We start from the raw sequence: 1,024,129 nt of genomic DNA on the forward strand, positions 1-1,024,129 counted from the left end.
AATGTATTATAAATCCTCTCGTGAATAATCTCATCCACTCCTGCCCCTTTGTCATCTAAACAAATGGCCATTGAGGGGAAAAGACCAAACCTTCCTGTCCGTCCTCCTCCAACCAGACTCGTCCACCAGGAACTACAGGAGAGCTCTTACATTGTAAAAGTTTTATCAATGAATACAAACACACCAGACAAGACCAGGGGTGTTAATATTGCCTTAAATGAGTTGGGGTCCCACTTCAGCAAATCAAAAACACCCTGTCCTAGAAATTTATCGCCAGCTAGCCGGGCTGGCGACCTATGCTGGGTTCACAAAATCTGGCTACATCAATAACTGAGCAAACAGTGAAGAAAGCATGCAAGCACACAGAAATACCTTTTCAAAATCCCTGATGGCTCTTCACCTTAGGGGTCCATTGGAAAAAGAGAGCTTGCACCTGGACTCTTTATTTTTATAGGGAGGCACACAAGGGGAGGTTCAATGGAATGTTCTTTCCAAATAAGGCAAAGAGTCAGGTTTCAGGGGGATGAGTCTGGTCAGCAGATTGACTGACATCTTGAAAGTCCACACCCATCTCAGGTGCTGTGTGGGATCAAAAGCAGAGCAAGCGCAAAGGACACAAACATGTCGCATGGCCCAGTCAGGGAAGCAATGTCAGTCCAGTGCCTGCATGCGCTCAAATGCTTACAGCTCACACACACAGCCCATGGCTGGCTCACGACAAGAACTCTGTTTCCAAGTCTCAATGAAAAGCAAAATTGTTGAGCATTTGAAAATCGTGCTAATGGGGCCTGGGTATGTAGCTCAGTGGTAAAGTGCTTGTTTAGCATGTGTGAAGTCCTGGGTGCCATCCTCAGCACTGAATTTTTTTTAAAAAAAATGTTCTAATGGCCAAGAGAACAGAACCAATAGGTGGCAGGCAGAATTTCTAGTCAGGAATGAAACTTTTAATAGAAATGAACAAACTAACTAGACTAACCTGTGTATGGCCTAACAGAGGTGGGGTTCCCACAGGGTTTTGCTCACCCCTCCTATGATCCTACTCTCCACACCAAAGTCAAAGTCAATAGTATATGCATTTGTCTTCCTAGAGAGCTCCCAGAGAACAAGAATTGGATTTGCTTCATTTTGGTGTCACCAGCAACTGACACAGCATAGGACATTCATAATACAGAGTAGAAGCACCCTAAGATTGGCTGAGAATGAATGAGTGGGATCTGTTCCCAAAAGCCGACTTATGCTTTCTGCAAGATATGGTATTGAAACTCTGGGATGTTTTCTACTGAGCATTCGTGTAGTTGAAAACAGAGAATACTTAAACTGCTGGGACACAGGACCTAATAACTGAGTTTGAGAGAGAACCTAGGGTTAATTTAAATCTCTAGCTCACAGGGCAGCTGCTTTTAGGTATCTCTTCCAAAATGCGGGGCTGCTTGGGCTCCCTGTGCTGACACCACATGGCGACTCATTCTGAAGATCTCAGGAAAAGAACAGCTCCCTGGGCACCTCAGGATACAGTGGAGGTAAAATAGATGCTGACCTGGAGACCAGACTGCCTTTCATCTTCCTGTTGGATGAATCAATGAACTTTCTCACCATTTAAGTCTCTTTGGAACAGGTTTTTCATTATTTGCAGCAGAACGCTTCCTGGTTTATAAGAAAGGTTGCTATGCAGATGAAACGAGAACACATATATAAAGCAGCAACACAGTGCTGGGACATGGTAACAACATGACAGTGGCTTGTTTTGTCCTACAGAAGCCAAAAGGCATCTCTTAACAAAATGTCCACAGGCTCCAGAGGTCTAAAGATAATAACTCCAGAGATGTGACCACACAGGCAGAGAAGGGATTCTCCAGACATTGTGTGTGTTTGTCTTTGAGTTTCCGTGTGTTTCTGCAAACCTTTCCAGAAATATGCTGAATATCCATTTGGTACAAAGTCCAGAACTTACGATGTCGTGTGTCATGTATATAAAGTAGTATGTACAGTGCAGAAAGAAACTACATGAAAATGTAATTGGACAGACATGCATTCAGATTCCCAATCTGTCACTTATCTGTCATAGCACACAGCATCTCTGAGCTAGGCTTCCTCACCCGTAAAGGGAACATAATCTTTGTTCATGGGGTGGCAATAAGAATTACAAATAGCATGTCAAATACCCAGAACTGCAGTGAGCACCCTATGATCCAAGACCACCGCTTTACACAATTCTAGGGGATACTATTCACACTTGGAGTTACTATTCACATTAGGTGTCCCCTGGAATTGGGCAACAAGTACCAGCAGTAAGTTCCTCCAAATAGCACCATGCTTCGGATGTCTCTTCTGTCTCCATAGGACGGACAGCCAGATACAGAACTCTCCATTCTGGACCCTTCACCACTGTTGAGCTGCTTCAACTACAAAATGTTCTTCTAAGAGATGTCTTGGCTTCCAGTCTTGTCCCCTCTCTACAAGGACATTATTGGCAACTGCTGGGGATTGAACCAGGACACTGAGTATGCTAAACACATATTGTACCACTGAGCAACAGCTCTAGTGCCTAAAATTATATTTCTAAAATATAAATTTAGAGGGCCAGAAAGATAGTGGAATGAGAGGGACATCCTTACCCTTAGGTATATGTATGGCTGCACATACAGAGCAATGCTACATTGAATACAACCAAATGAATGAAAAGTTGAGCTGCAATTGTGTACAATGAATCAAAATGCATTCGTCTATCATATGGATAATTAAAATAAATAAATAAAAATCACTGTTCCTAGAGGAAAAAAAAGAATGTTAAGTGCAAATTATATGTTTTTAAATAAAGAATATATATAAATTTAGAAATGTCACTTTTTTGCTTAAAAAAAAACTGGTGGTTCTCCATAACAAAAGAATGAACTATTTTCCATGGTATATAAATCCCTACATGATTGGGCCCTAGGTCTTCCCCCTGTCTATCTAGACAATCCTCATTCATCTTTCTAGCTCCAGCTCACAGTCACCTCCTTGGAGAAACGTCCCAGATCCAGGGAAAATTAGCAGCTACCTCACTGTGCCCATGTAGCGCCTGATTTACCTTCACTCAAGTATGGACTATGTTGTATTCTAATCATTTCCACAAACATCTGAATTCCTCATTTGAGGGAAACTGATGAGTGAGATTCTCTGTATTTCTTTCAGTACTGTGAACATCTTATTTTTAATAATTGAAAAAAATGAATACAGCATATATTATTGTAAAGGCTATTAGAATATAAGCTTGTAAGGCAGACAGAGCTGAGTCATAATCCTTGCTGTCTCTTCCTTGCTGTCTCTTCCTTGCTGTGTACCCTTGTATAAGTTAACTTACTGAGTATGTCTCCACATTTGAACAGAGGTGATAAATCTATGTGGCCAGGATGTTGTGAGCATTAGAACTAGTGTACATAAGTAATTAGCATAGTATATAGCCAGAGTAGGCATTATTTCCCTTCCCATGGGCCTCTGTATATAGAGCACTTAGCTGCTAAGAACTGAACCTGATTAAAATGATTACCTTACAATAGAAATTCAAACAGTGAGTTGGGTGTGGTGGCTCATGCCTATAATCCCAGCTACTCAGGAGATTGAGGCAGGAGGATCTTATGTTCAAGGCCAGTCTCCTCAATTTAGCAAGACCCTGTTTCAAAAATAAATAAATAGGGGGTTAGGCTGGAGTTGTGGCTCAGTGGCAGAATGCTTGCCTCGAACATGTGAGGCACTGGATTCGATCCTCAGCACCACATAAAAAGAAATAAACAAAATAAAGATATTTTTAAAAAATAAATTAATTAATTAAAAGGGCTGGGGTTGTAGCTCACTCTCCTGGGTTCATTCCTCACTACCACCAAAAGAAAAAAAAAAAAAAGGTGGGGAGGAAGGAGATTAGACGATAGAAGAGAAGGCTGTTCAACCATGGAGACAGAGATTAGAGTGATGAAACCGCAGGCTGAGGAATGCCAGCAGCCAGCAGAAAGAAGTTAGAAGAGGAAAGAAATGTTTCTAAAGTAATCAGCCCTTGCCAACACTTCAGTTTTAGCTCCATAAGATTCAGTTCAGGCTTCTGGCCTCCAAACTATAAGAGAACGCATTTGTGTTGTTTTTAAGTGACTAAATTTGTAATACTTTGTTGCAGGAGCCATAGAGAACAAATGCAAGCCTTGCTGAATGACAGTGGTTCCAGAACATTTCCTACCGGTCTTTCTTCTAAGGTTGCACTCTTTTTTTCCAGGAGATGCCTCCCAATACCCTTTGTTTGCTTACGTTTACCACTTTGTCTTAGTCAGTTCAGGCTGCTATCACAAATTACTGCAGACTATCAGCTTGAATAGCAGAAATGTATTACTCATAGTTGTGGAGGCTGGGTATTTGGAGATCAAGGTGACAGCAGGGTTCAGTTCTGGTGAGGACCCTCTTCCTGGTTCAAAGATGGATGACTTCCTGCTGTATCCTCACATGGTGGAGAGCAGATAGAGGAAGCAAACTCTCTTTTGTCTCTTCTGTTGACACTTTTCCCATCATGACTCCTCCTTTGTGATCTGATCGTTCCCTGTAGGCCCCATATCCAAATGTCACCACACTGGGAATTAGGGTTTCAGTATATGAATACTGAGAGGAAACAAGCATTCATCCCATAGCATTCCTCTTTAAGACTCAACTTCAGTATTATTGCCTGCTTTCCTGATGGCCCTAGGAGTGGGGGAAGGACCCCTGCTCCAGGTTTGGATTCCATACAGGCTTTTCCATACCACTGCATTCACCACGAGGTACTGTCATGGTGTTACGTGGCTGACTTCCCAACTAGGCTCTGAACTCCTTAGAGTTAGAAATCAAGAACTGTTCTTCTTGGAGTCTTCTAGGTGTGGCTATCTAGTAGAGGGATGGGCATATGAGAGTCTTCAGTAAACAATTATTAAATGAATGAGTGGTTGGAGCTTCTGGATGCAGGTAACTTTCCCAGTTACTCAAATCTATTCCAGTTCTCTTTCAGTTTATCTGCTGGCCCTTATACCTGGATGGAGCCTCCAAAATTTCCAAGTCCAACAGAAGCTAGGGTTGGGTCTGGCAACTAAGCTACCCACTGAAGATATTGCAAAATAAATATCAGAGGAAACAACTATAATACCAAACAAGGACAAAATGTTTGGGGTTTTGTGATGAGGATTAGGGGCTGTAATGCAGAATGTGGTGGTGCCTAATTCTTTTATAACACATGATCTTCTCAACCTAGTCCCAAAAGAACTGGTAGCTCAGCTTCTGCATTTTATACTTTCTAAACCTCCCAGATGACTCACTAGGCTCTTCAAATGAAGTCTATTTATTCTTAAGATATAATATGATTTAGTTGGCAATAAGGCTCCTAATTGAAATTCTTAGAGATAGCTATGTGCAATTAACCAACGGATATGCTCGAAATGGGATTACAGACCTCCACTTAAAACTTGATAAGGTATTAAAATGAAGCTATGAACATGAATTTACTTTGCACATGGCTCCTCTATAGGGATTTTTACCTGACTACAACAATGTGATCTTCCTCTTGGTCAGACAAGACAGGCTGCTATCTTCTCCACAGTCTGCAGATTCAGAGAGCCTTGAGGGAGACTTAGCAGTGAAAGGATTTAAAACAAAGAAACGGAAAAACAAAAAATGCAGAGCAAAGCAATACAGAATTATAAACTAATTTTAATTACATCAACAGGAAGAAGTTCAAACTATGTTGAGAATTTATATTTTAAATCTCGTTAATATATTCTGACAGTAACATAATCCTCTAAAGATAAAAGTATGATAGCAAAGGGACAGAATAATCATTAGGCAGCATTTAGGAGTATTGTTACCATTACTTTACATAAATAGAAATCCATGTCTTTTTAGTAATTAATGTACCACATTGTCTGAGTAAAAATTCACATAGAACAGGCTTATAAATATACATTTATATGTAATCTCAAAATCAATCACAATTGAACATTTGGTACACAATTATTATAAAACAAATATAACCCATCAATGTCTATTTAAAGGCATAGTTTTTACAAAATAGTATTTTCTAGACAGTCTCAAAAAAGTATATTAATACTCCCAGATCCCAGATTGTTCCAGCACATCAACACATCAGGGGGAATAAGGCATGTGGCGAAGCTGTGTCACTCATCCAGGTGACCAGGACATTCTAGGTGATGAAACAGTAAGGACTCTAGTGACCTGGGCAAATGCCACACCACTGCAGTACCCCATAACCTCAATGAATTGATTATTCTCCAGAAGAATCAAACTGAATAGTTTTTCACCTAATAGCAAATATCCAGGAGAAAAGTAACAACATTTAACCAAGCAACAGTGTATTTTTAAGGGAAAAAATCCCCCCAAATCTTAATGAGTCACAAAGTTTTAGTCACCTGACATATTTAAAATCACATTGGCTTAGCTACTATTTTCATGAAAAAGAACTTATATGCAAGTCATCATTAAATATAAAAACAAAGAAATCCAACTTGAAACTAAATAATTTTCTAATTAAATAAGTGAATCAGGAGGCTAATTAAATATGAAGCATGTATAGGTTGCATCGACATGCCAATTACCTAACACTAGTCTTGGTTTCTTCACTAACGGTACAGAAAAGTCAGTCAAGTTCAACAATGATACTTTATACGCTCTTAACAATTCATATAATATTGAATGGAAGAGGCAAGCCTTGTTACAGGAATCCTTTCTATACACTAAATTGCTATAAACTCAAGGGTAGGTTACCCTGTAATACACATAATGCTTTATCTCATGGGTTTTAAAGTATTCATGAGATCAGAAACAAAAACAGCCCTGATAAAGACCTTTAAACGCTCATATATATGCATTTATGTATAAACACACCCACACCCCTTCAGGTATGTACAAATATATATATAAACACACTGAGAACATCAAACTATTCACTAAACATAACCAATTCTGTTTAGAGAGAAAAGATATACAATATATACAATAACAAAGTATACACATCTCAGCATATGGCCTCATGCCCTGGTTCTCAAATATTTTCCATTACATAAGGTAGATGCCATGTCACATGTGTAAAACACTCCTATGGGTGTAGCACATGTTGATAAAACTTAAATTACTTCAGGGAAATAAATCACTCTGACACATTGAAATCATCACTGTGAAGGGCAGTTCAGTAGTAAAAGTTGCTCATGATTGCCACAGCTTGGGTAAAATACGTAACTTACCCAGCTCTCTGCTTTACTGCCACCTACCTGTTTTACATCAAATCCAGAAAAAAATATTAGAATAAAGTGCATGGGAATATCATTATGCCATTTATTTATTTATTTCGGTACAGGAGATTGAACCCAGGGACACTTTACCACTGAGCTATATCCCAGTCCTAATTATCTTTTGTGTGAGGACAGGGTCTTAACTAAGTTACCCAGGCTGGCCTCGAACTTTTGATCCTCCTCTCTCAGCCTCCCAAGTAGCTAGGATTACAGCTGTGGGTATCATTCTTGGCTATGCCATTTATTTATAGCAATAAATCAACTATAATTTATTTTTAAAATGAGCTATTCAATATTTTTATAGTAAGCCTGTAATAAATTGTTGGCCATATAATTTACCACAGATCATGATACACTGCTGTGTTCCTGACCAACAGCAAGTGTGGGAAAACCATAGTACACAAGCCAAACCCAGCCTGCTTCCTGTTTTTATTCAGCCTGCAAAGTTAAGAATGGGTTTCACAATTTTAAAGGGCTTTTAAACATCAAAAGAACATTTGTGACACGTGAAAATGATATGAAATTCAAATTTCTGTGTCAATTAAGTTTTGTTGGAACACGGCCATGCTCATTTATTTACATGCTGTCTATGGCAGAATGGAACAGCTGAGTGAGACACAGAGTGCAAGGTTGAAAATACTTACAGCCCAGCTACCCAGAAATTTATCAAACCCTGGCTAGAGCTAAGTGGTAACCTCAGTGGTAATATCTATTAAGACAAAATCCTAATATAGATATTAACCTTTAATACAGAAATAGCAGTAAATCCCATCTAGGATAGATGGAAATTCATCCCTAACTTGTCCAAACTTTCTAAATTCTTTAATGACAAAAGGCAACCCAACACAATTAAATATAGCTCCTACATTTTATCTGAAATCGTGTTTATAAATTCACCTTTGAGACTAGAGTAGAGCAATAAAAGGGCATCGGAGACAGGCCTGGTGACACCGTCTATAATCCCAACTTTTGGGGAAGCTGAGGCAGGAGGATCACAAGTTCAAGGTCAGCCTCTGCAATTTAGCAAGGCCTCATCTCAAAATAAAAAAACAAAAAGTGAGGGGGATATAACTCAGTGGTAGAGCACCCCTGTGTACAATCCCCAGTAGCACAAAAAATAAAAAGGTCATTCCAAGCGAGGATATAGATTTAGGTTTTAGGCAGGTGACTTTTTAAAATAAACTAAGATAAATACATTCGTCCCATTTTGCCTAATGTGTATAGTATTTTTTAATTTAATTTTTAATTTAATTTTTTTAAAAAATTCATTCTGGGACTGGGGTTGTAGCTCAGTGGTAGAGCAATTGCCTGGCACATGTGAGTCACTGAGTTTTATCCTCAGCACCACATGAAAAAATAAATAAATAAACTTTTTTTAAAAATGCATTCTACTGTCATATTTAACTAATTAGAACAATTTTTTTTAATTGTGAGAAAAAAAAGCACTAAAACGACTGGTAAAGTAATCAAAATGTTTTTAAGCAGGAAAGAAAGTTGATACAAAATAAAATGTACTTCTTTCCCCAATATAACTATAAATAGTCCTCCTATTCAATGTAAATTACTAAAATGGAAAAAAAAAGGCACCTAGTTCAGTTGAATATGGGTAGCAGGTTTCACTGAATAAAACTTTTAGTGAATCCACATGAAGGTGCAGGAAATCCTCACTCCCCCAGTGCCTTTGCTGTTCCCTTGTAATATAAATGTATGGATTAAATGCTCTCTAAAGTCCTTACCAGCTGTGGTGATTTATGCCAAATGACTAGCCTCATTTTTTTTTCATCTGTAAAATTGGATTAATAATTGAATCTTCCTATGGTCGTGAGGATTAAATGGGTTAATCCACATAAAGTGCTTAGAACAGCACTAACCACATTCAGCTATTTACAATTATTCCATTCAGGCATTTGGGGAAAAAAAAAAAGAATAGAAGGAATCAGTCTATAGAGTTTTAATTTTAGCATGTCTATCAACTGATGATTCTCTGAGATGATGGATAAATACTATTCTGCCTCCCTAGTCTGTGTGAATTTTTACTTCTGCACAATGATTATTGTGTTAAAATGTCAACTAGGCTGGATGTAGTGGTATGCCTCTAACCCCAGTAACTCAGGAGGCTGAGGCAGTAGAATCACAAGTTCAAGGTCAGCCCAGGCAAATTAGCAAGAACCTGTATCACAATAATTTTTTTAAAGGGCTGGGAATGTAGCTCAATGGTAGAGTATTTCATTTGTAGGATCCTCTAGGTTCAAAACCCAATTCTGTGGGGAGCCGAGGAGTCAACTAATGTTCACTGTAGGCAAATTATTAGCTCTGTTATTAAGGATCTTCCCATTTCTGTTTCAAAAGACAAAGTTCAGCTGGGCATGGTGGTGCACACCTGTAATTCCAGCAGCTTGGGAGGCTGAGGCAGGAGGATCACAAGTTCAAAGTCAGCCTCATCAAAAGCGAGGCACTAAGCAACTCAGTGAGACCCTGTCTCAAAATACAAAATAGGGCTGGGGATGTGGCTCAGTGGTCGAGTGTCCCTGAGTTCAATCCCCAGTACCAAAAAAAAAAAAAAAAAAGTTCAGCATTTGATAAAAGAATAATTTGTGGTTTGATTGAAGACAGAAGAATAAAAAAATGTTGGTAAAGTATATGAAATACGTGTCTTTTGAACCAAAGATGATATGCTGTCACACCATAGTTTCACCTATTTATTTTTTTCCACGTATGTTTGCTGAGTAGTTACTGTGCAGCAGTGTCTGCTCAGTGATGAGTAATGAGAAACAGACCCTGCATTAGGGAATCAGCAGGGAGGGCAAAGTCAGTGATTAAAATGAAATATGGTGAGTGTTATGAGGAGGAAGCCCCTGGAGGCTATGGGAGCACTGGGTAGGGACCTAACCTACGTCCAGGGGACTGGAGGAAGAAGTAACTAAGGTGAGACCTGAAAGATGAGTGGCTGTTCTTCATACACAGGAGGCAAAGAGTGAGTGAACATGGGACGTGTGACAGAGTAGGCAGATCTGAAGAACCCAGAGTCCTTCAGTCTTGCTGGGACTTAGTGATGGAGAGCAGCAGGGGATGATAGCAGAGCTCACCAACTTTGTGTTTTACCTTTGGGCAAGGAGAAGTCACTGGAAGTGTTAAGCATAGACATGCAAAACCAAAAGCAAAGGAGTGAATTAGTGAAATAAGTAGTTTGGTTTGAAATGTAAGTGGAAGGAATCTCCACTCATTTTTTCCCTGCCTGCTACTCACTGAAGTCTCTTTTTTGTTTTAATCTATTTATAGATCAATTATTATACACATAAGAGAGTGAAATACAAAAATATTTGCCTTCTTATTTACAATGTGGGTTCCCGCATACTCAATATCCTTACTCCTAAACAACCATTAGAGCTGAGAAGGTGACACACAGGCCAGGCTCAGCCACCACCACCGAGGAAGGGCTTATTGTGGTCTTGGTAGTCAGGTGTAGTCATGGGCTTAAATCTGGAGCTCCATCGTTCACCTGATGTCATTTTATTTCTCCCTGTCTGCAATGAGGGGTGTTTCTCCTCTATCTCTTGGAAGCCCTTGCTAACTGTGAGATGTCCCAAAGCATCAAGGTCTTCCTTCTTTTGGTTCAGGCCCAGAAGAATGTGAAAGCTTTCCCCACAGGCAGCCTTTCACCTCTGACATAAATCTCAAAGGTGGCTTTAGAGATCACAATCTCCAGTGCGATTTAAACACAAAGTCGCAGCCAGCAACTGGGGCAAGTCAGAGGACTCTAGAACACCATGAGGAAGAGCCTCTCAGTAGTGTGACTGTGCCCACGGACCCCTCTTGTCTAGTGGGCGGTTAGCACAGACATTAGGAACAAAGGTATACTTGGGCTTCTTTTTAAAAAAGAAACACGTTACATCAAGGCATTGTTATGAATGATGCTGACTGCCAGACCAATTCACAAGCCTGAACATTTTGAAGGAATACTTTGGGTGAATTCATTTTATGGGTCATTTTCCCATTTTCTAATTTTAAAAAAAATCTTTTTTTTTATTGGCTCCAAATCTCTAAAATCCCCCCCCAAATATTCATATAGTATTAAAATGACTTAAATTTTTAGTAAGATAATTTGTCTATTATAACACATACCTAATCATGCTGACATACTTAATCATGTCTGTTAACAACGCATACTTTAATGCATGCTGACTTCGACAACAGAATTGGCAATAAGAACAGATGAATACCTTCATTTACAAAATATAATAGTAGAATAGTCCAAATTCTAACTAAGAATACACATTTTTTTAACCATTAAAATGATTTGGCATCAGGAACATTCACAGTTCTGTTTGTAACCTTTTTCAAACAGCTATTAAAAATGTTTGCTTATAGCTACACTGTGAGAAGAAATCAAATAGGTATGAACAATTTTCATATTATTGTAACCTTCCCCATCCTTCCCATCAACTGTGTACACATCTAAAAGCACTTATGTTCTACAGAAATTTGCTCAAAAGACTGACCGTGAACTCCCGATACCCAGGGAGGTTCTCTTTAGTAATACTCAAGGTAACTCTCTTGGGCTGTAATACTCAGTAAAGATTGTCCAGAGACATGATTTCTGTGCCTAGCTCTTCTCTACCTTGCTAAGTGTTATTTAACCAAATAACCAAGGTACATGGCATGTGAGTCATAAATGAGCAGCTTTTCTGGATCTCAAATCTTGCTAAGATGGTCATTTTAATTTTTCATCAAGCCAACACAGAGATCTTGTGAGACTCAAATAAGAAAACATATTTGAAATTGTTTACAAAAGTTTTAAGTACTTCCCAAAAGTAGGATCATTATTAAACAACCCTCTTTGACTACAAAAGAAGTTTATTCTTTCTTCCAAAAAGCTGAAATCATGAGTTTTTAAATAACAGAAGCTAAAATTATACTGGATATTTTTTTTAAAAATATGTTTATACCAAAGACTTTCCAATCCATTGACTCTGCTGGCCTTGCAGCTATGGCTAAGGGGTTCCCATCAATAAGTAGAAGGTCAGGGCAACAATGAGAAGCAAGCAGAACGGAGATGAGAAGGTCTGATAGGCAGCTGACGGCATAAAAATGTCTTCATACTTGTAAATACTGACAACGCGCTCTGAAGCCGGTGGAGAGTCTATGTCATGGCGGGTGATAGAGCCTTTAAGAAAGAAATAGAAGGGGAGGAGCAACTGAAAAAAAGTACAGATTTAAAACAGTATAGGAAAGCAACAGAAAAAGTAAAGACAAGCCTTCAGTGTGCAACGTGCACACAGTGATTGTAACCATCTGGAATCAGGATCACCATCAGAATTCTCTATAATTTATTATGAGGAACACAGAAATCAGCTAAATTTATCCAAAAATGACTGGCTCCTATTAATCTTCTCCCCTCCTTTAACAGATCAATGGTATTGGTCTGTCTGTGGCTTCTCTGTTTTAGGGCTGCTATTTAGACACCGTAGTATGAAAACATGCTTAACCCCAATTGCAAAAGGTGAATGTGAGTTTCATCTTTAATGCCTTTCATCTTCTTAGCAACAGGATTCCAAACAGCAAAGGCTACTAATTTTTTCCTCTCAAATCTCTCTTATGTGTGAGTCATCCATAACTCCTGGTGACACAGCAGTCTCCCTTAAGGTGGTAGCCCTGCAGGACCTATAGAGGCAGCGTGCCTCAGCGGAGCCAGAGTGGGTACATGTCCATGTGAGTCTGTGTGTCTGTCTGGCAGAGTAGGGAAGAATGGTGCAGAAAGTAAGAAGACTAAGATACCAAACAAGTCTGGGGGTGGAAAACTTTATGACCTAATTACAAGAGGGCAGAAGGAAAGGCTGTGTTATAAAAGATTGTTAACGGCTGAGGGTGTAGCTCAATGGTTCAGCACTTCCCCCACATCCCCTGGACCCCATCCCTGGTACCACAATAAATGAACACATACATATACACATGCATACATAAAAGATGATTAATAAGCAGGGTGTGCATCCATAGCCCCAGCCACTGGGGAGGCCAAGGTAGGAGGACCGCTTGAGCCCAGGAGTTTGAAGCCAGCCTAGGTAACACCTGAGACCCTATCTCTTAAAAAAAAGAGATGTAACAAGCTGAAGTTGATTAGAAATGAATGACCTTCTGAAAAATCCAAATGAAACTTGGGTTAGAGAAACTAAGCCATATGAACTCAGTGCAGAAATCTCTTTTTAACTAAGGCTCAAGTGAGGGTTTTTAACATAATCACTACTAGGGAAGCCCAGCCAAACTTGACATGTGAAGTCTACTCCAGCCCTGGCTCCTGTCAGCACAAACACCTAGAGTCGGCACAGAGATTCTCCCTTCCACAGGGCCCCCTCAGCTCTCCTACTTAACCTCACCTCATTGGTCACCTGCATGGGCTCCTAAACTTAGCAGAGCACCTCTGGCCTCCCTTGGGATAAATCTAATCCACACCCTTTCCATCCTTAGCTCAGTTTATCCCTGCTCAGAGAATGGAAAGAATTTGGCCACTATAAGGGCATTACAAGGGCATTCAGGAAACAAGAGGAGCCCAAATGTGTACACAGAGCAGGAATGTGCCTGTTGTGCTAGAGAAGAACAGAAGACTTTTTTAAAAAAATATTTTCAGCTGTAGATGGACACAATACATTTGTTTTATTTACTTATTTTTATATAGTGCTGAGGATCGAACCCAGTGCCTCACACAAGCTAGGCAAGTGTTTTATCACTAAGCTACCAGCAAAGCCGGAGCCCAAGTCTTGGAAGAGCTTATCAGGAAAAGCCAGATGGACTCAGAGAGGACTTTGAACATCAGGCTAGGATGCCAGACACCTAGGAAGATGACCCTCTGCAAATGCAGTAGTGCCCCGATCTGTGTTTTGTATTCTGTGGCTTCAGTTGCCCATAATTACTCAGGGTCCAAAAATACAGGAAAAGATTTAAGATATTTTGAGAGAGAGTGAAAGATCACATTTATATAACTCTTATTACAGTATATCATTACAATTATTCTATTTTCTATTATTATTGTTGTTAATCTCTTATGGTGCCTAACTTATGAATTATGTATAGGGAAAAGCCTGTATATACGGAGTTTCTGGTATCCAGCAGGGATCTTGGAACACAGTCCCTGCAGATAAGTGAGGAATACTGTACAGCACTTTTCAATTTATAAAGCCATTTCAAATGCTTGTTTTTATTTAATCCTTTCAATAATCCTAGGAAGCAGGTATTATTATTATCCCCACTTTAGATATAAGGAAATGAAGTTCAGATTTTAGATAATAGGCTAAATATTATATAGCTATACCAAGGGCAAAATCAATACTCAAACTCAAATATTTTAGGCTTCAAATCCCACCACTTTAAATGAGTTCATTTCTCCAGACTGAGATATAATTTATTTCCCAGGGTACTGGAAGTACTTGAAGGCATCATTGCAGATCCACTGTTGGTAATATGGGGAAATCAGCAAATGAAGAAGGTGTCACATATGGTGAGAGGCTTCTAAGTGTTTTCCCACCTGGCAACAGGCAAAGAAATGTGGGTCATGCCATCTCCAAAATGATCAATGCACACAAACTGATGGAAACAAAACAAGATCAGATGAAGCAAGGAAGAGTCGCCAGGCGCACAGTGAAGAAAGGTGCTGTCACCGGGAGCCAGAGTGAGTTCTCTGCACCAGGACTGCAAACCAAAGCCACCCTCTCCCAGTCAGGCCACTAGCCTGGTCAACCAGGAAGAAAGCTCAAGACACCGTGTCACTGGACTTCAGTGGTCTCTAAAGGGTCTTGTGGTGTTCTTGGATCTCTCCTGGAGAAACGCTGAAGAGCCTTCCCTACTAAAGTGAGGTCATCCATGGATCAGCATCTCCAGGAAGTTTGTTAGAAATGCAGAAGCTCAGGCCACACGCCAGACCTGCAGGAGACTGCATCTTAACACTACAACCAGGGAATTCCTATGCATACGAATATTTGAGGAGTAACAGGCTACATTATAGGGTAATTTGGTGGATTCGTGACCACCAGAAGAGTCACAAAGGGACCAGTAATGAAATACTTGCTGTCAAGCTCCAGACAACTCTCCCAAAGCCCTTTCCTTCAATACTTTTCTCTTCCAAGGATGAGTTAAGGGCAAGCACTAACTGGAGTCAGACAGCCAGGACTGGATTTCAGTTCTTCCACCAGTTAGGGGCATTGCCTTGAGTAAATTTCTAAATCTCTCAAAAATGAGAATAACAATATCTAAACCTCTGTAGGATGTGGTGAGGAAAAAATGGATTTGTTGTGAGGATTAATTAATAGCCCACACCCGCCACAGGGAAGACACAGGACCTATTTGTTAAGCACACAGCCCACCCTGCGCCAGCTAGCTTGTCCTTGCGGCTTGTCATTTGTCTGTGCGTGTCATAAGACTGTGCTAACCTACTAAAGTAGGGGTTGCCTCTCCTGTTTCTTTTGTATTATTCAAAGTGCTTACATCTCTTGCTTACACAGTGTGACTTCAATTCATAATGAACACAAGCACAGTTGTGTCTGGTGCTTAATGTGGAGGCTGAAATATAAGCTTACCCTGAATGGCTGGGCCCCAGGCAAATAGGTAATACCAACTCAAATGCAGATCCACTATCGTCTCATCTCTGGGAACATTCACAGGACGTTTGAACCGGCAGGTGACACGATTGTTCTCGAAAACTCCTTCTTCATCTCTGGCAGGATTTCTCTGAATCTCTTTTGCCCACTGGCCCACGTTATAGAAGTGCTGTATGCGGACCCTGCCATTGTCGTCGTGGACACAGGCCATGACATCGTCACCACCCTGACACGGAAAATGAGTAAGATGATAAAGTCGACGGTTTGTCTTTTGGGTACATTTCACTCAGAAATATACAGTCCATCCCTTCTGTAACTTTAAATTCCATCAAAAAAATTATTTGAGGCTGGGGGGCGTTGTTTGTGATAGACAAATGCTTAGCTAATGTCCAGGGTGGGGGGGGTCAATTACCAGCAGAAAAAAAAAATCATTTCAAATGCCATTAAAAAATTTGAACCAAGTGACTGAAGTCAGCATCACCATAACTGACATCAAGTGCCTCCTGATGCACATAGGTACATTATCACCTATGTACAAGAAATTTTCTTGCCTAAAACATATCATCTAATCTAATAATGAGAAAACAATCAGACACACCCAAATCGAAGATCACTCTGTAAAAAGAAAAAAGAAAAACTAGTCTATAATCTTCAGAAGGGTTGTTATGAAAGACTCCACAAACAAATTAATTATTAGTTAATTAATAAGTTGCTGAGGCTGGCTTTGGACTTGTGATCCTCCTGCCTCAGCCTTCCAAGCCACTGGGATTACAGACCTGTGTCACCGTCCCTGGCCTGAGCCTCCTAATCTTAATAGCCCTGCCATTCCAGGGACCTCTTCCTGTCCCTCCTCATGGGAGCCAGCTTCTGGGCAGGACCACACCTGCCGTTTCTCCAGACACCACAGTGGGAGAGAGGTACCCCCTGCATTTGTACCCATGGAGTCTTACCAGATGCATCCACTGTCCTACTGCCTGGACTGGAACCGGTGGAGGCTCATTCTGCTGGTGACTGCGAGAAGAACAAAACTACCAGGGTGGCCACCCGCTGACACTGCCCCCTCAGTCTCTTTGTATCCTGTAGCACCAGCCTTAGCAAATCCCATCCCTACTGGTTTCAACATCCAAAACCGGAGCCCTCCTCACCATCACCACGGCTGGAACCCTGGTATGAGACACCCTCACAGTAGGCAAGGTGAAGAAAAGCAGGCAGGTCCTCTAGCCGATGGCAGCCATGGTGCAAAGGCCCAGGAGCCTGAGAAAGTCCGATGGTGTTGCACTTTAGATATGTGGTGTCCCCCAAAAGCTCATGTGTGACACAGGGCAAGAAGGTTCAGAGGTGAAATGATTGGGTTATGAGAACCTTAACCTGATCAGTGAATTAATGCCCTACTGGGGATTCATTGGGTGGTAACTGGAGGTGGGTAGGATGGGGCTGGATGAGATGGGTCATTGGGGACATGCCTTAGCGGTATATATTTTGTATCTGGGGAGTGGAGTCTCTCTACTTCCTGATCATCATGTAAGCCACTTCCCTACACCATGCTCCTTCACCGTGAATTTCGGCCTCACCTTGAGCCCCAAGGAATGGAGCCAGCTGTCTATGGATGGAGACCTCTGAAACCATGAGCTTTCCAAATAAACTTTTCCTCCTCTAAAATTATTCTTGTCAGGTCTTTTGGTCCCAGGAGTGAAAAAGCTGACTAAAGCAGATGGTTTGGGAAGGAGCCTGGCACGGTGGCGGGGCTCAAGAAGAAAGAGGAAGGAAATCAGCTGAGCCATGGAGGCGAAAGAGACCACGGCCTGGCCTTCCAATGCCTGCCTGTACCTGTCAGTCCTTCCTAAGGTCCGGGTGTTTTCTGGCCAGTGGATATTTTGAAAGACTGAATTGTTGGACCCAATTCTCCACTGCCCTGTGGCAGATTCATGTAGACGTCTTTTTGCAAAGTCTCTCGGTAGGGACAGTGCACTTTCATTCCAAGGTTGGCTGTGTGACTTGCTTTGTGCAATGAAAAGTGTAGCCGCTGTGATATAAGCAGAGATCTGTGGCTGGGACACTGTCATAGAATAGGCACATTTGGTCTCTGCGCCTAGTTCCCAGCACACAACTTATTAAAAAAAAAAAAATACTTGAAATCTCTGGAGTGCTAAGAGTGTTTTTTTGTATGCTAATGAGATGACTAATAGCTGGGACCCCTACACAGCTTCAGGAGTAGGGCTGGTCATCAGAAAAATCAAGGCATGATGACTAGAGGATTGGGACTTTCAGTCCCCCCCCCCCAGCTTCTGGTTAGAACTGATCACTACAGGCCAATGATATCATCATTGATATTTATATAATGAAGCCTTCATAAAAACCCAAAAGAAGGGGCTAGGAATGTAGCACAGGGGTAGAGCACTTGCCTAGATGGAATAAGTGCTGGATTTGATTCCCATCACTGTAGAAAATAAAACAAAACAAACAAGCCCCCAAATAACAGGGTCTAGATGAACTTCTAGATGCTGAGTACACGGAGGGAGATGCATGCCCAGGAGGCAAGGAGCTGTTCACCCCTTCCCCATACCTTGCCCTAGATGTCTCTATACATGGCCGTTCATCTGTATCCTTTGCAATATCCTTTATAATAAATGGAGGTTATAGGTTTTGATCTAAAATGTCACCCAAAGGCCTTTATGTGAGAGGCCTGGTTCCCACCCTGTGGTGTTATTAGAAGATGGCAAAAACTTTAAGAGGTGGGGGTCTAGGGGCAGGAAGTTAGTTCACTGAGCACATGCCCTTGAATGAGACATTGGGACCCTGGCCTCTTTTGGTCTCCCCCTTGCTTCCCTGCTGCCATGAAGCAAACAGGATTCCTCTAGCTCATGCTCCTCACCATGATGTACTGCCTGGCTGCAGGTTCAAAAGCAAGCGTGAAATGATAACCTCTGAAACCATGAACCAAAATAACCCTTTTCCCTTTACACACTGATGACCTCAGGTAGTTTGTCACATGAATGGAAAGCTAACACAATAGGTAAATGTAAATAAAGTACTCAGGGTTCTATGAGGTTACTCTAGCAAATTAATGAAACTTAAGGAGAAGGTTGTGGAAACTATGATTTACAGTTCCCACAGTTGTATAGTTCCCAGGTATCAGAAGCACAGGTTATAACCCAGGATTTGAAACTGGCATCCAAAGTGGGGGCTGTCTTTTGGGACTGAGCCTTCAATCTGTGGGATCTGATGCTACCTCCAAGCAGATGTGTCAGAAATTGAATTGTTAGAGGTCATCTATCTGGTATCCACTGGAGGATTGCTTGGTGTGGGGGAACAAAGCCCCCCATACATTTGGTAACACTGTTGAGTGGATGAGGAGAGAGAAAAAGCAGTTAGAATTTTCCTCTTGCGATGGCTCGTCACTTCTGCTTCTGCCATGAAAAATCATGCCCCTATGGCGGTTCCTTCTAGGTTGACTAGAGAAAACCTGAATCCATCCCACCAACTGCAGCCAAGTGTAGCTGAACCCTACTTAAAATGGGCTGAACCCCAGACACACCACACATCTATGAGCAAGAAATAAATGCTCACTAGTGTAAGATATTCAGTTCCAGAGGCTCTTCCTGTAGCATCACTGTGGCTATAGCTGAGATGACTGGAGCCACAAGACACTTTCATATGCTAACAATCAACCTTTGCCCTTAAGTGAGCTTGAAAGTTTTTTTTTTAACTTGCAACTAATATAATCGTTCTACTGCTTGGATCAATTTATATGCTTCCTAAATCTAAAGAAACTCAGCAAACTAAAGAGAAAAAAAAAAGCAGATTCTATCATAATTTGCATCTTACCATTTTCTTGTCTGAAGAGAATCCAACTGCTACCCAGCCATCTGTGTCTGCGCTCAGCTCAAATTCCACATCAGCCCCAATCATCCGGTAGCTAAGGAAGTAGTCACAGGTCTCTGCGTTACAGCCTGGTTTCCCATATCTAGAGGATGTGTCAAAAGAGACATTATTGGGCTGGGGTTGTAGCTCAGCAGTATAGCACTTGTCTAGCACGTGTGAGGCCCTGGGTTCGATCCTCAGCACCATATAAAAATAAATAAAATAAAGGTATTGTGCCCATCTACAACTAAAAAAACATAATGAAAATTTAAAAAGAGACATTATTGCTTCTGCTTATTCACATACAGTAAAAGATAGAATGTTAAGCAATATTACTAAAAAAAAAGGTCTTTGTTTACTGGGGTTTCAAAAACAGTTTTACTCAGGAAGATCCGTGGAGATGATCTGCTCCACTTTACAGACATATAAAATGAGGTCCAGAGACGGAAAGGGGCTTAGCTCAGGCTGCTCAAGGGCAGCAACTGGATGGGAATGTAGGTCTCCAAATTTCTAGCCAGTGTTCTCTGCATTATATTGTAATTTCTCAAACTTTAGGAATTACTGAATTATTTCTGAATTCCTTTAGAGGAAAAAGATTCTTTAAGTTAATAATTTAAACTATTTTTTGTTAATTAAAATGTACACCACTTCTTTTTACTTACAAATTTTTGTAGTTAAAAACAACCCAAATTTAGAAATTAAATATAGATTAAACAAACAGAAAAATCCAGGAACACTAAAATTCCCAGCATTCATATAATGGATGATGTGATTTTACTAAGAGTATACTACTGATGTGTATGTGGTGTGTCTAACTGTACCCTGCAGGGATTTTTGAATGCAGCATGTTATTATGGCAGCCCATTACATGGTGGCTCAACTCCCCAATTTATCTGTTTGACTTGCTGCAAAACCCTCACTTCTACAGTGCACCAAATGAACAAATAACTCATCTGGCATCCATTGAGCCTAAATGCATCATTGATTTATAAAATTTGCCTTTCTTCTGTTGGGCTACTTGGTGGTAATATAATTCCAAAGCCAGACACTAAAACATACAGCTATAAGGTGGTTATCTCAATAGTCAGATTATGCACACCTTCTTTTTAAAGAGCATCATTGAGTTGAAAACACAAATTTAAATAGTCTTACAAAGGATATGTGGATCCTTTAAGAACCAGCAAGCCTCAGTTTGAAGCACACTATTATACCACATTCAGAATGATAGAAAATTATAGCAACAGAGCTGGTTCAGTAATAGATCATGTGTTTAGCTTGCACAAGGCCCTAGGTTTGATCCCCAGCACTGAAAGAAAGAAAGAAAGGAAGAAGGGGAGAGAGAGGGAGGGAGAGGGGATGGCTTGTAGCAAACTAAGCTCAGATGGCAGGTGTGAAGGAACAGGACACAAGGGTGCTGAATTTTGATTGAGGAAGGAAGCAAGAACAACCTAGTACACTGGTAGAAATATCCTGAGCAGTGGAGGAGAAATGTAAGATCAAGGCAACCTGGAACTGGGTTGAAAAATATGAAAAGGGCCAAGTAAAGTTAAAGGAACAAAAAATAAAAACAAGGGCTGGGGCTGGGGCTTAGCGGCAGAGCGCTCACCTAACATGTATGAGGCTCTGGATCCGATCCTCAGCACCACATGAAATAAATAAAATAAAGGTATTGTGTCCAACTACAATTAAAAAATAAATATTAAAAAAATGAAAACAAGTCACTCTTAAACCATCAGGGTGCTAAAGTTCCATTCCTTCTCAAAAGCACCCCCTAATCACCAGAAATTGTACATTACTAACCATCTTCCTCAATACTAGCAGTTTAGATTTTTAAAAGGTAGATTTGAAATGAGTTTGTAATCCAAAGAAAGCTCAAAGCTCCGTATTCATTGTTTTCCCCTTAGACCTTGAACTCTAAAACCTTGAACCACCAAATCAGAACCTCAGTGCAGTGTCCATTAAAACCCTACTAAAGGTTTTAATAGTTTGTTTCAGGAAGCAAAGGGTTCAAAGAGAAAGCTTTTCCAACAAGGCAGCACTGACTAGATGAGAGGTCTGCTGTGCACACCACAGTTTTTTAGCCTAACACAATGTGTCTTGGTGGAACACCCCTAAATAATCATGTGGGCACTCACCGATGCTTGAGTGACAAGCTTACTACAATAATCAATGCTCAGTGACTAGTTTAGCCCTATGTAGAAACCCACAAGTCACGACTATTTATTTGAAAAGGAATTGGGTATTAGACACTTCTATCATTGCTTGATCTTCCCACAGCTCCTACTGAATAAGCACAGACATATTTTGTGTCATGTGAATCTCCCCATTACAGCCTATTGATGAGAAATAGACACTGGGGTCACAGCAGAAATGGAGAACCAGAAATGGAGGTCCAGTGACTAGTGCATGCTACAGCTAAAAAGCTTTTAAACACCGAGTGGCCACTAGAAACACCGTAACTCTAGAAAACACCATAACGGCGGAGGGCAGTGGTGAAAGCCTATAATCCCAGTGGCCTGGGAGGCTGAGGCAGGAGAATCATGAGTTCAAAGCCAGCCTCAGCCACAAAGAGGTGCTAACCAGCTCAGTGAAACCCTAACTCTAAATAAAATATTTAAAGTAGTGCTGGGGGTGCTGGGATTGTGGCTCAGTGGTAGAGCGCTTGCCTAGCATGTGTGAGGCACTGGGTTCGATTTTCATCACCACCTAAAAAATAAGTATATTATGTCCATGTATAACTAAACACATTTTTTTAAAAAATAGTGTTGGAGGTATGATTGCTCCATGGTTGAGTGCCTCTGAGTTCAATCCCCACCCCCGAAAAAAGGAAACACCATAACATTGTAGAAATTATGAAAGGATATGGGCTCCTGATTGGAATAAATTGCATGCAATTTAAATACTACCTTGAGAAGTAAATATAGTTCTTAGATTTAAGGCCATATTTTTCTACCAACCTAAAGCATCCCTTAGTTTTCCCACAGTCTTCCACTTTGATTTTGGCAAATGGATCCACAGGAGGAGCGGTCGGAAAAGCGTAACCTGGAAAGTGAGAAAAAACAGAGATTAGAAAATCCAATATCAACTTTTTCAATGAGAATTAAAGAAATAAATAAAATAAAACTTTTTCTCGCCCACGTCTGATGTGGGCGGTAGAATTTGGGTTTCCTCTGCGTGGAGTGAACTGGCTACAATAGAAAGCTAAGAAAAGAAGGCAGCCAAAAAAAAAAAAAAACCCAGACTACACAGAAAGTAATTTTGGAAAGCGGGGGGGTGGGACAGCTCTTTGACCTTAGAGGTCAAGCTTCCACACTGGGAAGAGAGAGCCCACGAGAGCCGCGTCTGCTTTATTCTATATGGGGGAAACTTCAAAGGTTTTCCATAGAATGTTCTTCTGCCAAATAAGACAGGAGGTGAGCTGTCCAGGTCTAATGGGTTACACCCAATTCCAGAGCTACAAGAGCTGCCCCACTAGTAGAGACAGGGCTAAGAACTCACACCTTGGGCAGTCTACACACGGGAATGCTGGGATCCTTCCCAAGGGGAGACCAAAGTCCCCCATGGCTTAGCACCCAGTAAAAGACCACTCAGGAAGCTTCATAGGTGGCTCCCCACAAGTTTTGACTATTTTCCATTGCGTATGCCTAGCAATGGCTGGGGACTCACAAAGGGCTTTGACTAAGCCTAATCTTGCTCCCTGGGTGTCAGCACAGGGTATGCGCCTCTGGATTCAACCTTACATAGCATCTGGGAATGGGTCTTCTCTTTTCTCATTTAAGGAACTGGAGACACTGAGCAGGGGCACAATTCCATAGAACCACTGGCTTACCACTGTCCCTTGGGAGTTTGAAACCACAGTTCTAATACAGTACACATTCTCTAAAAGAAACAAAAATATCAATACTACCCTTCTATTTTCGATAGTAGGACTTTTCCACTTAAATACATGAAAATAGGATTTTTCCATTCCATTTCTCTGAATTGCTATTTTGCCTTAAGCTGTATATAACACTTCCAGAGATCCTCTAAATCCCTTAAAGACGGTTCCTAGCAATTGTGTATCTTTGTTACAAAATTACTTATTATTATAATACATCAATTACATATGAAAGAATGAGGCCAAGGCAAGGCCTGCCTCCAGTTTATAACCAGCCTCCTAGGCTGAGTACTTCACACGGGAGCTCTGTGTGATTCACCCTGTGTTTTCTGTCCAGCCTAGTGTTTGACCCTGGACACTGAATAAAGATTGTCAAATGATGTAATAAAATCACCCACTAACATTAGGTAATGTAAATAAACATAAAAATTATTAGTTTTTCCTCTATTGTACTGCTTTTTAAAATGAAGTTTAGTTTTATTTTATTCCATTTTTATTACTTTATTGATTGGGAGTATAGCCCACATCTAAGCAATTTTTGCGACCTCTAAGCAATTAGGTCACAGGCATTACTTGTTGCTAGTTGAATGTCTATTTTGTGCTAAAACCTATATCCATATGAACACAACAGAGGAGCTCTGCCTTGACTGAGTTTTTTTTTTGTTTTACCCTAATATTTATGGAGCAGTTGTTCCATGCACCTTCATCTGTGTTCTTCCTCTTACTTCTCACCACAGTCTTGAGGTCATTTTTTTTTTCCTCAGAATATTTACCTAGGAATGCAGGTGACTCACAAAAACAACCTTTTAAACTTTGCTTCTGACTCAGATTCCCTATCTTCTTTCATTTTTTTCAACATAGCACCCTTACTACTTCCCACTGAATAATACATTGGTATATGGAAGATTCCTAGCTCAATAAATGCTAGTTTTTGGATTATTATTACCATTATATTTTGTAAACTGAACTGAGAACTAATAACCATTGGGTAATGCTGTCTTTTTTAAAAATTGGGCTTCTGAACTCCAAATAAAAGCAAGGTTATTTTGTGTGTGTTTGTTTGTTTGTTTTGTTTTTGACATCAGGGATTAAACACAGGGGCGCTTAACTACTGAGCCACATCCCCAGCCCTTTCTAAATTTTATTTTGAGACAGGGTCTCCCTGAGTTGCTGAGGCTGGCTTTGAACTTGCAATCCTCCTGCCTCAGCCTCCAAAGCCCCTGGGATTAAAGGTGTGCACTACTGTGCCTGGCAAAAGCAAGTTTTGCAACAAAACTCACACATATGATCTAAACTGATTTACTAGTATTGGCAAATAGTTTCTCTAGCAGTAAGTTTCTATCACCTTGTATGCCTCTAAAACTTGGAATGAGAACTGGTATTCTGTCAAATGCACTTGTACATCCATTCAATATCACTTTTTTCCCAGTACTGGGGATTGAACTCAGGATCTTATGTATGCTAAGCACACACTCTACCACCGAGCTACACTCCTAACCCCTAGGAACTTATTTTTATCTTGTTTTGTAGGTTGCTGAAAGATAATTTGGCTTTTGTCTCTGGTTCATGGGAGACAAACTCTTAATCCTTAGACTTTTCCGACTTTGGTATTCATGAACCCGTTGGATCACACCTGAATTTGTGCTAAGAGATGATATGACTCGGGATGGAAGTTGACCACCAGAAAGACTAATATCCGATAAAAAAAAAAAATTGGAATTTGGACTCCTCCCCACCTCTGAGGAGGTTAGGGGGACTGGAAAGTGAGTTTTATCTCATTCCCACAAAGTGAAACCCCAATAAAATTTCTGGACACTGAAGCTCAGTGGAGCTCCCTGACTGAACACATCGATTGTTGGCAGGGGGTGTTAGCTTTCTATGGTCAAGGCCAAATTACCTCAACAAAAATAATTTAGAGAAGAAAAGGTTTCACACTTTCATAGTTACAGTCTGTAGTCAGCCAAACTCCATTGCTCTGGGCCCAAGGTGAAGCAGAACACCTTGGTGGAAGGGCAAGGCAAAGCAGCTCGGGGCATGTCAACCAGGAAGCAGAGGGAGCTTGCATGCAAAAATCCAGGGACAATATCATCCTCAAGGCACGCTCCCAGGGAACTACTTCCTCCAGACATGCCCTACCTGCCTACAATTACCCACCATGAATCCGTTCAAATATTAATCCATCAAATAGATCCATTCACTGATTAGGTCACAAGTCTCATCAGCTGATCATCCCCTCTCTGAATATTCCCACATTGCTCCACACATGAGTTTGGGGGGGACACTTCATATCCAAACCGTAACTGAGGGTAAACATGCTGATTCCACCAAAAACATGGAAACTGGATTTGGGAGCCAGCCAAACTTCACCCTCGGTGTCTCTCCGTTGGTGGTTCCTGAGTGGTATCCTGGATGACAACACTGTAAGTATGGTGCTTTCCTCAATTCTACGAGACAGAGTTATAGAGCCTGAGTCATGGCAGTGTGGAAAGCCCCTGCATTTATGGCTGGTCAGTTTGGCGTGTGGACAGTCTTGTAGCCCATGACCTTTTTAACCTGTGGGGTCTGTACTCTCTATGTAATACCAGAAAGAAGTTTGCTGATGAATTTTGGTATTAGAAAAGTGGAGCAGTATTCCAAATTTTTTTTCCTGAACTTAAATGATCGCTCGCTATTTGGACTAAATTTGGACTAAGTGCCTGGGTCTAAACTCTTGCCTGTGGGCTATAAACCACCTTCCACAAGCTGAGCACCATACAAACCTCCCTTGCCAGCTGATAAGGCACGCTGACAGGTCGACTGTGAGAGAGGAAGGAAAGAGGACTCTTCCTTCCAGTTAGGCTGCTGTTCCAGAAAGCAAGTCCTCAGTAACCTTGCTCCATCCTTACAGTGGCAGGTGGTTTGAGTTCCCAGCTTTGTGCTAGATTTCCAAAAAAAGCCTCAGAACCCTGCTCAAAACTGTCAGCAGCTGGGCAGAGCCCCATTCTAGAAAGTTGGTAGCATCTCTGGGAGGTCCCTTGTCTGAGCATCCAGATTCTGAGAACCCCAAGCCTTTCTCTTGGTACCCCAGACCCAGGGGTGGTGGCTGCTTCTTCTGGTTACTTTCTCTGCTCTCCTGCTGCTCCCTTGATGCTTCTTCAGTCCTTCCAGCTCCTACTTAGCTCCTAGCACTAGTGACTCTGTTAAAATAGCTAGTGTGATTTCTGTCTTTCCGACCGGACTTTAATACCAAAAAATGGATTCATTCTTGAATTCTGATACAATGCATCTGCCCAGACTGTAGCTTATTAGCAGCTATTATTTCAAAGGCTTCTGAATAATGATACTCAATAGAATCTACGTTTTACATGCACTATACAATTCTAGTAGTAAATTATTTTGATTGTGGGTTTTTAAGTGCCCAGGAGCACAGAATTAAATTGCCATTTCTTGGCTTGTGAAACACTCATGATCACTTTATGCAAAGGCCATCTTATATTTTTCCTTGATCCATTCCTAACCTCATTTTCCTCCCTTAGACTAAGTATGGTATAATTCCAGCATATCCTTCTGACCAGGAGGAAGATCTTAACAAAAAATGAACACTCTGACCCACATATCTGAAAAAGATATTTTATCACAGTAAAAATCTCTTACCAGGAAAACCTGAAAGGACACATCAGTAATAATGGATTCCAGACAATTCAGAGCTGGAGGGTATGCTCTTTGTCTCCACGAAGTCCAGAACTCTGCCTGTGCAAGGTTGGAATCTTCCAGGTTGCAAAACACCTTTCATATCCCCAGCACCACCACCTTTGAACTCTTGCATGATCACCCTATAAGATATTACCCAAGCTGCCAGCCCAGAAGAAGCTTCTAAAGTGCAGATTCTGGGCATAGACAATTTCTCACTCTGCCTACAGCACCACTGGGCCACTCTGTCCACAGGTGTGCTGCATTGGCCATCCCATGGCCACACACAAGTCTGGAAATACCCCAGCAGGGCAGACTAGTGAGGGCCCACCCCAATTACCATTCACTGTCCATGTATTTCTCGTTATGTATATGTGCTTTTAAAAATGTAATATTTCTATTTCTATTTGTGATCTGCATAAATGACACAGAACAGTACGGCTCATCATTCTGTTTAATATTTCCCCTTGAAAATCTACCTACATGTTTTAAACATAAGCCTGGTTATTACTGCTGGCTGAATAATATTCCCTGAGGTGTGTACATTTTCTTAAACATCCTTCCAGGTTCAGCACATGGGCTGCCCCTGACACGGTGCTTTCTCACATGTTGAAGAGGTGAACATCCTTGCCCTCGTTTCCTGTACGTATGTGCAAGTGGTTTTCATTTTGTTTCAAAAAACCCCAGGAGACGAAATGATGGGTCACATTTTCAATTCCACAAAGCTTGATGAGATCAGAATTCATGATGACACCTGGAGTCGTGCATGACTGCCCTGGTCCCCCATGTCCTCTGCTGTACTGATGCCACCACTCTCTCACATTAGCTTGGGTTTCCCTGAGTATGGTGCACTGAACATTTCTCCCTGTCTTCAGCAACCAGTTGTGTTTCTCTTTCTGTGATGTGTATTTCCGCATTCTCCCTTTATTACTTGGGTTTGTGATCTTTATCATAGGAGTTTGTATGTATTCCAGATACCTGGTTCCAGATGATTCCATTATTTTTCCTTTAAGTCTGTCACTAGTTTGGGTTTTCTTTTTATTTATTTTTGTTCGGTATTTTTTTTTTTTTTTGGACTCAAAGCTTTAAATTTGATGGAGTGAAGCTAAGAATTTTTCTTCTTTGGGGGTGGCCTTTTTAGGGTCTTGTCTAAGAGTTCACCCTCCACCCAAGGACGTGAAGATGTTCCTTTACATTTTCATTTATGGCCTTTGTAGTAATTTCTTGCATATTTAGAGCTTTGACCCATTGGGAATTTATTTTTTATATGGTGTGAGATAAGAAATCAATTTTATTTTTTCCCTATATTGAATAAAATTTTCTCAACACAATTTGTGAAATAACTCATCTTTTCCCTAGGGAGTTATGATGATACCTCAATAATGATAACCAAGTCTTGTTAACATAGGTCAATTTCTGACCTGTATTCTGAACCAGGACTATATACTATTAAATATCAGACTTTATCTTATATCTTAACATCTAGCAAGACAAAGCCTGCTTAGCAATTCATGAAACTTAATTCTTCCATATAAACTATAGAAATTAATTTGCAAAGTTCTCTCCCCAAATGCTGCTAGACCTTTTTGTTTGGAATTGCATTAAACATACAGATAAATTGTGGGAGGAGGGAGAATTAATTTATAATTACATTTATAATACTAATTTTCATTTCCAAGATCATGGTATGCCTGTCTATTCACATCTTTTATATCTCTTAGTAGTTTTAGGACTGATACATTCTTTATCATGTAACATCTGGATAATATAATATTTCAAGCAATATCTTCATTTCTTTTACATTCTTTGCCTATTACTGCTGGTGAAGAAAGGAGTTTGGGGTTTCTGTGCCCTGATCTTGGTTATGACAACCTTACTGCATTGTCTTGATTATGTCTGTTTATTCATTCTTTTTGGTTTTCTTTGTAAATACTCACATCATGTCTTCCCTTCCAATTCTTATGACTCTGAATTTTTTTTTCCTTTGGCCAGGATTTCCTGTACTATATTGAACAGTAATAGTCATAATAAAGGGGTATCCTTGTCTTATTTTAACCCTAAAGAAATAAAACCTAAAAGATTTTCCATTAAATATACTGTTAGTTTCAATTTTTTTTCAAAAGAGACTCTATCGAGTAAAAGATTTTTCTAATATATTTGTAATCTTCTAAAAACTATACTTATGTATTAATTTTTTAGACAAGTTCTTGCTATATTGTCCAGGCTTATCTTGAACTCCTAGGCTCAAGGGTTCCTTATGCCTCAGTCTCCTAAGTAACTGAGACTACAGGCATGGTGCACTTGACGTTTTTAAGATATATTTTTAATATATCTAAATACTGTAAAATTATATAGGTAAGATTTTTTTCTGTTACCAATTCACCATTGATACAATACGTTATATCTGTAAATATTGTGTGCTTTCAGATACAGGGCTGGATTTAGTTAGCTAATATTTAAATTTCTTGAATTTTTTAACTTGTTTAAACGTTTCATTATGCCATATTATTTAGTTGCAGAATTTTTTTACCTGGCTGAACTTTATTGAGCATTGTACTTAATCATATATATACTTAATTTTTAATCATATACATACACACACACACACACACACACATTTTTTTTCTTCATCTTTTTTTTGTTTTTGTTTTGTTTTGTTTTGTGGTACTAGAGATCACCTGCATGTGCTAGGCAAGCGCTCTACTACTTAGCTACCTCATAAGCTCGTATTACAAAATTTTAAAAAGCAGGGTTTTTTTCTTTAACCTATTAGATGTCATATTTTGCAGAAAACACAAACCACTCAAGCTATTTTACGTAGAAAAAGATAAGTTTTGGGGAGGGCTGAAGGAGTAAGCTGTAGGCTAAGCCTGGGAGATTGTTACCCAGACGCCCCTCACTGAGCTGGCTTGCTAACACAACTGTGCTTTTATTGCAGGTGGATATGTAAAAGGGCTCAACTGCCTTGTACAACAGGTTGGCAGTCCTCAAAAGGTTAGACATAAGCCAGATGTGGTGACACACACCTTAATCCCTGCTACTCAGGAGGCAGAGGCAGAAGGATCACACGTTTGAAGTCAGTTATGACAATTTAGCAAGACCCTGTCTCCAGTCAAAAAATTAAAAGGGTTGGCAATGAGTTCAGTGTTAGAGTGCCCCTGGGTTCAATCCTCAGTACTAGAAAAAAAAAAAAAAAACAGGTTAAACATAAACTTACCATATGACCCAGCAATTCCATTTTAGGTGTGTACTCAAGAGAGATTAAAAATATAAATTTAGGGCTGGGTTTGTGGCTCAGTGGTACAGCACTTGCCTAGCATATGTGAGGCACTGGGTTCGATTCTCAGCACTGCATATAAATTAAATAAAGGTCCACTGACAACTAAAAAAATAAAAATAAAAAAATAGGTTTACACAAAAATTTGTATGTACATGACAGCATTATGCATAATAGCCAGAAAGTGGAAACCACCAGATGTCCACCTATTGATCAACAAAATATGGGAGCTGGGTATGATGATGGCGCATGCCTGTAGTCCTACTGGATTGGGAGACTGAGGCAGGAGGATCCTAAGACCAAAGCCAGCCTCGGCAATTTAGCAAGGCCTAAGCAACTTAGTGAGACCCTGTCTCTAAATAAAATATAAAATAGGCTGGGAATGTGGCCCCATGGTTAAGTGCCCCTGGGTTCAATCCCCAGTACAAAAAAAGAGAAAGTAAATGCATAAAATGAAATATTACTTAGCCACAAAAAAATAAAGTACTGATATATGCTACTACATGGATGAAACTTAAACTCATTTTGCTTAGAAGAGAGTAACAAAGGCCACATATTTTATAATCTCATTTACATTAAATGTCCAGAATACATAAATATTGAGACAGAAAGATTAGTGATTGCCTTCAGCTGGGGCAAGAAGGGTGTGGGGAGAGGGAAGATGAGGAGACTGCAGGGCAATGGATAAGGGGTGTAGTATCTCTTTTCAGTGTCATGAATATGCTCTAAAATTGACTATGGTGATGGCTGCATAACCCTGTGAATATACTAAAAACTACTGCACTGTACACTTTAAATGGGGTGAATTGTATGAAAATGACATTCAATAAGAAAAAGGGAGAGAAAGAAAAACCAGTATGGTATGGTCTGGATATGAGCTGTCCCCCATAAAAACTCAGATATTAATGCAAGAGATGAAATAATTAGACTACAAGAGCTGTAACCTCATCAGTGATGGATTAATAATTTGAATGGATTTCTGGGTGGTAACAGTAGGAAGGTAGGGTGTAGCTGAGGAAGTAGATCAGTGGGGATGTACCTTGGGGATAATGTACTTTGGCTCCTTGCTCAAACACTCTCTCTCTCTCTCTCTTCTCTCTCTCTCTCTCTCTCTCTCTCTCTCTCTCTCTCTCTCTCTCTCTCTCTCTCTCTCTTTCTCTCCTGCCGACTATCATGAGCTGACAGCTTTCCTCCACCATAGCCTTCTGCCATGATGTTCTGCCTCATCTTGGACTCAGTGGGATGGAGTGGGCTGACCACAGACTGAACCTCTGACACTGTGAGCAAAACCAAAATATTCCTCCTCTAAGTAGTTCTTGTCAGCTATTTTGGTCACAGTGACACAAAGCTGACTAACACACAATGGATGTCTTGCATGTGATGCCTTAGCTCCACATTACCCCACTTCTGAATTCAAATGTCATGCATCTAATTGATGGAATCAAAATCACACGCAGAACTTGGGCTTCAAGGTTGCACTGTAACCTCTGCAATAGAGGTAGGCACACCAGGGAGCGGGCAGGATAGACGCAGAGGAAGCCAATCCACCGTATCTCCATATTTCTTCTTCTTTATTCTGCATCCTCACCCTTTCCTTTGATTAGATTTGTCCCCCCAAATTGTGTTCTCTTATGAGACTTTTCAGAGAGTCAGATTTGCTTTGGGTAATTGTCCTCATTTGGGTGTGTTTTCCATTTCACTTATTCCTATTCAGATCTGTATTACCTCCTCCTTTCTGTTTCCATTTTGAGTTGGATTCCATGTTCACATGTTTTCAATCTTATTTCCTGATAGATGTATTCAAAACTATAAATTTCTAAGCTCTACTTTAGATTCATGTGAAACATTTTGATATGCAATGTTCTGATGGTCATTAGATGTGTTTCTTAATTTTCTTTATGATTTCCTCTTTTTAAAATTTTAATTTGTTATATACAACAGCAGAATGCATTACAGTTCATATTACCCATGTAGAGCACAATTTTTTCATATCTCTGATTGTACACAAAGTGGAGTCCCACCATTCGTGGTTATGATTTCCTCTTTAACACAGAGGAAATGAACATGGGTTCATGTTGTTTTCTTTTCCAGACAGGGTGACTCCCCCAGTTTTTTGTTTTTGCTGTTTTGCAGTCTGGGGATGCAATCCAGGATGCTAGGCAAGCACTCTACCACTGAGCTACACACCCACCCATCATTATGATTCTGATTTGCATTTCCTTAATTGAGAATCCTTTCATGTGCCCCTTGGCTACGTGTACATCTTCTTTAGAAAAATATCTCTTTAGAGATTTTCCCCATTTTAAAATTAGGTTATCTATATTTTTGTTGTTATAATTATAACTCAATTAGCCTTTTAATCTCTGCTATGTCTAAAATTTTCCCTTTTTAATTTCTAATATTATTTGACTTCTCTCTTTTTTTTCATGATCCATCTCAACAGAAACTTATTCTGATGGTTAATTGTATTGTCATCTTGGATGGGCCCTGGTGCCTAGGTATGTGGTCAAACATTGTTGTGGATGTTCCTGTGAGGGTGTTTTTGGAGGGATTACACTGGTGGACTTGGAATTACACAGACTTCCCTCTGTAATAGAGTGGGGGGCCTCACTCACTTCCCCAAGCAATGCAACAACAGATGCCATTGGACTTGACCCATAACATGGGCTCATTACTTGGTCTCCAACCTGCTGGCCCAACTGCAAGACTCGGACTTTGAACTCACAGCCTCCACAATCATGTGAGCCAATCCCTAGAAGAAAGCTATTGGTCTTTATTTTTCTGCGGCACCCTAATTAATACACTTATATCACTTATTATTTATCTACCTATCTTAATATCTGTCTCAATATTTGTCTTGATATTTATCTCTCGATATCTGTCTATTTCAATATCTATCTATTCATTCATTCTGTGTTGGGGATTGAACCCAGGGCCTTGTGCATGCTAGACAAGCACTCTACCACTGAGCTACCACTCCATCCTTTTCCTTATTTTGAGACAGGGCTTTTTTCTAAGTTGCCCAGGCTGGCCTCAAACTTGCAATCTTCCTGCCTCAGCCTCCCGAGTAGCTGGGATTACAGGTATGAGTAAGAGCTGAGTGCCACCACACTCAGCTCTTACTCATATTTTTAAAGACTCACTTTTGATTTTGTTGATCCTCTTTACTGAGTATTTGGTGTCTCTTTCAATGATTCTGCTATGCCCTTATTATTTTTTTTCTTTACTCTCCTTAGATTTATTCTCTTCTTTCTTGAATGTCCCAATTTCCAGCTTTTCCCTTCTTATGTCAGTGTTTAAGCCCCAAAGCCAACTGTATCCAGAGGGTTCTATCTGGAGATTCTACATGCAAATCAACTCCTAATGTCCCACACCAAGTTCCTCTGCTTCCCCAGCGCTCTTCCTCCTGTGTTTACTTTCTCAGTGAACAATCCGACCACTGACCAGTCTCCCAATCACGAAACCTCAGTCCTAGAGGTCGCCCCTTCTCCCACCTGGTGCATCCACTTAACCATCACTTCCTGTGACTCCTACCGCAGACACCTGAACCTGCCTCTGGGATACTGTTCACCCTCCCTCTTCTTCTACCAAGAGCCATGTTTTTCTTTTTTCATGCTGGGCATGGACCCCAGGGCCCTGCACATGCTAGGCCAGCTCTCTAACCCAGCTACACCCCATGGGCCATCTTTCTGAAGCAACCACCTGACCCTGTTGCTTCATTCCTGAAAGACTTTCCCTGCCCCTCTCTCCTCCAGCCCGTTCTATCTCCTTTGCACTGACTTGTCTTCCTTAGTTGTGCAATGCATACACTGCGGCCTGGGGATGTGGCTCAGTGAGGTACTTATTTTCTCAGTTGACTTTGGAGCTTCCCAGTATGGTTCTGAGGTTTCCGTGCCTGTGTAATTCATGGGCACTCTCTGTTCCTTTTCTGCAATCCCCTGAGCCTGCTTCCCATGCTCTACTGGGTGGTTAATGGCTTCTGGTTTCCTATTTATTGCTTCTAATTAACTGCTTGGCTCACTGCCTTCAGGTATTAATTTAGTACTAGACTCCTTGAAGTTTTAACCAGAAATTGGCCATACCATTCAGCTTCATCTCTGAGAACTACTGCATCAGCCTCTTTCTGGGCCTCCTGAACCATTTTTCCTACTCATTAGAATCGTATAACAACATGGCCCCATCAAGGGACGTTGTGAAGTGTGAAGTGCCACATGTGTGTGAACGCAGCCTTGCTGGTGGGATTCTGCTGCTCAGGAACCTGCAGTCTCCAGCTGCCTGCCAGATCAACGCCTAACTCCTCTTCTCAACTTCACTCACGGAAATACCCAGTTCCACCTGTCCAACTGCATTTCCTAGCTCAGGTCCCCAGGGACCCTCCACTCCAGGCAGGCTGGATGTCAACCAGCAAACCCACACAGTTCTCTGCTCTCCTAGCTGTGTGACCTTGGCTAAGATATTTACATTTTTCTGTGGCTCAGTTCCCTGAACTCTGAGGCAGGGATCAGGGTAGTGTCTAACTCACAGGGTTGCTGAAAGGAGTGAAGTCAATACGGGTAAAGTGCCTAGAACAGTCCCTGACACACAACAAGCACTTGTTACCAGTTAGCTCCACTGCGTGTAATCATCGGCGCAGATTCATGGAGGGAAAAGAGAGAAATCAGATGCAGATCGTTCGTTACCTTTAAACAATTTCTGGATTAGCAGGGTGACGAGTTACTTAGCCACCTGCATGGTGGATGCAGGAGGGACATGGGAAGGTGAGGGAGCTCCTTCCCTTTCCCCATGTTTCTGTCCTGTTTGCCTCTTTACCAGCTCGCTCTCTCAAGACTGCAAAAACCGGTCAGAACTCAATGGTCAGAAACTCACTGACTGGGCCACTTTACAATCATTCAGATCATTATGCCTTAAGATAAGCAAGCATGCATGGCTCTTTTCAGTCCCAGGCAGGGTCTGGCCCCAAGGGCAAGTCAGGTACCATCACTTTTGTGGCTGGCTGGGTTAAGGCTCAGGATCTGTTCCTCAAACCTGGCCAGAGTAATGAATTACAGTAGATGGGGTAGAGAGAGAAGAAGGGAGGGGAGGGGAGGGGAGGGGGGATAGTAGGGGATAGGAAAGTTAGCAGAATACAACAATTACTAATTGGGCATTATGTAAAATTGTGGATGTATAACCAACGTGATTCTGCAATCTGCATTTGGGGTAAAATTGGGAGTTCATAACCCACTTCAGTCTAATGTATGAAATATGATATGTCAAGAGCTTTGTAATGTTGTGAACAACCAATAAAAAAAATAAAAAATTAAAAAAAAAAAAAAAAAAACCTGGCCATCTGAGCTGCAGGGAGATGGGAGCAGGAGGCTTCCCTTGGGACCTAACCCCAAGCCAACATCTCACACAGTTCTTTGCTCTTGTTTTTCCCCAGAGAATCCACAGAATGGGTATTTGCCCATAATCAAATCCACTGCGTATTCTATCGTTGTTCAGAATATATAGATTCTGGTTTGAGAAGCTCAAGGGAAAGAGGTGTGGGTACAAGTACCAAGACCCTATCCAGACTCCTGAGTGCTGACAGCCCACAGGTCATGGCAGGGTTAGGAGTGTGCCCTGGGAGAATAGCCTTGCTTATTGGCCCAGGATGGGAGGGGGAGAAAATCAGGGAAGGCTCCCTGAAAGAGGTGGCATTTGAGCCAGGACGGCAAAGATAAACAGTGTAGGCTAAGATAATGAATTCTGAAAACCAGCATAGTTAAAACAACACATAATTTAAATTTAAAAAGTGAGTACATGAAGGGGTGATCAGAGAAACCAAATCAGGCAATGCACAGCTTCTGGATTGGGGGTCCTAGGCAACCAGACAGAAGAGAGATGGTCTGTGGACAGGGTCAACAATGGTCAGTGGGTCTCCCCCAGCTTCACTGAAATCCTTATTCCACCCTCTTGCTCTAATTCCCCTTTTCTAGTTGCACATGGCCAAGCCAGCTCTTCATTGCAAACTCAATTTTTTTGGCTATTTGGAATCTATGAAGTGGGGACTCTGCATGGAAGAAGCCAGTGGCCTGATTGCCTCAAAAGGACAAGTCCGTTTATTCTGTTGGGAAAAAAGAACAGTTTAGGGCTGGGTCATAGTTCAGTGGTGGAGCGTTTGCCTGGCAGGTATGAGGCACTGGGTTCGATTCTCAACACCACATATAAATAAAATAAAGGTCCACTGACAACGAAATAGACACACACACACACACACACACACACACACACACACACACACACTCCTAAAGAATAGTTTAAAGGCACGATTCCACTTGCCACTTCCTCCAAAGCAATCAGCCTGTGTCCTTCCTTCCCCACTGAATCTAAATCCACCCTAAGGAGGGTCACCCCCTGCCTCCCATCTCAAGTCCATCGGCTACCTGGAGTGCCCATGCCTTCTTGCTCATGGTGATTTGGGACACTGTTTCCCAACACCTTCTCTCTCATGGTCTTGCTTCTCTGACAGTCCCTTTTATGACAGTGTCAACAATGGTTTTTAAGACTCCCTCCTCAGGACTTATAGGGTGAAAGCCCAGGTCCAGGGTAAACTAGCAGAGGTGCTACCCCTGAGAGGTCCCCCCACAAACATCCCCACCAGCTCATGGTAGGATCTGTATCTGAAGAGGAAGTGAGAAACTGTCAGAGGGCAGGGCAGAAGAACAGGAAGTGGGCACTTGGGGCAGGTGTTATAGTCAGCTTTTTCACTGCTGTGACTAAAGGACCTGACCAGAACAATGATAGAGGAGGAAACGTTTATTTAAGGACTCATAGTTTCATAAGTCAATCCATATTCAGCAGACTCCATTCCTGGGGCTCAAGGTGAGGCTGAACATCATGGCGGAAGAGTGTGGCAGAGGGATGGGGTTCACAGGATGATCAGGAAGCAGAGGGAGTCTTTACTCTCCAGATATCCCAAAGCCAGGCCCCCAGTGAACCACTTCCTCCAGCCACAGCCCACCTGCCTCATTACCACTCAGCTAATCCCATCAGGGATCAATTCACTAATTAGGTTAAGGTTGTACCCCAATCATTTCTTCAGCAAACTTTCTTGCACTGTTTCACATATGAGCTTTTGGGGGGGGACACCACATCTAAACCATAACAGCAGGGAATGGGAAGAGTAGCAGAGATTGTGAAGGGGAACTGGGCCAGGGTAGAAACTCCAGAGAAGGGAGTCCGAGCTTCCTCCAGGGAGCAGGTTGAAATTGTCACAGGTTTTTAAATGCAACACCAACAGGGTTAGAGGTGGGCTTTAGGAAGGGTAAGCCGGTTGTATGTACAGAATGGATGGGAGGGGCAACCAGAGATTTGAACACACATGACAGCATGCCCTGCCACCACTGGATGGTCACCTCATCTAAATGCCCTCCCTCTTCCATCTCACCAGTCTTTCATGCCTCCAGCTGGACCCCACACAGCTGTCCTTGATTATAGGGCCCACCTGATGTCCAAGTTCATAAAACTTGACCATGCAATTAACAGATCCTTCTCTCTGTATGCCTAAACTCTGAGCTTGTCCTTCGTATGTTAGGCATATGTACCCAATGAGAATATAAGCTCATGTTAATGTCACCGGGCAGTACTAGGTTAGATGTATGCAGAATAAATATGCATCAGATGCTTCCAGAAACAGATGGATTTCAGAATATTTATCCTTTTGCTTGTTGTTCTGCTTCTGCTTGTTGTCCTCCAACTCTGCCTGCCATTTACACCTTCTTCCTGGCCACATGGCTGCCCAGCTAGAGGACTGCACCTCCTAGCCTCCCCAACAGCTCTGTCATGTAATGACATTTTTGCCAAAGGAAGATGAGCAGCAGTGATTTGTGCAGACAGCCTAACAGGTAATTGCTTACCCTGAACTTCTCTATTTCTTTCCCTTAATCTTGAACAAGGACATGCAAGCAACCTGGCTTCTACCACACAGATGAGGTCAGAGGGGTAAAGGACTGTGGAGCAACAATTGGAAAGAATCTATGTCCCCAAATGACCTTATAGAATAGAGCCCACCACCAGTCCCAGAGCAGCCAGGTTCTTATCTGCAAGAAAAATTCTCTCTCTTATTTAAGCCACTATATGTTGGGAGTCTCTGTTTCAGCAGTTAAAAAATATATTTTAAAAAATATATACTACTTAAAAAATATATTTTCCCCAAATCTATTCTCTCAATTTCCCTTAATACAGTAATTCCACTTTTTGAACTGGGTCTATTATGTCTCAGTGGTGAGGTTACCGTTTCCAGCTGCCTTTACACCTATGTGTGACCACATAACTAAGTAAGTAGAATTGTTAAATGGGACCTCCAAGTAATCTCCTTATAAAGTAGTCAATGACCTCTTCTTCCTACTTCCTTTATCCCACTATCTGGACGGTGAGGGTAATTAATGGCTGGAGCTGAAGCAGATATTTAGGACCATGAAGTTACATGCTAAGAAATATAAAGAAACAGAAGAGCAGGATCCAGGGTCTTGGAAGATCAGGGAGCCGCCACACAAATTCTGGATTACTTCCAGCTTTCTTTACAAGACAGAAAATCCCATCTTGTGGAAGGCATTTATGCTGGTTGCATATAGATGAACCTAATCATAACTAATAGAAAACACCCATGAACAGATCCCAACATTTCAAACCCCAGCTTGATTGCCAGATATCCCTCTTAGCCAAAGAAAAGGAAAATGACTACTTTCCAAAGTTGCAGAAGTAAGACAGTTTCCACTCCTGAATAGAGTCAGTTTGCCTTTTGTGCTCATTGAAGCAGCTCTGCAGGGAGGCTGGTGGCTGACAAACCCCCGGTCTTCCAGCCCAGATGGCCCCAACAATGGTGGCTCACACTAGGGTACCAGAACTGCTGTGGCAGAGAAGTGGGTTGGGAGTGGGGAGGGAGATGTGACCCAGCTCTGGTGCTAGGGCAGTGAGCACCAACAGAACGCTAAGAAGATGGGGTGCTAGTCACGGCAAACTTAGGTCAAAACAGATGGGGAGGAACAAAGCAGCATTTCTCACTAAAGTGGGGTTTCTACTTTCCACCAACTGACCAGGTCACACACCCGAGACCAGATGGTGGCCTCCTCCGTGGCTGGGAGGGTGGAGGCCAGGGAGCCTCAGTTCAGCACTCCTGTCCACAGCCTCACAGGACTTGGGTGACCACCTCCCTCTCCAGGCTCAGTTTCCCCACGTGTAAAGCAGACAGCAGAAGCTGACAGCTCTTGGGCCCAGCCTCCAAGCCCGTGGGGGTCTGAGTGGAGCGCTTCCCAGCCTGGCCTTGGCGGTGCTCCGCTGTCCCCCATTGGCATTCTGACCAAGCCCCTCCAGCCCGCCCCATTCCTGCCGCCCTGGGTCCCCACCCCCGACTCCCCTCTCGCTGCCCCTCACCCTCCTGCAGCCTCACCGTCATCTGACAGATAGCGCAGGTCGTAGAACTCCCCGGCAAAGGTGCCGTAGGAGGAGTCGTGTCGCGGCACCGCCTCGTCTGCGCCCGCGTCCCCCCGCGCGCGGCCCCGGGGTCCCCGGCCCCCCGGGCCCGCGCCATCGTCCGCGGGGCTGGCAGCGCAGGCGGCGGGCCCCGCCAGCAGCAGCAAGAGCAGCGGCGCCCAGGCCCGCGGGCACTGCCAGGGCGGCCGCGCCATCGCTGCGCACCGATCCCGCAGCCAGGCCGCTCCGGCCGCAGCGGGGGCGCCGCGGGCGCGGGCCGGGACCGAGCCGCCGCCGCCGCCAGCACGCGCCCGCGCAGCCGCGGAGCCGCCGCACCTCCGCCTCCCCGCCTCTGCTCTGCGCATCCTCGCTCCAGCCCCGCAGCCTCCCCCTCCACTCACCACCGCGTCCTCTCCTTCCCGGTAGATTCCCTTCTGCGTCCTTCCTCCCATTCTCCCCATCTCCCTCCTCCAGCCTTCCACCCTTGCGGATGTGACCTCTTCTAGGCCTAGCCACTCAAAGTGTGGTCCCTGGACCAGCAGGGTCAGCATCACCTGAGAGCATCACTCATCTCAGGCCCCACACCAGACTCCTAAATCAGCATTTGCTTTTTACTCAGATCCTCAGGATCCCACAGTTCCAATTCAGAAACGTTCTTCTAGGGGGTTTACCCTGGTCATGACTTGCTAAAACTGCTGCTTTCCCCCAACTCGTTTCTGCACCTTCTCATTTCTACAGAACACCTATTAGACCCGTTATTTCTTGGGATCAACTCGGAAGGAGCTTGAAATGGAAAGATCTCACTGTAGAGATGAGTATACTGAGGTGGTCAGAGGGTAACTTTGCACCATTGAAACTAGGCAGCGGGTCCTCTGCAGCAGGCAGCATGGGCCTTGACCTGGCCCATACTGTGTCTGGTGCCCACGCTGAACTCTCCACGTTTCCAAAACCATTCCTACCACTTAAATTCTCTGTTATTTACTCAGTCATCCATCTATTCACAACGAGCACTTATTATGTGGCAGGTCCCAGGATCCTCTACTGAAGACAGTTGTTGGAGTGATAACAGGTTGAATCTGCTAAGCTGTTTTGGCTAGAGACAGGAACGAAATTCTTTTCATGTAATGTCAGCATTTTGACTTGATTTCCTGTTTCTTTTTTTCTTTCTTTTTTCTTTTTTACTTTATTGCATAAATCAATTAATTAGGGAGGCAGAAAAGCTCAGATTCTAAATGCAGGCCTAGAAGTCAGACTGCTTAGGGTAGTGATCAGTAGTTGCCCATGATCAATAATCTTCACGGTGCAATGGAGATTTAAGAAAATAGAGGTACAGATCAGTTGGGTTCAATGCTCTCAATGGCATGAATGAATATGCATAGAATTATGAAACATTAATATTCAAAAGGAAACTAGTGAGTGACCTCAACCTTTTATGGCCTAGTTGGCTGGGAGACAGGGGACAGCTGTTGACATAGGGAGTCATTCTGAGAAACCCAAAGTTCAGGTTTGTCACTGGGTGTCAGCTGACGGTGGGTTGTCCAATTGAGGTTTAAACATGTTAATCCTGACAGCTGAATCAAGATGTAATTCATGAAAACCTTCAGTTTTAATAGATCCTCCAACATACTAGTTGTTTTAAGAAATCAGTCATATTTATTGTTTGGAAATGGTTGAAGTAAACTATAATTATTTAAAACAAGATTCCTTTCCTGAAAGCATAGCTTGGCAATGCATACAATTATAAAATATAATTCCAATAAATTGAAATCTGTTAAATCCTAAAAAAAAAAAAAAAAAAAAAGATCTGATCCCTTCTCAAAAACTGCAATCTATTCCTTTTCTTTTCTTCCCATTCACCAGAGCAGCAAATATGGTCAGTTTTAACTGGACCTATATTTGGCTAAAAACAGAAAACATCAGACTTCTGATTTCAGTGTTGATTCTCCGGTTTGAGAATTCAAGCTGCTACCTATTACTTTCTTTAATTTCACTTATTACAATGAACAGTAATGGCACTTCAATAGAAGAGAAATGAAAACCAGGTCACATCCGTCTCCTAGTGAATGGTCTGGTGAAAGCACATGGGCTTTCTGTTGGGAAAGGGGGAGTTGCAAACACAGCCTAAAACACAGCCTTGCTGTAATCTGTGGATTTTAATTATCCACTTCTCTTCACGTACCTGGTGTCCCTAGACTCAAAGAGGCCACAGATAGGCTCAGAGGTCGTGTGAGCTTATGAAAATGCTGAAATAATGTGTGATGCATTAATTTTTCTAGAGGGGCAACTTCTAGCTTCCATGGGTCAAAGTCTGCATGTCTCTTCAGGGACTTAGAAACCTACTTGGATTTCCAAATCCTATAGAACCTACTTCTACCCTTTCACAAGATTCTTTCCAATCTACTTAAATTGCATTTTGGGGTTTTCTTATTTTCTTACAAGATTTAAATTCTGGAAAGACCCTTAGCAGGAATGGAAGTGTAGTTCAGTGGTAAGTGCTTGCCTGGCATGTGTGAGGCCCTGGGTTAATTTCTAGTACTGCAGAAACAAACAAACAAATAAATAAATTCCTCTGCACATTTCTCTCTTAATTACATCTCTGTTGGACACTCTGTGTTCCCCACCAGTGCGAATCCACTGGATGGCCAAGAAATATGGTGGATTCCTCTTTTGCACATGCTTTCTGGGAAAGAATTTTGTCTGACCATTCTGAGACCATTGGCTGGACAAGGGCCAGTTATTAAAACAAGAACTTAGAGATAAACCAGTTTATTTCATTTTCATTTTTAAAAGAAACACAACACCTTTATTTTTTCTTCTCATCAAAGTCATTCTGATAAAACATTTTTTTCCTGTTATAAAAACTTCCCATAAAAGTGCTACATCTCACTATCTGACCAGTAACAGATGTGCCCATGCCTTGGATTGCCTGGTATATGTAATTTTTCACTTTGGATTTCATAAGAAATTAAAATGTGATCTTGGCAGTTCTTCAGAAAGTTAAACATAGAGTTGCCATATGATCTGCAATTCTAAGAGATCTGAAAACATATGTTCACATGAAAACTTGTACATGAATGCTCACGACAGTATCACTCGTACTAGCTGAAAAGTAGGAGCAACCTCAATATCTATCAACTGATGAATGGATAAACAAATATGGCATCCACAAATGGTATATTATTCAGCCACAAAGAGGAATGAAGTTCTGATACACGCTGCCACAGGAATGAACTTTGAAAACATTATGTTAGACAAAGAAGCCAATCACAAAAGACTGCCTCGTGTAAGATCCCATTTATGCAACATGTCCAGGAGAAGCAGATCCTTAGGTAGAGATCCACAGACAGAAAGTAGACTACTGGTTGTCAAGGGGTGAAGAGTGGTGGTGGAATGAGATAGTGGTGATGTTTGCATAAAAAAACACTGACTTGTACACTTTAAAATGGTTAAAATGGTGAATTTTATTTGAACATTTTAAAAAGCTGTGATCTTTGAGATGGTGAAAAAAAGATAACAGTGATGTCAGAATAGTCCTGTGCTATTTGGGGAATATAAAATTCTGGATGCTTCCTGGTGGGAACTTCTGAATGTTCAGACTTTGTTTTCAAACTCTTCATGAAGATCTATGCAGTCCACAATCCATAAACTGTGGATTGAGGAGCCTCAGACTCTTGCAGTAACCCACCATGCCCACTAGGAGCCCCGGCCACAGATGGAACCCCAGCTGATCTCAGCAAAAGGATTTCCCACCCTGGACCTAAGGAGTGTGCTGTCTGGCCTCATTCACCCAATACAGTTTCATCTCAGTCCCAATGCCCAGCGCCCATCCTTATATTTGAATAGGCAAATAACCAAGACCACTGATGAATTCATGGAATCCTCTTGATTTTACTGGTTAGAGGTGAGCTGCCCAAGGTATTGGGTTTTCATACACAGTAACAGCCAGACTTTCAGTGTCATCAACATTTCAAAATACCTGTGAACCCAGGGGGAAGAGGGGAAGAAACAGGAGACTCAGAGCCTCCTGGAAACAGCAACCCTAAAGCCCACGCATCCCTCGTGGGAAGCAAAGCAAACCGGTCGCATAGGAAATCCTCGGTTTCCTGGCTTTCCCAAGAGGTCTTCTGCTGTGTCCGTGGGATTTCCATTAGAGAGCCGGAGGCAAGGAGTGGACACTTCAGAAAGCAGCGGAGAGCAGGAAGAGGCTGCTACATTGGCAAGAGGTGACAACCCCGTGCTGTACAGGAACACATTTTGTGTCACGGGCACGAGATAAAGGACAATTAAAGCTGTTTGAAAAGTACAGCTGGGGTCTTGGGGGTATAAAAGCCCCCCAAACTACAATTGCCCCAATAACTCCACCGATGGGGCAGACAGCAGTAAAAACCAACAATGAGAAGAACGTGAGAGGCTGTAAGAGGCAGAGCCGAGCCCTGTGCATTTTGATAGCTCTTGGTGACATCACGGCAGCATACCAAGGTACAAAAGGGGCTGATGTTTGTAGAGATGACCATGACTCTGTAAGGACAGGGTGGATACTCTCCAGTGGACTCTGTTTGCTAAGGCAGGGAAGTGTGTGATACATTTAAGAAAGATTTCCCTCAAAAAAATATTAAAATTTTAAAGTCAGCACTTAAAGGGTTACTTCTCAGTTATCTGAATATTTGTTCAGATACCTCATTCACGACAATGCTAGAAAATGAGGCATTGCTTTTTTTTTTATAATCATTAGTATCAAATTATTGGCACCATTCAGTTGTAAGGGTAGGGACAGGAGAGCAATCTCTACAACAACATAAAAATACAGTTCTGGTACAAAGGTACGAGATCGATTCCATTTAACAAGCAGTCATAAGAAATGGATGGACAGTTTACACACAAGGAAATACAGCTAGGAAATCATCACGTGGAAAAGTGCTCAGCTTTTGTAGCAATTAATGAAATAAAACAACCTTTTCAAGAACAACTGTACACATCCATTAAACTAGTGAAAATAAATAAAAACAGCAAAACCCAATACTGGCAGAGCTAATTGGTAAATAGAAACGCTTATACATTGCTGGTGGCATCATAAATTTTAAAGGGGATTCAAGCATTCAGAGGGGGAAGGGGGTGTTAAACTAGATGACCTTTAAGGTCTTTCCAACCCAGAGATTGGATCTTTCTAGAAAGCAATTTGGCAATATAAAACAAGAGCTATAAAAGTATTTCATGCTCTTTGACCTTGTAATCCCTCTTTGAAGATACTCCCAAAGGGAATACTCCAAAGGAAGGAACTTTTTTTTTTTTACAAAGACATTCATAGCAGCACTATTTATAAGAGTGAAAAAAATGGATATAACTCAGATATCTAATGGGAGAAGTGAGGTTAACCGTGTTACATGGATATAAAGATATTTAAATTTGCAAGAGTAGGATCTGTTTGATAAGGAGATAAGTGTTAGGCAGAGAATGGAACAAAAGAGGATGTACACACTGATCTGAGCTACATAAAAACGTGTGCATGTTCATGGAGAAAGCTTGGGGACTAATTTAGAGGGATGTTTATGGTTGGGTTTTTTTTTTTTAATTCCTGCAAAGTTATTCAAGTGCATAATAAAAATTTAAAAACACATTTCTTGAAACTATATAAAAAGAGAGCAAAGTTTCTTCTGGTCAGGGTTCTATCAGCAGGACATTCATCAATCAACTTTAGAAATGGTCTCCCTTTATAGAAAACCCAAATGATTTTCCTTATTTAATCATCTTAAAACCCCGTACAGATTTTTAGACAATGCAAGCTAGAATTTCCTACTTTGGTTCAATGATAAATTTTGTTTATCACAGATAATAACATATCCAATGAGTTCCCAAAGAAAATCATGTTATGGGTTAAGCTAAAGAACTTTTAGTCATGGTAATTTTATATATATATATATATGTATGTATGTATATATATTTCTTTAGTTCATTTACTCATGTCTGAATAAAAATAAAGGACTTTATAAGATCTGTGTATTTATCAGTGTAAATGAAAAACCATCAGTAAAGAATTATTCTCTCATTAAAAATTACTCTTTAGCAAAGAGTCGAATCTTGCTGCAAGTTCCAATCATACAAAATCACATGGTTGAGACTGTTGGTGAAGGACTCCCCGCTGCGTTAGTCCCTGTGGTCATCAACCCACACACAGGGTACTTCTGAACAGGAATCCCTGTCTTCCCATCTTTCTTCTCCTAAACGTACCAAATCCTGTCTCAGCTGCACTGAGCCACAGAAAACCTCTACTGCTCAGGAGACATAAAATAACTTTTCCCATGAAAGTCAAGCCAGCAGCCGGCTTCTGCTAGCCCTGGAGACCTGGGAACAGAGCACACATCTGTATGTTGTGCTGGAATGAGCACACTAAGCCCGAAGAAAGAAAACGGACAGAAGGCACCATGCCATCCTCCAGGCGACAAGGGGACAGTTTCACAGTTCGGTCATCAACAGTCTTTTCATCATTTTCTCTCTCTCCAGTTCCTGCCGGAGTGTCTCTGCACTAAAATAAATAAATAAATAAAAAGGAAAAAAAAAAAAAGAAAGCAAATGTCAAAATAGTGAGACAGACCCTCAAAAATCGCAGGAGCAACAGCTTCAATGTCATCTCCCAAATTCCTTCTTGACTTTGCTTTGTAGGACCCCCTACATGGGCGAGCATTACCACAACTTGAAATTGTCAGGTCACTTATATGTTCCCCCACTGCAGTGTGAGTATGTTTTGCATCTCTGAAACCTCAGAGCTCTGTACAGTACCTGGTCCATAGCAGCCACTTAGTACAAGCGTCCAATGAATGGGAAGATGCCCAGGAATTAGATTTCTTTAAATCAAGTGGGTTTCATAGACTCTTTGTCCCAGAGGTTAATCTGATTCATGACTGAGGCAATATCTGTGATGGTTTAGATATGTGCTGTCCCCCAAAAGCTCATATGTGAGACAATACTGGAACATTCAGAGGTGGAAGGATTGGGTTACGAGAGCCTTAACCTAATCAGTGCATTGTTTCTCTAAGAGGGATTAACCTGGTGGTCACTGAAGGCAGGGAGGGTGTGGCTGGAGGAAGTGGGTCGCTGGGAGCATGCCTTTGGGGTTTAGATTTTGCCAGAGGTGAAGGAGATGCTCTCTCTGTCTGTCTCTCTCTGCTGCTTGGTGCCAAGTTTTGAGCTACCTTGCTCCACCACACTCTTCCATCATGATGTCCTGCCCCATCTCGGGCACTTGAGGAATGGAGTCGGGCATCTACAGACTGAGACCTCTGCAACCATGAGCCCCCAAATTTCTTTTCCTCCTACCATTGTTCTTGTTAGGACTTTTGGTCACAGTGGAGGAAACGTTGATTGAAGTAGGACTTAATACAATGTTGTCTTCTGAATAAAACTGAATGAAGTAAAACTGGCTGCCGTGAGGGGTTGCCTCTGACTTCTTGGCCCCTTAGGTCCAGTTGTCAGTCACGTATCTCACACACACACACACACACACACACACACACACACACACACACACACACACCAGTTGTCTGTCTCCCTTCACCTCCAGGCACTAAAGTGTAAACCTCGTAAGGGTCGCACTTAACCACACTTAACCCATCCCTGGCACCCAGAATACAGCTGTCCCCATGGATGTGTCAATCATTCCTTACAGAGTCAAAGAATGCAAGGGGCAGGAGGGTGGTAGTGGCACAAGCACGGTGAACCTCGAGTCTGTGCCTGGTTTCCAAGTCACCAGAGTTACCTGTGGGTGCCTGCTGCTCTGATTTACCTGGCTGCCATAGAAACAGGCTTCCGGGTGGTGTAGACGGTCTGTACCGTGGAGACAGTCTCTGTCAAAGGCCTCAGGGCCGCCGCTGGGATCAGTGGGGAAGGCGGGCCAGGACAGCGCTGTAATTTACTGTCTCTGAAGTCGGCCTGGAGGAGACACGGAGGAGAGGAGATCAATCTCCATCTGAGCTCCGTTTCCCACGGGCAGCCACTCTGTCTCTAAGCCTCACTGTACTGCTCCTGTTATTTTTTAATAATGGCTAAAATCAATCGCCATTTTAAGCGATTTTGCTTTATGCCAGATACTGTGCTAAACACTTAACATACATCACCTCTTGACAACCTTTTAAGGCAAAACCGTATTTCATCACATCTTAGATCCCATCCGTTATAAGAGACATCATTTTTTGTGTACCGCACAGAAAGAAAAATGTGGCATTCCAACTTTGTCATGTTGTTCATTGCAGTAAACATTCTGATGTTCAGAGGTATAAACAGGTTAAAAAAAAAGTATATATCTTAGAGGCTGGGGTTGTGGCTCAGCAGTAGAGTGCTCGCCTAGCATGTGTGAGGCCCTGGGTTTGATCCTCAGCACTACATAAAAATAAATAAATAAAATAAAGGTATTGTGTCCAATTACAACTAAGAAATAAATATATTTTTTAAAAAAGTGTATCTTAGAACTGATTTTATGAAAAAGGAATGAGAAGCTCAGATAGGTTAAGCCTTCTGTCAAGGTCACACAGGAAGCAAACATTAATAGTAGTATTCAGAATGAGGGTTTGTTAACTCCATAACTGGTGTTTTTCACCAATATAGCCCACATTTGGGGGACCCAAGACTAACAGCATCAACATTATTTTGAAAATTGGTGGGAAAAACAAAGTGCTCAGGGCCTACTCAAGCCATTGGAACCCAAGTGTCTGGGGATGAAGCCCAACAATAAAAATGTTATGTCATTTATTGTGAAGTACAATATGCTTATTACTTCTACAGAGAAAGCTTAGAGGATCTATGTAAAAGCTGATAAATGAAGAAATTCCCTAATCCATTATTTTCTCAGTAGTTTCTCCTATGCAGAGTTTTTGGCTTGTTTTTACACCCTTTGGATAATACCAGCTATGTATTTCATTAAACTTAATTATTTATCATTCTGGGGTCCTGAGGGTTGAACCTGGGGGTATTTAACCACTGAGCCACATTCCCAGCCCTCTTTATGTTTTATTTTGAGACGGGGTCTTGTTAAGTGACTTTGGACTTGCTATCTTCCTGCCTCAGCCTCCTGAGCCGGCCAACTATGTATTTTATAATTTGCCGTTTTATGCTAGATCTTGACCCTGAACTTGGAGAAAGTTACTGCCTGGCTTTCTAAAGAAGAGGCTCTGATCTTCGCAGGGGCAACTACCTTCCTAGTGATTCTACAGAAGACGAGCTATTCCTCCTCCCAGGCAGCCATGGAAATGACGGAAAATATCACGCAGAGCTCAAGCTCTGAAAGGACCTCGGAGTGGAGGAAGGGGGAAAAGGCTTATCTTTGAAGGGGGGAGGGCTTGCTGAGCCTTACAAATGCTCTTTGGTGCCTCACACGTGCCCCTAAAAGAAGTGACTGTCCTGAAATGGAATGATGCCAAGGAATTGTCTTCAGGTCTCTGCTCAAAGGTCCCGTCAGTGAAGCCATCCCCTGGGTCATACAGGAGCAGCGTGCCTTGGGCTAGCAGGTGACGTCAGCCATGGAGAGCTTGCACAGACGGGGGCTGTGGCAGTCATTTGAGCTGCTCATCAACTCATTCTGGCTTGTCCCTTTCCAGGCACATGGTAGGACTGCACTGCCCCCTTGAAGTTAGCTGTGACCATATGCCCTGCTTTGGGCTGGTGCTGCTTCCCATATCTGTTGAAAGAGCCAGTGGGTATTTGATCTCTCCTCCCTCCCCCCCCCTTTAGGTATTGCTATCCTGAAAATCTCTTTCCTCCACCACTGTGACTATAAACATTCCACATGTCAGGTAACTGCTCCATTAGCCTGGGTCCCCAGAAAGAGGGCACCACAGAGCACAGTCCTCAGTCTACCCAGGGCTGACCTGAGTAGGAAAGTCCCTGCGTTGATTGGAAGCACACACAGGCTTAGCCAATCTCTCCTGATCCAGCAGCCGGGGTGAGAAGTTGCTTGGATGAATGGCTGGGGGTTGGGCTTCTGAGACCATGGTTGAGGGACATTTGCACTGGTGGTGCAAAGGCAGCAGTGTGTAAAAGTGCTAGGGATTTAGCATGACTACAATCTGCATTGCTTCTTCACAGTGGGAGGGGGTGAGGGGCAATCTCAAGAATATCCTTGAAGAGCGGGCCAGGTGGCACCTACCTGTAATCCTAGCAACTCAGGAGGCTGAGGCAAGAGGATCACAAGTTCGAGTCCAGCCTCAGCAACTAAGCAAGGCTTTAAGCAACTTAGTGAGACCCTGATTCAAAATAGGAAATATAAAGGGCTGAAGATGTAGCTCAGTGGGAAAATACCCACGGGTTCAAACCCCAGTACAAAAACAACAACAACAGAAAGAATGTCATTGAAGAAGCAGTAAAAGTTAAATTAAATCTCAACCTAAGTACCTATCTTTTAAAAACTTTTTAAATGGGCTAGCAGGTGATGTTAGCCACGGAGAGCTTGCACAGATGGAGGCTGTGCAAGTGAGGAAACAAATTAAAACATGTTCTTCTTATTCTGGGGAAGAAGTATTGGGGGACTTCTTCCAGGGTGCTCCCCGACTGAACCACTGAGCTACATCGTCACCCCTTTTTTATTTTTTATTTTGAGATGGGGTCTCGCTAAGTTGTCCAGGTTGGCCTTGAGTTGTTATCCTCTTGCCTTGGCCTCCTGAGTTGCTGGGACACAGGTGTGCATGACCATTTCCTCCTCCTCCTCCTCCTTCTTAGGATCAAACCCATAAACTTGCATTTTAGGCAAGCATTCTACCATTGAGCTTCAACCCCAGCCAGCAAATGAACTCTCAGTGGAACAAGGGCAAGAACAGAAGGACAGACCCAGCTTAGGAAGAGGAGGAAATCAAAGCCAGACCGGGGCCCTCATTGTTGATGGACCAAAATACTCAGCCCAGTCCCAGCAGAGAGCCCATTCGGTTCATGGGCCTGAATATGAAATAGGAACTTATTGGGGGCCCACTCTGAACAGGAGCTGAGCACGCCCCCTTAGCTCCTGTAATGGGGGTGTGGAAGTGGCATCAAACACAGTGCAAAGCACGTGGGCCTTACCTTTGCTCAGCAAGGTGCAGCTCTGGGAGTGGGTGTCACCCAGTGGGACTGTTTGTTTTTACACAATCCCTTGCCTTATTGGGGGAAATATTCTATCGAATGTTTCCTCTCCAATAAATAGGGAGGTGCTGGGTGCACTAGCTCTCTTGCCTCCCTTGCTCCTCCTGCCCTCCAGTGCAGGAGCGGACACCTCAGGTCTCAGAGCTGTCCCTGACCCCTCAAAAGGTATTTTGTGTTTGTGTGGTCTGCCAGCACAATTCACGCAGAGTGACCCTGAATCCATCCCCACGCGGGCTGTGAGTGACAGCAACTGGTCTCAGATCAAGCAGGGAGCCTGATGATTGAAACCAGGTTCAAGGTAAATGCTGGAAAAACTACCAGGTCAGCTTTGTGCAGAGTTCCCCAGAGTTGCTAAGCTCCTATGTGACTGAGGCCAGGAGAGGACTGGAGACCTGTGGAGAGGCCAAACCTGCAGCAAATCCAAGTGTCTTGACTTGAAGAGACCATGACCCACAGGGGTGGGAAAACTGGAAAGGGTAACGCAGTAACCCTTGTCCTCATTTCCCACCTCGTCCCCTCCTGGGTACTCACTGTACTCACTGGGATATCCAACTGCCCAACTTCCTGTTTCCAGCACCTCTTTCAAAGGCAAATACATCATGGCCAAAGCAAATAACTCATTATTCTCTGTCCCCACTGCATTCTGCCAGTCAGAAATCTGACAGCCATTTGTGACTCCCTCTCCACCCTCCAATCCAGTCTCTTACCAGCCGCCTACAGGTTTCCTCCATCTGTGCACTTGTCTCCTCCTCTACAATCAAAACCGTGCTGGGATAAGCTCTCTGTCCTCTCTCCCTTAAACCACTGTCCTACATTTCTCGACTATTGTTCTAGATACACTGTCTGGACCCAAATGTTCTCCTACTGTGATCACAGGGATCCCTTCCAAAAGCAGCTAGCTGCCTGCCATGGCCCTGCTTAGGTCCTTGGAAACCTTCCATCGCTTTTAGGATGAGGATCAGAATCCCTCCTGCGGTCTACACAGTCAAGCATAACTTTGTCCCTACTGTGTTTCTCCCTGCCTCCATCCCCTTCCTCTTCTCACACCTCAGACCCCTGGGGCTCTGCATCCCAGTCCCTGGGGTCTTGAAGGCACGATGACCCCTCCCACCCCAGGCTCTGGTGCTGCCTTCCCTCGGCCGGCTCCCCCTGCCTTCCAGCCACTCCTGCCCAGTTCTTGAAAGTCCCAGCGTGATTTCTGACACTGGCCTCCTGCTTCACCCTGGCTCCTAGCTTTTAGGAAGGGCTTCTCTGAGTGTCTCACAGCAATGCCAAGCCCGGGCAGGAGGCCAGAGTGCCCCACCAGGGCCAACCGAGGGAAAAGGAGTGGAGCTTCCAGCCGGGGGCTGTGTCCAGCAGAACTGTAGGGGGGCTGGAAGGGTGTCAGGGAAGTGGCATTCAACATCCTGGCACCACCCCTGAGACTCTGTTTGCTTTTAAAAGGCAGGAGTTGGAAGCGGTTCATGACCCTAGAAATGGACTGTTCTAGGAAGCTGTTCTTTTCTCTGCCTGGTCTGCTGGACACCTTCCTGCTCTGCTCATCTTCTGAAACCTGAATCAGCTTCTCCCTCCATGCCCATGTGACTGCAGCCACCCTTGGGTAGTGACCATTGCCCGGCTCATGAGATTGCCACCCCTGGCCACCTCACAGATCCTCCAGTTAGGACAGAAGCCTGTAGGATTGCAAACTGAATCCTCGGAGGAGGAGAGAGTGAGAGGAAGGGACATGGAACCCGGGCCTTCGCTTCCACTCCATCTAGCAGCTGGTTATATATATATAGTGAGCTTCTGCAGGAACTTCCAGGTAAGAATGAGTTGAGCAGCCGAACCCATCGTGAAAATCATTGAGTGCTCTCATTCTGCAGATGAGGAAACCGTGACAGCTTATTTGCAGAGTTCAAATAAGTTGCCCAGAGATGGCTCGGTCAGGCCTCCCTGTTGTCGCTCATCACACTACCTGCCTCTGCAGCTTTGAGAAGCAGCTGTCATCACTGACATCGGGGGATGCTTTGTGGTTGGGAAAGAGTTTCAAATTCTTGGTCCTTTTCCATCCTGGCCTCAACCAGACACAAGAAGGATATTCTCATTACCATCTCCACTTTACATAAGTAGAGGCTGGTGCTCAGAGTGGTAAAATCATCAGCCTAAGATCACAGCATGCTCAAATTTGGATCCAATCACCCGAAATTGAAAACAGGAGTTCAAACAAATATATGTACCTATGTGTTCACAGCAGCACCATTCACAACAACTCAGATTCCCACCAACAGGTGGACAGATAACCAAACGGCAGTGTTTCCACACAGTGGAATATTACTCCACCATAAAAAAGAAACAAAGTGCTAATACAGGCTCCAACGTGGATGAACCTCACAAAGATGATGCTAAGTGAAAGAAGCCAACACTAAGGGCCCAGGTTGTATGACTCCATTGGTAGAAAATCTCCAGTCGCGGCAAATCCACAGAGACAGAGCAGAGTGGAGGTGCCAGGGGCTAGAGGTCAATGGGAAACTACGGAGTCACCGCTCATCAGGTATGATATTTTCTTTGGGGTAATAAAAATGTTTTAGAACTAGACAGAGGTAGTTCTAGTTTGCACAACATTGGGAATGTACTAAGTACTACCAAATTGTTCGTTTAAGAAGGTTCATTTTATGTGAACCCTGCCTCAAATAAAACAGGCAGACCCCAAATCCCAACCTCACAGAGTTGAACAGTCGATGGTGCCATCCAGCATGCCACAGAAAAGCTCACCACCCGGGAACAGCGCTTCAAAATGCAGATCTGCCCCCTGGATCTACTTACGGTAAACTGAGGCCCGGTGCTAAAAGGATCAGGAAACGGGCTCACCGGATCAGCCGGGAATGTTTTTATCTTCAAAAAAGAGAGAGACAAGGGGGGTTACCTTCATGTGAGAAAACAAAGTTTTGAAATCTTTGGCAGTGCACCTGTGAAACTGGACAGCAAGGTGCAGGGACCTCGGAGCCCTAGTCCCTCAGCGGGCGCTGGTGGCCGCGTCTACCTGTGGGACTGCACTTGGCAGGGACAGGATGGGGTGTCCTTGGTGGACATGCCATGGTCCCCTCACCTGGAGCTCCCTTCCCCAGGCTGCCTGGGCCTTCCAGGCATGCCGAATTCCAGGCCTGATCCACAAAAGGACACATTCCGGGTGGATAACGAGGCAGCCACAGCTGTCCAGAGTGGCTTCTGAGGGCTTCTCCATAGCTGTGGGGGATGGCAAGAGGCTGCTGGGTGGTCACATCAGGGACAGTCTGTTATCATGGGCAGGTATAAGAGGCTGGGCTAGTTAAGCCAGAATGTGCCCCATGCTTGGGGTCACTACAGCACTGAGCTGCTCTGAAAGAGGCTGGACACCCCCAGCATGCTGAGTGGTAGCCAAAACCATCTTTGGCTTCCGATTCTTTTGTCTTTGGCTTCCTGGAAGTCTTGGGGAAAGGGAGGACTTATTATTCAAACCAGTACACCAGCAGGTCCAGGGCCCTGGTGACACTGGCCCTAGCTTGGTCTGCAGTCCCAGGGCCCAGAAACCACCTGCACAGTGTGTGCCCCTGTGCCACCTGCGGGCAGAGGACTGCCTCCAAGACACCAGGACTCCCGCCCAGTGGCAGCAGCCTCGTGTCTTACAGGGTCTTGCCCATGAACCCTGGGCTGGCACCTGGTAGGGATGAACAAGAGCCTATCAGATCAGACCCAAATTGGCTGAGGTGTTTTAGAATGGACAGGGTAGGTCTCAACCAAGATGGGGACCACGGTGTCTTTACAATGAGTACTGAGATGTGCAGCCTAATCCTGCTTCCTTCGCCCCCACATCTCTCCATTCTCTTCAAATATCTCCAAATTCCTAGGATGGGCCGCACGCTGGAAAGACTGTCAGGGTGAAGCCATGGTACATTCTCCTCGCCTCCCTGACAAGTCAACAAAGTGTTCTGAGACCAAGGTCACAGGAGAAGCATTGGGGGATGGGAGGACTTATTATTCAAACCAGTACACCAGCAGGTCCAGGCCCTGGTGACACTGGCCCTAGATAAGTGTTCAGACCATCATTAAGCAGAGGGGAAAGTACTTTCTTATTGCTATTAAAGAAATGTAAAAGTCAGCAGCCTCAAAGAGGCTCTCCACCTGCTGTGAATGACAACAACTAGACCCCAACAGTGTTGCTCACGCTGTGGCAGAAGAAATTCACTGTCTTCTGATGGCACGGCCAATTGGGATAGCCACTTCAGAAGGAGGTGAAAGCCATGGTCCCACAGTGTCACCCAGCAGGGTCTAGCCTGATTCTAAAAGCTATGTGTGGGTTCCCTTGAACAGTGACAAACTGGAACCAAAGCCCGTGTCCCACAGTGGAGGACTGGTTAGGCAAATGGAGGCCATTCACTCAATGAAATATAGTCACGTGCAATGTGGCAACAAGAACCAGAGAGAAACAGCACAGTATTAAGAGAGAGAAACAGGCGATGATGAGGCTACTAAGATTTAATATGTGGAATTATGAATGAATATGGACAAATAGAAGGAAATGCAAAAAGATGAAAAAAAATCATGCTAGGGTGGAATTAAGGTGATTCCTTTTAAACTGTTAGGTGACACTGCTCTTATGTCACTATCTTGATAAACAGCAGGAGAAGACAAGTTTACATTATTTTTTATTTTCAGTTGAAATGACACTTCATCTGTCTGGTGAGTACTGGAACTTAGGTGTCCCCTGGGAAAAGCCATCGATGTTCATCAAAACCTTAGGAAAACCAAGTCTTCCTGGTTCTTGGGAGCTATGGCTGAAGGGATGGGACCACAGCTGAGTGTCCCAGTTCCACCAAGGCTGGCTGGATTCCAAGCTCCCCCTGGGTCCTGGGCCAGCGCCCCTGCCAGCCGGGCTCTCTGAGGTCTGGTGCTCCTGCACACCCGTCCTGCCGCCGCCTCGCCTGCTCTGGCAGGCCCCTCTCCCTGCCGGTGTACCTACCAGCCTCGTTTTGATTGGAGGGTACATGCAAACTCCAGTGGTCTCTTCCTTCATGGGGAGAGAGAGTGGAGGAGAGCAGCCAGAGTGAGCACAGTGGGGGTTGCTGGCGGGCTCTGCCTGCTCACGTGAGAGGAGAGAACGGGAGGAGGAGGTGGTGAGATAGGGAGGAGAGAAAGGAGATAAGGGAGGGGAAAGGAGAGAGAGAGAGCATAGTGCAAGACGGATCTGGCAAATCCAGACTATTCTCAAGCCAGCTTTGCCTGCGGCCTACTTCCAGCCTCTGGCCAGCTCCCGCTGGTCCCACCCGCCACCCTCCTCTCTCAGCCTCTCTCCTCCTCTCTGATCCCCATCTCCCTTCTCCACTATGTGAGCTCTGACACTCCAGAACCCCCTTTCCCGGGGCTGGCAGGGAGGGGCCGTCACCTGTGCCAACGCGCAGGATTGGCAGCTGCACCCTGGCACACCGTTAGGGTTTTGAAGCACTGCCCAGACCAGGCCAGAAAGAGCCACCATGAATTAGCAATGCCAGCCACAGGAGCCATATGCAGACTGGCCACACGCTCGAGAGCATTTGCCTTCCATGCCTGCCCCCCAACACCCCATCGCCAGGTTTCTGCTAAAGAAGGGCATGTGCTGTGGTGTGTATGTAGACGTCCAGCAGAGAGCACTGGGAAAGAGACACATGGGGGGAGGAACACCGAGTTTAGGACTTCATCTGTCACGGCTCTGGGTTTGCAAAAACAGAATGACCTTGACCCACCTCCCGCGCCCAGGAGCCCAGACCTCGGCGTCTCACACTGGCATTGGTACTTGCTGCTAAGCTGAAAGACACCAAGCGTTGTGAGAAAAGTGCCACACCCTGTGGGATGCCCACTTTCCCACCCTGTCCCTGATGAGTGCCATGCGCCCAGCAGAGGTCCAAGAGCTCATACGGGTGAAGGATGAGAACAGTGAACAGATGATGCTCCATGTAGGAGCAGAGGCTACTGACAGGGTGACTTTGGGTTTCGGGGACTGTTTGCTCCAGAGAATAAATACACACATGTTGAGTTCAAGAGAGGTTCCCAAAATAGTTGGTATCATCCTGCCACGAGGAATAAAATACAGCTTCTGGACAAGTTTCATTGAAAAATGATCAAGAAAATTGCAGGCCTCTTTTCCTTTTCCAAATTGATCTAACTCTGTCCTCTTGACAATGGTGCAATTTGCTGGATAATTTCCAAAGGGCTTTTACAACCACAGTCACTCAGTGCTCTTTGCAACAGACTTGTTCTACTCTCCACATTTGGGAGATGCATATATTACATTTGCAATGTCTGAACCTGGGTTCTGGATTCTATGTTGATTGTTTTGAAATCCTTTTTTTTTTTCCAGTAGTAAGTGAATTCATATAAGGCACCTGTAGTCAAGTTTTATCAGAAGGATTTACTGAAATCCTCCCACTCTCTGTTCCTCTGGATAAATCCCACCTGCCATAAGATGTTGTTTGAGGCCTGCGTGAAGCTGCCTCCTGCCAGCCCTCCAGGATCAGTTCCTAGTGCTGCCCCAGTACACTGATGCTTCAGCCAGAACCAGCTGCACCTGGGGACTTTGGCCACTGGGCTTTTGCTTCTGCCAACATCAGCAAGAATTCAGTGTGTATTTTCTAAAGAAAATAAAAGTTGGCATAAGAGACCAAGAAATATGGCCGAGTTTCCTAGAGGCCAAAATGTCTTTAATCTGAAGATTAAAATGAATGACTTAAGGCTTTACTTTCATCGTAAAGGTTGATCATTAGACAAGCGTTTCTGACCTTTCTAAATATGCACCTGAATGGATTTCAGCAAAAGAGCATCCCTGGACTCTTACTAAATCCACCCCTTGGCTCTTAGTAAACTGAAAGGAAATAAGATAAGGCGTGTAATGGGATACTTTTTGAAATGCTATTTTATCTGCCTCCCCCCACCAAAGCCTTGGGGCTTTCCTACATGCGGGCAGCTGCATTCTTCTCTAACTACTTGACTTTTGAGTTTCAAAGTCTGACTCTGGGGGAACAGAAAGATTCTTGGCAGAGATTGATGAAAATGTGCTTCTTCATCATCTAGATAAGAAAAGAGACTGCTGGTTTGAGGACAGGGGAGAAGAGTCAAGCAAATGGAGGAGGGGGGACACTGGTGAGTCTTGAGCCCATGGCCCTGGGCCTTTCTCATGGCTGTGGCTGCAAACAGGGATTAAAGAGCAATCCAGGACCAGCAGCCCTGCTCAGGGAGAGCCACTCAGACCCCAGGACAGCTAGGTGCCCAGTATGTAGGGACTGACACCTCCCAGAAGGCAAGCGATCTCTACTTACCCAAAAGGACCACAAAAGAAGCAGAGTGTCCCAGATGTATCAGTGAACACTGGCACGATGGAATAATTGGTTTCTTTCCACCTATGTACTGGGGAGCACAGATGAACCCACAGAGCTACAGAGGGGCACCCTGATTTGCTTCGAGATCAAGCTATGGCCCTTGTGGAAGAATGAGATTCAAAATAAACACTGAGCTGTGGAGCCAGATGGGAATCCACTTCTGACCCACAGCCCTGGGCTGTCCATGGGCCCTGCACAGCTTCCCTCCCTTGGCCAGGCCAATGTACTGTCTGACATCTGTCCTCTTCACTAACATGCCATGTGCCAGAAGGGACTGGGGTCTCACCAGTTCTGCTCTAGAGTCAGGTGAATGGTTTACCAAGTGCAGAGACCCGAGAAAGAGTCCAGAACGCAGAAGTAGAGCTGTGCATGGTTTGTGGTACCTGAGGGTGGAAGGGGGCCGGCTCTGCATCCCCAGAGTCAACATAGTGACTCAATTGACACCAACACCCCCCTGCAGTGCTCTCTCACAACCTGAGAGAATTCCAGTGATAGGTGCTGTGCTGTCCCTGGCTCTCTTCCTTTCCACCCTCGCGCCCTACCCCTCTGTCCCAGACAGGAACTCTTTGTGATCATGAACTCTGAGGCGGAGCTGGAGACGGCAGGCATCAAGCTGCAAAGGCTGTCTGGCTTTGGATGGCTAAACTGAGCTATATCACACAAGATTCGGGGATTAGAAAAGTTTTGGGAAAAGGAGGGGGAGATAGCTTTAAGAGTGAAGTTGGAAGGAGCACTTCTGTGGAGAGTTCCAGAACCCAAGTCCTTGGAGCAGGGCAGGAGGCAAGAGAATGAAAGAGGAGGCAAACAGCTTCACTGCATGGTGCAGGGGAGCTCATCTAATCCTCTGGAATGTGTTTTGAGAGATGACAGTTCAAAATTGGGCCTTCTTATTACTCTTGCCTCTTTGGACGGGGCTTCCGTAAAAACCACTCCAAAGAGATCAGACCTGATTTCAGGTGCCTCAGTGGAACATACCTGAATAAAGGCAGGAACATTTGGTACGGTTCCAATCTCTCCAGGACCCTGTCCTTCCAGTGCTGGCTCGAGGATTATGAGGACTTCAGAGATCTCAGCTAGAGGAGGGAAAGGGCTAGAGCTCGGGAAGTGACTGCCCAGGAAAATATTCACGAGGGATGGGCATCACCTGGGGAGTTTTGACACTCTTGCCCCATAAAGTGCTGCTTCCTCTTCCCAAGGAAATGCTTAAGGAAAGTCCAGAGACAAGGCCAGAGGCCAAGGGCCAGAGCTGGCAGCCCAGGAACCACCCCTCCTCCAGGCTGAGTCAGACCAAGGTACCGGGTACCTCCCATCCCCATGCCCTACTTAGCAACTCTGGGGACCAAACCTGGGCTGACAACTTGGAGATGGTCCCAGAATTTCCCCAAACACTGAGCTGTGGAGGGTAGGGATGGGGCCAGGGAATCTGACTGGATAATGGGGAAAGAGAGACACATCCTGGCTCAGACCATCTGCCACTGGGAAATGTGCTGAAACAGCAGCCCAGGGCCTGGGTTCCAGTCCTGACTCTGACACAGACAAGCTGTGTGATCTGCTATAAGTGTCTGGTCTTCTCTGGACCTTGGCTTCCCCACCTTTTTCTGTGTGTGGGTGTTGGGAGGGGGGGTGGGGGATTGAACCCAGGGTCTTGTGCATGTGAACCAAATTCTCTACCAACTGAGCTGTATCCCCAGCCCTGCCTGGCTTCCCATTTTGTAGGGGAGGAAAGGAATGAGATGGTCCCAAGGCATCACTCCCACTGACAGGTCTGATGCAAGAGCTCAAGGAAGTTATGCTATTAGTCAGACATCCGCTACTTCCCTCTGGTCCCAGCTCCTTCCTGTGGTGGATTAAGAAGCCCCTCTGCAGCCTCCCCCATCAGGTGCAGGATGCTGACCTGGAGATGGCGAACATGGCTACAGGTGCACTGGTGCTTGTGATGCCCCTAGCCCTGAGTCTGCTCTCCCCTTGGCGAGGTGAGAGGGCTGTCCTTGTATTTCTGAGATGCTGAGAGGAGGGGATGGAGGGGAGGGGATCAGCCAAAGGGAGTAGCACATTGCCCACACTCCCCTCCTCCTCCCTAGGATCCACTGACCCACATGGGAACAGGATTCATTCTGAGCAAGGTGCAGTCAGAGCCGGGCACCAAGGAAAGCCCATAGCAGAGCGGGCTCTTGCCAAAATGCCAGGCATTTTGGGCTGCTCGTGCCCCAAGACAAAAGGCACCCGTCCTGAGCACACATATTCACTGCAGACCTCAGTGGGCAGCTGTGTCTCGGTGTGGTACAAGGATGTCCCCTGTCCAGGCCTGGGCAGTGCAGCACACTGAACCCTAATTGAGAGCTTAGTCAGAGTTGCCCAATATGTAGGTGGGGCTTCCCAGGGAGAGGAGTGAGCTTCCTGGTGCTGAAGGGGGCCCAGCAGAGGCAGGACTGTCACTGACTTTGGGTCAGCAGATCCCTGAGTTCCTGCCACATGCTGCTTTCTTCCTCATCTCAGTGTGTCACATCCAAATGAAAACAGATAACTTAATTCCACAGGTTAATGAAATCTACCAGCTGCATTCCCAGTACAAGTCTCCAAAGGAAATCCTACCACTCCTGGAAAGCCCGCTGTGTATTATTTTTATAAACTGACCCTGGTTCTAAGATCCACCAGACCCTTTATTAAATTCTCAGTACTTTGATCATGCTGTATTTTCTACCTAGAATGGCTGGGTTCATTTTCTTCACCAGGCAAACTCCGATTCATACTCTAAAACCCAGGCTCCATGAGCCTCCCTTCCCCATTGCCTCCAGGTACAGTTAAATATTAGGTCCCACAGAAGTAGCAGTTCCTAAGGGTGATGAAGTGGTGCCGAAAGGGCCTCTGCTTCTGGGTCACCACCTCTGAAAGGCAGAGGGAAGAGGAAGGGGTCCTCCCACCTGTGAAGGGTCTTGGCAATCTGTCTAACAAGGAGGCTGTGAATCATTCTGCGACTTTGACTTCGACACAGGAAGGGTCTGACTCTGAAGGCTACCAGAGCAGGGGTCACCCACTGTCATTTGTCAGCTGTTATCCAAAGGTGCTGACTCGAAGCTCTCAGACTGTATCAACTCTCCCGATGAGACAGGCAACTGTGTCAAGGATCTCCTTATGCCTGCTGGTCAGCAGTGGTGGATCCCATGTGTCCTCTCCAGAAAACCTTCCAGAAATCTCTCCTAAATACCTCACTCCTCCTCTAGCAAGTGGGTCCTTCTTCTCACGTTGCTTCTCACGTTGCTCATGGCCTTTATCAACCTGACATCCCCTCCAGCCTCTAGCTGCCCTCTCCATTCCCACAGCCCAGCACATGGACAGGCAAGCAGCAAACTCTCAGGAGATAGGTCTTGACTTGCTCACATTTTGGCTCACAGCTCAAAGTGGTGACTTAAGCTTAGTACAAGGTGGACTGTGATTTATGCTCCACTTGGGTACCGCACTGAGCCCAGCCAAAGATACAAGCAAGTTTCCCTGTAACAATACCTTGCACATCCTTATGACACTTTCTGTTCTCATAGGACACACACGCACGTGCGTGTGCTCTCATAAAATTCTTATGATTCTCCTGTGACAAACAAGGGCATCCTTTATCTCATAGAAGATGCAGCAGTGATTGTCCAGTGACAAGGCTCTTCAAAGGGGGAGCACAGACTGCACACAGGACCTGGCTGTGTGATTTCTGCTTCAGTGCTCTGTCCTTTAAAAAGGGTTTCTCACCCGCAAGACTCTCCTAAGGGCCACTGCCCACAAGGGGAGACCTGAATGCAGAAGCTGGATGATAGTCAGAGGCACAAGGGGCCTGGAAAGCCAGGGTTCAGGCTCGAGCCACTGTTGTAGACCAGGCAGACTGGTGGAAGCAAGAGCAAGAGATGGGTGGGCATGCAGGGCACAGCCCAGGAAGCCACAAAGCCAAGACCCAAGCACGGAGAAGCCCTGTGAGCAGCAGACAGGCGAGGGTGGGGTGGGCCCCCCTACTCTTGTGGGCCCCCCCCACTCCAAGAGGGGCAGCCCTTCCTCCAGGACTGAGAGGTGTGGGACCCAAGGTGCCTGAACCCCCACCTAGGAGGTACTCCCTGTGCCTCCTAGATAAGAGGAAGGGCCCTCCTAGAAGCACTCTCCACCCAGATCTCTGCCAAGATGTTGCTAGGGGCTGTGGCTTTTCTGGTTTTAGAAAAATAGGAAGTTTACCAGAGGAGTAGCTTCTGTGAAATCCATCAGGAGATCTCCAGGCTCCAAGGTAAAGGTCCCTCCCCGGTCAGAGGGGCTCTGCAAAGGTAAAGATATCCCCTGTTAGCGACGCCTCTGGATTGGCAGCAAATGCACCAGAAAGATGGGGGTTCCCACTTCCCCTCTATCCACTTGCTAACACTGAGCTCATCAGGATGCCCACCCCCCACATCTCCCTCGCTCATCAGTGAACAAAATGTTGAGACTGAACCCCGATTTTTTTTTTTCTGGAATCTTCATGGATAGAAGTAGGGCATGGGGTGGGGACGTGTCCTTTTTAGAGCTGAAAACAACTTTTCTTAAGTTTTCCGAGTGTTCTTTGATTGGTCTTTCGGGAAAAGGCTTTAAAGAGTCCTTTGAATGTATATGGAGAGAGCAGGCTGTCCTGCAGGGGAGGATCAATTGGCCTTTAGGAGCTAAAGTGATCTGCAGGAAAAAAAAGGGGAAGATGCTCACGGTGTGGGGGTGGCACCTCTGAACATTCTGCTCCTTGGTTTTGGAAAACGTTTTGTCCCTCCTGCTCTGGGGTCTTAGCTGCATGGGTGATCTCGAGGCCCTTTCGAGGGGAGGAAAAACAAGGAGCCATTGACTTGACAGGAGCAGGGCCCTAAGAGGAGAGATGGCCAGGAGAGGGAGCCCTGAGGCCTTGGGAAGGATGTCTGTCGCCTGCTTTCCCTGCCTCCCCAGCACCACTCCCTTCTGTTTGTAAATATTTCTGCCTGGGTTTAACCAGCTGGAGGATCTGTGATGGGAGCCTGTGTCCACACTTGAGACCAAGTTATAAGAGGACTCCCTGCTGCGGAGAGACACCCAACTTAGGATGCCAGGGGGTGATCTGCAGAAATGCAGAGAACCTCAGTCTCAGCCAGTCACTGGCAGCGGGGGGTCAGCCACATTCCTGTGTCTGGTCCAGACTCCTGGGGAAAGGACCAGGGAAAGACCAGCCTTGGTCATGCGGGATATGGGCTTGGACTATTGCTATGTAGATACTGCCAAGAATTGTCACCCTGGAAACTGCAGAAGCCTCAGGCATCCAGTTCAGAGACCGGATGCTATCCCCTGGGCTGGGCGAAGGAGCAGACCTTCTCATCTTAGGAGGAGGCAACTGAGTCTTGGAGGAAAAACAGCTTTGGAAGTGAGCAGTCACAAGGCTTGTGAATAGAGCACCTGGGAACTGATCAGAGCTCTGGTCTTGCCTTCAGGACAACTGCCCTGCGTGCACACCTTTCCTCGTGCAGGTGCACAGACCAAGACAACCTTTGACTCAGCAGCCACTTGGACAGCAATAGGTTTGTCTGTATTTGGACCCATTGCCAAAGAGTGACCAATTGCTAAAGGTCACTCAGAGAAAACCAAGGGAAATGTCTCAGGTAAGGCCTTTGTTACTATCCATTCCCATCTCTGGCAATTTTTCTGAAATTTCAAACTGATAAAGAGTAATATTTCCCATCTTCAAATTATTAACACGGTTTATCTTGTAAAAGGAATGGGATGGAGATAAGTCTGTTTTTATTCCTTCAACTTGTCCATCATGGAGTGGCGGGGGGGGGGATGTTTCTCTCTTGCTGTCATTACAGTAGAGTGATAGTTTATGTAAAATGATATTCTAAACCAAAACTGCCCCCAAGAATTCATTTAAATTGCTCTCAAAGTACAGTGTATGTGGCTTTAGATCATAGCATGTCTCCTACAAATGGCTGTTCCATATTTCGGGGACAGGGTACATGAAAACATGTTTTGCCATTTTCAACTCTGAATACACAAAAGGATCATGCAAAATTTAAGCGCACACACCGAATGCCACTCACTAAAAGGACCCTGCCTGCCCAGCACATAGCGGTTAACCCTTAGTACTTCTGCCATACCTTGGCCGCTGGAGACAGCGGGCTCTTGCCTTCTGACTTGTGAGGTGAGCTGACTTTCTGGAGCTTGGGGGACACCAGTGGCACTGAGGCTTGTGTGGCAGCTGTGGTGGAGTCTGTGGCTGGGGCTGTGGTGACGCCCACCGCCTCGGCCAGGTCTGGAGGGAGGTCGTCTTCATCACTGCGGTTACTAAAAGCACATGAAGCTCTGCTCATTACAATAACACACGGGCTGCAGGGAGGCCGCGGCGGGGGCTCCCTCAACACGCGTCCACCTGACATCCAGCGGACAGAGTCAGAGACACTGACTTTTTTTATATACCAAAGCAAATTTGAGCTGGATTTTCTGTCACTCACCAGGCATTTAAAAAAAAAATTGTGTGAAATACATATAAAGTGCTATTATCATTTTAAGTCCTTGTGACATTACAGTTCAGTAGCACTAAATACATTTACAGTTTTGAGTAACCTCACCACTACCTATCTCCCAAATCTTTGCATCCACCCCAAAGAAACTCTGTATTGTTACTGAACAAAGCTTTCTGTGGCTGCCTCCCCACAGCTTCTGGAAGCATCTATGCCTCCGTGTGTCTCAATGAATTTGCCTTCTCTAGGCACCTGTGGAAGCAAAATCGAGCCACCTCTGTCCTTCTGGGTCTGGTTTGTCATATTCACTATGGTGCTTTCAAGGCACAATCATGTTATGTTGTAGCATGTATCAAGATGTCATTCTTCTATGGTGAAGAATCCACTGTGTGGGTGTACCACATATTCTTGTCCATGCATCTGTTGATGGACACTTGCGTTCCTTTGTCTTCTAGCTCTGCAACTAACACTGCTATGAACACGAGTGTGCAAATACCTGCTTGGCTCCTTGCTTGCAATTCTTTTGGATTGGAATTTCACCTAGGGAGAGAGTTGCCGGGTCCTATGCTACTTCTTTGCTTAGCTTCTCAAGGAACCACCACAGCAAAGGCTATTATTTGGAGAGGTGGCCTTTAGGCAGGTGTATACAAGGCTCATTGAAACCTACTGCTTTGAGCCAAAGGCATAATAGCCTCTTTTGTGGCCTTGTTAGGAACAAACTGTCTGTTGGGTGCGACAAGCTGGTTACAGGGGAGGAGTGTTTGTTTGGGGGCCAAGTAGTTTTGGTCTTAGAACCTCTCTGTGGGGAGGAGGTGACCTGGGAAGGAAAGGACTTGACAGGAAGCCACCACAATGGAGGGGAAGTCTGGCCTGGCACTGCAGCTTATCTCCAGGCTTGGATTTGGAAGGAAGCTTTGATGTCCCACAGCATACGCCAAGCCTGGTAGCCCCTTCTGACCTGGTCACCCTGGCACAGCACTGGAGCAGTGCCATTGATTCCCCATTCTTAGCGTGGACAATATCTTCTCCAACTTTTAGAAATTAAGACAAGTCTCCTAGCTGCTAACCTGCCAGCTTCCTGCCTGTGCAGTAGAGTTAACTCAGAAGGCCTGAGAGGCTCAAACTCCCTACATTCCAGAGGAACCATGGGCACTGACCAGCTCCTGGGAGACATCCTCTGGGCCCTGGGGTATCCTGCCTGGGGAGAGTCTGTGTACCCAACAGCTTGGGCCATGTCAGAGTTTATTTCTCAATGTGCTATATGGTGAAACACCTGGATTTGTATACCTGGGGTTTTAGGACTATGCTGTATCAGTCTGATCTGAGGCAGGCGTGGGGGTGGTCTGATCTTAATAAGCTAAGGTCAGTCATATGGACGCTCCATGCCTACGTGACTGACCCCTAATAAAAACCACTTTTCATTGCATCAGTGAGCTTCCCTGGTTGGTAGTACTTCCCATATATTGTTGCACGTTATTTCTGGGAGAATGAATCCCTGCCCATGTGACTCCACAGAGACAGGGCAATGGGAGTGTTTTCCTGGACTCCACCTCTGGGCTTTTTCTCTTGTTGATATTAACTGGTTTCCTTCACTGTTACACATGGTAACCATGAGTGTGACTGCTTTTCTGAGTTCTGTGAGTCCTTCTAGTGAGTCATCATCCTTGAGGATGATCTTGGGGACCCCCGACACACTGTCTCTACTGGAGCACCCCCTGAAGCCATCCTGGCACAGGGGTTGAGTTTTCAAAATGATAGCTGAGCTCAAGAGTAAAGATAAAAGATGGCTGATGGGCACAAATGAGGCCTGTGCCTGGTCCCTCCTGATGGTCCCTGGGTAGTGGGCCTCATGGGGAACATGGCCCCAGATCACAGCTGCAGTGTAGATCGGCCCTGGAGGATTTCAGATCAGTCTGTGTTTGGAAAAGACTCTCACGGAGAATTTAAGATTCATTACTAAAAAGGGGAGGTGAAAGGTTTGAACAAGTTTGTGGAAAAATTAATAAGAGATCACATATTTGCAACCACACAGATAAAGCAGGTCATGTAAGTTATTTGGGCATGTGCCCATTTAATTTTCTCAAAAACCTTGTGATTTGATCTCCAATATTTTAGAGAATCAGATGTGATTTCATGTGATCAAAGTCACAAACCTGGGTACGTGGAGGAGTTAAATTTTTTTACCTCATTTAAAAAAAAATTTGGTAATCTGGCTAGTTAAGTGGAGGAGTGGGGTAATTTTTTTTTCTTTTACTTCATTTAAAAGAACTGTATTCTTAAGAGCATATTTATTATTTATTTTTACACAAAAAGCCATTTCAGAAAACATAGCTCATCTTTCACAGCAGGAAGTCGAATAATACTGTCTAAACTTGAAAAGCTCCAAATTTTTCATGGGATTTTATAATCTTTTGTCGTAACTTAGATCTTATGACAAAGAAATATATCTAAAATTCAGTAATGTTAAATTCAGAAAATGACATTTTTTAATATTTTTTTTTTTTTTGCTGTAGACGGACACAATACCTTTATTTTTTATTTTTTTATGTGGTGCTGAGGATTGAACCCAGTGCTTCACATATGCTAGATGAGTGCTCTACCACTGAGCCACAACCCCAGTGCCACAAAATAACATTTTAATAAATAAAATTTTATGTGTAGAGCTTTGTTTTGAAATTATTTTTATATTTTAACAAAATATGCACAGAAGCATGTCTAAAGTAATAATCATCTGCTGTGAACACTTGTATATTGAGTTTTTTTTTTTTTTTGTGTGTGTGTGTGTGTAGTGCTGGGAATGAACCCATGCTAAGAGGGATTTCTGCCACTGAGCTATATCCTCACTCCCTACTTGGTATTTTTGATGTTATGGTTCTGGGGGATTGGTTACTTTTCTCTTTGAACTTCCATGTGTCATTTACTGAATCTTTAAAGATTTTTTTTCACTGTGTTCAAATAAGTAGCAAAGTTATATTCCTGGAAAAAGATAAAACAGCTCATCATTTTCTTTCCAGCCCATGGCTAGTCAGGAACTTCTGGGTTCAAGAGATCCTCCTGCCTCAGCCTCCTGAGTAGCTGGGGCCACAGGTATGTACCACCTTGCCTGCTTTGCTAGCCATTTTCTGAAACCTACTAGCTATAAATATAAAGATGACACTTCTACCTGCCTTGACCTCTGCTGAGCTCCTCTGCTCCCCCTTTTCTCTGCACACAGCAGCCAACACTTTTCTTTCTTGTCATATTTCCAGGAAAGAACATGGCTGAGGTTTTTGTTTATATCCTTAAAAGCAGTGGCTAAAAAAAAACCTCCTTCAGAGCACCTGAATGTTACGATGGCCTTGGTAAAGCAGCTAACTTCTGAACACACATAACTCAGGTCTAAGAGCCAGAAAAACTGTGATAGCACATACATCTGCACACAAAAAGGATAACACAGAAAATGGTTCCAGAAAATCCCAAATCTGAGTTTTTCCATCTGTGTTCCTTGACCACTTGCCTGTCAACTTTATCAACCTCTAGGAGTTAAACAGATGAGCAAATGAGCAGTAACCATTGTGGGAGATTGAAGAACTATTTTTTGGGGGAAAGAAAGGTAACATTGGAAAAAAATCCCATCCATTACACATTTGCTATTTTCTACTAATGGGGAAATGCTGCCATTCTTTGATTTTTTTCAAAACAGAATATTTGGGGGCAGTTTAATAAACATGCTTTTAAGTTACAGATTTGAAAAGGGTTGTCTTCAAAGAGCCAAAGTGAGTGAAATTTTCTTTCCTTCCGGGCCATCTAGCAGTCAGTCATTATTTCAAACATGATTACATATCCCAAATGGGTGATAATGACATTTCGAGTTTCAAAATGTAAAAGGAAAGGCAAATCCCGCCAGCCTTATCCTTGGGGAAGCAGATTTTAACGGTTTAATTTGTTCCCCGGAGATCATTAGGACTGTTAATTATTTGAACCCTATTCATTTTGGTTTTCCTAGGAAATGTAGTTGCTATATTATCCGGAAGTTTCTATTAAAGCTAATGAGGTAGGATGTGTCTGTACTAATCCCCCTCCCCCAGCATGCCTTTTCCTCTTTTCACAAGATGCAAATGATAGCACTGAGACAGCTGTTTGAGGATTGCATCTGGGGCCACCTCCATGCCCTACACTTTCACACTCTGGAGACCCACAAACTTGGACTTTTTCTCAGAAGTTTCCAGGGGAAAAAAGGAAAGAGAGCCCTTCGGTGGCCTGGCCTTTACCTATGCTAACCCCCACAAACTCCCTGAGGTAGACATTAGCACACCCATTCTGCAGATGCAGAAATAATAGCTCAAAAATAAATTTTCCAGAGCTTATAGCTGTAAACCAGCCAGGGCTCCAACAGAAAGAAGACCTTCCAGCCCCAGAGCCCCCATGCTTTCCATTGCATCTGGAGATATACCTGCAGCTCTCTGACCAAATCATGCCCAGGCACACTGCCCAGCCCAAAGCCAAGGTCAAGAAAAGGGAACTACCATTGGGACGACCACTAGGACTTATCAACCACCACCTTTACTACAACACCTTTCTGTCTTTTTTGGATTGTAACTCCATTTTGGATTTGACACTCGGCCTTTGCCACCAATACACGGTGACTCTTTGGATGGGAATTGTCAAAGACACTTTGCTCTTCCCTTGACAATGCCTAGAACAATCCAGTGCACACTGTAGCCAAGAGACCCTTGTTAAGCTGAGCTGAAAAGAAGCGGGTGGGCCCTGGTGGAATGTGGCTCCTTCCACAGGTCTCACAGAGAGCTCAGTGACAGACCTTGCTACCATTTACTATTATGTCAGGGGAGGCAGCTTTTGCAATGGCCTCCAGGGATCCCTGTCCTGGTATTCAGGCCCTCATGGATGCCTCCTCTTGAGTATGAGCTGCACCTAGTGACTTGCTTCTCATGACTAGACTGTGGCAAAGTGACAAGTTGTCATTTCTGTCATCAGGTTACAAGACTGTGACCTTCGCCTTGCTAGCACCCTCTCTGGGTGACTACAACTGAGATAACCTTGGCCCAATGCCCTTAGGTACCAGGAACTATGGGAAGGGGCCTTCGGATGAGACCACAGCCCTCACTAACACCTTGAACACAGTCTTGTGAGAGATCCTGACACAGGGGAGGAGACAAGGAAGCCAAGCCTGGACTCTAGCTCCCCACAAATGGGAGGCAATAACTGAGGACTGTTTGGGAGTAGTTTGGTTGTACAGCAGTCAATAATGATTATATATGTATGTCTTCAGGGGGAAAGTTCTGGTCCCATTTATATGACCCAAGTTGGAAATAAACAGAATTTGGAGAATGGCTCTCTCTCTGGAAATGGTATGAAGGGTTAAGAAACATTTATAACCAATACATTTAGCATCAGTGAGGTTATAACTGAAAAACTTGCAATACAGAACTCACAAACTATATTGTCTTGTTAACTTCCTCACTCGGGGAGGCTTGATTTCCGGTTTTTCCACAGCTGGTTGGGCAGTTTCCACACGTATAGGGATAGGACTTCTAGAGACATACCAAAAAAGAGAATACCACCAATAAAAAAGGTTTATGGTCTCGTTTTAGCCAAACAGACTGCTTTCTCAGTGAATTCATACCTTAATAACACTGGTAGTCCAGAAAATTTATTTTTGCCTTTCTGTTCTACTGATTTAATAATTGCAACTAAAAACAGAAAACCCCAAACAACCAACCAACAAGCAAAAATAATGGGGAAGAAAATATAGCAAGCAAGGAACTAAATATAATTGGGGAACCAAATAAAATTTCCATGTCCCACATAGCCACCCCACAATATGAGTGTTTGATTCATCAACAGGTTTTGCCAGTAAAATGGATAAACTAAACTCAGTTTGACTTCCTTAAAAGTTTTACTTTTAATCTGATAGCTATGTATTTTAAATATAGCACAGTACACATTTCAAGAAAATAAAGCAGCAGAGTATATTTTATGTGAAAGACATAACCAGAAGCCCATTAGAGTTTACTCTAAAACATTTTAATTCTATGTACATATGAAAATGTTAAAATTTAATTTTATCTTTCCTCAGTCATTTATGCCTGACAGCTGGTAGGCCCCACTCAAAACAGTGATTTTTAAGGAAAAGTTTTAAATATTTTGAAGTGATCATGACTAAATTCATTTTTTAAATACATTTATTTTGTTTATTTATTTTTATGTGGTGCTGAGAATCACACCCGGTGACTTACATGTGGGAGGCAAGTGCTCTGCCTCTGAGCCACACATCCATCCTCAGCTCCACTAAATTCATTTATTAAAAGTCAGTAATGACTTTCTTTTGGGGACGGGGAAGGCATCAAGAATTGAACTCAGGGGCACTTGACTACTGAGACACATCCCCAGCCTTATTTTGTATTTTATTTAGAGACAGGGTTTTACTGGGTTGCTTAACACCTCGTCTTTGCTGAGGCTGGCTTTGAACTCATGATCCTCCTGCCTCAGCCTCCAGAGCCCCTGGAATGACAGGCGTGTGCCATCACACCCGAATGAAGTCACTAATGACTTTCTAGCACCAAAGGAGCCTCTAAACAAATTGAGACCTTCAGCAAGGGACCCCAACAAGTCAATGAACATTTCTGAGCCTCTGTGTTTTCTTCTATCCAATGCCTATTTTTTTGTGATCAGTATGTGGCTGGTGCCTAATAAATGTTGGCTGAGTAACCACAGGAATGAGCAAATGAGGACCTGAAGTCAGTGGCTTCTCAGGCTGGGAGCTCCAAGGAAGCTGAACGTGGTCCTTGGAAGATTTTAGCCTTGTAGGGGCTCAGACCTCTGCTTGGGGAGAATGGCTGATATCTGTGAAAGCTTCGCGGAGAAGTTTCCTCCTAACCACAGGGAGGCAAGACAGCAAGGTGGGAGACAGTGTGGAGACCTGGCTGAATGTAGGGCACTGGAACTGCTGACAAGGGAGGTACCGGTGACAAAGTAAGGGATGACAGGGGCCATGTCATCAGGGGCCCAAGGCTGAGGCATGCCTTTACTCTGAAGGCAATGGCAGTCTCTAAAGGCTTTAAGCAGGGGGGCATAGTCAGGTGCAATTTGGAAAGGTGCTCAGAAGGGGACATTGGAGAAGGGAGGCCAGGGCATCTTAGAGTACTGTCGGGATAGTATCCAGAATGGTCAGTCACGAGGGCCGGGAGTCAGCAGGGATTGTGATTCTGGAGAGGAAAGGATGGATGTGAGCAGTAGTAGGAAAGCCACATTGATAGGATATGGTGGCCAACTAGGTGAGGGGATGAGGCAGGAGGTTTTCAGGTCAGGGTAAGGAGAAGGGAAAGTCATCAAGATGGGAAAACAGGTGGAGGATGATGGAGGAGGGCGGAAAGAGATGAACTGAATTTTTGGAATGTCCAGAGGGTAAGGTGTCTCTGGTGGAAGACAGATTTATACCAAGAACATAGGTTGGAAATCATAAGGTGATAAAAAGGAATGTTAAACTTTTTTTAAAAAATATATATTTTTAGTTTAAGATGGACACAATACCTTTGTTTATTTAGTCTTTTTATGTGGTGCTGGGGATCGAAACCAGTGTCCCATGCATGCCAGGCTACCGCTCTACCACTGAGCCACAACCCCAGCCCAGAATGTTAGATTTTTTTAAAACATATATATTTTTTTTGTTCTCAATGGACCTTTATTTTATTTATTTATATGTGGTGCTGAGAACTGAATCCAGTGCCTCACACCTGCTAGGCAAGCGCTCTACCTCTGAGCAACGACCCCAGCCCCGGAATATTAACTTTTACTTTGGGCATCAAGGGAGTGATTCTATACACCTGAGCTGTTTGTAAAATTGCTGACTCTGTCCCCATCAGCATTGCCCCCCCACCACCACCACCCAATAGGATCTGAAAGCCCTCGAGTTGGACTCAAAAGTCTGTGCCTTTAACAAGAGATGATGGAGTTGTCCTTGGACATTTTGGGGGGAAACTCTACCCTAGGAAGCCCCTACAGATGTCAGTAGACAACAGGCTGGTATTGAAGCTGCCACGATCTATAGGTTGCTACTGATCTGGGCACATGACAAGGTCATAACTCTATGTTATGAGACAACCCAAGTGTCTAAAATTCTTTGTTGGTACAGCAGGTAGTGGTATTAAATCTGAGACCCAGCAGCAGTTGTTCCAGGTGGGTCTTTGAGGTTCACCTTCCCTTAGTTTCATTTTCCCTCTCTGAAGGAAATTATCAGCTAATTCCCATGTCAGCAATGTTTTTAATGTTGGCTACACCGAGTATCATCTCCCCATTCGAACAAGAAGCAACAGACCTTACATTAGTGTCCTGAAGACTGGATTTCTTATTGATATTTACAAATGTCGATTCCTCTTTTCCAATCTGTTAAGACAAAAACGGGTTAGTCCACACTGAATCTCTTGGCATGCAAAAATGTTTTCAAGTCTCCCACATTTTAAGGATTATAGAAATGTGAAGGTGGACCAAAGAGGGAATTCAATCAATAGCAAACCTTGTTCTAGTATTTATGTAAGTTAACAGAAATGTGTTTTCTTGAGTCATTCTCCTCCATGGGGATTAAGACATAATTATTCAAATGCAATCAATTATTGTATTCCCACTTTTATTGAACACCTGCTACGTGCCAGCTCATGCTTGAATGAGAAAGGGATGGTGTGGGAAAAGCCAAACCCACAACTGGCTCACCTCACAGTTTAGATGGGGAATAATTATCAGCTGTATGCTCACACAGCCTTACAGTTTACAAAGGGATCTGGAATCTGTTCTTTCACATCAGTGGAACAAGCCTGGGAGGAATTACATCATTTGATTTTGACAGAAGCCTTGTCTTCTTCCCTCTGGTGAGTTCCAAAGAATGACAGGGGAGGAAGGGACACCCACTCAGCCTGCCAGGCCAGCAGAACGCATAGTGCTCGATGACAGACACAGCCCTCATGCTTGTCACAGCACACAGAGCTGGGCCTCTGTTCTAAGCCTACAGTGAGTGGTACTGCTCGGACCCTGGCTCAGAGGGCACTGCCCGGTTGGCCTGCATGGATGCCAAACACATCCAGCCCTAGCTCCCTGTTGGAACTTGATTCTTTTCCTTACACCCTTGCTCTACATGGAGGCCAAGAGGGAATTCAGACCTAACTCTCTGGGGGAATGCACAACCCTTCCCCCACAGCCCCTCGGGATACTCTAAGCCAGGGGTTCTTAAGGCAGGTCCCTGTTTTCCCGTGAACACTCAGCAGCATCTCCAGTTCTATGATAATAGTGGGAACTGTTTCACAAAGTGTTCTGTGACCAATCAGGTGTGAAGGAAACTAAAACAGGTTTCTTTGCCGCAGGACTTCTCAAAACCTATTAGAAGATGTGTGCATTGGGACTGTTTCAGGGGATTTAGTGAGCAGAATTTCCAGAACAATCAGGAAGCCTCCTAGAGGGCTGGTGCACCTAATGACATCTTGGGAAACGCTGCTCTGAAATTATTGAGTTTATCTCACTCTTTCCTCCTTTCCTGCCCTTCCACCCTGTCTGTTGGGCTAGGGCGTTCTCTTTTCTTCATATCTATTTCTCATCTTTTTCTACATTTTGCAGAATGGAAAGTTTCCAACACACTGTACTTCCTCACTGGTGCAGAAACACAGTCCTCCTCGGATGGTGTGTGCAGCAGGGGGCCACTGGGCACATGATAGAGCTTTCTAGAGTGGATCAAAGCAGCTTTGTAAACTTGGAATATGTTAGTTTTCTTTGTTCCACGACAGTATAAAAACGGCATACTCTAAAATGATGAAGATAGCTGGATTAAGACAAAGGTAATGTGTGACAATAACTTTAATATCTAACATGCAATGAGAAGAAGGTCAACATGGTCATCCTATAAAAAGTGCTACCACTGTTACCTACAATCAGAGCCCCTGACAACTTCATCTGTAGTGATTATTGTCAATATCCACACAATGGTAGGGCAAGGCATTGTGTTGGGTACTGGGTACTTTACACAGATGGTCTCATTCAGTCTTCACAATAACCTAAGGTGGTTAGATACCATTTTCCTCATTTTACACCTGAGAAAACCGAGGCTCAGATTAATGAACAAGTTTAAGGTGATGCTGCTGAAACATGGTAGACTGATTCCAATCCAGGCCACCTGACTTTGAAACTTATATTCTATACCTTACTGCTTCCTGTTTGGATCACAGTTCCCAAATAAGAAGAAATTCTGTAAGCCCTTTCTGGGTTTTCATGGTATGTTCTGGAAGGATCTAAATTACTCAGATTACTAAATAAATGAAAATAATAATATAAGAGATTACTGAATATTACTTTGTCCTCAGCAACATAGGCATAAATACTAAGTTCGTAAGTGAGCTCACGAACAACTGTAGCTTTTCATACACTGGTTCCAGGGCAGGGATGGCAAATGGATTTCTACTTGAGTGACAACCTTGTTGACTGGTATCTCCTTGGAAGACCTTTTGTTTAGAAGACAATCCTGAGGCTGCATTTAGGGTCACAGGGAGTGTGGTGGTCACTGCATATAACCAGTGAGGTCTGTTAGGGGTGCTAGTGGTGGGTAATGAGAGTTATGGAACTGTCGTCTCTCATCTCCAGCTTGTTCTCTGCACCTCTACTTGGTGGACCTGAGGCAGAACCAGCAAATTCAGTTAACTGCTTTCCCAGCTGGCTGCAGGATAGGACATGTCAATAGGGGGCGCTAGTGGGGAAGAACTTGCTCTTTTCTGTCTGTTTCCAGCTTCTGTGAGTCACCCCAGCCTGGCTGCTTCACCTGGGCAGTGGCAGTTCCTCCAGACCACATGGGTTTCTTGCTCCAGCTCAGAGACACCACCAGCACTGGCTGCAGGGACTCTTACTAAGAAATCCAAATTTCATCTGAGTGTCTAAATTTTAATATTTACAGCACATCATTCCCTGGGCCATGGAACTGGAAAGTGCTTCCTTGCAATTTTTCTTTCTAGTTCCTTAGAGTAGTGTGACTCTGAGTGTGGCCCCAGGAACTTGTTGGAAATGCCAATTCCTCAGCCCGACCCTGACCTGCTAAATCCATGGGGCTGGGCCAGCTCTCCTGAGGACTCACACATACCTAATTAATAACTGGATATCAGTTAATAATTCTTGCTACGAAAGTTTCAGTTCACCTACCAAGGCATGATTCCTATCTCCAGTCTGGACCCCGACTGACGTGGTGTCTGGGTCCCTCCTGATGGCGTGGAGGAAGTCTGTAACCTGAACGCAAGGGAGCCAGGCTCCGCATACCTGGGCACTCACCCGGGAAGCGTTCTCCAACTGCGCTTTCAGAATGTTGCACTTCACGTGATCTGCCACGGGCGAGGGCAACAGGGGTGTCTGAAGAGTCTTCTCAGAGACCTTCTTTTCCTCGGCCTGAGACAAATCAAAATCCAGATGATGGATCATAAGCAGAAAACAAAACAAAACGTGCACGTTAACTTTCCCAATGGCTGCAACTGCACAGAATACAGATCCAAGTATCCAGGCAAATATGCCACTAGCTCCACGCATCTGTGCCCCAGGGTTCACTCATCCTCTTATGAGGGAGGGAGAAGACACATCAGGAGCTGGGTGTGAGGCCTGAGAAGGTAAGGAAGGGGATCATCAGGGGTCAGGCGGCAGGAGCCCGTGGCAGAACGGGGCTAGGGCTTCCACTTCTCTATTCATTCTCCCCACAACCGCAAGTCTGACACAGAAAGCCAACACTGTGATTTGTAGGGTCAAGGGAAAGAGTGCAAAATATCTGTGGAAGTTTTTACAACAAATTTTTTTTTCTTGCTAAAAACTGGTGTGTGTGTGTGTGTGTGTGTGTGTGTGTGTGTGTGTGTGTGTGTGTTTTGCTGGGGACTGAACCCAAGGCCTTGTGCATACTAAGCAAGTGCCCTACCACTGAGCTAAATCTCCAGTCCTAAAACTGTGATTCTTAACAAGGAATTTGTATCTATATTCCTCTTTTGGAGGGGGCTGGGAATTGAACCCAGGGATAATCACATGCTCTACCATTCAACTACACCCCCAGCCCCTGTTACAGTATTGCAGAGCATCTTGGAAATTAGTACCACCTTCACTGTTTTTACCATCTCCCGAGTGTTAACTGAACATGTACCTAAAATTCCTGTGATCCCAGGGCACCCTGGGACAAATATTCATATTTGAACTATGCTCAAAGCAATGATATCTTTGAAATCTTAGGCTTTGTAACTATTCTGTGTATTATTATAGACATGGTGACATTTCCATAATAATTAAAATAAAAAGCACTTATCCACATGGGTAACCCCAACTCATCTTTAATGGTACACACACCACTTTTGGGAAATAATGTCTTATTGCTAACTGTACCTATCATGGCCATTGCATACCCCAGCACTAATATGGTGCTTGATGCAGAGTAGGTGTCCATTAAATACCTACTGAGGACAATTATGATGATATACAGCTATCATCAGAAGAGATATGCATTTAATAAGAAAGCACAAAACCACGTGATTGCCGCAATCCAGCAACACCAATATCATGTCAGCCATCCTGTACGAGGGCAAGAAGGAGATGTTCTAAAGCCCTCGAGTTCTTCATGTCCCCAAATTATTTGGTCACTAATTTGAAAGTCCTCTAGAGCACCTTGGTACTCTTAGTAGCAATATTATAAAAGCCATAGAGGCAGCACAAGGCAATTGGCTGACAGACACCACTTGACAAAGAAAAGAGAACATAGTATACAGGTTCCCAGGGGGACCGCCAGACACACAGAGGAGCGTTTGTGAGAGCAAGCAGCAATTTCACATAATGCCAGAACAGGCAGAGGCAAAAAACCCAGATCTGCTCCTCAGCTTTGCCTTCTTAGTACCATTTAAAAATAGAGTGAGGGGCTGGGGATGTGGCTCAAGCGGTAGCACGCTCACCTGGCATGCGTGCGGCCCGGGTTCGATCCTCAGCACCACATACAAACAAAGATGTTGTGTCTGCCAAGAACTAAAAAATAAATATTAAAAATCTCTCTCTCTCCCTCTCTCTCACTCTCTCTTTAAAAAATATTTAAAAATAAAAAGAGAGTGAGGTTTCTAGGGGTGTAGCTCAGTAGTGAAGAGTGTTCTCTAGGGCTGGGGATGTGGCTCAAGCGGTAGCGCGCTCGCCTAGCATGCGTGCGGCCCGGGTTCGATCCTCAGCAGCACCACATACCAACAAAGATGTTGTGTCCGCCGAGAACTAAGAAAAAATAAATAAATGTTAAAATTCTCTCTCTCTCTCTCTCTCTCTGTGCCCCTCTCTCTCTCTGTGCCCCTCTCTCTCTCTGTGCCCCTCTCTCTCTCTGTGCCCCTCTCTCTCACTCTCTCTTTAAAAAAAAAAAAAAAGAGTGTTCTCTAGTGTGTGCAAAGCCCTGGGTTCCTTTCCCACCAGCACATGCATGTACACACAGACACAAACACACACACACACATGATGATAATGATGATAAAAAGAAAAATAACTCCAGTGGGTAACATTTACTGAGAGCTTACTATGGGTCAGCCCTTGACTATAAATTTCATATGCATGTCTCACTTAATCCTCTCATTTGTTCCACCCATTTGGAAGTAGGTACAAGTATTATCCTCCCCACTTTTATAAAAGGTGAAGGATTTATATGATATAAACAGAAACCAGAGAATTAATATCCTCATTTTATAGATTAGAAAAACAAAGCAGAGAGATGGGAAGTGACTTGTCCAAGATCACACAGGAGATAAGCAGAAGGGCCAACATTCACATTCAGGAACAGTGGCTTTGGCAGACGCAGCCCAGAGCTCTAACCACACCACCATACTGCTCCCCTTGCCTTCTCTGATTCAGTCTCTCTCTTTTTTAAGAAATGTCTTTCAGTTGTCAGTGGACCTTTATTTTTCATCTATCTATCTATCTATCTATCTATCTATCTATCTATCTATCTATCTATCTCTCTATCTATCTATCTATCTGTATGCAGTGCTGAGAATCCTCACACATGCTAGGCAAGTGCTCTACCACTGACCTACAACCGCAGCCCATGTCTCATTCTCTTTGTTCACAAGATTTTCAGGATGTTCAAGTAAGGAAAAAATTTTTTAAAGACACAAATGACACTTTCATATCAGATTCTTTGGTTAGAAAAGAAACTATAACAAAAAGTTACTTTGGATGGGAGGACAGTAATGACCCTAAGCCATCTAGTTGTGCTTGAAGAACTGGCTCTTTTGACTAGATTCATTATCCTGAGGGACTTAAGTGTTCTCCTTTAGGCAAATCACTAACTTATTTATAACTTGTATTTTAAAAGGTAAGATTTGTAGCATAGACTTTGGATAATTTATCTTGTGTTTATAAATCCTGATCCATAAAGATATCTGTTCCATATTAAATGGATGTTTTCATTGATATGTGAAGAGTTAATTTTTTAATTAGGTTTAATTTTTCTGGAATAATATAGGAATGAAATTAGTTATTAAGCCCATCTGAGGTTTTTTTGACAATTGCTTGAGGGAATGTGGTTATACTGACAGTAATGACCGAAGACCTACTTAAAGAAACGAAATGCTGCTAAAATAAGAAGAGAACAGCAATTCAGCAACGATTTCCCCCCAGAACTTTGGAATTCTAAATTACTTTTTTGGACATAAAATTCGTGCCATCTCATTCCTGTCCCATCTGGATGAAGCAAGAGCGATAATGTTCAGCTTTATGAATTGACTCAGGTAAAGACCGACATAAATTTTGGAAAATTTGTGCAACATTATATAATTTTTTTCTTGTTTCAAAGGCATTTCTCTCCAGGCATGGTGGTACATGACTGTAATCCCAGCTACTGAGGAGGCCAAAGCAGGAAGATCACAAGTTCAAAGCCACCCTAGGCAACTTAGTGAGACCCTGGGGGGAAAACAAAATAAAAAGGTCTGGGAGTATAACACAGTGGTAGAGCACCCATGGGACAATCCCCAGTACCCCCCAATACACACACACACACACACACACACACACACACACACACAGAAAAAGGCATTTCTATGGGAGATCACAAAACAACAAGTCCAGTCTGGAGGAAGGTCCCAGAATGTTGTGCTTTCTGTGTTCTGAATTATCATACTTGATATTTTATGTTCAGCTTGAATCGTGGAAAGACACTTTATCGTTCAATATTTCAAAACATACAAATGGATGCCAATTGGGCCTTTGGATTATTATACTTGGAAATAGGCCATCTGTTGGAAGATGTCATCTGGGAATAAAGAAATGATCAGATGCATATTTAAATTGTTGATACAAATTGTTTACACATTGGAAATCTGATGACATTCACATTCCTGTGATAATTCTGGGTGTGACTTTGGAACCGAGTAGTGAAAATGACTTCTCATCATTAAATAATCCCAGGGGGGTCATCTAAGAACAAACAGAAGATGCTCCATCTTTAAGGTTGGGGAAAAAAAAAATTTAAAAGCCATCCAAGCCAGAGTTCCCAATTTTGATATCATGCTATCAAGTGAGGTCTGTTGCAAGAAATGCTCTATTGATGACAAAGAATCATAGTGTGAAAATAATATGCTCTGTTCATGGATTGGGACAGCATCAGAGTTACCCGGATAATCGCATTGACCTAGGTTTCTTGCTTACTAATCTTTCTTTCTTTCCTGTTCTTTTCTGTTTTTGATACTGGGGATTGAACCCAGGGCCTTGTGTGTGCTAAGCATGAGCTCTCCTCTGAGCTACACTCCCAGCCCTCTAATGTATTTCTCTGAATGGAGGATAAAAAAGGGAAGTTATTATAAGTGATAGCTGAGCTCCAGGGCAATTCTCCGTAGTGCACAGGTGTTCCAGGTATGCCTTGACCCTGAGCAAGCCACTGACCCCAATATCCTACCAATGGTCATGGCAACTACAAATGACTGTAGCGCTTGTGAGTTCTCTGCTGTTCAATATGCTGTATTTCACAGCAAAATAGTTATAGATTTTGTCCAACTCTGGGTAAGCCCGTATTCAACCCATTTATCATGTGTATTGTTGAAGAAAAGTTGAAAACCAAGAGAATAAGAAGAGGGAGCAGATTGATCCAGGGGAACATGATCTATTGGGCAATGCCCAGCCCTGTAATTCACCCAGCAAGAAGGTAAGTGAAGTTTTGCTCCTAAAAGACAGCCTGAGCCGAAAAGTCAAGAAAGATTGTGGAAGTCCCTCAAGGCACAGGCAGATTTAACAGGCAGGTCTGGTATGAGCACCAAGTCCATGTTCATGCAGAGCCCCGGGCGCTGGCACCTTGTTAATGTTGATGTGCAGAGCAGGCCAGGGTCCAGCAGCCTTCACCGTCTCCAGCTCCAGCTTCTTCAGATGGGCAGCAGCTTCACTGAACAGGGCAGGTGGTCCAGGACTCAGTTCTACACAGCAGCCAGAGAAGATGAATAAGGAAGGGTCAAAGGAGAGACAGCTATAGAGGCTAAGGGACACTCGCCAGATCCTGGCCCGCAGCACCCTGTTTGCCTGCCCCCTTGTCTTCTTGCTTGATGGGTTGTGAGAATATCTGAGGTCACGGTTTCAAGGTCTAACCCCCGCGCCCCTCAGCTCCAGGAGCTGGGTGAGCCTGGCTAAAGTGCTTTACCTTTCTGAGCCTCAGAGTCATTTTTAAATGAAAATAAAATTATTTACCTTGTAGGGTTGCTGTGAACATTAAGTGAGGTTATTCATATACAAGTGTTTTAAAAGTGAAAAAGCTCTATGCAAACTAGAAAGATTAGTATTCAGTCTAAGAGACACCAAAATGTGCCCTTAAAAGCCATGTTATGTTTCTAAAATCAAATCCACTGACTTTGATTTTTTTGTACCACTGGGGATTAGTTGGCCACCTTTTCTCCCTTTAGCTTGAATTTACTCACTGACATATTAAATTAAATATTAAATATTCATTACAAAGGAAAACTTGTGCTAATAGGCAGTCGGGATCTAGGAAGCTGAAAGAAAGAGATGCATGAGACACAATTCTGGTCTAAAGGGAGAGACAGAGACATGCACAGATACTTCAAATAAAGAGCAGCAAAAGTCGTAATTAGTGATAGGAAAGAGAGAGAAGGCACTCCAAAGCCTAGATTGGTGGGAGGGTGATAAAGAACGATTCACTGATAACATCTGAGCTGGTTCCTGAGGGATGCATAGGAGTTCACCAGGACAGAGAAAAGCCTTCTAGGAAGAGGCAACAAGTGCAAGGGACAGAACGGGCACAGCATTCGGTGAGAGGAGAGGCGCTCTGTGTAGCCAGAGTGTGCTAAGGAGTGGGGGAAGCTGGAGACCTTGGCAGGAGCCAGGTTATGAAGGTCTGTGTGTGGCCAGGCTCAGCAGGGTGGCCTTCATCCCAGGACAGTGAACCCTTGCAAGGCCTTAAGGCATCTGGATAGAGCCATCTAGTGAAAGTAGATTTGGCAGCTTTTTCAGGGAGGCTGGAGGAGGTGCCCACCGGGAGGTTGCCACGATTACCCAGATAGAAGATGAGGCAGGGACTCGGCATGGGCAGCCGGGGCAGCGATGAGGGCACAGAGCTCAGTCTTCACACAAGTGGGTTACGAGTCCCCGTATCCAGCTCAGCCAACCCAGAACTGCTTTCCATGGTCCATGAAGGAGGGGATCGTGGTGTTTTACCGGCTCCCAGGCTCATGCCATGCCCTTGGCTCTCACCTCCTCACCTCCACCCCATCCCCAGAAGAGGCACCGCAAGGGACCCCGCTCCTGTTGGCAGGAACCAGCGCCAACACCGCTTGACTCTGCCTTAGCACCAGATCGAGAACCAGTCCTTTCCCCCAGTTCACCAGAGGCAAATTCCTTGCTAAAATAAAAGACAATTTCTAAAAAAAATAAAAATAAAAATAAAATAGCAGACAAAATCCAAGCCTGCGGGTTAAAATTAGACGGAAGAGAGAGAACCTCACTCCGTCGTTGTATGACTAGCGGAGTTCTGATGGGGACCGGCATCAATGGTCCACCTGACACCACCTTGTTCTCAGAAGTCCCATGTCAGAAAGAGGGCAGGACAGGTTTCCCTAGAATTAGGACAGTGGCAATTCCAGCCACCACCTCCCTGCCCTCTTTATCCTTCCTACTGCTTGAGCTGGGGCTGGATACTGTACCCGCAGAGGACTGGGGGACAATGGTTACCCTGTAATGACATTGGAGACGATGACTCCCAAGTCCCCTGCCTAAAGGCCTCAGGCTCTTCTCTGTCCCTATCCAAACCCAGTAACCAGCACAGCATCACCTTCCGTGCTGCCTGGGAAGGGCTGCTAGAGAAGCCACTCCTGCCCATAGCAGGAGTCCCCCACCTCCCCCAACTCACTTGTGAGGGACTTGCTGCTGGAGTTCGGGGACCTCAAGGGCCCCTCCTTGTTCTCCAGGGTCAGTGACAGGCCGTAGTTGGAGTGGTGCTGGTGCTGGCGGTGATGCCGTCCCGAAGCCTTGGGGGGGAACGGGGTGCCCCCGTTCTCCTCGATGCCAAAGGGCAGCCGGTCCGAGGGGCTGAGCACCGGGGAGGGGAGCGGGTAGCTGTGGTGGCGACAGAGTCAGGATTTAGAAAAGCAAAGCATCTTGATCATCCGGTGGGTTTCGCAAGATGATCTTTCAGCGTCAAATACCAAAGAGAAACGGGTTCAACACATAAGATTCCTGCTTAAAAGGGGAGGTCGTGGGCACTGTATGGAGGGCGAGGTGGAAATCTGCATACATCAGAGACCTTCTTCCTTGGACCTTAAAAAATCTAATTTGGGGCCTGGGGTGGTGACTCAGTGGTAGTGTGCTTGCCTGGCACGTGTGAGGCACTGGGTTCGACTCTCAGCACCCCATAAAAATAAAGAAAGAAAGCTATTGTGTCCATCTACCACTAAAAATTTTTTTTTAAAAAAAAATTCTTAATTTTGAGATGGAATGAAAACATTGCTCTATTTTAGAGGCATTCTCTAAATGGAAGACATGACAACTGTAATAAAATGTTAAATGATCCTAGAAGATCATGTTACAAACTAGAAGTTCCTCTCCACCCTGCTCAGCACACTGAAAGCCCAATTTGTCACGCTTTTTGATTCCAATGGCTCCTCTCTGTGTTTACCAATATCTTCCTGTTCCAAGCCCCTTCATCCCCGACCTAGACTCCTGGACAAGATTCTCTCCCACCCCGACTCCCTCCTTCAGTCCCTCTCCCACAGAGAAGTTTCCAGAATGGTATTCTAATTATCTTCCAGAGGAGGACACTCTTCCTGGGGGAGCTGGAATACATCTCATCTTCACCCTTTCAGGACAGAAATCCCCCTTGGAAATCCAAGGAACCCCACAGACCTTCCCTGCAGATGCAAAGTTCCACAGGACTCCAGGGCTGCTGGAACTGTCTGGGGACTCGTTAAGAGCTAGGCTGGCAGGAGAGGATCCACACTGCTTCACACAGCTCTCGTGGCCTCCAGGGACCTTGCCCCCTCCTCTTCCAGCCCCATCTCCAGCAACGACCCTTCTGCACACTCACCCCTTCCATCCTGAGCATCCCTTATCTCTCAACAGGCTGAGATGCTCCTCCCTTTGGAAAGATTTCCATTCAGAGCTGGCTGAGCTGTGATCCCGCCTCACGCTGCCAGGCGGGCTCACCCCTGCTTCTGCTGTCCAGATTCCAGCGCCCACTACCTTCTCTCTGCCTTCAAGGGGCTCACGGCCCAGGTACCCTACAACTCTGTGTTTCAGGAACTTGCGATCATACTACACCAACAGCAGAAGTTGGGAGCGCAAAAGTAGAGACAGTTAACTCCTTGGCGGAGGGGAAGGTGTCACAGGGAGGGAACATCCAGGGGCAGACGGTAAAGCTTTAGTGCCCATTTCTAAAATGGAATCCTCTTTCTTACAGGAGACCCCATTCTTCATGGGGTCTTACCCCCTCAGGGTTGGGCCTGAGACTTGATTCCAGCCTGTCCAGCTGGAACCTTCCATCCTAGTTCTGGGGTGTGACCCAATCAGAGACCATTAGAGTTGATCCTAAAATTTAACAAACAAAATCCAAAAAATAGGGTCTCTCTCTCTCTCTCTTTGTAAGAGTCAAGCAGGGCTTTTGGTGACTTCTCTGGGCCCTAGGCACTTCTGCTTTTTGTCCCTTCTTTATAAAAAAATAAAATAAAAAATTGTATTTCATGGCAATGTTCACATAAAAGTATGTTAAACACTTTCTCCAACTAAAAGTTCATTTCTATGTTAAACAAAATTAAAACCTATTTGTGAGCTTATAAAGTACTGTGGACCTAAGGCTCTGTGCCCACAGTGTATAGAGAACACACTAGCCATGACCACAAGGATGATGTACACTGAGGCTTCTATCATCCCTGGACATAAAGCAGAAGCAGTATCTGTGGGAATGAGGTCAATGAAGGGAGAAACGATGAGCAGAGGTTAAAGGTAGATGGAGCAAGAAAAAGTAATGGTATTATTATTGAGTGCCTAGATCCTGCCACACCTGAAACCACTACTACCTTTTCAATGACAAGGTTCAGAAAATGCACTGATTGAGGTGGCTGTGTTTCTCCCATTTATAAACTAATTGGATGGACCAAAGAAGTGGGAGAGCTGGGACTGGATGGCAGCTCCGTGGAGTCCAGAACCCGCTATCATTATTTTCCTGTCTCCCAATTATGTTGAAAAATAATATTTGCCCTCGAGAGAGAGGTGCAGAGACTGGGAGTCAGAAGACAGAAAATGCCCTTTGCCCTGGAGGACTTCAGGCTCATCTCGCCTCTGCCCTTCTTTCTGGCCACTGGCAGCCCATTAAAGGTCTGAGTGGGCAGTGCCATGGTCTAGGCAGGGGGACAGATCAGAGACACACTGAGAGGAAGAGAGGGACAGGATATGGGTACCGGCTGGATTTGAGAAAGAGAACATGGAGACAGGGAGGGGTGTGGACACCCTAAATATTTTTTAGCCTGGAAGACCAGGCACATGGCATGTCGTTAATAGGAAAAAAATAAAAAAGGTGGCGGATGAGGGCTACTTTGACATGATTGAACTTCAAATGAGTTACAGTGAGTGTGAAAATGAACGCCCAAAGGAAAAGATGTCTTGTCGCAGAGATCTGGCACACGTTCAGGGCTGGAAGTGGAGTTGGAAAGCTTTGACTAAGCGTTTCAGAAAGATGGCAAATAGACACCACTTCTGATGCCAGCTCCGATTGATCCTCACCCTCTGCCTGGAGTACAAGATGCAGGGGGATTCTGGGATTATGCCCAGCTCAGGAGGAGAGTGCTGTGATTGATTAGTGATGCCTGTCAAGGACTTGGAAGAGCACCTTGGTGTCACATACTTGTCTTTCCAAGTTAAAAGTGCATGCCTTTTCATTTCAAGGAAACTCAGACCAAAGGGTCAAATAATAAAGTGCAGGGGGTAAGAAACTGCATTTAATAACATTTCAAGTCCAAGGTGCATGGGTGACTTTCCTCTTACTGCAACTCTAGGGGGTAGACTCAGAAAGAGAGAAATGGAAAGAGGAACAGATGAGCGTCTGAAGCTGCCTGAGGCTGGACCCAGAAATGTGGTCAGGCTAAGTGTGTCTGGAAGAGCAAAGGTTCCTAAACAGTTAGTGACCTACGAGTGTCCTCAGCTCATACATATGGAGGAACATCCTAAGATACCTAACATGGAGCCTCATGGGGCTATGGGTCCATTAAGGAAATTGCTCATGGACTCATCGAAGCTCCTAGAGTCGCCATTCACATAGACCATGGTGTAATTGAGTGGCCATGACGTTGTGCGTCTGCCTGTTCATACAGTCTGAAGAGAAGGTCAAGCCCACCCTAGAAGGTCCAAGAGCATGCAGCAGCCCATGAGCCTCAAGGATGTTGGCTAAGGCTCAGGAGATTGCCAGCTCCATGTCCACCGTCACCAGAGACAGGCTCATGAGGCTCTGACATTCTGGAAAGGAGGTCACAGATCGTGGCTTCAGAGTGGGTGGCAAAGGTGGGATATGTAGGCTTTGGCCTCTGCTTCCCTGAGCTGACAGGGGAAGGGCCCGTGGTTGAAGATGGGGCTGTTATGTGCTACGTGCCTGTCCTGTGCTAAGCACCTCAACTTCCACACCATCCTGCGGGGACGCTGATGTTGCCTCATTTGACACTGGAGCTTAGCAAAGATGAATAATGTGGCCTGTTAGAGCTGCAAGTGAGTACTGAACCTTATCTAATGTACTCTCTTGCCTTTTCTCAGGGGAAGACCCAGCTTTCATTCTGTCTCTGGAGAAGCTGGTGTTCCCAGTGGGCCAGTGTCCTAGGGGACTTCATTGACTGTATTGGGAAAGGTACAGCTCTACAGAACCGGCTGGTTGAGAGGTTCTTGCAGACCTACTTAATCCCATACATGCTTTCAACTAGAGCCTCTCCCATCCTGGTCTCTGGGATCCCAGCCTGCCCCAAAACATGGTGCTCTATCAAAATGCACTGCCTACCGGAATTAGGGAAGCCAGGATGGGGGAGGGTCTCAGGCTGGGATATAAAAACAAGGCTTTCTCTTGAAAACAAGATAAGTGTTCCAGGTGCTCTGAGAAGTCAATCATATACTTTATAGTCAGCCAAGCCTCTGGGTGACCATGGGCTCTGGAGAGCAGCCCTGGGGAATCTAACCCTGAATAAGAAATCCCAGAATTTCAGAAATGGACCCCCTTGAATATCCACCAGTTTGGTGGTTTGAAACTCTGGATGAATGTTAAAATCACGAGTAGGAAAACCCCTATTCACTTACTGGAGGGAATCCAAAATGGTGTAGCCAGTTTGGAAAATAATCTGGCAGTTCCTCAAAGAGATATCAGGTGACCCATCAATCCCATTCCTAGACATATGCCCAAGAGTAATATGTCCATGCAAAAACTTGTACATGAGCTGAAACTGGGGCACATGTCTGTAATCCCAGCAACTTGGGAAGCTGAGGCAAGAGGATCACAATTTCAGGCCAGCCTGGGAAACTTAGTAAGACTCTGTGTTAAAATAAAAAATAAGGACTGGGGACGTAGATCAGTGGTAGAGTACCTCTGGCTTCAACTCCCAGTGCTAAAGAAAAAAAAAAAAAAGAACAAAACCAGACACTTGGACCCAAATATTCACGGCATTATTCATAATTGCTCAAAGGGAGAAACAACCCACATACCTACGTGTTCATCGACTGAAGAATGGATAAGCAAAATGTGCTACCTCCATACGATGGAAAATTATCTAGTTGATTAAAAGGCATGAAATAGGCATCCATGCTACACATGAATGAACTTTGAAAACATTAAGCTACATGAAAGAGACTCGACACAAAAGGCCACATGCCGTATGATTCCATTTACATGAAACATTTAGAAGAGGCAAGTCTGGGGCGGTAGACAGATGAGTGGTTATGGAGGTCTGGGGAGGGTGGAGGAAATGAGTGAGTCACTGCTAATGGGCCTGAGTTTCTTTTAGAAGTAGTGAATATGTTCCAAAATTAGATTTCAACCGTGGTTGCACAACTTTGTAAAAATATGAAAAACCATGGAACTGTACAATTTAAATTGGTAAACTGTATGCATGTAATATTATACCTCGATACAGCGGAATTAGAAAATCACCAGGGAAGGTTTTGAAAAGAGAAAAAAAAAAATCAATGCTCAGGCCTTACCCAGACCAATTACACAGCCACCCATCTGTGAGTCCAACCTGTGGCCAGGGCCGAGAACTGCTGTCCTGTCCACCCTCCTCATTTTTGCATATGGGCCCACCATGGGGAGTGAGGTGAGCAGGTCATACAGCCGGTAACTGGCTGAGCCTGGGACACGGTCCAGGACTCCCACCTCTCTGCTCACTGCCCCAAGTGCTGCCCATCTGCTGCACCTTCCCATCTGTCCCAGCTTCTATTTCAGGCAGCAAATGCACTCATCAGGAAAATCCAAGTCCTTCTCAGAACCCACCGGCTGAGACATCCTGGCGAATGCACCTTGTCTTCCCATCCCTACAGTGAGGTCTGTAGGAAGAGATACTGTCACGTATCGTGTGATACGCCTCTGTGTCCTCCACTGGTAGAAAAATGCAGAGCACATAGCAGGTGCTCAACTAACAGTGGTCGGGCTGCGAACAGAATTAAATCTCAGTGCACTGGATAAACACTGAAGTGCCTGGCGTTGTGTCATGAGACTTTGTCTTGGTCCTTAAGGAGCTCACAGCTGCTTTGATAAGAGTAAACAGGAGAGGAGCCAAAGAGGAAGACCTCCAGGGTCGTGGTGTGTGAAGGAGGTGATGTCCCGAAGGATAAGAGTGGGCTGGTTGTCCCAGGCAGAGAGTACCCCAAGTGCTGAAGCTTGGAACTGACTGCGCATTCATTGGTGAGGGGACTTTCCAGGGCTTAACTTGGGCAGAATGAGCTTCCTACTGTTGTCACTTCATTTTTGACACTGGGATTGGGTTTCTTGAGAATTCACGTGAAGTTCCGACTCTCCTCCTGATACGAAGAACCAATTGTTTCAACATCCCCAAAGGATTAGCTCATCCTTGCCCCATGAACTTGACCTGCCATCTTCACTGTGCTGGTCACTTTTCTAAAGGCTCCTTTCCCTGTTCTCCCCCTGACTTTCCCAGGACCTGCACTTCCCCGGCTCCCTCCCTCTGGCTTCTGCAGGACTGGCTAAGGGAGCACCGCAGGGTATGGAGTGTGGAAAAGGACCTAAGTCCGGGTCATCCTCTGTGATGTCTGTAGCATCGGCTGTAGGGCCTCTAGTGGCTCCAAGCCCACTAGACAGGATTCCTGTGGCTCTGACCTCTGGGTGCTGGAACACTGGCACCTTCCTTTGTCCCTCTAGCCTAGGAAGGATAAGCAAGCTCTGGTTTTTGCTCATTTCTGGGTTGCTTTACTGTCCAAATCCAGCTTCTTATTTCGTTCAACCCTTATATAACCATTCCCTGTGTTCAATTCCCTCTGTAAGAAAATGCCTAGCATAGTTTCAGTTTCCTGATGGCCCATGACAGATATGCAATATAAATCAGTTTCTGTTTCTGGAATTCTTCACTCTCTCAATGATCTATTTATCGGCTGCTAAACCAGTATCAGTTTATCTTAATTACCTTTAATGCACATTTTATACGCAACAGCACAAATCCTTTTTCCTTCTGCTTTTTCTCCTCTTGGTTACCATTATGTATTCAATCCTTCTGATTACTTTAGAATATAATTTACTACCAAAAAAAAAAAAGTCCTACTGGAGTTCTGACTTGAAGAATGAAATACTATGGATTAATTTGAAAGAACGTGCTTATAAGGAACATGATGTTTTTTTTTCTCCATCTCATATCTTTTTAAATGTCCTTCAGTTAGCTGAGCTCAGTGGTGCACACCTATAATCCCAGCAGCTTGGGAGGCTGAGGCAGGAGGACGATCAGTTCAAAGCCAGCCTCAGCAATTTAGTGAGGCCCCGAGCAAGAGCAACTTAGTGTGAGACCTTGTCTCAAAGTAAAAAATAGAAAAGGGCTGGGGATGTGGCTCAGTGGTTAAGCACCCCTGGGTTTGATCTCTGGTTAAAAAAAAACAAAAACTCCTTCAGTAAGAATGTTTAACCTTTTCATTAAGGTATGGTACAAATCTAATTCACTTCTTTGCCTGGTGTTTTTCAGTTTTGACAATTGAAAATGAAATATCATTAACTGATACATTTCCCTTAATTTTGTGATTAGATTTACAAAGCTACTGACTTTAGGATATTCGTGTTTCTGGCTACTTTGTTGGATTCTCTTATTAGAAGGATTCATTTGGATTTCAGGAAGATAGTCACACATAAATTTTATTCTTTCTTCCCATTAATTATTCCTTGTTTTCTTAGCTTATTGCATGGGTAAAGCCTCCAGAATAATATGAAAAATCATCTGTCCTCTAGGTCTTCATTAGAAGTTTGCAGACTCTTTGAAGTGGAATGTGGTTCCTGACAAACTCCATTACTCAGGGTAGATGGTCCTTTTCTGCACTATCTTGCTAGGCACTACTTCCTTTTCTAGGTGCTTAAAAAAGACTCTACCTTCCCTCACAATCACCATTAAGCTTATCAGTCCAGTTTTTGGAATTCATCGCATAGCCTGTCTGCTCTGCTGGCATTTCCCTGGGACCATGTGTCTTTCCAAAGAACACAGAATGCTGACTCAGCAACAAGTGGGCTATTTCTCAGTATTGAACAGGCACTTTTCTGAGCCTACAGACTTGAACTAACTATAAAGCAGTAAAATATCTCCTGACTTCCTTATCTGAGACCTCAGTTCCCTTCTTTTCATTCCCTTTGCCTTCTGCAGTTAGTATAGTCCTTGTTGAAAAGAAGAAGAAAAAAAAAAAAAACAGAAGTTGAGTAGTTCTATCCATGTCTTATTAATTTTCTATGCCATCTTCCAAAAAATGGCTCTGTTATTACATTTTCACTTTTTTGCTCCAAAGTGTGCATCTATACAACTCTAAAGTTTTTTTTTTTTTTTCTCTTAAGTCCTGTGCATTCTGCCCCTACCTTTTTGCGGTACTGGGAATTGAACCCAGGGGTGCTCTATCACTGAGCTACATCCCTAGCCCTTTATAAGTGTGTGTGTGTGTGTGTGTGTGTGTGTGTGTGTGTGTGTGTATGTGTGTTAATTTTGAGACAGGGTCTTGCTAAATTTCTGAGGCTGGCCTCAAATTTGTGGTCTTCCTACCTTGGCTTCCCCAGTGGCTGGGATAACAGGCATGTATCACTGTGCCTGGCTTATGCCCTTTTTTAAAAAAATATCTTTATTTTATTTTTATGTGGTGCTGAGAATTGAACCTAGGGCCTCACGCGTGCTAGGCAAGCACGCTACCACTTGAGCCACATCCCCAGCCCCTGCCCTTGTTTTTTATATGTTCTTTCAAATACTGTTTCAAATTGTGGGTTTGTCTAAAAGGCCCTCAAAGCCTTTCAGTTTGAGATCATCGGTGCTCTATTCTCAGCCCATGTGAAAAATCCTACCTTTTTAGGTCTTTTTCCTGACATTTTGAAATCTGCTTTTTCTCAAGGTTAGAAAACAGGCAGGATTAAACCCTGACTTCTACTCGTGTCATATGAATGATTCCAAGACAGCAGGGTCATCTCCTTCCAGGGATCTTGCCACGCAGGCTTTTCTCACCTCGTCTTCCTTGCTGACCAGAATGAACAGCAATCCCTGCTGTGCTTCTTCCACCTCCCAGCAACTGACCTGTCAGCCACGCAGACCAAGAAACCCGCAGATGCCCTGCCTCTAACAGAATGCCGATGTCGGGTAGCTGAGACGTCTCCCACAGGTTCTGTGCAGCCTGACGTCTCTCTCAGGTGAGCACCATGAACATCCTCCATCCAAGGTGCCCCGCCTCCGGTCCAGATGGCCCACTGTGCATGGATCATGTGCTGCCTGTATTCAGAGTTACTCTGTCACCAAGTCCTTCCCGTGTCTCCACTCCACGGCAGGGTCCTGGAGATAGAATCAGCATCCACGCCCAGTCCACACAGCAGCACCCAGATGGCACACTCCAAGCAGATTCCAAAGAAGCCTGACTAGGACAAAATGGTTCCCTGGTTCCCGTGAAGCCAAATGGGGGCCATTTCACAGGCTTCATTGGAACTAAAGCATGAGGGAGTGGCTGATCGAGATCTCCACAGAGCTTCCCGCAGGACGGGCCCTAGAAGGGCCGTAAGCATGCCAAACCTTGCATTCTCCCCATCCTTGGAATCAGAGGCAAAGATCTGGGGAGCTGGGGCCTCCGTCTTCTTGCCTACTCCCCCCAAAGTGCTATCCAAATAGATCACCTTCTATTTGTGCCAAGGACCAGAAAAATTTGGGAAGCACCACTGGTCCCTATTCAGCTCGTTCACCTGGACTGTTGTTCTCCAACTGAGCGTCTCTTAGCAGAATCTACTGAAGCACCATTTTAACAGATGGTGTCAGCCAGAATAATACCTCCTGACCAAACACCAGCGCATTAATCATCCTCTTTAAATACTCACAGAGGGAAAAAAACGAAAAGCTAACATTTTCAAGTGCTCAGCACTGTGCCATTAATCTCCAACAACCATCTGAAGAAAGGACAATCATCCTTATTTTATAGATAAGGAAACAGGCACAGAAAGACTAAATAACTTTCCCAACGTTACAAGGCTAGTAAATGGCAGAGCTGGGATTCGAACCTAGGAAACTGGATCTTAGAGCCCTGAGCTCTCTTAGGTGCCAAGTGATACAGCTTTGCCATGGGGGATGGAAGAAGTCTAATGATGACACGGGACTGATAGCTGGCACTTAGCTTTGGCCTTAGGGCTGTTTGGCTGTGACCTTGGATAACTCACTTCACTTATCTGGGTTCCAGACCCTGCACTTTGGGACATTTATATGCTAGGCAAGACAGCATGAAATAATGAAATCATTTGGTCCCTGCCATGTGTGACTGAAAGAAGACTGATGGTGCATCTATCCGTCCAGGTTTCCAGGATACCTGTCACTTACTTCAATTTTAATTTAGTAGAAATTAAACAGACCCACCTATTGTTGTGAGTTCTCACTGAATTCAATGCAAGCCTACTCTTAGGGAGTAAGTAGAAAGTATATTTGAGAAGCCGTACTTTTTCCATAATCAGTTTGAGAAGAAAATTGTATCAACATTTTAGAAATGTGACATATCACAAATGTTAGGCTAGTTAATTAGGGATGATTTCTTACAGTAACTAAGTAGTTTTGTTTTTAAAAAGCCTAGAAGGAAAGATGACTGTTCATTAGTGCTTGTCTAAAAAAGGTCAAAATTGCATGACAAAATTATATTTGTACTTAGCGTTCATAAGGACCTGGGTTTGATTCTCAGCACCAAGAAAAAAAAGAAAAGAAATAAATATATTTTAGACTTCTTTATTCAGTTGGCAGAAGAAAACTTTCTTAAATTGTTGTTTTTTTTTTTTTTTGTACTGGGGATTTAACCCAAGGACATTTTACTACTGAGCCAGTCTTTTTTTTTTTTTTTTTTGAGACAGGGTCTCACTAAGTTGTTTAGGGCCTTGCTAAGTTACTGAGGCTGGTCTTAAACTTGTGATCCTCCTGTTTCAGCTTCCCAAGTTGCTGGGATTACAGGCATGCACCACTTGACCCAGCTCCAAATTGTAATTTTTTTCAATAAATTTTCCAAGTGCCCAACTTTCAGAGTTAATGCTATTGTCAGCATAGGTGACATGTGACTCCACCCTAGATAGGGAATCATTTTGATTTATTTAATAGTTCCTTGAAACCTGAAGCCAAAGGTGGCATTTTTTTTTAACATACCAGTACTTGGCACCGTGTGGAAGCATAGCAAATATCTGTCCCAATGAGTTAGTTTTAGTGCATTAAATTTTAATTTTCCTTACATAATTACCAAGTAGCTATTCATAAAAATTTCACTTTGATCATGAATTCCCTAGTTGTTCCTAACTACATTAATTAGTCTCTGCAAACTGTAGAGTACAATGTTCCACATCTTAGGGAAGAGAGCTTTTATGATTCCGTGGTACTTGGATCCCTGTCCTGTGAGCCAGAGCAGGACATGCATCTTCACCTTTGGGTCTGGAATTTTCCTTGGGCGTAACTGCCATCAAATGATTCCAGTGAACGGCTACGAGCAGGTCAGCAGGTCTTGAACATTTTCTGCCAGAAATCCATTTTGCTTTGATGTTTTATCCTTGATGAGTTTTACAATGGCTTTCTCATGTCCGTGTCTTCAAGAGTATGTGCACACGTGTGTGCCCCTGGGTGCCAAGAAGCTAGGAGAGGGCTCTGTAGGATTTCATGGTGAGACCTTAGATGTTAGGAATTTCAGCTCAATTGCAGGATCTGAGTCCAGAGAATTCCTATTTCATAAGTTCATTTTTGCTTTAGGGGCTCATGACTAAGAATTTTATTCAATCTTTTTCTTGCCTTACAAAAGGAAAAAATGGACACAAATAGAGTTGTTTTCCTTTACAGTATTCACTTCTAATAAGTCTAATGGTGCTAGTCCCTTCTTGGTTTCTCATGGATTTTTTGGTTTGCTTCTCAATTCTGTGGCTCACTGCCCTGTTCCCCTGCCCCTGCTTTAAATGAAAATTCATTTCTCTTTTCTTCGGGAGGAAAACAACAAGAACAGACTTGCCCTTAACTGCTTCTTGAAGTGCATCCCCAAATGGCGTTATATGGGAGCCCTCAAGGAATAGTAAGACAAAATACTCACTGTCATGAAAACCACCTGTTTACAGCATAAAGCCACTCTGAGCGGCCATTTCTCACCCCAATGTGCCCTGGGCTATGGGAGACTCAGACATGAGATGGGAAGGGGACTTTCCATTCCCTACATACCACCCAAGTCTCCCAATGAATGAAATTACAACATTATTTATTCTAGAATAAGTGCAGGTTAGATGAATAAAAGGCATAATCTGGTAACGGTAGGTTTTAGACATTCTAATTACACAGAGACCAGTGGGAGGTGGAGCCGGAGCTAAAAACTGGGTACACACGTTTCTGAGGTGACACAGATGAGGATTAATCTATTTTGGTGTTTATTAGTGCTCAAAAATCTCAGATGATTCTCTCTCTGTTCTTAATTTCTTTTGGCTTTCCAGAAGCATCTATCATAAACATCCTTGGTTTGCCTCTGAGGCGAGACACTGGGCCCAATTTGAAGGACTTGTTGGCTTAGTGGCCTTTAACATGGGCACAATGTCCATTATTCAGCCAGGGAAGGAGGCCGAGGCTGGGTGGGTGGTTAGCATAGCAACACCTTCTGCTTCTGAGGTCTCAGCTGCAGACCGTGGATGTTTAAACCTCCACCATTCAGCAGGGGATGATTAGGTAGGTTTCTTATAATATATGCCTGTGGGGATGTTCCTCTAATTATTCCAACCCTTTTTCGTGGATTGCCTAGATGATAAGGGTCTTTGGAATTTAAATTCTGTAGGTTTTCTTTCACTAATATCATGGGCGAGTCTTGGGTTGCAGCTGTGGTTTTAGATGGAATATATTAGAAATTTAATTGTAGCTAAAAGTAAATCTGACCCTTCTTGGTCAAATATAGGGAGGAAATTCACAATGCCTGAGTGGGTATTTAAGTAGCTCAGGTGGAACGTTCTTAACAAACTCCCAAACTAGAAAGGAAACATAGATATTAGAAATCAATTCCTTTGCCTCTGCTGTTTCTATTTGCCTATATCCCTAGTAAGCTCTCCAGGGTGGAACCACACTGATTGTTATCTGAACTTCTGCAGATCTGCTTTTCAAACTGTGTGGTACAGATCAACTCCTCCTGGCCTCCCCTTTCTTTACTATCATAAGTGCTGAAATAACACAGTTAATTGACTTCAGCCTTCAATGGCCTGATCTCCTCTCCCACATCCTCCTACCCCCAATTTCCATACCAGGGATTGAACCCAGGGGCGCTTAACTACTGAGCCACATCCCTAGGATCTCACTAATTTGCTTAGGGCCTCACTAAGTAGTCCAGGCTGGCATTGAACTCACGATCTTCCTGCCTCAGCCTCCCAAGTGGCTGGGATTACAGGTGTGAGCCACCTCTGGACAGCAACCTGATCTTGCAAAAACATGGGTTCCAGACAGTTCAACAGAAAACAACAAACGGCATTCACAACCATGAAAAGGTGTGCCGTCTTGCTCATTGAGAAATGTAATAAAAAATGGGAATTCTGGCTTTTACCCATCAGACTATCAAAAAATTTTAAAGTTAGAAAAGGCTATCAGCTCGCCCCCTGTGTGGTCACAGAGGTATTGTCAGGATAGTGGGTGTATATCAGGTATGGACAGGTGGTATCTTTGGGAGGAGATTTCATTAGGCAATGTCCAAATCAGATTTGCATATACCTTTTGGCCCAGAGTTTCTATTTCTAGGAAATTCATTCTGTAGATTCAGGTGCAAAAATACAATGCATGAGAAGGGTAGATGACTGTCATTTTGGAGAGTTGACATAGGGTACATGTCCATCAATCTCAACTGGTTAAATAAATATATGTGCTTGTTTATTTTCAGACTAGCATGAGACTGACAAGAAGATATGCTACCAGTCTTTGCCTCTGGGGAGAACTGGGGAACTGAGGAATAAAATGGAAAGGAGAAGTAACTTAAGTATTTTTGCTTGAATTTTTACCACTGTACTACCTATTTTTAAAAAAGCAAAAAAAGCACAATGGTTCTCTTTATTGCTTTCTATTCAGTCTCCTAAGAGGTCAAAGTTTCCTCTGCTTTGTCTGAGATGAAATCCTAAATTAGATAAATTGGGAGCCGAGCAGACACTCTATTTCAATTCTCCAAACTTTTGAGTCCCAGTTGTTAAAGCAGAACAGATTCTCAGCAGTCTCACCAATTCCTCACCCTATGTCAGTTCTGCCATTTACAGATGGGAAAGCATTGTCCACATTGTGCCCAGACACTTATTTCCTAGGACTCTCAGACAGAAATATCATTTCTATTTCCCTTTTCATTCCATCTCAAAAGATCCCCACGGTGTTTCTGCTCTTAGCTTGTCAGTTTCAAAGAGATGTGTCTCTCTGCCCAGTGCTAACCATCTTCCATGTGACCTTTCCTTCGGAACCACACACCATCATTGCTAAACTTAGACTACACATCCCCGCCCAGCAGCCCATGAGATAGACCGTTTCTTGAGCTAGACTTTGACTCTCTTTGGCCTGTTTCTGTCCACAGGGGCTGCTCAATTTTTTCATCTCAAAACCCACTAAAAATTGCTACCAGCTAGCTTCAAACCCAACATGCCAAGCACCTTACAGACATCATGTTATTTAATTATCTCAAGAGCAAGGCATTGTTATGTTCTCTTTGGGGGGGGTGAGAAAAATGAGACAAATAGGAAAAACTGGTCAAAGGTCACATGGATGTAAGTGGCAAAGCTGGGATTCAAACTGTGTGACATTTCAAAGTGCCTTCATTTTATCTAGGCAGAGCACTGTGGGGCTCTTCCCCCCCCAAAAACCAGAACGCCCCACTGTGGACTCTAGTTCTTCTGTCATCTGGTTTGCAACATCCCACCACCCAGATTCTGCAAATTCCTGTATCCCCACCAGGAGGCTAGTCTTGGCACAGGTTCCTAGGCAGATGGGTATGCTCCATCCTTATCCAGTGGCTGGAATTCACTAGTGTCCTGCCTCTGGAGCGAGACAGACGATGACACAGGTATGATTTGATGAACTTGGGGGGAAGGCTGATGGTGAACATGAGTGAACTTATGTTGAGAAGATTTAGCTACTTATGAAGTACCCATCCACTTACATTTTAACATTATGCCTACTAAAAAAGAAAAAAAAAACATCAAAATTTTGCCTCTAATGGAAATTAGAACTGAGCCATTAAACTGAGGACCAACATAACTAGGTAAGAAACTGCATTTTTCCAGAGTAAGATTCTGTCTCTGCCCACCTGGGTTCCCTCGGGATGACTGTTAGAATGCAGGTTCTCAGATCTTGCCCCCAAACTCTTGGCCTAGCACTGGACATTTTAAATACACTGTCCATGTCATTGTTGGTCTCCCTAGTTTGGGGGGAGAAGTGGGCCAATCTGCAGTATTGATTTCTTTATCAGAGACCCTGCTGCATGTCAACTTCCTGTTTGCCTTTTAAGTACCCCTGGGGCTTCTTAAAATGTGCCATTTTTCCTGTGTGAAGGGACTTCTAACAATAGTTTGCTTTTTCGGTCTCTCTGCCCTCTCCTGCCTTGCCTTCACATTTGCCCATGGCCTCCTGTTGTGAGATGGTGGAAGCAAATTATTCTAGGCCAATTTAGGGTATTTACCTGGAACATTTGGAAGACCTGGTCAGTCGGGGAATTGACTTTGAGCTTAGTTTGAGAAATATTGACCCAAAGGGATCAATATGGCTGCCCAGGGAGTTCTTTGATGAGCTCAGATTTTAAAGGGCTGGTTAAGAGCTGCAAAGTCAAGGGCAACAAAAAGGCTCTGTCATTAGCTGTATTCAGAGCCAGACCCAGAAGGCTGGAGTCACTGCCCTGGAAGGACAGTGCCAGAAAGACAAAAGGAACTGTCCTACTATGCTCCTTCCATCTGCAGTGTTGAGGGGGGACCATTTTTAGTGGAAACGGAAGACCAAGCAATGAAACAAGTAAGAGGGCTTTAAAGGTCAAGGTAATTATCACGGCATGCTTTCAAGACTTTAGACCCTTGTGAATTACACGAATCCAACAGCACTGTCAACCCACTGCCACGTGTTCTAAGGGATCACAGAAATGAGAAGGGATGATGGACCAGTTATGAATGCAAATTGCACAAAAGTAAAGTGTTCATTCCATCAGTTGTAGGATACTGAGCTTGATTTTTGCTGGCAGGTTAATCGTTCCTGAAGAAATTATTATATCACGAATTCTCAGGAACAAGTGGATCATCTCAAATAAGGAGGGGTTCACCAAGAACAAATAATACCCAATCTGCTCCTTTGAAAAACAGGACTATTAGTGAAGGAATGCCTGCACAGATGGTTATCAGACTAGAGGGTGGTGAGGTGGGGAGGGCTGCTACACCAGTAGGGGGCGAGTGGCGGGGGGGGGGGGGGGGGGTGTAGACAGGTTAGGCGATCACTGCTGATGGATAAGGTCCCTAGCCACTGGGGCGTGCATGGTGCAGGAAGGTGTGGACAGTTGCTAGACCACTGATGATGGTGATGTGGTAGAAGTGGACAGGGTTACCAGGTTGCTGGTGTAGAGGGGGTGGCTCTCTAGTTAGTGACCAGACTTCAACATAGTGAACTGCTCGCTATGATCCAGTAACCTTGCTGAGGTGTCGATCCACAGGGTCACAACCATGGAATGACTGGTGGCGAGGACTTAAAGCCTAGATAAGAACAGACTTCGGAGTTGGAATTCTGACTCCCCACTTACTGGATGTGTGTCATATCATATGCATGTTGCTTAGCTCAACCACAGGTCTGAGTTTTCCTACCAGGGACAACAGGACACCACCCACCTCCGCAGAGTGGTCAGAAAAATCAAGTGAAGTGATACAGAGTACAAAGCACTGCCTCTGGCTTTAAATGCCGTGTATCACTGTGGATTGGTGTCAACCTGATGGGTTTCCAATGTCAGGTGGCTAGTCTGCCCTCTGCCACGCTCAACACTGTACAAGGCTTTGCATGAGAACACAGTTGACACATTGACTGATATTCAGAGGATGAACTGGAATCCAGAAATAACATGGTGGTCCACGTCCTACTCAAAACATGATGCCACCAGGATGGACAAGGTTGTTCAGAGTGTTTCCGACTGGCTCAGAGGTGACGTGTCACTGCCTGTTATCTGGTTAGACATTTCCTTCAGAATGAATGTACAAGAATCCATTCGCTGAGCAGACACTCATTGAACACCTACTATCTGTCAGGCGCTGGGAACAAAAGCAGCTAAGATTCAAAGCTTGTACTTCAGGCGTGGACATGGGTGGCAGATGAACAACAGGCTGCTCTAACACAAAGCTGCGAGTACGAAGTTGCTGTAGCTGGGGGTGGCAGGGGGAGGTGGAGTGGAACACAGAACACAGAAATTAACCTCATTTTCAGAGGTGGGGGCTGTCAAGAGAGTCTCTGGAGTAGATGACACCTGAGCAGAGATTTAAAAGATGAGCAGCAGTTGGGGGAAAAGAGGGGAGTGACAGATCTCAAGGCAGAAGGAACAACATTTGCAAAGGCAAAGATGTAACAGCAGGGGGTGGTGTAAGCCAGGAACCGGAAACAGCTTGGTATTGTAGGATTTTAAGAAGGATGAGCGGAGGAGGGAGGCCCGCTAGAGCAACAGGACAGACACAGAGAGCGGAGGAACTTAGAGAGCTTTGGTCTTCATCATATGGATGATGAAGAACTCGGGCAGATGTCCAGCCTCAGAATGGCACAATCAGGTAGTGTTTTAGAAAGATCCCTCTAGAGACTGTTATCAGGAGAATGAGCTGGACAGGAAGATCAGCAACGGCACCTGTCAGCAAGGGGAATGATGCTTCTGTAAGATCAGTGCTGGGAAAGGAGAGAGGAAGGGCTCAAACAAAATACTCAGGAGGCACAGCTGAGCAGCCCTGTGGGCCTCCAGGACATGGATGGCAATAGGAAGAAGAGTTGTAGAAGATGTACAGATTCTAACAATGAGAGAACTCACATAAAAGAAGAGTTGTGAGGTTTGGGAAGATGGTGAAAGATGACATGTTTGATTTTTGACATGTGGAGTTCAAAGTATTCATGGGATTTCCAAGTTGAAATCAGTCTTAGGCACACACACAGGCGTCGTCTGAGTTAGGATAGTTTCAGAATCAACAGCACTATAAATTTAATACAGAGCAAGAAGATTCCAGTAGACCACGGTGAGAAAAGCAGTAGGCAGAGGAAAGACCCTGGGAAAATCCCAATATTTGAAAGGATAACAGAAGGAGAGGCTGCTAAGAAGAACAAAAAGGCCAAATGCAATAGAGAAAGGTCACCTAATCTATAAAAAGTGTATACTTCATTGAACAATTAGGAACTCATAGGTGTGCATATTGATTAGACTTCTTGGTTGCAGACAACTGAGTCCATTCAAGTTACTTTAAGCAGAAAGATATTTATTAGAGGGTATTAGACAGCATACACAGTCTCCAGGAGGCCACAGACCCAGGTCTGTATGTCTTCCAGTCAGGAAGAACAAAGTTGCCAAGACAAACCCCCACCCTCACCATAGGATTGTCAGTAGGAAGACCCCACTGTCACCACTTCATTCTGCTCAGCACCAGTGATCAGGTTCTATGACCTTCACCAGAGTTGCCCTGAAATGCCTCGGCCACTGTGTCTGCAAGAAGAAACGAGCCACTCTTGCCAAGATCAGTCTTGTCCTAGGATGATCTTGCTCCGTGCCACCTAACTGAATGCTCACCTTCAGAATGCCAAAAGCCAACTGTCCCATCACTGAGATCATCCACCAATGAGAATTTGGGGCAGAAGCAAGAATCGATAAAATGAAGATGGACTCAAAAAAAAAAAAAAAAAAGAAAAAGGAAGAAAAATCTTTATTCTTTGGAAACACATTTGTAAAAATGTTATCAGTAAGATGAAAAGATTCAGAACACATTTATTTGGGCGCAGCACATACACTGAGGATCAAAACATCTGCTAAAATGGAATACACCTGTAAACAAATACCCCAGGGAGAGGTTATAGGTGATCCACCCACTGGGCATGGTATGCAGCCGAGTCCCTCCTCCTGAATTGACTGTGTCACCCAAAGAGATCAGATGGTAGCATTAAAAATCTCTCAAAGGATGTCAATATATGTTGAAGGGCTTAAAAATGGGGGCCAAATTACAATTGCATATTTAAAAGTGGCTCAATAATCACCTGATTACACTAATGAAAAAATATCTCAGGCCTATCTATTAAAACATGCTTGACTCGTGAATTGAAATGGGGAAAATAAATATTTTGGTTCAAGTGTCACCCTAAAAGACAACATAAGGTTTTCTGGTTGGTTCTACAGAAAGACCGGGGCCAGGCCTGCCTTCCCTGTGCTACAAAATGCCTTGGCACAACCTCCGTAAAATCTCCCATGTTTTCACGGGAGCCTCCGGTGCATCTCAATCTGCAGGTTCCATTTCAAAGGAGTGAAGTCTAGAGTAAAATCCAACCCCCGAATCCTGACAGTGTGCATTCACAACAATGTCTTCTGAAGATCGTGCAAGAGAGCAGCACCGTTGATTAAGACATTAAAAATTATTTTACACTTGAGCAGCAAATGCTATCAAAATGGATGCTATGCCATTTGTGATTAGTGCTAAGGCTGAAATTCAAAGTGGCTGAACTGCTTTAAGATCTGAAATTCAAAAAGTCTCCTTGTGTTTACAGAACATCTAAATAAGTTAGATAACTTTTGTTTCATTTCTGAGGCAACAGAAGCAGGTCGTTTAGTTTGAAGGTATGTCCTCAACCTCCAAGAAATTAGATTTTCATAAATCAAAGAATTTGAGAGTCAGAAAAGATCTTGGAGATCACTTAGTCCAACTCATTTTTAGATGGGGAATGGGGCCAAACAAGGGGAACCAGCTCAGACAAGGTCACTCGGTGGTGCAGCCTGGACGCTAGCAGTCTCTGTTCCCACCCCAGTGTAGGCTGAGCTATGTTCCCCCTCTTTTTTGATTTAATTGGTCCCATTAATTAAATAACAAAGGATATCAGGTAAGCAGTGAGAGGATAAACGTAGACTTTAGCTCCGATTTTAAAATCAGAATATAGAATGATTCCTGAGCCTTCAGCTCCCTTCATTTTGTCGAGAACGCCGCCAACAGTGAATCACGGCCAGCTATGGTGGCTCTCTTCGAATATTTACAGACACTGAAAACGGCTCTCAGAACCGTTCCACAGAGACACTTGTAGGAACGCCTGCACGCCACACCAAGACCCTTCTCATGGGATGCAGTGCCGCACGGTAGGGCCCGGAGTGAGACGCTTCAGTCTCAGAGAGCAGTCATGAGTTTGTCCCGACACATCACACTGTGCGTCCCTCCTACGTTCCTCGGGTTCTGGGCGTGGACAGAATGGCTGTCCTCTCCGCTGGCCGGTGCTTTCCAGAGCCACCTGTCATCCTGAAAGGGTGGCCTGTTTTGTTTGCAGAGTGAACGGTTAGTGGGAGAATGGGAGAAAATTCAGAGACGAGAGTGAGACAACACAGGTACAAAGGAAATGGGCAGGGGACCAGCGGACGTGATGGCGGGCACACGGAAATGAATGGACTGGCTACTCAGTATTTTTAAAAACTCCAGATGCGGATCATCTATCAACTTCCAAGTTAAGAGTTCTGTTTATGGCCCGGTCACCTCTTCTCAAAGGGTGTCACATGGTCAGGTCAGCCTGGGAAGCCAGGTGAAGTGGGAAGGTTCCTTTACCACAAGGAAGGGCTTCTATCATGCTAATGTGCAGGGTGATCTGTGATCACCCACGGTGGCATTTGCCAAAAGTGCTGGACTAAAAAACTCTCTTTTCATGGGAAGGCTGATAATACACAAAATGCTGGAACCCATCCCAGAGATTCCCATGCAGGAGGTCTGGGGAGGGCCTGAGAGCTGGCATTCCCAACAGGACCCCAGGGGATGCCAAGGCTGACCTTCAGCAGGGCCACCTGCAAGGGACTCTGTTGAATCCCTTGTAAATAGTGGGACTAAGGAAACTACTACAATAAAACAGACAATACTACGTATAAAGTTCATAAAAGTAGTGTTAATAAAATAACTTTTTTAAAAAAATCAATCTTCTGTTTCTCCTGTCTGGAAAATAAACTGCCATTGAAATACTGAAAGAGTAAGAATGATCACTTCACTAATCTAACTTGCTACAAAAGCTATATGAATATCAATCAAGGTGATTATAATTTAAAAAAAAATTGCACTGTTGTCATTACAAGATCCACCACAGACTTTTATTTGCCTTGGTCTAAGCAAATTGATTTCCACCACTTGATTTTCTCAAGGAGCAAGGCTTACAACTCTCTTTAAGCAAACTCAATTCACAAACTTTGTTCCTGATGGGCTTGACACATAAACACTAATTAAGACTGATCTAAAATGCAAATCTTAGAGGCATATCTATTTTCACAAAACTGGCCTTAAAAAACACTCTGGGGCCTAACTATAAACACAGTAGAGCAGTGCCAATTCTTCAGGGGGAAGCCCAGGCAGGGCCCGCGCAGGGTAGGGCAGGGGTCGGTAAGTAACAGCCATCAGGTCAAATCCCACTGTTTCTGCAAACAAGTTTTACTGGGGACACAGCCATGTCCTCTTACTTATGTTTTGTCTATGGCTGTTTTCAGGCAACAATGTCAGAGCTGAGTCAATGGGAGTGACACTGACCACAGTCAAAAATATTGACTATCCTTTACAGAAAATGTTTACTGACCCTTGGGTTTGGTGGGATGGGGGTGGGGGAATCCATTGCCAGAAAAGCAAACCCTGTCCCCATCCAATTAAAAAAAAAAAAAAAAAACCCACAATGACAATCCCCACGTTTTAATCACATTATAAGTAAACAAATCGTTAGAACAGGAAAATGTTCCTTAGAAAATCTAAGTAACATCTGGATATAAAATCAAATCCAAAATATCTGAGGTTAGAGTGATTTGAAAAAAAAAAAAATCCCTTTTATTTCACAAAAACTTGTGGCTGGCTTCTACTGCTTTGCAAATGATTCATCCCTGCCTTGGCAACGTAACCCTCGGGAACCGCTTCTGCAGCAGACTTCCAGTTCATAACTAAGTAGAGTGGGAGCTTTTCGAGAGAAAGGAGAACTTTCCAAAGCGCAGCTCGGGGAGTGTCAACACTTACCTGACATTTGGAGAGTGAGGGTGCCACCGGGGCTGGCTGGGGTGGACGTTCGGATGGTACTGAGGCTGGAAACAAAACACCACACTTGATTACCCGCTGGCCTTTGGATTTCAACGGTCTCCATTCACTTTCTCTTTCGTGGCAACCAGCTCAGGGGCGGAGGGGGCTGTGACAGAAAGGCTGTGACTGAACCCTGGCGGAGCTGCGGACCTCTCACAGGGAGATGGAGTTTCTCCCACTGACAAAGGCTGGGGGGCTGGAACCAAGCCTGAGCCTGGTTCTCAAAGTGCCATCTACAGAGGTGGACTCCTGGGAAGGGGCTGGGATGCCACTCCAGAAGCACAGTACCTCTGCCTGGAGCTGGTGGACCTCTGGTACCCAGGACGGGCACCATTCCTCCCTGCCAAGGGGACGGGAAACAGAAAGAAGGTGAGATCAGGGGGCACTCTCCCTCTTCAGAGAAAGTTTTTGTTGCTGCTGCAAATGATGATGATGTGTGTGACGGTGACATCTGCGCACACTCAAGGGCTGGACAGGGTTGTGAAGGGAGACAGCAGAGCTGTGGGTGAATTTCTTTCTTCCTGGTATAAATGCTAAAAATAATTTTCTAAAATGTACTCTAAAACAAACAAAAAAAATCCACAGCACTTATTATCTTGATAAAACCAGATGAAGGTAGACCGGGAGGGAGGCTGGGCGGGACGGCTAAAGGGAAAGAAAGAGGGCGGGAAGTCATCCATTGCAAGAGGAAGAAGACAGACTCAAAAAAAGTGATCAGGGCGAACCCAGACGGGCCGCCTATCCACATCTGGCCTGTGGAGGGCAGCAGTCCGAGACACAGCCTGACACCCGGGGTTTCTCAAGGCTAAACTTGCTATGGGGCAAATTAAGCCCTCCTGACATTAAAGTCACCACAATCTTGGCACCATTAATCTTTTAATTATTTCTTCCCTTCCTCTTCCTTCTCCTGCTGCTTTGGTTAATAAGCAGCAGCCTGCTCTGTTACAGAAAATTCTCAGCAATTCCGTTCATCCAATTTTCATGGACCTGAGATGCCCTCCCAGCCTATTCTGTATTCCAGTAGCCTTTCTTTCTGCCTTCAAACATGCCTGTCAGCAAGCGGAGTCTGCAGCCCCTAAAGGACAAGCTGCAGGGAAAAAGAATCTGGAGAAAATAGCTCAGCAGCAGAGCTGGAGAGATGACCAGGGCTCTAGGATCTCCCTGCTGCCATCCCTTCATGTCTCTTCCTTTTAGGAGATTCAGACACCCATAGGGTTTGGACGATTTGCCCAAAGCCAAACTGTTCTAGGTTCTGTGGTCTCAGCCATGCCCCAAATGAGGTTCCACACCCTGGATCTTCAACAAAAAAAAACAACTAACCCACCACTGGATCCCCTACTCTCTTCTCTGCCTTCAAACACACCAAATCAGATTCATCAGAAAGAGGTGGGAACCTGATCCACAGACCTGGAAAAAGGAGATTCCAGAACCTTCCTCAGTCTCCTCTAGTAATCTGTTTTATGTTAAACCAGATGGTCCTCTCAACTGAGACAGTCGTGTCCCCCTGGGGACCACAGAAATGCAAGGATGTGTTTCTGCTTGTCATGACGACACAGGAAAGGGCAGCTAAACATCCTGCAACTTCAGGGACAGTCCCAAACAAGGAAGAGCCGTCCCTCCTCAAATGCCAATAGTGTCCTCCCGGAGAACACAGCCATCCCTCCTTTGCAGTTGGCTGACCTTGCTGTACTGGGAATCAGATAAATGCTGTCACGCCATCCTCCCGAGAACTCCGTGCAGCATTCTGAGGCCGCCAAGCCAGTCCTCCTCAGGATGTTCTCTTCCTGGGCAATTTACTCCCAAACCTTGATAGAGCAACACGGGCTCTCTAAGGCTGGCACAGGACCAGTGGTTGCCAATGATGCGGAGAGAACAATGTCTAGATAAGTTTCTGCAGATCTGATGCCAACCAAAAACTTCCTGGATGTTACTCCAAGCAGAGAAGGCACAGGGAGGACCCACGCCCGCAGAGGAGTGCCAAGCTGGGCTGCTTTACTTTGTTAATTTTTATTCTTTTCCTCTCCTTCAAACACTGATCACCATCGGTAACCTCTCCCTGCCCCTACAACAGTTGCTCATACCCGACAATCCCACAAGAAAAACAGCCTGAGAATGAGACTCAAGAACCCCAGGAAGGCAGGGAGAGAAGGAAACCAGAATATTTCTACTACCAAACCCCATTTCCATGTTGCTCCCTGAAACTCAGAAGTCACGTCCAGGTTCTGCACACTGGGAATGTGGTGTCGAGGATGCAAGTCAATCATCAAGTTCTTGGGAGACATAACTTGGAAACCTAGTGAAGATGATGTCCATTGAGGTCTCACACTCTTGCCATTGTGGTGCCATCTACCCTAAGGTCCTCACTGGAACCCAGGAGAAGCCAGTGCCATGCTCTTGAACCTCCAGAACTATGAGCTAAATGTACTTTTTTTTCTTAATTTATGAAGTACCCACCATCAGGTATTTTGTTACAGCAACAGAAAAAAAAAATGACTTATATAAGGCCTCCAACTAAAAGTCACCAGAGCAGGACGCTGCTTTTGAGCAGAAACCAATGACCACCTGAGAAGCAAGGTACATATCACATCGTCCACCCAGGGTCCCCTGCCTGGATGCTCATTAGAACCACCTCAGGAAACTCTGCCCATGCCTGGGTTCCTACCCCTAGAGTTTCAGCTCAATCTTTCCGGGGTGAAGCCCGAGCACTGGTTATTTTTTAAACGCTGGCCAGATTGCTTTAAGGTGCAGGAGAATGAGAATCACTAGAGCTGGTGGCTTCCAGCTGAGGAGATCAGGAAGAAGGGGCTCCTGAGCTGTTCTTCAAAACATATGTTTAGTGAACAGGTAGGAGGTAAAGGAGTCCAGGCAGACGAGCATGGGCAGAGGAAGAGTGGAAAGGAATTGGGGGTGACAGTTAAGCAACTCCCTGTGAGCAGAACTTTTGGGGTACGATGAGAAGGGGTGAGAAATAAAATGCAGAGAAGTCAGCATCAGGTCACAGAAGGCTACGAATGGCCAGAGAGGGCTTAGGAGGAGGCAGGGCTGTGGACCACATCTTTCAGGCTACCAAGGCTTTCCTGGCGTAGGTGGTCAGGGAGGCAGGCAGGCAGCATGGGCCCTGGCTGTCCTGCAGAAGAGCAGAACATCAACTGTGGAAACCACCTGTGCTCCTGTGGGTGAGAGACCAGCACCATGCTTTACAAAGCAGGTTCTAGAAACCATTGCTCCACAGATGTTAATGGGTTTACCGTAAAAAAAAAAAAAAGTCAGTGGAGGCTATTTTTTTAAAAATGGTGGGGGGACCCATACACAGATGATTTGGTGAAATACCGAGTTATAAAAAAATATAAGGGGCTGGGGTCGTGACTTAGCAGTAGAATGCTCGCCAAGCACGTGCGGGTCCCTGGGTTTGATCCTCATCACCACATAAAAATAAATAAATAAAATAAAGGCATTGTGTCCAACTGCAACTTTAAAAAGACCTTAAAAATAAAATAAAATGTGCCTTTCTTGTAGGATTTTTCATACTTTTACATCCCAATGGGCTCTTAAGATCCCAGAAGGCAAATGAAGGAAGCAACATTTACCAAACATTTGACCACAGCATCCTCTTCTGGAGGCACGTCTCAGGGGACTCGTGTTCCCCAGGCCTAGGACATGCTTCAACCAAAGGCTGTCTTGTCTGAATGTCACTACGAGGTTGCGTTTGACCACCCAGAAACTTAAGTACACGTCCCTGAGGCTTGCCAGCTGCCAAGGTTAAGAAAAAACAGGCAGTTCAGATGGCCAGGAGGAAGCTGGGCCAGGAAAGAAGGTTTATCTTACTGTTTTCTCAAAAAAAAAAAAAAAAAAAAGGCAGAAAAAAACTCAACCTATTATTTCTTCAAAATCTAATGATATACATAATGATGATAATTATGGCAAATTTAGAAAGATCTTTAAATGTAGGATCTCACCTGGTAATTATGGACTTCAGGATTTGTTTTAGAGCTAAAAAGAAAAAGGAAAAGAAACATTGTAACTTTACAGGTTGTAAAGTGGCATTACTGGGGACCTATTTAATCATAAGCCCCTCCTATGTACTCCCTGTTAGGAATGTTCACACACTATTTCTTCTTGGTTATTGGATGCTAAAATGAACACATAATCAGGCAAACCACAGACAGCAACCTTTATCCATCACTTTAGGTAACATTCCAAAATTACCTAAATATTACAGACAGGTAATACTCCAAACGCAGCTGTGAGAGTGCATTTTGGTAGCAGAAAGGAGGTCCTTTCAGTTTTGCAAACCAAGTAACTTCAGTTCCCCCTGCAGGCTGCCCTGACCTTCCTGGGTGGTCCCAGGAAGTTACAATGATGTACAGAGTTGCTTCCACCTGGAGGCACAGTGGCCAGCCACTTCTGGACATCTACCACCACTGGTAGATGGAATTCTGGTGGCAGCCACATGTGGGTCCCTCGCTCTCAGCTAAGCTGCTGCTGATCTGGGCACCACTGTGGAATGCTCATTCCATACAGGCTCTTCTGGGAACTTTGCATCTGTTATTATTTAACCCACCCAGTAGGGCTGTGAGGCCAACTATGTTTCCTTCCACCTCATTCCACAGATAAAGGAACAGTTGCCTAACAGAGAATTAGAAAACCTGCTCAGGGTCACCTGGCTAGTCAGTGGCAGAACCAGGGCTGGACTGAACATCTGCTCAGTCCCAGAGTCTTTCTTCTCTCCACTAAACCAAGCTGGCTCTCAGAGGCCAAAGGAAAAATTTAGAGCTCATGCATCTTATTTTGATGTCATTTTGAATAGAATTACCATGAGAGCCTCCCCCTAAACACACACACACACACACACACACACACACACAGAGAGAGAGAGAGAGAGAGAGAGAGAGAAAAGGTTGGTGTCAAATGCAATGTATTTAAAATGCAAGCTCGTAGTCTGCCAGAAACGCAGAAACATGGCACAATCCTTGGATAATCACTGTTGCTAGGGCAGTGTGCTTGAAATCAAGTTTATTGCTTCTCCAATAATGACAGGGAAGGTGTCCTGGCTATGAGTCTTGCCTGGGGTCTAACTGGCTCCGTGTTCCAGTTTTCAGAGAAGTCTAGTACACTGAGCTGGGCTCTGGGCCAGATCGCTGCGGGCTGGGCTTCATCAGGCAGGTTAAGTGGTCTGCGAGGGGCTATTTTTCTGGTAGCACCTCTGCAGCCCAGAACATAATTTCATACGTAGCTCCCATAGCAATCCCACTCACCCCGGGATCTCACAGGCTGCGAAGAGCAATTGAACAGCTGTGAACAGCGGTTATTAGCTCATTTGTTCCTAAAGGGTATATTTACTGTTTTTTTTGTTTGTTTGTTTGGAGGTTTTTTTTTTTTTTTTTGGTAGTTTGTTTTCATTCCCAATATATAATCTCCACTAGACGCTAAGAGGAAAATGTCATTTTATTAGGGAAATACAAACAAACAATCACCTCCTAAGAGAGCCAAGGAAAGAACGGCTGCAATTCACAGGCCCTGAGAATCAAGAGTGAGACACCAGGCTGGCTAAGAAGGGTGCAAGTGCTTTCCAGCTTACTTCCTGCCAGAACGACCGTAGGCACAGGCACACCTGCAGACCCTCGCTAAACCGTGCAAGATGCTCCCTCTACCACAGGGAGCCAGGGGCAATGCACAGGGGTTCAATAGGACCCTCGAGCCCTTCATTAGATACTGAGAACAAAATCCAGAGGCAAGAGGCTGCATGCAGGAGCCCCGGCAGAACACACTGCAAGCATGGCTTGGAGCAGAGCACAGCTCCCAACTGTGTGACCCGAGGGGTTGGTTCTGTCCTCCAGAACCCAGGGATCCTTGATGGTGCCTTGAAGCTACGTAAGGGGAGGAGGCAGATGAGCAGCAGGGCCTGCCCCGTTTCTCCCACTCAGCTTGCTCCAGAGCAGCTGTTTTTGTCTGTTCTGTTCACTGGGCTTCCACTTTGGGCTTTTTCTGGAGTGTATGTGTATGAGGGTGGGGTCCAGAGTCTAAAAGAGTTGGGAAAATGCTGATCTAGCCCAACCTCCTCGATTGCAAATGAGAAAAAGGAGGACCAGAAAGGGGACACCAAGGCCCCAGAGCATGAAGTGTGCTGGGAGAGAGGGCTCCTGAGACCTTGGCAGGGCTCTGGCCACTAACCAGGGCAGCAGCAACCCGCCCCATCACTGTGCCACATCTGCTCACTGTCCTAGCTGAGAGTTCACTGCAAGTCAAGTCAGGCCCATCTCAAAGGCCTTGAGACCCAAGGCTGGCAGGCTAACTAAAACGGGATACCCACCTGTGGGTGGCTGGAGCCAGAGCAAGAGTTCAGCAACCTGAAACTGTGGTTCTCTCCCATGACACCTGTCCCACCAGCAAATCCAAACTCACACAGGAAATAGAATTGTTTCATAGGAGAAGAAAGACATATGTGCCCGGTAGGTCAGCAGCTCTCACCTGAACTGCACACTAGACTCACCTGGGGAGCACTGAAAAACAGGTAGGTTACCTGGCCCAGGGCCTGGCCCAGCCAACGGGTGCCCTTCCAAGCTCACCAGGTAATTCCAATACACAGAAAGATCCGAAACACCTGTGTTGGGAAGGGGCTTCAAGCTGGCTGAATTCAGCCTATAGGCTGAATCTGGAGCAGTGTTTGTGAATAACGTTTTATTAGAATGCAGCCATGTCTGGTCACATGGTCATAGCTGCCCCCATGCAGAGCCAGATGGTTGTAACGAGACAGCACACAGTTGGCAGAGTAGAAATCACTTTCTATCTGCCCTTTACAGAAAGTTGTGCTGGAAATTTTCAGTCTTATGCTAATTTTTTTTTTCCCTGCAGGAATTGCACAGAAGGGGTTAATGTCTCCTACCACGTCTGACTCTCACACCTGCAGGTCACTGAGCAGACCCGACACCTGCTTGGGAGCACGGCCTTCCCTTCCCCATCACTGGCTGCCACACCACAGCACAGTGTGCCCCATACATGCCTGTCCCCTTTTTTGTCCACTGTTATAAAAAAACAAAGCACAACGCCTCTCAAACCGAGCACCTGTGTTTTCCAGAAAAACAAACTGTCTTGGAACATTCCAACGTGTACTTATTGAAAACTAGGAGAATGGGACAGCCAGGCAGCAGAAAAAGGAAAAAAAAAATTAACAGGTGACTCACTGTGATTTAATTGTTGTTTTAAGGGGAAAGTCAGTATCACAAATAAACACAATACACAGGGGGCAGAGGTGTGCTCGAGGAGGGGAGCTCACTTACCAGAGCTGAGCAGCGATCACCGGGTTGCTTGCTGGAAAGGAAAAACTAAGTTATAATATCTTAGAGAGCTTTACAACTTCACCAGGCACAGCAGGCACTGCCCAGAAGACAGACTTCTCTGGTCACAGGCTGGTCCCCAGTCCAGTCCAAGTCACAGGCACTGTGGCTATTTCTCCTTCCCAGAGGGTTTGAGCCACCCCTCTCTTCCATGCACTCTGCCCCTCCCTTCCGTGCCTGCAGCAGCCCTTCCCTGAGCAGGTTCCCAGGGCTGGGCAAGCTGCAATGTGGACACCAAACAGCCCAGGAGCTCAGGGTTTTGAGACAGAGACAAGAAGCACAGAGAAGTAAAATTCTGTTGCTTTTGACAACTGTGACCCAATGAATCAAACATGCAGACATGATCCTGCTCGTGCAGGTAGCAGCAGCCCTTGGAGCTGCGAATTCTCCCTCCCGACCTCGGACACTCCGCAGCTGCTACAATCACTCTGTGTTAACTCATAACCCTTCTCTGGACATGCTCCTATCCTCTGGCCTTTCTAGAAAGTGATGCCATGTTCTCTGGGCAATGGGCATTTTTGTTCCACTAAAACAGCTGAGAATGACTGAGAGTTTGTGGCTGCTATGATTACTGTGATGTTGGTTCATACAGGAAGGAGATGGAAGGAAAGTGGAGTAATAATGAAAGTTAAAGATTCCAGAAGGGGCAAGTAGAGAAGCTGGGCTCCCTGGAGGCCCACTAAATCCTGAGCTGTGGAAGAGGAACACACAGAATGGCCAAACGAGTAAAGGGTAGAGAGAAGGGGTGGGGCTAAGAGTGTGGAGGCCCTGCTGCTTTAAAAGAGCGGCCGCTGAGCTCTAACTTGGGTGTCCCCATGGAGGAGCAATCAGTGGGGAGGAAGGAGCTATTAGATAGATGGTGAAGCCTGGCTCAAACAGAATAAGCTGGCTTGCTCGTTCATTCACTGAGCACCTCCTGGTTCCTGGCCTCATGCAGGTGTGAGCCACAGCAGTAAGGGACAGACAAGGTTCTGGTGGGGGGTCTAGGGAGGGGAAGAGGCAGCATCCCAGGACCTGGCTACATTCAAGGATAGGGTGGGCCTGGACTGACTGCAGGCACCTGAGCCAAGTCTCTCCAAGTTCTGCATTTACTCCATGCAGTTGAATTTTGGTTAATAAGAACCTGGTATCCCCCACCAGACATGACAAGATGGTGGCGAGAAGGGACACAGCACCTTCTATAAACAAGACAGGTGTTCACCTGTCATGCTGCTGAGGTCCCAGGTCTAAAAGAAGCAGAGAGGCACACAAAAAGAATGATGGACCTGGGGGAGAGCAAGTGGGCATGTGCAAGGGGCCGGCTAAAGACTGCAGGACAGCAGAAGCCCTGACCCCGCCCAGAGAAAGGCCCAGGACCTCTTTGAAAGGTTTCAGGATGATAGAGCAGAACTGCAGCGAGTTCCTCTCAGGCTGCTGGAGCCAGCTCCTCAGGGCTTGACCCACTGAGCTGTGCTGAAAAATGCCGAGACAGAATAAAACTGCAGAACCTTTGAAGGTGGAATGTCTCCGGGATGGGTAGCGTTTACTGGGCTTCCTCTCGAAGGTGCTGGTTCTTCGTAAACGGGCGCCGTGCGTAGCTTGATACTCCGTCCGCCCACTGGGAATGAACATTTGTTTACATGTTACCATTATCAGAATCTCAGCACACCATACACATTTGGAAGCGAGTTTGTATATTCAGGGGCACCGCTATACTTTCCTGGGAAAGACACACTAAGTTTAAGCTTTCTATTTGGAAACAAAATCACATTTGCCAAATCCAGGCTATGTGACAGGGGAAAGTATCTCTCTCCAAAGATAAAACCTGCAATTTAAGTACCAGCCACTTGGCTGCAAAAACCAAGCAGGTCTGAGTACCTGGAACATTGGCTAAGAGAATGTTGATTAGCACACAAAATACCCTTTCAATGGAACATGCTGTGTAGACATTTAACTCATCTTTTCGAAGGCTGTTACCAATGACCCCTTCACTGCACCTCGGCTTCTCTTGCCATGCCACGGGAAACAGTATTTATCTCACCAGGGCTTTCTGGGATTCGATGACTTTGGCTGCAGCTTCCAGGAGGGATAGCTGTACTCTGCTGATCTACCATCACGGCTTCATTCCAGCTGCTACTGGTTTATGACTTATCAGATGGAAGGAGACACACAACCACCTGCTCTGCGTGTCTCCAAGGGGCAACCTCATCTCAAAGCTTCCCTTCCTTCTACAGTTCTCCTTGAAAACCAGAGGACACTAGGTACAGGCCAAATTCTGGGGGAGTTTCCTCCCAGGAGGGAGCAAGCCTGCTTGGCAACCACCCCCGCTCCTCATTGCCCTCCCCACCCCCCACCCCAGCAGACCACGGAGCGGCTCTGCGGAGCCTCTGCCATCTGACATTTCCATCCTCCAAGAGCCCTGTGATTCGATTCTTTCTCAAAAGGACTTGGTCTTTTTATTTTTTTCCCCCTCTTGGAGCATTTAAAAATACATTCAAACAAAATAATTCTTTAAACAGAAGTGCACAGCCGTTTCCTTGCACAGTAGATAAATCTGAAATGAGCAAATCTTTTGGCATTTTAAACAGAGTTCAGGGACATGCCATGTGTGGGTAGAGGTTATGAAACCATGTGAAGTTTTACATCTCATCACTGAGGTTCTCAGACCTACACATGTGTCTCAAAAGTCAACTCTGGGAGCACACTGAAAATGCACACTCCAAGGCCTCACACAGAGGTGTGCACGCTCACAGGCTGACAACAAAGGTCTCGGTAAGGCCATACTTTCTCCTTTTTGACAAACCCCAGGGAGTTTTCATGCACTTAGAGAAAGACATGGTCTTAGAATCGTAAGTAAAAATATATCAGAATAGGCTCTCTATGTCTTCAGGCTCTTGTCAGATTCTAATATTTACTGAGACGACCCTAGGGGAGATGGAGACACACATATACAGACATCTGCTTTCATTCTTAATCATAACCAAATTTCTTGACATTGGCAGGGGAAAGAAGATTGCTACTAGGGGTTGGAGATATAAGAACTGCATTGTCAGGTCGAGAATCTGCACTACCATGTTTGTGTGAGAGTTTGAGCCCTGGTTTCCTTGTCTAAAAACTGGGGATAGCCAATCTGCCTCATTATTAAGGCTGCTGTAATGAGTAAGTGTGGATACATGAAGAGTTCTAGCATAGTGCTGTCCAAAAGAACTGTGAACAATGACGCTATGCCCAGTCAGCCCTGCCCAATAAGTAGCCACTGTTGCCATGAGGCTACCAAGCACCTCACGTGTGGCTGGTGAGGCCAAGGAACTACATTTTAAAGTTTATTAACTATCCATTAATTGAAATAGCTCCACGTAGCTAGTGGCTACTATACTGGACAGCATAGCTCTAATTGCAGTCCAGCTACAAATAATTTTGTTACTGTAGGTCGAGCATCCCTAATTCGAAAATCCAAAGTGCTCCCAAATTCCTAACTTTTTGGGTGTTGAGACTCAAATATTTGCAAAATCAAATAGGCAAATATTCCAAAATCTGAAAAGCTCCAAAATCTACCTTTCTGTACTCAAGCATTTTTTTTTTCTTTCTTTCTTTTTTTCCCCCAAGCATTTTGGATAAGGGACCTTCAACCTGCTTTAGTTCCATTTTATCAATGAGGCCAAAAGAGCTTCAATGGCTCACCTGATGGTCAGAGCATAGGAAGGAAGTGGAGACGGGACCTATGAAGACCCAAATTGCTGGGTTCACAAAGGAAAGCAGCTGCCTTCCTCTGAAACACCTCACCCACATCACAAGGCGGCCCCACCTGAACCTGAAGCGGGAGCCCAGCCTGATGAAGTCCGATCTGGCGGACTTGCTGTTTCCCGGCGTGCGCAGGCGGAAGAAGGCGTGGTGCTCCACAGCACACTTCCACAGATGCTTGCAGGTCCGGGCACTGTCCAACCGGAACACAAAGGTGTGCTCTTGCTCACGGCCCTGAGAGAGCAAGCACAGGGTCCCGGTGGGGTATCTGTCACATCAAAGCAGGGCTGTTCACAGCAAGGAAGACCGACGGGGAGCAAGGCCTACCTGGTCATCATCCTCCACCACCACGAGTGTCAGTTTGCTCTTTTTAAAATCCATTTTGGTAATTTTAGGCCTGATCAGAGAGAAAGCATTTTAAAAAAGCACAGTCTGCGGTAAAATGATCTACACATCAAACAGCAGTTTCCTGTCTACTTTTAAAGCTTAGATTGGCTAAGAAAAAAAAAAATCATTCATTCATTTACATGTGATTATCCAGAGGTTTCAGGGTCATTGCCACACCCCCACAATGAGAAAAGGATGGTGTGATTTTAAAAACAAATCTGGGTGTTGTATATCCCTCCATAATCATCCATCACATAGACTCCACCACAAAAATAGGAAAAGACATTTTAATATTAGACAAAACTAAATTACCAAAAGAATAAGCCTATTTTGTTAGCTCCTTCAAAGATTAATATGCCTGTCGGGGTCAGTCCAAGAGAATATTCACAGCCATCTCTTCCCTACAAACAAACGAAGTGACAATCGGTAGAGGGTTCTAACAGGTCGTCACAGAGCAGAATGCAAAAACAGTTCCCTCACCACAAGTTACTTTGTTGACACACCGTTTACATACTTTTCAGTAAGAGCAAAAGCAAACGACTCAAACGCGGCAGTCCTTACCCTGACAATGTGCATGTCTACCCCATACATTTCCAGCCACTTCGCTTTATTCAGATAGGAGAGTTCCGCCTGGGCAGGGCTCTTTCCCCTTAGAAAAACCAACAGAAACACACGTAAACGGGGACTCGCACACCCACGGGGTTCTGGAGGGCACTCCACACTGTGCAAGGTCACACAGCAATGACAGCAACAGGGGTGGGGGGGGGCAGTTCTACTGACCGAAAAGATCTCCAAGAACATACTGTTACTGAATAGGAAGATCAGAGGACTGTGCTTATAAGGGGGTCACTTTAGAAAACAGGTTTTTGGTTTTTTGTTTTGTGTGTGTATAGAAATATATATTTAAACACAAAGGAAAAGGGTGGGAAGGACACACAACAGGCTGCTGCCAAGGGCTTCCTGCAGGGCGGGAGGCTGTACGGGTGTGTGAGGGGGTGGGTGGTGGGAGCACTCCAGAGCCACACAGTTCTAACCTGCGTCAATGACAGAATGAGATTGCACTCATGTCACCTTCCATTACCAACAACAATGAAGTCACTGGGATTTTCAGAAGGACTGAGGGGCTACATATAGGAGGCCATACCAAGTTTCAGGTCTGAGAGCAACAGGGTGGTATGGGGGGAAGCAGTGAGTGGGGTTCAACCGGGTTAGATCAGGGCAGGGGCTGCCGGGGAGGAACCAGAGACATAAATGACATGGCCGGCTTTAGGTGTGAGGCCATGCTTCCTGAAATACTACACAGCACAGCACACAGTCTCAACTGCGGGGACTCCTACATGACAGGACTACAAGACTGGACACTGCTCATCTGAAACACGCAAGGTCAGAAGGGTTTCCGATTTCAGACATGTGCAGATTCTGGAAAGCTTGCCTATAGGTGAGGAGATATCTTGGGGAGGGGACCCAAGTCTAGACGTGAAGTTCATTTATGTTTCATACACATACTATGCACCTAGCCTGAAGGTAATTTTAAACACTGTTTTTACGGTTCCTGCGTTTTGACTGTGCCCTGTCCCATGAAGTCAGGTGTGGAATTTTTCCAAGGTGTCATGTTGGTGATCATAAAGTTTCCTAGTTGGGTCTTTCAGAGTTAGGGATGCTCCACTTGTGTTTTTAAAAGGTTTGCTCTAGAAGGTTCAGGTCAGGGTCACCAGTAACCAAGGTGTGTGAGAGTGTGGGGGGCACTGCCATCTTGCTGGGAAACTTGGGGTACTGCCAGGACGGTGGCGGCACTCTTGGCAACAACAAGCGAATCTCTACTTCAGAGGGAGAGAGAGAGACTATGGTTTGGTTCTTGCTGCATCTCTCTCAGAAAAGAGATGGCAGGAGGGCCCCTGGGAACACAGGTGTGGAGGAAGCACAGCAGAGCAGGAGCTGCTTGCTGTCTCTTGGTCATCAACTAAGCAATTCTACAGTGGACAAGAGAGTCCGACACACACACAGGACAAGATGAATAAACAGATCAGAATGCGAGAGGGGCGCATCCAGGTACCTGCACTCTTTCCATCTCTGGAAGATATCAAATTCCATCGCTTCTGTCTGATTTGGAATGAACCGAAACTCAGACACAAGCTCTGGTGTGTGTTCCGGAAGTTCGCACTCCCCAAGCTCTGCTGCAAGGTTCATAAAAGGGAGGAAAAGAGGAGACAGTGAATACTTCCCGTTATTGCTGCAGCCAAGTCCAAAGGCATTTTGCATGATTACGAAGCACAAGTACCCCCTGAAGTATAGCTCTCTCTTTTCAGGAGGACTGAGGCCTCACTTAGTAGTCATATGTACACTCAAAATCCCCAAGAATCATTCCGATGCCCTCCCCATTGGGTGATACACCATCATCTTGGTTATTACTCTTTTCCCTGACTATTTCTCCCATCCAGGGAGGCCCTGATTGCATTTTCCCAGAGAAGTGGCAGAGCCCCGCATTTGCAATAAAAGCCAATTGTAGGGAATGAGGATCTGCCCAGCAATATCCACGGCACAAGGTGCTTGTTAAGGGCAGGTGAGAGCAGCGCTTCAGGGCCTGCAGTGCTGGAGAGAACGGATCAAGAATTTGGTACATACAGAATCCAAGGGAGAAAACAAGGAGGGAAGGGGGGAGGGAGAGGCGGTGCGATGGCTGCAGGAGCAACTGCAGCAAAGTGGGCAGAACCTGGGGGGAGGCGGCTGTGCAGAAAGGGAAGCAGCAGAGGCAGCGATGCCAGCAGAAAGCCCAAAGCGTGCTGCATGGTCCTTGCTTTTGCCACAGAATGGAGGCCCCAAGGACATAGGTGGCTTGTCCCTCCAGACATAAATGAGAAAGTCACCTCTCCCCACCCAGCCTCTGCAGACCCCAGAATAAAAAGGACTCCTTCAGTTTCCTCCAATTCCTGGCAACACAGAGTATGGTCCACAGACTAGCAGCACAGCCCATTTGTGTGAAATGCACACTTCCAGGCCCCACCCCAAAACGACCCAGGCAAAGCCCGCCTTGTCCCAAGAGGCCTAGAGGACCCATGTACACTTCCCTTGGGAAAGTACTGATCTCCAACAGTTTTGGAACTTGAAGGTGCATCAGAATCGCCTGGTGAGCTCCTAAAACCTACACTGCTGGGCCCCACACTCAGAGTTTCTGTAGGTCTGGAAGGAGGCCCAGAATTTGCATTTCCCAGATGATGCTGATGTGGCTGACCTGGAACATGTTCTTGAGAACCTCTGCTTCACACACCAACTTCACCAACAAACCAAAGCAGGCCTAGGTGCCTGAACAGTCCAGGGACAGCAACTCACTTCGTACCCAGCAATCCTGTCCATCACCTATTAGGCCATGCCCAGACAGCATGGGCTTCTGAGAGCCCAATCCCACATTCTCTCTTCCAAGGAGGGACTCCAGCTGCCTTTCAGAGTAGAAAAAATACTCTTGACTACACCAAGGAAGCAGTGATACCAAACGCAGATGGACAGTGAGGAGCTTGTACAAGAAGCTTGTACATGGGCCAGGGCCTGCGGAAAGTCCCCCTCCTGCTGCCCCTCATCTGCACACTAGGTCCATGGCCCGGGAGAGTCTTGGTCAGGGAGTGCAGCCCTTGGTACCTTGGGCAAAGGCACAGATGAAGACTGCTCTGGAAACACTATTTGTCCCAAAAGGGTAGAGCTTGGTTCCCCACTGCTGGAGGCCACCACTGACCTCTGTCCAAGAGGCTGCTATGAAACCAGGTCCCTGGACATCCAGAGGGGCTGTGTGGTCTAGAAAGACTCCCTTGTCATCAACCGCCCTTTCCTGCACCTACTAGCCAACATGAGGCAACAGAGCCCTACATCTAGTGGTACTGCAGATGGGATGGGACTAACTGTGCTACTGACATCACTGAGCACCAGAGAGAAGCCAATGACAAGGTCTCCCGGCTGTGCTCAGACTAGGCATGGGGCCAGCATCCGACCTCGCCCTTATTGCACTATAGAAGGCCTGAGCGCTTGGTGCTATTTGGAGGTAGCATGTCTGCCTTTCAAGAATCTGGTAGAACTTGACACCTCACTGGGCTCCAGCCTCTGCTGCAAGCCTCCAACTCCAAGAAGGGTGGAGGGTCATGGGCACAGTCCAGACATGGGAGAGCTTGAATCCCAAATCCACCATGTACTAGCTATGTGACTTCGGGCAAGCCACTTAACCTCTCTGGGTCTCTAAGCCTTAACTGAAAAATGGGAATTGTTCCAATAAGGACCAGAAAAGACCACAGGCAAATAAAAAATGACTGTCTTATTCATCTTCCTCCACTCCTTTTTTTTTTTTTTTTTTTGTTGTTGTTCCTTTTACTTGGATCAATTTTCAAGTCTACCACAAAATTATTCCCCAAGCAGCACAAGCCTCCGTGCAGGGCCACTGTATCACAACTCAGGAGGTACCACCGATACAAGGACAACAGTGGCAAGACATGTCTTCAAAGCTCACACGGGGGAGGAAACACAACCCTTCATTTGACTCAGACCCACAGAGTTGCTTGAGTGATCAGAGACCAGGGCAAAATGCTAGGCTGAAGCAGCCAGCAGGCTTCAGCATTTACCAGGAGATGGGGTGGGGGAGAGGCTCGGGGACAGATGTGACAAGGGCTTTCCCGTGTGTGTCGACATCTTCCAAGTCTTTTTACTTGAAACTGACAGAATGATTGCATCTTAAATTATACTAATGTTATGGCTCCAGCTCAAATGGGTGATCTTTCCAAGAAAGGCTCACGGGCAGCTGATCTTCCGTCTGCCTCTGCTGGGGGCAAGACAGAGGGTTCAGCTGGAGCCAGACTCCGAGTGTTGGGCTGCTCCATCAGAGGTGGGGGCATGGTGCTGCTGTGAGTGTGCCCAGGCCTCTAATCATTCAGGACAGTATGCAAGCTGCAACATCGTGCCAATGGCCTGAGGAGAAAACCTGCAGGGCTGACATGATGCTTTCATTTCACCAAAACACCCTGACACCTCGTGCTGGGCTGCCGAGCCTCATGGGACAGCTCAGCTCTCAGGGGAAAGAAGGCCACAGGCTACGCTGGTGAAGTCTCTCCCTGGCCAGAGCTGACAGGCTGTTGACACTCCCCAAGCCACACATATCCTGTGGCAGTCTCCCTGGACCTGATCCATCATGGCTATGAATGACACTATCACACCTCTACTACCAGTGCCGGCAGACCACACAGGAGGTACCCCTTCAAAATGGGGTCTCTCCAGCTGTATCCTTTCAAATCATTCCACACTTAGTGAGTATCTGTCCACCATATGTCAAGCCCCATTAGAAGTAGGACTTGAGGTGACCCAGGAACAGAGCTTCCTACCTTTGAGTGTAAACACGGCAAAATGCACTAAAAATACAGAGTAAAGGGCTGGGGTTGTGGCTCGGTGGTAGAGCGATCACCTAACATGCTTGATGCACTGGGTTTGATCCTCAGCACCACATAAAAATAAAATAAAGGTATTGTGTCCACCTACAACTAAAAATATATATATTTAAAAAAAATTTTAAAATACAGAGTAAAAAACATACAGAAAATGTGTATAGGACTGATCAGACTTACATTTCTTAAAAATCCACTCAAAACTCATAGAAACTCTGGTGACCGGTGGGTGGCTGGACAGGGGGTTACTTTCTTTTTTTTACCTGCCTTTTAATAAGCATGTACTAATTTTATAATTTGAAAAAAAAAAAAAACTTCTTGGATTAACTTTTAAAAATTGGTAGAACACAAAAGTGGGAAGCCAAATCTTGTTATGGTATTCACAAATACTAATTATGAATGAACACATCATAATTCATCCTCCAATAGAAGCCCACAAACACACTGATCAACGAGTCCACGGCATATGTCTATCTGATGTGCTAATGAAATCCCCCACATATGCAGCTACACATTAGTCTTCTCTTAATTAGCTAGGGACTTTAGCAAGTGCTTCTTGGGTATTTTAAACCATGATCTGCCAATGCACCCCAGGGATGAACAGCCCGTGCTGACAATCTAGCAGGCAGATGTCTTGCTGTTCAGTTCTGCCCGTGTGCCAATGACCTGCAGCAACGCTTCCAGCCTGACCTGTGCAAGAGCCACACACAGACTCGGAGACACTGCTGCTGCTTCCGGCACCTCTAGGCCCAGGGGTCCTAGGCAGGCTGTCTCCTCCACGGGGGGCCTAGCTCTTCCTCAACTGCTCACCACTGCCGCCGCCCACCCTAGGAAGCAGCCTGTGACTCAGCTCTCTGACTTCTCTCTCAACACCCAAGTCTAATCACCAGGTCTGCCTTCCTGTACTATCAAGGCTGGCTTTTGGGGTACACGCATAACCACCGGCCCTATTCATCTCCCTATTACAGCAGCTCCTCTCACTGCATCTCAGCCATGGTCTTGGTCCCACTCCAACCCCTCTCTCCTACAGCCAGCAGGGCATGCAGTTCATGCTTTTTAAGTGGGGTCTGAGGCCATCCTGACCCCTCTCTGCCATATCATTCAACTCTTGCTACTTCCTCACTGGGGTGCTGCTGCTTCTTTTTTTTTTTTTTTTTTGTTGGGGGGGTGCTGGGGATGGATCCCAGGGTCGTGTGCATGCTAGGGACACGCTCTACCACTGAGCTACACCCCAGCCCCTCTCTGCACTTTGTTTCGTGCCTTGGTTCCTTGAGTCATCTCCCTCTCCACGTGACCCTGCCTCTTCTGAGTGTCCCACGTGTCTTTGCTCCTGGTGGAACCTTTCTGTCTCCTGCATCTGCCTCCCTCACTGGACTGCAAGCTACCTGGGGACAGAGACCATGTCATATTCATTTATATCCTGGGACAAAGTAGAGCACTGGACCTAGCACACAACAGACACTCATTTGTTGAAATGAAAAGTAATAACATTAAAATGCTAATTACTACTAAAGATTAATGTACCTTGCAGACAGAGAGCAGCTAATTCCACAGCCGTTTCATAGGGGCATTTCAATCTTGAAAGAAAAAAAAAAAAGAAAAGAAAAGAAATCAATTCTAAATATGAAGCTACATACCCGTAACTATATAAAATTCTGGTAAAGCCATTCTTCAAAAAGCAGTGATATCTAGGCAATGATTTTTGTTCTCAGTTTATATTTTTGCTCTCTGTATTAAAGAATGCAAACTGACTTAAACTACAAAGTTCCCAAAGTCAGTTCTCATCATATGGTAAAATAACCCATTCTAGGTCTACTTTTCATCAATCACATGGGCAACTTGACTGAATTTGGCCAGAATGGGGAAGTTTGGAAAACTGAATGAAAAGCCTCTCCTTTGCCTTATTATTTTAAAATTTATTTTGTCATATCAATAAAGTACATGCATCTTTTCAAGCTGTCTTAAATCTTTCTTGAAACAAGGCTGCAGTGTTAACAGTAAACACACAGACACCATATCTAATTAATACTGGGTGCACTCAGCTAGATTCTAGCCAGGATAACTGAGGCACAGCCACAGAAATGTGTTAATGCCAATCTGGTAATCTCATTCATACTTATAATTTCAAAGTTAGTTAGAAAAATAATAATGACATACATTGGTATAGCACTTCATAGTTTTTGAAGCCTTTTCATGTACATTATTTGAGCTGTTCGATGCATCAAGTTTGTAAACCCTGGGTATGACCAGTGTCCCCCATCTCCCATTTCACAGATCAGGAAGTAAGCATTCAGGGGTCTTGCCCAAGGTCATCCAACCAGGACTAGAACCTCGTCCTGCTTTGAAGTATAGAAAATCAGGCAGAAGTGCATGCAAACTGCAAAGTACTGTACAAATGCAGGGTGCTGCCATTAATATTTTTCTAAACTAAAGACAATTTCTACAGTCACAAGGCCTTAAGTATAAGGAGCACAGTATGGAGAAAGAGATAAAATACACACACACTCATAACACTTATGCCAACCAAAGGTCTGTATTGCATGGCTGAATAAGGCAAATGTATACACTGTACAATCAACTCATTCTACAGAGGATATTTCATTGAAATTTTTATAATGCATATTCTATTGAGTTTGCAAATTCCAAAATTACATTTTAAATTTCCTTTGGTTTACATTCAGAATCAGAATGGACTCTTGTCAGTAACATCAGGTATTACTTCTCAGACTCAATACAGCCTTAGTTTTTCATGTAATAGAAAATATTTAATACCTATGCTGAAAAATGACATTGTAAAAGCTACGACTGTTGAAATATCTTATCTTTAAAATACACCAATATTGCATGCGAAATCAACCACTTCAAACTAATGCTTCTTGTGCTCAGTAATCATTGTGCATAGCCAGAAGCCTAGTATTTAAAAACCATTTTTAAGATGGGAAAGGAAATGAGATGAGATGGCTAAGCCTCTTTCTATCCAAATCAGAACTCAACCTCTTTCCATGACTTCAACGTGGATGGTGACGAATGAAACTTTTTGACTACCCAAATACTTGTACGTGTATACATACTAATAACGAATCTTGCTTGCAAATACGACAAAAAGCCATTATGAATGGGCAGTGATGTGATCAGGGAGTGAATTATTCCCAAATACACATCACTTAAGATATTAAATGCTCTTGGAAATGCTTCAAGCCATATAGTAATCATTTAAAATAGGATGATAATGACAGTGATACAAGTATTAGACTCACTTTACAATGCCTGGTGCACTTTTTTTTTTGAATTTTGAAAAGGGAACAAGGGCAAAAGAGTTAAAACAGTGAAATATTTTGAAATACATCATGATCTATCCTGGGTGAAGAGTTAGAACAAAAGCATACTTACTTTCCAGAGAGAATGTCATGCCTGAGTTGTAAAACAAACAGGTACCTGACAAACATATACAAAAGTCAACAGAGGGTAACTCTTTCCCAGCCACCTCCAATCTCCAGCTTCCCATCATAGATCCCACCCTGCACACAGCCTGGGGTTGTGCATTGTCCAAAAGGAGTCCAGATGAAATGAGAACTTGGGTGGAAGCATCTCCTCCTGGCTCCAGGAAGACATCCCAGAACCTAACTAGGTAGTGCATGCAGGGAGTCCATAAGATACTTGTGGGGTGGAACATGGAACAGTGGGCCGTCCCATGAGGCCTCCACAACCCCTCTGATGCTCCAAACAGGCCCATGGAACTCGGTACACAGGCAAGCGATGTGTCCACTAACACAGGCAGGGGGAGCCACTGGATTAGGGCTGCGCCAGCTCCACCTGGCAGATTCCAGAATCACATCAACAAGTTTGCAGCTGACTGGATTCTGTGATCAACAGCCTGAGCTTTGCTTCCTGATGCAGTCTAACTGCAGACCGTCAAAAAAAAAAAAAAAAAAAAAAAAACAGGCACACAAACATACACTCACCCACATATATGTGAGCACACTCACACAAGAAAGATCCTGGAATTGGACTGCAATGGGTTACAGGGAGAACAAAAAATTAGGAGGAAGGCAGCAATAACACAGGTGAGGCTTACTTAGGATAAAAAAAAAAAAAAAACAGATGCAACGGCTTAAGTAGGTTTTGTTTTGTTTTTTTACCAGGAGGATGTGGGCATCAGTACCACTTGCAGCGCTTTGTAAAAACCAAAGCTGCCCACGCTCTACTCCATACCTATGGAGTCAGGAATCCTACATGCAAGAGTGGTCCCCAGGAATCTGATTTGTTCAAAAGCCTCCCAGGTGTTTCTGATTCACACAGCCTGGCTTAAAAACCACTGGCTTTGGTGACAGCTAGAAGCAGCATGTTTCACAAAGAACTCTGAGGAGGAACAAAACTCCAGTAATTTAATTTGTATGAACCTTGGAAACAATGCGGGCTGTCACTTTCTGTGGAATGAATATAGGACAATGTGGGTGACCCAGAAATCAAGTGGTGGGGGAGGAACGACTGCAGGTTCTAGTACGTTCCAGAATGTTCCTGCTTCCCAACAGGTGCTTGACCATCACTGACTTCACCTGTGAAATTCTGGACACTAACTGGGTATTCCTATCAAGGGAAGACACCACGCACGCCGACATGGCCAGAACTTCCAGTTCTCCTAGGAAAACCTAACTTCACAAGTTCAGTTGGCCCATCCAGTGGGGCAATGGTGACCACTGGTCAGTTTTTAAAGCACTACTTAGGAAGTCATCTCCATGCTCCTGGCCATCACCGTGGACCACCCAGTTGCATATGTGTCACCACTACAATCCATCACCCAAGAAACAGGGACAAGGAGACTCTGGGATATCAAAAGCAGAAGGCTGGTGGAGAATTTCACCAAGGGAAGGGTAGCTGGCGGGGAACACCTCACTATGTATGTTCTCTTGGCTTCTATGCTGCTCCTGAAGTCCAAGAGATAGACACGCACAGGCAGACACAACACATAAGAACTCAAGGAGGCTGAAGGGTGACATGAAGGGATTCTAAGAACTCTGCCATAATTAGGGCAGGAGCCTTTAAAGGGAAGTAGCCTTCACTGTGACATCCAGGGACTATTTTGCAGCCCCTTAAAAACAAAAAGGCAATTCTGGACTGAGAAGCATTCTCCCAGTATCTGCTCTCCCTTTTTGTCACTGAGACAGAAATAAAATTCCACAGAACAACAATTCGCTTTACCCATGGCCTGAGGAAACGAATAAGTCTGATTTCTATTAAAGAAAAAAATATCATATGAAGCAAAGTTGTGGATTTTCAACAGAATACAGAAACCCAGGGGAAAATGCTAATAACCCATGCTCAGAAGTACAGAAAGTGAATGGAAAGAGAGGCACACCCATGAGTTAGAAGACCTACAAATTCTACGTGAGGCCAGCGTTACGGGGCAGAACCTTCTGCATTATGTCTTACCTTGTAAACTCTTCTCGAAGATTGTTCGGTTCTGAGGAATAGTATTTAACTCGAAAGTGCAATGCATAAGCAGGTCCAACTAAACATTTGGAGACGGAGGGTTGAAGATGTTTTCCCCACAGAATGGAAAAAAGGAAAAACACGTTAAATCTACAGCACATTCGCCACTCCACGTGGAGGGCACAACTGGGCACACAACACCAGTACATTCTTTTCAATCCTAGTCTGGAAAACCAAAATGGCCTTCCGTGTTGCTTAGGATAGTTTAGCTGGTAACCTCATTCTGGCAGAAAACCAGAAGGCTCCAGATGAATTACGAAGAGTTGGCATTTTACTTTTACCTCTGATACCGAGAGGCTCCAAGCTGATAGCCTATGTTTCTACAAAGTACAAAGTGGGCTAAAGGAAACTGTTCTGCTGTCTGAAAATAAAGAAATACCTTACAGCATTTTTCAGAGAATAAATATTTCTTTAAATGCCCCAAGCATAAACAGCATAGAGAAATGGGTTCCACACCTGTAAAGGAGTGAGCGCCCACTCGCCCAGCCTGCTTTGTAACTCATTAGGAAGTGAATCTAGCAGGTGCAATGTCACATTTCTGAACAGCACATTAGTCAGTTCTCACTGGCAGAGGTGTCTGATTTCAAATGAGAACATAGCTGGGTTTTAAACATTCACTAAAAATTCAAATTCAAATGTTAAGCTCTCATCTTTGGCCAGCTTTAAGAAACTAAGAATCATCCATTTAAAATCCATTCTTTAAAAAAAAAAAAAAAAGGCTTCCCAGTTACAATGAATACTTAAGACCCTCAAAACTTTGGCAAAGGAATTTATCCACAAATTAAAGGAATACACAAGAAGGCTAAATTCTGTTTACTTACTTTTCATCTGCTTTTTTATGGGTTTGGAATGATCCAGCCAGTGCTGAAAGAAAAGAAAAGGTTTTCATTTAGGAGCAGTTCACCGGCAGGGTTATAAGCTCTCCTGGTTACCCCCCCTTTACAAACCTGGCAGTCCTACCCTCCCAAACCAGGGGCTCGGTCAGGCCATGAGTTCTTTGGTGGGGATCTACAATCTGTTTGATGTGGAATTGAAAACTTTGCACTTGTGCACCCAAGGGCATTATTCAGTAAGGAAGCTCACCGTTTTCATAAGCCTTTCAAAGAGGTGCCTGGAAGCACTTAGAACCCCTTACTTAACTCATCTGTAAAGTCCCTTCGAATGCAAGGAACCACCAACTGACTGCCTTTTCCTTGAGTTTTTCACATTATCATCTTCTCCAATAATTCCATGTCTCCATAATCTAGAGAGAAGTACAAGCTACAATGCAGATAATCCCCCGTCATACCTCAGCCTTGGAGTTCTGTCACCCTAAACTTTGAAATGAGAGAACCAAAGAGTTCACAGTCTCTTTATTTTTTTGGCCAGGAAATCGACCCACACCACAGATGGAAAAACAGGCAGGAATCTGCCTAAGATGATTTTGCTGGGGCCAATGACAGAATTTCCACTTCTCGTTTTTACCAGGAGAACTACTTCAATCTCATCTAAAGATTGCAAAACCATTTTCTTCAAATAAAGGTGTCTCTATAATGGCAAAGTTGAGGATACAACAGTTCTGAGGAAGCTCAGCGGCTTCCCAAGGAAAGCTATATTTAGGAACATTATACAGATGTTCCTCATTTTATGATGGGGCAATGCCTGGGTAAATTCATTGTAAATTGAAAACACTGTAGGTTGAAATTGCATTTAATAATCCAACCTCCTGCACATCAGAGCTTAGCAACGCTGCACGCTCTCGACTGACTATCGGTTGTTTACTCTTGTGATCGTGTGGTTGCCTGGGAGCCGAGGCTTGCTGCCACTGCCCAGGACCTGGAGAGATTACTGTTATCGAGTATCGTTAGCCCCGTGAAAGCTCAACATCCGAAAGCGGAGGTACAGTTTCTACTGAAGGCCTATCGCTTTCACACCCTCCTGACAGCGACCCGTCGTAAGTCAGGGACCATCTGTACTGTGAGCCCCTTGGAACCCAGCCCCTGGAGGCCAAGGACCCTGCACCCCATCATTTGTGTACTTCCTGAGACAGGCACAGGTGTGGTCCTAGGCACGCCATTATTAGATTGAGAAATAAATACAGGTTAAGTATGATTTATTTTTTAAGTGAGGCAAGCTAGGGATGTAACCCATCACTTTTAAGCAAATTCCATACACGTTGGAACCTCACTGTTAGAAAATCAGTCGGAGTGACACAGCTGGAGTGGGTTTCTCGCCAGCTCTTCAGAACCAGAGGCCCTTCTGCTGACAGCCAGGGACTTTCAGAAGCAATCTAAGCTCTGTATATTCTAATAATGAGAAAAGGCGGGGCTAAATGAGTCCAGGGTACTCTACCCCTAACCACAGAGCCCCTTATGAGTGCATGGGAGGAGGGGCAAGGAAACACAAAAGCAAATAACACATGAATTATAATACAATAAGCCCGAGAGCAGCCCTCGGGCAGAACGTGGGCTTTTGTCATCTCCACTCCCGGCTAGGCAAGCGTGTAATAAAAGAAGCAGATCACCGCAGCAGGATGCATATCTCAAAGGCTCACGTAAAGGACGCTTTATCTCATTGTTAAAAGCTCTGAATTGGAAATGACCTAAATGTCCATCAACAAAGGCGGATTAAAAAATGGCTCATCCATGTAATGAAATACTATTTAAAACTGACGTAGGCCTATATTTATTGATAGGTGGCAAGAGAGCCATAGCACAATGTTAGATGAGGGAGAAAATCGGGTTGGTTCAATTTATGTGAAATTATTATTTTCTGTCAAGATATATCCAGAAGGATAGGGGTTGTTTTTGGATAGTGGGGCTGTGAATGTCATTTACTTCTCTCTCTCTAATTTAATGAGATGATTATTCGCAGGGGATGGGCTGGTTTGTCACTTCTATATGCACTTATCATTTGCCCACCTGGCAGTTTTTGACAATGTGTTTGCCTCATGAGCATTAGATATCACTGCGATACTCAAGCAGGCTGATAACCCCACCCTTTGCTCTGGGGAGACAGATTGGATATAAGCATATTTACTTGCCAGGCACGGTGGTGCAGGCACGTAATCCCAGTGACTCAGGAGGCTGAGGCAGAAAGATGGCAAGTTCATAGCCAGCCTCAGCAACTTAGCAAGGCTCTAAGCACCTTAGTGAGACCCTGTCTCAAAATTTTAAAAACAAAAAATAAAAAGGGCTGTGGATGTGGCTCAGTGATTAGGTACCCCAGAGTTCGATCCCCTATACTAAAAAAAGAAAAACATATTTACTCTCCAGCTATGTATCATGCTAATGGCTATGACTAAATCTGTACTTAAATGAATTCACCATTACCATGTAAAGAAAGTTCTCCCTGCAACCAGACTGTCTCAGCAGCCCCGTGGCTCACAGCTCAAAGGAGTTTGTCCCCTTTCCTTCCTTCCTTTCTCAAATCTCCTTACCGTTAATGCTGAATAGACCACACTGACACCCACCTTTCCTCTCCCCTGTCAAACTCTAATCTCCACCCAAGTCCAATCCATGTGGCTTTTTCCTTTGGCAGAGGTTCTCAACGCCGGCTGTGTATGCCAGTCATCAGAGAAACTTTCAAGAAGTCAACACCCGGCTCTCACCCAAGACTCATTAACAGGAGTCTCAGAGCATCCATGTTTTATAAAAACTCCTAGTGTGTCCATTAAATATTCAGAACTGAAGTCTTCTGCATCAGCTCCTATCCGGGAAGAGGCCCTGATGATCTCAAATCATCTACAAACCCTCTGAAAAATAGCTATTTTGAGTTCTGCAAAATCTCAAGCAATTTCAGGTTTTATGGGCTAGTCCAAGAGGCAAAGTGGCCAAATGTCTGTGGCTAGGGTTATCACACAGGCAGATCATGGCTAGATCCTCAGGCCAGCTGTCCCTCTGGGCAGCAGACAGCTCTAGGGTAGGGCTACACTACTCGTGAATGTCCCTTGTCCACTGTGGGGCTGGGTTCCACCCTTTCTGCCCAAAGCAGGACCTATCAGCATGTAGGTCTGTGAAAAGCCTGGGGCTCACCAAGCTAAGAAAGAAATTAGAAAATGGCTTCATTTTGAAGCTCCTTGACCCCTCAGGGGTCTCCAGAGTGGATTTTGATGGCTCACATCAGAGGTATAAGAAACCCAGTCACAATCATAAAAACGAGAGATGATAAAACCTGTCTTGTATCCAACCAGCTCAAAATGACCTGACTTTCTTCACAGCTACAGGAGCTCACCAAGGGCTGATCACACGTATTTTATCCCACAAGACCCCCTGTCACTCGAATACCGGGACAATGAAAGCCCGATGTGGCATTCAGTAAATTGCAACCTATGTGCGGCTTTGAGGACTGTATTCAGTAGCAGCAGGACCCGTCTGGGATGTTCACCTGTTCCTGGCTAAATATAACCAGGCCACCTGTCAGTCAAGGCCAAGGTAAATGGCTCCAGCCCTCTCAACAGACCATTAAACCAGTCACTGCAGACAGACAGATGCACCTCTGAGTTCAAATGGCAAGACGTTTAACTCAAAACACAGTTAGCAAGGTGGCTTCTGATCTGAATTTGTCATCCAAGTCCTTCTGGCAAAGCCCTTCCCATAAATCAAGATGTGTGAGATGATCCTGGCAAAGCCCATCTGTTCTAACAGTACATCAGCCCAGGAAATACGACACACACAGGCTGGATGGAGAATTTAACGGTCTACACAGAAGCCCTGGAACCACGCTGCCTGAGAAAAGCCCAGGAGTTCAAGAGGGTTGGAAATCCCCGTTTCCATATCCCCAGGGCCCTCGCCATTAAGCCCCGAGTGATAGAGATCAGAAGTACCTGTAGATTTTCTTGACTTCTAAAGAGCATCTAGATGGTGGTTCAGTAGATTTGCAAGGAACCTGAAGAGGTAATCGTATCTAAAGGGTGAACAGAGAAGGAAGGGGAGGAGCACTTCTGGAGTCCACTGTGTCACATTGGTCACCTCACTGGGTCTCAGGGCAGATGGAGGTGGCTCTGAAGAGGTTGTAGGAGGTAAGTCCGTAAGAAGAGGGGAGGCAGGATTCCAACCCACACTGGATTCCACTCAAGGGTTCCCCAGTACAAACCACCTTCTCTACCCATCCAGGACGAAGCCACAGACTCACAGCTCCTTGGGGTTTTCCCTTGGGAGTTTGTCTAAGTCCACTGCAGAGACCCCTTCAGTAGCCATCCATTCCATACTGATATTTGCATGTGGGCAGGGAAACACTCGCTGGCCTCTCACTGCCAGCATTCAGATGGGCTGCTGGAGGCCTATGGCACTGAGCCATCTGACACCTCTTAGTACTACAAGGGAAGGAGGAACAGACCAGAGTTGAAGTCCCAGCTTTGCTACTCCCTGGTGGATGGCCACGAGCAAGGGCCTGAGCTTCCTCAGCCATTAGCTGAGCTGCCCCAACACTCTGGAAGGATCAACTGAGTATCTGCAGGAATTGTACTAAATTGTCCAAGCAGATAGAATGAGAGGTCTGATTTTCTTCAGGTAACACAGATCCCACCAACAGCACTTACACTCTCCTACTTCCCCTCTTCCAACCCTGAGGACTTACTCATTTCTTCCTTTTTTTCTTTTTGGGATGCTAGGGATTGAACCCAGGGGCCTGGTGCATGCTAGGCAAGCGCTCTACCCACAAGCTATATTGGCAGCCCTGCTCCTTTTCTTCCTACAGTCACATCTGAAATGGCAGGAACACTCAGCAGAGCCCTCTGTACAAGCAGCAAATGTGGTGACCTTCCAAGAAATAAGCAGAGCGAAGCCAAGGGAGCTGGAGTCCCTGTGGCACCCATCAAGCCTTTCCAGGAGCTACCATCTATGTGCAGCCCAGGGTCTGTGCTGCAAAGCCCAGAGGAAAAAAACGTGTGACAGTCTTCAAAGTCTCAATTATTTTTTCTGATTTCCTTGCTGCAAATGTACTGCTATAAAATGCTCCCTATTCCTATTGGGAAGGGGCTTAGGAGAAAGATTTATGGTGGCCGCATCAACCCTGAAGAACACCTGCCCCCAAGAAGAGGAGGGAGACTCCAGCTTGGTGGGATTGTTATTATTACCCCCACCCAAGAGTACCACGTGGCAAACCCCTCTCCCACTCTGGGGACCACATCAGGGTTCACTTTCTTCTCTGCTACCACATCGGCTTGTTGATTACATAACAGTCTCTCCTCCAGGCTTACACAGAGGCTTAGATACCCTCCACTAGGCAACTGATCATGACATACTCCAAGGGACTACTTGTCTCTGTGTCCCCCACCAGAAATGTGGCAGGCAGGGGCAATGTCTGCAACTACAAAGCATGGCCTTAGGTAAGTTCGAAGTCAAAGTGGGAAAGTGCTTTTTCCTACTGTGTGTGTGTGTGTGTGTGTGTGTGTGTGTGTGTGTATGCGTGCACGTGCACACGCGCACGCCATGAACAGCATGAAACCAGAACAGTTCAGTGGAATGTGCTGGGTTTTGGAATGAGACCAAATGGAATGAGTTCTGGCATTGTCCTTATTTTAACCTTTACTAGGTTCCTAATGTCTCTGAGTTGCAAATTCGTCACCTGTACAATGGGTCAGCTTTACAGATCAGTCATGAATGTTAAATAAGAGTTATACAGAGCCCTTAATTCAATGCCTGGTTCAGGGTGGAGCTCAGTAAACAGCAGCTACCAGGACCAGGCAGTGTGAAAGCTGGAGGGGCATGGAGGCCAGAGCCCTTGGCATTGGAGAAGCAAGCTCTGACATGCAAATTAGACTCCCAGCCCCTGCTCTGAGGTGCACCAAAGTGAGAGCCACAGAGTGGGGACCCTGGATGGCCTTCCCTTCTAACAAGGAAAAGGAAACATGAGGTCCCAGCTCCGATTGCTAAAAATAGATGATGCCAACAGGCTTTGACGGTTGCTTCAAGGCTGGGCAGGGCACTATGGAAACCAGGCCTGGCTCTTTCAGGGAGCTGGAGGTATAAGCTGGGTATACAGACAGCTGTGCCAAAAGCCCTGCCACTACCTGCTGGTCCTCATGTCAGGGGCTACACGAGGGTGTATATATAGGAAAGAGCCTCAATTGTGGGGCAGTAAGCCAAGGGCCAAGTGAACCGTTTCCTTTTGTGTTCCCATCTGTTAGTCTGCTTTCCCCAGATACATCTCTATGACATCCAGTCACCTCCCAGGCCCTGTGAAATGGATGTCACCCCATCGGCCATCTCAGCAGATTCTCCCAAAGGGGTCTTGTTTAAATGTGCTGCCATTTCTCCCCTACACAGCACAGGCTCACACGTCCCAGCTACCATACCCTTCTCAGTGTGCCCACCCGTGAGGACCCTGGCCCCTAGCAGCCTGCCCAGCTAGGGAGAGGAGATTTCTATGGTCTGGGTGTGGTTTGTCTCTCCAAGGTTCAGGTGATGGAAGCCTGGTCCCTAGTGTGGTGGGGTTGAGGTGGTGGGACCCTTAAGAGGTGGGGCCTAGGGCTGGGGGTGTGGCTCAGTGGTAGAGTGCTCACTTAGCACCTGTGAGGCCCTGGGTTCGATTCTCAGCACCACATAAAAAACAAATAAATAAAATAAGAGGTGGGGCCTATGGCTAGTGCCTGCCTGGTAAGAATGGGTTAGGTCTCTCCAGACTGGATTAATTCTTAAAGACTGGGTTATTGTAAAGCAAAGTTACCCCATGCACATGGCTCCTTCTGCATATAGTCATTTCCCTTCCTGCTTCTCCGTCATGTTGTGATATAGTCAGAAGGCCCTCACCAGAGGCCAACCAGATGGGGCCACCAAATCCTGGTCTTTCAGCTACTAAAACTGTGAGTTAAATAGACTTTTTTTCTCCCTTGCAGTATTTGGGATTGAGCTCAGGACACTCTACCACTGAGCCATATCCCTAGCCCAGCCCTTTTTATTTTGAGACACGGTCTTGTTAAATTACCCAAGCTGGCTTCAAACTTGCAATCCTTCTGCCTCAGTCCCAAGTCAATGGATTACAGGTGTGCACCACCACATCCAGCTAAGTAGACTTCTTTAGAAAGTACTCAGCCTCAGGTATTTTATTATAGCAACACAAAATATACTAAGAAACCCATACTATAAATCTATTCTCATCCATTAACCCACTGTGGGCTCCTCAATTTCTCTGTGAAATAGGTGTGACTCCACTTTACAGATAGGCACAGACTCAAGCGCACAGTGCACCAGAATGAACACATACAAGTGAAATCACAAAACCTGGGTCTGAGTCCAAGCTGTACCAGTTACTAAGTGACTTGCCAGGGTCTAATGGCTTTGGTTTCACTATCCAGAAGATGTAAAGGTTTGACAAATGCCTCTCCCAAGGTCCCTTCCGGGGCTAAAGTAGAAGGTACCAGTTTGCTTGCCTTGTTCCTAGGAGTCACCAAGTTAAGAAAAGGAAGTCCTAAGCTTTAGGACCTGGTCATGAAGTTTTGTTTATATACTCAAATAAGAAACCTGAGGCCAGGGAGCAAACCACCACAGAAGGCAAATAAACTCCAGGTTTACATAGAGGAAAACACTCTAGGAGCTGGGGACATGCTTCATGAATGGGGGACAGCTGAGATGGCTTGAAGATGGCGAGAGGGCATTCCAGGGAGGGGGGACAGCTCATGCCACACACAGAGAGAAGGGTGGACCGCCAGGATGTGGCTGAGAAGCTGAAGGACGACAGGAAGGGTCCTGGCAGCTGCTCCTGCACCCTCTTGCCTGCCGCTGCAAGAGAGCAAGACGCTGGAGAGGCTTCAAAACCTGGGAAGGATGCTTGAGTCCCGCGGGGAACATCCCTCCTGACGCACAGTGACAGCACACTAGCAGAGGTTCACAGCAAAGTCTTTGGCCATGGAGTCACATCCGCAGCTTTGGGAAGCTGAGCGGATGAAGAGGGGTTATCTGGTGATGGGACATGCATCCAAGATAACAGGCACTGGCTCAAATAACAGTGGTACCTTCTCCTCCCCAACTAGAGGGGCAAGTGCACCTGCTCCACCCCCCTCAGACTCCAGAGTCACTGACCCCGAGAACCAGGAAAGCTCTTAGAAAACAGGTCTAAGAACCCCCACTTCACAGATGAGGTAACTGAGGCTAAGGGAGAAAAGGTGGCCTATCTAAGCCCACCAGATGGGTCAGCAGCAGAGCCAGGAACAGGGTCCAGACCTAACTCCTGAGCCAGGGCTAGAGATTCTCTGAAGCCACAGACAGCACATGCTTTATGACACACAGAAGGCAGAATGGAGAGGCGGCTCAGGGAGGAGGCTGAAGGGGCCCAATGCTGGGACAGCTGGAGGACACTGAGCAGAGAGAGAACTCTGATTGTGGCGCTCAGGAAGCAGCTGGAAATGGGACCGTGGCAGCAGGTACAGAGAGAAAGCGCAGGAATAGACAGACTCTTTTCTCTTGAGATAGGATGGAGAGAAAGAGAAACTTGGAGGTACAGGGCAAGAAAAGAGGAGGTGAGGACAGCGGCTGGACAGACTTGGTGGGGACTAGAGGAGCTGTGAAGGGCTGGGGTGTGGCTCAGTGGAAGAACTTCCCTAGAAAGGGAACTGCGGGCACCTGGCATCCCGTGGGGAGCTGGCAAGGCTCGAAGCACCGGTCCAGGGCTTGGACTTTGCTGAACTTGTCATCTCTGCTGATGCCAAAAGGCACAGCAGTGACTCTCCGGCACCACTTGGCAGCCCAGGAGAAGCCACGGAGAAAACAGATGGGCCTGCGTGCGAAGGGGCGGCCAGGGAGCAGACACGGGGGCAGGGGAACCGAGGGCTAAGGGAGGACACGGTGAGACAGCTGAGGATCGGCTCAGCAGGGAGGAAGGTTAAGGCAGGAGGGGGCTGGGAAATGGGAATAAGACAGGAAGGGCCCCTTAAAGCCAAGACCAGAAGGAGAGGGGCCAGAAAGACGGAATCGAGAGACAAAACTATGAAATGGGGAATGGCAGAATTCTGGATCTGGGAGTGATAACAGTCCCCAAAAGAAATCTGAGTCAGATTTGCTTAAATGAAAGGAAACAGTCCCCAGAATAGTCAGAAGGGTCAGCAGCTAGAATCCTGAGGTTGCCCAGGGGAAGAAAATAACTGAGACAAAGAGGCCCCAAGGGATGTGGAGGACAGTCCTGAGGCCAGAGGGCAGGGTCCGGGGCTGCTCAACTCCCAGGAAGCAGAACTGAAGGGGAGGCAGAGACAAAAAACAGGGAGGCATCCCCCCAGGGCCACAGTGAGAGTCTCCAACTGAGGGACAGGGAAGGAATCAGGACCATGTGGCCAAGGTGGCAGCAACTGTGGGGTAAGAGCAGACAGGAAGTCCTAAGGTGCAGAGGTGGATGCCCAGGGCACCACCTGGGAGGACCACCAGGGGGCACTACAGCCAGGGGCTTTTCCCTCCAGATTCCACTCTATAGCCCACCCCAGGGCGGGGCATCTCCAGCAGCCCCAATGGCCAGACACCAGTCTGAGCAGCTAACAGCTATCACATGTGGTCCCCCAGAGGTAATGATAAGTGTCTTTTAGGTATGAGAAGCTTCAGGTGTCCAGCTGGAAGGCCTTCCCAGGGACCCCTGCCTCAAGACACTCTGCCTCAGCACCCACTCCTCCTCTTACCCTTCCTCGCTTAACTCTGCCTCCTTTTGTCCCCTCCTATCCTTACACCATCTGTGATCAACACTTTTATCCACAATGCTCAGAATGGGGCCCAGTGCATCACAGGCCCTCAACCAACATTTTTGGATAACTGAGTGAATTATCATTGAAACCCAAATATCTTGTTGGGAAGGGGGACTATGAAGTCATTGCTGCTTTCCAAAGAGTGGTTCTGAGCTCTGTGGAGATCACTCACTGTGAGCAGTTGTGCCTCTGGGAGAGCAAGGGAAGTCTGGGCTGACCCAGTACCCCTCCTGGAGCCTGCAAGATGGTCCTGGTGCAGGGCCACAGCCTGCTCTGACTGGCCCCCAGCCTGGCTGGGCCTCAGCCACCTTCACAAGACCCTCTCCCTACCTAGCCAGGCTGTATAAGATGGTGGGGAGGCCTATCTTGCTGCTTAAAAAATAAAAGCAATACCAATGCAGTATTTTCCATAATATTTCTTCTTCCTCCAACATTCTCTAGAAATGTGTCCACCGTGCATCCCTATGCTCGGAAATGCTTCCTTAATGCATCCTGGGCACCAGTTCTCCTGGTTGTTGGCTGTCTCGGAGTGGGGAGCATCCCACAGCACCGTGCCTGTACTCCACTCAGGCACTATCATAGCTGCCAATGATCCTTACTGGAACAGTGTCACAGCTTTACTCCTATTTTTCTCTACCAATTTCTAGCAACTGTGGATCTGCAATTAGCATCAAAAGCCAATCTGTCCTGAAATGAAATTAAAGCAATACATACTGTGACCTGGGCAGAGTCGAGGAACTGGAGGCCAAAGTAATCTGTTTCCACAAGGTCCAAGTGGTACACGATCTGATCAAACAAATCCTGGCCTTTGGCATGTTTCTGGAAGACAAACAGGTAGATGAAAATTTAAAGTGTGAGAGCCGGATAAGAAACAAAAGGATTTAAAAAAAAACAAAACCCACTTCTCTCTTTTACATTGTATACATGCACACAAGTTTTTACAAATTTAATTATTTTATTCAAGTATAATACAAACTCATACTTAAAGAAATTCAAACATCACATGCTAGAATAAAGGTCAACTATATAAGGGGATAACCATCACTCACCCTCACTAGTCTCTCCTTACAAAAAGGGAGCCATATGGACAAACACCTGTGTGTGATGGTGAGCTCTGTCCATCAGATGCTCCTGATGGGGCTCCAACCCAGAGCAGCAAGACCTGGGCTGTCTCCCATTGCAGGTGACATGAGGAAATCTGCTTAGAATTCTAGATTGGGACTGGCTCTTCCAATATCTCACAGAGCAAGTAACCAAATCCCAGAAAGAACAAAAGATCTCCTGCATATCAAGACCATACAACTAGGACTGAAGCTCAAATTTCAGGTCTATCTCAGGGTTTTGACAGTGTGGCATATAGCTGGGACACAAGCACAAAAAGAGTCGGACCCAGGGTTCAAGTCCCGCATTTATTAGTGGTTGTGCCCTGGGACAAGTCATTTCTCCTTATGCTTCTCTTCCTGCTCTGTAAAGTAGGTCTAGTGGTAGCTGCTCTCCCAGCTTCTCCTTAGGAAGACTAAGGAGATCACAAATGAGAAATCATTCCAAGAAGATTGAAGTCTTGAACAAACAGAAAGTACACATCAGTAATGGCTCCAGCAGAACACAGGCACCCAGCTCAGTAAAAAACTACACCATTGCAAATATGTTTAAATCTAAGCATCAAAGAAAACAACAAAGGAAACACACAGTTTCATACTAGAGAAGCAACTCCTTAATACAAAAACTGGTAAACGAAGAGGAAGAATCCGGCACTGACTCTGCCTAAAATTGCAGCCACGGGCGGCCAGTGGGCACAGAAGTGTATGTACTCCAGGTGGACCACAGCCCTAAACGTGAGAGTTAAACAGTTAAAGCTCTCAGAATAAACACAGGCACCAAGCTTCATGACCTTGGGTTAAGCAATGGTGTTGAGATAAGACACCCAAAGTACAAGCCACAAGAGAAAAAAGAACTGGACATCAAATTGCAAAACTTTTACACTCTGAAAAGATATCAAGATCCCAAGAGCCAAGCACAGTGGTGCACGCCTGTAATCCCAGCCACTAGGGAGGCTGAGGTAGGAAGAGCACAAGTTCAAAGCCAGCCTCAGCAAAGGTGAGGCACTAAGCAACTCAGTGAGACCCTATCTCTCAATAAAATACAAAATAGGGCTGGGGATGTGGCTCATTGTCAAGTGCCTACCCCTGAGTTCAATCCCTGGCACTGAAAAAAAAATTTTTTTTTCTAAGAAACTACAAAGACAACCCAAAATACAATAAAATTTTTGCAAATCATATGCAGTCATTGCTCTATATCTGAGGAAGGACTAGTTCCAGGACCCACTGAGAATATCAAAATCAACAGATGCTTAAGCCCCTTATAGAAATGGTGAAGTACATGCATATAACTTATGCTCATCCTCTTGTATACTTTAAATCATCTCTAGATGACTTATAATACAATGCAAATGCTATGTAAATAGTTGTTATACTGTATTATTTAGGGACTAATAACAAGTAAAGCAGTTTGTACATGTTCAACACAGATGCAATTTTTTAAAAATACTTTTGATCCACAAGTCAGTAAAGTAAATGGATATAGAGAGCGGACCACATCTGCTAGGGACTTTTATCTAGAATACATAAGGAACTATTACAATTCAATAATAAAAGACAAATGCCCAATTGAAAAATGGCCAAAGGGCATGTATAGATAGTTCTCCAAAGATGTACAAATGGCCAAAACACACATGAAAGATGCTCACCATCATCACTCACTAGGGAAATGCAAATCAAACCATAATCAGATGCTGCTTCATACCCACTAGGATTAAAAAGATATTGCAAAACACACTGGAGAAATTGGAATTCTCATAATATTGCTGATGGGAATAAAAACTCATGCAACCACATTGGAAAACAGTCTCATAGTTCCTCAAATGGTTAAACAAGGATTTACCATGTCCCAGTGAGTCTATTCCTAAGCATGCACCCAAGAAATAAAAACATATGTTTGTGAAAAACTTATACGTGAATCTACCTAGCAATATTATTCATCATATCCAAAGGGTTAAGTAGCACCAAATAGTCATCAACTAATGAATAAACAAATGCTACTGCATGTATCTGATAGAATATTTTTTTTGGCCATAAAAAGGAATGACATATGCAACCAATGTGGAGGCACCTAGAAGACACTAGCTTACATGAAAGAAACTAATCACACAGCATCACATATTGTGCGTGTGCCTGTTAAAATGTCCAGAGTAGGCAGATCCATAGAGACAGAAGTTAGGTTAGTGGCTGCTAAAGGCTGGGGGGTTTAGGATGTGCAGCAAAAGGAGTGGCGTTTTGTCAATGAAATGTTCTAAAATTAATTGTGGTGACAGATGCAGAGCTCTGTTAAATGTACCAAAAGCCACTGAATTACATACTTTCGGTGGGTGAACTGTAGGACATGTGAACCTCCATGAAGCTATTTTTAAAAAGCAGATGGGTGGAGTTTTTCTTTACTGAAAAAAGTCCAACAAACGAATAATGAAGGAACAAGAGAAACCGCCCTTTCAACACTCTGCAGCCCCTAATGAAAGGAAGGTTCTGCGCTTGGGCTCCAGTGGCTACTCACTTCCCCGCAGGAGGGTCCCAGCTCCTGTGTACTGCCCGGAGCAGAACACCCACCTGAGTGACCTCTGGCTCCAACTCCTCTCTCCAGGAGACCCAGCCTGGGGAAAGTCCTAGAAACTTCTCAGGGCAAATGATCCAGGTTCTTTCTTCAACAAACAATAGAGGGAAGAGAAGAGATGGAGGGGGAATCCTATAGGTTAAGAAACTTAAAAGGCTTAAAATATATGTGTGTGTGTGTGTGTATTTTTTTTTTTAGTTGTCAATGAACTTTTATTTTATTTATTTATATGCGGTGCTGAGAATCGAACGCAGTGCCTCACACATGCTAGGGGAGCACTCTGCCTCTGAGCCAAACCCCAGCCCCTAGAAGACCTTTTTTAAAGGCGAAATCCAGCTGTCATGTCTTGGATGCACTCTTGAGTGACAAAACTTAATGAACACGGAAGCAATTACAATAAAGTCAGAGTACCGCAGCTCCTGGCAGGAAGGGAGCGCAGAGGGCTCTGGCTAGCAGGAAGCTGTCTCCTGAGCTGAGTAGTGGCATCTGCTTCCTCATAACTCGCTCAGCTACACCTCTGCTTTATTTGCACATCTGTATTTGCATGATACATATAAAAATGCAAGGTTGGGAGTGTAGCTCAGTGGTAGTGTGCTTAGCATGCACGAGGCCCTGGGTTTAACCCCCAGCCCCAGGTAAATAAGTGAATACATAAATAAAAGTAAAATCAGGGGCTGGGGTTGTGGCTCAGCGGTAGAGCTCTCGCCTCACACATGCAAGACCCTGGGTTTGCCCTCAGCACCACATAATGATAAATAAGTGAAATGAAGGTATTGCGTCCAACTACAATGAAAAAAATAAATATTATCAATAAATAAATAGAAGTAAAAACAAATATCAAAACCGTCTGCATGCCTGGATTACTGACTTCAAAGTCCCCTTCCTGGAACTGCTCCTGGAAGGCAGCAATGACACAGAAACACAAGGCTGAAGGTGTGAGAAAATCCTCTAGAGCACAAGCTTAAGGAGAGGGAGAGAGGAGCCAGCCCATTCCCCAGGGACACAGCACGATGGCCTTCAGACACTCCGGAATACTGCTCAGCCATTATGGAAAATAATTACAAAGATGAGACACAAATAAGGAAAATGTACAAGGTTAGGTAAACAGACTCTATAGGCTAGCTGTGATCCCAAGTACGCACAAAGACATGTGTTATGTATTGTGGACTGCCTGAGACAAACAGAAAATCTGTTAAAATATAATTAGCTGTATTAGGGTGGAGAAATTGTGGGTGGTTTTCTTCCCAAGTTTTCCTAAACACAGATCTCCTTGCAGTTGTCAAACAACAATAACAAAAAAAAAATATTTTAAGTCCCCCCTCCCTTTCTTCTTGCCCCTAACAATGGATCCTCTGGGTAGTTTTGCCCTGTGACTCTCCACTGCTGTCAGCCCTAGGAAACACCTGTTACTGTGGCACCAACCTTCATTAGTGGGTCTCCCGGTGGGACTGAACTAGTTAAGAAGAGCTTTATCAGCAGGACATGGCAGGAGGAATTGGGTTTGGAGAAAGCAGGCGCCCTGTGCTCCCAGGTGGACCACCAACTGTGGACTTAAGCAATTCATAATTTCCCCAAATCCTTATCACCAGCCCAGGCTTGTCCTGCAGCTCCTGACACAGTGCCCTGAATATACAGGGCCACAAAACCAAACTGGCCCCGAATCCAACCTGCCCCGCAGCTGGGTCTCTCTATTTGGATTCAGGACCTACCAGGCAGGCACAGGATGACTCCACTCACAGAACACTGGTTGAAAAATCACAGTTCTACTCGTGTACAATGAAAAGAGTCAGCATGAGCTTCTGCCCAGGTCATTCCAAATCTCACTTTTCCAATGTCTTTCTGACATGGCTTGTCATGTCTGAGGAGCTCAGGGTGGAGGTGAGGAAGCAGGTCCCTTCTGCCAGGCCAGACCCTCATTTCCACTGGTCTTGGAAGTGGCAAGGCCCCCCAGTCCGTTAGAAAATACCACCTCTACTCCACACCTGCAGACACTCCCCCACACACACACCCTCAAGTATGCTCCTGGTTCATCCAAATTCTGCTGGAAGAAAGAATTCCCAAGGTCTCCTTCCAGCTCCAAAAAGAATCTGATAGAATCATGAGGGCTGGAATGGAGGGAATCCTCAACACAGGCCCCAGCGGGTTATTGGCTAGGATGAAATTAAGAGAATCAAGGTCATTCTGCACTTGAACCCACTTTTGCCCCTTCTTCCAGTCTATAGGGTGTTCACACTCAACCCTAAGAAGGCTCCAGAGAACTCAGTTCTCCTGCACTGCCGGCCCTGACATCCAGCACCTGGGGCTGAAGCCCAGAAAGCGTTATCTCAAGCTTCACCCAAACAGAATCTCTTCAGGAGCCAGACAAGTGCTCCCTCCTCTGTGCTCCTTGGAGCAGGCTCATGGCCGTATTTTACACAGGATCACCTTCTATGGCTGCTCCCTGGGCTTCTGTATCCTCACTCCTGCTTCAGACTAAGCACCCCGAGGGCAGGGCCCAGCTCCATTCCCGCATCCCCCTCGCACAGTGCCTGGCTGGAACACGGCAGGTGCTCCCTAATGCCTGCTGGCTGCATGGACAGCTGTGTGGATGGACAGCAGGGGTGTGGGTGGTGGGGTCTGGGGCCAAGAAAGACACATTCTGAATGGGTCTTGCTAACGCACTGACAACAGACCCACCATACTCCACGAGCCACAGGCCTCAAAAGAAGAATATACTCATTAAAATATTTTCAGATTAAGTATTCCATGAACGAGAGCCTGGGGAACCACCCTGCGCTTCCAAGGCTGTTTACCTAAACACAATTTTGTTGCTATTATGTCAAGTGCTGTCTAGTAGTTCCGAAAGGCGCTAAGTCAACATGACAAGACTGGAAAGCCGTTGCTTGCTGCCTTACTGTTAACTAGGTCTTTCCCTCTGTGAGGAGCCCGCCCTCCCTTCCTCCCTTCCTCCCTTCCTCCCTTTCCCCCTTCCTCCCTTCCTTCCCAAATGCTTGCCAGGTGCTTATCAAATGCCAACTGCCACTGCAGGGCATGGAGTAGGGGTTACCCAGTCAGAAGCGGGGTGGCTGCCTCCCCCACTGCAGAAGTCCTTGGTGAGCCGCTCGTCCAGATCCACTGCAGACCCAAGCCCACAGGCCACAGCGCCACTCAGCTCCTCACCTTCTGCAGCGCCCTGTACGGAACAGGGGCCTTACCAAGTCAGGGCTGCCACTCTGGAACCCAGCGACACTGCATCTAGTTCCAAATTAACACAGTGAGCTGTCTGTCCCCAAACACAGCAGGCTCCGGCCAGCTCCTCCCTGGAGCTCTTGGCACAGATGTCCCCTCGATTTCCTGCCTCCCATCTCAACACATCAGTTTCCACCAGGACCAGCCACCAGGGGTTTGGGTCGACGTGTCTCTCGGCAGCAGTGCCTTTGGATCTGACATCAGCTGACAAGAACCGAGCTCCTGAACATCGTGTGTAAAATAAAAGTATGTACTTGCCAAAGAAAGCTGGGGTGGGCGGGGGCGGGCAGGCGGCTAGCAGGGAAAGGCACGGATGTTGTGCCATCTTTGCTGGCCAGTCAGCGTCAGAAGTCCCTGTCTTGCTGACTCACTGGTTCTCAGCCGTGTCCATGCCTTAACTGTCCCCCACCCCCCAAATAAATGAACTATGCTGACCTCAGTCAGATAAGATGCTGCGGGCAATCCCCTACTGCAGCCTGACCCACGGGCAGCACTCACAGGTCAAATCAGGTCCTGGAAGAACACAGAAGATAGAAGCTAACCTGTCCAGATCTCATTTAGTCTCAAGAGAATAAGATGTGGGGCATCCAGGGAGATTTGGAAGGTGTGTACTCAACAAGTGTATATATCCCAGTTACAAAGGAAACTGTAAAACTATGACACCCAAGCAGTGAACGTGATTTTCAGAGCTGCTCCTTTCAGGTACATGTGGCCGTCCTCCCTCTGCACGGTCACATCCATTGGATGGCATGTCCCCGTGTGTCCATCTTCAGAAAGGCCTCTCCCTTCATGGTTCAGGCTGTGGCTCATCATCTGACCACAGCAACAGCCCCAAGCGATCCCGCTCCCCTAGTGTCTCCTCCCCGATACCCATCTCCCCTGCATTGCCTAAAGTGGTCTTCACTGCTCTGCTCAAAGGCTTCTATCAAGGAAGGAGGTGCAGGCGCCCTAGCCTGTGTCAGGGACTTTGCATTATCAATACTGCCTAACCTAAAACAGGATGTTACCTCTCCCCCCAGGCTCCATGAAACTGGGAAGCACGCTGTTCTCCAAACACAATGTCCGCTCCACCACACTCAGCAGTCCCACCTCCATGGGTTGATTGGGGCCTTCCTCATTCCGACATTCCCATCCCTGTCCCCGTCCTCAAGCTAAATGCCAGGGTCAACTGCAAGTAACAAACTTCACTTCTCAACATTTTTCTTTCTTTTTTCTTTTCTTTTCTTTCTTTTTTTTTTTTTTTTTGTAGTTGTAGGTGGACAGCATGCCTTTATTTTATTTACTCATTTTTATGCAGTGCTGAGGATCGAACCCAGGGCCTCACACATGCTAGGCAAGCGCTCTACCGCTGAGCCCCACCCAGCCCACTACTCGGCTTCTTGTTGGCAGCACGCTGCGCTAGTCATTTTTGCTCTTCTGCCACCTTTTTTTTTTGAAAAAAAACTGAAACACCGAAGTGAATTAAGGAGTAGCCTCAGTTCGCACCACGACCACCCGTGGTTCAGAAGTTCTGAATCCCAGTTCTGATTCCCCAGTCCAACTCTGTTGGGATTTTCTGTAGCTGGCCAGGCCCTGGGTGTAGGTTCCCAGTACTGCTATCACCTCTTCCAGACTAGAGTCTGCTCCAATGCACCCTAGACCTCTGGTGCTTGGGAAGCCGCACCCCTCTGAGGCCTATCCTTATGGCGAATGAGAATGCTCTGCCTCTTCTGCACAAAATGTTAACCAGTTCTGGTTCTTCAATGCATGAAGCGATCTACCCTGTTAAGAATGTCCTGAGTCCCAGCCTGTTACTCCATCTGTCAGTTCCTGATGCCAGTGTCACAGCACGGGGCCCTGTCAGAGGCAGGTCCGCAGGGGGAACGGTGATGCTGGGGGTATCCTTCTCACTTCACAGGACCTCAGGGCACCTATGTGTTGGTGGCTTCCAGCCCAGTATGACTGCACACAACTCTCCCACATGGGGCTGTGCCCTGGGATTCTCAGGGGGAAGAAATGCTGGGTTGAAATCCCAGTTCTACCACTTTCCTAGCAATGGGACCGTGACCTGAGGCAACCCTGAGTCTCAGCTTCTTTGTCTGAAAAATGGGAATACTTTCACCTGCTCTGACGACCTTACTAAAGTATTATATTAATAAAAAAGCAAGACAGCAAACAAGCATACATTGTAGCCTGGTGTGCTATACCAACGAAGGGATTATTATTACTTCAACCCAAACCTTTTGACTCCCACTGGTCCACAGGAATAACATCACGTAAATTTTTGTCAAATGCTTAGTAAAAATCAAGGTATCTCATTTTATTATAGTAACATGAGGATAATACCATCGTCATCGCCAATATCAAATGATCCCATTTGAACCCAAGGTGATGGGGAGAGAGGGGGGGAAATGGTTGGTAATCATATTGGCCAAATTATGTCGTTATATTGTGTATCATGTGCATTATGGATATGTAACAATAAATCTCGTTAGTATATGCAGATAGAAGGCACCAATTTAAAAAAAAAAAAGTGGGGGAAAAATAAAAGAGAAAAACTGTTAGTCCCGCTTGAGAATTTCTGTAAACCTGTAAATTTCTTCCTCTCCAAGTCCTTGGTGTCCCTGAGTGCAAGTCTGTCTTGGTGGTCCGCAGGGGATCCACCTCAAGGCTTGCTCCAGCCCCTCTAGGGAGTGCGAATTCACAGTTACTCACCATCACTACCCCCACCCCCACCCCCACCGGCTGATCTGCCAGTTTTCCATGAGCCGCCCTAGGAATCTAGTCCTCCATTACAAACACCCACCCCCTAAGTGGCCTCAGGGTCTCTGTCATTGCTATAGTTTGGTTGAAAGTCCCCCAAAGATCCATATACTAAAGGTTTGGACCCCAGGGAGATACTGTTGGGGGTTGCTGCAGACCTGTAGGAGTTGGGACCCACTGAGAGGTCCTTAGGTCTTTGGGGGTGTGCTCTTGAAGGGGATTTTGAGACCCCAGCCTCTCGTCTTTTTTTACTGGCTCACGATGGAAGTGGTTTGCTCTGCCACAGGCCTCTCACCATGATGTTCTACCCTTACACAGGCCCAAAGCAATGGGGGCACCTGATCTTAGACTAGAACCTCCAAAACCATGAGTCAAAATAACCTTTTTTCCTCTTTATAAGGTAACTGCTTCCGGGAATTTTATTATAGTAACATGAGGATAATACCATTGTCGTCGCCAATATGGCTAAGTCATCATAAACACACACACACTATTGACTACAGGACATCATAGACATGGATATCTGAAATCACCACCTAAGTCACCTTGGCATTTTATCATGAACTAGAAATACCCTCTCAGCTATCAGAAAGATTTGATGAGTATAGTGATGCAAGACCACGCAGACACGTCCAGAATCTGCTGGATTTATAAAACCAGCCTGTCCAGCTTATAAATCCCACCTGCCAGTTAACAAGTACTCCCATGTTTATAAGGGTTCTGTGACCCCACTTTACAGAAGAGACTGAGCCCCAGAGAAATCATGTGATAAAATTCATAGTTTCTAAGTGGCAGAAGTAGAATTCAGACCCAAGCTTTAGGGCAGAGGTCTTTCTACCTCATCCTGCTACTCCCCTGGCCCTCCTTCTCACCTCTGGGGCTCTGAGCCCATGTAATGTACCCTGCAAACAAAGAACGTTTCTTATACCCAATTGAAAAAACACACACAAAGAGCCGACTGCGTGCATGATTTTGGCTGTGGCTGGCATACGGGGCTACAGGGTCCAGGGCAGACAGATCTCAGGTGGGGAAGCAATTCCCGCTCCTTCTGGGGAGCAGGGAAGCCACAGCCATGTGGAAAGTAGAGTATTTGCTCACAGACTAACAGAGGAGCCGCACCTCTGTAGTGAGGAGCGTAGCACTGTCTAGGTGGCTCCTGGAAATCCAATTCTGGTAAAACAGCATGTCACTAATTTCCTGACTTGCCCAGCTAACAAGCTCTTAGAAGTCAGATGAAACAAAAAAACGACGACACTTAATTTTGACCAACAAGGAACTAAGAGCCATTTTAAAAGAGAGGGGCTGTCATTTCAGTATGTGAGTCAATGGAAGGAGGCGCTACTGGTCAGTTCCCCAGCCAGCCAGTGTCCTCCTCAGACCCTGAGTGGGGGCCCTCCATGTGCTGCAAAGACCAGAGAGGGAGAGTCCAGAGTTAGCTCTTCCACCATGACTTTACTGACGGGAATCCTGTGGACCTTCTCTTTTCTTTCCTTCCTTCTTCCCTCCCTCCCTCCCTCCTTCCTTCCCTTATTTTGGCAGTCCTGGGGGTGAAACTGTGGCCTCATGCATGCTGGGCAAGTGTCTGCCACTGAGCTACACCCAATCCTTGGCCCTTCTTGACATCGACAGGGCACACCTGGCATCTCCTTAATTTCTGTCTGCTGACACTTCTATCCAAACACAGCTGACTCCTTAGTTGAAGGGACGAGTGTCCTGGTCATTCCTCACAATGCTGAATGAAGTCAAGGATACCTAAAGCTACTCGACTCTGGCTGCCCTGAAAACTGGTCTCACCCAACACTTCAAATAGCATGCTTCCTCCTCTCAGTGAGGAACACCAAAACAGCACATGCTGACAACTCGCACTCTTGGTGACACTTACTATCAGGCACGCTGCCTAATATTCCACCCCCACTGACGGGGCACTGACGAAATACACGGCAAACTCCCTAGCATAAAGGTCCCTTGGACCATTCAGTCCTCCCTCTCACCCACCCCCCATCTTCGAGGAGGGAAAGTTTATTTAGGGCTCACAGTTTCAGAGGTCTCAGTCTATAAATGGCTGGCACCATTGCTCTGGGCTGCAGGTGAGGCAGAACACTGTGGCATAAGGGTGTGGTGGAGGAAAGCAGCTCAGGACATGGTAATCAAGAAGAGACACCAAGTCAGTCCTCTAATTTCCCTGGTGAAAGGGAATGGGGGACAGGAGCTGCACTGAATGACCTTTGGGGTAGTACCTTCCACTCCAGGGGCCTCCGCTTCCATCAAAAGACAAGCAAGGACATGGGGGCTTAACAAGTACTTAAGGTACTAGTGTATTGTCCTTTCTAAAGGGGGTGCTTACAAACATGACCACATATTCTCTGACACCCCTACTGAGAGAGGGTCTCTGTTCTTTACCCTTGGAAGAACTTGGCACAGTTTCAATGAAAATGAACGTGGTGTTGGTGATGTTTTGTGATTTCTGAGATGAGGTGACAGTTCTCTTGGGATGCTTGCTCTGGGGGAAGAGCCAGAGAGCAGCAAAATGTCCACGGACCCTGAGACTGTCATGTTTACGAGGCTGCAAGCAGATGTTCTAGTCTACTGTCACCACTGAGCCAGCCACCCAACCATCCTTGCCAAGATACCAGACAAGTGAGTGTAACATTTGCACCCTATAAACCAGCCTATCATCCAACCGCTGTGTGACCATGAGGAGCAGAAGAATCTTCCAGCTGAGCCCTGCCCCCAAATTCTGGACCAATACAATCCATCCATGTATGATGATAAATGGTGGTTGTCTTAAGCCACTAAGCACCGGGGGAATTTACTATGCAACAAAAGATAACTGGGATGAAAACCACCCATATACACAAACACTTCATGTGTGCATGGCATGTGTGTATGTACATAAAGGATTTCATGTACATAAAGTTTTTTACAACTGGAAAAAAAATGCTTCTTAGGAAACCCCCATTCTGTGATACCAACTTAGATTGGATCAACCTAAGTTGGAAACAAAAGTAGGACAAATAATATGCATTCTTTTTTTAACATTTATGTTTTAGTTGTAGTTGGACACAATATCTTTATTTTATTTTTATGTGGTGCTGAGGATCAACCCAGGGCCTTACACATGCTAGGCAAGCGCTCTACTACTGAGCCACAACCCCAACCCAAACCCAATATATGCATTCTTTAAAAAAAAAAAAAACACCTAGAAATGGGTTGTTTATTTTCTATATGTGATGCTGAGGACTGAACTCTGGGCCTGCACAGCCCTGGCTGATGCTCTACCACTGAGCTACACCCCAGTCCTTAAAACTCCGTTTTTTAAGGCCACTCACTCTGTTTAGGGGAAGTACACTAAATTAAAAATTAATTTATTGAGCCAAAAGGAGCTCAATAAATTGCACTGAAAAGGGGGAGGGACTGTACAGATTAAAACAGACACATATACCAAATGCAACGTGTAGTTTATAAATAGTTTTTTTAAAAATATTTATTTTTTTTTTTAGTTGTAGTTGGACACAATACCTTTATTTTATTTATTTATTTTTATGTGGTGCTGAGGATCGAACCCAGAGCCTCGGATGTGCTAGGTGAGTGCTCTACTTAAAAAAAAATATTTATAAACTACACGTTGCATTTGGTATATGTGTCTGTTTTAATTGTACAGATCCATACCCCCCTTTTCAGTGCTATTTTATTGAGCTCCTCCCCATTTGACGCAGGATTTAAAAATTAAGGTGTACATCAGCCAGGGCTGTAGTCTCAGCATCACATATAGAGAAAACCATTTAAGTTTCTTCTTTAAAATACTCCAGAAATTGAGCTGAGGATGTAGCTCAATGGTACAGTGCTTACCTAGCATGCACAAGACCCTGGTTTCCCCAGTACTGTGAAAAGAAAGAACATAAAATACTCCATTAAATAATAATAAATGGATGTTGTGTATGTGAGGATTTCAGCATATTAGCCTACTTTGTGAATTTGAAATTTTCCATAATAAAAACTTAAAACCTTGTAATGTGCAAAGGAGATGAGAGATAAGATGGTGTCGGCATGTTGCAGTCCAAGCCCTGCCTTGGAGCATCAAGGCTGTGGTTGGGAATCCTCTGTCCCTGGTGACGGTGACAGTGCTGTGGGATGCAGAGGAAATCACTCCAAGCCATTAACAATTTATTTTTCCTCCATATTATTAAAACAGAATATAGTATCCTGACCTCTGCTGGCACCCAGCTCCCCACCCCTCATTCCCCCGCCCAGCCTGTAAGGGGGCTACCCTACCACTTACTCACTCTGGGCTTATTTCATGGACACAGAAAACAGCATCTTTGAATCAAGAAACAAAGCATACACCACAAAGAAAGCTACATTTTTAGCTTTGAACTCACCAAAGTTAACTTCTTACCCAATCTAATCCATGGAAACAATGTCTTTATCCTTGAGAATGTTTCTGAGGGATACAGTGTTAACTTCTGACCTTGAATTAAAGAGCCACAATTTGTGAGCCAACAGAGTAAGACATCATGATAGGGAATAGAACAAACTCCTCAATGGACATTGTCAGGTGGCCACAGTGACCAGACCTGGGTATGGGATCCAAGATCACTAGGTGAGAACACGGGAATGTTCTAGAAATCAAGCCCTTCGTTTCACAGATGGGAAAAACAAGGCAAGAAGGCAGATCATGTTGCCAGGCAGCCACTGCAAAGCCAGGAATAGAACAGGAGCCTTCTGACCCCAAGACCAACACACTTTTCTTAGAACTATCTTGAGACAATTGCATGATGGTTGCTACCTGAACAAGAAAGGGGAAAAGGCAGCCTCGATTTTCTGCTTCAGAGAGGTTAAGAAGCAAACCTGCAGCATCGGAAAACCATACATCTTAGGGCTAAAAACTCATTGACTATAAAAAGTGCTTGCTTTGGAGAAATATTTTTGGCCTTTTTTTTTTTTCTTTTTTATGGTGGACCAGGAAAAAACAACCACCACCACCTACAACCGCAGGAGAAAGGCAAAAGAAAATGAAACAAATTTGTGCCTGACTAAACAGTAACATGCAATTAAAATGATGGATGTCTTTGTGCCAGAGGTTGAGTTTGAAACAAGCTGTTGGAAGAAGGGCAGCCCTGAAAATAAATTGCCAAATTACTTTTTTGCAGCCAGACTGCAGATTTCTCCCACCCTTGCAATTCTGAAAGCAAATAATTCTACATCAATAAATATGCAACAAATTCCCAGGAAACCCAGCCAAGAAACGTGAACAGAAAGAACTAAGTTTGGGTGGATGGCTGCCCCCACCCATCCTGCACTGTAGGAATGTGAACTAAATTTGAAAAGTGAGGCATGTCAATGCCACCTCATACCCAAAGCTTCCCTAAGTGCCCCCGTCCTGTAGGGACTGCTCCTATTTAATCTGTGCAGCCCTTTGTAGCTCTCAAAGTGGTGTCTGGGATCTGACTACACAGCCTGGACCACAGGGCACAGAAAGCACAGCCTGGGTCTCATGGGGATGGGGTTGGAGTTCAAACTCTATTACTCATCTTGGAGTCTATTGTCCTGGAAGGTTCTTACTCGGGGAAGATGTTCTAAAGATTGTATGAAGCGAGATGATGAATTTAACAGGGCTTGGCCCAGGGTTCACCCAAAGGACACACCTGGTGATGGAGGTGAACTCATTCTGGGTAGCACACCATTAGCAGAAGAGGAAGATGAGCTTTGTGGAGGGTGAGTGATAGAGCAATGTTAGGGACTCACCTGGGTGCTGCACCCTACACCCTCAAATTCATGTTGAAACCCTAAACCCACCCCCCACCCAGGACTTCAGAATGTGACTGTATTTGGAGACAGGGTTTTTAAAAAGTTAACTAGATTAAAATAAGGCTGCAGGATGAGCCCTAATCCAATATGGCGTATTTATAAAAAGAGGAGATAGGAGACACACACACACACACTGAAACCAGGAATGCTCACCCCTTGGAAAAAGACCAGGTGAAGACAGAGGAGAGCAGACAGAAAGAGGGTAGTCACCTGCACACCAAGGAGAAAGGCCTCAGAGGACACCAACCCTACCTGTACCTTGATCTTGGCCCTCTAGTCTCCAGAATTGGAACAGAACAGACTTCTCTTGCTTAAGGCACCTGTCTGTGGTGCTTTGTTATGATCAACCTAGCCAAGAACAGAGGGAAGATCCGGGGCTTCAAGTTAGGTTTGAACCTGGGCTCCAACACCTACAGCCAGCATGACCCTGACTTGGCCCCTTCACCTTTCCAAAGTTGGTTCCTGTCTGTAAAGCGAACATAAAAACACAGTACCACCCCCCCACCCCGAAGCCACATAAGGACAAGACAAAAACACGTGTGAGAGTTCCCCACTGTGCGGTCACAGCTGGCCACGAGCAGAGCCAGCCTGTGTGCCGAGGACCTCTGACTCAGCCCTGGGAACTTTCTGGCCCATGTCTCTGGTGAGGAGGGCTCTGGCTGTGTGGCAGCTCTTGGACACTTGCATGTGCTTCCCAGATTAAGACTGAAGGGAGGGCTGGTGCCATAGCTCAGTGGTAGAGCGCTGGCCTCACACATGGGAGGCACTGAGTTTGATCCTTAGCACAGCATAAAAATAAAGAAAGAAAGATACTGTGTTCATCTTCAACTAAAAAAAATATTTTTTAAAAAAAGAGGCAGAAGGGGAGCCCCCACCTCAGTAACCTAGAAGCTTCCTAGGTCACAGAATAGTCTTGGACCCCAAGTTCCTTGGGCTCCATTCATGGATGGCATTCTGTAAATGCAGACAATGAACCCAGAGAGAAAATTAGTCTGTATTCTAGTACTTTTAGTGTCATGCCAACTGCTAAGGCATGGAATTTTAACATGATTTTACTTAGCTCTGCATGTGTATAAGATTTTCAAAAAGGTTAATGAGTGGAAAAGTCCATAAACTTCTTTCCTTTAACCCTGTCTATGGTGAGGCTGGCTGCTAGGGTCATAAAACTGTAACTGAGGCACCACTACCCATTCATTTGGGGGGGAAGTATATAAACAAAGTTGTCTGTTTATAAGTAGCCTTTGATTTTCCTTCTCTCCCCCCGCCACTTTTTTTTTGTGGGTGAGGAGATGAGTCAGTAGTCTTAAAGAAAAAAAAAAGTCACAGCCTCCCTGCAAGGAGGAGGCAGAAATGGAAGAGCATAGTTGGCCTAGCATGTGCAAGGCCCTGGGTTTGTCTCCCGTGCAGGAGGAAGAAAGGGGGGAGAGGGGAGGGGGAGGAGGAGGAGGAAAGAAGAAAGAGAAGGACATATTCAGATGGGGAAAAAGAGCATGCACGGCTCCCAGCCTGCCCTCGGGTTTGGATTTGTAAGGATGGCATCATCAAGATCATTTGCCTGAGGTGTGGGTTTGCAGCTAGAGTAAGCTCTAAGTTCATCACACTGAGTAAGCCCTTCCTCACCCATTAAGTGAGGAAAACACTTCTCAATCATATATGCATTCTACCAAACCATCACTGAATGCCAAGCAAGGTACAAGCATTAACCAGGACTATTAAGAAATCTTACTTTAAAACAGAATGCACATTAGGAAATCATTTACAGAATGAAACACCTAGGAACAAATATAGTAACTGCTCCGGCTGGTCATAATCTAACTGCAGTTGTTCCCAGTGCAGGGAATTTACCTGGAATGGTTAGCACTGAGGGTCCTGGTGCCCCCCAGGAGTTCCAAAAGACTGTCTTGACCAAACCAGGCATGAACCCCCAAACTCCCATGCCTTCTAAGAAAATTAGAAAATACAGCAGGAGGAGGAAGAGGAGGAGGAAAATATGTAACACCAGTGCCACCCACTTGCTGGACAACTTCTGCTGGATGGCACAGAGACAGGAAGTGGGTCATGAGGAATGGGGTGGGGGTGCAGGCACCTCAGAGCTCTAGCCAAATGCTACTCCCCAGGGATTCAGACTGTGCTGCCACATCTAATTTTTCTTTTTTCTCTTTTTATTTCATTTTATATTATTCAGGGATTAAACCTTAACCACTGAACCACATCCCCAGCCCTTTTTATTTTTTGAGACAGGGTCTTGCTAAGTTGCTAAGGCTGGTCTTGAACATGTGTTCCTCCTGCCTCAGCCTCCCAAGTCACTAGGATTACTGGCATCTGCCACCATGCCTGGTTCAATTTTTCAAGAAAAATCTAGAAATATGAGGTTTTTTAAAATGTGAAATAGGGCAGTTTTTTTTTTTTTAAATGTGTGGGCTTCTAGTTTATTTTTGTCCAAATTATATTGTTACATTGCATGCATGTGTGAACATGCAACAATGATTCCCACAATTATGTACAATTATAATACACCAATAAAAATATGGAAGCAATTTTTAAAAAGAAATTAAAGGGTAACTTGCATAGACAAAAGTGCATGTACAATTCCAGGAGTTACCAAAAGCAAGCACCGCTGGCAACTACCACCCAAGTGAAAACCAGAACCCTCCCAGCTCCACCCCCACCCCACTGAGGCCCCCCTGTGCCTTCCTGGGCTCCCATCCCTTCCTCCTTTCCCCTGGGCACCATGGATTCATTCTGTCTTGAAGTTTGTATCCATGGAATGAGACAGCATGTATCATTCACAGGTGCCTGGGGATGGCGCCCCTTCAGTTCCCAGTAGAACTGTGTCCATGAACAAAGGCTCACAGGTGGCACTTCACAATTCTAAGAGGAAGGGAAATGAGATCCGGGAAATTCACCTTTTGTGGGTTCACCCACAGTAGAGAAAGACTTGGAACCACAGAGGGAGGGAGGAGTCAGAGATAAGAGACTAGGCAGTGGGTGGAGCAGGGCAGTCAAAGTCAATGGAAGGGGAGGGTCTGTCCCAGATCAAAGGGATGGCAAAGGACAGGGGCAGTGGCAGGTGCCAGTGCTGGGAAGCCAAAGTTCATGGTCACCAAAATGCAGAGAATAAGCAAACCCAGAGAGACTGTAGCCAGGGAGGCTGGGACCAGCCCCACTCTCCCAAGCCTCTGGGCTCTCTCTCAGGGAGACAGAAGCAAGGCTTCCTGCAAGGAAAAATCAACAAAGATGACCCTCTGTGCTGCTTATTTCTTAAAAATAAACAAAAACAAAAACAAAACAAAACCCACAAAACTTGTCATTACAGACAATTCAAATAAATACAAAGTAAAGCCAGGTGCGTGCACTCCTGTAATCCCAGTGGCTCAGGAGGCTGAGGGAGGAGGATTGCAAGTTCAAAGCCAACTTCAGCAAAAGTGAGGTGCTAAGCAACTCAGTGAGACCCTTCTCTAAATAAAATACAAAATAGGGCTGGGGATGTGGCTCAGTGGTTGAGTGCCCCTGAGTTCAGTCCCCAGTACCCCCCCCCCAAAAAAAAGAATACAAAGTAAATAGAATAGTAAACACCTGTCAGTTTTTGCAATGATTAACATTCTGTATCATCTTTCCCTGTACTCATTTGTCCTCTGGCCTTCATTATCAGTTTTACACTTCCTTTTCCCAGAGGGTGGTAAGTTATACTTACATTGAAATGCATGAGTCTGAGCTGTTCTGGTTTGGCAGATGGAAACATCTGTGTAACCCGCACCCCTCTACCCGTCCCCAAGCAATAGCTATTCTGATTTGTTTCCTGCACAAATTAATTCTGCCAGTTCTAGATGCATATAAATGGAATCAAACGGAGGCTACTCTTTTATGTAAGGTTAATTTCACTCAGCATAATGCATAGGAATGCAAAACTGAGATTTCAGAATTCAGTTTGAGTCAGGCACAGTGGCACTCGCTGTAATCCAGCTGCTCAGAAGACTGAGGCAGGAAGATGGCTTGAGTCTTGGAATTCTAGGCCAGTCTGGACAACACAACAAGACTCCATCTCTTAAAAAAAAAAAAAAAAAAAAAATCAGTTTGAGCCAAGCTAGTGATGACATGTCTGCATCGCCCTTCCCATGCCATCTTCTATGGATGACCTACAATAGAGCTTTGAGATAAACATTTCAGGTAAGAGTGACCCCAACTGAGGTTCAGAGCTATGATTTTTCAATGAACTGCTCAAGTCCTACTTTCTTCCCTTGGTCTCATGTACAAACACCAATTTCTGCACCTAAAATATACAATAACAAATACCCCAGAGCTCTGACGAGAGCTGACTTTGATATCCTCAGAGAAGCAAGGTAGCTGCTTCCCCCGGGCCTGTGTCCTGCCCTGGCTCTTCTCCCCTGAGCAAGAAAATTGAGGAAAGGCATGTAGTGTTCTCCACAAATGCAAAAGACATGACTTGGGGGGGGGGGGGGAGGCGCTGGGGTTGTGACTCAATGGTAAAGCATTCGCCTAGCACATGCAAGGCCCTGGGTTCCATCCTCAGCACCACATAAAATTTAAAAAATAAATTAAACAAAGGCATTGTGTCCAACTACAACTAAAAAATAAATATTTTTTTAAAAAGAATTTTAGTTGCAGGTTGACACAGTAACTTTATTTTTATTTATTCATTTTTATGTGGTGCTGAGGATGAATCCCAGGGCGTCACCAGCAAGCAAGTGCTCTACCACTGAGCCACAACCCCAGCCCCCAAAAATAAATATTAAAAAAAAAATTTTAAAAAGACACATATTCTCATCAAACTGGCAGTGACTTGCGGAAAGAGATGCATCTTTGACTCAGTCCTGTATCTACCTGGCGCCTAGCTTGTTCTGTGTACACAGCAGGGCCGCCATAAGTGCCCATCTCTTTGTTATTCTCTTCCCCTTGAAAATGTCAGCTCCTCCCAGGTCTGAGGCAACAGGGCGGAGAGTAGGAGCTGCCTCCCTCTTCTCACTCATACACCTGGAGACTGTAACTCCACAGCTCTGCTTGGGGCTCTGCAAGACCAGAGTTCATATGAGGCAGCTCCCCCAGGGCCTGCAGAGACGGTCCTATGGTGTCAGCCATGTCTCCCTTCTGCTTCTGACGCAGGCCCTGCAGGGCGAGAATTCCATTCAAACCCGTGCTGAACTCTCTCCAGATGCTACCTGCTGGCCTCTTGCACTGGCCTGATCTAAAATGACCAGGAATAAACCCAGGATTTGTGGCACCTGAAAGCATATACCACTGAGAGGTCCTCTTAAAGAAAAAAAACACGGAAATATCTTAGATTGCAATCTTCACAAAAACAAAGGCCCAGGGAACCCAATAGGGCGCCTCAGCCCTGTGCCACCTTCTGGGTTCTCAATCTCACCGACTTGACATTCGCAAAACATCGGGGCCACCTCTCCATTTCACCATCTAAACCCAACCACCAAATCCAGGGGGTTCCAAGTCCTCCAGTTCCTTGGCAACTGTCCTTCCTGTTCATGTCCAGCACCACCCTAGATGAGGCCTGCACTACGCTGACCACCTCTTGGTGTGATTGCCCACCCGCCAGCACCCTATGAGCCAGAACTCCGCTGCTCCAGAACATTCAGGGGACCAGGCCTCCTTCCCACCTCCCCTGCTCCAGCGTCCCCAGAGCCACTTTCCATTCTCCATACCGTCTTCCTCACACCCTCTGCAGGGAGGTTCTTCTCCAGGCTCTCCCAGCCATTCTGCCAGGCCTCTACCACACAGGGTCCAGATCAGCCCAACCTCTCCCCTGAAGCCATCCCCAGCTACCTCTACTTCCAAGGAACTCCACGAGGCTCCATTTATCTGGTGACGACAGTGCCTGAGTCTTTCTGGTTTGTCTTGGGGAAATCTGAGAGGCATGATGAAGTGGCAAAGAGCTCAAAAGAATAAGTGAAAAATTTGGGGGGTCTTCGCTACTGCATCAGTTTGCTAGTGTGACTGTAACAAAACACCACAGACAGGATAGCTTAACAACACAAATCTACTTCCTCCCAATTCTGGAGGCTCTATGTCCAGGGAAGGTGTGGCCAGGGTTGGTTTCCTCTCCTGGGCTTATGAATGGCTGCTTCCCCCTTTGTGTTCCACGTCCTCATCTCCTCTTCTTTAAAGGATATCAGTCACGTTAGACTAAGGAGCGCGTCCAAGACCTCAAAGGATAACAGCCGCTCTGCTGACTTCCAAGGGTTATCAGGAGGACTGGGAACACACACAAAGATCCCGCAGGACCTTAGAACCTGTTGGCCAATCTCCATCCCATTAGGAGCCATAAATGCCTTTGCCACCAGGGCCATTTCAGATATCTTCTGTACCAGGGTACAGCTACGTCCCTGACTGTGAGATAAGGACCAGACACCCCTAAGCTTTTCTCCAAATATAAGAGACAGCCTAGTAGGAAGATTAAGATCATGTTTTACCACAAACTTTTTAAAAAGGTGTATATAATAGGATCATATTTTTGTTGAAAGACCTTGTTTGCTCCAAACTTAAAAACACAGAACGGACACATCAGGATAGAATTTATTTTTTATTTATTTATTTATTTTTGGTTGCCGATGGGCCTATATTTTTTTTAAATGCTGGGCTGAGAAATGAACCCAGTGCCTCACACATGCTGGACAAGCAAGCGCTCCAACACTGAGCCCCAGCCCCAGCCCCAGCCCAACATCTGTTTTTAATCCAAGCAGCTTTTCCAGCCCCCTTCCTATTTTCTCTTCCTTTTCAAGCAATCTGTTCTTATCACCTCAAAACAGGTATGTTATATTCCCAAATGGAATATGAAGACTTTTTTAAGGAAAAAAAGAGATGAAGCCCGTAAACGTGGGGGCCAGGTTTCCTGGGTCCGCCCCTTTTAGTGCACGCCCTGGGTGAGACATGTTTAGTGCTTCTGTCTCCTCCTCCATCAAACATGGCAGTAGTTGTCTTGTAAAGTTTTTGTAAGAATGAATGGAGCAAATATACAAACTGCTCAGAACTGCGTCTGACACCTAGCAAGAACTACTTTCATAAGATGCACTTTGTCTGGGATAACCTCTATCTTTCAGGAGTTCTGAAGACTCATTCTCAACATCCTATGACCTTGGAAGACCAGCTGGCTTCTGATACTAATTATACAGTCCTATGCTTCATATCTAACATTTGTGGGAAATCTGAAATGAAACTGAGTTAAGCCAAGAACTTTAACCAGTGGTTTCTGTCCTGCCATCTGTAATGAGTCTCTGCTCAGAGAGCTATATCATATGCATACTGTACTTATGCTATAAACTAGTTCTCTCTTGAAGTTTCATCTTTGCTCTTCAAATTCAATTTCACAGGTTGAGCTTATACCACCAGTTTCTAAAGGTCAAGATCAAGGTCAATAGCATACACCAGCAATACAGGACAGGGGCCAAGGCACTTATCTACTGTGTGTACTCTCGTAGTTGCTTAACTTCTCTGGGCCTGGACTCATCTGATAACAAGGATGCCGATAGGAACTACCTACTTCATAGGACTGTGAGGAGTAAGTTAAACTGTGAAAATCTGTTGAACAACATAAATAATCAATGCTCCTCAACAACATCGCACTAAAGTAAAAGAAGCCAGATAAGATTGTACGACTCTATTTATATTAAATATCCAGTGTCAGCAAATCCATAAAGACAGAAAAAGATTAGTAGTTGCCAGGAGCAGGGAAGAGGTGGGAACCACTTCTTCACAGGATACAGGGTTTCCTTTTAGGTGGTGAAAATGTTCTGGAGCTAGACAGAGGTGGTTGCATAACACCGTGAATACAATAAATGTCACTAATGGTAAATTTTATGTCATGACTATTTTACCACAATAAAAAAAAATCACTTGGGGGAAAAAAAAGTCAATAATGTTATATAGTATGAATTACCATACAAAGAACTACTATGACGTGACTTGTGCTAGGTCCCACCCAAGGCAAAAGTGCCCTGCCTGTCCCCAGGCAGCATTCCCAGGCAGCAGAGGGAATGTCACAGGCAGGACCACAGGGAATGGTTCCAGATGAGCTTCATACACATGGTGGCATCTGAGACAAGCCCTGCAGGATGACAAGGACCGCGAGTGATAAGAGTCAGCCAAAGGGAAGGGAGCCGGCACCAGGCAAGGCACCTGGGTGAGAAGTGGGGGCCCTGCCGGAGAACCACTGGGTGACAGCCTAGGAGAAGAACTGGATTGAGGGCCTGCAAATGATTTCAAGTCTAGTTCTGTCATTTACCAGCTGTGGGACACTAGGGGCAAAATCTTACTGCTGAGCCAGAGCCACCACTGCTCTCTGTGAGAGACGTGCGAGGACTGCAGGAAACTCTGAAAGGTGAAAGCCTGGCCTGACCCTAAGACACCACACGACTGTACCAGAGGTGGCCCTGTCCAACACTGGCTCTCAGAGCACCAAGAATCCCCTCGGGAGCTTTAAAATGTTCTGATGACCAGGTTCTGCCTCCATGCCCCAAGATCCTGGTGGTAGTAGTCCAGGGTGTGTCGCAGGTTGGACTTTGAAAAGCTCCCCAGAAGATTCTGGCCCACAGTAAACTTTGAAAATCGCTGTTGAAGCTCATTAGTCAACACCAGAAAGGCTACAGCATGAGTAATGACGCTCCAACGGCTGGAACTGCACACGAAGCTGTAGGTCAGACTGTCAGCAGCCTGGGGGCGGGGGTGGGGGGAGTGTCCACCTTTGTGTCCTCCAAGTGAAGGGCTGCAGTCCTGCAGACCAGGAGAGCAACAGCACCCAGCATGCTGACCCCGGGCCACCAAGGCAACATTCAATTGCTCCTTCTCTTCTCATAGGACAGGAGATGTGTCATGCCCTTCAAGGACAGTTCCATGTCCACCCTGAATGAGCTCCCTTTGAGCAGGGCCCATACATTTTCACCATTCCCCATTGCTCACACAGAATCTTACATAAACTAGATGCTCTGGTTGTTTTCTTCCTTTTTTTTTTTTTTTTTTTACATAACTTTGTTTACAAAGTTTTCTTTTTAATGTGGTACTGAGGATCAAACCCAGTGCCTCACACAGGCTAGGCAAGCTCTCTACCACTGAGCCACAACCCCAGCCGCTTGGTTTTCTTTCTGTCATACATAAATGAAATTGCCAAACCAGGATGGGTCTTGTCTGTAAATGACTAAGCTGTCGCTCTCTGGGAAACTCACATACAGGGTTCATTCCCTGGAGTGAGCTAATAAGAGAAAGGACATGTTTCCATCATCCTCACACATGCAATCCTCTTTTTCCCTTTTAAGAGACACTACATAATTTTTGCATTTTTCTTCAGGAGTCTCTTTAGTGAAGAGGGACTTCTCCATTAAGCTAGATACTTCTGGACTAAAAAAGCAAACTAAATCCGTAGCTTTAGAATACAGAGGTGCCTGAACAAACACCGTCAACCACGGGCCCTCACTTCCCCGTTAAAATACCCCACATCCACGTCTCCTTTCTCAGCGTCCATCCCTGAGCACCCCACTGTGTCTGCCGCTGCTGGCTGGTGTGCACGACGTGGACCTGGGTCCTTCTGGGCCTCTCCCTGGACTCTGACCTGTCACTCTTACTGCCATCAAAGTGGTGCCGATGCCACCTAATGCAGATCATCAGGGACTGAGCAGGTGGCACAGGCTTGGTCTCAGGCCCCAGCACACAGCAGCAATAAAAGGACTGCAGTCAGGGAGATGCCCGGATGGGCAGTTGGGCGCACAGCAGGTTAATAACTAACCCGCCCAAGCCTTCGCGGCTTACCAGGCACTTTCATATGATAACCACGTGCACTTCATGGGAAGACCACGAGAGCCCCCTGCCATGTGCCGGGGAAGAAGCCAGGCTTGCTTTAGAAGAAGCAGTGGAGCCTCGGAGAGCCAAGGGGAGGGCTGGGTATCATGAGTAGGAGCCAGGAGGGCTGCATGCAGGAAGCTGCCCCTATTACACCCTCATTACTGCTCATTTGCCACAGGTGAGCAGCCAGGAAAGCAGTTTCACCCCAGAGCAAGGCTCTGGCCCATGTGGTCTCTGTGGGCTCCAGTGGGGCAAGGCCAGTCATCCAGCTGGGCCACGGTCAGCCCATCCCCTTCTCTGGAGCATTCATTGATTCTGTGTTTTCTAAAACACCTTTGGCATCCCCAGCCAGGAGGACGGGAAGAGCTCACTCATAGCCCTCTCTGGGGGTAAATATCCAAACAGGAGTAATCTAGACAAAGAAAGCATCCAAGGTCAAAACCAAGGTCAAGGAGCCAATGGCAAAAGAGAAAGTGGACACAGAAGAAAAAAGAACAGACACTCTTCCCTCAAATCTGTTGAGAACTTCCCAAGACAAGGAATTTGGACTCTTCAAAGAAGGAAAGCCCTGTGGAAAATGGGGAGGGTGGCTGGGCTCCCCTGCAGGGCTGAGCAAGGAAGGTCCTACTTTGAACCTCAGTGCCTTTCACATATGCCGTTGCAGCCACCAATAAGGCTGTTCTCCAACCTGCCTGCAGAGCCCAGAACTTTCTATCTGATGCTCACCCTAGAGTCGCCTCCCCCGCAGCTGCCCCCACCTCGGGCCTTCCTGTGAGCTGGTTACTTATCTCCACTCAGACTTCCTGACCAGGACCTTCCCATTGATCTGCTTGTCCTGAGTTACAGGCTTTAAATAAGGCCAGTTTCCTGTGCCGGCAGTACCTCAGGGTGGCCAAACATTGAGAAGCCAACCCACAAAATCCAGAGACCCCCAAATTATATAGGGCTTCTTCAATAAGTAAATGGCCAGGAAAAGGAAAAATAAAAAAAGATAAAAGAAAAAGTGGGCGGGGGACTCTGGATTAAGTGCTTTGGATAAAGTGTCACACAAATGCACTGGAAGGACCTCTGTTATGGTTTGGATATGAGGTGTCTCCTAAAAGCTTCTGAGCTAATGCAGGAATGTTTAGAGGCAAATGACTGGATTGTGAGAGCTGTAACCCAATCAGTCCATCCTGGTTTGAGTGGACTAACTGGGGGGTGTAGACAGGTGGGGTGTAGGTGGAGGAGGTGATTCACTGGGGGCGTGCCTGGAAGAGTCCATTTTTTGTAACCCCTTCTCTCTCTGCTTCCTGGCTGCCATAAATGAAGTGGCCCCATGATGTTCTGCCTCACCTCCGGCCCAGAGCTATGGACCTGCCCACCATGAACTAACCTCTGAACCCGTGAGTCAAAAGAAACTTTCCCTCCTCTAAGTTGTTCTTGTCATGCATTTTGATCACAGTGACGAAAAACTGTCTAAATCAACCTTGCTGAAAACCAATGAGGGAAATTTGCACATTAAATATCTAATGCCAAAAAATAATCATCACATCATTTTTAGGTGTTTTCATAGTATTATGGATAATTTTTAAAATATAGCTCTTGAAGATATATAACCAACAACGTTTATAACACAGAACATATGTTTGGATTTGTTTTAAAAATCACTGGGGAGGGGAAGAGGTCAGGGTAGAAATGAGTGACAGGTGCTGATAGGTAACGAAGCCTGGTGATTCCTTAGGATCCGCCATACAATTCTCTCTACTTTTGAATAGGTTTAGAAACTTTCCCAACAAAGACATTTTTAAAAAGTGGGCAGAATGTAGAGTATACAGCCTGCCATTGCTCACCAAAAGCCGCTAGCAGTCGCTGACTTCAGTTCATTCACAGTAAAAGTGGAGTCAAAACTTTTAATTCCTATTCAATAAGAAAGGCTGGCGGAGGAAGCCCATGGATTTGGGGACTTAAAGTATTCTCTCCCGCTCCTGAGATTACCTCTGAAGAGTGGATATGGGAACAAAGACCAGGGGAAATAAGCTAAATGCAGGGAGTGGGGAGGGGGAATGCAGCTTCCTGGCTGCTCAAAGTTGGCAAAGTTCTTAACACAAAGCATTCCAAGAGGAAATACAGTAGGGCTAACAGACACAAAATACTCAACCCCACCAACAACTGGAGGAGTCCCCATAGCTCCCACCAGACAGGAGAAATAAACCACAAATGCTGCACAACGTCAAGGGTTGGAGAAGAATGGCCTAAGGAGGCTTTTATATGCTGCTGGGATTCCTGTAAAAAATTCTGCATGATATTAAAAGGCCCTGTCCGTCCGTCCTCCCAGGGAACGCCCAGGAGAGCTGCTTATACCTATGCACGGGAGATCAACTCCAGAAAGGTCAAAGCAGTATTTTTTTTTTTTCCTAATAGCCCCAAACTGAAAACACCCCAAATTCCTACAGAGAAAGGATAAATTCCTAGATACTTATGCAACAGAGTAACTAGAGAACAGTAAGGACTACAGCTCATTGACACGGATGAATCTCATATTCACATAGTGAACGGGAAATCCATTCAAGTTCATAAACACATAAAACTAACAATACCCTGTTTTACTTTATGGGAAAAACCTATAAAGTTTAGGAGCAGGGAGGAACATTCAGGGGCCTTCACAGCACTGGTGATGTTCCTGGTTTAAGCTGGGTGGTGGGTACAAGAATGTTCATTGTATTATTTTCCCTTCAACCATCCATGCCATAGAAAGTCTTTTGTGATTATATTTCATCATTAAAGTTTTTTAAAAACATGCTGCACAAAGGACTTGCCAACACAGAACAACTCAGACAAAATGGAAGGGGGAGAAGAAATTTACCTGACACCCCACCACACCCCCCAAACTAAGACCAGATGACCTTGGAGGATGATCAGCACAGAGCAAGTTCCAGGGGAGAGATGCCAGAATCCCAAGTAGAAAAGCTGGGGGAGAGGGGGCTGGGGACATCCATGTCTTCAATGGCAGGGCCACTAATGGACGGGTGGCACTGAGTGAACAAGTCCAGACCTAACTCCCACAAATGGATAAACACGATGTGGCCTATGTATGCAACGGAACCCCAGACTTAAAAAGGAATGAGGTTCTCACACCCGTGACCACACAGAGGAACCCTGAAGAGACTGCTAGGTTACATGGGCCAGACACAAAAGGACAAACATTTCCTGCTCCTAAGGTCCAAGAGGTGTCCATCTATCAGGGTGTCCTTCAAACGGAGCCACAGTATTTTCCCCCCATCTCTGGCAGGTGGCCTGGTGGTGACGGCATAAATTTGAACAGTCTCATATACCTGACAGAGCCTGGAAGCACTGACTCCATAGTGGTTATGCTGGAGGCTACTTATATAAGGTACCTAGAGTAGTAGGATTCATAAGGACCCAAAAATGTGAAATGGTGGTGGCCAGGATCTTAGGGGAGAAAAGGGGGGAATTAAGTGTTCAATGGAAAAGAGTTTCCGTTTGGGAAGATGAAAAGCTTTGGAGATAATTTACTGCATGCCACTGAACTACACACGTTAAAAATGGTAAATTTTCTGTTCTTTATATTACCTCATGATTTTTTGAAAATTTGTACTTGGGGACAGGTGCAGCTGAGTACATGAGCAGGTAGGACAAAGGAGCAGCACCCTTAGCCCACCTGAGTGGGTATCATGAAGCAGACAACAACACTCAGATCAGGAAATGGGCATGGAGGGGACACCGCAGAGCAGAGGTATGACAATGTTGCAGGCACCTGCCAAACCAGGCAGATGGTGCCCTCACAGCTGGAGGGCAATGTGGACAATTCCACTGGAGATGGAGCTCAGCTGGGTACCAAGGAGGCACCAGGTGATCCCAGGGTAGGACAGACCCCTTGGGAAAGCTTCCAGAAAGAAAATCTGGGCACTCAGCCAATGATGACCCTGGAGGAAAGAACTTGCAAAAACTGCTGAGAAATGGCACACAGAACCCAAAGGCCAGAGGCATGGAAAGGTGAAGCAGGGTGTGGGAAGGAGAGAGGGGTTACTGCATGAAATTCTGACCTTCCCAGCGAGTTCCATGGACCACACAGGCAACGCAGGACAAGTGGGCGTGCAGGGCAAGGGCTGGGGAACACTAGAAAGCCACGCAGGAAGCCTATCCTCAGTCTGGTGCTACCAAACAGGTGAGGGACTGGAGGCCATCTGCTCTTGGAGATCTCCTGCAAGGGAATAATACCTTCCCAGGAAGTGACTATTAAGGGAACCAGGAGCTCAGTTCTGAGAGCCTGGGAGGTAGGGTTGCCCATCAGGCAGGAAAACCAGGCGCTTTGCATATCAACCTCCAAACCCAAGAGACTGGCAGAGGCAGGTGTTACACACACACACACACACACACACACACACACACACACACGCATGCATGCACACACCCCACAGAATAGGGCTGAAATTAAGTCATTCAGCATAAGCATAAAGAGGGCACCAAACTTGTGAGAAGTGTATCAGGAGCTTGGATGGGAGAAAACAAAACAAAACGAATAAACATTAAAAAGGCAGGGATAGCGCCTACCTGTAATCCCAGCTACTTGGGAGGCTCAGGCAAGAGGATCACAAATCCAAAGCCAGCCTCAGCAACTTAGCAAGGCCCTGTCTCAAAATAAAATAGAAAAGGAGGTGGTGCTGGGAGGTAGCTCAGTGGTAGAGCAATTGCCTAGCATGTGCAAGGTTCTGGGTTTGATCCCCAATACCAAAAAAGAGGAGCTGGGTTAGGGCTTAGGGTGGAGCTCAGTTGCAAAACACTTGCCCAGCAAGTGTGAAGTCCAGGGTTCCACCCCAGCACTAAAAAAAGAAAAGGATATATGCCCTGCTTATACACATGTATACAAAAGCACAAAGAAACAAAGCAAACCCAACCAGTTGCTATGCAGCAGGATGGGACATGGAAAATGCTTTTTTTGGTGATAATTTTAAATGTTGCTCTATGAAGCACTTTAAAATATGTCGCCTACTTCTGATCTGGGTGTTAAAGAATCACACCAGAATGCACCCTAGAGAAACTGCACACGAGTCCAAAGATACAAACCCAGTTTCTGGAAATCTCCAGGGGACTACAGAGGCAGAAACCTTCTGAGGCTTAGGGGTCCCCATCCACCTGGGGACCCTCTCAGGCAGGCTCAGCCTCCATCATGCCCAGTGCAGCTGTCAAGGGACTTCTCAGAACACAAATGTCCCCCAGACTGAGCCTGAAGCTTGCGTCTACTCACTACAGTGTGGCTGTGGCACACTGAAGCCAGCTGCTAAGCCCTGGCTCTCCCCTACAGATCAGGGGTAACAGCCAGCACAGCACAGTTTTGAGATCATTCAACAAGATAATCCTGGAAGCACCTCAGTGTGGTACCAGGCTGACAGCAAAAGTTCAGTAAGGGTGACTTGTATATATAGCTAACTCACAATGCTCAGCACTTCAAAGGTTTCTCACTCATTCTTTTAAGACCTAGGGCCACAGCCAGCGGGGCTCTCTCCCCACTCCAAGAGCCCAGGACCCAGGGAAAGACTGGCATTTTCTGACTCCCATCCCCCACACATTTGCACCTGCTGCCTACAAACCTGCCAGTGAACTCTTACCGTGGGCATTTTACATACCCTTTGGGACAACCCCAATGCTACTTTGGGCATCAAACCTCCAACTCCACCCCAGGCCAGCTTCCCTGCCACCCTGCCTCACACTGCGTTACACGTCTGCCAGAGACTGGGAATTCAAGAAAACATCCTTCCTCTCCTGTACCCTGCCAATGCCTCATCAGAGGAAGAGCCCCACAGGCCTTTGCTGACTAAAAAAAGTTTTACCTTGGGCAAACAAAAACATTCTGAAAGCAATTAAAAATAAACCAGACGTTTAAAATTAAATGAGCTCAAGAGATAAGTCACTGAGGCTGCCGAAGGCATGCCATTAAGGAGATTGGAGACCAAGGGACACCAGTCAGGCTGCAAAGTTCTAGCCTGCCTTGACCAGGTCAGCTCTGGCTGCTACCAGAGCCCCAGGCATCCCTAGACAGGTAAGAGAGTTGTGACTGCACCAAAGCAGATGCTCCCAGATGCAAAGGGACTCGGGCTATATCAGCAAGACCTCAAACTTGGGGTCTTACAGTCCCTCCTTAATTGTGCCAAAAGGGTGGGAAGAGATTTCCATCAACCCCCTGCAGTTCATCATTTGAAATACATGATTATGCTGGCACAGTGGCATACACTTGTAATCCCAGCTACTAGGAAGGCAGAGGCAGGAGAATTGCAAGGTTGAGGCCAACCTAGGCAACTTAGCAAGATCCTAACTCATATATTGAAAAATGGGAATGGGGCAGGGTAGGGGGGTTAGGGATGTAGCTCAGTGATAGTTTTGATCTCCAGTACCAAAAAAAAAATCATATTTATCTCTAAATATACACACAAAAAAGCACAGATGGATATACACCATATATACCCCAGCCTCTGTAGAAATTTTAGGTGTCTTTCTATCTCTTGCCTCTGTATTTTCTAACGCGTCTGCTGTGGATGTGTTCTCAACGTGCAGTGGAAGTCAGGGAGGGATGCACACCAACCTGAAAAAAACCACAGATGAATGAGCGGCTGCTGCTTGCAGTGGCCTGGGCAAGCGCGAGGAAGTGAGTGCAGATTCCTGGCAAAGAAGGCTCCAGGCAGAGCAGAGAGAAGCACAGGGGAACATCCCACAGCCAGCCAAGGGGACACCAGTGGCGAAGGATTCAACACACAGGTTAAAGACAAATTGTAGGCGGAGGATTTCTGTGGTTACCCGGATGGATATCTGCTAAGTCCCCATGCAAGAATTTAAGGGAAGGCCCCACCCCCACCAACCTTCTGCTATTTCAAAACTAAGAGCAGAATTCAGTGAGATTATGCACGTGGAAGTGCTTAACAAGTTAATATTTGTTCAAAGCCCTGTACCACTGTAGGGTCATGTTACTGGCACCTGAGACGCTGGGCAGACCCCATCACTCCTGCAGACCAAAACCCCCCCTCCCATATTAACACTGGCCATCGAGCAAGTGTGGCACCAGTCAGAGATCTCCTGCTACCATATCATATCCCAGGGGGATGGCATTCACCTCTCTCAGCCCCCAGCTCAGCCCTCCTTTGAAAACAAAAGCATTTATAAAAATAACACGAAGTCACGGCCTATATAGAAATCCAAGGCTCCCCATGGTCTCATTCATGGACTGAGAGGAGGTGGGGTAAGCACTGCAGGGCCACCTTTAGCCAGTACCTATCCTGCAGGAGCAGAGAAGCAAGTCACCAGAGGCCTGCCACAAGGCAAGGGCCTGCAGCAGCCAGAGCCTAGGGAGGGGTAGAGAGGAGGACCTGTCTTCCCTTACCTCCTAGGGTGTCACTTCTTCCCACAACAGAGGGGGAGAACAGTCCTGCAGAGCAAGCTCCACTCCACTTTCCCTTCCCCAACAAACTCACCTGACTACACCTGTGAAGTGCCCTGGCCAGTGCCCCCTTCTCCTAGACCGGCCCTCCTCACCCCTCATCTGGACCACTGACATAGCACAACTGGTATCCAGCCCCTCCTCTGACTCAGCCTCCACTCCACTGTGACAAACAGAAACTGATTCCTAAAGCACAGGTCACTCCCCAGCTCAAAGCTGCACGGCTCGCAGCAATGTTTAATGCAGAGTGCAGCTGCTCTTGGTTCTCTTGAGCCCTGGAGTCAGGGGTTTCATGAGGCTGTAAAGAGACCCCCTCATCAGAATCACCTGGAGGGGTGATTCTGTGGTGGACTTGCTAAGAGCCCAGCTTCCTGAACTCCTGGCTCAGAAATTCCGGGAGTGGGCTCTAGGAATTTTAATTGGAGGAAAATAAAAAAATTCCAGATGAGCTCGGAGTGGTGGCACGCACCTCTAGTCACAGCTCTTGGGAGGCTGAGGAGGGAGGATCACTGAGCCTGGGAGTTCAAGATCAGCTTGGGAAACATAGTGAGACCCTGTCCCCCCCCCAAAAAAAGAAAGAAAAAAAAAATCCCAGAAAAACTTGGTATACCCTGAAGTTAGAGAACTGTTTTGCTAGAGTTTCCAGCTGTTTGGGAAAATCTGTCCTACTTCCAACACCTAGGGACATACCCTGCCCACCTTAGGACTAGGAACGCTAACAGTCCTAACTGCTGAGGCTGATCCTAAGTGCCACAGCTTCAAAAGCTGAACAATCAGGGTTCCTGGAGCAGCCCATTCTGACCCTTCCACTGATGACTCAAGGGAAGTCACTTTATATCCACAGGCTTCAGTTTCCCATATATACAGTGTATAGATATGTGCTTTCTAGGGTCCCACTCAATTCCAAACTAAGGCACATGACCTTTATGTTGCATCACGTATGTTCTGTTCGACCAGAGGTTCCAGTCCTAGCATTCTAAGAATCTGTGTGTGGTGGGGGGTTGGGGGTGGGGGTGGGGGTTCTTTTCTCATCCAAAATGAAATTTTTAGTAAGCATCTCTCATACTATATCCAACTGCCAATTTCCAATAAGAAGAGCCAAGCCATGGCTAGTCTGCCTGGCACAGCTTTATTTATTTATTTTTTCCCTAATGTTCATTACTAGAATTTTTTTTTCATATCCTTTCCATAGTCCAAAGAGGAGGAATGAGAGTTATATAAAATTACAATTTCCTAGCAACCTTCAGCATCTTGCTGTTTATTGAGGCTTATTATGTCTTTTCCATATTTGATGCTCCCATTTTAAAGACTGGGAAATCGATGCTCAGAGAATTGAAGTTACCCAAGGCAGCAGAGCCAGGCTGTAAGATAGCACTGGAATTCTCCGTGTTAGCACTGGATCCCGGGGGAGTCAATGCCAAGTTTCAGATACAATGAGCACAACTGGGCGAAAAGCTGCACTGGTCAACCAGCTGTCCCCTCCAAGGCACGGCAGGAGTGCTAACCAGCCAGCCACACATCCTAACAGCTCTCGCCACAGAGCTGCTGGAAGAACGCACACACGCACTGAACGGAGGCGGGGCTGAGCAGCAGCCACCCAAGCAAAAGTGATGCCAAGGATTTAGTCAACAGAGAGCTAATACGAGTCAACAGTGGGTGCTGCTGCCAAGCACACCAATGGGATCTTCAGCTGCATTCACAGGGGAAGAGTATCTACTCCCTCCACCTGCCCTGCTCAGACACGACCACACCTGTGGGCTGGGCAGGCTGGGCTATCGAAAGGGAGGTGCCTTCCAAGGCAGGGCCAGGTTTTCTGAAGGGAGTGGCTCAGGGTGGCACTCTGATTGGTAGGGTGAGCCAAGGACTCACCTGGGAGCTAGGTTTGCACAGGAAGCCCACCGCTTGTTATAAATGGGATTCTTCAAAACACCTGTTTACATTTTATCACTGACCATCCTCAGCAAAGGTTACAAACACCCAGGAGTGCTAGAGGACTCTTGGCCTACCACCAGAAGAAGGGGCTCCAAGCCCTGTCCAAGAAGACTGACTCATCCAAGAAGACGATTATGGTGGCTTCTTCCTTTATCACATATGACAAGACAGAACTAAAACGAGTCAACAGTGGGTGCCGTGGCCAAGCACACTAGTAGATCTTTAGCTGCTTTCACAGAGGAAGAGTAGCTTTGCCAAGGAACACTGAATTTGAACTCTGATCCTTTCAAGTGTCAAAAGTCCAAAATCCTAATTCCCCCATCCCATTCACCCCAGCAACCAACCCATCTGGGTGTGCCTGTCACATCACTTAGCATGGCTCAGAATAAAAACACCGTGTGTCCACCTGTCCCCCAAGAGTCTCCAGGCCATGACTCTCATGTGTCCTCAGCACAGAGCTTGGCACTTTAAAGACATTCAGTAAATGACTGAACTGAGCTGAGGTGCCGCAGCATGGTCACACTGAGGGTGTTATTGTGTTCAAGGCAATTTCAGAACACAAGTGTCCTGACTAGAGCTAATAAAAAGGTTTATGGCAATGCATGACCACTTTGAGTATGTTGAGCAGAGAAATTCTTGAGGCCAACGCTACCAGACGGTTTTAATTACAAAGGAGTCACAGTTAGCCAGGCCAGGTCCCTGGGTATCTGTGGAAATGATAGGGGCAGAGAATGAAGCTTAGGGATAGAGAAGTCAAAGGTACATCCTATCTGCGTGACAGCAGCCAGCCAATGCCAGAGCTCAGGAAGCAGCCGAAATCCAGAAACCGAAGACAGAAATAATGACGAAGGGGACCACATGCCTTAAAAAAAAAAAAAAGTCATAAAAAGGGAGCCCACTGAAGTGGGTCTGATGTCCAACACAAATGCTACCAATTCATCGGGGAGTGGGCCACCTGGCACAAAACCTCGTAACTTCGAGAATTAATTACAGGAACTAACACTGTGAATTGGGAAGATGAGTAGGGGAGTCTGTGTGATGCAGTTCTAATATCTAATAAATCCTTAAATCGATGAGCCATGCTCACGGATGAATTTTTCTTCATCTTTCCTCCCTGGGAGCTCACGTGACAAAAGCCAGCATTTGCTTTTTATTTGGCTTTGGACAAAGTGCCCAGATATATATGTGTATAAAAAAAAATTGGGGGTTCATGAAATCATCTGAAAGGCACCAAGAAATATGGAAAGCTGAGACGGGTGAATTCTTCTTGTATAAAGGCAAGAAACCTTTTAGGATGCAAATGTCCCCTTCCCCCACACTCTGCAAGAGCTCCACCGGCTGTCACAAATAACTATTCCCATCCTACCTGTTCCTCTGTGTACCTGTTTGGCTCTATCTACCACACATGTACTTTGCTCCGTTTGCATTTTTCATCTCAGAATCACCACTTAAGCTTGTCGCACAAACCTGACAGCAGCACTACATTGTATAAATGAATTATCCCTGGGGAATAGACAAGCAAACCACCAGTAAGGAGCACTGTCAAAGTTCCCAAGGAGAGCATTCTGTTCCCAAATGCAAACTACGCCACATCCTCTCCAATCCCAAACTGCCCACTCCAGAGGCAGCCTGCTCACCTCTCTTTTCTCCTCCCCAGCTCCCAGGCCCTCTCTCCCAGCTGAATAAAAGCAGAACTTCCTTCTTTGGGAACTATAACATTTTAATGTCCTTATAACAACTCTAAGGATGGGATGTTGGTTCCTTTTCCATGAATAAAAAGGCCCCAAAGGGGTATTTTCATAACAAAATGATATCCTATGGAGAGCACAAGACGCCACAAAAATAAAACTGCCATAAACCGGAACTGTCTCAAAATCAAACCTACACGGGGAAGGATTAAACCCCAAGCCAGGCAGCTCGGCTTTTCCTATCTGATACCCTTAACACGCTCCTAGTTCTCTCGTGAAATCCAAAGAATTCCTGCCACCCAGAAAGGCCTAAAAGCTTTCGTGCAAGTCCTGGTATGTTATTCCTTCCCTTGAAACCCTCGGGACGATCTGTAACATTCATCTAAAGCTCAATTACTGCTGTGTCCTCAGTCACACCCAAAGATTCCCCAAGGCACCGTCTGCCGCAGCGCCGGGTGCACAGTAGGCGCCCCGTTAATGTGTGGGTTTGATTGGATCTGAGCTGGCCCCTTCGTCAGAAACACGCTGGTGGCTGGACGCCCTGCTGGGGACAGCAGCGCCGGCCTAGCTCGCCGCCGCCGCCGCCGCCGCAACGGGGCGGGGGTGCAACCACCTGTGGGCGGCTGGCCGGGACGCAGGCCCAGCACCGCAGCCCCGGGGTGCCCGGCGGGCCCCACGCACACTGCTGAGAACGGGGTTAGTCGGGAACGCCAGGCCCGTGGGGTCCGGGATCGACACCCTGGGCCCCATCAAGGTCTCTGCCAGAGCAAAGTTGACCATGTCCCAGAGTTAGTTCCCAAGTCGCTCCACCCGCCGCGAAGCTGAGAGCAAGAGGAGCTCTTTGGGCTGGAGTCAGGGGCCACCCTGAGAAATCAACAGAGAAGAGAAACTATTCTCTAACCCCCTCCCAAACTTGGGGTACCTGCTGGGCAACAGGAGAGGACTTTCCTCTCCACGGTCTCGCCAAGGCCTAATAGAAGGCTTGGGAGGGGGGATATAGCGCGACACCCGGGAACAACCCTGCACTACTTTGAAATTTTCTATCCATTAATCCAGCATCAGGAAGGCCCCCACTGGAACCGGGGGTGGGGGGCGCTGGAAAGGCAACACTTGCAGGGAACACAGGCCATCCTCGCCAAGGGCAGGGACTTGGAAAGGGGGTGAGGCCCATAGGACCAGGTGGGCACCAGAGAAGGTGCAACCCCATAGCACAACGTGCCAAAAAGGGGGCACGGGCCAAAGAAGGGGCCGGAAGGAGACCGGGACCTAGCAGTGGCCCAGGAGGGAAAGGGGCTACCGAGGGCTGTCAGAGGAGATGGGGGAGGGGATCCCAGAGAGGTGCAAGAGGATCGACCCAGAGATAAGCACTGGGACAGGGGGAGCTGCCTTAAGGGCGCATGATCCAGTGCCCCGACCGGCTCCGTCACTCACCGGCAGATCCACGCTCACTTCGGTCCCGTCGAGCAGGAAGACACGGCAGTACAGGGTGGCCTTAGCCGTTCCGGCGGCGGAGATGTGCACCGCGGCGCCGCCCGTGAGCAGGGGCCCGCCACCGGCCGGGAACACGCTGCCCCCGGGCGCGGCGGGCAGCGCCGAGGAGGCGGCGGCGGAGGCCGGACCCCCCCGTGGCCCCCCGTCGCGCTCGTCCCCCAGCCCGGCGGCCCCGCGCCCTGCCGCGCCCCGCGCGTAGCGCTGCATGGAGCGGCGGCCAAAGGTCCGGCGCAGGAACCGCAGCATCCTGGCTGGGGGCGCCCCCTGCCTCCGCCCCCTGCGCCGCTGCCGCTGCGCCGCCGCCTGGGAGCGCCCGGCGACGCCGTCAGTGCCCGCCGCCGCCCGCGCCGCCGCCGGCGGGCTGCGGCCCGGGGCTCGCTCCCGCCGAGGCCGAAGCAGAGGCCGCGCTCCGGCCGCCTGCGGGGTGCGCCGGCCGGGCCAGCGCCGCCTGCAACTGGCCGCAGGCGGGAGGGCGCGTTCCGGGCAGCCCGGGGCCGTCCCGCCGCCGCCGCCGCCGCCGCCGCGCGCTCTCCGGGTGCGCTGGCTACGGAGGGAGCCGCTGACCACGGGCAGTCGGGGGGCCGCGGGGCGCAGGGGGCTGCGGGGCGCAGGGGGCGGGGGGCGGGCTGCTCCCGCGCCGCGCGCCGGCCGAGGGCCAGCCGGAGCAGAGCGCCTGCGTGCTCCCAGCGCGCTCGCTCCCACTCGCTGCGCGGTGCCCAGCCCGAGGAGGCCCCGCTGAGCGCCCGCTCACAAGGCGCCTTTTCCTGCGCCCGCAGCCCCCGCCTCCCACCTGGGAGGCTGCACCTCCAGCCGCCGCCACCGCCGCCGGGACTGCAGCACGCCCTCCTCCCTGGGGGCTGCGCCGGGTAATTGTAAGCCGGGTCTGTGCTGCCCCCTGCCGGCCCGAGCGCCCCCTGCTGCTGTAGGTGCACTCACGTGTGTACACGTAGGTGAGCACACACGTGTTTCCGGCGCCCCGAGCCTTGGAGACGCCGAGTCCCCCCTTTCCCAGTTAGGAAAGCAGGACCTCCTGCCCTCCGGGAAGGTTTATCTCAGGGGCCAAATAGAAAATCACGAACTTTCTCCTAATGGAAAAATGGCGCTCGATTTCCCCTTCTGGAATGGGAAAGAGGTGGACTAGGTAACCCACAGGGTCGTTGCTACTTAATTGCATTCTATCGTTTAAGAGCTCAGAGCTGGAAACGCTAATTTAACCTTTTAGTTCTGTGGACTCGGTCCAGATAAGAAAATGGAGGCCCGACAAGGAGGGGAAGTACTTTTCCAACACACTTCACAGGAGACACCCCTCATCAAGGACCTTGTGTCCACTATGGAAGGAAGAACTTGCACACTGCAGGTGACTGGGGAAAACGTTGAACAGGTCACTGAGAAGCAAAGTAGAACTGGGGCTGCGAAAATGAATAGAAGAGGACGCTCGATATCAGACACAAAAGGAATTGTTTATAAGCACTACGCGGGGGCGGGGTCCAAGTCGGCTTCAGAGACTTGTCAGGTGCTCCCCGAGTGAGGAATGTGGAGAAGACCAGGCAGAAAGGAGGTCAGGCCTCTTGGGAAGCATAACAGTACTACTGTTTATCGCCCCTTAATCTTGTGCCAGACACTGCTAAACCCTCTCCATTCATCGTTTTCCTTAATCCTCATGACAGCCTGGTTCCATAGACATTCTTATCCCCATTGTACAGAGGAGGAAACTGAAGCTTAGAGAGCTTAAGAGACTAGCTGCAGATTCCATGGTTAATGCGGGTGCTTTTCCCAAGCTCCGGAGCTGTTGCCGGAGCACAGTTGGCATGATTGGCAAGCAAGTGAAGGTTATGAGAGGACTGGACTCGGCAGTGTTTCCAGCAAAAGGGACTGAGAAAGAGGGAGGGAGGGACTTAGAGAGGGACAGACGTTTATTGAAGATGATGCGCTGTCTTAAGTGATTTCATGGGTGATATTTTCATTAATCCTGACTCCAGTTCTTCCAGGTACTTCTATTTATCCCCTTTAATTTAGGTGGATTTTGAAGCTTAAAGAAGTAATATCTTTTCCTAAGGTCTCAGCTGCTGAGTGTCAGGTACTCTCGCTTGTTGCCTGGCATCCCCTTTAAGACACGGTGGGGACTCCCATGTGGCAGTGTATTCTTAGAGGACATATGTCATTGGTCCTCAGATACCCACTCTGTTCCCCTCCAATGCAACTAAATTTAATAGAATAACACCACCAAGTTCAAAAGTAGACTGGTTCTTCTCAGTGGTTTCTCAGGATAGCTCATTTCCTACTATGTAGCCCAGGAGTGGTAAGGTAGACTAAATAATGGATGCCCAAAGATGTGCACATCCCAAGCCCTGGAACCTGTGAATGTGTCACTCTAGGTGGCAAAAGGGAATTTGCTGATGTGATTTAGTTAAGGAGGTTGAGGTGGGGAGATTAATCTGGTATTGACCCAGTGTAATCACAAGCAACCTTAGGAGAGGAAGGAAGAGGGGTCAGAATCAGAGAAAGTGCCATGACCATGGCAGCAGAAGTCAGAGAAACGGTTTCAGGAGCCAAGGGAATAGCCTCTCAAAAAGCTGTAAAAGGATGAAGAATAAATCATCCCCTAGAGATTCTAGAAGGAATGCAGCCTTGATGTTAGCCCCTAAGTCAGGCACTATGGTGCATGCCTTTAACCCCAGATACTACAAAAGCTGAGGCAGGAGGATCAAAAGTTGGAGGCCAGCCTCCGCAATTTAACAAGATCCTGTCTCAAAATAATTTCTAAAAAAAAAGTAAAAGGGCTGGGTGTATAGTGTACTGGTAGAGTGCCACTGGGTTCAAGCCCCAGTACCAACAAAAACAAACAAATCTATCCTTCAGAATTGTAAGATAATATAGTCATGTTGTTTTTAAGCCACTGGGTTTGTGGTAATGTATTCGAGCAACAGCAGGAATCGAATCCAAGTGATATTAAATAGTATTAGTTTGGAGCATTACAAACTAATTCAAAGCCCTCCACCCTCCACGGAGGTGAGAGCTCTCATGGTGGCCCCCCCAGCAAGCATCATTCAGCTGGCTTTATGATTATACATGGCCTTTCTCTCCTGCTGCATGGACTCTAAACTGCATAGGGACTTTTTCTTCTTCCCCATTGTGTCCTCACCCAATACCTAGCCTGCTATTTGGCAAATAGTAGGTGGTCCATCCAATATTTGTTGAATGAATGCAGAATCTCACTTCATGCCAGGTGCAGTAGTGCCTGCCTGTAATCCCAGTGGTTTGGAAGGCTGAGGCGGGAGGATTGTGAGTTCAAAGCCAGCCTCAGCAACTTAGCGAGGCCCTAAATAATTTAACAGGATCCTATCTGTAAATAAATTTTTTTAAAAAGGTCTGAGAATGTGGCTCAGTGATTAAGTGCCCCTGGGTTCCATCTCTGGTACCAAAACAATAAAAAAGAAAGAATCTCAGCTGGGACTGTAGCTCAGTAGCAGAGCGCTTGCCTAGCATGTGTGAGGCATTGGGTTCAATCCTTAGCACCACATAAAAATAAACAAATTAAACAAAGGCATTCTGTCCATCTACAACTACAAAAACAATTTTTTTAAATCTCATTTCATCTTCATAATGGCTCTGTGAAGTATGCCTTCTAGAGAGGCAATAGCAATACACTGAAAATCGGAAGGGAGCCCGGATTCCCGGACTCTTGGCTCCTGACTCCAGATTCTGTGTGCTCCAGACAAGACCGTGTCTCGGTGAATCTCATCCCATCCCCATCATCATAGTGATTTAACACTATTATCGCCATTATTCAGAGGAGAAACAAGGCTTAGGTATTCCTTTAATGAAAATTCACATCACTGAAATTCTTTTTTTAAACATTTGCCGTCCTAGGGATGGAGCCCAGGGGCCCTCTGTCACTGAGTACATCCCCAAGGTCTCACATATGCCAAGCAAGTATTCTACCACTGAGCCACATCCCCAGCCCTTTTAATTTTTTATTTTGACATAAGATGTTCCTAAATTGCCTGGGCTGGCCCCAAACTGTGGTCCTTTCTCTTAGCCTCCCAGGTAGCCGGGATTATGGGTGTGCACTACCACAACCGGCTTCACATCACTAGAGTTTCAACCTCAACGTTTCAACATTTGATGAGCATGTTCACATCTGTTCACAAAATTATGGTCAATTAGGGCTTTTTCTTCATCTTGGTCTTTCTTCAAAAGTCCCTAACCCTGTCTAAAACCAGCCCTTCGAAGACTTGTTTTAATATTTATTTTTAAGACCTTTATTTATTTTCATGTGGTACTGAGGATCAACCCAGGGCCTCGAATGTACTAGGGGAGCGCTCTATTGCTGAGACACAACCCCCAGCCCCACCTTCGAAGATTTTAATTGTTTTTTCTTGCACCTCCTTTATGGCTAATGTGAATTGGCCAGAGCTGCATGTATATCCTAATTATTTATGTGGTGCTCCTTGCTGGGCCTTTTGTCCTTAAGCTATGACTCAGAGCCTGCAGCACCAAAATTCATAGGTTGAAATTCTAACCCCCAGGGATTAGGAGGTAGGGCTTTTGGAAAGAGGGTCTTTTGGAGGTGATTAGATTATATGGATGCTGCCCTCATGAATGAGATTAATGCCCATAAAGAGACCCCAGAGACTCCCTCACCCCTTCAGCTAGGCAAGGACATAGTGAGAAGCTGCCATCTATGAGCCAGTCAGCAGGACCTTACCGCACACCTAATCTGTTGGTACCTTGGTCTTCCCAGACTCCCGGACTAGACAGCTTATAAGCTTCCCACTTCATAGTATTTTTTTATAGCAGTCTGAATGTACTAGGACACCAGGATTTCTCCTGCCTGTCTCTCTAGAACCATCTTTATATGTGTGTATGTGTCAATGGACCTTTATTTTATTTATTTATATGCGGTGCTGAGAATCAAACCCAATGCCTCCCACATGCTAGGCCAGCGCCCTACCACTGAGCCCCAGCCCCAGCCCCAGCCCCTAGAACCATCTTCACCCACAGCTTAGGAAACAGTCTCCACTAACTTCCGTCCTTTCCTGGATCATAAACAGAAGCTTGGCCTCCTTCGTTTCATAGGCATCATGTCAAATTTGATCTTGTGAATCACCTTCTTGCCTTGCCCTCACTGAAGCTCAGCTGCCACTTCTGTGCCCACTTCTTCTGTTCCTGAGACCTTTCCAGCGACAGCCCATCAGGCATCGTGTACCATCAAGAGAACTTAGAGAGCTTCCTGTGCACTCCCTCCCTCCAGAGTAGTTTCGCAAGTTAATTAACAGGCTTAGTCCTGTCTCTAAGGAACTCCTTTCCGGAAATGTGCCGTTTATCTCCATCCTTTGTTTTTCCTGATTCATTTTTGAGACTCCGCAAAGTTGTGCCCTCATTTCACGGACTCCTTTATTCCCCACAGAACACAATTACGCTGTAATGTATGTTCCAATTTACTCCCTCGTAATTTTATACTTTCCATAACATTTTTGTGAGATCTTACTATGTGCCACAAAGCCTTGTCCCTTTAATAAATGTCTACTTAACCTTTCCACCACCAATTTGCCATAATAGCTATGGTTAACTTAAGACCACATTGTGGGCAGCGATGGTTTCTGCCAGGCTGGCCTCTCCTCTTCTTGTTGGGGTTACTTTGCGGAACAATTTTACCCCCAACTCAAAGACCCAGTGGTCTTAATGAAGCTGGTGGCAGGGAGACAGCAGAGTGGGCAGTCACTGCCTTCTGCCTCAAGTGTGGACACATGATCATTCCTGGCCAATCAGAGGGCTGTGTTTCCCAGAGACCTGTTACTGGCTCAGAAATGGGCAATAACCCATGCCAGACCAGTGAGGGTTAGCCTTGAAACTCAGACTACAATTATTTGGAAGAGGCTATTTCTTTCCATCAGAATTGATGAACCATTACTGTGTAGCCCCCACTTTAACATCATATGAAGAAAGCCCGAGGCTGACACCCACACAAAGAGAAGCAGAGTCTAGGTAATGGACACAGATTTTTTTTTTATGACAATTTGATTTTAGCTACCTGGATCCAGCCATGCCTGAAGCAAGACTTGTCTCCTGAAATACACAATTTGAAGAAAGAGAAGGTGACGGGTAGAATTAGATGTTTGCCAGTACAATTTAAAAGGAGACAAATTAAGGAGTATAATTTAAGGAGAGAATTAGGATTAGAATGAAAGTTTTCCAAGTTCTAAATATTTGGGGAAACACATGTGTCAATGATAAGGTAACCCCAATACCAAGATGCACAGAGAAAGTGGGAGAGGCACATTTATTAAAGTGCCTGACTACTCTGTTGTCTCCCTGCCTCCATCTCCATGTTGGCCATGCTAAGCTCCCTTTTACTGGACATCCCTAATGAGCTGAACATCCCTAATGAGCTGATTTGTCCCTTACTCTCTGAACCAACTGCTTACCTTTTGTTCTTCTTAACAGTGGACTACAATCAGTGCTGTCCAATAGAACCTTCTGCAACAAAGGAAGCATTTTATATCTGCTTTATTCAGTATGGTGGCCACTACCCACCTGTGATTACTGACCACTTAAAAGGTGGCTAGTAGGACCAAGGAACTAAATATTTAACTTGATTTCATTTAAATGTAAATGTAATGGTCCCATGTAAACAGTGGCCACCATATTGGACAATGCAGGACTCCACCTCACTCCAGTCCATCAGCGACAGCTGGGCTCATCTCCCTTGAACCTGCTCCATTCCCATTGGGAGAGTCTGGCTCTAGCTGGTGAACCCTTTTGCTGTGTCCCAGATTGCTGACATTAACCTTCCCACGCTTGGCCAAGTCACAAGATATGACAGATCCTCTTTTTTGCCATCAAAAAAAAAAAAATCCAACTGCTGACAATCCCTGGTATGTTTCCTTTCCCACTTGGGCCCAGTAGAACAGCTCCTTCAAACAAGGGTGGCAAAAAGAAGATGGCCATCCTGCCATCAGCAAGGTGGTGACCCCAGCCTACACCACTGACATTCACAACCCCAACCAGAGAGTGGGTTTCAGGAAGAGTTCCCCCTCTGGTGCTCAAAGAGATCCATAAATTCGCCATGAGGGGGATTGGGACTCCAGATGTATTCAATAATACCAGGCTCAACAAAGCTGCCTGGACCAAAGGAATAAGGAATGTCCCCTCTCGTAGCCATGTACAATTGTCCAGAAAAAAATCAATGAAGATGAAGAGTGTCCAAACAAGCTCTAAGGTTTGGTAGCTTACCACCCTGTGACCCTTTCAAAACTCCATAGTCGGGCTGGGGATGTGGCTCAAGCGGTAGCGCGCTCGCCTGGCATGCGTGCGGCCCGGGTTCGATCCACCAGCACCACATACCAACAAAGATGTTGTGTCCGCCGAGAACTAAGAAATAAAAAATGTTGGAAATTCTCTCTCTCTCTCCCTCCTCTCACTCTCTCTTAAAAAAAAAAAAAGAATGAACTTTAAAAAAAAAAAATTAAAAAAAAAAAAAAACTCCATAGTCGATGTCGATGAGAAATTACTGCTGGTTGTCAAAGTTATAAAACCACAAAACTAAATAAATAAAGCACCCAGCAGCCACCAAGTTGGTCAAAACCAAGGTAAATCACTCTCTCAGGGAAAGCCCTGGGCAAGTGGGCTGCTGGTGTGTTTGGGGAATCCTGTCACGACTCGGAGCTTACCAAGGCAGCAGCACTCCTAAGTGGGATCCCATGACTCATCTGCACTAACATCACACAACCAAGGAGCAGGGACCACAGACACAAAACACCCTCCCTTCTCCTCCTCCAATGTCGGCTTCAAGTCCTGGCTCAAGCCAAGGAAGGAGAGAATTAAAGAAAGAGAAGGTGTTGGGTAGAATCCGACGCATGTCGGCAAAGCATTAAAAGGTCTAGGAGGGGACCAGGGGGGGCTGGAGCTAGTGACTCAGTGTTGCATTTGGCACTGTGGCAGAAGACTTGAAAGTACCACATGGCTCAAGAGAAAATAGAGGCATCCAGGGAGACTGTAGATCCCGACCGCTCATTTTAAAATTTCAGCATCCCCAGGGATGAGAAACATGAGACCGCTGCTGATCTCTAGTCCCGGGGTTCACTTCTCTTGTCTGTGAAATGGGCGGGTACCCCTCACTTCAAGGTTTTGTCAGGTCTTTCTGTATATGACAAAACAGATAACTGGTGCAAAAAAAAAAATTAAGTCTTTATAAGCTGCAAAATCCTATACAAATGTAAATACAGCTCAGAGGGACTCCAGGGCCAGGCAGAGTTTAGGGCATAATTTTATTTTCATGCTGAGCAGCCTCATCCGTATTAGGAGAGGGACAGCTGAAAGGGACCAGCGAGTTTCCCAGGGTGCTGGGGGAAGGGGGTGGATGGTTTTCTGAGGCTGTAGCAAAGACAGGGCCAGGCACGTGGGTCTGGGGACTGACAGATCAGACACTGCTTCTCATTCCCAAAGGAAGAAATAAAAAGGACACCTTTTTCTGTCACGCAGAGATTTCACATTTATTAAGTGCTGTCACAGGCAGGACCACATGGAACTGCTCTTCCTGAGGGGCTGCTGTGCCCGTGTTTACTGAGGAAATCGGGGCTCAGAGCAGCAGTGGGCGTGGCCCAGGTCTCAAAGCTGGGAGCTGCGGCAGGGCTGGGATTGAAACCCGGGTCCCACAGCTATTTGGCTGGTCTCCTTCCCTCCCTCGTTCCCTCTCCAAACTGAAACCCGGCTCTCCCCGCGGCCACACCTGGCTCCCACCCGCACTGACTCACTGGGGGTGGGGGCTGCTCTGTGCTCCCCAGAGCCAGCCTCTGCCCTGGTAAGGTGCCACCCTCTCCTCCCACCACCCCCCCTTGCTGTGAAACTCCCTCCCTTCATCTCCCTGTCCCCCAACCTTTTCCTCCCTTTCAATTAAGCTGTGAGAAATAAAGGCAGGCGATACTCAGACACTGCAGCACAGCCCTGCCCTGCCCTGCCACTCCCCAGGCTGCTCTTGGGATTCCCAAGGGACACAGCCACAACAGGCACTAGCAACCAGACACAGGCTGGGTTGTTTTGCAGGGCCTGCTCAGTGCACAGGACTCTGATAAGGACACACTTTGCAGCCTGGGCCCTTGTCCCCCCCACCGGAGGCCCTTAAGGCCAGTGCTCCTGGGTGTGGGTGTGGGGAACACAGGGCCACATTCTTGTGTGTCTTTTGTTGTTGTTGTTGTTAACACTCAGTGACCCCACTCACAAGTCAGCTTGGCCTCGCCCTCGTGCTGGAATCTGACCAATCAGATCAGTGTATTTGCTCCTCTTAAGACCGAGGTGGGCAGGAGGAGAATTTCCTGGAGTGGGAGGAGGGCAGAGCCTTTTTCTACCAACAGCTGAAGCTAGAAACAGTCGTCTTCCCCCACCCCCACTCCCTCCCTCATCCTGCAACATCTATTGCCTGTCCCCTGCTTTTCACAGTCATTTCTTAAGTCCCTGGACTGCTGCATCCGCCCCCCCCCCCCCCGCCCCGGGCAGCCTCTCCCTTCTAATCCATCCCTTACCCAGCACCCAGAGCAACCCTTCTGAAGGAAAATGGTCAACTCATTCTGTTTACAGTTGTGCAGCAGGGCTGGTGACAGAGTTGTAAGCACCTGGAAGGGGACCCTGGGCTGTTTCTGTTGCCTGTCTGCACAAATGCCACATAAAGCTATTTGGCCAGCCTCTGTTTGCTGGAGAGTGAACCTATGTTAAACCAGAGCTCACACTCACTCTTGCAGGAGGACCTGTCTCAGAGGCCTTCTCAGCCTGGCCTTGCTGCTGTAGACGGGCTCTGTCCCTTCACCTCCATCCTCAACTCTAAATGACTGTGATTCTTCAGTCACCCCCAGATGCCTTCTTTACATGTGAGTCTGTCTCCCCTCAAATACATTTTCCCATCTTCCCACCTGCAAACTCTTATTCAACTTTTGGAGCCCTCTGACGGGCCTCCTCTGGGAAGCGCCTTCTGGGCCTCTCGAGACAGACCTGTGCCCTTATAGCATCTTATGCACCTGCATGTCCTCCGCCATGTAGACAGGCCAGTCCGTCCATCTGTGCCAAGAGGTATCAGAGCTTAGCCTACATGGAGGATGGCACCACGGCTTGTAATGGAGAAGAAATGGAGCAGAATTGTGGGGGGATGAGGAACTGCATCCCATGTGGTATGGGATGCATAGGTTATGGGGAGCAAGGGGGCAGGTGTCAGGTGACGCCCCTCTCCCTCCCTCCCGGATCACCCCCTCCTTGAAGGTGGAAGGAAGCACATGGTGTTTACATCTTTATCTTCTGCCTCATGCAGGCCTGGTGCAGGGAATTCCTTCAGAACTGGGCAGGCCTGAACCTGCTAGAAGAGCAGTATCAGTGAGTCCAGCCAGGAGGGACTGGGAGGGCAGAGGCAGAGTCAGGCTGGGCCTGGTAAGGGAGGGTGTTGTGTTCAAGAACTTTCACTGCAAGGAGCCTCAGTTGTTGGGCACCTGTCCCTAGCCTGCTCCCTACCTCCTACCACCCTCCTCTAGAGGGGGTCAATGCCCAGGGGGTACTAGAAAGGCTGGGGCTGGAGCTGCTTTGGAGACTTAATTCTGCCATGACCACCATCCCCTGACCTTAGTTAAGTGACTTCTCCTTGGGCCCTCGTGTCCTGGTAGAGCTCGATTCCCCCGACCCCCTTACACACACAGGCATGCACATGTACACACTCACACACACACACATGCAGGGGGGCTGGCCCACGGATCCGTCCATTCAGTGGCCCTGGTCACTTGGTGAGGGTATCAGACAGTCTGATCCAGGAGCATCGTTAGGAGATGGTGTTTGAATCCCGACAGTGCCACTCACCGGCTGTGTGACCTTGGGCACCGAGTTTGAGTCCTCACGCCTTGGTTTCTCATGTGTTATCGGGGCATAATAATAGTATTGACCTCACAGGTCTGATGTGGGGAGGCAACGACGCGAGGCATGTCAGCTATGTCTAGTAAGCGTCCAATAAATGTGGATTGTGATGGCAGGCATTACTGGTCAGGTTATTATCGATAATTTTATATCCATTTAAAAAAAATAGAGACCTTCTGGGTCAGAGCCTGACTGACCTGGCAGGGGGCCCAGGGGAGGACAGGGGCCCCTGCTGAGGCAGGACAAATGAGGTCAGCAGTTCAGAGTCTTATGTCTGGGGATTGGCCAGGACCTTGCAGGGCCTGGGAGAGGAGAGAAGAGGGTGGGGGAGGGAATTGGAGAAGAAATACAGCTGAGGGCGGTGGGGGGGGGGGGTAGTGGGGAGCCCGCACAAGCAGAAGCTGTGGCCAGGGAGCCAGCTCCCAGGGAACAGAAAGCCTACAAACCGGTTGGGGCAGTCCTTGAGCCAAGCTGTGCTGGCTGGTTTGGGCCAGGTCCAGAGGGAGCAGCCTGGCTTTGAATGGATGCCTCTGGATGCTGCCCCTGGGTACTGCCCAAGGCCTTTCCCTACCTGAGAGGTGCTGTCTGGGTCTCCTTGGGCCTGTCCTATGGCAGCCCCTCTGAGTCTGGAGAGAGAGAAAGACTGCTTTATGGAAAACTGGGGCACACACGCTACCACAAAAATGCCCTACCACTTTGAGTCCATCAGAGCCATTGGAAACCCTGCTCCAACAAGAGTGCCAAGATCATTCAATGTGTAAAGGACAGTCTTGTCTTTCCTTCTGCCCCCCCCCGTCCCCCGTTATTTCCTCTCACCTTTTAAAAAAATACTATATTGCTATTTTTAATTTTTTATTGGTGCATTATAATTAACACATAATAGTGAGATCGATTCATTGTGACATGGGTACATGCACATGACATAATTTGGTCAATTTCACTCAAGACAGTCTTTGCAATAAGTGATACAGGGAAAACTGAATATCCACATATAAAAGAATGAAGTTGAACCCTTACCTCAAACCATATCCAAAAATTAAATTCAATATGAACTGGGCAAGGTGGGGCATGCCTATAATTTCAGCGACTCAGGAGGCTGAGGCAGGATAACTCACTAGAGTTGGAGGTCAAATTGGGCAACACAATTGAGTGAGATCGGTCTCAAAATAAGAAATAAAAAGGGCTGGAGATTTAGTTCAGTGCCACAGTGGGTTCAATTCCTTGTGCAAAAACAGAAAGGAAAAAAAAAAAGAAGTCTAACTTTGTTTAATCCTCTTGCTTCATGTTTATGTGACCACCGAACACTTTGGCCATGTAACCAAAGTGTTAACTGAGGTTAACTGAAGAGCACCTGTGCCAGTAATCACTGTGAGCAAAACACCCCAGCAAGCAATACACCAGAGGTTTAACTAAATGGAAAAGGGTTGCTTTTCTGACTGGTGGGGTTTTAGGATGTTGCCCCTAGAGGTGTTGAGAGCTCTGCTGTGGTTTTGAAAATAAGGGGGATAATAGATTTAATAGTAGCAGAAAGGGGTGTCTGGAAGATATTACTTTTGGGAAATTCATGAAGAAGTCATGCAGAGTAAACACATCAATGTGAAATGGTTCACTAGTAATCTTAACTAATAATCAAAGTGAATGCAAATTAAAGCAGACTTGAGGTGCTGACATGTACTTAAAAGGAAAAAAGGAAAAAGAAAAATACACATAGAGATGGGATGGTATTCCCTAAAAAAAAAAAAAAAAAGAAAAAAAAAAGTCACCCAGGGCCTCATGCATGCTAGACAAGTGCTCTACCACTGAGTCATATCCCTTTCCCAAATGGTATTGCCAAGACTGGGAAGCTGACATTTTCAATTTGTCAATTACACTAAGTTTATAAAACCGATTGGAAGGTAATATATAGCAAGAAGCACAAAGATTATGATCTCCTTGACCTAGGAACCCCACTACTAGCAATCTATCCTAAAGAAATATTATGTAGAAAGCATACAGTGAAGTACCACCCCAAATAGAAAAATGCTGGCTGTATCCTGTGTTAAAGCAGCACACGAAGTGAAGGAGAATGTCCTGTCCTGTTGGAGGTGACTAAGTGCAGGTGGAGTTAAAATAAGGTAAGTATCAGGTATTTGGCTTTATCACATTTGTGCAGAACCAGTATCTTGCTCACAGATCCTATCTAAGCGTTTTCTTTTTTTCTGCACTGGAGATGGAACCCAGGAATGCTCTACCACTGAGCCACATCCCCAGGCCTTTTTTATTTTTTGAGACAGGTCTCACTAAGTTGCTGAGGCTTGCCTTGAATTGGAATCCTCCTGCCTCAGCATCCCAAGTTGCTGGAATTACAGATGTGTGCCACTGCACTTGGCTCTAAATTGTTATCCTTGATTTTTCCCTCTTTATCGCTCACCTACTATTTCCAATGTCAGATTCTCTCTGCTTCCAGTTTAGAATCCATAGGGGAGGAATACAGCTGGGGAAGAAGGTTCTTTTGTGCCAGGTCATAGGTCACTGTCCACCCCATGAAATTGGCCGCTTTGGTCCAACCAACTCCAGGTGGCTGAGCAAAGCAGTACAGAAGCAGTCCCCTATGCCTTCTCGACTCTCAAACTCGGAGGGTCCTATGCATAGGACAGGTTGCCCATTGCAAAGGCAACTACGAAAACATCCTGTAGATCTCTTTGGGGAAAGGCAGATGACGTGATTCCAAATTTCCAATTGATAAGAAACCAGGCTGGATCTTTCGCTCATTTGTAATAGCAAACTCAGTGAACACAGCTGCCTTTACTGCGCCAAGTATTCTGACCGAAATAAATATCCCCTGGCCACTTAATAAACAACCACGGAGACAATCAGCAAACATAACCTCCAGTGGCCTGGGCTTTGGCCTCCACAGTCGTCAGAACGTTGCCTTCACCCCTGTCAGGGCTTTAAGTAGCCCTTTCCCAAATTATTTCAGCAAATTAGCAGTTTGGAATATCACACTCAGCTTTTGGCGATCCTTGCCAACCTCATCGTGCTCAGAGAGAGTCATATGTAGTCTTTCCAAAGCAGAGTGTGATGTTTCTCCTCGCTGAGGTTAGCCAGTGCCGTGGGGTTTAATCGGGGAGAGGCCCTGGCTGTGGACCTGCCAGACAGAAGGAGAAGCCCGAATGACCAGGGATGCGAGAAAAAGGTGCAACCAGCGACAGGTGAAGGTGTCTCCCCTTCCTCGGCATCCCAGACCCAGCAGACTTCTCCCTGTGCTAGTGCAACAGCCACTAGCCGCCTGCGGCTATTGTTCAATTTTTTAAAAATATTTTTTTTAGTTATACATGGACACAATGTCTTTATTTTGTTTATTTATTCTTATGTGGTGCTGAGGATAGAACCCAGGTCTCTCACGTGCAAGGCTAGCGCTCTACCACTGAGCCACAACCCCAGCCCCCTTTTGTTTAATTTAAATGAAACGAAATTTTAAAATTCAGCTCCTGGGTTCCACTATCAGCCTGCAAGTGGCCGGTCGCCATAGGTGATGAGTAGGGTAGCACACGCCTATCATCCCAGTGACTTGGAGGTGGGAGGGTTGAAAGTTCAAGGCCAGCCTGCGCAACTTAGTGAGACCCTGTCTCAAAATAAAATAAAGTAAGGCTGAAATGTAGCTCATTCAAGGCTGGGTTCAATCCCCGGTACTTAAAAAAAAAAAAAAAAAAAAAAGTCACCCGTGTCTGTCTGGAGCTATGGCATGAGACATGGTGCTACGGTGGAGACCAGTTCCAACACTGCAGTCAGTTTCACTGGCCAGAGCTCTATAGTTAAGCCATATTCTCTTCTTGCCCACCCACCTCTTACACACTGTGCCCCCTGTAGGCACAGATGTCATAAAGCCGGTTTGCAAGTCTCTGGATGGTTGAGCATCTGTGCTTGGAGATCTAAAGATACCCAAACTGTGTAGTGAAGGTCCTCTGAGGACCTCTAAAACCCCCACTCGGAGGTTTCTTAGAGAGAGAACTCTCATTCTGCAGAGAGGGGCTTCGTCGGTCCCCCCTCTTCTAGCAGTGTAGCTGATGGTGTTCATTTGGATGAGATGGCTGTCTGTGTCTGTGCCCCCCATGAGGGAGAGAAGGTTTGGAAGGGGAAATAATTTCAGAATTCATAGGCCCTTCAGGTTTGGGGAAAACATCAAAGGCTGCAGCTTAAAAATAAACCAAACCAACCCTGCCCATCCCTGCCCACTCCACCAGGCCAACTGGCAGTACCAGGAGAGGGGTCACTTCCTGGGAGACTTTCAGGAAGGATCATAATAAACACGGCCATCAGCAAAAGCTTCAGGAGTAGGGATTCACCCAGCAGAGCTGAGCACTCAACCTCCATTCTGTTGTGCAGAAGATGACAGGGACATGCCATGGGGTCCTGAGGTCCCACTTTCAGCTGTACTCCCTTTATTCTCGCCTCAGTGCTGCAGGCACAGCTGTTCATCGGCAGAGGAGAGTGGGCACTGGCCTGGTGGATGCTGGAAGCCCCCCCCCCACCACCACCACCAGCACAACATCTCCAAACGGAGCTGTCCCCGCCCCTTCTGCATTCCCAGCCTGCTTCCCGCAGCTTGCGTGAACCTCCGCATGTGCTAAGCAGTGCCCTAGGAATCGTCTGCAGCAATCTGGCCAGTCCCATTGCAAAACACCCTGATGATATCCACCCAGGTTTCCCATCTTTTGAAAGGTTTGATTTTTTTCCAAGAGAAGCCTTAATAGATTAATTAGATCTTTGCCTCTTGGGGATTTGGCAAATAAACAATGTTGCATTTATAGTCACCTTCTATATAAAGGACCAGTGTTTCACCACCAAAATGAGCCACCCTGGGTTTAACATAAGGGACACGGTGGAGGTAAAATAAAGTCGTGTGTTGTGTGTGTATTGGGGGGTGGGGAGGATGGGTGTGGAGGTGAATTTAGGGCATCACTAATCCCCAGGCCCTTTGGATAAAGTTTGGCAGAGAACAAACTGAAACATGTTTATACTTTGTCTCAATGGGATCAGCTCCTGAAGTTTAGGGAGAATGCTACCCTCCAGGATGAGATTCAGAACCCAGTGGATCTTGTTTCTGAGAGTTTATGGACCTCATTAGAATTTGAATAAGTTGAAAGTTTTGTAATATTTGTTTTTGAGATCTTGACGTTTCTAGAATATTTTATTTAATGGTAATTTTCTCAAGGATTTGGGTCTTAGGACAAAGTAGGATATCAAACTATCACAAGAACTTCTCTGTGATTTTTTAAAAATTTTTTTAACACAATACCTTTATTTTATTTATTTATGTGATGCTGAGGATCGAACCCAGTGCCCCATGCATGTAAGGCAAGCACTCTACCACTGAGCCACAGCCCTAGCCCCTTCTCTGTGATTTGAAAATACGTTTTCTTGGTTTTGAAATAAATTTATTTTTCTGGTGGTTTAAAAAAGGATGGATAAGGGCTGGGGATGTGGCTCAAGTGGTAGCGCGCTCGCCTGGCATGCGTGCGGCCCGGGTTCAATCCTCAGCACCACATACAAACAAAGATGTTGTGTCTGCCGATTACTAAAAAATAAATATTAAAAAGTTCTCTCTCTTGGGCTGGGGATGTGGCTCAAGCGGTAGCGCGCTCGCCTGGCATGCGTGCGGCCCGGGTTCGATCCTCAGCACCACATACCAACAAAGATGTTGTGTCCGCCGAGAACTAAAAAATAAAATATTAAAAATTCTCTCTCTCTCTCTCCTCTCTCACTCTCTCTCTTTAAAAAAAAAGTTCTCTCTCTCGCTCTCCTCTCTCACTCTCTTTTTTTTTTTAAAAAAGGATGGATAAGATAGATTTAAAAAAATTATCAGCAGCTTAAACAGTTCCAGCATACATATGAGTTAAATATTCCTTGACTCTGAGTGGTTACTATGTGATTACCAATTTAAAAATTTCCCAGAGATTGAAAAGGCTTTTCTAAAGAGGAGGAAGTCATAGCGTCCAAAGAGCATTTTTCTCTCTGATCCTGAAGCAACGTGAGACTGCCTGAAGCCCACTTCCATACGGCCCTCCACAGACCTTGGAGTTCATTCTTCACTGTCCTTTACTATGTTACTTCTTCCATGCCTGTGACTCTTTGTGGATTCTGTTCCCTCCACCTGCTCTGCTTGTGCTTTACCCAGCTCCATTTTCTAATGTACACATACTCCTACTGACTGTTTAAAAATGCAGAAAGTAAATTAAAAGCACAGAGTTGATACGTGGCAGCAAATTTGAGATATTGCTTAGCAGAGTGAACCAGTTCTGCTGGTTCCAACTTATCAGAAAAGTCTGGCTTCTCTGAGCACCAGAGTGCTGAGCTGGGATTCATGAGCTCCCCCTTCCCCTTCCCTGATTCTTAAAAGAGCATAGTCAGCTTTCCAGGTAGGATTCCTGAGCTCAGGCCATGGACCTCTGCAGACAGCTCTCAGGGTCTCCTGAGTGGCTCCTGTGCCTACCCTGTGGTCCTATCTAGAATTCTCCTTCCCTAGGCCTTGAGAGAAGGCCTGGGTTCCTGCTCACCCTAAGGCTGCCTCTTGCTGGGAGAGGCACTTCAGAAGGGGTGTTGGCCTTCCTGGTTGGCATAAGAGCCACTTCTTTAGCTGCAGTTAACTGTGTGAAGGCCTGTGGCCATGTTGGCTCAGCCCAGTGAATCTGTACAGCTTTGAAGCTGAATCCAGGGCCTTATGCATGCGAGGCAAGCACTCTACCAACTGAGCTATATCCCCAGCCCTCTGTAGCTGCATTTTTAAGGATACTTTGATTAGCCTGAAGGAGAGAAGAATCCTTACTGAGAACCTACACCATAGGCATCTGTGATTTTTTTTTTTTTTTTTTTTTTTGCAACTTAAATGATCTTACTCTTTCCTCCAGGCCTGCCTGTTACATCTGTAGGGTCAACATGAGGTTCACATACATACACCCCAATTTTTTAAAGGTAAAAAGCAAGCTAACAAGCTGTTAAATAAATACGTGCTAGTCTCCTAACTTAACAAGTATCTTCATAATGACCTGGAAGGCCAAGTTTGAATTTGTAGAATTCTAAGGCGCACCTGTGTTCCGTGCTAAATGGGGCGAGGCAGGAAGAGCTGGGCCTTCTCTTCTGAGTCTGTCTTGAACCAACACAAGGACTTGCCTGTGGGTAAGCAGGATGTCCTTGTTCTGTCACCTCCATCCCCATCATCCCCTCCCCAGCAGCCTCTCCTGACCTCCTTCAGGGCCTGGGGTGGGGCAGTGTAGTCCATCTTCAAGGGGACAGACCTGGAGGCCAGCCCTTGCAGACCCCAGAAGTGGTCTCAGGCCCAACTAGGGGATTTCAGGGTCTTGGTCATTGTATGTGGCCTAGAAAGGGAAGTGATTGTTCTAAGAGGCAGGTCGCTTTCACCACAGGCCCCTGACCCAGGAGGGATGAGTATAGGCAGAGGAACAGCAGGACAAGAGGCCACCAAAGCAGGGTCCCCGCTTGTCTCAGAAAATCGCTTCCTTGATTTTTATCTCCTGCACAAATGAGCTATTCAAATACAGTTGCCAGGAGAGGCCGATCTCCTGGGAAGACGAAACTAGGCGGAAAAGGCAAAGTCCTTGTCTGAGGGGACCAGCTGGTGCCATCTTAATCCACCAGCAATGCATGGTAGGCACAGCAGCGCTCCAGGGCCTCGGGCTACTCGCTGAGTTCACTGACTGAAAACAAAAGGCTGAGAGGCCAAAAGTGTGGTAAGCAGGCTGGAGTTGTGGCTCAGTGGTACAGTGCTTGCCTGGCAAGCATGAGACTCTGGGTTCGATCCTCAGCGCCACATATAAATAAATACATAAAATAAAAGATCCACCGACAACTAAAAAGAATTTTTTAAAAAGTATGGTAACTATGCACAGCCTGAAAGTGACGGAGCTGGGCTGTGAAGTCTGCAGAAAATCGAGGGCCGATAGTTGAAATTCTGAGATTTGATGAGTCTTAGCTTTCCTGCCTGCAATGCAAACCAAACCTGCCTCTAAATGTTAGCACCCAGGAAAGCCCCTGAGCCTCTGCTACCCTCTGGTCCCTGAAGGCTGTGCTCCTGTTCTTAAGATGCAGAATTCTCCACTTGCGTGCACAAGTGACCAGCCCCCCAGTCTTTTCACCTGTCTTTAAGTTTTTGCCTTGATCTTTCCTCTCATTTTTTCCAGGACATTCTACCTGTTCAGGGAAAAAGGGAGTCCTTAGGTTTGCCAGTCAATGAAATTTTCCTTGGGCCAGAATAACTCCCGGAGCACAAGTGGTACAAGGAAAAAAAAAAAAAAAAGATTCTCATTAAATTTAAGTATTGAAATTATAACTTATTTATAGATCTCTAACTGGTTTTGCAAATAAGGGTCAGAAGGCTTTTTTATATGCAAGATTTAAGGAAATAAAACATCAAAGTATAGACTGGAAATATGGCCATTAAACTTATATGGCTATCAATGCATCAAACCTTGGCCACCTTTCATTCTCCTTTAAGGCTAGTGGTTCTCAACCTTGGCTACTTGGTGGAGCCCTGGAGGCTTGTTAAGTGATTGATTTGGGCTTGGTTTTCTTTTCTTTCTTTCTTTTTTTTTTTTTTAACTCCCCAAATGATTTTATGCACAATTAAGACTGAGAGCCAGTTGGGCATGGTGGCGCATGTCTGTAATCCCAGCAACCTACAAACTAGGAGACTGAGGCAGGAGGATGGCAAATTTGAGGACAGCCAGGGTAATTTAGCAAGACCCTGGCTAAGAGAGAGAATATTAAAAAGGCTGGAAATATAGATCAGTGGTAAAGGGCTCCTGTGTTCAATCCCAGTACCAGAAAAAAAAAACAAAAACAAAAACAAACAACAACAACAAAATTTTTTTTTTTTTAAAGAAAAGTTTTACCTTAACCCTACTTGGGATTTTTTTTTTTTAAACGTATTTGAATGCACAGGCCTGCTGTAGTCTGGATCTTTATTTATTTATGTATTTTTGAGCTCACCTAGGCTAATCTCAAACTCCTGCACACAAGCTGTCCTCCTGCCTCAGCCTCCTGGCAGCTGGGATGATAGGCCTGTGCCACTGTGCCCAGCTCTGTCATTTGGATCATCAATGCCCCCCCAAGGTCTGGGTGTCAAAGGCTTAGTCCCCAGTGTGGCACTATTGGGAACGGATGGAAATTTTAAGACGTGGGGACAGGTGCGAGAGCTCCTGGTCACGGGGCAATGACCTTGAAGGGGACAGTGAGACCCCAGCTCCTTTGTCCCAGTGATGACGTGCTCTGGCCACAGTATGCCACCACAGGCCCAAAGCCATGGGGCCCAGCAATCCGAGTCTCAAACCATGAGCCAAAATGGTTTCTCCTCATAAGTGGGCTACCTCAGGCATTTGTCACCCTGATGGAGAGATGGACTAACACGGGGTCCTTAAGCCTATTGAGACCCAGTTTTTCCAGAGATTATCATTTTTGCAAACCACGAAAACCCCCTGCTTTCCTAGGCTTTCACATGCAGTCGACCCTCTTCCTACGATTCTGGTTTTGAGGGGGACAGAGGGTGCCATCTTCATCCTCGGGGTGTGGGGTGGCCACGCTGTGCTGCACGTTCCCAGGCACTTTCTGAGGGCTCCCCCTCTTCTCAGCTTCCCTCAGCACTGCTAGCTGCAGGGAACCCGGGCTCTGGGAGGCTCTCCCTGTCAGAATTGTCTGTAGGAACCATCTCAAAACAAGTGGGAGGGGAGACACAGAGGAGGACTCCAGGCTCAGGAGCACAGGCCCTGCCTCACCCCTGCTCCTCAGGACGGAGCTGCTGCTGCTGGTCATGTGCTTGCCACCCACTCCTTTGCTGGTGACCCTGGGCCTTGGTTGAGGACAATTCCCCACTTCAGTCTCTCAAGCAGCTTCAGAGAACTTGCACAACGAGTTCCACGAGGTCTGGCCTGGGGCTCTGGGAACACTCTGCACTGGGGACGGTGGTTCCCTGGGGCTGGGGTGGGACCTTTTTCCAGTGTCTTCTCACATGGACTTTCTTCATCAGCTGAGCGTGGCCTTGGCGGTCACCCCACTGGTCGTCCACACATCTAAAGATTCATGACCACACTTGTCATCAGCCGAAACAACAAACTGAGCTCTGCTCCCAAGATGGACCCAGGCCTGGGAAGAGAATGCCCACATTGTATTATGATGAGCTCAGGCAGAGCTCTCCCAGTGGCAAAAGGGAAACCCTCAAATGCCTTTAATATTTCTGCCGGTCCTGGCAGGTTCTCCTCATTCTTCACCAGGGCACAGAAAAGGATTGTTTCAGAGAACTCTCTAGCTCCCTCTAGTGTGTGCAGTATTCTGGGCATCACTGGAGTGTCGCAAACTCTGAAGGACTTCTGGAAATCATCAAAAATCTAGACTAAGACTTAGGAATTATGATCATGGTAGCAAAAATATTTATGACGGTCAAAAAGTCACCTAAATAGAGGAGTGGAAAGATAACCATGTATATGATGGTATACAATTCTGAACCTCAATGTTTAGGATTTTTAATGGCATGAGGAATTTGTTCATGGTACAATTGTGTTAACAAAATAATATGTGCATGGAGATGTGAGTGGTATAAACCAATGTATATCAGCTGTGCAGAATAAAAAAGAAACTTGTTAGCAGGAAATGCTCCCCAATGCTAGCTCTCTGTCAGCCCAGGTAGAGCTGATTTTAATTGTCTCCTTTAGTCTATAACTGAAAGATCCATACTAGGCACATAGAAAAATGTAATGAAGATGTAGAATTTATAATCTGGAAGAAGTTACTAGTCAAGTTCTCAACAGGAAACAGGTGGCACACTCAATTCAGAACATTTGAGGAAGGTCCGTGGGCAGATTGATTACAAAGTGTGGGTGTGGGAGGAACCCACGGGGTGCCTGTAGAGCCTTTGGTTTGGCACCGACAGAGCTGTCACCAAACTGAGATTATTAAAGAGGTAAGGAAGGAGTTAACTGAACTTAGAAGGAGCAAGAGTTGTGCCGAAGGGGTCACACTGAGAGGAGTGGTGGTGACCTTCAGCTGGGGAAAGAGCCAACCAAATACAACTGACCTCCCCCCTCTGATCTGCTGGGGGTCCCAACTAGGCCAAGCCAGCGGCAAGCCAGGGGCAGGGAGACCACGAAGCACTGCACACAGGTCTGCATGGAAAGGCTCAGAGCTGGGTGCAAAGGGGAGGCTAGATGGGTGGGGGACGGGTGGCAGAGGGAGAATATTCAGAGTGGCGTTTCTAAAGAATTTATTCAGCTTGCAGAATTTATGGAGTCAAAGTTGGCATGGGTCTTAGGGAATTTCTAGTGCAACTGTATCTCCCCTTTGAAATACATCTTTATCAAGCCCTGGAAGATGGCTGTTTTGAGTTTTGCAGGGGTACCTTTAGGCAAGGAGAGCCCCCCCCCCCCCGCTCCTGGAAAACCCCGACTCTTTGAACAGACATGATTACCAGGGAGTTGTGTGTAAAGATGCAGAGTGGTATAGTGGGACGGGCAGAGAGAGAACACCTGGGTTCACCCTCTGCCACGTGGACCATTTATTTACGTTGGTCTATTTTCTCACGTGGGGAACGAGAGTAATGAAATTCATCTGACAGATTTGTTGCGACAATTAGAAGACACGTTGTCGGGGAAGAAACTTGCACAGAGTTGGCACTGGGAAGCACTCTGCAAGTTGCTGCTAAACTCTGTTTCCTGGAAACTTCTATCGACCCGTCCTATGGGACCCAGAACACGTCCTCCATCCTCCTCAGGATGGTCCTTTGTCTTTTTGAAGATAACAGAGCTACGCCACCAGGTGATCTGTGCTTCAGACCTTTGGTGATGTTTTTCAGACACTTTATCAACTCCAAAGCACCTGGGTTCGAATCCTGAGTCAACAGTGAACCCATGATGTGACCTTTAGCAAGTTCCTAACTCCTCTGAGCCCCTTTTCTTTATCTGTGAAATGGGAATGGCATCGCCTTACCTTGCCACTTCTTTATCAGGAGTAAGAAAGGATACAGTAGACAAAAATTCAGCCCTGTCCCTCTGACAACAGCGAAGCACAACTGATACCAATGATTCCTGGCTTTGGAGTTAATTCAGACATTCACGCGCTTGTCACAAAATTCCGTTTCCCCTCCTGCACTGGTTCTGACTTCTCAAGCCTCATTGTGGGATTTTAAGAATTCCTCGGCTCAATTCCCCCTTTGTGAATTTCTGAGAAATTGTTTAATAAGATTGTTGAAATTTTTGAAAAGACAGATGTTCCTCTGTCCCCAGAGAGGCTTCTGATTGTGTTGTTTCCAGAGTTTCATGACCAGAGCAACAGCAGCAGTCAACGTTTAAAGCAGTGTTTCTCCTCTGCTGTGCATAAATTCTTGGGCCCTTTCCCAGAAGTGACTTTCCAGAATAATTGTCCTAGAAAGCTACACACAGACTGCCTGTCTGCCGAACTGCCACCCGTAGGGGTTAATTCACAGTTGCTATCAATTACTCACAATGGTGATGTGCAAGACTCCCTCTGCTTAGACTTAGAAGATGCTGGGTTCAAGTCCCAGCTCTAGAAATGTCTATACTCCTTGGATTCCTAGCAAGTGTTTACAGGAGGTGTTGAAATATCAGGCAAAATGATTCATGGTCAAGTCATTCCTTCAACACACATTTAATGAGCACACTTCATGTTCCAGGCCCTGTAGGGGCAGGGGCTGGAATTACAAGATGAATACTTGCTGCTAACCTCAAACACATCAGAACCTAATGAGAGAAAAAGTAACGTACCTATAATTTAATGGGTATAATAGTTAGTGTCATTAAGGGTGGATGCTGCAACAAGCAACCCTCCCGCCAAGTCTCGGCAGCTTATTATAAGAAAGGTTTATTTATTTTTCTCATGCAAAATCCAGTTGAAGTTAGGAAGCCCTCTTCCTTCTTAGAGCAACATGGCAGAGAACACACTGTTGTATCAGTCAGTAGAGCTGAAGGAGATACAGCAGCTTCTAACTGCCTGGGCCCAAAGTAGCACCCATCACTTCCGATCATAAACCTTTGCCTAGAACTTGATCACATAGTTGGCTGCAAGTTATCTAGCAGAGCTCATGGGTACTTGGCAAGCACTGTCTCTGTCTCTGTGGGTGAAGCTCTGATACCAGGGAGCAAAGACTGTATGAATTACGACTCTTGACTGGAGCAACACAAACCAGCTTGAGTTAGCATAAACAAAACCAGGAAATTTATTATGAAGAATTTAAAGGTTTTGGGGTCTTTAGAGCTGCAGTGTAGCTCAGTGATGGAGCACTTGCCTTGCATGCACGAGGTCCTGGGTTCCATCACCAACATTGGGGAAAAACTGTTCTCTCTGGCTAGAGCTTACGGTGATGCGGCAGGAACTGTAACCAGAAGTTGACTACCTAATAGTTTCCCTTGTTCTTGGCTAACAGATCCTTGACTTTGAGGCATCCGCAGTACCCTCTCTAAAGTGGTCATCACAAGGTGACCTAGGACCATTATGACCACCCTGTTCCTTGTTCTCTTAGGCTTTCTTGAAGCTAGTGATGGTCATATGACTTTTTCTGGCCAATGAAAACTAAAGCAGAAAGCAGCTGGAGGGTGCTTCTGGGAAATCTTTTGCTGTCCTGATAAAAAGGAAGAGATGGTTGGGGTCCTTGCTTCCACAATGACACCCACGAAAAGGAGCAGCAGCCTACTTGCTGCATGAACTGCACCCAGAATATGCCCAAGGACAAGGCCTGTCAGAAGTTAGACCTTGGATACATGGGAGAGGCCGTGGCCATCAGGGGCATTTCCTAACAGAGTGTCTTCCACACCTCTGTGCTTCCTGAGCTGCTGTGAAGCTACATTACCATGTGGGTTGTTTTATTCACAGCAAAGTGTTCAGAAACCCATCACCAGAACCCCAGAAGGATGAAACCCATCCCAATTTAGACCTGGTTGTCTGTCCCTATGACTTCTACCAAACGACTTTAAGGACTGACTCTTTAAGGACTGAAGAAAAGCTATACTCTAGGAAAAAAATAAAATGGAAAACATTCTTTTAAAAAAGGAGATCAATAAAATAAGTATGGTTCCTTGTCTTTTCTACTCTTCCTGCCTTATGTAATGATGTGATGACTGGAACGGCAGGAGCTGTTTTGAGCAATGAGGCAAGAAACTCAAGGGTGAAATAACATGCTAAGGATAGTACAAGGTAAAGATAGGAGCATTTCTGGATGAGCAATAATTGGCCAACTCATTACCACCCATTTTTTGCCTCTAGATTTATTGTCATGTGAGAAAAAATAAACTCCCATTTATTCCAGCTATATATATCAGATACTTGTGTACTATTACACATCTGTAAAACTCTGACTCTGGTCAGATGCATATTTTGCAAATGTCTTTTCCCTGCCTTGGGCTTATCTTTTGATTTTCTTAACCATGTCTTTCAAAGAGCAAAACTTTTTAATTCTAAAAAAGTCAATTTTATTGAATTTTCTCTTAAAATTAAAGATTATTTTTTGTTTTTTGACTATCTTAAGATCATGAAGATTTTTCTTCTGAATTCTTCTAAAAGATTTATAGTTATAGCTATTGTGTTTAGGCCTATGAATTTTTGAGAAAAAATTTTTTGTGTATGTTTGATATGTGGCCCAAGGTTCATCTTTTTCCAGATAGATATTCAGTTGTTCCAGTACCATTTTTGAAAAGTCTCTTCTTCCTGTGTTAGCCAGTTTTCTGTGATTGTAATAAAATACTTGAGATAATTAGCTTTAAAAGGGAAAAAGGTTAATTTTGGCTCAAAGTTTTGGTGGTTTCGGCTCATGGTTGGCTGGCTCCATTGCTTGAGTCTGTGGTGAGGCAGTGAATTATGGTAGGAGACTGTGGTGGAGGAAGCCATCACCTCAGGGCAGACAAGAGGCAGAGAGGGAGGGGAAAAGACTGAGTCCCACTATCCCCTTGGAGGGCATGCACACAATGACCTACAACCTCCCACTAGGCTCCACCTCTTGAAGGTTTCACCTCCACCTAATGGCACCAAGCTGGGGTCTAGCCTGTAATACAAGTGCCTTTGGGGATATCCTAGATTCAACCTCTAGCACTTTCCCACTTGAAATATCTGGGTATCATATCAAAATCAACTGACCATGTAAGAATGGTTTCCTCATGAAATCTCTCCTTTGTTGTATTGATTTTGTTTTCTTCTATGAATTTTTGAGTTCACTTTCATGTCAATCCCTCACCGATTCTATGACAGTAGCATTAAAGTGTATTATAAATGGAACTGATTCTTAAATTTTATATTCCTATGGTTCATGTTGGCATGTTGACATGTAATTGATTTTTGTACATTAACCTTAATTACCTTAACTTTCTGGATTCATTTACTTATAGATTCAAAAATATCTATTCCTTAGGACTTTCCATGTATGCTGTCCTGATATCATTAGATGTATAAAAATGAGCTCATTTTACTTCTTCCTTGCATTCTGATTGTTTTTTTGTTGCTGTTTCTTGTCTTCTTGCATTGGCTACAATCTCTAGTACGATGCTGAAGTTAATGCAAGGGCAGAGAAATGTGCTGCCTTCTTAATCACCGGGGGAGCACTGAACTTCTCCCCTTTGAGGATGATGGAAACTGCAGTTGCATTTTTTCAAATGATGAGGGGAAGCCAGGTGCGGTGGTGTTGCTGATGTCTATTTCTATTTCACTGATTCCTGCTCTTCAAATTTATGTCTTCTTTCTACTTACTCTGGGTTTTATTTGTTCTTTTTCTAGGGCTCAAGGTGGAAACTTGGGTAATTGATTATAGATTTTAAAACATAATCCAAGTATTTAAGACCTACCATTTTTCTTCTGAATACTGCTATACTTCTATACTACAAGGGTGCCATTTTCATTATCACTCTGCTCAAAATATTTTCCGACTTCCTGTGATTTCTTCGTGGACCTGTGAATTATTGAGAAGACTTCTGTTTACTTTCCAAGTACCTGTAGGTTTCCCTGCTATTGTTATGAATTTCTCGTTGAGTTCCACGGTAGTTAGAGAGCACACACATCTGAGGTCGATCATTTGATGCTTACTGAGGCACCTGGCCTACCTTGATCAACATCCCATTTGCATTTGAAAAGGATGGGTTTTCTGTTGTTGAGCGTCAAGTTCTACAAACATCAATATTCATTTAGGTCAAGTAGTTGCTAGTGTTCAGATCTGTCTACGCCAATTATTTATTTTGTGTTTATATCAGTTGCTGAGAGGAGCACATACATATTTATTATATCTTCCTCTTGAATCAATCTTTTTTATCATTATGAAGTATTCCTTTTTCCCCCCTCCCCAGGACTAGGGAGTCCACTCAAGGATGGTCTACCGCTGAGCTACATCCTTAGGCCTATTTATTTATTTAGAGACTGTAAGTTGCCTGGCTGGCCTTAAATTTCCAGGTTGCTGGGATGACAGGCACGTGCCCCTGTGCCCAGCTTCATTGTACTGAATTCCTACCTCTGGTAATGCTCTTAGTCTTGAAATCTATTTTAAATTTGGTGGTCGCAGGACTTTAATGCTTATAGTTGTGTGGTAGATCTCTTTTCCTCTTCTTCCTTCCCCTCTTTCTCTCTCTTTCTTTTTCTTGGATCTCACCCAGGCTGGACTTGACCTCCTGGGCTCCAGTGATCCTCCTGCCTCAGCCTCCTGAGTGACTGTGACTGTGGGTGTGTGTCACCACAATTGGCTTTTTACTTTGTGTTTACCTGTGTGTATCTTAGGACCTGACATTTAGACAGCACAGAGTCGGGTCTTGTGTTTTTTAAATCAATTATGACAACACCAGTTTTAAGTTGAAGTGTTCAGTTTATTATTCTTTAATATAAGTACCCATATAATTGGGTTTCAGACTACCAATTTATTATTTTTTAAAAAGTATATTCTGTGTTTCATTTTCCCCTTCCTATTTTTTTAAAAACATCATTTGAATATATTTAGAATTATACTTTAGTTTTCCTATTAATTTTGTGGCCATTTTTCTTCACCTTATTTTAAATTTTTTTTTAATATTTATTTTTTAGTTGAACACAATATATTTGATTAATTTATTTATTTATATGTGGTGCTGAGGATTAAACCCAGTGCCTCACAGATGCTAAACCAGCGCTTTACCACTGAGCCACACCCCAGGCTTGCCTTATTTTTTCTGATGGTTGCTCTAGAGAGAAAAATACGCATCTTTAACTTTTGACCATTCACTTCACCTATAGTTAATGAGTTACCGTAAAGATAGAAGACCCACATCCTTTACATTGTCATTATCTGTGTTATCTACATTATATGTGTCATATGTATGTGTCATGCAGAGAACACATAGATATATGTGCTATAAACCCCCAAATAATGTTATAATTTTAATGTAAATTATCACGGTATTTTAAAGAAATGAAGAGAACAAGATGAAAGATCTCTCATATTTTCCCAAATGTTTATCATTTCCTGTATTCTTCATTCTTCCTGAGGATCTGAGTTTCATCCTTCATTTCTGTCTGAACTTCCCTTAGCATTTCCTACGATGCAGGTCTGCTAGGGAGGATATCTGTAGTTGTCTTTTAAAATGTAGAAAAGTCTTATTTCATCCTTCTTTGTGACTGATTTTTTTGCTGACTCTAGAATTCAGGACTGATGGTTTGGGGTTTTGTTTTTCCTTCAGCACTTTAAAAGTGCCCTTCCACTTGATCTGGCCTCCATAGTTTCTGGTGAGAAGTCTGCCATTCGTCAATGGCAATGCCCCCTGTGCCATCTTGGTGATCCTTCTACTTGTGCTAAGATGTTCTCTTTTAGCCAGGCACACTGGCTCATGCCTGTCATCTCAGCAGCTCAGAGGCTGAGGCAGGAGGATGGTGAGTTCAAAGTCAGCCTCAGCAACTTAGTGAGGGCCTAAACAACTTAGTGAGACCCTGTCTCAAAAGAAAATGTAAAAAAGGCCTGGGGATGTGGCTCAGTGGTTGAGCACCCCAGGGTTCAATCCCTGATACCAAAAAAAAAAAAATGTACTCCTTTAAATTAAGCCTTTTGACTTTATAATGTGGTCTAGTATGGACTCTTTCTTGATGTTTTATTCCTTCCTTCCTTCCTTCCTTCCTTCCTTCCTTCCTCCTTTCCTCTCTCTCTCTCTCTCTCTCTCTCTCTCTCTCTCTCTCTAACCCAGGGCTCCTTGCATTCTGGACAAGTGTTCTACCTCTGAGCTACATTTTTAACAAACTTTAGCAAAATTCCTGTCAATCTTTCTCAAATTTCTTTTTTGGCTCCATTTTGTTTCCCTCCTCTCCTTCTGGGAATCCAATTTCAAATTTGTATTCAAATATGTTGATACTGTAATCACCTATATGTATGGACATCACTGGTTGACATCTGACTGGTTCTTTGGTTTCTGTTTTTTTTTTTTTTAACTTTTCTCTCTCCAGCCCTCCCTTCCTTCCTTCCCTCCTCCCTCCCTCCCTCCCTCTTGCCCTTCTGGGGACCAAACCCAGGGCCTCCTGCACACTAGGCAGATGCTTCATCACTGAGCTACACCCCCAGCCCCGAAGAGCCCAGCTTTCATGACCTCTGTTCACCCTGATACCATCTTACAACTTCTTCTTAACTTTTTGTGTGCATTCTGTATAAGAGAGCATCTGAGAGGCTCAGCAAGTCAAGCCACCTCCGAGGTCATCAGCAACCTTCAGACTGTCTTCCTTTAGGTCAGGAGTCGGGAGTGGGGAAGAGGTTCAAGGCCCTGGGGCTCCCCCATCAGCTGGGAGGGCAGTGGGCGGAGGTGTTGTGTTAAAGGACAGCCTCGGGGTGGATGAAGCCAGGCCAGGGGAAAGGGAGAACCGCAGACCTCAGACCCTGTCAGGCCAAACGCAGGGCGCGTGCGGCTGCCCCTGTGGTCTCAGTGAGGGAGAAACCCAGTTTGAGTTGGAATGATGGGGCTCAAGGAGGCAGAGGGGTGAGTGGGGCTGTGTGGAACAAAGGCACGTGGGGTGACTTTGCCTGGCTTCAAGGGGACTGGAACTCTAGATATCAGAGGAGGACCCGGGGAAGGAAGAGCAGAGGGCGAGGGCAGACTGCAGGAGAGAAGGTGCCACTGGCAGCCAGGCACCATCTGGAAGAAATGCCAGGTAACCACCCTCAGCCTGTGGTGGGGTGGGGCCTCCCAGGCCGCCAGCCAGGACTTTGTCACTGCAGCTCTTTAAATTTCATGACAAATAAAATATTCTGCCTCTCGGTCATGCCACATTCTAAGTGCCCAGTGGCCACAGGTGGGCTAGTGGCTGCCATCTTGGGATGGGGGGGACCACCAAAGCTGGGTGGTTGGGTCTGGGGATTTCTTACCCCAGGCTTGCAGGGAGATGAAAATGAGTTGTTCACCTTTAAAAAAAAAAAACAAAACAATGGATCAGAAAAATTCAAGTCTTGACTCTCGGCCACGTTCCGATGAGGTGTCTGAGTCCATAAAACCTGTGTGGTATGGGGATTCCAAGTGAGAAACAGAAGCTGATAAAACTCAGGAATCCCGCGAGTCCACGGAACCACATGGCTGGGACACTTGCTCATAAAAATCCCAGGCAGATGCTTTTGCAATAAATTTACAAACCCCCATGAGGAAGTAAACCCCACACAGCCAGCAGGGCAATGAATTGATTTTCTGTCCCAAGAACTAAGGATCAGAAAGCAATCTGACAGTCTGAAATAAGCAGGCTTAGCACTTTTGAAGAGATAAAGGAAGGCACAGATACTTCAAGCTTTTCAGAACCGTCTGAGAAAAGAATAGCAAGAAAAATCATCGAGATGGAAATTATAGGAAAGACATCTTACCGTCATGGAAATAAAGGGAGTCCAAGAATGAGAGATGGGAGGAGACGCGGGGCACGGCCTTTAAAGGCCACGGGGATGATTCACAAGGGCTGGCTTGTTCGGAGGACCAGGCACCATGTCAGGCGTTTCAGCTATATTAACTCACGGAATCTCACAGCAATTCTCTGAAGTGGGGGGGACCGTTCCATACTGAGGGTCACACTGATGGCCCTGTCCTCGGGACAGTCAAGGAATAACAACGTGGCCAGTATTGTTACTGTTCTTAGGCGTGACCACAGCACTTCCCGGGGGTCGTGGCCTGAGCTCCGGACACAAGCCCTCCCTGACAGGTGTCACCGCCTCCAGTTTGCAGAGGAGAAGACCAGACTCACACCCCTTATTTCTCCAGGGTTTACTTGGTCACCCAGCAGTTCAGACAGGTTCAAATTAAGAAAGTGAATTCACAGTTCAGGCTCTTAACCATGACGCTAAGAACCAGTGGCCATTCATTCTGGCTTTAATTTCAGGCATTCTGCACTGCTGAGGAGGTAACTCAGCTACTGGGGCCACGGTACCAAAGGGTGGACGGCAAAAGTTCTCCCTCCCTGCTCTGCCTCCCGAGGGGCAACCAGAGTTCCCAGGGTCACGTGGAACCTCCAGAGTCACGTGCGCCTATGGAAGCAGCATGCACAGGTGTAGTCATATCCCTCTGCTGACACAGATGGTCTTGTTTTACCCCTTTTTTACACACTTGGAGGCTTTCTCTACATTTTGTTCTGTATCTGCTTTCTTTTTGTACTGGGGACTGAACTCAGGGGCACTTAACCACTGAGCCACATCCCCAGCCCTTTTTTTTGTACTTTATTAGAGACAGGGTCTCACTGAGTTGCTGAGCATCTTGCTTTTGCTGAGGCTGGCCTCAAACTCAAGATCCTCCTGCCTCAGCCTCCTACGCTGCTGTGATTAGAGGCCTGAGCCACTCTGCCCCGCCTGGCTGTTCTCATTTAACATTCTTGTCCTGGGCAGCATCCTATGGTAATAAATTACAGTAACAACAATGACAATAGTACGGGATAGTTACCATTACTAATAAATTAGTACATAATAATAATAGTAAAAGGTTCCCACATTCCTTTGCCCTCTTCTGCCACTCCTTTACCAACGCTGAGTTTCACAGGAAATCCAGCAAAAAGTGATGTCTACTGTGTTCTTTTCTTTTTTTTTTTTTAATTGAGAGAGGACTTGTTATGTTGTCCAGGCCGGCCTCAAACTCTGGCTTAAGTAGTCCTCCTGCCTGAGCCTCCTGAGTAGCTCGGGTTACAAGTGGGACCCACCATTGCAGCAGGATCTACTGTTCTCTTCCTCTGATTATATATATATATATATAACACAGTTATTATAAGAAAATGGAAAACGGCAACATTTTTAAAAAAATAAAGCCTCCCCTGCCGTCACACAGTCGTGGTCTGACATTGAGTTCCATTTGAAGCTTTTCCCCACTCAAATGTTTTCCATAAAATCGCCATTAAACGTGCTTCAAAACATGACTTGAAACTTTTGCCAAGTGGAAGCTGAAAGTGGCATCTCAACCCGTCATGTTTGCTGCAGATATTTTTCTCAGTTTCTCGGTGACCTCTCTTACCCTGTCTGCGGTGTTGTGAGTTTTCACGTGATCAGATTTAGGAATCGTGTTCTCTCTCGCCAGTGGCCCCTGCCATAAAGATAGGAATGTTTAAAAAAATCTATCAAAAAGGAAGATCATCTGTGTGAGGGAGGAGCACTGGCCAATCTTCATCAGGCATTTCCTGACACCTTCTTGTGTGTGTGTGTGTGTGTGTGTGTGTGTGTGTGTGTGTGTGTGCACGCATGCGCACGTGTGCAGGTGTTAGGGGCACAGAGACGGAACATGCATGATCCTCTCCAGGAAGGAGCCAAGGTGAGCACAAGCCAGTGGAGGGGGCCCAGGAGGACACAGGACTCCAGCAGGGGAGGGGGCAGGCGAGGAAGGCTCCCTGGAGGAGAGGGCCTTTGGGCAGGATCTGGGCATCTGGGAAGCCGTGGGTCTGTGGATGGGAGGCAGGAAGGCCGAGCTGAAGCACCCTGAGGATGAAGCGGTCACGCTCCTCGCAGGTGGGGGACCGGAGGGTAATGTGGGTGTCCTGGCCAAAAGGCTCATCCTCGCAGTGACAGCAAGTGCAGGCTTCTCGGTGTCGCAGAAGTAGAGCGTGTGAAGAGATCCTCTTCCAGGGGAGAGGTGGGATCCCAAATGACGCTTCCATTTGATCCACCCCATATTCACGGCATTTGGAGAACACTCTTCCACCAAGTGGAAACAGAGCAGAGGGTCTTCTACCCCATAAGACCCCTCCTTGGGGACATACAGTGTTAATTCCAATAACAAACATGAAGCAGGGCCCAGGCTGCTCTGGCAAGACTGGAGGAGCCTCCGGACACTCCTCAGGGCCCAGGCCCTGGGGCCGGTGTGTCCCGTGTTTTGGCCAGTGGGGGCTCACTGTGGGGCCCTCGGGGGCTCAGTCCACCCGGAAGAGCCTTCCTTTCTCTGGGGAGTGATCCTCGCTGCCTCTGCAGTCCCGTCACCAGGTTCTGACCCACCTCTGGGCCACCGCCATGGGTCCAAGGTGGGAGCATGTAACCTGAGCTGGCGCATGTGGCCAATCGAATGTCCCACGGAGCAGCAGAGCAGCGCTGAGTTGGAAGACAGGGAACGCTCTCCCTGCTGTCTGGCTTGGGAGTCTGGAGGAAGAGCCATCTATGAGGCCATTTTGGAGACACCAGAGTCAGGGAGGTCTGGGAGAAGCTGTCCAGCTTCCTGAAGGCTGCTGTCCCTCAGGCCCGGCCCTGGGCTCACATGGCCTGTGCCCAGGAGTCCCTCTTTGGTGCAAGCTAGCCTGAGTTGGGTTGTCACTTGCAGCCCAAAGAATCCCATCTGTCGTCAGGAGTGAGAAGCAGCTTTGACCCTCGGGGTCACTTCACTGCCGAGGCTGAGCCTTCACTGTGGCATGTGCATGTCTTAGCAGCAACGTTGCAGCCCTCTACCATTATTTACTAGGGATACAGCTTCATTACGGAAACTTGGGCTACACTAGTGAACACAAAGGGCAGGAAATCCCCCCACAGCCCATCCCTGCAGACAGTCATTACCACATTGGCCTTCTCCCGCCCTCCTCGTCTATCATCTTCCCTTAATTCTATCATTAGTGTTGGATCCATCATCAATCTATCTCCTCTCCATCTAAGCAGTGATACATACTACCATACTCATTAAGCAAAATGAAAGGTGTGATTTTCCATATAACTCAATCTTCATGACAACCGTATGAGGTAGATATTATGAGAAAACAGAAGTTCAGGAAAGCTCAGAAATGTTGAAGAAAAAATAGGCTCAGAAAAGTTAAGTAACGTACCTGAGGAGGCACAGCTGTTTTAGTGGTGAGAAACTGAGATTTGTGTCTACACTATTTGGCTTCAGAATCTGTATTTTTAGCTACTATATTATACTAGTTGGAATCACATTGTAACCCCATCCTATAGGTTGAGTTTCTTATCAAAATACTATGGATACTTTATTTTGTTTGTTTGTTTTGGTACCAGGGATTGAACCCAGAGGTGCTTAACCACTGAGCCACACCCCCAGCCCTTTTTATATTTTATTTTTATTTTGAGACAGGGTCTCACTAAGTTGCTCAGGGCCTTGCTAAGGTGCTGAGACTGGGCTGGAACTGGTGATCCTCCTGCCTCAGCCTCCTGAGTTGCTGGATTTACAGGGGTGTACCACCGCGCCTGGCCGAGGACAGATGCTTTCTGTGTAAGGACATCGACAGTCCCCACATCGGCTTTCAGAGCCGCAAAGCGTCCTGTAACAGAGATGCGCTGAACTTCGTTGAACTTGACCTGGACCAATAAGCTTGGACCTGATCTCAAATTTTTCACTATTATAAAAATACCCTGCAACAAAAATCGTATGAAAAACCCTCTTACTACCGTAAAACAGAACCCTTAAGTTATTCCCCTAGGTCAGATTCCCCAGGTGAAGTACTAGGCTCCCATTTCAGCTTCGACACCTGCAAATCCCCTGCCACTCAGCAACGTGAACTCCGCCTGCTGAGGACCGAGGACGCTTTTATAAATTTTCCCCCAATTTAAAAAAAAATCAAGATTGAATCCACATAACATAAAGTTCCCTGTCTCTGGGTGTGCGGGCCAGTGTTTCTTCCTGGACCCGCAGCCTTGCTCCACGTTACCACCACTATCCTGAACATTTTCAAAAAGAGACTCCAGAGCCATTGGCAGTCATGCCCATTCCCCCTCCAAGCCCCTGGCAACCCTGACCACTTCCTGCCTCTGTGGATTTGGACAACCCATATATGGCGTCACGTGGCCTTTTGTGAGTGGCTTCTTTCATCCTGGTTTCAAGGTTCATCTGTGCCTTAGCACATGATCACACTTCTCTCTTTTTTCAGGGCCAAATAATGTTCCACTGTGCAGATAGACCACACTTGGCTCATCTGCTCAGCAGATAATGGACGTGTGGGTCGTTTCTACTTTTGATCTCTTGTGAAAAAGCTTGCTGTGGAGATCTTTTTGAGTTCTTGATGATGGGAAGGAAAGAAAAGGCAAGAGTTTTTCCAGAAGCAGATGAGGCAGGGTTGAAAAACAGAGACCAACATTACTGGGGAAGTCTTCCCTGAGACCAGTGTGCTGCAGGAGGGAAAGAGAATCGGAGGAGGCGGAGGCAGGTGTGTGTGGGGTTGGGGGATGACCAGGTCTTGGGCCCTGTGCACTCTGTGCTTCTGGACACACAACTCCACAAGGAGAAGCCGAATCCCGCAAGCTCTCTGAAACTGTCAACAGCTTGTCGATCGCGGCTGGAGGAGCGGCCTGCTGCAGGACTAGGACCTCAGCATTTATTTTTCTCTGGGCTTTTCTTGCTGTTTCCCTTTCAGGTCACCAGGTTCTCCTGGAGGTTTATAGATACCATGCACTTCCTCTAGCACCTGATTGGCCGGCCCTGGTCACTCCCCGGCTTCTTCTCCTTGACACCCCTCCCCGGTTCTCTGGTAGGTCTCTTGCTGCAATCCAGTCGCTGCACCTGGTCCCAGTGAAATCCAGAGCCGAGTCCCTCACTGGAGCCCTGGGGGCCCCAGTCAGTGTGATCTCATACCAGGGACAGTGGCCCTGCTGTGGGCAGAGCCTGTCACCTGGGGAGTTGGGCTGTATTTTCTCCCGCTGTGTTATGCGTGTTTAAGGTACTTTATCTCATGTTCCTTCTGTCCTTCAGTGTTTTGGGGTACGCGGGTAGTTGTCTCCTACAATTTAGTACATGGAATATAAGAAAAAGAGACAGGGTCCTGGTCCCAAAGGAAAGGAACAGAGTGGGACTTGCCCTGCTGTCAATGACAAGTTCTGGTTGGCTCCTTTTGGGGGAGATTTCCTGTCCCACCAGGCAGGAGCACCCGCAGGTATCAGAAGCGTGAGGATATTAGATAGCAAGGCCTGGGCTCTAGGGGACTTCTTTTTGGTCGCCCAGCTTCTCCATTTGGAGACCCCTCTGCCGTGGGAGGCAGACAAGACCTCCTTCTTGCATCTCCCACGTGGCTGAAATGCCACCTGCCAGGCTTCTGGGTCCCTTGCAGCCAGGTGTTTGTGCACGTGGTCAGGCCCCGCCCACGGCAAGCGTCTGCCCCCCATTCTGACCAGGACTCAGAGAGGCCAGGACGCAGGGGCTGCGTCAGTTCATTTTTGTGGGGTGGCAGCTGCAGGGTCAGCTCTGGTCCCTGGCAGTGGGCCCCGGTGGCATCAGCAGCTCACACAGTGCTTAGGGGCAGCGGCAGTGGGGTGTTGGGGACGTGCCTGACCCATCCTCGCAGAGGTGTTCCCGTCTTGTGTGGGGGGAGAGGGCAGAGTGCCTACCCCCTGGCTTCCATGGAGGGGGTGTGAGTTACAGCTTATGAGGTCCCCGATTTCTTTTCTGCAAAAAGATGGTGGCCTTGCTTCCGGGGCCACCTTGGGTGCTCACAACCCAGACGCGTCTGCACCAATAGTTCATGTCCCAACAGAGCTGCCCCAGACTCCCGAGACAGGGCACATGCTCCCTGACATTAGACCTCAGGCCCCAGGAACAATGTCGCCATCTTCCCCACACCCGGGCTCCTTCTTCATGGCACCCACAGCCAACCGGGTGCCCAACCTAGGAACTGGCCCTCGCCCCACTCCTCCCTGTGCCCACTGTCAGCGACATCGGCACTTGTTAAAGGTGCCCAGGCCGCGCCCACCGACCTGCAGGCTCAGCGCAGTCCTCTCCCTGGAGCTCTGACACCGGTCGGTCCTGACAGGTCCTACCTGGCTCGGCCTCTGGTCCGGACAGTCCTGTTGGAAGCCTTTGGGTCGCCTCGGGGGCACCCTGGAGCCTTCTTGACCCCAAGAGAAACCTGGAGGCTCCAGATCCAATCAGACAAGGAGGCAAGAATACTCAGGGATGCAGACAGACCTGCGTGGGACTGGGCAGGAGGGAGCAGGGCTCTGGGCTCCTAGAAAAGAGGTGACATGTGTGTCACCGTTCCACCATCATTTTTTTTTTTTTGAACGAGGGACTGAACCTGAGGCAGGGGCGGGTGCTTAACCACTGAGTCACATCCCCAGTCCTTTTTTAAAATTTTGAGACAGGGTCTTGCCAAGTTGCTCAGGGCCTTGCGAAGCTGCAAACTTGAGATCCTCCTGCCTCAGCCTCCCATTCTGGGGATTACAGGTGTGTGCCACTTGTGCCCAGCTGCCCTCCTTCCATTCCTGTCTAAATGATGCGGGTACTAACAGGTGGGTGCCGACCTGTCAGTGGCCGTCAGTGCACGCTCTTCAAGGCAGAACCGGAGCGTTCTTGCTCCAGTGTCAGAACGGCATGGTCCTGTGTGCTGGGTCTTGAGCATGGCAACCCTTCATGCCAGCCCTTAGGACATCCAAGTCAGGGGACATGCAGGGGAGGTGCTAATTGCACCTTCATAAATTCCCCTACTTCAATACAACTCCTGAATTTTGGCTGTCTAGAGTGCCATCCAGAGTAAAGCCTACCCTCCTAACCTCTTACAGTTAGCTGAGCCCATATAAGTTCTGCAGGTAAATCATGGTGGTATATGAAACCTTGAGGAAATATCCTTAAAGGGAAGGACATTTTTTCTCTTTTCCTTTTCCTGGCCAGAATGTGAATGTGATGACTAGAGCCAAAGCAGCCATTTTGGACTATGAGGTGGATGTTATATATTGAGGCCAGTGCACCACCAACCCAGTTGCTGGCTTGGGTGCCCAGAATTGTGAGCCACTGTACTACATCTGGACTGCTGGTATTCACATGGCAGATAAATAAACTACTTTGTTCCAGCCACTTTTACTTTTTGGATACAGAATCTGAAACTTGGAAACAGGATACTGTAAATAACATCTCAAATGTGGCAATGGCTTAGTGGAATTGGAAGGCCATCTTTTTTACATAATGGCTACAGGTTAGATGAAATTGTCACGTGTGTTATCTTAAAAGAGGGATCACACACTGAGACTGTAGCAATAGAAAAAGTAGGGGGAAAGTTCCAAAGTGTGACTGTTGCTCTTTGTTTTCACAAGGTCCTATAAAGTTGAGTTGGAAGCTGCGTGTAGGGGTGCACACCTGTAATCCCCAGCAACTTGGGATCCTGAGACAGGAGGATCGCAAGTTTGAGGCCAGCCTCTGAAACTTGGCAAGACCCTCAATAAATAAAAATAAGATAAAAATAAAAAGGACTGGGGATGCAGCTTGATGGTAAAGCACCCTTGGTGAGGTGGGCGGCTAAAAGCCAGCCAGATTACCAGCAGAGATGGGAGGGAATCCTGCTTTGCTCAGGAGACCGAGTTTGTAGCCAGCACTGCAAAGTTGATTAAAGTCTTCAAGTGTTGAAAACACCAACTGCTCTCGTCTTCCAAACTACAGCTATTAGGAACAGTGCCCTTAGCCAGGCTTGATGGCACAGTCTATAATCCCAGTGACTTGGGAGGTTGAGGCAGGAGGATCTCAAGTTCAAGGTCAGCCTCAGCTACAGCAACTGAGGGAGACTCTGTTTCAAACAGAAAGGGCTGGAGATGCAGCTCAGTGTTAGAGCACTTGTCTACCGTGTGCGAGGCCCTGGGTTTCACCCCCAGTACCAGGGGTGGTGGCGGGGTGGGGAGGGAAGGGGGCCTTGACTTGGGAACCAGCCAGGCTGGGCAGCAGCAGGCTTCTCGGCCAGGATGTGTGAAGCAGGCAGCTGTAACGGTCAGATGGCAGGTACCGCCCGCCCCCCTAAGCTGGCAGTACTTCGGGTGTCCTCAATTCCTGTGTGGGGAGAGGGGTCTGCTAACCACACTTCTGAGGTCAGCTCTACTCAGGGAAGGAGGACACACAGGGCCGAGCCACAGCTGTTCACTCTCCGTCCTTCAGTTCCTAAGAAACTCAAACCTTGAATTTTAGTTAGGCCCGTGGCTTCCTGGAGTGAGAACCATTCCCTCGCAGGCGGGGCCCGGTGAGTAAGTTCTGATCAATGGGATGTACAGGGATGTACGGCCGGGTGGCCACCTTGGGCCTCGAGCAGCACTCTGGAAGGAACCTGGGACCGTGCTGATCATGGAGCCACCCTGGCAGCCCTGTGCAATGTAAGGTACCCTGGGACTTGGTGTAAGCTACTGTTGTCACGAGAGAGGAACCTAATTGCGATCTAGAATTTGTCACCCAAGGTGAGGGCAGAGACAGGCACTGTGTGTGGGAGGTCATTTTCCTAACCAGGGAGGACAGGACAGGCTGAGAGCACCCTCTGCCCAAAGAGTGACAATAGGGGGCAACAAACAAACAAGTCCTGCAGGTCAATCATGGAAGCATTTGCAGAAATCAGACAAAGAATAAAGATGTCGACAGACAGTCACGTTGCTGCATAGCTCGAACGCTTTTATATTGATCAAACAGCTTTCAGTAGAGTCGTCGCTGACAGTACAGGTCAGTATGAAAAACATCCCCAACTTACAGAAAAAAAATATTGCTGATCAATTAAGATGCTTTTCAAAACAACATGGCTTAACATGATCCTTTGGTTGCTCTGAACAGAACGGGAGCCACCAAGATGGCAGGAGAGCCGGGCATCTGGCTCCCGGGTTTGGTTCCCCAGGCTGAGGCCACAGATGCTTTGCCAGTGAAGCTGAGGCTGCTCTCGGCCTAGGATGACAGGCGAGAACCAGAGGGCAGCGACCCCCGTCTCTACATCCGACAGTGCCAGGGTCTGAGGGACAACCTCGTGGGGACAAGTCACGGAATTGGGACACATGTGTCTCTGGGAGCTACACATTTTGGTTAAAGAACAATTTCACTCCTCTGGAAGATCAGACTCTCAGGACGGCAAATCTTGAGCCCACCTAGTCCAGCCCACTGTCCCCTTCTAACTCAAAGGAAACCGAGGGCCACTGTGCTCTGCCCGCGTCCAGGTCTGGACGGAGCCCGCGTCTCTGGATCCTCCCCGATGGCTGCTGCCTCTTCGCGATGAAGAGAACTGTGGCTTTCCCCAGATGATCATTTCTGAGGAAGACAAAAAAGCCCAACCAGCAACACAGGAGCAATAGCTTCGGCGCTGACCTAGAATCGCATTTCAGTACGAATCGCCACGGCAGGAAGCTAGGGGCTGGCGCAAGTTGGTATGGAGCCATCCTGACGTCCCACCTGCAACCAAAGTGATGCAGGTCTTTTCCTCTGGGGAGTCAAACCACCAAGTGCAGGTTCTAGAGTGACGCCCATGAAGTCAGTAAATCAGGCACATCAGTGGGTCTAATTAGGCCTTCCGGAAAGCCCCAGAACATAGGAAATAAATGTCTTCTCCATTCTCATCTAGCCAAATTTCCCAGACCAAATATTCACCGATTCCCATGCTGCTCTTAGGAGGAAAATAAGGCCTCGTAAGAATAACTGCCGACGGGCGGAAGGGGGGAGGCTGGGAGCTCGAGCTGTGGATCTTACTTTGCCGTCTCTGCAGGCTTCACTTGCATGTGCTGCTTCTTTAGATCATTTTCTTGTCTTCAGATCATCTTCTTCAAAGGAGTTCATGAATTTTGTTCCTGGCAACGGGCTGGTCTGAGCTGCGCGCCTGCACGGTGGCCGAGAAAGGCTGGCTGCAACCTCCGGCTAGATTTCTAGAAATGTAGGGACCCAGGGTGGCAGCGTTTCTGCACTCATATTCAATGCTTGGTTTAAAAAAACAATGGAACACAAATCTCGGAAGGTATTTAGGCTTCTCCAGGATGTTTGCGCACAGGGCGACGTTCCGTTTTATCCAGCGGCAACGGTGTGCTAAATATCCTGATGGCATTTAAATGGACCCTGTATGCCCTCCTCCTTTTTCCGTGTTTTGCTCAGAGAATTTTCCTGTGTCCAGATTAAATAGGTTGTTCCTTTGTAGTCTTGCTTTGTCCTTTTGGAAGAACTTTTTTTTTCCCCCTCCTTATAGAAAGCCACTGGGTTCCACTTGCTGGATGTGTTTTGGGCTCATCACAGAGAAGGACACTTTCCATCATGGTGTCCGTTGACATTCCAACCAATGAAAAGTCACACTGATGGCAGGAGCTCATTCAAGGCTCACATTCAATCTGGAGTCGTGGGTACTGTCTCTCTCACTTCACAGATGAGAAAAACAGGGGAGCTAGAAGCACAGCTCCTAAGTGCCTAGACTGAGAGCGGGTAAGAGGGCTGAGTGGCAAAAGGAGCCAGGCTCAGCTCCAGAGCACAGGGTTACGGTGCTGGCGCACCTCCTCCCACCCATGCCAGATAGCAGTAAAATATGCATGGGGAAGAGACAGGAAGGATGCAAGATGAAAGAATCTTTAGAAACCTGGTCCCCTATGGATAGGTCCCTATCCATCATGCAACCAGGTGAGCAATTCCATTGGTCCAGGGTTTCCTAATATCAAAACGGCCTCATCTCTGTGGGCTACAATAGGAAAGCATCCTTTTTCTATAAACACCGTTAAGAAACTGGCTTAGCTTCCTCTTTTGGATACACAACAACTGCTATTTAAAAATACCACATTAAAATGTTTATGTAATTTATTTTCCTTAAATAGTAACTTGCTACAGTCCTGTCCACAAATTAAAAAAAAAAAAAAAATTGAACACAGTATTCACAGAGGCAGAATTCTTTAGGACAATCAAAATCAGGGGGTACTTAGAATAAATTAACATCAAATTGGGTTTATATTCAGATAGTCTGATCCTCTCCTCTGAAATGAAACGGAGACCGCTGCAACTGAGGGTGAATGCACACGTTTGTTCTTCGGTACAGAGACTCATTCTTTATATAAACTCCACGGTAATTTGAATCGAGTCAGGAATCCTGAGCAACCTCCACGGGGCGCACGCGCAGGCACACATGCCAACAGGGGCTCCTGGCAAGCAGGGTTTCCCGCAGTCACCTATGAGCAGGTCTTTTCTGAGAAGGCCCAAAGAATATTTTGATGCTATGATCCTGTCCCCCTCGGGGGAACATGTCTCTTCAAGTGTAAGAGCTTGGAGTAGCAGCAGTCCATGTACGAGATTCAGTAGTCAGGGGTCCCGGTCCTGGCGTCCGTGAATCCAGGATGAGGCAAGCAGAGCTGACACACACCTGTCTCTAACGCTAAGAGGCGGGATCACACCGAGCGTGGAGTTCTCAGTCTCGGTTGGAAATTCGCCCGCCCGTACATTACTAATCTGGTTCAGGCACTGGGTATGAACCTGAAGGGGGACGATGGAGGGGCGGGGGGCGGGGGTGCTTTGCAGATCGCAGATCGCAAGGGGCATGGAGCTGAGACAAAGGCAGGGCGCTGCTTGTCCTTCAGCCTGAATGGCCACCGCCGGGTGTGTGGGACGTTCACCAGGGCTTCCTTGGCACCGGGGTGGGACTGTGCATTGCTCCAGCCCTGCCTGGACGCACAGGAAGCTCAGCCCTCGGAGTCCTACCCAGATCAACACACAGAACACCACGCAGCCTCGAAGAACCACGCTGTCCAGCTTCTGGGGAGGTCAGGAGCACGGCTGCCGGCCCCTCTTGTATGGACAAGGGTGGTCAACAGCGGGGTGGTGATGTCTGGGGAGGAAGGTCCAAACTGGGATCCCTTTTTATTTCTCTCTGGGCCTAAAGGAAGCCACAGTTGCATGCATATCTACACCAGTTCCTGTGTACAGGATCCCTTTCCTAGAAAATTTAAAGTGCCTGGGTTCAAATGTGCTCATCCCTTCCCCACAGCTGGCGGTTCCTCTCCCCGCCTCTGGGGGAAGGTGTGTCCTGCTCTCCTAGGGAAGATGCCCTCGGGAACGAGGGAGGAACGCTTCACAGTCGTCCTAACTGGGATCCAGCATCTGGACTAAGCCTTCTTCATACACGCGAAGAATCGCTTCACACACGAACTTGTACTGGCTCTGGAAAAGGAGAGAAGGGACGCTGTCAGGTCAGGAGCACCAGGAACCCCGTGTCACGCGGTGCAGGCTGACTCTCTGTGCTGTTCTTCACAGCTCCCTCGGCACCAACTCGGCAAAAGAGACCCACCAGGGAGGTGTGCCACCTGATGAGGACAGCTGCCCCCAGAGGGGGAGGGGCAGAAGGTCCTCTGTGTGACAGAGGAGGCAGTGGTAGTCTGGGAAAGAACTAAGGTCCCTGCAGGGTGGCCACTCTGCAGAAGTACAAACCCTCGATGAGGAGGGCCGTTCTGAGAAGTGGAGTCGGGGTCCCAGAGTCCTGTCCTAGAATCCCTGGATGTGTGGAGGAGGGAGGTGCTCAGGTGAGCCAGGATCTGGTTGTGGGGCTCCCCGTGTGGGGCAAAGAGTCTGGATTTGTCTTGAAAAGGAAAGCTACTGAGGATGTTCTGCAGGATATGGTTATTACACAGGTGCCCCTCGGTGTTCGTGGGAGATGGGCTTCAGGAACCCCTGGCGTGTTTGCATGAAATCTGCGCACATCTTCCCATGTACTTTGAATCATCTCTAGATTCTTATAATGCTTGATGTAAAGCTACGTGAATAGCTGCTATACTGGACTGTTGAGGAGATAAGGACAAGGAAAAAAGTCTGCGTGTGTCTGGCTGCAGGAGCAACTTTTCCTCCTATTTCTGATCTGCCATCAGCTGAGTCCTCGGATGCAGAGCCCATGGAAACCAAGGGCCAACTGCACTAGCAAAGACCTCGGGCGCATTTTAAAGAAGCAGAGAAGGAAAAAACACCAGAGCACTGAGATGGAGCATCTCCAAGAAGGAAAGTCCCAAGAGGAAGGACTCTTTCTTCTCGACAGGCAATGAGGTCTTTTCCACCCTTAAATACATGTCCACTTCTTTTCCCTTAGTCACATTTCCTGGGTACAAACTAATAAACCACAAGGGCTCACAATCTGGGAGGGGACTCTCCTAGCCGCGCAAGCTCCTGCCTTTGCCGACTCCTCCTTCTCACTGCCTGGGGCTGTGCCTGAGGAGCCCTCCTCTAGGACTTTCCAAAGTCTGCTTTAGACACTGTTGATGCCAGGGCACTGGAGAAACCAGCCAGAGGCTGTGGGTATGGAGGGCGGTACACCTGGGAGGACAGATGGCTGTGGGCTTTGGGACTGTGAACACCCCCGTCCCCAAGCTGTGGGTAAGGACTCAGTTCCTTGACCCTCCGTCTCATGACCCATAAGACCCTTCACCCAGGCCTGGCCCAGAACAGCTGCTCAGGAAGTGCCGGCCACCATTAGGCTTTTTATTGCTGGTCTGTACTCACGGATGTCTGCACCATCATGGCGCGCTGCTCTCGCATTTTCCGGACAATATCCAGGGGGTAAACAGGCAAGTTTCTCTCAATTAAGCACATGGCTGTTTCCATAGTGACCAACACGCCAGTCCGACCTATTCCAGCACTGGGGAGGGAGAGGAGCAGAGACTCAAGATTTGCCCGAGGGCCATTTCTGCACAGCCCAGCTACACCCTGATGCAGTGCCTGCGTTTACTCAGAAGGAGCCTGTTAGCTTGGCCACCAGGAACGCAAAGAAAGACACACTTAGGCGGGCTTCACGGCAGGGGCAAAGGCCATCTGAGGCTGGGCTCAGCGACTGGGGAGAAGCCCACTGCTGAGTGCAAAGTCCAATCCCTCTGCTCTTTCCATCTGCTATGAAGGGAGACACACTCAGGACAGACAGAGACGAGGGTAGGACTCTCCTCTTGGGCTCTGGGCTACACGTACATGCTTATGATCTTTTTTCCTGAAAATTCCAAATACTTTGAAATGGTGAAGTAAGAGAGCTTGGTGAGAACGCACAACGTGGTGGGCTTAGGGCGGTTTGGTGCCTGCCAATCTTCTCCAGGCCTTTCCCCAGGGGTATAATAAGGCAAAACAGTGGCAGTACCTGCAGTGAACCAAGATGGGCTCCCCGTCCACCCGCAGGGACCTCACGTAGGTCACAAACTCCAGAAAGTCCGAGGAGTCATCGGGCACACCGTGGTCTGGCCATGCGACATACTGGAGGTGTGTCACTGTGTGCTCTTCCCCAGTCTGTGGAACATGCGGTGGCCTCGGTGAATCAGTCCTATTGGTGGGCCCCGTCCCCAACACCGTCCAGGGGGCCTCGGGCCCCGTGTTCCTACTCCTACTGTGCACAGCTCTGCTGTGGCCCCTGCCACATCCCACATCCGCCCACTCTCCCAAGACACCCATCCTCTGCTCAGCTGAGCCCCCTCCTGGAGGGTGGCCTTCCAACTCTTTAGCCTACAGTGATTTCTTCCATTAGCTCCAACTGCACTTGCAATAGGCCCACTCAGCTGGACACGGCACACACACACACACACACACACACACACACACACACACACACACTTTATAGCGCTGGGGATCAAACCCAGGGCTCTGAGCATGCTAAACCCACTACTCGACCACTGAATTCCACCCTCAGTCCCTTTATATGTATTTCTTTCATGGTGGCACAATGCATACAAAGTTTAGCATTTAACCATTTTTAAATGTAAGGTCCAGTGGCAACAAGTATACTTATTCACAATGTTGTGATACCATCACCACTATTTCCAGAACTTTCTTCATCACTCAAACATAAACTCGGATACCCATTACACTATAACTCCCGATTGTTCTCTTTCCTCAGACTCCTGGCAACTATCATTTCCTTTCTATAAATCTGACTGTTCTAGGTAGGTCACATAAATGGAATTTTCAGTTTCTGTCCTTCTGTGACTGGTTTATTTCACTTAACATAACATCCTTAAGGTTCACCGACGTGTAGCATGTGTTGAAATCCCCCTCTTTTTAAAGGCTGATACTATTCCACTGTGCAGATAGACTCATTTTGTGTACTCATTCATTACTTGATGGACACAGGGCTGCTTCCCCTGCTCAGCTGTTGTGAAAGGTGCCACCATGCACCCTGGTACTGGCTCTATGACTGGGAGTCTTGCACTGATTGATAGCTTCATCAGGTGAAAACAGGGCAGACCTGAAGACGTGGCCCCAGCAGGGACCACAATGGCTGCTGGTTTGCCCCCTGCCCCCCCACCTGCCTGCAGACCGCTGCTTACCTCTGTGTTTGTGACCAGCATTTCTCGGGACACATAGGCAATGGTGCAGTCCTCTGTCTGACACTGGATATGAAAGATGCCGTGGTCCATGACATCAGGGGGGTCGGGCCAGTACTGGTGACATTTGGTCTATAAGAAACCGAGCGCAGGTTAGCTTCCTCTGTGGGATGTGTGCGGGAACAGCCCACGGGAGACAGGCTGGCTGGGCAGGCATCCCAGGGAGAGCTGGTGGGAGAAGAGGAGTCAGGCGAGGCCCATCTGCTGTGTGTGATCTGGGATGGGGACACAGAGGAAGCTCCTTCCTCCTTTAAAATGTGGGTGGGGGTCGGCAGGCCAGAGGCCAATCAGCCCTGGGACAGAGCCTATAGGAAGAGGACAAGAGACTTCTCCTCTCCAAGGTTCATTTGTTGAAGATGATCAGACGCGGACCTGGGCTTATGAGCAACCTCCACCCTACCGCCCACCCTCTCAGGCCTACCAGGTCTTGCAGGCCCCTTCCCAGCAACAAGAGCCCCTGTAACCTCAGCCCCCCACCCCTGACCTTCCTGTTAGAGGGGAGCCCCAGGCACAGTGGTCAGAGCACAGAGAGAGCTCCCATGGCTTCAGAAACCCCTCTCATTTTCCCATTTTCCACTTGAGGGCTGGAGGCAGCATCAGCCTGAGGACCTGGAGGACGGTGACAGCTGGAGAGGGCGTGCAGGGAGCTCAAGGTGGGGTGGTCCCACGGCAGCCCCTCTTACTGCTGCTATGGGTCTGTACCAACTGAGTAAGGGGGGCCCAGAGACGCCCTAGAAATCCAGATTAAGGAATCTCCAAGCTGAAATGAAGACCCCTTTTCACGTGGGGAGCATGTCCTGGTCCTTAAATGCTTCCGAGATAATTCTCTGTGGCGCCGAGACTCCAGAGCAGACTCGGATCCTGACTCAGGGCAGTGACTTGCCAAGGTCACAGAGTGCCGTGACCCTGTTCAGCACACATCCCCAGGACACCACCGTGTCTCTCAATACACCTGTGGCTTCCCCACAGACTGACCAATCCCATCACCCTCACGGTGGTCCTCTCCCCGCCACAAACCCCGCAGGGACTTCCATACGCATGGCTGCCGCCGCCTCTGGCTTCTAGGTCAGATGCTGGGCTAAGCTGCCCCTCCCATCCCGGTTCCTGCCAGTCAAATTCTCACTCATTAAAAAAAAAAAAAAATTTGCCCCCAAGCCTAGAGTTGCACCCACTTAAGTAAAAACTACATTTGTTTAGAGCAGAAAGGTAGTAAAATAATCCTGACACAAGCAATTTGTCAGGAAACAGCTTTCCTAACTTATTTTCAAATATCGCTGTGAATATCTGAAATTAAAATACGCTGCTGTAAAGTTGCAGTTGAGAATTTACTTGGAAACAGTACATGTGGGTGTCTTGGTTAGGAACCGCTTTCCAACTTTCCTTAGACACGAAGGGCTGCTTGTGGGTAGAGAAGGGAGCCAAGTCGCCCCCAAGGGCTCTGCATCTGCCTGTGTCCTCACCCTGTGTCACAGTTCCCAAGGGTCCTGCCCGCAGGAAAACTGGGGGGAGATGCTCTTTAAAATAATATAACTTGTTCAAGGCAGAGCCACAAACACCTGTATTCTCAGAGGGTCTTTACAGTGCACCTGGTCAGGACTGGGTCTCTCTTTACCTCTGATCAAATTTAGATTTTGAGGTCTGTTGGATGTATAAGCACTGGGGTGTAGTCAAGATGTTTGTGGAGATCCTGGGTTTCAATCCTGGTTTAATACGCTATACTAAGCAACGGTGTCGTCCTGAGAAGGTTGCTTACCCTCTTTGAGCCTCACTTTCTATATGACGACTGCTGGAGGGGACGCAGGGGACGAGGACGCCCCAGTTCCTATGAGGATGACCTGATATAGGCTCATTCATTCTCTGAGACTCAGTTTGCTCAGATGCAAAACAGAGTCATTCACAGTTCTTTCTTTGGGGTTGTTCTGAGGCCAAGATAAAATAATACTGTTAATAACATAATAACATAATCAATACTATCGTTTGAACGGTATGGGAGGGTGCTTTGCGTGGACGTTATTTTATCTTGGCCCAGTGACAGCCGGAGGAAGGTACTATGAGGTCCTCTGTTTGCATGAGTAAACCGAGGCTCAGAGAGTTAACCAGTCGGCGTCAGGTCATCCACACAGGCACTGGGGTGTGGGAGTTTCACTCCAGGGCTAAGTACTCGCTGTGGGGTGGATATCCCCATGAAATGATAAGGAAACACACCTCTGCAGAGCTGTGGGATTAAACAGATAACCCACACAAAGGGCTTGGAGGGACAATGGTCAGGGCAGCTGGTCAGCGGGCAATGGGGCTGCTGGAGACGAAGCCCCGGCTGGCTGCTGCCAGGATTCAGAGGCTCTTTCCTCTGGATTCACAGGCTGAGCAGGGATCGCTTCTCTCTTCTAGCCCCGAGTGTGGTTTGAGAAGAGGGTTCAGGAAGGGAAAACGGGCCACTGAAATGGTTTTGGGAAAAAAAGTGCCTTTCTGGACCAGAGGGGACATGCTGAAGACTGTGTTTCTGGAGGGGGTGGAGCGTTATCTTAGGAAGAGGGACATGGGTTTGAGGGGAGAGGCAACTTTTATGATGGACCCAACTTTTATGATGAACTTTGCTTTCTTGCTTAGTCAGTTAACACACATCCCTGCAGATGTCGTGACAAATTAGATGTGTTTGGCATTATCCTCAAGGTGCTATCAAATCTGGCCATCAGAAAGTGTGAAGGAGAAAAGGCAGAGAAAGAGGTGGGTCATGTGGGAGATGATGTGGATGTCCTGGATAGGGGACAGGAGCTCAGTGCTGAAGGCCGAGGGTGTCCCCAGTTGGGTGGGGCAGGCAGGGATCCTCAGGGCAGAGGGCATGGGCTGCACAAGGTAAAGAGGCCCCTGGTGTTGCAAGGGAACAGAAGACACCTAGATACGACCACCCAGGAGGGGCAAGCTGGTCTGGGGTGGGCATTGGGGAGGCGGTGCTCTGAGCATCTGAGGGGCACCACGGGAAAACATAGGATCAGTGTGAACCAAGGCAGGTCTGGCTGAAAGCTTGTTCCTGCCTGAGCTAGTCTGGGGAAGACTTGGGGCCAGCAGGAAGTCCCTGCTATTTCTGGGAGGGGGATGCAAAGGCTGTGACAGCAGGCAGGGGCCCTGGGGACACAGGACAGATAGACTCGAGTCATAAAGGTGGTCAGTGGTGGTGGCCCATGGTGAGTAGGTGTGGGAAGGGATGCACCAGACTCCTGCTTGGGTGACCAGTGCCAAGTGTCTGGGATGGGGGCTGGGGGGATGGGCCATGCATGTGCCTGCACGTGTGCATTTGTAGGGTGGTGAAAAACCATTTGTGAGGACACTCAGGTAGGCATGTCTTTGTCCCAGTGTTCAGGACAAAACCTGACCGAGAGGTTCCCAGGCAGAATCCTCCTGCCCCTGTGCATGTCACCAGGCACAGTGTGGTTAACGGGTAACGAGCGCGTGGGAGCCCACAGAACTCTATGCTGCTCTAAACCTCTTCCTGACACGTCACGGCATTCTCGACAATCCCGGTCTCTATTGTTACTTAGATCAGCAGAACAACTTGCCTCTGGTGCGGAAGATGAGGGCAATGGGATCAGAGTCACCAACCACACAGAACACCCACGACAGGCCCGGTGCAGCTCATTCTGAACCCTCCAAACAACCCAGGAGACAGGCATTGCCACTCCTTTCTAGTGACAAGGAAACCGAGGCTTTGAGTCCTGTCCACGTGTACCCCATTAAATGATGGTTCCAGAAGCCAAATGCCTCCACTGACCCCAAAGCCTGTGCCTTAAGTGATTGGCAAATGGGAAGAAAACTTATCCATATTATTCACACGTAGATGGAAAAATGGATCTCTCCCCCAAAGAGATGTCTTCTGGAAGGAAAACGAGGGAAAGTGACTTCCAGATGAAACCCTCTAGGAGGAAGCCCGAGCCTCAAGGGGGAGAACAACGAAAACCACTCTGCACAGAATGGAAGAAAGGAGAAATGAAAGCGAGCCAAGGCGAGAGTCGACCTGACCCCCAGGAGATGGAGGTCGTGGCTCTGCACCCCCAGATACAGAGGCAGCACGGGGGGTGGGTGGGGGGGGCTGCCAGCCAGTGCACACCTGCCTGAGTCCTACTCTACTGAATGCACAGCAGGGGAGAAAAGAAGTAGGAGCTGATGGAAATTTCACCTTCTGGAAAAAGAGGGGCAAAGCTGCTCTCCTGGAAGGACCAACTCCTGATGCAGAAGAACTGGGGGGTGTGACGAGGAGTCGGGGACAGTAGGACAAAGGGCTCGGGTCACCCAAAGGTTTGTAACAGGAGACGGGAAACACACCCTGGAGTTTGGAAGAACAGGTTTCAAACAATTGATCACCAAGAGAGTAATTTCCCAGGCTAGAGGTGCTGAGGGAACGCCAGGCCTCACGGGAGACCCTCACGGGAGACCCGGGAAAGAGCCGGGAGCAGAATAGGTTCAGATGGCAGAAAGGGCTCAGAAACAAAGAAACGTGCAGGTCAGAGACCTCAGATGAGCTCGGGTTCAGAGCAGCCACCCACAACAGAGGGGACAGGAGGGCAGGAACAAAGGAGCAGGAGGGGCAGGACCTGGCAGAGTAGACAGAGGAGGGTGAGGCTTCTGGGAGGGCACAAAGGGACTGGCAGAGAAGGGAAGGAAGGGGCTGCCATCCAGGGCAGATCACCTGTCACTGCCCGTTCCGCCTTTTCTCCAAGGAGAAGAATGACTGTCTAGCTGGGAAGGGCACAGTGGACTTTCAAGGGGAAAGAGAAGTCCGACAGACAAGAGGCCGGGGACAGCAAAAATATCAGAATGGCCCATATTAGAGTCTGCCAAGCGCAGGACGCCTCCCACCTTACGAGACTGGGCCTGCGTCAGTCACACACAGCTACATGCGGAGACGTGCTTTCTCACACGGTATTTCTGATTCTGCCATAAAGTCAGACTCAATCCTTGTTCAAAACCACTTTAACATCACCTAATACTTTAATTCTATTTTTATACTAACTGAGAGAGCGCCTCAGATTCAGAGCTGAGGAAGGCAAGATTATTTAGAATTGGGGGGGGTCTTCATATTTTTACACATACCTTTTATTTATGGCAAGTGATATGGACCAGCAGACTCCCCTTTAAGAAATATCTTAAGAAATATTAAAGTAGAAGAAAGTCAATTCGAAGAAAATGATAAATAATATCACAATATGGTCCTCATAATAGTCATTAATGTGGCACCGAAATTACTACTACTGCCAGCTAAGATTTATAGAATATTTTCTGCGTGCCAAGCACTCTTACAAGAAGCTACTCATATTAGCTTTCAGTTCCTCCATAATCCTACAAGATTGTGGTTACTCCTATTTTACACAGTTATAAGCCACACAGGAGCTTATAACTCAAACGCAGAGCGAGAATTTAAACTCAAAAAGTATGGTTTTAGGGCTTCCTTACCCACTACACGACAGAACCAGCAAGCTACAGGCACTTTAGAAAAACAGAGGGGACGGTACTGTGAGCTGGCTGGAGTTACCTATATTCAAAAGGGTCCAACTAATTTCTTATTAAGAACAAAAACAGGAGAAGTGTTGAGCTTTTCCTTGGTGAGCCCTTATTTTTTCAGAGCCCCGGCTTGGGGTGCCTTTCTAACCCATGGCTGGACATCTGGCTTTGGACTTTGCCTTCTCGCCCCCTCCGGGCGGTGGGGGTGATGGGCCAGGAGGGCCAGGGGTTGGGCCAGGTTCGGAGCGGTGGGGGATTCCCTCATGCCCTCCGCCCTATGAGTTCTGTGGAGGGATGGCGTACTGTGGACTGCAGGTTGGAATGGGCCTGATCCCCCACAGTGGCCTGGAGACGTCTCAGGGATCGATGTGGGAGCTGGGATGGAAGGCAACTCTGAGGAGGCCTCCCCCGAGCCTTGCATTGCTCACCCTGCTGTTGTGAAAGTGGAGAAGGAGAAGGTGGATCAAAACCATGAGGAGTCCCAAGATATCCAAGCTTTGCAGAAAGAACTCGAGGAATTTGCCAAACTGCTGAGTACAACCTGGGATGTACTCAGGCCGATGTGGGGCTCTCCCTGGGGGTTCTCTTTGGGAAGGTGTTCAGCCAAACAATCATCTGCTGCTTTGAGGCTCTGCAGCTCAGTTTCAAGAACATGTGCAAGCTGCAGCCCCTGCTGCAGAAGTGGGTGGAGGAAGCAGACAACAATGAGAACCTTCAGGAGATATGCAAAGCAGAGACCCTCCTGCAAGCCCGGAAGAGAAAGCGAACAAGTATGGAGAACCCAGTGAGAGGCAACCTGGAGAACATGTTCCTGCAGTGCCCAAAACCCACACTGCAGCAGATCAGCCACATTGCTGAACAGCTAGGGCTTGAGAAGGACGTGGTCCAAGTGTGGTTCTGTAACCGGCGCCAGAAGGGCAAACAATCAAGCATTGATTATTCCCAACAAGAAGATTTTGAGGCTGCAGCTTCTCCTTTCTCAGGGGGACCTGTATCCTTTCCTCTGGCCCCAGGGCCCCTCAGGTTACAGAAGCCCTCACTTCACCACACTCTACCACCTAGTTCCTTTTCCTGAGGGGGAAGCCTTTCCCTCTGTCTCTGTCACCACTCTGGGCTCTCCCATGCATTCAAACTGAGGTACCTGCCTTTCCCAGGTACTTTCCCTTTCCAGAGGAGTGATAGAGAGAACCTGGAGTCCGGACCAGGGCTTTGGGGATTAAGTTCTTCATTCACTAAGGAAGGAATCGGAAGCTCAAAGGGTGGGGTGAGGAGTTGGGGAACTGGTTGGAGGGAAGGTGAAGTTCAATCATGCTCTTGATTTTAATCCCCACATCACTCATACTTTGTTCCTAAATAAAGAAGCCTGGGACACAGTAGATAAAAACAACAACAACAAAAGAGAACAAAAACACAACCAGTGTGACTCGACGTCATGTACACCCAGAAGAATGAGAAGTTATACCCCATTTATGTATGATGTGTCAACGTGCATTCTACTGCCATGTATACTTAATTAGAATAAATCTTAAAAAATTACAACTGAAACAAAAATAGATAAAAATGAGATTTCCAGACAAAAAGACGAAGTGATGCCACAGAGCTGGCCTCAGACAGTCTCTCATGGTAACTGGGTACAGGAGAAGCAAAAATGGGAGGGGACAAGAGCAGGGCTGCCAGGATTAACAACTGCTCCCCAAAGTGCGTCCTCAGTGCCTCTGGAGAACAGTATTCCAGAGGACGTTTCCACTGTTTCTTGACTGTACGATTTTTCATCATTGACTTAGGGATGAGAGATTCTTACTAACTCTGTGATCAACAAGAGCTAAGAATAATAACTAAGGCAAAGAAATAAGGATGCCCCCCAAACCAGATCTGAAGACTAAATACCCAACATTTTCTGGACACTGAAACATGCAGTTCTCTAAGCTAATAATATTGCATTGTCACTAACCCTCCAAGGTGGGCACGATTACTATCTCCATCGTACATTCAGCAGAAGGCGAGGGTCTGAGAGGTTAAGTATTACTTCCTCAAAAGGAACCTTGTTTTCATCCTAGTCTGGCTCCAGTGTGCTGGATGAAGGTTCCCAGAGCTAAGGGCCTAAGTGCTGAAGAGGAAAAAGAGGCTCAATGGCAATCACAAGATAAAGTCCACACAATCTTTGCTGACTGTGGTTTAATGGAAGCCCAGGGTTATTTTCAGATATTGAAAAAGTTGATACAGAAAAGAAGGGGAACTTATTTTGTGTCTTCCATGTAGCAGAACCAAATGGGATGAAGGTTAAAAGAGATACCTTCATTGTGAGGGGGAATTTTTAAAAAGCAGAGCTGAACGTCAACAGGATGGATCCTGGAAGTGTGCTAGCCGAGGCAGGGAGCAGTTTATCTAGGACCACATACGTAAAAGCCCTCTGCAATCCATGGGGCTCCGTGGAATTAGTAGAAATTCTTTCGTTTCAGGCGAGAAAGTAGACTTATCTCTTGAAGAATAGTAGCTTTATCAATTGCTAGGTATTCTCAATTTCAACATGGATTATTTTGGCTTTCTGAACGACACTGGGGAGGGAATCAGTGGGAGGAAGTGGCACAGAGATCATTCAAAGCAGGGGGCTCAAAAGTAATTTCTAGGGCTGGGGTTGTGGCTCAGCAGTAGAGCGCTCACCTAGCATGTGCGAGGCCCTGGGTTTGATCCTCAGCATCACATAAAAATAAATAGATATTAGAAAAAAAGTAATTTCTATTTGATTTTGGAATGTGTTTCTGAATATTTCATAAAGAACACATCCAGATGTATCTACAAGTTAAGGAAGCATGATAGGAGTATCCTTTATATACTGACTTCTGTTACAGGATCATAGAACTGTTTCTATGGAAAAATGGTAGAATAATATAATTTCTCTTTCTATTTACAGCCACCGTTTACCTGGTACACATTGCCCTTTCAGAACCAGCACTTGTCCCAGCCAATACAGGGGTTCTGAGAAGGTAGGGTAAGGCAAGAGGAACTGTCTTCTGGTTTAATATACTGAATCCATGCTGGGAGTGGGCAGGAGTGGGGCTGAGCTTCCCATCCTTGGGGGTGTCCATTCGTTGGAACCACAGAGATCTATGGGGCATGAAGGGGCTAGACCAGGAGGCCACTTCCAACCCAAGATTTATGCTCCATACAACATGATGCGACACTGCACACTTCTGAATTGGAAACTGATCTACTTACCCGCCCTCGCTCTGTGAGAGTTGTCAACATGACTATTAGAGATAACTTCTGATCCCAGACGACTTGCCAAAATTGTGCACAGGTATGTGGCAGGGGTCCCTGAGTGGCAATGTACTTGTTCACAAGGTTAGCAGCAGGAATTTCCATCTAGCAAGAGATTGGTAAGGGATTATAATCTGTTACTTCCACAAGGTGGACAGGGTTCTGCATTTTAAACTCTTCTACTTGCTGATATCACATCAAACCATTATTATCAATCCACAGTGAATAAGAAAAATCAAAGAAAGTTATCACTAAAAATCCTTGAAAAAGATTTGATGATAACGCCATCATTAATATCTTTAAGATTAAAGTGGATGACACTCTGTTGGCAAAACCCAGAAATGTCCCTTCAACATGGAGTTTAAGTGACTTTCATTGCTTTCTATTAAATATAACTACTATCCATTATCTTCATTTTAAGCAGGACACATCGATCCTCACCAAGTTTTCCCATGAAGGAATTTCTATCAGAATTATTTCATTTAATTGTTTTTCAAATAGCTTTAATTAGGCTACCCTTTATGTGCCATGAAATTAAGAGCAGGAAATATTTATTTTTATTCAAAGCAGACAAGAGTTTGGTGGCATTAGTAATACAGGTTAATACTGCCAACTCTTGTCACACTTTGCTTTCTGCATGACTTCCAACGATAATGTCATTAAGTTGGTCCATCTTTTTTTTTTTTTTTAGTTGTAGATGGACACAATACCTTTATTTTATTTACTTATTTTTTATATGGTGCTGAGGATCGAACCCAGGGCCTCACACGTGCTAGGCGAGTGCTCTACCACTGAGCCACAGCCCCAGCCCAAGTTGGTCCATCTTGACCAACATTTTCCCATGCTGCTCCTTTTTCATTTTGCTCTCTGCGCTGAGTCTTCTCTATGCAATAACACTCAGAGCCCTCTGCGCTTTGGACTGGCAACTTCATTCATTCACACTTAGGTTGGGAAGGTAAATGAAGGATCCCAATTCATGACTGGGTTAGTGCTTGGGCTCACGGCTTCCTTGACCCTTGATAAAACAAAGAGACTGGATTCTGTGGGGTGGCCATACATTTCTGATTCTCTGTTCTTAAGACATCAAGAATGTTGAAGTGAGGGCTTATGAATTCCATAGATGCTTTGGAATAAATATTATCAATGATCAGACAAATTTTATTAGGACAGTTCTTTTTTTTAAAATATTTATGTTTTAGTTGTAGGTGGACACAATATCTTTATTTCACTTTTTTTTTTTTTTTTTTAATGTGGTGCTGAGAATCGAACCCAGTCCCTCAATGGCAAGCACTCTACCTCTGAGCCACAACCCCAGCTCCAGGACAGTTCTTGATCACTTCTATAACCTGAGACTTAGTCTGAAAAGTCATGTTTGTTTAGGTCAGGGTTTGGCAGATGATGGCTTGAGGGTCAAATCTGCTGGCCACAAGCTAAGAGTAGTTTTCAACATTTTTAAATGGTAGCATCTTAAAGGCAAAGACCCAATTCTGACTCTGTATAGAAAAAGTGTGCTGACAATGGATTTAGATGGAGAAACTGAAGTTCAGAGAGACCAGGTAAATTGCCCAAAATGCACTTTCAGAATAAAAATGAATGCTTTCCCCAAAACATGTGTACCTTTTCCTTTTCCTCTTTTGGGTCTTAGGTACAGAAGAAGTATTGTTTTTCTTATATTTAGGCAGGATGACACTAATAATGTGGGGAAAACCACATAAAGTAACAAACATACCGCCAGCAAAACCAAATACCCAAGTAAGCAGCAAATACAGAGGTGTGTGGACAATGGAATTAGAAACACTGAAGGCCTCCTGCCCTTATCTCAGTTTTGCGGCTTTTCAAATTATTCAGTCTCTCTGAACCTTAGTTTTCTCCTCTGTAAAACTGAGACCCCTCTGCCTTCCCTCACATGGCTGCTGAGCTGAAATGAGGCCATGAACAGGAGAGCACTGTCAACTGCCAAGCACCCCGCAGGCCACCCCCATCCTTGTTAGAGTGATGAACGCGCTGTATCTTACCACCCGGCTTCCTAACTTACATTCACATAACTTGCATTAATATAATCTTCATTTCCCTGCAATAATACCCGGGTGGTGTCATCTGTGGGAGAGAAAAATTTACCCATTATTCTGAGTGTTATTTTTATCATCCCAAGTAAACAAGAGTTCAGTTCCCAGCCCCATCTGCAGCTCTTGCCTCATTAGCATAAACACTATTCCCCAACTGTTCAGAGTCTGAAATGGCTGCAATAAAGACGGTGGTGTTTACAGACACACTGAAAATCGCTCCAGAATACCAGACAATCTGTTTCAAAAAGGGAAACATTATCTCAGTGTAGGGGGGGGAAGGAGGCATTCATGGCGGATACTCACAAGGCAGCACATCTTTATATCGGTTTTTGTCCAAATTTTGAGGCAGCTTTGCAAATGTGATGGCCAAACCTGGCTTCTTTCGGTAGAGTTGCTAAATGACAAAGAGAGGCCAAAAAGAAAAAAAAAAAAAATCACTGTGAAAAAAGAGCTAAGGAAAGTAGGATGTGAAAATATACTTTAACCATACATGGCTCCAAAATCTTAACATTTTAAAGTGATTATATGTTGTTAACATATTAAGGGAAAAAAATCTTCCCAATAAGAAATTCTACAGTTCTAGGAGAAACTGACTAAATCCTTTACTAATGTTTTACATTTGAGGATCTTTGGCAGGGGGAAGTCATAGGGGGGATCTGAGTCACAGATAATGGGTCCTGATAAGTAAAACTTTTTTTTTTTTCTTGGCAATTTGACACATGCTAAAAGCAAGTAGTGATGGTGGTGGGATGGGGGGGGGGAATTTTGACTCAAAATTAATAAAAATCACCTGAATTAGTTTTGAGCCCCATTTCCCTCCAACTCAATGTGTGAACCACATCTTTTGCTTAATGACGAAATTTTAGACATGTAATCACTACCAAAAATTTAAAATAAATTGTGTCTCTACAAGCACATATCAAATAGGTTGATATAGTGCATGACATGATTTCCCCACAGCCCTCTGGGAGTTACTACAATTATTCTTATTTTGCAAGTGACACAGAGGATAGATGCTTTGCCCAAGATAACAAATGAGAGGATGCACACATCTGTTGCCAATACTTATGTTTTCTTTTCTATACAGCAGTTTCCCCCACTTGAACAACCAAAGTTAAGCCCTTTGTACTACGGGGCTCCCCAAGAAAACAATTTTTTCAATGTTGGAAGTGTTAATTTTTCTGTTTTTTTTTTTTAATTAAATTTGGGATATTCAGGCTGGTCTAAAGAAAAAAATCTTAACAGTAATTTCACAACTCTGAGATGATCTTTTCATTTATCTTCTCCAGATTATTGTTTTCTGCTCATATATGTACATGAACATACCTAAGTATGCAATGTAAACACATACAATATATATACACTACATTTTTAAAGACAAAAAATACCGATATTTTTCATACTATATTCAATGGAAACCAAGCGTCTTAAAGGAAGGCAGTAGGTATTTCTCAAAAAAGTTGCAAAGTCAAAGATTTACCTGATGTTCTATGAATCTCCACAAGACAGGTCTTCCCACATGAGTTTAATTTTGATCAGCTAAGTATTTCTCAGGCTAATTTAGACATGAAGGACTTAGCATCCCACTGGATGGGAGGGGGGAGTTCTGGGAAACACTGCCTTAATTTTAAAGCCTGTCCCCTTATTTACTAGGTAGTATCCATTTCTTCATGTCATTAGATATTTTCTATAAAGGTGAAACTTAATAATCTATTTTACTATGTTTATTTTTGCAAGCTGTATTGTTTAGCAAACTGGCTTCTCTTGGTCTGCTTTGCTCTTATTAAACTACACAGAATTTATTAGAAAAGAATTAACATGGAGACCTGGGGTCATAAGAATAGCTATATTTTATATATTTACTGACTATTTTGAATTTCTGAATTCTACAAGAGCTTGGCTACTGATCTGATCACCTGTATGGTTTCAGTTCGTAACAATCAAGTAGCTGCTGAATTACTCCTTAAACATCTGCAGGCTTCAAAGGACTCTGTGAGTTCATTCTAGAAATAAAGTCATGATTTATTGGAGGTTTTAGTTTGACTCTGGCAGAAGGGGGACATCTGAGTGGGTCAAATTTATCTAAGTGGCGTTTTGGTTCTAACTGATTAAATGTATGAAGGGAAATCCAATTATGTGAATGCAACCAGTAAATCTAACCTGGAGGTAAAAAGATATATACCTTCTATGTAATAAAGATATACATGCAGTCACCTTGAGAAGGTCTGGCAGACAAACAGATCTAGTAAAATGCTTTAATTATATGATTTAAATGTATCTCAGTAGTAGGACTATAGAACACTAAAAATTTTAAAGACGTACTATGGCACAGAAACATTTTAAAATGTGTATGCTCTGGGATTTATCCAACAAGAATTCATAAAGATTCCTGTCAGAGAAGTTTACCTGCAGCAGAATATTTATTCATGGAAAACCAGAAAACGGTAACAACCGGAATATTCCCCAAGAAGGGGAAGTTCTGACTTAAGTTACAGTACAGCCAGACCATAAAATTCTGTACAAAAAATAAAAAGCTAAAAGTCCAGATTTGGAAGAACATCCCTTTATCTACTTTTAAATGAAAATTGCATATTAAAAAAAAAAAAAAACAGACACGATGGTGATTCTAAATAGAAGCACACACAGAGTGTATACGGGGTGTATAACACACAATCCTGTGTGTGTGCACTTGTATATGTGTGGGTACCATATATGAGCATGAACACAGGAACAGGTATGGATGGATGCACACCAAATTGTTATCTACAACTTATAACAAAGAAGACACTGAATGGGATGGGAGTTGGGAGACTTTTTTACGTGGGCTATTTCTGGATGATGATAATGAGAATGATTATTTTTTAAACTCATGACTGGAGTGAGGGCGAAAAAAAGACAACAAATCTATTTATAAAATACAAAATTTTCCTGGAAAGCTGGGTGAGCAAATCAAAAGTCAAGACTTCTTTGGGTTTAGGAAGTCCAAAAAAGCCCATTGTCTTTACATCTGCTCTGTAAAGTTTGGCGCTGAACAGGACTGACGCCATTCAGGGGAACAGGACTCAAGTGCATAGTCTCAGGCGTGTGAAAAGGTGGCTTTCAAGGTCCTTTAATGCACCCGACTCTTCTCTGCCCGTGGGCTGCTGGGTCAGCTGGGTGTAAGAACTTGCTCTGAGACCGGGCTGATAAGAGTGGAGTGGTGGGACGTGCTGGGAACACAGGATGTCAGGGACGGAGCAGTGACTAAGGCGTTAGGACACTGGCCAGAATTTGAGACAAGACTCTGGAAAAACAGCATTTGTTTCCATTATTCCCAGGCTGCAGGTGTGTAAGGCAGACAAGATCTCCCAGTTATAGATCCCCTAAATTCTGTCCTCTTAAAATGGGAGCAGCCAGGGGTTGGGAGGCGGGGTCATGGGGACAAGCACTTATGAAATCACTTGGTTTTATGAATAATTTTTTTTTTTTTTTGGTACCAGGGATTGAATCCAGGGGTGCTTCACACACTGAGTCACATCACCAGCCCTTTTTTATTTTTGAGACAGGATCTCACTAAATTTCTTAGGGCCTTGCTAAATTGCTAAGGTTGGCCTCAAACTAGCAATCCTTTTGCCTCAGACTCCCGAGTCGCTGGGATTACAGGTGTGCACCACCCATGCCCTGCTGAAAATATGAATTTTTATGACCTAAAATGCATATTCTCATCCTATCAGAGTGTAGTTCTAAGAAGCTCTGAAACTAAGGGTAAATTATGAAAATCTCGGGCCGAGAGGGGTTGCTAAGGAACAGCAGTATTTAAACTGCAATATCAACATCTCCAGCTCTGGCCTCTGAAGACAAACAGCTGAGCAGAGGACCTGGCGCTGTCTGGCGCGGCACCGGCGGGGTGGACCGGAAGGCCTGCTTTGGAGTTTAGACATCTCTGCTTTGCGCGCGGTTTCCAACATCAGAGAGAGGCCTCAGGGGCTCCCATCCCTTAGCTCCTCTCACTGGGCCAAAGCCGTGAGATCTAGTCGCACCCTGGACAAGGGCTGCAGACACGACCAGCTCCAACAGGGACTGCGGCAGGGTGGGACCCGGCAAGCAGAGGACACCTCCACCAACCCCAGGACACAGCGGGCTTCTCGCTGGATTCTGGAAGGCTGAGAACTGGAGAAGGGGGAGGCAGGAGAACAAAGGGAGGGGACCTCGGGGACCTCGGACAGGGGAAGCACAAGCAGCAAGAACAGTCCCTTTCATGCCCCACAAGAGCCAGAGCCAGCTTCAGCCATGACTGGGACTCCCCGTGACTGTGCTCTGAATCAACTACACCGTTTTCTCTGCAGGAAGCCTGCTGGTTCTGTTCACCGTCATGAGCCCCGAGGTCAGCACTGTGCCTGGCACACAGGAGGTGCTGGGCAGCGGGAAGGGAGCATGGGATCTGTGGCGTTAAAGGGCAAACCACGTGAACAAAGCTGACAAGAGATGGCAGTTGTGGCTTTCTTGGACGTGGTGCTGTGGAACAGAGCTCAGGGCACTCACCTTTCACAAAGGCCCCAGGAGGTGTTTTCCTGGTGCCACTGGATGGACGAGCTAACAACTCACTACTCCCAGGGAGCCTGTCCACACTGGGGACATCCCCTTTCTTCATATGGACCCAGCCAGAGGACCTGGCAAGAACCAACCTGTTCCATCCTACAGAGAAGAAAACCTGATCTTGGCTGAACAAAATACAGCATTCGAGGCCAGTCACAGATGCTGCCCAACTGCCCAGTGTCACAATGAGGGACGGACAGCTCTGGGGGTTGGGTGGAGCTGGGACACGCCTGTCAGTGGTGAACTGCTGCCACCAGGGGACTAGAGCTGTTTGTTTGTAGGTAGGTAAGTGTTTGAGCCAGCGTCTCACTCTGCTGCCCAGGCTCGTCTCGAACACTGGGGTCCTCCTGAGTGGCTGGGACAACAGGTGTGCACCCCCATACCCAGGTGGATTTTTTAACATCAATTATCATTCTGGCTCTATCTCTGACTAGGTATGTGACACCAGATGACCTCTTTGCCTCTCCCTCTCCTGATTCTGATCCTGGGCTTGTGGCTGAGTGGTAGAGTACGTCCGTCCCAGCTCTCGCACACACTAAAGAATAAAATAAATAAAAAGTCCTAATAACTCTGGCCGTCACCTGTTTCACAGAACTGCTGTGAGAACTGGAACAGCATATGTGAAATACACGTGGTAGATCCCAGATACTCCAGAATGTTGATTATTATTAAGTGTGATTTTGTTACAGCTGGGACCAAATGCTTTCTGGAACACATATGTAATTGTTTACTGAAAGCCACGGGAGGGACGAGGGAATTCCCTCAATTAAAAAAAAAAGAAGAAGAAGAAGAAAGCAAGCTTCAGAACAAGCTTCCAGAAAGCCAGTGCTCCTGGAGGGACTCTGCCTGCTGCCCCGGGCAGGTGCTTTGTGTCACGGAGTGGGTGAGGAGGACACCTGCCCATGGACCCTGCCAGTGATCAGCCCCACTTCCTGCTTCTGGGCACAGAGCACATGTCCCCATCAGTCAAGCTGCCTGTCTGCCCATGGCACTGGAGGAAGAGTAATGGGGACATGGCCATGTTGTCTGGGCACAACAGGCAGGACTTGCAGGGTTCCAAGCTCAGAGCCCTATGACCACTTCTTGTGCAGACTGGGCATGCTCTTGGAGCCTCTCTTTGATTACAAATAATAATAGCTGCTGTTACTTTTAAAAAAACTTTTTAATTAAAAAATATTTTTAATTATAGTTGGACATAATACTTTTATTTTACTTATTTATTTTTATGAGATGCTGAGGATCAAACCCAGCGCCTGGCACGAGCTAGGCGAGCACTCTACCGCTGAGCTACACCCCCAGCCCCTGTGGTTAGTTTTTATGGTGTCCTGATCACGCACCAAGCAATGAATTAAGTATTTATCTCATCTACTCCTTACAATTCAGCCCTCAAAGGGCCAAAGCATCTTTTAATTTCCAACAGCTACAGAACAAGCTCTAGAGCTGGCTGCCTGGGCTTAAGTCGGGCTCTGCCTCTTACAGGGGGCCCTTTATTGGAGACTCTGTCTCTTCTCTATATGATGGGGATAATGGCTGGATCCACACAGAGCTGACACCTTCACAGCCTGTGGCACTGGGTAAGTGCCCACTAAGTGCTCCCTTTCGTACTAGTTTCCTGTTTGATCTAGTGTCCTCTGAACCAAACTGCTCTAGCAGCTGCGGAGGACATCTGCATGTGATGCTTCAGTGACCCGAGGGCTCCTTGGGAGGCCAGGAGGGACGATGGTAGAGGCAGGGCTCTCACCACAGAGCGGATCTGCTTTTAACTGCTTGGTATTTTGGAATTCTGCAAAAGAGCTTATTTAAAAAGAAGGATTTCCTACTTAATATCTAGAAAATTTACAGACGAAATGAAAAAAACATATGTCCAGGCTAAAATTTAACCCTCTTATGGATGTATGTGTTTTCTGTTTCCTTCTTCTGCTACTTTCTTACTCTCCACGAGTAGACCAGGATGGGCGGCAGGGGGCAAGGTCCTGATAGGTTTCCACCCTCTTCTCTCCACATCAGCTCGTGCATCAGAACCTCAGCTGACCTTGTTAAAGCACCAGTATCTGGTAGCTGTGGACAGTGCCCTAGTTTAACAAGCTCCCCAGGTGACTCCCATACAGGTGGTCAGAGGTCACCCTTTGAGAAACACTAGGGGGTGGCAAGGCGTTTTAAAACTTCTTTAAAAAGTTGATGAACACTTTTCAGGGTCCATCGAATGGAGACGCCCATATGGGAAATACATCAAAGCAGAGGCTGGGCGTGGAGGAGGCCTTAGGAAGCTGGGGCAGGCCCAGCCATGGCACCGCATCAGCCAGAACAGCTCTCCCGGGTCCAGGGCTCTCCCTCGTCTGGGGCCAGCCAAGATTCCTGGTACTTCCTTATGCCACCTGACCTCTGTGGCCTTCAGCTGAGCAGAACCTCCTGAATTCCTTCCCCTTCTCACTTAGTCCCATCCATCCCTTATTAATCCCACATCTTACCCCAGGGACCACCTGGAACCTTCTCTTGCAGCTGCCCTGGTATGAATTATTTGTGTAATAAAATCTTACCCTACCTTGGCCTTCAGCTGTTTCTGACTCATGCTACATCTCAACCCCAAACACACCAAAATTAGATGGTGAATCCGTTGCAGCCAGAAACCCCCTTCTTCCCTCATTATGACCCAGATCTAGCGTTAGGCCCTTGGGAAGTACCTGCCACTGGCTGAATGGGTGATCGACTCCATGGTGCCTCTTCCCTCCCCTCCTTCCCCAGTATTAAAACAAGAAGGATAAAACTGAGATCACCAGCAACTGGGTTGCGAGTTCTTCCTTGTTTTATCTACTTTAGAGAGTATTTATGTTACTGTTCTCTTATCCAAATTTCATTTCCACAAGATAGGAACTTATTTTTTTGTTTTATGTTACCTGTCAAGGTAGCTAATTAAAAGTTTAAAATTCCCTATTGAATTTTTAGGGATCAGTTATCTTTGCCTTCTGGGCTATGGGTTTTGCTCTCTGCTGCTGCTCAACCTGTTTTGCTGTGGTGTATTTTTATGTTCTATGCCCTGCACCACCGGGAGACAGACCTTCCTCTCAGAGCTGTGGCTTTGCGTCTTTGTTTGATATTCATGTTCCTCCTGCTTTCTTGAACCCCTCTGCAGTCACACGCACTGGCCAAACTTCCTACTTTTGCTTCTGTGACTTTTTAATAAACACCATCTGTGTGCCTGAATCCATCTGAGATGCTCGTCCTTAATTTATGAACCCAGACTCCGCGTGCTGTTGACCAGGCTCTGGTTTCTCGCTGGCCTATTTTGCGTTCCTTTGTGTTCCTTCTACTCTCTCAGTGCGTGAGCTAATCTGCTTTCTTCTACCTTTAAGTAAATTTGGAAGATGGATGCACCCGAATTTCGATCCCTTAATGGACATCTTTGGTTTGGTAAAAGGCCTCGGTGGGTGCCTTTGTCGGCAGCCTCACTCCTGGTACCACGGACTGCGCCTCCTGGGGAAGATGGGGTCTGGCTTTGGTTTCTGTGGTTGAGATAGTGGGGAGCGGGAGAGGCTGTGTCCTCATGGGAAGACGCTAAGTGCTCGGATGCCCAGGGCGGCTGGGCTGGGGGTGAGAGAGCTGGCCCCACTGCCCCCTGCTTCCTTCCACTGTGGAGTCTGAGCTTTTGTGCTGGTAGTTAATCAGCTCAGAGTCCTTCCTCCCCAGTTGCTGACCCGTCCCTCCAGGTCTACCGAATGCTATCAGAAGAGGGCGAGACTGAATTCAGCCATGGCTGAGGTCCTCACGGGCCTGCTGGACCTCATTGCTGTGCTGCTCCACCCCTAGGAGATGGCCCATGGCTGTGGCCTGTGGCAATTCTGCCGTTTGAGGTTTGTGAACCACAGTCATCGACTGCAGAACCGAGGGCTTGTGTCTTGCCTCGCCGGGAGCCGCTCAGGGGCAGCAGGGTGGCCTCGCAGGTGCGTGGCGTGGCCTGGGCAGCCTCTTACCTCAAACTGGATCAGCACCGTCCCGCTTTCCAGGCCTTTTTTTAGCAGTTCCATGGATCCCTCCAAAGTGTCCCCACCCTCCGGACACATGGGGAAAATGGTTTCTGGGAAAAGCTGGTTCAGTTCATCTTCAGATTTGATCTCGGTGAATGAGTGGACAGCTGGAAGAACAAGACAGAGGCGTCCGGCACTTGGCTACTGGTTTCCCCTCCAAGGAGGACCCTGCAGCAGCTGGGCACAGGTGTTCAAATGTCTTACTGAGTGGATCAGCACGTGGTGACCACCTCCACCGAGACCTCTTTTCCAGGTGAATGACCCAGTATGTGTCACTCACGTCAACAACATCTGATCTCTGGTTAGTTTTAAACGACTGCGTTTAGTACTCGAGGGCTTTTTGCCAAAGGTAAGGAAAGGAGGAAGAATGTTCTTAGGGCAAATTTTCTCATTTGTTCTCTGACCTTGTTGTTTTCCCACCATCCCCGTACTTCTCCCTTCTTGGGTCCTTTTTCATTTATTTCCCTTAAATGCCATTTCCCCAGGCTCTGGGGTTGGGGGAGGGTCCCAAGTTCGCGCTCAACAGCCCAGTCTCTACGTGGGAAGCTCCCAAGGAACATCTTCTGTGCTTTTTAGTCCAGCTTCCTTAGGCCCACATTCTCCTTTCTTGACAAACTCAGCAGGGGAAGAAATACTTCTACTTTTTTACAGACCTGCCTGTATCTATGTCTATATCTACTTTCTCTCCTTCTCCCAGGCTGGAGACTTTGGGATCATTTCTGAATTTTCCCTTTTCACTCAGAAAGGTAAGTCACTCCCTCAAAAGCCTTCAGTGGCTCCCTACTGCCTTCACGATCACAGGAAAGGGGAGGAGAACTAAACACTCGAGTTTCCCCACAAAGTGGAACTGAATCCTCACAATTCTGAATGTGCTGTTGTTCGTCCCGTTTCACAGACAAGGAAATGGGGCTCCTGGGATGGGGCGAATCATTCGGGTAGGGCATGGGAAATCGGTCCGTGTCTGTCTGACTCTATCGTGGACCATAGCTTGGCTCTTCTTGCACGATGTGATTTTGACCCTATCTACAGCTTCCTGTGCCAAAGTTGACTGGTCACTTTTTCTTTAATATAAATACTGGGGATTGAACCCAGAGGCTCTTCACCACTGTGCTATATCCCTAGCTCCTTTTACTTATTTTTGAGTCGGGGTATTGCTACATGGCCCAGGCTGGCACGAAACTTGTGATCCTCTGGCCTCAGCCTCCTGAGGACCCGAGATTCTAGGGGAACATTATGTGCCTGGCTCAGTTCATATTTTTTTTACTTAAATGCTTATGTTAGAAATAAGCTTAACATTACCATTACTGGAAATCCGGCAGCCCTTGCTCCTTAGCTCTGACAGTCTCTATTCACTGGTTTTCCTCACCTCAAGAGGCACCAGCCAGGGGCCAGTGGAGGAGGCCTCCTGTGCCCACCGGGGACACCCAGGTCTATGTGTTGGAGGCTCCACCCACTGATTCCTCAGACTCCTGTCATCATGTGGCCTTATCAGTCACGTGGCAGAGGGGAAACTTCTTCACCTGTGATATGATTTCCCTGTTTTCTACTTGGGGTGACAATTCCCACGTCACACGGGAGTCGTGAGAGTGGAGGAGGATACAATGGGAAGCCACTGACCCAGGGCGAGGTCCTCGCCTGACATGACCCAGACACCAGCTACTGTCCTGTGGACCCCCACTGTGTGCCCGTCAGGCTGCAGAGGGGATCAGAGGTCTCCTACGGCCTCCCAGGGAGGTGGGTTCATGCTGGCTCTGGGCTGGGAGTTCTGCTGGGAGCAGAGAGTGGCAGGGTGGAGCTGCCCAGCAGGCGTGAGCCAGGGCAGAGCCGAGTGGCTGGGGTTCCGCAGTCACACCTTCATCTTCACCAGTGTTGAAGGCTGTCGGGGGACTCACGGGTCTTGGCTTGTAATTCAGAACAACAATGGTAACTCCTTGGAGGCCCTCAAGAGATGACACTTGCCAGGCAGTGGGCAAGACCCTGTCTCTAAATATAATACAAAATAGGGCTGGGGGTGTGGCAGAGGGCCCCGAGTTCATTCCCTGGTACCACCCCAAAAAAGAGATGACACTCAATAGAGGCCTTCCTTCAAACACCTTCCACAGCCCAGACAGCACCCAGGGTGAGCATCCTTAATCTTCACAAGCACCCTTGCGGAGGGCACTGTCAAGTCCTCAAGTCACTCTCGGGGAACACAAGTGCAGGCTGGGGCTGTAACTTGCTCAAGGTCCCTAAAGCTCAACCAGGAGGTGGAGTCAGGAATCTCCAGGGACATTTGGCTCCACCCCTCTAGCCTCAGGGCCGGCCCAGCAGACCTGAGCAAGTACCAGTGAAATCCAAGGGACCCTCCGCAGGACCAGGCAGATGAGAGCCTGATGGGGGCTGAGCTGTTCCTGAGCTGGAGGAATCCAGGACTGCAGCCTGGAGTAAAGTGGTGTTGGGGCTGCCTCTCTTCAGAGCACCAGCCTGGAGGGGTCAGGCTCTGGGGAGGAAGATCTTCACCTTTTCCCAGGGAGAAACGAGACACTCTCATTGCTCTGGGAAAATTCTCGATTTTCAGACGCTGGCTACACACCCCGTGTTTTCCAACCACAGAATGGGCTGGACAGTGTCCCCGCGGCTCCTCCCCCCGCAGGCACTGTTACCTTTCCTCCTGATCACCAGGGCCAGCTCCCTCGAGTGGGACTCCCGGCTGGCTTTGATGAACATCACCACCTGGTCATGGGTGTGCTCGGAGATGTCCCGGCCATTGATCAACACGATCTGATCCCCTTCGTTCAGCTTGGGAATGCAGGTGTCCGCCTGCATGGAGGAAAGCGAGCGTCCGTTACCATGACACCTCCCTCCAGGGGCCGCAGGCTCCCTGGTCCTGGACACCTGAGACTGCCACCACGTCACTGTCTCGTTTTACCCACTGGTACGGGCACAGGGAGGTGGCCGTGGGATTTTACAGAAGTGCTTCTCAGAGTGTGAGCTAGGAAGCAGTTCAGGATAAGGCCCGAGGTGCTGTTAGAAAAGGAGCCGGCAGCTGGAAGTGAGGGCGCAGCTGTGGCTTGCAGAGGGAAGGCCCTCGTCAGCACCACACCAGGGGCAGGAGCCGCTGCGGGGCGATGTGATGAGTGTAAGAGCCCAGGAATCCCCAGAAACCACGAAGAGCAACACCAGTACAGCGACAGGCTTGGGGACAGACTGCTCAAGAGTTAAAACCTGTGGTGGGCCCCTTCTTAGAAGAGATTCTGATGTTCTACCACTTTAAAAAAGCAAACCATCACCAGGCAGCTTCGGAGCGTGACGGACCCCTGAGTCTACTTGTGGGCATCCGTCCACTGTGCCTGTGTCTGAGCATCGTGTTGTGCTGCGTGCCCTCCGCATACACAAGCACAGCAACTAGAAAGAAAAAACGCCAGAGATGTGGAGGGCTGGGGTGGTGCTGGTGGGGAGACGGTGGGAAGGGGCTCAAGGTCTGTGATCCTGCTCAAAGCGAGCACAACGGCAGACTCTGCCTCAGCGTCCCCCCTCCACAGTACTTCTCAAAATTGAATATGCACACAGATCACCCAAACGCGGACTCTGGTTCTTCAGGCCTGGGCTGGGGCCAGAGGCTCTGCTGTCTGATGAGGCCCCAGGTGACACGGGTGCCGAGCCTCCAGGGCCCACCGAGCAGCAGGGTTTTAGCAAACCCGAGTCCCGCTCCCTCCGTCTGCCTGGGGGGACTTACACCCCACTGCCGCAAAAAGAAATGGGACAGGCAGAGACCCGACAGGTGTTGGGGAAGCAAATGTGGAGACTGCACGGGGACACGTCTACTTACAGGTGACTCGGGGTTGATCCTTGAGACCACAAGAGGCATCTTCTGATCCACTCCACCCTGTCAAGGTGTCAACATGAAATGACACTGAGTAGTTCACAGTGACAAACAGTAGACACCAATGAAGCCAGGCTTCTGGCCCGTGGGGGCCTCAGACCTGGACCTGTTCTGCTCGCAGCCTGCGGCACCCCTCTCAGACCTAGGGAACACCCTGCTGGCTTCTCTGCGGAGGGGACATCAGAACTGTTCAGAGGAGTCCCGACACCCCCCTGGTGATGAGGTGAAGAGGGTACCAGCTCCCTGTCAGCAGCGCTGCACCCCAGGAGGGCCCCACGAGCGGACAGAAATGGGAGCTCTCAGGGCGGGCAGGTGAGGCCTCAGGAAGGGGCATACGTCGTGTGGGCAGGGCCACTGGGTGCTGAGAAAGATGTGCACGAGGGCAGCCGCGGACGGCTGGCAAAGACCAGCTGCCCTCACGGGCTCCAGGGCAGGGGGTGGCAGCTGGTAGGTTGGTGGTTGGAGGGCCTGGGAGCCAACATTTCAGACTTCATGGGAAAGAGGCTCTGCAGCAACTGCTGAACTCTGTGCCACATCCCAATCTGCAAAGGGACGGGCCAGGCTGTTCCCACCACACTACAGAACAGATGGGATCCAGCCTACGGGCCACCATGTGCAGACTGCTCCGAGGCGCCCAGAGGATGGGACAGGCCCTGCACCCTGGAGAGCCGTTTTCTCTTATCAGCTTTAGCGATGCTGTGGGATTCTCTTCATAAGCCCTTTGAGGGGGTAGATCTGCTTGCCAACCAAGTGCCTCCATGTCTCTGAGCCTTAGTATCTGTCTGTGAGGTAGGTTTAAAAATATTGTCTTCACCGCTTATTTTAAGAGCTCAATAAGGTGATATAAATCTAGTGTGCAGCAAGTGTTGGGCACAGAGGAGGTAGCAGCAGCCTCGGTCACACTAAACACTCCCCATCTGGAGGGCTGAGCCAGTTTCCCTATGCAGCTTAGCTATGCAGCACATGTTTAATGGGAATTAAAATTCACCTCAAGTGGTTTCCTAGCATAAACCTACCAAATAAATACACATGACATACCTTAAGATTAAATCCAAATTTTCCATCTTCATCCGGTGTGATACGGACCAAGACTAAGTAGCTGTCACCATTATCATTCTAGAAAACATGGGAAAGTGATCGTTTACATTATTGCCCTTCCAGTGGCCTGTTCACAAGGGGTAGGTCACTTAGACGTGGCGGGACCTGGGCTGGCTCACCTTGTCACAGTAGTACTGGCTGGCGTCCTCGGTGGACCCTCCCTTGGTCACCCTGTTGTAGTCCTCCAAAAACTGCTGGTCGACCCCATCAGGTGAGCAGGAGCCTGGAGCATTTGAAGATGGAGACACAGAACTGGATGACTTCTGGGTCCGGCAGCTTTGTGCTGGATTGCTCTCAGATAGGCTCCTTCATCGTAGGGGAGGAGGAGATATTTTAATACCTGGATTAATGTTATTAATGCAAACATCACCAACTTGTTTGGGGACCAGTGTCATGGATCTCTGGAACCTTTGAGCTGCAAAGGTCCTCTGCGGGGGTCTGGCCCATGCAGAGTCCTCCGGCCACGCCTGCCCTGGTCTGGCCTATACACAGCACATTAAGTTTGGGGGCAGAGGGACAGGAGGGCAAGTTGGATGCATGAGCTGCTAAAGACTGGGTTTCTCTTCCATTTAGAAGGCTGCTGGGCAAAATGTGTCCAGCTACTCTGGTGATTTAACTTTTTTTTTTTTTTGAGATGGGGTCTTGCTATGGTGTCCAGGCTGGCCTTGAAGTCCTGGACTTGAGCAGTCCTCCTGCCTCGGCCTTCCAGGTGCTGGGAATACAAGTGTGCAGCACTGTGCCTGGCTCTAGGGTTCAGTACTGATCCAGATTCTGCCAGGCCAGGCCGTGCAAATGCACATGTCCCCGTATCCTCTGAAGGACACTCTCCTTCCACCTCATTCCTGCCGACAGCTCTGCTCCATGGGATCCCGGCCACCCAAAGGAAGCGGGGTGACGGCTGCACGTTGAGGACAACTAGCACTCCTAGTTTATGTCTGACATCCACGGGCTGCCCTCACTGAGCTCCTGTTTTGCCTTTCTGTATTTAACGTGGGTTCTCCTGTACCTGCCGCTCACTATCCAATATGGCAGCCTCTGTCACACATGGTCCTTCTATTTAAATAACTTAAGATGAAAAGTCAGTTCCTCAGTTGTGCTGGCAACGTTTCAAATACTCAATTGGCTAGACGTGGTCGGTGCCTTCCAAGCTGGAGGGCAGCCACAGAACTTTTCTCACATCACAGAGGTTCTGTGAGACAGTGCAGTCTTGGACAATTACAGATGCTTAGAACTGACCAGGCCTCTGTGGTCATCTGCTCCAACTCCACCTCACAGAGGAAGATGCCAAGGTCCGGAGAGGCTGAGTAACTTCCTTAGGGTCACACAGCTTTCCCCTCACACTCATTCTGATGGTCCTGAGTGTTCCCTTCGGCTTTGCATGATGCCAAGTCTGCTCTTAAGACTCCTGTTTCTAACCTCACAGGACCACAGATCAACCACCCCTGCCATCAGTGTATGGGACAGGACGCTCAGTGTCTGTACTGCCCACCCTGGTCTATGGACCTCACACAGGTGTCTCACAAGGCCCAGGAGTATGGCTTCTCCTCACATCCTACAGACTCTGCTGCACCCCAGTCTCACCCAGGGAGAGGTGAATGGAGAAGGCTGAACCACCAATGGCGAAGACGGCGGGCGGGCGGCCCCACCTTCACTAACCCTTTCCTTCGAGGCCTTGTCCGGGGGCTTTTCATTAATACCATCTTCTCTCTTTCCTCAAGTTCTGATTAGCATTTTCTTGTTTGTTTGCGGTGGTGGAGATGAAGCCCAGCGCCTCGGGCCTGCCAGGCAAGTGCGTGCTTGCTCTAGCACTGAGCCATACCCCTGGCCCAAATCAGCTTACGTTAAACGGAAAATCTGTACCTATTCACACAGAATAATTCGCAATCTCCATTTATTGAAGAAAATATTCAGCGACAGACCAATGCTGAAACAGGAGGGGAAAGATCTGGCTTGTGGTTTTCCTGCTGCTGGCAGGAAAAGGGTGTTGGGGCGGGAAGGCGTTTCAGGAGAGGGTGTTGGGAGCTTAAGTTGTATGCTGGGTGTGTTTTCACACTGACAGTGAGACTCTGATTCACTTAAAAATAAGATTCCAAAATTTGCCCCCAACTAGGGCAACATGGCTGTTTTACTGGTCTTTTTGTTGATTTATGTTTTTGCAGTGCTGGGGGCTGAACCCAGGGTATCACCCAGCCTGGCAAGGCTCCACCCCGGCCACACACCCCGCCTGTTTTACTGCTTACAAGAGCACCACCCGATGGCAGGAAGGGCAACTGCAGAAGCCAAAGGCGTAGGAGATGCTATTTCCAGTTCCAGCGATGCACTTGAACCTTTAATGGGAAGAAGCTGCTGATATCGTGCGCATACTTCAAATGTCTGCAGGAGTCCAGGGGGTGGGTGAGCCACGGGAAGAGTGAAAGGCAGGCACACGAACAGAAAAACAGGGCCGAGGGGCTGGGATTGTGGCTCAGAGGTAGAGCGCTCGCCTAGCATGCATGAGGCGCTGGGTTCAATCCTAAGCACCACATAAAAATAAAGATATTTTATCTATCTATAACTAAAAAAGTAAACATTAAAAAAAAAGAAAAGCAGGGCTGATGAACAAGCCAACAGACTAATTTCAATTAAGTGGTATTAGTGAATATTATGGTTAATTGAAATTTTTTCTAAATTTGTAGGTTTTATTATATGAGATTTCAAAATATTTTTCTCTTGCCAATATAAAACTCAGTAGTCTAAAAGAGTTCACGGTGCTAAATAACACTAGTGCCGCTACTAGGACTAGTACCAGTGACATTCCAAATCCATCCCGTGCCCCAGCGCATTTTCCAATACGGTTGGAAGTGACTTTAGATGGTAACTTATGTACACAAATGTACATATTCTTTTTGGCCTGACCAGCTGCATACAGAGGTTCCCTGCAGGGTCCGGTGACATTCTGCTTGGTATGCAAGACGGATGGACAGAGAGAAAGTAATCAGACAGTGGTAGCTAGATAGAGTGCTTGGGGCAAAGATGCTTCCTCCCTCTCTGGGCAGGACGTGGGTGCCACTGAAAGGGACAGGGAGGGGAGATGCCCTGTGAAGCCAGGTTCCAAGGAAGTTACTGTGACAGGAGCAGAGAAGGAGTAGGATGCGGGAGGCAAGAAGACGTGGGTGGGTGAAGCTCGTGACTGGGGAGGAGGAGCAGAAGCCAAAGCCCTGAGGCAGGGGGCAGGGGGCAGGGGGACACCAAGGAGAGTATCCCTCTCCTCCAGGAACCACAGTGGCCAGTATGGTCTGGTCTGTGCCCGTGACCCTGGGGAAAGATGCCAGACGTCTGAGAACCGTAAATACAACAGGCATCACAAACAAAGCCTCAGGAGAGGTCATTTCTCTGAAGATCAGAAATGAGAAATGGGAGGGCTTCCACGAAAGGAAGACAGGGCACGACGCCCTCCTGCACCTGGCTCGAGATTTGCGTTGGAGGTGGAAGAAACAAGACGAGAGACTAGATGAGGATGGTGAAAGAAAGACAGGAGCAGAGGAAGACCAACGTTTCCGGCAGGTGGGGGGGGGGGGCTTAGAGGCAGTGCCTCCCTCAGCCAGGTGCAGGGGAAGACGGAGAGCCCAGGTAGGGCACGCGGTTGACATGTAAATGGGCAAAACCCAGCAAAGGACAGGCAAGGCTCAGGGACGCAAAAGCACTTCCCTGGCTGGTGCCCCAAGAAGACAGACGGACACAGGTCCTGGATCTCAGGGGCTGACACTCGAGAGGGCAGGGGCCACAGGAACTGGGATTGCTTAACTTGGAGAACAGGAGCCGGAGCCCTCAGGTGGATCTGGAAAGATGCCACACCTGTGGCTCCAGGGGACTGAGGCAGGAAGGAACCTGTACACCAGGTCAACATCAAGGTGACATCCAGCAGTCCTGAAGGACAGTTGCCCTCGGTGTCCATGGGGGATTGCCTGTAACACCCACCACTGCAGACACCACGTCTACAGCACTCCCGTCCCTTACGTCAAATGGCACGGTATTTGCACGCAACCGATGCACATCTTCTCACAGACCCTAAATCATCTCTAGTTAACCTGTAATACCAAATGCAACGCAGAAGGCACAGAAACAGCTGTGACACTGTATTGTTGGTGGAATAACAAGAAGGAAAACAGTTGGGACGTGTTTGGGTAGAGATGCAGCAACCCTCACAGGCCTGACTGCACACTGGACATGCAGGTGGTCAGCTGGGTCCGTGGAGGCAGAACCTATGGACAGAACGGGCCCACTGCCCTGGCTGCCCTGACACCCAAGTGTCCAGAAGAGGGTGCGGCCATGCTGCAGGGGAGCTTCCCATCAATGGTGGGGTCCTCCGGCCCTGGGGGCCTGGATGTTAGTGCCACTGAAGGAGGAGATTCCCAAGGTCCCTCTCAATGCAGGGAGGTTCTGAAATAAAAAGTGACACCTGCCCCAGACCTGGCGGAAGAAGTCAGGCTGGGGGGGGGTGGGAATAAGCAGAGACTTCTTTGTCTTTAAGCAGCAGTGTTCTCAGGAGGGGTGTCCGTGTTGGTGACATGATAAAGTAAGAGCAAGGTCTTCTGAACACAGCCCCAACTTGCTCTGGGCCGAGTTTCCCGGGGCTTGGGCTCGGCAAGGCAGGTTTTCTGCTGGGTCTGGGTGGGGCGTGGGAGGTGGGGTCCCTTTCGCTATTATGGCCAGGAGGAAAGCTGACTTCTCTGTAGAATCTGTTCTTCCCCTGGAATCGAGGAAAGGATCGAGAATGGCTGGTAGAGCCGTGGGGACAGCAGCCATGAACAGCCTGCTTGGGCCCAAAGCAAACTGCCAAGGCCTCAGAGCCCCAGCGTAAACTGTGGCGCTGTGAATGCGGAACAGGCGGAGTGAGTCATGTGTGAGGTGCGAGGACCGGCTGTGCTGCTCTGGGTGGAGAGCCAGAGCCCAACCACTCTTTTCCTCTCTTGCTTCTTTGTCTTTAAGCAAGTACAGAACATTACACTTAATGCTTCCTCTTCAAAGAAACCCTCCTCGCCGCCTGTGGTATTATTCATCTGATTTCTCTGACAGAATGCTTCTTTTTGCCTCTTAACACAAATGTGCTGTGGAAAACATGTCAAACTCTTCTTAAACATTTTGCAAATACTCAGTGAAGGAACCAACACAGCTCTTCTCACCAAGTACAGACCAGCCTGCCCTCCTTGCCTGGGGCAGCGGAGGGTCCCCCGGCTCTCAGGAAAGCTGGTGGCCTCTGGAGCCCCAGCAGAGAGGCTTCCCACGGCAGGAAGAGGTCCCCTGGCTAGCTGAGGTGAGGGGTGCTGGTTTCCCCAGTTTCCGGGCCTCCTGTAACACATCTACTCGCACCCAGGGTCCTCGCCCCTGGCAAAACCCCAGCAGGAAGGCTGTCATTAAATCACCCTACTTTTAATATTTAGATGCAAAATAAAAAGTGTTCTTGGAAGAGAGCTCATACAGGGTCTCAGAGAGGCGTTTCAGAGAATCAGGGTGTTCTGCGCAGGGGTGGGCAGGGCCAGAACTCACTGAAGTCAACAGGCCTGAGGAAGTGAGTGTTCATTAATTTTCATAAACATAAATGTCAACAGCCCTTGTGGCTGGTGGCACCCCTGCTGGGCCATGATGGCCTAGGTGTACTACAATTCCACAGAATGCAGACCAGTGGGAAAATCTGATGTAGGACGTGCAGCTGCCTGGGCTTCCCTGAACCCTGCGACAGTTCTCCAAAGCAGCAGAGCCCCATAGTGTGACCATGGAGGCTGATAAGGTGCCAGAGCCCAGCTGGTGCCCGAAGGCAAAGCTCTGTCTGATGTGATTCCACATTTCCCCCTCCATGGTCAGCGGAGGATGCGAGGTGTGCTGCGGGACACAGGACCTTGGAGCAGCCACAAGCCACTCTTGTGAAGAAGAGTGGCATCTCTCCTGCACAGGCCCGCCCCACACAGTGAAGTGACAGAGGGAGCTGGGCCATAAGGCGCCCAGAGGCCACCTGGTTCCATAGCCAAGCAGCCAGGTGAGAGGTAGGAAGAGCTCCAGTGGCAAGCCAGCAGCTAGTCCCCAACTTAAAGGTCACTTGTGTTTGAGAAGTGCCTTTTCTACTTGGAGACATTCTGGGAGTTCACTCCACATTCAATGAATAATAGAAAAAAGTTTCAGTCTAGAGTACGATCAATGGCACTTCCGGTGACAAATGGAGTGGGCTACATATGTGCCGTCCCATGTGAGAGCCATTCCCTACACGAGGCTTGACAGAGCATTTAAAATGTGGCCTCTGTGACAGAGGCACTGAATGCTGACATTTTACCTTGAATGTCCATAGCTGGTGGCTACCCCAGTGGGCAGTGAAGGTCAGGGTGCTCTATGATCCCCCATGGGGGCTGCAAACCACAGCAGGAAGCTCTGGCGCGGGGAGGGCACGTGGGTTCCCGTGAGCCCTCAGGCAGTTCCCTACACCCGCTTCTCCTTCGGCCAAGCAGCGGAGCCCGGAGCCCACAGAGGAGTCACACTGGCTCTGGTCACGCACACCTGTCCTCCTGCCTGTACTTCTAGGTTTGCTTGTGGTTTGCAAAGCCACAAGGGTCACCAAAGGAACTCATGCCCATTCTCGGCGGCTTCCACAATCATTTCAAGAAAAGCACCATCAAGCTCAGGCCACAAGGAAATGATGACCGTAGGGATGATTTAACCAGAGGCGTTGAGAAGGAAGACAAGCGGGAGACCAGACCACGTTTGCTGTGGGTGGGGTAGAGGAGAGGCAGCCTTCCCGCACGGGAGTGGGAAGGAGATCTGCAGTTCACCTGCGAGTGTCTGGGCGCCATCAGGATGTGCCTAGTGCCCTAAGCCTCCAGCTTCAGTGACAAGCATGGACAGATTAACACGGAGCCCGCTTGCTAACCCTCTGCTGTGAGGGGGAGGCACCGCCTCTCTGTATTTTGGTCATAGGCTGGGGCTTAAGAGAATGGACACCTAAAGACTAAAGTTCATTTCCTACCAGTGCCTTCTTTCCCATCATACTTTAAACTAAAAAGTCATTTAATTTATGACCCCTGACTTGTCTACTTCAAAAATGACTTAAGAGGGCTGAGGTGGTTGCTCAGTGGTAGAGCACTTGCCTACTATGTGTGAGGCCCTGGGTTTGATCATCGACACCACATAAAAATAAAGTTATTGTGTCCACCTATAACCGAAAATATTAACAAACAAACAGAAAATGACTTAAGAGAGCTCTCCCTAAAAATGTACAGATAGATAGCACTGTATAAGAAAGGTAAGGAAGGAATAGAAGGGGCTCCATCAAAAACCTGGGCTAAGGGAAGTGAATGCAAGTGAGCATAACACATAGCTCTGAGCTTCCTGGTAAGCAAGGCAAAAAGGGAACTAAGGGTTAGCCACGTGTTACTGAATAACAAAGAATTCAAGCCAATCTTCTAGAAGAGACATACGTTTCCTGGCCTTATCAATGAAGGGACTTTGTCACATTAAAAAAGAGTGGGAAATAGAGGGATTTAGAACAAACTGTCCTTGACAAAATTTGACAATCAGGGATGTTCTATCTAGCATGTTTTTTTCCTTCTTACTATTAAACATGAAAAGAAAACAAAATCCCTCAGGGTGTACTCTTGTTCTAAGAAGGCTCTCAGCACTTTCCCAGTGATTCGTAATCACAGCGAAGCTCAAACAGTCTAAAGAAGCTGTAGTTGATACAGCCCTGGAGTCTTCCCCCGCAACATGGAACAATTTAAAATGAGCTTTGCTCATGAACTAGAGGGGACTGCGAGAGACCGACGGGTACATGGAGAGTCGGTCTCAGTCACAGATGAAAAGCAGTGTGAGCACCACACCCGGGCCCAGAGGTGGCCTCCCTGTGCAGACAGGCCGCTCTGACTTGTGTTCTCATCCTGGCAGAGAGCAGCCTCGGGAGCTGGCTGCGGGCACCAGCTCTCAAGGCCCCTTGGACCTGAGCAAATGCCTCAATGGACAGCCAAGAAGCAGATACGGGAAGAGGAAAGGCCACAGGTTCTTACTCTCGGTGTGGGCTGCGGTTCTGAGAAACTTCGGAATCGCTGTCTTTGGGGGACAGGGAGCCCTTGTAGGTGTAGAACACGTCTTCAGTTTCCGTGATGTACGTCATCTCATTCGCCAAGTTATCAGCAGAGGAGTGGCGGGGCTTCCTGATCTCGTGCCGGAGCCGAGGACTTCGCCTGGGTGGGGAGAGGTTAAGTTCAAAGCGCTGAAAACAAATTCGACACAGAGAATTTGGCCAGGCATAATGATGGGGATCATGTGCTGGCCTTGCTAAGGAGGCCTGGGCTGACGCTGCTACCAAGTCAGAGCCGGGTAGCTTATTCCTGTTGACCTAGCGTCAAGACGGCATACTAGGTGCCAATCAAAATTTTTCTCGCCAATTTGAACAACGTAAATAAAAAGTTTAGGAGCCAAAGTGAATTTCTTGGCAAAACGCAAACCTTGTTTCCTTTACATACATCCTTTTGTGTGAATTTCACTTGATCCCAGAAGGGAATGTTTGCTTTTCAAACTACATCCTTTATTAGCCACATGTGGGGAGATGGATGTCCAAGTGCTGCCTTACTCTCCAACAGCAGCAGTGACCAAGTGACCTTAGGCAAGTCCCCTGTACCTTGGGGCCTTCCCTGCACTTACGGCTCCTAAGAATGAGCCAATTGAAGACACTTTCTCAGAACACTGGGTCAGCACCTGGGCACCTGCGGCAGGTCGTCCTGGGCATGCTCTCTTCCCTCACGGGGTTTCCATGTTCCCTCTCTCTGCTAGCTATTTCTCCTAGGGACTGTCTGGACCCCCATGACTTGCCATCTCCCCGAGTCCAAACAATCAATAGTGCTGTGTCCTATGACTCTCTTAGGAGAGGGCCTATAATTAGCATCAAGAGCTCCAGGGCACGAGGGTGGCAATATCCAGCCCGGCTGTTCTGGATCCCACCCAGGGCTCTCTGGTTCCTGGTGCTGCTGCCAGAGAGAGTTCCAGATAAAGGAAGCTGCTACTTTATAGAGCATAAATGTATCTCTTTAGAATCCTGGAAGATAAAAACATTGTAAACCTTGGAAACCAAGAAGCAAATCTATTCATCAGATCCTGATTTCTGATTATCTTCACTCTGCTCAGGGCATCTGGCGCCCGGCAGAGGGTCCTTCCCAGCAGGCCCTGCAGACAGCCTCTCTCCCTGGCTCTGTCCCAGTTTCCCTTTGTCCTCGGAGATCCTGGCTCAGGGACTCACAGGCTCTCCTGTCTTAAAGCCACACTGTTAATTCCAAGTGGAGCTGGGGCAAGACTTCCCTGCCTGCTTCCCGTTTTGCTGACGCCTCCTCTCTGCAGACAGGCACAAAAATGGGATGGTATCTTTGGGGCCATTATAATAATATAACAGTCACAGAAAAATTCTACCTGGCTCTATTTAAATAAACTCATATACAGCAAACTTAAGAAAATTGCTTGTATGAATATAAAATGACTACTTGTGGTAATTTTCATGACCCTTACCTAGAAGGAAAACTGAGGTCAGAGAGGTAAAAAAATAAACTTAAATTAGCAGAAGAGCTAAGCTCTGCATTTGGGTCTTCCAGCTGCAAACCCAAATGGCCACATCCTTACTTTTTACTCCTTTGCTCCAGAGCTAGGGATGGAACCCAGAGCCCTGTGCACGTTGGCAAGGGCCCTTCCACCAGTCACACCCCCATCCGCTCACATCTCCCTCCTTTTTAGCTGTTGCACGCTTAAAAGTTAGCAGCCCCCCACCAAGGGGGTGTTTGCGGCTGTTGCTGAGGGTCACACAGCCTCACTTCACTTACATCACATATTTTCATCGACTATTTCCAAAGTTTACTTTGTGTGATATTAACAGGAAATGTAAGGCTAAATAAAGTTACTTGTGCTTCTTCACCACAGGACTTCTCAGAGCATTTAATACATTAACGCACACTACAACTGTTAAGAAGGCATTTCCGCAGGTGACAGCTTCCAAATTTATTAAGATTGAATGTGTTTTTTAAAAAAACACAGTTGAATAGGAGGAATAACTTCCAATGTTCTAGTATAGTGGGATCACTGTGGTTGACAGCAACTGTATACTGCAAGGTGAGTAGGAAAGAGGATTTTGAATGTTCCCAACTCAAAGAAGTGATAAGTATTTGAGGTGATGGATATATCCATTACCCTGATCTGGTCATTACACATTGTACACCTGGGCCAGAACATCACACTGTACCCCATAAGATGTGCGGTTAATGTTAATTTAAACATTTAAAAAATTTTTAAAGAACATTTCAACATTATATACTATGGAAATGTTCAGCTAGGCTTGTAGACTTCAGGAAAACAGTTATCTCTACAACAGCCCAAAATGCACACAGAGACTCTGACTGCAGGCCATCTGTGTTTAGGAATTTATAAGCAGAGAGAGAGCGTGTGTCTGTTGGTGGGTGGCACAAAGGAGGACATACCAGTTGGGGGTGATAGGAGGGGACCGGGAAGGCAGGCTCTTGGTTTCTAGATGCTCCACTGATAAGGACCTCCGCATGGCAGGGTTCCACACCATTCCTCCAATCACCTTTTTGCAATATTGGTTATTTACAGACCTGAAAAATCAGACACAGGTTCACTTTCCCCACTGACACTGTCAGCAAGAAAGCACAGCACATGTGACATGGATCAGAGTCTTCCCACACTCCTGCCCATTCGGACGGCTGCTCAACCCTAGATGACACCAACCAGGTTCTCAGGAGCAGAGCTGGAGAAACTGTCCTTAGGAAGGTCCTTTCCACCCTGGCTTTTCCTTATGGTATTTCTTTTGGTAAAAATGTGTTCATGGTTCTACTACTTTAAGCTACATGGTTGCTTCCAGGATATAACCAAACCTTACCAGATTAGAAGGAATGCCAGGATAGCACGCAGAAACACAGTTCAAGCAACTTCGAGGGATTCTCACTTTACGCACATTGGCAGGAGTGAAAATATTAACCATCCCTCCGGATGCTCTTTTGTCACCCTGGCTGGCCGAAGCTGTCCCTGTAAATCACTGGTAACTGACAGAGAACCTAAGGATATACTAAGAAAGTACAATTTCACCCATGTTTTTTGAAGGTTACATCTGAATCTTATTTATACCTAGAGAATTTAAATCTTGGAGCATGGATTATTTGAGAGAATAGCCTGAAGTTCATTTAGGGCTAACGCTTTTGGTTCTGGTATTGTGAACGTTCAACTAAGTTCTAATGTCTTAGGAAAACATTCTACATATTTCCTTGTGGCCTAAAACCAACCCATCAATAAAAACAAAGAGAGACAAAACCAAACTCCCCTTAGAATGTCAAATATTAATTCACAATAATAAAGGCCAATTGCCCCGATGGAAATGTTCACGGGGGCATCTCGAGGAGAACCTTCCCTCTGAGGTTGGTCTACATCAGAAACCACGTGACCATTAAAACAAGGGGAACCAGCTGCACGGGTCCCAGGATTAACGTATCAAATTCCCAAAGCCCGAGTCATGGGTTAACGGGCCGACGAGTGTTCCCTTGTCCTGTAAGCTTGGAAAATCCCAGGATGCAAATGTGCAGATTTATGTCTAGGCGTGGGCAACCACGTCACCTTTCTAAGCCTTGGTTTCCCCATCTGTGAAGTGGATGGAGGTGACAAGAGCGGAAAGGCACAGCACGCTGAAGCCGGTCCTGGGGTGAAGGAGTGCTGACTCGTGCCCCAGCTCACCAACCCCCAGGCCCCGAGGGACCCCTTGGTGACTAAAGATGGCTGGTAGTTCTTTGACTCTTTGCCCTTTGCTGCCCGGGACAGCTTTAATTGACAAAGGCACTTGCCAGTTCCAGGCCTCAGCCCTGGGAGGACTGGCTGGTTCTGCCTTTGGCTCTTGGAGCTTTGAGCCTCCAAAGAAGAAATTCAACTGCCCAGCTGTAGAGTCTACCTGAAGAGGCTAAGGAGACTGGGTGGGTCCAGCCTGTCAATCATTCCACCACACACCAGGCACGGGTTGAGCAAGTAGTTCAAAAGACACCAAGCCTTGGAGAGAAACTGTCTTGGACCCTCCAGACAAGCCCAGCCACCAGCTCTGACATTCTTGTCTATATCACGTGGAGCAGAAGAGTCTTCTAAGATCCTTGAATTCCTACCCCACAGCATCTTAAAATACAATAGAATGGTTGCTTAAAGCCACCAAAATAGACACAGTTTATTACATAACAGCAGATCACGAGAACCCAGCCCCCTGGCTGAGGAGTACGTTTTGTAGAGGAAGAAACTGAAGCACCAAACTAAAATCCCAGTGGCCCAGGGAGGATTTAAACCTGGCTGCTCAGCCCTGGGACACATGCTGTCTAGGCCCTCACGATGACACCTCGCATCTGGCCTGGACGGTCAGGCCCCACCTAAGTCAATACAATGTACCAGGACATTCTGACTGAATAGAATTGCTGTATTCTAATTAACTCATAAATAACGTCACAACAGTTTTCAGAGGTCACAAATTCACACAGTCCCAAACTAAAACCATCTCAGTGACCTTCCTACAGAGCAAGATCACCTGCTATTCCAAAGCAGGGTCACTGGTGGTCACACCACATGCTTTCACTCTCCAGTATCTTCTTATGCTAAGTAACTTGGTCACGAGAGCTGATTTTCCACTTCTTGGTCAGATGCCTTCATTTGCAGAACTGCACTGTCACAGCACCTCACTGAAACCTTCTCGGAGCTTAATGTCACTGGGCTTCTGGGCACACTCAAGAAACTATTTTGTCTTACAGAATCAAGGGCCACCAAGTGCTGCTGTTGTGCCAGCTGGGTTCCTGGGAGCTTCTCCTTAATGATATTGGGCCCTGGGGCTCAGAGTTACTTCCTCCGTGGAAGCCCTAGCGATGACGGCAGGACCCAGTGAGTGCCCAGCGTGGGGCCCACCGTCATGCAGCTGCAGGGGTTTCTAGACCTGGCTGCCAGACAGCAGCAGAAGATGAGCACCCTGCGGACAGTGGGGTTGCCTCTGGTGCCCAGCTTCTGTGCTGGCCTGGGTGCAACTCTCACCCTAGGGGCCCTGCTAGCTAGAGGGGCCATGCAGGAAATTAGGCTTGGGCTTCCATGTGGCATGCTAAGTGTGCACTGGCTTGACACCTAGAAGCACCACCAATAAATTATTCTCAAGACTTATTCAGGGTTAGCTACTGAGAGTAAAATACTAGACAGTAGTGTAGGAGCTAAAAACTTTATATGTGCTCTTGGATCATGGGAAGCCAAGAGAGCGCTTTTGGTAATGAGTGGCATCCCTGATACTAAATCTGCCACTTACTGAATCTGTTCCCAATGACTTCAGACAAGGGGAAAATCCTAAAACACCCGATGCAGTTCCACGCCACGTAACGAATCCGACGTGAGCCTCATTTAGAAACAGCCACATAACAAATCACAGAAACTCAGAGAACCAAAGAATGATTTAGAAATTCTAAGAATAACTTGGTAAACAATTTCTGCTGCCTCTTAATACTTAGAACAAAGAAATAAAACACAAAACTGCATGGTTATTTTTAGAGACTAAATACGTTTTAATCTAAATTTAAAATTTTAAATATACATATGAATCACACGTAAATCTCCCTTACTTTACTACTCATTAAATATTATGAATACGATTCCCATGGATGATAATACCTCTCTCATAGGACAGCTGTCAGAATATAATTAAATGTGTGCCTGGCACAAAGTCAACGCTAGGTAACTGTCAACTGTAATTACTAATATTTTGTAATTTATAAAATATATTCCAAGGCCACCTGACTCTGGAAACCTTTTCTTCTGTTCACTCATCTTCGTGAAGCACCTGAAGGGACTAATGTTCTGTGGAGAGGCTGCTAAGTGGCCTCAGTGGGAATGTCCAACATGCTGCACCAGGATGACCCTCGGAGCTATTTTACGAGACAGGGTGCAGGGGCAGCTGCACCCCTGGTTGCTTGGGAGCTCTGAGGACAGCAGAGCTGAGGGACCAGAAACAAACGCTGAGAATATGCCACACCTGGGCGTGTGCAGGGACACTGCCACCCCCAGGAACTCTTCAGCCAGGGTTCAGGATCAGTGCCTCGGCTCAAGGTCACAACATTCCCTCCTCGGCCCAAGGACATCGACTACCCAGTGGTGACTAGCCTTCTAGGGTGGACGCTGCCCCTAAAATAAAAACATACTCACTTTTTGGGGTTCCTGGAGCCCAGAGTCCAGTACTGAGGCAGAACATTCTTTTCCTGAGGTAGTAACTTCTTTGCCTGAAAGAACGTATGGTGCTCGACACAGGATTTCCACAAGTTTTTGCAAGACCGGTAATTTAGCATGTTGAAGGCCACGATATGTTCCCTGGATTCTGTCTGGGAGGAAGAACAAGAGATTTCATCTGCATCGATGAAGGCCTTGGGAGTGCTTTAGCCACTCTGGGGGCAACCGGGAAAGATGCAAGGGACAGTGTCACGGAACGTTCCAGAGCAGGACTGTTCACCCTCGTTGTGCATCAGTGGTAAAGGCCACAACCCACTCCTCATGGGCAGGCCCTCAGCAACACTCGTTTCAAGCCTGCTTACATTTCGAGGTTGGATCTATTTGGGGCCACCGTCCAACATGCTCCTTTGAAAATTCAGCTCTGTGAACATCTCTGTTCTGAAGAAACACCCTCTGCCCTACCAGACAGCAGCAGCTTCGTAACCTGGCGGTTTCTCCACCGCTTCCCACAGGGCTCAGAGAGAAGCCTAGTACGGCGACACGATGAGCATTTTCATGCCCTGCTCTGCCTTCATTCTGCGTGGGTCCAGGTTTTCTGGTTTCTCGTGCATTTTGGAGTCGTGCTGGGGGGTCAGCTGGCCCAGATTCTTGCCCTCATTTGCTCTGAGCCCCAGTGCTCCCTTTCTAAGGGTTCTCTGCTAGGTGGGGCCATTTTAAGGACATATTATCTTTGAAAAAATTGGGAAATGGGTATGATGACAGCAGATGGCATGTATGAGTCACAACAAGACTGTGTGGTGTGGAAAGTGCAGGCATCCCAGACTCCTAACGATCTGTTCCAATTCCAGCACCCCCAACCCCGGCAGTGGGAGCCTCAGCTTCCTCACCTCTAAACCTGCTTCTCCCTGTGGCAAAGCAAACAGTTATCTAGGGTTTTATCAGCCTCCTCCCGGAAGACATGGACACAAGCCACCAAGCTCTCAACACACCAAGGGAAGGAAGTGGCCCTGCAGACGTTTTCTGCAACTCTGCGTGGGCCCTGGAGGCTGCGCTGACCATGCCCTTTCATTTCATCCTCCCCGTCCCCGAGAAGAGGGCTTTATTTATTTATTTCAGGCTGGGGAGGTTACAGCCCTGCCCAGCTGGAGAGGGAAAGAGGTGCAACCTGAACCCACCACCTCTGACTTCAGAGCAAGTACATTCTCCAACCAGAGAAGCAGACGCCTAGGGAGAGCACTGCTGGACCCTCCGGACCCAGAGCCACGGTGCTCTTTTGTCCCTGTTACATAGGTGGCCATCAGCCCCCTACCCCTGAAGAACTAAGGGCTGAGGTCACTTCAAAACACAGGAAAACAGTGCAGACACAACTCACCTGTTTTTGTCGCTGATGTATGAAGAACTTTTTCCTTTTGAAAGAAATTTTGAGAATGTTCACCCTGCAGAAAGTCAGACAGAACACAAAAAACTAAACAAAATGCAAAATCACACACACACCGGGGATCAGCCAGTGGTAGCCGACCCCCTTCAGTATGTGTCCTTTAGTCCACGGTCCTGACGCGGGGGGCTCCCGGCTCCCTGGAGAGCACTTCACCATGAGCAGCGGCCGTCCATCACCTCCACCAGACACCAAGGAGCCGACTGAGCTGGGTCTCGCACGGAGCCGCTGGACTGTGATGTAGCTTTCAAGTAACAAGCACGGATGGGCCATGCGCTCTCACTGCTGTGAGCTTCTTTTGTGACACTACAGCCCTGCAGAGCTGGTGGACACGTGGGGAAGACAGCTGAGGGCAGTGCAGAGCAGCAGCAGACAGGCCTGGGTCAGCATCCCAGCTCCATTACTTAACGGCCACGTGTCAAGCAGCCTCTCTATCGCACGCACATACAGAATTAAAGATGTCATTAGCAGAATATATTTTTATATACTAGGCCAGTGTGAAGAACTTTACAAATATCCCCTCCATTTAGTCTTGCAACAAACCGGAAAAGTGCATACTGTTATACTATACCCAGTTTTCAGATGAGGAAACAGAGGCTTGGAGACACTGCAGAGGTGCTCAAGATCACTTGGTCAGGAATTCTTCCCATTCATAAGGGAAGAAAAAAAATGTACAAAGGGTCTAGATGTCTGAAGTTCTAGGGAGCCAGGATCTGTACCTAGGACCTTCCTGGGTCCAAAGCCCGTGCTCTTGGGCCCTACCATGTGAAGGCTCCTGCATGGTAGCAGTAACACTGTCTCCCAAAGTGGTCTTGTAAGGGTTCAGGTGATTAGGCATGTCAAGTCCCGAGTATGATGTTTGACATATAGTAGGCCTTCAGTGCTTGTTCCTTTCATTAAAACTGGTTAAAGAATTCATTTTTTAAATCAATTTCATTCACACTACTGTAATCCACACAAGGAACGCCCATTTCCCCAAAAAGACTACTTTAGTAATACTTCAGGGAATAAAGATTCTATCAATCTCTAGGATCACATGAAGACCTAGGTAGAGCATTCTAGAACAGAGAGACTGGGTGGGTAAACTGAAAGTCTATACATGTGACATTTACCCAGTTGCATCAGCAGTATGTGGTCTACCTACAGTACATAACAAGTATTAAATAATGCATGATCTGTGAATTTCTGGGGTGCTTGCAGGCTAACTAGCAAGGACCAGAGGTGTTAGGTTCAACACTTTTGAGGTACTCGTCCTTGCATGAGAATACCCTGCCTGCCGTCTCCCTGGTCTCCTTGCTGCTCTCCTGTGCTAAAGGGCAGGCGCAGGCACTCCTGTTTTAAAGGAGTCAGGATACCCAACTTGTGAGCCTCTGAGTTCTTACCTTGCTTTGCCCATGGGAATCTGTGGGCCTCTAGCTCCCCCTCTGTCTTCACATACAGGGACCCCTGCTCACCCCAATTTCTGTACTTGACAGCATCCTCTGCCAGAGCAAATCTGATGAAGTGCAGACACAATCCATATCATTCCAGGATGAAGTCCCTACAGTGGTTTCTTACTGTCCTCCATTCATTTATAAGGGAAGAAAAAAAAAATGTACAAAGGGTCTAGTTGTCTGAAGTCCTATGCCAAGCCCTGGGCACACAGGGAACATGACTGTGGGCAGCGGCATCTGGAGACGCAGAGTCTTCTGAAGGCGACCAGTAACAAATCAAACACTGAGGCAGATAACTAACTCTATGTGCACTCTAAGTGTGAACTGCAAATGTGTACTATCAGTCATGGTCAGGGCAACACTACGACTGAGAAAGTCCAGCACCTCATCACCAAGAATGGAGTATACACTCCTGTGGCCAGAGCCCCCCCCCCCCCCACCTCCAGGCCTCTCTCCCACCACTCCCCCCATCCACACTGTGCTCCAGACTGGACCACCCACCTCCCCTTGACTTACTGCATGTTCTTACATTTCTGAACCCAAATGCATACTGTACCTTTCCTGGGAAATTTATTCCACCAGGCCAAAGCCCATTCGGTTTAGTGTTTACCTATGTGGGCTCAGGGAGATTCGTGAAGTCTGCCCGCAGTACTTATTTACTGCCCTGGGGCCACCATTTGGGGTTAGCCTCCAGTCTTTGAGGTTTGCATCACGGGCAGGGACAGACCTCAGTATGACCCATCTGAAGGTTGAGAGGTTGGGCAGTCACAGGCAGGTCTGCAGGTGAGCCCAGGAGCGGGCGGGGTGTCAAGTCCTATATCTCATGAAGCCCCTGCCTGTAGGGCTTTAAGAGGTTCAGCTGCAGAAGAGCTGGACCCAGTGGCTTCTGTCCTGTGGCTTTTGGGGAAGCCTCCAGCATCTGGAGGGAACGTGAGCCCTGTGCCTACCACACACAGTCCTGGTCCTGGGCAGGCTGGAGAGCTGCCCAGGCCACGTCCCAGCTAGGAAGCCCAGACTCAGTCTCCTGCTTCCCAAGGGGAGTTTGTAACCAGGCAAGGGGAAAGGAAGACGGGGAGAAGATCTTGTTATCTGTTTTACTGATTTTGTTGTGAAAATTGGATAGGACTGACATGTTTCCCTTTTTGAAAAACAGATACCCCGTAACACTGGAAGCCGGTGTCTGTACACACATATCCTACTGAAGCACTTTCCCACAAATGCAATTTTTAGGGGTGGCACAAGCATACAGGCGTGGAGTGTGATCTGGGTGTAAATTTCAACTGTACCAGGCATCAGCAGTTGATCCCAAACAAGTTCTCCCTTCTTTGTGCCTCAGTTTCCTCTTCTGTGAAACTGGGGATAACAACAGCGCTTACTCCGGGTTTAAAAGAGATAAACAGATAAAGTACACAGCAGCACGACTTGAACACAGCTGATACCAATAATGATGACTGTCATTATTATTATCCCTCTAATTTTACAAACTTATAGGATAGCTCTTTTCTGTTGTAAATAATGCTACGATGAACATCTTTAGGTCCCAATTAGTGAGGCTCTGCTGTGGGGAGAGAGGCAGATTTAGACCCCAGGGTCAAGTTCAGCATGGTACAGACCTGGCACTCAATCTTGTCCCTGATTTCCTTCCTCACAGCCCCTCTTCTTTACCTGCTTGTACTTCTGCCTCTGCGCCTCCTGCGGACTGCAGACCTCACTCCCTCAACCCCCCTGGCAAACCTGCCCCCCTCACTGCACACCACCACTGCACTGTCATCTATAAAGATGATATTATTTTGCTGTGTTTTCCTGAGCATCCTGTCACCTGGTACCTCAGGCTCCAGCTTCTCTCCAAAATTCAGTTCAACCCTGATGCAGCCCCTCCTCTCTGTGCTGTTGCTTCCCATGATTTCAGTGACCCACGGACCACTGGGGTCTGAAAATACCAACATTTGTGTTGACTTTTTAAAGAAAAAGACACATTTCACACAAGTTTTATTAGAGTATTTTGGATCTTTGTTTACTTTACAGTACTAAGGACTGAACCTCTGATCTGTATCTCCAGCTCTTTTTATTTTTGAGACAGGATCTTGCTGAGTTGCCCAGGCTGTCCTTGAAGTCTTGATCCTCCTACCTCAACCTCCCGAGAAGCTGGAGTTAACCTGGGAGTGCACCACCACACCTGGCTTCTACAGCATATTAACGTAATTGTTCTATGTTATTACTATTAATTGCTGTTAATCTCTTATTGTGCCTGACTTACACATATGTATGCACAAGGAAAAACTCATAGTGTATACAGGGTTCGGCACTATCTGCAATTCCAGGCAACCCTGGGAGTCTTGGATTGTACTGCAGATGCAGGGGGATGGGAAGGCTTTCTTAACTCAGACCCACTTCATACCATTTATCCACCATGTTTCTGCAGAGTACCCCCAAACTACAGAACGACTGGGGGAGAGGATGCTAATGAAAACCAAACTCTACATTTCCCAGGTTTACTAAATTTGGATCAAATTCTGAGGTCTGAGGTTAAAGTTTGGGAGAAAATCTCTACTCCTCTTTTAGGGGAAAAAAAAAGTGTAAAATTACTTTTGTTCAGCGTATTTTTAAAGCGTGATTCAGACAATAATTAGAACTGTTTTCACTTACCAAGGATAGAAACTTGTGCAAATGTATTTTCGGTACACAGCAATGCCCGCTGAAGCAATTCCAATCATTAGATCTAAATTATGCAGATCCTGTGAAAAAGGAAGATCTCAGATTTGCAGTGTTACAGTCTTGCTTAATGCCCACCAGTAACTTGAAAGCAACCAGAGTTTTATAAATAGCAATATGTATAAGCTCCAAAGGGGAAAATGCTACTGAAAACAGGCAAAAATCCCCACTTAATAGCTACTTGAGATCCAAGTACTTGGCACCAAATTCTTCCAAAGTGCGTGCGCACACACACACACACACACACACACACACACACACAGAGCTCTTGGTCACCTAGTTTAGAAAGTCACCAGAATCACTTAAATAGACATTCAGTTCTAAATTTTCAAATCAGCATTTGACAGCCACATTAAAATCCGAGAGGCCTCTCTCTGCATGGTTTGTACAATCTCAGCTCCCATTAGGAAAAAGGCTTTCGCTGTTCTGATATGATGAGGGAAAAATTACAAGTGTAAAACTGATTCTAAATCCAATTAAGAAATAACTGCTGCTTACGAGTCCAATACAACTGACATTTACTAAGAACATTTACAGAGCGCCAGTCACGCTGCAGTCCTTGGAGACCCTGGAGAAGGGAAGCACAAACACTCCAAGCTGTTTTAAATCCATCTGAATATAAGCAAATAAAACCAAAAAAATACAGATGGCCCCTTCCCTTGGGTCATGTACTTCCTGTTCCCCATCAGATACCTGAGGCTGTAAAGGAGGAGTTTGAGTCGGTTTCAGCTGGGCATGTACCTTTGGTCTGCCACTTGCCAGACATGTTGTTTGGGACTCAGAAGAGCTTTGATTGTTTTTTTTCTTTTTGAACACTAGATTACTGAACCCACCCCAAAGGATTTTGATAGGCTAAAATCAGAGAATATGAGAAGGAATGTAGAACAGGGTTCAGTGTGTGGCGTCTAGAATGGGGTTTGGCATATAGTTGGCATGATAAATGCTGATCCCCTTTGGTTGAGGGACATATCGTCTATGAGCAGCAATATGAACAAAGGAAGTTAGAGAAACTGGACAGGGAGAAGGGTTCTACCGTGGCGAAAAGGCCAGAGAGTATTCCTCCTGATAGCAGCCCGACTGAAATCATGTGCTTAGAGCGAGCCAGATTGGCATGATGAAGAACAGGGCCGCATTTAAACAGGACAGCTGTGATTGCCATTTGGAGAAAACAACAAATTAGCAAATGAAATAAAAATTGAGTGAATAAGGAGATGAATGGTTTGAGTAGGCCAAGGACTGCTCTCAAATCTCCCAGTTTTATAGCCTCTCCGTGTGTCCCTCACCCCCGCATCATGGATGGCTGCTGTCCATTAGGTTCCCGCGGCCAACACCACATTCCCCAGCTCCCCTGGCAGAAGGCAGGGCCACGGGACCAGTGCTGGCAATGTGCTCTGAGCAGACATGCCCGGTGCCTCTGCTGCAGCCCTGAAGAGCTGCTGTGGGACCCTCAGGCTTATGATGACGAGGAAGCCACATGGGAGGAAGGCAGAGCCCCGAGCAGCCTAGCCTGCCCTGGAGAGGTGGCTGGACCCCACGCAGTACTGACTTCCTCCTGAAAAGCCAACTCTGTGGTCTCAAGCTACTGACATCTGGGGGGGTTTAGTTCACCCAGCACAGCCTGGCGGGACACAACCCCCTCTAATACCATGTGGGCCTTGGCTGGGCAGCTAAGCCTCTGCCTCAGAAACCTTGAGGGTCACTGCACTGACAGCTTGGAGGTGGGGAAGACACAGATCAACTCAGACAGACACAAGATTCTGTCTCGCTACCGAATAAATGTCTCCAAAACATTCTGTCAAGGATGAACTATCTGCAAATAAGAGTAATCATTAAGGTTTAAATCCCAGAGTTGGTATTTTGTAAGATCTGATATCTTTTTCCTGCTTTGTTGGCAAAGTTATGCCTTTTCTACGTCACAGGCTTCCACAGGACCCAAGGGAAACACAGAAATGGAAGTGTTTCTATAAACTGCAGACGCATTACATAGTTACTCAACATCCATGAACCTGTTTTCCCATCTGTAAAATGGGCAAGATTAGAATGCCAATTTGACAAGGTTACTACAATTCTTAAAATGAGACCGGATGGAACAAAGACTGGCACATAGTTGGAGTTCAACTAACATTTACTCCTTGTGGGTGTGATATGGGCCGGTGACAGGTAGAAAACACTAGTATGTCACCGTGAAGGTGGGAGGGAATTAGACAGTGCTGGGGCCATGTACTGAGCTACTTTTTATATCCTCTGTGTAGTCCCCAAGTAGCAGTTTCTCCATCTGTAAAACGGGGACAGTAATACCTAGCTTGTGACATTATTGGGAGAAAAAATTAAATAATCCACTGGCACCACAGGCATTGTCTCACAAATCACAATAATCTTAAATATTTACTGATCTTCACAATCATACCACCATAACTTTTTTTTGGCGGGGGGTGGAGGGGTGGGTGGGGGTGGGGGGTTTACTGATCAAACCCAGGATCTCATGCTACATCCCCAACCCTTTTTATTGTGAGAGAAGGTCTCATCAAGTTTCTGAGGCTGGCCTTGAAATTGAGATCTCCCTGCCTCAGCCCCCTGAGTGGCTGGGATTACAGGTTTGCACCACCATGCCCGGCTCCTCCACAATTTTTTAAAAAAACTGTTTGTAATTAGCTCTAATTTGAGCAGTGGCTGAGTGAAGTGGCAGAAACCTTGACTCATTAAACCTTGAAAAATGGATTCATACACATTTTTTTTGCCTGTTTAACCATAATACAGTCTTAGAAAATTATAAGTTTCTATCCCCTGACCTCTCTCAAAAGGGAAAAGTCTTCATGTATAATGGCAACCGTGAACAGAACAAGATAAATGACCAGCAAAGCTTGGCACGACTTAATAGCCCTCTGAGTATCTTTAAAAAGGAATTCTGTTTTAATGGGAAAGGAACAGCTTCATCAAGGAATTTTCCAAACTTTTACAATTTAAAAATTTAAAAAATATATATTTTAAACCAAAACACGCCGAGGCTACGTACTCTGCCGCCGTGCAGCTCCACCCCATAGAAGTCGAGGGTCCGGGCTATGTTGATGTAGCAGGACTCGGCTTCCGACTGCTTCAGCCCACTGCGGAAGAAAGGTGCAGGTTCACCAGACAAACAGGGAACATCAACTCCGACTTTTAAAGGTTCAGAAAATCTAGAGGATTTGGTAACATTGCTCTGGGGTCAGGAAACGCCTTACATGGCCACTCTCAGACCACCTCACCCTAAATTCTAAGGAACCAGGTTTCCTTCGGTCGGTTGAGTCTGACTTCATCTAGACGTTGTTCACGCAGTGGCGGTGCCCCACGCAGGGGGCTCTGGGTCTCCAGCCACAGGCTCCAGGTCTCCCCTCTCATGGTTCCTGCCCTGATCTTCCTGGGTTACTCAATTCCCAGGTAATCTTGACATCTTTCTGCCTTTGTCTATTCTTTCAGCAGTGGCCTCAAACTTCAAATGACGCTGGCCCTGTGCTATTTTCGGATGCTGACTTTTGCCAGGGGAGCAATTTTGGGAGAGCGACTGGCAGCGCCTTCTTAGAAGGGACACTGGTTGCTTGCCCTTTGTTTTTATGGCCTTCCTAAGAAGTGAGCGGGCGGTCCCCTGAGAGCTAGCCTCCTGGGCCAGCATGGCTCTTGCCTGACAGGAACTGTACTGCTGCCACGTAGCTCTGAGCCCAGTGGGGAAAGGGAGGAGGAGGCTGGAGCTGGGCATATCTCCTGGGGGAGGCTGGCCCTAGGCAGTCACAGGAGACTGGAAGCAGTTTTCACGAGCTGAACCCATGAATGTCCAGCCTGACGGCCCCTTCTGGCCACCTGTCTGTCTACTCAACAATCCCTGAAGGAAAGGCCTGATTTATTCAACATGGTACAGCCGAAAGGATTGCCTGGTGGGGGCAATCTGTGGGGCGTTCAGATTTCAAAACAGGTGTTTCCTTTAGGAATTAAGTCAATTTCAACAACATCCTGAAGAGGAACACAGCAGCCGTGTCCCACTCTGCCGGCTGGATTTTATACTGCAAAGAAATGCTGGTCATGCTCACTGTATCTGCTACCATCACAGCACAGAGGTTCAAAAACCCCTGACAACTTCAAAGAGAATCATGAGCAAAAGGAAGGAGAGTTGGAATTAACCAGAAGGTGATGCGATGTCTGAAAATACCCGACCCGAGCTCCCAAAGTAGGCCACCGAGCCCCTCACCTGTGCTGCTCGTGCAGAGACTCCACCTTGGTTAAAAAGTCATCGTTTTGATCTGGAATAAACTGGCTGTCAGCAAGGTAGCCTGGATGATGTACGGAAGAATCAAAGTCTCCGAAATGAGCTATTAAAAGACAGAATGAGGGGGAAACTGGAATTAGGTTTGCCTTTTCAATACGGTCTGCATTTATGAGCAGCTACAGAGTCGTGAGAAAACATTAATTGGAAACATCTTCTGATGAGTTCCCCCACCACCTGCAGCCTCCAGACTCCACGCTGCTTATCTGAACCCTTGCTGGGGGCCAAAACCGGCACACAAGACCGACCCAATTCTCATTCCCCCTGAGGACACACGGAGAAAGCTAGAAGAAGGTGCTGGAATCTAGATCCTATCCTGACCCCGCGCCTCCTGCACCCTGTTTCAGCACTAAGGTTGCCTCACACCCCTGAGGAAGGAAAGAGAGGGGATGCCACCAGGGAAGATGCCGTCCTCACGTCAGCCTCTGGGCACCGTCGCAGCCCAAGGCTATTGCAAGGTTGGATCAGCTGGCTCTAAGAAATGGGTTTGGGCAGAAGAGAGGTCATGCTGACCTGACTCACGCCCTGTGACCTGTGTAAACCCCCAGGATATGCTCAGAGGCCATGGGGGTAAGGGCTAGGTACAGGTGGGGCTAAAAGTCAGGGCCCAGGCAAGGCTGGTGGCAGGATTCCAGGGGAGGAGGACACATCCTAAGAGTGGAGGTGGGGGATACACAGGGAAGAGGAAGAGGGGCTTTATGGAAGGATTTCCAGACTAACCCCTGTCCCAGATGACGCTTCTCCCTGAAGCCCTGTCCTACTGTCTGCAGACATGAAGTGCTGTCTATAAGGCAAGGTACTCTTGAGGGTTGTTCTGGGCCCAGGGTCCACTATGTGGCCTCCTGCTAAAGAGATCAGGGAAAAGGACCAGGGGCAGGACCTGAGGACATCCAGTTCCCTTCTCCAAGACAGTTTTCTATTTCCATAAAAGCAGGAGAATGGTAGGGCACTAGCCTAGCACATGAGGAGGCCCAGCACCACAAGAACACCACCACCACCACCACCACCAACAACAACAACAACAACAAAAAAACCAGAAGCCAGCCTCGAGCTCTGAAGAATAACTGACCTCATGCTTTATTTTCTCGAGTGTGACTAGTATGTTTACAGGAACCACTGAGATGCCGGGACACAGAGTACCAGGGAGAAAAGCATTAGCATCTCCTCATCCAAACCTTTCATGGTAAGGGGAAGAAACTGAAGTTCAGAGAGGAGAATGGATCTACTCCTATCATAGGGCCACTTGTCCACAGGGTCAAGGCCAGTACTGGGGACTGGAGGCCCTCTGTTAGTGCCCTAACACTTTACCTGCCTTCCTGTCAGGTCAGCAGGCTGCTGCTGGCGATGTGATGATATCCCCCAAAGACCAACTAAATGCTACAAATGTCTTTCCTGGGCTTGAAAGCAGAATCCTATTTAGTTTTCCTCTGTTGGTTTCATGAGTTCATGGAGATCCTCCTGAATGACTTGGTTATCCATCACATTAGCTAACAGTCCCCACCAATCCCAGTGCCGCCGTGCAAACATGAACTGCAAGGTTCTCTCCTGGGTCAAGTCACTGAAAGACCTTCTGAACTTAAACGTGACCAACCAGAACCTCCCTGTCTTCCCTTCAACTCTTAAGCAGCTACTTTGTACAAAGCTCTGTGTTAACCACTAGGGGGAGACAAAGTTAAACAGCCACATAAACATTTGAGAACACTGGGTGATTTCCACCCGACTTCAATGACGTCATCCCACTTGATTCCTGAGAACCCACAACTGGGCAATGCTTTTATCCCCATTAAACAGGTAAAGAAACTGAGTCTGAAAAAAGGGACCTGCTACTGCCACTACTCCTTGACCATTATTAATTGGGAGCCTAGACCTGACCAGAGTTCCTCCTCTTATCTGCCTACTTCCACTACCTGCCCCAAACTCCTGAGTAAAGTTTTCCTATTTGTAAGGAAAGCAACACATGCAAAAGTTAATTGTAGCAGAACAAAAAGGAAATAAATGCTTCTGTGCAAAATACCTTGACTTTCAAGTTTCATGTTTTTTGTTTTGGCTGACCAAAAATATGCAGGCATACTATATGTAGCAAAGACAGGGTCCAGCCCAGGTTCCCAAGGTGCCGTGTTTCCAGCTATCAAGCGGTTCTGCTGGGCAAGTCCTTTACCTGCTATTATTTCAACTCCCACTTGCTCCCAGAGGCTCTTTATGGGCTCATTCCTGGGATGCTTTTCTGGACTCCCTCCCTCTCTCCTAAGCAGGACAGGGAGTATCACCTGAGCTCATTCTACAGCAAACATCACCAGGTCCTCACCTGCCTCACTAACAGGGTAGAAAGTCCTCGGGGAAAGCAGCGAGCTTTCTCCTTCCTGAGGCTGGCACAGAGTTTGCATGTGGCAGGAGGTCTGAGAATATTATGGAATAAATAAGAATTTCTAAAAGCTTCATTCTTTGTGCCTCATAAACCCTTGACAGGTTACTAGCTATTTTCTATCATCATGTCGTTTAGGGTACTTAACCTACAGATCATTTTACTTAAAAAAAAAAAAAGTGCTTTTGGTTATCTAATCACTGGTAGGACTTATAAGTTATCCATCTTGGGATAAGTCAGCAAAACCTATCAGATAAAATGAAGACATAACTTTTTGATCTGGTAACTTCATATCTAAGAATTAATCTTCTAGACAGGTATGCACAGAAGTATGCAAATATATGTATTTATTTACTGAAGGTAGAGGAATATAAAGAGCATATACTTAAAACTGCTTGCCTGACAACTCATGATTTTATTAGCATGGCAGTATTAATATTTCCACTGAAACCTATATGCATTTTTTTTTAGGTCTAATCATTTTCTTTAGCCCTCATTTTATCAATATTTTGTGGGGAGTGAGGGGCGCTGACTATGGAAGGTTGGAACAGGATGTTTTAAATGTAGTTCTTAAATTTTACTCTACATTTAAAGCTTGTAATAGGCAATTTTTCAGAATAGCTTTCTTCTGGGCAGACAGGAAAATACAGTAAGAGCTGACACTCAGCCAGATTGTGGGCACTGATCCAAGAGCTTTACGTACATACGTGCTCATTCATTTTATCTTCATGCCCTGTGAAGTAGATGTTCCCATGTCCCCATTTGACAGGTGAAGAAGCTGTGGCCTGGTAATCTCAAGGTCACACAGGGTAAGTGGAAGAGCCAAGACACAGGTAATCTGGCTTCAGTCCATGTTCTGACTCAGTCAGTGATGATCTAACCATAAAGAATGTTTAGCTAGACCACCTTTGCATGTGTTACTAAATTTGAACCAAATAATATTGCAGCCATACTGCAAATTACTGTCACCTCCATTTAACGGGCGAGAGACCCAAGGTTCAGAGAGGTAATATCATGTAAGCAGCAAATGGAGCATGCAGGATTTAAGTGGGGTGACTGTCTTCTTTCTAATATCCCCATCTCTCAAGCCTGGAGCTCCAGCTATGAACACCCAACTCACTCTGATGTGGACAAGGTTGGTTTCCTCAGCTGATCCACCCAGCAGAGGTGGGTCTGCAAAACCTAGAGACCCACAGGAGTGCACATTGACTGATGGCTGCGCCACCTGCTATATGGCTACCACACTCCAGGTCTGTTCCAGTTATACTGCAGGGAGAGGGAAACTTTCAAATCCACCCAGGACTCCCTGGGCAAGCTCTGAGAGTCCCACTTAGGCAGGAGGAGACACGGTGAGATGGAGACCAGTGCTGGGTCTTGTCTTACTAGCAAGTAGGCTTGCTGGTTGCTTAAAGGCATGAAGTTGCCCCTGATGTCGTGTTCCCCCACTTCCTGGTTCCATGTATGTGGGCAGGTGAGCTGCAGGCCCAGGTACCTTGCTCTTCACCTTCACCTCTCTTATTTCAGTACTTTGCTGCTAGGGGAGGAGGCAGAACTGGGGCTACCTCAACAGCTCCTGGTAACCTTCTTTTGCTATTTTGCTTCTTCTGAGCCTATACAGTGAATAATTTGGCCAGTGCTTACTCTTGAGACCTGACCATCTTGCTCCCTTAATTGCCCAACACGCAGTCAATTGAGAGGGTAAGAGGCCAAGATGGTCTGGGACTTATGGCAAAGGTAGAGGAGATTTCTTATGTCTTGAGCTATCTACCCTACAACTCTACACAGCAACATGCTTGTGGACTGTACTGGAATCACACAGCTAACTATAAAGTGGTATTTTGTCATCCATCTGACTATGTACTCTTTTTCACTGTGCAAACCCAGCCTCTATCACAGGACCTGACATGGAGTACCTGCTCAATAAAGTTGTGCTAATTGAACAAGTGGGTTTCCACTACAGCTTAAACCAGCCCTGATAGACAATTCCATTTGGACTTTCTATCCAATATGGCAGCCACTAGCCACGTGTGGGTAGTCCAATCAGAGATGGAAGCATAAGTTCCAGACTGGTTTTCAAAGACAGGAGGAAAAAAATGTAAAATATCTCATTAATAATTTTTATATTGATTACATATTAAAATAATAGCTTGAATATGCTGGGTTAATTTAAAACATTAAAAAGTAATCTGTCCTGTCTCATTTTACTGGAAAACTCAGAACTACATGTATGGCTTTTAAATTGTATTTCTAATGGACAGCACTTCTATGGACCAGTTCTTAACCTATTAGTTACGAACCTATTTCATTAGTTATAATGAAACTCTAAAAATAAATTCATAAGCTCTCAGCAGTGTTTCAGACAGGCACCAAGCATGCTGCAGGAGTGACTTCCAGCAAATTCCTTGACCTAGCTGGGTCTCAGTTTCCATGTTTATAAGAGATGACCGGTATAAATATTGCTCCACTGGGGTTTGTATGGATATCAAATCCAAATACCTGGGCAAAGCCTCTGGAAAATGCCATGTGTGGTAGCTGCCTGCTGCTTTATGGCTCCCTTTGGAGAAGACACCATGCCAGAGCTCATCCATGTCCTCCCCTGGTGCCACTTCCCTTCATCCAACATCCCCAAGCTGGGGGAGCATCAAAGTCAGGGTTCGAGTGGGACTATCTGGACAGCCAGAGCTATACTGTCCCTGGGGAAGAGGGACTTGGTCACAGAGGAGGAGCTGGTGGCTTTCTCCACATACTGCTCAGAGCAATCTGTCCCTCCATGCCACAGTCCCTTGGTGACTTACATTGTACTGCATAGGATGCAAGAACCACAGCGGAGTTCAGAGGGCAGGTCAACCTGTCAGAAGAAAAACGTCTTAGCAAGATCACATGGTCTGGGGCGGGGCCCAAAACGCTCAAGGGTCTTTCTTTTCTTGTATTAACCACAGAGGACAGCATGACTCATAACAGAGACAACTTTATGATACATTTAATCACTCTTTGAGATTGACTGTAACACACTAAGGATTTTAGGTTTTTTTTTTTTTTTTTAAATAAAAAGAACTTTTTGTGTTTAAAATAACAAAATACTACAGATACCAGGAAGCTAGACAGAGTTCTGACACTGGCCAGCAGGTTGGCTGGTCAGATTCACATCTGAGAGGAACGGTGAGGAACGTAAACTCTTACATCAGTGGGCAACCTTCAAATCTTTCTAGTAAAGATGCGACACTTTTGGTAGGGCTCTCCGACTGGATTCTTGGGTCCTAGAGACTATGATTCTTGAGTATCCCCTTTCTCACATCCTCTTAGAAGGGAAAAGTGAAAAAGCATTTTGCATTTTAACACTTGCAATTCCCTAATTAATTAATTGGCTGTAATGACTTAAGGTTCCTGTATATATTTGCCCTCCTGAAGATCTATAAGGTTCCACGATTCGTCTGCCTGTCTTCTACCATCTGCTAGAAATCCAGACTTGGGCTGGACTTGTTCTCATTTTCTTCAGAACTCACTTGTCCTCCCAAATGCCCTACTTTCACCAGTGACTCCACCCGTCAGTCACATTTGGAGTCCTGACTGCTCCTTTCCTCCATTCACCTTTGGCTCCATGATCTGTCTCCCTGGGAGCTCTGCCAGCAGACGTGGGGCACAGCTGGATGGGAGCACAGCTGGATGGGAGCATGGGCTGGGAAAGTGCGAGGTGGAAGGGATCTGATAAAGGGAGACATCCCCAACAGCAACACCGAGAGGCACTGAGATTTTAAAAGCATCTTCCCAGCAACGCAGTGGGAAGCGGAGAAAACATGCAGTTTCCATGGCAGCTTATTAAGTTCCCAAGATGTGAAACATCCCGCCCTCTGACTGATCTGCTGGGCCCTCCAGGGGTCCCCCTTCCATCCACTGCACCGTGTGCTGATCCCAAGGCTGCGGACAAAGGCAGCATTCCCTAGCAGAGAGGCCTCTACCTCCCCTCAAGTAACTCTGGCTTCCTGCTGGCACTTGTGAGCGTCTCTCCAAGTCCATGTCCACATGCACGTCCCAGGGACGCTCACTGTCCAGTCAGTCACCTGGAGATGCAAAAGGCGGAGGGCGAGCAGGCAGTACGTGACAAGCATCAGCCATTCGCTCTCCTCCCAAGAAGGGCCTCGCTGCCATCCAGCCAGCGTCCTCGCTAGAGGAAGAGCAGGTGAATGGGACCTGGGGGACACCTGAGGAGGAAGCTAAGGAGATTCAGTCTGGGTGGAAGCAACAATTTTACAACGTCACAAGGAAAAACGTTTCCAAAAAGTGGTGTCCAAGACATACACTAAAGGACACCAAGAGCACTGCTCTCAGCCTCTGCTTGTTCCTAGGTATATTTCTTTCTGTCAGGTCCAGGGGAGTGGGTGAAGAGCGTGGACTGATCACCCCTCTAGGCAGGAAGGAGCTGAAGCCTGCAGTACTGCCAGCTCACAGTTCAGACCCCATCAGGGGATCTGAGGTCCCAAGAAATGCCAACTGCCAAGCCTATCAAACATCCTGGCCAAAGAGCCTGATTCACACCTGAGAAGCAGGTGTGACAGCAGAGAAGCTGTCCTTGGAGAGGGGTGAGGGCCTCCTGGTGAGGAAAGCCAGGGATCCAAGCCAGATGTGCTCCTCAACAGACACCTACTGATCCACCCAGGAAGACAAAGGGATGTTTTGCTGGGAGAAGGCAAGAGGAGGACAAGCACTGCCCAGCACCTGTGAGTGAGTGACAGCCGCAGAGGAGGCAGCCCTGGCCTTATCTAACTGCCCAGTTCAGGACCTGTCTCCTAACAGGCAAAGTATCTGGGAAAACAAAATGTGCAGAAGAGAGGGCAGAAGAGGAGGCCTGGGCCCCAGGAGTTATCTTAAAATGTTCTGCCTCTCAGAAGGGTGAGATCCCCACCACTGGAGTGACCAAGCAGGTGCCCCAAGGCCACAGTTTGTGCTGGCAAGGGGATGTGCTCCTACCTCGAGGAAAAAACCGGCCATGTCACCAGGGTTCTGCATTCTGTGACCCATACACAGTCCACAGGTCTGGCTGTCCTCTCCCCAAGGAGGCTCTTGTTTCTACCTGTCCTCCTGGCCCTCCAATCTCCCTGCTAGCCCCCAGACCTCTGGCTGGCAGGTCTGTAATGCTTCCCCCGGGAATGTCCACTCTCCTCCATCTAGACTGAACCCTGGCTTCCTCCAGTCTTCTCTTGTGTGCACTGACATGATGGTTGTAGGTGTGGTTCTTGCCACATTCCTCCTGCTTTTAAAAACCTTCGACTGCTCTCCTCTGCCTGGTGGATGCGAGACGCATGCCCATGTTTGACATGAAGAGTCCTCTCTGTTCTCCTGCATGCTGCTAATGGGTGGTTTCTAGCTCGGACTATGTGTGTATGTGTGAGTGTGTGTGTGTGTGGGGGGGTGATGCTTCTTGCTGCCCAGGGAAATCTGACTCCTCACTACTCTCCCAACTCTGGCTCACCCCAGCAATCCACAAAGACTTTTCCAGCCGGCACCAGTAGAAGGAGCTCCTCAATGCCATGACAACTGCGGTCTCCACTGCCAACGCTGGTCCTAATTGCTTCATGGGCTCCTGTCTTGTTCCCCCAACCAGACTGCCAGCTGCCTTATGGTACAGCGTGCTGGTGGCCTCTGATGACCCTTCTCTGCAGGAATAAGCTAACAGGTGGAGAGAGGGGGTATTTCTACTAATTTACCTGCTGCAGTTTCTTTTATGAGTCAAGAAAATACTAAGGAATTGGAAGCAGCGGCTCCGGGACCACTTGCTTGGAATTCCATCCCCCTTTTCTGGGCTTGTCTCGGAGAGCTGCCAGTCACTTAGATGGTCTGGATACACAAGAAGTGCTGAATCACAGGCAGATGCTCATGTCTTTTAAGCAAAAGCCTTCCCAGTGAGAAAATGAATCATCCAAGATACCAGGGGCTGGAAGAGGACCTAAATTGGGCCTGATCTGTCTTCCTGAATGAAGCCCATTTTATATTCTGGGTCTCTCCCTCCCATTAAGATTTCTCAGGTCTTTACCAGAAAGATAACTGCACCTTTGAAATAAAGCGGAAATAGCATAAAATGAAGCTTATCAATCTTTAGCCTCTCTAAGCCAAGACTGAGTTGAAAACAGATGTCCAGAGCCTGATGTCACACAGGATGCTGTTTTCAAAGTCCAGTCACTGTCGAGATTTAATATTGTTGTCAGAAATACACACTCATTAGATTAAAACCATGAATTTGGCTAGTCCGACAGGAAAAGGAAAATGCAAAACGCTCGTTACCTTCCTTCACAAACATCCATCTTCAGTTGCAAGAAATACAGATGCCTACAAAACAAGGATTTCCATTAATTCATACTCAAACTAAAAGGAGCAAAAAACAAAATTTTTTTTGATGCATCAAGAACAAGACCTAGACATTTGAAAAACAAAATACATAAAAATACATTTTGGCGCATTTGAACTGGTAGCAGGTCTAGGACATCAGGAGCTGCTCTGCATATCGTAAAGCTGCCCCAGTGGTAAGGGCTGCTCACGTTGGTGCCTATGTATGGATGGTAGGGGCCACCCCAGGGAAGGTCGAGCAGGGATATGTAAACAACCCACCAGTGACTGGCTGTTACCACTGGTACTGCTGCAGGAAGTGCCCTCTCCCTCAGCCTGGTACTTCCCAACCAGGCCCTGGGACCCACAGCGTTCTCCACGAGCAGCCCCCGCATGCTGACGGGGCCACTGTTCCCAGCACCGAGCCAGCATTCGCACACCCACGTTCCCTCTGCATGAAGCTGCTAAGAGGAGGAGGGTCTATGAAGACACCGCCTTGGCTCGGGTGCAAATGCCCAGCTGGGCCTTTTCCTGTGTCCCGGGAACTGTGGGTGCCGGAGCAGAAGCATAAACATGGGTAAAGGAGAAGGTGCCAGCACCTCCACGCTGCGCCCTGCGCTCCTCTGTGAGCCACCAGTAGACTCAACCTCAAAAGCCTGAACCTGTTTTTGCTGACAAGTTGTCACAAGCCCCTCAGCCCATGAGTCTGTGCCACTGTCACAGATGGAAGCAGGGAGGTCCGGAGCAGCGCGGGGCAGGCCAGGCAGTACCCTGGAGACACTTATATTTAGGGATGCGCCACACATGTGACTCTTGGCTGCCAGCTCCCACTCTTTTTTAAAACCCAGATTCAAATGGGATAGACATTCCAGGGTCTGGCCAAGACCACAAAAGGGAAACCTTGAAATCTAATATAGACAGGGAAGAAGGGCTGAGAGGCAGGACAAAGGGCATTCTGGCAAAGTTAACCACTCACTCTCATATTCCTTGGGTTTGATAAAAGGTCAAGGGACTGGCTTTTTGAGATGTGAATGCTTCAACCGGTATCACAGCCTCGTAGCTGCACAATTCTGAGCTGTGTGCTGGGGACTCTAACCTTTCCCCAGTTTCAGCCTCCTCATGGTGCCGGTCCGTAGATACCATCACCTCTACTACAGACAGGGAAACTGAAGCTCAGATAGGGTACTCAGGTCGGCTATGACTTATTTTTATCTAGAAACTCATGAGAAAAATCTCGGTACGCAACAAATCTGTTATGTGTTTAAAGACAGACAGGCTTAGGGTCTAGTCCTAACTGATGTTACTACTTTGATTATAACCATCATCACTACCCATAATGGGTGGGGCACCTGGCATTCAGAGTCGGCACTGGGTACATGCCGATCATGCCTCTGCAATACTGGACTCCCTCTCTTTCCCACCTAGAAGAACAGGATCAGTCCTTTCTAGTCTGTTTCTATGTTTATCCAAGCTGACATTCAACCAGAATTAAGTGTTCTCTCCTCCTACAGGGCTCCTGAGAGAAAAAAAGGGAGCGGAGAGAGTTATAGACAGTCCACGGGTCAAGCTGGGCTTGTGCTGAAGAGCCCAGCAGGTCACTGTGCTTTCCTAGGGATATAAATAAGAACACGACCATGAGGTGGCCACACACCAGGTGCCACTTCATCATAGGCTGAGCGAAGTTTGTGAGTCGACCCTATAACATCACACGTGAAGAAACTAAAATCAGGAGCTGCACCCCAAACTTAGGTGATTCCATGGGGATCGTGAAAAGGAGCTTAAATTTTCGAGATTGATAGTAAGTGAAGTTGTTTAGAACGATCTAAATTTATCAGAAACAGCAGCTGTGGAGGCTCATAATAAAAAAGACATTGGTTTAGCAGTAAGAATAAAGGAAAGTTATTTACAAGATAAACTCAGCCTGCCTAAATCTGGAAATGTAATGACCCCTATTGAAGCAAGTCCCATCCATGACCTCAACTTCTGAAAAAAAGCACTGAATTTCTCCTTAAAAAGAAACAAAACCAACAAATACTATCTCTATACTCCTCTGACTCTTGGGAACCAAATTTTCTCAAAAGGGCCCTCAATTTTGGATAAGCTTCAAAGCTCAAGCCCGATAAGATACTATATACCCGGAAACAGGTCGAACCTTTCATGTCAATTTTTAAAAAGCATGTGAACTAATGGTGGACTCCTGACCCAGCATAAGACAACTCTTCAGTCTCAGCTGCCCACCAGCTCTAGAGGAACCACAGGGATGGCAGCCGCCATGTCTTCTGCCACACTGAGAAACCTGGTGCCCGTGCCCCGGCACACAGCAGGGAACACTCACCTCTCGGTGGTGAGTGGGCCGTCAGATGTGAACTGGAGAACTTTAAGAGACAGGGACAAACTAATTCTTTCCTGGGACTTGGGGAAGGACAAGTGTTAACCTATTGCTCATCTGGCGCTCAAGTCTGCCTCTCTGGAGCCCCCACTCACACCGCACCACACCAGGCCATAACTCCTGACCAGCACATCCAACTTCCCTCTTCCTACAACTCCTCTCAGGGGGAGCTGACAGCAGCTTCACTTCTCCCTGAGTCTTCTCTCCACCCAAACACCTGCCCCTCCAAAGATGGGAGCGCTCAGCAGGTAGCTTCTCAGACCCAGGAGAGCAGCAAGCTTCTTTCCCACAGGGTCACAGGTGAACAGCCAATGACCACGAGGGTCCTAGAGAGGTACTCCTGGGTCAGCCAGCCCTGGAGATCCTGCCCTCCGCTTGTATCACTAGAGAATTCTACCAGGCCAGCAGGTGCCACAAATCTGGGGCCCCAGCGCCACAGGGAGAAGACAAGGAGATAGTGAGGATCACCAGTTTGGGCAGAACTATCCACACCTAGGACCAGAGCCCATCAGCTCATGGTAAACCCAATTTAGTGGGTCAAATGTATTTTAAATTTGTGTGTGTATGTGTGTGTGTGTGTGTGGTGCTGGGGATTAAACCCAGGGCCTTGTGCATGGGACGCAAACACTCTACCAACTGAACTATATCCCCAGCCCTTTGAATTGGTTTTGTAGAACTTTTACTTCAGCAATCTGTATGTGTGTGTACTGCATTACAACACTCGACTCAGGAAATGTACACAATGGGATTATGCATACCTACGTGTAGACATAAACATAATCACACACCTATGACACACAGTGTAAATGACATATAGCCCCCCACACATAGGTACACACACATGATTATTCATGTCATTTTTTTTTTTTTTTTTAAGCTGGGACCTCACTATATTGCCCCAGCTGGTCTGTAATTCCTAAACCCAAGTGATCCTCCTGCTTCAGCCTCCCATTGGCTGGAACTATAGGTACATGTCCTTAGACCCAACTCTTCATCTCATTGTAAAGTATCCCTCACACAAAATCTGTTGTTTAGCATTGGTCTGGGGAGGCCTTGGTAGGGTCGTGTGGAACACTTCTCATAGACAGTGTCACCAGGGTTGTGTTCATCAGCTTATGAGCTGAGTGGCTCTGCCTCAGCAGGTTGGCCAGGGTGAGAGCTGTGGAAGGAGGACCCCAAGCAGGGTACACATCCTCGCCATGAGCCAGGGAGTCACGCTGAACCCCGCCTTGTACACAGGCTTAAAATTTAACAGAACAGCAAAGAACCGAATTCCCAGTGTCTGCTACTGTGGAGGGAAGGGGTACACAAAGAGGCAAGAGAGTAATAGACTGACACTTATCCAGTAAACCTATTAAAAGCTAAAATGTGATTGTGTGATCGCCATCAAAAAGAAAATGGGGCTGGGGTTGTGGCTCAGCGGTAGAGCGCTCGCCTAGCATAATTATATGAGGCACGGGGTTCGATCCTCAGCACCACATAAAAAATAATAAATAAATTAAATAAAGGTATTGTGTCCATCTACAACTAAAAAACAAAATGTTAAAAGGAAATGAAGAAAGGGAAAATGAGACTGCCCTCAGCCAGTGCCACCTCGGTGGGATGGTCTCGTGGCCACCGTGAGCCTTTTCCTCCTGAAGCAGTTTTTCTCCCTAAGAACAGTAAATGGATGGGTAATAAAGGGGCTGATGCTGCCACGGAGCAGGGTGGGGTGGAGTGTTGGCACAGCCCACGCTCTGACAGCAGCAGCTTTCCAGCGCTGCCCACTCCCATTCTAAATGCCCTGTTCCCCACCCAGAAATCCCACCTGCCAGCACCACCAGAGCCAGCACAGACTCCAGCCCTGGGGGGTAAACAGCTCCCACCATGGCCTCCTTCCTTATCTGGTTCCCAAGCTTCCTGCACCTGCTGGTTCAGTGACAGGCTGAATCCAGCCTATTCCCCTCCCAGCCCCTGAAAACTGGGACCTGATCAAAACATCTGATTACAGCAGTGTCTTGTCATCCTCCAGGGCCTGGATTCCTGTTCTTCAGAGATATTGTGCTAGGTGACCTGCAGACAATTGTTCTACACATTTGTCTCCGAAACCCAGCATGCATCAGTGGATAGGCTTTCCATTGTCCACTGATGAGAGGCCACAGAGGGGGAGGGGGAGGGAGGAGGGGGAGGGAGGAGGGGAAGCAGTGTGCTGGAAATGGCACCAAAGCAGGTGAGAGGAAGGGGCCCACAGTGGAAAACTAATTCACCAATCAAAATTTCAATATATGTACCCCAAACTCTAATTGCAATCATAATTGATGGTGCAATTATACCCAAATGAAGTCATCTGACCGTTACCATAAAATGAAGAATACATTTTATACATTAAGTAGAAGACTTTAAGAAAATGTTATTACCTGGTTTGTTCTTGCTGCAGTGTGTTGGGATCAGGTATAAAAAATCTTACTCGAAAATGCAGGGTACAGGGGAAACCTCCTACAACATTTTTCAAAAACACATTAGATTCCCCATTTAAAAAAAGTCAATGCATACAAGTTACTACTCTTCCCATAAACTCAATCACAGTTTTAAGCTCAACCATAGTTTTTCCATTATAAGAGGACTAATTTCCAATAAGGAGTGCATAAATTAACCGTTTCAGAAAACTCCCAAGTCTACAAAACATGAAGCCTTCATACAACACAAGGCTGAACACTGAGGCAGCAGAGGCTGTGGCAGTGCTAATGTCAATCCCGTTTAACTTAGGCTGTGTTCACACAATACACTCCCTTATCTCTACCAGGGATTCTTAAGATCTTTAAATCAATTCACAAAGTACTAGCTCACATTAATACAGCGATGAAACATTTTCATGTACATTCTAGAATGTAAACACCGTTATGACTGTGAGTAGGCTAAGCTGCTACTGATAGATGACCCCACTTTACAGATAAGCCAACCGACTTAGAAATGTGACTTGCCTTAGGTCACACAGCTAGTGAGAAACCCAGAATTGGGGCACTGAGTTTTGTGACTGCTATTCCACATTTCAAAGTCATTTTTATACTGGAAAACATTTCATGCTTTCCATGCAACGTGGATTAAAATGATTAATATGTAGTGAGTATGACACAAAGCACATACTCAAATCCGACTGTGCATCAACACCAGTCAGTTCACTTGTGTGGATAAAATTAGTCCATTGCTTCTGATCGACATGGCAACAGAAGATAAGACGGTGTTGCTAAGATCCCAACATCTTGTCAACTTCGCCTTCCCTCTGCACTTGGTGAACATGCTCTGCTCGGGTCCCGTCTCTGTGCTCAGTACTGTTTGCTCTGAAGTCAAGTCCTTCCCGAGCCTGCTCCCCTCGCTGGTCCGTGGCTCGCCTCCTTCTACCTTGGTTCATCTAGGCTCCACCTTCCCCTCTCTTTAGGACCATCTATCTTCACTGTTTGCTGGTGTTCAATTCCTGATGGTAGATGTGCCCCCGAGTGCACCTCTGTGCAATGTGCCTGAGAGCCAGCGGGTGGTGCTGCAGCTGTGCGCAGGCTGACCATGAGCACTCAGGGGACAGCAAAGTCCTCCCCTGCCCTGGGATGCTCTTCCACCCCTCCTGGTCCCCATTCTGCAGCTGGGCACTTTTGTTGTCTTGGGCCTGGTTGCTTTGACTTTCTCATCCTCCTCTGCACACCCAAGGCCTCCTAGCTTAGTACATCACAGAACTCTTTCTCCTCTTGTCTCTTTCCACACGTGGCTGTGAGATACTTGGGGGTGGAGTCTACATCTGCTTTGGGCTGGATTTCCACCACTTAGCCCAGTGCCTTACTGCAGTCTGCTTGCTCAAGAATGAGTTAGTGAGAAAACCCACGACAGCCTGTGTCCTGCCTCGTGTGTGCTCATTCCTTGGGTGCTCCTGAACACTAAGGTCACGATCACAGGAGGGAAGAACTCTGAGGTGGCTCCAGGAGAGGGCAGCCTTAGGGTCAGAGCCACGACTACTTCTGTCTGCTCTTCCCACCTGGGGCCTGGGGCAGGCGGAGAGGGCGTTATGTGTCTGTACACTTGTTAACCTGCCCGATACCCCGCAGCCACTCGCTGGCCACCTCCTGTCTGTCAGGCACCAGGAGCAATGCAGGGAGGAATGCAGCAAGGATCCAACCCTCAAGAAACCATGGTTCTGAGAGGAAGCCAAGGGCACAAGACCATGAGACGAGGGCCAGAGTGTGCAGCCGCAAAGCAGGCAGTGCAACAGGAAGGGAAGACAGAGAGGCCATGGCTTCTGGTAGGAGGAGAGGGGGTCTGGAAGCCTTGACACAGAGCAGGAGTTAGGCACAGGACAGGGGCATCCATTCTCGGGGGAGGGAACAGATGGAGGGAAGGCACTGCACACTGGCCAGGTCTGTCTGGGGTCTGAGGGGCCCTGATGGGAAAATGACAGTATGGTGGAAAACCAGGCTAAGAAGAGATCAAGGCAGTGTGGGTGAGGCGTGGCTGGGAGCTACCTGGGAGCTGACCTACAGCACGGGGAGCCATTCGTGGTGGGAACGCCATATTGTGAAAGGACTGATCTTTTACGTCTGAGACATTATCTACCCAGGGCTCAGCTTCCAGGAACTGTAACCGTGATGGTGGAACATTAAAGAGTTGGTATGTGTCTGTCTTTCCCACCCGGCTCTCACCCTGGGCTGAGAAAGGCCTTCCTTCTTCCCCTGAGATACCTACTCTGGTCTGTCCCCTCCTCGCCCACAGCCGGCCGAGCACCCTGAGGCTGATCTGCGAGCACGTCTGCTAACTCAGAAGTTGGATGGGGAGCAGGCAGCTCACCCCTGTCTCCCGAGTCCCCTGGCATCTGGGTAGCAGGTGTGACAGGCATCCTGCTGACTGGAAGAAACAAGTCCCCACACACCAAATGTTGGACTGAAAAGAAAAGATCACACCAACCTTTCAACTGCTTCCTGATGGGTTTGCTTGACTCAAGCCATCTCTGTTGGTAAGAAAACACAAGCTATAAAACCAACCTGGGCAGGAGCTCAGCACATGTTACAGGCTGGCACTTACGGGGGAGTCCACCGAGTCGCCGCCATGCTGCAAACCAAAATACTCCTTTTCAGTCACGCCCAGGTGGGTGTATGCCATGTCCAGCAGCGACTGGCCAGTGTCTTGTTTCTAGGGGGAAAATAAATAAATAAATACATAAATAAAAATAGAATGGGAAAAATCTGAAAGCAAGTTAAGAACTGGTAGTGACAGCCTCTCCACTGCCCACTGAAGGGAGCGGATACAGCCAGAGACTTGACACACGTGCACTTCCCACAGTAACCAAAGTGACCTCAAATTCCAAGTGACAAGGCTGCACAGCGCATTCGGGAGGAGGGCTGAGACCATACTAGGTAAATTCCACGTGAGACGGTATGAGCTGGCTTTCTGAGCTCTCCTTCCCCCAGCTGAGGCTTCAGGGGGGTGGGTCCGAACCAGAAAACCCACACACTATGACCACAGCAACCTCACCGTGACCTGACCAAGCATCACCCGCCAAGAACACCAATCCAGGGTCAGCTTCTGCTGGCTCCTTGGGACGCCAGTGGCTCCTGCCCCTGCAGGGACCCAGGAGTGTGCGCACCCGGGGGAGGAAAACTCTTGACCAGCTGCTAAAAATACTTGAATGCCATTGGAAATACCCTCAGAGTGAGCTGGCCTGTGTCGCCCTGTGGGATTATCTGCCTCGCTGAGGAGCCGGCAGGATGTTCAGCCACGCTTCACTCCACAGTGGGACAGCACCGCTTCACCACACGGTGTTTACAGAAAGGCGCGTGTGAGCATGGGACAGAGCCAGGGTCAGCGTCCCTCTCCTGCTGGCCGTGGAAGCAGTGGCTGTAACAAGGATTATTAAGTCCCGCTGAGTACGCTGAACCCAAGGGGACGGTACAAACGGTCAGCTCCCCTGGGGACAAGCAGAAGCAACCCCTGATATCTGGGTTTGCAAGGATGACAGGGCCGAGGACGACACACACTTCTAGGTGTGCAGGCACTTGAGGCTGACGGCTGGGTGGCCAGGCACAGCAAAGGCAAGCTAGAAGGGCAGGTGGGGTGGGGCGTGGCTGCAAAAATAGCCGGGCATGTTCAGGAAATCACAAATTCTATTTTAACAGGCAGGTTTCTCAGGAATCCTTTGAACCAAAACATTTAATATGGGGACAACGTGAGTCAGAAATGGACAGGGCACAGACGCGGCAGGAGCAGCTCTTCTTTTGAGTGCCTGACAACAGATAATGGACTTGGAAATAGGTCGTGGTGACCGGGACCAGGAGAATTCCATAACAGTCAGGCCCTTCCTGCAGCCTCACAGGATCTGTTCAGCAAGGGGAACTCAAGATACAACATCTCCCAACACACCTCTGGCCCGTCCTGCCCCCTCGTCCAACCAGGACTTCGCCCACCCCAAGAGAATCTGGGTGGGTGCGGGAAGAAGGATCAGGCCCCACATCCCAAGTCCTGAGACACTCGCCCTCCAAGCTGTAGGGGGCTCTCCTAACCCTAATCCCATCCCCGAGTTTACAACTGTGAGGATATTTCCACAAAACTGACACAGGCTCATTAACGTAGGTTGAAAATCATTATCGAGGGCTTCAATGCCCTTACGTATGTACATGAAATAGGTAGAGACATTTTTTCAAACACTGTTGTCATTCACCTGTTACTTTTCTCAGAGGAACAGAACTCTAAAAGCAGTATCAGCTGGGCACAATGGCACACACCAGTTTACAGTAATCCCAGTTACGTGGGAGGCTGAGGTAGGGGGATCACAAGTTCAAGGTCAGCCTGGGCAACTAAGTAAGACCCTGCCACAAAATAAAATATAAAACAGTGCTAGGGATGCCGCTCAGTGGTGGGTCACTTGCCTAGCACATGTAAAACCCTGGGTTTTATGCCTTGTAGAAAAGGAAGAAATTGAAAAAAATAAATAAAAACATGGTATTTATTTCAAAAGTCACCCTAAGTGGTATACCTGTTATTCAGTTTAAGTTTTAATAGGCGTCCCACATTTGGGACAAGGAGACTTAAAAAGTCAGTGCATCAAAGAGCTATCTGCTCCCCTTGCTATTCATTACTTAAATATGACTTCATATTACATTTACTACGCATTGCTAACAGCTGTGACTTACTGGAAGTCTGCAAGCAGCAGATATAATACCAGGGGCACTTTTCACATCTGACCTCCAATATTTGTGGTCATTTTGCAAAACAGCCATCAGCAGCCCCTTCACCAGGGAGCAGCAGAGGCACCGAGGGGCTCCGCGCCCTGCACCATCACCCCAACTCGGGTCTCACTGACACCAGGGCGCAAGTGCTCCCCGCACCACACCTCCAGTGCATGATTCCAGCACACGGGGATCAATTACGTATGATTCACCCAACTCTCGAAAGAAATTGAAATAGAATTAAAGACACATTTCTAATAAGGACTGGCCTGTCCCCCCACACACAAGAGGTCACCTCTTCTGCCCTGGCTCACTGCCAGCGGCCCCCCGGGCTCCTGGCTGGGGTGGGAATGGCTCACATCCAGCCAGCTTCCCCGGGGACGCTCCTAGCACAGCGGTCCAGGCTAGAGTCGGGGGAGACTGCGCGGCCATCCCGCGGACAGGAACACACCTGCCCACCCAGGGACGCCACCTGTCGCGTTCCACGCGACTAAACACTCAGGGTCACTCCAGGGGAACTGGGCTGCATGAAATAACCGCACGAGAGACAGAAATACCTTTTCCTTTGGGGGTTCTGTGATGGCTCCTCTGACCTTAAGGGTCCGCAGAAAGAGAGAGAGCCCATGTGCTGATTCCTTTTATTGAGGAGAAGCCATTCAAATGAGGCAGGGGGTCAGGTTTCAGGGGGCTGAGTCTAGCTTCATGATGTCTGCTGTCAGCAGGTTAATTGACATCTAGGAAGGCCACACCCAAGGGCAGAGCAAGAGAAGGGGACACACAAAGGGCGTTTCCATGGAACATTCTGTCCTAAACAGGGCAAGGGGTAGTATCACAAAGGAACAGGCGAGCGTAGCTCCACCCAGGCCCATGCGCGAAGCACATTTGCGTTTTCTCTATCCTCAAGATCAGGGCTACCGTTTTCGGTTACTTAAGCAACCAGATCATGGGGTGACCGACAGGGCCACACCGATCAGAAGAGGAAGCAAGCCTGGTCACATGCTATGTCCACCTCCCACACAATCCGAGGGACATTCTGATCCGCAGCCAGGCCCTCGGGCTCCGCCAGGTCAGCTCTGGACCAGGCCATGGCAAGCTCCAGGTGGTGGCAGCCAGAGAACAATGATGTGACCACCAAGAACTTCTGGGCCCCTTCTGAGACCCACGGCCAGCGCTCTGGGCAGGCCCTGGCCTTGTCACTGGGCTGGTCTCCTTCCGACAATGCATTTATACCCGAGTTCCTCAGACACTGCTGCGTGGTCTCTCCTGCCTCCCCAGATGGTCCCCCTCAGCCTCCTCTGCCACCTCTACCCCCTTTAAACCTCAGGCCTCAGCCCTGTCTTCTACCCACTCAATTCTCAGGTGGTCTCACCCAGCTTCATGGCTTGACCCACTGCCTCCACCTTGGTGAAATCTGCATTCATAACCCCAGCCTGATGGGTGCCTCTATCCTCATCTCCACGTTTCCATGGAGACAGATAATTGGCCCCTCAAACTTCACATGTCCACAACCGAACTGGTCATTTCCAACCCCAAACCTGCCCTTCCCGCAGCCTTCCTTCCCATCTCTGTAAACTCCAACTCTGTGCTGCCAGGCTGTTCAGGCCAAAACCCTTGGCGTCACCTTGAGGCCTCTCTCAGTCTTTCACACCCCAGATCCCGGCTCTCAGCAAATCCTATTGGCTCCATCTTCAAAGTGTTTCCAGACGTGGATTCCGCTCAGCCACCTCCACAAGCTCGCTCTGCCCCCTCATCAGCATCTCTCCCGAGACTGTCCACAGTCCCTCGGCCCTTTCCTTCCCTGGCTACTGCCCACATGGCCTCACAAGTGACACCTGAGCCAGATCGTGTCAAGTCTCTGTCCAAAGCTACACAGTGTGAAAGCTGGCGCTCCCAGAAGGATTGAGAGGCTCTCCACGAGCCCCCACTGCATTCTCACCCCCGTTCTCCCTCTGACCTTACCTCCTGCTACTTTCTGCTTATTCCACTCTAGACACACTGGCGTCTATACTGTTCCACAATCTCACTACATGGGCCTCAGGAGCCTCAGGGCCTTTGCACTGCTATTCCTTCTTCCTGGAATGTGCTTCCTCCAGACCATCACATTCATCTTACCAGTGAGGCCCCCCCCCAATCATGTCTAAAAACTGACAGTCCCACCCATCTCCTCCCACTGGGCTGTAAACTTCAAGAGGCAGTGATTGTGCTCTATTCTGCTCACTATGATTTTCTCGGTAACCAGAACAAAGGCTGGCCCAGAGTTAGTGCTCAGTAAACACTTGCTGAATGGATAAATGAGTAACCTACTAGAGAACATTCACCGTGGGGTCAGGAAGAAGCCATATGGAAGAGGAATACCCCCAACACAATCAGATTTTAACAAGGAAGTCAGACACATATTACACGGTTACCTTGCAGCATCCAGACACAGTACCCGGGACCTTCTCAGGGCTTCATGTTATTGAAAAGGAAACTCTACATAAGAACCAAAGTAGCTGCTTTCTGGAGGAAATGTGCCAGACCCTACCAAAAGGGCCTAAAGCATCAGCCTGTGAGGAGATTGCGGGAGGAGCTTCACAAACCCCTCCCAGGGGGGCGGCAGAGCTTGCCCAGCCCACATGAGGCCCTGGGTTGGATCCCCAGCACCAAAACAAAACAACCACCACCAGGTCGCAGGGGTCTATGTGAACCCCCTAATCAGACTTTGGAGACAACTAACTAGACAACTGAAGTCCCCTGCTGGATTTTTCCTTTCTTGCTACAAAAATATTTCCCACCCTCAAAAGAATGGTTCCTGGACCCTAGGGAAGAACTGGAGGTCTGGGAGCTGAGGAAGCGGATAGAGTCCGGAGGACATCAGTCTCCACTGACCACCTCCATTCTGTGGTCAAGAGACCAAATGCCCATGACCTGAGTCTCGTCCTCTCCTGGGCAGATGCCCAGGGCCCAGCTCCTGGTGGTGGTCCTTTCCCAGTGTGGGAGAAGACAGAGCACCCATGATGCTGTTGGGCTCCTCTCCCCTTCCCTGCACCAAGATCCCGGCCCCTGGGGTCACCAGGAGGCAAGCTTGTGGGTGGGTGGGAGCTGCAGGGGCTCTGGGTCCCCAGACTGTTCTCCTGTGTGTCTCTGTTTCACACCTTCCCTCACATACTAGGCCTTCTGAGGTTCAAGGTTGGGGTTGAGCCCTTTAGGACTGGCCAGAAGATGGGAGAGAGGCAAAGGTCACCGTAGACAGTGACCAGAGTGGATGGCCAGCAGGGGCTGCTACGGTCCCCACATTTGACAGCTGCTGGCCTGGAGGCCTGTTCCCAACCCTGGCTCTGCCAAGGGCTAAGTGGGAAAAGCCAGGATCTCCAGGACTCCTGCTGCCCATCTTAGGACCCACCCATTCACACATTTAACGATCACTTGCTGTGTACCCAGCCCGGTGCCAGCCAGGACACCCTCCCTGTCCTCCAGGAGCCCACAGTTTAGTAGGTGACACGTAATCTAATGATTATAATCATGTTTTAAAACTGCAGCGTGACGTGGGATCCAAGGAGGCACCCGCACGGCACCACTGTTCAGAACCAGCTCTGCTTCAGGAGGTCGGCGGGGACTTCACAGGAGCAGCAGCAGCCAAGACCCCTACGGGTCACGTCACAAAGGAGAGGGCAACAGCGAGGCATGGGATACGGCTCCAGGAGTATTTCCAGTCCAGTCTCAAGAGACCAGACCTGACATTTCAACTTTCATCTTAAAATCATCTTTTTCTTCATTTTGTAAGTTGAGAGATGAGAACCGTTTCCTTGGAGCACTAATGCATTGAAAGCAAAGGTGGAGAACTTACGTTAACCTTAAAGGTCTGGACCAAGCCATCTAAAAAGCGTATGCTGCAGACGACTTCCGATCGAGCTTTCTCTTTGGGTAACTCGGAGGTGCGTATGTTATTAATTCTTCCACCCAACGCACGTAACCGGGAGGTCATAACTATCGTTGAGTAACCTGTAAGGTGAAACACACCGTCAGTGAGTTCATGTGCAAATTACCAGCTACCTGTGAACACCTTAGCCTTCCCAGGCCCTTCACCACTGTTGGCTTTTTTTTTTCTTCCTCTTTTTTCTTTATGCCGACTTGGAGAATTTTATTGTTCAACTCTCTCGAGAGTCTTTCTGGGAGGAAGACAAATGTGATTTTCTGAAGCTCGCCTCAGAAGTGTACACTTTGGTCTACGCTGACGTGGGTGATTCTCTTACCGTTCACATTGTTGAGGTATTTCACAGGTGATCTTTCTATTCTCTTTGGTGGTTTTCAAACTTCTTTTTTTGATACAATCTTATCTGAGAAACAGGTAAAGAAAAGTGTACACAAACCAGGTTTCCACTTGCATCCATCAGAGCAACTGCTTCAAGAAACTGCTGGGCAATATCTACTACACTGAACATATGCACATTCTGTGACAAGACAATCCCAGACCTGGTCCGTTCCCAACAGAAAAATGTACATTTATTCACAAAAAGATACATGTGAGAATCTCCATAGCAGTCCCACACTGAAAAATGCCTCTCTCCCACTGAAAAACACCTAAATGACCATCCACCATAGAACCCACCAACTGCAGTCTGGTGGTCATACGGGTCAATGGCAGCGGTAGTTCATGTCTGTCGCTGGCTTTGTGTCACAAAGCCAGCGACAGACATGAACTACCGCTGCCATTGACGACGACAGGAAAAGAATTTCTCAAATGCTACCTTGGATAACAGAAGATGGCTGCAACAGGTCACGTGTCACTACACTTACATAAAGTTCAACAGGCAAAACCAACCAAGGCGGATCAAAGGCAGAGTGGCAGTCCCTCTGCTCAGAGTGCCAAAGTGCTCCCAAGGAGCCTTCTGGTGCTTTCCACAGCCTGTCTGGGTGCGAATGCTAACACGCTCCTGTTCCCACTCTGAAAATCCATCACATTCGTGATTCGGACATTTTTCTGCATGTAAGTTTGCTATGCTTTGAATACAGTGTGTGTCCCCGGGGCTCCACTGCGATTGAGGGGTTGGCCCCCAGGTGGCGCTGCTGGGAGTCGGTGGAACCTTGGAAGGTGGGGTCTGGCAGGAGGTCCCTAGATCACTGGGAGTGAGAGGTCTTTCTTATGAGACCCCTTTGGTAGCTTTCTCAAGAGGGCTGTTATTAAAGGAACAGGCCTGACGCTGTCGGTCCCCTCCCTCTGCTTCTGGTTTGAGATGCAACCCTGGCTCCCCCACACACTCCCGCCACTGCCATCCCCCAGGCTGTGATGCAGCAAAGAACTGAGTCAGTGCTACCGCCATGCCCCTGAACCTCCAAAACTGAGTTAAATAAACCTTTTGTTTTCATTTGTAGCCTGTGTTGGGTATTTTAACATAGTGAGGGGAAAACTAGCACAACATTGTATTTAATAATAAATTTTTTAAAACAACAGCAGCCCAGTGCAGAGGGGCACGCCCTCAATCCCAGGAACAGAGAAGATGTAGATCTGACAGGATGAGGAGGAAGAAGAAACACAGATGAAGGTCTTAAGGGCAAGTAAATCCTTTCTTAATCCCCTATAAACCTCCTCTACTGAGCTGGGCCTTTGCATGTGCTGCCCCTTGTTTGAGATGCAAGTCCTGTCTGCACGACTTGCTTTCTCTTCAGTTCTCATCCAAATTTCACAGAATTTCACACGTACAATTCAGCGAGTATTTAACAGTTGCTTCTCCCATTAGACACTGAGCTCCACAAAGGCAGGAATCAGGTCTGGGTTTGCTGACTGTTATCTTTAACACTTAGCTCTGGGAGGCAGTCAGTCAGTATCTGAATGAATAGAAAATGAAATGAAGAATCAAACAGAAAACAAAGCCACGATTTCCAGTCTGGAACAAGAGCTGAGAGACAAACGTGGATGGGAGGGAGCAGGAGACAGGATGGGATGAGAGAGAGGGTGGAGGGGAGACGCCCCACAGACCAGTGGGTCCCAGTGCAACGTGTACACAGAGGTCCTTGGGAACTGATGAAGATGCAGACTCGGGTGCCAGCAGTCCCTCAGTCTCCCAGGTGATGCCCAAGATATGCATCCAGCATTTGCCCTAAAAGGAGCAAGTCCAAGATAAATGGAAAATCAGCACTAAATGTCAGGGCAGAGACTGAGGTTTGGGAAACTAGCAAAGGTTGTAAAATAACTCGGCTCTGGAAGGGATGAGGACAAAGCAGAGTGCGGGCCTGAGAATGAGGCTTCAGAGACCTACAGATACATCCTGGTGCAGAAAGAGAAAATTCAAAGAATGTGACAACTGTGTAGAAGGTACATGCAGGAAGACAAGGTCTCTTATCAACGTATTTGAGAAGCTCCAGGTAAAACAACATTCTTCTGTAGACAGTGACAGGAAATCTCAAATATTAATAAAAAAATAATTCCTGGGACCGGCAGTGCCGAGAAACATATTCAATCACTTATAAAATTCCACCCACCCCAACACCTCCACCTTGCCCTTTTCATTGAAAATGTCATCAGAAGCAGGGATGCATGTTCTGAGTAATACAAAAAGTTACCAAAAGACAACAAATGTGTTCCATAATGCTTTAACCCACATTGAATTTAAAATGTCAGTTTTGTTGCTTGGCTCTTGTCTAAGAATCTCAGGTGGGTTACAATAATAAAAAAAATAAATAAATAAAGATACAATAGAATCATTCCAAGTGTGGTTTTGGTGGGAGGTGTACATCAGCATCGTGGGGGGAGGGGCTTTCACAAATTACTCCTGTCCTGGCCCCGCCCCAGGGTGATTCAGCACGCTGGGGTGTGGCACACAATGGCATTCCCTTTGGGAGGCCCTCCAACAAAGGGCCAGGCAGTGGAGGGACAGTGTCTCCACGGCTGGGGTGGGAACAGAGGCTGGGTGGAATCTAGGCCACTCACCGTGGGGCATGTGAAGAAGCTGGGGGGCAGTTCTGCAGAGCAGCACCTTAAGCAGAGCTGATCACACAGTGGCTCGGACAAGAAACCTACAGTGACTTCAAACAGGAGCTTGCAATGAAAGTCACGTGGGCATGGACTTGCAAACTGCTCCTCCCAGTGATGCCAGCATGGGGTCCCGAACCCGACCTGTGGCACCTGTGAATTTAACCATGACTAAGGATGGCTCCCAGCATGGCCACTCAGCCAGTGGACCAAATAAAGGGGACCAGAAGAGACAGGGTTTGCCCTCCCTGTATCCACTTCTGTCACATAAAGGGGCTTGGAATCTAAGGACCATGTCACAGAAAGGTATTTTATGAAAGTTGCAAAAATGTTCTTCCTACAATTGTTCCTAAAGGGAACCTTGACAAGAGTGTGCCTGATGTGGAACGACCACATAATCGGGCCACGTGATGTTTTCAGATTGTCTTGAAAGTGTATCTTAAACACTCTAATGGGGACAATGGATGCTGACTAATTGTCCTGTTTCCTGTACCACGGCAATTGGGGAACTCAGGGTTTCTATGGCTTCCTTTATGAGCCTCTTAATTCTCAACAAAGCCACAACTCAAACAGGAACACACTGGCCTCTGTGACCACAAATGATCACAGCCACAGCTGAAGCCACTTAGAACATGGACGCCAAGCCTATTCTTTGCATAATTAAAAAAAAAAAATCAAACAATTAAGTTTTAGTTAGAATGCTTTACACACTAGCCAGGAAAGGTTGTTCTGTGAACACAGTTTTCAGTGAAAACACTATCTTGATGTCGAATACCTTACAGAAGTATAAATGTTTCATTCCTTAAATTTTTATTCCTTTAAATAAAGTGCTTACTAGAGCTAAAGGCAGTATTTTTAGATGTGCGATACACCCTTGAGCTGCTCTACAAACTCAAAGGAACCAGATGCAAGGGCACCTTGGCACAAATCGCCACACCCCGAGCATGAGGGACATCAGGGCCCTGGTGGGAGGGCTGGATAGCCTGGCTCCCACTACTGTCCCTCTCCGGCTGCTCTCAGCCTTGGATGAGAGGTTATGGCGCTGCTTTGTTTCTTAAGGGTCTGTCTCCATGCTGATCTGAAGAACTCCATTCTTTCAAAAGTCAAAGAAACACAGACCGAAAGAAGGACAAGCAGCTCACACCAGTGAGACAGCCAATCCAACTCTACTTGAATCATTTTAAAAGGAAATGCAAACTATCCCCTACCCTTGTTTTTAAAAGTATGCTTAAGTCTCTAACTCAAGAATGTCGTTTAAAAAATAAAGAAGAAAGCAGTCTTGACTCATAAACACCTGATTTTTGAGAATCCTGGGTGGCTGGCTCCAGGAACCAACCTGAGCAAGTCTTCAAGCTGACCTAGGCCAATGCTACCACCTAGTGGCCACCAGAGGAAGACACTTCGCCTCCAGCCCAGGACTTCTTCAAGCCAAAGGCTCTGCTCTTTTATCGCTGGCATTTCAACTTACTCCAGGAATCCTCTCCTGGTAGCTATCCAAGGCCTTCTCTGAAGTCCAGTTCCCTCTCTAACTCAACCTCCCTAGTGAACTCAGGAAAGCTCTTTCTTACTCCTTCGTTTATGTTTTTGCTATTTATGAACCTCAACAGATGACTGATCTGCTGGAGAGGGACATTTCTAGCATGGAAAAGAACATGTGCCATCAGCCATGTGAGACAATGACTCATCAAGCCAAGTGCAAGTCTCATCAAATACCAGCATTTGATGACTGTAGGTAAGTTTTTTACTGAATGCGAAGATAGTGCCAGGACTGCTCTCCCTCCCTCATCACTGTAAACACAGAGGGCTGGGCTACATTTCGATTTAGCCAAGTCTCCAGGGGCCAACCAGGGCCCTGACCATCACTCGTCACTTTCATGACTTTCTGGTGCTTAAACAGGAAAACATAAAGCACACTCTCCAATCAGTCTCCACCTGCCGCAGGGCACCTTCAAGGTCCAGGCCAAGCCAGGCCTCAGTATCCCTTAAGCTCCTCCGAAAGAAGTGGGTATTCCCTGGTAAGGATGAAACTTACAAACTTTTGGGCAGAAATGTATCATTTATTGGCACAATTAAGATGAGATCAAGCCGGGCATGGTGGTGCACACCTGTAATCCCAGAGGCTCAGGAGGCTGAGGCAGAAGGGTCTGGAGTTCAAAGCCAGCCTCAGCAAAAGCCAGATGCTCAACAACTCAGTGAGACCCTGTCTCTAAATAAAATACAAAACAGGTTGGAGATATAGCTCAGTGGTTGAGTGCCCTTGAGTTCAATCCCTGGTACCAAAAAAAAAAAAAAGAGAGAGAGAGAGAGAGAGATCAAACTGTAAAAATATATACTTATTGTTTTTTTAAAAATGGAGCTGGTTAAAAGATTCTTGGGCACAGCTTACAGGGATTTTGGTTCAGTCAGGGCCCAGGAAAAGTTTCTTTCAAAATAGAAACTTTTGAACTTACAGAAGAATTGCAAGAAAACACCTCATGTGCCTCTCTTAACCTGAATCCACCTGTTACCGTTTTACCTTTGCATTACCAATATGAGCCCACACTTTTCTCAGAACCACTTGCTATGGATGTATATGCTAAAATATTTACCTCTAAATATTTTAGCATATATCTCCCAAGAACAAAGACATTTCATAACCATGGTACAATTATCACACTGAAGATATAAAATATTGATTCAATACTTTAATATGAAGTCCACATTAAAATGCTGCAAATTGTTTGGGGTGATACCCTTTTATTCTTCTGATCCAGGATGCAAACTGGAATCATGCTCTATTTTACCTGTCATATGGAAGATGCATTTTTAATAAGCAGAGCCCCCTCTCACCCCTCACCGCAAGACAACAGTGAAGGCTGCCTGAGCACCACAGGCTGTAAAACCCTCAACCAGACCATCTCCAGGCTTCCTTTGGTTTTGATCATCTGTGCACATAGCCAGGGTAGTGGATGGGCTGGTGCCCTAATGTCAGTTTTCCTGTTTATATTTTAGAAACTACAAAATTTCCATAGCTTAGCAGCTGTCTATCACTCAGTGTGGGAGAAGTGCTCCCTAAATCGTTATTGATGAAGTAACAGATTTCCCAGTTTATATGTCAGTGCTAGGATTAGCACTGATGTCAAAATAGAGAAGAAAGCTAGTTCAACAAGGGCTCTGTCACTTGCTCTTACATAACCAGATGTCTCGTCTTGTTCACTCAAGAATAGTTGGCATTACTCACAGACACCAATTCTGGACATTTCGTCATACCCCATATGACAAAATGACCACAGTACCGCATAAAGCACCTCCTTTTTTAGAAATAGGTGAAAGACCCAACTAGCATTGTCTTAAAAAATAGCTAAGAAAGAAAGAGATGAATGCATTTGGTGATTAATCAGGCTTTGCAAATGTTCTTAATAAAATTCAGCCCAACCAGTTAAAAATCAAGTGATTTTAGTTTGAATTTGTGAAATGTCCTTACAACTTAGAAAATACTTCCAAGTACATTCACTTTACTAATTTTAATTTATATGCAGCTGATAACAAAATCACCCTACAACTGCTACATGGTATTTAATATCTTTCCTTGTGACTCAAATTTTCTAAATTGATAACATTACTTTCTGTTTCTTTCTTCCATTTTCGTGGTTTTTAAAACTTCCTAAGTAGTACAACACTGTATAACCATACATTATATATTTTAAAAATTAGCTTTTAATGTAAACAATCTCTACTAAATACATAGTAAATCAAAAAAAAATCTTTTCATTAAGGCATTTTCAATATTTTTATTTTTTACTTATTTTTACAGTACTGGAAATTGTACCCAGGGCACTGAACCACTGGGCTACATCCCAGTCCTTTTTATTTATTTATTTTTTTGCGGGGCACAGGATAATACTATTACTAAGACTGGACTTGAACTTGTGGTCCTATTGCCACAGCATCCTAAGTTGCTGAGGATTACACGTGTACACCACTGTGCCCAGTTCATATTGCTATTTTAATGTTAAAGCCAGTATACTAATTTATCATGAACCTATGAACGCAAACACTTATTTTAAAATGACATTTTGAAGGGCTGGGTATGTAACTCATTGGAAGAGCACTTGCCTGGCACGGGCAAGGTCCTGAGTTCAATCGCCAATACTGCAAAAAGTAAAAGAAAATGAAGTAAAAAAAAAAAATCTAAAACTTAAAACCTGCTGATGAATATGATAGTAACTACTCCCAATTCAACTACTGGTGTGCAAAACTTCTTAAAAACTTGGGCATGCTTTTGTAAAAGTACTTAAAATCATGTTAAGTGAAAGTGCATTTATGAACGTATCGCTCAAGACTTCGTATCATTCTCTACCACAATGGTATAAAACACAAGTCACTTTAACAACACCGGTCAATACTCCAACTTTCCTGCAGTGATTAATCCTTGCACTCAGAAGCACCCTCCTGGGCGAACGTCACCTGTTCTGTGGGTCCTATACTTGGTTCAGGGAATGGATCTCTGAGGGATGCCTCTGGGAAGCAGTGGTAGAGTAATTTGTAGGATCAGTTGTATTCTAACCGAGACCCATAATTAGCACCCTTGTTCTCATACAACTTCAAAATGTCAAATAGTTTTCTTATTATGGAGTGCGGATTTATTTATAGGCTTTATTTATAGGTTGGACAGCACTGACACTTGCAAAACTAACAAAATAAAAAGTCATACCCGATACTGGGAGGATAACAAGAAGTAGCTTTAAGCTCTCTGAAGGGCAAGATAAGAATGCTGGGGGAGCTTCGGGCAGTTTTGGGAAGAGGCCCAGGTGCTATAAAGAGAAATCAAGCTCCTTGCTGCGGAGCCCAGGGCTCAGCTCTGGGATGGGCACTACCTCAGCAAGGTTTGTTCCCGGCCAGGAGCACTCTCTCAAGCTGAGAACTCTACATGCAGTCACTGGATTCTTTTTTAAAGTATATTTTTTTTCCTTGAAGTTTCTCGTAGAGGAAAAACACAAATCTTCAGTGTACTGCTCTCGAGACACATGGCAGAAGCCCCTATTCCAGATCTTCCTTCCCTCCAGAGGTGACCCCTCCTGACTTAGACAGCATTTTCACGAGGTTTCTTTAAGTGAGAGTTTCAGAAGTTACTTTTTCAGTGTTCATGGAAGAGTTAGGTGCCGCTGAGGTGACACCCCGTCATCCCACAGGACTCAACTCTCCCAGGGTCGCTTCTAGGATCACACAGGGTGCTTTGGTGGCCTGCGTGGTGTGGCTTTGGAGAAAGGAGAAGGGCAGAGAGGGGTCTCGTCCATGCAGTCACTGAACGGGGACTGCAAATTCAGTGACTGCAAATTTTCCCCACCAGTGCCCCTCCAGGACCCTCCAGGAACCCAGAAGCCTGAGGGCCAGCAAACCTGCCTCCTGGGGAAAATGGCTTGTGGAGTGTTTCAGTGGTGCCGGGCTGCAGAGAATGACTTCCAGGACTTTACCATTGCACAAGAGCCCCCACCCCCCAGCCTCTGTGCAACCAGCTAAACTGGGGACTCAGATGCAATCTCACAGACCAGCAGATCTTGTTTATAATTACTTTTAGCCTCCTTTGTTATTACTTTGGCAAAGGAGTTCCGGGCCATTTACTCACTCAATTCATTCCTGGCTGCCGGCCAGGCCAGGAAGTGAGGTGGGGGTAGGGAAGGCAGAGGTGCCCAAGTGTCAAGTTGGGGGGAGAAGGCAGCCTAGAGGACTGAGAACACCCAGGGCTATGGCCTTGCTTGGGGGGGAGGGTCAGGACCATTCACTCTGGTTCACAGGGATCTTGTCAGATAAAAGGAAACTGGCCTGGAAGACTCCAGGTACTGCAAACTGCATGTGCAAAGGCTGGAGGTGGAAACGCAGGCACGTTTAGGAAGTCTATGGAAAGAGACTCAGCACAAGTGTCAGAAGTAACTGAAATCCCAGTGAAATCTCAAGGAGGATAACATCAGTTTCTTCAGAAACCTAAGGGAGGAATCAGGGTTCAAGGTAGGCTCTGGAAGGCTACTAGATTCAGAATCAGAAGTTGTGGGTTGGGTGGGAACCCCAGGTTGACTACTTGTTAGCTTGAGAGATGAACCTGAGAGATGGCTTCCCATCTCTGAGACTCAGTTTCCTTCTCTATGAAAGAAGGGAGATTTTCCTGCTTTCCAAAGTTGCTTTAGGGCTGGGGATGTGGCTCAAGTGGTAGCGCGCTCGCCTGCGGCCTGGGTTCGATCCTCAGCACCACATACAAAGATGTTGTGTCCACCAAAAACTGAAAAATAAATATTAAAAATTCTCTCTCTCCTCTCTCTCTCTCTCTCTCTCTGTTTAAAAAAATTTTTTTTTTAAAAGTTGCTTTAAGCACTGGAGCAAAAATACATGCAGGCTAGCTACCATCATAAGACTGATTTTTTTTTTCAACCTCAAGGGTTCAAAAAACAGATTTCTCCACAGAAGAACAATGCTTTTGAACAAGGCACATATATATGAAAGGCAGGGAGCTTGAGGTCCCTAGCAGCCATCAAGCAGGGGAACTGGATGAGACCTGCACTGAAAAGGCTACGGAGGGATGATTGACACAGGAGAGGGCGAGATTGATGAACTTCAGGCTTCTAGGTCTGGGATTCTACAGCGACTTCTGTTTCCCAAGTGCCAAGGGGCTACTTCTGTACCTGTAAACCACATTCAAGCCACCACTGTTCAAACTCAGATTTCCTTCCACGGATGGACTTCTCATGGGAAATTATTCTAAATAAATACCTTGTTCTTGGAAAAAAAACAAAACAACAACAACAAAAAAAAACCTAAATGGTTTATCAAACCATGAAACATGGAGATAAAAAGAAGAGGAAGAGACATAAAGTCATCTGGAAAGCTCAAAAACTGACTATGGAATATGTTCAATATTTAGCAGCTTCTACCTAAAATTAAGCTACCAACCTCTCTTCATTTTCCCTCCGAATAGTTCCACCAGGCTCCAAACAGACTGGAAAACAGGATGGAATAAATTTACTCTACAGGGACATGATTCAAGTTGCATAAACTTTACAAAAATACTGTGCTAATATTTGCCCTCAGGCACAGACACACCCAATTGGGTGTCAGTCTAGGATATTTCTATCTTAGGCTCCAGCCCCCACCCCTTAACAGCCAAAAGCAGCAGAAGACTTCAGAAAAGAAAACAGCTAAAGTCACTTTGAAAGGTTTGAGATGTGCTAATCGCAGCGCATCCCAGCCAAGAGGCTGGAATCCTACAAAGGGACCATCCCGCCAGACTGTTCCTGCCAAGGAATCCAAAGCCAGTGGCAGCCTGGCCAGAGAAACCCGATCCTCACCACCAGTAGCCCTCGCCATAATTTTATCTCAAGGAAAAAAGAGAAAAATACTTCTGCCCTTACTGCTCCCCTGGCCCCCAAAGCACCCTCCTGTTTGTCACTTATCAGCCTGGGAAGTCACTGCTCTGCTTTTCCTGGGCTGGGCGTCACAGCTGAAGGCTCCTTCCAGCAACAGAACTCTGCCTGGAAGGCTTCGATCCCAGGGCCGTCTCGGGTAATACTGGGCACACTCACCCTGCCTAGTTGCCAATGCCTCTAGAAACCAAGATAAAATGTCTTTTTATGCAGCTTTTTCACATTTCCAAGGCTTGGTGCCTTGATAAAATGAATTCAGAAAACAAGTGAAAAGCAACTCCATAGAAGACATAAAATCATAGGACGGTGCTAATCAGAACAACGATACTTAGAAATAATTGAATGAAACAGATGTGTATTATCAAAACATCACTTTGACTATCTTAGAACATACAATATGAAATACAGGAATGTATAGATATCACTTAAAAAATAAAAAAAGAGGAGCTGTGGAGATAGCTCAGTGGTAAAGCACTTGCCTAGCAGGCATGAAGCCCTGGGTCCAATCCCATCACCACATAAAAAAATAAAACAGCCGGTCCTGATGGCACATGCCTGTAATCCCAGTGGCTTGGGAGGCTGAGGCAGGAGGACTGCGTTCAAAGTCAGCCTCAGCAAAAGTGAGGCACTAAGCAACTCAGTGAGAACCTGTTTCTAAATAAAATTCAAATTAGGGTTAGGGATGTGGCTCAGCGGTTCAGTGCCCCTCAACCACTGAGGGCACCATAAATAAATAACAACAAAATTATTTTTTAAAATAAAAATGATGTGTTTAAGCTCTTTAAAAATATGCATATCTCCTTGCTTCTGTGGTTACATCTATTTGGACTGAGGCCTTCCCAATGTGGGATGTGGAAGCCACAGAGACAAACACAACCCCTTCCTTGATTTCAAAGAGCACTGGGCAACTTGGATCAAGAGCATCTTTGCCTAGAGGCTCTGGCTGGCCAGGGCTCTCAGCAGACCAAGGCCAGCTCAAGGGTTGGAAGATAAAAAGCCAGAGCTGGGTTCCAGTCTCATAAGCTGACACAGCTCTGGACAAACTGACCTCTATACCTCGGTTTCCCCATTTACAAACAATCCACACCCCATGCAGTGCAGGGCCTGGTCCACCAGACACATTCCACCCATTCTGCTCCCAAGTCCCTGGCCCATTGACTCCCATCCTGTGGCCTCTGTCCTGAGCAACATTCTCTGGTCCTCCAGGACTTCAGTTTTCCAAATGTTTTCACACCCATCACCCCTGACACCACCGATTGGGACTGGCCTGGCGGGCAGCACTGCTGTTCCCATCTCACAGATCCAGATACAGATCAAAAGCCCCAACTTGGTTCCAGGCATTACACACCTCCCAAACTCTTGAGTTTACTGACCTACACAACCAGGAAGAAGGTGAATTACAGGTGATTCACTGGGAGTAAAAAGGGCCCCACACTTAATCACTACCGTCCCTGTAATCTACTGACTACAGGTATATTCTTACCCTTTTGAGATAATCTTTATAAACACTCCCCGAGGCTCCTATGTAGGTAAATTTCCTCTTATGAAGGAAATGGTCCAGAAAACCTTGTTTCCCCCTAATTAATTCTGCAACATTAGAAACCTGAGTAATGATTTGGGTGTTTATTACCATATTCCCTCTACTGCAAGGTGACACAACTGATTTAACAGGTGTTTCAGAAAAAATGCTTTAAAGAAACAGGACACCCCAAATTCCCTTTGATTGTGAAGGTCACAGCGATTTCAGAAATGTTAAAATGTGGACAAGGGCTTTTCAGAATGGAGAAAATGTCGTCAATGACTTCCTCTCACTTTCGGAAAGGTGTGGCTGGAGCACATCGCGTGACATCTAAAGGCCTCCGGCCTAACAGGCAGCCATCCCCGGGTTAATTATTAGTAGCCAGAGCAGAGTGGCCCATCCCATTTCCTGAGGCGAGTTCCAGGTCTGACCTTAGGCCCCTCCTCCCCTGTGACCAGTGGCTGTCTTCTGGGAGGTCCTGAGTGCAGGGCGGGCACCGCCAGCCAGCCCAGCCAGCCCAGCCAGCACCCGCCTCCGGGGGCACCTGCCTGCAGGGATCTCAGAACTGCCGGGCCCCTCTTCATCCCCACCCTCTGAACTTGAGCTCCATCACACCCTGCTTGTCACTTCAGGGGCACACCTGCAGGCTCTAAGTCAAGGATCTAGTAAAGGTTGTCCTGGGGCAAGGAGGACCCAAGACAGCCTCGCAGTGTCTAAACCAACCTTGGGAGATGCTCAGGCCGAGGGAAATCGACCTTGATGGCTGTGCAAACTCAAGGTGGTTCCGAGCACCTGAACAATACAAGCCTCCAGCACCACAAGCCAACCAAGAGCACGGTCTTGTTTGCTTGGGGTGTATTTTTTAGAAAGCTGTAATCTACGTCTGCACGGTTGTATATGCTCCTCTTTCACATGATCACAATCTAACATTTGTCCAGGTTTGTCAAACATATCACTGACCTTTTCTGTTACGGTTTTACAATACTCCACCAAGTGGGTGCACGTAACCATGGCCGGGTGTTCAGGTGACTCCTAATCAGTAGAGCTCGGATTTCAAAAGAATCCACCATGAACCCAGAGGAGGAAGAGGTAGCATGTGACCAAGGACAGGCACAAACAGGGCGGTGGGGCCCAGAGGAGCCCTGCTTTAGAGCAAAAACACCAAAGATGAGTGGGCAGGCACTGACAGGAAGGGGCTAGACCAACACCCAGGCAAAAATGGCACATCATACGAACAGGAAACTGAGGATGACTTGGGCAAAATCATCACAGTTACCGTTTTCTGACTACCAGACCAGCAGTCTTTTACACTGGGAAGGATGGACTTGGGGGGCCACGAGGGCATCCTCAGAGCATCTCGAGGAGCCACTGCAGGCACCCCACACCTGCCACCCCACTCGAGTCTGACATCAGAAGGAACCCCCAGGCTTGGCACCCGAGGTTCCCCAGCAACAGAGCAGAGTCCAGACCCAGGGGGTCTCGACCTGCGGGCCTCCTCCCAGACACACCTACTGTGATCTTTTAAAAACGGGGGTATTTTAAAATACACAGGACTTGAACACACAGGACTTAAAGTCGGCCGTCTTAACCCTTTTACAGAGTACAACTCAGCGGCATTAATTACATTCACACAATGTTACGCAACTGTCACTACTATTTCCCGAAAATTTTCATTACTCCAAACAGAAACTCTGTACCCATTAAGCAATACGTCCCCAATTCCGCCTCCCAGGAACCTCTACCTTCTGCTCAAAGGATTTACCTTTCAGCTATCCCCACAGAGGTGGAATCTACCTTTTGTGTTTTACTCAGCTTAATATGTTCAAGATGCTTCCCTATTTTAGCACATAGCAAGAATTCCTTCCTTTTCATGACTACATGACATTGTTTTTTAAACATTAATACATCTGGGGTTGGGGTTGTGGCTCAGTTGTAGAGCGCTTGCCTAGTGCTGTATGTGAGGCACCGAGTTCGAGTCTCAGCACCACATACAAATAAATAAAACAAAGGTCCATCAACAACTAAAAATATATACATATTAAAAAATCAATACATCTGTCAATAATCATTTGTTTTCACCTTTTGGCTGTTGTGGCTACAATTGCAATGAACAAAGGCATACAAGAATCTGTTTTGAGTCCCTGTGTTCAATTCTGTAGAGTATATACCTAGGAGTGGAACTGCTAGGCCATATGGTAATTCTATATTTAGCTAGGTTTTTTTGTATTTTTGGTACTGGGGATGGAACCCAGGGCACTATACCCTGAATTACATCCCCTATCCTTTTTTTTTTTTTTTTTTTTTGAGACAGGGTCTTGCTAAGTTGCCCAGGGCCTCAAGCTTGTGGTCCTTCTGCTTCAGCCTCCTGAGTTGCTGGGATTAGAGGTGTTTGCCACCATGCCCAGCTCTATGTTTAGCTTTTTGAGGACCCTAACTTTCCTACAGAGGCTGCACCACTTGATGTTTCCACCAGCAATGTAGGAGGTTTCCTATTTCCCCACATCCTTGCTAAGACTTGCTATTTTCCTTTATTTGATTATGGCAGGTGTGCAGTGGTGTCTCTTCATGGCTTGGATTTGCACTTCCGTAACAACCAGGGATGCTGAGCATCTTTACATGGGTTTAGTGGCCATCTGTGTATCTTTAGAGAAATGTCTATTCAAGCTCTCTGCCCATTTTTAAATTGGATTTGTCAAGCATTGGGAATTCTTTAAATTTAGAATATTATCAGATCTACAATTTGAAATATTTTCTCTTATGCTGTAGGTTGTCCTTTCACCCTTGGGTGCAAATGAGTTTTAATTTTGAAGAAGTCCAACTTACATATTTTTTGCTGTTGTTGCTTATGCTTTTGGCATCATATTCAAGAATTCACTGTTGAATCCAAGGTCGTGAAGATATATTTACTCCTGTTTTGTCTAAGAGTTTTATGACTTTAGCACTCATATTAGGTCCTTGATCCATTTTGAGTTACTTTTTGTATGTAGTAATGAAGGCTGGTCTCACCCCACCCCCAGCACACCCAGCAGGTGATCAGTCATTCACTGATAGATAAGCCCCCTCCCTCCACCTGCTTCTCCTGACTGCTGCAAGACCACCCCCGCTGGCTGAGAGATGCTCCACAACAAACAAGAAGCAAACCAGACAGGCCGGACATATGTACCAGCAATGTCCCTTACACACTCCTATCAGTTAACTTAAAATGACCCAAGACTGAACGAACATCCCTAACTAATAACAGGAGGAGGGGTCCCGGCCCGGGAAGGCTCACCGACCCTTACCAGTCCCCTCACCGGCTGCTCCTCACTGTGCAGATGAGGAAGCTGAAGGGCAAGTGAGGGAAGGGCTTCCACTGCCAGGGCCTTCCCCAGAAAACGTGCAGGGATCACCCGAGTAGAGACACCGCCAAAATACATGAGCTTAGTCTGAAGTGCTTTGAATAGCCGGGTGGCCCTTGGTTCCCAAACCTCCAAACTGGGAACTGGGGGTGGGAGGCGTGAACCCCAGGTCCTAGATCTCACTCCACTACACAAGGACCTTGCGTGGCCTGACTCTGGCCACCTCTCTGTCCTCAGCCCACACCCACACTCACCCTGCTCAGCCACACAGCTCCCCAGGCCGTTCCCAGGTTGGGCCAGACCCTCCCATCTCAGGTGTTTGCACATGCTGTTCCCCCTGCTTGGAACGATGTTCCCTCAGACCCACCCCTGGCCCTCTCCCTCGCTTCCTTCCTGTGTCTGCTTAAATTCTGCCTATCAGAATTTATTAACTATTTGTTGCCCTGATTCCCACAGCCTTATGCCCCCACCTCCACTAGAAAGTAAGCTCCACAGCGGCTGGACTTCACCAGTGACCTGCTGACTCCCGAGACCTAGAGCAGTCCCTAGCTTGATCAGTCTCTGCAGGACACGGGGATGATGGAAAAGACACACTCAGCCTGTACCTTAATGCCGAGCATCAGAGGGAAGGCAGGTGGCTCCGTAAGCACAGGTGACTGCTGCCAGGCCCCGTGGCATGGAGGCAACAAGTTACTTCTGAACCCACAGGCTGATGGGACTCCTGGGCTGTGACAAGGACAGGGAGAGCAGGGACATCATGCGCAGTCAAACACTCCCACATGTAGCTGTCAAGCCCAAGATGCAAGCAGCGGCCACTCTGTTGACCTGGCCAGAGAAAAGGAAGTCTCTACCCACAGGTGCTTAATAAATGCACACACGAATGAACGATCAACTAATGCGTGCAGCGCTTACACCTGCAATTTGAGAAGGCCTGTGTCAGCGCTTCCTTCCATCCCAAATGCGCTGGGAGGTGGTGTGACTAATTCCATTCCCAGGAAACTACCGTCAGGATTATCAGACACACACACAAAAAAGTGTTATTTGCAAAGATCTCCCCAGCTACACTTAACCCCTTAGAGATCACAAACAAAAAGGCTAACTGCCAACTTCAGGCAGCCACTAAAGTGAGCCGTAAAAATAACCATAGGAAAACCTCAAAATGATATGGAAAGTGATCAGAAGATTAAGAAAGGCTGGTTATAAAGTCACATCCTCAGCAGGCCAGAACTAATTAAAAGAACAAAGGAATTTGAGAGAATACAAAGGAGTGTGACATTTCTGCAAAGAGCAATAAATGAATTTAAAGGAAATCAAACTGATAGAACTTTAAAGAAAAAGTGGTCACCAGATGCTTTTACAGGTGCACAGGGCATTCAAGGACTTAGCCCTCCCTCCCAACTTCACTCTGCATACCACAGGCAGCACCCTGCCTGCACCTGACCCGCTCCCTCCTTCTGGGGCTGGCCCCCAAGCACCTGGCCCCATAGCCCTCCCAACTCTGCACCTGCTCCTCCAAGTCCCAGCTCCTGGGCGGCAGAGGCCAGGCCCCCACTGCCTGCCCATCCCCACTCAGAAATTCTGCGCAAGTGACTGAACCTCCCTGAGACTCTGCCTATTCCTCAGGGACAAGAGGCTGAAAGTGCCCCCTGAGCACTGAGGTCTGTGAACTCGCCCTAGACTCTACTAATGGCGGTGCCCTGAGGCACCAGGAGAGAATTTTTGTTCTTCAGTGACCTACATCTGAGCACCATCCTCTCCTTAAGACAGCAGAAGAGAAGCACCTTTGCCCTGGCTTCTCAGATCAACGTACAGGCTTTGGGTTGAAATCCCCATTCTGCCTCCCACCCTGGTCCCTGGCGGAACCCTCCATTCCTTTGGAGATGCACAGCCCAGCTCTGGCTCCACATCCCTGATATCCCACCTGAAGCCCTACTGGTGGGTCTCCCTGGCTCAGGGCTGGGGCTCCCCTGCTCCCTTTTGGTCAGAGCATGCACACATTCTTCCTTCTTAAAATTCTGTATTTGCTCTAGTCCCTTTCTATGACACTTTAGGGATTTATGAGCCCCTACTGTAGCCAGGCTCTGAGGCGGGCTCCCAGGGGGTATGTAAGAGGCTGGCTGAGGCCTCAGCCCTCTGGGAACTCAAGGGCTAGTGGGACAGAAAAATCACCTTTCAGTGTGGTGAGTGCTGCAAGGACAGAGGAGCCACTGGCTGCTGGGCTATGTTAGTCCAGGGTAGGTACATCCCAACTCAGCCTGGGGCGGAAAGCAACACCTTCTAAGGAGAATCTAACTGTGAAGCTAGACTCAGAAGGAGGGAGTACCAGTCAACAAAATCAGATGGCCCCATACTGGATCCAAAGCTCCTGGGAACGTCCACCATCACCCACAACTTAACTCCAACTGTACCTGCAGGCTCCAGACCTGGGTGCACCAAGCTCTCTCCAAGGAGCCAAGCAGAAGACTGGGTTTACTGTACCCCCTCCCCTGGGCCAGCTCCTTGGTTTTCTACAGCTTCAGTTACCTGTGGTTAATTGGGTCTGAAAATATTAAATGGAAAATTCCAGAAATAATTCAAAGTTTGGAGGGTGTGTGTGTATTTCTGGGGATCGAATGAACTCAGGATTTACAAATTAAACTTGATCATAGGTATGGATGTTCAGGAAAAGACAGTCTGCAGGATCTGTATTCCTCCTTCTCTCCATTAGCCTCCCCACCATAAATCATGTTCCAGTCAAAGGATGGTCTCCAGACCAGCAGCTCCAGCAGCACTGAGTGCATGTCAAGCCTGCAGACCCACCAGTCCCACTCTAAGCCCCCAGAACAGACTCATCGGGTATGCACGCTGGGAGGAGAGGCTCTGCTCCCAATTCCAACTTCCCAGGCTTTGGCTTCAGTTACCAATTGCCATTTTTTGGCGCCTTCAATACCCACACAGGGAACTAATGCCAACCTTCAGAGTGTCCACCCACAGCCCTGCCCTGCCCAGGCAGCATACACAAACCACAGCTCTCTCCATCCCCAAGACCGCTGGCTCAAATGGGGGGCAGATGTCACATGGCAGGCACTGGCTGTCAACCAGCACTGCCTGAGTGTGAGAGGCCAACCTTATGGGTGACTGAGTTACACTCCCCAGCTGGGTGCTGAGGCGCTCAGTCACAGAAATGGGTGTGTCTTGCTACAGCCCCATGGGTGAAGCTATGCTCACCTGTTCCTTTGTAATATAACCCCTTGCCCTGTTTAGGATAGAATCTTCCATGGAAGTGCCTTGTGTGTGTCCCCTCCTCTTACTGTGCCCTTGGGTGTGGCCTACCCAGGTGTCAGTCAACCTGCTGACAGTGGACATCATGAAGACAGAGCTCTCTCTCTCTCTCTCTCTCTCTCTCTCTCTCTCTCTCTCTCTCTCTCTCTCCCTCCGGATCCTTAAGGTCAGAGGAGCCATCACAGCAACCCCAAAGAAAAAGGTATTTGTGTCTCTTGTGTGGTTATTTCGTGCAGCCCAGTTAGCCCAGTTTAACTGGAGTGACCCCTGAGCCTTTTAGTCCCAAGAACAGAAACCCGGCACCTGAGTAATCAGCACGTGCCACTGTGTCATCCTGCAATCTTCATGCAACCTGGTGAGGTGGAGGTGCCATGATTGTTCCTGCGTGGGATGTGGAGACTGAGACCCAATGGGGCTCAACACAGGCCACTGAGTGGGACAGTGGGGCTGGCGATGGTCCAGGCTTCCAACCTGTACACAGATAACACTGAGCACCACACCTGGCAGAGCCGACTGCTGGGCAAAGCCTTCACCCTGAGGCAGGGAGTCTACAGTTTAAGTGGGGGACAGTCCTGAACTGGCTGGCACCTGGATAGAAGAGGAGTGGTGCACACCAGTGGGAGAGGCCAGGTGCAGAAGCCCCACAGGGACAGACCTACGAGGGTCAGGAAAGTGATGAAGTCTTTGAACAGTGGTCCAAATCTCTTTCTCTGACGTCCATCCCGTTCCCTCACCCTGCAGACCTGATTCATCACCACTTGGCACTTGCTCCTATCCCTCCAGATGTTGCAAACACAATCAGCTCCATCCATCAGCTGCCTGATGGACCTTGCCCAGTCTGCACCTCCATGACCCCTCCCTGTTGGACCAGGACAAAGCCCACCTCCTGGGAAACCTCCAGAATGTCTGGCTTTCCCTCAGCTGGTTCCTCAATTGCACAGTCTTATTAAGAGTCCCCAGCCAGACCTGTGTGCCCTCCATGAGGTGTACCCTGACCCTCTCAATCACTACCCCAGAAGGACTCCCCACCAAGCCCCGTCTTCCCGGGCTCAAATCCTGTTTCCAAACTCAGGTCCTCCAGCCCCGCTTCCCTGACGACGCACTGGGCCCTGCAGGACAGGGCTAAACATGAGAGCACTCTGCCCTGAAGTCCCTCACAAGACAGAGCCCCTGTCAAGGGAAAACCATCTCACAAGCCACCCTCCCACCCCAGTACAGTCGCAAAGGATTTCTTAGTCTTTGAAAATTCTTTCAACTCTTTAAAAACAACAACAAAAAAAATTTCTTTCAAGAGCAAATAATCATGCCAGGAGGAATCTGCCTTTATGACTGAAAACATTCAGAATCAAGTTTACATGAAACAAAAAATTTAGAACACAAAACTTAAAAATTCTTATACTATCAACAGGCGGAAAACAGGGCTGTGGCGCTTTGTGAACACAGCTGTGTCCTGGAGTCCAACTGCTCCTCTAGGGTGGTCTGCGGACCACATCTTGGCATTCGCACAGAGCACTGGGCGCTCCCCACCCCTGCTTAATGTGCACCTGCAGTTTAACACACAAGCTGGGGAAGCCCTGGCTTAAAGGGATGGCGTGCAGGGCTGGGGAAAGACGGGAAGAAAGGTCACACAGAGAGGCAGTTCAGGGCCTGCAGAACATCCGGTGATCCACATGCTTTTTTGGGGGAACAGTTTCTGGTGATAATGTGAAAGAGGGGCATGAGAGGCCTATTGTGACCATCAGCAAAGGCAGGGGCAATGGGAGAAGCATGTGGAAAAAAAAGCCAGTTTGGGGAGCGATGGAAAAAGGGGGTAGGCTGGAGGAGGGGTGCTGAGGCTGACTGGCAAGATCTTTCCAGAGCAGGTGTCGGGGACCAGAGTAGGGTGACCTTGGGCTTTCTAGGCTGGAAGACCATCGCTAACAGAGAGGTCACTTTTAAGAAAGAAGGTAACAAGTCTGTTGTAGATATGCAGAGACACTCCTGGGCACTCATGGGGAAATGTTCAGAAGTGATGTCCTGAGAACCAGAAATGCCTAGAGATACCAGGCTGAAGACACAGATGTGGGAGCCCCTGGCGACAGAAACGGGAGCACTGAGCTAGGATGGCCTGCAGGACAGTAAGAACGAGGACGGAGGAAGTAAAAGCACAGGAGGAGCCAGGGTAGGCTGCGGGGTAGGAGGAGAACAGCATCACAGGAGCCCTGGCATGAGGAGCCCAAATAGGCTGACACATGAGAACTCGGCTCTGGTCTTAACAAGTAAGCAGTCTCTGGCCATGTCCGCAAAGGGAGTGTCAGTCAAGTGGCAGGAAGGGGAAATCTGGTGCCTGTGGGCTGCGGAGGAGGCTAAGGCTGCTACACAAATACCTCAACATTCCACCTGAGGTTTTAAGTGTATCAAAATGATCTCTTTCTGCACACCCACGCTTATGGCAGCTTTATGCACAATAGGCAAAAGGCAGAAGCAACCAAGTGTCCATCAGTGGGTAAATGGACCAACAAAACATACAACTGCATAAAGGGAATATTATTCAGCCTTCAGAAGGAAGAAAATCCTGACTCAGCTATAACATGGATGAGCCTTTAAACCACGCTCAGGGAAAAATCAGCCAAACAAGAAAGGGCAGGGTACCATGGCACTCACAGGAGGCACTTATTGAGGCAGAAAGTAGAAAGGTGGTCGCCAGGTGCTGGGGGAGGGAGGGAGTGATGTGACCACTTAATGGGCATAGCGTGCATTCTGGGAGACGCAGGGAGTTCTGTGGACCAATGGTGACCATCACACAATAGTGTGACTGCACTGAATGCCACTGAACTGTACCCTTAAAACCAAAGTGAAATGATGAATCTGTGTGCATTTCACCCAAAATTTAAAATTACATCTTTCCTTCGATATAGGAATAGAATTTGACTCCTGGAATGGAATGGCAGGAGCGAGTCCTTCACAGTTGCTGTGGACCGTCCCTCCAGGAGTTGAGGCAGTGACCCCAGGGCGAGGCTGTCCCCCAGAGGGAAGGTTTTTCCCTCCAGCCGGCAGGAGATCAGTGGAGGAGGGTAAGCTGGAGCCAGAGACATTTATTTTTTTCAGACTAGAAGGAAGGAGAGGAGAAGAGGCAGAAGATGAAAAGGAACAAGTGGAGGGGGGGCCCTCAGAAGCTTCCAGCATCACAGGCAACTGGAGGGGGTGGTGAGGTCACCCAGAGGGAGGACAACAAGGAGACCTGGGGAGAGCAGGAAGGTCGGGTCAGCTGGTGTGAGAGCCAGGTGAGAGGACCGGATGGACAGGAGGGAGGGCCCAGGTGGCTGAGGCTGAGGCACTGAACACGTTATCTGCAACCAGCACTGGGGGGTTGGGGGGGGGGCGCTTCCTCAAAGGACGGTCCCTTCACCAGCCACTTCCTGAACGCTGAGAGAAATGCAAATTTTCCAGTCCCCCCTGAGGTTCCGATTCAGACCCACAGAATCAGCAGCTCTGGAGGTGGACACAGGGGCCCAGCACCTGTGTCTTAACAAGTCCTCCTGGGGACTCTGATATGCAAGTTTGAAAAGCACTCTTAAAGAATATAGGGCTTCAATGGCAACTCTATATAATCTTTTTAATAGGAAAAAAAATGTAAACAACCTAGGAACTTCTACATAAAACAAGAAATGCATAACTGCTTCAATACCAACACGCTGTATTTTTATAGCAAGAGAAATGGCAAAGGGTATGAACAAAATAAGAAAAATGTATATCCTGTCTCATACTGTAAGCCCTGGGCACCACCCCCGATCTGCCACAGGCCAACTGCCCATCCTTGGGTACGCCACATCTTTTTCGGGGGCCTTAGGTTCCCCAGCTATAAAAAGAAAAGGCTTTTCTAAGGTCCCTTTCAGTTCTGACACTGTGTGACTCTGTTCTATTAAAAAAAATGCCCCCGAACTAAATGCTTTTACCTGTGCCTGGGAGGGCAAGTACATTGTTAAGTAGTAAAATCTAACAGCACATTAACTGGAAAGCCTTTGCAACGTTTCCAAGGCACTGCACTCTAAGAACTGAACGTTCTGCATTAACTGGCTCCTCCAACAAAGCCGCTGGGGCCTAGAGTTATAAACACTCTAGTGCCCTGACAATGTCCTTGAGGTCCACATGACTGGGATGCTTCCCAGAAAGTAGCTCCGTATCGTCACATCTTCATCCACTTCTTAACCCAGGAAGTCAGGGTTAGCATTTTCTTCTAAGAACCTGACTGCATGGATCCTGGAGCCTGGCCCTGACCAGCGTCTGCACACTTGATAGTATGACCCTAGACTTCCCAAAAAATGGCCCCAAACTGACCCTGTCACCAGGATCTTTCAAGGTTGGTTTCCTGCCTGGTTTCTCTGCATCCAAGTCCCTTTCTGCACCTACTAGTCACCTAATGCCCATCCTCCTGAACACAGCCAGGCTCCCTGACCAAGTAGCAGGAAGGAGCACACTGAGGGGAGGGCTGCAAAGAGGCTGCAATGACAGGAGCAAGCTGGGGAGGGGACACCCAGGGTGTGGGTGCCACAGAAGTGTGGGACCAAAGCCATGAACACTGGGCCCCTGTGCAATGCCAGGGAGATGGGGAGACTGGTCACTGTTGTCCTCATCCAGGAGGAGGGTTTCTAGTGCCAGAGGGATTTCCACGGTCCTGCAGCACTGATCCTAAATCTCAAAGCCACACTTGAGTTGACTAGGGCAGTCCCAGCTGAGGCCTGTCCAGCATGTGCAGTTATTAACAGCACCTCCTTTCATTCTCCAAACGTCCTGTTTGGATGATGAAGTCGAGATGCCTTGTTCCTGGGCAGCTAAGCCTTTGAAGTTAGAGGTGCAGTGAGAAATGGCGGCTTAGGCCAGGAGGGGACTCCAGTCTGACTCTAGGCCCTCCTCAAATGTCCCCTTGTTCTCTCTCAAACCCTCTCCGCAAGCCATCCTCCAGCATCTGCTTCTACACCTGCAAGGACAGCAGGCTCTCTCTCTGCTGAGGAAACCTCTCTTTGTTATAAACAATTTACATTTGACTGCAACAAATAACAACATCCCTCAGCAAGGAAAAAGGCAGAGGTGGGGGAGGCCAGAAACCACACAGCTGCTCCTTCCCCTCACCTTCCCCTCACCCAACACTACTCACCCAAGTGCACTGGACAAAGGGTGAGTTAGAACATAGGCCCAAATTGAGGGGCATGAAACCAAATGACCAACCTATGCTCTCCCAAATTGTCCAGGTCATGAAGGACGAAGCAAGGTTGAAGAACTGTTTAAAGGAGACCACAGAGACGTGGCAACTGTATACAATGCATGCTCGGAGGGTCTCTGTTACCAAAAGGACATTAGTGAGATGACTGGCAGAACTTGAGGACGGTCTATAGGTTGGTCCCAGCACTTACTGTAATGATGTTAGTTTTGTGATTCTAAAATGCATTCTGTAGTTTTGTAAGCAGTGCCATTGCTTTTTAGGAAATAGATTAAAGGGGAAAGGAAGAGCCTCTCGGTGATCCTCCAATGGTTGGAACAAAAACATCTACATGGAAGGAAAGAATAAACGGGGTAAAATGGTCATGGGGGGGAATCGGGCTGAAGAGGACATGCGAGTTCTTTGTTCTGTTCTTTTAACTTTCCTGTAAGTCTGAACTAGGTCAAAATAGAAAGTTAAAAGGAAAAAATACAGCTTAGAGAAAGTTTAACAAGAGAGAGATCCTGCCTTTTCAGAGCTCACAGTGTAGCTGAGGAGACAGGTACTAATACAAATAATTACACTAAAAAATTAACTGCAAAATTGCCATCAAGAAAAGCGCCATCAAGGAGAGTACTCTGGTGGCATGACCATTTATAGCAGACAGTTTAACCCACCTCAGGAAGGTGAGGGAGGCATCTGCAGTCTTGGGGAGGAGGGGAAGCTGAGTGGCCTCGGGGTCTACAGTGCCCTGACAGGAGCACAGCAAGGCGGGGCTGGGAAGACTGGGCCAGAGGGAGAGGCCAGGGAGAGGCACTTTGTCTTTATTCTAAGAGCAACAGAAAGTGTTCTGAGAGACGCTGGGCTGCAGAGCAGAGAACAGACTGGAAGGGAGAGGGCACGTAGGACTCCACCACAGTCAAGAGTGACCGCTTCCCCCAGGGGCACTGTCTGTCTCTGCTTTCTATGATCACCACGTACACGTTTGCCAACCTAGCAGAGGAGGGGCCAGGGGAACACAGAGGGGACAGTGGGCTCAGGCTGCCCCTTCCTCTCTCCAGGTCATCAGCAGGCAGTGGTCAGGGATGCAGGAGGGAGCTGGTTCTGTCTCTCTCACCCAGAGCCTCTGGGACAGTCCCTGCGGCTGACTTGGCTGAGGGAGGCAGGGTACGGAAGGCGGGTCTCCATACCCCACTCCCTAGTCAAGGGCCTCTCACCAACACAGCTCCCAGCCAGCCACAATTCCTTTGTGGCCCTGCCTCTGGGATCCCCCGGAATAGGTCCTGCAGCGATGCTCAGCACTGAGCCAGACCCAAGCACTTGTCTGGGATCTTCTGTCAATTTTTCATGGGTTATTAGCTCATTTAAAACAGTTTAGGGCTGGGGTTGCAGCTTAGCGGGAGAGCACTTGCTTTGCATATGTGAGGCCCCGGGGTTGAGTCCCAGCACTGGGAAAAGAAATCCAGCAGCTCAAAGAAAATAGGTTCTATGGTGATACTCACTTTACAGATAAATGATCTGGGTGGGGACAGACATGGGTTCAAATCTAGGGTGCTCTGCTCATAAGCCCTGTGACCTTTGCGGGTCCTGGTTCCCAGGCCACCATGTGCACCTCTCATTGGCTGGTTTTCCTATTCCATCTGTCAAAGAGGTTGGTAGGAATGAGCAAAATTTGGAGGCTAGAAGGCACCATTTGTTCCCTTTGGGGGCACCAGAGGATAAGTGCAGAAAATTCACTCCAAACTACACACTGCATAAACATTTGCTAAAAGCTGTGTATCCTGACGAATCATAAGACCTGGATTTTCCAGCGCTATCCCAATTGCAAGTCCTCTGTCCTAACTTTCCACATAAACCATCAAAATGTCTCAAAAATTCCACTCTCTCAGTATCCAAACACCTCTCAGGCCTCCTCTTGTACAAAGCAGCAGCACATTCTTTTTTGGACTACCCATCCCAGGCTTTGGTTCAGAAATGCAGTCAGCAGAGCGCTGTTGGCCCCCTGAAGGAAACGGGGTCAGAGAGAAATATCTGTGGCCATCAGCAGGGCCTCACGTTCTCAGGTTCTCAGACTTGGCTGTTCCCCGGCACAACAAAGTCAGTTATAGCCAGAGGTGACTTCAGTGACCAGAACACCACTTGCACAGATACACATAGTACTTAGGTGAGCTCTCTGCCCCCACCTACCTACCGGCCTAAAGGAGTCAGTCAGTGTTTGGAAAGCTCTGGGAACAGTGGCTAGCCGCCTGGGAGTACCACATTAGGGTTAAATAGGTAAAACCAGAGCATCCCAGGCAGAGTGGATCCTGCTTCAAAGACAACCAGAGGTGTCACTCCCATGCTGGGGAGACAAAAAGAACTGGCACTAACCCCTGTGTTGGGTAGGTCCAGCCCTGCAGAGATGGGGGAGCACCCTATCCGTAAGAGTGGGGTCTTGCACCAGTGCAAGTCAAGAGGCTGGGCCTGAGCCAGCACACTGGCCCACATGTCTAGTCCCATCTACTCAGGAGGCTGAGGTGGGAGAATCGCTTGAGCCCAGAAATTCAAGGGCAGCCCGGGCAACACAGCAAGACCCTGCCTCAAAAATAAAAAAATAAAAAAGAATGGGTTTGGAAAGAGTCAGCAGGCCTAAAATATGAAAACTCTCACGTCCTAGGGACAGAGCTCAGTGGCAGAGCACCTGTCTTGCCTGTGCAAGGCCGTGGGTTCAACCCTAAACTAAAACATGGGAGGTCTCTTCATGCCTCTGCATCTCTGTTTCTGCTATTCTGTCCACCCTGAATGCCATTTTTTTTTTTAACTTTCAAGGCTTAATGCAAATGTCAGCAACTCCCTATGGTATTTCCTGGTGCCCCTCAAAATGAATGGCCGCCTCCCCCCACATTGCATCTGGTATAATCCCCCTTTAAAGTAGTTATCAGATAGATAGATGGATGGATGGATGGATGGATGGATGGATGGATGGATGGATAGAGACACACACATGCACAAGTGTTACAAATCATTCCAAGGCAAGGTTCAGCTTTCATCTCTGCAGCCCTCTGGCCTGACAAATAGTATAGATTCAAAAAATATCTGAATTTGTGGTTGACTTTGCTGACAGCTGGTCTTAGAATAACCAATTAATTTGGAGGCTTCAGGTAGGTACAAGCAGAAGCTCGGGTCTCAGAAGCCATGGCCGGATCAGATTTCAGCCAGGAGCCTACCAAGAGCTTCCCTTAGTCTCCTTTGCAGCCCAAGGAAAGAAGATACCTGGATGAAGGGCGGCTGAGGTCATGAGGTCGCCAGGGCCCAGACAAGAGCAGTACGCAAGGGACCTGGATCAGTGCCGCAAGGGACCTGGATCAGTGCCGTCTGAATCAGAGTTGGAAGGAAGAGCTGACCCTTGGGGAGCAGCCCTGCCCCTGCCAGCCCAGGTATGGCCTCTGGCCTGTGGCATTCCAGCCCCTGCTGCAGACCCTGGGAAGAGTGGAAAGATCAGCCCTGCTTTCTAGGAACTCACTGTCTGGTGGCAGGAGAGTGAACCCTAGGATTAGGTCCAGAGGAGTTCTCAGGGACCACAAATCGCTGATCCCTCTCAATCTGCGCCAGTCCCTGAGAATTCAGGAGGGAGGTGCTGTTTCCCTGCTCCCTCTACTACACAATGCTGATCCCCTCTGCTCAGTTATTTCCATTCTAGAAAACAGCAATTAGTCCTCTCACTCCTGGTCCCATTCCATCTTTTCCAACTCAGTTTCCTGGGGGTGGGGAAGTCAGGAGGCCTGGGCAGCAACCCTTCCAGTTCACAGTGAAAGGTCACTGTGGGTCTCAAACCTGAGACCGTCTGCCATCTTGGAACCCCAACTTCTTTCTGAGATAAGGTTTGTCTATGAACCTTGCCTCCCTTACCGGGTCCCTAAAACTTGAAGAATGTTAAAAGCTACCAAAATACCTCTGGTGTAACAGACAAAGCGAACGCTCAGAGATAGGAGGAGTGAGCAGTGTGGGATCCTGAATTTGCCTCCACGGTAACCGGGGCTCCTTCTCCTGCGCTAAGCTATCCAGAAGGGCATGCCAAGGGTCTGGCCTGGCCTGAACCTGCTGCAGGGAAGTTCACCCAGGCACCCTGTGTTTGTTGGGGGCTGGTCCAACTCAGCATCCCCACCCAGCTTTGCACCTGCCATACAGAAGCAGCTCAATCAGTGGAGCTATTCTGAAATGCCTTTAGTAACCTGACCTTTTACAAGCCCCAGCTAATGTCTAATTTGCATATATGAGTCCTTTTTAGGAGAAGGCAAATCACCAGAGACAACCAGGATCAATATAGAGTATTAGGCACGTTTTATTCTACTCTAATTCTCTGCAAATTGGTATTCCATTAACTGTATGTGGGATTTATGAGAGCTCGCTATAAACTAGAATATTTAACTAGAACAGCCTACTCTCTCCCAGATAATGGCCTACTCTTGTTAATTTTCAACTAGTCAGAAAGGTTTCCAGCTTCCAATATATTCTACATCCTGATTCAATCATGAGGAAAGTCACCCAAGTGAAGGCTTCCATGTGACAAAGGGCAGTTGGATGCACAACAGAAAGATTTGCCCTGGGACCCAGAAGACTTGGGTTACATCCCAGTTGTACCACATACTATGTAATTGGCTGCTCAGAGCCTCAGTTTCCTCATCTGTGAAATGGGAGTAACACCAGCCTCGTGGGGGAGTTGTAAAAATCAAATGAGATGATACTGGTAACTCCATACAGCTCCAGAAGGTGAAGATTATTATCATAAATGCACAGATGGGGGCTGGTAGAGTGCTTGCCTCGCATGCACAAGGCCCTGGGTTCAATCCCTAGCACCACTAAAAAAAAGGAAAAAAAGTGCACAAAATGAAATTCTCAAAAATTCTCAGAAAACAGGGATTATTTAAATTGGCAGTTTCAAAGGAGAAGGGGGGACACTAAGCCCCCAAGAGACATTTAACAATGTTTGGAGGCACAACTGAGAGATGGATTGCTACTGCAGTATACGGAGTAGAGACCAGGGATGCTGCTAAATGTCTACAATGCATATGACAGCGCCCTCAAAGAGGAACTATCAAACCCCAACTGTCAATTGTGTGAGGTTGAGAAATCCTGATCCAAATAATCGCTTAAAGTTGGGCCTGGGAGTTTTGTAGAACAAAAATCCTCCTAAACAGGCTTTACTTTCTCAAATCATCTGCTTAAACATTTGCAAGATGATCCATCTTGCAAAACAGCTCTTTTGTAAGTGAAGCCAAACTGCCAACTTCTGGAGTTTCTGAATGCATAAAACTGCTTTTAAGGAAGATGCTCTCTGATTACACTTCGGGAAATTGTTTTTCCAAAGCCTCTGCGTTCAGCAGAAGTTCTCCTGGGCACAGACAGGCCCAGAAGATGCTTTGCTAATTCTAATTTCCTGGTGAAATGGGAGCCACGAGGGTCTCTAAATGAATTAAATTCACATCACGCCAACTGCTCGCTTGCTTTGTGCCGGGCACAGAGCCAAACACCTCCACATAATTTATCCCACTTAATCCACCAACAACCCAATGAGGTGGGCATTATTACCGGCTGTTTGCAGAGGAGGAAATGGTGGATCAGAGAGGTTAAACGACTTGCCCAAGGACACCAGCTGTCCAAGGGGGAGCCCAACCTGAACACAGGTCTCCAGTTTCCGAGCCACAAGATCCTTCCATCACCTCGGGAAACCCAGGTGTCAAGTTGTCCCAACTTCCCATAAATTTTTAAGGCAACTGCAACTTCTCAGTAAGTTTAGGTGGCAGAACACGGGCATTTCCGGGGAGCTGAGCGCTCTCACCTACACTCCCCCACTGCAGCTGTCTCACCGCAGTTACCTGATAAATCATTCCCTATCGCCCGCGGAACGGGAGGGTTTATTGGCGCTGGAGTTCGTGCCAGGCCCAGGAAATGCCATCTTTGAAAGCCTAGAGGCGGCTTCGCCCCGGAGACCGAGCTCTGGCGGCCCCCGCCGGCTCGCTCCCCGCGCGCGATGGCGCCCGGAGCCGGGGTCGCTGCGGCGCGGGGCCCTCCCGCGCGCAGGCACCGGGCTCGGCGGGTTGCGCCCGCCCCGCTCGGCCGGAGCGCACGCCCACGCCCGCCGCGCCCGGCGTCCCGGACGCCCGCCCCAGCCCCGCCGCGCCCGCCTCGGCCCCCGCCCTCTGCCCCGGGCCCGCCAGGTGAGCGCGGCGCGGCGCCCCCTCCCCGCCCCGACGTGGCTCCGGGACCCCGCGTCCTCAGCGCCGCCAGCCCGCCCGCGCGTCCGCCGCGCGCTTGGGGACAGTGGGGGCGGGGCGGCGCCGAGTGCGCCCCTAGCCCCGGCCGTCCGCACCCTGCCCCCGGCCCTCTGGGGTCGCGCCGGCCCGTACCTGCAGCATCCGGGGGCGCGGGGCGCCCAGGTAGGTCGCGCGTGCGGGCGGCGCGGAAGCTCGCTCGCGGCGCGACCTGGCCGCCGTCTGAGCATGCCCAGTGCCGCCCGCGGGCGGCTCCCGCCGGCCGGGCTGGCCGCGACGGGCCCGCGCGCCGGGCGGGGGGCGGGTGCCCGGGCCGGCCTGTGGGGGCCCTCCCGCCCCCGCCCCGGGCGGCGCGCTCCTGCGCGGCTTCCAGGACCACCTGGCACCACCGCGGAGCTCAGGACCGGCCCCGGTTCCTTGGCTCCCGCACGCAGGCGTTCGTTTCTTACGCATTTATTGCACACCTACTATGTGCTGGCCCTCACCATGATTTCATGCCGAGAAATGGCAAACAGTTGGCGCCCAAGAACTCTTTAAAACGAGGGGGAGAGGGGTCTTACACTACGGGTCAGCGGCTGAAATGGGGTTCTGTTGGCTCTCAGTGCCGTGCTAGTCCGGCTGCTGTAGAAAGCTTCCCGGGTGAAACCTTTCCATCCATGGTTTGTGGGGCCCCCTACCTGATCCGTGTTGCTACTTGACTCTTAAGCCTCCTCTCGCACCTGCCTTCCTCCAGCTCCAGGAGCACCTTTCTGTTCATCAGACACTCAGGGCTTGAGCAGCCTCAGGACATTGCACGTCTGTCCCTCTGTAGGACGCCTTTGCCCAGCTTTTCACGTGTCTGGTGCCTCCTCCTTGTACATATATCCCCTCATTGGAGAGGCCTTCCCTGACCACCTTTCTAAATTGGCCCTCGACTTCTTAATTTTCTTCAAAGCATTTGTCACTATCCACTCAACCAATATTGCCGAGTTCCTGCTGCCGTTTTTACACGTGCAGTTAACAGACAAAATCCTACCCCATGGTTAGGGGTTGCAGGAAGAGAGACCCGACAACAGATCAACAGCAAATTAGCAAACGAAGTAGCACAGGAAAGGCGAGAAGTTCTTTAATGGGAAAAGTGCCAGGTGAGAAGGCTTGCGGGTGGAGTTGGTGCAATTTTCAATGAAGCGGTCAGTTCAGGCCCTTGAGCTGATGGAGTAGTCTAATCGGGTGGCCGGATCGGGTGACACTGAGAGGTGACATTTCAGCCCCGCAGACGAACGGGAAGAGCATTCCTGGGAGAGGAACCAACCAGTGCAAAAAAAGCGCAAGACTGCGGAAGGAACTTCGAGAGAGCAAACTTTGGCTTTTCCTGATTTGCTCACTTCTTCAGGTGTGGCCCCTCTGGAACGTCAGTTCCAGGGCTGTAGCTCTGCCTGTCTGCTGCAGTGACCCAGGCCCTTCAGCTGCGCTTGGCACAGAGTAGGAACACGTGTTGGATGAATGCGTGAACTGAAGGATGGAGAGAAGCCTGGGACCCTCCGGTCCCGATCCGATTACCCGAGATCCAGGGAGCCATCTGTCCCAGAGCCGTGCGGTGACCCCGGCAATCACTTTAGTCCTTGTCACCGTGGCACACGTCCCGCGGTAGCGCCACTGCTGCGGGCGCCGCCCGGGCGTCGCGTCGGGGGAATTCCGATGGAGCGGAGTCCCTGGGGCAGCGCTGCAGGCGCCCCGCCCCCGTCGGGCCGGGTCGCCGGCAAAACCTGGAGCCGCAGCGCCTGCCCAATACTGCTCGGACCGGCGGGGAGCGCACTGGGCATGCTCGGAGCCGGGCGGGGCCGAGCTCCGGGAAGGAGGAGCCCTCTGGAGGGCCAGCGACGCCCCACAGAGCTCCACCTGGCCTTTGGTGGCTCGCCCTTCCTCCTTCTCCCGGGAGCGGCTGGAGAAGTTCCCCCCACCCCCCAAAGCGCAGTGGGAAAACAATTCCGAGTTAGCAGAAGGCGTTGTACTCTCTCCATCTCTAGCTGCTGTGGATCTGAAGCGAGCACCTTTCCCTCTCTGTGTTCAAGTAATACGGATTCCCACGCTTTCATATGTGTGGAGTGTGAGGAATTGTATTAACACGAACTTGTTTCGTCCACTTGAAAGGTTTTTGTTTTCTTTTGGTGCTGGGGATTGAACCTAGGGCCTTGCACATGGTTTAGCACTCAGCTGTGAACTTTGCTACAGACCCCCGCTCCCCAAATCTCATTCTCAGTTATTCTTCATCCTCAGACCAATTTGGCAGCTGTCGAGATTCGAAAACCGAGGTGAACGGACATGCGAGTTCCTGGAGTTACCCCAATGTGCAATCCACTAGACTGAAACCATCTTTATTTTCTTTCAACATTGCTTACCGTAAGCAATGTTCTCAAATTCGAGCTAGAAATATCCGTATACCTAGAAGAAAAGACCTATTTTTTTTTCTTAATCATGCATTTCAAATCACCATAACAGGAACCAAATGAAAGGATATTTCCCAAACTGGAAACTAAGTGCTCAACAATAGAGGCATGACTATCAGGTTAGGGTATATTGGTTGAAATAATAACTTTTACACTGAGTTAGAACATGCGGTGCCAGGAAGACTTCGGGAATGTGATAAGGGAAGAAGCTGAAAGGCAAGTGGGTAAAGATGACGTAGCCCCATCACCAAGTCCAGAAGGAAATAGAGAAAAGTGTCAAGTCTGATTTTTTTTTTTTTTTTTGTAGTAGGGTTATTTTTTTTTCAAGTTTATCTAAGCAAAGAGCTTAGATAACAGAGTTGATTCATGCTGTAATGTTGTTTTTGCAATCATAAAAACATTTATAAGACCAAATTACAATTTTTTTTTGTTTTGTTAAGTCTAATGGTAACCATGACTCTCATCAAGTTCAAGTGTGGCCAGTATTTTCTACACATTCTCTCTTCAAGTTTTCCCATCCTCACAGTGGACATTTTTTTCAGCTCAGTTTTACTGAAGGGCAATCTCAGCCCTGTTTATAGCTGGGAACAGACAGGGTCAGGATTTGAATGCAAGTTAGTTTGATTTCAAAACCAGGGTTGTCAGGTTTCGGGGCCCACTGCCTCTATGTGTGGTAGCTTACTGTGTTTTGATAAGAGGAGCCACAGAGTATTTTATTTTGGATTTTTTTTTTTTTGCCTTAGTTTCTTTATCCTTTGATGTGTTCATAGATTACATATTACCTTTAAATGTTCTGGTCTCCTGTTTCTCTCTTACTCTTAGGGCCAAAATGTTAAAGTCCATCCTTTTCAATCTGCTGTACCTAGAGAGACATAATGTTATTATCAGCAGAGAGAGTTGATCTTGTATCAGAAGTTCTCAAACCTTATTCAAATGGGGTTTTTGGAGGAACCCCTAGTCTATAGTTGAACATTGCAAATCTAGAGCAAATTAGGCCCAGATGGGAACAAAGCTGCACAGAAAGAATCCAGATAACCAGGCTGGTTCAGACAGAACCCACATAGATGACTGTTCTTGGGCAATAATTTTGGGGGCAGGGTCACAACTCAGTGTAACCATGGTCCATGAACTTCTCAGGAACTCGCTGATAAAAAGTAGAGCTGATGGCCTTGATACTATTTGCTGAGGCAGTCAGAGGTCCCAGGGGGAGCACTGCTCCTGTTGTTAACCCCCCCCAAAACTAATTGGCTCTCCCTTTTAAACATACTGGTAGACTAGCCCAGAAATCTAGAAACCAAGACACAGCAACAACAAATCAAAGAGGGTCATTTCACTGGGGAGGAAGAGAAGCCACAAGCTGAGTACACGTCACTAGTAATGGACCAGATTCATCCAGGAGGGACGGGAGGTGAGAAAGGAAACAGTCATTAGCCACATTCCCAGAAACTGCCGTTTGGACAGAAGATCTGGTGGCAGGCACTGCACTCCAGCAGTTGGCTGGGGAAATTTATAGGAAGAGATTCCTAGAAGAATTGGTGAGGACTGTCATTTATATGAAGACTCAGCAAGTCTGGGCTCCACTTGAACTGCTTCAGTGATTGACAGGGCGGGGCTCCCAGCCGACATGCTAATGTTCATGAATTATTTGTGCAGCTAATGCAAGTCCAGGAAGGGCCCAGAATCCAGAAATACTTGGGCAGATGTTGCTGTTGTAATAGCATGGAAAAACACAGTGTAAAATTATGTGCACAGTATAGACTCAACTATGTGAATTACCAGGTTGAAACATAGAATATTGCCAATGTGTGGGTCAAAAATGGTTGAACATGGGCAGTTTCCTGTATTTCAACTCAATAGGTACACATAGGAAAAAAACAAGAAAGAACTGCACCAAGAATCTTGGGTTGTGGCTCAGTGGTAGAGTGCTAGCCTGTCATGCGTGGGTTTGATCCTTGACACTGCAATACCAAACAAACTAAACCAAAATATTAAAGTGGCTGTGTCCCGCTATTACATTTATAGTCAGAGAAACAAGCTACAGAAGGTCCTCGAGTTGTGGGGCTTCTATTTCTTCAAATATCTTTAGAGTTCACAAAATCTTATTTTACAAAAACATTTTTTGTTTGTTTGTTTTTGTTTTTTGTTTTTTTTGTTGCTGTTGGTTTGTTGTTGTTGTTGTTGTTGTTGTTGTTGTTGTTATTGTACTAGGGATTTTTGAACTCAGGAGCACTGAACCATTGAGCCACATCCCCAGCCCTGTTTTTGTTTTTTTAAGAGACAAGGTCTCAATGAGTTGCTTAGCACCTCAATTTTTGCTGAGGCTGGCTTTGAACTTGAGATCCTCCTGCCTTAGCCTCCCAAGCCACTGGGATTACAGGTATGCACCACTAAGCCAGGCCAGTGTGTTTCTTTTATTATGAAGGAAAATGGAATGAATTTAAATGTTGTCAAACAGAAAGAAATGAGGTCAAGAGGGGGAAAAATGGTTACTCCAGAATTATCCAAAGAATGTGAGAGAGGGGCATGCGTGTAATTCCAGTGGCTTGGGAGCCTGAGACAGGAGGACCAAGGGTTCAAAACCAGCCTCAGCAAAAGTGAGGCGCTAAGCAACTCAGTGAGACCCTGTCTCTAAATAAATTACAAAATAGGGCTGGGGATGTGTGGCTCAGTGGTCGAGTGTCCCTGAGTTCAATCCCCAGTACCAAAAAAAAAAAAAATGAGGAGACTCTTCTTGGAGGGAGAAGTGGGTATGTCTACCACACCAGAAATGACCAATAATGGCAGATGGTGACAGGATGCCTTTTGCTGGCTTGAAAATGAGAGAGAGGAACAAGTGGCCAGTGCTCAGTCAGGAACATGCTAGAGAGTGTCAAACCCAGGACCCTTATCCATTCAGCCTATGCTCCTGGACTCCACATTTGAGAAACACACATATTTATTTTTATTTTTATTTGTGTGTGTGTGTGATGGTGGAGATTAACCAGGGGCCCCTGCATGCTGGCCAACGCTCTCTATCACTGAGCTACACTCCCCCACCCATTCCAAAAATACAAACACTCAAGTCCCATGTTTAAACTTTGCAAAATGTCTTTCATGGCAAATTATCACTGAAAAGAGGAGTTTTGTTTTTATAAAACTAAGTAACAGATTTATCACTGAATACAAGAGCAGTCACGAGGTGGTGATTGTTAGTAATTAGGCATTAGAGAATTCATTCATTCATCAAGAGTTTCTTAGGCATCTACAGTGTGTCAAGCATTGCTTTGGGTGCTTGGGAGACATCGATGAACAGAACGAAGATCCCACTCTCATGGGGTACACATTCTAATGCAGGGATCTACAGGGAACAATAAGGAACAGACATGATAAAGAAATGAACTGTAAAGAGGGTAAGAATGCTAGAGAGCATGAAGGGGGCAGGAGTCCATTTTAAATAGGATTGAGAAACTTAATGGCTTAAGCAAAGCCCCAAAGGAGAACAGAGAGTTATTAATAGAGATATTTGGGAGAAGAATCTGGGCAGAGGGAACAGCCAGTCCCAAAGCCTTTAAGGGAGCAGATCTGGAGAAGAAGCCTGATAGGACAAGGAAAAGGTCAGAGAGGTATCGGGGTGGGAAGAACCTGAGGCCCTCTCTCCATTGGCTCCAGGAGGAACTCAGCCTTCCAGTCTGAGGTAGATGGGAGGTCAAGCCAATTTACTGTCAGATGCACTTGTCAACCCATCAAAAGGTAAATGTGGTCCCTTTAGATTGTCACTTGATGCCAACTTGACCGTAAATACAGATTGAAGCAATGGAACCAAAATCATGAGGCAGCCCTCCTTTACAAGAAGCTCAGCCAGACAGTCCAAATTGTGCATATATTTTTAATATTAAAATAGAAGTGGAGCCAGGCACAGTGGCGCACACCTGTCATCCCAGTGGTTCGGGAGGCTGAGGCAGAAGGATCTCTAGCCTCAGCAACTTAGCAAGGCCCTTAGAAACTCAGTGAGACTCTGTCTCTAAATAAAATACAAAATAGGACTGGGGATGTGGCTCAGTGGTTGAGTGCCCCTGGGTTCATTCCCCAGTACCAAAAAAAAAAAAAAAAAAAGAAAGAAAGAAAGAAATGGAAATGGAAAATATAACATCAAACAACTCTATCACAGGATTCCTGAACGGTGGCTGGCCATATCTAACCCAAGGCTTTCCCTGAAAAGGATGGTGTCATCTTACCAAACTCAGAGACAATGGATTTGTTGGGAGTCTCCAAACAACCCATTGAAGCTTCCTCTGCTGAAAACAGAAGGAGAGAGGGAAAATGCCCAGGTGATGAAGAATAGCCATCCAGTGGGCATGAGTTTGAAAAATCAGCAATAATGAAGAGGACCTGTGGTGACCCCCAATAGTAGAGCCAGGAAAGTCAGGAATAATGTTGGAGACAGTCTTTCTCAAAGTGAGATCCTGGAGCCACCCCCATACATCAAGATCATCTTGGGATAGGCTTGGGGATAGAGCAAGTGTAGCACTGTTTAGCTACTGCTTTCCTGACACATTGATGCTGGATTTAATCTCAGGTAGTCCAAAGCAGAAAAAGAGAAAAAAGAAATGGAAGAAAAAAATGAAAAAGGAAAAAAAAAAAAAGATCATCTTGGGAAGGGAGCGCTTGTAGAAAAGCAGACTCAAAGCCTCAGTACAGGGCTTCTCTGGGCATAGGACCAGGAATCTGCATTTTAAAATTTTCCATAAGAATCTTTGGCACACTGAAGTTCTTTATTTTTGTTTTGGGGTGTTTTTGTTTTGAATGCTGGGGATTGAACCCAGGGCCTCATGCACACGAAGCTCCTAAAGGAGGTGTTCATATAAAGGGGTAAAGGGCAGCAGGCAAATAGGAACTCCCCGGTGTCGGGCTTTCTGCCCTTGACCTTGTGTGCCTGATAGCATCCTGGGGCCAAGAGCAAGGTCATCATGTGACAGGCGAGGAGGCAGTAGTGAGGGTAATAGTCATGGGGGGATGTTTGCATGAGGAGTGGACCTTAAAATAAACACATGGAAGTATTTAGGATATACACAAAACTGAAACTGGCAAGGTCATTACCTCACAAAGAGAAACAGGGCGAGATCGGGGAGGGGAGGAATGAAAGTTTAGTTTTTACCCTAAACATTTTCAAATCTTCTGAATTTTTCTACCACATAATGTGCAACCTATTTAAAAATAAAGAAGTTCTCACTGGAGGAAAAAAAATAATGGAGGTACATGTGATTTTTTTTTCAAAATATTTTTGTACCCCACATCAGCTCCCTCTGAATCTTGCTGCCCAGGTGTAAATAAAGCCCAGGTCACTTGACAAGAGAAGTCCCTAACTGTGACCCAGGCCCAGCAATGTATACTTTGCTCAAAGGAAACAGCCGTAATTCAAGAATTCTTACTCCCCCGGGGAAATCACATGACTATGGGCTGGAACAGAAAAAAAAAAGGAAAGAAAAAAAAAAAAGCTTTTGGATGAAGATGAAAGGAAAAATGGTTTTGGTGACCCTGAGATCAGGAATGATGCTTCCCTGACACCATTGATGCCAAAATGTCCCGCAAAGCCAGATGGGGAACTCCAACTACCCAGGTCCCCACGGGAAGTCACGTCTCTGGGAAGATGATCATCCGAGGTCCCGTTCTTGCTCGGCTCACCGGTTCATCCTTGAGGAGCTGGAAACTTGATCTGGGCCCAGTAGAAAACTGTACTCCCGAGTCCTGGTGACATTTCAAGAACAGGGGCTCTTGTCTGGCCCGCCCAGTGCTCTGGTGACCTTCTAGCATTGCCCGCATGACACATCACAGGATTTCCTCAACTGCGGCCTGGCGTCCAGTTAGGATGTCTTTCTCATTTTTTCCATGGTACACATGGTCATTGCGTCACAGTCCAAACAGTCCGTACAGTGATGTCTCTATAAACATGAGTCACATGTGAAGCTAAAGGGATCCGTGTTCAGCCAGGGACAGCAGGGTTCCTGAGGCACATGGTCTTCACAGAGGAGTGCATGCTGATGAGGGTCCTAGGGTTTCCTGCCAAGATGTGTGAGCAGCACTCCATGCAGAGGTCACTGAGGCCTACATAGAGGTTGCTCTTCATCGCTAACTTCCCCTCCGGGATGTAGTTCTCCAGCCATCCTCTCAGAATACACTACTCTTTCTCCATTTCTTCATCTTTGTCTTAGTCTAGCTTCTACTGCTATAACACAACACCCAAGACTAGGTAATTTATAAAGAAAAGAGGCTTTATAAATATAAAGATAAGTTTTTATCTTTATAATTTATAAAGAAAAGGGCTCACAGCTCAGGAGGCTGGGAAATTCAAGATTGGCAGTCACATCTGGTCACCTGGCAAAGGTTTCCCTGCTGCTTTTTTTTTTTTTTTTTTTTTTTTTTAAAGAGAGAGTGAGAGAGAGGGGGGACAGAGAGAGAGAGAATTTTAACATTTATTTATTTTTTCTTAGTTCTCGGCGGACACAACATCTTTGTTGGTATGTGGTGCTGCTGAGGATCGAACCCGGGCCGCGCACGCATGCTAAGCGAGCGCGCTACCGCTTGAGCCACATCCCCAGCCCTCCCTGCTGCTTCTTGATGTGCAGAAGTGGGAAAGGGAGGTGGGCACATGCAGAAGAGGCAAGCACTCTACCAACACAAGGGGCTGCCTCACTATGTAACAATATGCTTTTGAAATAACTAATCTGGTCCTGTGGACATTAACCCAGTCCTGGGAGAAAGGCACTAATCCCTCTTAAACATCTAATCACCTCTTGAAGGGCCCATAACTTCTTAACACTATTTACAGGGGAATCAAATTTCAACATGCATTTGAGAGGGGATAAATCATATTCGTGCTGGGTACAGTGGAACACACCTGTAATCCCAGTGGGCCAGGAGGGAGACTGAGGCAGAAGGATTGCAAGTTCAAAGCCAGCCTTAGCAACTTAGCCAAAGTGTGTGTGTGTGGGGGTGTGGCTCAGTGGTTAAGCACACCTGGGTTCCATCCCTGGTACCAGAAAAGAAAGAAAGCAAAGAAAAACCATATTCAAACTGCGGCAACCTTCTTGGTCGTCTCTCAGTTTGGTCCTTGATGCCACCGCCTTGTCCAGTCTTGATCATCCGGCCTGAGCATAGGCACAACCCTCTTTCTAGTTTCCCCTTGAAGAATGAAGGCCACCTGTATCAACCTCTGGAAATAGCTCAGTACACCATTTCTGCTGCTGAAATCCCATGCCTCCATGCCTCCTTTTAGATCCATCCCACAAGTTACTTCCTAGATTTTCTCAACTGGTTATGAGCTCTCTGTCCCCTGTGCAGCAGGGTATTTGATTCATTCTTTTATGCTCCTTATCACCTTTTTTTTTGTGTGTGTGGAGCTAGGGATTGAACCCAGGGCCTTGTGCATTCAAGGTGAGCTTTCTACCAACTAAGCTATATCCCATGCCCTATCCTTATTACTTTTGCACTTAGTTATTAATGATCGTGTCCCTTTTGGAAAGCTCTTGGGAAATACCTTCCCATGCCACGTGGGCTGTGACTATGATTTATAAGCAAAGTACGTGGGCCTGGGGGTGTGGCTCAAGCGGTAGCGCACTCACCTGGCATGCGTGCGGCCCGGGTTCAATCCTCAGCACCACATACAAACAAAGCTGTTGTGTCCACCGAAAAACTAAAAATTAAATATTAAAAATTCTCTCTCTAAAAAAAAAAATACGTAAAGGACTCTGAGTCATTTCTGAAAAATCACTTGCCTTCCTACAGTGAACAGGAAAAGTTATGTTGTATTTAAAGGTCCTTTATCAAAAATCATTCCAGAATTTTGCTTGCTGGCTTGATAATCAATAGATAGGAAAGAGATATAGATAGGTACACATGTAGGTAGATGCAGGAATGCAAAGGTTTCGTGCTGCTTCTTGATGTGCAGAAGTGGGAAAGGGAATGTGTAGGAATGTGTCCAGCAGTGTCCCAAATAAGGTGCATTTAATCTATGACAGGCTATCACTATGCACTTTCAATTTCTTGCCTGTACGAACTAATTAATGGAGTTAGGACATCATCTCTGCCTCACCACACCCAAGCACCATTTGGTTGTGCTGTCAAAAGGTCTATAGGTGAAGTGCACACTTCTTTGTTGTCTACCTGCATTGAGAAAGGCCAAAACCTCTTTGATGTCTCATGGTTTCAGTTCACTGCAGTCTAGAATCATATACAGTCCCAACCCTGGGAAGCTGTCCCAACTTTGTCAGTTGCTGTGACAGTATTTTATTCTCACACTCTAGGGTAAATGCATTGAGGACTGTCTCCATATCTCTCCCAACCTTCCCTTGCACAATCTGCAGTCATCAATCAGCTTCCACTGCACAGGCAGGTGAAGGGGCCCTGCCTTCTGCACTGAGATTCCACTAGATTCACACTTTAGCAAATTATATACAGCTGAGAGAGTCTGTCACCCCAACTGTGAACTCTCACATCCTTTCTTCTTCTGCTGGGAGCCTAGATAGATTCTGTTACTTAATAAGAGTGTGATGAGTAAGTGAATTGATGGAAATAGGATCGATTTATTTTTATTTGTGTTTGTGAGGTATTGGGGATTGAACATATAGGACCTTGGGCACGCTAAGCACATGCTCTACCACTGAATTCCACCCTCCACCACGCCCCTGGATTCCTTTACGGATGTGCTCCAGTCAACAAAGCCCTGTGACTTACCAAAGCCACTATCATATTTTCCATTACATTTGGTTCAGTGATATTAAAAAAAATGTACATAATACTAGCACATATTTCAAATGCCAATTCATATGAGAGAACAACTTCCCAACAGTGTTATCTAGATTTTTCTCAAGTTCCCTCCGTTGAGGTCAGTCTTTGTAGTTGATGTTGGGTTCCTGACCCAAACACAGCCTGTGCCAGTTATGAAAAAATAAAAAGCCAGTTTTCCATGGTTTGGATCAAGAGGCAACTGTGGGAACATGTACAGCTCTTTCTCTGGTTTTGGTAAAGTCACTGAAAAGCCAACTTAGCCTGGCTCTTCAGTGTACCCGCACGGAAATGGGGACCAATCCGGACTGTCCAACAAGAGGAAATGGAGCAAGAGGAAATGGATTCATTGTACAGGGCCCAGGGCTGGAAGGCCAGCTTGGGCATATGGAGTCGAGGAAAGTATTGATCCCATCCATAAGGGAAAATATCTTTTTAGCTAATTATTAGGCAACACTGAAACAATCTCAACGAGTCCCCTATATAAGGGGAAACATGGATCTAATCTAGTCAAAGAAAAAAAAAATACAAATTGGACTTATGAACAGGTATGAGTCATTATAGCACAATTGATAATTGCTAAAAATATGAAACAAGTGACTGAATGAATATAAAATAGAAATGTCACATTCATTTTATTTTTGGCAGTTTTGGGGGTGGAACCCAGGGCCTCAGCTATGCCAGGCAAGCGCTCCACTACTGAGCTACACCCCCAGTCCTCTCATTGATTATGATGTAACTCAGAAATATTTTACAAAGCAGTTGTAACAACGTGGAAAAACGTCAGCGACAGAGTTTAGATGAAAATTGTGAGACATAAAGCTGTATCCACAATATGATTTTGCTTTTTGATACTGGGAATAAAACCCAGGGCCTCACGCATGCTAGACAAGTAGTCTACCATGAGCTATATCCAAGCACTTTTTATTTTTAATTTTGAGATGGAGTCTCACTAAATGGCCCAGGATGGTTTCAAACTCGTGAGCCTTCTGCCTTGGCCTCCTGAGTCTGTGGGATTACAGGCGCATGCTACCACATGCAACCCACAGCATAACCTTTGTTTTGTAAAGAACAAAACACACTTCTGCACACTGAGAGGTCTAAAAGAAAATGTGCTAATAGTTACTCAAGAGCACTTATTTGTAGATAATGATATAACCAGTGATTTTAATTGTTTATTTTGTATTTTTCAAAAATTTTCAAACATGCATTCAGCACTTCCAAAAATCAGAAGCATTAAAAAAAAATCTTTGTAATCAATAGCAAACACTAAACTTCAGGAGTAGATACATAAAATATATAGGAGTAGACCTTTGTCTCAAGGTGACTGCAGCACTAACCTTTGGAATTTCATGACTCTCCCTTAAGAGGTTTAACCATAGCAGCCTAAGATGTCCTTGATGGTCTCATCATGACCTCTATACCAGCTTCTCTCCCAATGAGGAGTCTTACAATAGGGATGCCCATAAGCCAGTGGAAGCGAATGGCAAGAGCAACTGGATTCCTTCATGCAAAAATTTAACCTGGATTACCAAGGGGATAAAAGAGAAGAAACACAAAAAGATCCCCAGATCAAGAAACAGCCAGAGTAACTGTGGTGGAATGCAGTGGCCTCCAAAGATGTGAGCCTCTGTAGTCCACACCCCTGTGAATTCCCTCCCACGCTGAGGCTGAGCACCGCCATGAGACTTGACTTTGCAGGTGGAATATCAGTGAACAAGACAAGTGGACATTTGCACTCTGCTGCTGGCCCTTCTGGAATCCTGAGACCACCATCCCATTAAGAATTCTGGGATGGTGCTGGGGGTGTAGCTTGGTAGTGGAGCACATGCTGAGCATGTGTGAGGTCCAATCCCCACTCCAAGAAAGCCCAGGATTAGCAACTACATGGAGAGAGGCCAAGTCATGTGAGGTCTGTTTGAGCTGAACTCAGAGCAGATTAATAGGGCTACCCAGACAACACAATGAATCATGAGAATTAAAAAATAAATAAATAAATAAAACAAAACAAAAAAAAAAACATTGTAATTTTCAGCCACTACATTTTAGGAGTGGCTTGTTACCAGCAACAGATAACGAAGGCAGTCATAAGAGAAACTCCTATTGCTGAGCCTATCCTTTGAATCCTTCTATTGCAGACTGATTTATTACTGGCTCACATAAGCCCAGCTGAATATCTGTTCTGGGATTCTTCGAGATTCCCATGTTCCATATTACCCCCTGTAGTCTTACAATACCCCCATACTGGTTCTCAAATCCATGTATTCAAACAGCTGAGCCAAAATTCAAATATCTTCAGGGGAGGGAAGCTGATGATATCTATGTGATAGATTGCATCCATGGGATGGGATCTATCACATAGACCTTAAGAAATATTTGTAAACAAATGAACCAACAAATTTTGGGTGTTCGTTTAAAATACAGAGGCTTACCTCTGGGGATTCTGATTTGGTAGGTCTAGGTGGGCCCAGAAAAACGACATCATCATGAAACCATCTGCGTGATGCTGAGTCAGGAGGCCAAGGACCAACCACGGCTAACTGATTTTCCAGCTGACTGTGCATCAGAATTAACTGGAAAACCTCTTAACAGTGTTAGTCCCTGATCCTCACCCCTGACCTACTGAATCTGAAAATCCCTGGAGGTGGAGACCTCCGGTTTATATTATAAAAAAAGATCCTGGATAAACATGGTGCAAGCGGCCCATCAGTGAGGGCATTTGGAAACCACTGGCCCAACTGACGCAGGTCTCTGGAAGTTACGTGGCAGCCAACGCGATGTTCTCCCTCCTGAGGATGGAGAGCCCGTACCTGCTTAAACATTAGCACACTCATCTTTCAGGCGTTTCGAAGACAAGGCTTTCACCGTGATAAGTGTTTGTTAGGGATTCCTTCTAGGCCTAAAGGCCTCATCTGCCAAACAGATGTTGGGAACACCTGCCTCCCGAAAGCTCTGAGGGCTGTCGGGAGTAAGGTGGATGACGGTACTTTGGAACTGAAAGCATTCTGCACGGAATTCTTAGGCCTTTCATCATAAGTATGTCATGCAGGAGATTAAAATAGTTGGTTTATTTTTAGGAATTTAATTAGGATTCATTATGAAGTGTCTGGCTCCTCCTAAGGAAGGGGAACTCTACATGAAATGTTTAGGGAGGGGAATCCCGGGACACATCTTTGATTCCCTCCTGTGCTGATCAAAGCCTGTATCACCTGCACCTTGCATCCCTCGTCTCTCCTCCCCAGCCCCTCTTCTTCCTCCTCCTCCTCCTACCTGTAAGGGACAGCCCTTGCAAAGAATAAATGTGGTATGCTTGTTCACCTCTTTCATTGGTCCCAGCTCAAGCTGGGCAGGAGGTCTGGAAAGGCCCCCTCCCCTGTGGTACTGGGGATTGAATCCAGGGGTGCCTTACCACTGAGCTACATCTCTGCTCCTTTTGAGTTTTTATTTTGAGACAGGATTTCATTAAATTGCTGAGACATCCTAGAACTTGCAATCCTCCTGCTTCAGCCTCTAGAGTAGCTGGGATTTTAGTTGAGCGCCATCACGCCCAGCTGGAATGTTAATTCTTGTTCATCTCCACCCACCTGGGCTTTTTCTCCACCTTTGGTGTCTGTTACTGTCTCCCACGCTCTGATCACATGGAATTGGCAAGCTCTTGTATCCAGCTCCCAGTGGACAATTATCCAGGATCCTGCAGCCCTTCATTCCACTGGCCTAAGTATTTAAAACTCCATCCTTTGCTCACTGAGTCTAAGCTCCTCGAGGGCAGGAACTTTTCCATGTTTGTTCCCACATCTGTACCCCTGAGTGCAGTGCCTGGCCCACAGAGAGATTCATACACATTTGCTGAATGGCTGTCTTTGATAGGCGTGGACTCCTAGAGACAGACAGACACGCTAAGAAGTGGTCTTGTATTTCTCTCTGATTCTGGTTTACTGCTTATTGGTCTGTATCCTTTTCTCCTCCTTGCAAAGATATTTGAAAACCAAACAACTCATAAGCTGCTTGCTGGATCTTTAGCTGGTGGGAATATCTAGCAGGTTTCGAAGAGTTTGCCTATGTTTGGTATTATACATAATTTTAATATTTGATGTAAATGGCTAGATTAAGATATTAGTGAGAAATCTCTTCTGAGGGCCAGTTCTACACCCCTCCAGGTGGATGTCCTGCAAGCCCTTCAAACTCAGCAAATCCCAAACTGACAAATCAACTCCATCCCACAAACCTGCTTCTTATCCACCACTCATCTGCCAAGTTGCCTGGACTCCAAGTCCCATGTCCTAGGACCTCTTTCTCTTTTGCCATCTAAGAAAACAGCCTGCTCTCTTCATTCGATATGCACAATATTTCTCACACCCTTCCTCAGCCCCACTTTCTATTTCTGGACCTCCTTATGCCTCAGCAGTCCTCTCACACACAGTCCCCCAGTTGGTGTGCCAGTCTCTCCTCTCCCTCATCCTCTCTCTGTCCAAATACTGGTAGCATGTCAATGTGGCTGAAGCACGGGTTTGGACAAGTTGTGCCTCTGCCTGAAACCTGCAGAGCCTCCCAGGGCCTCCATGCTGAATGGAGCCCAAACTCCTTAGTCTGCATCAGACCGACCTGATTAGATACCATCTTTGGAAAATAACAACACGAGGAAAAGTCAGCAGGAGGCATTCATTCAACAAATATTGATTGACACTAACCATATGGCATGCACTGTTCTGGCTTCAGGAGCATATAGCAATGACCTTGATTTTATGGAGTTTTACATGTGACGAGAAGAAAAAACTGGAGTCAGTGGTAGCCACTTTTAAGATCATCAGAGCTCTAAACGGAGAGACGAAGAGTGCAGTAGGTTGTACAGTCTATCTTGGCTACAGTTCTTCCCTCCTCTTATCCATGCTCTTTGCCCTGTGACTTTTCAGGTTCTTCCACAAGAAGTAGGTGAACTTCCCTTTGCTTGACTTTGAGCTTGGCCATCTGGACTGCTTTGGGATGTTAGCAGATGTGACACAATTAGGAACTTGAAATATGCTTATGTGCTTTGAGCTCATTCCTCTGGTACACCCATTTCTGCTAAAAAAAGACTGGCCCAGGTAGACCACTGACCCCAGGAAGAAAAGCATGAAATAGCACTGAGCTGAGAATGAGCAGTTGATCCACAACACTAAATTTTGGGGGTGGTTTGTTATACAGCATTGATGGGGTAACAGCTGACTGATTCAAGGGGCTTTAGTTCCATCCTCTGTGAGATCCACATGACATCCCTGCATTGGAGGTGCTATTCCAGATGGGTTCGACTGCTTCGACAGAGGATTGTAAGCAGGGGAGTGACATGTTTGAGTTTTGTCTATTTAAAGGAATCTTCTAGCAACAATAGCTTAGGGGAAGACAAGGAAGCTGTTTTTCATTGCAGTGATACAGGGGAACAATGAAGAAAGACTGATAAATGGAAGGGAAACTAGAAAAGTGAAGGGTTGGGAGGGTTAGGAGGCTGAATGAATAGACCTGGTCCCTGCACCGTGGGGGACAGGTGTCAAAAGCAGCCAGGTGCGGTGGCACATGCCTGTAACCCCAGCAGCTCGGGAGGCTGAAGCAGGAGTGTTGCAAGTTCCAGGCCAGCCTCAGCAACTTAGCAAGACCCTATCTTTAAATAAACAAATAGACAATAAAAAGGGCCAGGGATGCAGCTCAGTGGTTAAGTGGCCCTGGGTTCAATCCCTGGTACTAAAAAAAAAAAAAAAAAAAGGCAATGTAATGGGGACCACATTTTGGGGGAAACCCACCTATTTTCCCCAAATGGATTTTCCTCATTCGCTCAGGCAGATGTGCCCTCTGTTTTCATTCACTGTGCTCTGAGCCCAGGGAGGCTGCCTTCTGTGGCCAGCACCACTCCAGGGGCTTCCTGGTCCCTCTGCCTTACCACAGACTAGGCGTGGACTCCCCTGGTCCCTCCACACCAGTGACGCATCCAGGGCTCCTGTGGGCTCTCCCCTGGTGGCAGCTCTTCTTCCCCAGCTGCCTTCCTTTGCCCTGTTAGCATCCCACAGCTGCGGTCCTAGGGCTGCTCGCCTCTGGGTGCTTCGTGGTCTTTATTTCCTTTAACCCTGCTCGGGCCTCTACACGATCCCTTCATGACATACTCTCCAGTTACTTTTTGGAGTGTGCCCTCTGCTTCCTGCTACGAATGGAAAACAAAAACATTGACTGGAAAGGTCAACAGCTCTGGGCTCAGTGCGGTTCGGTTTGATTCCATTCAGCAAACATTGACTGAGCGAGGTCCTCTCCGCCAGACTCTGTGCCAGGAGCTGGGGACAGGAAAAACTTAGACCCAGGACCCCACCTGCCGGGAGTTCCCAGCTTCCTGGGAGGCTGGATGTGGGAGTGCAGTAAGAGGATGGGGATGCTCAGGGGACCACTGACTGGGCCAGGGGTGGCAGGCAACACAGGCTTCCCTAGGGAAGGTGACATAGGAGGCTGAGGTGCCACCACGTCTCAGCCATGGGACGCTCCCCAGGGGGCCCGCTTCTTAGGTGGTCAGTGTGGGCTGGGTGCCGCAGACTCTTTTGCAATTGCTACGATTTGGGCTTTTTCCTTCTAAAGAAGTCCTCCCCACACTGTCAAGGCTCCCCTGCCTCTCTGTAGGGGTGTCTGGTAGAAAAGAGGAGGGCTTGGAGTCATGGGTCTGGGGGTGCTGAGGTTAAGATGAAAGAGAGGCTCTGGCTGGGATGTGCCACAGAGCTCCCATTTGGGGTTCCTGATTGTGTAAACTGTCTCCTCCATTGACTTCAAAGGAAGATGAGTCTGGTCAACTCCTTGTCATGGTTTGGATGTGGGGTGTCCCTCAAAAGCTCAGGTGTGAGACAATGCAAGAAGGTTTAGAGGAGAAATGATGGGGTTGTGAGAGTCTGAACCCAATCAATGAATTAATTCCCTGATGGGGATTAACTGAGTGGTAACTGAAGGCAGGCAGGGTGTGGCTGGAGGAGGTGGGTCATTGGAGGTGTGCTTTTGGGGTCTATATTTCATATGTGGGGCATATGCTTCCTGATGATCATGTGAGCTGCTCCCCTCTGTCACAGTTTGAGCCCAGAAGAATGGAAGCTGGCTATGTATGTACAGAGACCTCTGAAACTGTGAGCCCCCAGATAAACTCTTCCTTCTCTACAATTGTCCTGGTTGGGTCTTTCAGTCACAGCAGCAAAAAACCTGACTCAAACACTTCCTTCCATGGAAGTCCATCAAAATTCATCCTTCAAAAGACCATCGATATTTTAATTCCTCCAGTCAGACATCCTGGAACCCCCTTCCTGGAATACAAGACTTCTCTTGGATTCATCACAGCCTCTGGTAATTTGTATGGTCACCAGTCTATGTAGCCCACCTGGCTACTAGATTTTCAGGTCTGTGACTCTGACATTTGTGTCTCTCCAGGACCTACCATAGCAGGATAACAAAAAAAATATTTGTTGAAAGGAATTAAAAGGAAGCATTGCAGCAAGAGAAGTAACAGGAATAATGGTAATATTATCGCCCCTGTTTGAGGAATGAGGAAACTGTGGCCCAGGGCAGAGAAGGGACTTGTGTCATGTCTTGCACAATCAATCCATAAATGACAAGGCAGAACTGGGACCTGAAAGGAAACACACCTCCTGATGGCAAGGGCTGGAGAAAGCTGGCTGGACTCCTCATTCACATGGGCACAGCAGGAGGCTGCTGGCTAACCACTACCTTAAAGCCAGAAGACCGAGAGCAAGAGCAATTGCTCCTCTGGAGAACCAATCAGAACACATTTTCATCAAGTCACTTAGCACTGCTGAAGTTTTGCGAGGTATGGGTGCCCACCACTCCATCCTACAGATTGGGATCCAGAGCCTTGAAGAATTGATCACACCAAGAAGAGGCAGAACTTGACATTCAAACCCAGATGTATTTCAGAGCCCTTGTTTGGAACCTCTGCACCTCCTCTGGGGAAATCAACACCAACTTCAGACTGAGGGATAGCTCGATGTCAAAATGTAAGACTTTTATATAGAAAAATGTCTCTGCCTCATGTCTTCTTTTTCCATGCCCACCCCACCCCCATAAAGAAAAAAGAAAGAAAAAGAAAAGGAATAATGTTTCTAGAAGCATTCTAAATTATATGAACGTTTTGGAAAATTGAAGGCATTTACTGAGTGGATTGCAAGGGTCTGGTGGAACAGGTTCACTTTGCTACTGAGGAGCTGTGTGATCTGGGCATACTCCTTACCCCACGAGGCTCTCTGTGTTTCCTCATCTTTCTTTTCAAAGTGTTTCCTTTTGGGACAGTTTGTATCCAGCACAAGCTGTTTAGCGCCCTCTATCGTTCGATTACAGCACTGTCCGTGGTCTGATCGGTTAGGTTGAAGGCAAAGGTATGGGGAGCCAGCTCCTGCCTGAAAGAAGGGGGTGAGGGAGGCACCAGGCGCTGCAGATGTACACCGTGTCACAAGGAAAAAGCCAGTCCTGTTCCGACCCGTCAGAGACTTGGAAGTCCCGTGGATCCTACCCACTCCATTTCAATAACTCTCCTAAGGGTTGTTCCCCAATGCACAGGTGTGCACACCTCCACACCCACGCACAGCACCGCCTCGGTGATTACGGCTATCACATTGTATGCTAATTGCTTGTTGATACACCTGCCTTTTTAAGCACGAGGGCTGGTGTTACTCACCTTTATAATTTTCTCCCTGCCTCCTGGTAGAGCATATGACACACGGGTCCTCCACTCAAATTTATGGGATGACGATGGAGAGAAGAAATGAAGGAAAGAAGGAAAGAAGACAGCAACCCGGAGAAGGGCTGGGAGTGAAAAGGAGCTGGGAGTGGGGAAGTTCTAAGTTTGGGTCTGGGGAACTTCAGATTCAGCAAGGATCCCTGCTGATCTCACAGTGTCTCCTGGAATCTTTTCAAATCAGGGGCAAAAGAGGGGGTCTGCACCTGGAAGGGGGCAAATGCAGGGCTTCAGGGTTCTGCTCAGGGTGCCCAATGCATTGAGCCACACACACACACACACACACACACACACACACACACACACACACGAGCCTCACCAAACACATGCAATTAGGGTTTGTGCAGCTTTATGTATGTCACACTTGGATAAGATGTTTCCTGGAATGGAGTTTGAGAGGGGCAGTAGATCCTTAAGACTTGTTCCAGGAGCGGAGGCAGGTGGTTGAGTTTCTTTGGAAGCATTATCTTCATTTGCTTTCTTTGAATCCACCTTTTCTTTTCTTTCAGTTCTTCCAGTATTGAACCCAGGGGCACTTAACCACTGAGCCACATCCCCAGCCCTTTTTATATTCTATTTAGAGACAGGGTCTCACCAAGTTGCTGAAGCTGGCCTGGAACTGGCAATCCTCTTGCCTCATCCTCCCGAGTTGCTGGGATTGCAGGCATGCTCCACCGAGCCTAGCCAAGCCCAGGTTTGACCATCCCCAAACTAACGAAACTGATCTCCTGTGGTCAGACCTACTGGATGTTGTTTCCATGTTTGAAACTCTCGATCGCTGTCTTGAAATACTCCTGTCCCATGGTTTCTAGGGACAATGTCCTCAAATCTTTTTTTGCAGGTCTTTCCCAAGAATCATTCCTGAGTGCTCTGTGCTGGGCCTGCCCTGTTAGAAACAGATTCTCCCTGAATGATCTCATCCCCTCTCCTGATTGACCCCGTGCTGATGATGCAACAGTAACCACATATAGACCATTCCTCTCTGCATGCTGTGGGCCATTATCCGTTGCCTCTTTGACACCTCTCCTGGGACATCTCAGTGGCAACTGCAACTCAATGTGCTCCAGGATGGACCTTTGCTTTCCTTACCCTTACCCCCAAATTTCTTCAACTTGTTTCTTTATTTCAGTGAGTGGCCCCACCATGTCCCAGGGAGGTGGGTTTAGTTCCCTCTGTTATTGTCACATAAATACTCTCTCTCCCTTGCCACTGTGTCTTGGAACAGCATATATCTCTGCACCCTGTAAACTCTGGGCTTTTCCGTAGGTCTTGCTTTGAATGAAGGAATGCTCATGTGGCAGTTGCTACTCGGGGCTCTGGTGGCCTTGTGCTGGGGGGCATCTGCATTGCCTCACCCGCTTGGGCTCCTGCCATCCATCATGAGAAGGTGCTTGCTGCAGATGCTGCAGCTGGTTATTGTACCTGAAGCCTGGATCCCTAAATGGGAGACACGTGGGGCAGACCTGAACTTGCCCATAATGCGGAGCCGAGTCCAGCTGAGCTAGGCTGAGCCCATCTGACTCGGGAACCGTGGACAGGAAATCAATGTTTGCTATTGTCAGCCACTAAGACTTAGGTGACTTTCCACTCCACTCCCATCATCCCCCTGAGACCTGTCCATTTTCCCTCCTGAGTCTGTCTTGGTTCATCCTTTTCTCTCATTCTCTGCTGCTGCCCTAGTCCAGATGTTTCTCATCTCTTGCTTGGACTCCGGAACATCGTTTTCCTAATTTCCTCACATTTGATCTTGTGCCTTCTAGTCTAATTGCCTCACAACAACTAAAGTGATCTTCCCCAAATCCAGGTCAGGTAAGCCTCACACTCTCTCCTGCTCAGGGCCTTTGGTGCCGCCTTTTCCTCTGCTGCAACGTGGTCACGCCTCTCATCCTTAGGTGTCGGTTTAGGTATAAACACCTGTGAGACATCTCCTGGGATTCCTACTGGTCTGGGTGAGATCCATTTTTTATTTGCTTCCCTGACATCCTGAGTGTTTTCCCATCAAAACACTTATCAAACTGTTTTGCTATTTTCCAACTCTAATTTGCTTGTCTTTCCCCCCAGACCAGAGTTTCCACAAAAGTAGGGTCTATATCTAGCTCATTTATCTTTGTAGGCCCAGGGCTTGCTTAAATAGGAGCTTTTGCCTGTGCTTTGAGCTTTAAAAGTATTTGCAGAAAAGAAAAACACAGAAAGGACTCAATGTCTAATCTTATTCCCCCATGGTACAGATGGAGAAACTGAGGCTCAGAAAGGGATTGCGGAGACCAAGGCCTTGAAGCCTGTCCATGGCTGAGTTTGAACTAGGGAGATCTTTTTTTTGGGGGGGGAGCGGTACCAGGGATTGAACTCAGGATCAGTGAACCACTAAGCCACATTCCCAGCCCTATTTTGTATTTTATTTAGAGAGAGGGTCTCACTGAGTTGCTTAGCACTCACTGTTATTGAGGCTGGCTTGAGATCCTCCTGCCTCAGTCTCCTGAGCTGCAGGGATTACAGGTGTGTGCTTTAGGTAACTTTCCTTGTTTTAGGAATAAAAGAGTCTTATATTCTTGATACTCCAAAGTGTGGTCTGCAGACCCACACCATCAGCAGCACCAGGAACTTTGTTAGAGTCTTAGGCCCGGCCCTGCCCTTGACCTGTTCAATCTGTGGAATCAGAATCTTCAGTTTAACAAGATCTACACATGTTTTGGAGACACAATAAAGACTGAGAAGCACTGATCTTGGTGATCAAGAAGACAGCTAGTTTGGTTTAAAAGTCCTTTCAATTTCATGGAATCACCAAAGAAAACCCAGCCAATATCTTGGGGGCATGCAGGGCGTGCTACAGAGGGAAGGTCACCAGTGTGGGCCCCTCACCTCCAGTTCTAGAAATCCAGAGCCTGGCCTGATGGAGGGTAGAGGCTCCACTCCAGGTGAGCTGACTTGGTAAAGGAAAGGGCCTTGAATAAAGGGAAACTTCCAGAAGCCTAGCCATCCAGCCCCGTCTGATGTTGTAAATTTCCAAACTTTTACCTGTTAAATTAAAGATCTATTTTTAGAAATTTCTATTTATACAAATAAATTCAACTCAGCTGCTGGAGGTGGTGGTGAGAGGGGTGTGCTCATACCCTGCAAGTGGAACTGGTATAGTCTGTTTGGCAAAAGCTACGATAGTATGTAGTGACAATCCCCTTGGACCAATTTATGCCACTCATGGGAAATAATCCTAAAGAGATAATTTAGTAGAAGGGAAAAGTTAGGCGCATGAAGATGTTTATTACAGCTCAGATTGGAAAAATACTAGAGGGAACAGTTAAGCCAATTATGGTAATGGTATTGCTATGGTTTGGATATGAGGTGTCCCCCAAAAGCTCATTTATGAGATAATGCATGAGAATTTAGAGGTGAATAAGGTTATGAGAGCCTTAAGCCAATCAGTGAATTAATCCGCTGATACAGATTAACTGGGCGGTGACTGGAGGCAGTTAGGGTGTGGCTGGAGAGGTGGGTCCCTGGGGGCGTGCCCTGGGGTATATATTTTTGTTTTTGTTGAGCAGCGTTCACTCTCTCTGCTTCCTGATCATCATGTGAGCTGCTTCCCTCCGCCACATTCTTCTGCCATGATATCCATCACAGGCCCCAGGGAATGGAGCTGGCTGTCTATGGTCTGAGACCTCTGAAAACGTGAGCGCACAAATAAATTTTTCTCCTCTAAAATTGTTCTTGCCCAGTCTTTTGAGTCGCAACAGTGAAAAAGAGAAGTGAAGCAGTCTTCAGGAAGACTGTTTAAAATGGATCCTGATACGCACCACTTCACCTGCCCAAGTAGTGGCTGGTGAAGAACATGGTCTCTGGGGTTTGGACCTGACTCCACCATTGATGGTGTGACCTTGTTTATGCCACTCTCTGTGCCTCAGTTTCCTCATCAACACAATGGGGACAATAACAATACCTACATCATAGGATTGTTAGGAGGATTCGATGACTTAAGTACATTGAAGTGCCTGCAATGGTGCCTCTTTATCGGTGGTATCATCATATTTGTGAACATTCAGATTAAATCGCAAGATACACTCATTCCATCTGACGCAACTACACTTTCCTTCTTCCCTCCTCAAGACCTGGGATCCTGTGATAAATCCCAAACCTTCTCCCAGTCCTCCTTGGAGTCATCCTGATTTTCCAGACTCAAGGAGAGAAAACAAGCAAACATGCCCCTTTGGCCTGGGCCTTCCATTATTTATGGCTCTTGTGATTGTTACTGTGTGTCATTAAAACAAGTGATCCAGGGACCCTCTTGAATTCGCCCTCCTCCAGAATGACGCTCAGCTGTGGTAGCTGCACCGCACATGGTTCTGAGCTTTCGAGTACATACTAGTTAGTGCACATGCGTGATTTTATGCACACATGTTACAGCTGCAGCCACTCCTTCTGGGCACCCTGAGTCCTTGATGCTGGGCACCGAATGATCTCTCTTTCTTCCTCCCCCGTCCTTGTTCTGTTCTTTCCTGCCCTACCCTGCCACTCCTTTCAATGGACAACCCTACTTGTTCCAGTGATAATAACAGCTACCATTAATGGGAAAGCCAGATGAATGCCGAGTTGGCCTTACAACTGTGATCCTCAGAGTGAACCTCTGACCCAGGTGCTTTTATTTCTGTTTTACAGCAAAGCCCTGAAGTTCAGACCCATTAAGTAGTTTGCTCGAGACCTTCTGCTCCTATGTGAAAAATCTGAGACTTTAACCCAGGTTTGTTCAACTCCAAGCCCACACTTGGAATCACAAACCCTAAACTGCCTCCCTGTGTAAGGATGTAAGGAAGAGGTTTATAACAAGTGATAGCTAAAAAAAAATAAAAGCAAAATTGCATCATGATGATGAGTGTACTTGTGCAACATTATGTCTGCATGTGGGCAAAACCTTGAGACTATTTGCCGTGCAGGAGTGATGGGATTATATGTTTTATCCTTTGAAATAACTTCCTTCATTGACAGCAGGTATATAATTTTTATAATTTTAAAAAGCTAATCTAATCCCTACCTGCAACAATAACTTCCTTTAATCCCAGTAATTCTCAGTCTGGGTTTCAGATGAGACTCCCACAGAGGGACTTTTAAAAGACACCCAGTGCCTGAGCTCCATCAGGGTTGAAGTAAATCAGAATCTCTGGGGATTGGGTCCAGCAGCAGCATTTTAGGGGGGTCCTCCCATTGATTTTAGTGTGCAGCTAGCATTGAGAATCGGCTCATGGAAAGCTTTACCTCCCACACTCCTTCTTCCAGGGGAGAACTGCTGACCTTACTCTGTATCCCCATGCTAATTACCTTGAGCTCTTCTCTTTGTATCCAGGGAGGGGCTACTGTACGACTTGTTCCCCAACCTTTTTGCAAAGGGTCACTGAGTGCAATTTTGGAAGGTGGCGACATTCTATGGCTTAATGTTGGTGGAGGTTATGTGACTGTATGCATTTGCCAGAACTCATCAAACTATACTTAAAGCAGATGAATTTTGTTATAAGCAAGTTATACTTCATGAAGCTAGTTTTTGGAAAGCTATGAATATTGAAAAAGAATAAAGAAAACAGTATTATTCACAAGCTATGTGTGTGTGTGTGTGTATATATATATATATATTTCTTTACATATATATTACATCAAGAAAACTAGTATAAAGAATTAAATAAGTACATTTAAATAAGTAAATTTAGAAAAGGAGCTGAATATCAGGTCAATGTACAAAATTCATTTGTACTTCCACATGCTAGCAGCAAACAACTAAAACCTAGAAAATTGAAAACACCATCTACAGCAATAACAAAAACCACAAGATATTTAGGAATAAATCTAACGAAGAATTTTCAAAATCAGTATACAATGACAACCATGAAGCATGACTGAGAGGAAGTAAAGAGTAAAGTAAACTAAGGAATAAATCAAGATCCAATATTGATGAGATATTAATGCATTTAAGTTGATATAGGGATTTAATGAAAACTTAATAAAAATCTTAGGAAGTCTTTTTTTTTTTAAGTGGACATTGGAAAGTTTATTCTAAAACTTATATTAAAGCAAAGGCCCTAGACAGTGAAGGCAATTTTGAAGGAGAGCTAAGGGACTTCTACTACTAAATATAAACTTAGAAAGCCACAGTAATTAAGGCAGATAAACCACTGAAATAGAATAGAGGGTCAAGAAATAGTCCCAACTAAGAACACTTGATTTTAGAAAATGTTCTACAGCAAGTCAGTGGAGAAATTTATCAGTAAAAGATGTTGGGCCAATTGGTTATCTATTAAAAAAAAGAAAGAAAGAAAAAGAAAATAGACCTTTCATATTTAAAAGTTCGTGATGGATCATAGATATAAAAGTGAAACAAAATTATAATAAAGATTCTAAAAGGAAGCAGCAGATACTTCATGTTCTTGGGTGAGCCAAAAACTTTAAAAATAGGATACAGAAAAGTACAAGCTAAGAGAAAAGCTTGATAAACCAGAGTTCATCAAAATGAATAATTTCTATTTATGAAAAGGCATCCTCCAGAGAGTGAAAAGACAAGCCACAGACTGCTAGAGAGTGTTAAAAATACACTAATTTCTGACACAATCTGAACTTACTCTATCTGAAGAACTCTTATAAAAATCAATAAGACAAACACCAATCCAAAGTTAAAAAAAAATAGGCTAAAAACTGTAAAAATTACTTCACAAATAAAGACATCCTAATAGCCAGAATATGGAAAGGTACTCAGTAGCATTATTAATTGGGTTAATGCAAATTACAATCACTTAATACCTTTCTTCCATCATTTGCTATAAGTATGAACTATGATATCAAGTGTTGGCATCCTTAACAGCACAAACCAATGTCCATTAATAGTGAGTGAGGGAGAGAAAATGAAAAAAAAAAAAAAAAAAAAAAAAGAAACACTGTGACATTCACCCCTGGAATACTGTCAGTGGAAAAGGACAGACTACTGCTTACACACAGTCAGGAGGGTGAATTGCACAGAATTGAGCAAAAGAAGCTGGACACAGAAGAGCAACATAATCTCCAATTTCATTTAAATGAGGTTCAAAACCAGGCAAATAGATTTCTGGTGATGAAGGGCAGAATGGCTCTTATTTATCTTTGGGGTTATTGACTAGAAAAGGAGCCTCTGGATCTCTCTCTCTCTCTCTCTCTCTCTCTCTGTCCCAGGGATTGAACCCAAGAGCACTTAACCACTGAGCCACATCCCCAGCCCTTTTATTCTTCATTTTGAGACAGGGTCTCAATCAGTTGCTTAGCGTTTCTCTAAGTTGCTGAGGCTGGCCTTGAATTTGCAATCCTTCTGCCTCAGGCTCCCAAGTCACTGGGATGACAGGCGTGCACCACCATGCCCACTGGATGCATTCATTATTTTGGTCTGGGGTTTCAAGGTATGTAGGATGCAAACCTTCACCGAGCCTTGCTCTCATGGCTGGCGCACTTCATACAAGTGATCTGTGTCTCTTTATGACAATCTCTTCCCTTTTCTCCTCCTCTTCTCCCTCCTTCCTCCTGCTTATTACTCCTCTCCTTGTTCTTCCTGTGTGTGTTTCTGAGAGTGTGAGTTACGCACGTTTTAACATCTTTGTTTGATTAATTCTACTTCCTTGTGGACTTAGTCTTTTGTGACATCGATGCTTGTCTGTGGTGTTGGCTTTCCTCAAGTACTTGGCAATCCTTGCTGCTACTGTCCTTTGACTTTAGGAATCTCTGTTGGGCTTGTGATGACCGCGGATCTGGTCCAAGTAGCTCCTTCCCACCACTGTCTGGGAGGACAGGCTGTGTGCTGGAGTTGTCCTCCAGTGTGGAGATTCCTGGTCCTCCACCCCTTGGGGCCTCAGTGTCTGTTCCTGGTGCTCCCACCTGGTACAGAGTACTCTCTCACTCTCATGACAGATGAATGAGGGGGAAGGGTCCAGCAGCACCAGCATCACTGGGGAGTTTATTAGAACTGCAGACTCTCAGACTCCACCCAGCTCAACTGAATCAGTGGCTCTAGGAGGGGCCCCGTGATCTGCCCTCGCCCTCCAGGTGCTACTGCTAAAGCCTTTTCCAGGGTGAGCACCATTTCCTATACAGCACCCCCGTTAATTCCCCCTCCCGCCAGTCACTCTCCCTCTTCCTTGATGGCTTTTCACAATAGGGCCTCTGGAGGGTATTTCCAGCTGGGGTTTCCTCATCTGCATTTCTCCTTCATTCCCATCCCGTCTGTTGTCAGAACTGCCTGGCAGTTTCTGATGGGTTGGTGGCACCCATTTTTGCTTTCTGATGTTGAGTGGATACATTATTATTATTATTTTAGAAAAAAAAATTTGAAAAATATACAACATAAAATTTGCTATCTTAACCGTTTTTTTAAAAAAATATTTTTAGCTGTAAATGGACACCATATCTTTCTTTCTTTTTTTTTTTTAATGTAGTGCTGAGGATGGAACCCAGTGCCTCACACATGCTAGGCAAGCACTCCACCACTGAGCCACAACCCCAGCCCCTGCTCTCTTAATCATTTTAAAGTATCTGTGTCAGTGGTGTTAAGTATATTTATATTGTTCTGCAATTAATCTCCACAACTCTTCATTTTGCAAAAGGGAAATTTATACCCACTCAACAATTTCCATCTAGTGCATTTTTTAAGAGCATACTTTTTTGGTCATTAGTGAAATTTGGAGGGGGAATCTGAGGTCCACAGATGCACGTGCTCTGTATGTTGTCTTTGTTATTATTTTTATTTTATGTTTACTGGGTGCTGGGAATCGAACCCAGGACTTCATGCATGCCAGGCAAGTACTCCCTCACTTAGACACATGCCCTTGCCCTCTTTTGCTGTTTTATTGTGATAAAACACAGATGACATAAAATGTACCCTTTAACCATCTGTAGGTTGTAGTGTTGTAGAAGCGTTTCTACCAGCCACCATCTCTCTCTGGAATGTTCTCATCATCCCAACTGAACTTCTGAAATTCTGTACCCATAAAACCACGCCCCAGCCCTGGAAGGCACCATTCTACTCTCTGTCCCTGTGAATCTCACGACTCTGAGCTCCTCATGGGAGGGAACCATATACTATTTGCCCTCTTGTGTCTGGCTGATTTCACTTGGGCACGTTTTCAAGGTTCATCTGTGTTGTAGCATGTGTCAGAATTTTCTTCCTCTTAAATTCTGGATGTTATCCCCTGGATACAGGCAGCATATTTTGCTCATCCATTTGTTGGTTGAAGGATTCTGGGGTTACTTTCACGTTGGGGCTGTGGTAAGCAATGCTGTTATGAACATGGGGATACGCATAGGTCTTCACGTCCCTACTTTTGATTCTTTGGGGTGGATAGACAGAAGTGTCACTGCTGGATCACATGCGGATTCCATTCTCACTTGTTTGGGGAAACGCCGCGCTGTGTTTTGTTGGCTGCACCAATTTATCTTCCCACTCGCAGTGCGCAAGGTGGCCAATTTTCCATATCCTCGCCCACAGTTATTTTCTGTTTTCTTTTTTTACAACAGCCAGACAGATAAGCAAGAAGTGGCATCTCATTTTGTGGTTTGGATTGGCTTTTCCCTAAAGATTAATGATGTTTCATGTGCTTATTGACCATTCATGTGTCGTCTTTGGAGAATGTCAGTTTTAGCACTTGGCTCATTTTTGAATCAGGTCATTTGTTTTTTGTTGCTGAGTTTTAGGAATTCTCTCCATGTTCTGGACATTACTGCCTTAGATATGTATTTGCAAATATTTCCTTTAATTCTGTGGGTACCCTCTCTACTCTGTCGTAGTATCCTTTGATAGTTATGTGAAAGTTTTTCATTTTGATAAAGTCTAACTTTTTTTTCTTTTGTTGCTTTTGCCTTTGGTGTTTTATGAAACCACTGCCTACTCCAATGTCGCGAAGCTTCTCCTGATGCTTTCCTTCTCTGTATGCCATCTTGATTTAACTTCTTTTTGTTTTCTTTCTTTTTGGGTACTGGGGATTGAACTCAGGGGCACTCAACCACTGAGCCACATCCCCAACCCTATTTTGTATTTTATTTAGAGACAGGGTCTCACTGAGTTGCTTAGCACCTTGCTATTGTGGAGGCTGGCTTTGAACCTGCGATCTTCTTGTCTCAGCCTCCTGAGCCTAAAAAACAAATGCCAAATGTCTTCTTTGATTTAAGGAGAGCAACTAAGAACTGAGCAGGGAGGAAGAGCATGAGGAAAAGATTAACGTAAAACAGAGGTGAGTGGTGGGAGGGGAAGGGAGAGAGAAGAGAAATTGCATGGAAACGGAAGGAAACCCTCAACGTTATATGAAATCACATATAAGAGGTTGTGAGGGGAAAGCAGAGGAAAAACAAGGGAGAGAACTGAACAATAACAGATTAGGTAGAGAGGGAAGATGGGAGGGGAGGGGAAGGGGGATAGTAGGGGTTAGAAAAGGCAGCGGAATACAACAGTCACTAATATGGCATTATGTAAAAATGTGAATGTGTAACTGATGTGATTCTGCAATTTGTATTTGGGGTAAAAATGGGAGTTCATAACTCACTTGAATCAAATGTATGAAAGATGATATGTCATGAGCTTTGTAATGTTTTGAACAATCAATAATAAAAAAAAAGAATGGCACATAATTTAAAATAAAAAGAAATAAATAAAACCTGGCAATTTTGCTATCAATTCAGAGCATAGATACAGCTGCTCTGATGAAACACTAAGACAAACTGGAGTAAGATCAGGAATACGAATGACAGAGATCTTAACCCTGGTCATACTGAATGGGATCTGGGGATAGCAAAACAGGCATAGGTTTCGGAATCAAAGGCCCTTGCTTAAAGTCTTGGTTTAGATTTTGCCTGTCACTACTAGCTGAGTGGCCTTGAGTGCATTCTACAACTTCTTTAAACTTCAGATTTTTTTTTCTTATCTTTAAAATGGGGATAATACTACCCACCTTGAGGTTTTGTTTTGAGAGTGAGAGATAATATATGTAAATGCTTGGTAAAAGCTGAAACCTCTAATTAAGAATTTCATTGTCTCAGCCTGGGTTGTCGCCCAGTACATCTCTGCTTGGCCAGGAGCCCGTGAGCATCTTCCAAGGTCAGCTTGGCCTGCCTTCATCTCTGGATCCCAACCTTGATCCTGAGCCTGGCACATGGCAGGACCTCAGTAGTCATTTGCTTAGTGAACAATTTGGAACTTTAAAAAACATCCCCCTGCAGTCTGCCTGAGAACCACATTCTGTTATGGCACATTTGGTGCTGAGATTCTGGAACTCATTTGTAATGAATTTGCTCTTTGAATGTAGAATCCTCCCTCAGTATTCATGGCTTGATTCCATGACCCTGCATGAATACCAAAATCTGTGAATGTTTTATTCTGTCATGTAAAATGGTGTAGAATATGCATAGAACCTCTGCAGTCCTGCTGCGTGCTTTAAATCATTTATAGATTACTTAAATGCCTAATACAATGTAAATGCTACCCAAATATTGATACTCTGTATCGATTATTATTTATTGATATTAAGTAATATCAATTATTATTGTTTAGGAATAATGACAAAAAAGTCTGCATGTGTTCAATTCAGGTACAATTTTTTTAAAATATTTTTTTAGTTGTTGGACCTTTATTTTATTCATTTATTTATATGCAGCGCTGAGAATTGAATCAATTCAAGCACTCTACCACTGAGCCACGACCCCAGCCCCAATTATTTTTAAAATTTTTAAAATTTTTTTAATTAGTTACACATGACAGTAGAATGCATTTGTGCACTTTGATATATCAAACATGGATAGGATATAACTTCTCACTTTTCTGAGAGCACATGTTGTAGAATCATATTGGTCATGCAGTCACATATATACATAAAGTAATAATGCATATTTCTTTCTATTATCTTTCCTATCCCCATATCCCCCCTCCCTTTACTTCCCTCTACCTAATCTAAAGTAATGCTATTCTTCTCTATTACCCCCCCAATCCTGGTTTATTGTGAATTAGCATCCACATATTAGAGAAAACATTTGGCCATCGGTTTTTTGGGATGGGCTTATGTTGCTTAGCATGATATTCTCTAACTTCACCCATTTACTGGCAAATGCCATAATTTCATTCTTCTTTAAAGCCGAGTAATAGTCCATTGAATATAAATACCACATTTCCTTTATCCATTCATCTATTAAAGGACACCTAGTTTGGTTCCATAGTTTAGGAGTTGTGAATTGAGCTGCTATAAACATTGATGTAGCTGCATTACTATAGTATGCTGATTTTGAGTCCTTTAGGTATAAACCATGGAGTAGGATAACTGGGTCAAATGGTGGTTCCATTCCAAGTTTTCTCCATACTGCTTTCCATTGTGGTTGTACCAATTTGCAGTCCCACCAGCAATGTATGAGTGTACCTTTTCCTCCACGTCCTTGCCAACATTTATTGTTGCCTGTGTTCTTGATGACTGCCATTCTGACATGAGTGAGATGAAATCTTAGCGTAGTTTTGATTTGCATTTCTCTAATTGCTAGAGATGTTGAACACTTTTTCATATATTTGTTGATCGACTGTATTTCTTCTTCTGTGAAATGTCTGTTCAATTTCTTATTCCATTTATTGTTTTTCTTGGTGTTAAGTTTTTTTTAGTTCTTTATATATCTTAGAGATGAATGCTTTATCAGAAGTGCATTTGGTAAAGATTTTCTCCCAATCTATAGGCTCTCTCCTCACATTATTGATTGTTTCCTTTGCTGATAAGAAGCTTTTTAATTTGAATCCATCCCATTTATGGATTCTTGATTTTACTTCTTGCGTTTTAGGAGTCTTGTTAAAGAAGTCAGATTCTAGGTCAACATGGTGAAGATTTGGGCCTACTTTTTCTTCTGTAGGCACAGGGTCTCTGTTCTAGTGCTTAACTCTTTGATCCATTTTGAGTTGATTTTTGTGCAGAGTGAGAGATAGAGGTTTATTTTCATTTTGCTACATATGGATTTCCAGTTTTGCCAGCATTATTTGTTGAATAGGCTATTTTTTCTCCAGTGAGTGTTTTTGGCACCTTTGTTTAGTATGACATAACCGTATTTATGTGGGTTTGTCTCTGTGTCCTCTATTCTGTACCATTGGTCTATAAGTCTATTTTTGGGCCAATACCATGTTTTTTTGTTACTATAGATCTGTAGTATAGTTTAAGGTCTGGTTCAATACAGATACAATTTAAAAAACATTTTCAAACTATAGTTGGTTGAATTTGCAGATGCACAACCCATGGATACAGAATTCAAGGAACCAGTAGGTGAGGGGTGTTGAGAGCCACAGCTGAGTCAAATTGGCCCCTGGCATTTTGCCAGAAGTAATGGTTGAGAGGCCAAAGGCCAAATTTGGGGGCCAATGGAGGTGAGGCAAAGAACCTCACTCCCCCACTGCTGCAAAGGCCTATCCACAAGTATGGCTGTATGCTGGACTGGTAGTCAATGACGGGTAAGATCCAATTGCAATGGTACCAACCTAAGACAGGAGGCTGACGCCTAGAGGTCAGCTCATCTGATGACGGGTAAGGACCAAATGTAGTATTGGACAACCTAAGACAGGCATGGTCCCTAAGCCACATGCTTGTTGTTTAATTAAACAGAAGGGGGGAGATGTTGAGAGCCAGAGCCGAGTCAAATTGGCCCCTGGCATTTTGCCAGAAGTAATGGTTGAGAGGTGAGCCATTAAGATGATGATAATTAAGTTAAGCTGTGTATAATTGCTGTGGCTGGATGATCCTGGATTGAAACAGGCTGTGTATTCAGTTGTATATAGACCCCTGCTGTCCACCTACTTTGGAGTTCTCACGGGGATTCCTGGGGAGTTCCGTTGGTTGGTGAAGTTCTGGTGGAGGGAGTTCCGGTTGGTGTGTGTGTGCCTGGAGGGGCCACGTGGGTGGAGGAGTTGGGAAATAAAGTTTGTTCCTGCTTGAGTGGCTTGCGATTTGTGCCCAGCCAGACTGTGGCAGAGGGGCTGCATGGATGTGAGGGGCTGACTATTTCTTTCCACCCAAACGTTTTGGTTTTCCCATTGAAAGTCCAGGAAACCCCTCAGTCCTGGCATTTCCTTTAGAAAGGCTGGGGAATCTGAAACAAGGGGAAGCTAATTGGCAGACCCACTACAGGAAAGAGGTCTTTTGAATTCCTCTGAAGTTTGGTTTGATAGGTTCAGTATGATCCTGATAGGTTACATTGCATTTAGTACTTAAATAAATATGGAATAGATCAGATTTTCATTCTGGTTTCATTCAAATTTTCCCTGTATAAAGTAAGCCATGTGGGTACTTTAACAAAGTCACAGTGTAAAATATTCTTGACATGCTAATGTGCCCAAAGTCGAGACTGAGATAATATAATGTATTAATTTTGGATCCTAGTTCCTTTTCTAAACCTATTTTTGGGTTGCAATTTGCTCTCATCAAAAGTGGGTTTGCTTCCTTGGTGAAGTATTTGTTCAAGGACAAGTCGGTATGAGTAATCCTCACAGGAAGAGGAAGTAGGTTAATTTTACCTTAAAAATTCAGCTAGATGCCAAAGTGGGTAGGATGTGCAAGAAGATGGACTTATGCTGTTTTAAGGTTGATTTTGAAATGAGTTGCATCTATTATTTTTCATCCCAGTTAATATTTGAGTTTGACTTCAGTGGAAGGTGACTTTATCTGGTACATTCTTTATGATCTCACACTGAGCCCGCAGTTTCTACATGTTCCTGTGAGTGCAGACCCTCCCTACTGTGGCTAGCCCTCCACTCAAAATGCCCAATCTACCAACAGACCTGACCAAGTCATCCTTCTGCTTGAAGATCCTTATTGGCTACCCCACATCTCCCCGAATAAAGTCCAGAGACATTCCAGGCTTCCAAGAGCTGATCCTCAGCTGAGCCTACCAGCTAGCTTTCTGGATTCCACATAACCTCTTTAGAGATTTCCACTTCCCCTCTCTCTTATTGATTTATTTATTTTGATACTGGAGATTAAACCCAGGACACTTACTCACTGAGCCACGTCCCCAGTCCTTTTTATTTTATTATTTTTATTTTGAGTCACAGTCTCACTAAGTTGCATAAGGTCTTGCTAATTTGCTAAGGCTGCCCTCAAACTTGTGGTCCTCCTGCCTCAGCCTCCCAAGCTGCTTGGATTACAGGTGTGCACCACCATGCCAGGCTCTCTCTTTTTAAAATCAAGGAACCTCACATAACATAAAATTAACCATTTTAATTGGAACAACCCAGTAGCATTTTGTACATTTATAATACTATATAACTTTTGCTGTTATCTAGTTTGTGAATATTTCCATCACCTCAAAAGGTAACCCTGTTCCATGAAACAATTACTTTCCATTTTCCTTGTCCCACTCCTGGCAGCCACCAGTCTGCATTCTGTCTCTGTGAATGTTTTCTGTTCTGGATACTGCCTGTAAATGGAGTCATACAATTTGTAACCTTTTGTGTGTGGCTTCTTTGACTTAGTATAATGTTTTTGAGGTCCATCCGTATGGTAGCATGTGGTATCAAAATTTCATTTCTTTTCATGACTGAATACTGTTCCACTGTATGGATATATCACAATTTGTTTATCCATTCATCCATTGGTGGATGCTTGGATTGTTTGTATCTTTTGGTCATTGGGAATATTGAGCATGCATATTCACATACTAGTTTGAGTACCTATTTTCTATTCTTTTGGGTAGAATGTATATCTAGGCTGGGATTGGGAGCTTATATGGTAATTCTATGTTCAGTGTTTTGAGGAACCACCAAATGGTTTTCCTCCCTTCCCTTTTGTGTCCAACAATATAGTACATTCAAGAAAATTTCTATCATAGAACAATTATGAGATGCCTTTAATGACAATAAGTTGTACACATTTTGTGTATTTGTTTTTATATTGGTCCTTCTTAGTTATACATGATGGTAGTGTTCATTTCGATACATGCATGGAACACCTCTTATTCTATTTAGGGCCCCAGTCTTGTGGATATACACGATGGTGGGATTCAGTGTTGTGTATTCATATATGTACATAGAAAATTTAGGTCAGATTCTTTCCACTGTCTTTCCTATTCCTATCCCCCTCTATTCCCTTCATTCCTCTTTATCAAATGCTCTGAACTTTCTGTTCTCTGCCCCCTTCCCCCACATTGTGGGTTAGCTATTACATATCAGAGAAAACATTTGCTCTTTGGGTTTTTGGGGACTGCTTATTTCACTTAGCATGATAATCTCGATCCATCCATTTATAGGCAAGTGAGAGTCCTCTGCAATGAAAACCACAGAATACTAAAGAAAAAAATTTGAAGAAGATGTTAGAAGATGGAAATATCTCCTATGATCTTGGAGAGGCAGAATTAAGATTGTCAAAATGGTCATACTTGGGGCTGGGGTTGTGGCTCAGTGGTAGAGCACTTGCCTAGAATACGTGAGGCACTGGGTTCGATTCTCAGCATCAAATATAAGTAAATAAATGAAATAAAGGCCTACAAAGCAACTTAAAAAAATGGCCATACTTCCAAAAGCACTCTACAGCCAGGCACAGTGGCAGGAGCCTGTGATCCCAATGGCTCAGGAGTCTGAGGCAGGAGGATTGCAAGTTCAAAGCCAGCCTATGCAAAAGTGAGGCACTAAGCAACTCAGTGGGACTCTATCTCCAAATTCAATATATACATACACCTACATGCACACACAACAGGGCTGGGATGCGGCTCAGTGGCTGAGTGCCTCTGAGTTCAATCCCCGAACCAAAAAAAAAAAAAAAAAAAGTGCTATACAGATTTAATGCAATCCCTATTAAATTCCAATGACATTATTCATAGAAAAAAAAGCAGTCATAACATTCATTTAGAAAAATAAGAGGCCCAGAATAGCAAACAATCCTTAGTGAGAAAAGCGAAGCAAGGGGCATCACAACAGAGCTATAGTGACAAACCTACTACTACTACTACAGAGCTATAGTAACAAAACCAGCATGGTATTGGAATCAAAACAGAAATGAAGACCAATGGAATAGACTAGAAGACCCAGAGACAAACCCACAGAATACAGTTATCTCATACTAGTCCAAGGTGCCAAAAACATCCATTGGAGAAGAGAGAGCGTCTTCAACTAACGGTGCTGGGAAGACTGGAAATGCATATGTAATAAAATGAAATTTAACCCCTGTCATCCTGCACAAAACTCAGAGTGGACCAAAGACCTAGGCATTAGACCAGAGACCCTGCACCTACTAGAAGAAAATGTAGGCCCAACGCTCCATCATGTTGGCTTAGGAACTGACTTCCTCAACAAGACTCCTAAATGCAAGAAGTAACATTAACAAAATCAATCATGGGATGGCAAAGGCAATAAAAAAAAGCTTCTTCACAGCAAAGGCAAAGGAAACCACCAAGAAAGTGAAGAGAGAGCCTACAAGATGGGAGATAATCTTTGCCACTCACACCTAGATAGGGCGTTCATTTCCAGGATATACAAAGAACTCAAAAAGTTGTCTGCATTTTGAGGGCAGGGATTGAGGCTTAAATTCATATGTGAATCTCTAGTACCTGGCCCAGGGCTGCACAAAGAAGGTGCTCAATTGTGGATTGGATTGACTCGAGGGTTTTACACATCCCTAGGGATGATGTAGGGTATATGGTGATGGAATTTGAGAGAGGACCTAAGTAGGGACAGGGAGTGGATGAGGCCTAGAAGACCTGGCCAGCTCCTTTAGGCAAAGGGAGAGGAAGACCAGTGTGGTGGAACTAGTTATCCATATACCTGTTTCTTTTTTTTGTGTGTGTGTGTGTGGTGCTGGGGATCGTGCATGTGAGGAACTTGTGAATTGAGGCAAGCACTCTACCAACTGAGCTGTACCCCTGGCTGTTACACCTGGCTTTTATTTTATTATTTTTTAAAAAATATTTCTTTATTTTAATTATTGGCGGACACAACATCTTTGTTTGTATGTGGTGCTGAGGATCGAACCTGGGCCGCACGCATGCCAGGCGAGCGTGCTACCGCTTGAGCCACATCCCCAGCCCCACACCTGGCTTTTAATTGTTGGTCTGCCTTTGGCTAACTCATTATAATTCTCTGGGAGGTTAAATTCTTTTTGTCAGATGAGAAGGTTGGATATTTTAGTAATATTTGCACGGAGGGGAGAGTGTTGGGAAGAGGACAGGACCCAGAACTGGCCTGCCACCCTCCCTTTCTAACTCCAAGGACCTTGGCAATACTCCAAGGCCCACACATCATCTTTTTTTTTTTTTTTTTTTGGTGGCTCTGGGGATTGAACCCAGGGCCTCACGCATGCCAGGCGAGTGTTCTACCACTGTGCTCTATCCCTAACCTGGCCCTCAGACATTCAGAAGCCCTCTCGATGGCTCTGAAAGGCCCCCTTCTCTATAGATGAAGACAGCAATTACAGACACAAAGTCCATTTCACAAAAAGTATTCTTCCCCCCCCCCCCCAAAAGCAGTGGAGAGAAAACCTCAGGATTGAAATAGCAACCGAAGGGCTGGGAATAACTCAGTGGTAGAGAGTTGGCCTCATGCACCCAAAGGCCCTGGGTTCAGTCTCCAGTACCATGAAATAAATAGACGGCGACTTAAGAATCAAGAAGTCTTTTTGAAAAATTGTAGTGAGTAGTACACGCGGTTTAAAAGGAGGGTGTCCAACCCCGCTTCCTTTCCTTGTATAATTAAAGTGAAAAGATATGGCGGGCAGATTTCAGGATCAGAATTGCCAAACATTTGTACTCTCCTAACTGATGGATTCCTGCCCCGTGAGAGCATTTCCTCTGCAAATGTCCTGCTCTGCACCGGAGCTGAACATGTGAGTAGCAGGCCTTGTCTTGCCCTTGCTCGGGGTTCCTGTTTCTCTCTCTCTCTCTCTCTCTCTCTCTCTCTCTCTCTCTCTCTCTCTCTCTCTCTCCTGGTGAAATCTCTTGAAAGCATGACATTTACCGTCTACCTTTGTGTGGCTTTTCCCCTCTTGTTCTTTGTTTCTGAATTAATCTGCCAAATCGGGGCTCAGCTGGTCCCCCACACCATTTCCTGGCCCCCTGATTGCCTCTGCTCCTCCCTCAACCAGGATCATTGCTGACGCTTGGCTGCCCCTGGTCGTTAGTTCCTGTTTGCTTCTTCATTTCTGTTGAGACTCGCTGGTAGGCGACACTTCTGGAAATATCCTGCCTGAACTTCAAACTCTCTTCTATTTATTCAGGTTGGGAGAAGTTATTTCAGGCAATGAGATGGGAAGATGGCTCACACAGATGTCTGAATTAGTCAAGAAACCACGTTCCCATCGTGAACCTCCCCACTGGCTGGCACACAAGTGGAGTTTAAGCCGTGGCAACTACCGACGCGATCCCTACCCCCTCTCTTACCCCCTTCCTTCACTTTTTTTTGGTGAATCTTTTCTTAAGATTCTAGAACTTCTTTTAAAAGAAAGTTCTTTGGCCACGGCTGCCCCTTTTCCTAGTACAGCCCAATTGTAAAAATAAAGAGGAATTTCAGTTTCAATCTTCCCCTGATTTTACTTCCTTGACACTCGCTTGGGCTTCAGAATGCATCACTAGCAACACTAGGAGATTTCCACCATTTCTTTAAATGCCTTTTTGGAGGGGACTTACAGTTTTCCAGGGGATGCCTGCATGACGGCAATCCCAGTTCCACCATGATGCTGTCAGAATCGCGATGAGCTGAATGCTGTAATCCTTTAAGTGGCCCTTCAGAAATGATTTAGAAAAGCCGAGGTCTGTCTTGTAAACCTGAGAACTTGTCTCTGAAATCTCGCCTCCGATGGCTTCCAAGGCCTAATGTAACGTGAGTATTTTCCCCTGGAGAAACCTGTGAAACAGGTCTTTGAGCCCCATTGAATGTGTCAGAGCTTTAATTGATTCTTGACCATGTCTATCCACCCCATAATAGCAGTGGTAAGCACGGGACGTGTTTTACAGGAATAGTCACCCGGAGCTTAATTTGTTGTCGCATTGCAGACAGACTCTTTCGCAATGAACATAATAAATTCATTCTGTGCCCTGAGAATCTCTTCAAGATGAAGCGAGCACTGCTGATATTGAGAGGACAGTCCTGGATGTCCTCCAGTTACCCCCAGTGTGGCTCCAGGGACAGTTTAGTCACCGATTCTAAGAACAGTTTGGTGGAGAAGGGAGGTATCTAGAACTCTGATCCAGATGAGGGCTATCCCCACGCCTTTCTAGTCCCACAAAAAGTACCTTCACATACTTTATCTCTTTGAATCCTCCAGATAACATTGTAAGGAGGGCAGGGCAGGGTGTCATTAAACCCATTTTACAGATAAGAAAACTGAGGTACAAAGAGGCTTGAACCCTACTCAGAGAACCACAGATAAGAGTGGCCAAGCCGGGACTAGAAAGCAGAAGCCCTTTTTAGTAATTACTGTCTTCCCTGGAGAGTAGCCAAGACTGTTCCACCAAGAGCTTGCTCAGCAGAAGCCTCCCCTGAAGTTCATTCATCAAAGCCGTGAACCTCTGCAGTGGATGTGAACTTGGGGGCTCAAAATTTAGATCTGCAAAACAAGGGCAGCTTCATGTTTCTATAATTTCAGTTAAATTCTCTCCTGGGCCCACATTCTGCCTGGGGTCAGAAACTTGGTCAATTCTAATCAGATCAGAGACTCACCTCTTCTCCATTTTTCTCAGGATTGAGGATAAGTTCAAGCTATGGGTGGGTAGGGAGTTGGAGAATGAATGAGAATCTGTTAATGCCTCATAATACATGGATCTTTCTTGAAGACCCAAGTAAAAACGGTACAGTTCTACAGTTTTCCCTGCTCCTGAGCTCTTTGGCATATTCACAACATTGGGGAACTGAACTGAACTCACACCCAGGTGGAAAGCTGAAGGACACAATAATAAAACTATTATGCTGGGTGTGGTGGCTCACACCTGTAACCCCAAATACTTGGGAGGCTGAGGCGGGAGGATCTCAAGTTCAAGGTCAGTCTGACCCTGTTTCAAAATAAAATTTAAAAAGCAGGTTGGAGAGTAGCGTTTGCCTTCCCTCCCCTGCCTGCAGCAGGACCCCAGGACAAAGAAAACCTACAAATTATAATTTTGCACCTAGGATCTGATTAGATCTTCTCCACCTCAGTGAGAGCTGGAAGGCTTGCCCCTGTGTGGCCTGTATAAAGCCAGCATTACTCCGTGGCCTCTTCTGGGCACCATTACATGCTGGAAAACATCAGTCTGTCACCACAGAATAACTTGAACTTTTCTTTCTTTTTTTTTTTTTTTGAGAGAGAATTTTTTAATATTTATTTATTTATTTTTTAGTTTTTGGTGGACACAGCATCTTTGTATGTGGTGTTGAGGATGGAACGCATGCCAGGTGAGCGTGCTACCGCTTGAGCCACATCCCCAGCCCTTTGAACTTTTATTTCTGGCTCTCAAAAATGTGCTGAAAGAGAATATGACCACGACAAAGTAAAACCCTTCCTTTTCTTTCGTCTTCTCTTTTCTCTCCTCTCCATCCCTTCTCATCTGTTCTGCCTATCATCCATTGTTACCCTTCCACTCATCTGCTTTATACCCAACTTCTCTTTCCTAAGTTCAGACTCATACTCCAAAGCTCTCAAATTGAGCAGGTATAGCTTTTTTTTTTTTAAATAAACATTTATTCTCAACCCCTCCCCATTTCAAGTTTCTTTATCCTTCTCCTCCTCTTCCTCCTCCTCCTCTTCCTCCTCCTCCTCCTCCTCCTCCTCTTCCTCCTCCTCCTCTTCTTCCTCCTCCTCCTCCTCCCCTTCCTCCTCCTCCTCCTCTTCCTCCTCCTCTTCCTCCTCCTCTTCCTCCTCCTCCTCCTCCAACCAGAACTAAGGTCATATTTCTATTTATTTTTCTCTTCATTTTCAATGTAAATAGAAAAATGACCTTGATATGCATAACAGATCTGGAGGAAAAAATCTAGTAAAGACAAAACCATCCTTAGCCTACTGGGTGACGAGGAGGGAAGAAGAGAATCCAAGTACACAGAGGGAATTTCCTTAGTGGCTGTGGAAGGTGAAGAAATATTGCTGTTTGCAAGTATATTTTTTTGAGTCCCTGTCAAACCATGATCCAGATGGGGAAGTAGAGTCTTGGAGAATAAAATAAGATGCCCAAGGTCATGCAGCCAATGACAGAGCCATGATTTGAATCTGGTTCATTGGACTGAAGCCCTGTGCTCATCCTACTAACAAGTGGAATAAATTTCTGATTTCTAAATAATTAAGATAAGAGGGAATAAAAAAAAACCCCACAAATCCTCCAAGCATCAAACAATAATGGAGAAGTCAGTGAAATGAAAAAAAGACACAGATCTAACAGTGGAACCCATGGTTTATTGGTTCTTGATATGGAAAATAGGTAATGGCCATTTATTGCCGAAAGTGAGTTATGACTCAAGAGGTGGGGGGGGCGGGTGGAGTGAGTGGAGGGCAGTGGGGGTTAATGTACTGGATTCTGTGGGTTCCAATGGTCTAGTGAATTAAGGGTCAGTCAAGGAAACCTGAGAGTTCTGGGTGAAAGCTGAGGCATGGAAACAAGCCTATACCTGTCAAACAGCAAGGATAGGAAATTTCCAGTACTATTTTCTCATGACAAAGTAGACCTTACAAAAAATGAAAATATAGTGAACAACCCCCGTGACACCCCCACCCCACACACTCATGCAAGCCTTAAGGAAACTCCCATGCTTTTTCTGTACAAATACAAGATACTATACAAGATAGTTAAATGTCATTCACAGTTTGTTTGATTTTAATTCTTTTCTATTTTTTGGTACTGGGGATTGAGCTCAGGGGCACTCGACCACTGAGCCACATCCCCAGCCCTATTTTGTATTTTATTGAGAGACAGGGTCTCACTGAGTTGCTTAGTACCCCGCCTTTGCGGAGGCTGGTTTTGAACTTGAGATCCTCCTGTGATCCTCCTGAGCTGCTAGGATTACAGGCATGTGCCATGGGGCCTGGCTGATTTTAATTCTTTTAAGTTTGTTAGCCGATATTCTGGGTTACAGAATATATTCTTGGTGCATGTTCCTGGTGAAAGGAAAAGGAATGTATATTCTGTTATTGTTAGTTATTGTGCTCAATGACTGTCAATCAGATTAATTTGAGAGTATGGTTCTGATTTACTGTGTCTTTACCAATTTTGTGTGTACTTGTTCTTTCAATTACCGAGAAAAATATTGAACTCTCCAATTATGATCGTGCATTCAGTTATGGTTTCATGTATTTTAAAGATCTGTTTTAAATGCAGATTGTGATGTCTTCTTGGTGAAACAGCCAAATGTCCCTTTTATTTTCATGTAAGATTCCTCTATATTCCTGGTAATAAATATTCCTTGTCAAGATGATAGGTATTATGATAACGTCACCATGATAACTTTCTTTGGCACAGGCTTTTTTGTCTCATATCTTTCCCCATTCTTTTACTTTTAACTTATTTCTATATATTCAAGGAGTATTTCTTTCTACAAGAGTATTTTTTGGTCTTTTTATAAAATTCAATATGACAACTTCTGTATTTTGAGCCATTTATATTTAATGTAGTTATTGATATGTTTAGATTAAGTCCACCATTTTATTATTCATTTTCTGTTTGTCCTACAATTATTTGTTCCCTCTTTCTTGTCTTCTTTCAGTTTATTTAAATAAACTTAGTATTCCATTTTAATCAATTTCCTCTTTGGCCATATTTCTATGTGATATTTACATATATGTATGTATTTTTTAGTGTTTGTGCTAAGGAATACAACATACATACCTAAACTTTTATAGTCTACTTAGCACTGATTTATTACTACTTCAGGGAAAATATGCAAAGTTATTTTTCTTTTCAGAACTTTAAAGATGTTGTTCATCCGAATTCCATGGTTTATGATGAGAAATCTAAATAGTAATTTGCCTCATTGATTCCCTAGAAGTAATGTGTTGTTTTCTTTCTAGATTCTTTCAAGATTTTCTAGTATTTTTTCTTTGATATTTACCAGTTTTAATTATTATATGTCTTGGCATGGTTTTGTTTGGGTTTATCTTGTTTGGAATTTACTGAGTTTCTTAAATTTTTAAATTGATCTTTCTACCAAATTTGGGGGAAATTTCAGCCACTATTTTTTTTTTCTTTTCTTTTCTTTTTTTCCCCTATTCTGTTTGTGGTACTAGGGACTGAACCCAGGATTTTGTGCATTGGTAGGCAAGTGCTCTACCACTGAGATATATCCCCAGCCCTTTAACTTTATTTCAGATATTGTAATTTTTACGTTCAAATTTTCCATTTGTCTCTTTGTGTAGGTCTATTTTTCTGCTGAAAACTTTCATCTTACCATTAATTTCAAAAGAGTTCTCTTGGATCATGTTTATGATAGTTGCTTTAACATCTTCGTTTGATAATTCCGACGGCTGGATGGAATAATGGAAGGATTGCTATCTTTTGATTGTCTTTTCTTTCAAAAAAATGCACATTTTTCTTCTTTATGTTCTGAGTAATTTTGGATTCTATTCTGGACATTAAGATATCATTTCAGGACACTCTGGTTCTTAATTCAAAAAATCTCCAGAAAATCTTGATTCTGTTTCAGCAGGCCCTGTTAGATTCAGATTGAGCTCTGAATCACTTCTCCTCCCATGATTAGGGTTCCAATGCAAGTTTAGTTTTCAAGCCTTTGCTTGGGTGTTCTGGGTTTGTCCCCCATTTGTGCTGCTTTGGGGTTAATCTGACTTGGGTAGTGGTTTAAGTCATAATTCTGTTCTCAATTTTATGATGAGAAAACAAAATTCTGTTTTTTCTTCTTTTTCTTTGCAGACCGGGGGATGGAACCCAGGGGACCTTGACCTGAGCTATATCCCCAGTCCTTTTTCATTTTTTATTTTGAAACAGGATCTCCCTGGGTTGCTGAGGCTAACCTTGAGCTTGTGATCCTCCTGCCTCAGCCTCCCAAGTTGCTGAGATAACGGGCATGAGCCACTGTGCCCAGCTGATGGAGCCTCCCTCCCTGTTTTGAAGTTGCTTTGGGCTTTTTCTTTTTGCATGCAAAGCTGAGGATTAAGCCTGGGAGTTGAGCAGATTCATACACTGAATTAGAGAACTCCTTTCACATATGAGCCAGCTTATAGTGTGTGCTTTTCCTTCCCTTCATGATCTGCTACTCCAATTTGACCCCCATTCCCCCACCTTCCTGCTTTTGTTTACTTTACAGATAATTGCTTTTTTATATTTTGTTCACTTTTAGTTGTAACTAGAGATTCGGGAGTGGGAGGTTGTAATGGATCTTCTCTGTCTTGTTTGGTGCCAGAGGTCCTAATACTTTTCAGGTTTCATCTTTTTATTTTAGATCTTTGAACTTTTCAGTTATTTATTTTGATGTGAGGAGGAATGTAATGCTGTTATTATTGTACCTATTATTGTTATAGGAAATCTCTGGCAGGAGACTAAACCAGGAGCCTCAGTGGGTTGGGTCAGTCTGGCTACAAGAGGCTTCACCATTTACCAATCCATGACCTTGAGCGCAACCTTCCCTAATCTCAGTTTCCTCACCGGGAGAGTGGGGATCATGATGGAATCTGCCTGATGGAGCTGCTGGGAGTGTTCAGAGAGACAATGCTAGTAAAATACTTTGCACAGTGTCTGACACTAAGTAGGGGCTTGATAAATGGCAGTTACTGTGGACATGATGATGGTGATAATTGTTGTTATGATATATAATGAGACTAAGTCATTGTCCTTGTGAGTCAGGTGCACTGAAGGCTATTGGCAAGGTTTTTCTGAGCCACGGTACATACTTGACATGGACAGCATCTCTCTATCCCAGAATGTCTGTGAAGTCTGAACCAGGGAGATAGATTTGGGTTTGTAGGACCAGGAGATATAAATGGGAAAAGCAGAATGTTGTAGGTAGCACCCTTCCCACTTCCCTCAACTACTGTTAATAAGGAAAATGAAGACTCCTACATTTCACAGTAGGTAAGCATCATCTGACATACTGGTGAAGATACATATTCTTGGGATCCTCTGCTGACCTAAAAAATCAGAACTGTAAAGCCAGTGTGGTGGCACACACCTGTAATCCCAGTGGTTCAGGAGGCTGAGGCAGGAGGATCACGAGTTCCAATCAGCCTCAGCAAAACAAGGCACTAAGCCCCTCAGTGAGACCTGTCTTGGAATAAAATACAAAATAGGCCTGGGGATATGGCTCTGTGGTTAAGTGCCCCGAGATCAATCCCTGGTACCAAAAAAAAAAAAAAAAAAAAAAAAAAATCAGAACTATGATCAGGGTCTGGGAATCCATATTTCCCAGGTTTCCCAGGTAATATGTATGCGTGTATGTGTGTGTGTGTGTTACTAGGTATTGAACACAGGGGCACTATAGCACAAAGCTACATCCCCAATGCCTTTCTTTTCTTTTCTTTTTTGAGACAGTATGTCCCAAAATTGCTGAGGCTGGCCTCAAAATTTTGTGATCCTCCTGCCTCAGCCTCCTGAGTCTCTGGGATTCCATGGGCACTACTGTGCCCATCCCAGGTAATTTTTTTTCTGATACTAGGGGATGAACCCAGGTGTGTTCAACCCTTGAGCCACATCTCCCCACCACTTTTTTTTTTTTTTTTTTTTTAAATTGAGACAAGGTCTTGCAAAGTTGCTTAGGGCCTCAATTAGTTATTGAGGCTGGCCTTGAACTTGCTATCCTCCTGACTCAGCCTCTGGAGCTGGGATTACAGGCGTGGACTACCACCCCCAGCCCAGGTAATTCTTTCACGCACCAAAATTTATGAAACACTTTTCTAAGGAGGGAAATAAAAAGGAAGATGATGGATGTAGGGGTGAGAGGAAGAAAAGGAGTAAAGAGGGCTATCAGTGTGAACTGGAGTACCACTGGCCCAGTGTAATCCACACAATAACTCATAACCTGGACATCAGCGCTCTTGATTCAGACATGGCTCAAAAATGCATTTAGTCAGCCAAAAGGTTTGGAGTCTGACTGTGAACCAGAAGACTGGAGAGAGAGGAAGCGACATACCATCCAGAGCTGGGGAAAGACCGTGCCCACCACAGCCCATACCCACTGGATTCAACATGGAGGCGCAGTTATACGGAGATGCTTGGCTGTCACCGGAAAGGACACTCTGTTTAGGTGGGGGAGATGGAGAACTGGCTTCAGGAGGAGAGGCGCCTGGGCTGAGTCTTGTGGAAAGTCGGTTAAGAATAATCAGCAAAAGGGGAGTGTGGGAGGTGCTCAGAGGGGACCCAGCAAGGTGTGGGGGGCGTGCTGGCCCCTGTTGCTGAAGGGGGCAGAGCAAGGCAGGGGAGGCTGTTGGGTGGGGAGAGCGTTCAGCCCCCCCATACTCTCCCAGCAGGAGCCGCTTGGTGGAAGACGTTGCGGGCTCTGTAGAGGAACTTGTTGGAAGAACAACTAGAGACTTGAAGCCAATGGTTAGTCACTTGGATTTTTTAGTGTTCTGTTTTTCAAAATGGAAATAGCCTTATTTGATTTTTTTCTGATTATAAAGATAGTACATATCAATTTTGAAAATAAAAAAAAAATAACGCAGAGCCAGGCACAGTGGCGCATGCCTATAGTCCCAGAGACTTGGGAGACTGAGGCAGGAGGATTGTAAGTTTGAGGCCAGCCTGGACAAGTTAGCGAGACCCTGCCTGTCTCAAAATTACAAAAAGTAAAAAAGGGCCGGGGAATGTGGCTCAGTGGTAGAGCACCCCTGAATTCAATCTAGCACTTAAAAGGGGCAGGGAGGTGGAATTTTCAAAAAGAAAATAAAAGAATTAAAGTCACCCAGAATTCCAATATCCAGAGAAAATTTGCATGGAGCCTATTTGTGTTCATCTGTGCAGACCTCTCTGTGTGTACGTCCACCTGTACACACACACACACACACACACACACACACACACACACACGGCATGTTTTAAAATGAAGGCATTTCACACCTGTTGTGAGACGTGCCTCTTAGTACTCTTCCAGCTGACAATAGTTGGGGGGCACCTTTTCTGCCATCACCTACAGATGAACACTCTCAGCACAGTGGCTAGGAGCTGTGTGGCCCACTCTGACTTCCTTCCCGCTGTGTCTCCAGGCTGAGGTCTTCTCATGGCTCTGTTCCCCTGGGTCTTCTTGACCCACCTCCTCCTCTGCCCAAATCCCTTGCTCTGCCCCCACAGTCACAGCACATCCTGCCCTGTGGCTCCTCGGCCGAGTTCTGCCTGGCCAGGGCCTTCAGCATGCAGTGATAGCTTTCCTAGGCTGGACCTGGGAGCTCTCTTGTCAACCACTCCGTTGACACCTGTCACCTACAGCCAGCCCTCCCTGGCCCCAGTGTCTAGCTTATAGCACACGACGCAGGGCCTTCCATTTCCTGTGTCATGCTTCCCTACCGTTGCTCTTGCTGTTCCTGTTGCCTGGCACGTGCCTACGCTTCTGGATGTTTCTGGTGTACCTGGCTGAGTCTTTAGGATTCCACTCACTCATCACGTCCCCTGGAAGTGCCTCTGACACAACTCAGCCTGGATTACCTGCCTCTCCTGTGCACCCCAAGAACACTCCGTGTCTCCCTCTGTTGTTCCTGTGGTCAATCATAATAGAATTATCTAACTTGTGCTTCTTCCTCACTGACTCCTGAACGTCTTCGACTTTGTATTCCTAGAGCCCCAAATGTAGTTGGTACTCAGTATATGTTTGTTGAGTGAGTCAACCTGAGTGTGGAGGGAGCTCCTCATTACAGATTCTTCTCAGGTCATCCACCCTGACAGCTCAGATCTCTGTCTTGTGGTTCCTAATTGGACCTAGTTGGACCTCTGCTGACTCCTACCTGGGCACCTGAGCCTTGTACTTAGTTTGACCTGTGGCTTGTGAAACTCAATTCCTGCCTCTTCCTTTTCTCTTGTACTGATCTTCTAGTTTGGACTCATAGGTCTGACTCCTCTCAAGTATGAGTTACATTTTTTTTCCCCAGCACCTCTGACGCTCTGTAGTATTGTTTTATCTGTGAGCCTCCTTTTGAAGACCCTTGAAGTTAAAAATTAGGTCCAAGTCATACTGTGCTTGTAGACATAGTGCTCAACACAACCCTAGCACAGAGTGAAAGATGGTAAATGTTTACTGAATGCATGGACAATTGTTGAGTAGTTGGATGGATAGATGAATGGGGGGGGGTATAGATGGATGGATGGGTGGGTGGATGGATGGATGGGTGGGTGGGTAGATGAATGAATGGGTAGATAGATGGATAGGTGGGTGAATGGATGAATGCAATAGTGAACTTCAAGTTATTTCTTTGACCAGTTAAAGTAAGTTATTTTTCCTTTTCTCTGATAACAAAATGAATTTCTTCAGTAGAATATAGGAAGTGAGGTGAATGTCTTTCCCCTTTAGAACAGCATGTTCACTGAACCATAGAGGAAACAGTCACCTGTTCCAGCCCTCTGGTTTCCAGCTGTCAGTGGGCCAATCATTTTATTCCTGGGTTATATTAATAACATCTCAATCGTTGGAAAGAGCTTATACTGAGCCCATGTCTGCAGCCCTGACACTTGGGTCCAGTTTAGGCTTTTTAAACCAATGCTAATGATTGATCTTCTTTTCACAAAGTGGATTTTAAAATATGGGGCCATGGCTTTCATTATTCATGACTGTTGCAAATGGCAGAAAACCAATTCAAACCAGGTAAATTAAAAGGACCTTTATTGCCTCCTGGGAGCCAGCCACAGAATACAATGAGGATGGAGCTCTCCCTACAGCAGACTGAACCCATGTACTCTCTCTCCATCCCTTGGGTCACCTTGTGTTTGTTTGTTCCATTATTTCAAGCTGTTCCAAATGGCTGGGGAGGTGAGTCTCATGGCTGTAAACATATCCTCTAACTCATAATCCAAGGGGGAAAAAGACAAAATCCTAGGGAAGGGCTTTGATTGGTCTGGTTCAGGTCACGTGTCGGTTCCTGTGCCTGGAGCTCAGAGTATTGCAATTGAGAGTCCCACTAGGAATGGGAAGGAGCAGATCTACTAAAAAGCAGGGGAGTCAATTATTGGAATAAGGAGGTGAAGGATTCTGATTAGCACAAAGTAGGACTTCTTCTATGGTCTGAATTCTGCTTCTCTTTATGCCTTAAGTTTTTAAAAATGTGGGATTAGGGAAGCACAGACATTTTTTTATCCTTAATTCCCACTGAATGGGCTCAAGTTTTCAATATCCCACTTCCAGTGGGGTCCTCTACCCCTCAATGGAATCTGCTGTGAGATCACAGCAGACCTTCTGTTTTTCTTGTTCTCAACATGTCTGTCACAGTGCCAGCCCATAGTAGGTGCTTAATACATTGTGAGTGAAGAAAAGGAAAAGAACGTAATTCTCAAGCTCTGCCTGCCTAACATTTCTCTCAGAGGCAAGTAAGGTGGCCCCTGCGACATCAGTAAGGTACAAGAGAGAAAACAAAGCAACTGGCCGCACTGAGAATGTGGGAGTGCTGTAGGAGGCTCTGGCTGGTACCTCTCTCCAGATGCTCCTGATATGACTGCTTCCAGAAAGGGCCCTGGAAGAATACAAGGAGGAAGGATAGAGCTCTCCCTACAGCAGAGAAGAAACTTCCTCCTCTGAAGTTTGGCTTTGTTGGAGTGTACTGCTTCCCTCCCCCAAGGGCAGCAGCACTGGAAAGTGAAGAGGTTTGCAAAACAAAACAAAAACAAAAGAGCACACATCCTTCCTTTGCCTAGGACTTTGGCTGCAAGTGACAGGACACTCAAAATGACAGTGACCTAAGTAGGATAGACTATTTACCATTTAAGCAAAGACCAGAGGTAAGAAGTCCAGGCTCCAATGGCAGCCCCACCGTCATTGGGGACCCAGGGTTGGTCCTTCTTGTTTCTCCCATCTTGTTGATCCCAGCTGACTATTCAAGTCCAACGGTGGTGCCAGTATCCTCTTTAACAGAGAACCCAGTTCAGACCAGGAAAATTTTTAAAAAAAAAGGATAAAAGAAGGTGAAGGCATGTTCAAGCAGTCTTTTAAGATTGGAAATCTTAAAAAAAGACCAGCACTCAGGAGGCTCAGGCAGAAGGTTTGCAAGTTCAAAGTCAGCCTCAGCAATTTAGCCATGCCCTAGGCAACTTAGTGAGCCCCTGTTTCAAAATAAGATATAAAAAGGGCTAGGGATGTGGCTCAGTAGTTAAGTGCCCTGGGCAATCACTGATACCGAGAAAAAAATTCCAGAGAGCTCCATTTACATCTCATGCCTGGAATTTAGCTCTAGGTATGAGGAAGATATGGAGGTACATGTGTATCACAAGATTGGTGCTCTGAGAAGGCTGGGAGCCCTGTGAACATGTAAGAGACAGGAAGTGGATACTGGACTAGGCAAGCAGGATCTTATCAACACTGCCAGGAAGAAAACGGAGATTAGTCTAAAGTACAATGGCAGAGGTAGGAAATAAAGACCAGTCCTGATGTGGTCTATGTTATAATCCTGAGAGGGTTTTGTGAACAAAGACTTCAGTTCAATGATGATGATGCTACCCAGGGCATCTTCTATAAATTAACCTCATCAGATCCAGGATCTGATTCTGGTTTCCAATAAGCTGAACTCCCCCCCGTAGGGTATGCGAGACATTCTGCACCTGTCCCAATTTTACCTCCCCACCTTTAGCAACCTCCCTTCTTTCCTACGCTGTGGCCACGCCCAGCTCCTCCTTCTCATTTCTAAACATCTTCAGCCTGTTTCAGTTTCCCTCCCTCTGTACGGGTAGGGCCCCGGTGCCTGGAATGCACTTTCCTTTCCTCTTTGCGCAAAACCTCCCCAACATTGCTCCTTCAAGTTGAAGTTCATCTCTGCCTCCTCCTCCTCCCTGGGTCCATAGTCCATTATTGTGTCTATTTTTTGTGACATCAGTCAACAACATGTCTCAACATGCTGTTCTCAACATGTCTATTACAGTGTCAGTCCCATAGTAGGTGCCCAATATATTGTGAGTGGGGCTGCCATTGGAGCCCCAGATTTCCTGTACTGTCTTCTTCATCTGCTCCCCTGTTTTCCCCATGATTGATACGCTATTTCAAATAACACCCCCATTTCTTTTTTTTTAAATATATATATTTTTAGCTTTAGGTGGACACAATATCTTTATTTTATTTTTATGTGGTGCTGAGGATCGAACCCAGTGCCTCAAGCATGCAAGGCGAGCGCGCTACTACTTGAGCCATATCCCCAGGCCCTAACACCCCCATTTCTTTCTGGCCCCTTATCCTTTTTCTTCCCAGCACTGAATAGCACCTGACATTTTCCTATGCATTCATTTTTTTTTCCTGTTTGTTATTGTCTGTCTCCTTCCACAAGGAAGTTGTTTTCCAAATTCCTGATATTTATCTTTGGAATTTAGGAACTAGAAACAGGAATTCTTTTGAATTTTGGGGAATTCTCCAAATCATAACTTATTCTTTATAAAATCTTAAAAACCATTTTTTACATAACTTAATTTGCTTGTTTTAAAATAATAACTCTCGCCAGTGACCTGCGCTGACTAGATGAGCTAGATTCCAAAGAGCTGGCTGCAACATTAAGCTAAGAACACGGCGAGAAAGCATGCAACACAGAAGTAGTTTTCCTGTCGCAGGTAGGACTGTTCTGCGACCTTCAGGGTCAACTTCCATGCTGCAAGGCACTGGAAAGAGAACCTGCACTCGGAACCTCTTTATTTTTATAGGGGGACACACAAAGGAGATTCGATGGAATGTTCTTCAGTAAATAAGGCAGGGGATGAGGTTTCAAAGGTGGAGTCTTGCTTTGTGATGTCTTGTGGTCAGCAGATTGATTGACATCATGGCAAGTCACACCCATCTCAGGTGCTGTGTGGACTCACAGGCAGAGGGAGAGGAGAGGCGCCCTTGCGTCATACAGCCTTGTCAGCGTGTAATGCCAGGCCTGTCCCCTCATATAGCTCCAGTGCGCATAGCTCCACACACAGCCCATGGATGGCTCACAATGAATAACCATAATAATGAGGGAATCATTTTTCTGGGATAGTGTTATGCCAAATGTTTCAGACATTTGTTATTAAAAAAAAAAAAAACTAACATGGTTATAAAAAATGCAAGTTTTGTTGTTAGGAACTAATGTGTTGTAATAACTTCACCAAACTCAGGTTTTGAGGTTCCTCCCATGGAAAAAAACTGACTCCAAGAAAGGAGTGTTGGGGAGAAAGAAAGGATGGAGAAGACAGCGCTTTGCTTACAAGTCAGCTTCTCAACTCCAGGTGGATGAAGGGTTACAAATGCAGGATAGGAATAAATGAGGGAGAGGGAGAGGTTAACAAAGGGAGGAATAGTCATGTCTTTCCTGGGAATAGGTGGAGATCTTTCAGGACCTTGGGTGTCACTCCTTTCATGGTCTAGTGTTTTGATCATGGTGGCCATTAGGGTAGCCTTCGAGTGTGTGAGTATGGCAGAAGGTGGGAGAGACCAGGCAAGTCTACAGCAAGTTAGCCCTGTATTATTATAGTTTTGGACGATACATCTCAAATGTTCAACAGGCCTACGTGCAGAGCTGAGTAGAATCTGACTCAAAAGTTAAGGCAACAAAGGAGACAGACCCACGATGAGGACAGAGATGCCATCCTTTTTGTCACACTTTAGTCACCCATGGTCATCATTTCCTTAGAAATGAACATACTTTGTTGGGCTACTTCATTTGGCTCAGGTAATGCCTCCTCAGAGAAACCTGCTTTGAACTGCACGATTTGAAATAGCAGAGCCCCATTCCTGTTTCCCCCTCTCCCTCTTCCCCCAGAAAATAGAACATAAGCTCTAAGAGAATAGGGGCAACAATTCATAAGCATTAACCAGGCCCTGAAAATTCTTTTAACCAAGAAGGTGAGAGATCTGCACACGGAAATCTATAAATTTGATAAAATGAGGAGGACATAAATAAATGGAAAGATACCCACGTCCATGGGTATGAGTAGAATGAATATGGTCAGAATGACCATGCTACAAATAGTCTGTGGAATCAATAAGATCCTTAAAAGAATTTCATGTTGTTTTTCACAGAAATAAAAAACCAACAATATTTGAATTATATGGAAACACACAATACCCTGAATAGCTGAAGCAATCTTACGTCAGAAGAATAAATATGGAAACATCACACTTCCTGATTTCAAATTATATTATAAAACTACTGTAATCAAAACAGTATGATGCTGGTTTAGAAACTTAAGAGACCAGTGGAACAGAACAGAAAGCCCAGAAATGAATCCATACATGTATGGACCAACAATTGTTCAACAAGGCCCCAAAGGATATTCAAAAAGGGTAGGTTTTTTTTTTGTTGTTGTTGTTGTTTTTTTTTTTTTTTTTTTGATAAATGTCACTGGGAAGACTGGATATTGACCTGCAAAAAGTTAGATCCTTATCTTAGGTCATATACAAAACATAACTCAGAATGGATTAAACTTAAATGTAAAACCTGAACCATAAAACTGCTTGAAGAAAACAGGGGAAAAGTTCCATGAATTGACCTTGGCAATGATATTTTGGGTATGAACCAAGATAATAGACAACAAAAGCCAAAATAAATGAAACGACATCAAACTAAAAAATGTCCACATGACAATGGACAATTAACAAAATGAAATGGCAACCTATGGAATGAGAGCCCATATTTGCAAACCATCTGTCAGCTTTTTTGTGAGTGTGACCAAAATACCCAACAAGAACAACTTGGAGGAGGAAAGCTTTATTTTGGCTTGTGGGTTGAGAGGTTTAGTCTGTGGTTAGCCAACTCCATTGCCCTTGGCTCCAAGTGAGGTAGGACATTATGGCCGAAGGGCATGATAAAGGATCAGGGCTCCAATCGTGGAAGCCAGAAAGTGGGGGTCAGGGGAAGGAGCTGCAGAAGATGTCCTCTCAGGGCAACCCCCCAGTGACCCACCTTCTCCAGCCATGTCCCACCTGCCGACAGTTACCACCCAGTTAGTCCGTTCAGATGGACTGATTAGACGTCATAATCTAATCACTTCCCCTCCAAACTTTCCAGCATACATACAGGAGCTTCTGGGGGACAGCTCATATCCAAGCCATAACATCAAATATACAGTAGGAGTTAATATCCAAAATAGAAGGAACTCATACAACAGCAAAATGACCTCCAAATAGCCCACTTAAACATGGGCAAAGGATCTGATGAGGATTTTTCAAAAGAAGTATATATAAATGGCCCATAGATATAGGAAAAGGTGTTTGATATGATCACTAATCTGAGAAATGCAAACCAAAACTATAATATCACCTTAGATTTGATAGGATGGTGCTATTGTTCAGATGTTGTATGTCTTCCAAGTCATCTTGGGTTGAAATTTAATCCCCATTGTGAGGTATTAATATGGTATTTAGAGATGGGAACTTCAGGGAAGTGATTATGATTAGATAAATTCATTAAGGTGGATCCCCCATAATTGACTGATGGCTTTATGAGAGAGAGTGAGAGAGAGTGAGTGAGAGAGAGAGAGAGAGAGAGAGAGAGAGAGAGAGAGAGAGAGACTAGACAAAAAAAAAAAAAAAACATACTTTCTATCTCTTGCCATGTGATTCCCAGGACACCTAGCGACTCTTAGCAAGAAGACCATCACTAGAAGCAGGCTATAGGCCTTGAATCTCCAGAATCATGAGCTGAAATAAAACCCTTTTCTTGATAAAGTAGCCTGCCTTGGATATTTTGTCATAGTGATAAAAATCTCAAAAACAGAGAGAGGGCTATTATAAAAAAAAAAAAAAAAGATAAGTGTAGTCAAGGATATGGAGAAAAGGGAACTCTTATACATTAAAAGTAGAACTCCTATATTATCTTTTGATTCCACTTCTGGGTATATATATCCAAAGGAAAATAAATCATTGTCTCAAAAGGTTATCTGCAGTGCCTTGTTCCATTCAGCATTGATGGATAAATACAATGTGACAAATTGTAACAGATGGGGCTGGGGCTGTAGCTCAGTGGCAGAGCGCTTGCCTTCCACATGTGAGGCACTTGGTTCGATTCTCAGCACCACATACAAATAAAAAAAAAAGATATAAAAAAATAAATTGTAACAGAATAATATTCAGCCTTAAAAATAGAGGAAAATCCTGCAATTTACATCCATACGGATAAACATGAAGGACATTATGTAAGTGAAATAAGCTAGGCACAGAAAGATAAGTACTGTATGATTTTACTTTTGTGTCCTAAAAAAAACCTTGAACTCACAGAAACAGTAGGAGGATGGTTATCATAGATCAAAGTGTGACAGAGATGGGAAGATGTTGGTTAAAGTTTTCAAACTTTTGAGTTATAAGTTCTGGAGACCTAATGTATAGTATCGTGACAGTGACTACAGCTAGTAATAATGCATGCTTGACATTTGCCAAGAGAGGAAATCTTAAGGATTCACACATACACACATGCAACTACATAAGGTGACAGATTTAATTAGCTTGATTGTCATCATCTCATAATGTATACATATCAAAACATCACATTGTATACCTTAAGTATGGACAATTTTTTTATTAAAGCATTACAGTTATTTTTAGCATTTGGGTTCATTTTGACAGAATTATACATGCAAGAAATTTGATTGCAATCTCCATTCCCCCCCATATGGAAAATTTTTGTCCATTATACCTCAGTAAAGTTGGAAGTTCATTGTGAGTCCATACAGGATAAGGCTGACCCTTTAGTTAGTAGCAATAGCAACAGCAATGATAGTGTTAACAAGTACTAAAACAACAATTAGAGCTATATATATTTTAGCTCTTATTATGTACCAGGTGCTGGTTAAGTCTTTAAAATTTATTATTTTCCTGCGGTAGACAGTATTATCCGGTTTTATTGATAATGTCAGGGAGAGGTTCAATAACTTGCTCAAGGTCATGCAGCTAGTAAATAGGAAAGCCTGTTTCTTGCTGCCTTCAGAAGAAGTTCCTTTTAAGTGTGAAGTGGTAAATGGTGAAGATTTCCAGGAGGGATGTGGGGATGCCATCTCTACTCTGCTAGTTAAACCCCAAAGAAAGTGCTGTGTGTGGCTTCAGGCTCTACAAATCCCAAATAAATGAAGTGAGGGGCCAAGAGCCCTATGATGCTCCCATGGGGAACAGAAAGCATGCAGTAGCCCTCCAATTTTATCCTTGTCTCTACCCACGTGTTGCCTCTCTAGAGAGACAGGCTTGCCCTTACCACCCAGTTTAAAACAGCAGGGCCATCTAGTCCCTCTCCTGTTTAATTTTTCATCATAGCACTTATTACTACCTGACAATTTCTGATTCACTTATGTTTGGTCCTAATTTATCATTTATCTCCCCCACTAGTGAGTAAACTCCCTGAGGTCAGGGATTTCGCCTTGTACAATATCCTCAGGGTTGGGTACAGTGCCTGGCACAGAGTAGACACCCAATATATTTGCTGAGTGAACGAATGAGTCCCCAACTGAAATATTTCTATTTGTTACTATCACATCCTAACCCTTGTCCACGAGCAGCCTCTATCTGTACATACCCATGTAATATCATGGAAGTTTGGTTTCTATATTTTCCATTGATATTGAGCTTTGCATATTTTTCTTTTTGCTGCATTTAAACCCTCCCTTCCCTATTCCTTCCTCATTTTCACTCTTCCAAGAACAACTAATATTGTCTGTCTCCCGTGTCTTTCTCCATGCTTTGTGATCGTGAAAACCATGTTTTACTTTTATACACTATGAGGGTTAGATCTATAACCATTTTTAAATTTCTCTGCTCCATGACATATGTACATGTGAGTTTTTTCATTATTTTACAAAATGGAATAGATATAATCCCCATCATGTACTGTACCATATGTATATTAAATATATGTATAAACATCTTGCATTCTATCTTTCCCACTTAAGCATATAGTGGAAATCTTCAAGGTCAAGCTATAGATTGATCATTTAAAAAATCTAGCATAATACTTCATGGTCTATCTATTTCAGCAATTTATACTATATTTCTTACTGATAGATAGAAATTAAAAAATTTCTATCAATCTTGCTCTCTGAATTCTTAAGAGTCTATTTTCTTGACCTCCCGTTTCATTTTTATTTATTACATTCCATAAGATGTACTCTCTGGAGGCAAAGCAGGTGTACTCAGAATTGGTCTGGCTAGATTTCTCTTGGCAATGAGCTATAGCAATGCACATTCCTAACCACAAAGCCCCAGGTGCCCTCTCCTCTCTGCAGCCCTGTGGGGCAGACCACCTCCGCAGGCTTTTCCCGGGGCTCTTCCAGAGCGCCCTAGCTTCCTGAAGCAGAAATGTATAAGGCAGAAAAGACCAAGAATGTTTGCTTTCGCTTCCCCTAAGCACATTGAGTTCTAGACTATAGCCATTTTTAATTCCTCTGGCCCACAGGGTAGTAAAACTTCTCACTTAGCCTGGACTAGGACTCCACATTCATCTCCCCAAATGCCAAGGACACTGCAGTGCTTCATCCCTAGGCATTTGCACTTGAAGGGATGCAGGCCAGTCCCTGGAGACTTCTCTTGTTGTAAAAGCCCGAGACAACTGGGGCTTTGCTGGCCTTAGGAGAGATGTTTTTACATTCCAAAAGGTTAGGGGGAGAATCCAGGGTCCTTCTCATCCCTTCTCCAAGGAGCAAAGGTTTGTCTCCTTCCTTTTCAGAGGCAGGGGACAGCTGCCTCTCTCTTGTATACAAATGGGAAAAATTTTTTCTGCATCCCAGCTGCGGAGTGAACCTGTCACATTCAAGAGAACTGGCCACGGGTCTAGATGTGAGCAGCCAGCTCTGAAGTGTTCCTGTGGCTATTGATCTGTTTGTATCTTTAATAAAAATCTCTTTCCCCCCCAAACAGGTGCCTCCTGTTCCTGCAATATCCACAGATATAAAGTACCAAATTGTGCAAGTGAGGTGACGTTTCCAGACCCTTCAATTCTTGACAAAACACTCTTGGGGCACTGGAAATGATCACCTGTTTTAATGGTTGCAATCTACCAGGGTGAATTGGCTCTTCACAGTCACTCAAATTGTGTTTTCTTGGTCATTTTAGAAATTGAACATGTCTATTTTAGACATTTCAATTTTCTTGTGTGTGCCTCTGTGTGAGAATTGCCTTTTTAAAATTTTATTAAATTCTGCCTGTTTTCCAAAGTTTTCTTGGAAATTTTCCTTATCTGTATGGACACTTTTTTTTTTTACACTAATAGTCTAGCTATGAATACAGAGTAACCATAAGTCTCCGGCAAACTTTTTGCAAATACCTTTTCTCCCCATTTTACCTCTCTTTCACCATATTTCTTCATTCTGCTCTTCTTCCCACAAACTGTTGGACTGTTTTCTGTGTGTTACAAACAGCAAGAGGGTCCTTAGTGCCTACTGTTTGCAGTGGCTGATGGTAAAGCAGGTACCAGTGTCCCAGCTGATGGGCAAAGGACTAGAGCCACATGGAATGGGACCCCCTTGAGGGGCTTTTTGGAGGGAGGATGTGTCCATGGGAAACGTCCTGTCTGACACCAAGTCTGGCATGGAGGAGGCCAACCTAGAGGAAAGGACCCCATTTCTCTTCTAGAGACTCTACTTAAAGGAAAGAGAAGACAATGGTTAGGTTCCCTAGGTGGCACAGTCAATAGGAAGAGTGGTGACATCTTGACTTTCACTTCGTCGTGGGTCAGCTGTCAACAAAAGTGTCCAGGAAGCGGAAAGACTATCCGCTCCTGTGCCCCTGGGTAGGGAGTCTCAGATGAAGCTGAGCAGGATCCACCGCCAGCAGGAAAAGACAGCAGTACCCGGAAGCTGTGTTTGGACCACAAATGAACCTGACCCTATGGGGCTGGGGCTGCTGTGGCAGAGACAGGCAGCAGCAGCAGGTAGCCCAGGAAGCTGAGGGCTGGAGATTCAGTCTTGGGAAGTGCGGCCCCGAGGCCGAGCCGGTCCAGCTTAAATGCCTACTACATGGAGGACCACAAGGCCCTGTGCTGGGCAAATTTCTTCAGCAAAGTTTATCTGCAAAAAGGAGCCTCACGGAAACTGATGAGAGAGGGGGTTCTTTTCCAGACGTAAGCTCTGAGTGTAGAGAAGACAAGAGGAATGCAGGGCCTTCGGGACGCTTGACCTTCCTGGGTCTCTGAAACCCCAGAAGCTACTAGAAGCCTTGTTTCCAGGGACCAGTGACCATAACACAGGTGGGGACCCAGGAGGGCACTCTGATTCCTGTGAACCATCAGTGATGTCCAGGCGGAGGTCGAGGAAGCCTGAAGGTCCACTTGGGGGAGGCCGTGGTCTGGGACCTCCCTCATGACAGTTCTGCTAGACAGCCAGCGTGTGCACAGGGAAGCCCTAGTCCATCACGATCGCGTTCTTAGCGCTCAGGTCTCATTCTTGCCCTGGGTCTCGGTGGCCAGGGTGCTGGGCACTTCCAGAGACTGAAAAGAGCTGGGGGTAAGAAATTAAAGACGAGTCAGGGTCACAACGCTCAACAGAAGTACACGGGGCTATTTTAGAGATCGGGTTGAGAAGCCAGGAGTTGGTGAGGGGAGGCAGTGGCTCAGCTCCTGGTCCAAGTGTCTGAATAAGAAGATTCAGACTTCAAGGCTGTCCAAGAGAACTTGCCTTGAGAGTGGAAATATTAAGTTACTTGAACTCTCTGTTATGATGGCCACTAGCTACTGTGGCTATTGAGTTCTTAGGAGGTGACTATTACAACTTAGGAAGTAGATTTTAAATTTTACTTAATTTTAATTCATCTAAACTTAAACGTAAAGGGCTACCATGGTGGCTATTGGCTGCCATATTGAACAGCACAGTGCCAGAGCCCTGGGTCCAAGAGTTTGGGCTCTAGAGTAAGACAGAAGGTATTGGCTCCTTGACTTTATAGCACCATGAGCTCAGATAAGCTCAGTGTCCTTTTATCTAGACTGGGTGAATGGCACCAACCCCTTGGCCTTTTCCCACAGGTAGAAGTGCTCAACAGAAGGTGAGCTTCTATTCTCAGAAGCCTACTCAGGTTCCTAAACGTGAAACATCGCTAGCACAATTCTGTCACGATCCTGAGAATCTACACATGTAGGTCAAGGTACAGCTGCCAGGAACTTTCCAGATTGCTAAGGAAGCCCTTGGAGCTGCAGGTGTGTGGGGCAGGTCGTTTCTAAAGAAACCAGGCTCCTGTTTGGAAAGAGTTGGGTTCATGGGCTCCTGTGTAACTGATGATGGGAAGGGTGTCTCCTGGGGTTTCCAGGGGTCGGAAATCTTAGGGTGCTCAGTTCTGGGCCATGAAAATCTGACTGTAGCACAGTATATGCCACTGTGCGGCACAGACGTGAAGGGAGCCAAGAAGACTGCTTCTAGCAGATTCTATCTGACCCAAGGGTGGTGACTGAAGACACACGGCCTGAGGGTCCTTTCTGATCCACCCAGTTTTGAGTTGCTTCTTTTTGCTGGTGACATCTTGGTGGGCAAAACCAAATCCAGATGAGGTGGATAGTGATCAGAGTTTGAGCCCCGTGTGGCTCAAGAGTCCCGCCCCTGGAGAGGGAGGGGTTGCACGGAGTTGGAGGTCGAAGGACTAGTGACTAAGATCACGTGGGGAAGAATGGGGGTCCTGGATGAAGGGAGGCCTTGGGCCTGGAATTCAAAGCGTTTTGCAGTGTTCCTGTCTGAACCTCCTCCTCCAGGCACGGATGAGGCCTGTGAAGATAAACCTCACCCGCTTGCCCCTCCTGCGTACCCAGGCCATAGGTCTGTTCAGGAAGAACACTCCAGGTTGGGACATGGTGGCCGTCACTGCTCTAGTAGCTTCTCTGAGGGGACTTAGAGGCCGTGGCAGTCTGCTGCCCTGTTACGTTCCCTGCCCTCTGCCACCTCTAAAGAGGGTGGGATGGGAAGTCAACAGTATTGAAGAAGTCAGCTTTTTGTCACTGTGACCAAAATACCCAAGGTGAGGCAGCACGTCGTGGAGGAAGGCTGCTCTGCTGATGGCCGCCGGGAGGCAGAGAAGCGGGGTGGAGATGAACTCTTCCAGGGCACAGCCCCAGGGACCCACTAACTCCAGCCAAGTCCCACTGCCTGCAGTTACCACCCAGCCAGTCCATTCAAACCAGATGGACTGATTAGACTGTGAGCGCTGTCACCTAATCATTTCGCCTCTGAACATTCCTGTATTAACACGGGAACTTTGGGGGGACACCTCATATGCAAATTAAAAGAAGCATTCTACTGTGGCCATTGTTATGAATCCCACCACCCCACCATCAGTTATAAAGCTAGGAAAGGGTATTGGTTGGGCCAGAAAACTACCATCAGCTGCTCAATTTCATGTAGTTAACTCAAAGAAGAGAAAAGCAGAAATGGCCCTCATGAGCAGCAGAGACCAGAATGAGCAGCGAAGTTCATTCACTCCAATGCAAAGACCAAAGAAGGCAATGAGATGTGTTCATGCCAGGACGGGACACAGCCCCCGACCCCTCAAGGCCATTCTCCACATGCCACTGTGCGGTAGAACCGTCTTAGGAAATCCTTGGCTCAGCCCCATGTCCTAGGGGTCACTGGACCTATTTTACAGATGAGGCAATGAAGGTTCAAAGAGCTTAAGGGATTTGTCCACTTTGGTCCAGTTAGTCAAGGGGAGAGTGGAATTTGAACTCCGGTCTGTTGGAATCTAAAGTTCTCTATTTCATAATTCACATTTCACCTCCTGGGCTCCACTTTCCTTCTTAGTAAAAGCTGGAGGAGGTGCTGAACTCGGTTCTAAGGCCCTCTTTCTGGACTGAAAAGGCCATAGGTGACCATTAAGTATTGGAAAATGGGCCCATATAGGAAAAAGCCAGGGTGCGGAATAGAGCAATCCGGGCAAGAGGTGTGGTGGGCCTGGGCCTGGGCAGCGATGAGAGGGCCGCTCTTAGAAGGTAGTGATGGGGTCACCTCGGGTGTGTCTGCCTCAGACCATTTGGGTCCCCTAGGAAGGACATCATAAACACAAGCCTCCCCTGACCCCTGGCCCTTTTCCCCACCGTGAGTCCTGGTTCTCTCCTAATTTTGCCCTAGGAGAGACTCGGGCCTGTCTGGCCAGCTTTGTGCCTCCAGACCAGACTCACTGCTCTTCTCCCTAATGTCCTCTTACCCGGGTTCTCTCCTGTCACTCCTCTTCAGCCCTGGGGGTTCCTTGAAAAGCGGCTGGACACCTGGTTCCCTTGACCATGTCACCAGGAGGTCCTGCTTTCTCTGGGGACTGGTGAGAAACACCCAAGTATAAAAAGGTAAATCAGCTCTCAAAAGCCCTAAAGCCAACTCGCTCACGTTCTCTGAACTGGCCACGTCAGAGGTGCTGCTCCGGGGCCCCGGGCACCGGTATGACTGTTGAAGATTCAAACTGTCACGAGAGCCCAGCAGACAGGCTTCTCTGACCTCATCAGTGACGTCAGAAGGTTCCGTGGTCCAGCACAAGCTCAGACCACAACTGTAAGACCCTCCAAGGGCAATTCCCTCTTTCCAGTGAGACCTCTATGAACACACTTTTGTTTAAAAAAAAAAGAAAAAGAAAAAGAAAATTTGTTTTGAGGTGTGATTTATATATTTAAATGTACCCGTTTACATAGACATTTGATGATTTTTGACTTATTTATACATCTTAAATCATCATGCAATGTAATTGTGATATAATCAGTATACAGAATATTTGCAGCATCCTAAAAGGTTCCCTGTGCCCTTAGTTATCTTCCTAGTCCTGGGTATTTGTTCGTGGGATTTCTGTCACAGTAGATTTTCTTCCTTCTGTGCTGGGGACTGAACCCATGATTTTATACTTTCCTGTTAATGAAGTCACATTCTATGTAGTCTTATATATGTGGTTCCTTTACACTCTGCATAAAAATATTGAGATTCATCTATGTTGTTGGCATGTACCATAGGCCACATAGTTGTAGTATATCCATAAAACTGGGTAGTTTTCAGTTTTATGGATTATACTACAACTGTTATCCATTCCCCTGCTAACAAACATTTGGATGGTCCCCAGTTCTTGTTTAGTCTGAATACAGCATAGTGAACTTTGCATACAAGACTTTGTGCAGACATGTTTTCATTTCTCTTGTGTAATACTTAGGAGTGGAATAGATAAGTCACGTGGTGCATATGCTTAATGTTGTGGCATGTATGTTTAATATCATAAGACACTGGTGTTAACTCAAATGGTTTTTCTGCCATCTATTGGGCAGAAAACCTGTATGGTTCCTTGGCTTCTCTATTAATAGGATGAAAAAGAGTAGCTAATGTCAAATATTAAATATTCAACCACTTGATCCATGACATATTACCCTTTTTATTTATGCTGGATTTGATTTGTTAAAATTTTGTTTTCAGATTTTTACATTTATATCATGAAGGACTCTGTAATAAAACTTTCTTGTAATGTGTTTGTCTGACATAGGTATTGGGGATGTTGGTCTCATAAAATGAGTTGCGAAGTGTTTTCTCCTTGATAAACATTTGTGTTGTGTTTATTTTTTCCTTGAATTTTTTTATACAATTTGTCAGCAAAGCTATCCAGGTGTGGAGATTTTCTTTGTCAGGTTTTAACTACAAATTTTTCTTCTTTCACAGACAATGGAATTTTCAGGTTTGCTATTTCTTCCTGATTTAGTTTTGGTAATTTGTTTCTTTCCAATCACTTGTCTATTTCATTCAAGTTATTGAATTTATTGGCAAAAAATAGATAATAAAAATAATAAAATATTTTCTTATTTTTTTTAATTGTAAATGGACAAAATATCTTTATTTATTTATTTTTATGTGGTACTGAGAATTGAATCCAGTGCCTCACACATGCTAGGCAAGTGCTCTACCATTGAGCTACAACCCCAGCCCCTTCTTATTATACTTAATGACTGTTAAGTTGGTAGTACAGCCCTCTTTCATTTCTGATATTAATAATTTATTTGCGCTCTTGTTCCTATTATTGACAGTTTTGTTTCTCTCATTCTAACCAATGTGGCTAGCAGAATACCACTTTTATTATTTTCCCCCCAAGGAATTAGCTTTCAGTTTAATCGATTTTTTTTTTAACCATATTCTCTTTCATTGGGTTGAGTGTTCAATAAATTTCAACCAAGTAAAATTGGTAGATAGCATTATCAGTCTTCTATGTTGTAACTGATTCTGTGTCTACAATTATTGCAAGAGACGTTTGGAAGCCTCCAGTTATGTTTGCCTATTCATCCTTTCTTTTTTGAAGTAGGCCGTTGAAAGCTGCATCATTAGGTGCACACGCCATTAGGATTGTTGTCTCTATTGGTATAAAATGTCTCTGATTCTCACCCTGAGGGCCAATCAGCTTTCTTGGGCTCAGTTTTAGCAAATTACTTCCCCTTACTTTAATTTTAACTTATCTGAATCTAAAAGGGACTTTCTTATAGACAGGATATTGTTAGACCCTTCATTTTGATCCTGCTTGACAGTCTCAGTTTTTTTAATTGGAGGGTTTAGTTTACAGTTAATATAATTATCTCTCTGGTTGGATTTAAATATGTCATCTCGCTGTTGTTTCCTTGGCTCTTTGTTCCTTTCTCCTCTCTCTCTGCTTCCTCTGGTATTCATTAAGGGTGGGGGGTGTAGCTCAGTGGTGGAGCACATGAGTGAGGCCTGGATTCAACCAACTCCTGACATTAAAAAAAAAGAAAAATCAATTTAATCTGCAGCATTAGTTTACTAGATATAACTGCTTTCATTTTCTGAGTTTTTTAACTCTGGGATTTACAATATGCATTTTAAAATTATCAAAGTCATCTTAAAAGAATACTTGTGTTTCATTTTCCATGAAAGAAGCTCTCAGTAATGATTTTTCTTTCCTTCTTCATTCTTTTTACTAGTGACGTGGTACATTTTGCCTTTACGTATGTTCTAAGTTGCACAATGTCTTTGTTTAAATAGTTTTTAAAATTACAAAATAAGAAACACATCCCACTGTTTTTGGTGCCCTTTATTTTAGTGTGGCGATTTAAATTTTCATCTGGTGTTATTTTCCTTTTCCTGGAAGATATTCTTTTACGTTTCTTGTGTAGAGCAATTTTGCTGGTGATGAGTTCTTTCAGGTTCGTTTTTTTTTTCCTAAGGAAGTTTTAACTTGGTCTCATTTTTGAAGGCTATTTTAAATTTAAATATAGAATTCTAGACTGACAGGTGTCTTTCAGCATTTCAAAGATGTCATTCCATTATTTTTTGGCTTCTATTATTTCTGGTCATACCTTCGGTCTCAAGGAGATGAGCTTTTTAAAATTTTGATCCTGAGGATTGAATCCAGGAGTGCTTTACCATTGAGCTATATCCTCAGCCCATTTTAAAATCTATTTCTTTATCTTTTTAAATTTTGGGACAGCTTCTTGCTTAAGTTGCTCAGGGCCTCGCTAAATTGATGAGGCTGGCTTCAAACTTGGGATCCTCTTGCCTTAGTCTCCTGAGTTGCTGGGATTAAAGGCATGTACCACCCACCTGCTTCTCTGGCTGTTTTGAAGTTCATTTAAAAATTTTTTTCTCTCATTATTCATAGTTTTCAACAATTAGTTATCTGTGTCTGGGTGGGATTTTCTTTACCTTTCTCCTGTTCAGTGTTTGTTGAGTTTCTCAGGTCTGTGTGTTTATAGTTTTTATCAAACTTGGAAGGTATATACCCATTGTTTTTTTTTCCTTTTTAAAATTTTTTTATACTTTTATCTTGTTTATTTATTTTATGTGGTGCTGAGGATTGAACCCAGGGCATCGCACGCAGGTGCGAAGCAAGCGCTCTACCGCTGAGCCACGACTCCAGCTCCAATGTACCCATTGTTTTTTAAAATATCTTTTCGTGTTGTCCTCACCTCCCACTTGGATAAGCCCTTTCCCCACCTTTGTCATTAAAACTGGCTAATGCTACTCTTATTTTTTTTCTTTTCATTGACAGGGGAGGTTGGCATCAAGAAACTCTAGGTTTAGGACCTACAGAGGGTGATGGAAAAACTATTTAACAACCTTAGAGAATGGGCAATGGACAGTAAGAATGGTCACTAGGCTAAAGCATCAGACAAGGTCACACAGATGGTCCCTGCTGAACAGCAGCCCTGGACCAGGTTCTGGGAGGAAATAGGGGTGTGACTACATCACCCGTGAGCTCCCCCATTCCAACCTCTGCCCATGAGTCTTCACTTCCGTCCACAGGAGTGGGGGTCTGTACAGTAGGGCCTCAGGATCCTCTGGTAAAGAGGACCTGGCTGTCATTGTGGACTGACTGGTGACCTGGAACTTTTTCTTTGACATGAGATTATTATTTTTTTTAATTCGTTGTTCAAAACATTACAAAGCTCTTGACATATCATATTTCATACATTAGATTCAAGTGGGTTATGAACTCCCATTTTTACCCCAAATACAAATTGCAGAATCACATCGGTTACACATCCACATTTTTACATAATGCCCTATTAGTAACTGTTGTATTCTGCTACCTTTCCTATTCTCTACTATCCCCCCTCCCCTTCCCTCCCATCTTCTCTCTCTACCCCATCTACTGCAATTCATTTCTCTATTGAAGAATGATTCATGTGATGGGACAGTTGTGTCTCAAAACTCGCCCACTAGGAAATTCCAACACACGTCTATGGTAGTGGTCGCCAGGATTGTGCATGGAGGCCCCATCTCAGTCACCTAGCAATGTCTACCTACAGACATTCTCTGCATTCCCCACTCAAACGCCCCTCTATCTTGTCCTCATTCTTCCAATTTTATCAATATTTATCCAATAATTTGGGGGATGTGATAGCACACTGACAAAAAGAAAAATCTTATTTCTATTTACACAGATTAACCCTTTAGTTTTTACTTGCTGTGCTAGGGATTGAGCCCCAGGGCCTGGAATATGCTAGCCAACTGCTCTACCACTCAGCTACATCCCCAGTCCTTTCGGTTTTATTTTGAGACAAGGTCTTGATAATCTGTCCAAGCTGATCTTGAACTTTCACTCCTCTTGCCTCAGTCTCCCCAGTAGCAAGTTCACAAGCATGTATGATCATGCCTCTCTTAAAATGATTAAAAACAACAACAAAAAAAACCAAAACAAACAACAACAACAACAACAAAAAAAACAACTGTGATGGCATATGCCTGTAATCCCAGAAATTTGGGAGGCTGAGACAAGAGGATAGCAAGTAGCAAGTTCAATCCTAGCCTCAGCATTTTAGCAAGCTCCACCTTAAAACAAACAAACAAATGTAAATGTAACTCCTGTTGTTTGCAGTTAGTGTAATTTGTGAATATTCTACCCTCTCAAAACAACTCTGTTGAAATTTTGTTATGTCTTTTCTTTCTTTTTCAAAACACAAATGACCTAAGTAACTCCTGAATGATGAAAGAGAAAACATTAAGCTTTATAAATTATCTAACTTAAAACTGCAATTTCTTAAAATAACCAGAGAGCTCTTTCTTACTGTTTAGTGTGTAATCTTCAATGTTAACCTTTTTCTTTCTATCTCTCTTTCTTTTATTCATTTTTTAACAAGAAATAATATATAGTCAGTGTAGTGACATTTATTTGTAGTTTGTAAAGTGAAGGTCTTCCAGACTTTCCAGAGCTTCTAATATATTCTTTAGAAAATATTTTTTAAATTAATATTACTTTTTAACAAACAAAACATCACTAATATCTTTCAGACTTATAGAAATGTATAACTTAGATGGCAAGAATTTCCCATAATCCCATTTCCTCAAAGCAGATGCCTTTTTAATAACACCCTGCCCACCAAAGATGCACCAAAGGACTTGACCTCTGAACACATCCCATGGGTCTGAACCTGTGTGCTCTCTGCTCATAGCATTCCTTCAGCCTGGAATACCCTGACCCATATTTCCCTAGGGGAAAATCATAAATCCCTACTTTCAAGTCCACCTCAAATGCCAGCTTCTCTTTAAGCCTCCTTGAATTCTTCTAGTCAGCGAGTTGTTCCCTTCTCTGTGTGTCTTGGGCTTTGTACGTGACCAGTCTATAATGTTCCCTGAGTTGAAATGGTAGAATTTGTATGTGATCCATATATTTCCAAAATCCACACGCTTTTGTGTGTTGTGCTGCTTCCTTGGAGTTTTTCTGTTGGAATTAAGAGCAGTGGGCATACTTTCTTTTTTTTTAAATTGAAATTTAATTCCTTTATCATAAAGATTGCCTTATAAATTACACAATTAATTATTATGGGGTTTTAATTCCAAATTTATGAAAAGAATGATAATCTGTTAATAATTACAGTTCATAATATAGTGCTTAGTAATGGTGAAGCATTCAAGATACGTTCCCTAAGTAGATGATGAAGCATTTAAAGTATTATCATATGCTCTAAGCCAGCACTTCTCAAACCAATATGCATACAAATCACTCAGAAGCTAAATTAAAAAGATGCATATTCTCATAAGGGGATGAAACTTGAAATCTAAATTTCTTACAAGCTTTTGTGTGATGCGCATGCCGGTGATCTCAGGATCACACCCAGAATTACAATGCTCAAAGCCACCCGCTCCTGAGAATAGAGGTAGTTCCCCTGAATTGCCACAAGGCGGTGCAATGGGCAAACATATCTACAGCAGCTGAGAACAATGTCTGGAATGAATTCACATGTGATGTTTTTCAGCAGCTGTTTTGCTAATTATTTTTTCCCTTGGAGGAGGCACAGTAGATACCTCTGCAGTCCAAAAATAGATTTCCCTTTAAGCCATATCTTCTGAAGAATTCTCCAAGTGTATGCTCACAGAAACTGGAAACATTCAGTATCTCTGTAATTAGAAGTGTCAAATAATATTACAAACAATTACTAGACATGGAACGTCTGAGAAAATAATCATAGTAATAATAAGAGTAATAATGATAATAGCAGGCATTTACTGATACCTAGTCAATGTGTGGCATAGTCCTAGCACAACGGTCTCCACGGGTGACATCATTCAGTCCTCAAAATAATCCCATGAATAGGTGATTCCCTCCTTTTACAGGTAAGAAAATTAATGCTTAGAGACGTTAAATAAGATGCTCAAGCTCTGGAAGTCGTAAGTGGAAAGGTCGAATTTGAATGGGCTTCATCTTTTTCCAAAGTGCGCTCTCTTTGTGGGTCGCTCTGCTTGCTTCCTAAGAATTTCTTTTGTGATTTAAAGGAGTGATCTATGCTTCTTGCTTTGCCATATTCTTTTTTTCTAATTGCTGATGGACCTTTATTTTATTTATTTTTATGTGGTGCTGAGGTTCAAACCCAGTGCCTCACACATGCTAGGTGAGTGCTCTACCACTGAGCCACAGCCTCAGCCCTGACATACTCTTTTTTAAAATTAAAATATGATCCACCTGGTGTGAAATTCACTGTTCAAAGGGCACTGTTTAGTGGTGTTTATCATGAGGTTGTGCAACCATTGCCACCGTCGAATTTCAGGATATCTTCTCCATCCCCCAAGGAGGCCCATATGCTTTAGCAGTCACGCCCCATTTTCCCCTCCCCCATCCTCTAAAAACCACTAATCTACTTTTTTTTTTTTTTTATAGATTTCCCCATTCCAGGCATTGCATATAAATGGAATCATACAATATGTGGCTTTATATTTGATTTCTTTCACTGAGTATACTATTTTCAAAGTTTATCCATGTTGCAGTACGAATTAGTATCCATCCCTTTTTGGGTCCAAACTCCCTTTCATAAACATTTTGCTTATGACAAAGAGTCTATTGGAGGGCCAGAAAACAGAATCTGAGGTTCAGAGAGAGGCCGGGTCTAGAGACGGAGACACGTGGGCCTCGTTGGTACACATGTGTGAAGAGACCACTTGGAGAGAAAGAAGAATGGAGAAGGAAGGAGGATTGAAGATCAAGCCCTGGGAATGTCCCCTGGGGACTCTGCTGTGAAGTCCATAAAGGACAGCAGTACCTCGGAGCTGGGAAAACCAGGAGAAATGAGGGGCAGAAGAGTCTCAAGAAACTATAAGTTGTCAACTGCATCAAAGCTGCAGAGATTGGAGATGAGGTGCCACAGGAGTAGGCTCTGTGCACATCCTGGCTTCTTTGGAAAGAGGGGCTGTGTAGCAGGTGGAGATGGGAGCAGATTGCAGACAGTTTGGTTTGAACAGCGGCTAGCGAGAAATGAAGAGTTGAGTTGTATTTATAAAATTTCTCAAAATAATGTTGCTGGGAGCTATAGTGACACCTGTAATCTCACTGGCTCAGGAGAGTGAGGCAGGAGGATTATGGGTTCAAATCTAGCCTCAGTAACTTAGCAAGACCCTGTTTCAAAATAAAATATGGCTAAGCCGCAGATATGGCTCAGTGGTTAAGCACCCCTGGTTCAACCCGTGGATACCCCCCTTCCCCCCAAAAAAACCCAGATTCAAGTCAAATCCATAATTCTGGTAATTAAAATCATCCATTAGAAAGTTGTGATATAATTCTTGTGACTGACTGCAAGTATCCATAGCTGTTATTTATTGTGCCAGGTGCTTTGCACATAGTGTTTTAATGGGACACTCACAGGGGCTGGATCAGGAACATGCCTCTTGACAAATGCAGAAGCACATATTTAAAGACACTAAGCTCAATATCACCCCACTACTGAGTACAGAATGGCAAGCCACCTTTATTTTAGACCTGCCCCAAGGTCTACGTTCATTTCTCTGAACCTCAACTCCAACCTAAAAATGTCCTCCTATTTTTAAGTGTCTGAAAAGGAAATTTAAAAACATCCACTGCATTGTGACCATTTTTTCAAATAAAGTTTTGCCACAGGCCCCACTTTATCTCAGAAATGTTCAAGGTATTGGAAAAAAAAATAGGTCATTGTGCTTTCTTGTGCTGAAACAGTGGGCAAAGCCTTTCTCGTTCACCTGAGCTCTGCTTCAGGGGAACAAGGGAACTCTGTGTATCTTTCAGTTCCAGAAAAGGGGGCCTCGTCCCTGAGTGAAAAGAGCGAGTTTCATCTCAATCCTCAAGAATGACATCTTTTCACGTTTTCACGGGGTACCTGAACCCTGCCAAAATATGTGAGTGGGAACCAGACCCAAACCACCCAGGGGCAGTCTGCACCAGCTCCTGCCAAAAGAGGAGGCTCCTGAAGGGGTGTTGGTACCCAGGGTCCCCAGGCTCCTTGCCCACGTTATTCTTCACCTCACTCACATGTTACAGACAGCCTCTTTCCTGCAGGTTTGGAATGTTTTCTGACACATTTCAAAATGCACTCCTTAAAATAAATGCAAAGAAAAAAGTGAAGCCAAGTAACTTCACAGAGGTGACACAGGCATTGATGGTGGTAAACCAGCACAGTGGGAGATAGTTGGAACTCACAGCCCAGGGGACGCAGTGGCCCGAGACTGCACGGCTCACCCGTGTATCCTGCACCGCCTCAGGTGGGAAGAGTGAAATAATAAACTTGCTAGCTTCACTCAAGAATGACCCGAGAAGTGGTTATAAAGAAGAAAACCTGTTCATTTATGAAACCTGGCTCATGTGGACCCATTTCAAAGATATTTTGGGTGATGAAATATGCACAAAGTACTTGCTGCACCCCAAGGAACAATAACTGTCCTAAGGAAAAACTGTTGGGGTTGAGAGGTTTCTTCATGGAACACATTTTTTTTTTTTTTTAAATACGGGGGAGTGAATCCAGGGGTACTTAAACATGGAGCCATATCCCCAGCCCTTTTTTGTATTTTATTTAGAATCTAAAAAAAATAGTCTCCCTGTGTTGCTTAGGGCCTCGCTAAGTTGCTGAGGCTGGCTTAGAATTTGAAATTCTCTGGCCTCAGCCTCCTGAGCCACTGGGATTACATTGTGTGCCATGGAACCCATTTTTATTTGAAAGAGTGGCTGACAGGCCCACTGTGGGTACTCAGACTCTGGGATTTGGCAGATATTTTTCTGAAAATGAATAAACCAAGCCTCTAACTCATTTTTAAGAAAAATGACTGACAATATTTGTTACCAATAATAAAATACATTTCTCAAGGAAAATAAAAAGAATCTTGGAAAATTTGCTTCTGTCACCAGGAGCTTGGCGACTTCTTGATAAAGATTTTTCTCATGAGACCAGTAGTAAGATTAACAAATGGGATTTTTTTATATGATGTAATTAAATAAACCGATAATTGGAAGATCTGCAGAGTCAGAGGACCAATATTTTTCAAATGATCTAGGTACTTTGTTACAAAATCATGTATTCTGTTTTTCTGCATTTTAGACTCTTAAAAAAAAGAATATTTGCTGCAAGGTTGTGGTTATGAACTGAATTGTATCTCTCTCCTCCCCCAGCAAATTTTCCTGCTGAAGCCCAAAATGTGGTTTGGAGGGCGTTTAAAGAAGCCACTAAGTTAAAATGAGGCCATTAGGATGGACTCTAATCAGACATGGCATCTTTATAACAACAGGAAGAGCCACCAGGGCCATGGGCATATAAGGAACACACAGGGCATAAAAGTTGGCTAGCTGCCAGCCACGAAAAGAGGCCTCAAAAGAAACCAGCCCTGCCCACACCTTGCTCTCAGACTTCCAGCCTTCAGAACAGAGGGAAAGAAAAAATTTCTGCTGCGTCAGCCACCTGGTCTATGGTGGTTTTTTACACCTGCAACTGCTTATCTTGCAAAGATACTAGATACCTGGGGTGAAAGTTATTTAGGGGTGGGGCAATAAGTCCCAGCATTTGTACTCTTAGAACTTTCTCCCTCTCCCCAATTGTCTTATAGTTTCTTCTTTTTTCCCCCCCTCTGTGCTTTTTCCATTTGCTTCTTGTTTTCTATGCCCAAAGCCAAATTTGCAAATTTAGTCAATGGTGGTTGCTATTGACGTGTGCAGGCACACGCACTCAGGTGGAAAGTTGGAGAGTATCAAACAATTGCCTTCCCCCATGGGTTGGCATCAATACAAACTCTTTGCTCTGACTTACTAATAAGACAGAAATTTGGAGGCCAGGAAGAAGGACTTTGGTTAGGTAGCCCTTGCCTCAAAAGTCTTAGGCACAGGCATTCCGGGTTAATATGGACAACCCTTAAAATAGGGAAGAAAAGTTGAATGTTTTCTGTCATATGCATAATTGGAGAGAAATAAGGAATTAAAAAGGAATTTCATAAATATAGAAGGGAGAACAACATGGAGTAGAGGAAGAGGGTCAAGGGGGAGGGAGGAGGTGTGGGAAAGGGGAGGAATGGCGAATGAAATTGACTAAGTTTATGGATAGTGCGTGTATGGATAGATCACAACGAACCCCATTTGACGTATAATTATAATGTACCAATTTAAAAACATAAAAAGATACAAGGGAAACAATAACATAGAAGAAGGTGATCACAGGGAGGAAGGAGGGCAGGAAAAGGGAATGAAATGAAGTGGGTGTCATTATATACATGTGTGAGTATGGGACAGTGAAGCCACTATCATATATAACTATAATGCACTAATAAAGACAAACAGTTTTAAAATAATATAAGGGAGAAGAGGCAAATGTGCATGTAGGAAAATAAGGTCAGCATTACTAATTCCCAAGGAAGGGCTCCAACATCAAATTAATAGGCAGAAGACATATCTTTCTTGTAGCTGGATTGTGTGCCTTTGGAAGGATAATTGATCTTTCTGGTTGCAAGGCCTCTAGCATTTTTTGGGGGAGGGGCGGGTACTGAGGATTGAACTTGGGGGCACTCGACCACTGAGCCACATCTCCAGCCCTTATTTTGTATTTTATTTAGAGACAGAATCTCACTGAGTTGCTTAGCACCTGGCTTTTGCACCTTGCTTTGAATTCAAGGTCCCCCTGCCTTGGCCTCCCGAGCTGCTAGAATTATAGACATGTGCTGCTGTGCCTGGTGCCTTCTAGAATTTTTGAAAATACACCTGTCATAGTGTAAGAAGGTGGAGAAAGTGTGAAAAATGGAAGAACCCAGATTTTCCCCTCTTCTCCTAACTCAAAACCAAGAGGACTCTGTCCCCTGCCCACGGGAAGTCAGCAGAACTGTGAGTTTGAGTTGCTCACCCTGACCTACTACAGGTGTTGTGTAGGTCCAAGCAAAACATTCCTCCTCCCAGGTACAGAACCATGTCTGTCCTGGCACCCAGTGTGAGCTACCCTTGTGGAATAAAAAATAGTAACCACATCTACTGAGCACTCACAGCCACCAGAAATGCTTATTATCTTATTTAATCCAACAAAAATCCTTGTTGTCCTGTGGAAGGGACTGTCTGGCTTCTCACAAACCTGGTTCCTATTCTGGGCACAGAGCAAAGTTCTATTTCCCAGACTCCTTTGCAGTTCAATATGGCAACAGGATTGTGTTTTAGGTACAACTGTGTAAATGAAACTGTTGAATTACCTCCGTGCAATGACCTTGCATGTTCATTTCTCCTGATGTCACTTAGGCATGGGGATATCTGAAGCTTCGAAATTGGAGATGGCCACCACTCAGAATTTTGGACTTCATGGGTGCAACTTGTTATGTTAAAGGGCTGAGATTTTTTTTTTTTTTTTTGTGGGGATGGGGTACTTGGGATTGAATTCAGGGGCACTCGACCACTGAGCCACATCCCCAGCCCTATGTTGTATTTTATTTAGAGACAGGGTCTCACAGAGTTGCTTAGGGCCTCACTAAATTGCTGAGGTTGGCTTTGAATTCACAATCCTCCTGCTTCAGTCTCCAGAGCTCCTGAGATTACAGGTATGTGCCACCGTGCCCATCAAGGGTTGCGATTTTTGAGTCTACCTTTTTGAGTAACTTGTGGTACCTGTACTATTATCTGTTCCCATTTTACAGGTGAAGAAGCTGAGGCTGGGATCATTTCATTTGCCTAAAGTCCCACAATCAATAAGCATCTCTAGGTAAGCTTGAGCTATTTATTTACCTAGGAATGAAGAGCAAGAATCTCAGCCACAAGTGGTGGGAAGTGGTGTGGAGTGTGTGTGTGTGTGTGTGTGTGTGTGTCTAGTACCATTCCACCAATGTCCCTGAGGTCCTCCTTACCTTAAGTGGGGGTTTGGCTTCCACACTGTACCCTAGTCAAGGAATGGAGGTAAAGCTTCTGCTTCTGAGTGTTCCTGAATAAGAAGCAGTGACCAGCAAAACGACAAAGCTGCCTCCCCAGTGTGGCCGCTGCCCTGTGGCTGACCAACAGGATCTCTTATCTGAGAGAGGAGGGCCATGGCCCCCAATGACGCCTATCTGCGAGAGAATGTCACCCAGTAAGATGTTGGCCTTTCCCAGGGATATCGGTGTCAGGAGCCTGGCCATCTCAGGTTGTCTCCCCTGGCTCAGGGCGGCTCCCCTCCCTCCTTGTCACGGGGAACTTCCCTGGTGGCAGGCAGGAGACAAACCCTACCGCAGCGCTCTTGGCTGAGTCCCAAGGCTGGCTCGCTTTCTCTCATAGCTGCATCAGAGAGGAGGTGCACTTTTGTGAAGCTCTGGCAGGGATACTGCTGCTTTCTGTCCCCCGAGCACATGGCCATTCCCTCTACTGTTCGTGGATTCAGAAACAAATGGTGGTTATAATATTGGGGTGCCCAAGGAACATGGTGACTGGTTTGGGCTAAAACTCTCATCTCAGGGAGCAGAAAACTGAAGTTAGGGAGAAGTGAGTCGATGACGTTTCTGCGACTCGTTAGTGGCATAGTGGAGCCCTTATTACATGCCCAGATTGTCTCATGTTGCAGGATTGTGTTCCCCATGGGAAGAGACCCGGAGACTAGACTACAAGGCTTGTGTTCAAGAATTTTAGTGCCCCAGGGAATGCGCCCGTGAAGGAGCAAAAGAGGCAGGACCAGTCAGAAGGAGATGAGATGCCACGTGGTCGCCATAGCCTCTGCTGACCTCACCAGGAACTCTGAAGCTGGGGTGGACCATCAGAGATGTCCCGAATGGAGGCAAGAGGGCTGAGCTGTATTCTCACCCAGACCAGTCACCGCCTGTGGGCTGCTCCCAGAGAGAAGTTGTGACCCGGGGTGAGAGGGCAATTTCCAGGGGGAGGGCTGTGCTGGAAGTGGGGGAGGGGTAGATGGAGCAGTGTGGGCGGGAGGTGGTGAGTGCCCCTGGTCTGCAGGGGTGTGCACACATGTACACTCACAGTCACTCTGAGATTTAGGATGATGGAAACTGGAGCTTAGATCACATAGTCACCAAATGGTGGAGCTAAGAGAAAAACTCAGGTCTCTGGTCGGTTTTCAGTTTGAAGGTGCAAAGTAGGTGGGGGATGGGGGGGTGTATAACAGGACAGAAAAGGGTTGAGGTCAATGGACTTCCAGGTAGAGAAGTGGCCTGAGGAGGATGGCTGGCCAGGACTGAGCTGATGGCTGTAGTGTGTCTGGGGAGGAGAGGAGACGGGTGGGGGGGGGCTGGGGAGAGGAAGAGTCTTGGCAGCTGGGCACAGAGTGGGAGGGGAAAGTTTGGTGCTGAATTCCAGTGGGTGGGGATTCCACTGAGGAATCCTATTTCCCTTGGAACAGCGTGGGCAAGGCAGGAAGTGGGACCATCTTTTATTAACATTTTTTTTTTTTTGGTTCTAGAGATTGAACCCACAGGCACTCAACTACTGAGCCACATCCCCAGCCCTATTTTGTATTTTATGTAGACACAGGGTCTCACTGGGTTGCTTAGCACCTTGCTTTTGCTGAGGCTGGCTTTGAACTTGAGATCCTCCTGTCTCAGTCTCCTGAGCTGCTGGGATTACAGGCATCTATCTGCCACTGTACCCAGCTTTTTTGTCTTTAATTTTTATTTGTTCTTTTTAGGTACACATGACAGTAGAGTGTACTTTGATATATCATGCACACATGGAGATAAATTATTCCAGTTAGGGTCCCATTCTTGTGATTGTACCTGATGCGGAGTTACACTGGTCATGTAAGTTCTGTCTGATTCATTCTACTGTCTTTCCTATTCCCATCCCCCACCCTTCCCTTCATTCCCATTGTCTAATCCAGTGAACTTCTATTCTTCCCTCCTCCACTTATTGTGGGGGGCCATCTTAACAGGACTGAAACTTGAGGGCAGCCCCTCTCTGTCCAGAGGATGTCCACCACCATGAACACGAACGCCTTAAGTCATCGATGGCATCTGAGCTGGTGGTCCCAGCAACTGGGTGGTATCTATTCTTTCAGGAAAAATTGTGAAGACTGATATAGCCGGAGCCTACTGGGGGCCTTGTCTAGAGCACCCTTCCTGGTTATCTGCACCTTTCAAGGCCTCTGAGCTTTTTTTTGTAACTCTGTGATTTGTAGAAAACTGATAGTAATGCAAATGACTCTGGCCCCAGACAGGCACATGAATTTTGTCCAGTGGAGATGTGGTGGGTTATTGCACTATTAGTACTGACCAGATTTGTCTCTATTTGTAAATCGTCTCAGCATCCACATTACCTTGACGTGGACGTTCATTGATTGTCCCTCTCTGATCTAGTTGAAGCATTACAATGGTTCTTGTGGGAAGCCGTTCTCACACGTGATTGGGCACCTCCCTGACTGGGTGTGAGGCATTCCTGCCAAGCTGGGTCAGAACTGATAGAACCTATCCCCACCCTTTTTAGGTGCGAGAGCCCGTCCGTGTGGGGGTGTGACCGACCATTGACCCTGAGACCAATCACTGACCCTGACTTTGGAATGCTGTCCCCCTCGACCTTCATTGGATGGAACTTTCCCCCGAATTTCTTGTTCCCCAATAAAAGGCCACTCTCTGGCGTGCCCTTCCTCTCTCCTGCTAGTCCCCTGTGTCAACCTCGCTACCCCACCGGGTGGCTCGAGGCAGGAGCCGGGGAGAGCCGTCTCAGACCTGGTCAAGAAAAAGGTAAATTGAGCTTATGTGTGTTTATTTTGATCTCACTAGTTAACTTCTATGCTTAGGACCTCTAGTATGAAGCTAGCGTGCTGGTCGCACAGCAGAGGTTCTCTCTCACTTAAAGAGTTAAATGAATCTTTGACATATGTTTATTTAAAAAAAAAGAAAATAAATTCAGATTCTCTTCTGGTTTGATTGTTCTAAAACTAGGGAAAATTGACCAGCGCTCCGCAGAGTCTTCTGGTAGGGGTATCAAGAGGACTGACTGGGAGGGGCTTAGTATCCACTCTGCAGCCCCATGTCCATCAGAAGCTCTATTCAGAAAAACTCTATTCTAGTTTACTTTTGTCTTTTTTTTTTTTCCAACAGGGAGCATCCACAAAAGATTTAATTAGAGCTGGGTGTGGTGGTGCATTCCTATACTCCCATTGGCTCAGGAGGCTGAGGCAGGAGGATCATGAGTTCAAAGCCAGCCTCAGCATCTTAGTGAGACCCTGTCTCTAAATAAGATACAAAATAGGGCTGGGGATGTGGCTCAGTGCTTAAATGCCCTTGGGTTCAACCCCTGGTATCCCTCCCCGCCAAGATTTAATTAGAACCAAGATATTATGGGTTGAATTTTGTAGCCGCAAGGTTGTTGAAGTCCTGGCCCCCAGTACCTTGTTTGGAAATATGTTCTTCTCAGATGGTCAAATTAAGATTAGGTCATTAGGGTGGGCCTTAATCTAATAGGGTTGTGTTGTTTTTTAAAAGTGGGTCTTTGGACACAGAGACAGACAGGCACACGGGAGAATATCACGTAAAGATGAAGGCAGACGTTGGGGTGATGCTTCTATAAACCAAGGCTCACCAGCCACCAAACCATCAGCAGCTGGGGGCGGGGCATGGAACAGATTCTCCCTCACAGATCTCAGAAGGAACTGACCTTGCTAAGACCTTGATCTTGGATTTCTAACTTCCAGAACTGCTCTCGAATAAATTTCTGCTTTTTAATTCACACAGTTTGTGGTATGACAGCCCTGGGCAGTGAATACACAGGCTTCCATAGCCACATGCGGTGGAAACCACCAGATTTTGGCTGGCTACCCTCTCTTTCCCACGAGAAGTGGAATTAGGACAACCGAGTGTTACAGTGCCTCAAGTACCTTAAATACTGCCACCCTTCATGTGGGGAGGCACTTCATCTTGTTGGTTGTAAAAAACTCTCCAGGAAAATATAAAATCCAAAATAGCACGCCCAGCTGCGGTTTGACATGGCATAATTACAGCTCTCCTGTTTGTTGGAGGCAAAAGACGAGACCCTCACTGCATCTTAACGAAAGGCACCGACCGTTGCCTGGATGGCACCCAGTTACTGTGTCCTCAATTTCCTAATCAAAGCTGTCAGAAACTACACTTAATTAAGCCCTCTTCCCAGCCTCGTGGCATCCGGCAGGTTCCCATAGTAATTACCAAGGTTTCCAAGCAGGGCTGGCTTTCCCATGCTTCTGCACACTCATGGAGGCCAAGGGTGGCCTGGGCTGAAGAGGTCTCACTGTCCCTACAGCGTACACAGCAATGAGCAGGGATTGATCTACACGTTGTTTTTGTAAAACTTTGGTTGGTCTAGTTTTTCAGCAGGAATATGAATACCAAAGAAGGCACAGCAGGGCTCGGGGGACCAGTGACCCACAGGCACTCTTTTTCTGCCTTGCAAAGGGGACTCTGGCTGTCCCCCAAGATGTTGGGGGCCCCAGAGGAAGGGTGCACATAGGGACCCTGGAGAACCAGCCTCATGGCTCACTCAGGCTGAAGAGCTGTCTGTCGGTCCGTTCTCTCTGCCGATCTGATGCCTATCTGGACTCTGAGGGAGAGATCTGATCAGTTGTTTTCCTTGAGGAATTCAAGTAAATCCCCAAAGATGAGTGATGGGGAGGGGACAGAAAGGCAGGAAGAGAGAATTAAGATTCTCTCTGGAATCTTCCTTGATGGCTGTAGAGCACTTGGTATAAAGGGCCTCTTCCCCTGACCTTCCTCTCTCTGAGCTTAGTCCCCGTGCGTGTTCAGGATGCCCCTCACCATAGAAGTGAGAGAAAACAAAGCTCAGTTCCATCTTGAGTCCTGCAAGATGACACCTTGGCCTTCAGCTCAGGTTCCTAGAGCCACCTCTGGATATATCAGGGCACGTCTCCTGTGTGTTCCTTCATTGAACTATCAGTGCTTTCTGCCACCCTCATCTGTCACCCTCCTCTCCTGGTTTCTTGACCTCTTTGCCCCTGGGACCTCCTAGGGTCATGCCCATACCCTTCTGCTGCTGTGAGGACTCACAGTGGGATGCCGAGGTCCCGTCAGCCTTTTGAGGTGCCCCTGTGTCACAGTGTCACTGCCCGGCAGGGTTCTGGAGGTTTTCTCTCTTCTCTGATTCTAGTCTAATTTTTAGTTCAGGTGTAACTATGTGCAGGGCTGGCTCAGCCAGCAGCCAACACCAAAGTCCCAAGCCAATGCCAGCACTGTCCAAAAGGCCAGTGGCAGTTTCACGTTGGGACCTGGCAGCTGCGTGGCGGAGTCCTGTGTCGGCAGGGGCAAGAGAGGTTAAGATGACAGAGAGTGATGTCTCCCTTGTGGATCCGTCTTTGCCAGGGTGTCTGCTCTTCTCATCACAAAAGAGAAGATATACAAGGTATTTGCTTTTCCTGGCGGGAAGCAGAAGCTATTACTCGTGCCCTCTGACACACAGACTGAATGGTGCCAGTCGCTTTGCAGCTGCTTGGTAAATATTTATCCCCAAAACTGCAAGAACAAATCTGTCTAGTCAGTGGTGTTCTCAGAACAGAAACCTCCGCTGTGTTTCTGTTAATGTGGGAGAAGATTCCAGAACAAGCAGGGCTAATTTCTAAGTGAATCCAACAGGAGAAGCGGCAGCTTTGACTGGGCAAGCCGACATCATAGCACAATGAAAGAGTCCACCAACAGCAACGTCTGTATTTTTGCAGGGAGCAAGAGAGCGACTCTGAATGAGATTTTCTCCTATGTTCAGAAACATGTCTGACTCGTGGCTTAATGACTTAACTGATTATTGTTTCAACCCCCCCAAAAAAAATAACAACAACAACAAAAGGTTATCCAAGAATGTGGAGATTGCCCCATTCTGCAGATTTCTCATCTCTGAGCAAGTTCAGCCTGTATGAAACATGGGGCTTTGTGTTGGTTTGCTTTGCCTGGCCCTCTGAACTATCAGTGGGACATTCCCCTAGGGGAGGTTTCAAGCTTCTCATTATAGTGACATTGCCAATACCTGTCAATCAAAGTTCAATTTGGGGACAGGGACCACACCTGTTATTTTAACAGAAGGAATCATTACACCACCAATTCAGTTTGCAGAGAACTCACGGTTTAGAAAGTACTTTCCATTTAAAATGAGCCCTTTGTCTCATTTAAAATCACCACGAAATTGGGATGAGGTAGAAAGAACATTTTTTCTAATTATCTAATTACATGGGGCTGGGGATGTGGCTCAAGCGGTAGCCTGCTTGCCTGGCATGCGTGCAGCCCGGGTTCGATCCTCAGCACTACATACAAACAAAGATGTTGTGTCTGCCGAAAACTAAAAAATAAATAAATAAATAAATAAAAGATTACAGATCAGGGCTGAGACTATACCTTAGTCAGTAGAGTGCTTATTAAAAAAATATTTTTATACATTGTGAAAAGCTATATACACACAGGAAAATATCAAATGGTACAAAAGTATAAATGATAAAAACAAAAAACAACTTCCTCTTAGCTCTGATCCCTAGTTCTTTTTTTCCCAAGATTTTATGTATTTATCCAGCAATTTTCTGTGTAAGTACAGAAATGTACACATGCATGCATCCACACACATATGTAATATATACATAATTGTACATATCCACTAAACTTACAAAGTCATATTTCTTTCTTTCTTTTTTTTTTTGTATCAGGGATTGAACCCAAGGGTACTTAACCACTGAGCCACATCTCCACTGAATTTATTTTTTATTTTGATACAAGGTCTCACAGGTTACCTAAGCCCTCTCTAAGTTGTTGAGACTGGCTTTGAACTCGAAATCCTCTTGCCTCAGCCTCCTGAGCCACTGGAACTACAGGTGTGCACATCACACCTGGCTCAAGTTTCTTACAATGCATACACAGACATACTTTTTGTATAAACGCATTAAAGATTGCATTTTGCTAGATTTTTTTTCCTTTTTCTTGTGTGGCCCCCTTCCCAATTCCTCATTTATTCATTTCCTTGGCATATATTGGTTGAGAAGCTACCCACATTGTAGGCATTGGGCCAGAATACAAGGACACACCAGAGAGCGAAAGTGCAGATGGCTTCTTTCCTTTCTTCAGGTCAGTGTGTGGCATTTTCTGACCTCCACCTGGTGCTCTCAGCAACCCCTCCCAGGTCACAGCCTGTGGTGTGGGATTCCATTCTATCTTCCCTAGTTTGCAAGAATGTGAGGCTTTGCCACTTGTCCCTGAGCCTCCTGACTCCTGGGATCGAGGTTCAGTACCATTCTTCTTGAGCCATTGGTTTTAGATTTTCTCTTCTTCCCTCACTCAGCCGTGTGACCTTTTTCATGGTTGCTACTTTGAATTTGCTTTCTTGTTTCCTAATTTGTCTATATTTTAAAAATTCCTTATTTTACAGGCTTGTAGGGGAGGTCCTTCCATGACAGGTCAGAATATCATGGTGACTCAAAGTGCCCAGGAGAGTTTTGACAGATACTGGGTGATATTGAGAGTGACAGAGGTACGCAAAAGCAACGCAAAAGTGTTTTGCTGGGCACAAAAATATGGTCTTCTACCCTCTGCAGAGTACAGTTTGAATTGTTTTTAATTACTTTTGCTTATCAAACTATACTTGATTTTAATATAACTCCAGGCACAAAATGGAAACACACAAAGCTCCAGTTGTATTTGAAATAAGGCTTTAGGTTTCTGGTGATGGAGATGATGAATTTTTCATGTACTGTCCATATGGTAGGTCCTCAAAACACTTGTGGAACAAATGTATGAATGGATGAATGAACGAATGATTTGTTAGGACAAAAATTTTGCATTCGTGGTCTTCCATCCTTCATATTTTGACAATTCTGATAAATTGGAGCAGGGTAATGTTGACCACCAGCCCTGGATGAAGTTGGAGGTAAACAATGGCGTTCCTGACAGGGAGGGCCACGTGAGAATGTGCAAGACCACAGAGACCGAGCTTGAGAAGAACCCGTTTCTCCAGGGAAGTGATGGATCAAAGGCGACTTTAGAAAGAAAGAAAAGACACGGAGGGCCTTATGGTTTCTGTGAAGAAAAATCAAAGAGGATTTTGAGAGTGAAGAGAGGAATCGTGGTTTTCTCAGCCCACACTGCTTTCCAGGGGGTCCTGACAGATCTGCCTCAGGGGATGTCTTCAGAGTGTCAGGCAAGGTGGCTTCACCCCCTGGAGGAAGTCAGACAAGTGGTGGGCCAGCTGGGGAGAGACCTGGTGAATGTCATGGCAGGTGTTTCAGGACAGGAAACTGACTCAGAAAAACAAACAAACAAAACCCCCTAAACTTTGGTGATGCGGGAAAAGAAAGAAAAAAAGAGGGTCTGGGTTCAATATCACATGATATTGATGGGGACAAATGGCAGTGAACTGCTGTGTGATGGGAAGCTAAGTCAATGGCAGTTGTCAGTAAAGTGGGATGGGGGGGCATCAGGGGTGAGGGACAAAGAATACTGGACTTCATTTGGGAGAGGCTGGGCACAGCTTGGAGGAAGGCACCCCAGAGGCATGAGAGAGAAGAGAGTGGAATGTCTCCATCTTGGCCAAAGCCAATCCGTTCTTCCCTCCCCTCTTGAGGATGTGGTCTCCAAGCTAAAAAGGGTGGGACAAAGACTACGCCAAAGAGGAGCTGCGACCAAGTGAGTTAAGGAAACAGCAAGAACCAGGCCCAGGGGCGTTGTTACCCAGAACTGTTGACAACATTCCATGAGACACTGCCGAAACCTGATGCTGTCCAGCAGATTGGAGGTGGCTCAGCACCCACCCCTGCCCACACGGCGCCTTTGTGTGAAGGACAACGAGGCAGCCCTTCCTCTGCATGTTCTCTTTTCTTCTCTTAGAAAATGATCATTCTCTATCGATTTTAAAGAATAGGACACTTAGCTGGGCACAGTGGCGCACGTCTGTAATCCCAGTGGCTCAGGAGGCTGAAGCAGGAGGATCGTGAGTTCAAAGCCAGCCTCAGCAAAAGCGAGGTGATAAGCAACTCAGTGAGACCCTGTCTCTACATAAAATACAAAGTAGGGCTGGGGATGTGGCTTAGTGGTTGAGTGCCCCTGAGTTCAATCCCCAGTACCCTACCACCCCCCACCCACAAAAGATCATGGTCATCTGCCAGAGCAGTTTTATATTTGACATTCAAATATACAGCATCTACTATTTACATGGTCCCTCCTGATATGGGGGACACTCTTAAGTAGCACCTGCGTGGTGGTGCCTCTGACTTTCACGGCAGGAAGTGGATGGACTGTAGCAGAATAGGAACATGATGTCAGTCCTTGGAAAAATTGAATACTTGATCACCTTATTTGGGGACATTTAGAAAATAATATGGTGATCTGAGAACTCATCAAGAATGTGGATGGATGGACAAAAGTTTGCTCTGGGAGAGATGTCTAGAGCACACTGGAGTGCTCTGTGCTAAGTTCTGCTCTCTTTAGCAATTTCTAGATGGCACGTGCCCCCAATTTTCAGATGTGATATTAGGAGAGGGTAGGAATCTAGTGACTCTGGGTAATAGAACTGGGGTGTTCATATTAAAAATTATATCATCAGAGAGCATTTGTTGGATCTCAACCCTTGAGTCTAAACCCAATGTCCCCAAAGTAGGACAGGGGAAAGGTATAATTTAGTAAAAGCATGTGTGAAAGAGAGAATTTCATTGCCAGGAGTCTCAAGATAAATAACTGGTGAAAAATGATCCTCATAAAAGTTTTTGTTTTCTTGGGCCATGTCAATGGAAATAAAATTATCAGATGGAAATAAAATTATAGGCTAGGCCCTATATTCTACTTATTTTCAGTTCAGATCATGTGTTTGCCTTTGGTTCTGGGTTCCTCACTTCCAGACAGATATGCCCAAAGTAGAATAGGTTCAAATGTTTGGGGAAGTGAGAGCCGTTGATATGATGTTTGTATGCCACAGTCTGAGGAAACTGGAGACATTGCTGCATGTGACAAAGAAAATGATAAAACATCGCTCATAACTCTCCATTGAATTTTCATAGTTGAATATTCTTGTCTGCTGAAAGCAAAGCCATCCACGGAATGCTGGTCTTTGGGGCATTCTGGAAAATTTGGGGAGGAGACTGGAGACCAAAGAGTGGGCAGCCCAAGAGAAAGATATGGAGGAGGAGGGATGTATTGGAGGGGGACTTGGGGAGTGAACTCTTCCCTCTACCATCTTTCATAAAGTGTATCTTGCTTACTCTTGCTTGGTGGCAGGAACCTGTTACTACAGGTGGTGGTAAAGATTTGAGGTATTCCTAAATGTTGATTCATCTCAGAAAGGAGAATTTTCATATAGAGAGCAATAGCTACACTAGTCTGAAAACTAGAAAGATTGCTAAACCATCTTTGCCAGTAAGTGGTATAGAACTTAGGACTAATGGAAAGAAGGTCACAGGGATCATGGCTGTTCTGTGGAGCAAATGATCCTTTTGAAAGGTAAAGAGCTCCCCCATGGCTAAGGGTGCAAACAGGCTAGATGATTTTTTTTTTTTTTTTTTTTTGGTATTGGGCATTGAATTCAGGGGCACTCAACCACTGAGCCACATCCCCAGCCCTATTTTGTATTTTATTTAGAGACAGGGTCTCACTGAGTTGCTTAATGCCTAGCTTTTGTTGAGGCTGGCTTTGAACTCACGATTCTCCTGTCTCAACATCCCAGGCTCTGGGATTACAGGTGTGCGCCTGCGCCTGGCTAGAAGAATTTTTTAGGACAAAGAGAAGTACGAAGCTCATGGAGGAATAAATACTAATTTAAACCCTCTTAATTTCCTTCCCAACTTAAAAATTTGGAGTTGGTGGTTTGAATTCATGGCCAATGTAAAGTGTGGTTCTAATCTGGTAGACCTCATAGTCTTTTTTTGTTTACCTTCTTCCATTGAGGCATGCTGAGCAAGCACTAAACATTGCATTTGATGGCTATATTTCTTTTTCTTCTTTTTGTACCAGGGATTGAACTCAGAGGTACTTACTTAGTCACTGAGCCATATTCCTAGTCCTTTTTAATATTTTATTTAGAGGCAGGATCTTGCTAAATTGTGCAGGGCCTTGCTAAGTTGCTGAGGCTGGCTTTGAACTTCTCATCCTCCTGCCTCAACCTCCTGAACTGCTGGGATTACAGGTGTGCCCCACTGCGCCCGGTTTGATGGCTGTATTTCTTAAGTCTCTTGTTTTTATTGAAGTGAAATTCACTAACATAAAGTCAATTTTAATGTGAACAATTCAGTGGTATTTAATACCTGGATGTTGTGCAACCTCCACTTTATCTAGTTCCAGAACATTCTTATCACCCCAAAATGAAACCCCACTTCATTAAGCAGTTGTTCTCTTAAGTCTCTAAGTCTGTAACAGTTTCCCCTCAACCCCCTTCATCATGCCATTCAGTTGTGAAATAAATAAAGTTATTGCTCCTGCAGAACTTCCCACATTCTGGATTGGGCTGGTGACTTCTGTTGGTGTTTTATTTATTTTTCTTGTTTCTTTATCTCCTTGTTTTTTGTGGACGGGTGGCTGTGCGTGAAGACTTGATTAGGTTCACCCTCAGTTACTTTGGTGAGAATAATTCATGGATCTTTGCTACCTGGCTCCTCTGCCTCGCGTGAATGCATAGGGTCCTGTTTTTCTGATTTTTATGTAGTGCTGAGGTGAGCAATGGGCTCAAGGGCTGGCAGCCTCATCCATTCATTGTAGGTTTCCCACCAACCTTTTATTCAATGATTTTAGCACACACAGTGATTGCCTAGATTCATACTTCATTAGAAATTTCAACGTGGCATTTCTATCATGGCTTCTACACGCATTCATTATCTGGAATTTTTCTGTTAGAAGAACTTATTCTTCACTGGGGTTGTGGCTCAGCAGTAGAGTGCTCGCTTAGCACGTGCGGGGCACTGGGTTTGATCCTCAGCACCACATAAAAATAAATAAGTAGAATAAAGATATTGTGACCAACCACAACTAAAACAAAATATTAAAAAAAGAAGAACTTATGCATCAACTGTTTGGTTATTGTGAAATACAGTCCACAAAGGAAAAGGAGGATAGATGCTTGATTCTTGCCTGTCATCAACTTTCAGAATAATGAGTTGATGTCCTAAAAAGACTTAGGAGAGCTGGAGCTATGGCTCAGTGGTAGAGCACTTGCCTAGCATGTGGGAGGCCCTAGATTCGAGCCTCAGCACCACATAAAAATAAATAAATAAATAAAGGTATTATGTCCATCTACAACTAAAAAAAAAGGACTTAGGAAATGATCTATGCATATCATCATTATTAATTTTCAAAAAACCACAGCCTAACCTGGGTAGCACTCTCAGATGGTTATATTATTTCTCTAGTTCTTGAAAGACATTCCCTGTGGTGGTTGAATCTTTATTCTCTATTTCTCTGCTGTTTGTTCCTTCATAAAGCAACTCTGAGCAGGACAGCGGATGGTGGAAGTCTGTTGCAGGTGGGTAAGTGGCCTGGCCTTGTGCTCTGGTATATTTATGCCCCGATCCTGGCCCTATCATTTAGCAGATGGGTGACCTTGACTACATCCGTCAAACTAGTCTGAACTTCACTTTCTCCCCTGTTAAAATAAATAAATAAATAAATAATAATAATAAAAGATAATTATATTTACTTTGATTATAAAATGAAATAATGTGTTTTAAGGTGCTTAACACAGAGCCCTGCATGTAGTAAGGGTTAGCAAAATGAGAACTGTGATTATGAAAACTGTCTTGAAACAGACTTTTACCCCATTGATCCATCCAAATGTCAATAAAACGTCCTCCTCTCCAGCCTCATGGGGACTTGGCTTGCTCAGTCCTGGATTTGAATTCAGCTGTCACATCATTCATCAGAAGATCAGGCAGCTGAGTTCTCTAAACCTGCATGAGGGAGCTCACTTTTACCCTTTACTGTGCTCACTGACAATTTCCTAATGCTGAGGTTATTTATGATATCCTTATCTTTCCTTTTTTTCCCCCGTATTTTTGTTTAACCACAAAAGTTTGGGTGGATTTTTGTGCATGAAGATAACTACTACTGACAGTTGTGGTGCACTTGCCTCTCCTGACCTACTCTCCACCCCTTGCCCTGCTCCATCCAGACCACATCAATGGGCCTCCTCACCCTGGGGCTTTGGGCTGGTTTTGGCCAATGAGAGGCACAGGCAGGGGACCTGGAGTAGGGAGATGGCTTTATTCCTCAGCTCCCTCCCTGCCAGGCCACTGTGGGTTGGCTGCACACCATACTACAGGCTGAGCTCCTGTCTGGCAGCCCTCTTCCTGGACTCTCTCTAGGTCCAGACACTCAGGTTTGGGGGAGGCAAATAGTTCCCCTGAATTTCAAGCATACTATCTGAGGTTGCTTTTCCTAATCCCCCCCAACCTTGACTTTGTAAATAGCACTTGGATTAAATTCTGCATAAAATTCCCAATTTAAGCATGTCATCTGCAGGTTCCTGAGTGTTGCCTACAAAGTTGTTTATGTTAGTAAAATATCAGAAACAAATTAAAAGGATCATACATTATGAGGGATGAGGTTGTCAAATTACAGAGAAGCTAGAAGATACAATAATACCTAGCTCTCTGAATTCGAGATTTTGAAAAAAATATTTAGTGACAAATGTTTAAGACAAATATTCATAATGTAATACTACGAGGACTTGCCAATTGTATTAGGATCATTCGATTTGGTAAAATAAAGTGCGTGTCTATGGATGTCAACATACAGAAACATGCTAGAAATTGATGTTACTTCTTTATAGAATTGTAGCCAAGTTTAACTTAATTCACATTTTATATTTCCCAAATTGAAAACCAAAGAGGCTGAGTTTCATAAAAATAAAATCATTACATTTCATTGTTTTTACATCATTTGAGTCAGTTTTCTACTTAATGCCAATGAATGTCAACTATAGCAAGATCAAAATAGTTACTTTAGGCAGATGTTCTTTTCTATTTGTATATTGTTGTTTGCATATTGTTATGATGTCTGTAACTTACGCACACACTTATGCTCAAGAATTTAGAGTGTGTGTGTGTGTGTGTGTGTGTGTATTAATCTGAGCTATTTTGTAGGAGCTGCCAGTTGCCCTAATCAACAATTTACATTCCAGGAGTGATCAGCTAGCATTCAATCAGAAAGGCCATACTCCAAAGACAATTGCAGCCTTCAAGTTGCCTATATCTCAGTCATCATCAGAAACTTTATTAATATAACCACTGTCAGAAATGGGTTTTCACGGATAAAATTTATGTCTTGTTCATCTGTGGAACAGAGTTAGGTCCAGGCCCATCTGATTGAAATGGCAGGTTTTCCAGATATGTGAATTGGCTGTAATATTTTAGGGACAGTCAACATCCCAGTAAGTCCTGTAGTTGAAACTTGGTCCTTGAGTGGTTCTGAGTTGAGCCACAGAGGGGATGATTCTAGTTGTTTCCTATGGACAGTTAAGGGTGACAGACTCCTCCTGCCTCTAGAAGTCTGTGGCATCTGCCTCTGCCTAATCTCCTGTGTAAGATGGGTTCAGAGCACCTAAGGAAAAAAAAAAGAGGTGGTGATGTGTTTTCTGTCTACTTACTAATAAAAGTTTAATTGATATCTGTTTGTGGCAGAATTTGGTATGAGACTTGCTATCACAAAAACCTGAGAGCAAGGTTGTGGGGAAATAGCTCACTGCCATCCCCTAGACTTTTTGGTTTGGCCACGGCAATGAACCTGGGAGTCCTAGATGATCAAAGTAGTTTAATTCTATTTGAAATGCAGAGTATTTGACACATGTTTTCTAGCCAGGTGTGGGAAGACTGAAGCTGAGGATAAAATCAGGATCGGAAGCACCTTTTAGCCAGTTAAAACCCAAATTGCTAAAGGGTATGCAGCAGAAAGGAGATCTTAAAAAAGTCAGAGCTGGGCTGGGGTTGTGGCTCAGTGGTAGCGTGCTCGCCTAGCACATGTGAGGCCCTGGGTTCAATCCTCAGCACCACATAAAAATAAATTAATAAAAAAAATAGGTATTGTGTCCAACAACAACAAAAAAGTCAGAGCTAACCTGGTGTCCACTGTGTCCTGCGACTTTTGTTGAGTTACTGATGCTCAGTTACTGCAACATCAGGTAGAGAACATGAAGATAAGAGAGAGAAGCTGGGCAGCAGCTTCCCAGAAGGTAGCATGAGGACAAGGATGGCAGACCACTCTGGGTCAGGGAGGAGAGTGCTTATGAAAATAATTTCAGGGGCTGGGGATATAGCTCAGTTGGTACAGTGCTTGCCTCACATGCACAAGGTTCTGGGTTCAATCCCCAGCACCACACACACAAAAGAATTTCAGGGCCCAGGAGAAAAAGTAGAGGATTCTCCTTTGGAGGATGCTTGAGTAGTTCCAGGAGATAGCACTTAGACATAAGTTCTCCAGGACATTATTACCCTATGTGCGGGTATGAATGCAAAAATGGTGTGACTCTGTATCATGTACAACTAGAGAAATGAAAAGTTGTGCTCCATTTATGTAAAAAATAAAATTAAATTAAAAGTGAGAGAGAAGTTCTCCAAGGTCTCTGGGCCTCCTGAGATTAAAGAATAAAGCCTGGGCATTGGTGGCCATGTTGAATACATTTGCAGACTGATCTTGCTTAGGTTTTCTGACTGTTGTCTCAATCCTTTTAGTAAACATGGAATCTAAAGTCGTATGTAACTAATACTTTTATTTACTCAAATCCTGCTCTTATTATGAAACTATTGAGGCCACTGAATACTATTGCCTGTATTTGATGATATATTTTATGGGCGAGCTTTTCCTGGCAAATCTTTTAGATGATCAGCTTATCCAACAATCGACTTTACCTTTTCTCACTATTGCCCCTTTAAACTTCTCTGTTGACTGGCGCTTTCCTTCCTCCCGGTGGAACTCTGGGCAGCTCCCACAGCTTTTCCATCACTCTCGGGTATTAACACGTGCTTTAGTTTTCCAGGCATGAAGTCCAGTTTGGTTGAGTAACAAACCCAAGTCTTTCATCCCACTTAAAACCTCTCCGTTCCTCAGCATGGACCTGTGCCAGGCAGGAAAGCAGCATGGGAAAGGAGGTGGGATTGAATTCTTCAGTGTTTTCCTGCTCTTGGACTCGTTCTCCTCCTCTCTGATGCTCTGGTTTCTCCAGGGTTAGGCTAGAGAGCAAGGAAGAGGCAGAAAACGCCACTCTGGTGCCCTGGTTGTAATTACACTGGTAACCTCTGGGTGGCGCCAGTACATGCATGCTAATGCCAGCTCTTAGGGACTTGCTCTTGGGCTCCTCACAGATCTCTTTTGCTGGGTCCTTCTACTGCAGTTCCCTGATGCAGCATGACTCTAGGGAGTCTCTAGCCTCGGTAACTCCTATGTGTCCCCTCTGGTGGGATCCCTTTGTCCCTCCAGGTGGCCCGAGTCCAGGGATCCGTATCTAACCTGGGAAGCACATGTGCCTCTTTCCCTTGCTACAGTGTCCCAGTCCAGGTCATTCTCCAGACGGATCCCTTCTCTCTGCTCCAGGACCCCTCTGCCCAGCCGCCCTCATCTCACATTCAGACAACTTCAGGTATGGGGCAGCTCTAGATCCAGCCTTTCCATCTCTAGAATTAGCTACCTATCAAGTACTCTGAGACCTGAAACCCAGCCTTGAGTGGCTTAAAAAGGAGAGCTACTTCCCATTCCCTGAGGGCAAGGGAAGGACAAATGTCACAGCACATCAAGAGTTTTCTAAAGCACCCCCACCTCCCAATCTCTGGGACAAATCCTCCTGCAAGCCCAGGTGACAAACAGGGCTGCGGAGTTGCTTTCCATTTGGTGCACACCCTACCTAGGTGGTCTCACCCGGCTGTTTACTCAGATGAAACTTTGATGAAAAGGAACGGCATATTTAACATCCTGTAACCCTAACCACACACACTCTTTTGGAAACAGTTCTGTTCAGCATGAAACATTCCAGAGCAGTCAGGATGATTAAGATTCTACTACAAAGGAAGTGGGTGGGAATGCCTGTCAAAATCTACCAGGCCAACATCATCACATTCACTGCGATTCTCTGGGAAGAATTTGGAAACTTAAACACGTTAAATACTCAGGGTTACTGAGCTTTGAGAACTCCTAAAGACCTCCCTTTTGCATTGATTGCCAGATAGCTTGTCGATATCCTAAACAAAATAGAGTTATACCAACCATCTCTCTGAGACCATTCACTGAATGGTCTTTGTAAGACTGTGATCCAACTCTGGGGCTTTCATGAAGAGTCAATATAATGAGGAACCATATACAATTTCCTTTTAGCTTTATTTGAAATATCAGAAAAAAGCAAATCTAATGGAGAAATAACCAATTACCTTTAATCTTCCTATAGATTCAAAATTGTGAGATAAAGCTGACAATTCCAGAGACCTAAAGTAGAATCCAGAAAACACCAACATTGCCTTATAACTCCCACAAAACAAGACACAAGACTGAAAATTGGCACACTGCAGGTGAGTGTTCTGCCTTATTGGGCCAAGTTCAATTACAAGTAGACAGCAAAGCAGTTTTTCTGGAACTTTGGGTAATTGTCTGGGTCACAATGGAGGAAGAAACAATTGGGAATATTTATTTTAAATATCAAGAACAAGAATAAGCAGTTTGGGTATAGCTCAGTTGGTAGAATGCTTGCTCAGCATGCACAAGGCCCTGGGTTAATCCTCAGCAAGACCCGCCCCCCCCCCAAAAAAAAAAAGAAGAAGAAGAAGAAGAAAACAGTTTTAATAGCAGTAGAAAAGTAGTCTTTGACTAAAACATCCTCCTTGCCCTCCAGCCTCCCTCAACATCTTTACAGCCAAGAGTACTATTTCTTTTTTTAAAAAAAAATATATATATTTTTTAGTTTTAGTTGGACACAATACCTTTTATTTTATTTATTTTTATGTGGTGCTAAGGATCGAACCCAGGGCTTCGCATGTGCTAGGCAAATGCTCTACTGCTGAGCCACAACCCCAGCCCCAAGAGTACTATTTCTTAACCTATTATTTATTACAGCTCAATAAAGAGCTTATTGAGACCTTTTCTTAATCTCCCCCCATGAAATTTTAATATAACCATATGTATTTATGTGTCTATATCTACATATATACATACATATAAATATTGGTTTATGTGCTAGATGTATTTCTGTGTTTAAAAGGGAAAGACTTTCACCCCCTAGTGAGACTTCCTAGTTAATTCCTAGGGCTGCCTTAACAGTATGGTGAGTGGGTGGCCGTTGTGTTTCTAATGTGTGCCCCAAAGTTCATGTGTTGGAAATGTAATCCCCAGACCCCCATGGTGATAGTGTTTTGGGGGAGGGGCATTTGGGAGGTAATTAAGATTAGATGATGTTATGAAGTTGACATCCCCACACTGGGATTAGTGGCTTGATAAGAAAAGAGGCCTGAGCTGGCATGGTTGCTCTGCCTTGCCATGCCCTGTGCCATGTTATGATCACCAGATGTAGCCTCTCTGTCTTGGAATTCCCAGCCTCCAGAACTGTAAGAAATAAATCACCGTTCTTTGTAAATTACTAGATTCAGGTATTTCACTAAGAGGATTAAGTGGCTTAAAAACACACACATTTACTCTCTTATGGATCTGGATGCTGGAAGTGTGCAGTCAAGGGAGAATCCTTGCCTCGTCCGGCTCTGGCGGCTCCAGGTATTCCTTGGCTTGTGGCTGTATCACTTCAGTCTCTGCCTCCATCTTCACCTGACTCTTCCCTGTGTGCCCTTTTCTGCCTCTTAGAAAGACACTCTCATTGGATTGACAGCCCACCCTTAATCAGTATCTCATCTTGATTCTTTTTTCATTGTATCTGCAAAGACCCTATTTCCAAATAAAGGTTACTTTCTGAAGTTCCAGATAGACATGATTTTTGGGGGACACTCTTTAACCCATTGCAGATACCAAAGATAAATTTTTGCCCCCAGGTTGTGGGCAATATCATCCCCATTGAGAATGCACACCCCATCATCTCAGTCCGGTTTACTTGGAGAGGTGAATGTCGTCCGCTCTCTGGAGAGTTCCCCTGTAAATCTCTGTAGCTCCCCACCAATAGACCTTGTTTTGCCTTGACAGCAGCATTTGGTGGAAAGTTTTATTATTTTCTTCATTGATCAAGAAGCTGAACTCTAAGAATCCTAGCCAAGATAACTCAGTTGCTAAATGGAGAGGTAGGTGATTCCTCCTATTTGCCTGGTTTCCAACCTTTGGATGTCACTTCCATTACCTGACATTCTCCACCACCTGCCCCCTCTCCCGCTCCCCCAGCGGTGCGTGAACCCTATCCATCTGAGTGCATTCCACTTTGCTCTGGGAACCTTTTTTACCCAGAATGTGAATAACATTCCACATAGTATCATTTCTATTTTTAGTCTCTGTGATTTAAAAGCCAACAGCCATAAGCCAAATATGTTTCTGCTTTCATGCTTCAACGTCTTGCTCTATGAGATAGAGTCTTTCATACAGGGACCCCATGAATCCTGGCTGGGAAGCAGGCGGTTCAGCGTGCCAGTCATTCAACACCCCATCAGATGCATGCAGTGAAGCATTTTGGAGACCTCTCAGTTCTCTTCATGTGGGTGCATGTCGTGCGCTAACTTAGGAAGGGCATACCGCATGTCCTGGAGCAGAGCTTGCGTTTGTTACAGCATGCCCCAGCAGCAACTTACTAAGGTGAGTCTTCATCCCAGACCAGTAAACTTGGAAAGCATTACTATTATCATCATTTGATGTTTGCGTAGTATGCGAACTTCTTCACCATGTCCTTATTTAACATTGGAGAAATAAACATTTCTAGGCTATTAATCACGTGAAGGTATATTGAGTAACCACTTTTTTCTGGGTCTCATTTCATCTTCCTCAAATTTCTCAAAATAGGGCTTATGGATAGCATGGTTCTCTAGCATCCAGAAAAATGCAACTTCCCCCTGTTTTAATGGTGTCTTGGTCATTTCAGTGGGATCTTTGAGTGGAAGCCCTTGAACACAGCGTGTCCCTCATGGTTAGCCAGAGTTGTGATATGGCAACCGTCCGCCTCAAGAAAGGTTTACTTTCTGCCTGTGTCCAAAGTGGGTCAGCTGGGGTACTTAGTCCTTATCACAATTACTCTGGGATCCAGGCCGATGGAACAGCCACCACCTTAGAGGTACCAGTTGGTATGGCAGAGGGAAAAAGAATGTCACAACTTAAACACCAGCCCTTAAAACGTCAGTTCGTCAAAGCAAGTTCCATGGCCACAACTAACTTCAAGAGGCAGTGCAACTATACTGTATGCCCACACAGATAACTCAGGACAATTTCATGCAGTGACTTAGGTCCTGTGCTACCCTTAAATCATATTTGGAAACGTTACCATTTGTATTTTTGGTTAAAACCATGTAAAATGCTACCAGGACGTTGGAATCTGGAGACTAAGTCTTCCATTTACTGTCCTGTACCTTTGGGTAGCTCACTTGACCTCTCTGAGTCTCATTTCCTTTCTCAGTGTTTCCATAATCGCCCCCCGGTCTGCCTACCTTGTTTGATATTGATGAGTATCAGTGAGATATTATACATGAAAATATTTTGAAATGTAAGAAGGGCTATATAAATAAAGATTTCCCATATTGCCATATGTCTCTCTTGGATAGAATAATCATCCTAATCCTATATTAGATCAAAGATGAAGTATACCCATTTGGAGATGGGCACCTTTCTCTGCAAATGATTATGTTCAAAATGAATGCACAATATCCCGGAAGAAAGGGCTGTGACCCACACAGCACCTGGCAAAACTTCCAAACCATCATGTTCAAGGGGGTCCTGGACCCATGGTTCATTTGTCTTTAGACACTTATAGGAATTCTGATCAGACCTGGAAGGATGGTCTTCAGTCTTGTGTGTTGACTCTTTGTGGGAGTTGACAGGTGAAAGATTGATCAATAGGAAAGAGGACACACTTCTTTAATACCATACTGTGACTGTATGATAAGGTTTCTGGGACGGTTTGTGGGATTCCTTTAACATGGACTTCCTAAGTGATCTTCCTCCCTTGGGGCTTCCTGAAGAGGAGCGCTGACCAGTGCTCTTCTCGGGCTCTGCCCAACAGGTTCCCTAACTCCTGATTTCTGGTTTCACAGAACACCAGGGAATGTGTGACTTTTAGGGCCCCCCAGCTCCAAATCCCATGCACTGAACACACATCTCCAGATTTGCCTCAAAGAAGTTGGCCCTTCGTTCCTCTTTTATTCATTAAACACTTATAAGGTGTGGAGTGCTGGGCTGGCGACTGAGCTAGTATGGATACAAAATTAATAAGCTCCTGTCTGCCCTTGAACAGCTCACAGTGAGTTGGAGGAGACGAGGCAGCTGTCATGCGCCGCATGTCAGGGTGGGTATCCGGGAAGTGTGTCAGGGGAGCCTAACAGCCTGTAGACGTCAGGGACAGCTTCAGTAGGCGGTGAAGTGCAAATTGAGTCTTGAGATTGACTGTCAATACAGAGGGGGAGAATCGGGGGCAGAGGAGCAGCCTATATAAAACACAGAGGCTGGAAACGTTTTATAATATGAAATTTGTAAAATGGTCATGGTGCTCTGCAGAGCATGCAAGATTTTCCCTATGCCAGGGAGGCCCAAGTTTCACCTCAAACCAGTTACCGCCATCCCGGAAGGTTAACAAAAGGTATAATAAACGTACTTTGTCGTGTGTCTCTTAGAGAGACTAACAATGCTGACCCTGTGTCCCTTACATCAAAGGTGACATATTTGTGTCTGAAGATGAAGCTCAGAGAGCCCTTTCCCAGTTTCGCTCCCTTTGTCTTTTTCTGTCTCCTCTCCGGCTTCCTGCCCACCCCCACCCTAACCCAGGTTCTGGCTCCATGGAACTGCTTCCCCTCAAGGACAAGCCATTCTGTCCCTTTGTTATGAGTGCTGAATCTTGGGAAGGTAAGAGCAGACCTTGCATTCATCAGGCTAGGGCTCCCACTGGATGAGTTCACCTGTCTCTCATTTTTAAATTGATTTTAAACTTTTTAGTTGTAGTTGGACACAATATCTTTATTTTATTTTTATATGGTGCTGAGGATCGAACCCAGGGCCTCACACACACTAGGCAAGCCTCTACCGCTGAGCCATGATCCCAGCTTGTCCTGTCTCTTGCTAATGCCTACCACCTCCTAAGCTTAATGCTGACACATTTCTTCTCATGAAGAAGAGGAGTAGATGGGACAAAGTTGTGTGTTCACTTCACTTTCTGGGAAGAGATGAAAAATCTCAGAGCGTAGCTGCATCTTGGAGTTGGCTCTGTTCACGGCCACCTCCGCCAGTCTCCCTGTGTCCAGGTCAGGCCAATGAGCCCCTCCTTTGGGACAGGTGGTGCAAAGTCAAGAGCTTCCCTAGCCAGCTAACTCTTAAGACAGTATAAGGAGTTTTGTTAGATTCTTCCAAGATACATAAGCTGATGGCCTTGAACTCTGACTTGGGGTCGGCAGAATAAACCAAAGACAAAGTCAGAACGTCTTGGCGAGGCATTTGGTCTTTGAAAGTTTGCTGTTGTTCTTTATCATGTTGGAAAAGGCCCCAGGACTAGTCTTCACTGGGCAAGGGTTTTGTTCTGGTTAGTGCAATCCTAACAGCCGTCACAGACTGGAATGATCCTGAATGATTCTCTATATTGGCAGCTAGGTCCCACTGTCTGTCCATTGTGGCCACTGTCTGTCCATTGTGGCTGCTGAAAATGAAGAGAAATTGCAAGTGACCCATAATACAGAGTCACTGTGTTCCGAGAGATGTGGTGAGCTGATTTTAACATCCCCAAAGCTGGCCTGCCTTTCAAAATGGCACATGGCTTGATGTGAAGTTTGAATTCGTCTTGGGCAGACTCTTCCCCTGCCACTGTGGGTTTCTTGGTGATATTTCCTTGAAGCAAACCTGTCCCCTCTCCCTCCACAGTCCACTGAGTTTTCTTTCAGTTTACCACTTTACACTGTAATCAAATGATGTGGCGCTCAACCAAATAATGTCTGTTTTCAAAATTCAGCATTTAGCTACTTACCAGTAGCTTCAGTAGATTCCTGCTGAGAGATGTTCAGTGGCTTCCCACAGACTTAGACTCCCTTCTGGCTTATGTACTTAGCTAAGAATCATCCTGTGTAGTTTGGGGCTCAGGGATTCAAAGGATAACTTTGAGTCTCTGCCCCGTGGCTTTCTTTATTATCCCTAAGTACTTACAGGATGTAATAAGATTAGGAAGTTTACCCCAGCTCATGTTCTCTCACTTGAATTATTATAAGTATACATATATATATACACATATATGAAGAGTATAATATATTCCCATTCACATATATAGCAATATGATTCAGCCTTAACAAGAAGGAAATCTAGCAGTTTGTAATGACACGGATAAACCAGGAGGACATTATGTTAAGTGAAATAAGCCAGGCGCAGGAAGAAGAAATACTGCATCATCTCATTTATATGTAGATTCTTAAAAAAAATTCGAATACATAGGAACAGAGGGTAGAAGAGTGGTTTCCAGAGGCAGGAGGAGTGAGGAAATGGGAAACGTGTTTAGAGGCTTCCACACTTGCAGGATTTGGTGAGCTAGAGGTGGAGTCCATAGCATGCAGACTGCAGTTAATAATGTCAAACTGTACACTGAGAACTTGCTAGAAGAGTACAACTCTGTCAACACACGTGCATACAGATAACTATGGAAGACAATAGGTGTGTTAAGTTGCTTGACGGAGAGGTAACATTTAAGCTGATATCTGAATACCAAGAAGGAGAAGATTTGGAAAGGTCAAGGGCAGGGGTTCAGTGAAGAGAAAACAGGTAGGCCCTAGGGTGGGATGAACTTGGAGTGTTAGAGGAAGAGAAGGAAGGTCAAAGTGGCTGTAGCGAAGTGGGCACAGGGAGGGCAATATGAGCTGAACTGAGGCCACTGGTCGTTTAGGGCTCTATAAGCCAATAAAAAGGAATTCGATTTTTCTCCAAAGTCTGTCTTGGTGGGCTGAGAAGGCTGGGCTCAGGCAGAGGAAGAGTGATCTGAATTCTGTGTTATGTTGAGACAGGCCTACAAGGTGACATGAGTGGAACAAGGTGTTGGGCTGAAGTGGTGTGGGTGAGAGTCCATGGTGGCTTGGACAAGGTTGGCAGTGGCTTGCTCACCCAGGTGTTCTATGGTGCTCCTTCTTGGGGACAACAGAGCACAGGAGAGATCTAAGATGAGGGGGTCTTATAGAAAGTTCTGTCCAGTGGAGCAGGGAGTCCGGGTGGGCTATCATACGGTGTGGTGTGCAGGAGAGGATTAACCTTGCCCTTGGCTCTTGGGTGGGAGGTCACCTTTAAAACCTTGGCACATCCTACCTGGCTGTTACCTGGGGGCATCGGGCCATTCTAGGTAGTGTGTGCTAAGGTGTGATTTATGGTGGGGGCGGGGGGCTATCAGCCCAAACTTTGGAAAGGCTAGAGACCAAGGTCAGTCGAGTGGACAGTCAGCCTTGTCTGTGTGACTGAGCCCCAATACGAGGTTTTGGGCACCAAGACGCAGATGGAACTGCCTGGCTGGCGCCACTCTGTGTGGGTTGCTGCACACTGTGACTGAGGGAAGTAAGCACTGCCTGCCGACCTCACTGGGTGGGGACACCTGCAGCTGCCTGCTTGGAACTCCCCTGGGCCTGGCCCTGTGGGCCTCTTCCCTGGGCTGCTTTTTATCTGTCTTTTGCTGTAATAAACAATGGGGGATTTCAGTGGGTTTGATAGGTCCTTGTAGTGAATTGTCAAACCTGTGGGGGATTTTGTTGCCTCCTGAACTTGAAGTAGGTGTCATAGGTAAGGGTAGTCTTGGGGATCCCCAAACTCTGTAATGGGGTGTATGAACTCAACCCAAAGAAGACCTGGGTGATCCAGTTCTCATGCTTCATTGGTCAGCTGAGTCTTGGGAGGCCCAAGGAGGAAAAAAGAGACTAAAAAAAAAAAATCCTGTTGTCTCTTGGCAAGTATCTCAGGGCATTTCTCTTCTTCTCCTTTACACCAATGTCACATTGAGAGTCATCTGAAGCCTTCAGACCAGAGAGCTGCCTCGGGGTGTGGCCTGCAGAGACCTAGGGAAAGGCAAAGGCTTCTGTCCTTGCACATTATGCGGCCTGGGGGAAGAAATGACATTTGTGATATGCCAGACCCAAATATTGTTTCCATCTCATGGAATCCATTCATCGCTACGTGAAAAAGGAAGCCGACAGGATTGAAAAGTGAGTTGGAGAGTTTGATTAATCCACCTCCCACAAAGAAGGGCTGGTGTGTGCGTGTGTGTGTGTGTGTGTGTGTGTGTGTGTGTGTGTGTGTTGTGTGTACATGGATCTCATCCTCCAGAAAAAAAATGAACCCTGGCTTCAGGCAAATTTCCTATAGCAGCTTCTCTGCATACAGCTGATGGTTGCAGCATGTGGAATTATTTAAAATCGAAGGCTTTGATTGAAAATGAGGACGTGGCACTCCATTTACCATCCTCTTCTCTGCAGTTGAAAGGCCTCTTCAGAACACAAGCCAAGAGCTGTTGCTATTTTTACAAAGTAGTAAGTACCCTTTTCTGGGCGTAAGGAGGGCTTCTCCCTTGGGTACTTCTCAGAGCCTCCCGTGGAGGTTGTCAGAGATCTGCTGGATACAGTCATCTTGGAAGAGTGTGTCTTGTTTCAGAGACTCCAAGGACAAGGGCCGCAGGAGCGATGGTTCAGAAATTTGGAAACTGAACGTTCCCTCCTGGATATCTCAGCATGGATCAGGAGGGCATCAGACATTGATTGCTGCATAAGTCACCACTGACTTAGTGGCCTAAGACCGCACATGTCATCTCACAGTTTCTGTGGGTAAGCATCTGGGCCCAGTTAGCTGAGTCCTTGGTTTTTAGAGGTCCCTTATGAGTCTGTGGTCAAGTTGCTCCTCTGAAAGTTCAACTGTGGAATGATATAATTCTGCATCCCTTTGAGTTGTTGGCAGAATTCGGTTCCTGGAGAATGGTCTGATGGAGGGTCTCGGATATCCTCTCTGGCTGCTGGCTGGAAGTCACCTTCCGTTCTCTGCCATGTGGGTCTTTCCAACATAGCCACTTACCATATCCAAATAGGCAAAGGGAGGAAACACTTGAGAGTCTGCTAGCAAGACAGAGGACAAAATCTAACCACATCAGGCCACCTCTGCTGCATTCTGTTGGTCAGTTCCTGCCCCAGGGGAGGGGATTGCATAAGAGTGTCAATGACAGAGGCTGAGATGGTTGGAGCCATCTTAGAGTCAGCCTGCCACAGGGTGTTCCCAGTCGAGCGAGGCATAGTAATGTCCTTTTTAAAGAAATATGCCATATATTCCTGCGTTTCAGAAATATCCATGGATACTTGCAGCAGGAGATTGCATTTTGGAAGCTGCTCTGATGTCCTGGTAGCAAATTTGTTTAAGTATTTCAGTGCGTTTCCTCATCTTTCCTACGAAATGTGATCTTCCAGAAAGTTTATTTTCCCTTTGTTCCTATTTTTAACACTAATCTAATGGGGGAAATATTTGGTCTAAATGGAGCCTGGGAAGAGCTCAGATTCCTTGAGGTTGGGCCAAGGAGATTAGAACTTAGCTAGAGGGTAGCCCTGCATCTGCTCAGGGAAACTTTCTGAACTTGGCTCTTCTCAGTTTTACCACTTCTCTTGAAAGCTGGTTACACTTAACAGAGAACCAGACACCCACACCGCCCCAGAGCTGTTCCCTGGAGCTGTCTCCTGACAAAATGTTTCTGGGGAAATCCATGCCCTAACCTCTGGAATTCTAAAACCTGTTGAACCTATTTGCACTCATTTCTTTGTGGGACATAACTAAAGGTTGCAGATGACATTATGACAAATACACCTCTATGTCTTTCATAAATGCGCAGACATCTCAGGGATTAGAAGGCTGCTTGCTGGTGTTGGCCACCTAAGGATGGAGAGTTAGGGAAGTTCATTCAATTGCCCACTCACACATTCACCTTTGTTGGCTCATTCAGGGGCACTGGTTGGCTGCTCCCTCTGACAAGCTGTCCTTCATTCCGTTCTTCACGACATTTCTTCTTAGTGTGCACAAATGTGTCGCCCTGTTCCAGCCTCTGCTAGAGACAGCAAGCTTCTTATCTCTAGCACCTGCTGTGAAATTAGCATTTGCCTATGCCTAAACATAGGGTGTCAGGGGTGATTCTTTGGCCCAATCAAATCAGCAGCCCTTTCTGCAAGGTCTCCTGGGGGCCCAGGTGCTATCACATGGGGTTGGACCCCAGAGTATACAAGATACTTTTTTTCCTGGCATGGTTGGGGTAGTGGATGGATAAGAGGAAGAGATGGGAATGATGTTGGCAACATGAGGGTTGGAGTAGGTGATTAGTCTTTAAAAGAAAATGCAACATGGTGGAGCCCTGTGTCTGCAGGAGGCCTAGAGGTGCTTCTAAAACAGATCACTGCTCATAGAATCCCCCAGGGGAAGGTTTTTAAAATGGAAATCACACAGGGCTGCAGTGCTGCAAGCCTGTAATTCCAGCAGTTCTGGAGGCTGAGGCAGTTCAAAGCCAGCCTCAGCACCTTAGCAAAGTTCTAAGCAACTCAGCCAGACCCTGGGGATGTGGCTCAATGGTGAAGCACCTCTGGGTTCAATCCCCACTACCTAAATAAATTAATTAAATAAATAAAATGGAAATCACACCTCCTTTCCAGATATCTTGCCTTGGTTTAGATTCCTAAACACAGCCTAGGAATCTGCATTTGGAGTTCTTCACAATTCAGATGAACCATTTAGAGAGAACCATTTAGGAACAAGGGGACCTTAGCAAAATACATAGATCACATGAGAACCAAAAGAAAAAATAATCTAGGGATGAATTTCCTATTTGTTTTCCCCTTCATTTATTTCAGATACATAATCACCAACACAATACAAGCGACTCATTATTTTTGACCAGAGGCAGAAATGACTGCAATGCTTATTGGGCGAGAGGAACTTGAAGGATTAAATTCCTCCAACTGGCTACAAGCTTCTGTCAGTCATTCCTCCCTCTCAGGGGGCATGTATTCACTTGCTCTGTTTTCTCTCATTGAAGATCGTAGTCACCTATACTTTGTGAATGAGAGTCGGCAGCCTTTCGCTGCTAGACCCATAATGCTGCCTTTGGCCAACCAGACAATGTCCCCTTTATATCTGTGCCTCCAAATCACACTCTAAACCCACTGCCATTGTTCTTTCTTGGGTAAAGCCAACTGCGATTCTGGAATTGCAAGGACCCAGAGCGGGAAAGCTATGATCTACTGAAGAAAAAAAATAGACCAAAGCCCAAGGAGAATATAATATAATGCAATGTGATATAATGCAAGAGTGTAATCAAATATCCACCCACACGTGTCTACATGTTTGTAATGTTTTTATGATGTAAAGTTTCTGTGATTTTTATGAAATGGTATATTTATGGGAAAAAAAGAGGCAAAAAGATGGACTTCATATTATTTTTCCTCCTTTTGGGGACTTGGGGTTGAAACTAACTGTGGGAAACGATTACTTTTTATATCTTTGTAATGCTTTGCTTGTTAACAGTGATCCTATGTATTTTTATATTAAACTTTAAAAAAATATATTTATTTTTAGTTGTAAAGTGTATGAGATATCTTTATTTTATTTTTAATGTAGCTGCTGAGGATCCAACCCAGTGCCTCACGCATGCTAGGTGAGCACTCTACCGCTGAGCCACAACCCCAGCGCCTGGTATTAAGTTTTTTAATGGAACATTTCAGTGTATAATTACTGCAAGGAAGTTCTGGCTCTCATAAAATAGGTCCCAAGTATGTTCAAGGTAAAGGAGGAGCCAGGGGAAGGTCCCTGGCCTCTGTCAAGTGCTTTTGCTCAGCTGCTCAATGTCTTTTGAGTTGATATGAGCTGACCTGCCACCTGCTGTCCTCTTTCCTAACGTGTGCGTGTGCTTGCTACGAGGGGAGTCATTGTCCCCAAGAGGCCCTGCAGGCATCAACCAGGAACACAAGACACCCCAAGATGGGCAACATGGCAGGATTTCTAATAAGACAACAATTGTACCCTGATTTCAGAATCAAAAATTTTCTTGTCCTGAAAGTGACCAACGGCTTATTCCATAAAAATGACCAGCAAAAGTCAGGGGCCTGAGCAAGTGTTGAGGCAGGGGCAGAAAACTGTACCCTTACTAAATAAATCTTTAAAGGTGGCTAGAAAGTAAAAACAGTTGCTTTTTTTTTTTTTTGGTACTGGGGATTGAACCCAAGTACACTCTACTGCTGAGTTACATCTTTAGCCTTTTTTTTTTTTTTGAGACCAGGTCTTTCTAAGCCATCCAGACTAGCCTCAAACTTGAGATCCTCCTGCCTCAGCCTCCCCTGTTGCTAGGATTACAGGTATTTGCCACTGTGCCAGCAAAACATTACAGTGTCAGGCTAAGTGAAATAAGCCAGATCCAGAAAGTCAAGAGTGGAATGTTCTCTCTCATATGTAGAAGCTAGGGAGGAGCAGGGAGAACATAAGAAATTAAAAAAAAAAAAGGAGTGGGTTTCAAAAACATAGAAGGAAGACCAATAGAATACAGGAAGGAGATTGAGAGGGAGGGAGAAATGGAGGGCCTGGGCAAGTCCTGGGGAATGAAATCTACCAAATTATGCTGAGTCTAAGTATGAATATACCACAATGAATCATATATGTATATATGTATACATGTGTAATATATATGTAATATTATGTAATATTAAAAGAACTAATAACAGAAGGGAAGATCAGTAGAATAAGAGGATGAGGAAAGGGGAGAGAAGAGGGGAAGGGAAGGGAGTGAGGAATGAGATTGATCAAATGATGTCATGTGCATATACGAATATGGCATAATGAATCCCACTATTATGTGTAGTTATAATGCACCAATTTAAAAAGTTGCATATTAATATTGATTTTATTCTGCTTGTGGTGCTTAGTTAACAGGCAATTTATCTTAGCTATTATGTCTGTAAACCAGACAAATTCAATTTTTAAGAAATTGAAAAAAAACAAAACAAAAAAAACAAATACCATATGGTTCCGTTTTTATGACAACCTAGAGCAGTCAGATCCATGGAGACAGAAAGCAGGACGGCGGATCCAGGGGGCTGGGAGTAGGGAATTGGGGAGCTGGCATTTAAGGGTGCAGAGTTTCAGTTTTTGGAAAATGAAGATGTTCTGGAGATGGTGGTGGTGATGGTTGCTCAAAAATGTGAATATTCTTAACGGTAAGATGGTTAAAACTGTACATTTCAAGTTACATATACTTTACCACAGTCATTTTTTTTTTTTTTTTTGGTGGAGGGTACGAGGGGTACTCAACCACTGAGCCACATCCCCAGCCCTATTTTGTATCTTATTAAGAGATAGGGTCTCACTGAGTTGCTTTGCCCCTCACTTTTGCTGAGGCTGGCTTTGAACTTGTGATCCTCCTGCCTCAGCTTCCCGAGCTGCTGGGATTACAGGCGTGTGCAATGTGCACTGCTACCACAGTCATTTTTAAGAAAGAAATTACTGAAAGAACTTAGTAGAAAATACAAAATGTTTCCAGAAACCTCTTCAAATGGGACATTCTTAGATGTCATCCCCCTCTCATTGTGGACTTCTTATAACCCCAGGGGAAATCTGCCAGGGTGACCCATCCTCCCACTGTGCCTAGGACCCCAGGTGTTTCCTAGCCGTGTGATTTTCAGAGCTAACACTGGAAACTCAAGGAAAACCAGGGAGACCTGGCTGCCTTAGCAGTCCCCAGCATGGTCCCCCAGTGAAGAAGAGACACTGGGCAGCAGGATTGTTGGTAGAGGAGAGCCAGGTGAGCCAGCGGGGGCAAGGCAGACCTGGGGTGGGAAAGCAGGACCGGCCAGGACCTCCCGCTACCCACCACAGTGGTGATGTGCCCCTTTACACTTTCACCTGAAATCCAGCTGCCCTGACTTCCCTTAAGTTTTTTTTTTTTTATTACTATCAATGAACAATTCAAATAAGCAAGTTGTGCAGACCAGATCTAAGCTGAGGTGGGAGCGTTGACAAGGACACACTGAGGGACATAATGCAGAGATGGGCTGTTTCGAATGCGTCAGAGTTAACCCCCAAGGCTTCTGGAGAATACATAAACAACCCAAATTGCTTCATCTGGTGACTCTCGTCTGGCTGCCAAGGGCAGAATCCCCAGACAAGCCCTTTCGCTGGCTGCCAGCTAATCAGCACTTTACCCAAACAATGAAAATCAAAGCTTGTGTTCCAAAGGGATTTGTGTTTTCAGTCTCCTCTCCTTTTCTTTTTGACATGTCAATCCTGTTTGTTCATTTAAAATTTTTGGCTTTTGTAAAATCAACCTATTATTGTTTACCATTGTATGTAAATAAAGGGCATGCTAATAATTTTACTGTATATCGTTGAGTTCTTCTTTGTTACTCTTGGAGGTGCCACTGGGATGTGGTCAGAGCAGAAATGTGTATATAACATGCACCTGGTCTGTAAATCGTCTGTACCGGAGCCCCTGGTCCTTGGCTCCCCTTCTCCTGGCTCGTGGGATAAGCCTTAGGTGGCAATAGAACTCTCTGGCCAAATCTGATTCTTAGTCCCATCTGCTCCTGCTCCTTGCTGCAGTTGAACAGGACGGATTGACTCTACCTCAGTGGGAACAATGGAGGAATCTGGGGTTTAATTTTCTGGCCAGGCCGTTGACTGATCCCTGTCTAGTGGTAGCTGATAGGGGATCTGGAACCTGGTTCCCATGAATAGATTTTGTTAGTGCTTGCCTGAAGATTCTGATCTTTCCTGGACCTTGAGAATGCAACGTTAAAAACATTTTTAGTGTTTCTCTTACCAATGGCAGAATCCTCTGCTTGTGTATTTTTATTTGAGTCATTTATGTTCCTCCATCTGACTCTACAGAGCAGAGCCTTTTTGCTTCTTTGAAAACTGGTCGTTTTTCATGTGCATTTATCCTGAACCCTATAGTGTCAATACCTGTAAAGTTAAAATTCTTGCACCCAAATTAAAATATCTGAATCTTTTGTGTTAAATGATCAACTTTCATTTCTCCAAACAATCACATAATTCCAAATTAATTTTTTCTGGATTTATAAGGCTACAGAAAGGAGCTTATTACCATTGTAAAAAAATATGGTCCTAGATAAAAGGAAAAAGATTGTTTTGGTAAATTTAAAAGAAAATCACAACAGCACATAGGTTCATAACATTGGTCATTCCCAAAAGCAGAAAGTAATGATTAATTACATATCATAAAGTATTTGGCATTGTTTAAAACATTAAATTGTTTGCTTTATTTATTTATGTTTATGTGGTACTGAGGATTGAACTCACTGTGAGCCTCACACATGCAGGCAAGTATTAGGTATTAAGGGGAGCCTTTAATTGATCAATATTCTTAATACTTGAATCTATATTTCTATCTTAAATCCTTCTTATCACACCTCTAGTTAGCACCTCTAGTTTGTATAAGACTTGATAAAATTATGTTTACAAATGTGAAAAAGATTTTGAGCAAATAAAAAGATATAATTTGTCCACCCCTGGAGTCAATAAATTAGATTATAAGGTCTAATAAAGTCTAATGGATCAAGCACATATTCCACTTAGATTTTATAAATAATACCAATTGTTTATGAAAATGTAAAATAAGAGAAATAAAAACTTCTATATGACTTAGGTTAGTTGACCATATAAAATTTTTTTCTTACTAAAGTGTACCTTGGGGTTAGAGTGGGGGAGATTTAACTGTAAATTTTGTTAATGGACTTAGTTACTAGGTTAAAAAAAAAATGCAAAAGTTTGCTTTTAAGTATGTTGAATATTTTAAGATATGATAATATAAAGGTATAGAAACAGTTCTCTTATTATTCATAACTAATATGACTCTGAAAGCTATACTAATTCAATGAATTAGTTTAAAAATGACTATCTCTTCCCTTTATGCCAATCTTGGATATATTCTTTCACAAAAAGTCTAATTTGTTTGAATTTCCTAAATTCTATATATTGGTTTATCTGGTTAGAAAAAGCTAATTTCTTTCTAAAAAGAAGTAAATAATGTTACTGTGGGAAAACAGCTATACAATTTCAGTTTTCTGCTTTCAGTTTTTTTTTTTGGAGGGTCTAGAGAAAAAAGTTGGTTGCTTTCGTTAAAGATAATAATTAATAAAAAATGCTGAGATTTTAATGGTATCATATTTTGCAAAATAACTGTGTTTATACAAGATTGTAGATATATATTTTGTCTGTTTACCAAGAGAATTGTTACACTTTATTAAGACAGCAACTAACATATCTATACACATATGTGTACATACAAGCATATATAACACATTCACATATTTATTATACCTATGCATATAACATGCATGCAATGGAATATATGTGCATATGTACATGGATGTATATGTATAATTTGTCAGTTAGATAAATTGTAATGCTCTCCTTTATAAACAAGCCAAATATATCTATGATCTTATATGCTTACGGATATTTTGTAGTGTTATAAAATAATTCACCATATATAATACACTCACACACACACACACACACACACACATACACACACATGTATACATACATTCTTATGCCTGACACAGATGAAGAAATCACAAACATATAACAATTTGGAGGTCCTTCAAAGACCTTTCATTTCCTCAGCCATTTAAGAGTAATTCACCAACTTGATGCCCTATCCTTCTGACTAGTGTGTATAATATCTCCTACAGTCATTCTTCCATAAAACCACGTTATGACCATCAGAATTGGGAAATTAACCTTGATGTATCATTACCATACGATCCTTGAACTGCATTCAAGTTTCTTGACATCCTTTGTAGGGGGAAAAGAGTCCAGTTCAGAATCATGAACTGTGCTCGGTTGTCCTGTCTTTCGTCTCCTTCAATCTGAGAGGGTTCTTCACTCTGCTTGACTTTCATGACCTTGATGATTATGGGGAATGGAGGGCAGAGATTTGATGACATTACGGGCGTAAAGAGGAATTTGGGAACTATTTGTGAATGTGGGCAATTGGCAAAGGTGATGAGAAGGAAAGGTTGATAGAGTTCATTTTGTTCAAAGAACAACACTTAATTCAGAGAAGAGAGTTATAATGGAAAAAAGTGGCGATTGGTAGTTGGGAGAATTCTCTGCCAAATTTACTGGTGATGGAAATGTTGCTGCCTGAAAACCAAATGATTTCCTATTGGGTCTGACATGCCTACTTCTCTAGATGAACATATAACCCAAAGTGCAGCTTTTGAACCATCCTACGCATGACTTAGTTTCCCATAAGCCTTCTGATACTCCCCCAGCGCTCTAGGTGAGTGCATTGTAGAAATCAAGTTCAGCTTCTCTCCCAGTATTAATTCTCATCTCCTGACCTCTCTGTGGCTCTTACAGTGAGAAGCTTAATACATTTCTGAGGTCACACACGGAGCACAAGTTGCTCCCAGTCCGAGGGAAATGATGATACGCCGTTCATTTGTTGAGCTCAGAATCTTCTAGTGGCACCTTTTGGCACCTCTTGAACACTCTGGCTGGGTGGGTGCTATCACCTTACACTGAGTTATTCAAGCCGTGAGAAACGGGCTCCATGCCTTTCTTTCACCCACACATTCTGAGTTCTGGATGTTTCTTGATTCTTCCATGCCAGCTGCCACTGCCCAAATGGAGGAACTCACCATTGTTTGTGGCAATCTTCGAACTGGCTTTTCTGCCTTTAGTCTCGTGGGCCCTGAAATCCATCATCTAAACTGGGCGCCAGTCCCTTGCTCACATGACACAAGAGCCATGGCAGAAACTGAGAGGGAGATACATTGTTCAACCTCCAGATGACACCTTCCCTCACACCACAAGATACTGTCCAGACTCCCCAGAGGAGAGAAAATCGACACTATTTGAAATATAATAGAACATAAATTATGATTACAGATAAAATCAGCTAGGTCCATCATGAAACATGATTCTATTTGTTCCATCTGCCTCAACATTTTCAAATAGAAATTACAAACTGAAGAGAGACTGTGAGCGTCTCCAATCATGGTGGCCTGCTATAATTTGAGGGCACAGGAGGATTTGCTTTACCCTGTGTGACAACTTCACCTGCCCCTCACTTAAGCTTCTGTCTCCTCTTGCCTCTTTTCTAGCCTCATTTCCAGGATTATCTTTAACTATTTCCTTCAGGAACAGTTACTGCCCGGCCCCAGGGGACACCATCAGACTATGTCATACATAAATGGTGCCACTGGAATTGAGCAATACCATAGTCCTTCTCCTTGTCCCACCCTCAAGCAAATGCCGGAAACGTGTGGCCATCGCTCCATTGCTTTTTGTTTCTGTGTCTTGGATTTTACTTGTTTCTCTTCCTGGAAAATATTCTCACTACTGTTGTTTTCCAAATTCTTGGACATAGAAGTGCACAGAGGCATACACAGACACACACACTGCTGGCTGTGGGGTCTCATCCTTGCACACGTAATCTAGGCATCAAACCTTCAGGGAGCTTTTCCAATTCCGCACTCACCCTTGCTTTTGCATCCCTTACAATATTGTATTTTAACATAGACTATTTGTATGTTCATACCATGGCACCCAGCTCTCCTGTCACGCAGAGCTCACGTTAACGCCTTTCTGCAGATCACATTTTCCACCCCCAAATTGACCTTTCTCAATGATGGCTCAGTGGGATTATCTGCTCCTTTCCCTAGAAGCCCTATCCTTTCTATAAGGATGTCATTTTATGCTATGGATTCTTGGAAAACATCAGGCAGTACTTCATCCTAAACACACGTCCACCTAATACCATAGGTAGAAAGAACATTGATCATCTCAACCAAGTTGTATTGCCTCAAGCATAGACTATTTCCTTTTTATCATTTCTCCAGAATCAAAAGGAGAGAAGATAAGATGTGTACACTTTGTTACCTATTGTGTGTGTGTGTGTGTGTGTGTGTGTTTTCCCTGATCCTTTAGAGGGCAACATCATATAAACAATACCATGTAGGCATAGGGCAGCTGATGCATAAAAATAAATGTGTCTGTGGCAACCAGCAACTATAAAGACTGATCTGATTGAAGATGGATCCAACAAAGTCCAACTTTTTAGAGTCTTGCTCAAGAGGATTTTTTTCCATTATTTTATTTAACATGTTTATTGAGAGCATACTGTGGGTTGGGTACTGTTGTGGAGGACGTATGTTATGAATAAAAAATAGAAAAATAAATCCCCTACTCCCCGGATCCCTGGGTGCCTGTTTGCATTTGATTAAAAAGTTCTATTCACATTTTTGCCAGGGTAAAGAAACATTCTGCCTTAGGAATAAAACCAAGTTTCCAACTCTCAGAAGGGAGAAATGGCTTTTAACTTTTTATATGATCCTTCTCAAAATAGGTTCCAAAAAATCTTGAGGTCCCTCCTACCTAGGATTGCTTTTAATATTGACTTTTGATATTGTATCAGGAGATGAAACTATTTAATGGTACACATAAGCCTCTTTTTAAAGATAACACCAAGTAACCCAATAACTTCTCCATTTTCCCTTAGCATAAGAGCTGATAGGACTATACTAAATTAAGTATTAATAGCCTTTTATCAATTATATATCACCAAATCTTCCGACTCTTGGCTTAGCTGATAGGCCACATATCTGGGTGACACTGGGAAGGCTTCTCTCTCATGTGTGGTAAAGGAGCAGCTATCATCCTTGGCAGTGTCCCCCGGAGGAGTCCATGGTGCCACCGGGTGATCTCTGAGAGGTCATTGTTCATCTTCCATCATAGGTCAGACTTGGCAGTGGTGAGATCAATGTTCTCGCTACATCTGTGCACACATAATCATGGGCTGTTCAGAACACATACGTCATTTTGTAGTGGGTGGGAGGATTCTAAAAACAGAAAACAAATAGGTCTTTTCAGCTAGAGGAAAACAACGGATGCGCTTCCACCAGGAAGATCCAGGTCACTTGTAGAAATCTGTGTTGGCTGTTGGCAGGTAACCCCCAGGGTCTCTGCCAGAGCCAGGGGACTGATCCCAGGCGTCATGCAGGACTCAGAACTCAATGCTATTAGTGTCTCATCCGAGCACACACACGAATATACAGAGAAAAATCAATAGGAAGACTGTGAAGCAGAGAGATAACCTTCATCCGTGTTTAACTAAAGAAAAGATCTATTTGTATCTTGCCAATGTCTTTCCTGTCAAAACCCTAGGAGCTACTTTTCCCCAGAGTCAGTAGAACTACAAGCAAGTATCTGGGCACTTAGGGCTAGTCAAAGAAGACCAGATATGAAAGCTAAAGTGACGCCATGATATGAATCCCAGCTCTGTCAACCAAGTGGAAATCTAAAGATCAACAAAACTCAGTAAATTATTCAGTTACACAGACAAACCCCAAGTTCTAGATGAACAAATATCTAGTTTCTGTTTGAAATATGTTTCTTTCCTACATGGCTCTAATAATATTACTTACCTGGAAGTATAAAAAGAGAGCGGAGTATGTTATAAAATCTTTAAAATATGGAAAGTACCTGGTGTGGTGGCCCACGATTGTAATCCCAGCAGCTCAGGAGGCTGAGACTGGAGGATTGCAAGTTCAAAGCCAGCCGTGGCAATGGTGAGGCACTAAGCAACTCAGTGAGACCCTGTCTCTAAATAAAATACAAAATAGGGCTGGGGATGTGGCTCAGCAGTTGAGGGCCCCTGAACTCAATCCTGGCACCAAAATAAAAAAAGGAAAGCTTTGCAAGACATAATATTTCTGGTTGAAGGCGTATAATTGAAATCCAGTCATGACCAGCAATGACAACACTGTACATGTTTTGATACTTTAATTATCAACCCAACGGTTTGCTTTTGGCTTGTTAGTGTTGGCTTGGGATGGTGCCTTAGTCATGATCCTGGGCTTGTTTTGCTCCCTTGTTTTTCAGTTAGACGTTTAAAATTATAGTAAAATCTCCATGTATCCAGCACTGACAAGGGACACAGTGCCACACGAACAACTGAAGACATTTTCCAGATAGCTAAACTTCAGCCTTGCCAAGCACAGACACCAAAGCCTACCATGAACAGGGATGTGGAAAACCTATTCACTCTCCACCACAGGTGCAGATCAGGCACCCTGGGGATGACGGGGTGGTGGGGGTGGTTGGGAGGCAGGCTGTGTGCTCTTCCAGACCCAGCCCAGACCCATGTGGGTGGCCATGTTATCTTTGTGTGCCGATTTTCACACTTTTCTGCCTTGCCTGTGGCTAGTACTGTCTGAAGTGACCCTTCTCCTGTCTCCCTCCAGCCCCTTCTAATTGTCTGTTTCTATTTATAGCAAACCAGAAAGCCACTGGACCAAACATGCTACCTAGTCAATTCAGAGTTGTGTTTGTTTTGACTTAGGGAACCCTGAGACCTGGAGAAAGCCAAGAACCCTAATTCTCTACCCACCTCTCCCCACATCATCCCAGCTGTAGTTCTGCCTAGAATCTCAGGCCAGTCCCTGAAGCCCAATGGTGGCCTCCAGTTTAAGAATTCCTGGTCTAGAGTTTATGCATGACACCTATAGAAACATCCTACCAGGGTTCTCTCATTCTGGCTCATTCTTTTTGAGGCCAGGGGATTGAAATTTTTGGTTCTGGTGATGAATTTGACTCTTGCTAACGTGTGACCTGGGCAAATTATCATTTGACTACTCTAAGTTCTACTTTCTTCATCTACAGAATGGTGAGAATATTGTAATGACACATATGTAAGAGAGTTGCAAACTCCTCACAGGTTCAACGGCCTGAGGTCCCCACACAATGGAGGGGTTTTGGGATCATCAAACCATCTGCTATTGGAAGCAAAATGTGGGTTGGTGCCACCTGTGTGTTTTTTTCTGGAAGATGGGTCATTAAATAATGAGCCAATTAATAGTTGATTAATTATTATTAATATTTAGTTAGTTATTAACTATTTTAATTATTAATTAGCTATTAACCAGCTAGTTAATAAATTAGCCATTAGACAATGGGCATCAATGTATCTGTATGGGCTTTCCTTGCTATGCTACTTTTATGAATATATCAGTATCTTTTAATAAACCTATAATCTAGGTTCATTCTCTCATTTCATCTGTTCTCAGTGTCTGTTATCTGTATTGGTTTCCCTTCTTCAAAGGGATACTATGAAGATAAATAAAAATAATAGCTAGCCAGGCGCGGTGGTGCAAGCCTGTAATCCCAGCAGCTCAGGAGGTAGAGGCAGGATTGTGGTTCAAAGCCAGCCTCAGCAACTTATCAAGACACTAAGCCCACTCAGTGAGACCCTGTCTCTAAACTAAATACATAAAAAGGGCTGGGGATATGATTCAGTGGTTGAGTGCCCCTGGGTTCAATCCCTTGTAACAGAAAAAAAAAAAAAAGCTAGTAAAATGTTTATAATTTCAGAAGAAAGTTCTACTTTGACAACAATGATCATAATAGAACTGCTATTTATTGCGAATCCACTAAGTACTGCACTTAATCGGCACTTACTACACGTCATATCTAAATTTTTCAAACAACATTAAAGATAGGCACAATTGTGTTCATTCTATAGGGAAAGGAACCTGAGACTTAGGTTAATGAATGGGTTCAAGCTCACAAAGCTAGCAAAGAATATGTTGGAATTTTAAACAGTCTGTTGAATCTAAAGCTTGTTTTTCCAACAGTTAAAATAGCAGAAGCTACGTTTATGACTGTTAATAAGGTATCGCCCAGCCCTATAAAATGAACACATTCTTGTTTTTCTGTTGCACTTGAACACTGTTACACTCAATCTATTAACTTAAAAGAACCTAGGATGTACCTAATTTAACCTTTAATTTTTTTTTTTTTTTGTGGTGCTGGGTATTGAACCCAGGGCCTCTACCAACTGAGCTATATCCCCAGCCCTTTTAACCTTTAATATTAATTCAATTTAACCTTTCTCTTAAGGTTAAGTAATGTCCAATTGATAACTTTTAGGCAAGAAAACAATATGATTAGATCTGTGTCTTTGGAAGCTTGCTGTGCTCTAGGCTTGAGTGAATTGGAAGAAGATATGTTTGGAGGCAAGGAGGCCAAGAGGGAGGCTGCTTAAACACTGGAAGTAGGACTGGAGAGAAGTAAAGGGCTCTGGCTATTCAGGAGGGAGCCTGGGAAAATGCTGGTTGACAGTAGGAGGTCAGGATGGTAAGGCGGAAGGCAGATGCCCAGGGGGACTCATGCCCTTTTAGTTGCTAAGATAGGCATGCAGGCAGTAGGAGAGGTTTGCAGGTGAAAACAATGCATTCTGGGCATACTGGGTTTCAGGTGTTTGTGAAGCGGCTACAGTGGCCTTGGAGGTGCACTTTACAAGTTGAGGTGAGTTGTCTGGGCTACAGGCTTAGTTTTGAAATGAGCACCATAGGTGTGGTTAAATCAAGCCATGGCAGTGGGTGGAATTGCTCAGGGAGGGTGCCTATGGCAAGAGACAAGGGAGCTTTGGCCAGAGCCCCCACGGAGCACTGGTACAAACGAGAGAGGCCGGGAAAAGGGGTAGCCAGAGCCCTGGCTTCACATCATGGAGGACAGTGTTTCAGAACTGAAAGCGCGACCCCAGGTGTTTTCCCAGAACAACCACAACGGAAAACGACATTTGTCAACCCAGAGACCTGGGCACGAATGTTTATGGTGATTTTATTTAAATTTGCCACAATCTGGAAACAATCTAGATATGGTAAGGGAAGAAGGTCTGGTACGTCTGTACAGTGGAACCCTCAGCAATAAAAAGGCACCATCTATACACGACACTGTCTCGTGGATGGATCTCAAAGGCATTCTGCAAAGTGAAAGAAGTCTGTCTGCTCCATTATGTCCCGCTGTGGGGAAAATAAAAAAAAAAAAAAACAGCAACAACGTGGAGCTGGGAGTAGGGGAGTGCGTGGACTGTCGAGGGACTGGAAGGGACTGTCGGGGGTGATGGGGATGGCCTATCTGGACGGTGGTTGGTCAGCACTGCGCAGGGTGTCGAGCTCACAGACCTGTGCCCGGGAAAAGGGCGGATTCCACGGTATGTAAATCACACCTCAGCCCACCTGAGTTTTAGTAAACTCGAGCCAATAAACTGGAACGAGGAGTGGTGAAAATATCAGAGATTGCTCATCAGCCACACAAACAGGGGACTGGGGTGTTCCCATTGTATGTGACACTGGGGACTTTACGATGAGCGGTAGTAGTGGCAGTGGAGAGGCACAAGCCAGAAAGCTAAGAAGTGAGGAGTATGGCAACGATTGATTGCTTTTTAATACCCATTTCCCCTTATTTCATGGGAATGGACCCCCCCCCCCTTTTTTGCTAGCCTCTTGACTGTGCAGTTAAGTCCATTTTGCCCAGTGTCTCTGGAAACTGAATACGACCATGTGACTGAATTCTGGACAAAGAGATGTATTGAAAATGCCCTGAGGCAGCCTCTGGTGAGCCTTCTTTAAGAGGAAGCTAATATACATCCTTTGTCCCTTCATCTTTACTCCTTCTACCTTTGTGCTGAATGGAATGCAGATATGATGGCTGGAGCTAGAGCAGTCTAGTTGAACTATGAAGTGAATTAGGAGGGAGACCACAAATGACAGAGCAATATTTTGAAAGAGCCTGGGTCTTTTAACTCTTCTGGGAACAAAACTACTCAACTAGCCCAGGACTGCTTATTACTGAACCTTTAAAAAGGTAGAAAATCAACCCTCTCCCCTGGGCAAGTCTCCTCATTATGCACAACTGAACTTAATCTACTACAGGGAGGAAACAGGAAGCTAGTGGGTGTGGACAATTCTGTCAAGAGGCCTGACAACTGAGGGGAAGAGGAGAGGGAGGATGGTGGACAGAGAGGGACAGGGGTGGAGGGAGGGTTTGAGGGTTTCCAAATCCACACTAGAGACTGTGAAGGGAAACCTGAAGTTGATGGAGAATCTCCAGCCACAGGCGGCTCAGTGAACCTTCACGGGGTCTGGCTGTGCTCGCCTTCCAGAGGGAAAAGGGGAACAGGAAATCCACTTAGAAGGTCTAGCATTGGCCTCCTTAGTCCTTGGCCTGGTAGCACTCTCTTTCCGTCTATGGCCATCCGCTGTTGCTGGCTGGCCTCTGCTCTTCAGGCCAGTGGAGCAGGGAAGTCCCCCCCCCTCCTGCCTCACCTAAGCGAGTCCACTCCCCATTTATTCTCCATCAGAGCATGTTTCAAAAACAGCTTTGTAAAGCTACAAGTCACTAACTGTGAAACTCACACAAAACGTACAATACCAGGTTTTTTAGGTTACTGTCATAATATTTTCATTAATTTTTTTTTTTGTACTGGGAATAGAACCCAGGGGCGTTTAACCACTGAGCCACATCCCCAGCCCCTTTTATATTTTATTTTAAGACAGGATCTTGCTAAGTTGCTTAGGGCCTGCTTAAGTTGCTGAGGCTGGCTTTGACCTTGCAATTCTCCTGCCCCGCCTCCCAGGCTCATTATTACTTAACTTTTACACCAATATTTTCAGCCTTTGTTTTTCTCCTGTCTGTGCGTTGTCTTTCCACTTTGGCTGGTGAGCTCCACTTTGGGCAGGGACTGTGATGGTTATTCATATGCTTCGTGCTGCCTCCTCAGCACCCAGTAGATGCCAAGTCAGGGACTGGGCAGTAAGATACCAGGGAAGCTTGAAGCTTGTCCCAGGTGCTTTTTATCGCAGCCGCTGGGCACCTGGAGGGGAACAGGTTCCCGCTCTGGAAACTGTTGACACAGGCTTCCCTGAAGGTGGGGGGGGGGCAGGGAATACACGTCCCAGAGGAGTTGATTACGACGGGCGGGGGCTGCGGTAATTTGGGAAATCGCATTCAATATAGCTTTTGTTTTTCAAGAATAGGGAATAGGGACAATCATCTTGCTGGCAGGCGCGAATACGGAGTGCCACGGGGAAGGACGTGGGGTCACCAAAGTGATGAAACACCACACTAACTTGCCGCAGCGCAGCTGGACTTTTCCTTGGGAAACTCAGACAGATGCCCGCGGGGCTGGCCCAGCGGGGCTCCTGAGCCCGTGCCCAGCCCACTGGGGGCTGTCCTTGCTGGTTGCAGAGGCCAGGAGCCTCTTGGCAACTTCCATGGGGCGAGAGCCGCAACCTTGCCAATGACTCAATTATGTCCCTGCGCCCTCTGGGCTGTGCCACACCCGTGGCAGCCGCCCCTCTCCCCCTCCCAGCCCGCTGCTGCCCCCAGGCTCGGCGCAGCGCCGCCTGTCCCAAGGGAACGGCGGGCGCACCTGGCGCCGCGGGCGGGCGCCTGGGCACTGCGCGCGGGTGGCCCCATCGCCTGGCGCGCAGCTGCCGGCGCGCTCCCTCCCGAAACCCCGAAGTGGAGTGGCTTGTCTAGCGCCCGGCGAACAACATTATCCAATTGCTTCCCGTTTTATTCGCAGGCTGGGAGCCGAGAAAGCCTGAGCGTTCACTTTCAACCCTCCAGGGGAGGAGGGTGCGGGCGGGGAGGGCAGACGACTCTGGCTCCACCTCGCGCTCGGCTCGGGCAGAGCGAGCAGCACCGAGAGCCCCGCAGCAGCGCGCCCGGCCTCCCGGAGCCCCGCGATGGAGTGAGTATCCCCGCGCCGCGCGCGCCGTGCGCCGCTCGCTGCCTCCTCGCTGCCTCCTCTCGGCTCGTTGCCATGGTGACCGAGGCAGCAGGCCGATCCGGCTCGGTCCCCGTCCAGCATGGGTGTTTCATTTCAGCCCAGAGTGTACGCCTCGCGTTTCTATAGCAGCCGCCTGGGCGGCTGGAGGCCAGGGGTAGGAGCCCGGGCGTGCGGGGGGTTTGGTGCGGCTCCCCTTGGCCTGCAGGGCCTCCCCGGGGAAGAGGCTGCTAAGGGGCGAAGCACGTTCTAGGCGTCCCCTAGACTGCTCAGGGAGTTGGCCGCAAGAGCCATTACTTCCGATTCCCACCCTTGTCAGCATTATTGGACTGCAGTTAAAAAGGTGGGGGGGGGGCGGTCACTGCGGATCGGAAGCAAATGTGGCTTGGTGCGAAGCGCGTAATGGAAGGATGATGAGTTAGTGGGTATAGGAGCCAAGGCTGCAATGTCCTGGCTACCAGAAACCAGGGGAGGACCCAGAAGAATTGATTTGCTTCTGGGGTAATGGAGAAAAGGGACAAGAAATGTACTACAGGCGGCCAGAGGTTCAATTACAAGGTTTGGCACCACGCACACTGCATGGGAGGGGCGGGGAGGAGGTGGCATGAAGACAAGAGAGGCGTCACCCAGAAAAAGACACAATAAAGGGCCCCTGACGGTGGGTCTGGGCTAGGGTTCCCCTCTCCTCTGTCTTTGCATCCCTGCGTTGCTTTTTGGTCAGTCTCCCAGCTGCTGCCGCAGCAGGGCCACTCTGACAGGCGACAATCGCTCCCTGAAAGGGTCAATTTTGGAGCCAGCTATTAGAGCCCCGCTCACTTGGTCAGCTTCTCCCCTTCCTGATCTCCTCCCACGGATACTCCCTGACATTGGAGCCGCATGAAATCACATTTCACATTGGAGATAATGTCATGTTTTCAGGTATCAGGACCTTCATGCTAAGCCCCATACACCCGAGATGCTGCTTTTATTCTCTGTGTATCTGATCGCGTGGATGCAATTTAATCCTCACCAACAAGCTCGCTAAGGCAAGGTGAGAGATGCTGTGTGGCCTTAGGAGTGGTGGATTTCAGGCCCTACCTGCTACTAGTGCTATTGATGTCCTATGCCAATATTTTAATACCTCTGAGCCTCAGTTTCCCCATTTGTATAATGGAGACAAAGATATTTCTTACTCCCTACTAAGCATGACTGAGAGGATCTGATAATTTTTGTATATCTCCTAAAGGGCTTTGAAAATTATAAGCTATGTGCAAATCTAGAGGGCAGTTAAGAGCTGGGCTCTGGAGTCAGAATATCTGGGTTTGAGTCCTTGAACACATTGCTGAGGGGGGTTAATCTTTCTGGACCTCATTTTCCCCATCTGGAAAATGGGAATAATAATAGTAACTATTTCATGTGTTTTTTGAGAACATTAATTAAGATAAATTAGTGTGTGTGAGATTCTTAGAGCCTAGCACAAAATATACTTAATATCATTTATTTTCTGTAACTACAATCTGTTATTTATTATTATGACCATTTTTTATGTTATGACTATTTTATGGGGAAACAGGTTGGCAGCTAGCTTTTTTTTTTTTTTTTTTTTGAGATTATACAGAAATAGAATGTCCCAAAGGGCAGTGAGAATAGCACAGTCCCAAGTCACCATGGTCATTGTGGGCAGCCAGTCAGAAGCGGCAGCCGGCATGGTGTACAGGACAGGGGACCAGGCAACGTGGCCTCTGCCTGCTCCATTCTGGCTCCTCATTTGTTTTCCTAGGCTGTCTGTAACAGGAGATTGACCCTGTCACCTCGCTGTGTAGGGTTAAAGGGCAATTCCTTTCATCCTCCTGCTCTGCTATTCATGTCATATATGGTGTATTTCCCCTGGGCAGAGCACATGGCCACTTCCTTCTGTGGAACAGCATAAGGCTTGCGTTGAGTTTGCTTCCCTGGAACTTTCCACCATTTCTCCTGGACCCCAGCTAAGGTTGCTGCAGGAGGCCTGTCCAGCCCTCCGACTCCTGTGCACACGATTCCTCTCCCTCTCAGGGTCCAACAGCCTCCTTCTCACCCCATCAACCTGGCCTTGACTTTCCCCATTCCACTTGACGTTCCAAAGTCCTCCTGACCTTTCACATACCTCCCCAATTTCCATCTGCTCTTGGCCCCACTTCCTTGATATAAATAGCTTTTTAATTCTCCCCACCCCCTTCCGAATAACACTTTTTTCTTTCCTTTCTTGAGTCTAACACTAGTCCCCATGTGCCAAGTCCTGTACTTGCCCTCAATCCAAATCCTCACCTCCAATCTCCCCTGTAGCACACAGGTTGCTTTGAATTATAAGTGAGAAAGGGACTTGGTTTCCTCCACTCACTGTGTCTACCTTCTAAATTAACTAGAAGAGGAAATGACATTCACTTTTTATTTTTTTCATTTAGCCAACAAATATTTGTCGAGAATAGCAATGGTCAATAAAATAGTCATGATTCTCATCATCTGGAGTTCGAAGTCTAATAAGGGGTAAATTTCAAACTAGTAAGCCAGGCACAATAACTTCTACAAAAGGAAAGGACACACACACACATACACACACACACACATACACACAAAAAAAATAACAGGAAGAGAAAGTAGGTTAGATTAGGGGCTCAGAGAAGCTTCTCTGACAATCTGATTGTTTTTATTTGGTACTGGACATTGAACCTAGGGGTTCTCTACCACTGAGCTTTAGCCCCAACTTTTTTTTATTATTTACTTTGAGAAAGAGTCTCACTAAGTTGCTGAGGCTGGACTCAAACATTCAATCCTCCTGCCTCAGCCTCCCAAGTCATTGGGATTACAGACATGCAGTGAGAAGCTAATATTTAATTGGAAAACTGAAGGATGAGTAGGAATTGTCCAGGTAAGAAGTGAAGGGAGAGACTGGGGTTGTGGCTCAGTAGTAGAGCACTTGCCTAGAGCACATGAGGCAATGGGTTGGATCCTCAGCACATAAAAATACACACATAAAATAAAGGTATTGTATATATACCTTTATATCTACTATAACTAAAAACATTTTTTAAAAAAGAAGTGAAGGGAAGAAGCATTCAGGGTTTGTACTAAGACCCTGAGGCAGGAGCCACCTTGGCAAGTTGCGGGAGCTTGGAGTGTGGGGGAAGATGGACTCGAGATGAGACTGAAGAAGGAGGCCAGGTAGATCACAGAGGGTAAGATAGTCCATGCAGGGACTTTGGATTTCACCCTGAGTGCTTCAGAGGGCCACCAAAGAGATTTGCGTTCCACGGTACCACAACTCAGAAATTTAAAAAAAAGAAAGAAAACATCTTTTCTTCTGAAGAGATTTAAAATACATGACATGGAAAACGTGTCAGAGCTCAAGGAGAGGGGACGATCGATTTTCAAAGCCAGACCTTGGTTGGGTGCCAACATCTGAGTTGGGTGTAATCCTAGGTTGTCAATGGAAAGGAAATGAAGTGAAAATAAGAACAGACAGTCATGCATTCCTGAGCATTATTGGTTTTGATAAAAACAAGAGCTTCTTCAGTAAGAAAAGCATCTGATAATAAATAAGCAACCAGGACACCAAATGACTGGATCTCAACCTTTTCTTACTGAAGTGTCCTTTACGGGATGTTTGGATCAGAGAAGACTCACGCCTGGAGAGCCAGAGGCAGGGATGTGTCGCGTTGCGTTCAGTGCCCGTGTTCTGGGGCAGTACCTAAGTATCCGGCAATGGCAGGTCCGAGGCTGGCTCCCCTGTGGGCGGGGTGTGGGGCTGATGTGCTTGGGAGAACACACTTCAGCACAGGCAGTTACTAATGAGACGCCACTTGGAAGCTTTGCCTCACACTTCTCTGGAGCAGTCATCCAAACAGCGTGGGCTGAGAAGCAGCCCAGAGAGTACAACACAGGGAGTCTTCCATCACTGCCATCCCTGCAGCCCCGGGGCTCTGAGGACACGGATGGCAGCCTCAGACTGGAAGTGATGTGCCCCACCGGCTGACAGGTACCTGTTTTTCACATGCACCTGTGACACAGAACGAGCTCAAGGCATCCAGAAGAGATGGTGAAGCCTCTAATGTGGGGTTTTGCAAATGAGCAAAACTGGGCTATGAAAGGGTGTGGTGGGGACTTGGGGTCACAGATCAGTCCAGGTCCTGACCAGAAGCCTTCCTTTGCTCACGCAGCTCTCCGCTTGCTCAGCAGGATTTACTGAATATCTTCTATGTACCGGATAAATGGTGGCCATCCCTCCCCTGTCCCTATCTTCAAGGACCTTCCCGTTGGGCCTATGTGACTATGGAGGCGAGGTGCTGTTGAACTGGTTTTCTTGCTAACCCTGTCCTGTGGCATTTTGTGTGTTCAGCACATGGTGAGCTTTAAAGAAATGTGTTCAAACACACATGTAGGGGCTGGGACTGTAGCTGGGGAGTGGAGCACACGCTCAGCATGCTAGAGGCCCTGGGTTCCAGGATCAGCATCCCCAAAAGAAGTGTGCAAAGGTTTTGAAAGTTAAATTTTATGATAATGTATGGCTTTAAAAAATAGCATGCTATGGAAGTTTGTAAAGTAAACTTCCCCCATTTTCCATTCTTTCCTTCAAATCTCAGTCTTAGGGGTGGTTACCAAGAACAGTTTGAAAATATCCTTCCAGAGAGTCTTCCTGCAAACACAGAGTTGGGAACAAATAATGACATAGGTTAATGTGGGTGACACTTTTACCTATGGGATGCCATAGACTGTTCTACAGTTTGCTTTTTCCACTTCTGTTATATTGTGTATACTTTTATGTATCAATATACACATGTCTACTTCATTTGCTTTTATTAATTGCTTAGTGTTTACTTTGGGAATATAGTTAATCAGCCCCTCCTTTTTTTTTTTTGTACTGGGGATTGAACTCAGGGGCATTCAACCACTGAGCCACATTCTCAGCCCTATTTTGTATTTTATTTAGAGTCAGGGTCTCACTGAGTTACTTAGCACCTTTGAACTTGTGGTCCTCCTGCCTCAGCCTCCCCAGCAGTGGAGATTATAGGTATGTGCCACCATGCCTGGCCCAAATCAGCTCCTCTTTGATGGAAACTTATATGCAAGGCTACAACGAACATCCTTGTAAACCTTGAAAATGAATCTGAATACTATTTTCCAGAAATGAAATTGCTGGGTGAGGGAATATACACATTATAAAATTTTCCAGGTCATTTTAAGTCTCTAAAAATCTCACATCACCACCTTTAACCTTCGAGAGCACCTACGACCCCCCCAATCCTCGACAGTCCTAGCCACATTATACATTTATGTCTGAAGTTTCTGTTGGCTAGTCTGGCATCCCGCATTGATGCCATCAGTGGTCACTGGTCCTCACTACTTGTTGGAGTCTCAGAGAACACTAGCCAGCCGTAAAATACAAGGATCCAACCGGAGCCAGAGATAATAAAATTCACAAAGGCAAAACTCAAAACATCTCTTCAGCTTTTAAAAGTGTTCAAGGAGGCTTTTCTAGAATCTGTCGGATTCAGACTTGGTAGATTGATTGCTTACTCTTAAGGTTGAGGAAATCTTTCATCCTGCATTTACCAACGGTGGCCGTTGTATTGTTGGTTTGACGTTTCCAAGGTTTTTAGCATTTGCAGTTTTGAAACATTTATTGTTCAATCAACATTTTTTTTTTTGAGTACCTTTTTCATCCTCAGCACAGTTCCAAGCACAGAGAACACAGCAGTGAACCGTTAAATGCTACTTAATTAGATGAGACAGACGGTACATGCAAAGTTCAATGTCAGACAGTGGTAAACGTTAAGAATAGAAATGAAGCAGGAGGATGGGGAGAGTCCTTTTTGGTAGAGTTGTCAGGGAACAGGATCCTGGGGTGGAGATTTTGAGCAGACTTGAACAAAGTGAGGGGTGAGCCTCGCCGTAGAAGGAAGAGCCGTTGCAAAGGTCCTGAGGCAGGCTCATGTTTCTGGCTTAGCAGCCCTCTTGGATCTAAATGGAATCAGATCACCAGCAGCCCTTTTGTTAACTGTACTCTTTCCTGAATTTCTTATATTGATTCAGTATTTAGTTGGAAGATTCATTTTTAAGCAGGGACCAAAGGTGTTCTTTTTCCTTCTATAAACAAACAAATTGTATATAAAATGATAGAATCCTGTCTTTTCCTCCTCATAATTCTGTAAGACACCGTTCCATTGTGTTCTGGTATTGACTGCTGCTCTGGAAAAATCTGAGGCTCGCCTGATATCTCCTCTTTGTAGGTGGCTTGCTTTCTACTTTCCCTCCCTGGCCCCTGTGATTTTTATTTTTATTCTTTTGACTCGTCATTGATAGAATTATTTTTAAGCACTGAAAGCTTTGTAACTTCTCTGTGATATTTCTCACTGCAGTCACTCTGTTGGGTTTTCCTAGACAATGGTCATTTTTTTTTTACCAGAAATTTGTGTTTTCCTTTATTTTTCATAAAGATATTTTCTTCCTGGTGTTCAGTTTTAAAAAGATCTATTTGTTCTGATATCTACGGGAGGGACATCTCACGGTTAGGGTTGCCATAACTATTCATTTTAAATTGCTTTCTTTCCTTCATTTACCCATGAGTTTATTTATCTTTAAAAATCTATAGGTAATTGACTGTCTTTTAAAGCGATTTTGATTTCATTCTAATGTAGCTTTCATGTCTGAAATAGTTTTTTAAAAATATATTTTAGTTGTATGTAGACAGACACAATTTCTTTCTTTCTTTCTTCCTTCCTTCCTTCCTTCCTTCCTTCCTTCTTTCTTTCTTTCTTTCTTTCTTTCTTTCTTTCTTTCTTTCTTTCTTTCTTTCTTTCTTTCTTTCTTTCTTTCTTTCTCCTTCCTCCCTCCCTCCCTCCCTTCCTCCCTCCCTCCCTCCCTCCCTCCCTCCTTTCCTTCCTTCCTTCCTTCCTTCCTTCCTTCCTTCCTTCCTTCCTTCCTTCCTTCCTTCCTTCCTTCCTTCCTTCCTTCCTTCTTTCTTTCTTTCTTTCTTTCTTTCTTTTGCTGAGGATTGAACCCAGTGCTTCACACCTGTAAGACAAGTGCTCTACTGCTAAGCTATAGCCACAGCCCTGTAAAAGTTTTATTCTTACCTTCAGTTTATTTCCTGACTCTGCTAATTCAGTTTGCACTTGTTTATTTTTTTTTTAAAGAGTTCATAATTTCAGGGCTGGGGTTGTGGCTCAGCAGTAGAGCGCTTGCCTAGAATGTGCGAGGCCCTGGGTTCAATCCTCAGCACCACAAATAAATAAGTAAAATAAAGATATTGTGTCCAACTACAACTAAAAAATAAATATTAAAGAAAAGAGTCCATAATTTTTTAACTGCTTTTTATGGAGGAGAATTTATCTGAAAATTTTATGTATTCTTGTGCTTGTTCCTGAAATATATTTATCTGCTTATAAGCCTTCCTTAAAAAAAAGCAGTAACTATGCAAAATAGAATCTGTACCTATTGAAGGATTTGCATTTGTCACCCATTTGCAAATGGACACAGCTCTATCCACGAAACCTGTTTGACTGGGAATAAGGTGGAGACTGCCATTATGGGAAGACATTGACGTTAGATCAGATATTTTGTCTCATGAATTTTTTTTTTTTAAACTCTGCAATGTCTTTTGTTTAAGAAATGCTTCATGAGTGATCGGATTACTCAAGTGACATATCGCTGCTGCTGCTGCTGCTGCTGTGTGTGTGTGTGTGTATGTGTGTGTGTGTGTGTGTGTGTGTGTGTGTGTGTTGGGATAGACAGATATTGGTGCTTATTTATTATAACTCAGTTGACCTTGGTTAGCATCTATGGAGCAGGGTGGGGCAAGTCATCCAACAAGGTAATTGTGATTCCCCATTTCTTTCCCTATCTCTTGCCTCCAGATTATTCTTCCATGTTACATTTTAAGTTTTAGGGTTTCATGGATAACAAAGATGCAGAGTGCACGCGGAGCCCAGTTGCTGTCACTTCCTGCATCACTGTGGGGTGGAACCAGTCCCTCCACATAGATTACCCCATGACTTACCTGTTCCCTACCTCCCAATCAATCCTGGCCTCCCCTGTATTCTCTCCTTATTTAGAGAGAGATTTTAAAATCAATGGAGATCTGTGGAAGTGCATAGCACTTTTAAAGGTTGTTCACTGATTTAATCAAAAAATTTTAGTTACTCTTTTTGGCAGATGATTGTCATAGTCTGTGATATGAGACTCTTAGTTCTCTGCTACTTTCAAAAGAAACACACTTTTTTTTCATTTTTTATTTATATATGACAGCGGAATGCATTACAATTCTTTATTACACATATAGAGCACAATTTTTCATATCTCTGGTTGTGTACATAGTGTATTCACATCAATTCGTGTCTTCATACCTGTACTTTGGATAATAATGTCCATCACATTCCACCATCGTTGCTAACCCCCTGCCCCCTCCTGTCCTCTCCCACCCTTCTGACCTATCTAGAGTTCATCTATTCCTCCCATGATCCCCCTCCCTACCCCACTATGAGTCAGCCTCCTGATATCAAAGAAAACATTTGGCATTTGATTTTTTTCTAAATTTTCATTCGTTAGTTCATCTCTTCACATTTCAAGCAGATGGAAGACTTTCCTTTACCATATCTTTGAGCGAACGAATCCGTGAATCTTGCCTTCCTATAATGATAGGAGCTATCAAATATTGTTTTTGACAGAGTCATCCTATCTTTTTTTTTCCCCCTCTCAATTCTTAGGATATGCATGGCATAAAAGCTCATGAATGAGACAGTAAATGCTTTGCAGAAGTTTTGGGGAGGGGTATGGAATTCTCTACCTCACACTGCCCCTCTCTGCCCACCTCAGCTCTGTGCCCCGCGAGGCTGACCTCTGCGCATTGTATCAGCTTGGCTTTCTTGCCCTTGGACTTCCTGATGGGCCTGTCAATGGAGGGCACCAGCAGGAGAGCCAGGTCTGGGGACAGTGGGGTCAAGGCACTTATTGTACAGTCTCCCTTCCTGTGGGGCGGTGGGTGGGCCAGAGCTCCTGCCTGAAGCCCTCCCTACAGCCTTTGCTGCAGTTCTTTCTCTGACCACTTCCTTCCTGGGCTCCTTTAGGATGATGTGTGGCAGGGGCGGCTCCTGACGCTGGGTTAGCCCCTGACCTCTCCCCCATCCCTGTTGATTTCCTTTAGCTGCCCAGGGCTTTGGGAAGCCATCCCCTTGTGAAGCTCATCTCAGTTACCAGTCTGACTCTACCACCTCTTTCCAGCTGGGCTCCTAACAGAACGTAAGAAGGCTGGGAGTATCTGAAGACTTATAGTAACATGTTTTGTATTACGGAGATGGAACTTGGGAACTTTTGCTTGTGCACATGTTATGATCACCAGTTTTCCAGGCTCCAATGGTGGAAAGAGATACTGGAGCATTGATGGTTAGGAGCACACTTACAGGCTACCAATGAGTTCATTTGCTTCTCATTGAAGATGTCATTTTTCTTATAATAAAAATTTCCCCTAATTGGATTCCTCAGCTGGAAGTCCTGTCGCAGTTATAAGGAGGCTTAATTAGAATTTTGTTTTATTTAAGGAAATTTTATTTTATTTCTTTTTGTTAAAGGAAGGAATTTTCTTAGTCAAAATTCTGCTTCTGTGAAGGGACCTTCATAGTGTTTGACCTACTGTTTGAACAGAGGTGACGATTTAACCTTTCCATAGTGTCCAAATGAATGCTTCCTAAATTGCTGCCATGTCAAATAAATCTACACCATCTTATTTAATCTTCTTTTTCACAGATAGTAAAAAAGCATAAAATGCAGTCTAATCAAAAGCTATTTTACAAGTTCTGAATTAATATGCTCTAAATTAAGGATATTACAGTCCATCTATTTTAATCTAGCATTTCACACTTGGATAGTTAAGTTGTTATTTAGGCTGCTTGTTCTGCTTTCAGAACCTCCATTTCTCTGTCAATTATGTTATTCCATTCATTCCTTCAACCTGCAATTATTAAGTACCTACTATGTGCTGGACACTGCACTGGGTAACTGTATTACAAACATAAATAAGTAAAAGTCCCTGACGTCACAGGGGTCACATTCTAGGGAGGACCAAACATGACTCTTTAAGTGATTGCAATGAGATATTCTGTGTTTGGTGTCAGGGAAAGGTCTGAGAGGCTACTGTCTGTGAGGAGCACAGAGCAGGGGGGAGAGGAGCCAAGCTGGATATTAGGAGTCCAGATATTCTAAAAGGGGATAAAATTCCAAGCTTGTCCTTAGATTACTTTAGCGTCAAAGCATTGTGCTTAATGTCTACACTAGTTATCTTACCACTGGCTAAGCCACTTTCTAGAAAGAAGAATCCAAGTCAGTTCCAACATTAAAACTGGCTTGAACAGTTGACCTAATCTTTTCATGTTTCTGTCTGCACTGCTGAGTCTGAGTGACAGTTCCCCGTGGTCCTGGTGCTGCAGCACTGTGGGGCTTGTCTGCCCCCTGGAGGAGTCAGAAGCTGTTTTTCAGATGACAGTGCAAAGTGGGATCATAGCGAGACAAAACAAAGAACAAAAAGCAAACAAAACAAAATAACAAAGCAGAAGAAAATGTTGCTTACACATGTGGCTTTATTCTCTATAATTCATATGTGCTAATAAATAAAAATAAAAACCAAACAACAACAGACATGAAGATTTGTTGGGCACTGCAGAACCTTGTTAGACACTTGGTTTGTTTTAGCATCTTTGATAAAATCACATCAAAAGTCTCTGGACTTTTAGGAGTCCAGATATTCTAAATGGGGATAAAATTCCAAGCTTGTCCTTAGACTGTCCAGGGTTGTGGCTCAGTGGTAGAGCGCTTGCCTAGCACATGTGAGGCCATGGGTTTGATCCTTGGCACCACATAAAAATAAATAAATAAATAAAAAGATATTGTGTCCATCTACAACTTAAAAAAAAAAGTCTCTGGGCTATTGAAAGACATCAAAATCTGCCAAACTGTAGCTATGACCCATTACAAGAAGCACTGAAGAAGTGAGTCTGGAAATGATTTTGAAGTCCCTTTAATGCCTGTCTCACCTCTTCTCTTCCAGAGGGAGGTACACAGCTTTGAACATTAAGGGCATCAATAATAAGGTCTCATTTCCTAAGATAGCCCCTCTCATGCTGCAGTGTGCACAGGGATCAGCTGGATGTTGAATGTGCAGGTCTGGGCAGTGGTTCCGTTTCCAGGCTCTCAGTGAAGGTCGCCCAAGGTGCTGCTGCTACTGCTGCGGCTGGTTGGCGACCACATTTTGACCATGCATGTTCACAGGGCAGATGGTGCAAGGCTGGATAGAAAGCTATAAGTGGGGTCTCCTCCTTTTACACTTCCCCCAAACAACCCTCCTGGTAGGGAATTTTGCTCATGAACTAGAATTTAGCAATCCCTGGTCAACCAGGTAAATAAATATACAAAGCAAAACCTACTTCATTTTATTTGGCGTAACTCAGCCGTTCCAAAAGAATGAGTTAAGAAAAACAGATTTAAAAATAATTAAAGCAGGATGGGGATGTATAAATGCTTATAAGGTAGAAACAGGTAATCTTATATTTTAAAATACAAATCTGAAAAATTTTGTGGTCATAAATTATTTAGAATCTAAGTATATTTTCCCTTGGGTAGATTTTTTGACATTAAAAAAACAACGGCTGAATCTAATTATCTGTGATTTTCATGTGCCTGAAAATCAGTAAGAAAACACTTGTTGTAACTGTGAAGTTGTAATTACATGACTGTGGTGGTTAGATGGATAGGATGTGCTAGACCAGGAAGCTTATGATATTCTGTTTTCTGAACAAGATGAACAAATGTGGAGATCCTTCCGATTCAGTGCAAGGGAAAGGATAATTCAAACATGTTATGGTTTTAAGTTGTGTTTTCACTTGTGTAAGTTGGGATTCGCTCTTCAAATTCTTTCATTTTCAATGTTTCAAGCTAAACATTCTAAAGGTATTTGAGAGGTAAGCGTCATGAAACAAAGTTCAAGGCATAGGTTCTCGACTGCCTGATGAAATGATGGTTCTTAGGATGTGGGCAAATTAAAGCACAGTTTCTCAGGACGCCGAGCGTGTCTTCCCTTCGTCTTGTCAGTTATCATTACAAGTGTGTCACTGTACCAGGTGGTGTGTGTCTGAATTCAGTACAGTAGAGCAGTAGCGACCCATGCTTGGGAGAACAAAAAACGTGTGTGTATGTGTGTGTGTGTGTGTGTGTGTGTGTGTGTGTATGAGACTCTCTACTTAAAAAAAATCATCTAAAGATTTTTATTTATTTTTTAACATTCTTTTTAACTGTAACACAACACCAACATCCACCTTGACATAATCACCAAAACCCAACCTGCTCCAATTCAGTCCCCAGTACTTGCTGCCTGCTGCCCCCCAACCCGCTTCCCTCCCTTCACTCCACCAATCCCTCTTGAATCCATGTACAGTTTACTTTAAAAAAAAAAGTGTCCTGTGGACACACCTGTTGCTGGACCCAGCCTGTCCCATCCAGGCACATACAGAAAGTTCTGTCAGATCATTCCACCCTCTTCCCTTTCCCCGTCCCTGCTCCTGCCTCAGTCTCCTTCTCTGCTCTATTGGCCTTTCCCTATGTTGATGAAGTCCCCTCCCCTCTTTTTCTTCCTTTCTCTCTTTTTATTAGCCCCCACCCCTCCGCCCCGGCCCCAGCAGGCCTCATTTTGGATTAGCTTCCACTTATCAGAGAAAACATTTGACCTTCGACTTTTGGGGTCTGGCTTGTTTCAAATGCCACCCTTCCAATATGCATCTCTCTGTCCTATTTCGGCACTTCCCTTCCAACTTTTTTCCACATTTATCCTTCTCTTGGGAATTAGAGAAGGATTCTGAAGACCCAAATCCCAGGTTGTTGGAAAAACTTTGACACTTGTCAGTCTCAGCCCCAATTTTCCCACTGAATGAGATTGGCCCAAGGTATTCACGGAACCTCTGGGTAACCAAGACCAGAGTTTTCTTTTCTTTTTTTTTGGTAGTGCTGGGGATCAAACCCAGGGCCTCATGCATGCTAGGCAAGTGCTCTACCATTGAAATACACCCCCAGTCCCCAAAGAGAGACTTTTAATAGTCTATTTCACAAAATAGGTTATTGTATATAGAGAGAATATATCTATACAATAAGTATATGTACAGAAATATAGGTGGCATAAAATTTAACATTGTAACCATTTACATAAGTGGCATAATTTACCATGTTGCACAGCTACTACTTTTCTAGTGTGCTTTTATTATCCCAAACTGAAACTCTATATTCATTAAATAATAACTCCTTATTCTCCCTTCCCCAGTCCTCTCTTCTACTTTGCTATGAATTTGCCTAATCTTGGTACCTCATGTAAAGAGCTTCATACAGTATTGTCTGTTTGTGTCTGGTTGATTTCATTTAGTATCCATGCACATGCAAAAAGTTCATCCATCTTTAGCATATGTCAGAATTCTACTCCTTTTAAAGTCTAAATAATATTCCATTGTAGACTATACTACATTCAACTATATGTTCATTGGTTAATGGACATTTGGGTTGCTTAGAACTTTGGGCTCTTGTGAATAATGCTTCCATGAATATGAATGTACAAACATCTGTTTGAATCCCTGCTTTCAATTCCTTTTTTGGAGGTGGATACCAAGGATTGAACCCAGGGGCACACCAGTGAGCCACATCCCCAGACCTTTTCTCATTTTTTATTTTGAGATAGGGTCTCACTACATTGCTTAAAGCCTTGCTAGATTGCTTTGAACTTGTGATCTTATTGGCTCAGCCTCCCCAGCCTCTGGGATTACAGGTGCACACCACTGTACCTGGTCCTGCTTTCAATACTTTGGGGTACAGAGGTCAATGAATCATTCTTGAAAGCCTATTATGAGTCAAATATAGTATTCTCTAGAAGCTCAACTGGACAGAGTGCCGCAGTCTGGCTGCAGCAAAATAACTGGGGGGGGGGGGTGACGAGCAACTTGTGTAGATTGATACAGCAGGAGTGGGAGCCCTTTATTGTAGGACAAGAGGGGTATGTATACATTCCACACAGCTTATCTTAATTAACATAAACTAGATACAGCAGTCAACCAATAAGGAATCTCCACACTCAATGGCTCACTGGCGTTACTTCACAAACCACTCCCTCTGGCATTGTGCCAGGCGCCTTCTTGACTTGTTTACAGACTCTAACATTTTCCCCTTTTTAAAAATTTAAATAACAACCATAGTGGTTTTTACACAAACACCATAAATAATCTGCTACAAGCAGAAGGGGAGGATACAAAATGCCACAATACCAAGCCAATTGATGGCTCCATGCAAGAAGCCCTTGGAAAAATTATACCAGCAATGACACCGTTAGCAAAGATACTGAGTTACAATTTGTTGTAGATTACAGTTTGTTGTCTCAATCCAGGTAAAGTAGTGTCTCAATAGATTAACTCACAGTCCAGGTAAGTTCTGCAGGCAGCTAGCTTAAATCACAGTCCAGGTAAGTTCTGCAGGCAGCTAGCTTGATCCGAAGTCTCGTCCAGTTCTCAGCAACACTGGAAATTCTTCCACCTTCGCCTTCACTGGCACTGGGAAGAAGGCAGGAACTCCGGCAATGATGCTAAAGAAAATCCTGTAGTATTCCAGCAGACACTAAGAAAACAACCTTCTGAACAATTCAGTACATTATCTCAAGGTTTTTTACATTTGAAATAAGCCTTAACAGTGCTCATTACTCATTAGCTTCCAGGTGTGGGAGAACCATTGTAGTTACTGTTCTTGGAAATGATCAAACTTCAGGGACTCGGGCAGGCCATCTTCCAGGGCAGCCCAGATGGCCCCGGGGAGAGTCCGGGGAGTATTCCGGACTCAAACTGCCACCGGGCACAAGGGAGCAAAAGCCTTCGAGACTGTGCCTCCTGGTCAGGTCTGGATTTAGGCTCTCGCAGTGGCGTCCCACACTTAATGGCTCGCTGGCGTTATTTCACAAACCACTCCCTCTGGCAAAATGCCAGGTGCCATCCTGACTTGTTTACAGACTCTAACAACAGAGTCCCAGGTATCATGCGCACACATGAATGATACAAGAACAATTTTGTATACCAATAAGTGGTACTGAAAAAAAAAATTGAGGACCTGATTAGGTTATCTTGGGATGCAGCAAGAGGTATATTTGGGCAGCCTCACCTAAGATAGAGCAGAAGCAGTTGGTGCTGTACGCACACCTGTAACCCAGTACTGAATCCCAGTGTGAAACTGGTGATGGAAATGAGCACATGGTGGTGGATGAAGATGAGGTCAGAGACCAGGTCAGGGGGACCTTCCAAGCCACTCATGGGTGTGTATGGGTGTCATGAGGCCTTAAGCTCATGCAATTTTGGAGACCCTTTCTAAGAGAAAGGATGCAAAAATCTCTCCCTTTTGCAAGTTTTACCAACACATCCTTGGACCATATAAATACCAAGTTCCTTCCAGAGCTTATAGGGGCTGCAGAAGAGAGGGGCTGTCACCTCAAGCATCAGCAATGCCACAGCGACCTGCTTCTGAGTCCAGAGAGAGAGGGGTTGGGTTTTGTTTTTGCCCTCAGCTATTTTCTGTTGCTATAACAGAATATCTGGCACTGGGTAATTTATAAAGGAAAGCAGTTTGTTTTGGCTCATGGTTCTGGAGGCTGAGAAATCCAAGAGCAGGTTCTGGCAGCTTCGGTGTTTCTGGTGAAGGGCTTCTCACTGCTTCACAGCACAGTGGAAGGAAAGAGCCACACCAGTGGAACTCACTTTCGTGACAAACCCCTCTCGTGAGAATGACCCCACTCCCATGAGAACTCCCTCCCTTGGGGAGAACGGTGTCATCCATTCATGTGGCCAGGGCGTGGTTAGAGGCTGTCCTGGTGCTGCAAGTGATATTGGATGGTGCCTGAGTTGAGGGCTACGGCAGCCCCGACAGGAGGAAGTGGTCAGATCTCCTAAGGTCTCAGAGGAGAATTCCAAGCTGGGATCCCTGTGGACAGCCGGCATCAGTAACTCACTGTTTCTTCTGGGCCTCCTGGAGCCCGGGTCTCAGCACAGCACTGCAGCCATATTCAGCCGAGTTAGGAGCTCACTGGGCCCTCCAACTTTCTCCACGCTGTGTGACATTAACCTAGACCAGAGCCGCCTGCTCTTTCTCTACTCAGGTTTCGCCTGGGACTTTGAAAGATGAATTCTCTGTAAGGGAGATGCCCATCTATCACACCAAAGGTCAGAGGCCCCGGGGCCAGGATCTCTGTGGTCCCCTCTCCACACATTTTTCAACGCTATGAGATGGCTTCAGATTCAGGAGGAGAGCTGCCATTTGTCATTTGCAATTTATGACTGCTCACTTCTCCAGCCACCAGCGGATGGCCTTTCGTCTGGGCGGTGAAACATCATGACTGATTGGTTTTCTAAGGCGGGAGAATGCTCCCACTTTCTAAACCAGCACATCCGGGAGCTCAGGAAAAGCTTTGCCTGTGAGGAGTCCGCCTGTTGCTTAGCGTAGTAGAATTATGTTTGGTGAAAGTAAGAGTGATATGGGGTGTGTGTGTGTGTGTGTGTGTGTGTGTGTGTGTGTGTGTGTGTGAGAGAGAGAGAGAGAGAGAGAGAGAGAACAGGAGAGAAGAAGAAAAGCAGAGACTTTCCCTGCTCAGAGCAGCTCTTCTGTGGGTCTCAGGAAGTCCAGTGAACTGTGGGGACAGGGGACTCAATCAATTAGGGTCACTCCAAGTGAATTTGGGCTGACTAAATAAAGACACAGACACAGAATGTACCTTTTTCTTTGCGTTCAGTGACTGCTCCTCAGCCACAGCTCCCACATGGGGGCAAAGCAGGCAAGGAAGAGGAGGAACACACCTCGAACCTGGGTTTTATTAATGGGAGGAGCTAACCCACGGAGCATTCTATCCAAAAACCGGCAGAAGGACAGGATTACAACAAACAGGTGGGTATAATTCAACCCTTCAGGTGACGCCCACTCCCAGAGCTGCACCTTTCTTTTCCCAGCGGAGGTAAGGTCCAGCTGCATTGCAGGTGCAGTACCTGCTCAGCACCTCTTGACTCAGGACTTAAAGGTGTGTGCAAAGCTTCTGAACAGGGCGACCCCCGGACAGTGAACAGTGACGTTGGTTGGCAGCAGGGCGCGGCAGTGGTGGTGATGAGAAAGGTATATGCTTTGAAGACTGACTCACAGAGAAACGTTTTTTTGGGCAGATTCTTTGTGTATGTGGCAGGAAAAGAGAACTCAGGACGAAGGCCAAGGTATTTGGCTTGAGTGGCAGATAAATGATGTGCCATTTGTTCAGAGAGGGAAACCCTGTTTGGGGGTGGGGAGGCAAGGTTGGGTCCGGGCCAGGTTTTGTTTGAGATGCTTGTTAACATCCAAATAGAAATGTCAGGCAGGCAATCAGCTGTAGGAGTCCTGTGTTCAGGGAGGATAAGGCATTCAGCTGGGGAGTCTTCAGGCCATAGATGGTGTTGGAGGTCATAGATGAGGTCGTGTTGGTAGAGTGTAGACAGAACTCCCATTGATAGTCAGAACTTTTCAATAGTTTTCATGTCCTTTATCAACCTGACCATTTTCATAAATATCTCTTCTAACTATTTAAAAAATCTTATTTAAAAGCATGCATATGGCACATGTATAAATAATGTCTGCATATCTCAACACAATATAGGGATAATGGGTTTAGCACCTCTATGCCCATTCATAATGAAACCCTATAGTAGACCAGAAGTAGGAGAATTTATGTACTAAAACTCTACAGCAAACACAATACTTAAAGGAAACAGTCCCTTCAAAGGTACTTTAATTCATTCATTCATGTTTAATAGATTTCTCTATTCTGGAAATGGGGGAAAAATACAATATGTGGTGCTGTGTGTCTAGCTTTTTGATGAGCATCAAATTTTCAAGGTTCATTCATGTATGTGGCATGTATCAGATTTCATTTCCTTTTCATTGCTGAATAATATTTCATAGTTAAGCTTTTAACACTTGAATAATTATAAATCATATTTTATTCCAACTCAAAGTATGTTGTCCCATTAAGACACTTTTTATAGAAAATTCAGAGAAAAATGTACCTCAAAGAATTGTACATTAACAAATAAAATGAATGCACAAGGGAAGAGAACTTTTAGAGGAATGAATTTATTTTAACAATGTTATCACTGACTTCTTGATATGTGAATCCCAGCAAAGTATCTTTCGAAAGTAATGAGAGATGCTGCTTCTGGGTGAATCTCAATTTAGAAAACAAACTCATGTGTTCTCTGTATTTTCCATGGGCTAGAAGGGTACGGGCCCAGGTGAATGAATAAGAGTGCTCTTACATTCTTGTTTTGAACAGAACTTGGACGTGACATCACAAACACACTCTTTCCACCTTGGTTGGTGGTAGTAGATCTCACTTTTCTCCCCTCTCGCTGGGCGGCTGACTCCACACTTCATTCCACTGCTTCTGGTTCCAAAAGTGCATGCTCCCATTGGACATTGGGATTTGTCCTTGCAGGTGTCTGTTCCCTTCATGTCTATCATCCTCACTAACAGAAGCCTCCAAATCAATAGCCAGCCTGGGTTTCCAGCGAGAAGTGACAGCTGAACAAGGGTGGTGTCCCCAAGGAGAACTGTGTGTAAAAGGCAGCCCAAGGAAGAACCCAACAGGGATATCTCAGTTGGGTGGATCCTCTGTGTGCAAGCAACAGAAGCCAGCTCTGACTGTGCAGGAAAGAAAAGTTTGGGAAGGATGTGCGGGTGTCTAGGAGACTGAAGGAAGAGCGGAAGCACAGTCTCTGGGAAGGACAGAAGCCAAGGCAGCTCCAGGTCTCCAAGCACAGGGTCCAGTGGCCAGGCCTGCAGCTGGGATGAACAACTTCCAACCCCATTCGGACTCTGAGCCACTCAATTCAAGAGTTATAGGTCCACCCTGGAATCAGAGGGAGAGCGGAAAAGACAAATAGGAGAATAAGGAAATGTAGGCTGTGATGCCAGAAGAGAGAAGGATGATGGATAGATCAAAGGAACAGCTGTCCCCAAAGGAGGACGCAGACTCTATTCTACCAATACCAGAGTGACCTGAGTGAGTTCCTGTGGGCGAATCCAAGGATTCAGAGTTACTCTGGATTTTCTCTAAAATATGAAGACATGGATGATCCAGGCCCACTGAGTGTGGTAGTTCACGCTGGACATGGTGGCACATGCTTGTAATCCCAATGGCTCAGGAGGCTGAGACAGGAGGATCGTGAGTTCAAAGCCAGCCTCAGCAACTTAGCAAGGTGCTAAGCAATCCAGTGAGACCCTGTCTCTAAATAAAATACAAAATAGGGCTGGGGATGTGGCTCAGTGGTCGAGTGCCCCTGAGTTCAATCCCCAGTAAACCCCCCCCCCCAAAAAAAAAACGTTTTACCCCAGAGAACCTGGATCAGTGATTTTACCCTAAGAACAGAGTCAACCTATCAACCAAGAAAAGCCTTTAAAACACATGAAACAAGAAAATTATAACTCAGGGTAAGTTATCTGAAAAATATAAATGAATGAGGTAATATACAGGGAATTATTGGGAACATCATTTTTTAAATGATGGCTTTGGTTTTGGAGTAATTGAGTGACACATCTTTTTGCAATTGTTGGGAGCTGCCACATAGGAGTTGAGCGCCCCCTAGCTTTGAGTGGTGGAAATGCAGAGACTGGTTTCCTGGGCACAGGGAAGCGGGTGGATCCCCATCTCCCTATCTCCACTCAGCATGGGAGTGGGAGTTACCCAATGGGAGTGGGCTGCCCTCTTGTTCCTTTGCGATACTACCCCTTACCTTTTTTGGAAGAGCTTCTTCTATGGAAGAGCTCCCCTCAATAAATAGCATGGTTTCAGGCATGTGCTCTCTTTTATCTGCCTCTCTTGCTTCCCTTGTGGGAGGTGGGGCTGAGGAGCCGTAGCTGAACCCCAAGAAAAATGTACTTTCTGTGTCTGTGTGATTATTCAGTGTCAGCCCAATTTATCTGGAGTGACCCCGACTGATTTAGTCACATGTAGTGATAGCCAATAACTAGAGAGAAAAACCTAGAAACTCTCTATTAATCTGTTTATAAAACTATCATTTGCATATATAGAGGAAATTTTGGTTTACTGTTCTTTCTAGCAGGAGGGTTTACAATCAGCTCTTGCAAAAGAGGAAGGGCCAAAACACATCCTTGTTTTATCCAGGAGGCAAATATCATGATATCTATTGAGTGTAACTCAGATTTTTAATCAGAGCACAGCTGGAGCTTAATCATATATGGGGGAGATTAATTAGGCATAGGTTGTGTTTGTGGGCAAAGGCAGAGATGGGATGTATGGAAGGGAAATCATGATCTGGGGGGGACTGACTAAGCAATCCCCACGGGGGTGTGTTGTGAGGGTTGGGATTTCAATTCTCTGAGGGCTTCTGGGAACGCTGTGATTTCAGGTGTGGAGGGTATGTGAGGTGCAGTGGCCCTTCCCTGTCATGGTGCCTCCACCTCCACTTCAGTTAGACCCGATGGAGTTTAGGACCATCTAAAGGCTTATATATCCCCAGACCCTTGACTTTGCAGGTGACATTAAGATGCAGGTTCCATGTGAGTATCGACAGCAGTGGCCTGTCTTGATACTCTCAGGACTTGGGGTCATCACTCATTTTTGTTCCTTGAATGAAAGGTCTCTGGGGTAGAAAATCATACACCAGAAATCAGAGATAATATTATTGACCGAAGTCTGCCTAGTAAAGCATAAGAAGCCAAAATCTCACCAACGCCATAAGCATTTTATAAATAGATCTACATGTGGAGTAAAAGATTGTCCCCTTTTCACCAGTAAGTGTGATTTTAGTTGCAGGCTTTTTTTCATAGATGCCCTTTTTTTACCAAATCCTGTATGTTCCTTTCTTTTCTTTGTTTGCTGGCAGTGTTTTTTTTTTCTCCATTTAAATTTTTAAAAGAATAACTGTTACATTTGCTAGATCCACTTTCCTAGATCCAATGAGTCTACGTGGATTCTCTATGCTAATATTTGTAGAGGCTTTTGTATCTATGTTTATGAAAGATATTGCCTGTGATTTTCTTTTCTCCTAATCCTTTTCTCAGGTTTTGGTGTCAGTGTGGTGTTGGCCTCATAAAACCAGCAGGGAGGGGAGTCTTCCTTCTCTCTTTTCTTGAAGACTACATTTAGGTGGGGGTGTTATTGTTTCTTCTTGAAATGTTTGTGGGAATTCAGTAGCAAAGTGGACTCCATTGAATTTTTCTTGATGAAAGATTATAAGTGCAATTTCAACTTCCTTAATAGATATAGGTGTACTCAGACTTTAAAATTTCTCTTCATGTTAGTTTTAGAAAGTTGCATTTTCCAAGAGATTGGTCCATATCATCCAAGTTGTTACATTTGACAAAATTTTTCATAATAATTTTTATCTTTTTAATGTGCCTATGAATCTATGCTGATGTCCCTTCTCTCATTAGTTTTTTGCAGATATAATTAATTTTATCAATTTTTCCAAGGTACCAACTTCTGTTTTTATTGATCACTTTATCGTTTGTTTTCCATTTCATTTATTTCCATTTTTTTTCTTTTTCATTTCCTTTCTTATATGTACTTTGGGTTGAATTCATTCTAAAGCATCTTAAAATGAAAACTTAGGTGATTGATTTGCACAACCGTTGATTGTTGTGATTTTGTTATCATTCAGTTTGAAACATGTAATTTGAAACGTGATTTCTTCTGTAACTTATGAGATACCATTCGGTATCTTTTTCCTCTTCTGCAGAATTCCTTTAGCATGTTTCTATGTCACATGTTAGTGCTGGTGACAACTTCGCTGGGATTTTGCTTATCCAAGAATGTCTTTCACCTTCATTTTTAAGGAATATTTTTGCTGTACATACAATTTTAGGTGGATAGTTCTTTTTCTTTAAGCATTTTCAGCAGTGTTTTATGCGATTCTGTTGGCCTTCATTTTCATTAATTCTGGTGAGAAGTCACTCTTCATTCATGTCATTGTTCCCTTGTATATAATATGTCTTTTTTCTTTGATTACTTTTAAGATTTTCTTGTGTTTCAGTAGTTTGACTCTGGTGTGTCTAATCATCATCTTGTAATATTTTTTTTTTTTTTTGCCTGGGGTTTAGAGATCTCTTAATGCATTTTTTTTTCTTTTTTCGTTCAAATACCTTTTCCACCTCTCCTCTATCCTTTTATCTGGAACTCCAATCATTCATATATTAGAATTCTTAACCGAAATTCAAATAAATATTTAAATTTTAGAATAGTTTTAGATTTATAGAAAAACTGGAAAGATAGTTCAGATAGTACCCCTGTTTATTATGTTGTTAACATTTATTATAAAAAAGGAACTAACAGTGGTATATTTTTATTATCTAAACTACACAGTAGATTCAGATTTTACCAATTGTTCGCTAATGTTCTCTTTTCTGTTCCAAGATCCCATCCAGGATACCACATTGCCTTTAGTCATCTAAGCTCCTTAGTCTCCTCTGGTCTGTGACAGTTTCTCAGACTTTTCCTGGATTTTATCATCTTGACAATTTTGAGGAATACAGTTCAGGTGTTTTTTAGAATTTCTTTGCATTTGAGTTTGTCTTGTGTTTTCTTCGTGGTGAGAGTGGAGTTATGGGTTTGGGGGAGGAAGACCACAGACATGGAGAACCAGTCCCATCGCACCACCTCAATGGTACAAGCTAAAAGCATGACTTACTTCATTACCTGCCCAGTTCACTGTTTGCTAGTTCTCCATTGTGAAGCTACAAGAAGGGGCAAGAAGTTGAATTCTATCTCTTAAGATGGGGACTATCTAGGTAATTTATTTGAATCTCTTCTGTATGGGAAATTTCTCTCTCCTCCCCATTTATTCAATCATTGATTTATATCAATGTGGACTCATGGGCATTTGTTTTATACTGTAGGGTATAATTAAGTGCTACCTTTTTAATTCTGTTGCTCAGAATCTTCTGTTTTGATCAGTGGGGGCTCTATCAGGTGGGCTGTTATCTGCCTAGGTTTTTCTATATTTTTACTTTTGGGAACTTTGGAAAACTCTTCACTTATGTTTTTTTTCAAATGTGTTTCCATTTCTTTATTATTTTCTTGTAGGGCTCCAATTTTTAGTACTTTAGAGTGCTCAATATTATCCCATAAGGCAGTATGAGGTGATGGTCATTTTTTCTATTTTTTTTTCCTGATTGTACTTCCACTTTGATAATTTCTCTGGACCTATCTTTAGGTTCAGTAGTTTTTTTTTCTTATGTATTTTCCAATCTGCCATTGAATTTTTGTTGCCGGATATTTATTTTTAGTTCCAGGGTTTTTTAAAAAAAATTCTATGTTTCTACATTTCTACTGAATTTTATTATCTTTTCTTCTTCAAATTATATCAATATGCCTGTAGATTCTTTGACATATTTTTCATAAGGTTCTGATGTATTATTTTCAATATTTATCATCTGTAGGTCTGTTTCAGTTGACTATATTTTCCTCATGACTCTGGGTCACATTTTCCCTATGTCCAGTAATTTTTGAATTATGTACTATATAGGAAAGATAATCCATATAAGAGATTCTGGGTTCAGTTATGTTTTTCTGAAGACTGCTATACTAACACGCAGTTAATTACTGTTGGCTTCCCTTAACTTTGTTGAAGGTTGATTTTGGGATTTTTGAGGAGGTGTTGCCCTTTGGCTTAGGGAGGACCCACTCTTAAGAAAGACCCTCCTGAGATTTTGGTGGCATGTCCAAGGTGTTTAACAAGCCCCTTTATGTAAGTAATTGGCAATAATATATTTAAACAAATTGGTGGGTGTCTTATAAGAAAATCTGGCCTGCTTCCTATTCTGTATAGACTCTGGGCCTGGTTTGTTTGTTTTAATCATACGTGTGTGTGTGTGTGTGTGTGTGTGTGTGTGTGTGTGTGTGAAGAAATATTTATGAAAATATGAATAAAGGAAAAATATCTGAATAGAGGAACTCCTATGCTCTGTGTTCTTTTTTTTACTGTTATGCAAATGACATCCATTATATTCTGATTATTTCCTAAAGCTTTTTCTGAACCTCTAGTCATAGTTAAAGTCATACCAAAAAAATAATATGACAATTTATTTAACTAATCCCTTATTAATGCACATTTAGGTTGTTCCTAGATTTTTTTCGTTACTACAAACAACATTACAATTCTTGACACACACCTTTGTATATGTATTCAAATTCCTAGAAGCAGCATCGCTTAGTCCAAGAATTTGTGCTTATACAATTTTATGATTTTTGCTAGTATGCTTTTTTTCTTTATTAAATTATTTATTTATTCTAATTTGTTATATATGATGGCAGAATGCAATTCATTTCATATTACACATATAGAGCACAATTTTTCAAGTCACCGGTTGTACCCAAAATAGTTTCACACCATTCGGGTCTTCATACATGTACTTAGGGTAATGATGTCTAACTCAGAGCCCTATGTTCTTTTAAGCACTTTGTTTTACTTGTAACATTTCCAAATGCCTCAAGCCTATCATGCATTGAAAAACACTAGGACACTTAAATTTTATTTTTTGAAAAATGTACCTATATCTTTCTAGCAGTGGCCATCAGTTAATTACCAATTTGGGTGACTATGTATTGATAGGCTACATGCTACTCTGGTAATCTAATAATGAGAAAAGCTCTAAATAACCAAAATGCTTCTCCGTACTTTGTTTGGCCATCATGGGTTACATGTCGTTTTTTTTTTTTTTAAGCATCTCTGATCTTTACTACATATTGACAAAATGTCTTATTATTATGTTGGCATAATTAGAAGCACAGAAAAGTTTGATTTCAGCTTCTCAGTCATCCTGGGCAAAGTTCACTCTTAGCAACTCGCCATCATTGTTTTAATTTAATATATGAGGACAGCTTGTGGCTTACAGGACCCAATTTAGTTCTCCTCGTCAGCAACATTTTGCCATCAGTCTTTGCTCAGTCGATACTTTCTCTTTCCAGTCTTACCTGGACACAAGTGGGCATTTGGTACCCCTCTTGTCCAGTTGACTGTTCAGCACTCACGTATCCTTGCCTCCCTGTCATGGTGGTCTTCACTTTTACTATATCTATAGAGACATTTGGAATGACAAAGGAAAACTCCCCATTCATTGGTATTCTAAAAGCATTTAAGTCCACCTGCCATGCTAAATTTCTTTAAAAAAAAGAAACTCAGAAGAGATAAAAAAGATGAAAATTTTTAGTCCATAAAATTGAGACGAATGACCTCTGGAAAGAATTCTCACTAATTATGGAGTCTGGCAGAAGAGCAGTCAGTGTCTTGTTCATGCTTTGCTTTGGGAAAGATCAACTTCACCTCCCTAAAAGAGGGAGCGAGATCTCCTCCCTCCCTCCCTCTCTGCCCCATCACCTGTACCATCCAAAAAACTGGGCAGCTTTATGTCCATTCATTTCAGGGCACAAATTCTATGACTGCTATGCCAAGGAAACAGGGAAGAAGACAGGGAGGAATTACTCTTTGTCCACTGTAGTCTTGGTGTTTAGCTACGAGAAAGTAGAAGAAGACAAGGGAGAGACAGTTGGGTCGACGGTGGTGTCTTTGTTGAGAGGGATGGCAAGTTTCCTTGAACAACGATGAATTCAGTTTTGTACCTGCTCCATTTGAGGCTCAGATTATTAAGAATTGAGGTGCTATCATTTTATTGTAATCATTGAGACATTTCAAATAGACTCAGGGGAAATGACTGGGAGGAACTTGGACATGGGATCAGAGTTTTAAGACAGAACTGATATGGATTTGTAATGCATATGGTAGCTGAAGCCATGGATGTAGAAAAGAGAAAAGGGCCCTGAATAAATCACCATGGAGAACCAACACGTTAAGCGCAGGCAAAGGGAAAGAAATAAGTGAAGTTGCGGTGACATAAAAAGAGAGATGGAAAGAATTCAAGGACAGAATGACGGCATTATGGAGAACCGCTTTTCTTAATTTCGACACTTGAGGGACATTTCTCTCTCGTGTTTTCTCTACATTTCCACAATAAATACACAAGCAGATTTTGTAGGAATTTCCTTACAATGACCCTCATTGAAAAAAAAAATGGTAAAATAACTGTAGGATCATCTTTTGTAGATGGAAGGCTTAGCAGGGATCATTTAATAGGTGCTAAGATTTTGGCCATTTTCATTGGTCTGAAGTATTTCTCAAACATCTGTCCAGTGTCCACTCTTAATTTTCATTCCTCAATAAGCCCCTAAATTAAGATGGTTTCCATTTCATTTCAGAATGGACTGAATGTATTATCTCCATTTCTAAAGTTGCCTTTTTCATTGTTCACCATAGTTTACACTCAAGGTAGGGTAAACAAAGCACTTGGTAGTAGGAGCAGAGGAGAAGGTTGGGTTTCATTTATAATCATTAAGATTTTCAAACAGATTGCCATTTCTCAGGACACATACTTATCTAGGAGAGGTGATCGATGGGCTCTTCCCAGTGTCCAACAGAGACAAGGTACAGACAGAGGAAATTAAAGCTCTGGAAAGAGGAAATCACTGTTAGCCGACTGTTATAGTGGCTTTTTTTCCCCCGACGAGAGGTAAGTCAAAATTTAATTATATCGCTGATGGCTTGGGTTTGATAAGTGTAATGGATGGTAAGTCATAGATGGCTTGAAATCGATTTTTTTTGTTTAGTGAGTAATAACATGTTTGCTTTGAAATATGTTATCTATATAAGATTCAATGGGTAAAGCTGTCCACCTGTCTCTGAGCAGAGAGAACTCTGAGAATTGCAATATGGCAGCAACAAAAATATATGAAATATATAAAATATGTTTTAAAAAAGGAGGCATCTATGCCAGGAACCCCTCCAGATGCCATGTCTCTGGTTCCTGGAGACAAACTCTCCGTGTGTCTGGACCTTTATTGGCTCTCCACTTGCTGCTGCTTCCCACGAATATTCCACACCACATATTGCCAAGCTGTGGCTGCAAAGGGCTTCGTATGGAGAGTGCTAATTTAAATGGAAATGCTCTCACTTGGAGCTGAGCCAGAGTAGAGGAAAGACAGTCTTAAAGACAATTGTTTCAGAAGTGTGAGAAGAGCAAAGCAAGAGATCAAGTGGGACGAGATGGGGAGGGAGAGTGTGGAGCCAGAAGCCTCGAGAAGAGCCCCGTGTGTCTCCTCCACCAGCCAGACGGCCACAGTCTCTTCTGTGAGCAGACACGGGCCTTGTCCTTCACCAGGAGTGACAGCCTCACAGGGGAAGAGAGATTCTTGTATTTATGTTATTTCATATTTCATTGATATTTATTCTGGGAATGATCCAGTTTTCATCGACGACTCACATTTGCTTTGTGATCTACCAAGATGCACAGGTGCTTCTCGCTGCACCTGGGTCTGTCACCTTCCTCTCACCTGGGATTTATGTGGTTTGGTTTGGAACAAATGGTGCAGATGCCATTTAAATGCTGTTCTCCGGTAATAAAACCCAGGTATACTCAGACAGCTGCAGACTCAGGTGCACAGGGGTCCATTTTTTCTCACTGGTGGTCATGGTGGGATAGGCATGGCTGCATAGACAGGCAGTGTCTCACCTGCTCCCAACATGTGGCTGTTCCACATCAGGTGAATGGTCCACATTTAGCTTAAGTCTCAAAGCTCAACCCTGTCTTTGAATGTTACCTCAGAGAAGATTTCAACTGTGCGCTAAGAATAACCACTATCAGGACAGAGATCAAAAGCCTTGCTTTCTTCATGCCACATATCACTTTGCCAGTTGGGTGAAGGCTTATGGACTCCTTAAAAAAGAAAAAAACCCCTATAAATATATAGGATTATAACTTTTAAAAATCATATTGACATGTAAGTTATTAACATTTTCTAAAAACTAATCTGTGATGTTGTAAGGCAGGTGGTTTTTATTCATGCACTAAATACAAAGCCTAACGGAGGATCAAATAACTAAAAGTTGTGATATGGGTAACATTAGTTCAACCTATCTGCAACAAGTGTAATAGAATACAAAAGAGGCTTTGACTTCATGGGTAAAAAAAAAAATCCACTGGTGCCGCTAATCCCACTGTGGTTTATTATCTACATTCATTATTGAAAAAAGCAAAATTTCAGTTAGAGATTAGAGAAAATACGTAGCTTTTTTTCTCTCCAAGTTCAAGGATCCCCTGAATTCTATCCTGGGTTAAGAATCCTAGATTTAGACAATAAAGAAAACGGGAGAGAAGATAAGAACAGAAGAAAACTGTGGGAGACCAACCTTAAATGTGACTGAGTCACACTCCCCGGCTGGGTGCTGAGGCGCTCAGTCGCAGAAATGTGGCAGAGCTTTCCCCACCCTTTTGGGTCCGAGGGTCGAGGTCTCGTGCATGGGTGTGTCTTGCTACAGCCCCACGGGTGAAGCTATGCTCACCTGTTCCTTTCTATTATAACCCCTTGCCCTGTTTAGGGTAGAATCTTCCGTGGAAGTGCCTTGTGTGTGTCCCCTTCTCTTACTGTGCCCTTGGGTGTGGCCTACCCAGGTGTCAGTCAACCTGCTGACAGTGGACATCATGAAGATAGACTCAGCCCCCTGAAACCTGACCCCTTGCCTTATTTGAATAGCTTCTCCTCAATAAAAGGGGTCAGCGCATGCTCTCGTTCTCTCTTCCTGCGGACCCTTAAGGTCAGAAGAGCCAACACAGCAACCCCAAAGAAAAAGGTATTTGTGTCTCTTGTGTGGTTATTTCATGCAGCCCAATTGGCCCAGTTTAACTGGAGTGACCCCTGAGCCTTTTAGTCGTGAGAACAGAAACCCGGCAATTACCTTATATTTCAATGTACAGTTATCAGAAATTTTAATTGTATTTCAAACCAATGCAATAATGTGTCCCAGCTTAGTGACTGGCACAGCTTTTTTTTTGCATACAGTCATCTCTCAATAAATATCTGTTGATGAGACTAAGAAAAATGTTGCTTTGCTACTGCAATTCACCCACGGACATGTCTTGGTCTTCCACTGAACTCTGAGCTCTTCAAGGGCACATTAATAGCATTGTGGCAAAGGAACTTAGTAAATGTTTGTTAAATAAAAAACTTCGTGTCATTCATATTAAGAATTATACATGTAATTTATATCTAAATGGTATGTTGTGATTGTTTGTATAATTATGATAGAATGCTTGGATTGTCAGAACATCTTCAAAATGTCACCTGCATAGCTTTGTAATATCTGTCAGCTAGGAAAGAGAGCTCTCACTAATTTCTGCCAGAGTTCTGTTTCATAGCCCCCATTTATTATATGTCAGAGATATACTGACATTTAACACAATAAGCTTGCAGGTATGCGTCATCCCTGTTCACAGTGCAATTCAATGCTGTTGAGGGTTCACACAGTGATCCATGGCAGGCTTTGCGCTAAGCGCAGTGGCACAATGTGGTAGAGATGAGAGAATTCTTGCCTGCAGATAGCATACAGTGCAGTAGGGTGGAATGACATGTCTAAGCCCAGATATGAGACAAGGCACACAGGGCAGGCTGAGGGATCTGAATGACAAAAGACACTGAGGCAATATAGGGTATTTTTTTCTGAAAATGGAAGACTTTTCAAATTGCTAAAGAAAGATAGGTTGAGTTTTGAATTGTAGACATAAGTGTTTTAGACTTGTATAAATGGTTCTTAAATAGAAGGTACCTCCGATACCTTCAAACTGTCTCCCAATTCCATGACTCACTCCGAGTCTTGTTATCTCAGAGGATAAAGGTTTTGTAGGAACTTCTCAGAATCTTGATGTTCTTAGGTTAAGTTTAATGAATACCTATTTCACCATCCCCGATGGGAGGATTGCTCAAAGAATTCAGGCAACTTCAGATTTCTGCATGTAAATACTTTCTTTCCATTACCAACCCAACAATGCTATCCTGAAGCTCTGCTTTGCTGTCAGACACTCAGTTGTGAAGCATTATGGTAGGTGTTCGTAGTAATTTTCACAAATCAAAAATTTAAGACAACAACACAATTTAATCTGGCTTTGTTCTCTTGGATGAAGCAATTAAGAAGCAGTCATCTGTGCCATGTACTCTCGAGAAGCTCCCTGATCCATACTGAACATTGGCAGCTTAATGTAGATCAAAACATCATTTGTAAACTCTAATGGCCAGAGTGTTAGCCATAAGAATGGTATAAAGGGAACCATTCCAGAGAATATTTTGTGTGTTAATGTTTCTGGATTACTTTGCTTTGCTCACACTAGGAAAAACGTCTTGTATACAGGTCACTAGATAATCAGTCATATCTTCTACTGAAAATACATTTCTCATAGAATCATTTGCCTGTACATCTTTGACCTTTGAGTGCATAGAGTCATGGAATATTTGATTAGGAAGGGGCTTAAAAGTTCTCCAATGCAATTGCTTTATTTTTACAAATGAAGATTCTGAGGCCCAGGGAAAGAAAAGACTTGCCTAACATCAAATGATCTGTTACTAGTAGATCTGGGATAGAACCCAGGCCAATGCATTTGCCCTCACATGTGGGCAGATTTTATAAGGGACTTGATTTTTTGGTTTATTTTTGGAGTACCTTTTGCTGTGTGTTAACATTAATTCTCTGTCATGTTTCTAGGCCGTTTGACCAAGTACCATTTTGTGCTTTGAACTAAGTGGGGAAGTGATCTCATTGATTAAAAAGCCTCCTTTCCTTTCCTCTGATTTCTTGCCTTTGTTTCTGAATTTATTTCCTGGGTGGATTGAATACATGGCTTTCCAAAAAGATATAGCCACGTCCTAGCCCCCAGAACCAGTGAATGTCACTGCATTTGGTAAAAGGGCCTTCACAGTACAATTAAGGATCTCAAGATGCAGTTATTCTTGATTTAGGGTGGATCTAAATCCAATGCCAGTGTCTTCATAAGAGAAAAGCAGAGAGAGTTTTGAAACACAGTGAGCCATAAGAGAAAGCAGAGATTGAAGTTCTGCAGCAACAAAGCGAGGAACACAAAGGAATGGCCACCGCCACCAGAAGTTAGGAGAGAAGCCTGGAACAGATTCTCCCTCAGAAACTCCAAAAGGAATCCACCTGGCAGATACCTTGATTTCAGACTTCTGGCCTTCAGAACTGTGCGAGTCAAGTTCTGTTGTTTTGAGCCGCCTAGTTTATAGTTATTTGTTATAGCAGCTTAAGGAAACCAATACACTTCCTAGGCTCTTTTCCTTGGGCTGCTCTGAGGACTATGTACTGTAGAGGTCAAGAGTGTGAGTCCTGAGGGGAACCGACTCGTGTTTACACTCTCACTCCCACAATGGCTGGGTGCATGACCCTGGGTTGGTTGGATTACTGCTCTGTGACTCAGGTTTTTCTACTGAAAAATGGGTAAATGTCAGTTATAATGGTTCAATGAAATGCAGTGATCTCACTTACCCACAGGGATACATTCCAAGACCCACAGCGGATCTCTGGAACTGCAGATAGTGCTGAACCCTGTTGTATACTATGTTTTCCTCTCTACAAACATAAGTACGATGAAGTTTCTGAAATAGCACAGTATGAGATTAACAGTAATACAATAGAAAACTTATAACAATACACTGTGAAAAAAATCACATGACTACATGCCTTTTTTCTCTCATAATATATTACTTCCTTATTGCACTATAGTAAATTTTCAGACCATGAAAAACTGAAACCGTGGAAAGCAAATCCACAATAAGGAAGGACTAGTGAATATACACAAAGTTCTTATCCTAGAGCCTGGAATGCACTCAGTGCTTCAGAATGTGAACTGATATTGTAACGGGCCCAACCTCCTCTGCTGGCTCCTTGGCTTGTGCAAAGGGGATGCCTAAGCATTTCCTAGGCAGATGAGCTGTGGATGTGTTGCTGCGAGTTTGTGTGTCAAGCTCTGCGTGGGGAGGAAGACTTCTCTGACATGTGGGCTCTTCTCTCTTATCTGCTGGGGACTTCTTATAGCCCCAACATATCTTCAGAACTGATGGGCCTCCTCAAGAGCATCTCTCCTTGCCATACCTAGGACAGTGGTTCTCAGCTCTGGGGACATGCTGGAACCACCTGCAGAGGTTTCAATGTGGCAATGCACAGGCCCCACTTCAGAACCCCCAAATTATATATATATATCTGTTGTTTATAGGACAGGTTTAGTGTCTACAGAGAGGAGGACTTGGTTACATTTTAGGCACCACCTCTTTGGAGTTTCTAATCTGAGACAGGAAGTAGGAAAGACAAGTGAGCTGTCACCCAGAGTGGAGGTTTGCCAACTGTGGTGAGTAATCAACATATAAAACATTTTTCATCTCTCAGAGCCAATGTTTTAGTAAAATACTATAAAAAGTGAACTGTACATCCTATAGGATACTTGGCCAGTTCTCATCATTGAATGACTCAAAATGAAATTTGTTTATTTCTCACACATGAAATTTTAAAGATATACTCAATAATAAAACCTGTAAATTTTTTATTATTAAAGAGATGTAAATCATTTTGTCAAATTGCTAAAATCAGATTTAAATGCATACTTACCATACGATCTAGCAATCCCATTTCTGGTATTTACCTAAAGGAATAGAAATAGAAGCATAGACAGAATTGCCCATGAATGCTCATGGCAGCTTCTTTTGTATCAGCCGTAAACTTGGAGGAATCCAAATGTCCGTCAGCAGATGAGTGGCTAAGCAAACTATGGCATATCTATACAACAAAATAGCCTTTATCAATAAAGACATAAATTGCTGACCCCCACAAAATGTGGATGAATCTTAATGCTATTGTACTAAGTAGATAAGCTAGACTCCAAAGACTATAGTTTGTATGATCCATTTATGTGGGTTTAGAAACAGCAAAAATTTAGTGATGAAAAGCAAATTGGTGATTACCTGAGTCCAAGAATTGGTCTGCAAAGATGCAGAAAAAACTTTTTGAATGGATAAAAATATTCCATATTTTAACAATGAGGAAAACCCTATGACTATATATATTTGTCAAACTCACTGAATGGTACACTTAAATGGATGAATTTTATTGTACCTAAATTGTATCTTAATGAAGCCGATTTTACATTTCCTATAAAGCTTTCTAAACATGTATTCTTGATTTTTGCACATATCTTGTTGCTGTTGAGCAATAAATAGTTTGGCACCACTTGTTGGACCAGACTTTGTGAAGCATTGTCCTGGGAGGTGGGGGCCCCCAGAGGCTGACATGCACAGTCTTGCTGTCTCGAGGCCCAGTGTCTTAGGAGGTTATTATCAGAAACTTGAGAATGAGGGGCAAGATAGTCGTCTGATCCTTTAAGATGGTCCTGAAAAGAGTTCAAAAGAGCTGCTTGGGTGCATCCTTGGAAACACCACATTGGGTATTGCTTGAGTTTGGGGAGGCCTTTGGACCCTCATTTTAAGAAGGTGATTAAATTTTGACCTCCCTGAAAAGGGGCAGCAAGATCAAGCCTGCAGCAGAGACTAGACGACCCTTTAGGGAAAGTAGATGCTAGTAAATATTTATGGGTTGAATGAAAGGCTAATAAATGCCTTCTTCTGAAGGGCACACAATGGCCCAATTCATCAGGTTGCCAAGAAATTGGGCACTGCAGAGAAGACAATAAAAGGTTGAAACTCAAAGGAGAGGCAAATTCCATTAGAGCCTTTGGGATTCCAAATAATTCGTAATGATCGGTGATGTGAGTTTGAGGCTGCAGTTGCTATTGTCATCTCTGCAACAGCCCATGTTTTTCCACACCGGTCCGCTGTCAGCCAGTATGGGGATTCATGAATGTCCCCCGCTCCAGGCAGAGTAGGTGTTGCAGAATCACATTCCCACGAGAAGGCTACTGGCGATACGGAAAAAGTTCTTTCTGCATCTTTGCAGTCCATCCCCTGTGACCAATTCTTGGACTCGGGTAATCAGCGATACTAAATGAACTCAGTGAGTGGTCGGTGCTGGGTCCCTCGGTCCTTCTAATCTTCAAATTTTCACCAATAAAATGGACAAAAATAATACCCTCCCATGTGCATGTATGAATATGGCAGAACCAATCCCACTATTATAATTATAATTCAATAATAAAACAAATTTAAATAAATGAAAATAAAACCCTCCTGAAAGTCTTGTGGAGGTTACAATGTGAAATCAATGTGCTGTGTGTCCTCTGGAGGGCAAGAAATAGCGTTCCTGTTACCTGAGTTATGAAAAATAAGACAGTGAATCAGTAAATGCAAGACAAAAGTATCTCCTCTGTGGTCAGTGAAGGCTAAGCTGGAGTCCACAGCTAGGGTGAGACTCACGTGAGTTGCTAAGGCCCAGCATGAAGAGACCCTACCCTTTCAGCCTTGGGAGCAGAACTGGTCCCTGGCACAGCTGTAGCTCTTTGTTCTGGATAGTCTGAGCAGAAAAGGGGTGTTACACAGGTTCAATTCACCACTTACCTGAGTGACTCCCAAAGGGAAGAGTGAGGGAGAGGTGGACCAAGGACAGCCAGGAGTGTCCTGGAAATATCACCTCTTCCACATGCAAAGGAGCACCAGGAGTGGGGAGAGCTTACCCACCAGGCCTGCCCTAAGCCCGTGCTCCCTTGTGGCCTGACCACCCCTGGTTGCAGGGGCATGCCTGGGTCAGCAGGACCCTCCTGTTCCCAGTCTCCCAAGGCTGTTCCCCTCACTGCTCACTAGCTCCTCGTCCTGGCCCATTTTATGGCCATAGTAATATTTTTAGTTTACTTCACAATCTAGAAACATGAACTTCGAAATTCTGGAGTCGTTGGTAAAAGATCTTGAAATCAGTTGCAGGTCAATATACCTTGATAATTACAAAGTTTAGAAGAGTACATCTTTTCTGGATGTTGGCTAAAAAATAGAGGCTGGGAATTTTCTCTCCCTTTCTCTTCTTTCTCCAAAGACTCATCTGATTGGCACTCCAACTTTTTATCTATCAATCTCAAAGAATCCAGTTGGTTTTAAAATGCTTCATAATTTTGAAATGGTTTATTTTCCTTTAGTTGTTATAGCTCAATACTCCATAATCAGGAAGACCACCTAAAATTCATGATTTGTAATAGATATGCAATTATAATTGAGCTCACATCTGCATGTAGAGTTCTCTCTTCTCTGAACAGAATTCAAAGATAAAACCAACATAAGATGTGTGGAGACCTGGGATGGAATGTTCCAGATAATTAAATATATATTTGTTCAATAAGTATAGCTTACAAGCGTTTAAATTGCAAAAATTCCTGTTGTGCATGTTGTACACACATGGGAACTGGTTATACAGTTGTGATCACACCCTATACCATCCTGAGATGCAGCAAGATCTTAGGGTTTTCTATTATTTATTCTACAACAGCAATTCTGCCCCATCTGACAATTCTCTCACTTCAGTGTGGGCACCCTGGCCACTTCTCAGCATGAAGAATGGATGTATATGTTTCAAAACAAAGACTGTAAAAATGGCTTTTAAGAGACTTCAGGAGGGGCCTGGAAAATCTTGATAGAAGCAGAGAGGGTAGAAACTGAAAAGGGAATGGGAGAATTGGCATAAAATTTCAGAGGAGGTATACAATATACAAATATTCTCCAGAGTACTTCCATCTCTAGACGTATGTGTGTTCATACTCTGAATATTACACACACGCACACACAAACACACATGGTGATTCATATGTTCTACAGCTAACTATAATTCGTTAGCACAAAGGCAGAGTTAGAGAGAGAATGAGATTGGATCAGTATCTGATTGAATGGTGGAGTATAAAAATTCCTCCCCATCTTCTTTTGAATTCCACTGTGAATATTTTAGCTATGAATATTAACAACATCGCTTCATGGATCTTGGAAGGTGGAAGGATCTTAGAAATAATCGAGTCTTATTTTCCATCGAATTTTGGAATTATCTCACTAGCGTTCCAAATTCTGGTCTTCCTACTTCTACTTAAGGAGATCCAGGAATGGGAGCTCCTAAGTCATAAGGACACAGGTGCTCTGTGTAGACAGGCTACCGTTGGAAAGCGCTTTCACGTCCAAGTTGACATTCCTCCCCCATAGTGTCCATTCTTCATTCAGACTTTTGTAAATAAGGAACTTGGAGGAATAAATTTAGTTCCTCCTCCCCTCTCCTTCTTACAACACTCGGAAGTTAGACGAAATCCTCATATTGCAATGACCACCCCCAACTTACATTCCAGTCTTGGCAGTTCAAGGGGAAAATTAACATCTTAACAATACTAAGTCTTCAAGTCCACAAAGGTTATCCATCTCTCCTTTACCCCTCAGTATTATTTAGTTTGTCTCAGCAATGATTTTTAAAGCTTTCCAGTGTTCAGGTTTTGCACAATTTTGTTAAATTTATCTCTATGCATTTCATAGGTTTTAAAAATTCAGATATAATTCACATTTCGTAATATTTACCCCCATTAAAAAGTGTCCGTATATTCACAAAGTTGTGCAAAACTACCATTCCACAGTTTTTTTAACATCTTTTTTTTTTGTAATTATAGATGGACAAGAATGCCTTTATTTTATTTCTTTATTTTTTTTATGCGGTACTGAGTATCAAACCCAGTGCCTCACGCATGCCAGGCAAGCACTCTACCACTGAGCTAAAGCCCCAGCCCATTCCATAGTTTTTAAGTGCTGTTTTAAATTTCATTCCCTACTATTTATATATAGCATATATAGTTGCTACTACATAGATATTCAATTGATTTTTGCATTTATACTTTGTATCTTTTTCTTGGTAAACATTATTAGTGCTAATAAGGAATTTAAACATTATTAGTGCTAATAAGGATTTTCTACATAAATTATCATGTCATCTTTGAAAACAGCAGTTTTAATTCTTCTTTTTCTATCCTTACCTTTTACTTCCTTTTCTTAAACTGCCAGTAAACTGCTGAATATTGGTGGTGAGAGTAGATGTCCTTACCTTGTTCCTGATACTAGGAGGAAACACTTAGTTTTTTCCAGTAGGTATCATGTGGTTTTCAGGTTTTCAAAAAAAACACTGTTGGTCTGGTTTATGGTTTTTCTTTCATTGATTTCTGATTTAATTTTTATTATTCCTTCCTTCTGCTTAGTTTTAATTTGATTTTTTCTGTTCCCAAAAGATGGAAGCTTAGATCTTTGATTTAAACTTATCTTCCCTAATATTGATATTTTGTGCTATAAATTTCCTCTAATCATTGATTTTGTTATATTGCACTTTCATTTGCATACACTTTTATGCATTTTGCAACTTACTTTGATTATTTTTTGACCCATGCATTATTCACAAGCGTGTTGTTTAATTTCCAAATACTGGGGGACTTTTCCAGATATTCTTCTAACGTCAATTTCTAGTTTAATTCTATTATGGTCAAATTTTTGTCCTTAGGTTGATTTGGACATGTTTTACGGACTAGAATGTAGCATCTTAGTTAATGCTTTTTATATGTGTGAAAAAAAACGTATTCTGCCAATACTGAGTAGTGTGTTCCATAAAATTTATTTAAGTCAAGGTGGTTGATAATGTTGTTGCGGTATTCTACATCCTTATTGATTTTATTTAGTTACTTCTATCAATTATTGAGAAGGGAGCATTTGACTAACCAGTTACAATTGTGGATTTGTCTTTTTCTCTTATTATTTCAGTTTTAGGTTTATGTACTTTGGAGCTCTGTATTTTGGTGCATATACATTTAGTATTGCTATGTTCTTTTGTTGAATTCATTCCTTAATCTTTGTGAAATATCCCCCTTTCCTCCATGGTAATAACATTCCTTGCTTTAAAGTCTCCTTCATTTGATTTTAATGTAACCACTTTAGCTTTCTTTAGGTTAGTGTTTTTAGGTTATAATATTTCCATTATTCAACTTTTAATTTACATCTGTCTTTATACTATAGTAGGGATTTGGGGCAAGCAAAATAAAAATTTTGTTTTAATCCAGTGAAACAGTCTCTGCCTTTTATTGGGATATTTAGATTGTTAGTTATTGATGTAATTATTGATTTGGTTTGGTGTAAATATATCATTTTTGTTTTCTATTTGAACCATAAGTTTTTCTTTATTTTTTCTCTTTTCCTGCTTTCTTTTGCCTTAACAGATATTTTTATTATTCTATTTTATCTTCTGTATTGATTTGTTAGCTATATGTTTTACTTTTTTTCATGTGGTTGTTCTAGTGGTTTCAATATACATTTTTAACTTATTACATTCTACTTCAAATATTATACCTCTTTAAAAATAATGCAACACCTCAGATAATTAATTATACTACCAGTTTCTCCTAATATTTAAGCTATTATTGTCATTCATCTTATTTTATATATGATACAAACCCCTTATTATATTATTATTATTATTCTCCAAGGGATTGATTAAAGAGATTATTAAAATGAGAAAAAAATCTTTTATATTTATTCACATCTTTACAATTTCTGTCATTCTTCACCCCTTGTGTAGATCCAAATTTCCACACAATGTGTTTTGTTTCTACCCAAAGAACTTCCTTTAGCAATTCTTTTTTTTTTTTTTTTTTTTCTGATGGGGAGCGGGATTGGAGATTGAACTCAGGGGCCACTGAACCACATTCCCAGTCCTATTTTGTATTTTATTTCAGTACAGGGTCTCACGAAGTTGCTTAGCACCTCACTTTTGCTGAGGCTGGCTTTGAACTCGTGATCTTCCTTGTCTCAGCCTCCTGAGCCGCTGGGCCTTCGGATATTTTAAAGATTTAATGTCACTATCTTCTTGCATAGTTTCTGATGACACGTCAGTCTTCTCTGTGATCCTCTATATATGTGTCTTTCTAAATGGTTTAATGGTTTCTCTTTAAGACCTGGTTTCAACAATTTGGTCCTGATGTGCCTTGGCCTGGTTTTATTTTTATGGTGCTTGGGGTTGATTGAGCCTTTTGAATCTATAAGCTTTCAGGGTTTTTGTTGTTGTTGTTATTTTGGTCTTTGTACCAGAGATTGAACCCAGGGGTGCTTAACCATCAAAAACATCCCCAGCCTTTTATAATTTTTTGTTTTGAGACAGGGTCTCATTTAGTACCTGGATAAATTGCTGAGGCTGGTTTTAAACTTGTGATCCTCTTGCCTCAGCTGCTGGGATTATGGGCTTATAGTTTTGATTGAACAAATAAATGGGGTCATGTAACTTTCCTTAAAACAGCAAGGTAATTTATATGTTAGAAATTATATACAGGCTACCCTAAGTACATGTATGAAGACACAAATGGTGTGACTCTACTTTGTGTATAACCAGAGACATGAAAAATTGTGCTGTGTATGTGTAATATGAATTGAATTGCATTCTGCTGTCATAAATAACAAATTAGACTATAAAGCTCAGATGAATATTTTAAAACTTTTTCTCTTGAATTAGAATTTAAAAATGTGAACACTTCTGTCATGCACACATTTACCTGAAAATAATTTACCAAGAAAATATATTTTATGTATCATATACAGTTGCCTCCTAAATTACTTCTAGATGATCTTTATGTCATACACAATTACTTTTTAATTTAAGAGTCAAGAAAATCATGATCCACTTTGTTTACAGAAACTTATTTATAGAATTAGAAGGAAAAATGTAGATATAAACCAGCTATACAAAATAATGTTAAAATTATTTATAACAGCAACATGTAAAATAAAATATTCAGTATAAAATATTCAGTAATAAACTTAACCAAATTGTTTGACATACACGTGAAAAAATTTCAAAATACTATTAAGAGATACAACACTTAAACTAAATAAATGCCTATTCTTAGGGAAAAAATCTCAATATCAGAAATATATTTACACTAAATTAATCAATAAATTTAAAATAATAACAAATGAAATACTAAATATTTTTTCAAGTGTCTAAAGAAAAATAAATCTGCCAGAGTAAGTAGGAAAATTCTGAAAAAGAATACCAATAATGACTAGCTCTTTTCAAATTAAAATTTATGACTGTTGCGATTAAAACTGTATTGTACCGAGGCAAACTTGGCCAATGAAGAAATCACTGGAAAACAAAGAGTCTAGGAATACATCCCAACACTTACAGAAAACTTGCTTTTTCCATTTTAGTGAACATATAAGAATTAATTAATGCATGGTATTGGAACAAGTGGCGTGTGCCATCTGGAAAAAAAGTATTCCAAAAAGTTGGATGTCTACTTTATCCTTATACCACATGAAGTTCCAGCTGGATCAAACATTTCAGTGTAAAAAATGTAACCCTAGGGCTGGGGATGTGGCTCAAGCCGTAGAGCGCTCGCCTGGCATGTGTGCGGCCCAGGTTCAATCCTCAGCACCACATACAAACAAAGATGTTGTGGCCGCCGAGAATTAAAAAAAATATAAATATTAAAAAAATTCTCTCTCTCTCCTCTCTCACTTTCTCTTTTAAAAAAATGAAACCCTAAACATCAAGAAAAAAATTACTAAAGATATTTTTATAATCCTGGAGGCTGGGAAGCATAACACAAAATGTAATGCCATCAAAAAAAGAATAACAGCAACAAAAATAACAACATACTTGGTTTATCAAAATGTTTTAAATTTTCTTATGAAATTCCACAAGGAAAATCAAAGGTCTCTTTGGAAAAACATATTTTTTCTTTTCGTCAAATGAAAAAATATTGGTCATGTAAAGAAGGTTTCTGAGCTGGGCTGGGTAGCATTTGCCTGGAATCCCACTCTGGAGGCTGAGGCAGGAGAATCCTAAGCAGTTCGAGGCCAGCCTGGGCAGTTTAATGAGACCCTCTCTCAAAACAAAACAAAACAACAAAACAAAACAAAAACCACATGAATCAAAGAAAAAGCCAAGAGCCAAATTTTCTAAATGGGAAAAGGGCATAAACAAGCAGTTCATATAAAAGGAAATAAAAATCTCTTTGGAACATATTAAAAGACTTTCAGAACATCTCATAGTAAGAGAAACATGAATTAAAGTGGCAGCAAGATGCCATTTTCTACTAGATTGGTAGAGATTAAAAAGTTTGGTAAATTATGTTTCAGCAGGGTGAGAGAAGGCAGAAATCCCCATATGTTTGCACAGAAGTATAAATTGGAGAGCAATTTGGCAATATCTACCTGATTTTTTTAGTGCCTATAGCTTTTGCCCCCTTACTCTACCTCTAGGCATTGATCCCTTTCAGTGGCACAGGCACATGTGTCCCTAGGCATATTTCTACAGGGACATCAGCATTGCTTATACTTGCACAATGGAATGGACTTAATGACCAATGGAGTGCTCCACCCACCCCTTCCCTGACCCACTGCATGCTCTCCAGCCCCCTTGAGTGCTGACTGCTAATGACTGACAATTCACTCTTCTCCAGAAAATCATCCTCAATTAAGTATCCTTTTTACCTGGAAAGGGCTGGGTGTTTACCCCACGGTGGCCCAAAGCCAGGGCTTGTAGTAATTGTGGTTCAAAAGCCTGGTCCTGTGCATGCTGCCAAGCTCCCCATGGGACCCAGAGAAGGTCAGACTTAACTAAAACCACGTATTGGCTTAGTTTCTCCCCAGCCCATCATTACTTTCTGGCTTCAGTATAGGATTCTCTTGAAAGCACTTCTCAGTAAATCACTTGGGTAAGAATCTCTCTGGCTCTGCTTCTAGAAGATTCAATGTAACACATACATCAGTAAGACAGGTTAAATAAATTATAGTATTATAGTATCCCATGTAGTGGAGTAATACCTAGAAGAGGGGCCATAGTTCTCTCTCATAGCATGCTTCTCCAAAGTAGAGTGGAAAAAAGCAATTGCAGTTTAATGTGTGAAAACAAAAGGCAATTTACAGTATGGTTGAATAAGCATAGAATGTCTCTAAAAGTGTAGCCAAGAAGTAGCAGCGTTTGCTCATGCAGCAAGGAGCCCAAAGCCGGTGTGTAGGATGAGCTGGAAGTAGACAGCATGCTTTGCACTATATTCTTATCTCTGCCTCTTAAATAGTCCATCATGTAAAGAAGTTACCCATTAAATAATATTTCAATAGTATCAAAGCAAAAACCATTAGTGCTAATCAAATAACTGAGGGTTCAGAGAAAGTTACTTATCAGAAGTCTTCTGACCCCAGGAATTGGTCAGTATTTTTACAAATTAACATATCAGTACTCTAAATGGAAACGTGTGTTTGGAGTCCCTGGAGTGTGCAAAAATTATCTAATTATCTGTATCTTAAGGATTCTCTTTGCAATTTTGTTAATTTGCTTGGTAAACACTCTCCTTACAGTTAATGCCATGGCAACTTCCAACTGGCCCTCTCCAAATTATCACAAATTGCCACTTGTCTTCATTCAAATGAATGTGCTTTTTTCTGAACCCAAATTTAATTACTGTTCATTTTATTGAATTAATTATAGTAGATTTCCTGCTGCCTTCATACCTGTGGTCACACAGATATTACTCTGTTATTAGTTACTGCTGACCTTTGGTTACAAATTATACACACATCTGCTGTGAAGTGTATGTTATATTAAGGATCAAGCATCCTGGACTTAGGTTATGTACACAAAGTGATGTCAATGCACAGCCCCGAATCCTGAGTCCACACACTGTCTCTGCCTCATAAAACAGAGGTCATGACTGACTATATAGAAAGCCTTTTAGCAGCTGAAATGTTGTCAAAAAGATTTCAGATTTCTCTCCCTGTCTATTCCTTGAAACCAGAGTTTATACACCCCCAATGACCTTCTCCTTCACCTGCATGCGTGCTACTTTTTGAGGCAGGCAGATGTTCTTGTAAAATGCCTCACCTTACCACCTCCCTTCCCCACTTCTCGCCTCATCTTGTTTTGTATCCATCTGGACATGGCACAGGAAATGCAAGACAGGAAGCTGGTGTGACTGTGTCACTTGTTGGTTCATTTGTTTTCTCATTCAGTAACATTTGATGGATCCTTATGCTGAGCCTTGCACTGTGCTAAAGTCTGGGAAAACTGGAGCAAATGTGGTCTTCAGCTTTGAGGACGTGGGAGTTACTTTGAAAGTCAGACAAAAGGCAAATGTCTTCCCCTCCCGACCTATTAAGCAGTGAAATTTATTTCTTTTCTGATTTTTATTTTTTATTTGTTCTAATTAGTTATAATGACAGTAGGATGCATTTGGACACCATTGTACACGAATGGTGCATAACTTTTCATTCCTCTGGCTGTACATAGTGCTGAGTCACCCCAGTAGTGTAATCCTACAAGTATATAGGGTAACAATGTCTGTCTCCTTCTACCGTCCTTCCCACCCTCCACCACCCCGCCCTTCCCCTTGCTCCCCTCCAACACAGTACAAAGTTCCTTCCTTCTTTCCCACCCCGCCACCCCCTTCACACACATACACTATGGATCAGCATCCGCTTATCAAAGAAAACATTTGGTCTTTGGTTTTGGGGGATTGGTTCATTTCACTTAGCATGATATTCTCTAGTTCCTTCCAGGCAAATGTCTTTTTAACATAAAAAGGAAAGAGAGAGGGCTGGGATTGTGGCTCCCTGGTAGAGTGCTTGCCTCACATGGGTGAGGCACTGGGTTCGATACTCAGCACCATATATAAATAAATGAATAAAATAAAAGTTCATCAACAGCCAAAAAAAGGAAAGGGAGAAACATTATAAAATTAAACACTATATATATTATATATATGAATTATTGGAGAAATATATAATTATGTATAATATATATAATTATATATAATTTGAGTACATAAAAATTTAAACTTTTGTGCATTGGAAATAACATAAACAAAATTGAAAGGCTAACGATGACACCTGATGTGTCACATAGGACACAAAGGGTGAGTGGTTCTTAAAAACAGAGGAAAGAGAGCCTAGTAGAAAAATGAACAAAATGCAGCAATGGGAAATTCACGGGAAGGACCACCTTAAGTCAGCACTGAAATACTGATTTCAACCACTAGACTGGCAGAATGTTATAACTGTGTTTCCTCACGAGGCAAGAATGTAGTTGACCAGATAGCACAGCTGTCAATAAGTAATTGGTACCTCTTTTCTGCGACCTGTCTGGTGGACAATTATATAGTATAAATCAAAAACTGAAACCAGTTCTTGCTACTTGACTCTAATTCCACTTTTCAGAATTTTATCTTGAGGGAATTATCAGAGGTGTAAGTTAAGACTTTTTGTACAAGGATGTTTATTGTAACATTTACTTATAATCATGAAAACTGGCCAACACTCTATTTCAAAATTGGATGGCTAAATTTACTCACAAAATCATAGAATGGAAAAGTATTTCACCATTAAAATCCGTATTTCAAAGAGTAAGGATATGGAAAAGCACATAAGACACATTATTAAGTGAAAATAATATGAAAACCCAGTAAGAATCCAAATGGTTAGCAATGTGCACGTGGACAGGAAGTCAGCAAAGTGCACATGGACAGGAAGGATGGAGCCAGAATATTGAGTGGTTCTTTATATCTGATGGAAAAGGGAGTGATTCTAATATCTATTTTGTGCTGTATTTTCCAGTCTCACCTGTGAATAGTCATTAGTACTTTGATGATATTTTAAAAGATCATACCAAATGGGAAGAAAGAGACATGAATACCACCAAATGCCTTCTTCTCTCAATCCAGTTATTTACCCACAAAAGTGTTCTAAATAACTTTTTGCTCAAACTCTTTGAAGATTCTTGATGTCCTTCAAAATAAAACTGTCCCACAACATCTCAAAATTCCCCTAGAATATGATTTCTTGTTCACAATGACACCTCCAGAGCGTCCCTGGAAATCTTGGGCTATTCCTAAAAACTTACTCTAAAGAGTTCTTAGCATCCTCCCTCAATACTGATTTGAAAATGTTTGCTGGCTGCTCTGTCTCCTTTGAGGTTCTTTGAAGTTCAGGGTGCTTTAATCCAGGAAGGCAGATGTATGATTTCTTTGTTTCCTTTTTCTCCACTCTCCCATCTTATGTTTTCAGACTTTGCATTTTAACACCAAATAAAATTATCTTTTCACCGGAAAATCAAAACATGAATACAGCTGGCAAAAATTTATTGAGTCAATAATATGGAGTTATAACAAGGATAAAGTATGGGACATTACAGATGGTAGACGTGGAAATTGAAATGAGCATTTTATAGCTGGAAAGAGGGAAGGTTTAAGAGAAGATTTTTGTACTAAGTATTAAATTTTAAGAGATAACGTAAGGTTGGGATATAAAAATGATAGCTGGAGACAACAAAACGTTCTACAGCATTTTATGGCTATAAAAAAATCCTTGGACATGATAATGGAATAATTTTTTACTCTCTCTTAAAACCATTTATCATGTGGTTGAATTTAGAAATTCAAATGTACACATAGAGAACTTTTAGTTCTTTTTTTATAGTGTTATAGGTATTCAGGTCAATATTCCCAGTAACATGGATTCAGCACAATATAACTTAACATAAAAATATTTTCCAGGCTTTGTCTGGAAAGAACAGTTTCAGTTTGGCATGTGTTTGTGTTGTGACTAAAAAGGACAACTTTTCTTATGATCTAAGTCTTGATATATAATATTTTAGAGTGGATTCTCATTTTTTAAAAATAAATATATTTCAGGCAATGTTTTTATGATAATTCTAATATGTCTTGAAAATGTCTTAAAATGGCCACGCATGGCGGCACATGCCTATAATCTCAGCTACTCAGGAGATTGAGGCAGGAGGATTACTGCAGGGTTAAAGCCAGCCTGAGAAAGACCTTGTCTCAAAATAAAAAGGGCTTTGGATGTAGCTCAGTGTGACAGTGCTGGCCTAGTATGTGCAATATCCTGGGTTCAATCCCCAGTACCTCAAAAAAGAAAAAGGTCTTAAAATGATATTGAATAATGGCAAAAATTTTGGCTAAATTCACATGTGTGTACTTTCTCAGAATAGCATTTTTATTCTATGCCAAAAAAGAAAGATTTGAACAAACCCTCTTGTCAATTTTAGTGACTAATTTAGAATCACTGAGCATCATCATGCTTATTTATTCAAATCAGAAATAAAAACATTATTGAAAAGAAAGGAAGATGGTGTCAGTGTGAAAGATTCTGCAGTTTGGTTCATGGAGTGGATATAAACTATGTGTACACACACACACACACACACACACACACACACACACATATATATATATTCGTTATGAATTAGGATGATAGATGGCAAAGATCTTTTATAGCACTCACAGAGGGGGAAAAATCTTTGCCTGACTGATAGATTAAAAATAATTAATCTATAGAAGACATTAACTTAATTACATAACCATTGAATATTAAAAATTCCATATTCTTTTATTTCCTAAAACTATATTAACCTGCTCTCAGCCTCTACACCTGTCTGGGGGAAATTTGATCTTAGTTTGTTTTGGAGCCAGTCTCCACTCCGCTTGACAAAGGGTCACGCTAAACGTCCTGTTCTCCTGTAGCCCAGACCACTGGGGAAGGAGCCACCTGGCTCCAGTTCACACTGGTCACTTTGGAAAAGCTCCTTGGCCCAGCCTGTGTATCTTGGACCTCACTCCAGAGCCTTCCAGCTTTGGGACAGTGGTGAGGGGACATCTCTCACAGAACAGAGTGAGGACTTCCTGTTTTGAGATGTAGCTGGAGCAGAAGGTACAAGTGCCCAGGGCCAGAAGGAAGAACAGAAGGTGTTGTTCCTGGGGAGAACAACTCAGCTGGATCGGAGAGCTGGTGCCCAGATGTAGCAGGTCCTCCATCATGACCATGAAGCCCTCAGATGTGGGTTTCTTCCAAATTTCCCCACTTTTTAGCCCCGAAAACCACAGTTAAATGAGCCCATGGCTCTGAATTAGCTCCCTAAGTGCAATCTGTAAATGACTGAAATCAGATGAGCCGTGACTGTGAATTCACTGGTACAAATGTGTAAATTATTGACATGGATCTGATTAAATGTGGAAAGGCAGCAAAAGGGAGTCCCTGGTGCTTCACTGCAGGGAGAGGAGGGTCCAGAGAGCACATTATGCACAATGGGATGCCGATAGAATGTTCCTGCCCTCATGGATCTTACGTTCAGGAATGCACCATACTCTTCTTTAGAGAGACCAGTGAGGCCCAGGGAGCTTGGCGAGGTCTAGCGGGTGGCCCTGGTGACCGTTTCAAGGTTGCTGTTTCCATCATCTTGGGCCATTTACCCATCAGTCCCCTTTTACACGTGTTATAATATCCAGACCCAGTTCTGTCACCATCTACCTACCCCATTCCTTTCCCTCTGTCCCCAAAGGATCTGGGACCATAAAGACCCAGCTTCCCATGAGCTGCCTGTAATCCCTTCTACTCAGGAGACTGAGCCTGCCTCTCACCAGTGTTGGACAAGTCTCTTCTCCATTTCTACTTAACAAGTCTCCAGATACTGGTTTTAAACCATTCCTTCTCCTCAGTCCCCCAGTCCCAGCTGCTGAGAGTCCAGAGAGGTAAATGTGTGAGAATGTGGTGTGGGCATCAGACAGAGCCTGCACTCCCCAGGGGCAGGGCTTTGGCCGGGTTTCCTAACTCCATCTGGAAAATAACAGTGATAACGCTTAGAGCTTAACTGTTGAGAGCTTCATGAGCCTAAAGAAATCACATGTCTGAGAATAACTCAGCCCATGAGGGCAGGGCCTGATGCCTGTCATTTATGATCATGATTACCTTCTCTTCAAATGAGGGACCAGCTTCCTTTCTCACTTGGAAAATGAAGTGTCCATAGCTTATTGTCCTTCCGCTACTTGATATTAATTCCACACACCATTGTCTATTTCCACTCAACAATGCTTTCCAAAATGCACCTCCAAACCTGTTTTCTTGATGCCATTGTTCATGCTTCAGCTTTCTGGTTATCCTTACCTGTACCTTCTCTGGGATCTTCCTTGGCCTCTTGGCAAACCGTCTTCTCTGAAGCAAACTTCTCAGAATGCTGTCCTCCCATGGATTATCTTGTACCGCACACTGCCATGTGCCACGGTGTCCCCCCACTTCTTCCTGTGTCACCTTTCATGATTCAGTGCTCAGCATTTTGGTCTTTGCTTTTTTAACAATTCATTCGGAGGGCTTCCAGAGAGTGTTGAGTCGGACCAGACATTACTACGTGTCCCACATTCTAAGAAGAGCCAAAGAGTTGAAACCAGATACCATCCATGCTGACCAGGGGGAAGGAGAACTGCCCAAGTAAGTAAGGCGAGAGTTGTCATTTTCTGAATATAGTCTAGTGGTTAAGAGCATAGGTTTTTGGAGCCAGATTACCTAGGTTTGAATCCCTGTCTCTGATACTTAAAATGGTATGCCTTCAGTTGAGTTACGTAACCCAGTTGAATTATTTAACCTCTGTGTTTTGGATTTCTTATCTGTAAAATAAAGATAATAATAGTGCCTACTCCATAGGGTAATTGAACTAAATGAATTCATTATTAAGAATAGTCATAGTGGGCAGAGGTTGTAGCTCAGTGGTAGAGCACTTGCCTAGCATGTGAGAGGCACTGGGTTAGAGTCCCAGCACCACATGTAAATAAACAAATAAAATAAAGGTCCATCGGCAACTAAAAATAAAATATGTTTTTTAGAAAAAATTGATAGTATCATTATAATTATCCTAACTATCCAATCCTTCTGACCTGCCCTACTCCCACTGGAGTAAGAAAGGAGGAAAGGGTGAAACCACGTCTGTCCTCAATTGGAGTCTTTTCAGCAAGGGGTCAAACCTGTTTTGGAGGGCAGGGGAGGGAAGAGATGAGATTTGAATTACACTGGAGATAGAAAGTTTAACTGGCTTGAAATTTTAATACCTTTTCAGAAAATGGAAAGCTGTGGGTTTGATCCAAGATGTTATTAAGATTTTTTTAATAAAAGACTTTATTGCAATTTTTTGAGAAAATGAACTATTTCATATATTTTTTTCTCTACAAGTTGACTCCTTGATGATGAGGGATAAATGCATTGGGTCAGGCTTTCTGGCATATTCACTACGATGGCAAATTGTCAAGCTTAAAATCCAGTTTAGCATTCAGACAAACTAAGATGGCTATATTAAAAAGCACAGATAAGAGCAAGTATTGGCAAAGGTGCAGAGAAGCTGGAACATTCATACATTACTGGTGGCAATGCAGCCACTTTGGAAAACAGTCTGACAGTTTCTCAAAATGTTAAACATGGAGTTACCAAATGACCTGGCAATTTTACTGCTAGGTATCTTTCCAAGAGAAATGAAAACTTATGTCCACATAAAAATTTGTCTACCAATGTGCATAACAGCATTGTCCATGATAGCCATAAAGCAGGAACTATAAAAAATGTCCATTAATGGATAAATGGCTAAAGCATGGTATAGTCACACAATGGAATACTATTCAGCCATAAAAAGAATGAGGTACTGATGTATGCTATAGCACACTCCTAATGCTCAAAAACATGATAAATGGAAAAAGCAAGTCTTAAAACCTTATGTATTGTATATTCCCATTTATTTGAAATGTCCTGAATAGGTAAATCTTGAGACACACAGGTAGATTAGTGGCTTCTAGAACTGGGTGTGATTAGGGTGGGAAGCATGAGCTTTCCTTTTGGGGTGATGAAAACAGAGCACATTTGGATTTGATGGTGGTTGTATGATTCTTAAATATGTTAAAACCATTGGATAGAACACTTCAAACAAGTGAGCTTTATCGTACATAATTTCTTTCTGAATAAAGCTGCTAAAATCAGTTTATTATTATCAACCTTTTGAAAATAGAGCCATAGTTTCCATAACCTTGGTTTTTTTTTTTTTTTACTTTAGGATAAATGATTTTTTCCTTCTCTTAGTAATCAGTGATACCAATGCACCGTGGTCATTTTTCTAGCTTCCCAGATTTTGAATCCATTTCCAAGTTTGGGGAGACTTTATTATGAGTCTTAGAAGGAAGGCAGCAGCTACTTCTGCCATAGTCTGAATGTGTTGCTCCCCCTCTTTCAAATTCCTGTGTTGAAATTTAATTACTAATTAGGAGGTGGGGCCATTTCAGAGAAGTTGTTAAGTCATGGATTAGTGCCCTTAAAAAGGGTTGAAGAGAGTATTCTATTGTCTTTGCCCTTCTGCCATGAGAGGAGGCAGAAAGAAGACTTTTACCACTCTCCAAAAGCTGGTGCTGTGATCTCGGACTTTCCATTCTCCAGAAATGTGAGAAATTCTTTTCTTTATAAATTAGCCAGACTCAGGTAATTTGTGATAGGCAGCATAAATGAACTAAGACGATCTCTCATTGGAGAAAATACCAGATACTTTCTTGTAGCAGGGTAAGAGACACCCATTCCAACCTAGGCTAGGCCAGTGTACCCCAGAGTTGGAATCAGGCAGGAGGAATAGATGAGAAGACTCAGGAATGGTGGGACATCTGTTCTGGCAATGGAAACGATGGAAGGCAAAGGATACATCCCTCAGCAGTGGTGGTGATCTCACTGGATTGACTCATGGCTTGGTTTGATCTGTGATCAAATGCTGCTATCTTCTGGTCCTGCCTGTTCTGCAAGCCTGGTTATCCAAACTTCAGCAGTTGTATGAGCCAACAAATTTTCCTTCCAGTCAATTCCTTTCCTTCCATGATCAGTTTCTCTGGTTGCAACTAAGAATCCTGTTTGATAGACTCAGCAGACGGGATGATATTCATCCCACAGTGTCTCCAGGACCCTTCAGACACTGTAAGGTCTATTCATCCAGTGACGACTTTGTGCCATTCATGATCTTATTTATTCCTCATACTGACTTAGTGACGTAGATACCAATAGTTCCTGTTTTACAGATGAGGATCCTTCCAGTTAGCTCCACTGCTGCTGTATTTTGCCCATTTGTGGAATAAAAGGTCTCATTCCCCTCCCTCCCACTGTTCTCCTCCTCCTTTAAATCATTGCATGCATTACTGTCATATTTCCTTATAAAATTATTATTGATCCCTCTGTACAAGAGCTCATAAGAGCTCCCCATTGTCTATGTTGAAATGCCACAAGAGGCATTCACTGCTGCTTTCTGATGCCTCCTACCCGGTCCACATCTCTTACTGATTCTAAAAGAGTCCATCGAGGTTGAGCTCTGTTTTTTCTTAGTCTGGCTTTATTTACTGGAGACAGTAAGCCCTCAGTAAATATCCTTAATCTCGAGACAGACTGAAGACAAAATATTGAATTCACTCCTCATGTTTCCATCGTAAACTCCAAATTCTATGGCCGTGATGATGGCGGGGGGGAGGGAACAATAAAATAAGCATCAAGCATCATATGGCAGAATGTATTGGAATGTGATATTCTTGGCAGGAAATCATTTCAGAGTGGAAAATGTTTGCTAAATATAAACACTGTAAAAAACATGTGCACCCTCCAGACTTTATTATTAGATTCCCAGGGATTCTTATTTAGAAGCCGAAGAACTTGTGAAGCTATACAATTCCTGGAATGGAATTTAGGTTTGCCTTCTGAAATCAATCCGGGCAAGCCTTTTTGCACACGAGCATTCTTAGAAAGCCTTTGAACATCTATTCTTACTCACTTAACTGGTGGCATAAAGTCCAAAAATAAAAATCACCACCAAGTTCTGCTTGCTTCCTGCTTTAGTTGTACTGGAAATTTTCCAAGGAAAGCTCACGAGCTTTAGAAGTTCTCCTTTGCCTCTCTGATTGCCAGCACCATGTCATTGAAACCTAGGCTCAGGGAAACATCTGGAATGGTATGAACCAAAGTGAGTCAAGGAGACCGAGAAGGAAAACGCAGAGGACTGGTCCATACCTGCCAGGGGTGGATCTAGAAGGCAAGGGCAACTGTGGAGGGTCACTCAAGAGGGACAGTGTACTGTGTCTTTCAAGGGTCTGAGAGAGAGGCCTCGCCTGGCTCTCGCCTTGTTCTACTTCTATTCCTCCAAATGGGACTATCAGGGGCCAAATGGATCCTGGCCACCAGCAGAAGATATTGAACAGACTGCAGCCCACACTCTGGGACACTACAACATGTCTCTTTTTTGGATACGTCTGGCCATACTTTTTATCATGGAATGTGATACTCTGTGAAAGTTTCTTATTAAATCAGTCTCCCTTGCAAGACCCAGCCTAGGGCCTCGAAGCCCAACTCCCTTCCCTCATTACACTTCCCACCGCCTCCCATGCGGTTTTGCGAGACGGCAATTACTCCATTTTTGCAGCTATGAGCTTTGAGCCCATTGGGAGACACTCCTAGGAGCCCCTTGCTCACCTGGGCCACTTCCTATTGTTAAGATCATGGCTTTCCATCAGTACACTGTCTGTTACAGCCTGGGTCCTCAGGCTTATCTTCCCTTCATAGGATCCTGCAGCAATTCCAGAGCCTGAGCACATTCTAACTGTCACTAGGCTCTACTCTTTACACAGGTATCAGTGGCCGTCAGTGGCCCAGCTATAGCTTAAATGTTTTGAACGGAAAGAATGGGTTAAAACCCTAGACTGATGGGCAGCAGAAATCAGGTAACACACCAAGGAGACCAGGGCTCCCTTAGCCTATATAGATGTCTTTGTGCTAAAGATAAAATTGTGTCCCCTTTGGGTAGAACAGTTTTTAAAAGCTGCTTCTCCTCTGAGCCCCAAGAAAATAGGTGCAATTTTTAACCCCCAGGATCTATGCATTTGTCTTACTTGGAAAAAAAGCTCTTTGAAGAAGTAATTAAGTTAAGGATCTTGAGATGCCATCATCGTGGGTGTCTCAGATGAGCCCTAAATCCAAACACAAGTGACCTTATAAAAAGAAGAGGAAGACAGAGATGGAAACAGAGACTGCAGTGGTGTAACTATAAGCCAAGCAACTCCAAGGATTGATGGCACCTCGTAGCCTCCAGCACTGTGAGGATAAATATCTGTTACTTTAAATCACTTTGCAGTAATGTGTTACAGCAGACCTAGGCAACTAATATACAGCCCTGAGAAAGAGACATAATTTTCTGGGCAGAATGCAGACTGGCTTCCAGCCTCTTCCTCCCCTTAGCCTGTTTTTCTGTGCAAAGCACAAGCTGCACAATGACTGCCCAAGGCTCTGATAGAGTTAAGGAAGTAAAGCCCAAATCCATATAAACATTAAAGAGAGACTTTGTATAGCAGGTGGAAAACTATGGATTCTGGAGGCAGATGGAAGCATGGGATTCTGGCACTCTCACAAATTAATAGGACTTTGAGCATCATTTTCTCATCCAAAGATGGGAGTAGGGAGAGAAGTGGTACTTATTGATCACCTGCTGAAAATTATTACTCCTCTGACTTCACTGAATGGCCGGCAGAACTGGATGACAGTGCACAGTGCTGTCCTCAAGAGCTATTTGCTTCCTTTCCTCTCCCCACCTTGGGTAACTGGTGTCAGCCCTGTGGGAGCAAGAAGGCTGCTTGGACCTGTGGTGTAAGTTTGGGGTCTCTTGAAGTGGTATCTTCCCATGGTTTCTCCGGCCTTACGGGAGAATGAAATGAACATACCTACTGGAGAGAAGAAGAAAGAGATAAAGTAGGAGCTAAAGTTTATCAATATTGTTTCCCTAACATAGCCAGAATTTGAGTCTATCCTGTATATTTTATATTTTATTTTATACTCAGCTCTAAGTACACGAGAAAGTGGCTTAAGACAATTTCCATGATGAACACAAGTATTATAATTGCCAGGTAGATCTCTCAATAAGAATTTGAGTGGAAAAAGAGCTTTTTATTCCAGAAGGCCCATGTTTGGATCTTGTTACTTTTGCAAGGCAAGAGAAAATGACTTTTATTTTCATTAAAAAACAAAAGTAAAGTTGGTGGTGGCAACCTGGGATTAAAAGAGAATGAGTTCATTTCTACCATGTGGAGTCAGTCTGGCCATTCTGAAGCTTAGGGACCGTCGTATCTTCTGAACCGTCATATCTTCTGAACCTGAACAGAAGAGTGTATTGAAATGCCAGTAGTAATATGCACTACGAAGAGGATTTTGGTGATTCATAAAACTCTTGTGAAGCTTGTATGAGAATGAGTTACTGATGAGTCTTCATAGGTCAAGTCATAAGATATACAAAACAGGTCCATTTTTTCATTTGGTTATATTTTGTTGTTACAGATATTTGATGGGTAATGCAAATATTTTGTAAAATGACTCTAGTATGACACTGGAGGATAGTTTGTGTGTCTAAGTTGGAGGATTTTGAGAGCCTCAAGACTAGTCCTGAGTGCTCTGGTCATAGAGATACTCGGGCAACCACTATGGCAGAGCTATGATCTGGAAATGATCAGGAGAGGAATGGCCACACCTTATGCCTCCATGAATCTATAGCAAAGCTAAAGCTCCACCTATGGTGGAGCCAAGGGTGGCTGAGGAGAAAGCTAAGCAGACATTGGTTTTTCCATCCTGGGAAATCCTTAGAGGGCTCTGAGAGAGCCCTCAGATTCATCAGGGCCCTGTCTGAGATGATGTTAGATTCTCCAGCAACTGGAGTTTTGCAAGTCCTTTCATAGCAGAAGATAGCAAAACCATGACCTTTTCTACCTTGATGTATGTAGCTATTGATGAAAACTGATTCCAAATGAGCGGTGGTTTACTGAGCTGTGACAAATGCCTGTCCTTTGTGCATGCTTGGGTGTGTATGCATGTGTATGAGCTACTCACATTAAAAAGTAAGCTCTACAGGACTCAGTTCTGCTGTTTGAATTGGCACAGACCTATTTTAGAACTGTGAACTTGATCACTCAATGAAGCAAGGTTAATAGAAGAGTCTTTTATGTTGGGGCTGGGGTTGTAGCTCAATGGTAGAGTGTTTGCCTTGCACGTGTGAGGCACTGGGTTCGATCCTCAACACCACATACAAATAAATAAATAAAAATATGGTGTCCATCTACAACCAAAAAAATATATATATTTTTTTTAAAAAAGAATCTTTTATGTCTTTATGTTCCATGTCAGCATTATCAGGAACTCTCAGGGAAAGTTCATTGCTAAAGGATAGTTAAATAAAGATGCAAAAGGATTTTAGGTAAAATATTAGTCATGTGGTATTCCCAATTCAGTGGTAATATCTACTGGCAAAAGAGAAGATTAATCTCAGGGTCTTTTGCTGAACAGCATGCTGATACCCAAATCACATTTTAACATGTTTCTTTGCAGGAAGGCTGTTTTATCTCCATCCAAGGTGGGATTGATAGACTCATGAAATGAATTTTCCTGGTCTGCAGAAGCATGTCAACATCCAGTGACATGTTTTTTCAAATAATTCAACTAATCAGGCCCATCTGGAAATAGTTGTTTTGATGCCTCCTATCTTTCATGTGACCCCCCGACTTAAAGGCTGCAGAAAGAATATGGTTTGCAGAAAGACTGAGATGTCCCTAAGTAGTATTTAGTGCCCCGCTGACAGTCAAACAAGCCAGCAGCTTCTTTGGAAGTTCAATATTGGCACAAGGAGCCACAGGATCCTGGGGGTATGGAATGTTTAGCCCAGAGGGGCTGATAGGCCCCAGGCATACCTTCACATTTGTGAGATGTGCCTTCTGTGGCTTCCTGTGTAGGTGGTCTCCAGCCAAGGTCTCTGCATACTCAGGGGAAAGCAAGCTCCTGCTTCCCAAAGCCACCGATTTTTAAGGAAAGTTCTTCTGTAAAGCTGAAATATGCTTATGTAATACTTGGTCCTAGTTCTGCTTTCTAAAGCATCAAAGAATAAATCCCTCTCTCTATGATGGGCCATACAGTGTAGATAAATGGATGGAGATGTTGGGTTTGACCCTTCACCATCACTGACATAGCTGGGCAATTTAGAATCCTGCAGCAGCTTGGCTTCCTAATATCTTAGATAAGGATCAGAATCCCCATCACCTGGGCTGTTGTGGGGTTTGAACCAGATAATGTAATTTAACCATCCATCATGGTGCTTGGCACTTGGTGGGCATGTATTGAATGCTCCCCTCCTCCCTCTACTTGGCAGCTCTTCAGACACTTGGAAGCACCAAGCCTGTTTCCTTTGGTGTTCTGTTTTCCCAGCCACTGTGCTGCAGATCAAAGGGATGGAGATGAAACTGGGGGCTGGGGAACAGCTAAATCAATGTCTTCTCAAGTATGGGCACCAACAGGTGGTAAGAAAGACTATTTTTAGTTGGTACATGGATCATCATTTCACAATTAAATTTAAATCTATCCATCTAAATGATATATTTGTAGATGTCCTCTATTATGATGTAGATGTCCTCTATTATGCCCTCGCCTTCCCACGTATGATACTGTCTGCTTTAAAAATAAGCTTACTTGAGAATAAAGGCGAATCAAGTACAAAAAAGGGCTCTTATTATTATCCTGTTTAAAATTAGCCAGGTGTGGTGGTGCATGCCTGTAATCCCAGCGACTCCAAAGGCTGAGGCAGGAGGATTAAAAGTCCGAGGCCAGCCTCAGCAATTTAAGGAGATTCTGTCTCAACATGAAAAGGGCTGTGAATGTAGCTCAGTGGTAAAGTGCCCCTGGGTTCAGTCCCTAGTACCAACAAACAAATAAAATGAATTCCCAAGCAAATCAAATTCTATTTCAAAATCTCATTAGCAAGGCAATCTGAAAGGCTACCGACAATATGACTCTAACTATATGACATTCTGAAAAAGGCAAAACAGAGACAGTAAAATAAATGATCAGTGGTTGCCGGGGATTGGGAAAAGGTGGGGGATGAATGGAGGATTTTAGGGCAGTGAAACTTGCCTGTATAATACTTTGTGTTGGATATTTTTACATATTACATTGTTGAAAATCCATGGAATATTCAACATAGTATGTACATTCATGCAAACTATAGATCTTAGTAATGGATTGATACTGGCTCATCAATTGTAACAAACGTACCATGCTAATGAGAGATGTTAATAATAGGAGCAACTGGAGTAAAGGGCTATGGAAACTCTGCACTTTCCGTTCAATTTTTCTGTAAGCCTAAAACTATATAAAAAAACTATTAATTAAAAATATCTCATTAGCTTTGCAAAGTACCAATTTGATCATTTGCTTCCATTTTACCATCTGTCTAGAGGACGTTTCATGTCAAAAACCAAATTAGTCATATTTCTCGTTTCACATTAAAAATGGTACCCAGTTACACCAGTGGCCAGCCACTGAGATGTCCGGACCCACGGTCTCAGAGGATACAGCGCTCTTCTTCCTCCTTAATTTGCCACCTTGCATTCAATGCCAACTCCTGCTGTCCCTCCCCTCCCTCCCTTTGCTCCCGTGGACTCCGAGCCTCTTTAATTTACATGACAGCTAACATGGACCTGGAGCTCCCCTTTCTCCATGCCGGGCTACTCTGACAGCCTCCTGGGTGGTCCTCTTATCTCTAATTTCTCCCCTACTCCAAGATCATCCACCCAGATCTGTTAAAAAAAAATCATGTTATAATTCCAATTTCATTCCTTTCCTCCTTTGAGGACATCCAAACCTAGGTTTCCAATCATCCAGGTGAGTGGAATGATCAAAGGCCTGGTATCACCTGCCTGAAGTCAGGACAAGCACTGGGATGAAGATCAGCCATCCGCTGATCCACAGAGACAATTAACAAAGATGATCACAATTATCTATTGAGCACCGTAGTGGATCTGTGGTGTGAACCCAGGCCAGGGTGCTCACTCCCCTGCCCCTGGTTTGTTTATCCCCCATGATTCACATATTGGAGACTTAATTCCCAGTTCATATGTTAGTGGTATTTGGACGTAGGGTCTTTGGGAGGTAATTAGGATTACATGAGGTCCTGAGGTGGGGGTCCCCTAATTAATGGCTTCATAAGAAGAGTAAGAGAGCCAAACTAGCACACTTGTTTTGTCTCACCATGTGATGTCTTCTGCCATGTTATCATGCTGCCAGAAGGCCCTCCCAAGATACTGGTAACACGTTCTTGGACTTCCAGCCTCCAGAACCATAAGCTAAATAAGCTTCTCTTCTTTATAAATGACCCAGGCTGTGGTATTCAGTTACAGTATCAGCAAGTGGACAAAGACACCCACCCACTACTGGGAGTTTTGATGGTCAGCAGCACTCAGGAGAATTCCTCTCTAGAAATTGCTCTGACCTGAAGACAGCCACCTCCCAGGGACAGCCTGCCCCTGAAGACTGAAGATAAGGAGTACAAAGGCTTATCTCCTTGCCTTTAACCTGACGTTTCAGAAAGATCACCTGAGTACTAAAACGCCTGTTGTTGTGCTGTATCAAAACTCAGCCTCCTCCTCCTCCCGCCACTTGCTCCCCATCGTACCCAACAATAATCTTCCTGCACACAAATCTCTGTCTTGGCCTCCGCTTCCTAGAGAAGGAGGCCTATGACATCACACCCTGAGCCATCTCTCCTTCATCATTCAGATCGGTGTCCAGTGGTCTACGCTATTTAAAATAATAATGACTATCTGTTGACTTGAATCAAATGTATGAAATATGATATGTCAAGAGCTTTGTAATGTTTTGAACAACCAATAATAAAAAAATAAAAATGAAAATAAATACTTTCTAGGTTCCAGGTGCTTTAGGATATTTTATTTATGTGAGTTTTCTAATCTTTACATCAACCCTGTGACATGGATAGGTCTGCTTTCCAGATGAAAATATTAGCAATTAAAGAATGTGGAAATAAGCAGAATTGATTCACGGAAGTGAAGCCCATACTGTGGCCCCAGGGAGGCCTGGACACAAGCGACTTGAGATTGAATTACTCATCTAAGGCTCCTGGACTTCTCCCTGCCCAGGGGCAGACATGGTGCATGGGCCAGGAGATGAGCTCCGTGGGGTGAGAGGGCTGGCAGGGGTCCCCTATACCCTCATTGCCGTCTCTCTTCCAGGGACACAGCCTGGCTCGCTTGTACTTCTTTCTGCACACAGGGCCTCTGTCCTGAGCCAGCTACTCTGCTTTCCCTCCCCTTCCTTAATGTGACCCAGCCTTTTGTCCATGCTGGGTCACTTTGGTCTTTGGAAATGCTCATTCTCTAGCCCATGACCATGAAATCCCTTTCAGTTGAATATAAACAAAACAAAACAAAACAAAAAACACCTATCTCCTTCAACACGGTTTTCCTAACACTACTCCTCAAGTCCTTCAGCGGGCAGAGTGCTCCTAGTTTTGTCCTCTTTCTCATCCCATAGGAGCTTGTCCTCAGAATTGGGAATGCTTCCTCTGGTGAGGTTGAGGATTTGCTTGAATGGAGGGGGCTCTCATCTCCCATGCCTTTTAAATCCATTGAGAAAAAAGAAAAATAAGATAATTATAGCACAAATTTGTTATGCTAAAATTCCAAGTTTTGGAATACTGGCTTAGAGAAGGAGGCCCTGGTCTCTTTCTCATTCCTCAAATCTGGCCCCGGGACCCAGTGCAGGTGCAGCTATCACAGCGAGCTGGAGCAGAGCAGGAGCCCAGCCCCTGTGAGATCCAGAGGGTCCAAAAGAGAACTAGAGGTTAGGGAAGGAAACACAGGCAGGAGGGGCGGGAGTCTGAAGTGTTCCTTCAACCTTGTGTCCTGGGGGGGGAGTGCCGCAGTCTGGCTGGGCACAATTCACGAGCCACTTGTCAAGCAGAAATGAACTTTATTTTTCGAAAACACACACACACACACACACACACACACACACAAAACACCACACAAGCTCTTCTTCAGGAATTCCCCCAGAGCCCAACTGCCACCACTGGCTTCCAGAGAGCCTCTCAACCCCCACTCCTCCTGCTCTTGAGGCCGATTGGCTGGGTCGTGTGGGCGGAGCCAAAAGAGTCCCCCCCAATGAGAAGCTCCGTGGTCTGAAAGGGCCGGGAAACAGCCCAATGAGCATCACCGCAGAGGAAGAGCCAATCAGCTGGCAGCTGGAAGTTTGCTGGGGCCTCTGTGAGCCAATCAGCTGGAAGTTCGCTTAGGCTGTGGCTTTCAACAGGGGAGGATGGGGGAGGCTTCTCTCTTATGTAGAAATAGGGGAAAGGGGTAAAACACGCTTTTAGCCTGCTTCAGAGCAGCTGTGGGCTCTGATGAATGGACCAGGGTGTGTGCTCCCGGTGGGCAGCTGGGGTCATCCTCCATTTGTGAGCTCTTGTTGCCCAGCCTAGAAGGTTGGGAGCATCTCAAGAATGGTGTCACCACGTGTCACTTTCATCCAGTGCCAGTGCTCTTTGAAAAATAGACCCCAGAATGCCAATCTTAACCCACTCTGCTAAGCACATGAGCTCGTCTGCAGTTATTCCCACTTCTAGGGTGCCTGGTGAGTTCTCTGTGTTTTTCAAATGCTGCCAGGCCAGGACTCTCCTGCCAGAGTGACTGGATTGGCTAGAGCATTCAACACCGGCAGGTGGGAAAGCAAGGAAGAACCGGCTGAATGTTTTCCCACGTGAGCGGCTCTTACATCAGCCAAGGCAGAAGGAAGATTTTAAATAAGCCGAAACTGTTCCATGATGTGATTCTAGGAGTGAGAATTGTGCAAACGTGGAGAAGAAAAGTTCTGTATTGTGATAAGGCAGCTTGGCAGAACGCTCTGCCCTTTATGTCAAGCCATTTGTGAGGAAGTCTTCAGGTGTCTTCTTATGTTTACAACATTATCAAGAATAAAAATGCGTAAAGCAAGGCATGAATCTTTTGAGCCATCCAATCCCCAATGCACAGATGAATCCTAACATCCAGAGCCCAAAAGAATGTTTTAGTTACCTGTTGTCTGGGTCCCACTCATTAGGCTGGACAAGGGTGGGTGAGATGCAGGATGCCCATTGACATCTAAATTACTAGTAACTAGATATTTGTTGTTGTCTGGAATCCATATCACTGGACATTCTGGGTCTCCCTCTGCCCCACCCCCAAATCTGACAAATGTAGGCTGCCAAGAGGGATCAGAAAGACTCCAAGGAGAAAATATGGTGGGTGAAGACTTTAGTCTGGGAAAGCAGGGAAGACTCTGCTTTCAGTAGTAGCCAGGATCAAAGTCATGTCTCCTTTCTCCCTTTCAGAAACAGAGGCGATTTGTAGGAAGTGAGCAGAACCAATGTTCTGGACGGCGGAGAGCAACACCTGCGGGCAATCTAGGAAGTCAGTTGGCTGATGAGGATGGGTTTGGCCTTGAGTTTTTCTGAGATTCCAACCATGTGCTGGGGAATCGAGGGAAGATGAGGTTATAGGGAGCTTGGACAGCAGAGCTGGCTGGATTGGGGGCTGGTTCCTGTGAGATGTCTGGTTATTTAATATCCATTGTTCAAAGTTATAGGGCAAGCTTGGCCTTGATTTGGTGGCACTAAAATCCAACGAGATCCAATGTGGCAGCCCAGTTTTGAGAGAAAGTCCCCCTTCCTAAAGGGAGAGGGTTGTCAAAGAGTTAGGATCAGAGTCAGGACTTCTGACCCAGTTGGGTCCTGGAGGACATGGCAGGTAACCTTGAAAGAGATGGAGGGTTAGATAATGAACTTACTAGTGTGGGCTCATGGGCTCTTGGATTTCTCCCCACACCAAGGACCCTGCCAGGGTAGACTTCCTGACTGTGGGTCCAGCCCAGTGGTTGACCTGGAGCAGCTCATAACCTGTCTTTTTTAGCCGAGTTGACTCAGGGTCCAGGAGAGGGCAGGCCTGTGGAACGGGTGGAGGAGCCAAGATCTGAATTGCTCTCAGGAGGCTGGGGTAACAGTCTCCAAATTGCCTTCCCTGGTGCCGGGAAGGTGTGCGGGGTAGAGAGCAGGCTGTGTACCAGGTGCCACATGAAGAGCTGCAGAACCAGAGGGAGAGGCAGGTCGGACTGAAGCAGGAAAGTGAGTCATGGTACAAAGATAGCATCAGGTGCCACGAAAGGTCTTCCTGTGGAAAACAGAAGCAGGAAGGCTACTGTAGTCTGAATGCAAGCGCTGGCTGGACTCAGGAGCCCAGCAGGAACCTGTCCTAAAGAGGTTGAGCAGCCGTGCCCTCAGCAGAAAAGCACATCTCCATTGGGTCTGAAGCCTCAGCTGGTTGCAGTTTGCCTTATGCAAAGTCACAGAAAGAAATCCAGGTGCACCGTGGGCACTGGACACTGAAGCTGAGAGAGAAGAGGGTTTGCGGAAGGGAAAGAGAGAAAGTGAGGAGATCAAAGGAGAGACGAGAAAAGACAGAAAGAGGCCACACAAACACGATGGTATTTCTTTTGTTTTGTTTTTTTGCCTTTGATCCACTCATGTAGGCATTTTGACTGATGATTCTGAGGATGAGTGTTTGCTAGATCTTCTGTTACCTAAATTTTCAGTTAAAATTTTTTTTTTTGTTTTTTAGTTGTAGATGGACACAATACCTTTATTTTACTTACTTTTATGTGGTGCTAAGGATCGAACGTGGTGCCTCACAGGTGCTAGGTGAGTGCTCTACCACTGAGCCACCACCCCAGCCCAATTTTTCGGTTTTTAATTTTCCATTTTTACATTAAAAAAAAAATGTGTGCAATGCAGTTAACTTCTGTAAGGTATTTCATACTCATGTGACTTTCCACTACGTTGATTTATATTAAAATGTTGAAAAGTTCACTGGTTGAGTGTTGGCCCTGAGTACTTCCTGGCCTAACTCCTCAATGAACTTCCAAATGCCCAAGTTTTCAGGAGTGGAGAAACCCTCAGCCCACGCCGATGTTTTCCCTCGCCCTGGGAGCCTGGATTTGCCCGCCCTTGGCTTTGGTATCAGTGTGTGGTCCCTGGGCAAGCGATGTTTTCTTTTCACTTATTTGATTTTTGTATTTACTACATCTCCACTTACATTCTCAAATGTAAAATAAACTACTTCAAAATGATTTTTTCACACTTCTGGAGTTGAAACCAAGGCAAAAAAAAAAAATGCATTGTTCTAGCAAGGAAAAATACTATCGACAGGGGTAAAATAAAAACACCCACTTTCCAAAGTCCAGGCCAAACTCTGGAATTTAATCATCTCTTATAAAAATAAGCCATTTTTGAAAATTACTTCATGTAACACTGATTTAGTCTGGAAATTGGATATCAAGAAGCAAAGACAATAAAAGCTCTGTTAGTGAGCATGGACAGACAGAGCATGTTAGTCTAAGTGTTGAGGCTAATAGACAGTCTCTGCGTGCACATTCTCCGCAAAAGTTCAGTTTTCAAGGCGGCTCTAGCGGGCGTGACAGCAAGGTGTGAGACTTGAGAATGCAGCCTGGGAATCCGCTTCTGCCTCTTGGCCTGTCCTGCCCTGAAGGCTTTGCCGTCATCTGAGGCAAGTGATTTAGCTGAGGCAAGTGACTTCACCTCTGGTCCTAATATCTTTGTCTGTAAGTGTGATAGTGAGAGAGGTGGTTTAGGTTTTCTCCAAATTCTAGACTCTGATCCTTTCGGTGAAGACAATTGAAATTCCATAAACCCCGTGGAGTCTGATGGAGTATTATGGGATGGTTCACAGTTAGGCTCTTGCTGTGGATGAGGTCACCCATATGAAGGTGCCCTGAGGGATTGATGAAATGTGTCGATGAGAATTCATGGGGATTTGAGGGACAGAAGACAAGGTCCGTGCTTTTGGGCCTCTTCACAAGGTGGCACCCAGGGAAACCAGGGAAACAGATGAGGATGCTGAAGTCCACGGCTACCTGGTCTAGTGCCTGGAATCCCGAGGCTCTTCCTGGATGCCCCAAGCTCTGAGAAGACTGATGCCATGGGCACCAATCCAGTCCTAGCGTACATGAGCTCAATAGTCAGGAAGCTCAGGCTAGAAAAGCAGAATTTATTCTAAAATGGAGAGCGACGTTTTCCACAATAAACATGACAACTGCTAGGGATAACACTCTCTTATTTCTTATTCTGTAGTTCTTGTTTTTAAAAATACAGCATGAATAAGAAGGAACAGATTTGAAAGGGGTGAGAGAATAAATCAGTTGATAATACCTTGATTCTGAGGCACCTCTCAAACATCTGAGGAGAGATATTGAGTTGATAGGTAGAGATCCAGATCTGGAAGCCGAGAGGGAATTCTGGGATAGAGAGGGTTTGGGAAGTCAGTAGCCTACTAGCTGAGAGTTGAATCCACCATGAGAGACAGACAAGAAGGCAAAGATAAAACTCAAGGGAGCACTAATATTTAAGGGAGTGGCAAAGGCAAGGAACTAGTGAAATCTATAGAGGTCATGTGGAGCTTATAATAAATTGAATTTTAAATTGTCTCATAAGCAAAAAGCACAAACAAATTGACATGATTTGTATTACATAATGATATGTGTAAATATAGGCAAGGTCCCACACCTTTGGAATTGTTCATTCATTCACTTGTCACAGTGAAAGCATTCATTCTTTCAACCAATGTTTATTGAGCACCTACTATGTTCCTGGCATTACTGTAACCATTGAGAATACAGCAATGAGAAAAATAAGTTCTTTCTCTCGGGGAGATTTATTGTAGTCACACACACACGTGCATAATACTTTAGAACCAACTCCCCAAGACATAGACCATAATGTCCTATACTCTTACAGGGCAAGGATACTCTCTCATCCTGAAGAATTGCCTATCATCACCACCAGCACATAACTTTGGCTCCATTCTTATTTTTGTCTTTTATCCACTTAAAAGGTTAACTGGGTGGTTAAGTTGCAGGATTCTAGCCAAAGCATGCTCCCATCTAGTCAGGAAGCTGAGCAGATCTGGCATCTGTCTCACATTATTACTCAGGAGCTGGGCATCTGTAGGCTGAGCTCATGCTGCGGAGGCCTCGGCAGGACCTTGATCTCCCTCCACATGGTCCTTGCTCGATGACAGAGAGCGGCAGAGGTCATGGTTCAAACCTGAGATGATGGGTTCTGAGGACAAAACTTTCAAGGATCACTTTTATTGAAAACGCGTTCATTTTAGTCTATTAGAATTCTGCAGTTTCAAGTCTTCCAACGGTAGAAAAAGTGAAGGCAGATCTTTCTGCCATTGTATTTCTTACAGATTAATATTTATTATTAATTTTTTATTTATACATGAGAGTGGAATGAATTACAATTCTTATTACACAGATAGAGCACAATTTTTCATATCTCTGGTTGTATACAAAGTATATTCACACCAATTTGTGTCTTTATATCTGTACTTTGGATAATAACGTCCATCTCATTCCACCATCATTAATTACCCTATGCTCCCTTCCTTCTCCTAAGATTAATATTTTTAATAGGTTTTTTAGTTGCAGATGGACACAATATCATTATTTTATTTATTTATTTTTTATGTGATGCTGAGGATTGAACCCAGTACCTTGCATGTGCTAGCTGAGTGCTCTACCGCTGAGCCAGAACCCTGGCCCACAGATTAATATTTTTATTAAAAATTTCTTAGATAAGTAGGAGAGCAGAGATTTTCTTCATTTTGGGGTCAGTATATATTAGCTGTTCAGTTAATCCCATGTTTAAAACGTTTTATCAATAGCTATCCCATAATAACCTCTAATCTCTGTGGTTCTTTAAAGTAATTCCCATACAGGACACTCCCTGCTTTTCATCTACCCACCCCTCTTGTCCTCTTTTCATCATCTGGTTGAGACCTGGTGGAGGCTTACATGGTGGTGGAGATGGGACCGTTTAATTTATAGGCAGGTTGGATGTCCTAGTTTTAATTGATGAACTTGGAGTAGCCACACACTCCTTCCTCTTCCATCATCTATCAAATGAATTTTATTTCTTTTCTCTTTTTACCCACCCTTCCTTCCTTCCTTCCTTCCTTCCTTCCTTCCTTCCTTCCCTCCTTCCTGTGCTGGGGATGGAACCCAGGGTCTCACACATGCTAGGCAAATGCCCTACCGCTGAACTACATCCCCAGTCCTGAAGTCTATTCTTAAAATACTGTATGAGCACACATTCTTTGGCCAGTAACTTTAAATGCATCCCTATCACAAATCAGAATAAAAATCGATTAGCCCACCCTTTGACCTAATGATGAAAGAACACTTTTAGGAGTTTTTTTTTTTTTTTTACAAATATGATCATACACATGCATAGTGACCTGTTTGCAGTTATTTACTAAAGCATTGCATATAATAGTAAAACATAAGAAAGCACTTAAGTTTTCTATATTTTTCTCTATCTAATATTAAATTTCCATTCATTAGGAACTGATAAAATTGAATCATGATTAATCCGTACAGTGGCTTTACCATGTTAAAAAAAAAAAAGTCTTTGTTTTGATGGTAATGATCTCTAACCTATATTGAAAAATTTAAAAGTCTACATTTGTGAGAAAAGTATAGACCCACACATCCACATGTGCACATATTCTCCTGTACACATTTACTGTCTCTGCATGTAGAGGAAACATCAGTTGTCCCTGGAGTGGGGAGTTAGGTGACTGAGGGACAGGAGTGGAAGGGAGACTTCAATATAGTACCCAATGGAGCCTCTTGATTTTGGAGTGATGTGGACTATTATAAATAAATATGTAAACAAATAAAAATTTCAAATGTAAACTTTAAACTCTTTCAACTGACCCTTCACAATCATGGCTCTGACAACATTTCAAGTGTATTTCCCAAACGCCCATCTTCCCTTGGCAAGCCGTCTGCTCTTGCCAAATTGGTCTTCCCGCCAAAAGACTTCCCAATTGGAGATCCATCTAGATCCCTTCAGGGTCAAGTGGCCAGGTTCCAAGTTGTCAGGCTCAGTTCCTTTTCCACCCAACCCGCATCTTCTAGGATCTCAGTGAGATGCGCCCTGCCTCAGCCACATTGTATTCTTTCAATGTCCCAGGCTGGGGACATTCATAGGACAGCATTCATCCCACCTTCCTTTCCTTAAGGCGGCACATCCTGACTTAGAGGAGACAAATGAGGTAGGAGAGCAGAACTCATGCTGTAAGAGGTGGCTTCTGAGTCCCGATGCCCACCCAACACAGCTCTGTGCCAATGCCATTTGCCTTCCCCCGAGGATGACATGCACGTGAGGGACTACTGCCCCTGTGGGTGAGGGGCCTTAGTTCTCAGGGAGGAAGTCCTGTCATTCCCCACGCTAGTTGGTGCAGCCACCAGGGACGATGTTGCTCAGCAGGTCTGAAGGTACACTTGTCCCTTTTGGAACTTGCCTTGACCCATAAGTGGCTCCCATGCTCCAGTTAATGGCATATCCAGAGTCTCTCTCTCTTGTTGGGTCTGTAGTGACACTCATTTTTAATATGTGGATCTCAGAGAAATTTTATGATCTTCACATGGGACTTAACCTAAAAAATGGCAGAACTCTGTGTATGTTCTTGGTCCACCAAAAACAACACCAGACGCAAGGTGATATTGGGATGAAGATGAGGACGAGGTTGAGGATGACGCAGTGATAGGTGACAAACATGTAAGTGCTCACTCTGTGCCAGGCACTGGACCAAGCACTTAATATGCATTAGCTCATCTGATCCTCCCCATAACCCTGTGGAGTAGGCAACAGATACAAAATCGAGACTCATAGAGGTTAAGTCCAAGGTCACACAGCTATTTTACAAATCAAATATTGAGACTCCTAGAGGTTAAGTCACTTGCCCAAGGTCACACAACCACTAGGTGGAGAAGCTAGGATTTGAACCCGTAAAGTGTCTCCCATGCCCTTTAAACACTATGCATGTTATACCCAATGCTTTGTAAGCTGTTAACCATTCAATGATCTTCTTGGGGTGATTTTTCCATCTTCATCAAAAATTCCCCTCTTTGAGGGCACTCCTTTGTCCAAGACCTCACACAGCTAATAAGTGGAAGACCCAGGATGTGGACCCAGCTAGTCTAGACCCCGAGACCAAGCACTTGCTCACTCTGCTCTTCTGCCTCTCTGGAGTGAGAATGGCATGGTGGTGTTGACCCAAACCCCGTGTAGAGCCGGAGTGATGTAGCGTCCAAGGAGCACAATGTGAGAACTTTGGCAAGCAGTATTCAGAGGTCTCGTGTCCCACTGGTCTCTGCAATATGACTTCTTAAAGTACGATTATTCCTTTAATATGATATGTTAGATATGCATTTTGCATAAGCACATAATCAACTGCAAAAACAAAAGTAATGAAAGGGCTCAATCTGAGCGCTGAAATAAAATGTGCAAACATCAAGTCTGGCTTTATCCACTTCCTCCTGAAAGAGCACTCATGAAGCCAGTATCTTGTTGAGAGTGGTGCTATGGTTTCTCCAGATAGGTATGTCTATGCCCCTTGCTGTGGCCCCAAATTCAGACCCCAAAGTGGTGGTAGGAGGACGTGGGCCTTGGGGAGGTTATTAGGTCAAAAGGGTGGTACCCTCAGGAAATGGATTGCAGAAGGACATGAGTTTCTTTCTTCTCTCTCTTTGCTTTTCACTATCTGAGGATACACAGAGAAGATGGCCTCCTGCCAACCAGAGAGAGGGCCCTCACCAGACACCAGGTCTGCTGGGATCTTGATCTTCCACTTCAGCCTCCCAGAAGTAAATGTGAGAAATAAATGCTTGTGATTTAAGCTCCCCCATCTCTGGGATATTTGTTACAGCATGCCCAGCAGACTAAGATACCCTTCTGGCTTCACCCCTGTTCCAGTCCTACAAATGTGTCCCTCTAGCGACCTCAGACATAGGCAGAGCCATCCCTTTCTTAGGTGGGAGTGGGAGGTCTTGTCTTTGATTCTAGCCACATTTCTGGAGGAAAGGAGAAAGAGTAGGGTGCAAAGAGCTGACAGAATCCTCCAGCTTCTTCAATGGCTGTTTAAAGGCTCATCTCCCACAGGCACCCAAGCCTGCCCACTCAGCCACAGTGATCTCTTCCCCTGAGCAGCTGTCAGTCTAGCTTTGACAGCCCATACCAGGCCCAGAGCCAACACAGATGATGATGCCAGGGTGCTCACCTGTCCATACGTGTAAGCCTTCAACAAACACTTATTGAACACCACCTGGAACCGTGTCACAAGGTAGCAAAACAGTGATCTCTACCCCATACCCGCCCTCTAGGAACTCAAAGACCAATAAAGGAATAATCGTACTTTAAGAAGTCATATTGCGGAGACCAGTGGGACACGAGACCTCTGAATACTGTCGTGAGTCACAGGATATTAACTATTCTGGAAGGCTCCAATAGAAACGTGTTTGGGGAGAATTACCACCAATTCAGTACAGCTGAAGAACAACAGTGTCTACAAAGAAGCAAAGGCAGAGAGAATGGACCCCTAGGCATAGAGGAAGCTCAGCAGTAATTCCTTCTAAATGTAGGTCATAATAGCCAGGATTTTTGTCTGTTTATACAGGATGGATCTCTGGTATTCCACAGTGTCTGGAAAGGAAGAGGCACTAAACATGAATTTGGAGATAGATTAATGAATGTATGTTGGGCAGAGTTGGGACTTTGTCCTGAAGGGTTATTGAAGGACCTTAGGCCAGTGAACAATAGATGGGTTAGATATGCATTTTGCATAAGCACATAATCAACTGCAAAAACAAAAGTAATGAAAGGGCTCAATCTGAGCACTGAAATAAAATGTGCAAACATCATCTGTTTATAATATGTAATTGTTAATAAAATAAATAGCAGTGAAAATTTAAGAGACCAAGAATATGTGAGATGCACATTTTTAAAAATTGTGAACTTGATAAAAGAATGAGAAGACTTAACAGACAGGAGTAACACCATGTTTCTGGGCAGGAAATTTCATATTGTTAAGATGTCATGCTTCCCCATTAAATTAATATATAAGTTTAATACAGTTTCAATGGAAATCCCAGTGAGATTTTGTGGTACTTGACAAATAGCCTTTAAAATTCATTTGTATGCATAAATGAATGAGGATAGCCAAGAAAAATGTTAAAAACCAAGAAAAATGAGAAGGGAGCGTGTTTAACGAGATCAAAAGACACTATATAAATTTACAGTAACTAAGACAGTATGGAATGGATTAAAGAATCTAAAACCAGACTCTTGTGTATATATAGTTAGCGTGTGATGCTAGCTAGCATCGAGTGTTTACTTTGTGCCTGGCCCTGTTCTAAGCATTTTGTATTACTCATTTAATTCTCACAAAACCCTCTGAAGTAGGTCCTAGTATTGCCGCCATTTTTTTAATGTGATAAAGCACATATGGGTTTTTTTTTTTGAGAGAGAGAGAGAGAGAGAGAGAGAGAATTTTTTTAATATTTATTTTTTCAGTTTTCGGTGGACATAACATCTTTATTTTTATGTGGTGCTGAGGATCGAACCCAGTCCTCGCGCATGCCAGGCGAGTGTGTTACTGCTTGAGCCACATCTCCAGCCCTACACATATGGGTTTTGATACATGTCTATGGTTACAGAGCTAGTAGATAGCATCCAGGCTATCTGACCCAAAAGTCTTCATTTAAATCACACACAAAAAAGGTCCTTTTGCAGAAAAAAAAATGGAGAATTCAAAAAAGTACTAGAGATTGGATGAATTTAACTATACAACATTTAGAGCATCTATTCTGAAAGAGCAATTTTAAAATGGAAAATAAAAATCTAGGAAAACGTTTGCAAAACATATGATAGCAAAGAGTTACTAGCCTTAATATACAAAGGGTTCTTACATATGAATAAAATATGAACACCCAAATAGAAAAGGCAAAGGATCAAAATGAACAAGCCAATTCATAAAAGAAGTGATAAAATGGCCCATAAGCATATAAGATGCTCAATCTGAATAATAATCACAGAATGAATTAAAATGAGATATTTTCCTCCTCTCAGAATGAGTAAAAACATTTAAAGAGTAAAAACACTTAAAAATGCCAAGTGTTGGCAAGATCACATTGTTGTGAATAGCAATATTAGAGCTTGAGTTGAAAGGAAAACTGCACTAATATTGATCCTGCCTGTATTTAAACTTTTGACATTTCGTTAATCACAGGCTTTTTGCATTATTGTTTTTTAAATGTTACATATAAATATTATTTGACTTGGTTACTGAAATTTTTGATGTGTTCTTAAGTTTGTATTCAAAGCAAGGTGCCTCACTCACCTCATCCTAATGCCAACCTTAGATGGAAAAATAAATTGTTCCTACCTTTGACGATGATCTTCAAGAACCAATTAAAATGTTAGATGGGCTTAGCCACTAGGACAGTAATTCTTTCACTAGGATTTTTGCCTAAAGGAATGACTGGGTAAATGCATATATATATATGCAAAGGGATTCTTTACTGTAATACAATTTGTAAGAAAAAAATTTATATACCCTAACTGACCATCAGTAGAGGACTTGCTAATAAAGTGTGATACGTTCATACAATGAAGTACTATACAGGCACTAAAAATGATGGCACAGGGGATGACATATTTAAAGGAAAAGATATTCATTGTGCACTAAGAGTAAGTTAAAACATCGAAGTGCATAAAACTCTGCGTGCATAATAATCCCAGTCGTGCAACACACATACATATGTACAATCCCAAAAAAGTCTCAAAAAGTCATGCAAAGTCTTCAACAGAGTGACAAGCAGAGGTAGCAAAGTGAATATTACATTTCACAAAGATCAACTCACCATGGAAACGACCGTATGTTCTCTCACAAAACTCTTTTTTGCTAACTTACCCCTGCCTAGTTCTTTGACATATCCTATTCTCTCCAAGTTGGGAGTGCCTCATATGGCAGCAGCTGATCTGCACCCCTACCCGACCCCAGACCCAGTTCCCTGCCCATGTCTTCAATTCTGTGGTTCTCCCCATCGCCCAGGAGACCTGGTGCCTCCAACACTTTAGCCTTCATCCCTGGGAGGCAGGTGGAGGAGGGATTTGTTTTATTTTGGGAATTTCTCAGTTTATGAGTCTGCTCTCCTCTCTAGAAACCAATCCTGTTATTTTAACATCCCTTTCAGCTAACCATAGATATGTGGCCTGGCCCAATCTGCTGTCCCTGCCCCAGATGTGGAATCAGAAGCTGGTGACTCAGAGCAGCTGGAACTACACAGGGTCCAGTCTGGCCATGGTGGTAACAAAACCATCAGTTTTCAGATACAGCAATAGAAGGAGACCCTTTGGAGATACCCAGTGCCCAGCATCTGTGGGTCTCCTCTTGGCCAGTTTTGCAGTGTTATGGTGACTGATGTCCGGCCACACAGCCTCTAAGCCCAGGTTGCTGACCCTCTCAGAGATTCTATGAGTGACCTGACATTCTTTAATAAATCCTTCTTTGGCTCACATTAGCTAAATTTGCTTTCCATTGGTTGCTATGAACAATCCTGATGGATACTTATTTATGTTGGGCACAGCCATATTTTGTGGAAAAACCTGATTTCGATACACATTATTACACACTCTCCCCCCCAAAACAAGTTTATAGGTCATGTTATGTTGACAAGATGTTTGGTCAGCTTCCTTCACCTAGACCTCGTAATCCGATACAGTAGCTCCTGGGCACACATAGCTATTTAAACTTAAATTAATTAAATGTAAATAAAATAAAAAGTTCAGGCACACTGCAAGCATTCAGCCACACCTGGCTAGTGGATGTCCTATTGGGCAGTGATATTTAGAATATTCCCATTATCACAGAAAGTTCTGTTAAACAGCAGAGTCTGGAAGGATCTTAAGGTCTCACCAGCCTACCACATTGAACCATCACAGAGAGTAGATCATTTTGGGATACATTCATTGAACTATCTGACTATATTACAAAGATTTTACGTTAACCTAACATGCATATGTTATGTTTTATTTCACCACTTAAATCGGTCTTTCTTGCGCTCTGCCTTCCAACCTCCCATCCTCCCTCTCTCTCTTTGCTAAGTCTTTTGGTGAATTCATCCAAGTTATTTGGGCCTATGCTCTTAGTCTCCTCTACAGTACCTGTCTTGCCAACTTCATGAGATTGCTATGAGTATGATAATGGGATCCAGGAGGGAACTTCATGTTCATGATTGGTCTGGAATGAGCCTCAATATTAGATGAATCTAAGATTGTAGCCATCTGACTTTGAGCAAGTCATTCAACCGCTCTGGATTCCAGTTTCCTCATCAGTCAATTGAAAAGATCAAATGGGATCATTTCTGTTATGTCACCAACATTGAAAAGTTCTATGATCCCATAGGAAACCCCAAAGACATTATTTAAAATGTCTTCAGGGGAACTGAGAATAGAAACTGGTGGGCAGTAGTCGGGAGGTAGAGACAATAACCAAGGCCTCTTTATGCGAGATTGGATGGGGAGTAGCTCATTTTACTGTTGGCAAAGCTTAAACCATGAGAAAGCAGAATGATAAAGCAAAGAGTTTATACCACAACCTCTCTCCCTCTGAAATCACTCCCCGGTCATATTTTAATGTACTGTTCATGTTGAAATGTTCAGAAGCAACTTGCAAATAAGTTTTAAATCTGCACTTTTCTTTTTGGGTGGCCCAGTCATGCTTGGCAATTCATCGCTTGCTTTGGGAACACAGTCTACCAGAAAAAGATGAAACTGGTCCAAATAACTGTGTGTTCTTCTAAAAAAAAAAAAATCTCAAACTCACATTTCAAAGTCACCACTTTAGATCAGCCACCTGGTGCATCCCAGAGAAAGACAGCCCGAGGCCCTTCCTATTCAGGAATTCAAATGCCCATAACACAGTCAGCCTATTGAGTCTCCCGCCCTGACAGTTTCTAATAACAGATTACAATGTTAGTCCAAAGCTTTTTGAGAAGCAAGTTTATTCTAGGTCAAAGAGTGTTAAGCCCTAGCAGATCTGATGGCTTACAGTGTCTTGTTAGAACTTTCTACCAGGAAAATGGACATTCTGTTGATCTCCAGTAGACAATCAATCGTGCTACGGATACAACAGTGACATTCATTAAGCATTTTCTACATGTTAAGCACTTTGTATGCCTTACAGTTTTTGCTCACAAGCTCTACCCCATTTTATAGATATGGAAACAGAGGCTCTGAGAGGTTTAGCAACTTGTCGTGTTTGATACCTCACCGTTAATCAATGGCATAAAGATGGGAAGATTCAAAGCTCAGAGCTGCTGTCAACAACTTGACCCCCACACAGATGGAAAATGATCATAGCACACAGAAGAAGAGACTGGGAAAAATCTTGTCCTGATGACAGCAGTTGACTCCTGAAGTCAGCTGTGCCTGAAGCCAGCTCCACCTGGCACCTTGAAACTCTGTGGAGTGGGTCAAGTCCCATCTAACCTCAGCTTTTCTGGGTCAATTTTTCTTTCACATGTACTATCAAGAATCACAAGTTTTGCTTGATTATTGTTGCCAATACAAATATATATATATATCACCTCATCAAAGGAATAACTTTTAATGCAGGAATGTATAGGAAAATAACTCAGGGTTTTCCCCTGGGTACGGCATGGGAAGCACATCACCCTCATGGTGGCTTCCAGGGCATGCTGGACGTGGAGGTGTGTCAGACCCGTCATTTCCTCATTCTGGAACTTAAGTCCTGAATTGCACCAGAGGGATAATTTAATGTGGCATTTCGCTGAAACATCCTGTAGATATTTTAGGTATTTGTGCAGGGAATTTTTTGACCTTTGAATAATATATGTGCTGAGAAAGGTCTTGGGATATTTTAACATGTTAAACTGAGATAGACCCAAAGGGGGGTTATGTTGGTCTCTGTGGCTCCTAGTTTTATTTTTTTTCCCCCAAATCCTATTGGATTTTTAGTTTCTATGAGGATGGTTACACAGTTTTGTGTTGTTTTTTTGTTTAACTGCAGTATGTTTCATGCTATTTGGAAGACACTTTTTCAAAGGGGACAGTCAGTTGCTAAGCCTCCTTATCTCCTGGGAACGCCTTTTCTCCATTAATAATCCAGGTGTATTACTACTGACCTGCTGTGGCCACCTGGGCCTCCAGGAATCACCTCCAACTTAACATGTTCCAAACTGGGGTGCTAGATACAAATTTTTCTAACATTTAAAGCTGCTGCTCAATTCTTTGAAAATATAAGTACAGGTGATCACAGGCATCAATGAGCCAGTGTAGCCAAAAGCACCGTGAAGACTGGATCTCTTACATAGAAAGTTTATGATTGAGGAATAAATATGATCAAACCTACCTTATTAGCCCTTTGGCAGAGGAGACGGGAAGTACTTCCGCTCAGTGTAATAGAACACAGCTGAAACTGGGGATTAATTAGAAGCCTGCCTTTTGATGATTCTGCCCAAACTACAAGGGGACTGAATCTCCTAGAGTATAACATGGTTCCTAGCGAGGGTTTGGCATCTTTGGAGAACCTGTTAATCTTTCTCTGTAATTAGGTTGCCAAAACACAAGACTTCCCAGAGGACATTTTATTTCCTCCAAAAGAATAATGTGCATTGTGGAAATTTGTGGGTGAGAGAGCAATGAGTTGATGAGTTATGTTGTTTGATTTTCTTCCGGATTACTAAAAGGATATAGACTGAACCTCCCTTGCTCATGACTGAATTTCTAGAATCTGTTATACTGATTGCATACATCGGATATCCAGCAATTATTTCTTGAATAAATAAATGCACTAAAGTAGTGAGCACATGCCTTGAGAAGATGGAAGCCACCTCGCCGAGGAGACTTTGGGACCAGAGTGTTAAAAAATGAGCAGCAGTTCTCTTGGAGAAAGGAGGGAGAAGAAAAAGGAGAAGAAGAACCATAGTCCAAGGATACACAACGCACAAAAGAATGGAGACCTGGATTTTAAGCATCTGATCATTCTTTTTTTTTTTTTTTAAGTAGAAAATACTATTTAATTTTTTTTTATTTTATTGGTTGTTCAAAACATTACAAAGATTGCAGAATCACATCGGTTATACATCCACATTTTTACATAATGCCATATTAGTAACTGTTGTATTCTGCTGCCTTTCCTATCCTCTACTATCCCCCCTCCCCTCCCCTCACATCTTCTCTCTCTACCCCATCTACTGTAATTCATTTCTATCCTTGTTTTTTCCCCCATTCCCCTCACAACCTCTTATATGTTATTTTATATAACATTGAGGGTCTCCTTCCATTTCCATGCAATTTCCCTTTTCTCTCCTTTCCCTCCCACCTCATGTCTCTGTTTAATGTTAATCTTTTCCTCCTGCTCTTCCTCCCTGCTCTGTTCTTAGTTGCTCTCATTATATCAAAGAAGACACTTGGCATTTGTTTTTTAGGGATTGGCTAGCTTCACTTAGCATAATCTGCTCTAGTGCCGTCCATTTCCCTGCAAATTCCATGATTTTGTCATTTTTTAAGCATCTGATCATTCTTAACAGGAACCCATGAATAAAATCTTGCACCATGTAATAAATGACAAACTTTCACAATAAAAACTCAAACAAAATCCTAATTCATAAATGTCCTGCTGTGAGTATTGGCCAGAAGTCGGACTGCAGCTAAAACATAAGTATTGTATTAGGACAATTGCTTTTGGGAGGTGAGGAACCATTTCTAGAAGGTGGTGGGTTCCTCCCTGCTGGTTTTATAAGGCTATTACATAGTACGTACGGACTTTCCAGAATTTTGCCTGGGGCTGCATCACAGAGAGTAATAACTTGAGGATACGTCAGGAAAATGCACTAACTGGCTGCATCGGGTACAGTGGGAAGTTCTTCCATACTTGGTCTTTGGCTGGCTGCTGTGCTGTTGTTAGTACTTCTGAGACTTTGGATTTGACTTAAGCCATCAAAGACCACTTTTAGATATCGCCTGGTCTTAGAAATCTTTTAACACCTTCATCTCCTTTTGTAGAGCTAGTATATACAGATTAGGAGTCCTTAAGGAAAGACATCATCCTTTTCTCTGCCCAGTGGGACGCTTTGCAGAAGGGAATGGGGATGGACTCATTTCCAAAGGTGTCAGGCTAATGGGCTTACCAGATGATGGGTCCTACTTGTACAAGTACAGAGGTCTCTGTAATCTTTCTAACCCACAACATATCTCAAATAGCACTCATTTGCCAATGGAAAAAAGAAGTGTAACGTAACATCCCTTACACTAATTAACAAACCATCTGGTGCAGATTTAGATAGCTAGTCTTAAAGTGCTTGACTCTGTTTTCCAATTAGGGACAATCAAATGCTAACCAAACATCCTGGAATTTGGATTTCATATTAGGTACTTCAGACGATAATCGATTATACCTACAGTATGTATTGAAGTTCACTTGGGAGTAGTTTAGTTTCCAGCAAATTTATCCATTATCCTATCTGTCCCATCTTCTTGCTCGCCCTAAAATAAAGATATATAAATTTAAGAAAAAAAATTACTCATGGTTCTAATATCCAAACACTATCACCTTTTGAAATTCAGTGAAGATCATGGTGAACTACAATGTTTAAATTAAAGTGAAACTAAATTTGAATGGAATTTTCTTTACATAATCGGACTGCCTAATTGTCTTTTCTCCCACTAGACCTCAGGTGTAGTTATATTACATCTAATTTATTACTAGTGGTAATTAAATACTGAAGATTGTGAAAAAAAATTATAATATAAAATATTGTAAATTACAGCCGCAGCAAAAGCAAGGCACAAAACAACTCAGTGAGATCCTGTCTCTAAATAAAATACAAAACAGGGCTGGGGAATGTGGTTCAGTGGGCAAATACCCCTGAGTTCAATCCCCTTTACCCCCAAAATATATATTGTGCAAAGACTAATGTACAGATCAGTGGAAGTGAGAGCTATTACACATAAGACTAGCTGTCCTTCACTTCCTCAAAAAACTAGGCATGGAATCACCATATGACTTAGCTATCCCATTCCTTGGTGTTAATCCTAAACTATCCCATTCCTTGGTGTTAATCCTAAAGAACTGAAATCATCATACTATAGCAATACATGCGTTCCCATGTTTATATTCACAATTCATAATATCCAAAATATGGAACCAGCCTAGGTGTCCATCAACAGAGGAATGGATAAAGAAAATGTTATACACAATGGAGTTTTATTCAGCCACAAATAAAAATGAAGCTATGTCAGAAGATAAAGGGTTGTATGTTTTCTGTCATATGTAGAAGTTAGAGAGGAAAAAAGAAAAGAAAGGTGTGTGAGATTGGGGGGAATCTCATGAAAATAGAAAAGAGATCAGCAGAATAGAGGAAAAGGACCATGGGGAGGAAGGAAAAGAGAGAGGGGGAATACTGGGAGTGACACTGGCCAAATTATATTGGTAGGTTTTGTGCATGTACAAACCTAACAACAAATCCCACCGTTATGTACAACTGTGATGTAACAATTTAAAAAATGGGAGAAAAAAATTAGTTGTCCTTCCATGTAAACCCTGCTCCAGGATCCCCTGAAGCTCTTGGGTACATTGCCTCAGAAGAATGGGAACAAGGCCAGCACTGGGGCCAAAAAGTTAGAAATCCCATAGCAGCTCCCTCCCACAGTGACCTCACCATGTCCCCATGGGTTCATCAAATGTGAGAATATCCCCATGACAAGGTTTCTGTGATGACTAATGAGATAATTTTTTGGGGGGGGAGAAGAGATTTTTATCCAGTGGGCAACCAATAAAATATATTTATTAATAAAACCTTGTACAGAATTTATTGCAAATTATCTATATTTATTCATTCAGCTATACTTGTCACTTTGGGGACAAGGCTTGACCTGAGGTTTTCAGACTGTGGTCTGATACTCATTTTGAACTATATTGTCCGTGCACTTTATTTACTTTATAGCACATTATAGTTATATATAATAGGTTCATTTTGACATATTCATAAATGCAAATCACATAGTTTCCTCCATTTAATCCCCAGTATTTCCTCTTCTCCTCCCAGCTTCTCTTCCCCCAATTCCTTCCTCTATCCTATTGGTCTTCCTTCTATTGATTGACTGGTTGATTTTTTAATTGGTGCATTATAGTTATATATATATAACTGGAATACATTGTGATATATTCATGCACATAGCATAATTTGGTCCAGCTTCATTCCCCAATGCTTCCCCTTTCCTCCCCCTTGATTCCCTGTTCCTACTCTACTGCTCTCCCTTCTGTTTTCATGAGATCTCCCTTTTCTCTCCCTTGCTTCTGTATCTGAGAGAAAACATTCAAGCCTTGACTTTCTTTTCGGGGGGAAGAGGGTTACCAGGGATTGAACTCAGGAGCACTCGGCCACTAAGCCCATATCCTCAGCTCTATTGTATATTTTATTTAGAGACAGGGTCTCACCGAGTTGCTTAGCACCTCATTTTTGCTGAGGCTGGCATTGAACTCAAGATCCTCCTGCCTCAGCCTCCCGAGCCACTGGGATTACAGGTGTGCGCCACCGTACCAGGGGAGCCTTGACTTTCTGAGCCTGGCTTATTTCTCTTAATATGGTGTTCTCCAGTTCCATCCATTTACCAGAAATTATATAATCTCATTCTTCTTTATGGCTAGATAGAACTCCATTGTGTGTGTGTATATATATATATATATACCACATTTTCTTTATCCATTTGTTTATTGATGGGCACCTGAGCTGATTCCATAACTTGGCTCTGGTAGATTGTGCTGCCATAAACATCGGTGTGCATGTGTTGGGGATAGCATTAAGTCAAAAGCTTCTGTGAAACAAAGAAACAATTAAGAGCATGAAGAGAGAGACTACAGAATGAGAAAGAAATCTATGCCAGCTATTCTTCCAACAGGGGATTAATAGCAATACTATATAAAGAACATAAAGTACAAAAAAAACCCAAATAAAGCCATCAATAAATGGATGAAACATATAAAAAGACGTTTCCCCAAATAAGATATAAATGACCAACAAATATATGAGAAAAATGTTCAACATCCTTAGCAATCAGGAAGTTGCAAATCAAAACTACACTGAGATTTCAATTTACCTCATTTGGAATGGCAGTCATCAAGAATACAAATAATGTAAATTGCTGGCACAGAGGTGGGGGAGAGGTACACTTACATTGTTGGTGGGACTGCTAATTAAATACAACCATTTTGGAAGGCTATATGGACATTAAAAAAAAAGTAGGAATGGAAAAAAAAAGTAGGAATGACTCAAATACCCTACTTCGTCATATTTATCCAAAAGAATAAAAATAAGCATACTCTACATATAAAAAGGAGCTTTTATTTATCACTGATTGCTATCATCTGAGGATAGTACATGATAATAGTCGGGGGACTTTGTTTGCTAATCAGATGGATAAATGGAAGAACTAGGAAAGGGCTAAGTTGCTTCCAGTCATTCATCCAGCACAGGGACATTTGGGATACAGGCCAGGAAGACAACCTGATCATACAGTTGACCTAATAGTGGGGGCAGGAAGATAATAAATAGGTAAATGGGAAAATAATATAATGTGGGTAATGATAGGTCTAGAGAGAAAAAGAAAGCTGGGGAAGGGGTTAGAGAATGAAAGAGGAGGAGTAAAGTGGGAAGGTGACTGTTTGAGGATACTTAGAGAGGGCCTCTCACTGAGTTGGGAGGGCAAGTCCTACACCCCTCGGGGCTGAAGAGTGTACCAGGCAGAGAGCGCTGAGGGCCAAAGACCCCACAGTGGTAAATTCTCAGGGACAAACTACAGACCAGGAACAGAGCGAGGGATCCATGCTAGGAGGTGAAGTCTGAGAGAGTGAGTCAGGGCCCAGATAAGGTAGAGCCTCTGGCAAGGAGTTCAGATTTTATCCTAAGTGGAATGGGAAGCCACTGAAGGGTGTTGAAAAGAATGCTCCCCTGTACGTGTGTAAGAAACCAGGAGGGATTTAGTGGCCTGGAAGGGAATTAGCGACAGGAAATAGGGTGATTTTGATGCAGCCTGGAGAAGGATTGAGGGAAATACATCCTGAACCTTATCATCCCACTGTCTGGACCAAAGAGGGATATTGAGGAGGAGAGAGATGGACAGTATAGTACATGGTGTGACCTCTCACTGCCACCCCACCTGTCCCACAGAACCTGGAGGACAGTGCTCTAGGGTGAATGGATCTTGGATGGCGGGCAGGAAGAAGTGCCAAGTCTGGCTTAATGCCTAAGCACGGCGAGTGAGGAGAGAGCCTGGGACCCACGTAGAAACCCTGGTGTGGCACATGGTGGAACTCATGGTGTGCCTTTCTTTCTCCTTCCCTCGACCTTGCTTTGTTTCCAATTAGTGTGTTGGGTCATTTCCTCATTGGTGGAAAGACATGAGCCAGCCTGAGTCCCTTTCAAGGCTGACAGTTTATAACCCTATGGCTTTTATCTCCCACAGAAGGGAACTCACTATGTGTAAGATTTCCCTTAATTTTCATCAGTGCATTTAACACAGTCCTTTGGGGAATCAATCTGGAAACCATCAGGGATTCTTTTTGCTTTTGACTGCTACCACAGATAGCGATTGTGTAATGGAAAGGGGGAAAGATTTTTTTGCTTTTGATGTAGCAATAGCAGGAAATGGAAAGTTGCTGCTGTCAGCTACTTGGTCAGAATCACAATTTCTTTTGCACCACAGAAGAGGGCTCGTAGGAGACTGGAACGTGGTTCCAAGTAGCACAACCATACATCCAATGATGGATGCGCCATTGCATGGGGGAGGTACAGCCATGTTTGCATAATTTGATTAAAGAGCAACTATAACAGATTCTAGATGATTTAACCTTGAGTTAAAATAAGCCCAAGGGGAAGACTGCAATTAGAACCAACTTCCCTTTTCTTGGCAGAGAAAAATCCATTTTGTTTTCATTTCACTTAAGGTACCCCTGGTTCTCAATTATCTCCTTTTTAGGTAAACAATCACCTCTGTCCCCTTGCAGTAGTTTTAAATGTTTTAAGAATCTTGTAGTCATTTTTCCTTTCAGCTATATCCTGAGGAATCAATCTAAACTAACGTTTAGATATAAGCAATCTATCATAACTGGCATCTTGGAGCTAGCAAAAAAAAAAGGAGTAGATTCCAAATGAATATTGAAAATAAAGTAGAACTGTATTAACAGGTCACCATTCAGCACATGTATCTATTTAAATTTAAATTAATTATAGTAAGCAATATTAAAATTTATTTCTTCAGACATACAAGCTACTTTTCAGGTACTCAGATAGCCCCCTATTGCTAGTGTCTACCATACTGATAGAATATTTCCCTTTTCAGAGATAAATCTACTGGACAGACTTATTTAGAAATTTTAACGGTTGGAGTCAAGAGAGGAATTCTTTAGAATGTATAAAGCGGCAGGAGGGGCTTGTGAAATGGTTTCCATGACATTTTAATTTCCTATACTTTAGCCACAGACCTCTTTAGCAATGCATTAGGTATTAGAATCAATTAGTTACCCAGAGGAAGAAAAGTGAAACTAACTTTTCTGAAGTCTCCAATGTCATGGGACTCCCCAGATCTTAGGGTAGTTTTCAAAGTGGCCAGCAACATTTGCAGCAGGTGGAAAGAAGACCCATCTGCCACACCTTCACAAGGCTCTGTCGCAATGAATTCAGTTATCCCCATCCCCAGAGAAGCCGATCAAAGCCCTCCATCTTGTCAAACTGATATGGGAAGCAAACAGCTTTCCCAGTATGAGACTCTGGTGTCCCCAGCTGTATATGGAACATAGAGAAATGATAACAAGGCCACTCAAATATGACTTCCGGTGACACAAGGCAAACGGTAACATGACCTTGTTTTCCATGGTTTAAAGAATGTGCTCTTTCATCTGCCTGGGTTTTTCTCTCGACTAGGACTGAAGGCCCACGCAGGGCTACCGCCTTGCACATGAGATCCATTGCCAATTTCCTAAAGCTCCTGGGTGACTCAGGCTGACCTTGATCTCCAGCAACTCGAGGTCATGGAGAACTTTGGCCTCTTCTCCTGCACAACCTCTTTGTGCCGTGGGAAGGGTGCAGCGGGGTGTAGGAAGCATGTTCTCTGACGGGTGTGGGAGGCATGTTCCGGAGGCTTCCTGCCTCTGGTGAGTCTGGATTAAAGACAGCTTCATGGGACAGTATCCCAGCTGAAACCATGTGGCACAGAGAGTTGCAAGGCTGAAGTACAGTGGTTTCCATTTTTAAGCTGTGGAATTGAGTCCAGAAAGGCTAAATGAAATTGCCTGTAGTCACATAGCAAGTTAATTATGGAACCAGGCAATGACTTTTTAAATCAAACTTCCTGTTGCACGATGAAGACGTTTCTTCTCTTCGCTCTGCCCTGCTCTTTATAAAGGTGCTTTGTGTGCTGAGGGGGAAAGAAAAGAAAGTGTTGATGTTGATTTTTGCTTTACAGAATTTCCTTGGGGCGTTTTTAGTTTTTTTCAAAGCATCAGTAAAAAGTTGGCCTTCATGGGACTTTTCCGCCCTGCTAAAGGCAGGAAAAAGAGATGCAGAAAAAAGAATGGTTCTTTCTCTGCTTTTCAGCAGGCACTTGGGTTTGCTTTCTGTTTGTAGGCCACAGGCTTGGGAAGATAGGCCTTCCCTCTGCTTCTCCAGTGTTAAGACTGGGGCCAAATGTGAAGAAAGCCAAGGAGACATTTCTCCCACGGTGGTTATCTTTAGTCTCTGCTGAGGTCATTGCCTGCTCATGGGCTGTGAGCCAAATTCACACTGATTCTGTGGATCTGGGAAATCAGCAACCATCCTAGCATCCAGGACCAGGCTTCTTCACAGGCAGAAAAGGGTTAAAATCCCTTTCATGTTGTTCTTGCCTTTGAATATCTACGTGGAAGTTGGACCCAGGGGGCAAGTGCTGTACAAAGCAAAATGAATGATCATAAATGCATACCTATTTGTGAATGTATGGATGGATAAACACACTCCAGAAGCAATCTTTTTTTTTCTATAGTGACTATGAATATGAATGCAATAAGTCACTGACATTTAAGTTGGATGGATTGATAATGTATTGAAAGGCGTATTCCAGAATGGTCTAGATGTTAGGACGGTGGTTAGTCTTCCCAACAAAACAAGGTCAGACCTCCACTAGTCACGCTGGCCAACAAGAATGCAAGCAAGATGAGTGACCCATTCTCTTAGTCGATGGCAGTGACCACACAGCCACTTTTGCTTCATAGTTTAAAAGCTTGGACCTCCACTTCCTGAAGGCTGGAGAAAGCATTTTTCCCCCTTGACCAAAGCTAAACCATTGGTGTGAGTGTGTAGCCCCTGAGCAGTCCACAGGAAAGGGTTAAATAGCCTCCAAGAGTCGAATTGCTACCCAGGGTGGTCGTATCTTTTACATATTGAGTTGCTCACTCATGTTTAACATCCTTGTGAACCGGAAAGCATTTGACAGTCCGTTAGGAGGAGAGCATAGCACAAGATTGCGTTTCTCTAGGGAAACATCAATTGGGAAAGTTTGCTGAGAAGTGCTCTTTCTCATTCTGAATCTTAGAAGATACAGGAGGAAGGTCGGGGACAACTGTTGTGGATCAGAAGAAACCAAAAGGATCCGGGGAACGCTAGGGTTCGAGTGGCTTACGGAGCTGGGTAGGAGGGATGGAAGGACCAGTGGGAAGTAGGACCACCCAGGGGCCAGCACACTGCGTAGCCTGAGTGATCATCACTACTGGAAAGAAGTGACCAGTGGATCCATCTGTCCTGTGACAGCACACAGCAAAGACCGTGTCCTTGAAAATCTTGAGGAAGTAACCGATGAATCACTGACTCCCGGCCATAAGGCCAAGAGTGACCTCTGGCTTGATTGTGCAGAGAAGTGTCACTCGCTGAGAGTATATTTGAAAAAAGACAGAAGCCAAAGAAACAGAGACAGCAGCAGCCACTATAAACTGGAAAGAAGCGCTCCGGAGGCCTGTCAGAGCAGAAGGAAGCCAGGTTCACGGAAGGAAAGTTTGAAGGAAGACAGGACCCAGACTGAAACCGGGACTGTGCTAATTTTAGCGGGATGCATTAACCGACCTCGTTATTGCAGCAACTGACAATCCAACAGGAATAATACCAGTTAGTTCATGATACAGTGAGTTCCTCTTGACATGGTTCTGCCAGGCTTCTAGAAGTCTACCCACTAGGTTCCAAAACTTATGCCTTCAAAGAATCCAATGGAAGAGCCCCATTCAAACGTGATTATTTATATTAAGATGGGTGGTCTCTGACAAGCTTGCAGGTTTTACTCTAATTGTGCATTCCTGAAACCTTTACGATATTTAGGTGAAGGAACCAGGAGAAGTCTGAGTCCTGGTACATCGACACCAACCTGTAGAGCATGGCTTTGATACCTTAGAGTGGAAATCTTGGTTGAGTCTTCCTTCAATGTAAGAGACACTGACAAATATTATGAAATTTTCTCGCGGTTGTCTCCAGAGCCCCCTGCTCAGCACTTGGAGTTTGCAAAACTCCCATTAGGGTCTTGCTACTTGATCCCCTCTTTTTGAAAAACGAACAGAAGTAAAACATAGTTAGAAACAGAGAACATTGTCTTCATTCACAGAATAATGGTTGTTAATTGAGAAAATTCAAGAAATCTACAAAAAAGTTATTAGAACGAAGAAGTGAATTTAGCAAGGTTAAGATCAATTGACAAACATCCACTGCGTTTCTAGATACTAGCAATGAATAATTGGGAAAATGACACTTTAAAATGTTCTATTTAGCAGGACTGGGGATGTAGCTCAGTGGTGGAACACTTCCCCACCATGTGCAAGGCCCTCCGTTCAATTTTCACCACTGCAAAAACAAACAAATAAATAAATAGACAAAATGTTCTTCTCATGAAAACAGAATTCCTGGAAAACATTATGATCTGATTGATTTATTATGAAGGGAGTCCATTCTCCAGAAGGAACAGAAGATCAACAGAATAGTTGTTAGGAAAACAAAAAGTTGTTCATATTTTACTTCTAAGGAGTTGGGCTCCCTTCACTAAGCCCTTTACACAGACCTAGAAATACTGGATCACTTGCCCAGTCACACAGTGATTGGGGTCCCAAACTAGTCTTTGAATTTTGGTCTCTTTAACTGAAAAATATCTTTCTCTTCTTCCACCTCTGCCAATTAACGAAATTCTTGCCCTATGTTTTATGAGTGGTGCAACACGGGCTGTCTTCTATTCCAGGTGCCCAAAGGTTTAAATCTTCTTCTTGAATCCCCAGCATTTCCATTTGGCTTTCAAAATCCAGTTGTATAAAAGTACCATTTCATATCTGAACAACTTGTTCTACTTAAGCTTTCCTATATATTCCCATTTGATTCTCACAAAAAAACTTGAAAATAAGGAGCCTAAAATTATTATCTCAGTTTTATAGCTACATATAGATAAGCTCAGAGAGGTATTTTTAAATTTTTATTTGTTCTTTTTAGTTATACATGACAGTAGAGTGTATTTTGACATACACATACACGGAGTATAAATCCCCATTTTTGTGGTTGTGCATGATGTGGAATTACACTGGTTGTGTATTCATATGTGAATATAGGCAAGTCTTTCCTATTCCCATCCTCCTTCCCTTCCCTTCATTCCCCTTTTTCTAATTCAGTGAACTTCTATTCTTTACTCTCCTGCCCTGCCCCCACTTATTTTGAGTCAGCATTCACATATCAGAGGGAACATTTGGCCTTTGGTTTTTTCAGGATTGGCTTATTTCACTAAGCATGATAGTCTCTAGTTCCATCCACTTACCAGCAAATACCGTAATTTCGTTTTTCTTTTTGGCTGAGTAATATTCCATTGCGTATATGTACCATATTTTCTTTGTCCATCCATCTGTTGAAGGGCACCTAGGTTGGTTCCATAGCTTAGCTATTATGAATTGAGCTGCCATAAACATTGATGTGACCGTGTCATTGTAGTATGTTGATTTTAAGTCCTTTGGGTGTATGCCAAGGAGTGGGATAACTGGGTCAAATGGGGTTCCATTCCAAGTTTTCAGGTAGGTTTTTGTCTCAACCAAGTTCACTACTTTTATGTGACAGAGCTAGGAATGGAACCAAAATCTACCTAAAACTATAAATTTACAAAAAGTACCAGACTTAATTGACACCGATAAAAATTTCATTAGTTGAAGTAGTCACATTTCCAACTTGGACAATGTCTGACACTGGAAGTATTTGAGGAAATGCATAAATTGTTACAGCCACTAACTTAGAGCAATAGCCTAACAAAGATGGGGAAAGAGTTGCAAGGCCTCCTGGGTGGAGAATGCCATCAATTTTTTTTTTAAAGAAACAGCAACAGAGATGTTGTAACTGTAGGCTTAGCTCATAAAAAGTTGAACTCTTCCTTGGTTTAAAGGTGCAGAGATTATAGATTCAAAAACCAGAGATGGAGGGGGTCTTTGAGGTCTTCCAGGTGAACTCCCTCTTTTCTAATTGAGGAAGCAAAAACTCCCAAGTTTTAACGGACAGCTTGTGTTGGCCCCACTACTTAGGGGCTGAGTTGGTCTTAGAATCCAGAGCCAGATTTCAGTACAGTGCTGCGACACCACATCCCAAGCCTGGGAATTCCCTCCCCGCAACCCCCATTTTTAGTTATATGGGACCATTTTAATAACCTTCAGTCTCCAGTTCTGATTGGCTGTGACTTTGAAATGCCAATGATGGCCACTCAGAAATCCTCTCACTGACCCTCTGCAGAGACCTGTGTGAAGGGCTACAGAGTGAAGGTCACTCCCAGGGGCTCATCGGCCCTGAACGCAGAAGACTGTCTTCTGGATCCTTTCGCCCCGGGACTTCTCATCTTAAAAGCTTTGTCAAAGCTGGCTGCGTAGGTCCTAGAAAATATCATGGAGTACTTTGAAGTAGGTTGTTTATTTTTTCGGAAACACATCTGCTCTTCATCTTATTTGTGTTTTAAAATGCAAATGTTGTTGGTCAGCAATTTGAAAGAGAAGTCTAATTTTTTTTAAAAAAGCACAAAGCCATGGTTTTCCTCTGATCTACCACCACCTTCTATTCATTTGTTCATTTATTCATTCAACAACTACCTAAGGGGCTTTACTACATGCTGGAAACTATTCCAGCTGTTTAGGAAACAGTGGCCGGCAGGACAAAGTCACCACTGTCCAAAAACTTTCTTAGCGGAAAAGAGACCAATAGTAGGCTCAATCTTGTACCCACCAGACGTTGGTGAGTGCTGTGGCTGGGTGAGTGGGGAGGGGGGCCGGAATTTCACACAGGATGGTTAAGGAAAGCTTCTGTGCTGGGGTGGCTGGCACTTGTGCAGAGACCTGATGGAGGTGAGAAGCAACCATGTAGCTAAATAGTGGAAGAACGTTCTAGAAAGAACCAACAGCAAGGACTCATTCCTGAGTTAGGAGACTGCCTGATATAGTAAGTAGCAAAAAGGTCTGCATGGCTGGATCGGAGTGGGGGAGATAGGTGTAGCAAGGTGAGGTGAGGTCTAGGAGACAGCAGGACCAGGTCACGTTGGACCTTATAAAAAAATGAGGACTTTGGTGGCTTTAAAAAAATTTATTTGAGATAAGATAAAACGTACAGATATTAAACATTCATTTTGCAGAACTTTGGCAATTATATACAGCCTGTACCCATCATGCAAAACCAGCTGTAGGTTTTGAGCTGTTTCCATCATCTCAGAAAGTTCCTTCCAGTCAATTCTCCTCTCAACCCAAAGATAACCATTTCTATTAGTATTCTAGAACCTTCTAAGAATGGAATCATGCAGTAGGTATGATTCTGAGTCTGGATTTTTTCACTCAATGCATTTCTTTTGGAGATTCATGCATACTGGATCACCAGTCCTTTACTGAGCACTGTTCCATGGTGTAACTGTGTTACTGTTATGTTACCCGTTTTCCTGTTGTAGGGCAGTTAGGCTGTGTCTTGTTTTGGCTATTTTGAATAACGTTGCCATGAATATTCTTCAACCAGTCTTTTTGTGCATTTATGTTCCCATTTTTCTTGGGTACATACCCAGGAGTGGAACTCCTGAGCCATGAGTGATATCTGTTTAGCTCCACAGGAAAATGCAAACATTTTCCCCAGGTGATGGGACCATTTTACACTCCCACCAGCGGATGAGAACGTTCCTGCTCCACATTCTCACAGGCATCTGGGATTGTCTGGTTGGTTTGAGTTGGTTTGGTTTTGTTCTAATCACTCTGGGCAGTTTGAAATACACCTCGTTGTGGTTTTAATTTGCATTTCCCGTCTGACTTCTGATGTTGAATGTTGTCGGCTCTTTTGGTATCTATATCCTTTTTTTGGTGTAGTGTCTTTCATGTGATTTGCTCAGACTTTTAAAATGGGGCTGTTTGTATTTTTATTGTTTGTGGGAGTTTTTAAAAAAATATGTTCTGTTTATGAGTCCTTTAACAGATCTACATCTATATGTAGATCTTTCTACATGTTTTATATATATATATATATATATATATATATATAGAGAGAGAGAGAGAGAGAGAGAGAGAGAGTAATGTAGTATGTATTATACATATTATATAGGTGACATATAATATATACTATCAGTTATGTTTATGTTATATAATATTATGTATAATATATAGTATTTTATCCAAGTGTGCCACTTAGATATTCATTGCCTTAATGTAACTTTTGATGGGCAGAAATTTTTAATTGGGATGAAATTTGTTTTGCCTACTTTTTTCTTTTATGATTAGTACATTTTGTGTCCAGACCAGAATTGCTTGTCTACTCCAAGGCCATGAAAATATTTTCTTCTAGAAGTGTGTGGTCTTACCATTTTAGGTTTAGTTCTAAGATCCATCTTGAATTAATTTTTGTGAAGGCAGGAAGGTGGGGGGAACATGTAGACACCCAATGCCACATCATTTGTTCAAAACATTTTCTTATTAAATCATCTCAGCAAAAGGAATCGACTTTTACTCCAAGTGAGAAGAAAGCCACTGGAGAGTCTGAAGCCTTTCTTAAGGCAATTAACACTTTCTACCCTGCGTCATAGTTGAGTGCGCTCTTAATACACATGTATACCCACATTTACACACAATGACAGGACAAGGACCATGTCTTGTAGCATTTTTATCACTAGCTTCAGCACCTGGCACAGCGTTTGGCACCCAAGAGATGCTCAATGAAACAAAGAATGAATGAATCCCAGCATCTGACAAAGTCAGCTTTCTTTTCCTTTTTCCCGTGCTTAGCACGTGCATGTATCCCTCTGTCTGTTCTATACGGCTCTCACACGGGCTGTGACCATTTCCCTTTAGGGCTGTGAGTCTCAGATTTACAGGGCATTATAATGTGTGTGCAGGATTATAGATTTCTTTGACCCACACCACATAAACATATGGTGGGCCCTGCTTGGTTAACCCAGCTTCTATTTTTGTTTTCATTTCTGCTTGTCATATTTGGGGTAGAGAAGATTAAAAAGCATATGTGAGCAGCAGGAAAACAGCATCTGGAGAGCAGCCCTGCTGCAGCTCTCCCAGCGTTTCTTAAAAATGCCCAGATAGACTCAGGAATGAGAGGAAAGGGTCACCCCTGCATTTACTAAAAAGCATGATTTTCAGACGGCCTATGGTCTTGATCCAGGAGTGGCCTCCCTGAGAGAATCACAGAAGTGGGAAGGGCTGGAGAGGGGCTTATATGTCAATTCCAGCCAGAAAGTGAAGTACCCTCCTCCTACTTCCAGGAAGCTGCTTCCTTTTAAGGCAGCCAAAAGCTTTCTCGTTCACCCTTCCTTCTCTCTCTAACCTCCAACCTCAGCAATTCTGCAAACCAACTGGATGAAAGAAGAGAGGGATGTTTCTGCCTCCCATGAAGCCTGTGTGGGGGTGCAATTGCATCCTGGGAAGTGTAGTTTCATAAATTCATCCCAGAGACGGATCCAAGAAGGAAGATTGATGGCAGAAATACTCTGTCAGCTGGAGTTGTGGTTTTTCATGTAGGGTGAGTCAGAATCTCAAAGAATCTGAGCTGCATTAGAATCGGGAGTCTGGATAGAAGCTGCGTATCCACCTATCCTCCAGCTGCTAGGGTGAGATCATTGTGCAAGCGCCGGGTGGGTAGTAACAAGCCAACCCATCCCGTGCATGGCTGCTGACACCAAGCCTAGAGAGCGCTCACCTTATTGAAATAATTATATTGGAAAAAGTTACGTAAAAAACTACTGTATTTGGAATCAGTGAAAAAAAAGTTGCTAGAGATGCTAGAAAAAGGCGCATTTATCTTAAAAGTTTAGAAGAAAATGAGACTTCTGAAAATTATCTATTGCAGGAATCAAAAGAAAATATTTTAAGGATGTATTGCATTCAAAATACTCTCTGAGGTTTAAGCCATATTCAAGGAAGGTAGCACTTTCTACCTTACATTGTGATTGTTTATTTTTATTTTTTATTTTTTTATTTTTTGACAGTATTGGGAATTGAACCCAGGGCCTTGGGCATGCTAGGCAAGAACTCTACCACTAAGCTACATCCCCAGCCCATGTGTTGTGGTTGTTAATGTGACCTTCTTAATATACATGCACTTGGATAACAGGAAACAAGTCCTTTTGCCTTTCTATCCCCAACATCAGAATCGAGCAGAGTGCTTGTCATGTCATAAATACTCAAGTTAATGAATTCCAGCAAATGACAAAGTTTGCTCTTTTGGTCTTACTGAGTGTGTGGATGTATCTTTTGTCTGTGTTTCTCTAAAAGCAGAAAACCACAAGGTCACAGGGATGACGGGAGGAAATGAGGTGGAAATAGAAATGCAAAATGGATAAGATGAGCCTGAAAGCAAAAACCTCAAGAGCAGAATTAAAATTCTTATTAGATGCAGTAAATAACTGAACCGAACCACTAGGAGATCAAATCATTATTGGAGAAGATAAATCTGAAATTTCCCTTCGAGTGGAAAGAAAAAGGAAAAAAGATATGCAAATCATAGGAGAGATGTTTAGATATACAGAATAGAGAATGGAGTTTCTACCTACAAATGAAAGGGTGCTTCGAGTTAGTAACAACAACAAGGATCATTATAGACTTTGAAGAAACAATTTTCTATACTGAAACACAGAACATGGGTGTCACACTCCAAGCAAAATGAATGACAATATTTCTCAATTACGAGGATGAAGAACAATATCTTGCAGATCTCAGCGGACGCTGTCTAGCTGCAGGGCCTGAGTCCCTTTGCTGAGCCTCAGTTTTCCTTCTTTAAAGCAGGCGGTTATCAGAGGGTGCTGGGCCTCTGCTACTGAATGTTTAATGATTTCATAAATGTTTTATGATTTCATAAATGTTTTGAGAACTATAGGGGCTGAGACAGTCACTGACTACTTTAACATCTCATTTGAGATAAATGGGGCAAACAGGGGTTGGAAGTCTTCCCCCAATAAATCTTTATTGTCCCTTAATATTATTTGCCCCAGTGTGTTAATTTGGATTCCAGGAGTGTTCTAAGCAGGCCAGATGTGCTTGTACTCGCATTAGGACCTCACAGCTCTGGCAACATTGCCTGCCTGCGTCCTCAGGTGAGCAAAACCTGCTGATCATGATGACTCCTGCCAAGTCCAGCATTAACACCTTAGACACATGGATCCCAACCTTCTCTCAGATTTTTGGTTCACTTCTTGTTCTTTTTCTCTTCCATAATACTCTAAGAGCAGGCATCTTCTCCATCAGCTCCCTCAGTCCTTGCAATGCCCTTAGCCACTATTGTTTTTGGCTCCCAAAGCCCCTCCCTCTCAGCCCAGGCACCAAACACCTTTTCCAATGATTTATTCAGCATTTAAATCAAGCCTGGACAATGAGCACAGGTTTAATTTTTGCTCATTTTTGGAGCCCAGCAGTTTCCTAGAATGGTGGATCCAAAAACCGTTTGGACCTGGCCATGACCAGAGACAGACGCGGGCTCAGGTTCCTTCCCAGTCCTGGCTTCCTCTGGGGCGGGACTCTGGAGTGGTAGGGTGCTCCTTTCTCTTCTTCCCTGATCCCTTGATTTGGCTCCACTGACTCTGAGTGTGTAAGTGTGTATGTGAGAGGGAGAATCAGACAGGGACAGACAGACAGTTGCAGTCACACATGCTTAGCTCCAAGATGGAACAGACAGGAATTGCAGAACAGACTCCCACACCCTCTCCTGTCTTACCACATCCTACTCTAGGTCATCCAAAATGTTATTCTGCTGCCAAACTTTTAGCAACAATAAAAACGTGCAGAAACCATCAACCCTGTGAGCCATAAACATGCTTAGGGGGAAAAAAAATGGCAGTCGATAAGGAGTGCTGGGAAGCGTCTCCAGATTCTTTTCCTCACAGGAGCAAGCTGCCAGACCCCCTTGGCTTCTGCATTTGATTTATGCAGAGGTCTGGGTGCCGCAGTTGTGACCATGCAGACTGGCTCTGGCTTCATGAATTCAGACCCCAGAATATAGTTTATTTGTGTTATGGCTCCATCCAAAACATGACACAGAAACCGACGCCCCTCGTTCCATTAAAAGGGTGGATTGCGTGTTTTTACTAGCCCACAGGGCTCAGCACGCAGGGGCAACAATACACACTTTGTTGCTGCCCAAGCTGGCCATGATGGGAGCTGTCATCCTTGCCAGGGGTGTGCTGCTCTTTCCCAAGAGGGGTCGCAGCCCCAGGAACACTTCAGACTGCTTAACAGCCTGCTCAGGACTGGCCTTATATGGAATTTTCACTTCTGCACAAGGGAATGACAGCCACTTAGAGTGTCAGCCAGCAGGGAACAGATGACAGCAAAAATTCCCCTCTGCTCTTAGTCCCAGGAAATCCTATCTGCCCTGAACTATTGCTCTTTGGACCCACTCTCTGATAATGAATTTGGGAATGCCAACTAGTTTGAAGGGAAATACTAACCACTTCCAGAAGGTAGCCCCATAATTCCATGTCAGAAAGCACAGAGAAATGTCCCTTCGGCACTGATAAGTTCTTTAATGAGCACGAGAGGCCTCCAAGAAATAGAAAGAATGCAGCAAAATACAAGCCACAGAGTAGGTGCATGGCCACATTTGTTAATATTTAATCATGTGATTAATCTTCAGGTCAAAGTTAACAGAAGTAACTATTAATTTTTAATTATTATTAATTAGTGCAACCATACAGAAGTGACCTCCCACTCATAAAGTCTAGTGTGCCATTCCCACAGAAAGAAGCACTAGCAATATCCCCAGGAGGTTGAAGGAAGGTGAGGCTCTGTCCCAGGCACTGTTTTAGTGTTTCACATCAGTATTTCATTTCAACATCACAGCAACCTATAAGGGAGTACTATTTTTATCTTCTATTTTGCAGAGGAGGAAACCAAAACACAGAGAGGTTAAGAAACTTCCCTCAAGTCACATGACTTGTTTGTGGCAGCTTAGAGTTCAAATCCAGGGAGTGTGTCTCTACCAGGATTTTAACAGGCACAGATAGGAGGGGGCCATGGGCATGGCAGAGATGGCAAAAAGAACATGAGCAAAAGCAAGGTGGAGGGAGGGGAGACAAGTCCATTTGTACCGGAGCATGTGTAAGAGCATTGTGGGAAATCACAGCAGAATGCAAGCTACTGCCGCCTTGTGGAGGGCTCTGAATGCGGATGTAATTGTAGCATAATCACTGTTACTACTACTAATGAAAGTCGGCATTGTAGTGGTTTTTATGGTTTATATCATCTATAATAGTCTAGCCTTGCTTTTGCAGGTGCCTAAGGAGGCCCTAGTGATAGATTCCACAGCCTCATTTCTCTGTGCCCTTGTTTAACAAGTGGCTGATGTCAAGCCAGCGCCCTGGCCACCACCCCAATTTACAGTTAAAAAGTCTCAGGTATTGGGCCTCTTGTCATAATTGCCTCATTAAATAGATGTTTTACCCTAGAGATGTTTTGAAAATGTGATTCTAGTTCATTTCTCATAATGGCTAACAAATTTGCCTGGGTAGTAATGTCTTGGGGGTCTCAGGATTTGGTATAAAAATCATACACCACAATGCAGAATCATAAGAACCAAACTATTCTTCTTGCCAGTCATTTGCATCTTACAAAGGAGCATTTCTGAGTAGAAAGTATCATGGGACACGATTTCACTAAGCATTGCTCATGTGAGTCGGGGTCACAAATATTAGATCAACTGTCATGTTTTTCTCATTTCTCAAATACTGTCACTGCATAATTCTAAACATCACTAGTTTCCAAATTATTCTTTTGACCAGTGTCATCAAAATATTCATCAGTTGAAAGTGATTTTTATGCTGTTAGAAGCTAGTGGCCCTGTTCTCAGTTACACGCTCAAATCATTTTAGGACACTTATTTGATTCATTGGAATGAAGTAGGATTATGTTTTTTCACCTTAATGTAGTGTCCAGAAGGAAAGGGGATCTAACTGTGACAAGCACCAGCCTTGTGCTCTTTCCACTTGGGCTTGGAGAACTGGGCTGCCCTCCTGCAGGGGATGCACATCACTAACCGGCCTCCCGTTCCCTATAGGGATGCTTGATTGGCTTCTTCCAAGTCCTCTTTCTGTAGCTTGTTGATGGCCACCTTCCCCTGGTGTCTTTACTGATCTTCCTTCTGCTCAGTCATATTGGAGTGGTGTGATAACTTCCATTTTATCTTAATTGTCTCTTTCAAGACCGTATCTCCAAACACAATCACATTCAGAGATGCTGGGAATTAGGGCTTCAATATACAGATTTTGGAAGGACACAAATCAGCCCCTACCAAGTGTATTCTTCCTTTGGGCCTCCAACACAACTGAAGCATTAAATATGAGGTGATAGGAGCTGCTCTTGTATTTATGCCTTTATTTTTCTGGCTTGCCAACTAGACTTTCTAGAGTGTATCCACCCGTCAAGCTACAACGCCTTTCAAAAGTACTGGCTCTTTCATAGTGTGTAGCAGGGCATCTGCAGGCCACTACAACAGGCTATTGGAGTTAGTCATGTACCTTCTATATTAGAACCACTTTCTAGACTGGAGCAAGTCCCTAGTGCTGGGAAATAATCACTAGACCAAGAACCAAGAAATTGGTTCTCATCTAGACTTGCCACTAGCCTCCTTTTCAGCAAATCTTTTACTCTTCTTGTACTGGTTGCCTTACCTACAAAATTATAAGCTTTGCAATTTCTAAGCCTGGCTATATATGTGATATAATGTAAGAAATACATTTTCATATATATATATATATATATATATATATGTATGTATTCTAAAAATTGAGTTTTGAGAATTTGCAATTTTATAAAATACTTTCATTATAAAAGTTCAAATATTAGGTAATCTTGTAGAATAGATGTAGGACCATTTTGCTCTTATCTAGAATGGAGCATATGATCTCCATCTTAGTTTGACAGATATCTGCTGGAAGCCAATTCCATGCAAGACTCAGTGCTGAGCATTGTAACCAGGATGTAGGAACTGAGAGGTGAGTAAGTCTTGATCCCCTGTTCCCAGGGAGCTCAGAACCAAAATGGACCTGTTTTCATCTTTCAATGTTTTGGAGTCTTGGATAGTGTCAAAGGTATCCATGTTAGAGAACAAGGGCTTTAATTCCTGGCGGGCCTTTGCCATTTTAAAGGCTAAACAGCTCCAGGCTGGTAAACATCACCAACACTACTTTATTACTCCCAAAAGTGAAAATTGTACCCTTCAAGTTGCATGAGTGCAGGAGTGGTGATTTCTGGGTGGCCAAAATTGAAAAGGTCAGAAATCAAGATTATAGGTAAACCCCTAGAGGGTTATACTTAAGGACAGAAAGAGAAAGAGCTGAAAAACCTGCATGAAATAGGAAATACCAAGAAAAGACCTGTAGCTTCTCATACTCAAGAGAAGGTTGTTCACAAAAATGTTCCCCGGTGGGCATGTTTGGGTTCTAGAAGAAGGAGGAGGAGGGAGAAGAGGAGGAGGAGGAAGAGAAGGAGGAGGAGAAGTATAGTGTGTGTGTGTGTGTGTGTGTGTGTGTGTGTGTGTGTGTGTGTGTGTGGCATTCATACAGCTCTGCAAAAGTAATGTAAAGAAAGTAGAAGTTCTACCATGTTGTAAAAGGAAAAATTACACAGTTCCAAGTAGGGTACCTGAATGAGAATGGCCAAGGTGACTGGCCAAGAAAGACAAACTCTTTTGCTTTCTACACTCCAGGCTGTGTCCTGGAATGTATATACGTGCACCCCAGAAAGCTAGCCTGAATGAATTAATTGCCTGGGCTAGATGAAAGGAAGTGTTTGAACCTGGAATAATCTAGAATGTGGGTCTTTTCTAAAGGTGTCGATGGCTACCAGGATCCAACCAACTGTTGACATGCAGGATGTCTTCAGTGTTGGCAACTGAATTGAGCCCTTCTCTTTTGAGACCTAGTGTGGCCCAGACAAAACAGCCACTGATTTGCAATCCGTGTTCTAGAGTATTAGTCCTATCTACATATTTTCCAAGCAACAAGTGCAATCTAAGACAAGTTTCCACCAAAGGAACTCTGGACAGAAGCCAGAGACTTCTACCTAGAAATCCTCCTGGCCCTTCCCCAACCTCACTTCTGGCTTCCTAGGCAAACTGTGTAATCCACTCAAGGTGCGGTGTTCCTGTGAGTCTTTCAAAATAAACCAGGATCTAGCCAGGCAACCCTGGGTTTTTGCTGGCAGTTCAAGTGCTTTCAAATGTTTCTCTCTCAGTACTGCACTCAGAAAATGTCTAAACAGAGGGGGGACCTGTGGAGAGCTGGGCATACGCAAGGATATCCTTGGTTCTGCGTCTTCACTAATATCCATTGGGGGGAAAACCACTTTAATAATAAATTATTCAAATGCGTATTCATTCTCAAAGCATTTTAAGGATGTTTACATTGAAACCAGATGCCGGCTGCACAGACCAGGGGGGCCCCCATTTCTGTTGATTTTACAGCTTGACTGCTCCTTGGGTTTTCTCAGTAGGGTCTTTGTTTCACTCACAAGTAGAAAGAATGTTCCTTTTGTTTGCTTTTCTTTGCCATCAGGGCTGGCCAGCCTCTGGAGGGAACCCCAGCCATGCTGCATTTTGGCGAGCACCCCTTAGGCTTCGCTCCTGAAAGTCACATGTGCCAGGATGGGTGACCATTTCTGAGGCACTGGGTGCCTGGGCTTTGTGAGCTCTTTTTACCTCCATGTGGTTAGGATTTTGCAGTAGCTTGAGCAACAGTTAGCTAATGCTCCTAAATAGAGGCGTTGAAGCGCTTCAGGAAACCCATCTCAGAGCAAGGTGAGGCAAGGATTTCTAGGGAATTTCTGGGCTTTCAAAAATGTCATCTGAACCCAAGGCTTTTATTTCTAAACTGAGCTGAATCCAGAGCTGGAAGACTCATTTGTTCAAACGCCTGCAGCTATTGGCCTGAGGGAGGATGCCCTTGATCTTGGCTGGCAGTTGAACCTGTTACAAGAATCAGAAAGGAGAACCATCTAAGTCTAGGAGAAAGTAAAAGGCAGAAAGACAACCTAGCAAAACTTTTCTGCTCACACTTTCCTTTGGCCTGGTTGGTCCTTTCATTTATTCAAGGGAGGTTTGTGGAGTGCCTGCCATGTTCTGTCAGGCTCTTTGGTGAGCTCTGTGAGTACAGGAGCACATGTCTCCGATGGTGTGACAGAACATTCTAGAATAGTATAATGTGGAAAGTGATATGAGGAGAACACATAAGAGAACTGGAAACTAGAGAAAGGCATTCACCGTAGACGAGACAGACAGAATTGAGAGAAGACTTTGGGACCGAGATGGAACCTCAAGTGACCATTAATTAGCCAGGCCACAGCTGGTCAAACTTGGATGCCTTTAGCAATCCTTTAGGAATCTTGATTCATTGACGATTCTGACCCAGGAGGCCTAAGGCAGTGCCTGAGAATTGGCATTTCTAAGGAGCTCCCTTGTGACACCATGGGTCTTAGTATTGAGGAGATAAATGATGAGATAAAGCCCCCCCCCCCCCCCCCCGAGGAAAACCTTTCGGGCAAAGGAATGGTGTGTCAGGAAACCTGGAGGTTCAGGAGCACTTAGAAACAGGCAGGAAACCTCAAAAAAGAGGGGGAATGTCACAAGATGAACTTGCCACTAGAAGCAGCAGTCAGATCACCGGGGGCCTTGATGGCAGTGCTAAGGGCTGGGGACTTTCCCCCCAAGGGCAAGAGGAAACCCCAGAAGAGTTCTAAGCAAAGGAATGAACAGAACCACATGACTGGAGAAAGTCACCCTGACTGCAGCGTGACAGATGGGCTGGGGGCAGGAGATCCATTGCAGGGCCATGGTATCTATCCGCTTGAGAAAAGATAAGGTCCAGAACCCTAGCAGCACTGTGGGGAGAGAGCAAAAGCGACCAAGCTTGGAGGGTGACAGTGATGGAATCACAACGTGGAGACGATCAAGGGAGGGAGAGGCGGGCTGAAGACCTGCCTGAAGTTCACCCATCCTCCATCTCATACTTCCACCAAGTAATGACGGGTGAACCAAGATGCCACTTGGAGTTTCCAAGATAAAACATGAGAGCCAAGATTTGCACCCAGGACTCCTTGACTCACAGCCCATGTTCTTTTGCTATACCTTCTGCTTCTCAGAGGACTTAACTCAAAGCCACAGAAGAGAAAGTAGGACGTCCTCATTTCAAATTCAGCCATGGAGACCCTGCTGGTTGCAACATGGCTTGGGTGAGAGCAGGCTCCAGAGTACAGGAGGACCTGAGCTATGCATGTTATAGGTGTTCCCAAAGCATTCAGCTTCTGCTCTCACAGATGGGAGAAGGGAAGAGAGGAGGCCCTTCTTCCCTCAGTTTGTCCAGAGTCTTCCTTTTCCCCCTTCCAAAACCAGATTAGACCAACAAGGCCCTATTATTTGGAGACCATTTGTGACAAAACATGAATTTCTGCTTCTTGATGCTTTCTGTGAGTTTCTGAAGGTGTCTGCATTGATGATCTGGCTGAAGCAAGCCAAGTCTGCAGTTTCTAACATGATCCAAACTGCTTTGCAGGGCTGGGGTGTGGCTCAGAGGTAGAGCATTTGCCTAGCATGCCCAAGGCCCTGGGTTCAATCCCCAGCACCACATGAATTTCTCAGATGCATTTTAGATGTTTTTCTCTAAATGATGGGAACTTTGATCTGCATACACCAAAGTCATTTAAAGTTAATTCACCAAGGCATGTGGAAGTCTTGCCCATGCCTTATTAAATGACGAAAAGTCATCCGGATGGCAGGGTCCTCAATTGATGCAACATCATTGAGTCAAACTTTTCAAAAGTCAAAGATAGTATTTTTTTCTTATTTCAAAAGTAATACCAAAAAATACATAAAAAACATGTATAACTAAAAAGAACAAAATTTTAAAAAATATTTATTATTTTTTAGTTATAGTTGGACACAATACCTTTATTTATTTATTTATTTTTATGTACTGCTAAGGATCAAACCCAGGGCTTTGCACGTGCTAGGCAAGCACTCTACTGCTGAGCCACAACCCCAGCCCTAAAAAAAAAAAAAAAAAAACAGTTTAAAAAAGATTACTGTGTATACTTATATCACTAAAAAAAAATACACTTTATTGGAATATCAAGTATAAAACACATGACATAAGAGATGATGCAGAAAGGGTATCTTCCAAGATATGCAAAACAGCTTGGACTCTAATTTACAAAATTAGGGCCAGTTAGGCTACTACTTCTCTAAATATGTTAACATGAATTAGGGACAGAGCAGGACAATGATCTAGGTATTTGTTGTATTAGTCCATTTTTCATTATTACAATGAAACATCTGAGTCAGGCTAACTTGACTTATTTACTTTTTAAATAGGGCTATTTGGCTCCTAGTTTTGGGTGCTGTAAGTCCAAACAGCTTGGTGCTGGCTCTGACCCCATCTTAGTGCTGCCACAGTGGGCACATATGTGGGGGAAGAGATCACAACAGGAAGCCAGAGACTGACCGAGGTTCCACAAGATGTTCCAAGGGCACATCCCACTTACCTGTGAACCTTTCAACACTCGACCTCCTAAAATTCTCACTTCCCACACCACAACCTGTGGAACTTTGGGCCTTAATAATATTCTTCAAATAAGTCTGGTCTACTAAAATTCCCATAGCAGAGTCCAGGAGCTGAGAATTGAAAGGACTTTGAGAAATCATCAAGTTTCAGCTCTCCTCATTCCCATTTTCCCTTCCTTCCATCTTTCCCTCCTCCTTTCCTTTTCCTATGGTAGTAAGAATACTGTGGATGGCCATCTTCTTGTGTGTTCTCACATGACTGAGGATAGACAGAGAGGAACTAAGCTCTCTGGCATGTCTTCCTTTCAGGACACTAACCCCACCAGGATAGCACTACCTTCATGATCTAAATACTGCCCCCAATGCCCCGTCTCATTCAGGATTGGGATTTAAACTTGTGAATTTGTGGGGGACACCAACATTCCATCCATAGCACCATTTTCATAAATGGCACCACCATGCCACCCCAAACCTAGACCTTACCCCTGACTCTTATTCCTCTTATTCCATGGAATCCCTTCTGTCTCTCCTGCCAAAACCAGCGCCCCTCAGCACCCACACCTCCACCACCTTCACCTGCAGCTGCACAAATCCACCAGCCTCCTCACTCTCCCTGCCCCTCCTTCCAATCCCCACTCCCAGGTGCACAGCAGCCAGGAGCATCTTTAAAATGTAAACCAGATAATGAGTCTTCCCTACTCACCCTTCCAAAGGCTTCTCATCCAGAAAAGTGCAAATTCCCAATCAAGACCAAGGCTCTTTATAATTGGCCCTGCCAACTTTTATCCCTCACCTCCCACACTTCCCCTCCATTCATGTTGCTCTGGCCACAGTGGTCTTCAGGCTCCTCCTCCAAGATGCCGAGCCCATTCTGCCCAGGCTCTTGGTCTCATTGTTCCTTCCGTCTTCCCCCAGATCTTTGCATGGCTGGCCTCCTCACACCATTCAGACCTTTGCTTGTCATTAGAAGACTTAACTTCTAACTGAGCTGAATCCAGAGCCACATAAAGAGCTGGAAGACTCATTTGTTCAAAACGCCTGCAGCTATTGGCCTGAGGGAGTGTGTGCAGGATGCCCCTGATCTTGGCTGGCAGTTGAACCTGTAACAAGAATCAGAAAGGAGAACCATCTAAGTCTAGGAGAAAGTAAAAGGCAGAAAGACAACCTAGCAAAAGTTTTCCGCTCACACTTTCATTTGGCCTGGTTGGTCCTTTCATTTATTCAAGGAAGGTTTATGGAGTGCCTGCCATGTTCTGTCAGGCTCTATGCTAACCCTGAAAATATCATCCAGCCCCCACATCCACTCCTCAATATCCCCTTACTATGCTTTACTTTTCTGTAAAGTCCTCATGCAAATATTCATTATTTATTTATTTTTCTATAAAGAGAGCCCCACTCAAATGAAAACTTCATGAGTACTTCAATCCACAATTTGCTGAACCCATGACAAATTGCAGCACCATCTTTGATCACATTAGCATTTCATCAGGAGCCTCAGGCTGATGTGAATTTCTCACTACTGCAGACAACGCCTGGATGACCTTCTCAGACACGAATCCTTGCATCCTGAAATCAGTTTCTTTAGCTATTCCTAAATACAGAATCACCTACATCAATGGGTATTTATAACATGTCAGGTTGCACCACCAAATAGACCTTCAAAAGCTTGTACTGATTTATATCCACACTCATACCAATAGGCTATGGGACAGTGTAGAATCACTTCTGAAATCTGGTCAAAAGAGATGATAGTCAACACAACAGCATCACATGATTGCATCTTTGAATACCTGTGCAAAGAACGTTTCCCTCATGTCTGCTTGCCATATGTATGTAGGATTTTTAATGCGAGGGATTGGACCCAGGGCATTGCACATGCTAAATATGCACCACATATATTTATTTTTATGAGTTGGTGATTGTACATTTCATCTACTAATAATCTTCATTTTTTCTTGTTAACTTGTAAGAATTTATGCTGTTGATCTGTTACACATAGATGTTGCAGATATGTTTTTCTAATTTGTTATTTGCTTTCTAATTTTGATTGTGGTACTATTTCTTTGACAGACATTTTAACGGGTTTTGGACCAATTTTATCTATTTTTTTTTTTTAGAATATATCTTGTTTTTTATTATACTTACAAAAAATCTCTTTCATCATGAAATTAAATAGTCACTATTTATGCTTAGCTCTCCAATGCACATGGAATTTAATCTGAGTGTTGATGGTGGGACATGGATCCCGAATGTAGTAAATTTGTCCCAAAGATGAGCCATATCTTTTACAAATTTTAGTGGATATTCCATCATTTTGCCACAAATTGAAATTTCAACTTTCATCACATACTAATTGCTTTGAACGATTTGAAATTGTTTCAGACCTGGTTAGCCTTGGGTAATTTTGAGCACCTTTAATTTTTTTAAACATTTCAGAGCAAAGGAAACTATATAAGAATGCCATACTGTAGGTCCTTTTTTTTCACAACCCATGAATACTTTAATATGTAATAAACTTGCTTAAAATAAAAAGACTTTGATCTGGTGCCTTTCCCACATCGTAAAGTAACCATTGGTTCTCAGTGCTAACAGTCTCTTATGGTAAGAAAGTTGTTTGTGAAAACCTAAAGGCAAAGAAAGAGGGAGGACAACGCCACATAGAAATTCAAATAATGCCCTGCACAACTCTAAGTAGTGTCTGTCATGTAGCAAGTTATATAATTGGGCCTCTGAGTTTTATATTCTACAGTCTATACAGTTGTAGGTAGTGATACTGAAAAGATGATCCCTGTTCTCATCCCCACTCAACTCTCGAAAAAAACAAAAAAAAAACACCGCAGAGCCTACAAGATCTTTGAGGTCAACTTCATCATTTTATAGAAAAGCATGCCAAGGCCCATAAAAAAAAAAAGAATGGACTTGTCTATGGTCACAAAACTTAGTGATATAACAGGAATTGATTCCAGACTTTTCTTCCTTTGCATGATTTAGTTCTTTTGTTTTTGGTTTATTTAAGATTTCTATTTATTTCTGAATAGGTAGCATATTCACATTGATTGAATTTCAAAAGACAAAAGATCACAGACTCACAAAAGTATCCCACTCATTACCCGCTCATCCCTCTAAAATCCCTATAAGTAAACCCCAATGCCAGTTACTGACACCTCTTTCCAGAGAGCATCCATACATAGTCAAGAAAACAGGAACCAGTCCCCCTATTTTGCCCTTAATGCTAACAGACTGTACACTCATCTGCATTTCAACTTTTGATTTCCAATATAACCTGATGATTATTCCTTATCAGCAGGTGAAGAGTTCTCTCAGCCTCTCTTACTGTAAGTGAAGCATATTCTACAGAATGGTATAAACCGCTCATTTAACTCTATTAAAGGACATTAATTTGCTATCACAAACAGTACTACATTAAACAGTGTACTCACGTCGTTTTGCATTACAGGTGACCTGTAAGAAAAGTCTCGTGCAAGTAGGATTGCTGGGTCAAAATCATTGTGCATTTGTAAACCTACTGGACACTGCCAATGGTCCCCACAAGGGGTGTCCCAAGGGTACCTGACTGTCATATACCCTCACTAACACCGTGTTCACAAATGTGGTCCACTTTGCCCATCTGATGCGTACAGTGTAGTTTCCATTTGTCTTCCTCTTAGTGTGAGTGAGTTTAAGCACCTTTTCCTGCGTTAAAGGTTATCTGTGGTTTCTCTTCTGGGTTTTTTCTAGCCCTTTCCTTTGCTTACTTTTTTTTATTGGAGTGCTTGCCTTTTGTCTTACCACTTCATAGAAAAAAGAAGAAATTCTCACTGGTTGTATTAACATGGAACGTCTTTTCATGTATTTGAGAGCCCCTGTGTTTTCTCCTCTGAACTCTGTGCTCTTTGGGGAGTTGTTAGTGATCTTTTTCTTCTCAGTTCGTCAAGTCACTTTTGAATGATAGAACCTGGATTCTTGGGCTTCTACTCCTAATCTCCCACACTGAAGTATGCTATCGTCTCTAATGACATTGCACTTTCTTTTATTTCATAGAATGGAAGTATATTTCATAAGTGTATATGTAAAAACTAATCAATTTTCTAAACACCATCAGCTCAGAAAACCTGGCCTTCACACTGCGATCACTCACTCATTCAAGGCGAAAGATCATGCGAATCATTTAATCCCTGGCAAATGCATCATTATATAAGAACTTTTAGAATTAAAAAAATGATCAAACCTATAACAAATTTTGCAAACAATTTATAAACAGGTACCAAAGTCTAATACATTTGGTAGAGAAGGAAAAATAGTGGTGATTAATTGAAATCTGTCTGGTCCAGTTTAAATGCAAGGTCCTCTGTGAAGTTGTTCTTGATTTCCCTGGATGGATGTTTCTCTTGCCTCTGAATTCCCACAGAAGCCTGTGCCTGTCTTAGGGGGCTTATCAATGTCTGTCTTTTGTTCTAGTTAGTTACACACATGAGTATTCCTAAGTGCGCTGTTGATTTGCTGTACTGATCATAGATTTTTTCCAAAAGGAAACTTCAAAGGTCCCAAACCACAGTCTTTTTTTAAAGAATTACTGAGGTATAATTTACATACAGTAAAATCCACCCTTGTCAAGTGTGTAGGTCAATGAGTTCTGACAAATGCATATATAGGTGTGTAATCACCTCCCAAATCAACACACAGGACAGTTCTGTCACCACACAGTGTTCTCTTGGTCCTTTGTTTGTCCATCTCCGCTCTCCACCATTAGCCCCTGCCAATCGCTGATGGGATTTCTGTCCCAGTGGTTTTGACTTTTGCAGAATGACTTATAAAAGGAGTCATGCATTCTGTAGCTTTTTGCATCTATTTTTACTCTCAAGCCACAGTACTTTGCAATTAAACCCAGGGGAAATAATTTACTCGTGGCTCTGTGGAATGTAGGCTGGGTAGACTTGCTCACCAAAATCATGCCAGTGGTTAGACAGCGCGAGCAGAGGAAGGGGAGGGAGGACAGAAACTGAGGCAGAAATAGAAGAAAACCCTAACATTTCTTATAACATTCTTTTCTCTTTACAAATTGTTATATTCTCTCTGCCGCTGAGGACCATGAGGTTCATATGTTGTTTTAATGGCTTATCCTCAGACAGACCCAACTCTGATTTGAAGGACTTTGTTCTGTGGACTTTTTCAGGCTCCCTCTTTCCCGAAGTCTAGTGAGGGGGCATTGAGGAGAACAGCTGTCCACTCATGAAAGAAGTGGTCTCTTTCTCACTCACCCTGTAAACCGGAAATTAACACAAAAGATTGTTAAAGGGATCAACGAGAGAGGCATCTTTTCTTTTGGTCCTTCCAAGGCAAATGCATTTCATTTTCCTTCCCAATACCTCACTGGGAACATCTCAACTCTCACATTTTTCTTATTTTCCTTTTTTTTTTATACTCAAATTATTTTTGAATTCCTGTGATTTTTGTAATAGAACATGTTATCCCAACACATGCCACAAAAAAAAAAAAAAAAAAACTGTGAGTGAGTTCCACCTACCTCCTTTTGGACTGTCATTTGAATGGATAGTATGGGTCAGTTTCATTCAGGACCGCTCCAGAAGCAGTATTCTGTTCGCCATTTCTTCCTGTGTTCCCTGTGTAAGTAAATGAACTAAATGAGAATGCCTAGGAACAACTTTAAGAAATATTTTATGTCTTGGGTCTATTTGGATATAAAATAAGCTAGATATACAACAGTACTAAAATGAATGGAAACTCTAGTCTTATGGCATTTTAAGGTGTTGATAAACCAACAAGATTACATGGCAAATTTCTTTCCCAATCATGTTATTGCTTTTCTGCAAACAATCGGAGTGTTTGAAGGAAGATGGTTAGGAATGATGATAGCAGGCATCACTTTATAGGATGTTGTGAAATGAGGCCCAAGAACCAAGATAAAATAGTGTGAAAGAAATCATATTCTATCATATGAACCCAGGTACTTCCCAAAAGAGGTTTCCAGAGTATTCCAGGTCTGTGGGAAGTTTATCCTTTGAATTTCTCATGATTCCTTTTTATAATTAATTATGTCTCTGACAATGGTTCTTTTTTTTGACAATGAACTTTGGGCCATAGAAGGAGAGTGGCATCTGGATTGTAAGTGTAAGTTTTCTTTTTTTTTTTTTAATTTAAAATATTTGCCTATTTAATATTCTGGAAATTTGTAATAAAATTTCTTCCTAAAGTATAAAAAAGTTCTGTTTAATACTGGATGTGTGGAACAGTGTTTATACTCACCTTTAATCAATTTATGGTGCTCACTGGCAAATATGCTACCCCAGACCCACAGAGGGATTGTAGGAACTGCCAAGTCTTAAAAGAGCTGTGTCTGCATCACAGAGCAGTAATAGACGCGGTGCTTTAGCAGGGCAAACCAGACCAGAAAAGGCCCTAAATCATCACAAAGGGGCAAAAATGACCTTTGTGTGGTTTTTGTTTAGTTTGTTGTGCTTTGAGAGAATCACACATTTTCAAAGAAGAAAGAGGAAAACAACACAGAGGAAGTGACCTGTTTTCCTACCAGCCAGGGGTAGGGACAGGGACAGGGGCAGGGAGGGGACAGGGATGCCAAGGGCAGGAACCAGAGTGAATGTTAGGACTTTAGGTCCAGAAACATTTGAGTATTGGAGAGAGATCAAAGATGGAACAGTGTGCCACCTGCACAGGACCATGGTCAGAACAAGTCCCCTTGGGCCCCGGGGGACACAGAAGCCAAGAGAGAACAGAGTGGAGTGCTGTTCAGACAAGGGAAGGCCACTTCAAGGACAGACTTGTGGAGAGGCTGGTGGGTCTCAGGAGGGCAAAGGCACCTTACAAGCTTGAAATCCAGAAGGCTAGACTTCTTCTGTCTACCCTGCAGGTGCCTGGTTAACAGCCATGTCCTAGTGATTCTTCCACCTGCTCAAACCTGCACCTTCTTCTCCATCACAGGTCTGAGGATAGAGTTGGGAGGAGGCACCATGGGTCTCCTTGCCTGTTGCCCCTACTTGTTTTGTAATCCTGGGGACAATACTCTTCCTCCCATGACTCAATTTTCTCATCTGAAATATGGAAGTAATAATTCTGCACCCTCCTGAGGACCTGTCAGGGATGGTGAACAAGCTGACAGGCATGCAACACTCACACGTGTACAGTGCTCCATGTTGTGGGTATGTCCATTTCCTAGGACTGTCATAACAAACCACCACAAACTGCGGGACTTCAAACAATGGAAATGTACTCTCTCATTGCTCTGGAAGCCAGAAGTCTAAAATCAAGGACTCAACAGGGTTGGTTCCTTCTGGAATCACTGAGTCTCTGTTCCGCGCTTTCCTCCTGCCTTTTGCTGTCATTCCTTGGCCTGTAGACATAGATCTCGAGTCCCTCCTCCTCTCTCCATGTGGCCTTCTCTCCAGGTCTGTGTGTCTCCAATCTCTCTCTCCTTTCTCTTATAAGGAGACCAGTCATTGGATTTAGGGTCCACCCTAAATTTTGGGGGAAAAAAATCTCATTTTAAGATCCTTAGTTTATATCTGCAGATCCTTATCTCCAAATTAGGTTGTATTCACAGGTTCTGGGGTTAGGAATTGGACTTATCTTTTGGGGAGCCACTATCTCACTCATAACAGCTGTCATGATTATTTCCCACCTCCACCCCCCAACTGTCATGATTTTTTAAATTCTATTTTATTTTATTTTTTTGTGGTGCTGGGGATTGAACCCAGGGCCTTGTGCACTCTACCAGCTGAGCTCTATCCCCAGCCCTGTCATGATTATTTTTGATTCAAGATCTTACTGTCTCTGACTATGCAATTAAAACAGGCTCCCTGCTCATAGTCAGCCCTTAGCCTCATTCTCGGTAAAGTAGTCCCAGGGATCTTTCCAAAATGACTCCCTGCTTCCCTCCTTCAGTGCTTCCCAGTACCCACAGAACAGGTAGCAGCTGAACGAGGCTGTGATCTGGGGCCGGCCTCCCCTTCACAGTGCCATTCCCCACACCCCTCCACCTCACCCAGCTTTCTCCCAAGCAGGATGGCTTCCAGTGCCCCCGACCCACAGCATGCTTCCCTGCCACCTGGCCTTTGCATAGCCCACCCCTTCTGCCTGATCACCATTCCCCCACCACCACTGAAGGTCTGCGCATTCTTGGAGATTCAATTCTTATTTCATTTCCTTCCTAGACACCCCCAGGAGCTCCTCCAGACCCAAGAATTGGCTTTCCCTTCTATACACCTCCGGCATTTTGGACTCATCCCTGTCTCCAAATTGTGCCCATTTCCTTAAAGGTCTGTTAATGTTTGGGTTGCTCCTTGAAGGCAGTGCCTTTTTCAACTCTGTATCTCCAGGGCTGGTGCAGTAATGGAAGGTCTTGAATGATGAGGGAATGGGTTGATGGGTGGGCAGGTGGATGGAAGAGGCGGGTGAATGGAGGGGACGATGGGACGGGTGGAGGGATGGAATGAGACGGGATGGATGGATGGAGGAGAAGTGAGTGGATGGGGGAGTGGATGGGTCTGTAGTTGAATAATAAGTGGAAAGAAGTTGATTCAGAGTCAGGGATCCTGTGGAACCACAAAGTGAAGGCTGGACAAAATCTGAAGTCGTCTGTGGTTAGATAAGCTAACCAGTTATTACTGAGGAGGGAATGTGGCTGCTCAGAATTCCTATCTGTGGAGCACGAAGTAGGACAGCCATGCATCCAAACGGTCCCAGATGCGATGCCCACAGTAACTTGGAAGAACTCACTATTGTTCTCCAGGCTACATTCTGCTTCAGTAGGTCCAGGGTGGGCCCCTAAAGACCCATTGGATTTAGAGTCCATCCTAAATTTGGAAAAAAAAAAAAATCTCACTTGAAGATCCTTAGTGTCTATTTGCAGATCCTCATCTCTGTCCACAGACTACACTGGGAGCAGCCAGGCTTTCGGAGGTTCTGGTGTGAGGAAGACCCGCAGGCCCAAGAGACACAAATCACAGCTGGGTCAGGAGCTTGGTGTCCACGCGGTGACTGATGGAGGCCTGTGGTTCCTGTGACGCACGGGCTTGTCTCACACCTAGTGCCACTCTCTGCCTGGAAGCTCCCCCAGGCCCTCGCGGAACCGTCACACCCTGGGAGAGGACGCAGGCAGGCGCTCTGACTTCCTGTTAAGATTTGTCAAGTGTCCATCCATCTCGTCCTGGGAGTCCTTTCAGAAAGCACACTTAGCACTTAGCTCTTCAGAGGTAGGCCTCAGGGTCACCATTTTTGCCCATAAAAGGGCCATTTGTGTTTCAAAATGTGGAGTCGATGACCCTGCCAAGTGAGAACAGCTTTGTCGGCCTGGTTTTTGGCACAAATGACTTGAGTGTTTTCCAAACACCATTAAATGCCAAAGCCTCTGGCTTCCATTTGGTCCAGGTGTCGCAGCTCAGAGTCCCACAGCCAAACAGGGTGAGGGAGGGGGTGGAATATGAGAGCAGCCTACAGACGTCGGGCTATTCCTTCCCAGAGGCGGATCTGCATCTTCTTGTGGTGATTTCCTCCAAGCAGCCTTCCCCGAAGGTCAAGCCATAAGCAAAGGCCCTCCCTCGCTGCCCGGGCTTACAGGGTGGACTTGACCGCATCACAAGGTCACCCTCAAGGTGAAGCTGTTGGGGGGTTTCATGCTTCATCCTTTATAAAGCTGCTCACAAAGGCTCTGGCTTTCCACATAGTGGACTCATCCTTTAGGTTTTCATTTCATATTTTTAATTCCTAAAATCTAGAACAACACTGCTTCATTTTAAAATCCACACGTGGATTAGTTATCATCCTCATCACCAGAATAATAAGAGCCGGCACAGATCTTCTTGTGGATCAAGTGGACATCGTTATTAGCCTCAGTTTACCCAGGATGACATTGAGGAACGAGAGGTTAATAAGAGGGAGGCCAGTTTTGGACCCAGAGCTTTCTGGCGCCAGCACCTTTGGCCACTGCTGATCGCTGTTAACTAGCTTTGTGAGAGTGCTGAGTACCTGCCAGTACCGATGTGCCATGGGCTTTACATGGCTTACCTCCTTCTACCCCCCAAATGCTCTTAAAGACAACACTGTTAACTCCATTTTCTGATGAAGGGAACCAATGTGAGAGAAATGACGTCATGAGTCTCTGCTCCGTCTCAGAGCTGCGGTGTGAATCCCTCTCTGATTCTGTGGCTTCCTCAGTGGACTTTGGTCCTGTGCCTGGCCGTTCCTCTCCTCCAACCACCATGGAGGGTCTGTCTGCCTGCTCATTCCATTGGCACACACCTGGCCTGTGCCCACTGTGACACTCCTCCCTGGAAGTCCCTTTTACCATGGAAAGTAACAATCAGGTTCCAGGGTGAGCATCTGCGGGGCCATTTTTCTGTCTACCACTACCATAGAAGTCCAGGGGTGGCACATGAATCCTGAAGGATCCTCCAGCAGGTGTCCCCGCTCACACCTTCTTCCCTTCCTCATCCCTGTCAGCCAGGTGGCCTTTCAGGTTGTAAATACATCCCTTCACAGCTCGCTTGGCCAAGGCTCACCCTCCCAAGGCCTCTGTGTGGTCCAGCTTCTCCCCGGCCTTCTCCTTGTTCCCTCTGCCCCCGCCACACTGGTCTGCTTGCTGCTCACACTAAGCTGAGCACAGTCACATCCCAAAGTCTGGCCTCTTTTTTTTTTTTTAATTGGTTGTTCAAAACATTACAAAGCTCTTGACATATCATATTTCATACATTAGATTCAAGTGGGTTATGAACTCCCATTTTTACCCCAAATACAGATTGCAGAATCATAGTAGAGGATAGGAAAGGTAGCAGAATACAACGGTTACTAATATGGCATTATGTAAAAATGTGGATGTGTAACCGAAGTCTGGCTTCTTAGCCTGGAAAACTTCCCTGGATATTTGCATAACTCTAGACACCATTCAAGTCTCTGGCGGAACATCATTTCCTCCTTCCATACCCAACCCAGCACCCCACGCCGCTTCTTAGTGGGCTTGGTTTTCTGGAGAACGTTTCTGCAGTTATTGTGGAGATCTCCCTATTTTTAGTTGTCTCTCTCTCTGTGTCTTAAGTGCAAAATGATGGCTCATCTCCAGCACAAGAGACAATGCTTCTTTCAAAGCATGAGCCCAAAGCGTGTGCCAGAATGGGAGAGGGAAGGAAAGGAGGAAGGAGGGGGCAAGATTGGGAGGAAAAAGGGCGAACAGAGGAGGGAAGGAGGAAGGAAGACGAGAAATGAAGGAAGGCATTAAGGAAGAAGTTGGCTCAGTTGACCGTCCTTTTTGTGGTTGTTATCTGAGCCCTCATCCCTTAGAAAAGATCATATTCTAAGTACTTCAAAGGGAAAGGAATCACTTTTACCTTTTCTAGGTGCATTTTTTTTATGATATTTCTTAATGCTCTCCGTATTTTAATAGTCTCACAAAGGCCCATCCTTCAAACAAGTTCTCATCAGTTGCCATTGTACCAAACACTTAGAAACTCTGTGACTAGAGGTTCTCTGTGCCTCAGTGTTCTTCTCTGTAACGTGAAGGTAATAATACTGTCACCCTCATAGGGCTGTTACGAAGTTTACCCAACGTGCTTATGAAGCACTCTGAATGGATTCAGGGACCCTAGAAAGCACCATCTGCTTATTAAATTACAAAACATTTATACTTAAATTCAAACTATTATCTCTGATCCTCACTTCAAAACTTCATTCGGGAAGACACTGGCAAACTTTCAGACTTTTACTTGAGCCGGTTTTTCTCTTTCATATCATAACTCATGGGAATACTAGTTTTGTACTCCTTATTAATATAAAATAGCAAATGTGTATTATTTTCTCCACTCATCAATGGTGATATTCCTACCAAATCAATGTTTTCTCTGTGGGCTAGGGCTTTTTTAAATAGAGATTATCAGATTTAGGGTTTTATTTGCTCAGAAGGCAAGTGTGAAATCTTGAGACCGCTCTGAAGTCCGTGGGTGCTGTGGGGGGCAGGGGGGCTGAAACCAGATTCTCATTTGTCACTTGCCTCATTGGGTCACCACGATGGAAGTGCTCAGGCCCCTAGCTCCCTTGCCCCCTCATTAATGACATGCCTGCTCCGTTTGTTTTGGCTTGAACCAACCTAACAGCATTTTTAATTCAGCGACAGACTGTTTTCCTTGGAAGCTACAGAATTCAATGGTTTTGGATCCAGCTCAGATTCTGGCTTGAAGTTCCCAACTGGAAGTAAAATGACTTCTGCCAACAGCAGTCGGGGATGAAGCTGGACAGGCCTTTGGAAAGAGGGTCTGGGGTGTTGGAGGATATTTGTAGTGGTGCCTAATGAGGCAAGACCTGATGCTGTTTGAGGGTGGTATGGACGAATCTAGCTGATGAGTCTGTTTCAACACTGTGCTGGGATTATTTGTTTTAAATGTTTCAAGTACAGGGTCCTAATAATTGGTTTTGCTTTTGTTGCTACCTGGAATAGAAACAATTTCAAGCTCACCCTGGGAGGCAAGGATGAATTGGAAGGACACCTACTGGATATAGATGCAAGGTGGGGGAGACAGAACAGTCACTCTCAAGGACTAAAGGGTGGGTAGACACTGAGACAAAGGAAGCCCTAGTTGGGGGGAAGACAGTGGAGGTAGCTCAAGCCAGGGAAGGATTCGTTGGTGCTGACATCTTTGCTCTGCCAGCAGCTGGGCGTGGGAACTAGGGAAGGGAAGCTCTTGGAGGGCAGAGGATGAATGGGAATCTCAAACAGTCATTGGCTGGCTAGATCCGGGGCTGCAGGAGTTTCTCACAATTCTGTCATTCTTGCATTAACAACCAAGGTGAGCTTCCTAGCTCATGGAGATCAATCCTGTCTCTTGTCACTCAGTTTTTCTGATGCTCTGAGTTCCAGAACACAGACTTTTATTTTATTTTTTTAACCAAAGATTCATGGGTCTTCTAACAGTACTCTTGGAAGACTTCAAGGAATTCCTGAACTCGCCCCCCCAAATTATATACAGAATGCTATACACATGTGTATTGACTGTGGAAAGGAGTCCATCATTTTATTAGATTTTCAAAAGGATTTTGTAACCTACCTTCTCCCCAGAGCTCAGAATCACTGTTCTTGGATGGTAGCAAAAATCCACACAGCAGAACCACTTTGAACTTTTGACTTTTTCAGTCTTTCCTGATGAATGCAGGATTTGGCATAGCCTACACATATACAAAAAGGTTTGCACAGCATCAAAAGACCTTGGATTGCAGCCTCTGAAGGCGAGAGGCGATGAGCAGGTTAGCAGGAGTCATGAGCAGTCATGAGCAATGCTGGTCTAGGCTGGAGGCCCACGTTGGGGACCTGGGGGCATCCCTAGTGCTGGACCAAACTTGCCACTCAGGAGCTTCCTCTGGAACACTGGCACACCTACATGGATACCTATCCAGAGTGACACAGATATTGATCAACAAATAATATTATGTGCATAATTATGAAATAGAATTTGTTGAGCACCTGCCATATGCCAGGAGCTTTGGGTACAGTGCCTCATTTGTCACAAAAATTTCATGAAATGGATACAATTGTCCTTTCCATTTACAGAGACAGTAACTTAAACTAAGAGAAGCCACCTGAATTGCTCAGGGTCATGGAGTGGGTGGAAATGGGACGTGTGGTCAGGTTTGTCCTGGCCGGCCGTGCTTCCTCCCAGCCTGCCGAGCTTCATCACATACAAGCAGCCATCATGGGGACAGGGAGCCCTCCCCTTCAAGGCCATGGCTTTCTGCTTTTTTGAGTTAACTGAGAGAATGACAAGCCAAGCAATCAATTTGCAAGTCACACAGGACGCTAGGAATTGAGAGGGACAACCACTTTTCCTTCCCTGGGGAGACAGGCCTACCCCTGAGGGGGTGGGATTTCTGGAACTCTGTGAAGTTAACAAGAGGAGACTTGGAAAGTTCCAGAGGGAGGGGGAGGCTGCATTCCAGGCATAGCTCATGGTATGAGAAATCACCAAATTTGGAGTGGGACAAACAGATGAGGAAGGTGTCAGGTTCTCTAGGGAGGAGTAGAGGGTGCTGGAGGCCAATTATAGAGTAAAGCTCTAGCAAGATGCTGAGGCAACTTAGCTGAGCCTGAAACAAAGGAGAGCCATCCCACAACCCTAGGACCCCTCCCCCATCCTAACAGAGGGACGGGAATTTCATACAGCTGATGGGGACTGAGTCCCAGACAGAAACCAACTGCCTGTTCCTTAAGGAGGTCTTCAACTCCTTCAGAGAACTCTCTGGTCACAGGAGAAGCTGCATCCGTCGCCATGACTTTCCATTTGCAAAGATAACATAACAAGGATTGGCTTTAGGGTGGGTGAGAGGGAGAAGCAGTAACTCTAGGGGAGGAAGGGAGAGCCTGAAAGACCAAGAGAAGGCGCATGAGTGCCAGCACCGGCACCACCAACCATCCTCCATCCAGCTGAGGGTACACAGCTCTTAATCCCACCCGAAGAGTGGAACGTGGCCACCGCCCTCTCCTCCGCCCCACCCCTAGGAGCTGCCCCAACAGAGACACAATGGCTGTGACACCCCAAAAGGAAGCCAGCTCAATTCTGTACCAGCAGTGGCCCTGCCAGCCGCTCTTCTCTCCATGGCGACAGACACTGCTGTCACCAGGGAGCTGACGAGCTGCTGAGTCTCCATTTCCCGAAGGCTTGGGCCAGACCTGGGAGCTCAGGGGAGTCAGGGAACTGCTTCCTCTCATCCACAGCTCTGAAAAGAGCGCCTGCTCGCACCCTTCCCAGAAAGAAGGGTACACATGCAGCGTGGTGAGAGCATCCTTCCACGTGGGGCCAGCGCAGGATCCCTGCTTGGAGCCTCCAGACTGGCTACCTTCCCTGTGGGCTCCCACACCTTCCGGGGAGCCCCACCGAGCTCCTGGCTTCCTGCCTAAGCGTCTACTGTTGTCCCACCTCCTCAACTATGCCTTCCCCTCTGCTGGGATAAATTTAGCTCCGAATGAATGCAGAAAGCACACATGGAAGCAAACACAGACCAAACAGTCTTCAAATATAGGTTTGGCACACACACAGCTGACCCAAAAAAGATCCAAGCCTTCCCACTTCCTTGTCTTTTGCTCTTCTCTCCTTCTCTCTTCTCATCCTTGGATGGCTTCTTCCCTTTTCAGCATCGACTAAATCTAATTAAACGTGTAGATCACAATGTGAGGAGGCTGTTTGTCTTTAGAACGGTTGAAGTGGAAATCCTTGGGGGACTAAGGAAAATCAAGGCGTCAAGGAAAGCCCTTGGGGGCTCTGGTCATTTTCATTTGCTGGTTTGATTCTCTTAGAAACCCGTCTGTAAGTCAGAAGCACCTTTTGTCTTATACACATGGCACAGGATTTTCTCCTGGTGGGCTGAGCCCGTGGAGTCCCATAAACATGCCCCCCTTGTCCACTCCCCATATCCCTAAGTCCCTAACTTTAAAGCCTTGTCTTTCATGATAGCCTTTCATAATCAGAACACTTATTTATTAAAACACTCTCATTCCTGAGCTCCTTTATTTCTAACAAGAATCCTGTTTGGGGTAGCTAGCAAACTCTATTCCACACAGAAAAACCTATCTCTGAGTCACAAATAAGAAAGTTCAGCTCAGAGCAGTAAAATGACTTCTCTGAGGTCACACAGCAACTGGCAGAGTTAGAATTAGGACCTAGAATTGAGCCTTTTGTCTTGTGTTCTTTTTATTGGATCTTGAGCTACTTTGGGGAAAGGCAACTGGTCTGAAAAGCCCCAGCTGAAGTAGGGGGTGGGGGTTACACTTGAGGAAGGAGCAAATTTTGAGACTGGCTGGCTGTCACCTCTTAGCCAAACAGACTTGGCTGTGCCAGGATATGGAGGGTCGGCAGGGGGTGAGCATATGAGGTCCAGAGCACTGGATTTCAAAGGGCATCAGGAGGGCACGGTATCCATTGGTGGGAGCAGAAGCTCGGCTTTCCCGATCTCTATATTCATTCCTCAGCCAGCAGGGTGGACGGGATTTAGTTGATAGGCCACCGTCGCACCACTGCCAGCCCCACAGGAAATCTCCCTCTTGTCAGCAGTGCTGACTGGCAGAATGTGCCTGGCATTATCGAGTCATGGCGAACAATGAAAGTGTCGACGGCCACACTACAGAAAGGGATTCCACGCTGACGGGGCACATCGTGGTCATTGTACTAAGGCAAACTAGAACGGCCCGTAAGCTCTCCGCGAAGCCAGTGACCCAACCGTGTCTACTGGCATCAGATCACCAGGCTGGGGTGGAACCTAGCCTTCCCAAAGACTTTTCTGGTTTGTAGCTGATTTGTGCACGAGCCTAGAATCAACTCTACCACAGAGCACTTTCAATAACTAGGCAAGTAATGCTTTTCCTGATGCTCAAAGGTAAGTTTTTCTTTCCATCTGCTAGGACTTATCTGTCTCCTTAAGAAATTATAATTATTAAATTGTTCTCCTCCATAAGATAAGATTGTAGGTGTCTGTGAATCATGAAAACGAGAGTCTGGTAAAGAGATTTTTAGATAATAAATGACACAGAGTAGAATCCTTCCCTTAAAAAGATGCAAAACCCCCCACAAGAAACAACACAATAGAAATACCTGCAATGCTGGGCATGGTGGTGCACACCTGCAATGCCAGCGGCTCCGGCTCAGGAGGCTGAGGTAGGAGGATCTGAGTTCAAAGCCAGCCTCAGCAAGGCGAGGGGCTAAGCAACTCAGTAAGACCCTGTCTCTAAATAAAATGCAAAATAGGGCTGGGGATGTGACTCAGTGGTCGAGTGCCCCTGAATTCAATCCCTTGTACCAAAAAAGAAAGAAAGAAAGAAAGAAATACCTACTAATAGGGGGCATTTTAAGAATATTAACAGCTCACTACTTAAAAAAAAAAAAAAAGACTACATCAAAGGGTGGATAGATAAATCAAGCCATTTACTTAATTTGGTCTATGGCACTTATAATGAAGCAACAATTGCCTCAAGTAATTCGCATCCGCTGTGGCCAATCACAAGCACTTTGCATCTGTTTTCCTTTTTCTCATAATATCCTCTCAGGGGGCCTAGATTTTAATCTGTCTTCAGAATTCATGTCATTTCTGTGTCACAACCACCTCTCTGTCCTGATTCCACTTTTCAAAACTTTTATCATGAACAAAATTATTCTGAACCAACATTCAACTAACATAGTATTGTCCCCAGGAGGCCCTGATGTAGCAACCCAGTGAGACTGGACATCACGTTTTTTTATTTCTGTTTATAACTGAGGGAACTGCAGTTCTGATCTATCGTGTGATTTGTCCAGGGCATCACCACAAAAGTAAATGTGGAACCATCTCGAAAAATCCAGCTGCGACGCCTGAACATTCTCTTCCACCACCGTGATCCCTCCTGCAACTCACATCAATCAAGTGAGATTGAGACAGCAACCAAGGGGAAAGTTAACCTACTGAAATGCTAATGTTCATTTCTAGCCAGATTTCCAATCGCTCATTTTGAATCACTATGTAGAGACCTTAGTCAACATGTACCTAAAGCAACATACAGACTAATTTATTTCCCATGCTGGTATTCTACTTTCTAACTCCTTTCTCTATCTCCTTGCTCCACGGGGACTCCCTATATGGATGTGTTATTGGAATCCCATAGAGAAAAACAGCACATTCTTGAAATCCCATCAACTTCTCCAAAGATCTAGTAACCACGTGAGCTAAGAAGACCCCAGGCACGGTTCTCCTTCTTTGGAGACTGTATATTATCAAACAATTCCATGCAAAAGATAGCTGATAAAAATATTTGGGGGGACTCTGGCATTCCTTTCAAAAATCACTTTTTTCAAAGAAAAGCTTCACACTCTTACCTACCATTCCATATTACATTAAATTTTACTCCTGTAAAAGGGCTTGGTGAGTCATTTTCCTCTTGGTTTGCTGAGCTCCTGTTTCTCCCACAAGGGAATAAATTCTGATCATTTTGTGGTTCCCAAAGGGCTCATGTCCTAAAATAGATTCTGAAATTTTTATTAATGAAACATTTATTTTGCATATCTACCATTCTGTATTCTCTCCATATAATGCTTTACAACATAGCATCCATCAGAAAAACCATTAAACTGCTTGAATGGTGCTTACATGCAACACAATTTAATATCTCTGCAAGAACTAGTGATTTGTGACACACATTATTCACCATGGTCGTGTATCATTCCAGATTTTAATGTTTGGAGGGCAGATGGTAACCAATATAGTGTGAGACTAGACTGACTCCTTCGGAATACCAGTCTATAGCCTAACGTCTAGTATGGACTAGCTACAAAATAAGTTTATTAAAGAAATGGCAAAATGTGAGGTATAAATGTCTGTGTTTGTAATGGATTCAATGATTTTACAATATTAAAATTTAGAGATTTGAAGGGAGAAAGGTTGGAAGAGGAAATATTTTCCCTCTACCCCTTGGCTAAGCCTTGGCCACTCTTGGTCTTCTGGTTTCACTGAGGGTTCTTAATCACAAGCAACAGAAATGGATTCTAGTTGGTAGTAGCAGAAAAGGAATGACTCATGCTGTGCTCTGCAGCTCACAGAATAGAGGAGAAGTCTGAAGGAGGAGGCTTGGGCAATGGGCAAGACCAAAGGTAAGCCACCAGCCTGAAATCAAGTGACATTGCAAAGTCAACCAAGGGAAAAGCCATCTTCCTGGGATACTAGTGTATTTACAGAAAGAATCCTCTAAAATACTGTCTTCCAGTTTCTTGCTAGCTCTTGTGCCTGACGGAGCCCAAGTTGCACACCATGCCATACCCTCCAGGGGCTCCAGGGAAATGAGTCCTTGGCATTTACCAGCTTTTATGATATTGGGTGTGGCTCTGTCTCTCACTATGGCTTGTAATGTGAGAACTCCCCAAAGATGGGGAGGGGTTCACAAGGTGGGAAGCCAAAAAAAGAACTGCGTTTGCTACACTTCCTAACTGGCCCAGAACATGGCACCCAGCATCCTGCATTTTCCTCTCTTCTTTGACTTCTTATCACACCTGCAGCCACCAGCTCAATGCTGAATAAACACAACTGTTGCTTATCATGGGTCTCAGACACTTTGAAATCACCAAGGAAGTACCCACCATCACAAATCTTTGGTCTATTGCTAGTAAATTCCATTAGTACAATGATTCCAAAGCCATCGTCTAACCCTCACTGTACCCCGTGGAATTTAATTCTGTGCATGTATTCAGGAAAGTCTAACACAGACTTCTGGTTAGGAACCATGTTTTAATTCTCCCCATTTCTCCCAGCTCCTTTATAAGCCATGTCTATTTTCTGAAGGCCCAGCCAGACCACGATCAGTGTCAACCAATGACCTTTCCTTCAAAGTCAACCAAGGGAAAAGCCATCCTACTGGAACACTGAGAAAACCAAGGCAACAGATATAAATCCACTCAATGGCTCTCTCCTGAGACTTCAACTGGAAATTCTTGTCTTTACCCATTCCATCCCTGTGCCCTGCTTCATTCTTCTTCCTTTCCAAGGCTAAACAGCCTGCCATGCTAACCCAGATGCCTTCTGGTCTAATCCAAGACTTTGCCTAACGCTTGTTTTCCCTTTTGACTAGTTTTGGCCTTACTTCTGTGTTATCTAATACCTTTTGACGGCACCCTATATCACTTTAGTCTCTAGCTTGACCTAAAATCCTTCAGCTAGGCTCTGCTTCCCAAAGACTACCTTCCTATCGCCATCTTCATCTTTCACAAAGATCTGAAAGGAGGAGTCTGTACTCTCTCTTCTTGCCCTTCTCTCCTAAGTGTTTCCAGGCCTACCCTCTGGACCCGCGGCTCTCCAATGTCACTCTGGCTTCCTGATTTCTGGAGCCAGTGGGTTCCTCTTAGTCTGCACCCTCCTTGGCCTCTTAGATGCATGTGACTCTGTTGAAATCCCCTGTCCTCCTGCTGTGGCTTTTGGTGCAAATCCCTCCTGATTTTTCCTCCCGCTTCTCAGGTGATCCTTTATCAATCTCCTTTGCTGGGACTTTGTGCTCTTCTTCTCTGTTTTCTCATCCTGCCCATTCTCATTTCTTCAGCTATAATTGTGAAGTGAGTGGCACTTAGATACATGGCCCAAGCCTGGTTCTTCTATTCTGAAGTCCAGATCTTTCCAACAGATCACAACTAAAGGGTGCCCAGACCCTTTTCCTTCCCATTTCCCTTTCCATCACATCTTTAAAAATTTATTGAGGCTAAATATACATGATATAAAATTTACTACTTTCTCCATTTTTAAGTGCTCAGTTTAGCAATATTAAGTACATTCACATCATGTGCCCCATCATTCCTTTTTGATGCCTATAGAGCTGAGGGGGAAAGGACCATTTCTTGTTTGTTTCTTCCTGGGGCCTGCCACACCTCCCTTCACTGGCGACCCTGGTGTTTAATGGCTGAGAACATAGGCTCTGGGAGTTCTGCTCAGAGTTTGAATCCCACATCTATGACCCTGGCTGAGGTTTCAGCCTCAGAGTGGCCTCACTTCTGCATCTTGGTATTCTCTGCTTTTGTTTGTTATACATTCTCCTGAAATAACAGCTTTGTTTATTTGTGAGGAACTCCCTGCCACAAATAACTTGTCCTGCAAGGGCTCAGGCTGGAAACAAAGAGAAAATGCAAAATTTGAAGAAAGTGATGGGTCTTAGCCAGAAAGTACAAGTTCCTGATACATTGGAGCAGGGATGTCACACTTTGGCATTAGCTTAGATTTATGACACAAACAGCTCCACCAACACACTTTATGCAGAAGAGAAAACAATCCCTCATTTAAAATGCTTAGGTGAGGGCTTTCATCCTCAGATCTCCCGGTGATTGCTCATCAAGTGACAGTTAAAAATCTCTAAAAGTTGAAAGGGCAATTCATTTGAAATGGAAAGAACTTGCCCAGAAAACAGATGATTTGGGGGGAAATTTCATGTGCATATCTCCTAAAATGCTTTCTTAAGTGCTGCACTTATAGAATCACATGGATCCAAAGAGGCCATGTTGGTTTTTTTTTTCTTCTTCCTTCTTCACAGTATTTATTTCATTCTATAGGGGAAAGTTTTCTAATGAATGTTGGGGATTCTAGCAAGTCCTTACTGATTGTTGAGAGGAATTTTGTTTGCTTTCAGCATTTCTTTCTTTCTTTTTTTTTTTTTTAGTTGTAAATAGACACAATATCTTTATTTATTTATTTTTAGGTGGTGCTGAGGATTGAACCCAATGCCTCACACGTGCAAGGCAAGTGCTTTACCACTGAGCTACAGCCCCAGGCCTGCATTTATTTCTTTTATGGATCAAGTCTTATCCATCCCCATAATCACCCCAGGAAATGTCACAAAAGACTCACTTTAGTATAGAAGACCCTCAAAGGTTACCAATACAGAATGTCACAGAATAATAATAAAAGCAGATTTCTGTAACGCCTTTTACAATATACTTTATAATATCCTTTGTAAAGATACTTCTTTGAGGTAACTCTGGGATCCTCCATGTTTTATCCAGATGAGAAAACTGAGGTTCAGAGTGGTTAAGTGAGTTGCCCAAACTTTCACAGTTTTCAAACTGCCCAACCCAGCCTAGCCAGCAATCCAGGACTGCAAACTCTCTGCTTACGCCACATTTGACCTCACCAGAAGGGTAACTGGCCCATTTGGAGATATACCCTGCCCTCAGCTGACTAGATGCTTAAGGACCCTGCCATCTACAGCATGTGGGCGAGGCAGCTCTTCCCTGTTGGATACTTCCCAGCAAGGAGCCCAAGCATCTGGCGTGAGCTAGAAGGCGCCCAGAATACTCGGCGGCCGCAGCCCGCACGTAAGGGCACGTGCTGGGGCCCCGCATTCTGCCAGAGTGCCTTCCACTGGCGTCTGCTCAGCGGAGGCGCCACCTTGGTGGGCTGCGGCCCCAGCGCACGCGTATCCACTGAGTCGCGAGCCGTGCGCCCTGGAGGTTGGTGGAGCGGCGCGTCCCAGGTGCCCAATCTCGCGGCGTCGCCTATTCGCGTCCTAGGGACCCTCTGCGGCGGCTGTCCCGGCTTCTGCTGCCTGCCTGGAGCCGCCCGGGCCGCGGCCACGGGTCCCCCACACTCCAGGGGCGGAGCGAGGCGCCGAGACGTCAGGGCGGAGGACGAGCGCGGGGCGAGCGCGCCCTCCCGGCGGCTGCCCGCAGCCCACGTCCCCGGCTGGCGCTGCCGGCGGCGACCGTGAGATGCAGTTAGCGGCGGCGCTGGGGCGCAGCCAGGCGGCCGCGCGGGCGGGGACCAGGGGCTGAACCCGAGAGCCAGCCGTGCGCACAGCTCTGCCCGCTGCCCCCAAGCGACCCCGCTGCCTGGGCTCTCCTAGGTTCTAGCTAAGCCCCCCGGGGTGCATGTCAGTTTCCTTGGGTGACTACAGCGTGTGTTTTGTTTTTCTTTCCTCTTTCTCCTGCCTGGGTGCCCTTCTCCAGGATGGCAGAGGCGGAATTGCACAAGGAGAGGCTGCAAGCCATAGCAGTAAGTCCACTTTCATTTTATTTTCTTGCTCTATTGTCTGGGGTGGACGGGGACCCCGAGGGTTTTGGGGTGAGCGGCATGCCAGCGTGGAAGCCTCGGGCCATATGTTCCCCAGTAAAGTCTGTCAACCCTCAGCGACGTTGTCTTTTCCTAACCCCCCAGGGCGCATTTAGGACTGGGGATTTGAACGTGAAAGATTGGCTTAGAAATAAGATTCTTGACACTGGGCTGTGGGGACAGACTACTCAGGCTTGGGGGGCGACTCCTGGAATATTAGCACCCAGTGCTCAGGAGTGCACTGGCTTCGTATGCTGGAAAAGGGAGAGAAGGACGACCTGAACGGTGGCTGCCTTCCTCTGCGGAAGCCGTTGGCCTGTTAAGTGGAAAACCAGGAGCCAGCTACTGGGTCAGCCAGCCACGCGGTGAACCTCCTCCCAGAAACCAGGAGTGTTACTCTCCCCTTCTCTATTTGATATTGACAAGGCCCTGGCCCAAGCTACCACCCTAGAGGGGTCTGAGGACTTCTAACAACTGCTGGATCCTGAGAATAATATTCCAAGGGAGCCTCTTCTCTGTGGGGTGTGGATTATCTGCAGACCTCCTTTCGGCATGCAAAAGAGCAACCGGGTTTGGCAAAGTTCATATGCACTTTCAGAAAAGTGCACTCATGTGCATCTTGGGTACAAAAAATAACTCACTGAGACTGCCTAGATTTGAGCAGTCTTGCCAGAGTGTTGCCAATGATCCACAGATGTGGTATTTTTACTGGAGCCACCACAGCTGGATTATATATTTCCTTTGTGGATGAGGGAATGATTATGGCTGTTATTTGAAATAAGAACAATTAAAAGAGAGGTCTGTTAACATAGAAGACTCTCCAGATATTCTTAGACCTAAGTCCTTTTCTTTCCTTTTTTTTTTTTTTTTTCCTAGTCTAGGAGTTCCCTGGAAACACTTATAAATTTGTTGGAGAAATACTGTGTAATGTTTTGGAAGTGAAGTACATGAAAGTATTTTCAAAAGCCTTTGGGCAGATTCTTCTAATGCACAAAGGCCCAACTTTTTATTTATTTATTTATTTTTTAAGAAGCATTTGATGTGGTCTTGGTGGCTCTGAGACCTCCTTTCTCAAACTCTTCAAATCTGAAGGGTTCTGGGGACTTTCTCCCTGGAGGGTGAGAGCTGTCTGTCAGCAATGCTGAAATGCTATGGTTTGCCTGTGAGGCTGTTGTGGTCCTCAGAGCTGGGGAAGACTGTCTTTTCTCTCCCTTTCCCCCTTGCATGTGGATTTGGATGGTTAATGAAATTGTTCATGGTTTCTACAGTTATGGGCAAAGCAGTGTGGCAGTTTGTCATGAACTTGATAAGAATGGAGATATTCAGCTATTGGTGCCATGGAGCTGGTGGGTGTTTTGTATAAACTGGATAATAGGCTGCTTTAACTGTTGACCAAGTGGCTGCTCCAGAGAATGCTCAGTCGCTCCCATGGGCTGCTGTTGACCATTTGCAACAGTTGTCACATTTTCTGCCTTTGCATGGGCAGCTTCCCTGGATGCCTGAGGGACAGCTGAACCCCATGAAAGGACTTACTTTCTAAACACAGAGCCAGCAGCAGCTAATTCTGGGGCCACCCCCTTTCAAGTGGAGTTGAAGAATCCCAGCAGTGGCCAAGCAGATTTTCAAGAAAGATCTAGGCCATCTTTTAGAAATCTCTTGAGTGTGTGAGAAGATAAATACCCACTCGTGCCTATTCAGTGGGGGGATTGAGTTGGTCCTGAGGACCTGTGGAGCTGTTGATGATTCTCGTGAGTGGGTCAACATCGGTGAACAGGAATGTGGTCCGTAAAGATTTTCTAACAGTGACATCATTGTGGGGGGGAAGGGGATTAAGAGACAGAAGGGTCTGGGGGGACCTGTGGTCATATGAGTAGATGGTTTTATGCCACACTTTGGCCTAGAGCACACTTTCCAGATTGGGCGAACCCTGCCTCTCTCTGCCATTTTCCTAGAGTTCTCAGGGGACCTCAAGGAGCTCATAAGTCTCTCCCAGAGCCTAGAGGGCCTGAAGTCTCTGAGGACATAAGAGGGAAGAGAAGAATGAGTTCCTCACATCTTCACCTGCTTCTGGGTCTTGGGCAGTCCTGAGTCTGGGCCTCAGTTCTATGACACGGGCCATGGGTTTTGCCTCCTGGGCTGGCTTAAGGGCCATGAAGAGGCAGGTGAAGCACCTGGCATGCAGCTGCCATTACTTGATGCTGACTGAGGCGCAGTGCTCCGTTCCTATCTCCTCTGCTGCCTGGTCCTGAAAGTTTAGGAGCAACAACCCTGAAGTGGGAAAACCAGGGACGTCCTTTTTTTTTTTTTTTTTTTCCTTCTTGTCTTTAATTCTAAGTGAAGGCCAGGGAATTCCCAGCATCACTTTCTCTAAGTGCTTCAGGCAAGGGATGGCGCTTAGGACGTGAGAGTTCATTCCCCTATTCATTCAGCAGGTATTTACTGAGGGCCTCCTCCTGGGTGATAGGCTGCTTTAACTGTTGACCCAGTGGCTGCTCCAGAGAATGCTCCATGGGCTGCTGATGACCATTTGCAACAGTTGTCCCCCTGGGAGGGGACTGGCAACACTGAGAAGGTGTGTCCCCAAATTTCAGCCATAAGAGGGAAGATTTCACCCTTTGAACACTTGGTTTTTGAAAAGCTGAGGTGTCCTGTGTCCTGAGGTGTATGTTACATGATCATGTGTGGGATTCCCCCCGCAAAGGGAATTAAACACTTAGAAACTACAGAACCTTAACGGAACCTTCCATCCGAGTCCAGAGACAATCAATGAGAGAAGACGGCTTTTGTCTTATTTCCTTACAAAAGACAAGCAAGCTCATCTGATGACTGTCTCCACTCCCACCCTGTATGCTCCTTTTATCTCTTGGCACACTCCAAGAGCTCTAAATTTATAATATACAGAACGTCTCTGCCACCGAACAAACATGAATGGTGATTCCAGGGAATAAGAATAATTGCCATTTGTTGAACCTCAAACATTCAGCAAGGCACTGAGTGAAGTTCTTTATTTTTTAACCTACACTTGTTTAGCATCTCATGGAGATAAAAGAAAAGTGCATAAACAATTGCTGTACCTTACACACCTGTGATCCCATGAGCACACTTGTGGGACATGCCAGCCAACTTCAAGGATACTTCCCAAAGAAGCAGCATTTGAGCACATCCTGAAAATTGGGCAAAATAACACAAAACTAGTGTTAGAACCTCCTCAATTACTAGAAGGCATTGGTTGATTTGTTGTTGTTTGATTATTTATTTGAAAGGGAAAGCCCAAAGCACTAAGTTGAGTCAGTAGCTAGTGGCACAAACTCAGTGACAGGGCTGACATGCTTTTCAACACATAGTGTCTTGCTTTAGCCTATGAGCAGGCTGCTGAAGGGGGCCTGATTCTGTTCTGCTGCTCTAAGAATGAGCAGGTTGTAGAACTGGCCCAGCATTAAGCAGGTACCATCCAGGGTTCAAACCCACACCGCAGGCCACTGGAGCCTATATTTTGACTACTCCCCTGAACAACCACCCACTTTTGATAGTAGCATCTCACTTTTCCTGTGAGCCCACCATCCAGGTGGTTCCCCAGCCCCAGTGAGAGCCCATGAGACAGCAGCAGACTGCTTCCATAGCATTGGCAGAACCCGAGGTCAACCAGGAGGCCTCCATCTTTTTTGAGAGTCTTCCGAGCCTGGGTTCACTGCACAGAAACACCCAATGTAAACCAACCGAATGAGTAACACTCTCTAGGGGAAGAAGCTGTGGAGTCTCTGTAGAAGCCAACTTCGGGGGAGGGTGTTGTTATGTCTACACATCCAAGGAAGAGATCATTTTTCTTGAGCATGAGTGAAAATAGTGAAATGATACAGAGGTCCTTTGGGGTAAAAGCCCTAAAAACCACAAGGACAAGGCCAGAGGCCAGCCCCAGGGACCCACATGGGTGTGTTTATGTGTGCTGAAATATGAAATGTAAATCTAACCTACACTTCTTCTTTAGGGAATTTGGTCATTTACTCAGAACCCACAAGTAGAATAGTAAAAACGAACATTTGCTTTTGGATGGTGCTTCTCCGTTTGCATAAGCCTCACACATGCACCCTTTGCTCCGAGGTGCGTAGGGCAAGCCTGGTTTTCTCCACTGTACAGTGGAGTGTCCAGAGATGTCCACACTCACACAGTGAGGGATGGAAGCATAGCAAGTCCCAGTCTCTCCTGACTCCCGATTCCCTCTGTTGGTGACACATTCAGCCTTGATAGGGTGCTTGGACCTGGGCTGGACCTGCCACAGATACTCCTGACCTGAAGTTCACTGGCTGGAGGAGAGAGGTGGGCCTGAATGTGCCTCTGTGGAATCAGTCTTTTTGTGGCTCTCTTCATTGAAACTCTCACCTAAAGGGGGCAGTGAGTGAACTCTTACCAGGTTCGGAGTTCTGTCCTGAGCGGGCCTGGGTGTAGGTAGTTGACTTAGGTTGGCTGTGCCCTGGACTCCCAGAGAAATATTTGTGGGCTTCTGCTTGGATTCATCTTTTCATGCCTCTTCTTACCTTGGGGGTGATTATATCTTGGGTTCCAGGTTTGAAGTGGGGACACAGGGACCCAGGAGGCTACCAGCTTGATCCATGCCATTGAGATTGGCCTGCATTGGCTGGGCACAGATCCTTGCTACCATTTACCTATAACTAAGTCCAACATCCCAAGTCAGGGATTTCTCAGAGAGGTTAGAGAGCTGCAACCAAGCCCTAGTAACAAGTGTGTATTGTGTGGGGACCATCTCCATACATGTCCCATGTGGCATTGGTGAACTGCTGACAAAGGACTAGAAAATTTACCATCCTAGTCATTACTCTGTTACCTACTTCCATTTCAAAAATATAGATGTCACTGTATTTCTAAGTTCCATGTGAAGGCCTAAGAAATGGTTTTCTGGGGATATTGGTACTTGTCATAAGATCAGGTTCCCCCTGGCTGAGTCAACAGGACTGCCAAGTGGATAGAGGACACTTTGGGCCCTGGCAGGGTCATTGCTAGGTCTGGGAGTGCCAAGGCAACCTTACACAAACATGGTCAAGGGCCATACACATCTCTGGCCACTTATTTATACCTCTGAGCATTTTAGTCTCTTGAGACAAAGATCAGCTTCTCTGGCAAACTGGAAAGTGCTCTGAGGAATAGAGCAGTTATTTAAAACAAAAAAAAAATTATTATTACAAAAGCCAAGCCACGGGAATTGTGGATTATGATTCGTCAGCATCTCAAGGAAAACCAGAGCTCACTAGAGAGTCTGGTACACTCTGATGGGGGTCTGTGCAACACTTTTGAGACCCCTGCTCACGTTTCATCACTGATCCCTTTTGGGGATGTTGATCAACTTGCTTGGCAGTAAGAGCTGGTTTTTATGTGGCATCACCTTGGCTAAGACAGCAAATGAGCATTGGTGCACAGAAACTGTGGTCCCAAAGGCTGTGAGTGTATTGCACAACCTGACAGGGTAGTTACGAACATGGATTCTGGAGTCAAAAAGACTGGGCTCAAGTTCTGGTGTTTTCATTAGCATCTGTATGATGGCATTATCCCTTGGCTTCCTCATTGGTAAAATGGGTATAATGGTAATGTCTACTTCAGGGACATTGTTGTGAGGTTTTTTTGAGGGATTTCATGGGAAATGCTCTGAGCCGGTCTACAGGAAGCACGCACAGAATTTTCTATTTATAATAGGGAAATAAACAGTTATTAATGCATGAATCTTTAAATAGAAAATGGACACAAAGGGAGAAAGGTGAATTCTGCAGTATTTTGCCAAACAAGGAAATTTCAGGTGAACAGAATAAGTACTAAGAGTTTTCAATGCATGGGGATAGTAATAACAACAACAATAAAAGTTGAGATAATGGAGGATTGTTTGCAATAGACAGAAGCTGGAAACTTAAAGGGCTGGTGGGGGCAGTATGCAACTTAAATGAGGGACACAGACAGTGGAAAGTGTGAGGTCTTGGAGAACAGATGCTACTTCATGGTTAAGAGGCAGTTAATTTATGCTGTGCGAGGACGTGGGTCCTATGTTACTACATCAACTCATTTTCAAGAGAAGCTAGAAATCTGATTTTTTAAAAATGTAGGATCTCCTGTTTTTTTTTTTTTTTTTTTTTTTTAGAAAAAGCACAATATCATTTAGTTTAAAAACTTTCAAAAGATTTGTGGTCACAGTGCAATTCCTGTTGGTCATCAGGTGGACGTTTTGTGACCTTTATGCATAGGTGGAGCTTTGAGCTTGACATTATCCTTTCCATATGCATTGGCTCATTTGGATTTCACAACAATGCTGGTGAAGTAGTCCTCCCAGCGTCCCCTAGGTCTTTCATAATGTTGCAAAATCAGGCTGCGTTTCCACCAGGGCTTTGAGAGTTTGGCCTCCAACTCAGAATACTCACATCTAGGTAGGTGACTGTTTTCTAAATTAACAGAAGAATCTGAAAAGCAATTAGTACCTTAATGTGTGAAATTTTCATTATTATAGAACAATCTTTAAGAATATTTACTTGAGGTATGCAAATCCTACACTCAAATTTGAGTCTATCTTGTGTCTGCCAAGATGTGTGAGGTGATCCTGATTTATAATCAGTTTCAAGTAACAATATAGGGTGGCCTTGTTGGCATCAGCACCTATAATGTCAGCAACAGCCAGTTGATATAGACTTTTCATTTTTCAGACAGATAAATCAGCATAGAACAGCCATGCACAGACTTTTTAGAATCACCTAGAACACTCTTTGCAACACACTCCCAGTGGGTCTGAATCAGGAGAACTGCATTTTTGCCAAGTTCCTGGGTAATGCTCTTCCCAGCTACAATTGCTGGGGCTGGGGAACACACTTTGAGAAACAATTGTAAACTAGTAGGAGATCAATAAGAAAAAAGAGACTGTGGCCCGTGTTTTGATAAGTATCACATGCCCATTGGGACATGCCCAGGAGTTTGTGTGGGGTGTATAGTTTGAAGGTATGACGCAGAATAAAAGATCAGCACAGCCCAGTTTGACAGTGATGCGGATGAATTCTTCACACCTCAGTTGGCTGATCAAGAAGAGGTCTTTCTTGGGTACTTGTTTTAATCTATTTAAACAAGTGTAATTTCTGTCCATTGGTCACTTAAAGACACCTGTTGGGAGAGTTGGCCTGGGATTGGCTAGGCTGGGTGGGAGGGGTTGCTTGTGATTGGCTGAGCCGGTTGGGAGGGTTTGCTTGTGATTGGCTGAGCCGGTTGGGAGGGTTGGCCTGAGATCCTCTGATCAAAACTATGGGCTCCAACGGGCCCTTGGGAAGGTCTCAGTGGGCAGCTCTGTGAGATAAGTTGTGTGGTGAAGAAGACTTCCATCAGTGCAATGGAGGGTGATATGACGGTGCTCTAGATGTAGAGGTCCTGTTGCAGATCAGCCAGACAAGTCTCATGGAACCTTCTTCAACCTGCAGGTACTGATTCACAGGATGGCGGCGTCTCGGTGGGTGGCAGCTCTGCCAGGACACCAGGATGAGCAGAAACTGAGATTCACTTACTTACTGATGGCTAATGATTCTCCTAAGTCGATCTGTGTGCACACCAGTAGGGCTTGTCATTGACGTACCCAAGAGGCGTTTCTTCTCCCAACGATGTCATGCTGGCCTCCGTCGTCCTTATGTGTAGCGTCCATTGTTTGAGCCAGGACTTCATTTTTTTGAAGGATTCAGCCTCACCCAGTCTCTTATTTGTCTTAAAACACAAAGCACAGAGGCCTGTGGCCCAAGAGAACCAGACTGTGGGTGATGAGCCAGACAGCACAGGGCACTTTGTAGAGGAAAGGTCGCTCATGAGCACTCTGGGTTTGGGAGAGTACCACCCAGCTGAGACCTATTTCTGACAGGAAGTGCCAATAGGAACAGAGGTTGGTGTGGGGTGACACATCTCAGAGCTACGTGTGTCCTTGCTTAATTATTGTCAGTATTTTTTCAGTGGTCGCATGTTGAGCTACAATGTTCGTAAGGAGATTATTAAATATACACAAACTAGGGGTGTGAGAGACAAACAGAGACAAGACTGAAGCTTATTGGCACAATGCTTGAACATGTATTAAAAATATTTTGGGCTAGTCTTTGACACCATTATCAGAGCTTCTGAAGCATCATATGAGCTTAGCCAAAAGAAAGGAACTGGGCGGCTGGTACTTCTCCCTTGCACATGTAGAAGAGGGAAGAAAAGCCACCTGAGTCCCAAGATTAAACAAACAAACAAACAAACAAGCCCCTTCTGGAGATGGAGAGGCCTTGAGTCAGACCTCAGAGCACATCTTTCTGTCCCTTCTTTCCCTGCAGCAGCCAATTTCATTACCATGTGGGCTTTGGGGTTCTTGACAGTCTGTGCTTGACCAAATATCTTCAAGGGCCTTGTAAAACCTGCCCTTACTTTTTTGCAAGCGGGGAGTGGAAAAGAAGCCCTTTTACTGGTTGATTTACTATTCTAGGTGGGTGGGATTTTTCCCCCCCTCTGCTAAACTATAACCAGTCATATAAGGATTCTCTTTATTTTTAAATTCAGGGCTGAAACGTAAAACTTTGAGGGTTACCAAAAAATGTAATTCTTAAAACATGCCTGGAAACTTAACCCCTTGGGTGCTAGGTAGGCAATTTTGTTTCTCTGAGTTCAGTGCTAATGTTGATAACGTTGAGGCTGGTGAATAGTGGCTGCGGCTTCAGGATTTGGATTGCTCTGATGTTCTGCTTGTCTCCTGTGGGATGTGACAGCAAGGCCGAGATTTAGGGAAGGTGCCTCTTGGTGGAGTGGCATGGACTTGGTGCAGCAGTCTCCCCCAAGCCCCTGCTTGGTCTGAAACACTGGATTTCTACTGCCTGACTTGTCATCTCAGGCTAGTGATGATTGCTGCCTTTAATGGAGTGGGAAGTACTTTGAAATTTTCTTGTCCCAGTGGAACTGTGAGACATATCTGAAAACTCGAGGTTGACCTGAGTGAGCCTTCAGTGGGTGGTTATCCAGGATAGCAAAACCTACTCTAGGATGGTTAGGCTCCCATCCTGTTTCCAGGTAGTTTGCAGATGGCCTTGGCCTTGAACATTGAAGTCTGAGCACACATGTTCAAAACCCAGTGCTGTTGCCTTTAGTCAAACAAAACAGCAAAACTCATTCCAGGTATTAACAGTAGACGGCATGAGTTGGTGGGCCTGGGTGAGAAGATCCTGGAGTCTGGAGGTAGAAGACACTCTCATCCTTCCCAGTACCTAGCAGTATGACCCTAGTCTCCTCATCACCCCCATCCTTATTCACAGTGAGAATGAAGGATATCAAGCCAGTGTTGGATCTGACACTGAGAATGAAGAGAGAGTGCCGGCTCTGGAAACACAGAGGAGAAGGGGCGAAGGTGAAAGCAGCTTCAGTTTCCCGGCATCACCTCTGTCTTGGCCTGTCTCAACTACTGCCTCTGGCTGGCTGCAGCTGTGCACCCCACTAAGTCTGGGTCTATAGTGAAAAAATTGGCAGCACAGCTGGGCGCGGTGGCGCACGCCTGTGATCCCAGCGGCTCAGGAGGTTGAGGCAGGAGGATCACGATTTCAAAGCCAGCCTTAGCATGGCGAAGCGCTAAGCAATTCAGACCCTGTCTCTAAATAAAATAAAAAATAGGGCTGGGGCTATGGCTTAGTGGTTGAGTGGTTGAGTTCAATCCCTGGTACCCTCTCTGCTCCCCCCACCAAAAAAAAAAACAAAAACTGGAAGCAGCCTGGCTTAGCGGTGTAGGGTCCCCCCAGGCCTCCCCTGGCAGAGTGGATCAACTCCTCTATAGGACTTGGGGAACCCTCATGGTTGTAAAAGCTGATCCAAAGATTCATCTTGTAGCTCCTTTTAAGGGCAGGGAGGGAAGCTCCCAGTTCCTGAGAGCATCCATGCGGCAGACACCCTGCAGAATACCTTACTTTAGGGAGTAAAACCAAGTGCCGGGTTGACCTGACTGAGCTTGGGGGGTGTTAATGATCCAAGAGATCAGGCTCCTGAGGGGCAGTTCCCGAACTGCCAACTCATGTTGATTGGTACTTAGTAGGAATACAAGCCTAGGATCTTCTACTTTTACAAGAGAACCTGGGAATCCAGCTTTTGAAAGAAATCTGTTGCTATTTAAATGTTCACCATGATTTAAACTCTATATGGGCCAAACCAAACACAATGAGATTTTAACACGGAGTGTGCTGGATTCATTCCCTGCCCGTGTCCCCCTCTGCCTCGGCCCTAGCCTGAGCTGTTAGTTTTCCACTTTTGACTTTTACAGAATATTTCATTTAATTGTAAGGCCAATACTATGTGGGGGTGGGGTGGAAGGATATTATAGCTTGGAGTTAAGTGAGATGTAGATACATGTTTGTTGGGCAGATTGTGGGATGGAAGCCCATTTTTTGTTTTGTTCTGTGTTGGCTTTGGTACTGGAGATTGAACCTGGGTTGCTTTATTACTGAACTACATCTCCAGCCCTTCTTATTTTTTATTTTAAGATAGGGTCTTGCTAAGTTGCTGAGGCTGACTTGAACTTACCATCCTCCTGCCTCAGCCTCCTGAGTTGCAGAACCCCATTTGTCATAGAATTGAGGGTCCTCTGGGAACTGGACCTTATAAGAAACTATAGGTTGGGATCAGAGTTTCAGCTACCACTGAAATCAGTTCTTTATCTGGCATGATGTAAGAACTCATGAGTTCTAAGAATTAAACCTGCAAGCACCTTTTCAAAATAAAAAAAAAATAATAAGTTAATGAACAGAGATCAAAATTGACTTCAACTTTTTTTTTTTTTTTGTATGGGCATTGAACTCATGGGCACTCAACCACTGAGCCACATCCCAGCCATATGTTGTGTTTGATTTAGAGACAGGGTCTCACTGAGTTACTTAGCACCTTTCTGTTGCGGAGGTTGGCTTTGAACTCTCTATCCTCCTGCCTCAGCCTTCCGAACCACTGGTATTACAGGCGTGCGTCACGGTGCCCGGCCTGACTTCAATTTTTGATGTCTGAATTTTAACACATGTATACCTTGTGCTACTACCAGGACACACAGCAAATCCACCACTTCCAAAATTCTCCAGGAAGCACTGCTTTTTAAACTACCACTGGAATGTAAGCAGTTCTGCTCAGCCCCCACCTTGCACCCTGCTTTGAGGGCATAAGAATCAGGAGTGGGAGGACTGACCACAACAGGAAACTATCCTTCCCAGCCACTGGGAACTGATTCATCATGGATACACCCCCATCCTCAGATGACAAGTTTTTGCGTCACCCTAATAAATATCTAAGTATTTTTCTCTCCATCCTGGCTCATCTATTTATTGTCCCCTACTAGAGTTGTCACATTTAGCAGCTTATGACACAGAGTGCATAGTTATGCCTGGGATAGACTTAAGCCATCATTTGTCATCTGAAATTCACATTTACCTGGACGTTCTTTATTTTATCAGGAAAGTCCACATCTCCATCCCATACCCCCTTCAACACCAGGTTCAGAACCTACTTCTGAGTCTGTGCTCGACTCCTCTGTTGTGGGAGTGAATGAACCTTTTAAATTTTAAATAGCATGCTCTGTGGAGCCAAAGGAGGCGCTGGAAGGGCCGGAGTGCCTCCTCCCTATATGGATGTGTTTTCAAGAAGCTTTTTGTGACCAACTCATCCTATGTTTTCTGAAGAACGAGAAACAGTCCCATGTGTGTTGGAGGAGGGAAGACAACTGGATTTGAGACCTTAGTCCATTTCCTAGCTCCCTTCTCTCCCTCTTCTCAGGTCCAACATTTGAATAACATAAAACTGCAAAGACTAAACTAGGAGATTGTTCACGCCGAGTGAGTTTAAAAATAACATTGGAACTCTAGCCTTCAGCAAGCCATAGATCTTCCACTGTGTCGGGCAAGACAGTTTCTTGGGGTGTGTCGGGATGAGACACGTGGCCCAACCAGATCCTTCCCAGCCTGGTTGCTGCGGTAGAGGTTGGTACAGTGGTTGATTTGGTTGTCTTGTTTGCTTTGTTTTTCACTCACTCATTTTACTACTCTGACTTCAGAATCACATTGAGACAAGGAGGAAAGTCCATTTCAGATAGCAGCTTCAGAATGACGGATGAATGAAAATGGCCAATTTTTAATCTGGCACACAATAGCCCATGGGCCCAATCTGGCTCACAGCCTCTTTTTATAAGGCCTGAGAGCTAGGCAATGCTTTTCATATTTTTTGAGTGATAGAAAAAAAAATTTTTTTTTAATTTTGTGACCCCTGAAAACTATGTGAAATTCATATTGCGGTGTCCATAAAGAAAGCTTTGCCGGAACACAGCTGTGCCATTCGCTTGTGTGTTGTCTGTGGCTTGAGTTTGTGCTGTCGTAGTCATTGCAGCAAAGACCATATGGCCTGCAAGGCCGAAAATGTTTACTCTCTGACCATTTACAGAAAAACTTTGCTGACCTCTGCTCCCTAGACAGCACATTTGCTGTGGTTGTGTTTGTGATTAAGGCTCTAAGAATCTTTTCGCTAAAGAAATAACTGTTGTCTCGTTGCTGGCAGTGTGGAACAATAAAACATCTCAGACATCCTTTCTGCTGTGTTCTGGGCACTATGAGGAGAGGCATTTATTGGAGAGCAAGTATGTGAGCTTTGCCACTATAGAATTTTCCCATTATGTCCTCACTGCCTAAGCCAATTGCTTGTTGTTTTCTTTTGAAAACCACAAAAAAATCTGATCTCTTAGAGGGAATGGTTTGGCCCATCTAACAATAAGGTAGGACACTTTCTATTGACAGGGACTGAGAGTAGAGATCTTCTGAGTGAATTTTCTTCATTCCCTGGAATTTGCCAGAATCCTTACTTTCCCCTTAAGGGAAAGCAGCCACATTCCCTGAGATTGAGCAAGGAGCCCTAGAGGAGTGGTTTGCAGCCAGCCACGCCTGTGGGTCATTGGCCCTTCACTGAGATCCGTCCCTTCCTGGAACCCACAGGGCCAGTGCCTTGAATTGCTAATAAAGTGACCACCAGGTAAAAGCTGCTGGTGTCCAGCAGTGACAGGGTCCATCCTGGCCTCCCTGAATCAACAGATACTTCCTTTGTGCCCCCTTCCATTTCTCACTTGAAAAGGCCAGCTGTGACTTTGAATCTGGTCTCCTGGAAATTTCCAAAGGGACTTTGATGGATTAGTGATATTTTTGAATTGCCCAAGGTTTTGAGAGACAGCAGAGCCATAGTTGTGAAATCAGGTTAAATAAAAGGTTAATACAGGACTTGGGCTGGCCGCCTGAGCATGGCGGAGTGAGCAGGGCAGACCGTTGCAGTTGCTTTTTCTAGATACGAATGGCTTTTGCCTCTCTGGTCATATATGCATTTGACCCTAAAGTTCTCTACATGGGCTGCTTCCTAATAGCTGCTTGGAGAATGGGAAGCCACCCACGGTGTGTGAGCACTGTTGACACTGGGACCAGACAATTCTCTGCTGTGAGGGACTGTCCCATGTATTGGGTGAGGTTTAGTAGCATCCCTGGTCTCTCTCCATTAGATGCCAGTAGCATCTCCCACTCCTCACCATGGCAATTACAGAGGTCTCTGGACATTGCCAAGTGACCTCTGGGTAACAAAATAACACGTTTGAGAACCACTGATGTGGTATAACACGATCTGTTCCCTGACCAAATGAATTCTCCATATTGTCACCATTAGGGATTCATTCCTTTGAGTTTTGACTTTCATCATGAAGGATTGATTCCTTTAAACTTTAGAGGTTTTTTTTACATTTTTACAAATGTTTTTACATTTTTCCAGAGTCCCTCAGGAGAATACAAATTTCTCAAAAAGAATAAGAAAGGCTTCAAGCTGGGGGCACAAATAGTTTTCATCTCTGATGTCAACTCTGATAGGCATGGCGGCCTGTCATGCTGTTTGGGGAAGGCCTTTGAAGCTGCATTTTGGTGTTGAGAAAAGGACACCAGATAGATTGGAGTTGTGTTCCAAGGGCAGGACAGGAGGAGGCCGCCAGGTGTGTGTGTAGAGCCTTCTAACCTGACTTCTCTGTAGAAGTTCCTTACATGAGGCCTCAGCCGGGCATTGTGACTTGGCCTCACTGCGGTAGGGGCCCCTGTTCACATGAGGTCCCTGTAGTCTGCTGTATTTATTAGGCCAATTTTCCAGCAGGTGCCAGAGGGTAGCTTGAGGAAGGGGCACTTCACACAGTGCCCTATGGGCTCGTGGAGGTGCTATAGTCTTTGATGGACAGGGAACATAAAGAGGTGCAAAGAATTTAACTTCCTGTCTGTTTCCTCCCCTGCCACTTAGCAGCTCAGAGTTCTGGAGTCCCCACAGAGGCAGTGGCAGGGATGGCTTCTCCTGAAGGCAATGAGGACGGGAATGTTCCAGGCCTCTCCCCTGGGCTCGTAGCATCTTCCCTCTATATGCTGTGTCCATCCCTGTGTCCAGATTTCCCTTTTCCGTCAGGTGCCAGTCATACTGGGACCTGCCCTAATGACATCACTTTGACTTGGTGACGTCTGTGAAGACCATCTCCAAGTCGGGTCACCTTCTGAGGAGCTGGGAGTTAGGACTTGAGCCTGTGTGTTCTGAGGAGACCCAGTTCAACCCATGACGGGGTCCCTGCCTTGTGGTCAAGTGGTCTCTGCATCTCACAGTAAAGGACGCCTATACCCTGCCCTGCCTCCAACTATGGCAGTGGACATTGGGCCCCAGGAAAATGGTGCAGTGGGGGGGTGCTGCCCAATGGGTGCTATTTGCTTCAGGCCTCAGCCCTGTTTTCGTGTTTGCTCCTTCCCTTTAGCCCAGAGCCCTCAGCACTCCATGGCCCTGTCTCCAGCCAAAGCCTTTTATCTGGAAAGGTGAAAGCAGGACAGTATTTCACACTAAGGTGTCATGGATATTACACATCCCAAGATTGTTTAGAAATAGTGAGAAAAGCTGTGAACGGCCTCAGCTGCCCAGGCCATCTGCTTTGTTCAGGACCCTGGGCGGTTCCCCTTCTCACCATTAATAATGAACCAAACACTCCCTGGGGTCACAGCTGTCTCCAGTTTGCCCAGTTCTCGCTTCCCTTGATGGGAGCATCAGTGAGCAGGACAGGTATTATTTTCCATAGAGAGAGCAGGAGCCCAGCTGAGGGGTTTGTCCGGGATCACTCAGGTTGTGGCTAGAGCCCACGCCCTCTTCTCTCTGTGCCAATTCTTTCCGCTACTCCAGTCTACCTGCCCTTCCTTGATCCTCCTGTCCCATCCTGCAGTGCAGAGGCTCAGTCTCCTCTTGCCCTGCTCCAGAGCCCAATCTGGGGTCCTCTGGCCTTACCCAAGGGGGCAAAAAAGCAGCGTAGCTGGGTGGTAGCAAGGGAAAGCATGAGCTGTCACAGGGTGGGTCAGGGAGCAGAAGTGGTCAGAACGTCCTGAAGTCTGGTGTGGCTGGAGCCTGGGAAGGGAGAGAAGGGCAGGGGTGCTGGGTCGTGGAAATCTTGTGTACCAGGAAGGGGCTGTGTACCCGGGTGCCACGGGGCCCCTGGAGAGGTGAAGCTTCTCAGGTGCTGCTCATGACAGAATGGAGGCAGGATGCAGTGGGGAGCTTCTCTGAGCCCTTTAGTGCCCATTGTGCCAATGCTGGAATATTCCTGGAGGCTTCTAGGTGGCTCTCCATACCATGGTCATCTTGAATTTTTTTCTTTTCTTTTCTTTTTTTTTTTTTGTACTAGTGGTTATTGTTGAACCCAGGCTAGTCTACTACTGAGCTACATTCAGACTTCCTTATTTTATTTTAAGACAGGGTCTTATTAAGTTGCCCAGGCTGGCCTCAAACTTGTGATCCTCCTACCTCAACCTCCTCACACTGCAGGGATGACAGTGTGCAGCACTGTGCCTGACCACCTCTAGCTCTTATGACCGTCCCAGTCATTCTCTGTGCACTGCAACCCAGAAACAGCATCTTCACCAACGTCGGCTGGAGGCCTTCAAGTCTTGGGAGAGCCAATTTAGAGTTGGAATGTGAGGCTATTTCTGGACAATATGACATCCTGTTCAACTTTCAGAGGAGCCTGGGAATAAAGGGGTGACTCAGCCTGTATGCTTATTTTTAGGGAAAGCTCAGAAATGGGTCTGGAGCCACTCAGATTCCCCATTGCCCGCCAGTGCAGCGTGCTATTGGAGGAGACTGCTGGGCAGAAGTGCTGTATTTATCATCAGCTGATGGTTACCCAGCACCTCCCACGCACCAGCATCAGGTTTATGGATGTGAAGAGAGGATGAAGAATCCATGTAAACAAACCTTTCAATCAGAGAATATGGCAGGGCAATTACATTTGAGAGAACTAACTTTAGAGCTAAAGAATTGATATCGCAATTACGTGCTTTTGTTATTGGGCACTTAATACATATTACGCATTATAAGTGTTTTTGCAAAGTTACTTCATTTAATGAGAACATCAGTGCTCTGTTAAAGCATTGTTACCAGTGTTTTAATAGGTAAGGAAGCGGGCTGGGGTTGTAGCTCAGTGGAAGAGTGCTTGCCTAACATGTACGAGGCATAGAGTTTGATCTTTAGCACCACATATAAATAAATAAATAAATAAATAAATAAATAAATAAATATCCGCCAACAAATAAAAATAAATAAATAAATAAATAAATATAAGTGGGAATGTTCATTTCAGAGGTTAAACATAGACCTAAGACCAGGAATGCAAATCCAGATTTGCACTTCCAAGGCCATGCACGTGACCCTGCCCAGTTTGTCAAACAGATATCTCGCTTGCCCTTGGGTCCTGTGTGTCACTAATTGATCATGGAAGTATTTCCTGCTCAGCTCAGATTTGGCCTCAGGATCCTTCTCAATACAGTGCTACAGGTTGCTACTACTCCCAACATAGCAATGGTCATACTTGAAGCCTATCTGCTATCTTTCTTTGAATTTGCTCAAAATAGCAACTTTAAATCTGCAGGTTTATTTATTTATTTATTTATTTGCTGATTTCTGTAGCTCTATTTATTTATCTGTTTCTTAAATACTTATAGGAAAAGGACCATTTGATACATTTTTTTTGTTTTATTTTGTTGTTCACTCCGTGGAGACTCTGTGTTGTTTAGTAGGCAGTCCTAACTGCCTTGGACTGAAGAATGTCATTTTAGGAACCAAGGCCTTGATGTGGACGATCCGCTTAGGGGTCAGTGTCTGTGGGCATGAGTGAGGCATGGGGCATTCCCCATGTAAGAACTCAGGCTGTTTAAGGCAGTAAAGCTTTCAAGTGGTCTGTCTGATTAATTACGGCAGGATAACAAGGTGGGACCAGGGAGGTGATGGGGAGGCTGAGAATGCAAGATGACGTTGGGGCCAACCCTGGGAACACACATAGCTTCTGCTGCTGTGGAAATGTCAGCTCAGCAGGCAATTGCTTCAACCCTGTTCAAGCAAGCCCAGACAAGACAACAGGGAGACAGTCCCCAGGACGGGGGCAAAATGGGGACTTAGGATCCAGCTTTGCTGCAGGATGAGCTAGTACTCTGTCCAGGAGGAAGCCTGTAGACATTACTAACACCCGAACATCAAGAGATGGCAATAGAAGTGTTTGCAAAGAAGCATGGGAGCTACAATGATTTCTTCAGATTCCAGAAAAATGACCAGAAACAGGTTTGAAATGGGTGCACAGTGTCCTTTTTGGATCACCCATGCAGTGTGCATTCAATAAAAATAAAAACATTTTGCTTTATTTGTAAAAAAAAAAAAAAAAAAAAAAGAAAGGCAAGCTCAGGTCAGGAGCCTCTGGAAGCTTGTTAGCAGGGAGCAGGACATCACCATGGACCTGGGCTGTGGGGCCAGAGCTCCAGCCCCAGGAATGGGATAAGAAGAGTAGGGCCAGGCTCACTCTGAAATCTAGTCAAGCCAGGGCTGGACTTGTTGCCCAGGTATTGACATGGAATGTTGGAACATGTGTGTGAATATGCGTATCTTCATGTGTTCATGCATGCACATAGAGGGCAGGCAGGAAACTGCATCTACTTACCTATTCCTTATGCGTTGTTAGGGTTAGCAGATTGACCTGGTGTGGTTCATGGCCTGTGCTGCATGCAGCCTTCTTCTGGACTAATAGGAGGGAAGAGATGATACCCATTTGGGAGAGATGATACCCCCAAATCATGATGGTACCTATTGAGAGAGATGATACCCCCAAATTAATTAGAATTCCTGATAACTTGGTTATTTGTGGCTGACCTGCTGAGCATCCCAATGCCAATGAATATCTCCCAAAGGATGAGAGGGGTTACAGTGCTACTTTGGAGGGTCCATATGTAGACATATCCCTTACATTCTTCTCACTATGGGAGGGGGCAAGAAGGTGCTGAATGTGTTTTCCAAAAATGACATAGTATTCCAGTCTTAATTTTAGTTTCTTCTGACCATTTAGGTTGGGTTGCTACTGGTAACATAATGCTGTGTGCTTAATGTGATGTTGGGAGCTCAGGGAAGAGCAGAGCAGGCTTTGTGGGTGTGTGACCTCAGCAAGTCTCATGGGTCCATAGTCCTGGACACCAGACCTTTGTTGAAATTATAAAGAGAATTTTAAATATAACACAGCATACAAATAAGCCCCAAATTTTAGTGGGTTTACTCTTTCGAAAGCATTTCCCACCACTTAAGAGTCTTCAATAACAGCTTTCTTCCACGTAGTGATTCAGGTTCCTACTATTGGTGATTTTGTTATTGCCCAGAACCTCAGGATCCTTTGCCTGTAGCCTGTCACAGGAGAAAGAGAGGATAGAGAGGGCGTCCTCACTTCTTAACTTAGTGAATCACATCACTTCCAGTCATGATTGGGAGAACCAGTCACATGGCCCCAGCGAGGCGCACTGGAGCTGGGAAACACGGGACCTAGCTGCTGAGTGGTGGCTTCCAGAAAGGCCGTGTCCTATGGAAGGAACACAAATTTAGGTGGATCAGTAGCTTTCCATGCCAAGTAGAGTCTTCCTGACAGGGTCCCTAGTGCAAAAGCAGCCACCTGAAAGCAGAGCATTGCGAACTGAAGAGGAAACATGGGAATCCAGGTCTTGTTTCAGCTCCATCAGATAAGAGTTATCACTGCAATTTCAATAAGAGAGAGAAACAGGAATTGGAGTGGTCCAGGCTTGCCTGCTTGCTTATTTATTTGTATATTTCCAATTATAGGTTTTCAAAACTGAAGATGAGACACTAACACTCTGCCATGTACACAGAAACTCTAAGATGCCTTGCTACTTCACCAATCTACTGTGCTGAAAAACATAAAAGCTTATCACAGAATTAAGGACATGTAGGAAATGTCACCATGGATTGTTGGGTTAGTTATTTTCCACAAACCCTTTTGCTAGCCTCGTGATGTCCCTTGGTAACCATGCTCATAGGCAGATGGCCAGGTACTGGTGCCTCAATCTAGTAGATTCTGCCTGACCATTTGAATTAAAATGCTGATAACCAGAGTAGGCACCCCCTGGAATGTTATCCCTGCTTGCTGAATTTGTGTCATTGAGTCTGGATGTGTGTTATGCAAACTTAGGAGTCCTCAAAACTGTTTGGATCCAAACCAGAGAGAGGGCTGTTTTGGAAATGGTTTTACCTGCTTTCCTGAAGTGCTGGTGATTTGGCAAACGGTGGTCAGAGACCAGGCTTCCCATGCTCTCTGATAAATGCAGCCCATTTGGTGCTTTTGTCATCTCAGCAACCTGATGTTAGGTGCTGAGGTGACAGTGGGTGTGTCTGTGAGCTGTACCAAAGGAGTGGGGAAGGGAACATGCAAATTTGCAGCAATGTGAGGAAACAGGTAATCCCTTCTTTTGCCCTGCTTCTCCCTCTCTCCCCAGTAGACAGTGTGAAAGGAGGGGATGGTGGCTTGGAATTCCTAGTGTCTGCTTGGGATGGGTATATGCACTTTGGGAGTTAAGATGTAAATTAGGTTAACTGTGTAAACAAAGGCAGAGGCTATAAATATGCTCCATGATGTGTCCCAAGCCAAGCCCACAGAGTCCAAAGAAAATCAAAGGCTGTGTCACATAATACTTTTTCTGGGTACCTTGGAAGCCCTGCCTTCTCTGAGACATTTCCAGAGAAAGATAATGCCCAGCTCAGCTCTGTTAGCTGAACTGAATGACCGAGTTGTGGCATTGCTGTGACCAAAGCCACTTAGATGATTTCCCCAAGGAGCTTCCAGATGCAGCCAAGTTTCCTGCTTTTCCCTGAGTTAAGGGAAATCTCCACTTGCCTGGATGTTATGTCTGTCGTCTCATCATTGGAGAAAACATATTACAGTCTCCTGGAGTTGCTTTCATGAAATGGAGCATGGCATCAAGGAAATAAGATAGCCAGCATGCCATCGCAGCGGGTCAGGAATAGTATCCTCTGTGTATTTTGATTACATTTTAAAATTCAGTTTGCACACAATCAGGGTGCATTTAATTAACTGCAAGGCATATTATCAGTCTTGGTTTGACTGCATCTGCATTTTAATAGCTTCTTCCTTCCAAATAATAGAATGATGGCCAATATTAACCCATCGTCCCGATGCTAAAATCATGGGAACTTGGTTGTTTTCTGCTCATTTTTAAAAATATCATTATTTATGCAGTAGAAATGAAATCAAGCAGTTATCATTTGGCTTTTGGTTAACCAGTTGAGGTTCATTTGTTAATTTTCCGCTAGACTTCTGTTGTGAGTTGAATGAATATTCCCCAGAGGCCCATGTGTTTGGGGCCTGGTCACCAACGTGTGGTGGGTGCTATAGGAGGTGGGACCTGGGGGAAGGAAGTGAGATCGTTGGGGGCATCCCCTTAAAAGGGCTTGTAGGACCATCACCCCTTCCTGTTTCTCTGCTTCTTGGCCATCGTGAGCTAAGCAGTTCCCTCCAGCATGTGCTCCCACCATGATGTTCTGCCTCACCACAGGCCCAAAAGCAATGAAGCTAACTGACCAAGGACTGAAACTAAGAGCCAAATAAACCGTGTCTCCTTATAAGTTATCTCAGATACTTTATGACATTCATGAAAAGCTAACACAGCTTCCTTTATGTGCATATTTTTTCTAATTAGCTGATGAATCAAAATGCTAATGATAGGAGAGCAAAGAACACTGGCAAAGTTTACTTTGTAGATTTTTACCCAAATCATAATTAGTTGATTTTTTTTCACCTTTAGATTTTCCAGGATAAAGTATTTTAAAATTTTACAATTTTTTTTAAAGTTCTAAACAAAATGTGAAATGTAACAAAAAAAAATGTGGAAGGAATAAAGTAATTTAAAAGTGCCCGGAATGAGGTATCATACTCAATAAATATTTTAACATTTTAAAAGGGAAAAAAAAGGCTATAATCTCATCACCAAACAAATAGCAGGAGATTTTCCCTTGTACAGATTTTATAAAGTTGTAATTCACTCTATTTAAATTTTATATCAAGCCTTTTTTGTTTCATTTAACATGTTCATAAACATTTTCTCATGCTGTTATAAACTCTTCATAAATATAATTTTAATTGACTGTGTAATTGCTTATTAGGGGTATGTTTGGCTGGGAATACCAGAAAACCTGAAGAACAAAAGCTTAAGGGGATTTTTAGTTTCATGGAAGAAGAAATTGGGACAAGAGTGGAGGCTTTTGGGACAGGGGACTGCTCATAGAGGGCATTAGGGAACCAGCTCTTGCAGCTGTGCCATCCCTAATGATGGCAGCTGCCCATAAATCCCAGGGCCCTCCCAGAGGAATCAGGAAGTCCTGCTTCATGATCACCCTAGCTCAAAAAAGAAATTCCAGGTAGGTAACTTTCCCATCTCTGTATTGGAGGACTACAGGTACCTTAGAATAGAGTGAATTAGTACTGTATCAAAGGGAGGTTGGTTTTTAATTTTTCTTTTCTTTCTTTTTTTTTTTTTTCAAAATTCCAGTATGTTTGCTTACCTGTAAGCTGCAGGGTTTAAAGGCCTGTCTTTTACATACTACCCTCTAACTTGGCACTGGAAGCACAAATGTACAACTAGCCATGAAAGTAAGATCAAAACCAGCAGATACCAATTTCAGGGAGGCAGCTGTCAAAAAAAGATAGAGGGAAAATTTCTCTAATCTGAAAGCTACCCTGATTTGGGATTAACTACTTCATGGGATTGTGGGTCCCTGGCCCAAGAGGCAGGGACTGAATGGTTACTTGGTAAATTGCAAAAGAGGTCTTTTATGATCTGGTCAAGTGAACCAGGTGACCTATAAGTTCTATGTAACTCTATGATTTTAGATTAGGGTATATTTGCTGCAGTATTTCCCCAGCACTCAGAATATGTGTTGTATGGCAGAACTTCTTGCTAAGATTGCTTTGGATTGAACATAGTTGGGTGAAATGCAGATGCTTAGAGTAATTGCCTAAAATAGACACAGTTTACCTCTTAGGCTCCTGGCTCCAATATGGTAGAAGAGCTCTGTCTCGGATTTGGGCACACCTGTGATCTGGGTCAAGCCCATACACTGTGACCAGCCCTATCTTAAATGACATACCTTGTTCCTTGATACCTGTTAGTAAGACTTCTTTCTTTCCTAATGCCATGAATTTTCCCTTTGTGTGCCAAAGAACATGTGCATGGAAATAGAGGCTCTGTCTTTGGCATCACTCAATTATAAGGCAAGGAGAAACATTAAAATATTGTCCCTTGATTCATTTGCAAAAGAGGTCCTATGGAAATGCTGTTTTACTAATGTAACTCCTTTTATCTGAACTCTTGACTTAATGCTATGAAATCACACAGTCAGTAAACCTGTGAGTTTGAGTCTGTGTAAGGCAGTCCATGATTTTTTTAAAAAATATCTATGCTATAGACACATTTGTGAGTGCTGAAGACATCAGAGTAAATATGACAATCTCTGCCTTCATGGAGCTTGCATTCCAGTTGCATTACAGAATCTGTATACTGTGTCGGTCTGGGGAGTGCTGAGGACAGGGATACCTTTGTGGGATGCTCAGGGAAGGCCTTATGGCAAGGTGATATTTGAGGTATGATGGAAAGCAGGGCACTAAGTATGCAGGTATCTGGAGGACACAGGGGCAGCAGGTGCTGGCCCTGAGATGAGCGTATGCTTGAGGTGTTCAGGAAGCAAGCAGAAGGCTGTTGGGGCAGGAGTGGAGTGGGTGAAGAATGTGACCACAGGAGGGGTGACTGGCCCTGGATTATGAAGTCACCTGTATACCCGCACAAGGACTTTGCTTTTAACTTTAAGTGAGCTCAAAAGCTAGTGGAGGGTGTGGAACACTGGAATTCTACAATCCAACCTGTTTTTTAAAAAAGATGCCTCTGGCTCATGTGGTGAGAATGTGGGGGGAGTAGTTAGTAAGGAGGGGGCAAGAGTGGAAGTGGGAGATCACTTGGGAGGATGCTGTGGTAGTGGAGTGGGGTGGGTGGGGGCCCTGAGCTGTGAGGGCCAAGCTGGTAGCATCGGACATAGTGAGGCCTGGGTGCGTCTTGGTGGTACAGCTAGGGGAACTCTTCATCAGGAAGAGGAGTGTGAAGGGGAAAAGTCAAGGATGCGCCAAAGATTTTGCTGAAACATCTAGGAGGATGGAGTTCCGTGGTAATGAGATAGGGTGAGCTCTGGGAAGGCCTCTTGAGGAAGGAAAATATTTTGGAAATGTTGAGCAAGAGATTCTGATTTGATGCTCAAGCAGAAGTGTTGACTGGCAGTGTCTTGGACTATTTATTTAATCCACTGTGACAGACTTCCATAAACTGGGAGACTCATAACCTACAAAAATTGATTTCAGACAGTTCTGCAGAGTGGGGAGCCCCGGATCAAGGGACCAGCAGATTTGGTGCCTGGTATGGTCTGTTTCCAGGTTCACAGTGGCACCTTCTCTCTGTGTTCTCACATAGTGGACGTGCAGGGAAGTTCTGTGAGGCTTCCCTTCTTTTTTTTTTTTTTAAATTTTTTTAATTTTTGGAGAGAATCCCAGTATGTGTATGAGAGTTTAATAAAGACAAAAGTAGTAGTTTAATTCATTGGGAAGGTGATGGATCGTTTAAACACCAGCAATGGACAAAGGAAGAAAATCAACATGGGCCTTGAGACCTCTATAAGGGCAGAGTACATTCATGAGGACTCTACCCTTGCAATCTAATCACCCCAAACACCCCACCTAATACTATCATATTAGCTTTTCCACATAGGAATTTTGGTGGTCATAAACCTTCAGACCACAGCAGGCAGGTAGATATGAATCTGAAGTTCTGAAGAGCCCTGAATTGATGGGACTCATCAACATTTCCAGCCAGAAGGTTGGGTAAGACCACCAAGGGGGTGAAGGTAGATGGAGAAGAGGTCTGAGCCTGATGTGCTAGACTGTTGGGGGAGATGACAAGGAACTAGCAAATGAAAATAAGGAGGAGTAACCAGTGAATTAGGAGAGAACTAACTGGAGACTTGGAATTTAAGAAATAATTTTTTACGTCTATATCAAAGGCTGCTGATATGCCAAGAAATTTTGGATTATCCACTGGATTTAGCCACGTGGAGGTTACTCTTGGTGGAAAGGTGGAGGTGGCTCTGAATGGACTGAATTTAGGTGGGAGAGAGGTGAGATTACCTGGGGACAGCAGGAGTGTTGACTTTTCAAGGAACTTGGCTATAAGGGGGAGAAGAAAAGGTATTGGAGATGAAGGGGAATGGACCCAGGAGAGGCTGCTTTTAGATAATAGTTTGTGTGAGAACTGTTGAGGGTGATCCGGGGCCTGGGAAACAGTGATGAGGCAGAGAGAGAGCAGCCTACAGCTGGAAGACAGTCCTTGCACCGGGGTGAGGACACACATGGAGGTGTGTTCTCCTGCAGGAGCCTGGGAACCGAGGCGGGATGCTGCGGGTGAGCCCTGCTAGCTGCTGGTTTTCTGAGTGAGACAGGGAGCAAGGTCATCTGCTGGCAGTGAGGCAGGGGAAAGAGGTGTTAGAAATTTGAGGAGAGAGGAGAAGGTGTGAAGTAATCCTCTTGGACAGTTCAAGAGTTATTGGTCTAGGGAAACGCAGTCAGACTTTGGGATACCTCCAGCGACTTCCATGCTGTTGGGGATCCTGAATTGAAAGTAAGAGCAGACAGTAAAACACAGGTTCTGTGTAGTCTTCCCAGCGTTTTCAACTGAATATGTGCAGGTGCAGTAGGCAGAGACCTGGATTTAATTTGAGCTGGGCTCTTGCCAGATGAGGATGGCAAAGGGAGAGGGGCCAAGGACATTGACAGTGTGTTTAGGGTGGGGTGAGAGTTATTGATCATGAACCTGAGAGGTGGCCAAAGAGGGAAGCAAGCGTATGAGGTGGGTTAGGGGCAGTAAAAGGATAATCAGATTTTAAAAATAACATCATGCTTTGTTTTCATTAACTGGATTCCCTTTTATAAATGAAATCATTTCTATGGCACGATGGAAAGTTACTTTGTTAAAAAAAAAAACTATAGTAATTTTTTGTAGATGAAACCCTGCTATATAATAGTGATATATATTGCATTTTCTCAACATGTTACTGTCTGCCTGGAAGAATTAAGTGTGAGGCATTAGTGCCTCAGCAGAATTAGTGCTTCAGCAGATGGGGTGCTGCCGCCACACGGGAGCACAAGGTCACTGGCCCAACCCCAAAGGCTGGATTTGAACATGCACCTGGTGCTTCCTGGCCAAGGGAGCGATCATCTTGGTCACAGTGATAGAGCTAATGATCAATGGGGTGTCTGGTCAAAGGGCAGAGGTTACTAACAGGGAGGCAAGACAGAGCAGCTGGCCATTGGGAGCCAGGATCTGTCTAGTCCAGAAGAGGAAAATTGGCAGCAATTGAGGGTGTCTCACCACAGGGAGATGCTCTTTGAGAAGGAACAGGGGAGTAGACATGTACCAGACACAACCACCCAAGAGGGACAGCAAGTGTGTTGGTGAGCTTTTTATCACTATAATGATATACCAGAGAAAAATAACTTATTAAGAGAAAAGGTTTATTTTGGTTTAGTTTTGGAGGTTTCTGCCCATGATTGATTGGCCCCGTTGCTTTACGTCTGTGGTGGAGCACCATGGTGACGTCATGGCAAAGAGCAACTGGCACAAGAGCAAATTTGCTCACCCAATGGCTAGGAAGCTAAGAGGAAGGGGCCTGGGTCCCCAAATCCCTCTAGGGGACATGCCTTTGATGACCTTAGGACCTCCCAACAGGTCCCAACTCCTAAATGTTCCAAAACCTCCCAATAGTGCCTCCCTGGGGACCAAGACTTCAGCACATGGGCCTTTAGGGGACATTCAGCATTAACTACTGCAACATGGAATCCTGATCTTTCCTCCTGAGTCCTCAGGTCTGAGTCTGGGTCTGTTGATGGCAGAAGTAGCTCAGGTAAAAAGGAAGAATTTGAGTTGATCATTTGGTTGGGGGCACTTCCTACCATAGTCTGGGCGGGCTCAGACACTGGGTAGGACTGAGCCCAGGGGTAGAATCACTGATGGACCCAGCTGCAGGATCTGGGAAAGGCAGGGGCAGAAGAAGCCAGGAGCGGCTGAGGAGGAACATCTGCTGTCTTCCTACAGTACAGACGGAAGTCCTAAATACTAGCACACCACTTATTTCACCCTAGGAAAAATCCATGTTTAGCCCCCTTGTCTGGGTTTATTATGAACCAGGACAGGCTGTGGGGAAAGCACAGGTCCTCTTGTCGGCCTCTTTATTCTTCCCTAGGTAGGTGTGTAAGCCACATTAGTGTTCCGAGAGGCGTGGGGCTCTCCTGGGCTGTGAGTCCTCATCCTAATCCAGTAACATCACTACTGTATTAGGTCAATTTCCTGTGCTTGCGTCCTCATCCTTGATATGAAAACCACAGCCCCCTTTCCCTCAGTAGCGTGAGATAAGAGGTTTGAGAAATGCAACAGGCTCAGCTGGAAGGCTGCTGTGGTCGGTTGGGATACAGAGGACTTGGTCTTGCAAGATAAAGTGAGGTCAGCAAGGATTAATCAGGCCAAATCAAGTCTGTGATGGTTGAGTGATTTTTTAAGAAATGATTACAGGTCTGCACCATTTAACAGGACTGCCTGTCGTTACTGAAAATATTTTCTAGAGCAGATCAGATAAAGCCAAGTTAAAAAATTGGTCATTGCTATAAATCTGATGGTAGACTATCAATGACCTAGATTTCCCCGGAAGTTTTCCCACAGGGAATGAAGGAAGAACCACTGTGTGGCTGCTGTGGCTTGATTGGTCAATACCTAAGAGATCTCCACCACACTAAAAGATCGCCCGTCACTCAGCTTGCTGTCACAGATCAGGACTCACCTAATTCAGAAGCCAGTGAGATGTGTGAACCACATCTATAGATTAAATGGTCAGATTTCAACTCCAGCTGACAGCAGTACAGAACAGACTCTGGTTGCATTGTTCTTTTCCTAGTTCATAATGCTTGGTTCATTGCTAAAGCTGCTTTTTAAATTTTTTTTCATTACTTATTGATGGACTTTTATTTTGTTTATTTGTATGTGGTGCTGAGAATCGAACCCAGGACCTCACACATGCTAGGCAATCGTGCTACCACTGAGCCACAACCCCAGCCCCCCCATTTTTTTAATATATATATTTTATAGTTGTAGTTGGACACAATACCTTTGTTTTATTTGTTTATTTTTATGTGGTGCTGAGGATCAAACCCAGTGCCTCACACATGTAGGTGAGCGCTCTACAGCTGAGCCACAACCCCAGTCCCTGAAGCTGCTCTTTTTAATGCCTAAAACCATTCAGTCAGGATTCCCCCATTTTCTGCCCTCCATTTAAGTAGGTAGAGTTGGTGAATGGTATAAAGAGAAGGCTCACCTGGAGGGCCCAGACCTGGGGGGCCAGAGCCCTGGACCTGAAGTAGAGGCCTAGAGCAGAGCTGAGAATAGGGGCCATTCAGAGTGGCCCAGGGCCATGGGAGCTGTTCCAAGTCATCCTGGACTTTTCAAGAGGCATGTAACTCCTAGGAAGAACCAGGAGCCTGACTCTTCTCATCTGTCCTAGTGAGATCTGCAGAGCAGTGTGACACACCTGATACTCTGTACCCCAACTGATGAAAATCATCCATGTCACGACAAGATGGTTCATAATGGTCCCTGGATCCTTCTTATTGGTTCCCAACCGACTTTTGTGCCAGCCTGTCACTCATTCCTGCATCCTGAACTCTTGTCCCTAAAGTTGACTTTAACCTTACCTTTGGCTCTTTGGATTTGTGTGAATGTTAGTACTGTGCTGACTCATTCTCCAACTCCCACCACCTTGTGAGGTGGGAGGTGGGAGTGTCCTTGGTGACAACATCACAAAGCTCCCAATATTGCATTAAGACATAGTGGGTAAGCATGTGCACACAAAAGGAGACACCTAAAAGTGCGTGGTTCTGCATCACTGTGCTGTCTCCTTCCTGTGCTCATAGAAGTGTAAATGCGTGTGTGTTGAAGCGTACACCTGTTGCACAAGCGTCAATGGTAAAATGTTCCAGTGAAGACAATCTAGAATCATCCAAGTGCAGGTCTAGACACATTATATGAGTCTGAACATGATTCTGGGGAGGGTTCTAAGGCTCTGGATGAAGAACCTCGTAGCAAACAGAGGCTAAGATGCAATATTTGGCCCTAGGATGAAATAAGCCTCTTATCATGGAAGAACTCATTTATTCTCCTTGTTGGCTCATGTGTTGAACAATGTTAGCCTACTGTGTTCTATGAATTCAAGGACAGCCCAGTGGGAAATGGACTAGTTAAAAGAATTTCCAGGATGATGAAGGGCACTGAGCACTCTGAGCTGAGGGAAGTACGCAGTGTTCCTGGAAGTTGGGTACTTATCCAAGGAAACAAACTAGTAAGTGGCAACTTGATTTTGAATACTTGTCTCTCTGACACCAAGCCTCATCTGTCAACCACTAGGCAATATTACTTCATATAGTAACTGGATTGAGGGTCCGAGATAAGAATGGTGATCAAGGATGATGGCTTATGTGTCTGCTAGGGGGTGGATTTTACTCTATGGGTGATGGGACTCTCTCAAGAAGGGTCTAGTTGGATATGCATTTTTGAAAGAGCAATTTCATTGTGGCATAGAAAGTAATTTGAATTGGGAGACATCAAGCGTGGAGGCAAGAGGATCGTTCACAGATGATTCTACTAATAGTGATCCAGAAGGGGAGAGGGATAGGCTCAGTAGGAAAGAGTCTGTGGAGATGTTGAAGAAGCCTAGTTGTGACAGGTAGGAGGTTGAATTGATGGGTCTTGGTACCCTTGAATAAAGGGTGAGAAACATGGAGGAATAAAGTTGGTAGCCAGGTTTCTGTCATAGGTGAGGAGATGGTTGATGTTAAACACGGGAAAAGGAACATATTTTAGGGAAAGATGATCAATTTTGTTTGGACATGTTGAGATCCTCATGCCTTTGGAAATATATTTGAGATGTCTGGTAGACCACCGGACATACGGGTATGGGACTCAGTCCAGAGGGTTCAGCAGGTTCAGAAGAGTGAAGGAAGTACCATTTTTCCTGCAGGTGATACCAGTGCCTCCCTCACAGCAACACAAACTGTAGGGTGTATCCAACCAGAATTGTTCACCTCTGTTGAGTTTTCCAAATCAGTAAGTCAGTAATCCAGCAAATAAATCTTAGGCACATAAAACGATAGGAATAAAATGACATGCACCACAAGCTCCTCTAATCAATATATACTAAGCTTATAAATCTTTGGTTAAAATTTAGATTGCAGTGGGCACTTAAAATGTGAAAACATTCCAGTTGGCACTCCTCTGGCTGTTTCACTGAGATGAGAGCACAGTTGCTGATCTTTTGGACTGATCGGAGGAGGCCAGTTTTGAACTAGAAGTACCCATACTTAGGCATGACATCCTTCTAGCTCTAACAATGCTTAGCTTTCAAGCCTGCCTGTTATGCTGAGAATTATCAGACCAGAGAAATGTAAGTAGCTATGAGTCAGAGAGGTAGCAAATTTAATCTGAAACATTCAAACCTCTGCAATTAAATAATTCCGATGTCTTCATAGCTCTATTCCCCAGATTTTTAAAATCTGAAAAACAAAACAAAAAAACAAAAAACAAAATAAAAATAAAATAAAACCAGCTTGTGGGGATTTGCCTCTCTGATGAGCTGTACAGTGTATATGGGTCAAAAAATGAAATCCAGAAAGCAAGTAGTTGGTGGCCTCCGAGCCCGCAGGGATGCTCAGAATTCCTTAGCGTCGCAGTGGTGACCACTGAAAGTTTCATTCTGTTTTGTGACTTGACATGCAGCAAAGAAGGTAGCGCAGCTGTAAACCAGCTGTATTTCATTTAGACTTGGAAACAGGGCCCCTTTGTCTGTTCCAAATGTTCTTGGCCCCATCCCTCAATTTCATGGACTTTGGTTGTTGGTGGAAAAGTAGTTGTTGAAATATAGGTTCACTCTTGGAACCTGCCACTCACCAGGACTTCTGGCAACCTTTGAGGATTGAATTTAAGCCTGTGAACCATTTTGTGATATGCAACAAGGTACAGAAGTTAATTAAATGGGTTTCCCACATGTTCTTCTGTGACTTCATTCATAGAAACGCGTTGACAACTGAACTACAAACGTGCCATCTTCCTAGTGTATGCGAACATAAAGGATGCAGCGCCCCCTAGTGTAAGAAATTATTTAATGTGTGTTCATTCCACACTTTAAAAAAAAAAAATAAGGTAAGGTATTAAGGAATGCACTAATGGATGTGTTTATTAAATATGGGTAGCAGTAAAATAGAAAAGGTATAAATAATCCTTTCAAAATTTTTATTTACTACACAGTCCTTTAATGGTGCAGATAATGGCTAAGCCATAGCATCTTACAACTACTGGGGCTATAGAGATTCATAATATGGAAACAGGTTGTGGTTACTTCTAAGTGGACGGAGAGGGCTTGGAGTTGGCATGAGCACATGGAGAGGCTTCTTGAAGTGGCTGGCAATTTCTGTTTATTTTTAATTGAGTGGTAGTTGTAAAGGTGTTTGTTTCTTGGGAACTCATTTTGCTAAACATTAATTTTATTGTTTTCTGCATTTGTATATAATAAAAATATTTAGAAAAGGAAAATTTTGATTAACCATATCACCTCTTAAGTTTGTAGTCCTTTTGAGAAAAATCTCAAAAATGCTAAGGCATGTATGGTTTTAACACTTTATTTTATCATACTTTCAAATAAGACTTAGGTACCAATGGACACGTATATTGACAGGCCAGATAGCATCATTAAAACTTGAGTTTTATGTTCTGTGTGATGTACACCTTATGTTCTCTGTGAGGCTCTGTGGAGAAGTCCAAATTCAGTATTGCACTAATATTTAGTTTCTCTGGAAGTGGCCATTTAGGTTATAAGTTCATTGTTATAAATAGCCAAAGGAAGAAACTAAGATTTACATAAGAAGGGCTCTTACCATTAGAAAAAAGAGTTCCAAATTAAAAAAAAAAAAAAGGACTTTGCTTTAGAATTCAGAGGCGAACAGATGCTTTACTCTTTATTGGAGCTGAAATATTTGACTGTTTCCTACAAAGTTGAAAATTTCTGGAGAGCATTCTACAGGACACATTATTTAAGAGCAAATCAACATAGTTTAATTCCAAGCTATTTAATTGTAACTAATTTTCTTCAAGATATATGAATGCATTCAACATTTTACTTTGAAGGAAATATCAAAAAGGCTTTCACATTTGTGCAATCCAGATGAAAAGTGAGAAAGAAAGAGAAAAAAGAAGCAATGAAGTTGAAAGACCTAAATTGATTTCAGGTGCACTTGCCAATTTTCTGTAACATCTCATTAGTTGTTTTGGAGACGTTGGAAGAGTGAGGAGTCTTTTCCATGTTCTTATGTTGAGAAATGAGATTATGATCTAGTCAGTCTGGTCTTATATCTCCATTCCTGTCTTTTACCTTGTCATGGACAGATTCCCCCTTCAGAAGCATGGAGTGCAAGGGAAACCTCCCTGAGTGGCCACTCCTTCTACACCTTCCTGAACTCTGCCAGCCCCCCAGTGGCTGGAGTGCTTGCTCACTCTCTCCTGAATCACAGCTAATCATACATACGTGTCATGTGTGTTCAATTTTTTTTAATCTTTTTCATTCTCCATCACATTGCATATTGAGAGATCAATCACTCTGAACTGAAATTAACTGTCATGATTGTTTGCTGTCATAACCAAACACCAGAAAAAACAAGCCTTTTAAAATGTGCAAATGAGCCAGTCATGGTAAGCACACCCTTGTGATCCCAGCTACTCTGGAAGCTGGGGCAGGAGGATCTCAGGTTCTCAAAATAAAAAAATAAAAAGGGCTAGGGATGTGGCTTAGTGGTAAAACATCCATGAGTCCAATTTCCCAGTGCCAATCAACAAACAAAAATTTAAAAAATTCTTAAAATTGAAGTGAGAACATATGCACAAAAAAACCTGGAGTAGAAAATTTAGCTTAGAATTGGTGGGATTGTAAATGAATGCAACCATTATGGAAATCAGTGGAGGTTCCTCAAAGGACTAGGCATGGAACCACTACATGACCCGGCTGTACATGCTCAGTATTTATCCAAAAGAATTAAAGTCATCATGCGATGGGGACACATACCCATATTTACAGCAGCACAATTCACAACTGCCAAACTGTGGAACCAGCCTAGGTGTCCATCAGTGGGTGGATGGATAACAAAAATTTGGTGTCTATATACACAGTGGAGTTTTACTCAGCCATAAAGAAAAATGAAATTATGTCATTTTCAGGAAAATGGATGGAACTTGAGAGTATTATATTAAGGAAATAAGCCAAACTCAGAAGATCAGTGGTCATGTTTTCCCTGTTTGGTGGAAGATAGTGAGGAAAAAGGAAAAGAAAGGTGGGAGGTGATCACATGGAAGGCAAAAGGAAGTCAGTAGAACGAGGAAGGGGTCCAGGGTGGGAGGAGGGGAGGGAGGGGTGAGTGCTAGGCAGTGATATTGGCCAAATTATATTGTTATATCGTGCATGTACGACTATGTAATCACAAATCCCACCATTACGTAAAACTATAGTGCACCAATAAAAAAACTCTTTAATTGAAAAAAAAAAGCTGGGACAATTCAATAGAAAAATGGTTAAAAATGACATATCCAGGGTGTATTTGTAGCAGTTACAAATGACAAAGTAAGCCAATATGACTGATAGGAAAAATACACATATACGCATACCTTACATAAATGAATCAAGAGGGTCTGGGTGGGACGCTTAGAGGAGGTGGAGAAAAAGAACTTTAGTCTTTTCAGTAACCTTAAGTTAGCCAAATTTACACCTTGTCAACATCTCCTTTTGAAAGGTTATTTTATACCACCTGGTAGTAGATATACAGACATGGTTGGAGTTTCCATGGTGACCTGAATCCTCTGTCTTGCTGGATGTTTAATCTGAAGATTTTCCAAAGGGTTAGGGAGGAAGTCCATTTGGGGAGTGTCCTCTTGTGTGTGTGTGTGTGTGTGTGTGTGTGTGTGTGTGTGATCTCAGCTGTGTTGTTTTAGGGCCTTCTGCCCACTGCAGCTCAAGGCCCCTAGACAATGGAGATGAAATCGTGAAGGACCAACAGATCTCCAAGTATCTTGGAGCCTTAGAGGAAGATGCTGTCCTGCTCCAGTATTTCTTAGTCAAGAGGTCACCAGCCCTGGACAGTCTATGGAGTGACTTGCCACACAGAGGCTGGGCTCGTTAGCTGCTCCTTTGGCATTTGAGTTGTGCCTCGTGAACAGATCTTCCGCCCAAGGCATAAGACAGCCCAGGCCTCCTTCAGTGGTCGGCCTTGGAGGAACCCCTGGAGGGACTGAAGAAGCAGGTCTGACCTTTTTCTTTGAACATCACTTTGCACAGCACCACCAGTGGCCTTGAAGTCTGGCTTCATGACCGAAATGTAGCGTCCTGGGCAGCCACGGAGGTGCTGGCTGAGAGCAGTGTGCTGGACCTTGTGGCCTTGAGAGCTCACTGCCTGAGGCTCGTCCTGCTGCTCCCCACTGCCCCGTCTCAGATAAAACACAGCGTCCTGGCTGAACTCTAAGGTATGCGTCTGTTTCAGTCTCCTCCATTTCAAATCATTTTTGAAGAGCTCCCCTATCCCTATGCCAGGCATGGATTCCACTTCCACTTTCTATCACCCTCAAGGGAGGTGACAGCCTTGGGAGCTGCAGGAGGGACCGGGTAAATCCCACAGCAGGGGCCACCTGTTATCTCAGCCTGTAGAATAGGTGCTTAATAATTTCCCTCAAAAAGGCTGAGTGAATGAGCACTCATATAATCTGATCGATCGATGAATGGACCACCCACTCCTCCATAGAGCAGCTCCTGGGGTCCACCTCATCCAGGAATCCCCCAGAGGTCACTCTGTACTTATTCTGTCATGCATTCATTCAACAAACATTAAGTTCTTACTCTGTGTTAGATAAAGTTCTAAGTGGTGGGCATAGGGGCAGTGCAAAAGACATGTTCCTGCCATCCTGGGCTTTACAATATGGAAGAAAAGATGTTCTGGGATAGATGTAGGATGTCGAATAACCCCAACAAAGGGACAGTGATGCTTCCTCTGTGTTCCCTGTTTGGGAAAGAACTGGTGGCTCCAAGCAGCATGGAGCTTTCTTGTGCCCACCGTGGGCCTCAGGCCAGCTCTGTCTTCCTCTCCCGCCTGGACATCACTCCACCAGGCTCCCAGGGACCTTTGTAAAATGAGCCTCTCATGTCAAAAACACAAAATGCCTCAGATTCCATTGCTTACAATAGGCACTTTGGGACCAAAGGCATTTTATTTATTTTTTAAGTGAAAAAAAAAAAAGTTTTTCATAAGTGAATGTTTTTCCTTCTAGACCTGGGTGCCTTTCTCTTATTCATCCCCTGCTCATGCAGCTAATCAGATTTGAAGGGTAAAATAATACCAGACTCACAGTTGTATGTGACATGAGAAATGTATTAGTGAAGAGCCTGGGGTTCTAAGAAATAAAGACCAGCTTGAGCTGGCTCGGGGCAGAGGGGAGGGGTTATTATCAGGGTGCAGGGGTGTCTCACTGAATCAGAAACAAATGTGACTGGGCCTAAGAAAAACACCAAAGAGTCACTAAAATGTTTAAAAGAGTCACTATCTCTGCTCAACTTCCTTACAGTTTCTTCCCTTCCCTTCCTTCTCTCTTTCCCTCCCTCTTCCATTCTCCATTCGGCGTCTCTGCTTTTCTGGCATTGGGCCAATCCAATATGGCTGCCCCATAGTTTCTTAAATTCCGTGTCCCAAGCCCAGTCATATCAGAGATTCCCTTCACATCAGCTGTGGCCAGAGGCCTGGGTCACATTGTCCCAGCATTGCTCCTGTAGGTCATTCTTCTGCATGCAGGTTAGCATCTAGACAAGGGGCTAGCAGGGCAGACAGGTGTGAAAGTACACCTAGATGTGCACTCAGGACATACCTACAGCCCATACACCCAAAGCCTTTGCATGGCTCCACATCTAACTGGAGATGGTCTGAATTCTTACGGGAACATGTGGTTCTAGTGAGCTGTAGGGTTCAGAAGATTCATGGGAACAGCCCTGGACCTAAACAGAACACATGGTTCCAGTCCTGGCTCCTCCAGTAGAGAACTCTGATATCTTAGGCAAGTCCCTATCCTGGCAGAGCCTTCATTTTCTGTTTAAACTGGAAAGCACAGGGGCAGCTTTTAATTACTTGAAGGGCCATGTGGAGAGAGGGGACAGGTGAGCTGCCTCCCTGGTTCTAGAGGGAACACAGTGGAAACTGTAGAGTCATAACTTGTGGCTGAAGATCCTGAAGCACCTTCTCCAAGTCAGGCTGCTTAACTGTGGAACTGACGTTCCACGGAGTGTTGACACCTCCTGGCTCTATGAGAAAGAAGTGCGAAAAATGTCTCCAAAATGGAGATGCTGCCCTGTTTCCTGATAGGATTATTTTTATGTGTTGGGGAGAGATAATGGGAATTTTGAGGACTGTATGCACACGAATACTTCTTGCATTATGATCTTCACAAAAAGAACTATTTTGCTCCAATTTGTACATTCTTCCAAAGCCTTTGAAGCACAGTTTTTTAATACTTATGTCATGGTGTACAAGGCCACTAGGCTGAGAAAGGATAAGGTGGGAATGTAAGTGGCATGCTCCTCTCCTAATGAAGACGATGATCTATGGCTGCAGATGAGATGTGGCTCAGAACCTCACCAGTGAAAGGCTTTCCCTTCCCAGGCCAGTGCACAGTGATCTGTTGAACACATGGTGGATTAGCAAACACTTCCAAAGAACTTAGGAAGACGATGCCTTGCAAAGCTAGCAAAGGAATTAAACAGAACTCTGAAATTGAATTGAAAATAGTTTTGCTTTGTTTGTCATTTTTTTAATTATGACTGTTAGTGCTCGGTGGAGCACATGTTTAATAGGGCACTAACGGGTCCTGAAGTGTCTCATTGAACTTCTCCACAGGATTCTTGGACCCCTCAAGAGTTGAGAAGATAATGGCCCTGGAATTTTATTATGCGTCATTATGCTAGAAAATACTTTTTGATATGGTTATAATTACTTCCGTGTACTTTATAATTTGGGGAGTTTTGCCTTGCAAAGTGGAGATAGGGAAGGCAATGTCTCTGAAATAACTGGAAGAAAAGGGAGAATTAGGAGAAAGCTGAAGATGTGTATTTTTGTGAGAACAATTGCCTCAGGTACAATAGGGTGAGAATGGAGAGGGGAGGAACCTGGCAGCACCACCTGGCCTTCCTGTTGGGGATGTTTGAAGTTGATCTCACGTAATTTTTCACATCTTTTGTAAGTGGGCACAATTGATTCAAAACAGCATGATTGGGTTCTAATACAGTGATTCTCAAAATGCAGCCTTGTCAAAGGAATGCTTTTCTTGACTGCTTATGAACTGAGATAAAAATACAAGTCCTTGCTTTGATGGACGATGAGCAATCCCATAAAATACTAGGTTTTACTTATGATTAAAGGTTGCTGGAGTAACCTACTGAGCAAGACACGAAGGTTCTTTCTGAACCCAAATTGGCCTGTTACTATAGATGCTCATTAGTCCAAGGACTCTAATTAGTTGTATTGAAAAGTCTGGCTGTGAGTCGGTAACAGAGTCCGCATTATGTGACATGCATGCAAACAGCTGGAATTTCCAAAAGGGAGAAGAGCAAGTGGGACATAGAATGTCCAAAGTGAGTAATGACCAGAAAAACTCCGGAGTTGAGGGTGGTTAGTCTAGAAAAGTTACCTTCACTCCTGGTTGGGCATCACAGTTGCAGTGCTTTGAAGAACTACGTGTTGCTGGACTCCATGATGGCCTGCTGAACGAGAACCATGCTGTCGCCTGCAGACTTGGCCTTTATCTCCTCCATCAACCCAGTCACATGTCCACCCCAGACTAGTTACACGCAAAGGGAAACAGGATTGTGAAGGTACATCCCCTGGAGCTCAATTCATTGCTGACAGAAACAACTGAAACAAACAAAGATCCACCATAGCTGTATTTTCAGTGTGGTGGCATGTTAAGGTTCAGTTTAAAAACAAAAACAGAAAAAGATTTCTACCCTCAAAGATTGTTATGGCTTAGATTTGAGATGTCCCCCCAAAGCGCATGTGTGAGACAATACTAGAACATTCAGAGGTGAAATGATTGGGTGATGAGAGCCTTAACCTAATCAGTGCATTCCTCCATTGATGGGGATTAACTGGGTGCTAACTGTGGGCAGGTAGGGTGTGGCTGGAAAATGCAGGTCACTGTGGATGTGTCTTTGGGGTTTATATTTTGTCCCTGGTGAGGGGATGTCTTTCTCTGCTTGCTTGCTGTCCTGTCCTGAGCGGCTTTCTTCTGCCACACCCTTTTTCCGTAATGTTCTGCCTTTCCTTGGGCCCAGAGCAAGCGAATTGGCCATTGCTATGGTTTAGATGTGAGCTCACTTGTGAAACAGTGCAAGAAGGTTCATAGGAGAAATTATTCGGTTGTGAGAGTCTTAACTCAGTTAGCGAACTAATCCCCTAGTAGGGATTAACTGATAGGATTAACTAAAGTGGTAGGTAGGGTGTGGCTGGAGGAGATGGGAATTTGGGGCATAGCTTTGGGGTGTATATTTGTATCTGGCAAGTGGAGACACGTGTGTGTGTGTGTGTGTGTGTGTGTGTGTGTGTGTGTGTGTGTGTGTGTGGTGTGTCTTGATCACCATGTGAGCTGCTTCCCTCTGCCACACTCTTCTACCATGATGTTCAGCCTTACCTTGATCCTTGAGGAATGGAGCCAGCCTTCTATGGACTAAGACTTCTGAAACCATGAGCCCTCTAATAAATCTTTCCTCCTAAAATTGTTCTGGCCACAGTGGTGAAAACGCTGACTAAAACAGGCATCTTTGGACTGAGTCCTCTGAAATTGTGAACCCCAAATGAATTTTTCCCTCTCTACATTATTCTTATCAGGTCTTTGGGTCATAGTAGTGAAGACGCTGACTAACAAAGATCATATGATTCATTTAGAAAGACTAAAGGTTGTAAGAAATAACTAGATAACTAATCCATACAGAGCAGGAGTAGAACCAACCTGAATTGAGAGGCTGCCCACCTGTGTGCTAAGTACATTTTGTGCCATCTCTAATCTTCAGTCTTCTGAGGTCTGTAAAGTGACCTGCATTTTTAAAAATGAAGAAGAAGAAGAAATAGAGGTCAAAGAATTTAGTGGATTTGAATTGGATTATCTCTCTGAAATTGAGTAAGCCAGAATTGGTGTCTTTTTTCTTGGTATCTACATTTGGTTTTTGTTTTTTGGTTGTTTGCCTTGTTGTGGCAGCGTAGTGTGCTGTCTCTTAATTAATAAGGAGATGCATCATGACCTCACTCCAGTTTTCTAAAATGTGAGTTGGCCCAGTGCATGCTTTCCTGTTCTTTGAGTTTGTGTGCTGGATGGGGAGTGGGCTTGTGTTTCTGTCAGAGTTGACCTTGCACCTCTTTGCTTCCACACAGTATTGTACAGCCTCATTCTCTTTCACTCATCAAATGCTGGTCAGCGACTGATTGACAGTGCCAATAAGTGATCCATTCACAATGCTATGCTCCCCAGACTAGCTTCTACATCATTCAAGGGTGCTCTGTGATAGAGAAATGATGGGTGTATTGCCAACTCTTATGTATTGGCCTGAAGCTGTACCACTAGCCAGAGATGTTTGTTTGACTTTCACTATTATTTCACAAAATGGGAATTCATTTTGTAAAGAAGACAAGTTTACACAGATACAGTACATGCTGGCTTTTCTCAAGAGATGGTGAGTACCACGACACTAGAATAAACAAGTAAGTTCATAGTGTCGGATCCTGTAGAGGAGAAAGAATAATACCAGCATATGAATCTAATAATGGGAGGGAATTAAGTGAGTCTTCAGAAAATACAGACCTTATGGGAGCTCAATTTACTGATTAGAAAATGGATCTTGAAAAGGCCTTGCCAGAAGGTCATGATGTGGGGATAGAGTGTCGAGATTTTCTGGGAATGGACTCCTTAATGACCAATAATCAAGTGAGGTGAAAGAAATAGGATTCATTTAATAATTCTATAGTTGTTGATATCATAGGAGTTTGCTTTGTGCTTCAGCTCTGGTTCACAGGTGTTAACTGGCATACAGAGGAAATATTGCTTTCTTAGGTAAAGATAGTGAATGTTCCCTATAGTTGGCATGGGGGCATTAAGGACAGAGAAAGCAACATGTGTATCTCAGTTTCTCCAGTACGGTGGAGCAAAGACCACAGCCCATGGGTGACTGTGGCAAATGTGACTCAGGGCTCTTGAGACTGGCCTGCTGGATGTGAGTACAGGATAACAATTGAGGTTTCTAGGCTCTCCAACTGCCCCAAAGTTCTGGGATGAAAAAGGTGTGAATATTCCTTTCAGCACACAAATCAGTCTTCCATTTTCCATCCACTCTACTGTCTTCTGTCTTCTTGTCAGAGCACACATCCTCTATTCTGGCCAGAGCATCCTTTGAGGCGAGCTGTCTCTAGTTAAGGTCTGGAACTGAGATAACTAGTTATGCTTGGTAATTCTGTTCATTTACTAAAAAAAAAAAAAAAAAAAAAAAATTGAGCAATCATTCATTTTTATGAAAAGCATCAATACAAGAATATTGGTTTAGAATTTGCTCATGTAGGCATTAAATAAATGAGATTAGATAAACAGAAAACAAAGACCAGCAGGACAGAGAAGGGCAAGAATGGCCTATTTATGTAAACGGTGGAGTTGACTCCTCCTGAGCATATGTCCCAAGTAAGACAAGACGGGAGACTCAGGAATTTGGCCTCTGTTGAGGATTGTAATGTTCAAAGATACAGACATGACTAGACCAGGTGGTGCACACCTGGAATCCAGCAGCTCAGGAGGCTGAGGCAGGAGGATGGCAAGTTCAAATCTAGCTTCAGCAACAGGGAGACGCTAGTAAGCAACTCAGTGAGACCCTGTCTCTAAGTAAAATACAAAATAGGGCTGGGGATGTGGCTCAGTGATTGAATGCCCCTGAATCCAATCCCTGGTACCCCTCCCCCCAAAAAGATGCAGATATGTCTTTCACACCTCATAGCCTCTAAACCCAGCCATCTTTCCTTACCTGATTATCAGGTAAGGACCTCATGGTAGTGGGAGAAAAAGATAGCTGCAGGGACTCCTGTGAGACAGAGCTGTCGGGCACCTGAGGGACATTTTGAGGAATCTTAAGGGTGCTGTTGACTAAAGCTGATTTTACCTTATACATCGACTAGAAAACATGCAAATGTATTGACTAGAAATTTGTGGTCCAGCCAGACTCTCGGGTTGCCCGGCTGTGTAAATGTAAATCTATGTGCGTGGAGGACTGTGAGGAGCCGGGGAGGATCTGCCCAGTTCCTGGGACCAGGGCCTGGCACTGTTTGATCAACAGAACACATTCATCTAGGCCTAAAACTCTGATCTTGGTCCCACTGCCAAGTGAGGCTGCTTTTCATGCCTGCTTTCCCTGCCTTGGTCAGAGGAAGAAAAGAGCTGTTGAGAAAAAGGCAAGAGTGACATTCGCCCAAGCAGTGGTTCCATTCACTGAGCAGAATGGAGTGTGTTTATTCAATATTCACTGAAAGGACTGGGCCAGCAGTTTTGAACCTGGTTTGAAAGAATGGCCTTGGGGGAGGAAGGAGAGGGAGAATGCCTGGATCTTTGAGTCTTCTGTACACTGTGTGCTGTGTTTAATGATCAGGATGGTCCTCCATGGATTGTCACCTTTTCACTAGTGATGCACCTGCAACTCTACCATAAGGCTACCTAGTGACAGGTGCACATGAGGAACAGAAGTCAGAATCATGAAGGCCCCACGTGGTTGGTTGTAACTGGCATGTCCGGCACTCCTTGATAATTTCTGGAAAATATTGAACTTGATAGTGCTTAAAGGAATCAGCCCTTTTTTTTTTTTTTGTGAACCAATTCTTTGTCAGTAAAGAACTCTGTTTTGATTGCTGAATTAATCCTTTGTTTTGTTTTTCTTCTGAATAGAATAAGATGATCTAAAAGTTTCTCTTTTGGGGTAACTAGAGCTGTCAGTTAAATTGAAAAAGCCAATTATTTTGAAGCAGTAGAGCCTTACGAATTCTAAAGTCACAACCTGCAGCCAACTATCCAGAGTATAAACATTTCGTTCTGGGGGAAATACTGACAGACTCTTGTATTTCATTCCAATTCCAGTGGCTCTTGTCCACTAGTGACAAGGGAAAGCATGGCTAATTGGCGAGCTGAGCAGGTGCAAAGGACCGAGAGCCCCAAGAAGCAAGATCCAGAGCCTCTCAGGGGTCAAACACTGAGTGACCTTGTACCATGGGAGTTTCCACCACACAGAAGGTGCTAGAAGTTCTCCAGGCTAAGGATTGGCAAGTCTCACTGCCTGGGTTCAAATTCCAGCTCAGTCGCTCACTAGAGTGTGAACATAGTCAAGTTATGTACTTTCTAAGCCTCGGGTTCACTATCTGTAAAGTGGGAGCAGTGATATTCATACCCGGGTCATAAGGATTCCATGTTGCCAGGAAGAAACGAGCCATCCATGTCAGGCCACAGCACCGTGTGGCCCACACCAGGCACTCAGTGGTGTGAGTGGTTCTTTGGAACTTTCTCACTTTGGTCTTCAGGGTTACATTAATCTCTCTTTCTTGCCAAACAGCAATCTGAGGTCGATTGCCATATTCCAAAGAAAAACATTCTTATACATTGTTGGTGGCCTGGAAATTAGTACAGCTGCTTTAGAAAGCAGCACAGACATTCCTCAAAAGATGAGAAATGGAACCACCACATAAGTCAGCTGTCCCACTTCTTGGTATTTATCCAAAAAATCTAAAGTCATATACAATAGAGGTACCCACATTTATAGCAGCAAAATTCACAATAGCCAAGTTATGGAACCAGCTTAGGTGCCTGTCAAAAGACAAATGGATTAAAAGTGATATATATTTAAAAACCCATATATATATATTTATATATATTTTATATATATATATAAAATGGGGTTTTACTCAGCCATAAAGAAGAATGAAGTTATGGCATTTGCTGGTGAATGGGTGGAAATGGAGAATATCATGCTAAGTGAAATAAGCCAGACTCAGGAAATCAAGAGTAAAATATTTTCTCATATGCAGAAGCTGGGTGGGGAGAGATTTTAAAAAGTAGGGGAGCTCATGAAAATAGATAAAAGATGAATAGGGTAGAGCAAGGGGATTGAAAGGTAGGGAGGAAGGGAGGGTGTAAGGAAGTAATGGGGAATGAAATTTTCAAATTATTCTACGTCCATGTATGAATATACCACACTGAAGCTCATATATATGTATATGAAATTATAACACACTAATAATAATAATAATAATAATAATAAAAGGGAGATCAGTAAAGTAGAGCAAGTGGATCAGGAGGAGGGAGAAGAAGTGAAATTGATCAAATTATGTACCTTGGGCTGGGGCTGTAGCTCAGTGGCGGAGCACTTGCCTAGCATGTGTAGGCACTGGTTCGATCCACAGCATCACATTAAAATAAATAAACAAATAAATAAATAAAATTTGCTGTCCATCTACAACTATATAAAAAATTTTAATTATGTGCATTTATGAATATGGCATAATGAATCCCACTATTGTATATAATTACGATGCACCAATGAAAATCAGTTTTTAAAATTACTTTAAAAATGAAGAAAAGCATACCTAGAAATTGCATTTTTATTAATTGCCATACCTTAACAGAATATACAGACATCTTAAAAGACTTTCATAAAGTACAGATTTCTGATCTAGAAAATTCGTCAGGAAGCATGCAGATGTTTTTGCAATGCCCCAGCTTTCCTTTTCCCAGTGGAACCACTCCATTATGCATTGAGCAATTTCAGAGTAACTCTGATGGCGGCAGTTGAACTTGACGATGCACTGCGATAGGCCTTCTGCTCCTTTCATCTCTGCAGCACCTGCTCTTCTTGGGACAGTTTCCTTCTTGTGTTCCTCATGCTAGAACCATTGCCCCTGAAGACATAGACAGTTGCAACCAGGTTCTAAGTCCCTGCTGTATCACAATGACTGTGATGGCCTTGGAGTTCAAAGATGTGTGTGACAAGGCCATCTGGCTGAGGGTGCCTTTCAGAAAGGGGCTTCCATGCGTAAGGAAGATGTCATAAAGCACTGTGATCAGCATTGGTGAGACCACCCTGCTGCCTAAAGCCCACCCAGTGATGCCAGCCTCTGGGACCCCTGTGCATCCAGGAATATTCCAAGCATGATCAGTGGGGAGTGTGGGTCTTCACCACGTAGGACTGGTCTCCATATTGCAGGATATTTAGCATCTCTGTCCTCCCAACATTAAATGCCAATGGTGTCCCCTAGAAAACAAGTAGATACTATCACACATTCCAGTCCCACCCCTGAAGACCTGAGAAGATACTGCCCCAGGTTTTAGACCTCAGTCTGTAACTCTGCTGGGCAGCTCCTCCCAGGGGCCGCTTTCTCATAACCGTAGTTGATGGAGTATGAGGTTTATATGTTTTAACACACAAATGAAGTTGACATAATATCAGCGAAGGGTAAAAAAGAGTCATTTTACTAGAGCAAGAAACTAGTAGAGAGGTACGAAGCCACTTCATTGTTCTTAACCCTTTTCTTCTATAATGGAAGGGGTCTTTCCAGTGATGTGCAGTGAGAGTCTTAGCACGGTTTCCTTAGTAAATAAATCTCATGATTTGTTACTGGCAGATATTGAGGTACAAAGTGGGGAGTCTGCGGGTGACCCTTTGTGGGGTGTGCTCCTGGGGGAAGCTGCCTGGGGAGCAAAGGGAGGAGCCTGAGGCCCTGATTTACAGGGAAGGGGGTTCAGATGACTGTCTTGGTTGGGCCTGGAAACACTGCCCTTGGAAGTCCCATAGAGGTAACAGGTCTGATTGCTGAATCATAACGTATGACAGATGCTAAACGGGGTCCTGTGAGGGGCCTCTTAAGTCCTCACAGCCACCAAAGTGTTAGTATTTTATAGTTGGTGACAATGAGGCCTAACAACCAACAATCAGGAAAGTTAGAGCTGGGATTTTCATTCAGTATCTCCAAACAGGAGGGATTCTTTTTGTTTGTGTTGTTTTTATTGCAATACAGAGGAGCAAACCCAGGGCCTCACACTGGCTAGGCACGTGCTGTACCCCTGGGCTACACCCCAGCCCTTGGAGCCACAATTCTTTTTTTTTTTTTTATTGTTGGTCGTTCAAAACAATACATAGTTCTTAATACATCATATTTCACAGTTTGATTCAAGTGGGTTATGAACTCCCAATTTTACCCCGTATACAGATTGCTGTATCACATCAGTTACCCTTCCATTGATTGACATATTGCCGTTCTAGTGACTGATGTATTCTGCTGTCTATCCTATTCTCTACTATCCCCCCTCCCCTCCCCTCCCCTCCCCTCCCCTTTTCTCTCTCTACCCCTTCTACTGTAAATCGTTTCTTCCACTTGCATTATCTTGTTTTACCCCTCCTTTCCTCTTATATGTAATTTTGTATAACCCTGAGGATCACCTTCCATTTCCATGCGATTTCCCTTCTCACTCCCTTTCCCTCCCACCTCTCATCCCTGTTTAATGTTAATCTTCTTCTCAAGCTCTTCATCCCTACCCTGTCCTTGGTTACTCCCCTTATACCAAAGGAGTCATTTGGTCTTTGTTTTTTAAAGATTGGCTAGCTTCACTTAGCATAATCTGCTCTAATGCCATCCATTTCCCTCCAAATTCTATGATTTTGTCATTTTTTAATGCAGAGTAATACTCCATTGTGTATAAATGCCACATTTTTTTATCCATTCATTATTCATCTATTGAAGGGCATCTAGGTTGGTTCCACAATCTTGCTATCGTGAATTGTGCTGCTATGAACATCGATGTAGCAGTGTCCCTGTAGCATGCTCTTATTAGGTCTTTAGGGAATAGACCGAGAAGGGGAATAGCTGGGTCAAATGGTGGTTCCATTCCCAGCTTTCCAAGAAATCTCCATACTGCTTTCCAAATTGGCTGCACCAATTTGCAGTCCCACCAACAATGAACAAGTGTACCCTTTTCCCCGCATCCTCTCCAGCACTTGTTGTTGTTGGACTTCATGATGGCTGCCAATCTTACTGGAGTGAGATGGTATCTTAGGGTGGTTTTGATTTGCATTTCTCTGACTGCTAGTGATGGTGAGCATTTTTTCATGTACTTATTGATTGATTGTATGTCCTCCTCTGAGAAGTGTCTGTTCAGGAGCCACAATTCTTGACCACTGCATGCCCAGAGTCTTACCCATCTTTTGCTAGATTTGTCCCTTTTAAAAGTTCAGGTTAGGGGCTGGGATTGTGGCTCAGTGGTGGAGCGCTCGCCTAGCAAAGGCAGGACCCGGGTTCGATCCTCAGCACCACATAAAAATAAAGGCATTGTGTTGTGTCCATCTACACCTAAAAAATAAATATGAAAAAAAAAATTCAGGTTAGGTTCAGTGTGATTTCCCCATTTCTCAAATTCCTCAGAGGTGAGCAAATATTGTCATAGTCACTTTCTACTTAGTGCTGGAAGGAGTCTCTGCTTAGGTTCCTCCATGTCACAGTGCCACGGTGTCTGGGGCTCCTTCACTGCTCAGCTTGTGGCCTCTGGTGCTTTTTTTCCAAGAGCCCTAATGGGTGGCAAGAAGAGGGAGCCACACTGGCAGAGATAAAGGACTAAGAGGAGTGGGTGGAATAAGAGAGGCTGGGTGGGAATTAGGATGCCTGGTTTAGACCCTACTGGAAACTTCCGTGCTGGGCAACATGCATAGAGCCTCCAGGCTGCAGTCTCCCATTCACATGTAAGATTATCCAGGGTAAATGGAGGTGCAGCCCCAATTCAGAGCCATGGCACAGCACAATCCAATGAGCACTGAGGGCCTCCAGGGGGAGCAAAGGACTGTCCTTTGGAGTATGGGTAGAAAATGTTAGCATTTCTATTTTTTTTTAATTTAATTAGAAGTTAAGTTTTACTGATATTCAATATATGGATGGACCCTGGCCCCTCTTTGGTGCAGTACATGTTCTGAGCATTTCCTCAAAGAAAAGAGGGTTTCCTGGAACTGAAAGGGCTTGATAGTTCTCTTCTCATTCAGGCATTTTCAGCATGTTGTGATGTTTTATTGCATATTCTCTCTTCAGGTTTACAGAAGGTATTATCTAGTGTAAACTGAACACACCCTGCCAAATTGAAGTGGTTTAAAAGGGTTTGCACAGAATCCAAGAATTGGAAACTAGTAACAAGGTAAAATGATACATATGAAATGGAATATTGTTCGGGCATAAAAAAAGAACGGGGTCCTCTCATTTGTGTCAACCTGATTGGAACTGGAGGATGTCATGTTAACTGAAATAGGCCAGGCACAGAAAGACAAATAGCACATGTTCTCACTCATCTGTGAAAACTTAACAAATCACTGTCATGGAAGAGAATGGAATAGTGGTCACTAGAGATTGGGAAGTAGGACAGAATGAGGAACAGAGGGGTCAGGAAAAAGGGCATCAAAACAGAAAGAGTACTGATCTGTGGGGTTCTGCACTACAGTGGGGTAACTCGAGTCTGCAGTAATCTGATATATTCCAAAATAGCCAGGGGAGTACAGAGGTCCAAGCACATAGAAATGATTAACAATTGAGGAGATGAAAACACATATTACCCTGATTTGATCACTGCACAGTACATCTGCGTATAGAATTGTCATGGTGTATTCTGGGGACTACGTAGAGCTCAGTGTTAGAGTGTGTGCCTAGCATGCACTAGACTTTGGGTTCCTGCCCCAGTGTCCCTCCCCCAAATTATCATATTGTTCCCCATAAATATGTACAAATATATCTCAATAAAGTAAAATTGCATTATCTATTTAAATAAATGACTCTGTTTTCCTTGTGACGCCCCTGCCATGTCATGACACAGGAGGAAGGCCCTCACCAGACACCAAGAAGATTGCCAGCTCTCTACTCTTGGACTGCCCAACCTCAAGAACCATGAGCTAAATAAACTTCTATTCTTTATAAGTTTAAGGAAATAAATGGTAATCACCACACCTGCAAAAACCCAGAACCACTGCCACCACCCCAAAACCCTAAGCTAAAATGAACACTGATCACACACACCAGACAGTGCAGGGCTGACCCTTCTCTCTGGGAAGAAAGTTCTGTGTCAGCCCCCAGCAAACTGTGAAAGCAAAGACATTATAGTGGACAGGAGGTTGGTCCAGGAGGCTCAAAATTGTCAAGAAGACTGTGTGAACTTGACACTCGTGTGCTCTCATTGATAGTTCTATTGGTTTTAAATAACATATTGTTCATTTCATCTGCAGATTATTCCATTTTGGTACAAATTCTTTAACATACAGGTTAGTTCCATAGTTCGTGTATGTTACTTGTCTGTTTCTGTGGAGTGGGGGGATATAGATGGGCAAAATATTTTATGCATGGGGATGTGTGAAAATAATTGAAGACCACTGTGCAGGGCCTGGCATGAGGGACTCTCAATAGATGTTCCTTTTTATCCTCTTTTTTTTTTTCCTTTGTATCCTCTTTTGTCCTAGAATAGAATTGGCAGGACTCATGTGGACCTCTCTGGTGAAAGGAGGGGGCCGATTTGATTTCTAGAACAAGGTGCATCCCCAGCTAACTGGCAGTACTCACTCGCCTAGGTCTGGCCCCATCCCAGCCATTCACTCTGAGCTCCAGACTAATGTGAGAGCAAGATGAGGCCAGCTGGCTGCCTATCAGTGCTCCTCTTCTGTCACCACTCCACAATTGTCATAGCCCTGGCATCTGACCACTAGACACAGCCAAGAAGGAGAAGCCAGGATTCCAATCTGTAGCTAGTGACCCAAGCAGCCACACCCAATTCTTTGGCTGTACACAGGAAATACTGTTTTGTAGATTTGGGGGCTACTTCTTAAACTAGCGCCAGCCTATTCATTTATTGGTGAATCTAAACACAGGACATGATAGCTCTTGTTAATAAAAGCTGATTGCAGTAGCTAACATTTATTGAGCTGGGAGTCTGCCCAGCCTTCCACTAAGCACTTTCCAGAATTGTTTTATTTAATTTTCACAACAACCTTGTAAAGCAATTTCTTTGACCGCCCCGTTTTACAGAGAAGCAAACTGAGACGCAGGTCAAATAACTTTATGCAAAGAAAGTCAACTCATCATGGAAGTAAGAAATCTTGGTATCTCATTGATCTGAAAACCCTTTTCTGTTTCCAAAATCTACTTTCTAAGGAACAGAGGGAACGTGCCATCCTAAATCTTTAAAACAGAAATGCAGTATAGGGCCCTGGATTGGATTCTGGATCAGAAAATGAACATTCATGGGAGGAAAAAAAAAAAGGCAAAACCCAGAATCTATAATCTGATTAACAGGCCCATGTCAATGTTAAACTCATTGTTTTGGCAAAGGCAACATAGTTGTAGGAAATGTTAGCATTGGGGAAAGCTGGGTAACTTTTGTATGATTTTTATAACATTTTTGTAAATCCTAAATTATCCCCCAAATAAAGCTATACTTCAGAAACGGAAATGCCAAACTTGTGTACGTGCTCCTGCACATGGACCTGTGTCCTTGGTACGTGTCCTGAGCCCACCCCTGCACAGCCCTGCTGCTCCCTGCATGTTGTGTGACTCCAGCAGCAGGACAGTCCCATACCCACCTGGGGCTACAAGATGCCAGTGAGAGAGAAGCCCAGACCATTCACATGTGACATGTCTGCCACTCTCCCAACATGCCTCACCTGTGCTGTAGAATTCCTGTGTCACAGATGGGAGTCTCATCCCCCCAAAATCAGATGTTAGGAAAGTGTGTGCATATGTGTGTGCATGTGCCCTAGTGAGAGGAATTGAGGAGGTCAGTCTTGAAGATGGGGGTAACTAGCATCCACTAGAATAAAATACCCATTTACATAGTGTACTCCTCTCCTGCGGGGCCTCTGAACAGCACCCTTTAGCAAGTGCATTGAGGGTTCCTCTGTTTTAACCCTTCTTTACCTCCCAAAAGGAGGCAAAGTGATCCCTTGGGTCACCCATCTAAAAGGCACGCCTGGCAGCTGCTGGCCACTGCCTTTGGCTATCTCCTTCTGTTGTGTCCATGATCTAATGGCTGTCTCCTGGGTAGTGGCAGAAGGCTGCTCTAAAGACACTCAGCGATGTAGGAGAGAGCAGTCACTTCCCAAAATTGCTCTCAGGCAACCACAGAAGTGCTTGGCTTGCTAAAAAATACTGGATTAACTAGACTCAGGGATTTTCAGGATTTATGGGCCAGACTCTGCTGATTTCATTATGCTTCTTGGTGTAATTGCAGAGGCAATGTGGATTCAGCCTGTCCCTCGAAGGCCCTTACTATGCAGGGAAAAAGAGAAAACCCATTCAGCTGAGTGCTTCCAGAGCAACACAGAAATAACGTGTTCTGAGATCTCAGTGGGGACCTGGTCTGTCACCTCAGGGACAACGCCAGCTGGGCTCAGTGCCTGTCTGGAAACAACTCGCTGGTGTGTGTTTATGTTCATTCATTCTCTCGTTTATTTATTGAGTGGTTGCCATTCACCAGACACCATTCCGGGAATTAAGGACACGGTGCAGGACAATCAGACCGACCCAGGCTCAGGAAGTCCCATCCTAAAGAGAGCAGTAAACATCAGCTAGATAACTTCAGACTGGGACTGGTACCTAGAAGGAAAATAAGTGTAAATATAACAGAGCAGGCTGGGGGTGGGGCAGGAAGAGTACGTTAGACTGACTGGGTGCAGCAGGTTGGTAGCTAAAGATGAGGAGATGGAAGAAGCAGCCACCCGAGGACGGCAGGTTCCTTCCCACCTCACTCTGAGGTGCTGCCCAGAAATGGGAAGAGGAGCAGTGGAGAATTCCAGGCTGGGTAGGGAAAGTTACCAGGTCAGGCCAGAAGAGAAGCTCATGGTACCAGGATTAGGGCCTGCAATAATAGGAACCTGCCCCTAGGCTAGGGAAATGGGCAGCAGATTGGTGTCATGGCTGCCCCCCAGATAATTCTAAAGGGCTTCCAAAGGTAGGCAGTTACCCTGCCCAGGGCTCAGCATGATGAGGGGAGTCTCTGGTGGCTGTGGTTCCTGCAGGCGTGCCCCACATCAGTGCTCACCATCTTTGTGATCTAGGATGCAGGTGTGAGAATAGAGAGCAGCAGGCCCTCTCATCCTATACCCCTGAAGCCTTGGCCTTGGGGAAAACATGGTGTAGGCCCAGAGCCAGGCACAGCTGGTGCAAATACCAGCCCCACTGGCTCTGCTCGGTGCACCAGGGAATCCCACCCATTGAGCCTCAGTTCTTCATCTGCAAAGTAGGGACAGTGCAGCTACCCTCTGAAGCTGTGAGACTCAACGTGACAACGGACAATTCCAGGTGCATGTAGCCCTCCGCATCCTCCCCACTCCCTCCTCCTCCAGGAAGAAGAAATGCACTGGGCCAAGACTGGTCCTTGTCGTTCTTCCATGGAGCTCTGTTCTGTAAGCACAGTGCACATCAGATGGGCTCCTTGTTTCAGGTTTACAGTCTCTGTTGAGGGCTGGCCAGCACAGCATTTCATCGTTTGGATGATTTCTATTTTCCACAGGCTCTGTGGTTGATGATCTAACTGGGCATATGGCATTCAGTTCCACCAGCCATGTGGCCAATGGGGAGGAGGCTGCGTTTTTGCCCCTTGTTTGTAGCAGGCAAAAAAAAAAAAAGCCTTCCCCTCCCATTAAGATGTATCTTTGTCAGATCCCAGGAACCTGTGAATGCGACCTTATTCATAAAGGTCTTTTGAAAATGTCATAAAGTTAGGGATCTTGAGATGCAGAGAACATCCTGGATTATCCAGGCGAGCCTTAAATCCAGGGACAAATGTCCTGGTAAGAGACACACAGAGAGATTCCGCAGATAGACATGGAGGAGGCAGTGTGACCGCAGAGGCAGAGATTGGAGTGACGCTGCCACAAGTCAAGGAGTGCCTGCAGCCACCAGAAGCTTGCAGAGGCAGAGAGTGAATTGTCCCCTGGAACTCTCAAAGGGAGTGTCCTGCCCACCCCTTGATGTCAGACATCTGGCCTCCAGAACTGTGAGGAATTGAGATTCTTTGGCTTCCAAGCCACCAATTTATGATCATTTGTGATGTAGCCATAAAAGGAATACAGCCTGCCAGTGCCCTGCCCCACCTGGCTCTCGGTGGCTTCCAGGGCCACCTTTTGGCATTTCTTTCTGAAAAATCGATTCAGGATCATGGTTCTAAAAATTGTAAACTCCACCCACCTCCTCCTGTGTCACATGCTCCACAAACCAGCACATGCCTGCCCGTGTGTCACCAACCTGCTCTGAAAAGCCCCTGTACTGATGACACTTTTCAATCCCTTGTCACTTTTTTTATTGTTGTTCACCTCCTTTTACAGATCTGCCACCTGAGGCCCTGATATGTCCAGGAACTTGCCAAAGTTGCCAGGGGCTATGTGTTGAAACTAGGGCTCAGACCCAGCACCCCCTGCTCTTGGCTGTGGGAAATGGGGAGCAGTGGTCCTAGGGAGACACTTTCTCTGCCACATGTGATGGAGCAGGAAGTGTGCAGTGTCACTTAGGACTTGTGAGTCTTCATGGTTTTTATAGTGTTTGCTTTCCTGGTGACTTAGCTGTGTGTGCCCGCTCAGGGCCTCCACCACCTCCAGACACATACGCACACCTCAGTGGCCAGACTGCAGCCTCCTGGAGCCCGTGTCGATAGCAGAGCTGAGGGTCAGCAGCAGTTTATGATGCTCTGTAGTAGTCTGCAGCTGCAGCCTGGGCTGCATCTGCTCGCTATGCATGGCCAGTAGCTGATCTCAAGCTATTAGAGGTTGACAGGACGAGAAGTTGAATCATGTACAGAGCTCAGCAGTGTGACAGAGACTGTAAAACAGAACATATGTGCTATGTGAACTTATGGAATAAGTGTGCCAACCCCTGTGATAGAGAATAGATGTGGCCTCCTTATAGAGGACATGAAGAGAGAGAGAGGGAGAGCATGGAGGGAGGGGAAGAGGAAGATGAGGTGATGAAGGGAAAAGGGGAGAAGATGATGGAGAGAGGGGGAGAAGATGATGGAGGGAGGGGGAGGAGATGGTGGTGGGAGGGGGAAATAGGTGGAGGGAGAGGGGAAAAGGAGAGAGGGAGAGGGACTGACTTAAGTTTCACAAAGTACTTTATTTCTTAAAAATGTAATTCCCTTGTGGCTTCATGGAGGCTAAGGAATTAGGCTGGTGCAAGAAGCGGCCATCCAACTGTGGTAAAGAACGGCCTCCATTGGAGGTGTCCATTGGACTCTATCAGTCTATATTGAGCTTAAAGGTTGTGTCCTTATGGGTATGATGTATGGCACATCCAGGTGGAATAAATGGATTCAGAAACACTGTAAAAGGTGTTTCGTACTTGACAGTGTGGGGGAAGCCTGCCACCTGCCATGTATTTGACTTCTCATTTTTGCCATCTTTCAAACTTCTCACCAGAGTGGACCTTTGTCAGATATCAGCAGTGGTTCTTCAGTCTTCACTCTGATGGGGAACTTGCCTGAAATAAGTACTGGTGAGATCACAGGAAGTGCCCAGGACAGGGATAGAACAGTTCCCCTTGCTCATTCTGCTCTCCTACCCAGGGGAGGCTGAGCGAGCACAGAGTCCCCTGGATCTCGCAGGTCTTTAGTAGAACCAGTTCCTTCTCCTTGTCTCAGATTGTCATCAGCCATGGACAGAGACTAATAGGGAGCTCCTTGAGGCTTTGGAGGTGTTTGCAGGATCTGTTGTCTGTGAACCCAAATTTGCCTGTACTTATTGGTCTTCTCAGATCCCACCAGGTTTTCTCCTTGGAGATTGCATAGAAGAAGCCCATTCTCAGAGATGAACTGTTTCTTAAATATTGTCTTTTCTGAGTTTTGAAATTTAGTAGAGCATTAAGGCATTTAAACAAAGAGTATTACTGTAATTCAAAACCAGATTCGATTTCCCCCGTTAATGGTGTTTTTAGCTCCACCCCTACTTTGTCTCTCCAACCTGGTTTATCACTCCCAACCTGAGTCGTAAGTCTAATGTAAACTAATCCTCAGAAAAGGAGGCTCAAGGGACTGGGATTGTGGCTCAGTGGTAGAGCACTCGCCTAGCACAGGCGGGACCCAGGTTCAATCCTCAGCACCACATCAAAATAAAGGGAATGTGTCATGTCCATCTACGCCTAAAAAAAATAAATATTAAAAAAAAAGAAAAGGAGGCTCAAGGAAGAGAAGAGAAATCAGACACCCATTGCAATGTCGAGGACTCCTGCAATGAGAAGCAGCATCCCCCCTGGGTGCTCCCAGATAGCTCAGGACAGATCATGGTGACAGTGCTTTGGTGTCTAAGTCCCATTGTCCTGCAGTTCAGACCCAGACTTTGAAGAGCAAAGAAGGCCAAGACTTAGGCTGGGGGTGTAGCTCCGTGGTAGAGTGCTTGCCTAGCATGCAGGAGGCCCTGAGTTCAGTCCTCAGTACTGCAAAAAATTAAAAAAATAAATAAAAAGCTGGAACTTAGATACAAAAATAGAAAATTGACTGCCCAGTACCGAGTCTTCTAAAAAAATTTACCAAATAGTGAATTTCAGACTGATGAAGGAAGAGTTCAGACACACGTAAGCAAGAGCAGATGCTTATCAGCCTGGACCACGAGACTGTCCCATGCCAGTGGTGATTTTCCACCTCAGCTGACATTGAGACTACCTGGTGGCATTTACAGCCTCCAGTGCCAAGCCAGTGAGAGCCAGATCCCTGGAGGTGGGGCCCACTGTGGTGCTTTTTAATGTTCCTCAGGTGATCTTAATGGTCTCCTGAAGTTATATGCCGTGGAGAGATTTAAGTCAAGGTGAGGAGGCATCAAACTGGCTCATGCGTGTTAAGAACTGGATGAGGCTGGAAGCCAGATGTTAGAAGTAGTGGGGTGAGGGTACCCCTCACACGGCATTCATAGCCAGTGGTCTTGAAGCTTGCCTCGGATTGCAGCCGTAACTCTCGAGAGCTCCCCAAGGGAGAGGGGCCCCTGGGGAATGACAGCAGAGAACAGCGAAGTCTCACTTTACTCCTTTTTTTAAATTGATTTTTAAAAAATAAATGACAGTAGAATGCATCACAATTCTTATTACACATAGCAGCATAATTTTTCATACCTCTGGTTGTATATAAAGTATGTTCACACCAATTCGTGTCTTCATACATGTACTTTGGATAATGATGTCCATCACATTCCACCATCTTTGCGAATCCTCTGCCCCCTTCCTTCCCCTCCCACCCCTCTGCCCAATCTAGAGTTTGTCTCACTTTATTGTAAGCCAGACCTGGCACGGATCTCCACCTGCCTGCCCACCCGCCATGCCTCTCCTGGGGCAGATCTCTGGTTAGTTGCTGTGTGGGAGGGCAGAAGATCAATGGGGGTCAGCCCCTGGCTGGGCTAGCTGCTCTAGTGGCACAGGTAGAAGAGGAAGACACAGAGAACTGCCCTTGTGGGCTTGTCCTTCTGAAGCAGGGTCTGGTCCCCTTCTGTGTGCTAGGGATTCTCCAGTCAGTGATTGATTGAATTAGCAGCTCCTGGGGGCAGGGAGCATTTGAGGATGATGAGAAAAAAATCACAGAGTTCCCCTCTGCTAGACCCCCGCAGTAAAGTTTCATAAGGCATTTCCACGTCGTGTCAACATGCCCAGAGTCTCTGCGGGAGATCCTCGCCTGACAATTCTTGGTCACCCAAACTTGGACCTGGAACATGGGAAAAGACTGGAAGGAAGATTGGAGAAGATCTGGCCCTTGGGCAGTAGGTGCTCACAAGTGGAAGGTGAGCAAGACTGAAGCTCCTTTCACAGCTTCCTTTTGGAGGGGAGCTCATTTCTGTCACCTCAGAAGTTTGTGGAATGGCGACCTATTGGCTCTTTGCTGCTTGCTCTGAACTGGACAGTACTGATGGACACACTTGTCTAGTCCATGAGTCTAGGCAGCAGAAGGGGGGAATACAAAGTCCAACTTTCTGGGAACACTAGAGATGGCTAGCATGGCTGAATGCTGCAGAGACACAGACCATGAAGTGACTGCTCCTTCCTTGAGTGGACAATAGAGATGAAGATGGTGCTTTTCCTAAGATTCACCGTGGCCAGAGTAAAAGCCAGGGTTACAATGGTGATAATGGCACTCACACCGTAAGTGGAGTCCCATGCCATCTTCTGAGTGTCCTGGGCCCTAGATCAAGAAAAGTAAATCCCCAAAGCAGCCAACCATTGCTAGTTTCTCCAACTTCAGCATCCTGAAATTAAAGGAACGAGTACTTTAACTGGGATACCTCTATTAATGGGTAAAAAACTGTGTGGAGATTCACTTCCCAAAAATGCCAGTGTAGCACATGGTGACAATCAACAGCTGTCTAAGAAGTACCCATGGGCAGCAAAATGGAAATTACTGAAGATGTCATTCTACCTGGCTCCCTGTGAATAAATAAACAAAGTGATTATGATCACAAACTCTGAAGCCACACTGCCGGGTTTGAATTATGTTTGTGCCACTCTAACTGGGGGACCTCGGAGCAAGTTACTTAGTCTCTCTATGCCTCAATGTCCTCATCTCTAAGGAGACAATAGAAGCTACCTCCTACACTGTGATGAGCGTGGATGAGTTAACTGTATCAAGCACTCAGATCTGGGTCTGTCACTTGTAAGCCCCCCCATACCTTTTTGTGGTCATGATGAGGGTCATGCTGTTTAAAGCACATTGAGACGCAAGTCACACAGCTAGTGACAAAAACCTTTGACATTTTCATGTACATCTTTCCACTCTTGTCCATGCCTGTTATTTTTCTTAAAAATAAAAGTGAGATCATAACCACACATGCTCTTTGCTTTTTAAACTGGCTATGTGAGACCATCTTTCTGTCTCATTTATCCTTCCACAGCATCATTTTAAATGACTGCATAATATTGTGGATATTTATAGTTTAACCAAACACCTATGGTTGAATGCTTAACTAACTTTCCCTTTTTAAAAACCAATGCTGCAGAAATATCATTGAGCAAAAACATTTCTCAAAGCTACAGTCCCACACCCTTAGAATAAATCCCTAGCAGTCAATTTCTTGTCATATGCTTGGCTACCTTTTCCTCCTGAAGGATTATACCCCCCTCCAATAAGGAATAAAAAGCTACTTTCCCCTCTGTCTACCCAACACCACACTGTAGTTTTTTTTTTTTTTTTTTTTTTTTTTTTTTTGGTGCTTGTACTTAACCTAAAGCTGAGCTCTGCTGTTTGGGACTTGGCTTCCCTGAACACGGTGTGATCCTGGATCCTGTGATCCGTGGAGCTTCCTTCTGGAGCATTCCAGGTGGACCCTCCAAGAACAACTCTGAGAGGCTCTTCCTTAGTCTTCCAGGACAAGAGAAGAGCTCAGACAAGCTGTCCCTACGCCAGCAGCCATCTCGGTCTTGCTTATTTCATCGCCTTATCCAAAAATATGTCTATGCTAGAAATTCTTTGCCCTCAGGGACTTTCCAGGAGCAGATCAGTGAGAACCTGCGCCTTGCCTTTGTTCCCTGATGGACCACCAGGGTTACAACTGGCAGGTATTTCGGCCACTTCCCCATCCCTGGGTGCATCTTCTTAGACTTGAGTGATGACCAGAGAGAAGATATGTAAGGAAGAAAGCAGGAAGAAGCAGCATTGAGAAAGGACTCAGGATAAGCAGTCATTAGCAGAGGATTCTGAATTAGAAAACATTTTTTATTTAGGTTTAAACTAAAAATAGGCAAAGGATCCTGTTACTAGCCTCCTGGGAACAGCTTTCTAGCCCACAACAGCTCTTACTGGTGATGTTTTCTCTTGGCTTCCACTTGCCCCCTCATTGGATGCTGAGGACCAGGGCATCTAAGGAGTGGTTTGGGTGGCTTCGGTTTAATCTGAGCTTGGCAAATTATATTGCCCGTGTTAACATACTGTCGCAAGACGGGTTCATGTAGGAGTACTAGAAAACACAGAAGAACACAAAGAGAAGAGTTAAAAACACTCCAAATCCTACCATCCAGACATAACCTGGTAACATTTAGCACCTCTCTAGACTGAGCTGTGGCACTGACATTCATTTATCTATACGTGTGAGCACACATATTCATATTTAATTCTCACAAAAATGCCATGATACTGAGCGTGCTGTTCTATGGCTGACTTTTAAAAGAGTTTATTTTTGATGATTGTTTTATTTGCTTTTTATTCATTCATTCATTAATAGATGCTTATTCAAAACCATTATGTGTTAGGCTTGGTTCTAAGCATGCAGGTTAAAGCCAGAAACAAGAGACATGGCCCCTGCTCATGTGCAGTAGGCATTTTGTCCATGAGGACAGACAATGAACAAATAAGACTGGAAGAAGAAAATTTCAGGGGCTTGAGATGTGGCTCAAGCGGTAGCGCACTCGCCTGGCAAGCGTGCGTCTCAGGTTCGATCCTCAGCACCACATACCAACAAAGATGTTGTGTCCACCGAGAACTAAAAAGTAAATATTAAAAAATTCTCTCTCTCTCTCTCTCTCTCTCTCTCTCTCTCTCTCTCTCTCTCTCTCTCTCTTTAAAAAGGGAAAAAAAGAAAATTTCAGAGGGTGATAAGTCCTATGAAGGAAATAAAATGGGTGTATGGAGATGTAAGGGGAAGAATGAATACCATTAAGCTTGGTGACAAGAAGTCAACCAATCAGGCAGAGCATTCCAAATGGAAGGACTAGCAATACCCAGACCCCAGAGTCTGGATGAGCTTGTTAGGCTTAAAAAAGTAGCCAAGAGTAGCATGGCTGCTGTGGGGAGTGGAGGGGGCCAGAGGACCAAGAGGAGGTGGCTGGGAAAGGCAGCCCTGGGATCACAGAGAGGCTTGCTTTTGATTTTATCCCAAGTGGAAAAGGGAGTTTGGGGATGGTTTATAAGATGCCACCTTATTTAAGTAATCATTTGCCATTAGATTATTTTTGTGTGTTGCATAGATCTCTGCCTTGAATATTCTTTTACATAATTCATTGAGTATATCAAAAATAATTTTCTCTGGATGAATTCTTTATGATAAAGTCAACAAAAACTTTTAAAATGGCCTCACAGAAAGGTGGATTTATAATTCTGTCAGAGATTAAAGAGAAAGTCTTTTTGTCCCACACCGTCCCCAGAAGAAGTGCACATTTCATGTGGGGGTGGCTTTGCAGCTTTTATTTGACATTTCTCTGGTTATTAAAAACACTGAGCATTTTCCTTATGTTTTGTTCTTTTTTATATATGGAAGTATTCATATTTTTCTTTATAGATCACATGATAAGAATCTTTACTTACTTAAGGTCTTAGCCCTTTCACATATATGTTGCAAATATTTTTTCCAAGTTGGTACGTGCCTTTGACATGCGGTGTTCAGTTGGCACCATAAAAACCATAGTTTTAAATTTTATGTAATGAAGTTTACTAGTTGGATTTTGTGGATTTCTTTCTATGCATTATGATTTTGGAGTCCTTTCTCATCCTAAAATCAGATAATCACTGTATTTTCTCATGTTTTCACTATATATGTGACCTGAGTCCATCTAGAAGTTATTTTGGTGCGTGGAAACATTTCTCCTTTTAAACCATGAAGGACAGTGACAACAGAAGGGACAAGCTTTTTTTACTATAGACAAGTGGGCACAATTTGGCTGTGAGATCATGCTAACATTAATAGCACAAAGAAAAGAGGCACAGATTCAGTTTCTCCTGGAAAACCAATAGAGTGCTGGTAGACTGCTGTTCATCAGGTAGCAGATCATCATTTTTTTTAAGCTAAAAAGTATTTTTTAACCTGAAAAGACAAAGTAATAGTCTATGATAAGAACAAATAACCCAAGTACATTTTAAGAAAATTGCTGTTATTAACAAAGGGGTAGGTATTTTATTTTATTTAAAAATCCCCTACATCCTCAAGCTATGGCTAACTAGGGTGAACACGGTTAAAACTCTTATTAGTTGGTTGAGTTTTATTTTCTCCTCAGAATGACATCATTAAAAACATAAAAATAATGTTTTGTGGAGGACAGTTTGACCGTATTAAGTTCTAAAGGTTCAAATCTGTTGATTTAGCAATTCTCCTGTTTGATTCACCCTCCGGATATAGTCACAAAAGTACATCTAAGGTGTACAGAGGGCAAGATTCAGTGCCTCCCTTTTTATGATAACAGAGAAAACAGGGGGAGCCACTTAAAATACTCAGTTAGCAGTGGACTGTGGGAGAATTACGGTGCATCTGTGCACTGCCACGCCCCAGTTACATGAGGTGGGGCCCCCTGTGCTAAAACAGAAAACCTCCGAGCCCGTCGCTAAGTGCAGAAGGCCAGCAGCAGAGCTGATCTGTGCTTTAAAAAGACCAGCCTACAGCATGTTGCTGGGTTCATTTTTTTTTTTTTCCTGGTGGGAAACAGAAAGAATGGGAATTGCTGTGCATAGGGACAATGTGAAGTGCGATTCAACCATGCATCTGATTTTATTTTTTGCATGTGTTGTGTGAATTTTTTCACCATGTATGTTTATTACTTCCATTTATATTTTTCAGGGCTAACTGTATTTATCTGGGCATATTATGGATTGTTGTATTTTTTTTAAAACTGGGAATTAAACCCAGGGGCACTTAACCTCTGAGCCATATCCCAGCCCTGTTTTTTTATATTTTATTTAGAGATAGGGTCTCAATAAGTTGCATAGTGCCTTGCTAAGTTGCTGAGGCTGGCTTTGAACTCATGATCCTCCTGCCTCAGCCTCCAGGGCTGCTGGGATTACAGGCATGTGCCACCCCACCCAGGTTGGTATGTCCTTCTTTACACTTTTCTGTATTAAAAAAGAAGGAGAAGGATATATATCAGTTATATTCATCAGGCATGCACAAGGCCCTGGATTCAATCCCCAGCACCCCACTCCCCTCAAAAAAGAAATAGTCATCAGATACTGGTATCTAAGAAACACAAATATGCCAGGCGTGGTGGTGGCGGATGCCTGTAAGCAGCTCGGGAGGCTGAGGTGGGAGGATCTAAGATGCAGAGTCAGCCTCAGTAACTTAACGAGGCCCTAAGCAAAGAAGTGAGACTCTGCCTGAAATAAAAAATAAAAATGGGTTGGGGGAAGCACCCTTGGGTTCAATCCCTGATACAAAAAAGAAGGAAGGAGGGAAGGACGAAGGAAAAAAGGACAGATGGACATGATGGATAAAAGAGAAGGCACGTACTCTCTGGAAATATGCTCATTTCTGGGAGTCTGCATTCCTTTGTCATTTTGTCATTAGTTTGAGTACCACGCATTGTGTCGTTCACTGTCGTGCACATGACTTTGTTCTGCCCCAGGACAGCTATGTCCAGGCGCCCAGCGCCTCTACTGCTCACTGTGAAATCCGTGTAGGGCCTGCTCCACTTCCTGCCCTGAGACTTCTCCAGGATTTACACATCTTCCTAAGACAGAACTGCCAGCCTAGTGGGTCTCTCTGCCCCTTGCTCTTCCTGTCATCTAGTTTTAGGGAGATATTTGCTGATATCCAGAAACCCCAGGTTTAGAGAGTCTCCTCCATTCTTGGCAAGTGACAACCCTCCCAGCTGCTGCCCCATCTGCAGCAAAAAATCCCTTTTGGAAGAAACTTTCAAATGGAAGAGAAATATTTTGCATTTGCTCTCTTTATTAGGACATTGAATCCCCTGGCAATATCTCCCACAGGGATTAAAGTAAATGAATATATTGGTTCACCAGGATATGCTGAAGGTTCCAACACAGCCTTGACTTATTTTTGTTCAAAATTGAGAGATGCTCACAGATGTGGTAGGAGGCCCCATTGTGGTAAGAGGCCTCGTTTTGGGGTGGGGTGGAAGGACTTGACATCAGAATGGAAGGCTTAAGGCATATGAATGTGAAGTTGCTGCAGTAATTTGTCTGTGTCCAGAGTGGAGTCCACTCTTGAGAGCTAAACAGAGGTCAGTAGCACTGCACCATGGGAAAGTGCTGGAGGGCCAGGCTGTTCACCTTTCAGATCCTATTTGTCCACTTCTTAGCTTATGACCTTGGGCACTTCACTCATTCTAGCTAAACTTTGGGGTTTTTTTTTAATCAATAAGATGGGGAACATTAAAGGTCCGTACCTCAAAGTTTTAAAAGGTTAAAGTGAAAAGCTGAAAGGAGCTCCTTACTCTAATGCCCAACACATCACAAGATCAATAAATTTAACTGCCATGATTATATAATTGTCCCTCAGCATCCAGGGGATATTGGTTTCTGGACCCCCGCAGATACCAAAATCTCTGAGTGCTCAACTTTCTTATATAAAATGGCTCAGGATTTGCATATAACCTATGCACATCCTCCAGTATACTTTAAATAGGCTCTAGATGACTTACAATGTCTAGTTCAATGTTAATGCTATGTAAACAGTTGTTATGCTGTATTGTTTAGGGAATAATGGCAAGAGAAAAAGGTCTGCACTTGTTCAGTTCAGACAAAATCTTTCTCCCAAACATTTTCGATCTGTGGTTGGTGGGATCCGAGGATGTGGACCCTGCCTATATGGACAACCAGATGTATTACTATGGTTTTTACCACCACCGTCATTGCTATTCTTAGGTTCGACCACTAGAAAAACGAATTTTGGTTCCAAGAATAAATTACAGAGTGTCATCAAAATCCTAAGACAAAACCAGAGTTCTAGGTACAAAGGAAACAGCTTTATTTACTGAGTTGCTGCCCTCCATCAGGTGATATGCTTGGTGCCATCTCTGTTGTCCCTTGTTTCATCCCTGCAATGGCACCCTAAGACATTTCTGTTTCCATATTCCATGTAGGGTTATAATTCTGCCTCACACTCATTAGTCATGTGACCCTATATTGTTATCTCCCTTGGTTTCTCCTCTTTGAAGAAGGGATAAAGATGGAAGTTAACTCATTGAGTTGTTGGGAAGATGAAAAGAATCAATTTATAAAGCATGCAGGACATTGCCTGGCATAAGTAAGTGAATGCTTGCTGGTATCACAGGTACTTGAATAGGTGAAGAAGGACATCTGTGACCATAAGGACACATTGTGTTCTCCATGGCCTGGTAGAATGTGAGATATGGAAGGAACCTTAGGGCTAAGCTGGTCCAACCTACTCATTGCTCAGGTGGAGAACTCAAGGCCCAAGTCTCCCAAGGAGCTAGTGGCAGAGCTTCTGTCTGAAGTCAGATCTCTTGACCCCAGGTCAGTGCTCAGGAGGCTTCATAGAAGAGGGTGATGTGCCAGTTACATGCTGTGGCTGAACTGAATTGTTACTTCTGGCATTAGGGACTTCCTTGGAGTTTTCTGTCATTCTTCCTCCCTGGATGGAAGATGCTTAGTTTTTTCATCACTAAGTACTTATCAGTATGATGTCATAGCAGATATTACCTCCTCATCAGACTGTATCAGACTGCTTTCCTTTTCAGTGGTTAGTGAGGAGACTAAAGGAAGCCTTTGTGGCAAAGAATGTGGTGTTAGGACCAGGAAAGCAAAAGTACAGCTGTATGGCTTAATACTTACTTAAAGAGTAACACTGTGAATAGACCTTATGAAGTGGACTTCAGAGATAATCCATATGGTCTATAAAGTGTCTCTAAAGACCTTAAATGAAAACTCTGACGTCTTGTGTATTTGGCTTGGCATTAATAAGCTACATATATTAACTGTTGTAATTACTAACAGTGTTGCCTGTAACCTCTACATGATATTTACTCAAATTTCAAGTGTTAAAGTACCCTTTCAAAAGTCAGTTTTAAAATTTGAACCAATTGATGTTGTCAACAGCCATACCACCCTGAATGCGCCTGATCTCCTCTGAACTAATTGATGTCTATTTAAAAGCCTTCTCTTGACCTTATAATTTCCATTAAAAGAGAAACAAAGCAGGCAGTTTCTTCATTTACCAATAGATGGCAAGCTCAAGGTCAGAATACATGGGATAAAAGAGAAATTGAGTAAATATAAATGCTAGTCAAAATTAAGCCAAGAGAAATGAATAGAGAAGTGGAATTCTCCACGTGGTAATGGTGCAGGTTGTGTGGTTGCATTGCTTGGGAGAAAGATGTGATAGTAGGAAATCCAGCTCACTTGTCCTGCTGGTCAGGTCTTTTAAGGTTTCCATTTGAACTAGCTCAGGGTTCTAGTCTTTAGTTGTGTGGGATCAGAAAATCACATACTAACTCAGCTTTCACTATACTCATCTGCAGACCCAAGTGCCATTTCACATTGGATGGACATTGCGGGGCGGGGGCAGGATGTGACAAGTGCCATCTCTCTGTTTAGCTAACTGTTTGGGAAGCCTGACTGTAATCAGGATCATGATTGGTGACCTTGACTTTAGAGCCTGGAGAATGCGTTTTAATGCCTAATAGCACTGAGATGAGATAAATGATAGGGACATGTCTGCCAAGCAAACTCAGTGTTCACTGATAACTGGACAAGGCAGCTGGACGAAGCTGTGTGGGTACTTGCTGGATTTTTCTATGCTTGATCACCATGCTTCTCAGTTTTCAGACAATACACCCTCCTTTTCTGTCCTCAGATATAAATAGCTCTGACTCTGCAGCAGCATTAAACAGGTAATTATAATTCAACCATGACTGAGATGATGTTCTGACTCCTTAATAGATAAAGCTCCTCGGGTCCATGTTTGCAAGTTGGTTTTCTATCATTTAATTCTCAAAAATGTCAATTCATGTGTTAGCATAACCTATATAAAACCTGGGTGCCCTAGTGATCCAGTTGTAGCAAGAAGTCACAGAGGAGCACGGTCTCATTGGCAAAAAAGTCATCCCAGTGTCCTTCCTGGATTCTTCTGGACAACATTAGAGGTTTTCATTAACCACAGAAAAATTACCTAAGATTCTCTCTCCCTGATCTTTTAATCTTAATCTCTCAGCCTTTCATTTTCACTCTTAACCTTCAAACTATCTGCATGCCATTTCAGTTCTTTGCTTTTTCATACCTTCCTTTCTTTTCTTTCCTCCCTGCCCTCCCCGATTCCCTTTCCAAGTGCAAACTATTTAAAATGGCCTGTTGATTGTCATTCTTCAGTACTTTTCCCTTTCTCTCTGATTCTGTTTTGCAAAAGCCTGGGAACTAGCTGGCAGAGAAAGTCACTTAAAATATCAGTGCACTGGGGAGGGACACACAGTCAGTCCCTTCTGGTTCACCCTGGGAAGAGTCAAAGTAGAGTTCTCTTCGTCTAGCAATAGGAAGAAGTAAGATGGCAGCATTTACCATTTCATGTATTTTTCTTCTTCCTCCTCTTACCTAAATTCCAAGCTCTTACTGGCAATTAGTGCCTGGAGTAGGTCCTCTGGTTCCTGCTGTCTGCTGTGCCCTGAGATCCTGGGTATCAACTCGGGTCGTCGGAATGGAGCTTCAGGAAGGAAACGAAAAGCCACTTCTCTGCCTCTTTTTGCCCTCCCTGCTTAGCCTCTTCTACGCTCTCCCTTTTTCTCACAAGCTCAGCTGGAGAAACCCCCACCCCATGCCCGGTCACCACCTTGCACTTCCCAATGCCCAGGTGACAGCAGGAGAGGGAGTCTCACCAGCCCAAAGGTGGAGACAGCTCCCTGAACTCCTGGGACACCTGTCTTCCATCAGAGTTTTAAACCATCTGAACAGTGTGTGCTCCTTACTATACTAATAGTTTGCAGTGTTTATAGTGTTGCAATGCTTCCAGAAAATGCTTGCCAGGAAAATACATGATTTACAGAAAGACAACGAGAGTGGCTTGCACGGCCTCCCGGATCGTGGAGGGATCTGGAAACCTTTCTAATGGATTGAGATCACTTCGTTCCAGATGTCTCTAGAGGGACGGGACGTATTCCCCCTCCCAGTGGTCTGCTACTGTCAGGGACTTACACTCTTCCCTGCAATGTTCACTCCCCCACCCCCTCTTTCATCCCACAATGAGCTTTCCATGATTTTTTTCCCCCAGAAGTAGCTTTTCCAACTCTGTTCTTGTATGCATAGCAACAGTGATGACCTATCTATTCCATGTTGATTAATGTCTTCATCATGAGGACTCTTCTGGTTTCAAGGATGGATGGCTGATGTGTTTTCAATAATATATTTTGCCACCATCGAAATCATGAGTGTGGATGAAGTTAGTTCCATCGCTCAGCTTCCTAAATTATCTATATTAATAAATCTCCTTTTTGCTTGAACTAATTTGACTAATGTCTGTATTACTTTACAACTGAAAGTGTACCGATAAATAGTGAAGCCCTTTCAGCTCCATCCAAAGAGACCTCCATGATTTCCCCTTTCTCCCTGCTCTGCATGGGCTGTAGATTTGCATTTGAAAGAGGGATACAGACACACACCACACACAATTTAGAAATACACATGTGTTCATTATGCAATACTCTCTCTAGGCTTTAGAGATGTATCAGCCCAGATTCTGGTCCTTCCGGAGCTTATGGTTTGACTGATGGAGAAGATGTGTAACTGTGAAGTACTCAAGATACTAACGTGGAAAATCTATAGCCCATGCAGAGCAGGGAGAAAGGGGGGAGTGTGGAGCTCTCTTTGAAGGTAGCAGGAAAGGCTTCACTATTTATCGGTACCATTTCAGTTGTAAGTGATAAAGACATTAGTCAAATTAGTTCAAGCAAAAAGAGGATTTATTAATATAGATAATTTAGGAAGCTGAGCGATGGAACTAACTTTATGCGTGACTAGATCTTGGGTCCAAATAATGTATCAGGATCCTGTTTTCTCTGTCTTGAAACTTTACTTCTCTCTTTGCGTTGACCATATTTTCTCCAACATAGGTTCTTTTTTTCTATGTGGCTTGGGAAAATTGCCATTCAGATGCATATCATCTCAGCTTAACCCTAGTAGGAAGGGAGAGTTTTTTAAATGCAAATATTTATGCGTCTGACCCTAGAATATCTCTTGTTGGTCTCACTTGGGTCACTGAGCCTCTCCTTGGAGCAGTCACTATTGCAAGGGGATAAGGTAGTATGATTGGCCTAAACTGGTTCAGGTGCAAGTCCCGGTGACAAGGATGAGCTGGGGTATTTGTGACTGACCACAACTAGCATTCCCACTAACTCCATTTACAGTGAGAGTAGAAGTGTTCCCAGGGGAAGGAAGACTAGACTGATCAAAACTGACAGGTGGTCACTATAACTTCATTGATATTTAAGCTGTGCTGTCAGAGATGAATAGTGTGTGTCAAATGAAGCAGTAAGAGGTATCCATTAGTATTAGAAGAAGCAGTAAGAGTAAAGGCAGGAAGACATGAGCCCAGCCTAGCAAGTCTCGACACTGCAAGCTCTTATTGAGCTTGGAGCATATGGCTCAGGGGTCACAGCTGGAGATGAGGCTGTGAGATAGGAGCCTCAATGGCCATTGCTTTGTCTTATAGTCAGTGGGGAGACACGTGGGCTTTAGGCAAAGGATGCAGATGGTCAGACTTCAGTATTAAAATGTCACTCTGGCAGTAGTGTGGGAAATGGCTTAGAGAAAGCAAGGCGTGGAGGCAAGATAAGTGAGGAAATGCCTTCAGTCATCCAGATGAAGATGAAATGCAAGCAGCTGAATTCACTGGGGAGTAAAAGGTCCTGATGAGGAACAGTTCCAATGGGCAGGGCAGGAGATAAAGGGGAATGTTAGGGCAGTGTGGAGGCAAAAGATGAGGAAAATGGCAAGCAGAATCAACGGACGCTGCCTTTCAATAAGATGAATGTCTAGGGTGACAGATATCTGAGTTGAGTAGGGTCATTTGCTGAGATGAAGAACGTAGAAAGAGGAATGGGCCTGAAGGTAGCCAGCGAGGGATGACTGAGAGAACGATTGCATGTGTTGAATTGGAGGGATGCCCTGAAAGGTTGCTAGTTCAATACGGGGACCTGGGCCTCAAAGCGGAGATGGAATCCAAGAGCTTTGGAGTGGATGAGAAAGAAGGGCCCAAGAGTCACTGAGTTTGTCTTAGTTAAGGAAGGGAGATGTCTGGGAAATAGCAGGCTAGCCAGATGAGGAGCACAGCTCAGAACTCAGCCATCCATCAGGCCAATGTCAAGGACCAAAGGTGTGTTCCTCAGTGGGGTCCTACTCAAGTTTACCATGATTTGACTTATACATAATTCTTTTTTTTTTTTTTTTTTTGGACTCGTACCTGATTCTGAACAGAGGTTGATTGCCTTCTTACCTCTTACCCAATTAGGAATGGATTCGGGACCTAACCCCATCACTGTGCAAGGGACTCATCTGAAAAAAGAATCCTCTTCTGCTGTTGATGCCAAACCCAAGGTCTCGCTGAGTCAAACACAGATGGGAACATGCCAATGGCACGGCCTGGTTGTGTATGTTGACAACTCTTTTGTTTAGAACTTGAATCCAGTTAGGTGCTTCCTTAGGGGAAATATTAATACAACCTACATGTTTACGTTTCTTTTACAGGAAAAGTATCCCAACCCCTATTCACCCTTCCTCTATACCAACACTAGATTAATGTTCCCAAAATACAATATCATATCATGCTCTTGCTGAGAACCTTACAAAGATAGGGCAGTGTCTGTACAATACAATTCAGACTTCATGATCTAATCATCAATGGGCCTAGTTTTAGCTAATCTTTTGATTCTCTCCCAGTTAGATTTTCCTCCTCATTCTTTCTGGAACATGCATAGCACTTCTACTCTTGCTCACATAGTTCTTTTTGCCTTGAATGAGCTGCCCATTGATCGACATGTACCTATATCCTACCCATTCTTCAAGGACTAACTTGCAACCTACATCCACCTTGACCATATCAGTTTACGGGGATCCCTGATGAGTCTACTGCTTGAGCATGTACAGGTCCACTACAGAGTCCAGCTGGTAATATTGTTCCCACTTGGATTCACTATTCCAATGGGCAACTCTGGAGTGAGAACTTTGCATATGAGTGAATGCACAGAGGTGGGAATTCCAGGGAAAGTCTTGGAAGTGACAAGATGTGTAGTTAGCACTCAGTCAACATTTGTGATCTGCATCTTGTATTGTAACATACTATATCTTGTTCTGGATTTAAATGTAGGAAAATTGTATATCTTGATAGTCAATAGCAATGAGAGATAAGGTCCGATAACCTCATCTAGAGAATTCCTGGGACTGGAGATGGCAGCTGGTCCTGGACATTCTTGCCTTGTCATGTGGTGCCTTTCAGATGCTGGTCAGGTGTGCTCTTCCCACTGGGCCTTACTTTCCCCATTTACCGTCATATTATTATCTGTTCTTGGACATGCTCTGCGATTAGGTAGCATCAATTATGCACCATTGGTTGGAGTTCCTTGGTGAATGATAAGTTCCTAAGATAGTCATGGGTCTCACTTTGGCAGGGAGATTCTATCCCTGACTTAGGTATTATATTCTAGTAACTCAGGATTATGAACTAATATTTCTTTTCTGTTGTTGTTTTGCACATATTTTTATTTGTTCTAATTAGTTATACATGACAGCAGAGTACATTTTGATTCATTGTACACAAATGGAGCACAACTTTTCATTTCTCTGGTTGTACACAATGTAGAGTCACACTATACATGCAGTCACACATGTACCTAGGGTAAAGATGTCTGTCTCATTCCACCATCTTTCCTGTCCCCATCCCCCCTCCTCTCCACTCCTTCCCCTTTGCCCAGTCAAAGTTCCTCCATTCTTCCCATGTACTGCCCGCCCCCCATTATGGATCAGCATCCACTTATCAGAGAAAACATTCAGCCTTTGTTTTTTTGGGATTGGCTTACTTCAGCATCCATTTTCCTGCAAATGCTGGGCTGGGGATATAGCTCAGTTGGTAGAGTGCCTGCCTTGCATGCACAAGGCCCTGGGTTCAGTTCCCAGCATCTCCTCCCCCCACCACCACCCAAAAAAAAAAAAAAAAAGAGCTAATATTTCTCAAAGTCTGTTCATTGCGTGGAAAACCTTGGCTTTAACACACATGATTAGGACATTGATTCCAACAGCTGTGGTGCAGTCACATCTCAGAAACATGGCATTCCAATGAGAGAAAAGCTTCCATCCACGGAGTGGGTGGCCAGACTTTGGCATCCTTGTCTTCCCCAGGAAGACAGTGCTGTAATGTCTTCCTGCATCTGTGAGCAAAGGAGAATGGTCCAGTGCTGTACATGGCTCTATAAATCCTCCTGTACACGTTAAGCCAAATATAAATAAGCAAGCTCTCATAGGGGAAGGCCTTTCTATTCTTATGAACCACATTCCTGTGATGTTTGTTGTCCGCACTGGAGAAGGGCGGAGGAAAAAAAAAATGCAGTATATGCTTAGTGGAAAGGATGTGGGAATGCCAGGGAAACACATCCCTTTAAAACCAGTTTCTAGGCAATAATTACCTCCCTGGAAGCAAACATGTGACTATAGGAATATTAGCAAATAACGATGATTGAGTGCTTACGGTGTGCCAGGCCTTGTTCTAGTCCTTTTGCATATATCCTCTCATTTAATCCACATCCCAACCATATGGCTTGGGTAGAGTTGTTATCTCTACTTGAGACCCAGGAAAGTGAAAGAACTTACCAGAAGCCACACAGGTAACAAATACAGAGCTGGGAATTGGAGCCATGCAGACAGATTTCAGATTCATACTTATCAAAACCTCAGGGAGCCCCGCCCCCAGGAAACGTTTCCCCCCTATGGCTCCTTTAGGCAAAGATCAAAGATAACTTCTCTCATTTACGTTGTTTGGGATGCCTCACTAGATAATCTGTCCTACCAAATTTGAAATTGCAGCATATTATTTATGTATATGATTTTGCTAAAAGAAATCTGACCCTGGGGTCCCTCTGCCCTTGTTTAATTCCCTCCTGTTCCCAGTTTGTAACAACCTGTGTCTTTTGGATTGAGATTTTTATTCTTTGTCTCCAAATTAACACTGCACAGCACAGGGCTGTGTGCGTGTGCGTGTGCGTGTGTGGAAACCGCCTTTTCTTCTGGATTAAATCGTTGCAGTCTGGCTGAGTGAGGAGAATTTCTCCCACTGGCCGAGCCCACCGCAGACATGTTAGGAGAAGGCTGCTGCCTGCAACACACCCAGCAACGGTCGGGCAGGTGACGCTGCGTGTGTGCCCAGCATCTCTTGGAAGTGTCTGCACAGATGTGTGCCGCTCCTGCTCCTGCTCCCTGCCTTCACATTCCTAGAGCCAACACCCACCCACTCTGACAGCCTCTCTCTCTCTCTCTTTCTCTCTCTTTCTCTCTCTCTTTTTATTTTCAGGAAAAAAGAAAGCGGCAGACGGAAATAGAAGGCAAACGACAGCAGCTCGACGAGCAGGTACTCCTGCTGCAGCATTCCAAGGTAAGCGGCTGATCCCAGGAACCTGTGCCATTATTAGCCATGCAGATCACACTCGGGAGAGCTGGGCAGAGCCTGCCCTGCCGCCAAGGCGCTGCAACGGCTGAACCAGCCTTTTTCATTCAATCGGGAAACCATCTCTTGGCTTTTCTTGTGGATTTCTGAGATTCAGGGCATCGTCACAGCATTCTGATTTCTGCAAGCCTCAGATCACAGTGTGCATGTGGATGGGGTGCAGGGTGGTGTGTGCCTGTGAAATGTGGTGGCTATATATAGACATTGGAAGAGCAGACTCCACATGGTCCGGGGCTGCTGCTCCTGTGCCTTTGCTCAGAGGCTCCAAATGCACTTTTTTTAAAAATTAAAAATGTTAATATCTTTCTTGACACGGAGCAAAGGGAGATAAAGCCCTGGGATCTGAGGAAAGAACAACACTGTGCATTGCAGATTACTCTTCTATTTCATTTCTACTTTAGCAATTTTACAAGTGTTCTGTTAAAATGAGCAGTTGGCCAAAAATGGCTTTTGGATTTATTTGTCTGGATTGGGTCTCCCTTGCACTGTATTAAAAAGAAAGAGGGAGAGAAAGAGCTGTTTTATTTATTTATTTCTCTCTAAAGCATAATGCTCTTAAGCATCATAATTGATTACAGCCCAGGAGAAAGCTCTGTCACTGTCACAGGGACTCCACTGGTGGCTGAATGTTGCTTTGCTCATGTTCAGAGGATAAAGTGACCACATTCCATGGCCATCTACAAGTGGATGCTTGCTTTGGACTGCTCCTGGGCTTTTTTTTTTTTTTTTTTAAGGAAGACCTTCTGCTCCAGAGAAGTTGCCATGACCTTGTGTACATAGAATTGCTTTGCTCGGGGGCTGATTGGGAAGGTGGTGCTGAGTCTCTGGGCGATGCAAAGTAGGGATTATTTGGACATTTTTAAAACAAAGTGAACCTTCATGGTTGCATTTCCTATTCCTCTCTAGAAAACAGGGTTGTGCTAAATGAATCCTCAAAATGAGAATCATGAGCAAGCTGGTGGGTGATTTCAAAAAGCAGCATGACCTATATCTGCTTTGCATGCTTATCAGTTTACCAGTAACCTGAACCAGAGAATTGTGCTTAAAAGGGAGAAACGCAGCATGATACCGAGAATGCGGTCCATTGTGAAAATCCATTTTCAAGTAAGGACCTGACAAGATCCATATGTTGTTACTCTTTCCTGACAACATTCCCAAGGGAAGATTGAGACTAAAATTAGTATCCTCTTCTTCCAGAGAGGGGGACTTAAAACACTGATAGAATAGAGTGAGTTGCTCAAGGTCAGTCTGGACAGGGCAGGATCTGTTGCTCAGAATACAGTCAGTTAGTCAATTCACTTCGGTAAGAGGCTGACATGTACTAAAACGTCTGTGAACTCTTGGTGAAAAGGTGAGCTGAGCCCAATGGGTGAGAGACGCTGATTTGACTAGACAGCCTCTCTCCTCTCCAGCTTCAGGCTCATCTCTGCTCTCGCATTCTTTGAATCCAAAATCAGGCAGTGAACATATGTCATAAGACCAGGTTCCTTTTGTCCCACTTCTCATCTTTCTGGGTGCCAAACGAGATACCAAAGACTCATTCATTGCCTATGTCCATCACAGTGTTAGAATGTTCTGTCCATTCTTCATCTGTGCCTCCATTGATCTGTTGATCCATCATCTACCCATCCATCCAGTCAACAGACAGAATAGTAAAAAGGCCTGAGTTTTGCAGGAGTAAGCAATGAGGTTCTTTCAGGGGCTTGGAAACAAGGGAATCAGATAGTTCTTCCTGAGTTTGGCTATCTAGGGGTGCACCCAGCACATTATCAAGAAATCTGGAGTGGGAGGACTAGAGGTGACTGAATCCAGTTAAGTGGAGACCAGTGCATTGGCTTGTCTTCTCTCTGGGGAAAGCTTGTGTGGACATAATGAGGATGGATTGTTAGCCTTGAACAATAAAAAGGAGAGCTTAGAGGTTCCAAAGGTGACAGTGTGTCTTGTACCAGCTGGAGAGAGACCCCCAGCTCTGAAAGGTCCTGGGCTTCCGTGCCTGGGGAGGAAGGGTTGCTGGCAAGGCCAGAGGAGTCATAGGCCTCACTGTGGCCCAGGGGACGCCTCCCTCCTGGTCCTGCCACTCTTTGATCTGAGTCCATCCTCCTTAAAATAGTTGCATTATTTTGATAGAAGGAAGAGAGGGCCTGATGGAGGGATGAGGTCACTTCAGACACCAGAAAGGAATGGGTTCCACTTCAAATCAATTGACTGTTGACTGAACTTGACTAGTGTGAGTCATCTTCCCTGTAATCGTTTGGTTTCCAGCTTGGTGGCCTCACCCCTGGATGGAAGGAGATTCTCTGGGGTTGTATTTCCTCCTCCGGGAGCCTCAGAGGAGAGCCAGCCAGCTCTGTCCTGGCAGTACAGCAGCCTGGGAACCTCTTATCTACCCTCTATGGTAGTATTTTTTGAATACCCAGCATGTGCCTGATACTTTAAATGCCTGTCCTCAATAGTGACCACCAGGTGGATGTTGGTCTCCCCATCCCACAAGTACAGAAATACATCCATGAGGTCAAGTAATTGGCTCAAGGACACAGAGACTGTAAGCAAGGGAGCCCAGGCTAAACCCCAGGACTGTCTGCTTCCAAAGATCAGGTTCTTCCCAGGACGCTCTTCTCTTTGAGCCAACTATTTCCTTTTGATGATTTGCTTAGAAAGATGCCAATTGCTGTCACCACTGTCTTTTCACTCTATATTTCTATGGGCTCCAGAAAGTTTAGACCATGTGGAGACTTGTCACAGTGATTATTGTAGGTTTCTTAAGTAGAAAATATTAGGAAATATGTCAGTAATTACTACCAATTTCACTAATTTTGTAAAATCCCAGATGCTCTTGAAGGGAAAAAAAATATTCTAGTACAAAGAAAAATGGAAAACCATTAGAGTTTGGTTTCCTTTTTATTTAGACGTAATTCTTATATTCTTCATATAATTATCATATTCCATATATGTAAATCACATATGAGAATCAAGTAGTCTATGGACACTTCTTGTCATGCAGTGAGATATGAATTATTTAGACAGATTCACTGGTCTCTTGTCAAAGCAAATAAATAGAATACAAGGCACATAGTTTTGACATTTTGATGTTTGTTTTATATATTTGCTCATTGCAATATTTAGGCATATACAGTAGCTTCAAGGAGTGGAATATCATTACTTTATACATGTGAGCAAACTCCTTAATGCAAAGAAGGACCAAAGTATGAAATGTTGAAACATGAGCTGCTACACCACAGTGATTAGGAAACCTTGAAGATATTTTAGTTTCTGGCCAAATTAAACTTAAGACTTTTTTTTTCCTTTCCTTCTCCTTCATTCCTTCTTTTCTTTTTCTTTTAGTGGTGCTAGAGATTGAACACAGGGCCTCGTACCTGCTAAGCAAATGATCTGCCACAGAGCTATATCCCCAGCCCTTTTTATTTTATTTTGCAACGGGGTCTTGCTAAGTTACCCAGACTGGCCTTGAACTCGTGATCCTCCTGCCTCATCCTCTTGAGTAACTGGGATGACAGGCATGCACCATTGTACCCAGCCTCAGATTTCTTTTTAGAAGATGCCTAGCTCTGTTTAGTAACTAATACTTATGATGTAGGAATTCCCAAGAAACACAAATAGAACCAGTAAGCAATTTTGGTTGCTGGATTATTCTTGCTTATTGTAAAAGGAAGAAATGTGTGGTCATTGCAAAAACTCAATTTAAACGTATAAGAATATACCTAGATGAAAATATCAACTGCATCTTCCCCACCTAGATATAACCCACATGGGATGTATGCTGCTATCCTTTCCCTGCAAGGTACCTTTATAGATTAAGATATGTAACCCTTGTCTACAGGCCTCACCAGCCTATTAGTAAAATGAGATCATATTAACATCAGAGTCCTCGTTACATTAACCTTTACCTCTATTTTGATTTTTACATGTGGGTTCCTTTAAGTTCCCGTACAAAAATTTATGGTTTTTGTAAAATTACAACAAACCTTGTTTTACTTCATGCTTTCTGACTTGGATGTCATCCTTGGAAGATTTTCAATCTCAAACATTTACCTATGAGATTTCTTATACTTCAGTAGTTTTAACCCACCTAGAACTTATTTTCCCATAAGGTATGAGGTAAGAATCTACGTTTCCCTCATCATGAGCCACTGTCTCAACTTGATTTACTGATTAATTCATCCTTTCCTTCCCTGATTTAAATGTCGTCTATATCACATACTCCCTTACTCTCAAGTCCACTGTTTGTGGATTCCTTTGTTCTCTCCCTGTGCCCATCCGGGGGCCGGTGCCATTCTTGCTTAATCCCAACGGCTCTTTAATGTTGAAATATTTCATAAGGCAAGAGCCATCAACATTCTTCTTTTGAAAAACTGTCTTGGTTTTTTATTCCATGGAAACAATTATTTATTGTTTATTGTTTTCATAATAAGATTTGTGATCATGTGAGTTTTTTTTTAATAAATCAACTACAGTGTTACATCAGAGAAGACTGAATTTAATATTCCCTTTTGCCTCTTGGTTGAAGGGCCAGAGATTTGTCTATTTTATTGGGCTGTTTAAAGTCCCAGCACAGAGTGTGAGCTCTGTAATGCGGCAACCTGTGCTCCGTGGGGACTTTCACGTTTGTAAAGGTTTGTCTGACACCGTCAGAACTGTCAGAATCAAATTGCTAATATTGCAGCTTCAATACATAAGCTGCCTTTGAATGATTTATTCATGAGCAGGGAACCCCAACTAGAGTTTTCTCCTAACCCAAGCTATGAAAATGGTGGTTATATTTTAAAGGCCACAGTCTTTTCTGTAGAGACAACTGAATGGGAAAAAATGAAAGGCTGAATCATGACCCTGTGAAATATTTATTGTCAGCCCACCAAGGTCATTTGCTGAGCTGGCCTAAGGCATCAGGAACATTGCTGCAAAGAGTCTTTTACTATTTTGAACTTTTGGCACTAATTTGAGACTTTTCTTGGTTATTAGTACATGTGAAAGAATGATTTTGAATTTAAATATTCAACAGATAACCATAGCTCACCATATAAAGGAACTTTACATCTTTTCCTTTTTCCCATCAGGTGTCCTCTGGCCCCACAAACAGTTTGAGTGGAGGTGAAACTCTCTTCTTTCAGGAGTCTTGGGTTGGCATCTCCCTATGTCAAGGGAATCATTTAACAAAATTGCAGAACTAAACCAAGATCATATAAGGTGGCACAAAGGAGGAAGAAAAGAATAAAAGGGTTAGGAGAGAGGGGAAGAGGTAGGGGCACAAGAAAATGATTGAAAATGCAAACACAACTTTTGCCTCACCCTGAGTTTAACCCGATTAACCCGATTCCAGCCATCACCCACTGTGGCAGCCGATGTTAGCTTTAGCCAGATTACAGGTGAATGGTGGGGTGAAAGGCAAAACATGAAAGTTCCAGAATGAATCACAGATGAATATTTTTATAGTGCAGCGGTGAGGAAGTCTTAACGTCTGACATCAATGCCAGAATTATGAAAGATGGATTGCTAAACTTGATCAAAAAATAGACACTTGTGAGTCCTGATTTGTCTCTGACCTTCACACCTGCCCCCACCCACCTGCTTCCAGACACTTCTCACTGTTTGCTTAGGTCACCTTCAAAAGTGGCTTCAGGCTGGGCAAGGTGGCACATGCCTGTAATCCCTGTGGCTCAGGAGGCTGAAGCCAGAGGATCACGAGTTCCAAATCGACCTCAGCAAAAGCTGTCTGTAAATAAAATATAAAATAAGGCTGGGGATGTGGCTCAGTGGTCAGATACCCCTGATTCATTCCCCCATACCCCCCCACCAAAAAAAGTGGCTTTACATCAGTTACCTTATCTGTACATGAGAAAGATTGGGTTAATTCATCTCAAAGGCCTTTTTTAGGTGTATTAGTTGAGGATTTTTATGTTTGTTAAAATGCAGCGTGTGGGCATGGCTGTTCAGAGTCATTCCTTCAGCAGGTGCTTACGACCAGCTGCAGCCTCACACTCAGTCTCACAGATGAATGAAAAATGCATCACTGACTGCAAGGAACTAAGGGATGGGGTTGGTTATCAAGAAGGAAATGCTACTGGAGAAGCTGGAAAGTAGTTATCCAGGTTAGGGAGAAAGGCAGTGGTGCCTGCCGATTTTGTCAATCTTATTTGGGTGCTTTTTGGTGCTGAGGATTGAACCCAGGGCCTCATACATACTAAGCATATGTTTTACCACTTAACTACACCCCACTCCTACACACACACACACAAACACACATGATTCCTGGGTGAGGCAGGATAGTAAAGTACACCCTGTGGCCAATCACTTCAGCAGTACAGTTAGCAATCACTTATATATGAACAAATTACATGTCTTTAAACCTGTATTGGAAAATTGCAAGTCAGTTGCTATAAATTTGTCTCTCTGTGCTGTGAGAATGACCAACAGATCTCTGCGATGATTTATAATGAAATGATTTATAATTAAATGGCAACACACACACACACCCAGTAAAAGCCATGGCTGGCTTTACACCCTCTGCTGATGCATTGCTAACAAAGGGTCCATTCTGGACATGCAGGGTTTCTAGACCAAACTGTGCATCTGGCAGGGTCACCACGGTGATGAATGAGTGGCATCTGGATTTCTCTGTAGAATGGTGAATCAGAACCATTAGGGAACTGTAAATTACTGTTACTAAATACTGGTAATTTAAAAAACTCCTCGTATAGGCTCATAATAAGCAGCCTGCAGTCCAACAGAAAGATGAGAGTCTATGGAATTGTGCAAGGTTTGCTCATTAGAGCTACAAAAAGTTTGCTCTGAGCCTGCCTGCCCTGACTGTTGGCCTTTACCCTGCTCATCCTACTTAATCAGACTAAAAAAAATTTTTTGAAAATGTTTTAGTTTTCAATGGACCTCTATTTTATTTGTCTGTTTTTATGTGGGGCTGAGAATCAAACCCAGTGCCTCACACATGCTAGGCAAGCGCTCTGCCACTGAGCTATAATCCTATCCCCTCCCCCACCGCCGAAAATTTCTTGACAGAGGTGATGCTAAGGAATTAGGGAAGCTAGTCCTCACTCTGCCTTGACTGATCTCTTAGCTTTTACTCCTTTTGTTCCTTCACTGGCCTCTGTTACTGGGAAAATCTGTCATGTGCCCTGAGTCCTCATAGGGACTGCATAATATATTATACAAGGTGGGGTATGCTTTTAATAATGTTGGGGACCACTGCTAGGGAGGTTTTGGAGTCATTAAAAAGTTTTTAAGAAGAGATACAACATAGGTTAGTTTTTTAAAAGAACACTTTAACTTGGACTAGACAGTGGATGATTTAGGAAATTTTACAATGAAGTTGTAATTGCATAGAAAAAAAGGTCCTTTTTTTAGAGACTCATACTGAAATATTGATGGGTGAAATGTCATGGTGTTTGATATTTACTTTAAAATGCTTTGGTGAAAAACGTGGGAAAATATGGCATAATGTTTATAATTGTTTAATCTAGATGAGATCACATGGGTATTTATTCTACAGTTCACTTGATTTTTTTTTTTTAGAAAATAGACACCAACAGCTGTCTCAGGGCCACACTTTCTCCAGATTAGAGTGTGGATGGTTCTGTACTGTGTCCCTGCTCAAATGTAACCTATCAATAAGCCTTTTGGACCCACCCTATAAATATAGCAACACCCTCCATATCCCTCCCCAACCCTTGCATTTCCCAGCAGCACCATCTGGGGGAAAGTAGATACACTGATGTGTGTGTGAGTGTGTGTAAGTGTCTATTATGTGTATATAAAATGTTTGTTGTCTCCTGACTAAAGTAGAAGCTGCAAAAGGACAGAAATTTGTTTTGTTTTAGCAGCCAGAATAATGCTGGGCATGTGGTGGGTTCTTAGCAAATATTTAACAGAATTTTTAAAATGTGGAAATAAGTCTCTCTGGCGACTCGCTGGAGGTTGGGCTGGAGGGAAATGGGGAGCCAAGTCAGTGAGGAGGTGAAGGCAGCGATCCAGGTGGAGCTGATGAGGGGCGGAGCTAAAACGACAGGCCCTGCGATGGAGAGCAGGATGTGGATGGAAAGGTGTCATCTTGTCTGTTATCCTCCCTCATTCCCACAGTCCAAAGTGCTTCGGGAAAAATGGCTGCTGCAGGGTATCCCCGCTGGAACTGCCGAAGAGGAGGAAGCCAGGCGGCGGCAGTCTGAGGAGGATGAATTCAGAGTCAAGCAGCTGGAGGATAACATCCAGAGGTAGGTGGTTTGCAGCCCTGGGGCCCCAGGCTGAGATTGGCAGTGCAGGGACCACTTCTTGCCTCTAGGGGGCCTTTCCCAATGAGGTCACTTTTCCCAGCGCTTCAGAATTACCTTGCTACAGAGAGTGTAGGGTGTCCCTCAACTTCCCCCATGACCCAGTGTTACTGCTCAGAGTACTGAGTATTGTATTGGGGTGCAATACGGTAAGTACAGTGATGTCTTCCTGGGCCAGTGAGGTGTTGCGAGTACCTTGTCCTTTTGCAGATTGCCCCATTTTTAGTTCTTTTATCAGCTTTTGTCTTTTTCCTCCTGGGAATGAGGCTGCCAGCAGTTATTTCCCCAGCAGGGGGTGTGTTTGCATATTTGCTACAGGGGATCAATTTGAAATGGGAAAATGGTAGCTAAGGGTCTTGAGGTTAAAATGAAGACTACCTAGGGCAGGGCAAGTGAGGGTGCCTCTGTAGATTGTGTGCCCGGGCTCCTTGAGTCAGCTTCGCATTATCCACTTGTGCTGCTCCGAGGGCTGGTTGCTTTCTTTATGGATCTCATTTCATTCTGGGAGACAGGTGACCTGCTTGTGACCTCTGGGTAGCCATGAGTAGAAATGTACGCTTGCACTTGGGAACTGTTGCAATCATGGGTCTCGATAGTGAACCCCAAAGACATACTTCAGCTTCTGTCCCCATTTTGCTTAGATCCTAATGTCCCCTAAACAGCTTTCAGAGTAGCTGGGCTAAACTTTATATGTGTGGGAAATAGGCCAAGAAAAAGTTGGTGTGTACATGTAAGCACATACACACACACACGCATATATACACACACGATACATATATACATGTTTTCTTAGAATACAAAAAAGGTTATGGCTGAACTGTTACCAGCCATTTAAGCTATATATACTTATGTATAAGAGAAAGAGTAGGTGTTGTTATTGGCAGAAGGCCGGGGAAAAAAATGAAGACAGATTTGTGAAATAGGAATAAAATTAGTTTTATGAACTTTTCAAACAAAATTAGCCACTTCATTGTGGCCTGAGCCTGAATATGTTGTCATCATGGTCCAGTAGGTATTAAATCTTATTTGTAAACTGAGCCATGCCATATGGAGGCCAGATTCTTAAATCGACTCAGTTTTGGCTAAATGACCATTGAAATGAGGTGTAATATTAGGGACAGGTTTACTATTCGGGTGGACATGATCATACTCAGAAAGATAAAGGAAATCTCTTTTTACCTTTGAGGATAAAGAACTCACTCAGTGCATGAAGACAAACTCTTTGAGCTCATTTAAGAGTTGGATGTCCAAGCCAGAAGGAATTAAATCACAATAGACTAAAGGGGTGGGTGCTTAGGCCCAGATTCAGGGAACACTTTAGCCCCTGTACTGGCCTTGCCAGCATTAGCCAAACAGGAATTGGGTGCTAGAGATTAGCTGTGTGCCCAGAGCAGGGCCGCTGTGGGCATCATCTCCTGAGGACTTTCTTCATACCTCAAAGTCAGTTTTTGCTTCCCCTCATCTTGCATCTTATAATAGGCCCAATAACCCTTATCCAAAATGCTTATCCAGAAGTGTTTCAGATTTGGGATTTTTTTAAGTTCTAAAATATTTGCATATACATAATGAGATATCTAGAGGATGGGACCCAAGTCTAAACTCAAATTTCATTTATGTTTTGTGTATATACCTTATACTCATAGACTATAGGTGATTCCATACAATATTTTTAATAATTTTGTGCATGAAACAGTTTAGTGTACATTGAATCACCAGAGGTCAGGTATGGAATTTTCCACTTGTGATGTCATCTTGGTGTTGAAAATGATTCAGATGCTGGAGCATTTTCAATTTTAGATTTCCAGATTAGAGATGCTAAAGCGTTCAGCATCTTTAGTCCCAAAGGAAGAAAGGATCTTCTCTCCCTCTTCCTGTAGAGGTCACTTGGTCCCCTATGACACCTGCCTAGAGTGGGGCAGAGTTGACTATAGGTCTCATGGTAAACGTAGACACCTGCAGTTACGGAGTCCGTGGGATTGGCTGCAGACCCTGCAGGCTTCCGATTTTAGCTAAGTGGCTCTAAGCTGCAGGTTGGATGTGTCTACTCTTATTTTCTCTTCATTGATAGGTTGCTGTTATTCTGTTTTTATGGCAACAGAAGCAAGGTCTATGGTCAGAACAATCTATACATCCTTAGCTAACGCAAGTCCATGGTCAAGCCCACAATCCAGGGAAGGAGACAGACAGCTTTTAGTGGAAGAAACACAGATCAGAAAAGGGTGAAGGATGGGAGTGTATAATTCCACCTTTGATACATGATGGTTGAAGTGAAAACTGTTAGGGAGAACCGAGCAGCTTGAGGGAACTGTAGAAAAGCCAGTTAATAAGAAAGAAGACACACTCAAACAACTCAATAGTACAGAGGGAAGGAAGAGGAAAGTAAACAGAAAATGAGTGGCTTTGGGATCAGTTTCAGAATTTGATCATTATATAATGGGGATTTCAGAAACTATCTAATTGGATGTGGCAGGACCACTAAATAAAGGAATTTCAAAGGAAATTTTCTTTGTTTGAAGCAAAATATTAATTGGTAGATGTTTTGATTGGGGCCTGCTGGTTTAAGTCACTTGCAAGCAATAAATTAAATACTCCTAAAGAGACATAAACTGCTTTCAAACTGTAAAGTATCTGAGTCCAGTTATTCCCTGAAGGTATTTCAGTTCTCATTGTGAACCAACAGTAGATTGAAGAAACTGAAGGAAGAAGAGAGAATAGTAATCAAAGAACAGGTAAAATTCCCACAAGGAAAAGATCAAAGGAAATTTGTGCATGAAACCGTTTAGAAAAAGAAAAGATGATAGTTACCTAATGCAGAACTTCTAATATATCTGGGGTTTATCTTTATCTCTGACCATTTCAAATATTGTAAAGATAAATTTGCGTGCTTTCAAATAAGGTATGCGAATTTTCACTAAGACATATGTCTGTTTCCCTAAATACCTTCAAGAAAAAAAGAACATAACCACCTTTCTAATTCTAAGATGCCTTACAACCAATAGCTGCGCCAGAAGAGCCAGGTTCACGGACCCGTTCTCTTCTGAAATGTCATTCCTACCTGGGTGTTTGCCTTGAGGTAGGGAATGTTGTCTCTCTTCCAGAACTATTGTTTGTGATTCTTGGATTTTCAGGGCAACCCAAGAAGAAAGATAGAAGGAAAAGAGGAAAGAAGGAGGGAAGGAAAATATAACTAGAATATTAAAGCCCGGGCATTGGAATTACCTGGGGAGCTTTTAAAACGTAAGAATTCCCAGGTCTCATTACAGAAATTTGAATTCAGTGACCCATGTAAGGAGCCCTAGTATCTGTGCTTTTTCAAAAGAGTACGATAATTCTGATGTGCATTCAGGTTCAAGAACAATTGCTGCCAAAAAAAAAAAAAAGAAGAAGAAGAAGAAGAAGAAGAAGAAGAAGAAGCTGTAAAGGAAATCCCATCTTAATACTTAAGTAAAACCCTGAAGGAGAGGAAGTAATTAGTATTTATAAGGAAATCAATAACACACACAGGATAAAGAAGGACAACCCTGACCCTTGATTTCAAACTGATTGTGGGCCTTCCTGCTTTGACTCAAGGAAATTTGAAACCCGCTCTGGGAATTCCTGGAGGTGAGAAGAGTTCTGGCAGAGAGCTAAGTCCCCTCCTCCCCACGATGGAGCCCAGCTTCCATTTGAACTTGATAAGAAGCAGCCTTGGTTTACAAGGCTCAAAATGATACAGGTCAGGAAAGCTGGTCACTCTCCAAAGACCAAAAACCTTTTACATTTTTTGGAGAGTTTTGGCTGAAATTCAAAGCAGTTTCCAAAGTGGCTGGAAAGGCAGAAGAGAAGCTGGTCACCTCAGTGGAGTAATAGATCATGATTCTTCTGCTCCGTTTTCTCCTGGGTAATGTCAGGAGTGTATTTTTGGCTTGCTGGAAAGCAGAGGTAAAAGAGGCTAAATTAGATCCAAATTGTTGAAAGCCTCTGGGCATGGTGGCATACACCTGTAAAATGCCAGAAATTTGGGAGGCTGAGGCAGGAGGATTGCAAGTTCAAAGCCAGCCTTGGCAACTTATCAAATCCCTAAGCAACTTAGTGAGATCCTGTCTCAAAAAATATAAAGGTTTAGGGATGTGACTCAGTGTTTAAGTGCCCCTGGGTTCAATCCCTGGCACAAAAAAGAAGGAGAAGGAGAAGGAGAAGGATTGAAAGCAAAATCTATTTACTTTTAAAAAAAATTTTTTTTTTGTATGTTGACATCTGTTGTGTTTCCCATTGGTGGACTGCTATATTGAGAAAGTCCAAGGGGTCATTTCTGGATTGGGCCCATTGCCAAACATTATCCATGTCCTCAGTTTATGTGATGGAGCCCTGGGGGCTGCACGCAAGCTCATAGTGATGCTCTTGGAGGCTTTAGCAATCAGATCCACACAGACCTTGTCTAATTCACATCTGCTCCAATCAGCACATCTTATTGCTCGTCTTGTGATATTCTTCACTTAAGATTCTATTTCTAATTTCTTCAGGTTTCTTTTTGGAGGGTGGGTCCTGGGAATTGAACTTAGGGGCACTGGGCCACTGAGCCACATCCCCAGCTCTATTTTATATTTTATTTAGAAACAGTGTCTTACTGTGTTGCTTAGTGTCTCGCTTTTGCTAAGGCTGAGTTTGAACTCTCAATCTTCCTGCCTCAGCCTCCCGAGCTGCTGGGATTAAGGCGTGTGCCACCACCCCCTGTTTTTCATTAGTTTTTATTCAAGCATTTAACATATAGTTTTCTTAACTTTCATTGTTTAGTAACAAATATGGGAAAAATTTGGTTTAGGATGCAGGTCAAAATTGGGGAAAAAGTTGGCTTCTTTGGAGAAACAAAAGCCCCATGTGTAAGGAACTGATTCCTCACAGAGATGGCTGATTCATCTGAACGGCTGTCAGTTCTAAAATATGTCACATCAAATATTCATTGAATAGAATACAGAAGTCCCCGTTGTTAACCCAGAGAAGAACATGCAGCATTTTTATTCAAATTTAAGATACAAGTGGACTGGTCCATTTCTGTTTCTGATTTCAGACTGTCTGAGTGCCTCTGTTGGCCTCTGGTAGATATCAGAATTCACTCAATTTTCTACATTATTAAGAGGCTCACAGTGGAAGACAGGTGACATCGGGCATACTCATGTGTATGTTATTTTAAGGGATTTGGTCACTCACAACTGTTCTAGAAAAATCAACCATGGAAATCACAGAAGACACTGCTTGGGAGTCATTGTGTTCCTTGCACCGGCTATTTTTAACTCCATAATACGCTGTTCTCTCACAGCAGGGCGTGGAGAAGTCCAGGCTGACATCCCACATCTGTGCACTCCCAGCTTGGGCCCCCATCCCACACTCAATTTGGCAATCCAGCCTAGTTATAGTTTCCACTTTCCCTCTATCAAAATAAAACTGTGTGTACTGTATACACTATAAACTGTGCAGTGATATCACTGTACTGTATGATATTTATTGGTCTCTTATTCTGTACTGGGTACTGGCCTAGATTCTTTGCCTCCATTTAATTCATAATGTTCTCAGTGAAGCCTCATAACCCTCCCCCAAGGTGGGGGTTGATGATGATGGTGTTGGGACAATGATGATGGCAGTTATGAAATATGAGACGGATCCCTAGTAACCCTACTAATAAGTAAAAGAAAAATACTTGAACTCAGTTCTGCCTAATTCCAAAGCACGTTCTCAAACTCCCAACAGACATTATTTTAAGCTAAGTGTTTGGGGACCTGTGATATTCAGTGAAATGACACCAGAGTTCACTCCTTGGTCCCTATGAATCCCCTTTTTTTTTTGGTACCAGGGATTGAATTCAGGAGCACTCAACCATTGAGCCCCATCCCCAGCCCTATTTTGTAATTAAATTATTTAGAGACAGGGTCTTACTGAGTTACTTAATGCCTCACTTTTGCTGATGCTTGCTTTAAACTCCAGATCCTCCTGCCTCAGCCTCCAGAGCCGCTGGGATTACAGGCATGTACCACTGCGCTTAGCTCGCAAATCCCTCTTTATGAAACAGTGCAACGTAGGCACCATGACCTGGGAGGTGGAGGCATCAGCCTATGGTAGTTGTTTTCATGACTGGTAAGACTGCCTCCTTCAGGTTCTTTCAGGAAATACAGGTTCCATTTTAGATTTGGTTCTCTTCTGTCTCTTTCCAAAGCCCTTTGCTCCCAAATGCACTTTCTTGGGTGGAGGCAGCCTGACTGTCTCCTGGAGATGGTATGTAGCCATGTGAAGAACTCCTCATCACACTGATGAGGAACCTGGTCCTCAGAGTTGGACTAAGCTTGGTTTGGGTCCTAGTTTGATTTTGAACAAGCCATAGAAGTTGACTTTCTCCACAGTGCCCACTTTGCAGTCTTTTCGTGATGTGTAAAGGTCATGTGCATTTGTGAAGGCTGTGTGGCTGTTGTTTTGTCCCTCCATCCCTCTAGTGTGAGTTTTCTCAGTAGCAGCACTGTTGTCATCTTGGGCTGGATAATTATCTGTTGCTGGAGCTGTCTTGTGCGTGGCAAGCTGTTCAGTAGTGTCCATCGGCTCTACCCACTGCTTTCCAGTACCAGCATCTCCCACCCTCACTCATGATAATAAAAAAATGTCTCCAGACAATGCTAAGTGTCCTCTGGGGAACAAAATCATTTCCGACTGGGAACCACTGCACTAAAGCCTGTTTCTAACAGGTGTTGATGCTAAGATAAAAATCTCACCATCAGGGGCTGGGGATGTGGCTCAAGCGGTAGCGCGCTCGCCTGGCATGCGTGCGGCCCGGGTTCGATCCTCAGCACCACATACAAACAAAGATGTTGTGTCTGCCGAGAGCTTAAATAAATAAATGTTAAAATTCTCTCTCTCTCTGTCCCCCTCTCTCTCTCACTCTCTCTTTAAAAAAAAAAAAAAAAAAAAAATCTCACCATCAAATAGTGATATACAGACACTAAAAAGACTTATGAAGATAACATTCTCAGCGTAGACTGACAGTGTTTCAGTTGCTTGAAAACATAAGGCTTCTCTACAGCACCAAAGCATGCAAGTCAGCTCTGATTGAAAAGAAATGGTGACTTTTTTTTTTTTTGCATCCAATGTTGTGCTCATTTTGCAAAGGCAGTAATTTTATGACAGCTCATAAAAGCCATAGAATATTAGCGTATGCATAACTGAGACAGTTATCAGATCAACTCCCCTCTGAAGCTTGAATCTGTAATGAACCCTGTGAGTGGGAGGCAGTAGGCTGTCTCTCCCTGAATGCTGAAAGTGACAGGAAACTCACTTTTATTTGCAAAGTAAAACTCAAGTCCATATCAGAACAACTCTCATTATTACAAAGGATCCTCCTTTGGGAGGAAAGTTTTGTTCCCTGTACTTTCCAGCCTCTCTCTGGTTCTGTACCCTCCTCTCCTGGGACCACACAGAAAAGCCCCTTTTATAGTTCATAGACTAAAAATCTGGATGCTTGTGGTTTGTGGTCAGCTTTGGAAGCTGTCACAGATCGGGAAGGAAGCACTCTTAAACTGTGCTTGGGCAGTTCAACGTTGCACGTCTGTTTCTTGGTGACAGTAGCAGATCTGTCAGATAGAGCCCAACCATTGTGCCTCACTTGGGGTTTGTAGAATCCATTATAATCACCTGGTTTGGTCTAGTGAATTGGCTTACTGTTCAGAACTATGAAAGTAGTAGAATTTTACCCATAAACCAAGCCCACGTAAGAGCCATAATTGGGAAATGCTTGCATTTTTCTGTCCTTGGAACAGTTGCTGCAATTGAAGCAGTTGTATAAAGTCCACAGCTAGCTCCAAGCTTTTGGGCCTATGTTTTCACTAACTGTGCCTTCTGAACATGATGTATGATATAGTGTGTTAGTCAGTTTTCTGTTGCTATAATAAAATACCTGAGGCTGGGAACTTCATAAAATTTATTTAATTTGCAGAAAATCCAAACAACATGGTGTCAGTTCTGGTTAGGGCCCCCCAACTACATCACATCATGGTGGATGGCATTATGGCAGAAGCAGAAGGGAGAGATCACGTGTTGAGACAGGAAGCCAGAGAGTGATCACGATGAGGCTCAGTCTCTTATAACAACTTGCCCTTGGAAGAACTCACATAGAGTTCCACATAAATGAGTTCAATCCTTTCCAAGGGCAATGCCCCCAATCACTTGAACCATCTTCTCTAGGTTGCCCCCTTTTTTTTCCTTTCAACCTTTATTATTGGTGCATTATAGTTGTACATAATATGGGACTTGTTGTTACATATTCGTACATGCACATAATAGAACAATATACTTTGTAGGCCCCACCTCTTAAAGGTCTCAGCACCCCTCAAGATTGTCACACTAAGGACCTAGTCTCCAACACATGGACCCAAACCATAGCAGATAGTTTTCCAGTGATCCTACAATATGGAGGTCTTATAGTTAGGTCTGGGGGCTGAAGTCTAGTGTCCATGGGAAGCTAGTGCAAGCTTTGAAGGGGAGCAGATCTCCTGGATCTGCTGGGCAGGCATCCTAGTATCTCCACCACAAAGGTCCAGAGCCAGGTTATCTCTTGAATGCAACTGCTTTCACTGTGGATGCCCCAGAGAAGTGTTCAGTGGGACCCACAACTGCTCAAGGTTCTCACTGCAAGGCAGACTCTTCTAGGCTTCCCACTTTCTCCTTCACTTGAGGAACTTGGAGTTTCCGGGACAGCAAGGAGATACAAGATGCACAACCCCCTTCCATTGTAGGATTCCAGTCCCTTAGCAAGCTCGTGCAAGGACACTAGAAGAAGCACTCTTTTTCTCCCACTCCAAGAGCAACTGCAGACATTGAGGATCCTCTGGATCTCCCACCCAAAGCTATAAACCTTACTGGGGGAAATCCAGGCAGGTGGGAGGAAAGGTGAGTTAGGCTTGGTGCAGGTTTATCAGGAGGGGGTTGACTATATCCTAGGACCCATCTCCTTTTGGAGAAACCATTTTTAGCACACCTGCAGTACATGTTTAATCATATTTGCAAAGTGAAATATTAAAGCATGGAGGCCTAAGCGTGACTCACCCAGAGCCACAGGTGGAGTGGTGAGACCACTTGCCTCCTGCTGACCAGAGGCATCTCCCTCCTTGCTGCCAAACCTCTTCATCTTCTTTGAAACAAAATCTCTATGGAATAAAACCCAGTCCAGAAATCCTAGAGACTCATGCTTGTTCGTCCCAGGTCAAAAGGCAAAGGGGAAGAAGAGAATAATGTTTGAACATTGCTGGTGCACAGAGGACTATGAGTTACAGGGACATTTCAGCAAGCAAAGAATGTCACTGTTGCCATGCTGGGTAGTATGAGAGCTGCCACCTTAGCTGGATTGAACCTGGATGGACCAGGCTTCTCTAAAGACCAGTGAGTGGTATTTAACCATCTGGATGGGCCATCTGGCTCCTTTGTGCAAGGGACAGTGTAGCTCCATGTGGGAGCCACTGCTTGGGGAGACCCCTGCTTACACTTCAGCCCCCCTTGCTCCCTCCGCCAGCATCCTTGGGTAAGCTGCTGTCTGTACAAGCATGCACAGAGGCCCTGCCCACCTCCTCGCCTCCTGGCCTCTTGGCCTCCTTATTGGTCTTTAAGGATCCACCCCACCCTGTTCTTAACTAGCCTTAGGTAAGGCCTGAGGAGAGGGAGATAGGGCTCTTGTACAGGACTCTAGGGAACACGGACAAGTAACCCATCAATTGGGAGATGGTGGACGAGTTCCTTGATGGCCGCAAGAAGGGCCCCAGGAGGGTACTTGACACTGAGGTTAGGGGTTGGGTGGGACTTCCTGGGGGCCTGAGGAGAGGGTGTGTCTGAGCTATTAGGCAGAAGCCTTTTCTTTTTCATGACATGACACGACATCACATTCTTTCGCATTCTGCTCATCCCTGGAGCCTAGGAGAGCAAGGACTCTTTGGGACACTGTGTAGGTTCCTGAGGCTGCCGTACCAAATTCCCCACAAGCGTGGTGCCTTCAAACAGCAGAAACGTATTCTCTCACAGTTCTGGAGACCTGAGTCCAAAGCCAAAGTGTCAGTAGGGCTGTGCTCCCTCTATGGGCTCCTGGCCTCTCCCAGCTCTGGTTGCTTCTGGCGTTCTGTGGCCTGGGGCTGTATCACCCCAGTCTCTGCATCATTTCTTCTGTCCCTTTAAGGACCCTTGTCATTGGATTTAGGGATCTCCAAATGATCCAGGACAATCTTGAGATTCTTAAATTAGTTATACCTGTAAAGACTTTTGTTTTTGTCCAAATAAAGTTGTTTGCATTAGTGCCAGGGGTTAGAATGTGGGCTTAGTTTTTATTTTTATTGGTTGGGAGGCAACATCATCACACTTAAGCTCCTAGACTGTTGGTACCAGTTGGTGCCCAATAAATGTTTTCAAATTTAGTTGGTCCACATTACCCTTAGGTAGTCTATAGAATTGTCGTTAAGTTAAAAAGAAATATCATTTACATTTAGAGACAGTACAGGGCTCTAGTTAAAGGTGTGAGCGTCAACCTAACACTTGGTGGGGTCAAATCCAAGGTCTCCATTTGCACTTGTGTAATCTTTAGTAAGTCTTCTAGTTCCTTTCTTGTTTCTTCCATGAAAAGAAGACAGTTGGTCTGAGGGTATAGGTCAATGGTAGAGCACATTCTTAGCATGCATGGGGACAAAACAAAGACACTAATATTGAGATCCACTTTATCAGGTAATGATAAGTCAATATATGCAGTGTGCTTAGAATAGGTCTTAGCTGTGGCCAGGTGCAGTGGTACACGTCTGTAATCCCAGCACCTTGGGAGGCTGAGTCAGGAGGATTTCGAGTTCAACGTCAGCCTCAGCAAAAGCATAGTGCTAAGCAACTCAGTGAGACCCTCTTTCTAAATAAACTACAAAATATGGCTGGGGATGTGGCTCAGTGGTCGAGCGACCCCAAGTTCAATCCCCCGTACTTAGCCCCACAGAAGAAAAGGTCTTAGCTTTTATTATAAAGGTTAAAATGACACAGCAATGTATAATAGGTACTTAACCCACAACTGTTGAATTTTGCCAGAATCCCTCTGCACTTCAGAACAGCTGAGAGCCATGCCACTGCCCTTCGCTTAGCACTCCACACCCAGAGTCACCTGGAGCTAGGTGCAGAGGTCAGGGGCCACCTGTGAAGCACCAGTCCTCACCTCTGTGGTAACGCAGGGCTGAAAGAGGGTGAGCAGCAGCCTCGTGGCCCCTGATGGCTTCTTGACTAGGGAAGAGGCAGGTGTGGGTGTTGTCACCCTCGAGTGGCGAGTTGCATGTGTCATGAGCCGACTGCTAGTATTGTTCTGCGGTGGACCAGAACAAAGCCTGATCCAGAATACTTAAGAACATTGCTATAGGGGCTGGGGATGTGGCTCAAGCGGTAGCGCGCTCGCCTGGCATGCGTGTGGCCCCGGGTTCGATCCTCAGCACCACATACCAACAAAGATGTTGTGTCCGCTGAGAACTAAAAAATAAATTAAAAAAAAAAAAAAAAAAAAAAAAAAGAACATTGCTATAAGCCAGATGCCCCTAAATCACATTTTTTCCTAAAAATATTGTCATTGCCATAGTTTTGTACCGCTTTATCTTTGGATCTAGGGGAAAAAAAAACAAACTAACTTGGAGACTCTTTCCGCTTAACCTCTCCCCATACTGCTCATCTTAAAGGTGGAAGAACCTGAGGCCAGAATAGCCCGCAGGACTCTCAGTACAGCCCCACCATGCTCCTTCTGGAATTCAGCTCAGGTTCTTAGTGTTCTTTCAGAGTCACGGTTCTTTTTCTGTAACAAATGCCAAAGAACATCTTAGCTCCTGAGAAGAAAATCACAAATTCCAAATTAGTGCCTCAGCATGATTGGTTCGAGCAGCTGTTTCAAAAGTACATCCTGGGGGCATCTCAACCTTCCGTACAGGCTACTTACTGTACCAGGGCTGGGGTCTGCTGTGGACGGCAAACGATGGGAACCTAAGACACCAGCATTTAATCTTAGCTGCACAGACGTCTTAGTTGGTGATCTTGAGAAAAAATCAGTTTAATGTCCCAGCTGAATCTGTAAATAGGAACAAAAACAAAATCTGCTCTCCCCGGGGACATCCTAAGAATGTTTGTCAGACCACAAGAGGGGGCTTGGAGAGATCATTTGGTTTGGGAAAGCAGAAGTGAAACTTGACTCTTCATTCTGTAAGACACCCATGCTTAAAAATGTATCAGGGGGCTTGTGAAGCCCTCTGCCTTCAGCTAGGACTGTGCTTTTACCTTTTCTGAGTGATGCACATTTCTCTGATTTTCAAGGAGAGAAGAGAGATTCTAGGACAGAGTGTCTATTCTTCTGTCCTGTGCTGTTACAATATTAATGGAGTCCCAGAGTTGGTCAGGGAGGAAGCCTTTCCTTCACTCAGTAATCAACCCCTCCTTGGATATGAATCCCATGCTAGATACAGAGTTCTAGTAACAGGAAAATGTGGATTTTCCACAAAGTTTTAGTATCCGCCACTCCACCTTTTAGCAGGGAGAACCGAGGCCAAGCTGGCCTGATGATTATAGGGATGATTGTTCTTCACTTCACCACTTCCATGCCCTGGAATTGGTTACCCAAGGTTTTGTACCTTGGTTTTCTCATCTGTGAAATGGAAATAACCATAGTATGCATTTAGAGGATCACTGTGAGGAGTAAATGAGTTAACACATGGAGGTTGGTTAATTCAAGAGTCTGAAGTGATGAGAGATGCTGAGGTCTGTCATGATCTAAACCTGTGTCCACATTTGTCACTATTTATTAGTGAAATTCTGAAATGTTTCAAATCATATTTACTTTGTTCAGTCTAAAAAACAAGTGTAGTTATATGGCTTTGGGAGGGTGAGGATGATTCAGTGCCATTTTTATAAAATGACCTTTGTTTCTCACCCTGTGCATCTTCTATCACCAAGATTCCACTGCCTGGGCAGGGGATGTGGTGCGGCGGTTGAGCACTCACCTAGCACGAGCAAGGTCCTGTGTTCAATGCCCAGCAGTGCAAAAAGAAAAAAGAAAAAAAAAAACCCCATCTAGTTTGTTCAGTAAGAAAAGGAGTGCAGAGAAGCCCGCCTACTGTTTACAGTCAGTGTTATTTAACCACTAGAGCATGAGGAATTGCAATAAAATAAATCATAGGTAATCACATTTACAAGCCAAGAAGACATGATTTAATAAAAAGAAATAATTTACATAAGTGCTCTATGAAATCCATTTGTGGGTTTCTTTATTCTCTTGAGAATTAATAAGCATATACTTTTCAACAAGAAGGAATTTTAACAAATGTCACCTAAAAGCAGTGCTACCCTGCTTCCTCACAACAATGGTGCCCCTCAGGTTGACCCTAGCCAGAGCAGTGTCAAGGTTAAGGTCCTGACCCTTCAAGTGCAGGTACAACTTCATCTTGCACACACCTGTTGTGCACCCACACTCTCGTTCTAGATGTTCTCTCCAGACCGTCTACAGATCAGGAAACATCTAACAAACAAACAAACAAAAAAAAACTCTTTCCCAACATTTTTCAGGGTGCTGTATTCATAGTCCTGCTTTTCTATATGTTAGAAACAAACTCGCCTGGGCTAGTCCATGTTCACACGCGTAGGAGTCAAATGTCCTTTACTTGGGTCTCCTCCGCCCTTGCTTGTTGAATTACTGCCCCTTTTTAAAAATCAATCTCAAGGTTAGGAATCTCAGTAAGAGCAAAACTATTTTGTGAAGATCAAATAGTGATGTCTGACTCTGGAATGGCCATTTGTTAAACGACAACAACTACAACAAAAACCTTTCCTGTCCTTGAGACACACTGCACCGACTCCATGCCCATCCCCTGGAGCCCTCCTCTCCCCTCCCTTCGCCCCACACAGCTTGGAGCAGTTGTCCCCGCTGAGCGGCTCCACCCCGCATTCACTGTCCTGGGAGTCACTAACCCTACACTTGCCACCAAGCAGTGGCCGGTTAGGGGCTCGGCTCAGGGGGAGACATTTGGATCCTTACCTGAATGGACTGTTGAATCCCAGTTGAAGCTGCGGACCGCTCCCTATTTCTTCATGAAACACTCTCCTGGGTTACCTGACGTCACACTGTCCTTGCCTTCGGTCTCCTCTTCCTTGTTCCATCCTTGAAAGCTGGCCCTGAGTCCCCTCCTTTCCTCCCCATGTCCGTCTCACACCCTGTCCGAGGGCAGTCACTGGCTGCTGTGCGGTGACCATTCGTCCCTCCCTATTTCTCTCTCTAGCTCCACATACAGCCACTGTCTCCTGACTGTTGCCATGTGAATGTCCCCCAGAAACCTAGAGCTCAACCCAGCAGAGCTGAGCTCCTTCCTTCTCCAGCTGCTCCCTTGTCTTGGGTTCTCAAGCTCCCTAAGAAGGCATTACCATGTCCCCCGTTGTTCAAGTCTAAAAGCCAGGCACTGTCCTTGATTCTCCTCACTCTCGCGAGCTGCTGTCCTTGTGTTCTATCGTTCATATTTCTTGAAATCTCCCACTTTTCCCCTCCCGCTGCCGTGGCGCTAACCCAGCCCATCATTACCGTCCATGTGGACTGTTGCAATGGCCGCTCACCTGCCTCAGCTCCATCAGCATTGTGTCTAACTCAAACCCTCTCCAGCCTCCAGGAGCATCTTTCAACCCTTTTTATCTGATGATGTCACTCTTCAGCTGAAAACCCCATCCCTATTCCCCTTGGACTCTAAGGTAAAGTCCTCTCCCTACTGTGACTTAGAAAGCCACTTATGATATGGCATCTGCTGACTAAATTGGCCTTGTTTTCCTTCTTTGCGTCCTGCTGTTACAGGCCCTCCTAGTAACTGCCTGCATTTCTTTGGATACCGCTGTGTGTCCTGTTCTTTGGACATATGTCCCTTCTTCTAGGAATGTTCATCGGCTCCTCTTTATTTGGTTGACCCCTCCAGGCCTCTGTTAACACACTCCTAAGATCCTGCTTCCCTGATCTCCAGTGTTTTGTTGTTGTTATTGTTGTTTTTGTGTTTTGTTTTGTTGGCTTTTGATGGTGGGTATTAAACATACTGAGCCATATCCCCAGCCTTTTTTCTTTTTTTATTTTGAGACAGTCTCACTAAGTTGCTGAAGCTGGTGTCCAACTTGTGATCCTCCTGCCTCAGCCTCCTGAGTTGCTGGGATTACAGGCATGTGCCACCACTCATGGCAGTGAGCCCCAATATTTTAATGTTCTGCATGGGCAATTTTAGCCTAGAAAACATAAGGAACTGTTTATCTTTCTTTTCTCCTCTAGTCTCAGCTCCCTGGAGCCAGGGAGGGTATAGAATTCATCTGTGTATTCTTAGATCCTGGTACACTGCCTGGCTCTGAGGGCTTTCCTATGTATTTACAAAAAGAAGGAAGAAAAGAATGAAGAACAAGTGATACACCCACAGTAACCCTAGGTATAAATGCTGGTGAGATTTCTCTATATAGATATCTTTAAGCCAAACGTTTGGGCCTTTGTCTTCATTACTCTGATTGAGATGTAATAATGATACAAACTGAAGGAAGGAGACTATTTCCTTGATGTGGCTTTCACTAGCCCAGATATATGGACAAGTACTGCCACAAACCATCCACACTTACAACTTATTGCTCTGAAGTGACTGATAGACATTCATTTGGATCAGGATTATTAAATGAGTGTCCACTGAGCATCACGCATGTGGCTAGATGTTGGAGTTATGGAAGTCAATATCTTTTCCTCTGCTCTTGAGGCATCCAGTGGATGGAGTGTGCATATAGCAGGTGATGACAGGTGTCCTATTATTCTCAAGGTAGAAATTCAAAGAAAGGGAGAATCATGGAGGACCTTGGGATTTAGGTTTTATCGCAGTGAGGTTCGACTGAGGTTAACCTTTGTAAGAGTTATTCACCCGTGTTGAAAGCCAGGTGAGGTTAGGGAGGCTGAGATGAGAATGACGTACATAGTCATTACCCTCAAGAGACCTATCATTCACCCAATGATTATGGGAGACAACTCTTCACAGTTTCTTAACTTTGAGTTTTCAGAGGTCTCCTGAAACTTCTGGACTTTAGGTTTCTATTGCATGTGCATCCCATCATTTAATGTTCGATGGTTCCTTTCTAAGAAAAAATTCTTGCCACCAAGAGAGTTAACTTTGATTCCAGACAGTACACTCTGGTCCCCACCCAGAACCTTCTATTGGGAGATTAATACCTGAATGCTTTAAAACTGTGATGGACCCATTCCAAAAAAAGATTCAAAAAAACATCCAGAGTCAGGTTCAATGTGTCTTAATTAATTGGAAGGAAATTTCAGGCTCATAGGAAATGAACCTTGAAGGCTGTGCTGGGACCTGAGCTGAATGGCTGTCATTGAGTTGGAGCAAATTGACCCGGATATCATGAGATGCAACCAGAATGGAAAATGAAAGCCCTTCCTGGACCAGAGTGTAGCCGTGACTCCTTTCCGCCTCCAGCAGGATCCTGTCTCTAGAGCTGGACTTGACTTACCAGATGACGCCATCGTGAGGAAACCCTGGCCACGTGGGTGTTGGAACGGAGTTTAACTGGCAGTGCCATGGAGACTTCTGCAGACCAACCTCATTTGGCTCTTCCCGGCTCAACCACCTGTTGTGAACAGCTGGCAGGACTCAGCTCCCCTCGGCTGTCACCGTCTCTGGAATATTAGCTCTTCTTGGAAAGGGAGGGGAGCGTGGACACAGAGAGGAGGATGAACAGCAGCAGATCGCTGCTCTCCGAGATCACTTCCTCCATCAGGAGCCTCGGCATGGCCAGCCATGGGGTGGGCCTTCTTCCCAGGGGCTGCTGCTCTGGGATAATCTCAGGCCTAACCACAGAAGCAGCTCTGGAGAGAAGACCAGCGTAGCTAATGGACCCAGGTTGTGGAGGGCTTTGAATGCTCATTGGAGGGACTTAGAACTTATTCTGGAGGCTGTGGAGCACTCTTAAAAGTTGCAGTAAACGCAGGGGTGAAGCTAGGATGCTGGTTCCATGCTACAGTTAGAGCAGAAGGGAGGAGAGAATTCAAAGGCAGACAGTGAACCAGGTGGGCACGTGGCCAGCTTAAGTTGAATCTGGCGCAGTGGTGGAAGACGCTCTACCTATCCAGGATACCAGAAGATGAATACAAAAACAGGCCATTCAAAAATCCCAAGGTCATTGGGCATGGTGGTGCCAAAGGCCTGTAATCGCAGCAATTTGGGAGACTGGGGCAGGAGGATTGCAAGTTCAAAGTCAGCCTGGGCAATTTAGGGAGACTAATTCTAGGCCTGCTTAATTGTGTTTTCTTTTTAATATCAGCAATATCTTGGGCCCTGAGTGACTTCTACCATGAATTAGAGGTTCTTCTTCCCCAGTAGTTCCCAAAGGCTAAACAAGATCTTATTGTAAATGCAACTTTGTTACCAGAGTTCTAGGCCAGAAGCCTGATTCTGGGGGTTCCAGCAAACCGCATTCAGCCACTCATCCCAAAAACCAAGTAGAGAAAGAAACAGTGAAGTCCAGGAAAGGAACTTTAATCCATAGGGCCATATTGGGAAGACAAAGTGAGATCCAGCATCTTGGCCCTGTCTGCAGGGTGCTGACATGAGCTTTGGAGGAAGAATCGTGGCCAGGGGCAGGAGGTAAACGTGATTAAGTGATCTTGGTCAGACTGTGGTCTGGTTGATCATTCTCTCAGTTCTGGCTCTCCAAGGTGGCTGTGAAGAAGTCCTTGTCACTTCATAGGACAATCTCCATTTGCTGCTCAGGATTTGTATCTGTCAGACCTGTGACCCTGAAAGGGGACAATGTGGTTTCTGTGAGAGGACAGCTGCTTAGGGGGCCAGTCTCATCATGGGGTGATCTGCCTGCAAGTCTCCACTGTTCCTGGAAGGTGTAGGGCAGTTACTGGAGACTTCTCGGATACACGCCAGGGGCCTGAAACAGGATGCTGTAAATATCCTTACAAACTTGCTTTAGTCTTGAAGGGGGACAAGATACTTAGGTAAATTTAGGTCAAAGAAACATTGTACTATCAGTTTTTAGGTGAATACTCCTTAAATTATTAACATGCTTACATACAGAGAAGTGACTGAGTTTAAGGTCACAAAGTTTAAGGTTATGAAGGACACAGAAACAAAATGAAGGTAGAGGTGCCAAGCTTTATCCTGGTTTTAGTTATCTCTTATCCTTAGGCCTAAGAGTCACTGCTCTTAGCAAAGGCAGCTTTTCTTTTCTTTTTTCTTTCTCTTTTTTTTTGCAGGGGTACTGGAGATTGAATTCAGGGGCACTCGACCACTGAGCCACATCCCCAGCCCTATTTTGTATTTTATTTTGAGACAGGGTTTCACTCAGTTGCTTAGCGCCTCGCCATCGCTGAGACTGGCTTTGAACTTGTGATCCTCCTGTCTCAGCCTCCCAAACTGCTGGGATTACAGGCGCACGTCACTGAACCTGGCCAAAAGCAGCTTTTCTAAGTTCCTATTATAGTATCAGAATGTAGTTTTCAACATCAGCCTGACTTTCCTCTGAATTTCAGTTCCACACCTTGTTAACTACAGGAGACCTTGGGTAAGCTACTTAACCCACTTTCAAATCAGGAATCAATGATGTGCATCTCATTTGGCTGTGGCAAAGCTTAATTTAGTTAATGTAAGTAGGGGTCTAATCAATGCTTAGCATAGAGTGTGCCCGCTCACCTTGTTTTCCTCTTATCTTTTTCTCCTTATGCATCAGACAGATCATCCTCTGTGGATTCTGTTTTCTCTGGCCGGAGGCAAAGCCTTCATGGGAGAGATATGGTCAGAACAGCAGCATTCTCTCATTGTGTAGTCAGTAGTTCAGTTGCCCTTCATTTGACATTGCTTTGGGCCCCTGAAAGGCAGTGCAAGGAAGCTGCTTGTCCATTGTCAGGGGCCAGGCCACCAATGACTTCTTCTATAGTGGTTGTTTCTTTTGAGTTCAGTTCTTTTACAGATGGAGTGCATTTAGGAACTTGTTTAGCTCCTCAGCCACTTCTCAGCACTCAGAGTGGAGGACACCACAGCCACATGGCAGAACCTCTGTTCCCAGAGATTTAGTATGCTGTCAGCCCTGGCCGGACTTTGGAAATCCAAAGATGCAGAGGACTTATTCATGCTCCAGGAGGAACTCCCTATTCAAGAGGGGACATAGCAATCCCTTACTGTGGTCGGATAGGAGGAGAGCATGGGGAGGCAGTGTGCACCCATGGGGGCAGGTCCCCCTCTATCTCCCAGGCACCCCGGTTAACTTTGTGCAAGTCTCTGCTCAGTGCTGGGATTGCAGAGATAAATGCCCCCGCTCTGCGTCAGAGCCCCCTAGCCTTCACGAACCTCCTCTCATGTTTGACCTCACAAGCCAGTTATCACTCCTGGCCCAGGTCAGTGGGTTCCCAGACATATGGGTGAAGGAGCTGCTCCTTAAGCAAAAGACCAGGCACACGTGTTCTGGCGAAGCATAGGGAGCCATGGGGTCCCTGTCAGCACTGTGTCTGGTCTTTGTGGCGGGGAGTGTCAGAGGTGTTGGGTCATTGGTTGTGTGGTTCATTATTGCCTTTGTGTAGCCCATTTGTCACATGGTCCCTGTAAAGGCAAAGTCTCATGAAGATAGTTTGCATATTCCCAGGCTCAACCCTCAGGGGGCCCTGTCAGCAGGTTTTAAAGAGCATGTGGCAAATTAGGTTTATTGGCTCTGTGGCTCAGCTGGAGGCTCCTGTATGCAACGCTAGGGGCCAGCGCACTAATCCTGTGAGAACAAGTTTACGAAGTGTTTAGGGTTGTGGACATGTTAACATCCATATGATGAACTTTCTCTTCCCAGGGAACCTCACAACACCATATTCACAGAAGGACAGCCATTGCAACCAGACACTACCCAAATCCCCAGTCCCTCTGTTTGTGGAGTGACTTTACCTGCCACTAGATGGCTCTCCAAGTGAATATAAGCCTCTCCAGCACAGAGGATTTCACTCTGATTTTCTGGATCAATTTTCTGACTTATTATTAGTATTATGTTTTTATTTTTTTCTTTTTGGAGTTGTAAATGGACAGCATGCAGTGATGCTGAGGATTATTTTATTTGCTTATTGTTTTAATGTGGTGCTGAGGATCGAACCCAGTGCCTCACACATGCTAGGCAAGCGCTCTGCCACTGAGCCACAGCCCCAGCCCTGAATTATTTTTAACACATAGAAGGACACACAATCTTAACTTTTACGATTCTTGAAGCCAATAATTAGTTCTTTAATTATTCTTTAAGCATTCAAATGATGGAATTTATTCACATTCTCTGGAAAATTGTTTTAACATAAAAATCTATAGGTGTTCTTGACTGTTCCCAGCCACTTCCCAATCCTCTTTCAGGATTAAGAAGATGAGTTTGAATTTATTTTATTAATAGCATGTTCTGGTTTGTCTTGTAAAGTAGTGCATGCAGTATTTAAGATACTAGTCTTTAACTTTTTAACTTTCTTTTTTTTTTTTTTTTTTTGGTACTAGGGATTGAACTGAGGGACACTTAACCATGGAGCCACATCTCCAGTCCTTTTTATATTTTATTCAGCGACAGCATCTCACTGAATTGATTACTACCTTGCTAAGTGGCTGAAGCTGGCTTTGAACTTGATATCCTCCTGCCTCAGCCACCAAAGCAGCTGAGATTATAGGCATGCGCCACTGTACCAGGCTTTTTTTTTTTTTTTTTAAAGAACTGAAAGAGGAGGAGCAAACATTAAATACTGCCTCCATGGCAAGCAGTATTCACTTAATCTTCATAATTTTGCAGTTGCTCTTTCACATGATTCATTGTAACCATCTTGTATTAGGAAAAGGAGCAAGAAACTTACCCCAATGCCCAGCCAGGAAGAGGCAAAGCTGTGTTCAAAAACTCAGATCAGTCAAACTCTTAAGTGCAACTGTTTTTCAGGTACCCTGTTGCTTCCACTGGGCTAAAACAATCAAGGAAACTTAACACAAATCAGATTATAACATAAAAGGTATTTGGACGCTAATTTCTCTGTTCCCCCCACAACCAATTTTCTTCTCTATAACACAGGAATAAAATAATTCCCAATTGTTGTGAAAGGCCATTGTGAACTCCAAAGCATTGTGCAAATGTTTGCCATTAATGTTGTTGTTGTTAGTAGTAGTAGTATAGTTTGGATTTTGTGGAAATATGAGGATTCTCATATGTGTCCTGGAAGTATGCAATCATTCATTTGTTCACACAAAATTATTTACTTCTGGTCCCAGGTCATAGCCTCAGTGAGCAACCTCCCATACTAAAGTTTCTGCCCTAGTTCCAAACTAAGTGTAGCCTGCCCTGGAGTTCTGATGGTCAAAGGTAATGGTGAGGTGTCCTTATGCTTTTCAGAAGGTAATTATCCTTTAGTCTCAGGATCCAGAAATGTCAAATATGGTAGGGCAACTTGAGGAGCAGAACCACTGCTGAATATGGAGATGCCTGGTGCTAATCTTGTGCAAGCCAAACTAGCAGGAAGAAGCAGTCATTTTTTAAAAGAATTATTTGGGCCATCCCTAATCTGAAAATCCAAAATCTGAAGTGCTACAAAATCTCTTTTTGAATGCTGACATGATGCCATGGAGATCTCATACCAATGGACTTTGTTTCGTGCACAAAAGTATTTAAAATATTTTCAAAAATTACCTGGGGTTGTGGCTCAGAGGTAGAGCACTCACCTTGCATGTGTGAGGCACTGGGTTCAATCCTCAGCACCGGTAAAAATAAAAATAAAAGATATTGTGTCCACCTATAACTAAAAAATAAATATTAAAAAAAGATTGGCTGTTTAAAAAAACTTACTTTCATGCTATGTGTATATAGTATATATGAAATATAAGTGAATTTAATGTTTAAACTTGAGGCTTATCTCCAAGATATCTCATTATGCATATACAAATATTTCAAAATTTTAAAATCCCAAAACTTCTGGGGGTCCCAAGCATTTCAGAAAAGGAGTATTCAATAACAGTGGGCCTCAATTAAAAGTGAAAATCTCTGGATAAATTTTGAGTGACATTTTTTTCCTTTGGACCTAACATGTTGCTAAAAGCTACTCTAATTTGGCTTTACCCTTTTGCTTTGATCCTTACTGATAAATTACTTTGTACGTGGAAGTTTCTATTGGCAGGCTGCTGATGTAAGGGAACTCTTACAGAGAGCATTTTGGGCTGGAAACCTCAGAATTCTATATCATTCTCAGTGCAACATTCTCAGCATAATAGCTGTGACTATGAATCCAGCTATCTTTTTTACTGAATTATGGTAAAGTTTATAGGGATGAAGTTTACCAAGGAATATTTTAAACATTCTTAGTTTCTAAAGTTTTTGCCTAAAAACTCCATAATAAATGTGGTGGGACATTGGCCCACTCAGCTTGCCATAGCCTCAGAACACTTGGCAGCCTTGACTCCTCCCCTGAGGCTATTCCATCTCTGGGCCTGTGCAGCCTCCAGGCCACAAGGGGGCGCCCATGAGCCAGAGCCAGGATGGTTCTACTTCTGCCTCAAAACCAGCAGAGCCCCTGGAAAAGGATGCTTTAGGACCTTCTCATCTTTTTTTTTTTTTTTTTTTTTTGATTGAACCCAGAAGCTCTTAACCATTGGCCACATTCCCAGTCCTTTTTATATTTTATTTTGAGACAGGGTCTCAAGAAGTTGCTTAGGGCCTTGCTAAATTGCTGAGGCTGGCTTTGAACTCAGGATCCTCCTGCCTTAGCCTCCTTATTTGCTGGGATTATATCCAGCTGTGACTGACATTTTAAAGACAGAATGTCTTATTGTGAAAGAATGGCAGGGGGGGCTGGGGATGTGGCTCAAGCGGTAGCGTGCTCGCCTGGCATGCGTGAGGCCTGGATTCGATCCTCAGCACCACACACAAAGATGCTGTGTCCGCCGAAAACTAAAAAAAAAAAAGATAACACTACTTGATCTTAAGAATTGGTGTAAATTAAAAATTTAAAAAAAAAATGGCAGGGGAATGAGAGAGCGGCTTTGTTGCTTGTGCTAAGGGGAAACCAACAGTTCAGGGTTGCAATGTGTAGCACCGGATGCTGATGTAGCCTCCTGACTCTAAGGAAGAGAAGTCTTAGCAATTGCCAGACCCCATAATAATCCTGGAGTCTGTTCCTCCAAACCATCTCCGCCTGTAGCCAGTGATATAGCCCTTGAAGCTGGGGCAGGTTGCCCTTGCAGTGGGACTCATGGGTTTGAGACACTTTCAGTCCTTTATTAGGGCTTGAGGTTCAAGTTCATGCCCTGGCCAAAACTTTACCATAGACTACCCATGGGAGCAGAAATACCTTTTCTTCAAGAATAGGAGCCTCGTGTGCCTTAGGCAGGTGGGCTGCCAGGGAAGGTGAGAGGTGGGTGAGATGGGGAGGAGAGAAATCCTGGGGTCTCTCTAACCTCATGCAAATTCTAACTACTGGGCAACCTCATCTTTTTTCTTTTGATTATAGTTTCGCAATTTATTATTGTTTAATTTTTTTCAGCCCAGCCTTTGGGACCACACCACTGACAAAAGATTGACTTAGAAAATCCACAAAGGTATTATAATGTCAACATCAATAAATGGAACCTTCTAGCTCCCCACTGTAGACCAGGCTATGTGTGGCTTTACCGTCTCTTGCCTGGACAACTTCTAATTGGTCTTTATGCTTTCTGTGCCTCTCTTACACATCCAAATCCATTCTCCTCCCAGACATAGTCTTTCTAGAAGGTAGCTGATTCCCTTACTCCTTTAAAATGAACTAACAGGAAACTCAGATGGCTTCCTGTTGCCTTTAGGATCAGACTCCTTAGGTCGGCATTCATGAGCCATCACATAGGGGACCTGACCCTCCCCATCATGAGTACATTCCTGTCCTCATTCCTTCCCAGATCCTCCTCACTCATTAGGACCCTTCTTGCACATTCTGACTCAGAGCCTGTCATCCATGCTGTCACCTGGCCAGACATGCCTTCCAAACGTGTCAATGGTTTGTCTTATCCTTCAAGATCTTACAGAAAAGTGTCAAGCTCCTGAAATCCTGCCGGGCCCATTCCCTAAGCCGAGTTAGTGAACACTGGATGCTTTTTCTTCCCATCCCACGGGACTTCCCATGAGAACTTCACTGAGTCCTTTCTCTTCCTTTTGGCACTGGAGATGGGTTCAATCCCAGGCTGGGGTGTTTACCACTGAGTTATCTTCCCCATCCTTATTATTTTTTATTTTGAGACAGGGTCTCTCTAAGTTGCTAAGGGTCTTGCCAAGTTGCTGAGACTAGCCTCGAACTTGCAGTCCTCCTGCCTCAGCCTCCTGAGTCTCCGAGATTATAGAAATGTGCCACCACGCCTGGCCTGAGTCCCATGTTATAATTGATTACATACTTTTCTTCCTTCATCTGGTGATGAGTTTCCCAAATGAGAGACCGGGCACCACTCTCTGTCTCTAGCTCAACACTTGCTTGATAAATATTACTAAATGGCCCAGAACACTTCAGACTTCTCCTTCAAGTTCACAGAGACCAGAGACCCGGGCTTCCCAAGCATTTTAAGTGCTGTGGCTTCTTCCCTGGTCACTCCAGGCCCTGGTCTCCCTGCTAGGTTCCCAATCTCTGAGCCTGGTAGACCTTGACCCACAGCTGGGTGGCAGCCCTCCACTCTGGGGAGAGGAAGGGACAGGCTGAGCAGCCAGGCCTCTGAGAACACCACCCAGAACAATAGCAGGAAGCACCCAAGAGGAAACAATCGGCTGGGCTGAGCCCCTGCTGAGGAGCTTCCTGATTGGCTTGATCTCTCCTGAGCAGGAACTCTGAGAATAACTTTGGAATTATCCCAGTGGGGCGACACATTTCTCCTCTGAAAAGGACTTGTCACCTGGTAATGTCAAACATGGAAAACACAGATAGGAAAAAGGAAAAAAAAAAAACAGAACCAAAACCCAGGATGGAGTTTCCTTCAGGGATAATCCTTTAGCTTCACCAAGCCTCCAGGCCCTGCCATAGGCCCTGCCTCCAACCTCCTTCTGAGTCTGGGTCCCAGGTACAGTTAAGCTGTCATTTGTACCTTCCAGATGGAAAAATCCTCCCCTCCAGGGCTCACAGGTCACAAGGGCTGTTGGTTCTTCAGTAGCCTATTGAGCAGCTCATGGAAACCCACAGAGCGGGTGGCGGCAGGAGAAAACGCTCCCTTTCAGAACCCGGGTCCTGCAGTAGACGTGAGCTCTGGCGTTGCAGGAGCCACAGCCATACCTGAGATGCTGGCTTCCTTTCCTGGAGCCCCGTGTTCTCTTGCCAGCTGAGGTGGGAGATGGTGTGGGTGGAGCTTCTAGTCAGTTCTCTGCTAAACCACAGCACCTCTGTTTGATCAAGATGTTGGAAAAGAAAATTCTGTCCCTGTCCAACCCCCACCCTCCCCAAAAAAGGAAATACTGAAAACTTCTGGTGTCAGAGCGGTTTCATGTGCAGGAAGGAGGCAGCACCATCTGGCAGTCGGTTTCCCAGTCTTTGCCACCAAGTACTAGTGGTGGGTCATATGTGGCACGACCTTCCTTGACCTCAAGTTCTTCATCTGTCAAGAGTAGATTATTGTAGTAGTTATTGTGAGGAGTGCAGAGGAGTGAATAATGCTTATAAACTAGCACATTGTCTGGCTCCTGGTAAATGCTCAGTAAATGTTAGCTATTTTTACCCTGAATTTTGTGGGACATGAAATAATCTTTTTCAATGAATGACTCATTGAGTTGCTAACTCAAGCATCTTGAAAGCAACGAGTAACCTCTAGTACAGACAGCAAGCAAAAATATGTTGGTAATTGCCACTTTGGGCAATTATAAGAGCTGTGACTGAGCCATCTGGGGGTACATGCACGCACAGAGAGCTAATGGGAATTAGCCTTACTCATCAGAAAGCTGTCACAGAATGCTGGGTTTAGGTAAAAACAATGAGGAAACAGAGAGGGATGCACCCCGTAAACAAATTTCAAAATCTGATATGGAAGCCCCATGCTTCCTGCATGAAGGGGTGAACTCAACGAGAATCACAGGGTGGAACAGAGTAAAGGCCAGGAGTCTCCACATTGTTCTGACCCAATTCCTGAGTATCTGGATGTCTTCCACCTCTTGTCTTATTTAGGTGAGCTCCCGAATGAATAGAATGAATAACAATAGCAATTACATATACACACAGCCATGCACGCCTGGAATCCAATGAAATTGTATATTGGGGGTATTTGTTGCCTTCTAAATTACCTTATCTCAGAGAAGGCAAATAAGAAAAGTTGATTTTTTTTTTTTTTTGATGGGGGGTGGTTACTGGGTATTGAACCCAGGGTTGCTTAACCACTGAGCCACATCCCCAGCCATTTTTGTTTATTTTGAGACAGGGTCTCACTAAGGAGCTTAGGGTCTCACTAAGTTGCTGAGTCTGGCTTTGAATTTGTGATCCTTCTGCCTTAGCCTCCTGGGTCACTGGGTCCGGAGGTGTGCACCACCATGCCCAGCAACAAGTTTCTTTCAAATCAGTTGTTATACTGAGTCCAGAGTCCAGAGTTGCTGTTACTTTGAATTTGTTCTTTTAAGAAATCATTTTCTACTGAAGAAATTGAGCCAATGAATCTGTCTTGAAGCTACCTCCAGTTGAGAAACTATTTATGCGTTCACTGAAACATTCATTTGCTTAGCTGACATTTATTGGAAACTTTTTTAAAAAATCTTTTTTAGTTGTAGGTGGACACAATACCTTCATTACCTTCATTTTATTTTATTTATGTATTTTTGTGGTGCAAGGCAAGCACTTTACCAACTGAGCTATATCCTTAGCCCATTTGAGAAATTTTAATGAGCCAGTTCCTCATTCCAGCCAAGGTAGCTAGATGCTAGAAGCCATAGTCAAAGAAAGAGAAGACATGGCACTTACTGTCAGTGTTGACGAGCTTGAGTGAGAGCTTCAATTCCATAAACCAGTGATTAAAATACAATGGGATATGGGACGGGGTGTGGCTCCGTGGTAGAGAATTTGCCTAGCACACTTGAGGCACTGGATTTGATCCCCAGTATCACATACATAATAAAGGGATGTGTCCATCTACAACTAAAAAAAAAAAAAAATTTTTTTTAAGATACACTGGGATAAATTTGCAGATAGAAATATGTCCCCAAGATAAGACAGCAAATAAGAAAGGCACCAAGAAGACTTCCAGAAAGAGATGAGCCTGGAACAGTGGTCCTTTCACCTTCTAAATATAACCTCATTGCTCTAAGGCCTTTTTTTTTTTTTGGTGTATGTGTGTGTGTGTGTGTGTGTGTGTGTGTGTGTGAGAGAGAGAGAGAGAGAGAGAGAGACAGAGAGAGAGAGAGAGAGAGAGAGAGAGAGTCAAGAGAGAGAGACAGAGAGAGAGAGAGAGAGAGAGAGAGAGAGAGAGAGAGAGACTGGGGATTGAACTCTGAGGCACTCGACTACTAAGCCACATCCCCAGCTATATTTTGTATTTTATTTAGAGATGAGGTCTCACTCAGTTGCTTAGTGCCTTATTTTTGCCGAGGCTGGGATCCTCCTGCCTTAGCCTCCCGAGCTGCTGAGATCACAGGCGTGTGCAGAGTTTAAGGCTTATTTAAAAAAAAAAAAAAAAGTTTTTTCCCTCTCTTCTCCCTTCCCTCCTCCCTAACAAGATTAGGGAGACAGTGCAATCTTTTCTTCCCCTAGTTATTTGCCCTTGAATGAACACACCCACTACTGGAAGGAGATGCCTGCAGAAGATCTGGGAAGTGAATCTCTCCCAAATTAACAAGTGAATCCTAACAGCCAGCCGCCAGGGTGCCCAGGGACCCCCTACCAGAGCACACCTGGAATATAACCCTTGAAGTTCCTTTAAAACCCCCTGTCCCTGATCTGGAGAGTTAAAATACCCTTTGGGACAGGAGTCCCCTGTGTTTCTCCTTTGCTAGCAAAGCAATAGACCTTAAATTGTCATTGATTGTCACTGGGGATGGGGATGGAGCTTTCGGTTACTAGACCACAGCAAATTCTTTTTTTTTAAATATTTTTATTTTAATTTTTTTAGGTGTAGATGTACACAACACAATGCCTTTATTTTTATGTGGTGCTGAGGATCGAACAGGGTCCCACCCATGCTAGGCGAGCACTCAACTGCTGAGCCACAATCCTAGCCCCCAGAGCAAATTCTTAAAGAATACATCCTGTTTACCCAGGGAAAGGCGATGGGAGAGATCAAGGTCAATTGAGGCAAAGGTGTGTTCAGAGCTAAGGCACTGAGTGGAAAAAAAAAAAAAGGACCTTCTGTGTGCAGGGATCCATCCTCCCAGGAGGCTGGGAGTGTGTGTCTTGTGAAGGGGCAGAAGGCCCTGTGGGGTTTCCACAGGCCATCATCACCATTGTGTCCAGGCACAGTCTGGATTTGAGGGAGATGAGCCTGGTGAGAGGCAGAGAGATTGTTGGGAGGGTCGTTGCATTTACGGGAAAGAAGGAGAGAGCCTGTACCAGGGCTGGAGAGGAGCAGGTGTGAGATTTGTAAGTCAAATCAGCAAGACTTGGTGGCTCATAAGATATGTAGAACGTGCCTAACTTTATGATGCCTACTTAGAATTTTTCAGCTTTCTGATGGTACAAAGCAATACATATTCAGTAGAAACCACACTTTAAACTTGAATTTGATCTTTTCCAGGCTAGTGATAGGTGGTAAGATCTCTCCATGCTGGGCTGTGGCAGCAAGACGTGTTCCTATCAACCATGATTGTGAGAGGAAACAGCCCATACTCTGCTGTGTACTGTGTTGCTAAAACGTGGCGGGAATGTGGCAGATTAGGTGCATTAAATATATATATATATATATATATATATATATATATATATATATATATATATATATATATATATATATATATTTGTGTGTGTGTGTGTGTGTGTGTGTGTGTGTGTGTGGTGCTGGGGATTGAACCCAGGTCCTTGTGAATGCTAGGCAAGCGCTCTGCATATCCCCAGCCCCTAAATGCATTTTTGTCTCATGATATTTTCAACTCATAATGAGTTTATTGGAATACACTTCCATTAGAATTAGAATTCAAGCTGCAAATGTGTAATGATTGCTGGAGGGGGGCAGGTCAGAGGTCAGCATAACATCCTGGTTATATGATTGATAGAATGACTGGCATTGGTAGCAGCCACTAAGCTCAAGAGTACCAGAGGAGGAACAGCTTTATGGAGAACAGTGAGCTTGGTCTTGCTTGCATATGGTGGGTTTGAGACACCTGAGATCCATAGGGACAGGGAGGGATTAAAAAATGGAAATGTACATCAAAGCTAGAATTCAGGAGAGATGCTGGAGGTGGAGGTGGTTGGGTAGATGTCGGACTTCATTAGGAATTACAGCATAAGGCTGGACCTGATTAACTAGGCTTCAGGTGTTGTACAGTAAACCAACTAGACCATTGAACCAACAAGAGCAATGAAAGAAATAAACACTTAAAAAAAATAAGAGGGACTCATATCAAGAATATAGCATCTTTGGGGATATAGCTCAGTTGGTAGAGTGCTTGCCTAACAAAAACAGACTATAGCATCCTGGCCTCCACAGGGGAAGAAGAATGTCAACAGTGTATTTTTTTTTGGAGGGGGGAGTACCGGAGATTGAACTGAGCCACATCCCCAGCATTTTGTATTTTATTTAGAGACAGGGTCTCACTAAGTTGCTTTGCACCTCACCGTTGCTGAGGCTAGCTTTGAACTCCTGTGTTAGCCTCCCGAGCTGCTGGGATTTCAGGTGTGTGCCAACGTACCCAGCTGTCAACAGAGTATTTAAAGGTGAAGAAGTTGGGGTTGTGGGGTGTAGTTCAGAGCTCCTGAGTTCCATCTCCAGCAAATACGTGAATGAAAAAATAAAATGGAAGAATTCAGATAGTCACACTGCAGAGGGTTAGAGATTACCTGGCATCAGTTAGGATGTCATGGGATTTATCAAGAGTAGATAAAACAACAGGGGATCCAGGGGACACAAGGCTGAGGACATGAGATGTTGAGGCAGCAGGCAGTGACTGCCCTTGGAGGAATCTGGGAAGTATGATCCGGTAGTCATTAGAACAGGATGCGGGGTCAAGAGAAGTTTGCCTATTTTTAGTGTGGAGAGAATTTTTTTTTTTTTTTTTTTGACTATTGAAAGGAGACATCTTGGAGAGAGGTTGAAGACACAGGGGAGAGGGGATGATTGATAGAATGTCATCCCAAAGGGACCTGGCCCAGGGCACAGGTGGCAGCATTGACCTCCAACGGGAAAGTCCAAGTGAGAGGCTGGAGGTAAGAAGGTGAGGCTGGACAGGACTTCCTCTCTTCCTGGAAAAAGAGACAGTTGGGAGGAAACCAAAGCTTAAATAAATCACTGAGAAAAGCAGGGCTTCAAAAGGAGATCATTCCACTTTCCTGTAATCAAAACTCTTTATTTCTGATGAAACAGACTCAAGTAAGGATTACACCCAAGAAATCAAAACTCAGCTCCCGCTTGGAAATGATTTCCTGAAGCAGAAATCAACATGCACATGCTCTGAGGGTGGGAGCCATGGGAGTCCAGATGGAAGAAACACTTAGAAGAGGGGAGAAAGGCTGGCCTCCGTGGGCTGAAGAAAACTTAAAGGGAAACAGGTTTTCACTTATACTTCTCTGGGGTTCAACTGGATAGCGTCACAATCAGTAACAAAAAGTGCTTCTAAGTTCCAGTTACATACTGAGATGGAGATATAAATCAATCTGATATTGACGTTCTTTTTCTTCCCTCAATAGCTGGATATAAATTTGTTATTCAGAGGGGAATGTAAGCCAGGCATGGTGGCACACGCCTATAATCCCGATGACTCAGGAGGCTGAGGCAGGAGGATCACGGGTTCAAAGCCAGCCTCAGTAACTTAGTGAGGCCCTAAGCAATTCAGTGAGACTCTATCTCTAAATTTAAAAATTTTAAAAAAGGGCTTGGGATGTGTGGCCTTGTGGTTAAGCACCCCTGGGTTCAATCCCTGGTACCAAAAAAAGAGAAAAATTAAAAAAAAAATAGAGGGGAAAGTAGTGAAACCATGCCAAGACTTAAATATATATATATATATATATATATATATATATATATATATATATATATGTTTAATATCACCATCTCCAAGTCAGTTTTACTATCAAACACTGTAAAAGTATATGTGTGTGTTCCCCTTGCCTTCCATTTACTCAGTAAACTGAGCATCTGTCTGCACAGGGCAGAACATGAGGTACAGTGATAGAATATGTAGTCCTAGCTCTCAGCAAGTGTCCACTTGGGACCGGTAGGACTGGGAAGACGCTTAGGGTTTTAGCTCAATTCAAGGCACCTGGTGCCTAAAAGGCTCAACATGCTATGAAGATTTAGAAAAGGGGAATCAATCCGGTTGGAGGAACTTGAGGAGCACATTACTAAAGTGTCACAAGTCAACCTGGGCTTCTATGATTGTTTCCAGCAAGTTCAGTTGGGAGCAGGGAGGTGCTCCTTGGCTTTTGTCCCCAGCAGTCAGTTTCAGCAGAGGACAGTGTCTGGCTGGAACAGGGTTGGAGCAGAATGTGGAGCCGTGAGCATCCAGCCTGGGAAGTCTGGTTGGATTTGGGAAGGAGGTGATAGGAAGTCACTAGGAGTTTCTGAACAGGGAAAGGACAGGAGCTATACCTATTAAAGGGACTTTATCTTCTCATCCATGTTTCTGTCTCAGGGATGATGTGGGGAAAAAAAAAAAATGATGAAAAGAGTTTGAATTTCCACAGTCACCTTGCAGTCAGGGAGGTCCTGTTCTTTCACAAGGAGAAGTGGAAATCCTCTGTTTATTTAAGGGCCACAGACAATTTTTCATTATAAAGTGTCAAACAATCTGCCGTGACTCCAGATACACTCCTCTAAATAAAAGGAAGCTGTTTCCTTATGAATTGAGTCACAATGAAAATATTTGGGGACTGCCATAGAAACAAATGTACCATCTTCCCGAAAGGTGGAAAAGGGATATCGTAGCGTCCACTAGTGCGAAAACAAAGAGTATTTTTCCAAGTGCTCTAACTGGAATATAGAAACTGATATTAAGATAGAGGCAGCGAAAGCCGTAAAAAAGGAGGCTTAACAATCTTAGAATGGAATGAAGAGACTCCCTGGCATCAGGTCTCAGGCTGGTCTGGAGATCCAAGCAGCAGGTACTAAAGGGACAATGTCTTCAGAGTCCTTTTGTAGGAGCAGTTTGCCCTTGACTCAAGCCCCAGATTTCTGGGCAAGTGACTAGTTGGCTTGGGTTAGATAGATTGCCACTCCTTGGCCAAGGATATGAACTCTCTGATCAGTCGTTTCACCAAATCTAGTAGGAATCCTAGAGAGATTCCCCGCCCCACCCCAGCAAAGAAGCTGGATGTTGTTCTCCCAAGGAAAGGGTGGGGGAAAACCTAGGCAGGTGAAACTCCTAACTGCTCACCACCTTCGCTTCTGTCTCTACCCTCACGTCCGAACTACATATTTTCTGGCTTCTGTTTCCACCATGTAACTGGAACTTCAGGGTCATGGGTGAGCTCCGTGTGGTTAGATCTTACATGCAGGGTGATTGGTTGGTTGCACTGCAAGGCTGCAGTGGTTTTTAAAATGCATAGATAACCACACCTTGGCTCTTCCTGATATAATTCAGCTGGCAAAGGCTCTTGGAGCCTGACTGACACACAGCGCACCAAAGAGATGCTAAGACATGGATGATTATAATTGTGCAGTGAGTCGAAACTTCCCTACTAAGGCTTTGGATGCAGCAAGGATTTGGGGGGCTGAGGGAAAGGACAAAGCACAGTTGGAGCCAAGCCCCATTTACAAAGATTGATTAGCAGTAATTAATTCCAAGCCTTGCAATGGCTGATTTTTTTCCCCTTCTGCTGAGTTACTGATAAGACTCTGGGCTGTGACTAGCTGTGGCCCCAGATTCTCAGCAGACTCCTTAGGAATACTCATTCAAAATTCAACAATATGTGCAGTATGTGGCAAGAGTCTTGTATTAATTAGGATTTGATGTAGAAGCAGGTGACAGAGACCCAGAATGCTTAAACCCATTGTTTATTTCTGCCTCCAGTAAAAATCCACGGGTACTGAGCCAAAGCTGTCTGGTAGCATTGCTCTCTGAATTCCTCAGGGACTCAACTTTCTTTCAACTTGTCCCTTTCTGTTTCTATAAGGATTGGTCCTTGTTATAGGGTTCAAGGTGGGAGTTGGAACTCCACAATGCACACATATGCATTTCAAGAAGAAGGGTAAAGGAAGGGCTGAAGAAAATAAGGCTAAGAAAGATTCTAGAAGCTGCCCTACAACACTTTCACCTACATCCTTTTGGCCAGAACAAGCTACCTGCAGCTGCAAAGGATCCTGGGAAATGTGAACTTTCTTCTGTGGGGCAGTGCACCTGGCTCAGCTGTACAGTTAGTTGCATGGCTGTGAAAGAAAGGGCAGATGGACATGGAATGACCAACAGTCTCCTCTGCATTCTTATGCTAAATACAAAGCCGGGACTTTCCTCTCCTCTGAGCATCTTCCTGAGATTCTTGTTTTGGCAAATGGGTCAGACAGGCACCCCACTTGATTGCTCAACCGGGAAATTGCAGTTCAAGAAAAGAGAAGAGGTTTGAATTAAGCACCTTCAGCTCCGTCAGCACCTCCTTGTATTCAGGAAGTATTTTCTGAGATTCAAATTCATGTCAACTACACAGCAGGCCGTTTGGCCAAGGGTGGGGTAGACCTGCCTTGTATTCCTTAACCATGGTGGGAAGGGTGCAAAGGCTCATCAGGAAAATGCTGGGCTTGGGGACTGGGATACAGCACCATGGTGAAGAGTTGCTTGCTTGGGAATATACCAAGGGTCCGGGGATTTTATGAACATTTCTCTGGTATTGCTTGTGCATAGTTGGTGCTGAGTTTCCTCCAAGAGGGAACTTGGAAATCCACGCACCCCCCCCCCCCCCCGTCTTTCCACCTTTTCTCTTTGACTTTGCCTACTGTTTCTATCCGACTCCTGAGCCTCAATTCCTATCTGTGCTCTGCCATGAAGGATGGGTTCCATTTGCCATAGATCTTCCCATTTTCCAGAGTGGAGCTCTGACAAATCATGGTGTGCACTTACCTCCATCTCAACACTTCCCAGGGAGACAACTCAGACAAATAGTGAAAGCAGGAGGGAGACAAACTTGGCCAAGTCTGTAAGTGAACATTCTGATGATCAGTGCAGTCCAGAGAGGGAATGGGTTTCCCTGGGAGGTGGCGTACACCATAGGCATGGAGGATTTGGGTTTTTGTTGTTGTTGTTGTTTGTTTTTGTTTGGCGGTACTGGAGCTTGGCACATTTTAGGCATGCACTCTGCTACTTAGCTACTGCATGGAGGATTTTAAGCATAGGTAAGATCCCTGTTTGGTAGGGTACAGTTCATGGACTTCATATTATGAGGAGCCTTTAGGTGAAGTGACTTCCATTCCCAGTGTGTGGGTCAGCTTTCTGTCATTGTGCATAGTACCTGAGTACTGACAAAGTACCTGAGATAATCAGCCCTCAAGGAGAGAAGGCTTATTTATTGGTTCAGAGTTTTAGGAGTTTCAATCCATGGTCAGCTGTGTTGATTTTGGACCTGGACGAGCCAGAACATCATGGCAGGGAGCATCTGGGGAAGAAACTGCTACCTGTAGCTGCCAGGAGGCAAAGAGAGAGAAAGAGGAGGTGCCAGGGTCCCAGTCTCCTCTCCAAGGGCACACCCACCAGGTCCTAACTTCCTTCCACTAGATCCTACCTCCTGAAAGTTCTGCAGCCTCCCAATGGCACCGTGGGCTGGGGACACATGGCATTTGGGGGACATTCAGGATCCAAACTGTAGCACCCAGTTTGACCCTCTGTGGTCTGGTGAGCCTGGAAAGCATGTTGTATTGCTCTGTGCCTTCTTGTGGGAATGAGAAGTCAAGAGGAAGTGACCTGGGAGGTGGTCAAGAGTTGTGACAAAAATTTTTGTTTCTCCAGCCAGAACCCCAGGGTCCAGATCCTGGCCTGTCATCATGTCTGTGACCCAGGGCAAGTCAGTGACCTGCCTGAGTCTGAGACCCTTCGTCTGTATAATGGGAGTTGAAGATTCTCTCTCTTCATAGGACACTGTGAAGATTAAGAATCATAATGTGTATGGCACTTAAAACAGGGCCAAGGATCTTCATTGTTGTAATTATTATCACACATTTCACTACCTATAAAACAAAAACAATATTAGAACTGTTGGCGTTATAAACATTGTCACTGAAGTGAAGCCCAGCTGAGATTACAGGCAAAAACCTGTCCAAGCCGAGTTTGTATGAGACTGTACTCTTTTGGATTCAACAGAAAGACCCCAGACCAAAAAAAAAAAAAAAATTATTGATTCTTGTAGGTGAGAGGACAATAGCAAAGGGTTAGGGAAGCAGGGAGAATCCTGGCCCAGCATCTCACCAGCCAGCCTTGCCTACCTCCTCTTGTCTTCATTTGGACCTTCAGGGAAGTTTGCTTCTCAGCCAAGTCTTGAAGACCCGTTTTATGGGGTCTAGGCAAGGCACAGCAAAAGGAAAGCACAAGATGAGCCATTGGGAAGGAGGACAGGGGTACTGGGGCCTCTCCGAGGCCTATGCTGAGCCACAAAACTAGAGCACGGTGTGGCTGACAAGGCCACTCAAGGCCACATGCTCCTGGGTGAAAGTAGGGACATAGGATATTTGGAGCCATGGACCATGCTACTCTCTCTCTTTTCATTTCCACCTGGCGAAGGCATCCTTCAAAACTAGCTAATGTATCACCTACTCAGTCAAGGTTTTTCTTACCACCTGGTGTCAGTTGGAAGTTGCATTCAGTTGTGATCACAACAGTGGCTTAAACTCATAATAAGAAATCTGGGGCCAGATACTCCAGAGGTGGTATAGTTGCTCCATTATACCATCTGGGACCCAGGTAGTTTCTCTCTTTTTGCACATCCAGCCATCCTTACCATCCTCTGAAGGCACAAGATGACTCTTCTGCTTCTAGCACCGTATTCCTTATGATAGAAAGAATGGTGGACCTCCAGAGATGTTTGTATTCTAGACCCCAAAACTGTTAAGTTACATGGCAGGGGGGAATTATGGTTTGTATTAGTATGCTTTCTGTTGCTATAAGAAAATCCATGAGACTGGACACTTTACGGAAAAAAATGAGGTTTATTTAGCTCACAGTTTTGGAGGCTGAAAGTCTATCATCAGGCAACTCCATCAGTTCAGCCTCTGGTGAGAGCCTCCTTAGCTATATCACATCATGGTAGATTGCATCATGTGACAGAAAGTGCAAGAAACAGAGATCCCATGATAAGAGAAGAAGCAAAAGGGATTCATGGGCCATTTTGCTCTTTTTATAACAACCTGCTCTTGCAGGAACTAACTGCAATCCCTTGAAAACTACATTAATCTCTTTTGAGGGCAGTTCCCCCAGTGACCTAACCACTTTCTACTAGGCTCCACCTCTTAAAGGTCTCACCGCTTCAACATTGCCACACTGAGAGCCAAGCTTCTAGCTCATGAAACTTTGGGGGATGTACTCAAACCACATTCAAACCATAGCAAAGTTTCGAAATAGCTGACTTTAAAATAGGGAGATGAAGGGCTGGGGACATAGCTCTGTAGTAGATTGCTTGCTTAACATGTGCAAGGTCCTGAGTTCAATCCTCAGTACTGTTAAGTAAATAAATGGAGATGATTATCCTGGGTTGTCTGGACGAGCCTGTTGTAATAACAGGAATCTTTAGAAGTAGAGAAGGGAGGCAGAACAGGAATGTCAGAGGGTGAGGTGACAATAGAAGAATGCTCAAAGAGATGCAGCATGCTGGCTTCAAAGATGGAAGAAGACTGAGGTAAGGAGTGTGAATGGCCTCAGGGATCTGGAAAAAAGGCAAGGAAGTGACTTTCTCTGAGAGCCTCCAGAAAGGGACAAAACTCTGCCAACCCCTTCACTGTAGCCTAGTGACCCCATGTCAGACTGACTTGCACAAGTGTAACATAATATATTCAATTTTGTGGTGAGTGTTATAGCAGCAACTAGAAACTAATACATCTCTTTAGCATGAGGTCCCTGCAGCAGGCAGGAAGAAAGGAAAGAGCAAAGGTTCTTGCCACTTACATAAACTCTTCCTTTCTTTATAGAGCTTTCTCAGTAATCCCTCCTAATAATTTTACTTTTAGCTCATTAGGCAGCTCTGTGCCATGGCTGTCTTTATCTTCAGAAGAAGCTGGGCTCATTGCCATCCCCAGCAAAATATGGATTCTGTTAGTGTAAAAAAAAAGGGGAGAAGAGATACAGGGCACACTACTTGGAGTTTCTCCCACATGGGTCTAGGCAGAACTGACGATTCCACAACTCATCATTCTTCCCTGGTACCATCTTTTTGGGTTGTAGTGTAATTTATGTGTTTATGTGACTGTGTTTGATTTTTCTCTCTGTCCCTGATGCTCTGCAGAGTCTGGTGCAAAGAAAGTGTTGGCATAAAGTGGATGAATATGAGAATAAGTTTTGAATAGAGAACAATGGAGCCAGAAGCCCTTTGAATTTTTCCTGTGACAATGTTCTGTGGCGGTTAGGGATGTTTTATAAGACCATTTGACCCCGACGGAAAACTCATCTCCAGTAAATTAAACCTCCGCAGCTGCAGTATGTCACCTTTCCTTACAGTTTATTACAATCTACTCTTTGCTCAGAAGAAACTGAGCACAGCCGGTCAGAGACTGTTGGTACACCTGTCACAGGCCACAGAGCCTGCATTAACCTTACGTATAAATTACACTTCCTGCCCGTTCTTTATTTTTAGCTCGGCCATATCTATTTGGCACCTCCAGAGAAGACTGCATTAGGTTTCAGACATGAAACTATCGGGCAGCAGCATGTCCAGCCCGGCTGGGATGACAGTTATTAACCCCCAAGACTCAATTTTCCTGAGAAACATCATGGTCTGGGCTATCCAGAGCTCCCAGACCCTGGCCCAAGGCCACCTGTGCATTTGTAGGAAAATCTGCTCCTTGGATCTGACCTCCTGAGACTTGCATAGGCGGCCTGTTTCCCTCAGTCATCCCCTTTAGGGCGAAACTCAGTTGTTATCACCAGGGTTTGGTTTCACCCCCTCCTTCCTTCTCAGTTACGCAGCACAGTATCACGACCCAAATCTTTAGTGCCTGAACTGTATAGCCCAGTGCCCTGAAACCCATAGGGCAGGGCAGGCTGTGGCGGCAGGGAGGCCAGCCAGTGGGCATCGGGTCCCAGGGAAGTCTTAACCACTTGGGGCTGTCGCACCGGAAGTGAGTTACTTGGAGACAGCCATTTTTTTTTTTTTTTTTGGTCAGCCATTTTTAACTGTCTCTTGTTTGTTTTAGAATCCTCTGCAGTTCTGTACAGCAGCCAAATAAGCTCAGTAAATGTTAGTTTTAAATTTAAATAGATGTTAGGGGGTGCCATTTAACCTCTTCACTTCCAACAGAGAAGCTCTCAGGATGAGGCCTCAGGAGGTATTTTTGTGTAAGTGAAACAACTGATTAGTTAAGTAGTATGTGAATTTTTCGCTGTGAAAATTATAAAAACAAAACTAAGATCATCTATAATCCTATTACCCGGAATCAACTACCACTGATATTTTCCTGTTTTCTCAGTCCTGATCCTCATGAAGGAGTGCCCTGTTTCCTTCCAGATTTCTCTGAGGATTAGGGAGTAGGGGAACAGGGTAGTTTATGTTCTTTCTAATCTTGTAGCTTCAGATGTTATTGGGCATATAAATATGCACATGCTATAAAAACACACACATATTATACATATGATTGATATATATCATTGGAATATACATACACACATTTGTCCTGTCTCAGTGAATGGTTACCATAATAATGCTATATAACAAACTCCCTTAAGTTCATTGGCTTAAACTGAAAGTCATTTGTTCTTGCTGACACTTCTTTGAGCAGGCTGGGTGTTTGCTGATCCATGCTGGGCTCTGCCAAGTGGCTGACTTATGGTCAGTCCTGCCTGCACTTGCCTGAGCTCAGGTCTGCTCCATGTGTGTTCTTTTTGAGGCCTGGGCTGAAGAGGTAGCAGTGGCCCAGAGAAGGTCTTTTCTTGGTGCTAGTAAAAGGTACAAGGGGTCAAACTTGGAAAGCCCAGCCAAGCCTCTGGGTCATGTCTGCTATCATCTCATTGGCTACAGCAAGTCACGTGGCTGAGCCCAAAGTCAAGAGGGAAATGTGTCCCCCACCATGAGGCTAGCATCAGTGAATCAGGGAAATATGTACTTTTCCCAAAGAGGCACAGGGGAAGAGAAGGAATATTTTTGAGAATAATCTAACCTGCACATCCCAAATGTTTGTTGAAGTGCTCTGCCCTTTGAGATTTCAATAAAACCTGCTCAGAATTCACCTGCAGTAGTGTCATCCAGGCTGTTCAGGGGACCTCTAGCTTAGGGCTGCTCCACCCATTGAATTAGGCCAATTTATGGGTCTTTGATTGTCTTGTATTCTCCCTGTTCAACACTCACATCCCTTTTCTAGGTTCTCTTCAAAATAGTTCACACAGACGTGTGTAGAAGATTTTGCTGAACATTCGGAATAGCAAAGGAGTGTTATACCTCTGTGTAGAGTGTTATACCTCTGTGTACAGGCTCCTCCCGCCTCTAGATTCAGTGTGCATCTCAGCCCACACCCTGGCCTCTCCAGCTTGCTGAAGATTCACCCTATCTCAGAAATTCCCACAGTCTTGTCCTGGCTAGGCCATACCTTTGTGTAATTTGGTTTGGCTTCTTTTTTATTCATTTGACACATGCATACAGAGTGTGATCTCCCCTTGGTGTATTGTAGTATAGATGGGGAAGTTAATAATGTAGTTACTGTTGGGGGGCTAGGTAATCCTTCCTTGTGGGGGGCTGTCCTGTGAATGGCAGGATATTTAGCAGCATCCCTGGCTTCTCATTAGATGCCAGTAACGACAGTCCTACTCCTCTTGAGTTATGGGCAACCAAAATATCTCTAGACATTGCCACATCTCCTCTAGGGGACAAAGCCACCTCAGTTGAAAACCATGCTCTAATATACAATAGATTTCATTAAAAAAAATTATGTACCTGATAAACCAAAATAATACTCTGAGAAACATTCAAAGGAGGGTGACATTACTTTCTTGGGGTGAATCTCTGAGAACCTCAGGAGGCACAGGGCCATCTGAACTTAGACTTCAAGAATGGCTAGGGTTTGAGACAAGTTTCCTGGAGGAGGGGAACAGAGGGTCCATATGAGTGAACAGATAGTAGCCATTTTTGAGTACAGGCTGAAGAGGAATAGGCATGTTGGTGAGAGTGGGGGCCCAGTGGATCCTGGGAGGCTGCGTAATATACGGCCTTATGAATTGTTGCAAGACTTCCACTTTTACTCTCAATGAAATGATGAATGTATTTGCATTATGTTCATTTGGAGGAGGAGCCTTCAGACTTAAGGTTTATGGTCATAACCTGAAGTAATTGCTACAAAGTCTCCTCCTTCCAGTGTTCCTTTTTTTGACACCCAAGAAGGACACAGAAAAGTTCTCCAAGGAGCCTGCGGGGATATAGCTCAAGTGGTAGAGTGCTTGCCTAGCATTCACAAGACCCTGGGTTCCATCCCCCCGCCCCCGCCCAGCACCACCAAAAAACAAAAACAATAAAGAAAATTTCTCCAAGGGGCACAGCATGTTCCTAAACAAAGCCATGCCTATCCATACCTCTCTAAAAGATCTCACTCTTTAGTTCTAAATCTAATTGGTAGTCAGTTCCCAAGGAAGATGGAAGAAGGGGAGAGCAAGGGAGAGGATTCATACAGGCAGGATGGCCTCTGTAGCAAAGCTTCCTGCACAGCAAGGGGAAGGGCCAGAAGCAGAAGTGGACAAGTGAGTGGTTGGATGGATGGATGGATGGATGGATGAATGAATGAATGAATGAATGAATGAATGAATGAATGAACAAATGAACCAAAGAATGAATTCAGACCAATGAATTCAAGAGGCGCAGCAGTCTGGAATCCTTTAGGCAGAGGAACATCTCCCTCACTACCCCCAAGGACATTGCTGCCTCACAGCACACCCTCACATGACAATATATGCAGTGTTTAACTAGGCAGGGACTTCGTGAGACACCAGAGAACCCATGTGGCAGGAGTTTGGCATAGTGGTTAGGAGCAGAGCTGGAATTGGATTTCCTGGCTCATGTCCTTGGGTCAAGGCTCTGTATCAACAAACTGGTTACTTAATCCTGCCAAGCCTTATTGATCTCATATGCAAAATGGGATTCTCTACTCATAGGGTCATTGGGAAGGTCAAATAAAGTAGCCCATGTGCTTCCTTAGCTCTTGGCACAGAATAAGTTCTCACTAAAAGCTAATGATTATTCTTATCGTTTCACTGGAAGAACACGGTTGCTGAGACTTCCCCCAAATCATGGCTGTAGCTGCTCTTCTGTAATATTCTCAGAGTCTCCTGGAAGTGCTGAAATTTCCCTTTTGGAAAATATATAGGAGGCTGCATGAAAAACAAGGAAAGTTCCAGAAGCGTAGGGGGCCAGTTACATCTGTCCCTTCCATCTTCCTTCTTTTTGGCAATAAAAGCCGTACCACTAAGGGAAAGGACAGCAGGCTTCCATGGGTTTTGGGCACCAGCCATTTCTTAACAGTGTTATTTCCTTTGAGCAAGACTGACCCTTCACCTTTTGGCCATCCTGAGAGCAGGGCAGTTATTTTGAAATCACTAGAATATGAAGCTACTTCCTTCAGATATTATGCTCTGTACTAGTAAACATTGTCCATCTACAAATAAGAAGCATGCCCAGGAGTTGGGCTGGAGGGGAGCTACCAAAGCACATTGCACAGTAATGACTTTGAACTTGTGGTGGTAGCCCTGGGTTGTGTTCCTTTAACCAATAGCTACCCAGTGGCAAAACTGGAAACAGAGGGCACTCTGTAATAGAAAACCTTGGCCTGGCTCCTCAGCATAATGTAAAGACTGCTAGGAAGGTCCACGTCCCCCCACAGGAAGGACGGAGCTGCTCTCTTGTCCGTGGACGGCAGGACAATAAAGCAACTTGTCCTCTGTTTGTTTGTCTTCCAGGCTGGAGCAGGAAATCCAAGCGCTCGAAAGTGAAGAATCCCAGATATCTGCCAAAGAGCAAATCATCCTGGAGAAGCTAAAAGAGACAGAAAAATCCTTCAAGGACTTTCAGAAGGTGAAGAAACCAAATATGATTTCTCTAAGTCCTGTCCATGGGGAAGCAAGCCCTAGGAAGGTGTCACCAAAGAGGCCAGTGGGTGTTGAAAAGTCAGAGCCACACACTCTGCGAAATGAGGGACAAGGGGGTGAGGATCACATGCCATCCCTAAAGCTGAGTGGCCTGCCTGTCTTTGGGCGTGGACCACGTGGTCTGCTGGGAGGCCTTGAAGAGAGTCATGAATTAACCCCGTCGACCTGCTGTCCATATCTTTTTCTGCCGAATGCCTTAAAATCTTCCCCTATTGGACTCCAGAACTCTAAAACCAATTCCTGCTCAGCAGATGAAACACTCTCCCTGGGGCTTTGCTTATGGAGTCTCTCCTTTATAAAAGGGCCAGAGGCAGTACTGTTATCAAATGGACATGAATTTCAAATACAGAGTGAAATCTAACTGTACATAAGAACAAATGACGTTGTGTAGAAAAGAGCAGCGAATCCAGAAGGCCGCTGGGCCCTGAGTATCTCAGGACCTTCCCTCCATGCTGTCCCTCCTGTTTCCGCAGTACCTCAGTGAGAGACAACCAAACTAATGACATGGATTTTAAGATGAGATTTTCTAGTATCACTTCTTCAGCACAACCCAGGATATTTTCTAGATCATTAATAAAATCCATATGATAATGAATTGATCGAAATTTGGTCTAAGGTGGGGATGGAGTGGGGCGTGGTGGCACATGCCTGTAAACCCAGAGATTCAGGAGGCTGTGGCAGGAGGACTTCGAGTTCAAGGCCAGCCTAGGCCACTTAGTGAGACCCTGTCTCGTGATAAAAAATAAAAAGGGCTGAGGATGTAATGTGCCCTTGGGTTCCATCCCAGTACCCCAAACATAAACAAAAGTTGGGGATGATAAACCTTAACAATTCCCTTAGTTTTGTGGATAATTGCCCAGAAGAAAAGAGAGCATGGGGTTCGCCTGCCACAGTCACATTCTGAGCCTGGGCCTGGGAAGGAGAGGCTGCGGGCTGAGGGACGACACCCCGCATGCGCAGTAACGCTCTGCCCTGCTTTTGTTTCCACAGAGCTTCTCCACGACGGATGGAGGTAAGTTCCGCTGCCCCACTGTAGATGGATGCTTTTCTCCTGCTTAGGGGTCTCTTAACCCAGGCCCACCAGGAGACGCAACATGTGGCTTTGCCAGGGTGTCAGATGGAAGGACAGCCCTGTGGGCAGGACCCCCGAGAAGGTCCACATTCCCCATCTTTACCGCCTCCCTTCTTTAAGACGTTTCTCTGCCTCCTGCTTCTGTTATAAAGTCGGCCATTAGTTCTCGAAGGCTCACTGCCTGGGCCTTTCGTAAAAGGAGCTCAGCAAAGAAGCGAGCTAATGTCAGGACCAGGTCCCTGCAGGAAGGGCCCATTTGTCCTGATTAAACCACACATCAGAAGGTCATTTGGCATTGAGGAAGCCTGTCTAAAGCCCCTGGTGTTTCTTTTCTTCCTTCCCTCCCTCCCTCCCTCCCTTCCTCCCTCCCTTCCTTCCTTCATCTCTCTCTCTGTTTCTTTCCCTTTCTTTCCTTCCCCTCCTTCCCTCGTTCCCTCTCTCCTTCCTTTGAATCAGAACACTGCAGTTCCTCCACTCTTCCAGGGAAACGGAGCTGGGCAGAACTTCCCTCCCTGTGGAGAGAGCTGGCCCAGAGCACAGCAAGGGTGCCCTGGCTTTCGGACCCCACTGTAGCAGGTCTTTCTCCTCCTGTCCTTTTTGATGCCCTGTTCTCTCCTCTGCCCTGTTCTGCCCTCTCCTGAGCCGTGAGGATGAATATGGGATTATGGGCTTCTGGTCCTTCACTGGGTTCCCCTGACCTCAGCTGCAAGCCTGTGATTCCCACTCTGACTTTAGTCTTCAACTAGATCTGCTTAAAAATATGGGGACTTGTTGAAGGCTCGCTCATAAGCCACCTGCTCACCTGGCTCTTGTGAGGTCAGCCTCTAGACCAGGAAGGTGATCAGGAGCCGGAAGAGTTGGACCGAAAGTGTTCCCAGTGCCATTTGGAAAAATTTGAGGAAGAATTTTAAAATGCAGTGATATATAGTGCATTTTCCTGAATCAGCCAAAGGCCAAGGACATTTGTGATAAGAATAGTTCTGACTTGGGGTCGGGGGGTAAAGATATGATTTTTTTTCCCCCTCAGCACAAAAAGGCAAGAGATCTGGATTTTTGGCTTCTGGGTAACCTTTGGGAAGATATTAAATTAAACTTCCTGCTCTCAGGTGTGTAGGCAGGACAAGCCAGCAGGGACTCTGGGAGAAGAGGACCTATGACAGTTCTAGGAAGAGAAGCTGAGCCCTTGCTCAGGTGTGACCCAGTGGGGGCCCTTGTTCTGTGCTTTGTGGGTGGGGCATGGACTGAGGAGGTGGCCTTGGTGAATTGGGGTTGCTGCATGAGAAGAGAGCCAATCCTACATGATCTGCAAGAATGCAGGACGTGTCAGGCTAGGCTGGGCTGGGGCACTGACCCACAGACACCCACTTACCTAAAGAACATAGGTTGTTCTACACTTTGACTTTGTTCCTTCCTTTCTCAAACCAGGACCTTCCCTGAATTTCTTTCTCTCTGATCATTGGGGAAGAGGAGGGCCTGCACATCTTGTCCCCAAGGCTGGAGCCTCTCTAGTCTGTGAATTAATAAGCAGAAATGAGGCCATGTTATAAGCTCTAGCTGTGTGTCTCTTTTGCACCCTGAACTTCTGCTCTCCTCCCGCGTTCCACCCCACTGTTCCCACCCATTCCCCTATGGGCTCATAGAGCTGGGAGGCATCCTGACCAGGACTGAGAAGAGGGCCTGCGAGAAAGTGGCCCTTGACTCTGTCCTCCATCACCTTTGCCAGGGTGAGTGAGCTCAGGCTTGGGAGGGTGTGAAAGTCTGAGGCATCCCAGGAAGGAATTTTCATGTTTTCAGTGTCACTCTGAATTGCGATTCCTGCCACCTATGGTTCTAACCAAGCCTGGTGCCTTCTCCATCACACCACACCTACTAGCCAAGGAGGAGGTTTGGAGGGGGGAACACAGGCTTGGAAACACGTGATCAAGGTACAGGTCATGTGTGGCCGGCGGGGAAGAACTGAATGAAGCACGTCGTCCCACTAGAGGGATTTGGGGATGTCTATTTTCTCATTCTGTGTTTCAAAGGCTCTGAGTTACCCAGACCCTCTTAGAAAGAGCCAATTGTTGTTACTAAGAACTAACAAGAAACTATTATAGAACAACAATACCTTAAGAATTAACCCTAAATTTCTGAGACACACTGTTTACAGAATCTTACATCCAGTATGGATTCTGTTAACTGTATAGATGCTGCACCTGATCAACAAAAGCACCCTCTATGTTTGAGGTGTCAAGGGGACAGCTGGCAATGTGTGTTCATGTGATGACCCTTCTTCTGGTACCCTGAATGTGTCACCCTCCATGTGTCAGAGGAAATGGCCTAATGCACTGCGGGGTCACCAATGGCTTTTGATGCCATGGTAGCGCTGGTCATCAAGAGCAGTTTATTCCAGACTTCAGTAGAGTTTCCTGTTCATGTATATTCTGATCCCCCCACCCCAACTTTTATCACATAGCAGACCCCTTAGCAAGTGGATGGGTTATTTTTACTGCCCTACACAGACACAGTGTCTTATGTAACTGTAAACTGCAAATAGTATGTGTCTCCTGTGTCTCAGCTCTTTACCCACTGAGAAGCTGGTATGATGCCCTTGGCCAGAACAGGTAAAGGAAAACGTCAGTCCTGGGATCATCTCAGTCCTTGCTGTGTGACACGGATCTAGGGTTCCCAGCCTATCCCAGTCTTTGGTGGCCTGGAGCCTTCCCTGCATCAGAACCTTTATACCAATGATTTAGAAATCTCAGCCTTTAGTTGCTTATAAGTCGTATTTTAAGGAAAATTTTTAATTTTGTTTCTCTAGTCTGTGTTCTTTATAGCTACTGTAAGTGGCAGTGCTGGAACCAAAGGCATCCTAAGTTTCTGTTCTTTTAAGTGATTGCTCTCTACCTTCTCTGAGAATGGGGAGATAATTGATGGACCTCCTTGACTTTGTAAGGAAGAGGGCAGTTATTGATGGAGGCCACCTAGAAGAGTGGAGGCCTTGTTCATTATCCCTTGGCTGCATAACTGCTTAATGATAGCCAGGCATGGGGCCTGGCACGGTGACACATGCCTGTAATCCTAGTGGCTTGGGAGGCTGAGGCAAGAGGATCACAAGTTCAAAGCCAGTCTCATCAAAAGCCAGGCACTAAGCAACTCAGTGAGACCCTGTCTCTAAAAAAAATACAAAATAAGGCTGGGGATGTGGCTCAGTGGCTGAGTGCCCCTGAGTTCAATCCCTGGTACCGCCCCCCCAAAAATAAATAAAATATTTAATGATGTCCCCTTCTGTGTCCCCTCCCATACCCCACTCTCCACTCTCTTGTCTTAGCAGAAGCCATGCCACCCCAGTCCTCAAGAAATATAACTCCTGAGCTTGTAGCCAGTGAACATTAGGTAAGGGTACCCCTGTCCAACTCATATCTGACTGGGTGCCTCCTAGAGGAAGCTGAGACATGAGCCCTGGGATCTACAAGCTCTTGAAGAGGCAGAATCCTCTATCTTCAAGTGGATTTTGTTTCTAGCTGCTAAAACTTGGAGCATGCAGAGTGCCCTAGATGTTGTATATTTAGCATAGAACTTCCTAGACACACATGTGACCCGTATGTGAGCTCTTACCTGATCAGAATGACTTGAACTTCCATCTCATTCAAATGCAAGAAGTCAGATTTACTGAGATCCCATTCCACATATTTCTGGAAATCCTCAGTGGAACTCAGAAGTTCTGCAGATCTGCTCTGGCCATTTCTTTGCTCCTGAACTGTCCCTTTGGTCCCAGATTTCCATGGACCATCATTACCAATTGGCCCTGATGCCTCAAGACAAGCTTACTTCAAGTACTGCTCTCTTTGGTCCTGCCGTGGGCTGGTTTGGAGCACCGGTCCTTCTCACAGCTCCCCACAGTGAGAGCTGAGAGATGTCTGTAGTCAAAGTTCAGGAAAAACAGAAGCGCAGCTCAGCATGGAAAAGGAGCAACTTTAGACACATGGCCACTCTCAGAGCCCCTGGCTCAAATCCTGCCTATCCTCAGAGGGCCCCACAGCCTGTTTCACAGCCATCTCCCAGCCCCCCCCCCCACCTCAAAGGCTCAGTTCCCTTCCTTGCAGTGAGAGGAACTTCAACCATGTCTCCCCTGCCTGGGATCCAGGCTCCAGCACACATAGATCCCAGAGAGAGAGAGAGAGAGAACGAACCATGAGGCTGACTCCAGCCTAACACTGCCCACCTGATCCTTATCTTATGTCCTGTTCCTTCTTCCCTTGTGCTTGATGGGGAGGAGGGTTCTATTCTCTTAGAGAAACAACCTCACCTTTGCCCTAAGAACATAAAACAGTGTAATATCAGTACATTCTGGATTGTCCATACTCGCACACAAATCAGCAAATGGTCTGGTTTTTGGTGGAGAATACAACTAATCCTCACTCAGTGTCTGTTTATAGCATGAAATTTAAGAAAGAAGAAACCTGCCAGAACTAAAGCAATATCAATGGGGAGAAAGAGGGGAAGCAGGTAGGAGATGTGGAAGAGGCAGAGGTGACAGGGCTGAGTGGATGCTGGGAGTGGCCGGCAAGCCCAGAGACTCTAGTGCAGGTGAAGCAGCAGCTACGATACAGGTTCCATTTTAATGGACATTTTGAGTTTGAGGTGATTGGGGGATATTTAGTGGAGATGCACAGTAAGCATTTAGAAATAATCATGAATGAGTGATTGATGTTCTGGGATTAGCATCACACGGAGCCCAGCTTTCTAGAATCTTCCTGCCTTTGCTTTTCCACTTCTCTCTGGGAATACCCAGATTCTTCTTGTCTCATGCCAGGGGTTGCGTTTTCTCTTCTGATAGCTTGGCAAACCTGTAATATTCATGACCTCCAAGTTATACCTTCTAAGTGGGCTTGTCAGTTTGCTTGTCCAAACACGGCTGAGGGTCTCGCTCCTTTCATAGCCACACTTAACTGTTACTGGGCTAACAGGGAGTTCACTGGGTGGTATGATTTGGAGTCTCAGAATTTTTTTGCCTGAAATTCCAGCCTGGAGTTTAGAAATCATGGAATAAAATTCTGGAGTTTGTTTTAATGCATATGAAATCAGTCTTTTGAATAAATAAGGCACATGAATTTAGCTGTATTTTCCTGTACCGTGTAGTGCCCCCATTTTCATTGTGACGATCCATGTTTGGTCAGTCCCGCCAAGTTGATAATGGCTTTCACTGGCCCATCTTTGATTCTTTTTTGGCCCCTGAATTCGTCCTAGACTCTAGAACTTTCTGATGACTCTTCCAATACACAGAGCAGTCCTGGGGCTTGAGCTCTCTGGCCAGGATCCCTCCTACCTCAGCTACTCTGCTGAATACCAGTCACTGGGCAAATGCTTGGCTTTGTTTACTCTGATCCTCTTGTCCAGTGGCCATCGCAGCGGTCCATTATGTAGGGCAGACAAGCTGCTGTCTCGGCAGTGAACCCATTGGGCCTCCCGACACCGTGCCTAATTGTATTCCCTGTTCTCTGCTACCAGATGCAGTAAATTACATTTCCTCCCAGCTCCCCAACCTGCCAATCCTCTGTTCACGAACAGCAGAACCGTAACCTGGGCAGGAGGGGACCAGCAGAACGTCTGGTAAGTCCTGGGGAGTGCTTTGGTTTGGCACCAGGACTGTCCAAGGGGCTTGCGTTTCTCTCAACTTAATAGCGAGATGGGTGCCCTGATGCCTTTACATAGGGGATCCCCTCCTTCAGCCCAACTTCAGACACAGCATGTACAGTGGCCACACAGGTAGGCACTGTCCCCTGATGGGTGATTGAAGAGCAAATGGGAGGGAATTTGAGGAAATCAGAATTTTGCCTCCGGCTCTATGGGAACGTTTCTCTGGTATTTATGGTCTTTATATCTGTCTTTACTCTTAATCTGTAGTGTACCTTCAGGGAATTTTATTTCCCTCATTCAAATTGCACAAATTGAAAGCACTCTGATAGAAGCTGGGTGGAAAGTATTTTCAAAGCATATGAGACCATTGCAGGAACCCCTGGGGAATTGAACTGTTTGTATAATTTGAATCTGTAGTTCCAAGTCTTCCCAGTTCTGGAGTTATTTAGATTTTGGGGGGTGGGGCGAAGTAGCAATTTAAAGATTAAATGTTTCTTACTAATATTTCTGACAATGGTAAAGATTCTAAAACAAGACATTGATGAGCGTAGAGTCTACAGAGAGCCATGCTTTGTTTCTTGTGAATGTGCCTCAGAAATCAGAACCGGAAGGATGCGAATAATAAACCCCTACACCAACTCATTTGCTCCACACAGAAGTGCACCGAGGGCTGGAGATTCAGTGAAAACATGAGTTTCCCAGAGTTGCACAGTTAGTGACAAGGTAGGCAAATTCAAATAGGAGCAACAGGTTTCACACTGTCTCCTCTAGGTAAGTCTGTTTAAAACAAAGCATGTAATGGCATCTTGTAAAGCAAAATGGTCATGTACTTTTAAGCCAGAAGTCTTTTATATAGGCCTAATCTGAATATTTTATGACATAAGCATAATATTAAAATAATATAAAAAGTTTTAATGTAAAAGTGAAAGGAAAGCAAGAATTGACATAACTGTCATGTCCACTGGCTAAATCTAAATGCCTACTGGGCATCTCTGCAGACACCTCAGGATACTATTTTTACATACAGACTCAGAAAGTTCTAGAACTAGATGGGACTGTAAGTGATGTCTGGCCAAACCTGGACCAGGTCCACATGTCCCTGGACAATTAGAGGATGGATATCCCAGAATCTACAAAGGAACCACTGGCAGTCACTTAAACTGTGGGCTCTTTTGGGTGCTCCGAGACACACTTCTGAGATCAACATGCATACCAAATGTTGAAAAGTCACACGTCTCCCTGCTTGTTACTAGAGACTTGGGGGATTGATTGTTTCCTCCCAACTCCTCTCTGTAAGTTCCTGCCCCTCATAGGATGGGTAATACGATCCAGCTAATGGATCAGCTCATGGATGGGGTAGCACATGTATATGGGACTTAATTTTAAGAGATAGGGAAAGGATTTGCACACTGTTGGTGATCAAGGAACATGAAGTTCAAGAATAACAATGTGCTTTGTAAATGGGGAATTCATGTGCGACCACAGCCTGGCATCCTTCATGTTTGAATATACTGCAAAACCATATTCACCTAAGTAGTAAATGCATTTTTAAAAGCATGAGTGATCAGAATCTTTTTAAAAATAAGTTTTCATCTGCTTTTGTTTATTAGCTGAGAACTAATTTGCATAAATGCTTTACTCTGGGAATACATATAAGGAAAGGTGTGGAAGGAATCAAATTTCATGTGGTTGACTCCTTTGTCTGGGCTGCTTCTAGAATGAGCAAACTATCCATTGTAGTTAACTGTGGCCACACAGAGCCCATATGGCATGCCAACCAGTGGCACTCATCAGTAGAATTCTAGATACAATCCATCCTACGTTAAGGACATCCTTTTTGAAATTTGCAAGATCCTAGAGCCATTTTTGTAAGTGTCATCTGTCATGATGGCATGATGCAGACATTCTAGTTGTTTGGTATTAGAAGGTTTCAGACTCTGTATAATTAAAATTTATTTAGAACCGTTGCTCTTCAGAACCGGGAGGCATGTACCCCAGTCCCTTATACTAATGGTTGAATCCTTGCTATAATGGCCCTCCGCAAAGAGGTCCTCAAACAACAGTCACACACTTCAGTGGTTGCAGCCTGATCTCCTCCAGGTTGCCCATTCTGTCTCTAGATGGTTCTGACTGTTGGAAAATTCATCCTCTGATGGAGCTATCATTTATCTACCTTCATCTTCCATCTCTTGTTCCTTCTCCTTCCCCCTGGAGCTGCTCAGAACAAATCCAAGTTGGTGTTCTTTCAAGCATTTGAAAATGACAATCCCTTCCTGTCTTTCCCAGATCCTCACTTTAAATGTCCTTTCCGCCACTGTCCCAGCCCCTGGTCCCGAGATGATGAGACTGTTTGGCAACACCCTCTGCCATCTCTGCCCCTCTCCTCTGCACACTCCCCATTTTGTCTCTAGTCTTCTTGAAACAAGGTGGGCAGAGCTGTCCAATGCACCCCGAGAGAGGCTGACCAACCCCTGCAATGAAGCAAGATGCCACACACCAGTGGCTGCCTCTGTGGCGTCTGGCCTTTCAGCTTCTCTTTCTACAGTAAAGTTTCACCTGCCTGCTCAGCCTTGCTGTTGCCTTTTCTGGGTGAGGCCTCATTTCTGAATCCTTTCAGTGGAAACCTGCAGTCTACCACCTCCCTCCTGTTCACACAACACGTCACCTGCTCAACATGTAGAAGCACCTACAAAAATCATTCCTTCATCTCAAAAGACAAAAATAAGAATGAGCTATGAACCTTTCTGCCCTTTGTCAATTTGATATGACTTATATTTCTTTTTGTAAGCTTGTCTCTAGCAGATGTTGGGGATTCCATGGAGCCAAGGCAGGGAGGTGGAGGGGAAAGTTACAGGACGTGACAGTCGGGGCTCTGGTGTTCTCTCTCATCTCAAACATAGCGGCTTCCCCTCCTTGTATTTCCATTGTATTTTCATTTCTGCATCAAATTCCATTTGAATAAAGGGTTTGGCAGTTTTGAAAGTAGAAAAAAAAACTTTATTATATATTGTTAGAGTCTTTGTAACTCATGATTATGGTACTTGATAGCCTCACTCTGCTTCAGTTGAGTACCACCTTGAATCTGAAATGCAATCTTCCATTATTTTTCATCATTTCACATTGAAAAAAAATATTGCATGTTGAAACCAAAGTTAGAGCCTGTGGCACACCACAGGGTCCCAGTTTGCAGTTAACAGGCTCAATTGCCAGCACCTTTCCTGATGTTCAAGATTCCTGAGACAAAGTCAGGGAGAAGGAAACTGGGACCCTGAGCCCAAAGCACCGAGGACCTTTCTGACTGTGGTGCTTGGTTGGTTTCAGTCTTCTCATCAGAGCTTTGATCTCAGTGGTATTCTTGCTGGTAATTTTCAGACTAGCATCTGTTTCTCTTTACCAAAAAGATAAACACAAAATCAGAGACGAGAAACTGACTTTTGCCTTTGCTATCCAAGGACATCACACCCATGCTAATTTTTTTTTTTCAGCAATGAAAATCTATTCTGTCACAGTCTTGGAGGCTAGAAGCCTGAAATCAATGTCTGCAGGACTGGTTCCTTATGAGGGCTGTGAGAATCAGTTTCATGCCTCTTCCCTAGCTCTTTAAAGGGTCATTTATGTATAGACACTTGGATTTCTTTTCACTGACTCATGACAGTTGTACATATCTCTAGGGATCAGTGTAATCGATCAGTGTGTGAATACAACATGAAATGATCAAATCACATGATTAGCATTTCCATCTCTGTTCTTTGTGTTGGGAACTCCTGTCCTCTCATTCTTTATGAAACATGTAATAAAATGTTGTAAACTGTAGTCACCCCACTGTGCTGTAAAATAGTAAGGTATCTTGGGAACATAAATAATTCAAAGAAAAAGTTTGGGATGAGAGGGAGACTCCACTGTGAATTAATTTCCTCATTTTCATTGTTGTCAGTATCATAAGAGCTGATTTCACATTTCCAACCTTGAGAGAGGGTGTGCACACCTATGTAAAAGTATAATCGTGTGCTCTGAGGGTGAAAACTACACATATGTGTGTTCCTTCAGTCATCCAAGTAGACGCATCACTTGTTAATCACATGTCAGGTTGCAGTGCCGGCTCCTGAATGTTTCTTGTACTGGGGGACCCTAGCTAGGCGCCCCTGGTGGGTGAGAGTCGCCATCTGCCTGTCTGCTGCTCTCCTGATGCACTTTGCACATCCCTGACTCCGCCATCTGCCTGTCTGCTGCTCTCCTGATGCACTTTGCACATCACAGCTGTCCACAGCACCATGACACAGCAGAGCTGCTAGTTTTCATCATACAAATGAGAAAAATGAGGCCCAGAGATGTGGAGTGACCCCGAGTCGGAAGCTGATCCACTGCGTTTCTGCCTCCCCCTGACTAACGACAGCGGACATGTGGTACCTGTACTTTCCGTGTGAACCTCAGCCTTATTCTTCCTCCCATGATCCCAGAAGGACAAAGGAAGTGAGTTGGGAGAAGCCCCGAGTCAAGGGATTCAGCACTGATGGAATTCTCTACCCTCCAGGAACTTGGTCTTGTTTTGTGTGTTCTTGGATTTATTTCTCAAAAGAAGTCACGTCACTTGCTCCCCAGCTTCCCTGTGTCAGATGACCTCATTCCCCTTCTCTCAGCTCCCGACAGCCTTTACAGTTGCTTGCTGTTTGCTCGAGGTGGAGGAAACAGGCAACAGGGAGTGGATGGGGCCTGGGGAATGGGCTGGAACCTGGACCCGGCTGATCTGCTCTTCATACCCATCCCATCTCCGGGCCCCTGAGCCTCAGGCCACAGTGGCTTCTGTCCTGAAGCCCTCACCTTGGCTTTTTGGTAGCTGACTTCCCAGGGGCCTCTCTGTCTCCTCCATACCTAGGTGTCTTCAGAACCCAGACCCTAGAATTATCACCCCCCATTGAGGTGAGTCTCCTCCTTCAGGGAGGGTCTCCTACTGATGGAAGAACTAGGGGGAGCAAGAACCAAGAAACCGTACACAGAGGTGCAAAATCAAAGCACTTTAACGCTGTTTGTTTGCATCCCTCTGAAGAAGCCAGCCATATCTTGTTTTGTTTGTTTGTTTTTGCTTCAGAGATTGAACCTAGGATGCTTATCTACTGAGCCACATCCCCAGCCCCTTCTTTATTTTTTATCTTGAGACCATGTCTCGTTGAGTTGCTTAAGGCCTCACTAAGTTTCCAAGATTGGCTTTGAAACTTGCAATCCTCCTGCCTCCGCCTCCAGAGCCGCTGGGATGACAGGCCTGCGCCACCCTGCCCGACTGCCACAGTGGTTCTGATTCTTCACTCATAGTGCTCAGCTGTCTCCCTGGATTGTTGGAAGGGTTAGTGAAAGTGCTTTATCTACTCCATCAGTATGTAATGGTTTGGAAATCCATAGTTAAATATGTTGTTGCATAAAAGTGTACTTCCATACCCCAGTCAACCTGTGAGTGAAGTGTTCCTTGAACTGTCTTGTATCTCATACGTTTCACTTCTTGCCCAAGTTCTTCCTCCAGGAAGTTTTGGAGAACTGTTACTTTTGCATATGTCTATGGGGCTCTTTTGGAATCTCCTTCAGGGGCTCCCCAGAAAGCCCCTCCCCTCAAGAATACTTTTCCTTCCCCGCCTCTCCAAGATGAACAGAAGCACCAGGCCCCTCTGACCCTCATCACTGTACAAACTGCAGGCACTTCCAGCATGGGAAAGCGTGAGGGCAGCCAGAGGCAGATTGGAGGGCATTCTTGGTGGTGAGAGACAAAGGCCTTCGAGAGGCTTTGGAATAAACTTCTTGGCAGCAGTCAGAAGCAAAAGAGGATTGAAAATTGGGTGCATTAGGCTAGGTGTGGTGGGCCAATCCTGCAATCCCAGCTGCTTGGGAGACTGAGGTAGGAGAATCCCAAGTTCGAGGCCCCTTTAACAACTTAGCGAGACCCTATCTCAAAATAAAAATATATAAATAAATAAAAAGAGCTAATAGAACACATGCTTAGCAGGTGCCATGGGTTCAGTCCCCAGTACCAAAAGAGAAAGAAACAGAACAAAACCCCCAAAATGTTGAATTTAAAAGTGAAGTCTTATTATTCTACTTGTTCATATCCACTATCATTCATAGTTTGTGCATTTTGGAGAACTGAAGCAAAATCTAAGTGCTTACTCATACAGAATACATTTAAGATAAATCTTCACACCTCCTGTGCAATTTTCTGAATGTCTAAATAACATCTCATGTTATTCTCCAGGAGGACCAAATATTGTTCTTGAGGTAAGCCAAATATTCTTGAAGGGTTCAAGAGTAAGTGCAGGAAGGAATCAGGAGCATATCCTTGAGGAACCTGCTAAAAATCTGATTCCTTTAAAGGCTTGTGTTTTATCTGAGGGGAAAAATATGAATATTGCATTTTATTGCATAACATATCTTAAATTTGTCTTATTATAAAAGTATGTTAAAAAGCTTAAAATATTCTACACTCAGATTCTAGAAATATTGAAAGAAACATGCATAACATGTAAACATAGATGCACTATATAACCCTAATAAAACATGTCACATATGGTTCATTGGTGTGGCTGTGTCATTACCTCACCCCTTTATGTGTTGATCTACTTAACCTTCCTAGCAAAGAGCTCATCATACCTTTGTTCTTTCCAGTCTCTGATTCTAGGAGCAGAACAAGGTAAAGTGAGGTTTATTGTGTTGGGGGGTTGGGGAGGGATTGAAACGACAATAACATGTCCTCATTAGCACCAAAGGAAGAGGGACATTTCTAAACATTTCCGTGCTAATAATTTGTATCCTTCACATACATATGTGAAAATAAAAATATTTTGTTCTATATTTTGTATTGATGGTGGGTCAATGCGTCGTTTTGTTTGCCTGACTCTGGATGATTGGGGATAATTCAATATTGTACCTGCGAACTGACAACCTATGTCTCTTGAGTGTGTTAATGGTAGTAAGATAGAACATTGTGGCCCAAGACTGTGCTTTTTAATATAATTGTAATATTTCAAGAACAGGCTTTTGGAGACCATGCAAAATTTTAAATTCATATTTCACTTCCCTGATGACATCATGTAGAAAATCAGGAAATAACTGAGATGAATTTTTCTTTTGACATCACAATCTTAGTGTGTGAGCCCATGTACCTCAGTGACAAATAATGGCTGGCCTTCCATTGTGTCACTTGAGAAAACTCAAAATCCTAATACAAAACAAGTGAAACCTCTAAGATAGTAATGGTGAAAATTGGGCATTGCCTTTTGCTCCTTAATCTTGTTGGTGAAGTGTGAACTGTTAAAAGACTGTCTTGTTATGCAAGCAGACAGAACGATATCATTGCTGTTTTTTAAAATCAGTTTAAACATTAATTACTGTATGTAACTTCTTATTGGTGTCATATTATTATACAAAGTACTTGTGACTATGTTAAGACCATCAGATTAGACTCTTTAGTTAATAGCATTTGTTTCGTGGGTGTGAATGTCTGGAACCTTCTATACAAAAGGTTCTAAGGTGGGTGCTGGCAAAGTAGGAGAGTCATAGAAAGGTGGCAGGCAGCAAGTTTACTTTCAAGGATCCTAAAAGTCTATGAAGGTGATAAAACATTCCCACAAACAATTATACTGCTGGGTGGAAATTGTTAAGTGCCCTCAGATAAGTTTAGAAAAAGTGTTCAGAGAATCTAAAGGAGAGGATAACTTAGAGATGGGAGGACCCAAGAAAGCTCATGGGAGAGGGGCAGTTGACCTTGACATTGATGAATGGGTCCTATTTGGTTGTGTAGAAGGTCAAAAGAAGGACATTTCAGAAAGGAATCATAAAAACAGGAAATACTTAGGTATGGAATGGTGTTACATGGTTGTGCTCAAGGAAAAGGGAGCGATAGAATATATGTTTGAAAAGATAGTTTGGATCTTCTTAGCAGGTACATATTCAGAAAGGTGGGGACTCAAACCATGATAAGCAAGGCTCTAGAAGTCTGCCATCGGACAGGGACAAAGGGCAGGCTAGGCCAAAGGACAACAGGCACAGGGGGATGCTGGGCTATGTCCTGGCAACAGTGAGAGGTTTATTGTGGCCAGAGTGTGTGGAGCACAGAGGGCTGGGAGACAAGGCGAGAAAGAGGGTCGCAGGCCACTTCTGAAGGGAGCTGGCCAAGGGGTGGAGTTTGGTGTTTATCCTCTGTTGACAAGAAGCAGCAGAAGGTTTCCCAGTAAGGTGACTTCATGGGCAAGATGGTGAACAGGCATGGCACAGGCTTGGCAAACTTTTCCTATAAATGGCCAGATGGTCAATGTTTTAGACTTTGTGGACCACATAGGATCTCTATTGCATATTCTTTATTATATTTTTTCTTCCTTTCCTCCTCCTCCTCCTCCTCCTCCTCCTCCTCATATTCTTTATATTTTTCTTCCTTTTCTTCCCCTCCTCCTCACCCTCCTCCTCACCCTCCTCCTCACCCTCTTCCACGCCCCACCCTCCTCCTCCCTTTTAAAACTGTGAAAACCTCTGGTCATGCAGAAGGAGGCCCCAGGCTGCCTTTGGCTCTCTGGCAATAGCCACTGTCCCTGAGAGAGTGGAAGAGAGAAGAGTCAGGAAACTTGGAAGAAGGCTGTCGTGCGGGGTGAGGCTGTGGGGGCGTGAAGTGGTGGTGAGGAGATGCAGGGGGTGGTCTGAAGCAGGTCTCCCTTGCAGTGATTGTTTGGCTGTGAGGTGAGAAGTTAGGAAGAAGACCATGAATCATGTGAGACTCTGACTTGAGAGACGGAGTGAGTAGGTGGTGCTGGGGGTTTTAACACCAAGACTGTGGAAGAGTCTCATGAGAAGGTGGGATCACGTTGAGGCTGCTGAGTCGGACGTGTCAGTGCATCATCCAGGTAAAGAGGGCCCCCACAGGTGGCTCTGTGGGCCTGGGACCCAGCTTCCTCCCATCCAGAAAGTGTGCCTCACAGGGAGCCTATGAGGGAAAGGACTTGAAAGGATGAGGTGTCCTGAGAGTGTGTCTATAGGACAGGAAAGAGCTGGTCCTCAGGAATACCAGATTGGCAGCAGGTGGGGGATGAGTCGGAGGGGACAAGACTGGAGAGTCCGCTTCCCCAGTAGGAAGTTCTTCCAACAATCCAGGGAAGAGGAAAGGAGTCTCATGTTGGGTCATGGCAGTGGAACAGAAAGAATATGACAGAAAAGACATTAAGGGGCAGGATGGCAGGGACTTGGCACTGTGTACATGGAAGAAGAAAGAACCTTCTGCGATTTCATCCTTAGACTGTAGTGTCATAGGACGCCACTGCGTCTGTCTTGTTCTTTTCCTAGTTCTTGTTTTGGAAACGTCCCTACTGACTGAAGTACTTACAAAGCAAGTGACATGAATAACTTCACACCTTGTAATTTTTGCAAACACCCTGTTTTATAGCACAGTAGAGGATATCCATGTCTCTCCTAGAAAAGCCTGGGCATATTCGCCCTCATAGCAAAAGGAAATACAGAGAACTAGAGATGTGGCTCAGTGGTGGAGACCTTGCCTAGCACGTGCAAGTCCCTGGGTTTGATCCCCAACATCACAAAAGAAAAGAAAAACAGGAGGGGAAAAAAACAGGAAATGAGAACACTTGAGGAAAGAGTTGACAAAAGATTTAAGGTTTCGGAACTGGGACACATCTTAACCGAGGGCTTTTAGATTGTCTGTAAACCTAGGGAAGCCCATAACCAAGGTAAATGTGCGGGTTGTCAGTCTTCCTGTAATTCTTTCTGCCTAAATCTAAAGTCTCGTGTGAACTTATTTTATCAGTTCTTCCTTGAAAGTCTCAGTGTCATTGAGATACAGTAACTGTGTACTTCTGTCTTCCCAGTGCATTAAGCTGCTGTGTTAAAACGCACACGCAACCGCCTCTGTCCACGATGTGCACCTCACTCTAACACTCAGGATGCTTGGCGGTTAGAATAGAGAGGGCACAGAGCCATTTTTTTTTTTTCCTGTCTGTTTGGCAATTAACCAATCACTGGCTTTTTTTGTTGTAACATGCACTTCCTTTCTCTTGTTTTCATTCAAGCTGTGTACGCCATGGAAATTAATGTGGAGAAAGACAAACAAACAGGAGAGACCAAGATTCTCTCTGCATCTACCATTGGCCCAGAGGGGGTCCATCAGAGAGGAGTCAAAGTCTATGATGATGGTACCAAAGTAGTGTATGAGGTGCACTCGGGAGGCACCGTGGTAGAAAACGGAGTGCACAAATTAAGCGCAAAGGATGTGGAAGAGCTTATTCAGAAGGCTGGACAATCAAGCTTGAGAGGAGACCACATGTCAGAAAGGACTGTGATTGCGGACGGAAGCCTCAGCCACCCCAAGGAACACATGCTCTGCAAAGAAGCCAAGTTAGAAATGGTCCATAAATCTAGGAAAGATCACTCTCCTGGGAACCCAGGGCAGCAGACCCAAGCCCCCAGCACGGAAGGGCCAGAAGCAAGCTTGGATCAGCCCGTCACCATGATTTTTATGGGCTACCAAAATATCGAAGACGAAGAGGAGACGAAAAAGGTGCTAGGCTACGATGAAACCATCAAGGCTGAGTTGGTCCTCATCGATGAAGACGATGAGAAGTCATTGAGAGAGAAGACAGTGACGGATGTGTCCACCATTGATGGGAATGCAGCCGAGCTTGTGTCCGGGAGGCCGGTCTCAGATACCACAGAACCCTCGTCCCCAGAAGGGAAGGAAGAGAGCCTGGCCACAGAGCCAGCCCCAGGTACCCAAAAGAAAAAGCGCTGTCAATGCTGTGTTGTCATGTGACCACTTCTTTCTTCCCTCTTCCTCTGGGCAGCCTCTCTACTCTCCACCACTTACATAGACCTCACTCCACCACTAACTGCAGTACTGTGAACTGGGAGCAGACACCTGCCTTGCCTTGCAGTTGGATTGCTTTGATCTCTCTTAATTTTTTTTCCTTCTCACCTGAGAAACAACGTGCATGTGTGTGCTCCATTTTTTTCCTCCCAAGAACTTGCTTTTCCTCTCAACCTTTCTTTTGTATCTTCGAGAATGAATCGGTTCCTTTCTGCTCGATTGGAATGGACTCTTCATCTCAGCCAATTATCTAGTAGCCTTAATTTACTTGACTGGAATTGAACCCATTGGCACGGGGGCTTTCATTTTTCTAGAGTGTTCCTCTAACATAGTCACACACACACACACACACACACGCCACCACGTCCCTGACTTCTCACTGCCTCCCTCACTGTGGATCTTGTTTTTCTGTCTCATGTGGCAAAATGCTGTGGGCTCCAGCTGGTTGCTAGTGTAGCCAAAAGTGGACCTTCCTTAATCTGTCCATTCTAGGGTGATGCTTTTTGCTGCCTTATGTATGCTTCCAGATTACAGTATTGTGTGTCTGTGGCTTTCCTTCTGTTAAAACCTGAATCGAAGTTCATGGGAAAGAAAGAACCCAGTGTGTGTCACAGATGAAGTATAGGCCTGAGTCTAACCACTGCCCATCAGCAGCTGTGTCTCTTTCTATGGCTTAACCCATGAACCCTTTATACAAGAAGCACCGTTTTAAATTTTCTAAGGACATGAGACGACCATTGTTTTAAGCCTCAGTCGAGATCTCCAAGCTCAGACAGGCCAAATCCATGAGCCTTGTTTCTATTCTTTAAAAAAAAAAAAAAAAGTAAATTTTTATATTGTTTTTCTTTTTCATGGATATTTTCTGATCATGTTAATCTACTTTCAACGAGAGGATCATTTTGAGAAGTATCTCTGCAGTGACCACATTTCTAAAACAGTCTTTCTGACCTACAGTGGTTGCTTCCGTGCTCCCACTTCATCTAGGATGGTGCTGTCAGCATTAACTGTCCATCTCCTGTGCCCGGTTGATTCGAGTCTTGCATCTGTCCTCTTTTCTTTCTGTTCCCATGAGAATGTTTCAGGTAACTTCGACATGTAGGTTTACCTGCCCTTCAAAAACCCTCTTTAAGATGTTAAAAAAAAAAAGTTGAAAGATGAAGAAAGACTTATCTTCTCAGTGTCAAGTACTTAAATTCATTCATCACAGGCACACTGACTGAGCTCCTCGGAGCTCTGTTTCTTAAACTTCTGGAGATTCTGAACATCAGGAATACTTTTTATCTAGAACGTGATGGAGTCCTTGAAATAAATTCTTAGTGCTGCCCCAAAGTGAACAGCCCATGCATGTACAGTAAAACCAAAGGGAAGGAATTTTAAAAAGAATAATAATAGAGTAATGAAATAAAAGTGTATTCTTTACCTAATTTTAATAAAAGATAGCGTCACTTTAAGTTATGTGCCCAGATGCTTGTAGCATCATGCACATCATTCACAGAATTATCTATATTGCCATAGAACCTGGTTTCAAAAACAGCATGACACATTACTTAAAGTCTTAACTCCTGCCGAAAGGAGCTCAGAAAAAAATCAAGGTAGTCTCGAGGATGTGTTACAGAAAATGTAATTTGTCCTATTTAGTCGGCTCAGTGCTAAATCTATTATTATTTTTAAATGTCTTGGCTTGTAACTGTATTTATTCCAATTGAAGAGGGAAAACTGACATTTTTAATTTCCCACAGTTATTTTTTCTCAAATAATTAAATTTTTAATGAGCACAAAATGATTCATTTCACCTCTAATAGGGAAACAGAAAAAAAACAAAAAGGTAAAGGAAGGAAAAAAAAAACAAAGGAGTTAAGTTCTGCTTTCTAAAATGATTCCCTCCACAGCTTTGTTTTGGATAACTGAGAGAATTATCTCTAAGTCTCAGGTTCACCAAAGTAGCTTCAATGGAGTGAAACTGCTCTATTATCTAGAAACCTGGTTTTAATGTCTATAAGTCTCACTACTCTGGATCTCATCTTCCTCAAGAAATGATCATTTAAATATTTCAATATTAAATAAAATAAAAAGTAGATAAACCTATTTCCTTGGAAGGAGAAAATGGTTTTAATGTTTTGGACAATCTATTATTTTAAGAATTTACTTAGGAAAGAAACAATCTAAAGGTTTGCCATAGTTTTATCCTTTTTACTCACTTGGGGATTAAATCTGTTCCATGTAAGTTGTTAAAAAGCACAGTTAGCAAATAGAATGGCAGAGCCGGTTCTTTCTGATGAACAGAATCGGTCTTGGGAGTAGATGACTCCCTGAAACGATCTGTCCTTTCCTAAGTGAATGATTTACCCATGAAGAAAACAGTCTGCACCCCTTCTTACAACACGGCTCCTACGGTCAGAAAGACCAGTGATAATCCACCCGCATTCATCACTTGGGAATTGTGACTGGCAAATACTATGAATTAGACCTCTATACTTTTATGATTAAAGCTTATCATTTAATGGGTTTCAGGAAGATGTGTTGCCTTTCTTAAATTTATTTGTGGCCACAGTAAATGAAGGTGTGTTTGAATATGGCATCTATATATTTGTCTATTTTCTATGATTTTCCTGTCTTAATGGGGGATGCAGGCTCAGCCAGCCCTTTTACGGGATGCGACCTACAATCCCACCTACAGCAGCAAGCTACCCTCTTAACGATGAAAATGTAAATGGAGTTCTGATTGTAAGCATTCTGCCTTTCCTGCTGCTATTGATATTCTCTCTCTGAAAATTGTATTATGCATGGTATGGCCCCCTTTAAGGATGCAGGGTATTTGGTTACATAACCAGACTAACTAAAGAATCAGTAATAAAGCTCCAAAACCATGATTCCCAATTAAACTAATGTTTAGCTGAGCTTTCTTTTAGAATTTTAGGATCAGCTCCCTTTTTAAATAAAAAGAGGAACTGGATGCTTGGTGTACACCTATAATCGCAGAGACTTTGGAGGCTGACTTAGGAGAATTGCAAATTTGAGACCAACCTCTGCAATTTAGGGAAACCCCTTCAGCAACTTAGAGAGATGCTGTCTAAAAATAAAAATAAAAGGATTGGAGGGCTGGGGATATAGCTCAGTTGGTATAGTGCTTGCCTCGCATGCACAAGGCCCTGCCTGGTAAAGGGCCCTTGGGTTTAATTCCTAGTGCCGGAAATTAATTAATTAATTCTTGATGACTTAGTATCTTTGACTTTTTTTTCTTTATCTTCCTTTTTTTGTTTTGTTTTATTTTTAAGACAAAACTTAAGGTTTTTTTTTTTTTTTTACCTTTTACCTCTTTCACTCATGATAATATTATTTTTCTTAAAAACCAAAAAATAATTGTCTCTAAAAGTGATTTGCTAGTGTCCAGTGATATCACTTAATATCGGGGCTCAAGAGGAAAAGAGCTAGGGAATTCCCTCCTGGACAAACCCAAAACATTATTTCCTAAAACCTCCTGAGCAATCTTAAAATTATTCAAAGGCTTTTAGGAAACTCAAATTCTAGAGTTAATTTGTTTTATTAAGTTACTCTTAGAAATGTTATTATACATGTATTTGCTTCAAATAACCATCTTCTCCAGTTTGCTTTCTGGTGATAAATGTGTTTCTCTACATGCAAATAGAGTATCTTATTTCTATTAGGGTCAGACTTTTATAGAAGTGGGGAAATGATATGTAGAGAGTTTCCTGGATATATGTTATCATTTCTGGGACAAAACATTGGAGTCACATGGGAACATCTTATTTTCCTTAACTTCTTGCAGAATTTCATGTCAAGGGATTATTGAAAACTACCATTTATTTAATGCCGATGTACCAATGAATATCAATGTCCTCAAAAGAGGAGGAAAGAGTATATGTTGATAGAGGCAGAAATCAAACTACCATACCCATCTTCCTTTTTAAAAAGCATTGTTGACCTTGTCCATTTAAAAACAGAGAAAATGCACTGAGTAATGTTCCAACGTAAAATCTAGAAACTCAGTCATCTCTGTTCATCACAGAACCCACCAGAAAGTTCAACTCGCTAATGAACGCTCTTCTTGTAGATGTCTTTTCATTTCCTGCAATGTTAGATTACAACAGTAACCATTCCAAGGCAGGCAGTCTCCTGTTGTATTTCTGCATCATGCACATTAGTAATCAAAACTACAAATTCTCTGCATATTTAAGAAAAGGTCTCAAAATTTTATAAATATGCAATCTTTGGGAAGCTCCTCGATTTCTTAAGCAACATCTATTGAACTCTACTGATGAGGATAGAACCAAAAAGTACCCTTTGTCCTCTGGGTTAGAAAAACACAATGAAACCTGGGAGTTGCTGGTATGTATCATAAAGTAGTTGAAAGTAATGAGGAAGATGGAATCTTTGATTCCTGCTACCTGTTCGCTGTCATTTGGGTAGCCTTCTTCTGGACTTATCAGGAAAATCTTCCAGCATTTTCTAGGGAAAAAGGAAAGTCACTAATTAGGAGCACAGTGCAATTTTGCATCTATATTTTTATAGCTTCAGCAAATTTCTTCATATAATTCCCATTTAAACAACAAAAAAATGCTTCTTGTTTGATCGTAGAAAGGCATAGGATAAAAATGACATTTGGAAAGTTTCAAAGGGAAATTTCCTTGAGAAGTCCTTAGACCAGCTCTCTCAGCTGCATGTTCATCTAGCTTATATCAGCCTCTGCTTCCCCTCTCCCCTCCTGTGCAACATCGGAAGGTCGAAATTGTTGCCCAGAAAGCTTGCTGTCAGTGTGAAATTGTCATTTGGGGGACTGCAGGACTTTTCTGCGTCAAAGATCTGGACAGCCTTAACTTTTGTAAAAAAAAAAAAAAAAAAAATTAATTTTTCAATGTTCTCTTTTACTAAGCAGGAAAACAAAATGTTTTCTGAAATCAATAACTTTTATATACTTTGTGACTATTTTCTAAGTTTCTACAGGTTGAAGTGTGAATGGTCATCTTCTCCCCATATTGCCTCTTAGTGGTCACCTGGGGCTATTTTTTATTTTTTATTTTTTGCAAGTCACGGCATTTTTTATCAAAAGCTCACGAACCATACAACTCTCCCTAGACATTAGGCAGTCCTTCTGATGTGAAAGAACAGAATTACAGAAAGAAAAGAAATACAGGGTGGCTTTCTTTTCGTTTTCCTCTGGTTAATGTACTGTATAGCATATATGTTTACAGAATGTATCTGCCTTGTGATGTCAACAAAATGAATGACAAAAGAGTTCTGATGTGCCATTTGATAGTTTGCCTTAGCATCACTGTTTATGTTCTCAATTTCTGTCCTGTTTAAAAGAAACAAACAAAAAAACACAGGTTGTATTCCAAAGCTGTATCCACACAACATTTCTCTTCCCCACTCCAACCCAGCCTTTTTCAGAGCTGTGAATTCCATCACAGGAGCCTTCAGGCAGAACCTTGCAGGTGTGGCCCGGAGGGGCTAAAGAAGGGCATAGCTTGGGCCTTACCTCTGCCCTTCTACCAATGACCAACTGACCATGTTTTTGTGTTTCCATCTGAGTCTGCAAAAATCACACTCACATTCCTGGAGCAGGCCCATGGGGCACAAGACAAGACCTCTCACCCTCATTTCCTCATAGTCTTTCCCACTGAGAGAGAGAGGTGAACTTGTGGACCCCCTCTTTGGCTCTGCAAGCACAGTTTAAGCACAATTGCATAGCTTGTAAAAACAAGAGAGATGGACTCAAATGGAGCCATCGCCAAGGAGTGTGTCTATTCACTATAGTCTAGACGAGTAGCAGGATTCGGGTGGGAAGAAGGAGTGGCTATAGAAATGGAATATTTTACATTTATGTATTTTTTAAGGAATAATATTTTTTATAATGAGATCTGTATGCATTATGGAGCTTGAGTTTGCAAACACCCTCGATCGACTAAGTTATTTCTTCATTCCATTAAGGTTACTTTCTGGTGAGTTCTACAGCACTATCCCAGATCTCGAGACACAGGTAATGGTCTCATACCCTGCCCTTGCACTGCCATTGCATGTTTCCAAATAGAATAAGGTTGTAAGTTTGAGCTTGCTATATCTGCCATTAGATAAACCACGTTATGTGGCTTGACAGCTCTCTAGTCTACACCTTGAATAATACATAACAATCTTTTGGAAGGAAATAGCTCTTTTTAAAGCAAGCCAACTTTAGCAGTTACCAAAATCCAACTCTTCTACATATTTAATGAGTAATTGCTATGTTCATGGTTAAGGGACCACGCTTAGTGACACATGTGAGTAATATACATGACATGGTGGGTCAGAAGCATCTGGCCATCTGTAGTCCACATGTAAAAGTAAAAACCAGCAAGATACAACTTAGCAGGCATTGGCCTTGTTCACATCACTGAGGCTGAATCGTTCTTTCAGAGTTCAGTAGAAATGGGAAAGATTGTCTTTATCCATCATCCATGAAGGAGCTTCTGAATTTTTAGAGTTCTTGAATTTTTGTCCCAATTTTCTGCCAAATTTCTGAATTCTCATCTGATCACACTCAGTTTCATGAAGATCTTTGCCCACTCCTGTTCCTATAATTCATTGATGGAGTCAAGTCAGACCTCAGAGTCTGCCCACCACCTTGGGTTAGACTCTCTACCCAAGGTAGCCTCCTTCCCCTCTCTGAGAACCCAGGATCCTCCTCACATCAAGGCAAAGTCCTGAGAGCTCCTTCCATTTCCAGAAAAACAGCCCCTATGGTTCCCATGCAAATAATGTTTATTTCTTCATCACCAGAATCCCTCCAACAAGCCAGCTCAAGCTCTTCTGTGAATATTGCTGTCATGGCGACAACAGCAAAACTTGAAATGCAATTGCCTGAAGGTGCTTAGGGAGAGCCAATTTCATCAAAACAGGAAACCTACGGGTTTTGAGATTAGGTGGGCAGGAGATATCCAGTCACTTAATTTTGCAATGACAAGTCTTTCTATACAAAGAGGCCACCAGGCGATAGCTAATCTGCACTGTTCTGCATGTTGCTCCAACTCTTAATTCTCTGATATCCTGTTCTGGCAAGTGGGAAGAGTTCTGTCCTTCACAGGGTTCTGGAACATTCTTTCCTCCTCCTCCCCCAGCTCCTGATTTGGGAAAGTCAAAAAATCGTACAGGGGTTCCAGAAAATGTTGTGTCTGATGCAGCTTTTCGGTGAATGTAGGTTGTCGATGGAATTTTCAGCTTTAGCAGCTCCCTCGGGGCGAGTGACATCTCTGTAAATACACCCATTTGTGGTTGGTTGGTGGGGGTGGGGGGTGGGAGCCTGTTGTGCTTACTCTGAATTAGACTTGCTGGGCTAGCTGCTGTACTTTGTAACCTGAAGTGTACTTTGACTGTTCTGTTTCCTTCAGATGAAAAAAAAAAAAACACAACAAAAACCGACTTAAGAAAAAAAACACACACACACACACACACACACTGCCAGCAACAACTGATGCTGTACTTGTAGCTTCTCTCTGTTCCTCTGTACAGTATTAATAGACAATAAACTGCCTTTTCACTGCATCTACCTCTGCGTGTCTGTGCCCTAATTCTTTTCCCTTCTCACTTGCTATGCGTGGGCTCTGGGCTTGACTGTGCTGGGTGCGCCTTCAACCACTCATTAAAACCTAATGCTCAGCCGGCGGCAACTCTCCATCTTAAGCATGCTGCAGAATCACCTTGGGGTCCCTGGGAACAGTATGGAGGCTCAGTCTGGCCTCTGAGACTCAGACTCAGATTCCTGGGGTGGGGGGCCAGTAATCTGCATGTTTTAAGATGTTCCAGACGATTCTGAGACATGTGACACCTGACCCATGGGTTTGGGTGCCCCTTGGTGGGGCTCTTGACAGCCTGTCTGACCCAGCCTATTTCCACACTAACTAATCTCCCCACATTTCCTCTCTACATCTCCTTTTCACCCATCTCTCTCCACACCTGTCATACCTGGTCTTTTTCCTTGCAAGTCCCAGCAGCAACCCAGACTGTGATCCCCTGGATGAATTCAGATTGCCCCTAAGTAATAGGGTCCACCCAGTGCAGTGTTTTATACAGGAGCACCCAAAGACATGGGGACTTTGCTTCACTTGGTCACCATTGTATCCTCTTTACCTGGAACAGGGTCAGCACATTTTTTTCTGTAAATAGTAAAAAAAAAAAAAATTTGGCTCTGTGGGCCAAATGATCTCTGTCACAGCTACTGAGCTTCTGCCACAAAGCAGTCTTAACACAATATGTAAATGAGAGGATATGGCTATGTCCCAGTAAATTATTTACAAAGCAAGTACTAGGGCTGAATGCTCTGTGGGCTTGTAGTTACCAACTCCTGGCTTATATCAGGGCCTGGCACATAGCAGGTGCTCAGTAAAAAGTCAAACAGTTAAGGATTGGTAGAATAAACAACAGATGGGACACTACTTGCAGAGCTGTTACAGGGCATTGTATTCCTGGAGCATAACAAGTAAATGGATTCAGTTGGGGAGTTCACTTCTGCTTGGGTTTCATGGTGAATTTTTTTGATGTCTCTATGTTTGGAAGTTAACTTTGAAGAGGGAAACAGGAATGGTGTCTCGCAGATGGATCAAGCAGCCAGGTTGAGATTGACAAGACCTTCAACCAATACAAAGAGGAGGAAATATGAGGACATCTTGTCCTTGTGAAAAGTGCCGGAGACGCCATGACTGGCTTGCCTCCAGGGGCCAAAGCATTTGGTCCAAGTGTTTGTGGAGCTGCTTCTCTAATCCATCCTACACTGTGGGTGGCAATGCTTTTATTTTTAAAAAAAATTAAACATTATTCTCCTTGTTAATGGAAATACTCTTCAATGTGTGCACATATAACCAAGAACCATGATAGTACACATACCCCCCACAGCTCTACGGCATACCAATGGGGACAAATGTAGGAGCTTGCACCCTGTTGTTGTGGAGTCAAAGAAAATTTAATTTATGCAAAGCCTGGAGTAAGTGGAAGTGGATGACAAATAGGTTACTTGTGATGGGAAAGTATCTGTCCCCACCAAAGATCTCACCCTTCTTGAATGTGAAGATTATCAGCTGTTCAGGTGTGGCTGAGAATGGGTCAAAAGGGAAACTATCCCGCCCGCCTTCAGGTGGTGACTGCTTTTGTGGTGCCCTGAATCTTCACCCTGTTAGGTTGACATTGCTATGACTCTGTTTTTATACATGAGAACATTGAATCGTGGAGACAGCAGGTGCAACAGGGCTAGAAATCGGTGTCGAGTCTAGGTAGGGGATGCACTTTCTACTTCTTTTCACACAGAAGGCACTATGTCATGAAAGTGGTATTGGGATGCCAGTGGGATTAGATACAGAATGATTTGGTGTCCTTTATGCAAATAATAATAATAATAATAATAATAATAATTATTATTATTATTACACTAGTTCTTATTTCTTTACCTTCCAAAGGAAATGCTCTTAATGGCATGGCCTCCTAGAGGCTGGGAGGTGTTTCTGTGGACCCATTGCCAAGGTAATGGTGAAGTTACCAGTTGTTCTTTTACCTGTTCATTAGGAGTCTTGTTGGCAGTTTTTTCTTCCTTGGTTATAAAAAAGATTCACAGAATTGCCCAAGTTCTGTGAAGTCTAGTCCAGATTCAATAAGTCTAGGGGAGACAAGGACTGGGGGTATAGTACAGTGGTAGAGCATTTGCTTAGCACGCTTGAGGCCCTGTGTTTGATCCCTAGCATTGGAAAAAAAAAAAAAGTCTAGGAGTGGCATGTGGATCTTGGAGTAAACTGGTGGTTTGGTTGTCGATGGTGGCAATTGTCATGGTTATTATTTTGCCTGTGTCATAACAGTTAAGAAGAACAGTGTGCCTATGGCGTGCCAGCACCTTTTGAGCTAGGATCTAGTACTTTCACACAGCCACTGCCCCCCCCAGCCCCCAAGACTCAGCTCTTCTGCTTCTTTCAGAGTCAAATCCTCCACTTTATTGTCAATACAGAAGAGCAAAAACCTGGCAGTTAAGTTTACAAGATCTCTAAGGGATCCTCTAGGGCAGAAGTCACACAATAGTTATCCACAGGCTCAATCTGCCTACAGTTATGTCAGTCACCAGCCCATATTTCAAACTTAATTTAAATGCGTTGTCAATAATTAACAGAATTCTTATTTTAAAAGTATGGCTTACCAACTTTTCTTGATAACTCAAAGTCTCTAGCAACAATAGTGCTGCTTTCCTAGCTGACATTTTCTGGGGCTGAAGGTGGCTGCCCTTTTGCGGGGGGTGGGGGTAGGTGGGGGGACACCATTCTCTCTATCCACCACCATCACTTTGTCTTATCTTACTCCTGGCCAGCTTCCTGTGTTCCCATCACCTGCCTGGCCCCTGCAGGCATTTAGCGTGTGATCCTTAATCTACAATAATCCACTCATTTCATGGCTGCATCAAACGAGTCCTACATGGACATGAGAATCACTCAGAGCAAGGTAATGGCAGAACCAGGACCAACGTCCCCTGAACTCGCTGGAAAAATGAAGCCTGATACTGTGTTTGATTTGAATCTGCTGGTGGCACTTTTAGTTTTGAACAGGCCATAAGCAAAAAACTAGTACCAGGATCAGGTACTTTTGCTACAGAAGAACTTGCTTGATTGATGTGATAATAGATTAACATAGGCTGGTGGGCTCAGGCTTACAACTCCAGTGGGGAAAAAATACATTTTCTACATCAGTCAATAGCCTGGGAACGATTTTTCTCTATATTCTTTTTTTAAATTTATTTTTTATTTATATATGACAGTGGAATACATTATAATTCTTATTACACATATGGAGCACAATCTATATTTTTTTAGAATAAGTGAACAGTATAGTGTTCTAAGGAAATCTGTGGTATCATGTGCTTCGTGGTAAAAAGTTTCATTCCTGGGAAAATGTTATCAATGGTTGAATAGTTCTGGGGGCTCCATATTCCTTCTTAGTAAAAATAATAGAAGGCCAAACCCATGTGTACTTAAATGTGATCTTTCCTCCCCTTTTAATTTGTAGTCTTTTGTTGTGTTCTTGAAATCTTGTGTTCACAGAAGAGTAATATTTTGCATAATGTTCACTTCCTTCTTTTACATAGAATAATAATAATAATCAGCACCAAGTGTCGCAGTTTAATAAAAGAGAAAAACAGAGACCTTTCTTTTCAAGGTCTGTCATCAAAAACCCAATGGGATCCACTGATTTTTGTTGTTGTTGTTGTTGTTATTGTTGTTTGTTCTTTTTAGACATACATGGTAGTAGAGTGTATTTGGACACATTATACCTACATGGAGTATAACCTGTTCTAACTGGGAACCCGTTCTTGGGGTTGTACATGATGAGGAGTTTCACTGGGCATGTATTCATACATGAGCATGGGCAGGTTATGTCTGATTCATTCTGCTGTCCTTCTTGTTCTCATCCCCTCTTCCTTGGGATCCACTGTCTGTTCTAACTTTAAAGGCTCATCAAATTCAAGATGATAATTTTATTTCTCATCTTTTTTTTTTTCTTCACTTCTAAGTCATTGAGTATTGAAAACAAGAGCCACAGACCAGGGTCCTTAGGTCCATCCCAAGGCATCCCAGAGGCAGGATGAATTCTTCATCAGTGTGAATTGTCTGCACTGTTTAGAGTCAGCTAACTTAATTCCATTTCATAGATTGTTACAAGCAAAGTGTTAAGAATGGAGTCTGTTTTCCCTGGTCATAGCTCAGAGACTCAACATTCCTTAACTTGTTTTTTTCCAAACTTTTGGACTTTGGGGTATCACTTTATTTTGTCCTGTGTGTAGACCGACCTATGTATACCATTATTTAACATTTTAACCCACTTCTCTGACTTAAACTTACTTAAAAGGCAACTCTGTGCTTAAATAATATGTCATTATTATTAAGTAATAATGCCATAAAAGCAACACAAAACCATTGTGAATCAGCATTATTAATTTCCAGCTGCATATGGGTGGCTGGTTGTTACCTGAGACTAGCTCTCTCATGTTTAAAGGAGGAAAGGGTTAGAGAAGGATCAGAACTATACTTCCATCTCTTTACTTTGGATGAAATGAAAGGGAATCATAATGGCAATAACTTGGGGCTGGGGTGGTGGCTCAGCGGTAGGTAGAGCGCTCGCCTCGCACAAGTGAGACCCTGGGTTCTATCCTCAGCACTACATAATAAATAAATAAATAAATAAATAATAAATAAAATAAAGGTGTTGTGTCCAACTACAACTAAAAAAAAAAAAAAAAAAACAGCAATAACTTTGTTGGTACGGGATTCAGTGTTATGTAACCACAGAACCCTTAAACTTGGGAAACACTACCTTACTTTCTGTATTTTTAAAAAAAATTCCAGTTCTTTATTTTGAAGATGAGGGTGAGAAAAGCAGAGTGACTTGTTCAAAGTGACAGGAAGAACAGAAACGGAGCCCAAATTCAGATCCTGGCCTGGGTGACTTCAGAGTCTTTCTGCGGCACCAGGTGCCTGTCACGCAGATCCTTTTATGAGGAATGAAGTGAACATATCAGCAGCAAATTTAAGCTCCAGTAAGATCCCGATCATTTAAACAAACAAAAGTAGCATCTGCTCATGTGAAGAGCTGTCTTTGGCATAAGCAATTTTTCACCCACAGAGTCTGATCTGATTGGGCTCCAGCTACGTGACTTGAGAGAAGTGAGTGGCAGATGTGAATTTCCAGAGAGGGGGAAGGTGACACAGGGTACAGGCACACAGGCACGCCTGTGCCTTCTGTTCAGTATGCCAGGGGATCCAGCCAGCTGACACCTCATCACAAGACTTCTTGGTTGACTCTTTTTTTGGTGACGGGGAGTACAGGGATGGAACTCAGGGGCACTCAACCACTGAGCCATACCCCAGCCTATTCTGTATTTAGAGACAGGGTCTCACTGAGTTGCTTAGCGCCTTGCTTTTGCTGCGGCTGGCTTTGAACTCACGATCCTCCTGCCTCAGCCTCCCGAGCTGTGGGATTATAGGCTTGCACCACCGTGCCCAGCTTGGTTGACTTTTAAAGTGTCAGAGATTTAGTGAGCAAGCTAAACTGGCTTAACACTAGAGAATAAGGGAACCTTAATGGGAAAAGAACCAAGGACCTTTCAACCTCACTCTTCTCCTTTCCCTTCTCTCTTCACCTTTTATTTTCTTCTGTTTTCTACTGAATGAGTCCGTTTTTCACCTGAGATGCATTCCTACCTATCTCAGTCCCCTTTGGGTTGCTATAACAAAGTACATGAGATTCAGTAGTTTATAAAGGAAAGAAGTTTATTTAGCTGTCAGTCTGGAGGTTGGAAAGCCCAGGGGCAAGGTAACAGCATTGGTGAGGATGTCATAACATGACAGAAGGTGAAAGGACAAATAGCACATGCAGAGAGGCGAACACAAGGGGCAGCCTCCCTTGATAAGAGCCCACTATAACTGGTCCAGTCCCATGAGAAAGGCATCAGTCCTTCTTAACAACCCCTTAAAAGCCACCTCCTTACCCACCACAATGGCAACACATTTCAACATGAGTTCTCGGGGGGACAAACCATTTTCCAAACATGGCCCCACCTTCTAGGGTTGCTGGAGCTCTACTTGTTGCAAGAAATGAGAACATTTAGAATTAGAATCCAAACATTTCTTAAGAATATGATATGAGCCCCCTTCTACCCACCTCCCATCCCCAGAGATCTTGATTTAATTGGTGCAGGTGAAGCCAGAGGCATGTATGACATGCTCCAGCTGACTCTAGTGGGTAGCCAGGGTTGTACGTAAAAGCACAGAAGGGATGGGGGATCCAGGCAAGAATCTGTGGCTCAGTTCTGCCAGCATGGTGGGGGGCATCCCTGGGTTCTTTTGGAACTCCCATCAGCAGGTTCCAGGCAAGTTTAACAGCTGAAGCAGAGACAGGGAATTTTCCTGGACCTAAAAGAACAAGGTGGATGTTACTAGTTTTTTCAGAAGTGGCTAAAGGCAAACAGATACTCTGAGAGTGACCAGTCATTTAAGAATCAGGCTGCTGAACTGTACCAATTCTGGCTGGCGCGAATGGAACTGGAGATCCCTAGCAGGGCTGCCAGGTATGATGTTCACATTGTATACTGCAAAATACTCTAAGGACTCCATCACACCATTTTCTATGTGAATGGCATCCTTAGAGTTGTGCAGTGCACACCACAGTGTGCTCATTTGGGCAAAGATATCCTATTAGTTCTTCAGAACAAATAGCTTAAAATCAATAAGAAACCTCCATTGCAATCTGAGCACTGCAGCTAGGTTAAACTCACCACAGTATGCCAAGTTGAGGGAGCCACTTTTAACTCTGGTGAATATCTTCCAGGGACCAATAACCAGGTCACATTCGCAGGAGCTGGACACACTCTTCCTTATTTTCTGCAGTTAAGTCTAGAGTGTATACAATACATGGTATAAGATGGATGCTTCATGTGTTAGAACTGGGATCAGGGGCCAAAATGCAAAGGGCAGGCCAAGTAGAGCAACATTGCCCAGGCATGACAGGTTCACCAGGGGCCACTAACGAAGGCTGTGACCAGAGTGACCATACTGGGGTCTCTGCTTTGCCACCCCACACACACACACTTGAGACCAGCCTTTCCTTTTATCTATGCCTTGGAAGTTCCCCGTGATGTATAAGCAGTGCTCAGGGCACAGCAAGACCCCTTTACCCAAAGAGACCGCTTTGAAGGACTGGGCAGAATTTTGTGTGACAATCAGCCACTTCATTTCGAATCGTTTCCTTTGTTTCTTTTCCATTTTTGATCAGTTTCTTATTCTTACGGGTACTATAGGAAGAAGATCCATTAAAGCAAGAAAGCAGGATCACTCTCACACCTGGTGCTTACTAGGCAGGTAGAGACCCACAGAGGACCTGGGCTCTTGGCCTGTGCCACTCATGTGGTGCCCGCTGTTGGCCTTAGAGGAGATGGCTGTTGGGTGTGTTAGTAGTTAGGATTACCACCAACCATGCACAGAAGGGAGGAGAGGGGCTTAAGGTTCCTTGCAAATACACATTCATGCAGCGAAACCAAGAAACATACCCAGGTCTATGCAGGTGCTCCCCAAGGTCTGAACCCAAGCTTGGCAGTGGCTTAGAGTTATGGTTCTCAATCCAACTGCATTTTCCTTTGTACCTCAGTTTCTTCATGCATAGAATGGTGATGAGGGTTAACTGTTTTATAAAGAGTTTGGGACACTTCCTGATAAATGTTGGCAGAATTAAAATGTTAGGTATTAGTAGGAATCCTGATAGTGGCTTGGAGAGCCAGGGAGCAAAGCCCTTAGACTGGTCAGCAACTCTGGTCTTCGGGGCCCTCTGCCTGGTTTTGTAAATAAAGTTTTATTAGAACACAATTGCATGTATTTATTTATGAGTGGTCTATAGATGCTTCACGGAATAGTCAGAAAGGAAACCATGTGGCCCCCAAAAAACTAAAATATTTGTTGTCTGGCACTTTACTTTTGCTTGTCCCTGGTTAAAGCATAGGTCATAGGTTTGAACCAGTGAGAACAGGAGAGGAAGGAACAAAGGCAAGAGTGGCCCCACCCTGCCCCACACAATGCTCTGTAGGTTGAAGTGCCAGTGGGTCCCAGTTTGCCTAGGACTTCCATAGTTTTAGCTCTAATACTCAAATTCACATTCCTATTTAACTACCATTTCCTAAGCACTGATTAAATTCCCTGAAATATATACAAAATGTGTTTGGTACTGGGCATTGAACCCAGGGGTGCTCTACCACTGAGCGGCACCTCAGTCTTTTTTTTTTTTTTTTAAAGAGAGAGAGGGAGAGAGAGAGAATTTTTTAATATTTATTTTTTAGTTCTTGGCAGACACAACATCTTTGTTTGTATGTGGTACTGAGGATCGAACCCGGGCCGCACGCATGCCAGGCGATCGCGCTACCGCTTGAGCCACATCCCCAGCCCCACCCCAGTCTTTTTTATTTTTTATTTTGAGAAAGGGTCTTGCTGAATAGCTTAGAGCCTCACTAAGTTGCTGAGGCTGATCTTGAACTTGTGACCCTCCTGCCTCAGCCTCCTGAGTCCCTGGAATTATAGGTATGCACCACTGCACCCAGTTACTAAGTGTTTTAATATGTTTTACATTATTTAACTTTCACAAGAAGTAGTTCTTCAAAGTTGATGGAAAGATCACCTTATTTTACATCTGAGGTCCAGAGAGATGCTTGTGCAAAATTGCAGAGCTGGGATTCACACTCTGGTGCCCTGACCTAAATCTGGAATTTCAAGACTAATCAGGGCAGACTTTTTGGAGGAGATGGATTTGCATTTGCTCTTGAAAAGTACGTATGGTTGTCAATGAGCAGGAAGAAGACACAGGTGAGGGTATTCCTGACCAGAGGGCCCAAGGTGGCGAGCTTTGGGAGTCTCTGGTCATTTGATTTGGTAGGACACAAGGAACCTGAGGGGACTCGGGGGGGATGAGGCAGAAGTGGCTAGAGGCCCGGATGTGAGTAGACAGGTGGTTTCTCAGTAAAAAAGTCACAAACTAAAAGTTCAAGTGTAGGTCTGTAGGCATATTATGTTTGACCTTTTCTGTAATCAAAGCTGTTTGGTTTGGTTTTCATTTGCATTTATAATCAACAATTCCTACATTTTTATCCTCTCTCTGTAAGTCAGAAGATCTAGCCACATTGATCCACATTTCCAGGAGGCTAGAATTAGCTAGAATTGAATTCAGCTGCTTCTTTTCCATGGGGCAGCTACTTTCCTTGACCAATGCTATCTTCTCTGCAGGCAAGAGGAGCTCCTGTCCTGGACCTGTGTTTTGCAGATCCTTGCACTGGTCACACCCTTTCTAATGGGGCGAGTAGTGTTTAGGTGAAAGGGATTCACCCACTCCCTTGGGCCTCCTTCCTGCTCCATGCTGTGCATCAGATACCAGAACTCAGAATTACCTGCTTGAAAAGCCCATCTCATTTCCAGGACTTACATGGGCCTCTTCCCTGTATCTGACTTCTCCCTGGTCAGTGTATCAAGGGGAAGCGGTTTGCCTTAAAGGAAGGGTGTGTGCGGATAGAACTTTGAAGTGCAGGCTCAGGTGTCCACTGTGAGGGACAGGGCCCCTGGGGGTGCAGGACAGAGCTGGGAGCCACAAGGGAAGCAGGTAACGGTTGGAGGATCTCACTCACTGGGTCTCCATGTGAGACTCCCAGGAATCCAAGAACTATTTGAACTTGGCCTTCTGAATCAGGATGAAGTATATTTTCCAACTTAGAAGGGGCAAGTATAGTTTAATAACTTTGAGTATGATTTCCAACTTTTCAATATTAAGGCCTGCTTTATCTGGGCCTCTATTTGTGTACTTGTTCCAAGCCCCCGAAATGTTGCAAATAGCTGCAACTCCACCCATTTTTGCTCTCTAACATCGGAGCTGTGTCCTTCATCGACAAGACCTGTTGGTCCTTACTGGCATGGGTCTTTGTGGTCCTTACTGTGAGTAATCAGTGTGATCAAAGAGGCTGAGGATTTTTGATCAAAGTGGCAGGGAAAGGCAGGGAGGCTAGTGAGGAGTCATAGGTTTGAGCCAGTGAGAACAAGAGAGGAAGGGACAAAGGCAAGAGTGGCCCCACCCTGCCCCACACAATGCTCTGTAGGTTGAAGTGCCAGTGGGTCCCAGTTTGCCTGGGACTTCCATAGTTTTAGTTCTAATAGTTCGTGTCCCAAGAACCCCCTCCAGTTTTAGTCACACTGGGAAGCTTGGTTTTCCTGTCTTCCACTTAAACATCAGCCGTGTTACATGGTGACCTTACTGTTCTGAGCTGGCACTGAATAAGGGGCTTTTGACCTTTGAACTTTGCTTCTGGAAGAAAACTGTACAGTTATTTCTACTCCTTAACCCTAAAAAAAAAGAAAAAAGAAAAAAAAAAGTTCTCCTGATCAGGACAGTAACTTTCAGGCTGTAGAGTCAGGTGTATTGAAGACCCAATTAATTCTTTCAGAGGCTTATGATCCAGATTCATGCTGGAAGAGAAGAAGGTGTTCATCCCAGCACACCTTTGCTAGACACAAGGATATCATTTCTTCATCTGTTTCTGGCTATTGTTATCACTACCAACATTAACAGAGGCAGAGCCTCAAGTTCCAGGTAGCTACTCACCTGTTCTAGAAGTAAATGTGTATGAATAAAACCAGAGTCCTTGGAAAAATAATATTTAAGCCATAGACACATGGCCTTGGACAAGTGACTTGACTTCACCGAACCTCCTTTTCCTCATCTATGAAATGGAACTTCAGTAGATTTGTGTTGAAAATAAAACTGGAAATGGCCTAGCATGGTGGTACCCACCTGTGATCCTAGCAGCTCCGGAACCCGAGGCAGGAGGATCATGAGTTCAAAGCCAACCTCAGCAACTTAGTGAGGGCCTAAGAAACTTAGTGAGACCCTGTCTCTAAATAAAATATAAAAAGGACTGGGGATGTGGCTTGATGGTTAAGCATCCCTGGGTTCATTCCTTGGTACCAAAAAAAAAAAAAAAAAAAAAAAAAAACCACTGGAAATGCCTTCTGTGAAAAGAATTGAAAGCAGAGACTTGAGCAGATACTTTACACCACTGTTTATTGAAGCACTGATCCCAATACCTGAAAGGTAGGAAAAAAATCCAGTGTCAGATGTCTAGATAATAAAATGTGGTATAGTCATATGATGGACTATTATTCAGCCATAAAAGGGAATGAGATTTTGATATATGCTACAACATGGATGGACTTTGAAACAGTGTGCTAAGTAATCAGATAGGAAAGAGTCAAATATTGTATTATTCTACTTGTATGAGATTCCTGGAATAGTCAAATTCATGGAGACAGAAAGTAGGATAGATTTAACGAGGGGCTGGGGGATGGGGAGTTATTGTTTAATGGGTATACACATAGAGTTTAGTATGATGGAAACCTTCTAGAAATGAGTAGTAGGATGGACATGGTTGTACAACAATGTGAATGTATTTAATGTTACTGAATGATACACATAAAAATAGTTGCAATGGTAAATTTTGTAAAATATAATTTACTGGAAAAAAAAAAGTGTCTCAAGTTCAGGTAGTAGCTTGTCTGTCATGCACCAGGCCCTGGGTTCCATCCCCAGAACCACAACAAAACAAAAAACCTCTTGTAACACCCAGCCACTGACAATACAAAAAAACAAAAATTACTAAGGTATGCTGAAAACCAGATACAGGGGTCCTAGCTGCTTGGGAGGTCAAGGCAAAAGATCAAAGGATCTCTTGAGCTTCGGAGTTGGAGACCAGCCTGGGCAACAGTAGAAAACCCCATCTCAGCAACAATAATAAAAAACAATGCTACTGTTAACTGAGTGGAGAGATGAGTTCATACTTTGAACTAAAATGGGTCAAGGAAGAACTTGCCAAGGAGCTGGCATTTGGGATGGACTTTGTAGGATGAGGAGATGAGGCGAGGAAGGAGACAGCCCAGGAGGAGGATGTGTGAGCACACCTCGGGGTGCGTGTGTCGTCAGGCAGACCTGCTGCTGCTGCTGCTGGGCCCTGAGGGTTTCTGATGGACTCTAGAGGTGGGGGCCAGGTTTCAAGGCACGTTGGCCTGTTTGGTTGCCAGGCAGAGCAAAGCCCTGGAGATGTGTGGGCAGGAAGGATGGCAAGAGTGGTGTTTGCAGTCAGACTAACCTGAGGCATTGTAACAAAGGAATTGAGGTGACCAGAGGCTAAACACACAGCCAGATCACTGCTGCAGGAGCCTTGGCTAAATGAGGATGGTGGCCACGATGCAGAGATAGCAAAGGATGGAGACTGATGTTAAAGGACACTTGATGCACTTCAGATTTGGGGAGATGGAAACGAGGAATCGAAATGTCTAGAAGCAGAATAGCTAAACTCTGGAGCCAGGTCCCCTGAATTGTTACCAGTTCTGTTGTTTATGACCTTGTGTGACTTTGGGTTACATTATATAATGTCTCTGTCCTCAATTTCCTCTTCTATAACATAGAATCAATGACATGACCGAACCTCTCTCACCAGGTTGTCGTGAAGGTTAAGTGAGTTGATATTTGTGAAGTACTTTAAATAGTGTTCAGCACAGGATATGTGCTTGCTATTTTTATCTATTAAATCTGGGGAGTTGGTATACTGACATTGGTTATGTTATTTTTATTTTTTATTTTTTGCATTTGAATTTTTTGGTACTGCCAAGGAGTGCTTCTCATGCACGTGAAATACTTGGCAGTCTCTTTCAAACGCAGGTTCTTGGCTCAACGGGTCAAAGGGGGGCCCACAGTTCTGCATCCCTAACAGGTTTCCAGGTGGTTTGATGCTGCCAGGCCGTTGACCACATCCTGCCGTTGAGGAGTGGAGGTCCCCGTGTTTCAGGACTGGGTGCTGTTCTTATTATCTGATGCTGCATAACAAATCATCCACACACATGGTGGCTTCAAACAAAAACAGTTGTATTCAACCCTTTACATCCATGAGTTCCACATCCACATATTCAACCAACCTTAGGTGGAAGATATTGGGGGATAATTGCATCTGTACTGATCATGCGCAGACTTTTTTTTTCTCTCGTCATTATTCCTTAGATAACACAATAGAAAAACTATTTACATAACATTTATGTAGTATTAGGTATTATATTAGTTATTAATAGTGATGATTTAAAGTACGTGGGAGAGGCAGGCACCGCGGTGCACACCTATAATCCCAGCAACTCCAGAGGCTGAGGCATAAGGATTGCAAGTTAGAGGCTAGCTTTGTCCACTTAGCGAGACCCTATCTTAAAATAAAAAATAAAATAGCTAGGATGTAGCTCAATGGTAGAACATTCCTGGATTCAATACCAAGTACTGAAATAAATAAATAAATAAATAAAAGTAAAATGTAGCAAAGGATGTATATAGTCTATATGCAAATATTATGCCATTTTATACAAAGAACTTAACATTTGTAGATTTTGATATCTTCTGGGGGTCCTAGAGCCATTCCCCCATGGGTTCTTTGGGATGACTATATTATTGTCATTGCTGTTATTATGACATCTCATAGTTCCACATGCAGTTCCTGCTCAGATCTCTCCTGAGGTGGTGGTCAGACCACAGCAGGGGGAGGAGCACCTTGAAGGCTCCCTTGTTCTCATGTCTGGCAGTTGGTGCTGGCCCTCACCTGTGGGACCTCACCTGGGACTGTCAGCTAGAACACCTAACCTTTATACCCACGGCTTCTCCATGTGGCAAGGAGCCTTCCACAGCTCAGCAGCTAGGTTCCAAGAGAAACTAGGCTTTGCCTAGCCTGGCCTCCACAGTCTCAGGGTGTCACCTCTGTTGCTTTCTATTTGAGAGAAGCGGGTCACCAAGACCACCCATATGCAAGGGAAGGGCAACTAGACTGCATGTGTTGAAAGGAGATGAGTCAGAGAACTTGCAGGCGTGTCTTAGAGCCACCACCCAGGCTTGTGTTGAGGTGGCTCTGACAAGGAAAGGTTGACAGGGTTGTTTCAGTGGGTCTGAGCTGTTGTGGAGGACCAGGTGGCTCTTCAACAGGCAGGGTGGGGTGTGAATATCTGGGTCTCTAGCTCCCCCACTAGGCTTTAAGGTCCGTGAAAGCAGGACTTGGTCTGTCCCTGCAATAGTCTGATGTCCAGCAATGTGCTTGGCACCAAAGGAGACCCAATAAATACTTGTTGGACTAGTGAATGAATGAAAAAGGAGACAGGACCAGTGCTCTGGGGTCTGAGAGGATGCTAGAATTTGGGTAACCTGCCCAGAACAAGCCTCTTGGTAAGAGAGACTCCTGCATTTGCTCAGAGGCCCCTGGGGCCTTCACGGTCCAGCTGGTCCAGCAGCTTTGAGCCCTCTCAGGACCCGTGACTGTGGGAGGCCTGGATCTCAGAGGAAACCTCTCCACTTGCACAAAATGGAAAGTGAAACTGGGATTTCAGGAGAAAATGAAAATTGACAGCGCCTAGCCTGATCACAATGAGATCTTGTTTGGAAGTGGCTCTCTCCATTTCCTGTTTAGAGTCTCAACTGAGAGCAGAAGTGAGCAGAGCTCGCAGGGGCAGATTTTCTCTCAGGATTTGGAGCTAGATCAGCAACAGGAAGCCGTCAGCATTCTCCCAAGACAGAAGCCCCTCTCTTGGGTGGGCTTCTGATAGCCCTCCGTGGCAATCACTTCAGGCCTCCACCATCCACCACTCATGTCCAGCTTCTAGCCTCCGAACTACTGGGGACTCCGTGTGATGCCTGTGTAAAGGAATTAGGGAAGGAGGCCCAGAGGCGTCCCAAGGTGATTGTCAGGGCTGACTGTGGGTTCTGCTTCACGACGCCCAGTGAGTCTGTCAGTTAGACTCAGGGACAGACTGTCTTGCCAGGGACTTCCTGGGATACCTGTCTATCAAAATGCCTACCATGGGATTTCTTCCAGGGACTGAGCGTGTGATCCCCCTATTTTCCGAGAGTGACCCAGTTCATGTGCTGTCTCTGGAACTGTGGAGTTTGACACAGGCAGAAGGATGTGGGGAACTGGAGCTGAGACGGCAGTGACAGAATGTAGCCGAGCAATAGGACTGTGAAGTGTAAGGACTTCTGATCTAACAGCTCCTCCCTGCACACTTGCAGGTACTGGTGTGTGGGGGGAGGCACACACACACACACACACACACGCACACGCACACACACACATATGTATACACATACACACATACATGCATGCACACACACCTCCCAGAAAGGCCTCTCTGAAGACGGGACACCTCAGCTGAGGGGAAGTGGGGAGACTCAGAGTGTTCCAGGCAGAAGGAACTGTCATCGTGAGGGCCAGAGGTTGGTTTGTGGCTCTTCTGCGTTTGCTGTCTGGCTTCTGGGACTGTGAGCCTCCCTTACTTGAACCCCCGCCCCCCGCCCCAACTAGCCTTCCAGCGCCTCTGGCCTTCCCTCTTGCTCCTAAACATCACTCACAAGGGGTAGCGGGTGCCCATCTCAGTTCATGCAGTCATGGCAAGAAATACCCCTTCATTCTCTTTGTGATCAGACTCTGAGCCCCGTGCTGCCGGCCCGGCAGGCAGTTCCAGCTCAGGTATTTGTGGGGCTCTCCCCAGCCTCGGTTTGTGCACAGGTGCTGTGTTCATCTTGGGCAAGGCCCACCATCACTGGTCCTTGTTGGGATGTCATTGTCCTGGCCATCACAACCCCTTCAGGGCTGGAGTGTGGGTGACTTCTGAGCCAAATGTGGGGACAGAAGCTGTGGCAGAAGCTGGGAGCCTCTGGCCTTGGCATCGGGTTCCCCCACATACCACGGTGTTGCTCTCCCAGACTCCTCCCCCTGGGGCAGCCCAGAGCCTCCCCTGCCAGCACACCCCGCCAGCAGGCAGAGCTTCATTTCGGAATTCTGGCTTTTGTAAAAGACCTGAAGGCTGGCTGACCAAAAGCGACTTCTGTCACACTCTCCTTCCCCAAGGCAAGGGACCACAAAACCCACCCACCTGCTAGAAACGGAGAGGAGGGAGCAATAAGGGAAGCACCACACAGATGTTTCCTAGACCTTGCCTCTAGGGCCTGTCTGTTCCCAGGGATGCAGTCCATCAGCCAGGGAACCTGAGCTCCCTGAGAACAAACCCCTCTCTGTGGTGGAGGACCAGACTGGGCTTTCTTCTTCTAAAATTTCGAATTCATCTCAACAGTGTTGTTATTTTAGATTCAACAAACTGCTACACAGATTCCTAAACCAATTCTCTCCATTTCCTTACCCACTTCGTCACAGACCAGTAACCAGTTAGGGAGGGGCACAAATTGGTGGCCTGCACGCTTTGAGGAACATTGCCTTAGAGCAGTCAGGAGGGAGGATGGACCCATGTCACTTCTGGAAGTGTGGGGCTTAGGGCTGTGGGGACTCTTCAAGAGGTGAACATAGAAGCCGGAAGCAGGGTAGTCATTTCTTGGTGAGCCGAGAAACTAGAATTCAGCCTTCTCTTATTATAGCTGCTTACAGTGTAGAGAGACAAGTCCTGGGGAAGGGACCAGAACCATCTCTGAGCAGGATGCCTGTGACACAGTCCAGCTCTGCCACTTGGTGCCTTGTCTGAGGATGAGTGAACAGTTCTGAGCCTTAGTTTACGTGTTTTCATAGAGTCTTTGCAAAGTCTGGCTGAGTTAACTTGTGTCACATTGAGTTGTGCCTTTGGCAAATAGTAAGTACCTGCTAATATTAAAATTTCCTAGACGGGTGTGGTGGCACACACCTGTAATCCCAGCAGCTCAGGAGGCTGAGACAGGAGGACCACGAGTTCAAAGCCAGCCTCAGCAACAGTGAGGCACTAAGCAACTCAGTGAGACCCTGTCTCTAAATAAAAAATAAAATAAGGCTGGAGATCTGACTCAGTGGTCTAGTGCCCCTGAGTTCATTCCCTGGTACCCCTGACCCCCCCAAAAATATATCCTTAGGAGGAAAGATGCACAAGGGTGGGAATTTTTACTCTGGTGTTTACTAAATGTTTAGAATCAAGTGTGGTACATAGTAGGTGCTCAGTAAATACCTGAGAAATGAATGAATCCATCTCCTTATCCATGCTGAGCTTCAGACTTTCATGTTTATTCCGTTCTTCACTGTTCTTTAACAGAGAAGGGAATGCCTCTTTGCTCTCTGGGCTGATATCCTAGTTAGTGTCCACAGTATATTTTCTAAGACTCAGGTCATTTGGAGACTTTTGTCTTCAAAACCCCATACATTCCCAAAAGACGTGACTTAAGCCAGATGTGACTCACAGCTATAATCCTGGCTATTCAGGAGGCTGAGGCTGGACAGAGTGCTAAGTTTGAGGCCAACCTCAGCAATTTACTGAGATCTTATCTCAAAATTGTAAAAGGGGTGGGGATGTGGTTCAGTGGTAGAGTGCCTACGGGTTCAAGCCCCAGGACTTAAATTGCCTCTCAGGTGTGAACTTCCTTGGGCAGGGTATTTTAAGACCAGGCTCAAGGCCGACTTTATATTACAGAGTATAAAAACAGCTCTCCTTGGGCTGGGATTTTTCAAGCCGCGCTTCTAGGCATATGACTCACTGCATGCCTGCTGCCCCAGCAGGGCCATGTCCCCTGCCCTGAGCATGTTGTTCTTCCAAAATGTTCTTTGCAATGCCGGCCTGTTGAGATCACTCATTCTACTGAGCCAGCTTAAATGCTGAAGCCATTTTTGATACTCAGTCAGAGGTAATGTCTCTCCTTCACATCTAATAACTCTTTTCTGTGGCCTCTTTGGACATGGACAACGTTGAATAGTGTGGGTGCTTCCTGCAGGACCTGGCATATAAACACAGGTTCAGTGGGTGGAAGTTGGGGTTTGGCTCCACCATGGGAAGCCAAGTGTAGGCGTCAATGAGAAAGAGAGGAAAAGCCCCCTGACAGCTTCCCCAATTCCCCTTTCCTGTTAGTACCCCTTAGCCTTGGGCAGTTTGGGGTAACTTGCTGATGAGGAGGAACAGTAGCCCCAATCGGAAACACTGTACCAGTGTAGGGTGAGGATTATTCAGTTTGGAACCAGCAGAAGGGGGGATGAACCTGGTTTGTTCATGAACATGGGCGACAGCCTGGTGCAGGGGTTAGTGCTTTGAGGCTGGCACCTCTGGCTCTGCTGCTGGCTGACTGCATGACCCTTGGTGTGCTTTGCACTTCTCAAAGCCTCTGTTTCCTCATCCGTATAGTGTGGACAGTATTGGCAACTTCCCTACCCAACCCTGCCACTAGGTATATAGCAAAGGGGTAGCAGAGGGGCCATATGACCCACTACTGTCTACACCGAGTGCCACCAAGATAACAGCCTGCAAATTCTGGTACGGTGTTATGGGGACAGAAGGTTCACAAGCATTACATCACCCTTGGGTGCCATGAGCTTTGCTATCTCACTGTATTTAGAACAAAATTGTGAGCATTAAACATGTCTAAGGGACTTAGCATACTGTTCTCTAGTAAGGACTCAATAAACATTAGCAAAAATGTTTAAATTTAACTCAATCAATTCTCAGTTGAAATGAATGCTGTGTACACTGCTGTACCCTAGTAGCATCCGGTTTTTTGTTTTTTGTTTTGTTTTTTTAAAATTCCACTTCCCTTTGATGTCACCTTGAATTCATTCTAGTAATTAAATGTCTCACCCACAAAATCATACAGGAACAGTTGATGCAAGAGAGATCTTAGTATTTATTTGTTCATCCTGCCAAGATTGACCAGATCCCTCCTTTGTGGAAGGCACTGTGTATTGGCCAGCTTTGTCTCTGGGTTGTGCTGCTGGAATGAGCATTATTGAGGAGGAAGAAAATAATTGGAAGGGGACTGGGGTATAGCTCAGTTGGTGGAGTGCTTGCCTCACATGCACAAGGTCCTGGGTTCCATCCCCAGCACCACAAAAAAAAAAAAGAAAGAAAGAAAGAAAGAAAGAAAGAAAGAAAGAAAGAAAGAAAGAAAGAAAAGAAAAAAGAAAGAAAGAAAGAAAAGAATTGGAAATAATAATATGGTCTGCCTCATGCTGTCACAAGTGCTGTCTCATAGTGACACTATGGAGTAGGTATTATTATTCTCATTTTAAAGAATGGAAAACTGAGGATTGATATGGCTAACTTGCTCAAGATAGAGCCAATAATTAGCTCAACTGCCCGGCTTAGAGTGTATAACGGGCATTGTGCTGGATGTCAGCTTCTTGCATGATGATGTTTAAGACAGGGACTGCTCCTGTTCTACTGGAATTTGTGTTCAATGAGAAGCAGATAAGTCCCACCCATGAGTGGGTTGATGCAGGGCACAGCCTCCGTCCATGGTGGAGTATCCAGCCAAACTCAGGGCAAAAGACACGGACACATCTTGATGACATCAGAGAGGCTGAGAGCTGAAGGACAGGGGCGCATGGCTCTTATCAAGGCCCTTCCTGGAGGGGTGAGTGCCAAGGACAGTTTCCAAGTCTGAATTCTAAAGGGCACTCACAGAGGTCAGCGCAGATGGTCACGTGCCCAGCCTGTGGCAACAGGACGTGCTGAACCCCTGGTTGTATGGCGGGGTCCTTCCATGCCCTTCCTACTGTCTTCTCTGATCCTAGCTCTGATCCTATCTTCTCTGATTCTCAGGCCTCTCCTGGGGCTTTGCCTCTGCCTTAGACACACTCAGAGCCACGGAAAAACAGACCCAGAGACTTCAGCATCAGCCTGAAAGAGAAAGAGAAACCCAGATTTGATCCGATTTTGAGTCAGCCCAGTGTCACGGCCTTGCTTACACTACCAGAGCACGCCACTCTAGCTTCCCCAGATGGTTTCCATTTTAATGGCATGGCATTAAAAATAAGAAGGCGAGAAACCCCCTGCCGTGGCCTGGAAAGTGGGCAGTAACGTAAGACAAACCAGCTCTTGATCGGGGCTGCTTCTGCACCAGAGCCCAGGCCAGCCCCGGGCCTGTCTGCAGCACAGTGGATGGGATGGGGAAGGAAGCAGTTGCTTCTCAAACACAGGCAGCTTCTCAGTGAAGTGGGGCCCTAGCAAAAAAAGTAGGCTCAGTGTCAAACTTTCCCTCTTGGGATACAGAAGGCACCTGAAATGAGAGCATAGGAGCCCCACGGCAGAGTCTCTGGCCAAATATCACCTCTCTGAGGAAGTATCTTTGAAAGAGGGGAGCCTGCTTTCTGCTTGGTATGGTCACACAAATCTTTAAACATTTCAGAAGATATCACACACACACACACACACACACACACACACACAAAAACACAGATAAATGTATACACACACTCACACACACAGTTGTATGTATGTATGAGAATTAGGGTTCTCCAGGAAAAAAAAAATCAAAACCAATAGGATAGATATAGATACGTAGGAAAAGATTTATTATGAGGCATTGGCTCCTCAGTGGAGGCTGAGAAGTCCTGATGGAGGCTGAGGAAGGGCTACACATTGCTGGTCAGCTGTCCACAAGCTGTGATTCCAATCCAAGCTTAAAGGAAATAGGGCAGTAAGTCCCAGGCCAAGTCCAGAAGTCCAAGAACAAGGAGCACTAGGAGAAATGGATATTCCAACTCAAGCAGAGATGGCAAATTGGCCCTTCCTTCTCCTCTTTGTTCTATCCCAGCCCTCCACAGGTTGGATGATGCCCTCCCACATTAGTGAGGGAAGATCTGCTGTAGTCAGTCTACCTGTGCAATACAGTCTCCTCGGAAATACCCAGTCAGACATATCCAGCGATGATTTTCTCTCAGCTATCTGGGAAACCCTTTGCCCAATCAAGTTGATATAGAAAGTTAACCATCACAGTATATATACATGCATGTGTGTGAATAATTTTATTACTGTTAGACTTTATCTGAAAACTGCAGATGAACACTAATGTGTTTTGAGTTTACACTCCTTTCAAAAGTTCTGTCTCAAAAAGGAGCTCATTCTTGGAGAGACCAGCAGACTGACTCAGCCCCATGCCATGGGCAGGGAGCCTGCAAAATATGTGCCTGGGAGCCTCCACGGCACATGCCTTGCTGACTGTGACAGAGGGTAAAACAAGGAAAGGCTACATATTGCTGGGTACCATAGGGCCTACATTTTTTTTTAAGAGAGAGAGAGATAGAGAGAGAGAGGGAGAGAGAGAGAGAGAGAATGAGAATTTATTTTTTAGTTTTCAGCGGACACAACATCTTTGTTTGTATGTGGTGCTGAGGATCGAACCTGGGCTGCACACATGCCAGGCAAGCGTACTACTGCTTGAGCCACATCCCCACTGGGCCTACGTTTTCAGGGTAGTCAAGGGGGAATGAGCAGCTGAAGCAATTGTGTACCATGCCCCATACCTCAGTAATCCAGATAAATCATATTTTAATACAACAGTTTTAAAAATTAAATTAGCAACTTACAGCCATGGACCATCTACCTATCTACCTGTATTTATAAAGTTTTACTGAAAGCATTTTTTATTGAAACTAAGTTTTATTGGAACCAGGTTTATTTTGCCTACATTTTATACCCAATGCAAGTCCTTGCTTGTCTTGCCTTAGTCCTGGCCCTGTGCCAACTCATTCACTTATCATTCTTTCCTCAATCCTGCCCCCAGGAATACAGGAAACAGAGCTAACAGTTGATAGTTTACTTTATGCCAAGCACTATTGTAAACACTATGCAGATATTGCCTCTTTTAATCCCCCCAACAGTCCTACAGGTAAGGCATAATTATTCATCCCACTTTGCACAAGAGGAAACTGAGGCATAGAAAGGTGAAGAATCTCTCCCAAGATCAAATGACTAGGAAGAGGTAGAGCCAGAGCTGATAAGCAGGTTGTTTGAGGCTTCAATAGAGGATTCCTGGAGGAAGGAATCCTCAGGTCTGGAAAACCATTGTAGAGGACATGACCTTTGAGCAGTATGTTGAAGGATGAGTAGAGGTTTGTTGAGGAGAAAGAATAAATACAGGCCACTGTAGTGTTTCAGAAGAGCACATCCTTGTGGAGAGGTGACATCTGGCTTCTCTAGGCCCAGGTGCTGCCCAGGAATCAGAACAGCAGCAAAATAATGTAAAGAACCAGCATTTATTGAGTGCTGTACTGCTAAGTGCTGAATTAAGTATTTTACACATATCATCTCATTAAATCTTTAAATCAACCTGTGATGTGGCTACTACTCTTCTTTCTGTTTTACAGATTAAGAATTTAAGGCTCAAAGAGATTAAGTAACTTACCCACAGCCTTATAGATAATAAGTAGCTCATCTAGTGCAAATCCAATAGGCACAGTTCATATTATAGTTCATATGAAATCCAAGAACCTAGAGCCAGAGCTGCAGGTTTAGCCAAAATACTGTGCCAGGTTTTCTCAAACTTCATAATGTATCTGAGTCACCCAGAGAACTGGTTAAAATTTAGGCCCCCGGAATCAGTCATTGCGATTGTACAGGCCTGGTATGAAGCTGAGAATTTGCATTTCCAGAAGTTCCCAAGTGAGGCTAACACTGCTGGTCCGAGAACCAGACACTGAGAGCCAGGCATGGACTCAGTCCAGTGCAGTGGTTCTCAGTGAGGGTGTTGCCCTCCAAGGCTGCACTGGGAAACAGGAGGTAGTCGATAAGCAAAGCAGATCTGGTCTCTGGTATAGAGACCAGAATCTCCCTGCTGAAGACTCTCCCACCGCACGACTTGGTATCCCAGGTGCCCTTCTTCTCTTTGATGCCTGCATCCATTTTCTTGATCATCTAGGCTCTTATTACTTTCTGTTCACATGGACTTTAATGATTTGTCACACATGCTGGTGCTTCTGCAGAATTAGGTAACCCATGTCCCGCCACCTCTGTTCCAAGCCTCACATGCTTCCTGGATCAACGCAGACTTCACCAATGTGAGGGAGGTGCAGAATGATCATGTGTTTCCTGGTGGTTCTCTGGGCTCCTCAGAGGCCCAATTATACCAATAGTAATTTGTTCCCTGTATTAGTCAGAAGTCTTTGGGTTGCAAGTGACAAAACCCAATTTGAACTGGTCTGGAAAAATTGGGTGCTTATTGACTCACATACCCTGATCACAGGAAGGGCGGGAGCACAGCTGGGCTGCAGGCATGACTAACCAGGGACTCCAGTGCCCCCGTGCTCTGCTCTCCATGTCCTGCCTCTTCTGATTGTCAGCATCATCCGTCAGGCAGGCCCTCCCCACCAGCCGGAGTCATGGCTACCTTCAAGTCCCACACTCCATTTTCACCTCAAAATAAGGACAAGGAAGTTGGGCACTGTGGCACATGCCTGTAATCCCAGCAATTTAGGAGGCCAAGGTAGGAGAATCACAAGTTCGAGGACAGCCTCAGCAACTTAGGGAGGCCTTAAGCAACTTAACAAACCCCTGTTTCAAAATTGGAAAAAATAAGAAAATAAAAGAACCGGTGGCATAGCTCCTTGGTTCAATCCCCAGTACAAAAAAAAAAAAAAAAATCCTGCATACAAGAAGACACTTGACATAGTTCCTGGATTCTGCAGAAGGACTCTGAGTGGCCCGACTTGAATATTGTCTCTCCTGGACCACAGCCCTTAGCCATTTCAGATGCCCCACCCAGATGGGTTAGGAAAGGGTTTGCAGATGTTAGCTCTCACAACAATGTTGGAAGGAGTCAAGAAGCATCATCCAGAACACAGAGGAGGAGATGCTGGGTAAAAAGCAAAGCCCCAGAGGTGAGGGAGCGAGTGAATAGTGGACACCTACCTCGTCATTGGCAAGTTCTGAGTTGGCAGCTAAAGGGGGTACAGAGGGTGGAGAAGGAAATTCCCCACCCCCCACCGCCACCCCAGAGTGCATGGTCCAGAGCAGACCTACACATGCCATAGAAGACGTGGAACTTGGCAGGAATTTCCGTGGATCACAGCAAGAGTGTTCAAACAGTTTGAGAAAAACCTGGGTTCTCATGGGCTCCTTTCTTCACCCGACTTCTGAGTACCTACCATGTGTTAAAGAACAAATCTGCACACAAAGTTGGTGGATGGAAATCCTAAAGGTGGCATCGAACCTGATCCCCAGTTGATCAGCTGCTCCCAAAGATGTATATGAAGTTCCCTGGGAAGGAGCATCTACATCATAACTAGTTACCGTCCTCTCCTTCTTATGGACTCTTCCTTCCCACTTCCGTGTCCCGTGGCCCAAGGCGTCTCTTCATCCTTGCCGGCTCCTCTCGTTGAGGTTTCTCTCACCTGTGTCCCTGTATCTCCCCACTCTGGATCCTTCGGTGGAGATTATATTCCCTTTACGTCATCTTCCTTGAATTTTCCCTGAGATTCCTTGGCTATTTTAAGGTGTGGCTTCCAGAACGTGTTAAGGAAGTGGAGCAATCACTGCAGAAGCCCCCAGGCCATTTGGCAGTGTCCCTGTGGACACACTTGACGGCATTCCTCTGACAAAGTGGTGAGCTGGCCGAGGGCGACACAGAAAGAGGACAGCAGGCTCTTGTTTTCTCTCTCCACATCCCTCTCCGCTCTGGTCCTCATTTTGGTCAAGAGTTGAGCTGTGAGGGTGGAGGGAGGACACAGCCCTTCCTCAAGCCCCCTCCTGGGTCACAGTCTGAGGACCAGTCTAGCTTCAGGAAAAGATGTGTGGCCATGTGGGGTCCAGTCCCCTGTCTGTCTCTCATTCTCCCGAGAATGCCACTAGCCCCTGCCTCTACCTTTGCAGAAAATGTAGTAAACTGGGCCTAAAGTTGTTTAGGGTCGTCTTTGTACTTTCCATGTTGCCGACACCTTTCTCTGTGCCTGTCTTCCCGGGAGCTTCTGTGGGCCATTGTCTTGTCTTTATTCCCTCCATGTCTAGAACAGTTGCTGGAACACAACCCCCACTCAGCAGATGAACAATCCATCGGCAGAGCTCACCAGGGAGCACGCTCAGCTATTAAAGAGTAAGAGGTGTGGTAGGAACATTGATGGTGCAATTTTCTATCATGTTGTTGGGTTTAGTGAATGATAATTCAGAACACCCTTGAGGTTCCCTTTAAATTCAGAACAGACTGAAAAACAAGACGTCATGAGTTTGTTTGTTTTTTTTTTTTTTTGGAGGGTGGTATTTTTACTTTTTATCGTGTGTGTGTGTGTGTGTGTGTGTGTGTGTGTGTGTGTGTGTGTACAGCTGATTGGAGAAGATGCTTTAGATCTTGGGTTGAATGCATCCCTCAGCTCAATTAAAGCCTCCCACGTAATGGCAGATAGGTCTGCAGGACCACAGGCCTCTCCTAGGAGCTGGCTGCTTTTCAGAGAACAGCTGTTTTGAGAATATTCCTAAGGAGAGGAAGGGCTGCCCCACACGAGTGCAGGCCCCTGTTCTTGATTTCTGGGTCCTGGGAGCTGAGTTCTAGCGTTCCTGAAGCCCTCGCTGATACCCTGTCTCGGTAGAAAGCCACTCCATCCTTACTTTTTTCTTAAGTTCCAGGAGCTTGGCTAACAGCAGACGCACCCCTAGAATAAAGGAAAGAACAAGACTTGGGCCAGGAACACCATCCCCTGTGTCCCCCTCCACCATCTTCGTCTCCTTGGATAAAGCCACCTGCTAGCTCTGAGCCTTGTTCTCTTCAGAGAATGGGGATGGTATCATCTGCCCTTGAGGCTAAGGTGACCTTCAAAAACTTACTAAACTGTCCAGATTCTTTATGTAAAGGGTGCTTCTTATCAAGGCAGTTGGGAGGACCAAGTGAGAGAACTTACACAAGTTCTCTGGAAAGGACTCCGCAGGCTCCTCTTGGAAACTGAGGCTCAAGAGGCCTAAGTAACATGCTCAAGGCCTCAGAGTACGTCAGCTAGGATTTGGCCTCCAGTTATACATTGTGGGCTCAGGTCTGCTCGTGCTTGGCCTCCAAAAGCCAGACCTCTCACTAGTCTTCTGAGAATGACTGTCTGGGCCACGTGATAAAATGAGCTTGGAAGTGTCACTCCAGACGTGTAAAATCAGAATGTCTGGAACCAAGGCCTAGAAACCTGCCTTTTAATTGGTTCCTCAGGGCACTTACAGCAGGAGCTCAGGCTGCCTGATTGCAATGCAGTGGAGCTACCCCCACACAGCAATTGTTCTAATCAGTTATTTTCACTTCAGTAGTGACTTAGCATTCGGACCCCTCTGTAATGTACAAGGGTACTCTTCTAAACGTGGCTTCATACAATTAAGGAGAAGAACCTCAGAGTGGTCAAGAACCTAATTTCTGGTACCACGCCTTTTCAGGTCCAGCCCCAGCTCAGGTGCTTGCTAGCAACATGATCTTATGCCTCTCTTTACCTCTCTGTACAATGGATTGAGCTTGACTTCCTGCCTCTAGGACTGTTAGGAATAGACATTTATGCCTGCACAGGCTTAACTCCGGTTTTCTGGCTCCACTTCCAGACTTTTAGAAATTTAATCTTTGCTTGTTTTTCAAAGTCACTTAAAATTTAAGGGCTGGGGTTGTGGCTCAGTGGTAGAGCACTTGCCTAGCATGTGTGAGGCCCTGGTTTCTATTCTCAGCACCATATATGAATAAATGAATAAAATAAAGGTCCATCAACAACTAAAAGAAAAAAGAAAAATTAGAGCAGTAAAAGTACCTTGAACCCAGTCAACCAACAAATATGTGCTGAGTGTTTCGTGTGTGCAGGACACTATGGGAAGGCCCAAATGGACATTACTAGCCACACCTAAGCTGCTGGCATGAACTTGAAGGATTGAGATGGCAGAAAAGTGACAGAAGACAGTGGTGTTGCATGGCAGGGGCTGTCAGGGAACTGAGACCAGGACCAGATGTTAGGTCTGGCTGAGCTGCCTCTTGGTCCCTATCGACCACAGAACTTTAATAATTAAGGCATTTTCCTGGGCGTAGAGGTGCACTCCTGTAATCCCAGCTACTCAGGAAGCTGAGGCAGGAGGATCATAAATTCGAGACTAACGTGGGCAACTTATGAAGACCTTGTCTAAAAATGAAAAGAGCTTGGATATAACTCAATAGTAAAGCACTCAGGCCCAGGTTCAATCCCCAGTACCACCGCCAAAAAAAAAAAAAAAAAAAAGAAAGTTTTGATTGGACTAATCAGACAAATGCCTCTAAGCAAGTTAATGAGTCATTAGCATAATATGGCTTAGCAAACTTCTCTGTGAAGTCAGGCTGAGACAAAACAGAGTGGGGGGGCGGTATAGGGGCTGTTTTGTCTTGGTTTGGTTAACAGGGCAGAGGGCTGGCTGCCCATCAGACTCTCTTAGCTTTGGGGAGGGGGCAGCAAAATACAGAAAACTGGTACAGAATCGGAAGTGGCCCCACCTACTTCTAAAGTTTTCCCTAGCTGGGCGCAGTGGAGCACGCCTATAATCCCAGTGGCTGTGGAGGCTAAGGTAGGAGGATTGCAAGTTCAAAGCTAGCCTCAGTAATGGTGAGGCACTAAGCAACTCAACTCAGTGAGACTCTGTCTCTAAATAAAATACAAAATAGGGCTGGGATGTGGCTCAGTGGTCAAGTGCCCCTGAGTTCAATCTCCCATATCCCCCTAAAAAAAAGTATTCCCTAAAATCCTTCAAACATATGGGAATTATTGAGAAGGGGTCTTCTCCCTTTGATGAGAGACAACCTCAACAAAGTCCCCTGCTCTCAGGCTGGGTACAGGCTTCTGTGAGCTAGCCAGGAGGCCTGGATTCATCCCTTTGCAAAGAGTGTCATCGTTCTGAACACCTGGTTGATGAGCTGGTTTTGTTTATGAAATAGCACCTGTTTCCCTCTTGCTCTCTCTTTCCCCACACCATCTCTCCTCTCTCAGGCTCCCTCTATTCAAGCTCTCTTCTTTTTCTTCTCTTTCTTCTTCTTCCTTCCTCCTTTATCCTCACCTTCTTCTTCATCATTCCCCATCCCTGTCTCTCCTCTCCACCTATCTGTTCTTATTTTCTAACCCTTGTCCATATCCCACAAAGTAGGGTAGCTTGCAGAAATGGAAACTAACATTGTAAAATTTAAGTAGAACCTACAAGAACCAAATGATGTTAACTATAACGTAAAATGGGCTTCCAGGGCTGCCTGGATCTGTATTTTACCTCAGTGGTGTGATGTTCCCAGCTGTGTCACTGCTAAGCGTCAGTGAGGGCCTTTGGCTGATTTGGCTGCCTGCTGGTTAAGAATCCATTCAGTCCAAGAGTCCAAGTGATCAAGGTACTCGGCTAACTTGGCAGAGCTCAGCTGACTCAAGAATGGCCATTCTGACTCTGGGAGCCTATTCCTGAGCCTGCATTCAGTGGTCCTCAAAGTAGCCATGCTGAGGAACAGCTTTAAAATAGCTACAAACTAGGAAAATCAGGCCTGGGATATTTCAACAAATTTTTACTACAGTCTGCAGTATGGAAAGAGCTTTGTCGAATGTGTTTCTTATTTAATGAGTTGTTCTTTTACTACTCGATGATGGCAGGATTCAAAAACCAAAATGATATAAAAAGCTGGGCATAGTGGCACACACCTGTAATCCCAGCAGCTCAGGAGGCTGAGGCAGGAAGATCGTGAATTCAAAGCTAGCTTCAGCAAAAGCAAGGTGCTGAACAACTCAGTGAGAACCTGTCTCTAAATAAACTACAAAATAGGGCTGTGGGTGTGGCTCAGTGGCTGAGTGCCCCTGAGTTCACTCCCTGGTACCAAAAAAAAAAAATACACACACACTGTCACATTTTAAATGTATGGCCCTATTTCCTCCTCTGCCTCCCCCAAAAAGTAACCATTTTTAATTGATCTATTTTGAATACTTCTTATGCACAGGTGATCAAAATTTAAAAATAGTCTTATTACTTTCTCTTTTTTATACAAAGGACATGATATGCCGGGCATGGTGGTGTACACCTGTAATCCCAACAGCTTGGGAGGCTGAAGCAAGAGGATCATGAGTTCAAAGCCAGCCTTAGCAACTAAGCAAGGCCCTGAGCAAATTAGCAAGACCCTGTCTCCAAATAGAAAATAAAAAGGGCTAGGGATATGGCTCAGTGGTTAAGCGCCCCTGGGTTTAATTCCCAGTATCCAAAAAAAAGGACATGATATTACATACACTATTGGGCACCTTCTTTTTATTATTATTTTTTAAATTAGTGACATTCTGAAGAGATTTCCATGTCAATACACATGAACTTGATTCACACACACACACACACACACACACACACACTTACACACACACACACTTACACACACACACACACACACTTACACACACACACACTTACACACACACACACATATATATATATAAATACACACATGTACACATATATATGTGAACACACACACATATAAAAGAATAAAGTACACATGATGGAATATCTCCTTTGCAGTACACATCATGACATCGTTCCATCATGAGAATATAAATATTTCTTATTTCATCTTCCAACTCTCTCTGCTTGACTGATAGTGCACTGTGGGCTCCGATCTCCCTGAGGGGTTTGGCTGTGTAGGGACCAGTCAGACAGTGTGGTGGCAAAGTCAGTCCCTAGACCAGGAGACACCCCTTGTTGCTAGGATATTCAGTTTGATCTGAGGCCAAGCACTGCAAGCTCTCGAGATATCCCCCAACAAGGTATTTTGAATGAAATCATGAGCCAGGGTACTTGGTGGCATCAGGAGATGATTTATACCAAAACAAACAAACAAACAAAATTATTTGTTGAATAAATCACCATAATTAATATCTTCTCAGAAGTGAAAAATTATTTAGGAGCAAATAATTCTGATGGGATGTTAAAAATCCTCCTAAGGGGTAGATTGACTTTATCTTTCTTTTTAGTCTTGACTATTTTTTTGGAGCTAACTGTTCCATTGCCTTTGAAATCCTTAATCCCATGTATTCTTTTATTTCTTTGGTACCAGCAACTGAGTTCAGGGGTACTTAGCCACTGAGCCACATCCCCAGACCTTTTTTTTGTATTTTACTTAGAGACAGGGTCTTACTGAGTTGCTTAGGGCCTTGCTATGTTCTGAGGCTGGCTCTGAACTCATGATCCTCCTGCCTCAGCCTCCTAAACTGCTGGGATTACAGGCATGCACCACCACGTCTGGCCTCCATGTATTCTTAATAACCCTATTGAGGTAGCTAAAATAAACTAATATTGTTAAATAGATCTCTACTCTCTTAAATGGATCTCTAAGTATCAAATACATTCCTGAAAATCTCCTTGGAACCATTGCAATTCAAATGTTCACTTCCATAGAAAACTTACATCTTAAAGATGATATGAGGCTGAAGTTGTGGCTCAGTGGTAGAATGCTCTCCTGGCATGAGCCAAGCCCTAGGTTCTACCTGCAACTCTGCAAAAACAAACAAATGAACAAATAAATAAATTAAATTAAGATTATACACAACAACAACCTTGAGGGACTGGGAGTGTAGCTCAGTGGTGGCGCATGCCTGTAATCCCAGCATGAGCAAGAGGTCCTGGGTTCAAAAGATCTTATCATTGATGATGTAACATGGGTTCCATTAGTAGTAAAGAATGTATGCTTTATAACTTTGGAAAATATATGCATTAACAGTTTAGAAAGCAGGAGACCTCTGCATATGATATTTCTGAACTAGGCATTTGCTATCTATATTGTGGTAAAATGTATTTGGGACTTTTTTCCCCATGTGAAATCTGCTTAATGGTCTTGTAAAACTCTCTTGAGTTTTCTTTTATCCTGCTACACACCTCCCAGCTAATTTGACACCTCTCTCTCCTCATTAAACTGGCTCCAATTGGTAATTCCTCATCGAATTCAAAAGAAATGTACGCCCACCCCCTGCCCTACACCAGAATCCAGATCCTGAACAACCTTAGGTTGTACTTCAAAATACAAAGAAAGCTAATCTCTAGTAAAGCCTGGGTATAATGTGTTACTTTAAGTCAACACTTGAGAAATTCAATGGCATAAAACTGTGTGAAAGCTTAGGAGGGGGAATTTGATTAAATGTTTGATTAAATGTTATTAAATGTGTTTTCTTGAATTATTTTGCTACAGTTCATAGCAAACCCCCCAATTTTGCAGTAATTTTCTTGGCCTTGATTTTCTGATTGGTCTTAATTTAGCTGTCAATGCTATGAATAGAATTCCATTCACAGTTACCCTTAAAAGTGGAATTCTGAAAATAAAGGGCTATAAGTGCCTCCTACAAAAAGATGCCTGCAGCCTTCCCATGTCATCTGAATTGGGTAGGTTTCCTTTATGTCCAGTTTTCTCCTTCTCAACATTTCCTCTGATATTCAGACAGACCCGGACAGTCTTCTCAAAGCACTGGTCGCTTTGCCTTAGATTTTCTATTTCCCTTGTGTTTGTGCCAATTAAAACAGGCCTCAGGCTGTGCCTGTGACATATTTTCGGAAATTCCTTGTGTAAGAAATGTTGATGCACTCTCTCTGGAACTGTTTTCCTTAAGTCTTGTCCCCGTACTTCTTTCTAGCTCTTTCCTTGCTCTTCTTTGAAGTCTGTGAGTGGTTTTTTGAAAAGATCCCTCATATGTTTTGGTTATTGCAATGGGTGATTGCATCAAAGCAAAGCTGCAAATCACAGGCATGGAATGACTAGTTCTAGAAGCATTTCCTAATGCACATGCCACCCCTCCTCTGGAGATGTTTCTCTGCCATTTATGATGCTGTCTCCTTTCTCAGAAACTTCTTTTTATAGTGCTGTGGATTGAACCCAGAGCCTCGTGCATGGTAAGCACATGCTGTACCACTGCGCTAGGCTCCTGCCCCTTGCCTTCTCTGAAACTTTAAAATAAACACTTCAATTTAAGTAATTATTTGTTAATTCCAGATACATTTACTAAATTCATTTACTCTAGGTATCCAAATATCTTTAGTGTTTTCCCTCGATCAAATTTGAAAATCCCACTTTAACCAATTTTATATAATAATTATATGGGATGTTTCCCACATCCCATCATCTCTATGTTTTTTTTGTTGTTGTTGTTGTTGTTGTTATTTGTTTGTTTGTTTTTTGTAGTACTGAGTATTGAACCCAGGGCCTTGTGTTTCATGTGCTCTGCCACTGACCTACATCCCCCACCAAGCCCTTATCTTTTATTTTAAGACAGGGTCTTGCTGAGTTGCCCAGGCTAGCCTCAAACTTTTGATCCTCCTACCTCGGTCTCCCAAGGAGCTGGGATTTCAAGTGTGTACAACCGTGCCTGGCTTTCTATGACATTTTTGAGTCACATCCCAGATCTACTAAGTAAGTCCAAGTTGTAAAACTCCTCTCTGTAGGCTGGGAAAGTAGTTCCATGATGGAAAACTAGCCTCATGTACACAAGGCCCTGGTTTTAGTCCCCAGTGTGGAAGGAAGGAAGGGAAAGGAAAGGAAGGAAGAAGGGAGGGAAAGAAAGTTTTCCTCATAAGATGTTAAAATTTAAAAGCAGGGGAATGAAGGAGAAAGAGAGTAAGTGAGGAAGGGAAGGGAAGAAAAAGCAAGCAAAGAGGTAGAGGGGTGTGTGGGGAGGTAGAGGGGTGTGTGGGGAGGTAGAGGGGTGTGTGGGGAGGTAGAGGGGTGTGTGGGGAGGTAGAGGGGTGTGTGGGGAGGTAGAGGGGTGTGTGGGGAGGTAAAGACTTCTGGATAATTTGGGACTGAAGGACAGGTTGAGTCTGCAGCAAAAAAAAGATCGCCCCTTGGCTCACCCCAGTGCCCCTCCCAGCAGACCCCTCTACTCACCTTATCTGAACACCAGGTTGTGCTTCCGGCCATCTGGCCCCTTGGTGACTGCAAAGGCAAACAGTGGAGATCATTGACTGGTAACTCATCACCAATGTTCTCCAACTCCCTTTTTCTATCTGGTTGCACTCACTGCTTTCCAAAGTCCCTGTCTTGTGGTCAAACTAGTACAAGTGCTGTCTCAGGCCGTCACGCTCAGGTAATATTGCCCCCAAATTCCATTTGCTTTGAATACATACTGTCTTCGGAATGGCGCACCTTAATCAAAAATTATGCCTGTAGGGGCTGGGGTTGTGGCTCAGTGGTAGAGTGCTTGCCTAGCACACATGAGGCACTGGGTTTGATCCTCAGCACCACATAAATGTAAAATAAAGATATTGTGTCCACCTAAAACTTTAAGAATAAATATTTTTTTAAAAATATGCCTTGTAATCCCAGGCTCTGGAGGAAGATAGCAAGTTCAAAGCCAGGCTCAATAACTTAACAAGGACCTAAGCAACTCAGCAAGACCCTGTCTCTAAAATAAAATATTAAAAAGGACTGGGGATGTGGCTTAGTGGTTAAGGACTTCTGAATTCAATCCCCACTTAAAAAAAAAAAAAAGGGCTGGGGATGTGGCTCAAGCGGTAGCGCGCTTGCCTGGCATGTGTGAGGCGCTGGGTTCGATCCTCAGCACCACATAAAATAAAATAAAGATGTTGTGTCCACCAAAAACTGAAAAATAAATATTAAAAAAATTCTACCTCTCTCTTTAAAAAATAAATAAATAATAAAGCACCTTTCTTTAATATTTATCACTCCTAGTAGGTTATCTTCAGTACATTATTCTGTCAAGAGATCCTTCTCAGGGGTGCTTACTGCTCCTGGGGATAACACGAAGGATGAGAGAGCTCTGTGAGCCAGTCTCTACCGATGGTGTGCAAACGCCTAGAGAAGCCCTGCAAACATATTGCCAGTCCAATCCAATCCACCCTTCCCTGTCCTGCTGAGTTTATAAGTCAATGGGCTGCCCCTTCACATGTCAGCCCAGTGGGCACCATGTGCCCACAGAAGCACTTTCTTTCCATAAGTGACACTATATGTGAGACTACTCCAGATTGGCCCCAATCTAAAGGTGAGCCCTGAGGGACAGTCCTGGTTGCAACCAGCTCTTCAGATTCTTCGTCCTTGCTGCAAGAGCCTCCTTTAAAATGGCTCCAACATTTAACTCTCCATCAAAGCAACAAAGACAGCTTCCCTTGACCCCATGGGCCTCAGCCTAATGCTACAAGGCACTCAGGTGCAGGAGGGTCCTTTGGAGACAGTGACACTGTCTTTGTCAGAGCACCTTGACTTTTGCTCACTGTGAGATCAGCATGAACCCCCAATCCTGTAATTCTGTGTTCATATTTTACTCTTGGAGAAAGGATAAGACAATAACATTGATGAGCTTTCTCTGTGTTTTCCAAATTTCCCCTTAGTGCTGAGGAATTTGTTTTCAACTCATGTGGGACTTTACCTTTGGCTAGTGGGGACTTTCTTAGTTAAGCTCCAGGATATGGGCTCCCTGAGGGTATTTATTTCTCACTTCTGTTCTGACTGTAGGGACTGGGAACACAGCCTGAGAGGGATGCTCTGAGAGGGATGTCCCTGCTGCCTTTTGGGAAAATCTCTGTGTGTCTCCCACTTTTGCTTCTTCCTCTGATAGTTGGTCATTGCAGTTTTAACTCTCGCCATATTTCCTTAACGTTTTGAATGGAAGGTGGCCCTCTGGGGGACCATCAGAGGGAGCAGCCACTCTCCTAATACTGGCTGCGGTCCATCCCCAAGCTTTGTTAGCCCGAGGATGCTAAAGGGCCTTGTTCAGCGCGGCTCTGGTGGCCACTGGAGAAGCAGCCCACAGCTCTATGGCTGTAGCCACCAGACTCCAAGAGGCACCAGGGTGGTGAATGTTCTAGGCACCTAAGCAAACAGAGGTCTCCATTAGGACATGGCTGAACCCTAGAATATTCCTACGCCACTCTGTAGACAAACAAAAGACATGTGTTTGACTCCAGAAGGCCGAGCTAGGGACTAGTAGTTGCATGGAGTTAAATTTTAGCTCATATCAAGAAGTACATTCGGTCATGAAACCTGCTAAAAAGAGAATAGGTTGAAACAGGTAACTTAAAACAACCCTGTTTTCTAGGTTGATATTTTTGCTCTCATACTTCTAGAGGCTGGAATTCAAGATCAAGGTGTTTTTAGGGCTGTGCTGTCTCTGAAGTCTCTAGGGATAGATCCTCTGTGGCCTCTCTCAGCTTCTGGTGGCCCCAAAGCATTGTGTAGCTCGAGGCAGCCTCGCTCCAGGCTCTGCCTGTGTCTACAGAGGGCCATCTTCCCCAGTGTGCCTCTCTCTCTTCTTGTAAGGGCCAGCCCTACTGCCCCTACCTTAAATTGGTTCCATCTTCAAAGACCCTATTTTCAAATAAGGTCATATTCTGAGGTACTCAGGTTAAGGACTTTAATTTAACCCATAACAGGCTGCCTCTATGGAAGTGAGTTCCTATCCCTGGAAGTGGGCAAATAGAATTTCCTTTTCCTTTTTTTTCCCCCTCCAGTACTGGGGATTGAAGTCAGGGATGCTCTACCACTGACCTCCATCCCTAGCCCTCTCTTTTTATTTTTTGTTTTGAGACAGGGTCTTGCTAAGTTCCTTGTCCTGAGACTGGCCTCAAACTTGCAGTCCTTCTGCCTCAACCTACTGAGTCTTGGGGTTACAGGAGTGTACCACCATGCCAGGCTAAGAATTGGGATTTTTCATGATGCTTAAATTGAAATAGAGAATGAGGGCTGGGGTTGTGGCTCAGTGGTAGAGTGCTGACCTAGCATGTGTGAGGCACTGGGTTTGATCCTCAGCACCACATGTAAATAAATAAAAATAAAGTTCTATCAACAACTAAAAAAATGAAATTTAATTAAAAATTTTAAAATAGAAAATGAAATTTGATGACTTTTAGTATTTCTTCCTCTTTTTCCTCTTCTTCTTCCTCTTCCTCTTCTCCTCCTTCACCTCCTCCTCTTCCTTCTTTTTAAAAAATCTTTGCCTTCCTGGCGATGGGCTAGGCAAGCGCTCTACCACTGAGCTACACTCCCAGCCCCCAGCAGCTCTCCTGACCATTAGTATTTCCTGATGCTCTGAGTCCCGTTGTAAACACTCTAGCAACTCTTAGGACCATTTTTGGTGCAATGTCACATGCCCAGAAACTCAGTCCCACTCAGAATCTGCCAAAGGAGACCAATCTTTCCCTTTAATCCCTGAAGAACATCAGTGGAGATCCCCTTTTCTGTCTCCTGCAGCTTCCCCTCTTGCAGGTCTCTTCTGGTTGTTGTGCTTTGGGTCACAGCTGACAGAATGTTAATTCAAAGTGCCTTTTAAAAAAAAATCACATTTCCTCCTCTGGATGCAGTAGTGCATGCCTGTAATCCCAGCGGCTCAGGAGGCAGAGGCAGGAGGATTGCCTGCCTCAGCAACTTGATGAGGCTCTAAGCAATTTAATGGAACTCTTTCTCAAAATTAAAAAAATAAAATAAAAAGAGCTGGGGATGTGGCTCAGTGGTCAAGCACCCCTGAGTTCAATCTCTTTGGGACACCTCTGTCCCTTTCACCTCACTACATTTTCCAGTGGAATTCTGACCACCTCCTGAGGAAGGAATTGAGCCTTATGTGAGTTGAATGGACTAGGAAAGGAGGACAGTATCCAAAGGGAAACAGGCAAGGGAGGGCGCTTTTAGCAGGATGCGAGGAAGCCAATGGCCCAAACCACCTCTGCACACCAATTCTCTCTCCTCCTCCTCCTGCTCCCCACCCCTCCCTCTTCGTCCTCTCTCCCCAACCAGGCAGCTTTGCATTTGTTTCCCCCCTCTCCCTCCCTCCTTCCTCTCACCCTCTCTTCCTACTATTTCCCCAATTTTGTATTAAAAAGGCTGAGCTACTGGGCTGGGAAATACTCTTTAAAGGTCCTGGAATGGAGAGAAATGAAGCCAATGCTGAGTGCTTTCAGCAGCAGAGAGGAGGAGGGAGGGAGGGAGCTCACATTAATCATTTTTCCCCATCATTTATCAAATCACCAGAGTGAGCCTCTGTTATTTGAATTTGTGGGTATTTTTAAAAGTTTGCATCTGTGCCCAGGAAAGACATGAACTTGCACATGGCAGTGAAGGAAGGATGGGGGTGCCAGTACTCTGGTGCTAAGTTGTGGGTTCCTCCCAAAGGTCTCCTGGAACTGTCTGTGCCTCTGCTCCCGGACTACGCCAGTGGGTCAAGCCCGACTCCCAAAGGGGACTTGAAGCTTGAGAATCATCAGATTTCCAATGGCTCAAGCATTCTGGAATTCAAAACAACTCTGGGTCATAAAACATAAAGACTAACTTTTATCTTTTATTCTTTTGCCTTCAGCACAATCAGTCCCATGGCAGCTTCAACTCAAATGCTTTAAACAGACCACCCCTGCCCCCAGCACAGTTAGCCTGCTAAGAGCATTAGTGTCCCAGCCAATGGGACTTGGTCCTGTGTCTGGAATCCACCCTGACCACATCCTGCTTTCCTATCCTCCATCACGGATCTTGCTTGTCTCTCTGTTGTGACTCCCATCTGCCAATCCCCACCCACAGGCTTTGTAAGCTAGCTGCTGGTACTCACACCCCGACTCTCTGGGGGCGCCCCTTCCTTAGGCTCCTTACTTCCAGACCCTGAGGGGAGACTCTGATCAGGAGCCCTGCCCTGGTCCTGGTTCTGCAGGTTGACCTCTACCCACTTCTCTTAGCTGCAAGTCAAGGACTGTCCTGTTTTATATCCTGACCTGAGGGTATCAGGTGAATTCATTTGTGAGGCCCGCCTTAATAATATACTGCAGCGTCTGTAAGGAAGAAAGCTGCCACTTATAACTTCTGGGCTGAGGATTACCCTCAGACCCTTCCTGAACTTTCCAGAGGGTTCTTTAAAAATATCCTTTTTCTGTTTCTCCTTGATTGAGGTAGGTTTTCTGAATGACGGGGAAGCTCCTCACAGGTCATCTAACACCTCTACAATGCCACACCCACCCCCCAAGAGCAGGAGAGGAAGCTCTGGCAGGACTCCCAGAACTCAGAGCGGAAATGTAACATCCTGGCCACCTACCGGTGGGAGGCCTTGCTCAGGGAGGGAAGGAAGGGGACTGAGCAGCTGGAAATGGGATTGCCCGGGAGAGAACCGCCTCCCACACTGGCTGTCTGCTTAGCTCCCTGCGGGCTGCTCAACAGCTGGTCTTTCCACCTGGGGGCCCCATGGCTGGTGCACCACAGATGCCAGATGTGTGGCTGAAGAGGGAGCGCTGTGACCAACGCTGCATTTCTGAAAAAATGAAGCTGGTCATGAGGGGGGGACAGATCTGAGCTAGGTGTCGTCACAGTGGGGATGGAGAGAGGCATGGGGGGACATCCTGCAGAGCCCAGCTTCTTCATGTCCCTTCAGGTCCTTCAGCACAGTGGCACCCTTTCCAGGACAAGAGAGGGAACATCATAGCACACTAACTGGGTGGTTGACCCTTCAGAGTCCAGAGCCCTAAATAGGCCCCCATCACCGCCTTCCATTCTGTTTTAATTATGTCCTGGTGGACTTGTCTTCTCTGAAGGCAGATTGGATCCAAGATGGTAGCTTGGGTTTTTGTTTAATTTCATATCACATATTTAGGGAACACATAGCAAGGGTCTTTCCAGCTAGTGAAATCTGGTTGACAACCCTAACGGTCAGATTGTGTGGAAAATGTAACTATAGCCTTTGTTGGACCTGGGAAGGGCCCCTCCCCACTATATGATAATAACTACAGAATAACTTGAGAATGAAACCAGGTTGTGGTTTTTTGTTTGTTTTTGTTTTGTTTTTGCGGTGGGGTACTGGGGATTTAACTCAGGGGCACTCAACCACTGAGCCCCAGCCCCAGCCCTGTTTGGTATTTTATTTAGAGACAGGGTCTCACTGAGTTGCTTAGCACCTCACTTTTGCTGAGGCTGGCTTTGAACTCGAGATCCTCATGCCTCAGCCTCCTGATCTGCTGGGACTACAGGCGTGTGCCACTGCACTCAGCTGAAACCAGATCTTAAACTGTTAATTTTCTAACTCCTGAGTCAGGACCCTATTTGGGAACAGTCCCTTGAGTTTGCTGTTAGTAGGTACGGTTGCCTAAAAAGGCTTTCATTTCTGAGGACCGGCTCAGACCAGCCCAAACAAACCATTTTCAAAATTAGTTTGGGTCACAAGGGTCTTATAAAACACATTTTAAACTGCAGCAGGATCCTCTTCTGCTCTCATTTTCATGGAATTGGAGTCTGCTTTCCCCTTCCTAAACAGAAGGAAGCTTGAAATGCACCTCTGAGACTAGGACAGGTGATAACACACCCAGTTTTCTGACCCACTCTCAGATGCTGTGACAAAGAAGAACCGTAGAAAGAGAAAGGTAAAAAAGCTGCATTGATAACTTCTGGGCTGATGATTACCCTCAGACCCTTCCTTTCTTTTCTCCTTCAAAGGAGGCCCAAGACTCCTGGGCAGACAGCGGTACCTGGAAAACTGTTACAGGCTCATGCCCAGATATGTGCAGTGTGTACCTGCACATGTGGCTATGTGTATGGGCTAAGCATGTGTGCATGTGTGTGCATCTGTATGCTATACACAAGTGTGCACAGGGGTGTCTGTGCACATGTGTACACATGGAAGCATTTGTACGAGAAGGCCAAGAACACGTTCGCAAGTCTGCTTCATCTCCAGAGGGGTGTTCCCTCAGGTCCTTCTAACCAAGGCCACATCCTTTTGCAGAGTGCTTAAGGGCAGCGAGTTGCAGCATAAGCAGCCGAGTGGGAAAGCCTCATCCAGATCCCAGATCCACACCTTACTCATGTGTTCTTGGCCAAATGATGTACCTCTCAAAGCCTTGTTTTTGCCATCTGGAAAATGAGCCTTTAAAATAGTGCCTACACTTCACCTGGAAATTTTTAAATTATTATTAATGAGATAATATGTGTGAAATACAGCACAAGGAAGAGCACACAATAAGCACTCAAGAAATGAAAGCTGACGGTAGGCATGGTGGTGCACGCTGTAATCCCAGCAACTCAGGAGGTGGAGGCAGGAGGATTGCAAGTGTAAAGCCAGCCTCAGCAATTTAGCAAGACTCTGTCTCAAAGTAAAAAAATAAATAGGGCTGGATTTGATCCCCAGTAAAGAGAAAAAGAAAAGAAGAGGTGGAGGGAAGACAGAGAAGGAAGGAAGGAAGGAAGGAAGGAAGGAAGGAAGGGAGGGAGGGAGGGAGGGAGGGAGGGGAAGGAAGGAGAAGGAAGGAGAAAAGAAATGCTAGCTATTATTATTATGATTCCTTTTTAACTCATGGTTGCAAAGGGAAACTCAGAGGCTCAAAGGGAAACAGCTGGCTGTTTTCTAGCCCTGGGTGCTATAGGTTTCACTTTTTCTCCTGTGAGGCCTCTGGCTCTTTTGAGGGTTTCTAAACCCACGTTGGAGGTCTGAGGCTCTGGGTGATTTCATATTCTTCCTCATCTTTTATCTCAGGTTTCCTCGGCACCACTAGACTGTCCTGGGATCCCCAGGGACCCTGTGTTTGGGCTGTCTTGCTTCACAGGAGAACTGCCCAGATCCTAGTTGCCATCCAGCAGCCCCAGGATCCCTCAGGATCCTAAATTGCTAAATCACAGTGGACTAGGTCTGGGGCCAGTCGTGGCAGTGCGCAGCTGCAGGGGTCCCACCACAAAACCTTCCTTTGACCTGGGCCTTGTGAGCTCAGATGTCAGCTGGGTGGAAATCTCAGGGAAGAAAGCTCCGGCTCTGGGAATCTTCTTCATTCAATTATGCCCTCAAGGCTTCCTGTCCCATCTTCAAAAACAAATAAAACACTCATCTTTTGGGTTGTTGTGAACTAGTTCAGGGTCAAATAGCCAGAGTTTAGATCGTTTGGGATTTAAATATTGATTCCATCCCTCACTTCCTCAGTGGTTCTAGCCTCCGCCCCCACCCCGCCACCCCCCCCCATAGTGGCAGGGCCTTGTGCATGCAAGGCAAGCACTTTACCAACTGAACTAGACCCCCATACCCCCTGATTCTAACTTTTTTAAGTCTCAGTTTAAATGGGGATAGGATACTATTGTGCCTGCCTTGTGTGATTGTATAAGGATTGAATGAGACACCTCCCACACAGGCCTGGTGCTTGGCCCACCACCTGTCCTCAGTACTGTTTCACTTCACTATTGCTAAGATGGCAGCCACATTGCATAGAGAGAGCAGTGGGCTTGGGAAGTCATGGAGGCACACTTGGCCAGACATTGAGGTTTTTCTCTGTGCATCTTTGGGAATCTCTGAACATGCCTCCTCATAGGCACCCAGAGAGGCTTCCCTGACTCAAGGAGGTCTAGATAGAAGGCGGAGTCCAATGCCTTCCAAGTGAGTTTGAGGAAAATTCCTTGTCATACAAAAGTGGTCCTCTTCCCAAAGAGCTCTCCTGGGGGATGGGGAATGTCCCTGCCACCATTGCTTCTAGAGTCCCCTGAGTCTGGCCCTTCTATCTGTCCGAAGGAAAAGAAAGCTGGGGCTCTGGGTCAAGTATGAGCCACTACCTGGAGTAGGGTGGACTGGGGCAGGATGACACCCTGCCCTTCTCCTCCAAAGCCCTGGGCAGGGCTTCCCATCCAGAGGAAGCAGGCCCCATCAGCTTATCCTTGGGTGGAGTTTCCCGAAGGCAACTGTTTAAAGGCAAAACATTGTTCCCAAGTTCCGCTGGGTTTTCATATCCACCCTGCTGAGAACTCCTCCAAGAACAAAGTGAGATTTTAAAAAGCCCACAGAGTTACTTGGAGCCAAAGCCAATTAAAAGGAAGAGAACTATCTGGCCCAGTCTCAATTCCAAGGTGGTCTGTGCCTGGGTAAGAGCAGGGAGAAAAAGTGGGACACGGACCCCAGCCCGGTTCTATTGTGTTTGGACAAAATACTTTTCACAATGGGTCAATATTTTGTCTGTAAAATGGGTTGATAAAGTTTGGACCCCAGAAAGAAGCCTGGTATAGGGAAGACAAGAAGACATTCTTGTCCCTTTTGGTCCCAGCTTCGCAGCTACTGCCAGTGAGACCTTGACAAGTTCTTGTCCACCTCAGAGCCTTGCTTCTTTTATGGAGACACCCAAGCTGGGCTCTAGCCATCCTTGCAGTCCACACCTGTGTCAAGGTCATGGCTGGCAGGGGGATGGGGTTGAGATGGGTATGAAGAGGAGGACGTGCTGGATGGATCCGAAGGATGGAAGCCTCTAAGAAGGCTTCCAGAAAGTCGAAGCAAACAAAGCTGTGTGCTCATTGTGACATCCTCTGTTCTGCTCATCAGCCAGGCTACATGGATCATGTTTGTCGTTCAAATTTTAAGACAGCTGCCACATAAGCATGGCTCTGTAAGGTGGTAAGAAAAATGACCAGGGAAAGGCCGTGTGGAGGCCAAGGGGCACTCATCATTGTACAAGAAACTTCTACCCTAAAGAGAAAGTGGTGTAGGTGAACTTAGGTCCCTTCCACTCCAGTTCAATGTGGGAAATATATAATGAGCCCCTACTGTGGGCAGGACCCACTGTGCTGACTGGGGCTGAGGTGGGCCTGGAGCTGGGGCTGGTGAATGAACAGCCCTGTCTTCAAAGCACTCAAGGTCTCCCCATCCAGATGGTTTACATCTGCTGACTACATCTCCATGTGGTTCCTTCCGGGGTCCCTTGCTTGTCCTGAAACATAGACTGGATAACTGAGACTTGGGACTTGCCTCCATGGCCTTCCCCTTTCCCCTTTAGATTCCTCCTTTTTCCTTTGAGTACTGTCAAGATCCTATCTCCCAAACCTGGCTGCCCCAAACTAATAATTCTCATTTAACAGACACTTGGAGGAAACTAACTATATCAGGCCTGGTCTCTGCCCACAGGTGTTTAGCCCAGTCAATAAGGGCCTGCTGACGCAGCCTTGACCAGCAAACACTTTTGGACACACTTAGGGCTCTCTCTGCCCGGGTTCTATTTGGTCCCTACAAGTGGGGCTAATGACCAGCATTGTGAGTTCCCCATGACCATGGAGGCTTAAGATGTCACTCTGGGATGAGCTAAGACCCCACAGTGGAAGAACTTTCCCTAGAGGCAAGACTGAATTCCAGTACCACCTGGGTACTTAACTTACATGCCTTCAAGGATATATTTCTAACTAAATAAATGAGAAAAATAGAGAAGAAAAATAGGAATTGAAAATGAGATTCTGCATGCTGTTCCAATCTATGTGTGTGTCCTTTTGTGACTGACCCTACTGATGGTCATCAATCTCCCCGATTCTTTCTTGCTGGCCAAGATCCTGTTTTTCCCTTTGTTCATCTTCCAGGTTTCCCATGTGTTCAGAGAAAGTTGAGACCCTCCCCAACCATGGAGCATCTTGATTAGTTAACCTTCAAGACAACTTTGATAATTCTGTGCTCTTTTTCCATGAATGATTTAGGAATAGGGTTTTGGCTTTTTGTTTTTGTTTTTGAGATGGGATCACTGTGTTGTGAATTGGCCCCTGAGCTTAAGAGATCTTTCTGCCTCAGTCTCCCAAGTAGCTGGGCTGCAGGTAAATACCACTGTGTCAGGTTTATGTTGCATTTTGACCAATGGAATTTTGGGGGTCAGATTGAATGAGTGTTTGGGTGAGGGTGCTTTTGTGGAAGGCATCTTTACTCTTAAAAATAGGTAAAGGAGCTGGGCACGGTGGCACATGCCTGTAATCCCAGCAGCTTGGGAAGCTGTTTAAGGCACCATTAAATGGTCTTTATATTTCCTGTGACCAAAAGCATCCTCAACAATGTACCCCAGTATGAGGGCGACTAGGGAGATGCTCATCTGTGGTTCCCACAGTTGGGCTCAGCTCCTGTGTCTCTCACAGCCTGAGTGTCAACAAACCATGCGAAGTCTCTAGAGTTTGGAGATGTGTGTTTTTTATACAACGTGATCCCGCGTACAAGCCAACAGCAGCATCTGGTCCGTAACAGAAGAAGGAGGTCTGTTTTGAGACTAGAACAAACAGTGACTCCACTGGGCACACTGATGGTGTTCCTGGGAGACTTAAGGAATGTTCAGGGCGGTTTTGCTCGTGCAGCCTTTTGCCTTTTGTCTACAGAAACTAAACCCTTCATGGGATGCACATGGACTGTGCAGTGGAAGCAGAGAGTGGTCCCCAAGGAGAAGGAAGTAGGGACCACTGTAACCTGATTGAAGAGATAAAACTTAAATGGCAGGATAGAGCACAGCAGATTAATCCAGAGAACTCTCTATAATGGGAGCTGGAGGCTGATGGAGAAGGCTAGTCTGGGAGGGTTCCTTCCTCTCAAAAGTGGGGTCTAGGTTATGCTCTGTCATGAACAACTCCTAATTCCATGCTTTAAAACAGTGAAGCTTTAGTTCCCACTCATCCTCCATGCCCATTTGTGAGCTGGCTGTCATTACCCTATTCCTAGGACTTTGGCTCAGAATTGCCATTATCAGCTGGGCACCTGTAATCCCAGGCTCAGGAGCCGGATGCAGAAAGATGGAGAATTCAAAGCCAGCTTCAGCAACTTAGCAAGGCCCTAAGTAACTCAGCAAGATCCTGTCTCTAAATAGTAAAGTATATATATAAAAAAGTGCTGGGGTGCTGGGGCTATAGCTCAGTTGGTAGAGTGCTTGCCTTGCATGCACAAGGTCCTGAGTTCAATTCCTAGCACCACAAAAGGTGGGGAGGGGGCACGCTGGGATGTGGCTCAGTGCCAAAGCACCCTTGGGTTCAATCCCTGATACCAAAAGAATAATAATAATAATAAGTATTACTACTACCCAGCTAAGCAGGGTGGTGCACACCTGAAAACCCAGCAACTTGGGAAGCTGAGGCAGGATGATCACAAGTTTGAGGCCACCTCAGCAATTTAGCAAGGCCATCCCCCTGCCTCAGCCTCCCGAGTCACTAGGATTAGAGGCCTGAGCCACCACACCTGGCTCAAAGTGCCCTCTGGTACATTCAGGTCCATTCACAATTTCTTTTCTTTATGTCTTATTATGCTTTCACCCAGTGACAGACAACTGGCGATTCTAGGGAATCTGAGTATAACTGGTTCCATCCCATGCAGGGCTTCCCTCTCCTCCTGGGCCAATTCTTTATTTTTATAATAACTAGAATCAAGGGCTGGGGATGTGGCTCAAGCGGTAGCGCGCTGGCCTGGCATGCGCGCGGGTTCAATCCTCAGCACCACATACAAAGAAAGATATTGTGTCCGCTGAAAACTAAAAAAATAAATAAATATTAAAATTCTCTCTCTCTCTCTCAAAATAAATAAATAAATAAATAAATAACCAGGATCAAAATAAGAATGCTCTCAGTCGATGCCCCTCCAGGCCTCCTTAGCCGCCTTGCTGTCTTCGATGTTCAGTGTGATATTCTGTCTGCTCTTGTTCAAACTCACAAGCTATTTTGTCTATAGATTTCTACACTCCATCCTGTGGCCACCTGCCCTCAGCCAAACCAGTCTCCCTGCAGATCCTTCAGTGTGTCCCTGCTTCTCCACCCAGACCCAGAGCTCAGCTCCCACATTCTGTTCACACTGTCCCGTTAACTCTCCAACACTGCTCCCAGCAGGGTTCAACAGGAAAGAAAGGAGCTGTGAAAATTAGCAGAGCACAGACAGGGACTACAGACAGAGAGGTCCATGCTAGGGATGTGGAAGCTGAGGCTGAAGGACTTACTCATCTAACTGTGGGTCTAGGTGGGAAGATGTCTAAAAATACAAACAACAGTAAGTGTTGGTGAGGATGTGGAGGAAAGGCACACTCATACACTGCTGGAGGGCAGCAGTGGTGCAGCCAATATGGAAAGCAGTATGGAGATTCCTTGGGATACTGGGAATGGAGCCACTATTTGACCCAGATATCCCTCTCCTCGGTCTATACCCAAAAGACTTAAAAACAGCATACTACAGGGACACAGCCATATCAATGTTTATAGCAGCACAATTCACAATAGCTAAACTGTGGAACCAACCTAGATGCCCTTCAATAGATGTATGAATAAAAAAAATGTGGCATATATACACAATGGAATATTACTCAGCAATAAAAGAAAATAAAATCATGGCATTTTTCAAGTAAATAGATGGAGTTAGAGAGGATAATGCTAAGTGAAGTTAGCCAATCCCAAAAAAACAAATGACAAATGTTTTTGATGTAAGGAAGCTGACTCATAGTGGGATAGGGAGGGGGAGCATGGGAGGAATCCACAAACTCTAGATAGGGCAGAGGGGTTGGAGAGGAAGGGAAGGGGCATGGGGTTAGAAATGATGGTGGTATGTGATGGACATTATTATCCAAAGTATATGTCTGAAGACACAAATTGATGTGAATATTTCTTTATATACAACCAGAGATATGAAAAATTATGCTCTACATGTGTCATAAGAATTTTAATGCATTCCACTGTCATATATAAATTAAAAAATTAATTTAAAAAAGCAATAAAAACATCCTTGTAAGCCCAAGTTGAGGCAGGAGGATTGCAGATTTGAAGCCAGCCTCAGCAATTTAGAGAGGCCCTCAGCAACTTACAGAGAGACCATGTCTCAACATAAAAAATAAAAAGGGATGGGGATGTGGCCCAGTGGTTGAGTGTCCCCCAGTTCAATCCCCAATACCAAAACAAAACAAAACAAAAATATTTTTTAAAAAAACTTTCTGTCCTCACAATTTAAGATTAAGGCCATTTTTAGCATTTTTTTATTTGGGGGAGCTGTGTACCAGGGATTGAATTCAGAGGCACTCAGCCACTGAGCCACATCCCCAGCCCTATTTTGTACTTCATTTAGAGACAGGGTCTCACTGAGTTGCTTAGCCCTTCACTTTTGCTGAGGCTGGTTTTGAACTCAAGATCCTCCTGTCTCAGCCTTCCAAGTCCCAAGCCTCTGGGATTACAGGCATGAGCCACCACGCCTGGCTTAAGAACATTTTTAAACCAAAGTGTTATATCTATTTTTTTTTTTTACTGAAGCTTGCCATAAATAAGTTATAGGCTATCAAATTTGAAGTGTTTTCTTGATTGCAGTCTAAAATTTTGAGAATGTTAATGTTTGTGTCTCTTCCCTCCCCCCTCCCCTTCCTGTACTGGGGATTGCACCCAGGGCTTCCCATTTGACACCAAGCTATACCCACAACCCTCTTATCTCATTCTTTTGGCCATAAAACTCTTCATAAATATAGTATTGATTGCAAAAGGCATGATCTTAGCAGAGAGAAATTTCCTCCCAAACTAGAATAATACATTTTTATGCTGCAGAGTTAAATTTGTATAATGAAAGATAAAAGTACTTGATCCAGCCTGACACAGTGGTGGGTGTCTGTAGTTCCAGCTATTGGGAGGCTGAAGCAGAAGGATCACTTGAGCCCATGAGTTTGAGGCCAGCCTGGGCAACATAGTCAGATCCCATCTCAAAAGAAAAAGAATGCCTGATATAAAATGGTTTTTATTCATAATTTTTGTTATACATTCTATCCATTAGCTATTATTATAATAACCCTGCTTCACAAGTCATTCTGGTACTACTCAATAGACCTTGGACTGGGGTTGAGTGATTTAAACTTGGATTGTTTCTGACATGAAGATTGAGTTCAAGTCTTCTCCCCATGATTCCCATTCCTTTATAGGCTAGCTGGGACATGTCCTTCTCATGCTAAAGCAGTACTACAAGAGGTCAAAGCTCACCATACAAGCCCATTTCCAAACTTTGCTACTCTTAGGCCTATTTACTTCCTATCAAATTTGAAGTGTTTTCTTGATTGCAGTCAAAGAAAACATCAGCAGGACAAGGAAAAAAATTTCTCCCGTAGTGGGAGGGGAGGGGAATGAATATTTGCAGAACAATTTTATAAACTACCATTTAAATTGAATATGCTAATCACCATAGTGCACTCCTGTAACCCCAGGTACTGGGGAGGCTAAGGCAGGAGGATTGCCAGCCTTGGTAATTTAGTGAGACTCTGTCTCAATAAAAAATTAAAGGGCTGGGGATGTAGATCAGTAATAGAGCAACCCTGACACTGCAAAAAAATTTTTAAAATTAATTAATTAAATGCCATATGGTTATTCATTTTGCCCAATGTATGTGTCTGTATGGGTCAGACCTACTAACATGGCTTAAACCAAGAGTGATGATTAGTCTGTTAATGCAAAACACATCAGGGAAATAATCTATTTATGTAGGAGCAGAGATTTCTGTCCCAGAAATTTGAGAATAAGACAAAGCCCACAATGTCTTTGCAGGAATTTCTAAGGCATGTCACCAAACTCCTCTGACCCAATTTCTGAAACCTGGTCGGAGTCTATTTGCGCCTTGCAGTGATTTACAGTCCAAAGATCTTGAGTAATTCATTGTGCAAATATCTAGTAAAACGAGGCTTTTAAGACCCAGCATTTAAAATAAGGACATGTAACCAATGCTAATATATTAAAATCTAATTAATTTCATACTAGTTTATTTAAATATCGTGAAAGTTCAAATAATTGTTAGTATTTTATCACCTGGCGGTTGATTCATATTAGAAACGCTAGTGTAGCAAACTTACTCACCTCTGTATTCGTTTTGTTTTTCTTTTGTTTTGGTGCTGGGGGCCTTGTGTGTTAAGCTGTAAACTACCAACCCCTGGGCTACATCCCCAGCCCTCTGGTTTCTTAGCTTAGCACAGTGCTGGTAAATATGTCTTGTGGGGCAAATCTGGCCCACTGCTTGTTTTGATAAATAAAGTTTTATTGGAATCTAGCTGTGCCTGTTCGTTTATATGTTGTCAATGACTGCTTTTACTCTATAAAGGAGGCTTGAGAATTGGCAACAGAAAAGATAAGACCAAGCCAGGGTGGACATAAGTTGAATTATAAAAACTTAAGATTAAAGGAGAAAAAAGTAGTTTAGCAGTTCGTGCTGCCTTCTTCTTTTTTTAGGGGTGGGGGTACCAGGGATGGAACTCAGAGGCACTCAACCACTGAGCCACATCCCCAGCCCTATTTTATATTTTATTTAGAGACACATTCTCACTCAGTTGCTTAGCGCCTCACCATTGCTGAGGCTGGCTTTGAACTTGCGATTCTCCTGCTGGGATTAAAGGCGTGCATCACCACGCCTGGCCCATACTGCCTACTTCTAAGAGAACCTTTTGTTCTTCATAACTAGATAACATTATGTCACTGATTCATAAGGAGTTTAAATTAGTTCTATGGGTTAGGACACCAGAATTATTAGTGTTCATTTTCATCTAAGATATTTATTCTCTTAACATTCTTGGTCCTATTGAAACATTTCAGTATTCAAAAATACTGCAATGATGATACTCAAGAGAAAAGCCATTATCATGTGTATGCTGGTCATTATGATCTGTATGGTACAATTTTTTAAACTATCATGTCCTTCAAAAACAAAACAAAACAAACAAAAAAGACAAGACCACAAAGCCTAAATATTCACTACTTGACACACAGTAAAGTTTCTCAGTCCTGAATTAATGTAGTATGAGACTGTTGGAATTTTGGAATTTGGGTTATTCACACAGGTCTACGGATCTCAGATGAATATTATTCTTGAGTTATCCTTAGGGAAAATTATTTGTTAAAGAAATCAGTGATGTAAACAAATAATGCATGCAGTTTTGCCTAAAAAAATAATCTTTTAATATTTCATGTTCTAAGCACTCATTTCTAAAACAGTTATAATACCAGTTATAAATTCATATGGGCTGGGAGTGTAACTCAGTGGTAGAGTGCATGCCCAATATGTGAGGTAAGACCCTGGGTTCAATCCGCAGCACTGGGGGGGGGGATATATATATATATCTTCTTCTTAAAGTAGACCCTGAGAAATTGAAGTATTCTTTATTAGCCTTTAAGGAGATGACTTTACTTGTAATACATTGAAAGTCATTACTTCAAACTTTTCACTAAGGCCATCCCAGCTCTATTTACCTTATCATGTCTGGATTAGTGCAGCTTTATTCCTTCAGAACAACAGCACCTGATCTCTTCTTTGAGGTCAGATAGAAGAAAACCTTGCATTTTTCCAGATATCCATTCTTGGACAACTTTAAGAAGAAAGAAACACTAGCTCCCCATGAGATGTGCAGGGAAAATGCATATAGATTTAAAAGTGAGAGTAAACTCTTAAAAGTGACGATACACTCTCAGACCTTTCCAGGGGGTGTGTGGAATTGAGAACAGGGAATTATCTGGAGTCATTTCTACTGAGTGTTGACGTAGTTGTGTATGCTTCTGTACTGGGATTCACTTTAAGGCCCATGTGAGACCTCAGTATGAGGCCTGGACATTGGAGGAGTTCATTCCAACCCCTTCTGCAACATCTGGGGTAGGAACAGAATCTGTAAAATTCAGGATTTTTAAAAAATTGTACTATACTGATCATCACGTTTTTGAATAATGAAGTCCAAAATTGGAGATTAGATAAAAACAGAAGAGGTGCTAACTGACCACACTTCCAGAAGAAAGCTTTCCCAGGAACCCCCAGGTAGGTAAGTGGCCATGGGTCACCATCTGTTTCCTTTCATACAGGCTTGGAATCTACCAAAGGACATCTATGTGTCTTTCCATGTCTGCTGAATCTACTTGGCTCAAATGGACTTATTTTTTTCCCCAGGGGTCGGATGGCGAAGTGTGCTGCTAACAGGAGATGAGACAGGCTCAGGTGCCCCAGAAACATCCAGCCCAGACATGACTCTGAAGGTAAGGGATCTTTCTCAGGTGGATCCTCCAAGGGTACCCTTAGAGCGATGAAGGCCTCTGCAGGCTTCTCTGGGGCAGAACGAGCCTCACCCTCCACCTGCTGGGTTCTCTGTCTCTATTCACTGATGTCTCTCAGTGAGACACCCGGACATAGAATTTCCTGAATTCTGGTACTAGATTGGGAAACCACTTGAATGCCAGAATCTAAGACACGATTTCCAATGGGCCCGTTGTGGGGTCTTCAGTGAACATCGGTCTGTACGTAGGCTATTTGCAATTGGTAACCCCGGTTGGGACAGTGAAGCAAATCTGAAAATTCTGAGCTGAGAAATCAGGCCCCACTGTGCATTATGAAGAAAGGTCAGAGAGGCATGAAGTAACTTTGATCTCGACTCAAGATTTCCAGTGATGTCAGCAGGAAGGCAGCTCGTGGGCCATTCCAGCTAGAATGCTAATGTCCAAAGGTTTGCAAAATGACTCATCTGGGAATCAACTATTAATTATCACTGCTCAAGTTAAATGCTTGAAATTGGTAACCATTGCCTAGATTAAGGAATCCCTAGTAAAAGTTATCAGAGCCTGGACCACTTCCCTTCTATTACTGGTTTCAACATAAAAGAGTGGGCCTCCTCTATGGAATTCTGTGTTTTAGTAAACAAAGTCCGGGGGTGGGAGAACTTTCTCACATCTTTGTTTGAATGATTAGAATTTTAATATATGCGACTTCTGAATATTTCTTTGAAAAACAGAAAGTAATGTCCCTTTTGAAATTGGGATAGAACAGATGTTTCTCTCCTGGAATTATTAGAAATTATACAAGATAGATTAATTTAAGTTTTTTTTTTTTGTAACATGCAGGCTGAACTAGTAATGTTATCTATGTTAGAAAGTTCAAGGCAGAAATTAAATGTGAGATTAAATGAAAAACAGGACAGTAGCCTGATTGGTCAAAAAGGCAACTAACCTACTTAACAACCATCCATGCTGATAATTCATTTTGCCTGTCATTGTGTTTAGCAGGGTTTGCAGTATTATAAGTTGCAATTGTATATTGGTGCTGTGTTGACTGTTAAGGCAAATCCTGACTAGTTTGAGTCTAGGATTGGTGTTGGGCAAAAGGCAGATGGGTGCCAACAGTGAAACCCGATGAGTTTAGATTTGCTATCTCAGAATCTGTTATCTTTTTGAGAATTTTTTTCAGAGGGTGCTGAGGATTCAAACCAATGATCTTGTGTACCCTTAGAGCGATAGAGGCCTATGCAGCCTTCTCTGGGGCAGAAGGAGCCTCACCTCCACCTGCTGGGGTTCTCTGTCTCTATTCACTGATATCTTTCAGTGAGACACCCAGGTATAGAATTTCCTGAATTCTGGTACTGGATTGGGAGGCAAGCACTCTTCTTGGGCTATATCTCCAGCCCAAGAATTGGTTTTTGTGAGATGTGTTTCTGGTATAGCTGCAGATGTGGTATGTATGGGTGGACAAATAAATGATCAGAAAGATGGGAGTTGGTTTTTATAAAAGCAAATGATACCAGGTGTGGAGATGCACACCTGTAATCCCAGCTACTTGGGAGACAGAAGCAGGAGAATCTCAAGTTCAAAGCTAGCCTTGGTGACTTAGCAAGACCCTTAGTAATTTAGCAAGACCCTATCTCAGAATAAAAAAATAAAAAGAACTGGGGCTATATAGCTCAAAGTTGGAGCATTTGCCTAGAATGTGTGAGGCCCTGGGTTCAATCCCCAGCACTGTGAGCCCCAACAAATAACAACAACAAAACATTAATAGCAATAGAACTTGGTTTATCAGGACTGGGGATATAGCTCAGTTGGTAGAATACTTGCTTCACATGCACAAGGCCCTGGGTTCAATCCCAGCACCACAAAAAAAAAAAAAAGAAAGAAAGAAAGAAAAAAAGAACTTGATTTATCGACACTTCTCAAGGGGAAGGAATATTCACAGAAATTATACCTTTACTTCTTCCACTTTGATCTTCTTCTGATAGACATATCTATTTTAATGCTAACAATTATTCTTTCTGAAAAAATTGTACTTTTTGGGGGGCTTTGTTCTTATTTTTTTTAAATCATGATCATCTGAGTCAGGTGAGGTAGCGCATGCCTGTAATTCCAGTGATTCTGGAAGCTGAGGCAGGAGGATCTCAAGTTCTAGGACAGCCTGGGAAACTCAGGAAGACCCTCTTTTTTTTTTTTTTTTTTGGTAGTAGTAGTAGGGATTGAACCCAGGGGCACTTAACCACTGAGCCACATCCCACCCCTTTTTATTTTTTATTTGAGACAGGGTTTCACTAAATTGCTTAGGATCTTGCTAAGTTGCTGAGTCTGGACTCAAATTTGTGATCTGCTACTGCCTCCTGAGTCACTGGGATTAGAGTCTTGTGCCCCATTTCTAGCTAATTCTGTCTCAAAATAAGCTAAAAAGAGCTGGAGGTATATAACTCAGTGCCCCTGGGTTTAATCCCCACACCAAACCAAACCAAATAAACAAAAATATCATAATTAACTGAATGTAGTTTTAGCTACTAACCTGTAGTGGTTTTTTTTAATATTTATTTTTCCGTTTTTCGGTGGACAGAACATCTTTATTTTCTTTTTATGTGGTGCTGAGGATCGAACCCAGCGCCCCATGCATGCCAGGCAAGCACGTTACTGCTTGAGCCACATCCCCAGCCCCTACCTGTAGTGTTTTAGTACTATGTTTTATTTTGAAATAGCAAAGTCATGCTTCTAAAAGTATACACAATGTAGATAAGTGAATTCTTAAGCAAACCTGTCATTCTAAGGAATATTAATAATAAGAGTATATATATTATTTTTTAGTTGTTGATTAACTTTTATTTTATTCATTTATTTATATGTAGTACTGAGAATCAAACCCAGTGCCTCACACATATGAAGCAAGCACTCTAACACTGAGCCACAACCCTGGCACAAGAGTAGTTATATTTAAAACACCTTCTAAACACATTGAAGTAGGTAGGCACACCACATGGGCCTGCCTTTGTTTTTTGAGGTGCTGGGGTCCAATTCAGGGCCTTGCAAGCATTTGGCTACTGAGCTACACTGCCGGCTGCTTGACAGTTTTAAATGATTCAGCTTAGTGGGTTGAATTGCAAAACACCACTCCCCCACCCCCAAAAAGATATGTCCAAGTCCTAACTCCTGGTACCTATGAATGTGACCTTATTTGGAAAAACAGTCTTTGCAGATATAATTAAGAATCTTGAGATGAGATCACTCCACATTAACTGGGTGATGTTAAATCTAATGACTTGTGCCCTAATAAAATAGAAGGAAGTGGATATGCGGGAAAAGGCCTTGTAAGGAGACAGAGACAGAGATTGTAATTCTGCAGCCCAAGCCTAAAACCCAACCGAGGCCTGGGGGTGTCAGTCAGTGTCAGGGAGCTTGCTCAGTGCATGTAGGGCCCTCCCCCAAATGAACAAACAAATGGAGTCACCAGTAGCCAGAAGAGGCAAGGAAGAAGTCTCCAATAGACCTCTTGAGGGAACGTAGCTCCGCTCATACTCTGAACTGTTGGCTTCCAGAACTGTGAGAAATAAATTTCTGTTGTGTCAAGTCACTAAGTTTGTGCCACTTAGTTATGGCTGCACTAGGAGATTAATACTAGGACTTTTCCAAGAGTCACTCCAACTTTTTTGTGTGTTTGTTTCAGTTGCTATCTATATATTTTGAAGTGTTGGGAACAGAACCCAAGCCTTGTCCATGCGCTCTACCACTGAGCACCACCCTGTCCTCACCTACTCTTTTGATTACTAAGGCCATGGAGGTTGGTGAACCAATATTCTGCAGATTCCTCTCTACTACCTGATTTCACCCTGCTCACCCTTTACAAAGCTAATTTTACCTGTTCTTGTTTTAGGAGCACCAGTAGTCTTTTTCAGTTTGTATCATCACCACTCACTAGAAGAAAAAGGTAGTCTTATTTCAGGGCAACTTCTGTATTGTATCTTGTTCTGTTTTGCTGCTTGTCCAGACACTGATGAACTAACTAATGAAAAAATAAAAGGCTGGATCAGTATTTCGTTAAACTTGCCAGACTGTGAAATCACTTGCAGTGAAAGAAGGAAAGAAAGAAGTGCAGTAGGTAGAGTGCTTGCCTCACCTGCACAACGCCCTGGGTTCAATCCCCAGCACCACCAAAAAAAAAAAAAAAAAAGAAAGAAAATTTTCCGGGATCCTTTCAACAGAAAATCTGAGCCTAAGAATTAGCACCTTTTGTGGGGGAATCAGGGCTGAGGATCACCCCAGGGCCTCCCTCATATTAGGCAAGTGTTACTGCTGAGCTCCATCCCCAGCCCCCAAAATTAGCTTTTTTTTTTTTTTTGGACAAAGAGTACCAGGGATTGAACCCAGAAGTACTTCACCACTACACCACACCCGCAGCCCTTTTTATTTATCAATTTTTATTTTCAGACAGGGTCACACTAAATTGTTTAGGCTCTGACTAAATTGCTAAGGCTGGCTTTGAACTTGTGAATCTCCTGCCTCAGCCTCTGAAGTGTTGCTGGCATTATAGGCGAGTGCTACTGCACCCAGCTAAGAATTAGCATTCTCAAATGCTAAGTGCCTCTATAGTTCCAGCTACTTAGGAGGCTGAGGCAGAAGAATCACTTCATCACAGAAGCTTGAGACCAGACTATGCAATATAGCAAGACCTCATCACAAGAAAGAGAGAGAGAGAGAGAGAGAGAGAGAAGGGAAGGAGGAAAGGCGAGTTAGCATTTTTTCTAAGGCTTGATTGCTTCTGGAAATCCTTGCCTTAGCATCCTGCTGACCTTGCCTCTCTAGTTGTCCACCTTGTTACCAGAGTCAGGATATTTTGAGTCCCCCAACTCCAGCACCAGGATGACATGCAAATTCCTGAAACATTCCATATTTAAAACAAAAGACAAGGGCTGGGGTGTAGCTCAGCGGTAGGGTAACTTGCCTGGCCTAGGGCCTATTCAATCCCTAGCATTGCAAAAAGGAAAGAAATGGGATGGGGGGAAAAAATAAAAAAGCATGGATTTTACTCAGTGCTTCTTGGATCTTCCTCCTTTCCTTCCCTTGGTTAATTTTCTTTGCTTCAAATATTCCCTCCTCCATCAGCACTTTCTGGGCAGCATTACTAGTCCTTCTCCTCCATAGCCAGACACATAAAGAACCTAGATGTCATTACATAATATCCAGCCTCTCCCCTGCCAGGAAGCCACTTCCATCAGGGCCAGCGTCCCCAGCGCTTGGCCCGATGTCCAACACATGTGTGCAGTCTTCTCTATTGAGAAAGCAGATGCTCATCCACCTTCACCTTGGCTGCACTAGGCCCATCTCAGGCTTTTCTCAGGCTGGCTGCCTCTGTTCCCACTCGAGGTCTTCCTCTTGCTGCCCCACTTCTGACTTCCCCTCGAAGGCCACTTTGCTCTGTTTGGTTGTTCACTTAGCAGCTCTAAATTACAGCTCCTTTCTTTTTCTCTCCCTTTTTTCTTTTTACTGCTTTGGTTTTCTTAATACACTTTTATTAATGTATATTGTTTTCATACTGTGAAGTTCCCCCCTGTAAGTGTATGATTCAATAATTCTTAGCAGATTTACCAACCATCACCAGTTCTAGAACATGTAACAAGATCCTTCGGTCCCTACTCCAGCCCCAGGCGGTGGACTCATGCAACCTGTGGTCTTTTGTGTCTGGTTTAGCACATATTTTGTCTTGTTTTATTTTGTTTTTTCGAGTTTATCCATGGCATAGCTGCTGTCACTATACTTTCCATTCCTGTTAATGTTGGCCAATATTTCTTTTCTGAGTATGCCACTATTTGGGTACCCCCAACACTGCTGATTTTTTGTGATACTGGGGCTCAAACCCACGGCCTGGCACACAACAGTCAAGTGCTCCACCACTGAGCTACGTCAGCAGTTCTGGGTCATCTTTTTATTTATTTATTTAAATTGTTTTTAGTTGTAGATGCACACAATATCTTTATTTTATGTATTTTTTCTTATGCAGTACTGAAGATGGAACCCAGTGTCTCACGCATGTGAGGCAAGTGCTTCGCCACTGAACCACAGCCTCAGCCCCTATCTTTTTATCATTTTTGTCCATTCACAAGTTGATAGACTTTGGGCTGTTTCTACTTTCTGTCAGTAACGCTTCCACGAACAGGTACATGTGGCTCTTTGGGTGGACTTGAAATTGCTGGGTCATGAGCTGGGGCTGGGGCTCAGTGGTGGAGCACTTGCCTAGCACATGTGAGGCACTGGGTTCAATCCTCAGCACCACATAAAAATAAATAAATAAAATAAAGATATGTGTCCACCTACAACTAAAAAATATTTTTAAAAAAGAAAAGAGGGCCTGGAGATGTGGCTCAAGCGGTAGTGCGCTCGCCTGGCATGCATGTGGCCTGGGTTCGATCCTCAGCACCACATACAAACAAAGATGTGTCCGCTGAATACTAAAAAATAAATATTAAAAAAAAATCTCTCTCTCCAAAAAAAAAAGAAAGAAATTGCTGCATCATGTGGTAACTCTGTGTTTAATGTTTGAAAAACCATCAACTACATTTTCTACTGTGTCTGTACCATTTTACACCCTACCAATAATGCATGGGTATAAAGTAACCATCCTGGTGGATATAAAGTATCTCATTGTGGCTTTGATTTGTATTTCTCTGGTGTCTACTTGAATATCTTTTCTCTTTTCATGTGCTTCTTGGCCATTTTGTATGAGGTTAGTGTTTGTGTATGTGTGTGCTAGGGTTGAACTCAGGGCTTCCCGTATGCTCAGCAGGTGTTCTACCACTGAGCTCCACACCCACCACCTTTGCAGGTCATTTTAAAAATAAATATATATATTTAGTTGTAGTTGGACACAATACCTTTATTTCATTTATTTATATGTGGTTCTAAGGATTGAACTCAGTGTCTCGCACGTGCTAGGCAAGCACTCTACGGCTGAGCTACAACCCCAGCTGTGGCAAGCCATCCATGGGCTGTGTGTTGAGCTATGTGAATTGGAGCTATATGAGGGGACAGGCCTGGCATTGGACGCTGGTTGGGCTGTGGAACTCAAGTGTGCCTTTCCTCTCTCTGCCGGTGATTCCCACATAGCACCTGAGATGGGTGTGACTTACCAAGATGTCAATCAATCTGCTGACTATCAGACATCACAAAGTCCACCTTTGAAACAGTATCCCCTGCCTTATTTGGTGAAGAACATTCCATCGAATCGAATCTGCTTTGTGGGTCTTCCCTATAAAATAAAGAGATTCTGGGTGCACGCTCTCTTGCCTTCCAGCATGGAAGAGGACCCTTGAGGTCGCAGAGCAGTCCTGCCCTTGATCTGAGAAACTCATGTCCATGATGTCCGTGATTTCTTCGCTGTTTTCTTAGTTTAATGTTGTAGCCATCTCTTTTGAACCCAGCTCATCTGGTCTGTGCCAGCACCTGGCGAGACCCAGCCCTGCAGATAATTTTGTAATGGCTTGATTGCTTTTGTTTGCCATAATTTGTGCATTTTTTACAGCAAAGCACCCTCTCTTTGTCTCATTGCAAGTTCTCAAAATTTTCTGCTGGGCATGGTGGTGCTAGCTAGGTTCTATCTCCAATATCACAAAATAAAACAAAAACAAATAATTTTTAAACTAAAAGAAAGATTAAAAATACACATTTTAAAGGAAATGGAGATGAAAGTTTCCATTGTAAACTATAATATACCGTGTCAACGTTGGTTATTTATTATCCCAATATGCTACATCCTGTTTGTCAAATAAATGAACTCAGCCATCAGCAACTCTCCATTATTATGTACAGATGCGAATATTGCAGGCAAATGAAAGATCTCAAGTACCTTCTCCCCTGGCCCTTTTGTTTTTTCATTGTGTTCCCTTCCCACCGATAAAAGCCAGCAGTGATCAAGTGTTTGCACTGATCTGAGGACTATGCTAGACCCTGACATGCAACACATAATCTTCAAAACAGCCCTGCTAAGGAAGAACTGTTGTGACTCCCATTTTGCAGAAGTGGTGACTGTGGCATGGTAAAGCAAAGTAATTTACTCCAGACCCTAAAGCCAGGTGTGCTGGAGCCAGGTTTTAAACCCAGGTGGAAAGACACTTCTTTTTTCTTTTCAGTAGTGGGGATTGAACTCAGGGGCACTGGACCACTAAGCCACATCCCCAGCCCTATCTTGTATTTTATTTAGAGACAGGGTCTCACTGAGTTGCTTAGCGCCTGATTTTTGCTGAGACTGGCTTTGAACTCACTATCTTCCTGTCTCATCCTCTCAAGGTGCTGGGATTACAGGTGTGTGCCACTGTGCCCAGCACTGGAAAGACACTTCTGTATTTGGGTATTAACGTATGCACATCCATGTTTTTATTAGCTAAATCAGGAGAGCTCCAAGGATGGGGCAGGAGTAGCTTAGCCAGATAAAATATTGGTCACCAGTGCCTAAAGGTGTGGCTCAATGGTAAAGTGTGTGTGTAGCATGTGTGAAGTCCTGAGTTCAATCCCCTGTGCTATTAGAAAAATGCTAGACACCAGGTTAAGCTTGAATTCTAGATAATCAATGAAAAAAGTTTTAACTTTAGTATGCCCCTTGTATCGCACCAGACATATTTGTACTAAGAAATTGTTGTTTACCTAAAGTTCCAATTTAACTGGGTGTTGGGTATTTGTATTTGCCAAGTCTAGCAGACACAGAGAGGAGGGATGAAGGGAACTGATAAATGTGTTCGTATTTTGATCATTGTAGTCTGGTATTATTTGTGAGTTTAGATTCCTTTCTCTCTTTCTCTTTCTTAGCCATGGCTTCCCTCCCCTCCCATTTCAGGATGACAGTTACTAAAGGCCAAGTTACAATTTGGTATCAAGATCTTAGTTGGCTTTATTTCCAGTTCTTCTCAGCCCGGCAACACTCATTCCATAAAGTGGAATAAGTGTTATAGTTGGCTGAGAAGATGGTTTTGTAGACAGAGAAGGGCTAGAAAAAGCAGGAACAGGGGACTAAAGCAGATGGGTCATTTCAGGGATATTTTTTAAGGTGGGGACGAGAGACAGAACCATTTTGTAAAAATCAAAGCAGAGGGAGATTTCTTGTCATGCTGATGGGCCTTTTAGGGAAATTTGGCCATCTTTTGCTAAGTTTTCTTTTTTGCTATTAGTATGTGCCCCACCCCATAACATGACTTTTCTGAATCTTTATTTCAGCTGGGCTATCATTATTGGCCTGATTCATTTTCTGCAGATAGTTAAAATGTTGATGAAATATTCTTATGATTTTACCAATTCTATGAATTGGTAACATTCCCTGGCTCTCAGCAGTCACCTCCTAAAATAGATGGCACTGGCCTGGATATTCCCAGCAAAAGTTCCGAAACATTCACAAATATTTCCTGAACACATCAGTGTATTTCCTTCTACGCACATTTGGAGTGTTCCAACGGTGGGAATGACTAATGAGGTAAAGCCCTAGAAACTGTCTCACTCTTATCTCACAGGTCAGAGCCCACATTCAAATATTCTTGATTTATCAGGCTGGGGATACAGCTCAGTTGGTAGAGGGCTTGTTTTGCATGCACAAGGCCCTAGGTTCAATCCCAACACCACACACACACACACACACACACACACACACACACACACACACACACATCCCTGATTTCTCAAGACTGATTGTCTCCAATCCAGCTGTGTGTGTGTGTGTGTGTGTGTGTGTGTGTGTGTGTGCCTGTGTACCTGGGATTGACTGAACTCAGAGGTACTCAGCCACTGAGCCACAACCCCATCCCTTTTTATTTTTTGAGACAGGGTCTCACTAAGTTGCTTAGGGCCTCACTAAGTTGCTGAGGCTGACCTTGAACTCTTGATCCTCCTGCCTCAGTCTACTGAGTTGCTAGAATCATAGATATGAGCCAGAGCTCATTTGTACATACCTGGGTCTACAACTTCTGATGTAATAAGCCAAGCAAACTAAACACAGGTCCTACTGATGCAAACCACTAGTCTGTAGTGTAATTAAAAGATGGTTTCCATTTAGGTGGGGAACCTGTCTGCCTACCCGCTTAATATATGAAAAAATGATTGTTTGTGTTCCTGAGGGTCCCAAATGATCAGAAATGATTTCTGAAAAGCTGGGTAGAACTCGAATAGTCATTTATGATAGGCCTTGTCCTTCTAAAACAATTCAGGTAGCCGAGGTTTCTTACATCTTTAGCATAATTCTTGGAAGTATCTGTTGGATTCCTAGGAAGAATGATCTTGCTTCGTTATGTAAACATTTGAAATTAAGTGAGGATTAGTTCTCCCATCTCGATAAATTGTCAAATGCCTTTTCCACTTCTTCTATCTTTTTTTCCAATGGCCTTCCCCTTGATTTTTTCTGATGTAGTAAAAACTTATAATTAAAAAATACGCTCATGGAGCTGGAGTTATAACACTCACCTAGCATGCATAAGGCCGGGGGTTCAATCCTCAGCCTTGCCAAAAAAAAAAAAAAATACTGTAAAAATCATAACACACGTGTAAATTGCATGTAAAAAGACATGTGTTCAGATGGGATGATTGATTTCCTAACCCGGAGAACGGGTTGCAAAACCCTAATAGGTCCATGTACCAAGAGTTGGGCTCTTTTATGTCACTTGAGCTTATTACCATTGCAACAGTGGCTACTTCTTCAGACATGAGCCAGCAGAGACGTGACATATATTTTAGCTTGGCATTCTTAAGTCTGTTTTTGAAAAGGAAAAAGGGACCAGTCTGGGGTTGTAGCTCAGTGGTAGAGTGCTTGCTTAGCACTTGTGAGGCACTGGGTTCGATCCTCAGTACCACATAAAAATAAGTAAATAAAATAAAGGTATTGTGAACATATACAACTAAAAAAATATTACAAAAAGAGAGAGAGAGAGAAAAAAGTACTAGCAGCTACCATCCCACTAGCTGTCCCAAGGGATCTGGGCTGGAGGGGAGGATACAGAGAATACAGGGTGGTCACCATAATCCCCATGGGCTCACAGATTGAGTTTTGATCTCTAATTCTTTCAGTCTTCTAGTGAATTTCAGGTAAATAAAATGAATACCGAGAATAAAAACGAACATTTATGGAGAACTTTTCGTGTGTTGGCTTTGCTCTGGACACTGGGGGCACTATTTTATTTCATTCTCACCACAACGTTGTGACGTGAAACTATGAGGATCCATGATCTATTGAGAGCCAGGTGTAGTGGTGCATGCCTGTAATCCCAGTGGCTCTGAACGCTGAGGCAGGAGGATTGCGGGTTCAAAGCCAGCCTCAGCAATGTAGCAAGGCTGTAAGCAACCTAGTGAGACTCTGTCTCAAAATAAAAAGTAAAAAAAAAGGAGGGGGTGATGTGGGTGTCTTGGGTATGTGGCTCAGTGGGTAAGCACCCTTGGGTCCAATCCCTGGTACCAAAAAGTAAAAACTAAAAAAATTGGGGCCAGGCTCAGTGGCACACACCTGTAATCCCAGTGGCTCTGGAGGCTGAGGCAAAAGGATCACAAGTTCAAAACCAGCTTCAGCAAAATTGAGGTGCTAAGCAACTCAGTAAGACCCTGTCTCTAAATAACCTATAAAATAGGGCTGGAGATGTGGCTGAATGGTCAAGTGTCCCTGAGTTCAATCCCTGATATTAAAAAAAAAAAAAAAAAATTGGGCTGGGTTGTAGCTCAGTGACAGAGTACTTGCCTTGCACAGGTGAGTCACTGGGTTAGATCCTCAGCACCGCATAAAAATAAGTAAAGTAGGGGCTGGGGTTCTGGCTCAGTGGTAAAGTTCTTGCCTAGCATGTGTGAGGCCCTGGGTTTGATCAATTCTCAGCACCACATATAAATAAATGAATAAAGTAAAGATCCATCAACATCTAAAAAATATTTTTTTTAAAAAAATGAGTAAAGGTATTGTGTCCATTTACAACTAAAAATAGTTTTGTTTTGAAAAATATACAGAAAGGGGCTAGGGTTGTAGCTCAGTGGTAGAGGGCTTGCATAGCATGTGTGAGGCCCTGGGTTCAATCCCCAGCACCATGTAAAACTAAATAAACAAAATAAAGGTATTGTGTCCATTTACAACTAAAAAAAAAAAATTAATTACAGAAAAAAGAAACAGGGTGCAGAGACATTAAGTAATTGTGTCAAAGAACAAATTTATAACAATTTAAAGATCAAGAATCAGGCAACACTTCATCCCATAAAGTAGAATAAATGGTACAATGGCCCAGCAGAGGAGGTTGGTTTTTTATTTGTTTGTTTTGCAGAGCTAAGGCTTGAACCCAAGGCCTCAGGCTTAGGAGGCCAGTGCTCTACACACGCAGGCCACAAGGTTGGTTTTACAGAGAACTAAAAATAGCTGAAGCCGGCATGGTGGCACACATCTGTAATCCCAGCAGCTTAGGAGGCTGAGGCAGAAGGATTGTGAGTTCAAAGCCAGCCTCAGCAAAAATGAGTTGCCAAGCAACTCAATGAGACCCTAAATAAAATACAGAATAGGGCTGGGGGTGTAGCTCAGTGGTCGAGGTCCCCTGAGTTCAATCTCAGGTACTTTCCCTCACAAAAAAAAGAAAAAAAGCTGAAAGAAAGAACAAAAACCAGATTGGTCATTTCAAAGTTGTTTTCCTTTTTCCTCCAGTGACGTGGAGAGAGAGCAATAGATATGTAACTGATTTGGTTAACATCAGATTACGTGAGTTTACCTTTAATTTTTTGAAGTACTGTGAATTGAACCAAGGTGCTCTACCGCTGAGCTGCATCCTCATCCCTTTTTATTTAAAAAATAAATTAATACAGAGTCTTGCTAAATTGTACAGATTGACTTCCACCTTGCAATCCTCCTGACTCATCCTCCAAAATCACTGAGATTACAGGTGTGCACCACCCTGCCCAGCTTCTGGTTACCTTTTTCTTGTAAGGATCAGGGAAAAGGGAATTTCATGAACCTTCCAGTGGAAACTTGCTTTTTTTTGGAAGGTTAGCTGTTGGCTCACATTTCTCCTGGTTTCTTAGAATATTAGGTAAACAACTTATTTTGGTTCATCAACTTGAAATTTTGGATGGATGACTCCATTTTTATTTTTAGTTGGGTCTGTTGTTTTTTTCCATTTGTGTGTGTGTGGAGGGGTACCAGGGATTAAACTCAAGGGCTTTAGACCACTGAGCCACATCACCAGCCCTATTTTGTATTTTATTTACATCAGGTTCTCACTGAGTTGCTTAGCGCCTAGCTGTTGCTGAAACTGGCTTTGAACTCCTGATCCTCTGCCTCAGCCTCTGGAGCCTCTGGGATTATGGGAGTGCGTCACCACGCCTAGCAAGTCTGGTCTGTTAAGACCCAGTGCAGGAACCTGGCTCCGAACAGTGGCCTCCTATCATGTTTATTTAACACAGAGCCACAGAGTGCCAGAGCCCAGAGGTAGCCCAGTAGCCTTTGCTCTTAAAGACCATGTCTACCATTTTGCCTCGTAAAACACAAAGGTGATGCTTATGGCAGACCTGTGAGGGAGTTCCTGATCCATATCAAGCTGTTCTGCAGTTGTGTTTGAACTCAGGCATTCTTCAAATGCAGAGCTGCAGTTTCTCTGATGGTGAGGAAGGAGAGGTGAAATAAAAGTAGAGAAGAGACATAAAGGAAGGACAAGAAAAATGTAATTTTAATTTGAAGTTCCGATTACTTTTCCAGGCCTGTCCCACTCTATCTTAGTTCTTCTCCCAGGTCTGTCACTCCCAAATTTCTGGGAATCTGTAAATCTTATTACAGTTACCATAAAATCACTCATGATAATTACTTTGTACATTATTAATGCACCTACCAATAGATTAAGCAAAGAGAGATAGAATATTTTAAGAAACTTATGATTTAGGGGACTTTCTAGCATTATCTCTTGATCAGATATGGAGACCAGGTCTGTTCAAGGATCCTGAGAACAAATGGACCACCATAGATCCCATCACCATAAACTGTCCTGGATAACCAGACAGATGACATCACCACATACCTTCCCCCACACACCCCTCTTCAAGTTTCCTTTAAAAGAGGAGTCAGAATGTCTGTGGATGTGACCCAGTGCTAGAGTGCTTGCCTAGCCTGTGTGAGTCCTGGGTTCATCCTGAGCATGGCGTAAAGCAAAGTAACAAAAGAAGAGAATGGGCTGGGGCTGGGGCTGGGGCTAGGGCTGGGGCTCAGTGGCAGGGTGCTTTCCTAGCACATGTGAGGCACTGGGTTGGATCCTCAGACTGCATACAAAAATAAGAAAATAAAGGCATGTTATCCATCTCTAATTACAAACAAATTTAAAAAGAAGAAGAAGAGAAGGAGGAGGAGGAGGAAGAGGAGGAGGAGGAGGAGGAGGATCTTTCTGGGCCTCTGACTGACACATGCTGAATGAAATTCTGTCCCATCTGTAGGCCAAGGACCCTACTAGTTTAGAGTCAGTCCTGCTCCCACCCATACCTTCCGGGAACTCCTGGGACATTTCCAGCCACATCTTTTCTCTGGTTCTTAAGAACCAGTTGTTTCTCAGCTTTGTCTTTGGGTCTCCTTCCCATCAGCATTCTGATAACATTTTTCATTAGCATTCTGTTGCAGTGATTCATGAACATAAGACAGAACCGCTCCAGTATAAAAGGGCAGCTGAGACTACAGTGAAAACTAGAGCTTTCATTGAATCTGGAGAAATTCAGCATTCAGAAGTCCAGAATGGATTAGACGTTATGCCACCCAACAGACCTGAACTGTGGGGAATTAATTCTTTTAGTTTCTCTAGGATATCTGCATTTCTATGTTATGCCACATGGAACATAGGATTTGTGGATATTTAAGTAAAAAATCAACTTAATGACTGTGGTTTCAGATTAATGCCCCTGGGTTCAACCCCTGCAAATAAATAAGTAAATAAAATGATAATAAAGAGCTAACACCTACTGGGAATCTAAAAGGATGGTGCCACGGCCTTTATAAGCATTAAGTTACCCAGAGCTCACCATAAACCCATAATCGATACTATGCAGTTGCCCTGATTTTAAAGGCTAGGAAACTGAGGCACAGATGCAAAGCAACACGTGGAAGGCCCTCTCCAGAATCAGAGGGGTCAGCTGCCAGCACACCCCCCCACCACGGCTCCAGAGCCCCTCTCACCTGGGACCCAAGCTCGCTCTTCTGCCTGCATATTTCTTGGGAAATGCTGGGCCAGTTAACCTCACAACCCAGCTTTCACTTGGAATTCAGACCCACCGCAAAGAAAAGAGCAGAGAGTGTGCCTTCCCCATGGAGGGAATCAATAACGTTCAAGCCACGCCTTCTTTGTGTAAGTGACATGTCTGAAAATAGCTGTGTTTTGTGATTAAGCAGTTAAAGAGAAAGAATGCCACAGATAATAGGAGACAAAAGTGAAAGGCCAGATGAATTCACCCATGGTAAGTGTAGAAATCTGGGGTCAGCGGGGTCTTTTCATAGGAAATACTAAATTCTTTTCTAGAATCACATTGTGGAAAAATCTACTTGGCTTAGTATTTTAAAAGTGCATTCTCCTCTGAGCCCCCTAAAATCCAAAACCTGTTTTACCCAATAAACTTCAGAAAGCATTTTTGGTGAGTGGCTTCTTTGCTTTTGCAAAGAAATTTCCTAGAAACCTTGATCAGAGAGGAGTTGTTTTGGGACTGCTTAGTAGGAATGTTTCATTGAAATGAGAATAAGAAGTATCAGGCTGTGTGTCTGGTGCCTGTGTGTGGTTAAATGCATGCGAGAAAGGCACAGGAGGAGTTGGTGTGTATCGGGTGCCTCTGGGGACAACGCTTCCCCTTCCAGTCATACCTGGAGCCTGACCCTTCCGCTGCCATCGCCACTTGACCAGAGGATCTGGTTCAAGCCATTGTTGTCCCTTGCCCAGATGAATACCATAGCTTCTGAGTGATCTCCCAGCCCCTGCTTTCCTCCTAAGTAATACACGCTCCACACAGAGGCAGCCACAGTGATATTTTAAAAGCCCAAACCAAATCAAATCATTTATGTATTTGAAATAATTTAGTGGCTTCTCATCATACTCAGGAAAAAAAATAAGTACCCAAAGTACTAATTACGGCTTGCAAGGACCTCGTGATCTGGTCCACTGCCAACGTCCTCTCATCCACATTTTTAGCTCTGCAGGCCTCTTGGCTGCTCTAGACGTGGCTGCCCAGAGTCTCTACACATGCTGTTCCCTCTGCCAGAATACGGTTCCTCTTCTTTCCCCATGTTTTTCCTCAGGTCTTTTTTTTTTCAGGTTTCTGCTCAAATGTTACCTTGTTCAAGAGCCTGTTCTTGACCATGTTATATGACATAGCACCTTTCCTCTACCACCATCAATATGTATTCCTCACCCAGCTTTATTTTCCTTATAACCAATTTCCCCTCTTGATATATAATGCATTTTTCATATGTATGTGGGTTAATTCAGTGGGCCTTTGATTTTCTTTCCTATTACCTATGGTATTTTTCTCCTTTTTCTCATTCTCCACATTCTATTAGGATGTAAGCTCTATGAACAGAGAGACTTTTCAGTCATTTTTTCATTTTGTTAACAAATACTTAATGAGTACTTACTTTATGCCAATCTCTGAGCACCTAGAAATTGGCAAATGAGACCACATCCCTGCACCCATGTAGTGCACTCATCTTATTAGTGGGAGATAGATTTTTAAAAAAACCTAGCAAGTAAATAGATTATTTGAAGAACAGCGATAAGTGCTGTGGAAAGAAATTAGAGTATTTCAAGATTTCAAGGTATAGGTGACATGGTGATAGCGAAGAGTATTGAGTCTGTCTCCATCTAGGTGGCAAGTCAGGTTCCAGAGGAAATTAGGAATTTGCTGTGTACCTGTTAATTTTAAGACGCCTTCTAAGCATTCCATTGAGAGGGTAAGTATGAGCCTGGAGTTCCAGAGAGAGAGCGGGCTGGGAATAAATTTAGGATTCATCAGTGCACAGCCATACATTGGTTGAAATCAAAGAGAGAATGGCCTGAGAAAGAAGAGGGGTCTGAGCCCCAAGTGTGGCTTCTCCCAAATTGAAGTCTGGATAGATGAGAAGGAGCCTGTCGGTTAGCTCTCTGTTACTATATTAAGATACATCAGGCTAGGTGGGCTGGGGCTGTAGCTCAGTGATAGGGCACTTGCCTGGCATGTGTGAGGCACTGGGTTCCATCCTCAGCACCACATAAAAATAAATAAATAAAGATATTGTGTCCATTTAAATTAAAAAAAAAAAAAGATAGATGAGGCCAGACATGGTGGTGCATGTCCGCAATCCCAGCGGCTCAAGAGGCTGAGGCAGGAGGATCCTGAGTTCAAAGCCAGTCTCAGCAATGGCAATGGTGAGGTGCTAAGTAACTCAGTGAGACCTTGTCTTAAATAAAACACAAAACAGGGCTGGGGATGTGGCTCAGTGGTTGAGTGCCCCTGAGTTTAATCCCCAGTACCAAATATATATTTATGAGATAGTCAACTTTAAAATACAAAACGTTGCCTGGCCCCTGCATGAAGCCCTGTGTCTGATCCCTAGCATTGCAAAAAAAAAAAAAAGAAAGAAAGAAAGAAAGATTTATTTTGACTCACAACTTTAGAGATTTTAGTCATGGTTGATTGGTCCTGTTATTTTCGGTCCTGTGGCAAAGCAATACATCATGGCCAGGGCATAGTAGAGAAAGCTGTTAACTTCATTGCAGCCAGAGAGCGAAGAAAGACTTCCCACTAGGACCCCTCCCTAAGGTTCTACCACCTCCCATCAGCACCAGGTTAGAAACCAAGTCTTTAACACTTGGGCCTTGGAGGGCATTTAAGATTGGAGCTTCAGCGCAACTGGAAACACATACTGAGAAACAATGGCTAGTGGGATCCGAGGGGAACCCCCAGAGTGTTTTGGAAGGGAGACGAAGGAAGCCATTTGAAAAGGAGTGATGGAGATTCTGGACTGGATCCTGCTGAAAGAGCAGGCAGGTGGGTTCTGAGAGGCGGTCACGGGTCTGGCCACCCTGAGGTCTTGGAGGACTTTGACATGTGCTGTTTGGTGGGGTGATGGGGACCAAGGAAGTGAGTGGAGGGTGGGGAAGTAGAGATATCTCCTAAGAGTGCTTGCTTTAAGGAGAACAGAGAGTTGAGGTGAAATAAGGAAGTTGTTTTGAATTTTAATTATTGTGAAAAAACAACATGAGATCTACCCGCTTAAAGTTTTAAATAGGCAATATAGTGGGGTTAATTTAATTATATGCACATGAGATATATTTTTTTTAAGTAGAAAACCACAGCATATTTAATGAGATGAGAGAATATTGCAGGGTGGGGGAGGGTACAATTCCTGGGAGGGTGTCCTGGAGAAGATCAGACTTGGAGGAATGCAGAGCCTGAGAAACTTTCCGAGGCCGACACAGCCCACCGGTGATGGAGCAGGATTCACACCCAGCCCCTGGGCTCCAGAGGCCTTGTGAGTCAGTGACATTTTGCTATTTTGTAAAATGAGAAAAGTGAATGGAGTGACATCTAACTTTCACCTCAGCTCTAATGAGTCTCTAGCATTCTGATGTGCCCTCACCCGTCCAAGCAAAGAAATAAAAAACGCCCCAGGGTAGCCCAGGAAAAGCAGCCCCAGGGCTGATGTGAACATACAGATGAGATAGGCCCTATGCAGGCCTATCTCATCTCAGCCTGTCCATAAATCACTGCGCCAGTCAGGCACCCCACTCCTCTGCGCCTGAGTCCTTTATGAGAGTCCCAAACTGTGTTGAGATGTCTGGCAGCTTTACTCATTCATATTATCTGTCTGGCTTCTTAAAGTATTTGAATTTGCAATGCTGGCTCCTAAAATTATCTATGCAGTAGCTTAAAAAGAAAAGGAGGGGGGGGGCTGGGGATAGAGCTCCGTTGGTGGAGTGCTTGCCTCAAATGCACAAGGCCCTGGGTTCAATACCCAGCACCACCAAAAAAAAAAAAAAAAAAGAAAGAAAGAAAGAAAAGAGAAAGGGAAAGGAAGAAGTGAGGGAGCCAGCCCAAGGAAGGGAAGAGTGAAAGAAGGAAGGAAGGCAGGCAAAGAAGAAAGAAAGGGAGACAGGGAGGAAAGCAGGAGAGGAGGGAAGGGCCTGGGAGCTATGGAGAAGGCACCTACTTGATGAGTTGGAGAATGCACATGACATCCATGTTTTAGTCAACTCTGTGATAAACTATTATAGTTTCTGCAATAATTTTATGTTGGCCAAGGTCCCCAGAGGCTATAAATAATGTTGCAGAAGAGGCTTTTAACATTCTCCATAGCTAAATGATCTTCACACTTTATCATCTTACTGTGACTTAGAGGAGTAATTAACTTACTCTGTGTATATAACTCTTAAAATAAGCTGGGCATGGGGCTGGGGATGTGGCTCAAGCAGTAATGTGCTCACCTGGCATGCGCGGGCGCTGGGTTCGATCCTCAGCACCACATAAAAATAAAATAAAGATGTTGTATCCACAGAAAACTAAAAATAATTATTAAAAAAGTTCTCTCTCTCTTAAAAAAAAAAAAAAAAAAAAAAAAAGCTGGGCACGCTGGGGCACTCTTGTAGACCCAGCTTCTCAGGAAGCTGAGGCAGGAAGATTGTTTGAACCCAGGAGTTTGAGACCAGCCCAAGCAACATAGTGAGACCCTGTCTAAAAACAAACAAACAAAAACAAAGACCCTTCATCTTTGGTGGACTTACATTCACACTTGGCTAAGCCATTTGATATGCTCAATAAAGTAGAAGGAAAGGATATTTTCTCATTGGACAGTTGTCAATATTAAAACACTTGACAAGTAAGTTAAAGGCTGCTGTAAAAATAGCATTATGATAATCAAGATTATTAAAACTTAGAATATTTATCTTTTCTCTCTGATAAGGCTGAAAATTTGTAGAATTCTTTCCATAAGTTCATGGCCTATATGGTAAAAGTTTAGTGGAAGAGAAACACCTAGAAAGAACTAAGAAAATTGTAGAGTCAGTTGGGCATGGTGGAGCACCCCTATAATCCTAGGGGCTCTGGAGGCTGAGACAGGAGAATTCCCAGTTCAAAGCCAGCCTCAGCAACAGCTAGGGACTAAGACTCAATAAGACCCTGTCTCTAAATAAAATTCAAAATGGGGCCAGGGATGTGGCGCAGTGGCCGAGTGCCCCTGGGTTCAATCCCTGGTACCCGCCACCCAACAGCAACAACAGAAAAGAAAATAGTATAGTTTTTTTTTTTTTTTGTAACAGGGATTAAACCCAAGGGTGCTTAATCACCAAGCCATATCTCCAGCTCTTTTTAAATATTTTAAGACAAGATCTTGCTGAGTAGCTCAAGGACTCACTAAATTGCTATAGCTGCATTTGAACTCTCAATCCTCCTGCCTCAGCCTCCCAAGTTGCTGGGGTTACAGGTATGTGCCACTGTGACTGGCTTGGATAGTCTCATTATAAAATAATAATAATAATAATTAATAAATAAATAAAGACTGGTGTAGCTCAGTGGTAAAGCATGTGCTGAGCATGCCTGAGGCCCTGTGTTCAATCCCCAGCATTGCAAAAAAAAAAAAAAAAAATTCTTCATCCTAGGAGCTGGGGTGTGACCCAGTGGCAGAGCACTTGTCTAGCATTCACAGTACCCTAGGTTCCATTCCTAGCACAGCTTAAAAAAAAAAAAAAAAAAAAAAAACCCTTCATTTTACTTAAAATGGAAGAGGACTTTAAGCACCACTGGAAATGAAAGGCAGATTTGCATTCCCAGGTCACCAATGAGAGGTAAATTTGCTTGGTCAACTGGCTGGATGAAAACTCTCTTCTGAAATTTCATGTTGTGGCACTTTTCCAGCATCCTGGTTGTATACATTCCAAATGTATTAGACATATCTCGTGTTTTCAATGCCATGCTTGATGAGTACCTTGTGTTATGCTGTCTCTCCATCAAGGAGTGTTCATTAGATTTTTTAAATGCTTCAATTGTAAAATGAGATAAAATTCTCAGCCAAGAAACCTAGACCTCATAGGACTTCACAGGACTTCGTTGTTGTTAATTACCAAAGTAATAACTTGAATACGTTCTTCTCTTTGGTGGGGAGCAGTTCCTGGGAATTGAACCCTGGAGGGTCTGACAACTGAGCTACATCCCCAGCCCTTTTTTATTTTATTTTGAGACAGGATCTTGCTAAATTACTGAGGCTGGCTCAAATTTGGCAGTCCTCTTGCCTCAGCCTCCTGAGTAACTGGGGTTACAGGCATGTACCACAGTGCCTGACCTGTTTCTTTATATCAGAACCATTGAAATGTGTATTTCACTGGACAATCTGGAAAGTGATGTCAGGTAGTGAATAGAGAAGGCACAGTCCAGCCACAGTGTGGGATACAAGGAACAGTTAGATGTGCATGCCTTGCTTGGGTTTCGAGAATTCTATGGGAGTGTTTTTAAAGGGCTTAACAGGCTGGAGCAGCTGGGGTGAGTGTACACAGGCCACTTCCGTACCTGAGAGGTTTGGCAGAGGAAAGGCCAAGTGTGAGGAAGCAGGATAAGGAAATAAACATGGAACAGGCAGGAAAGAAGCAGCCAGCGACCCTGGAAGGGAAGTGAAGGAAAGCCAGCAGCACAGGCTGGGCCAAGAAGGGAGTGAACCCAGCATGTTGGCCAAGTATTCCACAGGACACTGTCCCCTGGGGTGTCGGGCCAGAAAGAGACTCACACGGAAAACTTAAGCGAATTATGGAGTCCTGGGACCCAGATCACCCAGGAAAGGCACACACCACACACACACACACACACACACACACACACACACACACACAGAGTTTTTCAGCTACTTCTGATGAAAGCCAGCAGGTGATCCACTAACTTATAGCATCTCCAGAGTTGACCCCCACTCAGCACCAGTCCTAGCCATAGAGAGGAGAGAACTTTCAGAAGAGTGTTTTTAATCAGATAAACCACAGTTGTAAATCAGTATGGACTGTATGGACTGCCAGCTGTGGTGTCTCACGCCTGCAATCCCAGCAGTTTGGGAGGCTGAGCAGGAGGATCATGAGTTCAAAGCCAGCCTCAGCAATGGTTATGTGCAAAGCAACTTAGCGAAACCCTGTTTCTAAATAAAATACAAAATAGGGCTGGGGTTGTAGCTCAGTGGTCGAGTGCTCCTGAGTTCAATCCCCAGTACCTCCCTATCAAACAAACAAAAATCAGCCAGGAGCCATGGTGCAGGCCTGTATTCCCAGCTTCTCTGGAGGCTGAGGCAGGAGGATGGTGAATTCAAAGCCAGCCTCAGCAGATTAGTGATTAGTGAGGCCCTAAGCAATGGTTATGTGCAGAGAGACCCTGTCTCTAAATAAAAAAAAGGGCTGGGGGATGTGGCTCAGTAATTAAGTGTTCCTGCTTCAATCCTTGATAAGAGAAAGAGAGAGAGAGAGAGAGAATGAAAATATCCAAGATCACCGGAGAAATGTGTCAATTGGGGAATCCAAAAGTATACAAAATATCCAGAAGAGTAGTAAAATCCCTATTTGAGTAGAGGATGAGCAAGTGATCAGAGTTCTAGGACTAGTTGACCAGATGTCTCAGTGGTTCCACCATACATGGCTAATTCTCTTCTGTTACATTTGTTAAAATTGCTTCGACTCCTTCCAACATGGTGTTGGAGGTCATCCTAAATATACCTCACTATTTTTATATATTTTGAACTTGAGTCAGGTGTCTTAGTCCATTTTCTGTTGTTGAATATCATGCTGTAACTGCATAGATTGGGCTATTTATAAAGAACTTTATTTAGCTTATGGTTCTGGAGACTGGAAAGTCCAAGCATACGGTGCCAATACCTGGTGAGGGCTTTCTTGCTTCTTGGTAGCACAGGGGTGGAGGCATCCCTGGATGAGACAGCAAACATGCTAGCTCAGGTCTTTCCTCTCCTTAAAAAGTCACTAATGTTATCATTGGAGGCCCCACTCTGACGACCTTATCTAATTCTAATGACTTCCCAAAGGCCCCACCTCTAAATGCCATTAACATAGGATTTGGGGCACTAGATTTCTAACATATGAATTCTGGGGACACACCCAAACCAGAGCACAGTAGGATTATGTTAATTCTCTTGGTCACTTTTGCTCTGAGTTCCTTCTTCTTCTGAATTCTTATCCTCACATCCATCTGGCCTCCCTGTTCCTGATCTCTACCCTGCACCACACCATGGGAAAGCCCCTTGACTTGGGTTCTCCAAACAAATGTTGTTTTCAGATGGTGATGTGTTACCAGGAGAGCCTGGGTCTCAACATAGCTCCAAGACAACTTTGCAGGTGCATGTGAAATATTCTTTTGCCCCTTTGCATGACCTGGAATTTCTTTCTTTCTTTCTTTCTTTCTTTCTTTCTTTTTTTTTTTTTTAAGTATATCTTTATTTTATTTTTATGTGGTACTGAGGATTGAACCCAGTGCCTCACATGTGCTAGGCTCTACCACTTGAGCCACAACCCCAGCCCTGGAATTTCTTATTCACTGACTCCCCTTTATCTTCCCAGTCTTTCATGTGACTCCATAGATCTTATAATCTTTTGAATTTCAAAAGTGAATTTCAGGCTTAAGTGCATAAATATTTGTGTGTGTGTGTGTGTGTGTGTGTGTGTGTGTGTGTGTGTGTGTGATGCTGGGGACTGAACCTAGGACTTTACCTATGTTAGGTGATTGCTCTAACTGAACTACATCTCCAGCCCATGTTGGCATTTAAGATCATTTTTTTTTAATCTCAAGAGATAATACCAAATTGTTTTCAGGATTTACCAACTTATTATTACAATAATGATTTTAATTGTTCCCTCAACAATAGTTATTATTTATATTTTAAGTACTTACCTGAATATATAAAAAATATTATCTCAACTTTGTTTTTTTTTGGGGGGGTGGTGGGTGGATAACTAGGGATTGAACTCAGGGGCACTTGACCACTAAGCCACATCTCCAGCCCTATTTTGTGTTTTATTTAAAGACAGGGTCTCACTAAGTTGCTTAGGACCTCGATTTTGGTGAAGCTGGCTTTGAACTTGAGATCCTCTTGTTTTAGCCTCCTGAGCCACTGAGATTACAGGTGTATGCCACCGCACCTGGCCTTATCTCATTTTCACTTGAGCTTCTTTAATTAAGAAGAGTGTTATGGGTCAGATATGAAGATATGAAGTGTTACTTGTGTGTGTGTGTGTGTGTGTGTGTGTGTGTGTGTGTGTATGGTGGTGGTGGGGATTGAACCCAGGGCCTTGTGCATGCAAGACAAGCACTCTACCAACTGAACTATATCCTTAGCCCGATATGATATTGAGGTGTTCTTCAAAAGCTCATGTGTGAGACAATGCGAGAACTTTCAGAAATGATTGGATTAATCAGTGCATTAATCCACTTCAATGGATTAACTGGGTGGTAACTGCAGGCAGGTAGTTATGGCTGGAGGAGGTGGATCATTGGGGTGTGTCTTTGGGGCTTATATTTTGTTCTTACTGATCAGAGCTCTCTCTCTACTTTCTGATGCTACCTTCCTGCACCACTTTTCTACCAGGATGTTTTGCCTCATCTTGGGACCAGAACAATGGAGCTGGCAATCTGTGGACTGAGACCTCTGAAACTGTGAATGCCAAATAAACTTTGCTCTTATAAAATTGATCTTTCAGGTCTTTTGATCACAATGGTGAAAAAGCTAACTGAAACAGTTTGAGTATTTCTTTACCAGTTCAATAGCCAGTTGCACATATTTAACCATAAACTACCTGTTCAATTTTTCTACTAAGGACCTGGTAATATTTTTCAATTTTCTTATTTGATTTGTAAGAACTGTCCACACATTAGAGATAATACCTATTGTTGTACATGATGCAAATATCTCCTCTAATTTGTTTATTCTTTTAAACTTTCAGGGGTGTGTCTTATCCCGTGGGGATGCCTTTGGCATGAGATTTTTCCTAGTTTCCAATGACCTCTCCTGCTACCTTTTTTTTGTTGTTGTTCTATTATAATGACAGTAGAACACACTTTGACACGTCATACATATATGAAGTGGAATTTCTCATTCTTCTGGTTGTCCATGATGTAGAATCACGCAGGTCATGAAGTCATATCTACTTTCTTTGTGTGTGTGTGTGTGTGTGTGTGTGTGTGGTGCTGGGGATTGAACCCAGGGCCTTGTCCATGCAAGGCAAGCACTCTACCAACTAAACTATATCCCCAGCCTGGATACTTCTTTTTGATGTAAAGTGCCACTGACCTATAGCTGTTAGTTTGAGGACAGCGAGCCTGTTTATTGTTTTTATGTTCATTTCCCTTTTTCTTACTCTTTTCTTTTTCCCCTGTAGCAAACTTTTCTTTTCATGGAATCCATTTAGCCCTTGGGAATCATTCCCAGATGATGCTTCTTGATCTTTTTCCTTGCTAGAAAGAGAGATGGTAAATTCTCTTTCATGATAAACTAGACCTGGTTCCTCCTTCTGGATTTCAGATCAGCTCCCTGAAACACTCCAGTCTTTTTTCTAGTTTCTAATCTTCTGTAAGCTTTCGGACATCTGTCTACTTATAGGCCATCATTTGTGGATTTAGTTCATTTGGCTCAGTTTTTTTTTTTTCTTTAGTTGGAGTTGGACACAGTACCTTTATTTTATTTATTTATTTTTATGTGGTGCTAAGGATCTATCCCAGCGCCTCGTGCATGCTAGGTAAGCCCTACACTGCTGATCCATAACCCCAGCCCTATTTAGTTCATTTTGAAGAGAGGCTGAGAAGAGGTTCTGTTGACCTGTCTGTAGGCTGACTCTTTTCCCAGACACCTGGCCTTTTTATGTGTCTTTGGTAGATACATCCTATTTTTTGAGTTCCCTGGAGGCTGCTCTTGCTCAGGGCACAGTTTAAAGTGGGTCAGCAGCATAAGAGAGGCCACAGGAACAGTAAATGTACACTTAGGCCACAGCAAAACAAATCCTAATCTTCTCACCCCCTAAGAAAATGCCCATAGGTTTTGTGTCTTAGGGGATGTAGGGCCTTTGAGAGTATGCAACATTTACACCTCTCAGCTACAGTTATTTCATGGAGTTACTAGTCATTTATTTGCTTCAAATGTGCTCCTAAAGAGTATCTAGGAGAAGTCAGGCGTGGTGGCACACGCCTGTAATCCCAGAGACTCTGGAGGCTGAGGCAGGAGGATCAAGAGTTCAAAGCCAGCCTTAGCAATTTAGCAAGGCCCTCAGCAACTTAGCAAGATCCTGTCTTTAAATAAAAAATAAAAAGGAAACCAAGCGTGGTTAGTGGTGCATGCCTGTAATCCCAGCAGTTTGGGAGGGTGAGGTAGAAGGATGGCGTGTTCAAAGCCAGCCTCGGCAACAGCAAGGTGCTAAGCAACTCGTGAGTCTCTGTCTCTAAATAAAATACAAAACAGGGCTGCGGATGTGGCTCAGTGGCCAAGTGCCCTGAGTTCAATTCCTGGCACAAAAATAAATAAATAAATAAATAAATAAATAAATAAATAGGGCTGGAGATGTGGCTCAGTGGTTAAGCACCCCTGGGTTTAATTCCTGGTACCTGGTACAAAAAAAAAAAAATTAGGCAAATAAATGTGCTTGCTTCATAAAATATTCTCAATTTTAATAACTGACTATGTTAAGAAACCTGATGTGATGAACCCAGCCTTAAAGCTAGCCCTGAGTGATGAAGCCAGGCTTTCGAATCTCCACTCTTCTTCAGATTCTCACATTCTTAAGAATCACATGGGCAGTGGGCACGTTTCTGTACACCTATAATCTCAACTCCTGGGGAGGAGCAGATGGAAAAATAGCAAGCTTCAGACCAGCCTGGGCAGCTAAGCGAAAACTGTCTCAAGGTAATATAAAAAAGGCTGGGGGTATAACTCAAGGATAGAGCTCTGGAGTATGCACATGGTCTTATGTTCAATCTCCAATACTGAAAAAGATTAAAAAACAAAAAAAGAAAAGAAAAGAAAAAAGAAAGAAAGAAAGAAAGAAAATCACATGGGAGTTGATAAATACAGTTTTATTAGCTCTTTCCCCAGATTCTGATTTAGTTCAAGTTGGAGCCCAGGAAACTGCATCTTTTTGTTCTGTTTTGCAGTGCTGGGGATTGAGCCAGGGCTTTGAGCATTCTAGAAAAGCACCTACCATTGAGTGCTTTTCCCAGCCCTTTTTATTTTAATTTGAGACAGGGTCTTAACACTTTTCCCAACCTGACCTCAAGCTTGCAATCATCCTACCTCAGCTTCCTGAGTAGCTGGATTACAGGGGTGAGCCTCCACACCCAGCTAGTATTTTTTTGGTGGCCCTGGAGATGGAACACAAGGTCTCTTCCATACTAGGCAAGCACTGTACCCTGGGCTTTATTTCCAAACCTAAAATTAATTAATTAATTAATATTTTTTTAATATTTATTTTTTTAGTTTTCGACGAACACAACATGTTTGTTTGTATGTGGTACTGAGGATCTGGGCTGACCAGGCATGCCAGGCAAGCGCACTACTGCTTGAGCCACATCCCCAGCCCCCTAAAATTAATTTAAACAAAACATTGACACTGCTTTAGAAAAGAAGTAATTCATAGTAAGGTTGGTATAATGTGCTTTACTCCTTTAATAATGAAACAAATTTTATTTGTAAATTTTTACACCTACTCTAACTTACGAACATATGAGGAGAGAATGATGAAGTACCTGTCATGGCACTGCTTATAAAGTATCACCTCTGCTGTAATTTTAGAATTCTTCCTTGGAGAGTCTGTGGTCCATATGAATAAATAACTATGATACTTTACATGCTCATTTCAGTGAGTTTTCACATGATATTAAAATGTTAAAAACAGGTTAGTAAAGGGCTGGAGCTGTGATTTAGTGGTAAAGTGCTTGCCTAGTGTGCATGAGGCCCGGGTTTGATCGCTAGCACTGTAAAAAGAAAAAAGAAAAATCAATCAGATGTAGGGCACCCAAATATTTAACTCATTTAATCAGGGACATGTGGATTGAAAGAAAGAGGAAGGAAGGAAGGAAAAGAGGAAAGAAAAAAGAGCAAGGAAAGAAGAAAGGGAAGGAGGGAGGAAGAGGGATGGAAGGGAGAAAGGAAGGAAGTCCATTGAAGGCTGAAGCTCTGGAATCTATAGCCACTGGCCAGAAAATGCTATTGAAATTCAGCAATGTAAAGACAAATAAGCAAAAAGGATATGAAACAATCTCTAAATGCCAAGAAAAAGGAGTCTGTTGACCTTCAGGAAACTGAGGACAGTTAAGTCTCCCTTGTAGGCTTTATCCTCTATCCCTGGGTAAAGGTGCAAATAAACCTTAAAATTTATTGCATCCTTGGTGGATATAGGCTTTTGGGTAGTTTCCAGTGGTATTATTTCTTTGTACTAGAACTCAGGGACCTTTGTGGTTGAGGAAAGTAGAGTCAGGCCCTGGCTCTGTCTTCCTATGCTCAAAGCTCAGTCCTTGTCCCTGATGCCAATCCAATAACAAGGAGAAAAAGGAAAAAGGTTTGTCTCCTTTGCTAGCAAAGGAGAAACACAAGGTATTACTGTCCCAAAGGCTGTGATTCTGCCCATCAGTAGGAATAGGGGGCTTTTAAAGAGGTGATTCAAAGGCTAAATTCCATGGATTTCTGAGATTTTCTGGTACAATCCCCAAAGTCTGGATTACTTTGTTCCTATGGTGGGTGTGTACTCAAGGACAGATTTTTTTTTTAACATTTTTTTTTCATTTGTAGATGGACAAAATACCTCTATTTTATTTATTTATTTTTATGTAGTGCTGAGGGTTGAACCCAATGCCTCACACATGCTAGGCAAGCACTCTACCATTGAGCCCAGCCCCTCAAGGACAGATTAATTTTGCCAAGGATGGGGAAGAATGGTAATCCCTTTTCCCCTGAGATTAGGGAGTGGGGGAGATTAGGGAGGAGCAGGGAGAGAGGAAGAGAAAGAAAAATGTCCATTATTAAAAATAAGTTGGAGGGGGCTAAGGATATAGCACAGTTGTAGAGTGCTGGCCTCACATGCACAAAGTCCTGGGTTCAATCCTTAGCATTCCCCCCCAAAAAAGGGCAGAGCAGTAAGGGTTATATTCAAAGCAAAAAGTGGACCACAGTTATCTTCCTGCTGTGGTTGACATGCAAAATTGAGTCCAGGACCTCCTCTAGGGATTGAGAAAGCTGAAGGCCACTTGAGGCTGAAAACTCAAGGGGTGGGGGAGGGGCTCTGATTTGCAATGCTGGAGAATCACCAAGAAAGCATGCCAAAAGAAATCGGACTTCAGGTGATTTTTTTCAGTATAGAACGTGTGGTAAAGTGGGACACACAATAGCTTTTTTCTTTTTTTTTTTTTTAAGCTGTTTTCTGTGTAGGACGTTTGTGTGAACATTTGTGTTCTCCCTCGGGATTTCTAGATGGTCCATTTTCAAAGGGTCATTAACATTACTTAAATATTCATGGTGGGGGAGGGGATGACAGACTGAAATTTCAGACGGCTCCAGAGGGAGGGATGGCTGGCCACCTGCCTGATCGAGCCCCACGCTGAGTATCAGCTGCCTCCTTCCCCGCCGCTGGCATTGTTAACACGCGCGCTTTGACACCGTCAAGCTACCGGCTGCGGCACTCGGAGGGCAGCAGGAAGCTCTGGCAAGCCAGTGATCTTTGAGCATGTGTCCACATCTCAGCCTCAGGACGGCAACAAAGGGAACCCCTAAATACACCGGGACAACATTGCCGTCACCAGTTCCGGAGATCCCGCTAACACCAGGGCCAGTCCAGTGTGGAGTAAGGGACGAGGGGCTCTCTGCCCCCTCGGGTAGGAACGCGCACAGACAACACACACTCTCACATGCAATCGTGCACAAGTGTGCATACAGCACACACCCACTGGCTTGTGACCGACGATCCCACCGGTGCGTTAACACTAGTCCACCTGCTCAGACACAGAGACCTCCTCAGTTAGGAAATACCCCGCTTCCCGCGCCCCATCCATCCCGCCACCTCTCCATCCCTCCATTCTCTCCGCTCATTCATTTCTCGGTGTTTGTGCATAGAGGGTCCTAGCCGCAGAGGAAAGGTGGGTGGCTGTGTAGGGGATAAGGGTGGAGAATTGCAGACCGCCTTCGCTGAGCGCCGGGAAGGGGCGGGGAAGGGGCGGGGCCGGTGAGGGCGGGCGGGGCTCGGTGGTTTCCAGAGCGCCCAGCCGCTGCGCCTCGCGGCAGATGCGCTGGCCCCAGCCTCGGGCTGCCGCGCGCCTTTCCTCGGATTCTCGGGAACGCCCCAAGTAGGAGGCAGCCGCCGCGCGGCTCCGGAGCCGAACTGGAGGACTGCGCCCGCGGGAGCCGGCGCCCAGAGGTGAGTGTCCAAACTGGGGCGCAGCAGTTTCAGTTCCTTGGGCATGGAGAAAGAGTAACTGGCGAAAGGTTAAAGATCTGGGAGTCTTTGGAAGCACCGCCGGCTTTAAAATGATCCTTGCGTAGCGGATCGTGTGCGGCTGGAAGGATTTTGACCATGTGCTTTTGAGTTCCTAAGTTTGGGGAGGGCAGGCTTTTGGCTGCCTTAAAAATACTTAAAAATAAACGTAGGCCGGGCGCGGTGGCACTCGCCTGTAACCCTAGCGACTCCGGAGGCAGAGGCAGGAGGATCGCAGAGGTTGGAGGCCAGTCTCAGCAATTTAGCGAGACCCTCAGCAGCTCAGCGGGACTGTCTCACAATAAAAAATAAAAAGGACTGGGCATGTAGCTCGGTGGTAAAGCGCCTCTGGGTTCAATCCTTAATACTAATAAACAAACAAACAAATAATAAAAAAATAGAGGACCCCCCCCCCCGCCACCTTTTCCCCACAAACGAGATGAACAGGAAAAGCAGTGAAATAAAATGTGGCTGTGGTTCTCTCTCCAGACCCGGCAGGTTGCAGATGGAACCTCTGGTTCCAGCCCGCGAGGAAGGTGCTGGTCCTGCCTTATGGTCTGGGGGCTCTGTGGGCATTTTCGGAAAGGCATGAGCTTTGTGGGGAGACTGAGGCCTGAGCTGGCCTGGTCCCCAGCCAGCTGGAGCCTTTTCGTACTGAACTCCGGATTCGATGCCGGGGGAGGGAGCGGCCCTTCTGCCGGAAAGCGAGAGGGTGCTCCAGGTCGTAGCTGAACCAGGAGGTGGGACCTGAGGCTGGACCCTAAGCAGTCAGAATCTGATGTCTTATCCGGGATGAAGCCAGCACACATCTGTTTGGTCCTTCGTGGGGACACTTTGAGGAATGGAAGGAGGCGATCGTGGAGGGGCGGGGAGAGCCCTGGGCAAGTTGTGCCCGTAAAGTCAGTGGAGGCGACGCGCCCGCAGGCGTGAGCGAGGAGAAACTCTGGCGGTCCCGATAAATTCTAGAGAAACCGAGGACCAGAGGGGACTCCAACGAAGCCTGTGGGAGCCAGGAGTCAGCGCCGCTGAGCGGTGGCGCAGGTGGCCGGATGAGGCTGGAGCCTGAGCTGCGTGCACCTAGCAGCTAACGACACTGATGCAAGACGCCCGCCCTCCCTGGGGATCCCTCTCAACCCACAAAAAGGGGGCGTCTGAAAAGGGGTGACTCGTTTAGAGGAGCAGTGCCTTGTCTCTCCAGACCCGGTACAGCCGGTTTCCCGTGTGGGGCAGTAGCGGTTTGGCTCCCATAGACTTGTACCCTTCCGTGTAGCATTAAGTGCTGTGGGAATTGCTGGGCAAGACTCCTGAAGGGACTTTTCCTCCGCTCGCAACTGTAACCTTCTTACATCTTTGAATGTGTGTGGGAGCTTACTTCTCCTAGGAAGAGCTTCCCTGTCCCAGCACTCGTTCACAGTCAGCCTGGCGGCGGAAGAAGGACAAGCCCACCTGCCATTGTGATTCCAGGGCATCTGTTTCCTTGTCTTTGTTCTGATTAGAGTTCACTTAAGCATCACACTTTCCTTCCTGGAAGTGTTCCCAATTTAATTAGACATTCCCTCTTTCTCCCAGATACAGATCATTTTTGGACATGTTACTATAAAATTTTATTGATCTCAACATTGATCAGTAAAATTTTATAGTACATGTCCAAACATGATCTGTGTCTGGGAAGTTTTACTCTTTATTTATTTTATTTTTTTTAGACATGAAGACTTGTATGTACTAAATAGCACTCTGCTGCTAGCTGTCTCCTCCCCAGTTTGACCCTTGGCTTTTTAAGAGCATCTTCTACTTTGGGTGAGGGCACACTAAGAGTCATGTGGGCCCTGAAATTACTTTGGACCAACCAATAAAATTAATCCTGAGCCAGGAAAAAAAAATAAAACCAATACAGCCTAGGTGTCCTGATTCCTCAACTAACAGACAGACAGACAGTGCGTTAGGGTTCATTCCAGTTTCTTTCTGGGATGCTGAGGTGCTATCATGAGAGGGATGGCTGGGCATCAAGATGGGACAAACATTTTGAAATCCCCATTATCTCATAGTTCTGGCATGACAGTTGGCACAGCTTCCTGCCTGCAGAGTTCCAAGTAGTGTGGTCAGAATTTATTTCACTTTCATAAGTGGCTTGTTCCGACTCAGTAGCCTCAGGATCTCTGGTAAATAAGGTGAAGCAGGTTGTCTTCATTGTCAAGGGAGGGGAAACATGACCCCCTGGTCATTTTATTTCTGGAACTTTCCATGTTTATTGTGGGACTAACCATTAAGTGTCATTTAAAAAAAATGCTAACACTTTGGACTTGGTAGTTATTATTTTAATTATTGTCTAGATGTTGTTCTTACAGATTGGTGGGTTCTTAAAATCCCCATGTCCCAGATTTCTATCACAGTTGTTATTACTGTTCTCTGCTTATTAGGGTAATGAGAAATGTTTCTAATAAAGGTGAAATTGAATTTTGGTGGAGGTGTGTTGAGGGATTTTTAATAGTGAGCATGCTGAAAATTTATTTCTAAGGACCAAAGGTTTAGTGTTTAGTTTCATTTGTACTTCTCAACACTGGTAGACTTGATGTGCAGGGGTTTTTTTTTGTTTGTTTGTTTGTTTTTGTTGTTGTTGTTGTTTTAGTTTCTATTTGTGTGTGTGTGGGGGGGCGTGGTAATGGGGATTGAACTCAGGAGCTCTCTACCACTGAGGTACTTCTCCAGATAGGATCTCATGAAGTTGGCCATGCTGTCCTTTAACTTTTGATTCTTCTGCCTCAGCCTCCCAAGCAGCTGGGATTATAGGCAGAAGCCCCAGCACCTGGCAGAATTGATACTCTGCCTCCAATTAACTCCTGGAATGGTCACTCTTTGATCTTTAAAAAAAAAAAAAAAGAGTCTCCACTTTTTTAGATAATTGATCAGGGACCCTGTGCTAGTGACTGGAAATTTGAAGTAATTGGTCAGCATACTTAGGAGGCTTAACAATTTTAGCAATTCTTAATAGAAATGGTATCATTTTCTTTATGTCCAAATTCATACCCAGAGGTAGATTTCCTGTGAAACTTTAAAAAGAAAAGATGAAAAAATAACTTAAGCTTGAGGTCCCTTCCGTGGCACCAGCTTCACCCAGCAATCCTTTGGGTGGCTTATGGCAGAGGGAGGCACAGCTCCATACACTCTTTTTAATATATCCCTTTTTTTTTAATAAGATAATCCTCTCTATGAACATATTCGGTTACTATTCAGATTTTGGACATTTACCCTCCAAACACATTTTTTAGGAATACATTATAGGAAAGTTTAAATCATCCCTGTCCTAAAAGGAAGAACTGTCTCAAAGAGAGAGTTTGTCTGACTTTCTATAGTACATGATTGACTAGAAGTACTTAAGAGATGGAGGGCTCTAAGTGACAGAATACCTGCTCTGAGTGTAGTGAATGGCCACATGGCTTTCCTGCCGTGGGGAGTTTACTGTGGCTAAATTCTGTGGTCTTCCCATAGGCAGTTCAGGATTTTGCCACCAGGTACATCAATAGAATGTGACTGGAGTTTGTTTTCATCAAACAAACTCAGCAGTCTCCTAGTACTCAAGGCCATGTAGGCGATGCCACTCTGCAGGCAGGTGCTGCTGGTATCCTTGTCCAGGCAGAAGACCCTGATGGTGATGAGAAAATGGATGGAGCATCCCTTAAGTGGATTTGAGGGGATGAGTTTTGTTGTCTGTTTTGTCTTCTGTGCTGACTAGAGGGATTCATGGACGTCAAGGAAGCAGGTGGAGCTGTAGAACACAGTGGGGGAATGTCACTGTGTTTTAAACCCTTTTATCTTAGGTGTGGGCAGGGGTTTTGTGGATGATTTTGTTCCTTGATTGGAGCAGATCAGGTAAAAAAGAGCCAAATATATAGATACTGTAGTTATTTATGGCTATGGTGTTGCCCAAGCATCTTAACCGCTGGCCAAGTTCTCCCTAAGATCTTGAGCATGTCACAAAATTGGAATCTTAGCTGTGAACGGTGTGACATGCCTGTAATTAATCCCCGTGACTCGGGAGGTGGAGGCAGGAGGATCGCAAGTTCAAAGCCAGCCTCAGCAACTAAATGAGGCCCTAAGCTATTTAGCGAGACCCTGTCTCAAAATAAAACATAAAAAGGACTGCAGTTGTGGCTCAGTGGTTAAGCGTCCCTGGGTTCAGTCCCTAGTATAAAAACCAGACCAAAAATAAATAAATAAATAAATGGAATCTTAGTTTACTCCTCTATAAAGATGGGGATACCAAAAACATCTCTTTTCCAACACATGTGTTAAATGAGATGTAAACCAAAGACTGCTGTATGTGTTGTGCTTTTAAATTAACCAACCTCTTCTTTGATCTTTATGAGTGGTACAAATGATAAGCAAGCTAATTTTTAAAGTTAACATTTAAATACTAGCAATTGAGGAGCAAGTCATTTTTCATCTCTCAGACTGAGCTAGCAGCCTTGACTATGGAGCTTCTCCAGGCCTGACACCCCCCACCCCAGTCCTCTCCTATTGACCCCAGTGTATCTGGTGACATCCTCCCTTCCCCTAACTCTTTTCGTATTTTATTTTTGGTGCTGGGGATTGAACACTCAGGGATCTCACTAAATTGCTGAGCCTGGCCTTGAACTTGAATCCTCCTACCTCCTGAGTTGTTGGGATTACAGGCGTGTACCACCATGTTCTCTGTTCTTCCCCTTATTCCCCTTATTCTTAAAGCAGTTGCATTTAAAGCAGTTATGGTAATTTCTTCCACTTTTCTTGCCCCCTATATGAACTTTCAGTGTTCGATATCATTCCTTATTAGGTAAATGGACCCCAGTTTTTAGGACTGTAAACCTGTGCTTTAAGTTCATCAGTGACCCATGGTGTGATGGATGCCATTGTACTCTTCTTCCCATACTAGTGGGGATTTTCTGCAAGTTTTAGTAGCCAGGGATTTGCAAGTTGACTGTTTTCTAAATTAGGAATGTGGATTAAAATATAAAGTGATAATTTGCAATGAAGGTTAAATTTTTTTTTTTTTTTTAAACTGGGGATTGAACCCAGAGGTGCTCTGCTGTTGAGCTATATCTCCAGCCCTTTTTATTTTATTTTGAGATAGGATCTCACTAAATTACATGAGGCAGGCCTTGAACTTGTGATCCTCTTGCCTTAGCCTTTGACGTAGCTGGAATTACAGGTGTGTACCACTGTGCTGGGCTGAAGGCTGAAGTATAAAAGGTTATAAAAGGTTTTCGGAAGAATCTGAGAAACCTAGTCAATCCAGTCCACTTTGTCTTATCATTTGATTTCTGACAGATTTGCCTAGAATTTATACTTGGGATGGATGATTTTTTTTTTTTTTTTTTTTTGGTAGTGCTGGGGATTAGAACCCAGGGCCTTGTATATATGCAAGGTAAGCACCCTACCAACTGAGCTATCTCCCCATCCGGAGGATGAATGATTTTGTAGCACCATGCTGAAGTGGCTGGACATAGCAGAAACACTGAGTTCATTCTTCAGCATTAGAAGTCATTCTTTAGAAAATAACACAGAAAAACTATCCTCCACTCTTGGCCCAAACCTCTTCACCAAGTGAAAGGATCCGGTCAGTGCTGTGGTCCTTGGCTAGGAGAAGCCTGTACATTTAACGAATTTCGTCCAATTGAAAAAGTAGCCAGGGATCTGCAGCAGTGTGATTGAAAAAGTAGAAAACCATAGCGCACAGCCTAGTTCAGGTACCTCTGTGCAGAGTTTTCTTTTCAGTTAGTGTCAGGTCGGGGGAAATTCCCCCTCAAAATGTCTGTGGAAAGGGACTGTCCGGCTCAGGGCCAGCACTCCATTGTCTATACCCTGCGCCAGACACTTGGTTTCCTGGGAATCTCCACTGTTTACTTGGATGTGTGGTTCTGTCACTCCCAGCGTCACCCAGGGAATCCTGAGCCCTGACACAAATGTCAGGATCACACCTTTGAGGGGCCTGGATTCTGGCTTTAAACCACCTGTCGTGGTGATGCCAAAGGAAGCTTGACAACTTCCTGCCTCAAGGCACAAGCCTATAGTGGATCCTGAGTACTTCCCCACCAGCCCACGTGTGCTATCCTGGTAAGGAAATGCACCCTGGACAAAGTTCCCCAGGGGAATTCTTAAGTAAGCTAATAAATCCAGAATTGCCAGCCTTAGGTCTTGAGGGATTTCATATCTGGAACTCAGAGGCAATCCACAACAGGTCTCTGGATACTGCTGAGCTTTCTGCCGTGTGAAAACCCTAAATTCCTCATCTGCTGCCTGCAATTGGTGAGAAATTGAATGAATGTCTGAAGATAGGTAATGCAGGTCCAGAAATATCAGCCTTCCTCCAAACTATGTAAAGACACATTATTGCTTTGCACATACTTTAGCAAGGAACTGGCTTAATGCATCGGACTGCTATGACAAAATACCACAGACTGGATAGCTTAAAAACCAGAGAAAGTTATGTCTCATAGTTCCCAAGGCTTGGAAAATGTAAGCTCTAGGCACTGGCAGGTTTGTTGTCTGGTGAGGGCCCACTTTCTGGTTCACAGGTGATACCTCATTGTGTCCTCAATATAGAAGGGGTAAAGAATCTCTGCAGCCTTTTTTTTTTTTTTTTTTTTTAAATGAGGGCATTAACCCCAGTTTCTAGGTCTCTACTTATAAAACCTAATCACCTCCCAGGTTCCTCACCTCTTAATTCCATCATTCAGACTACACTAGGGACCTTAAGACAGTACCTGGAGTTGGTTGGGTGTGGGTTTTAGAAATTTGCCAGGATTTCCAGGTTTTAGTCTTTTGTAGGTTAGAAAAAGAGGGACCAGAGTCCTGCTGTGTGCATGTGGCTGCCCCCATACCACACCAAGTTCCAGGGAGAGGGTGAAGGTGAGGGATCTTCAGGAGGCCATTCATGCCCATGGCCCATTCCTGAGGGTCTGTGGAGAGCCTGAGGGACTAGGACTGCGCTAGTGCTTCCTGTAGCAGAGACCCCAATGGAACTTGCTAACCCCAAGGCAAGGGACAGGGGGACACTACTGCCCTTCCTCCACCCTGCAGCTAGCTGCCAACTCCGTCTCCAATTCAAAGCACTGCCAATGCCCGCCTGAGCCCGGCACCTGGGTGAAGTACAAGGAAGGCCAAACCACACTTTCCTGGCAGCAGTTAGCTGCCAGCTTTCAGCCCCTGTCCCAGTGCCTGTCCCAGTGCCTCTGATGGTGTCAGCCCACGTTATCATGACATCATGTCTTTGGTGGAAGAACGCAGAAACCTACCTTATATGGAGCAGTGCCTGAGTCTTTTTTTTTTTTTTTTTGGTATAGTGTGCAGAGACAGATACAATACACCACTGTTTAGCTATTTTTATGTGAGGGTTTGGAGGAGTGATTTTCCCCAAAGGAATACATTTTAGTTCTTATTCTAGAAAAGTCTAGTATTTAACAACCCTGAATTCAAAAGTTTTTTTTTTTTTTTTTTTTTTTGGCATGTGAAGTAAAATCAAGGGTCTGTGTGCCATGTACTGTGTGATTCCAAAGCTATATTTAGCTTGGCAAATTATTGTTTTGCATCAGAACATTTTTATCCTTGCAAAGGATAGCAAGAATTCCCCTCTGATACAATTACAGGTGAGTAGAATTCATTTGAGGAAGAAAATGAACAAACCCTACTGGCAACTTAGATCACATCCAAAGCACTGTGATAATTCCCATTTGGGATCATTTTTCCTTTAGAGAAAAGTTTGGATCAGGGTCAAGTGCAGCTCAGAGATGGCCCTGGAGAGCAGGAGGCCTTGCTTTTGCACGCATTCACAATGTGTACTTTGTTTTAAAATATTCTTTTCATCCTATGCTTCAGTACCAAAGCAATCCACAGCCTCCAAAGGATAACTGACGTTCTGGTGGGACCCACACAGGGGTTTTGGACAGGGGAAGGAAAAAGAGAAGTTATCAATTGAAATGGACTTGAGTTTTCTCATGGGGGAGGAGCTATGGGGAAGGAAAAGGGAATAACAATTTTTTGAGTGCCAGATACCAACTTGGTTGCTTCCCCTCCGCTGTCTTACATAATCTTCAAAATCACCATCATTTTTCAAGTGGGGATACTGAAGCACCCAGGGACTTCACGTAACCAGAGAGTCCTGCTGCTACTAAATGTCAGGCCAGCTTTCCTACCTTGCTTCCTTCTTTTGCTAACCCAGTGCTGTGAGACCTTGCCACTCCAAGTTTGCTCCAGGATTCTGCAGTGTTTGTGTCACCAGCAATATGTTGAAACTAGAGAATCCTATCCTACTGACTCAGAATTTGCGTTTGAACAAAATTCCCAAGGATTCCTGTGCCTGTTGGAGTGTCAGGAAACTCTGCTACCATGGCTTTGGAGGAAGGTTTGGCAGTTACCATTGTGAAAACTAGCCAAGCCTCAAGATTGGAATCCACAGGCTGGACCTGAGAGATCCATCTGTCTCAGTGAGGGCAGGGATGGATAGAGATCAGGGGTGCAGCTAAATGTCCTACATGCCCAGAACAGCCTCTAAAATTTCCAGAGTGTTGAGAAACCCAGGTATAATTGTCTGTATCTAAAATTCACACTCTGAAGGTATGTTTTTGTAGCTTCCGATATATGCTAATCGCAGTAAGCAAATCTTAAATGAGATGATACAAATTGCAGTGCACAATGCAAATGTGAATCTTTTTATTGGGACTCAGAGAGCAAAAGAACTTAGGTTGATGCAAGATTTCTGTTAGCTTACTTTTGAGAGTGTCTAGCTTTAGTACCAACCGTGCAGTGGAAATGTTTCTCTAGGCAAGTCCCGAGTGCCCATGATGTGGGTGCCACAAGAGGATACCCACCTCCGAAGCAGTCCTGCCTGGCACTCTTGTGTTGCTTTGTTTTACTCCTAAGACTTGCCCAGCCCTACCTTCAGTTCCCAGGCAGGTTGTGCCAGTCAGTGCGCCACCTGGAGGCCGGGGAGGAAGGAAAGAAAGTTCCAGGCTGGGCAACGGAGGTGGCACACACCCTGCCACCTTCCTTTTTGCCCCCCAGGTCTCTGCTTCTCTATTCTTATTCAGATCCTTTGATTCCACCACCTGGAGGCATCTCTGCCTCAGACACTTTGCCTGCCTTCCTTCTTTTGCTTTAAAGCCTGGTCCAGAACATCTGGAACTATTTTTCCCTTCATCTCCCATGCCCTTTAGCCTCCTCTTCTTCCTTTGGTGAGCTGAAAATCCAGAAAGTGAAACCAGGCTGCTTATTGTGTATTGAATGCAAAAAAAAAAAAAAGTTTCAAAATGAAATTACATCCAATAAAGAATCTCAGTTGTTAACCCCCAGTTCTAAAAGCCCCCTTGAGAATTACCACAAATATCTCCACCTACTTTCTTGTTTTACTCTGATTAAACGTGCTTTTCTTTAAGGTCCAGAATTCTAACACAAGAGTTGTTTCTTGTTCTTCTTGTGTGCTTCTGCTTTCTTTGACTGTTGTTATTATGAGGATCTTGTTTATTTTGTTTTATTTTATCTTATGGTACTGGGGATTGGACCCCAGAGGTGCTCTACCACTGAGCCACATCCTCAGTCATTTTTATTTTGTATTTTGAGACAGGGTCTCACTAAGTTGCCCCGGTGGCCTCAAACTTTCAATCCTCTTGCCTCAGCCTCCCAAGTTCACTACTTGGAACTGGGGATTGAATTCAGGGACACTCAAGCACTAAAGCCACACCCCCAGGCCTGTTTTGTATTTTGAGACAGGGTCTCACTGATTTGCTGAGTGCCTTGCTGTTGCTGAGGCTGGCTTTGAACTCATAATCCTCCTGTTTTAGCCTCCCAAGCTGCTGAGATCACAGGTGTGTGCCACTGCACCCAGCTTTATTTTTGAGACAGGCTGACATTAAATTGGCCAGGCTGACCTTGAATTTTTGGGTCCTCTTTAACCTGAGTAGCTGGGATTACAGGTATGTGTACCCGTACCCAGCTAAAATGTCAGTCTTAAAGGTATATAAATGACTGAAAGAAAACTGAAGGTCAGGGTGCCTGAGAGAGGGCCTGCTATGCTATTTGTTATAGTAATCCATGCTTGAATGCTTGCTGTGGGCCAGGTACATCTTATGTTAGCCTCACAACCACTCTGGATTTGGGTAGGTTTAACCCAAAACTTTAAAGATGAAGACATTGCCACTGGGAAAGGTGAGATGAATAGGTCAAGTCCAGGCTTATATTTCACCCTTAGTCTGGTTCTGTGCTGGCTGAGAATAGGTGCAGAGACAGCTGTTAAGAGGAAGGAAGACAGACTGAACCAGGAGTTTTTGCCTCCAGTATGGTTGAGTTAATTCATTCTAACCGCCTGAATATCAGTTGCCCCTGGGGCTTAGTTTCTTAATTTGACTTTATGTATTTATTTTGTTTAGAACTGGGGATCCAAACCAGGGCCTGGCAGGTGCTAGGCAAGCTCTCTGCCACTTCTGCAAGATCCACTAAACCCTTCTTTGTCCCAAATGTCGCTTCTCAAAATCTGCCTGGAAAAATCATTATACAATGACTCTTGCAAATACCAGTTCCTGAGGCTGAAGGGACAGTGCATCCAAACCAAGCAGAGTCTGTAGGAAGAGAGGAAAAATAATACAATAGGGGGTATAATTTAGTGAAGCCTTGGCTTTAACACCAGTCCATTTTTATCCACAGACTGTGATCAAACTTCTTTCAATAGGTGTAACTTGGACAAGAGTTACAAATTTGTCTATTTTTTAAGTGAGTTCAATCTTTCATAGAGTAGATACTCTTTGGTTCAAAGTGAGTTTAGGTTGCTTCCTGATGATCATGAATATTTATTGAAAGTCAGGCCCTGTTGTGTGTGCCATGTAAGGATGGTCACCTTTAACCCCTGTGACAACCTCAGAGGGAGAAACCATTATAATTTTTATTGTTACAGATGGAAGACATTGGGGACAGAAATTTAGGACCAGGGGACATAGCTAGTTTGGAAAGCCAGGATTTGAATTCCTTAGTCTGGCTTTTTTATATATTGTCTACATAATTACCCTCTTCATTCTGCCCTCTTGCTGCTTAATATAGGCAAAGCTTGCCCTTCCTTCCTTCCTTCCTTCCTTCCTTCCTTCCTTCCTTCCTTCCTTCCTTCCTTCCTTCCTTCCTTCCTTCCTTCTTTTTTTCTCTGTGCTGGGGATTGAACCCAGGGCCTTTGTGCATGCAAGGCAAGCACTCTACCAACTGAGCTATATCCCAGCCCACTCTTTCCTTTTACTGTGGCTGGAGGTGTGAATCTCTGTCCATAAATAAAAACTACACTCAGAACCAAACCACACGGCATTTATTTTCTAAATTAATTTTGTCTCTTTTGGGAGTTTAAGGCAGGAGGATTGCAAATTGAAGGCTAGCCTTAGCAACTTAGTGAGACCCTAAGCAAATTAACCTGTCTCAAAATAAAAAATAAAAAAGAGCTGCAAGAATAGCTCAGTGGCAAAGCATCTCGGAGTTAATACCCAGTACCAAAAAAATAAAAATTAAAAAAGTTTAATTTTTGTCTCCAAGCCTTGAAGCTGTCCAACTAACAGAAAATTTAACCTGAGTAACTTTAAGAACACAACAACCTTGCGAGTATATCCAGGACCTGAGGTTTTGGAAGGTGTGCCGTTGAGAGAGGGGGCATCCATCACCCGTTTGCTGTCCAGCCCTTGATGTGTTAGCTGGCTAGGATTGTCAGAGCAAAGTGCCACACACAGCCTGGGTGGCTCACAGAGGCTAGAATACCAAGATCAAGGTATTGGCAGGGCTGGTTCCTTTTCAGGGCTGTGAGGAAAGGATCTGTCTCAGGTCTTTCTCTTTGTCTTTCCTCTGTGTAAGGCTGTGTCCAAAAGTCCTCTTGTTGGAACAACACCAGTCAATTACCAGGCCCACCCCAAAGATTTCACTGGCCTCACAAGACTTGGGCTACTGTCATGTAATAACTAAAAAGAACAAATTAAGAAATTTTTTAAAAAGACAGTAGAATGAATCGGACATAACTTTCCTGTGTTCATGTATGAATACACAACCTGTGTAACTCCACATCATGTACAACCACAAGACTGGGAAGTTATATTCCATGTATATGTCAAAATACATTCTACTGTCATGTATAACTAAGAAGAACACATTGAAAGATAAAAAAACCTACAACATAACACTTGAGGGCAGGCCGAGGTACCGGGTTTGTCCCATAACACACGTCTACATTGCCTTGGCCTCCTTCTGTCCACATGGTCAAGTTTGAGGCTCTCTGCTAGCCCTTGCAGATGTGGGTCAAGATGTTGGACTCCTTGGGAGGTCTGGGGACCTGCAGCCTAGGCCTCCTCTTTGGAGTCTTGCCAGTTCTCTTAGTAAACTGTTCTCAGGGAACAGGGACAAACACCCTCAGGGGAGGGAGAAAGGACCCCTTCTAGAACACCCTGCATAATCTCATTGGTGGCTTAGATTTTTCATGAAAGCCAGAGAGAACCTGGATTCCTGGGTATCAGAGCCCAGAAGTGAGCAGTCAGCAGCTGAGCTGCTATCTAAGGAGGAAGAAGGTGGAAGTAATGTGAAGGAGGATGATGTTTATGATAAAAACAACAACAACAGCTCAGGACAATAATTTTTGAAAGCCAAAGGAGAAAAGTCAGCTCAATCCTCCAGTGGTGAAGGGCCTGTCTTGCCTGACCCCTGAGCCCAACCTAGGTCTGGAACACAGTGGGCCTTGAATGCCCTGTGGTGGTTGGCTGAGGGTATCTGGGGGTCCAAGTGGTCCATTCACTTGAAGAGCGTCCAGTGGGACAAGGCTGGGTGTGTCCTCCGTGGAGGCTGTGGGGCAGTGATGTGTAGGAAAGGACCTGGGGAAAGGGTTGCTTCCTGCCAGGCAGCTCTGACCCTGGGGCTGGGGCAGTTCCTTCTTTACCACACCCATCATCCAAGGAATCCCAAGCTGTTCTGGCTCAGCCTTGTCAGGGTGAAAGCAACCCCTCCCCATATATAGTTTTGCCACAGTGACGCCAGGATAAGGGACATGGTGGATGCCTGGACTTGTCTTCTGCTATTCCGAGAGCTAGATATGGGAGCCCCCACACAGGACGGGCTTGAGGTTCCAAAAATGTACTTTTCTTGGAGTTTGATGTTTCCTCTTGCTTCCATGGCTGTTGGAAAGGGCATATCCTGAGAGTGACATGTGGATTGCGCTGCTGTGAGTGAGCACAGCAGTGACAGCCTCTAAAGGCTTGTTCCCGGCAGAGAGAGGACTGCGGTGTCACACCAGCATAATGACTTTCTGGTGGAGGATCAGCTTTGGGACATTCGTGACAGCAGTGTGACCTGCCTGAAGGATCAACGGAGGCATTCCTATGACAGACATCTGTTCTGGTGTTTTGTTTGTTTGGTTTTCATGCTGGGGATGGAACCCAGGCCTCCCACATGCCCAGCGCGTGCTCTACCACTGAGCCGCAGCTCTAGCCTGTTCTAGTTTTTGCCTTCTGTTTGTTTGTTTTCTCATTTTAATTGTGGCCAAATACACATGATATAAAATTCATCACCTAATTTTAAGGGTATAGTTCTGTGGCATTGAGTGCATTCACATTGTGGAGCTACTGTCACCACCACTGTCCCCTCACAGAATGCTCTTGGTTTGCAAAACTGAAACTCTTCCCATTGAACAGCTCCCGCTTCCCCCTTCTCCAGCCCCTGGCGACCACCCATCTACTCTGTGTCTATGAATTTGTCCACCATAGAAACCTAACGTAAGTTCAATCACTAGTGCTCGTCCTTTTGAGACTGGCTTCTTTCACTCCGCATGTCTTGGAGATTTATCCATGGTGTAGCTATGTCAGAATTTCCTTCCTTTTAAAAACAGGACAATATGGGTTCTGTCTCTAGCACTGAGGGAAAAAATAGATAGAAGGAAAGAAAGAAAAGCTGAATAAGATTCCACTTTGTGCATGTGTGCGTGTGTGTGTGCGTGTGTGCGTGTGTGTGTGTGTGTGTGTGTGTGTGTGTGTGTGTGTACACCACATTTTTAAGTCCATTCATCCATTTGGGGGTCAGTTGCGTGCTTCCGTCTTTTGTTTTGCCCTTGTTTTGAGAGGCGTGCTTTATCCATCCCTGAGCTCCTCAGGGGATCAAAAGAATTCTCTGCCGGTGTTTTGAAGGAGTTCACTATTTCTAGGAAAAAACACAAAGTTCAAATAATGAGAAAAAGTAAATTATGGTGCAGAAATTATAGAATGTGAGACGCCAGTTTTGCTAGGATCTAGGTGCAGATTTGTAAAGTGAATGGCTTGGAGTTTTGGGGAAGAAGATGGCTTATACAGAGCATAGATTGAAATTCAGGATTCCAGAGTTAGGTAACCAAGCTCATACCCTGGCTTTGTCACTTCTATGTGTGTTACTGTGAGAACCTTTTTAAGCCTTGGTTTCCTCATCTGCAAAAGGGGGATGCAGAACTCACATCCTAGAGTTTTTGGGGAGGAATAAGTGATAAAATGTAGGTAAAGAGTTTAACAGAGAGCCTGGCACCTGGTTAGCACTCAGTACTAGAATATAGAGGAAGCAACATTTTGCCTACTTAATGTCATTCTGTATGGCTCTTTTTAATAGCCTTCTTATCCTCATAATATGACTTGAAACATGAGTATCTGTTTTTGCTGCAGTTTTCCAAGTGTTCGTGTTTCCTATTCTGTCTTTACTATTTTACCTACCCTTAAAATTATGGTAAGGGTAGTTTTTGAGACTCATTATTAAGTAAAGAGATAGCTCTCTTTATTTTTATCATATGACTGATAATAAAAATAAATACAGCCTGACTTTCTTATCATTGGGAGGATACAGAATGAGGAAGAAAAACTGTTAGTCTAATGTTCATCTAGTTCACATGACTGACCGGAAGGGAGCTTGCTTTCTCAAACTCTGTTGAGGCTAGAGAGAGTGAGAGGCTAGGGTCCAGTCTCTTGAGTGGACAGTGACTTTGTGGCTCTTCCCTCAGTAAAGACTTCATATTTAGATTATTTAAATTTAAAGTTATACTCTTTTTTTATTAATAATTAAGAAACACTTTTATCCTACTTTTTTTGGGGGAGGGGGTGCTGGGGATTGAACCCAAGGCCTTATGCATGCTAAGCACATGCTAACCCTGAGCTGTAACCCCAGCCCAAGAAGACTTTTTAAAGTTATAAATTAAGTAAAATTAAATAACTTTGTTGAAGGAGACATTTTGCTGCTAATGCATGCCTTAAAGTATTCTAGAAGTGAAGTTTAAGGCACATCATCTGGCTGACGCATTACTTAACCTATTCTTGTTTGTCGGCTTGGTATTTCCCACTCTGGAGTTCATGGACTTCAAGGCAGTTGAGTCCATTATTAGCGAGGAGAAAAAAACATCTGAGTCTCCCCAGCCTCAACAATAGATTTTTTAAAAAAAAAAATGAGTTGTACACAGTCCCCTTTCAAAAGGCACTTGGGGGTGGGTGGGTGTGAACGGAGGAATTTCCTCCTCCACCCTGCTGTTGCTAAGCTGTAAGCTAATATTGTGAGAGAGGAGAAATACCCAGGTCTCAACTTTCCTGGGGACTAAGCTCTGTATTTTTGTTTACTGGTGTTAGTTGTAGACTTCTTTCTCAATGATGTGTTGAAGCTGAATGGCTTGTACCAGAATTGGCAGACCTCTGAGCTTTGCTTAGATTAGTGTGGGGCCCCTCAGACACCCCTCCCCCAATGGTTTTCTGGTTTTGTCTATTAACATTTCTGATCAAGAATTTCTTCTAAGTTGAGGATTGTCCAACCTCTCTGAAGTGGGAAGCGTGATGATGTGCTGCCTTGACATTTATTTTTATATTTGTCGTTAGAAGTGAAAATGAAACTGGGATCTCTGTTTTATCTATTTATTTGGATGCTTTTTGCCCAAATCTCCTGACAGTGATGAGGTGGTTAAGGTTGAAACCACTTGTGTGCCCTGTAGGCAAGTGAGGATTTAGCAAGTGAGAATTTTCCGGATGGGGTTTAAATTCTCATTTGCTTATGTTCCAGACTTTTTTTATAAGACCATAACTTAGAGCATCCGTAGAACTTGGGGCAGGCGGAAATTACATGGGATGGCTAATCCTCTTGAGTTTATGTTTTCTTCAGTACACTTTCGTGATGGGTTGGTTAAGAAGGACAAAGTCTCCAGCAGATTTCACTTGGCTGATTTTTGTGTTTTGGTTCATTTCCTGTTTTCCTGATTAGGCTTCTGTACTCTCCCATTTAAAGGGGCAGCTGAGGAGCATGGAAAGGGTTTGGGTGGTGGCGGAGTTGCTGAGGGCAATGACAGTGGCCTTGGTAACACTTCCTGGTTATGGTGAGTTGATGGACCCGCTAGACCTCCAGCTGCTCAGGTGTGGGCCTGAGGTTTCCTGGAGGGAGAGCTAGGTGGGAATTTTCTTTAAAAACGACAGCTCCTCTCATAATTCAGAGTGACAGAGCATTTACCAAGGAAAGCTCCTATGACGTGGACATGAGAATATAGGATAGGAAGTGGACATTTTTCAGTGTCACCTTGACTTAAAATTTCCAGTAGGTTTTTCTTTCTTTCTTTCTTTCTTTCTTTCTTTCTTTCTTTCTTTCTTTCTTTCTTTCTTTCTTTCTTTCTTTTTTAAGAGAGAATTTTTTAATATTTATTTTTTAGTTTTCGGCAGACACAACATCTTTATTTTATTTTATGTGGTGCTGAGGATTGAACCCAGCACTGCGCGCATGCCAGGCAAGTTTGCTACCGCTTGAGCCACATCCCCAGCCCTCTTTCTTTCTTTTTAAATTATTTTTTTACTTATAGTTGGACACAATGTCTTTATTTTAATGTGGTGCTGAGGATCAAACTCAGGACCTCACATGTGCTAGGCAGGCGCTCTACTGCTGAGCTACAACTCCAGCCCTTCCAGTAGGTTTTTCTTTCTTTTTTGCAGTGCTGGGAATTGAACCCAGGGCCTCATGCATGCTGGGCAAGCACTCTACCACTGAGCCACATCCTCAGCCCAAGATTTGATTTCTTAAAGATAGAATAAACTACAGTGTTTATATAAACTACAGTGTCAACAAAACCAAATGTAGCCCTCTCTCTAAGAGGAAGAGGTTGTAGGGAAAGAGTCCAGCAGAGGCCGGGAGCCCAGGAGGACCTGATCCAGTGATTATACCTCTGGAAGCCTTGGTTTCGTGAACTGCAGATTGGGGTTAATATTCCCTATGACTGGTTATTGCTGATAAGAATTGAGTGCAATAATAAATCCAAAGTGGCTGGCACATACCAAGTTTTCAATAAAGGTAAATTTCCCTCCCCCAAACACTCAGAATCAAATGCATTGACATGTGTTTTGAAAACTATAACAATTATAAATCATTATTTGTGGACGCCTCATAGTTGACTTCAGAATATCGGTCCCAGGAACAGAAGAGAAATATCCTGTGGTTATGAGATGGATGTATTTCTAATGTGAGTCCTCTGCATATTGTTCTTGTGGCTTATTAGTGTGTTAATGTGGTTAAATTCTTCCATATTCCATATCGTCCCCCACCCCCCAGTACTGGAGATTGAACCTAGAGCCTCCTGCGTGCCCAGAAAGTGATATACCACTGTGCCACACCCCTAGAAGCCCTCCATTCCATGTTCTGGATGGAGCCGTACTGTGATAATGATAGCTTCCATCTGATCCAGCTGCTCCTCTGATCTGGGTCTTTGGGCGGGGACAAATGAACTGGAGATATAGCTGTGACCCAGTGACTCCCAGTGGTCACTTCCATGCATCAGTTTCCTCCTGCTCTGATTTATCAGAAGGATGCAAACATGATTCAGAGGTAATTTTACAAGAACTTTTACTGGTTAAATCATAATCAAGTGACTATTTCCATTCTCCTAATGTCACTTGATTAAGTCAAGGGTGCCCACCCCTGATTGCCCTGACTCACGGAGGGAGGCTGCCAGCTAAGGAATGGCGAGGCTGGAGAGGAAGAGGGTTGGCCTCATCCCCACCCCACGGGCATCCTGGCAGACTCCAGAGAGGGAAGCACCAGATTGTGACTCCTAGCAGTGACTAACCTCGCACAAAACCCACTGCAGAAACACTTTCACCTACTTTAAATCCGTTCATGTTCCCCTAAGAGGACGTTTTTGTACATAAAGAAACTGAGTCTCAGAGAAGCTAAAGGAGTGGCTCAAAGTCACACACTTGGATCTGACAAAATTCCAGAAGGATACAGACTACCAAATTGGGGGGAGCAGAAGAGAGAAACTTTTCACTATTGTTTGGGTAGTTCAGCAAAAATTTGACAATTTTTAAAATAGTGATTTTTTTTCCCCTGGGAACTCAATTCTGTTTATTATATTTGTAATTATTATTCACATTTTAGAAAATGTAAGGAGGACCTTATCAATCCTTTATTGAATCTTCTCATTTTTATAGACCAAAAAATTAAGACACGTGTAATTTGGTCGATGTGATAGTTGGGTGGTGATAGAAACTCGATTTCAAAACTTCATAGAGTATATGGGATGGTGAAGTTTTGTGTTCTCCTTACTAGGTATTTAGCTGCCTGAATGAACTCAGATGACTACAGGCTGTGCTGCTCTGGGAGGGTCCTGATATTGACCTTGGGGTCTGTGACCCTGGGTCAGAGCATGCACTTTTTCATACCTGCTTGAACCTTGGAGGTGTGTGTTCTTCTCTTTCCTTCCCCTTCCTCCTCTCCCTCCCTCCCTTTTTCTTTTTGGTTCCACCCAGCTGCACTCCCAGTCCTACATTCTTACATTTAAGCAGGGGTTGCCTGACTTAGGGAAACCTCTGCTCTCCTCCTCTGGCCTCCCCTCCTCATGGCCCCTGTGGACCCAGTCTGTTTTTTCTCTAATGTCTTTAACAGTCAGTAGCTCAGCTCGCTTTCTCTCATTCTGTTAATGCTCACCTGGATGGACCCTAGTCCTCTGTAGCTCCTCCTTTTTTTACCCACATCAGTTATTTTTAGTTTAGGAATTTTTCTGTCCAGTGATTGCCCTGTTCACTGGTGCTTAGAAAGGGCATATTTTCACATTATTTAGCACTGTCATGGGTGGTTTGGCTAAAAGTTGGTCTTTATCATTTCCTTAGGACTTTACCCAGTTTTCTCCTTTCAAAAGTGATAGGCTGAGCCTTTTTTTATTTGTTGTATTGTGAAATATTAAGAAAAAGGGCCACTAATATTGAGATCACGCTGTACTCACTCAATAGCTTTATATACCAAGCGGCAGCAGCACATCTCACTCTGCATACATTTTTGAGATTTATCTTGTTTCATTAAAACTGCAGATGTGTGTCATCTATTTTAATTGTCTGCATAGTTTCAGCACCAGGCATCTTACAGGTCTTGTAATATAGACAATGGCAGGAAATTGAAGAAATGGAAAAGGGAAATAAATTCCACCACTTCCATGTGTAATGATTTTATTCTGTAATAGCCAGGGATGATGCACATGAAATGCCCTGTTAAGAAACCAGATCTAATGCAGGAAGATTAAAATGTTTTGACAAATTTTGCCACTTATTTGGAAATCTCAGAAACACAGAGGATGCATCTGGAGGTGGCTATGGTGGTCCAAGTCCATTGAGGGCTTGGTGGGGGCTGTGGCCATAAGGACCAGCAGGCTCATTCTCCCCTGACCTTTCATTTGACTTCTGCCTGGCTGTGTTCCCATCCTTCCTCCTTTTGTCTTTTCTGTGAGGGTAAGATTCCACAGCAGCCTTCCAGGATCGGGCACTTAAAATTTTGCCCTGAGAATTTACCAGATAAATTCTTGCTTCTCGTAAGCAGTCGCTCAGCAAACCGGGTGGCACAGAAGAGAAACGGGGCGAGGTGTCTAGCCGTGGCTCAGGTGGTCAGCGCTGAAGCAGGACTTCTTCAGTACAGCTCATCCTCCTGTGTGTGGAAGATGATGAGGGGCCAGCCCAAGCCAGGACAGCAAAAGGAGCCTCGCAAAAGACCCTGAAGTCAAACTGCCTGCAGTTGCTGAGGATGGGGTGACCATCTCCATGACTCAGCCTGGCAAGGGGCTGACCAGAATGGGTCAGAAGCCTCCACAAATTGCCTGCTGTTAAGCTTGGATCTTTCTAGAATCAGATGGATGATAAACATTAACCTGTGATTTCATTTGTGGAAAAGGAAGAAAAACTGAAGCTGGACCTGAGAGAAGTGACTTGTCTTGTGTCCTCTCGTGTCTTGTAGAATTGCAGCAAAGGGCTTGTTGAAAGGATGGGGGTAGAGATGGGGAGACATTGGTCTGAGAGAGGTTGGCAGCTAGGACTCGTGGTCCTGGGGTGCAGGCACAGTGCTTTGGGGAGAGAAACCCTCTAGAGGAGGGTGCACCACCTGGGGCACAGTCCCTCCGTGTGAGTCTTGCCCTTCAGATGCAGCCAGATAACCCAGTTCTCAGACCAGCATCTGGTTGGTTGATTCCCTCACCTCCTGCTTCCTCAGCTTGGCATCACCTCTCTTCTGCATTCTGCCTCCGGTCTCCCTCCGTGGGACACCTGAAACGCCCCTTCTGGCTCACCTGGCTTGCTTTCTCCTCTCCTTCCTTGCTTTACTTGGCATGTCCACTCCATTTGGATTTTCTAATGAGAACCGTTTAATTAGAAAATGGACATGTGAGGCCGTGAGCAAAGGAGAAATACATCACAGATTATTTCTAGACCCTTCACCCGGCACCACTGAGAAGTATCGCCTCGGGATTGGGATGTTTCCACCCGCGTGCTTGCCAGATACAAGTGAGGAAAATTACAATCGATTCTGCACTTCTCAGTAATAACCTCATTATCAATTCCAGGGCTCTGAATGAGTCTTTCACGTGAAGCCCTGAAGCCTCTATCTGTAAGTCCATCTTCATGACAGAGTGTTCCCAGCAAGCATGCGTCATCGTCATCGTCATGTCATCGTGGGTCTTGTGTTTTGAGACAAAACACAAAGCTTTGGGGAAAAAGAAGGCACTTGAGTGAAAACCAAAACAAAAACAACTACAGGTGGTTCTCCCATGGGGGTTCCTGGAAGCCCTCTCAATGGGGACACTTGAAGGAAGGGAGCCTCCTGACCTGAACGGAGCATTGCCCCCAGCTGCTAGGACAATGTGACACTTTCTGGATCACTTTGTGCGGGCACACTCAGGCCAGGGTTAGCCCAACTTGTTGTTTTTATCTCAACTAAAAGCCTTTTGTTCAAAAAGCAAACAAGAAAGTTCAGATGAGTCCAGAGTGTATTTTCAATGCCAGCCCCAAGGGTATAACTAGAGGGCAAATCATATTTATGTTTCAGCGTCCCCAGGGATTAAAGGTTCCATAACAAAATGTCACCACTTCTGTGACTTGTGCAGAGGAGAGACTTACCTTTGGCAAAGTGCTGTGTCTACAGTCTGGGACTGTATTCGTTTCTCTGCAAGTTCTGAAAAACTGTTCTATATTTCTCAGTGTAATTGTTGTGAAGATGTGTGCTCCTTACTATAAACTTCTTAGCTACTATTTTGTTCCAAATGTGGGGAGGTGTCAGGAAAGATAAGGAAAGACCTAGAAAATGCCCTGAATTGAAGGAGACTGGAGGCATGAAAATCAAATGCTATTTGGGACCCTGGGTATATTTTGGTGGCAAGACCATCACTGGGATGACTTAAAATTTGCATGGGGTCTTTGATTTACGTGGTAGAAAATTCTATCAATGTGAATGGCAAGATTTTGAGACCAGATTGCGGTTAGGTAGAAAAATGTCTTTGTTTTTAGGAAATGTGCACACAAGTATTAGAAAAAATTGGGCATTACATTTGCAATGGACTCCAGTGGTTCAGAAAATATACATAGTATCCATACACATGTAACTTTCTACATTCGCATGTAGTATTCTAATTTTTAGAATAAATAAGTAAAAAAAATTAATATAAGGAACAGATTAGAAGAATGTGATTTGGAATTCAAGCAATTTTGATGTCCCTTGGCGATAACCATGAAGTGTCAAGTTTGTATACACCCAATCCCTTGCTCTTCTGAGGTGCGAGTGGAAAGATATTCCAGATATGTTGTGAAATTTGCCAAGGTTATAGTGTTGCTGTACACAGGATTTAATCTAAGATTAGATGCCTTATCTTCAAATTCCACTGATGAGATGTATCAAGCTGGTACATAAAAGTGTTTGAAGACTGAATCAGATGTTTATGTGATTTATAGAAGTATGTAATTTTTCCTTTAAGAGTTCATTTTTCCTGATTAGAAAAGTTGTGCTTAGTTATCAAAAAGATAGATACAGAACAGTATCAAAACAATGAAAAGAAAACTCAAACAGAATCTTAACACTTGGGAATGACACGCAACTGGTAGCGCCGGGGGCTTATTTTCTTTGACTATACTTTTTTTTTTTTTTGTACTGAGGATGGGAAACCAGAGGTGCGGGACCACTGAGCTACATACCCAGCCTTCTTTTATTTTTTATTTTGAGACAGGATCTCACCAAGTTGCTAAGGCTGGCCTTGCAATCCTCCTGCCTTAGCCTCCTGAGTCATTGTGACTACAGGTGTGCACCACCACACCCAGCTCTAATATACACTTTTTAAATTGCCCCCATTCTTTATCTATTTATTTTTATGTGGTGCTGAGAATCGAACCCAGGGCTCTGCCTGTACTAGACTAGTGCTCTACTGCTGAGCTACAACCTCAGCTTGCCCCCATTCTTGACATGCGCTGAATGTGTTCTTCTGTATCCTCATGTTTTTGCTCACTTCAACAGAAACTTTTTCCCATGTAACAAAATTTCAAGTGTATATCTTATTTTTTCATTTTGACAATTTTTTTCTGGTACTGAGAATTGAACCAGGGCACTTAACCACTGATCTACATCCCTAGCCCTTTAAAAATTTTATTTAGAGACAGGGTCTTACTTAATTGCTTAGGGCCTCAATAAATAGCTGAGGATGGCTTTGAATTTGTGCTCCTTCTGCCTCAGCCGCCCGAGCCGCCATTCTGACAATTTTAAACTTAGAAAAGAACTTAGGATGGTGCAGTTTTTACATTGCCTTCTCCAATTGTTGATATTTTCCATATTTTCTCTTTATATTTATGTCTATATGTTATATATACATTGTGTATAATTTTTAATATATTTTTTTCTGAGCCATTTAAAATAAGTTGCAACTACTGTGCCCCTTTATATACTTTATATAGCTGTGATAGTATTAAAAAATTCAGAGCTGGGCACCATGGTGCATGCTTGTAATCCCGGTGACTCATGAGGCTGAGGCAGGAAGATCATGAGTTCGAAGACAGCCTCAGCAAAAGAGAGGCACTAAGCACTGAGACCTTGTCTCTAAATAAATTACAAAATAGGGCTGGGGATGTGGCTCAGTGGCTGAGTGTCCCTGAGCTCAATCTCCAGTACCAAAAAAAATTCATGATACTGGACATTTAACATTAAAACAATACTGTTATCTAATGTAAATTTTATCTTCAAATCTTTTTAATTTTTTTTCCAAAATACCCTTTCTAGCATTTTTTAAAAACTTGCAAACCAGGGTCCAATCTAGGATTACACTTTGCATTCAGATGTTCATTTCTTTAGCCCCCACTTTAGACTGGAAAAGTTCTCCAGTTCTTATGTCTTTCAGGACGTGAACATTTGTGAAGAAGACAAGCTAGTTCTGTGTGTAGTGTCCTTCCATGTGAACTGGTCTGTTTTTACATATAGACTTCTGTGGCTGCCATATTGCATCGAATCTTAAGTTAGAATCCTAGCTAGGTTTATGTTGGGTGACTTAGTTGTGTCCAGCCTCTGACTTTATAGCTAGCAATGCAGCAGGCATCCTGATGTTTAGACTTTTGTAAGCATCCTTGGTCATTTCTATTTGATAGAATCCTGGAAGTGAAAATACTGGATTGACATCCTTATATAGACTCCTAAGGCCTATATTCCTGTTGCTTTATTCAAAGGTGAAACTGGCCGTAGTAAAATCTTACAAGTTGCCACAGTGTCTACATGTATGGAATCATTATTTGATACCCCAAAATATGTATGATTTTCATGTTTTTATGTATCAATTAAAATCTGATAGGTTGCCAAATGAAACTCCATTTAAAAACCCAGAAATATAAAATCAAAAGCTATGGGATATAACCTATGTTGTTACTTTTTTTCTATAATGTCTTTGTCAGATGCCTTATCAAGGAACAAGGTAGGGTCTCAGATTATGCACACATAATATCTAGACGTGTGCAGAGTGGAAATAACAGACACTGCCTCTGAGCAATGAGTGTGTCTCAAGCCACTTTTTATGTGTTACTTAGTTATTTGAAATTGATCCTGGCACCTGTCAAGGTAAGATTACTATATCCTTGCTTGGGGCTCCCTTTCAGCTCCCTGTGTAGATAGAACTTTAATGTTTATTTAATGGGCATTTCCTAACCTCTAGCACTTGAGTGAGACTGTCACACAGATCATACCATTCCGTGCTGGGCCCAGGTCTCAGAAGCAATTCCAATGGGTCTTTTGTTTCATGACATGGCTCGATTTGGGAATTGGAATTCCGGGAATCAGTGCTCTCAATAGTTAATAGACTGTCGCAGACTTGGATTTGAGCCTTAGGTTAACCACTTATATAGTTGTGTGACAATAGGTAAAAATCCCTTAACCTCTCTGATCCTTGATTCATTTATCTATGAAAGTGGATCATAATGGCACCCCCATCTAATAGGGCAATTGTGAGGACTGCATGAAGTAACACAAAGAAAGCACCTAGCGTGGCACTTGGTACATTGCAAACACACATTCATTAGTGTTAGAGTGCATTCACTTTGAGGTTGGGTTTTCACTGTGGCCAACACACTTTCACCTCTTGGAGGAGGTCCCAAGCTGCTGTTGGTTCTCCCTCTGGACTGGTGGGAAACCCCAGATGTGGAGAGGTTATGTGAGCAGACTGGTAACTGGTGAGGCTGGGCATGCCTCTCAGGTCTCTGGCTCTTGGGCCCAGGGGCTCTCTTACAGTGGCCACTGTCTGTCTCATAACCTCAGTCCAAAGCTATCTGGGACAATGTCGGCTAGACCCTGCCCCACTCTCCTGCAGATACTGCCTTGACTTAGACCAGGCATTAACAAGCACCTTCTGACAAGGACTGGACAGAAAATACTTCAGTCTTTGCAGCCCTCGTGGTCTGTGTTGCAGCTACTCAGTTGTGCTATTGAAACTTGGAAACAGCCTTAGACATTAGGAAGATGAACAGGCTTGGCTGCGTTCCATTAAAACTGTGTTTACTAGAACCAGCAGCAGATTTGGCCCAGGGGTCTTTACCCACCAGCCAGTGTATTTCTGGCAAGGGCTATGTGTTCATTTTATTATATTAGCCACATGATGCGCTTCTGTGGGGTTCTTAGACCTACTCAAGAATACTAGTGGCTTAGACCTGGTCAATAGAAGGCTTTCAGTAACTGTCTGCTGAATATTTGAGAGCTATGTATTCTCCCATGAAGAATTCTTCTGAAGTTATCTATTGCTCTGTTTTGAAAAACATGACTGTTTTATTTGGCACTTAGGAAATTTATTTTGGGGGGTGCTAAGGATTGAACCCAGGAGTGCTTAATCACTTAGCCTTATCCTCAGCCCTTTGTCATTATTTTTATTTAGAGACAGGATCTTGCTAAGTTGCTTTAGGGCCTCCTCGCCAAGTTGCTGAGGCTGGCTTTGAACTTGGGATCCTCCTGCCTCAGCCTCCTAATCACTGGGATTTTAGTCATGTGCCACCATGCCCAGCTAGTGCTTATGAATTTTTAAAATTTATTTTTGTTGTCTCCCATTGTTTGGGAATGTCATTAAAAGCAGATTGGGAAAAGAGTTTTTAATCCCCCAATGCAGATGAAATAATATTTTCAGGATTTTCTTAGTGTTTATTATATATCCGTTTGTTATTCTATTTTCATTCCCTTGTGATGAGGGTAATTTTTGATCAAAACTCTCTTTGGAGGACTTTTTTTTTTTTTTGATTAGGAAAACATCTCACTGTGCCCTTGTACTACTGTTGACTCAAGTATTTAAAAATAATGGCTGAGGACACATTTTGCTCTGTAATCTGAGAGAGAATCTGCTGTGACTGAGTGTTTGCTCCAAGAACATCGCTCATGGTCGCCGTGGCCTCCTGACCCTTTGGCCAAAATACATTTAGCTGCACTTCGTCTAAAAGGTGTCCAACAATAGCAACTGCATGGAACGACTAATTTTAGGAAACTTGTATAGCTCATTTGAAATATTGCCCTGGGCAGTTCAACCTTGGCTGAATAAAGACATTTGCTTTTAAAATCAGTACTCTGTGCCCTCAGTGATTATCTTACATTAGCCTGCCAAGAAGTATTATTTCCCATTTGTAAGATTTGATGAAGTGCCTCAAAATTTCCTTTGGTCAGCTTTTAATGGGAAAGGAAGCAAATACGACACTGTGATGTCTGGTGAGGAGTGGGGACATGGGATGTATTTAACTGAGATGTTAGGAGCCTGGGGATGTAGCCCAGTGGCAGATCCCTTGCCTGGCGTGTACTAGGTCCTGGGTTGAATCCCCAACATCCAAAACCAAAACAAATGAACCTCAAAAAAAAACCCAAAGAAGCCAGGTGTGGTGGCCCATGCCTATAGTCCCAGCAGTTTGGAAGGCTGAGGCAGGAGGATCGCAAGTTCAAAGCTAGCCTCAGCAACTTAGGGAGGCCCTGTTTCTAAATAAAATATAAAAAGGGCTGAGGATGTGGCTCAGTGGTAGAGCATCCCTGGGTTCAATCCCCAGTGCCCCCCCCCCCCAAAAAAAATCCCAAACAACAACACGAACAACAATAACAAAACCAAAAAATAAAAATTTCGATGTTAGGTTAATTTTAAGTCTCCTTGGTTTTTCTACAAGGAAAAGACCTGGAGGGAAAATTATTGATTCATCCAGTGGTGAGAGCCGCACGCTCACTTCTTGAGGCTGCAGAGCGTGATGCTGTCTCTCTGCCCCTCTGTTCTTGGTCTCTGATTGGAGGCTTGGACTTCCCTCTCTTACAAAGTGACTGTCTTCTCTTCATCATCCAGTTTGATGCACAGACATGGAGCAGTACTGCATGGTGGGCACAGTGCTAGGCAGCCCCGTGAAAGGACAGTGAGGGACCGGGAGACGGGCGAGCGAGAAATGGAAGACGGAGGCCAGGCAGAGATACACGAGAGTTTATTATTATTGAGAGTTTATTATTTGTCACATCTCTCCATAGAGGAGAGAGGCAATACAAGTTTCGGGTTTGAGACTTTTATGGGGGTGGCTCAGGGATTAGAGCTGGGCGGGTCCTCATGTGGGTGATTAAGGGTGGGTTTGGTAAGAGGGAGTGGTGAGCCTTTCTCAGAAAGGCCCTTGGGTAGGAAAGCCTTAAAATGGCAATTGTCACTTAAGATGGCCACCCAGATGCTAAGCTAGGACCTTACACCCGGGGCATACACACTCCACCTGTCAGCCCTGAACCCAGCTGGTGACTAGAAAGTGCAGCTGAGGAGGAGACTCATGCTGGTGATGCCAGTGGGCAGGGAAGGCTGCATTTGGATCCTCGGTGCCTTCCGTTTTCCTGAGAGAAAGAAAACTTTAGAGAGAAAAAGCCACTCATCCTGTCAGCTTTCATCTTTATGCATGAAGTCATATTATCAGGAGAGGGTTCAATAGAAGTTGCCATTGAGGTCGATAATTCTGGATACCAAAACCACAGAGGTGTGAGGTCAGGTGTGCTGTGACAGGCAGCTCGTGAATGTCTGCTTGGCCCCCACTTCCTGGTAATGGGCGGAAGTGAGAAGCCTGTGCTCAGAGTGCTGGGGCAGCAGTAGCTGTTGCTGTCATTCCTGGTGCTTTTCCATCTCCTAATGCTGGCAAAAGCTGTGTTAATTTTGTTGATAAGCCGAGTATTTAAAGCTTCTCAGAGAAACCAGTGAACGAAAGCTCAAGAATGCCCGGTTTGTGTGATGTCTTTCCAGAGACTGAATGAAAGACACATAGACATTTAAATGGGTGTAGCTGGGGGTGGTTGTGCACATCTAGAATCCCAGCTGCTTGGAAGGCTGAGGCAGAAGGATCACAAGTTCAAGGCCAGTCTGGGCAATTTAGTGAGATCACTCTCAAAAATTTTAAAAAGAACTGTGGAGGCCTGTGGCTATAGCTCTGTGGCAGACATTTGCCTAGCCTAAAATGTGTGAGGCGCTGGTTCTATCCTTAGCATTGCATAAAAATAAACTAATAAAATAAAGGCGTGCTGTCCATTAAAACTACAAAAAAACAAAAACAAAAAAAACACAAAATAAAAAAAGGACTCTGTGTGTAGCTTAGCAATGGAGTGTCCCTGGGCTCAATTCCCAGTACTGGGTAGGGTGGTGGTGGTGGTGGTGGTGGGAAAGTAGGGAGGCCTGTTTAACATGGTAATATGCAGTTATTGCTTTAGGGGGTCACACTTAAAATTTTTTTTAAATACATTTTTTATGGACACAATACCTTTTTATGTGGTGCTGAGGTTCGAACCCAGTGCCTCACACACGCTAGGCAAGTGCTTTACCACTGAGCCATAACCCCGATCTCTAGTGGGTCACATTTTAATAAACATAGATAATTCTTCTAAGAGTTCACTTACTTGATTTTCCAGAGTCTTCTAAAGACATGAGTATTTTGGGGGGAAACAGTCAAATAAGTTCAAGTTAAAAGTTTACCTCTGTGAAAAGTGATAAATCCAAAGATATTTTTATTAGGAAGAAACAATTTCAGAACTCGCACCAGAGCGTTTCATTGAGAATGACTGTTGATGTTTTGGAATTTACATTGTTAAAAAAAGTTGCCTTTGGAAAGGCAGGGGTGGGACTAGCCTTGTGGCCCGCATATGGCCTATAATCATGTGTTCCTATTTTGAGGAGTGTCTGTTTTTCTCAGTGGATCACATTCTTAAAACAGAGCATCCCTGGTTTCCTCTTGGCTTGGCAGGGTACAGCATTTTGATGACTGCTTGGGCAAACCCTTCATGAAGAACCCCAGGGCTGAAAGGGACCAGCAGCCCTTCCCCAGGGGCTTTTCCTGCCAACAACCCAGCTTCATTCTCCAGTGGTAGCCCAACTCAAGTGATAGGAAATTCTGTTTCTTGTCACTTATTTAATAACTAGAATCGCTCACCTGGTAGCTTCTCTTCTTGGGCCTAACCCTTATTGGGGCTTCACAGTCTATGAGTCTCTCTTTCTTATGAGAGCTCTTCTGATATTAGAGATTTGGGGGCAGGGTTCTCCTGCTGTATATGAACCCTCCCCTGCAACTCACCAAAACTTATTTCCCAAGCTAAATATCCCCAGTTCCCCTCCGGCTAAAGCCCTTCATCACTCACTTCAACCCTTGTAATAGGTGGAGTTGAGAGCACATCCTGTGTTCTGGTCCAGAACCTCACCGCTCCGGTTCTTATGTTTCTGTTAATATAGCCCAAGGTTGTACAGGCAGTGGCATCTTAACTTGGGAGGGCCGGATTCTAAAAGCTGATGTGGTAAAAAATCACCCTTGAAATCATCTATTAAAGTACAGTCTGTAGAAACAACACACAGTGTTATGTCGATAACAACAACCAACAGAATCTTAGCTATAAAAGACTTCTGCATAAAGATTGATTATAACCATCTGCTTTTGCCCTCTACCAAAGAAAACTTCATGAAGAATGATAAAAAAGTAGTCTCTTTTTCGTTATTCTAGTAAAAACTGTGTGACATAGGATTGATCATTTTGGCCATTTTTAAGTGTATAGTTCAGGGGTATTAAGTTTTTCCACACAGTTGTAACCATCACAAACATTCTTGGCTAGAACTTTTTAAAAATTAATTTATTCATTTTAATTAGATATATAAGACAGCAGAATGCATTTTGATTCATCGTACACAATTGCAGAGCAACTTTACATTTCTGTGGTTGTACTTGGATAGAACTTTTTTATCTTCCCAATCTAAAACTCTGCACCTATTAAGCAGTGATTTCCCAACTGCCTGCTTCTCCCAGTACTGGAAACCGCCATCTTTCTTTTTGTCACATGGTTTGGCCACTCTAAGCACCTCATGTTAAGTGCACCACACAGCATTTGTCCTCTTGTGACTGGTTTATTTCCCTGAAGGGAGTTTTTTAAGATGGCTGTCCACAAGTGCAGAGGTAACAGGAGAGGAGACAACAGCAGTGAAATTTGGGGCAGCAGGTTGAAGCCGTCTGTGTGGGTAAATAAGGATGCCTGGTTAGTTTGACATTTCCCGAGCCTTATGCACTATGTCATATACATCAGTTGGCTCTTAGCCTTTCCCATTAACAACTTTTTAGGATGCTGCTCTGATTAGATTTGCAGAATTAACAAAACTTCAGCTTTCAAGTCATTTCCTTTAGATGTTGTCAGCAGCAGCACCAGCATCAAGAGGGAAATGATTTTAAAGCTGAAGTTTTATACCCAGCCAAACTTTCACTCAAGTGTGAGGATAGAATAACGACATTTCAGACATACAATTTTTCAAGAAGCAGCTAGAGAAGGTAGCCCACTGAGATGGAGTAAAATAGGAAAGGGAATGATACAGGGAGTGATACAGGAAATAGGAGATGTAACATGAAACAGGCAGGGGAAGCTTCTAGATGCTGATGGCAGGAACTGTGCTCCTTGTGTTGTAAGAGGCCCAGGAGTGATTTTATTTGTAAGGCAGAATTGATAGAATTGATGCATCTGGATGTCATGATAAGAGACTTAAACTAGTAAGACCTATAGATAAAATACCAATCTAAAGGGAGGGGAAATAATGTTATTAACTCTGAATAAAACAGTAAGATGCTCAGGAAAGTACATCCTAACCCCATTGCTCATCTGGAAGTAATTTTTCATTAATATAATCCTATCTTTGAAAATTTTCATATGATGATATTGGGAAAGTTACCTTCATGTGGTGAGGGCATAGATTGGAAAAAATCACTAAATTTTCATTTTTAATATTAGGAAGTAATGAATAATGCCAACAATAAATTATCACAAAGAAACAATGTAAAGTTTTTGCCAAAAATCACCTAAAAGACGTTAAAGTCTTGGAAGAAGAACTGGAAGGAAGCAGGCTGAGTATGGGGACTTGAAGAATTGTCTTCTGTAAAAACTATAGAATTGTTAGGTGCTTTAAACTACTAATTCAAATTAAACTAAATGTGGGAAAAGGAAAAAGAAAGGTATTGGTGGATATGCTCCAGCAAAATGAGGGAAAAAAAAGTTAAAGAAGTGGAAGGTGTAGGTTGCAGAAAACCAGGGATCCAAGCTTGGGAGAGCGTAAAATGAAGTCTTAAGGATCCGCTAAGGAAGGCTGTGGTAGGAAGACAAGGAACCATGGGACAAAATGGAACATAGTTTTGTTTTTTTTTTCTGCTGTACTGAACTATTTAGAAATTGTTATTAGGAGGTTTCACAGATTTGGAGCTTTGAGAGAAGTTAGTAATATGTACATAGAAAACTAAACAATTGGCATATAAGGTAATTATTAACTTCAGAGAAGAAAAATTTGAAAAGAACATAATTATAATATGCTTCTTAGGTCAGTGGAATACAAAACTTACATAATCCTAATAATAAGTGCAATGAAGAATAAGTAACCATAATTTGTGAAGTTAATAAAAATATTGGGAGAACAAGCAGATTGGAAGTTAACAGGTAAATGTCTAAATTTGTATATAACTGAAACATCTTACTTAGAGAAGTGTAGAAATACCCAAAGAAATAAAGAGTTGAAAGTGGTATAAGGCTGAGGAGAGGATGTGGGGCAAATTTAACTATTAAACTACTATTTGATTTTTTATTTATTTATTTATTCTGGTATCCAGGATTGGCCACTGAGCAACATCCCCAGCCCTATTTTGTATTTTATTTAGAAACAGGGTCCCACTGAGTTGTTTAACGCCTTGCTTTTGATGAGGCTGGCTTTGAACTTATCCTCCTGCCTCAGACTCCCAAGCCACCCCACCCAGGTATTATTTGATTTTTAAAAACTATGTGCTTGCTATGTGCATTTTTTATTCAGTGAAGGTAAAAATTAATTTAAATATAAAAAGTGAAATGAATTGAAATATACAAAATTAATTGCAGCTTTCTGGGCAATGTAACGGCTGTTTAATCTTATCAGTACATGTGTTTATTGCTGTAATGATTGAGGGGATAATGTCTGTGAGTACATCTAGCACAAATGATAAATAAATGTTTACTAGATTTGAATCTAGAGTACCTTAGCCAGACCCACACAGCGGTGCTTGAAAAGCTGCAGAGAACAACTTAGTCACTATTTGCTGGCGGGCTGGCTGACTTTCTTCCTTCCTTCTCTTTTCTTTCTTTTTCTTTTTTTTTGTATCAGGGATTTAACCAAGGGGTGCTTAACCACTGACCCACATCCCCGGAGTCAGGGTCTCAATAAATTCCTCAGGGCCTTGCTTTCCTTGCTGTGAGTTTTCTGATTAACACTGTTGTTCCTGTAGGCATTGGGCTCAGGAGATGGGTGTGTGTGTGTGCGCGCGCGCGTGTGCATGTGTGCATGCGCATATGTGTGCACATGCATTAGCTTGTAAAGTCAGTCCAAATGACACAACTATACCAGCCTGTCTTTGGCCGCCGTATCGCTTTGGGCCATCAGACTTGTGGACGCACAGGTGGCATTTTCCGTCCCGGTCCTACCTACTGTATTTGTCTTAAGTGCAGTGCCCTTTTCCTGTTTCTTCACCACTAGTCTATCCCTGGGGTCATGAAGTTCATTTAAAAACAGGTAGTCATTACATCTCCTTAGTCTCTCTCCCATTGCTCTAAGAATAAATCCTGAGCCCTTAGCATTCAAGACCTAGGGGCCTAGGAGTGGGCCCCACTCATGCCTCTGGACTAGCATTATGCCATTTCATGTGTAGGTGTCTGCTTTTGCAGTCCTTACTGCCAGGAATAGCTACTTCCCTGTCACACTTGACCTCCTCACCACTTGCCAGTCCTTTCTAGCATGGGTAGCTCTGCCTGGCTTCATCAGCCCTCCCTCAAGGAAGACTTCTGTTCCTGTCCCTGCTGAGTGAAGTGTCCCCTTTTGTGCTTTCATGGAGAGCACGAAAGAGCCTGTCAGCAGAGCCACAGAGCCAATGCCTTACCTTGATGCTACCGAGGTGGGTCTCTTTGAGGAGGTGGTACCCTCTATGGGTTGGTGGGCCATGTCTGTGTGGGTCATTGTGCTATGCCTAGTACCTGCCACAACTTGTCCCCACTAGGGCTGGGACTGATCATATGGCCTTCAGGGTTATGGCTATTTGTTCTAACCCACTCCGTGCGAGGAGCTTCGTGTCTGTCCTTGCAGAATCTTAAGTCTCTAAGTCTTCAACCTTATGACCCTGGTTTGCAGGGTCCTTACCCTTCTCACTATTTGAATGCGGGATTAGATGCTGTGGATGAGCTGTGGACCGTGGCTGTGTCTGTCAGAGTCCTGGTGAAAGCAGTTCACTAGCCATGCAGGTGGATTTCCCTTGTTTTCCATTCCACCAAGATGGCACTTCAGCCCGATAAGCTGATTTGTTCATTGACTAACTCAACAAAGATTTCCTAAGTGCTCTGTGCCAAACACGGTTCTAGGTATTGGGATATGCAGGAAGTGAGATGGACAAGGTTTCTGTCCCAGGAAGCAGCTATAGACAACATCATTTCGGGTGGTGGTAAGTGCTAAGAAGGGAGAAAGGGAGTGTATCCAGTAGATAATAGCCAACGTGTGCTTAGTGGCTACCATCTGGACAGTGTAGAGATAGATAGGACACTGCTGAACCCAAGGAAGAGCCTGGAGGCAGGGAGGGGGGGGGGAGAGATGGCAAGTAGAAAGGCTTCAGGCCTACCCAGACTGTTGACAGGCTTGATGTAAGCAGCCGGTGAGCAGGGGAAGTTAGATCACTTGTGGAAGAGCACGTGGATGTATTTCGAAGCACTGCCTCCTTAAATTTCATTTATTGAAATTGGGACTGAAGCCAAAACTAGATATGTCTTATAGAATGAAAATGATCTCCAGAGATAATATAAAGCATTCGAAAAAATGAGAGGATGAGGCCAGGGTCCTAGTAGCCTAGTGACCTAACTGCTCACCCCCTAAAGGTTCCCACCGCCGCTCCCCATACGCCCAGACTGGGACTACAATTAGAGGTCACACTGACAGACTCCAGCAGCCAAGGATGAGGTCACCAGCTTACCCCTCGGCTGTAGCAGAGAGCCAGCCATCCTAACTGATGCCCAAAGCAGAATTTCCCATATCTTTACTCAAATCTCAAAAGAGGATACCAGGAAAACAAAACAAAACACATCAAAAACAAAACTTTTAAATACAGTTTTTGATAAAAGTGGGATTGTTTTGGGAGGGGGGTACCAGGGATGGAACTTAGGAATTGTGTCTAAGGGTCCTAGAATTAGATTCTTGTCCCATTAACAGGGGCATCGGTGTCTTGGCTTCATCTTGTGTCCCTTTTCACGAGGTGCCCGTGTCCCTTTTTGCTCCTGCCTCTTTGCTAAACAGGTTTTCTTCCTCTCTTTGTAAAGGTGCCTTTGTGTGAACCAATAGAGTTACTTCTCTTCACTGTAAACACAGTGTCCAGTGACTCTTCCTTATTGTGGAGAGCCAGCAGCTTTACAGGAGGAACACACCTTGAAGGTCACTTTCTGCTGTTTGTATTATAGAATAAGTCATGGTGACTTCATGAAAATAAGAGCAAAATGAACTGCCCGCTGCTTACTCTGGCCTTGCCATCCCCTTACCGTTGAATCCAATTAGCAGCTAGCATTTGTTGAATCATAATCGATCTGATAAAAATGTAATCTGATCATTAGTAGCTGTGTAAAAATAAATACAGTCGACTCCTGTTTCATTTGCCCTTGAAGGCTCCAACGTGGTTCCAAACTGCACCACGGAGAAGTCGGGCCGGTTCACGTTGCAGTCTGTGTGGTTTCTGGGGCAGTGACCGCCAGGTACCTGTGCACAGGTGCAGGATGCGGGCTCAGTCCTGTTTCACCTGAAACGCTGTGACCTGGCTGAGGGCTGTGTCCTTACATTGGAGGTGCAACAGAAGAAAGGGAAACCAGGGCGAGGCTGTAGGGCAGCTGGTTCCCAAGATTAGGTGCAACCGAGGCAGAGTTAGGTCATGATCGCTACCTGGATGCTCTTCTCTCTCTTCACGGTAGGTCACTGCGGTTCTCTGTTGTTGAGTTCTGCTGCTGGCTGTTGGGAGAATGTCCTTTCACCTTTCATGCCTCACTCTCCTTAAGACACATTTCCCCTTTGTCCTTTAGGGACATTGCATTTCTGAACTCAAGGTGTTAGGTCACCCAGAGAGCATGTCCCTAGCATTTCAGACTGGAAGTTCCAAACAGCTGAGCTGTGCTCCTGGGAGCAGGGTTTCTTTAAGAAAGCAAAAGCAGAATAGCTCTAAGGTTACACAAATGCTGCTGCTCTTTAAGTTTGGTAAACGATTGCTCTTTTCCTGGCAACCACTGTAACACCTTCACTTCCGTAGGGCTTTCTTTTCAAGGAGGTAGAGCTTTGGTAGAAGTGTTCTCTGGGATTTTTACCTGATTATTCAATGCTGCAATGATTTCTAAATCAGCTAATAATGATCTTAGATGCACTGCTGGAAGCCAGGCAGATAGCCCCTGAGCCGTGGAACGCATGGAAGGTATATCTGCTTTAGTTATTTGCCATGACCTTGAATGTGCTGCCAAAGTCGGCAGGCATGGGTAAAGCTATGAGTATCCTTCTTAGGGTTTGAAAACGGTGACATGAATTCCCTCTCAGACCCTCTTCTGGCTAGGTGTCCTGGTCCTTGCAGGGGTTTGGTGGCAGTTTTTGTATCTGTGTTTCCCCGAGCCTGCATCAAGAGTGGGGAAGATAGCTGTGTGACCTGTGTGTGTGTCCACATGGTGGTGGCGAAGGAGGGATGGGAAGCATGGAGCCACCCAGGTGCACGTCTTTAAGCCCACAAAGGCCCTGGCCATGGTCACCAGCAGTGTCTGTTAATTCAAGAGAGGGGTCTTAAACTTAGAAGTTTTTCAGATTTATATGTGTTGATTGGTAAAATAATGTGTGTGATCTCTCTTGCTTTTCTGAGTCCACTTGGTTTTGTGTGTGTGTGTGTGTGTGTGTGTGTGTGTGTGTGTGTGTAAAATGGGTTTTCTTGTCCTTGTTTAAGAATTATTCATTTTCTATTTACACAAAGCAAAATCAAGTTTATAGAACAGTTCCAATATCCCCTATCATATATATGTGTGTGTGTGTGTGTCTATGTATCTATACACATCTCTATATATTTGCAGTACTAAGGATTGAACCTATGACCTGGCACTTGCTAGCCCCAAATATATTTTGTTTTTTCCAAATTTCTGTTGGCCCATTTGGGTATCACATTTACTGTTACTTCTGAAGATAGAGCCGAGCCATTTCATATCCTGGTCGCACAGCAGTGTCTGACTTTTTTATCCATAAGATTGAGCGAGAGGTCAGAAGTCAGATTTGAGTCACTGATCCTTCTCTCAGAGAGTTATAAATGGGAAAATACTGTGAACTGACTAGTTGTTTCTTTATAAGTGAACTCATGAGTGTTCAATGGTATAGTGTATTATATATATATTACATATATATTTAACAAATTTTTATTGATGCCTTATAATTATAATAGTGAGATTCATTGTGACATTTATACATGCACATAATTTGGTCAGTTTCATTCTGTACAATATAATAATTAAAAAACCTGAAGAAATTTGTAACAAATATATAATTAAACTAAATACCATATACTGACAATGAAAAAAACCAGTTTTTTCAGTTTGTTTTTGTAAGCTTAAACATGAAATTTATATATATATTTTAGTTGTCAGTGGATCTGAATTTTTATTTCTGTGTGTGCTGAGAATTGAACCCTGTGCCTCACACGTTAGGCAAGCACTCTACCATTGAGCCACAACCCAGCTCAAACATGAATTTTTTATGTAACTTCTGTGTTGTTTTAAAGTCACTGAAATGCCACTAGAAACAAGAAGTGTGGCTTGCCTAAGTCAACCTGGCTTAAGAATAGGAATTTAATGGCTCATATTACTTACTGAAAGGTACAGAGATATGTACCTTCAGGAACCGTGGGATCCAGGAGTTTAGATGACATCCTCACTGTCCCTCTTTCCCCATTCAGCTGTGTTGATTCTCCCTGTGTTGACTCTAGTCTCTGGCAGACTCTTGTTTGTGGTGTCAAGGCAGCAGCCCCAGAATTTTAAATCTGATTTTCTCAATTCCTTGAAGTTCCAACAAGTCTCAGAATGAACTGTCATTGGCTCTGATTGGTTCTCCTGCCCCTGATGGGTGTGGTGGGGATAAGCGTTTTGGCTGTCGAGGCTTGGGTCATGTGCTCATCTTAGAGTCTCTGTGTGTGTGTGTGTGTGTGTGTGTGTGTGTGTGTGTGTGTGTGTGTGTGTGTTTCCCTAGACCACAGGGCAAAAGGCAGAGACTGGAAAAAGGGAGAGTTCTTTAATGGAAATAGTGGGATGTGGGTGTCAGAGCAAAACAACACATGTCCTCTACATTCAGGCCATGTTGCCAGATTTTTTTTTCACTTTAATAATCTTAGAAACATTTACTCTAGGCTGACCTTCCAGAAAGACAAACATTTTCTGGACTGACTGATCAATTGTTATTTGACTTATTATAAGATAACCACTTACTCTATGTGAAGGGCATCATTTTGGAGGAGAATAGTGGAAATCAAGTGTCTGTGGGACTCTGCTAGCCAGGGTGACAGGGCATGCTGGAAGCTGCTCTTGTGCCTATCAGGGCATCAATGAGGACGGGAACCTAGCACCTGAGGATAGAGCCAAGTCATAAAAAGAGAAGAAATCACATCCGCAGTTGGCACCTAATTTTAGCTCTGATTAACGTTGCCAAAAGAGCAGAAATATTGTCTTGGATCTAAACATCAGAAACATGGGATGAGGATTCACGGAGGCTGAAGACTTGAGGCTGGGGATGTAGTGCACGTGTGAGGCCCTGGGTTTGATCCTCAGCACCCACAACAAATAAACACAAAAGCAAAGTCAGCCATAATTAGTCTAATGATGCAAAGGGCGGCTGCCTCTGTGACCTTCCTGATCCAGCCCCGCCCTCCTCTCCAGCCTGGGCTCCCCCAGGCCTGCCTTGCACTTGGCCCTGGCCTGCCTGCCATTCAGAGTGGTGTTGCACCACCCTGTCCCATTCACTGCTCATGTTGCCCTGCCTAAGACTCAATTCAGATGGCAGGCTCTCTGGGAAGCATTCTTGAACCAGGCCTTTCTGGCTTACGAATCCCTGTCCTGCGAACTCCTAACACCAGTGTCTTTCCCACCAGTCTCAAGCAGGAGCCCTTTCATCCCAAAGAGGTAATGCGGCAATGTTGGGAGACATTTTTGTGAATCAGGACAGGTGGGTGCTATTGGCTTAGAGGCTAAGGATGCTGCTAAATATCCTACAAGGCACAGAGTGATCCCCACAGGGAATCATATGGCCCTAAACATCAGTGTACCACAGCTGAGGACCCTGGTCACCATTGCGTTTGCCACCTTGTTGGATGCTTCTGTCTTGGGGCCTGTCATCACCACACAGTGGGTGTGCGTATGACATCTTTGCATATCTGATACCACAAGGCCTGGCACAGGGGATGTCCTTAGAAAGAGCAGTTTAAAGACAACCGAGCCCAGGAGAAGATGAAATCATTTCCTGGTTTAGTAAAACAAGGAACAAGACAGCCAGAGGCCCTGAGCAGGGCAGCCCTTGTGCTGGGCAGCCCTTATTAAGCCTGAGAGCTTTCCTTTATCTTTTCATGCCTTTGTCCTCTCAAACTTTTGAAGTTTGGAAGAAATTAAAGAAATGTTGTGGGCAGAATACTTTGACATGGTTGTATTATTAGGATAATATGTCCCCTGGCAAAGAACGACTTAGGAATGGGCAAGCTGTTCAGAATGAATTGATTTTCAAAGATTCCGAATCTGAGGGAAAAAACCTACTAAACCCTACACCCCCGAATAGTGGATTCCTAGCACATGGTAGGTATTCAATAATTGTTAGATAAATAAATCCTTAGGCTTTAGTTGAGGGTTTTGGAATAAATTGCCTCAAAGACCTCATTCAGATGAGTGTGTCTTTAGTAAAATAATCGTGTCTTTGAAGACTCATCAAGAACTATTTTTCTATTCTTGTGCCAAACAGGTGTGTATCTGGGACCACATTAGTGTTCATGACCTAGGTTATCATGCAAACACTCAGTTTCTGCAGACAGAGAAAAATGAAAGCTCCTAGGCTGGTGGGCAGAAAGCTTTTGGAGAAATGAAGCCGGATGGATTTTTTTTCCTTTGTCCTTCTGCAGGTGGGGTCATTTTGGGAATTGCTGGAGTGATGGCTTGATCCTGCAGGAATCCCGCTCTGGCCACTGGGGGTGCATGGTAATCTGATCAGCATTAACTTCACACCCACCCTCCTGCAAAGAAGTAGCTTTGCAGGGTTTTGGTGGAGATGCTTCTGTTGAACTGGAGGGTGTAAGGTGCTGGAGCTACAAAGAAGACTCTGTGTGTGTGTGTGTGTGTGTGTGTGTGTGTGTGTGTGTGAAATATACATAAGATTAACCAGAAAACTCAGTAGCATTAACTACACTCAAAATGTCATGTAACCATCCTCATTATCTATTTCCAGAATTTTTTCATCATCCCAAACACAACCAGACAACATCTGCCTTCTGTGTCTGGGCTTCATTTGTGTAGCACAATCTTTTCAAGGTTTGTCTGTATTGTTCCTTGTGCTAGAATTGGTTCCCCCCCCCTTTTTAAAAGAAAATTATTTTTAGTTGTAGTTGTACACAATACCTTTATTTTATTTACTTATTTTTATGTGGTGCTGAGGATCGAACTCAGGGCCTCACACGTGCTAGGCGAGCACTCTACCGCTGAGCCACAGCCCCAGCCTTGATTCCCTTTTATGGAGGAATACTATTCCATTGTCTGTGTACACCAAAGTCTGTTAATCCATTCATCCGTCTGGTGGGTGTGGATTTCCCCCTACCTTTTGGCTGTTGTGAATAATGCTGCTGTGAATGTAGGTGGTCTGGTACTTGCTGGAGTCATTGCTGTACTTTGAATCTAGACCCTAAGTTACTCTCCAGTTGTACGTTTGGCACAAAGGACTAGGTGGCTTGGCCACACCCTTTAGCTGCTTCTGGCAAAGATTTCTGCTGATATGTATCCTTACTTCAGACTATTGTGTTGGTTTTTTTTCCCCTACCAATATTTGAGTGTCTGGTTAGTAAAATTTGATGGGGGGGGAAAAAAAAGAAAAACCAGAAAGCAACAGTTCTAGGCACAGAAGAAATAATGAGCCTCAAGTTATCTTGGGACTGCTGGACCCTTTTCTTCTTGTGCCAAGCATCACTGCGAAGCAGCGGCTCCCTTTTGCCCTGGGATTTTTTCCTAGGAGCAAGGTGCTGCCAGAAAACCCCAGAAAATCCCTGTGGAGACCTCTCTGAAGACCATATCAATGGGGGACATTGTGTAAGGGGCTCATCCTGAATACATGATGCAGGATGGAAACTTATTTGGTTATTGAATATTAAAATTGGCTGTTTTGCTTTGCACACTCTTGGTAGCTGTGAGTCCTGGGGGTTGGCCTGCTTTTAACTTGAGCTGCTTGTGTTTGGGCCTGTGATTTGCTTTAGAAACAGAAATGGGCCAGCCCCCCCTGCAGCCACCCAGGCCTCTGGCTGTGCTTCCTTTTAACCCTGGGATTTCCTTTGGACCCTGAGCTCTGAAAGCAGATCACATCTGGCCTGCTGTCAAGCCTGAGAATTGCCTTTTTGTTCTTGGGGAGCTGTATAAAACAAGTGGGAATTGGGGGAAGAAGACCTTTTTTTAGCATAAAAATACATGACTGTGATTCTTCCCTTCCATCCCCCTCCCCATCTTGAGCTATTTTGGAGAAACAAGGCTTTTGCTGTCCGCCACACCCCGGTCCCACCGCAGGGCACAGTGGTTGTTACGAGTCTCAGAAGAAGGAGTATTGAGCTTCTAGGATCAGAGCCTCTTGGGCAGGCCACTTCTTATCCTGGTTGGGGCTGGGACCAGCAGAGTGTTGAAAGTAGTCCATCTCTAAGTCTACCCACCTCCTTGCCTGCTTAAATCTATAGCACTATTCAATCAATCCCCTGAGCCAGTGAGTCTGTGATGTCCACAAGTACATGCGTGTGTCTGATTTGCAATTAGAGTGTAGAGAGCTGCCAGTTCCTTGCTATTTCTTCTATGCATAAAAGATGAGGTATTTCTCCTTGGCTTATTCTGACCAATTTATTCTTATCACTCCAAAAAGAAAAAAAAGCAGCCTTAATATCAGATTTAAAGGCCTCTGGCTCTGCTGGTGTGATTTAGGTCTGTTTTCTGTTTGATAATTGTCACAGCCACCTGACTTTTCCTTCTGGCTAGCAGTGACCTTGATGGAGACATCTAAGTGGTCCCTGTGTGGCGCAGTGGCAGGCGATGTTGGTTTGGTGCTGTTCAGACATTGGTTGTGTCGGGTGCTGGGGCCCCCAAATGAGGCATATGCCTTCCCCCACCTAGGGGTGTATCATCTAGCAGTCTTGCTACTTCCTGGGAAAGAGACGTTTTTTTGGCACAGGACAAATTCATCATAAACATGAACAGGAAGCCTGTTGATATTTTGTTTTTATTCATAGCATGAATGATGTCATAAATAAGGAACTTCACTGTGTCAGCGCCTCTTTTAATAGAAGCAGAAATTTCAGGCTGAAGCACAGAATTTTAGAACGCCGGTTCTGCAGCCATACCGCCTATATCCAAATCTCAGTTGACTTTTCCATAAAATACACTAATAACAGTACCAGTTTCATAGATTCCTAGGGGTGGGTGGTTACATGAATTAATTCATAGAATGTGTTCAGAATGCAGCCTGGCATTTTAAAGCTGTGTTACGGATAAGCTTGTGATTCATTCCTTCATTGAACAAAAATTACGTAGCGGTGATGGTTGCACAAATCTGTGAATATACTAAAAACCAAAGTATTGCACACCTTAAAAGGGTGCATTTTAGCCTGGCTTGGTGACACATGCCTGTAATCCCAGGGGCTCAGGAGGCTGAGGCAGAGGGATTGTAAATTCAAAGCCAGCCTCAGCAAAAGTGAGGTGCTAAGTAACTCTGTGAGACCCTATCTCTAAATAGAATCCAAAATAGGGCTGGGGGTGTGGCTCAGTGGTTGAGTGTCCCTGAATTCAATTCCTTGAGGCTAGTTTCTGTTCTCATGCAAAATCAAACCTTAATAAAGAATAGTGATATGACCTAAGGACCTTGCCATCCCACCTTCACTAGCTCTTTCTTAACACTTCCCATACTCCCTCCATGTTCTCCAAGACTTCACATAAATACATTGCAAATACCTAAATAAATACACTTCGAAAAATAGGCCAACATATCTACCACTACCCGCTTCCCTGAGCTTTGGATATAGAATAAGTATTTTTCAGTTAGATTTTTCTGGGTATGATATTGATTTCAGTTTCCCAATTTTTGACATTTAAGAATTATAGCTTTCTATTGCAACAGAGAGTCTTTAAAAATCACCTTCCTGAATGAATGCTGGGTATGGTGATCCCAAATGGCTCGGGAGGCTGAGACAGGATAGCTGTTCAAAGCCAGCCTCAGCAATGGTGAGGCACTAAGCAACTCAGTGAGTGTCTGTCTCTAAGTAAAATACAAAATAGGGCTGGGGATGTGGCTCAGAGGTTGAGAGCCCCTGCTTACAATGCCTAGTACTGCCCCCACCCCGACCCCCACTAGCAAGAACCGATTGCAAATTTTGTCTCCATGGTAAAGAAAAATCTTACTCATTCCCGATTTCCTGGCTAAGTCTAAAAGTCTCAAATACATAAGAGAGGAGCGCTTTAGAAATAAATAAGGCTGTTGTTTTTTCCTACTGAATCCACGTGTACAGTAATAGAAGCAGAAGTGGATTTCCCTGCGGCCTTCTGCTCCCATCAGCCTGTGCCATATGCTTTGTTCTGGGATTTCTTCCTTCTGCTGACATCTGGTGCCTAGGAGAGGGGGAAACTGCTTCGTCTGAACTGGTGAAATTACTATCAGGAAAAAATGCTCAAGTTTCTAGGCAGCCAGGAATGGATGTTTTTCTGAGCATCCTGAGCAACTATCTTTCGGAAGGAAGCGTAAGAAGGCACAAGTTATCAGCCTTAAGTTCCCTAAGATGAACTTGAAGCACGTCTTCCCACAGGAGCCCAGACAGCACACAGACTTTCCCTAGCAGCTGGGCAACATTACCTCGGTGACATTTAATGAATTGCTTTGCCCCTAGGGAGTGGAATTGTAGCAGGGTCTATTATGAAATCTCATTTGCTTTGCATGAATCAGTTCAGGAGTCCCCAGAAAATAAAATCTGAAAAATGAGAAATGGTCAGAGAGAACTCTAACTTCCAGATACTCATTCAAATCAGGTTTGCCCTGAAATTGCTCTGCCTTGGCAGGTTAAAAATTATAGTAATTTTGTATTTCTGTTTTTAATTGACTCCCATTTCTTGTGAGTAGGAGCAAAACCAGTTGTCAACACCTTTTGGCTTCCTCCCTAGCACTGTGGCACATAATGGAGCTCTGAAAGCCAAGGGCTGGGGGAACAGTAGGGGGAGGGGCAGATGAGAGGAGAATCACACACAATGCTTGTGTGTGTGCGTGTGTGTATGAAACTGATCGGATCCAGGGTCTTGGCATGTGCTGCATCCCCAAACCTCTTTTCAAAACACTTAAGCACATTATCAAGAAGATTATTAATAACTGCATGGTATGGTTTGGATCTGCAATGTTCCCCAAAGATTCATATATTGAAGGCTTGGTCAGAGGTGGGGCTCTTGGGAAATGTTTGATGGATCCTGAGGCTCTGATCTCAGCTGTGGATTCAAAATTTGGAGGTGGAAACTGTAGGAAGTTCAGCGTCCTCGGAGGAAGTAGGTCACTGAGGGGCATGGCCTTGAAGGGTGTATTGGTGTGTCTCGTCCTGGTGCCTAGCACTTTGCCCCCCACCCCCCACCACCCGTGCTGTCAACTCTGGACTGAAACCTCTGAAACCATGAGGCAAGATAAATCTTGGTCCTCATTTAAGTTGTTTTTCTCAGCTGTTTTGTCATAGTGATGAAAAGCTGACGAGCACTGTGTCATAGGTTCATTCTAGCAAACAACCTTCTATAAATCCAAATTAACAAGTGTGAGAAATTTGATCCTAACCCACACTGAGGTTTGGAAGGACAGGGTGGGCATCATGGGCGTCCGCAGAAAGACAGAGGTTGCCTTGCTGCTGTCCTGGAAGTTGAGACAGTGGTCAGGGTCTGTGTAGCAGGCCCAGACCCTTCTAGAAGGAAGTTGATACTTGGCTGTTTGTTCCAGTGTCTGTCTCTGGACCTAGTCTCTTCCCAGTTATCTTAGGGACACTGAGGCAATGTATCATGACACTGGCGAAGTGTTTGATTTAAAAAAAAAAAAAGGGTGGTGGAAGGGACTCAGGTTTGGTTCAGACAACAGTCCTCCAGCAAAAGCCTCTGCTTACATAGGGTGAGGCCAGGAGTCTGAGAAAGCTCATTGGAAATGGATGGTTTAATTGTCCCTCCGCTGCTGTGACCCAGATAGAAAGCACCTTGTACCCAGAAGAGGTACAAAACTGTGTCACCTGGCTTCTGATATGTAGTAACCCCACACCGACCCCCTTGAAGACTAGGTGAGCACTTTTGCAAAAGGGGGATTATATTTAGGATTTATGTCAAGGAACTTTTGTAGAACTCCTTCTCGGTTACCACAAAAACTTTCCCAAGTGGACATCTTGGTGACATTTCCCAAGTTCATCTTGGTGACAAAAATGTGTGGCTGCACTAAGCCCTGGGGGCTGGGAAAAGGGATTCTCCTACCTTACTTGAAACCGTTTGAGGACTCACCACGCACCGATGGCCTCTGCTGAGTGAGCCCAGGGTCATATTCAGGGAGGTGAGTGCCTGGAGAATGTCACTAGGAGCCAAGTCATGTTGCTTCCCGACTCAAATAGGTGCTCCATCAGGACTTTTCTGGAAATCTAGCATACAGTAAGTGTAACTAGAGATTATAAAGAATGCTTGATAGGCGTTGAAGCTTCTGAGAGCCAGCGAGTGTCCCTGGTGTATCCGAGGGTGCATGGAGTATGAGTGTGAAGTTTTCTACCAGGTTCCATCCTCTGTGTTAGTCAGCTCTCCATCGTGGTAATGAAATGCCTGGCATAATCTGCTTGTAAAGAGAAATGGTTTATTTTGCCTAGCAGTTTTGGAGGTGTCTGGTCCATGATCCATTGGTCTTAGTACATGGGGCCTGTGGTGAGGCAGCACGTCATGGCAGGAATGGGTGGTGGAGAAGTGCCACTAACATCATGAACGGGGGGAGGGAGCAAAGAGCAAGGAGGGGCCAGGGTTCCAGAGTCCTCCTCAAGGGCACACCCCCAATACCTCTTCCAAAGGCACCACCCTGGGGACCAAGCCTTTAGCACATGAGCATTTGAGGGTTAGTCAAGATCCAAACTGTAGCATCCCCTCTTTTTTTCTACCTTATGAGGGAATCAAATCTAGCTAACATAGAAATCTTAAAAAATAAGGCCTTCAGGACACTGGGCTGCCCCTGGGAGTTTTGCCATGGTGTACTAAGGTTCCACACCTTCCACTCCCCAAGTGACCCCAAAGTTCGAGGGCAGATGTCTAGAAATTGAGCCTCCTACTCCCCCCACCGAAGGGTCTCCAGAACATTCACTGGGAGCTAATCCCCCTCTCCTTGTCACTTTCTGGATCATTTGAAAGTCAAATTGAGGGTAGGAAAACTTGCTGCCGACTCTCCAGGCATGAGCTCTGGGACAAGGCTGATGGCTTTGTCCTCTCCCCACTTGACATTTTGGGGCAGCTGTTGCCATCCTTTTCTGCTGGGCTCCCTGGAGGGAGCACACGGCTGACTTCTGTGGGCCTCAGAAATCACCTACAGCTGCTTGTGTGCTTTTAAAATGTCAGTCCTGGGTTTTGGCAGGAGGTTCATCTGGGAAATCCTCTGTATGAAATATTTTCCTTTTGTATATAATGCGTGACCTGCTTACTAGGCAGCTTGTTGGATCCATCCGGAGGAGCTTGGCATCCTCTTAGATTACTTCCACCACCCCCAGTGGCTTCGCCACCATGACAGCCCTGTCAGCCAGGCACTGCACTGTGTGTTACACACACAATCTCCTGTGACAAACATAGTTACACTGCAAGGACCACATCCTGTCCCCCTTTCAGATAAGGAGATTGAGACTCAGAGATCCTACAGCAAGCAGGCGCAAAACTAAGATCCAAAACTGGTTTTGTTCTTGGTTGATACTAAATTCCACTTTTTTTTTTTTCTTTTGGGTCCTGGGGACTTAACCCAGAAGTACTTTACCATTGAGCCATAACCCCAACCCTTGTTATTTTTTGAGACAGAATCTTGCTAAAGTTGCTTAGGGCCTCACTAAGTGGCTGAGGCTGGTCTCAAACTTGCAATCTTCCTACCTCAGCATCCCGAGTGACTGGGATTATAGCACGTGCCACTGTGCCCAGTTCCCCGTCCTCTTCCTATCTCTGCGGTACAGTTGGTGTCTTAGCAGCACCCGCAGCCTCAAATGCTTATCCAGTACCTTCTGAGAGCTGTAATAGGCATATTAATGGAACAGTGCTTAAAGGGACAGGCTTACTTCTCTATCTAGATAATATTTACTGAGCTGCTAGAAAGATGTAACTTGTTCAGAAATAATACAGGGATTTATTATTATGTATTAAACATCTAAACTTTAGCAAACGGAATCCATTTGTCATACAGTGTTATTGGCTTCATAGATGTTTTGTTGGGGCTAGGGAAAAATCAAATAGTCAAAAGTTGATAGATTATTTCAAGTCTGGCTTCACTGTTTATATAGGGCTTGGAATTGTAATCTCAAAGTCCTTGGACCACTGACTCTTGGAGCCCCAGGGCAGTGTGCGTACAGCCAGGATCCAGGGCACTTGGAGCAGAAGCCAGTGTCTTATCTCTGACCAGACTCTTAGCCTTGGGGTTGGGGGCAGCTAGACCAGCATGTCCACTTATGTATCCATGTGACATACATAAGTTGCCCCAACAGGTTTATTTGCTTGAGATTTGATCTGTTATCAGTGGAGGCACTGAAACTAAAGCCTCCAGAATTTGATGGGCCCTGTTCAATAGAAGAAAGTATTTGCTACATTGGAAAAGATTACACACACACACACACACTCTCTCTCTCTTTCTTTCTTGCTCAGACTTCTCTCTGGCCGCATGAACTTGGATCCATCTGCTCCCTTGTTTTTGGCCTGTTGTTTTAATCCACTCCTTTGATTAATCCATGAGTGGATGAATCACCTCTTAAAGGCCGCACTCCCAACACCTCATTGTGGGCATGAGATGTCAGCCATGGCACCTGCCTTGTGATCCCTGGAGCACCTCGAGTTGAAGTGCCGGCTGCTGCATCTTTAGGACCACTCAGGGGTCTCCACACTAAAAAACAGTGGAGCCTATTGAATTTCCCACAGGAGGCTGCCTGTGTTGGTTTGTCACTTGGCCACCCGGTTCTCCTTCTCCCTCCTTGTCTGTGATCTCAGTGCAGGCTGGGAAACTGACAAGAGTGTTGCTTTTTTTTTTTTTTTTTTAGTTTAAAGGGCAAGGCATCCTATTTTAAGTTCATTTCGGTCTCAGACTGGAATCTGTCCAGATTTTTGTTGGGGTTTTAAATATTTACCACCAACAAATTGAGATTTAAGTTGAAACTGGTCCAGATTAGGTAATGCTTAAAATTTGTCCCAGAACACAAGTCATCCCTTGCTTGACGGTCTGGTAAGTGTGATTCTTGAATCTTTGTATCCCACTCAGGGCAAAACAGTTAACGATTAATCTGCTTGTGTTCCAGTGACTTGAAAAATAAGCATTTAAGCATCAGTACTCCAGAGGCCTCATCTTATCAAGTCCCGAGGAATGGTTTTTATACTAGTGTAAGCCCTTGATTTATCAGCTTCAGTGGCCTGGAAACTCCTTAGACCCGAATATTTGGGATGAGCAGAGTAGACCTCGCTTCGGAATTCCAAGAAGGCAGAACCAAGATAGAGAGCTGCCAAAGCTCACAGATGTGGAATGAAATCAATTTCAAAACCTGATTCTTCTGCTTAGTTGGAATGCGCTTAAAACCGGGACTCACTTGAGATTTTGTGCACCTGGTTAGAATGTTTCAGACCTTAAATTCTGTTTCTCTGTGTATCCTAGAAGTTTCAGCCTATCTTCTCTGCAGTGCCATAGAAATGCAAAATAGTAGCAGGTGTGTCTTATGTTCCTGAGGCTATCTTGAGTCTCACTGTCTAGAATGCAAACCCTTAGAGATTTCAGCCAACAGATTGCCAAACTCACTTTCGTTAGAGATATTATCTTGTAAGTTATATACTGTGTCACGAGTATCCCCCCAAAATAGCCCTGATCTTACTACAAGAGAAGAGATAAAGATGGTAGAAGGAGCAAAGCTACAATCCCTTTTTAGACTTTAAATTCAGGCAAGGCTCTTTGTACCTTTTAGTGATGAGTTTTTAGAAGAATTTATCTTGAGGGCTAAGAAATGAGAAGCTTCAGTACACAGGTATTCTGTGCCTACTTTGGAATCTGGCTTGCAGGAAAGCCCTTGGGTTAATTATACCAGAATGGAGTGTTCAGAATGAATTTGTGACATAATGCATGTCTTGAGGTGCCTATAATATCATTCATCTATGCTAGGGGTTCCATTATTGCATCTAAATGCTTGTTTTATTGTTCTTTAATTGGGTTGCTTTATAGATTCTACTTGGGAATTGAATTAACTTCATTGAACCTAATGGGTATGGCATTTTTCTCTAAAGTTTTGGGCAGATTTTGTCATTGACATCAGGTGGCTATTGATTTACTTCTCCACATGTGTACATGCACTGTGTATTTGTCATTAAAAAATAATTAGGAGTTAATTGTCAATAGGATTCAATTGGTGACTACAAATTAATATGTTTAAACCCTTTGATACTTGACCCTATTAATATCCTGTTCATTGGTGCTAATCCACAGAGCTAATGAGATGCCAACTCACTGTTTGTTACTATGTAGGGGACAAGGTCTCTCTGTTCACAAGTGGGTGCACAGAAGATTCACCAGCAGTCACATCAAGGAAGAACTAACTTTATTATAAGTATCCTTTGGACTTGCAAGCTCTGTGAGCTAGTTAATTTTGCACAACAGCCTGATGTGTTTGCATTCCAAAGCTTTTTTAGCATGAACTATGCTGTAAGAAGCACCTATCCAATAAAGTAAAGCAGTCTGGGCTGTGTCTCTCTAGTGCTCTTATTTTCTTCCTCAAATTCTTTCTATTAGAGCCAAATTTCCCAAGTCTTGCTTTGCAAAATACAAATATAAATCATTAGTCGACACCACAGTCTTAGTTGTTTTAGAAGTTATTAAGTGGTTACCTCTGCATGTCTTTGCATTGATGAACATTGGCCTTTTTGCAAACATAATTTAGTATTTTTTAATTGATTTTATTTTTTTAAATACACAACAGCGGAATGCATTACAATTCTTGTTACACATTTAGAGCACAATTTTTCATATCTTTGTATATAAAATATATTCACGCCAGTTCATGTCTTTATACATATACTTTGTTATGATTTAGTATTTTTGATGAGGAAAACCTTGGGTCATCAGGTTAGCTAGAGGTGGAGACCTGGTTGGACCACCCAGCATCTCAGCATGGTCATGACTCTGACCCAGATGGACAAATAAATTTATGACTGTAGGTTGGGAGATTTGACCATGAAGGAGACCTGAAGTCCAAAGAGCTTGTCTCCTCAGAGGAGCAGCTTTATGGAGCGTGAAATGAAGCTTGCCTAAATAGGAGGGGCATACTTAAGAGCTGATCTGGACTTCATTGTTGGGGGGGTGTGTAAGACTGCTGGGGCGGGGGTGGGGGAGCCTCCCTCTGTGTATGCATGAAGGACAGTGTTAATGACAGAGTGGTAATGGGTGCCCAGTGATCATGGAGGATCCCTGTGCTGGTCCCAGGGAAAGAGGAGAATGCAGGCCTAGGCTGGATCCGGAAAGGCCGGGAGGACAAAGCCTCCTGTTGATTTGTGTGTGTGCACAAATGCACGTGGGCATAGGCGTCCGTCCACAGCCCAGGAATTGGATTGCCATTTCAGTTCTCAAACAAACGGCTTGTTTCTTAAACTGAGAGCAGTTATCTCCATTAGGAAATACTCAATTCCAGCAATTAGGCCTGAGGGTTAAAGAGCCTCCTTCCCTCCAATCTGGTTTGCTCTGTTCCCAAACAATGCTTTGATGTGCTGGGGGCTCCTAATGGAAGAGAAGTCATCAATTAACCCAACAGAAGGTTAAACTGAAAACTAACTTTTCAAGAAGGGGATTATCTCTGAGTGTTAGCCACTGATTGACATTATCTATCTGGGGATATCTTCTTATGCAGGATAATCTCCACCCAGGCCGGAGGTTACAAAGATGCAAAAGTATTCTAGTTATTTGGTTTGTTTGAAAAGTGAGTTTAGAAATAGGATCTTAGTATCAATTGAGGCTGAGGTGGAGATGACCATAGTTTACTTTTGAAACAACTTATTTTTAACTCCTTCAACAATTTTTGGTTATAATTTTTTTAAAATTTGCTATTTTTTAAATTTAAAAGTAAGAATCACCATATATTTTGTGATAGGAAGCTGAAATTAACAATAAGCAGCACAGCGCAGATGAAGACAAATTTGTATGCTTGAGATTTGCAAATTAAATTTCTTTTTTTTAAACTTTCAGATACCTTAAACTAGTAACCAATGAGTATTAATGGCCAAGAGTTTAGAAAGTGAATTTTGTGTTTTTTCTTTATTTTTTTAAATTGATGTAGAAAGTGGGTTTTTTGAAAATATTTATTTCTCTGTAATGATATAGCCAACAATCATTTTATTTCCTTTTAGTCATCCCAGCTATGTTTGCTACCAAGTAATCCATTTACCTAGATTCTGTGTCCTAATTAAACTCTGAATATTTCAGAAATCATGACCCATATTGCTGAGTAAGTTCAGAGTTTCTGTGTTGGGTGATGAAAAGTTTGGGAAATAGTGCTAATGATTGCACCATATTGTGAATGTAATTAATACAGTCGCAGTGCACACTCTACATGGTTAAAATGGCAAATATTATGCTGTCTGTATTATAACCCAAATTTTTAAAAGTCTATAAAAATTATTTTCCCCAGTTGTTTTTTTCTTTTTCAACAAGTAAAACATTTCAGAGTTAACAGGTGTAGTGCAAGGAGAAAATTTTAGAATGGAGTTTATTTTTCATGGGGTTCAAAAGCCAAAGTCTTTAAATACTCTTTATAGTAATAGCAATAGTGGGTCTGTAATTGGAAGAAAAAATTTTGGCAGCAGAATAACCTGTTATTAAAACTTCAGAAACATTCAAAGTAGAGGTCATGTTTTGAGGTTAGAGGTCACGGGCTGAGGTATGTAAAACCCACTAGGAAACACAAAAGCGGTGGTGTCCGCATCCTCTAGGAAAGAGGGCAGTGGTGACACACAGTCCTTAACTGTGACAGGTGAATGGCTTCCTGAATGCCAACCCTGCCCCCGGGGAGCTCCTGTCATAGCCTGCCAGGTGTGACTGGGTCCTTACTTCACTGGGTTATGGAAAGTCACCAGGACACCTCACCTGGGAGCAGGTATGACCTGGTCCTTGCTGAAAAGCTGAGATGAATTTGCCTGGGAGTGGGAAAGGAAGGACATGTCAAGGTGCAGGGACCAGTGAGGGGACCTTGATGGGAAGGGCTCAAGAAAGCATATCAGGTTTGAAAAGAGTGGCAGGTCTCTTCATTCCAGATTTAGGAGTGTTTTGGGTGTAGCCTTCCTTCCTTCCTTCCTTCCTTCCTTCCTTCCTTCCTTCCTCCCTCCCTCCCTCCCTCCCTCCCTCCCCCCCCCCTTTTTTAAAGCAATGAAAACATAGAACTATCACATTATCCAGCAATCACATTGTGCCCAGAAAGGGGGACCTCAGCTCAGGATGATGGAGTCCTTGACGTACATGATGATAAAGAACTTAAGCACAGCTCAGCTATTGAGGCACAGAGATTCATTCAGGAAAGGGAGTGGTACACGTCCAGATTGGGGGTGGGGGTGGTGCAGCCTATCTTGAGAGTAAAGTGCTTTGTGGGTTCTTTGGCTCTTAAAGGAAACTTGGTGAAGCTTGCAGGGGTGTGGGGATAACATCAGTCTGGTGATCACAGATGGTTTACGAAGGTTTGGCAATTCTTAGGATCCTTAAATTGATGTCTTCTCCATTATCTGATCAATGCTTAGCTTTGGGAAGGTATCCAAAGTGACAGGCTTCTGGGAAAGTATATCACAGGTTGGCTCAATCTGCTCTAAAAATAGAAGTGTTAGTGGGCTAATTAATAGTGCACAGGGCAATTTTCCTGAGTGGGTAAATTCCAGTAATTTTAAGATTGTGAGTGAATATTTGAGGATTTCCCAGAAATTTGGGAGTAGAAAGGCTTGGTAGAGAGAGCTGACATAGGGAGAAAAGGTGGGAGGAACTTGAGCATAAGGCTTTCAGATAATAGTTTCCTTTTCTTTCTTCCTTCCTTCCTTCCTTCCTTCCTTCCTTCCTTCCTTCCTTCCTTCCTTCCTTCCTTCCTTCCTTCCTCCTTCCCTCCCTCCCTCCCTCCCTCCCTCCCTCCCTCCCTCCTTCCTTCCTTCCATTTATGTGGTGCTGAAGATCAAACCCAGGGCCCCACACATGCAAGGCGAGCACTCTACTGCTGAGCCCAAGCCCCAGCCCCTCTTCTTCCTTTCTTTAATATTTATTTTTTGGTTTTAGGTGGACACAATATCTTTATTTTATTTTTATGTGGTGCTGAGGATCGAACCCAGTACTTCATGCATGCTAGGCGAGCACGCTATCACTGAGCCACAACCCCAGCCCCTTTATTTTTTGTCTTCTTTCATCTCCTTTATCTTACCTCACCACGTCTAGATCTATAGGCAAGGGAAATGAAATCAGTATGCCACAAGGTGGCCGCAGTCGAATATTCATGGTGGCTTTATTCACCATAGCACAAATTTGGAGTCGCTCTAAGTGTCCATCTGCACATAAATAAAGAAATGTGTCAGCTGAGTATGGTGACTACACACCTGTAATCCCAGCAACTCAAGAGGCTGAAGCAGGAGGATCCCAAGTTCAAGACCAGCCTGAGCAACTTAGTGAAAATCCTGTTTCAAAATAAAAAGGGCTGGGGATGTGGCTCAGTGATAAAGTGTATCTGGGTTTAATCCCCAGTTTAACCCTCCCCCACCATAGACAAATGTGGTGTACATACACAATGGAGTACTACAAAGTCCTAAAAAGGAAGGGAATCCTGTCATTTGTGATAACATGGATGAACCTGGAGGGCATGTTATTAGGTGAAATAGGTCTACATAGGAAGTCATGCTACATGACCTCACTCACGTGCAATATAAGAAAAGTTGAACTTCGAAGCAGCATTAAATGGTGATAACTGGAAGCTACTGGAGAGGGCAATTTGAAGTTTGAAGTATACTCTTGACTGAAGCCCACTGCTTGTACACTATCAAAAACTCCTAAATTGAACTTTCATATACATTGAAGACCTTCAGCACATCAAAGCACAATCTTGGCTCCTGTCACCCCTTTTTCCCCCAGTGCCTCCAGCATCTCACAGCTTAAGATGTTTGCTGGTTGGGTTCCTGAGACATTGAAGCCCCCCCACCCCCCAGCCCCTGCTATTTCCTGTTCTTAGATCAGCACCTTCTTCTGTGCTGCTTGTTTGGGGAGCGTCCGTGTCCGGAATGGACTGGCTGCTCTGAGCTCCCTGCTGGAGCCTGTGTACAAGACAAACAAACACAGACCCTTGGGAGTGGCCAGACACTATCTGGAGAATTCCAACCACTCAGCTGAAGAAAAGCCACTCACCTAGAGTGTTAGAGGACGAGGAGAATGCCAGGCATCTTAAGTAGGGTTGCATGGCAGGCACCATCTCTGGACTGTCACCTAGGAGCCCTGCTGGGAAGGCAGGAAAGACCTCAAGATGTGCTTTGGAAAGCCACACAGCTTAGATCTCCACTTGGGTGCTGGCACTGGGTTCGATCCTGAGCACCACATAAAATGAATACATAAATTGCGTCCATCTACAACTAAATAAAATAGAATATCTCCACTTGGCACTAACTTGCTTTGTGCCTTTGGGCAAATTAAGCTTTGAGCTTCAGTGTTTTCATATACAAAATGATGATAATCACTATTCTTCAGAGTTGCTGTGAGATTTTACTGAGACAGTGTATCTAAGGAGCATAGTAAAAATGCCCACAAACCTAGGTAATTGTCACCATTATCATCCATATATATCCATGGGGGATTGATTCTAGGACCACCCTTGGGTACCAAAACCAAGTCTCTTATACAAAATGGTATAGTATCTGCACATACATTTAAATACTCTGTAGGTTACTCACAATACCTATCACATATAAATGCTATGTGATTAGTTTGCTACTGTATTACTTAAACAGACTTTTTTTTCTTATTATTCCTTATGTTCGGCACAGACATAATTAAAAAAAAAAAAACATGGTGGGTTGAATCTGTGGATGCGGAACCTTCAGATTTGGAGGGTTGCTTGTTTATAGTAAGGTAGAAAAAGGATGTAGTGATTTTTGCATTGGCCAGAGGCAAGTCAGTGGTTAAAGTCCCTGAGCCAGTCTGCCTCAGTTCCAGCTTTGCCACTTACTGCTGGAGCCCCTGGGCAAGCCGAGCTGCCTGAACTTCACCTCCTGAGCTATGCAATTGAGATATCAAGAGCACTGGCCTCACAGGCTTGTTGGAGGAGTCCATGTGAGTGAATGACCTAGACTTAAGCCTGGTCTATCATAAGTATTCAGTAGAGGTCACGATCAACAGACCACCAGTGCTGGCCAACCCCTAGAAGGACTGTGGACCCTGGGCTCCTTCTCCACTTAGTGATGAGCCCTCAGCCTTTGCTTTCTTATTCCATTTTTTTGGCTCTTCCTATCTTGTCCCCAAGTTTTAAAACAGCACGAGCCAACCCACCTGTGATAATGCTTGAAATATCCTACCACCAAGAGGGAGAGCAAGCCTGAACTAGCTGGTGAGGGACATTCTGGGCGGGCCCAGCTGCCTCCCTGCGTCTCCCTCACAGCCTTAGTAGGAAGCTGTGTTCATTTCCTAGCAAGGGACTAGCAACAGAATGGCTTAAAACAATCACAGTTTATTCTCCCATAGTTCAAGAGGTCATAAATCTGAAATGAAGGATGGCAGGGTTGGTTCCCCCTGCAGACTGGGAAGGAGAATCTGCTCCTTTCCTTTCTCCTAATTTCCTGCTGGTGCTAATAAGGCTTGGCATTCCTTGGCTTGGAGATTCATCACTCCAATTTCTGCCTCCATCCTTTTGTTTTTGTTTATTTAAATTGGCTACTGGGGACTGAACCCAGGGGTTCTTGACCACTGAGCCACATCCCCAGCCCTATTTGGTATTTTATTGGGAGACAGGGTCACACTGAGTTGCTTAGCGCGTAGCTCTTGCTGAGGTTGGCTTGGACTTGTGAACCTCCTGCCTTAGGCTCCTGAGCTGCTGGGATTACAGGCATATACCACTGTGCCCAGCTTCTGTCTCCATCTTCATTTGAAGTTATCCTCTGTATAGGTGTCTGTATGTCCTCTCCTTATAAAGGGCACTAGTCCTTCAAGTTAGGGCCACCCTTGCCCATTATGACCTCCTCTTGACACATTACTTCTGCAAAGACCCTATTCCCAAGTAAGATCACAGTGTCAGGTTCCACCAGTGCATGAATGGGGGGGGGGCACAACTCAATCCCTGATATCAGACCCATTTCACAGATAAGGAGACCAAGTCTCTGGGGAGGAAATTTCTTTTGTAAGTGTAACACAGTCAGTTTGATACCAGAAGTTTCAAACCCTGACTTTTTCTCCAGTGGGTCCTTCCTAACTGGATCACCTTCCCACACACATTGAAGGAGGAGATAGTAAGGTGTAAGGCCACAGCAGCAAAATGGTCAGCAGCAGGTGGCCTCAGATCAAAGGGCCCTCTGGAGGGTAAACAGGATGAAGCAGAGGCTTTGTGAGCAGAGAAAGGCCCCTTTCTTGTTACTGGGTCTCAGATTTTATCCTGTTTCATTGTTAGTCTCTCTCTCTCTCCCATCTGAGCTATATCCCCAGCCTGTTATTGGCTCTAAGGCAAGGACAGGTCTGCTGGCATCAGTGATGGGAAGGAGCACATTTCTTTGCGCAATGCTTATTGGCCTCTATTCTCCCCATATTACTGTACTTGGGCTCATCATGCATCCCCCTGGTGGATGGAGAAATTCCTTGTCTTCCTTCTCCTGCAGAGGTTCCTTCCTGGCATTCAGAGCCACAGAAGCAGTTGTCGGAAGCAGGTGACTAGCCCTCAGCTGTCCCCAGAGTTGGGCTGCCTAAACTTCCCAGAGTGCGGTCTGCAGAGCCGGCCCAGGTACACTTGGAAGCGCAGAGGTGTGGACAGAGGGATGAGACTTTAGGAACTCTCTTGGTTTTGGCTAAAAGCAAAGACTGAGGCACACTGGAACCAAGGTCAGGTCAGTCCTCAAGGTCAAGGGTACATGTCTACAAGTGTACCCCGGGTACCAGGCTTAGAATCCCCTGCAGACAATGGCTTGAGTCTTCACGGTTGGTGGCTGCCTGCCATGCCCTGTCCTTCATCAGACTGGTGTCCCCAGTGCCAATCCTCAACTAGAATGGCTGCTCAGTCCCGGCAGAGCAGCACTCTGGACATCTGGACTTTCCTGGAGTTTTCTTTTCTTGCCAAAGTGCGTGGAGTGGATTGGGTCAGACCTCTGCTTGCTGCAGAGTCTGGTTTCACATGTGGCTTTGAGTTGTTGAAGAAAAGGCTGTTCTAGAGCTCACAGAGTGGGAGACAGTTCATGGTGATGTTCCTGCCTGCGTTGGTGGGACAGTGGCTGAAGGGCTAAACCTTCCAGAGCCTTCCACCGGTTTCCTTGTAATCTGTGGGCATTTAAAACACCTTGTCTTTGGGCGGGAAAATACTTGGTGGGCCTGATCCGTTTCCTGGACCTGGCTCAGTCTTGAGTACCTTGTTGACTTCAATCCTTACCTAAGGACTAAGAAGTGGGTGACAGAAAGGCAGGTAATCGCCTGGCAGACTTAGCACTTGGGTCCTGGGGTTCGAATTGCTAAAGTGCAGAGTTGTGGTCCAACACCCAGCATTTACTTTAAACATTCATTAGAGGTGTGGTGCTTTTGCTTACAGAAGACTAAATTTAGCAAGCCCAAAATATTATTAACTTTGCTCAAAGCTTTGAAATATTTTAGTTAAACAAAAAATGGACTCCAATTCAGTGGACCTCTGTGTGGCATGTGTGTGTTTTGTAGGTGGATCGGGAGTTTGTCAGATTGGCTTACACATACATTTGGGGGTGGGTGGGTACCGTGGATTGAACTCAGGGACACTTGACCACTGAGTCACATCCTCAGCCTTATTTTGTATTTTATTTAGAGACAGGGTCTCACTGAGTTGCTTAGTGCCTCACTTTTGCTGAGGAGGCTGGCTTTGTTTTTTTTTTTTTTTTTTTAATGTGGTGGTGAGGATCGAACCCGGGCCGCACGCATGCCAGGCGAGCGCACTACCGCTTGAGCTACATCTCCAGCCCGAGAGGTTGGCTTTGAACTCACGATCCTCCTTTCTCAGCCTCCAGAGCCACTGGGATTACAGGTGTGCGCTACCGAGCCTGGCCATACATTTAAGTTGAATAGATTGAGAGAGACTGAAAAAGAGACACTTGTTTAGAATAATAGATAAAAAGTCAGCCCCTAATTTTTGTTCTCTCCTTGGCTCATCAGATCTTGGGAAACTGGTCCATGGGGGTTTCCTATGACATTCTGTCTCTGACATAGTTCATGAAATTCTGTGACATTTGACACCCCCCCCCCTTTCCAAATTTGGTTACTCAGAGTGTTTCAAAACTTTTCTGGGAATGGGCGGCTCATGAAAGGGAAATGTCTATGCATCATAGAGAGCCAGTGACCTCTCTTCCATGAAGAAGGAAGAATATATTGTCCTCCAGTTGTGAGAGTGAGAGCCGGCTCACATAAATGCCTGATATATCCAGCAACAAAGCAGAACCTTCCAGAGAGAAGGGCAAGCTCTGATGCACCTTTGTTCATCATGGCTGAGTGAAGAAGGCCTTTCCATTCCTTACATGGAGATTTGAGAAACCTAACAAGTAGACACACCCTGGCCTTTTCAAAGTCTAAATGTATATTTAAAAATTCAAATTTGTAACCTTTATTAATGCATGGTTATTTTCAATTATTGCTTCTCTAATTACAATAGTAATATGTTCAGTAACATAAACCTTTATAAATTAAAAGGTAGAGGCTTCACTTCACCTTTTCATCCCACCCCCAGCATTGGTTTTCCCCATTCCAGCTCTCTGGGGTTAACCAAGGTTAATACGTTGATGTGATTTTTCTAAACAATTTATATACAAAGGATATCCTTTAGACAGTGAATTAATCTCTAGGTGCCTAATTGCCCATTACAGGTGCCGTAAGTCCTGTTAGTTCTCACCTACTTAACTATTTATATTTTTATGTACTTAGTTCTTTTTTCAGAAGGTAATATTTGCAGGAAGTTGAAAATTCAAAAAGTGTAGAAAAGGACACAAAGAAGCTTAGTTTGTTTGGCCTCCCTGCTCCTCGTTCTGGAGAAAACCTTTGCTATAGGTTTCTGAGGACCTCTACCATAACCAGTCTATATATATATCCCATATACTTATGCATGTGAAAACAGATAAAAATATTCATGAGATTGCATTTATTTTGTTAGCATGAAAACTAGTGCACTGTATCCAATGTCCTGGAATACTTGATACTTAAAAGTTGCATAATATTCCACCTCTTGACTATATTAGTCTTCTGTTAATGTAGATTATTTGAAGTCTTTTTATAGTTGCAAGCAGTGTCACCTGGGAGAGCCTTGGGTATAGATCATTTTAGACATGTGCCACCAGGTCTACTAGATTCTTGAAAACAGAACTACTGGGCCAAAGGCATTGTATATTTGGAAGTTGGGTATATATTGTCAAATTACCATCCAAGTTCCTGAAGCTGGATGAAGGAAACACTTTCCTCACATGCTGATAACTAATTTTACAGGTGGAAAACTTACCATTTCATTTTGTGTCTCTCTTGTATAAGTGAAATTGAATATAAAAAGACAAAATGGAGAGAGAGAGGCTTCACTCAGCACCAGAGGACACATCTTCAGAGGGAAAACGGTGGCGGGCCCCCACAGGATCTGGCTTTTTTATATGGCCTTAGAAGAGCCAGGTCATGGGAGAAGCTAGTTACTTTTGGCAGCCAGGGCCAGAAAATGAGGAGGAGTTTAGGGTGTGATGGGAGGACAGGTCGGTAACCATACCCTTCAAGTGGGATTGAAGATCTTTAATGTGTATAAGAATAATTTATATCTCTTTACGGCCTATATCTTTTTAAAACTTTTTTGAGTTTTTGATTTCTTTTGGTTATTAATTTGCAAGAGTTCTTTACATATTATTATTTAAATTTTAGATGGACACAGTATCTTTATTCTGTTTATTAGTTTTACGTGGTGCTGGGGATCGAACCCAGGGCCTCACACATGCTAGGCAAGCACTCTACCACTGAGCAACTATGCCAGCTCCTGTTCATATATCATTATTGGGTCTTTGGGATGCATGCTGCAAATATATTACCAGTTTATTTTAACTGCTACTCACTGGGTCCTTTTAATATATGGCATGCTCACCATAGGCCAGCACTTCTGAAGCTCTGTCCTTCAAACTTGATGTTTTATAACTGATCTAAGAGAGTGCTGTTAAACCATGTACAAAGAAGGAGGAACTGTTGGATACTACTCACTGACACACACTTCTAATTTTTTCCTTGGTACTGTGGATTGAAACCAGGGCATTGTTCCACTGAGCCACATCCCTAGACCTTCTCATTTTAAATTTTGAGAAAGGGTCTTGCTAGGTTGCAGAATCTAGCCTTGAAATAGCCTGTCTCAGCCTCCTTAGTCGCTGGGATTACAGGTGTAGGCAAACCTATTTGTATAGCATCTTTCTAGTTTGCCATGCAGTTATGATAAATATCCTTCTACAGGTTTCATAGCCTTCTATGAGCTTCTCAGATCCTCGTTTTTTGAGATGCTGATACTTAATTGCTATGCATTTGCGTTGCCTGCAGGTGCTTACTGTTTTAGACCATATGGCAATGCCTTCTTCTAAAGTTCTGTCCTCCGAGATGCACTGTGCTCCTGCAGGGGACATGAATATATTGTCTGAGGGTGTGAACAGAGGGATTTTTTTGAGCCTAAGATCCTTGACTGAGGGACTTATGAAATGGGGAGCAGGAAGGGGAAGGGGCACTGTATGGGCTTGCTAGACGCCTCGCCCCTCCCCCTTAAGTGTCACCACTAGTTTCATCTGCTTTTAGAATGAAGCATACATAGTAGGGCTCCAGGCTCCCTTCCCTCCTGTTAGAGCAGTGATAATGGAGATGGTAAAGGATACAGAGCACGGGTCTGGGAGTTAGGTGACAATGTCCCACAGAGCTGAGTGGTTCACATATTTGTACGGGCCCTGTATTCGTCCCAGGCCCCTGCTCTGTGGTTCAGTGTCCTGAGCACCAGAAAGGATGTTCCTTGGGTCTTTCTAAGGAAAGTCCCTGTTCCTAATTGCCTTCTCTCATCCATTTCCCCTTTAGACATTAAGGGCTGGCTGTCAGAATGTTTCCCACACTTTATTCAATTAGGGATTCCTCTGGGTAAACAAGTGCCTATTTTAAATTGTAAATAGTCTCTTGGGATTCACATCTAAGTATAAATTGCTTTAAAATGTGGCTCCATACTGAGATGTCAGGCCTTTGGAAGCCTGGGCCTCTGGGGAGGAGGGGGCAGCTCTGGCCATTCAGAAGAAGCATCTGGAGATGCTCAAGGCTTAGGCTTCCTCCAGCATGTGCTTGAATGGGGTCTTGGAACAGTATAAAAAGCTGCAAAGAAAGCTCCCAGAAACCTTCCCAGAGCCAGCTCTCTCTCCCCTCCCCCCCCATGCCAAGACAGAAGGCCAGGTGTTGCTGGCTGCTTTTGAAGCCAGCCTGCTACATTGCTGGGCTTCATCCAGTTCCCCCTGACCCCGTCCAATCTGATTTTGGAATATTCTGTCACTCTAAGGTACAAGTGACTGATAACTGCTAGAAATGGGATGGTTATATTCAGTAAATGACAATCCTTCCTCTAAAACGAAAGTTCTGGCAAGGGCCATGTCAAAGAATGTTGATCTTATTTCTGGAACTCTTGAAATCTCTCTTGGCAGAAGCATCCAGGACTGTTCTGTCCCGGCTCCATTGGCACCTGCTGCTTCTCGACTCTGTCCAACAGAACCACTCATGTGCCCAAGGTTCATTCTGACACCACAGAATTACAGAGACTAGGGGAAGTGAATTTTGAGAGTTAACCTAGTTTAATTCTCTCATTTTGCAGGTCAGAACACCAAGCCCCAGGCCTTCCCATAGCGCCACAGCAGTGGGCCAAGGGCTCTGCTGCCTTATAGTACATATGCCTTTTAAATTTTCCTTTTGCCTCTTCTGCTTTAATTTAGCCTACTTCCTGGGCCTGCTCCCTCCCTCTTGCTCTTCCCAAGGGCTTCCCTGGGGGCAGAAGTCTGATCCTGCACAGCTGTGTGCCTGTGGGGAGGGGTTGGCCACCATGGCCTGGGGTCTGCTGCTGTGGAGAGGGGGTGAGAATCCCCATTTACTGGGAAGAGTAAATAGAAGGTGTGTAACAATAAATAGCACTGACCTGGCACAGAGTAGGTGTGCAATAGATACCAGCTAAACAACAATCATAAGGTTATCAGCTGTTGCAAAACCCCAGCTGCTGGGCCCTTGCCTTGCTTCCCAGCCAATCAGGACCAAGTTTCAAATGGCTTCCTTTCCCCCTAGTGCAAGGCTCCCTCAGAGACTAACCAGAACAGGTTGCAGCATCAGGAGGATCAAACTGGCACTACAAATTTATTTGCATGAACTAAGAAAACCTCCCCAAGCTCAGAGCCTGTGCCTGGGAGGTGGCAAAAGGACAAGCAGCAGCCAGGTGTTGCTGCAGATTCTGTTCTGCCCATGTCTGCCCAGGGACTCAGGTGTTAGCAGAGGTGGGCTAGCTCTGTGTGCTTTTATAACCCAAACTTAACCTTGCTGATGTCATGTCTCCCTCTTCCTCTGAGTATGAACCACTTTATTGGAGTACCTAATGGTGACTTTGCTGCAGAATATTTTTTTTAAGCTCTACCTCCCCCCCTTTTTTTGGCAGCTGGGCATGGTGTGTGTGCATATGCATGCATAAATATGAGTGTGAGAGCATGCATGTGTGTGTGTATTATTTTTTTCAGGCTGCCACAAATTGAGTAGCCTACAAAACCGAAATGTATTTTGTCTCACAACTCCAGTTCTTATTCTTCCTCCTCTGTCCTTCTTCCTTTTTTAAAATTTTAAAACATTTTTTTTTTTTTAGATAGGGTCTTGCTATGTTGCCCAGGGTCTTGCTATGTTGTCCAGGCTGGTCTCCAAACTCCTGGACTCAAGCAGTCCCCCAGCCTCAGCCTCCCAAGTAGCTGGGACTCCAGGAGTACACTTAAGAATGAGGAACTGCACCCAGCCCTGGTTCCTCATCCTTCAGCAGAGCAGTGCCATCCCCATAGCAAGTGATTTTCCCTCCTTGACTAAGTCGAAAGTAGATAGACATCTTGAAATGCCTTTGGCTACACCGTAGAACATTCCAATTATTCAGTTATTCCAAAGAGCCACATAAAGTCTGAGTTTCCAAAGAGCTCTCTAGTGACTTGGTCCTACTAGGTTAGTCATTGAGCAACCCCTCGATGTTTCTAAATAAATTTCAGCATACGAAAAATGTTGGTTAGATGTTCTAAATGTCTGCAGAGTTTCAGCTTCCTTTTCAAAGATTCTGCCTGGGTTCCATCTACTCTGGTTTTTCCTTCCTTGCTCCCTGTGTTCCAGAGCTTCCTGGGAGCTCTGTGTTGCTGGCCAACTCGCAGGCCACAGGGAACCCTGCTGCTGTCTTTGGCTGTTTATGCCACTTTACCAGAACAAACTGCTCTCAAACTGACCTCAAATCCCCTAGCCCCAGAGGGCCATGCATAGCATTTGTTGTCCTTTCCACATTCAGCTTACTGTAAATCTGTTTTCTGTCTCCTCCAAAGTCTTACTGAAGGCAATGAATGTCTCATTGCACCAAGTTGGTCTGAAATTCTGACCTTCTAGTCAGCTGGACCCTTAGCTATGCCTCCAATTTTCCAGATCAACCTAGAGCTCCAGGGAATGAGGTGGGTAGAACCTGGGCACAGAGATGGGAGCCAGTGGGTGTCTGCAGGTAGGGGACACTGATAAACACCACCCTACGAGACTGAGCGAGACTGTGGTGAACAAGCAAGAGAGGGACATCTTTTTGACACTCATGTCTCTCTTTAAGGCAAACACAGATCTGTTTTCCTGGTGGCAGAGGATTGTTGGTTAGCTATGCAGTGGTGGAGCCGTCTACCCCAGTGCTCCTTGAAATGGGAGCCCTGACCTCTGACTTGAAGCTCACTTCAGTGTGGGCCTTCATGTAGCCGGTTAAAATACATCGATTAAAAAGTGCTTGTGAGATAATGTGAAGGAAAAGCAAAAAAGACTACCAAATTGTATATACTGCCTGGCTTCAAATACCTTAAATATGTATTTTTAGAAAGAAGCCAGTGGTGGCCCATGCCCGTGACCCCAGCCATCCCAGGATTCTGGCATGCAGGGATGCTAAGTTTGAAGCCAGCCTGGGCAACTTAATGAGACATTTTTTTAAAAAGAAGAATGCAATTAGATATTAACTATTTTTCTCTTTGAGTGGAGATTATAAAAGCTGTCCCAAAAAGTCTGTTTAACTGGAGATTTCTCCAGGATCTTTCAAAAAAAAATTTTTCCAGCCCCAATACCACTGGGATAGTAAATTCCTTGCTTGTCCCAAGGCCCATCTCTGAATTTTCAAGAATTGGTAACTGGTTTATATGGACACCTCCAAGCTCTTGCTTTGCTGCTCAGCCCCTAAGCTTGACAGAAGCAGGCTGGAGCTGCCTGCAGCAGGGCAGACCGCTGCCCTCCAGGCCTGGCCAGCTAGGGAGGGGCCAGGCCTGGGGGGCGGTTAAAGTCCTTCTTGGTATGAATGGCCTTTTAGGGAGCAGAGGGAGGGCCGATGGTGACATCACAGTCTTCAGTCAGGAGACTCCAAAGGAATTTGTCCAGCTCCAGCCAGTGTGTGCCCTGGAATCTGTCTGGAAAAAGAGGCAGTTCTGACCGGAGACACACACACTTGGGCTTTTGCCCTGGGCAGGGTAAGCATGTCTGCTGACCTATCTTTTGTCCTTTCTTTCTAATGTAATAGGAGAGTGTTCTTCTCCTATTTGAGGCCTGTGTCTTTACAGAGGAGGGGTTTTGAGTGGTGTGATGCTGGACTGTGGAGGCCTTCCCTTCTAGAATGTGGGCAGCTGAGCTTGGATTGGCCTTTCGGCGTGCTGCTGCTGCTTTTATTATTTATTCTTATTATTTTTGCAATCTTGTAAAACTCCTGGCTCTCACGGTAGAAAGCAGAGGAAGCTCTGCATCTTAGTGACAAGCTACACAAGTCATCTGTGCCAGGAGAGGCTTTGAAGACCATTTGAGAGTGTGTCTATGACAGAGTACGTTTTTCCAGAACAGAATCTGCTTTATGAAGGGACCAGTGACTCTGTGACTAGTTTTCTATTCATCCTCTTGTATTCATCCAAGAGATGCTCTGCTACTCTCCATCTGGCCTTCTGCTTCTGTGTTGTGGGGCTCACGGTGTCCACAGGTGGACTTGCGGCTTCAGCCTCTGAGGTCCTGTGGGGATGGAGGAGCACTCCCCGGGGCTCTGCTCGTGCGCACACAGTCATCTCTGCTCTTGGGCACAGAGGGTTAACACTTGAGCACTCCTCTCTCCTTCCTCTGGGCTCTACCTCAATGTAGTGGACTCTGGTGGGTCTACAGTGGTACTCAGCTTCTGTCCCTGCCATTACTGATTGGGCCAGGCAGGAACCCAAGATCCTGAACTATTTTAACCAAGAGAGATGTGACTAAGTCACAAAGATATGGAGGTAACCGGCTTGTGTTTGCTTTCAGGCGAATCGCCCTCACTAGAAGTTTCAGGCTGCAGAGGCCAGAATTCGCTCTGTGGCCTTGATCTTGGTTTATTCCAGAGGTGGGGGACTTTGCTGCAAAGTAGTGTCAGTGCAAAGGGACTTTGGTGACGAGAGCCTCCGGCAGCCACCCCTAAGGACTCCTGCAAGTCTCATTGGGGGAAACAATAAACTTACCTCTCTTTTCATTCAGGGGAACCCAGAAAGCTCCCAGCGCCTCTCAGCCACTCCCTTAGGGCTGGGTCTCCAAGCGGGAAAGAAATAACCCTTTCACCAGTGGCCACAGCGAAGGCAACAGCTTCCTTCCTTTCCTCCCCTCCCCAGCGCTCACCCCCTCCACACACACACAGTCTCCAGTTTATTTCACAGAAAGCCCAAGCTGTAAATGTGTTAATCAACTCCTTGACACAGTCCAGATGCACAGCTTGACATTTGCGCTGGCGCCTTTCAGCAGGGGGTGGGGGGCGTTCTTACCTTAAATGTGAACCACTTTTCTTCTTGGCAATGTGAGTCAACATAGGTGAACCCTGTTCCCCAAGCAGGGGCTTCCAGAAGGGGGTTCATGTCGAGCTGGGCCTGAGGCATGAGCCAGGGAGAGTAGTAGCAGGACTGTGACCACTGCTCTGGCCAAACCCACAGAAGCTCTCTGAAAAAAGGCTGAGCCTGTCTGAGGGGGAGTGGGACTTTGGCCACCAAAGAGTTGAGGTTTCTTTTTAGAACTGCCCTAGTCACATTCAGCTGTAATGGCTTCATGACCCAGGAGACATTGTGTTAGTCCGGGGTCAGGGCGTTGACCCCAGCCAGCCTGGTCTAAATTTAGCCTGCAACTGCCCAGGAAGGCTTGGGGTCCGAAGCCTGGCCGCCTGCCTTCCGTCAGCCAGGAGGGGTCTCTGGCCTCCTTGGGGAGGGGTTGAGCCTGGTTTCCCACAGTCTACACAGGCCCTCAGTTTTATTGGCCGGAAGCAGCTCTGCTGGGGGGTGGAAGAGGAAAGGCTGCCTAGTCCTGGAATGTGGCCCGTACTCATTACCACCCGTCCTCTCCTCTGCATGTCCCTGGAAGCAGGACGTGGAAAGAGGAAGCCAGCATTCCTGCTCTCTGTGCTTCAGGGGTGGCCGAAGAGGCCACCGAGTCCCACTCCTCTAGCCAGCCAACTTCAGCAGGGAGGGCCAGAGGAGCCGCAGGACAGCCAGCCTGGGGGGACTTTGGTGGGTTCAGCTTTCTCCATGAATTCTGTGTAGCCTGCACTGCCAAACACCATTGAGTAGGCCCAGAATCTTCTTTCCAGTTATTGCTGTGCTTCCTTCACCTTGTGCTATTTGTTCTTTTTATGTGAATTGGTACTTGTTCCCTCCAAGCCTGGTGAGCTCCATGCTGGGTAGTGGGCAATCACTCAACTCAGCTTTGGGGACACACATGGCCCCAGGTACAGGACATGAGGGAGGTGTCGTGCAGGTTGCTGAGCATCCGCCCCATCCAGTTTCACTCCTTCCTCCCATTGGCCTTTGTGACGGAGACATCTGGGTGCAGAGAGTTAAGAGTCTAGAAGAACCACTCTTGCGGCAGCCATGCAGGGCCCGCCGAGCTAGTTCTTTGCTGGATGGTGATTGTGCCCTGTGTGCTAAACAGGGGACTTGAGAAAAAGAAAGAGGGGGGAGGTAAGAAGAGAAAATGGGTGTGCTTTTTGATTTCCCAACTATGAGGAAGTTTTTATTTCCTAGCCATGCCTCTGTTCCTAGGCCAAGAGTGAGGGTATATTTTTGATGGAACTTAAAATAACTGGATTAAAGGATCGGGTCACCTATTACCTGGGGAAAGCTTTTCTAATTTAAATATCATGGCTTTAGAAGGAAGTAATCTGGGTTATTCAGAACTGAAAAGCCTGGCTGTGCAGCGGGTACCTGAGGTTTGAGTGATTTGGGTCACGCGCTGTGCATTTAGGCTAGGAAGCCCGGAGGTGGGGTCCTGGTGGGGAAGAGGGGAAGCTGTGAACCAAGCAGGTATTCAGAGCGGATCGGCGCTTCAACTTTCTGGTCTGGTAGGGTAAGACACTGTTCTGATGTCTGGACCCAGCCAGACCTGCTAAGAACATTCTTTCAGGTAAAGAGGTGCCTGGCTGCAGGCCCAGGTTCCCTGAGGAGAAAGAAAGCACATTGGTGTCCATCGCCCAGCAGAGCAGGGGCCCCGGCTTCTAGAATCTCACTTGTGCCCTTGACTTTGTGGTGTTGGTGGGGAGTCACAGCCCTTTCCCACTGTGACGTGGGATCTTAGTATTTCACCTTTGGGAGGCTGTCAGAGAAATCAGAGCATCCGAGGCTCGCCCACAGGGTGAAATGCCTGAGACTGTGCAGGAAGTTTCTATCTGGAGGACCCGACAGGCGGAAGCTGAAACTGTGCCTCTACGGAGTCTCTCTGCCTCGGTCTGAATAAAGAAAGGGGTTATTGACTCTTTAAAGCCAAGTTCTGAGTCTCACATCACCTACAGAAATACAGGAGAGCAAAAGTCAGCCAAAAAAGCCATGTAACCATTCTTTCAATCCATCAGTTCTTAACATTTCCCACGTCATTTGGGAAGCCTCCTGTCAGAGAGAATACCTTTGGATAGACGGAGATAGAGTTAAGGACTGACCTTTCAATATCTGCTATGCCACTTACTAGCCAGGTATGATCGTAGGGAAAAGTCTTTTTATTTCTTGAAACTTCTTATTCTGAGTCTTAAAACTGCAGTAAGATCCCTGCCTTTCCCATTTAACAGAGGGGTCCTGGTTTTTTTTTTTTTTTTTTTTTTTGTGTGTGTGTGTGTGTGTGTGTATGTCAGCTGAGACTGTGTACATGTGTGTACTGTGGGAGGATAAGCCGTCAGACAACTGCATGAGGTATGACACTCAGTGTCCGCAGGACAGGCTTGCTATACTGCCTCATTCACTCAGACATGCATGTGGCTACCTGAGTCCTGGGGGTGGCAGCTTCTGTTCCAAACTATGTGTGACACCACCTCCCTTGCCATGTGAAGGGACCCCCTGGTCTGGGTGGTTCTTGACTGGCCATTCTATTGCACCTTCAGTATTCAACTTTTGAGGACATTTTACAAAATTATTCACTTTACATCTTCCTAACTGAATTTAGCTGCAAGTAAAAGTAACACTTAAGGATCTGGGGTGGGGAAAGATTAGGGAGATTAGAGAGGTACCTTGGGGTTTGCCTTTTAGTCTTTCCTGGGTCTTTTTGCCTTTAATCTCCTCATGTTGACTGCTTTTCTTCTTAAAGTTAAAACTTCACCATTACCCATTGCTCTTTCCACAAAAAAAAAAAAAGTCATTCTGCTCCCAGAAAGAATTTAATATGGGTAATTTACTCCTCTGTGTAAAATCATTTAATAATAATGAATATTCACATTGACCATTTTATCATTTTCATAGTATTTTTAGATACATTTTCCAATTTAACTCTGAAAAAGATTTGAGTTATTAGCCCTGCTTAAAAAGGATTTAAGAGAGATTTTTATTAGCCCTGCTTACAAAGGCTTTCAGAGATACTTATCACTAGCGCTGCTTACAAGTTCGGCTCTCAGAAGAGTTCCATAATTGTCGAAGAACTTTTATAGTAGAACAAAGAAATAACCCCAGATTCTGGTCCTTCAACTCCCAACACTAAATTACCACATTTTCTGCATCACTTAGATGAAGGAGTCCTAGGCATCTGTGTTGTCAATTCACCCAAGCTAATTTGCTTCATATAACTTTTAGGACTTTTAAATAAATTAATAGTGACTTTAGCTGCCAACAGGTTATCAAGTTATATTAAATCAGGTCATAGGGCTGGGGAGTGTGGCTCAGTGGTAGAGCACTTGCCTAGCACTTGTGAGGCACTGGTTTTGATCCTCAGCACCATATAAAAATAAACAAGTAAAATTAAGGTATTGTGTTTAATCTATAACCACAAAATAATAATAATAATAATAATTACTATTATTATTATAATTTAAAAAGCAGGCCATAGATGAAGTTCTGGTACTCACACTTACATTTGTTAAGTAAAACTCTTAAAAATAGGCATAAAAATAATTTTCTGTAACCTCCCTGGTCTCAGCTTTCTGAGATTAAAGAGGCTCTGGTCCCACCTTGAAGGAAGATAGATGTGGCAGTTTTGCAAAGGATGTTATTTACTGGTTAGCGGGTGTTAAACCACTTGGGTCCGCTGAACCGCAAACACCAGCCATAAGTCTGTAGAAACCACAAAGGGGCTCACCCTCTTTAAATAAAAGGGTCGGGGTGTTTGGCTAGTCCACAAATTTGAACTGCATCAGTTTCCGCCCACTTCTGACATTCATTATGCTAATTGACAAGCCACTAATTTCACTAATGGAAACCCATTTCTGACTTTAATGATGCTAATTAGCAAAGCTTCAGGGGGTCCTGGAGAGTTAAAAGGGAACTGAAATCCTGGAGGAAGCAGCACCTATGGAGCCTGGGATTTCTGATTAGATCCTAGTTGACGACTCCTTGAGGGTCTGTCTATTCCTAGGATGGTTGTCTGTCCCAGAATGTAATTTAAACTAATTTCAGAAACACATAGCTGCCTTATAATGTCTCTACCCAAGTGTTTTAACCAGCGGTGAGCTATTCTGGGAAACCAGGAGGAGGGCAGGTTCTCTGTACCATGGTATTAGGGCTCCACCTGGAGGGTGGCTGTGGCAGGCAGAGGATCTCCCACAGCCCCCTTGCCACACCCTCATTTTTCTTAGCAGCACCCTAGTTTTTTCTTTGACCTTAGAAAACGCAATTTGGTGGTTCTTTGATATCTTCCTCTTCTTTGCATTGGGGCAGTTTATATCAGAAAGGACTTTCCAGTCGATTTGATGAATGCATATTTTATCTGATTCTGGAGTCAGTGTAACTTTATCTGAAGCATGGGGAAAATTCTGGTCCTTTTTATCTTTAAAGGGAGCAATAAACATTGGTTGGTTTAAACAGGACGACATTTAATGATGCCCAGTCCAGACATGTGAAATTTCCAGTTCATTTGCATTTACCTGGTGTAGTTTCTGGTGGCTTTGATCACATCGGGTCATCATGCATGGAGGTAAATTCTTCCTGCTGAGAGTAGAACTTAAGAATTCGATCTTGTTAGAATTGTTGCCTAACTTCACCAGAACTCAGGACCTCTGATGCATGACTGTGAATCAGTACAGCAGAGTTGTTTGTCTCATTAAGTACTGAGTAGGGCCTAGAGCCAGCGACTCCCAGAAGTAGTTGGAAATTGAGTATCAGGAAGAATTTTCTAAATTTATAGGAAGTACAGGCCTGGACCCCAGGTAACTCACAGGAAGGGAAACCCCTTTCCTTCTTATATCTTCCAGTCTTTAGATTAGAAGGAGGAGGAAAAAAGAGTACTGGAAAAGAATCATCTCAAATTATAATGGGACACCAGAATTAGATTTTTGGGGGAAGGGGTTACCAGGGATTGCACTCAGGGGCACTTGACCACTGAGCCACATCTCCAGACAGGGTCTCTAAATCAAATAGAAATAAAAGCCCTGCTTTTGCTGAGGCTGGCTTTGAACTTGCAATCCTCCTGCCTCAGCTTCCTGAGCCACTGAGATTACAGGCGTGTGCACCACCTAGGTTTACATTTTTAACCAGCAACCAGTATTTTTAATATCTTGGGTTGACAGATCACAGAACCTAACTTACTATTTTTGTTTGTTGAGATGTAATATTTGTACATCTTTATGTGGTATATTTTTGGTAATTCAACATGCATCAAATCAGAAATCATACACACTTTCATCTTGGGGAATTTCATATACTTGTTATCATTTATGACTCAAATAAAGGCAATATTTTTTTAATATTTATTTTTTTTAGTTGTAGTTGGACACAGTATCTTTATTTTATTTTTATGTGGTGCTAAGGATGGAACCCAGGGCCTCGCACGTGCTAGGTGAGCATTCGACTGCTGAGCCACAATCCCAGCCCCAAAGGCAATATGTTTGACAATAAAAACACATACCACCAAATACTCTTCAAAGATTTAAAAATTTTATATCGGGAACAGTTGTTTCTAGTTCATAAAGGATGTGTTGAAAAAGTCCATATAAGCTTTGAATTCTAAAAAGAAATCATTATGGACCACCTGAACTGTGAGGCCTTTGGGGGAAAAGGGACAGGGCTGACATGAAGCTCAAAAAGAGAGCTCAGGACATCCTGTGAAAATGGGCCCCGGCACTGCCACCTCCGATCAGCAAGGAAACACAGACAGGAAAGTTCTTCACTTTGTCTGACTCTAAGTCAACTCTCGAATAGGGTCTTGCTTCCTGGGAAGCTTGGGAAGTCCAATTTTTCTTATTGATCTCTCTTCTGAAGCTTATTGTTGCTATTAATTCCTTTGTGGCCCTGAAGAAGCAGCCTCCTTCCTGCATGTTGAATGAATGGACTCATGAATAAATGAACTAGAGAATTATTTGCCTTTTGTCCCCTCCACATTTTCCTCCTTCCCTTCCTCAACTATTCTGAAGTGTTTTGTGTTTCAGTAGGAGCAGTGATTTTTCAACCACATGTCAATCCCAGTAGCTTCCTGCTGTTTCCTAACCCCCACCTGCCAAAGCTGAAAGGGTAGAGGGAAAACTGCTTTCCCATGAATTCGTGGCCAGATGAAGCTGGAGTTAAGGGCAACGTGACCTGTGTGGCTCCTGGTTGGCCTGTTTGTTCCAGTAATAACTGTACAGGGAACCGGTTCATGTTGGCCTAGATTGACTTGAAATTGAATGTCAGCCAGTGTGTTTCAGGCATCCAGATTTTTTGTAATTCTTAATGACTTATGAGAAGTTACTGATAATTTTCTTACCAAAACATAGTTTAGCTCAGTGGTTTTATTTTATTTTTTTTGTGTCTTTATTTATTTATTTTTTATGTGGTGCTAAGGATCAAACCCAGTGGCTCACATGTGCGAGGTTTAATTTTACTAAAAAATTTTTTTTTCAGTACAAGGGATTGCATTCAAGGATGCTCTATCAATGAGATACATTCCCAGCCCTTTTTATTTTTTATTTGGAGACAGAGTCTCCATAAATTGTAAAGGCTGGCCTCAAATTTGTGATCCTCCCACCTCAGCATCTTTGGTCCAGGATTGATTATAGGCATGCACCACTGTGAACAGCTAGCTCAGTGGTTTTAAAGGGACAATAAAACCTTCTTAGACATCTTTAGTTCTTTCTAAAATAAAAGAACCGTTAGTTATAATGATCGAAAATAAAGACCTTGGCTGAGGTTATAGCTGAGTGGTGGAACGCTTGCCTAGCATGTGTGAGGCACTGGGTTTGATTCTCAGTACCTTTATATAAGCAAATAAAATAAAGATCCATCAACAACATACACGTGTGTGTGTGTGTGTGTGTGTACCTTTAAAAAAATAAATAAAGACCTTAGTGATTAGAGTCATTAAGTACAAGACAAGGAACTTTTTGGAAAATCTTAAAAAGGCCAAACTAATTCTGGAAGAACATCAAAGATCAAAAAGGTGGGCTGGGGCTGTAGCTCAGTGGTAGAGCGCTTGACTAGCATGTGTGAGGCACTGGGTTTGATCCTTAGCACCACATGAAAATAAACAAAATAAAGGCATTCTGTCCATCTACAACTACGAGAAAAATTAAAAATAATCAAAAGGTATTGACAAAGAAGGAATAGCTTTTATTGTTGCCTGTTACTAGCAAAAAAATGCATGCTACTTGATTGATTCAAGTTTGAAGGAGAATGTGGTAAGTGAAGGAGGTCCCCAGTTTCTGCATAGTTATTAGAGTTTTGCAATCCTGGACATAGAATGAATGCTCAAGCTCTTAGACCTCATGAAATAAAATTTTAATTACCACTTTTCCTGGAAGAATTTTGTAATCATTCCCTGAGAATCATCATAAGGCGGTATTTTAATATTACAATCTAAGCCTTTAAAATTGTTGAAAACTTAAATAAATGAAAAATTGTACTATTTGAGAGTTTTGCATTGTACCACGTCAGTAGTACCAGTACACCCTAGGAAACAAAGCTGACTAAGGTTTAAGGAAATCCTTGAGGGGAGCTCAATTCAAGTTCATAATTTATTGCTAGAATTCTCTCAGATAAACCCGAGTCCTTTGATGTGGGGAAAAAAAAAAAAGAAATCATGAATTTAAAAAGTACTCTTACTAAAATAGTGTCAAATAACCAACTCCATGAATGAGCTCAATAACTGATGGAGAGCTATGACATGTTTAAAAATGCATCAAGAGGGGCTAAAGTTGTGGCTCAGTGGTAGAGCATTTGCCTGGCAAGCATGAGGCCCTGGGTTCCATCCTCAGCATCACATATAAATAAATAAGATAAAAGATGCATTTACAACTAAACTGCATCAAGAAGACATGATTTTCTTACCCAACCACAAATTGGAGATATCAAATACAAAGCATTTTAGAAACCAGAGGGGAGGTGCCAGGGGTCATGACTGGCTGTCCAAACAACAGTCCACTAAGGAGTATTGTTTTGATGCAGCCCCAGAGAACAGAACTATGTGGACAGTAGCTCTGGTTGTGGTGTTTAATGCACACGGTCAGTTACAGCTGAGAAGGGCCACTGAAGGGATCTACTGTTTTTTAGTATTTTATTATGGAATGATTTTCCAAAAAGTTCCTTGTCTCTGGCAGAGAATGGTGTTTTTAAGATGTTCATGCAAAAAAGACCTTCTTTTTATAACCGGGGACATGTACATAGCCCCATGACAAAGGCTATGAACTATTTTAGAAGACTGTGGTGCATCAATTATGTAACCTTTTCCAAGTTAGGAGATCAAATTTAAAAATGGAGCCACCATCCATTGAGCATCCACTAAACAAGATGGAATCTGTAAATTCGAGAGGGTTAGGCACCTGTTCCCACCACAAAATTAATATTTGAGGTATTACTGGGAGGGAGATCTCTACTTAAGAACACTTGCCGTTGTTGTTTCAGTTTTCCTTCCTGAATGCACGACTCAGCAGTCACATACCTAAGAGAAGCAATATTTAACCTTGACTTTTGTTTTCTCTTTATTCTAGAAGCCCCCGCAGCTTTCTGAGGATGACATCCAGCTGAAAACCGAGAGAGACAGCTGTCGTGCCAATCTCCTGGAGCCTGCTCCTAGACCTCTTCCCTCAGATCACCAAAACATGGAAATTGAGGTGTCTGTTACAGAATGTAAAAGCGTTCCTGGAATCACCTCCACCCCCCATTCCATAGACCACCCCTCCCCATTCTATTCACCCCCTCACAATGGCCTCCTCTCTGATCACCATGAGTCCCTGGATAATGATGTGGCCAGAGAGATCCGATATCTAGATGAGGTGCTGGAGGCCAACTGCTGTGATTCTTCGGTGGATGGAACTTACAACGGGACATCCTCCCCAGAGCCTGGTGCGGCCACCCTGGTGGGCAGCCTGAGCCCACCAGCCCACCCAGCCACCCAGCCGGAACCTGCCGAAGGAGCCGCGGGCAGGCAGGCCCCCCCGCACATTGAGCTCAGCACAAGCCCCTCTGACACCATGGCCGAGAGGGCAAGAGTGAATGGCCATCCCCCCGACCAGCCGCGGGACACGCTAGGGGACAGTCTGCAGGCCCCTGCGAGCCCCAGCTCCTCCACCAGCTCCCGCGGTTCTTCCCGAGACGGGGAGTTCACGCTCACCACCCTGAAGAAGGAGGCCAAGTTTGAGCTGCGCGCCTTCCACGAAGACAAGAAGCCCTCCAAGCTCTTCGAGGAGGACGAGCGTGAGAAGGAGCAGTTCTGTGTGAGGAAGGTGAGGCCCTCGGAGGAGATGCTGGAGCTGGAGAAGGAGAGGAGAGAGCTCATCCGGAGTCAGGCGGTGAAGAAGAATCCCGGCATCGCTGCCAAGTGGTGGAATCCCCCGCAGGAGAAGACCATCGAGGAACAGCTGGACGAGGAACACCTGGAGTCGCACAAAAAGTACAAGGAGCGCAAGGAGAGGAGGGCCCAGCAGGAGCAGCAGCAGCTGCAGCAGCTGTTGCAACAGCAGCAGCAGCAGCAGCAGCAGCAGCAGCAGCAGCAGCCCCCTCCAGAGCTCTGCACAGCCCCTGCTTCCACTCAAGAACGCCCAGGCGGGACTGAAAAGGAGGACATTGTCACAGAACAGATTGACTTCTCTGCCGCTCGCAAACAGTTCCAGCTGATGGAGAATTCCAGGCAGACGGGGGCCAAGGGCCAGAGTACACCCCGGCTGTTCTCCATCAAGCCTTTCTACAGGCCTCTGGGGTCCCTCCACTCTGACAAACCCCCGACCATCCTGAGACCGGCTTCTATTGGGGTGGCTCCAGAGGACAGTGGCGTGTCTGCAGCCCAGGGGCAGAAAGCCCCCGGTGCGCTGGAGAGCCAGTCGGCGGGAGGAGGCCCTGGCAGCACCGCCCCTCAGGGAAAGGAAGGGCCCTACAGCGAGCCCTCCAAACGCGGGCCCTTATCTAAACTGTGGGCCGAGGACAGTGAGTTTACCAGCGCCCGGGCCGTCCTCACCGTGGTCAAGGATGATGAGCACGGCATTTTGGATCAGTTCTCGAGATCGGTCAATGTCTCTTTGACCCAAGAGGAGCTTGACTCAGGTTTGGATGAGCTGTCGGTGAGATCCCAGGACACCACGGTCCTGGAGACCTTGTCCAACGACTTCAGCATGGACAACATCAGTGACAGTGGGGCGTCCAACGAGACAACCAATGCCCTCCAGGAAAACTCCCTGGCTGACTTCTCTCTGCCTCAGACTCCACAGACAGACAATCCCTCTGAGGGCCGAGAGGGCGTCTCCAAGTCATTTAGCGATCACGGTTTCTATTCCCCGTCCTCCACACTGGGGGACTCCCCGTCGGTGGATGAGTCCTTGGAATATCAGGCTGGTCTCCTGGTGCAGAATGCCATTCAACAAGCCATAGCCGAGCAGGTGGATAAGGCCGCGCCCCAGGCCAGCAAGCCCGGAGCAGAGCAGGGGAGTCCTGACACAGCCCTCGAGGGAGCTGAAACCGGAGCTGCTGGCCCCGAGAAGCCCCAGAGCATGTTTGAGCCACCTCAAGTGTCCTCTCCTGTTCAAGAGAAAAGGGATGTATTACCAAAGATTCTGCCTTCAGAGGACAGGGCTCTCAGGGAAAGGGGGCCCTCCCAGCTACCACCAACCGTGCAGCCCAGTGGCCCAGTCAACATGGAGGAGACCAGGCCCGAGGGGGGCTATTTCAGCAAGTACTCGGAGGCTGCCGAGCTGAGAAGCACAGCCTCCCTCCTGGCCACTCAAGAATCCGACGTGATGGTTGGGCCCTTCAAGTTGAGGTCAAGGAAGCAGCGGACGTTGTCCATGATCGAAGAAGAGATCCGAGCAGCCCAGGAGAGGGAAGAGGAGCTGAAGCGGCAGAGACAAGTCTTGCAGAGCGCACCGAGCCCCAGGACCAGGAACGCCCCGTCGCTGCCCTCCCGAACCACGTCCGGCTACAAAACCGCCCCAGGTAAGTGGAGGCTGCCTCCTGCACTTGGACACGCGGGAATCTGATTCAACATGGGATTTTCGGTGTGGAGCCTCCGCTGCGCGTGTGGCAGGGGGCACTGGCATGAGGCTCTCGGTGCCAGGGGGGTCAGAGTGCCCTCTGGAGGAACCTGGAGCCCCGATGGTGTCTCCCACTTCCCAGCAGAGGTGGTAGCTCCTCGCCTGTGGTTCCATCTTGTCCTTGGCTTATTACACAAAATCGTTTTCTGTTATTGGAGGGGCGGCCTCTTGGCAGGGATCGGGTCGTATATGGCACAGAACCCGTCAGGGTGGGCCCACCTGTGGACTGCATGAAGTCAGTAGCTTGACCTTCAATGACTTGAATGAAATCAAACCTATTCGATTTGGGGGGGACGTGCTCTGCTAACCCTCAGGGGTGTTGGATCCCTCCCTAGCAGTCCTAGGGTCAGTCAGTGTTGCAGACTGACCCATGGAGGACGTCTCTCTCCATTTTCTGGGCGATCGGATTTGACTTCTCTTACGTCACCACAAACCAGTTATAGGCGTGAACAGCTTGATGACGGTCAATAGCAGACTGGTATGTGCCATGGTGGTTCCACGAGTATCTAGCACCTGGTGACATTGTAGCCGTTTCTTGGGGTCAGTACCCTCTATGATGTTCCCACAGGGATGAGGTGACTTAACAGTGCATTTCTCAGAATGTGTTCCCTGACCCTACAGGATGCATGCCTGTACTTTGGAACCAGGAGTGGTCTCATCCTATTTAGAGGGATTGAGTTAGGGTAAGCAAAGGCTGGCCTTCAGTCTCCTCCTGTTGTTTTCCCCACCCCCACCCTCCACAGTCCTTTTCTCGAATAACTGGTGTAGGTGGTTGATGTTAGTTAGGGTAATTGTTGTTGCTCCTGTTATGGGTAACAGTGCATGTAAATTTGATGGGAATTGGGGACCCATGAAGTTTTTCTTAGAGAAGAGCTGCTCCTATGTCACCAGTCCATGCTGAGATCAGTGCAGACATTGATAGATACAGCATTTGAAAACTCCTGCAGCAATTTTCTATCGTCCTGAAATCCAAATGTGGGGTTTCGTATTTACAAAAATATTGGTCCACAACGGACTGGGGGCGGGAGGGATAGGTCCTTTGCCAGAGATAATTTTAGAAGCATTACTTTAAAGTAAGATTGTCCACCCAGATCTTAAGTCATCTTGACGCTTGGCTTCCATTACATCTGTTAAGACGCAAAGCCACTCTTCAGTATTGATTTTTAAACTTCGAAACCACTTCAAACCTTAAGAAAAATCCCCAAGTACAAACATGTTTCTAAGAGTAGATTCCCAACACGATGCCCTGTGAACCCCAGTTTTGTAAAATGCCCCTCAGTTTGGGCCTTTCCCACGATGACATTCAGGTTGTGTGCATCTTTGGTAAGAACACCACATATTTGGTGCTGCATCCTCACTGTCTCCAAATAGGTAGTAGCTGTAGTAGTGTGTCCCATGTCGGGAGCAGCTTTTAGCTCTGATCATTTAATATTATGATTTTTATTTTGGTGGTGCTGGGGATCGAACCCAGGGCCTTGTGCATGTGAAGCAAGCACTCTACCAACTGAGCCGTCTCTCCAGCCCTCATTTTATATTATTTTTGATCTCTTCGGTGAGGGAGAAGCTGCGAGGCTTCTACACGGTAAAGATACCTTTTTTCATTTCCATTGTGGGAGATACTTTGATTCTTTTCCCCGCTCCTCTCAAATGTTAAATCTATTACTTATATGTCAGTATGGTCTTATGGAAAAGTATTACATTCAATAATTTATCATCTATTTCTTGTTTTGTTTTGGCACTAGGGATTGAACCCAGGGGCACTCTAACCACTGAGCCACATCCCCAGCCCTTTTTATTTTTTACTTAGAGACAGGGTCTCACTAAGTTGATTAGGCCCTTGCTAAGTTGCTGAGGCTGGCCTTGAACTTGCAATCCTCCTGCCTCAGCCTCCTGAGATTACAGGTGTGGGCCAGCACGCTGGGCTCGTCTATTTCTTGTTTTTATCCTCAGTTTGTTCAGAAAGCTCTCACGAGAGTCCTTTCAGGCTAACTTCAGTGTCCTTTTGAGATGTCCTCATTCTTTGAGCATCACCTTTTAAGGATGTTCTAGTTTCATCGAATGCTTTTCCGACCCTGAAATCATGCATATCTTCAAAGAGCACTTGCTTCTTTTAGCAAAGAATGGTATTTAGAAACCAAGGTCTGGGTATCAGGTGTGCTCAGCGAATTGTCGCTGCTCCCAGGTACCCTCAGTGGACAGATTTAAAGATCAATCCATCGATCTATCTATCTATCGAACCCCAAGTTAACTCTGAGATATTTTAATTCTATTCTGGTACAAGATTCATTCATGTTTCCTTCCTTTCCATATTTATAGCCTCCTTCTTGATAACAAAATGCTTTGATTATTCCAGTTATCCTCAATATGTTCATTACTTGGTTCATCCCCCATTCCCACCATATAGCCAGTCGCCCATTTTCCTCTTCAAACTTCGGTACCAACATCACTTTCTGGATGGCCCCTGCCCACCCCTTCACCACTACCTCCTTAGCCCACTTGGGCTCCAACCCTCCCTAGGGAGTCACTGTTGTGCTCTGCCCACCTGCATTGGCACATCCCTCTAGGCCACTGTAGCTTCTCCCACCCCCACTGCAGGCAACACCTAATGACTGTTGGGCTGAATTGTCTGAGAAGGGAAGAGGAGGAGCACAGGGACCTCCTTCAGGTCATGGCCACAGAGCCAGATGAGTGCTTGAAGCAAGGAGAATTTTGAGAGAGGAGTTTTTGTCCAGGCTTAAGAGTGACAAGTTGCCTTTTTGCAAAGATTCTTAGTTGTCAGGTTTACTTAAAAATTTTTAATTGTGACCTGGCTTGGTACAGAGATATCTGTTGCGCATCCTGTCCTGGAAAAACGTCTTTTGTACCAGCTTGGTTTCAGCCCAAGCTGGAGAGTCAGCTACATGAGTAAGTGCTATTAAGGGAACTTGAAGTCTCACTGATGGAGGAAAGTTCTTTGGGCACCTCTACTCCTTCTGCTCACCTGAAAAGCAGATACCATGGTTCTCCTACACATACCAGTTAGAGCTGGCTCTGCCCTCTTTTGCACTATTTTACTGGAGAACCTACTCTAACAGCACTCTATTAGTCTATTCAGATTGCTATAACAAAATACCATGGACTGAGTAGCCTATAAACAACAGAAATTCATTTCTCACAGTTCTACAGGCTGGAAAGTCCAATATAAGGTACCAGCAGATTTGATGTCTGGTATTTCCTGGTTCATAGATGGCATCTTCTCTTGGTGTCCTTGCATACTGAAAGGGAAGAAGCAGTCAGCTCTGTATGGCCTCATGCATAAAGGCTCAGCCTTCAGGGTCTCATCATCTCCAAAGGTCCCCACCCTGTTGTTAATTAGGCTTCAGCATATGAACTGGAGAGGGGAGCACAAACATTCAGACCATAGAGGGGTGGGTATTTTGGTTTTTTTCTACTCCATCTCTTAATTGAACACTCACTATATTGCCTCCCAAATTACTTCTAGCCTGTAAACAGTTGCCTGATATAAAGACATTTCTTGTCATCAAGCTTTCCCACCAGGATTGAGTTGGCCTTAAAACAAGTCAGGGCTTAATGTTGGCACCTGGCACCCAGCAACCCAGGGCCACTTTCCCCACAGCTTCCCTCCATGCTAATGCTGATCTCCTTTCCCAAGTCTCACACCCACAGGATAGATTTTGGTCCCTTTAGGAAGATAGTAATTCATCTGTGTAAGTCTGCACTCTGTCCTGGTCTGGTTGTCACATTGAACACAGTCACCATTATGACATGTGTGCCCCTTATTCCTCCATGCTTATTTCGAGAACATTTAAAGAAGATACCAGTCTTCCCAGAATTACAACATGGATAAAAAGAAACTGAATGCAAATGCAATTTTTTTTTCTGTCCATGCCTGAAAACCTTTGTAGTTTTGCTTGCCAACCAACCTCCAAGTTTGAGATGAAGGAGGAAGCTGACACATTAGTCTGAGAAGTTGAACTGAACAATCCATGGCCAGGGTCAGGACCGCTGGCTCTAACTTTGGTTTTGTGAGAGGTATTGCTAAGTCCCTACAGCACTGCTTTACACTTCCTGCCAGAAGAAGTGACTCAGTGGTTTGTTGTGTGACTCAGATTGATGATTCAGTATTAGGTGACGAAAAATATAATTTCTAACTTCTGGTAGAAATATGCTGGAATCTTAAAACTTTAAGGCAGATAAAATTTACTGATATCAAGATGCCAATAAGAAGAGATGTACTAACCCTTACCACTGAAAAGTTATCTAGACACAAACCCTATTCCCTTTAGTGTCAAAGAGATTTGGTTTTGCTTTTAGTTTGTTTTGTTTTGATTCTTAGCTTTAAAGGATGGAGAATGATAGGAGTTCTGTTTTGATATAGCCATTTTCAAAGACTCACTGTCTGGAAAGTCCGTGTTGTTGGCTCTCATCTGACTTTTAAAGGAAGGAGAGCCATTGAAATGGAATTGGAGTGACATTTGTTCATAAAAGGTAAACAAGGTGGGCAGTCCCTGCCCTTAGGGAAGTTTTGGTTCAGCAAAGGAAATGACAGCAGCACAGCAGCTTTATGTCAGAGAATAATGAGGACTGGTGGGAACACAGAACAAACAGTATATCCTCATATCCTCATTTGGAGGAAAGAAAAAGTCTTCTTTCCTTGGGGAAATAACCATCTAAGCTGAGAATTGGAGGCAAAGAGGTTGGGCTGAAGGGAGGGGGATAGATTGCTCCTAGAGAGGTTCAAAAGGAATCGAGAACTTGGCACACTTGAAGTATTTAAATCAGGCCAAGGTAGGTTAAAGGAAGAGCTTTGAACAAAACACAGATTGATTTGGAGCCAGGTAACAAAGAGCTACATCAATCACATTAAAGATTTTAGACTTAAAACTTTATTCTGTGGTCAGTGGAAAGCCAGTGAGAGCTTTCCAAGGGCTAATTGTCTCTGCACATCTCCGAGTTGCCCTGAATGGGCGGACTAAAAGTGCCCCTGCTTTAATGAGTGCCTTATGCAGGGTTGGATCATGCTCTTCCATGTTCCATTACTTCTGAAGGCATGCCATGCCGCCATCTTGACAAACTGTTTGCTGAGAGTTTGCAAGTGTACGCCCCCTGCTGACAGAGTTCAGAAGTGGAGAATAAAGGAAGCAATTTGGCATCTGCAGGAGCCCTATTTAAAGGGGAGACTCACATACTGCTGTAAAACACTCTTGAGAGAGAATTAGAGGAAGAGGGGGGTATCCAGACATTTTTATCAATGTTACATACAGTTAACATCATGTTAGACATGTTTCAAATGTCTTTTCATATTGGGGGTGCCAACAGACCGTTCTCACTTTAGTGCCTGTGTCTATTATTAGACATCCTGGTTTCACTTCCAAGTTCTGAGCATGCCAGAGAAACCCAGGTGACTATTGGTTTTGTTTTTTTGAAACAGTTTCTGTTTCCATACTGGATATTAAATTGATCTACCAAGTCAGGTGATTTTGCCCAGTAGGAGGGTACATTATGGTGAATGGTAAGAGGAGATGTGGATATCGGTCCCGTCAGTGGAATGTCTGCTCTTGTCTTCCAATAGTGGAAAGATGTGATTGCTATACATCTTATAAAAATGGAATTTACAGGGAGTATTGATTGGCTTTTGAGGTCAGTTTGGATGAAAATTCTGCATGAGTGATCATTATATCACTCTAAAGATTATTAACTGGGTTCCCCCCCCCCCCGTCCTCATTATCTTTAAATATCACAAAGGCAAGTCCTAGAAAGAAAGAAAAAAGATGTATATTGTATGTGAATATCAATACAATATTCATGAGGTGGAGCTTGATGGCTCGTTTCATGCTATCTCAGAGCCGAACAAGGCCAAGTTCCATTGCTCCACAGTAGAAAACCGTTTATCAGCAACTGGAGGAGGGTTCCACCACAGGCCTAGTGGGAGGGGGCTATCAGCAGTATGCAGGGCCTCCCTCTCCTGCCAGGCAGGCACTTACTTACTGGGCAGCTTGCAGGGGCCCAGCTGGCCAAGTGAAGCTAGCTAAAGCTTAATATGGAATGTCCAACAGATGGCTGTTGTCCACTGCTGCATTTCCTGAACATTCTCTGATGACACAAGTCTAATCACAATAGCCATGACTCAACAAGACCTTAAAGCTGTGTCCCATACTAGTTATTTCACTCATATTTTTCTCATTTCTCCCAACAGTCCTCTAAAAATCTCACACAAACTCTCTGAACCCTTGATATATTTCTGGATGCAGACTTTCTGTGATTTTAGAAGGGTCATGACAGTCTTTGCTATTATTTATAATGCAGTACTGATGCCATGGTTTAATATAACTGGAAAGTTCTAGGGAAGAACCCTGTCATAGAATGAAATGTCTGCTGTAAAACTAAGGGAAAATGAGTTGCATTAAGTGGATAAATAAATACTAAGAAGAGTCTCATGTCATGTTTTGCTGCCAAATAAATTATGAAAAAAAAAACTTGGTTTTCAGAGCTTTATGAATTTTGGAATGAAGCATAAAAACCTATACTGTTATGCTCTTTCAAAGAATTAATACTAGCTTCCAGAGAGGCTGAATAAATTGTTCAAAGCTACTCAGCCAGGAAGTGGTAAAGCCTGGCATGAACCCAAGCCCACTTGCTCTAGACTCCCTATCTTTTTCTAGCCCCTCCAGTACCTCAGCTGAGCCTGCCCTATGAGTAGCCACTCCCCTCTCCAGCCTTCAGGGACTGAACTGAGCTAAATCTCCCTCTGCCTTCTCCCGGTCACAGGCCCAATTCCTGCATTTTCTGAGTCCTTTCTGAACATATATATATATATTTTTTTGAGCCAACATAGCTCTGGAATTCTGCTTTCAATGGCCTGGGCATATGAGTTTGGCTCTCAGAAGCCACAAAACAGCACTAACATAGTGACTTTGAATGGTTCCTTATTACTTCACAATGGAATTCCAATGCCCCATTTATAAGTAGGCTAAATTGCTGGTTCTATCCCAAGATTCAGGGAGGTAGTGAGGGAACTGACATAATCCATGTCAATTTTCTAACTTGGCTGTTCTTGTGTTTTCTGGTAGTTCACTGGAAAAGGCTTATTCCCTGAAATCACTGAAAGAGCAGGGTATACACGCAAGAAATTGACTTGTCAATTGAGGACAAGCAGGGATAAATGTTCACTCTGTTAACTTTACATGAACGTGTTAGGTGTAGTGGGGTCAGAAGGAACTAATTTAAACCCGTGGTCTTAGAACATCATGATTGCCTTTGATTGTTCTTTTTCCCTGAACCTCCCGGTTTATCTGAACCTTGCAGATAGGTTCCTTTAAAAAAATACACACCATTAGGAAAGAAATTGGTAGGAAAAGCCTCCATTAAAGCAGCATTTGGTAAGAGGTGAGGGTATATAGTAGAGAAATTTTCAGCCTCACTCTTGAGAAGGCAGAGACTCCCAGATTTTTCTGACAAGCCTGGGGTCATGGCTCTTGGGCAGTAGAACTTGGGAAAAGGCAGAACATCCCCTGTCAGCTTAATTTCCTGTGTGCAAGCAGGTTCTGCTCTCTTGCTAATTGTGCTAGCTCTTCTGATAGATCCAGGTGTCTGGGTTGGCTTCTGCTGATGCTTCAGCTTGATGGGGTCAATACACATGTCCTCGTTTGCTTGCTCCCCTGCGGCTACTCCATGCTCCAAGTTAGTGGGGAGCTCTCCATGGAATTAGACTCAGCTACATACAAAGAAAGTGCATAGTCTTGAGCTGAGAAAGAGGAAGTGAATCAATATCTTTATTTATTTATTTTTTATGTGGTGCTGAGAATTGAACCCAGTGCCTCACACATGCTAGGCAAGTGCTTTACCACTGAGCCACAACCCCAGCCTCCCCAAGAGGAAGTGAATCAAAAGACATAATTCTTGCAAGATCCCTGGTAAGAAATGAGCTAATCAAAGCCAGGCTTGGGAGCAGGATGTCCCCAGTGACTGCTAGAATCAGGGCAGGATATGACTGCATCTCTTACTGACCATATTGACTTGCTCTGTGGTTCCCAGTGAGTTTGACATTTCAGATTCATTTGATGAGAATTACTTAGGAGTTGCTTTCTGCCATGATTGTGAAGCTGAAATAATAACAGAATGTGTGTCATCAAATTATTTCTATTCCTAGTTTTTAAATTTTGTTTTCTAAGTACTTCCGTAGAATTAAAATTACTCTTATAAAACTTGACGTCAGGAATGAGTTTTCAATAGTCACTCTTTTTCAAAAACAAAGGAATGACAAATTTCATCATTAAATGTATTGGGTGATAGTAAAATTACAAGTATCACCATCAGTTTGCTTCCCTATTTCATATGGGGAGGTGATGTTCATCCAGCCAAGCCCACCATGTTAGTAAGAATGTGTTTAATAAAAAGATCTTGTGGGAAAGTATGCTTTTCACTATAATTGTCATTGTTACTGTTTTAATGAACCTTTTATCTCTTTTTCATCTTAAGCTTGGCTTCCTGGTTCTATCCCAAGATTCAGGGAGATGGTGGGGGAACTGACATAGTCCATGTCAACTGACTAACGTGGCTGTTCTTGTGTTTTCTGGTAGTTCACTGGACTCTTGCATTTTATCATCTTCCAGTGGCATTCATAGGGTCAGAAGTTCATCAAATAACCTGTCTTACCTTGAAGCAATTGTATTTGACATTTTCTCAGATTAGTTCCACCAGGAAGGGCTATTTCTCATTCCTGAGCTAGGTTTGGGACGCCAGATTCCCATCATTCCATCCTGGGGCCTTCAAAGGAGGAGAAGAAAGAATAAAAATGATCAGCTCCTAGTGTGGGTCACAGCCTCTGTGTGCTCTTGGGCTGACATTCAGGATGTTCCCTTTCACTGAGAGGAAAGGAAATCGCAACTCCCAAGACTGAGCTCCTTACTTTCTGTGGAGAATTGTGAGTTGCTTTAGATGTTTGCGACCTAGTCCTAGCGCAGTGTGAAGAAAGAAGGTCACCGAAGGAGGCCTGGGCCAGGCATGTCATCTGGTGGGTGTTTTTGTTCTGTTTGGTGTGGCTTTTAAATATGAGTGGGTGGTGGCTTTTTCTTTTGAGAAATGTAGAAACAAAGGATCTTTGAAGACCTCAGACTCCATGGAGAATAGAACCTAACAAATACTCTAAACTTTTGATTTCCACAAAATACTCCTAAACTTCTGGAATTCACATTCGTTACTTTTTTTTTTTTTTGAAGTTAGACCTGTTCCTACAGAAGGAGGATTTGAGCTGTCAGGACTGACAACAGCTGTGTTCGGAATATACACAGCCCTCTCCCGGGTTCCCTAGGGTGGGAAGAATTGCAGATTCTTTCCTCTGCCTCCTGTCAGCGCAGCCCACTTGAAGTGCCCCCAGGAAAATCCTTTCTTGCTTGGAAAATCCCTAAGTGTGGCCAAGGCACGGCTTGCTTTCTCTGGACTAGAAAATGCTTTATCTCTTTCTCATAAATAAACAGGAAACACAAATTTGTGTTTCCCACTTGTCTTTTCCACTCATGGACACATTTGTAATGAAATCCTGCTTGGCTAATTTGTAATGAAATCCTGCTTGGTTTTGGTAATGGATTTGTAATGAAATTCTCTCCCTATTCCTTAGACTGCTTCACCATGAGACAGCCCCTGAGCCTACCCTCTTAAATGCCTACAATATACCTGCTTTTTCCTCTTAATATATTCTGAGTGTTTTTCTATGACTTTTAACTAGTCTGAAACATGATTGGTAATGGCTAAAAACTAGTCATACCTAATGTAACCATTCTCCTGTAGGCAGATACCTTGGTTCAATTATCTTTTTAATTACTAAGGTCGAAGTTATTGTACGTAAGCTTTGTGCTCATTCTTAATTGTCAGCCAAACTAGCTAGTGCCAGAAAGTTCCTTGGAAGCTGGTTAGCCAGTATTATACATCAGAGAAGCATATTTCTTAAACTGCCTTCCTTGAAATTTTAATAGGCATTCCATGAAGTGAGTTTCTCTGGTTAAATAAATTTGAGAAATGCTGCATTTTTATTCTTGCATTAACAGTTCATGGTTATGTTAGGGCCAAACCCAGAAGTCTTCCCGTAGGACCTTCGTCTCTGTCTCTCTGCCTTTCTCCCCCTCGACTTCCTCTCCCCTTTTTCCTTATTTAAATCCAAGTTTATTTTTACAATGCTTTTTTTTGGGGGGGGTTGTTTTGCTTGTTTACACATTGAGGGTCCCAGCTCACATAGCTAAGGTAATAGGACACACGTTTAGAAACAGCTTTGAAATCGATCCAGCTGAGCCAAGTTGCTTACCCTCAAACACCTGCAAAAAAAAGTCTTAAGTCTGATATTACTGTAGATGGAGTAGTTTGAACAAAAATCACGTTTATGACATAAACTCAGAAATGTTTCCTGTTCTGCACTCAGAATTTCAGTCTGATTTTGTTCTGTTGTTTCCCTACAGTGGATGTAGAGGTCACCTTGCACCTGTCCTCTGCTCTGTTAACCATCGGGTCCACTCTTCAGTCTAAAGCAACCCAGGGCTGCCCTTAGCTCTATGTGGCAGTCTGTTCTTGTTGTTTCTCAGGACAGTGACTTGGGGGGGGGTGGTCCTTCAAGAGAACTCTTCTGTGGAATGTTAAGTCCAGGTGAGAAACTGGACACTTATGAATTGGAGGCTACTTGGAGGTATTTCAGCTCTTGAATCACTCAGCAGGTGGATGAACCTCGGCCAGGGCCAGGTTGGATGGGGTAAGCTGGGAGGGAGGGACCCTGGGGAAAGAGGGGCAGTGAGATTCACTGTGAGGTAACTCACTGTTTGGGGCATGTTCTCGAGGCCAGAGAACTTCAGAGGGCCTCATGGTGCCACCGGTAAGGATGTGACTGAGCTCGCAGGCCTGCGGCACAGACCATCCACTTCACATTCCTGTGATGATCTCTGAGGCCCAACAGTGGAGGTTATCTGCAGGGTCCACTGCTGGGGGAGGAGCAGCAGAAATTTCTCACCATCCTCGTTGAGACAGAGGGGGATTACAGGGCCCAGCAGAAAAGTCTGGCCAAGCCAGCTTCCCCTGACACTGTCCAGATGCCTGCGGATGAGGCACAGCACCTCCTTGGTCTGGGGACCTGTGACAGCCCCACCTGAGGCCATGACATGACCTTGGTTGGTTATCTGAACAAAGCCTCTTCTCTCAAGTTGTTGTCAGCCACCTTTCCTCTGGGGGCAGCTGCTCCAGCCTACTAAGCCAGCCTTCCTTCCTGTGACCTCTGGTGGCTGTCACTGGTAACACTTGCTCCAGGGATGGGCTTTGAGTTGCTGGAATGATAGGAAATAAATAAGCAGGAAGTGTCTTTACTGTCTCGTGGCTGACCACGTCTCTGTAGCCACCTTTCACCTCCACAGCTTCCTTGCAGCCTTCGTCTCCTCCCAGAGATCAGCTACCACCAACACGGGGTTTGGGTGCCAGACTATAATTGTGACTATCAGCTGTCACTTGGGCAGGAGTTAGCCTCTGGGCCTCCCTGGGATAAGCCATTTCCAGGTGTCAGGACATCCACCCTAACTACATCACAATATTGTCGCAAGGATTCAGTGATATGAAGGCCATATGTGAATTGCCATTGTCATTGCCTCAGAGCCATGAGTGTGATTCTGTGGCCGTGGAATGTTTGATTTCATGTGTTCCAGGGAAGGCATTTGAACTCTTTCTTCTGATTCCTTGTGGGAGGTTCTGTCCCAATCCATAAGCATTTGCTAAGCGGCTAGTACATGTGTTTCCTCGTGGACGTAACTGGTTTTATCAGCTCATGTCAACTGCCATGTGCCATGTACCACAGCTCCTGCCGGGATCCATCAGCGACCAGGACCAGCTAGGCCCTCCTCTAAGGGGGTCTTCATTCAAATGCTTGGGGGGTTCACTGATAGTTGAAGCGTTTCATATCCTCAGGTCATTTTTGCAGTTTGTAACAGATGCTTCAATAATCAAGTCAGCTTGTGAAAAGGCTTTCACAGGAGGTAAACCAAGTTCTTCGAGGCGGAGGGTTGGGGCTGCTGCCTGGTGTGTGAGAGGCAGCAGCTAGAGGCAGTGGATTTCCACTGTGCCTTCTAGTGCTAGACGAGTGGCCGATGGGAGATTACCTGGATACTTGAGGTCAACAACTGGAGGATGACAACAAAGCAACTTGGTGTCTATTTCTGGTCCTGGAAGAGCTGCAGGATACTCATGAAACTGTGTGTCCTCACCCTGGAGTCACATTATGCTTTGAGATAATGGTTAAATGGTAGCTGGACTCATTGGATGCTGTCTGTTCTCAATACTAATTTTATAAGTGCTAACTCCGTCTTTCTAACAACTATCTAAGGGCAGGTATTTCTGTCATCATATCTGCTTTACAGATGAGGAAACTGAGGTATAAAAACAGTGAGTTGCCAGTCCAGAATTACTTGGCACCTAAGTAGTGGATTCAGACTCCAGCACAAGGGCTCCAAAAGTTGTGTGCTCACCTCTGTGCTGGACTACTTCTCAAGCCATCAATTTAAAAGTCAGTTGTATGCTAAGTGTTCAGGGGTAAAATGACCCCAGGTCTGGGATTTTCTTAAAAAATGCAACAAGTGGAAGGAAGGAAGGACCACAGATGTTAAAATCTTGATAAATATTTATTGTAGGTTATTTAAAAATGCCTATGGAGTCGTTATTCGCAGTTCCTAACTTCTATAATAAAAAATAGAAACGATTTCTTGTGAATTTGGAGATTTTGAAATATTTGTTATTGTTGGTATCAAGAGTTTCAAAATCATCTGGATCATTGCATATGCTTTTTACTAAGTTAATCAGTGCAATTGTGGCTGTGAAGTGGAATCCCTCTTTTGTATGTTAAAAACTACTTTCCTCCAGGTGCCAGGGAGCACACCCGTAATCCCAGTGGCTTGGGAGGCTGAGGCAGGAGGACCACAGTTCAAAACCAGCCTCAGCAGCTTGACAAGGCCCTAAGCAACTTAGTGAATTGACCATGGCACATGCCTGTAATCCCAGTGGCTCAGAAGGCTGAGGCAGGAGGATCGTGAGTTCAAAGTCAGCCCTAGCAAAAGTGAGGCGCTAAGCAACTCAGTGAGACCCTGTCTCTAAATAAAATATAAAATAGGGCTGGGGATGTGGCTCAGTGGTCAAGTGCCTCTGAGTTTAATCCTTGGTACCTCTCCCCACCCCACCCCCCAAAAAAAGAGAGAGACGGGGGGGTGGGGGAACTGGAGATATGACTCAGTGGTGAAGTGCCCCCTGGGTTCAATCCCTAGTGCCCTAAACAAACAAAACTACTTTCCATCTAGTCAACAAATGTGATGGCCGTGTGCCTTATTTTTTTTATATTGGTAAGGGTTCCCCTGCTTGCGCAATGTGTTCAGTGGAATAGTATAACATTTGAGTTGGAAGAGCTCACAAAGACAGCTCCTTCCCAGACTCATTTGGCAGCTGTGGAAGTGGAAGCTCAGAATTTAAGTGATTGGCTGGAGATTAAAGTGGAGCATTAAAAGCATGATCTATTGCCAATCAGTAACCAGTTAATGAGGGCGCAGGAATTAAAATCTGGAGCTTCCAAGCTCTAGGCCTTTCCAGGTCCATCGGAAGGAGCCTGTGCTGGTAAGGGGCCACAGCCACCCGCATGGAGACTCAGTCTCAGCCTACACTTGGGACTCCTGCTATGTCAGGCAGGTGCCAAGTAAGGAGTCTGGGATGTGAGATGAAGGCAGGGAGTTCCCCCAAGCTTGGGACCAGAAGGGGTCACGTGGGACTTCAACTTCCCCTGGCTCTACTCAGAGGACTAAATATGGCTTCTTCTCGCACCCTTTAAGAGCCCCACGTGGATCAGCTGGTGCCCCCAGTGCCACCTCCTTTGGGGCTTGAAAGAACCCATTTATTCTGTTTTCTCCACATTCCTTGTTGCAGAGCCCAGCTGTGTCACCCTCAAAGGGCCTGTGTAAAAAAAAACATTGCCATTGCACCTTCTCAGAGGCGCACCTGGGTCTCAGTGGCACTAAAGTCTACTCTTTGATGGGCCAGAAGCCAGGGCCCCAGGCTTTTCCCAAGAGAAGAATGCAAATGGTCTTAGCAAAAGTGTCCAGAGTCTCCACACCACTGGCCTCATTTCCTTATCGGAGAACTCCTGGAGAGCATCTCAGAGCTAAAATCTCACCACTCCACATCTGGTGGATACCCCCTGCCCCTCACGTGCCACCCCCATACACACTGGCATAAATTGTCCCTTAAGGTTTGGAGGATCTCAAACTCAAATGCTTTCGGGACCCCAGCAGGTAAGATGAATGCATGAAGCTGACCCATGTAAGACTGGAGTGACCTGGGAGGAATGGTCACGGTCTCGTTCAAAGGGTTTGCCACACTGTGATGCCCATGTAGAAAACCCCGGGCAGAGCAGCCGGCTCTTGGCCACCTCTGACATAGAGGACACCAGGAAGGCCAGGTCCCACCCCTGGCCACCCCTGTGACCTCTGCACAGCCTTAATACTGCAGAACCTCAGGTTTTCTCATAAGAATTGGGCCTCAAAGGCTTCAAGGTGCCACCTCCTCCAAGTCTCATCCTCTGACCTGTGATAGAATACACGTCTCCATAGCAACCAGGGCCAGGATGGTCTGACTAACATATTTGCAAAATGCCCGCCAGGCCCATGTGATCTAACTAACCTTTTAAAACTAGTGTCCTTGTTTTGTTTTGTCCCCTGTAACTAAATGGCCCACACTTAACCTTCATTCTGGGGTTAGAAGTTGCCTTTTCTTTTTGCCGGTTTTCTCTTCTTTCTGAAAGCAGCCATGAGCAGATGAGCTTAGAAAGGGTGTTCTCTTCGTGTTGTTTCAGGGAAAATAGAGAAAGTCAAACCTCCTCCATCCCCCACAACCGAAGGCCCCAGCTTGCAGCCTGACTTAGCCCCCGAAGAGGCTGCCGGAACCCAGCGGCCCAAGAACCTGATGCAGACCCTCATGGAAGACTATGAGACACACAAATCTAAAAGGCGCGAGAGAATGGATGATAGTAGTGTAAGTTTTTCCTCCTTTCCTTTCACTTTCCGAGGGCGGCCGTCCGTGTGGTGTGTGGTGTACCAGTTCAGGTGTGGATGTGTATACAGTTGTCTCTGAATAGCATCGCGGTTCCAAAACCAATTTTCAAATGTGTGGTTTAACATGAGTGGATTGGGTTTGGGTTTCTGCCTTGGTTCCCAAACAGTGGCCTTTTCTGGCCAAGGATAGCTGGAGCCCACTGGCAAGGGTGGTGCACAAGATGTTTGGTGTGTGGAAAGACAACACGCATGGGCGATGCTGCGGGGAGGGGGCAGGAGTGAGCGCCAGGGAGCCACTTGACCTACTTTGTGCACATTCTGTGTTTTTAGAGAACTATGAAATGCTGCTTCTTCAAAATCTACATTGCGAGCAATCACTATAAATATTCCACAGTGCTCAAAAAGACAAGGGTGAGCTGGGAACGGTGACACACTCCTGTTATCCCAGTAAGTTTGGAGGCTGAGGTAGGATGATTTTGTCCCAGCAACTCAGCAAAGCCCTGAGCAACTTAGTGAAACGCCATCTCAAAATAAAAAGGACAGCAGTCGTTGCTCAGTGGTAAAGCACAAAGCACCCCTCAATTCAATAACCCGGTTGCCCCCCACGCCCCCTCCCCCCCCCGAAAAAAAAGGGAAGACATGTGTTTTGGGTTGTTTCCAAGCCTCTTTTGCAGTTTGACAAGAAAGAGCCATTTTAAATGACAGTTGAAAACCACGCAACTACCCTGTCCCTGACCCCAGAACTTTGCATGCGGCTTTCACATGAACTATAGTGGAAGGAAGTCATCCACTCTGGTTTCTTTGTTCTGCAAGAGACTTTAGAGTTGTTCCATAGGGTCCCAAGGAGCCTGGGATCAGCCTCAAGGTTTCACACCATCCCCAAGGAGTCTCGGGCATCAGTCTCTTTGCATCCCTGGAAGTAATCAATCCCTGGCCCAGATGTCCCACCTAGCTGGGATTGCTAAACTGCCTAGTTGACCCCAGGAGGTCCTGGTTTATACCTATTGTCCTGGCATAATGATGAATCGCACCCCTTTCCCTTTAAAAGGTATCCTGCTTTAAATAATGAACTACCCGGTCACCTTAAACTTGAGTGCCCTGGGGTTCACAGTAGGAAAGTCCACACCCATTTACACTTTTCCTAACTCTGGCAGGCTCATCCCAGGTTAAAGGACTTCTGGGGCAGAAGCCAGGACTGAAAGTTGCTTTCAAAATATGTGGTGAGAAAGAAAGGAAGAAAACGCACACAGGGGGAGCCTATGGTCTGCTCTCCGAATTTCACAGTGGCTTGGGGCCTGGCCTGCGGTGTCTGCTGAGGACACTCCTATTGGGCTTCACTGTGGTGGAGGCAGCAGCTCCTTCCTGAGCCTGTGGGACATTTCCTGCCCACTAAGTCTTTTTAGCCAGCCCTTTTTTGCAGCCCCAATTTTGGTACAGAGTTCACATTTAGGTATTTTTGGTGGTCTGTGGCTGCATTGAAAGGTGGTGCAGAAAAGTGTATCCACAACATACATCAGCAGCTTTGGTGGAGGTCCGCCGAGTGGTTCCTTCATGTCACCATGTGGACGGGAAAGAACAAATGGACCCTTTTAGTAGCGACCCATTCAAATGTTTTCTAAGCACACTCTGTGTTATCTCTTGTATGTGCTTATTGTGTTGGAGTATAGATATTAGAAAAGAAACACTGTACACAGAAGGAAAGAGCCAATTCTTAGTCATTTGCTAGGCCGAGGGCTGAAGTTTCCTTCGTACCTGCTCTGACACACAGGCAGCCACCTCATGAATACCAGCCAGGTTGGATTTCCTTTTGGCATTAATGAAGCCAAAAGTAAAGTATGGAGTCAGCATTTTAATATTCTAATTGCCCTTCCCTTACACAGCAAAGAGGCAGCTTCCTATCTCTATTTTGCCCAAGTAAATCAACATTTCAGATAAGGAAGAAATCTACGAACAAATCAAGCTGTTGCTATTTCCAGGTCCTGGATGCAAGGCCCAGTGTTTTGAAGTAGAACTGACATTACAACCAAACCCAAGTGTGTTTTTGAAAATTCTAAGAACAGGACAAAACTTATTCAACCTGGTGTCTCCTCTTTTCAGAGATCCAATCTCAAAAAATATGTACTCAGATTGCTTCTAAAGCAATTACATGATTTTCAGCCAGACTAAATTTCTGAGCCACCTCTTAGCATGTCTATTAGCCCTTCCAGTTTAGGGGATCTTTTCTGTTGTATCTATATGAGTCACTGGAAAATGCATTGACGTTTTCCCCCTAGCTGGTCTGTGGCCCCTTTATATGAGAAGGACAATAACAGAGAGCAGGTGGGTTGCTTGGTAGCCTGGCTTCCTATCCTAGAAGCTAAGGGCAGTTCTTCTAAAAGTAAAATAATTCTGATCTCCTGCTCCGTGCACATACACTATTAGCAGGGCAAAATGGCATTGTAGATTGTGTACCCTCTAAGAACCTCAAGTGGCTCACGCTGATGTCCCCAGTGTTACCCAGTGCGATACAGCATCTGCCCTGGCATCTCACCCTCCAACATTTCCTTCCTACAAGCCCCCTGGCAGCATTTCTGCCTGCCCTTTTAGAAATTTGAAACCACGTTTTAAGGATCCTGTGGGTTCTCCCCCAGGATTAAAACCCGAGCCTAGAAAGTAGCAAGTCGTTTATAAATTGAATAAAAAGAATTCTTACTTGCTCTGCATTCTCAAGGAAAATGCAAACCGAAAAGCAAAAATGACTGGGACGTATCTGTGGTGAGATAACACCAGACACATTGATAGCAATGAGCATGAAGAAAGAGAAGGAGCCCGCATGAACCGAGCCTGCAGTTTCCCTGAGAGAATTCTGCCATCAGAACTGAGAAAAACTGTTGCCATTTAAAACAGGTCCAGGGCCCCCTAATCACATCAGAGCAGTGGCAGTATGTGGAGCTGTCCACAGCTCGGGGGCCCTGCTGTCTCCAGTTTTCCCACTTAAGGGGAAAAAAAAATGTACAAGACAGGCCAGGAGGCCTCTGGCTCAGGGAACCTACTCATTTTGCAGTTGGTGAGCAAAAAAAGGTCAGGGGCATATGGAACATTGCCCAAAAAAGTTATCCCCAGATGGCTGCACTTACTACTAGAACCTGAGCAAGGCACTCCCTTTGTGGTCAAAATCCTCACCCACTTGGACGGGCTTCCTTGTTCTGTACGGACATCAGTGGGTGTCTCCTTGCTCCATGTTTCTGCCCACTCATTAGTAGAGTCCTCGGCTAATTTTTTGAGGAGGGAGGGTTGTATGGCCACCCCCACACCCAGGGCAGCTTACCAGCCTACACAGATCCTTGCATGTATTAGAAAAAGACCCTGTTTCCTCAAGGAGGCTGCAGCTTTGCCCCATCCTCACTGTTCATCCTTTTAATCATTCACTCCTTTAACCTGTAATTTTGCAGTGAGTGGGCCCAGATGTAGCCACCTGTCTTTAATTGCCGGTTTCTCTTCCCCGGAATTGTTATCTTACTGGAAATGCCCTTTTTCTGGATCTGATGCCATCTCTGGTCAGTCCTGCAACTCATAATGGACTGATGAGTTATCCTTTCCTAAAGGGCTTCTTGGTGCCTTGCAAAGGAGCTGTCTTGAGGTGGGGATGGAGGAGACCCTGCCCACTGTAGATCTGGAGGGCGGTAGGGCTGTCGGGCACACATCAGGAGCTATTTGGATTGCTTTCCTTCAGGCCTCAGAAGCCCTTTAGGGAATGGATTCACGAGGCCATGACGAGTTGCATGACTGCATTTAGTTAAACAGTATGCTTTTGTTCCCACTCCATGACCTGAGCCTAGGAAGGTGAAGATGAGGGTTCATTGGTTCTCTTGAACACGTTGGTAGATTCCTCCCCCTTTTCCAGCTAAAGGGAGGTGGCCTTCTGTGTATTCAGTCCCATCTTCACTTCTAACACAGGATCTACTCAGCAGGGTTTTCCTGTGTTTTCTGTCTTCCTCCCTTCCCTACCCTCCCTCCCTTTTCTCCTGGCCTTCCTACCCTCTCTCTGGCTTTTTTTTTTTTTTTTTTTGTGGTGCTGGGGATTGAGCCCAGGGACCTGTGCATGTGAGGCAAGCACTCTACCAACTGAGCTAGATCCCCAGCCCCCAACGCCATTACTATTGAAAGTTCTGGCAACCACCCTTGCCTGTCTCTGAATAAGAGAACGCCTCATCGGTTCCCTGGACTGTGTCAGAACTAGGGCCTGGCACTTCCTGCCTCTCTAGAAGAATTCCCATCTCAGCTTTCCCTCTAAATGAAGTCATGCCGCTGTACTCTCACTGAGTGGGTGAAGGAAGCCCATCTGCCCCAGCGCCCCTCCCTTCCCCAGGCCCCAGAGGAAGCCCAGCCACAACCAAGGATGCTTCACGATGCCCATCTCCTTCTAGGGCTCTCATACCACGGGGAAGGCACAAAAGAGAGGAGGGCTCCGAGCTTCTCACCTCCCAGCCCTTAGTCTGACCACTTCAGAACTGTAATTTTTAGGTGTTCCATGTAAGAAATTGCTGATGCCCACAGATTTGTAAGCCCATAGACTCAGGGGTACTAAGTCTATATGACTAACAGTACCCCAAACCAGTCAACTCCTCAGATGCCCTATGCAGTGTACATGCAAGCTCATTACCACAATTCTGGAAGGGGTTGCCCCACATTGGTTTTTTTTTTTTTTTTTTGTCTCCTTTCCCATAGTTAGATCTACTCGACCCCCAACCCCATGGATTTTTACAGAGGACTTTTAGTCTTCTATAAGAACTAAGATTATTTTAGTATTGTAGTGCTCATATTAATTCTAAGTAACCATCCTAACTGATGATCACAGGACCACCCCACTCCAGGGTACTGATGAGGGTGGCTGTGTATATGGTCACCCAAGGCCATGCCCTCTTTAGAGATCAGGGTCTTCTCTGAATGAACCTCAAGGTTCAGAGAAGCCTACAGGGAAGAGTTTTTGAAAAGCTGGCTCCAGAGCCTGGCAAATCCAAAATGGAAGGAATCCCGTTAATTCAAAGTGCAGAAAATGAAAGCAACATCTTGAATTAACAAAGGTGCGGCTTATCTGATATTTTTATTAAAGGACAATAGGGTATCTACTTGCTCCAAGAGATACAGACTTTGAAATGAACAAATATCAGATGAAGCAAGTCTTGGCGTGGGTGTGTGGTGCCCTCCTGGAGTGACTGTCCCTCCTGTCCGCCCCTGGCGTGGTACGGGTTCCAGCGGCGGGGTGCTCTGTGAGTGTCTGCTGTGTACTAACCCTGGTCTTTTCCCTTCCTGCCAGTACACCTCTAAGTTACTGTCTTGCAAGGTGACCTCTGAGGTACTTTTCAACTTGTCTGTCTTGGTGTCAGTGCATGCTCAATGCAGGTGCATGCTGTTGTGGTTTGCCGTTTCCTGATGTGTTACATGAGAATGGCAAGAAAAAACAGCTTGTCTCCACGTGGATTTCCTCCTGCCTTTTCTGAATTGGGGGACTGCCTCACGGTGCTGGAGTCCATGCAACGATGATTCCCTGTGCTGTGCTGTGCGGTGGGGTTGGAGAAGACCTTGCCCACCCGTGGATCTGGAAGACATTTGAACTAGAGGGCACAAATGATGGGCTGTTTGGCTTCTTTTAGTTTCCTTAGGCATGAGTAGCAAATCTAATCTGGTCTGGTTAGAAAATAGTACAACTCATGCGGATTGAGCTGTTGATTCTAACCGGTCCCTCTTACCTTAACACAAATCCAGAGAGCTCCCCCATTTCATGGATTTAGGATGAGTTATTCCAAATATGAACCAACCCCATGACCCCGTCCTTCTGATCTTTCAATTTATACTTTTGTTTTGGAAGCTTCTTCTTTCACAAATACAAGTCATTATTTACTCACCTGGTTTATGATTTATTAAGGGTCTACCATGTGCCAGGCACTGTTCTGTGTTCCTAATGTCGTGGAGCCGGCATGCAAAGTCCCCAATTATAAAATGCAATCTGATAATAAGACCTACTCCTCCAGCTTTGCCCATTCTTATTATTTCATAGCACTTGCTAAATATTTTTAAAAAGAAGTTAATGTTGCAAATACAATTCAAGCCCTCTTGTTTCTTCTCCCAGTTCTTATTGCTCAGTCTTTTTGTCACACCTTTTCTCTCCTGAGGGGAACTGTTCTTGGCATTGGTGTTCATTTTCATGCATGCTTTTATACTACACATGTATGTACACCTAAACAATGTCCTATTTTTTTTTTGCATGTTTTTGAACTTTCTATAAGTGGTAAGTCATATGGTGGTAGCCTCTGCTACTGACTATTCAGTCTGCATTGGTTTTAGATATGCTCATGTGATACCTGTGGCTCTAGAGCATTCAGTATATCTGCTGTATAGTATTCCATTCAATGAATATATCACTATTTATTCACTCTCTTATTGATGGAAATGCAGGTTGTTTCTAGTTTCTGTTTTTGTTTGTCATTATAAACAGTGCTTCACTGAATGCTGTTGCACATTTCTCCATGCACCTAGGAAAACAATTTTCCTAGTAGGAGAACTGGGTGTAGGGCTATCATGTACTTGCATTCCCTAAATATTGCAAATTATTCTTCAAATCAGTTGTGCCAAACCCATGTATGCATGTACACCTAAACAATGTTCTATTGTTTAGAACATTGTTTAGGTGTACATGCATGCATGTATGTGTGTGTGTGTATATATATATATGTATATATATATATATATATAATCACTGTTTAGCAAAATAATTATATTTAACTATCGATTTGAGCTGTCAATTATTTGCAATTTTTGTTCATAACACAAAGTAAACGTTGAGAATACCTTTTTCTATTTTCCTTGTTCCTTCTATTTTCCTATGTTCCTTCCTCATAGTCCAAGTGTGGTTCTCATCTAGGGAATGACAACTTAGAATCAGACCCTAATCTCATCTCCTATTTCAGTGAGTATAGTTCAGAACAGTGACAATCCAGTCAAATGTATGTGAGGAAAATAGAATTGGACACAGTGTAACTTTTACTAAAGAGAAAATAAGAGGGAAAAAATATCAATATTTAAGAGGGATGACTCATTAACATATCTTTTACTTCACATATCCCAAAGAAAATTGTCTATGCTGATTGCTATTGAAGTTAAGCTGTGCACTACACATTACAAAGACAAAAACAATGTTAGAGGATTGCTCAGAGAGAATTGATCTCCCCCCACATCATCATCCTGAATTTGAATTAATTTGTGAGAAAACAAAAACAAATCAGGTCTTGGTATTATTATTATTATCATTATTATTATTATATTTTAGTTGTAGGTGGACACAATACCTATATTTTAGTTTATATTTTATTTATTTTTATGTGGTGCTGAGGATCGAACCCAGTGCCTCACACGTGCTAGGCGAGCGCTCTACCACTGAGCCCCAGCCCCAGCCCCTGGGTATTCTTTTATATCAATAATTTTTTAGTTTTTATGTTTTCCTCTCTTCATTTCTGTGGAGAGTGTGTGTTGCTCTTTTCCGGTGCTTCTCCCTCCAGGCTCTCACACAGCTCACGTAGCCTGATGGCTCTGAGCATCCACTCTGCACCCAGAGTGTTCTGGGTTCAGATCTTGGCTTTTCTTCCTACTGACTGGGCAGCAGTGGGCAAATCACTTGACCTCCCTGTGCCTCCGTCTCCATCATGTGAGATGGGAGTCATGATGGCCTGAATCTCACAGAATGTCCTGAGGATTAAATCAGTAACTGGTTTGTAGTACTTATGACGTGTGTGCTATGATTATAGCCCTAGAGGCATGTGCTTTTAGCCCAGAAAAGAAAAGCATAGACTATTAAAAAGTAAATATGCAATAATTAAAATAACAACACTAAATTTGCTAGAGATTTACATACACATATATACATGTGCGCGCGCGCACACACACACACACACACACACACACACACACACACAATGATCTGGGTTTTAGTTAAGGAGCAGTGCTCATACCAAGAACTTGACTTTTGAATCTTCAAAGGCCAGTTGTAGGATGGCTTTCTCCAACACAGTCCTGGATCACAGGGCCTATGAACCCAATGATGGTTTTATGCTAAGGTCTCAGTTATCTCAATGGCGATTCATTTATTGCCTTGTCTATGCTATCACCAAGGAATTTAGATTTTATCAGAAAATCAGATCATGTTAAGTGGTCATCCAAATTAAGAGAAATGAATTAAGAAAGGAGAACTCGTCTGATGTAAGTTGACCAGTAGGTGTTCAAACCCAAACTCTGCTAAATGTTCCCCTAATTAGGAGTACTGACGTCTGCCCATCACATTTTTTGTGACTAAGCTCCACGAGGAAAGGGACTGTTCTGTCCCCAACATGCCAACACTCTGCCTAACCACAGGTAGGACCCCAGTAAATGCTTGTAAGTGGATGGCAGACAGATTATAGCATGAGTTCCCGAAGAACATGGCAAGCTATATCTGCTCAAGTTGATTATTAAAATCGGGTTTAAATGACAAGGAACATTTGAAAAGGATGGGGACTCTTATACTCAAAACCTTGGATTTATTTCCAGCTTTTTTGTATAAACTTTTCAACGTCAACTTGTATTGCAGTCCAAAAGGCAGTTGATCATTTTACACACGACAAAGTCCCTTATATAGATGCTGTGTGCTTATATTCCACTTCACACAGTACAAATCCTTTCACATGATGATAGAAATAATTATTGAGACCTTATTATTATTTTTTATACATGATTATTACTCATTAAATTATTATTCACGTGGAACCATGCTAAAATGCCTACATGCATTGCCTCATTTATTCCTCAGGTCAACTATCAGTTTTATGTTCCTCATGGGGACACTGAGGTGCAGGGGTGACTTTTCCAAGGTCACGCAGTCACTAGAATTTAAACCTGCCTGAGTTCACACTGCCTCCTGAGAAAGTCTGAAAGTAGGGCAGATGTAGATCGCCAACGGATGAAACTGGAAACAGGGCCCAGGCCTTTCAGGCCCAGTCCAGTTCTGGTTCAGTTCCATGTTATCCCACGTTGGCCAGAAAAATGCTCTACTTAGACTGTACCAGTTCTAGAACTATTATTTCTTCTAATTTATTTTTCTTAGATAATAAGGGAACCTCGGTGTACTTATCAACAGGACACTTGATGACATGGCTTAGGTGCCTCACAATGCATCATTCATTCAGCAGACATGACTGGGTACATCCTAACTCTCCCTGATGGGGGCAAGTAGGGAGGGCTTTGCAGAGGAAAGCACATCAAAGCTCCATTCATTGGACAAAGATGCAGAGAAGTAGGTTGAGATGGACCCCCAGATCTTTAGTCTCCTTAGAATCTGCTTATGCCTGTTTTACCAGCCCTGCCTGTAACCTGCATCTCCGGCTTCTCTGGAGTTGTCAACATCAGTGTCCCCTGCCTAAATGATTATTTTTAGAATATTCAAAGCCTTCATTGCAGTTTGGAAAACCAACCAGTACTGGCTCTACTGAACTTTTCTTTAAAATCAGAAACTCTGCACCCTAAACTAATGCCAGAGTAATTGGTTGGCATGATTGGTCTTGCTTTTACTGCAAAGACCTAGGTCCAATTCTTGTGTGTTGGCCACATAAATGCCATTCATCTGCACCTCATCTTAATAAAATTTTAGCTGGAACATTTTGGCTAAAGTCTTCCACTCAGGAGTTTACAGATTGTGCTAGTGAACAGGAGGGAAGGAGGACCCATTTCAGTGGTGGCAAGCCCACTTGTCTTTGATGTTGTCACCTTTGATTTCATTAGTACATGTGGTCCTAAAGAAGTTTCATCAAAATGCTGAGATTGCTTTTTGTTGACCCCCAAAAGCTATATTTTTCAGTTACTGACTCTTTGTGTTTAATTATGCCAGAGTAGATTGGTGTGATACAAATATGATCATACCTTACATAGATCCACAAAGCTTGGCTTGTATCCACACTGGTCCAATAGTTAGGAATTACTTTCTGATCTGCCTGTTTATGAAGAGACTTTAAGGGAATCTGTCCTTGTGCCGTCCAATATAATAGTTATTAGCTAAAGGGGCTATTTACAAATTTTAAGTAAGTTAAAATTAAGTTAAATATTTAGTTTCTCAGGCTTGTGTTTCAAGTACTTGGTAGCCATGTGGCAACAGTGGCCACCATATTGGATGGCACAGTTCCAGTCTCTCCTCCCTGTCCTCTCTACCAACCGCAGTACCAGACACTTCATTACTTTTCATTCATGTTGATGCTGTTGAGGAGGAGAATAGAGGAAAGAAATGGGAAGTTGGCACATGTACATAATTAGCATCATGAACACTGAATAATTTTTTTTCCCTTTCTCTTCAGGTCCTTGAGGCCACACGGGTTAATCGAAGGAAGAGCGCACTGGCCTTGCGCTGGGAGGCGGGGATCTACGCCAACCAGGAGGAAGAGGACAATGAATAAACTTCCTTCGGCCCAGGAAACGTCTTTGGTGCTTGGGATACCAAGAAACCAAGAAATGATCACATCAAAGCATTTTGATGGACTATTTATTAAAGTGCATACAAACTCAGCAATCCTTCTGTAGACCAGAAACTGCAACACACAACGATGAAGAATAAAGCAAAAAGGGGGTCCACCCGTCGAATTCTGAGATCCAGGAGTCAGAAGAGAAAGGATTTCTTTGTGACTCAAAGAAGCCTCTGGATTTGGACCAGTCCACAATTGATCCAAAAAGACAAAGACATTATAAGCAAATCTACATATTTGCTGAGGGCAGACCTTTGACCAGCCTTGGTGGGTGATGAGGACAGACACTGAGGATAAGTCCATTAGTGAGCTGTAGGGCCCAGGCTGTTGCCATCTGTGTGGCACCGGGTATTTCTCTGCTCTGGCTTCCCACCCCTTGCTCGTGGCATCCAAGGTGTTGGATTGGCACCATTTTCTCCAGCAGCCATACAACGAATGGTGTTCCTCTCTGTGGTTGCCCCAAAGAGGCAGTTATGATAATATTTCTCTTACATTTGATTATTTTTAATTGGGAGCAATTAATGATTGCAATGTATACAATCCATATTTTTAAGACAATATATCTTCATGTTGCAGATGCAATCTCTTCTACACTAGGAGGTTGAGGAATGTGGGGTGAGAAAGCCAAACCAAATGGATTATTTTAGCTTTAGGATCTTGTCCGCTTATACTCTTGACTGATGTGTAGTTTAGAAGAACACATTTTCACAATTACGTTTCTTCACGTGAAAACTATATTTAGTGGGCAACGACTATTTTTATGATGGGATAGGGGAATATAAACATGAATAAAACCTGTACACATTGAACAGCTTGGTTCAAGATGGTAGGGGTATTTTTAGATGGCAATAATTGGGGGAAAAAAAAAAGGTCAAACTCTGCCTTAGAGAGGTAGATGGCAAGAAATAAAAGTGTTTATAACTATTTTGTATTATAAAGTGAGCCTTAGAGGTAGTAGGAAGAAGGAAGGGATGTTTCGGGTCAATAGAAAGGAAACATTAAAGTCAATGAAGGTGGGGGGAGAACGAGGGAGGAGGGAGAGGGAGAAGAAGGACGTGAAAGAGATTATTTTTTGGCTGAATGCTTTTCAGGATGCTAAAGAGAAAAATGTAGAATAGAAATTTTAAGTGCAGGCTTGGAATCAACTACAAATCCTAAAGATGGTGTGTGTGTGTGTACACCTTTGTGTGTTTATGTAACGAGTGTATGTTCACGGGTGTATGTGTGTGTGTGTGTGTGTGTGTTAAATTTCGATTGCTCACGACACCTGGGTGTACAGTTATTTCCTCCAAAGATGTTAGCCAGCATCAGGAGTGAGTGAGAATTTCTTTTTTATGAAAAGGGATATAAAGGCACCGAGCTGATGCAGTATTTGTAATATTAAATTGACCTAACATGGTATTTGCATGAATCACAATTGCAGAGTTTTGAGTAGTTTTGTAATTTGACATTTAGGAACGTATCCTATTTATTCTCATGCTTTGGATTCATGCTTAGTATACACTAGAGGATGCTAGCTTTACTCTTTTCTGTCATTTAAAGCAATATGATAAGGGCATTCAGTAATTGGGTGCCCTAAATTTCTGGATGAGAAAATAACTAACCAGCCTTCGTTATTTTTCCTTTGTTTTAAAACCATTTTTTAAAAGCAATAATTAAATTAGATCTCATTAAAATTCTTTTTTTTTGTTTTCATATTGTTATGTCATAAGCTCTGATATGTTATTCTCATAAGTAGCAATTCCACAAAACCCATATGTAGTGTTACACACATTATCTTTGCTTTTTTTTTTTAATCTTTGCTAGTGTTGACTTTGAGGAAAAGTTTATTCACAAATGGTGGGCATAAAGTAAAAAGATGGAACTGGCCAATAATCCCTAAAGATCCTTTCAAAGTGCCTCCGGTACCTGTCGTATGCACCCACATTCTGCAGATTGTAGCCGACCTTGCATGTGGGCATTTGGCAGTTGGGATGGTTCATTCTCCTGAATGTTCAGCCAAGTGCTAATCATTGGGGAACACTGAACAAATAAGACCCCTGATAGAGGAGTTCATTTTATAGTGGCAGAGGCCGGCATGGAGCCAGGTATTCCCAGGAAGGTGACCTCCATGTTAGAGCAGAAGTCCTGCCCCATTGGAATGGGAGCGCCCAGGAAGGAGGACCGCCGTTTGTCTGAGGATTTCTGGGCTGAGGACCGAATGGGAGGGGCGTTCTCTAAGGAGACCCATCAGAGGAGCAGAGGTGGCAGCAGCACCTGTGGCCCCAAGCGCAGTGGCAGTCAGGATGGTGGCCAGTAGGCTACATTTATGGGTTGCTCAGGAAATACACTGTGCTTCCTGCTTTGGGACAGACATGGAACTCTTAGAGAGCACAGGCATGCTGTTGACTAACTCCCCCCATTTTTCACAAGCGGGAACCATTTTCACCACTTACCTTAAGCTTTTGTTCTGTCTGGAAGGGGATCTTGTACCCACGGGACAGCTGCCATGGAGAAGAGCTGGCAGCTGGGAGGAACGTTAGGAAGCCACCCAGTTCATGGGATCACTTTCAAGGCCACCTTGATTGAACAAGAGGCACCGATTGCTCTAGAGCCAGGATCCCTTGGGCCACACTCCACGAATAGATGAGGAAATAAATGTGATTTCTGTGACTCTTTCTCCCAGTCACGGACCTGTTTTTACTGTGTCCCCTACATCTCCAACCTTTACTAGTTCTCCCAAATTGCCTTCCGGATGACTGCTATTTCCTTGCTCTACTCACTGACAATCCCATTACATTCCTATTAAAAATGTAAATTACAGTTCCCCTGGGTAGAGCCAGGTTTTCTCTGTGCTCTTGCTTTTTTTATTCATTCAAGAAACATTCCCCCTCACTGCCACCCCATGCTTGCGCCATGGACACAGCACTGTGCTTTGGGATCCCACATGAACCCCTGTAGCTTCCTGAAGATGGAACAGACCCCTGGAGAAAAGTCATTCCTGCCTAATCCACCGGGAGAAAGAGGCTCAGGAAGCTCTCTGCCTCTAAGGCTCGGCCTCACCCTTCAATAGCGCACAAGCTTGTTAATGTCAACTAGGACAAATGTTGAGATTTTGCAAACTGTTAGAGCCTTCCCGGAAGTATTCCTTGCTGCAGTGTTTATGGATGTTCAGTTTCTTCCAGAGCCGATTAACCACTGACACGCCTTGGTTCTCTCATCCAGAAATTATGGAAACAGGGTCTGTCAGTGACAGAGGTTGGTTGAGTTCTACTTGGATGACAATGCAATTACCCATGCATGCTGCCCACCCTAGGCGATGACATAGAAGCAGTATCTATATCAGTGTCCACACACACACACACACACACATAACAAGAAACACTAAAGCAGTGTTGACTCTTGTCGCTGAAGACAAACATTTTTTTTTCAAATGAAGAATGGATTTAATTAAACTATGTATTGGGAAAAAAAATAGCCTAAGTATTAGAGAAGGTGACTATATCCAGTTTTAGTTACAGAATCAATTTCCTGAATTTTTAGCATTCAGTGAGCTGCCAATTTTGATTGTGTTGCTCTTTATCCAGATGACATTTTCTTTTTTTATTGGAGGAGGGGAAAAAAAAAGCAGCAATACTGTGTTTGAAAATTATACTCTGTATCTGGCTTTCCTGTGTATGTTAACCACTTCGATGTTATTCTCCTGCTTCGGTTTTATAGTGATTGTGAGGCATTCAATGCAAGTATACAGTTATTTTCTCATTAAAAACCCGATGTGTGTTGTGTTTTTATAAAGGATGGCTACTTGTTTAACTGAGGGGAGTTGGGAAGGCTAGCCTAACCTTGAGTACAAGCCTGGGCCCTTGGCCCCTGCTTCTGTTGCAGCACGTATGGGACAAAGGAATGCCATTGTAGCAGACTGTCCCCAAAGCCCCTTCTCAATATACAAGATGGTCGGTGGCAACCAGATTTTGGCACCGCCCGCACCCCCCCTTCTCTCTCCTACTAGGAGTGAATCCAGGGGCCCCCTACCACTGAGCAACACCCTCAGCTCAACCCTTATTTTTTATTTTGAGACAGAGTTTCCATAAGTTGCTGTGGCTGGCCTTGAACTTGGGATCCTCCTGACTGCTGGATTTATAGGCGTGGGTTATGCGCCTGGCCACTGTATCTCTTGTAAGAACCTCATGGGGTGCACTGTTTTGGTTTCCATTTTACATGTGAGGGAACTGAGGCTCTGGGAGGTGAGTTTGTTGATGCCATGTAGCTCGTTGGTGGCAACATTTGAATTTGAACCTGGGCATCCTGACTTGAGTGTTGCTCTTAACCCCCGCACCCCAATCCCCCAGAAGCACACAATGGCACTTTCACATATGAAGCCGGAGCAGACCTGCATGAGCTCTGGGTGGGCTGGCAATGTCTCCTCCTGCTGGCCTTCCAGGCTCACATTTGGTGTGAAAATTCGGAGGAGTGGAGTTTGCAGAGGAGCAGCAAAGAAGTTTCTTCCTTTGGATGAACTTTCTCTGGGCTCCTCTCTTTGGGATCACTCTCCCTGGAGATGGTGAGAGAAGGTGGCCTTGGCATTCCCAACTGTTGCCAAAGAGGAATCAAATGATTGTGTGACAGAAATATAGAAATGCATTAAAATTAAAATTGTGGTGATGGTTGCATAACTCCAGATTGACTAAAAATCATTGAATAGTAAACTATATTATGCAAATGATACCACAATAAAGCTCCAGCCAAAAAAGAGTGGGGGCTTAAGGGAGGAGTAGGGAAATAAAGGAACTCAGAGTTTGGAGAAAAGGGCCAAGGACGCCATGTACCTTTAGTTAGGGAAAAAAAATAATAATAATGCCTTTTAAGTCAACAGTTTATGGCCTCCAGTCCACCCACTAATAAGGAAGGAAGCTCCTCTGTGGATCACCCTCCAGGAACCAGGGGCTATGGAGACAGTCCCAGATTTGGCGGCCTTAGGCAGAGCCGCGTCAGTCAAGGACTGCCATTTGGTGGGTGGAGGCACTGGGAGCTCAGGCTGTGACAGGCCAGTTTCCTCAACTGGTGGAGAAGGGATGCCGAGTCTGGGGTACCCTGGATGCAAGTCTTTTGGGATTCTTACTAAGCAGGCTCTCATCACGACCCTCCGATGTGAAGGCATCAAGACTTCCCTAGGCCAGGGGCGGGTATGCAAGCTTGTGGGTCTGTGATAGAGCCTCAGTGGGAAGGATCGGGGTCTATGCCCCTTACCCCAGGTTCATCTCCATGTTTTGATGGTGGCAAGATGGCGATCATCATGGCACATGTAAGGGGATGAAGTTACCTTGGAGCACACCCCTCCCTGCACAGAACCCACCCAGAATTCATAATTGGGCTGCTGGGGACACAGAATATGGGGAACTGAAAAGTAGAACTTGGAAGGTTCTAAACGTACGAGATGATGCCAAAGGAAAGGACAGGGTCCCAGGAGATACCTGGTGATGCCACACTGGCAATTTCTAAAAGTATCCTGCCTTCTCTGCAGGGGGGGAAGAAGAATGTTTGCACAGTGCAGACTTCTTGTACCAAGAAAAAAAATGATCTCAACGCCCATTAACTGTGATAGGAGAGTTCTTGAAACTTCTGAATTCACAGAGGATGGACTCTGAACCACTGGAATGAAATTGCAAATCTCTATTTTTTTCTCTGCCCATGTACTTTTAGAACATTCTAACTCTTCAGTGTTCTCCAGCAGGTACCATCAATGTGCCTATTGGGAGCGGGGGTCCTCAAATTTGAGGGGGGCCCATGTCATCTGGAAGGCTCATTACACCCAGTTGGGGCCCTTCCCCTGAATCTCTGATTGAGTGGGTCTGAAGAGCAGCCCAAGAGTTTTCAACAGAGTTCCCTGGAGATGCTGCTCCCACTGGCCCAGAGAACTCATTTTGGGAATCAAGGGTCCAGAGTGATTCGCAAGACATGAATAAGTGTGGTCCTACCCCTTAATGTGTGAAAACTAGTGAAGTTGGAGATGTGGCTTGGTGGTACAGTTGCTTTCCTAGCATGCCCGAGGCCCTAGGTTCAATCCCTAACAACACACACACACACACACACACACACACACGCCTGGGAAACAGATTCATACCACAGGAGCATATGGTTCTGGGTATTCGCGCTGTTTGCGGGAGTTCTGTGTGCTTGCCCAGCACATCAGTTCACCCTTTGTGGGGGTTTTGGTTAAGCACCACTTCAACTCCGATTATCTGGTGAGGCCCTCTGACATGGGGCTAGGCAGATTAAGAAGAAAATAGGAAAGAGAACAAAATTTACATCTGTTCAGAGTTTAATTTCAGGTCCAGATCAAGGGGTTCATTTGGCCATCAGAAATTTTGATGGTGCACAGTGATGACGAAAGCGTAAATTTGGACTTAACATATGGATTCGATAACAAGTTTTGAGGCCGAGCACTGAGATCTCGTGCCTCTTTGTTTAACTTTGGCTCGTGTCTTTCACAATCACCAGGTGAAGTCTATTTTCTTTCATTACAAGGTTTGGTGGTCAGCAAGAAGGCTTCAGGGCAGCTACCCCTTCTACCCTGTCCATTGTATAAGTTAGGAACTGCCTTCGGGCCAACTAAGCAGTGACAACAATAGCCCAAGCAAATAGTGACCTTTGTTTTTGAGACTGGTAGAACTGGAAGTCATCTCTTGATTAGGCCATTAGGATCAGTGGTGCATCATCTGACCACAAATCTCCACCTGTGAGAAGGCGCCTGCCAGTCTGCCATCACCTATCTCCTATATAAACCACCCCTGCAAGATGGTTCCTTAGGTAAAAGAATCCCTGACATCTTCCACTTAGCTTAACTTAATAAAATTCGTTCATTCCCACCACTGTGCCTCTTGACTGATTGGCATTCATGGTGCAGCAAGCATACTGAGCTCGTGCAAAGTAACAGCTGGTTTGAATGGCCCAGATATTCTCAAATTTCCTCTCACTATTGGACCCAAATAATTATATATTCTTCCAGACATAGAGGAATCCATGTGCTTTTACTAAAAGCCAGAGAGGTTTCAGAACTCTTTAGTGGAGGGTCACAATGTTCCAGGAACTTGCAAGGAGATATGTAGGAAGGAGCTTCTCAAGATGAAGGTGAAGGCTACAGAAGCATCTTCACCCATAGGGGAAAGTTGCTGTTCCTCAATTCTCAGTTGACTTCAAGATGCCCATCTGTGCCTGCAAGTATGAAATATGGCCACAAGGTGGCAGTGCTCCCTCAGGTGAAATAGCTTCCATGGTCATGGGCCCTCCTTGGGGGTTCAAGGACGACTTTCACTTTCCACTAGACAGGAATCCATGGAGATGTATACAGAGTCCCTCAAACACTGCAGCAAAACTACCCTGTGTACAATCCTACCTGTTGCTTCGTGCAATGTAACCTGTTGTCAAATGTGGCACTTCACTGACATTTCCATGGAAAGCTGACCATTGTGGCCAGATGGCAGGGGACACCTGCATGTTTCTACCAATAATAGCTCTCAGTGCTTAAGGGCACTTGGCGTGGATAATTTAGTTCAACTCTTAGAACATTCCTTTGAGGTTCGGGCTGTTAGTATCCTCTCCCCGTTAAATGAAGAGACTCCTGCTCAGAGAATTCGAATAATTTGCACGCGCGCGAACACCCCCCCCCCCCCACACACACACTTGATGAAATTATCCCAGTTCTAAGTGCCCATTTCTGTACTGGATAGAGTAAATCTAGATGGTCAACAAAGAGGGACAATAAATAATTCAGTGCCTGGAAAAAGCAGAAGTTTCTCTCTCTCCCATTACAGTCCAAGGGTAGCATTTGAGGTCTGGGTTTTAAGCACTCATTTAGAGACTTCAGCTCTCTATCCTGTTACTGCCACCCCCAAGATCTTGTTGTCATGGGCATGGCTCAGTTTTCTATACCTTAGGAATTTATAAGGTCTAGTAAGCCGTGTTACAAAAAACATAAGTGGCTCCATTTCCTGGGGCCCCAATGGCAGTGGTTTCCCTGCATCAATTAAGACAGTTGTTAACCTATTAAAGCTTGGGAAACCATAATTCCAGGAGTTTTGCTGCTTCCATAAAAGCTGTTAAGGGAACAACTCCAAGTAAGCCAAAGGAATAGGCTGATAAGAGTTGATTGAGGGGGCTGGGATTGTGGCTCAGTGGCAGAGTATTTGCCTAGCACATGTGAGGCCCTGGGTTTGATCCTCAGCACCACATTCATAAAAGAATAAACGAATAAAGTTATTTTTTTAAAAAAAGTGTTGAGTTGCATGACTTCTCTCTTTGCATTTCCATACCTAGTTCACTCTTTCCTGTCGTTACAATAGCACAAACTATGGGAAGATGAATAGCTACAAGGAGAGATGGGAAGAACACAGAAGAACTACCTGATAGTCCTGGAAGGACCTTGTTATGGTTTGGATGCAAGGTGTCCCCCAAAAGCTCACGTGAGACAATGCATGAAGCTTCGGAGGAGACATGATCGGGTTACAGCCTTCACCTAATCAGTGGATTAATCCCTTATGGGATTAACTGAGGGGTAATTGGAGGCAGGTGGAGTGTGGCTGGAGGGCGTGATTCCTTGGGGGTGTGGCTATGGGGTACATATTTGAATCTGGCCAGTGGCGTCTCCGCTTCCTGGTCATCATGTGAGCTGCTTCCCTCTGCTACACTCTTCCACCATGATGTTCTTCCTCGCCTTAAGCCCCAAGGAATGAAACTGTCCATGGACTGAGACCTCTGAAACCGTGAGTCCCCAAATACAGTTTTTCTCCTTTACAATTGTTCTGGTTGGGTCTTTCAGTCACAGTAGCAAAAAAAGCTGCAGCACCACGTACAAACAAAGATGTTGTGTCCGCCGAAAAACTGGAAAAAAAAAAAAAACTGACTAAAACAGACCTCTAGCTGAACAAAATACCCCTAGATCTTAATGCAAGGATTCTGCACACTTCCTTGTTCCAACACCAATATCACGTGAATACTCACATTCCACAAATCCTGCATATCACTGGACTAGAATTGGTATGCATAAGGCCGGCTCAAAGGGACTGTGACCCCCATATAGACAAACACACAGGTACAAATAATCGACTTTGTTCAGATACCCTTAGCCCCATTGCCTGTGTCTCACTTTTCTTTGCTTCTCAAGGTCATGTAGCTCCTTGTACTCGTATTAGTTTATCTCTGAGCTGCAAGCCTTGCGGATTGACTGGATAAGATTCCTGTGGCTGATGAATATGTCTGTCATGTCATTCAGTTCTGTTAATCTGGGCTGGTCTGGATTGACGGCATGCTAACCTAATCCAGACCCACCTGGAGCTGCGGGAGGCATTAAATAAAGAGAAATGATGTTCTTTAACCATGGGTTCCTGAGTGGTTTCTGAAGGAATGCACCAGCCTACCTGTAATAATAATTGGGTTTATGATATGGTTTTGGTGGAGCCTGGAGACTTTTGACATTTGAAGCTGACCACTATAAGAACCTCCCATCAGGGCTGGGGATGTGGCTCAAGCGGTAATGTGCTTGCCTGGCATGCGCAGGGCGCTGGGTTCGATCCTCAGCACCACATAAAAACAAAATGAAGATGTTGTGTCCACCGAAAACTAAAAAATAAATATTAAAATATTCTCTCTCTCTTTAAACAAAACAACAAAAAAAAGAAACTCATCACAAGTAAACTTTAGGTTTCTAGTATTTAGGTACTTTTCATGCACTGGTGGTTCGGAGACCTGGAAACCCATGTGGCTCAGCGATGGAAAGACAAAGAAGTTGGGGCCTGAGACCCGCAGACCTCTTCCAACGCACATCTCTCTGTTGTGACTGCTGAATTTTAAGCTTTGCTTGTAATACAGCTGTCTGAGTAGACACTACCTGAGCCCTGTGTACTTCTGATAATTAATGTGCAGTCCAAGCACATCTTCTTCACAAATCTTTACAATCTTTTTTGGGGGGGGCAGGGTGAGGGGAGTACCAGGGATTGAACTCAGGGGCACTCAACCACTGAGCCACTCCCCAACCCTATTTTATATTTTATTTAGAAACAGGATCTCGCTGAGTTACTTAGTGCCTCACTTTTGGTGAGGCTGGCTTTGCCTCGAAATCCTCCTGTCTCAGCCTCTCCCACTGCTGGGATTACAGGGGTGCACAACTGTGCCCGGCAACCTTCACAAACTTAAAGCCATCTAAATTATCTGTTTGCTATGTGAACTTGGTCCTTGGCCATCAGTCTGGTTAACTGGAGAGATTAACAGGCTGTTATGAAAGGAATGATGAGAGATGATAACTACAACCCTCTGTACTCCATAAACATTGCAAAAGAAATTTCAGGTTATCGCCCCTAGCTGTGTGCAAGATGTAAACAGCAGAAAGCTCACTCTGGGCAGACAGAAGAAGTGAGGTCTGAGCAGGTTGAGGCGTGTGGGTTGTCTTGTAGCATCAGATTCTTTTTTCCAAGCTTCATCATTGCAGACTTGAGTCAATTCTGAATCTACAGCAAGAAGAGCAAGAGTGTGTAGGAATTTGCTCAAGGGGTTCAGAGGAAAGCATAACATCCTAGGAACTCATTTTAAATGAGTCCTGGGTTTCAGAGGAGTGAGTAAGACATAATCATGGTCCAGCTCTCAGAGGAGGAAGGCAGATGTAAAAAGGGACAAGCACCCAGGACAGGGCCATGTGGATGAGAAAGGAACTGGAGGTTTACACCCACATGCATGGAGCTCCAGATGTTTATAGGCAGCCACAGGAGGAGAGAGGCATCATCCCATGTCAAGGAGGACCCATCTGGGAAAGACAAAATGCCAGCACTGAGCTTCTTCCCAGTCCATTTCATGATCATATGGCTCAAGTAAGTTCCCACCTTATCTCCTCCACTCCCAATTTGGCTGAAGAAGACAAAGTTGTGATCTTCCATTATGAACTGAATATTTGCATACATAACACCCAGCTTTATAAGCTGAGGCCTAATCTCCAATCTGGTGGTTTCAGGCGGGTCATTGAGGCAGTGACTAGGTCTTAAGGATGCCCCCCCCCCATGAATGAGATTAATGCTCTTATAAGAGATCCAAAGAGATCCCTTGCACCCTCCACCATGTGAGGACACTATACGCAGTCAGCCCTCTATGAACCAGGAAGCAGGCATCCACCAGACATCAAATTTACCACTGAATTAGTCTTGGATTTCCAGGTTCCCAAATGGTACAAAATAAATTTTGTTGTTGATGAGCCCCCCAAGTTGAAGGTACTTAATTATGGCAACCTGAACTAAGACCTACCCCATGAGTTCTGCCTTTTCGGTGTGTTCAAACGTCCTTGCTCACCCTCAAGAACAAAGTGCATGACTTTCCATGTCTCTGTCCCATTCGTCCCAGACAGAATCTGGCATGCAGGAGCTACTTGGTGTCCAGGAAAGACATGATGTCTCTTTACTTAGATTCTGCCTGCTCTTCACTACCACCCCAAGCAGGTACACATAAAGCAAATGCACCTGGGGCTTCACAGTCACAGGCCTAGGGGCTTCTAGAGCAAGGGAAGGATGCTCAGTACCTTTCCTATGGGGGCTGGCAGGGCACGACTTTTCTTCCCTGTCACCTTCGTTCCCTCTTCAATATAGGCTATTAAGACTGCTGCTGCTTCTTCCTCTGTGTGTGTGTGTGTGTGTGTGTGTGTGTGTGTGTGTACACATTTTTTAATGTGTTGCTGAGGATCAAAGCCAGTGCCTCACATGTGCTAGCACCATGTAAAAGTAAATAAAATAAAGGTATTGGTCCATCTTAAACTAAAAAAAAAAAAAAAAAAAAAAAAAGTGTGGGGGTTTTAAAAAATAATAAGTTAAGGTCAGGCTTTCATTCCCTGTTTGTCTCCTTCTACCTGTCCTCATTTCTTCTCTCCTGCCTCCGAAGGCCCACTCATTATTCTCTCGTTGAATGACTGCTCAGCCACTAGGCTTGGCACAGCAGAAGGGGGGGACTTTGGAGGGGAAAACCACGGTGTGGGACGGTTGGGAAGAGAAGGTGCAGAAGTTGCCTCCCGCCTGTGACCACTGGCTGGTTGGGTCAGCAGAGGTGGGTGGAAGAATCCAGGCAAAGGTCAAGAACGGAGCTGCAGTGCAGCCCAGGTGGGGGAGGCGGCTGGATCTGGCCTAATCTTCTCCTCAAGGACTCCCCGGGCCACGGAGTTGCTGGGGCCTGAGTCCCTCAATAGCAGGAGCCTGTTGTCGCCGCCACGTTTAGTCTGCAGAGGAAGAGCGAGGCCAAGGGAAAAGACCGCGACCACAGGCAGTCACATAAGGGACGTGCCCACTCCCTACCTGTGCCCCCAAGTGGCGCGATCGCAGAGGAAAGCGCGGGCTGGTGAGCCCGAGGACCACGCCCCTCCCTTAAAGGTACAAATCGAGACTGTTCTGGGTGGGGTACTTGGGAGCAGTAGATGGAATCCGGCTTGACTGTGAGATGGGCTTTTAAATTCAGGCAGTTTCAAATCTTAAGATCTGGAATGAACAGCTTTAATAACGGAGTGACTCAAAAGTTAGGAACTCGGACTGCAACAGCTTGGGGGAGCCTGCCCTCTAGCGGGGGAGGAGAGGTTGCACGGGTTGGGTTGGTCTGCCCTTCTCCCCGCAGCCCCAGGGCATGTTACCCTCCAGGGCTCTTGGAGGTAACTCCAGTCAAGTTCAGGGTCTACAACTGCAAGGAGGGCACTGGATGCATGCCTCGAGTTTGCGTGGTGCCACGCAAGTTGAAGGTGTGGCAGCCACCTGGGGGAGCCTTCTCTGGGTACTGGGAGGCCGGGGCCTTCTAAGCAAAGTCACCTGCCTGGTGCAGGATTTAGGGCACCAGGTGAGCTGGTTCTCTACCTTAGGAAAGCGCCTTGGGCTAACACTGTGCAGAGAGAGCTCTGACCAGCACAAGAAAATCAGAGGCCTGGGTAGTGTGCCTGCCAAGCTAGTAACCTGAGCCCTTGCCCCAGCAGGTTTGACAGCTCAGGAGTTGGTAGGGGGTAAGTGTAAATGTGTGTGTGACTGACAAGCAGATCGTTCTGGTCTAATGCTCTTGGCAGGAGCAGCCTTGTGGGGAAGGATTGAAAGAACACAAACATGAGCCCTTCCCCCAATCTCCTCTCCCTTCAAGCTCTGCCTCCAGAATACCCAATCCTCTGCCCACAGAACTTAGCAGATGAGCCTGTTCCCAAGGAAAGGCAAAGGCAAAGGCACCCTCAGGCCAGCCTTGGTAGCAGTCCCTCAGGTCTGACCCGATCTTGCTGACGACTTGTCCTGCCCTTGGATGCAGAGGTTCATCCGATAGCATCACCTCTGGGACCCTGGCATCTCAAACCCCTGCTCAAGAAAACACAGCTGCAGGCCGAAGGATGGGGCTGCAGAAAAAGGGGATTCGTGGTGGGTTTTCAGTTAGGAAAGTGTCTGGCACTAACTCTTGCCTCTTGAGTTCTGAAGGTTCACACCTCCTGGCTCTCCTTTCTCCCTGGTCACTCTTTCTCAGTGTCCCTCATTGTCTCCTTCTCCTTTTCTCCCATTTCTTCTAAGTAAGGGTTAGGGATTTTTCCCCTAAGCAAAATGGGAGTTTGTGTGACTCATTCCAGACCATTCTCTCTGTACAGTCTGTGCAGGGGACTCATCCTTTCTCATTCTCTGAAGTATCTCTACATACTAGTGACCCTTAAATTCATTATCTCTAGCCCCAAACTCTCGTCTTTTATATTCACCTGACTACTCTAGACCTTTGTTTCTCATGAGCACCTCAAATTCAATATCCTTTAAACTGAACTTGTACTTGTCCTCTAATAAATCCTACTGATTCTAGTCCCAAAATATATATCAAATCTATTTATCTTTTCTCCATCTCTTCTACTTCCTCCCTCACCTAAACCAACAGTATCCCTCCCACTAAACTGGCCCTGCCCACTTCTTTCCTGACACTGTCTCTTAAATTGACCCTAAATTCATTGTTACTACAACAACCTGAGTGATCTGGTTAAACTACTAATCAAATCATTTTAGTTTCCTAAACCCCTCAATGGCTGCTTATTGTTTTCAGAATGAAAGCTAATACTATGGTTGCCTATGAGTCCCTTAGAAACCTGGACTGTTATCTACTTGGCCCTTAGCAATCTACCTGTATTAACTTGTAGTGCTGCTCAGCCATGTTTCTATTTCTTCTGTCCTTCCAGGCACATGGGATGACTATACTTCCTCATACAGACATGACTGTTTAGGAGAATGAAATGTGAGCAAAAGTGATTTGAGATCCAGTATATAACTTTTAATGTACTTTCTCCTCCTGCTATGCTGATTAGGGAAACCATTGAGATGGTGGTGCCAGAAGAGTGGAGATAAAATGTGGAAATGTGAGTTGCTGATAACACTGTACATGGAGAAAAGCTGCCCTAGAAGTTTGCCCACTGCATACAGTAGACTTTTCATAAGTGAAAAATATTGTGAGATTTGGGGTTGCTTGTTACTGAAGCAAAACATAGCCTGTCCTGATTGATACATTGCCTTAGCATCTGTTCCTGCCCTTGTTTACTGTACTAGAATCACACCAGCCTTCTTTCAGCTCCTCAAACAAAGCAGGATTTTTTGTCCTTCAGGGTCATTACACATCCTGTTCTTTCTCCTTAGAATGATCTTACTTCTACTAGTTGTTCCACTTTTTACTCCTAACCGAGAATTCATTAAAGAAAAAATAATCAAATCCTGAAAGAATCTATAAATTAAGGAGAATAGAGAGATTGGTGCCATTGATCAGGAGGGTAAGAAGGGACATGGTTCTGATTTTCTAACTCATTCATTTGAACATTTACCAAACACCCTCTCCATGTGCTGGAGCAATAAGAAAAATGAGGCATTCTTCTTGACCTAAAGGAGCTCATAGACTTCTATGAGCTAGGACATCCCAAAACTATAGGAGGAATGGGGGAGGAAGACACAGGAAGTCAATGCTAATTGTCACGAATGCGGAAGAAGTAAAAGAGAAGAAAAATTTTATTTTTTTTAATTTTTTTTAAGAGAGAGTGAGAGAGGAGAGAGAGAGAATTTTTAATATATTTTTTTTTTTTTTTTTTAGTTTTCGGCAGACACAACATCTTTGTTTGTATGTGGTGCTAAGGATTGAACCCGGGCCGCACGCATTCCAGGCGAGCGGGCTACCACTTGAGCCTCATCCCCAGCCCAGAGAGAAGAAAAATTTTAAAGAAGTCATTGAATTTGGGCAGAAGCTCATGGCTAAAGATCTTCAGAACAAAAGCAGTCTGCAGGAGGTTGATGGCTGAGAGAGAAGTGGAGAGAGAGATGTAATGAACTTAAAATATAACAACCCCTGCCTCTTATTGAGAATGCCAGGAACTCTTGCACACATCATTTTCTTTCTTTCTTTTTTGGGGGGTACTGGGGATTGAACTCAGGGGTACTTGACCACTGAGCCAAATCCCCAGCCCTATTTTGTATTTTGTTTAGAGACAGGGTCTCACTGAGTTGCTTAGCACCTTGCTTAAGCTGAGGCTGGCTTTGAACTCATGATTCTCCTTCCTCAGCTTCCCGAGCCGCTGGGATTACAGGCATGTGCCATCATGCCCAGGTGAACACATTATTTTCAATCTTTCAAAAGTGAGCATTTTCTCTCTTGTTTTTACAGAAACTGAAATTGAGAGATTTAAGTGGTCCAAATCCTACATCAAGAGCAGCTGTTTTAAAACCCAGTGTGCTGACTCCACACCCATGAAGTCTCCATCATCCTGTATGCAGAACAGAGGTGTCCTGCACGTACTGCCAGACCTGCAGGAGCCTTTGGAACAATGAGGAGAGAAAAATTAAAAAAAAAAAATAATAAACTAAGAGAGGTTGCCTGAGAGACCCTTTTTAAAACAAAAGCAAAGGACAAAGTTTTGTTTTGTTTTTGTTTTTGTTTTTGTTTTAAAAGAAAAACCTGGGCTGGGGCTGTAGCTTAGTGGTAGAGCAGTTACCTGGCATGTGTGAGGCACTGAGTTCTATCCTCAGGACCACATAGAAATGAAGAAATAAAATGGGGGCATTCTGTCCATCTACAACTACAAAGAAATTTTAAAAAGAAAGAATGTTTCCTTCATTTTCACTAGAGTATAAGAAACAACTATATCTTACTAATCACAATGAGTCCTCAAATTGGAGTTCATTTCTGGGTCGTCCAGGAGCAGGTGCATAGAGAGAGAATCTGAGAAGAGAGAAAATCACCTTAGGAGTGTTTAAATGTCATTGATGAAGTTAAACAGTGACGATTCACATCACCCACAGCACCTACTTGACTCTTAGGTTTAAAAACGCGTATTGGACCTAAGGAAGGACATGAGGGATCCAAGTTAAGCTAAAAATGGGGCAGACTGTGGAAAATTTTTCCAAGAAAGATTCTTCATTTTTTTTTGTTGTTTTTTCTCAGTCTTCTATAACTATATATTTTCAATAATTGGAAGTCTTTAATATGCAGCTAATTTGCAGGGAGAGAAGAGAGAAAGATGAAAAAAGGAAGAGAGGAAAGGATGGAAGGAACTTAGTCTGTGACGAGGCTGGCGTGTCTCAGTGACAGGTGACAGATGGCCACCTTTCCTAAGGACCCCTTAAACACACAAAATGGTCAGTTTGGCCCTGATCTGACCCTGTTTACTCAGGGCGACCATATCCTATGGGAGGCTACAAATGAAATTGTGTGGCTGCTACAAATGGGTGTAATGACTTCTAAGTGACACGGCCCCCAAGATATCGCAGTCAGGAAAAGGTTCTGGACGCTCAGACTCTTATTATTCAGAATATATTGCGGGAGGAGTCAGAAAATATTGAAAACAAGATTGTCTATGCCCCTTGACATATGGGGAATACTCGGGTACTCCATTGGCTAAAGTCCTCACTCTGTTTCAGAATTCTCCTTTTTCAGGGTGTCCTACCGGATCCCCCAAAGAATGGACATCCAGGGCACCATAGTGAACTCTTCTTACAGAAGCAGATGCTTGATCCAACAGTACTATCTGATCCTAAATGGTGAGCAGTCTGACCTCTTGGTGTTTTGAAGGTCAAGATCATTCATGTTCCCACTATGAAGTTCATTTCCCGCAGTTCTTACATTTGGGATAGTTCCAGCTGTTGCTGGGAGCTAGAGGCTCTGCCTTGCTGGCTTTCTGATGAGACAGGTCTGTGTGGCTCAGCAGAAAACTTCAGGTTGGGCCATATAAGCCCAGGTTCCGGGCAGCTTCGGAAATCCTGGGAGTTTTCCTCCGGGGAAACGGATAGTAAGCAGGTCTGCCAGACCTGTGGGAGTCCTTTATGGAAGGAAGAAACCGAAGGTCGGTTTTTAAGCTGGGTCCCACGATCTTTGTTGGAGAACCGCCCACCTGACATTGACCCTGGGCTGTCTCTGGGAGCTTGGTTCCTTGCAGAGTCGGGTGACTGTTTTCAAACAAGTGTGGGTCTCCTTCTGGTCGGAGCCTTTGGTCAGACCCCACAGGCTGGCCCTTGGGCTTCACTTGGCTGGTTTCATGGTGGAAGGTTTGGACTAAGCGATGCATCTCTAGGTGCGTGTGCCACGGAGACTCGGGAGTCTGAAGACGGCTTCGGTCGGCTTCTTCCAGAACCCCCTCCACCTCAGGATCTGCCTCTTCCAGGGAGAGGGAGCTCCTTGGCTCCTTATTGATCCAAACAGGACTGATCATGGATCCAGCAGCATTACGCGTGTGTCCGCCTGAGAAAAGAAGGCGTCAGCAGCGTCATCACGGGAAGATACACAGGCAGCTCTCTCATCTAGGGGGCTCAGAGCTTTCAGGATAAAGAAAGGCCATACCCAGAATGTCCAGTGCACGGGTGCAGATACACAGAGACACACATGGTCCCCCTTGCTCAGGCACACATGAACCCCCACCCAAGGCACACATACTCACATACAATTACATCGTTATCCAATAAATAGTCATTGAGGACTGAATGTGTGCCAGGCCTCGTTTTTTCTAGGTCCCAGGAATATAGCAGGGAACATTGAGAAAAAAACTCACACCTTCATCTGGATTTGTCCTAATTATGGAAAAACTCAAGCATAGTGGAGGGTTAAAAGTGAAGGGTGTGAGCTCTGGGAAGACAGATGGGAATCAGCATTTGAGGTCAGAAAAATAGTAGGAGCAAGAGATAACACATATGCTGCTGTAATTTGGCTTTGGAGTGTCCTCCAAATGTCCCTGTGTTAGAGGGTTGGCTCCCAACATGTGGTGCTATGGGAAGATGGTGGAATCTTTAAAAGGTGAAGCACTTTTAAAGGAAGGAAGTTGGGCCATTGGGCTGCCCTTGAAGGGACTACTGGGGCAGCAGCCTCTTTCTCTCTTTTGGTTTACCAGCTACCATTAAGTGAGTAACCTTTTCCACCACACACTTTCATCATGATGATATTGCCACAGGTCCAAAGCAATGACTGTGGATTGAACCGATGAAACTGTGAGCCAAAATAAGTCTTTCCTCCTTTTAAGTTGATTTTCTCAGGCATTTTGTCATAGTAGCAGCACACTGACTCACACACTCACATGCATGTAGATACATTTACACTCTCTGGGGGAAAAGGTTATTTCTATTTATTTTTTTATTTTTCACAGTGCTAGGGATCAAATCCAGGGCCTTGTACTCTTGCTAGACAAGTACTCTACCACTGAGGTACAACCCAGTCCTTTTTATATGAGTTAGAGTCTCACTAAGTTGCCCAGGCTAGCCTTGAACTTGTGATCCTCCTGCCTCAGCATCCCAAGTAGCTGGTATTACAGGTGTGTACCACCATGTCTGATAGAAATTTATGGGGTTTGTATCTTTCCTGAGATTCTGATAATGAGTTTACAGAGGAAGGAGGAGCCGTGTTCTGAGAGAACTGGCCATTGTCCTTCTCCTAGACTACAGACACTGTTTGGGGAAGACACCTGAGCAGCTTTGCTTTTCCAAACTGGTTTCAGAGGTGAAGATGCAGACTGATGTCTCCCTTCTTTCTCAGGAATATTACTATTACTTTTGGGGATGGGCAGTTACCAGGGATTGAACCCACGGGCACTTAAACACTGAGCCACATCCCCAGCCTGTTTTTGTATTTTATTTACAGACAGGGTCTCAGTGAGTTGCTTAGAGCCTTGATAAATTGCTGAGGCTGGCTTTGAACTCCTGATCCTCCTGCCTCATCCTCCTGAGCTGCTGGGATTACAGGCATGCGCCACCACGCCTGGCCCCGATTCTAGGAGTCCCAAAGAAATGGAAGGAACAGAAGATAGAGGCATTTATCTCTAGAGAAGCCACAGTCCCGCCTGCAGAATTCTACTTAGAGACAGGGTCTCACTGAGTTGCTTAGTGCCTCGCCACTGCTGAGGCTAGCTTTGAACTCACGACCTCCTGCCTCAGCCCCCTGAACCTCTGGGATTACAGGCATGTGCCACCAAGCCGGGCAGCAGCTGCACTATATTCTTAAAGTGACAAGCATGAAAACCTTTACAGATATTCTGAAGGCTATGTGCTTATGGGAGAACAAGGAAGGACGAGGATATAATGGGAGAAGCTAGGAACTGGTCTCCAGCAGGAAAGGGCCCATGGTAGACAGGCAGGTCTTCAGAGGAGGACCTGCTGAACTGTCCATCCCAGCCTGCAGTCCAAAGTGGACAAAGGAGAGAATGTAGCATAGCCAAACCCCTGGACTTGACCCCAGAGCAGAACCTCTGTTGCAATTTCCCCCATACTTTCGAAATAGTGCTGCTTCTGCTCTGTCCAAGCAAAAAAAGAATTAAGGCAATTGAAGAACATAGAATAATTTCATACCATTTTTGTTCTTTAAATCTGTTTTGTCTGGGTCTGCAGGGGACTGGGAATGGCAAACTTGGGCTCTGCTCTAAGACCTCATGCATGACCGCCACTTCATTATACCGCATGCTACCTGTCACGATTACGTAAAGGTTGTAGCACCACAAACTGCTACAAGTGTCCTGAGAGACCCTGACCTGCCTGGGGGACCTGAGCACTCTTTGCATTAACCTGCCATGAAGTATCACATGGTCGTGTTGGAAAAGGAAGCACTGTTACCAAGTGCAGGAGAAAGGACCAGCAGGGAGGGTGGGGCCGGGGAGGGTGGATTCTATGGGAAATGACAAGTATGAGGTATTTTTAATATTTTTGAATCATGCCCTTAAGAAATTGGATTTGTGAGTCTGAGTTGCAGGTGTGTTAAACACGGTTTTCATTGCATGTGGGTGTAATTTAGTAAATGTCTGCTGAATGCCTGAAGGTATACTCCTGGGAGTGCGATAGGGCATTAGAATTTTGCAGCTTATGCCCTGCTGAGGTGGGGCCTTTGGCTGTGCCAGTTCCATCCAGATGGATCCCACTGGTTGGCAACAGCCCGAGTAGTGAGAGCTGGGCTCCTTCCGTTCAGAAGTGCCCTATTTGTCTCCCAAACTTTCCTTTTGGAGAGCCTTCTTTTGAAGGGCACTTCCTGGCCTGGACAATGAGGTCCCTCTGGGCCCTGATTCCTTCTTAGGCTGACTTGACAAAAGGGAGAGCACTCCAGCTTTGTTCTGCTCTCCTTTCTTTCTCCCCACTGAACTGAACTAATACCCGCAGAAACGCTGAGGGTGTGACTGTGACCTTTCAGAGGCTCTTCCCTCCTCCCTTGGCCTGTTCCACTCTGTTGGAGGATGAAGGGCTGGGATTTGTCAACCACTTACTTTCTGGGCCTCTGTGTCCTTAACTTCATCCTGGAATGAAATCTGAGTTCCTAAAGGGGCTGGGGAGGGGGCTTTGTGCCTGATCATACTGCCCTGGCTGCTGTTTGAGGCTAGAAGAGCCTGGGGGTGCTTCATGGCCCCCGAGTCCTGTACTTCCTCTGGCCCAGGATTGTGGGAATACCATGTCTTCTTTCTCCAGAGCCAGTTTCTTGGGTCTGCAGTTGGTACCTCTGTTAAATCCAGGCAGGAAGCAGAGTGTCTGTCACCCCAGCTGGCTGAGCAAGGGGACACACCTGGTTCACCAGGCTGACCAGTCTAGCAAGCTCAGTACCCAGGTGCACAGGCCAGGAACTGCTCTACTGGTCAGATGCCTGGCTGAGGCCCTTGGCTTACTTGGCCTGGGGGAAGATGGTGTGGAGCTGTCCTGCTCAGGTCTCCCCTGATCTGGGTCTGACTCTGCTGTTCTCTAGTAAGAGACTGGCAGAGCATGGCCCTGCCCTCCATTTTGCCCACAGACAAGTCCTCCTCCCCCAGCACTTGCCCAGCTTTACCTTTGGGGAGCACCAGGAGGTGGATCTGGGTCCTCTGCTGCCTCTTCAGGCCTTCATACTGGGCTCGCAGGAGCTGGATGCTGACAGGGGGTCCTTGCCCCGGGGCCTGAGTGCAGGAGGAGCCTTCAGCCATGAAGCAGGACCCCGGGTGCCCAAAGCCGAGCAGGGCAGGCCACGGGCAGGCCAATCCCTTCATCCGGATCCGGGAGAAAAACAAACACTGTGGGGTGAGGCAGGGGGAAGGGGAGGGGGAGAGAGGGAGGGGGATAGGCAGAGGGGGGCGGTGGGTGCAAAGGGAGGGTGGAGAGCAGAGCAGGAAGTGAGGAGAGAAGGTGGAAGGAGAAAGGGGAGGAGAGAAATGAAGGGAAGGAAAAGGTAGAGAGGGGGAAAAACTGAAGGGAGGGGATAAGGAGGGAGGTTGGAGGTGGGAAGAAAGAGGAGAAAGAGAAGTCCTAGTGAGAAGGAAGATTTGGAGAGGGGAAAGGAAAGGGGAGGAGGAAGGAGGTGATGGTGACCAGGAGGGATTGATGGGGCGAGAGAAGAACAGGAAGATGGTGCAGGCAGGAAGCAGGGACGAGGGGTGGGGATGAAGGGAAAGGCAGGCACAGCTGCTGGGGTCCTCTGTGAGGCCCAGGAGGTCTCTTACTCCAAGTCCTCCACTGCTTGATCCTGAAGTTTAGAATCCAATTCCAAGAGCTATAGGGAGCTCCCCCATTTCCTGCAGCGCTGGAGCCCGAACTGAGGAACGCAGGTACCTGCCCAGCTCACACACCTCGGGCTGGACACAGGTTTTGTTGGCTCATCAAAACCTGCTGGCTTCGTTTGCAGCTGTCAAAAGCAACACCACACCAGGCGCAATGGTGCACTCCTGTAATCCCAGCTGCTCTGGAGGCTGAGGCCGGAGGATGGGGAGTTCGAAGCCAGCCTCAGCAACATCGAGGCGCTAAGCAACTCAGGGAGACCCTGTCTCTAAATAAAATACAAAATAGGGCTGAGGATGTGGCTCAGTGGTCGAGTGACTCTGAGTTCAGTCCCCGGTACCAAAAATAAATAAATAAATAAAAATTAAAAATAACAAAGCAACTCGGCAGCAGCCCCACAGAGCTAGTGCTGGAGATGCTGCACTGTGGCTGTGTATTAGGGGAATTCACAGCAAAGACCAACGTAAGATCTCATGTCAGATCCTGACACACACCCTGGGCAAAAGCCCAGCCCCAAAGTCTGCCAAGGGACAGAGCCCAGGGGAGCCCTGGCCTTGAGCCAGCCCCACCCCTTTGTCATTCGATGCAGCCTCTGTGGTCTTGGTCTTTGCCAACCAAGCAGTACATTGGTGTTTCTCTCACTCACAGCCAGGTGCCACCTCACGCTCTGCTTGCCAGCTCCACCATCCCTACATCCTCTTCGAATGCCAGATGGCCCCTCTGTGTTACCTCAGCTGTGACCTATCCTGTTCCACTTGGTCAACTAAGTCCTTTTCTGTCTTCTTCTAATATGATGCTCACAGATTGCCAGTTACCCAATATCCTTGCAGAGACAAGGCAAAGGGAACAGGACACTTTCCTGTTCAGAGATGAGACAGACAGGATCCAGCAGGGACCGGGGAGATGGAGGGCAAATCTTCATTGGATGACATATTTGTTTCCTGGGGCTGTCATAACAAAGGCCCACAACCTGGGTGGCTTTAGCAATAGATTTTTCTTTTTGTCCCCCAGTTCTGGAGGCTGCAAGTCTAAGATCAAGGCGTCGGCAGGTTCAGTTCCTTCTGGGGGCTTGGAGGGAGACTCTGTTCTGTGCCTCCTACTTCAGGTGGTGGACTGCCAGTCCTTGGGGCTGTTGACTTATAAAAGAGTCACCTGATCTTTGTCTTCACATGATGTTCTCCCTGCGTGTCTTAGTGTCCCAATTTCTTCTTTTTTATAAGGTCACCAGTCATTGGATTAGGGCCCAGCTTAATGACCTCATCTTAACTTAGAACTAATGAAATTTACAATGAACTTATTTCCAAATAAGGTCATGCCGTGAGATTCCAGGAGGACACGGGAACCAGGAGGACACAATTTGGCTCATGTTAGGTAGAAGGATGACAGTCCCTTCACGGAGATAGGCTCAGGGGAGGAGCAGGTTAGGGGAAGCAAGAAGAAGGGGATTTGTTTTAGATGGTATATTTGAGGTGCCTATGGTCATCTGGAGGGTGTTCGACACTTGATAGAAAGACCTGAGCTGGAAATGCAGATGTCATTATCTGTGAAAATGTGGCAAAACTTCTACCATGAGTCAGGTACACATAAAATCAAGATATGGGTTCTTTCCTTTTTTTCTTTTTGATGTGCCAACTGAAGGCTGGGAATTGGATGAGGTTTTTAAACTGAGGATATTTTAAGAGACCACATGCTGGAGAAGACCAGTATTAAAGAAGTAAGAAGGAAAAGTTGGAAACTAAAAAAAAGTGTAGCACAATGATAGGAGAAACAGTGAGGAGGAGCTTCCCAGACTATAAAAGTGGTCAGAATGGCCCAGGACGTTCTCCTGGTCTCCATACCTGCCCTATGGAAGAGCATCTGAGCTCTTTGTGTGCATGGTTCGTTATCCGCCTGGCTACATGGTAAAAACTCCACTGCTCAACTGCCTCCTCTGAATATTCTGATTCAATTAGTCCGAGGGGAGAATATTGGAAGAATTCAATTAGTCTGAGAGGAGAATGTTAGTATATTTTTTTTGGGGGGGGGGAGGGTACTGGGGATTGTACTCAGGGGCACTTGACCCCTGAGCCACATCCCCAGCCCTATTTTGTATTCTATTTAGAGACAGGGTCTCACTGAGTTGCTTAGTGCCTCACCATTGCTGAGGCTGGCTTTGAACTTGCAATCCTCCTGTCTCAGCCTCCACAGCCTCTGAGATCACAGGCATGCGCCACTGTGCCTGGCTGGAAGATTGGTACATTTCTAAAGTTCTCCACTGCCCTACTTTTCTGGTTCCCTAGGTCTATATTTACCCATTTTTTTTTCTGGGTTCCTGGGTCCCTGGATAAGGAATAGGTAGTGGGAGATGGCCAAAGCTGCTTCATCTCTTTTTATCACTGGGTCTCTCCACCTGAACATGGGACCTTTCCCTGCTGGTCCAGCTGCACCTGCCGTAAAATTGGGCTCAATTTCTACTGTACTTTAGCATTTTCTGTCAGCACTTATCTTTTGGTATTAACAGTTTTTGTCTTTTCATTGTGTTTGTCATTTCCATGAGAATTAGGTAGAGGCTGCTATTCTAATATTATCATTACCATTTTGCAGTGCTGCGGATCAAATGTAGGGCCTTGTACCTCTTAGGCAAATGTTCTACCACTGAAGGACATTCACAAGTTCCTTTTTTTTTAGTTCATATGGTTTCTCTGTTTTAATATCAATATCTTTAATCCATTTGAAATTGATTTTATTGGTAGAGTGTTAGGTATAAGTCAAGAATTTAGCTCTTCTTTTCCTTCAAATAATCATCAATTGTCATAATACCACTTATTGAATAAGCCTTCCTTTCCTTGTCCTTTGTGATAACAGTAATGATAGTGTGAGGGGGGAAATGGCAATGGTATCCTATCCTGAAGAGTCTTTAGAAATAATTTAGAAATATGATTGAGGCTGGAGCCCTTGCTGGAAAATGACAGTGACCACTGCCACCACAGGGTGGTTGACCCCCCACCCCGGGTAGACCCCCCAGGGAAGCAGGAAGTAAACTCCAAGGATGCTCAGGGTTCAAGATTTTGGAGTAGGAATGAAATACTGTGTTATTTGAGGAAATCTTTTCTTTCTATATGTATTTATATTTTACCTGCTACATGATGTCTGATTGAAAAAGAGTCACGTGCTTCATCTAGCAGGTTGGCTCATGAAAGGAACCCACTCTTCCCGTGGCTCTTGCTGGAGCTTATGGTAGTGCAAATTGGACCTAGAGGACCCAAGACCACTGGGTGCAAGGGATCCAGCTGCTCCATGAACCCTGGGTGGTGACAGAGGCCATTCACCCCTGGGGCACCACTCCTGAAACAGCACTTTCACTGGAGACCCTGCAACACAAAGGTCAGTGTTGGTGGGTGGAGATTCAGAGACTCGGAAGAGAAAACCCTCAGGGGAGTTGGTTTGAGAGCCAAAATTTTGGAGGGCCAGGTGATGAGTGATGGCAGGCAGGAGAGAGTCCTGCCCTTGTGAAGGACTTCAGCTTGGGTTTCTTTTTACTGGTGACTCCAGGAGTGCGTAAGTTTCTTGGATTCTTGGCTTTTCCTCTTCCTACAGTAATTTCATTCTGAGGTAACCCCACCCCTACAGGTAGTGAGGTAGGCTTAGACAAACCCACAGGGCAGGTTGGTAAGGAAAGGAAGTCTTCTCTCTGGTTCCAGGGAAGGGGACCTCATCCTGTGGAGTGGACTGTAATTTGGGGGTCTGTGTGGTAACAGGCAGTGTCCACAGGAGAGCCAGGTGCGAAGGAGAAGGACTCGGTATCAAGAAGTGTTCCAGGTCAAACTTATAAAATCCAAGTTCTCAGTCTTACAGAGTAAGGGAGATTCCTCTGAAAAAGGAGAAAGTAGACAAGACATACAAAAACAGTTACATTTCCTGAGCCCAAACTGCAATGGACCAGGTAGGTACTAATCGCTCTGTGCATATTCAAAAATTTTTATTATGATTAAAATATGCATAATCCCAAATTGACTCTTGTTAACTATTTTTAAGTGTACAATTCAGTGGCACTAAGTATATTCACAGTGTTGTACAACAAATCACCACTATCCATTTCCAGAGCATTTTCAGCATCCCAGATGGAAATTCTATACTCATTAACTAATAGACTTCCCCATTACCATTTCAATCAAGGCCTGCTAACCTCTGATATACTTTATGTCTCCATGATCTTGTCTATTTTAGGGACTTCATATGGGAAGAATCATACACTGTTTGTTTTAGTGTGTGCTTGGCTTATTTCACTTAGCCTGATGTCTTTGAGGTCCATATGTATTGTAGCATGTATCATAATTTCATTCCTTTTCATAGTGGGATAATTTCGCATTGTAAGGACATATCACATTGTATTTGTCTATTCATCTATTCATTTTATTTGTCTATTCATTTAAGTTGTTTCTACCTTTTTGGTATGCCAATGCTGCTATGAAGATTGGTGTCTGCTTATTTATTTGAGTCCCTGCTTTCAATTTTGTTGGAAGTTCTGGATCTTGGTGATTGTATGTTTAACTTTTTGAGGGACATTACAAAGTCAAATTTAATTCCCCATGAGGACCCTGGGGGAGAAGCAATGTCACTATCTTTTCTCCTTCGTTTTTACATGAAACCCATCTCCAGGCTGTAGAGATTCTAGCTCTAGAAATATCTTGTATCCATATACCTGTCTCCACCTCCTCCACCACCAACCCAGTCTCTGCTGTCATCATTTCTAAGACATAGACACAGCCTCTTAACGGTGCTCCCTGCTTCCCCTCCTGTCTTTCCCCGTCCATTCTCCTTGCAGCCATTAGTATTCCCCCTAAAGGTACAAAACAAATTGAACCTGGTGGCTTCCCCTGGTTCAGATCCTTCGGTGGCTTCTCAATCCGCTCAAGCTACTGTTCAAATCCTTCTTGTGGCCCATGAGGTTGTGCCTGCCCTGGGCTCCCTCACTCTCCAGTCTCTGGGTCAAGTTTCCCCAAATTTCAAGTTTTCTTACAAGCAGATTATCGATAGGCCCAAGATGGAGACCCACAGACCCTGGGACAGATGCCTTCTGCTGCAAACAGCTCATTTATTTACTCTAGTGGCCCCACAAATTGTATCCTTTCCTAAGTGTGCCATGATGGGAACGAGGGGAGCAAGCTCTCTGGGCACTTTGGCCTTCTCTTGTTTTACTGAATGCCCTCGGTGTCTTTCCTCCTTGGAGCTCTGGTATGTGCTGCTCTCTGTCTTCTAGAACACTCTTCTACTTACCTTCACCTCCAGCTCTATCCGCACTACATCCCCAACCTTGGAAGCAGGCACCTCTGTCCTTGCTTCTTTGAAACCACTTTCAATTCTTAGCTTAAACAGAGTGTCATGTAAGAGTCAAGACCATGGACTATGGAGACTTCGACCTTCCCTACTGCTAGCAGGTAACTTTGGGCCAGTTACTTAATTTCACTGTGCCTCCATGTGGAGCAGTTCCCCAAAAAGGGGAGGCAGCCCCAGCTGAGCAGACAAGCAAAACAGACTTCATTGAGCATGACCTTCCAGGTGTTAGGCATGGTGGAAAAATTGCTTTTGTACTGTCCATTTAGTCGTCACAGTCCTGTGAGGCAGGTGCCATGGTGTTGTTATTCTCGTCCTTGTTCTCCAGATGGGGAACTGGGAGCTCTGCAATGGTACGTGGCTTAGTTGAGGCCAGGGCTCTCCAAATTCCAAATGCTGCCGATCTTCAGCATGTCAACGCTCTCTTGCAGTTACATAGAGAATACTATGTCAGGATGCTGTTGCCCAGAGCAGAGAAGTCAGGACCACCAAGACTGATGAGAATCCAGTTGTAGACAACCGATCCCAGTCTGGCCCGTTGATGTAGAAGATTTCATACAGGGCAGTAGGTGCTGATAAAGGACTGGGAAAGCAGAAAGAGCAACACAGGCCTTCCAGATAATTCCGCCTCTATCCTTACATATTTTTCCAAGTGTAACAGGGGTCCACTTTATGCTCTGAATATAAACCTTGCTGCTCGGCCACTGGTGGCTTATTTTAAAAATGATATTTAAAACATTTTTTCCTCTTCTCTCCTGAGGGAAACAGGTTAACAGTCTTCCTGTTCTAAGCCAAGCTGGTTGCCCTCCCCCTCACTGTTCATGAGAGTAAAGAACCTCTGGACCTGGAAACTGGAACAGTAGCTCTTTCAGATATGAGTTAAAAATTAATTAGATCTATTGATAATAATGCTTGAAAAATAGCCTTTGTATCCCCTTTTCACTTTTATTTGTTCATTTGTTTTCTGTAGTACTGGGAGTTGGACTCCAAGGAGAGCTGCCTACTTGAGCCCAGATAGCAGGGTATTCTACCACTGATCTACACCCCCAGCCCTTTTTACTTTTTATTTTGAGAAAGGATCTCATTAAGTTGCCCAAACTGGCCTCAGACTTGTGATCCTCCTGCCTTAGCCTCCTGAGTGGCTGGGATTACAGGTGTGCACCCCCACACTGACTGTATCTGTCCCCCTTTGGAAAGCCCTCTCTTCTCCCTGGCCGTTAGAACGATGGCCTCTGTGATGTCAGTCGGTGCCTTTCTCCTTTGCTAGCAAAGCAAATACAAAGCAATACAACTTTTCCCCTAAAGCTTGTCCTCATTATTAGACCAGCATCAGGGAAAAGGACTGAGCTTCGGCTACAATGAGGCTGGCATAAACACTGCTTTCCATCACAAACTCTTGCCACTGAATTTGCCGTTCTCTCAGCATGAGGTGGAGCCTCCGTTACCCTCCTGGATCTGGGCTTGCTGAACAAAATCTCTGCTCAGGAAAGTCTGGTAGACGGGAAGCTATGCTATTCCTGGGGGTAGCTCCTTGTTGTTGTTGTTTTTTTAAAAATTTTTATTTATTTTTTATTAAAAGTTTTTGTAGTTGTAGACAGACAGCATGCCTTTACTTTATTTGTGTATTTTTTTATGTGGTGCTGAGGATCAAACCCAGTGCCTCCCATGTCCAAGACAAGTGCTCTGCCACTGAGCTACAGCCCCAGCCCCCAACATTTTTTACTTTTTATTTTTAGTTTTACATGACAGTAGAAGATATTTTTGGAAGATTATGCATACATAAAGTGTAACTTACTTTATTTAAGTTCCAACTCTTGTGGACGTACATGATGTGGAGTTATCCTGATTATGTATACAGATACAAGGGTAGGAAAGTTCTGACCAATTACTTCTACTGTCTTTCCTATTCCCCTCCCCACTCCTCTTCCCTTTATCTAGTCCAGTAGATTCTATAATTCCCCTCCCCATCCTCCCTTGTTTGGGGTTAGCATCCACAAATCAGAGAGAATATTCAGCATTTGGTGTTTTGGGATTGGCTTATCTCACTTACCATGGTATTTTCCAGTTCCACCAATTTATTGGCAAATGACATAATTTTATTCTTCTTCCTGTCTGAGGAATATTCCACATTCTCTTTATCCATTCATATGGGGTAGCTCTGACCTGTGGCTTCTGACAGCTTTTTGGAACACTTCTTCTTATAATTTGCCTTTTTTTGAGTCTACACACTATATTGTGAGCAGTCTGAGTGGTGTGGAGAGGCTGCATGTAGTTGCTTCAGTCAACAACCTCAGAGGGCAGCTTCTGTCAATAGCCAGCATCCACTGCCAGCATCCACTGCAAAGTCAGTGAGCCCTTGGAGACATCCAGCCCAGCAGAGCTCCAGGTGACTGCAGCCCACCCAACATCAGAATGTAACCTCATTAGAAAACCCAAGGAGAGCTGCCTACCTGAGCCCAGACAGCAGAGGAACCAGAGAAATCATAATAAATTGTCATTCTAAGTACCTGTGTTTCAGGATGGCCCATGACACAGCCATGGGTAACTGGCATGTTTCTGACCATGAGAGCAGTACCACTGCTACCGGAACTTCCGAACAGAGGAACCACCTGCTAAGTTGGGAAACTTCCAGGACAACTCCTGGCACCCATATCACAGTGTCTCTGCCAGGAATCGAACCTACAGATATGCCCCAATCCTGCATCTACCCATAACCTTACGAAAGTGCATCCAGTTGAATGAGCTGAACCATATGCACTATCCTAGCTGCAAGGAAATCTGGGAAATATAATTATAAAAAGCTTCCCAGCCTTTGTAAGATAAAAGAATTATAGCAGGTATTGAAGAAAGAAATGCATAGTGTCAGCCACCCATCCCAACTCCTAAATGACCAAGCAATTGTACCACCCAAGAAAGAGAATGTTCTAGAATTTTATAGTGCATAATTCATACTGATTTCACCCCAAACACCTTTTGCGCTCATTACTCTATAGATCTTGGGGACAAAGCTTATCACATTCAATTATTATAATGTTCAAAGAGATCTTATCTGTATCTGGCTGAATATCTGTATCTCATTCTGAAAGTTCTTTGATGTTTGCTATGCTTTTAGCAAATAGAGCAATTGAAACAAATGACAGTACTTTGGTGATTCGTTATATTTTAACCTAAGAACGGAGCAGCCTTTGTAGGCTGGATTCATTGTACTTGAAAATGGAATAGTTGACAGACTTAAACATGGGTCAATTTTATTTTTAAATTTGTTCCATCTTTAGCTTTTTTTGAAATAAAGGTAAAACTCAAATACTATAAAAGTTATTATTCTACTCATTTTTAAATGAACAATTGAGGGGCATCTAGTACATTCATAGTGTTGTTCAACTGCGGCCTCTATTTTCTTCCAAAACATTTTCATCATCCCAAACGGAAACCTTATACCAGTTAAACAGTCTTTCTCCCTTCCCCTCTATGGCTAGTCTCCAGGAATCACTAAGCTGCTTTCTGTTTTTATGGATTTGCCTCTTCTGGGTATTTCATATAAATGAGGGTGTACAGTGTGTGACCTTTTGTGACTGGCTTCGCTCAGCATAATGTCTTCAAGTTCTTCTAGGTGGTTGTATGTATCGGTTCTTGATTCCTTTTTATTGTTGAGCAATGCTCCATTGTACGGATTGTCACTTTTTAAAACCCCGTTCACCCATTGATAAACAGCTGGGTTGTTTCCACCTTTTGGTCATTGTGAACAGTGCTGCTATAAATACTCCTGGATAGGTTTTGGTTTGAATACCTGTTTTCAGTCTTTGGGATGTACACCTAGGAGTGGAATTGCTGGGTTGTACGTTTCTTGTATGTTATTTTCATTGTAGATTGCAAAATTTCCTTGAATGAAAATTCAATGATATAGAAAGATTTTTGCATTCTATGCTTTGGCTTTTCTGTTGATAATTCAAGATCTCTGCCCCATGGAAGGCTAGCCTTTTGTGTTAGTTGATGAGTGTTTTTTTTTTTTTTTTTTTTAAAGAAAGGGGATTATAGTTTGTACTGGCAAAATAACTCCCCAGCTAAAAAGAGTTTGATTGAAAAAATGACACCTTCTTATCTGTTTGTACTCCCATCCCCCATTCCTATTATTTCAGATGGATTAAAAATTGATTGTGAAAAACGCACACAAATTCTCCCAAATTTGTTTTTATGTGACCTACTCAAAGCATTACCTATCCAATTATTATTTGGTGTAAAAATTGTATAAAATCTGTAAGTAAAATTTAGAAACAATGTAGTGATTATATATCTGGAGTCTGCAGCCAGAATTTCTGGGTTTGAATTCTGGATGTTCCACTTACTACTGGTGATATGCAGGAAAAGCTTCTTACTCTATCTGTTCCTCAGTTTCCCCATATGTAAAATGGGGCCAATAATAGCACTGTTGTAAGGATGCAAAATCCTTAGAACAGTGCCTGGCCTGAGATTAGCTTTTATCGAATAGAAGTTCACAAATTCATCTAGGTAAATACAATACCTATAATCAAGGTGATTAATAGAACAACTTCTAGAGGAAGTTCTTACTGATTTTAGATTCAATAATGCTAATCATTTTCTATGAAAGAACAGGTTTTTTTCTTCCTAAGATAAAACATGAAAGCTATTGATAGAGTATTAGGGGAAAACATATGTAATAATTTATCTAAAATACCCAAAGAGAGGTACTGTGAAATTTGAAAATAATTTCACCAATGACAAAACACAATGTTCTATAATAACTGTCCCCACCTCTTGGTTTTGTAGTCAGGACTCTTCCATTCATTCAGCAAGTACTTATTCAGCTCTTACGAGGCACAGTACTAAGTATAGACTAAGGAATAAAATAAATGTTATACCCATAGAACTTCCAGGCTAGTGGTGGGGACAAAAATGAAAAACAAGTTAACAATTTTATAACTACAATTTATGATAAGAGCTAGAAGAGAATGCAATAAATAAATGAAATAATATATGTGAAGTATCTGGTAGAGTTCTTGGACCTTAGAAAGTGTGCAATAAATGTTATATAACCATTTATTATTGCAATTATCATCACAATTTATCCAATTCACTCACCTGTAAAAAAAAAAATAGTCCATTATCTTTAGTGTAAATTTCCTGCCCTCTAGTGGGGACTTCAAGTCATAGCTGCACAAAAAAACAGGTCTATAGTTTGATGTTACAGCAGCTGTTATAAGGAGGGCCTGGTAGTTGGGATGCCTAGCATGGTACCTCTCAGGCCCTGCGAGACACTTGCCTGCTCTAGGACCTCATCTGGGAAGCTCAGAGGGCTTCCCTATACATCTCAGTGCCATGTGACCCCACCACTCTTCCTGGATAGCCACCCAAGGTTAGCCAACAGTCTGTGTGAACTGGCTTGGGGTGGAAGCTCTACTAGGTAGGGATCCTCATGTAGAAAGGTAGCAGACCTTTAAAACAGGACAAGAAAGAGCTGCTTAATCCACAGTCAAAGAAAATGCATGAAAACATTTGAACCATGGTTTTAGCAGAACATTAGAGAGAAGCGGGTCTGGCTGGGCCAGGACTGCCTCCCACCCAAAGAGGCTGCAGTAGCCTCACTCCACGTGGGGCTCATGACTGTTGTCTTTTTTCTGCCTTCTCTGAACATCTTTACTTTAACTCAAAATTACATCAATAAGTCTAACCAACAGGGGCTGGGGTTGTGGCTCAGTGGTAGAGTGCTCACCTAGCATGCATGAGGCACTGGGTTCGATCTTCAGAACCACATAAATGTGAAATAAAGATGAATATTTATTTTTAAAAAAGTCTAACCAACAAAGTTGCTTTAGTATGCCATCCTTTTTCAACCTTATGAACTCGCTGAGGAAAAGATAGTATTATCCCCCTTTTTAACACTTCTCTGAGGCACTCAAGGCTCAGAGAAGTCGAGTGAGACCCCCTAAGGTCCTGAAGCTAACGGTGGGCTGTCCAGGATTCATACCCACTTCTCTCTGTTGAGCATAAAGCTTGTGTTCAAGCCACGACCCTACCCCGCATACTGTGGTATCAAATCCTGAGTTTATTACAGTGGCAAGATGAGATGTTTTACTATAATAAAACCCTCTTTAAAAATGACTAGGTTCGACGACTTTAATCTGGTCACCATGTTCTGTCCAAGCCTTGAACATCGGGAGCACCTAGGAGCAACTGGACCCTTGCTGCATAAATTTTATTTTCTTTTAATCATTTCATTCTGAATTTGATCACTGACTGAGAAGTCTTCCCCAGAAGTCTGGGCCCACATTCTGGGAAACCGTTCCTGAGACAGATGAGTGCTGTCTCAAGGTCCTTAACCTAATTCAGGGTCTCCACCAGCACCACCCACTCAGAACCCCTGAGCAGGCGCCATCATGGAAGCCCCCAACAGACACCAACCTGCTGCCTCCTTCATCTTGGACTTCGCAGCCTCCAGAACCGTGAGAAGGAAAGTCCTGTTGTTTAAAACACACACACACACACACACACACACACACACACACACACACACACACCCCACAACCACCTGAATAACTTTAAAAAAAATTACTTATGTTGGGGGTTCAGCTTAAATCAATGGATTCTCAATCACAGGAGGAGCAGCCTGGGCTTCCATACTTTTCAAACTTGCTTGCTTGCCAGGGTGCATCCCAAACCCCCAACTGCTGAACTCTTTAAGTGGTTGCTGGTCAATCTACTTACTTCCAGAGAAACCCTTTTTCTGTTCACATTCCTGGCTAATCTGTGTGTGGAGCTGCAGCTACAGAGGCAACGGTGGTGAAAGGGGAGGCTCTGCTTCTAGTCTCATCCTCCTCTGAGTCCTCTGCCCGGTCTGAACATGAGCAGGACTTGGACCCTCGGCACTGCTCCCTGAACTCTGATCCTGTCCTCCAGACTCAGGCAAGTCAAGCAAATCTAATTTCAGCCACTTTTGCCTGAACTTTACCCACAGCTACCTGACCTGTGGGTTTGCCTTATCTTGTTATTCAGGCCCTGAGCTTCTGCTCAGCATGTCGTCCAAGTCGTCCAAGTCGAGGCCTTTGCTCTGTGTTTACTTACACTGGGAGCATCTGAAGAGCTTGTTAATTGAGCATAGATCCAGATGGGTGCACTGAACGGGAAATATATTGAAAACCCTACTGTTTCCTGCTTTTTGTGTTTTTTTTGGTCCTGGAGGTTGATCCCAGGGGCACTTAATCACTGAGCCACATCTCCAGTCCTCTTTTTTTTTTTGTATTTTATTTAGAGACAGGGTCTAGCTGAGTTGCTTAGAGCCTTGATAAATTGCTGAAGCTGGCTTTGATCTCGAAATTCTCCTGTTGTGGCCTCGAGCCTCTGGGATTACAGGCATCTGCCACCACGCCCAGCTTCCTACTTTTGTTTTTAACCAGAGATTTCGGTTGCATTTGTGTCTACTGGAAAAATGACTTTTTAAAAAATATGACTTTTATTTGAAAATGGGTGGTTAGTTCTCACCCACATTGACTGTAGGCTTTTGAAAGTGCTCACCAGTACCTAGGTAACGAAGGTATAGGAGCTTGCTTGGTGATTCTTTATCCTCACTGCATTTTCTGTCAATTGCACACAGATACGACATGGGACATTCCTTATTCCTTTGGCCCAGACAGCTTTGTTGACCCTGGTATCGATGTGTACATCTGGGGTCCCCACCTCCTTCATGGAAAATTTCTGGATCTCTTTGAGTGCCCAAGGGGCACCTTTGAAGCCCAGTCTCTGGATGCACTTCTGAATGTTGGTGGTGTACTCCCGGGTTACCACCTCGCTGATGGCAGAACATCTCATCTGCTTCTTGCCGCCCTTCTTTGAGGGAGGCGCTGTGGAGGGCTCAAGTTAAAACAGAAGGTGGATAATGAACAACTTTTGGATTCTAGAAGGTTTTGCTAATAACTCTTGGGCTTCCCGAATTTGCCCAACTTGAACTCGCCAGGTAAAAGTTGCTCAAATTTGGCACTACCTTTTCTTCTCGAGTTTTGATAGTCAACTTAGCCCTTTCTGATAATCTAATAAGCCATTTTTGTCTTTTGGTGGACTTGGGAGTGTGGTAAGCCCAAGAGTAACTGACTCTTTGCCATCTAAATCAAGTTAGGTGTTTACTGGCCTTTCAACCTCTTAGAAATTCTTTGCATTTGTCTTTAATTGATTCTCCTTGGAAACTCTCTGCACATGGTCCTGATGGCCTCATTTTCTCCCTGGAGAGTGACAAAGGAATATGTTTATTCAGCTTGAATGTCCCCAAATTTGGCCCAGCACTTCTAGGAGAGCACTATAGACATTCTTTTGAATGCACAAAGGAGAAAGAAAGTAGCAGGAAACTATCCATGACAAAGGATAAACAAACTGGGCCTTTGGGAAGTTTGTGAGCCTGGAGGAGCCTGGAGGAGATGGCAACCATGTTTCTGTTCATCCTGGCTGCACTTGCATGTTTCCCACAAGCAAGGAGGTATGAAGTTTTTTTTTTTTTTTTTTTTTGGTACCAAGGATTGAACCCAGGTGTGCTTTACCACTGAGCCACATCCCCAACCTTCCTCCTCCTTTTAAAATTAATTTTATTTTGAGTCAATGCCTTGCTAGGTTGCTGAGGCTGGCTTTGAACTTGTGATTCTCTTGCCTCAGCCTCCCGAGTTGCTGGGATTACAGGCATGCACCACCATCCCTGGCTGGAGTAAGAATGTAAAGAAAGTATTGATCCATTCAGAAATTGGAATTTATACTTTATCCCGAAAGCTAATTGATACAATCCCAGGAGAACTTCTCTGATGGTCTATTGACAACAATAAAATCCTCCAACAGTTTCTATGTTGAATTTATGTAGGGGCCCAAGTGGAGAGTGAATCTAAATCAAAGAGAAGTTAATTTTCAAGTCACACACAAATTTATACAGATACAGAAAAACCCCTTGACATAAACAGCATTACATGCTCATGACAAAGGTGGCACTGTAGAGCAACACAAAGAAGAAATGACCTTTTCAATAAGCACTGTTTAGTCCAATGCATATTCATGAGGAAAAATATACCTTGACCTCTACCTTGCATCACATACTAAAATTAGGATGAACTCTAGGTTCACATGTAAAAAGATAGTACATCTTCCTTCTAGAAGGAATCATTGCATGTTTTTACTTACTGAGGGAAGGCTAAGGTTGCTTCTGGAAAGACAAAAAAAAAAAAACAAAAAAACAAAAACCCTAAAAAGCTCACTAATAAAGGATATGATTGATAAAATGGTCTACATTAAAATTAAGAAATTCCTGGCAGGCTGTGGTGGTGCTACTCAGGAGGCTGAGGGAGGATTACAAATTGAGGACCATCTGGGCAATTTATCAAGACCCTGTCTCAAAAAAAAAAAAAAAAAATTAAAAAGGGCTAAGAATATAGCTTTGTGGTAGAGTACTCACCTCACATGTGAGAGGCCCTGGATTCAATCCCCAGCACCACACACATATACAGACCCCAAAATTTTAATTTCTTATAAAAAATACTAGTAAGAGTAAAAATGCAAGTCACAGAATGGATATAAAAATGCTCATCAATGGACTTATACTAGAATATGTAGAGAATCCCACAAAACAATACCGAAACAGACAAAAACTTTAATAGTTTCTTCACAAAAGAGGCCAGTAAGCCCGTGGAAAGGAATTCAGATAGGAAGTGAGCAAAATAGCCACATCGCCTTCCTTGTTTTCTTCTTCTTCTAGTACAACAATATGTCTAATAATTTTTAGTTGAAATGACATCTATCCCTGATATCCTAATTAAACTTAATATCAATTTACTGTTTGAATATATTTGACCCCTTTTTTGTATCCATAAATTCCAGTTTGAATTCTCCATCCTGGCCAATAGTCCTTCATTTGTCTTATTGTTTTTATGTATTTGGCCATTCTACCCCAAATTCCAAAATAGTTTTTTTCCCCCTACATTCCATTGCTTTTTGCAGATATTGTATGGTTTGTTAAGCAAAGATTGCTTACACAGGACTCACATGCTTCACTTGCTACTGTTATTTAGAAGAACCTCAAGCCTACTCAGTATTGACTTATTCTTGCTCAACATAATTAATGGTTTACTCACTTTTTTTCAGTTCTAGTAATTGCATAAACACTTGTGTGTGTGTGTGTGTGTGTGTGTGTGTGTGTATGTGTATGTACAAGTGGTGTTCATATTCCTTTCATGAAGAATCTAGTTACTAGCATCTAACTTAGACATCTAACTTAGACATAGTTTGGGTAGTAATCAATCAGTACCTACCTTGGCCCAAGGTAATCCTGAAGACTAGTTGCAGAACACTAAATAGTCACAACAAGTTACTTTTCCTTGAATTTAGAATATAAGAGCCAGCCTCTGTGGTTTCTGTTTTAAAATGAAGATTTGATTCTTCAGGTGTAGGGATGCCAGCGGGTTAGATGAAGGGATGGTCGGTTACTCACAGTTCCAGGAGGAGGGAACAGCACACAGGTTAAGTGCCAGAATGGTCAGGAAGGAGAGGAAGTGAGGGGGAATGTGAGCAAAGCCCTTTACCGTGGCTTCTGCAGAAAGTATCAGGTGATGCAGAGTAAGCTCGTTTTATCAATAGCTGGTTTGAATAATTTCAGTGGGATCTGGGGCAAAGGCACTGTTTGCCTGGTACCTGGCTTTGGGGAGAGTCAGGCAGGTGGAGGGACCCTGAATATAAGAGCCCCTATCCACCGGCCTTACTCCAGGGCTCTGAATTGGTGGGTTTGCGTATGAAAGACAGCCCACAAGTGAGTCCAGTTACCATCTGTAGGAATTGGCTAGCCCTGGGAGAATCAGTCTCCCCAAAGAGATAAGGTCCCAGATGTCAACACATCAGAAAAGAAAGGCACACTTTATACACCTTTTTGGGGAAAGAACTGGTGTTAAACGAAATACTATTATTTTCTGTTTTGTTCATCCAGTGGAAAATCATTAACTTGAAGCAATTGTGTTTTGCTAGAAACAATCTCGTGTTACCCAAAGGATTAGGGTCACTTTCCAGTACGATTAGCCAACAAATATACTAACATCCCAGAGGATTGTCCTTTTGGGTCAATTTGCTGACTTCACAGATGGATTTTTTCGGTGTCTTACAAGGTACAGAGTTACATTTATTCCTTCTGAATTATGCATTCAATATGAATAATTCTCTTTTCTGTTTCAGCGTTTTAATTAGTAGCTAACGAATCATTTAGCAAATATGAAGTTGCAAGAAGTTAATCTCACTTGAAATTCAAGTTGTGGATTTGTTAAGAATAATTATCTTGTTCATTTTCACCATAAATTAAATCTCCATTAATAATTTATAATGCCCCATTCTGAATTTTACAAAAATTAGGCTCAAAAAGTCTACTAATTTTCAGCATTGCAAGTCTTAAATTAAGTCTTCTTATTTGAAAAATTTCCAATTTTTTTTTTCCCCTCTCTTGAGCTTCACCCTCCACCTTGAGGGACCAGGGCTGTACTCAACTACTGAGCCACATCTTCAGCCCTATTTCGTATTTTATTAGAGACAGGGTCTCACTGAGTTGCTTAGCGCCTTGTTAAATTGCTGAGGCTGGCTTTGAACTCATGATCCTCCTGCCTCTGCCTCCTGAGCTGCTGGGATTACAAACGTGTGCCACTGTGCCTGGCATGGAGATTTTTTTAAAAACCTGTTTATTATGATCTTGACTTGTACTCAATGATCTAAAGGATTAAAAAGTGATGGGTAGTTGTTTCAAACATTCAACATTTGAATGTACATTTATCTAAAAATAAAAATTAGATGTTAGAAAATTTAAAAAATTAGAATAGTCTCATGTTTTCAAAAGACAGTTTTTCTTTCTTTCTTTTTTTGGGTGGAGGGGCAGGTGTTCCAGGGATTGAACTCAGAGACACTCAACCACTGAGCCACATCCCCAACCCTATTTTGTATTTTATTTAGAGACAGGGTCTTGCTTAGCACCTGGCCATTGCTGAGGCTGGCTTTGAACTCCTGATCCTCCTGTGTCAGCCTCCCGAGCTGCTGGGATCAAGGCGTGAGCCATTGTACTCAGCTCAGTTTTTCTTTTTAATTATTCAATATTGTCCTAAAAGTCAAAGGACAAAAGTATAATTAGTCAATAAAGCCAAAGTATTTTGTTTATGTTTTTGTTTCGGATGGAGCACAAGGCCTCATACGTGTTAGGCAAGCACTCTACCACTGAACTACAATCCCCAGCAAAGTAAAAATTTTAAACATGTTAAATATAAATTAAATCTTCCTAAGTGTTTTTATAAAAAGTGAAATGATTCAATTTTAGTATTTGAAGTCCATCATCATACCAACGTGACAAATTATCATTAGTATCAGGTTTCACATGTTCCGTCTAGGCCTATATTTATATACAAGTCCAAAAGTGAGATGAATTTTGTAATATGGGAAATGTTCCTAGCTGTCATGTGTGTGCAACTGTTGCAACATGTCACTAGCTTGTGAGTTCCTAGGAAGTGAGAATTGAAACAAAAAGAAAAGAAAGAAAATGGATCCTCCTGTATTCCAGGGAAATACTTTGTAATACAAGTATAAACTACCTGCCAGGGGAAAGAAGAAAAAGTGGAAAAGCGAATTGTTCTACCTGCAGGGAAAGGAGAGAGGAAAAGTTCATTGTTCATTTCTCTTACTTGTTGCTCCTTCCACTCATTTCTTCCCTACACTCCAGCTCCTACACAGACAGTAACCAAATACCACCACAGCTGGATCAGTCCTGTAGAGCTATGCACCAAACAAGGTCAAAAACAACGCTTGAAAGAACACTGGTGTATTAATTATCTGAAAACTGGCCTAAGATGTTCTTTTGTTGGTTTTGCCAAGGCTCCTTCTAACACGTGTCTTTTTCTGCAGATACACACAAGTTTCATTGGGGGGTATATTCCACTCTGAAGAATTCTTAAAATCAATTTTACATCTTTATGGTATACTTGTAGGGAATGATAGAATGCTGGCGGTCCTTCCTCCAGGACATCTATGTCTTAAACTTCAGCGTTCTAGAAGTCACCTGGGGAGCTTGTCTAAAATGTGGACCACTGGGTCTCCTCCCCAGAAATTCTAACTATATAGAAGTTCAGGAAACTGCATCTGCTAGAGGCTTCCAGGACCAATAGTGTAAGATATACTGGACTATGCCAGGACCCTACCTTTGACTCCACGGTAATAGTACAGGTCCTGTTTCTCAGTGCAGTCTCTGCTGATATCCCTACCCTTCTGCACATTGATCCAGCAATTCTCCTTATCAGCTATACATTTAAATCGCTTGAAAAACCTTCTAAAAAATGATTGGTGGCTGTGCCTCACCTAAAGCAATGAAGCCAGACTCCCTGGAAGTGAGGCCCGAGCTACCAGTGACATTTTAAAGCAACCCAGTAGATTTGACTGTGCAATCAAAGCTGAGGACAACTGTTCCAATCCATCTTCTGTCTCCAGTGGTCTTTCTTAGCATGGATTAAAGTATTTTAAGATTCCTTCTTTACTAGAACATATTCCAGCCTCTATTACAGAGAAGGCAAACTGGATACAGGTGCAGCATAAATTACTGATCTTCCATTGATCCAGCCTGCCTAAACCCGAGGCTCCAGCTACAAGCATTTGGGTGGTGTACTGAGCAGCCAACTTTGCCCTGTTTTGCTGCCCACTGTAGATGAAGCACTCAGAGATGTAAAAGGAAAATGGCCCACATGCCCAGGAGGCTCAATAAAGGTGTGGCTGGTTAGGAAAGAGGATGCTGCGGGATCTGCCCAAGCAGTAGCCCCAAAGCTCTGTCTTCACATATAATTTTTCTTTTGATCAATTGTCACTGATGTGCCCTCTACATGGCTATGACATGATTGTTCCAATAGCAACTTTGCATTCTCAGAATTATCATTTTGAAAAACTGGAAGACATGAAATTGGATTTGAAACCTACCACTATCACAATAAATATCAAGTATACTGAGCAATAAAAGAAAAGGAAGAACTGCTGTTTCACTTAACTAAAAATTCAATGCTCATCTAACAGTCCAATAGTGGATATTATTTTTTTTTTCAAACTTTCAGCACTTACTTGTATGATTAAAGTTTTCTATAATTGGTTACTGGCTAAAACATGAGGGAAAAAATTAAAACTTGAGTAGGAAATGTGTGCTCCATAAACTATTGCAAAAAATGTTTGCAATTTTAAAGGCTACAATCCACTTGACCTCAAGGTTTCATCAATAGCAAAATAAGAGTTTCCATTTACTCAAAAACCCCATGAAGCAGTTAAAAAGACAAGCTTCATGTGGAGGATGTTTGCAACAACAACAACAACAAAAAAACAATAAAGAACTGGTATCCAGAATGGATAAAAGATGCCTGAAAATTATAAGGACAGAAGTTAGATCCCCAGAACTTACTTTATAAATGCAAATTCGTTTCCTTGGACCAACATCTCCCCATTCCTCTCAATTACTACGTCCAGTCTTTTGGTTCCCTTTGCCTCATAGAATACACAGCAACCTATTATCCACTTGCTTGCCTCCTAGCTAGAACGTAAGCTGCAGGAGGACAGGCAGAGGTCTTGATTAGTCATATTCCAAGCCAGTACAGAGCTTGGCATCTTATAGGCATTTCTTCAGTTCTGAGAGACCACCTACGTTCATCACTGATTTGATGAGCCAGGTAGGGGCCATCATCTTACTACACACTCTGATCCCACACCGAGAGGTACATGTTTGGTGTTGAACTAGTTGTGTCCTGGGGGAGTTACTTAAGCTCTCCTGTCTTCACTGGCAACTGGGGATAACAGAATTTACACCTAACAGGACTGTTACATAGATCAAATTAACAGAAGGCAGATGCCTAGCATATTTTCAATTCTAAATGATCTCCATTATTAAACTTGAAAAACATGTCTTCCGGCAGGCCCCAGACCCTTGCTGTTTAGAACACAACAGTCGTCTTTGAGTAACTAGCAGTTTACACTTTACCACTCAGGTTGGAGCTTCTATCTGGCCTAAGTCTTTCTTAGAATCCAAACCCTCATGGTTATGTCTGGGGCAACTCCCCTTTGACTGGACTATGAAAAATTTCTAATCGATGTAATAAAGCTCTTGTTACCATTAACATAATTAGTGTTGGACTGTGACCTTTGGCACAGGAATCTTATACTAGATATACACACTTCCATTCTGGGTGGACGCCCATGTTCATGCTGACAGCAGAGTAGATTTACCTGCTAGAACAGAGAATATTATCTTCTCTGTTCAGAAAAGTCACAGGATAATAAATTCTTACATACTATTCTGTTTCCTGTATAACCTTAATAAGATTTTTCCAGAAACACGTTGATAGTAATGATTTTAAAAAATCTTCTTAAAATAATCATTGGCTATTAGGTTACTAAAACAGAATACATGAAAATAGATGGGTGGTGTACACATTCCACTACTTGGGAGACTGAAGCAGAAGGACTGACTGCAAGTTCAAGGCCAGCTGGGGCAACTTTGTGAGACTCTTATCTAAAAAACAAAAAAACAAAAAAACAAAGCCTGGGGCTGGGGATGTAGCTTAGTGGCTGGTAACTGTGAAGCCCTGGATTCGATCCCTCAGAAGTGGGGAAAAATAGACATTAGATGGTCCTTTCTTATTTATTTTGAAGACTATTCAGACACACCAGGCAGTTTTAAAAAGGGTAGAATTAATATTTTATTGTCATTTATAATCAGATGGCAATTGGGTATATAGCTTCCATACTTCATACTTTTTGTAAATTAAAAAAATTACAAGTTTTAAACAGCTGACGGCTGGTTACATTTTTCAGAAAACACGATTAGACAAATTCATTGATGGTGGCTTCGAGCTTTTCCTTATTAGCTCCAGAAAACTCACCCACCTGTGAAGGGAATATTGAATTGACGTTAGATGTGGCGTTACATCTCTACTTTGTACATATGATCACAGAATGAGGGAAGGATGGGGGAAGAAAAAGAAGCTTATTTAAATAAACTTCAATGAATAACAGTTCTTTTAAATTAAAAAGTCGAAAACAACAAAAAGAACAATCTTCAAAGTCAAAAGGCTCAAGTACAAGTTTCTAGCAGAACTACCTCTTAACAATGATGAACGGCCTGTTGATGTTTAAGAAATCCTACATACTTTATGATATAAATATAAAGCACCAATCACAGAGATTTAGAGTCTAGTTCTATCAAAGATCAGTTATCAGTTAGGTATCACATTATGTGAGTCAATGAAAAATGGCCTATTGGATACTCTTGAATGAAGAAATTAGTGATATGCTTCACCCTAAGAAGGGAAAGTCACTTCCATCGTTTCATTCATACCACAAGCCCTCCTTTTGTCCTGCGAGTCTTCTTAAAGGTCAGATGTACATACCTTTTGACCCTTCTTAAAAAACTGGAAGGTAGGCATGCATTTGACTTCACAATCTGCAGCAACGTCCTAGGGGGGAAGGGCAGGTAGCAGGGGAGAAGATTAAAACAAGACTGAGGATTGAGCATTGATGAAACAGTCCCAAATCAGATTCCTTCTCATTATACACTCCATGTCTCTGCATTAAGACAATTTTAGCGATTGTCATGAATGCAATGGCAGCACAAAAGCCAAACTGGTTCTTCTTCAGAATTAGCAGTTCTTGCTTCTTATTTAGTCTCTCTAGTCTTATTATGGGGTTCCTACTTATGAATATACATACCTGTGCTAACTGATTCAATTTTCTCATCAACTCTAGAATTGCTGAAATAGGATGCTTATTTTAAAGCCTCCAGTTTATTATAAACTATTTTCCAGGGAACTTCTATCAGTTTACCAGTATTTACCTTGACTTTTGCCAGCTAGCTTAAGACCCTGCTTTAACCAGATCCTCTGGCCCTAATCTACCCCATCCTTTGAAAGCACAGGATTTATAGATTTTTGCATCAATCAAATATTTACTGATATTTAATGGCTATCATTTCTTCATGTTCAATATTTCCTACGATTTTTATTTTTGTATTTCTTCTAGATTTATTTGAAAATAAATAATGATACAACATTTTAATTCTATGATTAATTACTAATATGTGGCTACATAGACTTGGTTCTATTTTTGGGGGGCTTTCTAGTTTTTTCCTATGGATCAATGTACTGTGGTTACAGGATCACAATGTTTTAATTAATGCAGTTAATATATATGCTGTATTTATGAAGCTGAGGCTAACTTGTCTCCCTGGTTTGTTTTGTAAAAAAAAAAACTTCCTAGAATTTTCTTAGCAATACTGTTTCAGGACATCATGATCTGTTTTTGTTGAACGTGGGTTAAAGTTAGATAAATTTGGGAGTACTGATATTTTAATAATGTTGAATCAATGTCCATGAACACGGCATTATCATCTACTAAAATTATTTTATGGATCCCAGTAAAGTTTGATAGTCCTATTAACTATACCGAGTCTTTATTGTCTATTGCTAATGTCTTATTTTAAATTTATTTTTGTTGTCCAGTGTTTGTTTTTGCAGTACTGGGGACCCAGGGTCTCATGCTTGCTAAGCAAATGCTCTACCATTGAGCCACACACACCCCAGTCCTGCGTCTTTTTTTGTACTGGAGATTGAACCCAGAGGTGCTGTATTACTGAAATCATCCCCAGCCATTTTTAAATTTTATTTAGTTACATGAGACAGATTCTCACTAAGTTGCCCAGCTCCAGCATCACTTTTTTATTTTATAGACTACTTGGCTATCCTTATAGTGATTGGAAAGGCATGCACACTATAGAAAAATTTTCCTTTGAGCTTTTAAAAAATTCTTAATCCTAAGTTGTGTTTTTTTTTTTTTTTTTCCTTTTTAAAAACACCACTCCTTTCTTTAAAAACAGAAACCTGGCCTGGTTCCAATACCACCGTGTTGGAATTTGACAATCTGATAAATGCAACTTTCCACCAGCTGCCCCTGTAGTCAGTACTAAAGTCTGACTACCTGGCAACCATCAACCCATTGTCCTGTTATGGTTTTGCCCAATCTTAGATTTTTATTAGTAAACAGAATAGGACTCTGCTTAACCTTATGAAATTTAATTTCACTGGTTTCTAGGCTAACACCACCTCTATCCTTATCTCATTGCTGACTCTTGTTCCAACCCAAATCAAAACACATGGCATTCCAAAAGGTTGCAAAATATTCAGGTCTAAGCTACTTTGTTTCTTGTTTAATTTACAAAATAAGTATCACACCCTGTTGGCTGTCAAAGAAACAGGATCTATTCAAAGGGGGTAGTCCTCATATCTTTTTGTGAACATAAAATTATTTTCCTTGTGTATCACTTTACACATCCAAGTCAGTCTTCTAACTGTCCGTTTGCACCTGTTGTATCTACAAGATAATTTCTTCTTAAGAGTTTAGGGAACTATAAAAACCCCTGTGCTGCTCAATTTTTAGAATAGTGAAGCAAAATTAAAAGGCCCCAATTTGTCAGAGGGTCATTTCAAGTTTTGAATGATACTTTCAGGGTGATGGCAAGTGTGCCCCAAGCAGACATGAAGGAGGAAGGACTTCATGGGAAGTCCCCACCTGTTCTACGCATCCTACTTCCCAAAGGTTCAAGATGGAGGCAGGAAGAGCGCCTGTCTTTGGTAAAGTCTAGGGTGCTGCTCTGCTCATACATTATATGTCAGTCCACATGCTGCAGTCCTCTCACCTATACAATGGTGAGTCACTGTGAGCATTTTATGACAATGCATGTGAAGGACCTACCATGGCATCTGGCACATATTATTACTTTCTAATAAAAATTATGTTTTTATGTGATAGAGTCATTAGCATTCAGTTTATGTAGTCCAGTGCCAATTACTCCTGGCTAAAGTGACCATATAGGAAAAAAATGACTAAAAAAAAAAAAAATTAAATGGGGAATAAGAATCCTCCCCCCACCTATAAACATGAGCAATTATGCTAACCCCCCCACACACACACAAAAAAATTCTGCAATACATCTAGAGCAAAAACTGTACTGAACCATAACATATATTCATTCATTCATTTATTCTATATCTGGTCCCAAAACAGCCTGTTCACAGACAGAGATTGGTACAGTTGAGCATCCGTTATCCAAAATGCTTGGGACCAGAAATGTTTCAGGTATCAGCTTTTTGAACTTTGAAATATTTGCATAGATTTTAGAGTCAGAAGTGGGAAATAAAGCAAGCAAGTCTGGGTGGAGGATCCATCCCGTATCGCTACCATAAATGCAAAATGAAAGATAAATCAGGAGGACACCTAGGAAGGGAAAAAATGTAGTCCAGGGAACAAAACGGGGTAACTGGAGAAGAGTTCATGGAGAAAAGGGGAAGCCTGTGACTGGGGCAGGTGATCTGCTGTAGACAGACAGCCGAGGCTCCAAGAAGGTGAGAGATGAGCTTGAAGCAGAAGCTGGTGAACCAGGATGAGAACCTAGGTCTAGCACCTTTGTTGCTACATCACACCCTCCCAACTCCACCTGCCTAAAATGCTCCCACATCTGGTAAAGATGTCCAAAGGTGCTGCATCCTGAACAGGCTTTCCAAGTTCAGTGTACCATGTGAGCAGAGAGGGCCATGTGCTAAGACCTCCATCTGTATCCACCACAAGGCAGCATCCTCTAAAGTGTGATGGAAAGACAGGGGAGTCAGATGACCTCACTTTCAATCTGACCTCTGTCACATACTCTTTTCAACTCCAAAGACAACCTCTCTGTGTGTTTCTTCATTTGTAAAATGGGGATGACATCAGCACAAAGATCTAAATGAATTAATACTTATAAAGCCTACGGATTTAATTATTGTAGTCAATTTCTATTTATTGAGCATTACAGAATGGCAGGTAGAATGTAGGGTTTTAGAAAGTGGGTGAGTGATATGATTCAGAAGCCTTGATCATACACCTTATCTGTTTTTATGTTTACTTTAGGATACGATGCACTTAGCTCCTGATATCTAGGATTAAGCCCATAATCATCACCATCACCTATTCTGAAATACAATATTTTAGATAGAATTACAGTTCTACCATTGCTTGATATTTTTTTTTAATGCTATACAGAGAAAAAGGCCAACATGAAAAGCTCAGTAGTATCTTGAATTTCAGCTACGTACCTGACAGTCGTCCACGTCTACTTCAAGGAACAACACATTGGAATATTTTTCAGAGAGGGACTGGAAAATTTAAAATGCAAAATCCAAAAAAATTTAGAACTGGATAATGGCAATTGATATACTCAACCTTCTTTTGGAAAGTTAACGAAAGTAGAGACTAATTAAAGATCTAAAAATTTAGCTTAAGAACCAGGTCGGCATAAATAAAATACATTTTGATTTTCCTCATGTAAAATAATCTGGCACACTCAACTTTGAGCCAAATTGGGCCCATGTTTCAACTTGAAAAAAAAGCTAAACAATTTCAGATAAACAAAATTAACTTCTGAGAGTTGTCTACAACAGGCTACGTGCATTGAACCTATATTATTTAAGTTATTATTTTTTGCTGCTACTTTTAGACTATTGATCCAGCAAAACAAAAACTACCACCCCCAAACACCTCTTCTAGCTTGATGACTTCTGACCCCAAAATACCAAGGGCTCATACTCACATGAAAGAAAGGCTTGATCATTTTGCAAGGGCCGCACCACGTGGCAGAGAAGTCAACTACTACAAGCTTGTCTCCTGCAGAGTTCAAGGCTTCCTGAAAAGCTTCCTACAAAGGGTGGTAGAAAAACAGGCTGAATAGTTTCATTTCCAAAAGTTCTGGAGACCTGATGACACAAGGACAACTCAGAGGTCCTGCTTTCAGCAAATTCCAATAAGTCAAAGAAACCGGGTATGAAGGAATCCTACACCAGCCTTACTGTCACTTGAGAAGATGAAACAAGATACAATGCATAGAGTTCCTGATACTTATGCCTTCACTTTATTTTTTGTTGTTGTTGTTGTTTAATAAAGTATCGTGAACTGGCTAACTTATATTCAAACTAAGTAAATGAAAGGAAAATTAAAAAATAACATTTTTACGCACAATGTTACCATATCAAATCTAGGTATCTGGTAGACAGTCACTAAATTCTTATGGACTGACAGAGAGTCACAGCAATTGAAGAGGTCACAAGGACACAGATTTTTTTTATTGATTTATTTTTAATATATGATAGTGGGATGCATCGCAATTCATATTATACATATAGAGCACAACTTTCATATCTCTGATTGTATATAAAGTATATTCACACCAATTCGTGTCTTCATACATGTACTTTGGATAATGATGTTCATCACATGCCACCATCATTTCTAATCCCCTGCCCCCTCCTTCCCTTCCCACCCCTTTGCCTATCCAGAGTTTGTCTGTTCCTCCCATGCTCTCCCTCTCTACTCCACTATGAATCAGTCTCCTTATATCAGAGAAAACATTTGGCATTTTTTTTTGGGGGGACTGGCTAACTTAACTTAGCATTATCTTCTCCAACTCCATCTATTTACCTGAAAATGCTACGACTTTATTCTCTTATATTGCTGAGTAATATTCTATTGTGTATATAAGCCACATTTAAAAAAAATATTTATTTCTTAGTTTTCGGTGGACATAACTACTGAAGGGCATCTAGGTTGGTTTCACAGTTTAACTATTGTGAATTGTGTTGCTATAAACATTGATGTGGCTGTGTCCCTGTAGTATGCTGTTATTAAGTCCTTTGGGTACAGACTGAGGAGAGGGACAGTTGGGTCAAATGGTGGTTCCATTCCCAATTTTCCAAGAAATTTCCATACTGCTTTCCATATTGGCTGCACCAATTTGCAGTCCCACCAGCAATATACTAGTGTGCCTTTTCTCCCGACATCCTCGCCAACACTTATTGTTGTTTGTCTTCATAATAGCTACCACTGTGACAGGAGATGAAATCTTAGATTAGTTTTGATTTGCTTTTCTCTAATTGCTAGAGTTGACGAACATTTTTTCATATATTTGTTGACTGATTGCATATCATCATCTGAGAAGTGTCTGTTCATGTCCTTGGTCCATTTATTGATTGGGTTATTTGTTTTTTTTGGCGTTTAGCCTTTTGAGTTCTTTATACACCCTAGAGATTAGTACTCATCTGAAGTGTGAGGAGTAAAAATTTGCTCCCAAGATGTAGGCTTTCTAGTCACCTCACAGATTGTTTCTTTTCTGAGAAGAAGCTAAGAAGCTTTTTAGTTTGAATCCATCCTATTTATTGATTCTTATTGAGGAAGTTGGGGCCTGATCCCACATGATGGAGATAAGGGCCTACTTTTTCTTCTATTAAGCACAGGATCTCTGGTGTAATTCCTAGGTCCTTGATATACTTTGAGTTGAGTTTTGTGCATGGTGAGAGATAGGGGTTTAATTTCATTTTGTTGCATATGGATTTCCAGTTTTTCCAGCACCATTTGTTGAAGAGACTATATTTTCTCAAATGTATGTTTCTAGCACCTTTGTCTAATATAAGATAATCGTAATTTTGTGGGTTAGTCTCTAAAGGACACAGATTTTAACAATTGAAAATTCACAAGCTACTCCAAAAGAAAAGCTAAGATTTCTGATGAATTTGTCTATGAAAGAATATGCAAAAAGCTAAAAATAAACAAACACCCCTGAAAACTGACCCCCTAACAGTCATTTTCTGTTGGATATTTTCTTGTTTGTGCGCACATGCATGCATGCATATTGGGTTTCCAGAGCTGAGATGACATTGCACATCAACCTTTGATTTTTGCCCTTTAGTTCAAAATAATACCCTCATCATTGCTCATGAAAGAAAATCAGTTTTAGTTCCTCATGAAGAAAATTTTCTGTAGATATTATTTTGCATAAAGAATACATATTAAGGGGCTGGGGTTGTGGCTCAGCGGTAAAGGGTTCACCTAGCACGTGCGAGGCCCTGGGTTCGATCCTGAACACCACATACAAATAAATAAAATAAAGGTATCGTGTCCAACTACAACTAAAAAAATAAACATTAAAAAACTCCCAGCAGTAATGATGAAGAGATCGTTTACCACCACCTCCCTGAATTATTTACCAATGGTCTTGATACTGTAACCCTAAGAACCTAACATTCTAGTTACAAGGGACTCATTTTAACAATAGTCAGTGTTGACCAAAACCCAAAACTGGGGCAAGGAAGATAAATCAAAGCACAAACCTCTGTATCTGAAATCTAGATGTTCTTCATTTTGCTGGTCAAACTGGGTTTAATAAAAAATTAATAACACTCCCTTCCCCCACAAGAATTATATTAGATCTGGTTCAATAAAGAAGGAAAGTAAATGAATAAAACACTGTAAGGTAAAAACACACACCCAAAACAAAAGCCTAATGTGGGTTCCTATAAACTACAGTTATTTTCCTAGATTTTAAATTTCTACCTCATGTTTTTGGAATGGTGTGCTTCAGTAACTTTTTCAGTTACGCAGGCCCATCTACCCGACTTTTGGATGTGGAGAGATCTGGGCATGTGGGGTGGGGGATAGGGATGCAGCAGAGAGTAGAAGAAAGAAATCATTTTTCCAAGCCACTACTGATTGTTCCAGATAAAATTACTTCAGAGACTTCCCTAGGATGATTTTCAGGTCTAACAAGGTTTCTTTTTGGGGCAATGATTTTGTTCACTATACCACATCCATACATGCACACAACACAATCTGATCAACTCATTCTTTTTTTTTTTTTAAAATGTTTTAAAGTTGTAGATGGACACAACACCTTTATTTTGTTTATTTACTTGTATGTGTCGCTGAGGATTGAACCCCATGCCTCACACATGCTAGGAAAAATGCTCTACCAACTGAGCTACAATCCCAGCTCTGATCAACTCATTCTTTACTGTATTTTAAATATCCTCAAGGATATCCCCAAACAGTTCTGAATACAATTCAAGCAAAACTACCTAAAATTCTGACAAGAGCTTCTGGCTTAAGTGAACATAAGCTACAGAGCCAGGTATATGTAGATTTCTCATTAAGATGCTCTTCTGACCTAACTTTGCATAAAATAGATTCAGCTTGAAAATTATTCAAGATTACCTTATGAAAAAGCAAATCACAAATTTTAGCTCCCAGAAACTAACAATCATGATTGATAAATGTTCCCATCACTGACACAAATAACCTGGAAACAAAACATACGGTACATAAAACAAAAGTAGAGTCTAACACCTCTTTTCCAAAACACATTCAATTCCAAAAGTGATAAGCATGAGAAGTTTGAAAAGCATTTAATGAAGTGCTTTATGTGTAGGAGTTCAAGAAATGGTAGTTGTCATTTTTAAAAAAGAAAAAAATTGTGGGTAAACTACAACTTCTGATTTCTTCTTCCTCATTGCATCTACGGCCCATTATTGTACTCATGTCTGGAACAGGCCCCATACTACCTACACAGTGCCTCAGAAACAGTTGCTCTGGAAGGCCAATGGTACCGACTTTAACACACCAGGATGAAAAAATTTAGAGTTGGGTATGGTGGTACATACATTACCTGTAATCTCAGTGACTCAAGAAGCTGAGGCAGGAGGATTGAAAGTTTGAGGACAGCCACAGCAACTTAGTGAGGCTCTAAGCAACTGAGCAAGATCCTGTCTCAAAATACTCAAAAAAAGGACTGAGGGTGTAGCTCAGTGGGTAAGTATCCCTGGTTCCAATCCTGTGTACCAAGATAAATAAGTTGTTTAAAAAAACAAAAACAAAACCCTGATTGCCATGCCCTTGAACTCAAGCTGTGGTGTTTTCTTAAGTAACAAATGTCTTGTCACCTTTGTACACCTTTCTTAACTAGACAGAGAGGAGGGTCATAGCTACCATGGTTACAACAGGGAAGGTCAGAGCAGGTATTCCCCAGGAACCAAAAGCAACTTCCTGTTCCTAGTTGGGTGGGTTTGTAAGCAAACTAACCCAGGCCACTCCAAGGTCTTCTGGCTCCATGAGTTCCACCAGCTTGGTTATACTGAGGTTGCCAGATGCTTAAGAACAAACTCTGCCTTCCCTTCCTTTCCCAGGCACAGGCTGTGTTACACAGATATTGAAAAATGTATATGGAACAAAATGCACTATTAAGGATCTCTTATCTACAAATGGGGGGAGGGTTGCTGTTTTTTAAAAAACAAGGATTATGATAATTAAAAAAAATTAAAGACAAGATGACAAACAATTACCAAAGGAAGCTGAGACCATCACACACATTGCACGTAACAACTTCTGTTTCTGAGGCCCATCTGCACCAAACAGGTACTCGGAGCGCCAAGATTGCCTTCCTTTGCCTTCCCAGGGTGCGCGGGTGTGGAGAGAGTACCTCAGGGTAAATGATCTGCCATCTATCAAACTTCTCCCACTCACTTTCTGTCTCTCCTTTTAACAAACAGTTCCGATTGGCTACAGTACAGACATTATATGTCAGGCTCTGGGTTTTCCAATCAGGAGGATATTCAGCTCGCAATAACTTTCGAATACCGGAACACTTTTTCCCTTGGGCATGTTTAAAAGGACAGTACCACTAGCTCGAACCCGAAGGCCGATGAGCTTACAGCCGGACGCAGCTACTCCAGGTTCCGGCAAAACCTGAAGGTGGGCGAACCACTGATGGGTAGGGCAATCGAGGCCCCCGGGCCCAGCCTTGGGGACTGAGTCATTCCAAAGCCAGCGCTGCCGGAAACACGCCCTGCGCCGCAGGAGGAGGAGTCCCGCGGGCGCGGCCTGGACCTCACTTCCTTGGAGCCACCTGGGGCACGCTCCTGAGGGTCTCCAGCAGGGATCGGTCTGCCCACTTTGTGTGGAAGAGGAACGCGTCCTGCTTGGGGCCGGACACTGATGTAACAGATGGGGTCTCTGGCCTAGACCTGCTTTCAAGGGGGCTCACCGCACCCCACGAGGGTGGATTACACTGCATACGGAGAGCGTGGTGACCAGCGACCTCGCGCCTTCTCCAATGGCCCCTCCGTCTCCTTGCCTGGATCCGTATCTGGATGCAGATAGGGGCTAAGGGCGGACCCTGTCCATCCCCTCTCCTTCCTCCAATCGGGGTTTTCAGGGTTTGCGGGTGCAAGAGGTGCAGTATGGGTACCCCCAGGCGCTGCACGCGTGTTACCTCCACAGTGCCCAGGGTACAGACCGGGCTGGGCACCCCAATCCCGCCCTCCAGGGGGCCTTCGCCCCTCTCCTCCCCTCCCCCAAGGCATGTTCGGCAATCTCCGGCGCGCCTAGGGCCCGGCTGCTCTCAGTCTCAGGCCGAGCCACCGCGTCCCCTTTCCCCAAGGATGCGGAGAGGCGGCCTCCCCACCTCCCAGCGCAGCGCCTTCCCCAGCCACAGAGGCTGCGCTTGCGTGCTGGCCTTTCCCGGGCGCACGTACCTTGCTTTCGATCTGTTTCACCATTTTGGCTGTTGGGGGAATCTGACAAGAGACGGCTGCAAACGATGTAAACGAATGCAAGGCGCCGGACAGAGCTGGGAGGCGAGCGCGCAGCCCGCCTTCGCTTTATAGCGACAGGGCGGGGCGCCGCGGGGCGGAGCGCGCGCGCGCGTCTTGCGTGTAGCGGGGGCGCGCCCGCTTTGGCCTCCCGCGCTCGCCAAGGCTCTGCGGCCGGCTCCGCCCTCGCCCCCGTCTCCCGGAACAGGGCGGGGGCGGGGCCTCGGCTGGCGCAGGCGCCGAGCGGAGCTTCTGGGCCCGCCCCCCAGCTTGATCCTGAGACCTAGGCGCCAGGCTGCCCTTGCGCGGCTGGAAATGATCTACGGAACTTGTGGAGCGACCTAGAGGGACTTGCACTGCGCACGGCGGTGGGAGGCGGTTGGCTATCCCAGAGCCACAGGGTCCCTCCGTGGCCACTTGGGAAGGTGTCATCCATCCTCAATTGAACACGCCCAGGCTGGAAATACGTCCAGTCCTGGGACCGCCCAGGCAGGGCTGGATTCCTCGAAAAGGCTGGCTTTGCTTGGGCTCCCCAGCACCGTGTGCCCCATAAAGTGCTGAGTAACGATGACTAGGAAGTGTCTGTGTGAGCGCCCTTGCCTCCTTTCCGGATTTTACCGCGACAGTTCTCTTCTTTCTTCCTCTTCTTTCACTTTCACCGATGAACCCACTGCTCCAGAGTGACCCATCAGTTTAGTACTCTAGACGGCCGGGCGACTGGCTGGGCTCTTGACCAGCAGACAGTTGCGTGGTGAGATGTAAGTGCAGCCGGAATGAGCTCTGCAATTTTGTTATAAAGTTGTAACGCCGGGCAGGGCCTGATCTCAGGGGGTCACAGTTTTGCTTTTTGTAAAATGGGAAACATGATGGTCTCTATCTTATGGTGGTGGTGTTCTGAGGGATTAAGTGCTCATAAAGCGATTAGGACACTGCTTGGTATATAGTAAGCACTCAGTAAATCGTTCTAATTATAGCCGTTGTGCATACTAATTAGGCTTGCTTGGTAACTTGAGCCGCCTGACTTGGCTACCTTATATTTACACAGTTGCGTGAGTGTTTTCTAATCCAGGACTACTGAAACAGTTTGTATTGATACAGGGATGCATGTGCAGGTTGGGTCTGGGGATCTGGGGGTTGTGTAAGATAAGTCTGTTAGCTGGTGTTAAGAAGCTGGGAGTGCCTGTCAAGAGCCGGAAGTAGAGGTGGAGCAGCTGTTGTGCTGGAGAAGAATGGGAGCCAGAAGCCTGGGAGGGAAATCTTTGAGGGCTTTTCAGAGTTGAGCAGCTGTGGATGAAGCTACAGCTAGGTGCCCTTGGATGGGGGTGGTGAAAACAACTCCTGGATTCCCCCTCCCTGCTCTTTTAAACAGAAAGGAAAAAAGAAAACCAGTTTTTGAACCAGTTTTGCAAAATTTATAGAAGGCTGAGTAGTTTGAGGTCATAGGTGAAGACATGCACAAGGGACACACACTGTCCTACACACAGGGAGAACGAACTGCCCTGAATGCAGCAACCATTACAAACAGAGTATGGACTGCTGTGGCAGGAGGAGTCCCATGGAACACTAGGGGAGCCGAATCTGTAACTTGCCCTTCTACCACTGGGTTCTCAGTCCAGCTGCAGTCCCCTTTTCTGGCTTATCTATTAATTGGTGAATTTGTATATGCAGTGACAACAAATCGCTGAGCTCTAGGAGAGGAGCTGTAGAGATCTCTGATGGCATCCAGGACACCCTCAGTTGACATTTCTATGGCAACTTCCCACATGCCCAGTGACTCAGTTGCAGGAAATGCTGACTCTCTCTCACCTCCACAGAACCAATATAAACTGGAGTAGATGAGGCAACAAATAATAGAGAATAAGGAACTGGGAGTCTGGACTGCAATTAACTCTCATTCTCATCCTCACTTGTGTAACTCTAGGCCAGTGTAAATAGCCTTTCTGTGTCTCAGCTTCCTCATCTGTGATGGGGATAATAGCACCTTGTGCTGTTACAAGGGTTGAGTGTCAAGCTAAAATACTCTATATGTACTTTGAACTGGGCCTGGTGGGTAGTGTATGCCTCATGAACTATGTATACAAGCTGTTGAGCAGGGGAACCCAACTGGAATGATGTCAGAGCTCTGGTGAAATGGGAGACTAAAACAGGTGTTACTCCTGAGTAAATTAAGTGATCAGGAAATTTGTAATGAACAGTGAACTCTGTAACATGATTCTCAAAGGAAGAAGAGAATCATGTCTCCAAGGGTGGAAGAAAAGGGCTAGATCTGGTCCTAAGAAGCAAGTGCCCCTTTCCCCAGGGCCATGGGAAACTGAGTCCTTAGGATTTCATTTGTAGGCACGGGAAACTTGTTTGGGACAGCCCAGAGTGGAACCCATTTGGGCAGAGAAGTTATAGGGGCAAGAGGAGGAAGAAATGGGAAGGGGAATAAAAAGGTCCTTACTTGGGGAATTGGCTTCATATATGAATCAGAACTCTGAGTTGCAAGGAAATCTAGCTAAAACTGTCATAAACTCAAAAGAGAATTAGGAACTCCTATTGTCAGGAGCTCCAGTTGCCTAAAACTATCATGGAGCACCATTTTGATTGTCTTATTTCAGGTAGGCTGTCGGCCTTACCCAAGAGTGGCCCAGTCAGTTCCAGGCTTCAGTTCCTTTGATTGGGCATCTCTGCGGGAATAACATCCTTCTCATTCTAAATGTCCCAAAGGTTGATCTTCATTGATAGGCTTCGGGGGCGAGGCGGGGGGTGCAGAACAAGGTGGAGTTAACCTTGCTTGAACTGTTGGATCAGTAGAGAAAATCTAGGGGATTACCAGTGAAGGGGAGATGGATACTAGAGGAGCAAAAAGGAAGTTTTCATGTTGTCAAGAAGAGCAGAAATAAGCCAGGCGCGGTAGCACATGCCTGTAATCCCAGCAGCATGGGAGGCTGAGGCAGGAGGATCGCAAGTTCAAAGCCAGACTCAGCAAAAGTTAGGCGCTACGCTATGCAACTCAGTGAGACCCTGTCTTTAAATAAAATACAAAATAGGGCTGGGTGGGGCTGAGGTTGTGGCTCAGTGGCAGAGCGCTTGCCTCACACATGTGAGGCACTGGGTTCTGTCCTCAGCACTACATAAAAATAAGTAAACAAAATAAAGATATTTAAAAAAATAGGGCTGGGACATGTGGCCCAGTGGTCAAATGCCCCTGAATTTAATCCCCAGTACCAAAAAGAAGGAGGAGGAGGAGGATGGGTGATGAGCTTGCTTCAGGTTTCTGAGTCAGCTCAGTCTGAGGCTCCATGAGAGACAGGAGAACTAGATTGGCTATCTTTGTTTGGGGACTCAGCCTAGTTTGAAGGGAACACAACCACAGGGCTTCTGAAGCAAGCTTTTCTCAGATCTCAGATTTATTTTTTTTGGGGGGGTGGGGGTGGGGGGTGGGTACCAGGGATTGAACTCAGGGGCACTCAACCATTGAGCCACATCCCCAGCCCAATTTTGTATTTTATTAGAACTGGGTCTCACTGAGTTGCTTAACCCCTTGCTGTTGCTGAGGTTGGCTTGAACTCAGATCCTTCTGTATCAGCCTTCCAAACTGCTGGGATTACGGGCGTGCGCCATCACGACCAGCTCAGGTCTCAGATTTCTTTGACCATTTAATTTGACATACCTGGAATTGATGGATGATACTAGAGAGTCCTGGAGCACACCCAGACAGACCTGGGGAGATCACAGTGATTTGAAGTAGATTTTGGAACCATATTTAAAAGAATTGAGATGAGGACATAAAATAAGAGACATGAAATAAGTTCAAAGTACTATGATAAAACGGTAGAAGGAAAAGCAACAAATAAATACTTGTGGGAAAATCCTTATGTCAGTTCAGAGCCAGAGCCAGGTGTGTCTCCTTCTGCTCAAGGTCCCCTTAGAAGATAGATACTATGTTCCCCAGTTTGCAGGGAAGAAAGTGAAGTTCAAAGAGGTCATTTCATCATACCAAGAGCTCACTGATTTTTGTTGTTGTTGTTGTTGGTACCAGGGATTAAAATCAGGGGTGTTAACCTCTGAGCTTCATCCCCCACCTTTTTATTTTTTAATTTTGAGACAGGATCTCCTTAAATTGCATGGGTCCTTGATGACTTGCTGAGGCTGACTTTGAACTTGCAATCCTTTGGTTTCAGTCTCCCCAGCTACTGGGATTACAGGCATGCACCACCACCACACCTGTTTTTGCCAATTCTGCTTTATTCATGGAGAAAAAGAAGAACCAGGATGATCTTCCAGCTCATTCACAAATCTCGAATTACCTTCATTTCACCAGTTAAAAAACACCTAACATCCTTTATGCTAGTTTCTGACCACCATAGATTACAATAGTCTAAATATAAACTGTTTGGATTTTAAAAAGTAGTTGATGCATAAATATATATCACACTTTCCATGCAGAGTATGTTTTTCCTTTCCTTTCCTTTTGGGGTGCTGAGAATGGAACCCAGAGCCCTGTGCATGCTAGCCAAGTGCTCTATCACTGAACTACATCCAGCCCCTCAATGCTATTTTATTTTTTTTATTAGAACATTATAGTTATACATAATAGTTGGGTTCATTTTGACAAAATCATACATGTGTGGAATTTGATTTACTCTAATTGGTCCCTGGTGCCTCCTCTTTCCTTTTCCTTCTCTGTCTCCCAGTTCTCCTCTACTGATCTCCCTTTTGCTCATTTATTTACTTTTTGATTGGTGCTTTATACATATACATAAAGGTGGAATTCACTGTGATATATATGCACATAATGCTAAGTATTTTAATCAAGTTTCAGATAATATAATAATCCCTGTGAATAATTGATCTACACACTACTGCTTGTTGTATTCCACTGTACACCTTAGAACCCTCTGGGTTTGGTAAGCACCATTGTATTCTCAGATTTTTTTTGTAATCTCAGATTTTTTTTACTTTAAACTTTTGCTTATCTCAGTATATTTCACAGTATGATGCAACCCCCCCCCCCCCCCCCCCCCCGTATACCACAGCCAGAAAGTTTGGAAAATGCTTTCCATTGCTGCTTCCGGACTCCTTCAAAAAATCCCACAGAGGCCATCCATGGTGACATAACCCTGTAATCCCAGAGACTCAGGAGGCTTAGGCAGGAGGATGACTAGTTCAAGGCCAGCCTTGGTAAATTAGTGAGACCCTGTCAAAATAAAAACTAAATAAAAAGGATTGGGGATGTAGCTCAGTGGTAGAGTGTTGCTGGGTTCAATCCCTAGTATCACAAAAAATAAAATCAAAACATTAAAAGATAAAAAAACAAAGGGAAAGGGAGGGAGAAGGGGAATAGCAAGGATGGTAGAAGGAGACGGTCATCATTATACAAAATACATGTATGAAGATGTGAAAAAAAGAGATAAAAAACAATTTCATGAACTTCAGGGGGAAACTTCATTATTGTTGTTGTTGTTATTATTTCATCTTATTATTTTGGACCAAGAATTGAAAATGGGTGGTTATCCACCGAGCCATATTCTCAGCCTCTTTTTTATTATTATTATTATTATTATTATTATTATTATCATCATCATCATCATCATTATTATAATTTGTTATATATGACAGCAGAATGCATTACAATTCATATTATACATATAGAGCACAATTTTTCATGTCTCTGGTTGTATGCAAAGTAGAGCCACACTATTCATGTCTTTATACATGTGCTTAGGGTAATGAAGTCCATCTCATTCCACCATCTTTTCTACCCCTATTCCCCCTTCCCTTCCTCAACTTCCCCTTTGCTCTAGAGTTTGTCTAATCCTCCCATGCTCCTCACCAACCCCACTATGAATCAGCCTCCTTATATCATTACATATTACATTTAGCATTTGTTTTTTTGGGGATTGGCTTACTTCACTTAGCATTATATTCTCCAACTCCATCCACTTACTTGCAAATGCCATGATTTTATTCTCTTTTAATGCTGAATAGTATTCCATTGTTTATATATACCACATTTTCTTTATCCATTCATCAACTGAAGAGCATGTAGGTTGATTCCACAGTTGAGCTATTGAGAATTGTCCCAGCCCTTTTTTTAAATATATTTTATTAGAGACAGGGTCTTACTGAGTTGCTTAGGGCCTCACTAAGTTGCTGAGACTGGATTTGAACTTGTGATCCTCCTGTCTCAGCCTTCTGAGTTGCTGGGATTACAATTATTATTATTATTATTTTGAAAAAAAAAGTGTAACTTGACTGTTAGTCATCACACAGTATGCAATAAAATTAATTAAAATTTACTGTGCAACTTCTATTACAATCTTGAAGTAGACAATTTATTTATTTTTAAGGAAGACACAAATCACCAATTATGAAAGGAAAAAAAATTAATAACTTTACCTCACCTCAAAAAAAAATGTTAAGAATATGTCAAGCATGATGTTGTATACCTGTAATCCCATTGACTTGTGAGGCTGAGACAGGAGGACCAAAAGTACCAGACTGGCCTCAGCAACTTAGTAAGACTCTGACTCAAAATAAAAAAATTGGAAAAAAAAAAAAAAAAAGACAGGGGAGTTGGGAGAACTAGTTCAGGAGTAGAATGCCACTATGTTCAATCCCCGGGACCAAAAAATAAATAAAATAAAGAAATTAGGGGCTGTAGCTCAGGGGCAGAACTCTTGCCTAGCATTTGTGAGACTCTGGGTTCAATCCCACACCACATAAATAAATAAAGAAATAAAATATAGGTATTGTATCCATTTACGACTAAAAACATTTAAAAAATTAATGAGCTGTTGCATATGTTAATTAGCTTATCTAGCCATTTTACTCTGTGTGTGTGTGTGTGTATGTGTGTGTGTGTGTGTGTGTGTGTGTGTATTAAAAACAAAACAAAAACAGGAGACAAAACCAGTCTTGCAGAGCTGAGAAGGGATATATGTCACAATGAGAAATTAACTGTCATCTAAGTAAAATTAAATCAATAAAATAATTATTAAAACTAAAACTTCTTCTTTTGAAAAAGAAAGTTTAAAAATACTGAAAAGGAAAGTCACACATTGGAAGAAAATACGCTGAAACAGATATCTAAAAAAAGACTTTAATCCAGAATGTATAGAAAACTCTTACAACTCAATAGTATGACATACAACCAGTAAAAACAAGACAATAGATTTGAACACATTTCTCGAAGATGTATGAATGACCCATAATCAAATGAACTGAGAGATGCTCAATATCATAAATCATTAGAGCAATTCAAATTAAAACCACAGTGAGTGCTAGGGTTGTAGCTCGGTGGTAGTGCACTTGCCTAGCAATGTGAGGCACTGGGTTCAATCCTCAGCACCACATATAAATAAATACATACATACGTACATACATACATGAACTACTACTGTGTACCCCCTAAACTGATAAAGTTTAACAAAAACAAAAACCAAACCACCAAATGTTGGTCAGATTGTGGATTCACTAGAGATTATTCATATATGACTGATTGGAATGTAAAATTGTACAATCACTTTGAAAACAGTTTAGTAAAAAAAATTAAAATAAACTTAGACAAACATTACCATATGACTCAGTAATTTTACTTCTAGGTACTTACCCCAAATAATTTAAAAATATGTATTCACACCAAGAATTACATAAAAATTCTCACAGCAGCTTTATTCATAATAGCCTCACACTATTAATAACCCAAATGTCCTTCAACAGATGAAATGATAAATGAGGTATGTGAATTCAATAGAGTACTTTTCAACAACACACACAATAACATGAATGACTATAAATACATGGCTGAGCAGAAGAAGTAAAGATTGTAAGAATCCATTCATATGAGATTCTAGAATAGGTAGGTCTATAGTGACAGAAAGAGTCCAAGGTACTTGGGTGGGAGGACCTATGCAGAAAGAGGAATAGGGAAACATTTTTGTGGTATATAGCTCATTACATTTCCACAATCAAGGAAAAATGCACTAAAGGGGTATATTTTATTTATTATGGGTACAACTATACTTCCAATAAAGTTGATTTAAATAGTAAAAATGTGTAGTCTCTGAAGAATCCTTCCTAGGGACAAGAGCCATCCTTAAGGACACAAAAATACATTTACAAGGCAATAAAGATGAAATAAATTGAAACATTTAGATTGTGCTCTGATTTCTGCCTTGCAAGTTGAAAGAATGTCTAGAGCAAGAGTGGGTATAAAAGTAGGCACATCTTTTATAGTTATTGTAGCTTTCAAATAGGATGTAGCTGCTAAACAAGACAATCTAACTGGGTGCCTTTCTAAGCTCATCCTAAATTCAGAGACTTGGACAACTACCATATCAGTCTGATACTGTGGCAAAATGCCTGAGATAAACATATGAGGAGGAAAGGTTTATTTTGGCTTGTGGTTTCAGAAGTTTCAGTCCATGGTCAGTTTTGGGCAAGGCAGAACATCATGATGGAGAGTACACGGTGGAGCAAAGCTGCTCCCCTTCTGGCAGCCAGGAAGTGCATCAACGCATGCTCATGTGTGCAAAAGAAGAGAGGAGAGAGAGAGAGAAAGGGGCCGGGGTCCTAATACCCCCCTTCAAGTCCACATCATGATAACCCAACTTCCTTTGAACTAGGCCCCACTTTCTAAAGGTTCCACCAGCTCCCTACACCACCATGGGCTGGGGACCAAGTCATCAACACATGGACCTTTGGGGGACATTTAAGATCCAAACTATAGTAAGCACAGAGGGAAAACTACAAGGAAACAGATCTGATGGATTCATTACAAAGGACCACCCAGCAAGATCGAAGCTATCCACAGTAATGCTTCAAGACTGCACATAGCTCAGAAATGTAGGGTAAGAATACGCACAACCTCAGATCAGGCAAATTACAAGGATATCTGCTCTCACCACTTCAAGTCAACATTATACTGCAGACTCTCATGAGAGCAATTAGTCAAGAAAAAAATGAGTAAAAGACATTCAGATTGGAAGGGGAGAAAACTTTCTCTTTGTAGATGACATGATTCTGGATAGAGAAAATCTTGAGGGACAAATACTATTAAAACTAATAGTTTCAGCAAGGATGCGGGATATAATCTCCATATATAAAATTCACAAAGAATTTCTAGGGTATACATTCAATAAAAGAAGTACATGATTTATACAATGAAACTACCATTAAATGGAGTTTAATGGTCCTGAGGCACATGTAAAAGGATAAAGTTGGTCCCTATCTCACACCATTTACAAAAAATTAACTCAATTTATCAAAGATCTAGACTATAAAACTCCAGGAGGAAACATTAAGTATCAATTTTTGTGACCTCAGGTTAGGCGAAGATTTCTTAGACATGATGCCTAAAGATTATGCAACATACAAGATATAGATGTGTTGGCTTTCTTCAAAATTAAAACATTTTGTGCCTCAAAGAGCATCATCAAGGAAATGAAAAAAAAAATAACCCACAGAATAGGAGAAAATATTTGTAAGTTGTATGTCTGATAAAGGACTTGCCTTTAGAATATACAAAGAAATCTCAACATAAAAGACAAGCCATTTAAATAAAATAAACAAAGGATTTGAAAAGACATTTTTCCGGGCTGGGGATGTGGCTCAAGTGGTAGCGCGCTTGCCTGGCATGCGTACGGCCTGGGTTCAATCCTCAGCACCACATACCAACAAAGATGTTGTGTCCGCCGAAAAACTAAAAAAATAAAAATAAAAATATAATAAAAAAGAAAAGACATTTTTCTAAAGAAGGTTTGCCAGTGGTCAATAAGTACATGAAAATATGGCCAACACCAGTAGCCATGTGGAAGTGCATAATAAAACCAGAAAGAGATACTACTTTACTAAGATGGCTATAATAAAAAAAGGCAGACAAGTGTTGGGCAGGATGTGGGGAAATTCTAACTCTTAGACATTGCTGGTGGGAATGAAAAATGGTCAAAACTGCTGTGGAAAGCAGTTTGATAGTTCCTCAGTAGTCAAACTCAGTTACCATATGAGCTAGCAATCATATTCCCAGATATATACCCAAGACGAAAACATGTGAACACACAAAAACTTGCATGAATATTTAGAGTAACATCATTCTCAATAGTCAAAATGTAGAAATAACCCAAATGTCCATTCACCGACGAAGGGATAACAAAAGTAGGATACTCATACAATGGAAAATTATTTGGCCATAATAAAATATCATAGATCTCATGATAATACAGTTCTGATATATGCCACAACATGGATGAACTTGGAAAACATTATGCTAAGTGAACGGACTAGACAGAAAAGGCCACATAGTATATTATTCCATTTACATGAAATGTACAAAATAGGCAAATCCATACTGTCAGTAAGTACCTTAGTTTTTTCCAGGAACTAAGGGGAGTAAGAATGGGCAATGACTACTAATGGGTCTGTAGGAGTTTTTTCTTTTTTTTTTTTAAACATCTTTTTTCTTCCTTTTTTAGGTCTTGAAAATATTCTGCAATTTGATAATTGTGAGGATTGTATAACTTTGGAATATACTGAAAACAACTGAACTGTTAAAAAAAAAAGAGTGTGGGGCGCGGTAGGGAATAAGGATATCCATTCAGCTTTCACCAATTATTCCAATGCATATAATTATTCTTTGTAAAACTTAAAAAGAGAAATGGAAAAGAAAGAAACTATTTCCAATAGAAGTGAGTCCAGTTCCTGCCATCACATTTGGGAAACTTCTCCCTCCTAAGGGCATGGGGTAGACACAGGAGGAATGTCCTTGCCCTGTACCATTAACAACTGGTCTTCAGCCAAGAATCAACCTGGCTCTTGCAGGGAAGACAACTTGCTTAACTCTATCCACTAGTCAGAAAGTATGTATTTTTTTATTCATCTGACCCTTAATTATAAGACCTTGGTGTGCCAAATCATCCCATGGCCCTCAACAACCCAGCTATGCACAATTCTTGTGAAAAGATTTAGCTTTTAGGGAAAGAGATAGATCTCATGAGAGTTTTATGTGATTGGATTTTTTTTTTTTTTTAGACATAAAAGAAGTCAAGTTCAATTGTATTATATGGCTCTCCAGGATCTTGAGTCCTGGAACAATTTAGAAATCCCTTGACTATAAAGAAGTAATTAAATGCTTGTTTCTGACCATGGCAGCTCTGAGGATACAGTCAAGGTGACACAGGCCAAAACGTAACTCATTGTTATTGGATTTTTATGCTGTTATATGGCCTTTAGCTTCTATTTATCACTGTTAAGTTGGCACAAGTATGTGAAGCCTAGAGTCCCTGATAACACTCCTCCTAGGAGAACAGGGTCAGTCCTTGATTAAGTCTTGATTTTTTTATATTAATTCATCTAAAATTCATTAGCAAAGAGGAATTGAAGAGACAACATGATTTAAAAATGTATGGTGCCTAACACTCCTCAGACATGAATGAGGTTGTCTTCATTTTGCTGTTAAAAAATACCTTGGGGAAACTGATTCATGTAAAATTGTTGTTAAAAATGGTTATTGTTATTATTGAGTTAACAAATTTATTTCTGAGAATTCACAAATGGTGGTCTGGAAAGGCACTTTTCAGATAAAAATGGAAAAAAAAAACACTGAACAGTATATTTATATAACTTAGACTAGGGGTGTAGTTCAATAGTAGAGTTCTTGCCTTGCAAATGTGAGGCTCAGCACTGCAAAAAGATAAGAAAACAAACAACACTATAAATGGCCAAAAAGGAAGAACTTGTAGTGGAATCAAAGTATTTCAGCTAAAATAATTATGAAATCTAATATTATTTGGATTAATTTTATTTTCCATCATAGCTTCACTTCTATGCTGGTCAAAATGAACTATAATCAAATAATAGATAAGAAGCATAAATGCATTTAAGTATTTAAAGTATGAATAAAAGAAGGGGAGGACTAATTGGGCAATTTTCCATCTTGATTTTCAAACTATTTTCTTTGATTAAAAAAAAAAGTTTAGGGGCTGTGAATGTGGCTCAAGCGGAAGCGCGCTCGCCTGGCATGCGTGTGGCCCGGGTTCGATCCTCAGCACCACATACAAACAAAGATGTTGTGTCCGCCGAGAACTAAAAAATAAATATTAAAATTCTCTCTCTCTCTCTCTCTCTCTCTCTCTCTCTCTCTCTCTCTCTCTCTCTCTCTCTCTCACTCACTCTTTCTTTAAAAAAAAAAAAAAGTTTAACTTTAGCCAGGTGTGGTGGCACATGCCTGTAATCCCAGCAGCTTGAGAGGCTGAGGCAGGAGGATCGAGAGTTCAAGGTCAGTCTCAGCAAAAGTGAGGTACAAAGCAACTCAGTGAGACCCTGTCTCAAAATAAAATACAAAAAATGGGCAGGGGTTGTGGCTCAGTGGTGGAATGCCCTGAGTTCAATCCCCAGAACTCCCCCCCCCCAAAAAAATGTTTAACTTCAAATTTAAGAATTTTTTTATATTAATTCATCTAAACTTCAGGTCTGATAAAACTTTTAAATAATAAAACCAGGAAATTTAATTTAAATATTAAAGAATCTAATGTTGTGTTTGGTGTGGTTCATGCAGGTGGTTGGCTGGAGTGCATGGGTCTCCTGGGCACAACCCTTCATCTGCCAATAGGTCAGACGAGGTCTCTTTATGTGGTGGTATCTAGACAGTGTTGGGAGATGGTGAGGGTGGAAACTTCCAGGCTTTTTGAGGTTTAGGTTCGAAAGTCCCACAGCTCCCCTTCTGCTGAATCTGCTGGCCAAAGAAATAAGGACCAGTGAGATTTCTAGGGATGTAGGAAAAAACTCCACCCTTGGAGGAAGAAATATCAAACTTATATTGCAAATTGGTGTACTTATAGGGAGGGATTGGAGGACTCTCTGTGACTGGCCTTTGCAAGCCCTGTGCCCCAGTCCTTATTTTCATGGTTCAAGAGACAGTTTTGTCATAAATTCCTTGTGCTGAGCATCAGGATGGGAGGAGAAAAGGAACTAGAGCTGTGTCCCAGAAGTTGTACATATTGCACCCCCATCATGGATTAGAATTTAGTTATAAGGCTGGATCTAGCTAGAAGAGGGGCTAGGAAGTATAAGCTTTGTTCCAGGTAGCCATGTGCCCAGGTAAAATGCATGGATTCTGTGTATGATAGAGAAGAATGGATTGTGGTGGGACATAACCAGTAGTATCTGCCAGATAGAATACATCATGTTTTGTGCCCAACCCATATGACAAAATGTTTTCAACTAATCCACATTTCTTAATTTCTACTTTCACTGTCACCACCCCAGTTCTGACTACTTCATCTTGGATCTCCATCACAGCCACACCCTTTTAATCCATCTTTCTGCCTCTGCTTGCATTTCTTTAACCCATTCTGCAGACAACCAGGATGTAAGCTTGAGCTTATCACTAGTTTACTTGAAACCCCTGAGTGATTTGTTTTTCCATTGGTCTCTGAATAAAAACTCAAATACTGACGAAGACCCGTGACTAGACCACAGGTGATCTGGTCCTTACCTGTTCCATGACCTCATCTCATGCAGCTTTCCACCTGGAACCTGCTCTCTCTCCAGGCATGTCACATTTTTCTCAGTTCCTCTCTCAAGCACTGTCTGATTTGGGGGGGCCATAGTAGAGGTAACTCACCACACCCCCATCTTCTTCAAGAGCTTGTAATCAATTGGGAAGAAGACTCATGGGTCAGACCACAGAGATCCAAGTATCCGATTTTTCTTCAAGACACTGGACTGAGAACAAGATTATATGTGCAGCTATAATCGTACTTTCTTGGGAGCCAAAATTTTCTTGTAGAAATACAAGGACTAAGGAATAGGGGTTTCATCTCTACTTATATCAGGTTCCTTTCTGTTTTATTTCTTGATGTTTCCAGAAACTACTAAATAATTCACCTAATGATAAAATGTCATATTTTATAGTATCAGTTTCTTTCTTACTATAGTTCCTAAAGAGGTGTGGAAACACTGAGGTTTTTTTTTCTCCCTTTCAATAGCACTTTTACAACTTATGGGAAGTTTATTACTTTTTCAGTTTACAGGAAATTTATTGTTGTTACACTGAGTCATTTTCTCAGGAAATCATTAGCTCTTTCAGGAGAAATCTGATAGTTGAAACATATAGCCAAATACCAGTCCCTCCCAAGAAAAATAAACAAACCTACAGTGCAGTAGGATTCAATCTTGAGTTCAGGGTTAGATTTTGTTAAGTTATACTTTTGAACGTTTATTCATCGAATACAAACAGATTTGAGTTTTAACTTCTAATCATTTCTCCCTGAAAAAAAGCCATGAGCTCTTCCATGAAAAATGTGGTTTGACTCTCCAAGGCTTAAATATGTAGCAAAAAGTGAATTGCTCTGCTATTTGCACTGTGACCCTATGAGTCTCTAGGGCAGGTAGGGATGTTCCTGAGCCAGGGAAGGAGACAGAGGCACCCACGTGGGATGACTTGTCAGAATTAGACCCTAATACTGCTCGAAAAGTGAACTCCTTGCCTCTCGCCTGAGACCACTTTTGATTCTGAATGGTCTCATTGGGCACATGGGGAGAACCCATAGTGTCAGTTAGAGTGTGTTCCCTGTGACAGCAATCAAATTGACCTAGAAGAGGAGATTTCAGAGGGAGGGCTGGCTTCAGTCATGTCTTGAGGAAGGAGGTCAAGCAGTGTCACCAGGACCCTTCTTTCTTTTTTGGTCTTTTGGTCTACATTCTCCGATTTGCCTTATTTGCAAACGGGCTTCTTGGTTGTGGTAGTCATTTAGTCACTTCAAATCCAATGATAAAGAGCAGAGATAGTCCGTGCCTAAGTCTTATTGTATCCCATTGGTTCCAGGTGAGTCACTAGGTTGCCATGGCTACATGTTGCACCATACCTTGGTCACTGTGCTCCACTACTGGACAATTGCTGGAGGCAATTCTCCAGAACCCAGGATTCCATCGGAGCCCACAGGGGCATCTTCAGCTTCTCTGGCAGAATGGTGGCTTTGGTTTTACTGTCCTGCTAAGCTTTCACATAGTGTGGGAGAAACACGCCTATAGGAAGAAATCAGGCTGAGTGGGAAAAGAAGGACAGATGCTGGGTGGGGAAAAACATGCCCCACATGCCTGTATTTTAGTAGCCTGTTCATATTTGCAATTCACGATTGTTAAGAGAATCTATCTTCAGATTTTTCTTCCAGAGCCAGGCTAGCAGCTCCAGATATGGGGGATGAAGTTGGAAAAGTCTGGAGCAGCTGTGTCCACTTTACAAGCACCTCAGCAACCAATCTGTATCAGCATTGGATCAGCTGGGAGCCCAAGAGACCCACCAGTCCTGGCAGCCATGCTGAAGAGCCAAGTTCAAGATCTAGACCCAACACACTTCCTTCGTGACCTAGAGAAGACAGAAGGGGGCTGGGCAGAGGGAACGCTATGCCCGGGTGGCCTCCGCGGAGGAGCAGAAGGAAATGGAAGATAAAGTGACTAGTCCAGAGAAGGCTGAAGAAGCAAAATTAAAAGCAAGGTATCCTCATCTGGGACAAAAGCCTGGATTTTTTAAGGAAACGATTGCAGAAAGGGCAAAAATATTTTGATTCTGGGGATTACAACATGGCAAAAGCAAAGATGAAGAACGAGCAACTACCTACTGCAGCCCCAGATAAGACAGAGGTCACTGGTGATCATATTCCCACTCCACAGGACCTTCCTCAACGGAAACCATCCCTTGTTGCTAGCAAGCTGGCTGGCAGATTAAAAGAGCTGACCTGCATGAATTTTCTAATTCCCATTATATCTCCTCATATGTTACTTACCCACTTTTTATTCCTTTCATTCACTAAGTCATTTAAATGAGACTGACGGCTTTGCAGGTAGTGATAGTGTGTGCAGCTGTTGTAAGGGAATACACATGTGTAGAGGTTTTGATTAGTTTTAACAGTGCACTAATGAAAAGGATATGTTAGAGCAACATAAGTAATCTACCTGCAAATATTTGTATATATCACCTAACTCCTAATATAGGTTCCAACAAGTAATAAGCAAATTTTACAATTTTAATGTTTTGCCTTCCTCGCTGATCTTAATTATAGCTGTGTATGTTACTCTTATTTAATGTAACCTCTGTATTGATTTCTTCTGGATTTTCCTTCTGGGTTTTATCAAACAGAAGTTTAAGCCACAAGTTTGAAGAAAGATCACAAATTCAAATGAAAATAGGAGAGGCTTTGAAAGATTTGTATAACTGTGCTTGAACTTGAATGGCCTTAAACCTGTTTCAGCTTTAACAATAGAATTTTACTTGGGCAATATTTGGTGTAACTTATGTGACTTCAGTGCTTAACAGCTGCCATTGAAGCTAGTATTCTTAGTTTTGTAGTGTTAAATACAAATGTGAATGAAGTATGCAAGTGCATCAACTGTTGAATTCACTTTTGTGTCATTTTTGTAAATACAGTAGTTTTGCACACACACACACACACACACAAAAGACAGAAGGCCAGTGTTTCCATCCTGTGGCCCTCAGCTTCATTAAGTTGCTCTATCACATCACCAATGACAACTGGTATATTAGCATCAACCCTTGATTCAAAGGAAATTCAAACTGTAGAAATAGAGTATTCTGGGGAAGTAAGAGAGTTAATAAGAATTCAATATAATTTAGAAGCCAAAAATATTAATAAAGCTTTTTATAATATAGGTTTTCAATGTGCTCATATTCTTTAAAAAATTTTTTTAAATTGTAGATGGACACAAACCTTAATTTTATTTATTTATTTTTATGTGATGCTGAGGATCAAATCCAGTGCCTCACCTGTGCTAGGCAAGTGCTCTACCTCTGAACTATAACCCTGGCCCTGTTTATATTCTTAATAGTAGTAATGTCATTGTGTATGAGAAGAATTTAGTTTTATTAGTCAGGATTGGCCAAAAGAAGTAAAGGAGAGAGTTTTTTTTTTCCCCCCCAAGGCTGGAGCTTTGTAACCCTTAACCTTAAAGCTATCTAACCTTCTAGAATTGTTTTCATTTTACACTTAGCTCAGTTGGAGCAGGAAGTATTGTATAAACTTCCTTCAACCACTGACAAAGCAGAAACCTGCAAAGAACTCTATTCTTTTTAAGGCCCAGACTTTAGTAGAAGATAGAACTATACTATTTCTGCTTTAAAAGAAAAATGTTCTTTTTCCTATTTATTAGTTTATAATGATTCCAATGCTAGAAGACAGGTTCAAGTTTTAGTAGGGGATGCTGAGGTATGTATAACCAGGGTCCATAGTTGCAAGCTTATAACATGTATGGTGTAGTCTTATGGGATTTCTGGTACTAATGTAAAACGAGGCTTGGAAACCAGGCAGAAGAAAGGGAGGTTGGTAGCAGCATGGTATGGAGTAAAAATGGGAGTTCATAACCCACTTGAATCAAAGTGTGAAATATGATATAGCAAGAACTATGTAATGTTTTGAACAACCAACAATAAAAAAATAAATAAAAAAAAGAAAAAGAAAAAGAAAAACAAGTCCTAAGCCCTGTCTGATGATAACTTTCCTGACTTGGCCACTCAGTTCTGCTGCCATTGGACACTGGATACCATTGGATTTGGTCTGTCAAATGCAATACTTAGTTATACTGGAATTTCAAACAAATGAAGCTTTTTTAGTGCCAATATGTCCCATGCAATATTTAGGGCATACTTATACTCAAAAAAAAAAATTACACAGAAAATGATTTGTTGTTTATCTGAAATTCTAATTTCACTGGGCTGCCTGTATTTTCACGTTAAGTCTGACAGTTCTGTTCTGGATGTCCCATTGCCATTGCCACCCCTGTCCTTGGAAACTAGCCATCATCTGCCACTCAAATGAATTTCCCAGGTGGTCCCTGGCTTTTTGGTTCATGGGTTCTGAAATGAACTTGACTGAGGCAGATATGTGTCCTCAGAGGAGCATCTGCTACAAGCCCCTGCTCCAACTGTGAGGGAGGTCGGAGAGCTCACAGGGCTGTTAGTGGGAAGTGGCCTCTGTCCTCTCCTGTGTCTTAAATTTTTCAAAGATGGAGGGGGGAGCAGCAGGTTGGTTTAGATATAAGGGCAGAGGGATACCAATGCCGCATTCCTCCTCTTTGTTATTATTCAGTATCCTGTGAGTTGGGGGCCAGGCATGGTTAATATAATTCTCTTTTCCAGTGGCTGGTTTAAGAATTCAAACCTAAGCCAGCTAGCAGGTGGCATCACTCTGGCCAAGGTTATTTCAGAATTATAAACATGATCTAAACTGGGCCAATGGAGCTATGAGTCTGTTAAAAGGGTCTAGGGAAAGTTACCTTATTATTGATAACCTGCATAAAGAAAAGATCTCGTTTTCCTATCACATATTGTTTTATGTCCTGGTGAATCCAGGAAATCCTTGTCGTCTTGTTTCCAGTTTGAGACGAAGAACAAAGAGAGAAAATAAGGGCAGAAAGCATCTGAGTATTTACTGAGAATGGAGCTGGAACTATTGAATTCCCTGAAGCCTGTCCTACATCTGGACATCAGCTCTGTGCACTGACATGTTTTGATTTGGCTCACACAGCTTCAAGTTGGGTGCTCCGGTGCTTATAGCCAAAGACAGCTCCACAGAAAAAAGGATACGTGAATGTATGAGGCAGCTTCAAAACTTATCATTTATTAAACGCTGAAAGTGTAGCCTAATGTTGTTTTGATTGAATGGGAAATTGTTATTATGAAACGGTGAGACAAAGATTAGTATTTAAATTAATGCAACACAAACAACAGGAGATCTGCTTCATTAAGTCAGGGAAAAGAAGCAGTTTATAATTATTGCCAGATTCTTGCTCTTTTTGCCTGAATGACCAGAGGATGAGGCAGCCTCTCAGGGAGAGAGTACCCTCTGAGGAGAGAGACATATTTAAATTTCTGGAAAGGCCTACAGTGCAAATATAAACAGGATTTTGAGAACCCTGCCCTCCCCCTCCTCCATCTTCATGTGGCAGACAGCTGTGCTTTGGCCGGCCTCACAGCCATTCCTACGTTTTTGGTACTAGCATCTGCCTTTCCTTTGTATCACCCTGGCCTCCACCATTCTCCACCATCTTGTCAGGACCAGCCATCCAGACACACGTGTGCTCCCCACCACTGAGCACCAAAGGTGGGCATGTGGCTTCAGGCCTCCCAAGAATTCAGATCTCTAGGGAGTGATGCAAGAAGGAAAATCCTTAGAGTCAGATTCCCAGAAATACCTGGTTCCTGTCCTTTCTGAGGTTTGATTCTAGGGTCCCCCATTGGCTCTGCTGAAGGTAGCTTAGCTGAGTGCTTAGCTGAGGTAGAGGTTTAGAGTGTGTCTTCTGAAGTTTCAGGTTTTGAAGTTTGGCTCTCAGTGTGGTGAGGTCAGCAAGTGATGGAACCTTGAAGAGATGGAGCCTAGTACAAGGTGGTTGGGATGTTAGGGGAATCACACTTGGAAGGGACTAAGTGGTTCCTGGTGGTGGACCCCCAGTAGCTCCACAAGAAGAATGGATGTAGAAGAGGAAGACAGACTCCTCCCCACTTTCTAGGTTAGCGCTCTCTTGTGTGCTATCTTGTGTGATTATTCCCCTCTTGCACAACCCCCACCATGATTTCATCTGCCGTGACATAGTCATACAATGGGACCCTCACTAGAGTCAAACATATGTCAGCGTCATGTGCTTGGACCCCAAAAAACTATGAGTGAAATAAACCCTTCTCTATGAAGTACCCAGCTAATCAGGTGTTTTGTTATAGCGGTGGAAATGGACTTATACAGTATGCCAGCAGAAGTTTCTGTTGCATGGTACCAAAAATCTTAGCCAGTATTCTCCACCAACAATCCTTGAGGAAAACAAAATCTAAAGATGTAGGAGGTGTTCTTTAAGCATATGCAAATACAAGCCTCACGTACACCTGCTTATAGTAACTTCTATCATGTGTCTAAACTATCAAATAATCAATTATTAGAAAAAAACTTATTGAGAACTAAGGTGCATTTTGTTTAAAACTTATGGAGCACTTATTGTGTATAGAGGCATTGCTCATTTGCTTAATCCACATTGCAATATAGTGGTGTGAATATCATTATTATGCTCATTTTACAGATTTCAAAATTGAACCACAGAAAAGTTAAGTAATGCACTCGAGATCACACAGCTGGTAAACAACAGAGCCATGATTCAAACTGTGACAGTCTAACTTGAGTCTGTCCACTTCTGTCTTGTCTACTTGGTAGAACGTGATCTTCAGAAGACTGAGACAAACTATAAAATCAATTCCTAACAAATAAGATTAGAAATATACAAAAGCATCTCAATAATAGAATGTTTTCTAGTTCAGAAGCAAGAAAGTTTAACAAAGGTGTCTGAAAGTCTCTGGGTTCCAACTGCCTTTTTTTTTTTTTTTTTGGAGCTAAATAAAAACTGCTTAGGATTTCCAAGGGGAAAAATGTCCATCTAATTAGTTAGCAAGTGTGAACCAAGCCCAAACACCTGCTACTGTTTTTCTTTCACGGTTGCCAGGTGATCCATGAGCAGTCCTGGATCAAAAAGTAATTGTAATTGACACCCAGTATAATTACTTATATAATTTTAACTTCTTAAGTTCATTTCCATTAAAATGGGCCCGTAAAACTGGGATATTTTCAAGACTGCCATGGAAAAGGGGGATAATAGGGGACCAGAGCCTTATTTACAGTTGACTCAGCTGTGAGTCATGTCCTCCACAGTGTGAATTCTCTCACCCTGCCATAATTAATGCTAATAAATGTCTATGGAATTATGAACTCTCTCATTCAAATTCATGTATTGAGTACCTACTAAGTGCTGAGTACTGGGGATGTGATAGTGGATAAGCAGACAGAATACTGTCTTCAAGAGGTTGCTATTCTAGAGGGGAGTTGTAATCCCACCACTGCTCCATTGGAAAAGCCTGAATTCTCCCGGCTCCTGATTATTATCATCACTATGTAGAATAAACGAATGAGGCTGGGCATAGTGCACATGCCCAGCAACTAGGGAGACTGAGACAGGAGGATATCAAGTTCAAGGGCAGCCTGGGCAACATAGTGAGACTCTGTCTCCAAATGAAAAATACAAAGCTGTGGGGGTGTAGCTCAGTAGCAGAGTACCCCTGGGTTCAATCTCTAGTACCATAAAAGAAAAAAAAAGGAAGGAAGGAAGGAAGGAAGGGGGGGAGGGAGGATTGAGCTGTCTTTGGGGAGACATCATTTGGCTTGGTCTTTCCAGAGGCATCCAAGGAGAGGGCACTGTGGCCAAAGACTGCTTTGTAGAGATGGTCATATCTGCTGGGTGATCATGAAGATTTATTATTATGTGTCCAAGATTTCATATGAACAAGTTGTGTGCTTCATATGTGCCCACGTACTTAATTCTCACAACAAATGAAGATCTACTAAATTCTACAAATTTGTTGATGTGCCTATTTTTATATCTTTGATTCTCTGAAATTGAGATGTGTCTTACAAACCATGGTCTCTTATTATTGCTGTCAATGGGGCATGGTGTTAATGGGGTTGTTTCCTGCCAATGTTGCATCTGATCATAGCTGTTCACGGGGTGTGTGCATATATATGCGAGTGTGTGTGTGTGTGTGTGTGTGTGTATGTTCATGTTTGTGGTGCTGGGGATTGAAATCAGGGCCTCACACATGCTAGGCAATCACTCTACCACTTAGTCATATTCCTAGCCCCTGTTCCTATCTTTACATTTCAATTAAATTATGAACATTGCCGATACTGCATGTGTTTGGCTTATTTGTTGATTACGATATTATCCTGATTCTTGTCTGAATCCTTCTGTTGACACCTACTGGTAAAATCATCTTATAGAACAGGGTGTCCATGTCATGGAAGAAAGTCTCCCAGATGGGGTAGGGAGTCAGGAGAGGTAGCATCATGGAGCACTTTAAAGAATGGTAGTTCACTAACCCTATTGATGGAAAGAGGGTAGTTTTGTTTGGAAAAATGTTGAGGGCCACGGCCAAGTCGGGATGACGCATGGCATTTTTGCCAGAAGTAGTGGTTGAGAGGTGACGCTAGCGAGCCATTAAGAAGATGACTTTTGAGTTCTGGCGGAGTTCCCGTTGAATTCCGCTTGAGCTCTCGTGGGGATTTCCGGAGAGTTCCCATTGGTTGGGGAAGTACCTGGGGAGGGATTTTCCGGTTGTTGGTTCCTGGAGGAGCCGCATGGTGTTCGAGGGAGTTCCCGGGAGCGTGTGTGGCGTGTGCTGGTGGAGTTCAGAAATAAAGTTTGTTCCTGCTTCAGTGGCTCGTGATTTGTGCCCAGCCAGACTGCGGCAGAAAAATTCCAAGCAAGCATTGTATTCTAGTTTGATAGGTTTGTTTTTCTTTTAGGACAGATGATGTGTATTACCATAAAGAGCATCTTAGATTCAATGAGATTGCAGATTATCTCCAGGAAGCTGATGCACAATAATGTGAATTAACTTACCTCAAATCCCACAGCTAGAAATGGCAGGGCCACGATTTAATCCTGAACTTGTGGCTTCAGTCTTGAAACTCCGTTAACCATTGTCTCATACTGCCTCTCAGTATGGCTGTGGCTGGTTATCACAGTCTGATTTACCTAGTCAATCAGTATTCATTGAGTGCCTGCTGTATACCAGACATTGGCATATACGAAAGTACAGTGATGAGTGAGACAGAATTTGGAACTATCCTCATGAAGTGCATAGATTAATCAGGGAATAATCAAATAATTGTGGGAATAGATGTCAATTTGCAACTGTGCAATAAAAGGCAGGAAGCCTGTTGTAAGGGTCCTTTTACAATCTGGAAAGTCAAGGAAGTCTTCCTGAAAGAAGAGTCTTTTGAGTTAAAGTGAAATGGGCAATGAGTGGGCAGGGAAGAACACCCCATAAAGAGTAAGTGGTATGTTAAGAAGGCCCAGTGGTGGGAAAGAACTTGGAGTGTTTTCAAAATTGAAAAAAGCCAGTCTGATGTGTGTGTGTGTGTGTGTGTGTGTGTGTGTGTGTGTGTGTGTGTATAGGTTAGAGGGTTATAAGATGATGGTAGAGAGCTAGCTGGGGGTAAGATCACACATGGCTCGGAGTCTTGTTAAGATTATAGACTTCATCCTGAAAGCAATGGTACTTCCCCAAAGGTTGATGGTCACCATTATTGCTCCCTGGATCTCATTCCATTTCAATAAATCTGAAACTACTCCAAGGCTGATTGACACTCTATGGAAAGGAATAATTTTCCTGAAAGACCTTGATAGGCAGCTATTTATTTATAAGGCATTATTATTTCCCCTACTACTACCTTCTCTGACTGAATGTATGATGAAACTTACCCATAAATAAGAGATGTTTATATAATTCTCAGATTTCTAAATTACTATGCATAAAAAGATAGTTTAAACAAAGCTTATTTGGCTATGTGTAACAGGTGGAAAGTGGGAAGTGCAGCAAGATCATTTATCTATCTATCTATCTATATATATGGAATGCTAAAGGAAAAAGTCAAATATGCCTCTTTGAAATAATTAAATATGGAATGCTAAAGGCCTGTCACATTTTAATTGATTATACATAATTAATTATATTATATAGCTTGATGATACATAAAATAGTAAATTTATAGTTGGTATGATCTCAGATTTAATGATGTAGAATGTGAACAAGTCACGTTCCTAGAACAGATATTGGGGTTTTGTGTTAGTTTATTTTCTGTTACCATAACAAAATACCTGAGGCTGAATTCTTTACTTACAAAAGGTTTATTTGGGTCACAGTTCTGGAGGTTCCAGGGCATGCTGCTGATTTCTGCTCTGCTCTGGTGAAGGTCTCATTGTGGATGTCAACACAGTGCAAAAGTGCATGTGAGAGGAGAGACCACAAGGAGAGAAAAGAAGCCAGAGCTTCTTATCTGGGAAGGGGCTGGTCCTGTGACCTCTCTCTAGGGTCACCCTCTCTTCACATTGCCACGTGGAGGACCAAGCTCCCAATACATGAACCTCTGGGGGACACACTCAAACCATGTCTAAGCCTTGTAAGTTCATAAACTGTGTGGCCTTCTGAAAAAGCCTGTGAGAGAGGATCTGAATCAGAAGATAGACAAAGAGCCAAGCAAGGTCTTGCTCAAGACTAACCTCTGGTAAACTCATAGAAGTTGGCTCTGAAGCCTGAGCTCCATCACGGCTTCTCCATTTAGGCAATAGGTCTTCTATATCCCTCCAATTCAGGCACTGACCATGGACTGCCTTTGGAAAGGTTGTGGCCCCCAGGGCCAAGCATTCTGGTCAGCAGAGGGTCATCTTCCTGGGAGAAGGGGGCAGCTGGGAACCACCAGGAGGCAGTAGTCACAGCAACCAGTTGTTGGCTCCAGACTTGGTTCAGAGGGTGTGGAGGGCCGTCACAGCATCTATGACCACAACCTTGTTCAGCTTCGTGGTTCAGAGAGTCCACAAAGTAAAAAACAGCTACTCTGAGAAATGTAGTCGTTCCTCATGCTAAAACCACGAGAAATATGTCCTCAGTAATATCCTTAGAGTAGCCTTGGCCACCAAGTGTCCTAGGACTGACACCTCCAGCTCTCTTGAGGACAGGGCTGTCAGAGACTATGAGAAGTCACATCTGCCAGAGGCAGAGCTATTCTGATATGTATGTGGCAGATTTGGCTCTTGGAATAACCCAGAATTTCAGATTCTATCCAGGGGACAGCCCAGAGGTGAAACCATAGAGTGGTTTCCCATCTCCTCCGGTCCCTGCTTTACCTTTCTAGAATCTTCTCTCTCCTCTTAGCGGCCTTTCCTCTATACAACAACTCTCCTCTTGCTCGGATTTCTGACGTTGAATCTTTTCCGGGATGTTTCTTCTTTCTTTCTCTCTCACTCCCCATCTCCTCAAGGAATTTACCTTTAACAATTTTTAAATCTGGGGGGGGGGATTTAATATGATGCACTTGGGCATATTTGCCCTTTGAAGACCACTGGTGATTGAAAGTATTTGGAATATTTTAAATCATGTAATATAGATAACCTTTTCATACAAACAGCATACACAAGAAGGTCAGATAAGGAAACAGCAGAGAAAAGTCTGGAAGATCTATTTCTGCCAGCTCACTTTGCCCACCAACCAATCTGGACTCTCATTCTTAGGTAATTCTTCCTGTTTCTTCCTGTATCTTTATTTTCTTTTTATAAAACAAAGAGTGGCTGGGTGGATGGCATTTCCAGGCCAGGTCAAGGACACAGAGAAGGGTGCAATAATTATAATATATTAATTTTCCTCTTTGCACTGATAATGAGAGAAACAGTAATGACACAACCAAGCATTCCTGAATGTTGCCAGGCCCCTTTCAGCTCCAAGCGTTTTAGAAAGGGAGATGTCAGTTGCCTTTCTGGTTAATAAGAGCTAAACGTCAATCTTTGGATCCTTCTTGACAGAATCAGTTTGAACACACATCTGTACTGACCTAGAATAAGTGCTATGCTTAGAAAAAATCATAATATGACTAAAGTAGACTTTCATAGACCTGGTGAGCCCTGGAAAGACTGTGGCTTAATTAAATTTAAAAAAAAATTGTATCACAGTCAATTGTCCAATGCTACTGATTTCAAAAAGAGGCTTTGGGGTAAGAGTGACATGGTGATAAAGGCAGGTGCCAATGAGGACTTTGCTAGGTTCAAGTTAAGGTATTTTAATAAGAAAAAATAAGTTTAATGATAACTGCAGTTAAATTAAGCAGGAATGAATAAGGGCTAAGCTTGGAGAATGGCTTCTACCTGGTGAGAGTTCACTTGCTAAAAGTAGATTATCAACAACTGCTGTGGTTTGGATTTGGAATGCCCTGCTCACAACTCATGTTTGAAAACATGATGATCTTCAATGCAATGTCGCTCAGAGGTGGAACTTTTAGACAATGATGAGGGCTGCAACTTCCCAGTGGATTAGTCCATTTGATGGATCAATAATTTGAATGGACAACTGGGTAGTAACTATAGGCAGGTGAGATGTGGCTGGAAGAAGCAGCTCACTGGGAATGTAGCCTTCAAAACGGTGTCTATGCCTGACCTTTCTTGTCTTTCTTTGCTTCTTGGATACCATGATTTGAGAAGTTTTCCTTCACCACATCCTTCCGCCATGATGTTCTGCCTTACCTCAGGGCCAGAGCAATGGAGCCGGGTGGATTGAACCATGGATTGAAACCAGGAGCCTGAAATACATTTTTCCCCCTCTTAGTTCTTGTCAGTTATTTTGGTCACAGCAATGAAAAGCTGACTAACACAATCAGTTTGAATTTGTACCTGGGCAACTGTTGAGAAGGGCAGCTACCATCTTTGTTAAGGTGTGACCACAATGGTGAGTGTCTGTGATCAGAGCACATATTAAATAGGACATCTTTTTTTTGGGGGGGGGCGGTACTAGGGATTGAACTCAGGAGCATTCAGCCTCTGAGCCATATCCCCAGCTCTATTTTGTATTTTATTTAGAGACAGAGTCTCACTGAGTTGCTTAGTGCCTCGCTAAGTTGCTGAGGCTGGCTTTGAACTTGCGATCCTCCTGCCTCAGCCTCCCGAGCAGTTGGGCTTACAGGTGTGCAACAATGCACCTGGCTCAATAGGACATCTTGATGGGAAATGTGGGAAGATCAGGTTTTATGCCCAAACAATTTTTTGCTATTTTAAGAAGTGATTACTTCTTTTTCTTTATTTTCTTATTTGTCCACACTTAATTTATCAATGATTTATGAAAGACAGTACAGAGTTTACTAGTCACTTACACAGTTTAATTTTTTGCCACAAAGTCAGCGTGTTCAGTAAGATTATAATCTGGTAGGAAAGTTGAAATGAAAAGACAATCTTCCTCATCACCCCCGTCATTGCCACTCTTGAATACCTGTTAGGGGCGGGTAGCACACAGAACACTGCACATTATCTCATTTAGTGCTCTCGATGGTGTTTTTGGAGGTAGCCATCGTAACCTGGCTTACAAATGAGAAAACTGAGCCCTGGGAGGCCTCTGGCTCTGCAGTGACTGAGTCACAGCTGCATCCTGAGGTCTTTCTGATTTCAGAGCTTGTGATTCTTTCATTCCTGCATGCTGCCCCCACAGGAAAGCTTCAAAACCAAAGACAATGATTCATTGCCAGCTTGATTAATAGAGACAGAGCCAGTCCCAACATGGAGGAGATTCATTCCTGGCTGCTGCTGATGTTTATTGTGTCTGCATTTGGGCCGACTATTAGTTCTCACCCTCCTAATGTGATCTGGGCGGGGGCAGATTAGAGCCTTGTAAAGTGCACAGAAGCCTTGCAGTGTGTGAGTTGTTATTATGTGTTACAGGCAAGATAATGAGAACTATAGACAATTTTGCTCCTTCCCGTAGGACCAGTTTATAGATGATAGATTATAGAATCTGAGCACATTATCTTTTCTCCTTCCATCTCTACCTGCGTTTCTAGGTAGTAACAGAAATGGATTCCCGATTGCATTTGGAATCCTGGAGTCATTCATTCAGTCATTCATCTAACCAATATTTACAAGTCTCCACAAAATACCTGCTAATATCCTGGGCACCGCACACACAAAGATGGAAAACCACAGCCTTTGTCCTTAGGAAGTTGTCTCAATGGGAATAGACATAGGGTTTCCCAATTTAGAAATAACAAGCCGGGGAGGCACACTTAATCTATTCACTTTTGGAATAGAGATTCTTCTTACAACACAATTTTTTTTTTATTATCACTTCTTAAATAGAAGATGAATACTTACAAATGCAGGTGGAAGTGGAAAGGGAAAAGATAATGGGCTCAGATTTAGAGTATTCTATAATCTATAATGTTCTCAGAAGTAGAAATAATCTCCCCAAAGGATTACAATGAAACAAAAAAGGATTTTGTTTTGAATTCTTACTTGGTATGTGGCTTAGCCAAGACTCAAAGGCCAACCACTCTCTTTCTCTTGCCCTACCCTGCCAATCTCTCCAGCAGGAGGAGCAACGATTAGAGAGATGATAAAGAGAATAAAAAGAAATGTAGAGGTGGGTACAAGGGAATTCTATAGTTTCTGTTCAGTTTTTCTGTAAACCTACAACTGTTCTAAAAATAACATTTTAATTTTCTAAAGTATACATATAAGAGTCAAATTAAGACTTTCAATTGTTCTTAAAGAAATTCCTGACTGGGCTCAGTGGTGCTGGCCTGTAATCTCAGCGGCTCGGGAGGCTGAGGCAGGAGGATCACAAGTTCAAAGCCAGCCTCAGCAATAGCGAGGCACTAAGCAACTCAGTGAGACCCTGTCTCTAAATAAAATACCAAATAGGGCCGGGGATGTGGCTCAGTGGTCAAGTGCTCCTCAGTATGCCTCTCTCCCCGCAAAAGAAATTCCTATTACCCTGAAATGGTCTCTCACGGTACCATCAGTTCACAGGCCACATTTTGTGAAGCACTGTTTAGTCCAAGTTTTGATTATCAGAAAGAAGAAGTGTCAAAAGAAGAAAGATGTGTCAACTCTGCCCTTTGAATTGTTTCCTGTCCATGGCAGGAGGATGAAGTTTTGAGTCAGTCCTCTTCCTGCCAAACCCCTTCATGCTCAGGCTCTCTCCTTCATTTCCCCCTCCCTGCATTGCTCATGCACCCCAGGCAGTATTTTCAAACTCTCTACTCTTCCCTGCATCTGGAGCGTTCTTCCCTGTCTTTGCCCGTCAGACTACGCTCATCCATCATGTGCATCACCAGCAAGCTCATCATCCCTCCAGGTCAGCCCACACAGTCTTCTAGAGTGAAGCTTCCTTTGGTCCTTCCAGACAGAGGAAAGTGTTCCTTCCCTGGTACAGCCACGGAGCCCTGTGTGCACGGCCACTGGGGAAGCCATCTTTTTTGTTGGTCGTGGTGGGTTTTCAGGTCTATCTGAAGTTTCCAGATAAAATACATGGTACCTAGTTGTATTTAAATGTCAGTTCAACCAAGGGTGATTTTTACTCTACCTCATGTAATATTGCCAATTTATGTAATATTGCCATTATTACAGGGTGCCTAGCTCTAGATATGACACCAAGAAAAAAATTGATGGGGCATATTTTATTTGCTTTGAGAGAATTTTGTCATATTCATTTATCATGCCTTGAATTTTCTTCGGCACATCTGTGCTTCCATTTGGGCTCGACCGTTTCCTAGTGGTGAGACTGTGAACCAAGTACCTCCTCTCTGTGCCCTTCCCTGCCTCTTCCGATGAGAATGGCTATGACTGATGTCCTGCAGGGTTTGGGGAGGACTTGATAAGATGCCGTTTGTGTGTGCACATGTGTGGACGCACATCTGTGTCCCTTTAGGAGAGGGAAAGCTTACCAAGTGGATCTTAGTGGAAGTCTCATTGCTTAATTTTTTGATAAGAGTTTTGAATCTGCTTTTCTAATTGTTTATCTGGGATTCTTATCAAAAGTGTTGCCAATTGTTTTTGTCATTACTCTTTTGTTCTAATGCTTCATCAATGGTTTTCATCAGTCTTCTTTTATACTTTACCTGTGGGGCTCAAGCATGAATGTGCACCAGAGTCACCTGGATTTCTCACGTGTCCCCACACCTGCACCCCTCAGGTTCTGGTTCAGGATGTCTGGATTGGGTCTGATGTTTGCATTTCCCAGGCAATGCTCCTGCTCTTGGTCCCAGATGCTCACTTAGAGATTCCCTGTACTCGGCCATCCCTGACAAAAATGAGGCCCCTTATATCAAGGGCTTTCAAACTCAGTAGAACCCACAATAAGTATATTTTACATCATGACCCTAGCATAAATGTTATATAACTAAGCAAGTTTCATGAAATTATACTTCCCATGACTATAATAGATGCACTTAGATTTTTTTTTTTGTTGTTGTTGTTCTAAGAAAATGCTGACCCATTAATTACAATTTAAGAACCATTATTAGATTATGCCCTGGCTGGATAATACATGAGTGTTTGATATATAAAAATTGGATTAGTAAAAAAGCACAACTCAGCATTAGACAACGAGGTAAGAAATAAGTTACGGCTCCTTCTCTTTCCCTATTCCAATAGAAAGGCCATAATAAAAACATGGAACCTTCCACCTTTAGGCAGGGGAAGTCATAGGGTAACCTTGCTGCTGAGAGAGAGAGAGATAAAGAAGCCTGGAGTTTGCAGGGAATGCCCTTGGGCTCTGAGGTATGCACTGTTTTCTGGTTAAAATGGAAAGCAGGATGGAAATAACAATGAAGAAAAGGGCACATCTGCTTGCTCCAGCAGGTGGATAATACAAAATGCCTGGGGCTGCACGGGGAACTCTATGTGACATCTGCACATCTGGGCATGGAAGTCAATCACCTTGTTCCTCTTCTTTATAGATGCTTTCACGGTTCTTCCCAGAGGGCCAGGGACTTGTGTCAGCTCTGGAGCAAGGTCCTTGGATCTCCTTTATCTAAAATGCACACATTATCTGGTATGATTTGACTGTCCCCAAACTTCATAGGTTGGAAACTTAATCCCCAATGCAACAGTGTCCAGAGGTGGGACTTTTAAGAGGCAATCAATGGATTACTGTCATTATGAGGGGAGTGGATTTCTTCTACAAGTGAGGTTACCCTCTCTTGCCTCTGTCTCACTCATGTGTTCTCTTACCCTTCTGCCTTCCACCATGGGATGACAGAGCAAGCAAGATGCCAGTACCTTGGTATTAGACCTCCTGGCCTCTAGGACAGTAAGAATAAATATATTTTCCTTATAAATTACCAGTCTGTGGCATTCTATTTTAGCAACACCAAACGGACTAAGATCCTACACAATTACATTATTAAACTTTCATACATATGAATTGACTTTTCCACGGTCACTAGATAATTTTCAAATTATCCTTCCTACAGTGTGGCCTGTGGGGACTTACTCAATGTGCCAGACACTGTTACTCACCGTTACTAGTGCCAGTTCTGGTTCACAGTTCCCTGCTTTATTGTTGTTGTTTCTGCAGCCCGGCTCTCTAGAGTAGAAAGCTCCAAGCTTCCATCCAGGCCTGGACATCTTGTCTGGCCCAGTCTGTGTCTGAGCCTCACTCAGATATCACCTGGGCTTGGGAGAATGGCATGAATGAGGAATAGGTGGAGAGAGAACCCAGGTTCAGATCTCAACTGGGTTCTTGCTTTAGTGGAATCAAAGAACCTCTTTTTTTGTTTGTGGAATGCACCTAGCATACATCTGAGTCCCAAGATTTAAGGAATACCATGAGGCACAGGTCCTTCCACCCTTGCTCTGTGGCAGGGTTAGGATTTTGGGAAAGAAATGCAGTCAGACCTCCAAAAGTGACACACAGTCTTCTCATCCCATGAACATTTCCATTTGTCCCTTCTGGGCTGGAAAGATACCTAGCATCACTAAAAATATTTGTGTTTTTTGTTTAAAGAGGAAAAGAAAAAGGAGAAATAAAACTTTTTTTGGGAACCAATTTTTTTTTTTTTTGCACTGGAGATGAATTCAGGGCCCCTGGCACATGCTAGACAAGTATTTACCAGCAAACTACACCCTCAGTTCTTAACCAAAATCCTCTGGTAATCTCTAAGTCCAAGTCTGATTTTGAAAATTATACCTTTCATTAGCTGTATCTCACTTCCTTTGTTTTTTCTTTCTTTCTTGATGTTAGGAATTGAACCCTGGGCTGTGTGTCTGGTAGGCAAGCACTCTGTTCTACCAGAGAGCTACACTTCCAACCTTCTAAATGGCTCTTTTTAAAATGAGGGCATCCGACAAGATCATCTGAATGTTTTGTTTCATTTTTTTTCTTTTAGTATTTGGGATTGAACCCAAGGCTTTGTGCAAGGCTGTACAACTGAGTCACACTCTAGCCCTTTTTTGAAATTTTATTTCAAGACATGGTCTCCCTAAGTTTCCCAGGCTGGCCTCAAACATGTGATCTTCCTGCCTCAGCCTCCAGAGCAGCTGGGATTCTAGGTGTACACCACCACACCTGGCTGGATTTGAAATCTTTTAATCTTTAATTTTGTTAAGCAGTGAGTTTGACTGGTAGAATTTAAGACCAGCATGGCACCATTAGATATGCTCAACTATGTTCCTTTTCTTAAATCCTCGGCCTCAACTTTGGCAAACATATAGCAGCCTGGGTTCTAATACAGATTTTTCTGGGCAAAATTGAAGGAGTTATTTTACTTCATCGTGTCTGTTTTGTCCTGTGTAAGAAAATAGGCATAAACATAGTAACATCCAGGCTGGGGATGGGGCTCAGTGGTACATGTTCACTAGTACGCTTGAGTCCCTGGATTTCAATCTGCAGCACTGGAAAAGGAAGGAAGGAAGGAAGGAAGGAAGGAAGGAAGGAAGGAAGGAAGGAAGAGAACTACCTTGCTAGCAGGCAGTGGTGTGTCACATCTTACCAGCTCACAAGAGGCTATTGTGTATCTCTCTTCCAACTCTGTGTTTAGGGATGGCACTAGCAACCTAAAATTCTTATGTATTTACACTGCAGAAATTGGCAATCACTATGAACCACGACTTTTTCCTCCTAGAAAGCCACCTGCTAAACATTGCCCAGTATAATGATATTGACAGGATTGTTGTACAGGTTAAACCTGGTGATGAATGCAGAGGGATTACCACATTGCTTAGCACATGATATTTACATATGCAAGTATGGATGCATGTGTCAGCTCTTAACAGTCAAGTTTTATTTTTAAATTGTCATTTTATTTTGATTTGTGTTGTTATCTTTCCTCTTTCTGGAGTCTTTTTTTTGGGAGTGGGGAGGGGGTACCAGGGATTGAACTCCAGGGCCCTCAGCCACTGAGCCACATCCCCCGCCCTATTTTGTATTTTAGAGGCAGGGTTTGCTGAGTTGCTTAGTGCCTCACTGTTGTTGAGGCTGGCTTTGAACTTGGGATCCTTCTGTCTCAGCCTCCTGAGCTGCTGGGATTACAGGCTTCTGCCACCGCGCCCAATTGAATGGTCTGGCTGTTCTCTTTGGTGGAGGTGATAATGTATGACTGGGAGTGGTTGGCAGAGGCTACTTTCTGCTAGGAAATTGAAAAACAAAGAGCATCTATCTATAGTGATAGAAGGGATGATTCAGGTGCAAAGAGAAAAGCAGAGGAGAGAGAGAGAAATAGGTGAAATTCATGGATTTCCCTTCTCTCCCTCATCTCCCCACCCCCAGTTTCTAACCTCCTATCAAGTTTTATTTTTAATGTTTGTTACAGCATTTGGTACAGAGTAGGAGCTCAATAAGTATTTGTTGAATGAACAAGTTAGCAGGTACCATTTCCTCCTACTTTGTAGCCCAGAGGATTCTAATAAAGAACACAGATCCCATTCTTTGTTAAAATTTCAATCATTTATGGCTGTGGAAGCTGGCTCTACTTTTTCTGATTCCAGTGTTCATCCAGAGGCAACCTCATGGGGAGTACAGCCATAAAAAAGAGCCATCTTCTCTGGGCTTCAAATATCTTTCTTATTTATTTATTTATTTATTTTTGGTACCAGGGATTGAACTCAGGGGCACTTAACTGCTGAGTCACACCCCCAGCTCTTTTTAAAAAAATTTAATTTTGAGACAGGGTCTCATTAAGTTGCTTAGGGCCTCGATAAGTTCTGTGGCTGGCTTTGGATTTAAGATCCTCTTGCCTCAACTTCCCAAGTTGGAATTTTAGGCATATGCCCAGCTCAGTTTTTTTTTTTAACTCATTTTTTAAACCTTTTTTTTTTTTTTTTGAGAGAGAGAGAGAGAGAGAGAGAGAACTTTTAATATTTATTTTTTAGTTTTCAGCGGACACAACATCTTTTGTTTGTATGTGGTGCTGAGGATCGAACCCGGGCCGTACGCATGCCAGGCGAGCGCGCTACCGATTGAGCCCCAGCCCCAGCCCCCTGCTCAGTTTTTAAAAACATATTATAGATGATAAAAGAAGTATCTAGGGGCTGGAGATATAGCTGAATTGGTAGAGTGCTTGCCTCACATGCACAAGGCCCTGGGTTCAATCCCCAGCACCACCACAAAAATAAAAATAAAAAAACCAAAACACACACACACACAAAAAAAAAAAAAAAGAGAGAGAGAGAAGGGATTATCTGTTTTCTGTTTTTGTGAGATTTAGAAATTATTTTTAGGAGAATTTTAGAAAGGCAGAGGAGAGAAAAATGACAGTTCAAATATAAGATGCTGTGTTGGAAAGAATTTTGTATTGCAAACAATGACTTAGTTGGTGAGAAAGTTCCATTTTGGAGCACTGTAGGACAATAATGTTCTCTGATCACTGTGAAGAATTGCATCTTTGGAAATCTCTGGAAAACCTTGATGACCTGGCATTACTTAGCCGTGCAGGGCCTCTGCTGTGAAGGTCAAGAAAACATTGCCTAAGGAGCGAACTCAGAGAAGTGCTAAGGCTGCCTTGGAGAATGGAAATGACACAATTCTGATATTGCAACAGTTTTAAGCAACGTTGCAGTTATATTGCAATATGGTATTCTGCTATTCATGTATTAGGAGAGAGAAGATAGAACTCTACCATGTTTGCTGGAAATAAAACAAACACATTTGCTGTTGCCTTTGAAAATGTCACATGTATATTTTGATTTGGTAGCAGCTTACATGAACTGTTGAATCTTCTCTTCCAATCTTTTAACATTCATTCCATAAAATTCAAAAATCTGTTTCAAACACACAAAGGTAAAACATTATTCAAGCATTACAAAGATGTTGAAGCTTTGAGGAATTTCTTTCCTGGTTATAAAATGAACTCCTTCATTACCATAATCTTCAAGATACTTTAAATATAAAGAATACATTAAACATTAAATTATGATATTTTAACATTTGTCACCCTTTCAAAATTGCTTACGGCAATATTTTCCAGGTTTCTATAATTTTCCAGGTTTCTATAATTTTCCACAAAATCCCTCTTGTCTATCCCAATAATTGGAAATTCCCAATAATTGGAGTTTTTTTTGCATTGGTATTGAGGACCTATTAATTCATACACATGATCTTCTAAAACCAAATGGCTTGTGTCTTCTTATTCCCTGACTCTGTCATGTCATTGTATAGAATTGATTCTAAGATGCACATTTCCTTTTCAACATTTTACATCTCTTGGTTTTAATCTTTTTAGTAGTATACGAAGTAGTGGTACATTTTTAATAAGCATTTATATTTGATGAAATATGGAAGCCCCAAACCCTTACTGCTCATTATGATTTTAGTATAAATTGTATTTGGTGGTTGGAGAGAGGAAAGGGTGTATAGGTAAACAGAGGCTAAAATTTGGTGAAGACTTGTTTCTAGTAAGGACGGTTTTGGCACCAAGAATGAGGTCAGGACTTTGGAGCAAGTGTTGGTAAAGTCCAGAACAAATTTCAGTGCTCAGTGTCCTGCAGAGAAGGTAACTATCCACACACCTGATGATTCTGCTTCTCCAGGCAGCAGCATTCTGCCTGGAGAATTCATTTATCTATTTCCTGAGTGTAAATTCAAGGCTTCAACTTGCTCTTGATCGCATTGACTTACCTGCTCGGCTGTGGATCCACTTACCTGCTCAGCCATGAATTCACTTGTATTACAGCAAAGTGTTGCTTTGATTCTTGAGAATACAGTTTCCTAGGTGTGAGTGCAGAATTTCATTATTTGTCTGAGTTGCCTGCTTTGTAACCATCTCCCTATAAATAATTCCCCCTTGGCTTTGGCCAGGGGAGGAAGCTGTCAGAAAGGATCTGCAAATGGTTTTCTTTCCCTACAGATGACTGCTGAATGATTGCTCTGGGACATGAAGGAGTTTCATAATCTGATTTTAAAGGAACTTTGTCCCTTTAGCCAAAGCTGGAATGAAATGGAGGATGGGAGAGGTTCTGGGTTCCACTTCAGTCTCTCTGTTTTTCTCATGGGAACTGGAAGAGTGAGCTTCATTACGTGGGAGCGGTGGCTCCCACTTATCCATTTTTTGTACCTTCTGCCAACAATCCTCCTAAGTCTCTACCCTCTACTTTTCTGATACAGAAGTAGCTTGACATCTGAGCAGGAGACAGACACTGGTAAGGGTTGAATAGGAAGTTCCTAAGGTGTGTCTCTTCCCTGTTACTGCCACCATGCAAGTCCAGGTAGTTATCTGGACTCCCAGTGGTCTATAAGAAGATATATATATATATACACATACATACATATATAGATACATATGAATATATATATTTTGCATATGGCAAAAGCCTTAGTGAATCTGATTATGTCTGCTTATCTTAGATTGTCTCTTACTGCAAAAAAAAATTGAGGAGTCAGAGAGTTTTGGAGCCCCCAAAGATGGGCTTCTCTTGGTGGAAACTGTTTTCATGGTGGGATGTCACAAGTTCTAGGAATGCAGGGGCCAGGGAGGAGAGATGTGATATGCCTGTGCGATGCTACTTGGATAACCATCAAGGTCAGCCAGAAGCCATTGGTGCAACAAGAGCCCCAACTATTGTGGAGTCTGACTCTTCTTTCTTCTAGGTACCTGGAATCTAGCTCAGGGCACTCTCACCCATGCTGTCACTCAAGCCAGGAAACTGAAGCCACATTTAAAAGAATTCATATACATTCAAAACCATGCAAAGATTATAACTGTACAGCTTGGAAAATTATTACAAAGCACACTGTGTAGCCACACCCCACATCAAGGTATATTTAGACACCCCTGCCCTGTCATTTCCCAAGCTCAAATGCAATTTCTACTCTGAATTTTTCACAATGAATAGGTTTTATCTGTTTATGAACTTTTACAAATGAAATTCTCTAATGTGTATTCTTGCATCTGGTTTCTTTCGCTCAGTGTGATACTCAGGAGATTTATCTTTGTAGCAGCAGTACATTTATTTTTCAGTATTCCATTGCAGGAATGTAACACTTTTATCCATTTTGGCTATGACAAATGATGCTTCTGGGGACATTTTTGTTCCTATCTTTGTGAGAAATCTTTTGGGACACATAAGAACTCATTTGTGGTGTATCTGAAAGTGGAATTATAGAATTCTACTTTAGTAGAAACTACCCAACAGTTTTTCAAATTATACTCCATAGACTTTCAAATTATGCTCTACTAGCAAAGGAGGAAGGTTCTGGTTGCTCCACAGCCTTGGCAACACTTGGTGTTTGCCAATCTTATTCATGTCAGTCATTCTGGTGGCTTTAGGTGACATCAACTTTGCTACATAATTCCATGGATGTTACCTTTGTCCACTTTTAGCTGAATTTTAGTAACAGCTCTATAACTTGTCTCCTGTCTTATTTCTCAATCTCCTCTCCTTCCTGAAGCTCAAAACCACAAATCCACTCATGCCATCCTTCTTTATAAACTTCCTCAACATTTCCCCATCACCATCAAATCCAAGCTTGTTATAAGGTCTCTTTGATTTTATTCTGTCTACCTCGCTGTCCCTCCCCCTACCACAGACTCTCAACTCTAACAGCACTTCAGAGTTAGATTCGTTTGTCCATTTAACAAATACAGTTTGACTATCTCATATCTGAAATTCTAGGGTCCGGAAGTGTCTCAGATTTCAGATTTTTGGATATTTGCATATACATAATGAGGTATCTTGAAGATTCGACCCAAGTCTAATAACAAAATTCATTTACATCTTGTGTATATCTCATACACATAGCCTGGAGATAACTCAATACAATATTTTTAATAATTTTGTGCATGGAACCAGATTTGTATACATTTGAAGCACCAGATTTGTGGCTTATGATAGCACTCAAAAAATCTCAGATTTTTTGGATTTTGGATTTTTGGATTTTTGGGATAGGGATAGTCAACCTGTGCTTTTTTTTTTTTTTAAAAGAAAAACTATTTAATGAGTGCCTACTATGAGCAAGATATATTGTGAACAAAACAGACACAATCCTGCAGGAGCTCATAGGCTAGTGATAATTTTATCATTGTATTGTTATTCAAATAATTCCTGACACATACCCATGCTATTTTCTAACACTCTGCTTCTTCCCATCTTTTCTCAGTTGCTAATATTAAAAAAAATTTTAGATGTTGATGGACTTTTATTTTACTCATTTATTAATACGCAGTGCTGAGAATCAAATCCAGTACCTCACACATACTAGGCAAGTGCTCTACCACTGAGCCACAACCCCAGCCCCTTAGTTGCTAATCTTATCCAGCCTTCATGGTGGTTGAACATGAACTCATGGTATCGTCTCTGAATTTTTTCATTATGATCCCATGGTACTCTGAACATTCCATGATTAAATAATTGACTTTGTCATCTGTGTGTTCCACCAGAGCAAGGATGGACACTAACCCTTATTTTTCCCCCATATTTTTGGTTTCTAGTTTAGAGCTTTACAGAATAGGCACTATATTAATGGGTTTAGCATAAGTTATTCCATATTAATTTCTGGTTATTGAAGTATGAGTATGAGATTCTCAGTAGCATTAAATTTCAGGGATTAGGTACCAATTGTCTTATTCTTTCTTTGTCCAATTTGTCAATATTACATTTGTGTCTCGACTAATAGACATTGCATACACAGGAGCTTACTAAATGCAGCTAAGAAATGAGAAACAGCTACTGACAAGAACTTATTTTATAAGTAACCTTCTTTTGAACATATGCAGTTTTCCATGGATAGTGTAGGAATTGGTTTCCATGGATAAGCAAAATACATGTATGATCAAGACCCTTATATAAATGGACTGACATTTCCATATAACTTACACATGTACTCTCATACACTTTAAATCTTCTCCAGATTACTTATAATTTTATAATTATGTGTTATTATAATTACTTATTGTATTTTAATTACTTTTTTAATACAAAGTAAATACTTGTTATAATGTATTTTTGAGGGAATAATGACCAGAGGAAAAAAGTTTGTATATGTTCAGTACAAATGCAATTTTACTCCAAATACTTGTGATCTGTCATTAGTTGAATCCAAGAATGTGAAACACGTGGATATGGAGGGCCAACTGTATAAGGTAGACAATTAGTTTGTGAACTGTGCCCAGAGTGTTTTCTCATTTTAAGCTGATGCTAGGCTGTGCCTCTCAAAGGCACACGCCCATTGGAAGCATTAGTTAAGTGTGTTTATGTCTCTTCTTGCCTCTATTTTTTATGCACAGCTGCTACTACCAAGAATGATTGCTAATGAGAGCTATGAACGCCAGTGTCCAGAGACCAAGGGACAGAGGGAAGCCGTTCATGAACAAAGTACCACCCAAGCCCAAGAATCAAGTTTTCAAAATCTTTTATTATAGACCTTTTCAAACACATACAAAAATAGAGTACTGGGATGACCCTTACCTCACCATTTATCTATCATCAAAGTTCAACCAGAGGCAGTTTTCTGAAGGTCAAAGGCATTCGGTCACCTACCAAAAGTCTATTCCTGTTACTGAGAAAATACAAACAGCTGGAGACAGTGGAACTTCCTAACACATGAATTTCTGAGAGTAAAAATTAGACTTCAGAGTCTGACTAATGATGATGCAATCATAGAATAGTTATAAGAAAATATCTTGGGCAGTTGATATGCGATTTTGGTTGAGTAAATACTGAAGTTTTATATTTGGACCAGCTACACAGTTCAAATCAATCTCGTCATTTTCCCAGACATCTGTACTTAGCTAACAACAACAGCAAATCCTGAGGCAGCAGCAGCAACAACAACAGCAGCAAACAAAGTAGCACAGAACCACCAACCCACACAAGACATTTTTGGGGGATGGCTGTAGAAGTGTTTGTACATACAATTTCATAATTTATAATAATATATTATTTTAGAAGGGTTTACACTAAGGCATTCAATGTTGTGAATAAGATGGAAGAGATGAGAAGTTTTCAGATTATCTCCACCATCTGCTAAGAGGTGGGCAGTGGTGCTATTTGATCCTGTCTTGGCTTCTCCCTTTGAACCCCACCCACTTCTTCCCCAGTGCCGCAGTCCGGCTACAGCAGAATAAGGGGGGGGGGTGACGAATAACTTGTGTACATTGATACAGCAGGAATGGGAGCCGTTTATTGTAGGACAGGAGCGGTATTTATACATTCCACACAGCTTATCTTAATTAACATAAACTAGATACAGCAGTCAACCCATAAGGAATCTCCACACTTAATGGCTTGCTGGTGTTACTTCACAAACCACTCCCTCTGGCATTTTGCCAGACGCCATCCTGACTTGTTTACAGACTCTACCCAGAACCATCTGCATAACTTCAACCCAGTATTTGAATGTTTCCCCTTGACTTTTCACAACACCCAGGGCAGGCATTGCAAATGCAAGAAACTCAGTGAAGGTTTTTGGAGTTGAGCTAAATCCTAGCAAGAAGGAAGCTTGAACATATGCACCCAATTTCAAGAAAAGAGCTCATAGAAGCAAGCTGTTAATTCCCCCCCCCACCTTATCTACAGGAGCCATCTTTTCAACTTGTTCTCATAGTGAGAAGTCAGTAAAATACTAATTTATTTTCCTTTTCTTGTTGCTTGTTTAGAAAGTTCTTACACATTTGACTCTTTGAGCATTGTCAGCATAAATAACGGTAGAAGTGCTTTTCTTCTTCTGTGTTAGATTCAGGTTCAAACTTCATTGATACAGAGCCAGATAATACCTATTTCATGATTCATAGGCTACTCTAATTTGCTGTTGTATTTTGAATGTAAACAAATGGGTGTGGCTGGGTTGCATAGGTCAGAGGGTCTGATTTGGCCCTCAGGCCAAACCCTGGGCCTGCAATTGAATGGTTGACATGCTGCTTGAGGGCCACCTTCTCAGCACAGTGTGGTTTTCCACAGAAGGGGAAAGGAGGAATGGATCTGATGTTGTGAGAATTCATCTCAAGCCACACAGAGAATAGGAAAAGTGATATGGGACTCTGGTCAGAGGAGATGTCTTCTGCCTGCTGGAAATGTGAGATGGAACTTTGTTCTCAAGTATAAATGTGGCTATAGGGGCTCTTCCTTCAATGGCCTATACCCCTGTTCTCATGTTTCCACTGAAAACATCAGCTCAGGTGCCTTCTTTCTACACGGTTACACATGCCTGCTTTCTACATCCCTCCTCTTTCTCCCCAGTTCAGGGGCAAGCATGTCTTTTAAGCCTAGGTGAAGGAGTGAGCTCATGTCTGTTCTCTCTCTTTCGGGGGATACTCTGCTCAGGTGAGCTTTCCTCTGAGTCCCTTTGGACAGCTTTCTTCAGAAGGGTCTGGAAGGCTCACATGCCTTTCCTCACATTAGGGTTTTGACAGTTTTGCAAAGCAGTGATCTCTCTTTTACCTGGGCAGTAAGCTTCCCCTCTGCAGCCCCAGATTCTCCCATGGGCAAGTCACCTCAAGGTCAAGGCTTCAAGAGAACTGTGGGCAGTCTGTTGACTCGAGTTCCAGCTAAGTTCTTCAGTGAGCACAATTGAGCGTCATGACCACTTATAATAGAAGTGATGTTTTAATGGCCTGCGTGACTCCTTCTGAAATATAACAAACGCTGGTGATCTGGCTGCTTCCTCTTGCAAGTGTTCAAGAGAATCCTGACTGACTCCTCACCAGTTCCCAGGAGTGTGGCCCTCCAAGTGTGGTATTCGTGATCAATGACTTTGAAGTGATTGCACCATGCCACTCTGGCTTGTCAACTTATTTCACAAAACATCATTATTGATGATGTGCACCTGGACTGACGGTTGTGGTCTTGAATTTCCTATTGCCATGACTGGTTGTGTAGGGATGGTGATATAGTAAGATATATTTATGGAGCAAGCACAACCCCCCTGCCCTGCCCCCCACTATCACATAAAGGGGGACTACTGTACTTACAATAGAATACTGTGTTAAAAGAACCAGCCAAGGTGCCCCCATCTGGAAAAGTAGAGCAGGAATGAACTTATTTACCACAATGTATCTTCTTGGAACATGGTATGATGTTCTAGATAAAAACATTAAGGAGTACAGCAGAAAGGGAAAAGCCTTTTTGATTACCCCAAATTTGTTGTGGTTTTCTCCTTAAATGGTGTGGCTCATGTTGTATCTCCGCCAGCTGCTCTTCTAACCTCTATGTGAACGTTCCCGGCAACCAAGAAATGCCCATAAACCACCACGGGTCATTGCAAATGGCCTCATTTGTTTTCATTTTTTGAAGTTTTGTCTTATGATTTATATACTTTAAAAATAATTGAAATGAACATGAATCAGAACAAAATAAAATAATGAAAACATAAAGGATGATGAGATGTGGGAATGTCTAGGAATATCAGGAAACTACAGGACGGAGAGGCTACTGAATTCAATCAGAAGAGGTGATCCTGAGATTCTTGGAAATAATGGCAAAAGAGAAATGCAAAGACTTTTTTGTTCTAATGAAAGGAAGTGGATCATATTTCCAAGGGAGGTGAATAATCTCCTACCTCTGTGCTCTAGGAGGAATTATCATAAGGCTTTTATGCCATGCACATTTGAAAGGGTATAATGGACAGTGGCTTTTTGCCAGATATTTTACCAGAAATGTGAGGACGTTTCTAGTAACAGTCCTTAATAGAAACTCCACTCTAGGGGTTTTAAAAAAAACAGATAAATAGAACGTAATTGCTTCAATAAATCCATTTCCAGTTGTGCTGTCCCAGATGAAGGATAAAACACATTTATGGAGTTGGTTCCAAAGAAGTGAATTTAATTTTTTCTCTACCCCCAGGAAGATAATGGATGTCAATGAAAGATTTCCTGGTCAGTTCTATTGCAAGGGAAAGGAAATTCGCATGAATGAATCTTTTTTGCCTGGCCACCCCAAATCTTCTCTGGTTCTAGGGGCTTTCTTTTTCAGAGCACTATGAGGTAGAACTGGGGGAGGTTTTCAGCGGTGTCAAGGTTCAACTGAAGCTCTTGATGCAACAGTAGAAGTGAGGATCTGCAGAACCTACAGTGCTGCTCAGACGCAGGGATATCTCTTTAGGATCTCTTCCTCCCTTTTTATGACTCTTATCTTTTGCATAGAAGATGGACTTTTTTTGTCAAACAGTTTCATTATTGCAATTTTTACTGGAGTTTTAAAAATGATATCTAAATTGATCCAGGTATAAGTACATCAGGAGACATGATTACAAGTGCAAACAATTTAGAAGTGGACTCCTTTGTACATTGCAAATTCAGATAGTGGTATTTTCTAGCAGTTATCCAGCAGTAAATCAAAATTTTGAGATCTTGGTGCTATATTTTGAACCTTAAGTGTCTCCAAAGGTCTATGCAGTAAAGGGTGGCACTATCAGGAGGGCTTGTAGCCTTCGGGGACAGGGTGGAAGGTCTTCAGGTCATGGGGGGCATGTCTTTGAAAGGGACTGGGGGACTCTGGCCCCTTTCCTTTTCTCTTTTTTGCTTTCCAGCCATGATATGAGTGGCTGTTCTCCGCCATGTGCTCCCTACCCTGATGTATCTCAAAAGCAATGAGCTACAGGAACTGAAATCTCCAAAACCATGAGCCAAAATAAACTTGAGTTAATTATCTCAGGTATTTGTTATCATAACAGAAAGTTCACTAACATTCATGATCTGGGAGTGCCGGCATTTTGTTCCATTAATTCAAGAGATCCGTCTGTACCCTTTAGATACCTTTTAAGTATACTTGTTTTTAAGAGTATCCCATCTTTAGAGGGGACTTTCCAACCTCTATACAGAGCTGAGACCAAATAGGGCCAAGCCTTTGCTCAGAAGAATGGCTAATATCTGCTCAACAGTCTAGATACAGAGTAAGTTGGGAACTGAGAGTCTTGTATCAACATAAAATGGGAATAAAATCTATTGAGGGGCAGCAGCCACCAAGCAATAACATCTACAGAAGGAGTGAAAATAGAGAACTGTACTGAGCCGGACGGAAACTTGCACTGAATTAGATGGGAACAAGACCAGGAAGGAAGGCAGAGCCAGAGTGAGATGTAGGCAAAAGACAAACATTCACTCATGCATTTATCTGCTTACTCATTTGTCACACATAGAACATTTTCTCTCAATCCAAGGTTCTTCTAGACACCAGGCTTTCAGATCAGATCTGAACGACTCCAAGTGCTTGGAGTTGAGATCTGAGTCAAACAGAAAAGGGCAGGGAACAGTGGCTTGAGTCAGACTTACGGAGATATCTAAATGCCAGACTTGAACATTATGGTGATTGTGTAGGCAACAGAGGGGGGAAGACAGCACATTTTAAGTAAGGAAATGATATACATGGAGCTGGGCAGGAGTTTATTTGGAGAAGAGAACAAAGTTATAGAGTTACAGCTTGGGAGTAAAGTGGGGTGTTGCATCGGTCTCAGTAAAAGGTATTGATGGCTTGAACTAGAAGTAGGGATGCAATTGCTAAAGGGGAGAAGGTAGGAGGAGAAGAGGTTAGAACTTTGGGAAGCACTTATGTTGGAATCCAGAGGAGACAAGCCAGAGGAGAGCTTGGGGGAGGGATCAGAGACAGAAGCCCAAAGAGGAAAGACGTTTCCAGAATACACAAGCTGGTTCGTTAATTGTGCTTTTGTGTAACCAAGAAATATGAGGATGGAGGAATGGCTATTTCAATTAGATGTGTGGAAAGAGTTGGTGACATTAAGGAATGATAGATGAGGGAATGTGTGGAAAATAAAAAATGGAAATATTAAATGTATTCTACTCTTTTGACAGGAAATGAAGGAGAGCAGTTTAAGAGAACATCAAATATACACAGGAGAATTTTTTTGACAGAAAATCCAACTCAATGTTCCCATGTCTACAGGGACCTAGGGGCTATCTCAGACTTCAGACACGGACAAAGGCAGTGTTCAGTTCATGTCATGAGCATCTGTTGGCGTGAGCGACTCCGCTGCTTTCCTCTATGGTGGCTTCGTCTTCAGTTTTCCGAATGATGACAAGCTAGTTGTCATGGTTTCAGCTCCATCTCTTCCCAGATTCAACCCCAGTGATACCAAGGGGAAGACGTTGACCTCCTGCCCGAGCCTAGGTCCTGGAATCAGCTCTGGTTTGTCTTGGATTGATTGGCTTGACTAGAACCCAGGGCCCATTCCTGATGGAAACAGACTTCATTGACTGGTCTACACCTAGAGATGAAGTCCCCAGGGAGCACCTGGGCCAGGATGGAAAAGGACATGGCTCCTGAGAAGAAAATCAGAGATCTGCTGGTAGATAATGGAAAATGGAGGCCAGATGGCACAAACACAAGTCCAGACTCCAACTTTGAAATAGGGTAACTGAAGGTTAGAGGCCTGGAACAGAAGGGAGGGAATGCAATCCAAATACTTGGATGGAATCAATTTTTGGAAGAAGGACACATTCTTATTTCTGAGATGGAAGTGGAGAAAATAATAAAATAGGATGCACAGGTATATAACTTGACATGGGAGAACCTATATTAAATAGCTTTAATTTTCAAGTAAAAACACAAGGGAAGGGAACATGTAATGTTATTTTCAAAAAAAAATAAGTTAAATTCATTGCAACAATTATAGTGCAGCAAGTATATAACAAACAATAACTGAAAATAAAATTCTACAGTTACATGTCAAATGCTTTTATTCATTACACTGCAGATACAAATCTTCATAAAGTTTCAGAATAAACTTGTTTACACATATTCTTTCAACATTTTGATTGAATACTATTTCAGAGAGTGGATGTATCCTAATTTACTTAGTCACTCTACTAAAAATGACATTTAGGTTGCTTCCATTTATTTTTTTTTCATGCTGTAATTATTATACACTTAGCTCTTTATTTTTTCTTGAAGTGTTTCTCTGGCCCAGGTTCCCAGGGATGAGGTAATTGTGTGAAAAGGAATGAATATTTTGTGCCTCCTAAGTTTGTGGCAAAATGACATTTTATGAGATATGCACAATTGTTCATATCTCCAGCCATATATGAAATGGCTACTTTGATCACATGCCAAATATTTTAAATATTTTATTCCATAAGTATCTTCAAGATAACAGCTAACCAGCTAACATAACACGTTGGGCACTTGATGCCAGGTTGGGTCTGACACTTTATTCTATTAATGAATTAATTTTCACAATAATCCTGTGAGGGAAAAATTTATTATGATCCCTGTTTTCACAGATGGGGAAACTTGGATATATAGAGATGAAGTACATGTTCCAGGTCCCACAGGTAGGGGGTGGGAGAACTGGTATCTGATCCCTGGGAATCTGAATCTAGAATCTGCATATTCAGACATATTCATCTTGCCCTGTGATAACTTTTTATTAATGTTTTTCCATGTGGTGTTAATGACTTGTCTACATTGGTGTGAGAATTTCATCATGTTCTCTTCCAGAAGATTCTTTCTTGATGGTTCTGCCCCAGGCTAGGGGTAACAGTAGAATAACCCTTATGAATTCTTTTGTCCAAACACCTCAGATGGTCTAAATGGAGATATTTTTAAATAAATCTTGCATTTTTTAACCTCTTGGCCATATGTAAGTTCAGAAATAAAAATTACTAAGAGTTAAAAATAAATGTGTTGTTTCACCACCCAGGATATTGTAGGCTTTTTTTACCCCCTTTCTTTTTGCTCTGATGGTTCTATAATCTAATTTGACCTTGCTGGTTTCTATGGAAACATACCTTCTGGATTTTCTTGAATATCTGAAATGTGGGCACTGCTTTAATGTGACAAGCATCAGCCAACTCCTGGAAAAGAAAAGAAATGGTAAGAAGTCGGAGTATTGCTGTCTTCTCTCTGTACCAGCTATATCACTTGTTGAATTATCAGGGGGTATGTCTTAAAGCCCAGGGACATCTGACACTTTTGGTTTTGGTTGTTGTTTGCTAAGGATTGCTACCATTTGAGCTACATCTTCAGCCATTTTATTTTTTATTATGAGACAGGGTCTCAGTAAGTTACCGAGGGTCTTGTTAAATTGCTGTGGCTGGCCTTGAACTTGCGATCCTCCTGCCTCGGCCTCCTGAATCCCTGGGATTACAGGCATGTGCCACCACACCAGGCATGCCTGACAGTTTATAAACTCTCCTGCCAAGAAATTTCCAAGCATATACTCAGAGCCTCCAGAAATGTGACAAAGGAGAATGAATGTTCCAGTATTCCTACGCTGTTCCATCCAAGAGCTCTAGAAGAAAGGAGAGAGACGGAGGCCAAAACAGAATGGATGCCGAGTGAATGAACTCTCTTGTCAAGGACCTTGTGAAAGACTGCAGAGGAGCCCATTGCAAAAATAGGAAGGAATAAAAATACCTTTGTAAGTCATACTGCAGACATGGAATGATGTATGGGTCTAGCATTTTAACACACATTTCTTTCTTTTAATACCTACACCCTCCTCACTGCTAATCTTTGTGAAAGATTTGGAGTCCAAAAGCAAGAAAATAGGCTGAAATCCCAATAGTCTTAATCCATTCCAAATTACTTCCAAGTAGTAGGATGGATTTCTTTTTCCTCTTGTTGAGGATGCCAAAGAAAATTAGCCATTCACAGGATAAACTGAATTGGACCTCTCTCCTTAATATAGCTACCTTTTAATTGGCATTAAATCTCTTTCCCCACCCTAAAGCAAACACTCATACAGACACACATGTACACACAAACACAGTAAATTATAATTTTCATGACCATAGTAATGATACCCAATAAATAAATTACTATTAAATAGTGGTTTTTTTTTGTTTCACCTTTAAAGATAGGAGCTACAGTAAAAAAAAAAAAGTCTGATAATTACATGTGTTGGCAAGGATGTGGAGAAGTTAGGACTCTTACTGTGATGATGGGAATATGAAATGGTGTAGTTACTTTGGAAACTAGTTTGTCCATTCCCTAGAAGTTAAGTGTTGAGTTACCACGACTTCAAAATCCCACTTGTAGATATATATCAAAAGAAATGAAAACTCAGGTTCATACAGGAACTTGTACATTAATTTTTATATTAGTATTATCTACAATAGTCAAAAAGTACAAACCCCCTAAATGTTCACTAATGGATGAATGGATAAATAAAGGTGGTATTATCCATATGGTGGATTATTATTATATTATTCAGCAAAATAATGTAGTACCAATACATTTCATAACATGGATGAACCTTGAAAATATGCTATGTGAAAGAAGCCAGTTGAGACCACCTATGATTCCGTTTCTATGAATGAGCAAATCTATAGACGGTATGTAGATTTGTAGTTGCCTCCTGTGGGTGGGTGTGGTGCACGGAGGGAGGGAATTGCCGTGATTGATAAAGAGTATAGTGTTTCTTTCTGGAGTGATGAAAATGTTTTAAAGATGACTGTAGCAATGGTTGCACAAGTTTGTGAATCTAAAAAGAGACAAAGAGATGATGTTCCTAGCTGTGCTTTCTGAGTACACAGGGTATGATTCAGCGGAAACGGTAATTAAGTACTGTCACACTTTAATGAGGCTTAGAGGAAATGGAGAAGTGGAACTTCTATTACACACCAGGCACCATGCTATATATCATATGCATTTTATAATTTCTAATAGTCTTTGTCATATTTAGCAAATAAATAAAGTTTGTAAAGGTTCAACCTCTACAACTTCAACCTTTAAAATGCTGAACAGTGAATAACATATTTTTTCATCCTAAAGCTTATTCAGTCTAAGGTATTTATAGACCACTTGTTATTGTTATTACTATAGTTTGGATGTTGAATGTTCCTAAAGGCCTACATGTTGAAGACTTGGTCCTGGGGTGGGGTTATTGAGAGGTGATGAAACCTTTAAAAGGTGGAGTTGAGTGGGAGATCTGTAGGTCAATCCCCCTTAAAGGGGAGTGTGGGACCCTGCAAATTCTTCCTTTCTCTATTTTGTTTCCTGGCAATGAGGCAAGCAGCTTTGTTCACCATGCTCTCCCACTAGACCAAAGCAACAGGGCCAATCATGGACTGTGGATTTTGTGAGCCAAAATAAACCTTTTCTCTTTATAAGTCTATTATCTCAGTTATTTTGTTATAGTGATGGAAAGCTACACAGTTATTTTTCCTTGTTATAAGTTAACAAATGTGTCGGATGCAGTGGCACATGCCTGTGATCCCAGATTTGGGAGGCTGAGGCAGGAGGATCTCAAACTCAAGGTCAGCCTGGGAAACTTAGCAAGAACATTTGTCAAAATAAAAAATAAAAAAGGCTTGGACTATATCTCAGTGGAAGAGTGCCCTTGGATTCAGTCACTGGTACCACACACACACACACACACACACACACACACATGCACACAAAATTAAGAAATGGGAGGAGAAATAATTTTGCAGAGATATTATATAGAGGCAAATTTGGGTTGAGCATATGAGGCTGATTATTTTGGGTGGGGTGGGGTAGGGCAGGATGGTTCTAGAGATAGGAGGGAAGAAATCCTGGAATCTCTTGTGATCTTTAAGAAAACCCACAAAAAAGCACAAGATAAAGTAAGAGGAAAACAAGTTATAATAAGATGTTTATAATATATTCAGTTTGGATTTAGAAAATGATCAATAATTTATCACAAGATGGACATGAAATTATTTTTCAACATGGACTTAATTCCATTTGATTGGTGTTGTTTTCCTGGGGCATCTCTGCTGAAGAAGATTCTGGGGCAGAATTTAGGGCAAGTGGTGGAGAACGTTGGGATTGATTAGTGAGGGCTGCCACGGTATAGGGGTGGGATGGGGCAGCAGGAGGAACACATGTTTGCTAATTTAAAAAAAAAAGTAATAAAAGACATATAAGAGCATTATGTGGGAATTTACTATGGTTTATTTTTAAAAAGTGAAATTCTACTTGATTCTACTTTGATTATGTAATCATGGAGACAATGCTACTCAATTGCAATGCAAATGGTTGTAACTCTCCACAGGTTGAGGGTAAGATTCTTACCGGAGAATCGTCCACATCCACGATAGCAAACCTTACGTTTTGGTATTGTAGAGGCATGTCCTTAAAAATAAAAGAATAAAGATTCCCCATTAGCTTTGTGCTCATATTAAAGCACACATTAGAGGTGTCTAGGTGTCTTTCGGCAAAAACAAGAAATGAGCACCAAGTTGTCCAGGCGAGCTAAGCATCATTCCGGTGTTTTACTACTGCCTACAGCATGAAGCCCCATGTCAAATGCCAGACTGTGCCAAGGTGAAGAAAGGATCAAGGGCAGAAGCTGAGTCCAAAGAACCAACCTGATGACTAACATTTCAAAGCTGGAAAAGGGACAGACACAAAGCAAAGCAACAGTGAAGCGTCTTTGTGGGCGCAGACCTACCCAGCAGGGTCTGGGGAGGGATGGGGGCTTTTTCCTGGGAGCAGGTGGAAGGACACTGTGTTCTTCAGGATGCAGTTCTCAGCTGGAGGTGGAGCCCAGTGGTAGAGTGTTTATCTACATGCGTGGGGTCTGTGTTCCATCCCCAGACCCACATTTTTTTTTTTCTAAAATCCACATTTGATCATGACAAAATCCTTATTAAAATTCTTCTATTTTAGGCAGGTGTGGTGGTGCCCTCCTGTAATCCCTGCAGCTTGGGAGGCTGAGGAAGGAGGATCGTGAGTTCAAAGCCAGCCTCAGCAACTCAGCGAGACCCTGTCTCTAAATAAAATATTAAAAAGGGATAGGGATGTGGCTCAGTGGTTGAGCATCCCTGGTTCAATCCCTGGTATTAAAAAAAACAAAAACAAAACAAAAAAACCCAAAGACACTTCTATTTTGACTTGAGAGAGAGAGAGAGAGAGAGAGAGAGAGAGAGAGAGAGAGAGAGAGAGAGAGGAGGGTCATAAACTTATAAAACAAACTCCTTCCTCACCAGCCTCAGTTTCCTTTTTGAGGCTCACCTTTTGCCACGTCCATGGTATACGCTGGGGCAGGCGAGCTGGGCAACCGTGACGACTCCATGCGATTTCCCAACAAATCCACTACCCCTCCTGTTCCAAAAATGCTCTTTTCAGGGAGCATTTTTATGTCTGCTGATTCTCTTAGTTGAGGGTCCCCAAACTACACCCTGGGGATAAAATCCAACTCTCTACTTGTTCTTATCAAAACAGTTTTATTGGAACAGTCTGGCACTTTGTTTCTGTATTATTGGGTTTTGATCTCCAACAGCAAAGTTGAGTAATTGGGTCAGAGACCAGAGGGCCTGCAAAGCTGATGATATTTACTAGTAGGTCTTTACCTTGCTCTAAGTTATCAAGGCCCAGGTCAAAGGAGATTGTGGAGGACAATTAAGACTTAAGTTTAAAATCACTTCTTAAAGCCCCACATTATCTTATGACTCATTTTTTAAAAATTCTCAGAATACATCCTTTAGTATTATTTTCAGAGAGACTCTGTGGGTAGTAGATTTTTATTTTTTTGTGTGTGTATCTGAAATGTCTTGAATTCTTCTTCCCTCTCCCTTGAACAAAGCTTTGGCTAGCTAACTTCATTCCACCCCACCTTTCCTGCAGAGCCTGAAAAATAAAAAAAAATAAAAATAAAAATAAAAAAAAGGAAAGGAATAAAAAGGAAAGATTCCTTGCAGCTAGAGTCTGGGTGCACACACACTTGGTTTTATCAGTGGGATGCTTGCAGGTGAGGCTTGGAAGAAGACACAAAGCTACTTTCTTCTTACCTTTGCACATTCCTGCTGCACAGAGAGAGGGGGCACTGGGAGGCAGTTCTGCAGGAGGCAGCTGCAGAGTTTTCCCATGTCTGGACACAACGCCCTGGATGTCTAGAGGCAGCTGGGGCAGTCACAGCGGAGGTCCTGGTTCCGACTCCCTGGCTCTTGCTCTGTGGATGGTGCTTTTCCCACCCCATGGAGGCCTCATGCTTCCCCTCAATTCTGATTATGGCAATGCTGGGATCCCCACAGGTGGGCCTGCATTGTTCTGAGACCCCTGTTCATGGAGTCTCAATCCAGAGTCTGTTCATCCAGCCTTCCAATGATTTAATAAGCATTTAATTCAATAAGTATTAATTTTTTTTTCTGTCAATTTGGTTTGTTTCTAGATTTGATTGTTGGCTGATATAGTGACCTAGAGTAAGTGGAACCTTTGTCCAAACCCCTCATGTACTATGAGTTAAAAAAAAAATTACATGCAATGCATGTGTTCTCTTGCAATAGTTTGGGCCTTACAAGAAAAATTAAGAAAAACATGAAATTCTTCCATTCACAATTTCTCCCAATTTTCACTCATTCATAGAAAAACAAACTTGTTTGATAAGCATTTTTGTCTTCCCCTTTGTGTGTGTGTGTGTGTGTGTGTGTGTGTGTGTGTGAGAGAGAGAGAGAGAGAGAGAGAGAGAGAGAGAGAGTATGTGTGTGTGTGTGTGTGTGTGTGTGTGTGTGTGTGTAATATAAAGGTTTATAAGTAAATGTATGTGTTTCTGTTTTATGTAAATGGGACCATACTATACACACTTTTTCTATACTTTGTTCTTCTTATGTAATGATAAATTGTCTTAGAGATAATCTAATCATTCCATATGGGCCTACTTCATTTTTTTTTTAAATATCTGAATAGTATTTTGCAGTGAAGGTGCACCAACATTTATTTTAAAAATATGTTTGCATTAGTCTGGATTCCAGCAGAAAACAGATGGCACAATCAAAGTAGTATAACTCGTGGAAGTTTATGCAGTGACTAACTATGATTACCCGTAAAGGCAAGGCAGGTATAGGAGGAGCTTCAACAGCCAAGATGTAGCAACAGCAGAGCTGTTACCCCTAGGGTCTGAAGGCAGGAAGAAGGGAGTTTACCAAGACTTAGATTTCATTTTACATTATGAAAATACTTCCTGTAGGCTGTAGAAATTTGATCAGTTGTAACTTTGTGCCACGTGAGTAGATTTATACTCCTGCACTTGAGCACTGGCTATCTCTGTGCAAAGTTAGGGAGATTCTCTTTTTTTTTCAAGTTTTGAGTGTCAGAATGGAAGGGTCTGTTAGATATTAAAATGTTCCTTCTTGGGGGGGTCTGTGATTCCAGCCCTTACCTCTTTCGTCTCTTTGAAGCATCTAGACCCATATCAATTATAATCAGAGGACAAGTGCTTCAAGCCATTTGCCACAACCGGTACAGCCAGTAACAGAAACAGTTCCAAGTAATATCCAATATTAACAGTGCCTGTGGAAACCCCCCATCACCTGAGAGAGGCCCCCACACCCATTATAGGGTGCACCCCACATACTATACTGTCTATGCAACAACTGCCTAAATGGCTAGAGTCCCTACTCAAAGACGTGTAGAGACAGTAGGTCTCTCCAGCTTGGATACAGTATGCACTTTGCAAACAGTTGCTAGTCTCAACCAAGGAAGCTTCAGGGAGATTACACTGAGGTGCCAGGCTGGAAGTAAAGTCAATATTGTACACTAAGCTGTCATGCCAAGACATGTTGTCAAGAGAAAGTTGCTTCCTAAGACAGCTGTCCCACAAAACAGTAGAGATATCCATCCAACAGATGCATAATTTTCAACACAGAAGTACAGAAGCACAGTAAAACAAGGTAATATGACATCTTCTAAAGTTCGTGACTCTCTAGTAACAGATTCCATAGAAACTGAAGTGAATGAAATACCTGATAAAGAATTCAAAAGAACAGTTTTTTTAAAAAAAAGTCCAATGAAATCCAAGAGAATACAAACAATGATATGAAAGAAGAAAGACAATGCAGTATTTGAATATATGAGCAAGACATCGAGGAAAGAGAGATTTTTTGGGAAAAAAGCAATATCAGAAATATTGGAAGTGAAAAGCTCAGTATGAAAAATTCACTTGAAAACCTCAACAACAGACTAGATCAAGCAGAAGAAAGAATATCAGAGCTTGAAAGCAAGTCTTTACAAATATTATATTCAGACAGAAATAAAAAAAAAATTAAGGAAGAATGAAAAGAACATTCAAGATCTCTGAACACCACTAAAAGATCAAAGGTTGTCATTACGGGTGTACCCAAAGGAGAAGAAATAAATGTCAATGGTGTAGAAAACCTACTGAATGAAATGCTTCAGAAAATTTCCCAAATCTTGGGAAAGACAAGGACATCCAGGTATAGAAGGTCTTTAGAATCCTAAATAGAAAAGACCAGAAAAGAACCTCACCATGACATATTATAGGAAACTGTCAAAAGTAAAGGACAAAGAAAGAATTTTAAAATCTTCAGGAGAGAAGCATCAAGGCACAATTAAAGGAAAACCCATGATACTAACTGCCGAGGTTTCAACGGAAAAGGCCAGAGGACATGGAATTATGTATATAAAGTCCTGAAAGAAAATCACTGACAGTCAAGGTCACCCAGCAAGGCTGTCCTTCAGAATCTAAGAAGAAATAAAGATCATTACTATAAGCATACAGTAAGAGAATTCATGACTAATAGGCAGCCTTCTAAAAGGTACCTAAGAGAATCCAACAACAGAAGTGGAGGAAAGGTAACTACAATCATGAGAGCATGTGATAGAATAAATCCCAAGAGAAACATAGATATGCAAATGAGAAATAGGAAATAATCAAATATTATCACTAGAGTAAAGCCTCTAACTACACTTTTCACAAAAGTTAAGAAGATGGAATCAGCCTAGGTGCACATCAACACATGAATGGATAAAGACTATCTATATGCATCATCTAATCTTAATACTACAAGGAAGTATTATTTAGTCATAAAGAAGAATAAATTCCTACTTGCAGAAAAATAGATGGAACTGGAGGACATCATGTTAAGTGAAATAAGCCAGACACAAAAAGTCAAGTATTTGCATGTTCTGTCTCATATACATGGAAACTAAAAATGAAAATAAATCAATAAATAATTGACCTGAAAGTACAAGAGAGATTTCTAGGGACTGGGAAGGGTGTAGTGAGGAAAGGCTCAGGGTGGTATGGTCATGATCAATTCAAGAGTATATGGAAATAGCACAGTGAATCCCATTTATCTGCACAATGGAAATAGAAATAAAGTGAAGAAATGTTTTTTTTTAAAGTGTTTCCTCTATGTATTCCAAGACATAGTAGGCATGTTGAGATGACATGTAGTCCATTTCTCTGTTTGACTATAAGTTCATTTTTAATTAAATGTCAAGGTTGAGACTGTGATTAGAATCAGTTTAGGTGGATTCAAGTAAAAAAATGTCAAAAATATTAGAAACTTCATTGAGAATAGAACAGAATATTTTTAGTTTTCAGTTTCATAGAGGAATCAAAACTTTGTTGTTGTTTTTCTATACTGGGGATTGAACCATGGTGCTACCACTGAGCTACATCTCCTACCCTTTTTATTTTGAGACAGGGTCTCTCTTAATTTCCCCAGGCTGACCTTGAGTTTGAAATCTTCCATCTCTGGAGTGTCTGGGATTACAGAAGTGTGTATTGTGCCCAGCTGAAGACATTTTATATTTGAAGGAAAGAATAAATTTCATGAAAGAGAGCAAAAGTAAATGTGAAACTTCTGCAAAATAAGAAGAAATGAAAAGAAAATGCCCTGAGATTCTTTCTGTTTTACCAAAACCGAATAGTATAATGAGCTTTTAAGTGGGACAATAGAGAAGTTAGATGAAACAGTATATTAAAATTTTAATTTGGAGACACTATAAAATATGAACCTGTAGAAAAAAAGTTTGAATATAAACATACCATGACACTAAGTAGATTATTTTACTAGAATATTTTACCAAGAAGAGCAGGAACAAGAAAGGATGTGTAAGACACGGTTTGCCTGTCATTTGCAACAGTATGAATGGACCTGGAAGATATTATGCCAAGTGAAATAAGCCAGTGGCAGAAGGACAAATATTACATAATTTCACTTCTATGAAGTATCTAAACATTCACTTATAAAACCTGATAATTGAACAGTGGTTACCAGGGAGTGGTGGGGGAGGAGGCGTATAGAGGGAGTTGTTCAATTGGTAGAAAGTTTGAGTTTTAGAAGATAAATGAATTCTAGAGATCTGTTGTACAGTGTAGCATTTATTGTTAACAATATGATGCACACTTAGCAGTTTGTTAAAAGGGTATATTTCAGGTTAAGCATTCTTACCACCTCTTTCAGGGAAGGGTGAGAAAAAGCATAGAGACACAAGGACATTTTTACAAGTGATAGATAATGCTTATTACTCTAATTGTAGAAATGGTGATCACAGGAGTTTGCTTATGTCCAAATTCATCAGTTGTGTATATTAAATATGTGCAGTTTTTTTGGTCTATCAATTATACCTCAATAAAGCTACAGAAAAAATGAAATAGAGAATGTCTTTTAAAAAGAGACCTATGATCTTTTTCCCCCTTATAACAGAATTGAAGAATTAGGGAATGATTTTTCTTTTATATTATAGCTAAAAATAAGTATCATATGTATCTTATCTATTCCAATATTTTAAAGTTCTGAACTCTGGAACTTTGGCAAAATGTCATTATTGTAATGTGATTAGTTTTTTTTTTTTCATTTTTATATTTGGATTCTTTTGCACATCTTGACATTCCTTGCTGAATTATCTATAGATGAGTAGTATTAATCTTCTGGTGTCATCAAATTAGATCCCAGTGAATTTTCTACCATTTCCTCAGGATGCCCCAAATTGCTATATAGCCCCAAAATGTGTCATAAGTGCCAAACTTTAAAGAATTTCTGGGAAAATTATTTTGGGGGCTTAAATTCCTTTTATAGCCATGAACTCAATACTATTGATACTTACATGAAAAACAGAACACTTCTCTTTGCAGAAACCACACCAGTTTGCTGAAAATTCAACTACCACAAGTTGACGTCCAGCATCTTTCAAAAATGTATTGAATTCATCCTGAAACCAGAACACAAATGAGGAAATGTGCTCAATCACAGAATCTCATAGAGCCTTACAGAGAATAAAATCACAGGGTTGGTGGGATGGCAAATTAGGGCAACCACTGTGGAAAACAGCATGAAGATTCCTCAAAAAACTAGGAATAGAACCACCGTATGACCCAGTTATCCCACTCCTCGGTATATAACCAAAGGATTTAAAATCAGCATACTGTAATGATGCAGCCATATCAATGTATACAGCAGCATGATTCACAATAGCTAAGTTGAGCTACGGAGCCAAACTTCAACAGATGAATGGATAAAGAAAATACACAATGGAGTGCTACTCAGCCATGAAGAAGAATGACATTATGGGATTTGCAGGTGAATGGATGGAACTGAGACTATCATGTTAAGTGAAATAAGCCAGTTCCCAAAAGTCAAATGTTGAATGTTTTCTCTGATATGTGGAAGCTAAAACAAAATGGGGGAAACAAGAAAGAAAGAGAGAAAGAAAAAAAAAAAAAGAGGTGAGGGGAATTTCATCAAAATAGAGGAAATATCAGTTGAGTAGATGAAAGATATTGAGGAGGAAGAAGAAGGGATGGAAAAAGGGAAGAGTGGTGGAATGATCTGACTGAAGTTTTGTATGTGCATGGATACGGCCAGGTGGGTTCAGTATCAGGTGTGCCCACAGGACACTAATTTAAAAAAATAAACTGTAAATGGATTCAAGAAGGATTGGTGGAGTGGAGGGAGGGTAGAGGGAGCAGGTGGGAAGTGTTGGGGACTGAATCAGAGCAGGTTGAATTCCATGCTTTTGTGATTATGTGAAGATGGATCCTGCCTGGTGTTGTATCATAACTAAAAAGAGTTAAAACAAAACCAAACCAAACCTTAACCAAGTGCCCTACCCTACTGTTCTCAAGCCATTACAACCTTTTATAAATGAGTCAGAGGTCTGACATATTTCCCTTTGTAAGTACGTATAAATGATGAAAATTCCACAAAATATTTAGGAGTTTATTCACAAAATGAGTTGGTAATGGAAGCTGTTGTTGGTGAATTACCTCTGGAAAGAAAATGAGGTTGGCCAGAAAGAAATGAGAGTGGCTAGGTTGGAGGTGAGCTGTCATTCAAAATGGAAATCTATATTTGATTTTTTTTTAAACAAAGCCTTAAAGATTTACTAATGGTGAAATTAAAGGAAGAATTAATGTAACACCTTCAGTAATTTCTTGTTTTGTTTTGGGGGAGTGATCATGATTCATTTCTCCAAGTCAATATAGGACTCAACCCTGATTCACCTTCCTCCTCTCATGGTCTTTAATGGGCACCTGGTATCTATTCCTGGAATGTCTACCGGTGACTGAGTGATTTGCTGCTCTAGAGGGCTCTGTTCAAGATTTATTTTTCCTTTACCCATTGGAATTGCAACAATAGTAGCTTATTTACTCCGTGCTTGATGTTTTGTCCTATAATCTCCAAAAACACCCTCTGGAATATGTACTATTATCATCTCTATTTCACAGATGAGAAAGCAGAAGTTCATTAACTTTCTCCTGGTCAGCCGCTGGTGAGTGATGTAGCTGGGGTTGTTAATCTAGGTGGTTTGCCTCCAGAGCTTATTCCCTCTGCCAAAGATACAAAATCATCTCCTGAGTTCTTCATAATACAGGGCTCACTCTCTCTTCCACTGATCTTAACTGCATCCTGTGCTCATCCCTGACCAATCATTAAGATGGGGTGCCGGAAGCCATCCATTACCCATCTGAACTAAAGCGGTGTTGAAGCCATTAGGCAGGAAAGCCAGGTGTCAGGAACTGCCAGTACCAACCCCACTGGTTGGAGGATGCCTAGTTCATGTGGCGTCCTACCCAGCTCCATCACAAGTTTCAGCACAGCACAGCACCGGAGATGGGGTAACCCACAGGAGCCACACAACTTCTTGGAGATGAGTGTGGCCTGCAAAATGCCAATCAACCTGTTCACTGCAAGACCCCTGCCACACTGAGAAGCAAGCACCAAGACTCCTCCCGCTGAAACCTTATCCCTGCTTTGGATTTACTCCCTCTTAAATAAGGAATTGGGGCCCCTTTTCAATTGTTCAGTCAGGACTGGAAGGCCTATCAGGCGCTCCTCTTTTTCTATCTAATTTCTAGCTCTGTCTTTATTTCTTACTAATTATTTCAGACTTTTTATTTCCCAGGCAGCTCACACTGCCTGAGCAGGGACCTACCCTGGTGGGACACCTGGCATGAATGGGGGAGGGGATCATTAGTTGGATTAAGTCAAGCAGGGCCCATCTCCACTGGGGACGGGGTTCATACTGTTCATGTGCCTGCTCTATAGTAGTGGGGTCTTGACAATCATGTTCCCATTTGGTTTAGTTTCAAGTGGATAAAAGTGAAAACTCAAAGATGTGCTTCCTCCTATACCCAAATTCCTCTAGGAGAGAAGGATCCAACTGTGATCTAAAACACAGACAAGAAAACTTCTGGCCTTCGTAGAGCTTACATTTGAGAAGCAGACGCCAACAGTAGGATGGATAGTTAAAATAGGTAGTTTGTAATTATAGTGATGATTGCCAAGAAGAGAAAAATGAAAGAAGAAGGAAAAACAGGGGTGAACTACAAGTGTCCACCTCAAAGTCTTGTACCACCTTGAGGTCCACTCAAAGAGAAGGGACAGTTGCATAAAGATGGGAACGAGACCGTGGGCCCTCAGGAGAGGTCTCTGGGGAGGAGAGGAGGGGGCTTCTCAGGGAAGAGCAAGGCCCCAGGTTATCCTGTGAGATCCCTAGGAAATTTTTAAAATGAAGTCTCAAAAGCATTTGCCCACATGCGGTGTTTTAAAACAAATTGTTTTTTTGTAACAAAGTTACATGGCAGTGCTTTCTTTTAATCTGGTCATTGTCATTTCTGCAACCTTATGTATAGTCACATTTAGGGAAAATGTCCAAAGTCTAAATCTGAGGGTCTGGTGGCTATGGGCTCAGGAACCGTGACCTCCCCAAACCCCCACCCTATATCCTCTTCTAACATGGTCTGATTCTAATGCCCCCATTAGTAGGATTGAAGATAATGCTCATATCATCCCTTAAACAAGGTAGGCCCCTGTCTTCTCTTGTAGAGGCAAGTTTCTTCTTTATAATGATCTCTGCCTTTTACATGAATTTAGATTTATTGGGACAGTAACATTGAGAACCAAACCAATAAATGGGTTAAGGAGGGACTAGGGTTGTGGCTCAGTGGTAGAGTGCTCACCTAGCACGTGTGAGGCCCTGGGTTTGATCCTCAGCCTCAAATAGAAAAATAAAGTAAATAAAATAAAGGTATTGTGTCCAACTACAACTAAAACATAAATATTAAAAAAGTCAGAAATTAAAAAATAAATGGGCTAAGGAACTGAATAGACACTTCACAGAAGAAATACAATTAATCAACAACTATATGAAAATTTGTTCAGCATCTCTAGCAAATTACAACGATACCGAGATTCCATCTCACTCTAGTCAGAATGGCAATTATCAAGAATAGAGGCAACAATAAATGTTGGGGAAAAAGGTACACTCATACATTGCTGATGGAGCTGCAAATTGGTGCAGACAATATGGAAAGCTTTATGGAGATTTCTCAGAAAACTTGGAATGGAATCACCATTTGACCCAGCTATCCCACTCCTCAATTTATACCCAAAGGACTTAGAATCAGCATGCTATAAATATTGATGTGGCTATGTCACATCAATATAGCAGCTCAATTCACAATAGCCAAACTATGGAACTAACGTAGATGCCCCTTCAATAGATAAATGGATACAGAAAATGTGGTATTACTTAGTCTTAAAGAAGGTGAAATTACGGCATTTGCCAGTAAATAGATGGAACTGGAGAATATCATGCTAAGCGAAATAAGCCAATCTCCCCCAAAACAAAGGCCAAATGTTTTCTTTGATATGCAGATGCTAATTCATAATAAGGTGGGGGGGGAGGCTAGGGAAAAATAATAGACCTACTTTGGATTAGGCAGAGGGAAGTGAAGGAAGGGGAGGGGGTAGGGATTAGGAAGAAGAGTAGAATTGATCAGATATTGTTACCCTATGGGCATATATGATTATACGACTGGTATAATTCTACCACATGTACAACCAGAAGAATGAGAAGTTACACTCCATTTATGTATAATGTGTCAAAATGCATTCTACTGACATGTATAACTAATTTGAACAAATCACACCACACACACACACACACACACACACACACACACACACACACTCCAGAAAGTTCTAAAAACAGCAACAAAAAAATCTACCTAGGAATTTTTGATACTACTGGTCATTACTATTCTCCATCCCATTCCAGAGGCATGTCTGAGGCTTCTGATCTCTTTCCTAGGATGCAAGAAAAGACATCAACCCTCTCACTTCGATAGAATTTTCCAGGTCCTACTAAAGCAGAATCCATGAAACAGGATATATTGGGAGCTGGCCAAGGTCCAGATAGAATCAGAGCAAGAAATAGGAATCGGGGAGGAAGAAAATCCTTTTTGACCAATTTGTCCCTTGGCTGCCTCTCTAGATGGGAGCGAGACAGTAGGCCCTCAGGAGAGGTCTCTGGGGAGGAGAGGAGAGGGACAACCCAAAGAGGAAGAATGGGAAACCTCCCCTTGCTCCACAGCAGAGAAAGAAAGGGGAGGTGAAGGAAATAACTCTTGTTTACCAACTTGGTTTTTAAGGTGGTCACTTCTGAACTATTTAATGAAGCCAAGTAAATACTTGCCACGCCTTTAATAACATGCACCATGATTTATATCGGAGAATTGTTGACGAAGCTCTCCTGGGGGCTCAGGTGGATTAATATAGCTAGACTATTTGTAGGATGATGGAGCTCTCCTGTGGGCTTGGTGGATCAATATAGCTAGATTATTTGTAGGATCTTTGCTGGAATATAAGGGCAGTTTCTCTGTGACATCATTGAACATGCAGTCTCAGAACCTGGAACTTTGGCAGAGTTTGGATCTAGTTTCATTTTTATGCCACGGCTAGTTAGTTAACTTGTGGCCAGCCAAGCCTCAGAAAATGGAGGCCCTTGTTGCAGAATCAATAATGTGTCTGATTTGTTTGGGTCTTTTATCACCGATTTCCATACATCCTTTTCCCTTCTCCAACCTCCACCCTTAAATCCCCAAATGAGAAGTAACTGGGGTAATAGTAAACACATAATAGATATTTTCATTTAGGATTTCAGAGGAATTCTTTTGCTGTTGAGAAAAATACTAAAGTCTTAATCCTAAAATAGGTTTCCTAAAAAAATTTATGAGTCATAGATTCCCTGACTTTGTTATTTTGCCCTATTTAGAAGGTAAAGAAACTTCATTTTTAGCACTAAATCAGAGATTGGCAAAACTTTTCTGCAAAGGGCCAGATAAGACCCTTTAGGCTTCAGGAGCCACAGATAGATTTTTTTTTTTTGGCATGTTCTTTGTTTTTATAACCTTTAAAAAAAATCTAAAGCTATCAGCTCACACAAAAATAGTAGCAGTTTGGCAAAGCCCTGCAGTTGATGATTTGCCATTTTTCAGAATTCGGTGTCAGAAATAAACCAAATAGGGCCATAACCTATGTTCTTCAAATCTTCAGAGCAACAAGAACAACCAAAGTGTGAGAAATTGCAGATTTTGTCATAGAACAAAACTCAGCAAAGTCCTTCTTTCTATTTTATCCATATATCCAGCTCTGGGCTCTAAGTGGGTGAAGTGGCTGGCCCTGGAGGGGACTCATACTTTTTCCAGTTGTCCCCTGTCTCCACCATCTTCTGTTGCTTTGAGGACACAAAGAATTCTCAAATGGCAAGATGCCATTTTTCTTGTGAATGTTCAGCTATTTTCCTTCTACTATATATATAAAAAAATATTTGAGAAGGATGGGGGAAACACTGGGAAATGATATCTGCCAAATTATATTGTTAAATTGTGAGCATGTACAAAAATGTAACAGCAAATCCCACCATTAGGTACAACTATAATGCACCAATAAAAAACGGGGAAAAATACTAATAAAGTTTAATTTTGTTTTGCTACATATGGATTTCCAGTTTTCCCAGCACCATTTGTTGAAGACGTTATCTGTTCTCAGGAAGACATTTAGCAGTGGATGAACTCAGAATGAATTTCATTTTTGTTTTTTCTTTTTGCACTAGGAAGATGTCTACCATTTCCATATCCCTTTCCACCGTTTTTGGAAAGATGGATCAGAATTAACTCTCAGACACAACTAGTAAAATAGCAAACTTCTGCTACGTCATGGGTTTCCTCAAGTTGAGCAAGGTGGGGCCAGGACTTCTCCCTTTAGTGTTAGGGCTTGTAACTTTTCCATAAGCTGAGAAGCTTGCCCAGCCCAAGGGCAGGGAGAGTACAAACCTGAAGCTCACAGAAGACTGTTTTGTCTCAACTAGAATTAAGCACTATTAAAATCCAGAAAAATGGCTAGATTTACCAAGATTGACACTTTGCTTTTTTGTTTTGTGGAAGGAGTGCCTAGTTAGTAGGTAGGGCAAATTTCTAATCATGGAAAAATCTTCTGAGTCAACTGTTTTCTAGAAAAGAGAAATCAGTCTTTCCTTTTGCACTTGACTGGCTCCTTTGTTCCCTGACATGCACCTGCCTGCATTTTCCTAGACTCATTTCTGACCTCATTGTTGGATTCATGAAGCTCCAATATAGTCTGGGTGGAGTCTCATTTTAGAAACCAGGGCTACCTTTTTGTTTTTATTTTTTATTTTTAAAATTTAATCCAGGGAGAATCCTGCCAGTAGGCTGGGTATTTGAAGAGTTCAAAAATCGACAAGAAAAACAGGGTGTGAAGCAAAGAAGAACAGAAATAAAGGGAAGGAAGAAAATAAATCAGGTGAGAGGAAAAGGAAAGAAGGAAGGACAAAAGAAAGAAAGTGGAAAAAAGTAAAAATTATGAAAGAAGAAAGATAAGAAGGGAATTATAGCAGGCTTAAAGGTAAGACCTTCATTGTGTGGAAGTAAAGAGTGAATTCTCGTTAGTGCTCTAAGACCTTGTGCTTTAAGGTCATGGTCCCTATGCATCACCTGACAGCCTGATGCAATGCAGTGCTTGGGGCTCTTCCACCCAGAGCCACTGAGGAAGAATCAATCTGTCTTATGTGATTCCTCATATGATTCTTATGTCAGCTGATGTTTGAGCTCCAAAGATGCATATACAACAGGGAGCTATCTATGGAGCAGTGGACCAGCTGTAGCATCATTTCCTGGGAATTATGAGAAATGCAGATTCCATGGCCCCACCCCGATTCAGAACCTCTGAGGGTGACACCCACATGCTTGAACAAGCCCTCCAGGGAATTCAGTTGCATGTTCACATTTTACTGGGCTAGTTTTTTTTTTTTCTAAAAAAAAAAAAACTGGAAGAATTTATGTTTGTCAGATGTATCATGTTTTGCAGGAATAACATTCAAAATATTTAATTACCTGTGTGGCTTGAGAGCCCATCAGAGTGAACAATAGCTGTGCATCTGTTGCTCAGCTGGTTGTTCTGCCAATATCAACTCAACCGTTTATTTGCTAGATTTGGGGGAGATCCAGGGTGTCTTGGGTGAGGGATTGGGTCAGCCTCAATGAGGTGGGACAAGGGGATAGGGTGGGGAGTTGCGGGGAGAGGCTATTTATCAACCATTATATATTTCAGAAATTTAACAGCTATTGTGGTCATTCCTATGTGTATTAGCTAAACATTGGTCTTGGGATAATGATGATAAAATGTAATAGTCGTTTCTTCTTAGATACCCTGTGGTGTAATTGTCAGAACTGTAAAGTTCAGAAGTTTGTTGTCAGAAAAGAAATATGCTTATTCAAATTTAGCATATATGTTTGTAAACTTAGCACTGAAATGGGGCTTGTTAATGAAATTTATAACTCTCAGTGATTCCTTTGCTCTTAGGAAGCAAAACTCTGCTAGATCCCTGGATCAAAGTCTAATCAAGAGATGGAGCAGGAAGAAGCTCTGTTGGTTGAGAGGCCCTGGGCGCTGGTTCAGAGAGTCAGGAGGATGGGTAATGTGGATAATAAAGTGGAGAAAAAGAAAGGCAAAAGACCAAGGGCTCAGAGAAAGACCAAGACAGAAAAGACCATTCTCACTCAACCCTGCCATTGCAGGGACATGAACAAATGTGCATGTGTAAAAAGCTGAGCCAAAGGCTATGATTTCCACTTGTGAGTTCTTTAGGATCAGGGTAGTTATTTTCATCATGGTGCAATCTTGCCAGCATGGCACCGACTTGTGCCCCTGGTTTTGTGATTAATGTCCGGGGTGCGCTGCTGGGGATGTATAGATGCTGATCACAGTGAGGAGGATCATGGATCCGTATCCTTCAGGCAGAAAAGGGCTGACCACAGAGCTGGAGGACGGGGAAATGCTTCTCTCTCTGAAGAGAGGCTTGTGGAGTGAGGGAGCTGCTGTTGAGGCCAGGAGGCAAAGGGACAGACAGTGTAGGTAATGAGTGGTGGGGTCCCCCTGGGAAGATGGGGGCTGGTTCTAAAAGAAAGGAAATAAAATGCTAACACCTTTAGGACACTTCCCCCTCCTCCTGCAACCTGTTGCCAAGGTTACCTGCCTCCAGGGAATCATTCCTCCCTACCAGGGAGGAACTTGAAGGCCCCCTGGGCTGCTCCCTTCTGCCGGTACCCATGGGCGGCTTCATTCTCCCGCTTGGACCACTCCACCTTTTGGCCCACTCCACCTTTTGGCGCACTTTTTGGTCACTAGTCACATAGGCAAGATAAGAGGAGAAGGAGGCATGAGAAGAAAAGAAACATAAAATGAATAAAAGGGATCGGACACCCCCATATCCTCACACACCAACTTCCAACTTGGACCCCCTCCTCTGAGTCTCTCTCTCTCTCTCTCTCTCTCTCTCTCTCTCTCTCTCTCTCTCTCTCTCTCTCTCTCTCTCTCTTCTATCCTTTAAATAAAACTCTTTGCTCTTGCCTCAGCGTTTCTCAGGTGTTTGATCTTCACACGGGGGAATGGGACTGGGCCCTGATTCTCATCTCCAGTATCACTGTCAGTGGGTCGGAATAAAAAGTGAGGCAGCAAACATGTTCCAGGAAAATAGAAATGGGCTCAGTGGGCCCTTGGAAGAACCCAGGCACTGGAGGATTGCTATGAAAGAATACCAAGGAAAGAACTTACTAGAATCTGGCTGCTGCTTCCTTTCTTAAAGGATTCCTTTGTTTCCTCTCTATGGGGAATGCAGGAACATTTACTGCCTGGGTCATCTCTCTCCTTCGTGAGCTGACAGTCTCTCTCAAAGCCTCTGGTGCTTCTGGTGCAATTCTATGGGTAACGATGGATTTTTCTGATTACTTTTATGAACATTTGAAAATAACTGAAAGCTCTAAGTTAGAAAAATGATCAACTGGATACTGTCTCCAAGATTGTATTGTGTTGCCACCACTGTTTACACTTAGGTATATTGACTTAATAACACACTCACATACACATTAGAAAAATATATGTGATTTAGTTTAATTGAATTGCCATTATGTTACCGCATGGTTTTGCATTATCCTCTCCTGTTTAATGCTGTGCCAGGGGCATTTCCCCATTATCTAATGCACTTGATCTTTAATTGTTGCATGCCATTCTGTTATTTTGGTGCACAGTGTTTTAATTACATTTTCAAAATTTATGTTCTTTACCACCTTATAGTCATAAAAAAAAAAGCACTGTGATGAGTATCTTTCTAATACATCAGGGTGGAAACTCTTATTTTTCTGAGAGTAATTTCCTAGGAATGTAACTGTTTTTAATGGTCTTAATGAGCAGTGTCAAACTTTCTCCTCGAGTGCTTGTTCTGATTTACACACAGCGGTAGTGCATAAGCTTGCTCATCGCCAGCATTGCACTGACTTCTACTACTTTAATTAGTTTTTGTGAAGTGATCCCCAAGAGGGCATCTTTTCATAGTTTTAATTTGCATTCCTTTCATTACTAATATGGATGAAAATATTTTGAATTTTAATGTAAAGTTATTTAATGTAAATTTAATGTGAAGGTATTACCTGTCTTTTCCCTCTAGAGGAACTGTTTGTTTAAAAAAAATTTATTATATATAATCACTATTATATGTAACTAATAGTACATTAGTTACATTTAATAGTGAGTTTGTCTTGACATAACCTTATAGACACGGATTATACTTAGCTCCATTTCAACCCTCAGTACTTCCTTTTCCCTTCTCCTTCTTCTCCCCACCTCATTCCCCTTCCTTTACTCTATTAGTCTTCCTACTACTTACTGATTTATTTTTTAAATGATGCTTTATAGCTATACATAAAGGTGGAATTCACTGGGATATATTCACAGAAGTACATAGCATAATCTGGTCAACTTCATTCCTCGATTCCTCCCTATACTCATCCCTCCTCCCTACCCTTTATCCCCTTCCTCTGAACTCCTATTTTCACGAGATTCCTCCCTTCATTCCTCCCCCTTACTTTGCTCTGTCTTCTGCATATGAGAGAAATCATTTGACCTTTGACTTTCTGAGTCTGGCTTATTTCACTTAGCATGATGTTCTCCATTTCAAGTATTTATCACCAAATGGCATAATTTCATTATTCTTTATGGCTGAGTAGAACTCCATTATACCACATTTTCTTAATCCATTCAGTTGTTGATGAGCATCTGAGCTGATTTCATAATTTGGTTATTATGAATTGAGCTGCTATAAACATCTATGTGCTTATATCTCTACAGTATGCTGATTTGAGTTCTATTGGATAAATATCAGTTCTACTGGATAAATATCAGGAAGTGGGATGGCTCTCATATAGTAGTCCCCCTCCTAGTCTTTTGTGGACAATCAAAGTGGTTGTGCTAACTTGCAGTCTAGGGGGACTGTTTGATTTCTAACTTGTGAAAGTCTCTTAATATTTCAATTTTTTAAATAACCAATTATTTTTGAGGCACAGAAATTAATATATGTAATTAATCTGTTGGTCTTGCCTTTTGTAATAATTTGCATTTCATTCATTCCTAACATGGCTAAACACATTTATATTTGTTAATGTAAAATTTAGTATTATCTTTTTTCCTAGGGGAATTTTTTAACTTGTGAGAAGTTTTTTAAATAACTATTTTTTTGAGGTACAGACATTAATTTTTTAGTTAAGTCTATTGATCATGACTTTTGTCATTTTCCATTGCTTATATGCTTTCAAAGATACTCTAAAGGACTAGGGGTGTGGCTCAGTGGTAGGGTGCTTGCCTAGCATGCACAGGCCCTGGGTTTGATCCCTAACACTGCAAACAAACAAAACAAAAACCCTCTTCTTTCACAGTTATTTATGCATTCTCATATTTTTTTTCCTAGTAAAAAAGCAATTTTAGTTTTTGCATTAAGCCTTTTTTGCAATGATTTAGACATTATAAAAATTTAGTATAGGGCTGGGGATGTGGCTCAAGTGGTAGCGTGCTCGCCTGGCATGCGTGCAGCCCGGGTTCGATCCTCAGCACCACATACAAACAAAGATGTTGTGCCCTCCGAAAACTAAAAAAAAAAATATTAAAATTTCTCTCTATCTCTCAAAAAATTTAGTATAAGCAAAATACATAAAGTATAAAAATGAATGTATCCCTTTAACAAATAAAATATATATACTGAACCCCTGTTGTTTTCATGTACACTTTATTCTTTAATACTTTCACAATTTGTGTATTGTTGAAGAAGTGGAAATATATGTGTGTGTGTGTGTGTGTGTGTGTATATATATATATATATATATATATATTTTCCCCCTGCAGTCAGTTTACTGAATGTCAATCTTTCTCTACTGCTTTGTGATTTTTTAAAATATAAACTATGGAGGTCATATGTAAAGGGGCATGTTTAAGCCTCTCTGTTTTTTTCCCTAGTGATTTGCATGTATATTTCTGTATCAAATACATATTTATTTATTGCATGTTTAAATAAAATATAAAAGCTAATACAATTACTTGTTCTTTACAAACTCTTCTTAGCTCTAAAAAAAAAATAATTCCTGGTAAAGGTGTATAAAAAAGGCTTTTGCATATGAAAGACAATACTGTTCCTATATAATAGATGGAAATGTGAATGAAAGCCAACTGTGTGGATATTGAAGTCCCACCCATATAAGCCAAATTTGAGATGAGGCATAAGAAAGCTAAGACCAGATAAATAGATTGGGGTCAGAGGTTCTTGAAAGAGAGGACTTTGAGTTTTAATAAGCAACCAAGAAGGTTCCTTAAGTGCTCTTGCACTGGGAACATGATGAGCGGAATGCTGTGCTTTGTAAAGAATTAGTATGGGGGCTGGGCTTATGGCTCAGGGGTAAAGCGATCGCCTAACATATTTATGGATCTGGGTTGATCCTCAGCACACATAAAAATAAATAAAATAAAGTAATTGTGTCCACTGCAACTAAAAAATAAATATTAAAGAAATTAGTATGATAATGCTATACAGATTGGTGGCAGACATGTTGGATTCAGCGACACACATTGGAAATTATAGAAATCTTTATATGAGAGAAGAATATGAATGCAGCAGAAGACAAATGGTTATTTTCTTTCATTTAACAAAATAGTTTTCTTTTTTTTTAAAAAATAAGTATTTATCATTTTTATTAAAAGAATACTACATATTCTTAAAGAAAACTTACAAATACAGAAATGAATAAGAAAATTAACTCACCATCCAAACAGAGAAAAACAATTGTTAGCATGTCATGCTTTTCCTACATGATAGCTATTTACAAAATTGGTAGTATTCTATAAGCAGACATCTCAAATATGCTTTGAAAACATTTTTTTTTAAACCAAGTAAACAACATCTTTTAAGTCATTAATTTTTATCCAAATGTGGTGGTACATGCCTGTGATCTCAGTGATTCAAGAGACTGAGGCAGGAGAATTGCAAGTTCAAGGCCAACTTCAGCAACTTAGTAAGGCTCTGTCTCAAAATAAATATAAAAAGGGCTGAGGATGTAGCTCAGTGGTAGAGTGCCCCTGGGTTCAATCCCTAGTCCCACTTGCACATGGGGGTATATGTGCATGTGTGACCTGTCCTAGGTGCTGGTGATTGAGCTGTGAAGTAGAGAGGCATGGACTTTACCATCCTGGAGTTTCTGCAAAAAACATTTTCAGAGCATGTCATTCTATAACATTATTTATTTATTTAATTTTCATTTTTTCCAGTTGAGAGGAAATAGCCCTTTGTCATCTCCAGTTGTTTTTCAAAGTGAAGTTAAGAGACGAATGCAAGAGACACCCAATTCAGTGCCCTCCCATTATCCCATAAGACCACGCCCTTGCATAGCAATGATAACACTTCTTGGTAAGAAGCTCCTTCCCTGATGAAATGCAAATACCAAAGACAGACTTCTGGGAGGAACTTTTAGCTTCTATAAAATCTTTGGTGGGTGATAGAGCTGATGACTACCCTGTTGGGCATGAGCTGCCTATTTCTACAAATTATCTTTAGTCTTTACAGCAGGACCACCTGTGTTCCTATGCTCAGCAAGCGTTTTCTGTAAAGATTAAGATAGCCACATGAAAGTAGCCACAACTGACACATAAATAGGCGTGACTGTGTTCCAGTAACATTTTATTTATAAAAGTTGGCACTGGGCTGAATTTGGGCTTCAGGTCTTAATTGGATGGACCATGTCTTAGATTAACTCTAAGAGAACAAAATACCTAAAGGGACATGAATTTAAGTGAATATGTGATTCAGTATTTACCAAGTGGGACACAATGGTTCATTCTGAAATAATGGAATTATTTCTGGGCACCTCTGGGAGGAGTCACATGATCCTGTGAATAAGGGGGATGCATCAGATTGTTCTAGAACCATTAGAATGGCAACCACTTTTACATCTCTCAAGTTATTAATCAGTCTTTAAGATTTTCATGTTAATGAAGTTAAATTTAAAGAGGCAACATAGTTCCATGGAAAACGTACTGAACTCTGAATACGTTACTGATGACTTGTGTGACAGAGAGAGAGCCATTTAATCTCTTATGAATAAGTATTTTCACTTGTAGATGTTTATCTCAAACCAGGTTTCTCTGGCACACTGGTATTCCTTGTGTTAAACTGAATGTCTGTTGCTGAAATGCTAGACCAAGAACTGTTTCTGGGTGTGTCTGTGAAGGTGTTTCCAGATGAGATCAGCATTTGAACCTGTGGACTGAGTAGGCGGCCCTTCCCTTTATGACTGGGTGACATCCAATCTACTGAGGAACAAGAGGCAGGGGAAGGAGGAATTTGGGAGTTATTACATTAGCTTCCTAGGTTCTCACAGGCCTTTGGACTTGGAATTGTCCCATGAGCTTTCCTGAGTCTATAGGTCTGGAGAACCTAGACTAACACACCCACTAAGAGCCCCCACGGCATCTGCCCGACCTATAGTCAGACAGTGCCTACCCCAGAATCTACAATAAGTGACAATCTAATTTAAAATGTCAGTAGTTCATATTGTTCCTCCAGGAACACTTGACCTCTGATTGCTCCAAACTTAAACATGTTTGAGATCTGCTGATCTATAAAATGGGGCTAAGATGACTCACTACCTCTCTCACTGAGTTGTGAGGATCAAATGAGATTACCTGTGGAAACTGCCTCTGACAGCTATGAAGTGTCCACAAATGTGTGAGGTTATTAGTGACATTCTTTTACCACTAAGCTAACAGTCGCTGAGCACCTTATACAGGGGCATAAAGGTGAATGACAGATATGAGAAGTTTAATAGAACCTAGGTCTTACTAGGTCTTAAGTTTATTGAGATGGAGTTTCTCCATGGCCACCTTGGGAAAAAACTCCTCTTTCAGGTTCTGAGAATGCTATTCCACCATATAAGCAAAAAACTGAAGTAGAGGATTTAGGACACACAGCTCCTTAGGCTACCTTCTCTCTCTCTCTCTCTCTCTCTCTCTCTCTCTCTCTCTCTCTCTCTCTCTCTCTCTCTCTCCCTCTGTTTTATATTTTTTGTTGTTTTTGCTTTTGTGCCTCAAATCATGTTTTTGCATGTGCAACATGGCAAACAAAAGGAGAGTTTGGGCATAGAAGAGTAGCTTTCAGTGTATGCAGGTCCGTTTTTAGAAGCTTTTGGATAATCAGGTATAAGGTTCAATCTCTCTGACTCTCTCATCTTTTGCCACTGTCATTTTTTTGAATGGTGCTCCTTGGGACATATGTTATGATCTACAATGGGAACTGTAGCACTGTATATTGTGTGTGCAGCAGGATGTGGGAAAGGCAGCAGAATCCGTGATTCCTAGATTGCCTAATATCTAAGGCACCTTGTAAGGGCATCCATTGGCACTGGAGCTGGTAGCAAAGCACCCAGACTTGTCACCTGGAAGTAGTTTGGTGCTCGGTTGAAAACTTTTGCAGATCTTTCCTTCCATCTCTTCCCTATTTGCCTTCTTGTGTTTCTCTCTTCTATGCTTCTTCTTCAAGAGATCAAGACAAAGCATGGAGGAAAACCCATGCAGACAGACTGAGAAATCATGTTGTTGTTTCCCAGAATTTGGAATTACATGAGTTCACGTTTCAAAATAAAACACAAGGCTTTATTGAAGTGGGCTGATTGGGGAAGTCATGGGAGTAGGTTAGGAGTGCCTGGAAAGAGAGAGAGGAAGATCTGAGCATCAGAGTTTCAGAGGAGGGACCTCTGACCCACCCCTGGGAACCTTCTCTCAAAAAGGATTGGATTTTACACACAGTCATTGCAAGGTGTTGGGGATGAGCCTGGTGGTCCTTGACGATCCCCATGCTGGATGGTCGGGACAATGAGTGTGTGTAGAAAGGCATTCTTTATTGCTTTTGAAACAAAATCATTGAATCTTATTCAGATCATGCATGAGTGTGTGTGTATGTGTGTGTGTGCGGGCGCGCACATGCACACACACATTTTTTTGCCCAAGAGGGAAAGTAGTCATGTTCCACAGCACAGGGAGGAAAAAGTACATCCCCAAGTCAATGTCATGTAATTTTACTGTAAAGCATAATTGATGAAGGAATGAAGGTGGGGAAAGCCCCCAGGCAGAGAAGGCCTCAAAGGCTAGGGACCTATTGCTTGGCTGAGTGACGATACATGGATGGGGCCCTGGAGTTCCCAGCCCACATACCGTCCCCTCTTTGATGTGGACAAGAGTTCTTCCCTGACCTTAAATCAAGTCAGATGCAAGTGACCCTCAAGCTCCTATTTCCAACCACATGGCTGTACCTACAAAGCACGGGTCTAATAGGGATGTGCAGTGCTTTCTCATAGCCTCGTATTATAATCCAGAAAAATCACGAAGAGGTTGGCCAGCATTGCACTCTATCAGCTATTCTTGAGGCTGCAAATGAAGAGACTCTAAACGGAAGGAGGGATATACTTCCAGAGGGAGGAAGGCCTGAAGGCAGTGACCACAGTTCTATTCTTCACTTTCACAAGTGACGGTGGCCCTCTGGTTAAGTCCCTCACCCTCTTCTGAGCCTTATTTTAAAAATCCAAAAATCAAGAGGCCCTGGTCCTTAGGTATCTGAAGGGCTCTACTAAAGCCCTTTCTCCTTCTGGTGTCAGCCATGCAGAGAGTCGTGCTGTCCACGGGGCTGGCCCATGGTGATTCTTACAGCAGAAGCTGACAGGGGAAGGGCACATTCCTGGGAGAGAGCAGGAAGGTGAAGGTAACTGCACCAGAAGGAACGGGAAGAAAGATCACAGTAGCAACAGCAAGAGAACGAAGGGTGCAGGGTGTAGTCCCAATACTGCCGCCAAAAAAGGCAGGCCTTTAGCACATACTGCTGTGAATCACCAGGGGACTTGATGACAAGGCTGATGCTGGGTGGAGAAGGTAGTGCTAGTGTGTGAAAGTGGTGAGTCTATTGTAAAAGACGTCTTGGGAGGACATAGCTGGGTCTGGCCAAATCCTCCTTCCCATATTCTCTACTCAGCTGTTAGGGGAACCAATGGAAGGCAATGCCAGGTCTGGAGGGCATTGTCCAGTGACTCACATAAGCAAAAACTCAGGATACCCAGGAAAAGAGCCTCTCTCAAATTAAGGTTCCTAGTTTCAAAGAACTCATTTATTGTGTTTCTCTTTATTCTTATGTTTATTTATTTATTTTTATTAGAGATAGCAGGATTTTGAGAACACAGCCTAAGCTAAGTCACCAAAGAGCTTTTCTCAGACTCAGAAAATGCCTATAGAATCTTGGACCACTAATTCACCTAAGTCTGTAAGTTTTCATATGCCAAGTATCGTGTTGATATAATGCCAGGCACTGAAGATGTAATTTTAGTAGTTTTTATTGAATCTAAGGTATCATGCCTATAAGATATACCATTAAATTGCCAATTGTACTGAGCCAGGTTATTGGAAGAAGCATTCCCATTTCAGAGAGGTAAAAATGTGAACAAATATTTTGGATAAATGGAATGCATTAAATAGCCTAAGTATTGGATATTGTGATTTATATTTGAGTTTATATCTGCTACACAGACACTGTTTTATTGGAGGATTCAGTGAGGTGCCTGTAGCCTAGACTTTATTAGTCCTAAAGGCCCTTTTCTAATCCCTGGGTCAGAGGGCTGAAGGCCAAGCCTGTGGAACCAAATGGGAACAGTTAGTGGTATTGTGTCAGCAGCAGAAGCACCAGGTGGAGAAGCTATAGGAAGACTGATGTTCTTAGCCCACACAGAGCATGGCACAACAGGTCAAGGCACAACAGGTCAAGGCACAACAGGCATTGTCTTTTCAGCAACAGTTCCAAGCACTTGGCA

The 1,024,129-nt window shown here is 44.3% G+C and overlaps 7 protein-coding genes, 5 long non-coding RNA genes, 2 other non-coding genes and 2 pseudogenes across 34 annotated transcripts; 6 read left to right on the forward strand and 10 right to left on the reverse strand.

The window, feature by feature from the left end:
• Window positions 1-5,677: 5,677 nt before the first annotated feature.
• Frrs1l (ferric chelate reductase 1 like) lies at window positions 5,678-40,278 on the reverse strand. 3 transcript variants are annotated; one of them, XM_005329727.4, is made up of 5 exons: window positions 39,974-40,276; window positions 22,696-22,780; window positions 19,703-19,841; window positions 15,857-16,103; window positions 5,678-12,456 (listed from the first exon to the last, which is right to left on the reverse strand). In XM_005329727.4, exons 1-5 carry the CDS (start codon window positions 40,209-40,211, stop codon window positions 12,284-12,286), a joined length of 882 nt encoding a protein of 293 aa, XP_005329784.4. In that variant the 5' UTR covers window positions 40,212-40,276; the 3' UTR covers window positions 5,678-12,283. The 3 variants fall into 3 exon arrangements, with proteins under 3 accessions (XP_005329784.4, XP_077904062.1, XP_077904063.1); XM_078047936.1 differs by lacking the exon at window positions 5,678-12,456 and adding an exon at window positions 13,916-14,808 and having other exon boundaries at window positions 39,974-40,277; XM_078047937.1 differs by lacking the exon at window positions 5,678-12,456 and adding an exon at window positions 14,815-15,203 and having other exon boundaries at window positions 39,974-40,278.
• A 3,154-nt stretch (window positions 40,279-43,432) lies between these two features.
• Epb41l4b (erythrocyte membrane protein band 4.1 like 4B) lies at window positions 43,433-176,404 on the reverse strand. 7 transcript variants are annotated; one of them, XM_078047926.1, is made up of 26 exons: window positions 176,045-176,404; window positions 139,037-139,141; window positions 128,502-128,544; window positions 127,621-127,699; window positions 125,581-125,625; window positions 123,715-123,767; window positions 118,833-118,953; window positions 117,341-117,428; window positions 117,092-117,180; window positions 116,720-116,789; window positions 116,457-116,626; window positions 114,160-114,269; window positions 112,616-112,646; window positions 109,295-109,328; window positions 105,279-105,343; window positions 83,292-83,497; window positions 81,230-81,348; window positions 76,226-76,339; window positions 73,248-73,315; window positions 70,366-70,464; window positions 64,571-64,757; window positions 62,667-62,744; window positions 56,072-56,188; window positions 53,899-53,967; window positions 47,774-47,919; window positions 43,433-46,516 (listed from the first exon to the last, which is right to left on the reverse strand). In XM_078047926.1, exons 1-26 carry the CDS (start codon window positions 176,348-176,350, stop codon window positions 46,447-46,449), a joined length of 2,682 nt encoding a protein of 893 aa, XP_077904052.1. In that variant the 5' UTR covers window positions 176,351-176,404; the 3' UTR covers window positions 43,433-46,446. The 7 variants fall into 7 exon arrangements, 6 of the variants coding, with proteins under 6 accessions (XP_077904052.1, XP_040139750.2, XP_077904051.1 ...); XM_040283816.2 differs by having other exon boundaries at window positions 64,571-64,748; window positions 76,214-76,339; XM_078047925.1 differs by having other exon boundaries at window positions 76,214-76,339.
• A 39,329-nt stretch (window positions 176,405-215,733) lies between these two features.
• Ptpn3 (protein tyrosine phosphatase non-receptor type 3) lies at window positions 215,734-324,818 on the reverse strand. Of its 4 annotated transcripts, XM_078047932.1 has the most exons (27): window positions 323,176-323,261; window positions 293,388-293,471; window positions 292,982-293,136; window positions 287,015-287,122; window positions 286,898-286,940; window positions 284,371-284,449; window positions 279,544-279,588; window positions 276,063-276,115; window positions 270,831-270,951; window positions 269,628-269,715; window positions 266,549-266,637; window positions 262,407-262,470; window positions 261,014-261,186; window positions 257,278-257,412; window positions 254,827-255,003; window positions 246,922-247,108; window positions 246,743-246,820; window positions 245,651-245,707; window positions 244,485-244,641; window positions 241,789-241,949; window positions 233,549-233,639; window positions 233,215-233,276; window positions 231,138-231,284; window positions 222,372-222,500; window positions 221,192-221,337; window positions 220,570-220,705; window positions 215,734-219,243 (listed from the first exon to the last, which is right to left on the reverse strand). In XM_078047932.1, exons 3-27 carry the CDS (start codon window positions 293,117-293,119, stop codon window positions 219,166-219,168), a joined length of 2,742 nt encoding a protein of 913 aa, XP_077904058.1. In that variant the 5' UTR covers window positions 293,120-293,136; window positions 293,388-293,471; window positions 323,176-323,261; the 3' UTR covers window positions 215,734-219,165. The 4 variants fall into 4 exon arrangements, with proteins under 4 accessions (XP_077904058.1, XP_077904059.1, XP_077904057.1 ...); XM_078047933.1 differs by lacking the exons at window positions 293,388-293,471; window positions 323,176-323,261 and adding an exon at window positions 323,760-324,818; XM_078047931.1 differs by lacking the exons at window positions 293,388-293,471; window positions 323,176-323,261 and adding an exon at window positions 323,718-324,818.
• On the forward strand, window positions 228,072-229,072 carry LOC101972216 (POU domain, class 5, transcription factor 1 pseudogene; annotated as a pseudogene).
• Window positions 324,819-442,168: 117,350 nt separating the features above from the next.
• On the forward strand, window positions 442,169-899,723 carry Palm2akap2 (PALM2 and AKAP2 fusion). Of its 7 annotated transcripts, XM_021729378.3 has the most exons (10): window positions 636,600-636,680; window positions 644,859-644,989; window positions 687,233-687,347; window positions 688,412-688,433; window positions 704,159-704,854; window positions 762,791-762,876; window positions 867,851-870,284; window positions 885,234-885,412; window positions 890,729-890,767; window positions 895,785-899,723. In XM_021729378.3, the coding sequence occupies exons 5-10, from the start codon at window positions 704,170-704,172 to the stop codon at window positions 895,881-895,883; spliced, it is 3,522 nt and encodes a 1,173-aa protein (XP_021585053.2). In that variant the 5' UTR covers window positions 636,600-636,680; window positions 644,859-644,989; window positions 687,233-687,347; window positions 688,412-688,433; window positions 704,159-704,169; the 3' UTR covers window positions 895,884-899,723. The 7 variants fall into 7 exon arrangements, with proteins under 7 accessions (XP_040142077.2, XP_021585053.2, XP_021585054.3 ...); XM_021729379.3 differs by lacking the exon at window positions 704,159-704,854; XM_040286141.2 differs by lacking the exons at window positions 704,159-704,854; window positions 890,729-890,767.
• Trnaa-agc (transfer RNA alanine (anticodon AGC)) lies at window positions 542,206-542,277 on the forward strand. Its single transcript has one exon. It is a non-coding gene; the product is annotated as a tRNA-Ala (tRNA).
• LOC144377324 (uncharacterized) lies at window positions 564,954-565,704 on the forward strand. 2 transcript variants are annotated; one of them, XR_013438217.1, is made up of 2 exons: window positions 564,954-565,182; window positions 565,655-565,704. It is a non-coding gene; the product is annotated as an uncharacterized LOC144377324 (long non-coding RNA). The 2 variants fall into 2 exon arrangements; XR_013438216.1 differs by having other exon boundaries at window positions 564,954-565,159.
• Window positions 810,239-810,311, reverse strand: Trnaa-agc (transfer RNA alanine (anticodon AGC)). The gene has a single exon. It is a non-coding gene; the product is annotated as a tRNA-Ala (tRNA).
• Window positions 823,140-859,701, reverse strand: LOC144377323 (uncharacterized). The gene is made up of 2 exons (XR_013438215.1): window positions 859,263-859,701; window positions 823,140-823,534 (listed from the first exon to the last, which is right to left on the reverse strand). It is a non-coding gene; the product is annotated as an uncharacterized LOC144377323 (long non-coding RNA).
• A 3,214-nt stretch (window positions 899,724-902,937) lies between the features above and the next one.
• On the reverse strand, window positions 902,938-906,563 carry LOC144377325 (uncharacterized). The gene is made up of 2 exons (XR_013438218.1): window positions 906,315-906,563; window positions 902,938-904,805 (listed from the first exon to the last, which is right to left on the reverse strand). It is a non-coding gene; the product is annotated as an uncharacterized LOC144377325 (long non-coding RNA).
• A 1,290-nt stretch (window positions 906,564-907,853) lies between these two features.
• Window positions 907,854-913,890, forward strand: LOC144377326 (uncharacterized). 2 transcript variants are annotated; one of them, XR_013438220.1, is made up of 6 exons: window positions 907,854-908,320; window positions 910,249-910,299; window positions 911,019-911,244; window positions 911,586-912,509; window positions 912,855-912,958; window positions 913,489-913,890. It is a non-coding gene; the product is annotated as an uncharacterized LOC144377326 (long non-coding RNA). The 2 variants fall into 2 exon arrangements; XR_013438219.1 differs by having other exon boundaries at window positions 907,855-908,320; window positions 911,586-912,958.
• Window positions 912,716-917,874, reverse strand: C4H9orf152 (chromosome 4 C9orf152 homolog). Its single transcript, XM_005329757.4, has 2 exons — window positions 917,199-917,874; window positions 912,716-913,655 (listed from the first exon to the last, which is right to left on the reverse strand). Exons 1-2 carry the CDS (start codon window positions 917,392-917,394, stop codon window positions 913,132-913,134), a joined length of 720 nt encoding a protein of 239 aa, XP_005329814.2. The 5' UTR covers window positions 917,395-917,874; the 3' UTR covers window positions 912,716-913,131.
• A 3,070-nt stretch (window positions 917,875-920,944) lies between these two features.
• On the reverse strand, window positions 920,945-930,071 carry LOC144377327 (uncharacterized). Its single transcript, XR_013438221.1, has 2 exons — window positions 929,933-930,071; window positions 920,945-921,749 (listed from the first exon to the last, which is right to left on the reverse strand). It is a non-coding gene; the product is annotated as an uncharacterized LOC144377327 (long non-coding RNA).
• Window positions 930,072-938,906: 8,835 nt separating this feature from the next.
• Txn (thioredoxin) lies at window positions 938,907-949,775 on the reverse strand. The gene is made up of 5 exons (XM_005329722.5): window positions 949,612-949,775; window positions 943,848-943,952; window positions 943,354-943,413; window positions 939,622-939,687; window positions 938,907-939,118 (listed from the first exon to the last, which is right to left on the reverse strand). Exons 1-5 carry the CDS (start codon window positions 949,633-949,635, stop codon window positions 939,056-939,058), a joined length of 318 nt encoding a protein of 105 aa, XP_005329779.1. The 5' UTR covers window positions 949,636-949,775; the 3' UTR covers window positions 938,907-939,055.
• Window positions 949,776-949,847: 72 nt separating this feature from the next.
• Window positions 949,848-966,046, forward strand: LOC106145027 (cAMP-regulated phosphoprotein 19 pseudogene; annotated as a pseudogene). The gene is made up of 2 exons (XR_013438222.1): window positions 949,848-950,426; window positions 964,811-966,046. The product of XR_013438222.1 is annotated as a cAMP-regulated phosphoprotein 19 pseudogene (transcript).
• Window positions 966,047-996,140: 30,094 nt separating this feature from the next.
• On the reverse strand, window positions 996,141-1,015,032 carry LOC101956962 (thioredoxin domain-containing protein 8). The gene is made up of 4 exons (XM_078044979.1): window positions 1,014,970-1,015,032; window positions 1,006,216-1,006,320; window positions 999,436-999,495; window positions 996,141-996,248 (listed from the first exon to the last, which is right to left on the reverse strand). Exons 1-4 carry the CDS (start codon window positions 1,015,030-1,015,032, stop codon window positions 996,141-996,143), a joined length of 336 nt encoding a protein of 111 aa, XP_077901105.1.
• Between the last annotated feature and the right edge of the window lie 9,097 nt (window positions 1,015,033-1,024,129).

The sequence above is a fragment of the Ictidomys tridecemlineatus genome, chromosome 4, assembly GCF_052094955.1.
Source record: "Ictidomys tridecemlineatus isolate mIctTri1 chromosome 4, mIctTri1.hap1, whole genome shotgun sequence".
Lineage (NCBI taxonomy): Eukaryota > Metazoa > Chordata > Mammalia > Rodentia > Sciuridae > Ictidomys > Ictidomys tridecemlineatus.

Bases quoted from the DNA above. Each gene is read 5' to 3' on its own strand.
- C4H9orf152 (XM_005329757.4), bottom strand. From the start codon at position 917,394: ATGAAGGGATTGGCCTGCCCGTGGCCTGCCCTGCTCGGCTTTGGGCAC. The intron at 913,656-917,198 runs GTAAAGCTGGGC...TTCTTTTCTCAG, and splicing joins CCTCCTGGTGCTCCCCAAAG to GCGGACACACGCGTAATGCT.
- Palm2akap2 (XM_021729378.3), top strand. From the start codon at position 704,170: ATGGAAATTAATGTGGAGAAAGACAAACAAACAGGAGAGACCAAGATT. The intron at 870,285-885,233 runs GTAAGTGGAGGC...GTGTTGTTTCAG, and splicing joins CGGCTACAAAACCGCCCCAG to GGAAAATAGAGAAAGTCAAA. The intron at 885,413-890,728 runs GTAAGTTTTTCC...CCTTCCTGCCAG, and splicing joins AGAGAATGGATGATAGTAGT to TACACCTCTAAGTTACTGTC.
- Epb41l4b (XM_078047925.1), bottom strand. From the start codon at position 176,350: ATGCTGCGGTTCCTGCGCCGGACCTTTGGCCGCCGCTCCATGCAGCGC. The intron at 116,627-116,719 runs GTAGGCCTTGCT...TTGCTCTCTCAG, and splicing joins TGGTGGAGGATGATGACCAG to GGCCGTGAGCAAGAGCACAC. The intron at 64,758-70,365 runs GTGAGTTCTGTA...ATGTGCTTTTAG, and splicing joins TTAACAAGACAATATAGTTT to TAACCGCAGTGATGAAGACG.
- Ptpn3 (XM_078047933.1), bottom strand. From the start codon at position 293,119: ATGACCTCCCGGTTACGTGCGTTGGGTGGAAGAATTAATAACATACGC. The intron at 287,123-292,981 runs GTAAGTTCTCCA...TTTTCCCCCTAG, and splicing joins TCCAGACCTTTAAGGTTAAC to AAACAAGACACTGGCCAGTC. The intron at 233,640-241,788 runs GTAAGAGGCTGC...TTTGTCATTTAG, and splicing joins CGGTGCTGATCCAGTTTGAG to CAACTCTACCGAAAGAAGCC.
- Frrs1l (XM_005329727.4), bottom strand. From the start codon at position 40,211: ATGGCGCGGCCGCCCTGGCAGTGCCCGCGGGCCTGGGCGCCGCTGCTC. The intron at 19,842-22,695 runs GTTGGTAGAAAA...CACATCCTCTAG, and splicing joins AAAACTAAGGGATGCTTTAG to ATATGGGAAACCAGGCTGTA. The intron at 16,104-19,702 runs GTAAGATGCAAA...TTTCCGTGTCAG, and splicing joins TCTCTTCAGACAAGAAAATG to GGTGGTGACGATGTCATGGC.
- LOC101956962 (XM_078044979.1), bottom strand. From the start codon at position 1,015,032: ATGAAGCCGCCCATGGGTACCGGCAGAAGGGAGCAGCCCAGGGGGCCT. The intron at 1,006,321-1,014,969 runs GTAGGGAGGAAT...TTCTGGTTTCAG, and splicing joins GGCCTTCAAGTTCCTCCCTG to GATGAATTCAATACATTTTT. The intron at 999,496-1,006,215 runs GTAAGTATCAAT...TTTATTTTTAAG, and splicing joins AGAAGTGTTCTGTTTTTCAT to GACATGCCTCTACAATACCA.
- Txn (XM_005329722.5), bottom strand. From the start codon at position 949,635: ATGGTGAAACAGATCGAAAGCAAG. The intron at 943,953-949,611 runs GTACGTGCGCCC...CACCCTTTGTAG, and splicing joins TGAAACAGATCGAAAGCAAG to GAAGCTTTTCAGGAAGCCTT. The intron at 939,119-939,621 runs GTATGTACATCT...TTCCCTTCACAG, and splicing joins TTTTTAAGAAGGGTCAAAAG to GTGGGTGAGTTTTCTGGAGC.